The sequence below is a fragment of the Ambystoma mexicanum genome, chromosome 1p, assembly GCF_040938575.1.
Source record: "Ambystoma mexicanum isolate Mex_15411 chromosome 1p, UKY_AmexF1_1, whole genome shotgun sequence".
NCBI classification, from domain to species: Eukaryota; Metazoa; Chordata; class Amphibia; order Caudata; family Ambystomatidae; genus Ambystoma; species Ambystoma mexicanum.
Genome location: NC_090921.1, coordinates 1,122,850,906 through 1,124,004,338, shown reverse-complemented (window position 1 = coordinate 1,124,004,338; position 1,153,433 = coordinate 1,122,850,906). Strand labels below are relative to the sequence as shown.

Here is a 1,153,433-nt window from a genome sequence, read left to right as displayed (position 1 = left end):
GCAACCATCTTTGGTGGAGCTCAAAAACATGTGGAGGGTCGTTGGAAATTCTACTGGAAAAATGGCGGTCAGTAATGCTACACTGTAGCAACCTTCACCGCTGGACCACAAACCAACATTTCCACAATTGTGAACATGGCCATTTGTCCACAGAGGAGGCACGGAAGAAGAAGTGGTTGATTCCTTCATCACCCACTCACAAAGCCATTGAAAAGATTGTATTTGATAAAACTATAACAAGAGATTTGAGGGGACTCACGGAATTCTGCCACACAGGAGATTTGGAGGTGTTCCACAATATGTGCCTAAAGTACAGGCCAAAACGATTGCATTTTGGCATGGAGGGCATGATAAATCGGACTCTTCTAGCGGTCTTGGCACATAACCATAATGTTGGCCGTCAACAAAGTAGGACGACCGGAACTTTAGGGACGCTTCGCTACAATAAGGCCTTCACTAAAAGAAGTAAACAATGGGTTATCAAACCAGTGTTTGAGGATATGCAATATGACTTTATTGAGAGACTTATTGCTGATGTCCTAGATAGGCACATACATGGAGTTGTGAACGAACCTATGCAGGGGACAACTGCATTGCCACCCAACATTGCCTCTGTTCCATGTCCACCTAAAGAAGAGCTCATTGAGAAATACACATCACGGTTTAAATGATTGTAATTTGATTGTCTGTTCTCTCGAGTCTCCTCATGTCGCAGGCCCATTGAATATGTGTAGCCATGTATTGTGTAAATAAAAGTAATTGCTCTATGAGTCCTGTGAGATGGCCTTACACTGAATGTAGCTAACTAGGAATGTGTGCTCGTTCAAAGTGAAGGTCAGCTGCTTTGATTTTTTTCTCGGGTGCCGGAATGGCCCACGACTCAGTATAAGGTTCTATTGTTATTTGACCTTGACAGGCCGGGACCATCCCGAAAGACTTCTTTTTGGGGGTGTGGGGCAATAACGTAAGAAACGATAATGAATATAATTTCAGAAACGAAAGCCATTTAATGTTCGTTCATTAGAAGAAATAACGTCGGCATAGAAGGAGTGGTATTTCGGGGCTGCCCTATGCACAGACACAATGGAAAATGCAAATATAATGTAAGTAACTCTTTAGATGAGTTTATACCGCAATTTAATTACTATACAGTAGCTTTAAAGGCGGGTTAAGTTGTACTTGTTCGTTCTATGTGGCATATTGTTTTGTACTGCGCACTATCTTGAGGAGCACCATCTCCTTTTACGGAAGCACCTCAAAACCTTCCTCTTTGCTTCTGCTTTCTCTCTCCCTCTCCCCTGCTACAACTGGTCCACTGTCTGCGACCTCGGTCCTGGGCCCTTCCACTCTCCACCTGCACTGCCTCCCTGTCAACCCCTGCACTGGGGGACTGTCTCAGTATCCTACAGCCCCCCTTGACGTATAATACCCAGTTGCACTGTCCTAGCTATGAAATAATTTCCCGACCTAATATATAAAATGAATAATTTTAATAAAGATCTGATGGTGAGACTAATTTCATTTTTTATGTTTTTAAAACAGGTACATCCTTCATTATTGTATGTGTCACGAGTACCAGACACCGGCGGATGGCTTTTACAACCGCCAGTTGCTTCTCCGCGTGAACAACGTTACCACCCTGACCATTTTATGGGACGATCGCCAAGTACAAGTATGCCCTTACGCGGTACTAACGGCTAGATGCAACATACAGACCGTTGTGGTGGCCTAGTGCCTCGTTGTTGGAACAGCCATGCGATTATCAGTGCGACCGAAGAGCTTATTTTATCGTAAACCAACACCCTGTGTACTGCACACGAACATCGCTTGCCTCAAGACGAACTATTTTGGATCGAGAGCAAAGAAAAATGCAAATCGCAGAATATTCTCTAAACATTTGATGTCCAATAAATGTACTTTGCCAAATGGACAATCTTGCCGTTTGCTTTTAAACCACAGTTTCATATTCCGAATTGTGGCGCTGTATTGTGAGATGATCTAAGACCCTGTGTACAGCAAAGGAACATCGCGTGCCTCAAAACGAACTTTTTGGAACGTGAGCAAATAAAAATGCAAATTGCTGAATATTCTCTAAACATTTGATGTCAAATAAATGTACTTTACCAAATTTACAATCTTGCGGTTTGATTTAAAAGTACAGTTTCATATTCCGAATTGTGGCGCGCTGTGTTGTGAGCTAATCTGTGTTGGTTTCCGGGTTCTGTGTGGAGTCGCGTAGAAGACGCCTGGGCGCGTTTGCCTACGCAGCACAGTCACGTCACGGATAGAGGCGGGGAATATGAATGTTTTGATAAAGTCTGTTTCAGGGGCGGGGGATTTGATTTAGTGCCGCAAAAGCAGGTGAGCCAGGTCGATGGGGGGAAATGATAGGATTATCAGAAAATGGCGGCTGATTTCGAGTGCGTTAATGGACGAAAAGTCGGGTAAGGTCCATAGGAAAGTTTTCTACGATCTACCGATTTATGCTTAAAAACACATGGCCGAACCGTAGGGACAATAAAAAAAAAGTCCCGGAACTATCCTTTAACAGTGTGGGAGACAGCAAATGGACCTGACGGCGATTCTGCAGTTTTAACAGTGCAATTTAGGGCTGAAGACAAGGGAGACAGGCGCACAATCTTATACTACATGCATACTAATGCATACTACATTTAAATAATTCAATTGACAATCTAAAAGAAACACATTCAATAAAATAGTAACCTCACTCCTCAGATACATCTAATCTATTATCCTTGGGTGGGTAAAGATTTAAGGTACCAATTTTCCATCTAATCTTTATGTCTTGTTTTATAAAGGACATCAATTTACCCTCCCTGCATTGCAGGTGAACCATGACGAGTGCCACATGTGGCAACACTGAGAAATATGTGTACAACTAAAGAACATTAAAGTGTGAGCTGAAGTAGCCCCTGAGAATTGAATCACAACCCTGAATGAACAATCCTTCTACAAAAACCACTACTACAACACTACATTACTACAATAATATACTAATACAATATTAGTGAAATACTATACAATATGCAAACAGTACTCACGAAACACACAGGTGGAAACTGGGAAAGCGTAGAGTTTGGGGGAGCTTCTGGCCAATAGCATCAGGTGTAAACAAATAACACAATACACTATCACCCACTGAACAAAAACTAAGACTTGTAGGCTCATTGGCTATAAAAACATTGGCTATAAAACATAGTAAACACTAAGATACCAAATGAAAGGTCAACACCAAACACATACCTCCTCCAAACACCTGTGGTAAGTTAGACATAGGGGAGGGACCAGAGGACATGGTTCAACAAGTGAGTTCATGTCAGAAATGAAAGAAAACCTTGTCTAATCCTATTTCTATAAAAGGGTCCTTAGGCTAGAAAATAACAAACGGTTGTTCGTCAGGACGTCCCACAAGTAAACACTGTCCTCTCTCCAAATGTATTGTAAGCTACTCTCTGCCCTACCACTATAAAAAGAAAGAAAGGCATGATAATCTAAGCTTGAGTTTAGGACAGGATTATTTCACCTTCAATAATTTTGGGGTGGCTGGTTTTCTGTCCCCCCAATCAAAGAGTTCTTCCGGTATCTTTCAGTTGTTGGTTATGTATCAAAGTTACAAAACAAAAGTGTCTCTCGGCTATCCCTTTTGGTTGCAACAAGGTCCTTGTCAGATAGTCCAGACAGTCTTAACTTTATCACGTTTCCTGGGCAATCTCCTCCGTTCCAGGACAGGTTAGTATTCACAATAGCAACAATGTTCACCTTCTTAGCCTCCTGTAGGCTATGTCTTGGCCAGCCCAGGTTGCTTTATCCTTTTGCTCACCCCCTCATGAGGTAACCGGTTTCTCAGCCATGGGCATGGGTCGGCTATGTGCCTGTTCAGCCCTGCTGTGCTAGTTGCTTCGCTCGCCTCCTTCTGGGGTATTTGTTCTCTCTGCCAGCATGGTCTATGAGGTGGTTCAGTAATGTTCTGACAGCTTGCTTTTCTTAACCCTTCTACAGTATTTGGGTATTCAGACCTTTGTGTGCTAGTAGCTTTCTCAGCCTTTCTTCTATTGGTTTCTTCACCCTCTCAGGGATGTTTGTTCTCACAGCACTGCATTTGCGTGTGGCTTGCTCAACCTTCCATTTCTCAGTTTCTTCAACCCTTCATGGGATATTTGGTCTTGCAGCCCTATGTGGGCTCGTAGCTTGCTCATCTTTCCCTTTCTCAGTTTCTTCACCCCTTGGTGGTATATACAGATTCTTAGCCCAGTGGGGCTTTGCTCTGGCCCCACTCTTGATACGTGATTGTGTAACTCTCTTCCAGCGTCGGGGTTCACCTAGGGCATTGATGTCTCTGGGTGGCACCGTTCCACATCTCAGAGCTGGCTTCCATCTGCATGGTCTTGTTTCTGTCAGCAGCTTCTCCTTTTCGGGATTAGGGATGAGTGATCTGTGGACATCGCTTCTGTGGGACGTCACTCTGCTACTCCTGGCTTCATTTTGCTTCCACCCACTTTGGCGGCCCCTGGCACCTTGGGATCTCTTTTACACCATGTGGGAAAATTCCACAGACTTTCCAAATTTTCCGACCTCCACGTTAATTACTTGGTTCTTTGCTGTGCATTTTACTTTGAGGGAGGGACTCCCTCATCTGCAAGGTCATGCAGTCTGGCTTTTCTCACTCTCCGGCTGCCTCTTTGTTCTGCTGCTGGCGTCCAGGTGTATTTGGGTTCCTCCCGGGAAAGAAAAGGAAGGTGCCATTGGACCAGGTCTTCACAAGAAGGTGGTAACAAATTCAGGACATAAACCAAGCCATCCACTTTAAAAGGGCCCTGTATGATTACCTTGTTCAAACCCCATGCAATCCAACTACATAGAAGATTTAGAAATAAAGGGAGGTGGGACAGAATCTTTAGTTGGGCATTCCTTTGCACAGATGGGGGTTTCACTCCCAGTGGGCTCCAGCTTGCAATGTCCCCTAGTGAATGTATTGCGTAGTGAGCACACAACCCTAGTCCCAAAGGGGTGGCTTCTCCTTGGGGAGAAGGTGTTACGTCTTCCACGTCCTCTACCTTACGAACTCCTATGTTTCCGACAGACTCACGTTTCCACACACCCACATTACGTAGCCCCCGATGCTTACCGCTGGGCGCGCAGACAAGGCGGCACCATTGCAATCGTCATTTCAGGGGGGTCCATGGCAGACTTGGTGTCTATCGCCCTTCTCTCCGTTGGCAATGTAATTGGAGGTTCCCATTTGGCTGCAATCACCGTTGCTCATGCGGACCTGATCGTCACGTGAGGAGACCAAACGCAATCGGTATCACGTGACGACCCCCACGCCTCAACGCCTCAACGTTTCCTTGTTGAGCATCACGTGATTTTCCCCAATGGTTTAAATGCATTCAGAAACACTGGAACGGTGCTTCACAGCTGGTCTTTCTCTTGGAAATTGCTACGCTTCGAATTTACCAGGAACTTTTGGTCACTCGACAACGGTCTGCCTAACGGATTGCTTTTTCTACAACCTGAACTTGCCTTGAACACCATCAGAACTTTTTGGTCACTCGACAATGGCCTGCCTAATGGATTGCTTTCTCTTAACCCTGAACTTGCCTTGATTAGCTCTGGAACTCTTGGTTTACTCGACCACGGCCTGCTTAATGGATTTTCTCCACGAACCACGATTCTTTGGAACCTGGGCCTATGGCCTCTCACTAGGCGTTCGACTGAGTAAGCACTTCAAACCCCAGTGCTTACCATCATCATACCAGAGGTTGTGGAAACCTATCCGAACCCGAGCTCAGGTCCAATCACGCTCCTTCCTATCCGGGTTGGCCCACAGTACACATACAGTACACATAGGTAAGAACGTTTAATTTCTATTCCTAGATACCCTGTAAAATTGCATTTCGCCCTGTACTAATCCCTCCTTGCCTTACAGCGCTCAAAGGGTCCTTCCGGCAGTTCCTGACTCCAGACTCGACGAACTACCACACCTGTGGCCTCAAGGATTGCACAGGCAGTGTTCATACAATTGCCTGTGTGGTACTTGGGGACGGAGGTATTCATATCTGCACGACCGGCAACTTTGTAACAGAAGGGAGGAATTGCCTGGATCCTTCACACACCTCAAAATGCTGTTCCTAAACCCCTACAAACACCTTTTCCTGTGTACTCCTTGCCTCACAGCCTAGCAAAGCCCACACAGTAACAGGAAGTGAGCTGGGCCTTACAGCGTTGAGTGAAATTCCTTTTGAACATTTGATAGCTCTGATTGTCCGGATGAACTTCATGAGTCAGCATGAAAGGGCTCCAATTGGCCAAATTAACTGGAAGAATCAACCAGTTATTCATCCTAAGTTTTGAGGCTCCTGATTGGGGAATAAATTATCGTGAGGGACCCGGAAGCCCAATGTGGCTTTGCCCTGAGTTCTTCAGCACCAAAAGCCTAATCCATCCTCGCAGAAGAAATTAACCTTCTCTAAAACATTTGTACATTATCGCTGAAACAGTTTTTCCACATTTCTACATTTCTTTACAGTTCATCCAGGAGGCCCCTAAAAAGTCGAAATTTCAGGGCCCCCTTGCAAATTATCTCCTGTCGCTGTGCTGCCTGGCCCGGGACAACAGGGTAACCAGGACCGACGTGTGCAGCTAGCGGGGCTTCTCAGGAGTCAGTCACAGACCCATGCTCTCTGCAGGGGGCCCACGATACCATCACAGGCAAGTGCACCTGCGGGGGGGTTACATGGAGCCTGACCCGAGCACCCCTCAGGGGGCAGGGTCACCAGGACACGCCAGTGCTGCCTACAGAGCTCCTCATTATCCGAGATCGCCAGCACCCTGCGAGAGTCACAGGGTCCATCACTAGTCTCCACTGCATGGGGTCATTCAGAGCATCAACGCTAATCAGTGTCCCATGCATAGGAGTCCCCAGAACAAGACTGGTTACTCCATCATCATTGTAGGGTACACTAGAACCCCATCACTGATGCCGGCAACCTCTGGGGCGAGGGCCATGGAGTTGTTCCCCATGTTGGCGCCAAGACCACAACACTGACTTTTACAGCCCATAGGAGACACCAAGACTACACAGTCCTGTGGACACGTGCAGATTTTGGCTGGAGAGGCCAACAACAGCTTTATTTCCCTCTTGGTCCTCCTCCACTAAGCAGAGGTCCTATAATTATTGTTTTAACTTCCAGTAATACACCGCCTCTCCTCCCTTTCTCGCCTCACTTTTGCTCATCCTCTGTGGGTCTCTGATGACTTCACTTGCTGGTGGCGGTGCTCCTGCCTGCCTGCCCGTGCACACATCCAAGGTGTGTCTTAGACTCACTGAGTCTGCGCTTGGGCCCTGGCTGGCAAGCACAGGCACTCAAGTAGAAAGTGAAACTGAAGAAACTGAAAATGCTGCAATTCAGACTGAGCAGGGAGAGCCCACACACGGACACTGTGAGACAATCCAATGATGTTCACGCCAAAAAATGCAACCGTGGCGCAGGATAATTGAATTTAAATCCAAATTATATGCTAAATTCAATTAAGCACTGGCGGTAGCAGAGCCCCTAAAAGGAGTGGAGCCCGTAGGCCGGTGCTCTACGTGGCCTGATGGGTAATACGTCAAGGACCTTGCTGCATTAAAGAAGTAGAGGGGAGAAAGAGCATTAGTGTTGTACTTGAACATGCCATTTTTCTTTTCTTTTTTTTCCAGTTAACTATTGTATACATTCTTTCTCACCTCTTGATCATGGCCTGCTCTGCGGAAATATATAAAATAAAGGAGAATTAACTGTATTTGTTGTGGGTCACTCAATCATGGCTCTTGCCCCCTCCACTCTTATTTGTTATGCTCTTATTTCCGAGAGGACATGCCATAATTCACAAGAATTGCATTGTAAAGCTCGGAATTAGAATCGTGCTATGCAATATATTTTTGCTACTTCACTATCACAGACTCTGCCTCATTCACCCCATTGTAACACATCTCTCTCAATCTCAGATAGGGCTGCACTGCTCCTATTGGGGTTGGATGTAGCCTGATTTGCATATAATCTTTTCCTTTCTGCAATGGCATGGCAAGCAGAAAACAATGGCCTAGAGGCTTACCTAGAGCAATGCAAGTGTTTATGATAATTCACCCTCCAACAACCTGCAGTTTTGCCACTGTCAATTGCAGAGCATCTAGTAAATCTACATGTTAATATCTTATTTACAGACCCCCAAGTCACAACTTTAACTTCAGTGAACACCCTAAATACCTACTCCCCTACATTTCACAGACCATGTTAATATCAGTAGATACTGGGATGTAGACAAAGACCATACGGCAAAAGCCATAAAGAATATCAAGTGCATTCACAATATTCACCATCCATGCTTGCACGCTGCACTAGAGCTGGGCGAGCCCAAAGGGACCAGGCCGTCTCGAGCCCCACCTAGGGTTCTGGTCTGACGCTCTTCTTGGGTCAGTTCCTGCCCAAAGCAGGGGCAGGTCACGAGCCCCACCAACTGCCCCTGCTCCTCTGCAAAGAAAAAAAAAAAGACACGCTCCAGAAGTGCCAGCAACACTTTACAGGAGTGTGTCTGCCTGACTATCCGGTCCCGAACACCTGACTTCCGGTCCCGGTCCAGCCACTGATTGATTGGCTGGGGCAGGAGGTCAGATGTCCAGTCTGAGCGCGCAGGCCCGCTGCAGGGCTCACAGGCCCACCTCCTAATGCCGGGCATACAGGCCCTGTTGCCACTGGGCACACGGGCCCCCGTTACTGCTGGGCACACGGGCCCTTCACTGCTAGGCACACGGGCCCCCGTCGCTGCTGGGCACACGGGCCCCCGTTACTGCTGGGCACACGGGCCCTCCATTGTTGCTGGGCGCACGGGCCCTTCAGTGCTGGGCACACGGCCCTCGTCGCTGCTGGGCACACGGGCCCCCGTTACTGCTGGGCACGCGGACCCTCCCTTGTTGCTGGGTGCCCGGGCCCTTCGCTGCTGGGCACACGGGCCCCTGTTACTGCTGGGCACACGGGCCCTTCACCATTTCCTCCACGGCGCGGGACGTTTCCCTTTGTCGCCAGTTGTTGGGCCCCCTGTTGGGGCTGCTTCAAGTACGCCCAATAACCACACAGGAGCCATTGTGCACTCCAACCTTCTCTTTATTCCTCCATGGCCTTACTGCCCTTTCCCTTCCCTTGCTCCTCCCCTTCCTCCTGCCTCCCGCTCTTTCCCATTAGTCCTGGGCTTCCCTCTTAAAGGGGCTCTGTCCTTTTCCCACTTACAACATCCAGGATCGTAAGTCAGGCAGACATGCTCGTGTAAGTGCTGCTGGCGTATCTGGAGCGCATGTTTTATTTTGACCCACCCTGTAACACTTCTGGTGGTGATGCTGTAAAGCGGTGGCAAATTTAAGAAGGTAAGTGAGCCTCTTTGTTACCCACTAGCTCCTTTTCTTGCCCCATCCACTTTAGCCCCCTTTGTTGCCCCAACCCCTTTAGCTGCCCTGAATCCTGTTTAGCCTCCTTTTGACCAACCAAGTCCCATTTAGCTCCTTTTGTTTACCATCGACCTCATTAGCCTCTTTTCTTTCCTTTTTTCTTGCTTACAGCCCCCTTTTGCCACCCCAGCCTCTTTTGATGCCCCAGCCTTGTTTAGCCCCTTTTGTTGCCTCAACCCCTTTAGCCTCTGTTGATGCCTCAGTCCTGTTTAGCGCCTTTTATTGCCATTTAGCCACTTTCTTGCCCCTCAGTCATGTCTAACCCCTGTTCTTGCCCCGTTTAGGTCCTTTTCTTGTCCCATTCCCTTTCAGTCCCTTTTACTGACCCTATAGCCGTTTATGCTGCTCTCAGCACCTTATGCTTCCGTTAACCCCTTTTTGCTGCCCCCAACAACTTAGGCCCTGTTTGCTGCCCCAACCCTATCATCTCCTTTTTTTGCCCCTAGTCCCGTTTAGCCCCTTTTCTTGCTCTTTAGCACATTTTCATGCCCCCAGCCCCCTTTTTTGCCACTCAACCCATTTAGCCCCCTTTCCTGCCCCTTTAACCCTTTGTGTTGCCCCTCAGTACCCTTTTTCCCCTTTATTTCCCAAGAGTCCACGACAAACGCACGTCCCCTGTTTTGCATGGCCATTTCCCTGGCTCGGATCCCATTCTGCCCTAAGAGCCAGGCCAGAGCTCCAGACTGGGCAATGGCTTGGCCCTTCCCATGATTTCCCTGTCTCACCTAGGTCTACGCTGCACACAATAAAGTTAAACATTTATACCTGATTATCGGCCAGAATATTTCATAGAAGTCCAGCTTCCCTCCAAAATCCTAAAAACACAACTAGAACACCAACAATGTTGCCAATTGACATCACAGCTAAGCTCTCTCCTGGAGCCCACTGAACAACTTTGCACTTCTAACAAGATCACTGATTTCCGCAATGCCAAATCCATGGAAGTCATCCACAAGATTGCTCTGCAAACACTCAAAATAATTTAGTCAAATCCCTGCACCTCCTAAAAGGCAACTGTGGTAAATGAACCACAAAGACATTGGATGGTCAAATCTTGACTCTCTTAAAAATAAAAGAAAAGCAAGCAGAGCATCATCCTCAAACTAAAGTCAGAACACTTCCTCACTCCTCATGAACTAATCGACTAGTAACTCAAGAGTTCCCCTTACCACTGAAACATATTGCCTACATCCTATAACAAAAAAAGCATGTCCCAGATTTATACTCAATCCTTATCAAGAAAGTGTGATCGAAAAGTGAGTAATCCATGGTGTCCCCCACCCCTTCTATAAGACCATTGCTTGATGGTCCGCCTTGCAACATTCATCTTTTCAAATATCATGCACATCCCAGCATCGACCAATCCATCAATATTTGTAGATTACGCTATTTGCACAAATGTAATCAAAGAATAGGGTCAAGTGATTACATACATATTACTGAAAATAATCAATACTTCTCTACCTGTACTGACATACCTGCTCCGGGGGCTTCAACGGGTGTCGCCAAGTCCAAATGCTGAGACCCTATCTCCCCTGTGATGTTTTCCTAGGGCTGAAAGGCTGTAGCTGAGGGAATGCATCACAAAGAGGAAAGGTCGGTCTGAGTGGTAAAGGGCTGGATTGGGGTTTCTCGGGCAAGAACCAGATGCAGTATTTTGGTGTTTCTGAAATGACTTTCTAAAAAGTACTGATTCTATTGTATCTTCCCCAACCTTCTGGATCCACGTGTGACAAAAGGGTATGCAATGTTAGAGGTTGCAGCTCCCGCAGCCTGCGGTCATCTGCCTTATCCCGCTATGACCTGCATCTGCTGCGATACCCAAAGTAAAGGAGCAACAGCCTTGTTCAGGGACACTGGCTCTTGTTCTGCCAAATGGTAATGGGGAGTGAGTTCTACTCCACAAATCAGCAGTTGCCCAGCAGTCCACTCAGCCTTAAGTGGCAAAGTTCTTAGTGCTTTTGCTGGTTTTCAATTCCAAGAGTTTTAAGGAGAGTGCTATAGTTCATGTCTCAGAAGTCTAACATTCTTAAATATCATTGTATCGCACAGCCTGTCGTATTCTTTTTCTTCAGGTGATAGGGTCGCCCAAGCCAAATCGTGGGCCAAAACCATTGGGGATATTGGCTCGCCTCCAGGTAAGTCAAATGCTGAATTGAAAGCTGAAAATAATAACAGTTTCTTGCAGAACCTAATAACTCCTCTTCGTTTCGCAGGTACGCAGCTTCAGTGATCCTTAGGATATATGGAGTGCAGGTAGAGATTGGTAAGTGCCTGAAGAACGACTGGCAGGGTTGTTGTAGGCTGGGGCCTGATATAGTTTGGCTCCACCCTAACTTGAGCTAATCTTAAAATACTTTGATATCTCGCTAGGGTTCACTGTGATGCGGGATTTTCCCCACTCTCACCAAATTGGCAGACTGCAGGGTCTCAGAGGAAGTGGTAATGCCCCCCTGCTGTATGAATGGATTCTACAGCCCCATTCCCCTGTGGCTCTACTTAAGGCAAAACTGGCCTCATGAGCCCTCGCTGTCCTTAGATATGGTTCCTGTGTGGCAGTTGGTTTTATGTGGTGGTAGGATAAGGCTGGCCCGGGGAGAGAGTCATGACATCACGTCAGCGCCCCTTCTTCTCTCATCTAAAGAAAGATCATGTCTCTGCCTCTAAGAAAAACCTAATTTAGACCCCCCCTGACATCCAAAACCTTAGATCAGTCTGCAAGCTGTCATCTAACAATGGCCTCCACTCAGACCAGTTGGGCTGCAAGATGAATTATAGAGACATTCAATCTGCGCATGCTGGATGATGCTCTTCACACTTTAGAGATAGATGATGATTGGCTCCTCACACTCATGAACCTGTCAGTAACCTCCTATGCAATCTATCACGAGAAACCTCTCTCTCTCAGTCCTTTCTTCTAGAATGGACCACAACGGAATTGTTTTAGGCTGGGTCTCCTCATTTCTACAGGATATTGGCAGTTGAAAATGTAATTTTCCACATCCAACACATTCCCTGGAGTTACTCAGGGCTGCATACTATCTTGCATGGTATTCAGGTGAGGTAGGTTTTCTAATGGCTGAGTTTTTGCACCCACTATGTTCGGATTAGGCAGGAGCGTCATTGCTGCTGCCTGACCCAGTGGCCTGCCTGGGATGTTCGCGGTGAGTTGGCTCTCCCGTCTCTGATCATGTGTTTATAACTGAATACTGGCATTTGTGATTGGATGTTCGGCTCAAATGCCTGATCTTCATCTCTTTCATATGTTTGCTTTAGAATCTGGTCCACGATTCATGTCAAGCTTAGTACCAAAGGCTCACTTCTCATTAGGAGTCACGATTCACACAAGGATTCATGGATCTTAGGCAGCATATTTTTCCAATTCTCCTCAACTTCCAGAGTGTCTGAATGAGAATTTCCGAACTCAGCTCTGGATTCTCTACTATCTTTAGAAGACAATTGTGCAGAAATTAGGTTTCCAAATTGCACCTCCTTCTTCAGTTGCGCAGTGACACCTTCCTGCAATGTTTGGAATCTTCTCGCCCAGACCTCCTTCAGAGATTTTATGGCAAAGGGGCTTCTTAGCAGCAGTGGGTTCCACAGGATGGTCTGAGGACAATGGCAAGAATGTCACACAGGTACAAATGACACTGAGTCACCAGGATACATACACGCTCCAAAGCTTTGCTTAAGAGGGTGGCGCGAGCTGGGCTATGAGGTGTTGGCTGGCTCTCTTCCCACTAAAAGATATTTTTATCATTAGACAGTCTTGATGCAAAGAGATTTCCATCTCCTTCAGGGGAGTAGCAATGGGAGTGGACAATTTCAGATAGGAGCCAAGACAAAGACTTGGCTTAAATCTCTAGTGCTGATGACCACATGATCTGACTGAATGCGATCGTTAATTGGCACAGCAAGATGGACCCAGGAGTTCGATATCCCTTCATGACCTTAAATACTTGGACACAAAATATTTCCTGTCCAAAGGTAGTTAGGGCCTTGGAAATGGTCCCTAAAATCGATGCCTTTATATAATGGGAATCAATAGAGCCATCACGAGGCATTCAAGTGGGTCTTTGTCTGGCAAACTGTCAGGCCATGCAACGTGGCCTTCTACACCATGCAGAATGACTGTCCTGAAGCCGAAATGGGTTACAATGTACAACCAATCCAGAATAGTTGAATGGACGGTGCCGCCACACCTTTTTTTGGTTCAAAAGTGTCTAAATGCCTAGATCTTGCTCTAGCTACCAGAGAGTCTCTCTATTATAACCATTGTATTACAAGACTAGCTCATGATCTAGAACACCCGTGAAGTAATACAGGATCCGTCCAATGGGATACAATGGACCAGACATGGACGCTCCACACAAAAACCCACCATACACGAAACAACACACCATCAAAACAATCACACGGCATGCATCAGGACTCTCAGAAGCCAAAGTCTCCAAAAAGGCAGAACAATGTTGGCCTGAGCTCCCAATGTACATTTTTGAGAACCCACCCGATATTCTGATACAGTGTGCATAGTGTAGTCCACGGAAAAAAGATGTAGGGGACGAGGCTCTGCATGCTGAACAAAGTTGAATGGACATTAGGTTGTGCTGTGTGTCAGGAGGCAGCGGAAATATGTCCTAAAGGGGCAAGAAATGTACTAACATTGCCCCAGGAAATCATAACCACATCTCCCCGGCCATTACGATTGCGTGAACTATGGGTCAGGTTCAGATCCAGCCGTGTAATATCTCGGAAGAGTGGAGTAAAGGAGTGAAGGACCTGGAACTTGATACACTGCACTCAGGAGATCCGCTTTTGCTGCGAAGGAGAATCTGGTTGTGAAGTCTCTCCAAGAAAAAATCTTTAAAAATTATTTCAACAGATAACGTCTTATGACAATTGGAGAATCAAAGGTGTTGACTAGTCATCCGGGCCCCAGGCTGCCCCACACCTCACACACACACTCGGTATAAGGATAAGCAGACAGGTCTGTTCAGTATGGGGTGCCGTCTTCCAGTCCTCGTTTATTTAAACTCGCATGCGCGAGCCGGAATGAGGCTCACGCATGCGCATAACCATATTGCGCCACGTAACATCCCTCCTTTTCTCTCAACAAGAAAGAGAACAAAACATTAACAATATCACAACTCAACGTGAGTTAATTTTTCCTGTACTGGGCCCCCTTTAGGCATCGGGGTCCATGACATAGTCTTGGAATCGAGCGGGACGCTGTCGCGCCTCTCTACTCGGGTATCTCTGGCTGCACCCTGGGGTTGGCAGTGTCACTTCTCTTGGGGAAAGGCCTCCCCCTCCGTCTGATATCTCGGCCGGCGGAGGATCATCTGGGTTCACCGGCACTCGTGCCTCTTGAGTGCCATCTGGTGGGTCGACTTCATTCTTCTTGAAGTAGGACACATATCTGGTACCATCCCTCGCCCGTTGGCTGCAGTTACCATGGATCCTTTCACGTGGGTTACACCCAGGGGTTGCGACTCATATGTGAGGGACATTTTTCCCTCCGGGTGTCTGTGTCTTATCTGCACAGTGTCCCCTACGGCGATGTCTTTTTCATGGAGATTTCTCTGCTCACTTTCCTTCTCGTTCTTGGCCTGCCACTCCTGCCGGATGCGATCATCGTCAATTACCCCTGGTGTTCTTCCTTCCACCTTAGGTATCAGCCCTCTGGGGCAACATATAAACAAAGCCTCCGCCGGTGCAACCCCCGTGGATTGGTGTGGGGTCGTCCTGTATTCTCTCAAGAACTCAAAGAGATTCTGGCATAATTCCCCTCCTCCATTCAGAGAAATGAAGAAGATTTTGTTTAGGATCCGCATGAACCTTTCTGCTTCTCAGTTTGATCTTGGCCAGAGCGGGGTCACTCTTCGGTGTCCGAGGCCTCTGTCTTCCAGATATTTGGCAAACTGTTGCCCCTGAAATGGTGGGCCATTTTCTGAGCAAAGTTCCGCTGGGAACTCGTGTGTGGCAAAGATCTTCTCCAGTACTAGGATCGTGTGGTCACAAGCTATCGACTCTACCAACTCGATCTCTAGGTATCTGGACCACTGATCCATCATGGCTGGAACATACATGCCCCTTCCCGTGGACCCAAAGTCTGCATGTACGGTTCCCCATGGCTGCTTGCTTTTGTCCATGGAACGTATGGGGGGGCCCTCTCTGCTGGGCTGGTGGCTTGGCATGGAATACATATGTGCACAAATTCATCCATGCGCCTCTCTTGGTCTGTGAACCAGACCTTTGATCTCAGGCGTGCCTTTGTTTTTGCGACTCCTTGATGACCTTTGTGTGCTAGATCCAACACCTTAGCTACCAAGGACCGTGGAATGACAATCTGACGTCCTCGTAGTATGAGTCCATCCTCCGACACTGAGAGCTCATTGCAGGCTTTCCACATCGCTAGCAAGTCCTTTTGAGCCCCCGCCTCTCATCTGGAGTTGTTAGCTAACACGTCCTTCCATTCTCTGCTGCACATGGCTGATCGAATCACCTGAAACACCTTTTCGTTCTCTGACGCTGCTACTATCTCTTGGAGAGAAAAGACCACAGGCATGGCGGCATCCACAACTCTGAAAACCATTTCTATGCACTCTACCACCGCCACATTGTCCAGATCGCGGCCTGTCCTGGGGTGCCGAGACAAGTAATTCACTGGGTTATTGGTGCCAGGCCGGTATTGCAGTTTAACCCCATATTCAATCAGGGACAACATCCACCGTTCAATTCGCGGGGGCGGTTTCGACGATACCTTGGCCATGATCGGTATTAGGGGTTTGAAGTCCGTGATAAGAACCACTGGTTTGCCTAGGATGTATAGCCTGGAGTGCTTGCACCCCCACAATATTGCCAGCACCTCCCTTTCAATCTGTGAATATCTCCTTTCAGTCTCCGAGAGGGCCTTACTGGTGTATGCGATTGGGCGCATCTGACCGTGGGCATCCACTTGCAGCAGTACCGCACCCAGCCTTACCGGACTAGTGTCCACCACAATCTCGGACTGCTTTTCTGGGTTGAAATATGCCATCGTAAATAACCCTGTTTGCTGACGATGTCCTCCTGTACCTCTCTAAACCATCCCAATCAGTCCCAGAGGTGTTGAATAGTCTGGAGCGATATGGTTCCCTGGCAGGCTATAAGGTCAACGTAGATAAATCAGTGGCTTTCACGGCAGGCCAGCTCAACGAGACCGAGGGACGATACATCGATAACCTCCCGTTTTGTAAACAAACAGAGGGACTCTCTCACCTGGCGATCCGAATTCCATCACACCTAGAAGATCTCTTTAAGGTAAACTACCCGCCCCTATGGAGGTCAATCAAACACGACCTGGGACGCTGGTCAAAATCCGGCCTCTCATGGATAGCTCGCCTCAACTCCATCAAAATGGTAATCCTCCCTAAATTCTTATATCTGTTTCAAATGCTGCCAACCCAGATACCGAACTCATTTCTCCTAGAGATCAAGCGGGCCCTTCTCCGCTATCTATGGGCCGGTAAATCCCACAGGATTGCTTATGACACTCTCACTAGACCCAAGGATGAGGGTGGAGTTAATTTCCCAGATCTAAACACTTATTATAAGGCGTCACAATTGTGCGTCCTTGTTGATCATCTGACGACTGGCCCAAAGAAACATGGGTAACACTGGATAACACACTCTTCTCGCCGGTCACATTGGAAGAGTGGCTATGGGTCCCCAAGACATCTATTCCGAGAAGGGTTCTAAAACATCCAGTGTTGGGAGTGCTGTGGTCTATTTGGAAGGAAGGGGGTTACCTAAAATGGCTCACAACGTGGCCCTCACCTTTGAGCTGCATTTGGGCTCCGCCACTTTGGGAAGGGATCAACAAACCACTAGCCTCCCAGCAATGGTACGTGGTAGGTCTTTGTAGGGCCGGACAGCTTTGGGTGGATGGGGCGTTTATATCTCTAGGTGACCTGAAGGATGCCCTGGGCCTCCCTAACCTCTTCCCCTTTCGATACCTACAGCTTAAGGGTGCCCTTACCGAGAGCAGATGGGGCGACACACTCAGACGGGACCTAACCGATTTTGAGAAATTCCTCATAACACACAAAGGCACCAAAGGGGTGATATCGCGGCTTTATAGCTTTTTGTTGTTCTCTACCCCACGGGACCCCCCGTCTTCCCAAGTACAATGGGGGAAGGACTTAGGCACCCCCATAACGGAAAAAAGATGGACCAAGATTTGTAGGCAGGCACACCGTTCCACAACTGCACCCCAATACCGCCACCAGGCCCTGAAGTTGATACACAGATGGCACTACCCCCACAGAGGATAGCCAGAATGAGAAAAGGTTATGACCCCCACTGCTGGAAATGCCACGTTGAAAAGGGGGATTATGTCCATATGTGGTGGAAGTGCCAGGTGGCACAGACCTACTGGAGTGAGGTCCTGTCATGGATAAGAGGAGTGGATGGAATGGTGAGAACTCTGTCCCCCTGGCTGGTGTTGTTCGGCATTGAGGTTGAGGGGGGCCCCAAGGTGAAACACGACCATATGTTGCAGGTCATGCTAGTCGCGGCTAGATGCTGCTGGGCCCAAAAATGGAAATCACCCGGACCTCCTGGGGAGGGGGAGTGGGTAGCGAAAACACGGGCAATCTATGATATGGAGTATGTTACCCACCAGATCGATGAATCCAAATCTAATATCGAGGCCCTATGGCTGCCATTTTTTGATAAATATGGGAAAATAGCCTGAGGCATAAGTAATCAGCTCAGACGGTCCTCTCGATGGGAACAATACTATCGGGGCGACCCCCTTGGAGTGGGAAGAGATCGATTGTTACAGGAAATGTGACTTTTATATGTTGGACTTGTTTTTTGAGCACCGTCTTTCTTACGGAACCAACCCTATGCTCGCATTGCATCTTCAGATGATTTGCTGGACCCAGTTGTTGTTATCGACCATTAAACCATGGCAAGGGATAGGGGGGGGGGCGGGTGTGGGAGGTGGGCTGGGGAGGGACTTAAAAAGTTGGGACCTCACTGTGATATATACCAATGTTTGCATTATTTTTTGAATTCTGTCATAATTATAAAACTCCAACAAAACCAAATTTTCAAAAAAGAAATATGCCATTGTTTCCTTGCCTGATAGCGCTGCTTTGATATCTGTAAACACTTTCTGTTCTCTAGAGGTCCACGACCATGCCACTTCATTCTTTGTCAGGGCCCTCAGTGGCTCAGACAGCGATGCCAGGTCTCTAATAAATCTTCCGCAGTAGTTCACCATTCCCAAGAAGCTTCTGATTTCGGAAAGGTGTCTCTGGGGCAGTCGCCTCACGAACGTCTTGCGCCTTTTCTGGATCCGGGGATATGCCCCCCGCATGGAAGAGGAAGCCACAAAATTCAATGCGGCCTTTGAAAAATTCACACTTCTGTTTGTGTAGTGTGAGGCCCAGGCTCTTCTGTCTGTCCAGTGCCCTTTTCAGTCTTTTCAAGTGGTCAGCTTCTGAGGAGTGATGCTGTGCCGACTGCAAGGGGATGTACAGATACTGGCCCTCAACTCTCTCACTACTTTCCTAAAAATAGGCTAAAAGGTGCACATAAGTTGATGGTCGGTTTTCTTCTTTATTGTCACCGCCACCACAAATGTGTCTTATAAATAGTAAACTGTTGTGGTCATATTGGCCACCTTCATCTAGTTAAAAATCTATCAGTTAATATCGTATTACTGCTAGATATAGTTAAAATGATGTATAATTCCACGAGCCCTATCTTCAAATTTATATAGGATCTCGGAATTGTGGTCATCAACCTATCAACTCTACAATCTGTCAACCGGTTTCAGCGGAGCGGATAACTCGTCGCCTTCTTCAGGACGGAGAATTTTGCATTCTCAATGGCTCTTTGATTTCTTCACAGGTGTCCACTTGGTGGATGAATGGAGAGTTTTCATCAGGGTTTCCCACGGGCAGTACAGTTTATGTTCTGATCCCTGTAGGATTATAAAAATGGACAAACAAAGGGGGAAGGATTCAGTATGTGGGGTATATGTAGAATTCAGGGATGGTGCAAATATAGTTCAAACGGGAAGTTACCTGTAATATCACTGGTTTCTCCCTATTCTTGATGATTGCTTATTAGATTCCCCTTGTGTGCTTCTTTGTTTCCTGGTCACATGGCCTACAAAAAAGAAGGGGTCCTCATATATAATTTCTTCTCTATGCAATTTCCTTAGTATATGCAAAACAGTGTCCACTAAACAGACCCAATACAGTAAAATTGCCTGTAGGATGCTCTTGAAATCTTTTGTACTGGCGTCATATGTTGGCGTCATTGTATCAGGCACTCATCATACTCCAGCAAGAGGGAGCTGTGGACGAGAGACCATGGGCATTCACAATCAGTATTTCTCAAATATACCGTGGCGTAAATCAAATGCTGCTAGAAATACTTTCATACAATATTTTGGTGGCCGTGTCTAAGTGCCACATTAGATTGTGTGTTCAATTAGCAACGGATGCATAGTCCGTATTTTATAGTTAAAATAAAGTACCAATGGTCTCTTACCTCAGTGTAGCTGGAGCATTCCTCCCGTTGTGTAACACCGAACCGTCTACCGTCTATCAGCAGTTACAGCCGCTGGAGACTGCTACGTTTGTATTTACTAGCAACGCCTAGCGTGATCACGTGATATCTAAGTTCTTGTTTGTCCACCCAGTCACGTGTCTTGCATGAAAACTACCAGGGACGTTGGGTAATGTAGTTTCCGGGTGCCCACCATTCCGTTCGGGGCAGTGTTGCTGTCTCGGCATATTCGAAACTTCCTTATCTGTAATATAGGCATAACGACCGCTCTGTCGTGCTGAATGGGACCGCGCTCAAATTCTGCTGCGTGTGCAATATTTAATTATGCATATATTTCGTGTTGCTATTTAGAATAATATTGCCTGTTGCTAGAGGCTATACTCAAATATACGGTGCAGGCTGGAACTCCGCTCACAGTCTGCTGTATATTAAACACAAGCATATCAGCTATTCTCTCTTGCTAGTAACGGATGTATGCCGACTGTAGTTAAAGATGCTAGCTGGTACTTCACAAACAGGCTGGTTGAGGTGTGCAACCAAAAGGCCATTATATTAACCACATTCTAATGGCCACAAAGTAGCATTGTGAGTCTAGTGCATGGCTGATTGTGGATCCAGCTGTCATCTCTTGTACTTGCGTCTTCTGCATTATTGCACAGCTAGTGTTTGAACACAGATCCAACATCAGGACAAAACGAGCTGCTGCACCACTAGTAGAACACTATATGTCAAAGGGTCACTCGGAAAATGAACTACCATGGACAGTCTTGGAGAAAGTCACTGCGCCAAAAAGAGGTGGTAATCTAGCAGCATTATTACTAAGACGAGAACAGATGTGGATTTTTCGACTTCAAAGTCATAAGATTGGCCTTAATGAAGAAATCTGCTGGCAAACACTAGCTGTGCAATAACGCAGAAGACGCAAGTACAAGAGATGACAGCTGGATCCACAATCAGCCATGCACTAGACTCACAATGCTACTTTGCGGCCATTAGAATGTGGTTAATATAATGGCCCTTTGGTTGCACACCTCAACCAGCCTGTGTGTGAAGTACCAGCTAGCATCTTTAACTACAGTCGGCATACTTCTGTTACTAGCAAGAGAGAATAGCTGATATGCTTGCGTTTAATATACAGCAGACTGTGAGCGGAGTTCCAGCCTGCACCATATATTTGAGTATAGCCTCTAGCAACAGGCAACATTATTCTAAATAGCAACACGAAATATATGCATAATTAAATATTGTGCACGCAGCAGAATGTGAGCGCGGTCCCATTCAGCACGACAGAACGGTCGTTATGCCTATATTACAGATAGGGAAGATTCGAATATGCCCAGACAGCAACACTGCCCCGAACGGAATGGTGGGCACCCGGAAACTACATTACCCAACGTCCCTGGTAGTTTTCATGCAAGACATGTGACTGGGTGGACGAACAAAAACTTATATATCACGTGATCACGTTAGGCGTTGCTGGTAAATACGAACATGGCAGTCTCAGGCGGCTGTAACCGCTGATAGATGGTAGACAGTTTAGTGTTCCACAACGGGAGGAAAGCTCCAGCTACACTCAGGTAAGAGACCATTGGGACTTCATTTTAACTATAAAATACGGACTATGCATCTGTTGCTAATTGAACACACAATCTAATGTGGCACTTAGACACGGCCACCAAAATATTATATGAAAGTATTTCTAGCAGCATTTGATTTACGCCACGGTATATTTGAGAAATACTGATTGTGAATGCCCATGGTCTCTCATCCACAGCTCCCTCTTGCTGGAGTATAATGAGTGCCTGATACAATGACGCCAACATATGACGCCAGTACAAAAGATTTCAAGAGCATCCTACAGGTAATTTTACTGTATTGGGTCCGTTTAGTGAACACTGTTTTGCATATACTAAGGAAATTGCATAGAGAAGAAATGATATATGAGGACCCCTCTTTTTTGTAGGCCATGTGACCAGGAAACAAAGAAGCACACAAGGGGAATCTAATAAGCAATCATCAAGAATAGGGAGAAACCAGTGATATTAAAGGTAACTTCCCATTTGAACTATATTTGCACAATCCCTGAATTCTATATATACCCCACATACTGAATCCTTCCCCCTTTGTTTGTCCATTTTTATAATCCTACAGGGATCAGAACATAAACTGTACTGCCCGTGGGAAACCCCGAGATAACTCTCCATTCATCCACCAAGTGGACACCTGTGAAGAAATCAAAGAGCCATTGAGAATGCAAAATTTTCTGTCCTGAAGAAGGCGGTGAGTTATCCGCTCCGCTGAAACTGGTTGACAGATTGTAGAGTTGATAGGTTGATGACCACAACTCTGAGATCCTATATGCATTTGAAGATAGGGCTTGTGGAATTATACATCATTTTAGGACATTAACTGATAGATTTTTAACTAGCTGAAGGTGGCCAATATGACCACAACAGTTTACTATTTATAAGACACATTTGTGGTGGCGGTGACAATAAAGAAGAAAACCGACCATCAACTTATGTGCACCTATAAGCCTGTTTTTAGGAAAGTAGTGAGAGAGTTGAGGGCCAGTATCTGTACATCCCCTTGCAGTTGGCACAGCATCACTATTCTAGCGATGGGTGTGTCACACTTTTGGGGACATGAGATATTTACATACAGGGCCAGCAAGTTATCTATAGGGCCTCAGACCCAGGAATAACTAAATTTCTAATGAAGTAGCTACTGTCTGTTTTGTGTTAAATCGATTGGGGCGTAGACAAGTAGTGGAAGCCCCTTGATTTCTACTGTCATTACACCAGCTTCTAAGGAGGCAAAGACCAGGATATCATCGTTCATGTTGATTACCCATTTAGTCTGGCCAAGGTGCCACGAATTACATTTTGGAACACCTCAGCCGCTGACGAGACACCAAAGCTCAACCTTTTGAACTGGTACAGTCCTTCATGTGTGGTGAAGGTCGTAATGTAGCGTGACTCTGGGTATAGCTCCAGTTGATGATATCCTGACCGTAAGTCTAACTTGGAGAATACTTAGCTCCTTGCAGTTCACCAATGATGTCGTCCAAAGTCAGCGTGAGGTGTCTTTCTCTTTTGATGCCTGCATTAGGTAACCGCATGTCGACACAAATGCGTACTGCTCCTGGCTGTTTCAGTTTCGGTGCCACCACAATTGGAGACACCCACGGGGTGGGGCCTTCCACCCTCTCTATAATGTCCACGTCAATCAACGACTGCAGTTCTTTTTCTACATGGGCCCTCAGGTGAAATGGTATTCTCCTGTGCGTTAACGCCGTCGGCCTCACAGACTCGTCAATATGAAGCCCGATCGGGTCACTCTTCAGCTTGCCCACCCCCTGGAAGAGGTCTTCATATCATTCTAGTAGGCAATCTACGTCAGTTTGATACACCGCCATAGAGAAGTGGATAATGTCCAATGCCTCCGAAGCTGCGCAGCTCAGTAGGGAATGAGGGCTCACGTCAGTGATGAAAAACCTGGCCTTTATTGTGTTCTGTCCATGGGTGACGCGCGCCACAAAGACTCCTTGTATGGGCAGTGGTTTATCTCCCCCAAAGGTGTAGATCCTTGCTTTGGAGACTTCGAGCCCCAGCGGGCCTGGGATGGCTTCATAATGTTCTGCCGCTAGAACACAGACTGATGCCCCTGTATCAATTAGTACAGGCGTTGGGGTGTCGCCTATGTTTATCATGCATGTGGGCTGCCTCCTTCTCTTTGCTCCCGTGGAAATAAAGAAAAACGTCCTCTTCTTCTTCCGCTGAGTCAAGCTCCTGTATGCCCTGTTCTATCGCAGCCACATTCCTAAACTTTCTGGGCTTGCCCCTGCCCACTCTTGCAGGTCCCCTGGATGTGGCCACTGGAGTCGCAGCTCTGCACACCCACGCATAATGTCCTGGTGTGCTGCACCTGCCGCATGCTCTCATCTTTGCCTGGCACTCACCCACATGAAGCAGATCATACCCACAGTATTGGCAGGATTGTGGGCTGCTGGGGCTTGGTGGACCCCCAGTCCTTTTCTGGCCCCATCGTCCCTTCGTAGGAGTTGATCGACCAACGGCAAACACCTCTTCACTCCTTCCTGGGCGGACAGCTGCATCCATCCTAGCACCCCTGCTTTCTCATATGCACGTCCAGTGTCCAGAATCTGCGCCAGTGTTAGGCCTGGCTCGCGGAGGACCTGTCTCCTCAGCTTACCGGAGCTGCACCATTGAATGAGTTGGTTTCGCACCATGCCTTCCTCATTCTCCCACCTGCACCTGCTGGCCAAGTGTGTCAGCCTTGCACAGAATTGGTCTAGGGATTCATCCCCCAGCTGCTTCTCTGCACACATGATGGACCTGTCATAATCTACATTTGCCATGGGCAGGAAAAATGGTTTTGTAGGGCCAGCTTGACAGCCGCATAGGTGGTCACCTGCAAATTGAGAGAGAGAAAATCCGGTGCACTTCTGATCCTGCTGAGTATATCAAAGTTGCCACTTCTGCATCGTCCCCCATCTCACCTGTGGCTCTGAAGAACATTCCGAGCTTTTTCACCCAAAGCAAACATTTTGATCCCAGTTTGAAAGGGAGCCCCAAAATGTAAAATTCTGGCATGGGCGCAAAAATGCCTTGCTGGCGGCGTGGTATTTGCGCAGGAGCGATGGCGGCACCATCCTGTTCCCCCATTTCTGCAGACCGCACGAGCACCCCACGTTATTGTATGGGGCCGCAAGTCTGTCCAGTTCTTGATGTTTCAGGGACCCCCACTCACTTGGTGTGATAGCTGGGCCAGTCACTTCTGTAGGCGTGCCTCTCACCAGCAGTGATGTCTTGAGATGGTTCACCACTAACCTTAATGACCTCTTTCCTGAGGCAACATCCTTATGTCCCGGCCATCGGCTGCCCAACTTGTCCAAGTTGCTTCTTGGGGGCCTCTCCCCTTGATATGCACAGTAACAGTTGGTAGAGTGGGCTGTTCACAGTAGGATGTTTACAATCCCTTCAGAGTTCAAGAGACACGGGCATCGGGTTTCTGACAGTCGTGAAGGTTCCAAAAATTGTAATCTTGCAGAGCACAAACGGCGCATGAACACTGCAACCGTCGGGTAACAAGAGCTAAGATGGCCGCCAACTTGCTGCGTATGATTCAAATCTGTGGAGCGTGTCAGAACACCTCATCCGACGTGTAGAAGCCTTCAGAGGAACACACAAACACGCTCAGCACTCCCTCGTCACCAGTGTTGACTAGTCATCCGGGCCCCAGGCCGCCCCACACCTCACACACGCACTCGGTTCAGTATGGGGTCCCGGCGACAACTGCCGTCTTCCGGTCCTCATTTATTTAAACTCGCATGCGCGAGCCGGAACGAGGCACGCGCATGCGCATAACGATATTGCGCTGCGTAACAAAAGGGTACTGTACTGGAATGCTCCCTCCAAGCTTCAAGTGAAAAAGGAGGAGCTCGGAAAAGAACCTCTGAGCTCTTCAGAAGTCTTATTGAGGAGCATGGCTCTGCCACTTTGGGCGTGGTTTAAGCAGCCCCTGCCCCAGGACAGATGCCAGCATCCCGCTGATCAGGGAGCCCAGGAATCATTAGTTCCTTTGAGGTTCTCGAGATTTCTCTGCAATTCGAGATTTTGTATGGGGCAATGTGTGAGTGCGTGTTGAAAGGGTCAGTGTCTGTTGAGCAATATGTCTGTCTGAGGGGAAAGTGTGCATGTGTGGGCAGTATGTATGTGAGTCGGCAGTATGTTTGAGGGCAGTGTTACTGATTATGGGCAATGGGTGTGTGTGTGTGTGTGTGTGGAAAACATGCACAGGCATTGTGTATGAGGTCAGCGAGTATGTGGTGGTCAATGCATATATGATGGGCAGTATGTGTGCTGGGGCAGTGCAGCTTTGGGGCTGTTTGTGGGCAGTAGGCAGTGTGTGGGGAGCAGGCAGTGTGTGTGTCTGCCGGTCAGATAGCACAGTGCGCTAAGCGCATGCCGCTGATATCGGTGTGCAGCCTGCTATGGCAGGTTCGAATCCCGGCAGGGTCAACTCAGCCTTTCATCCTTCCGAGGTTGATAAAATGAGTACCACTCTGTGGGATAATAATGTCTTCTGTTATTTGAGTGCTGCAATACCTATGGATGTGTAGCGCTATATAAAAAATAAATGATTAGTGTGTGTGTATGTTTATATGCGGACATTGTGGTAAATTGTGTGCCAGTGTGTGTGGGAGCAGTCAGTGTGAGGTTGGTCAGTGTGTGGGGGAGTGTTTATGGTGCAGTGGATGTATGAGTGTCAGAGCAGCAGGTGTGCATATATGTGTATGTAGGTGTAACGCTCACCTGATATCCATGGGGACGTCACTCAGCCTTTTCTGACCTCTTACAACCTCGAAACCTTCCCTGGAGTCTACTCTACTGGAGACTGAGCCTTGTTTTCTTGGAAAGTGTGCTCTCCTTCCTGCTTTCAGCGCAGGGGCGCGTTGATTGATGTGGGATAATTGCTGCCAAGTTACTTCACTGGCAAGAGTCCGACAGGTAAGTATAATGAGTCTTTTGAACAGTTCTCTAACTTTGTTCCTTTCCTTCCTTAGATGATGGCCGGCGTCCAGGGATGGCGACGTGCTGCTGAGATGAGTAGCGCTGAAGGTGAGTGAGAGCGCGATGCACGATGCAACCCTTGCATATTTGTATTGAACTGAGTTCTTTTTCTGTGTCTTTTAGGTGCTGCGACGTTTTCAGCATGGATGCCGGTTATGAAGAAGAAATGCAGTGAGTATGTGGCGCCTCTAGATGTTTCCACGCTAACCTGGAGTGTCTTTTCCCTCTTGCAGATGGATGAGAAGTTCCGGAGACAGAGTTCCCCCACAGCGGCTGGGATTCAGGTAAGCATTCGAAGCTCGTACAGTCTTTAAAAAATAAGCAAAGATTTGCTGAATGCTTACTAATGCCTTTTTTCTGTTCTTTTCCCTTTTCCTTAGGAAGCGGTGTGGCGGGATGGGAATGACACCACCGAAGATGCCCGCAGAACAGACGGAGCGATGAATGATGGGCAGAAGCGCCGCAAGGTAAGGCTGTTCCTAACTGTGCTCTTGTTCTTGCAGGAGCTGAGCACAGAAGAAAGATGCAGGCCTACTGGAGACTGATCCGAACACGGTGAGTGTCACGCTGCAGGTGCAGAAAACACAAAGCATGTTTCTCAGCCTGGTTGTGGCTTAAATAGTCTCTGGGTATCCCAGGTGTCTCTGGGCTGAACCACACCCAAAAGACTAGACTGCACATGCAGTTCTGGGAACCGAAATATGTGGGGGCATCCATCTTGTCCCCATCAATGCACTACAAGTCCAATCCCCAATGTTATCCTATGGGAGTGAGTGAGTCTGGTGCCACAAGCGCCAAGTCTGACTCCAAGTGGATCTTTGGAGGGATGGAGAGGCCCTTGAGGGCCATGTAGGTGATTGTGGCTTGGCTTCAGCCTGACATCTTGGAGGGCTGGGGACATGAGGGGCAGGAATCATGACAGTAGGTGATAGGAATCAAATCATCTCAACGATCCCTGCAATCTACAGTTCACAGTCATGTAAAAAAGGCCAAAACTCCCAACCTCCAAAAACAAAGCAAATGGGCTACACAATTAAAAATGTAACAAACGAATGGGACCTCTGTGAAATCATAATTCAGTTTCCTGTTTTCCCTAGAGTCAATCAATGGCACATCAATGGCTTGCTGATGAGCCTGTGAAACATGCAGCTGTTTGACAACATGGTAAAAGAGTCGTTAATGGGTGTGGTTTAGTCGGAAGGGGGCGGCTATGGGGAGAGAAGTCACATAGGTCTTAGCATGGCCATGTGCGTTGACGGGGAAGAGAAATAACCACACATCTGCAGGCAGATTGCTCAAGTCCTCACATGCCATGTTGCCTATATCTGCTATTCCCATGGCAATTGTTTTGCCTTTATATGTAGCTTGCACCACCTGAGAGCCAAAACCTAAATGTAAAAAAAAAAAAAATAATAATAAATTAGATAAAAAGCACACAATTGCATGGTATTTTCTTGATAAACTTCCAACTATGAGCAATTTTAAAAATAAAAATAAAAATCTGTTACATTTTTAAATGAAATACAAAGAGCAGCCCAAATAAGGACCCAATATATTTATCTTACAATGTCTGTGCATTCCATTCCAAGCTAAACATGTGCACAACCATACATTCCTTACCCTGAGAAGCAGCCAAAATTCTGCACAGTTAAAGAAAACATCTGACCGATTTGCAAAGATTTGCACCATAGATAATCAGGAAATACCTTGAGTTTCTCAGATTTGCTCCGGCTGCATTACAGCTGATTTAGTTTAAAACCAGCACCAATCGCATTTTCACATGAGATGCTCTTTGCAACTTCAGCTTAAGCCTTTGTGATCAAAGTACATGGAAGCAGGGTATGTCTGAGGTGCATAAGGTTTGTGTTCTTTGCTCCATTGCAAATCGGGACTTTCTCTCCAGCTGGCCTTCCGAACGCAAGGGCGCAACTGATGAAATGGCCATTCTATCCTCAGTTGTTCAATGTGAGGCTGTCTCAATCGGCACATATGGTCCAGTGTTACAAACATTTCAATGTTATGGTGAGTGTGGTTATTGTATAGTAATGCGAGGGAAGCTCCTGTGTTGTAGACTTAACTCTTTATTACTGAACCAGTAATAGTGATGCAGAACATATAACATGTGCATTATGTCCATGGGCAACAGGCCCTCAACTGTGCTGGATGATGCAGCACTATCCAGTCCCTGGAATCAGTTTATTCCTCTTTCAAGAGGAGCGCTGGGAGCTCGACCTGCTCTGTGTCCTCTGCTTCGTGAGACCGTGCTTCTGCTCTCTTCACCCGGCTCTTCCGGGTTCCTGCGAAGTCTCGCAAGACTTCACGAGATCCCAACACACCTCCCCTTGATGGTGCAGGAAAACGTATTGCATAGCATCGTCATTATACTTCACCGGTCTTCTGTGCTCCCTTCTCGGCCAATCTTATTTTCGGCCACTTGTGTCCAGTATCTGACTTGCTTCATGGGAGGCTTCTGATACATCTCCTTCTGTTCCTTCCTCCATAGTCTCTCTCGCAATAGCTTTTAGTTCTTGTTCTCAGGCAACCTCTCTGTCAGGGCTTTTGCAGTGGTTGGGTTTCTCTGGTGTCCTTTCTACTTCGCGATGCTTTTCGAACATTGCTACTCGCTCCATGTTCCACGTGCAGTCATCCTCGGTGCGGACGTGGTTTGTCCCTCAATGGATGAACCTTATTGGTTGACTTAACTCCGACCCTGTTATTTGGTCCTTGCTTGGTAGTCGTATTTTGATCCAGTCTCCTTCCTTGACCTCGCAACCTTGGGTCGTTCTTCTTTGATCACTCCATCTTTTCATGCGTTCTTTGTTGTTCTCCAGCCTCGACACCACTTCGGTCATATCAACTTTGTCATACTCTCTTACTCTGGCCAACCATGGGGACACCAGTGTGGACGCTGCTCTCCTCCATCTCAATATGCAAAAGGGCGAAATTTGAGTGATGCCATTGTGAGTTAACCTGTGAGCCGCAATGGCCTCCTTGACTGTTTTGAGGTGATCCATACCTGAAATGGCTGCTAGTTGGATGGCTCCTTTAATGAACCTATTGGCTCTCTCCATGAGTCAATTTGCTTGAGGATGGTATAGCGCAGCTTTTCTCTGATTATGTTGTTTTTGTGCAGGAATGACTCCATATCCCTCAAAACTAGCTGTACTCCGTTGTCTGTGACAAGCTCTTTGGGGAGACCCTCCCTCTGAAATAGGGATGTGAGGACCTCTATGACTGTAGCAGGTGTGATGATGTGCACAAATTCTGCTTCTACCCACTTCGACAGGTAGTCCACCAGTACTATGCTGTACCGATGCTCGGGCGTTATTGCCTCCAACGGTCCAATAAAATCTAACCCAACTTTAGACCACACTGCTTCAGGGATCATTTGCGCGAGCCTGGTCCTCAAGCGTTTGTCACTGTTGAGACACGTGTGGCATAACTCTATCATTACATGAGTTTCTTGATCCATGGCAGGCCACCAGTACGCCTCTCTCACTCTTCGCCGCGTCATAGTATTCCCTAGATGCCCTGAGTGGGCTCTGCACAGGATTACTTTTCTCATCCCCACCTGTGGTATAACTTGATCGCTTTTCATGATCAACCTGTCCTCCTTTGACATTTCTTCTGCCACTTTCCAATACGGCCTCATGCCTTCTTGTACGGACCTTTCTTCTGGCCATCCATTCCTAACCCACTCTCTGAGTCTCACCATCATGGGGTCTTTACTGTCTTCTTCATTCCAATGCCCCTCGCTTAGTTCTAGGAAGTATGGGCCCCTGAGGTCTTGATTTCACGCTACGATACATTCATCCTGCAGAAAGGTGGAGGCTTTGTCTTTGTCCTCCGGTAGCCTTGACATGCAGTCCGCCTGAGCATTTCTCCATCCTGCTATGTGGTTAATTTCAAAAGTATATTCCTGCAGTTTAGTCGCGAAGCAGTGTGGTCTAAAGTGGGGTTAGATTTGTTTGGACTGTTGGAGGCAATGACGCCCGAGCGTCAGTACAGCATAGTACTGGTGGACTACCTGCCGGGGTGTCAAAGATTTTGTCCCTCCTAGACTGAGCATATGAATGAGGGGCTTGTGGTCGGTAACTAGTTTGAATTTGGTGCCCCATGCATAAGTCCGGAAATGTTCAACAGACCCTGCGCAGGCCAGCATCTCTTTCTCCACTGTGGAGTAATTCTTCTCGGCCATGGACAGGGCTTTAAAGGCAAATGCCACTACATGTTCTGCGTCCCCTTTATTCTGCGTGAGTACGGCGCCTAACCCGTACGCACTGGCATATGTGGTGATGACTGTTCTACATTCTCGATTAAACGGCTGTAGACACAGTGCTTCCACTATGCGCCCTTTTATGTTCTCTACAGTCTCCTTCTGGGCTTCCAGCCATGTGAATTCTGTGCCTTTTTTGAGTAGGTCTCGCAGTGGCGCTGTGATTTCAGAAAATCTGGGGATGAATTTGGCACAATATTCTGAGCGTCCTAGGAATGACCTCACTTCTTCTTTGTTAGTTGGCTTCGGAGCTTTGATTATGGCTCGCACCAGGATTTGTTTGGGGATTATGCCCTGGGAGGAAATCTTGTACCCCAAGTATTCAACTCCTTAAGACACACTTTTCATACCTCAGCTTGACTCCAGCATCCTGTACCTTAGTGAGGACTTTCTTTAGAGTGACGTCATGTATATGTTCATCTGCAGAATAGACCAGTATATCATCCGGGAAATAGGACACATTTCCTATGTCACATAGTAATAAGTCCATCATTCGCTGAAATGCCGAAGCCGTAGACGAATGGCCAAAGGGCATCTTGGTGAACTGGTAGGTGCCGAATGGGGTGATGAATGCAGTTAGTGGCTTGGAGTCTTTGTGCAGATGAATTTGATGATACACATCCATCATGTCTAACTTGGAGAACACTCTAGCTTCTTTCATTATTAGGATGAGCTCATTTATGCTAGGAAGAGGGTAGCTATCTGAGATGAGTTCCAAATTGAGGCTGCGAAGATCAATGCACACCCTTAGGTCTTGTGAGTTCTGTTTCTTGATGAGGACGACGGACTCAACCACTCTGAGGCTTCAACCTCTTCGATGGTGCCCTCCTTCACCATATTGTCGAGCTGTGTTCTGAGTATGTCCCTGGCTGTCGCTCGTACATGCCTCACTTTATGTTTTACGGGGACAGCATTTGACTGAAGCAGTATCTTATGTATGAAGTTTTTGATTTTTCCTGGCCCTTCTGAGAACAGCTTGGGAAAATCTTCTTTGACAACCGGCGCTCCTCCTGTACTGACTGTTAACACTTGATCTTCTGAGCTGGCATCTGGTTTGATTTTGAGTTTGGCTTGATCGTCCCAACCTAGGACTGCTGGGCCTTCTTGGCTGAAATATATTCTTGTGGTGGTTTCTCTCCCATTGTACCCCACTTTCCCTTTGATGTATCCTAGTAGGTCAATGGATGCACCTCCAAACACTGTGGGCTTGTGACGGGTGCTGAGGACTTCATCGTTTCAGTGCCCATCATCTCTTTGTATGTGCAAAGTGGCAGTATGGTTAGGTCCGAACCTGAGTCTGCCATGACTCTCGTCTCCATGCCATTCACTCTGATGGCACAGTGGTGCTTTTCCCTCCTGGCACGTGGGCTGTTCACCATTAACACTGTGGGGCTCCCTTTTTCTTCAGATGAGGATTCTCCCTCTGTGTTGTACTCCACATTGACATTTGTAACCTTTTTATTTCGCCACCTGCATACCAGCGAAAAATGTCCGATTTTCTTGCAGATCGAGCACTCTTTGTCTCTTGCGGGACATTCGCTGTTGTTTGCCAAGTGCTTTGTGCTGGTATATCTGTGGCACTTCAATGGTTCTTTCCTTCCCCACTTCCCTTCTCTTGCATCAGCGACTGGTTTCTGCTTCTTGGTCCTAAAGGCGATGGCCTGGACTTCTGTTGGGCCGGTGCCACTGACATATTCTTTCCATCGTCCTGCAGTCTCCTCAACTGCTCTCGCGATCTCGACGGCTTTTTCCAGCTGTAGTTCCTTCTCTAAAATAAACTTCTCCTGCACTTTTCTGCTGTTGGTGTGTACCGTCAGCATGTCGCAGATCAATCCTTCTGCGTTGTTTCCAAAATTGCACAGTGCGGCTAGTTCACGCAGCTTAGTCACGTAGTCATCTATGGGTTCAGATGTCTCTTGTTTGTGGCTGTAGAACCATATCCTGTGCAAAACGGTATTTTCCTTGCTGGCAAATCGCTTTATTATTCTCTTGACTGCCTCCTTATATACGTTGTCATTATCATCCGCCACCACTTCAGGCGTAATGCTTGCAAATACCCTCTGGCCTTTCGATGCCCTGCGCGTTTAATAACATGACTCTGCACCTTGCCTCTGTGTACCCCGCACCCCCAGTGCCTCCAGGTACGTAGTAAACAGGGATTGCCATTGTGGCCATGGAATGGTAGGCCTACCTGGAGTTTGTAGAAATAGCGGGGTTGGAGTGGCTGGCTCCTTGCATGGTGCTCGCGTGTGTTCGGATCCCACCTTCGCCGCCAAATATGTTGTACAATAATGCGAGGGAAGCTCCTGTGTTGTAGACTTACCTCTTTATTACTGAACCAGCAATAGTGCTGTAGAACATATAACATGTGCAGCAATTATGTCCATGGGCAACATGCCCTCAACTGTGCTGGATGATGCAGCGCTGTCCAGTCCCTGGAATCAGTTCATTCCTCTCTCAAGAGGAGCGCCGAGAGCTTGACCTGCTCCGTGTCCTCTGCACCATGCGACTGCGCTTCCGCTCTCTTCACCCGGCTCTTCCGGGTTCCTGCGAAGTCCTGCAAGACTTCACGAGATCTCAACAGTGGTGAACAATGAAATGAGCACCAAGCCCAGTGTGCATTATGTACTTAGTGATTCAAGCATACAATATTTTTATCACAGGAATATTTGTCATATATAAAGATCTGTGGTCATTCATACAGTCTCAAAATCCCATTTGATAGTATGCAAAGCATCCAGGAACATTCATTGGTGTTATGTGTCTTCTTCTCCATTCTCAAAGAAGTATTTCTAAACAGTACAACAGGAGTGTACCAGGATGTTCTTCTTGGAGTAATAATGTTCTTTTAGAAAGTAATTTAGATGTTTATTCTACGCTTTGATAATGTGCTTTGCTTGGCAGGACAAAGGTAACAGTCTTATTATTACTAAAATATCACGGAAAATGATCATTAGAAATGAACATTGTGAAATTTTAAAAAATCTGATTTTATTCCTCTGCTTGTGCAGCTGCCAGCATCACATGGAGTGGCTCTAGCAAATGTGTCTCTGGCAAAGCGTGTGGGGGGGGAGAGAGAGAGAGAGAGAGAAAGAGAGAGAGAAGAGTCATTACATGATAATCCTGAGAACAGCTAGTTTTAAAAACTACAATTGTACGCCATCTTATTTCTCTATCTGCTCTCTGTTCTCTCAAGCTTCTGTACGCCCATCACGCTGACGTTCAACAACGCAAACGGCAAACCCATCTCATCACGTTCACCGTATACAACGTCGTGATGGAAATGTGGGATGGGGAAAAGCAAAGCAGGGGGCCCAGGTGTTTCCTTTTCGTTTGCATTATGACTGGGAAATGTGCCTTGTGCACAGGAATACGTCTTAGGTTTATCTCGGTTTTCACTGCAGGTAACATTTGCATGCCTGGCAAGTAAAGTCCTGTGCAACTGGAGTTTTTCCGCCTTTGTCATCGTTTGCTTCATGCTGTTTTCGAAAGGTTTGATTTGTACACTGCACATCACTCTGAGCGTGCTGCTATTGGTTTAAACAGGCGGAATTTAGGTTCCCAACACTTTTTATCACCTGTCTGTTTACAGTTCCCTGCGGCTTGCCATATGTGCTGCATGCGGGTTTAGGAAAATGCTGCATTCTGACAAAAAGAAACAAAAACACATTTGGTAAATATGCGCTAGATTATACGTTGAAATAGCCCCGAAAATCACGGCGAAAAAAACTGCACAACTGACCTCCACCAAAAAAGGAAGCTGCAATGCCTGCCAGAGAATGCCAAGTGAGCACTGGTGCAGCACAGCATCAACAAAGGGAATACAAGGATCGTAAAAAGTGGCAGCGCACTATGGGTTAACATGCTGGGCATTGGAGCACTGAGCCTACATAGGCAGAGACTCCTCAGATCAGTGGCTGGAGCCAGGCCAGTAGAGGATTGGTGGCAAGTGTGGTGGGTGCCTGCCATTGACATCCGGCAGGCCCCCATGGTGCTGCGAACATCAGCACGAGACAGGCCTAGTTCCTGTGGGTGTTGGGGCCTTCCCTGGACTTCCGGCAGGCCCCATGGTACTACAGGACACCAGCACAATTGGGGGTGGGGGCACAGCTAGCCATGCCCCGACCGTGCGGGCCTCTGACACCGTGTTGGCACGAGGGTCCCACGGCATCAGGGCATACAGGCCTGTGCCTCCCACATGAAACGAGACACGGACTCAGTCGCTCCTCTTCTGGAGTCTGCAGCCGTTCTGCGCACGTGCCTGCACGGGCTCCTTTTATTAGCTTGGGCCACCTTAAAAGGGCAATAAACATGGGAGGGACACATCCCCCTAAAAGGGCAAGACACTTTGGAGGGTCACACACCACACTCCTTCTTTTTCATAACAAACCAACAAAACGTTACTAAGACATAAACATTTCCCCCACACCTGTTATAGAACAACATTACTTCGGCTACTTCCAAATCGTAGGATTGACAACAAACAGGAAATGCCACTGCTATACACATGGAGTTCACATCGCGATAGACATACAACACATGTCTCTACACTCTAAGCATTACACACAAATGACAGTCACGGTTTTCGAACCGCCCGTGGAACATTGGCCATTCGATTACATATGACAAGCCCTTTATTAACCTGGGGTCAGTGAGCCTTCCACCACTGCATGACACCACTACTAGCTGCTGGCACCATTTATAGAAAACCTGCAAATTTACGGGAACCCAGCTCCACCTCCATTTAACTGGGACCATTTCGGACACATACTTTACATGCAGGCCCCCCCCCCCAACATCTCAACACATGGACACTGAGTCTTCTCCGCCGATTTGCAGGACTGCAGGAAACCAGTTCACTTCGCTCCAGCATCCGTTCACAATAGTCATTTCCAGTGGTCCAGGTCCATTGGTGTTACAGTATAGAAAGAGGCCGGTAAAGCCACACCTGGGGGCACCAGGGGCCACATCGGCTTAGTCCCTGAATGTTGGGCCGTCAGCGAGGTGCAAGTAGCAGGGCGTCTAGGCTGCGCCAGATGACGTCAACAGGGTAGGAGCGACAGCAAATGAGTCACTCCCCTCTTCCTTTGCTATAGTCCCCCAAGCAGGAATGTCTGTTCACTGTCGTTGGAGTGGAGGGTGCACAAGCACTCGTACCGAGCTGCAACCCTCGATTGCCCCATGGCATTTCTTCGGGGTGGTGGATTTGATGCCTACGAGACCATGGTTTGCCAGACTCCGATGACCGGGTGTCTGGGCCACTCCTTCTCCTCCCCCAGACAGGAATCAGTGCTGATGATGGTGGTGCAGGTGATCGTACTCAGAACCACATCGGCCTGGTCCATGGCTACCGGCCCTGGCATGGCACAGCCAGTGGCGGGGCGATAAGGCCACCTGCATAGTTCTCTTCCCCAGGCAGGAGTCTTGGATGACTTGGTGCAGTGGTGTCAGGGACTGCCAGACTCATTCGGGAAAACAACAGAGCACTGGGAACAGTCACTGTGCCCCCTCTTGTGGGGCAACTGCTATTCTGAGAGGCCTCAACCGCCAGGGACTGTGTGGTGGTAAAAGCACTCAGCAGACAACTCACATGAGGAGCGACAACTGCTGAGACATGATACACCAGTGCACATAATTGAAACAGAGTACTCTTGCCGCTGTTTGAGTTCACCACTGCATCCAGCCTATATTTCCACTCTCGTCTCAAACCAAAGTGCTGCTTCAGGGTATCACCGCCTGTGTGCCTGGGTCTATCACGGCTCAGATATGGGGCATGTTAACATACACCGCCGCGCGGCCCGGGATGCTTCGTATGGCTCTGGCATGGAGCAAAGTCAGTCTCAGGGCGGCCCACAGATGTTCAGGGTCACAGGGACTTCTTTGTTGGTCACCCCATTACCAGAGTATTCCCCAGGCCTTGCTCCAACATGGGACAGCTGCCCCCCTCAGGCCGGAGTCATTGGCATTGCACTGCCAGCAGTACAAATGCACGCCAGTGGCCGGGCGATGAGGCCACTTGCCAGATGTGCAAGGCAGCACTGATGACAGGATGTTTGGTCCTCGACACTTCCTTCGAGTATCGCTGGTGACCAGGTGTTTTGAAGCAGAGTGCGGGTGTGGGTGCGGAAGCACTGTGTCGCGTGTATGGGTGCCAGGTGGTTCACACCACTTTGTTTCCGTTTCACTGCCTGAGGCCACATTATGCCGCCAGGGCTGTCAGCATTGAGATGTGCCGATCATCAGGACATCCTTTCCACCACCACCAACAAGCCCGGTAACCAAGTTACCCTCTCCGCCGTGGGGCTGGTGGGCACTTCACCACTGATGGGCCCAGGATATTTCGGCTTGTTCCTGAACCACGACACACACCCTGGGTTTAGCGTGTTCCCTTACGTCATCACTGAGTCCCATGTTCTTCAGAGGACCACTGGCGCTCAAAAGGCAGTACTTCAGCAGGCAAACGGGCACACCATCTCCTCCCCCTGCAGCTCACACAGCAGCAGGTTGAGAGCAAATGGTGGAGTCAGGCCACTGTAGCTGCAGAAGGAGAGGGGATGCGGGTGGAGGGGTAGGCCATTGGAGCTGGAAGAGGAGAAGTGAAGGTGGGCCGCTGCCTGCAACATGAGACCATCACCCTGAGCTGTCAAGAAGCAGTAAATACTCCCATTCTGCAGGCCAGACAGGCACACCTCCTTCTCCCCCTTGCAGCTCACACAGCAGCAGGTTGAGAGCAGTACCTCAAGTCTCACTGCCAGACCACCTTTTCTCAAAGTGGTGCCCGTGCTGCATTTTTTGTGCAACAGAGATCTTCCAACGTACAGTGTGTGTCAGGAAGGGCCTAAGGGTAAAGGTGTGCTCACTAAGCCAAAGGGAGAAAGGACACACAAGAAGCTGAACTATAAGGAGTCCTGTAGACAAGAAAGGATAGGCAACAGAAGCTGTGAACAAAAAAGGGGTAGGGAATACAAAGATACAAACAAGCTGGGTTCACTCTTGGGGTGTACGCAGAAATGGGAAAGAGTGTTCCACTGACCTTTGGAAACTCCAGCCTTCTGCACAGATTGCTATAACAGGGGCCCACTCTGAATGCTCATGGCTGGGAACAACAGCAGTGGTTGTCTGTACCTGAACCCTAAGGCACGAACAAGGTAACAGTACTCACAAGACTGAAGCCTGTATGGGTCCAGCAGGAACCGAACAATGACACGAAGTACAACACTGAAACGCAACAAGGGAAGGGGCAGAGGTTGCCTGCCGGAATCCAACAGTCAAGCTCTGTACAACAGATTTACATAAGACACAAGTGAAGACAAGAACAGAATTATCCAGGGAAAAGGAAGTCAAAGATAACAAGGTTCAGAACAGAATCTGGAAGAAAGGAAGGGCAGAAACCTAGTATCTAAATGTAGGGAATGGCGACCGGAAACTGTACACGGAATAGTAGAACAGTAACTCAGGGCTGTAAAGACAAGAGAAAGCTAGCAGAAGGAAATGAAGGAAACAGTATAACTGAAATGGATAACCTAAGGGGAGGACTGAAGACTCAAGGAAGAGAAGGACGGGGATCAAGAAAAGAGGGCTGCAGACAAGGAAGAGAGCAAGGGAGCAGTAGCCAGGAAACAGAGGGCTTAAATAAGAAAGGAAGCAAGGGGGCTGTAGTCAGAAAACAGAGGGCTTTGAATAAGAAAGGGAGCAAGGGGGCTCTAGCCAGGGAACAGAGGTTTGCAAACAAGGAAGAGAACAAGGGAGCAGTAGCCAGGAAACAGGGGGCTGCAAACAAGGAAGCAGGGCTGCAGTATAGAAGGCACAAAGGAGCAGGCAAAAGGCAGGGGAGAGATGGCGCAGGGCAGCAAGGCAGGAAGCACAGGGCTCTGCAACAAGAGCAGGAACTGGAAGCCAAAGAACACAGCAAATATCCAAGGAAATATCCAAGGAACAGGGCACCAAAGGGCTGGTAGAAAGCTCAATGCAAGAGGCCTATGCTCCTGCAGGCAGCTCCTTAAATACTGAGCTGCCCTCTGCTGAAGTAGGCTAATTAGCAGCACCTGGAGCAGCACAGCTGAATGTAATTGGCCTCCACATCCTGGGAAAGCGAAAGCTGCACTGTTCTCTAAGGCTTCTGGGGATTGTAGTGCCAGAACTGCTGTATAGGAATAGCCAGGAAATGGGAACTGCCACAGGGTGCATTATGGGACATGTAGTTTGTAAAAGTAAATACAGACGTTCCAAAGCCTTGTGAATTGAAAGTAAAGACAATAATATGAATAATTGTTGTCCAGGGAGTATTACGGAAGTAATCGAGTCCCAAATAGTCAACGATGGGTGCCAATTGGTGCACCAGTGGCACGACCGTAACATTGTGTCCCAGTCCACGGCCTCAGTTCACCCGAGCCATGTTTTTGGATGTGGTCATGCTCTACGTTCATAGACACGTGTATCTCTTATTTCGGTGGTGTTTAATACACCAGGGACTAAAAGGTAAAAGACGATGCAACATTACCTCAAACGCTTGCATCTATTACTCCCCTCCATGAAGAAATTGGCTGCTTTGAATCCTAAAATGTGCACCACTGTGGGTTCTGCTGTTTTGAATTTTTGCCACTTTATCGTCCTATTATTTTGGCACTATGGGCCTCATTCCGAGTTGGGCGCAAAGGGATTACTGGCACCGGTAAGGACACCGGTGCCGGTAATCCCTTTGCGCCCTATTCTGAGTTCCCTTAGCGGGTACCTTCCTTAACGCCTGGTCTGACCAGGTGTTAAGGACGGGACCCGTTAAGGGACTTTAGAGCTAATAACGGTACCGTAATTTCGGTACCGTTTTTAGCTACTTCCCCATTCCCATTGAGCCCTATAGGGGCTCAAATGGGAATGGAGAATGGTTTGGTGAATGGGGACTTACCGGTCCCACCAAGGTCGGACTGGACTGGTAAATCCCCCTTTCACCAAACCGGAGTCGGTACCGGATGGGAGGCATCATGGCGCAAATAGCGCCATGACTACCTCCATACTCGGAATGAGGGCCAATGAATTATACTGTCTAAGGTTTCACCGAATTCGAGGTTCGGTACTGAGAGGTTCACCACGTTGGAATTTTGCTATTTAAGGTTTCGCTGCATTTGAGCTGTGTTACTGAGGGGGTCACCACACTCGAATGTTGCTACTGTGAGGTTTCAGCACTTCAATTTTGCTGTTTAGGGTTTTATGTCATCTGAGCTCTGCTCCTGAGGGGTTCACCACATTTGATTTTGCTACTGTAAGTTCAGACAACCTTTTGTATTTGCTACAGCTGGGTTTCACCACCTCTGAATTCTGCCTGTCTGGGGTATGTGCCATTTTGGGTTCTACTGCTTTTGAATTTGGGCTCTTTGAGTTTTACCAGTGCGAGGTAACCACTGGTAGAACCATTTTGAGTTCTGCTGCTTTTGAGTTCTGCCACCGTGAATTCTGCGACTGTGAGGTCTACACCATTTTTAGGACATTTTAAAGACAAGGTAAGGGAGGACACATGCTCACCACGTGAAACTGCTTCTGTGAATCCGATGAATGTAAAGTTTCAACACTTGGCACTCTGAAGCTTGAACTTGAAGCCATTTCAATTTTAGCCATTAGCTTGTCTCATTTGCACTCTGCTGCTGTTGATCATTGCAACTTTAAATTTTAACACTATGAGATCTGAAACCATTTGAGGCTGTGCTTGCTCTGAAATTTGCATACCATGATGCTTGTCTCAATTTGAGTTCTACTACTGTTGAATGTATCTCAACACTATGGCTATTGCCCCATTTTGGGCTTTGCCACCTCTGCATTTCCACCATTTGAATTTGCCCACCATGATGACTGGAGCATTTTGAGATTGGCTACTGTTGAGTGATCCCTCTTACCTTCAACTCTCCAAGCCACACCACCAATTGCTCTCCCAAAGTATTCAACTACTCTAACTTTCCCCGCACAACCTCCAACACCGCCAGTGGCATCGCTGGGGTAGGGACCTATCCAGGGGCACTGGCCCCTCCTGCAAATTATTAAGCCCATTACACCTCACAGCTGAACAGAGTTCCTTGACTGACCTGCAGGCAGCCCTTTGACCTGCATTCACAGTCCTAACAACCTGCAATTACTCCTTTGTCTTATCAGTGTGCCCTTCTTCTTGCACAGGTTTAAACATTTGGCACTGTTGGATCCTATATTCCATCTGAAAGACTCCTCACAGCTGTCCTGTCTGGTACTAGCTTGAAGTTTGTGACAAATGTAATCTTTATCCTAGTGACTTTTCTATAAAAACATTTTGTTGGTGAAACTTAAAGTGATAAAAGTAAAGTTGTGTAAAAGGAAGGCATTTTTCAGGCTTGTATTTTTTTGCATTTTGCGACTTATATGTTTCCTTTCAGGATGTGGAAAATAAAACTACAGCATTATTCTTTTTGGCTTCCCATGTTCCACTAAGGATTCACATATTGTAAGGTTACTTAATGTTGGATATGTGTATTTTGCAAGTAAACAACCAGAACTCTCACGTTTCCCATGGCCAGTTGTGAGAAGGCCATACAGTCCTGCCTCCCGCTGTTTAGATTTGGGGACTTGTATTTTCTTCTTTCCCATTTGTAAGTTATGAAAACTACAAGCCCCAGAATTACAAGCATAAACTAGACTAGATTGCCTTCTCACGCATGGTCAGGGGAAACTTGAGCACTATGCCCTCTGAAGCAGTAACATTGTAGGGCTTGCACTAGATAATATACATATTTGTACCAAGTTGCACTTGAAAGTTATGTGCTCAAGTGCCTAAATTGTAGATTGGTTTAAAATCCCAGTTTCACTTTTTAACCAAAGTGTGTGATCTTGGGAAAATAATGTAATCTTTTTACGTTTAGAGAAGTGGCCTCAGCAGAGCTGACAATGTCCTCCTTTATTGCTGCCAGTCAAAGTGGTGTGGGTGTCTATACTAGTCCACAGTAGATTGAATTAAGTTTTTGCTATGCCCTGTTATGCTATGTTATTGAGTCTTGTATAGTACACAGTCTACCCTTTTCATGGTTTCTTGAGTTTTCAGAATCTTCAAGAGGTGGGCTAGGAGACTAATGCAGATGCAGAGCAAGGTTGCTTTGTTGTAGTGTTGATGTGTGCTAGACCTGAAAAGGTAGGCTTCTCTTTGGTGTGTAAGTTTTAAATATGTTGTGAGCTTTCTGGAGCAGTGATTAATGTGCACTCCAGGTAAGTAATATACATTGTTTATGTGATTATGGTGTCTGTCATATGTGGTGGTCAAGGAGTGTGGGGAGCTGTATTGGTGTATCTGTGGTGGCTAGTATGCTGTTCAGGGAATTTCTTCGGGTAGTATGCGTTCCATTGTGTAATCCATATTCATTCAGTGGGAAGTTGTATGTGAAGATGTGTCATTTATTAAGGGGTGTAGAATGATTTTCAGGAAGTTACTGTTACTATATATTGGTCAACAGACCACCTGATAAAAAAGTGGGAGCAACCTATTTCACTTTGGGAATATCACTGTCACATTTATTTGCTCATATCAATGGAAAACATAATTTCTCCAGCTTCTATGCCTTGTTATGCTGTAATGTTAGGCTAGGCGTTGCTAAATCAGGTGACACTATGCCATGGCACAAATGTAGAGCCCACTTTTTCTAGTCCATTTCCCAGCATCTCTCTTATGACAGTCTCCCGGACTCCTCAAAGACACTCCAGCTGTTGCAGCGCTCAGCCTTACTTGGGATGATGGTACAGTGCAGGTGTACATGCACCATCAAGTGCTGACAATGCCATCCACGTATCACATGCCAAGCACCAGAGAAATGATGGACCAGAGGAGCAACTCACAAGCAAGTCCATGGCCAGAGGGGTGATGGAGGAGATAAGCTGAGGACCAGAGGAGAAGGACCCATCAGGGAGCCAAGGACCAGATGTTTCTGACCCGGGTAGAGTGACACACCAGGGAACCAAGGGCCCAAAGGGCGACGAAACAGAAGAGCAACTCAGACGGGCATAGCTGCCTACTGGGTCCCTGTTATGCATGACAACATGAGTCTTCACTTTAAATGCTTGTAGGCCCACAATTCTAGTACAAATAAAATAGATGCCAGTCCTGACAGCAACAGAGTAACAAAATGACCGGGAAAGCCATCAATGCGCATTTTAAAATCCCATTCATAAAAGACATGAAAAGGAGAGGCACTAATTGTCAGACAAATGCAATTATAATAAAACACATTTTTTGTTGTAAACTATTATTATATTTTTATTATTTTTATTTTTATTTAAGCATTTGGCTTGAAGCAAACCTTCTGCCCATGACGTTCAGAAACATTATTAGTGTCCAAATTCTCAATACCGTTTTAGTATCAGTCACCCTTGTGCTGCCAGAGTCTTTGCCTTGTTACGCAAGCTTAATTCTCTCTGAGAATCTCTCACGCTTGCATTAAGGCACACCCCCAGGTAACCCAGTGAGCTAACTTTTACTAGTTTCTTGTTGTTCAAGAACCATGAATGCTTGATGTTAGTAGATAGGTCTATCACCAAAATTCTGGATTTTTCCGTATTGATTTTTAGACCATTTGATTTGACATAATCTTGCAAGGCATTCAATTATCTTTGTAGGCCATTGGGAGTTTGGTCTATTAAAACCAAATCATCCGCATATAGCAGTCGATATATACTCCAACCATCAATCTTTGGGGTGAAACTTCTAACCGTAGTCATTGGGTTCTGTATATCCGATATGAATAGGTTGAAAAGTGCCAGAGCGAGAGGGCATCCCTGTTTTAGGCCCTTTTCAGTTGGTATAGGGTCTGAGACCAATCTACTAGTATCCAATCTTACTCGAAATTATGTTTTGGAATACAAGTCACCAATGGCCTCCCTCGCATCTTTAGGACAGTTCAAGGCTTTGAGTAAAGACCATAATTTTGCACTGTCTATGGTGTCAAAAGCATGTGCAAGGTCTATAAAAGCTATGAAGATCTTCTTTTGTTTTCCCAAGCTTGTTCGTGCTATCAGTATGTTAATCAAAAATACATTCAACAATGTACCAACTTCTTTGACAAATCCTGTTTGTAGTATATCAAAAGGTGTTTGTTGTGTTGGTCCAGTTTGTAAGGGCCTTCAAGACCAAGACTGAAAACATCTTTACTGCTAGATCCAGGAGAGCAATTGGTCTGTAGTTGTTTGGGTCATCTGTTCCCATTTTTAAAGATTGGTACCACTACAGATGTTTTCCAAGATGGTGGGATTCTTCTGGTCTTCTTAATGTACTCAAATAACTCACATAAGAAGGACGCCCACAGGTCACAATATTTTTTTTAGCATTACATTTGTCATGCTGTCTGGTCCCGGGGCTCGAGAGCTACTTAGCTTTGTATTAGCTCCAAGATCTCTTCTCTGGTAGTCTCAAAAGTCCATGGCCCTCATTACGAGTTTGGCGGTAACCATGCCGCTATTGGCGGCATGGCTGCCGCCGAAATCGCATCAGGGTCCGGGTCCTCAGAATGAGGACTTACCGGGCCATTCCAAGTTCGGAAGGCCCGGTAATTCCTCCCTCCTAGGACCGGGACACGGTCCTTCCCCATTCCCATTTCAGCCCCCATAGGGCTGAATGGGAATGGGAGAGGGAGCAAACAATGGGCCATTATGAGATGGCCCGTTGTTTGCTCCCTCTTCCCCACGCGGGACCCGGTAAGCACGCCTGGTTTTCCCAGGCGTGCTTACCGTGTCACGCGAGGGGAACTCGTAATGCGGCGGTACGGGGTAAACGGCACCCGCACCTTTTACGGCGCCGTTCACTCCGTACCGCCAGGGTCCTAATGAGGCCCCATGACTCTACATTCTGGATTCTATCCTCATTCTTTCTTTCAGATTTTTCATCAATAGAAAATAATACAGCAAAGTGTTCTACCCAAGCTTCCACAGCCACTGCATTGCTAGTCAATGCTGACTGAGGCGTTTTTAGCGAGTTGTCATATTTCTCATGTGTTCTTTTCTTCAATGTGTCCCAGTATTTGTTCTGCATCTCGCTGAATCATAATGTGCCTTCTTGCTCACATCCAGTTTTGGTATTGTTGTTTCAATGTTCTTCTAATACCGATAGCTTCTTGCATCCGTTTGTCCTTTAAGTTTCTTGCACTTTTTCTTAAGGAATGTTTTTTTAGTGGCATCTTCTTTATCATAGCTGTGTAAACTGGCAAATGAGCTTTTGGATCCGAATTTCATACATTCCACAAAATCCATCAAGATTTTTGAGTAGTCCAGAACCACTGCCGAAGAGTCTTTCTTTATCAGTTCCACCTGCACCTTAAATCTTTTTGACAACTGGTCAATTCTAGAGGGGTATATAATCAGCCGGTTTCTTCCTGCCGACAGCTCTAATGGTTGTGAATAGTATAACTCTCTTCTTGGTGTTGAGCTTGTCCGAGTGAGTTTTAGTACGTTATGATAACTTTGGTTTGTTTGAGAGATTTCTAATGATTTAATTTGATGTGTCATGTTGTCTGATACGAAGATGTAATCTAGGATCTTGGATTCCCTCCCTTTTTTCCACGTTGCTTTGGGGGGAATGTCTCTGGGGGTTTGTCCGTTCAGCAGATTAATATTTCTAATGATCAGGGCTTCCCTCCAAGCATTACCCCTTTGCTCAGCAGGCGTCAAAGTTGTGGCTCTATTTTTTTATATGGTGTAGTTGTCATCGGAGCAATGGATGTTTAAATCGCCACATAATATCAAGATAGGATCCATCCACAGTACCAGGGAGGTATCTTCTAGGTCCGTTATGGTATCTATGAAGTGATCTGCTCCAGCTGACATACAGTTCCAGTATAGATTATATAAGACCATTATGTTCGATCTTTTGGGGTCATGACCCTACATTTGTAACATCAGGATTTGGATATATGGTGTAGGGGTCTGGCTTGATATTACCTTCAGGTCAACCTCATGTTTTATGGCAATGAGTAGTTGTGACATTGGGATTCCCTTCAGTGCTTTCAATGCCAGGTTCAGATATACAATGTATCTATCTAGGATGTAGAAATAAAGATTTACTAGTCACCTTTTAGCGCACCTTCAGATATTGCTCATGAAAGGTAAATAATGTTCATAATGCTAGATTCATTTTTCACAAAGTACTTAATAGACTCCAAATCATAATAATGCCCTCAACACGTGTTTCACCAAATCAATTGGCTCATCAGGAGGGTTTCTAGGAAAAAACTTTTCAGCTTCATTGATCAGATGCATACATGCCTAGAAAAAACATTAAAAAGTATGCTTTTGTAATTTGAGATACATATGCTATTGTAACAACATAGAATAGAAACCAAAAATACATTTTTAACGTAAAACAACCTTTAGCGCGAATCTTGGTTTCCATCTGAAGAGAACAGGCAGTTGCTCACATTTCATGGCTTATTATACTTACAAATGAGATTCAACATATTGTTAACGTTTCGCGTTTTAATTCTCGTAATTGTATTAACATTGATAGCGGCCTTACCTTTTTTTTTTAAATGCTCTACTTTTTTGAAAAATCCTTTAGGTCTAATGCTATGCATCAGTAGTGCCCCGTTAGTTTATGTCAAGGCTATTTTAGATTCAAAATGGTCATATTGCACATTTCCACAGTGGTTTCACTTGTGTTCTGCTTTAGCAGGTAGCGGTTCTGAAAAGGAGAGGTAAGGTGCTTTTAGGATAAAGAGCAGCTAGATTTGTGGAATCAGCAATCTGTATGTGTAATCATAGCAGATCATCGGCAAACCGGGGGAGCGTTATTCTTACCTTAAAAAGTCTTATGATTGAGACGTCAATGTTTATTTTGAGTCAACATCATAAGCATATCCAAACATTTACATTTAGAACCCCTGTGAATCTCGTATTATAAATTTCAGCTCTATCATTTGCCCAATTCAAAATGGTTCTCGGGACGTCTTTTTTCAAAGTGTCATCACGTTAAGAGAGAACATGTGATCACTCGACAGCCAGGTTGTGTCTTAAAACTATTTTTTGCAATGGTAACTGATCCGAGGGTATCGGTTTACCATGTATAACAATGCACCTCTAATCAATATTTATGAACTAACATTAACAACAAAAACGAAAATTGAAACAAAACTCAGAGGGTAATTGATTAGTCAATTCCTCTGGTCAAGAATATATTTGCCTGCCCGATCCAAAATGGCGCTTTTCGGAACTCAATTCCGAGCGTCCTCACGTACTTACGCAATATACTTATCAAGCGGCCATTCCTAAATCAGTCTGTGCCCAACCAACTTTGAAAATAAGAAAAAAGGACGATCGCTACAAACATTGAAGTCTCAATCGAAGGACTTTTTAAGGTAAGAATAACGCTCCCCCGGTTTGCCGATCTGTTATGATTACACATACAGATTTCTGATTCCACAAATCTAGCTGCTCTTTATCCTAAAAGCACCTTACCTCTCCTTTTCAGAACCGCTACCTGATAAAGCATAACACAAGTGAAACCACTGTAGAAATGTGCAATATGACCATTTTGAATCTAAAATAGTCTTGACATAAACTAACGGGGCACTACTGATGCATAGCATTAGACTGAAAGGATTTTTTTTAAAAACAGAGAATTTTAAAAAAAAAGGTAAGACCGCTATCAATGTTAATACAATTACGAGAATTAAAACGCGAAACGTTAACAATATGTTGAATCTCATTTGTAAGTATAATAAGCCATGAAATGTGAGCAACTGCCTGTTCTCTTCAGATGGAAACCAAGATTCGCGCTAAAGGTTGTTTTACGTTAAAAATGTATTTTTGGTTTCTATTCTATGTTGTTACAATAGCATATGCATCTCAAATTACAAAATCTTACTTTTTTATGTTTTTTCTAGGCATGTATGCATCTGATCAATGAAATTGAAATGTTTTGTCCTAGAAACCCTCCTGATGAGCCATTTGATTTCGTGAAACACGTGTTGAGGGCATTATTATGATTTGGAGTCTATTAAATACTTTGTGACAAATTAATCTAGCATTATGAACATTATTTACCTTTCATGAGCAATATCTGAAGGTGCGCTAGAAGGTGACTAGTAAATCTTTATTTCTACAAATTATGACACACTTGGCAGTCTGAGTGTTATTAACCATCACCAAGCAGCACCCAAACTTTCATCTAAACAAACAATATCCATTGAAGACCAGTTCGCCATCAAGACTGCAAATGTATTAATATCTATCTAGGATGGGTGCTTTCCTCATCCATGTTTCTTGAAGGCAGATGATGTCATTATTATAATAGATCAATTCCCCTTTTCCAAACAGATGCCTGAATCCTCTTGTGTTCCAACTTCCCAACACTATGTTATTTGTAGTGCTTGATGGGGACAGTTATAAGCCATCCTTGTTGAGTATCAGGGCAGCTGCCAGCCAATTCCAGTTTTCTTCCTCGTTATTATGGTCTATGTTCAGTGTTTCTGAGCTGCCTTCGTCCTCTCTTTGGGTACCTTTCAGTGTGATTGTCATCTGGTTTCTTTGTTTGTGCATTTCCAGGTCTCTGGTTGATACTCCAGTAGTATCTCCCCCTCCACACACAAGCCTCTTTTGTGCTTGGTAGTTTGCACCTTCAACTTTTCACTATGGTTCAAAGTTTGCTTTTATCTCCAACCATTTTTTATCCACTTCTTCCTCTACATTCTCTGAGTGCAGGGGTTTGAGTGTCTGTTTGTGGATGGTTTTATAGACTGAATGGCGGTTAATATGTCTAGCTAAGGTGGTAGCCATATTCCGGTCCTGAGATTCTCTTGTTTTTAAGTACTAGCAAAATATACTTTTAGGTCATCGTTTTAGTGCGTGTTAGCTGAGGGCCGTTAATCTTATGTTGCGGCTCCTGTATATTGGAGTCCGCGTTTCTCTCGATTGTTTTCGCCAGGACCACTAATCTTTCATTAGGGTAAATTGGCTCTTTCTGGATGAATGATGCATCGGTTTCTATTCTTCTCACAGCATCCTCCTGGTTGTTGAAAATAGTTCCCCGCCACATTCCTTCCAAAGTGGGATGTAGAGTTTTCCTTGTTTGCTCCATTGTTCGAAAAGGTCTTGTAATAATTCAAGCTTGTTCCTTAAATAGGTCATTAGTCGAGGTTATAACATTAACTTGTTGATGTGATGAGATTGTCACTTCATGTTTTAAGACCTCTTTTGACGTATTTTTTGTATAGATCTTGCAGGGATTCAGGCTCTGAAGGTGTGACGTTTGCCACACTTGGTTGGTCGAGTTCATGGAATTCCATCCAGTATACTGTGTTCATATTAATTGGTTAATGTTGATCATCATTTCTTTCAGCGAACTCCCCGCCTATACCATCCTCTCCCTCTGACATTGTGTAGGTGGAGATGTCCAGTAGGTGTTCCTCAAGGGTGTTATAATGTCTCAAAATTGTCTGGTTATCCTCCTTGTTTGTCCGTGGTGTGATTGACTCTGCCACTACTTTCTGAGGTGTCAAGGTTTTGCTCTTCAGCCGTTGTGCATCTGTTAAGTCCTCTGGCAATACGAGGTTTCTAATGAAGTTTCGAGATTGGTTTAATTTGCCTTTTTTGTCATTTTTTCATTCATTGTTTTCTTTTGCGTTACTTCCATATTCATAGTTATTACTATGTTTCCTCTCGTTGATATGCTGGGTCTCCCCACTGATTTCCGGGTGGGGTTCAGGGGGGAGTTATGATCTTTTCTTTACCCTTTGTTTGTGAAAATATTATGTACCATTTCTGTGGAGTTGCCTTCTTATGATTGTCTAGCTCCTGGTTTTTTCCTGTGGGTCGGTTTCTCCCCTCTCCACTTCCTTGGTCATAGTACTGTTGAGGCCGATGGAATGCTCATCGCCACTCTTGAGTCGAACAATAACTACCTCTTTCTCCCCGTCAAGTTCTATAGATACAGTTGTGTCAGTTTCTGTGGAGATGTTTAGTGAGTCTTTAACTCTCAGGGTCGTATCTTGTTTTGGATTATTAATAGAGTTGATTAACCTTGTTTCCTCTGACTTTTTCTTTAGCGGCAATGACATTTGTCTTAGGCTCTTGATGTGTCTTTCTTAATGATGGGATTCAGTATGCTGTGCACGATGTTTGTAACCTGGGCCAAGCTTTTATCCAGGTTATTTTGGATGGGTGTAATAAAGCCTTCTACAAACAACATCTTTGAATGCATCATTGCAATCATGGTGGTTTGGTCTTTTAGCTAGTCATTGATGTTTTCATAAAATTTCAAGAATGGTGCTAAGGTGACCGACAGGGTTGCTCTCATTTTCACAACCATATTTTCCTGGGCGTTTGGAAGGGATTTTTCATTATTTGTGTCCGGTGACAGTTGGCACTTATGTGCAATCGCGAGGCATTCTTTAGGGGACTGACTGCCCTCTTTTGATGGGAGTGAACTCCAGCCTTTACTTGAGAGCCTGGGTCTTGTGTTAGTTTTCCTATGTGATGGAATCCTTGCTCTGTCAATCTCTTCACAAATTGCATCCAAGATATTACAGTTTTCAGGTATGTTTTCCCTGTTGTAAACGACTTTCAGTTTCTTCAGGCGTGTAGTCTCTGCAATAGGACTGTGCGTCAAGGTTTGTACCACTTGTTCTGAGCCGGAGTCATGTGCAGACTGATTGGAGGTTAACACATCACTTTTTCTCCCCAGATGGTATGGTAGAGTTGGACAACAGGGAGGAATACACGTCCTGTGTCGTCCTCTGGGCATTATTTGTACTGTGAAGCTGAACACCCTGAGTTTGTGGTCTGCATGCGTTCTATCTATCCTGTTCAATGACTTTGATGCCTTCCAGCAAGACACAGTCAGACACCTCGTCCATTTCTCCTTCTCTCTGGTGAATTTTAGAATGTTCTCCCTCAATTGCGGTCTCCCATAGTGAAACCTTTTGGTTTTGAAAAGGTTCAATAATTGAGAGGCCCCTTGGGTGCCATATTGATTTACTGGCAGCCAAGTGCTTGTCGGATTCCTTTAGGTTGTTAGTTCTTCCTAGAGTAGTCAACCTTTTGATTTTTCTAAATGAGGTTGTAACCGATGTGTCAAGGACGTTACCAGCCTTTGTTACGAGCTCCTCTGTAGTTGTTTGGACGTTGGGCCAGCCCTGGCTGTCAATGTGGTTGATACAGACCCTATGTTTGGAGGTGGGTCAGCCCGAGGTTTCCCACAGGGGAGTCTTGACCCTGTGGATCATATTCGTTAGGTGGACTGTTGGACAGCAATGTTCGTTCAGCTTCCCATGGTTTATTGAAGCTTTTGAGTCCACAGTCACTCGTTGGTGGAAGTTCAGCTTTCTGCTTTTCCATAAACTGCGCTGTCATAGCAGTTACCTTAACAGAAATCTCGAACGGAATGCACGCTCGTGTTCCGAGGAGCGCTTCAGGCTGTTTCTGACCATGCGCTCATCGGACATTGATTGATTGCACTACAATGCTTTCCCTTTGGTTATCGGACAGAGTACTGAACGCGGTTAAGTCACTCACCTCTGCCTTAGGCTGAGAGTCGGCAGCCTGGGCGGCGTGTGAGGAATCTGCTTCTTTAGATTGTTGATGAGGCAGGGGTGCGAGAATAGCCATTGTTAGGGGTGCGTGCTGGCAGTCTAAATAGTCAGCGCCTCTCTGGTCGATCTCGGCCCCCATTTTTCGGGGATTGGCCCATCCTCTTCATCTCCTCGGCCTGCCACCGATTGCAGTGACTGCAAAACCTCTGCTAACCTCCGTGAATGCTCTGCGCTGGAGGTGGGGGTTTGAATGATCGGCTCCTCCTTCTGGCAGCACCACGGTAGACAGACTCTGGAGACTGCAAAACCTCTGCTAACCTCCGTGAATGCTCTGCGCTGGAGGTGGGGGTTTGAATGATCGGCTCCTCCTTCTGGCAGCACCACGGTAGACAGACTCTGGAGACTGCAGTGACTGCAAAACCTCTGCTAACCTCCGTGAATGCTCTGCGCTCGAGGTGGGGGTTTGAATGATCAGCAGGGTTGGATTGGCCCCTCAGCCTATCGGCCCGTGGCCGGGCCTAAATCGTCCCTGGGGATTGGGGGCCGGTTTCTGGCAATGCCTGGGCCGATTTGGAAGAAAAAGAATTGAAAAAAAACGTTTTTTCCATTTTTCTTTTTTTTCATAAAGCCTTTCATCCTTTTTAGGTCGATAAATGAGTACCAACACAGGTTGGGTGATATTGTATGCATATTTGTTCTATAAAAAAGAGCCTAGGTGCTATACAATAACATATTATCATTTGGCCTTGAACTTCTGCTTGGATTCACAGTAATTGAGTGTACCTAGGAACAATGCTATTTGATGCCACTTACTGTTTTGTCAAGGGGTGAAAGGTTGTGTTTCATCACTTCCCGGGATGTCACTTTGGGGTGGGGTCAAATTACATCACTTTTGGGGATGTCATCAGAGGTCAAGGGTCATGAGGTGAGGGGAGTGCCACTTTTTTGAGGCGAGGGTTGGGCCACCTTTTTTGGGTGACTGGGCCTATTTCTTGCCCCAGTCCGACCCTGGCAGCTCCTCCTTCTGGCAGCAACACAGTAGACAGACTCTGGAGACTGCAGTGACTGCAAAACCTCTGCTAACCTCCCCCAAGTAAAGTCCTATATTTGTGTTGCCTCGATGTATGTTTGTTATTATGTTCGGTTTCTTACTTTTGAGACGTATCCACAGTGTTTTAGGTGTGTGCTTTTTCTCAGATTATTTGGATGCGAGTCAGCTTGTTTTGAAGGGACATTCTTCCTATTTTTCTCTCCAAACTGGCGACACTGACCGGGCGGGCGGACGCGGGAGGGCCGAGTTGCACATCAAAGACCAAGGGGGAAACATAATGCCAGGCTGCCGCCTCAGGGTCATCATCACGAGGACGTTTGGGCAGCCCTGCCCAGAAGTACGTTCACCTAAAGCATTGTGGTGCAAGTAAGCACAGATGCCACACCTGTAAATATGAGGGGCACACCTGGCTTCCTATTTTCTTTTTAGCTGGCACACCCATGCCTTGGACCCTCTACACCCTCACCCATGTGCACCGCCAGCCCCAGGTCCACTTGCCTCCTCCCCTTACCTTCTTGCTGGCATGACTAGCCACAGACCTACACCACTGGCCCTGGGTCCACTTGGTTCCCTTGTGGCATGGCTGCTGCGCTGTGGTCTTGCACGGAGGTAGGTCGCACCTGTAGTTACATCACACAGGGATGCCTTGCCTCCATGGGGAAAGATGGTTAGGGTCCATTGGTTTGGAATGGTAGCGATGTTAGGTTAACCAGAATGAGGGTTAGGAAGTGGGTATGGATGGGTAGGGGGTGTTAGGGAAAGAATGCCCTTCGAGTGCTCCTCGACTTCTTTACAGAGTCTGCTTGCACACACTACACAGCTTTCACGTGTACACTCTGTTACACTAACACTCAGATAGGCGTGTGTGCCCTTTCTCCCAAAACACGGTACCTTGCATTACCTCATGCAAAATACCTCCAAGTCTCTTTACCTTGCAAGTTTACGAAATCTGGAATGCTCCCATACCTGAACACTGGAGAAATCACATTAAATATAAGATAGAGAAATCAGAAACAAGAATTGACCACTTAGCGTTTGCTTCAACAGCTGCCGTGCCTTTGCGGGAGGTCCCTTTCTCATCGATGCCTGTATCCTAGCGTTACCTTTTGCGGTTAGCACACAGTCTGGGGTGGAACAGTGAACACTGTCAGATTCACAAGCGAAGTTTAGTAAATGCATGTTAATCCAGTTCGTTAGTTGGGAGATGTGAGCGTGATTAATACGGTAATTCCAAACACAGGTGAAATGCAGTGAAGCGGCTGCACCGCATTATATTGTTAGTGGAGTAGAGGTTCAACCGCCTTATATAATTAGTAGCACAGCAGCTGTGACCGTGTAATCATTAGCAGAGGAGTGGCTGAACTGCGTTACTTATGTTGTTAAAAGCGGGGCCTGGCGTGGTAAATCTTGCCGATGAATTCTATGAAGCAGGAGCTCTGCAGCTGGCGTCCGTTCTTGAGTCCAAGAAGAAGGGACCTGCAAAAAGGAAGTGGCGTGTTTGGGTGGGGTGAGGGGTGTGCAGGATGCCAGTATGGGGTTTGTTGGGGTGGGAGGCAGTAGCCAGGTATAGGGCCTGGGTCAGGGGGTTGGATGGGGGAGGGCGGTGGTTGGGGGCAGAGGATTGTCCTGTGTGGTGGGACTTGCATTCTGGCCTTTGACTGTTGAGGAGGCAAGAAGACAGGTATGGGGCTTGTGCCCTGGTGTTGGGGATGCAGGGTGCAGGTATGGGGCTTGGGTTCTGGTGGTAGGGAGGCAGAATCGCAGGTATGGTGCTTGGGCTACGGTGGTCGGGCCGCAGGATGCCAGGTATGAGGCTTGCATTCTGGCTTTTGAAGAGGCAGAATGCTAGGAATAGGTCTTGGGATGTGGTGGTGGTGGAGTAGAATGCCTGGTATGGGGTTTGTGTTCTGGGTGTTGGCGGAAAGGATGCCAGGTATGGGGCCTGGGCTCTGCTGGTGGGGAAGCAGGATGCCAGGTATGGGGCCGCAGCTATGCTGGTGGTGGGGAGATAGGATCATGGTATTGGGCTTGGGTTCTGGGTTGTGGAGAGGCAGGATGCCAGATGGGGCCTGGGCTCTGGTGGTGGGGAGGCAGAATGCCAGGTATGGGGCCTGGGTTCTGGGCGGTGTGGGCAGAAGGATGCCAGGTATGGGGCCTGAGATCTGTCAGCGGGAATGCAGGCTGCCAGGTATGTGTCCTGAGCTCTGGGTGGTGGGGGTGGAAGGATGCCAGGTATAGGACTTGTGCTCTGCTCGAGGGGAGGCAGGATACCAGGCATGAGGCCTGGGCTCTGGGGGGAAACACGGCAGGTATGGGGCCCAAGTCAATTTAGCAAAAGCATACTAGTAGCCCTTTTATAGGTGTGCCCCCACTATTGCCTGTGGGCCCTTCTGTGTCCCCCTAAATGTGATTCCTGGAGATGCCACTGAACACTGCGCCTGCAACCTGCTTCTTCCCACTCTGACTCAAGCCAACCCACGGACATCCCCCACCTCACCAAACCCCCACCCAGCACCTAACCCCCAGCCTCAAGCAATCAACTAAAAAGCCAACAAAAATGTATTCTCATCAATATCAGACCTGTCTAAAAGAATTGTCATAATATATATTTTCGGATCTTAACAGAATGCCCCGACATCTGTTTCATCATCGAAACCTGGTTCTTCCAAGATTTCCTCCCATTTGCACATGAAGTCTTCCCACCAAGCTACAAACGAATTGTCCAAAACTGGGCCGGTGGGGCAGATGGCACTGCAATCCTCCAGAAAGCTTCTCTCTCCACCTTGCACATCGACAAACAGCCCCTAACCCAGACTTTGAATCCCTCTTGATAAAATTGCAGTCCTTCCCCTCATCTACACACAGCTCTTTGCTTGTATACTGACCCCCAGGATACAACAGAAGTTTTGCAGAATCCCTAAGTGACTCCTTCACAGCCATCATGGTGTCCCATCCCCACCTAACCATATTTCTGGACTTCAAAATTTGGTTTGATATGCCCTTTAACCAAATGACCAGATTACTACTGGACAACTTGGAATCTTTGCAGTTTACACAATCCAAGTGCCAACCTACACTGTGGATCACACCCTAGATGCAATCTTCGGATCCCCCAACCACCTCAGCACATTACCACCACCTCCACGTGTATGGTCTGACCATTTTGCCATCCTTTTCATCATATCCTAAGGGGACTCCCCCCCCCCCATTCAGAAGCCCCTGATCCACCAGCAAACTTCCGTCTTTGGAAAGAAATCAAAGTGATTCCTGTCCTCATACTACCTATTTGACAGATCACCCGTTCTCTTTCCCCGGCTCAGGTCACCATCTCTAACTTTGATATCTGGCTTTCCGAAGCCCTTAACTCACTCTCGTCCATCAGATCCTTCTCAAACGATCCTAGCTCGAACTCTATCATGCAGAGTTTCTAAATGCCATATCATATCATATCGTATTATATCATATCAGAAGTCGGCAAAGCCAAAAAATCATATAACAAGAACAGAATCTCCAAAGCCTTACACCCAGCCAGGGAATATTTTAAGCTCATTGCTAAATTCATTGCCTCTGCATGCTCCACCAACTCACTCTGCCACACACAATTACTTTGCTACACCCTCTCAGACCACATCCCCACCAAAGCCCTAGAGAGACACACCTATAAAATCTCGACCCTCCCCCCTCTCTCCCAGTCCATCTCGCCCCCTGGCAACATAACCAGATTCTAGCCTCACACTTTTGTCCTCCTTCTCACCTTTCTCCCCCTGTGAAGTCCTCAAACTACTACCACTTTGCCATCCATCAGGCTCCCTACGAGACCCCTGGCCCATCCCTGCTAAAAGAAATCTTGACATTTAGCTCTGCTGGCAATCTTGCACAATCCATCATCAACTCATTACTCACTTCCTGTATCTTCCCTGCAGAATTTAAGACCTCCTTCATCAAACCCCTAATAGGAAAGGCCTGCCTTGACCTTCTTGACCCAACCAACTACAGACCATTCTCAAATTACCATTGTATAGGCAAGTTAGCTGGCCGAAATGCTTTCTCGCAATGATGTCTCTTCTGAGATCCAACAAGATCCTAGACTCCGGCTTCAGATCATTATTAGGCACAGAATCTGGCTTAGTTTCCATCTGGGATGATCTAAAAAGACACATCGACTCAGATGGATGTGCTGCCCTAATCATACTTGACCTGTCAAGCATTCGATATCATAGACCACTCCATCCTCACTGAGAGACTTCATACTCTAGGCACCAGGAATACAGCTCTTAAATGGATATCATCCTTCCTCTTCAACAGATAAAAAATACATTTGACTCTGTTCTCCTCTGCACCCCTCCCAGTCCTCCACAGTGTGTTGCAAGGTGCCTATCTTGCCCCTCTTCTTTTTAACCGCTACCTGAGCCTGCTGGAGGCCCTCATTTGAGCTCACGGCTTATCATGTTACAACTACACTGGCAACACCCAACTCATCTTAATAATCTCAATTAGCCTTTCCTCTACCTCTCCCGATCTCACAACTGCCTCTCCGAGATCAAACACTTGATGATGGCCAATCACCTTCTATTCATCCCAGGGAAAACCAGGTCATGCTCTTTGGCTAAACCACCCTCTTCTATCAACCTGCCCCGTGGGCCCCCCATCTCCAATATAGTAAAAAGTCTCGGGGGCAATATGGACTCAGATCTGACTGTCAAGTCACATCAACTCCCTGGTAAAAAGCTGTTTCCTCCACATACACATCCTTCGCTGCACTGTTCCTTGCCTGACCTTTGCACACATAAAGTCACTGCAATTTTTGCAATCATCTGTAGAGGAGCAGGTGAATGCCTCTGCAGTAAGTCCCGCCCCCATTATGCCTATATGTTGGAAGCTGGAAATTGCGACATGCACAATGCCAGTGATGGTGCCTATTCCACAAAGAGCCTTTGAGACCAGACACCCATTGAGAAGACCCTATATGATGTACCCTCACAGAGATGACAATCTCTTGGAGGAGGTCTCCGAAGGAATATGAAGATGAGAAGAAAAGAGGCTGGTGACGTCATAAGAAATGAGCGGTGCTGCCATTATATAGAATTCTAGACATATGTTTCACATATTTAGAAAGCGCAGACCGTGAAGAAAGACGGCTCAGAGGGCTGTGTAGCAGCAAGAAAACAGCTGAAGATTGAGTAAAGGCCTGGAATAGCTGTCTGACCTGGAGTCAAAGGATGGCGCAGCTAAGAACCTGTTATCTATCCTTGAAGAACAGTGGACGTGAGAAGCTGAATCAGCCCTTGTTAAGGTACGAGGAAAGAACACCATGAGTGTCAAGTTTATTCATTCAAGACAATTAAATGCTGCAAAAACAGACCGAAATATGGTCTCCTGTCACGTGAGTCGAGGATGAAAATGGGAGTGGATGTGCAGACCTGAGCTACGATAAGGATGTGCCTATACTCCCTTTTATTCTCAGGAGCAATGATACTTTGCAAGGCCAAGTTCAAAGACAATCTGAATGGCAGAAGGCATGAGCGATGAGAGATGAGAGATGTCGAGCTAATTGGGTGGGGAGACACAGTGAAGTCCACCCACCAGCACCTGGGGTGCCAGCTTACATGCTGCTGGTGAGCTGAATGTTCCAGAAGGGCATGAGTGTGCCAACCAATTGTAGAAGGCCATATATCAAAGGGCCTTATAGTTTAAGAGGCAATAGTGTACCGTGTATCTAGTAACTGATGAGGATGACTTGCACCAGGGGTGGGCATAAGTTGTCCACCTGACTGTAGAGACCCAATCACAACCGGATCTCCTAAAGAAAGTATACTTAGATGTTCCCCTTGAGCCTATCACAATCCCATGTAGGTTTTCTTAGTTTGCCATGTAGTATGACGTCACTTATGATGAATTTTTAGTACTTAAGTGTGTTTTTTATGCAAAATGATTGAAAGCACAATTGAACATCAGTTGATGTCTGTCATAACTCCCTGTTTTAGACAATTGAAAATAAAACTGTCGAAGGAGATTTTTTGCCAAACTTCCTGAGTCAGTCTTATTATTTGGTGTAAGAGTTATTCTGCATCCCCATCCTTTTATGATGTGTTACCGACCGATTTAAAAGGGCCAATTCGTGGGTTTACATCCATTCATGGCCAGACTATGCCAATGCACTATACTTAGGAGCTCCCGCCTCGCAGCTGAGAAAGCTCTGACGCGTTCAAAATACTGCAGCGAAACTCCTAGAGAACACATCTCTCGTGCCCTCCGAGTTCTCCACTGGCTTCCAATCGGTCGGCGAGCTTCCTTCAAGGTGATATGTATCATTCATTTTGCCTTCTACAACAAAGGCCATGAATACCTGCAGCAAAAATGTACTCACTACAGGCCAAACAGAAATCTCAGATCGGGATCAGCACTTCTACTCCTAATTCTAGTGGCCAAATCAACTCCTCCTTCACAGTACAAGCACCCACAATTTGGCACTCTCTCCCTGTAACAATCAGTCAAATTGAGGACCATCTTGCCTTCAGGAAAGCACTCAAAACCTGGCTCTTCCCCCTCTGAGCCCTTACAAACATAATCCGGGTCACTTGTCCAACACAACAAACATGCCCCTCATCAGCCTCATCCACCCTACTAATTTTCAGCTCCCCATTCCCTTCCACAGAACCCGTTCAACAGCCTTCCTACCTGCACCCTTGCACACATACCTGAGCCACTTGCACGGCACAACAATCAACCCCATCATCAGCCTCATCCAGCCTACAATCTCTCAGTGCACATTTCCCCCTCCCCTCACACAACCTACACAACCCATCCATCCTCCTCCTACCTTCTCATTTCTGACCTAGCGGATCCACTAGATGACCATGAATGGAATGAGGCTCTCCCAACATAACCCTCTCTAGTCTGTGCCAGTGCCCACCTGTTAGCTGAATACAAATAACTGTTGGCTCTCCTAAATCAAGCTGTCCTAGCACCTCACTGAGCCCTCTCATTCCGGCACTTCATAAAGTAGACTCTCCTAAACATAAGCTTCTCTTTTCCCCAACGGACCCTTCAGATTTTGAAGCCTTCCTCTACCTGTCGTTCCCTAGTATACACCCATAGTACTCAGCCTCTCCATCAGGCTCACCTAGACTATGTGGTGTTTCTCTCTACAGGACGGAGTACTCCAGGAGTCTGGCAATGGCTCAGACGACGAGCTTTATTTCCCAAAGCCAAACTAGTGTGTTCTACTCAACAAAAGCTGGTACCGACAACAGGACTTACGCTAGTACCATCTGTGTCTCATCTTACACCTGTGCATGTACTTTGCATGTCGACTGCATGTTAACGATCGAGGCGGGTGTCCTGCATACAATGTACAGCAAAGCCCTGAAATGTATAGAGTTGCCATGGGGATTTACCGGGTTCTTACAACACCCTCAACCTTTCTCGCACTGCAACCCATAGAATACAGTCCCATGAAAAATTCAGTACAGGAGTCACATATTCTATGACACAGACCTCTTCCTTGTGCCATTGCAATATGCGCATTATGGCTAAAAACAATTTCTTTAACCAAGTGCTCTCTGCTTATCACCAATTTGGCAACAAATGTTTGCACACATTGTACTGCTCCTTTCATTCACATGTCTGCTACGGTTTTCCAAAGGGCGTTCATCCACCGCAGCACTTCGAGGCCATACCAATGACAGTAGGCAATATACAAATATCAAAAAACATAAAATAACATACTACAAATTCAGCTCTCAATGGTAGAGTGGTAGGGGATGAGAGTGGCTCGAGAAGGAGCCTTGAAGTGGGGTGGGTTGGCATCATTGTAGCAGGCCGAGGTTGCATTCCTGTTGTGATTGTGCATCTTATATGAACAATTTACACAATAAATGTTGCTTGTGGAACATGAAGTAGAATTTAAAAGTCACAGTTCAAGTCGCAGTTGACCTATAGCGCATTCCAGATACCGTTGTACACATTAAATCCCCACTTTGGACATTGCAAATATACATCAGGGTCTACATTTACAGTTCACGATCATGGTAAGTGCTTGCTCGGGGGACGTCAGTAAGTGCCACGTGCTCAGAGGCGAAGGCAAGAGTGCAGCAAATCTTGAGCTAGATGGTTGTCTGTGAAATTAGAACCAGATCCCCTGATAATTTTCCTATTTTCTTCCTTCTTCCTCTTTCCCTCTACCTTCTATTTCTACTTCAACCTTTTATCATCGTGATCTGCACCTTTTTGATAGTCCTTCTTCTGTCTCTTCCATCTCCTCATCACTTTCCTCTAGTGCTTTAAGTGGGGTAAGAAATTGAGAAGGCGAGGGGCTCATTTGGGGCATGGCTTGTATGATGGGCAAAGCCTAAGAGTTGATGGACGTGGCCTAAAGATGAACATGTAAAAAAAGGTCTGGCCAACATAACTAATTGCTTATCGCAAAACAGTCTGCTTGCTACATTCCTTAAAGTATAACATATGAAAGCTCAAGATCATTATTTATTGAACCCTTAACAAAAGGGTAGGTGTTGAGTTACATTGGAAGGTTCATTAGCATCCCAGTGCATAGGTCGGGCAGGATAACCCTTCAAGGCCACTACACTGGGGCAGCCGCGTAACGAGAGCAGCTGGCCTACCAATGAGGGCCCAGCTGTGCCAGTCAAGGCACAAATCAATATTTTTGTTTCTGCTGCACATACAGTTTTGGCTTGTGTATAAGTATTAGGCATTTGGCAGGCACTGCTATTAGATGGCCAGGTACTCGCACCATTTTTCAGCTACTACCATCAATGGCCAGTTAATACCACGACGGCAGTGCCTTGCAAAATGCCATTCACATGCCTACACAAAAGCCAAGACTATTGACTTTGCCAATACTTGTTCTTTATGTACCCTGCTCTTCCATTGATGGCCCCGGCCCTCCTAAGGTATGCTTGTATGCCTCCCCTACCGTGTACCTCAGAATATGTTGCATTGTGGCCATGGCGATTTGCAAAGGACAGCCACACACTCCAACTTTAAACCTGCAGCTTTGAGTAGCTTTTTGTCTGGACATGCACAGTCCTCTTATACATATTCCTCCTGTTTGCCTTATTGCACACTTAAAGCACTGATGATGCCCTCCATCTGCCTCGAGTCGCATCTCTATGGTTATGCCACCACGGCTCTGCCCGCTCATGGGCAGCATAGCATGGGGAAGAGGGAATGCCAATAACACATCTGCTAACTGTGACAGCACAATGAAGGAACGCATACACTCACAGAATACAAATTGCAACCACAGTAACGTTAAACATACCTACACACTTACAGGATGGTTGGTGAGCGTGGCCAATGCGGGGAGGAATTAAGTGCTTGGGTACACTGGGTCAGCATGTACCACCTCAAAGACACTGAAGGGGCAGCTGCCATGTTGTGATCAATCTTGTCCGGCCACTGTGTGTCTCTTTCTCCACTATCTAAAGCATAGACCAATATTAAAGACAGGAAAATGGTGGATAAGTGACAGTAAGGGCAGTGGAGAGGGATGAAGAAAGAGATATGATATATAACAAGTGGGCGTAGGGAAAGTGAAAGAAAATACGTCAGGCTAAATTAAAGGGACTCTCCAAAGGGCAGAGGAAAGGAACATATCAATGATAGCGAAAGAGAGAGAGAATGTGGGGCAGTAACAATTCAGGAAGGGGAGAGAGAAAGACACAGGGAGGATGAGATGAAAGGAAGGGGTACAGAAAAGAGGCGAACACTTAGGTGAGAAGTTTGCCTCGGCCAGTTGAAACTACAACAGCAAAGCTTACCTTGCTGTGGTTGCAGAAGTGGCTTCTCATGTTCGTCGCAGCAGAGAGGGACTCTGGTCTGCGCAGCAGGTAAGTCCAAAATGGTGCTCCCTTTTTATCAGGGCTGGCCTGGCACTGCAACTCCCTCTGGTGATGCTCTGCGAAGTTTGTGAGCCTTAGAAGTGCCAGCCAGCTGCAGCGTCGATCAGGCTGGCTGTCACTTCTGTCAATCACACAGCTGCCTGACTTAGTCATGGTGGGCACATCACACCATTGCGGCTGTCTGCGCAGCAGGTAAGTCCAAAATGGTGCTCCCTTTTTATCAGGGCTGGCCTGGCACTGCAACTCCCTCTGGTGATGCTCTGCGAAGTTTGTGAGCCTTAGAAGTGCCAGCCAGCCGCAGCGTCGATCAGGCTGGCTGTCACTTCTGTCAATCACACAGCTGCCTGACTTAGTCATGGTGGGCACATCACACCATTGCGGCTGTGGCAATGGGCATTGTCTCAGCCCCACTTTCTGGAGACTGCCGGGGCCTGGCCCTGGCCCACTTACAGCATTGATTTCCTCAGGCTGTGATTTCTCTCTTTCTCTCTCATCTGCTCACCTGCACTGGCTGCTTCCTCACTCCATTCTGTACTCCTCTCTACTCTCGATCTACTCTCGATCTACTCTATTCCTCCCAACTGTTCGCCCAGTTTGAGAAGCCTCCGCAACCTTGCCTTTCTCCTGCTCTTCTCGCTCTCTGCACTTTATTTCCTTGCAGGTAAAGCGATGGCAAAAGTCTTCTTCAACTTCTGATTTTGCTAGTCTTTCCTTTCTTCAATCTACTTGCTGCTAAAAATACGGAACTTTTTGTGCTTGCTCCATCCCTTTCTTCCCATCCTCAGAATCCGTTTTGAATTCTGTCTTTATCCTCTCCTCTCACTTCCTCTGACTGCGCCAACAGTTCTACCTCTAAAATCTCTCTCCTAAGCTCCACGCGTGTGCCTTCCTCTTCACGTTTGCTCCTCCTCTTTATCTTCCTCTCATTCCAACCCAGTCTTTCCTCTTCTCCCAGAGTCTGGTGCTGCTACATTGGTAGCGAGTGCTCATCCTCCTGACTTTCCTCATGACCCTCTTCCCTCCGCTCTCAAACCCACAGCTTATCCTTTCTGTCTCCCCTATTTCACAACTCTAGTCAATTTCTCTCTTTCCACTACTTCCTTTCCATTGGTTTTCAAGGTAACTTCCACACTCTCTCCCTTTCCCGTTTGGCTCTACATTTCTTGAGCATGTGGTCTATGCTCAAGTCTCCTCATTTGTGGACCAACACTGTCTCCTTCTTCTCCACCAGTCTGGATTTCAACCTCCTCACTACATTGAGACTCGCTTCTCCACATCTCTTATTCATTGCTCTCTGCTCTCAACGATCATCTTTCAGGTTCTACTAGATCTGCCTGCTGCTTTGGACAATTTTGAAACCCCTACTCTGCTTTCCTCTCTTTCCTCACTCAAGTTTTTGGTTTGTGTTCTCATTGGTTCTGGACCTATATTCACAATTGGAGATAATCTGTTTTTATGACTTTGCTCCCTCATCTGATTTTCGATTACTCCATTCCTCTGTCATCTTTTATTGCCGCTTTTGATCTTTCCTTTCGCTTTTAGGCTGACAACGCCCAGATCTATTTCTCCCTTTGCTCCTTTTCTGGCTCTCATCACACAAAACTGTCCAAAAGTCTACTTGCCATCCAGTCCTGGATGAATTCTCACGTCCTTCCCAATTCCCCTTAACCCTGCCAAAACGGGGGTACTTTTCCCCCCTCTATGTCTCTCCCGTACCTCCTCTCTCTCCATTCTTTCTATGCCTCCCTTCTGTTTCCCATTCTCCACGTGGGCGTCACTAATTACCCTTCTCTTTCTCTTTCGCTTCACATCTCTAATTCCGTTTCTATCTTTATGATATCTGCAAAGGTTGTTCTGTCCTTGCTTTTAATGCCACTAAGCCTCTTGTTTCGTCTCTTATTTTTTACCATCTTGACATCTGTGGCTCTCTCTCAGTCGGACTCGCTGCACCTCGTCTTGCTCCCCTTTTTTCTGTCTTTATCTGTGTGATCCTCATCCTTGTTGTTCTTCCCCCTTGCACCTCCATCACACCTCCTCCTTGACTCAATCCCTTGGCTTCCCTTTCAATCTTTGCTTCTGTTTCACTTTCTATGCATTGTTTTAGGCATAATCATAGTCTCTCCTCACTCCATCTCTCTTGGCCTCTTTTGATCAACTTTCATGCCCACTCGGTTTCTTCTGTCTACTCCCTGAACCCCCTGTGCCCACCCTCGCTTCAGCTCTTCCTCTCATCTTGGCCAACCGTTCTGAATAACCTGCCCCTTCCTGTCAGGAGCCCCTCATCCCCGGACATATTGCACATACATACATACACGCCTCAAACCCATTTTCCTTCTGCGCTTTCCTGTAACTGTTGCCAATTCTTATGTTTCCGTTCTGTATTTATTAACCTTGCAATTAGCCCATTTTATGTTGTACTCTAATGTTATACTGTGCAGCGTCTTGCATGAAGTGGCCTGACGGGTGGCTTTGCCACCAGCGTGGGGTCCTTGTCTGTGTGACAGATCGAGACGGTACCCTGGAAGCATAAGATGCTTAACGCTTTCCTGAACGTCCGCTGGTTTTCTAGGGGGTCAAACACTGAGTGTCCCAGAGTGAGGAGCCGAGGTGACAGAGAATCTGGCCTCCTTCTCGAGTTTTCTTTATTCTGGAGACACTGGCAGCCTGACCTGGCAAATCTGGGGGGTCTGTTGGGAGCAGGGGTGTACTGGCCTTTAGGGAACTCTGGAGATTTCCCGCTAGGCTTCTGCACCCTGGGCCTCTTTTGTGTGGTAACTTATTTTATTTCCAAATGTCCTCACAGGAAAAGGGTTGGGCTTGCTGAACAGGTGTAATATGGGGTCCAGGGCCCCTCTTGGTTCCCAGTCCACCCCTGGTCGGGAGTGCAGATCACCATCGGTGCCCAGAGGTACGTGTTGCTGATGGCCCAAGCGTCCCGGTGGACTTTCAGAGTGCTTTGAAGATTAGCCTCTTGTCGGTCGGGGTCCAGTGCAAGGAGTGCCGGGGGGTAGAGTGTTTCCTTAGCAGTGAGTAACTTTACTGAAAATGTTGTGGGGGGGGGGGACATGACATCTGAAGAAAAGGTTCCCCAGCCAAATGAATGGAGACAAAATGGTGTGCCATGAAAGTTGGGGGGACAAACACCTCTGTCCCCCCCTAAAATGACGCCCATGTTCCTTAGGTCCAGAACCCTTCAGGCGGCCCCTATTTTGCTATGATTCACCGATTGGAGCTTGTTCATTGATTTCATGAGGATGCTTAAGAAGGTACGACTGCAGTAGTGTGGCCAGTTCAGCACCGTGGCAGCCACAGTCCAAATCGATGAGGCCAAAGCCACTTTCCACACCATCGCTGGCTTCCCTAAGGCTGTGCGGGCTTTGCACTTAACCCTTATTGCTTTGATTTCTCCCCAGTACCAGGCAGATCCCAGAGTTGACTCATGGCGCCATGGTCAAGGTAATGGCGCTCTGCCCAACACATTAAGTCACGCACAAGGCCACATAGACCTGCACTGACACAAGTGCCTCACTTTCCTCCGCAGTCGCCTAACCCACCTCATCCCCTCCCACTTACTTTCAGCCCCACCACACTTTCACCCCGCTCACCAGATTGCACTCCCCGTCCCTGATACACTCACCCCTCTCCACAAAACGTCGCCCCTCTCCATTTGCCTCCCCTATTTCACCTTGAGACCCCATTGTGTGGAAGGGAAAAGACAAGAAAACATGTTTTTTGTTCCTTCTATTTATGCTGCACCTTGATGACGCGGTTTAGAAGGGATTTAAGACACGTATATGAAATTGCGGGATTGCTGTCCTGTGCACCTGTGCTGCACTTGCAGAATGTCCTATGTGCTCTAACTTTATAATGCTCATCATATGGTTTGCTCTTGTGTGTGTTTATCGGATGTACTGCTTGCCAATGCGTTTTAGTTTGGTCCACTGTTTAGGGAAAAAACAAATACAATCAATAACACATCTCGTTCAAGGCGTCACGCGCACGCGCACGGGTGATAGTGCAGAGCAATGGGGAAGTCACAATCACTGCACGGACACTGTAGCAACATTGACATGCTGAGCACAGCCGAGGAAGCGTAAATACGCCATTTGTGTACCTGCCGGAAACAGGACCACACTTTGCAAAGAAAATGAGCAAGCCTATACATTAAGGAATACACGTCTTTGTATCAAGACAGAACACAGCAAGCAACACATCATGTTGAAGCCAACTTTAACTTGGAACAATTTCACTCATGCCTGTGAAGCAGAGCAAATGAACTTAATTGCTGGCAAAACTTGTATCATACAATTAGCCTTGGAAAAGCCAGGTTGACGAAACACTTGGCACACACATTTGTGTTGGCATAAGAACAGCCCCAAAACATTCTCGCAGGGCATGATTTTTCTAATAAAAAAGAATGTTAAAAGTGTATTTCCGAATTAGGTCGTGATACTTGAATTTCATACTGGAAATGTATTGACAATTGAATTTGATTTTTATTAGCATCCAGTGCAAAGTGATAAATAGGAACTATTAGTTAATATTTCAATATGGCAACATGTCTTTCTACCCCCTCACATCCATGTTCCGCTGACACTCTGCAGGTCACTCTGGAAACCCCATGCTACATCCATCCGCGCGCCCATCCGGGATCCCAAGAGTGTTTATGAGGCAAATTATAATGTGGCGTTCAAGGTCCCATCAAGCATTTACCAGTTGGGACCAGGCACTGGAGCGGGGATGACCTGTACTAGTGGCCCGCAGAGGTCAGCAAGATGGCTGTTCCTACTGAATATCACACAGCATTACATTTACGTACATGTAATTCCTTTTTACACTTTTCCCTTTTCGCCTTCTATTTAGTATGGCGGGGTAGCAGACCATGCACTACTGTTGGCTTTTATTTTACATAAAAATTAAGTACACTCTGATCACAGCTGCCCGCTTCAAATTTGAAAACAAACACAGCCCATTGACCTGTTCTTGGGTGGATGGTCCATGGGAGAGTCTCAACCAAGTCTTTAGCTCACTGTCCCTTTTCACAGAGGAGAGATACCCTGCATATCAGTCTTTTTCCTGCCCTGGGGGAGTCCAGCACCAAAATGGTAAGCAATTCTCCTCTGAACAAGAGTACCAACAGCAAGCCCATACACGTGTTTCAGCCTTGTTGGGCATCATCAGTGAGGTGGAGCTGTGCCTCTCTGAGAACAGAGAGAAAGGAGTCTACGTCTGGATTCCCCAGGTAATTTAGGGTGAGACCCAAAGTTACTTAATAAGCAAAACAAAGGGGGATCTGGGAGTCTCTCTACCACTTACACAGCCCATTGACCTGTTCTTGGGTGGATGGCCCCCAGGAGAGTCTCAACCAAGTCTTTAGCTCACTGTCCCTTTCACAGAGGAGAAATATCCCTGCATATCCATCTTTGTCCTGCCCAGGGGCAGTCCAGCACCGAAATACTAGGCAATTCCTCTCTGAACAAGAGTACCAACAGCAACCCCATACACATGTTTCATCCTTGTTGGGCATCATCAGTGAGGTGGAGCTGTGCCTCTGAGAACAGTGAGCAAGTGGTCCATGTCCGGATTCCCCTGATAACTTAGGGTGAGACCGAAAGATACTTAATATGCAAAACGAAGGGGGTTCTGGGAATCTCTCTAAACTAATTTAATTCCTTTTTACACTTTTCCCTTTTCACCTCCTATTTAGTATGGCGGAGTGGAAAACCATGCACTACTGTTGGCTTTTTTTAACATAAAAATTAAGTACACTCTGATCACAGCTGCCCGCTTCAACTTTGAAAACAAACACAGCCCATTGACCTGTTCTTGGGCGGATGGCCCATGGGAGAGTCTCAACCAAGTCTTTAGCTCACTGTCCCTTTCACAGAGGAGAAATATCCCTGCATATCAGTCTTTGTCCTGCCCTGGGGCAGTCCAGCACCGAAATGCTAAGAAATTCTCCTCTGAACAAGAGTACCAACAGCAACCCCATACACGTTTCAGCCTTGTTGGGCATCATCGGTGAGGTGGAGCTGTGCCTCTCTGAGAACAGTGAGCAACATCTGGATTCTCCTGGTAATTTAGGGTGAGACCCAAAGTTACTTAATATGCAAAACAAAGGGGGTTCTGGGAGTCTCTCTACCAAGAACAGAGGCCATTGACCTGTTCTTGGGTAGATGGCCCCCTAGGAGAGCCTCAACCAAGTCTTTAGCTCACTGTCCCTTTCACAGAGGAGAAATATCCCTGCATATCAATCTTTGTCCTGCCCAGGGGCAGTCCAGCACTGAAATACTAGGCAATTCCTCTCTGAACAAACCAACAGCAACCCCATATTCGTGTTTCAGCCTTGTTGGGTATCATCAGTGAGGTGGAGCTGTGCCTCTCTGAGAACAGTGAGCAAGGGGTCTACGTCTGGATTCCCCTGGTAACTTAGGGTGAGACCCAAAGTTACTTAATATGCAAAACAAAGGGGGTTCTGGGAGTCTCTCTACACTAATTTAATTCCTTTTTACACTTTTCCCTTTTCACCTCCTATTTAGTATGGCGGGGTGGAAGACCATGTACTACTGTTGACTTTTTCTTTACATAAAAATTAAGTACACTCTGATCACAGCTGCCTGGTTCAACTTAAGAAATCCACCCCTTCCTCGCCTCCCACTCTGCCAAGACTAATTCCCACGCGTGTCCCTGACATGGTGGATTACTGCACCTGCCCCTTTATGGAGCTCCCCCTTCACTCCACCCCACCGAACACTTTCAACCGACTTTACGAGATTCTCAACTTTGCAAACCTTGTTCCCTTTTACCTTCCACAGTCCTCACCCACCTCAACATGTCACCTCTGTGGGGGCCAGATGACCTTAAACAATCCCTCCCTCTTCATGTTTCCTTCTAGTCTTTAACTCTATCCGCGGGCTTCCCCCTTATCTAGCCAACCCCCTCTACCACTGCTCCTCCTCACACTCTGCGATATCAAGCCCTCCCCAACCTGTCAGCTCCTCAGCCACCTTCTGCTAACCCGCACCTTTGTTCCTTCAACCTACTTGCCCTCCACCAGTGGAATTCAAGTCTACCCCTCCTTAATAGCTTTCAGAACTGCCCTCAAGACTCACCTGCTCTCAAGTGAGTGGGCGCCCGAATCTGGCAGCTAGTATTCCCCTCCATCCTCTCCTGCACAGCTGTGCAGACAATACTATACAATCATATGCTTTATAAAGCTTTTAATCTTTGCCATTCACCGCCTAGTGGTCTTACCGTGCTGGTATATTGGCTGATAAATTGTCAGGTTGTACCAAAGGGGTGAGAGGAGCAGGAATTTATTTTTATTTTATTTGTTTATTGTGTGAATCAGTTAAAACAAACTTTACACAGAGTTACACAGTCAATCAAAAGACAATTAAAAAAAGCATGTCTAGCACAGATTAATATCATACAAATACAAGAGGAGCGGGAATAGGGAAGGGACACACAAAAATGTCAAAAAATTGGGGGAAATGCAAAGGAGTTGAGGAGGGTGGAATGTGAATGTATAAGTTCCCGTGCAAAGGTTGGCAGATCTAGAGATGGGGAAGCCAGACATCTGGTGGAAGGAAGCGTTTTCTAGAGATGGTGGCTTTCTTGTGAATTGAAATGATATACTGGAATTATTGAACGCATGGATGTGTGATGTCCCCGAGATGTGCTCAGGAGGCTCTTGGCATGTGAAGACAACCATTGGCATGTCGCGCTCACTGAGCGCCCCTTGCCACCCCAAAAGATATAGGGTCTAATTCACAGAAGCATTTTTATAATGGCAAAACAGCATTGGAAAATGTTCTGTGAATTAGGTGGATAATCTGGGAAAACCCAGCCAGCTGCAGAGCCAAGGATCGGCAGAGTGAAAAAGGGTAACGTGCAGAACCACAAAGGGAGAGAGAGAGTAGGGAACACCAATGTGAATACCTTGCTGCAAAGGCCAGATTCGCCTGATCATTCCAGCAGTGTACAGTGGTTTCAACAGGCACAACGTGACGTGCAACGTCATCATCTTTTGAGCGAGGGGCATGTTGCATCATGTCAATATAAAACACAGGTTTGGGGCGTGATGGGGTAGTGACGTGGTGGAGAAGGGAATTACCAAGAAGTGGGATAGTGGATGTAAAGAACCAGCCGGGGGAGCATGGCGACAGTTGCCGGAGCTTTGGGTGAAGATTAAATAAGGTAAGAATGAGTAGACGGTGGGAGGAGGGGGCACGTGGAAGAGGGGCACTGGACCCCCTGCTCAGGTATGCAGTAGGGCCAGGCATGAGGGTCCTGTAGACGTTTGATTGGGCACAGTTAAGAAGGCAGAAAAGGAAGGAGGCGAGGACACCAGACAGAGGTTGCGTGGTTGTCCCCATGCTGCTCGGTGGGAAATGCGCATGAGGCAGAATGTTCTGATTGGTGCAGAGAGTGAGGCAGGTGGCAGACTGGTGAGAGGGCAGGTCTCCACATGCTCACAGCAATAAACAACCATTGGCAATGCCAACAGTTTCGACATTTGTATAGGAATGGGAAAGGCATTTGCCAGGCACTGCCATACTGGTATTTACTGGCCATTGATGGTGGCAGCTGCTAACTGGTGTGCATAACTGGGCATAGTAAAGCAGTGCCTGGGAAATGCCTAATACATATACACAAGTCAAAACGTTTGGCTTTGCCAATTCTTGTTTTTAACAGGACTTCTGTGAAGGACATGAACAGTACTAATAAATCGAGTGAGTGAATGTAGTTAAGACATTTTTATTACACCAGTACGCATTTACAGCTACAATTAAGTCATTAACTTCCAGAAGATTCCTTTAAAAAAACACTCGCAGGCACTTTGAGTGCAAAGTTTGCAGGCAAGGCTTGAAATTGTTATCTCAAAGAGATCCCGCAGTGTGTGTGTGTGTTGGGCAGAGAAGGACAGGAATTGGGTGGGAATGGCCATAGCAATTAGCAGGCCTTGGACAATCAATGGGCGGGTAAACAGTCAAACAACACCTACAAGTTTTGTATCCCTCTCGTATTCCATTTCTCCCTAGATGTACTCAAAAACAATAGTTTAGGCATATAGGAAGTAAAGCACCACCTAAAAGCCAAAACTAAAAAGAGACTTGAAAGGGGCAGGGAGAGAAAAGGCAAAGGCACGGCCACAAACTCTCCCGATCCCTCTATTTATGCGGGGCTCCTATAGATTTCCTTTTTTCTTCGTTATACATTATGAGTGGTGCCACCTTCTCCGCTCAATCTGGGAGGCTCCCTACCATTCCATTTTCCTTTCCTCAATATTCTTCTCGACAAAATGAATAATACCAACAAAAAAAAAGAATCCACATACATGCCACACCTACAATTTCAATATCCGCGTGTTCACACTGTTCACACTCTCCCATACATATATCGCCTATGTTATCCCTTGCAAGGCTATAATCATGTCCACATGTTCACCCGAACTCCTCCGTCACGGGCTTCCAACAACACTGGCCCTCACTTCTCCTCAGAGCCGCGCCCCGCTCCACAGAGCAGACAGAAATTGTGCAAAGATGGTTCTTGTACACCCACTAGGAAGTATGGCTTTTTTGAGGCTGTTCGAGGTAGGTGGGCATGTCCCCTTCAGAGAGGCTGCCTGGACACCTCGGCAGGTGCGGGGGAGGGGCACTGGGATCACATTGGTGCCACCAAAAGAAGACACGCCTACAAATGCTAGCGCCAGAAGAAATACAACCTGCTAGGGGGAAAAATGCAAAGAGATTCTTGCACGGATACCAAGTTTTAATCACACAAAAAATAGGTAGGCCAGCAAGGAACTCTGCTGATCAAGAATGTTCTGCTGAAAAAATTGCACAACCAGAAGGTTAAAGGGAAACACATTGTCACTAATGATGTCACATATACAGTAAAAACCTTTGTGGCTGGTTGGTCAGACCATATACATGGGCAGCCTGCTCCATAGGGGATACCAAGCTACTATTGGTCCCAGCCCCCTCCGTCTGTCTTCCATCACGTGGGGTCAGCTGGACTCATTGTCTCCAGGGAACCAAGTACGAGTTTGCAGTGAGTTATTATGTAAAACAATTCTACTCTATCATTATGGCGTGCACCTGGGAAACTTGGAGACTGGCACAGGGGGAGGTTTAAGATCACACTGACCCACACACTGTTCACTCAGTCCATATCGCGCTCTCCACAACTAAGGTTTCCACCCTCGCTTTGGACTATCATTTATTCCACCCTGTACCTCGTATTACAAAGTGTGTCATTATGAAATAAGGTGGAATGGTTGTGTTCTTTTAGATCTTTTATGACCACTGGTTTTATAGTTGGTGGTCTGGGGTCACCTACTATCACGGAATTCAGGGGTCTTGGACTGGGGCAGTTGTGGCTGTCGTAACTCATGGTGGGCTGGGTGGGGGTTGCAGGTCTGCTTTTGACCTGGCTGAGATAAACGTGCATTGTGAGGCGCCTGGTACTGTCTCGCGGCCTTGCAGGCAGCATTCCTTCTTGGGATAACTCGTTTTAGCAACAGTTATGGAACAAAGGAAAGTTTCAATGGGAGCTAACACTGTGGGTCTCTCTATCATCAGCGCTTGGGCCTGTTCAGGTTTCTTCACTGAGTCTATGTTTAACCCGCAGCCATGCAGGGCCGAATGTTTCTAACATAACTACAACAATGGTGCTTCCTTATATGTGTGCACTAAGTCTACGCATTTGTATTTAATATTGTGTTTGTGCAGGATTTCTTAGCCTACCCCCTTCCCCTTGGTATATCGCAAGTGGAGTTATGGGATTCGCCTTTCTCTAAAGCACCTGGGGGGTTGGTTGAGGCTAATTTCCTTCCCAACACAGGGATTACAGTGGTTCCCACTCTCTACTTGTATAAGAAAAATGCATTAACATAACAGGTTGAAGAGCGGGAAGACTGGTAACAAACAAATAATTGAAATTGACATATACATAGTAAAGATGAGACTCCGAAAAAACAAACCATGAGCAGTTTGGGATGAGAAAGATGACGACTTCACAAAAGGGACAGAACCCAACTGGCCACACTAGAGGAGAGGGATAAGGAACCACAGCAATAGTGATACCAGATCCATGCACAGGGAGGATTCTTTTCAGCCGTGAAAGGCCCAGGGTCAAGTGCCCGTCAGTGACAGATCATGTCATCAGAGTTCCATAGAACACCACAAAATAAAAGGAAGCTGTGATAACATGTACAACTCTCCATAAGGGCAAATTCACTGATGCGAGCAGTGGGAGATATGGGAAATCTTTGATGTCTATGCATGATGTTTGCCTTTGCTGTCATTGTGCTCCCCGGTCATCAAATCTTTGGGCCTAATCCATGGAACGTCTAGAGCAGCAGAGCAAAGTGACCAAAAAAACTGGTGGAACGTGTTCTTTAGCAGTGCAAAGTTACTGTGCTCCGCTCTGTGAATTAGGCCTGGTGGAACGTGTTCTTTGGGGTGTGCAGTCATAATGTCGACTGCAAAAAAGTCAAAAACAAAAATGTCGAAAAAAAATAGAATGTGTTTTTTTATTTGTATATTTTTTTGGGTTTGGGTAGTAAAAATAAACAGGGGGCTGGTGGGGGGCCCCATTACAAAAAAAAAAAAACATTTGAATTATTTTTTTTTTCGACATTTTTGTATTCGACTTTTTTGAATTCGACATTATCACTATGAACCGTTCTTTGACAGTACAAAGTCATTTTGCTCCGCTCTGTGAATTAGGCCTGGTGGAACGTGTTCTTTGGCAGTGCAAAGTCACTGTGCTCCGCTCTGTGAATTAGGCCTGGTGGAACGTGTTCTTTGGCAGTGCAAAGTCACTGTGCTCCGCTCTGTGAATTAGGCCTGATGGAACGTGTTCTTTGGCAGTGCAAAGTCACTTTGCTCCGCTCTGTGAATTAGGCCTGGTGGAACGTGTTCTTTGGCAGTGCAAAGTCACTTTGCTCCGCTCTGTGAATTAGGCCTGGTGGAACGTGTTCTTTGGCAGTGCAAAGTCACTTTGCTCCGCTCTGTGAATTAGGCCTGGTGGAACGTGTTCTTTGGCAGTGCAAAGTTACTGTGCTCCGCTCTGTGAATTAGGCCTGGTGGAACGTGTTCTTTGGCAGTGCAAAGTCACTTTGCTCCACTCTGTGAATTAGGCCTGGTGGAACGTGTTCTTTGGCAGTGCAAAGTCACTGTGCTCCGCTCTGTGAATTCGGCCTGGTGAATTCTTTGGTAGTGCATGCTCCGCTCTAAACGTTCCATAGATTAGGCCCATTGTGTCTATAGAACCGCCTGCTCTTACTAGTCAGTCCCCAAACCCCCATCCAGAAAACAGGCTCACTCTGGCCTGGCATTAAATCAAGTGTGAAGAATCTGTGGGGAAACTGCGAATCTACCCCATTTTCACTTGGAGAATCACTGGAGCCGGCGGATCACTTTTCGTCCAGGCTGAACCTCTGCTATAAGAGAAACAATACCTTCATGAGAGTAACACAATCAAATAAATTACATTATTTTAGATGAAAACGCCTCGGAATCCATTTAGCTAGAGGTGAAATGTTGACAGGAAGAGGAAACCCGATTTTAACCACTGTTACGTGCTATTCACACATACTATGTTATTTACTTTGTTCGCGATTGGCGAAATAGGCGCTCGGGTGCTATTTGCACCTGATGCACAATTCTTCATTTACACGTCATCTCTGCAGCTATGATAGTCACTGCACCTAAATCCTAAACTACTTAATGTGGCAGTAGAAAGCAGACTACACTTTGACAGCAAAATGAGTGGGCCAGTGTAAAAAGAGGGGCGATTGTTAGAGTGATCAGCAAAGCACAGGAGGTGAGGTTCTAGGGGTGATTAAAGTGATGGGGCTGATGAGTAAGACAAATGGGTGGAATCTAGTGCTTGCATCAAGTCAAGTCTTCAGAACTGTTTCTATTCTAACAGTTGCTGGCGAGTATGTAATTCAAAATGGTATTTCTTACAGGTGACATGCTGACAGACTGCTGGTGCCGCAAGACAGACTCGGCTGCAAAGTGGTAATTTCACTCAACACCTGTTTCACAATACGCTTTCAAGTGCCCAATAGCTTTCTCTGTGCAACGCATTTTTGCTTGCAATTTAAATGTTCTTAAGCGCCAGCACAAAAGAGCAGATGCAAACCAATACGTGCACTTCTGAAATTACACTCCTGTACTAAGGGCTCAACAACCTTAGGGGCAAGGGTTGCCTGTGGTAAGCTCCACCATTGTTTACATTCTTACAGTGCACTGTTTTCAAAGTTCCCAGACAGAGCTGAAAATGTAAATGATAGTGCTCTTTTTGCGGTTGGTAGTACAATAAATAGACATGTGTGGAGGTTTTGCCGGATGCATTTCCAATTGCAAAGCTCCACAAACGATTCCAATGTTAGAAAACGGAGCCAGACCATGTACCAGCATTTGTGATGATAGACACCTCCAAGATGTGTTAACGTATATAAATGCATATGTATACATTATAGTCTCACAATAGCGACGGAACTATACAACACATAGAGACGCCAGGGATTAAGGCACATGGTTAACCCTGGTATACACGACTTTACAAACACAACATCCCATGTGCCTGAGAATATTAATGCACTAACTGTGTCAGTGTTGCATCAGTTTATTCAATAAATAAAATATGATCCAATGCCATTTGTCTAGTGGTTACAATATTAGCGTAGAAAGAATCAATATTCCGCTATTAATCCAATAATTGTAGCACGCTGACTTTCTTGAAAACACATACAATTTTACAATGTACAAGATATCATAAACCTACCATACATTCCTATACGTGAATTATTCTACAGAATACATTCGCACTCATTCATTCTTTCCCAAAGTGCAATGTGCTATATACATATATAAAGTTATACATATATAGTCTTGAATGAACAAATATCTATTTGATTTAAAAAATGAGCCTGCCAAACATGTTTTGTTCCGTAATGGCTCTAAGACTAATCATAGAACTTCTCTAGGGTCTTTTGTTAAAAATGATTTTTTGTTAGTTAATCTTGTGCAACAGGGTGCAGTTCAAAAACTCACTTGTGTGTTATATCCCGACACTATGGGCTTCATTATAAGGCTGACGCTCCCATAATGAAGGGCGCCGGTACGGAACCGGCCCCCTTCATTCTGGGAGCGCCGATTACGAACTTCCCCTCACGGGACCCGGAAAGCACTCCTGGTTGGACCTGGATCGCACACCTGGTAAAACCAGGCGTGCTTTCCGGGTCCCGCGAGGGGAAGAGGGAGGCAATAACGGGCCAGATGTAATCTTCCCGTTATTACCTCCCTCCTCATTCCCATTGAGCCCTATGCGGGCTCAAAGGGTAATGGGGATGGGTTCCTGCAAGGAGGAATTACCGGGTCCTCCTATGTCGGAGTAACCCGGTAAGTCCACATTTCGGAACCCGGTAATGGAGCCCGGAACAGAGGCAGCCATGGAGCTAATAGCTCTATGGCAGGGGTGCACAACTGATTTTGACAGAGGGCCGAAAGTACCTTACATGAGGACTATAGTTGGCCGAAAAGTAAATGTGGGCGGGGTGGTAGGTGGGGCGGTAGGCGGGTTGTGGCAGGAGGCTTTTTAAACCCCCAATTTGTATTCAACACATGGAATAAGAATATGTTTTTGAGGGGTAACGATTTTTATTTGCATTTCAAACTTACATTTTGTACTACACATTTTCCATTGTTATAATTTATTTCTATTTAATTTAGTTATTGTATCTCTGTTTAATTAACTTATATATATTTTATTGACCCTAGATTGGACATTCCGTTATTTTGGACTGCTATAGTTTGCTGTTTGGGTTGCCCAAGAGGAGTATGGCCTTCGTTGAGTCAGGTTTCCTCAAAAAGCAAAGGATGTACATCTCCTAACTGTGCCTGTTTTAGCTTTATTATTGGGTTCACTCTTGGAGTGCAACACTATGCCCCATGGCTTCCTCGACCACCAACCAAACACTATGCCCCATGGCCCCACCCCTCAACCAAACACTATGCCCCATGGCCCCCTCACCCCCAACCAAACACTATGCCCCATGGCCCCCACCCCTCAACCAAACACTATACCCCATGGCACCCCCACCCCTCAACCAAACACTATGCCTCATGGCCCCCACCCCTCAACCAAACAATATGCCCCATGGCACCCTCAACCCCAACCAAACACGATGCCCCATGGCCCCCTCATCCCCAACCAAACACTATGCCCCATGGCTCCCTCAACCCCAACCAAACACTATGCCCCATGGCTCCCTCAACCCCCAACCAAACACTTTGTCCCATGGCCCCCACCCCTCAACCAAACAATATGCCCCATAGCACCGTCAACCCCAACCAAACACGATGCCCCATGGCACCCTCAACCCCAACCAAACATTATGCCCCATGGCACCCTCAACACCCAACCAAACACTATGCCCCATGGCCCCCACCCCTCAACCAAACATGCCCCATGGCACCCTCAACACCCAACCAAACACTATGCCCCATGGCCCCCACCCCCAACCAAACACTATACCCTATGGCCCCCACCCCTCAACCAAACACTATGCCCCATGGCCCCCTCAACACCCAACCAAACGCTATGCCCCATGCCCCCACCCCTCAACGAAACACTATGCCCCATGGCCCCCACCCCCAACACCCAACCAAACACTATGCCCCATGCCCCCCACCCCCAACCAAACACTATGCCCCATGGCCCCCTCACCCCTCAACCAAACACTATGCCCTATGGCCCCCACCCCTCAACCTCAAACAAGCACACACTCAGACCCGAGCCCCCATCCCCCAACTCAGCACACACACAAACATGCATCCATACAGACCCAAACCCCCCCACCCCCAAATCAGCACTCCCAAACAAGCACCCATACAGAACCGAGCCCCCCACCCCCCAACTCAGCACACACACAAACATACACCCATATAGACCCGAACCCCCCAACTGAGCACACACACAAACATGCACCCATACAGACCCGAACCCCCCACCCCCCAAATCAGCACTCTCAAACAAGCACCCATACAGACCCAAACCCCCCACCCCCCAACTCAGCACACACACAAACATGCACCCATACACACCCGAACCCCCACCCCCCAACTCCGAACCCTCCACCCCCCAAATCAGCACACACAAAACAGCACCCATACAGACCCAAACCCCCCACCCCCCAACTCCAAACCCCCCACCCCCAACTCAGCACACACACAAACATGCACCCATACAGACCCGAACCCCCACCCCCCAAATCAGCACACTCTCAAACAAGCACCCATACAGACCCAAACCCCCCACCCCCCAACTCAGCACACTCTCAAACATGCACCCATACAGACCAGCACCCCCACCCCCCAAATCACCATACTAATTAGCAAGCATGCACACATACAGACCCTGCATCTCAACATACACCGCACTTACACTCCAAAACAAACATTCATGCACACCTGACCCCCCACCCCCGCATCTCAACATACACACAAAAAACATTCAAATCCAAACATTCATACACATCTGACACCACCCCACCCCCGCATCTCAACATACACATAAAAAACATTAAAATCCAAACATTCATACACATCCGACACCGCCCTACCCCCGCATCTCAACATACACACAAAAAACATTCAAATCCAAACATTCATACACATCTGACACCACCCCACTCCCGCATCTCAACATACACACAAAAAACATTAAAATCCAAACATTCATACACATCCGACACCGCCCTACCCCCGCATCTCAACATACACACAAAAAACATTCATAAATGTTTTTTGTGTGCTGAGTTGGGGGGTGAGGGTTCGGGTCTGCATGGGTGCATGTTTGTGTGTGTGATGAGTTGAGGGGTGGGGGGTTCGGGTCTGTGTGTGTGCTGATTTGGGGGGTGGGGGTTCGGGTCTGTATGGGTGCATGTTTGTGTGTGTGCTGAGTTGGGGGTGGGGGGTTCAGGTCTGTGTGTGTGCTGATTTAGGGGGTGGGGGTTCGGGTCTGTATGGGTGCATGCTTGAGAGTGTGTGTGCTGAGTTGGGGGCTGGGGGTTTGAGTCTGTATGTTTGCATGTTTGAGAGTGTGCTGAGTTGGGGGTGGGGGTTCGGGTCTGTATGGGTGCTTGTGTGTCTATGCTGATTTGGGGTGGAGGGTTTGGAGTTGGGGGCTGGGGGGTTCGGGTCTGTATGGGTGCATGTTTGTGTGTGTGCTGAGTTGGGGGTGGGTGTGAGGGTGCCATGGGGCATAGTGTTTGGTTGGGGGTGAGGGGGCCATGGGGCATAGTGTTTGGTTGGGGGTGAGGGTGCCATGGGGCATAATGTTTGGTTGGGTGTGAGGGGGCCATGGGGCATAGTGTTTGGTTGGGGGTGAGGGACATGGGGCATAGTGTTTGGTTGGGAGTCAGGGGGCCATGGGGCATAGCGTTTGGTTGGGGGTGAGGGGGCCATGGGCATAGTGTTTGGTTGGGGGTGAGGGGGCCCTGGGGCATAATGTTTGGTTGGGGGTGAGGGTGCCATGGGGCATAGTGTTTGGTTGGGGGTGAGTGGGCCATGGGGCATAGTGTTTGGTTGGGGGTAAGGGGGCCCTGGGGCATAACGTTTGGTTAGGGGTGAGGGACATGGGGCATAATGTTTGGTTGGGGGTGAGGGGGCCATGGGGCATAGTGTTTGGTTGGGGGTAAGGGGGCCCTGGGGCATAGTGTTTGGTTGGGGGTGAGAGGTCCATGGGGCATAGTGTTTGGTTGGGGGTGAGGGGGCCATGGGGCATAGTGTTTGGTTGGGGGTGAGGGACATGGGGCATAGTGTTTGGTTGGGGGTGAGGGGGCCATGGGGCATAGTGTTTGGTTGGGGGTGAGAGGGGCATGGAGCATTGTGTTTGGTTGGTTGTGAGAGGGCCCTGGGGCATAGTGTTTGGTTGGTGGTGAGGGGGCCATGGGGCATAGTGTTTGGTTGGGGGTGAGGGTGCCATGGGGCATAATGTTTGGTTGGGTGTGAGGGGGCCATGGGGCATAGTATTTGGTTGGGGGTGAGGGACATGGGGCATAGTGTTTGGTTGGGGGTGAGGGGGCCATGGGGCATAGTGTTTGGTTGGGGGTGAGGGTGCCATGGGGCATAATGTTTGGTTGGGTGTGAGGGGGCCATGAGGCATAGTGTATGGTTGGGGGTGAGGGACATGTGGCATAGTGTTTGGTTGGGGGTGAGGGGGCCATGGGGCATAGCGTTTGGTTGGGGGTGAGGGGGCCATGGGCATAGTGTTTGGTTGGGTGTAAGGGGGCACTGGGGCATAATGTTTGGTTGGGGGTGAGGGGGCCATGGGGCATAGTGTTTGGTTGGGGGTGAGGGGGCCATGGGGCATAGTGTTTGGTTGGGGGTAAGGGGGTCCTGGGGCATAATGTTTGGTTGGGGTGAGGGACATGCTGCATAATGTTTGGTTGGGGGTGAGGGGGCCATGGGGTATAGTGTTTGGTTGGAAGTAAGGGGGCCCTGGGGCATAGTGTTTGGTTGGGGGTGAGGGGGCCATGGGGCATAGTGTTTGGTTGGGGGTGAGGGGGTCATGGGGCATTGTGTTTGGTTGGGGGTGAGGGACATGGGGCATTGTGTTTGGGTTGGGGGTGAGGGGGCCATGGGGCATAGTGTTTGGTTGGGGGTGAGGGTGCCATGGGGCATAATGTTTGGTTGGGTGTGAGGGGGCCATGATGCATAGTGTTTGGTTGGGGGTGAGGGACATGTGGCATAGTGTTTGGTTGGGGGTGAGGGGGCCATGGGGCATAGCGTTTGGTTGGGGGTGAGGGGGCCATGGGCATAGTGTTTGGTTGGGGGTAAGGGGGCACTGGGGCATAATGTTTGGTTGGGGGTGAGGGGGCCATGGGGCATAGTGTTTGGTTGGGGGTGAGTGGGCCATGGGGCATAGTGTTTGGTTGGGGGTAAGGGGGTCCTGGGGCATAATGTTTGGTTGGGGGTGAGGGACATGCTGCATAATGTTTGGTTGGGGGTGAGGGGGCCATGGGGTATAGTGTTTGGTTGGAAGTAAGTGGGCCCTGGGGCATAGTGTTTGGTTGGGGGTGAGGGGGCCATGGGGCATAGTGTTTGGTTGGGGGTGAGGGGGTCATGGGGCATTGTGTTTGGTTGGGGGTGAGGGACATGGGGCATTGTGTTTGGTTGGGGGTGAGGGGGCCATGGGGCATAGTGTTTGGATGGGGGTGAGGGACATGGGGCATTGTGTTTGGTTGGGGGTGAGGGGGCCATGGGGCATACTGTTTGGTTGGGGGTGAGGGGGCCATAGGGCATTGTGTTTGGTTGGGTGTGAGGGGCCCTGGGGCATAGTGTTTGGTTGGGGGTGAGGGTGCCATGGGGCATAGTGTTTGGTTGGGGGTGAGGGTGCCATGGGGCATAATGTTTGGTTGGGTCTGAGGGGGCCATGGGGCATAGTGTTTGGTTGAGGGACATGGGGCATAGTGTTGCACTCCACGAGTGAACCCAATAATAAAGCTAAAACAGGCACAGTTAGGAGATGTTCATCTTTGGCTTTTTGAGGAAAGCTGACTCAACGAAGGCCATACTCCTCTTGGGCAACCCAAATAGCAAACTGTAGCAGTCCAAAATAACGGCATGTCCAATCTAGGGTCAATAAAATATATATAAGTTAATTAAACAGGCGAGATACAATAATTAAATAGAAATAAATTATAACAATGGAAAATGTGTAGTACAAAATGTAAGTTTGAAATGCAAATAAAAATCGTTACCCCTCAAAAACATTCTTTTTCCATGTGTTTAGTACAAATTGGGGGTTTAAAAAGCCTCCTGCCACGCCCCGCCTACCGCCCCGCCCACATTTACTTTCCGGCCCACTATAGCCCTCATGTAAGGTACTTTCGGCCCTCTGTCAAAAGCAGTTGTGCACCCCTGACCTAGAAGATTAACAATTTCTCACGTTTTCTCTTAAGGTTTCCAGTTTTGTGGTTCAGTGTGTATTTCTTACTCCATTTTCTGGGATCTTTGGTTTTCTCACCTTCGGGCAAACACATATCATATGTTTGTCTACTGTCTTCTTGCTAAACATCGGGCAGTCAAAATTTCAGTCCCGGTATGCTACCTTAGTGTATCATGCATGTTAGTATCTGGCAACTCTTCTTTACATTAGGTGTTCCATTTTGCACACAACCTGACTTACACCCGAACACCGTTGACCATATGTATGGAACACATTAATTATGCCTCCATCGTGCTATTACTCTCTTTTCTTTAACGTGTTGCATGGCATGCATCATTTCATTGTCAGTAGAACATCTCATTGCTCCTCGACCTTACTTCTGCCTTCTTGCTGCTTCCCTCTTGGTAGCATGCATTATGAACCCAAGGTGGTTTATTTTAATGTAAAACTGTGTCATTAAATGATCTATTATATATAGTTTTACTCACGTGTTTGATGCACTACATGAACTCCCTCAGTTGCGTCTAACGTGCGTTCTCGGAAACAACCTCTTGAGGCAGTCTCTGCTAAGAAACATACCGATGAAACGGCTAGTCTCTCTATTTGCTTTTATACAGAGGCATTGCTGGCGGGTGGGAGGCTTAGACGGCTATAGCCCCGGCTCTTTTGGTTGTAGCCCCGGATAGAATCTCAGGGGCTACAAGCAAAAGGCTACCTAGCCCCGAATCCCGACAGTAGCGTAGCCCCGGATCTTTTCCAGACCTAGCAACGCCCAGCTTTTATAGTTGTAAAAGATCACTATTCGTAATGACAACTTGAATGCTTTACTTACAGTAGGTTGCGTAGAAATAGAGATGGGGCTATATACTTAATGAATCCAAGAAAGCCATCGTTTTTGTGTTTCATTCTTGTACATTTTTTCACGCTCGAATTCTTGTGTGAAAATGTTTACCAACGTGAAAACAGCTACAGCAGTTATTCGGGCCCAGCAGGGGTAGTGCCGGTGTCAGGGGGCATAGCAGCAGGTAACGGCGCTGGCTGCAGCCCTCATTAACTCGGTCTGGTGGGCAGTTAACAGCTAGCATGGCCTGCCACCCCATGTGTTATCTCTTAAATCAGGGGCCTGCGACCTTTGGCTCTCCAGATGTTTGGGACTGCAACTTTCATCAGCCCTATACAGCCTAGTTGGCAATGTGGTGTCATGGGAATCAGAGTCGAAAATATTGCCAGAGACACAAGTGCAGACTCATGACCTAAATTATAACAGTGAAGAATGCAGGGTGGCTCTTGTTGGAATAGATGCACTTCCACTGTGTAGAGAGGCAGATGTATATGTAATCTCTAGTGTCCGCCCCCTCACGTCCATCACGTCCATCATATTGGAATAGCAGCAAGAGATCTCTATTTGTGACACCAGGTATCGAGAGACGTTATGCACTCAGACAACCCTATTAAATGTAACCTCACATTGATGTGGTGGACGGATATCTGCATACACAATTGGACATCGAAGAGCTATAAGAGAAATTAGAGAAGAGCAAAGTGACATCAAGAAGAGAAGACACGAAGATGCACTGAAACGATATGTGAATGCCTAAAGAATGTATATGCAGAAACGCAAGGTAGATGAGATATATAGAAGCTTGTTGCAGGAGAAAATATAACCTGGGTAAAGCGGGCATGAAGAAAAGATGGAAGTCATACTTGTGTTAAAAGTAACCAAATTACCTCAGAGACAGACCAGGGCTGCATAGCTGAAAGGAGCTGGAAAACAGCTTTGCGCAAGGAACAAAGATATGGGCCTCATTGTAAGTTTTGCGGAATGGGTTAACGGGCTCCGCTAATGGAGGCAGACCCATTAAACCTGTCCCGCGAAATTACGAGATCCCCTCGTGGGACCCGGTAAGGATGCCTGGTAAAACCAGGCGTCCTTACCGGGTACCGCGAGGGGAAGAGGGATTTAACAACGGGGCGGTCGTAATGGGCCCGTTGTTAGCTCCCTCTCCCATTCCCATTGAGCCCAATGGGGGCTCAGATGGGAATGGGGAAGGTCCGGGCCCGGGTTCCCAGAGGGAGGAATTACTGGGCCCTCCAAACTCAGAATGGCCCGGTAATTCCCCATTCTGGGAACCCGGTAAAGGAGCCCGGTTTGGCGGCAGCCATGGAGCTAATAGCTCCATGGCTGCTGCCAAACTCGTAATGAGGCCCTATGTGTCTGACTCAGGGTCAAGAATACCATAATGAGAAATAACTGCATGCCACGAGGTGGGTCAAAAAGAAGAAGAAACCTTTGCTTAGGGCCTAACAGATGAGATATGGTAGGCTAACTGACCAAGTGGGTAGTAGTATGACGTTGTTCCCCACACCCGGGATTCGTTTTCCTCACGTGCTGCTAACGAGCCGAATGTCCAAGGTTGGGAGAGAATTCCAACCAATCATGAGGCCCTATGTAGCAGTGTATGGTACAATGTTGCAGAAGCCAATCCGCTGTTATTCTGCTATTTAAAAAAAAAGTTATTGTTTTTCAAACAGCAAACAGCCAACAGTTCCCATGGTTGTTCCCACTGAGCCCTCCCCCCTGACTTGCAATACATCAGGTCATGGCATAGTGTTCATCAGTCAAAGTTGTTTGGTATCACACCAGGTGTGCATTTGCATGTTACAGTAGGGTGCTGTTCTTCATCAGTTCAATCGTGCTAGGGGATCTACGGGCTCGGTCCAGTTATTATCCTCATGGGGTATTCCCAGGGGATTGTGCCCCCGGGTGGTGTCTGATTGATATTGCTGAAAAGGGGGCCAGTAGTTGAATGGGCGTCTGGTGGCTGGGAGAGACGAGTGGTATCTGGTTTCTCTTAGTTCACATGTACTCATACTCTCCAACCTTCTCTCAAACGTGGGGGGTTGCTCTTTCCCCAAAACCTTGCCACCAGATACCTGGCTATCCCTGAGGCCATTCCCAGCAGTTTCATTTCAGTGTGAGAACCTCTTCCAATCAAGGCTAGAAGCCAGAGGTCGGGCGAGTATCCCCATCACAGAGAAAGCATAGCAGTCATTGCCCCTTCAATATTCTCCCAGTAAGTCCTAATGCGTGGGCAGGCCCAGGCTATGTGATATAAATCCGCTAGATCTGTACCACATCTTATGCAGGTGGGGGACCTCTCCGTGAAGAACTTGCACAGTCTGATGGGGAAGTAGTAGACTTGGTGTACAAATTTATAATGAACCAGTCAATATCGACAGTTTAAAGATAGGTGGCAGGTTTGCATACAAACGAGTTTCCATTGGTCCTCACTCAACGGTTCCCCAATAAGACCTCCCACATATTCTTATAGGATTGCCTTTTTACCCCTCTCCCACATCTAATTAGTTTATAAATAGTAGAGACCAGTTTCCTGGTGGACAATGGCTTGATCACGTATTGTTGAGCTGGGTATGTGGCGGGGGCCGAGGGAAGTCGGGCCATTTGGTCCGCAGTATCCCTCTGAGTCTATAGTAGAGGAGCATGGTCACGGCGTTGTGATCACCCCTTGACCGTAGTTCTTCTCAATGCACAAAGTGCCCGTCCTGTACCAGGTCACCCAAGGTCTGTACCCTCAATGTTTGAAAATGCTCCCTGAATGATCTTTCATGTGTGAGTGGGATCCCAACTATGTTGTATATCGGTAGTTCGGGATGGTAATGGGGGGTAGTTCCGAACAATTGATTGACCAGTTCCCAGGCCTTGCACATCACATCCAGGGGTTGAACCTCACCACCCTGGGCTGTACTTCTATTGCCCCAAATCATACCCATTACATTGTTCGGGCTAGCAATTGCATTCGCCAACAGGGAGTGGGGAGCTTCGGGGCATGGGGAGTTCCATCCCGCAATATATTGTATTTGCGCTGCCAGATAGAATAAATGTATGTCGGGGTATTCCCAGCCACCCTGCTCGTAGGGGCCTGCGAGTGTGTCATACGCTATCCTGGGCTGTCCACCAGCCCACACCAGTCTTACCATCAGTTTTCTAATGCGGGTCCAATAGCGGGCAAGGGGCCAGATTGGCACGTTGTTTAAGACATACAGTAATTTAGGTAGTATAAACATCTTAGCCAAGGCTATACGAGCGGCTTGGGAGATAGGGAGTAGTACCCAGGATTCTACCTTCTGCTCTAGGGCTACCAAGGTGTTTATGTAGTTATCATTATAAAAATCATCTACCTTTTTGGAGACCATGATGCCCAAGTAGCGGATCTCCTGGGGGCACCAGCAGAAGTCCGCGCCCACATCTGTTTGTTGCACTCCGGGTGTCAGGGGGAGGACCTCAGATTTATTCCAGTTAATTCTGAGTCCGGATAGTTCTCCGAACCTGATAACTTCCAGTGTTATAGGGGTTAAGTTCTGACTGGGGTCTTTAACATAGGAAAGTATGTCATCTGCATATAAGGACATGGTGGTTAGCTGTGTGTGCACCCGAATCCCCCGGTGTGCGTGTAATTTCCGGACATGGCAGGCAAATAGGATCTGTGAGAAGGGACAACCTTGGCGGGTGCCACATGCGGGGTAGATGTACTCTGAGATCTTGCTGTTAGTGTATATTGCTGCTCTGGGGACTGTGTACAATAATCTGACGCAGCAGATATATGTTAGACCGAGCCCAGATCGCTGAAGTACCTTGAAAATGAAGGGCCATTCAACAGAGTCGAAAGCCTTCTCTGCGTTGAGGGCCGTGATCGCTATAGGCACCTCTGGGTTTACCTTATGCATTAAAGTGAACAAGAGCCTCAGGTTATTTTGGGTGGACCGCCGGGGTATGAATCTGGCCTGGTCGGGGAGGACTAGTGCCGGTATGTGTGGAGTAAAGGATCTGTTTGTACCTTGGCCAGGATTTTATTGTCAGTATTGATTGGCGATAGTGGCCTGTACGGTGACAACTGCCAGGGGTTCTTACCTGACTTCAGAAGTACAGTCACTAATTCCAATCAGGTAGATTCTGGAAGGGTACCCCTCGACATTGCACTTTCGTACATATCCATGAGGTAGGGGATCAGCAGCTCCACATATGCCTTGTAAAACTCTGCTGTTATTCCATCTAGCCCAGGGGCCTTGCCGCTAGGGAGTGATTGTATCGCATTGAGAATTTCCTCTTCCGTTATTGGGACATTGAGAGCGGTCCCCTGTTCTTGATTTAGCCAACCCAGTGCAATCTCGTCTAGGTATTGTGTTAGTTTTTCATGCCCGGTATTGGGCAGTGATGTATATAACCAGTTGTAATATTCTCAGAATTTGTTATTAATGGCTTGAAAGTCTTTAATAAGAACCCTGTCTTGAACTTCAACCTCTGCTATGGGAGTAGTTTGTTGTTCCCACCTGATGGCCCAGGCCAAGGTTCTACTCGGGTAGTTCCCCTTGCCATATTTCGCCGCCAATATTGGGTCGCCCAGGAACTTATTCTCCCTAGATGCCAGCTGAAGGAGCTCCTCTCTATTTGCCCTTAGGTCTCAGCAGAGTTTGGATGTGTCTAAGGTACCCTGTTTGTTCTCCAGTTCCCAAATAATGTTTTCCTGTGCTCGCATGGACCTACGCTGGGCTTTCAGCATTCCTCCCTCCTTTGAGATGCAGCACCCCCTTATGTAAAGTTTAAAGGCCTCACATATCGTACCGTGGTCGGTCCCAATCCTACTTTAGCCTGGAAGTAGGTCCATATATCTTGGCTTATTTGAGTTCGGAATACTACGTCCTCCAGGGCCGTGGCTCTAAACCACCACCTGAGCTGACTGGGGGGGAATCGTGAGGTCTGCTATGCAGACTAATACCAGTGAGTGGTCTGAAAGGGTCCGGGGGAGGATGGACGCCTCTGTTACTTTCCTGACAATGGGGGTGGTAGCCATTATGTAATGAATCCTAGAAGAGCTACTGTGTACCCCAGAGAAGAATGTATATTCTCTGTCGGCTGGGTGTTCGTGCCGCCATATGTCAGGAAGGTCATGATATGTAGAAATTGAATAGTCACTTGTGGGAGAGTCTGTTGTAAGGTTGTGGAACTGTCTAGTTCCAGTGTGAGGGCCAAGTTAAAATCGCCTACCCATATAATCTCGTAGTCAGGGAACCTATGGATGTGTCTGGCAAATTGATGGAAGAACTCTGGCGAGTCCATGTTGGGTGTGTATATATTTATAAGTATGAACTTTGTGTTGAGCAATTCCCCCGCTAGTATTATGTATCGTCCTCCTCATCTTTAATCTGCTCGTGTAGCCTATATTGCAAGAAGCCGTGGATGTAGGTAGCTACTCCTCTGGAGTGCGCGGTATAGAATGAGTCATACCTATGAATACCCCATCCTGCCAGTTTGGGGGGTGGAGTCCTTCGGGTTAGATGCATCTCTTGTAGACACAGTGTTTACCTTGTGATTTCTACTATAATTTTCAATCAGATGGGACTTCTTCTAGTTGGTGAGCCCCATATGTTCCAAGACATTATCGAGAGAGTCCCCCCAGCTTCTCTCCTACCGTGGGTGCAGCCATGTCATTTGTGGTGTTCTTGTGGTCTGTGTTGTGATTTGAAATGTGTGTTCATGTGCTGTAATACCAGTTCTGGCGATACATGCTAGACGTTCGTGGTTTATGTGAGTCGTCCGTCTCCTCCTGATAACTTTAGTAACTTTCAGTGTTGGGCAACACTGCCAGTGTTGAAACCCCCCCCCACCTGCACCAATCCACGCCAGAAACTATAACCTACTGGCCCCCATTCCCACCCCCATCACTAACTTTCCCATTAATATAACGTAACAACCCTGCAGTGACTGCGGGCAGTGGAATGCTAAGGACGGCTAAGTTGCTCCTAATGGCTGTGGCCATTTTGTATCATCCCCGGGCCTCGTCCAGAGTCCCCCGGAGCCCTCTTTGCAGTACCATTCCTCTCAGAATTATGGCCGTTAAGGGATGTTGTGGAGAGCGTCTCGGGAGCCCCCGGATCCAGGAGGTTAGCTGCAAAGTGTTCTGCGGCTTCCGGTGTGGTAAAGAAAATGGTGATCCCATTGTGTTGAACTCAGAGTTTTGCCGGGTATAACATTGCATATTGAATACCTTTTTGGCGCAGTGTATTCTTGGCAGATTGGAACATTTTATGCTAATCCTGAAACACTTGGCTGAGTCCGGGAACAGACAGATAATGGAGGATCCCCATCGTAGTTCCCCTTTTTCCCTGGCTGAGCGAAGGAGGATGTCATGGTCCCTGTAGCTGAATATCCTGGCTATAATCGGGCCCTCTCGGGAACCTGAGGGTGGTTTTGTAGCTAGCGATCAATGTGCCCATTCCACCATAAACATTGAGGTTATTGAGGGGGTTACCCAGGATTTCCACTAGCAAGGTCTCTGTGAACTTCTCAATATGGTCGATCAGGGTTGATTCTGGTAAGCCTGGGATCCGGATGTTGTTCCGTCTGGATCGGCCCTCCAGATACTCGTTTTTGACCACTACTTTCTTAACGGCTTGTTACAGGTCAGCCATTTCCTGTTGCAGGGTGTTCACCTTGTCTTCATTGTCCCAAACCGTTGTTCGGCCTCTGGCATGCGGCCGCATAACTTGTCAATTTGGATGGCCAATGTGTCCACCTTGCAGGTCAGGGCTTCTATCTTCACCTTCAGATTATCGGTGCTACTCTTTAAAGTGAACAGAGTTTGGTTCAGGGCTGCAACGTCTATCTGGGATGGTGATTGGCATAGGACTTGAGATGGTGGTATTTGGGGCTGGTCAGATCGTGCAAATTGGTCCAAATTGGCCTGTTTCTTAGGGTTCACCATGGTAGAGCTGCCAGGAGAATAGTTCGTTTAGACTGTGTTGTCGATTGTGTTCGGTGACTCCTGGTGTAAGGGTAGCGATGTGTAGCAGTACACTGTGTGGTTCAGGCTAATAACGCTGTGTTAACCCTGTGGGTCGGGGTCTCTGGTCTTTTGCTTTCCGGTTGCTGTACGAGCGCACAGTGCGCTGTTTCCTCCGGTTGTGTTCGCTTTTTGAGCTTCTGTGTTTCATTGTGGGAACTTGAAAAAGCCTGTTAGTGGTTATCTGGTGTAGCGGGGTTATTCGATTACTAGTGTTGTCAGAGATGGTCACGGCTCAGACCCTTATACTATGCAACGTAGCGCGCTGTTGCTGTCCCTGTCTCCTCTCCGGGCACTTTGTGCATCCACTCTGATAATGGGGTCTGCGGGAGCAAGTCCCCAGTCCTAGTTCCAGCTAGAGGTCCGCTTGACCAGGGGTGTGCTGGGGCAGATGGGTCGACCCCAACCATTCATGGTACCCGGGTATCTCCTCACCTGTTGCGTTGTCCTGTTGGATTGGGCCATGTTGCTGTTTCAGGGAGGGCTCAATGGGGCTCTTTCATCCAGCTGGATCACAGTCCGGTTCGCCCACCGACTCTTGTTACCGGGAGGGAAATCCGCACTGTATCAGTTTTACATTACTGTTGAATCATGCAGGGTCTCGTAAGAATTCCCGGGGGGATCCTGAGGAAAGTTGGTGGAGCTATGGTGGCATACGGGCCTCGAGCACTTTGTTGTCAGTGTCTGTTCCGGGCTGCGTCCTGTACCTCAAGGGAGTCAGATCTCTACCTTTATGGTGCCGTATTGGTGGTGTCACTTTGCCCACCTTTTATTATACATTACTTATCGGGCCTTGGGTTAAAAAGGTTTTTGCCGGAGTGTTATTCGTCCGGCGCCCTTCTTAACGCTGTGTGTATCTGAGCTATAACTCCCCTGGCGATCGCCTCCGTTCCGGATATATTTGGCAGGCGTGTTACCTTTTGGGATGCAGTGTATGGGGTGATGGCTAGGCCCAGGGTGTGGTGTTGAAGAGTATGTGTCGATTTTATTGCCCAGTCGGTGTCCACCCCCCTGTGCTGTAGAGCGATGTTTTCAGATGTGGTTGTGTGCCAGGGGCACTGCAGGTGTTCCGAGTGCCCACTTCCCTGAAGTGGGAGTGCCATTTCAACCTTGTTGAAAAGTTGCAGTTTGGATCACAGAGGGGAGATGGGGGGAGGCAGCAGAGCGAGAGCTCGACCACACAGCACCAGGCAGCCTCGTTCTTTGTTGTGTACTCCATGCAGGGTTAGTGCAGCATCTTTTGTTGCGTGTGGAACGCCTCAAGTGATTACCTTAGTGTGGTGCGGGTCGGGTCGAGCACCGCAGGCGAGCTCCTGCTCCGGGCCAGTATTATCAGGGTCTCAAGGTGTCACCAGCCTTCCAGGGAGTAACATGGATGGCCTGGTCCAGGCAACGGGCAGCCGTGGGCATTGTTCGCTGCACCTGCTAGGCTGCATGTATGCTGCAAGGAGCCTCTCAGCTTCAGTCGGGTCCAGCGAGCCCAGTGATCACTGCTCATTCTCAGTGTGCTGTCTGGTGTGCGCGGGAGTTTCCTAAGGACCGGGAGTGCGGATATAGTGCCGCGTCGCTCTTGTAGTGGCTTCCAGGCTTGGTGGGCAGCTCTCCACAGTCACAGTCGGTGACCAGGCGTGATGCGGCTGTGGCCGGCGGCAGGGATCTCGTTACGCCGTCCCAGCCACGACTTTGATGCAGCGCTGCAGTATGGAACATTTTGAGGGACATCAGGGGGACCGTCCTTACGTTTACTAGGAGGATGATGTGGCCCACGGTTGCCCCCGTGGTAACACGCTGTAATGCATCCTCTGCAATGGGGAACTCCGATGTCTGGAACATCCCGCTTGGGCAGCACAGATTGTCTTTTCTCCAGGCAGGTTCTGGATCGTTCCCGCTCACGTACCTATGCTCCAGTGGCATCCTCAGGGCAGCAACCTGGTGACGGTGCACCGGGAGTCGGACCAAGGAGTCTGCCCCATGTTCACTTTTTTGGCCAGGAGTGGGTCCTACAATGATACAGGCCGTTGTCGCTGTGGGGCTCAGCCGCCGAACCCAGCCTGTGCTAAGGCGCGGCTGGTTCACCCCTCCCCCGTCTCGTCCAAGAAGAACGCGGTGAGGTCACCGCAGGGGCACTGTCCTGATACTCTCATCAGATGGTCAGTTGGGGTTGGTGAATGCCTCCAGAGATGCCCCTAAGTATCACAATTAAGCATACAGGCTCTGAGCGGTGAATGGGGCCACAGAGTTGAGGATTTTCTTAAAGGATTGCAGCTCCGTAACCGGAGCCTTTCAGGCAGCTGCCATTTCGTAAGCCATGCAACAGCACCCCCCACTGTTATTCTGCTATTAATCTGTATTATACATATTTAGAGGTTGCTCAAGGCATGCCTACACAATAAGGGGCAGCCAATTGTTTTACTAACACCTAATCAATGTATAAGTATATATGGTCCCTTAACCAATCCCTCCTTTCAATAGGTTTTTACTGTTTGCCATGTAGGATGACATGAAAGTTGACGTACACCGAGGTATGAAGCTTTTGCATAATCAAAATGTAGACGAGAGTGTGTGAGCTGTAAGTTGTTGACTATCATAGGATAGTCAACAACTGAATCGAGTATTGTCTGCACTCATCTTCTGTAGTGCTACGAATTAAAATGTCATCTAAGTATTGTATCACCACACTTTTCAAATCGACATTGCTTAGGTCCATCTGGAGGACCCTATTAAAAATTGATGGGGACTCACAGTAATCTTGGGGCAACCTTGTATTTTTCGGACGAGTCTGGCGAAACTTAAATGAAGTCAAATCTTGTGAGTCTTTATGCAACGGGATAAATGCATTTTTCAAATCAATCACCATGAAATAACGTGCTTCTACTAGATTACTGCATAGTATTGTCACAGGATTTGGAACTAAAGGAAACTCTGATTCTACAATCTGGTTAATCGGTCTCATGTCCTGTATGAATCTTCATGACCCTCCTTTTGATTTTTTCACAGGGTACACCACAGTATTACATAATGATTCTGATGGTACCAGAATGCCTTGTTCCATCAGTGCTGAAATGGTCTCTAATATACCCTCATCAGCCTCTCAAGACACGGGGAACTGGTTTGCTCGAGGCAGAATTGCTCCTGGCTTCAACTTCCTTTTAACCTCTCCTATCCCCTTTAAAAATCCTACGTCATAGGGGCCTGTAGTCCAAAGGATGCTTGCCACTTTCTCCAAGTCTTCTTCAAAAAATGCTGGACACTGCCGCATTATCGTCATTCTCTGTGAAACTTCAATTTTCTCTATACTTATTCATTGAGTAATACTCATGTAAAACACTACTTCATCGTCTGTTGGATCATCTCTAAACATGTCACCATCAGTAATGTCAGTCAACCTATACAGTTCTTCGAGAGCTATCACCGTTCTTCATGGTCTGCCCTCGTCATCTGTTCCTTTGAGCATTGCCATTTCCCTTTGTACTATGGCTGACTCTAACTTGATAGGGATAGTCTGTTCCCCCTCTACGTCCATAGGCATCTGTGGTATTCTCACAGTCTTCCCACTAAGCCAGGTAGCCATGTTAATAGAATGCTCAGCCCATAAAGGAAAACTGGTGGCTCAATTGGAACGCCTCGTAGTTCCATCTGCCCTGTTAATGCAAATATAAATTCACCCACATTTAAATAGTGTATTCCAGGAGTGGGACACACTATCCCTTTGTCCGTAAATGAAATTGTCATATTAAGTTTTGTCATCAAATCTCTTCCCAAAATATGAACTGGTGTCTGTTGTGAATACAACAATGGAACAGACATGTCACACTCTCCTATAGAGACTGGTAATTCATCAGTAAAAGGAACTCGTCTTGTAGCTCATGAGAACCCTTGAGCATTCATGGCAATTCCTGACATTGGGTATTTTCCTTCTCGTATACATGAACGAGTAGCCCCAGTGCCTACTAAAAAAGAAAAAGATTTGCCTCCTATTGTCACATCGACCCTTGGTTCTTCTTGGCGTCTGGTGTCACAGATCGTACTGAACACATCTAGTCACCCTGTGAGCTGTCCTATTGTGGGTATATACACAATCCTGTACCCATGAAGGGATTCCCTCCCACTACAGTGGCACCTCCTATTCTAGGTGTCAATAACTGTCCTGTGTTTGCATTTTGCTGTATCTGCATAGGGGCATGTTGTGATTGCCCTTGTGGTGGATTCATTTGTATTTGATCGGATTGCTGTGCTTGTTGCATTCATGGCACTTGTGTCTGATACATTGTCAAACTACAATCCTTCCCTAGTTTGTTTGCTATACGGTGGAGGATAAGCTGCCCCCCCTCTTGTGAATTGCCCATTTTGTACATTCCCTTGGCTCCCACATGAGCGTGCAATGTGCCCTACCATCCCACAAGTCCAACATACAGGAGGAGACATACTGACTCGACCTCCTTGCATATTCTTATTCTCATTGTGTACATTTTGAAACCCACCTTGATTATTTTGAAATCCACCTCTTCCTCTATATCCCAGACCCCTGCTTCATGGCATGAACCCATTTCCTTGGTTAATCTAGCTCTGATTATTCGCCTGAGATGTACCCACTGCTTGCTGTATTCCCAGCCCTTCTCTGCTTGTCAATACCGCCCCCTCCATGGGGTACTTTGACAATTTTGTCTGAACTAATTTAGCTTCTTCAGCTTTCCTAGCCTCATCTTTCTTCTTGTTCTTCTCCTGCAGTAGCCGACAGTGATGCACTATTGTCAACTGTATCTCAGCCCATGGTTTTGCTTTCATTCCCACTAATTTCTCCATCTGCCTCTGAACTGGCTCGAACTACCCTTGAAATAAAATGTGGTAAACTAATGCCACTGTTTTTTCACATGGCTCTTCCATTTCAAGAGTCCAACGCTCTTGAGTATCCTGAATCTAACCAATAGGGTCTTCATCTTCTTTCATCTTATGTGTCATGATTGCATCCATATCTGATGTGTCAGTATACTGTCCCCTGAGAGCCCTGCACACATCTGTTCTGCAATTGTTAAACAGCGCTCCATCTTGCACTGTGTTCTGTGCTGTCACACTTGAATAGCCTGCTCTCTTCCATATGTCATCCACTCTCTCTTCAATAATGGCTGCCAAGAGACCTTTAATGTCTCATATGGCCAATGTGTTTCCTCAAGTAATTTTTTCTAATTCATATATCCATTTCCCAGCACCCGATGTCAAACTCGGGAGTTTGCATCTCAAAATATCCCTGTCCATCTGCGGCCAAGGAATACACTATGGTCTTGCTCCCCCTTTTTCCAATAAGGGAAACTGCTTGAATCCTAACCCATAATCGGCTCCCATCGTCTGTCTATCCATGGTGGGGACGATCATTCCTGATCGCCTTCTTGCTGGTAACGATCTTAACCTGCTTACGTATGGCAGTGAGTCTTCATTCTCACTCACTATGTGATCATCCTCTTGGGCGTTCTGAAAATGATATGGGATCTGGCATCCTGTCTTTAGGTTGTTCCAGATCTGACCATCCTACTTCCTTATCTGCCTGCAGGCTTCCCTCTGGGGCACATACACCTCCTACTTCTTCCCCATGGAAGGATTCTCTTTCCTCATCTGACATATCTAGTCCCCAAGAAGTATGACTACTTTCTCCTTCTCCCTGGTCTAGGTTCAGCTTGCTTAAGGACAGGGATCTATGTTCAAGATGAAACGGAATTCCTCATTTGCCTGTTAATTAATTGAAATACAGGGGATTGCTCTCCCTTCCCTCGGCTTCCCAATTTGCTACCTCCCCTTAATTCCTGATAGGCCTTTTCAATCCTGTCCCCGATGATTCATATGTCAAGCCTTCTTCCATATCTACTCTAGATGCCCCTGTCATTGCTCCCTTTAAGGGCAGGAACTCTTCCATTCTGTCCCATTGTATTGTTGGACTTGGTTCCATTAGCACTTTCTGAATTCGATTAATTATCAAGCTCACATTGTCTTCTCTTTCGTTCTAATTCTTCATCTAATTCTCTTTGCATTCTCACCTCCCTTCTAATTCTCTGCTCTTGTCTTATCTCTTCTCTCCTCACTCCTGCTCTCCTTTCTTCCTCTTCTCTACGCCTCTGTATTCTTTTGTCCCTTCATTCCTGCACTTCCTCCTCTCCTCTCTTCCTGTCTCGACTGTCCCTATCTTCTATTGCTCTTTGCCTATTTTATTTGTTCTTCTGCCCTCTCTTCTTTCTTTTGTTGCTCATCCTGATACATCTGTTCTTGCCTTTCTTTGCTCTTTCTTTTATGTTCATCTTCCTTCAATCTTTTTTCCCGTTCCCTATTTTTTCTGTCCTGTTCATCTTTATCCACTCCTTGCCTTACTTCCTCGATACTCTTCCCATATAGCTTGAGTAAAATGTCCTCCCATCCATTCATTCTGTACAAGCGTTATCTCATCAGCTTTCTCTTTTTCTGCTTTCCATCTCTTGATCTCTCGTTCTATTTCTGTCGATATATTCGATCATTTACTTTTCTCTTCATTATCTTGTATGATTGTAAAGATCTCCCCTTTTCTTTTACTCTCTTCTGGACTATCGTCACTGCTATAAGCGGGTGGTTCGTATATCGGGTTACTATATCCTGCCGCTGCTTTCAGTTCACTTAACAGATACAACCCTTCATTTTCTACATCAACAGCTTTCACTTCAGATGAGGCAAGGGGAGCCGAAGGCTTGACACCTTCCTCCTTCCTTTGACTAAGCATCCACTCTTCAGGTGGTGGATCTTCCCTTTCTTCTTGATACATCTTCCAAAGCTCTAAAATAGCATTTTTTTCCTCCAATTTCTTCCCCTTGTACGCAGCGTGCAAGTATGTGGTCATGTGTTGCAATACAACTTTTGACAGTGATGCCCCTTGTGGCCATGGCATGAACATCTTATCTGCCGTGCCTTTCACCCATTCGGCACTATACTGTTTGAGCTTGGGCATGTGCTTTGGCAATGTCTTACATAAATGCATCAGAGGAGTAATATCTTCCATTGTGACAAGTCTCAATTGATTGTCAATACTTACCAGTTTTCACAAAAAAGGCTTTCACCGCTTTTTAAATATTTTTTTAAAACAACAAATGTGAGCGCGCTCCAACAATTGCCGCTCAAAGACCTCTATTTCTTTAATTGTCTCTATCTACCTCTAGATTGGTACCAGCCACTTCCCCAGATAGATAATATAACTTCTTAACTTTTATCTCAGTTCTTTTACAATTTGTGTCACTCCTTCACACCTTTCCTTTACAAAAATACACAGACTAGTCGACTTTTCACATTTAAATCACCCTTTATTCTCCTCGCTCCTAATCAATACTCTGATTGGAGAGTTTTGTTCATCTTCTTATATGGACCTGTCCATATGTAGCCTATAGACTCCAAATGGAGTGTAAGACGACCTCTTCTGTACTCCTTGAGTCAGGCCTCATTAGGAGTTACTTATATCTCTTCACACAAGTTTTCCTGTCACTCCCACTACTCTTGTTACTTTTAAAATGACCACAACCCGTGTTCCCTTAATTTGCCATTCTCCTCAATCTACTCAGCATTCGATCGTCTTGACTCGAGGCCTTCGGTATCGTCACCTCCTCCAACCAACCACTTTTGCCTTCCTTCCGATAAGTGCCTGTGGAAACCAGATAGGGATTTCCTCAAAGAGGGACCCTGCCCACCATCTCAATGTTCTTGCAAGTTTTCTATTTGGCCGCTCTCCACAGGAAACCCAGCGATCTTCCAGCTAGATGGCAGAGGATTTCCGATCGTCTAAAACTCAAGAGTTTTGACAGGTCGATGGGTCTTTCTAAAACATCTGACAGTGCTACCAAGTGAACTTATGGTCCTTAATCAGTAACATGTATCAGTAGCATGTCATGCAGTGGATGGGATGCAGAATAACTCTTGCATCAAATAATGAGACCGACTCAGGAAGTGGGCAAAGTGTCATTCAACTGTTTTATTTATCAATTGCCTAAAACAGGGAGTTACAACAGACTTCTCATGCAAATCATATAAACACAATATTTTGTACTAAAAATTCATCATAAGTGATGTCATACCACGTGGCAAATAAGAAAAACCTACAGGACGTTGTGGTTGGCTTAAGGGGAACATCTAAGTATGCTTTCTATACCGCGACGGGTTGTGATAGGACATCTACTATCAGGTGGACAACTTAAGCCTGCCTCTATTGCAAGTCATCCTCAACACTTATTAAGTACACAGACTACTATTGGTTCTTAAACTATAAGGCCCTTCATTATATGGCCTCCTATAATTGGTTGGCACACTCGTACCTTGTCTGGAACATTTGTCTCACTAGCAGCATGTAATCTCAGACCCATCTCATCGCCCATGCCTTCTGCCATGCAGACTGTCTTTGAACATGGCCTTGCAGTAGTTTCTCTTCTCTTGGGAATAAATGGAGCATGGGTACACGCTTGTCACAGTTCTGGTCGGCATGCCGAACTCCTATTTCCATCCTTTGTTCACGTGACAGGAGACCACAATTCGGCCCATTTTATAGCATTTAATTGTCTTAAATTAATAAACTTGGCACTCATGGTGTTCTTTCCTTGTACCTTAATCAGGGGATGATCCGGCTTCTCACATTTTCTGCCTTTGAGAACAGCTAACCAGTTCTTGGCTGCTTCTAGTCTTGACATCAGGCCAAGCAGGCTTTCTTGCTTCAAGTCCGCGGTCTTCAGCTAATTCTTTGCTGTGGCACACACAGCTCTCGATCCTTCTTTCTCCATGGATTTGAACTTACTATAATTATGACACCAATGTCCAGTTTCGACATATATAATGGAGGCTTCGCCTGCAGTCTATTCACTACATATAGCCAGCTTCTATGATCACTTGGTCTACTTGCGTTGCTGTGTCTGTAAATTCATTGAGAGGCTTGTATTTTCTGCAATGGGACACACAAACATGCCATCTCCTCTTTGCATATCACTGTTCACTTGATCCATTATTTCGTCATCAGCTTCTATAAGGTCCATACATCTTCTTCTTCTTATATTCTTAATGTGTCACTCTCACTTCTTGTGACGTCGCCAGCTTCTCTTTCTCTCATTTTCATATTCCTTCTGGGATCTTTTCCAAGAGACCGTCATCCCTTTGACCATACATCTGGTATGGTTTTCTTAATGGATACCTTTTCTCAAACACTGGTCATGGTATGGTCACAATTACTGTTGTCAAACAAGGTACAGGTTCAGGCATCCAACATGTAGGCAGTAGGGGGGTGGTACTTCCTGCAGAGGTATTCGGCTGCTCCTCTACACTATGGAAGCACCTTCTGTTCTTACTTTACTCCAGGGGACTTGTTCTTTTGCACCATCATTCCCCACACAACTAATCTTTGATCTCATCTCTGGCTAATCCATTTCAGAAGCCAAGTGACAAAAACGGGTGACATAGAAAAGTATGTAAGACTTGACTTGGTTGATATATTTCCACCAGTTCTTCTTTCACTTAGTTAACACAATCAGAGCATTGAAGTATATCCTTACATCCTGCCAGGAAGAGTGTACAATGATCTAACCAGCGATCAAGAGCAGTCATCAATGGTGGTGCCCAAGATTGAACATTGCCTGCTAAATTACTGATAATGTGACCGACTTTGGCAGTATCAGAACTTAACTGGAGAGGGTGGAAGGTAAACTGAACTGTACAAGCATTGAGATCGTTTTGACATTTGCTTAGGTTACCATCAAACTTCCCTTTTGACAAGTGTTTCAATGGGGGAATCTAGCATTATGGTATCCCGTTTGGCTACCACCTGAATAAAAGCAGCATTTTCATTTTTTTAAGGTCTGTGGGCCTCATCACGTGTTGGGCTGTATTCCTGGCTGTAATACCGCCCACTGTAATAGCCCTAGCATCGACCGGTCCGGTGGTATTACCACCGGATCACGGGTTGGGCCTTAACAGTAAATCCCCATTCCTGATTGGGTCCATTGGATCCAATGGGGACTTTTCGGTGCTAATACTGTGGGCTAATAAAGCCGGCTGTAATACAGCCGAAAACAGGGATTTTCACCTCCAGAAAAAAGCTGGAGGTAAAACAGCCGATTTAGCGCCCAACTCGCGATAGGGCCAGTCCTTAAATGTGGCGGTAATACCGTTACCACCACATTTAAGGGCTACAGCCCAACTCGTGATGAGGCCCTGTGTCTTAATATGTTGGTATCCAAGAGCATCAGGGGTCTGGAAGGTTTATGAATGCTTCTTTATTCTTTAGCTAGCTATCCAATTCAATATCCCAGGTCCCTTTGTCCATCTGCTCATCTTGCAAGCCTCTTTCTCCTTCTCAACCCCTCTTCTTCCAACCCAACCATTCTTCCACATTCTATATTCCACTCTATTGGCTATTGGCTTCGCTGTGTGCATTCTTTTGTTTTCTAACTAAGTAATTCATAACTATGTCACACATATTCTCTTTATATTTAAACCATGTTCTTTTTTTATATATTAACTATGTACATTTTCAGACCTGCAATTTACCACTATCCTCTCAACAGCACAAAAAACACTCTTGCTGTCTTTTTTCAATATCTCGTCCATTTTCCAATCTTACAGAATTGCCAAAATCCTTGTGTACCATAATGGGATTTGATAGGGTTGATCAGCCAATTTTGTATTGCCTGGCCAGTGTTATCTTCACAATGTATAACCTGGGCATTTTGATGCACCCAATTTCGCCCTGATGACGTTGACATTTGTATTATGTCCATCAGTGTCCTATTGAAACTTTCTATAGTGGCATTACCTTTAGGATTATACAACGCCGTTCTTACATGTTCTACACCATAACTCCTCCATCTCCCTGGCCTCAAATTGTAGCCCATTATCTGAAACCAATTTTCTCGACAATCCTCTCCAGAATATGTATCACTCTCTGTGCACTCATATCGCAGACCATATACACCCCTGGCCACTTAGATAGCATATCTACCACCACAATCAAATAGCTACTGTGTGTCCCACTCATGGACAATAGGCCTAACATGTCAGCTGCCACTATGTCACACACAGAACTGGGAACATTTGCCAATGTCATTGGTGGTACTCTAGGTAGTAGCACCTTGTTGCTACTCCTACACTCCTCACATCCCTTCCGTAAACAATCAACATCTACATCCATTCCTAGTCACTAATACTCCTGCCTGCTCAAACCCTTGATTTTGCAAATTCCTAAATGTCCTGTGAGCAGTTTCCATGATCAAATCCCTCATACGTTCTGGGACCACAATACAATGACCTTTGACCAACAGCCCATTTTCTGTCCTCAGCTCACTCTATATTCTCCTGAGTGCTTTATATTCTTCTCCTACATCCTCATTGGTCCAACCTGCATGAATACACTCCATCACCTTTTTGTATGTCATGTCTGCACCACAACAATCGGTCTAGACTTGCTTACTCAGTACACTTGTATCTATGGATATTTCTCCTTCAACCCACTCCGCCGTCTATGCCTCCTTTGCTTCCAGACTAACTGGACCCTCTATGGTATTTCCGAACAACTCATCAGCCACGGTGTTACACTCTTCCTGAATATATTCAACCTCAAAATGCAATCCTTGCTTTCCAGTTATCCGCCTGCCTATTCTCCTAGATATCCTTTCTAGTTCTTTTTTTGTTGAATATTACCACCAGGGGCATGTAATCTGTGACTATCACGAAATGCCTTCCCCACAAGTAACTGGAATTTCTCCACACCCCAAACAAAAGCCAACGGTTCCCTCTCTGATGCAATGCCTCCTATCTGGATCTCTTTGGTATGTGTATTGTTTTGTTTGCTAACTAAATACATTTATAACTATATAACATGCTTCTGCTGTAAGTGCCTGGACTGTTGCAGTTAGCTCTTGTATCTGGGCCTTGTCCTCAGTAAAGCTAGCAATATTTTGGAGTCCTCGTCTGTCAATAGCAGGATAAACTGGACACTTCCTCAACTCTTTCTTTCCCCCTTTTGGTATTGTGGTTTATCTGTCCCATCAGCCAATGCCCCACAGCTGCAAGAGCAGACAAAAGCTGGAACACTGGCACTCTAAGAACTAAGAGAGGAACACTGCAATGAAAAATATTCTCTCCAAAGATGATTACAAAAATGATCAGGAAAACACTTCTGGAAAAACAAAACACAGAACCGCCACTCCCACCCAAAAAAGGCTGCCCTACACCTGCCCCTATTATAAGACAGTAAAGAACCAAATAAGCAAAAAGAGCATCCACGATTTTGGGCAGGTGCCCTGTGTAACCTGGCAAGAAGGGTAGCTGCATACGTGGGCACAGAAGGCATGATGATGGGTCCAATACAGCTGGAATGTTGACCTGTGGTTCCGGCTGCTGTAGCAATCTGGGTCACGTATGTGGTTATGGTCGCAATTACGGTCGTGTTGATGGTGAAAGTATAATCATAGGTGGGACCAATTTCAAAGGTGCAGGTAAGTGAGAGTCTGGGAGAGTGTTGTGACAGGGTTGTTGACTTGAATCTCCAATGAGCTTACAGTAGCCATGTATTATGGTTTTATCAAGTATGACAAAGGGTTAACATCTTGATTGGATCTTTTTGTTCATGGTTACCCTGGACTCTGAATTGAGTGGACTGGAAGTGATTGTGATTGCAAGACCCTCTCAAACCATTTCCTGTACCCAGTCTTCAGTAACCTCCTCTTAGAAGATTTCTATAAAGAGACTCAGTCTCCTTCCCATGGGGTACTATGAGTGGCAGCAGAAGGATGGTCCCAGTTCAGACCGTTAGGATTGTGGAGGGGCAGAGGGAGTGGAAGGGTGGACTTGTGTTCTTTGCCCCTGCCCCTGAATATGCTCCCTCCCACTACCTTGGGTAACTGAGGGCTGATAATGATACAGACCCTTCCTGGAAGCAGCAGTCTTCAAGTTGATAGGAAGTGTGTGGCCTGACTCCTCAGCAGCTTGCTTGATTAGCTCGTCTATTCTGGTACCTAAGAGTTTATGGGGCAAGAAAGGAAGGTGGAGACCCCCCCGCCCCCATTCAGCCAGAATTGGTGCCTCTCCCAGATGGCAAAGGCACACAAGATATAGGAAGTGATGTCAGAGGGGAATAATAGTTGTTTCTCAAGAGATTCTATTAAGAGGGTTCAATTCACTCCTTCAGCTCGATCTGAGTCCAGGGACTGGAAGCCCTTTAACAATGATTGGTATGCAGCTTAGATTCCTACCAGCATGCGAAATGATGACGCAACGTGGACTTTTTTTCCAGGTGACCTCAACTCTTTTATCAACATGGACCTGGGGCAGGCATCTTCTGAGGATACCAATGTTTTGTCCATGAAGGAAAGAAACAGAGTCAATTCTGAAGCAGTCCATGAATTATGTGTCAAAGCCATGAGATATCTTTCTCCGATGGAGGATGTATTTGCTTTCTCTGCATCCTTGCATTTCTTTCAGGGTGATATTCCAGACACCCTGAAGGGTAGCAAGTCCCATGTCTGGAGTAGGCCATATATGGTGCAGTCAACTTCCTGATCAGGAGCTTAAACCAAAATGAGGAGTCATCACAGAGACGCATGTTAGTGAGGAGATGAGAGGTCACTTCCTCCTCAGGCAGTTCTCCACTGAGTCCCAGTCCCCTTCTTGTTTATCAGGGGTCTGATCCATTGGTTGAAGCTGTATTTCAGGAGTGGCAACGAGGATAGCAGGATTTGGTCAAGACTGGGGAGTCCCTTCAAGTGCAGTGGGAGGCAGCCTCCTGTCAAGTGCCTTACTTACTCTGTCTTCCATACACTGTTTCTATAAACTTATTCCACTACCATTGTCACTGACGGCGGGGAGGGGGGGGGAGGTGGAGCCAGGGGAACTCTGATGTGAGAGGAACCCCTGATCCTAGAAGGATGGCATCTCTTAGACCGTTTGAGACAGCGGCGATCATGAGAGCAGGATCTCACTCTCCTTATCTGAGATCGATCCACGGAATCAATTCATCTCCCTTCCATTGGACTGCAACTGTTCAACAAGTAACAAGAAAGGCCACTGTCCTCTGGAACCCTCCACTGCTGGCCCTTAGTTGTCGAGCATGAAAGCTCCCTCATCTTCCACAGTGGGGGCAGGCTAATCTTGCGCCGCCGCTGAGACAGTGGATAAAGGCTTTGTCAAATTTTGTCAAATGCAGCGAGCGTCAGGCCTGTGGGAATCAACTGAAGGCACCACTGATTGATGACTTGGAGTAAAGCTAATGCAGGGAAACGTGAAGGATTCATTAATGAGATACTTACCTGCAGGATCTTGAGTAGCACGCAACACATCTGGAGACAGGAACAACAGGTGGGTTTGTGATAGATGCTGCGCTTTATCCCCTCTAATGGAGGAGCTGCTAGCTATTTCACAACAAAATAAACAGGGTTGCTGGTCTCTGAGGTATGCATTGGTCATAACTGAGCTTACTGAAGTCTCTGTGTCGCAATCGCGTGCTTATTCCTCATACTGGAAGCTGATTTACTACACATAGGTTAAATCCCACACATCTGGAGAGGGTCCTTAAGCTTAACAGAGGCAACATGTTTTCTCCGGCCCTATCGCTGCCAATATGTAAGTAAAGGCCTTGGTAACCTAAGGAATGCAATATAAATAAATACTTTTTGAGTCATGAGCGCATGAAATTTACATATTTTATTGTTTGTTATATAAAAGCAGTAACACGGAACCAGAGATGTTGGTTTGAGAACGGAACAATTTTAATATGTAATAAATATATATATGTTTATTTTTTGAACTGCACTTGTCTGGCAATGGGGATTTGGAAAAGATTTTCACCATCTAAAAAGAAATCTGTCCTGAAGAAGGCCCATATTTCATTGTTTGTAGTGTTGGGGAGAAGCTGGACCCCCACCAGGGCAGTGGGGGGCCAGCAGCCATACCCTCACCAGCTATGGGAGACCCCAACACCTCCCATATGGCCCCCAGAAATGCAACAGAGTCCCAAGCAGGCAGCAGCATGTTCCAAACTGCGTTTATTTCTGGGCAGCAAAAAAGAAAAAAAACATGCAGAGCATCGTGCACATCAAGAGTTCAGGTGCCGTCTCCCCCGGGGCTGGCTTGCAAGCCAGCTTTATAATCACACTGCAGGCTGACCTCACAGAATTGGATCAGTTCCCAGAAACCTAGCTCCTCCTGCTATTGGCTGCTAAGTGATAGGTTACCTATGTAGCCCTTATAGAGAGCCTGACAATTGGATGTTAGCCTTTTCCGTCAGTGGGTTGGTTTAGCTGTGCCAGCCCCCATTACCTAATTCTAACTTGTTACATTATGACTTTGTTCCCATAACTTTTTAGCTGAAGCAAGCAGTTTGCACTTGAGCTCTGAGCGCTGATTGGCTGGGCTGAGCCATTCTTGTTACAATTATGTTTCAAATGTTGTGCGAGTCCTTGAGAAAATGTCTTTCTTTCCCAGAAAGAAAAAAAAACACACTGGGTTGCCGTGGTTTATTCGCATTTGTGGATAATTAAAAATGTTTGTCTGCAGAAAGCAATCTTATCTTGAATGTGTGACCTTGGCAGCTCGGGGGTTTTGCGAGGAACATTGCTGAAGGCTTCTGCAGCCAGTGTTCAGTGAGAGAAATGAACTTGGCTGTAATTTTCCTGAAACATGGCTTTACACTGTGTAATTAGACCATGTTAATTCATATAGGCATTTGCAAGCCTTTAAACAGGGATTTTTGTGTTTGTAGATTCTGATATTGCAGCATTGATTCTAATGTAGCATGGAAGTTGCACTGTTGGTGAAGTGGGTGTGTTTCAGCATATTTGTCACCCATGGGTGCGCTGGGGCCTGGTTCAAATGATAAGTGCGCTCCTTGTTCTTCCTGCTGTTCTTCTGTATATGCGCCTGGGGTGAGGGGGCATGGGTTTGATCTCGATTTTCCCTCTTCAGTAGGGACACTAGGGATAGTGTCCCATACATGTAGACGGCCGAAACATGTCAACACATGACAATAGACTTACCTAAATAGATAGTCTAATATTTGAAAACCACCTAAAGTAATAGAGTGGCCACTACTAACCTGTTGAACCCCACATGAAATAGATTGTGTTTGTTTTGTCTTTTTTAAATAAGGGAGAAGGAATTAGGATTGTGCAATATAGACTGCAATATGTGTGTTGTACTTCTCTGTTTTTTGTTTTTTGTCTATCTGTTTTAATGATTGGTGATTGATTGTTTTTGACTTTGAATAAATTAATATAAAAGATGATATTTTGTGACTGTATTTTAACTTTGATATAAGATGGTTCCGTGCTCTGTCACTCTGTTTTCTTGCGCATTTGCATAACTTGCACTAATTGAGAAATGATTCATTCTGCTCAATCATATATACCGTAGTTTTTGGCCTTAGTTGGTAACACTGAGAGAGGGGTAGCCAGTTTTCAACCCTTTATAGTATCCCCTATCAAGATGGTACTGTTGCTTGTCCCTCCCAATGAACATATTATAATGGGTCCTACACGAGCTGTGGAAGTCTTGTAGCGCGCTCTCCCGCCACTATTTTTATTATAATTATAATTGGTTGTTTATAACGCACTTAATACACAGAGGTTTCTAAGGCGGACCCGGGGATCAGACCTCGGTTGCTCGGCATAGCCTTGCTTCCAACGCGAGCGCATTGCCCCTGAGCTATCCTCCCGAGACTATTTACTACATCCACAGTGCACAATCTCAAGAGTAATCCGCTTGCAACTCTGCTGCATGTGAGCCTTTCGGTCTGTCCCCTAAACACTATTTATTCATCCCTTTTCGGATTTGATCTCGCTTAGTTAACGGCCAACGGGTTCCCCTCTCTAGTACCCATCCAGTGCCTGCCTGTCCCCGGACCTCTCTGCCATTTTCATCAGACTGGTCTAGGTTTCTAGTTGATTAGCACTTGATTGAGGTTTTGGGAGAATTCTTACATTAGGTTGAATGTATTGCTAAATTGATAGCCCTCTGATGCTTATATCCAAGCCATTGTGGATCCAACAGAGGACATGTGATACAATGCAGTTGAATGAACATTCCCTTTTGAAGTAGTCTTTGATATGTAATTTCTGATGGGAATTTAGGAAACAATACCAAGTTGCCAATATTTTATTCTCAATGATAACATTGTCCCTTTTGCGGTAGAGTGCAAGAGAGGGCAAGAAAAGTCGTACAATGACTTGCGATTTTGGGTGTCCTGGATTCAGTAGCTAGAGAAAGAAGTGAGCTTCAAAATAAAGATTATTCCACTCCATGCTGCATAAACCATACCGTGTGGAGAGGAATGTTGCGCAGCAAAAGGGAGAGTATACCAAGGAAGGGTGATGTGTGAGAGAAGGGTGGGTAGCGGTGAATGATCAGTCAGGTGGGAGAAGCGACAAGAAATATTGAGGATGCGAGAGCGATCAAAGATCAAGAGAAGGAGGGGAAATTGCATACTCCATGGTGACGTATTTCCCCGAGGTTACTTCTTATGCCAACCCTGCTGTTTTCCTCGTGGTTGCTCAAATGTGATGTAGCATTGTCTTATCGTGTTGCCTTGGATACTCGCAATCCAAATCGGGACCCTGCCCTGCAGACACATGGTCGCTTGTGATTCCGACCCGAAGCACGTGACTGCTAAACATCACAGGCCAATTGTGATTTATTTTTGGGTGGCTACTTAGCACGTGTTTCTAAGGGTGTAAACGTTCCGCTGATCATCCCTTAATGTTATTTATCTTATAATGCACCACTTACTGCGGCAGCCACTTCAAAGGGCAAGAGTCAACACACTATCCAAGCCTACATTAAGCATATTGTGATATTTACTTTCATGCATTTCAGAAGGCAAATTGTCGCGAGCCCAGACTGCCAAGGTTTGCCTTTGCCTTTCTTAGTGTCTTTGTATGGTGTAGGAAAATCTGCTATGTTGTGTGCTTCTAAGTATATTCCAACTCTTGGAGCCAAACAGCATTTCCCGAAAGGTGGAGCACTTTGAACGTCACTGTTGATGTCGCTGGAAGCCAATGGTATGACCTAAGTGCTAGTCTAGTGTAAAATGGTTTCTTGGTGGAGAATCTTTTTCAGTCGATGAAGCGTCCTTCCAGGAGACCTGTGTATGCTGCATTTGCATGACCTGGTCTTCGGGAATATTTCTATTTATTTGTTATTTATATGGCGCCTTACGCCAAGGCGCTGTACAAAACCAATTAACAGTACAATTGAAGTGAATACTTGAATAACAAATAACCTGCAATGAGACTTAAAATACAATTAAGGTTGCAGTAGGAACGTTATTTAGGACAGCACAGAAAGTAGAATAGGAGTGAATAGACCGTAGAGAAAGAGGGGGAGCATTCCAGTGCAGGGGAGCCAGCGCAGCACAGAAAGTAGAATAGGAGTGAATAGACCGTAGAGAAAGAGGGAGAGCATTCCAGTGCAGGGGAGACAAAAAAGAAAAAGAACGGAAATGAGAAGAAGTACATGGAGGACAAAATACAGATAAAAGAAAATGAGTTTCAGAGTAAAGAGTAGGAAAAGGCACATGAAAGGAAACAAGAGAATTAAGATAGATTGGAGCAAGTCCAAAAAGGGATTGAAATACTATAGAGAGAAAGTTGAATTTGAGTTGAGAGCGAAAGGGTAGCCATTGAACAGAGGTCAAAGAGGCAGAGATGGAGTCGCAAATAGGTAAGGAGTATAAGAGACAGATAGAAGAATTAATAATCAAGAAAAGATTAAAGAACATATTGGAAGCTAAGTGGCACCGAAAGTAAGAAGAGGTCTAACTTTACGAATATTGAATAGATGGAAATGATAGACACGGAATGTGATCGAAATGTGATGAGCAAAACAAAGATTGGTGTCACGATGGAGGCCAAGATAGTGGGCAGTAAGAGAAAAAGGGTGATGAGAAGGGGAAAACAGGACAAAAGGAGGAGAAATAGCGAGAGGAATAGTATTAGCAGGAAAAAAGAGGGCTTCAGTCTTAGATGGATTAAGGACACATCATTGGTCCAACAACCAGATTTTGATAGTGGAGAGACAGGCAGAAAGATTTGTGTGTATAGTAGGTGTAAAAGAAGAAAAAGATAGAAATAGTTGGGTTTCATCAGCATAAAAGTGATGAAAAAACACAAAAGAATAGATAATACTAGCCAAGGGAGAGGCGCAAAGAGACAAAATAAATGGGCCAAGAACAGACCCTTGTGGAACACCGTGCAAAAGAGGGAAGGAATCAGAGCAAAGGCCAGCCCAAGACACTGAATAAGTGCGATTACATAGCTAATAATCATGTGAAACCCATGTGATAACGGAGCCAGAAAACCCAAAGAAGGAAAGAGTTTGAAGAAGTACTGTGTGATCCACTGTATCAAAATCATCAGTTAGGTCCAAGAGTATGAGAAGAGAAGATTGTTTAGAATAGCGGGCAGAAAGGAGAGAGTCACAGACCGAAAGAAGAGCCATTTCCGTGGAATAAAGGGACCGAAAACCAGACTGGAAGCAAGGTAAAATAGAGTGACAAAGGAAGAAACCTGGGAGTAGATGAGACGTTCCAACAGTTTAGAAAGGTAAGGAAAAAGAGATATAGGACGAAGGTTAGAGGGAATGGCAAGATCCAAGGAGGGGTTTTTCCAGGGACGTTTTTATGGAAGGGCAAAAGGAGCACTTGCCCCGGGCCCCCAACTTGAAGGGGCCCCACAAGGCTGCCTGATCTAAATAAGTAAGATTCCATCTGTCACCAGACTTAAACAGCACACGTCAGGATATTTGATGGTGTGCTGCTGAGGCTCTAAACATATTGCCTGTCGGTTGTTCTGCCTTGATCAATTCAACATGTAATACTGTCTGGGTTCACTGCGGTATATATAGTCAGTGTGCTCACTACTGCACAACTCTTGTAGCATTCCTTCCTTCCTGTGAGAATTATGTTTATCATGTGCAATAGCCAAAGGTCTCATGCATATTGATAGTTCAGAAGTTAGCTCAATGTGTTAAGCACTCATTGCAGATATATGTGTTTATATGCAAGATTAGAATAGCACATTCCAGCAGGGATGGCTGAGCCTTTCCTATGACTGAAGTTTATAAAACGTGCCTGCATATGTACTTGGTTTTGCAGCACAAAAAGGTGCTATTATCAGCAATGTACTTGCACCACACAGGGGTTGCTATACAAACTAACATGTCATCCTATGATGGTCTAGAAATTGGCTTGTTCAAATGGGGGGTTGTAAAACCTAGGCAACCACCTCCAACGATGAGCATAAACTGTTAGTCCAAGAGTTGAATAAGTGTCAAGCCCTCACTGTCCCAGCAACCACAATCCCGCTCTCCCTCCAGACCCCTGTCTTCTTCTAGCTGTAAACCACATAGTGCATTGCTGCAGCACCAGGGATTTACGCCCCACCAATGTACAGAAGAGGACATCACCTGAGGCGCCCTTGGCAGTTGCATTGATTACGGAGCTACTGGCAACTTCCATGGCACCTAATTTCAGGGAAGCGCATCTCTATGGCAACGAGACGCGGAAGCGTAATTCGGCGGTCCCTTCAAAAGCAAGGTTTGCGTGGTATTGTCTTTGGCTCTCGCTCATTCTTCCTTTGGACACGCCTCCATGCTGATGGGGTACGGCACTGGTCACGTGACGCACGCATCGTCATCAAGTGACACCTTCTCCATGGCAACGCCATAAAATAACAGATGTTTGTGCTGGTATTCGCTTCTTAGCTGTGTTTACTCAGCGTTTGGCGTTTCCTGTTTGTTAGCTCATTGTTATTCTGTTTCTGGACCCGGACTATGTTATCTTGGACTGCCTTTGTCGTGCCCCTGTTCTGCTGTGTTGCTACTCCTCTTCTTTCTACAGATTTTTGACCCACGGATTGTTACACGGATTGCTTCTGGATTATCCTTTTGGTACTTTTGCCTCAAACCTTTGCACTTCAGCCTCTCGCCCTTGGAACTCACATTCCCTTGGATTTCTGTTCCGCCCTGTCTTCCGGAATCCTCCTTCCCCAGGTGCTTCTAGTGAACCTCTCTTTAGTCTGCCTTTTGTTACCAGGTGTCATCCCCGGTCGCTGCAGGACAGTTCACTGAGGGAACAGGGACCCTCTTCTACCATCCTTCGATACTCTTCTCCAGTTTCTTTCCTCCCTCTGTTTTGGCCAACTAACCAACCCCGGGTAAGTGTTTACCTTTATGATTATCTCTTCTGATTGTTCACTCCACGTGGGTTGTTGTGCTTATCACCTAACCTTGCTCCTTCCTTTGCAGCCACCCGGAGGACCCAGTGTTCCTGTTCCCGTCACCTGTGGCTCTAATAATCGAACAGCAAGTTTATTTTGCATCTCGCTGTTGGATACTTAGAGACGGAGGTATTCTTACTCTACGCGATCCAGGTGTCTTGACAACAATTATCCAAATTCAAGACTGTGGAACCAAAGTGTTCATTCTTGTATCCTGGATTTGCCAGCAGACGATACAGTGGTCAAATCATCTAATATCTCTTACATTACTGTTCTGTCTTCTGTAAGGTTTGCCTTCTTGCGTGCTGGTGGCATCGTTTAGCCCATTTCTCAATCATTTGAGTGGAAGGGATGGTAGACAGAACAGAGCGGACCAGATGTTGTAGGCCTCAGGTAAGCATATTTTAAGGTCTGCTCATTTAACACAAAAAAGGGTTTGCTTCTTTGTAAAAGTCAAAGGATTTTCTTCACTTTTATAATTGACAATTTCACAAGCCAATGTTTTGGAAGTATTTAAAGCTTTAAAATACAATAGACAAACCCAGATTAAATGTGTTAAAGCACATTGATTCGTATGCTGGTACTTATATAGTTCCTTTGATGATGGAGAGAAATAGAATCATTCCCATTTTGCATAACACCCTTCTATAACATTTTGTTTTAAAAAATGTCATGTTTCGTAATGTGATTTGTGTACTTTCCAAGTCAGTTTTATAAAATTAAATTATTTTAGTTCATGGTAAGAACTGGAAAAGAAAGTTCTTAAATGCAGAAATTGCAGAGTTGGCACAAATCCCAGCTTCACCCCTTAACCAATTTATGATCCTGGACCTCTCATTTAATCTTGTATTGCCTAACCTCTGAAAATTGCCAGTCCCTAAACCTTTCCAAATTGTCAGCCTTTCAGAGTGATATCCTTCTCAGGGTATGATCTACAGAAAGGCCTCACTCATGGTTTCACTGGCTGTAGTGTTGCTTCCACTATAAATGTGAGCATTGATATATTGCACACCGCAGGCATTTGTTCCTTTGATCTCTAATGGCAGCACTATTTGTAAACCATGTCCCACTTCTAATCGAAGTCTGTCTAAATACAGACATCTTCCTGGTGGCTTCTAATTTGCATCTACTATCCATGCTATGATATGTGTAGCTTTCTCCTTCGTTCCAAATGGTGTCCTGTATCCGTGCTTGAGCACTTTTGCATTCTGTGAGGCAGCCAATGTGAGTTTCTGTCTATTCTGGGTTACATGTACCTTTTACATACGGTACTCCATTAATACTACAAGCTGTATTACTTCCTGGATGCTATTGATAAAAAGCCTCCCATATCTATACTAGAACAGAAGTTACCTCTTTGTAGGCTGCTAATGTTGGCCTTCAAATGCTACTTGTTTATCATTATGATTAGAGTAAGAATGAAGTGGGTAAGGGGACTTAAAGGGAGTAAACATGCTTACTTTTGCATGCTGTGAGGCAGCATATCAACTAATAGGTTGTGATCACGATGAGGGGGGTAAAGGGAAGGGTTCGACCAGATATTCTTGAACACTTTATTCCTTTGGATTTCTGGAAGGGGCCCCCAAAGATGTCTGTGCCATGGCCCAAAAGTGCTTAAGATGGCCCTGGGTTTTTGAGATCCATAAAAATAATAGCATGTTTGAATAGAAGAGGAAAAGAAGAAGTGATAAGAGAAATATTAAGAAGACTAGTAATGTAGGAGTTAACAGAAGGACAGATTTTAGAAATAAGATATTGGTTACAGTCAAATATATGTTATGAGGAATATTGTGTAGGGGATCCGTTCCGTTGAATGACACATTTTAGTGTTTACAGATAAGATTTACAGCTCTTACCATCAGGGTGATTTGGGGCGCAATGCTGATGTTCTTTTCAAATAAACCACCCATACTTCAAGCCATGTGTATGGGACCTGTATTGGATCTCCTGTAGGAATCAACGCTCCACCCTTGGGCCTGGGGAGTTTTGCCACTCTTTACAATTCAAAGGTACAAACTATATTTTAGATGAATAAGGGCATAGCTAATAAGGCATCACCCATGCTTGGATGCCCACTAGGAAACCCTGAATGGCGGCTTCTTGTGTGGATCCCCCGAACAGGATCATCTCCTCTAGATTATTCAGAAGTGGCGAGGAGAGGATCCCGGGGGCAAATCAAATGTAACAAAAGGTCCTTGGTGAAGAAATGTTGCCCATGAAGACCTGCCGGCAGAGGCATTGCTGGGGGGGGTTAGGGAGCTATAGTGCAGGGTCTTTTGGTTGTAGCCCCGGATAGAAGCTCAGGGACTACAACCAAAAGGCTTATAGCTAACCCCAAATCCCGCCAGTCCCGACATTAGCTTAGCCCCTGATCTTTTCCAGACCTAGCAACACCCCTGCCTGTCGGCAGGATCAGCCCCCACAAAATTAAGCAAACCATTCAAAGGCAGAATCTTCAACCCAAAATAGATTCTAGGTTTTTCTGTTAGAAATCGTATGTCATTATTTTATTTGTTAAGCACTGCTAATTGGTTTAAAACAAACACCAATACTGCCTTCCTATTTCCATCCAAGGTCATAGCAAATGCTCAAGACAGTTCTTAATATGCCATGGGCTAGTCTCTAAATCCTAATTACCTTTGTTTCCCAGAATATTGATTGGTTAATTTATCAATGCCCTTGGGTCGTTAACCCTAATTCTCACTGTGCTAAAGTTTGTTTTTTCAGCAGACTTATGAAAAGCGTCCTTTTTAAAAAAAACTTTGGTTCTATTAGCATTTTCTTATTGTTACAAACTGGGCAGAGCCGATGTACATAAAAATAATCAATCGACCCGTTCCATACCCTTGACCCTCTTCCCCCTCTACCCCCCTCCCCAACTCTTGCCCTCCCCGCCTCCCCCTTAATCATACTAAAACTTCAAACTCGGGAGACGTTGAATGTTCTCTTCGATTCCTATACTTTGGAGATGATGTGGTTGGTGGCCATTTTTGCCGGCTGAATTACTGTTGCCGTTCCTCGGGACATGAGCACTCAGTCTGTTTACAGTCCCTCCCTGATCCCCACCTCCTCTCCCCCCAGACATGGTCACATGCTTCGTATCAGTGGACGTCCCATCACCAGGACTGCTGCACTCCATACCAGTTTGCCAGGAAAGTAACGGAGTCATTGTTCACCATTGCAGTAAGTTTGTCCATCAAGAACATGTTCTTTACCTTTTTCAACCATTCCTCTTTGGAGGGGGTTTCTGGGCTTTTCCACTTCTGTGCCAGGGCCACCCTTCCCACCCGCAACATTGTTTCTGTCATCCTTGGGTATCTATATATTTCCATATCCTCCGGGGGGAGGACCAGCAGCATCAACAGCGGGTTCATAGGGAGAGGCTCATCCGCAGGACCGAACCCTCCCCCAGAAGTCCTGAACCTTCGGGCAAAGCCACCACATGTGTTTCCTTGACCCCACCTGGCCACATCCCCTCGGGCATCTCGGTGATACGCCTGAGAACATTTTTGATAGTTTCACTGGGTCCCTGTGCCATCCCTGCAAAATCTTAAAATGATGTTCCATGTCCGAGGTGAATAGGTTCCCGTGGAAGGCAATCTTAAAAACCCTGGACCACCTCTGCCAGATCATTCCAGAATGAGCGGAAGCTCCGCCTCTCGGGGAGGTTAATGGTATTCAAAATTGTATACATATTCGATACCACGCCCTTCCTCGAGGACGCAGTGTCCAGGAACTTTTCAAAGGGGGTCAGCTGCCTCCTCAGATTTTGCCCCCAAGATTGATCACACAATATGCCCTTGAGGCGGAGGTATTCAAAAATGGTAAGGGACCCTTGACCCAGTGCATCCCTCAGTTCCTCGTAAGGCAGAAATTCTCCCTCCCTGAACATTTGCCCCACCCATTCCATTCCCATGTCTGACCAGATCTGAGAGTTCCGAAACCCCCTGTTACCCAGGTTAAGGGGAGTCCCCAGAGGGAGGACATCGGGGACGGCCATGAAGTAAGATAAGCCGTCTGTGGGCCCTCTCTCCAGATTTCCCAAAGAACTCCCAGGGTCGGATGGGTTCACAGCTTTCCCAGGACAGACTTACGCGGGGCCCACAGGAGGTCCCTGACCTTTAGGGGGTGGGTGTCCATGTCCTCTAAGTACGACCAATACGTCCCCATCCCTTCTTTCATATGTTCCAGGAGGACTCTCAACTGGGCAGCTCGGAAGCAAAGGTGGAAATCAGGGAGCCCAAACCCTCCCTCCTCCCTCGGCAGCATTACGATCGCCCTCCCAGTCCTCTGGGTTTTCTCTTGCCATATGAATTCTCGTACTGCGTGCTGTAGGTCCCTAATGGTCGGCTCTGGGACTATGGTGGGGAGCGCAGTGAATAGGTACAGAAGTCTTGGCAGGACATTCATCTTGACCGCTGTCATTCGGCCATACCAAGACAGGATCATCTTACCCCATCTCCTCAGGTCCGATGTGATTCCTGCCATTATGGGGACGTAGTTGGTACTAGCAAGATTAGCCAGGTCCCTGGTCAGCAGGACTCCCAAGTATCGTATAGAGACCTTACTCACTGTTATCCCTTCAAACCTATCCAGCCGGTCCATCTCTGGGTCCCGTACTTTCATTGGGAGCAAAACTGACTTTGTTGGGTTAATTTTCAGCCCGAGAAGCACCCAAACGTGGCCACCAGGGACAAGAAGGGGGGAGTGAGGAGGCAGGGTTCACCATGTACGCCAGAATGTCGTCCGCGAACAGGATAACTTAAATTCCACCTCGCCTCTGCTAATACCCCTGATGGCCGGGTGTGCTCTAATCGCTATGGCTAGTGGTTCCATCGTGAGGACGTATATCAAGGGGGAGAGCGGGCAACCCTGCCTGGTCCCCCGCGAGAGAGGAAAGGACTCAAACAACCGCCCGTTCACTTGAACTCTTGCTGTGGGGGCTCTGTAGAGAGCGGACACCCAGCTCCTAATATGTACCCCGAAGCCCATTTTCTGGAGGAGGAGTTCCATATACCTCCATTCCACCCTATCGAAGGCTTTTTCGGAGTCTAGGGAAAGGACACATGCGTCCAGATCGGATTCCTGTGCATAATGAAACAGGTCTATCGTTTTGCGGATGTTGTCCGCCGCCTGCCTCCCTCTAATGAAACCTCCCTGATTACCATGGACCAGCTTCGGCATTATCCCTTCCATCCGCTTCCCCACCACCTTGGCCAGGATCTTCACGTTCGTGTTTAGCAGTGATATTGGGCGGTAAGAGGAGCACTCTGCGGTGTCCTTACCCTCCTTGGGCAACACTGCTATAATGGCTACCATCATGGACTCGGGGAGAATGCCCCCCTCCAGTATTGAGTTGAAAACCTTCGCAAGGTGCGGGGCTAGGGTGGAGCGGAACCTTTTGTAAAAGTACACTGTGAAACCATCCTCCCCCGGGGAGGTTCCTACCTTCATCCCGCTAATTACCTTGTCTATCTCCTCCTCGGTGACCGGGCCCTCCAACCCCTCCGGCATTTCTCTCGTTAAGGCCAGGACTTGAATGGAGCCTAGGAAGTCCTCTATTTGAGAATCGCCCTCGTCATATTCTGATGTGTACAATTTTTCGTAGTATTGGCGGAAGGCCTCCCCTATGTGGGGAGCATCGTGGCCCATTGTCCCCTGAGCGTTTCTCATTGCCTTCACCATTCTACTACGCTGGACCTCCCTTAACTTCCAGGCTAGGATCCTGTCCGCCTTGTCCCCCTTCTCATAATATTTTTGCTTAACCATCTGGAGACTTCTCTCTGTTTTGTGCAGGAGGAGGTCCTTCAATTGGAGCCTGTAGTTCTCCAGGGCAGCGACCTGGTCACGCTCGAGAGGCCGCTCCGGGGAGCCACAGGCTGGAGTCGGGCTATCTTTTCCCTCAGGGTCTTTTCCCGGGCGTCCCTTTCTCTTTTTTTCTGGGCTTTTATTTTGATGAGAACACCTCGTAGGGTTGCCTTGAAAGCGTCCCACAGTGCGTGTATGCCAACCTCCCCATTATCATTTAGCTTGAAAAAATCTGTTATGGCCTCTAGCACTTCCTGGGTGAGGACCTCATCTTTCAGTAGGGCGTTGTTGCATTTCCAACGTCCCCTGCGTTCCTTGCGCCAGCCCTCACCAATAGTGACACGAACCAAGTCATGGTCAGACCAGGGGACCGGGTCAGCCCTGTGGCCCGAGATATGGGGGCGGAGGGGCTCATCCACCAGGATATAATCAATTCTAGAGTACGAGGTATGTATGGCCGAGTAGTACGTAAATGAGGGAACGTCTGTCCTAGGGGTCGGGATTGTGTCTACCAAGCCCAGCTCTAAATTTACCTTCTGGAAATTACGTGCCATGGCTTCCTCCGTGGGCCTGATGATTGGGGGACGCACTCGTTTTCTATTTGAGGACGGGTCCAGAACCATATTAAAGTCTCCCCCCACTATCACCGTGCCGTGCACAAAAAGTTTCAGTCTGTCTCTTACTTCCTCCCAGAACTGAGCATGTCCCTCATTCGGGCCATATATGACTGCGAGAGTTAGGGGGGCGCCCTGCAGAGAATCCCTTACCAGTAGGTAGCGGCCTTCGGGGTCCTTCAGTGTGGCCTCCTGTTCAAAGACTACACCCCTCGCTACAAGGATAGCCACTCCGCTCTTCTTAGACCTGTGTGATGCACAAAGCATCTCGCCAATTCCTCCTCCCATCATCTTAGGTTCCTTCCCCCGACCCCAATGTGTCTCCTGCAAAAAAAGCAGGTCCAGTTTGGCCCTCCTGAATTCTCTACAGACTAGAGATCTCTTGGTGGGGGTATTCAGGCCCCACACATTCAAGGTGCCCACCCCCAGGGCCGGCAAGCCTTCAGCCATAATCTATGCAATTCTCCCATTTGGCTACCCACATCACATCGAAACTCCCGTTTCGCTTCTTTTGTCTCGCAACTTGATTGCTTGAATTCTCCCCCCCTCCCCTCGAGGGGCCCTAAAACTGACCCCCAACTGCCCCCCACCCCTCTCCCCAAAAAAACAACCCCAAACAACTTGAACGGACCGCCCTCCCCCCTTCCTGGCATCCAGCCAATTAGTCCCGCCAGTACTGGCATTTGGCCGGACCACCAGCCTGTCCCCCTCGGCCAGGCTCACAGTACAATGCTCGATTCCTTGAGCCCCACCTTCCCCCCCTGCTTCGTCCCATCAGCAGCCCCCATTATACTTGCTGTTCAGAGGGACACTGTCCTCTTTGAAACCTCACGAAAATCCATTTCTGCCCCACAGCTGGTCGGGACTCCCCTGCCGTCAGCCCTCCGAGTCCATGTGCTCTCCTTCCAGTGCGGGCGGCGGCGTATTCAGTTTCTTGTATTTCCGCGAGCCGGGTTTCCTTCTCCTGGTGATCGATTGGCCTGGGCCTCCCCCATCGTTCGCTGCTGGGCCAACTGGGCCTCTTCGAGGGGTGGAGTCTCCCACATAGTCCCGGATGGCCCCTCTTATATCCTCTTCGGTGACCAGCATTGTCCGTTGGCCCATATATTCAAAGGTCAGGGAGAAAGGATACCCCCACCTGTAGCACACCCCCTCTCCTTGAGTAGTTGCGTTATGGGGCGACACATTCTGCGCTTGGCCAAGGTGTAAGCGGAGAGGTCCTGGAAAATGGAGATCTGGGCATTGTTATTGGTGATCACCCCCGCCTTCCTTGCTTCCTCCAGGACCTTGGTCTTTTCCGTGTAGTAGTGGAATCGGGCTACGACAGACCGGGGATTCCCCGCCTTTCCCCCTGCTCTGTGCACCCTGTCGAACATGAGTTCTGTGGTCATCTCCTCTGCGAACAGAAGGGTAATGATGTCTCTCACCACCCGGGTTAAGTCCCTCTCAGATTCCCCTTCCGTCTCCAGTATCCCGAAAAATCTTAGGTTGTTCCTCCGCTCCCTTTTTTCATAGTCATCCATCTGCCTGGCTCTCTTCTCGTCCTTTTTCTCCAGGGCCGATAGCCACATGTCTATTTGGATCTCCTGGGCTGCTGATGAGGACTGGTTGGTTTCCACCTGTAGGAGTCTATCCTCAACTTTGTCCACCCTTTGGTCCATCTTTTCAAACTTCTGGGCGATGTCTGACCGTATTTCCCTAATTTCTTGTAGGATGGAGGTGAAGCCCCTTTCCATCGCCGTCGTGGACTTCCTCGAGGCCTCTGGGTGAGCCATGATGCCAGAGAAGCTAGGACTCCCCGTCTCCCTGTAGCGGAATGCCTGCAGGTTCTGTAGCCAGTGCATACAGTCCTCTGTTGCACACCCTGCGGGGTCCTCCGCTGTCCTGGAGCTGTGGGGGGTTTCCCCGGGGCCACTCCCTGTAGTGCCGGGTCAAGGTTTTTTCTGGGGAGCCCGTTGTGGACAGGCACCCCTGTGCAGGGAGGAGCAGCCTCCAGGCGGGCACACGCCCCACCTACGCCGGGTGGGGGCCTCACACCCGGGCCTCTCCTCGTCTCGGTGTAGTCTTGCAGGGTGGAGGGACCGCCGGCGCCATTCCCCTGTCTCTGTCCGTTGCCTCTGTTCTCCTTCCAGGAAGTGACTGGCGGGCACACGCCCTGGGGCTTGGCCCAGGGGCCACCACCTGTTTGGGCCGGAGCAGATGGATGTCCTCTTTTCTGGGCCGCCGTCTCTTCACTGTGCTTGGCTCCCGGGATGTCGGGGCCCGCTACCGCAATCTCCGAGACCCGGAGGCCGGGATCAGTGCTGCCTCGCCGCTCCTCCCACCGGGCCCGCTCTGCCGGGGATTAGCGCTGACTCCGAGGGAGGGGGGAGGAGGGGGCAGGGAAGGCCCAGGTTTCATAGTGGGGGTCGTTGTTCTGGGAGCGGGTGCACGCCCCCCTGGCGCCGGGGGGGTCGGTGATGATGGGGGCCGGCCCCTCTGGTCGGCCACCTCAGCGGGCCGCTTCTTCTTCCCGCGTCCCAGAGCCTGTTGGGGGTGAAACCGGTCGGCAGGCTTCCTTGCTTCGGCAGCCCGTCTCTCCTTCCCAAGGCCCGTTGGGGGCCGGATCCACCCGCTGAATTTGTTCGCTTCGGCGGCCCAGACCGCCATCTCGGGTGCCACGGCCCGTTGGGGGCCTGGTCTGCAGGCTGATCTCATCTCTCCGGCGGGCCGCGCTTCCTCCCTGGTCGATGAGCCGGATGCTCTCTCTAGGCCGCACCTCTGTCACGGCCCGTTCTCTGGTCTCCCGAGGGCCTCGAGCTCTGCTCTTTCGGGCGGGAGCGCTACGGGGGGTCACCGACACGGACAGGCCCGGTGAATCCGCCTCAGGGGTCTCGGGGGGGGGGCTCAATCCCCATTAAAGTCCCAACCTTGGCGGGAGCACGGCACCTAGGCAGCCATTACCTATGCGCCCCCTGGTGGCCTCCCGACAAGCATCCTTTTAAACAAAGGCCTGTCCACTATTTCTGTTAGTAAGGATGCCATATCTGCTTGCCACAGATTAAATCATTCTGATGTACAGGTGTGATGAAATGATTGCTGCCCTTCAGGAGTACAGGCATGAACATGGCTTCTAAGCGTTTACACAACGTCACACTAATACTAGAACAGCAGTGATCTCCATCATAAAGGTGAAGCAGGCACAGCAGGAATGGTATACCCTCTTCACCTCCTTAAGGTTGCATAGGGCATGTGCAGGCTATACTCTTGTGGAGGGTGTGAACCAGCATGGAAACATTGAATCAACAATGGTATGGTTAAGTACCAACATAAAGGAAATGTCCAATCAAGGTTCTATAGAAATAAGATTTAATTCAATTAAAAGGACAGACCACATATTAAAAACACTAACAGCCGAGCCCAGTAATCAGATACACAGAGGGTGCATATTTTGGGAGAAAGGGGGACTCTTGGCCAAGAAGTGCAGGGGTCTCCTGCTAAACAGTGATGTAGAAAGGTCAAACAAGTTAAGGAATATGCCTTTACAATATACATTTGGGTCTTAACTGTCACTACGGCCCATAGAACAAGGTCAAGCGGGCAGAACCATTGATTTACAACTTGTATTCTTCCTTCAGTGTCGAGGTGGGGCTTGGGTGCTTTCAAGTGTGTCAAGTTGGGTTTCAGTTTGTGAGCTGGCTCAATTGGATTCACCAAAGGGATGCAGTTCAACAAGAGGCAACAGCTTCAGGCCCAAAGAGGCATTGCACAGGCAGGTGATATCGAGTTGTCGTAGCTAGAAGACTAGACGGGGTCTTGATACAAAGCACTGTAGATTTGGATTGAGCAGTCAACTGGCTCAACTACTAACTCAAGTTAAGCTGTGCGGTTTGACAAATGGCAATGGCTCGTGGCTCAAAGAGTCTTGGAACCGGCAGTAATGTTTGGATCGGTGCAGATATAAGGCATTCAAAGGGGCTCAGAGAGAGTGACAAAGGCAGCTCTGTTGGGTCTTTCCATTGGCTCAAAGGCATTTGAAGAGATTGCAGCAGCTCGAAGCGGGTTGAAATTGCAGAGAGCCAAAGGCAGCTTCCTTTGATCCTTGGGGTGATCTGGGGCCTTTCACCAGGACCTTGAGCCAGGAACGTTGCCAAGGACACTTGCACAGCTTGCCACTTCAGCGGGTAGAACCCGAGATGCTAGTTACCAAGTTCAGACAAGTCTATCTCCAACAGTTTGCTAAAACTGTTCCCCAGAAGCAGTTGGAGAGAGGGTCTGCACCCTCCTTGAAGGTCTTTCTCTTCAACCAATGGATGGTATCTTTCTACAACGTTTACCCCAACACAGTTCCAGTGAAATCCCTTTCAAGTTATTTCAATATGGCTCAAAGATAATTCTTCAAGATGAAGATTTCCAAAGGTACCCCAAAGTTGATACAGTTAAGGTGGGTGGAGTCCTCACAACATTACATGGGCACTTTTTCACACCAATTTTGCTAATTTCAAGTGTTCTGTAAGGGGCCCATCCATTCTAATTTAATAAGGGTTATTGCTGCCAGTCGTTAGGTTGGTATCCGGAATGAAATGAGGCCAGAGCATATCCAAGATGGCTGGCCCCTTTTCCAGCGAGTAGGTCCTCTCCCAACTACGCTGTCCTTGTCCCCATCCATTGTCTGCCTCAGATGAAAAGGACTCCAGTAATGATCTAAGTTTGCCAAATATCCTATTTAATTTTAGCTACTTTCTCTCGACCTTGTAGGTCAGTTTCCTGGGCTCCCTGATTTCTGGGGAGGAGCATTCATTTGTTGTTTTCAAGACCTCATATGGGCCATTCTGCTGGGTGGTAAGTGTCAGTGTTTTGATAGACCTTAGCAAAGGTGTTCAACTCTGCATATGTTAGGGGCACTATGTGTTGCTCTTTTTATTTTTTATTTTTCTTTGAACCACCTGTATCTGCCACCATTTGTAGAACAGGATATTACACTGATGGGGAGGAGATTACAGGATATGAACAAGGGAAAATGGTATATAGAATATTTGAGACGTGGTTTGTTCTCTGACTCTGATGTTTTTTCTATAGACACATATTGTTGTATTGTTGGGCTCGGGGATAGTCAGCAGCTTGAAAGAATAAGTCACAGTTGTCAAGACTGGAAATCTGTTGTGTTGTCTTCCATGCTCATCAACATACTAAAGTATAATATTGTTGAATCACTGCTTGTCAGATGATAAATGCCCACTACGGCAATGGAAAAGTCATCCATTGGGGACCACCCCGCTGATAAGAGTTAAACAACGCCACAGTGTGATGGATGGAAGGTTTTGAATTAATCGGAATCACTGGGATTGCCCAGGGCGACTCTCCAAACCACTGTTTGTCAGCCTGCTGAGTCATTTAATAATGGAAAAAAAACATATAAAAATCAAGCTTGGTCCCATTCATCAAAGGGCACTCCATCTCAAACTGATAAGTCACATCTGCCTTGGCACGTTTCGGCCTCATTGGGCATCATCATTGGGGTGTAGTTCGGGTCTCTGAGCACAACTAGGTCTGGCAACACTCACCCCACGTAGGGTGACATTTGGAACAATGAAAAGTTGCAAACAGAGATCAGCATGGACCCTTTGGACTGCTTGAAATACTTGGATTACCAACTGCTTCCTAAAAAAGAGATCCCTCTCAATGTTGTTTAGGTCTTTGGGATGGATCATTCATTATATAGGGAGCCAGGTACCTATGCAAACACGCACCAAAGATGTGGCACCGGAATCTGGGAACAGTCGATCTCCGGGATTATGAAAGGGTAGTGTTATGTTTATGGCAATAATTGGAATAATTAGTGAGAAATATATGAGGGACGCAAAGTCAGGCTCTAGAAGATGCACTCTCAGGTTACCTGGGATCCTGTGTAGAGCTCGAGGGAGCTCCATATGGCGACTGCAGTCACGCACATAACTGCTCTCTGCGCATAAGGGATCTCACATTCAGCCCTTGCGCTACTGGTAGAGCTGCTCATCAGCTTAAGCTAGTACAGGTCAATAGGCACGTCCAAACGTGACAGAGAAGTTTAAGACAGTCACTTGGGGTGCTAGTGAAATGGTTGACGTGTGACACCGTGGGCAAATTGCCCTTACAGATGAGGCAAGAAGAGGTCTTCTGCATGCGGTGGCATGTGGTCTGGTTCATAAAGAAAGTTTTTTCTCACCTCTGCACCTCTCATCCTGCTGATGTTCCTTCAGATAGCCTGCCATGCTGGATTTCACCGGGCCTTAAAAAGCCTGCTTTTCTCCTTCAAACGATAGGCCTCTGCATGCAGAGCAGGCCTGAGGCATGTGCTGTGTGTGTGGTAGTACAGGGCCTCGCTCTCAGGGGGGCCCTCGCAGGCACCAGTGCCTGCCTCGACTTAAGCAGGTTAGATTATTTTAAAGAGGGGCTGTGCTGCTTCCTTGCATGATTTGTGCTTTTTCTGAGGGAGGCCGCTGTGTCACCTCCCAAGACATTGTGGTGCTTTTAAGACAAATGCCCCCTCCCAGTCGCTCATCAGATGCTGCATGCCCCGTAATTATTACTAAACACTTTCTTTGCTCTAGCCTAACTTTTAAAGCAGCAGCGATTTACAGGTTATGGCTCATTTAAGAGACCATCGTTTTGGGTAAGGTGTTTCCGTTTTAAGAAATGCAAAGGGTCATTTTTATTCTAAAAGCACCCGCAAAGCACCAGTTATCTGGCTACATTTACACCCTCCTCCAGGCCACTTAAAATATAGCTCACAGAGCAGTTTTTAACTACCTACATTATTTTAAGATGTTCATATTTATCACACCAAGGGACCACTCCGGTAGTGATAGTGCGGGGTACAAATATCCTTTAACATTAACATTAACACCAAAAATTGTTTATTTTTGGTAGCATGTAATATTTATTATTCATTATACCATATATAAAGCCTGTATCTGTCAAACATTGAAGTACAAACAGGCATGAACTGGGGTGTCCGACCCAGACCTTTAAGATGAGGTAGCAATACTTTGAGATAGATGGAGATGCAGAATATACTCAAACATCAATAATCCAACTGACTCAGGAAGTTGGCAAAGTGCAAATGTTTTAATATCAATTATCTAAAACAGGGAGTTAGAGCGAACATCAACAAACTCGCTCGATCTTCACACCGAATACATGTCATTAAAAAACCAACTTTTATAGTGAAAACTCATCATCATTGACATCTACCTATGTGACAAACTACAAAAACCTACTTGGGAAGGTGATAGGTTTCTGGGGCACATCTATGGATACGTTCCTTACTTGTTAGGGAAGGTGATTGGGTCTCTAACATCAGGTGGGGGCAACTAAGCCCTCCTCTAGCGCAGGTCACCACGAATTTCACCAAATACACGACTTGCCATTGGTTATACAAACTATAGGGCTCTCTATTACGTGGCCCTCTACAATTGGTTGGCACCCTTGTACCCCTCTGTAATATTCCACCTACCCAAGCAGCACGCAGGCTAACATCCAGGTGCTGGTGGGCTGGTCATGACCATAGCTTCCCACCAATTAACCTGTCATCTTTCATCACCCTTGCAGTCTGCCAGTCAATTAAGGCTTTAAACCTAGCTTTGAAAATGTTCTCTGAACTCGGGAATATGAAGGATTATAGGCATACTCTGTCTTCTTGATTTCGGTACAGCTTGTCTCAGTGTCTATTTTCATCCAACCACATGACTGCAGACCATTTTTTTGAGTCTTTCTGCATTCAAAATACTATTAAATGATGAACCTCTACAATGTTCTCACTCCTCACCTAAGACAGGAGTTCTGTTATTTCACACGTTCTGTGACCACTGCTTCGAACATTCAGGCCCAAGGTGGCCTTGACTTCTTGGTGCTGAGCCAGCCATGCCCTTCTTTGATTCACCTCCATGGTTACATTTTCAATTTATAACTGCGACACATTGAAAACCTTGCTTTTCACTGTATCTAGCTTTGCTAAAGTGCGTAGTGGAATCATCCAGAGTCCATAAGTTTCCTATGCATATACGTTGGTGCATCGCTGCAATCTATTTACTACATAGCCAGCCTTTAAGAATACTTTGTCTACTTGCGTTACTGCATCTGTACAATTGTAAAATGACTTGATATCTTCTTCATTATTTCTGTTAGCATGAACATCTTCATCTCAAACCCAAAATGTTGCTAATCTTTGGCATCTCCTCTTTAGAGTGCCTATAGAATGTTTATGTTCTCTCGTCTCTGCATCTCTTCTGGGTGCATCAGCTCTGTTCTTCATGACGTCACCAATCTTCTCTTTTGCTCAGTTTTCACACTTCTTCCGGGATTTCATTCAAATGGACATCATATTGTTGTGAATTCATGTATGGCTTTCTCAATGGGAAACTTACTTCCTGGATTCTCTTCGGTATTGGTATTCTCACTGGCATTGCACATGTCTCACACTCTGGCTCCCAACATATAAGCATCACGGGAGGAGCTTTGGGTGGTGGTACTTGGCTCCACCTCTACACTCCCCCTCTCTGGGTGATTCATTGACCACTCTCTCATCAGTCTTCATATGTAGACACATCCTCGTCTGAAGAAATGCTTCTTTGAACTCATATCCTTAATCACTCCTTTCAGGCATCCCGCTAATTTCACATGCTCATTAGTACTGCAGGACATAAGCATGCATTGTTCACTTGGACTGCAGTAAATCCACTTCCCCACATACTTCTTGTGGTTCTTTGGGTACAGGAACTTAGTTCCCTCTGGTGCATGAATGCTGGCCTTCACGTAGACTCGGATTTCTTCGGATTTCTTCATCTGTCAGCTCTTTAGTTTTCCATCCTGATTCAACATCAATCATGATCTTCATTTCTACAGCTTTCTTTGCATTCTTCTTGCATTGTGAGATTAGTATCCTGAACACACAAAATCCAAGCAATATCATCACCATCAGGGCTCCAAGGAGCTTGAACATATCTGCCATCCATTGTGGAACCCATGAAAATATTGATCCAAACCAACTGTCATCCACAATGTCTATCACTTCGTCTACCATTTGGACATGTAACTTCATCAGCATTGCAATGCCCTCTGTAAAGGTGCCATTCTAGTCATCATGAGATGGTCTGAACGTGCAACATGATGCTCCATTTTTTGGCACAAACACCTCCATCCATAGCTGTGATCATGTCCAGGACATGTCTGTTCTGAAGCGTCATCAGTCGCATGGCTCACAGCTCTTCCTTGATAGCATTGAATCCCTTCATGGTAGTATTGATCGTCTGCAACAGTTCCCATCTGGTTATTTGTAACCACTTAGTATTTGCATATTTCTGGATCCTGGGCATGAAGATTATCGAGAATATTGATGACGTCTTACTACACAGTCTATGTTCATATGGGATGGAATCAAAGGCTTCTATTGACTTGGCTGAGAAATAGTTCTCTCTCTTCATTCGATTCAAGAGTTCAGCAGATCTCTTCTTCCTTAGGTGAGTATCTGCTTTTGGGAACTTGCTAATGTGCAGGTCACTTTTTGGAATCACCAATGCTGGAACATGAATTTTTACTATAGAACATAGTCCTCCCCAATCCTTGGGCAGCTTCATATAAGCTCTGGATCCACAAGCCCAGTAGTGATCCATTATCACTGCTGTTCCAATGCTCATTCCTGGAACATCAAAGTTTCAACCACAATTCTGGTTCTAGGGCCATTATTTCTGAAATATAGCTTTGCATTATCTAAAGGCACAATCTGCAAAGGCCCTCCTTTGTCTTCGAACCTTGTCAGTAGTTTAGCAAGTCATGGCCATAGAGGTTTGCATCCATTCTCTACAATGTGAATAGTCAGCATCTATCATCCAATCACAACCCACACTCTGCAGATGACCACTCCTTCTTCCCATCCATCTGGAGAAAGTACTGATCCCCAAATCTGCATTTGGCCTCTGTTCTTCCATCTTCAAATGTCCTCTGCTGATTTTCCTGGACTCTCAAGTCTTCTGTTCACTTCCCATCTTATTCCAGCCTCTTTCACTCCAGGCAGTTCATATCTTTTCACAAGATTTTTAGTGTGGGCTCTTGCTCTTGTCCTCGTGTCTTGCACATAATCTTCTTCATCTGGATCTGTCCATTCTGTTGCCCATGTTAGATAGGCTGTTCGGCCCATGAACTGACCTCTTGTTCGGCAGAGTGCAATATGAGATGGGCAGTGTACTGTCTGGACATCTATCTCAATGGCTATGAATATCTTAGACTTCCCCATACTATAAGGCAGGAGTGCACATGCATAGCATTCCTCCCCTGAGGTTCTCCTTCCTACCCCTTTCATGTGCTGGTACCACATGTTGTTCCCCAAATGTGCTGTGCTGTCTAGAAAAACATTTAAGTCACGATCGTCTTCCCTTGTACTTCTCTTAGGTCTCTTTCTTGCCTCTTGAGCTCTTATAATCATGTTGTGAAGTATGCCTGCATAATCCCTTTTCACTGGAGGAATCGTAGGGACACTTGTCAGTGAACTCAGTGTCTTTACATGTGCTATTGGTGTAGAAACAGTCACATAAGGTCTTTTCCTTCTAGCATAATATGACTGTGACCAATAATCATGCATAACTTGTGATGCTGACCTCCCTCCAAAGGGAAGCTTAGATCTATCTATCAAAGGAGTAAGTGCTTTCATATGAACCACTGGAGTAGGGACAATCACATAAGGCCTCGGCTGCCTTATAATTGCCACCACTGTACTCTACTGCTACATAGGAAGATACACAGGAACTACTGCCTTTTTTTAATGTACATAATATACAGTACGTACTGTGAGAGAAAGAAGAATGACAATGAACATGATGCATGTATAAATTATGTACCAGTATGTCCATTGTATACAACAATAGCTTCTTGCACGTCGTGGTACTCTCTCATTGTTTGCCACATTGTTATTACTATCAATGTTGCCCATAGTGCTAACATTTAAGGAAGGAAAAAACAAACTTGAATTGGGCAATCTCATAAAATATTCTGGCAATTGCTGGATATGTTCCGCAAGCAGCTGGCTGTTTGCAAGATGGTTGATAGGATTACAGACAAACACAAAAGAGTTGTCTTTTCGTCAAACCATATGAGGATGTACTTCCAGTAAATAGTAAAAGAATAAAGCCAGTAGATTGTGAATGTCGTCAATTGACAAACCCATGTATGCGTTTAAGATGTGTCAGGAAATAAGCAGATCTGCCTGCGAATTTCATGTATCAGCCAGTTTTTCATAGGTCGATTTCTAGGATCCCTCAGAAATACACAAGTGTTGGTTTGATGTCCAACAAGATAAGGATGCTCTTCAATCAAAAAATAAAAGACCATTCCCAACAGTTTGTGTGTGTCCTCATCAGAGAGGACCATCTGTACTTGCTGTACTATCCTCAGGTAGCTGGAGGATTTGATCAATTATGGCTATGAGCAGTCGCCTCACGATTGGACCATTTTTAGGTTCTTGCAAAAACATGTGAACAACAGTAGTTCTCCCAAACAATGATGGATATGCACGAAGAATGAAGAGGAAAACAGCAAGAATGATCTGACGAATGTTGTCATTAGGCACCACCATGGGCACCTCCGAATAGAAACTCTGTGAGAAAGGAATCAGGGAACGTCTCCCTTTTCCAATCGTCAAAGATAAACTCTAAGTCTGGAATTTCTTTTCCCTGTTCAAGACCTCAATATTTCTCAGTCCAAGCCCAGTGTTAACAAGCTTGTGTGGCTCAAGAACAGTAGCTTTTTCCAATCCTTGCTTTGCAGCTACAAAGAGTGTCTCGAACGAACCACAGTCCAACAAATTCTTTATCTGTCTTACTGGACAGTCTCTGCATCCTTCTTCCTCATCATTGATCTAGTCTGCACATGCTGAACTTCTTCTCCTTCGCTTGCTTCTGAATGGGGTGGGGGTGAAGCGGTCTCGCCAGTGTAGATCTTTACATCGCCGAGGAATATCCAAGCGTGTATTACTAGTACCTGTACTGCCGATGGCGTGATGTCCTCCACAATGAAAGGACCATTAAACCTGGGCTGATGACATTTGCAAACAAAGTTCCTGATCAGAATTCGGTCTCCGGGAAACAATCTTGGAAATAATAGATTTGTTGGTCCGGTTGCTTTATGGTCTTCATCTTTGTTCTGAGATTGACACCCTGTCCTCTTGACTTGGTCTGAAATGATAGAGATACGTGTAGTCCTGTGGAGGTTTTTTTTCCTATGCAAGCCTTTGCGCTTTTAAGTACAGCTGTCCCCACAGGTTCCCAAATCATCTAATGATTGTGAGGTAGACACTTGTTAGTGTTTTTCATACAGTTATTACACTTTATTCAATTTGTACACCCAGTGTTTGTTCAGTTTGTCCCACATTCAACATAGAGACACAAGTTACTTCACTTTGTGTATTTACTTTTCGTTATTACTGGTGACTTTTTTTGGTGAGACATGTGTTCTTCTTTATAGAGCCTTTGTGCCAGTGAAAGATGTGTTATTTTTTTAAAATACAAAAAACCTTTGTGCCAACATTTCTTTGCACGTTCTATTGTTTCGCCCTTCCTTGGGCTCTTTCAAGGCACTTTCTTTACTTTGGATTGTGTGTCAAATGTGTGTCACATTTCCGATTTTAGTGTGTACATTTCATAATTATGACACACATATATTATATTCTGCTTTTAGCCATTTATACAATTCTTTTTTTCCTTCTTCTTATTTTCAAGTGAGTAAATTTCTGTGGTTCTTGGGTACCGAGTTTTCGTACACCGGTTTTGTGGTCCTGGTTAGTGGTTTAGGGTTTCTGCGGTTGTTTATAAATCTTCTTATGGCTTTTGCCTATCTTTTGTGTTGCTGTTAATAGCATGCCCTTTTGGGCGGAGTCTTATTCTGGTCCCATGTTCAGGTCCTCTAGTTGTTACTTGTAGTCATACATGTTAAGTAGGCACATAGCTCATCTTCTAACAATTCAGCTGTTGTCTGGGCATCACTTCTAGTCCTCTATGGAGGAGTGAGAGGCGTTCTCATTCACCTCCCCGTTACTAGTTCATGGGGCGTAAGATGATGGTCAGAGCCTGGTTGATTCCTCAGTGCATATAATGCTAGAGGCAAGCAATACAGCCATCCTTTTTTCAATGTTAACTTAAGATTGGCTACTCTCTCTATGAGCAGACCATTGAGACTCTCACATATATTCCGTTAGCTTGCGGGTGATAAGCTGAGGAAAACGTATGCTTTATACTGAGCAATAAGCTAATTTGTTTGAATACTTCATTCACAAAATGTGGGCCATTATCTGATCTCAATACCTCACATATTCCCCATCTTGGAAATACTTCTCTGACTAAATATTTTGCAGTGCAAGTGGTGACTGGATGTGTGCATGGACCAGCCTCGATCCACCTAGAAAAGGGGCACACCACCACTCTCACATGTCTATATCCATTACAGACCTGCAGCATGTCAACATAGTCAATATGTAAATGCTGAAAAGCACCATTTGGTCGAGGTATAACTCCTCTGACTGTTTGCAGTGTGTGCACAGCAGTAAACTTTGGACATACGATGCAATTTACTACATAAAATGCAACGTGTGCTAACAAATGCGCTACAAACCAGTCCTTTGCAATGATTGCTGCAAGGCTTTCCCTAGTGACATGTGCAGGGTACTGTAGCTGTTTCAACGCCACCCTTAATAAGGCTACAGGCATCACCGTTTCACCAGTGTTTTCCTGTCACCACAATGCCTCGTAAGGGGATAAAGAACACCCCCTACGTGTCCACAGATCTTTCTCATCCTGTGGTGATCCACCCTAAACTTCCATTAATTGTGTATTTGATAAATTATTGAAGCTTTCATTTATAATCATCATCACCACCATTTTTCATTCACACCAGGAGTATCAAAGTTCATAATATCTGCTGAATATGCTACTCATTTTGCTTCTTCATCTGTGGCTTGGTTTCCACATGAAATAAAGTCTGCTATATTAGTGTGTGCTGCACACTTAACTATTGCAATGGCTACTGGGAGTTGTAGTGCTTTAATAAGTCTGTCCAATAGAGCAGCATGGTGCACTGGAGTGCTGTCCACTTGGAGGTAGCCCCTCCTTTTCCAATGTGCTAGCCCTGCGTGTACTGTCACCATCACATAGGCGGAGTCACTATACACTGTCACTGCCTGGTCTGCATTGTTCTCGAGCACGACAATCAGCGCCGCTAATTCTGCAGCCCGTGCTTAAAAGTGAGACGGTAGTCGTGCACTTGTCATTACTTCGAATTCCATGTTAGCCATGTGTATTATCACAGCGGCACCTGAATATCTTTGTCCATCAGTTTGATCAATTTTCAAAGAACCATCAATAAAAAGAATCTCCCCAGCTGTCGAAGCATTTTTTCACTCTTGGGATCTCATCATAGAAATCCTCATAATTCGAGCAATCATGTGTCTGCTCATCCTCTGCCAGTGGTTCAGCTAAAAACGTGGCAGGGTTCACTGTCTTACATATGACCATTTTAATCACTGTATTCGATATAACCAGCTCATAAGCAGAAGCTCTTTGAGACGTCAATGTACCTGTAGGTTTTTCCAAAACAGCAAATAACGCATGCTCAACAAACAACGTCATAGAACACCTTATTACTATACTGACAGACTTCTCAATAGCGAAACACGGCGGCTGTCAAAGATTGTTCGCACGGGAAGTGACCCCTCATTACTGGGTCTAAAATCCCACTGTAATATGCTAAAAGATTGTACCCCAATGTGGTTCTCTGCATGAGTACTAACGTCATGACTGTTCCATTTGTGTGCAAGAATAAAAAGAATCCCTCAAAATAATTTGGAATCCCTAAGACTGGAGCTGTACAAATTGCCTTTTTTAACTCCTCAAACCCTTCCTCAATTTCCTCAGTCCTTGAGCCTTTTTCAGGGCCTCCAACAATGGCCTTGAGTATAAACTACAATCAAATACCCATGCTCTCACATAATTGCATAGTCCCAGAAATGGCTGCATGTGCTTTATCGTGTCGGTTTTGTTTTTTTCAAAATTGCCTCAGCCCTTTCAGGTGTAACTTCCTTCATGTGAAATTAACTGGCCTATGTATAACACCTCTTCTTGACAATACTGCAATTTCTCTTTGTCCACTGTATATCCTTTCTCAGCTAAAACAAACATTAGCTGAACTGAGTCTTGTCTGCATTCTTCTTCTGATATGCTGCAGACCAAAATATCATCTACGTATTGCAACACGACACTTGACAAATCACTATTGCTTAAGTCCATCTGCAGGACTCTATTGAAAATCGATGGAGACTCACAGTACCCCTGGGGTAATCTTGTGCTTTTTAACTTAGTCTGTCTGAACGTAAATGGCATCAGATCTTGCAAGTCAAGCACAGAGAAATATCGTGCCTCAAAAGGGATACTATATAAGATTGTTGCCGGTTTAGGAACTAGAGGAAACCCGGCCTCTACAATCTGGTTAATCGGGTGCATGTCCTGAATTAAACGCCATGACCCCCCTTTCAATTTTGTGACAGGATACACTGCAGTACTGCATGGTGACTCTGACATCACTAAAATGCCTTGGTCCAACATGGCGGATATCGTTTTAAAAATACCTTGTCCTGCCACTCAAGACATTGCATACTGTCGTGCTCGAGGTAAAATTGCTCCTGGCTTCAGTTTAATCTTAACTTCTCCAACCACCTTTAACAGGCCTATGTCATAAGGGCCTGTGCTCCATAAAGAAACTGGCACTTTTGCCATTTCTTCATCAAATAATGCAGCACGCTGTCTCACTATCATCATTCTCTGTGAAACCTCACATTTTTCTGCCCTAACCCAATATGTAATGCTCATTTCGAACACTACTTAGCCATCAGATGAGTCGTCTTTAAATATATCGTCATCAGTGATGTCAGGTAATATATAAATCTCTCCAATGGCAATTACTGTGCTCCATGATCTGCCTTTGTCATAAAATCCTTTGAGCATAGCCAAGACCCCTTGTACTAAAGCTGCTTGTAACTCTAAGGGACAAATCTGTATTCCCTCTTTGTCCAAGGGAATCTCTGGTCTGAAGATGAACTCATCAGGTATTCTCATAGTCTTACCCAGTAAACCAGGCAACCAGGTTTACAAAATGCGTGCCCCATAATGAAATACTTCTGGTTCCAATGGTACTCGTTGTATGGCTATTTGTCCTGTTAATGCCATGATGAATTTGCTCACATTTAATTAATGTATTCCTGGCGTTGAACACACTATGCCTTCATCAGTAAATGAAATCGCCATATTCAACTTTGTCATTAAATCTCGATCAAGTATATTAACTAGTCTCTGTTTTGAATACAACAATGGAACAGACATATCTCACTCTCCTATAGAGACTGGCAATTCTTCAGTAAAAGGAACTCTACTTGTAGCTCCTGTGAAAACCGGAGCATTCATGGCCTTACCTGATAGTAAACATTTTTGACATCACATGTCCCGGGAGGGTAGCTCAGCGGCAACGTGCTCGCCCTGGAAGCAAGACGACACGAAGCAACACAGGTTCGATCCCCGGGACCGCGCTTAGAAACCTCTGGATATTTAAGCGCATTATAAATACGCAACTAAGACAAACAACTACGCAACTAAAACAAACAACTACGCAACTAAAACAAACAATTCCTGTAACAGCATCTTGATGCCCGCAGGCTGTGTGAGCGCTTTAGAAATGCAAATAAATAAAAATTTCCCTCCCATATAAATGAGCGAGTTGCACCCGTTTCTACTAAAAAAAGAAAAGGATTTGCCTCCTATTGTGATGTCAACCCTTGGTTCCTCTTTAGGATTTGGCATTACTGATAGTACTGAACACATCAAGTCCCCCAGTGAGCTGTCCTATTGTGGGTACATACTTATCCCTGTGCCCGTGAAAGGATTCCCCCCCTCAATAGTGATACCGCCTATCCTAGGAGTCAATAACTGTCCTCTGTTTGAGCTCTGTTGTATTTGCATGGGTGTGTGCTTTGACTGCCCTTGTGGCAAGTTCAATGCTGCTTGCTGTGGTTGCAAAGCCTGTTGTATTCTTGACGCTTGTGCTTGGTATACCTATCCCTATTTTGCGAGCTATATGCAGGCGGATAAGTGGCCGTGCTACTTGAGAACTGCCCATTCTGTACATACCCTTGACTCCCACATGTTTGTACTAGATGTCCTGTCATTCCACATGTCCAACATACGGGAGGGAGTCTCCTAATTTGCCCTTCCTGCATGCCTTGGTTATCATTCTGCATAGGCTGAAACCCACTTTGGTTACTCTGGAAATTCCCTTGATTATGCTGAAAGCCTCCTCTTCCACTGAAGTTTCCTCTACCTTGTGGTATAAATCCATTCCCTCCTTGATCGAACTGCCGTTGATTATTTACCTGTGGCATACCTGCTACTTGCTGCGATCCTGGCCCTTCTCCACTAGTTATCATTGCCCCTTCTATAGCATACTTCGATAACTTTTTTTGTACCAACTTATCCTCCTCAAGCTTCCTACCATCTTCTTTCTTTTGATTTTTCTCCTGCAACAATCGGCAATGATGTGCTATGGTCAGCTGTATTTCTGGCCATTGTTTTTCCTCCATACCCATCAGCTTCTTGAGCTGTCTCTGCACCTTCTCTGGTAACACTTGACATAATATATGACAGAATACAGGTATAGATTTTCCCCATGGCTCCTGCCTTTCCAAGCTCCACTGCTCTTGGAAATTCTAAATGTAAATAAGCGGATCCTCCCCTTCCTGCATCTCACATGCCTTTATAGCTCCCATATCCGACGTATCTGGATACCGTACTCAAAGTGCTTTCCAGACTGCTGCTATTAAACGGCGCTCCATCTTGAGCGGTGTTCTGGGCAGTGACATCTGATTATCCTGCTCTCTACCAAATGCCATCAGCTTTCTCCCCAAGTATAGCTGCCAGAAGACCCTTAATGTCCCCTATAGCCATCATATTTCCTGCCGTCATTTTCTCTAATTCATAGATCCATTTTCCGGCACCTGACATCAAACTCGGGAGTTTACACCTCAAATTATCCTTATCCATTTGGGGCCTTCCCTTTTCTAACAACGGGAACTGTGAGACTCCAAAATCGCATTCATCCCTCATCGTCTGTCGATAGCAGGGACAATGGTTCTGCACCTTCTTCTTCCTGGTATTGACCTTAACCTGTTCACATAAGGTGGCGAGTCCCCCCCTCACACTGTGGTATTGCCCTTTAGGTCAATCTGGCCGTGTAAGGGGCTCTGGTGTTCTCGATTTGCATAGGTCCAGATCTGACCATCTTACTTCACTGTCTGTCGGAGAACATCCCTCAGGACCACATGCATTAGCTCCCTCCTCCCCACGGAAGGTTTTTCTATCTTCGTCTGACATATCTTGTCCCCAACTGGTGTGACTTCCCTCTTTCTCATCTCTATTCAGTCAACTTGTCCAAAGACAAGGCTCTATGCTCGAGGCTGAACAAAACTCTCTCTTTGCCTTGCAACTGTGTACCTTCAAATCAATCATTTTTCCCTTATTTTTTTATTCAGTTTTCTTCCTAATCTCATGATAAACTTTATCAATTTTCTCTCCAATGCTTCTTATGTAAAAATTGTCCTCTAGATCAGCTGTAGACGGCCCTGGCATTGGTTTGTGTCGGGAAGAATTCTTCCATGTCCTCCCATTCCCATGCTACTACTGGATTAGTTTCCATTAACTCTTTCTCTATGCGATCGATGTTCCATGCCCTTTGCCTTCTCTTGAGTTTTATTTCCTCATCAAACTCTCTTTGTTTCCTTGCTTCCTCCCTTATCCTTTCCTCTTCCTGTCTTTTCACCTCTCTTCTCTCATTTGCTCTATGCACTTGATCACTGCATCTTTGCATTCTTTTATCTCTTAATTTCTGTTCTTCCTCTTCCTCTCTCTTCTTTTCTAGCCTATCTCATTCTTCTGTTGCTCGTTGTCTGTTATCATGCTTCCTTTGCTCCTCTGCCCTTTCCTGTTTTTTCAACTGTTCATCTGGATACAGCTGTTCCTGTCTCTGTCTGCTCTTTCTTTTAGCTTTGTCTTCTTTCAATCGTTTCTCTTTTTCTCTGTCTTTTTTTTATCTTGCTCATCCTGATGTTCCTTTTGTCTTACTTCCTCAATGTTCTTTCCATCAAGTTTGAGCAATATCTGACCACCCATCCATTTGTTCTGTATGAGCACTACCTCATCAGCTTTATCTTTCTCTACTTTCCATCTTTTTATTCCTCTCTCCATATCTAGCGACATACCTGGTCGATCACTTCTCCCCTTGTCCTGTGGGACTTTAGGAAGCACATCTCTTTCTGGAGTCTTCTCGGGACTCTCATCGCTGCTACATGACAGCGACTTATACGTTGGGTTATTATACCCTGGCGCTGCTTTAAGCTCTCTTAAAGGATATAATCCTTCATCGTTCATACTATCGCCATTTACTTCAGGCGTGGTAGGGGGAGCAGAAGGCTCTTCACCCCCCTCTTTACACTGGTTAAGCATCCAGTCCTCAGGAGGCGTGTCTTTCCTCTCCTCCTGATACATCTTCCAAAGATCTAAGCTAGCTAACCTTTTCTCTAACTTCTTTCCTGTGTATGCTGCGTGCAAATATAGATCTTCATATGCTACAAAACTGCTTTGGACAGCGACCCCCCTTGTGGCCATGGCATGAACATTTTATCTGCCATAAACTTAACCCATTCTGCACTGTACTGCTTAATCTTAGGTGCGTGTTTTGGCAACTGTTTGCACAGGTGCGTGAGCGGAGTAACATCCTCCATCAAAACTCAGTCACAATCGACTGTCACAATTTTATTTTATTTCACACAAATAAATGCTTCCCAGAAAAATAATACAATATGAGCGTGCACCAATCGTTGCAGCTCCAAGCCTCTATATCACATTTACTTCAATCTACTTATTCAATGAACATCAACGGTCGACTATATAAATAAATAATTACATTTAAAATCTCAATGTTTCCACCACAGTTTATTTCTTCCTTGTTTTCAATATTTCATTTCTTTGCCACATACACCATATACAATATACAGACAAACACAAACTGTCAGACTGGCCGGCCCACATATATTTCCGTCAACGCTCCTAATGACCATTCCTGCCCCTAATAATAACTCTGATGGAGTATGAGCTGTCCGCTTTAATGATACCTTGATTGTCTGTAGCATAGAAACGTCCACTTGGACTTTGGGACAAGCTCCTTCTAAACGTCCTTGACATAGGATTCCAGGCTTGTCATATAGATCGCTCCTAGTCTATATACCTTAAACTGTGATGCTCATCATCTCACACTATGACGCTTTTCGTCTTAACCCAAAAAATAAAATAACCCAATCAACCAACCCTGCGTTACTCTATCCTGTTATCACTCTTGCCCCACTCAGTGCTCATTCAGTCTGCCACCTCACTCAGCCTACTCACCATTCACATTTTCAATTTCCGACCCTCTGGATCGTCTCCTCCTCAACCAGCCGCTTTAACCTTGAGTTTGCTCAGCTTCCTGTATAAATTGGGACAGGATTTTGCTTGAAAACGAGTGACCCGTCCCACCTGTACTTGCAAGTTTTATTTAAACTAATGGCCTCTATCTACAAGGAACTTCAGGTTCTTCCAGCTAAATGGCTGAGGATGACTGATATTTCCAGGACCCCAAAGCTTACTAGGTCAAGGGATTTTAAACCATCCTCGCTCTGATACCACTTGAACCGGGGTGTCCGACCCAGCCCTTTAAGATGAGGTAGCAATATTTTGAGATGGATGAAGATGCAGAATATACACAAACATCAATAATCAAACTGACTCGGGAAGGACATAATATCAATTATCTAAAACAGTTAGTTACAGCGAACATCAACAAACTTGCTCGATCTTCACACTCAATACATGTCATTAAAAAACAACTTTTATAGCGAAAACCTGTCATCATTGACATCTACCTATGTGGAAACTACAAAATCCTACTTGGGAAGGTGATAGGCTTTCAGGGAACATCTAGGTATATGTACCATACTTGTTAGTGAAGGTGATTGGGTCTCTAACATCAGGTGGGGCAACTAAGCCCTCCTCTAGTGCAGGTCACTGCGAAAGTCATCAAATACACAATGTCCCATTGGTTATACAAACTATAGGGCTCTCTATTACGTGGCCCTCTACAATTGGTTGGCACCCTTGAACCCCTCTGTAATATTCCACCTACGCAAGCAGTATTCAGGCTAACATCCAGGTGCTGGTGTGCTGGTCATAAACCATAGCTTCCCACCAATTAGCCTGACATCTATCATCACCCTTGCAGTCTGCCAGTCAATTAAGGCTTTGAATTTAGCCTTGAAAATGTTCTCTGAGCTCGAGAATATGAGGGAGTATAGGCATACTCTGTCTTCTTGGTTTTGATACAGCTCATCTCAGTGTCTATTTTCATCCAACCACGTGACTGTAGACCATGTGTTTGAGTTTTTCTGTATTTAAAATACTATTAAATGATGAACCTCTAATGTCTTCAATGTTCCCACTCCTCACCTAAGACAGGAGTTCTGTTCTTTCACACATTCTGTAACCACTGCTTTGAACATTCTGGCCCAAGGTGGCCTTGACTTCTTGGTGATGAGCCAGCCATGCCCTTCTTTGATTCACCTCCATGGTTAGGTTTTCAATTTGTATCTGCGACACACTCAAAACCTTGCTTTTCACTGGATCTAGCTCTGCTAAAGTGCGCAGTGGAATCATCCATAGTCCATAGGTTTCCTATGCATATACATTGGCGCATCACCGCAATCTATTTACAGTCAGTCAAAATGTTTATTTCGGATTCAAAATCCATAAAACTCATAAAACATTACACAACAGTGATCACACTTAATTGTTAAAAAAAGAAGAAAAACCCTTCCCTTGAGCTTACATACAACACCAAAGACCCACATAGTACATAACAAATACATTCTGATGAAACCATACACATAAAATCTTATTCAATAATTCTTTGACAAGCATGCAATAAAACACAATCTTCAACATAAGGCTCCCATTCCCATTACAATCCGGAGTAAAACTCACTGCGTTATTCACATTGTAACCTCAATATCCCAGTTCTAAAGTACATTGCTCTGTTCAGGAAATATAGTAGAGCCCAAGCAGCCAGAACAGAGTTAGCACTCAGAAGGAACAAAATGGCAACTCTATATTGACAAATGTTAACCTCCCTCAGCACTGGTAATAATGTTGCTCTTCGGATCCCATTGTACCCAGGGCAAGACAACAACAAATGGGTCAGGTCTTCCTTGTAGTGCCCACACACTGGGCACCCAGCCGAATCTGGATAGCCCTTCCAGTGCACTGTGTTGTCCCTCAGGAGAAGACAATCAAACCTTGCTCTTCTGATTAGCCAGCGATCTTTTTTACTAGTACCCCAAATTAGGTATGGTTGGATCTCTCGGCTGGCTAATCACGGCATGCACTGTATCAGAATTACTCTCATGCACAGCGGATAGTTTCTTCATAGCAAATGCTTCTCCCAGAACACATTTATAGCTCCCCACCTCTCTTTTGGTCAGAAGAGCCACTGGTGGACAGAAGGGTACTTAGGTTTGCTCTCTGTCGGCATTATCATTGTAGATGAGCCCCAGAATTCTTCTCCAACCCACCCTGGCCATTACTGACCTTATTATAGTATGGCAGAGGGAGACACATTCGTTCGCCCAAGTCCGGACCCAAAACATTATCGGGGCCAGAGCCCACTGGTCCTCCAGAAATTCGAGGCCCAATTCCCTATGGATGGACAAACAAGGAGAGCTGCTCGCAAGTCCCAATAATCTCCTAAGAAACTGGCTCTCCTTTGATTGAATCTCGTCTGCCCTCTGTAAGCCCCATAGTTGTGCACCATACAGAGTAACAGCCTTTGATTGAGCCACATAAATCTTAACCACAGCATCCAACGGTTGACACTCACAACGCGACATAACGCGAAAGATTCCCCCTATTTGCTGAGTTAATTTTTCCGATTGTTTGTTTAGGTGCATCTCTCACGCTTACCTCTGGTGCCCTGCAGGAGTGCCTGGTCCAGTCTGTACTGATGTGTAGCCCCCTCTTTGTTTGCCTTCACCCGGATGTTTGCCCCAGCCACTCCTTCCCCCACTAGTCGACCGGGGATTAACTCCTAGGGGACCGTGAGGTTGGGAGGGACCTGGGTAGTTTGGGGTCTTTTGGAGGGATTGTTCTGGGGGTCAGGGTGACCTAAAGGTAAATACAGGGTAAGTATATGCGCAGAGCCTTCCCTCCTGCCCCTCCCCTTCAGAGTCTCGATTGGCTGGCTGGTGCAAAGCGGGTGCTGCTCACCGTAATGTTTGCAACTACAGTCACGGTCCTCAGGAACGTATCGGCCTCCAGTTATTTCACTAAAGGTGCATGGTCCAGGATACGACGGTACCCTGGGAAGTCTTGATTAACCGCGGTGAACAGGTAAGTCTTGAGCAAGCATGAGTGGCGAACTTGCAGTGCGTGCAAACTTGTTCTGTACAGTTACGCGGCTTACTTTCACAATGTCTTTGTATTTTTTCTACACACGAACTGAACGACTGATGGCAGTCACCGCCAGGAGATGCTGAAGGAACAGAGCTGGACTCAATGCACAAGTGAGCCCACTAGACACACGGGTGGGTGGCGACCGAAGAACAGAATGGGATCTCTCACACTGTTGCTTTGCCTTTTAGGTCCTCGGATACTGCAGGGCCGACAACGGTCAGAGAAGCGAGAAAAAACCAAGATGAGCAGGCGATGAACAACTAATGTTCAAGATGAGCAGGCGAGGAAGAACTAATGTCCAAGACGAGCAGCCCCCACCGGACGACTCCGGGTGCTCTTCAGGAAAAAACAAGAAAATGAGTGCAACAACCAAGTCTTTACGTAGGGGCGTGGACCCTCGTTCAGGTGAGTTTTTTTCTTCAGGTGAGTTTCCACTGCTTCCCCTCCATGGAAGGTCGTTCGCAGATGTTCTGAGAGCAGCAGCGGTAAGCGAGACACTGCTCCCGCAAAAGCAGAAGAAACGCTAAGCACAGGGTGCAGTCCAGGGCGTGGATTTATAGCCTTGGGCTATGCCCTCTCAGTGTGGGTTCTTCGCACGTGCTCGGCGCTCCTTTGCACAGGCCGGTGTTCCCTCTCCTGTGATAGGTGCGCTGGTGCAGATTGCGGCCTTCTTCCATTCTACATGCTCATGCAAGCCAGCCACCGTACCTTTCAACCACCTCCCTAGTCTATCATGGGGTAAAGCACCTCTCCCATAGGCCCGACCGCGCTGGTTCTGTAATGGGATCGTGACAGCATCTTGCTGGTAAGTGTTTCTGAAAAGCAGATCCCCTAATAGTCAAACACCTTCACCCTTGGGATTACTTCTCCGACACAGAGCATAGGTCACATATTTGCTGGCCGTTTTCTTCCCACACAGGCCATTACAGCCAATTTATTCGTATTGATTTTGAGCCCCAGATTACTCATGAATGCTGCATATGCATCAATGAGAATTTGGAGTGCTCTTGGGGTCCTGGCTAGCAATACGGTCTAATCCGCGTAAGCCAGCACAGGATAGGCCCGGCCTCCCAAAACCAATAGATCAGCCATTGTGTTAAGCAAGTCCTTCGGAAGCCCATTGATGTACAAACAAAAGCAAACTGGAGCCAGAACACAGCCCTGCCGAACGCCACACCCAACCTTAAAACATGCCATGCAATGACCCCCCCGGTCAGCTGCGCACGCAGGCTTCATTATTTCTATGTATCTCCACCAGAACCTTCAAGACATCCCCTGGACAGCCCATGGACCCGAGCCCGGGCCAAAGTTTCTTCCTATCTACCTTATCAAAGGCCGTGGTCAGGTCCATAAAAGACAGGTCCAGGGAGAGTAGACTACTAAAAAGTCTACTACCATTTGTTCTGAGACCGCGGAAAAGGTTGGAGCTAAGAAGATAACCTGCCACCGTTGGGTCAGACAAAGTCACTACTACACAATCACCTTCCACCTTCTTGGGCTTGGTGCCAACCCAACCAACTCTTCTTGCCATAAGGATGATGGAAGGATCTACCTTAGGCCCAAACTGATTAGTGTTGATCCAATGCATTGCTATATTAATCAACGAAACAGTCGACTCAAAACTACCCTTTGGAATCCCAGGTAAATCTGTAATTATCATACATAGGGAACTGCTGCCGGGGGGAAGTTTAGTATGGTTTGGTCCCCTGGCCCCAAAGGTGCATTGCTCCCCAGGGCTGATGGCCCACCTATCAACTCCTTCCCCCTTCCGCTCCTTAAATTGCGGCCCACCAGGTGTCATATTGTTTCCGGAATTAACTAATTTTCTACAATTGACAAACCTTGACTACCCCCCAACCCCACCATGACAGAGCTTGGTGTATGTTCAACCTTCAGCAAGGCACTGCGCGATATAACTCCCCTCTCTTCTTCATCCCGAGCCGTACTCAGATCCAGTACCTTGGAGGTTAGGGCTCTAATGGAATCTTCCATTATTTCTAGCATACTTAACCCCCCCCCTTAAGTGCCTGGAGTGATTGGAGAACCAACTGGAGGGGCTTCAGATTTTCCTCTAACAGGGATTCCAGCAAATCTTGTCATCCTCACCATCGTGGGTTTCCAAGTCAGAGATGGAATCCATGGAGTTCCTCAAACTACTTGTCCGGGACCTCCCCGGCAGGTTTACTCCCAAATGTGACTCTGCAGCACCCCTTTCCCCTACTGTATTTCCCCCCCAACCAGCTTCTCACAGCCCCCTGGGGAAACCCCTTCCACTATATCCCTTTCATTATTGTTTCTGCTGCCACTACTGTTGGGATTACAATGCCCATTGATCTCAGGGGCCACATCACTGGTAACTATTTCTGCTGCATTTATACATCTCACAATTATACTGGCCATTGCGTCCGTATAGGAGTCCAAAGACCTCTGTGAGGTGTTAGAAACAGATTTCATGGGAGCTTTGCTGGTTTCATAGTTTTAACATTTTTAGGTTTTGCTAGCTCTCTTTCCCTCTACTCCCAGTCTGCCAACGTCCCCAGCTTTCCTTTTCCCCATTATTACAAGTTGGAAGTAAGGAAAAGCACAGTGGTGTAAAACGAAACAGGTAATTGTGTAAACAAAGGCGTTATTATGCAATGATACAAAGATACATATGTCCTAGACCTAAAATAGTTCAAATGAATAATGAAAACCTAATAAATAGATACAATATGCACAGTTAAAACAGACGTGAGTACTCAGGGAAGTGGAATGTTAGGTATAATAAGCATATAGAGAAAAGGTAAGCTCACCCTTGGCAATAAAGTCTCACCAAAAAGCACAATGTAACCAATAATTCAAGACAATCTTCAAACAACTCAACTAGTTGATCCAAAGGGGGGGGAGGGGGCCTGCCCCTAACTGCCCTCACAGCCCTCTTTGCAGCGACGGTGGGGGGATGAAAAAACGCGCAACCCCACCTGAAAAAATGTATGAAGCCAAAAGATAGGTGTGCAAATAAGAGGCTGGCCCAGCCCCTGTAGGGGGCGCTAGAGGGACAGCCTACATAGCGGGCTGTCCCCTCTGGCCACCCCCTTCTGGATAGGGGCCAGCCTCTACTCTTCCTCCCCAGGGGAGGCGGAGGAGGCGTCCCCCAGGGCCTGACTTCCGGTCACAGTCGTGGGGGACGCATAAAAGGGTGGGAGCTGCGGACAATCAGTCTCTGTCCAGCAGCTCCCACCGCTTCTTGATTCTCACCCACCCACACCAGGTATTATCGAAAGGGAGATATTAACATCGCTAAAGTGTGAGATCATTGAAGTAGTTGCGTGACGCAGTAGTAAGGTGTTGATAATACAAGTAGCATAGTATGTAAGGATCATGGTGAGGCATTCGTATCACCAACGAGTTCAGGTAGAGGTTGTACCAATTACAAAGTAGAGCTAGATGGTATTGATATTGTGTTGTGTAAGTTGTGTCTAAATTTTCCTTTTTTCTGTTACAGGCGGAGTATCGGGGCGGTCCTAGCCAATGAGGGACGTTCACGCTGCAGCTTCGGCGGAAGCGGCTCAGGATTGGCCGGGCTCGAGCCAAATCCATCGACGGGCACTGACTTCCCTTTTAGGGCTCTAGGCCAGCAACCTCCTTGTCAGTGCCCATAAGTGTCCTACTGGTAGTAACCAGTGTTCTCCTGGTAGTAACCAGAAGCGTTGTCAGCTTGTGCCTGTGGCAAATATGGTGACACGGTACACCCTTACCTGACTGTATGTAATATGTGGCTGGGACCGTCCCAAGTTTATTGTTTGCTCCAAATAAACCTGTGACCTTGTATATTCCAAAGAACCTTACAAAAGTTGTCTGTGGTTATTTCATCATGTGTGTGTGTTATACTGGCAAAATAAAGTTCCATACAGGTTATAGCCACTTAATGCTTAAAAGGACAGTATTCAGTGTTCGCTGTTCTTAGTGGAGACTTTCAGCAAAAAGACCACCGTATCCCACCAAAATCCAATTCCTCTGTGCCCTGCGTTTTAAATTCACATTAATGTGCACCAGACACACTAAGCGGGAGCCAGAACCAATGCATACACGCGGCCACAGAGAAAATCCTCCAGATCCTGGGATAACAAATATGGGCAAATATGGGCACAATCAGCGCTCATTGAAATAAAACCTCATTGAGCAGCAGTAAACAACGGTTTTGAGGCGGGGAACTCCCGACAGTTCACGGAGCTGTCCGAGTCCGACTCTACGCCCCCGCCCTAGCAGCGCTCAAAGCACTGTTCTGACCGTGTGTCTGTATGTCCTCTGTGAGCGTTGCTGTCTCAGGATGGTCCTCTCCAGCAGATGGGCTGATCGATAAGGCAGTTGTAAAACAGGCAGCTGTAAGACGTGTGTTACAGGACGCTACACGATGCCCATGGAGCCCAAAGGACTGAAAGGACTCGACGGGACTCTGTGCGCTCTGTACTGGGAAGTCCTCTTGAGCCCAAAACTCCTCCTCCACTTTCCATACACAGTGTTAAAGCCTTCTCCACCAGGATGAACGACGAGCAGCAAAACCAAACGTTAGTAACAATGACTGAAAGGACTCAGCGGGACTCTGTGCGCTCCGCGCTGGAAAGCCCTCTTGAGCCCAAAACTCCTCCTCCACACGCCGTACACAGTGTTAACCCCTTCTCTCCCAGGGGGAACACTGAGCAGCAAAACCAAATGTTAGTAACAAGGACTGATAGGACTCGGCAGGACGCTGCGCGCTCCATGCTGGGAAGTCCTCTTGAGCCCAAAACTCCTCCTCCATGCTCCATACACAGTGTTAACCCTTCTCTCCCGGGGATCACTGAATAGCAAAACCAAACGTTAGTAACTAGGACTGAAGGGACTTGGCGGGACTCTTTACTACATAGCCAGCCTTTAAGAATACTGTGTCTACTTGCGTAACTCCATCTGTACAATTGTAAAATGACTTGAAATCTTCTTCATTATTTCTGTTAGCATGAACATCTTCATCTCGAGCCGGAAATGTTGCTCATCTTTGGCACCTCCTCTTTAGAGTGCCTATAGAATGTTTATGTTCTCTCGTCTCTGCATCTCTTCTGGGTGTGTAAGCTCTGTTCTTCGTGACGTCACCAATCTTCTCTTTTGCTCAGTTTTCACACTCCTTCTGGGATTTCATTCAAATGACCATCATATTGTCACAAAAGCATGTATGGCTTTCTCAATGGGAATCTTATTTCCAGGATTCTCTTCGGTATCTGTATTCTCACTGGCATTGCACGCTGAAGGAACAGAGCTGGACTCAATGCACAAGTGAGCCCACTAGACACACGGGTGGGCGGCGACCGAAGAACAGAATGGGATCTCTCACACTGTTGCTTTGCCTTTTAGGTCCTCGGATACTGCAGGGCCGACAACGGTCAGAGAAGCGAGAAAAAACCAAGATGAGCAGGCGATGAACAACTAATGTTCAAGATGAGCAGGCGAGGAAGAACTAATGTCCAAGATGAGCAGCCCCCACCGGACGACTCCGGGTGCTCTTCAGGAAAAAACAAGAAAATGAGTGCAACAACCAAGTCTTTACGTAGGGGCGTGGACCCTCGTTCAGGTGAGTTTTTTTCTTCAGGTGAGTTTCCACTGCTTCCCCTCCATGGAAGGTCGTTCGCAGATGTTCTGAGAGCAGCAGCGGTAAGCGAGACACTGCTCCCGCAAAAGCAGAAGAAACGCTAAGCACAGGGTGCAGTCCAGGGCGTGGATTTATAGCCTTGGGCTATGCCCTGTCAGTGTGGGTTCTTCGCACGTGCTCGGCGCTCCTTTGCACATGCCGGTGTTCCCTCTCCTGTGATAGGTGCGCTGGTGCAGATTGCGGCCTTCTTCCATTCTACATGCTCATGCAAGCCAGCCACCGTACCTTTCCACCACCTCCCTAGTCTATCATGGGGTAAAGCAACTCTCCCATAGGCCCGACCGCGCTGGTTCTGTAATGGGATCGTGACAGCATCTTCCTGGTAAGTGTTTCTGAAAAGCAGATCCCCTAATAGTCAAACACCTTCACCCTTGGGATTACTTCTCCGACGCAGAGCATAGGTCACATATTTGCTGGCCGTTTTCTTCCCACACAGGCCATTACAGCCAATTTATTCGTATTGATTTTGAGCCCCAGATTACTCATGAATGCTGCATATGCATCAATGAGAATCTGGAGTGCTCTTGGGGTCCTGGCTAGCAATACGGTCTAATCCGCGTAAGCCAGCACAGGATAGGCCCGGCCTCCCAAAACCAATAGATCAGCCATTGTGTTAAGCAAGTCCTTCGGAAGCCCATTGATGTACAAACAAAAGCAAACTGGAGCCAGAACACAGCCCTGCCGAACGCCACACCCAACCTTAAAACATGCCATGCAATGACCCCCCCGGCCAGCTGCGCACGCAGGCTTCATTATTTCTATGTATCTCCACCAGAACCTTCAAGACATCCCCTGGACAGCCCATGGACCCGAGCACGGGCCAAAGTTTCTTCCTATCTACCTTATCAAAGGCCGTGGTCAGGTCCATAAAAGACAGGTCCAGGGAGAGTAGACTACTAAAAAGTCTACTACCATTTGGTCTGAGACCGCGGAAAAGGTTGGAGCTAAGAAGATAACCTGCCACCGTTGGGTCAGACAAAGTCACTACTACACAATCACCTTCCACCTTCTTGGGCTTGGTGCCAACCCAACCAACTCTTCTTGCCATAAGGATGATGGAAGGATCTACCTTAGGCCTAAACTGATTAGTGTTGATCCAATGCATTGCTATATTAATCAACGAAACAGTTGACTCAAAACTACCCTTTGGAAGCCCAGGTAAATCTGTAATTATCATACATAGGGAACTGCTGCCGGGGGGAAGTTTAGGATGGTTTGGTCCCCTGGCCCCAAAGGTGCATTGCTCCCCAGGGCTGATGGCCCACCTATCAACTCCTTCCCCTTCCGCTCCTTAAATTGCTTCTTCATCCCGAGCCGTACTCAGATCCAGTACCTTGGAGGTTAGGGCTCTAATGGAATCATCCATTATTTCTAGCATACTTAACCCACCCCCCCCCTTAAGTGCCTGGAGTGATTGGAGAACCAACTGGAGGGGCTTCAGATTTTCCTCTAACAGGGATTCCAGCAAATCTTGTCATCCTCACCATCGTGGGTTTCCAAGTCAGAGATGGAATCCATGGAGTTCCTCAAACTACTTGTCCGGGACCTCCCCGGCAGGTTTACTCCCAAATGTGACTCTGCAGCACCCCTTTCCCCTACTGTATTTCCCCCCCAACCAGCTTCTCACAGCCCCCTGGGGAAACCCCTTCCACTATATCCCTTTCATTATTGTTGCTGCTGCCACTACTGTTGGGATTACAATGCCCATTGATCTCAGGGGCCACATCCCTGGTAACTATTTCTGCTGCATTTATACATCTCACAATTATACTGGCCATTGCGTCCATATAGGAGTCCAAAGACCTCTGTGAGGTGTTAGAAACAGATTTCATGGGAGCTTTGCTGGTTTCATAGTTTTAACATTTTTAGGTTTTGTTAGCTCTCTTTCCCTCTACTCCCAGTCTGCCAACGTCCCCAGCTTTCCTTTTCCCCATTATTACAAGTTGGAAGTAAGGAAAAGCACAGTGGTGTAAAACGAAACAGGTAATCATGTAAACAAAGGCGTTATTATGCAATGATACAAAGATACATATGTCCTAGACCTAAAATAGTTCAAATGAATAATGAAAACCTAATAAATAGATACAATATGCACAGTTAAAACAGACGTGAGTACTCAGGGAAGTGGAATGTTAGGTATAATAAGCATATAGAGAAAAGGTAAGCTCATCCTTGGCAATAAAGTCTCACCAAAAAGCACAATGTAACCAATATTTCAAGACAATCTTCAAACAACTCAACTAGTTGATCCAAAGGGGGGGAGGGGGCCTGCCCCTAACTGTCCTCACAGCCCTCTTTGCAGCGACGGTGGGGGGATGAAAAAACGCGCAACCCCACCTGAAAAAATGTATGAAGCCAAAAGATAGGTGTGCAAATAAGAGGCTGGCCCAGCCCCTGTAGGGGGCGCTAGAGGGACAGCCTACATAGCGGGCTGTCCCCTCTGGCCACCCCCTTCTGGATAGGGGCCAGCCTCTACTCTTCCTCCCCAGGGGAGGCGGAGGAGGCGTCCCCCAGGGCCTGACTTCCGGTCGGAGTCGTGGGGGACGCATAAAAGGGTGGGAGCTGCGGACAATCAGTCTCTGTCCAGCAGCTCCCACCGCTTCTTGATTCTCACCCACCCACACCAGGTATTATCGAAAGGGAGATATTAACATCGCTAAAGTGTGAGATCATTGAAGTAGTTGCGTGACGCAGTAGTAAGGTGTTGATAATACAAGTAGCATAGTATGTAAGGATCATGGTGAGGCGTTCGTATCACCAACGAGTTCAGGTAGAGGTTGTACCAATTACAAAGTAGAGCTAGATGGTATTGATATTGTGTTGTGTAAGTTGTGTCTAAATTTTCCTTTTTTCTGTTACAGGCGGAGTATCGGGGCGGTACTAGCCAATGAGGGACGTTCACGCTGCAGCTTCGGCTGAAGCGGCTCAGGATTGGCCGGGCTCGAGCCAAATCCATCGACGGGCACTGACTTCCCTTTTAGGGCTCTAGGCCAGCAACCTCCTTGTCAGTGCCCATAAGTGTCCTACTGGTAGTAACCAGTGTTCTCCTGGTAGTAACCAGAAGCGTTGTCAGCTTGTGCCTGTGGCAAATATGGTGACACGGTACACCCTTACCTGACTGTATGTAATATGTGGCTGGGACCGTCCCAAGTTTATTGTTTGCTCCAAATAAACATGTGACCTTGTATATTCCAAAGAACCTTACAAAAGTTGTCTGTGGTTATTTCATCATGTGTGTGTGTTATACTGGCAAAATAAAGTTCCATACAGGTTATAGCCACTTAATGCTTAAAAGGACAGTATTCAGTTTTCGCTGGTCTTAGTGGAGACTTTCAGCAAAAAGACCACCGTATCCCACCAAAATCCAATTCCTCTGTGCCCTGCGTTTTAAATTCACATTAATGTGCACCAGACACACTAAGCGGGAGCCAGAACCAATGCATACACGCGGCCACAGAGAAAATCCTCCAGATCCTGGGATAACAAATATGGGCAAATATGGGCACAATCAGCGCTCATTGAAATAAAACCTCATTGAGCAGCAGTAAACAACGGTTTTGAGGCGGGGAACTCCCGACAGTTCACGGAGCTGTCCGAGTCCGACTCTACGCCCCCGGTTGCTGTCTCAGGATGGTCCTCTCCAGCAGATGGGCTGATCGATAAGGCAGTTGTAAAACAGGCAGCTGTAAAACGTGTGTTACAGGACGCTACACGATGCCCATGGAGCCCAAAGGACTGAAAGGACTCGACGGGACTCTGTGCGCTCTGTACTGGGAAGTCCTCTTGAGCCCAAAACTCCTCCTCCGCTTTCCATACACAGTGTTAAAGCCTTCTCCACCAGGATGAACGACGAGCAGCAAAACCAAACGTTAGTAACAATGACTGAAAGGATTCAGCGGGACTCTGTGCGCTCCGCGCTGGAAAGCCCTCTTGAGCCCAAAACTCCTCCTCCACGCGCCCTACACAGTGTTAACCCCTTCTCTCCCAGGGGGAACACTGAGCAGCAAAACCAAACGTTAGTAACAAGGACTGATGGGACTCGGCAGGACGCTGCACGCTCCATGCTGGGAAGTCCTCTTGAGCCCAAAACTCCTCCTCCACTTTCCATACACAGTGTTAAAGCCTTCTCCACCAGGATGAACGACGAGCAGCAAAACCAAACGTTAGTAACAATGACTGAAAGGACTCAGTGGGACTCTGTGCGCTCCGCGCTGGAAAGCCCTCTTGAGCCCAAAACTCCTCCTCCACGCGCCGTACACAGTGTTAACCCCTTCTCTCCCGGGGGGAACGCTGAGCAGCAAAACCAAACGTTAGTAACAAGGACTGATAGGACTCGGCAGGACGCCGCGCGCTCCATGCTGGGAAGTCCTCTTGAGCCCAAAACTCCTCCTCCACGCTCCGTACACCGTGTTAACCCTTCTCTCCCGGGGATCAATGAATAGCAAAACCAAACGTTAGTAACTAGGGCTGAAGGGACTTGGCGGGACTCTTTACTACATAGCCAGCCTTTAAGAATACTGTGTCTACTTGCGTAACTGCATCTGTACAATTGTAAAATGACTTGAAATCTTCTTCATTATTTCTGTTAGCATGAACATCTTCATCTCGAGCCGGAAATGTTGCTCATCTTTGGCACCTCCTCTTTAGAGTGCCTATAGAATGTTTATGTTCTCTCGTCTCTGCATCTCTTCTGGGTGTGTAAGCTCTGTTCTTCATGACGTCACCAATCTTCTCTTTTGCTCAGTTTTCACACTCCTTCTGGGATTTCATTCAAATGACCATCATATTGTCACAAATGCATGTATGGCTTTCTCAATGGGAATCTTATTTCCAGGATTCTCTTCGGTATCTGTATTCTCACTGGCATTGCACGCGTCTCACACTCTGGCTTCCAACATATAGGCAACATGGGGGAGGAGCTTTAGATGGGGGTACTTGGCTCCACCTCTAGAGGTAAGTGACCTTTTTTCACAATAGTCTAAGACTTGAAGTACATTTTCAATACTTGCCTTCTGCTGTATTGCATTCTGGTATGTGTACCTCCTATGACGAATCAACTTCCGGGGCACCAGTGGTCCAGGGATGAATATCAGTTTCTAAACCATCAATCAGCCCCCACTTCTAATACACAAGAAGGGATCTGAACAGATTGGAACAAAAGCAAATTATAAACCTCCTTGTCTAATTTTTGGTAACATGGACAGAACGACAGGCTTATCTCTGCGAGGTCGTGGATCGTTAGTTAGTTATATATAATTATTACCCAATGACGAAAGGGACTGTCCAGTCAAGGTTGTATAAAAATATCTACTTTATTATTGTTACTTATTATTACAACAGACAGTTATAGCACACTACACAATACAAACCACCCTGTAAAGGAACACAGAGGATAGACAGTTTCACGAAGGAAAGGGATGAACTCTGGGTACTGACAGGATGGTAGTCGGTAAAGCAGTCAGTCTTAACTGTTCAAGGTTATTTGGTTTAAGCACCCAGGGAGCAAGGCATCGTAAATATCATGAGGGGCCTTCGGAGAAGGACCAGGGAGACAGAACCACAATGTACCTGGAGCTTGAAATGATCTTGATGCTTGACAACTTCGAGTCGGTTCCAAGATGCTTTGAAGCTACAGCGACAGAGTTCAAGACAGGAGACAGCTGTGGGTATCAGGCAGCAGGCAGTTCGGCAAGCGAGGCTGGATGGATGGCTGCAGGATGGCCTACACGGTGCCTATGGGTCAATAATTGTTGTCTATATGCTGGTTGGTGGATCTGGAATGCTGGTCAAGGCTTCTCGGATGGCTTTAGGGACTGCAGCATGACAACAGTCAGTGGCGCAGCCGGTCGGGATCGAGAGCTTGACTGCCTCAAATTTCCTTAAAAGATGGACACTGGTTTCTGCTTGTTGTGGCACTCCTCCTAGCTTCTGTGCAACGCTTGTGTCGTCCTTTAAGGCGGATGGGCCAAAGCTGAGGAGAGTATTTGCAGGGAACAGCCTTGTCCTTTGTTCAGAGACTCTCTGTCACTTCCCAAATAGGAAGTTTGCTGGCAGAACGTAGTAGGGCATGCTGTGTAGGGGCTGGGCACCAGTTCTGAAGCAGCTGGATGAGTCCTCTAAGTACAGTATCTCCATCTGTTCCCTGGGAGATGTTTAGGGGAGGGATCTTGCTTCTCTCTTGGAATTTCTGGCCTTCCTTCACTGGCGGAAGATGGAAGGCAGACTGTACCTTCAGCCAGGGTCCAAATGATTCCTTCTTACATCTTTCGAAGTTGTCGGATGATCTGCTGAATGAGGAGCTCAGCCCTCTTGTAAAGCCAAATGGGCCCAAGTGATTGATTAAGGCTAAGCCTACCTTAATGAACCAATCCTGGGTCCCTACTAACAATCTTCTGCTATGCGTGAGGTCCGGACCAGAGTGCTTTGCAAAAGGAAAGCTAAGAGGTGACAACATGTACTCCTAAGTCCCACCCATCTTCCTGTATGTTGTAGATCAAAGTGTCTCTCTGGTTAACTGAGCCCTCTGTGGCTCCTGATCAAGCGCAGGTCTGCCTTGAAGTTTGTGGTGAGAACAGACTTCTATCTCCCTCAAATCACATACTTCATCCCTTTGAAAGGGGTCCACTCTGCGGGGGTTGCCTACAGTAAATAGTGGACCCAGACATGCCATTCACTGTCCTTCATACAGATGGGTGGGAACTAACTTCAAGTTGACATATTGCATATCCAAGAGTGTTAGCCATGCCTTCCTCTTGTCCATTCTACAAACAAGCCTGACACAGGCCTGGTCCAATTACCTCCTATTAGTATGCGCTGCCACCAGCAGTTTAGACAATAGTACGGCAGATCCATGGAGCCTTTGATATTTTTATAAGGCTGCCCAGGGCCAGAGGAAGGTGTCGCCTTCCCCCTTTTTGAGATGCTTTGATGTACCTGTGGCTGTTAAATTCCAGCTGAAAATTAGTGGGGAGGACGGCACCTGTAGGCTGTGTCCTCCCAGAGTACACTCAACTATTAGTTTGTTGTGCAATTAGCAGGGAAAACGTGTGCAGAATGGCCCCACACATTTTCAGAGGCTGAACTACCTTCATTTTAATTTAAAAAATCAAAAATGCCCAGGCGAGCGCACACTCCCTGTGCGGATGGGCAAATTCCTCACATCTCCCATTCAAGAGGAGGAGCATAATGCCACAATTGAACAATTTTTGCCTAACATATTTCTATAAGAATGTATACATTTGTGAGAATATCTTACTATGATTTGTGCACTTTTTAAGTCCTATTTATAAAAACAGACTACTGTTGAAAGTCAAATATGTGGGTAAGGGCAAACGATGAGCAGGCAAGCAAGTCACATATTGGACATTTTATTTTCCCTCATTGTGGCCATGTGTTGTTTTTAGGGCATAAGTAGAGGATACATGTGGGTGCGCACACTTATTTCAGAGGGTGGCCGCTACCCCGTTTGGGTATTTTTGGTTCTGGCAACCATGCTCAAGTGTTCAGCTACAAGGATTTCATCCAGGTTGTCCAAGTGCAGACGCTTACCCACAAGACCACATAAAAGTGCCATCAAAACACATGTCTCTTACTGGGATTTTGTTTTCCTGAGAATTTGTTTATTTTTTTTATTGGTCATTTATTATGTACCTATACGCGTGTACTTCAAGGTGTAACAAGGCAAGTGGGGAGGGAGGAACGAGCCTACTAGCCCTTGTACATTTGGATCATGCAAGTACATGTTATTTATAACACGCTTAATCACGAGATCGGTTTCAAACGCGGATCTGGGATTCGAACCTGTGTTGCTCAGTGTGGTCTTGCTTCCAAGACGCACGCGTTGCCACAGAGATATCCTCCCTTCACCATAGATTGTTGGGATTAAAAGGTGGGAACCTTTTACACTTTGCCAGCATAGTTATTGGAACATCTCCCCTCTGAGGTAATTTTCTGGTGTTGATTCATGTTTTTTAAATGCATATGCTCTTTCGTCTGGTTCACTTTATTGTAAGGGGAAAGGTCAATTGAATCAAACGTGTGAATTTCACCTTAAGATATGTACACTTACTGTGCATATATTCATAGGTGCCAGCTTTTGATTTTTGCTATGGGGCCAGATGTTCCCACACCTAGTGATGCGAGGGAGCCGTATCCATCCCATATTCAAAAAAACACATTTTGCAGCAGCAATAGGAAAAAAAGGCCATATGGTTTACAGGAAGATATAGGAAGCAAATTTGAGTGGGCACCACAGGGGTATTGAATTTTTCTGGTGTTCTCAAAGGTCTCTGGTGTAATGAGTCTTTTTTTAGGAAGTTAGATCCTATGTACAGGAGCTGGCTGAAAAAGGCCTGGAGACACCCAAACCCAGAAAAACAGCAAGAGCAAAAGATTAGGTAAAATACCCAATCATACAGCCGCTCTCTGAAAGTTTGGGATGTCAGAGAGCGGCTGTATGATTGGGTATTTTACCTAATCTTTTGCTCTTACAGGAAGATATAAACATAACATCTCTGGTATGGGATTCCAGGCTCCCCCTTTCAATTCCTGCACCTCCAAAGAAGGCTCGGGGGTACATTAATGAGGCTCCTTTCTCATTGTATCTGCTATTACAAAATAAAGCCTCACTCCTTGCCACGTAGGTAAATGCAAATAGTGACAAGTCGTATACTAGTCGTCACATTGTATTTGTCTCCTGCCTTAACAATGGCAACTTGTTTTTAATGTAACTGCCCAGGACGTTTTGTATATTAAAGACTCATGCTGTGAAATTATTTAATGTAATGTCACGTGTTACCATTTATGCAAATAAGGGGGGGCCGCACATCTTATGCCGCCCAGGGAGGCGCAAACCCTGTTTGCATGATGTAGCAGTGTGAGGGTGTTTCAGGATCCTTGTGGGAATTTAGTGCACTGCGCGATATAGGTGGAAACGTCTTTGGTGTTGCTTTCTTTTCCCCCACCGTTTTCCCCAGCACCCATGAAATAGAATGAAGTTATGATGTAAAGCTTTTTTTTATCGAAACAAGGTTGTACATACTATTTTTTTTAAGCTACCAGCATAATTTCTGTCTAATCATGAATACGTCAGAGATAATTAGTTTCTTTTCTTTCACTTCCTCCGAATTAAAGCCATTTCGTGTGCGCCAACAACTGACCACACGAATGTAGGAATGTTTCTCTGATTAGACACACACGATTGTTCTTGTGTCTCGTCTCCCGCAGGGCCAAACACTGTCTGTGAATATCGAGTATTTAAACACCCTGCCAGACCTGAATTCTCTGACTAACCTTTGACCGGAACAACACTTTGAAGCGTGTAAACTTCAGAAAGTCACAGAGTTCGGATCCGTTTGGCGCTTTAAGGCGCAGAGAGTATCGAGTGGCACACCGGGTCTTGTGAAGACTTCCCCATTAGCGTAATCCTTCCCTGGCGTCTCGGAGGCAGGGTGCATAAGGTCACAAAAGTAGAGAACCCTGGACTGCAAGTTAATGCATTCCTAACCCATCAATGGCCTAACCCATACAGATTTCAACTACAGTACATTCCTGTGTCCTGCTGCATGTAGAACAATGCATATGATGAGGCCTCACTGATGAGGCCCAATAAGGCTGAAACACGTGTATGGGGTCGCTGTTTGTACTCTTGTGCAGAAAGGAATTGCCATAGCATTTCAGTGCTGGACTGCCCATGCGGGTGGAACAAAGACTGATATGCAAATGGTTAATTCCCATCTGTGAAAGGTACAGTGAGCAAAAACCAGATGGCTGCGAACTCTCACAGTGGGGAAAAAAAACACTGGACAGGTTATCATGCCATGTTCTTTCTGGAGAGGGGCGCCTGCTACCATTTATGAAAAATGTTTGCAAGGAACTTGGGGTTGGTCACCCTGAGTTACCTGGGGGAACCCAGACGTGGACTCCCTGCTCACTGTGCTCAGAGAGGCACAGCTTCACCTCACTGATGAGGCCCAACAAGGCTGAAACACGTGTATAGGGTTGATGTTGGTACTCTTGTTCAGAGAGGAATTGCTATAGCATTTTGGTGCTGGACTGCCCATGTGGGTGGGACAAAAACTGATATGCAAATGGTTAATTCCCATCTGTGAAAGGTACAGTGAGCAAAAAGCAGATGGCTGCGAACTCTTATAGTCGGAAAAACAACTGGACAGGTTATCATGCCATGTTCTTTCTGGAGAGGGGCGCCTGCTACCATTTATGAAGCATATGTTGGATCATCAATGGAAATACAGATTTTACATGTATCAAATATTTGCATTCTGCCTCAATGCTGCCAATGGGATAAAATACTCTTGAGAAGCCATCTCCTGGAGGAGGGACCTTCTGATGCTACAGGAAAGAGATGGGATGGAGTCTTGGTAGGCAAGTAGTAGGATTGTCAAAAGTACCCCCAAAAAACACTGGACAAAATATCACTCCCATTTATAAAAATCACCTGCATGCAAAAAAGCACATAATCAAGCAAACTGACATTATATAAATCGTTATGTGGAGCAAAAATAGTATGTTTGTAGCTTAATTTTCCCCATCCTATACATAACCAGACCCTAAAATGGCAGTGCCTCTTGCTTTTACAACTGGAAGAAGCTCAGTGAAAAAATACATGATACAATTACCTGCTTATTGTCATTATTTCAAACTGCAACCAACTTCATGCACCCCTCCCATTTTCAATCACCTGACATCTAGACCCCCAAAGATTCATGCCGCAGACCATCCACTGCTGCGTCTGCAGCCATTTCCTTAATTTGAATTCCACTTTTATGTGTACAAATGCAGAACAAACAAAGACAAACAAGAGAAGAGTTCTTCTGAGCTAAGAAGTTAATCTCCAAACAGCTGATCACTGTGGTTGCTCTGTGTTAGAGAGAATTCCCTTATAAGGCTAATTTCCCAAACCTAGTGAGTCCCCCAGCAGCGTTGCTGGATTTTTGGGGTTTGTTTTTTTCTCCTGCTAAGAGTGAGACTCTTTTCCTCCCACTCTTAGGCATGATTTGAGGTATGTCTTTGACTTTGTATGTGCTTATGGGCTATGGGGTCTTTTACTCCATAGGGTATCATCTATTTGTATGTATGTGTTACACAGCACCCTCAGTGCAGTAACACAGGGGTATCATAGTGACCCCCAAACATAGACTCCATACCCTGGGACTGACTACTGTCTCCCAGGGCATGTAAAGTCACCATTGACTTTACTAGTCCTAAATTGTGAACAGAACCAGTACAAACCATCATATTGTGGAGGTACTGGAAGGGGTTAATTATATTGCCCCTGGGTCTGTTTTCAAGGGGGCACTGTCCAGTCCCCCCTTGTCAAGTTTCTGGCTGGTGGCAGCGGTTACCATGCTAAATATTCCACCGGAATATTCTCTATGGGATTTTCCCATTGGTTTTAAACGCACCACTTTTTGGTGCAATGTTAAAGATACTGCCGGTTTATTTATTTAATATTAAATTCACGGTTGGGTCTTTTTGCCAGAACTCTTTTCTAAAATGGCGTTCGTGTCCGTCTCTGTAACTCTGACCAAGGTCGAGCCCTTTGTTCCACTTTTTGGTGGGCTTCTCCACAGAAGCCCTCCAAATGGTGCCACTCTGTCTGGGTTCCACAGGATGGGTGGGGAGGGGAATTGGCACCCTGGACTGTGTTGCCTTAGCAACTCAAGTCACACTCTGTTCTGATTGGGCCAGTGGTGAGGCGCCCAGCTCACCACTTAGCATGGTTGAGTGACAGCTAGGCTATTGAATGGGGGTTTTTCTGCATAAAAGCAGGGCCTTTTGGACTGGAACTTCAGAAGTCGCCACAGGACCTAAGAATCTGAAGAGGGAAGAAGCCGAGCCATCTGCAACGACGACACCACCGGTGAAGCCCTGCTGCAATTACCTCACCACTTTCCCGACGACAAGAGAAGATCTTCTGCTGAACGAGTCTTCTTCCTCTGAGCTGGTGGGACCAACCAGTTCGCCCTTTTCACCTTCCAAAGACGTCTCTTGGTCGAATCGCCTGTGCCAAGCACCCCGGCGGCCGGATAGCCAAGCTTCACCACTTTGACCGCGAATAAAAGGAGCGCACCTTTTATTAACGAACTCCACGGCTGGTTTCATCCCTGTACAGTGCAACGACTCCACGTTTCCTCCTCGATGAGATCCTCTGTCCCCTGGTCGTAACAATGAACTGCAACCAATGTAAGGAACAACTGCCACCGCTGGAGCTTCCTCTCTTTTCAAGGTACTGTGACCTGCCTGGCCTCCCTTTCTTCGGTTTGCCCAATGTGACCCTGAAATCCTTGGCTTGCCAACTGGGTTGGCCCCAGACCTTCTAACGTTTCCTTCTTGAACCACCCCAACCTCTTTTGAACATTCTGCAAAGACTTTTAGTGCTTTTTAAACCGTGTGATCCTGGGCACATTTCACTTTGCTTCCTTTAAAGTGGGCCTGGCCTATGAACTTTGGCTCTACAGTATCTACTGCCTTTTCTTCTCTTGCTGAGACCTCCAAAAAGTATTGGGACCGGTTTTATTTCTATGCTCTGTCTTTTTCTCTCCCTTTAACTGAACTATGGAGTGCCATCAGGTTATGCGCTCACATCTGTGTTAACAAATCGTGGGGTTTTAACTCTGACTTGTCTGATAGTTATCAAGGGAGGTGTGTATACTTTACCTGACTGTTTTAACTTGCTTTTGATTTAGAGTGCTAGTATATTGCCTAAAGTGTGTTTTAAATAAATAATTATATACTTTTTATACAAAGCTCTGGTCAGCGTTTGTTTGCTCTACTGTGTTTTTAGCCCTATTGTGTATGCTATGTATACTGCCCTACTCTTCTTGAGAGAAGTCCGACTGCTCAGCCACAGCTACCAGGTAAATCTGGGTGGTGCAGACTGCCACCAATTGGTTTTACTGCTTACTCCTGTAGTCATAATCTTGTTGCAGTGTTCCCTAAGCAAACTGCACAGGATTCTGCCTAACACTGGTGTACGGCGGTGGGATTTGTATTGAGTACACATTTTAGAGTGCTTCCAAATACTTTAGTGCAACTAACCACAAAGATTAGCACTGTAAAAGCTATTTTTTTAAGAAGTCAACTATGGAAAGTTACAGCCAGGAGTCCCTTTCTGCAAAAACTGCCGACTGTTTAAGAGTTCTTTGTAGACATAAGGATCTTCCTGTAAAAGGCAAGAAAATGGAACTGATAGAAAGATTGTTAGAGAATCAAAGTCTGGGTCGTGGTTCAGAGGAGCCTACCTCCCCAGCAAATGGAAACCACAGTCATGAGGATAATATGAATCAAAGTAATGATAGTATTGTTGTAGAGTTAGAAGAGGAAACTAATATAACTGTTCCCCCTGGCCCTCTGCCTACTCTAGCACCTCAGCCTGTGTCTACTGGACCTTTGTCAGGTCCCACATTAAGTCCTGAATTCATTGAACTGGAAAAAATGAGACTTGAATTAGAGTTCAAAAGAATTAGTGCCCAATCTGAACAAAAGCACCAAGAACTAAGGCTCAGAGAAATGGAGCTCAATCATGAGCTAGAGATGAAGAAATTGTCTGTTGAAAATACTTCGCTCCCCGGATCCTCTAGGAGTTCCAGTCCCAAAAGACCCTGGATGCCTAAAGAGATTGTGGGTATGTATGAACCTAAGTTGGATGTGTTGGATTGGTTGGCTATGTTTGAATATAACCATGGGCTCCAGGACATCACAGGGAATCAGTTGCTTCCTTGGTTGTTCTATAGGCTCCCCCTGTTGCATTTGATGTGGTAATGGAGTTAGGGGAGGTGGTTAGGATGGACTATGAATGTGTGAAGCTAGCTTTAATAGCTAGATTTGGGAAGAACCCTACCCAGTACCTTAAGAGGTTTAGGACCCTCAAAAAGAATGATGGTACCCCTTGAGCTACCTGGGTGAATGAATGTTTGAAGACTTATGAGGGAATGAGAAATCTTGCTATGTTGGAGTCAATTTATGATGCCTGCTCTCCTGCGCACAGACAACACTTAGCTTATTCAAAGGAAATAGATCCTAGAAAGCTAGCTAAGGCTGCTGACTTGTGGGTGGCCAACAGGGCTACTCCCAAGGATTCAGGGGTCACTCAGAAAAAGGATGAAAGAAAGCAGCCACCAAAAGTGAATCCGGAGAATTCTAATACCTCCCATACCAAAGAGGGCCACAAACAACAGAATAACCAGGGTAAACCACCAGGGAAACCTCATCAGGCTAGTGTACCTTCTGGGCCCAAACCAGAAGGAAGTCAGAACAAGCCACCATTCCAGAGAGCATTTGGAACATGCTATCTCTGTGGGGCAACTGACCACATCAAAGGAGACCCCAGATTTAAGGGTAAACCTACAGGGATCAGCACAGTATCTTTAGCCTTCACTCCTGAGGAGGAAGGAGGAAGTACAAGTGGCTAGTGTTCACTTTGAAGTCTTTGCTGAAGACCCCTTGAGTGTTCACGGTTGGGTCACGGTTGGGTCTTTTTGCCAGAACTCTTTTCTAAAATGGCGTTCGTGTCCGTCTCTGTAACTCTGACCAAGGTCGAAGCCCTCCAAATGGTGCCACTCTGTCTGGGTTCCACAGGATGGAGGGATTCACAGTTCCATTTGGAGGGATTGGCACCCTGGACTGCGTTGCCTTAGCAACTCAAGTCGCACTCTGTTCTGATTGGGCCAGTGGCACCATTCCAACAGCTCCCGCCCACTTCGACCACTGAACTCAAGTCTTTCTTTAGTGGATTCCTATTGAACAATTTCCATTTCACCGTGCAAAGTGTAACAGTACACGCCGCGATTTCAAGCATCGACATAACATTAAGCACATTGTTATGTAACATGTTGCATGGATCTCTTTCTCGGAAGGCGCTTGAATTAGAATGCTTTTAATTTGGACTTGGCCTGTCTGCAATACATAGGCGTAAACATTACACCTCGTCTACGATGGGCCTGCCCGTTTTGCAATAGTTTGGTTTCCTCCTATCCACCTATTAGCCGGCCACCTTTCCTACCACCCACATATATCACACTAGTCTCAGACCGGCACATTTTTAAAACAATCCGTGTCATCCAGCTCAAGGATGGGAGCGAGCGCGCTGGCGGATACAAAATATGGGACACTGGAAATAAAAGACCAAAGTCCACACACGTACCGTGCACACCTGGTGCCCTATGATCCCCCTGCTCTTTTACAGTCTCACTCAAGTGGCCACTCACTGGTTGGCGGATGGGAGAGGCGGGCGTGGCACCGTCTTATTTTGCTTTGTGAGATTAAGGGCACTGAAAACCTAGGTTGTCAACAAATTGCCAAGTGCAGGTGGCAGAAAGCTTGTGTAGCCCAAACAGGGCAGTTTCTAGTCCATTTGGTGCCCAGGGCGAAACACTAGGAATGCGCCCCCCCGCGTGTCACCCCACCGCACCCCGCGCACCACTCCGACCGCACCCCACGCGCCTCCCCCACTGCGCGCTACTCCCACCGCATCCCACGCACCACTCCCAGCGCACCCTGCGCTCCACTCCCAAACTACACCATTAAGGAACTCCTACCCAAAGTCAATAAATCACTGCTAAACAAATGACACCCAGGTACCCCAGTCCATAACAAAGTGTGTTAGACTAACAATTGACCTCTCACAATGTAGTACACCTTAGTTCAGTCGTGTTTAACATCGCAGAACTGCATGCTACTCACATCGTGTTTGCAACTGCAAAATTGTGTGAACAATGCTGCAATTGCATGCACCATTAATGAGGGCCATACACAGTTGGAGTAAGCTGGCCTGATATGTGGATGGGCCAGTGTTTTCTGTGATGATATGTATGTACTACACTTAGACTACAAGTGTACATCCGGGCAGAATAAACATGCATAATGTACCTGGTCTCCAGTGTGTTACTTTCAGGAAGAACCCGTCTTATATTGTTTCACAGTGCCTGGAAATATGGATATCAAATGTCTCCACAAAAGCCGAAACCTTTAATTTAGCCAACGCTGTTAGCATTGTGTTAGTCTAGGATACTGTACTCCAGAATGGATGATGTTAAAAATGTTGTGAATTCCGTGGAACCCAATATATTACTTTATAAGGTAAGTCTTGTTAGTCCTTATAACCGGTCAATGGTGTGATTACATATTTACACTGGGGATATAAAAATGTAAATGCTGCTTCTGTGCAAAAATAGCATGTATACCGTTTTTCCACTGCCCTTTGCATTTGAAAACCTTTAACTGCACCACATGAGTGCACTGATATTGCTGAGGTACAGTAGGCAGACAGAGTACCCCGGATGTCAGCCATGGAGGCCCCCAGACATTTCCAGACACCCCTGCTCATGGCCTGCTGTACTCTGCCCTGTATGATTGAAGGGGGAACGGGAAGTGCAGGTGCACCACGGTGCTTATCAGTGAACATTAACATTACAGAGGAAAGTACACAGTGGAAAGCCATCCTGTGTGCTGTAAGTGTTAATAATAATAATTTATTGTGATTTAGTCCAAATATTAGAACTTTACGCAAAAACATTACAATATTCCAGAAAAAGATAATAAAACAGTAGAACAGTAAAACACATCTTTCATAATTATACAGACTTACAAAAGTACAAGACTTCATGGTTCTTCACACTGCAAGAATACATATATAAAATTGCATATATAAAAATGGAAATCTCTAATACAATTACACATGTGTACACATAGCTCAGAGCATTATCAGTGCATCCCGAGTAAATCAATTTCGACAACTGTAAAGCAGGGTCCATAGCGGTCTAATCGATTCAGCGAAACTAAGTTAAGTTAGTGGCAATCATTTTCTAACCTGAATCCATACTCTGAACAGGGCAAGTTGAGAAGATATCGTGTATGAGTTGAGACAGTAGACCCAAAGGAATCTCCAACGATACTCTCATAGCTATGGACCAGTCTTCCCAACAAATTCATATATAGTGGTCCCAATTTGGGGCAAGAGGTATGAACATGTCTGGCAGTTTCCAGGGTGCTTGGGTTCTTACAGATACGACAGGACCTATCACTTAAAACTAAGCCCTGATGGACACCCGTAATAGCGAGCACCTGTATTTGGTTTGTTCGGAGCCTTAGCAGGAAATCTCTCACTGCCGGATCGGGGCATAGTAGTAGATAGGGCTGCGTTCTCCTGTATCTGTGTATTACATTAAACACAGCATCATACCCTTTCAATCTTTCAAGGCAAGAGTAGTTTTCACACCAGTCCCAGTGATTTAGTTTACGCATAAAAGATTTTTTCAAATGGATAAATGGTCGCATTTTCTTTTCTGCATGAATCCAACCAATCCCTAGGAAAAGTGATTAATTCAGTTATTTGAAGTTATCATCCTGCAAAACCTTCTCAGCATCATAGTTGTTTCCCACTATCGCAAGCAGTTTACATTTCGGTGCAGAAACAGATTCTAAGTAAAAAACTCCCCGAGCACGCAAGGCCATACCCCTCAAAGAAGTTAGACCTAGCTCAAGTCTCAGGTATTGCATGGAGAATGATGGCCCCAGACCTAACACTGCTCGCCAATATTGTCCTTCTAGGATATTAAGCCAGTTTAAGTCCTGCATAGCTAACGCTTCTAGGCCATAGAGTATAGCTGGGACAAAGCACTGCTGATATAACTTTATAGTACCTGCCAAGCTAAAACCTGCATTCCCTCTTGAGAATTTGCAAGCCTGTAGTGTCAATAGTTTGGCTCGTCTTTTTTTTACAGGCTATTATCCTACTGTAATTAGGGGTTGTATCAAACTGCCTATGTATTCCCCTTTGTCATGTAAGCACTACTCCTACTTGTTTCCATCCAGCATTCTCGTGCATTGCGTTATTCACACTTGGATTAGACAGCCTTCCAGGGTCCCTGTTTGATTCACTGGGTGTGGCCATTGGTGGCCTCCCAGGTGGTATTTCCTGTCCCTTTGATTATTACACATAAGTTGACTTATGTTCATCAAGCAAGGTGCACACAGACCTAGCCATTGCTTGTCATGTATCTGCAATTACCACAGCAGCGTGTTGCGCCTCTGTGCAATCACAAGGCACTTCTGAGTGCTTACCCCACATCCCTTTTAATGACACTGTTGCAACGTTCCATCTTAAACACAACCTGAATGATAGCGTACATGTGTCCTGATTAAAAAGTGCATTTTGTATTTATGTGTTAACCAGTAATGTAGCCAGAATTTCTTGATAGGGTGGGCCTGCACTGTATCCGTCTGGGTCCAGGGAAGGGAAGACGAAGACAGATAGGCTTAGTTATTTAAATTGCGTGTTTTCTTCTTGCATGATCCCTAAACAGACAGAAATGTGAGCTATTATTTGATGTCTTCATTTCATTGTCAATAGCTGATGGTACTATTGCCCAACTAAATGGTACTTGTTTTACCGACACTGCAGGGATGGAAGCAGAAAGGACACTGGCGCAAATCAAACATATCAATGAAAGCTGCATGTATGTGAAGCGGACTCCATGGGATGTACCTTGATTGCCTCCTCTCTCCCACTCCTCTGCGCCATTCCATCACTCTCAATATTCCACTCATATTTTGTATCGCGCTCTACTGCTTGCTATCGGTGGTTTAGCTATATAAATCCCAAACATACAAATATACATAGATACAAGTTTGCTCTTGGGCAGCACCACAGTAAACTGCATGAAAAAGGAGTGTGAACATGCTAAAGCTAGGAATGCAGAAAAACAACGCTTTACTTTTCTCACCCAAATGCTTGCGCTGAAGTTCCTTGCCTGGCCTTGGGGTTGAGGAGTGTGGACGCCATGGGAGCAGCCACCATTGCTGGGGCAGGTGGATGTGTGGGGAGGATCCTCTTGCTTCTATCAGTTCACACCTTGCGTGTGGCAGCTGCATGCCACAAGGCTCGTGTGTGTGTGTGTGTGTGTGTGTGTGTGTGTGTGTGTGTGTGTGTGTGTGTGTGTGTGTGTGTGATACTGTGCCTTTAAGGGTCCGCCACATCTAAAGCTACCCCCCCCTTTAAAAAAAAGTCCCACGCCTAGGTAGTTCCTGTCTCGCAGCACTTAACTAACGTTGCTAGCCAGAATTCCAGCACATGCCAAGGCCAGAAATGCTGCTTTTACTGGAGTAACAAGCCCTACTAGTTTGTGCTAGCTTTGCTGCAGAAATGCAGATTCCTTCTCGGGAGCAGCAGAGAACAGGCAAGTAAGTACCCAGAACGTGGAGCTCTTCCACAGTCGTCGTCCTTTGTGCATGTGTGCAAATCACATCCAAGATAGCAGCAGGTCTCGCGCCATGGAGGCATGCACAGAGGAAGCGGGCCGAAAAAACGTGATCAGAAGGTTGCGGTAGTAAAATGATGAACGAATCACATTATAGAAAGAAAAATAAGACACCCATCAAGCCCGCTGTTTGGGGGAGGTCATTGGAGGTGGCATTGGCACAAATTGAAGAGATGGTGTCTGTGAAAGAGGTGTGGGTCATTGGATAGAGTGGAGGCACAGTGCAAGGCAGAGGAGAGGAAGATAGGGCTGCAGAGAAGAGATGAATGAGGGTCTGGGGTGAAGTTGTAAAGAAGAGGTGAACTCGGGGGAGTGGAGAGACAGAGGAAAAGAGTTAAGAGTGGGGGATGGTAATACAGAATGTGGTGAGCTAGTGGTGAGCACTAAGATAGGGAGCTGGGGTGTGGTAGGGTGAGCTAAAATGAACAGTGCTGGGGTGATAGAAAGGAGAAGTGAGGTTAGGCCTGTCATGAACCATGGGGCGGCGCACTTCCACCTTTCCCTATGGTTCCGACACGCAGTGTTCAGAAGGCACGTTTAGCAGTCTAGTAGCTAGCAACAGCTCCGTCCTATCGGAACACACGGAATGACGATCACGGAAGTCAGGTATATCTGGAGCAGGAGCGGATCTCATCGCATCTCAACTCTTGCGGTAGGTTGCAAAAGCGCTCGTTTTCGCTCTGTTACTTGTTGCTCTGCTAAATCCTCCGATTCCTTATCTTCTGTATCCGTGCCTTTATCCTTCGCTCTTGCTACTAAAGGCCTTGTGTTCTTCTATTAATCAATTATCTGTAATTCTGCTCGAGATCAGAGATGTTGACTTTCCGCAATTGCCCGTGAATGCTCTCCTGAATTGACACGCTGCACAAGCATTACTATCAGATTTTTTTACCCAAGAGGGTTCCCCCTCTGACTATGGGATCCACCTTCAGTGGTGGACTGGTTTGTCACCTTGTGTATTACTCTGGGTTGTCAGCCTGGCCATTCCCAAAGATAGACCCTACCTCTACGACTCAAAAGGTCACCAGAAACAAGAGGTACAAACACCCACACTTGTGAATCTGACACACTCAACTTGGGGTAGTCAGCCTACCCGGGAAATTCCAGAGTCAGACCCATCCCAGAGGCAGAGTGGGGAAGTTCTGAGGGACCTGTGTGGCCAGCTCCCCAGTATGTATTGAGCTGCACATGTACTTTGGTGCCTCTTTCTCTGCCCCAGTGCATATCAGCCTCTGTCATTGTCAGGTCTTTCTTTTATGTGTTCAGATGGTTTCCACAAAACTGCAGCTACTAGTATGCACCAGACTTTTCAAAAACCATGCATGGATCATGGGTCCTGGGACTCAGCACAGAATTAAGAACAACTGTGACTACAAGTTCCACAATGCAGCTGGACCGAATGGACAAGAGCCAGCTGCATACTGGAGGAACAGATTGGTTACCAAAATGGGTATAGACTAGACTTTCCCCTTGAGGAGCTAAATATGGAAGTAAACACCTTCCCCACAAACCCCAGACTGGCTATAGGGGAGCAGCGGGTCAGCAGCAGAGGACCTGGAAAAGGCAGGGAGTTGGCCAGCCCTAAGGGAGACCAGGGAACTCTCCCCACAACCTTTGTAGGCAAAGACTTACTTGATCCATGGGGGTAACAGAAAACAAACAACTTCAAGTGATCACAGGGACCTGAAGGCAAAGAAAGAGAAAGGGGTTGGGGGCTATACAGGGCTAGATGGGGCTAGAGTTATTTTTGCAGACTTCCAAGGGAATTCACGGCACCCAAGGGAATAGTTCAGACCGAAATTGGCCCAGGAGAGCAGCCGACTCAGATAACCAAATGGGAGCCAAGGCGAGTTCCTAGTCAGGAAGGGGAGGGCTGCAAAAACCCAGCAGTTGAGAGTGAGAGGTGCACGGGTGTGGTCAGAGAGAAGGTGAAGATGACCAACAGACCAATGAGGAGGGTGGAGCAGCTGGAGAGGGACTTGGAGGAGACTGTGGACTTGTTACAGAAAGAGAAGGTGTAGTGGTGGAATAAGAAATGGGTACCAATTAGGTATCAGTGATAGAGTGGCTAGAGGTAATTTTGGAGAGTAGGAAGCGGGTTGATTGGAAGTGGGAGACTAGTTGGAGATAATTTTGGAGGAAGAGTAAGAAGCGGGCGTGAGAGTAGGAAAGGGAGAGGAAGTAAGAGGCAGGAGAGGGAAGGAGAGTCGAGGCGGGCTAGCGTTGAGAGGTGTGCCATTTGGAGGGAAGTGGACAGAATTAGAAGGGAGTTGGCAGGCAAAGATAGGAGAAGAGAGAAAAACAGGAAACGCAGTGTAATGATGTTGATGAGGTGAAGGAGAGAGGAGAAAGCAAAGTGAAAAGGAGGTGCAGAGACAGCTATTGAGCGAAGAAGGGTGCCTGGACAACCAAAATACTGTGCAAGGTTCCGCAGAAAGTCCTTGAGGGAGTCGGATGTATACAATGATGGCCTTTAGCCCTCCATAAGATAGGGGGAGATTAGACGGTAGGGGTACCCTGGCTGTAGGAAACCAATCTTTGAGCAGGCCATTGTAGAATGAGGAGCCCGGGATATGGAAGTAGGAGCACCCTTTAAGGTTGAAGAAAGGATAAAAGGACCATGCACCGACTAGGAAACAACTTTTTTATGTACAGTTCAAATTCACTGGTTTCGTCTTGCAACACATTGAGCCACTTGTCACAACTGATGAGTTAAGCTTGGGAGGAGGTGCTGGAGTGAACTAGTTTGAGCTCGGGAGAGAGTGCTGGTGTGAGCTAGTGTAAACTTGCATAAGGTGCTGGGATGAGGTAGAGTGGCTCTTGCAGTGGTGAGCAATGGTGGCTGGGTTTGGGTGGCGGGTATCTTGGGGTAAGGCTGGGTGTTGGTGGTACTGGGGTAAAACTGGTTGGGTTGTGTGCTGGTGTGAGTTTAGGCCTATTATGACTGGAGTTCGAAGGAGGCTGGGTCAGAGAGTGGGTAGGATATGGGGGTATTACTGCATGGGTAGCGGGAGGAAGAGAAGGGGAAAACCATAATGGGATTAGGAACAAACAGGGAGACAGAGCTCGACAAGCATGGTTAGGGAGGAATTAAAAAAATACAAGGTGAGGAAAACAAGCACTTGTGGGGGGGTAATAAACAGAAAGGAATAAATAAACAAAACGAGTACGCAAGTGAATAAAGCAAACCATGGCAAGAAGGAAAATTAAATATACCCTTTCCTGGACTGCTTCACCACCCCATAACATGCCATCATCCCCCAGATAGGCTTGTTATAGCCACTCCAACTATTGGTCCATATTGCTGGACTCTAGCAAGACCAGACCAATGCTTCTAGTAGGGAATGACTGGTACTAAAATGGCTGCTCGCGAGGACAAAGGCAGTGCAATTGAAGGACATTAAAGTTCTACATTTGCCTCCAACATGCTAACCCCCATCTCTATCCATAGAAATTATTTGCATAGAATTGTCACAAAGTGAGCCAAACACAAACAGACTAGTGTGTTCTCTCAACCAGTACCAACACAATCCGTATTTATGCTAGAAACAAGGAGTGGAGGTGAAACAAGTTCCCAAAACTGCAGAAACATGCCACCCTCTCCTCCTTCCATGCTCTTCAGGCTAGACTGGCTCAGACACCCTAACATTTCATCGTTTTATGTAATGATGTTAGTTCCACATTAATGGGATTCAACGATGTGCCAAGATTTGTAAAAATGCTATGTGACAATGCTGCAAATTATATTCTTTTAGTCAAAACATCAGGAGCCTTTGTTTATCTCAGATGTACGATTTGTGCCGGACAACTGCTGAAAACTGAACCATGGCTCCCAAAGGATTGTCTGATTTTCGATGGGGAAGCCTTTCCTAATAATTCAGTAAAAAAAGTTCAGATTGCTCAAGTCGGTTCATCACCAGATCTCCTCCGCACTCGCCTTCAGAAGAATGGTCAGTCCAAAACAAGCAATGGCTCTGCATACTCACCCTAGTTTACGCAGAATTATTGCACTGTCTAGCAGTAGCTTTGCCTCAAAGTGCTTTGGAATCAGGTGTTTTTCAATATAAATAACAATATAGTGGGCCCCAAACTGTAACGCTCACCTTGTTGGTCCACGGAGGTGCCTCTCAAATAGCTGGTATGGTCTCGGGAACCCTTCGCCTGTCCTGGAATTTGAATAATCGAGGGGAAATTCTAGAAGATAGGAGGGGGGAGATAAGCTTTGGTTCTTTCCTTGCAACCCACCTCCCAAGATACCCTTGCAGTTCCCCAGAGAATGTCTCTCACCTTGTTTTCTATAAAGGTGCGCTCTCCGTCCTGCCGTGCTGGGCAGGGGCGTGTCGAAAGGTGGCACCGTTCCGCCGAGTTTCTTCACTGGCAAGGGCCGGAGTTCAGACCGGCTGCAACTCCTTCTTTAAGGTAAGTCTTTCAGGCGAAAGCAATGTCTTTTAGATGCAAGCAAAGTCTTTAGTTGAATTTGCAATAATGTCTTTCTCGCTTCTTGTTGCAGGTGGCGAGTGCTGCGGTAGAAGCCGAAGCCCGGTTCGAATAGGTAAGAAGAATGCCAAGCGGCGCTGGGAGCGTCCTAGCAAGAGGCTAACCTGTGGTTTTGTTTTGTAGGTCGCGACAACCAGAAGAAGAATGTTCCCTGGAATCCGACGGGATGAAAGATGTCTTGAAGATGATGGCCTTCCGGGCGACCAGTGGAGCTGGTAAGGATGGCGATGATTCTTGCCTTGGATGACTTTGAAACCAAGAGGTGCTGCAGAGCAGGTAAGGATGGCGATGGTTCTTGCCTTGGATGACTTCGAAGCCGATGGATGCTGCAGAACAGGTAAGGGTGGCAGGGCAGGATCTGAGCAGCGTCACGTTGCAAGGCAGAATAACGCAAAGCACGTGCCCTTAGTCGGGCGTGGTTTAAATAGCAAGGCGGTATCTCAGATGTCTTTGGGGCGGGCCCCACCCTGAAGGCTAGACTGCAGAATGCAGTTCCCCAGTATTCTGCATGGGGGCAGCCATGCTTGTCCTTTGTCCATAGAAACCCCGTCCCAGCAAGCGTCTATGCCAACAGCACCAGGACTGGCTCCAAGGCATCCGAGGGGACCCGAATAAGGTCCTTATGGCCCCGTGAGCCCTTGGTGGGGATAAGGTCGCGACAGCACTCCCCCCTAAGGCCCCTCTCAAAGTGGTTCTCTGGCCGGGTCCTGGCTTGGAGGGAAACGTCCGATGGAAACGCTGGAGCAAGCCCCTCGCATGAACATACTCACTCGGTTCCCACGTCCTATCCTGAGGTCCATATCCTTTCCAATCTACTAGGTAGTAGAGTCTCGATCTCACCAACTTGGAGTCCAGAATGTCTTTGACCTCGTACTCAGGTTCCCCCTGAATGACAATTGGCTTAGGGGTAGCTGTTACACGGGTCCCCGGCCTAAACGGTTTCAGGAGAGATACATGGAACACTGGGTGTATTCTCATATGGTCTGGTAGTGTCAGTTTCAAAGCTGCTGGATTAATGATGGCCTCCACCGGGTACGGTCCCAAGAACCGGGGACGAAATGTTTGTGTTCCTTTAATTGGTACATGCTTGGAAGCAAGCCACACTAAATCTCCCACCTGATAAGTAGGGGCCTCGGAGCGACGCTGGTCCGCGCATCTTTTCTAGCGTGCCTTAGCATGTCGTAGGTGCTCCTGAGCTTTCGCGAAGGCTTGAGTGATGGTGGTGTGTAGAGTCTCGACTGCAGGCATTTCCAGGGTTGTAGGGATGTCGAGTTCAGAGGTGCGTGGGTGTCGTCCATAGATCGTAAAGAATGGCGTTTGTCCTGTGCTGCTATGTAGCGAATTATTATACACGTACTCGGCGATCCATAGAAGTTCCTTCCAATCCCCTTCACCCTGGTGCAGCATAAGTACTGCTCGAGAGTCTGATTTGTTCTCTCCGTTTGGCCGTCGGTCTGTGGGTGATGGCTAGTGGACAGCCGGATGTCTATCTGGGCCAAAGAGCAGCATTTCTTCCAGAAGCTAGACACGAATTGGGACCCACGATCTGATATTAGGACTGACGGGAATCTGTGTAGGTGTACTATATTTTCCAGGAAGACTTTGGCGAGGCCAGAAGCAGTCAGAAGACCCTTGAAGGGGAAGAAATGGGCCATTTTAGAAAATAAGTCCACAATCACCAGGATGGTATTGAAACCTTGACATGGAGGGAGGCTGGTGATAAAATCGAGTGACAACGTCTGCCATGGGGCTGGGGGAATGTCCAACGGCTGAAGGAGCCTGGCAGGGCTTTGCTTGCTAGACTTGTTTTGGGCACAGACATCACATGAAGACACAACTCGGTTACATCCTTGCGCCAAGTTGGCCACCAGTAGTTCCTTTGTATCATAGGTTTTGGCAATTCCTGGATGGCCCTCCATGAGGGAGTCATGGTGCTCGGAGATGACCTGTCCTTGTAATTCCTTCACTGGAACGAATAGCCGATTTCGGTAGTATGGCAGGTGATTCTTGACATTATAGTGCTCTCCCCTAGAGGCCCACTCTTGTAGCTGCTCCTGGGTGAAGACCTGTTGAATTTCGTATAGTAGTTCACTCTGGGTCATGGTGGTAGTAATACCTAGTACTCTATTCTCCGGTATGATGGCCACTGGGTCCGGCGGCATGTGTGCCATTTCATCTGTACCCATGCAGTAGAGAGCGTCAGCTTTGCCGTTTTTGACCCCAGGTCGGTACATGATCACAAAGTCATATTCTGTGAAGAAAAGGGCCCAGCGTAGCTGCCGTGATGATTGAGCTTTTGCTCCTTTCAGGTACTGGAGATTCCTCTGGTCAGTTATTACAGTGACGGTGTGCCTGGCCCCCAGCAGGTAGTGTCGCCAGGCCTTAAAGGCTGCTTTAATGGCCAATAACTCTATCAGTGATGGCATAGTTGAGCTCCACAGGCGTGAACTTCCGTGACCAAAAGGCCACCGGGTGCAATTGGCCTGTTAAAGGGTCTTTTTGGGACAAAACCGCTCCCATGGCCAGACTGGACGCATCGGTTTCCACAATGTAGGGAAGATCTGGATGCGGATGTCGCAAAATGGGGGCGGAGGTGAACCTGGTCTTGAGTTCTTGAAAGGCCTTTTCTGCTTCTTCTGTCCAATTAAAGGTCTTGTTGCATTTTCTGAGCAATGAAGTAATTGGGTGCACAACTTGGGAGAAACCCGGGATGAAGCGGCGATAGAAATTTGCAAACCCCAACATGCTTTGGACTCCTTTAATTGAAGTGGGGGCTGGCCAATTGAGGACTGCGTCCACCTTATGAGCGTCCATTCGTATGCCTTGGGGGGAAAAGGACAAAACCCAGGAATTCCACCTCTGTAACATGGAACGAGCACTTTTCCAGTTTCGCGTACAGATGGTTTTCGCGGTTTAGCCAGGATGGTCCGCACGTGCTCAATGTGTTCTTGTTCAGACATTGAGTACACCAGAATGTCGTCGATGTATACAAGAGCACAGACGTCGATGAGTTCTTGGAGGACGTTGTTCATAAAGTACTGGAACGCAGCAGGGACGTTGCATAGGCCGAACGGCATTACTTGATACTCAAACAGGCCGTATTTGGTACAGAAGGCTGTCTTCCACTCGTCCCCTTCTTTGATGCGCACCAGGTGGTACGCCCCTCTCCGGTCCAGTTTGGTGTAGATTTTGGCCTCCTTCACCTGGTCCAGTAACTCCGGAATCAAGGGTAGTGGATAGCGGTTTTTGATGGTCACCTGGTTTAATGCACGATAGTCTATGCACGTTCTTAAGTCGCCTTCCTTTTCGGAACTAAGAATAACGGCACCGCAGCCGATGACTTGGACAGGCAGATTAACCCATTGGCCACGTAGTGCTTCAGGTATGTCTTCAGGTGCCGATTTTCAGGCTCAGTGAGCGTGTAAATGTGTCCACATGGAATCTGGGCTCCTGGTAGCAGGTCGATTTGACAGTCGTAAGGTCTGTGGGAGGGGGGGCAACGTGTTTGCCTGCTCCTTCTGGAAAACATCTTGGAAATCTTGGTAGTGAACTGGCAGGGTTGCGACCCCTCCGAGGGCATGGGCCAATCCCTCCCGCAATGGGGAACTTACGAGTTTTGTTCGGGTAACAAGTATGCTTACAGCTGTGGGCAAAAACCAGTTTGTGCGCTCGCCAGTTGATTCGGGGGTTATGAGCAACCAGCCATGGCATTCCAAGGATCAGCCGGAACTGGGGAGCTTTGATGAGGTCAAATACTATAATTTCACGATGCCCATCTTCGCACAGGAGGGTAAGTTCAGCAGTGCATTCTGACACAGGACTGAAGCGATTTCGGGGCCATCAACTGTGGTTACGGTTTCGGCGGTTGGCTTGGGGCACAGGACTAGGCCCATCTTTGCTGCAAGGTCTCGATCGATATAGTTCCCCACCGCTCCGCTGTCGAGGTAGGCTTCCAATGAATGCATATCCAACGACTGTTGGTGTGGAATTAAAATCACCGGTAGCGCAAAATGGGAGGTCTGGAGCTGGTTCTTTGCTCGACAATTGGACCCCTACAATTGCCGGGCTTGGTCGTTTCCCCGATTCCTCTTCGGGGTTTTCCTTATCTGTGGCACCGACGACTCGTCTGGGGGGCTTGACCGGGCATTCCTTTAAGAAATGGCCTGCTTTCCCACAATACAGGCACAATTGCATCCCTCTCCTTTTGTCCCTTTTGGCTTTGCTTAACGGGGGCCTGACCCCTCCTATCTGCATGGGTTCACTGGTTCCATCAGAGCCCCGCAGAGCATGATCCTTGGGACGTACGAATAAGGGGCGCAAATCCGATTTCCCTCGGTCACTTCCTATCTTGTAGTCGACGATCCAACTGGAGCACCAAACCAATGAACTCGGCACAATCCCGGGGTGGGTCCACCACTTGGGCCAAGACGTCCTTTAGCTCCCCACGAAGACCCCGATGGAGTAACGTAGCCCGTTTATCCTCAGGCCAATCTGCCTCAACCACCAGTTGATTGAACGTCACAATGTAGATCAGCAGATCCTGGCTCCCTTGACGAAGAGACAAGAGTTCGTTATCTAGGGCCTGTCCATGGTGGCGTCAGGCGAAACGTTTTTCCAGCTCCCGCTGAAATCCTTCAAAGTCTTGAAGCAGAGGGTCATTTTGGCTAATTAATGGAACTGACCAGTCAGCTGCACTCCCGCTAAGGTAGGATACAACAAAAGCCACACGTGCCTGATCTGTAGGGAACGCCCCAGGCCTGCACAGAAAGTGGAGGCGACAATGGTTCATGAAGGTGGCGTATCGCCGGGGATTTCGCGCAAACCGTTCCAGGGGAGCCAGTGGCACAGCCCCAGGGAGGTTAATCTGAACCGGATTGCTTGCGGTAGCCGAGGTGGATTGACCAACTCCAGGCAACGGGGCTTGTCCTGCTTGTGACTGAAGAAGTTGCCTCCCGAGGTCATCTGTCCTCTCCTTGGCAACTATCAACTCCCTCCGTAATGCGTTGGTTTCCTGCCGCGCAGAATGAACCTCTGCGCGCAACTGCCCCAACAACTGGGCTAACTGGTCTGTTTCCGAAGTTTCCATAGTAGACGTCCAGGTGGATGATTTAGTTAGGGCTTTGCGTTCTGTAACGCTCAACTTGTTGGTCCACGGGGGCACCTCTCAAATAGCTGGGATGCTCTCGGGAACCCTTCGCCTGTCCTGGAATCTGGATAATCGAGGGGCAATTCTAGAAGATAGGAGGGGGAGATAAATTTTGGTTCTTTCCTTGCAACCCACCCGAGTTCCCCTTGCAGTTCCCCAGAGAATGTCTCTCACCTTGTTTTCTATAAAGGTGCGCTCTCCGTCCTGCCGCGCTGGGCAGGGGCGCGTCGAAAGGGGGCACCATTCCGCTGAGTTTCTTCACTGGCGAGGGCCGGAGTTCAGACTGGCTGTAACTCCTTCTTTCAGGTAAGTCTTTCAGGCGAAAGCTTGTGTCTTTTAGATGCAATCAAATTCTTTAATTGAATTTGGCATAATGTATTTCTCGCATCTAGTTGCAGGTGGTGAGTGCTGCGGTAGAAGCCGAAGCCCGGTTCGAATAGGTAAGAAGAATGCCAAGCGGCGCTGGGTGCGTCCTAGCAAGAAGCTAACCTGTGGTTTTGTTTTGTTTTGTAGGTCGCGACAACCAGGAGAAGAATGTTCCCCGGGAATCCGACGGGATGAAAGATGTCTTGAAGATGTTGGCCTTCCGGGCGACCAGTGGAGCTGGTAAGGATGGCAATGATTCTTGCCTTGGATGACTTCGAAGCCAAGAGGTGCTGCAGAGCAGGTAAGGATGGCGATGGTTCTTGCCTTGGATGACTTGCTGCAGAACAGGTAAGGATGGCTGGGCAGGATCTGATGAGCGTCACGCTGCAAGGCAGAATAACACGAAGCGCATGCCCTTAGTCGGGCGTGGTTTAAATAGCAAGGCGGTATCCCAGGTGTCTTTGGGGCTGGGCCCACCGGGCGGGGCCCACCCTGAAGGCTAGACCGCAGAATGCAGTTCCCCAGTATTCCGCATGGGGGCGGCCATGCTTGTCCTCTGTCCATTGGAAACCCCGTCCCAGCAAGCGTCTCCTATGCCAACAGCGCCAGGACTGGCTCCAAGGCATCCGAGGGGACCCGAATAAGGTCCTTCGGGCCCCGTGAGCTCTTGGTGGGGATAAGGTCATGGCACAAACTCACCAATAGGAACCTACACCAACCACATCACGACTTTGTTGTCCCACCAGAAACAGGCCTGCGGGTCCGGGAGCAGCATTGCCCACCCTGGCATTAAAAGGGAATTGGAAATGTGCATAGCCCACCCTGTTTAGTGTGCAGACCTTCCCCTTCATCTGCAGATTTGATGGCAAAATATGGGAATATTTTTATCTATAAGGGTTAGATAGTTAAGTAGTCTGCTGCATCCCTTTACGGGCCTGGTATGCCTGAGAAGTCTGTTTCATGCCCCTCCCAAAAAAAATGTTGTACTCAAATTGGGATCCAGGTCGGCTGGCACAAGATGCCTGGCAAATTCACAGTGTTGAGCTTGGCAATGGCACCTGCCAATCACACTCTGGGTTTTGTTTCAAATAAGTGCCGACTGACATCCGCAAAGACAAAATTACCAGTGTTTTTTTTAATTTTTTTAACCATTTGTAGTTGTGGCTGGTAGGTGGTGCAAAAGCACCACCTATAAGCTGACACTATTGCATGGAAGTACAGTTAGGAGGGTGGCATGTGAGGAAGGGCACAAAACTTGCAGGTGTTTTTTAGTTATGTACCCACCCATTGACTGCCTATAGCCATCCTAATCACTATGGCCATTTCCTCCCACTTTCTGACCAAAACACATATGCTGGGGTCTCTTTGAACTGGCTTTATCAAGCATTAACATCAAACGTTGTGTTGTAGTGCCTGAGTGTTATTCCAAAGTAGTCTTCTGAGAGATAAAGCCTTGATTAGAGTTGTAAATGTCTTACTGTTGTAATAAAAATGATTTATGCAGGTCTACTTTCAGCTACTTGATTCATAGCACTATGTGTGTCCTTCACTTAAGTCCTGTTTAAAACAAGTAAAAGCAAAGCCAACAGTTTTTGCTTGTGTATGGGTATTAGATGGGCATTTGCCAGGCACTGCTATTACATCCCTAGGTACTCGCCCCGTTTTGCAGCTCTTCTTAATAATCAGTTAGTACCATTACGACAGTGCCTGGCAAATGTATTTCCCATACCTACACAAAAGCCAAAACTGTTAGCATTGCCAATGTCTGTCCTGATATATTCTAGTTTCACCATCACTGTCTTGTGGCCAATGCTGGATTTGACTTGTTTCACGGTGCGTCACCCTTTCTCAACTCTCATGCTGGACTTCCTTTGCATCTTTGTGCTCATTGTGGCCCTGAATCATGCTGTTCCCATCTTCATCTTGTATCCTGGCTTGCAACATTATGTGTAACTACTGACTTCTGCAATTGTATTCACTCTCCCATCTTGCTTCTCTACTCTTTTTGACTGCTTAGTCTCTGTTCTCTCCTCCACTCCCTTCTATCTCCTCCCGTTACTTCTTCTATGCACTTACTCCTGGACCTAGTATGCTAGCAACCTTGTCTGTCTCCTCCGCCCTCCCCTTACTTGTCCCCCCCCAACCCCATCTGAAATGTCATCAGGCCTAGTATGATAGTCAGTTGTTTTGTTCCTTCCCTCCCTTTCTGCACCCCTCTCCCTCACCTTTTGTTTTCTCCTGCTCTACCAGAAATGTCGTCAGGTCTCGTACAGTAGTCGCCCGTCTGTTTCCATTTCTTTCCCACTCGCCCCCTTCCTTCCTTATCTATGTCTTAGCTCTTGCACTATCTGAAATGTTGTCAGGCCGAGTACGATAGTTAATTTCACATCCTTACTGTTCATGGCCTGTAAGAATGTCATTGTATTTTCCCTTGTTCCCTCCCAAGCCTTGAAACACATTGTGTATAGGCGCTATATAAATAGACTATCATATCAATCAGACTCAGAATTGTGTGTTAAACCCTCCAGCAGTATCCATGTTACACCTCTGCAAAAATATCCTGTGGGAATTAAAAGGTAGCACAGTACTTTTGTGAAACTCTATACCATTCTCCCATTAAAATCATGTTTTCCCGTTGTTTATTTTGAGTTGTTGCTGTTGGAGGCACAGCGGTCGCTTGACATTTGATAGTATTTCTTCCTCAGACCAAGTAACCTTGAGTTCGATCCTTGCTGTTCAAAACTCAAACAAAAATTTGCAGCATAATAATGATACAGGCATGTTTGAAATGAGGTAAACACATGTTTTTTTTTTTAATTTAGAAAATCAGTATACAAAAGTATGAACATTAAACGTATAAAATACAAAAATATAGTTTCAAGGGCACTATATGACGAGAATCATGTGGACTGTAACATCCAGCTTGCTAGGGTAGGGTAGGACGTGGTCACCTGTAAGCAGGGACTGTAAGAAGTATTTATTTTACAGGTCCTCACATGTAAGCAGGTCATATCACTGTTAAAGGTGCTCAATGCTTCCTTCTAGCGGATTTTTCACAGCGTAGATACAGCAACTATGTGAGGCATTGCACTAAAATCATTGACAGGCCTCAACTCATAGTAAAAGCGATACCATTCGTGATGCTCCGGAACATAGGAATGCCACAATAAAAGGCCACATTTTTTCACAGTAAGGAGACACAATAACAAGGTTCTGCTTCATTAACCGGCCTGGTTTACCCTTTCAATCCAATCCACAAGACTGCTGTGATGGAATAAGAGAGAGAAGGAGGGGAGGAGGACTTAGGATATTTGGAATGAGCTAGTCGGCACAGCAGAGATGGAGGTCGGGGCTTCCTGAAAAATGGTGGCAAGTGCGTTATGGAGTCATCACACATACCTCTCAACTCACATCCTGTGGGCGGGTGTTAGGCGCCCTATAAACCGCTATTACCCGCCCATAGAACTCAATGGGGTTTCACCCCCCAGAAAACAAGACGGGTGTTTTCAACGGCAAGGGGGGCACAAAACTTTGAGTGCCATCCATGACACTAGAAAGTGCAATTTATCAGAATGTCAGAAGAAACTACAGAGAGGCAGGAAATGGCACCTGCGCACAAGCCAAGTGACGGAAACACAAGTTAATGGGTGCCTTTTCGAATGATCAGGTTAGTGACAAACAGTTCACCCAGATCAGGAATGCCCTTAAGAGCACAGCAAGTTAATCCAATACAGGGGAATCAAGGTCCATTTTTTTAATTAATGTTTTGTTATTGGGATTTCAGGTACATTACTATTGCAATAATACCCACAAGCAGTTACTGCCTGACCCAGCCCGTCGCTGCGGGCGTTATTGCTATAACAACAACATCACTAGCTGCTAATAATAAGTTATTTTTGTTTTAATGTTGTTGTTTTTTTTAAATCGCCCACATCGTGGCTGTGTGTGTGTGTACTGCAGTTGAACCGGCCATGGAAAAGGAAATGGGCCTTGCGTGTAGCCCGTCTTCCATTTCCATGACCATCTGGAAACGGAGAGAGAAGTGGGGGACTGGAGCTGATGGAGACAATGTGTTCTGCGAGACAGGTGGGAGGGAGGAGTGAGGGGGGAAAACAATTTAAGAGGAAGCGGGTGGTGGGGACTTCAGGCACGCCTTTTGGCGGTGAAACAGGGACTTGGAGAGGAAAGTGCCAGCCACTAGATGGAACGTGGGATTGGATTTTAAGATTAGCCTGTGTTCCCCGACAGCCGATTGCCTGGTGCCTTCTCCCCAGGTGCTAATATGCAGATATTGCACACCAAAAAACAAATGTAAACATTGGAGAGTTTGATGTGGTGGTGATAAGTGGAATTTCCCTCTAATAAGAAAAATGCAACCATTAATCTAACAGGTGCCCTGTTTTATAACTCAGGGCAGTTTTTACTGAATCACCTAGAGTCAGTCTGTTCTCTCTAAGTGTTTCACTAGCAGTATGGTGGTAATAGTAAACATATGTGCTATATGAAATCTAATTCGGTGGTACGTCAAAAAAGGGGATATCCGCTGAGAAGTGTACTTCATGAGGTGCATAGAAAATTCTGCATTGGGTAAATAAACCATATTAACCCCATACAGTATTGGCTATGTAGCCCATGCCGTAAGTATACCACCACATAAGCCATATTTACCCCATGTGATGCTTTCTATGTGCCACAAGCTGTAAATATATCACCCCAAACCAATACCTCCTTAAATGCTTAGCTAATAACAGGAGATATTTAAACTACATTTTTAGCATTACCAGACTCATAATGAGGCCCGGCCGCGCAAGCTTTAAACCGGCCAGCTCAGCTGTCTGCGCCTGGTAACAGGAAGGTTTGGCGAGCCCACAAGGCACATTGACACGCAATGGCTAGCTCTCATGGTATTGTGGTGCATTTCACTATTATTGCCGAGATGGGAAAGAAACAGTCTGCAACATTTTGGGGATCATTAATAGAGAACAGATTCTTAAAGTGTTGCTCTGGAGTCTGGCGACGGATGAAGACATGTGTCGCAGAGCTTGACTAGGGCCTCGAGCCGGAAATGAGCAGCAATGGGCCAAAGACCTGCAGGTCAGTTCACAATGTGTAGCAGGTCTCTGCTGCTAGGTAATGGCCCCCATACGAGCCATTTAAAATATCCCACATTTCACTCGCTAATAACTGAAAAGAAAACAATGTTCACGCTCCAACCCTAATAAATACACATACTCTAGTCCTGTAAGGAAAGTTGTATGTTAGGAAAGTTCATTGCACATCAGAACGTACAGAACATGTGTTATTGCATCTTATGTGATAAGGTGCTAGAGTATGTGTGCGTATGCTTGTGTGATCAACATGTGATGTAGCTATTTTTACGAATGTATTTCTTGCCCAAAATAATGAATATACAAACAAGGAACAGCAAACAAAATGACTAGGCTTTACAAACACCATCAGCATTTTAAGGGAAGATAGGACTGCACCACTGTAAGCACCATTGTATACACCGTCTGGTGATAAGAACAGCCCTAACCCTCTTCCTGTACCAATTAAGATAATCTACGTACAGGGTTCAGTGTTAGACTGTGAATGGATAAGCCGCATCCTCTAGTTTTGCAAGATAAAATCTCCTGACATTTCTCCTTATGTATAAAATGTGGCATAAAAAAGTAACCATGGCATAAAAACAATAAGTTACATTTAAATATGAGTATCAAATACAATTTCTTCTGCAAGTTTTGTGTGTCAGTTTCAGGCTGCCAGACTTCGTCCTAAAAAGAGCAATTCAGTGTCTAGACAAAAGTAAGAGGTCCTCTGAGGTGGGGCTTAGTTGCTCTCAGGCAACATTGCTTGCCCTTCCATGAAGTGCCATGCTTGTGAAGCTCGGGCAGGGTGGCACTTGAACGCAAGATCAAGAGCATTGGGAAGGAGAAGACCGACAATCGCACACCACAATTGGCCCAACACTCTGCCCACTGTATTCTTGGCCATAAACTTGTCAAAGCTTTACACTTTTTACTCCATTTCCGATAGCTTGGTTTCACCTTCTACAAGATATAGTTTAAAAACAATAAATGTAGTTTTGCCAAGATACTTCAAGGTACGGATTTGACAGGTTCCCATTGTCATGAGCAGGGGTAGCACCATGTGTAAAGGTCCCTTGCACATGTGTGTAGCTCGCAATATGCTGCGATGAGCGCAGTAAACAGGTGAGTTCGCAAATAGTGCAAATCACTGGTCATCGCTAGTGTGGAGAGACCTGTGGTCATTCCTTCAAGGAGCCAAAGACTGGAAGGAATGTGTGTACAGTGTACAGTGTTGGGAGGAAGTACTGGGGGTTGCAGTGTTTGGGGGTCTATGATGTGTTTTCCCCCAATGTGCCATTTAAGAGAATATTTCACTTGAAGCACTAACAGGTCTAGTACAGTTGGTCTACTCCCTCCCCTCTTTCTGGCTAGACATGCTGTCACAATGGGAACTCAGGCAGTCTCCTATCATACAATCACTGCTCCATGTCCACATGTGCTCTTGCACGCGCTCCGCTTCCACCAATCAGCAGAGGGTGAGCAGAGAGTATTTCAAGATGGAAACCTCTAGCTTCCCAGTGCATTCCCGATAAGGCACTTTTATCTGGGATGTCCCTGACTTCTGGCCACAGCCCTGCCTGTGCGCTTCTCTACAAATGCTGTGTGTGGAATCTTGGAGCGCGACTGCGGCCCTCTGCAGCGGAGCCCTGGAGAACAGGACAGGAGAGCCAGGTCTACTGTCCGATATGTGCTATGGGGTATGGAAGCCCCAAAGCTGGATTACCATTCAGGTTTTTGGTTTGTATCATGCAAACATGTCGACGTCCTAACACTTCATAGTGTGCTACAGACTAAGCGAGCCCTGTAGTAGTCTACACAATGTAAGATCTTGAGTACACTAGGTCAGGGGAAGCCCACGAGTAGTGTACGGCATGAGCGTCCCCGGAGTAATGCAGGGTATGAGTGCACCAGCATACTGTACATTATGGGTGGTTCTCAGAACCCTGTAGCAGTGTGTAGTACATTGAGATCTAAAGTACCATGGTGTAGAAAGGTCCCACAGCATCGTGGGAGAGGAGAACCCTAGAGAACTGCACTGCGTTACTGTACGATCGCTCATTTTCACACAGAGAATAAATATCACTGGATTGTACATGTTTTGCCTTCGTTAAGGTGGTTTCTTGATTGACTTTCTTAACAGAGAGCTGGCTGCTGCCAAAGCCCCACCTTGGACAAAGCGCACAAAGTAATCCCCGGCTAGCGGCCCCACAGCATAAAGTCCTTCTTCGTGAGTGCATTCGTAGGTGAACTGGTCAATGTCAATGGGGTTTCTTTTGGAAATGGCTGGTTTCTCGTTATCCACTGCCAAGTGGATTCCGTTATTGGGCAAAAAGGAAAGATTTGGGTTGGATCCAATGAGGACCAATGCCATTGATACAGTGTACACCATTTGATGCCCATTTTTGTCCTCGAAAACACACTTTTTGTCATCCTCAAAGCACACAACACGATGCTCAGGAAGACTGACGTAGCCTTCGTATGGTCCAGAGCCAAAGATGGATTGTTCCTTCATCATCTGGTGCACTTTGTGATATTCTGGGTACATCATCTGGGGCAGCTGATTGAATATCAGGCCCGGGTCATTCACTTTCCTCCGGAAGGCGTGAATCACAGGAATGTTGCAGTGGTGCGCGAACAGAACAGCATCCGCCGCGGTTAGGCCAGCACCAATGATCAGGACCGGGTCGGAGCATGGGCAAATGTCTCGCTTCTTGACAGCGTCTTCCAGTGCAGAGATCTGATGCGAGATAAATGGAAGGTCCTCTCCTTTGGCACCGAGTCGGGAGGGACTGTCAAACATGCCTGTTGCTAAGACCACGTTCTCGGCGTATATGGAGAAGGGTTGCTGCCGCCCGTTGTGGGTCTTCAGTAACCCATTGACCTGAAAAAGTCCCCCTTGGGCACTAGATGCGTTTTTCAATTGTCCCTCCAGAGGATCAGAGTTGATGTGTGCACCGTCCTCCTCATGGTTGGATTTCAAGTTGGCACCTGTGTGGATTTTCTGTACAGAGGTCACCATGCTCCCCGAGATGAAGCTGTCCTGCAAGCCTTTGTTGTTTACGTAATGCTGGTAATACTGCGCAATGTCTCCTGCCGTGGCTCTGTCGTTCCTTAAGTGCCTGTTTGAAAGACAAAATGTACAAAAGATCATTTACAATGTATGTTATTAACTTATTTGATTTTATAAAGTACTTACCACTTTTCTCTGTACAACATTACAAACAGAGCGGCAACAATAAAACACTTGAGCAAAAAGAGGCAAACATGCTTCATTCTTAGGACTGGAAATAGCGAGAAGGGGAATTTTAAGGGAGCATCAGAAAAAAGCCAGAGTGGAGGCGGAGCGAAGAGGGAAATGGAAGAGTGATTGCAAAGTGTGGCAGCAAGATGGGGAAATGGGAGGAAGCGGGACTGGCACAGGGAGGACGATGGGCCAGCAGAAAAAGAAATGAGGAGCGAAGCGGATGAGGAGGAGATGCAGGGGCAAGAAAAGTGAGACTGGAGGCAACTGAGCCGTGGACACAATATAGAGGCAGCAAATCTGAAGACGGGCAGTGAAAGAAAGCCCACTAAAAGAAGCGAAAGCTGGAGAAATAAGAGCCAGAACCTGAAAACAGTCAAACAAAATAAGGTTGAATGATGGTGAATTGGTTCAGATTTAGAAGTCCAATGTTGTATAAAAATAATCCAAATGTGAACTAACAAACGAGTTGAAGTTGTCCTTTTGTTTGACACCATTGTTGGCAAAAACCCTCCTCCCTTAAAAAAAGCAACTTGCCACTAAGCAAAGAGTTGTACAATTCGACCGAAACGGGGCTGACTAACAGGTGACATTTGACCTTAAGTGCAAAACTCGCCTGGATCAGGATTATGGGACTCTGAATTAGTTCTCGGGCATCATTTCAGACTCCGGTCTGGGAAGAAGGTTCTAACATAACACCCTACTTTTTGGATAGTCAAAGGAATCCGTGTGTGCTACAAATGTTCCATGTGCAGGCACTCTAAGGAATTTGATCTGTGGGAGCCTCCTGAAATGGCAGGCAAGAAAAAATGCAAGCGATACAGAACGCAGTGCTACACCTGTTCTAGAGGCCCACTAAGCGAGACCGAGGCTTTAGGCGCACTGGCCGCCGGTCTGGAAAACGTGTGGCATTTAAATACCGTAATAATATTGGCCCCTTTACCCCAGAGGCAAGCTCCTCCTTCGCAAGAACAGAACGTACTAGTTATGCAAGGTATGTGCTTCGCTACAAGTATCAGGTGGGAATACAGGTTCAGTTCCGCCCTCACTTGGAATGCATTACCCCAAAGCATCAGACATGTACCTCCCTGTAAACCTTTAGGACTGCCACGAAGACGTGGCTCTTTTGTTGATATCATGCATTCCTCCCAAATTTAATTTACCATCACATTGACTCCTTTGTTAGCATCTAGATGCCATTAGGGGGTCAAAGTCCCCAGTGCTGAATACATTCCCAAACACAACACAGCATTTCCATAGAGTATCCCACAGCACTGAAAGCAGAACGCACCCAAACGTTTGCCGCCCCAAGAACATATTTCATCAGCCACTTGCGATCTAGTTACATGCCTGTGTAAACATGTTTCGTCTTCGCCTTGCAATTATCCAATGGTTGGTCTTGCGATTATCACTATTTTCCCATTCAGGGTGGCACACTAAGTGGAGGGCAGAAGCAAATGCAGCTACACCCGGCTAGTGACCTTGATCACGCCATGAATGTACTTTTATTTGCATGCCACTTGTCCTCATCATTGAAACGAACTCCGGTCTAAAACCTGTCCTCTACTTTAATCACAGTTACCAAAGTGAGGAGGCGCACCTCTAGAGAGCCTTTATGCCAGTAGACACCCAAGGAGCACAGTGGCTGCTCCTGCTTTCCTGGAAGCAAGCAGTGCCATGAGTGATATCTTCAGACTACCAAGCTATGTTGCTTCTGCAGGCTACAAAGACCACCTAGAGGTGGTAGGAGAGGCATTTGATGTCACTCATCCAGTAATTGTAGCTATTATCCCTTTATTTTGCCATGGTTGGACCATTGCACATGGTAACAGCGTCTGACTGTTACCCCTTTTCTAGAGAGTAAGGCTGCCCCATTCCTGCGCTCATTTCCCCCCTTCTTTTTCGTGTCCTTGCCCTCAACAGCTGGAAGGTTTTACCTCAATTCTGTATTCACTCTATTCAGAAGTTTAATTCCACCTCTCTCAGCTTTAAATGTTTTATTCTGCAAATGACTCTGTAAATGTTTTACTAAAGCTCTTAGTCTATCTCCAGTACCCTAAATCTTGCGCTCTGAAGCTCTCTCTTTACGTGTATAGATTAATCTTTCGGAAAGCATTCCAAGGGCCTGATTCACAGAAGCATTTCATGACAACACAATCACATAGGAACACGCACTGTGAATCAGGCCCTTAGCCTCTCCAGGTGTCTCTTTAAATGTCTCCCTAGTGGCCTTTTTACATCATTCTTTATATAAAAATGCTACATTCTCTCCAACATTCCATAAATCCCTCTCCAAATGTCTGCCTTGCTCTCTAAAAGTCTGTCTCTCTATAAATCTCTATTTTCAGTACTTTTCAAGGAGGGCACTAGGGAGTGAGCGAGAGATAGTGTGAGAAAGGGGGATACAGATGACATGTCTATACATATTTATGCAGTTTCATTTACTGCATATATCTTGATGGTGCCTATTGTTCAGGGAACAAGGAAACCCAATGTAAACATGGATAAGGAGTAGAAATAATAAGGTACAGGGCAACCCGAAGCTTGTCTTCTGTGTTTTTCTTTTTAAGCATAGATGTAAATGTACAGGTGGAAAGGCATAAATATGTAAATATAAAGATATGCAACCACAATATACAATGCCCTTACACCAATAATCCTCTGCTCGTCTCATTCTATGTCCTCGTTACCCCCAGGTAGGCATCCAAAGCCCTTTCAAACCCTTTACGTACTCCCTCTTAAGGCTGTCTCGTCAAGTTTCCCATTGCCAAGGCGCTACTTACCTCCTGTACACATCCAGCACAATCATCACAGCCAGTCCCTTTCCTCAAGTAACTGCCAATATTCCGATATGTGCACTTCTTCAATGCACACTATCCTCTCCTCACTAACCTCAATGGCTCTACTCGTCCTCAACATCGGCATGCCAACCACCTGCCCAATCTCCACCAACCATGATCACTCTTTCGTGGCTGGCAGTCTTAAAGCCCACAGGCACTCCTCTCCGTAACTCTGAATGTCGTTGCAAACCTCCAGTACTATTCCTGAAGCAGGATGCAAACATGCAAAATGCCTACATAAATAGAACACTCAAAAACCTATTTAAACGCTACACCATAATATCACTTAAAACTAGCTCTAGAAACCCACATTGGAAAGTGTTCTCACAAGACATTGCCCATGCAGTCACTTTGCTCTAGATTGACTCTCAAAGGCCTGTGCCCTGACTTTTCAAGAAAGGGTAAAGTGATTTTGCCATTTCTCAAAAGAGTTTGCCCTCACTGTACAAGTAACCGTGCCCTGAATGTTGCACAGGCCAAATACGGGGGCACTCACTAGTTAAGTCAGGGAAAAACATTTATTTGTGAACCACTTCCACCAGGTCTCCTTGTATCACTCACATTGCTTCTCCCCATTTCAACTCTTCAAAACCCATTGTGCTGCTCCACAAAGATCTCCTAATTGCACAACACTCTTCCCCAATACCTACCCTGGGCCACACCCTTATGCTGCCACCATACCATCCATTAATCTGCTCCTTCAGCCTCACATGAATACTGCTTACTCGGGCACTGGAGCAATTTACTCATGTGCACCTTCTTAATGCCCCAGCACTCCTACTAAATACCACACACCATCTTCCTCCTTAAACCCTCCACCACTACCCCACCACAAAGCATTGTCCATTGTACAAAATGTATATCTTAATTTGTGCCGGTGTTTGCAGCGCAAGCCATTTTTGAAGGTGGGGCTGAGCACTGGTACTTCCAGCAGGGGTCGCCAACACAGTTGCAGCCTCGCAGAGTCTGGTGGGGGACTCACTGTTCACTTTACAAAGCCATGGAAGTGTATGAAAAAACAGGAGCCTATGCTGCGCTACAGCAGTTGAAGCTGTCACAGGTTGACACTGATCCTTTCTGCCTCTTCCAAAGAGCCAGCGGCTGAGGCGGGCTGTGGGTGGAGCCTGAATTGGCACGCATTAGAGGCATCTGTACGAAGCATACACAAATGCACGTTCATCTTTTCCTAGGCCTATGGGAGGCTGAATGTCCCTCTGCTTCACGCATCTATAGACCAGGTAGGCGTCTGATGCAGACTGATGGAACTGTTCTTGTGGTAGCATCGCGAGACGGCTATCAATGCAAGTCAAGAATAAAGTCTGAAAAGTATGTTTTCAGCACACTGTGTTCAGAAAAAGACACAGAATTTTGAACTTTTTCTTTGGTGAAATGTGTGTTTTTCCTGTTCCACAATTATTTTTACTCATCTTTGTCGCTTCCCTCCTATTCTCCGTCTCACATCTCAGTCTTTTCCACTTTATGTTGCCTCATTACGTGTGAGCGTTTGTCTTCCCATCACCATTCCTAATTGAAGTGTTTTTTGGTCACAGTTGTTTTATTCAGAAGTAGCGAGTCTCTCACTTTTTCTCTCCTTAGGCCACAGAGCAATTGTGGGTCTGTCAGTGAGTGATAGCCCCCAACCTTACCAGCCTGAATACGTTTCCAGAGTGCACTCATTTTCACTCCCGTGATCCCCGCTTGCATTCTCTCCCCTGAGAAAGTCTGTGGATAGGCCTTTGAACGTCTTTCACTGGAAACAGAGGCTGCTGCTACTTTGTGGGTGGGGTTTGGCAGCCTCTCTTGCGAGGGCATGCAACAGGGCGAATTAAGGGTCACCTTTTCTCTCTTGAACTGCATCTGACCACAATGCAGCAAAGGATGAGCAGCACTGCAACAAGGATTAATGTAACTCCTCACCACACTACAAGGAACAACATGTAACAGCAGGCATCTGGGGCTAAGGCAAGGACAACACAGTAAATACTAAAATACCTCAGGTCTCTGGTGCCTCCCATCAACAGACTGGTCTTAATTCACACGTGGTCTCCTGTCATGAGGATGATGGCGGTGGTGTTTGTGGAGAGTATAGTGACAAGATGACTTCATACTACTTTGCTTTTTAAAACAAAATAATGTGTTAATGGGGTTCTAGTATTGGTTATTTTAAACTGAAAACTGTGCTTAGATGCTTGATACCAATTAGTTGGTTAAATGGAAACTCAGGAGTGGGTATGTGGTGGCGCAGTTACAAGAGGTATTTCTTTACCCAGGTTATGAGAGGAGAGGTAGATGATTGGTGTGGTGTGGGCCAAATTGTTTTGGTGACTGGTGGTGTAAAATATGTGGTGACACACTGCTCTGTGGTGATGTTGGCAGAGTACAATGCATGAGTGACAGTGGTCAAAGGTGTATAGCGCTGGGTGGTGTGATGCGGGATGGTGTCGGATGATTGTGCTGGTGGGAGCTGTGGTTTTTAGCTATGCACAAAGGTGCTTTGAGTAGTAGTAGTGGTGATGGGGCCGAGGAGATATGGTTCTAGCATGGTGGTGGAGGATAGGGTACTCTTGGTTAATACACCACAACATTTAGCTGATCACCATTCCCCACCGACCCCCTACCAACTTTCTAAAAACATTTGCCCCAGTGTATTCCTATGACCGATTCCCCAGCATCTGAACAGCAACAGACGAGGCCAAGACAAACACAGTGCTTGCCACTCAGGGACAACAAACTGCCTGTGCAGTGCAGCGTTCCCGGTCCCACCCACGCTCTTCTGCTTTCCATCATTTCGCACCTACAGCCCTTAGGTGTCCTGGGGTGCTCTGGCAACATGGAGTGGTCTCGGACACAAGACTAGGAGGTTGGTACGGCATGAATAGCGTCTGGAAATGGAAATGCAGTGCAGGCCCTGGGAGCATGACATGTGATTGACAGTCTTTTGGGGAAATCAGATTTGCTCACTTGACCTCAAATAACAGTGGCCAGACCACAGACCATATGTATCATTTAAGCAGATGAACTGCAAAAAGAGGTGATGAAACTCAGGGCATTAATGGACACATGGCTAATAATTGTGTACCTACTCTTTTATATGAGATATTGTATATGTATACAGCTATATCCCCAAATGTCCTGCTGCACTGATAGTTAAAGGTTTGTGCGGGGGGTGGGGTGAACTGGTCATTGTGGATGGACTGTGTGTTCTTGTACATGGCCAGTGCCTCTTCCTTTTGCTAAGGATTTTGCGAAGGGATTCTGAAATATGTTATGTGGCTGTTCTTGTGACCAGCAGTTGAGTGAGTCTTCGCTGCTGGGTTAATGAAGCTGGGGTTTTCGTGGATTTTTAGGCTATCCTCAGCCTGTGCTTGGAAGCCAGAGGCCTGGAGTGCCCAAACCTTCCTCTAGCACATTAATAACACGGTCACATTCTTGAAAAGGTTTGTACATTTTCTTGTTGAATCTGTATATTAATCACCCCGAAGCAATGTATGGTAATTCCACGGCTGTTTTACTTGTGGACTGAAACCACAGCCCTGCAGTTTTCTCCTAACATGCGATTCGAGCACCCGCTGTGGCCCCATTGCCAATGGAGAGACATTATGTAGGGACAGCCACTTGAATAGTAGTATATCCTTCTTCCACGGAACAAGACATTTGGTTGAAATATCATCTTGCTAAATAGGATTTGATAGGCATATACACAGAGGGATTGCTCAGGTCACAAAATGCATGAGCGATATTACTTGTACGGCAAAATAAGTTATGATGAACAGTGTTGTGTGGCGTGTCATCATTTGACCTGATGGGAATAGTTTCTCATGTAGCTCCAAAGAGTCTATTTCTGGGTAGGTTGAAGTCCTCGGCACATGAATACACTAAATTAATCATTTTCTGAAGGCTGAGCAATGCATGCTTCTGATTCTGCACCAATGGAATAATGTTACTGTTGATGACTGTACCACAGATGAACGTATTAGATCATTTAAGAAGCAACATATAGTTCCTCAGGCAAATGGTAAAAAATATGCTTTTGCAATGCACCGTTTTCTTACATTTTTTTTTGAAGCTCATTAATTACCCACTTGTACAAACAGCTGAGACCACAATGGATTTCACAGCTGAACTCGGATACATTTCCGGAGTAACTGATGTCACTTCCTTAATAGCAAATACCTGTTATTTTCAAACAAGCACACTTGAGTTGTCTAGCAAGTATCCCGTTTTGCTAAGCTATCCAGCTATGCCATTTTGTATAATGTTCCTACTCTCTACATGGCATGTAGAGTTTTTTTTTTAAATGTTGTCATATTCAGAAAATTGTATGCCAAAACAAAACGCTTTTAAACATTTGGAGCGGAGGCATCATGAGCACGGCACCAGTAGGCCACGTCGGACAAATTATGGGTCCTCGCACTTACAAATTAAGCACTGTTCAAGCACGCCCCCTCAATGCTTTGCTTGCTATTAATAACCAAGACCCTTCATAAGGCACCTCCACCCCAAAACCTAAATACTTCCGCCATTCCACGCCTCTCAATGTCCTTCACCTAGATACTGAAGAGCCTCTCACGGTGCAGGCTCATCAATAACACCACATCCGCGTAATTCCCAAAGTGACTAAAATACTATCCATTGGTGCATCTCACTTCCACGCCATTACCCCTTCGCTCTTTTTCCAATCATCCTCCTTATCCCCTCAGATCATAATCTTCGCACCTCCCGAAGTATGCTTTATAACGACCTCAAGTGCCACTCGTGTATCTTCTGCAAGTGCACCTCAATATATCATCCGAGTATCCAGCAAAATATATTACATAATACTTCACCTGAATGCCCCAACCTAATTCCCCTTCCCCCCTACTGCTATTCAATGCCTGATCTCAATACCCCAATTACTCATCGATACCTCCCACAACATCCATCCTCAATAAAATACTTATTAACCAACCCAGCTTAAAATGTGTCTACAATACCTCTTTTCAAGGACACCCCATTACCTCCAGTGTGGCCACATGCTTCGATTGTGTGCAATAGACACGTGTTACAAGGGTGCATTCTACAAGGCTGCAGGTTATTCAAACCTTCAAATACAGCTCAGTAGCATAAGCCACCTGGTGTTTATGTATGTATTAGTTATTTGTAATGCACACTATACACAAGCCACGCAAACTGGCTCTTTGTTGTGCTAAACTTCTTGAATTAGTCACCCTCGAGTGGCACGGCTGTGCCCAGAGGGAGGTCCTGAGCTTGCCCTCCCTAGAGAGCAAAGCTACAATTCACTGATGACACAGAATGAGGCTGAAACATGTCCGGGGGTGCTTGTGCTTTCGTGCTGAAGGCAGGTGAACTAGCACTTCAGCCTAGACTGCCCCTTATGGAGTGGGTCAAGGTCTGATTTGAATATGTGTCTTTCCCGCTCTTAATGGAATGACAATGACGTTCTGCGTGATGCCCAGAGCAATGCTAGTGCTTTTTGAGCAATGAAAAACCTTCCAACCATCATCCTTTTCTTTTGCAGTGGCATGAAGCTTGGGTGTCACACCCCCTAATGCTGCTGGTGTGATTCAAAACCACAAATGGGCATGCTTCTGAGTGTCCATAGACCAACAGAAAATGTGTTTGCTAGGCATATAGTGTGAGAAATTGTTATCCAGTGTGGATGTGGATGTATGGGCTGTTGTACCCCAACTACAGCGTTGGCTCTCTTTGTGAATGCAGGCCTATTGCTCTTCATTTCACATTTGCCGAAATCCCTCTAAAATGTTTTAAGTGTGCCAAGTAAAGAATGTGTCAATTATAGAAGCCAGAAAACTCAACTCACACCCGGCATTGCATGTTGAGGGTCAGAATGATGACAAATCTATATGGAGAACTCACCGCCTCTTTCTTCTGACCCAGTCTTTGAAGGGTAGGTCTGGAAGGCCCATCCATTCGCCGCGGCTGAGCGTGATCATTGATCCTTCAATCGACTGAAATGGAACATAAGCATCACATGTCAGACTTCAGGGACAATCACCAGCTGTTTCTAAAATAGTTCGTGCTATTCCAACATCATTTTGATTACTTGACATGGCATGCTCTTGGTACCCGTAGTATACCTGACAGTGCCCAAGAGTAAGGATCCAAATTTGTATTTGTGTTTTCTTTATTTGTAAAGCGCACCTGGCCCTTCATCTGGGCGCATTTCTTGAGTTCACAGTGTTACAAATTTACATAGCAAGATAGCATATATAAAATTACATAATAGCAAATGGAGATTACATTAAATGGTAACATATATACATTGTGCGTGATTGTATGCTACATAGGATTTTAGGTAGGTACTTACACAAGGCAATTGGTCAATCAGTTATGCAATAATCATGCATAGATGTTAGAAGCTGGCAATTCCACATCGATCAGGCAGAGGCGGAGGAAGTGGAAGAGCTAGTATTCTTGCGCTACAAGTCAGGTTTTGGCTTTGCTTCTGAATGAGTGGAAGGAGTGTTCAGTTCTGAGTGAGATTGGTAATGTATTCCACAGTTTAGCGGCAAGAACAGGGAAGCTGCTGCCCCATCCTTCTGCAGTTTAAATCTTTAGACATTGAGCTTGAGCAGCTCTAGTGGGTCGGTTAGAGGTGTTGCATACAAATAGGTTACACAGGTAGCTTGGTGTGAGGTTTGCGAGGCATTTATGCGTAGAGACAGTGTTTTGAGGGCAATTCTTTGGTCGACAGATAGCCAGTTGAGACTAAGTCTAGTTTCCAGAATTTGTAGGGCTCTGGGGATATTCATAGCAGCCCTAATGGGGTTTTGTAGAACTTGTATCTTATTGGTATTCTGTTTGCTGGTTCCTAGGTAAAGTGCATTGCAATAGTCAATTTTCGACATGACCAGAGCTCTGGCTATGGTGGTGCAATTACTGGTGGTTAGATAAGGTCTGCATGCAGTGATGAGTTTGCAAGTGTAGGCTGTAGAGGAGGTTAATGCATTGATTTGCCTGGCTAAGGTGGGGTCTAAGTAAATGCAGGGGAGTTGCTAGGTCTGGAAAAGACCCGGGGCTAAGCTGATGTCGGAACTGTTGGGACTGGGGGCTAGCTAGTCTTTTGGCTGTAGCTCCTGAGATTGTATCCAGGGCTACAACCAAAAGATCAGGGGCTATAGCCCCCTTAGCCCCACCCCTAGCAATGCCCCTGAGTAAATGCTTAGAGTTTTTACATCTTTCGAGACCTTGATAGGGTTACCGTCAATGGTGAAGGTGTCAAAGCTAGCATCCAGCTTACTGAGTCAGTGTTTTGATCCAAGGAGGAGTATCTGTCTTATCGTCATTAAGACGGAGGCCATGTTGCACCATCCAAGCCTGAATAGCCAAGTAAAGGTCATTGAGTGCTTTGGTGTCCGCTTTGTGGTCACCGCTGATGGGGATGAGTATTTGGGTGTCATCTGCATAGTTTGTATAGGAGACACCAAAATGGTCAAGATCAAATGGGGTACTCTGCCTGCATGAGGCTAACAGGAGCCCTCCCCATGTGCCTGTTTACGAGTAACAAGACATAACAAAAAATACTGAGACTGGAAAAAAACTGTAACTGAAAAATGTGATGTGTGGAAGGTTTTGAATTAATCTGAACCACTGGCACTTCTCTGGGCCAGCCCCCACACCACTGTTTTTTAGCCCATCTGGAGGGTTGCCCAGAGCAATGCCAGGTTAATATTCATTCTTAACCAGCCATCAACTCTCTTGTTTTGCTTTAGTCACCCCGAGTGGAACGGGTATGCCCAGACATGGGTCCCATGCTGCTGGGCCTAGAGATCCAAGCTACTCCTGATGACACCCAATAATGCCGAAACATGTTTGGGGATGCTTGTGGACTCGCAGAAGGGATGACCAAGCAGATGGAGCTGGACTGCCCTTTTGGGGTGGGACCAAGCCCAAGTTGCATAGGGCCTTTCCCCTTTCTGGGTTTGCTTGGTAGGTGAAGAACGATGGTCTGGAGTGTGGCTAGAGCTGTGCCGAGGCTAAGATTAATTCTAAACCTTCCAGCCATCACCTCTTGTTATGCTATGAGTAACACCACTGCACTCAACGCATATTTGCATCAAAATCCCAACAATTACCTTAATTTTGGCATGATTCATAACAGAAATCATTACAGGATTTAAAGAATCTCGGATATAGGGGTATATAAAAAGCAAATCCAATTGAAATAGACTGCAAGCCTACTCATGAGTTACTACTATCTGGATGATAGCGTGGGGGTGTTGCATGTCCTGACGGCTAGCCAGCATGTTCTGTTGCCAGCATGCTATGGTTTGCTATGCATACAGCGTGTGCAGTTGGATGCGCTGCTTTGCTAATCAAATACAGTGCAAGCATAACCAGCGTCCTTGTGACTCAGGGTGTAGCATCTGTGTGCTTTGCTAATGCTGCCTCAGCAACACCACTGCTAAGAGTGTGCGGTTCAGCTCATAAAACACAGGCAGTAAAGGGCATGAAAGACCAGGCACAGAGCCTCCAGGTGGGACACAGGGCTGGCAGCCGCTGCCCTGGGCTACCAGGACCATTCGGTGGCTGTGCAATTCTCCAACAGTGATCCAGCCCACTAAACTCGCTCAAATATACACCGATTTGTGAAGAGGACCTGTTGACTGTTAGTAATAATGAATTCTAAGAATTAAAGCTTCAGAGCACAAGAAAAATAATTGAGGTAATAATCACTTAGTAATGGGAGCTCCATGATATTCGATGCCAGAAATAAATGACGAAAAGTGTGCAGGTGAATTCATAATGCTCCTAAAATACAATTATGTTTTTCGCTTATAACTTTCAAACCGGATTCACAGAAGCGTTGTATAATGGTGCAATCCCATGGGAAAACGTGCTGTTAATCAGGCTCTTAGAATGCATTGCAGGGAAGGTGGCATTTCCCCTTCTTCCTTCTCTCTCCCCCTTACCTCTTGCACATTCTCTTATCCTCTCCACACTCATTGTCTCAGTGCCAACAGACCAAGGTCTGGAAACCGCTGGCGGGGCACCGGGCACTGCACGCCACTCCACAAGCCCCGCCACTCTTAGAATCCTACGGTGGGGATTTTGCACAGTATCAAATATAAAGTATGCAGGTTCAAATATCGTTAAAAAAAGGGTTTAATGTTGCCCAAAAAAAAAAGTGAAACAAATGTCTAGCGAGTCCTCCAAAGGGCGTTTCTTCATTTCCTATTCCCGCCAAATTTCATTCACCAAGTCCCGCCCAGCGACTCCCCTACTGCGGCCCCTTCACCTAATCAGTTTTACCCATTTGCCGCAATCCCTCAACACCACATTGTTCCTTACCATGTTCTGCCTTAATGGGGGCCTCTGGCCACCAAACCCCATTCCTCCACCACCGCACACCCCCAACTCTGCTACCCGTAATTATCAGTTCTCCTGGCCAGCTCCTCCTTTAGCAACACCTTATGGGTGATCTGCCCAACATGCCCATACCTAAAGTCAAGGCCCATGAACCATCACCTCGCTCTACCCTGCACCCTTCCTCCGTCTCCGGCATATCCCTGGCTGCTGCTTCTTCTCCTGCCGGCTTTGAAACCGCATGTCGCCCTTGGACACGCTACACTGCCCCACTGCCACTCCCCTTTGACCTGCCTCTCAGCCCACCTCTGCAACCCGCCGCTTAGCTCGGTGAAGCCAACAATAGACACTGCAGCGATTTGCCATTTCATTTGCTCGTGGGGCTGTGGGGGTTTCAGCAAAGCAGCTGGGCTCTGCTGGTGTTCAGCGACCCCCGGATCTGGTGAATATGGGTGAATCCCTTGAAGTCTGCTCACAAAGTGGAAGAAAGAAAAAGGTGAACAAGGATGACGACAATCAAATAATGAGATTGTTTTCCACTCTAAAATAGGTTAAAAAAAATGAAACACCGAGGGCCTGATTCATGGAGCGTTTTCCAAAAGGATTGCGCTATTATAAAACGCTTCTGTGAATCAGGCCCGAAGTGCGAGGAATAAAATATTATATTTCTGTAAAAAAGTGCATGGCTCCTTTAAACATGATGCAATCCCTCTAGCTCTATGATCAAGGTCAATGACTTGGTATTACAATTATTTGGCACTTCTGTGAACAAGCTCATTCATCCCGGCGGCAAGAACCCATTCATTAGCTTGCTCTAGCCTATTCATTTCATCATGTGCATTTTAACAGCCCAGGGGGCTCACTTCTCTTTAGCGCCCCATCATTTGAAGGCAATTATCGTAATTTCTTTGAAATTAGCCAATTGCACTTGCACTCCGTAGCAACCGCTTTTTATTGTGCAATTTGTATACCCTGGTCCTCGTGGCCACAGACCCTCATGTTATAGATTAACCCAGTATACTTTTGTTAATGTTTTGAGATAGATTTCCTAATATAAATGGCTCTGTCTGCGAAACTTACCATAACAAAGTTTAAAGCCAACTTAAAAGTGGTTAAAACGTTTAGAAACCATGGTGCGAGTGTATCCAGGCACTCAATCTTCCAACCCTCTCGAGGCCACCCCCGAATTGCACATCTCTCCCCATCGCTCGTGTGACATCCCAGCCAAATCACCTCCCCTCAATCTTTATATATTCAGTCCTGTGCTGGAGAAAGTGGTCAATTCATGCGCGTGGAAAGCTCTTCCATTGACCAAGTAAGTTGGCGAGTTAATTGGAAATTATATATAGCTCCCACTGAAAGAGTAGACATTTCTAGACACCGATTTCTACCACTTTCCACGCTGCACGCCAGGAGAAAGCCAAGATGGCATGCTCCAGATCCACCCTGCTTTCTTTGTTAAAGAGCAGCGTGTCCGCTGCCACATGACGTCATTCACGCATTTTGCTAGGCTTCCTTTGTTCATTTTCTTACTCCAACGGATTTCTACCTGCTGTGCCCCCACTTAACTGATCCACTCCTCTATGTGCGTAACTGTGGCCTCTATTCACCAATAGTCACGCATCAGAGTTGCTACTCTGACCTTTGACACTGCCTCCCAGCCCCCACCCTCAACATGTATTGGAGTACAGTCAATGCATCCATTTTGCTCCTGAACGTTGCATATACTAAGCATGATTGTATCTTAACTTCGGGGAATTCTGGGTAGTTAATTTCTGCCAATGTTTACAATGTCACGATAGTGGAAGTAGACACCGGTACTCACACTTTACAGAGTTCAAATGTGCCTGTGCGGTTTTAAAAGCATGTGATTTGATTAGCAAAGCAGCTTGGGTGATTAGAAGGTTGGCCCAGTAAACAGTACGTCGCCACCCGGCCCTCTGCGTTGCTCGTATGCAGAACAAGAGCAGACAAAGGCTGTGCTAAGACCTTTGCACCGCAGGTAATGCGGGCTTATTTCGCATGCTTTGGTTGTTTGCAAAACTTGTCAACTACAATCAAAAGTCACCTTTTATCATCACGTGATTTGATGGAATCCAGAGTGAAGCAAGAGTTTTGGAACTGAATGTTTTCAATCAAAGCTTCTGACCTGTGTAAAATGTAGCCTATTTGCTTTCCTCGTGAGACGTTCCGTGGTGACTCTGCTCACTCCACAATAAACTACATCTGCCCGCTGTCCAGATAACCCCTATACTTAACCCATCCCCGCAGAAGCATTCATTCACACAGCCGCCGACACACTCCTAACTTAGTCTCTTTCTTCATCCAGATAGGCAAGGGTTGCCTGTAGGCACGCCTGGGCACTGTGCCGAGGAGGCGCCCGAGCGCTGAATGCCCTCTCTTGCCATCTTCTCAGCTGCATTTCACTACACTGACATGCTGTTTGGAGCATAATCTCTGTGCCATCAACATGCCAGCCCGAAGTATTTTGGCATTGGGGGCAAATGGCTTGGAGCCCCCTAAGCACAGGCAACTCAGACATGTGCTTGTGCTGCTTATTTACAACGTTATCCCCAAATTGGGTTAATGTTCAGTGGCTGAAGCAGCCTTTGAGGCATTTGGGGAGAGTGCGTAGTGCATCTGCTGGGAGGGCATCAGGATTGTAAAGGATTTTCCGTCAGTCACTGCTGGAGAATATTTACAAGGGGGCACCCAATTTCCCCCCCACCCCCACAAATTAACTCAAGCAACTGAGCTATGCGACGTAGCCAAAAATCATGTGGGTCACTTTATAGCAAATTTTGCCCAAGAAAATAGTTTCTATAATATGTTGGAATGGAGCACTTCACAGCCTTTTGTTTTTATAAATGGGTTCAAAGTCACATAATGTGCAATTGATTCTCTAGGGTAACACATGGAAAAATACAAAATCAGTAGATGCCATGTCATCAATAGCATTTTTAGAACATTTTCATGATGCTGTGGCCATAACCTACCTATGCCAGTAATGGTCACTGTAAATTACTTCCTTGAGGATGTGGCCACAATCTATGCAGGCCAGTATGGTAAAAGCAAATCACATTCATTAAGCTGAGAAGTCAGCACTGGCACTCTTTTTGCTACTTGTTTCTTTCTTCCATTCAGTCCTAGTCTCACTCTCCCCCGCCTTCTTAGCCCCAGGCAGTCTAACCAATCCTCCCCCACCCCCTTGCCCCAGCAGCCTATATCTCTCTAGCAATTCCTTAAACCTCTTTAGGGTATACGTCTTAAAAAGATAGTGGGGGCTGGGGGGGGGCTCATTAACGTAGCCAATGGCAAGTGAGGTTGCCGAAATAGAGCACATCTTGAAGTGATATATAATTAGTCTGCACTAATGAAATAAAGTGCACAGGACAAATGAGCAGTTGCCTTTCACAAAATGAATAATTTACATCCTAGAACTAACCTGAGAAAAGAGCTTTCCCCATATTTTGCTAGCAAAGGAAACAAGAGATACACTTTATATCTAATAATCTAGAGTGGAATGTTTTCTGCACAGCAAAAGGTCATTTAGACAATGCACAGGTGCTTCAATCATGTGTCCATGTGGTCTAACAGTAAGTGTCTTGCCACAGAACGCAACAACCAGCACTAGAGTGTAACCCATTAATAGAGGCATGGCATTAATTTCTCTGGGCCTCAAAATCCCCAAGGGGGACGGAGGGGGGGGGGGTCTACCCTCTGATAGAAGTGGGCGGATGGGATCCTCCTGTGCCCTGGCCCACCTTTCTCCATAACGCCCGATATTGGTCCCATTTCGCTCACCTCCTAAAGCCTGGCAAAATGGTTGGCGGGTGCGCCTTTGGACCAGGAGCATGGGCCTGGGGGAGGAGGGCAACCACCTTCTTTGCCCCACCAGCCCCGCCTCTGCTCATGTCTAGACCACTCATTTTCAGGGCTACTGCCTTGATATACATCAAGGTAAGAGTTAGTGTGGGAGGCGAAAGGGAGAGATGTGGATTTCGGTGCCAAATACTCTCTGGCCTCGACTGCCCATTTAGTTGAACTCAACCTAAATGACAGTCAAGCCTCTGGCTTATGTGGCAAGGTAACTGCATATTCAATCGAATCGCTATATTGCCCACAGGTTCCGCAGATGGGTATGGCAGATTGGGTCCCTCAGCTTTTCTGCATGTGGTGTGGAATTAAGCTTTGTCCCCACCCCATCACCTTCACCATCTCAAATTCAAAAGAATTATAGTCTTTCTGAGGCTGAAAATGAAATACTATCAGGATTGGCCATGCAGAGAACTAGAAGATTCAATGTGTGCTGTCTGGGCAGAATGCCTTTTGTTCCAGTCTATCAAGTGGTGAAAGCACTTTGACTATTTTGATTCGTTGGAATGCCTCGCCTTCTAGAAAAATCGTGTACTGAGGAGACCACTGGCTGGCCCACAGAGTCGGGGTTTTCTCCAAAAGTACTTTAAGATGATATAGCTGCACATTGAGATGGATGGGGGTGCCGATTTATTACTCCAACACCAATCAATAAGGACAACTCAATGGTTTGGCAAAGGGAGTCTGTTTAATGACAAGTACAAAAAACAGGGAGTAATGGCAATCAGAAGTGATGCGATAGTCTGTCTCGCTTCAACTGAACTTCATACAAAACACATCGTTTATACTGAAAATTCATCATAAGTGACGTGCAACACTCAAAAGTTAATAAGCATTTCTATTGGCTAGGAAAAGGTAACTTTAATGTAGGTGCTATATCTGTATATGGTAACAGAGTGAGGGATTGGGTAAAACACTGTCAGGTGGGCGACTAAGCCCTTCCTTCAAAATGACTAGTGTGGACATCACCAAAAGTGCGACGTCCCATTGGCTCTACTTACTTTGGGACCCTAGGACCCTAGATTATTTGGTCCATTGTAATTGGGTTGGGTTGTGATTGGGTTGGCACAAACCCCATGCATAAATTTCCACTTTGCATAGCAGCACGCAAAATGGAAAGCCAGGTGCAGGGTGCAATTTAAGCTATCCGGCCATCCTCCAATTAAGGTTACAATCAATCATCACTTCAGCAACAATATGTCAATTATATTACTGTGGTTGGCCTCGAAACTGCATCTCTGCCTGAGAAAGTTCCGCTATCTTGCCCTGGGCAGATGCCACGCGTAGGTTTGAACTCGTGCTTCTCCTCGTTCGGATAGTCACGTGATGCAGACACAGTGAATTTGCCTAGTTTCTCTCGATTTGTGCATTTAATTCTTATTCGGCTTGCCACCTGCCTACGCTTCCTTATCTTGACCTTTCAGAGACAGGATATTCTGTTCTTAAGTTTCAATTAGATGTAGCTACTGTTCGTTCCTTCTATTGGTATGACTTGTCTCCTTTGGCATGAGTTGCATCTACTGAGGTTCGTTTCAGCCGTCTATTCTCATTTTGCTAGAATATGAAGTTTGTCGTGCTTGGCCTCTAGTAACCTAAGTTGATTCTGCTTTTTTCGTGCAAAGTGGACTCGCACTTATAATACTGTGCTTCGTTTTGAGGTAGATTATGTACAATAGCGCTTGCCGCGCTATTCTTCTACTAAGCATAGCAAGTCGTAATGTTTTCTTAGCTTTCTTGCAGTTTCAAGCATATGTACAGGCGTTAACTTGGACAATATCTTCATCTTGCTTACAGCTTAACTTCTTGCATTTTTTAACATTGTCCCTTCATTCTTTGTTCATATCTTTATTCATGGCGTTTCGTATCTTTGTGTTATTCTCGGTTCGTCATTTGTTCTATCTGTGAGTCCGTCCGGGCTCTCATGACGTCACCATTTGTCTTCCATTAAGACCTTTTTGGTTTCTTCCAGGACGGTATTTGGGCAATCTTCATTTCGTCTCACTTGTTGGTAGGGTTTTCGCAATGGATATCCAACTGCCCATGGTTGTCTGGTTGTTGGTATTTCAATAGGTGTTGCTCTTCTGATGGGTACTGGGAAGAGCCCCACAGCAGCTCTCTGCTGGTTTATTTGCTCATCATACGTCACATATTTTGGTGTGAATGTTCCTGGTACTTCAAAATGGGTGATGGGAGTGCAGGCTTTATTTGCGACCTCCTCTACAATCGCATTTTAGCTGGCCCGTGGGACTTCTCCACTGGAATTTGCACAAGATGTTCATGCAATTTCACTCCAATGGCGGAGCTGGGTCGGGGCTTAGAACAGTTAGTTAATGGTGATTTATAGCATGCTTAATGCCAGACTCCTTCAGTTTCTGAGTGCTGGAACAGGAATCCAACCCATGTTGCACGCAGTCTTGTTCCCAAGGTGAGTGTGTTGAGCTATCCTCCGACCCGGACATGTGGAGTCACAAGCAGTGGGGACTGTGGTACCTGCCAAGAAGTGGATCACACTTCTGCAAAGGCAGTGCCAGGAATCCAGACACCCCTCAGAGACACAGCATATTGGGATAATAAAAGGGTCACCATTTCAAGTTTACTGGTGTGTCAGGGAAATGCTTTTGGTATGGCTCCACACTCACTGTGCAACTAATTCAAGTCAACGATAACGTGTGGTTTGACCTTCTTCAGTGGCATCAGTATCAAGGGTTATAGGTACATCTTCCTCAGGAGGAGGCAAAGGGGGAAAACGAGAAGCATATGCTATGGGTTCTCTCTGCATACACAAAGTAGTTCCCTCTCTGCTATCAGATTACATTAACCACCATTTGCTTCTGAGATCTAGGTGGGCAGTGAACAAAAAGAAGAATGCAGAGACACCGAGATGGAAATCCAGAGCGGGAGACCGACTGGTCGGGGCAGGTGAAAGGAAGGACATTAGCCAGTGGTCGGGTACACCTCTTTCTAGAAAGAAAAATCACCAATTTTCCCCATTTTCATTGAAGGTCTCACGTCCGATGTCCAAGGGCTTAACTGTTATGGAGTTTCAGTAATGGTCCCAGATCAGAGGAAGGAGGTGCATCGACAGTGCAGTGGTGGAGCACCAGTGCACGGGTATGCATGTGCACGTGCAAGTCGTATGTACGCAAGATATTAAAAAGGGCAGAAGGCTTGTACTCTGGTTTGGCAGGTTAAGATCTTCCAATTTTTTACAGAAAAGGAAATGGTGGAAAGGATAAACCCTTAAGTGCCAAGGACGAGTATGTCCTTTTTGCATAGACTTGCATAGTAACCTGGCACTTAGAGAGATCTACCCAGAATCACAAAGGGCACAGTGAGGATTAGTAATCAGGTAGGCTTCTTCCACGGCCAAAACGTAAGTATTACACCAGATATAGAAAATGAAAAAAAGGAAATCATAGAACCAGGAAACATTATCTGCATAATGGCTTTTGTTTGTTACATTTCCACAAAGTGTTACTTACGTTCCAAGCACCACCAGGAGGGCTTTGTCCCAGGACCAGATGAGGAATAGCCCGATGTGGCTCGTGCCACCAGGTCAGCATGGACTCAGCGCTGCCACCCATGTCAGTGTCTGGCCTCAGAAGCATGTCAAAGAGAAGAGCCACTGGGCTCGATGAGCGCCCCTCCAAGCCTTCAGAGAGGTACGCTAGATCCTGGGAAGCAAAAATTGACACATTACATTAGCATGCTCAGTTCAGATGGAGTCTGGTATTGACAGACGGGGTCATTTAGAAACGCTAAACTGTTGACTTAGGAACACAATGAGAATTCGTTTTGGCACACCATCACATTTGCAGAAACATCAACCCGGTCATGCCCAAGGTACTGGAGTGTCCAGCTGTGCCAAGCTTGCTGGGTGACATGGTGGGAAAAAGCGCGTCGAAACAAACATTACAAAATGTCTAATGTTTTGTAATTAACAACCCAAAAATAAAGGTATCAAAAATAACAATGTCTTGGCTAGTGTTCTAGGGGTGGAATAAGGATCAGGTGATGTAATCCCTAGTTGGGCTTGCCATGAGCGTCCTTTAGCCGTCAAGCCTAAGAGGTACTTCATATTTTAGAATGTGAATGCAAGAGGCTGCCAATAAAGTGAATTACTAAGAAAAATCTGGGGGAAAATATTTAGATGTGATATCAAGAGGTAGGCACTCGCTTGACGAAGCACATATTGTAGTTTATGTGTGCAGTTGTTATAAATCAATTCGCAATGCAGGGCACATAGATAGAGCGCAGACCTGTTCCTTATTCCCTCTTGTATTGAATGCAGCAGCCACCCCGGGAAAGGCCCGCCAAACACACAGCATTGCGTCTGGCTTTTGCAGAGTCTTTTTTACTGGGATTCCTCCCTGTCCAACTTGTCAAATATCCTGCTGCTAGTCTTGCGATATTTCAAATGGGAGTGTACAATTCCACTCACAGGATTAGGGAGTGTGGGCAACGCCCTCCGTCTTCCTCTGGGTACTTCCCGAGGCACCTGTTTCCACCCAAATGTTGAAATAGAGTAACTGCGTCACAAGAGGAGAGCGGGTGCTGGCAATCAGAGGAGTGTCTTGTGTGGGTGGACAGGTTGATGCCCTGCTGTGATGCACCACTGCAGACCTGCACGTGCTGGGCAAGCCTGGTCCCTGCCACTAGTGTAGCTAGGGGAAGGGTTGGGGGGCGTCTCCCCCATCCGTGGCTCCTTTCAGATCCTGATGTCCCTGCCTCCGCTCACAAAGTAGTGACATGGCATGGACTTGTGTTCAATACAGGTGCGATTTTTCTCCCATTTACACCAAAACATTCCTCCACCAATGGTAACTGCTACAAGGCCAGTTAGGCAGCTACACCTTTTTATCAAGGAACTAGCAAACGTGCCACGCAAAGTAATTGCCTCCTGATCTGAACGCAACAATACCTACAAAAAACTGCAAGTACAAGCAGCGCTTCAGTTCAGAATTCCAGATACTGCTCATCGTTTGTGTTTTACCGAAACTCTGGTGGCTCACAATCCAAAACAAGATGGCTTTCAATTGCAACAGAGCATCCATATGATGTCACTAAAGCAAACAACTGCGTGACTGCATTTTTTATAAAATCGCCAGACAGGCCAAATAACATGTATTCAGAAAGCCAAGCATGCTGTCTGAACAACGCTATATCCAAAATGAGCCATTACTGGTAATTTGAGGCATTATCTGAACATCTGTTTGCCTAGGTGTGCCCTCTCTTGGCAGCTGAGGAGCCACTGGCCCCCACTTTTTCCCTAGGTGACACATGGGGTCCTCAGCCGATGGTGTCCAGGAGAACAGATAAAAACAGAAGATAGGCCAAGTGCTACACATAACAGAAAAGGCCCGCATCATCGCTAAATTCATGAGAGAATCGGACTAAAGCACCTAAAAATCTCTAAAGGTGCATGCCTAGTGCCACTCAGAGGGTCCATATGTTACCAAATGACTTTAAGTGTCTCCCTTCCAACTAACCTTTCAAAGAGAACGTGACTGTGCATAATGAGATGCAAACACAGTATGTACTCAGAGGCAAGTCCATTTTATGCAAGTAAAAGTGGTTTCCACAACAAGGCCTGCTTTTCCTTTGTGGGTGCATATATCATTGAGAAGCACACAAAAAACAGAGTTTAGTTCTGCAAAACGGTGGTTTATAGCTATGAAGGTCAAAGGACAAGGCCAGTTGTAAAGTTTTTGAATGGAGCAGTGAGAAGGATAAGGATGTTATGCTGCATTGGCTTGGGGTGGTTCATGGATGCTTGCCCCCCCCACACCGATTCTGCACACAACTCCCAGAAGACCAGGGTGATATAGTTAGACTTGGAAACCCGCTCTGTGGGACGTGCCTTTGATGTTCAGAAGGGAATCCAGCTCACCTAGAAAGCATGGAAGTCTTCATGGAAGCAGGTAAACTGCTCAGAGCCAATCCAAAGCCAATAGGTTTCGAGCCTCCCTTCCTGAAAAATCCTGCTCCATCCCAACCTGGCCAATAGTTAGATACTTCGGTTTCTGGGTTACGGGACAGGATCTGAAGCTCTCGAAGAGCACCTCCACCACCACTGGAAAGTTGCTCCTTCAGCAGCACCTCCCAGAGCTAACAGCAGCAGGTAGGTGAGTGGCTACCTGCAACCCTTTCATAACTCTATGAGGACAATAACCCTTGCAGCAAAGGGAGGATAGTTCAGGGGCAACACGTTTATCACAGAAGTAAGACAACGCATAGCAGCACAGGTTCAAATCCTGGACTTGCACTTAGAAACTGGTCCCCGGTATTAAGCGCGTTATAAAAGAAAAATAATAAATGATATGCTCCACAGGCCACAGTATATGTTCCATAGGAATGCAACCAAACCATATAAGCGCTGCAAGAGAACTGTAGGTGAACACGTCCCCTTACAAAGGAGTAGTTACAAAATAACAGTCCTGCAAAAAGATGCCTAAAAGCTTCAGTTGAAAGCGCCTGAAGGGGGCACAGCCTTGTCTGTTATTTGAAGATCCAAACGGGTCACTTGGCCTGACTTATTCCACGTTTTTCAGTCCTCACCTGTTGGTGTCTTTAGTGAGTCTCCCTAAGTGAGTGGAGGTGTGGCCAGATGTGACTATTCCTTATGCCTCACTGAGGATGCTGAACAAGGCTGAGCATGTCTGGGGCTGCTTGTGCTCCGGTGCAGAGGGGGCATGGCCTAGCAGTTTGGGCTGGACATCTTCCATTGAAGGCAGGGTTAAGACTGAGTTGCATAGTGCGGTTCCCTGTTTGTAATGATGCAAACAGAATAAAAAGTGATGAGTTGGAAAATGGACAGAGCAATGCCATTGGTTGCAAACTAGTCAAAGCGTCCCATTCATCATTTTTTATTTTTATTGTTTGTGTCCCACATTGTGAGTGGTTTTCCCTAACAAAAGGTCCCTTGCTTGTTGTGCATGGAGAATCAAACGTCACCTCACTGAGAACGCCCAACAATAGGTCTCGGGTTGCTTATATTCCCGTGCACAGGAGATGTGGACTAGCAATTTTGGCTGGACTGCACTTATTGGTGGCAGTTGGAAGTTGCCCAGAGTAACGCCAGAGGTTACCATTTAAAAAAATAACTTTCTATTCATGAATGGTGGGTGCCTTCTTTGCCCGAGCTGCAAGAAATCCTTGCACCTCGATCACCACTAGAATCTAGAGAAATGAGGCCACCGCCAGGGCCTTGAACCAGAAATGGATCACCTTGCATGTACAACCAGGGATCTATCGACCTGGGATCACCATCTTTCACACCTTGCAACACACAGGTGGATCCTAATCCCCTGGATCAAGAGCCATGAGGAGCAAAGCAGTGCAGGAAAGACATGCCTATCACCTTACATCATAGTCTAAGCCAACTCGGAATTTACATAGAATTTACCAAAGACGTTGGGGTTACCCAAAGAGACGTACAGCCCTGAGTCTTTGTTCCCAGAACTTAAAGATAAAAATACCTTCGTCACAACAAAGAGCAGTCCTCCTTTTTATTTTTTACTCCCTTTTTTCAGTGAATTAAGATTGAACACACAGCTACGCTATCATTTCGAAGTTCCATTGAATAAATGGAACTTAAGAAAGGATGCGTTGGTTTTCTTCTCATAGAAGCCTAAAGAAATGTATGACTTCATGATATCTATATTAATTTCCTGGTGTTTTGGCGGGCGCCAAATGCACGACGCTTCAGACAGCAACATCCTCAAGCCACCTATTCTGCAAGCAGTTGAAACCAAAATAGCAAAATAGCGTGACTGGTTTTAGTCGCCCACGAACGCTCCAAGTACGAATCCTTAAATTAGCTGTGACGCGTGCCATTTTAATATGTGGCCACGTGCTAGATCCTTCTCTACTGTTGCTTTAAATGACTGCAACAGATATGAAGGCGGAAGGGTCAAAATACATTTCCTACATTAAACGAACACAGACAGAATCGCTGAAGGTCCCAGGCCTCGTCCTGTGCTGCGCCTTGCAGCAATCCAGATGCCAGAGTCAGAACATTCCACTGGTTCTCCAGCTTGCAAGAAGAAGGGAGTAGAGAAGTGAAAAATCCATGGCGAAATAGGAGAGAGGAGGGTTGGGGAGGGTTAATCCATGGCGAAATAGATTTTAGGTTTCAATATACAAAAGGATGTAATTGAGGGGAATGACTTTGATATCGCTACACAAAAGACGCACCTCTGCAAAAAGCGCTAACACAATACAGCAAATCTATCAAACCTGTATTAAAAAAGCACAGGGGTGGGAACTATACCGAGGATAGCCGCTGCTTGGTATCGGTAGTTTGAGCCATTTCCAGTGTCTGGCACTTGATTTTCTTCACTATAGATGTTGGGCTAACACCAAAGGCAAGGTTATTTCCCTTGCAAGGGCAGCCGGTGGGCCAAGTGCTAACGGGCCAACTCAGCCAGATACACCGGGCAGCATTACATTTGGGAATAATAACCATTATTATTACAGCCCCTAGAGGCTAAAGGAATCCGGCATGTAGAGAGATCTACAAATGTCCAAATGGGATATTATATTAGCAGGTGGTGTTGCAAGGAACATCAGTGCCTCGTCTATATCTACAGGCAGGCATCCTTAAAGATGGAAAGCGCGACAGGCCTATCCATTTTGTGTTTCAGATGTGTTTTTTTTATATATATATAAAAGTGCCTGTTATATGTAGTTTCTGGTTTATCTTGTTGTGAAATTAATAAAAATGGGTAAAAAAAAAGATGAAATCCGTCCGTCATGTCTTAGTTTAATGAAAGAAATTATTCTAGAAAATGCATCTTTTTTTTGGATGCAAAGACACGCTGAAAATGATACATGAGCGGCGGTGTGCAGTAAACATTCCAGCACCATAGCATCGCAGAAAATGCCTGCAGCTGCTGTGCAATCAAGCAAGTGCTGTTCCAGCACCAGGGCTCGTCTCCAGCAACTTGAATGCTGTTGGCTGCCACAGGATGAATGAGTTTGCACTCTCAGGTCCGGAAAGGTCTCACTAGTTTGCCTGACGCAAGAGCCAGTCGTTTTTCGTCGAGTCACGCTTATGCAAGCGCCTGCGTTCGCTGACACTGTGTAGGCAGGCAAGCTGCGCATGCGCCGCCTGTAGAGGCGAGCTAGTGGAGCTAGTTGCTAGGAATGCATGTAGATCGCGCCTCGTTTACCTTAAATGAGCCACCTTTCCTGAAGGCTAGTAGGTGTACTTTAGTTCTACCTCCATGCCACAACAACTAACAAAAGAGATGGCGGTGGGCTGGAAAATATGTTCCCATCTCAAGGTTCAGTCAGGTGTTGCTAGGGGGGGCTGAGAGGGCTATAGCCATGGGTCTTTTGATTGTAGCCCCGGATAGAAGCTCGGGGGCTACAACCAAAAGGATATAGCTAGCCCCGGATCCCGCCAGTCCCGACATTAGCTTAGCCCCTGACCTTTTCCAGACCTAGCAACACCCTTGAGTGCAACAATAGGACGATTCTCTGGGTTTCACTTGGCAGTGGCATGTCCAGACTCTTGACTGGAGTGACCCAAGTGGGCCACTGACTTAGGCTGGGGCGGTATTAATTACGATCGCTTGTGTGTGCAAACACACACGCCTGAATGAATTTACTATTCGCCTCCACTACCCATACCTACTTTAATTACTAACATTAATGTCTTGCATTCTTTGGTTTCATCATCATAGTTTAGGATAATGGGGTGGCCATTCAGATTCCAGGGGTAGGAGGTACCACCCCAGGCCACACCGTGGATACGCCACTGTCACTTCCAACCATTCAAAAACATTTAAATCTGGCACCATTTCCATGGGGCCAAAATGACACTGACCATGGGAGGAGGGCAATCAAGATGCCACTTCGGCTGGACCGGTAATGCACCAGTGCAACCTTTGCCTGGACACCTTTTCAGACACAATCTTTTGTCATTTTATCTTAAAAGGCTTGCCATAGCACACCCACCCCAGCTTTTCTGGAAGGTACCCAGAGCACAAGTCGAGGGTACACGAGGGCCGATGTAGTCATGCCTTGATTTTAGAGGCCCTCTGTAAAACAGTACACTTCAACTGCCTTTTCCACACTTATTATTTTACGGGCGACTTGGGGATTTGAACCCGAGTCACTGGGTTTAGAGGTCGTGCACTTCACCACTGCTCCATATAGCTGGTGAAAAACAATGCACCACTAAAGGTGAAATGTCACATTTCGGAGTGTACCAACCAGGGAAAATATTGGTACCGATTCATTGGGTTTAAAATGTGCACACATTTTTACATTTTCAAACACTATTAGAAGAAAATATACTCCCGTGTTTTGCTTGTGTTGATTTTATGAAAGTCAAATGCCCATTCGTCCTGTGTAATTTGTGTGGTTATGCAAAGCCAGTTTTTTTTAGAACTTGAACCCTGGTGCCGTATTGTGCACCTGCCCCCGGGTAGCCAGACTTAGTCTGCGGATGAAAAGAAGGAGATCAGGAGATGTAAAGCGGGTGCAAGAGAAACACGATGGAGAGGGCAGAGGGAAGGGTGAGGTAGCAGGGAAACGAAATATTGTGATCACTTGACAACATGTGGATCGTTAAAGTGGACCTTAAGTCTGCATGGCAGAAGGAGGCATGTTCTCGGCACAAGTAGAATTCTGCATATCATGTAACACAGCCTTGAAGGCGGATAGGTAGATCGAATAACGCTTAGTTGTGTGATGGCCTTGAAGTCTGCAAGCCACCCAGTTAATCATGCTGGGGTTTCCATTCATGTTAAATGACAGTCCATCCAGAATTACGTCAATCATGTTTTTTTTTTCCAAATGAAAATGGTCAGGGGGAATCTGTCGCTAGAGGCAGGAACTGGGCGGTTGTTGGGAACTTTCCAACACTCCTAAGTAGAGCGTTCTTCTATCATCACCCAGCACGAGCAGTCCCCTGGGTGCGGGGGAGAAGTGGGATAGCATTGGCGACTTGCACCAGGGCTACAAGGGGATATTTATTAAGATTTCCGTTCTGTGTTCTGGCGCTGCGAGTACATAGGCCCTCTTGCCCCTTCTCCACGCTTGAAGTTCTCAGATTAAGGTCGGTCACGGGGTGGGCTTCTGAAGTTTGTTTAGGGCATCCACTGGACCTGCCTCCATTATGTGGAGAGATCTCTGCGTTCATATGTGTGGATAAAATGACACCTCTGGAACATATGCAAGAATATGAATTACGGCCCCAATATAAGAACACAAAGCCTACCATTTATGTTGGTGCCCAGCTGGATTGCGGGATGCATATTGGGCATACAACATATTGCATAAAGCACTCTACATCACACTGTCCCAGAACATATAGATTATAATGGATCACCCCAGAGAGGAATAGCAGCTGTTTTCCTTCCCATGGAGTCCCAACATGTTTTTATAGAGCTTCACCCTACATTCCTCTTGCGTCTAAGCACTGAAACAATGGTGTCATTTTACCCAAGTCAAATGGCAAAAGGGTTAAGCCCGCCTGCCCATGACTGGAACCAGTGACTGCAGGCTATGCACAGATGTCGGAGGCAAACACCCGCTGAGCTATCTTACTGGTAGGGTCTCTAGGGGGAACCGCCTCTGGTGAAAAATTCTCATTGGTTAACGTTCAGCAAAACTGAAATCGCTTTGTTGCAGCCGGGCTGAATTCTTGTTTTTTGTGGTTTTGTAATGCATTGCCTGCTATATCGGCTTTATAATGCTAGGGCTTGGGAGTAGAATGTGCATCTTATTCTGTGTTGTGGGCACTACGGCAGGGTTTAAGTCCCCATAAAGTATGAGGTCGATTCACAAAGTAGTAACTCCGACTTACACATTATTTAAAGGACGAGATGGACGTTTGATTCAGGCAATCATGTGTGTAGCTCGGTCTTATTGGAAGTGTGTGCATACATGTGCTACACTAGAAGAAAGGCAAACGGCCTCCTCTATGCGACAGCGAACACTACCTCTATCCCCCCTTAACTAGGTGCACATTTATTTTTTTGGATCATGAAGTGTTCAGCGGCTCACCAAAATCAACAAGCAGCAGGAGGAAGGGGGGGGGGGGGGTCCGACAGAGTCCAGGAAATGCACCCCACCTCCCTGGGCTCCTCTGCAGGAAGGCACTCTGCTTGCTCTGCTCCTCGCTAAACGTCCTCAGTTCGGAGCCCTCGCGCGGCGAGTTGACGGGATTCCAAATGTATTTGGAGGAGAACGGGGAAATTGTTCGGGACACGACATGGAATGAAGCTAGAAAACACCCCGAACGTGTAAGTGGGTCAGAAAGACACACGAGAGCTTTAGTACAACCAGAAGGCTGTCTTTCTGTGTTGCGTGGAGTTGGCTAACTGGCAAAAATAAACTCAAACTCAATGATGGAGTCATTGCTTAAAACGTTAGTTGTACGTCCTTTTTCTTCCTCCATCTTCATCTCTCGCCCTGCGTTTTCTCTCACTCTGCATCGCATCTAAGTACTTCGTTCATGCACCCCAAATTCCGGGTGGCTGGGCAGTGATGCATCATACAGAAAGGGATGTAAAAATGATAGGGGTCTTCAACCTTTGGCTTCCTGGATGTTTTGGACTGCAACTCCCATCATCCCTATCAAACATAGTCAATGGTGAGGGATCGGGGAAGTTGTAGTCCAAAGCATCTGGGTAGCCACAGGGTGCAGGCTCCTGATATCATCTGCAGGCCTTGTGGATGATAAGTATGCCGAGGAGGAATGAACAAGAACAGCGAACAATCCCGCGGAATACACAGGGATAGGAATGAGAGGGGAGTGGGGACAGGTTGGCCTGAAGAAATTCACTGAAATAAGACTTTCTATCTTCTATATATTAAGGGCGCATCTAAAATACATTGCTGATGGCACAAAGAACCAAGGTCTTACATGTGGGTTTCAGCAGAAAAATGAAGCAATTGTGTTAACATGCCAAAAGATGTTGCTTATACTGTTTTGTTTGGTATGTATATCAAAAAATGTTGCTTTGATACTGCAGGTGTTATGGGAGCTCATCTACCATAGGAACATGTTTAGGTCAGTGCAGGACATGGAAAAAAAATTGACTGGTGGGACCCTCTCATCCTTGGAGGGGGCGACACCGTGGGAAGGATGGGGTAGGGGCCGAGGGGTGTGGCCCGAGGCCAGTTCATGCAATACAGGATCTCTTCATATAAATGAATCCTGGAGATTTGCATAAAAGCAAACAGCATTATGGGAACATAAGAATGTCCACAATTAAAAATGTGAAACATGTCCTAGTGATTCAGTAAAAAACAAACACTTTTGCGCGAATAATGGAAGTTGGAATTTGCAGTTTTAATTGGTCATACTACTCGCCTTAAAAAATAAATGTCTGCACATTGTAGGATATATATATATATATATATATATGCGCAACAAGTATGCGCAGCTTTGGCTGTTTCTGTATTCAGTTTTCTGTGACGTGACTGCTAAAAGTGCCTGCTTGTTGAAATATGAGTTGCTCATGCATGTGATAACTTGGCTTCGGGACAGATCTCGCTGGGATTGTCCTGTTCTAAAGCAGCGTTATCACATGGACTAGCAACCTGTGCTTCAATGAGCAGAGCCCGTTCAGAATATTCAGCAGCACTGCAGAGACTTCTAAAAGCTGCCTGCTCACTGAAGTGTAGGTTGCATGTCCATGTGATAATGGGCTCCAGAGCAGATCGGTGATTGTCGAGGGCAAGACCCTGGGTCTGGGGATAGGACAGCGCTTGTTCCGGCCCATTTCCTGTGCTGGTTTGGGTGATGCAATATGAGAAAGACCTTGTTAATAAATCACGAGTGTAGAAACTCAGAGGAGCTATATCTGTGTTGCCAGGATGAGGAGAGGCATCAACACTCAGAAGTCAATGGGCTGGCACTCCCTTTTATGCCTCGGTGATGAACCGCTGAAAAACCATGACCATGATGCAATTACTTCATGTTGGGAAATACTCAAAATATAGCATATAACAAGAATGATAGACACAATAATAATGAGAGCATATTAATATTAATAACGCCTGTTCTTTTATAGTACTTCATGCCAGACTCCTCCTGATTGATAACAGATGCTAGGACTACCCAATTCATTGGTACTCGATTTGTCAACCTGGGAGGTTGGAGCACCGAGTTGGTGGCATTCAAACGTGGGAAGTGCAGGGGGTCTCCAGACATGAGCACTTGTGAGCTATACAATCGGATAACTAAATAACATCTCTCAAGGCTGATTAGACAGGTTTCACTTTTAAAGCTTTCAAATGGGGAGTGTAGGGTTTGTGGTAATTAATAATAGGTTAGGGATCAAAACAAAGGTTTTATGACCAGAACCAAAAAGCAGCCCCTGATAATGGAGCATCACTCCATAAGCAGGTGCTCCTTTGTGAACAAGGAGCTAGTGCGTAGTGTGCTACAAATATAACTTCCACATGAGATGAAAACTAGAACATGCTCTACCATTTTATATATGAATTGTTTAAGTGTCTTGTAGATGTGTCCTAATGCACCCTTAAACACTATGCCAAACACAAGAGTTGATGTCACATACATATCTTTGTATGCTACCGTTTGACCGGGAGAGTCATGAGTTGCTCTTTTTAACCCACAAGCAGGAGTTAAATAACTCTCAACACCCAACAATGTCAGAACCCCACAGGACCTCAAAAGAGGAGGTGACTGGGAACCTCACGCAGAAACGTTGAGATCTAAGGGGATTGATTAACATTGAGAGCTGAGTGATTGTGGTGAATAGGTTGACCCCATGGGGTGGGGGGGGGGGAATCACAGTGAGACCAGAAAGGGAGGAGTCACAAATCCCCTTAGTCAGTGCTTTAAGTGGGTCCTGGCAGTCTCCAAAAAGTAGGGCTAAACCGGGGGCCCCCGGTCCCACCACAACATTGGCGGGATACATTATCCCACCTCGGCCACCCACCATTAAGTCAGACAAGCTGACAGAAGTACCAGTCAGCCACAGCGTCACTGTGGCACTGTGGCTGGCTGGCTGGCACTTCTGTCAGTCACTGTAGCTTCCTCTGGTGACCTCGCGCGCAAGGGGTCACAAGAAGAAGTTACTGTCCTTTTGTTTACACACCGCCCCTCACCAGGTCACTGAGGCATATTTAACCCTCAGTGAACCTGGGGACTCCTCCAAATATTTTGAGGATTATAAAAGATGGCTTGAAAAGTACACAATTCAAGCCATCTTTTATAAAGCTTTGCTGACTGACAAAGACGCCTCAGGCTTTGTCCGTCAGCAAAGCTTTAGAAAAGATGGCTTGAATCGTGTACTTTTCAAGCCATCCTTTATAAACAGAAACATGTTACACATTTCTATGTTTATAAAAGATGGCTTGCATAGTACGCACATAAATATATAACATGTATATATTTGTGTACATACCTTACGGCTTGCGTACTTTTTTAGTCCACAGCCATCCCACAAGCCGCGGCTCCAAATGAGCCCTGCCCTTAGGCATTCAGTGTCTAATATGGTCATCAAGCTTAATTTCTTCGAGCTGCAGCAAGAGAAACTAAAGAACAGTAACTGACTTCACTGAGCTCCGTGTGGGTGTATACTTGCATGCGCGCTCTGGGGTCCCTGCCAACTCTGGCGGTGAGTCATCGTGTTACTCAACAGAGAAAAGCAGCACAGGCTACAATATCCAGTCAAACTAATTAACAATGTATTCCTTTTAATATAGTTAAGTGCAGCATTGACTCATTACACGGACCACTCCTTTCTAAACTATCAGCGTAAAAAGTGAGGTAAAGAAGCATTGTTTGCCAGCCGTATTCCTGGCAGCCTAATACTGCTGCTCCATTTAGTTCCCAGAATAGGATCAGAGCGAGTGCATCCACGCCAGCAACAGGCAGCGGCTGGCACTGTGAGCTTCTGCCACAACAGACACGCCTTGGGTTCTAAGGCTTCTTTGTGGGTGCCAGGCTGAGTGCCAGCATGGAGCGAGGCCTCATTTGTGTGCCCGGCCTCATGGTGGTTCCTGGACACTTTTACAGGCAGCCCACCAAGACCAGAGGGGAGCTGTGTCAAGGGCAGGTTGGAAGCGCAAAACCTCCTGACTTCACAATGCAGGGCCCTCCATAACAATTCACAGCTGCCAACAAACGAGGAGCCGTGTACTAGATCAAAGGAAATAGATTCCATTGGTTACATTTATCTTTTCATCAATCAGACTCAAGGATCATTGATTTTCCGGCACTCCTAGTCCTGAAATAATTGTTATTAAAAAAACTTTAGTAATTCGTTTATTCAAATATTCATCAATCTAAAAACATAGACCAAGACTACAAACATAGTGAACAAATATTGTACATAAAAAATGCATCTAAAACAATATCTTTTTTTTCGAAAACACAGTACATTACAACATTGAACATTCTAAATGTGTATAAAAACATTTCCCAACATGTTTCTGTTCTTCAAGCCACGATGTGGGTGAACATTCTTCAGGGGAAAACTCTAAAAATTTAGGTTTCTTCAACATTGTGTAGGGGGTCTTTAAACATCAACATTTAGATGCCAATGTACCTTCAAATGGTACTTCATAATCAGCGTTACTTTTCATCATTCCTCGCCACATGTCCCATTATTGAGGACACGTCTATATCTCTACATAGGCTCTAATGTCACCTCAGTATTCCTTAAAGCAACTCCAGGCTCTTCAGATGGCGCAACCAATAAACACCACCGTGGACTCAGCTGTCCATGATATCAGCAGAAATCACTTCCCAGTATTAGCCTCAGTATTCTTTCGGGCAACTCCAGGTTCTTCTAAAGGCAAAAACCAAAGCCTACAACACCACGACTCCAAATATCCACAATGTGGGCAAAAATCACTTTCAGTGGTAGGCAGTAGTGCGGCACATGTACCACATAGATTCACCATTCACATGAGTGAACCAAAAGGATTGATGAGAAGGTAAATGTAATTGAATCTATTTCCTTTGATATAGTACATGAATGTGTTCCCCTTTTCGGTGGAAATAGGTGTGTTTTAGAATAGGGGCGTTATAGAATAGGGGCAATGGTTAAAAAAAACCTATTTGAGCAGACAACAAACGAGGAGCCACCATCTTCTCTGATCACTAACCACAATAGGTCGTATGCCTTGTCACTTCCTCTTTTGCACATTACTTGTGCATTTTGTCCCATGGTCCTTTGTCGATTTTTAAACATATTTTTATTACTCATTGTTTGTCTTTTGTCGATTTTTTTAAATATATATGTCGAGTTTTCGGGTAGGCGATTGGGGGTGGAAGGGGTGGGTTAGATGGGGGTGGGTGGCAGGCTGTGGGGGTGGTTGATTTGGGGTTGAGGAGGTAAACCCTCTATTAATAAAAGCAAAGAAACTAAAATGACCACGGGGGAACATGCACGAGTAATGTGCAAACGAGAACACTGACCTTATTAAAAACACGTGCAACCCAATAGGCGTACAGAGGAAAGGACATTAGCACTCACACACCTGGTCGGTTATCGGGATCTCTGGGGCCTCCTCAAGCTTCCTCTGCAGGATGGCATTCGGGTGAGCAGCGTCTTCCTTGATGTAGGGTGTGTAGCCAGAAAGCAGGTAAGAGAGGCAAATTCCTGAGGGACCGTTTCCTAAAACAAGCCAAAGCATTTTATTATTCTGCCAAAAATTCTCAAACATCCTTTGAAATGTTAAAGTGGGTGAACATGGGGGGGTATCAAATTGTGAACCCTTCGAAGGAGTGGGATCTGTCACCCTTGGCCCTCACCCCAAAGGAAAAGCCTAGAGAGAAACAGTGATAAAATAAGAGCAAGGCACCTGTACCTCTTTGGGGACAAGGGTCAGACTGGGCCATTAAATTGACTCGAGCACCAATGAAAAAGTGACCACAGTTACAAATGGCTGTTCATTCCTTTTTGCGATAGACTGAGTAGTACCCAAGGGTGAGGATTTAGATGCAAATTGTGCATTCTAAAGAATATTTATTCAGCATCACTAGTGAAAACTATTAGCGGCATAGAGAAGTGAGAAAACTGGCCCACATTGGCCAAACAAGTGGCACACTTTGACACAAAAAACTGGCCAGTATTTTGCATTTTTGGTTCGCCATGGGCCTATTGGACAACAAGTGCTTTTCTAGGTTTCATTATCAATGAAAGCAGATCTCAGGACCCTTAATGAAGGCGCAATCTCAGATCAAATGGCCAATAGAAAACTATAAATGTTCTGCATCTTAATTGAACCAGTAGCAAGTAAGGTGGAAGGGTAAAAAAAGCCAATGCAAAACACAATGTATTATTTAAAGAATATCGGCCACGTGCTCCATCAGCCATTGCAAGTGATATCCCAATATCATTCTAAGCAATTGTCCCGACTGATGATTGTCTGGAATGTTATTGCCTGGAGTGGAATGGGTGAGTCGCGCCTGCCACCACTCCACCCAGTAGCTATCGCTGGAAGCGCACCTCGAGTTCAGTCTCACTGAGCAGCGCGTTGTGGGGGATGAACCCTAACTGAAAAGCATGCTTTTTGCTCTAGAAATGTATCTGGGGTGTGAGACAATGTTTGCTTCGTTACTGGCTCTTTGGCAAAACAAGAACATAGAGCCTGGTTTTGTGACCAGCACTCGAGCCATGATAGCAATACACAAACCAATGTAGCTTGAAAAATCTCCTCCAAACCACTGCGCCAATTTCATAGAATTATCATCCAAGAATTTGTCTGCCCAGATTCTGCAATCATTGTTGAATAATTTGTTTTTCATTGTCATCCTCAAATTGTAAGAACCAACACATGTTTCACGCTGACTTGGTGCTTTTCCAAAGATCCAGATTACGTGCAGAAGTGCCACTGTTCTCAGTGTACGTTTTCTAGAAGTGCTTCCATTGTGAAAATACAGACATGGATGGAACAGGCTCAACTAGCATTCAATCGTGGCCACAAGGTTCATTGCCTGTTCCGCTATTGCTACGAGTAGGAACATTGAAAATGAGGTCGCAAACATATGCAGTCACGCCAGTATGGGCCTTCTATTGCTGCATTAAAGGAGCAATCCAAGAACATGTACGCCAACAAGCCAAGTCGGTGTGTAAATGCGTGGACTTATGACTTCCAAAAGCGAATGAAACTAAAGAACACAGATATGCCTAACAACGATTGTGGAATCTGGGTAAACAAACTATTGGGTGACAATTCTAACCCCTGCAACATTAGGGCAACTCCAAGGAGATTTTACTCTGACACTATTCACTCTGGATAGTCCCATCCACTACCAGCCCTAGTCCACAAAAAACGCACATCCTCTGGGACCTATTTTAGAGAGCTATGTGAAGTTAAGGGGATGACAATGTTATTTCTAAGCAGCCTTCTGGGGATTAATGGGTCAATTGCAGCTGTAAACTAGGTCCAGGGCTAATCAAAAAGTCTTAACCAAGTGTGCCTTCAACCACTTGATTTAGAATATATGTGTCCTTGCATCAGTTCCTTGCACTGAATTCTTGTTAATCAACATTGACAACGCCAACAGTTTTGACTTGTACAGGCATTTGAGAGGTATTTACCAGGCAGTCCAATAATATGCCAAGGTACTAACACCATTGGACAGCTGCTGTCATCTTCTGGCTAGGTTCTAGTATTATTGTGGATGTTAATGCATAGCTCAGGCCTGCACAAAAGACAAAACTATTAGCTTTGCCAATGCATGTTGGAAACTAGTAAACCAGTGGTCAGCCAGGTTCGACCAGAAAAGGCAACTGCCTAATGGGATTATGGTGGCAGCGCGGTCACTAGACATCAAATCTATTTTAAGGTGGAGAGAGAAATAAGCACAACGCCGCAGTATTTCCAAGTTATTCAACCAGACTGTATTTGTATTACTGAGCTATAAAAGGAGCAGGTCAATCACGTGGTACTCGATCCACAGATTTAATTCACAGATGTGATGTTAAATTTCCCAAAATGACATGGGGCTACACTCACACCACACAACCCCACTTCCTGAAAACATTTAATTACTCGAAATACCATACAAATACACAGCATTTCACATAATATAAGTGAAAGACGGATCCCATACAAAGCCAAACACAATGAACACTGGGCTAGAAGTTGAGAACAACCAATGAATCTTGGTGAGCAGAAAAATGGCGCTTTGGAAACATCGTGTAGTTAGAAGTTAAGGTTCAAAACAACAACGAGACATTTCCCAGTATAACAAATGATACAATACACACAAAAAAGACAACTTCATATAAAACACAGGCACAAAGGAGAGGCCATGGGTCGCTGGAGGGGGGTAGGAGAGAGCTGGAGCACTGACCACCAAGTCTGAGTGTAACAATTTCGCCATATTAGGGCAGACATACTTTTGGGGGAAATAAGTAGGCAACTTGGGTAAATAGGTGGGGGTGGCTGTTGGGGTGAAGAGTGGGGTATGAGTTGAATGCAGGTTAACGGCTTCTCAGCACAGTGATGCGGCAGCGATAGTGTTTGGATTTAAACACAGCTCGGCGACGCATACACGTGGAAAGTTTTCGGGTGGATGCATTGCAGTGTTTCATATTATACAGAAGGGCCGTCCACTTCCCGGCAGGAATCAAGGCTCTGCTTTTCAGCAGCGTGTGATTTACAGAAATAGCCAAGTACAGAATAGGCCAAGAGGCGAGTTGACATAACAGTTGGTAATTTGGTGCCAGGGAGGCATTGCCAAGTGCATCAATATTTGGCCAGGTGAATAGACCTTGTTAAACAATTAATTGCCGCCAAATGATCTACTACGAAGGGAGACCATCAGTTCCTACCAACGATGCTTCCATTGCCCCATAGCAAACCTGGCTCAGGTTTCCTACATGTGCAAACATTTTGGAACACTCAGTACAGACATTTCGAAAGGGAACATTGGACACTAGTATTTTTCCACTGACTTGTAAAAGTCAATGAGGCATGTTTGGGAGAAGCACAGTTAAACAATATTCAACATTGCAATATTTTTTAACAAAAAAAACGGCGTCTTCCTCCTCAAAAGGTAGAGTGGACATCTACTCTCACAGCAAGTGGGATGCATGGCTTCAGTCCCAAATACTCACCAAACCTCCCTATGGCGTGGCACCCTGGAATACAAATGGCACGCGCAGCAGTGGCAAAGCAGCCCCTTAGCGTGACACGAAGTAGTGAACACCACTTATCAAATTATTGGTCTTCTCACTTGGATCTGCCACCCATCAAGAGGCAGCCAGCTTCTTTTTCCAACTCATCTGCAATCGAACCTCTGCAACAGTGCCCAACCAAGCCAAAACTAGTGCCTGGACGCTAGTCACTCTGCCACTGCGGACTACCCTCTTGGTCACCAAAATTTCACATGCAAAGTCATGAAACTGTGCGTGCTCGAGGGGTGTTGATCAGGTATCATGTGTCCCCTGGGCAGATGAAGCATTCATCATGATAGTTTCAGCTGTTGCCTGCATTCTCAGATAGAAGTGTTCTTCTCCTTTTCTTGCACTCACTTTCTCTTCCCTCTCCTCCTCTGTACCCCTTTTCTTCAGGCAGAGAGCAATGTGAGCTTTACTTTACTCTGCCAGGTCATACAGGCTCAGAAGCACCCCATAGAACCCCCCCCTTTCACAGCGCCGACCTGGCTAATGGTACAGGGGCGGTTTGTGCACAATCAAAGGTTGCAGTAGAGTGGCAAAGATCCATTCTGAAATGGCTGCCCACAGCTCCCCGAAGGGGTCAATTAGAGGGTGGATTTAGGTGGCAATTTCCCTTTTGCATATACTCAATTCTCCAAGGTGCACCTATTGATTATTAATGTTTTGAAAGGAAACCAACACACTTTCTCAATTCTACTCACAAGAGGTCTCATAGCCTGAAATAAGCTGAGCTATACACCCTGAAAGCAATGTTGGCTTACCTATAATAATGACAGGCAGTGGGTTGTATTCATTTAATGCCGGATATTCATGAGCAGCTGAGCACATGATGATGCTCGATGGGTTTTCCGCCTACAGACAGTTCTGTAAGAAAAAAACAACACAATCAGACATAGACCATTAGTCCGAGAACACATTGTTTGTCGCAGCCAATCCCAGTTCAGTCAGGCTCCATCAATGAAGCCAGACTAATTGAGCATTTTTCACCCAAATACTTCGTGCCACAAGTTACGCAATGATCGCCTGACGCAATGAGCCCAGGGTGAGTATCAATTTGAATAGTAATGCTCAAGCTTGGCATAAGGAGTTGTAGATCTAAAGAGGGTGCAGCAACATCCTCATTGTGGTGAGAGGACCAGACCATTTGATTTTTTTCGTGACAAAACAGCAAACTATCTTGTAAAGGGTATGGATTTGGGATTTCAGGGTGCAAAGCAGAACCTGATCATGTCCAGCTTTTGGAAATCTCCCAGAAAACAAACCTTCCAAGTGCGCCTCTCATGAAGGGGTCAAGCACCAGAAGCAGCACTTGATCGAGCCAGCCTCAAAGTGCCTTCAACATCCAGCATTTAAAAAAGTTGCTTGGTGCATTTCTGGGGTCCTTATATACCTCATTTAACCGCTGCCCTCCAGCGACTACACGAGTATCCCCCCCCACCACATGGTTGCAGCAATGTTTAATATGTGGGGGGAGTGGTAAACAATAGATATTCAGAGAGAATGACGTGTGTTTAGGCTAGGGGTCTGCAACATTTGGCTGTGTATTTTGGACTACAACTTTCATCAGCCCTAGCCATGATAGGCAATGACGAGGGATCATAGCAGTTGTAGTCAAAAAAACGTCTGGAGAGCCAAAGGATGCAGACTCCTGAGACTCTACGCCAAAGATTATGTTGTCTGAAGCTCTGTGGTGTCCTTTTGTTCTGTCAGTTTCTTGAGCCATAGCTCCAGTTGTTGCATTGTTAAATCAGTGTCACTATTTACATCCTCAAGATGCCTACTCTATAATCAGAGAGGAGATGGGATGTCAAACCCCATTTGCACCATCATTTCTGCTGCTACATAGCATTGAGGTATCATGGACCATTGTCCTATTAGGAGCTCACCACTCTGGCACCAAAGGCCACCGCCCTCACTGAGGAAAGTGCCACGATTATCTAGGAGTTAGGATTGAGCGGCGGGGAGGAGTGCAGATTGGTTTCCTAAAAGATACGCTGGTTGATGATATTGAAATGTGACTCAAGCCGGGAATTAATTTGGAATAAACCTGTTCATAGTAGAAAGAACTAGGAAAAGCCTGAAGACATGGACAGTTGGACAAAGGCGATGGGAGCCCTCGCATTTGAGCACTGCGATGGGGTTGTCAGACTCATAGCCGTGATTGTGCACCTGACGACACGATCCTTTATAGAGCGTGCTAGAATATGCTTACCTCAGAGGGGCTGGGAAAGTGAGGCAGTTGCATAGGAGGTGGATCACTATAGAATATCAATGCTTGTCATGGACTCGTCTTATTTGACCCAGGCAAGCTTGTGCAGGCAAAAAAAGTGTCGGAAGATATTGAGGTTTAAACTTCTGTTGCAATTGATGAGGTCAATGCAAGAGCAATTGTAGGTTTGCAGACACGTGCTCCGTGTTAACAATAACAGAGCATCTTTGTAAAATGTTAATGTTCCTATATTTCAAGGATTTGACAACTTTTTTCGTGTACAACATGGAAAAATTTATATTTATTCTGGATACTGTCGTGTAGTCCAATAGTAACACAAAAGAAAACTAATATTGCATATATTCCATTACAATTTCTAACAGATTAACCATAAGAAAGAAACAAGTTGGTGCAGTTTTTTTCTAACTTTAAACAATTCACCTAACAAAGTTGGTTATTTGCATTCCATGATATATTCCATCTACCTGGTGGACTACAAATGCAATGGGCGTGAACAAATGCAATTGGTCTGATGAAATGTGTGCTAAATTACAACAGAAAAGAAAAAACATGAATCATTTGTGCCTGCCTTAACAAGCACATTTACGTGAATACAAATAAAAAACCCTGAACGCAGCTGGGAATTACAAGATCTCGAATTTCTCCCGACGGCCCTGAAAACCGTACATAAGAGTTTTGGGAGTAAAGGGATGCAGAGAGACAAAGAAAAAAAGTGAAGAAGTATCATAGGGACAATAAGGAACAAACATTTTAAAAATAAACCATTTTTGTAAAAAATGTGTTTAAAAATGCAGTTGATACTGCATCATAGACATCATGTGGGCAGACATTCGTTCTGAGGATTTGCTATGTTTAAATTCATTTTGGTCACATTATAAAATTACTTGCAGTATGCAGACCGTTTGTTTTATTAAATTAACTGCAGTAACTTGTGCAAATGACCCATGTCTCGGAAACCGCATGTGAATGTCGAGTTCGACACTCCACGCACTCCCTGAAGATAGACCATGACCCCCACACCAATTCATCTGGAACTCGGGGTACTGAAGGGCGGAAAGTGTGGATTTGGTTGACCAGTATGGGCCGCTTGCTCGATTGCACTCAGTTGGAGGATAGAACCTGATGGACTTACTTGTCAGGGGAACTATTAGGCATTGATTAAAATGCCTCAGCGATTTAGGAAACCAAAATGCCCCTGGGGTAGCAGCAACTACTTACACAAATGTCAGCCATAGACACTTTATAGGGCAGCCAATTATCTTACGCGCTGGGGGATGGGAGTTATAGGGAAGTGCTAGAGTTGACTGCTGTGTATTGTGGTGTTCTAGAGAAAAATGCCCAAACCTCTTAACAAAATAGTGTACGGTCAGAGTGAACACCAATGATACTGCGCTGAGCACAATGTTCTTTTTTAGAATTTAATATTCAAGTGTCATTGGAGTTTTCCACTGCTCCCAAAATCATGGAGTGTCATGACTTAAGCCAACTTGTTTCTTTTCAAGGCTAATCTGGTATCTTGTTAAAGCGTCAGGTGTGTTTGAGCTGCCCTAAATTTGCTCTGTTTGGAAGTTAGTTGGTGGCATGATGTGTTTACTGCTAAGTAAGCGTTTTGCAGAATAAAATTGAAAGTTGCATAGGAGGTGGATCATAGTTTTCCAATGATTGTAGCAAGATTTTAGTATTTCTTAATTGAAAAATTAGGGTGCCCTGTGTGGTGGGTCCGGCTGCGTTTGGCCACTCTCACCAACAACTAACGTCTAAACCGAGCCAGTTTGTTCTGGTCAAATGGGACGTTATGTTTCAGGGCTTCGATGTATGTACGAGGCTTCGGGCTCATTTTGAAGCACAGATTTGACCCAGCAGAGCAGTAGACACCACATAAGGGTCAGAGTCAAATTTGGCAGTGATAGGGCCTGCTAGAGCCTAGTGGGCATGCCACTTATGGGGCATATGCACGTAACAGTCACAAGGCCTTACCTTGAAAGTGCTATGCAATGTTCAGCCAATGAAAGCATAAGAGATGGGGGCCAGGAGAGGGGGGGGGGGTTATCCAGGTCCATTAATGCCCTGCTGCAAAGTTAGCCAGTAACAAGCATCTTGTGGTACCATGAAACAAGCGCTCTGTACTTTCCAAAACATATAGAACTGAGGATGTGTAGCTGTCAGCACCAGAGATGTATTCCAACGATGGGGTCTGAGCGACATCACGAGCAGAGGAAACGAAGCTTGGGCTCTCTATGAGGTCCCTCAGCGACCCGAGGTGGAACTCACTCCGTTCTAAATAGCTACAATGCTGCATAGGGAACACTTGCGTCGCTTTCTCACCCACGGAGCAGTCCACGTAAACCAGCAGAGAGGGGGCAGTGTAAGCAAGAGGGGAGCATGCACAACAGTGGACAAAAGAAACAGCTCCTCTCCCGCCTTCCCTCCCAGACTTGCATGCCCTTCAAGGTAATACAATACTTGCACTCCTCCCCAAAGTCTGCCCACCCAACAAAATTCCAGGCATGCAGCCACCCTCCTTCATCTGCATAAGGATCCACTCCTAGCAGTGCTGCCTTAAAAAGAGGCACAGATTTGTCACAGTGACAGTACCAGTGCCCCAGCGCTCGCAGGCAGCAGTGCTGCTCTCCCCAGTTGGCCTGTAAAGCTACTGCTGCCGCATGGAGGGTCTGTTACAGTGGCAGCCCCCACGCTGCTCCTCCGCCAGCGAGCAGCGCGGAGCTGGAGAAAGTCCTACGTACATCTAATGATACAGCTTTTGGTGGCACCATGACCCCCATCCTACTTTGCAGGAGTGAGGTGTGGGGTCCCAACATTAACATGAGAATGCAGAATGGGAAAACACCCCCTCCCCCTCTCCACAGAAATCGTGCACCCCCCAAGCTCTGCAAACAGGTACTTTGTGTGCACAGAAACCGCCCAGACCATGGGTGCAGAGCAGAACAATGGGGTGTTCCCACCCATCCCCCCCTGCCGCTGAACATCCAAAGGTGCTTTTCCTCCACCATACGCTGCAAGAACAAACGGGAAAATCCTCAAAGCAATCCCTTGATATATGTGTTTCACAATGGTGCCCGTTTGGCATCAGTGCCCTACAGTGACAGCCTAGGAAACCAATGGCAGGAGGAGAAATTGACTAGGGACCTTCACGAGTCCCTGTACTGGAAAGCACAGCAGCATACAATGCTACAGGTCTGACTCATTTTGACAAAATACCTGATGCACAGGCCAGGCGGGAAATAAATACTGCCCGGCATGGCTCAAACAAGAGGCTTAGCAAGCACATAATCTGTCAGTAACGTGACGTGAGGTAGCGCGTTCTGCTGCACACAGACATCCGGGACACTGGTTCCCCCACACTTTGAGAGAACCAGAAGTCTTTGCGAGTAAATCGGGAGAAGAACAGCTAGGCTTCACCCTCTGACAACCAACGGAATTAGCAACGAGAACACCAACACGACATACTCGAAGACAAAGTACCTAAATCAATAATGAAAAAAGCGGAAACGCAAATGATCATCACGGAAGAGAATAAAGCATGTATTCACCGAGGGAATGTGTTTCTCTGGCTTTCCATGCCATTGGATTGTGTCGCTCGGCGCGAGGCCTGCCAGTGAGACCGGTCTGTTACATAGCGAGACGCAGGGCTCCCTCGATCTAAGGAGACTCGGAGAGGAGGCGGACAGGTCACATACCCCCGCGGGGATGTCACCCCAGTGAAATATCCCTTCCCTGACCGGATAGTAGGGGAGTATGGCATGTCAGCGAGGAACACGTGCAAATGGTTCCCAATATAATCAACGCTGTGCACTGCGCTAGCGGATTTATACGTGCCGAGGCATGGTTTCCCTTGCATTAGGAGTTCGCAACTCTGGATGGATTGACGCGTCACATGAAAGGAACGCAAGATCTCTTTGTACTTGCTGAATGATAACCAGGGCACGAGGGTTTAAATAGCAGCATAGCCTTCCCACAATGGCCTTCAGCTCCCCTCCGATTCACAAGGACCGCCGACCGATTAAATAAATGACCTATACTATTTTATACTACAATAGAAATAAACAAAAAAACTGGCCGCTCGGACTTGTCATCGGCAGCAATGGGGAAGAGTCGAAAAACAGCTTTACTGCACTCTGAAGGCCAAGGGGACTTTTTGTCTGGTCTGCGTCATTGACCATCAGAGTGGAGTAAGGCCCTGTTTCCAGTAGTCCTCTCTTTGGCTGCCTGCAAGCAGATCATCAGGTCTCCCAGTCACATGTCACACAGAGGTGTTGCTAGGGGGGGCTAAGGGGGTTATAGCCCCTAGGTCTTTTAGTTGTAGCCCAGATAGAAGCTCAGGGGGTACAACCAAAAGGATAGCTAGCCCCAAGTACTGACAGTCCTGGCATTAGCGTAGCCCCAGATAGTTTACAGACCTAGCAAGACCCTTGCTTCACGAGGTCCCCTTGCCAGGCCAGTGGCCTCTTCCGCTAATAGAGCAATTATACTTGTGATCATGCCAGAGGTGTTCATGGAAGTTACCAGCTAGAGTACATCTGAGCCGAATCTGTTGCCAACCTCACAAAATCACGTATTCGACTTAAAGCTTTTAGTACTAAAACCAAGCCATATACCTACCACATATTTTATCAAGTTTCCCCAGGGTGCTGATCAGGAAATTAAGTTTTAATCATATGTTTGGGACATAGATGTGATTTTTACCCATTAACAGGAGAGAATAAGCCACGCGAAGATTGCTTTCACGAGTACACCAGAATGTGGTTCTTACACTTGATGATCAGGACGGCCTTGCAATTTCCCCGTCACCGAGAAGCACCATTTTGAAATGTCTGCCATTTTAAGCAGAGGACCACTGTAAACATGAGATTACAGTTTTACACACTGGCGATTCCTGTCAAAGCCTAAAGGGTCTAGACGGGAGGGGACTGGTGGGACCAGTGTGAGGGCTAAGGCATCATCTACTGGAACGTTCTCTGCAGGGCATAGGAGCTAGCGGCCCAAATACATATCTTGCTTTGTGGCAAGAGTTGTCTGGAGAGGTGCTGGTAAGGTTTACAGGGAGGCCATGAAGCTGGCCCAGCTCAGGTAGCAGCTAATATAATTTCCCGCACCCCGCTTCAACCAGACTCTGACATGACAGCACTTAGCACAGGAGAAGTTCAAACATGTTAAACCCAGGGTCCTCTGATGTTAACGCAAACAACTCCCCTTCCTACATTGCCACTGGCCAAAAGGAAACTTGAGGGAAGCCCCCAGGTTCCACCACGCTTTAGCATAAGGAGTAGGTTGTCCTTGCTTGGATGTGAACGAGAATAAAAGGCAGACGCCACTCGCAGATTTAATGCAAAGGGTCCCACAGGCAAGAAAAATAGCGGGTCCTGGGTCAGCGGACATGGTGTGCAGGGAGTTAATAGCTGCCATGGAACTATGATCAACTTTTAAAAAACATGAAACATTTGTCTTTAAAGTTGTCTTTTGTATAATCGGAGTTGTCTGTTGAGGGGGGTGCAGACTAGTCACACAGGTTTTGCTGACATAAAGCAATTTGGCAGAATCAATGTATTAAGGGAGAAATCTGCTCTCCCCGTCCATTCACTCATCCCTTCCAAAAATCACATGCTCTCAAGTACCCCCCAAAAAATGTCCTGCTCTCTTTCTCCCTTCACTCCTTTGTGTCCTCCCAAAAGCCTCCTACTACTTCACCTTCTATTTGCTACTCTCGTCATCTTCCATCAGTCCCCCCAGCTCCCTCGCTTTCCATCGACTACTCTCTTCACCCTCCATTCACTGTCACTTCACCTTCTACCCCCTCTCCTGTTCCCCATAAAGAATTATGGCCAGCACACACCCATGAACCACGAGAGGTGAATCCCGATTAATCATGACAAAAGTATAAAAAGGTAAGGTACCTTTTATTCAATAATTGGGCTGTAAATAAAAAAAATATATAAATAAAAAAAGCAAAAGAGAAGCAATGAAAGTAGTCATGCAACATCAATCTACCTCTCTTCCCATCTACTCTCCCCTTTCTAATCCATCCAATTCCCCCCTTGATTTTTCAATCCGAGTCCCCTTCCATCCACTCCCCCTTACGGCCACTAGCACACTCCCTATTCATGTTTCTTGGCCTGGCTGGGGAGAATTGAGGAGGATACCTCCATAGCCCCCGAGCAGGCATTCCCTCTCGAATCAGTGAATTCCAAAAATGACTCCGTGAACAGTGTGGCTAGTCCCAGCAGGCTGTGGAAAAGGGGGCTTGGGGTCCCGGCATTTTGTTGTAAAAGACAGACCCTCCATCCACCCAGAATACTGCAGCATAGAATGGGATTTTGAAGCACAAAAATTGTACTTCTAGTGGCATTTTTGCAGCACGTTTGTGAGTGAGTGGTAGGAAGCAGGAGAGAGAATGCAACAGAAACATCCGTTAAAAATGTAATCAATATCCTGGGGGGTGACACATTTCGAACCAACATCTACTTTGTATGGTTAATATTAAAGGACCCTATTATATATGGAGCAAAACTAGTCTGTTAAACCATGCGGGAGGCTTTTTTGGACTAGCATACGCTGGGAACTGAATCATGTCAAGGGGCACGTTACTTTGGGAGGGATAGTACAGTGAGATTAAATGATTTGCCCAGGATCACATGGTTTGGTTGAGTGATGAAGCCAGATTTTGAGCATAGTCTGAAATGTAGGCATATTATAGTGCATCTTTGAAGCTCAAATTGATACAAATATGAGTTTGAAAACCTAAAAATCCATTTTACACAAGTGCACAAATCACTTGAAAAACCAACCTGACGTATACAATATTGTAGAAACATGTTCATCCTAAAGAGTATAGGGGTCAGAGGGGATTACTTCTGTTTGCACAAGGTTCCCTGCATGCAACTTTTATTGTTATTGGAAAAGTGAACAGTAAAGCACAGGCCAAAATCACCTTTACTCTTGACTTTTCCACGATCCGTCTAGAAAAGTGTAAATCCCTACCACAATGAATGATTGCTGAAGCACCTACAATGGATTACTTTAGAATATACCAGTTTTTACCAGGTCTAAAAGTCTGGCAGATTCCATAGGAATCCATTGGTTTTTCCAAAACATATGCTGGCAGAAGAAAACCAAGCAAATTTTGCTTGTGGGCCTGGAAGAGCAGGCAAACATGTTAACTCAACTCTGCTATCCAACCTCACTGCCCAAGCATACAAAATCTGGTGGCACACTAAAAAGTGGAGGTAACTGCTTTTACTGCCTTTTTCCACTCAAAGGGTAATTGACCCCCTATGTTTGAAGCTATATTCTCCCCATCCTCAATAGAAGGCTTCAAGTTCCAGCATGTACATTAATGAGACCCTACATAAAATCTCCTGACACACAGTGAAATGAAATGCATGACAAGTCATTGTTTCACACAGCTTGCAGCTTGTTCTGGACCCCCCCATAACATCAAAACCACCCAACAATCCCACTTAAATAACTTATTAAAACCACATACAATTCTAAGAAAAAAGTGCCACTGCAATGGTCACTTCCATTTACCTGTTCCCATTACTAACCACTACCTGTTGTAAATGGTGTGCTTCTGAGTAGTGTTACACAGATAAGAACCCACTGGCAGTGGGTAGCCCTGGCTGTTGGACTTCGAGAGGCCGGGCAGCGGATGGTGGGGGCATTGGCTCCTTGTTCCGACTCCTAAATCTGCTTCTGCCAGTTAGGACCTAGGATGGGGTGCTTTCTATCAGGCCTGAAGCATGTCCCCTGAAATAGGCCTTGGCTTCAGGTGGCAACACTGAGCACATTTATACAGGAAGTTTCAGTATCATTTTACAAATGTGAATTGGCGCTGGAATTAGCGAGGGCCATTACTACTACAAGCCAACTCAAATTTCAAATAGGGGTGGTGGCAACACTTTATAAAGCAGCAGCATATATGTGCCTGGTCTTATAAATGATGGCTGAGAAGGGTCACAGCTGTTGCAGGAGACATCACTTTGAATGGTTACCAAACAACTGTGTGGATGCACTAGGCAAGAGCCAGCTGCTGTGAATGAGTGCAAGCACATTCCGAACCAGTCTCATCAGTGCCCTGCACATCCCAGTGCATGTGTTTCTGGCAGAGTATCAGTGGCAGAGCCAACCTCACACCATTCGGAGGAGTGGGGGGGCTGGATGACATGAGTGGGGTTATTCATTGCACTGTCGACCCTCCCACTCTCTGAGACGGCGGGGGGGGGGGGCGAGTAGCGATTACGCCTTCTTTTGGCCAATAACCCCAATTCAGAGGCGATTTAGTTTTACAAAGATATGCATATCCCGGTAGGTGCGGGCCATCTAAAAACTGAGCCCAGCCGATAAGCCTGTGGCTTCAAAGGGGGTATATTGATAACGCCGGGGTAGGTTTCCGTCCCCTGCCTCTGTAGGTTTGCTGCGGTTGCCAAATGAAAGATGGTTTAAATGTAAATATTCTGCTCTCTTGCAGTATCATCCCCTTTTCCAATGGAAACCAGGCTGCCCATCATGACAGAGTGCTGCCTTCTGCCTGTAACCCCCTCAGGGAGGGTGGGGGACTTGAGGCAACCCGAACCAGGGGCTGGCGCTGCCCCTACCCAACCAGGCTGCTGCTTTTCAGTTGTGCATCTTTCAGCGAACACAGACACCTACGGTCAGCCATTGCACGTGGCTTTGCAATATACTCTACCTAACAGGTGGATGCACCATTCTCTAGGATTGGGCCGCTGAGTGTGCCTTTTTACCAGGTACTGCATTGCGATATGTGCGTTTCATTTGGCAGAGATATCCAGAATTATCTCCCATCTTATGTTAACTGGAGTAGACACCCGGGACTGAATACGCCTTTTTCTACTCATGCTTGATCAGATTGTGTGTCAGTGCTTAATTTGTGAGGGTGTTTGCCAGTGCTCTCCCCCGGCACTTATATCTGAGCCCCAGCACTTATTTTCTCAGGTTCAGATTGATTATGAAGTAATGATAGCCAGAGCATCCATCAATCCCAAGGAATAGGTGCGAGCTGTAGTTGAACCCCAAATGTGTCCACCCTTGGGAGCAGCCGTGGGTGGTGGCAGCAATGGTGGAGAACTGCCGCCCGCAGTATCACAAGCTTGCTAGAAATTATTTGGGCTCTGGCCCTTATTTTCTTTCAAATTAATCACTGCCTTGAATAAGCTGTGATCAGAGCTTTAAGTGCTCTGCCCAAACCACACCGACTGAACGCCATTCACAGTGGAAAAACCACCATGTGAATGTAGGGTTCTACTGCGAACATCGCTCGTCCTCTTGGACGAAAACTAGGCATCTCCAAGTACAGTCTCTGAGAGCCAAATCCACTCCATGTTTTAGGATATCCACGCAAAATACATTTGAATGAAGTGGATCTAAATAGTAGTCAACGATTATCCTGAAAATGTGGAACAGGAAACCCCTGGACTACACCATGCTGACCACACTGATGTGGGCCATTAAAACAATTAATGATGCTATAGTTCAAAATTTTGAAAGCACAATTTCCATTGTTTTCAGAGGTCCTCTCTTTGCCAGACTATATGCATAGTATTCTATTAGCCAATCTTGTTCTAAAGAGAAGCGTCAAACAGTACAATCAGGCCAGACCAACGTTTCTACTAAAACCCCTGATACCGCCAGACATTGTCATGTCGCACAGGGTATGATGCAGACAGTAGGGGAGGAGTAGGAAGGAGGAACAGCGTGAGAGTTCTAGTGTGTACTCGAGGGAAAGGAAAGGCAGAAAGATTTTGCACACTACATTTGTCTCCCACGTTCTCTTGTCCAAATCTGATCAGATATGCGGTATGCTAAATACAATACCTCGACAACGGTTTTGAGCACCGCACAGCCTCTGAAGTCACTTGTAAAGAACGAGCCCCAGAAGCCAGTTCTGATGCCTACCTGCCCAGTGCCTTGCATGCAACCAGTTTCCGCCAAAGGAGACAAGTGTTGAATCGCCTTCCTTCAGCGCAGTGTTTTCCCTTCTGTGCCAAAGACTGTGCAAGTCATCAATGGTGGTTACGCCCCTTCCTCCTACTAGCATGCTGTCGTATTTATGCTCATTTATGGAAATGGCCAGCTACTGATGCTGTTATTTCCTTAACTTTTCGTCAATCAGTTTCGGTCTTCTTCAAATGATACATCAGGATTGTGAATTTGCTACATCTGTGCAGACTGCATTTCCACAAATCAGAGACAGGATTGCAAGTGCCAATTCCATGGCCTATTTTGACTGCACAATGTGCACGTGACTGTCAGTTAATGCGTGCATGGCGGGCCTGGCATCTTTGCTCAACATGAGCCAGGTTGCAATACATCTCACAATCCCACGGCAGCATACGTTTGTCAGATACCGATTGAGCATACTCTCAGGCTCAGAAGGAAAGTCTAGCGGCTCTATGGGCCTACGACTACCATCATTGATTCCTATATGGGTAAGAATTCATGATCATGATGGTACATCGGGCCCCTGTGACTGCCTGCAGGGGTCAGCAAACTGTGGCTCTCCAGATGTTATGGAGTACAACTCCCATGATCCTTCACCATTGACTGATGGGAGTCGGAGTCCAAAACATTGATAGAGCCAAAAGTTGCCGACCCCTGGTCTATGGAAATGCACAGGCATATTTGCCCCCTCAAATCAAAAGGTGCTTACATTTCCAGGATGAGACCTTCAAAATCCTTCATCATTCAGGAAAGAAGCAAAACCCTGATATTTCCATCTGCTCCATCGATTGCGCAAGACATCAATAGCCAATTAATACCTCAAATTACCGTTGAAAGACGTGGTCATAACATCACAGTCAGAAGCCAGAAAATGATCTAGTGTTGCAAATGAACTATAATGGCCGAGAGTAGGGGTCAATGTCAAAGATAATAGAAACGTACAAATGCTGAAATCTCCATTGCGAGCGTAGGTCTTCTGCTGAGAAGTAACTGCATTGTTATCCTAAGTTCCACGGGACAAAACCTGGCAGGCATCCACATGGAGGGACACGGTGGCACAGTAGCCACCAAATAACAAAAAGACGCGGTTTCCCACTCTTGACAACATGGTTGAGCTCTTGATACAAACCTGTAAAGTCTGTCCGAGCATCACACAAAACTGGGCCTGACCCACCATGAATGAGGCCGCTGCTGCACTGCATTTGAGAAGAGATGTGTCACTTTCCTTCCTTCGGATGCTGTATCCACTACTGATCCGGGAAAGATATCCCGACCTTCCACTAGTGTAGCGTCTGCCACCATTCTGGCATCCGATACAGTATTTTCGGCATATGGGGTTCACCAACCTGTAGGTCGCCTTTCTGCAGAAATAAATGTACGTCATTGGTTGACCACATGAACAGCCATCACTGCTCACAGGTGCCCATCAGAACCGATGTTTGGTCATATTGTAAGGGCCAGGATTTCTCATACTGTCTGGTCAGAGCATCGCCCCAGGTGCGCCCATCAGCTTAAAAGTCAATGACACTGCAGCAAAAGACAAAATGAAAACCTGTGCTGAGCCGCGTCACTGGGCATGCAGAAAAGGTAATTTGATCAAGGTGTGATGGTCCTGCTTCGCAAGAGGTTTTAAGAGCAGGACGCTCTAGACACGCCTCTAGCATGACTCGATGGAAAACCATGGGAGCACAGAATCCCTGGAGCATCTTTTGGGAGGCAGCTGCCGCGTGAGCCAGCGCTGCTTCGGAAGAGCCGGGGCCTTGCAGATGGGCTGAAAACGGGGCGCTCTTTGGCAGGGGAGAGCAGAAATAAAAAAAAGTGGGCGGTGCGAGGGGTACGACTTGCAGTTGCTGTACAGCTTGTGCGCCCTTCATTACAGACCCGTCATGCAAGGATGTATTGCACCGTGGGGAGCCCTGCATGTGCACGGAGACCGGGCACTTGGAGGAGTGGAGTACTGGAGTCTTTCATTTTCGCCAGCTGAAGAGCAGATTCGCCACTGCGTGAAGCCGAATCCCTTAACCCTGGGAGCCATGTGCCCATGGCAACCTCCGCGTGGAACAGCCACTGTATGTAAAGCAGGGCGGGGCAGGGACTGTGTGTGTAACGTGAGATGGCGGGAGAGGCGCGGTCCTATCTTCGCCTCACTTCTGGCCAGCTGATCTATCAGGGCCTCTCCGCGGGGTACTTGTCTAAACCGTTCACACTCTTTATCTCAGAAAGACCAGCCCGAATGAATAATACGTATTTACACGACAAAGAGAGGCAGGTCCTGCAATACTATGCAAGAAGTTGGTTTTCTGAGAGCACTCATCAACCAGCCTCTGCTTCAATGGACACCTATCTACCACGCGCAGCGTGCGGGCCCGTTTATTCCACCTCTCCCATCCGACACAGCCCTAAATACAATGCAGGCAAGTAGAGGCTCTGACATCTTCAGCGAGTTCTGGCTTTTTAGCCAACAGCACTTTCAATCCTGTGTCTTGCGGCTTCCGCGATCAGCCCTTTAGCACCTCCTATGCCATGGGGCCCCTCTGGACATCTCAAGTCCGAAACCCTGCATCGCCGACTCAGCCCTTAATCGCTCTGACCCTAAAAAGTGAGGATCATTAACTTGGGGAATAATGAGAACAGCTGATATTACCCAGCTTGAAATGTCATAACAACGTAATATCATTTCACATTATAATAACCAGGTGCAAATGGCACTATTGCAATGTGCTACTTCGTGAAAACCAACGCCTTGTAGATTCCACACATTTCATGGCATCATTAAGCAACCACTTTCTTACATTTTAACTATGTTTAAAGCTAATGACCAAGCTGTTAGGTCTCAAGGCAGGCCTTTGCGTGGTCTCACCTCAGTGACTGTATAAAATAATCACCATTTCAATTCCTATTATCGAGCATGCCGCGAGATACTAACAATTCTCGCAGTGCTTTCAAAGTAACAGGGGGCCTAATTCACAAAAGCGTTTTATAATGGCAAACACCATTGGAAAAAGTTCTGTGAATTAGGTAATGTCGACACTGACTGTGGGGCAGACGCAGAGCCAGCCTGAGACATGTGCAATGTGTGCGGTGCCACAGGGCCCGCTCTCAGGGAGGCCCTGCAGGCACCAGTGCCTGCCTGGATTATAGCAGGTAACATTATTTTAAAGAGGGGCTGCAGTGTGTCCTTGGATGATTCCTGCTTTTTCTAAGGGAGGCCACAGTGTCAACTCTGAAGCCATTGTGATGCTCTTAAAACAAATACCCCCTCCCAGAGACCCGTCAGGCCCTGCAAGCCCCACAATTACTGCTAATCACGTTCTTCCCTCTAGTCTACCTTTTAAAGCAGCAGCCATGTACATGTCATGGCTCATTTAAGAGACCATTGTTTTGGGCAAGGCGTTTCTGTGATAGGAAATGCAAAGGGTCATTGGGCCTCATTCCGAGTTGTCCGGTAAGGAGACTGGTGCCGGTAATCCCTTACTGCCCTACTACCAGTTCCCTTAGCAGGTCCCTCCTTTAACGCCAGGTCTGAGCAGGCGTTATGGACGGGACCCGAATAAGGGAATTCAGAGCCAATAACGGTACCGCAAATTGCGGTACCGTTATTAGCGCCTTCCCCACTCCCATTGAGCCCTTTGGGGGCTCAAATGGGAATGGGGAATGGCTTTTTCAATGGGGACTTACCGGTCCCAAAAAGGTCGGACTAAACCGGTAAGTCCCGATTGAACCATAACTGTCCCAGACCCGTTATTGGAGGCAGTCATGGCGCAAATAGCGCCATGACTACCTCCAATCTCGGAATGAGGCCCATTGTTATTCTAAAATCACCCACAAAGCACCAGTTAGCTACATCCTCCTCAGGCCACTTAAAATAAATCTCTCAGAGCAGTTTTTAACTATCTACTTTATTTCAGAAGATCATATTTAACACCAAAAATAATTTGGGAGCATGTAATATTTTCATCACATCATACATGAACCCTGTATTTGTCAAACATTGTAACACAAACAGGTAAATACCCTTTTCTCACTATAGTCAAAGGGGTTCAGTATGAGTATGGAGGTAGCCATGGCACTATTAGCACCATGGCTGCCTCCAAACCCGGGTCCTGGTCCAGTCTCTCTGAATGGGGACTTACCGGGTCATTTCAACCCTTGAGGACCCGGTAATTCCCCATTCAGAAAACCATTCCCCATTCCCATTTGAGCCCCCATAGGGCTCAACGGGAATGGAGAAGGAACAAATAACGGGCCCGCTAATAGCGGGCCCGTTATTTGCTCCATGGTCCCTTAACGTGTCCCACTAAGAACAGATGGTCAGACCAGCCATTCCTGCTGGGACCTGATAAGGGACCTCAGAATATATGCGGTAGTGGCTTAACGGCACCGCCATCCTTAACGGTGCCGTTAAGCTCCTTCCGCCATACTAGTAATGACCCCCAAAGTCTTGAAAGTACATTTTCAAAACTCAAAGGCCATTTTTTGTCTTCTGCTGAATTGCATTCTGGTATTTGTAGTCTTCTGTTCAACAAGAGGAGCATAATGCCATGTTGCCCAACATGTTTCTATACAGCTATATATTTGTGTGAATACCTTAGTATGGTTTTGTGTACTTTTCAAGTAATATCTAAAAACAGAATACTGTTCAAAGCCAAACATGGGAGTACGGACAAATGATGAGCAGGCCTGCAAATCACATATATGCCCAGAGGTTGCAATCCTGGAAATGTTATTTTCCCTCATTGCGGCCAGGTGCGTTTATTACGGCATACGTAGAGGATACATGTGTTACATCAGAGGGTGGCCACTACCCTGCTTGGGTATTTTTGATTCCGGCAACCACCCTCAAGTCTTCAGGTACAAGGCCTTCATCCAGGTTGTCCACGTGCAGACGCTTACCCACAAGACCACATAAAGTATCTTACTGGGATTTTGTTTTCCTGGGAATATTTCACTATAGATAGTTGGAATTAAAAGCATTTTGCCAGTGTAGTTATTGGAAAATCTAACCTCTCAGGTCATTTTCTGGTGTTGATTAATGTTTTTTCAATGCCAATACTCTTTAGTCTGGTGCACTTTATAATAAGGGGACAAGTCAATTAAATCAAACTTGTGCATTTCACTTTAAGATATGTACTCTTACTGTGCGTATATCCATAGGTGGCAGCTTTGATTTTTTTGCCGTGGTGCCAGAAGTTCCCAAACCTAGTGATACAAGGGAGCCGTATCTATCCCATAGTCAAAACCCACATTTTACAGCAGCAATAAGAAAAAAAAAACATATGGTTTACATAAAGATATAAACATATCATCTCAGCAACAGTCACCCAACCTGCTCAGTTTCCGCTGCAACATTCTTTTGTTGGATTCCCTGCTTCTCCTTTCAATTCCTGCACCCCGCCAAACAGTTGGGGCCTGCTCATTCCCCCCAATGAAGGCTCAGGGGATACATTAATGAGGCTTCCTTCTCATTTTGCCTGCAACTACAAAATAAAGCCTCACTCCCGATATTGCCACATAGGTAAATGTTAACAGTGACAAATCATATACTGGACCTCACATTGCATTGGTCTCTTGCCTTACCAGTGGCAACGTGTTATTAATGTAACTGCCCATGACATTTTGCATATTAAAGACTCATGCTGAGAAATTATTTTCTGTAACATCACGGGTTAACATTTATGCAAATAAGGTGGCACCAGACGAGTAAATATATTGCAGCATTTGCACGAGATTTGGAGGGCCAACATGATTAATCCCGAAAGACTTTGCCTGCCCCTGTCCCCTCTGGTTCCCCCATCGCGTACCCCGCTGGTGAAGGTTGAATTGGGATTTCCCAGTGGGTACAAAGGTAAGCCGTGGCTTATCAGAGGCCTCCCCCGCTGCTGGCCACCAGAGCGCTTGGCTGGGTGCTTGCCCTGGGCCAGGACGCCTGCGGGCCACCTGATACCTTATCAGTGTGCCTCTGTCGGGGCATCAGGGGTCAGCCAGCTTATAGTTACCAACTGTGGCATGTTCAAAGCTCACTGCCTTCCGTGCAGAAATGTGTGGGTTTCGTTTACTTTGGCGGGTAAGCCTAGGTGAGGGATGGCCCAATTTTGCCCTACTGGAATTTAAATTCCAAAAAAGTACAAACATGGGGAGTGATGCTCCGCACAGCAGCAGTGCCTCCTCTACCGCCAAAAAGGCTTAGCTCGTTTTTCCTACATTTTGCCCCATAGAGTGGGTGCTCATTCATGCTGCCTCGCCCTGCGTCACCAGGCACTGGCTGAAGTCAGACTTGGCGGTTGCTAGGCTAAGAGACCTGCCCGCAGAGTCTAGGGCAAAGCATGACACATCTTTTAGCTGCTGGGCACCCGCAGTGTTTCTGTTTTGGAAACACGCACCGCTTGTTTCGAATTCTGTGGAGTTGCATTAATCCGATGGAAAAACTGATTTAAAGGTTTTCCGCAGCACTTCGACGAATAATGAATTCCCACAGGGTGTTGCTCTGCTTAATGTCTCCAGCCAGGACCTCCTGCAGACTAATGGCTGCCACGGACCACAGGGGCGTGATGTATGAACCCCTTCACTTCAGATCATACGCCTGTTACACAGACCATAGGCTGGTGTTGAGAGATGGATGAATACATCGTCCGTAGCTACTTCCCCTTCCACTGACCCTATATCACATAGGTGAGAAACGTTAATCACTAAGACAGCCGCATCGCTCATATCCCAGACAGGTACAGCAGAATAGAAACACCGATCTAAACTGAAGATGGCAAGAAAAGCAAGCTTATAGTGAAACCACACATATGCGTGCATTAGACAGGAAGCAAATATGCACCCACCATGAAGAATGAACACTAGGTCAAACATGTACTGATACACAGAGAATATCAATTGCATCCATTTAGACGAATACTAACATAAGCAACGCATATAACCTGAATGCAACACAAATGATATGCCCATATAGCTTACTAACATAGAAACGCGACAGTACTGAGCAGCCATCTTTTCCAAAATGGAGGCCACAGCACGCATTTGAGTAAAAGAAAGGCCTCAAGGCTTCAGAAGAGCCCAAAATGCTGAATCCACTTAAATAGATATACAGCAGAGCCAAGACAAAAGCTATGCAGACCAAGCCAAGGTTACTGAGAAAATAGAGACGGTCCGGACGGCTCAGAGAGAACACAAGATCATTCCCAATGGACATGCCATATATTCTTAGATTAATTAAAAGCAGAGGTCAAAGTGGGCGGGAACTAATAGGTACAACGTTCCCTTACTTTCAGGGTCAATCATCCTTCGTTCCTGTACTTTATGCAACAGAATACTGTTCCAAGACAAAAACTTTAAAACACATGCTTTTTGTTTTACACTTCACTCCTGCAGGGGCCTCGAATCTGAGAGCTGTGTTTATGAAGCCAGTGTAACATCGCACTGACCCATCTCACAAGTGTTGCATTTGGCGTTATTTATTTCAATAGACTGGTTGGGATAAGGAACCCATTCGCAGGCAGCCTTGTTTGCAGGCAATGAGAGGGATGTGTGTGTATAGCTGGGCATGCTCTTTAATAGGTGGCAATGGTGGGTGGTGAAGGGGAGGCTGCAAAAAGGTGAATTCTGAGGGTGACAAGGACAATAATGGGGGGCATTTAAATGGCTTTTCTTTTGTGTTTTATTCACTTTTATTAGAACTATTGTAAAACAAAATGTTGCAGGGTGGACTGGTGTCGAGTAAAGGAAGGACCCAGGTATTGGGTTTGAATGGGGAAGGGGCAGAAAGGGGGCGGGACATCAGTCTTTGAAGCTCAAGTGTAGAATAATTATAAGCTAAAATACTTCATGGGAAATGGGTCAAGCAAGTCCTGAGTAGTAATGAAAACCATGACACTCGCATTAAAATTAGCTACAATTCGATAAATGAGTGGTGAAATACCAAATGCGGTTTCATCAAATGTGACCCAAATTGAAGAGCAACGTCCATTCATTAGTAAGAGACACAGACAGGGCACCTGGCTCACTCATTGCGCATATTCTCAGACACGAGGTTCCGAGGGATGATCTCTTTTTTAATTGAAAGGAAGGCAGTCCGTGGACCTCTCTACCCCTACTCCTGTGTTGATGCCCTGTCAGTTGTCCAAGGTTGGTCAGTAGAATGCCAACCAATCAGGACCCTCAGTGCTAGGCCACCCAGTATGTGTTGCACCAACCAATTAAACATTCTAGAAAGGACATGCATTTACTATTATCAATTAAGAGGTGGTTCCAGGTAGAGCTATCAGATTTGTGTAACCCAATCAAACGTTTAACACATATGGAGTCTATATGTAGGCAATTACCCTAACCTTACCCTGGTCCCATAGGTTTTGTAGTATAATGTCACTATGGCCTGTTTTTGCTTTATAAAGGTACTGTTTTGTATGAGAGCTCTGAGAGCTGTGACCCTGTTGCTTCTATGCTGTCCCTGCTCAGGCTCGGAGTGGCCCATAGGGCAATAAGGCATTTCCCGAATTGCATGCCCAACATGCTAGCGTTGACTAGGTGTTTTTGGTCCAAATGGGCCAGTTTTGTGCAAAAGTGGGCCATTTTCATTAGTTAATGCAGTACGTGGCTAGTAGATTTGATCAATATTACTGAATACATATCCTTTAAAAGGCAGAATTTTCAACAAATCTGACCAAAAACTTCCCCTTGGGTACTACTGAAAAAGTCTGTCAGAAAAATAACAAATTGCTATCTGCAACTGTGGATCACTTTTTCTTTAGTGCCCGGCCCAATTTTATGCCCAGTCATAACCTGATTACTTAGCACCATGAGCAGGTGTGACAGCCAATCAATAAAACCCATTCCACTGACTCCACTTGCCAATAACAGCATTGGGACCCTGCGTTAAGGCCTTTGCTTCTCTCTGACCTATAACTTGGGACCAGGACCTTTACCGTCCAATGAAGCCCATGTAACTGGTTATTATTGCTTACTCAGCACCATGAGCAGGTGTGACAGCCAATCAGATTGCTTAGGACCCACGACTTCTATAATGATCTCAGCAAGCTGCAAGGAGCTCAAAAAATTAGCTTGCTGGTACCGCCACTGAAGGCACAGGGTGTCCCAAACCTAGGAGAACCTTTTAAAGCTTATCTGCCATTATTATTTATTAGTTCTTATTGAGCACAAGACACCGAAGCATATCAGAGCACTGTACAAATAACACAAGTATAAAGTTCCAATAAAATAAAAACATAAAACACAACCATATAAAACACACAATGCATCAGGAAAATAATCCAAAATATAAAATCCCAATTATTTTACTAAAGTATATCAATTCACAAATGAGAAAACTCGAAGGCGCTTTAGGTATCAAAAACTTTCTTTCACATCTAAGTCTTCATACATTGTTTGAAAAAGATATTGGGAATAGAATTGGAGCAAGTCAGGGCACACTTGAGAATCAGGGACGGACGATTCATGGAATTATTTGCGTGTAAAACGGGGATTTGTGTGCCATTCCATGCGCAAATCCCTGTTTGACGAATAGGGATTTGTGGGCAGAATGTCACGCAAATCCCCATTTTACACGCATATAATTCTAAGAATCAGGGCCTTAATGTTTTGGGATAATTGCCCAATGATGTAGTTGGACTTCCAGGCATAAAATCTTTGTTCCCCTAATTCCTAGAACCGCAAGAACCTATCAACGTGGAAGCCAAGTAGACGAAGGGCAGGGGGGATTGCAATGTGTGGAATTATGGGCCTAACAGGCTACCTTGAACTGCATTCTGGCTCCTAATGGAAGCTAATAAGCAAATGAACTAGACTGGCGAGAATATCCTCGAACTTCCCACACCAACAACAAAACCTGGTGCATCATGAAAAACAGCCATCAGGGAAGCAAAATTAAAAGAAGGCAGTCTAGGCCACTGGCAGTGTCAATGCATGAAGGAACCAAGGCTTGAACTAACCAAAGTGAACTGAAGGAGCAAAAGGTTTATTAGATTTCAGAGAGCAGAAGTTAGCAGCTTTCGACTTAGTATTAATGTGAGGAATGAACACAGGAGAAGAGTCAAATGAAAGCCCACAGATTTCATAGACGAATCAAGCATTGTTGGCACCCCTGGATTAGAGGGTTGGAAAATCAAGAAAGAAGAGAATTCCCAGGTGACAAATGAGGAAGCAAAAAGAAACTTAGTCTTTGATGTGTTAAGTTAAAAGAAAATGTGAAGACTTCCAGCTCTCGTTCCCTTGAAGGCAGTCACAGAGATAATGGACATCACTGAGAGATGGAATTTACAGATAAAACTGGGTGTCATCCATGTACTGGTGCATGGGGACACCTCGGCAGAGATCCAGATCCCCCAGGCTCTCCACGTATTGAAAAGCATGGGTGACAAGATTGATCCCTGGGACAACCACCAATGGCATCAAGAAGGAATACGAGTACTTCAGAGCCTCGGCGACCAGCTGTTTGTGGTCAACCAGAAAGGAGCAGAACCACTCAATGACCATCCCATCGATGCAAGAAGAGGTTGAGGAGAATCCCATTTTCGATCATAAAAAATGCTCGCTTAAATCCAGTAACACTAGCACCAAAATGCTGCACTTAAATCCAGTAACACTAGCACCTCCTGTCGAGCACACCACAAACATCATCCAGGGCCTGCCAAGTGGCATTCGCAGTGTAGAAACCAGGCTCAAAGCCAGATTGACAAGGAGCCAAGAGGCATTGGTCCTCCATCCATCAGTTCAATTGTACCAAGACTTCACTTTCAGAAATGCTCTTAAGAAACAGATCAGTCATTGATCAATAGTTTTCAGGATCCAGTATTGGTTCTTACATCAGAGATCAGTTGCAAGATTTAGAAAAACTGTTCTTGATGCCGATTAGCTATTTTTTAAATGAAAATGGGGCAAAAGCATCAAAATGACCTTTTATTTTAAAATTATGGACTTTCTAAATAAAAAAAGAAGGCTAGGTTAAGCGCATTAATAATGCAAATCCGTTTAACTAATGAAGTGCAGGGTCAGACTAGGGCACAGGAATTTCACAAGACAATGGTCCTCATTAGGAATTTGGTCACAATGTGGTTGCAAATCAGCTGAATGCCTGCCAAACTCAGTCACAGTTTAGCACAGAATTACAAGTGCTGAAAGAGCAGTGCAAATCCCCATTTCTGGCGTCTGTAGGACTCCATGGGAATTTCTGCAGGATTACGGCATGTGGTAATTCCACTAGGGGTAATTCTGTTCTGCCCAACTGCTTGCTCGTTAATACTGGTTATCCTGCTGAAAATTCGCCGTCAGTAACAGTAAATGAGTTTAGCAATACTCCTCAGCAATATCTCTGAATTACTGGCAAACTTGTAATGAGCCCAAGTGTCCAGCGGCAACCCTGAGGAACAAATATTCTCTTGAAAAGTGGATATTTTGTCAGAAAAACAAATTTCTGGCATTTTTCTTGAAACATTGAGTAGCTGTCCCTCAACAATGGAACTTTTAGGGTCTGTAGAAAAGAAAAGAATGTTTAATGTAACACGAATTACATTAGAAAAATAAAACTGGTGCCAATTTGATATGAATAGCAGAGGCATAATTCTCACAATCTGAGGATCCATTGTAAGCCTTCTGGAACCCATGTGCCATTTCTCAATCTTATGTAGCGCTTTGGTGCGTAGACAGGTGGCAGTTGCGCCACCATTTCAACAAGTTCGGAAGTAAACAAAGTTGCATAGTGTCACTGGTCACAGAGGAAAAATCAACAGAGGGAGGGGAAGTATTGTGCAAGCCTTGAGATGGGCATTTGCATGTAACATAGTCCAAGTTCCTCTTTATCAGTTTCCTGACCACATACTAATTTGTCATAAATTTCAAAAACAAACGAAACAATAGCATGAAGAAATCCGTCAATGGCTTCACAAGCACAATCACCAAATCTAATAAATTGCTATTTTCCTAAGTAGGTGATTGACAGGGTCCAGTCTTCTTCATCCCTGCCAGCCTCAATTCATCTCATCAAATCACACAGGATTGTTAAGAGGAGAGTGTTTTCTCCCACCTGCCCATGATCTCTAGGAAGGTCACCATGCTGCTTCCCACCTAGTGCGTTGCCCACCCTGGACTACTGGAGCAGCATCAGCGTGCACCTGGTCTCCCTAGCAAGACATTCCAGAACCCGTGACTCTGCAAGTTGCCACATCTCTATGAGGCAGAGCGGCCACACCACCCCAGCCAGGGGCGTTGCTAGGGCGGGGCTATAGCCCCAGATAAAAGCTCAGGAGCTACCACCAAAAGGCTAGCTAGCCCCGAGTACCAACAGTCCTGACATTGGCCTAGCCCCAGATCTTTTCCAGACCTAGCAACACCCCCCACCCCTCCCCTGATCATGGTGGAAACAATGCCTGCCGAACAAACAATGCTCAGACATCAAAGCCCACTGCTTAGTGCTCAAAGCAGTGACCCAGACCGCGCCGGGCTACCTTTCCAGTCCATTTCATCCTGTCAGCCAGACAGACGCCTCTGTTCATCCAATCAAAACACTGGCTGCACATCCAACAACAGGCCAAAGCGTTACCAGACTTATCCCTCCATTGCTAAGGCCGAGAGTGGAGATACACTGAGGCGGCCCTGGCCCTGACTATTTTTTGCCAAAACACACTTTTTCAGAATTTGTTTTTGCCGATTTTTATAATTTTTACTACAAAATATAGGAAGGGTCCCCCACACCCCCCCTTCCACCCTCCAGCCCCCTCTATATACCTTAGCCTAACTTCATAGTTGCATTTTTGCAGGATATGGAAAATTGAAAAATGGTGCAAGCCAGGTTTACTCCACAATTGACCAGAATTCCCAACCCCCACTCTCGTACACGACCCTGCAATTGGGAAACTGATGCACAGAACACGCACTTTCTTCCAGTGGGGAAGAGCGGGTTGGAGCAGTGCTGCCTTGGTCCTACAGAGCATCACGTAGGTGCCAGCCTGAGGACATTCCCACTTGCGCAGGAGGTCTCTGCAACCTGCGTACCCTCAGGTGAAAAGATCCCCCTTGAGGTTATTCTCCTGTGTAACATTGAAGTAAGAATAAGAATAGAGAGTTTCCTTCTCCTGGCATCGAAAAAATGAATGCATGGGAGCTAGAATTTAATCTGCGACACAGAGTTTACTTAAATTCACAGCGATGGGTATTACCGCTCACTTTGACATATGTGCAGAGCCTGCTGACGCAGGTTCGAATCCCGGCAGGGGCCAAACTCAGCCTTTCATCCTTCCAAGGTCGATAAACGAGCACCACACACGTGGGTAATTATAAGCAGCGCTCAGATACCTGAGGGTTCATAGCACTATAGAAATGCTAAATTATTATTAATAAGATGTACTCAAAGGCGGAGAAACTGCTTTGTAGTGGATTTCAAGAAAAAAGGCGATGGGCTCAGCGCACTGACGTGTCTCGTTCGCTCGTGACGCTTTAGAAAACACCAAAGCAAAATACATTATGAAAGGACAGTCTGAAGCGCGAGGTTGGCATTGTTACGATGCAGCAGCTGGCATGCTGGGAGGCGGTACAATGCACCAGCTGGCATGCTGGGAGGCGGTACTTGCATTGCCATTCGGTGATTCGCAAATTCCGTACATCACTGGCGTGTTCTTCTGTTGGATTGCATTACTGTCCACTCTGTACTCTCGGCAGCTTCCCATTATTTGCCACACAGTCCTCCAATCAGTGCCAGCCCCAACCCGGCACAAAAGAGCAACTTTTACTTGTATGAAGCGGCAATAAGTGTTCTGTTGAACATTACCCGTGTATCCCTCGTCGTGTCTCTGCTGCGCCCCGCGGTGTGCTGGGATAAGACGCTCCGTTCGGCCTCACGCAGCTTCAAACTTTTCATAGAGTAATTACAAAGGCCCGTTTTTCTTCGCTGCGGTGTACTACCGCGTTTCTCATTCTCGCCTATCCTGGTCGCCGTGCGGCCCGGAAAGCGTAGACCCAAACTAGCCACCCGAACACCAGGCAAGCGAAGGCAGGGTGCATGCCAAACACAGGGCCCTAAGAGCCGACACTAGAGGGAACAGGCCCGTTCCCTGCCCCTCCCGCACACTTACCCCCTCATCCTGCCTCACAAGGTCTCTGCAACCAGCGTACGCTCCGGCGAAAAGATCATCCTCGAGGTTATTCTGCTGTGTAACATTGAAGTTATTCGCGAGTACGACTTCCAGGGTTCGATCTTGAGACCCCAGAGATGTACACACGTGAACCCCTAAAAACATTCGCATCTGTTCTACAGAGATTCCAATACTTGCATGCAACTTTCAAGCCACGCACCACCACCGGCTTTGGAATAGATGGAGGTAAGATACAAAACCAGGACTGGACACCCCTCTGAACAGAATGGAGCAAGCGTCGCTTGTCTCATCCAGCGCAGGCGGGTAAGGGGGTCATATCCTCAGTACAGTGCAGAACTCAAAATAGCCCACTGCGAGATGAAGACTGCATAGCTGAGGAACGCCCAGAAACAAACGGGACGCTTTGCCACCTCTTGGAATACTCCAGAGCCCGCAGAGGAGGAATGCCACGCTTGTTCTGTCAGAGCACTCAGAGCACCGCGCCGGCCAGTTTCTGTAGTTCCACTTACCGTGCAGCAGCAGCGGCCGGGGGAAGGGACCTTGGCTGTTGTCTGTGTGGGGCACGGCACCGTACAGAGTTCTTTCGCGGGTCACTCGCCCGGGAGGTGTGCCAGGCTTCTGTGAACGCTGCCAGCGCGTGGTGAAGCGCGGCTGCCGGCAGGTACCGTAGATATAGAAGGGGAGGCGGGGTTAGGCAAAGCCACTGGGCCGGGCTGAGAAAATCACACGGATAAGCATGACTCAGCAGCGCTCGTGTTACGGAGTCTGTGAATGAGCCACGGATTACGGTGACCTAATGCGCGCGCCGAATGAGACGGCATTCTTACCGTAGAGTTGCTACAGTATTAAAGGAAAGCCCCCCTGCTGTGCTACTAAAACTCGACGTGGTAGTTTCCACACACCCACCAGCAATCCATTCGTCTCCCAGTTAGAACGGCCATTTTCTATAAGGCTTGTCACCAGGGCAACCTTTTAGTACATTCTATTTTAACATTTGTCGCATGCCTCCCTCTGACTGGAGAAAAGCCCCATTGCAGGATCGTATATATTCCATATAGTTTGGCGTTTGGAAAAAAACGGGGAGGGCTGATTGTCTGCATATCTAGTAAAATAAAGGATGGGAACATTTTATTTTGCCGCAGAATCACATTTGAGAAGTACGGTATATTGGATTTGATTAAACCACGTAAGCACGTCACCACCACATCATCGATATATGGATGATTTACATTGAAAGGAAAATCGACTGCTCAGTTTATTTTCCCACAGTCATCAATATAATTGAGAAATGTAATTAGATGTTTTCATTTCCCCCTAGCAAAAGCCTACCAGGAAATCATACAGCTGCAACGGCTGAGCGGGCACCTTTTCACTCTTCCATTAAATTATTTCAGCACTATTCCCGAAAGGTGTCAACTTCAATGTTGATGTATGGCACTAAAGTTGAGTTTTTTGTTGTGCGAGTACATGTTGTAACAGCATACAGCGTCATACCAAAGTGCCTCTTCCAGTAATCCGTCTTTATTCTTTATTAAGGTGCGTTTGTGAAAGGAGTGGCTTCCATTCACTTGTGTGTGGTCAGACTGGAATGACAGGATTACAGCAGAAGGGGGCCAGTCACACCGAGGCGAGCCTTGTAGTCAAGGGTCGATTTAGGCAGTTGGCGGTAGGGAAGGGCTCATTGGGTCAGATGTGAAAGGAGATGGGTATGAGAGATCTGGTTGGTGAATGTTTACAGGCTTCAGTTGGTCACACACTGATCCTAATCTCGAGCCTTTCCACTCTGCAGTTTCTATGCAGAGGAGCATTCTATGTCAAGGCACAGAGGCTTCCTATTATGCAATTTACTCTTTTCTATATTTCAACAGCAGCAGGAAACAAAAAATATTAACCACATATGCAATGATCCCACAGGTCCCAAAACGCATTACATGATGGTCCACCATCTTGCACCAGCCCTTAAATAATCCTCCTTTACCCATATTTGGGTCCAACTTTCTTGTGACGGCAGTAGGTTAACTGTTAAGCATTACACGTCTTATATCTACTTAATTGCTAATTATTTGTACCAGTGTTATGACTCACCAGTGGAATGTCGATGGACGGTGTGGAACTCAGCAGTAGCAGAAGTCCCTGGATAATCAAACCTAAACCAGGAGGTCTAGGTCTCCTCAAAAAGAGGGAGACCTTTCTATTAAAGCACCCCTCTATTAATCGTAATGCAAATAAAAACTGAAAGAGCAAGAAGAAATGACCAACACCATCAGGCGTGCACCAGCTGCAAGAAAAAGACAGGTTTTAGGAAGGAATACTGAATTACGACCAAAGCAGTAAATGAGCAAGGGGTTTCTGAACTCTCTGTCTATGGGCACAGGCTCACTGAAGGTCTTGGGTTGTCGTAGGCAATTTCTTCTAGGACAGACCTCTCTATGGACTGAAGCAATTGAAATAAGGTAAATAACTAAAACTGATTCAGAGCAATAAAGTATCAGAGGATTGGGACTCTTACCTGTAGCCGCGGTGTGCAGTAAGGAGGGAATCAGGCTGGAGGATTAGGAGAAACTGTCGACATAAATACAAACAGAAAGCAACGAAAATGAAAAGCCAGGCAAGGGAGAGTTAGTGCAACCTGAAAAAACCCAGGCGGCACGAGGACTCACTAACGGCCGGGGTGGTGCACTTGGATATTCTGCAGAGCGTCTCTGGTTCAGTGCATGGAACGTTCGCGTGAACGCAGGAGGGATATCCGATTGCAGTCCTTGTTCAAAATGAGTTGGCAGCGTGCAGGTAGTAAAAGTCCAGCTCGTAAGGAAATACCAGTCCGTATTACAATGCAGAGAGTCGGCAGCAGGGGGAGCAATAGAAGTACAGGGAGAGGCTGAAGAAGTCTGAGATCAGGTAGCAAGAGTTCGGCAGCAGGCAGACAGCAGAGGTACAAACGGTAGACAGAGGCAGATAGTTGAAACAGTCTGGGTCATTACTGAGTAATCAATAGGAAAGCAGGACTATATAAAGAGGGGAGTCTGTGGCACGGCAACAGAGCAAGGGTCAATGGTCAGACAACTGGGAATCGTAACTTCGATCAGAAGCACCGGAACTGGTGCTGAGCTGAGTTTTACAGGACAGGGAAGGGGCGGATCGCAACATCAGGGCTGATCAGATGATTGAATGTTCATGCTGTTCTTTTGATAGCAGTATGCGTGGAAAAAGAACACAGCCTCTGAATGTTGCATCCCCAGCGTTGCCAAGGCAACCTCCAGTGTTGGAGAAACGGGGAGATGCTATTTTGGTAAAAACGGGCAGTTTTCTTCCAACGAGATGAAACTGTAGGCATAGTGTGTCCGAAAAGCGGTGAGGCTGTGACAGTATCCTCCCCCAAAGGCATCGACACACCCTTAGAGGCATGGAATTGAGACAACAACAACGGGGCATGTATGTTCTCCACTGGTTCCCACGTCCTATCCTGGGGCCATAGGCTTCCCAATCGACTAGATAGTAACGGATGCCTTTACGCAGCTTCACATCCAAAACACTGCTTACCTCATACTCCTCTGAACCATGCACTGTGAGGGGTGCTGGGCGGAGATGCAAATGAGTACCCGGTAAGCAACGTTTGAGTAGAGAGACATGAAAGACCGGAGGCACCTGCCAATGTGAGTGGAGATCTAGACGCACAGCAATATAGCAGGGTGACAAAGACTTCCTGCCCAGAAATCTTGAGGTTCTTGGTAGATTACCAGGCTTGCATCCCGACCTGGTACACCGGTGCAGGAGAGTGACAAGCATCCACTAACTTTTTTGCTCGGTCTCGAGCACTCTTGAGGTGTTGTTTAATGGCGTCATGCAGCTAAGCCAGGTCACGAATGCAGGAGCCAGCTGCCGGGTTGTTCATGGGCAAAGATGGGTCCATCAGAATGGACCTAGGGTGCTGACCATACAGGGCATAGCAGGGGAATGTACCGGTAGATGAATGCAATTAGTTATTATAGGTAAATTCTGCAGAGCACAAGACAGACAACCAAGTCTCCTGATGTTATAGACACAAACAACACAGGTATTGCTCCAGGGTCGCATTCAACCTCTCAGTCTTTTCATCGGTTTGCGGATGGTACACACTGGAGTTTCGGTTATTGATGCAGAAAGATGAGTTAGGGCTTTCCAGAAGTGGAAGGTAAACTGTGAACCCATGTCTGTAACAATGATAGATGGTAGACCGAAAAAAAAGAATACATTCTTCAGTGATAGATCAGCCAGGTGTCAGAAGCTCCCTTCTTTCTCACCTTTTTATCCTTGTTGGCGTTCTTCCAGGACGTGGCTTCTTTCTTTTTCACCGACCGTGACTTGTATAAGCTGGAACGTGAGTCCTCGGGTTCCAGCGTGGAAGCCGGCTGCCAAGCCAGTAGTGTTCAAATATCCAGGAACAATGGCGATGAATCCAGGAAGGAGGATAACAAAAGGTAAGGAATAGGAGGGGAGGTTCCAGGAGTGAAGGAAGATAGAATGCACGATACACAGGGAGCGAACTCGAACACGTCTAGTAACTCGTAGGGGTATGTGTGATGTCTTAACCCACTAATCCAAGCCCTGCAACATCACTGTGCATTGCTGGCAGCAGAAACATCATAATGGCCGCCGGAAAGCATGCTGCTCTCCAGAAATCACCAGAAAGTGCACAGTGAAAACCTGAAAAATAGGCCACCATCTACTTTTTCCTATGTCAGTGGTAACACAGGAGACCACTGCCAAAACCCATCATTTGGCTGCTCACAGAGCAAAATCATTGCAAAAGAAACAGGGCTGGTTTCAAAAATCTGTTTTTATTTGGTGTCAAATTTTCAAAAATCATGGCTCACAAACCACCCAAAAAGATCCAACCTCCTTGTTGGGTGGTCAACATCATTCTCCCACAAGAATCTACATAAATATAAGGTCCACAGAAGTGTATCTATATCTGGACAAAGTATACTTTTGAGGATTGCTTGCTGGAAGAAACCTGTCAAAAATGGGTGTAATACCGCTACTCACCTCTACCAGAAGTCGGCGTTTTAAAACCATTTTGTGTAAAGTTGGTCATTGAGCCCAAACTATGCTAAAGAAAGACTTGCTATCAGAAACCTAAGAGGTGGATACAATTTAAAACTATATTCTGAAAAGGCTTGAAGCAAGAAATTGTTTAATGTATGTATTAAAAATGTGAGTTATATTATAAGATAAGACAGTGTTTGGACATTGGGTTTCAGAGTAAAAAGTTTCCCACACTGTGTTCAAATGAATTCCACACCTTCTCCCTGGACAAAGGAGACTTCCCCCTGCTCTTGGCTAAGAGATTGACAGGTTGGCGTCAAAAGGAACTGGGAGTGGCACCCTGGCCTGTTGCTCTCAGTGCAGACAAAGGAATCCTTGGGCTGAATAGAAAATGCTAATTCGGGTGTGACTGACAACAAACTGCTGCCAGGAAGGAGAGACATGTGACCTCTGAGTCAGCCCAGACCGTGGAGGCGAAGACAAACCATTGTGTGGATTCAGAAAGCACATTAAATATATGTTTAGAAAAATGCTTATAACAAATTGCACTGAACTGCCAAAAATGTGAAACTTTGAGATTGTTAAAATGAAAAATTTGCTCACAGTTTAAGACTAAGCTGGATTCCGTGCGATGTTCTGAGACCAAACCAAAGAATTATTCATATTGTAGCTACTGTGTTTATGCTATGAACATAAGAAATTAGAGAATTGTGCTCAGATGGGGTGTGCATGCATGTCTAAAAATTGGTGCAGAAATAATATTGAGAAACCCACCAAAAGTGCAAAAAGTGGTCATTTCTGAACCAAAGCTCTTAGGAAGATGAGAGTTGAACAGAAATGTACCTTAGTTAATCTGTCATGTAATTTATCTCGTATTAACAAGTGGTGCACCTTGTAAATATGTTTTTTATGAAAATAAGATATACTGTAAAGAGAAAAGGGGAGGGTCTTTCCCGTAAGCCATAAACATGACACATGATGACACGCTGCTCCTTTCCCCAATCAGGGGACAGGGAATCCTCTGACCTATCAGAACTTTAGAGGGTTGGGCATAGAGAATCAGCCTCCCCAACCACTTTGGAAATACATAAATAGGGACTGCTGAGGACATATAGGACACACACATTCCACTTCTTAACTGATTTCTTGGCGAAGCACCCTGCAGGATGATCCAGACATAGATCCAGAAACCAGACTCAAGAACCAAGCTCTGGAACCAAACTCTAGAACCTTGAAGCAGAGAGGGCTAAACCACAAGCTGAACCTTTATCAGAGGCCTCAGAATCCTTTGCAACCTGATTCTAACCCCTAAACCTCCAAGGGGCACCCCAAAATCCAACAGCCTGGCTGAGCTGTTCTGCTTCTAGCTAAGAACCTTGTGCTAGAACCCAGATCCAGACCCAGAGAGCAGAGCTGTATCCAGAACCTGTCAGATCCAGTCCAAGGGGACGCGCAGACCAGAGTGCTGTGCGGAGAGCATAACCCAGGGCCTGAGACCTGTCCAGTGGCGAGAGAGAACCCCAGCCAAACACTTGACCAGATCTTTGACAGGGCTTCTCCATTCCCAAGCCATAGGAGTGAGTATCTAGTCTAGAACTGTACATAACCAATCCTCTTAGTTTAAGTAATCCCATTCCATCCATTTCAATCTGCCCAGAACTGCATTATAGAACCTCTTTTGTCTATCCTAAATTCTCCTCTCCTCCACATAATTCTTGATAAATTGTAGCGATAATCATCTATGCGCGGATATTTGTTCAAGTGTCTTGACGCACAACAATCAGAGCGGAAGGCGCCCTGTTTCTGGTGGTTGTCCCGTTGGGAATCTTATAGTTTCATAGCCCTTAGTATAAATCCATATTGATTCCTAATCTGTAAAGCGCAATCTGTCATTTTGAATCTTGACTTTATTTCTGAAAAATCTACCTTCACAAAAACCTCTGTAACTTTTGAACCACACGTCCTAGAACCGAAAATGACATTCCAATTCCTTATAGTTTTGCTGTAATCGCGTTTCCCGCACGCAGAAAAATTGCCACGAATTGCAAGTTAGCTCCATTTCACCACATGTCAAAATAGCTGTTTCTTGTTTTCAACTGCTGAATTTCGTTTTCATCTGATAATCATTCATAATCATTGCTAGTGTTGACCTGAACCAATCCAAAGTAACTCTCACTTATCCTGAATCTCCTTTAGTGAATTAAAATGATTTTAGCAGTTTTCCCTTTCATTGCCAATCACATTCAAAAGTATTTTTGCCTGTTTTAAAATCATACCTGTTTTCTCTAAGCTTGCTGTGGGGATCTGGAATTGAACTGCATTATTGATTGTATTCTTGAAACCTGTGTGTCCTCATTTCCATCTCTTCATATTGCATAGTGGGGGGGGGGGGGGCGGTGAGTAATAACAGGGGAAAAAGTGATCATATTCCCTTTTGATTGAAATCATATCAAGTTTATTTCTGAGTTGCATTCTTTTCCATCATTGCATTTCCTTGAATCATATAAAGTATTCTCTGCTACCTTATCCTTTCTATTCCTACTCATAACTGATTAAAGAGATTGTTGATATTGTAATATTACCCATTGCTGATCACGTTCATATTCATAAGTGTGCTATTCAGATATTACTCCTATTCATAAAAGTGTGATATATATATTGTTCAATCCTTCCAATAAACCTTTTAATTTGCAAAACAAACCTACTTCTTGGCTCAGTGAGGTCAGGGAGATTCAAAGAGAGGGGCGTTATATAAGGGTTCATCATCCAGATTTAAAGAACTTTGAAATAAATACTACCATTGGGCATCCCATACTAAGCATTGACTTAGTTGGAGTGCTGGATTGAAGTCACTGACAAATTGGGGGCTCGTAGCGGGACTTCTGGGTTCGACCTACCACTTGTGCAGTTTAATACAGTGTGCTATCTAATAGGATACATAAATCCTGTTGGGCTACCGCGCTGTGTTACGCTGTAAAAGCACCCCTAAAAAAGGAACGGTCTCAGGAAACGGTCTGTTTTGCAAAATGAAATAATACACTTCTGTAAGTCAGGAAGGAAATCAACAGGAAGGAAATCAATTTCCAGAATGGCGACATTGGTAGACATCAAGATAGCTAGAGAACACCTTTTACATAAGCTATTTGTGAGAGGTGAGTGGACTGAGTAAGACCAGAATGCGTGGTTGCAGGCGATCACCCAACAGGTCACTGCAACTGGGCTAGATATCTGGAGAGATCAGGGTACCTTACATGTGGCCCTGAGTGAACTATATATGGCCCCTAAGGCCAAGGATGAGCACAACAAGATTGCCAGGGTAGCTGCATATTTATATTTATCTATGGGAGCCATACAGGACAAATGTGCTGAAGGCCAAGATCTGGCAAGTAGGCAACTGTTGGCATTAGAGAAGGCCCAATCTGATCTGGACTCTTCTGAGAAGAGGCTGCAGAGGAGCCAGGAGTCAGAAAACGAAAGTAGGCAGTATCTAATTAAAATAAAAGAGGACATAGGTATCCTGCAACAGGAAAAGGCAGACCAGAATACCAAAATTCTGGCCTTGCAGAAGCAGTATAAAGAAGGTTTGGACTCCCTACTGCAGAGCCAAAAAAAGCTGGAGCAACAACTGGATTTCAATAGGACATGCACAGAGCAGGTAGTCACCCTGCAAAGCCACCTAGATAGAGTGAAGGCAGAGAGCAATACATTATTTCTGAAAGACCTGGACACCCAGGCAGAATTTGAGGAAGAGCGCAAGAAAACTGGTGCCCTTCAAAGACAGAGGGACGACCTGGCGGCGCAGAGGCAGGTTCTTGCTCAGGAAAGGGATACCTTAGGCCAGGAAGTCTGTAACTTAAAAGGGAAGCTGGAAGAAAATCACCTGGCCCTCCAGGGACTGGGTGACCTCTATAAAGAGCATCAAAACTTGTTTGAGCACACCAGGACGGTGGAAGATGCTTTGTCAAGAAAGGAGCAGGCCAGTAGGGATGGGACTCAGGAGGTAACCTCTTGCAGCAAAGACTGGCCAAGTACTCCAAGACAAACCAGGAGGCACAGAGAGAAAATGAGGCTCTCCGTCAGCACAATGATAAGCTCCAGCGACCGGTAGCCATGCAGGAGAGACTGATAGAGTCTAGTAAGGCCTTGATTGAGGAACAAAAAGCTCAGGCTCTTGCATGGCAACAGGGAGCAGGGGCTGATAGAGATGCGGTTTGCTGGGAAAGGGAAACACCTGAGCATAACCTCAGGAGCCCTAGTACTGTGAAAACAAAGAAATTGATATGAGGCCGGGAAGCCCAAAGGAAACACACCAACACAGGTTACAAAGAACATACAAAGTGCTTTATTTAAAAGCTGCAACAGTTACCAAAAAGTCAATTGACAAACGGATAGCTATTCGGCTCTCAGAGTAACAGAACAAACTTCAACGAGAGTTCACTGCGTTAGTGTGAGAGACCGTACATTGGGATATTCGTGTTTTTATACTTTTTATCCTGCTTTGGCCAACCCCCTCGCGGGTTAACCATTCTCAGGACCAGGCCTAGGGTTCCTTGCCAGGTCAATCCCATAATGTATGCATTTTGATCAGTTCCGCTGATACAGTTGTTCATTTACACATAGGTCAGGGATAGGACAAGGTCTCAGTTCGCGACCCCAACAAGTGGCCTGCAGGCATATTATTTATTCATGTGTGCGGAGGTCACAACGGCCAGAATCCCACTCGAAATGTCATTCGGCCTCCATTTTGATGTTCAGGGTGACTTCCACATTACAAGAGAACCTAAAATGGTGGCTAAATCCAAGATGGCGATTTACACAGTACATTAAGGTCAAGACCTTGCCGCGGAATCTATTTACACAATGTTTTAGACAACTTGGCGTAGGCCAACACACATTCAAACAATGGAATAGGAGGTATAATATTATTTCGATTCCAACAGACCCTCCTTTTGGCCTATGCCAAGTGCTAACATCATTCCTAATACTTTTGAAAATAACTCCATGTGTTATCATCCATAGATTCCGCATCATTGTCAGCAATGTCTATAGCCATTAGGTCGTTCATGAAAACCTCTTGCAACATGAATTCTTTAGATGCTGTATCTGGGGCATATATTTTATGCCCTATTGTGCTCACTGCTTGGGCACAGCATCCCCCTAGCATTCCACATATAATTGGGAGGCATTGAAAACAGCAACAAAGGAATAGCAGGATCCCTAAAATAACCAGAATAACAGAAAGCACTTTCCAACCCCAAGATCGTAGAGAATCCCAGAACCAAGTGCTAAGATTCCAATTTCCTACAGGGATATGTACTTCAGAACTATGAGTATGCAAGTTCTGTATTGCTTTAAAAATTGTTGGCGAGGAGTCTGGTACGAAAACACAACAAGCAGACCCCACTAATTTGCATACTCCACCTTGTTCTGCCAAGATGACATCTAATGCCATCCGATTTTGGAGTGCTACCAATCTTATTGCTTTTTGCTCTAAGGTCATATCGTAGAGTATGTCCGTGGTCCAGTTGATCGTTCTCTCCAGTACCCTTGCTAATCCCCTAATGTTCTCTGAGTTTGTTATTTGTCCCCAAAAGGGCACAACTGATTTCGCTATGTCTCCCAATACTTGCCCAGGGGTATCTCCGTTCTCGTCTCGCCGTGGGCGAGCCTTAGAAACCTCCGATGTACTAGCTACAAATACCCCGGGTAACAATATTCCTAAATAACAGGTTCCCTGCCAATCCTTGGGCAACCAGGGAAATGCTAAACTACCACAAACAAAATAAACAGCCCCCCACGTACAGAGGCCTGTTTTCCCTAGTCAAATTTACAATGTTTTTACAACCTTCAAAATCTCCCATTGGCCTAGTGCCATTTCTCTGTACACAGAAGGGAACCGAGTCAGGACTATGATTTATAGAATAAGAAGGAGGTACAGCGTCCTTATTGCCTATCAGAGCCATTTTAAAGGAAATTAGAGTTTGAAAAGGAAGAGATAGTTTATCAGACGGCCTAATAGAAGCAACGTTAGGTTTACTCCTATTTGCGAAAAGCGAGCATCCCAGGGGAGTCAATTCACGTTTCTCAAATTCATTCAGATTAGTTCCATCAAAGTTCCCTGAGATGCTATCATTCCATCGGCTAAAGAATAGTGCTCTAAGAGAGGCATAGCAAGCAGTCGTTAAAGGTAGAGGATGTATATACCATCCCAGTCCCTTGTTCCCATGTTCCGGTAAATGAGTACAAATCCAACAATTACTCTTATTAAAAATGGCATGAGTAGCATTCATTACTATCATCAGAGTGTTATTATGATACTTTTGTCTATGTTGGGAGTCTCTAGGGGACAGAGTGTGAAGGTGTACAGAGGGAGTCAAAGCAGTTGGTACAATCTCGGTCGGTAGTAAAGGTTTCAGAGGATAGATTTCTTCGAAATACCAAAGTCCTACAGCAGCGGTTGCAAAAATAACAATTATCATTATCAACACACAGCATTACGTTTTCGGGGCCCAGGCACATTGTTCATTGTCCAATTTGGTCACCCCCTTATTCACAAGTCCAATGCAGGGATGCAGCAGCGGAGGTGGCAGGCATCGTAGTTCCTCAATCGACGACCCCAATGTTCGTTGCTGGCGACGCTACGGTCGCGCAATTTCTTAGTCCTTCCCAACCCTAGCCAGCAGAATCCCTTTTTGTTCAACAAAACTTTCTCATAACAAGAGAATTTCCAATCACTTCCTTTTTTCCAAATGCACGCAAAACTCGTGCCGTAGTTCTATTTCCTTCGTCGAAGGTTGTACCTGGTGGTACCCAAAATTGTCTGGTCCGGAAATAAAGTGTCGTCACTTCCTGAGGGAAGCGACGTCTCGGAGGCGACGGAAGTCGCAGAGCTTGAAACAGTGTTTTCCGGAAGTGATTTATCAAGAGAGTGCGGAGACGAAATGGACTGTTCCCCAAGCTCCTCAGGCTCAGAGAAATTCTCCGACGCACTCACAGCGCTGTTTGCTACTCCAAGATCAGAGACTGTAGCATCAGCGAGGGGTTCGGCTTCTTCTGTAACGTGTGGCGTCGGGTGAGGAAGTTTCTTGACGTGCGTCGCGTGAATCCAGTTCTTCTTTCCAGCCACCCGCACTGCTGTCCTGGTGACCAATAACACCTGGTGGGGTCCCCGCCAGCGAGGCGCGAGACAGGAAGACCTCTCGTAGGCCTTCACTAGGACCCAACTTCCAGGCTGTATATCGTGTCCTGGGCCCGTGAACCGTACAGGTAAAGCCGAGTGTACCTGGTGATAAATGAAATACAGGTTTTTAGTTAACTGGTTACAGTAGTCTACAAGCAATACATTTTCCACCTCTCTCAGGGCTTTAGGTTTTGGGAGACCCCAAATGTTAGCAGGTCTCCCCATCACTACCTCAAATGGAGAAAGCCAGTCTTAGTCTGAGGTGTGGTACGCATAGCTAATAACACAATAGGTAAGGCATCTGGCCATTTCAGTTTGGTATCAGCACATGTTTTTGCAAGTTTATTCTTTAAAATACCGTTGTCTTTCCACCAACCCAGCGCTTTGAGAATGTCTAGCTGAGTGAAATCATTTCTCAATACATAGGGCTGTGCATATCTGCAAAATTACTGCTGCAATAAAGTGGGGACCATTATCCGACCAAATTATCCTCGGGAGCCCAAATCGAGGAAAGAATTATTTTACCATAATCTTTGCAGTGGTCATGGCGGTAGCATCTTTAACGGGGAAAGCCTCGACCCATTTACTGAAGGCACAAATAATTACAAGAACATATTTTAGATTATTACATCGTTCCATCTCAATAAAATCAAAGTTAATGACCTCGAAGGGAACAGAAGGGGGCCCAAAACTTCCCCTTGGAGTCACTGTCCCCTTACCCACATTGTGCTGTAGGCAGATCATGCAGTTCTGGACGTGCCTTTTCGCAGTCTCCAGAATCTTGTTATTTACCCAAACTTGTTCTAACATTTTCGTGATCTGCTCGGCACACAAATGCGTAGGACCGTGTGCCATCGTAACCATTGCCAATACATATGAATCAGGGAGCAACCATTTCCCTTCGGATGTATCCACCCAACACCCTTCATCATCCAGTTTCCCCATTCCTTCAGCCCACCTTTTAGATTCTTCTATTGTGGCATCAGTTTGAATATCTCGCACAGACCCAATACCTTCATCCATTATGTAAGCATCTCTCATTTCCTTCGAGGCTTACATGTCCGTGCTAATGTCTGTGGCCATTTGTCTGGCTATCAAGTCCGCAAAAGCGTTCCCTTTGCCCACATCATCTTTGACCTTGCGATGTGCTGCACATTTCATGATCGCTAACTGTTTAGGGAGTGAGAGTGCCGAGAGTAAATCCACTATCAAGGGGCCATGCTGGATCTTGGTCCCATGTGAGGTCAGGAACCCTCTTTCCGACCAGAGCCTTCCAAAGTTGTGAGCCACCCCAAATGCATACTGGCTATCAGTATATATATTTACTATATGCCCTTGGGAGAGTTCACAAGCTCGGGTCAACGCTATAATCTCTGCGGCCTGCGCGGAGTTATGCGAAATTCTCTTACTTTCGACAACTTTGCTCAATGTAGTAACTGCATAAGCAGCTGTAGATGTACCATCCGAAAGTTTGAAGCAGGAGCCATCGCAAAACAGCTCCCCTTCTGCATTCTCCAAAGGAGTATCTATGAGATCTATCCTGCCCTTTGTTTCTTGTTCAGTGGCATACAGGCAGTCATGTAATTCCTCGTCACCGCAAACAGTGTTTTGCGGGAAAGGTAAGAGTTCAGCCGGATTAAGAACACAACACCTCTTAATTTGGATGTGAGGGGCAAACAGAATTAGTTCATACCTTGTTAACCGCGCAGAGGTGAGGTGTTGCGTTTGAGTTTTGTTCAATAGAATATCAACAGAGTGAGGTACCATCAAAATCAAATCATGGCCTAGGACCATCCCCTCACTCTGTTTTACAGACGCGGCAGCAGCAGCGACAGCGCGCAAACATCTTGGCAAAGCGCATGCGACAGGATCAAGGGCGGAGGAGTAGTAGCCGCACGGCCTATTCTTCCCTCCGTGTTCCTGTGTTAACACAGCCAAAGCACATCCATCACATTCATGCACAAACAACACAAAGACCTTGTCATAATTTGGAATACCGAGAACCGGTGCCGAACATAGCACAGTTTTGAGAAGCTCAAATGATCGTTGATGTTCCAATTCCCATGGCAGTGGCAGAGAAATGCCCTTCTTCGTCAGAGCCAACATCGGTTTTATCACTAGTGAGAAGTTCGGGATCCACAACCTACAGTAAGAAGCCATACCTATTAGGGCTCTGACTTCCTTCTGTGTATTTGGAACAGACATGCCAGAAATGTGTTTTATTCTTTCAGGTGTCAATCTTCTCCCCTCCTTTGACAGGAGGTACCCTAAATAGGCGACCTCCTGACAACAATATTGAAATTTTTTAAGCGAAGCTTTGTGACCATTTTTAGCTAGATGAACAAGCAACAGTACAGTGCCTTCTTTACAAGCACTCTCAGAGTCTGCAGCCAAAAGCAAATCATCAACATATTGGAGCAGCGTACAAGTAGGTGGCAAGTCAAGGGTGTCGAGCTGCTATTTCAAAGCCCTACTATAAATGCTGGGACTTTCAGTATACCCTTGAGGTGCCCTTGTAAATGTAAATGAGCGTCCCCCCAAGGTGAACGCAAACAAATATCTACTTTCTTTATGCATAGGTATGCTAAAGAAAGCGTTTTTTAAATCCACAACGCTAAAGTGCGTAGCCGTAGCAGGTATCATTGTTAATATCATCGTCACATCGGGCACAATTGGAAATTGTGGGGCGACTGCTCTGTTAATAGCACGAAGATCAATTATAAACAAGTATGGAATTGCATTGTCACCTTTCTTATATACAGGCAAGATCGGACTGTTACACAAACTACCTGTAATCTCCTCGATCACCCCACGATGCACAAAATCGGAGACAATGCATTTCAAAGCACGTTCGCCCTCAGCTGATATTTTATACTGCGGAATGCGTGGCAGTTTCACCCCATGTTTCAGTACTATTTTAACAGGCTCAATCTGTAACACTCCGACATCATTGTCGTCCACCGCCCACAAACATTCCGGGACAATGCTAAACTCAGGAGGTAAAGGTCGAATCAAAAACTGAGAATTAGGAAGTTGCTGTGGTGAAACAGTCAGCCGTACTCCATCAGAAGAACAATGAATTACTGCGTTCAATTTCTTTAAAAAATTCAACCCCAGCAAATTCTCTCCACAGTTTGAAGTGAGAAGAAAAGGACAATGGTCCGTAAAGGGACCCAAAGAAACGGATAGCAGTGCAGAAACCGGTCAGACAGTTGGTATACCAGAAAACCCTACGGAAACATTTGTTTGCCCTGACAGTGGGATGTTTGGAACCCGAGAATGATCAATGGAGCACTTCTGCGCTCCAGTGTCAATCAAAAACTGGTGTTTCCTATTCCCTACTAATAATTCAACGTAGGGGCCTTTCTGATTAACGGGAATAGGTGAAGGTTCCAAACCCTGCTTCGGGCAATCCTAATGAAATAGAGCCTCGTCAAAGGGAAGCTCTTCAGAAAGGTAGGCAGCAGAAGGGTGATCAAATATGTTCCTCGAGTCCACACTCGAGGTCTGATTTTCCGTGAAAAAGGTTGCTGAGCATCTTGTAAAAGCTGACCTCTATCAGGGCCCCCTGCTCCAGGGCGGCCCCTAGGTCGTCTACCCATACCCCCAAACGCACTGTTTGACCTCTGGCGAAGGACAGGGCACTGTGCCCGCCAATGACCTTCCTGGCGGCAATAAGCACATTGATTATTATTCACAGGACCTAAAGGAGCATTTCCTTTCAGGACATACTGACCTCTAGTCTGTGTCGTGCCTCCTCTGGGGTTTCTAACAATTTGCTGTAATAATACTTTGGTTTTCAAATCTCCCTTCCTCTTTTCAATCTTTTCCTTCTCATTATTAACACGGTTCTCATAATACTGAGCCATGTGCAAAACCTCAGATTGAGATTTTGCCTGCCAAGCGCTCTCAGAGGACATAATCTGTGACTGGATGTCAGGTAACAATCCACGTACAAATTTGTCCACGAACAACCTTTTCCCCGACTCTGTACCTAAATCCTGTCCACTGAAGTCAGAAAATACCGGCTCGAATCTATTAAAAAATTCGGTGGCGCCTTCAGTTTTTCCTTGGACACAGGCCGTAAACTTGTCCCAAATAATTCTTTTCTCTGGAATTATGGTTTTTAGTTTTGCAACAATTCTATCAGGCAAAGTAAGTATTACCTGTGGTGGTTTCTCACCAGCTGGTCTTTCCCCATCAATTCTAATCATATTAGCCCACGTATCTCCCAACCCCGGCACATCGTCTATTGTCCGAACCTGTTTCCATACATCTACGGGCAGGGGTACAGGGAATAACAAGTCAATGTCACTCAAGGGGAACACAGAGGACTGCAAGATGGACTCTATTTCTTTGTAAAACCCCGTCGGGTTTTTCCTGATATCGGGAACTGATTGTCTAATTGTGTTCACTTCCTGTCGTGAAAACGGGACGTGAACGAATTGCGATACATAATGCAGGGATATCCACAGCGGGGGCACCAGTCCCAGCGTTGGCGGGGATCTCAACTTTCGGGACAAAGGTCGGAGGAACCTCTCTCATAGGCAACTGAGATATTGGTACCTCCGGCCGCTTACTAAGCAACAAGGCCAGGTCGAGCGCTAAGGCAGCTGTAGAAGTATTGGGCGAAAAAGCCCTTTTACAAATCCCCAACAATTCTATGGGGCAACTAACCCTCTTTCTTACACATTCTTCTTGCAGGTGTTGTACCATCACCTGAATTACCTTTCTTTGCATTTCTACTGTATACTGACTATACTTGTCATATACTTCATCTGGCGGAATCGATGAATCCGAGATCCATCGAACGCCATCTTTAGTACAAATTCGTACTTCCTCAAGTGCTGATCTACGGCATGGAAGGAACCGTTTCTGTACATATATTCTATCGTCTTCGTCGTCCTCATCTCGTGACTTTTCGAAGTCTTTCCTAAACTCAAACAATTTTTCAACATGCCCATATACTTTCTGCTCTGTGTCCCTCGAAAGTGCCAAAGCATTCAGATCTCTCACACCTTGTGGAAGATCCGAATTTTGTAATCTACCCCACATTACACACAAATGAGTCCCCAACCCTTCGATAAAAACATTTTTCTCGGGAAAACTATTCAAATTAGATAATGTGGAAAAAACATTAGCTTGATCACCTTTCTCCATGCAATGCTTAGCCCATGCAAACAATTCCTGTTTCTTATCTGCAGAAACAGTACTACGAGTGACAATCTTCGATCCTGCACCTGGATCGACTTCAGTCAATACGGGGCCACTCGGGAGCGGAGGTATAGGTAAATTTAATAAAGGTGCAACTATCGGTGTAGAAGGAAGGGGCGGTGCGATAGGTGGAGGAACTACAACCAGAGGACTAGGAACAATAGGTTGTACAGGGGGAACAGGAATAACAACAGGAGCAACAGCAGGAATGGGCAGAGCGCCCAAAATAGGAGCATACGGAGGTGGCGCTGAGGCATCAGGCCTGCGTTCGTTTAATAACTTCTCGATAAATTCTTCAGAAACATGGAAATCTTTAGAGGGGTACATTTTCTGGATCCCGAGTGAAAAAGCTCTATCCATATTTTTAACTGATTCTGAACGCTTTTCTTTATCACATAATATTGCTTTTTCGGCGTTTGTTTTATGACGACGTGCATGTTTATCCCTACTTTTAAGCTGCTGTAATGCTTCTTTTTTCCAATTCTGTAACACATCAAAGGCTGCTGGTCTAGCCTTTTTCTTTAACAAGATCGATTCTAAGTATTCAATACGGGGGATCTCAAAACTACCGTTGATTGGCCACTGAAATTCGGAGGCATGTCTGGTCTGTCTGTGCCAAATATCATTAAATACTATACTTCCAATGCCATACTTACAGTACATAGTTCACGCCGGCGACCCCTCCTGTGGTGCCGGGCGGCCAAATTCCAAGGATTGTCGAGCGCTGCAGAACAGAGCCCTAAAGCAGCTAGACAATTTCTCAGGCATTTCACAAAAAATTGTTGTTACCGGGTCAATAATTGTGTCTGCAGATACAATACGCCAAATTCAAATTGTCAGGGTTAAATTAAGAGCCGGGTCACGACTGCACCTGACCAAACCTAAGGAGGACCGTACGGTTTATCAAAGAACTTACCTAACGAATTTTACCTTGTGTTTGGTGGTTTCGGCAAATCTGCCCGCCTCAAAAATGGACCCTCGTCAAGATGCTGTGTCAGACCACACGACTATTGTCCAAGGATCGGATCGTGCAGCGCTGCCGAGGTATCGTGTCTCGATCAGTCAGGCCCGCAGAATCACACCGTCCGATCCCGGTTCGATAGTCTGCGTCAACCTTCAATGATCCGGCATCAATCTTGAGGGTCCCTGTTCGGGCGCCAACTGTGAAAACAAAGAAATTGATATGAAGCCGGGAAGCCCAAAGGAAACGCACCAACACAGGTTACAAAGAACATACAAAGTGCTTTATTTAAAAGCTGCAACAGTTACCAAAAAGTCAATTGACAAACGGATAGCTATTCGGCTCTCAGAGTAACAGAACAAACTTCAACGAGAGTTCACTGCGTTAGTGTAAGAGACCGTACATTGGGATATTCCTGTTTTTATACTTTTTATCCTGCTTTGGCCAACCCCCTCGCGGGTTAACCATTCTCAGGACCAGGCCTAGGGTTCCTTGCCAGGTCAATCCCATAATGTATGCATTTTGATCAGTTCCGCTGATACAGTTGTTCATTTACACATAGGTCAGGGATAGGACAAGGTCTCAGTTCGCGACCCCAACAATTGGCCTGCAGGCATATTATTTATTCATGTGTGCGGAGGTCACAACGGCCAGAATCCCACTCGAAATGTCATTCGGCCTCCATTTTGATGTTCAGGGTGACTTCCACATTACAAGAGAACCTAAAATGGCAGCTAAATCCAAGATGGCGATTTACACAGTACATTAAGGTCAAGACCTTGCCGCGGAATCTATTTACACAATGTTTTAGACAACTTGGCGTAGGCCAACACACATTCAAACAATGCAATAGGAGGTATAATATTATTTCGATTCCAACAGTACCAGAGGCCTTCATCTCTCCCAGTACCTGGACTCTGCCATCCCCATGTCCCCTGGAGCACATGAGCCCAGGGCCACAGGGATGGCAGATGATTATCCAGTCAGAAGTATGAGGTTCATAGGCCAGTACCTCCCAGGAATGGATGGGCGGGCATCTCGGTATGGGCTCCCAAGTACAGTGCAATTTAGTGGGGAACCCCAGGAGAGTAGGCCCACTAAGGGCATCCTGAAAACCTCTGCCCAGTTAGGTGAGTGGGGAGGTACCCATCAAATCCTGGGAGCAAGGAGGACTCAGAAGACTCCTCTGAGCGTCCCAGGACACAGTAGACTAGGTCCCCACATTCTGCCAGCCATTCCCAGGCTCGCAGAATCCGGGAAAACCTGGAAGATCAGACAGGCACCTCTAGGAGCAGTGCCTCTGAGTCAGAGGATGAATGGACCAGGGTTACCCGAACCAAGAAGGCCAATAAGGCAAAAAGGGCCTTGCTTAAGGACCCTTTAAAACAGATTAAGGCAATAAGGAGTGTCATCACGCCTTATCACAAGAACGCCAAGTATTCTGTGTGGGAACACTTAGAGCTCTTTGAGCAAATGATGGAGACTTTCCATTTGAAAGACAGCAGTAGCTGCATTTAGTACGTAAAATGGACATTCTCCCCAGAATACTCCAGTTTCATTGCGGGGCTGGAGGACCAAAATCATTCAAGATGGTCCACATACAGGGCGGCCATCTTAAAGCACGTTTCTGTTGATAGAAATCCCCAATAGGCTCGCAAGGCAGCATCCAATTTACAATAGGGGGAGGATCAGGCCCCACAAGAATTTGTGCAGGAGTTGAAGCGCAGACTACCAAAAGGGTGCGCCCGAACAGTAAAGAATTTGTTAATACGTTTTTCCATGCCTTACCCAAATACATCATGACCCAGCTAGTGAGAGATTTTCATGAGAAAACGTCATTAGACTGGGACATTGAACAGGCCACCCAAATCTATGAGGTGCAGAGGCCCATAGAAAATAAAAATAATGCTCAGAAAAGCCCAAAACCGACCAGCACCCCTGCCGCTGCTAAGGTGGCAGAGGTAAAGGGTGCCCCCATTTTAGATTTGGAGATGTGGGGGCCAAAAACTTGCCTGCACCGAATAATTCCAAGCCCAGAAGGCCCTTGGGCCAGTCACAGACAGGGAGTCAAGGAGGTAGTCCCACCAATGGGATCCCTCACTCCCCTGACTATGTAAGTCCCCGCTACAAGGGAAACCGACCCATCCTGGCTTATGTGTGAACTCCTCCAGCCCAAGGGGGGGTGATCCAACCCAGCACCTAAGCCAGGGAACTTCCCTCCTAACTTCCCCCAGGAGGGCAGAAATTCCCCAAATCCTGGGCAGAACTTTTTCCCCAGGTACCCACAGAACTTCCGACCCCAAAATCATCCATCCTTCTTTCCCCACTTTCCTGAGCCCAGACAACTTAATCTGGGAGAGGGCAGGCCAAGGGTGGAGGGGTACCCAAATCTTCCCAACCCGGGGTACTACCAGAGAAGGGATAGCTACCCTTCTTGGGATCAGCCCAGGGGAGAAAACAGAACCCTGTATCAGCCTGAGCGGGTTTCCCAGCTTGAGCGCCAGGTCCAAAACATGGCACAGGATCTGGGTCACATGCTGAGGGCTCAGCAGAACCCTCAGGTGGGTATGCCGGCACAGAATGCCTCCAACTCTGGACCTCCAGAACAATGACGGGGGCAGCACCCTGACAACTCACCGGTTCCCAGGGAGGAGGCTCAAGGGGAAGGGGGTCTTGGAGGAAGCTTCCTTCCCCACTTGTAAACAGCCCCTGGAAACCCAGGAACCGGAAACAAAATCTCCTACCCCTGAAAGCCTGCCACCCAAGGAGCAAAGGAGGGGGGGGGGGAACAAAGGACCCAAAAAGACCAATTTTGAGGAGGAGGTACAGATCTTAGAAATTTGAAGGAGAGGAATCCTCAGTGGATCCTGGGAAAAGGATCTTCTCCTTCAGAGATGGGGAACTCCTCCCAAAGAAATATGGGTACCAAGGGATTCAAATCCAGACTGGGTAGATATGGGGACTGAGCTAGCGCCGCCCATCATCCCATCCCAGAACCAACAGCATCAAAATCCCCTGGTTCAAACCCATCCTGGTGACTGCCTCCGAAAAAGGTGGGGCGGCCCAGAACCAGACCCAGGGGAACTCAAAACTTCTCCTATCTCTAGTTGCCAACTTTTTCTTGCACATTCCCAAGACTCTACACAGAATTCTGCGCAAATCTCTTCTCTCTCCATGTCCAAAACTAAAAAACTAGCCCACCAGTTGTCCAAAAATGTGCATTATCTGTGCCCCCTTGCGGAGAAGGAGGGAAGATACTATGCCCCAGTACAAATACAGGGGCAGGGTACAATTTTGGCACTGGTGGACACTGGTGGACACTGGATCCCAAGCTACCCTTCTGTCCAAAAAGCCCTTTGATGAACTGAATTCAGGAAGTGGGGAGAATTACCAAATTCCTCTCACCTCTCTTCCTGCACAACTATAGAACTTTGACGCGAAGGAAATTCCCGTCGAGGGGACTGAGGATTTGGACATTAAAATTGGGCGACACAAGGTGAAACACCTGGTCATAGTAGTGACTCCAGAAGGCACCCCTTGCTTACTAGGGAATGACCTCCTGAGAAGATTGTCACCCCTAATAGACTGTGTAAACAAGGTCCTCTGGACCCAGACTAACCGACCAACAAAATTGAAACAGAGTGTCAACCATGTTAGTTTAAATGGCACATGCCACATGGTTGTACAAAAATCTGACCAAGTAGAAGTTTACTTCCAGAACAACCAAATTCCAGATGTGACAGTAATGCAGTAGGACAACAGACTGGTGATGGGGGGGTCCTCTCTATTTCTGGAAATCAACCTTCCTTCCAGTTTAAGGTGGTATTCCACACTGGCAAGAAACACTCTGAAATTCCTTACCAATCCACAATCAGACATTCCCACTCCTATAGTCCAGAAAGATGTGAAATCAGCTCAGAGCCTGGCTATTATTCAGCAAATTGGAGAGCAGTTGTTCATCCCAATTCAGTTAAATGAAGGGAAGGACTCTGTTCTCACCCAAGTATGTGTGAACAACGGTAAGAGCTTCATCAGTGAAGCCATGTTCTGCCAACTCCCAAAAGATCCAGCCATTCCCACATTCAAACTGATAGACAAAAGGGAAATGGATCTGGAAACACCCAATTCCAAACATCTCCTGCCAAGCAGGTGTATGCTCAAAATCCCCATAGGCAACAAGAGCATAGTCCATAATTGTTGGGTTGTGCGAGACGTCACTGCCGCCTTTTACTTAGGCAGTGATATTCTCAATCGCTTTGCCAATGGTTTGGACCTAATAAACTTCAAAGCTTGGTCCCGATTAGCAGATAATTCCATGGGCTTTGATGATCCAGAGAAAGCATTTAGGTCAGCTCAATTGCTACCTAATGCAGTTGAAATTCAGATTGGAGAGGAAGTCACCATCCCAGAAATGACCCAACAATTCTCCCTGGAAGTGAAAGTTAAAAGAGGACAGAAATTGAAAAACCCTGATGCCTATGTTCATCTGAATGCTTCTCTCCAACAGCAAGGGTTGGGGGTAAACCCAACACCACTAGTCAATGTAGAACATGACACCATTCCAATAGAGGTGGATAACAGCGACTTAAAGAGTATCACTCTAGCCGCAGGCACCATTATTGGAATGGCGGTTGATGACCGACATTTTTCCATTGATCTAGGTAATGAACTGTTAGGACCAATCCTCAAGGACTGTTTTGACAGTGACAGTGATGACAACACAACGCCAGAGAGGATCTTTACCCGGCATGGGGGGAACTTTCCGGTGTACACATTCTGCCCTTATGGTAAGGAAGATGTGACTTGTGTCTTCAGGAGGGATGAGGTGATTTTCCATGTCCGTCAAGACTGCCTTCCCCACCTGAAGCCACCATTCCAAATCAGCACTCTGACCAGGGACATCTCCACCCAGCTGGAGGAGGCCGCTAAGATAGCAAAACCAGAAGTCTTTCCAGGCTTCAGGCAGATGGTTGAAGAGAGAGTCAACCTAGCTGATGCCTGTGTGACTCTGGAGCAAAAGCAAAAGTTGAAACAAGTTTTCTTGGATTTTCAGGATCGCTTTGCGGTGGACTCATATGACTGTGGTCGCACCGACATCCACACAACAACAATTCCCATGGACCCTGGTATGACTCCAGTGTTTGTGAAGCAATATCGCTTGCCTCTCGCATCAATGGAGTCCCTTACTGAAATTATTAAGAACCTTGAGTCCCATGGGATAATCCGTCCAGTCCACAGCACCTTCAATAATCCGGTGCTGGGGATATTGAAGCCAAACGGCCAGTGGAGATTCTGCGCCGACCTTAGGGAACTCAACAAACGGGTCCATACTTCCTGATGGCCTCTTCCCTACATTGACCAAGGGCTGGCCCAGATCCAGGGGTCGCAGGTATTCACTGCAATAGACCTGACCAATGGATACTGGACTGTACCTGTCAGTAGGGAGGACCAATACAAGCTGGCTTTTATCTTTGGGGGCCAGCAGTACACATGCACCCAGACTCCCTTCAGATACCTCAACTTTCTACATAAGGCCATGCTTGGCCTGGGTGAAAGGGGTAACCTGGCTTATGTAGATAATGTCCTCATCAAAAGCTCAACTGTGGAGGAACACATAGCAGAGATCCGTTATGTTCTGACACAGGTGAGGGCAGCTGGAGCAAAACTTTCCTTTCAGAAAGCACAGTGGTGTAGAACCCGTTTTAATTTCTTGGGGCATGAGATTACTCCTCAGGGTCTCTGTTCTCAGGAAAAGAAAGTGGAAGCACTCCAGAAATTGAAGACCCCACAACTCTGCGGAAACTAAGGAGCCTCCTTGGACTGACTAATTACAGCAGAAAGTTCATTGAGGGCTACGCAGAGATCACCAGACCCCTGATTCATCTTTTGAAGGGGAGGTCAAGTGGGAATGGGGCCCAGAACAATCCGAGGCAGTAAGACAACTCAAAAGATGCCTCTCACAAGCACCTTGCCTAGCTTACTGTGTCAGAAACAAGGAGTTCTTCTTGGAGACAGGGTTCTCTAATAGATGATTGACTGCAGTATTATACCAAAAGCATGACAAGGTCAATAAAGTAATCTCCTATGCAAGCAAAACTTTATCCTCTGTGGAGGAAAAATTCAATGATTGTGAGAAGGCACTCCTGGCAACGGTGTGGGCATTGAAGAATTACTGCCCGTTTATCCAGGGGGAACACATCATAGTGGAGACTCCACACCAGCCTCTGCAATATCTCCAAAGTGAGAGAATCCGGGCCGGAAATGTGAGTAATTCCCGAATTACTTCCTGGATTCTGTCAATGCAAAGCTTTCCTGTGGAGGTCAGATATGGCCAAAACAAGAAGAGTCCCCTCGCGCAAGGTCTGGCTGACTTGCATGATTGTGCCAGAGAAAACTGTCTCGAGGACGAGAGTCTAAAAATCAAGGACGACATGGAGGCATACCTCAATTCCCCACACAAAGGGCCTCACCAGGAGTTTGGCGGTAACCCTTAAATGCAGCGGTAGTGCTACTACCGCCGCATTTAAGAGTTCGCCAAATCATGGATTTGGCAGATTTCCCCCTAGCTCTGAGCTGGGTGGAAATCTGCTGAAATTTCGTGCTATTACCGCCGGCAGGAAATCCACCAGCGGTAAGAGCGAGAAAATTCCCCATTGAGCCAAATGGGGAATGAGGAATTCCCGAATGGGATCAGTGTGGAATGGGCAATACCGTTCCACTATTAGCGCCGGGGGGTTTGGCGGTAGGGCTATTAACGCTGGCGCTAACAGCGCCGGCGTTAACGCCCAACTCGTGATGAGACCCAAAGTCTTTGAAGAAGACAAGTGTGAGGGAATGCCTACTGTCTATGTGGATGGATGCTCTTACCATGTTGACAACAACGGGGAAAAAGAACTTGTGGCCGGTGTAGGGAATGCATGGGTGAATGAGTCCCCAGAACCCTTCGTTGGGTACAAGATTGGTCCCCGAAGTAGTCAAGTGGCAGAGTTGATGGCTGTGCATCAAGCCATCCTCACTGCTGTCCAACATCAACTCCATGAACTGGTCATAATCACAAATTCAGACTATGTACGGAATGGGTTCGTGGAGCACCTGGTTAATTGGAAAACCAGAGGCATGCTATGTGCTAATAACAAACCCTTGAAACATGGAAAGTTAATTCAAAATATTGATGATCTGGGCGCCTTGAATGGGATGACCATCTACTGGAAAAAGATCAAGGGTCATTCCAAAGTAGAGTGACCAGACAAAACTGGAAATGACTTAGCTGATCAGCTGGCAAAAACCGGGGCCATCCAAGGGGATCTAATAGAAATAGAGTCCCGCGTTGGGGGAAATCCATGTCACTGCTATCACTAGGTCCCAGACAAATGCTCACAATGATCTTTCAACTGCACAATGGAGTAAGGAGACCCCAGATGCTGATTTGATTACGGCTCAGAAGGGGGATCCAATAATTGCTAAGTTTTATCAACACATTGAGGACCCTGAGAACTTTCCCCTGACAGATACCGATTACATTGGGAAAGAGGACCTCAGAGTGTTGATGAAATGTCCAAAAATGTTCCGAATTCAAGACGGTTTGTTGATAAGGAAATCCCTAGCCGGCCATGATCAGTGGGTAGATCCTACCTCATTCCGAAGCCTGATGTTAAGTCACACCCATGATGCGGCCACAGCCGGCATAGGGGGTTTCATACAACACTTGAAATCTTAAGAGAGGTTGCATACTGGCCACACATGGGGCAGGACCTCGCCCAATACTTGAAGGGGTGTCTTGTGTGTGCACAATTTCAGCCAACATCCCTCACACACCGTGCGCCTCTCCAAAAGAGGGGGATGACACTGCCATGGTCAGATTTGCAAGTAGATTTCATTGGGCCCGTGATTCGCTCCTCTAGGGGGAACAAGTACATTTTGACCGTGACATGCTTGTTTACTAAATGGGTGGAATGTCTCCCAGCCCCAAACTGCAAGGCAGAAACAGCAGCTGCCCTGATGATCAATCACATCTTTTCGCGTTTTGGACTACCCCAAAGGATCGGGTCAGACAGAGGTAGCCATCTCACCAGCGAAGTAATGACAAAGATGTGGGAGATACTTGGGGTTAAAAGGAAGCTACATATTGCTTACCGGCTAGCCTCTCGTGGTGCAGTAGAATGATCCAACAGAACCATTGTTAGCATATTAAAAATATTTGTGCCAGATTCTGGGCCAAGTTGGGATATCCGATTACCTCTTGTCCTAATGGCCATCAGATCTACCCATTCATCTGCAACTAAAATGTCACCATTTGAGCTGATGACTGGATGCAGGATGGTGCTTCCCCAGCATCTGCTCTACAGGACCCAAGAGCAGACATTGATCAATGCCTCCACAACTCATGAGTATGTTGAAAATTTAAGAAAACACCTTCAACATGGTTTTGCCTATGCTCAACGAAATCTAGAAAGATCAGCCAACAGCATGAAGACCCACTATGACTTAAAGACTACCAGGAAAGAATACAATGTAGGAGACCAGGTTTATCTATACAATTTCCAAAGGAACCAGGCCAAACAGCGGAAATTTCTGCCTACCTGGAGGGGACCCTTTGAAATTGTAGCCTATAAGATCCGCATCCCCAAAGGCAGTTTGGCAGAAGGGGAAGATAAGTGGGTCCATATAAATCAGCTAAAGTGTTGCCATCCTAGGCACACTCTGCAGCAACTGGAGGAGTCTTCTGGAACCCCAGAGGGAGCCATTGCAGATCCATAAAATTCCAACCCTAAAATATTCCACATACAGTCTATAAAATACAATAATGCAAATGTCTCCTTATGTATAAAATGTATATGTCCACCCCACTACATTAATAGTGGTGGGGAAATGTCTACAAATATGTTTTTTGCTTTGTCATCCTAGGAGAGAGGGAGAGAGAGAAAGAGAGAGAGATAAACCATGGAGACTGACCAAGGAGGACGACCCGGGGACCGGGAGCAAAGATCCGAGGGGCCCGGAGTATCGCTCAATATTCCCATCAGGACGGGTGAGGAGAACCGATCGATCCACACCTGATGGAGGAAAAGATACTGAACTTTGCCATTTGTGGAATCCGGAGAGATGAGGCTGACATCCCAGTCTTGCAAATTTCCACTGATGGAAGATCAACGTCCATCGCAAGAGGGGGGCTTGTGGGATGTCTTAACACACTAATCCAAGCCCTGCAACATCACTGTGAATTGCTGACAGCAGAAACATCATAATGGCCGCCGGAAAGCATGCTGCTCTCCAGAAATCACGAGAAAGTGCGCAGTGAAAACCTGAAAAATACGCCACCATCTACTTTTTCCTATGTCAGTGGTAACACAGGAGACCACTGCCAAAACCCATCATTTGGCTGCTCACAGAGCAAAATCATTGCAAAAGAAACAGAGCTGGTTTCAAAAACCCATTTTAATTTGGTGTCAAATTTGCCAAAATCATGGCTCACAAACCACCCAAAAAGATCCAACCTCCTTGTTGGGTGGTCAACATCATTCTCCCGCAAGAATCTACATAAATATAAGGTCCACAGAAGTGTATCTATATCTGAACAAAGTATACTTTTGAGGATTGCTTTATGGAAGAAACCTGTCAAAAATGGGTGTAATACCGTTACTCACCTCTACCTGGAGCCGGCGTTTTAAAACCATTTTGTGTAAAGTTGTACATTGAGCCAAAACTATGCCAAAGAAAGACTTGCTATCAGAAGCCTAAGAGGTGGATACAATTTAAAACTATATTCTGAAAAGGCTTGAAGCAAGAAATTGTTTAATGTATGTTTTAAACATGTGAGTTATATTATAATATAAGACAGTTTTTGGACATTGGGTTTCAGAGTTAAAAGTTTCCCACACTGTGTTCAAACGAATTCCAGACCTGGACAAAGGAGACTTCCCCCTGCCCTTGGCTAAGAGATTGGCAGGCTTGTGTCAAAAGGAACTGGGAGTGGCACCCTTGCCTGTTGCTCTCAGTGCAGACAAAGGAATCCTTGGGCTGAATAGAAAATGCTAATTCGGGTGTGACTGACAACAAACTGCTGCCAGGAAGGAGAGACATGTGACCTCTGAGTCAGCCCAGACCTTGGAGGCGGAGACAAACCATTGTGTGGATTCAGAAAGCACATTAAATATATGTTTTAGAAAAATGCTTATAACAAATTGCAGTGAACTGGCAAAAATGTGAAACTTTGAGATTGTTAAAATGAAAAATGTGCTCACAGTTTAAGACTAAGCTGGACTCTGTGCGATGTTCTGAGACCAAACCCCGGAATTATTCATATTGTAGCTACTGTGTTTATGCTATGAACATAACAAATTACAGAATTGTGCTCAGATGGGGTGTGCATGCATGTCTAAAAATTGGTGCAGAAATAATATTGAGAAACCCACTAAAAGCACAAAAAGTGGTCATTTCTGAACAAAAGCTCTTAGGAAGGTGAGAGTTGGTCAGAAATGTACCTTAGTTAATATTTCATGTAACTTATGTAGTATTTACAAGTGGTGCACCTTGTAAATATGTTTTTATGAAAAATAAGATATACTGTACAGAGAAAAGGGGAGGGTCTTTCCCCTAAGCCATAGACATGACACATGATGACACAGGATGACACGCTGCTCCTTTCTCCAATCAGGGGACATGGAATCCTCTGACTTATCAGATCTTTAGAGGGTTGGGCATAGAGAATCAGCCTCCCCACCCACTTTAGAAATACATAAATAGGGACTGCTGAGGACAGATAGGACACACACTTTCCACTTCTCAAGTGATTTCTTGACGAAGCACCCTGCAGGATGATCCAGACATAGATCCAGAAACCAGACTCCAGAAGCAAGCTCTAGAACCAAACTCTAGAACCTTGAAGCAGAGAGGCCTAAACCACAAGCTGAACCTTTTTCAGAGGCCTCAGAATCCTTTGCAACCTGATTCTCCAAGGGGCACCCCAAAATCCAATAGCCTGGCGAGCTGTTCTGCTTCTAGCTAAGAACCCTGTGCTAGAACCGAGATCCAGACCCAGAGAGCAGAGCTGTATCCACAACCCATCAGATCCAGTCCAAGAGACCGCGCAGACAAGAGTGCCGTGCGGAGAGCAGAACCCAGGGCCTGAGACCTGTCCGGTGGTGAGAGAGAACCCAGCCAAACTCTTGATCAGATCTTTGACGAGGCCCACTCCATTCCCAAGCCACAGGAGTGAGTATCCAGTCTAGAACTGTACATAACCAATCCTCCTAGTTTAAGTAATCACATTCCATCCATTTCAATCTGGCCAGAACTGCATTATAGAACCTCTTTTGTTTATCCTAAATTCTACTCTCCTCCACATAATTCTTGATAAATTGGAGAGATAATCATCTATGCGCTGATATTTTTTCAAGTGTCTTGACGCACAACAATCAGAGCGGAAGGCACCCTGTTTCTGGTGGTTGTCCCGTTGGGTATCGTGTAGTTTCATAGCCCTTAGTATAAGTCCATATTGATTCCTAATCTGTAAAGCGCAATCTGTCATTTTGAATCTTTACTTTATTTCTGAAAAATCTACCTTCACAAAAACCTCTGTAACTTTTGAACCGCACGTCCTAGAACAGAAAACGACATTCCAATTCCTTATAGTTTTGCTGTAATCGTGTTTCCCGCACTTGGAAAAATTGCAGCGAAATGCAATTTTGCTCTATTTCACCACATGTCAAAATAGCTGTTTCTTGTTTTCAACTGCTGAATTTCGTTTTCAATCTGATAATCATTCATAATTATTGCTAGCGTTGACCTGAACCAATCCAAAGTAACTCTCACTTATCCCGAATCTCCTTCAGTGAATTAAAATCATTTTAGCATTTTTCCCTTTCATTTCCAATCACATTCAAAAGTATTTTTGCCTGTTTTAAAATCATTCCTGTTTTCTCTAAGCTTGCTGTGGGGAACTGGAATTGAACTGCATTATTGATTGTATTTTTGAAACCTGTGTGCCCTCATTTCCATCTCTTCGTATTGAATAGTGGGGGGAGTGAGTAATAAAAGGGAAAAAAGTGATCATATTATCTTTTGATTGAAAACATATCAAGTTTATTTCTGTGTTGCTTTCTTTCCCATCATTGCATTTCCTTGAATCATATAAAGTATTCTCTGCTACCTTATCCTTTCTATTCCTACTCATAACTGATTAAAGAGATTGTTGCTATTGTAATATTACCCATTGCTGATCACCGTTCATATTCATAAGTGTGCTATTCAGATATTATTCCTATTCATAAAAGTTTGATATATATATTGTTCAATTCTTACAATAAACATTTTAATTTGCAAAACAAACCTACTTCTTGGCTCAGTGAGGTCGGGGAGATTCAAAGAGATGGGCGTTATATAAGGGTTCATCATCCAGATTTAAAGAACTTTGACATAAAAATATATAAATAAGGGCTTGCATTGGGCATCCCATACTAAGCATTGACTTAGTTGGAGTGCTGGATTGAAGTCACTTACAGGTAGAGTTGAGACACGCGGAGCCGTGGGGGCGTGCTGGTTTTCTAGGAAGCTGGCGAGTGCACACAAAGGCGAGACCGCAGCAGTTCTGTGTCAGTGGCCATTTTGGATGGGTTGCAGAGTTAACGCCACCGTGCATCAAGGACCATGAAGTCCAGAACGGTCGAACCCGGCCATTCATGACAGCATGCCTCCTCCTGAGCCCGGACCCACCTGGTTTGCCTGGGTGTATTCGATGAAACCTTTGCAGTAGACGAGGAACATTCATGTTAGAAACTGGTTCCCATGTACGCTCACTAGGGGAATATACTTTCCACTCCACCAAGTATTTTAATTGACCTCGTCTATACCTGGAATCACAGATCCTGGAGACCTCAAATTCGACCTGATCGTTAATGAGCACAGGAGTAGGTCTAGGAACTGTCTGATTGGATTGTAGATATGGCTTCAATAAGGAGGTGTGAAAGACCGGATGACTTCTTTTCCAGGAGTTTGGGAGCTGAAGTCGATATGCCACTGGGTAATGATTTCTTTGATGGTGAAGGGTCCGTAATACTTGGGAGCCAGTTTGGTTGGCCGTAGATGTCGACGAAGGAGTCTGGAGGATAGCCAGACTTCGTCACCTATTGAATAAGAAGGGCTAGGTGTTTGCTTACTGTCTGCATACCGTTTAACAGCTATCCTGGCCTTTTCCAAATGTTCTTTAGCATCTTTGTGAACGTTCACCAACTTTTCAATCCAGGAATCTACTGCAAGTACCGGGGTAGGATGTGGCAAATTGATGGTAAAACCGAAGGATGGAATCCTTGACTGCAGAAAAAAGGGCTTGTCTTGATGGCCGAATGGTCTGAATTGTTGTAAGCGAATTCAGCTACCGGAGTCAATAGTTACCAATCATCCTGGACCTTGCTAGCAAAACAGCAGAGATATTGCTCTAAAGCAGTGGTCTTCAAACTTTTTTGGCCGTGACCCTTCTGAGCAAAATTTGGGCAGGTCGGGACCCCCCAGAAATGCTAAATGGACAGTATATATTGCGCGCCGTCACCTGCTCCCATCACAGTTGCTGGGCTCCCTCATCCCACTCCTACCCAGTCCCTGGTCTCTCCCCACCTCATCACACACCCTGGGCTCTCCCCAATCTGCTCCCACCACTATCCCATGGTTCCCGCCCATTGTGCTCCCACCATAGTCCCTGGGTTCCCCCCATCCCGTTCCCAACACAGTCTGAGGGCCAGTGGCGGCTGGTGATTTTTTTAAGTGGAGGGGCATAACTATTTCTGCCAAAAATGCTGTAGCGACGGAGCATATTGAGGGAGCCGAACCAATAAAGAGGGGTTCAGGGGGGGTTCCCCCTGTGAATTTTTTAAAATAATGGGTTAGAATGTTGCATTGTAGAGCATACTTTTAACAAAAAAATGGGTAAATAGCCAAACAGTTTGCAATTGGTGCTGGGGGGCCCAGGGGGCAGGCATTACATTTTTTACTGGACATCTATGATAGATGTCCAGTAAAAAGATACCATCCCTGTCCCCTGGGCCCCACTGGGCCTAACACAATTATCATGATTATGTGTGTATGCAAGGCGCTGCACATTCATACAGCAATCACTCTATCATTCACAGAAGCATACATCACCATACACTCACTCATAACATAAGCATACACGCATCCATACACAAGTTTAAATAAAAACAAGGAACATAAATGTCCCTACTGAATTCGCCTGCGTGTGGTGCTGAAACGTCCTGCTCCAGGCTGCTCTGTCCGTATGTGCGAGGAGGCACAGGAGCTCTCCCTCGGACATACAGACATGCAGTGCCCCAGCCAGCATTTCCAATGAGCTATGCAATGCTGGCGAAGCAAAACGCCCCAGCACTTGCATGGCTCAGTGAGCATGTGCGGCTGGGGAACTAAACTGAACTGTCAAAGGGAAACAGTGTTTCCCTTTGCCAGTTCAGCCAGCCCAGGAGCACTCCATCAGCTGGAAAAAGCAGCTGAGGGAGTGCTCACTGTTTCACTGGGCTGGCTCCTTAGCTCCTCCATAATGGGTGAGGGGCCACTGGGTGGGCGCCCTCTCGCCATTATGGATGAGCTGCCATTTGTCACAATTTACTTACATTTTAACACAAAGCACCCCCTTGGGTACTATTGAAACAGTGGGCCTCATTACAACCCTGGCGGTAGCTGTGCTGGGAAAACTGGCACGGCTGCCGCCGGAGTTGCATCCGGGTCTGGCACCCGCAAATGGGCAATTACTGGGTCATGTCGAGTTAGGCAGACCTGATAATTCCCCTTTCGGCGATGCCGGCACTGGTAGATCCTCATTCCCATTGAGCCGCAAATGGGCTCAATGGGAATGGGGAGCTCCGATGCACCGGCACCGTTAATAATGGTGCCGGCGCATCCGAGGAGCAGTGCTCGCGGGTGTCGCACGGCCTGCCTGGTCAGACCTGGCGGGCTATGAGGCTCCCGCAAGCACAACTCTTACTATGGCTGTACGGTAGCAACGGTGCCGGTAGCTTACCGGCACCGTTGTTACCGTACAGCTATAGTTGTAATGAGGCCCAGTCTGTGACTAAAGGAATGAATATCCATTTACAACTGCGGTCCACTTTTTCATTGTTGCTTGAGACAGTTTCATGCTTCAGCCCGCCCGACCATGTGAGCCACCCCTGCCCATTTCTTCCAATCTAAACCAAAAAAAACATATTTTTTTATATTTCTGCTGAGCTCTCAGGCCCCCCCCGGGATGTACCCGCAGACCCCTGGGGGGTCGCAACCCACAGTTTGAATACCGCTGCTCTAAAGTCTGGTTGGTTCTTTCTGTGACCCCGTTGGTTTGAGGATGATATCCTGAAGACAATGCTCGCTGAATACCTAGTATTTGACAGAGGTGTTTCCAGAACTGGGATATGTACTAGGAACCTCTGTCGGAGATGATCTTGGATGGTAATCCATGAAGTCTGAATATGTGTTCAATAAATATCCCAGCAAGTTCAAGTGAAGAGGGCAATTTGAACAGTGGTGTGAAATGAGCTGTATGGTAAACAAGTCAATTGTAACCATTATGGTTGTATATCCCCTGGATGGTGGTAATTACACAATAAAATCTGTAGCAATGAACTCCCAAGGATGTGTTGGTAATGTAGGTTGATGCAGAAGACCGGCAGGTTTTCTATTATCGTGTTTGTTTTGATTGCACATAGCACATGATTGAATGTAGTCCTTTATTTCAGTGGTCATTCTTGGCCACCAAAATTGTCTCTGTATGAGCAGAAGGGTAGTAGTGATGCCTCGATGTCCCGAATGAAAGGTATCATGACAGAGGTTCATGACTTCATTTCTCAGTCCTTGTGTAGGGATGACCAGTCGTTGATCCTTGAAGAGATAACCATCCTTTGCATTCAAGTTCCAATGATTATTCTGGGTGTATTCCTTCCAGAGATCTGAGGAAGGAGTATGGGCATGGATGTCTTCCAGGAGGCAATTTGCTTGTGCCACAAACACAGTTTTTGGAAACATCTTGGGAAATGCCCTGACCTCCACAGATTCATAGTCAGGACGTCTGGACAGGGCGTCAGCAACAATGTTATTGATTCATGGAAGGTGGTTGATCTGAAACTGGTACTGTGCAAAAAAGAAGGCCCAACGGGCCTGGCGACTGTTTCTGCACTCCAGGGATTGTAATACTTGTAAGTTCCGATGATCTGTTCGTACTTGCACTGGATATTTAGCTCCCAGGAGTAAATGACGCCAATCAGTGAATGCTTGTCGGATGGCCAAAAACTCCTTCTCCAGGACCGAGTAATGGCATTCACCGGGGTCAGGGCACGGGATAGGTAGGCAATTGGATGTTCCATCTTGTCCTCAAATTCTTGTTTTAGGACTGCCCTAATAGCATAGTCAGAAGCATCGGTTTCCAGCAGGAAGATTCGATCTATGTCGGGTTGGGCTAGGATAGGACCTTCAGTGAACTTCCTTTTCAGATGTTGGAAGGCCTTCTCTTGTTCTGTAGACCAAACAAACGGTTTATCCTTCTTTAAAAGAGCCACGATGGGTTGTACAATTGCAGAAAATGTAGGAATGAATTTTCTGTAAAAGTTTGCAAGTCCCAAGAAGGATTGTATTTGCTTCACAGTGGTAGGCGCCGGCCACGAAAGTATGGAATCTATCTTGCCAGAGTCCATTCCAATTCCTTTAGGACTGAGTACAACACCCAGGTAGTGAACGGTTTGAGTATGGAATAAACATTTTTCAGGTTTGGCCAGGAGTTTGTTTTCTCGTAATCGCTGTAGAACTGCCTTAACATGCTCTTCATGAATTTGAGGGTCTTTAGAATAAATCAATATGCCATCCAGGTATACGATAACAAAAAGGAACAACATATTCGAGAACACTCTGTCCATGAATCGTTGGAATACCGCAGGAGCCTTGGCAGGACCGAAGGGCATGACCAAATACTCGAAGTGGCCAAAAGGAGTTCTAAAGGCCGTCTTCCATTCATCACCCTCCTTTATTCTAATGAGATGGTAAGCACCCTAAGGTCGAGTTTGGTGAATATAAAAGCTCCTTGAACAGCCTCCAGAATATCTGAAATGAGTGGTAATGGATAACGGTCCTTGAGGGTACATTGATTAAGACCACGGTAATCCAAACAAGGTCGTAACTCCCTTGTGTCTTTCTTGGGAACAAAAAAAAAGGACGCATCTGCGGGAGACTTTGAAGTCCGGATGGTTCCATTTGCTAAATTGGTATCCAGGTACTCACGTAAGGCCTTCTTTTCAGGCTCGGATAATACAAACATTCTCCCAAATGGAATCACAGCAGAAGGGTCCCTTTCAATGGTGCAATCCTCAGATCTGTGGGGTGGAAGAGCTTGAACAATGTCTGTTGAAACACATCAGAAAATGGCTGGTAAAGCTTCCGGTACTGGGATAATGTTGGACACGCTTAAGGAGGATGGTTCACGGTTCTAAGAGTTTACTAGAGGGATCCGGGATGTGTCCTGACATAAACAGTGTGACATACAATACTCAGAGCCAAGGAACAAGGTACCTGCTGTCCAATTGATGTAAGGGCTGTGCTTCTGTAACCAGGGCATGCCTAGTACCATGGGATAGTGGGCAGCCTTTATGATGTCAAACCGTATTCTTTCCTGGTGGTTGTTTATTGATAATTGTAGTTCCTTTGTTTGGTGAGTAATAGGACCCGAAGACAAAGGTCTTCTGTCGATTCCCTCCACAGGTTGAATCACTTCTTTGAGCTCTCTCAGAATCCCATGAGCAGTGGTCCATTCATGATCAATGAAAATCCCCATGGCACCATAGTCCACGAGAGCCAGGATGGGAAAGGATTCATTCTCTGTAGATGTCAGTACAGTTTGTAGAAGTACTAAGGTGTTCTGTCCAGGAGTATTCATCGAAGGAATGGATGCGGAGCAGGCATCTCTCTCCCGAAGCTGTGCTCCATTTAGGATCGGGAGCTGGCGTTTCCCGAACGCCAGGGTGGTGCTATAGGACATTCTATGACCAAATGTTTATCAGAGGCATAGTACATGCAGAGACCAGTATCGATTCTGCAGAGCCTTTCTTGTGGATAAATTAGTCCCCTAAAGGCACTTAGTTGCATGGGTTCCTGATAAGGGGTTCATGGAGCAACGGTCTCTTTGGTAGTTAAGTATTCCGTAGTTGTCTTTGGGGAGGTTTTCACCTTTCTTATTTCAGCCTTTCTCTCCTGGATCCTGAAATCTATCTGCAAGGAAAGATCCATAAGGGCCTGAAAGGTTGCTGGACGAGCCACTCTGGCTAGCTCATCCTTAACCTCATAGTTTAAACCTCTTCTGAAGAGAGTGAAACTGGCTTCTTGCGACCAATCTGCTTCTTCGGCTAGCTGCTTGAAGCGTGTGACATAAGCGAGCATGTCCTGACTCCCTTGTTTAAATTCAAGAAGTCTTTATTGTGCGCTGTAGACAAGTTCCTGTCGATCGAACATGGCTTTTAGGGCATCCACAAATCCTTCGTAGTCATCCAAAAGCTGATCTCCAGAATTAACCAAGGGAGTAGCCCAGGTTAATGCATTACCCGTTAAGTGGAATATCATGAATCCAACCTTTGCTCATGGTGTTGAAAAATAGTAGGGTTTGAAAGTGAAGTGCACTAAGCATGAATCAAGGAAGGAACGTAGTGAGCTAGAAGATCCATCATACTTATCCACAACTCCACCAAGCAGAATGCTTTCCTTGACTGCGGAATTCCGGGATAGGACCAGCTGTTTTAAAGCTGCATTTTCGGCCTTAAGATTTTGAACCTCGGTAGTTAATTCTTGCATACCTCTCATGAGGTCTTGGACTGCCGCTTCCATATCAGGTTCTGGGTGTCTCAATCTGTCAGAAGCTCCCTTCTTTCTCACCTTTTTATCCTTGTTGGTGTTCTTCCGGGACGTGGCTTCTTTCTTTTTCACCGACTGTGATTTGTTTAAGCTGGAACGCGAGTCCTCGGGTTCCAGCGTGGAAGCCGGCTGCCAAGCCGGTAGCGTTCGAATATCCAGTAACAATGGCGATTAATCCAGGAAGGAGGATAACGAAAGGTAAGGAATAGCGGGGGGTGGGGGGTTCCAGGAGTGAAGGAAGATAGAATGTATGATACACAGGTAGCGAACTCGAACACGTTTAGTAACTCGTAGTGGTAGAGTTGAGATGCGCAGAGCCGCAGGGGCGTGCTGGTTTTCTAGGAAGCTGGCGAGTACACGCAAAGGCTAGACCGCTGAAGTTCTGTGTCGGCGGCCATTTTGGATGGGTTGCGAATTTGATGCTGCGGTGCATCAAGGACCATGAAGTCCAGAAGGGTCGTACCCGGCCATTCATGATACCAGGTCAGGTGCATAAGGAATCCCACGACAATGGACGAAGATAGAAATCTTAGTGAAGTAATCTATCACCACCCTAATGGTGTGGTATTCTCAGACTGGGGGATGCTCCATGATGAAATCCTTGGATTTCATGTGCCATGGTCTTTGAGGAACCGGCAGTGGTTGCAACAAGCCAACAGGCTTACCAGGGGAGGCTTTACATTGTGCACATACCGCACAAGAGGAAATATAGTCCACTACAGCTCTAGACATGGATGGCCACCTACACCACCTGTGTAACAGATCCACAGTCTTTTGTCTACTCGAGCGGGCAGCGAGCAGGGAGTCATGACACCATTGCAGGGCATGCTGACAGGTTTCCATGGTCAGCATATATATACTCCTCTGAATGTATGGTAAAGAATTGTTGATATCTATGTTGTACTCCATTAATTCAGGTGGGTTACGGGAAACCCAATCCTGGACCTGTTTCCTGAGAGTGGGTTGCGGTGTACAGCCACACACAACTTGATTGGGCAAAAGAAGAGGGTGATCGCGATCAACCGTGGGCAACATCCCGTCCATGCAGGAAAGGGCGTCACCCTTTGAGGGTAGATGGGCAGGATTATACGTAATGGTAAAGTCAAACAAGGAAATAAAAGAATGCCATATTCTGTCTGACCGTTAGACATCTCATGGATTTGAGAGCCAAGAGGTTAGGGTGGTCCGTATATACCTAGACAGGATGGCGGGCACCCAACAGGAGATGCCTCCACTCGGTGAAGGCGTCACAAATCGCCAAAAGTTTGCGTTCCATGATGGTGTAGTTTTGTTCATAGGATGTTAGCTTATGAGAGAAAAACCACACAGGATGTAATACACCGTTGTCTGGACACTCCTGGGATAGAACGGCCCCAACTGCAAGGCCAGAGGCATCCGCCTCCACAAAAAACAGAAGATCCGGGTCAAGATGCTGCAGAACCGGGGATGAAGTAAATGTAGATTTAAGCAAAACAGAGGGGTGAATATATCAAGATGTCATCCAGGTATATGATGATGTATTGATCCGGCATATCCCTGAAGGCGTCATTCATAAAAAAACAGAAAAACTGAAATGTGGCTGGGGCATTACATAGACCAAAAGGCATGACAAGATACTCATACAGGCCCTAGCCTGTCTTGAATGTGGTCTTCTACTTGTCTCCATCTCAGATGCGGACAAAGTTTTAAGCTCCACGTAGATCCAGTTTAGTAAAAATAGCAGAGGTACCAAACTGGTCAAGAAGGACAGAGATGAGGGGCAACGGATACTGGTTCTTCAGAGTGATAGCGTTAAGCGCTCTGTAATCAATACAGGGCCTAAGTTCCCCTTCCTTCTTTGGCACAAAAATAAGGGAGAGGTAGCCGGAGACCTAGAAAGACAGATAAGCCCAGAGAGCATGACTTTGTGTAATCCTTCAGGACCAAGTCTTCTTTGAGGGTAAGGGAATAGACGCGGCCAGTGGGGATCTTGGAACCAGGGATCAGATCTATAGGGCAGTCATAGGTCCGGTGAGGGGACAGCTGTTCTGCTTTACCCTTATCAAAAAAATCTGCAAAGGTGCTATATTCACAAGGTATGTTGGATGTAGGGGTTGTGGACACAGAACCTACCATGGAAATGGCAATGAGGAGTGCCTGGCATGGGGTGTCTTGTGGAATAGAGGCTGAACGGATACAGTGTTCAATGCAGAAATCTGACGGGAACTGCACTTACCGGTGCTGCCAATCAATAGAGGGGTATGTGATTGTAACCATGGAAGACCAAGGATCACTCGGAACTGAGGTGCAGCAATCAAATCAAAAGTAAGGTCCTCATAATGACCACACTCGATAGTCATGAGAAGAGGGCGAGTCTGTTCTGTCACTAAACCTGAGGGCAGGGCCGTCTACAGCATTAACGATTTCTGGTTTTGATTTTGTGCTGCTGGGTATTTCCGCATCACGGGCATACTGCAGGCCCATTTAATTGTCCGTGGCACCAGAATCAATGACTGCCAGGGCCTGCCATGGCACGACTGTTTTTAACACAAACAAAACCGATATAGAGAATGGGACAACTGCACTCAAAGTCGGGGAGTCCAGTGGAATAGTACCCAGCAGAGGGACTCTGTCTATTGCCGAGCCTTTGGCGTTTCCCGACTTCAGTACAGGCTTTTTTGGACAGGTGCGCAAAAAATTCTCATAGGACCCACAGTACATGCAGAGATTGTTTGTACGCCAGTTTTCCCTTTTGGCATCAGGCAAAGGGCCACAAACCACCCCAATCTGCATGTTTTGTGTCTACCTGTAAGGAGGACTCTGGGCATGAGTGAACTGGGAGAGCTGGCCTCTTTTCTCCTACCCATTCTGCCCTCCTAGCGTCTGTAAGACCAGGTCCAATAAGTCCTGAAAACCCACAGGGACAACCGTAACGGTGGCCAATGTATCTTTAAGCACATCAGAAAGTCCTTTGTAGAAAACTGTGGCCTTTTTGACCGCAGGCCAACCGGTCTCAGCCGCCAACTGGTTAAACCTAGCAAGGTAAGAAAAGAAAGGAGCGTTTCCTTGTTAGAGATTCAAGAATTCTAGATCCGTTGCTTGTGTCTAATATTGTGCATCAAATACCTTACTCATAGCAGTGATCAAGGCATCACAGTCATACAGTACATAACTGTTAGTTTCCAACAGAGGGTTGGCCCAGGCAGCTGTGGTGTCTCCTAGAAACAAGAGGACAAACGCTGCCTTGGTTGTGGAGTCGGTAAAGGACGCACAGGAAATGCAACTTACTTTGATTAATAAATGTGCGATATGACCTGGGATCGTCATTAAATCGTTCTGGCAGGGCTAGTGGGAGCTGGGCAGACATCAGCAGGATCAGAACAGGGTCCTGTTGAGGTAAGGGGTACAATGACCCAGGGCAGCGAAACCAGATTGGGCCTCGGCCTGTGGTTGAGACTGAGCCAAATCTTGCAATGCCTCAATCCGATGATGCATGGCGTCTGGAGCTTAGGTCATATCAGCTCGAAGTTCAGAGAGTAACTGTACAAGGGTAGCTCGAGTGTCAGAGGCATCCATATTATTGGTGGGCTTCTGATTCTGTTATGACTCACCGGTGCAATGTCACCAGATGGCGTGGAACTCAGCAGTAGCAGAAGTCCCTGGATAATCAAACCTAGACCTGGAGGTCTAGGTCTCCTCAAAAAGAGGGAGACCTTTCTATTAATGCACCCCTTTATTAATAGTAATGCGAATAACAGAGGGGTTATTTAACTAAAAGCACACGAATAAACGATCAACACCATCAGGTGTGCACCAGCTACAAGAAAAGGACAGGTCTTAGTATGAAATACTGAATTACGGTCAAAAGAGTAAATGAGCAAGTGGTTTCTGACCTCTCTGTACTGGTCACAGGCACACTGAAGGTCTTGGGTTGTTGTAGGCAATTTCTTCTAGGGCAGACCTCTCTTTGGTCTGAAGCAATTGAAATAAGGTAAATAACTAAAACTGATTCAATGCAATAAAGTATCAGAGGATTGGGACTCTTACCTGTAGCCGGGGTGTGCAGTAAGGAGGGAATCAGGAAGGAGGAGTAGGATAAACTGTCCACATAAATACAAACAGAAAGCAATGAAAATGAAAAGCCAGGCAAGGGAGTGTTAGTGGGACCTGAAAAATCCTGGGCGGCACAAGGTGTCACGACCCTCGCCCAAAACCCCCTCCTGCAAACCCATTGGCCAGGTGGAGTCAGGACTCGGGCCTCTAGAGCCTGGCATCCTCTTAAAAAGCCTTATGGCGCCATGCTCATACACCATGAACAACAATGTGCTTGGGAACTACTTTATTGTATTGTCAGCCAACATGGAGGCCTCCACATAGCTTGGTTGCCTAAGAACCAAGCTATACGGTCTAGTGTTTTGGGTGTGGCAGGTCTGGAACTACTTTCCCTGGTACTACTTTACCTGGGCTATATAAACCACACCCTGACTGCAGAACATGCTTTGTGTTACTTTGCAGCTTGCAACGTGACGCTCACCGTGTCCAGCTATTCCCTCGAACCTCGGAGAAGCAGAACCTGCAAGGAGACAAAAGGAACATCATTTGCAGCAGCATCTTACCTGCAGTTTTCATCTTTAAACACTCGCAGCTACTGAGAACAGCTTCCTCGAATCCTCACGCCTCCCGGACGGAACGACCTGAAAGAGGAAGATAGGGGCAACATTAAATAAAGCTGTAGAGACATTTACAAATTACAAACTGCTCAAAAGGCTTACCTGGCTGGTCGCCTCTCGGCTGGCACCACTCCGGACATTCTACTCACGCTGAAGAACACTGTGACCTACAAGGAAGGAAAAGACAGGTTAGCAAAGGCAAGACTTTGCAGCACTGCACATAACGCTTACTTACCGCATCATAGCGCTCTTAATGCGCCAGCATTTACCAGCGGGGCTCAACCAAGCCAGTTCGCCGCACTGAAGCTCCGCATACCCAACGGAGAAAAAAGAGACATTTTAAACAAAGAAAGGCATGCAGGATAGCAAAAAAACTAAAGAACAGCAATAAGACCTACCTGAACAATATCAATCGGGCCAGCGTCAGTGAAGTAACTGGACTGCACTCGCCCATGAAAGACAACTCGCCCCTGCAAAGAAGGCAGGACGGAGAGCACGCCTAATTCTACCACAAGGCAGAACCCTCCCCGCAGACCACATCAGGGCAAAGCTGAGAAACATACCAGCGAGTAACCCGGCTGGGTGGCGTCCCTGTGGATACCAGGTGAGCGTAACAGAACACGAAACCTACCATAACAAATCCACCTGGGTGCCATGGAGACACCAGCAATGGACCAATTGGCCCAATTACTAGGAGAGCTCCGTGCTGAGGTTCATTCTGCCCGACAAGAGACTAATGCCCTCCGGAGAGACCTAATAGTGACCAAAGAATTCACTGAAGAGATTAGCAGGCAATACTTGCAATCACAGGCAGGACAGACGCCTCTACCTGGAAGCAATCCAACAATGCAAAACCCCGCCATACCACCCACTCCGGTACAGATCACATTACCTGGAACAGTGCCCCTGGCACCACCAGAAAGGTTCTCAGGTGACCCACGGAAGTATGCGGCATTCATCAATCAGTGCCACCTTCATTTTCTTTGTAGGCCTGGAGCATTTCCAAATGACCAAGCTCGGGTAGCTTTTGTCTTATCATACCTGAGTGGTAGTGCAGCAGATTGGTCGATGCCGTTGGTAACCCATGACAATCCTCAATTACATGACTTTGGGGGGTTCCAGAGAGAAATGGAAAAACGTTTTGCTCGCCATACCCAGGAACAAGCAGTAGACAATGAACTCTTGTCCCTCCGGCAGGGGAATCAGGACTTGTTAACGTACATTGCTACCTTCAACAGACTGGTTGCCGAAGCTAGGTGGCCAGAAAACAAAAGAACCACGTTACTCCATCGAGGCTTACGAGGCAAATTAAAGGACGTCTTAGCCCAGGTGGTTGATCCACCCAAAGACTGTGCAGAATTCATAAATCTGGTCGTGCAGCTAGATCACCGGTTGTAGAACCGAAAGGCAGACCGGTCTAAAACAGACCCTCGGACCGTGTATGTTCGACCAAGGGAAAACACACCCCGTGTACCTGAAAATGCTGTAGAACCCATGCAGATTGGAGGGATACGGCCTCCATTAACAAAACAAGAGCTGGACAAAAGAAGACAACAACAGCTTTGCTTGTATTGTAGGAAACCAGGACATTTCCTGAAGGACTGTCCAGTAAAACCCCCAAGAAGAACAGTTGGGGCCACAGAGAAGGATGAAGCTAAGGAATCTGCAAACTACCAAACTCGACAAACGTAGAGGTCAGTTTGTCGAGTGAGAAGAAAGAGTTGCTGACCTCTCACTTTGCAATACCAGTGATCTTAATTAACCACCAACAGTTGTCAAGAATGCATGCCGTTGAAGCATACATCGATAGCGGAGCAGTTGGAAATTATATTGATCAAGAACTGGCAGCAGAGATGGGGCTTCCTTTGTGTTCTAAGCTAACTATGGACAAGGTAAACACCGTGGATGGGACAGAAATCGCTTCCGGACCAGTACCCCAGTGCACAGCCAGGGTAACCTTGCTGTGCCAGGACGGACATCGGGAGTCTATTTCATTCGATCTCATCAAGGCACCTCAGTTTAGACTAATACTAAGGATGCCATGGTTGGTTGCTCACAACCCTTTGATAGACTGGCAGGCACGAAAATTAACCTTCCCCGGTGACTGCTCCCCTGCCTGCTATTACCAAGAGGAAAAACCCGACGTCTGTATCCCAATGAGTCCCGCAGTGACAGTATCAACCCTGGGAGCAACTAATACCTTGCCAAGTGAATACCATGATTTCCAGGATGTTTTCCGAAAGGACCAAGCCAATACATTGCCAACGCACAGGCCCTATGACTGTCAGATCGACCTTGTTCCTGGTGCACAAATCCCTTGCGGCAGGATCTACGCTCTCACAGAACCAGAAAACCTTCATTTGAAATCCTATTTAGACCAGTACCTTGCAAGCAGATTTATCCGTCCTTTGAAGTCCCCCGCAGCCAGTCCTTTGTTCTTCGTACCGAAAAAGTAAGGAGACTTGAGAACCTGTATTGACTACCACGCATCGAACCAGATCACCGTGAAGAACCGCTACCCCTTGCCACTTATCCCTGAGATGCTAGACCAAGTTAAAGATGCCCAGAGTTATACCAAATTGGACCTTCGAGGAGCGTACCACCTGGTCCGAGTCAGAAAAGGAGATGAATGGAAAACCGCCTTCTGTACTAAGTACGGCTTGTTTGAATATCAAGTCATGCCCTTCGGGTTATGCAACGCTCCTGCGGCATTCCAATATTTCATGAATGACGTCTTAAGGGAGTTAATTGATGTGTGCGCCTTAGAGTATATAGACGACATCTTAGTATACTCAGCCTCGGAACAAGATCGTGTCAGGCACGTTCATTCAGTCCTCACCAAGCTCCGTCAACATTGCTTGTTTGCAAAGCTTGAAAAATGCTTTTTTCACGTCACCGAAGTAGAATTTCTTGGTTTTATCCTTACTCCAGGAAGCATCAGAATGGACGTGCACAAGGTAGATGCCATTCTGAAATGGCCTTCACTGATGTCTCTGAAAGGGGTACAAAGCATGCTGGGCTTTGCTAACTTCTACCGCCGGTTCATCCCAGACTTCTCTCAGGTTGTGCACCCAATCACAGTACTATTACGAAAAAACAATAAAAAGTTTGCTTGGACCGAAGAAGCAGAAGAAGCTGTCCAGGAACTTAAACAAAGGTTTACCTCCACTCCAATCCTGCGACATCCTCGTCCAGACCTCCCTTATGTCGTTGAAACTGAGGTGTCCAGTCTCGCAATGGGGGCTGTCCTTTCACAGAGAGACTCGGAAACCGGCCAGCTACATCCTGTGGCCTTCTGGTCGAAAAAGTTCTCACCTCCAGAGATTAATTATGCCATCACGGACAAGGAACTCCTGGCTATCAAATCCGCCTTTAAAGCCTGGAGGCACTACCTTCTGGGGGCCAGACACACCATTACAGTCATCACAGACTACCGAAACCTGCAATATCTCAAAACAGCCAAGGCCCAGTCCTCGCGCCAATTACGGTGGGCCCTTTTCTTCGCCGAATATGATTATGTAATCACATTTCGACCAGGAGTCAGAAACGGAAAGGCGAATGCCTTATCTCGCATGGGCATAGATGAAATAGTATATACAACTCCAGACCCAGTACCTATTATACCTGAAGACAAACTCTTGGGTATCACGGCAGCCTTAACACAAGCAGAACTACGAAAAGAAATCTAACGGACAATGAATCCTGATGCCTACCTCGTATGGCAAACTCAAGGAGAACAATATACCATCAAGGACCACCTACCTTTTTTTAGGGATCGCCTATATGTACCCAGGAAGGAATTACAACAGCATATTATTTCAAACTATCACGATTCACTGATTGAAGAGCATCCTGGGACTGCCAAAACCCTTCAGTCCTGCGGTGTCTGCGCACAAAATAAATCAGAGAAACAAAAACCATCTGGTCTCCTACAACCATTGGACATTCCTCCAGTTCCATGGCACACTCTTTCTCTTGACTTCATCACTGATCTACCTCCAAGCCAAGGGTTCAACACCATCCTTGTAGTTGTGGACTTATTCTCGAAGATGGCCCATTTTATTCCTCTCAAATGCCTCCAAGACGCAGCCACTTTAGCAAAAGTGTTCCTGGAGGGTGTGGTTAAGCTACATGGCTTACCTTCGGTTCTGGTCTCTGATCGAGGCAGCCAGTTTGTTTCAAACTTCTGGAAAAAAATGGTGTGCAATGGCGCAGTTCGACGTTTGGCTATCTACCAGTCACCATCCCCAAACGGACGGCCAAACCGAGAGAACCAATCAGACACTCGAGCAATATTTATGGTGCATGCTGCACCACGAACAAAGGAATTGGAAAGACCTACTATGGATAGCCGAATATGCATATAACAATTCTTTGCATTCAAGCACGGGACAAACGCCCTTCTATACCCTTCATGGCAGACATCCACGTACCTCTGAACTAGACCTTCCAGCCAGCTTGGAAATGCCAGCGGTAAAGACTCTACACACAACCATTACTCAGGCTTTCAAAGGGCAAAGGAACACCTTATTCATGCCAAAGAAAAACAAAAGAGATTCACTGACCAACACCGGAAAAAGGCCCCTGATTATCAAGTAGGAGACAAAGTTTGGTTAGCCGCTAAATTCGTACCCATCAAGGGAACCCAGACCTTTCATCCCAGATTCGTAGGACCCTATACCATTAAGGCAATTATCAACCCAGCAGCCGTGAAACTGGATTTACCACCTAATCTACTCATTCACCCGGTACTCCATGTGTTCCTCCTGAAACCAATGCAACCCGGCACACGGATTGGGACACCACCTAAGCCCATACTTGTTGACGGAGAACCAGAATTCGAAGTCAAAGATATCCTGGACTCTAAATACTCTAGGACCAAGCTATATTATCTCGTCAATTGGAAAGGATTTGGACCACAAGATAGATCCTGGGAGCCCAGTGAGAATATCCACGCACCACGTCTAATCAGGAAATTCCATCGGAACTTCCCAACCAAACCTGGGCCAGACAGAAAGAACTCCATGGGAGGGGACTTAGGGGGTAGTGCTGTCATGACCCCCGCCCAAAACCCCCTCTGGCAAACCCATTGGCCAGGTGGAGTCAGGACTCGGGCCTCTAGAGCCTGGCATCCTCTTCAAAAGCCCTCATGGGGCCAGTCCTGGTGCCTATGGCGCCAGGCTCATACACCATGAACAACAATGTGCTTGGGAACTACTTTATTGTATTGTCAGCCAACATGGAGGCATCCACATAGCTTGGTTCCCTAAGAACCAAGCTATGCGGTCTAGTGTTTTGGGTGTGGCAGGCCTGGAACTACTTTCCCTGGTATTACTTTACCTGGGCTATATAAACCACACCCTGACTGCAGAACATGCTTTGTGTTACTTTGCAGCTTGCAACGTGACGCTCACCATGTCCAGCTATTCCCACGAACCTCGGAGAAGTAGAACCTGCAAGGAGACAAAAGGAACATCATTAGCAGCAGCATCTTACCTGCAGTCTTCATTTTTAAACACTCACAGCTACGGAGAACAGCTTCCTCGAATCTGCACGCCTCCCGGATGGAACAACCTGAAAGAGGAAGATAGGGGCAACATTAAATAAAGCTGTAGAGACATTTACAAATTACAAACTGCTCAAAAGGCTTACCTGGCTGGTCGCCTCTCGGCTGGCACCACTCCGGACATTCCACTCGCGCTGAAGACCACTGTGACCTACAAGGAAGGAAAAGACAGGTTAGCAAAGGCGAGACTTCGCAGCGCTGCGCATAGCGCTTACTTACCGCATCATAGCGCTCTTAATGCACCATCATTTACCAGGGGGGCTAAACAAAGCCAGTTCGTCGCGCTGAAGCTCTGCATACCTAAGGGAGAAAAAAGAGAGATTTTAAACAAAGAAAGGCATGCAGGATAGCAACAAAACTAAAGAACACCAATAAGACCTACATGAACAATATCAAACGGGCCGGCATCAGTGAAGTAACTGGACTGCACTCGCACATGAAAGACAACTCGCCCCTACAAAGAAGGCAGGACGGAGAGCACGCCTAATTCTACCACAAGGCAGAACCATCCCCGCAGACCACATCAGGGCAAAGCTGAGAAACATACCAGTGAGTAACCCGGCTGGGTGGCGTCCATGTGGATACCAGGTGAGCGTAACACAAGGACGCACTAACTGTCAGGGTGGTGCACTTGGATGTTCTGCAGAGCATCTCTGGTTCACGTGATTGCAGGAGAGATATCTGAGTGCAGTCCTTGTTCAAAATGAGTTGGCAGCATACAGGCAGTAAAAGTACAACGCATAAGGAAATACCAGTCCGTATTCCAATGCAGAGAGTCAGCAGCAGGCGGACAATAGAAGTACAAGGGAGAGGCTCAAGAAGTAACGAGTTCAGGTCGCAAGAGTTTGGCAGCAGGCGGACAGAAGAGGAACAAACGGTAGACACAGGCAGGTAGTTGAAACAGTCCGGTTTGTTACAGAGTAATCAATAGCAAAGCAGGATTATACAAAGAGGGAGTCTGTATCAAGGGTCATGGGTCAGACAACTGGGAATCATAACCTCAATCAATAGCACCGGAACTGGCACTGAGCTGAGTTTTACAGGTCATTGAAGGGGCAGATCACAACGTCAGGGCTGGTCAGGTGATTGAATGGTCATGCCATTCCTGTGACAGCGGAACACGTGGAAACAGAACGCAGCCTTTGAATGTTGTGCCTCCAGCGTCGCCAAGGCAACTTCCAATGTTGCAGAAACAAGGAGATGCTATTTTGGTAAAAACAGGTCGTTTTCTTCCGATGAGATGAAACTGTAGGCATAGTGTGTCGGAAAAGCGGTGAGGCTGTGACAATCAATGAGTAGCACTGCTTTACCTTAACACCATGAGTAGAACACGAGATTCAGCTTTCCGGCTCATTCTCTTGGCACATGCTATGTATTTGATCGATTTTAGCACTTTGCCTGTACCCTGCGTTCTTTGCTGTCAGTTACAAGCAGTTTTGTTCTCTTAGCAGCGGCCCTCATCGGTAGTACCACATCTGGAACTCAAACTGATGTCATTTGCCAGCAGCCAAGTGCCCCGATCACACGCACTGCTGGAAATGGACATTTCAAATTGTCCAATCCCACTAGTGACATGCGGGCGGAGTGTGGGGTGCATTCAAAGGCCCTGAACCTAAGTCCCTTTCACATGAAAATCAGGATTATTCAACACTGACACAAAAACGGCTTAGCAGTTTAAATGTGAAAATGTACCACTACTAACAGAAACAGTCCAGGTAAAAGACATGGTGCGTATTGACAAAAGGTAACATACATTATGTTTTGCATGCAAAATACCAGCAGACGTTTGAAAGGAAAAGCCACTTTGTTTTCATGAAAAGTGTCTCTGGGCCAGTAACAAACACTTTTGCTGTCTGCCACAAATAACTTCAACACTGGATTGCTGGCATCCTAGTGTTTACAACTCCAATAAAATGCGGCTTCCTGAAAGGTATTGCCCCTGAAGGCTGGGCTCTCTGCAAAGACAACTGGCCTGGCTGATGCATGCCCACAATGTAGACAGTAGGTGTGAAGAGGGGAACTGTTAAGACAATTCAATTAAGGGAGCCTGAAACAACAACTTCAAACAGGCAACCAACCTCAAAGAGCAAGCTGCAAACACAAAGATAATAATACAAACTCTGGTTACAGGCTGACCCAGTGAAGGCAGGAGAGTTGCCATTTGTCCCACATGAAGATTTACAATTAATGTAAAAGGACTATTATAACTTAGGCCTTTTTCCCAGCAACTATAATGCACATTTTCTTCATTTATGTAAATTTGTTAGGTAATTTCCAGGCGATTTTGGAGAATAAAATTCATCCACCTGCGACTCAGGGAACTGTAATGGCCATCTAAGATGTGTTTCTGGCTGATCTGAAAATGTTCTGAATGTGAGAGTTGGTGAACGGGTCGAGGGTAAAATGAGGAATATGGGTAATAAATTACATATTCATAACTGTTATGCTTTTAATGGAAATGACAGAAAATTGCCACATGGCCATGCAAAATGGTGCAGACCTGGCTGTTGTTTTATTTGATTCCCCATGATTAGATGAATCAGAAAATATGTATATTATGGTAGTTTTTAGTAACATTATTAGGTTTTGCCACATAACTAGTTATTGGCAGAAATTTGACATGAGAGCAAATGGGGTTTGCAAATTAAGCTGCCATATGTCTGCTCCAGACTCTTAAACAAATCCTTAGCAAGGGGCTGGATTGGGGAGGAGAGAGAAGGGTAACTGTCCAATACTAGTTGCGAGAATTCTGGCACGGTACTTCCCCAACATTGTAAAATTGGTGGTGTCATCGCTGCTATATAAGGGGGACTGCACTAGGAGGAAGAGTCAGAGCTGCTGAAATTTACTGTCAAAAGAGTGCTGCTGCAACTTACTATCTGACAGCTGCAAGGGAAAACCAGAGGAGATAGCAGAGAGTGTATCTGGGTGGACCTGTCTATTGCAAGGAAGGCCTAAAAGCTGACAGGGTCCAATGGTGGAGAGCGGGAGGCCATCCTTGAGAGTGGAATGACCAGACCCCTGCCCTATCTTTCCAGAGTGTCCTGAAGCACAGCTGGCTTTCCTGAATTTAAACAGAGGCTGTCTATGTTAGTAAAACTGAGCCATGGGAAACCAAAAGGTGGGGGGATCTGCTTGCCTTAAACCCTTTCCCTTCATGGTGGGTAGTGGGGCAAATGTGTGTAGATCATTAGCCTACTTAACTAAAATATTAGTTTAATGGATTCTCTATTTGGTGGAAGAGAGACTAGAACTGCATTCTTCAAAGAATCATTATTCAATTGTATTATTTGTTACATAAATTAGAACAATATTCCATAAAATACAATACAATATAATTTCATTCATAATTAATTCATTTCAAAACATAAATCATCAATTTCATCAAAAAGAACCACATTTCTGCAAGTGGAGGTCTATATAAACCAGTATACAAAAAGTATTTCAAGCTTCCTAACTTACAATTTCCTTGATATGGATAATATAGCCACTCTTGCTATTAGTCCACACACAATAATCATCAACTATAGGTGACCTGAATGTTTAGCATTTTCTCATAGGACTTAATTAATAGTTTCGACCTTAACAACATCAAACTACTTCTTTCCAGGTGTTGTCTGCGTATTCTTCAGGATTTGTGAACTTTAAGACAATTTACATTTTATAATTTTTCATACTTGGTATTTATGCATAATAGCATCCTAATTCGAAAGTGGAGAGCTTCATTATTTCACAATATCTCTTTAAGGAGTAATTTCGAACTGCCTCTTTGTTTTCAGTATATTACCATCAACTATATATGTTTCTCATAGTTAGCTGATCTTCTTTTCTTTGATTTTGTAAGCATTTAGCAAATAATGCTTTTGTCTTTAATGGCCCCACAAAGAAGGTGGCATGTGTAGTTTAATGTGAAGTCTATTACTTTGAAATTAAATAAATACAAATATATTTCCTGTGCACAGGCCTGATTCTTGGCTCATTGGTATCTCAGAGGGAGAGATACAAGCGGTATTAGATGAATGGGAGATAGGGCTGAATAAAAGAATCCATTCAGCATTTTGTTGCATGACACCTTGAGTGGGGAGGGAAGGAACACCCCGTGCTGAGGGTGGCCTCTCAATAAACCGTTACAAACTGGGGGCTCATCCAGCATTTATTTCTGACTCATGACAAGTGAATTGTGACAGACTATTAATTGTGATGCAATTGCATTAAGGTGGAGGGAAGGTCATCTTTGTTTTGTTAAAGTGCTGCAAGGACTTGACTCCTGAGTTCCAGTGAGGTGTATAGGTGGAAAATTAAGATTGTGTAAGAATTGATTTGTGTGAGGAAATCAAGCAGGAACAGGGTGATTTTGCCCCTGCATAAAAAAAAGTGTTTACTAAGGTGTAAAAAGCCATTGTGAAAATGCCTACTGTACAAATTGGTGAAGCCAGGGAGCATCTCTTAGCTAAATTATGTCTAACAGGAGAATGGGTTGAGGGCGATGCTGGAAACTGGAAAACCAGAATTGTGTGGGAGGTTGCCTCAATAAGCAATGATATTTGGCTTGAAGGTGGAGTGTTACACCAGGCACTTGCAGCATTTTATTTGACCACAACTGCTTGTGATGAACAGATGCAAATGCCTCATCTAACTGCTCGGGTATATTTGCATTTGATGTTAGTGGAAGAGTGTTGGCAAAATAGTGAGGATAGTATGATTAATCAGGCTGGAGAACTGTTACAGGCCCAGGATCTCATTGAACAACTCATAAATGAGTTATACAACCCAGCAGCAAAGGAGTGCAGAGTGTGAAACATAATTCTACTGCACTGCAAAATGCACACAAAGAGTGTGTGGAGAATTTGAGTACACTGCAACGTAAGTTTAATGATCAAACTATAGTTAGTTTATCATTTAAGAAATGGACTCACAAAAGCAGTTTGATGACATGCATCAAGGTATGAGTACTCTGAAACAACAGAGGATGGGGCTGATTCTGGAAGAAAGACCTCTTGAATTGGGATAACAGCGTCCTATTACAGAGAATAAATCAGTTGGAAAGGGAGGTAGAAAAATAACAGTCAGGTTCTCAGGAACTGACCAGAATAACACAATAAAGGAATGAGCTAGAAAGGCGTGTGAGACAAATTGAAGCTGAACTATCAGAGGCAGCGAATTGTAGGGATGAGCAAGATAAAGAGATTAGTTTCCTGGAGGAAAAACATCTTGAATGTGCACACAGCATGCAAGGCTCAAAGAGGGAGAATTAATCACTTCAGCATGAGGTTTAGTAAACAAAGGATCGGTTGGCAGCTCGAGCAGGGTGCATGAGATTAATCAGGCCTTAGTGTCAGAATTAAAAAGCTAGCTCTCTGAATACCAACAGGGAATAAGGACAGAGAAAAGCATGTGTGAGAGTCTCACAAACAAAATTAAGAATTACAAACAGGCTCTGAGGCACCCTGACCAATCAGGATATGGGACAAGGCCAACTGATCAAGGTGAGATTCCCAACCCACCAGGGGTCTCAGGCCCGTCATTTATAACCTCTCAGGTACAAATAGGAACTGACCTTGTGTACACCACTGACAAAGAACAGGGGAACATGAGTCAGTTGGACTTACCCAGTTTGAGACCCAACTGAATCAGAAGCCCAGTTTGTGTCTGATAAGGATGAATATTCATTTCTACCACACAGAAGGGAAAGTGGCCAGACCAGCGTGTCCTGGGAAGTAAGGAATAGTACTGTAAGCACTTCAGACCATGAAAATTCTTACGACGAGAAAGTCAGGCAGTTATATTGGCTGAAGATGTGACTACAAAGAAAGCACATTGCCCGCTTCGCTGAAGGAGAAAAGCCAGACCCTCAGCCTAGCAAGGGTATTTTAAAAACCTCTGTATATTTGGGGGAAGGGTGAATTCCCCAGACCCCCTGGTAGGAGGGATGCGGAAACCGGGTTCTATCCTGGGCATAAAAGAAACTACAGGGAGAGTGACTCTGAGAGTTCACTTTTATCCAGGCTAGAGAAGTCCAGACCCCTTAGTTCTGGGAGATATTACCAGTGTCATAGAGATAGGGAGCGCCTAGAAGACAGGGGAGGGAATACCAGTAGCAGATCTGTGTCAGAAGGTGAATGGAATGGATGCAGAAGAAAAACACACGGAAACACAGAGAGCAGTGAAAGACACAATTAGACTGAAAAAGGCCATAAAGAGCTTCCTGACCCCATACCACAAGATTGCCAAGTGTTCTGTAAGGGAGCATGAGCACCTGGAACTTTATGAGCAGATGATGGCTTCATCCAAGATCTGGAACGATGTGAATTGTATAGCATTTTCAAAATGGACGTTCTCACTTGAGTACTCCAGTTTCTTTGCGGGATTGGAGGACCACTTATAAGGTTGCCATTTTGAAAACATTTTCAACACATATAATTTGCAATGTGGGGAGGATCAGGCACCTAGAGAGGTTTTGCAGGAGTTAAAGGGGTCATTTGCTCAGACTTCCTGGTGAGTGAACAACAATAGTAGGGAGTTCATAGCTACATATTTCCATGCTCTCCCCAAATACATAATAACTCAGTTGGTGCATGATTCTCATGAGCAACAAAAGCCTGGATTCGGTGAATGAACAGTCCACCAGGATCTATGAAGTCCAAAAGCCTGCTGAGAGTAAAATACTGCCAAAAAACCCAAACCATCGAATGCTCCTGCTGCTGCGAAGGTGGTGGGGGTAAAAACGAACCCTCCATTGTATCTGGAGATGGGGGTGGGCCTAAAAGTAACCCTCCTGCCAACAAGCAAAATGGAAGTCAGAAGCTCCCCCCCAACCCGGCCCAATCAAATGGTAGTCAGGCAGGGGCTCAGATCAATGATCCCTCTAACCCCACCATCTCTATAAGACCTACGGACAAGGGTATTAAACCAATCATGGGGTATGTGCACTCCTCTGGCCCAAGAGGGGAACCAATCAGGTAAGCACTGCCCTGGGAAACCTCCTTCAGGAGAGAGGTATCACTCCACCCCTCAATCTGAACGTTTCCACAAATATCCCCCAAACCAGAACTTCCAAAATAATCCTCCTCCCTCTCCACGGTTCCAGGACAATTGATCCATTCACCCGGGAGAAGGGAGATTCAGGATGGAAAATGATGGGGAAATTTCCAGTACCTGAGAAAATCCGGGCGAAGGGACAGTCACCCTTTTTGGGAGCATCAGAGGTATGACTTGAGACCTCCCTACCACCTAGACAAGGTCCTGCAACTGGAGTGACAGGTCTAGCAACTGACCAATGATCTGTGGCGCATGCTGAGGGCTCAGTCCAACCCTCCACCTAACCCTACTTCTCATGATTCTACAATACCGAGGGATGATGCCTCAGGGGGAAATGACGAGAGGAAACATCAGAGAAAGCACTGGTTCCTGAGGAAGGGACCCGAGTAGAGTGGAGATGCCAAGCCCTAGAGGAAGCTTCTTTTCTCACCCAAACCGAACTCCTACAAACCTCTCATCGGAAAGTGTCTCTTCTATGCCTGAAATGGTACAACCCAAAGAGCAAAGGGTAAGTAGGAGAGGCCAAAGAAGAACCCACTTTGTGGAGGAAATCCAGATGATCCCCTTTAAAAGAGTACAATCCCTGGAGGATTCAGGTAAGCAGACCTTCTCTTTTAAAAATGGGGGAATCCCTCCCAAAGAAAAATGGGTCCCAAAAGACCCTGAGAGGGACAGGGTAAGTATGGAGACCGACTCAGAACCAGAAACTATTCAACCCCAAATATGTGAAACAGAATGGAAACGAAGGGGGTGTCCTTTTTCCATACAGGTTCTGAGAACTGTCACCAGGTAAAGTTGGACAGCCAAGGAGCGGGGGGAAAGGAGGATTCCCCAACAACTCCCATTGCCAGTTGAATTTCTTTTACAGATTCCCTAAAATCGACACAGAAAATTGCCCAAGATCACACAGTGTTAAAGTTCAATATTAAGAAAATGACCACCAGGCTGTCAAATAACTCACACTTTCCTTGCACCTTGGAGGAGAAATAAGGCCAATTTTATGCACCAGTCTAGTTGCAGATTCAGTGTGAATTATCAGCTCTGGTGGATACTGGATCCCAAGCCACCCTCCTGTTCAAAAAGGCCTTTGACCAGCTAAACTCAGGACAGGGGAGGGCCACCAAATTCCACTCACACCACTTCCCAGACAAGTCAAAATTTTTGACGGGAATGATATTTCCGTCCAAGGGACTGCGGATCTGGACATAAAAATTGGACGGCACCAGCTGAAACGTCTGGTTATAGATGAGACTCCAAAGGGCACACCTTGTTTATGGGGAAACCATTTGCTGAGGAGGTTATCACCTCTGATCAACTGTGTAAATAAGGTCCTCTGGACTCAGACTAACCACCCCATAAAATAAAAAAATCAGTACCAATTATGTGAGCCTAAATTGAATCAACGTCTGAGAATGTAGCATCTCATTTCAAGAATAACCAAGTCCCAGACACCACTGCCATCTCTGTAGGAGAACAAACAGGTGATGGGAACCCTTCTCAATTCTTGGAAATCAACCTTACTCCCAGGTTTAAGTGGCAATCAACACTGGAAGGGAACACCCTAAGATTTTACACTAGTCCAAAATCAGAAGAAACATTGAGTCCTGTGAAACCAGACAAGGAAGAAACTGCTCAAAGTCTGACAGACATTCATAAAAGGGCGAGCAATTGTTTTTCCCCATTCAGTTAAATAAGGGGGAAGAGCAGTGCTTGCCAGTGTATGCCTGAATAATGGAAGGAGCTACACCAGCGAAGAATTATTCAGGTATTCAGGTATTCAGGAAACTCCTAAAAGATCAGACCATTCCAAAATTTAAATTGATTGACAAATGGGAAGTAGGTCTTGAAACCCCGAATTCCAAACATCTCCTCACTAGCAGGTGTATGCTTAAAATGTCCATTGACAACAAAAGCATGGAGCATAACATTCTCAACTGATTCGCAATCAGTTTGGACGTAATTAATAATAAAGCCTGGTCGGACAGGGGGATAATCTCATGGGCTTTGACAACACTGAAAAAGCATTCCGGTCGGCTCATTTGCTGCCTTATGCGGTTGAAGTTCTAGTGCGAGAAGAGGTTACCAACCTAGGGCAGTGCGACAATTTACTCTCCCCCTCAAAATTAAGCAAGGACAGAACCTCAAACATCAGGACGCAAATATAAATCTAAATTCCCATCTCCAACAAGCTTTGTATTTAAATCCAACACCTCTACCAGACCTAGAACACAAAACCATTTGAATATTGGTGGATAAAAGTGACCCCCGAAGTATCACTTTGGGTGCAGACACCTTTATTGGAATGGCGGTTGATGCCCAACATTATTCTATTGATTAAGTAATGAAATCTTGTGGGACCAATCCCAAACAACTGTTTCGACCTCAGCGGCGGTAAAAGAAAAGATTTTTACTAGGCATTGGGGAATTTCCTGGTGTACTCTTCCTGTCCGTACAATGTGGAAGAAGTGACCTGTGACATTAGGGGTGAGGAGATAGTGTTCAAAGTCAAGGAGGACTACCTCGAATCCCTGTCCATGTCAACGACATCAAAAGAGATCTTTCCACCAATTGGAGGATACTGCTGAAATTGCCAAGCCCAAGATCTTCCCAGGTTTCAAGTAGATGGTCGAGGAAAGATTCAATCCTGCTGATGACTGTGAGACCGAGGAGCAAAGACAAAATCTAAAACAGGTCTTCCTGGAATTCCAGGATATCTTTTCAGTGGACTCATACAACTTTGGACGCACATCCATTCACTCAACAACCATTCCCATGGACCCCGAGATGGCTCCAGTATTTGTCAAACAATACCAGATACCTCTTGCATCCATGGAGTCACTAACGGAGATTCTTAAGAAATTAGTATCCCATAGAATAATTTGTCCGATCCACAGTACCTTCAACAACCCGGTACTGGGGATACTCAAACCCAATGGCCAATGGAGACTATGTGCAGACCTGAGGGAGTTGAACAAATGGGTCCAGATGTCAAGATGGCCCCTTCCCTGCATTGGTTAGGGACTGGCCCAGATCCAAGGGTCAAAGGTGTACACCGCTATTGACCTGACCAACGGTTACTAGACAGTATCGGTGAGTAGGGAAGACCAGTCAAGCTTGCTTTTACCTTTGGGGCAGAGCAGTGCAAGTGGGCCTAAACCCACTTTGGATACATACATTCTGGCAATGAGTTCAACATCTTCCTACATAAGGCCATTCCTGATGTGGACAAAGGGTAAACCTGGCTTATGTGGATGATGTTTTTATGAAAAGCTCAACTGTGGAGGATCATATAGCAGAAATATGCTATGCTCTAACCCAGTTTCAGAAAGCTGCAGCAAAACTGTCCTTTCAGAAGGCACAGTGGTGCAAGGCCCGAGTGAACCTCTTAGGGCACGAGATCACTCCTGGGGGTCTTAATCCCCAGGCAAAAAAGGTGGAAGCCTTATTGAAATTAAAAGACCCTACCAGTCTGAGAGAATTAAGAAGCATTCTTGGACTCACTTATTATAGTCGGAAGTTCATTGAAGACTACATAGATGTCACTCAAACCTTTGTCCATTTATTAAAGGCCCGGGTCAAGTGGGAGTGGGGTCCGGAACAATCCAAAGCAGTTAAACAACTGAAAATAAGCCTTTCCCAGGCTCTTTGTTTGGCTTACCCAATAAATAACAAGGAGGCTTCTTGGAGATGGGGTTCTCAGATACTTGCCTAACAGTGGTATTGTACCAAAAGCAAGACAAGGTCAACAAAGTAATTTCATACATGAGCAAGACTTTGTTCTCTGTGGAGGAGAAATTCAATGGGCCTCATTATAAGTTTGCCAGTCCGGAAACAATGAAGCTGGTAAATTATTCAGAGTCTGGTGGCAACCTGCCGGTACCACCGGCAGGGTTACCACCTGACTCGGTATGAGTCCCAATGACTGGGAGACGGCACTCCTGGCAACAGTATGGGCGTTGAAAAATTACAGCCCATTTATTCAGAGGTAGCACATCATTGTCGAGACTCTGCACCAAACCTTGCGATATCTCCAAAGTGACACATTCCGGGCAGGGAACGTTAGTAATTCCAGAATTACTTTGTGGATTCTGTCTATGGAAGGCTTTTCTGTGGAGGTCAGATATGGCCAAAACAAGAAGATTCCCCTAGTGCATGGGTTGGCAGAATTCCATGATTGTGCTCAAGAAAACTGTCTCGAGGATGCAAGTGTAATGACCAACAACAACATGGAGGCGTATTTAACTTCCCCACACAAGGTCTATGAAGAAGACATGTGTCAGAGGATACCCAGAGTTCATGTGGATGGATGCTCCTGCCATGTGGATAGCAATGGGGAAAAAGAACTGGTGGGTGGCATTGGAACTGCCTGAGTGAATGATACCCCAGAACCTCTTCTGGTTATAAAATAGGACCCCAAAGTAGTCAGGTTGCAGATTTGATGGCCGCTTATCAAGCCATCCTCACTGCAGTGCACCACCATCTCAATGAACTGGTCATAATCACTGGCTCTGATTATGTCAGGAATGGGTTTGTGGAGCACTTAATTAACTGGAAGAATCAATCCAGTCAATTGACAATCTGGTAACCTCCAATGAGATGACCATCTATTGGAAGAAGATAAGAGGTCATTCCAAAATAGAGGGGCCAGATAAGACTGTGAATAACCGGTCTGTTTAGCTGGCTAAAACGAGAGCTCTGCAGGGGGATTTCATAGAAACAGAATCCCTGCTGGGGGAAATCAAAATTGCTGCTGTCACCAGGTTACAAACTCGTGCAAACAGCGAGCTCTCAACTGCCCAGTGGAGTAAAGATACCCCAGATGCAGATTTTATCACTGCACTGAAAGAGGACCCAATCATTGGGAAATGTTATCGATCAACACATTGAAGAACCTGTGAGCTTTCCTTTAACAGAGTCGGATTATACTGGTAAAGAGGATATCCAGTTGTTGAGGAAGTTTTCCAAGATGTTCTGGATCCAAGACGGTTTGTTGGTAAGGAGAGCCCTATCTGGCTGTGACCAGTGAATGGTACCTATCTCATTCCGAAGCCTGATGTTAAATCACGCACATGACACAGCCACTGCCGCTCATAGGGGGTTCACACAACTTTAGACATCTTGTGAAAGGCTGCTTACTGGCCACACGTGGGCCAGGGCCTCAACATCTACCTATAGGGGTGTCTTGTGTGTGCTCAATTCCAACCCAGTTCACTCACACACAGAGCTCCCCTACAAAAAAGTGGAATGACACTCCACTGGTCAGATTTGCAAGTTGATTTCATCGGGCCAGTAATTTGCTCCTCTAGAAGAAACACGTACATGTTGACCGTGATATGCTTGTTCACAAAGTGGGTAGAATATCTTCCAGCCCCGAATTGTAAGGCAAAGACAGCTGCCACACTAATGATCAACCACATCTTCTCTCATTTCGGCTTCCCGCAAAGGATTGAGTTGGACCAAGGAAGCCATTTCACCAGTGAGGTGATGAAAAATATATGGAGATTCTAGTGCAGTGGTCTTCAAACTGTTTTGGCCTGGGCCCCTCTGAGCAAAATTTGGGCAGGCGGGCCTCCCAAAAAAATGCCAAATGGACAGTGTGTACAAATGACTATGAACTATTGCGTGACGTCACTGTACCTTACTCCCAGTATAGTCCATTGGCTCCCCACCTGCTCCCATCACAGTCACTGGGCTCCCTCATCCCACTCCTACCCAGTCCCTGGGCTTTCCCCACCCGATCACAGACCCATGGCTCTCTCTACCCTGCTCCCACCACTATCCCAGTGCTGCCACCCATCCTGCTCCCACCACAGTCCCTTGGGTCCCCCCACCCTCTTCCCAACACAGTTCGAGGGCAAGTGGGAGCTGGTGAATTTTTTAAGTGGAATGGCATTCATATTTCCCACAAAAATGCCATAGCAACCAAGTGCAGCAAGGGAGCCTGAACCAATTAACAGGGGTTCGGAGAGGGTGGGGGGTGGGTTGGTTCTGCCCATGAATTAAAAAAAAAATAATGGGTTAAAATGTTGCATTTTAGATCATACTTAAAAAAAAATAATGGGTAAAAAGAGAAACAGTTTGCAGTTGGCACTGAGGGGCTATGAGGAAAAGGATGGTATTTTTGACTGGACATCTATGATAGATATCCAGTAAAAATAATACCATCCCGGTCCCCTGGGATCCACAGCACCTCAGAAGGAGAGCTGATTTTGGCAGGTTTGTAGGGGGATTGTGCAACAAAGGCATTTTAAAATGCCTTTGTTGTACAATCCTCCTTCCACCTCTACCCACACTCGTCAAAATCAGCTCAACAGACCAAAACAAACACACACATTCACACAGCAATCACTCTATCATTAATAGGAGCACCCATAACCATACACTCATTCATAATACAAGCATACACACATCCATACACATATTTAAATACAAAATAAATGAACATAAATGTACCTTCTGCAGGGGCCTGTGCATGGGTGATGAAATGCCCCACTCCAGGTTGCTCTGTCTGTATGTACAAGGAGGCGCAGGAGCCCCCCTCGCACATACAGACATGCAGTGGCCCAGCCAGCATTTCCAATGAGCTATGCAAGGCTGGCAGCGCAAAACGCCCCCAGCGTTGCATGGCTCAGTGAGCATGTGCGGCTGGGGAACTGAACTGTCAAAGGGAAACGTTGTTTCCCTTTGATAGTTCAGCCAGCCTAGGAGCACTCCCTCAGTTGGAAAAAGCAGCTGAGGGAGTGCGTAGTGTTTCACTGGGCTGGCTCCTCCGCTCATCCATAATGGTGAGGGGGCCACTGGGTGGATGCCCCCTCGCCTATTACGGATGAGACGCCAGGCTGGGACTGGCCTATAGGGCAATAGGGTGATGCCATACCAAAAATGTAAAATGTAAGTGTAGGCCAGTCAAAATAGGCCACTTTTCTGGCTAATGTTGGCCAGTTTGATGAGTTACTCACTATGCAGCAAGTAGTTTTGACCATTGTTGCTGAATAAATATTCTTTAAATATCACAATTTGCTTAGATTGTAACAATTAAACACCCCCTTGGGTACTATTCAAACAGTCTGTAACTAAAGGAATGAATATCCATTTTCAACTGCAGGCCACTTTTTCATTGGTGCCTGAGACAGTTTTCTGGTCCAGTCTGACCATGTGTGGCGCCCCAGCCCATTTCCTCCAAGCTTAAAAAAAAAGAAATGATGTTTTGTTTTTTACATTTCATGCTGGGCTCTCGTGCCGCCCCTGGTATGCGGCCATGCCCCCATGGGGAGGCACGCCCCACAGTTTGAAGACTTCTGTTCTAGGGGTAAAAAGAAAACTCCACATTGCATACTTCCTGGCCTCAAGTGGGGTGGTATAGAGATACAACAAAACAATTGCAAGTTTTTTAAAGAAGTTTGTGGCAGACTCTGAACTCAGTTGGGACATCTGATTACTGCTTGTCCTGATGGCTGTTAGGTCTACACCATCTTCTGCAACAAAGATGTCTCCATTTGAGCTCATGACCAGATGAAAAATCGCGTTAATGCAGTATCTGCTCTATTGGACATGGGAGCAGACGCTGATAAATGCACCCACTACTCAAGTGTACATTGAAAATTTAAGGAAGCACCTCCAGCATGCTTTTACAAATGCTCAGCACAAGCTAGAAATGTCGGCTGAAGGAATTAAGACCTATTATGATCTAATTAAGACCTATTATGTTCTATTGACCACCATGAAAGAATATGAAATAGGGGATGGTATATGGTTTACTTGTACAATTGTCAAAGGAATCAGGTCAGGGGGCAGAAATCCCTCCCATCTTGGCGTGGTGCCTTTGAAATTGTAGGTAAAATATCACCTGGTGCCTACAAGATCTGCATCCCAAAAGGAGAACAGACAGAAGAAAAATGGGCCCACATAAATCACTTGTAAAACTGTCACCCCAGACATGCTTACGAAAGATTGAGGAGCCAAATGAAATTCGAGCAGAGGAACCCTCTGAAGAATGAAAAGGAAGGTTGAAAAAATAAACTAAGATGGATATATATATAACAGGGAGTCATTTGGTGCTCATGGGGCAAAAGAAAGAAAATAAATAAAATATGTTTTTTGAAATGGTGAAATTGTCTTTTTATACTTGTATGCTGTTGTTGTTGTCCATTCTATGTAAATCATCCAGGGAAATATATGTGTACAAAGTACTGAACCTCTTTTTCTTTCTATTATTAGAGAACTAGCCTCCTTCATTTCCAGCCTGGAGGCAAGAGGGGAGTCTGGTGAGAGCCCCAGGGAACCCCGAAAAGAAGGAAGAAAAGGGGGTGCCACAGAGGGAAGATGAGGCTAGAGTGCCCACTCCCTAAACAAGGAAGAAAGGGGGTGCATGCCACACCCTCGAACCCAAGGATGGAAGGGGATGCTGGAGTGCCCACTCTCCAATGAAGGAAATTGCACCCAATGAAACCCCACTCTGCCCTGCTCTTCCCCACCAAAGAGGCATGGAAGAACAGGGCGGGGACATGTGGGGAGCATTCAAAGGCCCAAAACGTAAGCCTGTTTCACACGAAAAACAGGATTTTTCAACACTGATATAAAAAACAGCTTTGCAGTTTAAATGTGAAACTGTACTACTGCTAACAGAAAAATGTCAGGGAAAAGACATGATCTGTGTTGACAAAAAGTAATGTATATTATGTTTCGCATGCAATATACCAGCAGACATTTAAAAGGAAAATCCACTTTGTTTTCATGAAAAAGTGTCTCTAGGCCAGAGGCAAACCCTTTTGCTGTCTGTCACAAATAACTTCAGCACTGGTGAATTTGTGGAATGGCATACATACCATTGCATTTACAACTGCAATTAAATGTGGCTTCCTGAAAGGTGTTGTCCCTGAAGGCTGGGCTCTCTGCAAAGACAATTTGCCTGATGCATGACCACAATGTAGACAGTAGGTGTGAAAAAGGGACCTGTTAAGAAAATTCAATTAAGGGAGCCTGAAACTCCAACTTCAAACAGGTAACCAACCTCAAAGAGCAAGCTGCAAACACAAAGAGAATGATACAAACTCTGGTAACAGGCTGACCCAGTGAGACCATATTGCTTGAAGGCAGGAGAATTGCCATTTGTCCTACATGAAGATTTAGAATTAATTTAAAAGGACAATTTAGGCAATAAGTCCAGAGCCTGCTCACTGTACCTTTCACATGGTACCTTTTTTTAAATATTTGCAAGGAACTTGGGGTTGGTCACCCTGAGTTGCCTGGGGGCAACCAGACGTGGACTCCCTGTTCACTGTGCTCAGAGAGGCACAGTTTCACCTCACCGATGAGGCCCAACAAGGCTGAAACACGTGTATGGGGTTGCTGTTGGTACTCTTGTTCAGAGAGGAATTGCTATAGCATTTCAGTGCTAGACTGCCCATGTGGGCGGGACAAAGACTGAAATGCAAATGGATATTTCCCATCTGTGAAAGGTACAGTGAGCAAAAAGCTTGTGCTGCAAACTCTCATCTCACAACAGGTCATCATGCCATGTTATTTCTGGAGAGGAGTGCCTGCTACCTTTTTTGAAATATTTGCAAGGAACTTGGGGTTGGTCACCCTGAGTTTCTTGGGGGCAACCAGACATGGACTCCCTGCTCACTGTGCTCAGAGAGGCACAGCTTCACCTCACTGATGAGGCCCAACAAGGCTGAAACATGTGTATGGGGTTGCTGTTGGTAGTCTTGTTCAGAGAGGAATTGCCATAGCATTTCGGTGCTGGACTGCCCATGTGGGCGGCACAAAGACTGATATGCAAATGGATATTTCCCATCTGTGAAAGGTAGAACGAGCAAAAAGTTTGTGCTGCAAACTCTCATCTCAGAACAGGTTATCATGCCGTGTTCTTTCTGGAGAGGAGCGCCTGCTACCTTTTTTGAATTATATGTTGGGAACCAGAGTGTGAGACACGTGCAGTACTGGTGATAATACCGATACCAAAAAGGATGTTGGAAGTAAGATTCCCATTGAGGGAGCCATACATGCATTCACGACAATATGATGGCCATTTGAATGAAATCCCGCAAGAAGTGTGAAAACTGAGCAAAACAGAAGCCTGGTGACGTCATACAGAGCAGAGCTGAGGCACTCACAAGAAGAGGCTGAAGAATATAGACATTCTATAGAAACAAAGGAGGAGGTGTTAAAGATGAGCAACATTTCGGGCTTGAGGTGAAGATGCTCATGCTACAGAAATGATGAAGAAGATATCAAGTTATTTTACAAGTGTACAGATGCAGTAACGCAAGTAGACAAAGGGCCTCCTTACACGGATGGCGGTGAACCAAGGCGCTATTAGCGCCATGGTTCATGCGGGTAAAATACTTGCACCGCCTTGGTGGAAAGGGGAATTACCGCCTTATTCCAAGGTTGGCGGGGCGGTAATTCCCCCTTCCTCCATTGCTCTTCCCCATTCCCATTTTTGCCCCATAGGGCTCTATGGGAGTGGGGAAGGCGCTAATTACGGTACCGCAAATTGCGGTACCGTAATTAGCTCCCTGGTCCCTTTGCGGGTTGGATTTTTAACGCCTGCAAAAAGCAGGCGTTAAATTCCCCAACCCGCAAAGGGACCTCATAGTAAGGCGGTAAGGCTTTACCGGTACCGGTAAAATACCGGTACTGGTAAACCCTTACCGCCATCCGTGTAATGAGGCACAAAGTATTCTTAAAGGCTGGCTATGTAGTGAATTAATTGCAGCGATGCCCCAACGTATATGCATAGGAATGTATGGATTATGCATGATTCCACAATGCATTTTAGCAGAGCTAGATCCAGAGAAAAGAAAGGCTTTCAGTGTGTCACAGTTGGAAGAGCAATTGACATTCAGAGGTGAATCAAAGAAAGCCTTGCCTGGCCCAGCACCAGGAAGTCAAGGCCACCGTGAACCTGAATGTGCATGCAGTAGTTACAGAACATGTGAAAAGAACACACTCCTGTCTTGGATGAGGAGTGAGAACTTTGAAGATGTCAGATGTTCATCATTTACTAGTATTTTAAATACAGAAATACTCTGAAACATGGTCTGCAGTCATGTGGATGGATGAAAATCGATACTGAGTTGAGCTGTATCAAAACCAAGAGACAGAGTATACCTATACTTCCTCATTTTCTCAGGCACAGAGAACATTTCCAAGGCCAAGTTCAAAGCCTTAATTAAATGGCAGACTGCAAGAGTGATGATTGACGACAGGCTAATTGGTGGGAAGCTATGGGTATGACCAGCCCACCAGCTCCTGGATGTTAACCTGCATGCTGCTTGCGTCGGTGGAATATTACAGAGTGGTTCAAGGGTGCCAATCAATTATTGAGGGACACGTAGTAGAGAGCCCTATAGTTTGTATAACCAATGGGACGTCGTGTTTTTGATGACATTCGTAGTGATCTGCACTAGAGGAGGGCTTAGTTGCCCCACTTGATGGTAGAGACCCAATCACCTTCCCAACAAGTATGGAATGTATAGCTAGAGGTTCCCTGTAATCCTATCACATCCCCAAGTAGGTTTTTGTAGTTTGCAATGTAGATTGACGTCAATGACGATGAGTTATTAGTATAAAAGCTATGTTTTTTATGAAATGCATTGAGTGAGGAGATCGAGCAAGTTCGTTTATGTTCATTATACTCTCTGTTTAGATAATTGATATTAAAACAGACGCACTTTGCCAACTTACTGAATCAGTTTGATTATTGATGTTTGAGTATATTCTGCGTCCCCATCTATTTCAAAGTATTGTTACCTCGTCTTAAAGGGCGTGTTTAGGCACACAAGTTCACGGGGTAGCAGAGAGTTGATGGTTAAAAATCCATCGATGTAGTAAGCTTTGGGGTCCCGGAAATATCAGATGTCCTCCACCATTTAGCTAGAGGAATGTGAAGCTCCCTGTAGATAGCGGCCATTAGTTATGAAATCTTGCAAGTACAGGTGGGACGGGTCCCTCATTTTCAAGCGGAATCCCCTCCCGACTTCTACAGGAAGTTGAGCGGACTGAAGACTGAAAAGGCTGGTTGAGGAGGATACGATCCCAAGGGTCGCAAGTCGAAAAAGCAAATGGTGCGTAGGTTGAGTGAGGTGGATACTGAATGAGCACTGAGTGGGGATTTTATTTTTTCTTTAAGACGAAGAGCGTCATGGTTAAGATGAAGAGCATCATTGTTTAAGGCATATAGACGAGGAGCAAGCTATATGATAAGCCTGGAACCCTATGTCAAGGACGCTTAGAAGGAACTTGGAGTCCAAGTGGATGTACCCAGGCAACGAACGATCAAGGATCTTTAAAGAGGACAATTCATACTCCGATTTGAGTAATTATTAGGGGCAGGAATAAAGTCACAAGGAGCATTGACAGAGATTTATGTGGGCCGGCCAGTCTGTTAGTTTGTCTGTTTGTTTATATATTATATATGATATATGTGGTGAAGAAATTAAATATTGAGAAACAAGGAAGAAATAGACTAAGGTAGAGAATATTGAGAGTTGAAATTTAATTATTTATTCATTAGTTGGCCATTGATGATCATTGGATAGGTAGATTGAAGTGAAACATGATATAAAGGCTTGGAGCTGCGATGACTGGTGCACGCTCATATTGAATGATATTTCTGCAAAACATTTATTTGTGTAAAATAATGGTAAGTAGTGACAGTCGATTGTGACTAAGTCATGATAGAAGATATTACTCTGCTTATACACTTGTGCAGACAGTTGCCAAAACACGCACCTAAGCTCAAGCAGTACAGTGTAGAATGGGTTAAGGGAACGGCAGATAAAATGTTCGTGCCGTGGCCACAAGGGGGATCATTTTCTAAAGCAGTTTTACAACACATGATGACATACGTGCATGCAGCATGCATGGGAAAAGAGTTAGAAAAAAGGTCAGCTAGCTTAGAGCTTTAGAAGATGTACCAGGAGGAACGGGAAGACCTGCCTCCTGAAGACTGGATGCTTAACCAGTGTAAAGAGAGGGGTGTTGGGCCTTATGCTCCCTCTACCGTGCCTGAAGTAAATGGCGATACTCCGAAGGAGGAAGGATTATATCCTTTAAGAGAGCTTAAGGCAGCAACAGGGTATAGCAAATCAACATATAAGTAGCCTGCATGTAGCAGTGACGAGGGTCCAGAAAAGACTCCAGAAAGAAATGTGATCCCTAAAGTCCCAGGGGACAAGGAGAGAAGTGATTGACCAGGCATGTCTCTAGATACAGAGAGAGAAATAAAGAGATGGAAAGGAGAGAAAGACAAAGCTGACGAGGTAGCGCTCATACAGAACAAGTGGATGGGAGGTCAAATATTGCTCAAACTTGATGGGAAGAGCATCGAGGAAGTAAGGCAAAAGAAAGATCAGGACGTACAATATAAAAAAAAGAGATAGAGAAACGATTGAAAGAAGATGATGCAAAAGAAAGAGTAGACAAAGACGAGAACAACTGTATCAAGATGAACATTTAAGAAAAGAGGAAAGAGCAGAAGAGCAAAGAAAATATGATAACAGGCAAAGAGCAATCGAAGAATGAGATAATCTAGAAAAGAAAAGAGAAGAAGAGGATGAACAGAAATTAAGAGATAAAAGAATGCAAAGACGCAGAGATGAAGAAGTGGTGTAGGGCAAATGAGAGAAGAGAGGTGAAAAGACAAGAAGAGGAAAGGGTCAGGGAGGAAGCAAAGACACAAAAAGAGTTTGACAAAGAGATGGAACGAAAGAGAAGGCAAAGGTCATGCAACATTGATCGCATTGACAAAGAGTTAATGGAACCGAATCTAGTTGTAGCATGGGAGGACATAGAAGAATTCTTCCTGACACATGAACCAATGCCAGGGTCATCTAGAGCAGATCTAGAGGATAATTTTGATATAAGAAGCATTGGAGAAAAAATCGATAAGGTTTATCATGAAATGAGGACCAAAAGTGAATAAAAAAATAAAGGAAAAAATGATTGATTTTAAAGTTCTCAGACATGAGGCAAAGAGGGAGGTTTGTTTAGCCTCGAGCACAGAGCCTTGTCTTTGGACAAATTAACGTTAAACTGAGATGAGAAAGAGGGAAGCCACACTAGTTGGGGAAAAGATATGTCAGACGAAGACAGAGAAACCTTCTGTGCGAGGGAGGAAGCTAGTGAGTGTGGTCCTGAAGGGTGTTCGCCAACAGACAGGTAAGTTAGAGGGTCAGATTTGGACCTATCTATACTGAGGACGCCAGAGCCCCTGGCACATCCAGATCGACCTAATGGGCAATCCCATAGTGTGTGGGGGACTCGCCAACTTATCTGAGCAGGCTAAGGTCACTACCGTGAAGAAGACGGTGTGGAACCATTGTCCCTGCTATGGATAGGCAGACAGTGGGAGACGAGTGAAAATTTGGGATCTCACAGTTCTGGTTGTTAGAAAAAGGAGGTGTTAGACCTCAGTATATAGCATGGCCTCAAATGAATAAGGAGAATCTAAGATGTAAACTCCAGAGTCTGACGTCGGGTGTCAGATAATGGATCTATGAATTAGAGAAAATGACAGGAGGCAATACGCTAGCTATAGGGGACATTAAGGGTCTTCTAGCAGCTATACTTGGGGAGAGAGCTGATGACATTTGGTCGAGAGCAGGATACGCGGGTGTCACTGCCCAGAATGCAGCTCATGATGGAGCACCGTTTAATAATTGTAGACCGACAGTCTGGAAAGCGCATCATTGCCAATTGTTGCAGGAGAAAAATCAAAAGAGAGACGATGGTAGGAAGATTGAGGAGGCTAAATTAGTACAGAAAAAGTTATCGAAGTATGCAATAGAAGGGGCAATGTGAACTAGTGGAGAAGGATCAGGATCACAGCAAGCAACAGGTATGCCGCAGGTGAATAACCATAGGCAGGTCGATCAAGGATGGAATAGATTTATACAACGAGGTAGGGGAAACTTCAGCGGGAGAGGAGGCTTCCAGAATAATCAGGGAAACTTTCAGAGTAACCAAGGTGGGTTTCAGCCCTTGCAGAACGATAACTAGGGCATGCAGGGAGGACAAGTCAGAAGACTCCCTCCTGTATGTTGGACATGTGGAATTACAGGGCATATAGCACAAACATGTGGGAGCCAAGGGTATGTGCAGAATGGGCAGTTCTCAAGAGGGGGGACAGCTTATCTGCCTGCTTATCACTCACAAAATAAGGACGGGTATGCCCAAGATCAAACAGTGTATCAAGCATAAGCGCTGAGAATGCAACAGGCTTTTCAACCACAGCAAGCATCACTGAACCCGCCACAAGGGCAGTCGCAACATGCACCCATGCAGATACAACAGAGCGCAAATACAGGACAGTTATTGACTCCTAGCATAGGAGGTGTCACTATCGAGGGTGGGAATCCTTTCACGGGCACAGGAATAAGTATGTACCCACAATAGGACAGCTCACTGGGTGACTTGATGTGCTCAGTACTATAAGTAATGCCAAATCCTGAAGAGGAACCAAGGGTTGACATCACAATAGGAGGTAAATCTTTTTCTTTTTTGGTAGACATGGGTGTAACTCGCTTATGTATACGAGTGGGAACATTTTTATTATCAGGCAATTCCATGAATGCTCAAGGTCTCACAGGAGCTACAGGTAGTGTTCGTATTACAGAAATATTGCCAGTCTCTATAGGAGAATATGATATGTTGGTCCCATTGTTGCATTTAAAACAGACACCAGTTAATATACTGGGTCGAGATTTAATGACAAAGTTAAACATGACGATTTCTTTTACTGATGAAGGCATAGTGTGTTCAACACCAGGAAAACATTAGTTGAACGTGAGTGAATTTATTAATGGCATTTGCAGGGCAGATAGCCACACAAGGAGTACCATTAGAACCAGAAGTATTTAATTATGGGGTACGCATTCTGCTAACATGGCTGCCTGGTTTAGTGGGTAGGACTATGAGAATACCTGATGAATTTCTCTTTAGACCATAAATTCCCATGGACGAAGAGGGGGACGGATTGTTCCCTTGGAGTTACAAGCAGCTGTAGTACAAGGGGTCTTGGCTATGCTCGTAGGATTTGATGATAATGGCAGATCATGGAGTACAATAATTGCTATTAGAGAGGGTTGCAGATTAACTGACATCACTGATGAGAACATATTTAAGGATGACCCATCTGATGACGAGATAGTATTCGAGATGAGCATTACATACTGGGCTAGGGCAGAAAGAGGCAAGATTCCACAGAGGATGATGATAGTGTAGCATTGTCCCACATTTTATGACGAGGACATGGCAAAAGTGCCAGTTTCTTTATGGAACACGGGCCCTTATGACGTAGGTCTATTAAAAGGGTTTGTGGAAGTCAAGATTAAACTGAAACCAAGATCAATTTTACCTCGAGCATGGCAGTATCCCATGTCTTGAGAGGCAGACAAGGGTATTTTTAAGACGATATCCGCCATGATGGATCAAGGCATTTTAGTGAGGTCAGAGTCACCATGGAATGCTGCAGTGTATTCTGTCAAAAAATCTAAGGGATGGTCGCAACGTTTAGTGCAAGACATGCACCCAATTAATCAGATTGTAGAGGCTGAGTTTCCTCTAGTTCCTAATCCGGCAATGATATTATGCAGTATTCCTCCAGAAGCACAATATTTCACGGTGATTGACTTGAAAAATGCATTTTTCTCAATCCCGTTGCATAAAGATTCTCAGGATCTGACGTCAATTTATGTTTTGTCAGACTAAGTTCAAAATCACAAGATTACCTCAAGGGTATTGTGAGTCTCTGTCGATTTTCAATAGAGTCCTGCAGATGGACTTAAGTAATATTGATTTGACGAGTGTTGTTTTGCAATATGTAGATGATATTCTGATCTGAAGCATGTCAGAAGAAGAGTGCAGACGTCACTCAGTTCAGCTAATGATTATTTTAGCCGAGAAAGGATACAAAGTGGCCCAAGAAAATATGCAGTATTGCCAAGAAGAGGTGTTACATATAGGTCAGTTAATTTAGCATGAAAGAAAGAAAGTCACACCTGAAAGGGCTGAGTCAATTTTGAAAACAGTGAAACCACACACAATAAAGCACATGCAGCAATTTCTGGGACTGTGCAATTATGTACGATTATGGATACTTGATTATAGTTCATACACGGGGCCATTGTTGCAGGCTCTGAAAAAGACACAACAAAGCCAGGAAAAGATTGTATGGACTGAGGAAATAGAAGAAGGGTTTGACGAGTGAAAAAAGGCAATTTGCCCAGCTCCAGTTTTCGGGATTACTAATTATTCTGAGGAATTCTTTTTGTTCTCACACACGAATGGAACAGTTATGACAGCGGTATTCATGCAGAAAACTATGTTGGGGTATAAGCCATTAGCATATTACAGTGAGATTCTGGACCTAGTTATGGGAGGTCACTTCCCTGGCAAACAATCTTTGGCAGCCGCTGTGTTCACTATTGAGATGTCTGCTAGCATAGTAATGGGGTGATGCATGACGTTGTTTGTTGAGCCCGCATTATTTACTCTTTTGGAAAAACCTAAAGGTACACTGATGTCTCAAAGAGATTATGCTTATGAGGTACTTATATTGAATCCAGCGAGTAAAATAGTAAGATGTAAAACAGTAAATCCTGCCACATTTGTAGTTGAACCACTGGCAGAAGATGAGCATGCACATGATTGTTTGAAATATGAAAAATTCTATGATGAGATCCCGAGAGTGAAAGAAAATGCTTTGGCAGCTGGGGAGATTCTCTTTATTGATGGTTCTTCAAGGATCGATCAAATTGATGGACAAAGATATTCAGGTGCTGTTATGGTAAGGCACAAGGCTAATGGGGAATTTGAAGTAATGACTAGTGCACAACTACCATCTCACTTTTCAGCACAGGCTGCAGAATTAGTGGCGCTGATCATCGCACTCGAGAAACACACAGACCTGGAAGTAACCATGTACAGTGACTCCGCCTATGTTACATCAACAGTGCACGCAGGATTAGCACATTGGAAAAGGAGAGGCTACCTCCAAGCGGACGGCACTCTGGTGCAACACCCTGCATTATTGGACAAACCTATTAAGGCACTACACTTCCCAGTAGCCATCACAATAGCCAAGTGCACAGCACACAATATAAGAGCAGACTTTATTTTGCGCAGAAACCTAGCCGCAGACGAGGAAGCAAAAAGAGTTGCATATTCACCTGATTTAATGAGTTTTGATAAGCCTGATGTAAATTAAAGAATGGTGGTGATGATGATAGTAAAGTAAAGCTTTAATAATTTATCGAAGACACAATTGATGGAAGTTCAAGGTGGAGCCCCAGAGGATGACAAAGACATGTGGGCACAGAGGGGGTGTTCCTTAGCCCCTTCCAAGGCACTGTGGTGACAGGAAAGCACTGGTAGACAGGTGATGCCTGTAGCCTTATTAAGGGTGGCGCTGGAACAACTACACTACCCTGCGCATGTCATTGGGGAAAGCCTTGCAGCAACTATTGCAGAGGATTGGTTCGTACCCAATTTGTTAGAACATGTTGCTTTTTATGTAGTAAATTGCATCGTATGTCAAAAGTTTACTGCTGGGCACACGCTGCGAACAGTCAGAGGAGTCATACCTCGACCAAATGGTCCTTTTCAGCATTTACATATTGATTATGCTGATATGCTGCAAGTTTGTAATGGCTATAGATATCTGATAGTGGTGGTGTGCCCATTTTCTAGGTGGATTGAGGCTGGTCCATGCACACACCCAGATGCCACTTGCACTGCAACATTTTTCGTAGATGGGGAATATATGAGGTGTTGAGATCAGATAATGGCCCACATTTTGTGAATGAAGTGTTCAAGCAAATTAGGTTATTGCTCTGCATAAAACTTAAGTTGGCTTCTGCTTATCACCCGCAAGCAAACGGGATATGTGAGAGACTCACCAGTCTGCTCAAGGAAAGGATAGCTAAGCTGAAGTTATCATTGAAAAAAGGATGCCTGCATTGCCTGCCTCTTGCATAATATGCACTGAGGAATCAACCAGGCTCTGACCATCACACCATGCCCCAAAAACTAGTAATGGGGAGGTGAATGAGAATGCCTCTCAATCCTCCATCGAGGACTAGAAGTGATGCCCAACCAACAGCAGAATTGTTAGGAGATGAGTTACGTACCTACTTAACATGTATGACTACAAGTACCTGTGTCATTTCAGATCAAGTCAAGCAAACAGGTGTCGGGCTCAGAACACAGATGAAGACCATACAGCAACCGGAACTAAAGAACTATTTTTGCCAAAATTGTTTCTCGGAGATCAAGTTTTGATCAGGAATATTACCCGCAAATGGCACCGACAAAGATTAAACAGTCCTTTCGTAGTAGAGGATGTAACTCCATCGACAGGAAGGTCCTAGGGAGATGCGCTTGGTTGCACCTGGGAGATGTGAAAGTCTAAGCTGGAGGGGCCCCCACACCCCTACCCCATTCAGAAGTAAGCCACAGAGAAGGAGTTCAGCATGTGCAGACTATATCAATGACGAAGAAGAAGGACGCAGAGACTATCCAGTGGACAGATAAAGAGTACATTGGACTGTGGTTCTTTCGAGACACTCTTTGTAGCTGCTAAGCAAGGAGTGAAAAGCTATTGTTCTTGAGCCACAGGAGGTTACTAAACATTGGACTGTGAAGCATTGAGTTCCAGAGGAAGAAAAATGACAGATCTCAAATTCATCTTTGATGACTGGTAGAGGGAGCAGTTCCCTGATTCCTTTCTTACTGAGTTTCACTTTGGAGGCAGCTATGGTAGTGCCTAACGGCAACATTCATCGGATCATTTTTGCTGTTTTCCTCTTCATTCTTCATGCATATCCTGCGCTGGTTGGGAGAACTGTTGACATTCACGTGTTCTTGCAAGATCTTAAAAATGGTCCAATCGTGAGGCGGCTACTCACAGCTATAATTGAGCAAATCGTCCAGTTACCTGAGTATAGTAACGGAAGTACAGATGGTCATATCTGACGAGGACGCACATAAACTGCTTGGAATGGTCTTTTATTTCTGGATTAAAAAGCATCCTTATCTTGTTGGACGACAAACCAATACTAGTGTATTTCTGAGGGATCCCAGGAATCGACCTGTGATAACTTGGTTGATAAGTGAAATTCGTGAGCAGATTCACTTGCTGCCTGAAAATCTTGTTGAAGGTACAGATGGTACTGTCGAGTGATGACATTCACAATCTACTGGCTTTGATCTTTTACCATTTGCTTGAAACTCATCCTCATCTTGTTTGGCGCAAGGATAACACTTTTGTATTCATTTGAAATCCTGTCAATGGTCCTGCAATCAGCCAGCTGCTTGTGGAGCAGATTCAATAGTTGCCAGAAGATTTTATGAGATTGTCCGATTTGTTTTTCCTTCCTTAAAAGTAGTTGCAAGCAATATGGGCAACATTGATAGTAACAACAATGTAGCAAACAACGAGAGAGCACCACGACGTGCAAGAAGCTATTTCTGTATAAAATGGACATATTCGTACATAATATATACATGTGTCATGTTCATTGCTATTCTTCTCTCACTCACGATACGTACTGTTTACTATGTCGATCCAAACACAGCAGTAGTTCCTGTATATCTTGCTATGCAGCAGGAAGTTACAGCTATGACGATTGTTAGACCGCCAAGGCTGTATGTGATTGTGCCTACACCAGTAGCACATGTAACAACACCGATTCCACTGACAAATGTCGCTATGATTCCCCCAGTAAGTAGGAATTATGCAGACATACTTCATGAGATGATTATAAGAGCTCATGAGGCAAGGAAGAGACCAAGAGAAGTGCAAAGGAGGATGATCATGATTTAAATGACAACCTAGATAGTACAGCACACTTGGGTAACAATATGTGGTATCAGAATATGAAAGAAGTGGGCAAACACACCTCTTATGGGGAATGCTATGTATGTGCACTCCTGCCTTATAGTATTGAAAGTCTCAGATATTCATAGCCATTGAAATAGATGTGCAGACAGCACAATGCCTATCACTCATTGCACTCTGCTGAACAAGAGGTCAGTTCATGGGCTGAACAGCTTCTTTAGTATGGGCAACAGAATGGACAGATCCAGATGAAGATGATTAAGTTCAAGATACGAAGACAAGAGCAAGAGCCCACATCAGAAAACATGTGATAAGATATGAACAGCGTGGAGTGAAAGGGCTGGAATCAGATGGGAAGTGAACAGAAGACTTGAGAGTCCAGGAAAATCTGAAGAAGAAATTCGAAGATGGAAAAACAGAGGCCAAATGGAGATTTGGGGATCATTACTTTCTCCAGATGGATGGGAAGAAGGAGTGGTCATCTGCAGAGCATGGGTAGTAATTGGCCGCTAAAAATGAACCATTGACATTGTGGAAAACGGATGTAAATTGTTATGGCCTAGACTTGCTAAACTACTGACATGGTTCAAAGACAAAGGATGTCCATTGCAAATAGTGGTTCTGGAAAATGCAAAGCTGTGTTTTAGAAACAATGCTGCGAGAAAACTTGGAGAGAATTCAGAATTGTGGTCAAATCTTTGATGCACCAGGAATGAGCATTGGAAGGGCAGTGATAATGGATCATTACTGGGCTTGCGGATCCAGAGCTTACATGAAGCTGCCCAGAGATTGGGGAGAAGTATGTTCTATGGTAAACATCCATGTTCCAGCTTGAACATTGGCGAGTTCCCAAAAGCAGATGCTCACCTGAGGAAGAAGAGATCAGCTGAACTACTTAATCGAATGAAGAGAGAGAATTATTTCTCAGCCAAGTCAATAGAAGTTTTTGACTCTATCCCATATGAGCCCAGATTGTTCAGCAAGACTTCATCGATATTCACGATAGTCTTCATGCCCAGGATCCAGACGGATGCAAATACTAAGTGGTTACAAATAACCAGATGGGAATTGTTGCAGACAATTAACACTACTATAAAGGGATTCAATGCTATCAAGGAAGAGCTGAGAGCCATACGATTGATGACTCTTCAGAATAGATATGTTTTGGACATGATCACAGCTATGGATGGAGGTGTTTGTGCCAAAATTGGAGAATCATGTTGCACATGTATACCTTCTCATGATGATGAGAATGGCACTTTGACAGAGGCCATAATGCTGAAGTTACACATTCAGATAATAGATGAAGTGGAAGACATTGCTGGTGACAGTTGGTTTGTATCAATCTTCTTGTGGGTTCCACAATTGATGGCAGACATGTTCAAGTTCCTTGGAGCCCTAATAGTGATGGTGTTACTTGGATTTTGTGTGATCAGCATCATTATCACACAGTGCAAGAAGACTGCCAAGAAGGCAATAGGAATGAAGATTATGATTGATGTTGAATCAAGATGGACGACTAAAAAGCAAACAGATGAAGAAATCAGAGACTATGTGAAGGCCAGTATTCATGCACCTGAGGGAATGAAGTTCATGTACCAGAAGAACCACAAGGGGTATGTGGGGAAATGGATCTACTGCAGTCCAAGTGGACAATGCATGCTTATGCCATGGAATAAAGATGAGCATGTGAAAGCAGCAGGAGGCCTGAAAGGAGTTATAAAGATATAGGTCCCAAAGAAGCATTTCTTCAGACAAGGATGTCTAGATATGAAGATTGATGCAAGAGTGGTCGATGAATCGCCCAGAGGGGGGAGTGTAGAGGTGGAGCCAAGTACCCCCACCCAAAGCTACTGCCCCATGCTGCCTATATGTTGGGAACCAGAGTGTGAGACACGTGCAGTACCAGTGAAAATACTGATACCAAAAAGGATCTTGGAAGTAAGATTCCCATTGAGGAAGCCATACAAGCATTCATGACAATATGATGGCCATTTGAATGAAATCCGGAAAGAAGTGTGAAAACTAAACAAAAGAGAAGCATGGTGACGTCATACAGAGCAGATTTGATGCACTCAGAAGAAGAGGCTGAAGAATATAGACATTCTATAGAAACAAAGGAGGAGGTGTTAAAGATGAGCAACATTTTGGGCTCATACTACAGAAAGGATGAAGAAGATATCAAGTTATTTTACAAGTGTACTGATGAAGTAACGCAAGTAGACAATGTATTCTTAAAGGCTGGCTATGTAGTGAATAGATTGCGGCGATGTGCCAATGTATATGCATAGGAATGTATGGACTATGGATGGTTCCACAACACATTTTAGCAGAGCTAAATCCAGTGAAAAAAAGGCTTTCAGTGTGTCACAGTTAGAAAAGCAATCTAAATGAATTCAGAGGTGTATCAAAGAAAGGCTTGGCTGACCCATCAGCAGGAAGTCAAGGCCACCATGAACCTGAATGTTCATGAGTAGTTACAGAACGTGTTAGAAGAACACACTCCTGTCTTGGATGAGGAGTGAGAACATTGAAGATGTCAAAGGTTCATCATTTAATAGAATTTTAAATACAGAAAGACTCTGAAACATGGTCTGCAGTAACGTCGGTGGATGAAAATAGATACTGAGTTGAGGTATATCAAAACCAAGAGACAGAGTATACCTATACTCCCTCTTACTCTAAGGCACAGAGAACATTTCTAAGGCCAAGTTCAAAGCCTTAATTGACTGGCAGACTGCAAGAGTGATGATTGGTGACAGACTAATTGGTGGGAAGCTATGGTTATGACCAGGCCACCAGCACCTGGATGTTAGCCTGAGTGCTGCTTGCATAGGTGGAATATTACAGAGAGATACAAGGGTGCCAACCAATTATAGAGGGACACGTAGTATAGAGCCCTATAGTTTTTATAACCAATGGGATGTCATGTATTTGATGACGTTCGTAGTGACCTGCACTAGAGGAGGGCTTAGTTGCCCCAACTGATGATAGAGACCCAATCACCTTCCCAACAAGTATGGAACCTATAACTAGAGGTTCCCTGTAATCCTATCACATCCCCAAGTAGGTTTTTGTAGTTTGCAACATAGATTGACGTCAATGATGATGAGTTATTAGTATAAAAGCTATGTTTTTTATGAAATGCGTTGAGTGAGAAGCTCGAGCGAGTTCGTTGATGTTCGTTATACTCCCTGTTTTAGATCACTGCTATCAAAACGGACGCACTTTGCCAACTTCCTGAGTCCGTTTGATTATTGATGTTTAAGTATATTCTCCATCCCACCTATCTCAAAGTTTTGTTACCTCATCTTAAAGGGCTTGTGTAGGCACACAAGTCCATCTTTCTCTTGCTCATCCCTACAATTTGCTGCCTCCAGTAGTTCAGCTTCCATTTGTCTCAAATGCTTTACTAGCTCACTCCTTTCTTCTCTGATTCTGGTCAGTTCCTGAGGACCTGACTGTTCCTTTGCTGCATCCACTTTCAGCCTGAATGCATCTTGGTCTTTGACCAGTTGTAAATTACGTTGTTTCAGAATATTTGCATTCTGCCTCATTTCATCAAACTCTTTGTGTGATGGACTGACTATTTTCTGTTTACAATTCCCTAATTTGTTGTTTGAGGGCCACAATGTCATCTAACAACCCTCTATTATACATATTGTGATCATTTATCTTATGTTGCAGTGTGCTCAAATTTTGCACACGCTCTTTATGTGCATCATGCATTATGCAATGTAGAAAACTGTGTTTCACGTCTCTGCACTCTCTTGCTGCTGGGTTTTTAACTCATTGTTAGTTGTTCCATGAGGTTTTCTTGTTTTAACTCAAAAATATGCCTCTGCTGTGCTTTATCTTCTAGCTGTGTGAGTTCTTTCTGAGCCTGTTTCCAGACCTCAGTCTGCTTCAGCACACCAGCCTCACTATTTTGCGCTTGCTCTTTCACTAATTGCAAGTGGAAATATAACTAAGCTGTCAGTTGAGCGTTTTGACTCAGTTCTTCACAAGCATCTTAGGTCATATAAATGCCTCTTATGTTTTGTACAATATCCCACCTTCAGACCAAATGTCAGTCCTCACTGAGGTGATCTGTTGCACAATTCTAGTTTGCCAGCTCCGGCTTCACCCTCCATCCATTCTCCTCGAATGAAAAGCTTAGCCAGAAGGTGCTTCCTGGAATCACACACTCCTATGGTTGTCATTTTAAAATGGCTTTTTACAACTTTTGTCGAACCTTCTCTACGCAGGGGCAAAAATCACCCTGTTCCTGCTTGATTTCCTCACGCAAATCAATTCTTACATAATCTTAATGTTTCACCTATACACCTCCCTGGAACTCAGGGGTCAAGTCCTTGCGGGACTTTAACAAATAAAGATGACTTTCCCTCCACCTTAATGCAATTGCATCAAAATGAATAGTCTGTCACAATTCACTTGTCATGAGTCAGAAATAGCCAGCTAAATCCTGGATGAGCCCCCAATTTGTAACGGTTTATTGAGAGGTCACCCTCAGCACGGGGAGTTCCTTCCCTCCCCATTCAAGGTGTCATGCAACAAAATGTTGAATGGATTCTTTTATTCAGCCCTATCTCCCATTCATCTAATACCGCTTGTATCTCTCCCCCTGAGATACCAATGAGCCAAGAATCAGGCCTGTGGACAGGAAATATATTTGTATTTATTTAAATTTAAAGTAATAGACATCACATTAAACTACACATGCCACCTTCTTTGTGGCTCACCAATAACTTCTTGTTACACAAATAAATTATACAAATTAGTTAAGAATATAAACATAAATCACAATACTTGATCTCAAATACAATTCAAGAAATAATTTGCTCTAGTCAGTGAACACAATTTGTAGATGTAGCACTGCCCAATTTTGATTTTCCTGTGAGCTTAAATGGCTGGCAGTTTAATTTCACAAATTTGGGCCAATCCATATGGCAATTATTATTTCACCCACACTTTCATTTTATAATAAACACAAGGTGATGCAATTTGTTTTTCAGATACCCCCTTACTTTGGTTGGGGAATTCTGATTGAAAAATTAGGATGATTGAAGAATTTTGGATTTTAGACCCCACTCCACTGAACGGCCTGTGTTGGGGAAAGTTGGACAAAAATATTGGACTGATTTAACAACAAAGACACCCCTCTTCCTTAAAGAAGTCTGAATCAACAGGACCAAAAAGGATTACCCTATTAAATTATAGGCTATAGTTTTTCAACACACACTGGGAAGTGAGCTTTGCTAATTTTGAATTTGAATGAAAATAACCCGTGGTGTTCTGCCAAAGGGAATGCATTACATTTTTGTTAAATAGACTAAGGATCTACACAGTTCCCCGCCCCGCCATCCCTCCCGTGCCGCGGTGACCACCGTCCGAAACAGCTTACCTGAGTCGATTCCAGTCCTGAGAGCGGTCCTGCATTGTGTTTTTCTGCATTCTTCACCCAAGAGGCCTTGCACCAGCTAAATACACCGACCAGAGATCTGTTCGAACCTGCAACCCCTGCGACTCAGGGACTGAGGCTGACGGTGGGAAAAGCAACTTCAGACCTTCTTCCATTGACCTATCAAGTCCTGTGAAGAATCGAGTATGGGGCATAAGTTACAGTGATTCTTACCTGCCCCTAAACTCCCTTTAAAAGTTTGAACACTTTTTTAAAACTTTTGCTATACTTTGGCTTTGCCATTGCTTGCTTGCGCAAGCCTTCCGAACGTTGGGGATACGTTTGATAGTTAGAATAAACGGTCCTCCAACCCTTGGAACTATGCACTGGGTCCCAAAAACCCTCCCTTCATTTTCTGCTGCATCAAAAAAATGTGTCAAAACTTTTCCTGAACTTTTGGGCATAAGGCCCCAGATAATTTACGGAAAACATTTGAAGTTAGGGTTAATTCTCTGTGGACCTCTAGTGCATAAACTAATATGTATTTTCTTTTACAGAGGTCTGATTTGTATTATGCCCTACTCTGGTGACTGTATATATGTAATTTATTATTAGTGTTGTGTGATACCTCTACGTGTTAGTAGTCATTTTTCATAGTGATATCTGGCCATAAATAAATAACTATTTTTATACATACTGTCTAAGTATCATTTGTGATTCCCATTGCGTGTACTCATCGTGGAGCCTTTACAAGCTCACCACCTCTTGAGACTTAGTCTAGACCTCTCATCACTGCTACCTTGAACTGGTTTGGTTACAGCTCCCAGAGTTGTCCCTGTCACAGTGTAGGTTGGCCTTCTATACGTCGGTCCACCAAGCCGGAGTATAGAAAATCAGTCCTAAGAAATTGGTGAACAGCAGTGGGATGACCATCGCACCTTAACATCTGGGTGTTTTGTGAAAATGATCAGTATTGGGTACCTCAGTGTAGCGCACTGGTGATTTGTCCAGCTAATACCTACACAATACACTGTGGATTTTGATTGCCTAATAGTTAACAGTCACCTACTAGAATAGTTAACATGGAGACAGTAACTTTCACTACTTTAAATTCTTCTAAAGTGGATCACTTGAAAATGTTGTGTAGTGACAAAGGCCAATCAATTGTGAAAATGATTGATTTTGAAAAGAGCAAACCCCTTATCTAATGGTACTGGTAGCGGGGCTGGGGATGGATGCAGCAGCAGTAATGGAGTTGCTGCAACAGCAGTTTGTAATGGTGAGGAAGAGGAGGAGGACATTGAAGCTTCTGGTCTTTTGTCTGTAACCACCTCAGATGCTGAGGCATTGTTTGACCTGAAAAAGGAGAAGCTCAGGCTCGATGAGAAAGAGCTTGAGTTCAATATGGCCAGGTTCGATTTTGGGAAAGTTGAAAGGCAGAAGGACAGAGATTCCCAGATGGAGCTTGCCAAGACTCAGGCTTCACAAGTTTCTTCCAAAGGATCCGGAGATGGTTCTGGGTCCTCTTCACATCCTAAATTCCCAATAGATCATCTTAGTATATATGAAGATAAGAATTACATAATTGATTAGCTTGTGACTTTTGTATATGCATGTGAAGTACAAGGAGTGGTTGATGCTGATATAATTGCATGGTGACTCAGCAGAATGTCATATTCTGGCTGCAGTGCCATTATGGAAATATCCAAAGCTGACATGCAAGATCTTGTAAAATTAAACAAAATTCTCATCTTTAAGTTTGAGAAGACTCCTGCCCAATACCTGAGGAGATTTAAAGAGTATAAAAAGAAGGAATGTATGACTTAGGTTACTTTTGTGGCCGATTCTTTGAAAAATGTGTGTGGCTGGAAAGAAGGTTATAACCACCTTTGAGGGCATGATTCATTTGGTCATGCTTGAGCATAATTGTGCCTCATGTTCCCCAGAGCTTAAGCAGCATTTGGCTGATTCAAAGGAGTTAAATGTCCCATAAGGACAAGCTTTCTTCAGGTAAGCAGGAGGAGCGAAAGAAGCATAAAGAGAAAGAGGGTGGGGGTACTGATACAACTTTGTCCAAGAAGGCCCACAACAAGTTTAATAAGGGGACGTCATAAGAGTCAGGCCAGGGTAGTGGAAATAATCCTCCCGAGCATGATAGTGGTTTCCCTAAGCCTCCCAATGTTTCAAGATCAAGTGGGACTGTTACACTTGTGGAGCAAGTGACCACATGAAGGGAGACCCCAAGTGTAAGGGTAAACCTTTGGGCTCCACTCTGCAAGTCTGGCATTCTCTCAGTATGAGGAAGAAGAGTGTGCAGGTGTGTCCTCCCCTTTAGATTGCTTCCCCTCAGGTGAAGAGTCTGAAGGTAGACTAGATTTATTAGAAATTAGTAGTGCTGGAGCTTCGGATCCCATCCCAGCCCAGCCCCATAGTCATGTATTCGCTGAGGTTGGTGTTCCGGTAGAGGGTGTCAGTACATCTACTGTTAGGAACACTCTCAATGTTCCAGTAGCAGCAGTCAGTAGAGCTGTAAATAGTGAACTGGCCAGGGCATCTGTCAATGTTAGAAGAGTTGTTCCTAGAAGAGTTCTGGGTGAGATTAGTCTTCGAGGCATAGGCCCTGGTAGACACTCACCAGAACCTTGAAGCACTGGGTCTCAGAATCGGCCTGCCCTATCCAAGCCTAAGGGAAAGCCTAGGCCTAAGGAGAAACTCATGGCCAGAGGAGTCAGAAGGAGAGGCTAGATGGAAGGAGAATATTACCCCTGTCCTACCTACAACATCTGTTGAGGTAGTTGGTAGAGGCCCTATTTCTGGTTTGGAAGAAGGAATGTGTCAAATCTAAAAGAGATAGGTACAAACATGTTTAAGTAAATCCTGGTATTCACTTAGAACAAGTATTCTTCTCTAGGTGATGATCCGGTACTAATATCTTGAAATATTTATCAAAACTAATGTATTAATACTCGTACATATCTATAAATATATACATTTTGTGCGAAAGAGCCACCAACTGTCACCATGACAGAAAAAGTCAAGCGCCTAATAATGCACCCTTGAGCCAGAAGATCAATTTCAAAATGCCGGCGTGAATCTCTAAAAACGGAAGTTAAAGTTGCTTGTAACAGTCCACGTACATGCTTGGGCAGAACCATTGTTGTAGCTTTGTAGAACCGGTCTATGGAAATACGGGTTAGTGTCTACACGTTATAAGAACGTTATATGAACCGCTAGACACGCTATAGACACAGCTGTTGTATTGTCTACTCGGTGCTGCATCGTAATTCGCATGGACCTAGCTGTAATGTTTTTCAACTGTTCTTTCAACTGTTTGAGGCGGTGAAATACCCATGGATTGAAATGCATGATGTACAGAACAGCTGTAATTACATCATTTTAATGGAAGTTTGGCGTGTGCTCTTATGTCGTTTCAGATGGTGTTTTGATTCGATTTGAAGAAAGTTTTTGTGCCGGATGACGGACTATCTAGCTACTACCGTTTGAATACATACTTCTGGACCCCTGTAACTAATCTGCGAGTTGCAGCAGGTAATTTTCCAATGTGACCTCTTGTGATGTTTACAAGAGTACATTTCTCTCCTATATGGGTAGATTCATGGTTGTTTCTCCATTGTTGGCCACAGATAAATTAATCACAGACTCCTGTCTGGGTGAATATGGGAAGGTGCTGAACTGAAAAGCACTCCTTTGAGAGTATGGTCGCCTTGAAGATCTAACAGGTACTCAGCCTTTCTAAACATGTATGAATAAGTTACCGGCTAACACATGGATGAGGATTTGCTTCTGAATTATGTTTTGTCTTTAGTTTCCATTTTTCAAAATTCCTGTGGTGACATATGTACCAAATAAATACATAATAGCCTGATTTAAGGGGCTAGGCGAACTTATATATTAATGGATCGCATTGGATGAAGTAGCAATGGATGGCACTTCACATTTGTAATTGATCTTCTGGCTGAAGGGTGCACTATTAGGCGCTTGACTTTTTCTGTTATGGTGACGGTTGGTGGCTCTTTCACACTGTTTTGGTAGTTTCCTTTACAGTTGGTGAAGGTAGTAATTTGAGTACTTGGTTGGTATCTTTAGGAACATAAGGTTTTCCCTCTTTTTGTTACAGGTTTTATGACATCCGTTGGTGGATGTTTTTTTGGACCCCTACCGCACGGTGTTGAAGGAATTTTAAAGAATAATAATTGTTTCCCCTGAAGAAAGTTCAGCCATTCAAGGGCATGTAGAACTGAAACATGTCACATGTCCGGAATATGTGGTTTTATGACACGTTTATTATGTGATGTTGTAATGTATTGTCACTCATGTCTATGCATTGATTTAATGTTGGAGGTTTTATGAGAAAATTGTGATCTATATGCATTAGACATAATCAACTTGTGTGTGAGTCTAGGGTCTTTACAAAATGTATATATTTATAGATATGTACAAGTATTAATAAATTATTTTTTGATACATATTGTTATACACTGTACTATATCCATTATTTCAAGATATTAGTACCAGATCATCACCTAGAGAGGAATACTTTTTTCTAAGAGAATACTAGGATTTATTCAAACATTGTTGTACCTATCTCTTTTAGATTTGGCATGAATACATTACCCCTGATGGTAGATATAGGAGATTTTTAGAAAATAGGGGAATTTCTTTGAACCTATTGAAAATCACTTGGAAGAAGGAATCCCAGAACATCTTGGATCCTATAGGGCTCCTGAGATATCTTGCATGGTGGTAGGGAAGACCATAGGGGAGAGAATAGTATGGGCCAACAAAGAAAGAAACCATCCTACCTAGGCCTGTAGAGAAAGGCCTGTTTCCAGTGGGAGGGTTCCCCTCCAGTGAAGCAAATGACAAACCAGGAAGGTGGGTTACTGGAAAGTAAGCCTACAGAGCCCACCAGAGAAAGCCTTGAGAGGTTGGAGTCTTTTCAGAAGGTGAGGACCTTCCTCTTACAGTTGGGGTGTGACATTCCACTAGTGGTTCATCCTAATATCAGGATACCACCAGAGTGGTCTAACACACCTTCTTGCTGGCCCCTGATGGGGGTCCCAGAAGAAACCCACTGCAGGAGTCTCCCTCCCCGTCACCATGGTGACAGAAGGGAGACAAGTATTCACATACTCCAGAGGTCACTTTTAGGAGTGGGCCCATTTGTACCAGTGGCAAGGCCTTCTTTGTTTAGACCTTTGACCCTGTGGACCTCAGGAAGTAAGCTGAAATTGGTGGTTGCTGATCACAACACCATATGCCCTAATTTAAACCCACAGAGAATGACCACCAAGTCAGTTATTGATGCCTTACAGAATGACAGTCCCAGAAGAAGCTCTGCTGCTGTGCTCAATAGTGGTCAGACCCAGCGGAGGGAGAGTGAAGTCACCTGTCAAGTGTCACTTAGCTGTCATCCACAGCGAGACCTGTCAGATCTCGCCTAAGTTTGATTGAAGCCCTCAGTGAGCCCCAGAGGAGGAGGTGGGACCTTCTCCTTTCAAACCTATTTAGTAAATCACTACACACATGTGAGTGGTCTGGGCCTTGCCATGTTTCACAGCTTGGCAAGAGAAACCATTTAAAAGGCCTTGGTGGACCTGTCCAGGTTGCCATGAAGTTTCCTAAGGATAGTATGGACGATCCTATCTTAATATATAGAATTGGAGCCCTGCATATGGCTACAGAAATGGAGCCAGATATATCTGTGTGTCTCCCTGCCCTGTGCCAAAGTAGCCATTCTAATGGCTTCAGTGAGGATGACCTAGTGTCCCCTCACTCGACCCCACATCAGCAAGGTGAGCTGGAGATTTTCCTGAGGCAATCTCCTCCCTGGTTGTCACTGAAACCCTCTTTTTATATTGATATGGTTGTTAAGAAATATGTCAACCTTTCAATACAATCATACACAATCACGAAATAGACATCTATAAAAAGATGTATTTTTCTACAGCTACAATGATATACACATTTCAAAGATTTCCATGTTTAAAAGACAGATCTTTCTCTTAGTTAAGAAACATTAATTAAGATAGAATGCATTACTGACAATACATTTTTTTTCACATCACACATATTACACAATGTAGCACCCTAAAATAGATCAATGAAGTACTAGCCCTAAAATAGGTAATTCTAAAAATATCATTACAGCTAATGTGACTAAGATACGCGGTCCACTGAAAATTATTTCCCACAGGAAACAGATTGGTGTAAACCAGACTGCAATCTGGGAGTTGGTGAACCCACCAAGTTCTGACAGTGGGTGTGAGATCCACCCTGTGTTGGAACAAGGAGTGTTTGAGCACTATAGCTGTCTAGAGCCCAGTTCTGAGGGGCATACAGGTAAAGGCAGTTTGAGATTCTATATGGACACTGGAGTTCTGTATTCTGTCCCCAAGACAGATACACACTCTCCACTAAGAGGTAAAAACTTGGCAGATCAGAACTGTACTGAAAAGTACAGTTGCCTTTTTGATCCCTCTGCAGCGTATGGAAACATATCCCTTGCAGCCTATGCTAAGAAGAAGACAGTAGTGTTGCCTCTTTCAGATCCTTACTTCAATGTATGGACTTCTGGATTGGTGGCTGCAACTGACAACTGTCAAATGAGATTAGCCCCTGTTCTGAATGGGAAAATGGATCTCAGTAAGACTTGTCTGGATGACATTACAGATTCAACCCCCACTTGGAAGGAACTGGGAATAGCTCAAGAGACTAGGTGTCAGGACCTTCATCAGGCCAACTTGTTCAGGGGGGCAACCAAGTGTCAAACTGAACAGGAGACAGTGGCCTTCCTTGAGCTTAACGTTGGTGTATGTGGGGACAAGTTGCAACCTCTTGTCAGTAAAGTACTTCATGTACAGAACTGGGCAACCCCCACTACCCAAGCCCAAGTGAGGACTACCTGGGCCTCACTTGGAAACACAGGAGTAAGGTAGCAGGCTATAGCAATATAGCTTCCCATCTGACTGCCCTCACTACTCATAGGGGACCTAAAGAATTCTTATGGACACTTAAGTGTAAGAATGCCTTCCCTGGCCCGAAATAATTCTTTGGTTAGGCCCCTGGCTTAAGGGCACCTTATTAGAAGAGATCTTTCTTAGTGCAGACAGATGCCTATGACCCTGGGATAGTTGGGAAACTTTCACAGGTTGATGACAAAGGTAAGGAATAACCTATATGTCACACCAGCTACCAATTTAGGGGCGCAGAACTCAGGTGGCCCCAGGTGGAGAAAACATGTTTTTCCATCATATGCTCTCTTAAGAATTGGAGGTCCTACCTCCATGGGACTCACTGCACTGTGTATGCTCACCCTAAGCCTTTGAAGTGGTTGGTGGATATTAAACGAGATAATCCAAAGGGGCTCAGGTGGTTCATGAGTCTGCAGGCCTTGGCATAGGCCAGATCCCAAATTTAGCAATTCTGATGGGTTTTCCAGCTGGGACAACAGACTGGAACAGAGTATGCATTCAGGGGTGGATTAGTTCCCCCTGTCCTTAGTCTGGGGGTTGGGGGAGACAAGTGTTAGAAAAGATTTCTATTTACTCCACCTTTCCATTTATTCTTATGGACCCCCAAACATTTCCTTTTATTTTTGATCCTGACCTGTACATTTTACAATGCAGTGAAGCCTTAAGCTTCACTACACTGTCTTTTGCTCATCTGTTATGGGGAAACTGACACGTCCAGCAATCTGTCAGTACTGGAAAACATTGTTTCCCTTAGTATGGTTACCTTCTTACCACTTTTAGTAACTTGTTATCACTTGTGGTAACCTTTATCATTGTACAATGCATCTTACAATGCAGTATAATGGACTAAATGTTTGTTTTAGCCCTAGACTAACACTCACATGTTTTTTGGTTACTCTAGGTGGCAGCAGTGACTTTTTACAATTTTTTAGTGCTTTTTGTTTTAGCCTTACCGTGTTTACAGCATTTGGCTATTAACTGTTGCTAGTGACCAAACATGGCCATTCCACAAGGTTTTTGCTTGTCCATCTTGTTTTTTAGCCTTCTTGCTGGCCTCCACTATATGGACTTCCAGTGCCCGGGAAAGCATAGGATTTTGGCAGGCTAATGGCGGTCTATGTGTATTTGCTGGCAGGATGAGGGCTGGGACTGTCTGTTCCCAATCCACAAAGTGGATTCAGTGTGCCTGAGTGTTATGCATGAGTGTTCCCGTCAGTGGTCCTGATTGGACCACTGCTGGGGTGTGTGTGGGGCTAGTTCTGCTATTGGCTAGTGGGAGCAGAGACAGAGTGCTGGAGGGCCTGTCTTTAATCAATGCCCTGTAGTCATATGAAATAAAAATAGAAAGAGACACAAAGAGGGGCAGTTCAGAAAGGGATCCACCCATTTGCAGAATCGAAATTTGGCAAGTAAAGGAAGCACAAAGGTGCTCTGTGTGGGGGAGGCCGTGAGGGAGGCTGTTCCGCGCTCACCTTGTAAAATTATGCAGAGGGGCGCTCAGGGGTTCACCGCAGTGTGTGAAAGCTCTGGGTGCCTGGCTAAAATGGAGCTGTACTGTAGGCGTTCCCTGTGCGCATGCCCGAACAACGTGTGTCTCCGGAGCACGCATGAGCATATAGTAAGATGTCCATGTTTAGACATTGCCTTGGAAACGTTATGTGGCAACGCACGTCTGATTGTCAATAATGGTAGTATGTGTAAGAAACTTTGAGTTTGCTGGCCGGGCGCATCATTTCTTATCAAATGAGCGTATGGCTCTTCTGTGGCTATTCCTGTGGCCCGCGTAAGTGGGAAGGGACGTGGAAGAGAGCAGGGACACTACTCAGTCCGGCATAAGTCCCTGAAAGAAGGGGTCATGGAGTTCGATTGCCCTAATAGATAGCAAACTGGGGGACCTAATATGGAGTCGCGGGTAACAGCAAAATGCAAGGCAGCAGGCTATGCATGTAGGGATGCCTAGGTGATATTACTTGGAATGTCTGTGCCTAAAGATAGGCCAGCGTAGTGAGGTCCCGACATCAATGTGGGGCTCTGTATGAGGCTGATGCTATGTGGAAAGTCATCAGATCATGGCGGAGGTGTGTCACACTGTGATGTCTAATGGGCAAAATACATGCAGTTTTGTCGTGTTGTATAGGCCTGATGTGTACATATTCAGGGGAGAGCACCTTATAAGGTGTCAGGGTGATAGTAGAAAAAAATAGCTATTCATCACTCGCTATGATTGAGTGGGCAGAGAGAAAGTGAACATCTTGCTGGCCATTTCTGTATCACTGGAGGAATCTGATTGATAAGCCTAGCAATACAGATTATCCCAGGGTGGTTGCATGGTAATCATTGGGGACAGCTTCATTGAGGCCTTTGGTCAAGGTTTGTAATTTGAAGAACCACCAGGCCTCCTTAAAGTTTAAAGCATAGGAGCTATTGGTGGTCTCCAGGACTCTATCAATGACCCACCATTTAAAGGAATCATGTCCTTGTTGGTATTCCCTGAAGTGTGACACTAGAGGTGCTGTATGTACTTTGCACCTGATCCTTGATTTGTGTTCCCCAATTCTTTTGTGCACTGGTCTTGAGGTTTGTCCCACGTATCTTAATTTGCATGCACACTCAATTATATAAATAACATTGGATGTTTTGCAATTTGTGAATTGGTGAAGTTGCCATTCCTTACCATCTATGGGGAATGATTTCATTTTTTGTGTTTGATTGCAAGCCGTGCAGCTACCACAGGGGTGGTGTCCTCGGATCTCGTGCACATTCCATGATGTGGATCTGGTGGACTTCTGTCTCGATCTGGCATGGGTTAGAAGGTCTTTCAAATTCTTTTTTCTCTTCAGGGACATCCTTGGTAATGGTTCCTCTGGTAAATTGAGTTGTACTATTGGCCAGAATTTTTTGATCATGTGTTTAAATTGAGAAGTATTGGCACCAAAGGTGAAAATACAGGCCAATGTATTGTCTGTGGCAGGGTCATGTAGTTTAGGAGTGAGAAGTGTTTCTCTGGGTGTATAGAGGGCCCTCTTCATTGTATTTTTTAACAGTTTCTTTGGGTATCCCCTGGTTTCCAATTTCTGTTGTAGGTTGCTGGCATGGATCTTGAATTCTCTTGTTTCCGTGCAATTTCTGTGGATCCTGAGAAATTGCCCATATGGCAGATTATTGCATAGGTTCTTTGGATGGTGGCTGTTATAATGCAAAAATGTGTTTCTATCTGTTTCCTTTTTGAAAATAGAGCATTTGAGCTGGTTGTCGGTAATGCTAAGGTCTAAGAAGTTAATGTTAGTATTGCTATTGTCCATGGTAAATTGGATATCCTCAGATTGTTCATTGATCCACATAAAGAAATTCTGTAGTTCATACCTGCATCCTTCCCAGATGAAGATGATGTCATCTATGTATCTCCGCCAGAGGTGGATGTTTTCCTTGAATGGATTGTTCGTGTTCAGTATGAAACTGTGTTCATATTCAGCCATATATATGATGGCCATGCTGGGGGCAAATGCTGCACCCATAGCGGTGCCACAGGTTTGTAACTAGAATGTGTTGTTGAAGCTGAAGAAGTTATTGGTGAGGGCTAGTTCAAGCAGTTCCACAATAAAGTTCACTGGCACTCTTCTTTGTGTCATATGTGTGGTAAAGTGGTGTCTGATGCATTCAATAGCTTTGTCCTGGGGCATGCTTGTATATCAGCTCTTTATGTCTATTGTGACTGGTTGATTATTAGTACTATCAAATGGTAGGTGCTCAAAGGTGGTAATGGTAGTCATGGTATCCTTCAGATATCAGGCAGACTGTTGGCACAGGGGTTTGAGGAAATAATCGATGAATTGGCATATTGGTTCCAGGATTGAGCCACACCTTGATACTATTGGTCTTCCCGAGGGTATGCTGCTGTTCTTGTGAATCTTAGGTAAGGCGTAGAATGCAGGAGTTCTGCCCTCTGTGGTGTTTAGGAAGGCATATTCTTTTTCAGAGATCCAATCTCGTTCCAGTGCAAATTTAGTGATTTCTTGTATTCTAGATTTGATGGCGGGGTGGGATCTTTTTTACATTTTTTATAGTTGTTCTCTTTATTTAGTAGTGTCATTACCATAGTATTGTACTGATCTGTGTTCTGTATCACTATCCCCCCCTCCTTTGTCTGCTGCTTTGATAAGTAAGTTATCATTATTGGCAAGGTTTTTGAGGGCTCAGCATTCTCCATTGGTAAGGTTTTGTCTCGGATGTTTTTGAGATAAATGTAATTTCTTAATTTCAAGTTTAATGCATTTTTCAAAAGGGAGAATGGATGTGGGTAGCTCACTATCTCTTGGATTGAAGTTTGATTTCAGTCTTAAACCTGTGTCATCTGTGGTCTGAGGACAATATTTGTCTTTAAAGTAAATTTTCCTTCGGATAGACCGGAAAAAAGTTACAGAATTCACCGTCAATCTTGAACCAGTCCGTGTTGTTGGTGGGGACAAAAGATAGACCTTTTGATAGTAGTGTGGTTTCATCATAAGTATGAGGAAAGCCCGATAGATTAAAAATGGGTATTGTGTTCAGCGTCTCCTGTTGCCGCTGTGTCTCCGACTGGGACGGTTCCATTGTGGGTAATTGAAAAACGGCATTTGCAATTGTTGTGGTGGGGGTCCCCAGTAGAAGTTATTGCGGACTTTAATTTGTGAGGATAAGATTACCCCTTGTGTATACATTTCCTATTGATCATCAGCAGTCCTCCGAGGGAGCTGCATCCCATGGAGTGGAGGGAACTTCCATTCCTGACGTCTGCTCAGTACCCTGCAAAGAAGAGCCATCAAAAGTGTTCCAGGACCATCCTGTGGCTGACCAGCTCTAAGTTTGGGAAACTGTGCTGCCGATATTGCTGTTCTGCGTAGAGGCCTGGAACGTTGGGGGTCCTCAGCTTGTGGTACATGACTTACCTCTGCGAAGCTTCGGTGTCCAAGGGTCAACGGGACCCGAGATAGGAGGGAAAGTCTGATTGCAACAAGTGAGTCCCTTTGCATCGCCGTGCTGCGGTAACCACCATCCGAAACAGCTAACCTAAGTGGAGTCCAGCCCTGAGGGGGTCCTGCATTGTGTTTTTCTGCATTCTTCTTCCGAGAGTCCCTGCACCACCTAAAGACATGGACCGGAGATCTGCTCGAACCGGCAACACTTGCGAATCAAGGACAGAGGCTGGTGGCAGGAAAAGTAACTTCAGACCTTCTTCCATTGACCTGCCAACTCCTGTCAAGAATCAGAGTACGGGTGTGAGTTACAGTGGTTTTTACCTGGCCCTAAACTCTTTTTAAAAGTTTTGAAACCTTTATAAAACTTTTGCTATACTTTGGCTTTGCCAATGCTTGCTTGCACAGGCCTTCCGGAGATTGGGGAAAACTTAGTTAGAATAAACTGTCCTCTAACCCTTGGAACTGTCACTGGACCCTAGAGACCCTGCCTTCCTTTTTCCTGCATCACAAACTGTGTCGGAACGTTTTCTGAACTTTTGGGCATGAGGCCCCAGACAACTTAGGGAAGGCTTTTTGAATTTAGGGTTAATTCTATGTGGACTTGTAGTGCATAAAGTAATCTGTACTTTCTTTTACAGGGGTTTGATTTGTATTATGCCCTACTCTGGTGACTGCATATATGTAATCTATTATTAGTGTTGTGTGATACTTCTACCTGTTAGTAGTCATTTATCATAGTGATAATTTGCCATAAATAAATAACTGTATTTTTATACATACTGTCTATGTGTCATTTGTGATTCCCATTGTGTATACTCGTTGTGGACCCTTTACTAGCTCACCACCTCTTGAGACGTAGCCTAGACCTCTTGTCACTGCTACCTTGAACTGGTTTGGCTACGGCTCTGAGAGCTGTCCATGTCACAATATAGGTTGGCCTTCTATACATCTTGAATATATAAAGGGCACCTGGCGGAGTCCTGATATGCCCAGGGGGGTACCTGTATGCAAAATGCTAGAAATCAGGGTGAGAGATCTGTAGACAGCTGTCTAGTTTAGAAGCTATTTTATTTTGCCTCCAAAACGATTTTGCACAGATGAATAAAATGAAATATTTACATGACTTTCAATAAGCACGAAAGTATAAGGACAGACGTTTTTTAACAAGGAAAATACAGGTAAGTATCGACCTCTATTTTTGTCGAGGTACAATTTCTAAAGCGATGCATGAGTATACAATACAGGTAAGTGGTGACATAGGATATTGACAGGGTGCGACCTAGGACTGTGGTTGGTCCGGGATTACTAAGCAAGATGGTGTACATAACACTATCTATAAACACATAAACACAGGGGTTGTGCCACAAAACATTGACACTGAAGTGTTTCAGCCAAGCGAGGCTGGGTAAGAGCCCGAGTTAGTAGTGGCCTTCATCAGGATGATCACTGGTGGTGGTGCTGTCCGTAAAGGTAATCTGTGGGGGAAGGATAGCTGTCAGTATCTCAGGGATTCATTTCTCAATTAAAATATTAATTAATAATGCCTGATTGGTGCCTAAATACACTAGTGGTGTATTTGATGGAACAGCTTACCATCTGCTGTAGTTGCAGCGGGAACACTGTGCTTGAAGACCTATTACGAGTACTGGACTTTGAATGCCATGTCAAAAGGGTTGCATGGAAAGACTCGGACAAATCGGGTCAGAAAGGCCAGTGAGTCAGGCCTGGAGTCTCTAGGAGCTGTGGAAGAGAAGGTTAACAAACCGTTATCTTCGCCCTAGAGGTAGACCGTGTGTATTATGCTAGTTTTCGGGCACATCCTGCGTAGGATGGTGCGGGTGTGGTACGTAAGTGACCAGGGGTAAAGACAACCGTGGTGGGGGTATATACCAGGTGTGGTGACCAGGTCACAGCCTTTTGTGAATAGGCTCTCTTGTGTCATGCTCCTCATGCAGCAAGGATCAGGTATGAGTGCTGTGTGGACTATGGGCTGGTGGGTGCAGCTGTATATAGTACAAGCGGCAATGCAGTGTTTTAAAGATCTGCATAGTGCGTAATGGCTCAGCGGGGTGGAGATGGCAGCTAACCGCTGAGATACGGTGGCCATTTCTAGTGTGTTAGAGACACGCAGGGGTGTTTAATGCTGCCGTGGTGTTGGCTCATGAAAATGCCAGTTTGAACTGTGACATGCACATAAATAGTCTAAACTAATTCGGCAGGTAAACACAAAATTCGCCCATCATGCAAGTCTGGAGGGTGCAGTTTTCCCAGAAGACCCGTTAAACTAAGGCAGAGAGCATTAATGAGGATATGGCAGGCGTGTCTGGGGCCCGTAAATAGTGCAAAGTTGGTGCTAGCGAGTCAGAAAGCCTGTAAAAAGTTTAAGATGCCAGTGAGGCTACTAAGGAAAGCAAGAGGTGCCCTGATCATGCAATACAAACGAGATTGGGTTCAAAAAGGAAGCGCAACTTACTGAAGCCAAAAAAATGCGGCTGCACTCCTCGCGGTAATTGTGGCTAAAGAGGAATGACAATGCTCTAGTTAAAAAGCCCTCCCCCTGCAGAAGGTACAGCCAATGGAGTACCAGATTGGTGCTGGGGTGAGCGTGTACCTCAAGGATGCGAAATCACTCATGCAATTGGCGAGAAAAATAAACCAATGGCTAATGAGCACATTATACGTGAAAAAACGTAGGTATGTTGCTCATGGGTGTGGGCGAGTGTTGACCCTGGTCTGGCTGACAGTGGTATGTCTCAATTATGCATTGCCTTCCGCCACCAACAGACTGTCAGTACAATCATTAGTCGGCACCATTTGTCCAACAAACCACCGATGGTCTAACAACAAGTAGCGCGGGTTCTATCCGGACCATGCATCCTGCTACTGCATATTGCCTTTTCATCCTGTGGCACTCACAGCCTTATTTATAACTATGCCACCATTGACCCGGGAGGTTGACGCTCCACCTAGCACCCACCCTGATTCCATTCCACCTGGTCCATGGACATAGCACTGTCATCCAGACCAGGGTCAACACTCGCCCACACCCATGAGCAACATACCTACGTTTTTTCATGTATAATGTGCTCATTAGCCATTGGTCTATTTTTCTCGCCAATTGCAAGAGTGATTTCGCACCCTTGAGGTACACGTTCACCCCAGCACCAATCTGCTACTCCATTGGCTGTACTTTCTGCAGGGGGAGGGCTTTTTAACTAGAGCATTGTCATTCCTCTTTAGCCACCATTACTGCGAGGAGTTCAGCCGCATTTTTTTGGCTTCGGTAAGTTGCGCTTCCTTTTTTTTTTATTTTAATATTTTTTTTTTATTATTCAAGATACAGATATTATTACATGTGTTAGCACACTATAGACTTTGAGTAGATCTGGTAAACATAAAGAATGAACAGAGATAACAATTTTTAACAAGAAAGGGTATAACCGTATTGAAGATATATTAAATTTGATGCATTAAATTGAACAAGAATGGAGTAGAAATTGTAGATAGTGCTGATTAAACCTGGATTAATATAATACATATCTGTAATGAGTAACTGATATGGAGATATGAGTAGAGAGATGGGGAGACAAAACAGGGAAACAGACAGCTGACATACCAGATACAGAAGGGAGCGAGGTGGAGGGGGGGAAGATGGGTATAACAGATTATTGCATAAAACTGATTCTTCTATTACAGTGATAATTAAAAACAAGCATTTTTATATAAATATAATCATTCGATTAGTAAAGTAAGCATGGGGGTGTATTTTCAGGAGCCATGAGCAGTTGCATTGAAACAGTTGAGATAACATGTGAAATAGTGCCATTTAGCGTTGTATTTAGGGATTGTATTAAGATTTTTAGCCATGCACATTTCCAATTTGTGAGTTTGACATAAAGCATTCCACCATGCTCTGGTAGAGAGCGATTGAAAGTCTTTCCAGTTTGCTGTAATACATTTTAATGCTATGCATATGAGTAGGTCGTATAATCTAGCAGAGTCCGGTGGAATATGTGTTGTAATGGCTACGCTTCCTAAGAATATGCTTAAAGGAGAAAACGGAACATCTACAGAGAAGATGCGCTGAATACATTTCCAAATATCGTACCAAAATCTGACAATATATGAACATTCAAAGAACATATGCATATAAGTGGCAGGAGACAGGCCACACGACCAACATTTAGCGTCGTAGTTCGGGTTAGTCTTCGCTAATTTAGCCGGAGTAATGAATGCTCTATGTATAAAGAAATAGTAGTGTTGTGTAATGTTAGCTGAGACCGATACTTGTTTGATTTTAGAAAACAGGCGGAGCCATATGTGGTCCTCAAACTTATATCCTAAGTCAAGTTCCCATTTGAGACGAAAAGGACAAATATTAAATGTTGAGGTTAGTATATTATATATTTTTGAGGCTCTGACCTCACCTGTCATGGTTAGCTGTAGTAGTCTAAAGGCGTCTGGAGAAAGAATCTCATAGGAGAAATGATTTAGTGCATCAAGGCAGGAGTTGATTAACTTATTGTAAAACTGAAAGTCAGTCTTGGGTATGGTGAATAAGGTAGAGAATTGTTGGAAGGAGAGAATAGAAGGACCATCTATAATGGGTTGGATGAATCTAATTCCCTTTCCAATCCATGCTTTACGATTGAGGATCTTTTTATTAATGACAATATTCTTATTATGCCATAGTAAAGGGGATAGATATTTATTGGGGGTTTTCGTATGGGGGAAGAGAAAGGATTGTAGAGCTGAAACGGATGCTTTAATAGGTTCTGAAATGTTCTTAGAAGAATACTTAAATATGTATATATGGTCAGTAATATCGTGTGGATGAACTATATGTTTCTCTATTGTACACCATATAGGGATATCTGCAGATTCGGGGTCTGTGAACCATTGGCGAGATTGTTTTATGAGAAATGCAGAGTGGTATAGCTTAAAGTCAGGGAATTTAACACCACCCATTTCATAAGGTGCTTTGAGTTTAGTTAGCGCAATTCTTCTGCTTTTTCCTATTCCCCAAAGAAAATTTAGTAGTATGGAATATATAGATTTGAAAAAGGAAAGGGATAGTGGAATGGAAAGAAGCTGAAGATAGTAAAGTACAATAGGGGACAGCATCATTTTAATAGTATCCAACCGCCCCCACCAGGAGAGGTAAAGAGGGGACCTCTTTACCTCTGTAAGGTCTTTCAGGATGTAAGGTCTTTCAGGGTGTCCAATAGTGTTTTAGTATTGAGTTTGATGGTTTCTTGAATTGTAGGGGCAAAACGAAGTCCTAAATATTTGATGGATCCACTACACCATTTGAGGCCAAAAGATTCAATGTCATGCTTTAGGCAATAGGGATTTAATGGCATAATTTCTGATTTTTGTCTGTTAAGTTTATATCCTGATACATGACCAAACTGAGATAGAGTGTCTAAGAGGTTAGGTATATGGAATTTAGGGTTTTTGATTGGGATAAGAATATCGTCGGCATAAGCAGCAATTTTGGTTATTGAGGTGCCTACTTGAATCCCTGGGATATTTTTGTTTAATCTTATTGATTCCAGCAACGGATCAAGTGAGAGAATATATAATAACGGTGAGAAGGGGCAACCTTGCCGTGTGCCTCTGAGCAAGGTGAAGAATGAAGAGGTTTGTCCATTTAAATATATAGCGGATTTGGGTGCTGAATATAGACGTTTTACCAGTGAGATAAATTTCTCACCAAATCCGTGCCAGCGTAGGGATTGGAACATAAAATTCCAATCTACACGGTCGAAAGCTTTTTCCGCGTCCAAAGTGATGGCAGCATATCCTTGTCTGTCTTTTTTGTCCTTGGCTACTAGACTAATGGCATTCAGTAGGAGTCTAGCATTTGAGGATATATTACGTCCTTTTACATAACCTGTTTGATCTGCTTTAATCAAATTTGGGAGGGAAGATTCAATTCTATTAGCAAGTATTTTAGCAAAAATGTTGCTTTCTATGTTGATAAGAGAAATGGGTCGATAGTTACTGGGGAGGGAAGGGTCTTTGTCAGGTTTAGGGAAAATGATAAGTAGAGCTTCCGAAAATGATCCAGAGGTAGATTTTTGCGATATAAAGTATGAAAAAAGTGTTTTGAGTTTAGGTGTCAATATTTGGGATAGATTGATGTAGAATTCAGTTGATAGTCCATCTGGGCCGGGTGCCTTGTCTTTGCCCAGGCTGTGGATGGCTTTAGTGATCTCTGAGGAGGTAATATCGCTATCAAGGTGAGAAAGGTCTGATCTAGGGTATGAAGTACGACTGATGTTTTTAAAAAAGGAATCAATTTCATCTTTTGGAATAGAACTTTCTGGAGTGTATAAATCAGCATAAAATTTTCTGAAGCATTCAAGTATTGTGTCAGGACGGTGATGAGATATACCTTGAGTGTCTTTGATATGTGATATTTGAACTCTTTCTTTTTTAGTTTTTAAATATGAAGCCAGCATTTTGCCCGCTTTGTTTGAAGTTTGGTATATCTTTGTTTTATATTTGAGTATGGTTCCTGCTGCAAGTTCTGTTATTTCTTTGTTAATTTCAAAACGTAATTTTATTACTTGTCGTAAGTTTGTTGAGTTAGTGTCTGCATAATAGCTTTGTTCTGCAAGGGTGAGTTTCGAGTAAAGGTCATCTAGATGTTTTTTCCTAAGTTTTTTGTTCCTACCGGAGAGGGCCATTATGTGACCTCTCATGGCGGCTTTGAATGCATCCCAATTATTGACAACCGAGGTATCACCATCAAGATTGTTAGCAAAGTATTGTTGAATGAAGGCATGAACTGATTGATTAAACTGTGGATCATTTAGAAGGAAGTTATTGAGTTTCCATCTAGTAGCAGTTTTGTTCGTCTCAGCGAGGCAGAAGGAAGTAATAACCGGTGCATGATCTGATATGATAATATTAGCGATTTTAGAGTCAATAATGGATCCAGATAGGGTTTTGGTTGCAAAAATATAATCCAATCGTGATAGTGTATTATGTGGGGGTGAATGGAAGGTATAGTCTAGTTGTGTGGGGTGGGATAGTCTCCAGGTGTCAATTAATCCTGTCTCCGCTAGGCAATTAGTAAAAGATTTATGAGATTTATTTGGTATGAACATGCAGCTGGATTTTCGGTCTAAAAAAGGATCAAGGACCTGATTGACATCTCCGCACATTATCAGATTGATGAAGTTATTTTTGAGTATCATTTGTTTGATTGCGGTCCAGAAGGGGGGATCTGGTAGTGTGGGACCATAGATGTTAAGAATAGATACTTGTGTAGAGTCAATTAAAAGTTTTACCCAGACCCATCTACCATTTGTATCTGCATCTTGATCAAGGATTTTGTAGGGTTGTTTTTTACTAATTAGTATACCCACTCCATTTCTCTTGGAGATTGCAGGACTGGAAATAACCTCTTTAACCCAAAGAGATTTAAGTTTCATAGATTCTTTGTTAGATAGGTGTGTTTCTTGTAGGCAAGCTACCGTTGGCTTAAATTTGTTTAAATGAGATATTACTTTGCATCTTTTGATAGGATTTTTACATCCTTTGATATTCCAGGTTATACACTTGAAGGTCATTTAGTCAGATATATAATGATAAACATGCAACCTATGGCTGTGATACCATAATAGAATCAGATCTTTAGTAATGTTGTTAAAAACATATATACCCAGGCAGTGATACAAAAGGATAGAACATTGTGGGTCAGGAAGGGGAGAAAGGGGTTTGATCACATTTTGGGATAATTCAGGCAATGAAATACAAAAGGTTATAGAGATCAAACAGACATAGGATAAGGATTCAGGAGAAAAGAGATATCGGGGATAGGTAACGCCAACTGGGTCGCCAAAAGGAAAAGAGCGACCATCAGTGGAAGAGGGACACCTGAACGGTACCCACCCCATATTGTTAGAGTAATTGGGTTATAACTGCATTAGGTAATTGCTAGTATAAACATACAGTATAATAAAACACCTTTATCAAGAATTGAAAACAAGACTTCAGGTAGTAGTTGATGTTGAGGTACTCGGCGGATTGGAGGTATCCATGCCATCACATTTTAGGGATTGTATGAAAGATCTCAAATCAGCTGGATCATCAAATATAGCTGTGCGACCTTCATGTGTTATCTTAAAGGAGCATGGATGGTATAAGCCATATCGGATATTTAATTGTTTTAGAGCAGGGCGGAAGGATAGAAAAACCTTTCTTCTCTGAGCTGTGCTTCTGGCCACAGCCTGCGAGATATATATCTTACTACCATGCCAGATGAGTGATTTACGCTCCCTTGCTGTTGAAACAATGAGTTGTAATTGCGAATATTCCAATAGGTAGAGTATCATTGTTCTAGGCAGCTGACGAGATGTGGAGGAAACTGAGGGTTGACCTATTCTGTGAGCCCGTTGTATATTGAGTTTTGTGTCCAAGGGCAAATGTAGAATAGCTGGTAAGAATTTTTGTAGGAAGATAATAGGGTTGGATCCCTCAGCTCCTTCTGTTAAACCTGAAATGCGTAGATTATTGCGCCTACTGCGATTTTCCAAGTCTTCGTTATGCCTTTGGAGGTCTTTAATAGATTTTTCTAACTGTGCTACTTTAGGGGATATATCTTCGAGAACACCAACTCTTTTCTCTACTTCGTCCACTCTGTTATTAACACCCATCCACCTTTCATCTAGTTGCTGCAACTTAGGGGGTAATTCATAGAATTCAGCGCACAAGTGGCGCACACGGCTGGCGCACAGTGTGCGCGTGCGAATCCCTGCGCCAGCCGCGTGCGCTAAAATCCATTTCCGCGCACAGCGTATTCATGGATTCCAGCCACCAAAACCAGCCGTGGCGCACAGTGGCGCAGCGACCCTGCAGCAGCGCCAGTTACGCCCCCAAGAACGCCTCTCGCGCAGGGAAAAGCCATCAATATACCCAATCCAGCGCAAAGGGCTGCGCTAACCCTGTACCAGCACGGCAAGCAGGCTACGTGTATCACTGGGGTGCGCGGGAAGTACCTCACGCGATTGGCCCCATGCGAGCAGGGTACGCATATTTCAGGGGTGCGCGGGAAGTTCCACACGCGATTTCCGTAGGGTACGCGTATCTCAGGGGTGCGCGGGAATTTCCACACGCGATTGGGCCCGTGCGAGCAGGGTACGCGTATCTCAGGGGTGCGCAGGAAGTGCCACACGCGATTTCAGCAGGGTACGTGTATTTCAGGGGTGCGCGGGAATTTCCACACGCGATTGGGGGTACGCGTATCTCAGGGGTGCGCAAGAAGTGCCACATGCGATTTCAGCAGGGTACGTGTATTTCAGGGGTGCACGGGAATTTCCACACGTGATTGGGGGTACGCGTATCTCAGGGGTGCGCAGGAAGTGCCACACGCGATTTCCGCAGGGTACGCGTATCTCAGGGGTGCGCGGGAATTTCCACACGTGATTGGGCCCGTGCGAGCAGGGTACGCGTATCTCAGGGGTGCGCGGGAAGTTCCACACGCGATTCCATCAGGGTACATGTATTACAGGGGTGCGCGGGGAGCACCACACGTGAATTGCACGTGTGGGTCCTCCCAGGTGTTCCCTCTACACCCTCCATGGCCCCTGCAGGTGGCTCACACCACAGGGGCCTACCCTGCACATGTCCTGCAGGCACACCATCCACCATGGCCATGACCCCCAGCCAACCCACATGTCAACTTGCACTACTGCCCACCAACGCAAGTCCCCCTGAACCCCCAGTCACCAGGGGCACCCTCCACCAGGCCCCACCTATGTCTCCCAGCACCCCCACCCCCCAGCAGTGCAGGGGCACCCACCACCAGGCCCCACCCATGTCTCCCACCACCCCCACCCCCCAGCCACAAGGGGCACCCACTACCAGGCCCCCACCCATGTCTCCCAGCACACCCACCCCCCAGCAGTGCAGGGGCAGCCTCCACCAGGCCCCCACCCATGTCCAACTCATGTCTCCCACCACCCCCACCCCCCAGCACTGTGGGGCACCTGCCAGCAGGCCCCCACCCATGTCCAACGCATGTTCCCCACCACCCCCACCACCCCCACCCCCCAGCAGTGCAGGGGCAGCCACCACCAGGCCCCCACCCATGTCTCCCAGCACCCCCACCCCCCAGCCACCAGGGGCAGCCTCCACCAGGCCCCCACCCATGTCTCCCTCCACCCCCACCCCCCCAGTCACCAGGGGCAGCCTCCACCAGGCCCCCACCCATGTCTCCCACCACCCCCACCCCCCCAGTCACCAGGGGCAGCCTCCACCAGGCCCCCACCCATGTCTCCCAGCACCCCCACCCCCCAGTCACCAGGGGCAGCCTCCACCAGGCCCCCACCCATGTCTCCCACCACCCCCACCCCCCAACCCCCCAGCAGTGCAGGGGCACCCACCACCAGGCCCCCACCCATGTCTCCCACAACCCCCACCCCCCAGCCACCAGGGGCACCCACTACCAGGCCCCCACCCATGTCTCCCAGCACCCCCACCCCCCAGCAGTGCAGGGGCAGCCTCCACCAGGCCCCCACCCATGTCCAACTCATGTCTCCCACCACCCCCACCCCCCAGCACTGTCGGGCACCTGCCAGCAGGCCCCCACCCATGTCCAACGCATGTTCCCCACCACCCCCACCCCCCAGCAGTGCAGGGGCAGCCACCACCAGGCCCCCACCCATGTCTCCCAGCACCCCCACCCCCCAGCCACCAGGGGCAGCCTCCACCAGGCCCCCACCCATGTCTCCCACCACCCCCACCCCCCAGTCACCAGGGGCAGCCTCCACCAGGCCCCCACCCATGTCTCCCAGCACCCCACCCCCCCAGTCACCAGGGGCAGCCTCCACCAGGCCCCCACCCCCACCCCCCCAGTCACCAGGGGCAGCCTCCACCAGGCCCCCACCCATGTCTCCCACCACCCCCCACCCCCCAGCAGTGCAGGGGCAGCCTCCACCAGGCCCCCACCTATGTCTCACACCACCCCCACCCCCCAGCCACCAGGGGCAGCCTCCACCAGGCCCCCACCCATGTCTCCCACCACCCCCACCCCCCCAGTCACCAGGGGCAGCCTCCACCAGGCCCCCACCCATGTCTCCTACCACCCCCACCCCCCAGCAGTGCAGGGGCACCCACCACCAGGCCCCCACCCATGTCCCCCACCACCCCCACCCCCCAGCAGTGCAGGGGCAGCACTGTGGTGCACCTGCCAGCAGGCCCCCACCCATGTCCAACTCATGTCTACCACCACTCCCACCCCCCAGCACTGTGGGGCACCTGCCACCAGGCCCCCACCCATGTCTCCCACCACCCCCACCCCCCAGTCACCAGGGGCAGCCTCCACCAGGCCCCCACCCATGTCTCCCACCACCCCCACCCCCCAGCCACCAGGGCAGCATCCACCAGGTCCCCACCCATGTCGACCACCACCCCCACCCCCCAGCAGTGCAGGGGCAGCCTCCACAAGGCCCCCACCCATGTCTCCCACCACCCCCACCCCCCCAGTCACCAGGGACAGCCTCCACCAGGCCCCCACCCATGTCTCCCCCCACCCCCACCCCCCACTCCCCAGGGGCAGCCTCCACCAGGCCCCCACCCATGTCTCCCATCCCCCCCACCCCCCAGCAGTGCAGGGGCAGCCTCCACCAGGCCCCCACCCATGTCTCCCAGCACCCCCACCCCCCAGCCACCAGGGGCAGCCTCCACCAGGCCCCCACCCATGTCTCCCACCACCCCCGCCCCCCCCAGTCACCAGGGGCAGCCTCCACCAGGCCCCCACCCATGTCTCCTACCACCCCCACCCCCCCAGCAGTGCAGGGGCACCCACCACCAGGCCCCCACCCATGTCTCCTACCACCCCCACTCCCCAGCAGTGCAGGGGCACCCACCACCAGGCCCCCACCCATGTCTCCCACCACCCCCACCCCCCCAGCACTGTGGGGCACCTGCCAGCAGGCCCCCACCCATGTGCAACTCATGTTCCCCAGCCAACATGTCATCACAATCTAGATCCCTGGTCCCTATGGTCAGCCTCCAAATGCAAAACACCCACCCGAGTATTGCATCCACCCACTCATAATTTGCAATTACATCACAGAACACCAATTGCAAGTTCCGAAACAAACACATTTCCCTCACATACACCCAATGGGTGTCAGTGAATCTCAAAACACATATCATGAAATGCATGAAACCAATGAGATACCACACATTGAAGTTCACCAAAAAAAATATGTATTAAAGGAAACATAAATAGAATAGAAAATGAAGAAACAGAAATGTGAATGTACAAAAATGAAAAGAAGCATGTCTGTTAAAAAAAGCAAAACCAAAAATAAAATTCCAAAGTAATGTTGTCCAAAGTCAATGTCCACAAAACAAAATCCAATGGGAAATAAAAAAGAAAGCCATTGCTCCATGGTTATAAAGTGAAAAAAAATACAATCCAACTGTGAACTATGTACATGGGAACAAGCCAGGGTCCATTATCCCAACAAAATAAAGGAAACCTATCTAACTACACTAACTAATAAAATAAACTATATACAAAAATGTGGCCAATGTCCGAAAGGTCCAAATAAAATAAAAACAAAAATGAAATTTAACACTACCTACATAACTATGTACAAGGGCAGCGGGCTAGTTTCACGGCACACTTGTGGATGTCCCGGGCCAGGGCATCATCGAACTCCTCCTCAATGTCCCGGAGGCGGTCCTCCTCCATGGCCCCGAGGGTCTGCAGGGCCGTCGACGTCTCCACCTCCAAACCCCTGCGGATTGCCTCGAGGCACTCGGCCCGCCTCAGGGCCCTCCGCATGGAGTTCTCCGCCCTGACCATTGTGAGTCGTGCCTCTTCCGCCCGCTGCCGCTCCGCATCTATGGCGTGGCCCAACCGCTGCCACACGGAAGACACTCTCTGTCCTGGGTCCTCCTGCCCTCCGGCCGATGCCTGCCCCTCCGATGTTGAAGGCCCCGAGCCTTCATGGCTCCCACCACATTGCTGCTGCTGCTGTGCCTCTGCCCGTGCACTGCCTCCTGCTGCCTGCACATCCTCCGCCGGCTGGGGTGCAGTTGTAGATGTGGCCACCCCTGCTGGACATCCGACTCCCGACTGTGGCAGGGATGCCTCCTCCACCAGCCTGGCCGCACCGTCAGAGGCAGCTCCACAGGGCACCCAGGTGACTGATGGGTGGGAAGATGGCACAGAGGACGACTGGCGCGTAGGGGGTCCAGTTGAGGAGGGGGTCGGAGCAAGCCCCATCAGACGGAGGAATCCGGCCTGGGTGACCTGTCCCAGTAGGCTGACGTGGTCAACGAGCCATTCGAGATGACGTGCAGTCTCTTCATGAAAAGACTGCAGGTCACCTCGCATGGCCCGTTGACGCAACGCCACACCAGCCAGGACAGGCTCAACCCGGACCTGGATAGCCACATCCGCAGGCAGAGGAAGGCCAGTTGACGTGAGCTCATCCCCTGCCCGAAAACGGGTCTGGACGTAGGCATCCCTGCTGGTGCAAGATGATGCAGGGACAGGATCAGGGACAGGATTGCACACAGGCACCTCCGCGGCGGACTGTGCTGCCTCCTGTCCCTGGTCCTGCACTGCACCACTAGCACCAGTGGGATCCCCACCTCCAGACCCCGTCTCTGGTGCTTGCACGGCCTCCTCCTCCACCAAACCCCCCACCAACCTGGATGACTCCGTGCCATCTTCCCCTGTTGGGCCCTGTGGGGTCCCAGCTGCCCCTTCTGCTGCCGAGGAGTCCAACTCCAACCTCCGCCTCTTGGACCTCCCCCCGGCAGCTGCGGCCTGGGACGCGGCACAGGACTCCTCACTCCCCGACGAGATCACAACATGGGAGGGGAGCCGGGCCTTGCGTCTCCGGCTGGCGGTGGGATCCCCGCCGCTGTGCTCCACAGCACCTTCTCCGCCCTCTTCATCAGTTGACACTGCAGACAGGGAGAAACAAAACACAGGCATCAGGGCACTGTACAATGGACACACATGACAGTTGTACATGAGTGGCATTGGCAAACCTCAGACATGTCATCACAATCCCCAACACACATGTCATTACAACTCGCACACATGAGCCATACCACAGCCAAATCGCAACTGCCACCACCATCCATACACATACAACAGCATGAGCAGCCAAAGGTGAGCCAGACATCACATGCAACACAGGAAGTGCACCACACATGTACACACACCACCACACTTGCATGCATGTGTACACCTCTGCCAAGTGTCGCACTGTTCAGACGGGCATCCATGTCACATCTGCCAATCAGGCTTCCACATACCGCTGTCACATGCATCCATGTTGTATCACTGTTGCACTCTTGTCAAATACACACACATGCACATGTACACAGTGCTGATACATGCAGCCAAAAACAACATACATGCGTGACATCACGGACATGTCTACTTACATACACATTCATCCAAACATGTGTGCCCACACAACTGCATTTGGCATGCAAGCCTACACACACAAGCACCATCCATGTCTCACACATTACAGCCCTCGCATGTGTCAGCCCCACGGCCCTGTACACCCCCACCCATACGCGACCCCATACAAACAGATGTGCAACCTGCACACTACTGAATAATCACCACACGCACTGCTCACAATCAGGATGCATGTACACTCACCGCTCGACTCCAGACGGGTCTGCTTCTCAAGGACCTGGACGTGGAGCGCTGGGGATATGCGTTCCAGGACCCTCATCTGTTCTTCTGACAAGTGGCCCCGGCGCCCCTTGGCATCCGCTGCCTTCAAGAGGCGCCGGGCCTTGTTCAGGGTCCTGGACCTGAAGTCCTCCCAGCGCTTCTTGACATGTTGTAAGTCGCGGACTGCCACCCCCTCCGCGTTGATGGCAGTCACGATGTCAGTCTAGATCCGAGTCCGTCCTTCCTTGTCCACGCGGGCACTTCCGAAGAGGGCATCATACTGCCCCTGGACTTGCTCCACCAGGACACCAACTTCGGTGGCACTGAAGCTGGTGCCCCTCTGCCTCTCTGGCTGGGGGTTGTCAGTGGTCCCAGATGGTGTTTGCCCCGACATGACAACCCCAGAGGCAGGAGTGGGTGGGCAACTGGGTCCTGGGGCTGGGCTGTGGAGCGATGGAATCCCAGTCGGGAGTCTTCGGTTCCAGCAGGGGTGGTCTCAGCAACAGCACCCCTGGCTGATGTGCAGGCAGCAAATGGCAGGGCACGTGGGCAGCAGGCAGTCAGGCAGCAGCAGATGGCAGGTGGGAGCGTGCTCGGGGCTCTGGGGGGGCAGTAGTTCGGCCTTCTGGGCAGGAGCGTGGTCTTCCGTGTGCTTACGCGTGGCCAGCTTGATACGGAGTGATTTGGCACGTGACAAATCTGCACGTCAGCGTGTAATTCGAGGAAAGGCCCTTAGCGCGTAAGCGCGTCTGCACGCATACGCATTTTCATTGGACAGAAGGCCCCTCAAGTGCAAGCGCCCCTGTGACGCGTACAGACGTGCATGGGCATTTCAGCGCGCGTGAAAAACTGCACGTCCGCGTGTAATACGAGGAAAGGGCCCATGCGCGTAAGCGCGCGTGGAAAACTGCACGTCCGCGTGTAATACGAGGAAAGGGCCCATGCGCATAAGCGTGCGTGAAAAACTGCACGTCCGCATGTAATACGAGGAAAGGGCCCATGCGCGTAAGTGACGTGACGCGCGCGTGCGTTTCCCTCAGCACGGGTTAAAGGTGAGCGGGCCCAGCAGTTCGCTGTACGTGCCTTTCGTGGAGACCGACGTGTGTTGCTGCTTCCTGTTGTTTCGCGCGCCATCACAACTTCACAGCTATCAAGGACGTATCTCTTCTTTTGGCGGGGTATTGGCTACGCGTGTTTTTCTGCATCGCGCTAGTCAGACGGTGAGTCGCACACGCTCTTTTTCCCACTGCGGGTGCCCCTGTGTATCGCACCCATTTTCGATGTCATAGTAGCCTGCGTGTCCCACGCGTACGCGTTATTCGTGTTACTGGGTGCCACCGCGTACTGCGGGAGGTTGAATCCACGCACGTAGGCTGCAGGGTTGCGTGCACGGTTTTACTGCAGTTTTGGGGTGCCTGAGCATTGCATGACCCGTCACCACATCACCGGGGTCACATGCAGCCTTGCAGGTGCAGGGGGGCTGTTAACATCTTGCTTCCCACCCCCTTCACCCCAATTGCCCAGGTCAATTGTGGTGTACACCTCCCATTGGCACCACTCCATCTGTGCCAGCACTACTACATCTGTGCCATGGTTGGGAGGCCACCAAAGGTGAGGGGCGCCTCAGCTGGGCGTACTCCTCGTGGCGGGTGTGGTCGGGGATGTGGCCGTGGTGACCAGGGAGTAGGGGGACTCCAGGGTGTCCAGGGCAGCCACAGAGGGGGAAGAGGCAGGGGTGCGCCACTTGAGCACAATGTTGTGCCATGTGTCGGTGCAGCCATGCCACCACCCCCTGTGGTTCCGGGGGATGCAGCTCCTGCATCTGGCACTGGCACCCATATGAACCGGCAGTCCGTTCCATCGACTGCCACGGGCCCAAGGGTAGTGGTAGCTGCAGGTGCAGCTGTGGACACCACCACCCAGGCTCAGGGTCTGCCAGCGCAGGCTGCGTTGGCACTTGAAGAGCCCTTGGTAGATCTCCAACAGGCCAGGGGGGAAACCATAGGGGCAGGCCGGGCTGCTCAGACCAAGACACGTGTCCCTGGGGCAGTCACGTCATCTGCTGCCCCGAACAGCCGGGTGTTGGCAAGTGCAGGGGCAGATGCACCCAACAGCACCCCGGTTGTGAGTCTGCCAACCAGGACCGTTGCGGTCAATGACCCTGCCACAGCTGATGTTGCTGCGCAGGGTCCATTAGTGGGCACCCAGCTGCCACTGACACAAGTCAGGCCTTTGGTCATCCCTCCACCTGCCACTCCCTTGGCTCAATCCATCGAACCCACTGGCCATACTGGTCAGGGCGGCATTAGCCAGCCAGGGTCTGCGCCACAGTCCAAGAGGAGGAAGGTTGCACCTGCAGCACAGGCTGGGACCCCACACACAGCCACGACCTCCTGCACGTCGAGGAAGAAGCCTTTCTGTAAGCAGGAACTGGACTTCCTCGTGGACTACGTGCAGGGCCACAGCCGTGACATGCTAGTGGGTGCCAATAGTCAGACTACGGCTGCCCAACGTGACACCCACTGGAAGCATGTTGTGGAACATGTCAGTTCATTCGGCCATGAGGTGCGCACGGCGCAGGAGTGCAAAAAGCGTTGGAATGACATCAAGCGCAGCACTAAGGCCAAGCGTGCCTCAAATTACAACTTGACTCTGGTGACTGGCGGTGGGCCTGCACCAGAGGAGGAAGAACTCACTCCATATGAGGCTCTCGTTGCGGAGTTCATACCACCTGAATTGGTCGAAGGAGTGGGAGAGATGCTGGACTGTGATGCCCAGTCCAGTGAGTGTTGATGCGTGTTTGTTGAGGAAGTGTGTGTTTCACTTGTGGGATGTGTTGTGCATGATTGCTGCTACATGTGACGTGTACATGGTTCTGATGTGTAAGTAATGCAATGCTACCGTCATGCATGTCTCCTCTGCCTGCATGCGGGACTCCATGTAGGCATGCTCCCTTGCCCCTCCTCCGCCACTCTGCACCCCAGTTCCACCTTTGCACTGGTCTGCTTCAATCTTGCCAATGTGTACTTTCTTGTTCATGTCTCCTGTGAAGATGCTAACGTACAGCGTAGAATCTGCCAGACATATGCCGTGTGGTACAGCCTTAGTACTCGATGCAGGGTATCTCACTTGTACTGTGCATGGGTCAGATGTCCCGCAGGGACATGAGTGCCCATTCATGCTCCATGTGCATTGCACGCATGCCCCTATGTGTCCTTGACTGGATGATCACTGTAATATAAGTCCTTGGTTACATACATTGCCTGCCATCTCACCAGCCTTCCCATGTCAACTGTGGCTCAGTCCTGCGTTGCACACATGTTTAGGCTCTGACAATCTGTGTGGCTCACAGGCCTCAGCCTGTTCAATGGCCAATGACTCTGTCCAACTCTTGTTGTGTCTTCTTCACACGTGGGCGGCCTCCGGAGTTACCATCATGTGTCCTGCCCACTGTCCCAGCATCATTTGCAGTGTTGTAATTTGAATCACATTAAGCTGTTGATGCCAGTCAACACTGCCTGTCAATACACAGGTGTATGGTCAGCCTTTTGATACCATGCTAGGCATCCCTGCTTTGGTACTGGGGTGGAGGGGTGCTTGGCTTCTAGACATGGTACACATTGAATGCACAATGCACATGATGTCTGAATTTGACATTGCACTGCCTTCACATTTCCTGGCACACACCATGTAGTGCTTGTACATGTAGGTAGTGAGTGGCGTACACATTTTCTGCACTGCATAGACCCACTTCCATGGAAACTGCCACCTTTCAACAGGTCTGATCACAGAAGCTATTCAAAGTAGACCCAGCATGCATGCCAGGTCATATGTTGTGTGTCACATGTCTGCCGGATGCCTTTGCTGTCGGTGTGTGTGTGTGTCGTGTGCTTCTGACATGTGTATTGACCTTTTTCTCTCTATTTCTTAGGTGATGACGCAATGGAGGCGGAGGATGGTGTTGTCATGCCAGACACAGGGTTGGTAACACCACATCAACCCGGCACTAGTGGGGGTCGTGGGGTGGTAGGCCACGAAAACCCCCAAGTGCTGCAGTCCATCTTGTCTCTGGCTGCCTATGAGTCCAGCCTTGATGACGACTCTGACGTCCATGTTGAGTTGGATGAGCATCAAGTCCATGTGTCAGGGGTGAGTGATTCTGATGTGGACACTCCTCTGTCTGTGACACCTGCACTGAGGGATCAGACAGTCTTGGTTCCTCCGCCCGTGGTGGATCGGGACGCAGGGTCGCCCTCCACACCAGTCACTGATGTGCCTGGGACATCACGTCGATGGGGGCATGTAGTCGTGCAGCCACAGTCGGTGCCAACACAGCGAGGACCGCCGGTCCTTGGGTCCCGCAGGGGTCAAGCCCGGCAACAAGGTCGCCGCGCGCAACCGCTGTATACTGAGTGGGAGCAAGACATGACTGCCAATTCCGAACGGCAGGGGGCAGCAATGGAGAACATCGCTGAGAGCATGGAGCGTGTGGCCCGATCTGTGCTCCCCACTGCTAGGCAGGTGCTTCTCCAGCAGCAGGTGGCACGGTCCACGGCCCGCTCGCTCAGGCTGGGCATGGCGGCCTCAGACAGGGCACGCCAGGCTGAAATGTCGTCTCTGCGTCAAGCAATTGCTGCTCACGCAGAGGCGCACATGGATGCCCTGAGGGAGGAGTATGCTTCCCTCAGATCCACTCTGGGTGTCCTTATGATGTCCCAGAGGCAGCAGGCAGAGGAGAGGTTTGCACAGCTTGAGCGTACCATCTCGGCTGAGCTACAGGCTTGCCGGGAGGTGCAGCGGTTGTCCAGCCAGGCCTTGCAGGAGGAACTCCGTGTTACACGTGCTACCTTGCAAGAGGAAGCACGTGTATCACGTGAGGTTCTGCATGCAGACCTACGTCACATCGCCACACAGAACCAGGCTCACCCGTCCGGCAGACTTGCTGCCGACGAGGGGCAAGCTGTGGCTAGGCGTGGCCAGGCTACTGTGCCACGTCCTCCTTTCCAGGATGAGCCAGACTCGGACGACCATCTATCTCCCACATAGGTCGTGCTGTGCAGGCATTGAGCCCATGGAGGATTTTTTTTTGGCTCAGCATCATCGCATGTGGATGTTGAGCAGCACCCTGTACCTCCCCCCTCCTGGGTGCCTCCCCTCCCCCCCGGGTCGTATGTGGCCATTTTTGATTTTTCTTTTAGTTTAGTTAGTTAAGTTTCTGTTTGTTAGTTAGTTTAAATAGGTAATGTAGGTTTTCCATAGTTAGTGTAATTAGTTAATAGTTGAGTTAGTTTAAAATTGCTAGTCTATTGTGCTTTCATGTGACGGTGCGGTGCTTTGTGGCTTTTGAAGGCATCCACTGTCTGTTCCAGCTGGGCCCTTCATGGTTGTCTTGTGTATGTGTTTGCTGCTTGGGGTCCTTGACTCACATATGCCACTCCTGCCTCCCTTATCCATGGGCTCGCAAGGATGGTTCGGTGTTACAGCATTTTACACAAGGGCTTTGGACTGTCATATCTGTGGCATGTCTGGTGCTGTGTGACTTGTGTTGACACCCCTAGTGGGGATGATTTAGGTGTCATTGTCCACTGTTCAGCTTTTGCTAGATGGGGTGTGTCATGATTAATGTGGACATTGATTGCTATGCATTGTGTAGTATGTTTCATATCTTTCCTGTACATGTGCTTGTTGCAATTCATGCTGTAGATAGTGTTCCACACTTTGGAGGTGAAAGACGGACTGATGGTGTGATTTGTGATCTGACTCTCTGACATGGTCAAGTAATGAGATGCCTGATGAGACACACACAGATGACTTTGAAGCATTAATCATGTGTTTCATGCCCTTTCTGCAGGGGGATGAGCCTCCAGATCACCTTTGCCAGCAGACATGGCCCATTGGACGACGGAATTCTGGACCCGTTTGTTGGTGCCCACATGCACATGTGTGCACAAGCAGAGGCACAGTGATTGCAGACCCACATCCTAGAACTGCTGACATGTTCCAAGGAACTCCAGGCAAGGTGAGCATCGCAGGGGGGCCACGACACAGCAAAGCTTGCACCAGGCGAGTTGCACATGCAGGCTTAGTCACAGCACTGAGGGTGAGCTCAGATGTGTTTGTGGACTGATGGCTGTTGATAGTAGGGTTGTCTGGGACACATGCAGGGGCAGTGGCACATACCCTCCGGTACACCAAGGTCCATTGAGGCACTTGTATCAACCATGTAGCCTTCCGAGACATGGAAAGGGGCAGCTCACAGGGACATACAGCAAGGGACATACTCGGGTGCAGTGCATGTCTTTTCCACGTACTTCATGATAAATGCACTGCCAACTTTGTTTCGGTCATGGTGTACGCAACTTGCTCTGTAGTCATGGCTTGCTATATGGGTCTGTCTGCTTACCCAGGGAACATTGCATGTTGTGTGAATTGTGACACATTGGTGTTCCATTTGCCACGCACCCACCAGCGGCTGACTTACTGCATTGACTGTGTATGACCCGTCACAGGGGTGATGTTATATATGGGTACGAAGCATCAACCACAGATTGTCTGTTTGTAGAGTAGTTTGTTGCTATGGGGCATGTTTGGTGTTGTGTTTTTGTGTAATTGGCACATACAGGTTGTTGACTGTGGCTCTCTTTGAAGCATTGGAGTGCTCCTGTACCCGGACCTGAGAGTGCGCAGGCAGGAGGCCAGCACTCAAAACCAGAGCTAAGTGTCTTGTTGTTTTTCTTACGAACTGCTCTGCATAGGCTTGCTGGGGAGTGTACTGATGCATGGATGTATGTGTGGTTCAATTTGGTATGTTTTATTCTCCCTAATCACCCGTGATCCTATGCAATTTTGAAATCTGTACCCTCTACCCGTTGTTCCTGCTTCCCGTGCCTATCCAAGCAGCGTTCCCTGACCCTCTTTCCCTACTGGGGTTGCGGATGCCTGTGTAAGCCCCGAACTTGCAGGTGCCAAAACCCTAGAGGGGGTGGTTGGTTCGTACCACTCCTGAGCCTGGACTACAGAAGGCCATGACAATGATGTCCAAGTTTGTTTGGATTGTGTATGTGTTCATGCAGGTTGTACATTTTTGTGCATTCCCTAGTTTTATGTGTCATTCCTCCTCCCCTCTCCTGTCACTCATTCCAGTCATCCAGTGTGTCAACACCTGTCCCGACTGCATATCCCTGAACCTCATTCCCCACCAGGGTCTCAGGGGCCTGTGTGAGTTTGACCTTGCAGGCACCCGGCACATGGTGGGTGTGGTTGTTTCGTGACACTCCCGCGCCTGTACAGGGGACCTGTGACAGTACACATCCATTCATGGTGCATCATCCTATGTCATGTACCACACATGTCTCACATCCTGTCGTGACATTGTTTTGCTGTGCTACCTTGGTTGTTGCATCATTGTGGTAGTACTTGGCCTTTGTGAGGTACTGCTACGTCAAGTCATCTACTGGAGGGTGTTCGGGTTCGTTTTTATGCCTTGGATTTTGTGATTTTGGAAATGAGTGTGGATTCTGAGGGTTCAGGCATCTTTTTACACACAAGGTGTGAGATGGTGACGAAGGGTAAAGGTGATCCTGTGGCCATGACCCAGGTGCAGTTGTTCAGTGGGTCATGGTCATTTGTGAGGGAGGGGGGGGTTGTTGTTGATAGTTGCCTTGCCCTGCAGTGTGATGGGAACTCTGACATAGTAATGGTGGTATCCTATGTACATGTTGTGTTCTGCTGATCAATGCCTGTTCATGTGTTGTGTTTTCCTTTCAGGTGCGAGGGGATAGTTGTGGTTTGACATGCTGGGGTGTACACATGGTGGATGTTCACATGTGATGTGTAGGGAACACTGATGGTCACTTGAGTGCACATGCATATGTGGAGTGCATGTCCTTGCAGAACCACACACTCTGATGCACTACATGTACTCCCACCCTTGCATATCCACGTGTACACTGTTTGCCTTCTGGTGCCCACTGTGTCCCGGCAGCACATGTTCTGTGACGATCATGGATCCAGTACATGCCTAATTTGATGTTTGACGTGGTCTGTCACTTAGATGTGATGCTCAGGGCGTGCATCACACACAATGGCTGTTCACTGTGCTGTGCGCTGAGCAGTGTGATGCAGGAGTGGGACACTGCACACATGAGCTGCAGTGTTGATTTTGCAATGCATAATGTGCATGTAGACAGGCATTCATTGTGATGTTACGTCTATGACTGTTGTAATGCATTTGGAAATGACTTATTTTGGGTGGGAGATTTTGTTGGTCTGTCATTTCATCTGATTCCGGGTCAGGCAGCAGTGTCCGATGCCACTGTACATTTAGGACATGGCAATGTGTACCTTATCGTTACTGCATTGGTGTATGGGTATTGCTTGCCATGTCATGTTGATGTTTGGGAGGGTTTGAGTGACATGACAGTGATGGCCATGGCCTGTTTTACAGGTGTGTGTGATGCACACCTTGCATGTCCGGGTCATCCGTTTCTCAGAGCAACTAGCTGGGGGTAGATTTCTCTCCGCAGCAGGGCCCTCCCCCTGGAACAGAATTCCGGCCTGACTTGAACTTGAGGGGAACAATCTCCAGTTCTGGAAGCACCTCAAGACCTTCCTCTTTGCTTCTGCTTACTGTCTGCCTCTCCCTTGCAGAATTCTCCACTGGAACTGCACAGGAGCTGCAACTGGGCCACTCTCACCGACCTCGGTCCCTGGCCCAGCCACTCTCCACTTGCACTGCCTCCCTGGCAACCCCTGCACTGCAGTACTGTCTCTCTATCCCTACAGCCCTCCCTTCCCAGCACTTGTCTGCACTTACCTTTGTAGTTGCCACCAGGCGACCTATGTATTATTTTTTTGGGCTACTTCCCCTGTACTGGACTCCCCCCCACCCTTCCCCTTGCACTTTTCCCATTCCCCCTACCCCTGCACTTGCACGATCTCAATGACACCTGGCCTAGTAGTACCGTTCTCTGTGTTCCCTTGTTCCCCCCTCCCTGCCTCATTGCGCCTTGGAATACTTGTGTATGGCCCATATCATGTCATATGTCATATGTGTGCCTTTTGGTCACACAGGATAGCTTGTGTTTAAGTAGCTAGGGATGCAGACGATGTGGCACTTCCATGGCAACTATCTCAGGGTGGTAGGGTTGTGACAGTTGACTGTCTCTTTGTCATCATCGATTGTCACCTGGTATGTGCCAGGCCTGTGTGCACTCCGCAGGGGTGGGAGTTCAGGTGAAAAATGTGGCCACAAGCTGGGTCCGGGCTTCCTCGCCACGTGCCCTGTCCCCTCCCATGGGCAGCGCCTGTGCCTGTGGTTGGGGATGTGGGGGCACCACCATGTCCACCGGGACGCCCTGCCGTGTTGCAACATTGTGCATGACACATGCTGCCACAATGATCCTGCACACTACTGGTGGTGCATAGAGTAGTTGCCCACCAGAGCGGTCAAGGGAGCGGAAACGTGACTTGAGCACTCCGAATGTGTGCTCCACTATGCCCCTGGTTGCAATATGGGCGGCGTTGTATCTTACCTGGGGTGGTGTGGTGGGGTTCCGGATTGGCGTCATCATGTGGTTGCTCAGAGGGTAGGCACTGTCCCCTGGGGAGGTGATAATAGTTGAGATTATTAGGGTTTGGATATTTGTCTGTGTGTGACTTGCATGCATGTGCAAGGGCATTTGTACTGACCTAGGAGCCATGTGTCGCCATGCTGCCCAGCTTCCAGGGCCCGGCTCAGGGCGGACATTCTGTATATGAAACTGTCATGGGTGGAGCCAGGGTAGTTTACATAGACAGAGGTGATGATTCCCTTTGCATCGCGTACCACCTGTACATTGATGGAATGCCAGTGCTTGCGGTTTCGGTAGATGTGCTCAATGGCCCTAGGTGGACGTAGGGCCACATGGGTGCAATCTATGGCACCGAGCACTTTGGGGAAGTGTGCCACCCTGAAAAAATCCAGGACAACGGCCTGCCTTTCTGCGGGTGTTCGGGGCATGTATATGTGCCTGCGGACTGAGGGGCGCGCTGTCATGATTGCCAGTACCTGGTGTAGGCAGCGTCACTGCGTGGCCTTTGAGACCCCCCCACTATGGCAGTGGTCCGCTGAAATGACCCAGTGGCCAAAAAATGCAGGACATTGAGCAGCTTCTCCAAGGGGCTCAATGCTTGGGAGCAAAGGGTGGGGGATGTGAGGTCATCTTCCCACTCCCTGACCAGGTCTAGGATGATATGGGGTGGAAACCTATACCTGCCATAGATCTGGTCGTCAGGCATCCCAAAAAGGCTTGTCCGTGGTGCGAAAATGCGTGCCCTGGCTATTCTCCTCCTCCTGCGGTGTCCCACGATCAGTGCAGCGACAAATGGGGCATTAATCGTAGCTGTATATACGCGTTTGTTGTTTGCGTGCACTTTTATGCTGTGCGCAGGGACGGCTCCGCCTGCCTTCGTGTGGGCGGACGCGTTGACGCCTGTGCACGTCTTTTGCCGTGCGCGGGCTTCCCGTATTCGGATACGGTCCGAGTGTCATCGTGTGTGATCGGAGGGGAGTGAGCGTACACGCAACTGGCCTGGGTACGTGTGTTTTGGGGTGCGCGGGAAGTTCCACACGCGATTAGCCTGGGTACGTGTGTCCCGGGGTGCCGGGAACTTTCACACGCGATTGGTGGAAATCCACGTGTGTTCTGTCATCACGTGCAATGAGGGAAACACCTGCGCGCGTGACGCGCTCACGCGCTAAGGGCCTTTGGTCCAATGAAATCGCATATGCGTGCTGCCGTGCATACGTGCTAAGGGCCTTTCCTCGTATTACATGCGGACGTGCAGTTTTCCACGCGCGCTTACGCGCATGGGCCCTTTCCTCGTATTACACGCGGACGTGCAGTTTTTCACACGCGCTGAAATGCCCATGCACCTCTGTACGCGTCACGTCACAGGGGCGCTTGCGCTTGAGGGGCCTTCTGTCCAATGAAAATGCGTATGCGTGCAGATGCGCTTACGCGCTAAGGGCCTTTCCTCGAATTACACGCTGACATGTAGGTTTTTCACGTGCCAAATCACTCCGTATCAAGCTGGCCACGCGTAAGCACATGGAAGACCACGCTCCTGCCCAGAAGGCCGAACTACTGCCCCCCCAGAGCCCCGAGCACGCTCCCACCTGCCATCTGCTGCTGCCTGACTGCCTGCTGCCCACGTGCCCTGCCATTTGCTGCCTGCACATCAGCCAGGGGTGCTGTTGCTGTGACCACCTCTGCTGGAACCGAAGACTCCCGACTGGGATTCCATCGCTCCACAGCCCAGCCCCAGGACCCAGTTGCCCACCCACTCCTGCCTCTGGGGTTGTCATGTCGAGGCAAACACCATCTGGGACCACTGACAACCCCCGGCCAGAGAGGCAGAGGGGCACCAGCTTCAGTGCCTCCGAAGTTGGTGTCCTGGTGGAGCAAGTCCTGGGGCAGTATGATGCCCTCTTCGGAAGTTCCCACGCCGACAAGGAAGGACGGACTCGGATCTGGACTGACATCGTGACTGTCATCAACGCGGAGGGGGTGGCAGTCCGCGACTTACAACATGTCAAGAAGCGCTGGGAGGACTTCAGGTCCAGGACCCTGAACAAGGCCCGGCGCCTCTTGAAGGCAGCGGATGCCAAGGGGCGCCGGGGCCACTTGTCGGAAGAACAGATGAGGGTCCTGGAACGCATATCCCCAGCGCTCCACGTCCAGGTCCTTGAGAAGCAGACCCGTCTGGAGTCGAGCAGTGAGTGTACATGCATCCTGATAGTGAGCAGTGCGTGTGGTGATTATTCAGTAGCGTGCAGGTTGCACATCTGTTTGTATGGGGTCGAGTATGGGTGGGGGTGTACAGGGCCGTGGGGCTGACACATGCGAGGGCTGTAATGTGTGAGACATGGATGGTGCTTGTGTGTGTAGGCTTGCATGCCAAATGCAGTTGTGTGGGCACACATGTTTGGATGAATGTGTATGTAAGTAGACATGCCCGTGATGTCACGCATGTATGTTGTTTTTGGCTGCATGTATCAGCACTGTGTATATGTGCATGTGTGTGTATTTGACAAGAGTGCAACAGTGATGCAACATGGATGCATGTGACAGCGGTATGTGGAAGCCTGATTGGCAGATGTGACATGGATGCCCGTCTGAACAGTGCGACACTTGGCAGAGTTGTACACATGCATGCAAGTGTGGTGCTGTGTGTACATGTGTGGTGCACTTCCTGTGTTGCATGTGATGTCTGGCTCACCTTTGGCTGCTCATGCTGTTGTATGTGTATGGATGGTGGTGGCAGTTGCGATTTGGCTGTGGTATGGCTCATGTGTGCGAGTTGTAATGACATGTGTGTTGGGGATTGTGATGACATGTCTGAGGTTTGCCAATGCCACTCATGTACAACTGTCATGTGTGTATGTGTCCATTGTACAGTGCCCTGATGCCTGTGTTTTGTTTCTCCCTGTCTGCAGCGTCAACTGATGAAGAGGGCGGAGAAGGTGCTGTGGAGCACAGCGGCGGGGATCCCACCGCCAGCCGGAGACGCAAGGCCCGGCTCCCCCCCCATGTTGTGATCTCGTCGAGGAGTGAGGAGTCCGGTGCCGCGTCCCAGGCCGCAGCTGCCAGGGGGAGGTCCAAGAGGCGGGGGTTGGAGTTGGACTCCTCGGCAGCAGAAGGGGCAGCTGGGACCCCACAGGGCCCAACAGGGGAAGATGGCACGGAGTCATCCAGGTTGGTGGGGGGTTTGGTGGAGGAGGAGGCCGTGCAAGCACCAGAGACGGGGTCTGGAGGTGGGGATCCCACTGGTGCTAGTGGTGCAGTGCAGGACCAGGGACAGGAGGCAGCATAGGCCGCCGCGGAGGTGCCTGTGTACAATCCTGTCCCTGATCCTGTCCCTGCATCATCTTGCACCAGCAGGGATGCCTACGTCCAGACCCGTTTTCAGGCAGGGGATGAGCTCACGTCAACTGGCCTTCCTCTGCCTGCGGACGTGGCTATCCAGGTCCGGGTTGAGCCTGTCCTGGCTGGTGTGGCGTTGCGTCAACGGGCCATGCGAGGTGACCTGCAGTCTTTTCATGAAGAGACTGCACGTCATCTTGAATGGCTCGTTGACCACGTCAGCCTGCTGGGACAGGTCACCCAGGCCAGATTCCTCCGTCTGATGGGGCTTGATCCGACCCCCTCCTCAACTGGACCCCCTACGCGCCAGTCGTCCTCTGTGCCATCTTCCCACCCATCAGTCACCTGGGTGCCCTGTGGAGCTGCCTCTGACGGCGGAGCGGCAGCAGGCGGAAGAGGCACGGCTCACAATGGTCAGGGCGGAGAACTCCATGCGGAGGGCCCTGAGGCGGGCCGAGTGCCTCGAGGCAATCCGCAGGGGTTTGGAGGTGGAGACGTCGACGGCCCTGCGGACCCTCGGGGTCATGGAGGAGGACCGCCTCCGGGACATTGAGGAGGAGTTCGATGATGCCCTGGCCCGGGACATCCACAAGTGAGCCGTGAAACTAGCCCGCTGCCCTTGTACATAGTTATGTAGGTAGTGTTAGGTTTCATTTTTGTTTTTATTTTGTTTGGACCTTTCGGACATTGGCCACATTTTTGTATATAGTTTATTTTATTAGTTAGTGTAGTTAGATAGGTTTCCTTTATTTTGTTGGGATAATGGACCCTGGCTTGTTCCCATGTACATAGTTCACAGTTGGATTGTATTTTTTTTCACTTTTTAACCATGGAGCAATGGCTTTCTTTTTTATTTCCCATTGGATTTTGTTTTGTGGACATTGACTTTGGACAACATTACTTTGGAATTTTATTTTTGGTTTTGCTTTTTTTAACGGACATGCTTCTTTTCATTTTTGTACATTCACATTTCTGTTTCTTCATTTTTTATTCTATTTATGTTTCCTTTAATACATATTTTCTTTGGTGAACTTCAATGTGTGGTATCTCATTGGTTTCATGCATTTCATGATATGTGTTTTGAGATTCACTGACACCCATTGGGTGTACGTGAGGGAAATGTGTTTGTTTCGGAACTTGCAATTGGTGTTCTGTGATGTAATTGCAAATTATGAGTGGGTGGATGCAATACTCGGATGGGTGTTTTGCATTTGGAGGCTGACCATAGGCACCAGGGATCTAGATTGTGATGACATGTTGGCTGGGAAACATGAGTTGCACATGGATGGGGGCCTGCTGGCAGGTGCCCCACAGTGCTGGGGGGTGGTGGTGGTGGGAGACATGAGTTGGACATGGGTGGGGGCCTGCTGGCAGGTGCCCCACAGTGCTGGGGGGTGGTGGGGAACATGAGTTGGACATGGGTGGGGGCCTGCTGGCAGGTGCCCCACATTGCTGGGGGGTGGGGGTGGTGGGAGACATGGGTGGGGGCCTGGTGGAGGCTGCCCCTGCATTGCTGGGGGGTGGGGGTGGTGGGAGACATGGGTGGGGGCCTGGTGGAGGCTGCCCCTGCACTGCTGGGGGGTGGGGGTGGTGGGAGACATGGGTGGGGGCCTGGTGGAGGCTGCCCCTGGTGGCTGGGGGGTGGGGGTGGTGTGAGACATGGGTGGGGGCCTGGTGGAGGCTGCCCCTGCACTGCTGGGGGGTGGGGGGGTGGGAGACATGGGTGGGGGCCTGGTGGAGGCTGCCCCTGGGGAGTGGGGGGCGGGGGTGGTGGGAGACATTGGTGGGGGCCTGCTGGCAGGTGCCCCACAGTGCTGGGGGTGGGGGTGGTGGGGTACATGAGTTGGACATGGGTGGGGGCCTGCTGGCAGGTGCCCCACAGTGCTGGGGGGTGGGGGTGGTGGGAGACATGAGTTGGACATGGGTGGGGGCCTGCCGGCAGGTGCCCCACAGTGCTGGGGGGTGGGGGTGGTGGGGCACATGAGTTGGACATGGGTGGGGGCCTGCTGGCAGGTGCCCCACAGTGCTGGGGGGTGGGGGTGGTGGGAGACATGGGTGGGGGCCTGGTGGAGGCTGCCCCTGCACTGCTGGGGGGTGGGGGTGGTGGGAGACATGGGTGGGGGCCTGGTGGAGGCTGCCCCTGCACTGCTGGGGGGTGGGGGTGGTGGGAGACATGGGTGGGGGCCTGGTGGAGGCTGCCCCTGGTGGCTGGGGGGTGGGGGTGGTGTGAGACATGGGTGGGGGCCTGGTGGAGGCTGCCCCTGCACTGCTGGGGGGTGGGGGGTGGGAGACATGGGTGGGGGCCTGGTGGAGGCTGCCCCTGGGGAGTGGGGGGTGGGGGTGGTGGGAGACATAGGTGGGGGCCTGCTGGCAGGTGCCCCACAGTGCTGGGGGTGGGGGTGGTGGGGTACATGAGTTGGACATGGGTGGGGGCCTGCTGGCAGGTGCCCCACAGTGCTGGTGGGTGGGGGTGGTGGGGAACATGATTTGGACATGGGTGGTGGCCTGGTGGTGGGTGCCCCTGGTGGCTGGGGGTGCAGGGGGACATGCGTTGGTGGGCAGTAGTGCAAGTTGACATGTGGGTTGGCTGGTGGGCATGGCCATGGTGGATGGGGTGCCTGCACGACATGTGCTGGGTAGGCCCCTGTGGTGTGAGCCACCTGCAGGGGCCATGGAGGGTGTAGAGGGAACACCTGGGAGGACCCACACGTGCAATTCACGTGTGCTGCTCCCGGCGCACCCCTGTAATACACGTACCGTGATGAGATCGCGTGTGGAACTTCCCGCGCACCCCTGGAATACACGTACCCCGCTAAATCGCGTGTGTAACTTCCTGCGCACCCCCGAAATACACGTACCCCGCTCAATCGTGTGTGTAACTTCCCGCGCGCCCCCGAAATACACGTACCCTGCTCAATCGCGTGTGTGACTTCCCGCGCGCCCCCGAAATACACGTACCCCGCTCAATCGCGTGTGTAACTTCCCGCGCGCCCCCGAAATACACGTACCCCGCTCAATCGCGTGTGTAACTTCCCGCGCGCCCCCGAAATACACGTACCCCGCTCAATCGCGTGTGTGACTTCCCACGCGCCCCCGAAATACACGTACCCCGCTCAATCGCGTGTGTAACTTCCCGCGCGCCCCCGAAATACACGTACCCCGCTCAATCGCGTGTGTGACTTCCCGCGCGCCCCCGAAATACACGTACCCTGCTCAATCGCGTGTGTGACTTCCCGCGCGCCCCCAAAATACACGTACCCCGCTCAATCGCGTGTGTAACTTCCCGCGCGCCCCCGAAATACACGTACCCCGCTCAATCGCGTGTGTGACTTCCCGCGCGCCCCCGATATACACGTACCCCGCTCAATCGCGTGTGTGACTTCCCGCGCGCCCCCGAAATACACGTACCCCGCTCAATCGCGTGTGTAACTTCCCGCGCGCCCCCGAAATACACGTACCCCGCTCAATCGCGTGTGTGACTTCCCGCGCGCCCCCGAAATACACGTACCCCGCTCAATCGCGTGTGTGACTTCCCGCGCGCCCCCGAAATACACGTACCCCGCTCAATCGCGTGTGTGACTTCCCACGCGCCCCCGAAATACACGTACCCCGCTCAATCGCGTGTGTAACTTCCCGCGCGCCCCCGAAATACACGTACCCCGCTCAATCGCGTGTGTAACTTCCCGCGCGCCCCCGAAATACACGTACCCCGCTCAATCGCGTGTGTGACTTCCCGCGCGCCCCCAAAATACACGTACCCCGCTCAATCGCGTGTGTGACTTCCCGCGCGCCCCCGAAATACACGTACCCCGCTCAATCGCGTGTGTGACTTCCCGCGCGCCCCCGAAATACACGTACCCCGCTCAATCGCGTGTGTGACTTCCCGCGCGCCCCCGAAATACACGTACCCCGCTCAATCGCGTGTGTGACTTCCCGCGCGCCCCCGAAATACACGTACCCCGCTCAATCGCGTGTGTAACTTCCCGCGCGCCCCCGAAATACACGTACCCCGCTCAATCGCGTGTGTAACTTCCCGCGCACCCCCGAAATACACGTACCCCGCTCAATCGCGTGTGTAACTTCCTGCGCGCCCCCGAAATACACGTACCCCGCTCGCACAGGCCCAATTGCTGTATGTTGCCACTTTTGTGATGCGCTGGGACTCTACCGCCTGCCTTCGTGTGGCGGACGTGTTTCAGCTTGTGCGTGTCTTTGGCTGTGCGTGGCTTTGCCCTATTCGATTCCATGAATACGTGTGGTTCGAGTGCATGTGGGCTTTCCGGCTGCTTCCCTGCAGTACATCCCCAGTTACGCCCTTATTTTCGCGCGTTGTTCCCCATTCCGCGCGTTACGCCCGGTGTCCCGCCCACTTTCTGGTGTATGCGCCGAGATTGTGCGCTTTCACTGTGCGCGTCGCGCACGCCTTTCGGGATGTTGCAGTGACTTGTGCGCCATGCACGGGTTTGGCGCACATCCCGAGGTGTACACGCGCAGGGACTTCCATGAATCGCACGCGTGCGCGTGCGCCTGTTTTTTTCCGCTTGCGCCTGCTTGCGCCTACTTGCGCCTGCTTGCGCGAAGATTTTCGGCGCACGTTTGTTCCATGAATCGGCCCCCAAGTGTTGGTATTTTCAATGAAGGGTTTAAGTGCCCTAATTTCCGCTAGGATGGCTTCAATGGCAGGATCAGAAATTCCTAGTGGGGGTGGTGATTCACTTTTGGGTCTTTTCAGATTTGTTGTGGAGGAGGTGGTGTCTTTAGCAGAGGATGCATTTTTTTGGTTAGCTTTATTTGCTGCCATAATTGGAAATAGTAAGCTGAACCTTCTAATTAGAGCATTGACTGCTGCGAAGAATTGTAGATGAGTTTGAATATGTCAGCTCAGTGGTAGTTTGCATTCAGTTGTGTTACTTTCTTATTATAAAAGGATAGATGGGTTTGTTGATTTGATGGCTTTTAGAAAGTCCTCTTTATGAGTATGATCCATGACGGCCTATAGTATACAATTATTACCTCCATATTGTTTGTACTATGTTACTCTTCTGTAGAGACCAAAATGGAAACACAGAAGAACAATAAGGCGTATACTACAGAACTTTAAACTTTTGAAAAAGACTTGCCAGTATAAATGGTAAAATAAAGGAGTCCAGAAGCAATCCTTTAGTGCAATGACTAGTATGAAGAGGAGTCTGCCTGTATAGTTATGGAGGTGAGGAGATTGGGGGTTGGGGTACAATATTGAAGACCTTGGCGCTTACAGTTCAGGGTTTTTGAGGTGATTTTGGCAGAATATAGAGATTTCTGTTGTGATAATTTACAGACTGTGCACCTCCACTTATTTCCTTCTCCCCTTTTTGCATTCCCTTCCTTCTCCACTCCTCACCTTTTTATTTCTTTTACTTTGTTCCTCCTTTTTAATGTCCGTCTGTCCTCAGCAATCCTTTGTTAGCTTTAAAGTTTCTTTTTTTTTTTTTTTTTTACATGTGCCCACCAGGTGGCAGCGTCTTCTTAGGCGCCCGTGATGTTAGGCCCAGTCCAGCGCGTCACGTGAAGCGCGACGCCGAGCTTCTCTTCATGTGGGGCGGCGCACCTCCCACACTGTCACGGAGTCTTCGTTTGGTGTGCGGTGCGGCTGGCAGAGCGGCTCTTACCGCTGTTCGGAGCGGCGAAAATCACCCGGTCTGTTCCCTGCCACGTCGCGGGATGTAACGCGGAAGAAAAGGTAAGTTTTATTTTTATAAATATATACCTAATGCTTTGTTGGTATAGTTATGAGGCGGAGCAGCGCAGTCAGGCGGCCATCTTCCACGGCGCTTAGCCACGCCCCATCTGCGCTTCCTTTTTGAACCAGATCTCGTTTATATTGCATGATCAGGGCACCTCTTGATTTCCTTAGTAGCCTGACTGGCATCTCAAACTTTTTACAGGCTTTCTGACTCGCTAGCACCATCTTTGCACTATTTACGGGCCCCAGACACACCTGCCATATCCTCATTAACGCTATCTGCCTTAGTTTAACGGGTCTTCTGGGAAAACTGCACCCTCCAAACTTGAATGATGGCCAAATTTTGTGTTTACTTGCCGAATTAGTTTAGACTATTTATGTGCATGTCACAGTTCAAACTGGCATTTTCATGGGCCAACAGCACGGCAGCACTAAACACCCCTGCGTGTCTCTAACACACTAGAAATGGGCACCGTATCTCAGTGGGTAGCCGCCATCTCCACCCCGCTGAGCCATTACGCACTATGCAGATCTTTAAAACACTGCATTGCCGCTTGTACTATATACAGCTGCATCCACCAGCCCATAGTCCACTCAGCACTCATACCTGATCCTTGCTGCATGAGGAGCATGACACAAGAGAGCCTATTCACAAAAGGCTGTGACCTGGTCACACACCTGGTATATACCCCCACCACGGTTGTCTTTACCCCTGGTCACTTACGTACCACACCCGCACCATCCTACGCAGGATGTGCCCGAAAACTAGCATAATACACACGGTCTACCTCTAGGGCGAAGATAACGGTTTGTTAACCTTCTCTTCCACAGCTCCTAGAGACTCCAGGCCTGACTCACTGGCCTTTCTGACCCGATTTGTCCGATTCTTTCCATGCAACCCTTTTGACATGGCATTCAAAGTCCAGTACTCGTAATAGGACTTCAAGCACAGTGTTCCCGCTGCAACTACAGCAGATGGTAAGCTGTTCCATCAAATACACCACTAGTGTATTTTAGGCACCAATCAGGCATTATTAATTAATATTTTAATTGAGAAATGAATCCCTGAGATACTGACAGCTATCCTTCCCCCACAGATTACCTTTACGGACAGCACCACCACCAGTGATCATCCTGATGAAGGCCACTACTAACTCGGGCTCTTACCCAGCCTCGCTTGGCTGAAACACTTCAGTGTCGATGTTTTATGGCACAACCCCTGTGTTTATGTGTTTATAGATAGTGTTGTGTACACCATCTTGCTTAGTACCCCCGGACCAACCACAGTCCTGGGTCACACCCTGTCAAAATCCTATGTCACCACTTACCTGTATTGTATACTCGTGCATCTCTTTGGAAATTGTACCTCAACAAAAATAGAGGTCGATACTTACCTGTATTTTCCTTGTTAAGAAACATCTGTCCTTATTTTTTTTTTTTTGCATCAATTAGTTACCAATGGAAACTTTAAATGCATTATGAAGGTAAAAAGAAACAAAATTAGAAAAAAGGAAGAAAAAAGAAAAAACACAATTATGTCAGTTATATATATAGGGGAGAAACAGTATAGCTCGAGTAAAATCACTAAATGTCCAGAATTGTAAAAGTTTCTCTCATAAAGTTCAACAAAGCCAAGGTCACAGATACTTTTTCCCCCCTTCTCAGAATTAGCCACATGTCCTGCAAGGTTAAAGTACTTAAATTTGAAAGGTGCGTCCCCAACCATTTCTCTCTGGGCTTAATTAAGGTGACACAGTGCATCACTAGGTGCTGTAAGGTTTCAGCCTCTTGCCCACAGCCTCGACACAGCAAACTGGGTTTTTCCTCTTTTTTGTTTCTTCTCCCTAGAACTTCTCTTGTGTGGAAGAGGTTTAATCGGAATTTTAAGAACCGCTGTCTTTCCGTATTTGAGGGAAATTTGTCCAAGTAAGGGTGGACGGTGCCTCTGCAATAGTGCTCGTCCATATCTTGGGTGATTGATGGCAAAGCACTGAGCCTATCCAGGGTGGCTATCCAGTCCCAGTCCAAGAGTTTCCTCTTTACCATGAGCGGATTTGACATAAGATTGTCTGGTTTTAATGCTATGGTATTCAGGATTTCTGAACAAATTGTTTGCCACTTGGTAAGGACCGGAATCAGTTGTCTTTTGATTGCTTCATTAATTGCCACAAATCCACTTCTTTCCTGGGGGTGCAAACATTTGCCAAGGAGTGTCAGGGATTTCCAAACCGTAGATATGTAAAGGGAGGATAGGCCTAGTTCCTTACGCACACTTTCCATTGGAATTGATGTCGGTAAGGCCAATACTCTTTTCCAGAATAGGCCCTCCAACAGTTTCCAAACATCTGAATTGATGAAGAAATTCGCCTCCGCTGCGTAAGTGAGAATAGGCACAACTTTCAGTTTGTAGAAATCTATCAGAGGACGAAGGGAAAAAGAGCAGTATCGTCGCTTGATTAACAAAGCTTGCGAAGCTAAGTTCATAACTTTACTTCTAAGCCTGCTAATACCTGGACCATCTTGGATGGTGTTGTTTAAGGTTACTCCAAGGTATATCATGGACGAGACCACTGGTACTTCTTCCCCGGAAAGGTACCACCTTAGATTTTTCATGCCGATAATAGGTCCTAGCCTCAAGATCTTTGATTTTTTCGGGTTTATACGGAGGCCGTTTCCTTGTGTGTATGACTCGAGTGCCTTTAGTTGCCGCTGAAGTCCGATGGCCGTTTGGTCTAGCAACAGAAGATCGTCCGCAAATAACAGCCTTCCCATGGCGGTCTCCGTGATTTTTGGGGGGAAACACCTCACTGCTTCGAAAGCTTCCTGCATGTCGGATATAAAAAGGCAAAAAACAGCAGGAGCCAACCGACAGCCCTGTTTCAGACCATTCATGGCCACCACATTGTTTGAGAGGTTGCCCTGTCTATCCAACCTTACTTTGAGGGTTGTCCCCGTATGTAGTGCTCCGAGAGGTTCTCTCAGGTTGGCCGGACATCCCCATTTCCTCAATTTGTGCCATAGCATTCCGCGGTCAACAGAATCGAATGCCTGTTCCAAGTCTATTGACGCAATATAGATGTTCTTATATTTCTTGGCCTTGACCATACATTTGATTATATTGATGAGTAGCACATTTAGGGATGTTCCAATGCCCTTTCGAAAGCCTGATTGCCAAGGGTCCAAATGGTCTGCCAGCCGACTCCAATCATTTAGATGTTTCAAAATTAGTGCTGCAAATATTTTGCCGACGACATCCAAAAGGGCAATCGGTCTGTAGTTTGTGGGCACGGACCTGTCTCCCTTCTTAAAAATCGGCACAATTATGGACGTCCAAGATTTAGGTAACTTTTTTAGTCATGTTATGTTGTTGTACAAAACCATCATGAACAAAGCCCATTTTTCCGGGTCCCTTTTAAGGATGTCGTTAGTAAGTCCATCAGGTCCTGCGGCCCTTGAAGAATTGGACTGTTTAATAAGGTCTAGAATGTCTTGTTTTCCAAATTTGAAGTCCCAAGGCTCATTCAATGGTAAGAATGAGGCAGGACCACAGATTTTCCCCGTAGAATAAAGGTTCCGAAAGTGAGTTTCCCAAACTTCTGTGGCTATTGGATTTACCATTTTGGAGCCGGAAGGGATATTTATTTCATTGACCAACTTCCAAATACCAGTGATGTTTTTAGTAGATAGTAGATGAAGCATCTTCTCACTGTCTTGTTGCATTAGTTGGTGTTTGTGTTGCTTAAGCCAATTCCTGTAGGTGTTTCTAGCTTTAGTATACAGGACCAAGTCAGCGGGTGCACTGGTTTTAACATATAGCCTCCTGGCTTTTTTTACCAGTTTTTTTTTTGTCACTACTTGATGATCGTAGTAGTGCCGCTTGCATTGGTGACTTTCCTTGGCGACTACTTTTGGGCGAAAGATCTTCAGTGTTTCAGCATATTCTGTCAAGTTGGGACCTTGGTCCTTGATTAAGGAATCCAGCACCAGAGCCATCTCTTTTCTTCCCATACGTAGTCTATTGCCCCCAGGAGTTAACTCAAGAAACTGGTTTGGTAGATGTTTGCCTGGTACAGACGGGAGCTTGTTCCAGGCCTCAGATTTAAGTTCCAGGATGTTGTGATCACTCTGGATCGTGGGGATCACTTCCAATGATATTAATTTGCCAAAGAGGTTTTCTGATGCAAAGATATAATCCAATGTACTTGTTTGGGCACCCCGTTTCCATGTACGGGCTGCCGGTTTATCGCCCGCCAAGTTTCCATTTACCATGTGTATATTTCTGGCTATTAGTTCCTTCTCCATGGCCATGCCTCTCGTTATATTTTTTGAGGCGTTCAAGGGCAGGAACTCTATTTTCCTCTGCTTCTTGTCGTAACATTCCATGTTCAAGTCACCGCATAGCAGAATTTCGAGTAATGGACATTCAATCCTGGCGTCGTCTATGGCTTCCAGTAGGACTTCCATGAGGTTGTACTCATCTCGGGCTATCGGGCCCCAGTATACGTTGCATATGAGCAACTGCCAGTCTGGAGTAAGTGAAGCTGATTCTGACGTGGATGAAATCCTAGTAAGTTGGATCCAAGGGTTTCTGTTTAGAGAAGAGAGCACTTTTATGCCACTAGTGCGCTTTACCCCCAACAGTAAACCCGAGCTCGGTCTACCTTTCGTGCCCTTTGTTGCGGGGTTTAAATATAGCTCGAACCTGTCCAGAAGAGGTAGATCACACAACCAGGTTTCTTGCAAGCAAAATAGGTCGTAAGAGGACAGGTGTGTTGCTGAATTGCCAAGTAAATGCACATAACCCCTTGTATTCCAACTCATGATCTTTATCCCTTTTGATTTGGAGTTGGGGTGGGCACTCGTAGATGGGTGTTGGCGTTATGACTTAGCAGATAGAACCCCAGCCAGCCAACTCCAGTCGTCTTGACTATTCACCAAGTTTAATCCTGCTTTTTCTGATTGAATATGCACTTGGTCTCCTCTACTATCAGCCTCTCGGGTCCCTCTACCACTATTTCCTGCTTTCATCGGATGATCCTTATAGGGTTTGGAAGTGATACTTCGGTGGTTATGTAGTAGATGTTTCAAGTCTTTTGTAACTACACGGTCAGATCTGTTTTCCTCGTCCAACTCCCTAAGCACGAATCCACATAAGTTATGTTTTGGGCCCAGCTCTAGGAGTGAGTTTTTAGTGTTTTGGTCACTTGTGTGGAGAATCACACTGTCCTGTCGCTGTTCATTATGAAATTCAATCCAGTCAAAATCCCTCGATTTTAATTTCTCCGGATGATCCAGGGATTGTAAGAGCCTGATAACGTTAGCCCGGTTCATAATTAAGTTATCTTCGTAGCCTAAAGTTCTTTCCAGTAGTATTCTATAGTGTTCCTTGGCATTTTTTGCCCCTGGTCCTTTCTGGGCGTTCTGATTGTTAAGTCCACGTGCCGGCTTTATCTCGGTCGTTTCTGCCCATGACACTGTTCTTTTTATTTCCTTTGATGCGTCGGGGCAGGCTCCTTTATTACTGGTAGTTTCCAGAGATCTCTGGACAAGAAAGTTACGTCTGTCTTCCAGAGTTGTGTAAACCAAGGTGTTGGATGGATGTATGTCTGACCTCTCTTTTTCTGTGGGGCTGGCTGATTTTTCTCTACCGGAGTGCACTCTAGTTTTCCACTTGAGTTTTTTGTCGGAATCCGAGTTCGGAATCGACAACGTGGGCGTTGGGGGCTTTTTAAAGGACACTAGCCGCACCACCCTGTCTTTGATTGTCAGAGCCTTCGTTTCCCCTTTAAAGTCGACTTCTTTTATCTTGCTGTGTATTTCTGGATCTTCTTCCTCGGTACCACTTTCTGTTCCAGAGGTGTTCGATCCAGACTCCCCCTCCCATGAGGTGTTTATGTCTGAGTAAACAGATAAGTCCATGAGAGAGATGTCCATGTTGTCATTTGTCAACGTGATGTCCAATGGGCGAGGGGACTCATCAGGACTTACTTTTGGGCGGGCAGCGGAAGCAATTTCTGTTTTTTTTATTACTGGTCTCTCATGAGTTGGCAATTTACAGGGAAGTGCCAAGTTCCTTGGAAGGGATAGGCCAGTTGCGATTTTCGATCTCAATGTGGGATTCCTTGTAGGCAAAGGTCTCTGTCCTATAGGTTTATCCATTGGTATAACCATTTTCCCATAGTTTTTATCGCCTTTCTTGTTTACTTTAAGTAAACCTTCCTTCATTGGGGATAAACATGATTTTGGTTTCTTAAATAAGTCAAACAATTTGATGTTGCTAGTTGGCCTTGGATCCTCGAGCTGATCCCGTGTAACCAGGGGCAGAGTATTAATTGCAATGGAAGATGCTGAACATCCTACTTTCGGTGCTCGCCTACCCTACTTCGTTGCTGGGCTAATTGCCCGCACAGAAGGGACCGTGTTGGTGGAACTGTCCTTGTATTTAATAGTGGAAAATCCTCAAGAGTACTCTTTGTAGGCAAAACCACCTGCTGGTTGTGAGTCTGTTCCAGGGATGACGTACCACTCTCTGGGCCTCCTGCACTCCCTAACCGAAGACTTGTCCTTTCCGATCTTCTTATTTCTTTTTCTTTTATGATTGGCTCGATGATACTTTTCAAGATGTTTGTCGTGTGTTCGTCATTTTTTTCGAGTTTCGACTGAATTGCGGAGACGAAGCCTTCTATAAAAATCATTTTTGAAAACATCATTGCAATTGTTGTCGTATGGTCCCGAAGCTGGTCGTTTATAAGTTTCATAAAGGGGGCCATTACCAAAGCAAAAGCTGTGATCATTCCAGGATCGATTTGGGGATCCTTTTTAGAAGGAGCATCTCCTTGAGTTGATTCCAAGACAGACAAGAGATTCTCGTCTGTGGGAGAGGGTTGTCTTCTTTGCTGTTTACTTGGAAACAGCGCTTGCTGAGGGAATACTCCTTTATGGAATCTTTGAGGGGGTCCCTGAGGTAAAAGTTTGTTGACTGAGGCAAGACTCCCCCCCCCATTTATTTGGTGACGGCCCCTTACACTCAGGGATAAATGTGTACAACCCTGAGGTGATCATTTGTTGGGATCTAGGCCGGGGCGTAGAGGGATCCAGAAGACACTCTCGAGTAGTCACTCTGTTTTGCTGGTTCGTACTTGAGTAGTTTGTATGGAAATCGGTGTTCAGTACGGAAATCCCGAAGGGTTTCCAGCCGTTATCCGATTTTTTCTCTGGAGGCTGATCTCTTTTGTTCCCATTTAAGGAACCGAAGACAAAGGGGTTCACAACAGGAGATGAGGTTGGCCTTAGAGAACCCATCTCATCATCATAAGTTGCGCCTAAATCCTTTGGGGAGGAGAGAGTAGAACTTAAGGGAATTGAATTAGGGGAAACCTCCCGCACTGTGTCCTTAGGGGACAGTCCTGTTTGTGGTTTCGTGTTCTGACCCCTATCATCAGTGACCACCACAATAATAAAAGGTTCCCGGTTTTCAATTTCTATGGGGGGCACTGATGTATCCGAGGTCTTGGGAGACTGTTGGGGCTGTAAGTGAAGCTGTGTGTGGGAGCCTTCCCCTTCTCCCAAACTTGATCCGTTCACCACCTCCTCGGCCGTTTCCACATTTATTTGTAAAATGTTTTCAAATGAGGCAGTCCTGCATGTAATAGCTACCTCTGGGTAGCAACCCGCCCCTGTCCTATGTGGCGAGGGCTTTGTGACCAGGGAGTCAGCCATCGTAAACAGTTAGTCAGTAAGACCTGGCCGAATTTACTAGGATTTCGGAAGTACCATGTTAATGTACAAGTCTTTCAGAGTGAATAAATCTCGCAATTACCTTGATGCCTTCTTGTCTGCCTGCCGCATACTGCACTTGGCCGCACTTTCCGACTGAATGTGGCACCACCAGCGCCTAACAGCCGCACAACAGCCGATGGGCTTTTCCCCGCCGGGCTTAACGCTGCAAGGGTGCTTGCAGCAGAGTTAAATGGAGTTCCGGCCACGTGATCCGTCACGTGGGCGCTGGCGGGCTCCGCCTCCTCCTGAAGGCGAGTGCGAGCGTTTTTCCAGCAAGAGCCCCCTGTGGCTCGCAGTGCTGGCAGATGTAAAATAAGGCTTAGCAACAAACGTTCGCTTTCTGATGCACTCCTAAGAAGGCTGTATCACATCTGTCCTTATACTTTCGTGCTTATCGAAAGTCATGTAAATATTTAATATTATTCATCTGTGCAAAATCGTTTTGGAGGCAAAATAAAATAGCTTCTAAACTCGACAGCTGTCTACAGATCTCTCACCCTGATTTCTAGCATTTTGCATACTTCTATACATCTGTCCACCAGGCCAGAGTATAGAAAATCAGTCCTAACAGCCAGGAACCTAGTTTAACTGGCGATTACAGTTCCCTAAGTCACAGGTGGATGAATTCTATATCACCAAAATCACTTGGTAATTGTCTAAAAAAATTACACATAAAGAAAGTCCAACTCATGGTTGCTGAGAAAAAGTCCTAAATGATAATTGTCCTTTTAAATGAATAGCAAATCTTTGTTATAAGCAAATGGGAGGCCTCCTGTCTTCAGTGCCATTTGTCTCTCTGGGCCAGTGTTTTTATTAGTCTCTTTGCAGTTGGTTGCTTGAAGTTAGTAACAGCTCGTAAACAGGGAATACATTTGCTACACAGAGATCCCCCACTGTAGATAATGAGCCAGGCCGGGCCTGTCATGTCACTAGGCCTGTCTTCCTATCTGGAGGGGACCATTATTTTGATCTGAAAGGCACCAATTTCTTGTGTTTCTTTCAAAGTTCAACTCCTCTTAATTTTAGCCCCTGTCTTCACACCGTCTCTTTACATTCCGTGGATGCACATTTGTCTCTTCAAAGACAGCAAGTCTAGAGAAAGTCTGTTTTCAACACCTCTTAGCATCCACACTTTATTGCAGCTGTTAACAGCTGGGATGCAAGCCAGGCTGGCTGTAGGGAAGTTCTTTGTGAAGTTTGCCCACCCACAGGCCAAAATGCTCTGTCATGGGCACACATGAAATCTTCATGGCAACAAAGTGGGCTTTTCTTTTCAGATGTACAATGGTATTTTGCATGTGAAGCATAATCAACCTTACTTTTTGTCAAAAAACACATCATGACTTTTCCCTGACATCTTTATGTTAGTAGGAGAACATTTTTCTCATGTCATGCTTAAACTTGCAAACACACATGCAAAGCAGTTTTTGTGTCAGTATTTAAAAATCCTGTTTTTCATGTGAAAGGGATCTTTGAATTTCTTCTTCCTTTGTTAATTAAAATGCTGCTTTTCCTTTGGAAATGACAGGTAGGCCCTTTCCACATGGCTCTTCAGTTTCAACTTGCAAAAACACATGTAAAGCCATTTTTGTGTCAGTGTTTAAAAATCCTATTTTTATATGAAAGGGACCTTTGAATTTTATCTTTCTTTGTGAATTAAAATGCTGCTTTTCCTTTGGTAATGACAGGTAGGCCTTTTTAATATGGACCTTCAGTTTGGGGCCTTTGATTATACCCCACACAGTGTTCTAAAAAACTCAATTGAAATACAGGCTATTTGACATCCCTGCATGTAAATAGCTTATAAAAAGGAAAATGTACGTTCACCGTGAATGCTTGCAATATTTCCGTTAATGTTCCTTCTTTTGCAATAATATGAAAACGTGTACATTTCTCATTTTCAATAGGTAACTTAAGGTGGGAAAATGGGTAGTGAATAATCATTCTGTCCCTTTTTCTTGAATGATTTAACACTGGTAGCAGGACTCTAATAAGTGATGTGGCCAAGGAATACCCATTTTTCTAGGTATGCACACAGTAATGTTTCCTCCTGACTCCCAACATGCTTCTTCTGTGCTAGACTTCTTCACACAGAGAAGGAGTGAGGGTATTGCTTTGTATAAACACACCACATGACCTATGCTATCAAATATATAATTACAGAAGCTGATGCACTTCTGAAATATTCTCTAAACTTCTCGAGATGTACAATCCATGTATATGCTCCTGCACCTCAATACTTACACATGGAAGCAGCCATGATTGAATCTATTCCCCTTAAAGTTATTGTTTTCCACTGGATTACTTCCCCTTGATGTCATACTAACATCTGAGTTTCTTTTGGCTGTCTCACAGACAGGTGGGCACCCTCTTAAAGAATAATTAAATTCTCCACGTCTAGGAACAGGTGGGTCTCAGTCAGCAAGATGGAGACAGCTTCACCCCACAGCCTGGTCTCCCTCTTCTGCATTGGGACATGTCTGATGTCTCTTCCACTGAAGAAGGCCTGGGTCATTATTTCCAGGTAGGTCTTTCTAACAGTGCTCTGCCAGTAAATGATAACATTGTTCCAAAAAGGAAGATAATGTATTTCATTTGCCTTTCCATTGTTAGCTATTCTCATTTGTCTCCCTCTTCCTCTCCACGATTCAACGAGTCAGCAAGTGTGTGTTTCCATAGTCTATGGATCTAAACGTTCATAGAGCAGAAACCACACCCATTTAAAGCGGTGTATAATTTCTCTAAAATAATTGTCAATGTATGTGATTGGACAGTGGCATCACACTAACCCAATACCTCCATGGTCATTGGGCATAATATTGAGGAGGGCAGTCTTATGGGTGTAACTTCCTAACCCAGTTTCCATCCTATTTGATGTGAAGTCCTCTTAGAGATTTCTGCATTACACATTTGTAACTTTCTATAGCAGCATGTTCAACACATGTGATCATGTTACCAAACCATTCATCAGATTGCTCTCACTCAGACAAATCAAATAATACAATGTTCCTCTTGGTACATCATATGGGGAATGAGTTACACATTTTTGTCTTTTTCGCTATGATATTTTCATACACAAATAATTTTTCCAGCTCTCGATAAAATGGTTGACTGGTACAGACGCTAGGATACATTGATCGCTAAAGTGCATAATTTCTAGGATTCATTGATCGCTAAAGTGCACCATTTCTGCACAAAGAGTTTCACATTCACCTAATTTACATAATTAACATACTATGAAACACATTTCATCTGGTATCCAGCTGATAGGTCTTTTCTAGCTGAAAATTACAAAATAAAAACAAAGTTCCTATGAGGTTCTGTCAAACATGAGAAGAAATAAAGTGAATCCAAATTAAAAAGGCATTTTTTCTTCCTCTTTACACAGTGTTAATTGGCATTCTTCGTCCCTCAGCATATAAACTGAAGATTAAATGTCCATGCTGTTAGTTGAGAGGTAGGGTATTTATGACCCTGAGGCATGTCACCATGGTAAAAGTTCTAGTAAGTCTGCTGGGGCTATTTAGGACTTCAGTTCTGCACTTTGGGTGATCCCAGGATCTGGTTTTCCTTAGATGGGACATCCATTCTTCGCAAGTGTGAAGTGTCCTTCCATCAGGAGAAGACCGGCTGATTGAAATATCATATTAGATGACAGGGCACCACTTCTGACTGCTATTCAAAATCAATTCAATTTATTCATGAAACATTAGTCTAGGCTAAGAAACAAATGGCAGTTATAAATGAGCAGCATTTGGTTTTTATTACTCTGAACTGTATCCCGAGAAGCATTTACAGGCTGTCATCAGATTTTATGGCCGACTTCAAAGGCCTTGAGTTTCATTTATCATGGAAAGGCAACCCCCTTCCTGTAGCTCATTGGGAGGATGGAACGCCCAGTCGGTAGTTCAGGAAACAGTCACTTTGCTTTCCAATATCCAAAGGTGTTGCTTCCCCAATGAGGCCTTCAAATGATCTTTTATTCTCCATGTAGCAAATGCCATTTTAAAACAGAAGAACATTTTAACTTTTTGTTTGCAATCACACTGCTGTCAAAACCTATTTCATTTACATCACTGTATGTAGATTTCCAGTCCTTTAACACAATGCTAAACCCAAATTCGCTTTTTCACTTTCCTGTGACAAGCTGTGCTTTTCAGCATTTGAATAGTTCTCCATGTGAAAAAAAGTTTTCTGAATTCTTCCATGTGACTGAACAGATTTGTATTTGTGCTTTGACTTTTGGCATATATTCTGATTACCTGCAAACATTTCACATTTCCTTGCACATGTGTTTGTCAGATGCAGTGCGCATGCAGCCGCTCACAAGTTTGCCTTTAAACCTTTGCTTTTCTTTTTGTTCATACTTTTCTCTGCATAGATTTCCCTGCATCAGGCATAATGGCAATCCTAATCCTGTTTCCTTCCTTTCGCCCACAGGCAATGTTGCACAGGAAGAACAGAAGGACAGCATGGCTCATTATAAGAATGAGTGCTTCTACAAGTATGGAATCCTTTTTCACATTTGGATATGACATTTTATTGCCATAAATATATTGCTGACCAGGCTTGTTCTAAATCTAAACTGATTTTACATGTTTAAGTAAAAGCAGCTCCCCCATCGGAGTATTACCATCCTAATTAGCCCATTCGCTTCATGAGGATAGGGCTAGCACAGGGATTAGGTTTAGTTCTATTCCAAGCTTGGCAGCAGCAGAGAGCACAAGCTTGACTTTAGTGTGTGCAGAAATGGAGTGAAAAATCGAATACCTGTCATCTGTAGCATTTTTTAGTTGGCCGACAACTAATTCAGGGGAATTTTCCACCAACCCCAAACCAGGCCCACACAATTATCATGAACCTGTAACCCCAATTTAACAATATTGATTCCCTACAGCGCCCCCCCCCTTTCAGAGCAGGAAACACACAGTGTTGCACCGTAGGTCTAGTCCTTAGTAAAGTATACATCTATGAAATTCCAATGTCAATGGTGACTCCCGTGAAAAAAGATCAATACACTAGTCACTTAAATTTTCAGTGCTACATTTATAGGAATAGAAACATGTGTAGCACATATCACCATATATACATCTGTTTTACCCTGAGTGCACATTCATCATGGATTGAAACATGCATGATAGTTCAGGATAAAACTTTCATTTGATAAAAACAAAATTAAATCAGAACATCCCAGCCTCGCTACGTATTTAGAATAAACATAAATACCTCCCCTCTACCCCAATAGATGAGTGAGCAACTCAAGCAGCATTCCAGAAGCCCAATCGAAAAGACAGGCTACTTGATATTACTGCATATAAATTGCTTGTAAAGAGAAAAATGTCTGTTTAACATTTTTATTTGCTAGATTACATGCAATGGTGCTTCTATTGCATTACTGTGTAAATGTGTACATTTCTAATTTTCAATGGTCAGCTTAAAGGCAGAAAAATGGGTAGCAGTAAGTGATTACCGCTACCCATGTTCCGTCTTGTTTTGAATGGTTCAGCGACCAATAACAGAACTCTGCTAGGTGATGTAACCAGGAAATTACTTCAATTACCTTACTTTTCTAGGTTTGCACACAGGTGAGGTATCCTTGTGGCTCACAGAATACTTCTTCTGTGCTTGATCATTATACAGAGAAGGAGACAGGGGATCTTCCAATATACACACCATAGGAACTATTCTATGAAATCTATAATACCAGAAGCACATACACTTCTGAAATATTTATTAATTTCTCAGGATGTACAGTCAATTTATATACCCTGACCCCCTTAGTATGCTTGCAAATAGAAAGGGCTGGAATCTTATCTATTCCTCTTTAGAGTGTCGCAGCCCACAGAATCATTTCCTCATTACATTATACTTGTACAGGAAAAACTTTTGGGCTATCTCACAGATAGGTGGTCACCTTCATAATGACCAGTTTAACTTCCCTCCTCTGGTAAAAGGTGGACATCAGCAAGAATGGGTCAGTTTCCCTTCACAGCCTGGCTTCCCTTTTTACTGTAGTGGGCTTGTCTGTTGTATTCTCCAGTTAAGAAGGCTTGTGCTTAACCCCAGTGAGGCTTATCTTAGAATGTGCTGCTTGTAATCCATAATGCGTCCAAAAGGAAAGCAATCTATTCCTTTCTTCTTTCTCTTGTCTATTCTCCCTTCTCTTATTCTGTCAGTCTGCCAGGCAGTCCATCCCAGTCAGTGAGTGATTAAGTGAGTCCCCAGAATCTATGGGCTTTGACTTTTATAGATCTGAAACCACTCCCTTTAGAACTGTGTTTCATTTCTCCTATCTAATTGGTCAGTGTATGCAATTGGACAATGTTCCAAAAGTGACATCACTCTAAGCCATTCCCTTTGTACTTATTGGGAAAATTAATGAAGAGGCCAGTCTAATGGGAGTAATTTCCAAACCCAGTTTCCCTCCCATATAATGGGATTAATCTCATTATGAAATGGCATACCATTCCCTGTCTGACAACAGAAGATCTGGTTCCGTACTCTTTGAATATTAGAGCTGGCCATTCATGACTTCAGAGAATGTGCTTGTCATAGGACCATTATTCAAAGGCTTTTTCAAGTTAAAGTAGCTGGCAAGTGCCATTTATGACCCTGTCCCACTCCCTTGAGTGATTCCAGCATCTGCTTGTCCCTTGTTTCAGGCACCAGGTCTCTAAAGATGCAAATTGCTTTCTCCTGGCTGATGGGAATATTTCATTATTTGAGAGGAGATCACTGCTCAGAAATCTATTGTTGTATTTTTAGGTTATTTTGGATGGGCTCAATGACAAAGGGGTTCTTAAATTAGTAGCATTTGTTTTGCTCTAGGAGACCTGTCCCCAAAGCAAAAGCAAATCATTTTGTCCTGTGGTAGTCCAGACTGACTCATAAAACATTATAGTTCAGCTCCAAAGGCCCTGAGTTTAATTTCCTTGTACAATGTATGAATGCTCCAGTGCACACCAACGACTTAATGAATACTTTTGAATCTCTAAAAACATGAAAGTTCAAAACAGCTTTGGTGCAGGCGAGGTAAAACTGCTGTGACACATAGGCAGTGGTTATGAAATAAAGAACTTAAGTTAAAGTTTAGAATATAATTAATACTCCACTTTTTAAATTGTTTAACAGATGTAACTTCTTGCTCCCGATGAAGGGAATTCTATTCCAAAATGTGTTGGGCTAACTACATGTTATAAAAAAGAATTTAAGAAAAAGTGAAATTGCTTGGAAAATTATTTCTAATTGAACTTATATAAGGAAATGTGGGTCCTCAGTGGATTCTATTGAGTTTGATTAAAATTCTGAAGGGTTATTCTTTCACCATTTTATAGGTGTGCAGGGGACAGCGGTATCCTATATTTGGATACCAATCTTTCTTCATTATTTTTACAATCTGTGTGTCAGGATTGTCTTTACCTCCCCTGCACCCAAGTGTGAGTCTAAGGTACTTTTTGAATATTGACTAATATTGTTACTCTTTGGTGTGCGCTCAAATGCATTCTTCTGATGGCAAGGCTTCCGAATTCTTGAGGATACAATTTTGAACAACCCTTCTTTGCCTAGAGGATCTGGTTTAATTGTCAACAGGGACAAATCAAAAATGCACACTGCTCGGCTTTTAGTACTCCAAGGCTTCCAGGTTGCCTACCAGATAGCAGATAGGTATTTCCAAAATCAAATGCTTAATCAGGGAGGATTCTTGAGGGCAAGGAATAGATGGGGGAAAGAACTGAGACATTGTTTAGGCGGCAAGGAAGAAGATAAGAGACTATCACAAGAGTGCAAACTACGGTACTTTAAAAAGTTCCAGAGCTTGCCGAGGAACAAACTGCAGTGGATTTGCTAGGATCACTACATTTTAAAAGGGCACATGATACATATTTGATAGTGGTGGTAGAGGTTTTGTCTAACTGGCCTTAAGTGTGTGTGACCAAATATATTACTGCTAAGGAAATAATACAATTCTTGCAGTCCATTTTATTTTTTGTCATGAAGGTTTTCCAAGTAAGATTGTATCAGATAATGAGCCATAATTTATATCAAAGGAAACTGAGCAATGTTTGGTGGATCAGGGCATTAAGCACAGTGACACCATCATTATATCATCCCAAGGGTGATGCTTGCATGGAAAAGGTTAATAGAACGCTAATGGATGTCGTACGGTTGGCTGGACAGGATTTTTCTCTCAATTTTCTTTAGTCAAAGATTCAGAAGAAGAAATGATGGAGGGTCTTAGTCCATCCAGTCATATCTCTTCACTTCGCCAGGATCATAGGTCTATCATCTTCATTCATCAGGCATTATTTGCAGGCCCCCTATACAACAGTTTTCTACAATGAGAAAAGATCCATCACTTGAAGAGGGTTGCACCTAGGTGGACTCTGTATAGTTGGCTCGAGAGCCCAAAGTAGAGATCCGATTGTGACACAAACATATGGGGCCTCATTACAAGTTTGCCGGTCCAGTAAAATTAGTGCTGGTAAACTACCGGCACTGTTGTTACCGGACCGTCAAACTACGAGTTCTGCGAGCGGATGCTTTTACGCCCGGCAGGTCTGACCTGGCAGGCGGACTGGCACCTGCAAGCAGACCTCGACGGATGCACCGGCACCATTCAAGTATGGTGCCGGTGCATCTGGCCTCCCCATTCCCATTGAGTCCAATCAGACTCAAATGGGAATGGGAAGTAATAATTACTGGCACCCGGCAATGGGGATTTACCGGGTCTGCCAGGGCTGTAATGCCCTGGTAAGTCCCCATTGCCAGGTGCCAGTAAATTCATGACTTCGGCGGCAACCGTGCCAGTATTTACCGGCATGGCTACCGCCAGGGTCATGAAGACTTGGAATGGAAAGATGATCTAGTATACCAGACCAAAACCTATTCTTAGAATCCAACACCTGCCAGGTAGGTTGGCGTTTCAGGTGTGGAGAGCCCTCACCTGTGGGGCCATGGTTGGTTTGTGAATCAAAAATATAAATACATTGACTAGCGATGTCCATAGGCTCATTGGCATTCACAACTTTTACAAAGACTGGGTTTCAGGGTGGACTTAATCTATAAATGGACAACATCACAACTCTTCTCTATATCAACAAGGTAGTGGGTACTCGTTCTTGCATCCTCATGGACATGGCCAGACAATTTTGGGAAGTTTGTCTCTTGTGTTGCATTATGATACAAACAGAATTTCTGCCACGCCTGCTCAACACTGTAGCAGACTGGTGCTCTCGACAGCAGAGAAATTCAGGCAACTTGCAACATCTCACCCAAGTTTTTCAGGCTCTTGCCCCGCAATGAGGACACATGTAGTTGAATCTGTTTGACCTCCAGGCTACACACTCAACCAGACGATCACACCAAATTAATAGGTGCTTTCTTTCAAGTCTGCCCCGAAGGGTTGGTCTATGCTTCATCTCCCTTTTCCCTCATTCCAAGAGTTCTTCTACAGGGTAGGAGATAGAGAGCAGAGTTGATACTTCTAACACCTCTCTCGTCTGCTCAGCGGTGGTATCCTATGGCATTAGAAATGATCATGAACATTCCACTCCTTTGCCTTCAGTTGCCCCACCTCTTTTCCAACTTGGAGGGTCTTCATCAGACGATAATAATGGATGAATCTCTACAAATGGTGGCATGGAAAATTGCAGGGACATCCAAACCCCAGAAGGAATTTCAGGAGTGACTTCAATTTTCTCATGAGAACCCTAAACCCCTGGGACAAGTACGCTATATATCTCTGCATGGAGATTTTGACTAAGCTGGTATTTTCCACAGCACCTGGATCCATTTACGATCTCAGTGTAATGGGGGTTACCTTTCTAGAGGATTTGGCCCTTTTCCATTCTTACAGGTCAGTAAATATATACAGGTCAGCCATTTCCACATAACAGGATGGGCTTAAGGTCTCATCAGTGGGATAGAACACCCCGGTTTGTAGGATGTTGAGAGACATTCCTTTCAGTTGCCCTCCTTCTGCCAGATTCACCATCATGTGGGATGGATGGTATTGTCCTTTTTAAGGTTTGGGCTGACAAAAACAATTCATCCCTTCAGGCATTTGCATCTAAATGATTACTTTGTTATATTTAATATCTCTTAGTTGGGTTTTCAAGGCTTGATTTTGGATTTCAAAATAGATCTTTCTACCCTCTGGTGTGTGTATTCTTATTTTTTAAAGGAATACAAGGGTGTGTGGTGTGACGAATCAAGGGAATTTGTCCCTTCTCGACAAGAGGGAGCTCCCCACTGTGAGGCTAGGCAGGTGAGCCCGCTCCCCAAAACCCTCCCTAGGGATTCTGGCACGTGGTACCTCAATGAGAGACACTCCCCCTTTGGGGACAAGGACTCCTGTTCCTCTGAGAAACTCCCTTTACCTAGCAGTACCAGGGCATATATGGGAATATCAAATCTTGTTAAAAACCAACACTGGGATGAAGAAGAGGCGGGGGGATGCTATCCTCCATAGAAAGGGAAAACATCTCTTTAACAAAAAGAAGCCAATCCACTGGGACGAATGGATTGATAAGAGAACAATTGTTATGTGGTGAACTGAATGAGAGAGAAGGAGAATGCAGGGATGGAGGGCTGCACGTCTCCAAGCCAGGGAGGTTCACTGCTGACATAATCAAGAGAAGGGGAGGAACCATCATGGAATGGGGAGTCTGCGTAATCCAAACTTGCCAGTAGGCAAAAGAGCAGATGCTGGACGAGCAGCATAACTGAAAGGCAGAGAGAGGAAGAGTGCTGGTGTCATGATCCTAATCAAAGTAGGGTGAGCAGCAGGCCGTGTGCTGACGCTGAGACCATTCGTGGGAGACAACTGAAAGCAGAGCAGATCCCTTTTGAGATACAGAGAGAATCAGAAGCTGTGTGAGGACCGCGGGATGTCATTTTGCAGTCGCAACCCCTGAACCCTCCCTTGCTACCCCTGTGGTCTCCCTTGCTACCTCTAAAAAAAGGTTAAAAAATAATATTATTCTTTTTTAAAAATATTGACGATCCTATTGACGATCCTGGGCTGTGGCCAGTGCCATGTGTCTCTTTGTTTCTGGAGTAGCTGGCTTTCTTGTTCAGGCCTCTTAAAAAAACAGAGGATTTCACAAGTGCAACACTTTGAGCAGTGACCCTAACAAATCATTTGTCTTTCTGGAATTCTATACAATAATTGCTAGACTCATTAAAGGTTTATTTCAGGCACACCTCTGGGGGTGAGTCAATGATTTAATCTGTTCTTAAACACCTCAAATTCACAATGCAAAAAAACCCTTCCAAAAGCATAAGAGTAGAATAAGCATCGATTTCGGACTATGGTGTCATCTTCCACTCCTCTCCTTCTCTCCTCACATCATGGACCATGCCAAGAAGGTCCACGTTCAGCTGTACATCACCAGAGGCATTCCCTCTTGCCACACCTTGTTCCAGAAAATCAATGGGCCTCATTACGAGGTGGGCGGTAAGGGATTACCGGCACCGGTAAGGGCACCGGTGCAGGTAATCCCTTAATGCCCTACTACGAGTTCCCTTTGCAGGTCCTTCCTTAATGCCTGGTTTTACCAGGCGTTAAGGACGGGACCCGCAAAGGGATACCGGGGTCAAAGACGGTACCGCAATTTGCGGTACCGTTATAGCCGCCTTCACATTGAGCCCTACGGGGGCTCAAATGGAAATGGGGAATGGCTCTGGTGAATGGCTCTGGTGAATGGGGAATTACCGGTCCCGGAGTCAGAACGATTTTGGAGGCAGCCATGGTGCTAACAGCGCCATGGCTATCTCCAACCTCGTAATGAGGCCCAATGTCTCCAGAGCGCTGGCCCTCTCCAGGCTACACTACTGCAACAGCCTCTTCCTCAACCTACCTAACTCCTCCCTCTGCCCCCTTCAACTAATCCAGAAAAGAATTGTAAGATTTATCTGTGGCCTCAAGCCCAAGGACCTCAACTCTGCAGCCTTAAAATCTCTCCACTGGGTACCGGTTGCTGCGAGGATCAAGTCAAAAACCCTCTGCATCATTCACAACGCTTTTTGGGGCATGGGACCCTGCTACATCCAACTCTCTCTCCCTAAATACCTCCCTGCTAGAGCCCTTCGGTCTTCTACCTCCAACTCTATGCCATTCAGATGCTTCTCCAAGCAGAGAGTGGGGAGATAGATCTCTTTACTCTGCAGGCGCATCCCTCTAGAATGGCCTCCCTGCCCCTCTCAGACTAGAGCCAGATCTCCTTAAGTTCCAGAAGCTTCTCAAGACTATCCTTTTCTCTTCCTCCTTCCCTCGCCCCCTCCCCTGATAATGTTCCCCCCTGGATCTTGACTGTCTACCTGGTTCCATCAATTCTTACAGGGCACCAGGCCCTCCCCTAACAGTCTACCCCTGCAATTGGTCTCCTCTGCCCCCCCCAACCTGCACTTGCCCTTCTGGGCTCCCTCCCCCTGCACTAGCCTGGCTGGGCCTGGACCCCTGAGCCCTTCCAGCGTTTCTTTGCGCTTAGCATGTGGAGATTTTGCCCCTGCACTCTCTTCTTCCTGGGCTCTGTACACAGGGCCTCCTCTGTCTCCTGCTTAACCATCCAGCACTTCCCCCTCCCCTCTCCTCTGCACTTCTGTTTACTGCACTTGCACAATCTGAATGTCACAAGGCCTAGTATGACCATTTTTGTTTTGTCATCCCTGCCCCCCCTTGTCTCGTTGCACCTTGAAACACATTGTGTATAGGTGCCTTATAAAACCCCAATAAATAAATGTATTTTGCTTTTCACAAGTTGGAGTTATAGCATGTTTTTTTTTCTGCCGTTGTCTCTGTCACGATCCTCACAGGACATCCATCGGGTGTCCTTGGTCACTTGACAACATCCTTGTGCTTAAAAGAAATGTTTGACCATCGCACATAAAGAGGCCCTTGACTGCATTGTGCCACAATTAATCCTTTAATGTGACGTGTCTATCTTTCCTATCTCCATGGCATGCTGTTCAGGATGTTTGTTTGCATGTATGAGGTAACGAGTGCCCGGAGTATGGGATGCCATGTAAGTGTGCTGAATACCCTGTCCTACTCTAAATTCTTTAAACTACAGTTATGAATGTACCCAATGGTATGTATTTTGCCAACCTCTGAAGCCTAAAAAGTAGAGCCACGCAGGCTTGACATGTGGCCAGCTTTGCACCAGATCTGTAGATGAACTGGCCTGCTGTTAAATCTCAGTTACCAGTTTAATGTATCCACCACAGAGTGTAATTTGCTTTCAGACTTTGAGAACATTCAGATATGTAATTGCTCCTTTTGCTATAGCCGATAAGATAGCTCAGTGAGTTAAGTGCTTGCTGCTGTGATGTGTGTGTGATGTGCAGGTTTGAATAGCGGCAAAGCTAACTCAACCTTTCATCCTTCTGAAGTTGCTAAATGAGTACCAACACAGGTTGGGTGATATTGTATGCACATTTGTTCTAAATAAAGCTCTTAAGCCTAACTGCTATATAATAACACATCATAATCATTTGGCCTTGGACATCTGCTTGCATTCACAGTAATTTGGTAATATGGGCCTATACAAATCGAATTAATGATAACTATGGTGATCCACTCTTGTATGAAAAATGTATATCAAATTACAGTGCTATTGTAACCATATTTTTCGTAATGTACTTAGGAACAATGTTGTGTCATGCCACTTCCTGTTTTGTGAACGGGTGAAAGGTCGTATTCCATCGCTCCCTGTGATGTCACTTCAGGGTGGGGTCAAATACATCACTTCATATGATGTCATCAGAGGTCAAGGTGCATGTGATGTCACTTCCGCTACCCCAGGCATTTCAGTGAAATGACTCCCTGCAAGGACAGCGGGCGAGGAACGTCGAAAAAGCCGGTTCACAAGTGTATAGAAGGCATCCACCTGACTCCAAACCCGTAAGAGTCTTAGGAGGCACGTGAAGGATAATGAGCAGTACACTAGAGAACAGATGACTAATCTCAGTATAAATGAGTATGAAGAGTTACTATATCGAATTGGTAATGGAACAAGTATGAAATACAGAGAATGCAGTGAAAGAGAATTGAATACAAATGAAGTATCTATATTAAATCCAATCTGTGATAGCTTTAGTAACAGAAGAAGACCAATCTATAGAGAGGATGAAAGCAGAGAAATAACAAGTGTGATAAAGGTGAACTGTTATAACGCTAAGAAAGAAAGAGTGACGACCCTGAATAGGAGGAAAGTGAAAGTGAGAGAAATATATCTAAGCAATGAGAGAACCTTAAATAAAGGAGAGAGAGAAACAGGAAACTTTAAAGAAAGAGATAATTTATGCAATATAATTCTGTCCTGGAGAGAAAGTAAACCAGGTGAAATACTTAAAGTAAAAGACTGGGAGATATCTAAGAGATAGTATTTAAATCTAAAGCCTGAGTAGCCTATACCAGAATCTAATTTAAACAGAGTCGAGGTTTTATCGAAAGTAGAATGCAAATTGTCTAAAGCACAAAATAAATTATTGGAACTGATAAAAAAATAGTTGCCAAAGAAGAGAGCATATACCAGGAGAACAAGTGTCAAAAGCACCTAGCAGGAGAAGGGAGTCATTCTCCTGCCTTTGTTTTGTTACAATAGTGATAGGGTCAGATATTGATGGTTTGGATGATAGACGTTTTATTTTTGGACATTGAGGAAAAGGTGACTGAAAAGTACCTCAGTCATTCTTTAGGTAGGGAAAACCCCATAGCCATAGGGATAGCTCGGCCTTTCTGACTATTATTTAATAAATCACATTCAAAATGTCCTCAAATAATCTGCATCCTTCTCCTGACCCATCCCAGTGGTCAGATGCTTGAAGGTTTATGAAAAGAGATGGGTTATGACTCATGCAGACATTGATACTACTGTGTTTGGGACATAATCCTCCTACAGAGCCATGGCTTCTAAAGCCTTTTGGCTAGCAGCATGTCTAGAAGACATCCTCAAAGTGTCAAGATTTGTCTTCAGACTCAGTGTTTAGTACTTTTTATTTGAAAGCTATTGTTAATGCAATGCATCAGCTGTAGTGTTATCGCGTAATATGAAGCCTCCAAACCTTGAAATTAAATTACAATTTTGCAGGTAGTACAAGTGAAAGCAGATATGTTATTGTTTATTATTATATTTGAGCAGACAAAGGAATATTGGAGGTTGGTCAGTACTTTTTGGAATCAGAAGCTCTAGGTAGGATTCTTTTTGGAAGGGATGTGATGATGGCTTTCTGGGGGTATCATTCAGTAGGCGAAAGAGGAGTAGATCAGGTGAAAAGGTGGTTGTGAAAAAGGATGCCGGGGCAAGGGTCAGGAGGGGGACTTGAAATTCAGATTTCTTTGAGTAGTTCAAGGAGATTGTGAGCTGAGATCTGGGAGAAGCAAGAGATGAAAATGAAGAGGAATTAACTGAGAGGGGGAAATGGTGGAGGGCACAGGTGTAGGAGTGTTCTCAGAAGCGATGGCATGACAAATGGGGACCACCTTGGCAATGAAGAATTTTGAGAAACAGGGAGGGAGGGTGAGGAGTTCAGATGGTTGGAAAGTCTGTCAAGATCTTTGAAGAGTTCTTTAGTGTTGTTGGGGGCATTGCAGACTCTTGCACAGAAGTGTTTGTGGCATTCTTGTTAGAATTGTTTTCGCCCCTGAGGTGGGAAAGGCTGCAGGAGAAATATTACTGGTGCAATTTGTATTCAAGGGAAAGGAGCAGGTGTTTGGGATGCTTAATTTGTGGTGTGAACTGTTTTGCATGTCGATTATTGGTGGAGACTCTAATTGTATTGCAGGTGCTACTTTGTTTAGGGTGGAGGAGAGAAAATTCTTGTGGCAGCCGCAGAGGACAGCAGGAATGGTGTGAGGGCTAGGTTGGCGTCAGAATCAGAAATAAAGGGGATATGGATTTCAGGGCCATTTGTTTCCATAGTCTGGTAAGGAATGTGTGTGGATGGGTAAGGGAGGAGAGGTTGATCGAGAATTGGAGGCCAAAATGGTGTGACAATGAGAGGATTTACTGTTATAACAAGACATGGCTCAGGAATTAGTTGAGAATAGTAGATCAAGAGTGTGGCTATTGATATGAGAGGAGCACCACCATGATGTTTGAGGAAGGAGCTGAGACCAAGGTCATTGGGTTTGTCTATCCAGATATTTAAATCTCATAAGATGGTGATGTTAGAGTATATGCTACCAAGAATTGAGTGAAGATATTGGTGATTGTGTCCTCGAAGGTGCGGGGGTGCCCATGAGCTGTAGACGATCAAGAGGTGGAAAGTGTAAGTGGGTGATGGGGAGAATGTGCTCATACTCATTGTCAAAGGGGTGAAATACTCACTGACAATGGGGTGCAGCTAACCTCCAATGCGATGATGATAATTGTACGCTGGAATTGGGTTGAACACCACTAAAAACTATCTGTATCACTGGGAAAAGATTGTTGGTTTTGAATGCCACCAATACAGATACCGTGAATTCAATGGGGGAATTAATTGATTTACTTGGATAATTATGCTAAGGATCTACACAGGCAAACAGGGGATTTTTCAATCGGACAATACTAAAACAATGCTTGAAAAATATAGGGCATACACAATATATGTTTTGAAAAACTGTGGCTTTGAAAAACCTCCTACTTAAATTGGACAGTCATATTGGTGAGTTTGTGAGTGATCATCCACGCATTACCTTCAGAAGAGCAAATACACTTAAATCTATCCTTAGTCCATCGTTATTACCGGACATTGAGAGCACTACTCAAGGTACATGGTTACACAAGAAAGATTCTGGTTTCAGGAAATGTGGAGTCTGTCCACAATGTAAATATGCATACCAAAGAACAACGGAATTCGAAGATAAAAATGGAAAATGTTGGATCATTAAACAAGGAATTAATTGCAAAACAACTTTTGTAGTATATGGCATCATCTGTGTCTGCCACAAACTATATATTGGTAGCACCAAGAGACAGTTGAGAATCCGTATCCGTGAACATTTAGCCAAAATTGGCAGTCAAGACCCATCACTTCCGTTAGCTGAACATTGGCAAAAAACACATCAGCTACATCTCAAATCGGAAATTAGATTCATTGGTCTTAAACAAGTATCCTTGAACAAAAGAGGTGGTGACAGAGTGAAGGCGTTACGACAAGCGGAAGCAAGAGCAATTTGTTACTTCAATTCGACAAATACAGGACTTAATACAGATAATGAAATGGTTTCATTCTTGTGAGATGTAGTACATTGCAATCTGGCTTCTCAAGCTCGAATAATTTTCATTGTTATACCTGATTTAGAACACGGCTCATTGTTTATTAGGAGGTTACATGTATTTCAGGGTGTTGTTAAAGGGATACCCCATCATAATTGGTAGCTCAGTATGTTATTTGAATGTTGCGTGTAATGCTCACCAACCTTTTGTAGTTAGGTGCATTAGTGCCCGTGATTATACATTACTGTGATAGTAACCATTTAAGTATTCAACAAATATAAATTGGGTCAGGAGAAGCGTATACATGCTTTGTTAGTTTCTCAGGCTTTATTCAAATATTTTGAATTATATAGCATATGTAATTTGTAGAATGCTGGGGGATAGAATGCGGTTTTCAATGACGACGCTTGTCCTTGCGTCGCCATGGTAACCGCGCACAGTGATGACGCCTAGTATAAGAAGGCATACCTGGTAAGCGTTCGGCTTACCTGCCGACGCGTGTGACTGTTTGTGTTCCAGGAACTGGTAAGAGAGGACCGCTTATCTCATGGTTTACTTTTCAATGAGATTTAGCTTTAATGGTACTTGACGAGTAGCAACAAAATAAGCTATATGTTGTGCTTTCCGTACTTGATATACGTGTTCTATAATTGGAAATGCGTCATCATTTCACGTAATGATGGTTAATTACAATTGTCTTCACTACGGAACTTATAATGAATTGTTTTGAATAAGGCAGAAATGGCCTGTGACCATTAAGAAGAGTTGTTTTGCCCGTTTGGTGAAGGGCGGGATTTATTCTCATGAAAATGCCTAGTTGCCACAGGCAACCTTGATATACACAATTAATGTATATTCTAAATTGGACAATCAGTTTTATTTACCTTCGCTACTTACATTTTTTGTTTAGATTGATATTGGGGATTGTACCCCGTTACTACTACATGGACAAATAGTCATAAGAACTGGTTACATCAAATTTCGGGTAAGGACATCCACCAAGTTGTCAGTTTGTCTCAAGGGACCATTGCAGAATTTGGTTATATTATTCAATGAATTGAAGAATAATGATTACTAATGGGTTCTTTTTTCTTTTTTTTCTTTTTGTTTGTGTTTTTGTTTCTGTTTTTTGTGCTCTTTTTCTGTTTACTCAAACATAACAATGTATTATGATATGTTTGCCTATTTTTCTACACCCATGAACCCTTCCCTTTTGCCCATCCTTGTTTTTCTGTCTAATTTCTTTCATGTTATTATGCATATTTTGTGGTCACGATATTTGAAAACTGGTATTATGTTATACTTTATGATGTCGTTCATACAAATTGTTTTTTGACTATGATATATTGTATGTCCTATATTACAATTATGGGTAGCCCGGATTTGAAAAAGGCTCAGTGGAGCCGAAACATGTTATCAATTATGGGCTCAATGGTCATGGATGATCAATAAAGCATAATCTAAGATTTAACTCAACTTGAGTTGTTGGCGCAGAGTCCTGTATTTTCATTAATTAATTTCTTCAACGTATGGGACGGTTAGGCTTTTTACCGTCCTTATACAGTTGACCTGCGACTTCATTGACCGGATTTTGAAACTTTTAATCTTGCACGTATAACTATCGGGATTGTAAGGAGTCGCCCTGGTGGAGCAAGGTTTTTCAAAGCCACAGTTTTTCAAAACTTTACTTAACTTGCAAATTGGGCTGACCCGTTACCTTTATTAACATTCTTCTATGATGGCAGCATATATGAAGAACCGTGAAGAAGAAACTAAAAACCTGTTTACCCCCCGAGGGGATATGTCACATGCATTTTCAAGTATGGCTACGAAACGAGAAGATTTACGTTCGAAATTTATAAAACTGGAAAGAATATCGAAAAAGGAAATTGACAAGTACTGGGAAAAAGTATCACTTGAGAATTATGTCGCTAATGAAAGAGTACCTAGGGGTTTGAGGATTCTTATATTTCCAAATTTCAACAATGAATTGGATAAAGATTTAGCAGAAGGCTGGGAAGCTAATTTGAGCAACAGCTCCATGAAGATGATTGACCTATTGACTGAACATGCCACTAGGGAGCATAAAAGGGCATTAGATGGTATAGAAGGCATACGCAAAGAAATTGCTGAGATGAAATCTAATGAGGATACTAAAGCCAAAAACTATGAGAAGATGTATGAACTGTTGCAAATATATCAAGATGAAGTAAAAATAAGGAAATTACGGAAAAGCTATAGAGATGAACGTGATTACAGGGAAGATCGTGTATATACATTCCAAACCAAATATGACTCAAGTTCAAAACCAATGTTCAGAAACTCAACCCCCAATACATCATCGGCCAGTTCTGATGCAGACTCAGACCAAGACAACCAAGCTAATGCTAGTTCCAAATCAATTGAACAAAGAGGATACTTGAATCAGATCAAAAGATACAAGAAAGGGAATCGTAATTCTACTCAGAAAACAGTCCGTTTTCAGCTACCACCAACTATGGGTATTTTGACACCTGTGCTAGGAGAAGAGGAAGGAGGGGGTGTAGAAAACGACGGCAACATAGGAAGCTTACAAGCAAACAAGAGACAAACCAGGGCCAGCTCCAAGGAGATGAGCACCAACAAATAACAGATGATCTTGTTCTCAATTTGTCTAAAAAAACTATATCTCAAGAGGAAAGACTTCTTCTTAACAAGGGTTTATCCTTTGCACCCACATGTAACCTCAGTCCATTGGACGTACAAATCGATTTATTTAAATTTACCAGAAAATTGAAGTTAAAAAAATATTTTGCAACCAAAGCACCGGGTGATTTTCAACCTGAAGAGGTTAGCATACTTATCAGTGATAAGTCGATCCAGGATATTGAAGATACATATACATTGCGTTCATTGACCGAAGGTGATCAATATCATGTATTTCACTTATTAGATGAACTCAAGATAAAATCTGATACCCTTACCACAAAGGAACTTAAAGTACGTTCAAAATTCATGCCACAGTTGGCATCTGACAACGTCATTGACACTTTTCAACAAGCAGTTTCACGAGATCTATATAATCTTAATTGTAAAAAACATAAGAATTGGATTACTCAGAACAATTTAACTAAATCGGAAAGGAAAGCACTTGTTTCGCTTAAATTGGATTCACGGACAGTAATTAAAGAGGCTGACAAGGGAGGCAATATTGTGCTAATGGATCGGGAGGATTATTTGGAAATGGCATCCAGACATTTAAATACCCCTGGGTGCTATGAATTAAGAACGGATGATTTTCGAAAATCAGCATTGGAGCAAGTTGAAGCGCACATACTCAATTGGCATAGAAAAGGATTGATAACGGATGATGAACGCACTTATTTATGGATAAAAGAACCGGTAACTCCAACAATGTACTTCTTACCGAAAATACATAAACCCTATGAAAGGATACCAGAGGGCCGCCCGATCATGAGTGGGATTGGGTGGGTCACAGAGAATATCTCGGAATATCTGGATCTATTACTCAAACCAAGGGCTATGTCACTTCATTCATATTTGCAAGATTCCACCAGCCTTATACGGAAACTAAAAAACTTTACTTGGCAGAGTACCTTCCTTCTAGCGACTCTAGATGTGAAGGCACTGTACACGTCTATTCAGCATAAATGGGCCATGATTGCAGTTGACTATACTTTCAGGCATGAGTCAGCCTCGTATTACAACCATTTGAACATGATTAAAGAAATGTTACATCTCACGTTTGATCTCAATGTCTTTACCTTTGACAACAAGGTATACCAACAGACCAAGGGGGTAGCTATGGGTACTAAATATGCCCCAGCATTGGCGAATATCTTCATGGGGATGTTGGAAGACAAAGCAATATACACTGAATCATTTTTCATTGAGAAAATCCAATTTTGGACAAGGTACATCGACGATGTTTTTTGCATCGTCGATAGTAGCATAGAGGAATTTCACGCATTTGTGGACAAGTTAAATCTTAATTGTTTTGATATTCAATTTACTGGAGAATGCAACAAACAGCGGATACATTTTCTGGACTTGACAATATATTTGGAAGATCAAGTACTACAAACAACTACATTCAGAAAACCAACTGAAGTTAACTCAATATTACATGCTAAAAGTTGTCATTTTCGACCAACTATCACCAATATACCATTGGGTGAATATATCAGAGCGAGACGAAATTGTAATAGTAACTTAAAATTTGAAGAGGAATGTAATCTATTACAACGACGTTTTAGAAGGAGGGGATATGCCCAAAAAGACATAAGTAAAGCATATAAGAGAACCAAATTGATGCAGCAGCAGGATACTTTGAGACAGAGACAAGGGAATAATTTGGAAGCTAACATGCCGATTAGCTTTATCACTCAATATTGTTCAGACCACCAGAGATTACGAAAAATTTTGAACAAACATTGGTACCTACTTAAATTGGACAGTCATATTGGTGAGTTTGTGAGTGATCATCCACGCATTACCTTCAGAAGAGCAAATACACTTAAATCTATCCTTAGTCCATCGTTATTACCGGACATTGAGAGCACTACTCAAGGTACATGGTTACACAAGAAAGATTCTGGTTTCAGGAAATGTGGAGTCTGTCCACAATGTAAATATGCATACCAAAGAACAACGGAATTCGAAGATAAAAATGGAAAATGTTGGATCATTAAACAAGGAATTAATTGCAAAACAACTTTTGTAGTATATGGCATCATCTGTGTCTGCCACAAACTATATATTGGTAGCACCAAGAGACAGTTGAGAATCCGTATCCGTGAACATTTAGCCAAAATTGGCAGTCAAGACCCACCACTTCCGTTAGCTGAACATTGGCAAAAAACACATCAGCTACATCTCAAATCGGAAATTAGATTCATTGGTCTTAAACAAGTATCCTTGAACAAAAGAGGTGGTGACAGAGTGAAGGCGTTACGACAAGCGGAAGCAAGAGCAATTTGTTACTTCAATTCGACAAATACAGGACTTAATACAGATAATGAAATGGTTTCATTCTTGTGAGATGTAGTACATTGCAATCTGGCTTCTCAAGCTCGAATAATTTTCATTGTTATACCTGATTTAGAACACGGCTCATTGTTTATTAGGAGGTTACATGTATTTCAGGGTGTTGTTAAAGGGATACCCCATCATAATTGGTAGCTCAGTATGTTATTTGAATGTTGCGTGTAATGCTCACCAACCTTTTGTAGTTAGGTGCATTAGTGCCCGTGATTATACATTACTGTGATAGTAACCATTTAAGTATTCAACAAATATAAATTGGGTCAGGAGAAGCGTATACATGCTTTGTTAGTTTCTCAGGCTTTATTCAAATATTTTGAATTATATAGCATATGTAATTTGTAGAATGCTGGGGGATAGAATGCGGTTTTCAATGACGACGCTTGTCCTTGCGTCGCCATGGTAACCGCGCACAGTGATGACGCCTAGTATAAGAAGGCATACCTGGTAAGCGTTCGGCTTACCTGCCGACGCGTGTGACTGTTTGTGTTCCAGGAACTGGTAAGAGAGGACCGCTTATCTCATGGTTTACTTTTCAATGAGATTTAGCTTTAATGGTACTTGACGAGTAGCAACAAAATAAGCTATATGTTGTGCTTTCCGTACTTGATATACGTGTTCTATAATTGGAAATGCGTCATCATTTCACGTAATGATGGTTAATTACAATTGTCTTCACTACGGAACTTATAATGAATTGTTTTGAATAAGGCAGAAATGGCCTGTGACCATTAAGAAGAGTTGTTTTGCCCGTTTGGTGAAGGGCGGGATTTATTCTCATGAAAATGCCTAGTTGCCACAGGCAACCTTGATATACACAATTAATGTATATTCTAAATTGGACAATCAGTTTTATTTACCTTCGCTACTTACATTTTTTGTTTAGATTGATATTGGGGATTGTACCCCGTTACTACTACATGGACAAATAGTCATAAGAACTGGTTACATCAAATTTCGGGTAAGGACATCCACCAAGTTGTCAGTTTGTCTCAAGGGACCATTGCAGAATTTGGTTATATTATTCAATGAATTGAAGAATAATGATTACTAATGGGTTCTTTTTTCTTTTTTTTCTTTTTGTTTGTGTTTTTGTTTCTGTTTTTTGTGCTCTTTTTCTGTTTACTCAAACATAACAATGTATTATGATATGTTTGCCTATTTTTCTACACCCATGAACCCTTCCCTTTTGCCCATCCTTGTTTTTCTGTCTAATTTCTTTCATGTTATTATGCATATTTTGTGGTCACGATATTTGAAAACTGGTATTATGTTATACTTTATGATGTCGTTCATACAAATTGTTTTTTGACTATGATATATTGTATGTCCTATATTACAATTATGGGTAGCCCGGATTTGAAAAAGGCTCAGTGGAGCCGAAACATGTTATCAATTATGGGCTCAATGGTCATGGATGATCAATAAAGCATAATCTAAGATTTAACTCAACTTGAGTTGTTGGCGCAGAGTCCTGTATTTTCATTAATTAAATTCATACACAATATATGGCTTGGGGTATTTCTACTTACAGGAGAGGTCTGGACTGGGCATCAGGGAGCATTAGGGAACACTGCTGGGACAGCCAAAGAAGGTCATTCAAGGGTCTTCTCTCTTTCCTCCAAGGGTCCCCAATCAGCTTCTGTCTCTCCTGGCTTCACTGCAAGGTTAGGCCTCTCTCTGCTGGGATGTTCACGCCAGATATCGGCAGCAGGTTACCTCATGGAATCAGTGGGAGAACTCCAGCTTTGAGGCAAGCTATCTTAGCTATAGGGCAAATGACATCCTAACTTTTCATAATTCCTGCGGAAGGGATTGGTTAAGGTTCACTACCCCACTCCCACCTGTGTGTTGATAGGACAAGGGGATGGGGAAGTGCTTTAGGACAGCTAGGGGAGGAGAAAGCTTCATCATCTCAATTTGACAGGCAGGCTCGGTCATGCTTTTGACTTGGAAATCTTACCACACAACAAGTACTCTTTAATTGTCACATCTTGACATATATGAATACATTTTTGGGCACTATATATTAATGTGAGTTGGATGAGACTAGTCATGAGTCTACACGTCATTCCTGTGCAGAGATACCGTTTTTCTTTATTTACTCTGGAACTATATCAGTGAAAAACATGGCACTTTATGGGCATCATAAGAATCAAAATGTGCATGCTACTATCAACTTTTGATATATCTGAAATTCAAATTTTTATTAATAACTTCAGTTGTGTTTTATCTGTTATGGCCACACAACTAAGGGCCAGTCCTCCCTCATCCCCAGGGTCCAAATGGACCCAATCCTGGCTCCTCTGGCACCAGGCTCATGTAAAAGTGTTCCTATCACACTCTGTGCCTAAGGCACGTGCAGCAGGGCCGAGCATGGCCATAGAACAACATTTGGAAGGCACATGCAGGAGTCCCTGGGTGGGGCAAGGTGGAGCCACTAGGTGGGGCTAAAGGGAGGGGCCAGGGCCAGCCTATATAAGGCCAACCCATCTACATGCCCCTGCTTCGCGTTGGTCTGCTTTTGCAGCGTAACGCTTACCGCTGTTCTTACCTGTGCCTCCACTTGATTCCAGCTGCTTCATCTCTGAAGACATCTTACCAGATTCCAGCATCTCCACCGCTGAGGGCGCTTCTTACCTGCTACCAGACACTCCATCGTTGTACGCACCTCTTACCTGATTCCAACTACTCTATCGCTGTATGCGCCCCTTACCTGAATCCAGCTACTCCATCCCTGTGACGCCTCTTACCTGAATCCAGCTACTCCATCGCTATGCGCGCCTCTTACTTGAATCCAGCTACTCCATCGCCGATGTTGCTCCTACCTGTTCCTAGCCGCTCCATGCTGTGCGCGCCTCTTACCTGCATCCCATCACTACTGGAGTCGGAGCCTTCTTCTCACCTGATCCGGGCGTCCAGCTACCCAGAGCTCCACTTCGTTCCTTTTCTTCGCGGCATCTTCACCCTGCAACCGCGGAGCTGCATCGAGCATCCAGACTTCGTTCTTCACCGTCGGCCTTCTCCTGCAAGAGAAAAGAGAGAACACAACAGGTCAGAATTCATAACAATAACAAACGCTTGGCTGCCATATCAGTGAATAGAGTTCCATTATAAAGGCCAACTTACCAGTTCCATCAGGCTCAAGGAACTCCCCGGATTCGCTCCACGACTCCGATCTGCTTCTTCATACCTATTGGGATGAGATTAGACATTGCAAGAATTATTATTGAACAAGACAAAAACATTATAATAAACAAACTATAATCACAACCAAAAGTCTTACCTTCTAAGTGGATTGGTCGCAGCTGGTCTGGATCAACACTTCTACAGGCCAGTGAAGCATCTCGGTCCGCTCTACGTGCCCCTGCTATGATAAGCAGGACGGATAGCTCAACATTACAACACAACAGGTGAGCTTGCATGGGAAAACACTTGCACACTTCATTTTGGCACGAGAGGGTCGAGGGAAGTCACGACACCCCCACGCCATTCTCATTAGCTCTCATCTTCTCTCAGGGCAAATACCAGCATCCAGAACAGCAGGCTCTGCAGAAACTGGAAGAGGGAGGCGATCCAAAGGAGCCAAGTCAAGGGAGGGCTCCAACCATGCCCCAACGCCCCTGCAGAGACCAGGTGAGCGTAACAGAACGCAAAGACTCTCTGGATCTCTGCCTGGGCGTTATGGAAACCTCTGAAACTGACCAGTTAGCCCAATTACTGGGGGAGCTACGGCTGAAGTGCATGCCTCAAGACAAGAGACTAATTCCTTGAGGAGAGACCTTATTGTAGCCTGAGAACAAACAGAAGATCTGGCAAGGCAAATTCTCCAGGCACACGCAGGACAAGTTCCGTTACCCGGAATTACACCAACTCCTTTGGCACAGCTATCACCACCAGTGCAGGTGGTACTTCAAGGGGCAGTCCCACTGGCCCCACCAGAACGCTTCTTTGGTGACCCGAACAAATATGAGCCAGTGTTGCCTCCACTTTTTGTGCCGACCAGGAGCCTTCCCTAATGACAGCGCAAGGGTGGCCTTTGTGCTTTCCTATTTGGGAGGCTGTGCAGGTGATTGGTCCATACCATTAGTGACCTAGGACGATTCGATGCTTTGGAACTTTGTGGAATTCCAACGGGAATTGGAAAAATAGTTCACCAGACACACCCAAGGACAAGCGTTAGACAATGAATTACTATCTCTTGGACAAGGAAACCATGACTTATTGACCTCTATTGCCACCTTCAACCGCATTATAGCACAGACTAATTGGCTGGAAGAGAAACGGACCACACTTTTTTTACCGGGGGCTACGTGGTGATTTCAATGACGTACTAGCTCAAGTTGTCAATCCACCCAAATTTTGTGCGGATTATATCAACCTAACTGTGCAATTAGACCACTGATTACAAGACCGAAAAATGAACCGCACAAGGGCAGAAGGGAGATCACTTTATATAAGGCCTCGGGATAATCAAACCAGGGAAATCATGAAACCACTGAACCTATGCAAATAGGGGGATTACAAGCTCCCATTTCTAAGGCTGAGAGGGAAAAAAGGAGGCAACAACAACTTTGTTTATATTGCGGAAAGGCTGGACATTTCTTGCGAGATTGCCCTATTAAACCCCCCAAGAGGATGGTAGGTGCCACGGACAATGGCAACGAAGAAAAAGAACAGAAGTCAGAAAACTTGGACGCCCGGCAAGTGTAGGGGTCCACTTGTCGAGCGGAATCAAGAAAGTTGTACCGACCTCACACCTGGTTGTTCCAGTGTTAATAACCCATCACCAACAACCATCCAGGGTACATGCTCTAGAAGCCTACATTGATAGTGGTGTGGTGGGAAACTACATCGATCAGGATTTGGCCACATGGATAGGCCTCCCACTTCAGCAAAAACCGAACTCGGAAAACATTACTGCCGTGGATGGCTCTCAGCTGTCTCCAGGGCCAGTAACTCAACACACCAATAAGGTAATGCTGACATGTCAGGATGGTCATCGGGAAAGTATTTTGTTTGATCTTATTGCGGCCCCCCAGTTCCAAATGATGCTAGGAATGCCCTGGCTTGAAACCCATAACCCAAGGATTGACTGGCACACAAGAAAGCTCACCTTCCCCCAGGAATGTGCAAAGAGCTGCTACTATAGGGACGTGAGGAAACTACAACCCAAAGGGAAAGCCATCCTAGGAATTTCGGGTTCATTACCTTCCGAATATCAAGATTTTTTGGACGTTTTCCAAAAGAAAAAAGCTAATACCCTGCCTCCTCACAGAACTTACGATTGCCAAATCGATCTGGTCCCTGGAGCACAAATTCCCTGCAGCAGAATCTATGCTCTGACTGAGCAAGAAAATCAGCATCTAAGAACATATCTAGACCAGTACCTAGATAATGGGATCATCCGTCCGTTCAAGTCCCCAGCCTCCTCTGCTCTCTTCTTCATGCCAAAGAAGGAAGGGGACCTCAGAACGTGTATAGATTATAGGGCGTTAAACCAAATTACTGTGAAGAATAGGTATCCTCTGGTACTCATTCCCGAACTACTTGACCAAGTGACGAATGCTCAAATCTATACAAAGTTAGACCTCCAGGGAGCTTAACATCTGGTTAGAGTGAAGAAGGGCGATGAATGGAAGACAGCATTCCAAACCAAATACAGGCTTTTCGAGTACTATGTCATGTCCTTTGGGTTATGCAACTAGCCGCATTCCAGTTCTTTATGAACGATGTACTTCACTAACTGCTAGACGTCTGTGTCCTTGTTTACATGGACGATATCCTTTTCTATTCAGCATCCAAAGAAGAGCACGTGGGCCATGTGAGGGCCGTTATGGAGAAACTCTGTAAGAATTGGCTATTCGCCAAACTAGAAAAGTGTTTTTTCCATGTCACGGAAGTCGAGTTCTTGGGCTTTATGCTTACCCCACGAGGGGTACACATGGACACTCGTAAGGTGGAAGCTATTCTTCAATTGCCCAAGGTAGACCTCTTTACTCTAACCAATTTGACATTTACTTGCCTTTATGGTCAGATGGACCTGTTCCAGAGCCTGCAAAACATATCCTAGGTGGTCAACATGTTCTTTCCAAGTAGGGCTGAACACTGCAATGTCATCCAAGTATATCATGCAGACGTCCTCCATCCCATTCAGAACCTGATTAACCATCCTTTGGAATGTAGCAGGGGCATTCTTTAATCCAAAAGGCATAACCTTAAACTGGTATAAGCCAACTGGGGTGGAGAATGCAGTTTTCTCCTTGGCATGGTCAGTCAGGGCTATTTGCCAATAGCCTGATGTGAGATCAAATGTGCTGAGGAACTTGACTGAGCCAAGCCTATCCACCAGCTCATCTATCCTTGGCAAAGGATGGGCATCAGTCTTAGTGACTGCATTTAGAGCTCTATAGTCCATGCAGAATCTCAACTCCTTGCATCCTGCCTTTGGTACTAACACTACTGGGCTAGACCATAGACTAGTAGAGGGTTCTATTAACCCCGAGATCAAGCATCTTGTTGACCTCTCCTTTGATGTGGGTTCTGACATTTTCTGACACACTGTAGCCTCTGCTTTTGACAGGTAAACAGTCACCAGTATTGATATCATGCTGGCCCCAAGGGGTCAAGCCTGGTGCTAGAGAAAACAGAGGGGCACATTGATTTAACAACACTTTGCACTCCTCCTGTTGCTCAGGGGTCAGCTTAGAAGAGAGATTAACTCCTTCTACTTTCTCATCTAAAGGTTTGCCTCTGAGGAGGTCAGGTCGAGGTTCACTCTCCTCCTCCTCTTGAGCTGAAGCTAGAAGCAAAGCTCCCAGTTCTGGTCTCGAGCCAAAAGCTTTTAGACGGTTGGTGTGAAAGACTCTAGGAGCCTCCTTAAATTGCCTAAGTCCACCAGATAGTTCACCTCTCCAAATTTTCCCACAAACTTGAAGGGTCCCATCCATTTGTCCTGGAAGGCCCTCTGCCTCGTTGGTACCATAACAAGAACTAGCTGGTCTTGAGTGAACTCAACCATGTTGGCCTTCTGGTCATGCCAATGCTTAACCAGAGCCTGACCTGCTTTCAAGTTATCACTTGCCTCAGCCATCATGTGTGACATTCTCCTGCGGAGTCCTATCACATAGTCAGTGACTCTGACTGGTGTGGGGGAAGGAGCACTCTCCAACCACCTCCTTGATCATGGCCAATGGACCTCTGACCGGTTGGCCATAGAGAAGTTCAAAGGGACTGTAACCCACTCCCTCCTGAGGGACTTCTCTATATGCAAAGAGAAGGCATGGCAGTAGAAGATCCCACTTTTACTTAAGGGGATCCTCTAAAGCTCCTATCATGCTCTTCATGGTTCTGTTAAACCTTTCTACCAATCCATTTGTCTGAGGATGGTATGCTTTTGAGAACATGTAGGTAACTCAGCAGTTTTTCCACATGGCCTTCATGTAGTGGCACATACAATTTGACCCCCTCTCGGATATTACCTCCTTAGAAAACCCAACCCTGGTAAAAATACCAAGGAGGGCCTTAGCCACAGCATGAGCTGTAACAGTCCTCATAGGAATTGCTTCAGGGTATCTAGTAGCATGGTCTACTACAACAAGGTTAAACCTGTTGCCTGAAGAAGTTGGAGGATCAAGGGGACCAACAATGTCAATTCCTACCCTCTCAAATGGTACTCCCACCACAGGGAGAGGCACTAAAGGTGCCACGTTCTTGGAGCCACTTTCACCAGAAGTTTGGCAAGTGTGGCAACTCTTGCAATACTTATCTACCACAGCCCCCATTCTAGGCCAATAAAAGTAGAGAGAGAGCCTTTCCTTGGTCTTCTTGAAGCTCAAGTGACCAGCCAAAGGTATATCATGGGCTAGTTGCAAGAATTGGAGTCTGTTGGCTTGAGGCACTACAAGTCTTTTGTAGTCCCTAGGGATTAACTCTGTTGGTTCACTATAGAAGAGGCTATCTTCCCAGTGTAACCTATACATCCCAGGCTCTTGCCCTTCAAGCTGAGAAGCTGCCTGGTGGCAAAGAACTTCCAGAGTTGGACATTCTCTTTGACCCTTACTGAAGTCTGCCCTGTTGGGGCCACCTTCTCCCAGTAAAGACTGCAGCTCAGGATGGTCCACAGGGTCAAGATCCCCAATGGGTTCCTGGCCTTCTACTCGGTCGGAATCCTCAGGCTCTAGTTCAACCACACAGGGTTGTACCTTACTCTCAGCCTCAGCTGGAGGAGGAATCATAGGTGTGACTTTTGACAACCTAGGAGATTTCCTGGTTGGCAGCACTGGAGTGCCCTCTGCTGGTTTCTTCTTGGAAGGCTTGGGTTTCCCCTTTGCTTCTGGTTGCTTTGAAATAGCAGTTAGCAACTCCAGTGGAGTAGGAGTGATTTCTTTTTCTATCATCTCCTCAGGAGAGCCCCTCAACGTCCTCTCCCTTGCAGGTCTGGTAAGCTCCTGTAATCTCTTACTAGGAGGTCTGGGAGTACTTGACACTACCCCCAGTTCTTTCAGATCATTGCCCAACAGCACCCTTCCTGGTACTTCAGATTGTACACTCACAGGTATCCTGACAGTCATTTCATTGCACTGGATGAGAGCTGGTAATTGGGGAAGCATCTGCACATGCCCTCCAGCTAACTTGGTGAGGTGTTTGGGTGCCTTAGCAACATCCTCCACCTTGAAAAAAGATGTGTCCACCACAGTAAGGCTGGCCCCAGTGTCTCTAATCGCAGGGGTCTCCTGACCATTTACTAGGACACTGTCTATATAATACTCTTTAGTATTAGGAGGGATATAATTATACACATCTAAATTCTGTTGTTCCCACAATCCTAGAGAGACTAAAGATACACTAGCTGAGACTCCAATGGGGTCTTCAGCTAGTAGTTGAAAGTTTCCACTGGCCATATGTACTTCCTCCTCTGGAGCAAAGGCTAAGGAGACAGTGTGGACCCCTAAAGGTTTACCCTTACATCTGGGATCCCCTTTCACATGATCAGTAGAGCCACAAACATAACATTTTCAAAATGTCTTTATGAATGGTGGCTTGTTCTGACCTCCTTCTGGTCTGTGACCAGAAGGTGCACTAGCCTGATTAGGTTTCCCTGGTGGCTTACCCTTAGAATTTTGTTTGGGGCCCTCTTTGGAATCGGAATTATTTGAATTCTCTTTGTTGTCTTTCTTAGGCTGCTTTCCCTCATCCTTTTTCTGAGTTACCCCTGAATCCTTGTGAGTAGCCCTGTTGGCAACCCACAAGTCAGCAGCCTTAGCTAGTTTCTTAGAATCCAGTTCTTTTGAATCAGCCAAGTGCCGTCTGAGCACAGGAGAGCAGGCATCATAGATAGACTCCATCATTACAAGATTTCTCATTCCTTCATAAGTGTTAACTCTATAACCCTTAATCCATCCCTCTAAGTTCTTCAAACACTCATTCACCCAAGTAGCCCAAGGGGTACTATCATGCTTTATGAGGGTCCTAAACCTCTTAAGGTACTGGGAAGGAGTCTTCCCAAATCTAGCTATCAAAGCTAGCTTTACACATTCATAATCCATTCTATCCACCTCCCCCAACTCCATTACCACATCAGATGTAACAGGGAGGAGGCTAGAGAATAACCAGGGGATCAACTGATTCCCTGTGATATCCTAGAGCCCATGATTGTATTCAAACATAGCAAGCCAGTCTAATACATCCAATTAGGTTCATACACACCCATAATCTCTTTAGGCATCCAGGGTCTTTTTGGACTGGAAGATCTAGAAGATTCGGGGAGAGAAGCATTTTCCAAAGACAATTCTTCATCTCAAGCTCATGGTTGAGCTCCATTTCTTTGAGCCTTAGTTCTTAATGTCTGTGTTCAGTTTGGGCACTAATTCTTTTGACTTCTAGTTCAAGTCTCATTCTTTCTAGTGAGATAAATTCAGGACTTAATGTGGGACCTGGTAAGGGTCCAGTAACCATACGTTGAGGCCTTTGAGCAGGTAGATGTCCAGAGGGGGTGACACTATTCTCCTCCTCTTCCTCATCTGTTTCTACAAAACATCTTCAACATTATTTTCCTCGAGGTTTGCTACATTGGCTCGGGTAGTGGGCACCACAGCACCACTGTCCAGACTTTGTTTCTCTAACAGTCTATCAATCATTTCTAATTTCTTGCCTTTGACAGGAAGACCTTTCTGTCTACACAGATCCCTTAAATAATCATGCAGTATTAGTAAGGAGGGTCTCCTGGCTGTAACTTTCCATATTTTTGAATTTGTTCAAAATAAACTTTTTGTGATATTTAGTCTTGTGGTTATTTGAACCAAGTACTAGAAGAACTCTAAAATGTAAATCTAATACTTTTATCCTCACTGCTGTACACCAGTGTTAGGCAGAATACTGTGCAGTTCCCTTACGGAGCACTACAGAAGATTAGGACTACAGGCGAGAGCCATAAATCCCCTTTGGTATCAGTCTGTACCACAAAGATTTAGTTGGTAGCTGTGGCTGAGCAGTCAGACTTATCTCAAGAGGAAGATGAGCAGTATTCGGGGTGTACACAATAGGCCAACAGTACTATGGCACAAGGAAACACTGACCAAAGCTTTGTATTAAAACATAGGTATGTATTTATTTTATACACTTCTAGTTAAACACATCTATCACAGTTCTTAAAGCAAGTTAAATTCGGTCAAAGAAAGTATACACAACTCCCTAGTTAAATTGTAGACACGTTTGAGAAAGAGTGAAAACTGAGCAAAACAGCACAGTGTAAACCAAACACAAATGGAACTCTAGCAATTTCTCACAAGGGAGGGAAAACACAAGTTATACAGAAATATCTTCTTACGCACCCTAGCAACACTTTCCATAAGTTTGTGAACCAGATTAAGCAAGGCAGTGCATCAGTATAGACAATACTTAAATGAAAACTGAGCAAAATGGCATTTCACAAGGTTAAAAAGTGGGAAGGAAAGGGTGGTTATAAGAAGTAGGTGCACCAACACATTTCTAGTTGAGAAGCAATCTAGAGAAATCAGTTCTAACAAATTTAGCCAGAGTCAGAAGGCCTGCGCCAGAGTCAGTGGTACAGGGCAAAGGCCCAGGAGCAAAATGTTCTTGTAGCTGCAGTCAAGTCTTTGGTTAACGAATTGAATAGGTGGATGCAGAAGTTGAAAGACAATGTTAAGAGAGAGCGACGGCCAACCCAACAGGTAGGTAAAGGATTCAAAACACCTTTAGGGCTACCGCGAAGAAAGGGCGGCCTGGCGGAACAATGTACCTTTTAAATGAAGAAGTGGCTCCTGCGGTGGCGGTTGTTCCTGGTAGTTCCTGCAGTTCAGGGGATCCAGCAGAGGAAGAGAGGCTCTCGTTGTGGAGGAAGGTTCGAGTTACTACACTACCCAGGTATGAAACCAGCCACGGTGTTGTCCCAACGAATAAAAGGTACGCTCCTTTAAATCGCGGTCTGGGTGGACGGGTGCCTGGCTATCCTGTCTCCAAGTAAAGGGTATTGGCAATTCGGCCAAGGCAGGTCCGGGAAGGCAATTGGCAAACTGGATGGTCCAACCAGCTCAAGGGAAGAAGGCTCTTGCAGATGAAGATCATCTCTTGTCGTGTGGAGAAAAGTGGTGAGACGCTGCAGCAGGGCTTCACCGGGGGTTCAGTCGTTGCAGATGTCTTTGGCTTCTCTCCTCTTCGGCTTCTTAGTTCCAGTGGAGACGTCTTGCTCCTCCAGTCCTCAGGACCCTGCTTTCATGCAAAAAGATCCTCATTCATACAGCCTAGCTGTCACTCACACAGTGGAGTGGTCATCTTGGCAGGAGACCCTCCAGCCTATCAGGATAGAGCGCGACATGGGTTGCTGAGGCAACCCTGTTCAGGGGTCCTACCTCCCCTCCCACACAATGGACCCACCCCAGATTCAGTGGCGCCGAAAGGAGGGCTTATCGGCAGAAGCCCGCCAAAAGGACGAACAAAGGATCCCGACCTGGGTTAGGAGTTTAGAGAAAGACACGAGAAAGAAGTTATATTAAAGTTCTGGCAAATAAAACCTACCAAGTAAAGTTAATATTAAAATACACCGGCGGTATGTTAGAGGCTGTCAGAAAATGTGGTAGCCTCGAACAATGGGAAAATCCCATAGGGAAATATTTGCGGTCGAATATTTACGGTAGTAACCACTGCCACCAGCCAGAAACTTTTGAGAGAGGGACTGTACGGTACCCCCTTGAAAATGAACATAAGGGAAAAACTATTAACCCTTCCCAATACTACCATAGTAAGATGGGTTGTACTGGTTTAGTTCACAAAAATTGACTAGTAAAGTCAATGGACACTTTACATGCCCTGGGATACAGTAGTCAGTCCCATGGTGTGGAGTCTATGTTTGGGGGTCGCTACGACACCCCTGTGTCACTGCACGGAGGGTGCTGTGTAACACATGTGGATAAAGATGGTTCCTATGAGAGTGAGATAAACCCCATAGACATTAAACACAAATAATAGCCTAGAACACACATAGCAAGAATGCTTAAGAGTGGGAAATAGAGTCTCACTCTTAGCAGGAGAAAAAAAAACCCTTCAAATCCAGCAAAGCTGCTGGGGGACTCTATAGGTAAGGGAAATTAGCCATAAAATGAGAATTCTCCCTAACACCTCTTGCCTGAATCCAGCTACTCCATCACTGTGCGTGCCTCTTACCTGAATCCAGCTACTCCATCGCCGGTGGTGCTCCTACCTGTTCCCAGCCGCTCCATCATTCTGCGCGCCTCTTACCTGCATCCCATCACTATCGGAGTTGGAGCCTTCTTCTCACCTGATCTGGGCATCCAGCTACCCGGAGCTCCACTTTGTTCCTTTTCTTTGCAGTATCTTCACCCTGCAATCGCGGAGCTGCATTGAGCATCCGGACTTCGTTCTTCACCATCGGCCTTCTCCTGCAAGAGAAAAGAGAGAACACAACAGGTTAGAATTCATAACAATAACAAACACGTGGCCGCCATTCCAGTGACTAGAGTTCCATTATAAAGGCCAACTTACCAGTTCCATCAGGCTCAAGGAACTCCCCGGATTCGCTCCACGACTCTGATCTGCTTCTTCATACCTATTGGTATGAGATTAGACATTGCAAGAATTATTATTGAACAAGACAAAGACATTATAATAAACAAACTATAATCACAACCAAAAGACTTACCTTCTAAGTAGATTGGTCGCAGCCGGTCTGGATCAACACTTCCACGGACCAGTGAAGCAACTCGGTCCGCTCTACGCGCCCCTGCTACGATAAGCAGGACGGATAGCTGAACATTACAACACAACAGGTGAGCTTGCATGGGAAAACGCTTGCACATTTCATTTTGGCATGAGAGGGTCAAGGGAAGTCACAACACCCCCAAGCCATTCTCATTAGCTCTCATCTTCTCTCAGGGGCAATAACAGCATCCAGAACAGCAGGCTCTGCAGCAACTGGAAGAGGGAGGCGAGCCAAGTCGAGGGAGGGCTCCAACCGTGCCCCAACCCCCCCGCAGAGACCAGGTGAGCGTAACATTATTCCACCAAAATCGTTTTAGCATGGTTCGAATGGGTTAACTGTCACCTTTAATACAATTCTAGAATGACTGTTGTATGATTTTACACAATAACATGCATTTATCCAATTTTAAGCAATGCACAGTTCCTCCTCTGCTAGGCCCCACCATCCTGGAGCACATGAATGATGTCCGCAGAGGGATCTGTGTTTAGATTTCGCCTCCCCGTTCAAGGGCTAATGGCCACTAATGGGTTTTCTTTTCTGGGCATTGTGACCTGCAGGTAACAAGGGCTGCAGAACAGACCCAACCTTATCTGGCTTTCACTGCACTTCCTATCTAAGAATATATTATTTCCTGTATTTAGGCTTGTTTTTTTTAAGAAATGGTTCTGATTGATGATGACACCCAGGCCAGATATTCAGGGCAGCAGGGGAAAGAATGTTGGGGTCAGTTTAAATACTGAAGAAACTGAACTTTCATGCACCCAGCCGTAAATTGCCTTTTAAACTCACATATTACTTTTAAATAAGCTCTTTGAAGGCACACAGTTTCAACATATATATAAGTGTCACTACTAGGTTATCCATTGCATACAGCTGTGAGAGAAGAACATCATATTCACACTTTTAGTGGTTTTGGTAAACATTTTGCTTTGCAGATTTTCACTTTGGAGGAAAAACGAAATGACATTTTGTTTATTTTACACATGAAATGAACTCCGTTTCACTGCGGCTGCTGAACACAATTCTGACATCCCATTGAGGATTCTGTGCACTGCTGTTTCATACAAATATCAGTGTAGGTCTCCATGTCTTTCCTTTATGAAAAGTATTGTGCACATTTTAGCATCTTGAAGTTTTTAGGTCCACTTCCTTTCCTTTTTACTTGTGTTCCATAGGCATCATTTCTGCGCTGGCCTTTTATGTGGGGTCATGCACACCAATGACTCTGGCCTCTTGATTTCTGGCATCCAGGGGCTATTTCACCCCACATGGTGAGCTCAGTGGTCGTGTTGCTTCTGTGGTATTTTCAGTGTTTCCCAGTTTTAACAGGTGTACGCACCCTTCTTCTCTGGTTGTCTTGGGATCTCTTCTTTGTGGGTCTTAATCTCAGGTTTAGTGGGTTCCCTCACACTTCTCCCCTGGCCCTCTCAGGGTTCCATCAGCAGAGTTCTCACTCCTGAGTTTAAGGTGATCCTACACCATCCTCCCGAAGGGTCCCCTTCAATTTTATGTTGCTGTTTAACTTTGTTACTGAGCCAATGGGATGTGTCTCCCTTAGGTTATCATAGAGTAATATGTTAAGGAGGCCTCTGTTACCTTTCTGCCGTAGGGTGCTGACTCTTGCCCCTTACCACCTTCCTACTCCTGCGCTGGTCCATCTCCTCCATGCCACACCACAAGCCCATTGCTCTCCCAGTGTGGGCTTGACTCCTTCAGATTAAGGTCTTAGCATTACTATCTCCCTTGTAACAAGCTTGCCCTCTCAAACCTTTCTAATCTGACTGGCTACGTTCTCTCACTCGTCCTCCTGAAGTTTCTCCATCTCTGCCGCTTTCTAGCAGTTTCCTACCATAACCTCCTGATGTTCCTCTTATCACCTTCTTCTGGCATTCACCTACCACCTCCTCCTGGCATTCCTCTACCTCCTCCCTAGATGTTACTCTTCCACCTTCTCTTTATGTTCTCTCACTATTTCTTCCTAATGTTCCTCTACCCCCTGTCCTGAAGGGCCAAGTGGGACATAAAAATGACTGAATTAATTTGTAGGTATGTTTTTAGAATTGTATTCCCAAAGTACACAGAAATCCCACCTTTCCAAATTAAAGAATTTCTTACGGTAACCAAAGAAAGAAGATCAAGTCTCAGCCTCTCATTCAAGGATGTTAGCCACTTCTTGGCCAACAACCTAGTTGCAGGCTTTCCCAGATCCCTTACCCAATTTCCCCTCATGTGACAACCATAATGTAACCATTGTGTCGCTATATAAGATCTTGACAAAGTGCAATAGTGTTGCGTCCAAGCACCATTTCATGATCTTACTCCAAAGTTTTATGAAAGATACTGTGTCAAACACTTTAAAAAAGTCTGCATAGCACAGATACAAGTTTCCTTCACATAAATTAGTGCATGCTATTAAATATTGCTGCACACAATTATTATGTATCGTGCTATGAGACTTTCGAAAGCCAGTTTGGCACTTATGAAAATGACCTGTATCTTCTGCCCATTTGCTAAGCTTTCCCAATTGGAGCGTGGCAAATATCTTAGCACTTGTGTCCAGCATCACTAGAAGGCTATAATTTGTGGGCTCTGATTCATCCCCCCTTTTGTACACAGGGATTAAAATGGATTCCCTCCAACTATCCAGGATCTGGCCAGATGCCAGAATTTTACAAAACCACTGAGCTAGGATCACTGCCCAACATGAATGATTAGATTTGTGTACAACATTTGGCACAGCATCTGGGCCAGGAGCCCTGGAAACTTTTAACCTTTTATTTATAAATTGTATTTATTTATTTATTTATTTTAATTACTGCTTCTATATCATCAGCTTTAAAATCTTATACTAGATCCCATTTCTTCTGTGATATTGTAAAGGATGGATAATCTATATTAGAGTCATAGTATAGAGTTCTCAAATATGAAGTCCACACTGTCTCTGCAATGGGATTGAGCTCCTGAGCCTTTTTCCTGCCAAAAAAGTTCTAAAAAAGAACCAACATTTTTGGGAATCATTGGTATGCAAGAAATCAAAAATGTCTTTTACAATTTGTGCTAAAAAGTGAACTCTGTTGTTGCTTGACCCAATTTTTAGTTTCCAGAGAATTTCCCGATTTTTTCCGTAATTCCCTCTTTTTTAAAATATTACTATGTCAAAGGGGTTATGCTTTTTCATATTTGCCCCCTCACTCATACCATACAGTTTTAAATCATGAAAGAGTTATGGAAATACACTGTTCACATCCGAATCACTCTCATACAACTTATTCAAGAAAGAAATTTGTATTTGTATTTTATTTGTATTTTGTTAAGCACCTTAAACCAAACCGCTGTACATAGGATACATAATGGTTACAAAATAAATGTATAAACCATAAAATCCAGAAAACAATCACTCAAAGGTGTTGAAGTATATCAGATTTCAGAGAATAAGTGGAGGTAGAGCGAAAAGAAAGCGGAAGAACATTACAATGAAGAGGAGCAAGAAGCTCAAAGGAACGAAAACAAGACTGCGCACACGGGGGACGTGGAGCCAAAGGTAAGAATTGAGAAGAAGAACAAAGAGCGTGCCGAGATATAGAAGGATATTAGTGCAGAAAGATAGCTGGGAGCAAGTCTAGATAAGAGTTAGGGAGTCCAACCAGGGAAGACAAACAGTAGAAAATAAGAGAGCAAATAAGACAGGAAATTAGAAGTTTACATGCCTGAAAAGTAAGAAATGGACGAGCCTTGCGAATATTACAGAGATGAAAGCGACATGAATGGGCAGTTAATTAGATCTGGTGAGAGAAAGAGAGATTTGTGTCAAAGTAAAGACCAAGATTTCAAGCTGTGGGTGAGATTGGAAGCTTGGATGGGGGAAAAGATATGAAAGAGGGTGTAAGATGAGGTGGAAGATTGTTAGCGGGAAAAAACAATACCTCAGTCTTCGCAGAGTTGTGGTTAAGATAGTGGGAGGACATCCAGGATTTAATTGCAACCAAGCAAACAGAAAGATTGCAATGAATTTGAGGAGAAAAAGAGAAGGAAAGAAATAGTTGGGTGTCGTCTGCATAGAAGTGGTGGGACAGCCCAAAGGAAGAAATAACAGCCACAATATAAGATGTGTAGAGGGAGAATAAGAAAGAGCCCAGAACTGACCCTTGAGGCACACCCTGGACAAGCGTGAATGATTCAGAGGACTTGCTCGCCCAAGTGACCGAAAATGTTCTATTACAAAGATAAGAGTGGAACCAAGACAAACAGAACCTGAATGACCAAAAGACAAAAGTGAAGCTAAGAGCAAAGAGTGATTAACAGTGTCGAAGGCCGCCAATAGCTCTAGAAGAATGAGAAAGGATGAGCGCTTAGAATATTGCTCCGAAAGAAGGGAGTTCAACACTGAAAGAAGAGCAGTTTTTTGGAAAAGGGGAGTTTAATCTCCCTATATTGCTGTCCGTCCAGTAAATGTGGTTTCACTGATTGTTAACCCTTATCCCAGGACAGAACTTTCTAGGTGTTTTATTTTCCTTACTTTCTATTGTGTATTCCCAGGTCAGCACTAAATGGTCACTGAGGCTGGTCTGTACCAAGTATAGAGGACTACAATTAGGCCAAACGAACTGGCTAAAAACACACATAATCAATGCAACTAGCAAACCTCCCATTGGTCCATGCGTTTTTAACAGTACTATTAACTTCTCCTTTCAAATTAAGGTACTCCAAGTATTACATCTGCAAGCACTGACTCCATACCCTAACTTTCAGGGGTAAAGTAGGCATACCATAATGCCTATATATGTGTTTGTTAAAATCCCCCACAACAATTACTCTCCCTCTGGGATGATGATCATACCACTAATCTAGTATTTCAATCACTTTCTTCTGTAGTATACTATTGTAATGTACCTCAGGGGGTTGTTTATATCTACAAGTAGGAGTGGCGCTTGGAGGTGCATTCCATCTTTTAAAACAACAGACAGTACATACAATGAGGGTTTACCTAGTATCAGTATTTCCAAGTTTAAGGAGACTTTGGCCCCTATGGCCAAGCCCCCCCCCAATCGGAGGGGGGCCACAAGCATTCTGTATGGCTGGACAGCAAATTATATTAAAACCATCAATATAAAAAACATCAATACACCAAGGGGCTGATTCATGGAATTTGTTCACCGAAAAACAGGGATTTGTGCTCCATTCTGCCTGCAAATCCCTGTTTAACAAATAGGGATTTGTGGGCAGGATAGCGCAAAAATCCCTGTTTTTCGGTGCACAAATTCCACGAATCAGCCCCCAAGTCTCTTGTATTAAAAATACCTCACATGAAGTTAATACTTGCAATCCAATTGGATTAATCAAAAAGGAGTGAAACCCACAGGAGTTCCAGGAGGCCCACCTAAGTGGAGTTAAATTCTGATTTTTTAATGTCTGGCTATTCTCATCAGGATTGAACGACTCCATTGCACTTGGCACATTGCTACTATTTGCATCCATGTGCCTAAGTTTGGATTTAGTGGAATTTAGATTCCTATCCAAATGATTCATGTAGTTATCTTCTGGGCAATGTGCCCGACCTGTCTAAAGAATTCACCCATTTAATTTATAAACTGTCATTTAATTTCCTGTTTCCAACACACCGTTAACTGATAATCCAGCTGCATTCAATTGCTCTGATGTAAACTCAGCAATGTTGCTATAGCTGATGTAGTAATTTCCACTATGACCCAATTGGTGGAACTATATATAGCTGGGAGGGTAAGTTGTATTATTTCCTTTCGATCAATATTTCTAGGTGCAGGTATGCTGTGAAATAACTTCATTATGGTGCTTCTATGTAAAAACGGGCTAGTAGAGAGGGGACACATCTCTTCTAATTTAATCCCTCTGCCCAAAAGCAATGCACAATTGTTTGACTGAAAAGACCCATATTCATCCCATTGTTCATCCTATGGCTTTTGCCGAGAAGTATTTAAATAGTTGATCACACTTTGCACATTAGCAACGAAATTATGGCAATTCTCCATGTGCTCTTGATTCTGCACACCCCACTGATCGTTGGGTCTGCCCTTGTAAATTCACTGCTGAGGCAGCATGTAGGTTATGTAAGCTCATTTATTCATAGTCTTCAATCAGGTCACATCAGGTACATCAATCATTGGAGATATGAAGGGAGCTCAGGAATGGAGCCCAATGGCTCCCACCACCCAGGCTACATCATGGTAACTTCCAAAATGTGGAAAACTCAGGGTCCCAAGCATACTAAATATTACAACTCTCATCCTAACATTCGACTGATGACCTCACACATACGACACCAAGGGGAACAAGGACACCGCAGGAAACAAGGGGAATACCAGGTCCTAACAAGATGTGGACAAATCCAAATACCAAACCTTCCCTTCCAACAACAGAGAAAAGTACCAATCATCTTAAGCCAAACTCACCGTCCTGCAGGACACACACACAGGGGCGACATTCACAGCACATCAGCCTGCCTAACTTGAACCAAGTGTCCAATAGGGCGTAACTAACAAACATGGGTGGGACCCTCACCCCAATCCTACCAACTTAACCAACACGGGGAACTGTGCTCCTTCCGCTTACCCCTGCCACGGGTGAGCCTCAAGACTGCCAACCCTGAGAACTGACTACACCACAGCAGGCACGGTGGGGAACCTACCACATCAGGCCAGGAACTGAGCTAACTTTCAGTGACACAAGTTCAGGGGACTGGTGACTACCAAAAAATGCTGGACGCACAACAACACACACACCACACTCACTGGGCAACACACACTGCCACTCACACCCAAGAAATTAGTGACAAAGCTCAAAGCACTGTGCAGCCCATCTCAAATGTTCCCCCCTAGGAAACATGCTACCACTACCGAATCCTAGTGAGTTGGCCAAACTTATAAGGCCCCCTCGAACTCAAAGTACAAAACAAAACCACACAGCAACCAGATGCACAGTGATGATGACAGATGGGAAAAGTGGTCACCTACACCGTATTAGGCTAATTGCAGCAACAATAAAAGGGTGTTCTATCACCACTGTGACATTTGAAAAGAAAGAAATGGTAAGAGTTCAAATGGGTCACCCTACTTCACTGGAACATCAATCATAGGAGATATGAAGGGAGCTCAGGAATGGAGGCCACTGTCTCCCACCACCCAGGCTAAATCATGGTAAACTGCCATAAGTGGAACACTCAGGGTCCCAAGCATACTAACCATTCCAAACCTAATCCCAACATTCCACTGATAACCTCACAAATACAGACAGCAAGGGGAACATGGACACAGTGGGTAACAAGGGGCAGACCAGGTCCTAACAAGATGAGGACAAATCCAAATACCAAATCCTAACAGGGGCATTCCCAACTTGTGGAGAAAACACAGCTGGAGGTTTAGAGAGGTTGTTTCCCCCTCTTGGCTGAAGCCACCTTTTCAGCGGTGCGCACAGTGTTGGAGACAACAGTGAGCTTTTTAAAAAATTGTATTCTTGATTTAATCACTGCTGTGATTTTTACAAGGTTTTGAAGTCAAAGGACATGCAATTCATAACATTTTGTTTTTAATTAAAAAATAGTCCAGAAAAACCTGTTTCACTTTAGATGTTTACGCTTTCCTCAGAAGAGGCGAAAGTCATATCAAGTTACTTTCTTAGGTGATAATTTCATGGTCCTCGTCTTTCTTCTTTAACAGAACCTGCTCCATAATTTTCACTTTCGGTGTCACCCAGATAGTCTTTTCGCCTCAGATCAAGCAATCCCACCAAAGGTCTTCCTCGAAGATGTGCGCCATGGAGAAAAGGTTTTTCAAAAAAGGTGCTCTAATACAATCAATTCCTGGACATGACAGAAAGAGATGTCTCACAGTCTCAATAATGACCTTGCTACCACAGAATCTGCAAACTTTTGTTGTTTATTGCCCTTTAATTGCGAGGATTTCATTTGTAGGCATGAGATTCAAATGCGTCCTCAAAAAGATATTCCTAAGTGCTCTACTTGGATCCTTCTTCAAAAAGGCTCGGGTCTCATTTAATTTGCTTATCTGAGGTGGTAAGTGAGAGACCAGTTTGTATTTTGAAGCCTTGTCAAGAATGTTTGTCCAATCAAGTTCATTTATCTTAGTTTGCACTTTTACAGGGTTTTTTGAACTTAGAAATTCTAACAGTTTGTGGTCTTGTTCTCTTTCCCAAAGAGTAAGGAACTTACAACCACCTCCTGCTTGTTCCCTATTTACCAAGGTAAGAAGCTAGAGGCGGTTTTCCAAAAGGGTTTTCCTGTACATCATAATACTCTTTGTCTCGATGATTGATTGGAGAGAGGGTTGGCTCAGTTCGCGTCTAATCAAGACCAAGGGAGTTGATTTAGGCAAGAAGAGAACCGACCTCCAAAAATGGCTTTCCAGAGACTGCCAGATTGTTTTTGAAAGAGATGGCATTGCTTCCACTCCGTATGATATGGCCGCAACAACCTTCGCTCTGTAGAAGTTTATTACAGGAACCAGTGAAAAGCGGCCAAATGTTTTATCGATGGCTTTAGCTTGCATTGTTAGTTTCCGCATTTTTTCATGTAAGGTGTTCTGCATGGAGATTTCGGATTTTGAGCTGTCTAACATCACTCTGAGATATTTAAATTCCAGCACCTTTTTTTCGATTTCTGTACCTTCAAGGTACCACTTTAATTTTTCTCCTTTCACAGCCTTTTTTTCAAAACACGTGATTTTGGACTTCGATTTATTGATTTCTAAGTCATTTTCGGCAATGTATTTCGAAAATTTGTCCAACTGTCTTTGTAGTCCAATCGGAGTGTGATCTAAAAGAATTACGTCGTCCACATATAGTAATCTGGGTATCTTTTCCTGGCCGAGTGTAGGAGGAAATGATCTTACTCTATCTTCCACTTCTTTGTAATCTCCCAAATAAGAGAGGAAGAGGGCTAGGGCCAGGGGGCATCCTTGCTTTACCCCACGAGCAGTTGATATTTCTTCAGACAATATTCCCTGATTACTTAATCGAACTTGCATTCTGGTTTCTGTGTGCAAGGCTATTATGGGGCTAAGAATCTCTTTTGGACATTTCCATTCCCGAAGTTTGAGCCACATTTTTGCTCTATTGACTTGATCAAAAGCTTGCGTTAAGTCAATAAATGCAAGAAAAAGTCTTGGGCCTCCTGTCCAGATCTTTCCTTTGAGAGTGCTCAATACCATGATGTTAACATTGGTTCCTATGTTCTTTTTGAAGCCTGTCTGGAATGGGCCTGCGCATGGAGCTTGGGCTGCCCATGTTTGAAATCAGGTTAGAAAGAGAGCACCAAAGACCTTTCCGATAACATCCAAAAGAGCGATGGGACGAAAGTTCCTTGGGTCATCCTTACAGCCCTTTTTGAATATAGGGACCACACCTGATGAAGTCCAGGACAATGGTATTTCCTTTGCGTCAGTGCATCTTTTAAATATAAGGCTGATGAGAGTTGCCCATTCCACTGGATGGTTTTTCAGGTTGATATTCGAAATCCCAATGGGACCCAGTTCTCTTTTCTTTTTTCAACTTACAGATGGTATCTATGATTTCTTCTTAATCATGAATATCGACCCAGCATGTATTTTCTGCAAACTTGATTGATGGTGAGGAAGTCTGCGGTGGCTGGAATACCGTTATTTGTCGGGCGCTCTGTTGTTCTAATCAGAGACCAAAATTTCCTTGAATTTTTCCCACAAACCTGTCTCAACATGTCCTCTGAATCCTGTTGGTATAGGCACAAACAATACTCTTTTAGCCATGACTTGTACACCTTCGTTGCGACCAAGAAAGCGTCTCTATTTAACTGAGTATTGTTTCGGGTTGCAGCTCTTTTTAGTCTTCTCAAGGTTCTTCTTTTTTCTACCAGATGTTTATCATATATGTGGGTTCTTGAGTTGGACTTTGCCCCTGGTTTATATGTTGGTCTTCTGTATGGGACAAGTAGAGGGCAGTAGTCAATAGGTGGCTCCTTGTCATTTGGAATCTTAAGACTGTCAAGGCCGTTATATGCTCTTGTTAGTGCTATGATGTTTTGAGAGCTCACGGTTAGGCAATTTCCTTGCCTATTTATCTCCAAGTTTGTGTTCATTACCTGCTTTTCCACAATGTTGGAAGACCAAACGGTGGTCAGAAGGTTATGATCACTGGTGTTCGTTCTTATTCCTTCAAAAGATGTAATTACTGCATCTTTTGAAGAGGACGCGAGATGAAGATATAATCGATAGTGGCAAAGGAAGTGCCTCTTTCCCGATTTGGAACACGGTTTGGACAGTTAAAGGTTGTAGCTAGATTGGTTAACTCTCTTAAGGACAGAAGGTTTGACCACACAAGCCCTCTTTCTTCAGCCGGGGATCTAAATGCAGCAATTGACTTCTTTTTGCAGGTGGCGTTTAGATCGCCACATATAATTAGGTGCGAGACTTGATGGTCTACATATGTGCTGTCGATATCCCTTGTCAATAAGGAGATGGAACTGTTATTTGTTATTTCTTCCAGCATGTATTCAACAGTGAGCTTTTTATCCATCGAACTCTGACGTGCCACCATAGACGCTAGTTCCAATACATCACCACTCCTCTCCTTTAGTGGAATGGCATTTCCATCGTCCAAATTTGCCCCCTGGAACTTTCCCAATAACGTTTCCCTTACTGCACACTGTAGGGGTACAGTTTGCCTCTTTTTGTTCTTGCCTCCTTTCTTGGGCTTAGTCTTATTCTGTAAAATATTTGATGTAGTTGCTATCTCTTGTATTAGTAGAGACAAATCCTGGGGTTCAGTAATCCCTTGTTCAATCTTAGGTGTCTGTGTCTGAGTCATCACAGCAACAGTGGAATGTACACTACTTTTATTCCAGCCTTCAGGGTCATTTTCCTTACTTTATCCCCCATTCCCAATTACATTTTTCTGCCATGACACATTGTCCAATGATATGGCCAGATCCTCACAATGTATCTGTTCGTTAGCAGCCAAAATAATATCCACCACGTTAGCCAACATGTCCTTTGTTTCACGCTGTTCCACAGCCAAGGTGGTGCATAATATCAATAGTGAGTCAATCGATGCCGCAATAGCATTTAGTATGGGCTGCACCCAACATACAGCCTTATGTCGCAAAGCATTGAGGATGACAAACCCATTACTTTTTCTACCCCTATTTCAGCATCTGACTCATTTATATATTCTCTATCACTGTTAGAGCTACTGGAAGAGCTGGCAGTTGATTGAAGCCTTTGTAAATCTGGCGAGGCTGACAACTGCATATCAATTTCATAACCATGAGTAGGTGAAGTCCCTCTCTACAATGTTCATTGAGCCTGTTGCAATGTTTCAGAGTTATTATTATCGAAGGATGTGAACGATCAGGGGGACAACAATTGAGACGAAGTAACCGCCAAAGTGCTCCCTTTCGGCAAGAATTTGTCAGCTGTTTCTGTCGTCTGCTCCGGAGAGCTTGGCTCCCAATAACATTTCCACCAGTTTCCTCCAGCCTTTCCGATGACACTTTCAGTTACTCCATCCGCAGCTTTTCCTCAATCTTATTTGTGGTTCCCCCGGACGGTTCCAAAGTAGCCTTTAATTGTGTTGGTCCGCAACACCTTTTCTCGGGTGTTACCCTTCAATTGCTTAGGCGTGCTAGATGCATTCGAGGAGCCCTCATTTTTTGGGCACTCCGGGGCTTTCATTCCTGCCACAGCACTAAGGAGTCCCATCTTCCATCCCCCTCCAGTATCCACTACAGTTAATGAGGAAGGTATGTCAAAATTCCACTCAACAAATCAGCTATAAATGTTGACATCCGCCCAGTTCATCAGTCCCAGCGAAGTTGTCCAGAGGACCCTGCAGCCCCAGGCAACCACAGTTAACCACTCGCACACCACTGCGTGCCGTGCTCTGCGCAGGCAGTGGCTTTATGTGGGCTGGTGCTGCAAAGCGGATCACAGCAGAGCCTCCTTCTGCAAACAAACAGGAAGGCAGATTCTCCCACAGTGAACCACTCTGCGCAACATTCCACGCGGGCAGTGGCTTTATGTGGGCTGGTGCTGCAAAGTGGACACAGCAGCTCCTCCTTCTGCAAACAAACTGGAAGGCAGACTCTCCCATAGTTAACCACTCGCACACCACTCTGCTTTTCGAGATCAGCAACCCAGGTTTTAGAGCTGCTTAGAAGAGTTAGCCTGGGAGTTCGGAACTTGCCTGCATTTTTTTCCTTTTTCTTCTCCCCGACACACAGACATATTGTTTGACTCCCCTTATTATGATTGGGCGTTCGTCTTTGAGAAGTCATATGATAGCAATTTGGCTACGAGAGTCCCCCAATTGTGAACTGGTTGGGTGCAGTATGTGGGGCCTAGTGGCCCCCTTCCATGGAAGCTCCATTATGGGGGGTTGTTTCAGAGGACAGAATAATCATGACTCTATGTACAAATTTGGGGATAAACACAGGAGAGATTGTTTCAGATTCTATTTTACCATCAGATTTAAAGTGCCCGGCTTTCACTGTTTAAATCACATAAGACGCATGGTAGACAGCAAGATCTCATGTTGCTCACTCCCATCTGAGGACATAAAATCATTGACTTTATTCCTAAATCCGGCACAATGACAGAAATTAGACCAACTATTAGGCTATGTGCAGTAGTAACGATGGATCATTCCCATGTAAACGGCCGGATCATGATGGACCTGGCAGAATCTATCCAGCAGTTTGAACTAACCAATGACATGATCTCTGTTAGAGTTGACTCTGACATTTACCAAGATGACCTAGTCTCCACTTCGGCACAATCAATTCCTGGAAAACTGACTACGCTAACCGATTTAATGTCTAATTCCGAGGAATTTCTTTCGGTATCTTCCATTAGTGGTGTTGAGGCCCCATTGCACCACACCTTACAGAATATGGAGGACAGAATCACGTTGTCTTCAACATCTATATCAGCACTCAATTCTGTTCCAAGTGCATTTGTAGAGATGCACGACAACATAAGAGACGAGGTTAGAGCGCACATGCTCGTGTTGAACGGAATTCACATCAGAGTGGAAACATTAATGTCTATAATCATACTAACATGTGTCATGGGTCTCCCCCCTCGGACCTAGGTATGATGCGCCCCGGCCAAACTATATTGGTAGTGGGCACTTGTGAAAACCAAACAATTCTTGACACACTGCAGGCTGAGGTGGTTGTAGATTCTCAGATTGCTGATTTCACAGCTGTTACACCTCAGGCTATAGATCTCCTTTTGGGGTTGGAGCAAATGAACAGCAATGTGGAAGTAGAAAATGCTGAGGCACCACAAAAGGCCCCAAAAAAAAGGGGGTGGGAAAGCAAGCAATGAAATCAAACAATTTGAAATTGAAATCATGCATAGGATTTTCCCCACGGAAATGTTTGCTCAATATTACCATTCAGGAGTCTCTCTCCCCGTAACGGGTCTTACTACCGGCCAGGGAGAATGTAATTTCGCCTCCCCCTTACAGAAGATACTCAAACTACAACCGTCAACACTGGCATTATTAGAGAGGCATCAGTCTTATGTTATTAAAATGGGTTACCAATGGTCACCGATAGACGCTCAACAAATATGGCTGTGCAAATAGATCCTATTATTCTAGTGGATGAGCCTGCCAAAAAGCGTATTAGCATAGATCTTAGAAATCTAGAAACCACATATTCACAAGAGGCCCACTGTAATTCGCCAGGCTATGCTTTAGGCAATGTACTTGAGCCTGATAAGCGTCATATCAATCCATGCTTTGAGGCCTTACATTGTGCTGCTCATCACTCTAGCAGAGAAGGAGGGGATTTGTCCTCGACATCGCAGACCATCAACCATGGTGCTCGCTGCAGGCTCTATGAAAAACTAGTGTTGAGGGAGAACAATCTCCCTGCAACTAGAGAATGGGCTATAGTATACTAAGAGGTGCTCTGAGTAAACAACCCAGTGATGACAATAGGGGGAGACATTTGCCACATTCTAGAAATACAAAGAAGGAGTCACGCAAATCAAATAACAGTCTTATAAGCTTCAGTTGGCCAGTTTGTTTTGGGATCAAAAGCAACTTTGTCTAAATAGAACAAATGTGTTGTCTATTTTTTCGGAAGTAGCGAAATTAAAACTGATTTCATCCCGGGACATTGACATAGTCAAGCTCTTCAATCTCACGAGAACCGATGTATGCATTTTGCACATAGGTTCTCATCTTTTATATGTAATGATGATGAAAAAGTCTGCTGAACTCAGACAGTTATGTTTTGAGCTGAAAGAATACATTGAGATTGGAGAATTGCATAATAAATCGGAAACCAGTTCTGAAGGCTAATACATTTTCGGTCTCTGTGAGTTGAATTTTTACATCATATGGGCTCCAAGAGAGATACTGAGGAAGATTGGACATGAGTGGTGGTGACTATGCAGGGTCCAATCAATTTGCAAGGTTCATCTAGAAATCTTTAGTAGCCCCTTCAGCCTCTGTGTAGTCTCATGGAATACAAGGGGAAGTTAAAATCACGTAATTGGATCTTTCTACAGGAGAACTGGCTGATGGATTGTCCCACTTTAAAGGGACATTTTGTATTTGTTAAACCCACCGATAAAGGAGTTCTTGGCCGGCCATAGGGTTGTCTTCTGGTTGCAGTCAAACAATGCCAGGGACTGACTGCAAGACAAATTCTCTCCACTTTGCTGGAGGCCTTAATAGTAGAATTACTCATTTGTAGAAAGGGACTTCACCTCAAGTTCTGTTGACATTAATTGGAACACAGATGTCTGGGAACTGGATACGCTGCTTGCTATTTTGGCTGATATTTTGAATGAATGGAAATCTGTATATATTAAGGGAGTAGTGCTCTTGACGGGAGACCTAAACTCATGTTGCCCTAAAATTGAAACTGAAGAAGAATACTTGAAACATAGTCCCCTAACATCGGGTAAAACAGGTAAAGATCAAAGAGGCTCAAGATGGTCTTGCACAATGTATTCATTTGGCTTACTAATGACAAACTGGGCTGTTTCTGGGACTATCCTGAGTCAACCCACATGCTACAGAGGAATATCAAATGCTGTCCGAGATCATTATTTTGTTGACAAATCTTTGTTTGATCATTGTAGTAAGATGACTGTTAAATTTACAGAGTGCTGTGACCACTGTATGGTGAGCCTCGAATTTGATGTCCAGTTGGGCAAAGTTTAATTAGATGCTCTCATGCATCTACAATTGAATGGGGAAAGAATTGGGTAACCTGGAATGATTTAAGAAAGAGAATTCTTCTCCATTGTGTATTAGGGCTGTCCTTCTACGACAATGTTTTGAAATGATATACTCCAACGTCGCACTGTACGTCAAAAACTTCTCAAAGACTCTTATAATTCTTGAAGGTTTGTTAATTCTATGGTAGTGACCAACTGTTTACATGTGTTTCTACTGGAGGCTGGAGGCCTTTTCCAAAACTGGGCAATTGTGCATTTAACATTTAATTCTTATAAGTGATCAATCCTATGACAGAAATTATATGTGTCGGTATATTATTTGGTACATTTATAAATTGTTTAGATAGAAAAAATTGAATGATGGCTCTATTGCCAGTTTAAATTGTAAAATGAATGTTATCTTGGTGGACACTACATATGAAAGGAAGCTTTCATTCTACAGTGTAGCAAATTTGGAGTATTCAGTAGCAGACATTATATCCACTGTGTTTGCAGGTAACAATCAGTCAAAAAAGTGCAACACGAGTACATGAATTTAATAAGGACATACTGCAAGCAAAAAAAAATTAGAATGCAAATTAGACAAATAGGAAAGAACGTTCATGACAGGTTAGTTAAAACGCCATGAAGAAAAAGTCGAGGTCAAGATACAATAGTATCTTAAGGAGCACACGTGCACAGGTCCTACAGGGTCACCGAGTATATGCTCATTAAATTGAGGAACAAAGACTTGGGGGCTTGCTGGGAGACTATAGATAAAACCAACAATGAGCAGGCTACTAGTCAGATTAACCAAGAACCTGAGGTTAACTGGGTAGATCATTTTTCGTCCCTTTATGCACAAACAACAATTTAGCTGTGTTTTCTCTGGTAAACAAAGAGGCTACTGAAAATGCCTGGAAACTGGAGGTTGAACTGGGTTTAGTAGATATAGGGCCTTATTACGAGGTGGGCGGTAAGGGATTACCGGCACCGCTAAGGGCACTGGTGCCGGTAATCCCTTACCGTCCTACTACGAGTTCCCTTTGCGGGTCTTCCCTTAACGCCTGTTTTTTCCAGGCGTTAAGGACAGGACCCGCAAAGGGACTTTAGAGCTAATAACGGTACCGCAATTTGCGGTACCGTTATTAGCGCCTTCCCCATTCCCATTGAGCCCTATGGGGGCTGAAATGGGAATGGGCAAGGGCCCTGGTGAATGGGGAATTACTGGCCCCGCCAACCTTGGAATGGGGCGGTAATAGCTCCATTCACCAGGGCGGAGTCGGTAAGGTTTTGGAGGCAGCCATGGCGCTAATAGCACCATGGTTACCTCCAACCTCGTAATGAGGCCCAAAGTCATTCGTAATGGCAGTGAATCAAGAGCTGCATGCCTTAGTGGTCTTTCTAATAAATTATTGAAAAAGAATCTTGTTATGTGGTCCACAGTGTTGTCCATTCTTTTTAAGGGCGCATCCCAGGGTCCTTGCGTAACGCCTATGTCATATCAATTTACAAGAGAGGTGCAAGGACTGACCCCAAGAACTACTGCCCTATTACAATCTTGGATGCATAGGGCAAGGTCTTTGCATCCCTCGTATTTAGACATTTGAAAAGTTGGGCCATTGAAGCTGGTAGATTATTAAAATGCCAGATCGGCTTCAGAAAACCACACAGCACCAACATTAACAGTATTAAGATAAGGTGTATTCAGGACTTAGCTTGGTCGAGAAAATACGACTCTGTCTATGTCTGATCTATAGATCGCTCAGTGGCATTTGACAGAGTTGATCAAAATGCTTTGTGGTCCAAACTGTCCAGTTGGAAAATCCCAGAAGGTCTCTTAAGATTTCTTATCAGAGTCCACGAAACTAGCTCTATACAGGTCAGATTGGACCAATCTTATCATCTTTCAAGGAAGATCGATACTTACTCAGGACTGAGGCAGGGGTGCATATTGGCCCCCTGACTCTTCAACCTATACGTCTCCGATGTGGATGAGTACTTGGAACCCGACCTAATTTTTTTCTCCTCCAAAGATTGCCCAATTTATCTTAATTTGAATGTCTTATGCAGACGATTTCCTTTTGGTCGATTGCACTCCCATCCGTCTCCAGTGGCTATTAAGTGCCTTTTCCAAGTTCGCCAGGGCTAATTCTTTGGCCATTAACACCAAGAAAACTAAAGTCATTGAGTTTACCAGAAAAAGGAAACTACCGACTTTTGCCTCATGGCTGGAAAATGAAAAGTTAAAAGCTGTAGAGAACTTAGTGTATTTGGGGTTTATAATTTGTAGTAGACCTCACAAGGCTTTCATGGAAAGACAACTTAATCAGAGAGAGCTCCTTTCACGAAATCAATTGAGTAAAGTTAATCTGAAATATGGCATATTTTCAAACAAACTGGCTAGAATCTTCTATGAGGGGAAATCATATTTCAGAGGGCTAAACACATTGTTGATTGGCTGTAGGATTCCCATAAATATGCTTAGTATGTATGTATATTTCATCAGTTTTTTAGATAATATATGGACATTAAAAATTGTAAAGTCATACAATAATCAATTTCCAAAGTTCTTAATAATGTGTACTAGAATATAGTGCTGAAATCATAGACTTTTCCTAATCACTTTTTGGAATCTAAATCCTACAGCCAATCAACAATGTGTTTAGCCCTCTAAAATATGGCATGGCAAAACCAAGGATATACTCACATTCCTGTTGTCAGGAAAGGTGAGCCAGTGGTCATATGATGCTGTTTCAGCCACTTTAAACACATTATATAGACAGGCTAAGAAACTTCAATAAACCCCATTGCTAGTAAGGGCCAAACAAATCCATGGATACAAATTTAGTTAAACCCGTAGCAGTTAACCTGTTTGGTTCCTCTTTACATCACTAATACATGTGATATTCACTTATATGGGCTAGAAGAAGTCTGGGGGTAGCAACGGTTTGAATAGTGCATATTCCAGAATGTGTACCACAACTTGACGCAGTCCTTTCCCAAACACCAATGAGCAGATGACAAAAGACATCATTGCCATTCTTAATTTCCGATGCTGTAAAACGTGAACGTGTGCAAAAAATGTATTGAAAGTCTAATGTAAGCTTCAAAAATATAGCAACAGTACTACAATGACAATGTAGAAAACATGGCAAAATGGCAATCATTTAGATCCACAGTGGAGTGACATCTCTGAGAATCACAAACATTTGAAACTGTACAATATAGGGTCATATCAGATCTTAGATAATGTCATGTGATATTCAATAACCAATCATTGTCCACAGTGCCATTGTGCTTTATTTCCTCATTGGACTCCCGGCTTGTCTTGATTACACTTAGAAGGGGCTTATTATGTAAACAATACAAGCGAATCACATGAGTGGCATGGCTTTCTATCTAAATCCCTCCATGATCTAGACTACTGTTTTCTCCTATAGTTTAATGAAAAATAACTCTTAGCGAACTCCTCCCAGCTGCTATTGTCTATGCTTAACATGGGCTTAGAATAATTGTTGACATTCTGGGCAGGATTTCATTGCAAAGGATTTTGTTGCAGGTGTAAACACGGATTAGTCAAGTAAACATTAACTGTAATCCTGGTTTCCTTATGCACATGAATTTAATAGCTAAAAGCAAAAATACTATTTCACATGACTTTCCAAGGGAATGCAACATTTGTTTATAGTTCCTCATTGTTTTGTACTTATAATAATACAAACAAATCCTGATTTCATAATATAATATTAAAAGAGGACAGGCCTTGCTTTTATAATGAAATATAGAAAAATAAACACGCAGTCATTGAGCACATTATTTTTGCTTTCAGCACTGGACATTATATTAGTATTTTCTAATTATATTTTCCAAATATATTAAAGTTAATACTTATCAAATGCATGCTGTTCTTGTGAGATGAATATAAACAACGCTTTCGCTTTTGAACTGCATTGGCGGGGGCAGTATGAATAAACACTGGATGTTTCTTGTTTAAACACATGCATATTTTTCGTTCAACAAATCGAAAGCTTGAATGCCACGTTTAAAAAAACAAATCTTTGCGTGCGAGTGTAAACCCAGCAGTTAAATGAATAGCACACTTTTCAAAGCAGTCCAGCAGTAACATGTTTTCTTTGGGTAGAAGTAGTTTAAACCCAACTTATATGAAATATGCGAAACTCACTAAGGAATGGTATATTCCACTTGAAACTGTGAAATTGAGAGAAAGGAGAAAAGGGAGAAAGGAAAACAGCTCCAGTACAAACATAAATAACATGGTGTTCTTTAATTAGCTACACACAGGCCAGGATGCAGGAGCATCTTTAGTTGGGAAACCAGCCTAGAGTATCTGTACTTGGGAACCGATGCAGGAGTGCCTACCGTTTGGATTCCTAAACAGAACGATAAACAATGGTGTTCATTTTAAATGGGTTGTGAGGGTAAATCACTTTGAGGCCATTACATGAGTCTCTTATGCAGATGATCGCCCAGTCGGTTGCTTCTAGGACAGTCAAAAGAGCCAGGTGACATTGTTTTTTTTTTTTTTAAAGAATACATATTTTAAGGCACATATCCAAGCCCATTCTGCTTTGTAGAGTAGTGGCTCTTCATAGAATCCCATTCAGTAGGATCCACCTGAGGAGGGCAGCTGTGATGGTTCATCACCCAGTACTCCCTTGTGTGAGCAAGATGAAGGATTGGCATCATTTCCATGTAGGCATCTCCTTCCTCTCCTTCGACACTGAACTCATATGTGCAGTAGTTCAGTCGCATGACCATCTGTAAGTATGAGACACCCATGGTCTTCCAATCGGCAAGAGGTGCACCGTGGAGCTATGAAACCACTGGGGAGCAAAGGGTAAGTAGCCCTGGTGCTAATGGAGTTGCAGGTGTTTGCCAAACCGAATTGAGTTGAAGAATGTGAATTCAGTTTGCACTGCTTCTAGCTCTCTGAGTACTGATGGAATATTGTTCATGAGTGAGGAATGTAGCAGCCCTGCTTTCAATGTCATTCAGAATTTGAAGAGAAAGATGATGAAACCCACGATTACTACAGCCGCAATGTTGAAATGTCAGTGCCCAACCTTCACAAAACATCCTCTGTACGGCTAAGCTTAGCTGAAGACATGGTTTCTTACTCATTCTATGGCTCCTACTGGAACTGGAGTGACTCCTGACAAGGTAGAGCTTTTAAGGATTGCTCCTGCCATCTCAACAGGTAGGTCTGGTTTCAAGTACAGGTTTGGTCAGGTATCTTGCCTTCTCTGCTATTTCTGGAAATGTCACAGTGGTGCTAGCAATGGTGATATTGAAGATCTTCAGGTGTGCCAATCTCAATGACAGCGGTGGGTGCTGGAGATGCCTGAGCTTCACTTTAGGCCATTGCTATTGTGCTGCTTCAGGATTTACGGGCAGTTGGATAATAATACCACAGCATGTGACCACATTTTTTTAACAGTGACCAGGCTGGCAATTTCCACCATCGCACCACAGCATGTAGTGTTGAACAAAACAAAACATGAACTGTTAGTTACCAAGTATGGGCTGCGCCTAAAAGTATGAACCCTTCCAACACTCATGGTGTAGACTGTGGTATCTGATGACAGTTCACATATCTGTGTTCCTGTGAATTCTTGACGCTTTCCATGAAGTGTGCTGTTACAAAGTTCCCTGCCTGACTCTGGGGATGTCTAGTGGAGTAACAAAGGGGGCGGCGGGGCAGGTGCCTCCCCAAGCTAGCAGATGGTGGGTCTGGGGTCAGTATGGAAAGAATATCCTGGTCATTCCTGCATAGTCCCTGCCATGGGGCATGGACTAGTCACAGGGAATTTATCCAGGACACCGACTCTCCAAAAAAACATCAAATGTGCCCCTGGGAGAAAGGAATGTTACCAATCCACTCAGAACTAGAGCAAACATTCCCTCATTCACAGATGATAATAAGGATACTGTGCCTCATTACAAGTTTGCCGGTCCGGTAGTAATGGTGCCGGTAAGCTACCAGTGCCATTACTACAGGACCGGCAAACTACTAGTTATGCTCGCGGGTGCCATTGCGGCCACCAGGTCTGACATGGCGGGCGTACCAGCACCCGCGAGCAGAGCATGTCGGATGCACTGGCACGATTCACGAATGGTGCCGGTGCATCCGACCTCCCCATTCCCATTGAGCCACATGAGGCTCAATGGGAATGGCGAATAATTATTATCAGCACCCGGCAATGGGGATGTACCGGGTCCTCCTGGGCTGGAATGCCCCGGTACATCCCCATTGCCAGGTGTCGGTAAACAAACAACTCCGGCAGGAGCCGTGCCGGTAATTACCGGCACAGCTACCGCCAATGTCGTAATGAGGCCTGTCATTTTAAGAACTATGAGTGGAAACAAAAGGACACAGTGTTTGTTGGAGAGGATACTGCTGTCCCACATAATAACCCATCCACACATTAGGGGCCTCTCAAAAATTCAGATTCAATTTGGCTGAATAGCCGTTGAGGGCACATTCTACAGCCCAACAATTCCTGTGCAGCTTGCAGAGCAAGTTTGTGAGGGAACAATAATGCCCAGACTGCTTGTTCCATGAATGCACCGAACACAGGTGGGTCAGGACAAAATAAAATGCGTACCCCATGCCTACCATTAGCTCTCAAGACCATGCACCATGAGACAACACACCACATGTCCCAGAGCATTACTCAAATAACATCAAAGGTGAGTGTAAAATCCAAAATGGTGGACCAGCCTTTAAAGACTTAGTTGGCCCACACTGTCTCATGGTAATCCCAGGTAAAGCTATTACCACCAGCCACTCCCAGTCCATAACCAATGGCCAGGCACCTCTGCAGACCTTTATTTATTTTTATTTTTTTATTTTTGTATTAGTGTACTTAGTTTGTTACAAACTTTTCATTATTTTATTCCACATTAGAAAATTAATAAAAACAACTTTTTTCAGTTCGACTGCAATCATTTCCTTTGCTATTTTCTGTGATGTTCCATCAATTTAAGGCTTTCCCCCCTCTTCCTTCAATTTTTCCAGAACTGCCTCCAGAGATTTTACAGTCACGAAATTGATTTTCGGATTTCGGCACCCATGGATAATTTCCAACCATGTATTAGCCTCTCGGCCTCCTAACTCTACGATTTGATCGTGTAGGTGGAGAGTCCTCAAGTCTTTCAATTTCGGACAAAATAGAGTCAAGTGTCTTAGTGTTTCGCTTTCTGATTTGCAGAGGCGACAATTTGTGCAATTCTGATGTCTCCCATACCGTTGCAGAGTGTTTTTATTATGCAGCACATTTCATCTAAATCTTAGCAAAAGGACTTGTTGCTTGTGATGAGGGAATTTCTTCAGGTACATCAGAGTTGCATTCATCGCTCCCCAATCGGTTTTCAAGAGAGTATGTGTCATGGAATTCAATCGTGCTTCTTCCGTTTAACGCCAATCGTCCGCCCGAAGGATCCTCTTTAACAACATTGGATTTTAGCTAAGATGTGTGCATGGTGATGGCACTATCCACCTTACAAGTGAAAGAGATAAGAAAGTGATCAGACCAACAGATGGAAAGAGGAGAGTGAACTGTGATTTCTGAGCGACAGGCAAAGATGATGTCCAAGGTGTTACACAACTGATGAGGAGGACCAACCACCAATTGAGGGAGGGAAAGCTCATCCATAGCCTCGGCAAACCTAGTAGCCACAGTATCTGAAGGACCATTCATTTCATAGTTGAACTCGCCAATTATACTGAGTTGGAGATCAGCTGCCGACTCTAGAAAAGCTTGTACAAATGAGGAATCATTGTCAGGGGGGCGATAAACCACCAAAATGGGTATATTTAAAGGAGATAATGCGAAACAGGAAAACAGGGCCTGCATTTAAATGTCTTAAGGGGTAAAATACTCCCTGAAAAATGGTTTCTGAATATGGCAGCCACACCACCACCAGGATAGTCAGAAGCATGGTCTATACGCAGAATATTCAAATCAGGAGGTAAATGCTGAGCTATAGAAGGTCCTGACGAATCGTACAACCATGTTTCTGTGATAAATGCAAAGTCCCAATAAGTCATGGTAGTGGACATAGTGGGCAACAAGAGAACGATCATGCAGCAGAAGGCACTGTAGCTGATATTGGGAGCAAGCCACAGTGCATGAGCGTTGAGCACCAACAAGAAAGCCTCTTGGAAACCGTGTAGAGGAGAGGAGGAGTCAATAAGCATGTCACGCGAGAGGGAGTGGCTAGAAACTCTTACCTGACCAAGACTGCTTAGGCTGTCCAGCTCAGACGAGCACAGACAGGCTAATTTAGGCACGACTTTGGGGTGCAGGAGTCGCGCCCGCTGCGTTTAAGTGCTGCATTTCTGGGTGCAAGGTGAAATAAATATACACATTATATTGCAGGAGCCAATTCCGGCTAGCTCTGTGAGTTAGACAGGGAAGCGAGACTCCAGCAAGTGAGTGCCGGTCTGAAATAAAGAAAAGAATGTCAACAGGAGCGAGACCCCTGGGCGTTAGGAGGCCAGGTACCCTCCTACCGCACCAGCGGCATTCGAGGAACCCAAAAAAAGATGTCCCTATTGAAATCAAAAAAGTAACTGTAACTAACATAATAAAAGTAAATAGAAGGAATGTAGAAATAAACATAATGCCGGCGTCCAGTCACCCACCGTAGGTCGGTGGACCATGGCTGTAAAAGGAACTTAGTAAAACAAGATTAAACTGAAATAAACTAAAATCAGTCAAATGAACAGCAAATAAGCAAAGGGACAGAGGGAGTACCACCGTTCCTGCCAATGCTAAGCCCTCTGCCTTGCCTTTCCGTGGGAGAAAGACGGTATAGCCTTCGTCTCTGTATCTTCATGGTAATCTCAGATGTGTTTTAGCTCAGAGATAATAGGCAATTGTAACTCTAGCTTTACCTAAAAAAATAATTCAATTGGTTATGCCGGACTACAGCCTCTAAGCACGGGACCGGGTATGGAAACTGTGCTGCTCAGTGTAATCTTGTTTCCAATACTAGGGCATTGCCCCTGAGCTATCCTCCTGACCCAAGATCCTTCTAGCTTTACCTAAAAAAATAATTCAATTGGTTATGCCGGACTACAGCCTCTAAGCACGGGACCGGGTATGGAAACTGTGCTGCTCAGTGTAATCTTGTTTCCAATACTAGGGCATTGCCCCTGAGCTATCCTCCTGACCCAAGATACTTCTAGCTTTACCTAAAAAAATAATTTAATTGGTTATGCCGGACTACAGCCTCTAAGCACGGGACCGGGTATGGAAACTGTGCTGCTCAGTGTAATCTTGTTTCTAATACTAGGGCATTGCCCCTGAGCTATCCTCCTGATCCAAGATCCTTCCTCTTCTGACTAGCGTATCCATTTCCGTGGAGGTTGTTCTGTCACGGTTGGTGCCATGAGTTGCATAGTTTTCCTCTGCTAGATTGGGCAAGTTTGAATTGGGTTGATGCCCCCCTTTTCATTGGTCTGTGAAGGTAGTTCTGCCTCCATCATATTCCTCATGGAATGTGATCCCTCTATCAAGCTTTTTCTTTTTTGATTCTTTTCTTGGATCCTCTGCCTGGATGTCTACCAAGGTGATCTCTCCCTAGAGACTTATATGAGAGTGATACTGAGCCTCCTAATTGGAGATTCATTTTATTGCTCATTAGTACCCCACTGCGGGGTTAGGTGGCCTCCATCCCAGTCAAGAAGCTTGGATCAGGGGCTTTACATCCTGACAATTCCCGCAATGTGAGCGTCCTCAGAAGTGGGAGGCTGTGATCTTCCCTGCCAGGCAGCAGGTAAGTGTTCCCCTGCACTACCTTACCCCATCCCGTCACCCGATATTTCCACATCGCTAGCCCACTACTCCCTCTCTCCTCTGCCCCACTTACCTGCAGCTTCCTGGTCCCTCTCCGGCACCCGGAACACTCTGTGTTCTGGCACTTCCCCACTGCAGCAATGGCTGCCATGGAAAGGGAGAAGGGACAACGTGTGGTTCCCTTCTCCCTTGTCCATCATGGCCATCTTTTTTTTGTTAGTTTTCTTTAAGTTGAGAAACGGCAAACACAGCATTTCTCACCTTAAAATAAAAATATTAGCATCTTGCAAAAACATGCCCAGGTGGGGGCATTACTGGGCACTGTAACCCGCTTCTCTGAGGTCTGTAACTCAGCCTCAGGGCATTACCTGACCCGGTAATGCCCCTGTACATCAGGGTTTATTGTTTAATTAGGTATTAATTCCAGTCTCTAAGAAACATCTTGTTTGGCAGGTTTTCCTTTTAGAAGTGGCATGATTGTCCTTTAAATCATGAGACAATTTCCCCATCTATGGCTACTCCTAAATTTATGTCTGCAGATGGACCTTTTTTGTTCATAATTTCCCCCAGAATAATGGTTAATGCTGTAATTAAGGGAATACATACTAACTATAAGTATTGCCAACTGTAATAACTCAGACCTACTTATCACAGTTGGGTGGACTTCGTCCTGCTGGCATGATCATGGCTAGCGATCTATTCCTCTGCTGTGGAGTCACTTGAGGTGCTGCTGCCTCTGGCTGACTGGTTTCAATGGTGTACCACTTAGGTATTTCTTTCCTCTTCTCAAGTCGGGAATGTGCCCAACAGAGCTTTGAGGGAGCATGAGGTGAGTCATCTCCTACTCACCTGGATGTGTTGCTGGTGCAGCTCTGAGGGCAGCTATCTCCATGGCATGTTCTCTGGATGTCTCAAAGTGTTTCCTAAGAGTTCATAATGAGGTTTACAATAGGGCTCATTTGCACCACTTGAAGCCTAGCTAGGTCTGCTAGTAGCATTCTTTTTAATGTGAAAGGAGCATATCTGTGAAAGGTGGTGAGATATATCAAACTATCCACAACCCAGTTTTGAGAGTCTATATTCTGTAAAGCGAATCCAGCATATCTATAATGTACATGAAACACTTGGATTAGGTTCTTCATCGTGCTAATGTATTCAAGCAGGTCTCCTACTCTAGAAGCAATGTTTCATGTAAGTGAAAAGTGATTCTCCAGGCACACCTAGTTGTAAAATTATTGTTAAGAGTTCTAACGCATTAATCTCTTAACAATCTATTTAGTAGTAGATGGCACTTAGCCAATATTGGGACACCAATGTGTTGTGGGTGTGTCCTTCTGCTACCTCTATACTAGTTTTGTACTTATCTTTGTTTTATTACCAGTAATTGATATAATTTGAACCACACCTGAAGGTATAAAGAGTGCTGCACAATACACACAAAATGAATACAGAGTAGCATGAATGAAATATAAATGAAGAGTCACTAATTAAATATCAAATTAATAATGGATTTTTATTGTTGTGGTAAACGGACCGTAATATAGGTATGATTGTCGGTTAACCATAATGTTCTCAAAATGGAGACTGAGACACAAAAGTATCTGTTTAATTGCACTAACATTTTAGTGTACAAACTAAGGTAGACCATGTCGAGCTAAATGTATGACTTCATAAGCAAGGTGTCAGGATGATTGTTTATCCAAGTGACAGGGTGACAGGGTCTACAAAAGTTAGTATGTTCAATGAAGGAATGGGCCAGTCTCTGAAAAAAATAGGACCCGCCTCCTCTCACTTCAAAGGGGTCCCACAAAAGCAACAGTCAATCTCATAAATTAACAGAAACAACCCAGTTGATTCAAGCCAAGAGAAGGGTACACAACAAAGAGTTCCAAAATTCCTTTCAGTCTCTCCAATTGATAAAAGTAAAAATCAAAAGTTTCCTTCTCAAGGAGGATGGCATCACTACTCACAGTGTCAGATTTGTGGGGTTCCTCAAGTCCTCTGACCCTTGTGATGTAGATGTAGTCCAGCCATGAGCCCATGGCTCTCAGGCAGCTGTATGCTTTTGGGGTCCTCGTGTTTGCTGTTTCCTATGTGGTTAATGTATAGCAGTCATCTGTTAGGCCAACAACAACTTCTGGCCAAGCCGAATCCCCAGGTTGATGCATCTGAGCAGATGTCCTGCTCCCTGGTGGGGCTAGGTGGGGAAGTTTGTCCCTACTCTCACTTTCCTTTCCCTGTTCCTCTTGAGATTCATGATGGGCACTTCCCTCACCTGAGTGTTCTCCTTATCTCCGATCATAATGGGGCTATACCAGTCCCCTACCTGCCTTTATATATTCCCCTGCATCAAACAGACCCTCCCTATCTTCTATAGGGGTGATGGCCTTTCTCTTTCTTCTATCTGAGGGTCTAAGCCGCTCCCCCTCTTTATGCTTCAAAATCTTCCTCGCATCTCTCTGTGATGTTTGTCTTTTAGTTTACATCTCTCTACAAACCTATCATACCCCTTCTCCTCACAACAATCTTCTTCCCTTCTACAATGTGGACTGACATGGTCCCAAATGATATCCTCATGTCTCGGACCCTCAGCACTCTCTAGTGGATATCTCTCCTCTTTAGTATCTTCCTCCAACTCCTCTTCAACAAAGTCCTCTTCTCCCTCCCAAGGTGTTTCCTTCCTCTGTCCCTTCTCAAATAATAGATAGAGCACTGGAATGTATAAATCACTGAGCTGATCATGACAATTAATGGTATGTCCCGCTGCCGGCGAAGGGATATTAGAAGACGGTGCTCTTCCGTCTTGACAAGGTATGAGTGGGTTTGGGTAAGAACCAGTATCCCCCTGGCACTGGGATAATAAACACATTGGTTAATTTGAGTTCTTGGTCAATAAATGCAAACTCTTGATCTTTCGCTGTGACCACTCATCTTCACGGGGGTGTCTACAGGCCTGCTAGGTGTTAATCAACTAGAGCCTTATCAAGAGCTCTACTACATCACAATTCTCCCACATCTATCACACACGCCTTGAAAAAGAACCTTGTCGGGTCGAAACATGTGTCGGCTCTTAGTGTGTTAATTAAACCATCACAACAAACAAGTGACAAGACTTTGCATTTATTGACCAAGACCTCAAATTAACCAAACAACCAACAATTTTATTATCCCAGCGCCTGGGTGATACTGGTTCTTACCCAAACCCACTTGTCTCTCTCCAAACGGTTATCAACTGCTGTCTTCTTTTCAATAATATCTTTTACTGACTTCCTTCCAATATTCTCTCCTTTCTGTACTGTTGTCCTCTCATTCCCTTGGTATCCTTTGTCACAGTTCCAAAATACCTTCTCTCTCTGTTGTGACGGGATCCGCCACAAATAACCACTCCGGGGGCTTCAACGACGTTTCAAGGGTGTTGATTGAATATCATAGACCAACTGGCTGATGGAACCTCAGGATTTCTGGGCCAATTGGGTATTCAAGGGTTTTGGTACTAAGGCCATCCCTCTCTCTCTCTCTCTCTCGACTGCACAATCCTTTCCATCCTTCCTAACCCAGGAGTCCATACCAGGGTTATTAGTAGGGCTCAGTGAAACCTCTCTGTCTTTTTACTGGTTTAGGCTATTGGTGTTTCCCTGAGTCGATGTTTGCCTAACTGCCTAGGGGTCTTCTAGCTCTCCATGACCCAATCCCTCTTAATGTTCTAACGGAGCTAGTGATGGTGCCTTCTTCCATGTTGTTCCACCGACTCATCACCAGTGCACAGTGTCACCTGACCCTCTCCTACACTAGGTCCCAAGATGTTCATCTCTCCACAACTCTCTTTTCCCTCTGATATTACAATTCACCTTCTTACCTCCACCCTCTGATTTATCTTCTCTTCTCAACTCCTTCTCTCACTAATACCACTACCTATTACCACACAACTATTCCCTCCTAAGTTACCTCTCCTCCTTCCTTCTTACTACTCTGTCTCCTTGCCACTACTACCTCTCTGCAACTGCTACAACCTCTCTGCTCTTACACTACTCCTACTCCACTACCGCTTACCAATACTACTGCCTCTCTATCACCACTACTGCTGCTCAATATCACTAATCCCACACTAGGGTTACTACCACTTTTCTACTAGTATTACCACCTCTCACTCCCACCACTACTACCACTTCCTCCCACTTCAACTACTACTATCTCCTACTACTACTCTACTCCTACTACACTCACTCCTCACCCCATTACACAAACACTCGACCAGATCCCCCTCTAAAGTAACCTCCATAGTTGTTTGGCCTTCTCCTCTGCTGGTCTTCGACGTCCACCGCCACCTCCTACCCTCACCCAACTACAACCCACACTAAACTGATCCCAGCTTACCTCTTAAACAGCACATCCCCTCCCACGATTGTCCACTTACCTTGGACAATAGCTTATCTGTCTCCAAGGAATGTGGCAGGGGAAGGGCTTAGCAGGGATAATAAGGTCGTGTAAGCCCCGCCCCTTCTTCATAGGGACTGGTTGTGCTTCTTTCATAGATAATACAGCCAGCCCCATAAAGCTGTTGTTTCTATTGTCTTGGCCTATCTGTAGGCTTTGTGTTAACAAATGGTTTCCTGGTGGACTAGTGGGCATCCTATGGCCGTCTTGGAGGCCTTGCTTTACTAAAAAGTATCCCATGCAGTTTATTGGGTTTTTGGTGTTATGCCCACACTAGGGGGCTTTATACATTATTTTACTAGTCCCTGGTGAGCTAGTGGCCAACTCCTGCCTACACTTGGGTTCCATCTGGTGCTGTCAGCTGGAGCCACGTTTTCGAGGCTGCTGCGTTGCTTCACCACTAAACTGTGGTGGTCCTCCTGCTGCTGGCTCCTCCCCCTCTCGACACGCCAGGAGGCTGGAGTTTTATCTGGTCCCGCTGCGCCTTAGCATGCAGCTGCAGGCGGCCTCCGATCCTCCTCTCTCGGTCCGGCATCACGTTAGGCTGGACCAGCAGTGATGTCTCTCGCTGCTCTCCACTGCAGCTGCACCAGTGTGTCTCCTTCCGGTGGCGATGCCATCATCAGCAGAAGTACGAAGGGGTTGGAAAGTGCCCCATGTAGTCCAGCACCCTGGGGCTGTTGGGTCTTGGGCTCCCTGCCTCCCCTGACAAGGCCTGGGGGCAGGCCTTATCACACCATCTTTGACTCAAACTCCTCTTCTTGGTCCAACACAGTGTCTTTCATCCCATCCAAAATAATTATTTTCTGCTCAAAATGTTCCCCCCTCCTTAAACGTCAAAAAACCCTCTTTAAGCAGTCTACCTTCTCATCTTGTTCCTGTTTCATAACTTTCTAACTAACCAAACCTGTTCCTTCTTGCTCATAATTTGAAACTTCCTTTCATCCAAATCTATTGTCACACTGAGGAAACGTTTCCCCTTGCCCCCAAAATCCAACAAATCTCTCTTGACTGTATTTATCTCATGTTTCTGCACACGTTTTAAGGCCTCCACCTTTGGCGCATCTGCTTGCGAAACCCTCCTGCTTGGAGCCTCCCAGAATATCTAGTTTGTCAGCTGGCAGCTCACCCACAGACAGACAACTTCTAGCTGGGCCGGCTGCCTTTCAAAGGTCAGTTCTGTTCCCTATGGAGGTGGCCTGAGCACATTGGTGGCACCCATGCTGCGGGGACTGGTTTATCGTCTGTTTGGGTCATGTGCCCAGGGTCATGTGGTGTGTCAGGGGGCCAGCTGAAGATAATTTGAGAACTGGTAACCATTTTGGTTTCTTCTTTGTTTTCAAGCGGTCCATTGATGGCGTCTGCCTGCGTATGCTGTTTGTAGACTGTCTGTAATGGAGAACATACTTGGGTGTTTTGGGTGTTTTACTGTGTTTCCCTGATGTTGTATGTATGTCTAAGTTTTCCCAAATGTTTGCAGGCTAACAGACATTAGCTGCAAATTTGCAGACTTTTCTTGAAGGTCTGTAGACCCGAAAAAGTCTGCAAACCCGGAATCCAGATGTGAGGATCTGTTCAGATCTGCAACCCCTGCAACTACCTGTGGATGTTCCTGGGATTGCGGACTCCGAAGGGAAGTCCCGGGGTGTTCAGAGAGGCTGTTCCAAGACGTTAGGAATGGGACCTTGCCTCATAGAATATTGCAGTCTATGAAACAGGAAAAAGGAAAGTGGTTCCATTTTTGGCAAAATGACATCGGACAAGGAACTAAACGTACTGTTAAAGGTAGATTATTCAAAAGACGAGGGGTTGCCATGTAAAAAGCCTGTCCAGACATTGAGGATTCCTTCACTCGAGGTCTTCCTAGGCAAAGCAGTGATTTGCTTTGTGTTACCCTCTATCCCCCAGAGAGCATCAATGTGTCTGCAACGTGAGAGTGAGAATGAACATATACTGCTTTGTCTATTACAGGGCCTGCTGTAGCGGCCCTGTAGTTATGGTTACGTTTCTCAGATTGCAGTTGAAAGCTCTCCCCTGAACATTTACAACTTGGCCCCCACCCTCCATACCCCCCCACAACACCCACCCCCACACCCCCAAACACACCCCCACACCACCACCACACCCCCACACCCTTACTTACCTTTTGTCCCTGCGACGGCTGTTCCCTTTCACTTCCGTGATCGGAAACCATCGCTGCAGAGTCCTTTTCTTTTTTGGGGGGGGATGGCTGCTGCAGGGCACACCCCCACATTTCCTGCTCACAATTAGTCAGCAAGGGTGTGGGGGACACCCCCGCAGACCCCAGCATAAAATGCGTGATTTGATCAAACTTTTCGGCTGCGCAGAATTTTTTCAACAAATTCTGCCCAAATCACGCATTTGGGCTTTTAAGTTCAGTCATTTTGGCCAGTTGCAGTTTCTCAACCCATAGTAAGAGCATTTTTTGGGTGGCTTATAACTTCGCCACCCCTGGACGAATCCTCATCAAACTTAGCAAAAAAAGTATATGGCTCCCTCAGATTGATTCTGCAACATTTGGTGAGGTTTCGTCCAGGGTGGCAAAGTTATAGGGGGGTCCCAAAAAATGTGGTTTTCCTCATAGGCGCAATGAAAACAAAGTTTTGCACACACCTACAGCCCAAACCGTTGGATGGATTCTCATCAAAATTGTGGCAGGAGCAGCGGCTTGGTCCCAAAAGTGTGTTTTTGTAAATTTGGTGTAAATCCGTCCAGTAGTGTTTTTTTTTTTTAAATGGTCAAAAAGTAGGTATCAAAAATGTGTGATATCTGTGTGTGGTCTTGGACTCACTTCCCTATTCAGTGCACGGACACCCACATGGACCAATCAGGGCATGCCGTGATGTTTGCGGACATCAGACATGCCCGCTGATTGGATGGCGAAAAAAACATGACCTGCGTCAGATATTTTGAAACGGTAGCCATGTTGGATTCGCAAACAGTGCACGTTGTCCATGGACATCGTGGTAAAAACATTAAAAATACAACATTGCACTTGTCAAACTAATGGAACAATCTCTGGGGAGGTGAGGGGTGATAAGGATGGGATGGGATATGGCCATAAAAAGTGAAAAAGGGTTTGTTTTGCATCTTCGAAGTTCGCAAACAGTTTGTGACAAGCTTGTAACGTTCATGAACATTTCATATTTTTGAATTACAGGGTTGGTGAAAAGCAGTTTTTGGATGGCTTAAAACTTTGTGCCAGTGAATGAAACTGCATGGAATCTTGTGATATCATTCTACATCCACCCTTAAATGATGGTTCTACAAAGTTTGGTACTGTTTTGCCAAGAGGCAGCAAAATTAAAGGGGGTGTTCCAAAATATTTGAAAGTCTTATAAATTTGGTGGCGTTTCAGATATGCACAAAAGTTTGCACAAAGATGTACAATCCAGATTTGAATGTTTTTTCAAGGTTTGGTGAGATTTTGTGCAGAGGGGGCAAAATTAGAGGGGGGTTTGAACATTTACGATGGCTTATAACTTTGTTGCTCTTTGATGAATGTCTACAAAAGATTGAACCTTTAACCTTGAATGTTTGTGCAAAGTTTGAATTGATTTTGGCAAGTGGGAACTAAGTTATAGGACTATTATATGTACATATATTTTGACACTTTTCATAAAATAAAACACGGACGGATTTGCAGCAAAGTCATGTAATGAGCATTGCCGAGGACCTGAAAACATGGTTTTGCAAATGTGTCCGTGTTTTATTTTTTTAAATGTTTCATAATGTGGGTAGAAAAAAAGAGTGATATACTTTTGGTGACTGAGGTATAGCCTGTGGCCATGGGCAGTGGCCAGATTGTACGAGTCATGGACTGTGGCCATGGGCAGTGGCCATATTGTCTTTGACTCAGGCAATCTGGCATCTGGCCCAGGGACTGGCAATGGGGTTAAAGTGGGCATATCCACCAGAGAATGGCTATGTGGTCAAGTTTTTCAAAATCAGGATAGGTTTGAATGGGAAAAAATGTTTGCCTGTTGCTAAAATTGCCAGTGGCTACAGCTCGAAGTGCTGCAGAGGCTTGCATCAACAGATCACGGTGACTACCACTGCATACACTCAGAGACAATGTTAATCAGCAGATAATTACCAAGGACGCCTAACCAGGTGCCCATGTGGTCACCAGGCCACCCCTACAAATCATTAACCACCTTTGTGATCATACTGGGACAAGATATTGGGATTGCACGCTGGATTCATTTCCGCAACCTGAAGAAATGACTAGCCCACAATCCACACGCATTGCGAAAGACCCCTAGAGAATCGAAAAACGTGTCGGCTGACTTCTAACAATAAAATATAGCACCAACAATGATTTTCACGTCTGCTTTATTATGACAATGGTTACTTATTTAATAACCCAGCGCTAAGGTTAACAGGGCTCACTCTCCTATTCAAAACCTAACACTTGAAGAAGCACCTTCACAAAAGAACCCCATCACTAGCAGCAGGGTAAATCTGTTTAAAGTACTAGATGAAGCGCGGTGATCTACCCATTCTACCGCCCTACAATTACTTGATAATCGTGTACTCTGATTTGATTTTTGAGGCATCATGGGCGAAGCCCTAGGTTTGAATGGGAAAAAATATTTTGCTTGCGGCTGCAGCCTGAAGTGCTGTACTGAATTAATGCAAACCTGCCCGAGCAGCATCAGTAAAGACCTGAAAGCATGCTTTTGCAAATCTGTTTTGTGTTTTTTTCCAAAGTGTCCAACTGTAAGCACAAAAAATAGTGATATAAGCTTGTTGCATGGGTAATGGACCTGGCCCTCGGCAAGGACAAATGTCTACTCTGATTTGCCTATGGGGGTATGCTATGCGGCATGGAAGAAGCCCATGCCCAATGGATTTTGGAGACTGGTCATGCAAGCTATCTGCACTGGCCGTTGGTTACATTATGAGGGTATTGTGGACACTGCACAAGGATGCTGGTTAGATGCAGTGGATAACAGGGGTGGTTTGGTGTGGCTGGGGTCATGGTCGATCCTCATGCCATAGGCAATTGAACAATGACTTGCATCCCCAGCATACCCTGCTGATAATGATACACATAAGTACATGTTCAAAAATATGTTTGTTAAAGGAGGTTTATAGTTCTTTCATATATGTTAAAAGAGGGATTATTAATAACTCATATACAGTGATGTAACATCATGAAACATTTTTACTTGTAAAAACCTATTAAATTGACAGAAAAAACTTTGTTACAGGGACATTATGGTTAAAATGCACCCCACCCTTGGTACTCCTCTGCCCCAGCAATTAGCTAGTGTCCTCCCACCTTGGCATCCCTCGGCACTTTCCTCCTGGGCTCCCATGAGCACTTGTCCATCCTTCGGCCCCTTTTATTTATGGAGCTTTCTCACTGCACAATGCATATGTGCATTAATAGGAACACTATGGGCCTCATTACAAGTCAGGCGGTAACCCTGCCGGTGCTGCCGGCAGGTTGCCGCCAGACTTGCAATATTTACTTGTGCCTGGCTTGCCGGAATCATAGAAGGATTAAGTCCCTGGTGTTCCCGGAAGTCAGACGCCAGCAAATGTTAATCCCCATTCCTATTTGAGTCCGATAGGACTCAATGGGAATGGGGACCACTGAAGCACTGGGACTGTTAATAACAGTGCCACTGCTTCTGTGAAACCCTGCGGGCGGGTGCTGTTCCACCCGCCAGGTCTGACCCTGGCGGGTGGGATGGCACCCGCCCCCAGACTAGTGTGCCGGTCAGGTAACAACAGTGTCGGTACGCTCACCAGCACCGTTGTTACCGGACTGGCACACTTGTAATGAGGCCCTATGTATAATTTTCTGGTATAAGAATGGGAAATGCAGATGCAAAAGATGCGTAGAACATTGTTAAGTGGCAGTTGATGGGTGGAAGTTTAATATGTTGATAGGCTGTATGTAGAGTTTTTTTAAGTGATTGGTGGACATATGTGTGAATGGTTTAAAGTAGGCAATGAGGGAGGGTTACAATAATAACATTAAAAAGAGTAGAAGGGCTATCTTGTGTGATGGTGTGCACGTGCAATCCAGGTTTTCGAATAGGGCATTGGCTAGACAGGGAAATGCGGTGACTGTGGATAGTAGAAAAGAGCAATGGATTATGGTGTTTATTGTATACGAGAGAGAGAAGAATTTCAGAATGAAAATTGTTTCTGTGCTTTTTTCTTTTTTTGTAGTATACAATTGTCCATTATTCCCATTAGCATAGTAGAAAATGCTAATGGGAATCTTGGAGGATCTTATTGAATCTAAATACTTCACTGAAAAATGTAAAGTCGATGGAGTCTATAAGCGTATCTTATAAGTTCTATTTTTTAATTGTGAAAGGTGGTTCTAAAGAAAACCTTTTTATGTATTGTTTATGTTTTATTTATTTTTGTTTGCAGGAGAGGCCAGAAAGTAAGGTGGGGAGGGAAATGAGGGAAGGGGCACCAGCCACAAATATGGAGGGGCGGGTGGACAGGGGAAGATGTTGCACATGTGTTGCATCTAAGGTAGCAGGGCCGTGTTTCTCATGCTCCTTGATTACAGCTTCAAAATCACTTCAAATTAGCTCCTGCCTGAGAGTGGTGTGTTACAGTACTGTTGTCTTCGAAAGATATGGATCAACAGCCTCTTGCATCGCTTGCAAGGTAGCTTGTGGGAGTTTGTGCCCCACAGAGGTAGGCTGTGTGGTTACAGTATTGGTTGAGGAAGATGAGGTAGGGAAAGACAGCCTACTACTTCCTAAGAAAGGAACAGCCTTTCAGAGAGCATTGCGGCGGTTGGATTTGGTGTGGTGGTGCATGGAGGTGGTCCAAGGAGGAGTTGAACTCAATGCATTTCACTTTGGTAGCTCTATCCTTTAGTACATTCCCAACAGTGGTAAAGAACTGCCACACCCATGATTCTCTCTGGGTGCTAGAGGTAGGCACATACTCTACCTCATCTTCCTGGTCCTCTTCATTGTTTTTTGAAGTATTGCGCTTCTTTCCGTGCGAAGGTCCCTCAGCTGCTGGTGTTGGCTCTTGGGGAGAAGGGATGGCAATAGCTGATGTCATTTTTAAGGTAAATAGCAGATTTGATAATATATTTCCAAGACTGTGCAGTGTGCTAGGTTGTTAGTGGTTAATGAGTAAAAATAGGTGCAGGAGCTTTGCAAGGGTACATTTTGAGCTTCAAAGTTCCTAGATTAGCTGGAAAAAACAGTTCCGAAATGTTCACGTAGCACAGACACGTTCGTGAATTGCAGACGCGTTTGCGAACACGTCATCATGCTGCATGCGCCAGCGTGGTCACGTGACACTGTCTGGAACGTCTGCAAATATGTCAGACGTTTGCGAATGTCGACCAACACAAAAACAGTGGAAAAAGTTGCAAAAAGTGTATAGAAGTGTTAACAATTATGCTAAAAGGTGAGGAATGGAGTTTTAAGGTGAAACTTTCTAAATTGGACAAACATGTTGCTATATTGGGGTAAGTATGATATTAGTAAGTTTTTAGAAAATAAGGGTGCACTGGTAAAACCCAGGAAATTCACTGAAAAAACGTTATTAAACGACGTTCTGGTAATGTTGCACTAATAGAAAACTATGAAATTCAGTGAAAAACTTTGTTAAAGGGACCTTATGGTTAAGTTGCACTAACAAAAACCTATGAAAGTCAGTGAAAATACGTTGGTAAAGGGATGTTATGGTTACAAGTAAAACCGAAAAACCCCAGAAATTCACTAGTTATGGTAAGCTAAGCAACCATAACCTACGCCACCACCATGCACTGCTAAGACTAAGACCCAGGACATAAAAGATGACATCACAAATATTACTGATGACATCACATATCTAATTCAGAAGAGATACATTAATATCATGAATATTATTACGTGAAAGATGCAGGAAAGAAGAGCTTAATTTAAGGCAGATTGTAGTATAGGTGAACAATTCCATTTAGCATTTTTTGTGACTTGTACTGCCCCAATGTAATGAAATAGAAACTGAGAAAAGAAAAGGTAAAGCAAAATGATCAGACCACTCTACTGAAAATGAAGCCATAATTTAGGAAGCATTAATATTGTGAGAAATAATTAATTTGGTCAAGGATGTTTCCTTTAGAAAGGTTAGTGGATGGGACTAATTCAATTAAATTAAAATCCTTTTATAAACCAGTATATTTTGCTACATTTTTGAAAATGTCAGAGTGGGCCTCATTACGACCCTGGCGGAAATCGCGGTGCTAAATGCACCGCGGAGCACGGCGGAAAGCTGCCGATAGCGCCATGGGGGTTGGCGGATTTTCCGCCCCATGCCGACCTTGGCGGGGCGGTAAATCCCCATTCCCCATTTTACCCTTCCCCATTCCCATTTTTGCCCCATAGGGTATAATGGGAGTGGGGAAGGCGTTAATTGCGCCACCGTAAAATACGGTGGCGTAATTAACAACAAGGTCCCGTAGCGCCATGGATTTCTCCGCCCGGAAAAACCAGGCGGAAAACGCTCCATGGCGCTACGGGAACTCGTAGTAGGGCGGACGGGTCCGCCGCGAATAACGCTGGCGTAAACCCACTCCGCCAGGGTCGTAATGAGGCCCAGTGTCTGGTAAATAAATATCACCCAGAAAAATATTGACTTTGAATTGGGGATTTGCCCATGATAAGAAATTAGAAATCTGATCAAGAAAATTAGCACAGTATTTTGGAGGATGAAATATAAAATGAAAAGCAAAGGCAGGACCAGTCAATGGACAAAAAGATGCTGAAAACGGTTCAACAGAGGGGTGAAAAGTTGTAGAGACTTGTTTATAAGTCCAAACTGAATGGAATATGAAGCTGCTCCGCTACCCTTTGATCCAGTTTAATGACAATGCAGCGCTGCACATCCTCTGGGTGTAAGCGTACAACTCCAGATGAACTACAATAATAAGGTCAGCAGTATGATTGGTACAAGAGAAGGCAGATTAAACATCCAAAAACATAGCGTTGAAAGTATATGTTGAGTGCTTTATTACAGGGCTGAAAGGGGGACAGGCAAATGTGATTGGAAACTCCAGCATGAGGATAAGAAATGCCTGGTCAGTTCGAGAAGACAACACTGCAGGAACAGACCAAATGTGTTTAGATATACACTGTTTGGGTCAACAGAAACAATATCTTAAAATAGAAAGCTACTCACAGTGCTTGAAGTCATTGCACAGCAAGCAGCTGGCAACTAACAGGCATAGGGCTTCGTTACAAGTTTGGTGGAATTCTGGTTGTATATCTGCCGGAATATCGCCACACGGTATTAATGTTAACGCCACTTGGTCCGCTGGATAACACGTGGTGGAGTGGGGGTGTAAATCCCTTATTATGAACTCCATGGGGATTTTGGCAGAATTACTGCCATTGATAATTCCGCCGGCAGTAATCCTGACAATTTTGCTGATTTTTGCCAGTAAGGCAGCGGAATTACCTCCAGTATTTTGCTAGAGGTTTTCCTCCGTCTCACCACCAAAGTTGTAGTATACCGCTGCGGTAATACATCGGTAATGCAGTGGCAACAGAGTTAACACTGAATTACCAATGTTTTTTACCACACCGCCGTACTTGTAATAAGGCCCTTAGTAATTAACAGCACCCTTGTCTAACTGCCCTTTCCTGGTTACCAAGGGCAAAGGATACATTGAGCATCAAACTCCTAGCGTGATCAGTCACATGACCACGCATCGCCGGGAGGACCCACTGTTACTGGACGGAATTACGCTGCACTTCTCATCTGATTGTGTGCCTGCCACCTGGGACTCCAGATAGATGCTTTATCAGTCCAATACCTTAGCATTGTTAAATTTAACCATGTTAGCTTATCTCTAGTGAGCAAATAGGGAGATGTTCGAAAAAACATAAAAACATTTTTACAACAGCATTCCCTCTTGGTAGTGGGTTTACTGATCAAGGATACAATATTATTTCACACTATGGCCAAACTGTCTAAAGAAACAAAGGGTTGTAACAGATTACCAAGTTATACTCTCTTATTAACTCCACACACTGGAGGGACAGGAGGCCTAAGCGTAGCACAATGCAGCATGGGAGTGGGTCGGATTAGGGAGAATGCAGTCCAAGATGGTGTTGTAGGCTTGCTCTAGCCCTCTATATATAATGCAGCCTCAGGTGCACTCAGCGGCATCACCCAATCACCACCCTGGCTCATTTGCAAGACAAAGGTTCAGCCACTAAACATGAGCCCAACCCAGGGAGAGCACTATAAAGCCAGCAACTTCAGTCTACTAGTGTAGGTTTGGTGGGACAGGTGGAGTGAGTTAGGCAGTGGCTTGAGAGTGGAGAGAGTTTAGCAGAGGCTGGATAGAGGAAGTTAGGGGGTAGCAGCAGTACAGAGCAAAGAAGGTGGTGAGATTTAAGAGGGTGCACATCAGAGGAAGAGAGACTACACGAGGAGATGCAAAGAGTTGAGAGTGTGAAAGAGGAGGTGTACCATGGATCACAACACAGCCGACAGAGGTGGTCACCATGGTGATGCTGGAAGCTTAGGACGTGGCCTGCCGCAGTCGCATACTTGCACATACCATCCAAGATGGTGACGCCAACAGGACACAACGGTACTTTGTGCCACTCCCAAGATGGTGCATGCATCATCTACAGTACAGTGCTTCCATCCTCTGATTCCCCGTGCTCCCAGCTATATAAGAAGTGAACAGCTATGGATCTGTGTATAGCAATGCTAAAGGTGTTCCTTGTCCATTTGTGCGCTAGTTTCTTCCTACATTGTTCCTGGTCCTTTTGCCTTTCCTGGTTCTCCCTGGCCCCTTCCTTTGTGCTATGATTGTAGGCAAGTACCTCTGTGCACACACTCCAGAGTAAATACAACCGGCTAGGTAATAAAGCCAAGAGATAGTTTTGCAACAATAACAAGGTTTTACTCTTACAAAATACAAGTGTCAGCAAAGAACTCTGCTGCCCGAGAGCGCTTTGCCAAAAATTACAAGAGCAGCACATTAAGAAAGTTCAAAGCGTCATCAGTGACATCATTATATACAGTAGAAAGCCACATGGCTGGTTGGTTCAGACATATACATGGGCCTACTCCATAGGGGGTGCCAGACGCTAATTGGCTGGTTCTTCTCTATCGATCTTGGGGCATGTGGGTCAGCTGGGCTCATCCTTGTGGTGAAGGTCAGGGCATGCATAAGATAAAATATATCTAATCTAAGCTAAACAACTGAAGCCTGCTTTTCATTCATCATGACGGGCACCTGGGCAACACAGGAAAGCAGCGCCAGGAAGAGGGGAGGATAAAATACAGTTGTGCAGACCCCTATATACAGGGCTTCGTTAATACCACAGCTCCCACACCCATGGTCTCCCCCCTGGGGATTGAACTGTGATTTCCCCTTCCCGGTGCCTCATGCTACAGGAGACGTGTGTGGGCACCTTGGGGAGGTCAGAGCCTCAGGGTTGGATGCTTATCACTTGTATTAAAGAGGTAGGTAAAGAGGTAGGGGGTCGGGTCGGTGAAGTGTGGCTGGCTTCGGCTTGGCTGGGTGGGGTTGGAGGCCCACTGGAAGTTTAGTGGAGATGGATGGACACAGCGCTGGAGCCTGGTACTGTCTCACGCTCTTCGCAGGATGCATTCTTGGAAGCGATACTGGATATCAGCAACACAGAAGGGACAGGAGGGAAATGGACTTCTGTGGGAACAGGGTTCATGCAGAGTGGGCTTGATGTGCTGATGTTGAGCTTGGCACCTTGGGGTGAGCTTGGAACTCACGCATCGCGGGCCATCAGCGTGCCTTTTCTTGGGCTAATACAAAATGGAGTCATGGGCCAGAGACAGGGCTGGCGCTATTCGCCTACTTCTATGTGCTACAGGGCTTTTCTAAGTGCCCCGTTGGTGGGGGCTTCTCCCCTCTTGTGGGTTATATCACTTTGTGGGGGGTTCACCTAACTTGGAAGCGCCTAGGGGGGTGGGATAGGCTAATTTCCATCCCAACACTATATACCCTTGCTGCTTAGCCCTGACCCTGTCCTACCCTATTAAGAGCCCTCGTGCTTGCATACTCCTCTAGTTTGTGTTCACCTGCAACTCTCCTTCGCTGGACCTAAGTCAGGAGACCTCCATCAACCATCAGCCTGACAGACGTTTTTCATTTGGGTTTTTCCCCCGTGTTTGGAGATTCTCTCCAGACGTCACCTTGCTTTGCGAGTCTGTAGCTCTGTCAGGGTGGCGTCAAGAGAGGGTCCTCCCTATCTGGAAGACTCTCAACTACATCAGAGATGTTGAGCAAGTCAGGCTACTGAAACACCACGACCACGCTCCAGGACTCAGATAAGCCTGACCTTGGCAGATTGCAATGTCTGCAAACCTCCTTGAACATAGAGGAGTTGCAAGATCTTGTCAGGGCTGTGCAAGGGTTGACCTCTGAAGTCCAGACCTTAAAAGCTGAAAACATTGCCCTGAAACAGATGGTGTTGATCTGAGATATTGTGGTCCAGGAAAATCACTTACTTGGTGTATCATTGTAGAAATATGAAGAGAACCCGAACAAATTAAGGAGCATTTAGGATTGCTGTATTATTCACTTCACCTCCAAGTCTTTGTTATTTGCCTGCGGCTAAGGTGGGCTTCATAATATTCCATTTAGCTGGAAGTGCCTTGTCCTAAGCTACACCCCTAGTGAACAGTCAGAATCCATTGTTGGACAATTATGGGGACTTTCTGGTGGCCTTCAGAGCCATGTTTGATCATTTGGATCTAGTTTACATTGCAGATGAATCCTTGCTCAATTTTGTACAGGGTTCTAGGACATCCTTACCTACACCACGAGATTTAAACAACTTTCCAAGGAAACGGGTTGGCCGGAAGAGGCTTGTTTTATGCTCTACCATCGAAATATACAAGAAGACTTCAAAGACAAAATGGCCTGAGTCCCTCAACTTGAATCTTTCGGAGCCCTGGTTTCCTTAATCGTACAAATTGATTTTCGTCTACAAAAGAAACATTCGGAGAAACGCAAGGGACATTACAATACATCCAGAACTGGTCCTTGCCCACCTGGTCTAAGCCAGCTTCTCCAGGCAGAGCATCAACTTATGCAACTTGGGGCAGCTCGGGCCCTTTGACACCAGAAGAAAGGAACCGTCGTCTGACACAAGGTCTTCGCAGGTACTGTGGTTTTCAAGGTCATTTGGTAAGAGAATGCCCCGTTGCACCACTGCGCAAGCAGGGAAATGCCATCTCCTGGTCTTAGAGCAGGCAAAGAATGAGAAGGGGAATTTATGCTCCAGCCTACCATTGTCACCAGATGAATTCTCTAGGCCATCCTTATTAGTACTGTAAGTCAAGATTTTTCTTCCAACAGGACAGCCAATTATGACTCTAGCCTTGGTCAACTCTGGGACTGCAGGTCTCATCATGGATGATGCCTGGTCCTAGACCCAAAATGTCCCTAGACACTCCAAGGTCATTGTTCCGGGTGATGGAAGGCATTGACGGACAATCCCTTTCTTCAGGTCCGGTGGTGGAACAAACGACCACAGTCAGAATGGATACAGCAAAACACACTAAAGTTCTATTCTTTGATTTTAATAAAAGCAGCTAATTTCCCAGTAGTCCTGGGTATTCCTTGGTTACACTGACATATCCCCTAAATTAACTGGGAGGCTGGCATCCTATTCCGTTGGTCAAAATGTTGCATTCATCTCTGTTCTCTAGAAAGAAAGCCCTCAGTGTTAGAAAAGCAACCCGAAAATGCAGGAAATATTAAAACATGTACCTCCCATGTCAACCAGGTCCCTCGAAAATACCAGGACTATCAAGAAGTGTTTTTGGATTCTTTGGAAAGCAAACTACATCTGCATTGTCCCGAGTCCTGTTCAATTGAACTTCTTCCTAATGCCATAGTACCTTTTGGGAGAATGTTTATCATGTCCTTTATCAAAAAAAGAGGCTCTTAGAGAATACCAATAGTTAACCTTCGGAATTGTCTCAATCATGAATCAAAGTCACCGGGGTGTGCTTTTCACTTTTTGTGCACAAAAAAGACACCAAGGAGCTGTTTCCATGTCTCATTTATCATAGATTAAATCAGGTAACTATCAAGGATAAATACCCCTTGCCCCTCCTTGCAGACATAATGGGGGTTCTAAAATGTCTTCCAAACTCGATCTCTGGGGGGGGGCCTACCACCTTGTCCCTATTCATCAAGGAGTCAAATCGAAGATGGCCTCTAGAGTCCCCTTTGGGCATTTTGAGTACTTGGTTTGTTTGTTTGTTTGTTTGTTTATTATATTTGTATGGCGCTCCAAACCCAGAGGTAGAAGGGCGCTTAAGAATTTGGTTACAGCGTTGAGAAGTATCTTAGTTTTTCATACTTCGTACAAGTTTATAATATATACATATATATACAGTGATCAGTAAGCAAGAGCAAATGTGTACAATATACAGTTTTCAATATAAATACAGTGTCTAAGCCAGTTACCGCAAGGTCTGGTGTTAATGGCGTTATTCTTTATTTAGAAGCCAGTTGATGACCTGCTTCCTAAAGATCTGGAAGGATTCAACAGTTTTGATGTTAAGCGGTAGGGAGTTCCAGAGTTGGGGGGCAAGCACTGTGATGCTTACCCCTCCAGCTCTTTTTAGGTGGAACCTGGGCACTGATAAGCAAAGAGTGTTGGAGGATCTGGTGGATCTGGTGGCGGATTTCAGGGTGAATTTATTAGCTAGATATGGTGGTGCTAGGTGATTGAGGGATTTGTACGTGAGGCAGATGGTTTTTAGATCAATTTTTTGGCGTATGGATAGCCATTTGCAGGCTTTCCTAGTAGTGGAGATATGCTCTTGTCTGGGAACGTTGAGGGCTGCGCGCAAGGCGTTGTTTTGTATTACCTGCAGCTTGTTGAGTACGGATTGATTAGCACCTAGGTACAGCCTGTTACAGTAATCGAGTTTGGATTGTATTAGGGGCCTGGCAAGGGTGAGGCAGCTATTGGGTGATAGGAAAGGTCTGCTGGCCCTAATGAGCTTGCCGGTATAGGTAGCGACTGAGGCGGTCATATTGGTGTGTTTGCTAAGGTTGGTGTTAGCATCTAGATAGAAACCAAGGGTTTTTACGCTTTTGGCTATGGGGATGGCATGGCCATCTATGGTGATGTTGTTATAGCTAGGGTCGAGTTTAGTTAGAGTGTTGGGGGAGCCGACGATTAGGAGCTCTGTCTTCTCATCATTCAGGCAGAGGCCATGGGAGGCCATCCATGCCTGAATGATGGAGAATATTTTGTTGATCCGGGCGGAGTCTTCTTGGTAATTACCAGAGATGGTGAGGAGTATCTGGGTGTCATCTGCGTAGTTTGTGTAGGTGACACCCAGACGGTCCAGTTGGTCAAATAAAGGCTTTGTAAATATGTTGTACAAAGTGGGGGATACACAGGATCCTTGTGGGACCCCGCATGCGATGGGGATGGGGTCTCCTGCAGCTGTAGTGGAAAAGACTTGCATGGTTCTGTTTGCCAGGAAGGATTGTATCCATGTGATGGCAGAGGAGGAGAAGTGGGCTGCGGTGGCAAGGTGATTACAGAGGACTTCGTGGCTGACCAGGTCAAAGGCCGCTGAGAGGTCTAGTAGGAGTAGGATTGCGGCATTGCCTTTGTCTTTAATTTCATCAATCTGGCTTTTGAGATCAACAAGGGCGGTTTCAGTTCTGTGTTGAGGTCTGAAGCCAGATTGACGTATTCCTAACAGTTGGTTGGATTCCAGGTATTCCTGAATTTGGATGTAGGCAACTCTGTCCAGGATTTTCAGTAGGAAGGGAACTGTGGTGATGGGCCTGTAGTTGGTGGGTATGGCCGGGTCGAGGGATTGTTTTTTCAGGAGTAGGAGAACCCATGATTGTTTTAAGTTGCTGGGGATAGAGTTATTGGTGTAGGATAGGTTGATGAGTTTGGTAATGAAGGGGGAGAGCTCTCTGGCTGCATCTTTTATGATCTGTGCCAGGCAGCTGTCTCCCTTACAGTTAGAGGGTTTTAGGGAGGTGATGATTTTTTGAACTTCTGGGATGGTAACTTTCTTAAACGAGAAGCCTGCGCTAGTGTTGTTGGGTGTGGGTAGGTGACCTTATTGTTGAAGAGTTGTTGCCGTTTGTCTTCAATTTTAGTTTGGAGTCCTAACATTTTATTGTTGAGGGCGTTCTGGATGTTGGTGCACCAGGATTTGTCTTTTAGGCAGGTTTCTGGAGGTGAAATAGGGTTTTCTAGTTCCTTCAGAATTTTAAATAATTCTTTAGTGGAGGATCCTGCCTGAATGATCCTGGTGTTGTAAGCATCTTTTTTGGTCCGGATTATCTCGCTTTTGTAAAGTGAGGATAAGTTAGTGAGGTTGGATTTGTTTTCCGCGGTGGGGTTAGTCTTCCAGGTGTGATGAGCCTTAGCTTTCTCTTTCCTGAGTATTTTGAGCTCAGGGGTGTACCACGAGTTCAGATGAGCTTTGGGTTTAACTTTGCGTATTTTCAAAGGGGCAACAGTGTCCATTGCTCTAGCCATGGAATTATTGAAGGTGTCGATCAGCAGGTTTAGGTCAGCGTTGGCTGGGAGAGCATTGAGGGTAGGTAAGACCAGTGGTAGTAGGGCTTCAGCAGTAATGTTGTGTTTATTCCTGGTGGGACATGCTGGTGCCATGGGGTGCTTATTGGGCAGTGCCTGATTGGTGTTGACCTCAAGAGGGATCATGTGGTGATCGGTCCATGCCAGAGGTTGGGGGTCTTTGCAGGTTGTATTGCAATTGTGAGTTGCTACCCAATCAAGGGTTCTGCCTTTTTGGTGGGTAGGGAGTACAATGAGTTGAGTAAAACCATGATCGGTTAGGACATTGGTTAGGGATGCAGCATGTGCATCGTTCGGGTCTTGGTAGCCGAGATTGAAGTCTCCGAGGATCATGATTTGTGCTGATGGTTTGGAGTTTTCGGTGATGAGGGATGTGATGTCTTCTTCAAAGGTCCCAGGGTGTCCTGGGGGTCTATTTATGAGGTGGATGGTGATCGTGGTTGTGGGGGATGTTTGTAGCTTGGCTGTGAGTAACTCACAGGATGTGAGTGCGACTGTGTCGGTTGGCCTAAGGCCTAGGGTGGATTTGGAAATGATCGCTACACCTCCACCTCTGGCATTTGGTCTGTCCGCTCTGAGGATAGAGTATTTGTCTGGGATGGCTAGCGATAAATGGGGTCCGGATGCCTCATGAAGCCAGGTTTCTGTTAGGGCTAGAAAGTCAAGGTCGTTGGTAAGGATAATGTCTGCAATTTCTGTGGGGTGGGCAGCCAGGGATCTGACGTTGAGTAGGGCGCCTTTTAGTGGGGGAGGTGTGGGCTTGTTCGAGGCAATGTGCTTTGTATTAGTTTTGGTGTAAGGTTTGGAGCTGGGTCTAGAAATTGTGGTGGGGAGCCTGGAGCCTAATCTGTCATTGCGGGCTGTGAGGTTGGGAGTAAGGGATGGGATGGGTAGGCCGGGCAGCATGAAGCGGACGGGAGGTTTGGTGGTCGGTTTAATTTGGTTAGACTTAGCAATGGGGCTGGGGTGGCTGTTGGTAGGTGGGCCATGGATGGCAATGGAGGTGGAGGTGGGAGGGTGGTTAGTGGAGTGGAAGGGGGATGCGGAGGGTAGGAACGGAGTGGGGCATGGGATGGGGTGGTATCTGGGGCACCCTAGTTTAGCCAGGCCGTCCTGGTGGGCTATGTAGCTATTGTTGCTACAGGGTACCTTGTCCTGTATTAAGCAGAATGGGAACATGATTAGGGCGAGCCAGAAGATCATGGTCTGTAGATAGAGGTGGATTCTAGTGGCGCTGGTGGGGAGCAGGCCAGACTATGATAGTCGGTGGCTAGTTGGCATACATCAGGGGCACCTAGATGTGACAATTCCTAACATTGACTAAAGTGCATACATCAGAGGGCACCTAGATGTGACAGTTCCTAACATTGACTAAAGTGCATATATCAGAGGGCACCTAGATGTGACAATTCCTAACATTGACTAAAATGGGGCAGCGCCTAGAATCAGAATAGTACATTAACTGAAATGCAATGGGCCTAAATTCAGAATAGTGCACTGACTAAAATGCAATGAGGCAGTAAAGACCTAGGGCTAGAAGCAAAAGTGTGTACAGATAAGGCTAACGTGGCATGTGCAGACAGGTACAGTAGACCAAGAGGGTTCACTTAAATGCGGGATTCACAGGTAAGGCCAAAGAGGCATGTGCAGACAGGTACAGTAGACCAGAAGGGTTCACCTGAATGCAGGATTCACAAATAAGGCTAACGTGGCATGTGCATACAGGTACAGTAGACCAGAAGGGTTCACCTAAATGCAGGATTCACAAGTGAGGCTAACATGGCATATACAAACAGGTACAGTAGACCAAGAGGGTTCACTTAAATGTGGGATTCACAGGTAAGGCCAAAGAGGCATGTGCAAACAGGTACAGAAGACCAAAAGGGTCTCCCAAGTGCAGGGTTCCCAGGTAAGGCAATGGGCTCATACAATGTGGGCAGCAAGATCACGGCAATATGGGAACAAAATGCAGTGTGGGCGACGGGCTCTTTCTGGGCGGCAGTATGTGGGGCTTGCAGCGTCGTGAGAAAGGGTTGTCCCGAAGTGCATAGGTGGGTTTGGGTGGATGGCTGGGTGTGGATTGCTTTGCCCCTCCAGTGGATAGCAAATCAAATGAGGTGGTGTGAGATCACCTCGAGTTCTGGCGTGAATAGGGTCCCTGGCAGGGGCGGGCTCAGATGCAGGAGAATCGTACCTTGTGAAGATTTCGATCGAGTCAGAAGAGCGCAATCCGGCACATAACAGGCGTAGAACAGGGCCTTATCGTCACGGGCCTTGCCGGATGCGGACCGGCTTCCGCCTGCGGGTGGGAAGGCGGGATTTAAATCCCTGATGCGTTGCTGGGCAACGTGATGCTTCTGGTGCCGGGAGCGCGGGCGACCATCTTAAGAGCTGGCGAAGGATCGAGCATTCCTTTGGGCCGAAATTGAAAAAAGAAATGCTGTGTGGGCACGCTTGGGTATCCTCTTACCTACAAGCTACAGCAGCCTACCAGGACTGAACGGTGCTTCATTGTGGCTCGACCTGCAAGGATGCGGGTAGGAGCAGGATCGAGTGCAGATGGGGACAGCTGCTGCAGAGGCAGAGAGAGCTCCTGCTCTCTCTGAGGATTGGGTGCAAGTGGGGGGGGTCAGGCGTAGAACAGGGCCTTATCGTCGCGGGCCTTGCCGGATGCGGTCCGGCTTCCGCCTGCCGGCGGGAAGGAGGGATTTAAATCCCCGATGCGTTGCTGGGCAACGTGATGCTTCTGGTGCAGGGAGCGGCAAATGCAAATTCTGGTGCTGGTAATGCCCTTTGACCTGATGAATGCCTCGGCCATCTTCCAGAAGCTTATGTTTATGACATTCCAGTCTATGAAATGTCGAAACAGCAGACAAACCCGCTGGTCCTTCTTGTGCGCCCAATACCAATTTAATCTGTCCTACATAACTGGAAACTTAAAGGTGGTTGCAGATGCTCTTTCTCGAGAACGGACATCTTGGAAAGGACCTCAAATGCCCATCAGTTGGATTTTACAGGACAATATATTCCTTTTCAATGTGGAACCTTTCCAGTCTCTAGTGCGTTGTGCCTCCAGTGCGTCCCCTGTTTAGCAGAACATACCTCCTCCAATCCTTGGAATATGGAACAAACGCGAGGGTTTCTCCTCCAGGGTCACTGCCTTTATATACCTACCTCTGAATTGCAACAGAACGTCCTCCACCTTTGTCATGACTACCTTCATGCCAGGCATAAAGGACCACAACTATGCTACAAACCGTCCGTAGGCATTTTTGGTGGCCGACTATGACTACCGCCATCAAAGTGTATATCCGATCATGTTTTCATTGTGTCCAGACCAAGAACCTAAAGCACAAACCTGCCGGACTGTGTCTGCAACCCTCCTCCCCCACAGTGTGTTGACAAATAATCTTGACAGATTTCATTGTGGAGCTGCCTCCATCCAGGGGCTGTACAGCTATCATGGTGACAGTCTACCTAGTTTCTAGGATGTCCCATTTCTCTCCGCTCCCAAAGAAATGGCACAAGTTTTCTTTACAGATATTTATAAATTGCACAGCTTGCCCAAATCCATTATTTCTGATTGGGGCTTCCAGTATGTGTCCGGATTCTGGTCCACCCTTCCTGACACCATCTGCAAAGCAATTTAATCACTGAAAGGGTGAACCAAATGCTGGAGCAGTACCACTGTTGTTTCTCATCCAAGGTAGAGGACGACTAGATATCCCTACTTCCTGTAGCGGAGTTCTCCTACAATAACACCACTCATGCATCCACTAAACACACCCCTTTATACAGTACCTGTCACCTGAACCTCTTCCCCACAATTCGTACTGAAATTAGCTCCATCCCTTCAGTGGACCAGTGGGTTTGCTACCCTCCAACAGATTGATAAGGAGACAACGCTCATTCTAGAACAGGCCCAAAATAACTAAACAGTCTGCTGACCGCCAACAGAGTGAGGGACCATCTTATGCTGTCAATGACCAAGTATGGCTATCTTTGAAATACCTACCCAGACATTTGTGCCCATTCCAGTTGTCTCCCAAGTACTTTCAGCCATTTCATATCCTCTGGAAGATCGCTCCAGTGGCCTATCGCCTTCACCTTCACCTTCCTCCGATGTGGAAAATAATTCATCCTGTGTTTCATGTGTCGCTACTAAAACCATTCCACCCACCATCATCTGGGAGGTGTCCTCCCCCACCGCCTGTTTTATGTGACACGGTACCTGAGTATAAGGTATCTTGCATATGTGATTCGAGGTTTCGTTGAGTGCAGCTCTAATATCCGGTCGATTGGAATGGCTGCGGCCCATGCAACAGGTCTTTGGAGCCAGCAGATCACATCCATGCCCCTTTTGCTTCTATGTCGCTTTCACCACCTTCATTCCCGGTAGCCTGGAGATTGGAGATAAGTATCCTTTGGAGAAGGGCATACGGTCATGGGGCACCACAGCTGCCAACACGGGTGGTCACTATGGTGATGCTGGAAGCCTATGACGTGGTCTGCACAGTCATGTACTTGCGTGCCCCTTCCAATATGGCAAAGTCAACAGGACACATCGGTACATAAGTGCTACTCCCTAGATGGTGGTACGCATCACTTATGGTGCAGTACTTCCATCCTCTGATTTTCCATGCTATGCACTATGTAAGAAGCGGACAGCTACTGATCCATGTGTCGCAACGCTAAAGGTTTGCATTGTCCAGTTTTTACACTAGTTTCCTCCTTCATTGTACCTGGTCCTTCTGTCATTGATAGTTCTCCCTGGCTCCTTCCTCTTTCCGATCTATATACCCCTGCTGCATGCTGCTGTCCCTGTCCTAACCTATTCAGAGCCCTCAGTGCTTTGCATATTCCTCCAGTTTGTGTTCACCTGCAAGTGCAACTCTCCTTCGCTGGATATAAGTCAGGAGACTTTCATCGACCATCAGCCTGACAGAGATTTTTTTCCCTGGGGTTTTCCTGTGTTTGGAGATTCTCTCCAGACGTCACACTGCTTAGTGGGTTTGTAGAGCTGGGTGGCATCAAGAGAAGTTCATCCCTATCTTCAAGACTCTTGACTCCATCAGAGATGTTTGGCAAGTTAGGCCACTGAAACAGCACACTCCAGGTCTCATGTGAGCCCCGACCTTGACAAGGAAGTAATATCAGAAGGGGAAGCGTTGCAGGATGAGGTGATACAATGAGGGGGGGTGGTGAATGTCAAGAGGAAGTGGTGAGATTAGGGTGTAGGAGGAGGTGGTGAAACCCAAATGGGAGGAGTTGATAAAAATTGGAGTTCAAAAGTGACACAGAAGAGGTGGTAGCAGCAGGTGAAGAGCATGGCACAGAGAAGATAGGGTAAGAAACATTGCAAAACAGAGGTGATAGTGAATGTGGTATGGAGAAGGTTGGAAGTGTAAGGAGAGCTGTAACAAGAACTAACTGCTCAGTCCCTCTCTTCCAACTTCCTGGGTCCTACTCTCTGCATTCTCTTGTTTTCTTCCTCTTTCTCTCCCCCCTCCCTCAAGAAGGACTCTCTTAGCTTATACGTATGCTTTAGGTGACTGATAAACAATTAAAATTATTAGATAGGCCCAGGATGACCTAGCTTGTATTGACACCCAGCCCCCTTGTGGGCCCCATAATCCTGCAATAACGTCAGGCAGGGGCAGAGTCTTCCCTTCAACACAGAATATGTATCTGTTTGCTGGTATTTTCAGGGAGATCTACCAGAGGTTTCATCACCCTATTCTGAACATCTTTAAGGGACAAATCGCAGACATAAACGCCATTCATATGAACATACACAACCGCACACATTCAAATGAACATATGTTCACATGCACACAAACACACCTTCACACACATACAGTCACACACACCGTCTAATGCACGTACTCATAGCAAACACACACACACTTCACAAGAAGGAGGTTGCCACCCTCGGGACTCTACGTGCCGATAGGTTTACAGGTGGCAGGCCATCTTCAGGCAGGATGTAGACAGAGGTGTAAATCAACACTTCTGCAGGAGATCAGCTTCCTCGGCATGCGCTGGCTCTCCACATGTGGCTACTGGGGAAGGTCTAATGCATGCGGATGCACAGGTGGAAGCCCATTCAAGATAGTGCACGTAGAACCCAGCCAGCATGCTATATGGGCCATGCAAAGTTGGGGAAGCCCATGCCACCAGCCTTGCATGGTGCACTGGGCATCCACCTGCTGGGTAATGGGTGTGACAATTCGGAAAATTAACACTAGCTCAGGAGCGGTTAAAGCTGAGGCAAAACTAAGCTTTTTCTTGCCGGTTGCTATGCAATCTGGCTCCTTCGTAATTGGCTGCAGGGCATCCTCCTGTTGCCCATTGTGATGCTCAGTATCGTGCCCTCGGGACTCCTGCTAGCAGGCCTTGGCCTCTCGTACCTTTGAATAATACGCAGGACACAGGTCTTACTCGTTCGGGTTCCCGGCACGCTCTGAAGTGCTCTGGGGTACGCCCACTTTATATTTATTTATGCTGCACATGCGCGACGGCGAACACCGCCATCGCGCTCATGTGACATCGTCACATCCCTCCTTTTTCATAACAAAACATCAAACAACATTCTCTATAACTTGCTGTCAACGTGACATACAGACCTGTGAAGGTATATCAAAACAGTGTGGGGGGTTCACTCCCTTTGCATCGCACGGGCCGGGGATGTTTCCACTGCTGGCTCGGGTTGTTGTCCCTCTCCGGTAACTTTCTTGAACAAGCATGAGTTTCTCATCACCAACCCCCGCTAGTCGGCAGCAGTCACCATGGACCCTTTTACGTGCGTCACTTCCATGGGAGTAGGCTCATAGTTGAGGGGGAGTTCCCTTTCGGATGCTGGTTTCTCACCAGGACCACATCGCCCACTTCAATGTTAGGAGGCTTTAGCCAGTGCCTGGTGTTTTCCTTCTCATTATGCGTCTGCCGTTCCTCAGATGTCTTCTGGTTATCAATGACACTCAGTGGTCAGCCATCCGTCTCAGGAATTAGCCCCCTCGGGCATCTGTTAAACAAAGCTTCAGCTGGAGGTACACCCATGGACTGGTGGGCGTCGACCGATAATCCCTGAGGAATTGGTATACATTTCTTTTCAATTCACCTCCTTGTCCTTGCGAGATGCAAAATATTTTGTTCAGTGTGCGCATGAAGCGCTCCGCCTCTCCATTTGCTCTCGGCCATCCTGGTGTCACCTTTCTGTGCGTGACGCCGCAGTCACTCATGAATTCTGCAAATTGTCTCCATTGAAATGGCGGCCTGTTATTTGAGCATATCAGCCATGGAAATCCGTGAGTCGCAAAAACGTTTACATTGCCTGGGTTGTTTGCTCGCAAGAGAAGATGTGGAGTCCACTAGTTCCACCTCTGGGTATCTTGACCATTGGTCTATCATCACCAAAAGGTACATCCCTCTGCCTGCTGACCCAAAATCTACATGCATGTTGTCCCATGGGCTGTTGCTTTGCTCCATCGACTCGATGCAGGGTTCTTTGTTGACAGGGGCAGCCACCTGGCACCAGATGCACTTGCTGACATATTCTTCAGCATTCTCCTCAAGCCCCGGGAACCACACCTTGGAGCGTAGCCTCGCCGTAGTTTTGGCGTGCCCTGGTGGCCACAATGGGCCAATTCTGTCACTCTTGCGACCAGCTTCCTTGGTATCACACTCTGTAACCCTCATAATATCAGGCCTTCTGCCAACCTTGAGAGTTTGTGTCAGACTTGCCACAGTTGCTGAATCTCGCATTGCGTATCTTTGTCTTGGCGGGACATTTCCGCTAGAGTTGATTTCCAGTCACTGCTAACAACAGCGTATTCGACGAGCGGGAAGCATTCATCCCCACATGATGCGTCTGCCACTTCCTCCAGTTTCAGGGCTACCGGTATGGCTGGGTCCACTACTAGGAAAACATGGTCTTGGCAGTCCCAGAATGACTTTGTCCCCTGATCACGGCCGCTCCTGGGTGATGTGACAGAAAATCTGCTGGGTTGTGAGTTCCCGGTCGGTATTGCAATTTCACCCCATATTCCATGAGGACAAGCATCCATCTCTCTATCCTCGGTGGTGGTTGGATGATGAACCTGCCAGGATTGAGATGGATGGCTTGTGGTCAGTGATGACAGAGACAGGTTTCCCCAGAACATAGATGCGAAAATTTCGACACTCCCACAACACAGCCAGCGCCTCCCTCTCAATTTGGGAGTACCTTTGTTCGGTCGCTGTCTGCACCTTGCTAGCATAGGCAATGAGTCTCATTTGTCTGTGGACGTCTAGCTGGAGGAGCACGGCCCCAGCCATACAGGGCTGGCATCCACAATTTGTTCAGATTCCTTCCCGGGGTCGAAGAATGCCATTGTTTCTCCCCCTGTGAGGGCAGCTTTTATGGTCTGCAAGTGATTCAACCTCACGTTGCTTCTTGCTGCACATCACAAAGCGTTCGAAGTCCTGATTTGCTAGCGGTATGAAGTGCTCCTTGAGCAGGTCTTTCACAGCCTGATATGAGCCATCGGTGGAGGGAAGGGGCTTGAAGATGCGATGTACCTCAGATCCTGCAGCTTAGAGGAGTGTCGCCACCTTTGCTTCATGATCCGTCTCAACCGTGGCCTTGCAAATACATCTCGAGCTTCTCGATCCACAGCTTCTATTTTGGTCCCAACATCGACGGAGAGTCCGAAGCGTTAAACTCTGGCATGGGGGCCAGTGTGGGGCGAGGTTTGTCTGGTCATCCTCCCGATCTGTGGGGGTGCATTCACCCCTTGAGCACCATCCCCGGGGTTACTCATGTGCACGGACTACACAGGCACCTACCACTGGTGTGAAAGCCACAAATCCGTTGATGGGGTGGATCACAGAAGTGCTTAATTTGCACAGGCACCCACCTACGGGCTGTGGTGTGGTTCTTGGTGGTGAGGGTTGGCGCTGCTTCAGATGGACACGGGGTGACTCATGAAGTGCCCTCTCCTCCTATGGCACCTGCAGGAAAGAGACAGAGAAAAATTTCTCTGTACTAGAGGGTGCAGACCAGGAAGTCTTTTGACATGCATTTTTGTATGTGTCAAACTTTTTTTTGTGTGAAAATGGTGGGGTCCCACAGACCCTTCCTGGTGGCCCATGTGGCCTTTTTAGCTCGATTTTGCCCTCATGGGCTCCAAAATTTCACTGGATGGGACACGAGCGCCCCAAGGGTGGGGTCGCAACCACCTGAAGCATAAAATGGCAGATTGAACGTTCCCGGGTGGGTAGCGCTCCTGGTAGGTGTCGGAACAGTGATGCAGACGCTGATTCTGGCATTGGAAAATGGACCCAGTAGCCTTGTCACCAGTGTGATACTCAGTATCGTGCAAATGGGACCCCCGAAGCAGGCCTTGGCCTCTCATACCTTTGAATAATATGCAGGACGCAGGCCTGATTCGTTCGGGTTCCCGGCACACTCTGAAGAGCTCTGGGATACGCCCAGTTTATTTATGCTGCATATGCACGACGGCAAACACCGCCATCATGCTCACGTGACTTCGTCACATCCATTATGGCGGATAAGCCTACTTCTCAACTAGTTATCTTTCTCATCTTTTCTTAGCCCCCTTCTTTCTCTGTAATTTAATATTTTATTGCACACATTTCTTTGAGGATATTGTATTTCTCTTTAGACGGGCACTAATTTGTTACACTTCGCAGGGACATGTCCCTGTAGCTTTAAGGCACTTTTCAACCCAACCGTTCATCTTAAGGCACACTACACTGAACAGTATTCAATGATGTTCGGCTCCATTTGCATGTGCTCAAAAAGCGAATGCCCAACCTTACATGGTCTCCTTGTCTTTATAGAAATTTCGGAAGGCCGGATGCTTGCCTGGTGCCCGGGGCACTGGGGATCTACCTGCGCAAGAGAAGCACGTGTTTGGGTGGGTGTTTAAGCTACAAGGCACGCTCTGGCAGATGCCTCTCTCTGCTGGAGTCTGGGAGGAACTGGATCCTAAAACGTGCAGTCCTATTTTACTGCATAACTATTGGATCCAAGAATAGCGCATACGCTCTCACTCTTGTTAGTGCAATATCAATTCATTGCACGTCATTGGCATCCATCTATATCTCTTTTGATCTCTTGACTGCAGTATGTATCTATGATGTTACTTCCTTGTTCCGCTGCCTTCCATGTATCTGCCGTATCTCCCCAGCCCCAAATCTTTAACTCACTATAACTATACATACATCCCATTACATTTCATCAGCAAAAGAGAGATCACATACAGTTATGTCACAGGGAGACAAATCAGTCTTTGACACCCAAGGGCATCCCTCAAAGTTACAATAATTTGCCATGAGTAAGCCACGGCAAAAATAAATCAATGTGCACACTATGAATGGTCAACAAATTTAGTTTATGTTTTGCTTTGAACCAATGAGTGATATTGATTTTTTTTGCTAAGTGGTCATTGAGAACTGATCACTTCTTGCTAGATAAGGCACAGTAAGATAACATGACTTGCTCAGAATCACACATTCTTTGGTTAAGTGGAGAAGCCGGGATATAAGCCAAGTCTGAAAGCAGGGCTCTTGTCCACATATCCTCTCAGCTCGAGGCGGTACGAACATGTGGTAATGCATGGCTTTCAAGAGCTAGTATGTTCCTGTTTCATAGAGATTACTTCAAATCTACACACATCACATGATAAACCAACCTCACACGTGTATAAATCATATGGAAACGTCTTCCACAAAAAGAGTACATGGTTTTTTCCCCAACCTGATGGTAACGGGTAAACGAAAACAAAGTAATATATTCCTAAAACATGGCTGGCCTTCGCGTTTTGTAATTGTACTAAAAGACACAGAACACATTAACTATGTGATAAGCTCACCTGATCATCTCACCCTTTAACACAAACATCCAGCTTATCATGCGTGATTTGATGAAAATATGAAATTCAGCAAAAAACAAAACTCATCCAGGGTTGTCCAACTCCGGGCCTCGAGGGCCTGTATCCTGATGGGTTTTCAGGATATTCCTCATTAATATTCATGAGGGAAAATATGCATGCATTTAGAATCATTGTATGCAAATTTATCTCACGAATATTAATGAGAGGTATCCCGAAAACCTGGCATGGATCCGACCCTCGAGACAACCCAAACAGTTAAGAAAAAGGGGGTGATTTTTGGCAGTGTTGTTGTCTTGAGGTTAGGCATAGATTTGGGTAGCTACCTGGAGCTGTGTAGGGGTTTTCAAAGCTAGTGCACTCATTGCAGTTCTCATCAACAACATATTCATGTTTATTAGGGCTGCTTGTGCCAGACAACGGACACTCCAGTGATCACACCATGCCGTGCCTATTGCCACCCAACACGATAGTAAAGAGCATTCCATTGAAGCGTGATACAAAAACAGAGTCATGTAGAAATGTGCAAAGCATCAATTCCAAGACCAGTTTAAGAAACGGTGCCCGTTACACTATGGGGCTCATTTTCGAATGCAAAAAGCCGTGGACTCCACAGGGATGCCGGGGCAAATACTGGAGAATTTGTATTGTGGTGAAGATGGGAGGCGGCGGAAATGTAAGTCACATTATGACCCTCCGCCCTGTCTAACAAATGCAGGGAAATATGGAGTACCGAAAAGCGAAATACATAAAAGCTTTGGATTTTACGCATTTCATTTCTGGTACGCCAGGCTCAAAATGAGCTCCTATGTGTTTCTGGCATCCTTCTGTTGACGACACAGGTATCTAGAAAGGACCGTGCCCCCCTGAGCGCGAGACCCTGTGCCACTGCACAGCCTGTCATGCCTTGCACCCTGGACATACAAACATCACAAACACACGCACTGTCGCGCACATACAGAACACACACACGCAAACACATGCTCGGTGGTGTATGCACATCTATTGCAATAGCTCGGCATACATACCCTTATGGAAAATTACACCAAGCAAATCCAAAAACATGCGGCATGTGATGTGCAAACTTTGCCCCATAGCTATTAAAAGTATCACTATTTTTATCACTGCAGGTTATCTCCCGGGTTCTTCCTACACCGCTGAAATTAATGATTAAACCTTATTGTTTACTCGATAAGGCGAAGCTGATAGTATTAAAAATGCTCCAAGGCTGAGGTCAAGGGCTTTGGACTTCCGGAAGTCTGTGCCGCAGGTACACAGGAAAAGATTCAAAGCTAGGAAGACTCTTTTAGATAGAGAAGAATTTTTTTCGCTCCTTTCACGTCCGCGGCTGCCATTTGTCACCTTCATGTAAGCTTCAATTAAAAACAACACGTCTAAAACTGGATGCCATCAGCCAATGAACAAGGGCATTAAATAAAAAGCACTGGCAAAGCCAACAGTTTAAGCTTTTGTGTAGGTATGGAAAAAGGCATTTGCCAGGAACTTTCATAGTGGTACTACTGGTCCATAAGATGGTAACAGCTGCAAAATCAAGTGAGAACATCAGCATATGATAGCTGTGCCTTGCAAATGTCTGTCTAACATCTATTCCCGAAACAAAACTGTTGCCTTTGCAAATGCATGTTTTTTTACAGGACTTCAGTGCAAAGACTCACCTACTTCTTATAAATCAAGTGGCTGAAAGCGCTCTTGGTTGAGACATTTTTATTACACCAGCATCACTTTTAAAGCTGTATTTAAGCCATCAACTCTGTAAAGACTGCCTTAAAATAACACTGGCAGGCCTTACAGCATCAAGTTTGTCATTACTGTTTCATAAAGCCAACCCAAAGAGATCCCATGGAGGACATGTTTTGGGTGGGGATAGACAGTTAAATGGTGGAATTGTCCATCTTTCGGCACGGTACAAGCAAATAAATAAATAAAATAAATCTGGATTAGCATGGACAGAGAAGTCAGCTGGTCAGTAAATAGCCAAACAACACCGAAAGCGCTGTAGCCCTCCTCATATCCACTCTTTGTTCTAGCTGTACTCCAATGCAATAGTATTGATTTATAAGTGGGCAAGAAGTACCTCACTAAAGCTAAACAATAAAAATTAAAAAAAGAAGGCGCAAGCTACGTACTTATGAAGGCTTATGAATGCTTTCAGTCTGCAGCAGCCCGCCAGACCATAAGCATCGCACGCTCGAACGCGCACTCCAGTACCGTCTGGGATATCTGTAGATTTCCGTCCAGACAGAATCCAATTGGAAGCGCCTCTGGCATCATTCAACAGAATGATGTTTTCTGCAGTATCCATCATTGTGGACTGAACTCAGCCACTTTCCACTCAATCAAGCAACCTCCAGTGCGGTTTGACTGGTCTGATCTATAAGGAGTGCCTGCCCTACAGCGAGATTCACTTCAAGGTTTCTGTGGGGCCACCCATTTGCCCTGATGAAGGCGGTTCATGTTGAACAAAATGTGTCACTCAGAAGCATTTCCTAATGGGACAATTCTTCCGCCGAAACGTGTACCATCTGCAAGGGGGCCGTATCGATCTATATGTTTGACTAGTACCTATTGAACAAATATCCATAGGCCAGTAACTATATTCTATAAACTGACCTAGCTCCCCCTGTCACGTTGGCACCAGCAAGATTATATGCTTCCATGGATAGAAGCAATTTCAGGACCTAGATGCCTACAGGTCCCATAAACCTTCTTGACTCTTACATGCACTATACATGGAGCATGTTCTAAATCCAGAACCATTTGGTTGTCTAGACTATTGATATTTGTTTTTACACATATTGCCTTCAAATGTTTTTTGATAGTCTCAAGTATCCAACTAAGTTATTCACTGTCTAGATTATTGAAATCTGTCTTATTCATATTGTTTTTCAAATGTATTTCCTTGATGTTCTTTTGCTTTAATACAAACCTTTTATGTTTACAACCTTTAGAAATTTGTCTCATACATATTGTTTCCAAATGTATTTCCTTGATGTTTCTTTGTTTCAATACAAACCTTTTATGTTCACTCCAATGCAATAGTATTGATTTATAAGTGGGCAAGAAGTACCTCACTAAAGCTAAACAATAAAAATTAAAAAAAGAAGGCGCAAGCTACGTACTTATGAATGCTTATGAATGCTTTCAGTCTGCAGCAGCCCGCCAGACCATAAGCATCGCACGCTCGAACGCGCACTCCAGTACCGTCTGGGATATCTGTAGATTTCCGTCCAGACAGAATCCAATTGGAAGCGCCTCTGGCATCATTCAACAGAATGATGTTTTCTGCAGTATCCATCATTGTGGACTGAACTCAGCCACTTTCCACTCAATCAAGCAACCTCCAGTGCGGTTTGACTGGTCTGATCTATAAGGAGTGCCTGCCCTACAGCGAGATTCACTTCAAGGTTTCTGTGGGGCCACCCATTTGCCCTGATGAAGGCGGTTCATGTTGAACAAAATGTGTCACTCAGAAGCATTTCCTAATGGGACAATTCTTCCGCCGAAACGTGTACCATCTGCAAGGGGGCCGTATCGATCTATATGTTTGACTAGTACCTATTGACTTGTGTGAATTTCCTTATTCAATCTTTTTTCTTTCTGGACAATCCTTTGGGTTACTAACCTAGGAATTCATTCCATTAGCACAATCAAATCAGGCTCCCCGATTTCTATTTTGTTTCATTCACTGACAAAAATTGGGCAGGAGCCTTGATGGTAGCAGTTCTACTTCCTTTTTGTTTTTGTATCTTTTTGTGCCTGAGTCTGCTACCTGTCACCCTGGGCACACCGAAGTCCTTAGAATGCAAGCTACGTACTTAAACAAAAGTATTCGGTGCAATACAGTGTTAATGACATAGGGCCTCATTACACAGTAGGCGGTAACCATGGCGCTATTAGTGCCATGGTTGCCGCCGGTATTTTACCGTGTCCGCCTTGGTGGATGGCGGAATTACCGCCCTACTCCAAGGTGAGCGGGGGCGGTAATTCCCCATTCACCAAGGCCCTTCCCCATTACCATTTTTGCCCCCATAGGGCATAATGGGAATGGGGAAGGCGCTAATTAAGGTACCGCAAATTGTGGTACCGTAATTAGCACCAAGGTCCCTTTGCGGGTTTGTTTTTTAACGCCTGCTTTAGTAGTACCAACCCGCAAAGCGACCTCGTAATAAGGCAGTAAGGGTTAACAGTCACCGGTAGCATTACCGGTGACCGTTAACCCTTACCGCCTTCCGTGTAATGAGGCCCATAGTCATAACAAAAGCCCATCCAAATAACTGCACAAAGAGTTACACTGAGCAAGATTAAGATCAAGAGGGTATTTTCAACTGATGCCCCCACTCACTGCTTAAACAGTGTTCTTAAAAAAAAAAAAAAAAACCATTACTCATACTCACCCTTTTTTATGTGTCGCTATCACAGTAGCATATTCGGACAACATGAACCCAGCCTAGGCATACAATTATGTTAATAATGAGCACATTCCTAGCATAGAACGGCACACACAATCACAAACACTGAACAAAAGACGTTCTCGTCAATGTTACACACTAGAGTAGTTGAGGGGAGGAGGATTATTGTAAGTATATAATTACCAGCACCATCCTCTATGAACAGTGATTCTAGGCCAAGCTACATGTGACGTAGCGCTTCAAAACTACTGTGGTGATGATTTGGCGCACTACGAAAAGATAGTAACAGAACATAACATAAAGACTAATCTTGGGCAAATGTATTCAGCCAACATACTGAAGCAGCTGAATTTCAGCTGACACGGCCAAGCCGAACTTCCCCGACCTTCCTTCGGTGTTCAGTCAAAGTGGTTCAGTGAATTTAGCCTCAAAGGATAGTTACCAGTGCAGATAACTATGCTTGTATGCAAGAAAGGAAATCATCCTAATCTATCACTGGTAAAAACCTACAGGGTGCCAGAAGATATGGACACAGCCAACAATGGGGGTTGTTGCCTGCCATTCAAGGACATTACAAGTATGATTCATCCCTATTGCGTGCCCTGCCAATCACTTTCAAGGAAATGGAATTGAAAGAAAAGCATGCTGCCTTCGGTTTCTGTGTAACTGCCAGAGCAGCAATGTTATTTTCCCAATTGTGTGCCCGTGTACTCTCCTTTACCTTGGCCACTCATACAATTAGTAGTAAGATGGGAGAGAGCAGATAGTGGATGCGCACAGGCTCCGCGCAACAAGTTGGTGAATCCGCTCCTGTAGAAAAAACCTCTAGACATTGAGCTGTGGTTGATGGTTTTTGATAAAATGAACATTTCAACACACTGAGGTAACAAAGTGGCAGAAATGAGAAAAAAGTGATTAATACTGGATCATGTCTTGCAGGGCAATGACAGAAAGCCTCAATGAACTAGTTGACCTATCATCCTAAAATGGCATATGAGAACAGTCTGTCTCAATTCCGTCTGCATAGGGAAAGCGCTCCAAACTACATTTCAGCGTAGCATTGCACAATGTGTAGTTTTTGCATTAGCATGTCACTGGAAACTACAAATCCCATTTTTCTTGGAAGCCTGTTGTAGTTTTCTACACGGTATACTCCTTCTACTGGTCAGATGTTTGGATTATTATATGTTTCTATCGGATTTGCAAGATCATTCAAATACTGTAGTGGGACGACCTTCATTATGCTCATAGCTGTCTCACATGCTAAGTGCATTCACGTGCTAGGAAACTCAGCCATCCACAAAGTAAATAGCATCCCTCACTGGGGATCATATTGTATCCCGCACAGATCCTAATCTACTGGCATCCGTACATAATGTTCTGTGCGATCCTTGCGGTTCCTCATAAGTGCTAGCCCTAGGGCACATAATATTTGTTTGCACTTATCCTATAACGGTAAATACATAAAACATCACTCGGAAACTTGTTTTGTGTTGCAATAAAAAGGCTGTCGCTTTTTATTAGACATAATACTAATAAACATAACTGAGTATTATGTATATTCCCAAACAGGTGTGCAGTGTCTTCTTAGTTCTGTACTTTTGGGCACTTGGACCAGCTGCAGGTACTGGAAGTTGCACTTCCTTGCTCACAGGGTGCCCCCAGCGTGAGCTCCCAGGTCCGTGGATTTGGGACCTGGAAATTGGCTGGTGCAGCACTCCTGTCCCTGATGGCAGTTTCCTTACAGGATGATATCAAAGGGCTCCTGGTGGAAGCAACCCTATTCTGCCCAGGAAGGCTTACGTTACTAGAACAAAAATGAATGGGTTGCAAACAATCTTGCTATGTATCCTCCTCCCTTCTGTTTCATTCCAAAAAACAGCAATTGCAAGTGTATAGAATCACACTTAGAAGTATCCAAAAAGTTTTATATTTGGAAATATTTTTAAATTTCTATTTTACATAACGAACATCATATTAAAGACAAAACACATAGGCAAACATAATTTGCATTGTCAGAACAAAACGGAAGCAAGATCCTGTAACCGCAGGATGATATAGTTAGACAAACGTTAATGCAGTTGTTTCTGTCGCCACTGCAAGTAGACAACAGGCGTCAGAAAAAGAGTGAACAGATAAACTAAAACAAGTCAATCATACAATTCTCTATAAAAACAAACAGTTCACAGTGGTAGTGTTGTGTATTTGGTGAAAAAAGCATCTACACCAGGTGTTTCAGCCCTATAACAGGGCTAGGTGAGCCATTTCTTCCTAGGGCCTTCATCAGGACGAAGGGAAACAGTGTGGTCAGGATGTTCAGGAAGTGCTGAAACAGGAATGGAGAAAATTGATAAGGGGAGGCTCAAAAACTAATTTGGTTTAGAAGGTGATATGAATCATTACATGTCTGACTAGGAAATGGAAAGACATGGCTTACCTGTGGGGACGAGGGTCTAACCACAGGTAAAGGTGACGTAGGTAACCTAATAGAAAAATGGACAATACCCAGTGAATACATATGGTATTGTAAAACTCAATCGTAGAGAAAAGAATTAATAATAAGGTCCATGTGCCTGCTAAGTGGATCTTACCTATTAATGGTGGCTGTACGTCCAAAGTCAGCGTGCAGGGGCAGCTATTCTTCACATATATTGCTAAAAGCAGATAAATGAATGTGATCACTCTAAAATGTGAGGTCTAAATAGTGTAGTATGCACTCAGTGTATTAAAAAGCCGTATCAACGTGCTTACCCAAGATAGGGGATGTCTCTCATTGGCAACCGTACAAGCACGTAAACATACCCATCTAATGGAGTCCAGGGAGCGGATCTGAAATAAGATCGAAAGCAGGATGTCACAATTTTCTTAATATAATGTGGGCTAAACGCACACTGCGCTGTACAATGACTTGAGTGCGTTTGTTACCTGTATCTGTGCTCACGGGTGTAAGCTGTAACGCTGTGGACGGCCGGCTGACGTGCGAACAGTGCTTGCGCGATGCTGCCGATGGAGGAGCTCTCAGTGAAGCTGCCTCTGCAGTGTCTGTTCGTATCTGGCGGACACACGCTTACGGCAAAGACGCCGTTGCTAAGCGCCGTGTAGTGATATGGCGGGCGCCATCTTGGATAGGGAATGAATAATAGCGCGGAACAATCTGAAATTATAAACCCAAACAGGTAAAAAAGGCACGTATTAGTAAGAGTAGCTGGACAAATAAGGCTGCCTAGGCGACAATCAAATAAAAACGCCGAGTTGATAGACATTGCCATGGCGACCAGATCGTTTTATCCAGTGTACGTGTTTTCAGGAAAAAAAAAAAGGGGCGGAGTGCCCTCGATGTAGTAGTCAAATACAGACCCAGAAAAAACAAACCGTTGCTAAACAGGCTTTTAAATGGTGCCGAGTTCCTGAGGAGAACGTCAAAGAAAAAATGGCCTCGTAAACCTGGGTTCATCTGTGTGGCATGGTGGTGCTAGATCGGCATGAGCCACAATTGATTGGTGAAGTGTGTTACCATGTATCAAACCAATGGGGACCCACATACATGTGTACAGTTGTTTTCAATGAATCGTGCCATAATACATCACTCGCATGGGAACAACATAATGGTTCATAGAAGGCCATTGTGGTAACCACCTGAGAGCCTAATCCTGATCTGGCTAGTCAGACAGAGCCTCGATAAACAAACCGTAGTTAAGCTAGGGTCACTCGTAAAACTATTGAAAGGCATGTGACTAAAGCTATACAGAGGACACCGTGAGGGGTTGTCTGCAGCAAGGTGTTATTAAGATAAGCATGGCTACAGAGTGTATCCTACAGAAAAGATTTCCATTCAACGGCAATATTTAGACCTGTTTTTACCGTGTCTAATCTGTGCACCCACCTCTGCTCAAGTTGTGTGAGGGCTCTATTTAGATCTCCCCATTTAATCGTTGATTCAAGTTTTTGGATGATGAACCATCTGAAGTCCACATCTTTATGTTTGAAGAGGCCAAAATGTTCAACAAGAGGTTTGTCTGGAACATTGTTCCGGATACAGGAGCGATGTTCAGAGATATGCATTTTTATGGGGCGGATAGTTTTGCCCAAATATAAGAGGCCGCATGGGCACTCAATGATGTAGATGACTCCATTCGAGTTGCAATTAGTATGTGTTTTAAGGATCCATTTCAAGTTCTTGTGCTCAAAAACTTTTTTCTGTATGGTTAAAGGGCACGCCACACACTGGCCACATTTGTTGGATACTTCTAAGTGTGATTCTATACACTTGCAATTGCTGTTTTTTGGAATGAAACAGAAGGGAGGAGGATACATAGCAAGCTTCCTTACAGGCCCATGCCGCCATCTCTGTTCAATGACTTTCAGAAAACATTTGTTGTCCTGTGCTTGCTCAAATGTACCTTTTACAAGGGTGGGCGGGATCTGGGCAAGCGAAATGGTGTTCGGTGAACGCAGAATACTGTTGTACTCCGAACTGAGTGTTGTTTCTGCAGAGCTGCTCCAGCAGCCTTGCCTATATAGCAAAATCATTGCCTTGCTCTATGCATTTGACTGCTGGCTCTGGGCACCAACAAACTGGGCAGCTGGCGCCAAAAGCCACCTCACACCTAGGTGTGTGGCTTCCTGCCACCCACTTCTTATTGTCTATGTTATTCTCTTCCCCTTTGAATGGTTCTATGTGTTAAAATCACGGCAGAAATGGCCGTGGACAGAAAATATTGCAGCAAAAACGTTGTGGTGTTGCCACTGCAATCCATGTAAAGGATGCGGGGGACACCCCCACAACCCTTGCTCCCCTTAAATGGTGTAATGGGGTACACCTTTAACGGGTCAAACCACAGCAATTTTGCCGTGATTTTTTGTACAGGCGACATTTATGCCGCAATGTTATCACTGCATACCTTTTGAATAGGGGTAGCAGGCACCCAGCGCCCATTACCACCGTTTGGCTCCCCTGCCCATCCCATTGTGTCATGCTCTGCCTGCGAGACAGTAGGAGGAGAGAAAAGGAGGTAAGTGGGTGGTGTGCCTTTCTGTCACCTTTCTCCCTTCTTCTCCTGTAGGGTCCCGTGGGTCAGCTCCCCTAGTTTAAGGGCCTGTGCCCTTTAGCTGCATAGGGTGCCCTCATTCCAGGGCACTGGACACAAGAAGCTGGGGAGCGAAGTGTAAAGACCGTCTTTGCTGTGTGACACCCGCACTGAATTTTCACGCGGGTCAGGATGCTTGATTCGACATGGAATACCATCTTCAGCGCAGATTCCTGGAGAATGCATTTACGATTCGTTTTGAGTGCAGCATTTAAAACAAAGTTACCCAGGTCCACTCGGATTTCCGGGCTACATTTACATTGTTCACACAAAAGTTTAATGATTTTAAGCAGTTTTCTGCAATGGGCAGTTGCTGCGATTGATAAAGGGGGCCACATGAATCCACCCCACTATTGTTACTGACATCCTGATCTTGACTAAGGCGATTGGGAATGTGTAATTCTCAAGCACCTCATTTGCATGTGTGCATTCAACCAGCTAAAACATGAGTATTGTCAGGCTGGGAATTTGCGGAGGAGGGCTTTCCCATTCTGGAAGGAGATATGTTTCTTCTTTTCTTTTTTTTTAACAATTGTTTTTGTTTCATTCTGTTTTTAAAAGTTCGCACGGCTGTAAGAGTCACCTCAGTCACGAAGATGTTGTGCCTATGCTCCTACCAGACATTTGCAAGAATAGTAACCTTGTACCTTAATCGTTCTCACATTTAAGAGAGCCAAATCTGGGGGAACATCTTTTGGAGTCATGCCCAATAAGATCTGGAAACGATTTCCTGCCAAATGAGAGCAATCATTACCTGTCTGAAAGAAACTTAAACCTGGCTTTTTAAAATCTAACACGTCAGTGTGTTATGTAGTTCACGGCCCTTCCTGCTATTGAGGCAATTACTGCTCTGCTCGGTGCTATTTTTACAGCACGCTGATGCCTAGCATGGGGAAGCCTGCAGAGAATGGAAACAAGGAGGATGTATGTATGGAATTACTGGGACAAGGAATCCCACTGCTGAGGAGCAGCATGGGGTTGTCTGCAGCACTGAGTGCCGCATGTGGTGGCCACACTGAAGGGACATGGCAGTGTATGTCTTTTAGGACTCACTTTGCTGTCTTACCTGGAGCACCCTGTATTCCAACTAATTATAGAGCAGCATCAGCTGTAGGCTTCAATTTGCGTCTTACACTTATGAACTAGATCATGCTGTGATCAAATGAGAAAGGACGCTGAGGTAGCACCATACAGTAGTTGTACAGTGTTCTACAGCTAGACCATGGATTAAATTTGGCGGTCACTTTAAGGAAATAACTGAGAGACTATTGCAAATAAATATGTGCATATGTAAGTAATGCTATAATGCTAGCATGTGGCATAGTTACGGGTAAAACGAATTTACTATGGAGTTTCAGAAAATAACTTTTCTTAATAGCTTTTGTACCCTTCCATGAAAAAATTGGAAAAATATCCACATTAACATTTGGAGACAACTGCCCCTGCAAGGACATAGTCAGAATTCTTCATCAATGGATTCCTTATTTATCCCCAAAAGTTGTTTTAATTATGATATGAACAGCTTTTAACATGGTGTTTTCCAGCAGAAATAAAACGTCCCAAATATCTTTCAATTGGTTGCTTCGATTTTCACAATTTTCGTCAAACACCTAGATGACATCTCAAATTGGTTCACTGGCATAACAATATAAAAATCGACCTGGCCAATTTGGAGATATTAATGATTTAAGATGTATCTATACATGACACATGCGCACTGTGAATGCTGGTTTTTACTATGAAATGTACTTCTGTATACATTAAGCAACCACGTTCAATTTCCATTCCCATGCCAACAACGTTAAATGCAGCAAACATGCAGACAATCACACATGCACAAGCACAATGAACATTTACGTCTGCATAACAACAGTGTACATGTAGCAAACATGAAAAAACCTACACATGTACACATGCAGCTCATATGAATCAACCATGCTGAATGTATGTTTCCATATCAACAGCGTACATGCAGGAAACACACAGAGAGCCATGAACATGCACACAGGAAACAAGCTCACAAAATCTACACACATGTACATGCACAGGGCAGAGACACTGTACATTTTCACCAACCACATGGCATGTACACACTGTATGTGCAGCAAACCCACAGAAAGCATGCACACTGGCATCACTACTTTGCATACATGCAGCAAACACGTGGAAAACCACATGCATGCACAGGGCTGATTCAACATACGCAGCCTACAAACACCATATAAAACAGGAAAAAGAAGGGAACTTTTCTGTAATATCACTATCTGACCACCGCGACCCTAATTTGAAGTACAATTTTTTGAAGTGTTGCATCGGTGTGTCCAAGGAACGGAGACAAAGAGTTCCCCTACTCCGTTTGTAAAGGTGCGAGTGCGTTTCATGCACACACCAAATTACTGCGCCACAATAATAGATTCCGAGAAATGGTGCTTTTAACATAATAGATTTTTTTAATTAGGGGCCCTTTGCGCAATACCACTTGGGTATTTTGGCAATGTTATCGCATATGCTCAACAAACATGCAGTACACACCTACATTGACAATAAAATATTATACATACAGAGGGAAGAGCAGATAGAAGTGAAAGAACAATCAAAATTTCATGTCAAGAAGGAAATACTGCAACGTCAAATGGAGAAGATGATGGCGATGAGGAGATAAATTCCCTTGAAAACTGGACGTGGCTGGCAAGAAGCCTAAATAAAACAAACAAGAGTTAATGCCAGAAAAACAAGGAAGTAAAGCCATTGCAGATGGGATCTTGGAACACAGGGGTTTCTCTCACCTCTTCAACAATAAACCAACAATAAACCAAAGATCTTGAAAGACCTAGCCATTATTTGCTTACAGGAAACCTGGCTGGTCGACTGCCCAACTGCGGATGGTTTCGAAATTTTAAAAGGACTGCTGAAGGCCGGCTTGTTGACTATGGTGAAAATAGAGTATGTCCTAAGGATCTTAAAGACTGTCAACCATTCCCCTTATATACAACAAGTGAATATCGGAATCCATCAGAAAAAGCATGATGATCAAGTAGAATTCTACATAATTCACATCTATTGGCAACACAAAGCTGTCAACGAGTGGGAGTTTCTGGACCTAATTGTTGATATAATTGATGCAATCCTACTAAATGGGGAACAGCCACAAATAATATTGTGTGGCGATTTAAACATGAAACTGATTGAGCAAATGGCAGACAAGAAAGAGTTAAACAATAGGAGGCCAAAACTTCAAGATCAAATCAAAGCTGTTTGGCAAGAGGAAATGGAATATCAAAATATGTCTGTCTTGAATGGTAATATTGAGGGTGATATTCCACCGAACCCGACATGGTACAGAGAGAAGTCCAATTCCATCTTAGACTCCTTTTACGTCTCAGAAAATTTAAGAGGAAAAATTCAAAGTTTGCAAGTAGTGCCAACGACACACACTGATCATAATCTGATTAAAATTGGGATAGCCCAAATGACAAATTATGAGAAGAAAAAATTGAATCACTTGCTCAACATAATGCCAGGGAGGAACCGCCTTAGACTAAATAAACACAGAATCACAGAACTTACAGGTGATCTCTTTGGGGCAAGTGCTTGTAAAATCAAAGATCAAATTGAGTATCCAGCGATTCTACAACAATATGTAGAAACTAAAAGACCACACAAGGACAGCTATTTTAAGAACAAAAATGTGTATGACTTTGAAATTGCTGCTAAGAAAAGGGAATTATGGAAAACAATCAGGATATTGAAGAGGAATCCTGAATGTAACTATGAAACTAAAACTAAGAAAATCAAAGCGAAATACAAAAGGTGGCTGCAATCTCACAAAACCCTTACACTTCAGAGAGACTCAGAAAAAAATGCTTGAGATCTTGAAGCAAAAGAACAACCGGTCCTTTTGGAAGGTAATTAACAACATGGAGTCTACAATGCCTGCTAGTCAAAACAACAGGGTATCCGAATCTCAATGGAAAGACCATTATAAATCACTATTTACGAAGTTAAATGACAATAGAATATAATGTGACAGAAAAAACGGGCCCTTGGGATCTCCACTTCACTAAAGAAGACATTTTAGAGAACATCATGAAACTGGGCTTGTCTAGAGCTCCGGGATCCGATGGATTGACGAACGAAACTTTAAAACAACATCCTGAAGAATGGGCGAACTTCTGCACGGAACTGTTTAATAACATCGCCATGGAGAAAAGGATCCCCAGATCCTGGAACAGAGCCATAATAGTGCCTATATTTAAAAAAGGCTCACATACGGATCCATCAAATTATAGGCCCATGGCCTTATTAGATGTTTAAACACACATTTAAATTGTCACAGAACATATCAGGTTGACTCTTACTGATGGCGACAAACGTGAAAACCTGTTCCAGGTGTTAGAAAATGGAAAAGAAAACCACTTTGAATTAAAAAAATGATTTTAATTATTAATTGCTATTATATAATAGGGTGGTAGTCAGCCAGAGATATTTGTGAGAATTCCAAATTAAATTGTCCTGAACCAATGTATTATTTAGTGGGCCATGTAGTTAGAATCCACTGAAAAGCCTGAATTACTGTTAAAAAATGTGTTTCTTTCAAAATTGTAAAGCGCAGTTATTCTGAAAATGTGCACTGAAAAGTTTCCAGCTGAGAACTGGCAGAACATGCCATGCCATGAACATTTGCTGGGAAACAGTGCCATGCCTGTGTGACCAGGACGGGTTCCCAAGGTGTGTCCCAGTGCTAGGGCAGTTGGTGAACCAATGTGGCTGCGCTCTGCTCGCTCAAGGCAGTGGAAGAGGAAAAGGGAGGGCTGGCCTCTGGGCGCAGATGATGGAGAGAGAGGTGGAGGTGAAGGGGGGCAAGGTAAGAACAGCTCTAAGTGAACACAGCTCACATTTCAGAGGCTTTTTCACAAAGGCAGGATTCAGACCCCCTCAAAATAGAAAGGTAATATGGTATGCAGTGATTTTAACGAATTTAAAATAACGAATGAAATTATAACGAACAAAATATTGAAAAATAAATAGATAAGGGGTGGCAGTAAGGGGTTAAAGAGGGTGGTGGGGGTTCAGGTAGGATTTTGAAATGTGGGGAAATGTGGAGTTTGAGGGGCACCCGCCAAATAAAAAAAAATTAAAATTCTGTATTTTCTTTTCTTTTTTATAATTTCATTGGTTAAAATCACATGTAGCCCTCCAAACCACTTGCAATGTCCAACAAAACAACTACAACCTTTGCTATGTAATGCCTAGCTGGCATGGCCGTAATTTTAAGTTGGAACACGGGTGTTTGCCCCCCACCTCCCTAACTTTTCTGGCACCGTTTTGTTCAACTCATTTGGCAGGGGTCCCTTTCATTTAGATTTCATGCCCCCTTACCCCCCCAAAATGTTCAGCAAAGTTACTGCACTGCTAGCAGGTGACTTGTGGGGCTGTCTCTGGGTTCCCCACTAGTTCGGCATCACTGGGCATTACAAAGTACTTCTTGAGATATACACCGAACAGGCACAGTTGGCTTTTAGATGAGGAAATGGAAGTGACAACAGACTGAAATAACCAAGTATCTATCTCGTGTGCAGCAATGGAGGGCAAACTGGTATACTGTTGGTGCCACGTGTCACCGTCGACCACGTGCCTTCCCAGCATCCCGCATCCATCAGGTGTATGCTGACATCAGTAAAAGGGACACTTTATTCTATCATCATCTGAAGTTCAGGGGCATTGGCTTCCAACACTGATTTCCTGCGGTGGCAGTGAATTCAGTAAATCGACTGCTCTTTGGCTTTTGTGGGTAACATCACAAGGAGACCACCTTTGAATCATTCTTACCCACCACTGCTGGCTGGCACAGAACCTGGTGAGTCCATAACTACAAGCTCTGCCATGGTTATTTTGACTTAAGGAAACATGCTTCTGTCTTGGGTTTATTATCGCAATAGGACAATGCAATAGTGAGGCGATGTGTCATGAGGCAGCGGGCCGACCCTGTTGACTCACCAGGGGTGCAAGATAAGGAGGATAGCACAGGGGCAACGGCTGGTTTTGTAAGGAAGACCAAGCAGTGCAACAGAGGTTCGAATTTCGACTCTCTGCTTATAAACCGAACTCAGGTATGGTATCGGGCATGTTATAAAAAAAACTATCGAATTAAATGAAAGGGGCAGAGCGTAGCGATATAACTGCGTGTCATTCGAGTAATAGGTGATTCCATTTACAGATGAGCAGCCGGGAAGAACAGTGGGAGTTTGGAATGCTGCACAGGCTGTTGATGGGACTGACCCGGTCTGACATCAAACGCACTGTACGCGGAGCCGTTCTTTCTTTTTCCTGACACCCGACCCGAGATTGAATGAAAAGTCTGGCACACCTAGACCAGCACTCAAGAGAAAATGGAGACTGAGCTCAGCTGGCGCAAGAGACCTTTTTGGTAACCAAACCTGTTGCCACATAGAAATCTGGAGACATCAAGCATTAAGACAGTTTAAGAATGACATAAGCTACAAAAACATTGGCGACTGTTGAGGGCGAGTTTTTGTCGGGGTCGCCTGCTCTCAAGCTTTCCCTGCTTTTGGGGCCTGTTAGGGTAGTGAAGGTGAGCGGTGGAGAGTTAGGGGAGTTGGAGGTAGTGGGGTAGGCAGATTAGGTTAGGCGGCGGTTATATAAAAAAAAAATAGTGTAGCTACCGTAGATAAGCTACCCCCTCCTTAACTTGGCGGTGGGTTGGGTTAGTGGGCGAGAGAGCCGCGGCCGCTGGGCTGTGTCTGCTCAGCCTTAGGGATGGGGGCGGGCTGCATACGGGTTGCCGGTTGCGGCATGCGGCTTAGGCCAGCTGGGAGGTTTGTCTTGGCCGGCAGGCGTGCAAGCTTGGGCGGATGGCGGTCAGCGGGGGTGTCTGCAGCAGGGGGAAGTGCCGGCAGTGGAAGGCGTGAGCCTTAAAGGGGCCGCATTAGTGGGGAGGAGCGGGCCTTGCAGCTGCGTATCCATTTGCAAGGGTGCAAAAGTGTGGTGGGGGCAGAGAACCGCCAGGGGGCGGAAGGGTTAGGAAGGTGGGGAAGGGAGGGAGGTGTGGTGGCAGCCTCCGGGTTTGACAGGGCACAGCTGCCCTCTTTGGGCCCAAGGGGCGGACAGGAGGGAGAGGGGGCATTTGAGGGAGGAATAATAAAAAAAAAAAGAAAGGAGTAGAAGAAGGGAAAATAGAAATAATTAGAGATATACAATAAGAGGTAGCTCGTAGTTTTATGAATAGTGTAGGATAGGGTGACCAGATTTTCAAAATAAAAACCCAGGACAGGACAGGCCACCGACATAGAAGTAGGACTACAATTTCGCGGGTCACTGACACAAAAGTAGGACTACATATCGTAGCACTGATAAAGACAAAAAAGGGACTACAAACATAGCACTTATGACAGTGAAGTTTGGGGGCAGCCACAGCAGATCAAATGCTGGATTAATGTACACATACCTGTGAAGCCACTATGTGGCACGGTTTTCTGTTTTTAGAGTGAATTCTTGGGGATCCACCTGTACAGGTAGAGCACTGCAGTGGACTGGGGTTATTGTCAACCCAACAATATTTCGCTGTGAGATTAAAGCAAGCATTTTCACAATTGTACACATTTTATGAAGACTGCTGGCCCCCTTGCATCATAGAATGGCACAAAAGTAATGCACCCGACATGCGTATGGCAAACTTTATTGTGTAATTATTTCACCCGAAAAGGTTTTTGGTGATGAAAAGAACTATGCCTTTATTGCAAAGAATGAAAACAGTGAAGATTGAAAACAGTGAAGATAAAAAGCAAGAGAATTGCTGTACACGTTTTATTACTATTATGAGTACTTTGTTGATGAATGTATTCTTTGTAGCACCGATTTGTCTTTCTGTAGCCTGCTATGGAACTCAGAGCAGCTCAGGCTGAAATTAACCCTAGTAACCAATATGGATTTCAAAGTCTCAATGTCCATTCGGTTTCGTTCATCGGTCCATGTATTGTTCATAATTGAAAAGATTCTTTCCACTGGCGCATTTGTGCCGGGCAAGCACAAGACAAACTGGACCATCATGCTCATGTTTTTCATTGTTATGTTCTGCTGTGAAAAATAGGTGAAAACCTCCACCCACCGTTCATCTGCAGACTTTTTTTGCTCGTTCCACTGGGCCAGCCTGCAAGCTGTGTAATTACGCACACAGCTCAGCTCATCAAAAAGCTCTGTGTCATCGCGTTTGAGCCTTCCTGATGTAGACTGCACAAATTGTAGGGAGCCCTCTACATCTCCCCAAACAGGGACACTGTTTAGGAGGACCCAGGAAAAAACGTTCAGTTCTGTGAAGTGAGCGCCCCATTCTTCTAGGTACTTTACACAGCAGTCATAAAAAGAGTACACATATTCGTTGAATTGGGTTTCATTTAGTTGCCCTTGTTCACGGAGGTCATTTAGGAGGCCTTTTACTTTGTTACTCAGAAAACATGCATCACGCCGCCCTATCATTTTCTCCTTCAGCCTCATCAACCTTTGGCCAACATCAATAGCATTTGAGTTTTGCTTTTCAAGAACCTTAATCGTATCATTAAACAGGACTAGCTGGTTCTGCAGGAAACAGAGCCACGCCTCACCAATGGGGTTCTGCAAAAACTTGGTAATGGCTGTAGGGGTTTTTTCCTGTGAGAAAAAGTATGACTTCAGGGCTGGGTACAGTTGGAGCACCCTGTCAAGAGCTGGCAATAGGGACAGCCAGCGTGTGTTACTGGTGCCAAGAAGGCTCTGGTAGTCTATCTCCACAAATTCACAAAATTCCTTTAACTGTTCTGTTCTAACAGTATAGATGTGGAAGTATTTATACACTTTCAATATGAAGGATTCTATATCCAAGGGGAGCCCATCAGCAGCAGTTTGCACTGCATTATGCACAATGTGTGCTGCACACCCCACACCAATTAGTTTATTTTCAGGGATTGCCTCCTTCAACTTACAAAAAACATTGTTTTTCCCTGCTCTTGCTTTCCCACCAAAGTTTGTGTTTGTGTTATCCGCACAAAAGGCTATTACCTTTTCCCTTAGATTGTTTTTCTCAAGGGCTTGAAGCAGTTCCCCAAATAATATTAATGAGGTTTCCCCAGGGACCGAGGTGAACTCCAAAATCTTAACTTTCACCCCCTCAAGGTCCTGGAAATATCTGATTACAATTGGGATGAGCTTCACCTCTTTCCTGTTCGAAGCATCAACCGAAACTGATAGACAGGTAACATTACTCAAATCACGCTGGAGATCCTCCATAGCTAAAGGCGCCAGCACTTTGGATACTAATGCTTCTGCTTTTGTACGGGCACAGGTAAATTTCTCATCATACAATTTCCTTATCAATGAGGATGTGCAGTCCATTGATCTAAAGCTGTGGTTGTGCTTTGCAAGGTGATAGGCAAAAGTGCCCTCAGCAGCAGCCCTACTGAGGTCTGTGTCCCCAGGAACAGCCTTCCCAAAAAACTGTGTGATATTGCTGCTGCTGGCTGCAGATAACCAAAATTTGTGCTTTTTGGTTTGCACGTGCTCCTTAATATCTCCTTTTCCACCATGGGCAATAGAAAAAGAGCATCTGCAGTGCTTGCAATACACGTCACTGTCACTCCTTGCAACCTTACTCAGGAAAGGGAATGACGTTTGCATCTCCTCAGTGGCGGTACATCTCCTCTTGGGCATCTTTGGTAGCTACCTAGCTAGTGTTTCTAGATAAAGCTTGAAGAAAAAAGTAATGTCAGTCATCGTGATATGGTGAACTACGTCTCACGCAACAACAACAAAAATATCTTGATGACTGAACTACGGTTGTAGTAGTATACCTGGAAAGTCAATAAATCCTCAAATGTGTTTGTGACTTATACAGGTGCAACAAAGGGCACAGCATTGGCATTTGCCAAAAAAACAAAATGAGAGTAGAGTGGTGCCTGAATTGCAGGAGGGAACTGGGCAAGCATTTACCGGCAAGCATAAAGCCTACACAGGCTCTCTTTATAAACAAAAAATGTTGAGGACAGAAGGCAGGGGGTTTGTTCTGTCCCAGAGGCAGGAGCGGCTGAGTTTAGAAATAAAAGCCACGCCACCATTGAAAACATGTCCTTGCTGGCTGCACAATGCCCTCTGCCCCCCATATAAAAACACTCAGGTTGTAGTTGCCTCCTAACACCAGTAAAATGTTACATGTCAAGGAAAGCTTGCCTTGTGGGTTGCACAAATGCAACCCATGTAAGAACATTAATCATGTTGCCTTTGACACCTGTAAACAAATGTCATATGCCCCCCTCTGAGAACACACATGTTGGCTTTACTCTTAATGCGAGCACAACATTCCATGCCATAGTACAACCCAGCCAGCCCCATTGTAGTGCCCTCCATGTAATAACACTCAGCACATTGGCTTGCATAACAATTACATCACAGGTGTGCAAGTAACAGCGCTGCAATGGCCAAGGCCTGTCTGCGCGCTGTACAAATGTAAAAATAAATCATACAAATAAATAAGTAGGGTTGGCAAGTATTCTTAAAGAACATGTACAGAGGAACTGCTCCGCTACCAGATGGATGCAAAATGAGTAACCTGCAAGTCACATTTCATTTCCTTACCTGTTGGATATTGCAGGACGATGTGGGTGTGCTGCAGCAGGGATGAGGGTCACAAACGAGCTGGATGCAAGAGGATCGACTGATGTCAAGCTGGTGGCGTGAAGGGATGCGCTGCAGGCTGGAGCAGGAAGCAGGTCCACGAGAATAATGCTCTTCGAACGCTCAGGCGATGGAATCCAGACAGCAGCAGCAGTCACGAAGGAAAAGAAAACGAATGCTGCTAGAAACTCCAAGCCCCACTCACGGAAGAAGATGGAAGAATGATGCTGCGACAGCCACGGAAGAAAAAGAATGAACCGTTCGTGCCCGTGGTCGAGGGTTTTATGTGTTGCCAGCCAGGGGTCCCATAACTTCCCCCAAACACGTAGCAAGTCGCGCTTCCTGCAACGTCACAAGCTGACATTGCAGGAAGTCTCCAGGTCCTGGAGGGCGTCTATAGGCTGTGTGGCTGTGTTTCCGGCTTGGGCGGGGGCTTGGGCGCAGAGAAAGTGAAAGTATGAGCCTGCGCACTGCAGCGCAGGCTCATACTGCAGCGTCGGAGCGGTGTCGTCCGAAAATCGGGACACCAGACACCCGCGCAGCAAAACCCCGGACGGGGTTTGAAAAAAAAAAAAACCCCGGGACCCCGGGACAGGGGGTGATTTCCCCGGACCTGTCCCGGGAAAACCGGGACGTCTGGTCACCCTAGTGTAGGAGGATAGTGGTAGGTATTTAAGCAGTGGGGTGCAAGTTTTGGGGCAATCTTGGTGTGTTCTGGGCCGGGGGAGGTAGTCCAGGCTTTGTGCGGCAGGTTGGGCAGTGGGTTTGGGGAAAGGGGGCTCGAGGGGCGGTGTTAGTAATCGTAAGTGGTAGGGTGTTGTGCGATGGTAGGTCGAGGGGCAAACAAGAAGGGGATAGTTCACGCCAAGGCATTAAGGGAGGCCCTTGAGATTATCAGCAGGGCCTCCAAAGCACAGCTTGAAGGGGCGGTGTCAGAGGTTACGGGAGGGGATGATGGAGAGGGTGAGAGGCCGCAGCGGCGAGCTGCGGCAGTCGGGGCGCTTGTGGCGGTGGTCGCATGCAGCCCCGCAGCTGGTAGGGGGGGCATGGGAGTTAGGGGTAGGCGGAGCAGGAGGTAGACCCCCAGAAGAGCATCAAAAAGGTCCGGGGAGGTAGGAAATAGAACAGGGAGGTTTTTCAGGGAGGAGGTTGTGGGCGAGGATGGAGGAGAGAGGAATGTGCACAGGGGTGCCGGTGGGCGGAGGAGGAGAGTAGGGGTGCTGGGGTGCAGCAGGGGACGGTAGTGCGGAGAGGTAGGGGAGGTAAGTATCTACAGAAGAGTGTGAGGGGTAGAAGGAGGGAGCGGTCACCGGAGAGCAGCGAGGAGAGGGAGAGGTGCGGAACGACCTCCCCGTTTAGGAGGGCATCGGTTGGAGGGCATGGGGCGGCCCCCACGGTTCATCAGGAGCATCCAGGGGAGGGTTTAAGAACGGCCCCTCCGCAGGATATTAGGGAGCAGCCTAGAGGGCGCTGCACGGCCCCTAGCGAGGATGAGCAACGGGTGGAGGTGAGGACCCCTCGCCCAAGAAGAGAGGAGCAGGCAGGGGTTTCCACGGCCCCGCCGAGATGAAGGAGAAGGAGCGGTGGGGCAGACGCCATGAGTTCAGAAGAGGAGGAGCTTCCCGGTGCGAGCATGTGCTCGCAACGGCCCTGGTATGGCAAGGGGGATGATGAAGGGATGGAAGAATATGGTGGGCAATGGGTGGATGAGAGGTACGGGGTGGCAAGGAGGAGGGAAAGAAGGTTTGAGAGGTTAAGGTGGGAAGGAGATGTCGAAGGGCAAGGAGGTCGGCAAGTGAATGGTCGGGCTATAATGGGCCGGGCGAGATGGTTGACATGTTTTCTTCTCGCAGCAGGTGCCCATTGAGGAGGGAGATGCGGAGCGTTGGAGTTGAGGCAAGGATGCAGACGGGCGACAGCAGGGCAGAGCGAGGTGAGCAGGGAAAGGAATGGTCAGCGGCGTGGCGAAGGGGGGACACGAGGTTGGGGGCAAGTGGGGAGGGGTGAGGGTTCAAGGGGCGGTGAGAGAGGTAGGCATGAAGACTGTGCGGGCTTTGGGGGGGGAGTGTCCTCAGTGGAGGTCCAGACTGAAGGGGCGATTGAGCCCGGGGCAACTGAGGTGCAGGCAACAAAGGAAAAGGATGCAGAGGGTAAAGGAAAAGAAAAGAAGTTGCCATATATGGGCATCACTAAACCATTGGGAGCGCACTTGATGGCATCTAAGATAAGATTTGAGCTGGTGAATTTGTGGACGTTTTCAAGCTGTTACACAGGGAGATCAGAGCCAAGGAGGGTTCGAAAGAAGAGGAGAGGGAGTTAGCATTGCGTCCGAAAGTACCAGTGACAATAGAGAATTGGATGTCGGCGTTTATCATATGTGCCAGTGTTTATTGCAAGAAATTACCAGAGCGGTGTGTTGCACTGTGGAAGTATATGGATGTGATTAGGAAGGCTTTTACGAGCTTTGGAGGTTTCACGTGGGTGCGATACGACGAGTAATTTAGGGCAAAATTGGCGGAGGATAGCCAGGCGGTCTGGCGGGAGATAGACATGGACCTTTGGCTGCAATGGAAGGCGCCGACAAGGCCTGCGCCGACGGTGCACACGATGAGTGGCTTACCCGTACCTTACCGGCCCTTTATTGATCGCCCCGCTCCCAAGGGGGTGGAGGGAGGAGGCAGGGGTCAGCAGTCGGCAGTGTGTTGGGGTTTCAATAAGGAGGGCTGTACGCGAACAGCATGCAGGTTCAGGCATGAGTGCATCAGATGTGCAGGTCGGCACCCGGTCACACAGTGCTTTCAGCAAGGGGACCAAGGGCGGGGACGCGGACGGGCCGAGGGGTTGTGGGAAAAGGCTTTTACTCCAGTTAAAGTTGAAGTTGGCTCAGTTTTTATCCAGACAGGGAGGGGGCGAAGATCCTGAGAGACGGTTTTCGGGTAGGATTCAGGCTAGGGTACCAGGGTCTGAGGGTGCGTAGATAGGCAGAACATTTGAAATCAGCCAAAGAAAATGGGGAGGTGGTTAGGGAGAAGTTGCTTAAGGAAGTGGTGGCAGGGAGGGTGGCAGGTCCATTTGTAGATTTGTCGGGTGATTTGGTGATATCCCCATTGGGGGTAGTGCCCAAGAAGGTGCCGGGGGAATTCAGACTGATACATCATTTATCTTGGCCGGAGGGCTTGTTGGTCAACGATTTTATTGCCCCAGAGGATTGTGGGGTGTCATATGCGAGCGTGGATCAGGCAGTGCAGTTGTTAAGGAAGGTGGGTCGTGGAGCATTTTTGGCCAAGTGTGATATCAAGGCAGCGTTCGGGTTGCTGCCCGTGTACCCAGAGGAATTTTGGTTGCTGGGCATGCAATTTGAAGATCACATTTACGTGGACAAGGCTCTACCGATGGGGTGTGTGATCTCTTGCGCGTTGTTTGAACGTTTTAGTTCATTCTTGCAGTGGGCTCTTACGTATAGTTCAGGTGCGGAGGGGGTTTTACACTACCTGGATGATTTTTTGTCCATCAGCGGGGCAGAGGATGAATCAGAGTGCAGGAACATGCTAAAGACTTTCCAGGCATTGATGCAGGAGTTGGGGGTGCCTTTGGTTAAGGACAAAACGGAAGGGCCGGCTGTGGTTTTGACCTTTTGGGGGATTGAAATGGACTCCAGGACCATGACATCACGCTTGCCGCACAACAAGGTGAGTCGTTTAGTGGGTTTGCTGGAGAGGGAGGTGGTTGTGGCGCGGAAGATGACTTTGCTGCAGATGCAGTGGTGGGTAGGGTATTTGAATTTTGCATGTAGGGTGGTGGCTCCGTGGCGTACTTTTTGTAGGAACATGTTGCGGGCCATGGCGGGAGCTAAATGCCCACATCATCGGGTGAGGGTTTCAGGGGCGGTGCGGGAGGATTGTAGGATTTGGCTGCGTTTCTTGGAAGGTTTTAACGGGGTATCCATGTGGCTACAAGGAGATCCTGTAAATTGGGAGGTGCAGATATTTTCGGATGCAGCTGGTACGGGGGGTTTCGGAGTTTTCTGTCAAGGTAGATGGTGCGCAGAGAGGTGACCGCCGCAGTGGCTGGAAGAGGGAAGAAGTATAGCATTTCTTGAGTTCTTTCCTTTGTTGGTGGCATTGGAATTGTGGGGCAGGGAGTTTTCAAATAAGAAAGTGAATTTCAATGTGGACAACGAGTGCGTGGTCAATGTCGTCAACAGCTAGTCGGCAAGGGACAAGAGGGTGGCGAGGCTAATGAGGGAGTTTGTGTTGCGATGCATGGAATGGAATGTGCTGTTCAGGGCAACGCACGTGCTGGGTAAAGATAATGGCATTGCTGATGCATTATCTCGTTTTCAATGGCAGAGATTCTGTGGATTGGCACCTGGAGCAGACCAGATTGGGCAGCGTATCCCGAAGGAGCTGTGGAAGCTAGAAAGTTGAGAGTTCTGTCGCTAGTGGAGGGCTCCCTAGGCCCAGCGTCTAGGGCAGCTTACAGGAGGGCATGGGAAGAAGTCATAAAGGGGGGGGCGCGTAGCTGGAGGGGTTGGAAGGATGCTGAGGAACACAGAAGGGATGATGTGGTCAATTTTCTTTTGTGGTGTATGGATAAGGGTTGGTCAAAGGCACCCATAGCTGGGAATTTGGCGGGAATAGCCTTCTATGGCAAATGGTTTTGGGGCTTCCAACCTAATGGCAGCGAGATGGCAAGCAGGATGTTAGAGGGCTGGGCGAGGGAAAAGGGTAGGGGAAGGATAGCAGAAGACCGGTATTGGCGACCATGCATTCATTCAGGATGGGTGCGACATCTGAGGGTAACCGTTTGGGGTTATCGGAGGATAAGGTCAAGAGTTTGGGCAGGTGGAGGTCTGGGAAGTATGAGGGATATATTAGGGAGCTGGGGAAAGGGTCAAGTTGAGAAGGGGCAGCGGGTTTGTGGTGAGGGGGGTGAGGTGGTTGAGGATGGTGAAGTGACAATGTGATTTCTTTTTGAGAAACGGCGAGGAGGCCGGGGCAGATTCGGCAAATCTGGATTGTCAGGCATTCAATTGTGAAGTGGGCGGGTAGAGAGGCAGAGAAGAGGATTTTTGGCATGCAATTGGGCTGCAGCTATGAAGTAGGGATTGTGAGATGGTCGGGTCTTGGGGGGTTGCGCTGGGATCAACTGCTGCCCATGCTGGCTGGGATGAAGGAGCGTTTTGGGGTCCCGGACGGGTTGATCATACATGCTGGGGAGAATAATTTGGTGCGGGATACGGGAGTAGCTCTATTGAAGAAAATGAAGAGGGACCTGGCATGGCTTAGGGAAATATGGCCTATGGTAAGTTTGATATGGACTAAGTTGTTACCGAGTAGAGTGTGGAGGGGTGCAGTAAGTGAGGACGCGGTAGAGCGAACAAGAAAGAAAATAAACAGGGAAATTATAGAGTTTTGTGGTTTGACAGCAGTGTGAGTTCTGGAGCACAAGGAGATTGTATATGAGAACTTTGAGGTTTTTAGGGAAGATGGAGTTCATTTGTCGGTTTATGGAAATAGCTACTACCTGTTGGATTTGACGTTGCTAGTGGAGGACATGGTAAAGAGTTGGAAGTAGTAAGCAATTCAGTGGTAGGGCAGAAAAGGACACCTCAGGGGAGGGTTTTTTCTGGTGCCGGGGGGCATGGCCCCTTTGGATGAGGGGGGAGGCAAGCAATGGGGGGAATAGCGCGGGTAAGGATGGGGTGGTGTTGTTTGCACAAATGGGCTACCCAGCGGGTGCAGAGAGGGGAGCAGGTCTTGAAGATGGAGGGGCATGGCCCCGGGGAGATGATGGCAGAAAGCGGGAATGAAGGCTTGAGAAGATAAAGGGATGGTAAGGACCTGTGGATAGGTAGGGAGGAAGTTGGGTTATTTATTTATTTGTTGGGGCATAAAGAGTTATTTATTTATTTAATGTTTTGGCAAACTGTTAAAGCGGTTAATTTTAGTCTGTAAGGCCAGGGTAGCTTTTATTTGTGAGCTTTGGCCTGTCCCATTAAAGCAACCTTTTCCACTTTTAAGCGAGTCTGGGTTTTTGTGCAGTAAGCCCAAAGGGGGCCAACTGGGGGAAAGTGTACTGTGTTCCCCCAGAGTGGTTTTGGGTGCTGCACAGGTGCGCATAGCGTGCCGCTGAGGGGGGGGTATTAAAGGGGCAGAGAAGGTTCGGGAGCAGGTGACCGTTGAGGGTGAGTTTTTGTCAACACCCCCCCGTTTTTTGTGAGGTCCATTGGGGTCAGAGAAAGGGGTGGCTGATTTGTGAGCGGGAAGTTTGTTTTTTCATTTTTCCCCCAGACTTCGGGTTCTTCAGTTATTTTGGGTTTAGGTCGCAGGTTCGGGGGGTTGATGGTAGTTTTCGTGTGACAGGTCGGGGCGTTAGTTGGGGGTCATGTTAAACGTTTTTGTTGCTGATGTGACAAGTCGGCCTGGCTGTGGGTCGGAGGAAGGGGGAGTTTGGTGTAGAGGGGAGTTGAAAGTGTTTGAGTACATAGGGGTGCCGGGGCGCATGGCCCCTTTTGGATGAGGGGGAGGCACGCAATGGGGGAATAGCGCAGGTAAGGATGGGGGTGGTGCTGTTTACACTAATGGGCTACCCCGGGGTTGCAGGGAGGGGAGCAGGTCTTGAAGATGGAGGGGCATGGCCCCAGGGAGATGATGGCAGAAAGCGGGAACGAAGGCTTGAGAAGATGGTAAGACCTGTGGATAGGTAGGGAGGAAGTTGGGGTTATTTATTTATTTGTTGGGGGCATAAAGAGTTATTTATTTATTTAATGTTTTGGCAAACTGTTAAAGCGGTTAATACTAGTCTGTAAGGCCAGGGGCCAGGGTAGCGTTCATTTGGGAGCTTTGGCCTGTCACATTAAAGCAACCTTTTCCACTTTTAAGCGAGACTGGGTTTTTGTGCAGTAAGCACAAAAGCGGTTTGACTTAATGGTGTCAGGTAGGAGAGGGCAAAAGCAGGGAAATTACTGAAATGCAATGCGGAATTAAATCCACATGTCCATGGAAAGCACAAGTCTCTACACCTTCAGGAGGAAAATGTCCTACATCTTTAGCAAAGTACTTTCTTTGCCTAGAAAGAGAAAGACTGTAGAAAATCACAGCAACTAGAAATGACAAAAAGAAGGGCAACACACCTTTAAGCAAACCTGGTAGTATCCTGGAACTTCAGTGGGAAGGCTATTCGTTTTTTCATTAACATTGGAATTGGCCTCCATCATTATCTCACTCAGGATTAAATGTAAGAACTTGTATGCCAAGAAATCACTGCCGCTGCTCCCTGCTGCTACCTGTTCTGCATGTTCATGTTGATAGACTGGTTGCTCTGGGGATCCTACCGCTGCCGCTATAGCTGTTATCAGTTTCCATCTCATGAGGCCTTCTCAGTTGATCTGTTGGTCAAGTTGCGCACTTTTTCCTGGTGAGTCTGATTTACATAACTAAGTCCGGTAGATTCGGACCACTCCCCTTCCACACTGCCTTTGCGCAGTAATCCTAAAAAGGCGGCCATATATAAAGGCTTCAGGGAAGTATGATGTAGTTGCCACATGCAGCTATTGGCCAATACCAGGCAGCATTCCAGTCACCAATCCCATTGTCTTGTTTCACAGGAAATCTAACAAAGGGGACGGCCGGGGTCAGGCCCTGGAAGCACAATGACAGAAAAGGACAAAGGATGCCACTTCTTCTACAGCAACAGACAAATACACCACACACAGACCTCCTAGGTCCTTCCCACACCATACTAGAAGATGGTACTTTTCAGGTTGCATTGTATACAGGCAACATTAATACACAGCGCAATTGCAGAGAAAATAGTGCCGCCTCAATGGGTACAGTAGAACAACTCCCACCAGGTCCAAATACACACTGGGGAAAGCAAATCATTGTGTGGGTTACTGCTGAGAAGATGTATTTAGACAACAGCTGAGGGAGCACCAGACGGCTTTAATAAATTAGTGTCCAGCAACAGCTAGTAAAAAAGAGTTCCCCAATGTGTCATATGCATGAAGGCTCGGTACTGGGGGAGAATCAGCACATTCGGTTCCCCTGAAGCAGGAAGTGAAAGACATGTGTGGTGGCGCCCGCATATTTCCTGTTGCACATTTGACAATTGCAAAAATCTGCCCTCAGGGCAACCTTGGCACACACACTCAGTCACGTGATGTGGCCCTGTTTGAGATGCACTGATGGGAATCAGTTTGGTATCTGGAGGCTGAGTGGTGAGCACCACAGAACCTTGCCTTGTTAGACAAGCAGTTCACAATGGATGACGTCCCGGGGATTTGATTTGGAAGACGGTAGCAAAACAAACAAATACGGAAATGCCGAACAACGAGGACGGGGATTTTACACATGTAATGGCTGCCGCTGTTTGAGAAAGTCATGCTTAAAACAGGGTAACAAAGAAGAGGATGTTTCCACAATGAGGGACTCCTTTTAGTTAAATGCAGGCTTAAGGTTATATAATGGTGGAGGACTGTGAGTGGTTATAGGGACTGTGTTCTCTGAGCAGTGCCCTATGTGTTTGTGGGTTGGTTGGTTTTTTGGTGTTTCATTAAGCCACCTATCCTGAATGGCTGTTCTTACCAGTTATATTTTATGTATTTTTTGTATTTTTTATTATAATCGAACCTAACTCAAAGTCCTTTTATAAAATCTTTCAAAATCACAATGAGCGTTAATATTGTAGCCACAACAGTTTTGATCTCTCCCTTCAGTCGTGCCTGATTCCTCATTTCAAAATATAATCGCCACCCGGTTAACTCAAATAAATCAGGCTATACAGTTCGCAGGTACCGTTACTAAATGCAACTCAAATTCCCTATCCGATCATCTAGCGGCGCCTTGATTTTCCTCCTCAGCCCAGTCAGATGATGTTTCCAGTAAATGCATTGGCCTGCAGGTTGCCAACAGTGCCCACCTTCTGACCACCTTAAAAGCCCAGCAAGAGCAGAGTCAATGGTACCAATCCGACAGGAGCGGCACGTGCGGTTCTTGTTAGGGATTTCCACCACATTAAATTTCATTCGAATGTATTCCTCGACGAATGTTCATATTGGGAAACTCACGCGCATAGGCTCCCATGGGGGGCTGATAGTTTGAGCATTGATATAGTCGGCACCACTGCTTTCCGATGCTAAGTTCACCCAGGTCTGCTCACTGTCCACTGGTTTCACATGGAGTTTCAGCACTCGTTTAAAGTTAGGCCGTGTGAGAGCCATAGAGTCAACGGACAACCTACCTTCCCATCTAACCCCGTCTCCTGCATTTTAGCACCAGCACACCGTGGGTTTTTTGAGCCAGCTTCTTACTAACTGCCACTAAACCCTTGTTCCAGATGTCATTTTGCACAGACGTTAGTTTTTTGTAGTAATTCGCTGGTTGTTTTGTCAAAAACACACAGGCAGAGCCGATGTTGAGCTCACCATGAATACATTCTATTGAAGTGGCTTGGGCAAGATGAAGTAGTGATCTAATGCAACCGCTCTCCAAACTGTTTATGATTTTCTCTTTTTTCAACCCCAGGCCACTCCACCGTACATTAGTTTAGGCAACACCTTCAAAGGACGAGCAGTCCCAAGTGCTGTCAGTATGTACTCAGAGTGAAAATGCTCAAAGTTGTTAAGAGCTGTTACGCTCACCTGGACCCCACAGGGGTGTCGATCGGACCCGGACAGCTGCGGTCTACTTCAACGTGATGCGTAGTGCAGAGATGACTGTCTGGACTGGCCCTCCTAGTCTTGTCTGCTGGACCTGAAGAAGTATTTTCCTGCAAGTGGAGACAGGGATTAACCACCTGTGGGTTTTAGTGATGGCCTCCCAACTGTTCTCGCTCTGCCCCACTAATCACCTCTGATATCCCCTTAGTAACCTCACCTTATGTTCGTAAAAGATGAGCTCTCCATCCTGCGTGTCTTGCAGGGGCGTGTAGATACCAGTTACTTCACTGGTTTGAAGGCATTGGGAGAGTTCCGGTAAGTATTGACTCTGAAGTCCCTGGCGGGATTGGTAAGTATCAAGTTCAAAGAGTTCAATGTGCCCGATTCACTCTTGTTCCCTTCCTTTCTTAAGTTGCAACTGAGTTCATGAGAAGAAGGTCTCGTAGCTGCTGCTGGCGTTCAGATAAGAGTCTGTGTTACCCAACGCTGTCCGGTAGTACCGCCGGTGGTAAGTCTATGGTGGTAAGAGGTTGTATTTGTTGATTCCCTTGGCTCACCTTGTTTTTTCTTGTGTCCCCTAGGTGCCGGATTACAGCGAAGAAATGATGGAGACAGTGCCAGATCGAAAGATGCTGTGAGAACTGGTGAGTATGGCGCCGTGCTGGAGCTGGCGAAGCGACACGTGCAGGACTGATGCACTTTCCAGGTCCGGAGATGAAATGGTTCCGAAATTAGGTGAGGAATTTGAAATAAGTTCGTTTTCTAATCTTGTCCTTTTCTTCTTCTTTATTCTAGGAGCTCCATATTCGAGGCGGGCGTGGCAGAAGACTGGATGCTGGCTGCAGGCACGGTGAGCGTCACGCTGCTGGATGCAGAATAACGCGAAGCATGTGCTGCTGTTCGGGTGTGGTTTAAATAGCCTCCAAAGTAGCTCCAGGTAAGAAGCTCCCTAGAGCCACGCCCGAGTAAAGAATAGACCCTGTAACAAAATAGTCCCATCCAGGCCTCATGTAGGCTTGGACTCTTTTGCAGCATGGTCTGCATCAGGTAAGTAAAGTCTATGAGCCTGGCGCCTATGGCGCCAGGACTGATTTCTATGATGAGCCTGGCGCCTAAGGCGCCAGGACTGAACCCAGACAGCCCCTAACCGGGGCTGCCTAGGCTTAAACAAATGTCTGGATGCCTGCTCCAGGAGCTGAGAGCCTTGGTCCTGATGCCCGGGGGTAGGCATCATGACAAGAGCCTCCAGTTGATTCAATTCTCTTCCAAACTGTGTTGTATGTACCATCCAGTTTAATTTCGAGTCGAAAATGTCCCCCAAGTATTTGTATTTGGTAACTTCTGCAATGTTCGTACCATTCAAAGCACATCTATACTTGTTCTTTCTCCTGCTCTTGGGCCCTAGAAAAGACAGATGGGCCTCATTACGTACGGGTTTGGTGGTACCTGGCTGGTAAATCCACCCAGGTACCACCAAACTATATTACTGTAACTGCCACTTGGTCTGACAGTATTACTGCCGCATTACAAGTGATCTCAGGCTATCCAGATGGGTTACGCTCAGTCCCCCCATGCTCATTTTATGGGTGTTGCAGAAGGCTACATTCTTTCACCAATCTTTCTTGTTCAGTATGCAAAGCCATTGGGGGCTGGGGTCTGTCAAAACATGGGATTACAATTCATCAATATGCAGATGATGTCAAATGTTACACATGGGTTATCGTTGGTTCAGGACGTCAAAAGATTAAAGCCTTGTTTATCAGAAATTGAGGGTCGGATGGTGGCAACCGACCTGAAATTCACCTCTACTAAGATCTAATTTATTGTGACCCCCATCCCCTTAAGCAAGGCAGTAGTGGTTAACCCTAAGATGTATTGTTAACTAAATATGGTGCTGCCAACCCTTATTCCTTCATTAAAATGAATTCTTTGGCTTCTTGCATAACAAGAAGCTCTCACTAAAAGAACACATGCCTAAAAAGGCTAAAACTGGCAATTTTTTATTTTCTTTACTAAAGAAACTGAAGCCCTTTATGGCCGCAGACCTCTTCAGAACAGTCATCCAATGCGTGGTATCGTCCCACATCACTGGAATAGGCATTTTGTGTCCGGAGATCTGCTCTTCATTCTGCTCAGGAATAACGAAATATGATCAATGTTCCCTGTTTTAGCGAGCTTGCATTGGCAACGATTAGAAGCCTGTATTAATGTTGAAATGGGTTGTATTGCCTATAAGGAAATCGTTTAATAGAATCACCCCTACTTTGCCAACAAATGGCAGATATATGGGAGTCCAAATTCACAAAGTGCAAGAATCTCTTACGTTTAAATATCCCTAAAATCTGTACATCACACAACGCAAAGCAATCATTCTCATTTGCTTTTCAACAATTCTTCAACTCTTTGTCAGACAATCTTTGCCTAGTGCCCTCCGCTTAGAGATATATTACACGGCCTGCGGTAGCGGCTGTGTAGTTATGGTTAAGCTGCTAAACCCATAGCAAGAACGTTTTTTGGGTGGCTTATAACTTTGCTCCCCCTGGATGAATCCTCACCAAACTTTGTAAAAAAAAAGTGTATGTCCCGCTCTGATTTCTTTTGGCAAGTTTGGTGAGGTTTCGTCAAGGAGGGGGCACAATTATAGGGGAGGGACCGAAAATTGTTTTTCACCAAATTTGCGGTAGGAGTGGCGGCTTGGTCCCAAAATCGTGCTTTTGTAAATTTGGTGTAAATCCGTCCAGTTTTTTTTTTTAAAACAACCAAAAAGTAGGTCCAAAAAATTACTGATATCTGGCTGTGCTTCGCGGACCCATTTCCCTGTTCAGTCCGCGGACAGCATCCGATTGGCCTAGGCGGCGACATGATGTCCGTGGACATCGGACGCGCCCCCGGATTGGATGGTGAAAAGCGTGCAGTGCATCAGATTTTTGGAAATGCTCGCCATGTTGGATTCACTGATATTCCGGAGGTGTCCGCGGACACCGCAGTAGAAAAATATAAAAGAACACAACATTGCACTTGTCAAACTTATCAAACAATCTCTGGGGAGGTGAGGGGTGATGAGGATGGGATGGGATATGGCTGTAGAAGCCAAAAAACAGGTTTTTTTCATCTCAAAAGTCCACAAACAGTCCGGATGTTCGGGGGCAGCCCTATGATGTTCGTGAACACTTCAGATGTTTGGGGAAATCTGTGCCTATTTCTGCATTACTTGGTTGGCTTATAACATTGGCGCCACTCAATGAAACTGCATGAAATTCTGGAGTTTTATTCTAGAGCTGATTCTGAATGATTGGAGCTGTTTTGTCAAGAGGAAACACATTTAGAGGGGGGGTTCCAAAATATTGTAAAGGCTTATCAATGTGGTGCCATTTGACGAATATGCACAAAAGTTTGCAAATCAATTTGAAATCTAGATATAAATGTTTTTCTAAAGTTTGGTGGGATTTTCTCAAGAGGGGGCTAAATTAGAGGGGGGTCTCACCATTTTTAGATGGTTTATAACTATGTTGCCGTTTGACGAATGTGCACAAAGGTTTTCAGAAAGATTATAGACCCATCCTTCAATGATTGTGTAAAGAGTGACTAGATTTTGTCAAGTGGGGGCTAAGTTATATGACTATTGTATGTACATATATTTTGACACTTTGGAAAAATAAAACGGGCAGATTTCAAGCAAACTCGTGTAAGGAGCATTGACAAGGTGCCCGTGTTTTATTTTTTGACAAGTGCCATAATGTAGGTACAATAAATAGTGATATACCTTTGGTGACTCAGGTATAGCCAGTGGCCATGGGCAGTGGCCAGATTGTCCAAGTGATGGTAGAAGGTCATGACCCAGACAATCTGGCTACTGGCCATGACCGCGAGGGATGGAAAATGGTGTTAAAGTGGCCATGTCCACCTGGGACTGGCTATGTGGTAAAGTTATTCTAAAGTAGGATAGGTTTGAATGGGAAAAAAAATGTGCTTGTGGTAAAATGGTCAGAGAGTTCTGGTTTCGTCTTACGCAGGCTGCCATGGAACGGGAAGAGGGGCTCTGTACAAAGCATCACCTTCTCTTTCCATGGTGGGCATCTTGGAAAAGGATTTTCCTTCCTACAGCGGGAGGCTGCAATATTTTAGCACCCCGGGTTCCCGCTTTGGGAACCAGGGGTGCTAATGGTCTTTATCCCCCATTGCAGAGGCTGCAAAGGAGGATAATGGTTCATAGCCCTCGCTATTTATTTATTTATTTATTTATTTATTTATTCATAATGCACCAAAGCCTGCAGGCATCAGGCGCACACCAACACACTTCTCTTGGGCCGATAACTTGGGCTGCCAGGCCGTTATAAAATTAAGAGGGAGAAATAATCCTAACAAAGGGCTGACCAAGCATATTGTTACTATTACCCTCTTTACATGTGTCCCACTACCATGGGGAAAAAGCCTGGGTTAGTGGGACACATACGTTTGTGGTAATACGTTTTAGACCTACCAGGAAGATTCACAATCATCCATAAAATAAAGAGCAAGAGCAAAGAAAAACAAACTTTAAAAGTAAGGACAATGTTCCATGGATTACAATTCTTGATTCAGGTTATTGTGTTTAAAATGCTAAAATAAAAAATAGTATCATTCATGCAAATGTTTACATGCTGTATATGTCAGTCTGTAAGTTTCTGCCTCATGCTTTTATAGTTCTTAGTGGACACTGTTGATGACTGTGTTCTGAATCATACCCATTCTAATCTTGGGATTTCTGGATAATTTTTTCATGGTTTTCTTCCATACTCTCAAATCATTCTTACATAGTCTATGGGGTCAGGGAATCCACCCATTCTATTCCACTCTAATAAAGTGGCCTGCAGGACTCTATCCTGAGTCCTGTTTTGTCATCTATCGACACTTTACCTTGTTTGTCTCCTATTGGCTCCTTTGGCCGTACATGTAAAAGTAATACTCGGCCTAAAACCGTCCAACTGCAAAGGAGACCCATGTCCAGCACAACTCATCAAAGATGCCGCACGAGATCTAGCACCATTTATCACTAAGTTAATTAATGCCTCCTTTACCACAGGCATTATCCCCAGTAACTTAAAAGAGTCTTGGGTGCTCCCACTCTTAAAAAAGGCTACTTTAGACCCCACTATACCCACCAATTATAGACCCATCACTACGGTACCGTTCCTTTTGAAGATACTGGACAAGGTGGCATATATCCAAATCCAGAATTTCCTGGAACAAAACCAACTATTAGGCTCCCGACAATCTGGCTTCCGCCCTCTTCACGGCACAGAAACTGCACTGATTGACCTTAAAGCCCAAATAGACAAAGTACGAGATTCTGGAAAACCAGCACTCCTCCTGCTACTAGACCTATCGGCCGCTTTTGATTTAGTGGACCATAAAGTCCTATGTAACCACCTAGATTCAGCAGCATACTTCTCCACTGAGGCCATAGCATGGATACAATCCTTCCTTAGTGACCGCACCATGAGGGTTTTCTCACCTACAGCAGCTGCAGACCCCATCCCTATTACCTGCGGTGTGCCACAGGGATCGTGCGTTTCACCAACGCTATATAACATATTCACTAAGCCCCTGTTTGATGATTTGGACCATCTGGGTATCACGTATACTAACTACGCTGACGATACCCAGATCCTCCTCCCACTCACGGGGGTTTACGAAAAAGATCTAGCACTGGTGAACAAAATATACAGCATCGTTCAGGCATGGATGGCAACCCACGGCTTATGCCTGAACGATGATAAAACTGAGCTTCTCATCCTAGGCACCACACCCCTCATCAATAAACTAAGCACAAATTACTCTTCCTTTATCATAGATGGGAACTGCATACAAGTTGCTAAAGAAGTTAAAACATTAGGGATCTACCTTGATTCTACCTTATCATTTTCCAAACAGGTAAATTCCCTAGCTTCCTCAACAGCCTACACATGTAAGCTCATTAGAGCAGGAAAACAATTCCTATCCCAGCACAGTTGTCTAACACTAGCCAGAGCCCTTATCATCTCTAAACTAGATTATTGTAACGCACTGTACATAGGAGCCACTAAATCCATCATCAACAAAATCCAGATACAGCAAAACAAGGCCCTCCGAGCGGCTTTGGACATCCCCAGGAGAGAACACATTACAGAAACAAGAAGGAAACACAAATGGCTCTCCACCCATGAGAAAATCAAACTTAAAACTGCATCTCTCACATACAAATCTCTACACAACAAAGCCCCTCAATACCTTAAGGACAGATTCACCAGATCACACTCCACAAGACAAACCAGACTTGCCTACACCAATCGCCTCCAAGTACCTCGCTTTAAACTGACCACCATAGGCGGAGCTAGCTTCCCAGTCAAAGCTGCTCAATTGTGGAACGAATTACCCACTACCGCGAGGCTAGAACATTCTCCTTCCAAATTCAGGCAAATTGTAATTAACTGGCTGACGACAGCTATTGCTAATTGAAATTATGATAATGCTCACGCCTGTTTTGCTACACAGCATCTATACCATATGATTGGAAACTTGTATTGTAAACCTGCATCTGTAACTTGTAATTATCTGTAACATGTAACTGTAACCTGTAATTTATGCTCTAAGCTGTACATCTTCTTACTTCCTGCGCCCTTATACCCCAGGGTCCGGTGCGCATAATAAATAAATACCAAACCAATACCAAACATGTCTCAGATTTACTTACTCCATTTCTCCATTGCTTTTTGTCATTAACATCGGCATGTCCTTACACTCTCTTCAAGCCCTTCCAAACAGAGGTATTTTTGTTTTGTTATTCTATTACCTCGTATGTCCTCCTCCTTCTCCTCACACTGGGACTCATTATGAGTTTGTTGGTCTCCCTGCAGTAATACCACTGAGATACCACCAAATGGTTTTACCATTACTGCCACTTCATCTGGTGAGATTACCGCTGGAGGTATTACCTTGAGCGGTAATGCCGCCAGATTACAAGTAGCAGTTGGTGGTGTAAATCCCCATTTTATGGAGTCCTTGGGGATTTCTAGCAGTATTAAGTCTGGTGGAATTACTGGGTGGTAATACTGCCAATTTATTGGAGGTAAAGTGGAGGACTTACCTCCAGCTTGAAGCTGAAACAATTGAGGTAAACAGAATTAGCTCCACTTTTTTCCTGCACTGCCAAACTCGTAATGAGGCCTAACTATCTCTTCCCCACCTGGAATGATACTGCCTTTCTCCTCTTTTGCCCGTAACTTGTGTGTGATCTTTGCCTCTGCTAATTACTTAAGTTTACACATCTCCACTCGCACCTGTTTATGGTGTTTCCAATTGTACAATTAATTCTCAGCTCCAAAACACTGACTCTTACTTTAATGTTCTCTCAATTGGATTAGTATACATCTCTCTCAATTGACCTTCCCAACAACTCATTCACCCCTCACAACAAGGGTATGAATCAACACACAAAACCAAGCCTCATTTTACTCGTCTACACTCTTTATTTCTCTAATTACTGGTTTCTACAAAACAACTGAAAGAATGAAATAATAGTACAAAAAATTCACCAAATACAGATTGTCAGGGCTTATGTCTTTCTTCAACCTTCTGCCATGTCCTACATTCCTCAGGCTCAGGTATATTGGGGGTTCTTTAATCAATACTTTGAGAAAAAAAAAACAATCCCCAAAACCAGCAAATTCCATGGAATGATCAGGATAATTTCTCTGTCCATATTCCAAAGGAATCTACCAAACAAAGTCCCAAATGAAAAAGTGTCTTTCCACAACAAATGAATGCAATCACTAATATCCCTGTCCTAAAGGTTCTTACATTCCAGAGGATTTCCCTGTTCACTCACAGTCTCAGTACCAATTGTCCCTTCTCTCCTGCCCAATGACTTGTGCTCCTCGAGTGGTGTATCTCCAACCAGGTTTTCTCCAGCAGGTGGATATTGCAAAGCTGAGGGTTTACCTTCTGCATGTCTTAGGGTCTTGACTTTCCAACAATTGCCCTTGTCCTGCTGTTCCCTGATGCCATGCCACATGCTTGCTCCTCCTCCCATATTGGGCTCAACCCCTTCAGATCAGGATCTCGCCCCTCTCACCTGACTTGGGCCATGCGTGCCCTCTCTAAAAAATGTGATCTTGGTAGATAGCTCTTAGCTAGCCTTGTGTACAGTCTGCTGGTGTTCCACTCCAACTTCTGCCTGATGAACAACCTGATCCTGCCATTCTTCGCATACACCCTCCGTGTGCTCTCCATCCTCCTTATGACACACAACTCCAACCTCCTCCATGTATTCCTTAACCACCTCCTGATACTAATCCCCAACCTCCTTCTCCGGTACCTCAACCTCCTCCTCCTGATATTGAACTCCTATCACCACCAGATGGTTCATGACATTCCCTTGATACTCAACAGAGTTTCTTTAACCACGCTCTCCTGGTACTCAACTCCCACCTTCTCTGAAGTTCCTAAATGCTCAGGTCCGCCATCCTCTTGATGTTCAGTAACATCCTCTTCCTGATACTTCAGGCCAAACTCCTCCTGCTCTATCTTCTCCCACTCTTGCGTCCAACCCTCTTTCACTCTAAAGTCCTCCCACAATCAACTTTCTGCACTTCCAGCTCACTCCAAAGTCCTGCCACAATCTCCTTCTCCAAATGCCCAGGCTACTCTGGCTCGGCTCGATATTTTTGAACCCCCTATACGTTCCTCTCCCCATTGGTAATTGTGTTTGGGCATTTGCACCAGTGTGTGCTGATTAGGGGGAAGCAGATTTTGTTTGCCTTGATTCTATTATCTGATCCATGCATGTCTGATTGAGGTTTATTTATGCAGTAAGATGTGCAGACCATTGCTTGAAAAACTCGAACCACCATCTTGGATCTACTATTTGCATTTGTCCGTGTGCCGATGTTCTGGTCAGGTCTGCCTCAGGGAAGGCATAGATGTTACCACACAAGGCAATTTACCTTGAAGGGCCAGTGCTAACAATGTACCACATTGGACTGTCATCTGCCTAATTATAGGTATTACATAAGGGGGACTTCCCGTAGTTTGGGAAGCCTTGACCCCTTTGGTTACCCTTTTAAATATCGCTATGGTTAGGCCAGGGATGTCGTCACACCCATCTCTAAAAAATTGTAAATTCTGCATTCTGGCTTCTCTTTAAACTTCCTTCATCTACACTTTTGTTTCCCTCGCTTATCCCTTTCTGTTGCATTGCGTTGGTGTCCCATTTGCAGGTCTGCTTTCCTTGCCTTGGGCCCCATTACGACCCGGGCGGTAAGTCAATAACGATGCCGGTAATGGCTTACCGGCATCGCTTACCACTCCGCACGATTATGACACGCCAACCCGCTATTAGCGGCACCGTAATTAACGGTGCTGCTAATAGCGCCAGGAGCGCGGGCACGCGACCCTTAATACCGCAAATACCGGCATGGCGTAAACAGGAGAACATCACAAGTCAGGCGGACATGCAAATAACGCCCTACTGAAGCCCGAAAAGTACCTTACCGGCATGGAGCAAATACCGGCATCGCGGACCACCCGTAAACGGCCATGTGCAGTGTTCCCAACTGCCACAGGTGCACACAATCAGCACAGGTGGAGGCAATACAGACTGGGCCAGCACAAAAGGAGCACACACCCCCCTTCCCACACCCAGTCACCCACCAAAATGATTCCAATACTACTAGCAATGGTGGGGCTGGAGGACATGATTGCAGTGGAACTCCAGCAGCAACGACAACAACAACAACAACAACAACAGGCAGCACATAGGAGACGCAGGAGGAGAAGGAGGGTGAGGCAGGCACAGCATGCCCCACCGGTGCAGCCAGTGGCACCATGCAGGCAGCCCCCAATCCCTCACATCAGAGCCAGTCCATTCAACCTAACCCCTGAGCAGATCCACACCCTGTACCGTCTGGACTGGGAAACCTTCACCACCATTGTGGACATGATACATGACGACATTGTCAGCCTGATTGAAATACGCACCGCAATCACACCCCTACTGAAGGTGGCGTCTGTGCTCCACTTCCTGGCCACAGGCACCTACCAGCACACAGTGGGGCACATGCATGGCATATCACAACCATTATTCTCATGTATGCTGAACCAAGTGTTTGATGCCCTCCTGAAGCACACAGGAGGGCATCAAACAAAAGGCGTCCACATTTATCTACCATGGACAGCCCAGGAGATCTCCAACACCAAAGTTGGCTTCCATTCACTGGCCGGCATCCCTGGTTGCATTGGCGCCATCGACTGCACCCATGTGGAATTGGTGGTGCCACATGCCATGGAGGTAGTGTATCGCAACCATAAGCTATACCACTCCATCAATGTGCAAATGGTTTGTGACTCAAACAAGATAATCACACATTGTTGTGCCCGATTCCCCGGATCAACCCATGATTCAATGGTCCTGCGGAACTCCACGATACCACGCTACATGGAGCGACATGCGGGGCAGAGATCCTGGCTTCTCGGTGAGTTGCATGTTAGGCTCATGGAACTGCGATGTGGGTATGTGATTGGGGGAGAGATGCATACTTCACCTGGTTGAGATGTGGGGGGGGATGCATACTTCACCTGGCTGAGTTGTGGGGGGGAGAAATGCATGCTTCACCTGGCTGAGAGTGCCTGGGAGAATGGACCATGCTCATAACCCAAAGCAGGCCAGACTGGACCTGACACATGACCCCAAAATGCAAGACGTAAGATGCCCTACCATGAAAATGATGCAGTGTTGCAACCATCCCATAGCTGTCAACATGTGCACTGTACATAATTAGACCGTATTCCCCGCAACACAATGCAGCTACAAGCAATTAGTATGGCCAATGCACAGCACCAAATACCATCAACAGAAAGGACAGTCCTCCATTACTGCGTACAAAGGAGTCACATGAGGGCCAAATACATTAAAGCATCACTACACTAACACAGAGGTCCACCAAAACTGCATATCACCATTTGTCGTGCATAGTGAGAGCATAATGAGGCTGCCATCAACAGTGAGAGGATGAAAGCATAAAAATGACTGCACATCAGCCAGATCATGGGAACAACCAGCACCAGCGTGGACTAACACAGTGCATGATCACTCACAAGGAATAGGACCCCCCTGCGCCCACTAGACGATGGCACGCACACCTGTCCATAGGAGGAATACACACATAGCAGTCACATTGCGTGTCTGTATTCATGCATGGATATGTGGTAGCGAACAGTAAATCAATGCATGCTATGGTGTCATTGATACAGGTCCCATATGATGTGATGACTTACACATACACATTGTTGGCCACATGCCAGTGATGCAGGCTATCCCTTGAAGAGGTGGCTCCTTAACCGAGTCCGGAACCTGCAGAACAGGCACGAGGAGGACTACAATCATGCGTATACACGTACCCGTGTGGTGATTGAGCAGACATTTGGGCTCTTGAAGGCACGATTTTGTTGCCTCAGTAGGTCTGGTGGGGCACTCCTGTATGGCCATGAGAAGGTGGCCAAGATCGTCATGGCGTCTGTCATGCTACACAATATGCGCATCAGACGGAATGTGCCTCTGCCCCCTGATGCTGAACTGCAACCACCTGACGATGAGGATGAGGAGGGTGGAGATGGGGCTGCACTTCAGGGAGGCAGCGATGCACAGGAGGGACGTGCATTGCAACAGACTCTGATCAACCAATGTTTCTAGCACAAATGGACGGGGAGTGTGACATGGAGGTGGCACTCAGGGCACTGGGTGTATCAGGGACATGTACACTGTAGACTGTTCACCAATAAAGCACACGTACACAATAATCAATGTCCGTACATGTGAATTATGGTTTCCCAACAGGTGTAATTAAAGAAATATAACAAAGTGCACAAGCCCTCCAACCCACACACACTCTCCCCCCTCCCCCCTCAGCTCCCCCACACACCTTCTCCCCCCTCACCCCCCAACTCCCCCACACACCCCCCCCCAACTCCCCCACTCACCCTGTCCCCCCTCCGTCTCCCCCCTTGACTTCCCCACCCATGGTGTGCACAGGCGTGCACCATTAGTCCACAGGGGACCAGTATGCCTGGCTGTACCTACAGCCCTCCCTTCTTCCAGCACCAGGTGCACCCCTGTCCGATCTGCGCAGGTTCCTGCCAGACCTACGCACGGGGCTGGTCCTAGTTGAGCTGGCCTTAGATGATGTCCCAGATTGTCCTGGCAACTGTGGCGGACGCATGGCCTGCATTGCTGCCACCATTTCGGACAGGACCTGCCGCACTGCTGCCAATTCGGCGCAAATGTCCTTCGAGGTGGTCTCGATTGCTGTTTTCAGGGATGCAGCACATTCCCTAATGTCATCCCTTGCCCTGCCACATTCCTGGATATGCTGCGTCAATAGCCCTGTCAGCTCCTCCTGGCGCTTCTGAATAACCCGGATCCCCTCTTGGCTGGTTGGAACAGTGGTGGATGTGTGAGGGGTTTCAGATAGTGTTTCCTCATCATGCACAGTTGGCGTGGGGCTAAAACTGCCGGGCCATGAATCCCCAGGAAACAGCCCTTGCATGCTGCATGGGGAGAGTTGTGGTGAATGCAGGGGGGCTGTGCCAGTAGTTGCGCCATGCGCCTGAACATCTGCCTCATCGTCCGAAACGGCTGCTGTGGCAGCTGTCTCCCCCACTCTGCTGCTGGCAGCCGATGCTGTGCCTTATGCCACTGGCTCCTGGGTGCTGGTGGCTGGTGTGGGTGCTGTTGTGGAGGCCGTAGTGCACATTGGTGCGGTGGCCTCGGGGGTTTTCTTGCCCTTCCACAGTGGTGCAGGTTGGCCTGTACCCCTTGAAGTCAAGGGTTGGTGTTCTCCCTCCTTGCCCCTGGCCTTCTTTTGTGGCGTGGCATCATCCTCCCTAGTGTCCACGTCACCACTGTCTCAATGCGTGCCTGTGGAGGACCAATAGAGGGAGAGGGTTAGTGATGGGTCTACAGGCATCAGGCATGCAGTGGGGTGGCTGCATTCATATGGAATGGCAGTTGATTGACATTGGGTGAGTGACATACGGGTTGCTTGGCTTTTGGGTGGGTGGTGCATGGAAGCGTCTGGGTTGTAACACATGGGGTGCATTATGCATGTGAACAAAATGATGCTGTGCACTGCCTGTAGGCAGTCTTGTACATATGTGCCTCGTGGACCCTGCTCTACATCATTGCACTGTAAGTTCAGGTGGACATCATCGTGTTGGTATTAGCATTGTTTCATTTGGGACACCTACCTGCATCGGCCGATGACGGGGCTCATCGCTCCATGTCCCCCACTCTCTGAATTGCCTGCATCCCTATGGTGCTGGCGCAGATCTCCTCCCATGGTTGCAACTTGATGGGGGAGTCCACACCTCCGCCTGTCGCCACCCCCAGGTTGCGGACGGCGGAGAGGATGCTCCGCAACGCGTAAACGCAGATCGTCCCAGCGCTTGCGTACATCTTTGGGAGTGCGGGGTGTGGTGCCAACGGCACTTACTTTCTGCGCAACCTCCGCCCATATCTGTTTCTTGTGCTGGACTGCAGGGCGGGACATGTCAGAGGAGAACACAACATCTACATGTTCCTGCAGCGTCTCCGCCAGCATGGTCAACTCCTCTCGGGAGAAGCGCTCCTTGCGCAGGTGATCTGTGTTTTATTTTACAGCTTTCGGCATGGTGAGATGCAGCAGGTAGTGTTGAAGGTGTGGTAGAGTTCTGGGGATCAGATGGCTCCTGGTTGTGGTGGATGCAATGGATTGTGTTTTTAAAGATGGCCGCATTGCTCTTTCCTGTTCCTATGCGATAACGCTACTTCCGGGTCCGCTTATTAGCGGTGACCGCTAATAGCGGTTTCCACTAATAGAGGTGACAGCTATTAGCGGTCACCGCTAATGCCGATGGCTTGGATGCCGGTGGAGCTATTTGCACTACGTACGATGCCGGAAAGGGAGATTTTTCGCACTTTTACGGCATGTCGGTGGGGTCATTACCGGGATGGCACAAAGCTTGTGCCCGCGTACTCGTAATAGGCCACTTTTAGCGGTCTATTGCCAGCACGGACACAGTAGTTTCTCCATGCCGGTAATGACCGGTACTTACCGCCTGGGTCGTAATGAGGCCCCTTGTCTTAAAACGCCTTCATGGCCTTGCTCCGCCTTCGCTGTGCTCTAAACTCCCTAATCATTCTCTTCATTCTGCTTATCATTTGAATAACTGATTATGTTTCAAAGCTATAGAATGAGAGGCCTTCTGCCATTCAGTTGGTTCGTTTCCCTTTCTTCTTTTCACTCTCCCCTTTAGGTCCATCTTCTCCATCTTGTCATTCCTGCCAATTTGCCCTCTGTATGATAAATGCTTATTTTACTGCACCGTATTCCAACATTGCTCTTTCGTGACCTGGACTGTGCTTTGATGAAAGTATTTATAAATAGAGTACAATGAAAATTTCAATAAAATAAAATGCATGTTCAAACTTCTTTAATGGTGAAAGTGCTTAATTTGTGCTGGTGTTGTCTGTGGCTACGCCCTTGCACATATGTCACAGCACTGTCACTTACAGACACCAAGCTGAGCAGCAAATTAAACTGCTCACCAAAGAAAAGATCCCTATTACATGTAGCTCAACATGTGCATCTGTTTGACATGTGTATCTGGTTGAATAATTTGGCAGATTGGTTTGCTGCTTGATTTTAACAAGCACTGTTGGTTTGGGGAAGGGACTGGGGGAGAAGGTGGGTGGGACGGGGTTGTGGATCCCTTTTGTTTGGAGTAGGAACACGGTCTAAGGGAATCAGCAGTGAAAGTTGGGCACCAGGGGTGTTGCTAGGTCTGGAACAGATCTGCGGCTATGCTAACACCCAGACTGTCGGGACTCAGGGCTAAATAGCCTTTTGGTTGTAGCCCCTGACCTTCTAACCGAGGCTACGACTAAAGGACCTGGGGTTATAGACTGCCTAGCTCCTCTAGCGATTCCTCTGTTGGGCAGCAAGGGGTGGTAGTGCCTCGAGCACTTTCAAGTGAGGATCAGTTAACGTCCAGCACTTGAGGCGCATGTGCTGCTGAAGTATTTACACGCATGTCCCCTATGGACAGTGCTTGTGAAAGAGCATTCAATACTTACCAGGTATGAGAAATGGTGAGGTTCAGAGGGCCACTGACCAGAAGGTAAACAGAGCTTCTGACTATTACGGCACACTATAAAATATGTGTATTTATTTTTTTGCATGCAGCTGTTGAAACCAGAGGAATATATTTGTGACTGCACTTGTTCGAAGCCCAAGTGCCTGCTCACTGGCCATGTGTTCCAGCTCCCTTTGAATGCCCATCAGCTTCCTCCCACCTCATCTCATTTGAAACATATTAGTGTTCGTTTGTAAAGTAACTTGGTGGGTTCTGTGCCTTCTGTTCAAATCTTAATGTATCCGGCAAGTTTGCCTCAGCCTTTACTCAGTTCAAGGCTGACAATTTTGTTTCATTTGATTTGGGCAATAATAGTACCTACTATGTAAGTGCCCAATTATAAATGATTCAGGTGTGTGCTACATAAATGGTGTTTTGTTTAATTAGTTCTTTGGTTTAGTACAAGCTCTTTTAATGCTACCACCAACATTTAAGTTAAATTAATTAAATTAAATGTATGGGTATTTATAATGCATCAATGCAGCAATTGGTGTTTAAAGGCGCATCAAGACAAGGGGGTGGGGGACAGGGAGAAAACAAAAACAATAACGTTCCTAGTAGGTCTTGAGGCATTAGGATTGTGCAAGTTCAGTAACAAGAATGCAGGGGAGGGGTGAGGAGGGGAGGTGTAGGTTGGGGGAACAAGAAGTCAGACAATATAATTCCTACTAGGTCACGAGACAATTTGGAGCGTGCAAGTGCATTAACAGAAATGAGGAGAGAGGGTGGAAGGGGAAGTGAAAGGTTGGGATGAACAGGGAAGAGCCAAAACACAAATGTTCCTACTAGGTAGTGAGACAATTAGGAGCGTGAAAGTGCAGTAACAGTAGAAGAGGAGAGTGGGGAGGGTGGAGAAGTGCAGGAAGGGAGGAAGTGTAATGCTCAGGTGGGAGGGAGGAGAGGGTACATTAAGTGCAAGTGAACAAGTTCACTTGCTTTTTGAGGAGAGGGTGTACAAAGGAGTGCTTTATGAGGAGTGGGAAGGAGCCAGTGGCAAGGAGATATTGTAGAATCAGCCAAGGCTGGAGCAAGGATCCCATGGAGCAGGGGAGCACCTGTTAGGATGAGACTTTCATAGAGTGAACTTGTTTAGATACCTCATCGGGTGATATGAGAGCGAAAGAGGAGAGTAAGATGGGAGGGGGCAAAGGAGGCCTGAGAGCGGGTGAGGGAGAAGCTGGACACTAGCTTCGACACAGCAGTAATGCAATCATCTAGATTTAAGTGACCAAGATAAGGGAAGAGGCCTAGGTTTCAACATACAGCAGAAAAGGCAAAAACAGCTAGATGCGAGTTCCCTGGAAGAGGGAAAAAGCCTCGATAGAGGGATCATGGGAGGAACGCCTCCATTTCAACACACAGCAAATGCAAAACACGCAGATTTCACTTTACTAGCAAGAGGGAAAAAGCCTTAATTTCAAACACACAGGAAATACAAAACACCCAGATTTGAAAATCTGATTCACTGTCGTCTTTTCAGATGAGCTCTTTTCAGTCATGTATTAGCTGCAACTCTGCATGGGTGATTAGCTATAATAATGTTCCAAGAGCATGCACATGGCTCACAGGCCTCAACTTACAGACCCCTTTTTAGTTTTGGCTATTGGCAGTGAAAGCGCTACGTTTAAGCCAAAACTATTGTCATTGGAATAGGAGCTTCAGAATGGAGATGAGAATGAGGGCTTGTAATTCTTTCAAATGCAGTTGACATATGAGAATGGACACTCAGGGGGTAATTCATAGATTTCAGCGCAGAGGCGGCGCACGCGAGCAGCGCAGAGAGGGAGCGTGCGCCAGCCGTGTGCGCTAAACAGAATTCTGGCGCACCGCGTATTCATGGAATTCGCAAGCCAATTTGAATGCTGGCGCAGAGAACATCATGCAGCGCCAGTTACGCTCCCAAGAACGCCCCTTGCGCAAGGAAAAGGCATTGAAATCCCCAATGCAGCGCAAAAGGCCACCCTAACCCTGCACCAGCTGACAGGGCCGGTACACTGTAATCGCGTTAAAATACTATGCGCACCCCGCTCATGGCACCCAAAAGCATGAAAATGTACTGATGCACCCCTCGGAATACGCATAACCCGCTTGCGCCAGGTAAATTGCTTATAAAAACCACCCCCCTGTGGCGTGGGCTGCCTGCGGGGCATGCCCAGGGTGGATGGGCTGCCTGTGGGGCATGGGGAGGGTGATTGGGCTGCCTGTTGGGCCTGGCCAGGGTGGATGGGGTCCCTGCGTGTATTTCGGGGGTGCATAGGGAGTTTCACACGTGATAGGCCTTGTGCGAGCGGGGTACGTGTATTTGGGGGGTATGTGGGGAGTTTCACACGTGATAGGCCTTCTGCGAGTGGGGTACATGTATTTGGGGGGTTTACGGGAAGTTTCACATGCGATAGGGCTTGTGCGAGCGGGGTACGTGTATTAGTGGGGTACGCGGGGAGTTTCACACACGATAGGCCCTGTGCGAGTGGGGTACGTGTATTTCGAGGGTGCCCGGGAAGTTTCACACACGATACTCCAGGCGAAAGCGATAGGCCTTATGTGAGAGGGGTACATGTATTCCGAGGTGTGCGCTGGGAGTTTTACATGCGATTTCGCTAGTGCGAGAGGGGTACGTGTATTCTGAGGGTTGCGCAGGGAGTTTTACACATGATTTGTCAATGTGGGTCCTCCTGGGTGCGCCCACTCCCCCCTCCCCAGGCCCTGCAGGCAGCCCACACCACAGGGGACTACCCTACACTCCTGGCCATGCCCTGCAAGCAGCCCATCCACCCTGGCCATGCCCCGCAGGCAGCCCACATGGCACCATGCACTTGTGAGCCCCAACACATGTCCCACCCACCCAGCATTGACGGGCACCGGCCAGCAGGCCCGACTCATGTCCCCCTGCACCCCAACTCACCCAGCATTGACAGGCACCTGCCAGCAGGCCCCGACTCATGTCCCCCTGCACAGCCACCCACCTACCATTGACGGGCACCTGCCAGCAGGCCCCGACTCATGTCCCAACAAACAACATGCTCTAACAAAACAGACCCATGTCCCTAAAGCCAACCCTAATCCACCTTGCCCCCCAATCCAAGCATGCAACCATCCACAGAACCAATTCTCAAATTACCCATGCCATGATAGTCTAAATGAACCACCAAGCCCATGCAGGAATGCTCAACGGAGCCACACAGTGGCAACACATGACTGAGGGTATGTTCAATGAGACATGCACAAAACCAATGACAGAACATAACACTAATTTAGAAGTTAGAAAAAAGTATTAAACACATAATGGACTGACTTGGAGGAACATTAAAATGAAAATCAATGTGCAATGACAAATTCAGAAAAACATTTTTGCAAATCCAAGTTAAAAAATAAATAAATCATGTATTATAAAAAAGTGGTCCATTGTCAATGTCCATAATAAAAACATAATCCAAATTTTAAAAAAAACATTGATCCATGGGAATATAGAAAAAGAAAGTATGTACAAGTCTGCAACTATATACAAAGGAAGTCCAAGTGGTCCATGATACAGAAACAAAAGGAAACCTACCAAAAAGTCCTATTAAGAAAAAAATATATACACGAAGTGGAGCAATGTCCATTAACTCCAAAATAAAAGAAAAAGAAAGGAAACCTAAGACTAATGTACTATATACAATGGCGGCGGGCAAGTCCTACAGCTCACTCTGTGATGTTCCGGGCCAGGGCATCATCGAACTCCACGTCGATGTCCCGGAGGCGGGCCTCTTCCCTGTCCTTCACATCTCGCAGGGATGCAGTTGTGGCCTGTTCCAACTCCCTGTGAATTGCATCAAGGCACTCAGCCCACCTCAATGCCCTGCGCATGGAGTTATCCGCCCTGACCATAGCGAGCCGTGTCTCCTCTGCCCGCCACCGCTCTGCATCTATCCACTGGCCCAACCACTGCCACACGGAAGAGACTCCCATTCCAGGGTCCTCCTGCCCTCCGGCTGATTGATTGATTGATTGATTGTTTATTTATATAGCGCCTATACACAATGTGTTTCAAAGTGCTTCAAGGGGGCAGGGAACATAGGAAAATACAGTAACATTCAGTTAAAGTCCTTAAAACAATACAGAATGTGAAAAATAACTATCATAATATGCCTGTCGACATTTCTGATAGTGCAAGTGCATAGAACAAGTAAGGCAAGAAGGAGGGGAAAAGAAGGAGAACAAAGCAAGCAGTAACATTACTATGTCTGACGACAATTGATGTAGTGCAGGAGGTATACAAGAGGAGGGGTGTGGGGGAGCAGGGGGGATATGAGTGGGGGAAGGAGAAGAACAAGACACGCTACTGTACAAATTTGTCAGTGACAAATTTAAGAAGCAGGTGTGGGGGGAGGAAGGGAGAAGAACAAGGAGGGGAGACAGCCAAGCTGCTATCAAAGGTCAAGGGAACAGATGATAAGAGTAAGTGCTAAGAGGGGGAAAGGCTGAGAAGGGGGAGAAAAATGGGAAGGGGAGTAGGGAGATGGTAGAAGAGGATGGATTGAAGGAGGGGAAAGGGTGTAGGAGGCAGGCAAGGGGGCAAGGGGGTACACAGAGCCCAATAAAGATGCCTGCCCCTCTGATGTTTATGGCCCCGAGCCATGATGCCTCCCACGTTGAGCCTGCCGCTGCCTCCGACGCAGCTGCCTCTCCCAGCATGACAACATCTAGGCTGATGGAATCCACCGGCGCCGTCGTGCACGTGCCCTGCCCGATGATGCCGGCACATCCTCCATCTGCTGGGGTCCAGTTGCTGGGGTGTCCACCCCTGCTGGATCTCCGACTCCGACTGGCTGCGTTGGTCGGGGCAGGTCCACAGGGGGCCCTGGTGGCATCTGGGCCGGAAGATGGCATGGAGAACGACTGGCCCATAGTCTGCACAGAGGAGGAGAGGGCCGCCAAAGTGCCCGACACATGTAGGAAACCCCCCACCATGGCCCCTCCCAACTGGGCCACGTTGGCACGCAGCTCTTTGTGATGATGTGCGTGGTCCCCCCAGGAAGCACGCACGTCATCATGAATGTCACGCGTGCGCAACGCGACACCAATCAGGACGGACTCCATACGGTCACGGGTCCCCTCGTCCGCAGATAGAGCAGTGCCAGATGACGTGGCCCTCCCCCCTACCTGCAGACGGGCCTGGGATGGGGCATCCCTTCTGGTGTATTGTGGTGCAGTCACAGTGTCAGGGACAGTGACATGCATAGGCCCCTCCACGGCGACCTGTGCTTCCTCCTGGCCCCGCCCCTGGACTGCACCACATGCACCAGTGGTACCACTCCAACCAGGCCCCATGTGCGGCTCATTAGGGGCCTCCTCCTCCTCTGTGCACACCAGCAACCTGGATGGCTCCATACCGTCTTCCGCCGTTTCAAGCCCCTGTGGGGGCTCACTCGCCCCTTCCGCTACAGCCGTAGTGGCAGATGCGGCACCAGTCCCCTCGCTCCCGGATGGTAATTCCTGGGAGGGTGACTGGGCCTTGTGTCGCCGGCTGGTGGAGGCATCCCCGCCGCTTTGCCCCACAGCACCTTCTCTGCCTTCTTCTTCACTCGCCGCTGTGTAGAGGGAGACATAGAACACAAGCATCAGGGTACTGTACAATAGTCCCCTAGACAGGAAGCAATAGCACATGAGTGGCACTGTCAAACGTCACTTCCATCATGTCCTTCCACAACACATGGGTCAGTGCAGGCAACAGACATGCAGAAACAGACATGGCACATGGACCTGTTGAAACATACAATGGTGGTTTGAAACTCACATGCATCATGGGTCATACTGATCACATGCACACACATCACCGTAATTTCATGCATCTGCCCTCGTGCACCCCAGACACAGTGGATACAAGAATGACTAGGCTGCATCAGTGAATCAACACATCGTCACGCACATGTGTCATGCATCCATGCCGTTTACAAGTCACACACATGCTACTCAGACACACAGACATGTACACCATACATGTCCATGACAGCAGCACCCATCTCTCACACCCCAACCATGTCCATGAACAGAGACAGGCATGCATTCATGTGTGCATTCCGCATGCTGCTCCGCATGTTGCATTGTAACACATACACCATCCATGTGGTTCATGCATGACTGGTCTCACATGCAGCACCATCATGTCCCTGCACACACACATCCATACATGGCCCATGTCACACATACAGGCAAGTAGCTAACTACCAGCACACTGCAACATGCCCTGTTTCACACAGCAGTGCATGGGCACTTACCGCTCGACTCCAGACGGGCCTGCATCCATAGGGATCTGGTGGTGAAGCACTGGGCGAATGCGCTCCAGGACCCTCATCTGCTGGTTGGTAAGCTGGCCCCGGCGCCCCACTGCATCCACTGCGTCTAAGAGGCGCCAGGTCTTCTTGAGGGTCCTGGACTTGTAGTCCTCCCAGCGCTTCTGGACGTGTTTGATGTCACGGGGTGCCATACCCTCCACTTGATGGCACCCACTATGTCCGCCCAGATCCTCCTCCGTCCGTCCTTGTCGGTGCACAATGGTGTGAAGAGGGCATCATAATGCCCCAGGACTTGCTCCACCAGGATGCCAACTTCATTGGCACTGAAGCTGGCAGCCCTCTGCCTCTCTGCTGGGGGGTTTCCACTGGTGCCAGATGGTGTTGTGTCAGACATGGCAACCCCCGAGGCAGGTGTGGGTGGGCAACTGGGTCCTGGGGCTGGGTTGTGAAGAGATGGAATACCAGTCGGGAGTCTTCTGTTCCAGCAGCGGCGGTCACAGCAACTGGACCCCTGCAGATGGCAGATGTGCAGGCACCATATGGCAGGGCACGGTGGCAGCAGGCAGGTAGGCAGCAGCAGTTGGCTCGTGGGAGGCTGGTCTTGCGTGTGTTGTCGTGTGGCCAGCTTGATACGGAGTGATTTGGCTTTGGATTTGAAAAAACTGCACGTCAGCGTGTAATTTGAGGAATGGCCCTCAGCGCGTAAGCGCATATGTGACGTAACACACATGGGCATTTCCCTGCAACGGGTTGAGGGTCCCACATCAGTTTCCATCGCTCTGTACGTGCTTTTCGTGGAAAGCGGTGCGTGTGCTTTCCAGGCGTTGGGGTTCACATGCGATTACTTCACAGCGGGTGGGTGTTGGCTACGTGTTCTTCTTCTACACGCAAGGCAGACGGTGAGTCGCACACGCTATTTTTCCCACTGCGGGTGTCCCTGTTTGTCGCGTACCCCTTTTTTTTTGCCCATACTAGCCTGCGTGTTGATCACGTATGTATTTTTGTGGTTCCTGGTTGCCACAGCGTACTACGTGTGTCTTTTAACACGCACATGGGCTACAGGGGTCGCTTATCTCTTTTTCTTGCTTTTATGGGATGCCTGTGCATTGCGTGACACGTCATTTCTCCTAGGGGGCCACAGAATGGGATGCACAGGGACGTTACCACCTGCCTTCGTGTGGCGGACGTGTTTAGGCTGTGCGCGTATTTTTTGGCGCACAGATTTCCCCTTTTTGATTCCATGAGTACGTGTTGTTAGCGCGCCTGTGGGCGTTGCGAGCATTTACCTCCTGGACTTCCCCCGTTACGCCCACATTTTCACGCGTTGTTCCCCATTCCGTGTGTTACGCCCCGTGTTACGCCCACTTTTCTTGTGTGCGCTACCCATTGTGCGCTTTCCCTGTGCGCTTCACACACAGCGTTTGGTGACGTGTGCGCCCGCGTGTGCCACCCACGGATTTGGCGCACATCCCAGAGTTTAAACGTGCAGCGCATTCCATGAATCGACAAACAGCTGCGTGCGCGGCTTTAGCACGCGTGCGCTGCGTTTTTCCCGCTTGCGCTCCACTTTTCGGCGCACATTTATTCCATGAATTACCCTGATAGTCTGTAGGGGTTTTTGGTTATGTGTCCACTCATTTCTGCCAATTTGTAGGTGAAACCTATGTGAATTTCCACCCAGTCCCACCCAAAACCACACCCCTTTAGCACTCTTTCCTTGCATTTGTATTGTGGGCTGAATTTAGCAGCCAGTTGTACTTCCAAAATGGCGGCTGTCAGATGTTAATGTTTTTAAAAAAGTTACTTTACTTGTTTTCTTTTTAAAGAAAATATAGTGGTGCTTAAAAGTTATGTAATGATTATTTATTTTAAATGAAAAAGAAACAACTTAACATTAAAAATTAGTGTAGAGGAGGAGCCAAATGCCTCTACGGAAGTCCTGCCCCTATTTTACCTATATGTTGGAAGCCGGAAATTGCAACATGCACAATGCCAATAATGGTACCTATCCCAAGAGGAATTCTTGAAACATTGAGAAAGCCCTTCATGAGGTACCCGCAGAGAAATGACAATCTCTTAAAGGAGGTCCCTGAAGAAGTGTGAAGTGACAAAGGCAAGAGACTGGTGATGTCATAAGAAAGCAAAAGTAATGCACCAAGGAGAAATGCCAAGGAAGAAAGTATACAGACCTTATAGAATGTGATGACGAAGTAAAGCATTGAGTAACATTTCATGGGTGGAATGAAGATTGCATGTACGAAGAGCACTGAAGAAAATGCAAAATTGTTTTTTAAACTGTACAGATGGTGCAATGCAAGTAGACTAAGTAATCATGAAACCTGGCTATACGTAGTGAATAGACTGCAGACGGTGCCGCCAATATATGTATATGTGTATAGAATCTGGATGTTCCACGTCGCATTTTAGCAAACCAGGACTCCATGAGAGAAAAAAGGGCTGAAAGTGTAGCGCAGCAGAGAAAGACAGGTAAAGATGGAGGAATAATTGAGAAGGTTTGTCTGGTCCAGTGTCAAGGGTTGAGGCAGCCAAGAAACTGGTAATCTATTCGAGAAGATACAATGAACGTGAGAAGCAAGGCAAGCTCCTGTTGAGGTGTAATGGAAAAACACTACAAGTGCCAAGTTTTATTCATTTAAAGTATTAAATGTGAGGAATTAGCTAAAATACGGTCTCCTGACACATGGGGTAAATGGAAATAGACTTTGGGCAAGCTACATCGAGACTGAAGATAAGAACAGGCTTGCACTCCCTTTTAATCTCAGGCGCAGTGATACTGTGCAAAGGCAAGTTCAAAGACAATTTGAATGGCAGACAGCAGGAGTGATGATGGATGATGGGCTAATTGGGTGTGAAAGGCATTGTCAAGTCCACCCACAAGCACCTGGGTTACCAGTTTGCGTGCTGCTAGCGAGTGGAATATTCCAGAAGGGTACAAGCATGCCAACCAATTGTAGAGGGTCACCTAGCAAAGGGCCCTATAGTTTGAAAGCCAATAAAACCCTTGTGTATTTGATGACAATGAAGATGACTTGCAGTAGGGGTGGGCATAGTTGTCCACCTGAAACTAGAGATCCAATCACAATCCTATCCCCCAAAGAAAGTATACCTAGATGTTCCCTGTAGACCAACACAACCCCAAGTAGGTTTTCTTACTTTGCCACGTAGTATGACGTCAATGATGATGAGTTTTTGCTATAAATGTGTATTTTTTCATGAAAAACTTTGAGAGACTTGTGTGAACGCCCATTGATGTCCGTTGTAATCCCTATTTTAGATCATTGCAAATAAAACAGCTAGGTTTTGCCTACTTCCTGAGTCGGTCTTATTATTGGTGTAAGAATAAATTCTGCATCCCCATTCATCCGTTAAAGCGTTACCTTGCTTAAATGGCCTACAGGTTCACCAGTATAAATATATTGGGATCGAAAATGTGATCGAAAATGTCATTTACTTGTGGATGTCGGTCTAGCATTTCTGCTTTTTCACTTCTGGTATATACTCTCATATTTGTATGTGTCACTAGTATCCTTCATATTTCTGAGCAAGCCACACAGGTATTTCTTGTGTAGTCATTTCTTTTCCATTTAACTGGAACTACAGAAATTGTGCGCAGGCACTTGTGCACTTGTTTTACAAGTGGCCTCAAGTTACTGAGATGCAGCATGTGAACTGAGCCACCGCTGGAATGAAATATATTAGCATGGGATGTGCTTGTTGCCTCATGAAATTCCTGGTTACCGCTGTGCCACTATTAATGCTGGCATTGCATCTGTCACTTCAGAGTTCTGTCCCTGTTTACAGGGTTTCCCAAAACCTGTGCTTTCCAAAGAGCAGGTACCTTTTGTGGCGGTGATTGGTAAGTGCCTCCCAGGTTCATCATTCAGCCCCTCATCATTCAGCCCCTTGGAAAGCAACTCAAACTGTCTATTAAACGTCTGGTGACTGTAATGAAAATGATAAATGTAAAAGCAAAAATTGTGTGGTGCGTTGAGCGGACATGCGTCCGTTTGGTCGTTTTACAGAACCTTCCAGACGCCTGGGATTCGCTTCACACTGCCTGCGGTTTGATGAGCTTGTGCTGCTGCAGCTGTGCATTAATGCGAGATACGAAGGCCTGCTCACATTGAGTGCATGTATTTATAACAGAATCCCAAAGCTGAGTGTCAGCCCCTTCTTCTCCCTCCATATGAACTTCTCTTATAAATCAGTCCCATCACTTGGAGTGCCTATAGAGTTTGCATCAGATTCAGTGGGTGATGTCCGCCAATATATTAGAGGATACATATATATGTATTTCTATTGGATACTTGTGTTCTTTTTTTGGGAAATGATATCCAGGTGTCTCAAAATTTCCCAGAGATTTAGGCCTCCCATATTATTTCTTCTGTTCTCGTTTTTTTCATAATTTTTTCAGAGGATACCAATGCTATCCTCCGGATACTCAAGGATCTCCCCTTTGATACAGAAGGTCAACTACTTGTTACTCTGGACATTGAGTCATTATATACTAAAATCCCACAAATGGCAACCTTACAAGTCATCAAAAAGATCCTTAGAGATACGGCTCCACCACTCGAAACGCCCATTAATCTTATTATGCAGCTCGCTGAGATTGCCCTGACTAAAAATGATTTCATGTACAAAACTTCATTCTTTGAACAAATATCGGGCACAGTGATGGGTTCTACATTCGCGCCAAGCCTGGCAAACCTATATGTGGCAGACTTTGAAGAGGAAACCATCTACCCCACTACCCACCCCTAGGGCACACATATAAATCTGTGGAAGAGATATATTGACGACGTTCTTATGATATTCCAAGGCAATGAACAAGAACTCACTATCTCTATATCCTGGCTTAATGAACAGAATCCTTTCCTTACTTTCTCTGAAACACACAGTAAAACATCTGTTCACTTTCTAGATCTCATTCTGGGGATAAGAAATAACCAAATAAATACCAAGGTATACAACACAACCACAGACAGAAATTCTCTTTTGAAATATACAAGCTATCACCCATCCCGCCTGAGAAATATCTTACCCTTTGGGCAATTCCTTAGGTACCACAGGAATTACTCAACCTTTCAGGCCTATGAACAACAATCAGGGCAACTCTGCTGTAAACTCCAGGATCGCGGTTATCCGAAGCGCACGATAAAAAGAGATAGAAAAAGAGCAAAAAAATCCCACGAGACACCACGTTGGAACAACACACAAGAGAAAAAGAACAAGAAGAGAAAATAACTGCCATCTTCAGCTTCGAACCATTAACTGATAAAATCAAGAAAGAAGTGATCAAACTGTGGCCGCTTTTGAATGTAGGTGAGTCAAACTTAGAGATACCAAGATTTGCGATAAAACGAGGCAAGAACCTTTGAGATTCCCTCATCCACACTTACAAAGAACCAAGGGATTCCATTACAAATACTCTGTGGAACCAGGCAAAACCCACGGGACATGCGCCATGCGGTACCTGCAATGCCTGCACAGGAACTACCAGAACCACATCCATTAACATCGGCTGGCACTACCCATGGCTTCAGAAAAATTTCACATACTGTAACAGCAAGAATGTTATATATCTGATTACATGCCCCTGTGGTAAGCGATATGTGGGCATGACCACCCGGTCCATTAAAATCAGATTGGCCGAACATCGGTTGTGCATCCGCACTAAAAAATTGACTGCCCCCATGGTCACTCAATTTGTAGAATATAAACATGGAGCGATGGACTTTAAATGGACAATTATTGAAAAAATCAATGTCCCCAAACGAGGGGGACACATTCATGACTTACTCTTCAAAAGAGAACAATTGTGGATTTTTCGCTTAAAAACTGATAAGACAGGGTTGAATGAACTCACCAGCTGGCAGACCCTGGCTACCTTGTGATAAGAACCACCATGGCCCATTCCAGTTTCTTTACTCCTTCAGCCATGGTGACGTTGTTTGTTTACAAATTGTGTTGTATTCTACAAATTATTCTGCCTGACTGAATGCTGTATTGTTCATACCATCGTGAATAATGTGTCTTGACTTAAGCTAGCTATTCCAGCTCTTCCAGCTACCAAACAAGTTCCGATGCTCCTCAACCACAAGTGGCCCTAGACACCAATTCCAGTTGTAAATATGCCTTCTTAACAATTAGCAGAAGGACCTAATACACATTGTAGCTCTTAAACTATTTAATCCACCATCGCAGGGTGGACCTCCAGCAATTATGCTCCTTCTAAGATTGCCCGCACCTTCTGGCCTAGAGGCTTCCGATTGTGTGTGGACAATTTTCTGACAACGGTAACCTCTGTGATGTGAATCCATCCAATTTACTCTTTTCCCTGTGGCAATGCGCCCAGGTACAGTTTTATTTTTCACATTGAGTATGGCCTCTGAGCGCTAATAAGCGGAATGATTCAGTTTGATTATTGTGCCAAGCATCTACGTATACTCACATAAGATGGCATGGACTATAAAGAAGTCCTTCTTTTGTCTCTAGCCACGCTCGGCACCGCATCGCGGACGCGTAGAGTATACATCACAATATACGGCCATACGCGAATACACAAATACACGTACAACTGTAAGTTACTCTACACAGGCCAGCATCTCCTACGAGCCGACCAAACGATTCAAAACGTTGAATCTCCGACTAAGGCCTAGAAGGTAAGCCCTGCTCGGAGCTGCTAGTTACACATTTAGGCGCGAGTGCACCGACTTTTGCATTTCTAGCAATTTTTGTGCACCCCCTACTCTCCCATCCTGGGGTTAAATGTACAACTTTTTGGAATAATGTCACATTATGATAAAGTATTGATACCTAGAGGTATAGTATGCCCTTTAAAACACTCGCCCAAGATATCTATGACTTGCGGTTCACATACTTTGGAACCCCTTGATTAAATTTTGCTGGGGGTCATCTCAACATGACTTGACCTTTCTAGTCGAGCACTTTCTGTTTTTAACCATTTGCTAAAAACAATGTTATATTGTTTGCCCCCTCTGTTAAAAGTCTAAAAACACAACCTCTTTTTTCAGATTTCTGAGCATCACCAGTGCTTCATGCCCCATTGGGAAGTGCATTACCTAACCTTCCCAACTACACGGATACTCGTGGGGACCCCTGTAACTAGGTAAGACCTAGTCCTAGCTTACTAAACGACAGCACCTTTGCAATACTTCAGTGTGTTATCGATAAACAACCATAATGGTGCTTTCTGTATCTTTCTTGTCCCACCCTCCTTCCCCATCTATCTACAGGTGGGATCTCCTGGCATTATCCGACCAATTACCCACTTGTCGATACAGCAACTGTAAGTGTCCGCCCAGCCCTGATGAATGTGGCCTCTACCTTGCCTGTGCCACTGAAACTGGTAGGCTTTTTGTGGCTTGTTCACCAGGAATAAATCCAGACAAGCAGATATATTTTTCCCGAAACTCGTCGGCCTTCTTTACTTTGGACTCCCTTAAAAAAAGATGGGAACCACCAATATCCCTAACTGGACTACGAAAAAATAATGTAAAAAACGAGAACAGAAGAAATAATATGGGAGACCTAAATCTCTGGGAAATTTTGAGACACCTGGATACCATTTCCAAAAAAAAGAACACAAGTATCCAATAGAAATACATATATATGTATCCTCTTTTTATACCCTGTGGATAGAGAAACCTAATAAAAAACCTTTTTTCCATCTATGAAACAGTTTTTAAAGCAATCCCAAGTACCTCACAAGAGGGCGGATATAAACTCAAAATTAAATATTTGATCACAATATCCCCCACAGAACCGATCAACCTGAGTCTTCTACTGTGCTAAAACATAAGGGTACACTCAGGCATGAGACCCTCCCCTTGGTGTTTTGTGTCACGCCATTCTATTAGGCCATGACTGATTACCGAAAGATCGAATTTACGTTTGCCTTTTCCCCATTAAAACCATATTTTACCTCGCACTGCCACTCAGTAAAGAAGCAAACCACCAAAGAATGGAGGGCAATTAGAAAGTATGCAATAAAAAAGTCATACATTTTTTTCAGTTTCTTCTGGTTGCAGCCATTTTCATTTTTGGTTAAAAAGTCTACTTTTGCTGGTTGGGAAAGGTAGGACAGGCACAAGGATGGACGATGGCCTGGAGTGCAGGTATTGTAACAAGTAGTGTAAAATTACATTACATTACATTACATAATATTTATATAGCGCACTATGGGCCCGTAGGCATGAAGGCACTAACAGAAGGACAAGACATACAACAGCTATGGCCACCTGTAAAAAAACAGCATCATTTTCTAAAGCCCGATTTAAGAATGGACAAAAGATCAGGCCGGATGGAAGTATGCTTACAGAAGTGCTACCCCCTAGGGCTGAATTCATGTGAAAAGAAAGGTTTTGAGATCTTTCTTGAATATTGCACAGATAATCTGGTAGTTGGTTCCACAAAATAGGTGCTTTAAATGCAAAAGCCCTGTTCTCAGCCTCAGAGGTTCTTGGTCTGAGTTGCTCCTGAAGATTATGAGAGCCAGACCTTAACGATCTGGTATTTACTTTATCATTAATGAAACACTGAATATAAGGAGGCATCAATTGCATTCTACACTTAAAGGTTATAAACAGGGTTCTGAACTGAATTCTATACTCCACTGGAAGCCAATGAAGCCCTCACCTGGCTTCCGATACATGTTCACGCCTTGATAGCCCCACTACAACTCTCACAGCCCAATACTGAACCAATTGTAGTTTCTGTAAGACCAGCTTGCCGGTACCTAGCAGTAGGCTACAACAATAATCCAGCTTGGCCCCTATTATCGCTCTCGCGATGGTTTCTGTGCTTTTCTGTGATATGAGTGGCCTCAGGTGTGACAATAGTTTAACATAATAAACTGAGGAGGACACAACAGAGGTCACATGTGCTTTCATGTTAAGAGACTGATCAAGGATAACTCCCAATATTTTAGTTTTTGGAAGTGGTCTTATGATATCGTCCCCTAGCTTGAAAGAGCTATAGGAATGATTTAGAGCCTTCAGAGCATGTGGGGAGCCGACAATCATTAGCTCGTCTTACCCCTATTTAAAGCAAGATAATTATTCAACATCCAATTTTCAATCAGGCTAAAGACTCTGTTGACTTCAAGCTCGTCCTGTTCATGGGAGCCAGTTAAGGGAACCACGCATTGGGTATAATCGGCGTAATTTGAGCAAGTTACACCCTCCTGCTCCAGCATGTAGAAGAAAGGTGCCATGAAAAGATTGTAAATACATGGTGAAGTACTAGCCCACTATGGGACTCCATAGAGTACCGGGATTGAATCAGCTTCTGCTGTATCCGAACAGACACTACTGTGTCTGTGTTCTAAAAAGGAAGCGATCCACGAAGCAGCCAGATCAGAACAATTAGCCACTTCCTTGAGCCTCGTATTCAATATGGAATGTTCAATTAAATCAAAGGCTGCAGAGGCCGCAGATTGATCTAATGATATGATCAGTGAGAGCCCGCTCTTTTCCATCTGTGTTAGTAGCCTGGGCTTATGCGCCAAAAGAGAAGTCTCAGTTCCAAATAGTTTTCTAAATCCCGATTGATGAGAATGCAGGGTGGGATTCTGGTTCAGATGTTCAGCGATTTCATGATGTGCCTCCCTATCAAGGATTTTTAAAAGGAATGAAGTATTCGAGATGGGGCGAAAATTCAATGGATTGTCCCTTGGCAACCCTGGTTTCTTGATAATTGAGGTAATCTTAGTTTGTTTTAATTCCGTTGCCATTTTCCCCTCCTTAAGTGAGGCATTAACGAAGGTGCAGACTGCTGTTACTAATAACCTAACTAAGACAGCATGTTTCTGCACTTACCGCACTTGTGAAGCATCATTAATGTGAACCTCACCCCTTCACCCCTTCCCTATAGGAGTACCATTTGCTGGCTCGACACCCGTGCCCTTGCACTCATGGAAATCAGGCGTAGGCAGTATAGGTGCTAACCCAATGCAGAAATATCTACGGGTATGTCTATAAATAACGGGGGTAATTAAACATGATCTTGTCTGCCAAGTGGCGGCCTGCTGCAATATAGAGAGCACATTAGCACGCGGTGCTTCTCAAGTGATGTGATGCGCGGTACACTGAAGAGGATGTGACCCGAATGGCAAGAGCATCGCTTTCAAACATAAGATGCTGGAGTCTGCAGAGGGAACACACAGCTGTGTCTTATTGCATCCCGGGGGCGATGCACCTAATACAAAATGACCGTGGGTAATACGTACTTGCTTTGTATTTTGATATGTTCTTAGGGTGCCCCTGTTTTGAAAAAAGCTACACTTGCTTTCAATGTGGGAGTCACAAAATACGAACCTTTGGCAGTTGTGATCCCCTTGATCATAAGGTACACTATATCAAACTTTTAGGTTTTGACTCTTCCTGCCAGATGCAGTGGCAGATCTAAGAATTTAACAAGCATTGGCATGCCAACAGTTTGGGCTTTTGTATAGGCATGGGAAAGGCACTTGCCAGGCACTGCCGTAGACCTATTAACTGGCCATTGATTGTAGCAGCTGCAACATGGTGAGCGTACCTGCGCATCTAATAGCAGGTCCTGGCAAATGCCTAATAGACACAAGCCAAAACTGTTGATTTTGCCAATACTTGTTAATTTTGGCTATTAGGTGTTGCTAAAGTGCCATCTACAAGGCGTAACTATTGCATTAGAGTACAGCTTGGGAGATATGGCATGTGAAGAGGGACACAAAGCTTGTAGGTGTTGTTAGGTTATTTTCCCACCCATTGACTGCACATGGCCATGCTAATCCCAAAGGCCTTTCCCATCCAGTTCCTGCTCCGCCCCAACCAAAACACTTCCTTGTGGGAACTCTTTGAGCTCACTTTATTCAAGCCTTAGCATCAAACTTTGCAATGGCTATGATTGCCAGTGATTTTTCAATGCAGCCTTCAGAGTTACTGACTTAATTGCAGTTGTCAACACGCTACTGGTGTAATAAAAATTTCTTAAACTGGTCCGTCTTCAGTCACTGAGTTTAAAAGCATTATGTGTGTGTCTCCGTCACTGAAGTCCTGTTAAAAACGAGCATTGGCAAAGCCAACAGCTTTGGTTTGTTTAAGTATTAGGCACACTGATATTATATGCCAAGGTACTCACACCATTTTGCAGCTGCTAACATTGCTGTCCAGTTAATACCGCTACGGCAGTGACTGACAAATGCATTTCCCACAAAAGCCAAAAACGTTGGCATTGCCAATGCTTGTTTAAAATGTCTTCAATGTTTCTCTCTGTGAGCATACAGCAATGCTAAGAGCAAACAAGAGCACCCATTTTTGCAGGTAAAATGGAGGATGCTGGAAGTAATTTCGCTGCTACAACCACAGAATTCGGCTGTGCAGTAAAATGTCAGTAATTATGTTGCCACCATTTTGCCACCATTTGTTCCTGCACCACCAAACTCACATGAGGCCCACTGTGAGGTTACTCAATGTCTAGACACATAAAAGATAGTCAGGTGTCCGACTTGGCACACAAACGCTGAATTTTACAAACTCACACAGTGTTAGTACTATAGGACACCATATGCTGTGACAATAACCTAAAGTGTGGGGTTGAGAGGTTACAAATATTACATAGGCCACATGTTTTTAAGGAGTGAAACCAAGACACGAGAACTAAACTTCACCAGTTGCATGCCTATCCTAGATTCCATGTCTCAAACATTGAAGGTTAGTAAGCCAGCAATTGGAAACTCAAATGATACTTTGCAATAGTGCTTCCGGTTCACCCATAGAGAAGAGAGGGGCTTGATGGAAGCATTGATCCTAGAGCGAGCTCAGGAATGTGTCCATGAAGGACAGGGGCATTTACCTATCTCAGTGCACCAAGGGGACCCCGCGAGTGGTGTCCAAGCTCATGTTCCACCACCAGTAAGCAAGCTCTGGCAGCTGCAGGAGTGGACTTGGTGCCCATAGAGAACAATGGAGACCAGATGGGCATCGGAACAGTCATGCACCCCTGCGCCTGGAACTCTGACGAAGAAAACAACCACCCCAGGAAAGTCACGGCTCTTGGGGACAACTGTCCGGATTGTTCGTCCTTGTATATTGGGTCGAAGGGGTGCGAGTGCAGGGGTCCTTTTCAGTGTCAGGGTTGGGTCTGTATGTGTGGTGGTTATGGTCTCCGGTTCGCGGATCAGTGGGTGTACTACCAGGCTGAACCGCGAGTTTACAATGAAAGAGGACCTCTGCAGCGAGACAAGACCATGACGATTCAGTAGACAACGGATACATTTGAAGAGATCCAGTCAAGGGCAGCAGGCATGAGGAGGGAGGTCCACTGAACTCAGGCTGCAGGTGACTTTCCTCTCTGGGCAGAAGGATGCACCAGTAGGCATGAGGTTCCCATCCCATGACGTGAGTGCAAACAACGTCTCCAGCCATGAGGGCCAGAAGAGATCTGTACAGCGTGGATGCCTTTGCTCTCAAGATTTAGCAGAGGCTCCTCTTCCGAGTTCCAGGAGAATTTGACAGCTGGACAGGACTTGTGGCTGGTGGTTCCCACTATTCCTAGAGAGGGAAGCACCAAGTACTGGTCTCCCGACACAGAAAAAGCAGAGCTTTGCTGGGCGGTGGACTGGCTGGACCAATGTAGATGTCAGCAGTGGTCCTGCGGTATTATTCTGCAGGCTCTTTATCCTTGGAATTCTTGGATCCTGCGGCCCATTGAAGAATGGATCCAGGTCCCCTCATAATAGCCTACATTTGGACTGTCCATAACCCCAGCCGACCAATGGAAGGACCTGCAGGATGCAAACATGGGGTGGCTGTCCTGAACAGCCAGCAGCCGCACCAGCTGCCCAGCAACAAGGACATCAATCTGGCCAGATAGGCCCACTACCCAGTCCCAGCCAGTTCCAGACACGCACACTGGTCATCTTTACAGGCTTCTTGCCAGAGGACAGACAACATACATGACCATACTTGACCATTGCATAGCTGACGAGAGAGGAGAATGGGCAAAGGACGAAATAGAACAAGGCAAGACCTACAGAACAAGGGGTTTAGCCATCTTGGGTCACCAGTGTAGTAAAATGTTTTTTTGTTTTAATTTGATTTGGTAGCATGCATGGGTAGTGCACCCAAGAATGGTTAGAAAAGGTACCATTGCCACCATCCTACCAATGCTGCCCTGAAAAAAAGTAACTTAATACACTAAAAAGAAAATAAAGAGGAAGCAGTGTTTCCTTGCAATGTTCCCCACATGGAAGCAGCATTGCTACACCAGAAAGGAGGCAGATAGGGACAGACGTCCATCTCCACTGGTGGCCATAAGGACTGACCAGTGCAACCAAAACAAATGAGGTGAGCTTGGGAGTGAGGTTGAAAAAGACCTGACTCACACAAATAATTCCAGGATCCCACAAGCCATTAAAAGCCATGCTGGGGGTCCTAGAAGAGAAAGCTGAAACACCAGATCATGCCCTAACAGATACCCACTGCTGCATGCACCCGAGATCCATGGGCAAGCAGAGGGGGGCATTATGTCGGCCCATATGACTGCTGTCTTGCTTAATCTGACACATACCTGATCAATGTTGTAGTCTCACCCTGGACTGTTCCTCATCCTTTACACCCGTTGATTTTGGAAGATCGGGTATGCTGTGTCAGGGTCTGCAGGTGTTTCTATTTGACAGAAAGAAAACACGAAAGGGAGATGAGTTACAAATCACACAGTCCATTTACGTTTACACATACTAAGACATCCGTGTTCTGGGAAGCAAAGGGGCGGGCTTATATTGTGAACGTGGTACCCTGCACAGAAAACGCCATTCCCGTGTCACTTAAGAGTTCCACACCAATGAATGAAATGGAACAAATTGACACATTACATAATACTAGTTTTCCATGCGTCCTAAATACCTGCTGTGGTAACGATGATAACAGATGTGGTCGGCGCCGTAATACTGTGTGTCCCATCATCCCCATATTGTGGCAGACTTTCTCAAACCTTAGGAGTAAGATGTGCGCATACGTGTGCCCGGCCCTGTTCTCTCTTGCTAAGGTTCTCTTCTATCTGCTAGATGTTCTCTGTTAGTGCAAATCAATGAGGCATTCACTTCACATGGCTGCTTTATTGGACAACGACCTCTGTGCACACAGTACAGAAGCAAGAGTTACACCATTTTCAACTTCACTGTATGCTGTAACAAACCTGCTAATACTTGACTACAGGTTCCCAGTGTTGAACGTCCTCTTGTGTTTGCATGACTAGCCCTGTGTTGCAGACTTCATCCGCAGTCTCTGTCCGGTTTCATGGACACACAAGTAGCCTCTCTACAACCTCTGCATGTAAACTGGGACCGTAAAGCATGTCTGGAGACCTTGAAAGGCTGAGAAAGCATTGTCTGTGCCTTAATAACTAGCAAGAGAGCTTTGTGGTGGGAGGGTACTGTGCAGGCCTGCCCCGTATGATGCCTTGCATGCATGCATGTATACTGTGCATCTGTGCAGGTGACTGTAGCCGGTTTTGTGTTCTGGCTGATTCTGGGTGTTCCTTGAGCTCATCATAGGTGATGTTCAAAGCCCAGGGTCATAGAATTGAAAACGATTGCATATGAACGGCCATTAATAGGGAATTCTTTGAAACAATAAGTAGGAATTTTGAGCAGCTCAGGGTCAACTTAATATGGCATTGCATTACAGGGGTCGCCCCTCCAAACCAACATTGTTCTGGGATCCTATCCCTCACACTTCCCCCTAGATACTTTTTTAAATGCTCTATGTCCTGGGCACCGCTCTTCTGGGCCACTCCCGGGGTACGTCCACTGTCCCCACTGAGAGAGGGTAGTTTTTTGTCTTCTGTTCTTTTGTCCTTTCTTCTCTCCCAGGGGTGTCCTTTCACAGGGGACACCCAAGACATTTATTTATAACTAGTGCAAAAGCCTATGTACACGGGCCAAAGTTGTGTTGGATGGAGGTCTCCCATTATTGTTTTTGCCAAATATCCGTTGAGCGGCTTAATCAAATGAGTTTCTGTTTACATGTTCTTTTTTTAAATGTATATATTTTCTTAGTGTATGCAACTTTAAGTATGCTGTCAAAGTGGTACCCCTGTCTTGGGCCTTTTCTGCAGCTAATTGTATGTTATCATTGTTGAAATACACATTTTGTTCACCTGGAAGATGAACTTGAACTCTTATTATTGTATGGGTAAGGTAACAGCTCCCTCAAGCGGTGATAACAGGTGAAGTGGGCAGTCTCTACTGTGCAACTTGAAGTCTTATTGTTGTATGTGTAAGGCAAAAGTTACCTCTAGCGGTGGTAACAGGCGAAGTGGTGCATGATGGATTAAGACAAACATTTAGCTCAGTGAAACCGCCCCTTTTATTTTCTTTGGTCCCTCCCTTCCTTTCGTCTGCTCCCCACTTGCTCACACTGCATTGTCCACACCACTCCCATTGTAATCTCTGGAGCCTGCGGTAGGTTTGCCCATAGTATCAGAACCACAATATGTGGACCCACTCCCATTTTGAGCAGGGAATGGGTCTGAAATGTATTGCATTTTTGCATTGTATTTATTTAAAATATAATTACTTCGCAAAGAAGCACTGTACAAAGGGCATGTGGATGGCCATAGCAGTGCCATTACTAAGTGATTTACATAGTCATGAAATTTAGTTAGTACATTAAAGGTCATGGTGGTTAGAGAGCTGGGAAAAGTAAATATGGATAGCACAAAGTTGTCACCAGATATATCTTGGATTAAGCTAGTTACAGTTATAACAAACAAGCAATCCACTAGGGATCCGGTAGGAGATAAATTATTTATGTATGTATTGTTTGCTTGTTTGGTGCTTACACAGCAAGCAAAATACTGTTTCAAAGCACCCACATGGAGGGAACAAGGGAGTGAAATACATTACAAAACACAAAAATGAATAAGCGTAGTGGAGGGAAAAGGAGGAAGGACAAACCTACTGTACCTTGTGAGTATTCTGAACGTGCAAGTGCAGCAAGGAAAAACGTCAGAGGGCGTAAATGCTGGGGAGTCCGGGCTCATTGCTGAGCCACAGATGAAGAGCTTGGGTTGACGAGTGCTACATGGCCAGGGGCATTGTTAGGAGTAAGTGCAAACCTCTGAGGTGGAGGGTGTGCCAAGGCAAGTACTCAGGGTAAACAGGAGCTGGGTAGATTGGGTGTGGGAGGTCAGGGGCCCGAGGATGCATACATGCCCCAGACATCAATCACAGCGACTGTGGGATTAGCAGAGAAGAGAAGAAGGGAAGAAGGAGGTGAAGAGGTATGTCTTGAGGAGCATACGGAATTTCAGAAAGTCTTGCTCGAGGTGCAGAGGCAGGGGGAGGCTGTTCAGTAGCAGGGAGCCAGCTGAAGAAACCGATCGACCACCTACCCTCTGTTCAGCAAAGCGCTTTACACACAAAGTGTGGGTGCCAGAGGAATAAAGTGGTCTAGAGGGAGAGTATTCAGTAAGATAAAGTTGGAGATAGTGTGGTCCCTGGGCCCAGACAGCCTTGTGGATGATGCAGAGGGATTTCAATTTAATCCTTGCAACAACCGGGTGCCAATGAAGACGTTTTAGGGCAGGAGAGATGCAGTCCCTGGGTTTAAGACCAAGGATAAGTCTTGCTTCCCTATTCTAGATTAGCTGGAGGGGTCACAGAGTGGAAGAAGGTAGATTCAGGAGGAGGCTATTGCAATGATATAATATGATATGGCATTTATAGCATGCCTATACACAAGCGTTTTAAGGCGCGACGAGGCAAGGGGGGGAACAAGGAGAAAACAGACAACGATCCTACTAGGCCAGGTGTCATTCAGATCGTGCAAGTGCATGGGAAGGGGGAAAAGGAAAATTGCGGGGTGGGGGAGAGAGGGGAAAGTGCAGTTCATGGGAAAAGTGGAATAAAAAGATAAATAAAACGGCCAGCTGGTGGCAAGTGCAAGGAAGTGCAGACATAAGTGCTGTTAGGGGGATTGTAGGGCTACAGAACAGCGGTCCCCAGGTGCATGGGTTGCCAGGGAGGCAGTGCAGGTCAGAAATAGACGGGGCCAGGGCCAGGGATCAGAAAGGGTGGCCAGGTAACCAGTGCAGTTTCGATCAGGAATTCAGCAGGGGAGAGGGGGAGGGAAAGCAGAAGCAAAGAGGAAGGTGCTGAAGTGCTTCCGGAATCGGAGATGGTCAAGCTTAGAGAGAACAAGGCTCAGGAAACATTAAGCCTCTAGGGAAAAGTGAGAAAAGGGAGAATTCCTTTAAGAAGAAAGAGCTGAAAGTGGAACTTCTTGGCAATGTCCTGAGTGTGAAGGAGGATGAAAAAAGAGGAGTCCAAGATGACTCTAAGGTTTCTGGCTTCAGAAGAAACACATTCTTTAGCTTTGCATTTTCGTTCTTTGCATTTATTTGTCACCTGCTTCTAAATTCGAATCAGCTTTGGCAACGAGTAAGCACTCGTAAAGTTAATTGTTTGAACCTGCATGCGATTGTGATTGCGAGCGCTCTGTTGAGCGGGAACTCCAGTTCCCAAGAGCACTAGCAGGCTATTTCCTGAAACGTCAGGTGCTTCAGCGCTGGCGCTTCAGAGGCAAGCCGGTCTGCGCCGGTCCTCGCCGATCCCATCGTCCTCGGCCAGAAATCCTGCACTTTCAACCCCCTGCTGAGCCCAGTCCTCTGACCTAGGTAAGAATGGGAATAGGAAAGCTCAACGATCTTCTCTCCAAACTACAAGAGATACAGAAAACAGGAGCCATACACGCACAAGCGCTGGGAACTCTAGACAAAGTCCACAGCGTTTTAGTGCCACCCGACCATGAGTCTATCATGAATGGCACCACAATACCTTCCTGAATGTTGACAACAGCAGATTAGGTACCCATTAGTGAGCCTATCAGGACAGAAACCAAACAAATACACAATAAAGAATCCCCGACAAAAAAACTGAAAATATGTTTACTGAACACACGCTCCCTTAATCAACACGCATCATGTGTACACGACCTGATTGTGTCAGATAACATTGACATTATGTGTATCACAGAAACGTAGCTACAGGACCCAATTGGACCTACTCGCACTCTGGCAGTACCCACGGGTTACACAATCCACTACACTAATGGAGAAAAAACGGGAAAGGGGTGCGGGGTAGCCATAGTAACACGAGTCTCGCTGCCTGTCTTTCCCACTACATCTTCCTGAACAGGCTATGAAATACTACACCTTAAACACTGTCCCACAGACAATAACTGTATTAATTTCATACTCATCTACAGACCATCCTCCCTGGAATCAACGATGAACTCACCAACCTTGCAAACTCACTTATTGGCCAAAATAAATCCATGATCATTCTTGGAGATTTAGCGTGGAGACCTAAAAGACAAGGAAGCAATTCTCCTTGAAAAAACACTGCAAAATATGCAATTCAATGTCATGAATCAGGACCCCACCATGGCAAATGGTCACCAACTGGGCTATTCATTACTAACAGCATAGAGACCAACAACTATGTAACCACCCCTTGTATATGGACATACCATTACAAAATAGTTTTTGACCTGCACTTACCTCTCCCAGCAAAAGAACTTGCTAATAAGACAAGGAAAGTCCTTTCCAGAAACTTCAAAAATATTTAAAGCGCAGACCTACAACTCTGCGTAAATAGCATTCTGGAAGACATTAATGAAAAAGACTCATGTGACACCATCATCAAAAAATATGACCAGCAGATGCTTATATTAATTAACCAGAAAGCGCCAAATCGAGAAAAAACTGTTAGGCCCAACCTCAACCATCAAAAATGGTTCACACCGGAACTAATCATCCCTAAGAAAGAAAAAACACATAGCGTAGTTGAATGGCTTAAAAAACAAACAAATGACCACAAACCAAGCTGGAAATCACTAGAAAAAGCCTACAAAACCAAGATCAATGAGGCTAAAAAGAACTACTTCAACAGTCAAATCGAAGCATCCTCCAATTCAGCTAGAAAACTCTTGACATTCTCAAAATCCATACATAAGCCCCAGGCGATGGCCCCTGCATTTATACCATCACAATCAGAATGTGAAAACACACAGGTAGCATTCGCTAACAAAATATCCAAAGCTAGAGAACGCATTGCACTAGCACAAGCTAACAAACCTCAACTTAGTCTTCCCGTAGAACAGTCAACCACAAATGGAAAGGAGAAGTTCGAATTTCAACCACATCTCTTGAAGCTATGTTGAAAACCTTGGCATCTATGAAAGCATCCTCCTGCGCCGAAAACAAACTCCCTCCAAAGATCATCCTTAAACATCCCGAAATTTTTGCTCCACTCTTCACTAAAATTGTAAACACTTCTTTCCGGGACCAAGAGTGCCTAACAACATAAAAAAGGTCACCATCACACCCCTAGTAAAAAAAACTAACTTAGATCCTCGCAACCCTAACAACTTAAGACCTATTACGAACTGTAATTTTACTCTTAAAATACTGGACAAATCGGCCGCCAGAGGGCGCACGGATGTGGATCTCCTCCGTGTGAGCTCCGACCCATAGGCCTCAAAAGTGGCTTGAGCCCCCACTTTTGACCCCCCCATCCACGCAACAACAGCAGCCCAGGCTGTAGGAACCGGACCCCCACACACCGGGCGAAAATCCAGAAGAAATCGGAGCGGTCTGCCCTGAGAAAAGTCTCCTGGCCCGTGCCTCCCCCTCCAGGCCTTCTGCGCAACACCCTCATCGAGCCCCGCGACCTGCTGAGGCCCAGGATTATCAGCTCCGCCCACCGACCTCTCGCGGAGCCATTGAGCCGCGCTGCAGTTCCCCTCGATGGCTGCTGCCTCTCCGCTCTGTCCTCAGGCCCCCGCGGAGTGGGGGGACCCTGGGTGTGTGAGGAGGGGCCCGCCCTCTCCGCACTGTGGCCTACGTGGTGGCAGCCCTGGACGTTACACGGACTGAAGCCCGACGATCATATGGGTGAGTGCCCTCTTCCCACCCGGCGACGCACAGGCCCGTCCCGCGAACATTGTGCCCTCTCCCTTGGAGGTGCGCCTGGCCCCGACTCCACACGCGACTGGCGCTGCTCCATCTGTGAGGGCGGACCTGCCCCCCCCCTGTCCGCCCCAGCCGAGTGACAACATGGCACCCAGTGGCCTCCCACGCACCCCAGCCCTTGCCTTCTCCTTCACCCAGAAGACCCCCGCGGGCCTCCACGACCATAGCCCAGTGGCCCACAGACTGGACGTATCACCACGTTGCAGCGGGCACAGATTCCCACCGTAGGGCTGCATTTCAGCACCGCAGGTCTACCCCCTGGCATCACAGAGCCCTATGACTCATACCCACCTGTTAAGTACAAGCCTCTGATAGACCGTATAGCGCAACGCCATCCATCTGTTCAAGGGGGTTGACCCCACTACCTTCTGAGGAAGACCTGTTGACCCCCCTCAAGGCACTACACGGTGTCAGAAAGCTTCATCTCGCCGGCTGGGCGGGGCACGTGTCACAGACCCCAACGAAGTGCAACATGCCGGAACCTTTGGACACACTACTTGTGCCTCGGACACTATTCATGTCACCTGTATCGAATTCCTCCACCAAGACTCCAACGTCAGGGGAAAGAACTTGCCCCCACACCGAAGCCAACACAGAGGGTTGGGCCCCCACTCGTGGGGCGTGTGCCCTCCTCTGTACGCTCTTCCTGAGCCTCTGCTAGGACCTAGGCTTCCCGCCCCGGAGCCCCCTTCTACCCAATCCTAACAGGGCCTACAAGTCGACCAGCAATACTGCTGGAACACCTCGGACACTGCATCAGAGCCGAGGACTGGAGCCAACGTGAACAGAGGGTGACGCAGTTGGAGGGTAGGGCCCCTGGTCTCAGGGCGCGTGCCTCCTCCCACCATAACACCCTTGCTCGCCAGGACACACCAGACACTGCTCCACAACACACCCCAGGACCGGTCTACTGCATCAGTGCAGAGGGCAGTGCCCCCGCTTTAGGGGCATGTGCCTCCTCGCACCCATACATCGTATGAGTACCAAAAGTAAGTTAGCCAGATACGCCTACACTCCGCCACATCCTGATCCAGAAATTAACTGCACAATGTTGGCGGAACCCTCGGAGACGGGAGCAACAGCCACCAAGGGAGACATAGCCGCCCTCCTGAGCGAAATCAGAAATATGGGCGCCAATCTGGGTGGCAAAATTGACAAGATGACCCAGAGGGTGGATAACATCGAGGAGAGGCTAGAGGGCCTCGAGAACAACCAAGCCTCGATCGACACACTAGAAGCCCAACTGGACCTCCGAATGCGCAATATAGAGAAAAGAGAGGAAGACATCCATCTGAAGATAGATGATTTAGAAAATATGGAAAGGCGAAACAACCTGCGATTCTTCGGAATTCCGGAATGGGAAGGAGAAACAGAAGAGGACCTCAAGCATACCATACATGACATCATCAGAATCCTAACAGCAGATAAGAATATTGACGAACCCGCAATCAAATGAATACATAGAGCTGGTGGCCCTTCAGGGGGCCCTAGGTCGGTCCTGGCCAGATTTCATAGATACCAAGATAGAACAAGGATACTCACGAAAGCCAGGTCAGGTGGCGCCCTCACCCTCTGAGGAGCCCAAATAACCACCTTCCAAGACCTATCTTCGCTCACCCTGGCCCTGCAACGCCTCTGCAGCCCTCTAACTAAATGGCTCAAGGACCAAGGCACAAGATATAGGTGGGGATACCCCTTCTCCCTCACTTTTGAACACGGAAGCAGGAAGATAATACTCCGCTCCGAAGAGGAAATTCGAGACTGTATCACGGATCTCCTTGGCACTGACCCCAAAGAAGGATCACAAGATGAACCAGCACAGGATAGAGCACGATGGGAACCTCAATGCCTGAAAAGGAAGAAAGTCAAGGGAGCCAGAAAATACAGACAACCTAATGATACGCCGGACAGTGCCAAATGATGCGGTACACACAAATTTCTCGACCTGGCTAGGTCTACTCAGGAATCATGGTTCGGAGATTCTTCAACACGCTGGAGACCGGCACACTACAGCCACCAGGTCCGGCCCACAACAAACTTTCCATCAGAGCTATAACAGATGACTGGCTGACGGCCAATGAATCTGGAAACCGCATGTATCATTACATTTGCTATTTCACAATAACAGTTGTTGTTGCTTGTTAAGTTGTAACTTAAGTTGATTTTTTAAAGATGTGGGGGGGGGCTCAAAATGTTAATATGACCCTCACAGGCGAACTGACAGTAGACCGGCTGCATGCACCTGGTTCAACTCAGACACCATCAAACTGGGAATCAGATCCTTGCAAGGAACTGAGGACAATGGGTATTATGTTCAATACCCTGAAAGGGGAGCAGGGGGGTGGGATACACAAAACTTCGAAGTCCCATTTGGCTCGGGATAGCTATCAGAATACTTCCACGGCGGCGACCCTCGGTGAAGGCCGATGTGACGTGATTAGCGAATCCACAGGACTTACCACTGACCGACAGTCGGGACGAATCAGGTGACAGGCATGGCACTCTTAAAAATGGCAAGCTCAACGTCAAGGGGCTTAATTCCCCCACCAAAAGAAAGGGAAAGGGATTACTGGAATCACAACGTGGCCTTCCCCTCTAAGCCATCTCTGGTCCCCTGGGATCCGAGAAGAAATCACCGAACTTGCCAGGTATCAGGCCTGGTTTGATGCCGGACTAGAGAGAGTTGGCCAACTGTGAAGAAATGGGAAATTCATTTCGATCTCGGAACTAGAAGAAGCCCACCAAATTCACCCGATTTCGATTTTCTTGTACCTGCAACTGAAAGGGGTCATATCGAGGAGAGAATGGAAGGACACCACACAAAGAGAGCTTACGCCCTTTGAAACTATCTTGGACACGAGCAACTCAACTAAAGATTTAATAGTCTGCATGTACAAGACCTTAATCGCTAAAGACCAACTCTGAGTCTCCGCCTCAAAGAGCGATGGGAAAAAGACTTCAACAGAGAATTCGACCAACAAGCCTGGGACAGAATTTGCGAAACGCCAGCCAAAACGTCAATTGCCACCCAGGACAAATTGCACGCCGTAAAATTACTCCACCGGTGGCAGTATGATCCACAAAGACTTTCTAAAATGTTCCAAACTTCCAGTCCGAAATACTGGCGACAATGTGGCATGGACGCTGATTACTGGCACATGTGGTGGAAGTGCCCCAAGGTATGCATTTATTGGCAAGAGGTCCTGGGATGGATAAAGCAATTGGACAGCATAGAAAGGGAACCATCCCCTCTTCTGATCCTATTTGGCCTTGAAGAAGAAGACGACGAAATGGTGCGCGTAAAAGGACTTGTATCCCCCCTGCTACTGGCAGCAAGGGCAGCCCTAGTCATCAAATGGAAGTCCCCACCCCTACCAGACGAAAAGGACTGGCTACAAATTGCCATGAACATATATACAATGGAGAAAATAACTGCGGCCCTCCATGACAAGGCTGCGCGACACAAGGAAGCTTGGAGTGACTTTACGGGACGTTACATCACAGGTACGGTCGCGCGCAACTCACCGCACCAATGAAAATACCACTCACTGTGCCCCACCAGGAACTGAACACTGAACACCGAATACCATACAGCCTAATAACCATGCCTGTCACAAACTTAGCCTGTAACTCACAACACCAACAATGTTCAACGTCACACCGCCCACTATAGCTCACTAGAGCAAACGCGACGAGACCTGGAAGTTTTACAAGAAAGGACAAAGGGAGGGAGGAGGGAAGGGGGTTCTATTGTTCGTCCATTAAAGGTGAACGGGTATGTTATTGTTAGAATATTATATAGGTGGATCGCAGTAATCTTGTGAAGTAACTATGTATGCTCAGCTATGCATTCACCCGGCTGTTCACCTATGATGTTACAAATCAATAAAATTGAATTTGAAAAAAAAAAATACTGGACAAAATAGCAACAGCGCAATTTCAGGAATATGTGGAAAGCCATGAGATCTTACACCCACAACAATTTGTTTTTAGAGCCGCTCACAGCACCGAGACAGCTATGCTGGACCTACAGACCAGCATGCTGGAAATTATGGACAAGGGAAAGGCTGGCCTGCTGGTCCTTTTGGATCTGAGCGCCGCTTTTGACCTGCTAGACCATCAGCTCCTACAGCAAGCACTTGAGAAGGTCGCCAACTGCTCCAAGAAAGCAATAAATTGGTTATCGTCCTTCCTTGAAAACAGAATATCCCGAGTACGTTGGGGTGACAAATTCTCCTCTGAATTTAACATCTTCTGTGGGGTACCACAGGGAGCCAGTCTGTCCCCACTGCTCTTCAACTTGTACATCCGTTTCCTATGTGAGTTACTACAACAGCTCCAGATATTATTTACCAACTACGCTGACGATACTCAGCTGGTCCTGGAATTAGGCAGGGATTACACTAAGGACAGTACAACATTAAACACACTCTACAAAAATATCGAAGATTGGATGGACAATTACTGGATGTGCCTGAACGGCAATAAGACCGAATTAATGGTCTTTGGCTCCACCCAGGCTCGTGCCAAACTCTCCGCTGACTACCAGGCTTTCCAAATTAAAGAAACCCGTATTACAGTGGCAGATAAGGTTAAAATGCTTGGCATGACGTTGGATGCCTCCCTCAATGCAGATGCCCAAGCTATGTATGTTAGCAAAAACTGTAACTATTACATCAGACTCCTCAAAGCAATTAGACCCCTGCTGAGTGAGAAGAATTGCGCCACAATAGCCAGAGCCACCATCCTGTCGCGTCTGGACTATGGAAACATACTCCTGGCAGGAGCAAGTAAGCAAAGCATCCAAAAATTCCAGCTGGTCCAAAATAATGCGATAAGAATGGTTAAAAAAAAGCCAGAAGCGAACACATCAGTGAAGCTAGATGGGATCTCCACTGGCTGAGAATGGAGGATTGCATACAATTTAAGTCTATGTGCCTAACTCACAAGTGCCCATACGGCAAGGCACCAGCCTATCTGAAGTCCAAACTCACTCTTTACCATCCCCCCAGGGCACTAAGATCAGAAGCCAACAGGCTTATAACTCCCCTGAAACACAAAAGGGAACTCGGTATGGGCAGAGCTTTCCCTAACCGAGCGGCAGCTAATTGGAACAAACTGCCGAAGTGTCTTAGGTTGAAGACCAACCTTTTGGTCTTTTGCAAAAAACTCGAAACTGAGCTTTTCAAGTAACCCACCATCTAGACCTTATTGAATCAGTTAACGACTAATCTTATGTGTTTTGTCCTGACCCATCTCTTCACTATCTCTTTGCGTCTGTCCTTGTCTCCATGTAAGCGCCCGATGCCTGCGGGCAGTCAGCGCTATACAAATAAATAAATAAATAAATAAAAGAAGAAGGAGCAGGGGGAGAGCCCAAGGAGGAAGGCCAGAGTGAATGGAAAAAGGAGGGATCAGGAGAGCATTTTCATTGCATGTGGATGCTCGGAATGCAGATTGATGGTCGTGGAGAACATCAACAATTTCAGTGTGTGAGTTGAGTTGGCACAATGCCAGCTTCTCCAACAGCTTAACAGGAAGGTAGTGATGGAAATAGAGCAATAGTTGGCAGGGCAGGTTGGGTCTGCTGAAGATTTTTTCAGGAGTGCGCACACAAAGGTGAAAAGGTTGGGGGAAGGGGTGTAGGAGAGTGAAGAAGGGGTGGTGCATTGGAAGCCGGCATACAGATCATTTGCATTTTAAAGGGTCTAAGGATCAGGCAACACGGTGCTATGCAGTGATGGAGAGACCATGGTAAGAAGAAGATAGGCGTATCATCAGCAAATAGATGATATGTGAAGGTGTTTGCTGAGAGTGGGAGTTTAGGATGTGAAGAGGAGCGGTCAAAGGACAGACTCCCTACAGAGTTGGGGGAGGCAGAAGAGGACTTATCAAAGGAGATCAATCAATAAAGTGTTTATTTCGATTATAATGCAATCTATAAAACACAGAAAACATATGTAAACAGAGCACATCCGATAAAACAATCATAAAGGTCAATCGATGGGTACACTAGTTAAGCGAAATTTCATACAATAAAACCATCAAGCTTGATTTTTCGATTTCAGGCTGACTGTAAAAACCAAGCGAGTTTAAAAGCACTAGTTGCACCAATTATTGATACTAGTAAAAGAAATGCAGTCATCTGCTGGTTACTCCATTTACTTGGATTGCATTGAACCTTGCTCTAGACCAGCGGTATTCAAACTGTGGGTCCGCAGGTGCATCCCTGGGGGGCCCTGAGAGCTCAACATGAAATATAAAAAAAAAATGTTTAAAAAAAGAATGTTTTTTTATTTTTTTTTTAGATTGAAAGAAATGGGCAGGGGTGGCTCACATGGTCGGGCTGAAGCATGAAACTGTCTCAGGCAACAATGAAAAAGTGGCCCGCAGTTGTAAATGGATATTCATTCCTTTAGTCACAGAGTGGGCCTCATTACAACTATGGCGGTACAGTAACAACTGTGACGGTAAGCTAACGGCACCGTTGCTACTGTACCGTCATAGTACGAGTTGTGCTTGCGGGTGCCTGACAGCCTGCCAGGTCTGACCTGGCAGGGCGTGTGGCACCCACGAGCACAGCTCGTTGGATGCACCGGCACCGTTATTAACAGTGCCGGTGCATCCTAGTTCCCCATTCCCATTCAGCCCTATGAGAATGGGGATCTACCGGTACCGGCACCCGCGAAAGGGCAATTATCAGGTCCGCCTAACTCAGCATGACCCGGTAATTGCCCATTCGTGGGTGCCAGACCCGTATGCAACTCTGGCGGCAGCCGTGCCAGTTTTACCCGCACAGCTACCGCCAGGGTTGTAATGAGGCCCACTGTTTCAATAGTACCCAAGGGGGTGCTTTGTGTTAAAATGTAAGTAAATAGTGATATATTCAGCAACAATGGTCAAAATGACTAACTGCATAGTTAAGTAACTCATCAAACTGGCCCACATCAGCATTTTACGTTTTGGTACAGGCATTGCCCTATAGGCCAGTCCGAGCCTGGCAGCTCATCCATAATGGCGAGGGGGCGCCCACCCAGTGGCCCCTCACCCATTATGGAGGAACTAAGGAGCCAGCTCAGTGAAACCGTGAGCACTCCCTCAGCTGCTTTTTCCAGCTGATGGAGTGCTCCTGGGCTGGCTGAGCTGTCAAAGGGAAACAATGTTTCCCTTTGACAGTTCAGTTTAGTTCCCCAGCCGCACATGCTCACTGAGCCATGCAAGTGCTGCAGCGTTTTGATTCGCCAGCATTGCATAGCTCATTGGAAATGCTGACTGGGGCATCTCATGTTTGTATGTCCGAGGGGGAGCTCCTGCGCCTACTCGCACATACAGACAGAGCAGCCTGGAGCAGGGCGTTTCAGCACCCACACGCAGGCCAATGCAGAAGGTACGTTTATGTTCATTGTTTTTATTTAAACATGTGTATGGATGCGTGTATGCTTATGTTATGAGTGATTGTATGGTGATGGATGCTCGTGTGAATGATAGAGTGATTGCTGTATGAATGTGCAGCGCCTTGCATACACACATAATCATGTTGATTGTGTTAGGCCCAGTGGGGCTTAGGGGACAGGGATGGTATCTTTTTAGTGGACATCTATCATAGATGTCCAGTTAAAAAATGTCATGCCTGCCCCTTGGGCCCCCCCAGCACCAATTGCAAACTGTTTGGCTATTTACCCATTTTTTTGTGAAAAGTATGCTCTACAATGCAACATTTTAACCCATTATTTTAAAAAAAATCACAGGGGGAAACCCCCCCGAACCACCCTTTTTGGTTCGGGCTCCCTCACTATGCTCGGTCGCTATGGCATTTTTGGGGGAAATAGTTATGCCCCTCCACATAAAAAAAAATCACCAGCCGCCACTGGCCCTCAGACTGTGTTGCGAACGGGATGGGGGGAACCGAGGGACTATGGTGGGAGCACAATGGGCGGGAACCATGGGATAGTGGTGGGAGCAGAGTGGGGAGAGCCCCGGGTGTGATGGGGTGGGGAGAGAACATTGAGTGGGTTGGAGTGGGATGAGGGAGACTGTGATGGGAGCAGGTGACGGTGCGCAATACATACTGTCCATTTGGCATTTCTGGGGGGTCCCGACCTGCCCAAATTCTTCTCAGGGGCGCCCCGACCAAAAAAGTTTGAAGACCACTGCTCTAGACAGTAGGAATCTGTGGCATGGGTTAGTGACCAAATCGAGATAGGCGGCCATCCCAACGCGGGGAGAGAGTTGTAGGGACTGTCAGACTTTCGAGGCCTAAAGACAGAGGTCCTCCCTGATGCTAGACCAGTGTCCCAGGATCGCTGTCTTTAGTGCTTGAATTGTGGTGACACAAAGACTGCTAAAACATTGAGAGAGAGAAGAGCTGCATTCCATGCATGTGATGCAGCAGTTGAAAATGCTCGGTCAGAGTATCATGCATGTTTCATACAGGGACTTTTCAGTCTGTGAATATCTGCACTGGGATTAATCCTTGAATTGACAGAGATGGAAAAGTGTATAGCCAGAGAGGCAGGTTAAGTCAGAAAAAGGAATTTTAAAAATAATGCATCTGATTTTGAAAGTGTTCTAAGGTGCAAAGGAAGCAAATTGAGAGAAAATCGGATTAGAGAAATAAGGGTGAATTTCCAAGAGTCAGTAATCAGTCACCTGAGTATAACCCACTTCTTAAGGAATCCAAAGATGACACTGATAGACCAATGAAGAAGGGCACTTCCAGAGTCCGGATGAGAAAAAACAAGAGTCTGGATATCAGAATGAAATTTTGATGAAGGAAAGAAAGGCTTGATCTTCAGAAGAAGACTTAAATGGAAAATCAAGTGTAAAACCCAGAGGGCCTCATCACGAGTAATACCGCCAGGTGTCAGGATCCAAGTTGCCCACGTAGTGCAGTGGACGAGTTCTTCCACCTGATGCACCCCTCCGGTCCTGTAATCAGACAACCAGAGCAGCAAATCAGGGGAAAGAAAGGATACCAGATGAGACAGAGATGTCGCACTAGGAGACCGCTGCCACAGGATCGAGGCCGTAGAAGCAGGTGTCAAGAAGGCAGGACGAGATGCGTAGGGCAGGACACACAGTGAACCTACAAACGAAATGCGAGGTTAATCACAACGTGTATATGCAGGGCAACCACTCTTTCTCTAGAAAACGAAGTATACCCAGTGCATACAGTTTTGGACTGGGCGTGTGAAACGTAGTGCTATGCTGACCTTAATCAATCTATCTTAGCCCCCTCCCCTTAATTAGATGCACCACAACAAGAAACCCCTTGCGAGCTTACCATAGCCATGGATTTAGGGTCTTAGGAAGTTCCAAGCAGCAAGGCAAGATGAGGCAGGTCCAGATTCCAAGGGAGAAAGAAAGGCACACCCTAACCCGACGGCACGAGGACGCCTAAGTACACTGCGGCAGTCTCTAGTCCGTGTACAGAACATAAAAATCACAGTTCCCAAAGAATTCTACGATCCAAGATAACCCAAGAGTTTTTGGTTGTCCATATCCACAGCAGTAACCGTTCAGGAACGGTCAGGTTCAAGAAGCAGGGCACAGCAATCGAGGAGGAGACAAGGCAGTCCTTTTAGCGGTCCAAGGTCTTCAACATTAATCCGGCAGAAACGTAACAAAAGGGCAATCCAAAACACAGAATCCAATACTCGGTCTGGGTCGAGGCACAAGGCAGTTCCAAAGACAAGGAGGGGGGCCAAGGAGGAGGGGAACAGGTACAGAGGGTCCAGGGACAAGGAAAAAGCAAGGGCAAGGAAACAATAGAGAACAAGAACAAACAAGCAGTTCTCTGTAACGCCAGTAATTTCAAAATATGAAGCACCGGACAACAAGTGGGAGGTGCTTAAGTACGAGTCACGTGACGACGTTACATGGTACTCGACGTTGACGGTACCAGGAAGAGGGAAGGACAGGATGCCAGCGTTGCCATGCCAACTTCCAGGCACCTTGCTGCAGCGTTTTTAAAGGGCTATACGCGTACGATCGGGGAACGATCGTACGCGTAGACATGACACCAGGATACCGCCCAATGCTAATGGTGCTACCACAACTCGGTTTGGCGCAATTTGAGCTGGGTCACGAGTTGCAGGGGGGCGGTAAATCCCCATTCCCCATTAGGTCAATTAGAACAATGCTTATACCCTACCTTAATCAAGTAGTTGCAAAGCCAACTGATTGTAGCCAACACGAGTTTCGGTGACTGCTTGGGTCAAAATTGGCCTTCTTCAGGGCAAGGTGAAAGCAGCAATGGTGGAGATGCGGATGTATGAAGTTGTCTGTGGGGTTCCAGTTAACGAGACAAGTGGAATTGTTTCAAGGTAAGCCTCACTGTTGGTGTTCAGAACAGTCTCACTTCAACAAATGCGGTGGACACCTTGGCCATGAGATGCACGCGGTCCGTGTCCGTGACATGCTCATCTGCCCCTCAGTGTGCCGGATGAGCAAGTTGCACCGCATCTCTTTGGGTTGACGCGGTACAAAGGTGTATGCACGGCAGCCGGTGGGGGTGATCCAATCCTGTCTCAATAGATAGCAGTTTGAGGTGCACATCCACACAGGCTGGAAATCTGTGTGGTGTTCCGCTTCTACAAGTCTGGAAAGGTGGAGCATTTGACTGGAATTCAGGGATCTGGGAAAAATTCCCTGAAAGATTCCCTCAAAAAGAGGTAGTAATCAGTGTTGACCAGCTTCAGAAATGGAATCGGGAATGGACTAGATAGGAAGGTAAGGGATCATAATAATAAGTTGCAGCCCCCAAACATACCTCTGGGTTCTGTTTATGGGAAGAAAAGGGGAGACCTCCAGACTATCAGGTTGCATTGGGAGGATAAGGGGATTATCACATGGGGAGAAAAGTTTTGGGAGGGTACTTTGCTGGAGTACTCTGAACTGATGGTGGAATATGGGATACACGCTGGCCAATTTGTAACATATATGAGATTGACTAAAGAAGCTAAGGCCAGATTGCAGGGATTCCCGGATGATCTTGGAGATGATGCTACTTTAGCATTGTTATATGATCTGAAGGAAGGGGGTGATGGGGTGTCTAGACTATATGGGTGAATGCTGGCTAGACTACAAATGGGGGACCTCAAGGTGAAAGAGGGAAGAGTATTTGGTTAGAGAGCTTGATGAAACTGAGTGGGCAAATGGTCTGTTGTATGTCAAATGAGTGTCTAGAAATACCTGGTTCAAGCTGATTCAATTGTACATACTTCATAGGGCCTACATGACACCATACAGGATAGTGAGGTTCTCTGGGTCGACATATCTCTGCTGCCCTGATGTGCGGATGACAGGGCGGGCATCATTCATATGTTTTGGCCATGCCCAAAGGTACAATGATTTTGTTTGAAAGTTAGTACTCGGATGGAAAGTGGCGGGTCACGAAATTCATATGGATGCCTAAGGTATGCTTACTGGGTGTGTTCCCTCACCCTTGAACTGCTAAGCATGTCACCATGATTATTGACTTGGTCTGTATACTGGCAATGCATAGGATCGCCATGGTGTGGAATTCTTTGGCAGGTCCACAGATAGAACCCTGGTGGAATGACTTTAGACATTGGTCAATGGCTGAGACCATAGTGTGGCACAGGGCTGTGTACAGATGTATGTAAGAGGTGAATGACAATATTATGGCATGGAATGTGTTTTGTACAATCCGTGTTCTCTCCATCCAATGGCATGCCCCTCTGAGGACCTGGTATTAATCTGATGAAAAAATGTGGATGGAGATGGAATTACTTCTGATTGGAGTTACAGATGGAGGATACCAGTGAGATGAACCTGCATAATTGGATAAGGGGGTTGGATCTGGGGATGAGTCCTCTGGCTGGTGTATAATGTTACTTTTAGTTACAGTAGTGTATGGCAAGCTGCTGTTATGTATGTTGTTTTGTTTGTAGCAGCAGTGGGCAGCATAATATTGTAATTTGGTCATGATGGGCCATCGGTTGCACAAAGATTAAACTGTATTGTTGCTGGAAATATGAATAAACAGATTTAAACAAAAAAATAATAAGTCGCAGCTCTCAAGACAAAATGGAGCAGAAATCAGAATAAGAGATAGTGTTATAGGTATTCGAAAAAGAAACAGACATGGAGATAAGAGAGTGAGTAGGTAAGAAAGGATGAGAGGATTTGGCCAGAATCTCAGATTGAATTATTTCAATATTATCTGAGACAAACTGGTTAACGGCATGTCCCTGGGGTTCAGAAAAAATAGTTGAAGAAAACAGAATGATATCAATACTATCCTTGAATAGTTTGTCGTTGTGGTTTATTGAGGATGAAGTGTGATTTAAGAAAAAAAGATATTTAGCTACTACAATATGAGATTTGTAACATAAACAAAGAGAGGGAAGTTGATCCAGTGACACTGGAGAATTCCGTGCGGCAAATAAGCTGTCTTTCCCTTTTCAGCTTGGAGGTAAATCAGGGTGCTGTGGGACGGAATTTACCACAAGCTAGAAAAATCCAATAATGGGCATGTTTGCCTGATGAGGGGAGTTAAAAGAACTCCCCATTCTACTTGGTGAGGGGAGCTAGTACATAGGGACTGGGTTGATCTGGTGGCTACCCGATTTACCTACCAGAGTGCAAGTAGTTGGATCTCGCAGATTTGCAGTTTCATCCCCAGGAAGGTGCCACAAGTACCTACTTCACTAAACCCAACAAAAGGCAACTGTCTCTGTGCAAGTCATATCTCCTAAACCTCAGCTAGTCATACTTATGGAGACTGGTCCTCACTGACCCTCCTCTCACAGTAACTCTTACCCCATAACCTTCTCTAAATTTCATGCTGAACAAAATGAGCCAGCGGCCCAGTCACTCTGCTACTTACCTGTGATACACAAGCGTGAAGACTGTGTGACAACCATTGCAGTGATTCCAAATTCACAAACAGCCGGGGTCAGATAACCACAGAGTTTGCATTCAGAAGGAGCTGTATCAGACTAAAGCACCTAGAGCTCTGGATCTCATCAGATACCTGTGCCAATCTGAAAGGATTTCCAAGATGGCAGTGATGCTCTGACCCACCATTATAGACACATATGAAAGAAGTGAGGAGAATCTCCCATCTAGGGGGCAAACAAGGATAGCTTGAAGATTCAGACATCTTTTAAGCAATTTAGACCAACTAAAAGCCCCAAGAATTCTGAACGCCTGATCTCATCAATCCCATTGGCTCGGCTAAAAGCGACTTCCTTCCAGGCATTGAAAAAGAATGGGGAAAGGAGAGAAGAAAGGAGGAGAAGGAGTGGAGAGAAGAACGATTAGTCTCTTGCAAAGTCCCTAGAAACACTGGGACCGTGCTAGATGAAGACAAGCATTTGTTGCCTTGGATGACCTGCAGCTAATATCCCTCAGGGGCCTAGATCAGGGTCCATATTGCCTGGAGCAGATGATCCACAGGTAAATCTGAGGAAGGTCCAGTGCCAACTATTAGCAACCGTGAGAAATCCTGGATGACGGGGTGGGAGGGTGCCTTAAAAATCCTGCCTGACAAAAATCCTAAATGAGGGTGAACGAGAGTACCCATTTAGGCCCGTGAGAGAGCAAAGAAAAGAAAAACTAAGAAACCAAGGTCGGGGGAACAGACCATTCAGAAGCGAAGCTGAGACCAAAGGTCTGGGAGAGAACTACCAGTGTGAAACACTCCCTCGGTCATAGAGAGGCCTGAGAGATGCTGGGAGCAGGTGGTAAAGCTCCCACCAGTAGGAAAGCAGAGGCTCAGGGAGGGCCTACAACCAGAGAACCTGATCAAGAGACCACAGAATCTGATACACAGAGTCACTGAACATGATTCAGGGGGTGCCAGAACCTGATACACAAGAGGGGTCTACAGTGAACTGGTAAAAGCAGTAAAACTATAAGGTGTCCAGTCTGTCAGTAAACCATGGCAGAGCTTCCCTGAAGAAAAGTGTTTTTTTTTGTTGACATCTTAGTGCTGGACATTTATTGATTATGAATTTGGAAATGTTATGTTGGCTATAGGACGTTTTGTGTTGAATCGCTGGGTAGCTGGGAGGCTAAGGACTGGTAAGATTAGGTTTAAAGACTTTCTGTAGACCAAATTGTTTGAACATATGTGTTTTACCGTAGTGCCCCAAAGAGGGGCTCGGACTTGCAAGAGTAGGAGTTAGAAATGTTGAGCTCAATATTAACCTCCAAAGCTCTTCAGCATCTATAAGAGACACCACTTTGTGTTGTCCAACCTGTCAGAGTTAACTACAGAGATTCCCTTATCCTTTGTGGTAGGTTATACCCAACACCATGGGCCTCATTACGACCCAGGCGGAGGACCATGGTGCTGTTAGCACCATGGTCCATGCCGGTGTCCGCCATGGTGGAATGTGGAATTACCACCCCATTCCGAGGTTGGCGGGTGGTAATTCCCCATGCCGCCATGGCCCTTCCCCATTCCCATTTTTGCCCCATAGGGCTCAATGGGAATGGGGAAGGTGCTAAGTACGGTGCCGCAAATTGCGGCACCGTACTTAGCACCAAGGTCCCTTTGCGGGTCCCCACTTTAATGGCTGGAAAAACCAGCCGTTAAGGTCGGGTCCCGCAAAGGGACCTCGTAATTAGGCGCTAATAGGTTAACGGCGCCGCAGCCTTTTACGGCGCCGTTAACCCATTAGCGCCTGGGTCGTAATGAGGCCCCATGTATGTGTTTGTCCAACCCCTTCCTAAAAGAGCCTTTAATAAAAGAGGTAACGAAGTGGTGTCTGACCTCTCAAAAGCTAAACACCATCTTCCCAATTCATCTGAGTTGTGCTGGAGAGGATCTGGAGGGGTGGGCAGCATGAGTCATATGTGATGGCACTGCCCAATCAGTCAGTTATGCTGGAAAGAAATCTTCGGAAGAATAAGAGAAATAACGGGGATGCACCTTTCCCTTGATCCACTCTTGATTATACTAGGGGGCAGCAATGATGAGGGCCATTACGGATTAACAGGGCATAGATTGAACTCGCTCAGTGCACTTTTTAAAGCTTCCTGGTTAACACTAGAATAATTCTGGAAAGCCCCAGAGGGTGCACCCATAGCGTGCAGGTGAAAAAAGATATGTGAGATACACTGAATGGAAAGGTTGTCTGCAACCTTGTCCAACATGTATCCCAAATACCTCACAACATGGTTTCCATTTATCGAATGTGTCAAAGACCAACCACACATATACCTTAGGTCTCAGGCACTTGGGAACTTCTCCCTCGTATGACCTATGGCCATGCGACACAGAGTCACCAACTCTTTGCACAGTCCTCCCACACACTTTTACCAGCATTCTCCCGCCACTTCCCCGCATCTGCAAAATATTCGCCAATGTGCTATCATGAAACCCCCAACACACCATTTAAGATTCCCCTACTCCTGCGAAGGATGCTTCACTTCCAAGGTTGGATTCCGTATCGCATAGCCATGCAGCTATTTTGACCAGTTTTGCCTCCATCGTAATTTAATCAAAGCTAAGATTATCTTTTCCCATTCTGTGCTACTCAATGATCTAGCACTCGAACATCCATGGGCCAGGAGAGTAGGGGCTGAAGAAGTCTTCCCCACTCTGGTGTTGTCCAAGTGTTCTCTGAAGCTTCTGCATGGTGACTCCACTGCTCTGCTTCCCGGCACTCTTCAATTTTCTGCAACTTTTGTGACATTGGCGAGAGGTACTGGTAGGCGTCCCCCATCTTGCAGCAAGCAGGGGAAGCAGGGCCTCCTTGATATTGATCGCTAATGAGCCACTGTTACTCCAGGAAAAATCCATCCGGTGGAGGGGGGGGGGATGTTCCTTTCACTGTGAGTGGCTTCTTCACACCACTCCCCCAACAACAACCCCCACCCCAAGAAGGGATCGCTTGACGGAGCATCACAGAGACATGCCATCTCGGGACCCCAGCTGCACCGCTCTGAAAATGTAATCTTTACCCACGTTTTTATTATTTTCTTTGGGAGGGCGGGACTGCGTTGTTCATATTAGAGAACATGATTATTATAACTCTATGGGCCTCATCACAAGTTGGGCGGCATGCAGGCACTATTTCCACAGAGCAGAAATAGTATTACTGCCGGGAGCCGTGGCGCTAATAGCACCGTATCACAAGAATGCGGGCACATGCATATGGGCACAGCAGTAACGCTAATTGCGCCCGACGTAAACAGCGACGGGAAGCGGGCTACCGTGTGGAAATCCAGCACTATTAGTACTAGCGCCCAATTAACGCTAGTGGGAAATACATCAGCACCGGAACAGGAAACTACAGCTGCCATTTTGGAAATCTCTATCCATTCAAAATCAGAGCCCCAGGCAGCCATCCACACTTGCAGACCATCAAACATGTCTCATGAGAGGGAAAGGCAGACCAAGATCGTCTGCGAAAACCCAAATTCACAGATGCAGATCTAATAGTACTGGTGGATGAGGTTATGGCCCACCATGGGGAGCTATATGGATCCAGGCAGGGGAAGACCTCCTCCCAGCGCCGCATCCAGATCTGACAGGCAGTGAGCCAGAAGGTATCAGCAGTCGGCCGGGTCCCCCGGGACAGGGAAGACTGCCACAAGGGATGGAATGACCTGCGGGTCCGGGGAATCCAGTCCCACCATCCAAAGGACAGTATGCTTACAGGGATAGGCTCACCACCTGTACTGGACCTGACACCGTGGGAGGAAAAATGCACCACCATGATTGACATGGAGGGGATTGAGGGAGTTGGAGAATCAGAGGCGGGCACTGGCACCCAGGAGGCTGAAGGTGAGTGAACCCCCCCACTTTGCATGTAACTGGAACAGCTTGGCACAGCATCTCCCAGTGGAACAACCCATGAGCTGGGCACTGCAACTGGGGGCAGTATGTGGGAGCCACCACATGCACCTATGGCAGCACCCATGTGCCAGTGCAACAAGGCCAGCCCTGTGAGCCAGAGCAGTGGGTTGGGCAGCCAAGGGACAGATCCAAGCACCAGTCACCACACAGCCATGCCGGGGGCACAGCTGACCCCATCTGGACCTGGCAGTGACACGTACTAGACACCCCTCAATCAGCATGCGTAACAGTCAAGTTGTAAATGGGGACATGACTGCATACAAGCAAAACAACGGGTAGGTCACGAATGTAGCCCTGCCATGCCACCATGGCCAATTGCATTCCCCCGAGAACCTGTCCCCATTGCAGCCAATCCACTACCAAATGCAAGCAGGACAGGGCTGTGCATCAGTGCAACAGCCCCATGCCACAACCCTCACCATGTGATCACTGCCATGTATGACAAAACATGCAACGGAATGTCTCATAATGCCATCCCATATGTCTCCTACTACAGGCACACACGCTACACCAGAGGTATCAGGGGCCTAGGATGCAGCTGGCACAGCTACACGTCCAACCCCCCCGTGCCACCACCAGCACCACCACCCCCTCCGGCAAAGGGCATGCAAATCCACCCCTAGGCGCAAGGCACCCCTCAACACATCTCGCGGCACCAGGGTCTCGCCCACACCAGAAACCCAGCTCACCAAGTACACACTGGTACACAGTGAGGACAACAGCATGGCAGTACAGGCTGCCATGGAGGATACCGCCTGACAGCCACCACACAGGAGGGATAAGGGGCAAGCAGCAGCACCAGTGACAGGGAGCATGCATCAGTGGCCCCGAAACCTGGCCACAGTCGCTGCCCTCCACCACCCAACATGCCCGAGAGCCCAGTTCGGGCAATTGCGCACACCCCAAGGCCACTGGTCTGAGCACTCTTGCGGTGCGCATGCACCCACCAAGACACTGATACCAACTCTTATGGCTCCCTAGTTGCCAGCCCCGCCAAGCGACCTCCCACCCCACCACCCCAGCCGATGGCTGACTTGACCACATCTCACGGAGCGCCTAGGTGAGATGGAAGAACAACAGCAGCAGATGGAGACTATTGCCACTGCGCACAGCCAGCATATGCAGGTGATCATTTAGGCCATTCAATTGGCCATGAGTTGAATGGCCCGTGACAATGCACAGACCAGGAGAGCCATGGAAGCTTGAACAGCATCATTACCTGGGTTTGGTCAGAGGGTGCGCAAGCTGTGTGAGGGTGTCTCTGCCTTAGCTGTGCAGCTGAGGGAGGGAAATGCATTACAGTGCCAGCAGCTGCAGGTGGCAGCATCCATATCATTCACCTCCACCCCCCACTATAGAAGAGTCAGTCACAACAGAGCACCTCTAGGTGGCATTCCCTGCGCCAGTTGTGCTCACATTCCCCAGATGCTGCAGGGAAGGAGAAGAGGGCACAGTCATCATATATATCATGAATATCGGTGTCCTGAATGGACATGATATGGACACAGTGGTGGGTGGGGGTAGGGGGATAGGATTCTGGGGTGTTGGTGGTGGGTGGAGGGAGGGGGGATAGTGTGCTGGGTGTTGGTGGTGAGGGGCAGGGGGATAGTGTGGTGGGGTGTTGGTGGTGGGTGGGGGTAGGAGGAATAGTGTGTTGGGGTGTTGGTGGTGGGTGGGGGTCTGGGGGATAGTGTGTTGGGGTGTTGGTGGTGGGTGGGGGAGGGGTAATAGTTTGCTGGGGTGTTGGTGTAGTTAGAAAAAGTTACATAAAAAACGTGTGAACAAATTACATGCACGGACATTTATTATTGTGTTCTTGTGCTCTTCATTGACACTGTGCAGGTTGTGTACTGGATCAGGTCAAGAAACAAAAAGAAATGGTCTATTAGCACCTGTCGCGCCAATCTCCCTCTCCTCACGTCATCCCTGTTGGTGTCTGCCCTGGCTCCTGCCACATGGTCGTCATCTCTTTCTTCCTCTGGTTGTGGCCTGTCAACATCAGGGGGTAGAGGCACATTCTTCCTTAGACAAATATTGTGGCGCATAGCACACACCCACACTATTTTCCCTACTTTGTCAGGTGCATACATCAGGTCTCCTCCAGTGCAGTCCAGGCAGGAATCCATATGTGCGCTCTATGCAAACGCGTGTCCAGCTGTGGGCATGGTTGAAGGCAGTCTCATGTGGTGTATGTGGGTCATACACAGGGGTCATCAGCCATGCCGCTGCAGACATCCAGAGACACCTGCATGGGGTTGTAACACAGACATCAGTCATTTGTCTTATGCATAGTTCTGCAGTCTCAATTTCTCAGGCAAATGTTAACAGTGGGCATTTTTGTGTGCATCCAGCACATGCAATGTATGTGGGTGATGGGTGTGCATAATTTGTATATTAAGCCATTGAATACTTGTCCTGTACAGCAACACAGTGACTTTGAGGTGGGTGTTATATGGCGTGTACACCTTCACTGCACACGGGCAGACAGCTGTGGCGCGAGTGGACATGCTTTTGGGTGCTGCTGTGTTGATCTGCACAGCGGCATATTCAAAATGTTTTAAGGTACACGTGTTCCTATATGTCAGTATGATGGAAGTGGTTTGTGTCCATCACCATGTGTGTGTCCAAGTGTGTCTAACGTGTACATGCACCCTTGGATGCCCACCATCGATTTTGCAGGGCCTGCACGGGTGCTGCCAGCACCTCCTATTAACATGCAATCCTTCCTGTGGCTACCCCCCAATTTTCTGATTTGTGCTTCAACATGCATATGTGGAAGGGTTTGTACTCACCCACTATCCTGGTTTGTTGTCCTCTGTGCCTCTTCATGTAACCCGGCATGGGGCTGTTGAATAGGACGATGGAATCGTGAGTGGATCCTGGGTAGCGGGCACAGCAGTGGGTTATGATGAGCTCAGGGCCACAAGTCACTTGCACGTGCCTAGGGTGCCACCAACGGAACATAGGTGCAGTCGATAGCTGCTATCACATTGGGCAATTGTGCTGTGGCATAAAAGCAGGCCTTCATGTCCTTCACCTGGGCCTGGCAGGTGGGCGGTGTGATTTGTTGGTTGACATATCACCTGGCCAAGGGCTGCGCCGAATCTTGACTGTGCAATGCCATGTATCATGGCCACAGAGTGCTGGAAAGGGCCTGTCCCAAGGAACTGCAGGGCTGCCACCAGCTTCACCGGGGGAGCATGGCTGTGTGGATGTTAATCCTGCTCCCAATTTCGTCATGTATTGTGGCCAGCAGCTCAGTGATCTCCCTGTCCAGACGGTACTCAGCTACCAACTGGGTGTCACTGAGGGCCCAGGGGAATGGCCTGACCCTGGGGATGGGTGCCCCACTTGCTGGGCTGCTCTCCGCCTCCTCTTCCTCCTCATCCCCCCCCCATTCCCTGTACTCCCTGTGGCCTGGCCTGGATGTCCTGCATCAGAAGGGCCAGACACAGCCTGAACAGCTGCCTGTCACAGCTTGCCTCAAATAATGGTGTTGCAAACAGTGTTTGGGGCCTGGATGGGTCTTATGTAGCCATCTGGCGTGCTCTGTGTTCACCTGTGGCTTGATTTCTTGCACCTGTGTTCATTTACCTCCAGCTGGAGGTTGAAGGTATTTCTCACCTAATACCGCTGAGAATGCACTTGTGATACTGCTGTACTTACGTTTGCTGTTGTCGGCGCAATTAGCACCGGCTGTGATTGCGCCGGTGTTAATAGCGCTGGCTATCTTAGCGCCGGTCCATTTTTGGGTCCAGTGGAATTTGCGCCCACTCTTGAGCCAGCAGAGCAGTATTGGCAGCCCTCATACCGTTACTGCCAGATTTAGGGGCTACCGCCTAACTCGTGATGAGGCCCTGTGTAGTCTACATTGACATTCTCACTAGCTACACTCTTTTCATTGGTACTCTCGCCCACTGCCGCGTCAGTGGCTATTTATTGAACTTTCTTTGGGCCTGGAGAGGAACTATGGTTATAGCCTGTGTTTTTATAAAATCTTCCATCATCTTTGAAAACACATTTGCATTGGATAGCACATAAATGGTGCCATTCTCAAATCCTCTCTCCTGTAGTTCCCATCTTGCTCTTTTATTTGATGACTCATGCAATGCATAGTCATTATTTACAGTATTATTATGAATGTGTTTGTTCAACTGTGTGTTGCTAAGCAACAGTTTCCACCGATGCATCTATTTTTAGGTCACTGTATACAGTCACATTCCCTAGTGGTTTTGAGTGTGTGTGTGTTTGTGTGTGTGTGTCCTATTGATGGCGCCTTTGAAATGCTCATGTGCTGTTTATGTTAATGTTTATATATCTACAGACATATACATTCATATGTTTATTTTGTTGCCCTTATTGTATACTGCGTTTATGTCTCATGCTGTCCAGGTTTTTACTCCAGTGCTCAAATTGGATGCTACATCTATACTATGTGCTCTGCTCGTGAGCACTATCTGTTTCTTATTGTTGCAGTCCTGCACTTTGAGACAGCGTACTTTGTAAGAATGCGCCTTGCAAAACCTTGACACAATACAAATGCTAAAATATAGCGCTGAAGTCCTATTACGAGCTTCCGAATGCTATCTCGTGAATGTAATCTTAAGCCTTGGCCAGAGCGTGAGTGGGAGCCAAAAGTGGGCCTGGAAATATTTTTCAAAGTGGCCCCATATTAACTAAACTGGAAGCTTTGTAACACATACTTCATCCCACCCAAAAGAGGCCCTTTGTGCAGAGGCCCACCAGGAAATCTCCAGAGTTCCCTGTAGGCCAGTCCACCACTGGCCTTGGCATTTAATGCAAATACATGTGAGTGTCAGTAAACTTTCTGAAGCTTGGATGTTGTTCTGGTGGCTGCTCACGCTGGGGATGTTCATTCCATCCTTCAGGGATTGGGAAGGCAACATATCTTGCTGTGCAGCACACTCTCTGTATCTGGTGTGATTTGTTATGTCTGATGGATCTTTTCGGTGAATTGCTGTTTGGTTAGACAGGGTTGTGTAGTTTAAGCATTATTGTGCCTGCCTCCAGCACCTAAACAAAGCGATGTGAGCACGGGAGTGGTCTGGGCCCGGGTGTGTGACTTGGTAGAAAAGCACGTGGCTATTTTGGCGGCTGTATTTTTAAACCTCTGCGAGCAATCCATCTATTTTGTAGAGTTTCCTATATATGAATCACCACTGCACAACACAATGGTCAGAACAGTAAATAGGTATATTGGAGGTTGGGGTCACAGACCTTTGCAAACTCCAAAAACATCTTACGGGTCATTAGAAGTGTGCCGGTATCATGCAGGTAATTCCGGCGGGATACCGGCAAACTGACTTACCGTTTCCACTGCCTGATATCCAGAATTTACAGGATATTACAGGTTGCGGAAAGGGGGGTAAATCCCCATTCCATGGAGTTCCACAGCGCTCCATGGAGGGGATTGCCAGATGGGGCCTGCATTAACCTCCAGCTCTCTGCTGGAGTTAAATCAGTGAACTCCACCGGCAAGCCTGTAGTTTGGTGGTGCGGTAAAAGTGCCAGTAATGGAATTACCACCTCTTTTATTACCACTTTTCCCACACTGCCAAACTTGTAATGACTCCCCTTTTCTCTGGCAACCACTGGTGTTCACGGACTCGGAATTTGTTCGCCAACACGTGATGAAAAATAATGGGGGAGGTACATTGCAGGCCGCAGGGGGGCGCCCTGACTTAATCAAGGGACTTAGAGCATGCCTTAGGTATCGCAGGCCCCTGGGGCTAACCACAGGCTGGGGCAATGTAATAAACCAGAGACATAGAGCATACAATCATTCAATAGAAAGTGAGAAACTTTGACTGAAGAGCTTGCATACACAATGGGTTTGGCTGAAAACTGCATGTGGGCCCGCGCATCAACATGAAGAGTGGCGGGCGCACAACATTCTGTCGACTAGGCAGGTCACGATCTGGTACTGGGTTCGAGAACATGAAGAACGGCCGCAAAGCTTGCTAAATAAACAATGCCAATAGTTTGGGCATTTGTGTGAGAATGGGAAAGGCACTTGCCAGGCACTGCCATAGTGGTATTAACTGGCTATTGATGGTAGTAGATGCATAACGGTGTGTGTACCTGGACATATAAGAGCAGTTCCTGGCAAATGGCTAAACTACTTATACACAAGTCAAAACTGTTGGCTTTGTTAATGCTTGTTTTGAACAGGACTTCAGTGAAGGACACGCATACTACTTATAAATCAAGTGGCGGAAGGTTGGGCTGGTTAAGACATTTTTAATACACCAGTAGCAAGTTTCGAGTCCCAAATAAGTCATCAACTCTCTGAAGACTGCTTTGAAAAAAACACTGGTAGTCACTTCAAGTGCAAAGTTTGATGGTAAGGCTTGAATAAAGCAATCTCAAAGAGATCCCATGAGGAGGTGTTTTGGTTGGGGAGAGGCAGGGACTGGGTGGGAATGGCCATAGGGATTAGGATGGCTATGGCAGTCAATGGGTGGGCAAATAACACATACAAGCTGTGTGTCCCGCTTCATATGCAATTTCCCCCTATCTGTAGTCTAATGCAATAGTTTCCGCTTATAGGTGGCGCAAGCTCCACCTAATAGTCAAACTAAAATGGAAAGTGACATTGCATCCTGCGGCATGGCAGCAGAGCAGCTATGGGTATAATACTGACCAGGTCACCTGAATGGGTAGGTATTGTGCTTGGGCATGACTGCAAGCCATATCCATCTGTATCTGTAAGTTGAGATACTACATACAGTCATGGACAATGGCTATGCCAATGAGACCATATCCACGGTCCACTGCAGCCCGGAATAGTATGTTGGGCATGGATAAAGTCCATATGCAGGATACTGTATTGCTTAGATGTACTTGAAGTAGGACACTGCATCTGTACCTAGGCACACAACTATCCCAGTGCCTGCAGTGTATGACCGTAGGCCATACCACATCAACACTGCAGATACAGCTTCCATGATAAGGCAGAATAGCGTGAAAGTGATAGAGGTCATCAATAAATAAAGCACAACCTGTAAGTGGATGAAATGCGCGTATCAAAGAATCCGAGGTTAGATTTAGAGGGGAACACAACGAATGGGCATATTGAGTGAAGATAAGTGCCTCCCCTGTATGGGAATTGAAAGAGCCACTTCCCAGAGTCCCCATCTGCAAAAGTAAAACCGGTTACTAGTATACAAGTACAATTAGTAGTTACAGCTTTTCCTACCAAAGAGAATAGGAGTGACATATATATTACACAGCCCGCTGTAGCGGGCGTGTAGTTATGGTTAAGTTGCTAAATCCATAGGAAGACCACTTTTTTGGCAGTTTATAACTTTTCTCCCACTGGAGGAATCCACACCGAACTTTGCAAAAAAAGCATATGGGCTGCTCTGAATTTTTTGGCCAAGTTTGGTGAGGTTTCGTGCAGGGGGGAAAGGTTATGGAAGAGGGTCAAAAATTTTATTTTTTTCCATAGACTGAATGGGTAAAAACCGTGCACGGCTACAGGCCGAAACGGCTGGACAGATTTGCACTAAATTTGCAGCAGGAGCAGGGGCTTGGTTCAGAAAGTGTGCTTTTGTGTTTTGGTGGAAATCCAAGCAGTACATTTGTTTCAAATAACTGAAATGTACGTCTCTAAAAATTAGTGATATCTAGCTCCGCTCTGCGGACCCATTTCCCTGTTCGCTGCATGGACAGAAATATCATTGGCTTGCGGTACGGCTTGCTGTCGGAGAACTTTGGATGCGGCCGGTGGTTAGCTGGAGGGAAGCCTACTGTGTGTCAACATTTATTGCCAAACGCATCCATGGTGTATCGGACAGTGCGGCCGCAGAAGGGTTTGGAAAATATATCATACGCCATGTGTTGGCGGCAAGAAGGGATTGAAAGGGTGGAGGAGTGAGAAGTGGTTCATGTGACATATGTAATGAGGGGGAAGAAGACGGAGGTATGCCTGTAGTATTTATGCGTATTGCGCCAATTCGCAGGTACCTCGACAGGCGACTACCTTGTGTGGTGAATGAAGGCAGCTGTCGTAACGGCCCGATAGCTTATGCGGCAACCTGTTTGCAGCGACTTCTTTCCGTGGTGAGTGGTGGCAGGTGAATTTCAGAATGGGAGTGAATTGCACATGACAAAGGTTGGGTGGGAACGCGGGTGGCTGTGCTATGTGGGTGGATTGCAGTATTTGGGCACATGGGGGCATGCATGGTTGCATTAGGTTGCAGTGGGTGTGTTGCAGGACTATACTATTGGCTGCATGGCCGAAGGCCGTAGGCCGAAAGCCATGCACTCAAGAGCCTAGGGGTTGAACACACGCATTGCAGCAATGCATGTTTGACTCTGCATGAGGTAGAGGCTGGTGCTTACATAGTGTGGTGTGTGCAGATTGGTTGGAGTAGGGCAATGTTGTGAACAAAATGTGGTTAGGGTGGCAGTGACACAATACTTTGTGAATGGAAGTGGGTAAACCATAGTATGTGAATGAAAGTGCATAGGGGTGCCAAAGACAGTGTTTTGTTTGTATACTATGCAAACTGTTGCTCTTTTTGCTGCATAGCTCCATTGCGGTGCGCAGGTTGGGTAGGAGTGCTGGTGGCAGTGGTGTGTATGTGGATTGTGGTAGTTGGTGAGATGGTGACATGCATGGTGGCATTACATTGCAGTGGGTGTGTTCAAGCCCTAGACTATTGGGTGCATGGCCGAAGGCCATAAGCCGTAAGCCATGTACTCAATAGCCTAGGGCTTGAGCACACCCACGGCAGTGATGTATTTTTGGCTGTGCATCAGTGGTGACCTGTAAAGAATGGTTGTGAAGCACATCTCAGACGCCATAGAGCAGTCGAAGTGAGCTGCCATGCGTGTATGTTTGGTTTAGTAAGTGAGGTCATTGGTAGAACATGGTACAGTTTTTGATGTGTGGTCGGAGATGGTGCAGTGAAAAGTCATGCAGTGTGGGTACTGGATGCAGTGTTTCCATACAGGGTATGGTTTAAGTGCAGCTTACATGTGCTTGGATAGATTGGTTGGAGTAGGGGAAATGGTGTGAACATTTTGTGGTTAGGTTGGCAGTGACACAATACTTTGTGAATGGAAGTGGGTAAGACCATAGTAAAACCATAGTATGTGAATGAAAGTGCATAGGGATGCCGGAGACAGTGTTATGTTTGTAGAGTATCGTAACTGCGGTGCAGAGGTTGGGTAGGAGTGCTGGTGGCAGTGGTGCATATGTGAATTGTGGTGATTGGTGACATGCTGACATGCATGTTTGCATTACGTTGCAGTGAATGTTTGCAAGGAACACACCCACTGCAGCAATGAAGTTTTGATAGTGCATCAGTCACAGGGTAGTGACCTGTGGAGAATGGTTGTGGAGCACATTGTAGACGTGCTACAGCAGCAGAAGTGAGTTAAAAGGCATGTATTGTTCATTCCATGGTTGTGGTGATAGTTGGAAGATGCTACAGTATTTGGTGTACGGCTGGAGATGGTGTAGTGAGAAGTTGTGCAGTGTGGCCACAGGGTGCAGTGTTTGTATACTGTGAGTATGGAAGAGGGTATGGAAGAAGTGCAGCTTACATGTGCTTGGTTTCTCTGCTGTGTGCAGATTTGTTCAAGTAGGCCCAATGTTGTGAACATGTTGTGGTTAGGCTGCCAGTGACACAATACTTTGTGAATGGCAGTGGGTGGGGGTGGCGGAGATTGTAGTATGTTTGTGTATTCTGCTGGAAGGCAGTGTTATGGTGTGGGGGAGTTGGGTAGACGTGCTGCTCCATATCCTACATTTGTGGATAATGTTAGCTGCCCACATGGTTGCATCCTAGTCTCTCATACAGTCAAAACCCTGGTGTTTACCTGGATCCGAACCTGACTATGGACAGGCAGGTCAATGCCATAGCTTCCACCACAGCCTACCACTCCAAACTGCTTAATGCCGTGAGGCCATATCTCTCCCAGCAGAACTGCTTTACGATCGCCAGGGCAATAATCGGCTCAAGGCTTGACTATTGCAATGCCCTACTCATAGGAACTTCGGCGAAAAACCTTGCTAAACTACAACTCGTTCAGAACAATGCCCTTAGGGCTGCCACTGGCACTTCACGCAGGGACCATATCTCAGGTCTCAGAAAACAAGTCCACTGGCTCCCAGTCAAGGAAAGAATCATATTCAAAACCCTTGCCCTGACGCACAAATGCCTCCATGACATGGCCCCACCTTACCTTGTCCGAAGGATCGCCAAACCCTGCGCCGCCAGGCCAGCCAGAATAGCATATGCCAACATGATTACTGTTCCAAAAACCAACAAAGCACGTGCTGGTGGCACAAGCTTCCCCACCATGGCTGCCACCCACTGGAACGCCTTACCACCACACCTTAGGCTAATTGAATCCCATGGTGCCTTTTGCAAGGCCTTCAAAACCAAGCTCTTTGTGTAAACCTGCAGGCCTCACATGCACATCCCCAACAATCTGTATGTTTACTGCTAATGTATGTACCAATGTGTTCTGTAACATGTAACTTCAAGAATACTTGATGGGCGGCTTTTGTAACCCTTAAACTTAAATATGCCTTCTTACGATCCGCTTTAAGCGCCTCAATGCCCTCGGGCTGTAGTGCGCTCTACAAATGTAAAAAATAAAAAAATAAAAAAATAATGTTGTGTTGTGCTTAGTTTGGGAAAGGGCTAGACAGTTGTGTGCATGGCCAACAGTGTCCTGGGTGCCACTCAGGATCTTTGTGGATGCTGAAATTGTGGATTCTTTAGCAGAAGTTTCTGGTGGAGGTGCTTTGAAAGCAAACGCGACGTGCGCTGACAGTGTTGAATGGTAAATATGAAGTGGTGTACAGAAATTATAGTGTGCAAGGCAGAGGTTTTGTATGTGATTGGTGCATGCGTGTGTGAGAATTTCACAGCACCCTATGAGGGAGTGCTGGAAAAATGCCAGTGCACAGGGAAAAGGTATTGTGTCTGATTTACTGGGGCGTGGCCCTCGTTGTAGCTGGGAAAGCGCACGTGCCACATACTTCCATTATGAGGATGGTGGGCATGGAAATGGAACTGTGGAAATTAGGCAATTAGGTGCTTAGGGTGTGGTTGACAGGAAGGGGCGGTAGCATTATTTCCCAATACTGTGTTGTGAGGTTGGTAGAGATGGAGAGATGCACAGTGCTTATTGTTGGTGATACCTTTGTGCGCCATCTGCACAGGTGTTGTGTGCAAAGAGGTGTACCTGGGATTTCGGGTTCGAAGGAGTGACCGCTTTCTAGGGCTGTCAGTATGACTGCTGTTTTAGCGGGAGGGTTCGCCTTTGCAAATATGTGGCCTCCGTCACAAACGTTGATTTTGTCGTGGTGCACTATGGAAGTCTACATTTGGGTTACATGTTGTGTGAACGTTTAATCCATCACCTCAAGAGGTTGCTGAACGTAGTTATGCAGGTTTTGCCTACTGCCAAGGTTGTTTTCTCATGTATAACACCAAGAGGAGTGTGTGACCATGCCGGTGTAATTTGTCCCCAGTCAGAGGTCGGAAGGTGTGTTATAAACAGAAGCTTGTGTGAATTTATGCAGACTCCTGAGATGTTCTCCACCCACTATGATCTCATGAGGTCGCAAAATATGCAGTGGTTTCGTAGAAATGGCATTTATTTGAGCACCATTGGCAATGCCATTTTCTTTTACACTGTGCAAGAAGCATTGAGCAGAATTTGGTAAAAATGTGAGGAGAGGTACACAGAAACGCATATAAAGAGAAAAAACAAAAGAAGTTGCTCGCAAGCACATACAAAAAAAAAACTTTCCACAGCCACGATGAAAGACCCAATCCCCTACCCTGCTTGAAATTGCTTCCCCCGCACCCCCCTGGCCCCCATCCCTCACTTTCACAAAAACAGCAGATTCCACAGTACTTTCAGGATTACACATACCACATCCTGGGTGGGCATGTGGATGTAGAAATTGTGCCTACTTTTGGCTGAACTTTGTAGTGGGCGTGCGTTGGAATGGCACGCCACTTGTGTGAGATGATGGCGGCTTGGATACGATTGGTGGATGCGTGTGTTACTATTCAATAGTAGCCAATAATGTAGTGGTGGAGCAAAAGTAGTGGAAAGAGAAGAAGGACTACTCCTGCTTCGCTGGTGCACGGCCCTCGCTGTATTTCGGAAAGCGCACATGCCACATTCTGCTCTTCTCACCATGCTGTCCAATGGAAATGGGACTGTGGGAATTGTCCAATCAGGTGCCCGGGGTGTGCATCACAGGAAAAGGCTGCAACATTTTTTTCCATTACTCTGTGCAATGAGGGTGGCAGGCAGACATGGACAGACGTACTGTTTTGGTAGTCGGTGATGAGTTTGTGGAAGATCTGTTCCAGTATGCCATCGAAAAAGGCTTTCATTGTGATTTCGATTTGAAGGCAGTGGATGCTTTGTGGTGCTGTGGCGATGTGTGCAATTCCGGTGGTCTAGTTGCTGAATGTTGACAAATGGCTACTTTTCGCAACTGTTTATGCTGTGGTTGTGCACTACGGAACGTTGCATTTGGGTTCCATAGCTTGTTCCCGTGTGTACAGTCAACTCAAGAAGTTGATGAAAGCAGTGAAGCGCATTTTTGCCACTGCCGAGGTGCTTTTCTCATGTATACCTCCACGAATAGTGTGGGACTACTCCAATGATTGTTGTCATCAGCCAGAGCTCGGAAGAGGTGTAATCAACCGAAGCATGTGTGACTTCTTGAGTGCTGCTGGGATATTCTCCTGTGTGAATGTCAACATTGGTTCTTGATATATACACCTTTTCAAAGCTAATGGAATTTCTGTGTCCAACAGTAGCAATAATATTTTGTTTTCCAATATACAGGCTGCACTGAAGACCCTACTGTAAGCATGTGAGCTGAATTACAAAACACAAAAATACTTTAAAAAATTGCAGAAAAAGGTGTTTCTAAGGAAGCAACTTTACAAAAAAATAAAAAAGGCTTTTTTCAGAGCTGCCACTACTGACGAGATCCTCTACCACGGTTGAAATGTATTCCCCCACTCATGCACACCTCTAAATGTTTGTGGACATCACGAGAGTTGCTGTGTGTTGCAGGAGCCACAGCGTAAGATTTGTGCGGGAGTTCTAAATACATTGATCGACAGTGAATGGGAAACAGTGTGCAGTAGGAGCTCATTGCGGATTGTATCATGTGGATTTGTACTTGTATGGAGTACCTACAATGAAGTGATTGATTTTGGTTTGTCTGTGTTAGACTTTGGTGACGCACCATCAAAAGGATATTGTTGTTGTTCATTGTGGAGGGAAAATTGCACAACATTTAACAACATTTTTAGTGCTGTTGCGCTGAAGGAGGCACTTGGCCAGGTTTCTGCACACCCTCTACAAATTGCCTTGCTGCCCTTTTTAGAAGTATAGGAAGAATGTTTGTGGTAGGTGTTGCGCACTGCAGCTCTTGCAAATGCACTGCAACACGTAAAACAATCTCTTTCAACAGTGAGCCATTTCTATCCGATTCCACTGCAGTGTTTTCCACAGTATCATGGTTCCTTGTATTTAGCGCACAATCTGTGCAGGGTAAATGATGCGCGGCGCCCTGCCTCCCTTCATTGCCACTTCCATTGTTGAACTCTGAAAGGAACTTTATTTAGTTAACCTTTTTCACTTTCCAGTTAATTTCCATTTATTTTGGTCTTGTAACACACACACCACCGAAGGAACGAAAGGCAAGAGCTGGTACAGAAGCGCCAGCCCCTACAGGGATACCATAGGGCATGTGCAGAGAGAGGGAAATGTTGGGTGGCCCACACTTAAATAGCCACCAGTCATTCTCATGCTCCCGGACCGACTCCTCCCAAACACTTAAAAGTAGCTTCCCTCTGTAGAGTACCGCATTGCAGTACATGCAAAGTACAATGCCGTTTGGCAGATAAGGGTCATTAGCACAGCATATGGTCTACAAGGGTGTTTTAAAGCTCTGGTTCCGTACAGGAGTGTCCCTGTTGTAGGCCGCGGCCTATGTGGAGAATGCTGTACATGAAATTACCCTACTGCATTTTTCGCAGAATAGTACTTTGCCCACTGGTCCCTTATGCTTGCATTGCTGTTCTCGTCACATGTGGTACGGATAGTTTGTGGTACGCCATTAGCCGTAGGACTAGCGTGCACAGAGATGAATGAATTGTAGCATACAAGAATGCTTACAACAAGGAGTAACGCAGCTTCAGTACAGGCAGGAGAAAGATAATTATTAAGCGTGACCCATGCAGCTACAGTACTGTTGTAACCACCAGTGATATTCTTTGGTTTCCGAAGAATCTGCTGTTTGTTTACTTCTCTTTACATGCACAACTATGTTAGTGACCAAGCCACACCAGCTTTGCCATTTTGCAAACTCACTACAAACTGTCACACCTGCAGTTAAATGTTATCTCCAACTCTACGACCCGCAGACGAACCCTTGACACTTTCCGGCACAGTGCTCAGTGCAGAGACAGTGTGTCAGTTTCACGGGTCATGGAAAGGCAAGCAGCACATCAATCAAACTATTGTGACATTTAGCACGCCCTCCGTACACTTGAGGTTGCTCTTCCTTGTTTTGCAGTGGGCCTCATACAGTCAGGTGTGGTGCAGTGATAAATTGGTAGGTTTGCAGAGCAACCCACGTAATCGTGACAAGTATTTCAAATGCGGTAGCCTACCGTATCAATCTGTAGGGTTGGCGACAGGGGCGCTCTTACCAGCATACAGAGGATGCCCTAGGCATGGACATAGTTGTACAACGGATAGACGTGCACTCCCACAAGTAATTTAAAGTGCTTTAAAACATGCGGCCATGCTGCCAGTACTGCATTCCAATGGATACCTGCATTGTGATTGCACATACGCCGGCCAGGTGCAGCCTGCATAGGAAACCTCCACATTGCTTACCTCCAGCTATCTCCGCTAGTAATGTGTAGCACAGATTCACCATGCTCTGTTAACACAAAAAGAAACCCCAGTCACAGTCTCACTAACACTTACCATGCACACCTTTCATTTGTAGGATACACCGAGAGTATTATGCAAGGGAAAGGGTAGCACAAATGGATAGATTCACAGGGGAATTTGGGCTTTCCACAAGTTTGTGAGGAAGGCAGACAAGCTATCAGTGACAAAACATTCTTAACGAGACATTATGGTTCAGTTGCGGTACCAAAAAGATATCACCTTTACAGAAAACACTATGCTAAAGCAACGTTCCGGTGACAGTGCCCTACTGAAAACATATGAAAATCACTAACAAAAAACATTGCTAAAGGGACGTTATGGTGAAGTTGCAGTACTACAAACATATCACCTTTACTGCAAACACTATGCTAATGCAACATTCCTGTTACAGTGCCCTACTAAAAAACCCATGAAATTCACTAACAAAAAACATTGTTAAAGGGATGTTATGGTTAAGTTGCACAACTAAAAATGTATCCCCTTTACTGAAAAAACTATGCTACAGGAAGGTTGTGCTCACAGTGCCCTACTACAAACCTATCAAAATCACTGGAAAAAAGTTAGCAAAGGGACGTTATGCTTCCGTTGCCCTAACAACAACCAAGCGAATTCAGTGCAAAAACTTTTGTTACAGGGAGGTTACAGTTCCTTTGCACTAACCACAACCTATCTATAGTATGGTTACAAGTAAAACCGGAAAACCCAAAAAATTCAGCAGTTATGGTAAGCTAAGCAACCATAACTCTCGCCAGCATTGTGCTCTGCTAAGACTAACACCCATGACATCAAAGATGACATCACAAATGTAATTGATGACATCACTGATGACATCACATGTGCATTTACTTTTCATGAAAAGCCTTCATGAGGGATTCTCAATGTAATGTTGCCAGAAACTATCAGAGGTCATTCGGAGAACTATCATGATATACATAATGCATTAAACAATGCATTGCTATAAACACCATTGCAGTACAGAGTTCTTTCCACTGTACAAGCCAACTTATGCACAAACTTAGGCATTGCCTGCAGCATGCACCATAGAGGATCAATATTTACATTTTTGACACGTTGGATAGTAAAATGATTAATGCTTTTGTGTCACAGTTTTGCATACTGTGAAACATGTAATAAGTAGCTACTAATGCCTCACTTACAACATATCTGTGGTACTACACACAAACCATAAAGAGACCACAGCACACATAAATGTGTCCATATACAGGGAAAGTAAAGTTGGCTAAAAAGCTAGAGTACTACCAGAAAGTGTTCTTAACCTAACTTGTTATCTTTATACACAACATTGATTTCTCTGTTGCAGGCCAGCTTCTTCCCTTATGTATCTGTATCACATGCTGTGATTGAACCCTTAGGAAAGCAGTTTGAGAACATATGAGAAGGGTAAGGTCTGCAAACATAGTACCATTTCTATGTTTCGTTCCTGACTCTCAGTGAAGAAAACCACCTGCCCTACATATGTCAGTGAACAGAAAAAGAGGGAGCGAGACATGTGATGTCATCAATGACATTTGTGATGTCATCTTTGATGTCATGGGTGTTAGTCTTAGCAGAGCACAGTGCTGGCGCGAGTTATGGTTGCTTGGCTTACCATAACTGGCGAATGTCTGGGGTTTTTCGGTTTTACTGATAACCATACTATAGATAGGTTGTGGTTAGTGCAAAGGAACTGTAACGTCCCTGTAACAAAAGTATTTGCACTGAATTCGCTAGGTTGTTGTTAGGGCAACGGAAGCATAACATCCCTTTACCGATTTCTTTCCAGTGATTTTGATAGGTTTGTAGTAGGCCACTGTGAGCAGAACCTTCCTGGAGCATAGTTTTTTTCAGCAAAGGGGATCCGTTTTTATTTTCCCTAGGACTGGTCTTGTGCTGGCAGCACAAATACTTGACTGTGATTCTTGTGTTATTGTCAATAATTATGATGGGTGATGTTTAAGAATGTAGTCACGTCTCCCCGGAGTAAGTGGTGGGAAAGAATGAGCCACTTTAGTACACAAAAAGAAAGGAAGATAATCCCGTAGACTTGCACCAAGTTGTATTAACTTAGAGTCTTTAATTTACACACATAACCAACTGCCCTCACAGATCACACGTGTTTTGGCTGATTTAGCCTTTCTCAAATCAGGGCAAAATCACAATCATCCATAATTGGTTGCAGGTGTAAGGAGCAACGCGGTAGAGGGATCTACTCCTGTTAATACGCTGTATGGGGATTGAACCCTTTATATGAATACATGAATTTACACCTGTAACCAATTATGGATGATTGTGACTTTGCCCTGATTTGAGAAAGGCTAAATCAGCCGAAACACGTGTCATCTGTGAGGGCAGTTGGTTATGTGTGTAAATTAAAGACTCTAAGTTACTACAACTTGGCGCAAGTCTCTGGGAGTATCTTCCTTTCTTTTTGGGATATGTTTTTAGTTGTAAAACTTAACCATAACATCCCTTTTACAATGTTTTTTGTTAGTGAATATATATATCTATGGGTAAGTTATAAATATTAAATAAATAAATGAAATGAAGGACATAAGCATTCAATCTCTAGAACAGTAAATAGCTACTTATGAATACAATTATTTAAAATAGGCTAAACAATAAGTCTTCAACTGCTTAAACCAAGACCAAAGCTATAATTTCAAGGGTCATGTTAAAATACTGTGGATCAATGTAACCGCATCGCTCCATTCTTTTGACATACAGTATGCACAAATGATGCCATATCTACTCAGGTACTGCCTATAATAGAGTAACTGGATCTATACCGTAGTGCTGTACAGTCTTCAATGTCCTACCTTGGATTCCCGAGGCCCAGGGTGAACCCCGGGTTTTGTTATTTCACTACCACAATAAACAGTGGTAGCTGCAGTCTACCAAACAAAAACATAAATCAATCACACCTACACACTGACAAGGGAAAAGCAAGGGGAAAGCAAAAAAGTACAACACCACATTTATCTAGCATGCTGGTTACATCTAAATCAGGAGGGGAATCCCATGAGTCACACGTAGTCGCTTCTATAACTTAGGAGTGTGGATGTCCCATAGTGCATTTTATACCAATAACATGAGAACTGCTGGTTTTCCTGATGCGCCATACGTAAAGTGCATGGAATGCTACCCTTGTAAATGGGTGTTATCCCGTTTTCTACTCTTTAGCATTAATAAACACCAGGCACCAATAAACTATGTCAATGTGTAATTCGCTGTTTATACACCTCTACTACACTCTTGAATAGTCCTGAAATACTGGCACACACTTGTAGTCTATTATATAGGTATAACAAGGTCTGCGGTAGCAACCTTTTAGTTATGGTTAAGTTGCTCAACCCATAGGAAGAGCTGTTTTGGACAGCATATAACTTTGGCCCTGTTTGAAGAATCCTCACCAAACATTTCAAAAAAACATATATGATCATCTCTGATTTATTCTTTAAAGTATGGTGTGGTTTTGTGAAGGGGGAGCAAAGTTGTAAGGGGGTACAAAAATGTTTAAAATCTGTATGGACATACATTGAAAATAGTTTTGCTGATGCCTACAGGCTAAACCAGTAAAAAATGTGTACCACATTTGCGCGAGGCGCTGCGGTCTGGTCCTAAAAGCATACTTTTGCAAATTTGATGTAGATCTGTCCAGTAGTTGTTTTTAGAAAATAGCCAAAAAGTAGATAACAAGAAATTAGTGATATCTGCATTTTGGACTGCTGACTTATTTCTTGATTTGGCATCCGCGGTTTCTGCTTCTAGGCCAATTGGGCCAATTGGGGGTCGGCGTGATTTCTGCAGACGTGAAACACGCCCAGTGATTGGTTATTGGAAAACGTGACTTGAATCAAACTTTTTGAAACAGATGCCATATTGAATCCGTGGACCACAGACTTAGACCGAGGAAAGCTCAGCTTGAAAAAATTCTGGAAAATACATTTGTGGTTACTTTGTGGGTGAAGGAGTATCTGGTAATGGTGTGGGAGTGGAGATGTTTTTATAGGTGCGGGTGCCACTGAGTCTGTGGTCAATTTTACCGTCCGAGGCCGTATACTGAGCTTCGGACACAGACATGTGACTGCCGACATCATTGGGACTGGGATGGGTTCTGTGTGTAGGTATATTTAAACATATCTTATGAAAGTAGAGAGTATGAGTAATATGTCTATTTTTGGAATACAAATACATTTGATAGTTGCTGCTGAAGAGTGTAAAGTGGATAGACCATGCATAAAGTGTATAGTTGTGTGTCTAGCGAGGTTAAACCATTGCTGAAGAGTATAGTTGTGACCATGGTCAATGTGTACATTTTTGCAGGCATGGTTGTGTAGTTGTGGCAATGGCTATAATGGTTGTATAGTTGTAGTAATGGTTAGTGTCTAGATTGTTGGGGGCATTGTTGGGGTCATCTGGACACTGTGAATGGACGCAGTAATATGTGCATAGTTATTATGAAATGAATATGAATATTGTACATCGAATAATGTGGTTATTTGTAGGTATAGATAGTTAGTTGGATATGGTGAGAAGGGTATAGTTTGTGCTTTTCTGTCTGTAAACAAAAGATAACATAGTTAGTTTTAGAACATATGAAATACAATTTCTTACAGTTGTACACATATGATTAATTTCTTTGACCTTCATAAGTAGTACCTTGTATGTACTGTTTCTGGTACAACATTTGTGTGTGGTACACTGTTATTGTATTAATATGTAGTAATCATTTGGAAAAACAAATTCCATGGTGAATTGAAAAAAACCATTGCATATCAATACAGCTGCAGCCAATCTAGTAAGTTTGAAGTTGAAACTTTACCATTCTGCACCTGCTAGCAACATTCTTAATACTTGTATAAACTATTAAAAAAAGAGGATATTGTTATGGAGATGTTTGTTAATTACATGGCCGCTTAAATTGCTAAACCCATAAGAAGAGCACTTTTTGGGTGGCTTACACCTTCGCTCCCCCTGGACGAATCCTCACCAAACTTTAGAAATGAAGTATATGGCCCACTATGAAATTTCTTGCAAAGTCTGGTGGGGTTTGGTCAAGGGGGTCAAAGTTATAGGGGGGTCTCAAAATTTCTTTTTTTCCCATAGACTGAATGGAGAAAAAACTTTGCTCACGCCTCCAGCCCAAACTTCTGGATGGATTTTCATCAAATTTGCGGCAGGAGCAGCGGCTTGGTCCCAAAAGCATGCTTTTGTAAATTTGGTGGAAATCCATCGAGTAGTTTTTTTTTTTAAACGGCCAAAAAGTAGGTCCCAAAAGATTAGTGATATCTATGTCCGCTCTGCGGACACACTCCCCTTTTCGCTCCGCGGACAGGACACCGATTGGCCAATGGACCTACGTTGTGTCCGCGGACAGACAAAATGTTCGCTGATTGGTTGGAGTGAAGCGTGAGGTGCGTCACATTTTCTCGATGCGCCCGCCATCTTGGATACGCGGACATCGGCCGGTGTCTGCGGACATCGGCCGGTGTCCATGGACATCGCAGTAAAAACATATTAAAAAACACAACATTGCACTTGAAAAACGTATCAAATATTCTCTGGGGAGGTGAGGGGTGATGAGGATGGGATGGGATATGGCTGCAAGAAGCAAAGAAAACAGGTGTTTTTTGCCACGAAAGTATGCAAACAGTTTGGAAGTTCGCAAACAGTCCTGTGAAGTTCGCGGGCACCTCTGCATTACAGGGTTGGTGAAAAGCAGTTCTTGGATGGCTTGTAACTTTGGCGCCATTTAATGAAACTGCATGTAATTTTGCATTTATATTCTTAACCCGATTCTGAATGGGTTTGCAAAGATTGTTGGGATTCTGTCAAGAGGGGGCAAAATTAGAGGGGTGTCCCAAAATAACGTAAAGGCTTATAAATGAGGTGCCATTTGACGAATCTACACTTAAATTGGCAAACTGATAATAAATCTAGATATAAATGTATTTGCAATGTTTGGTGGGATTCTGTCAGGAGGAGGCAAAATTAGAGGGGGGCCCAAAAATATTGTAAAGGCTTATACATGTGGTGTCATTTGACAAATCTACACAAAGGTTTGCAAAAAGATTTGAAATCTAGATATAAATGTTTTTGTAAAGTCAGAATCGATATTGTCAAGTGGGGGCTAAGTTATATGACTATTGTATGTGCATATATTTGACACTTTTGAAAAAATAAAACATGGGTGGATTTCCAGGATACTTGTGTAAGGAGCATTGACACGGACCTTAAGGCATGGTTTTGCAAGTGTGTCCGTGTTTTATTTTTTGACAAGTGTCATAATGTAGGTACAAAAAATAGTGATATACCTTTGGTGACTGAGGTGTAGCCTGTGGCCATAAGCAGTGGCCACATTGTCTGGGTCATGGAATAAGGTCATGATCCGGACAATCTGGCTACTGATCATGACCGCGAGGGACAACACATGGGGTTAAAGTGGCCATGTCCATCTGGGACTGGCTTTGTGGTAAATTTATTAGAAAGTGTGACAGGTTTGAAAGGGAAGAAAAATGTGCTCATGGTAATATGGTCATAGGGTTCTCTTTTCGTCTTCTGCAGGCTGCCATGGAAAGCGAGAAGGGGCCCTGTATGGAACCCCGCCTTCCCTTTCCATGGTGGCCATCTTGGAAAAGTATTTTCCTTCCTACACTGGGATGCTGCAGTACAATGATTTTAGATGGGTACATTCTTTAATAGATTACATCGTTCATGATAGGTCTCCCGATCACCCCTGACATCTTGTTACCAACAATATAAACACAACCCCTTGTAGGGACTTTCCATCAAAATGTATTTCACATGTGATGTCATCAGTGATGTCATCAATGACATTTGTGATGTAATTTTTGATGTCCTGGGTGTTAGTCTTAGCCGTGCACAGTGGTGACATGAGTTATGGATGCTTAGCTTACCATAACTGGCAAATGTATGTTTTTTTCAAAGGTTTTTATTAGTGCAACTTAACCATAACGTCCCTTTAACAAAGTTTTGTCATTGAATATATATATATATATATATATATATATATATAGTCAGTTTAAGTAAGTACATATAAAAAGCTTATTAGATGTAGATCTTCTTGAATCTGGAAATCAGATCAGTAATTGAAGGACTGGAGAACTGCACTGTGAGAGTTGAAAGGTCCATCTGTTGTGGTGAAGTGAGTAGGAGGGCTCCATGTAGAGTTTTTGGATGTGATTGGTGGATGGATGTGTGACTGCTGAAAAGTAGAACATCTGGGAGTGTTACAGAGATGAAGTTAAAAAAGGAAAATAACTTCCCTGTGTGATGACGTCTACAAACTCTGGAGTAGTCCGCAGACCTGCATGTGCCATCTGGGTCTTTTGGCCAAGCCCTGTGTCTGCTGAAGGGGAGGCATGGTATCACAAGTATGACACTGACACAATGGGTACAATTTGAAAAAACCTTTATTGAAGTTTCTGGTGTGGGAAAACTCCTAATCTGACCTATAACTAAGATCGAAGTAGTCTGGACCATCAAACAAAAATCAAAACAGTCCTAAAGTTCTTTGACACACACCAGTCTATCTGGTCGCTAGCCAACTCATTGGCTGTGTGCGTTTCTTTCGTGGCATTACGATTTCCAATTCGAGTCAAGGTTAGTACCACAGGCTTGGCCTCACCTCCCCAACTCTGCTGTTCACCCGGGAGGGTCACGGGCATCCTTGAAACACAATGCAGTTTTCACTTGCAGGATTTGGCCTTCTCCACGTGTCTTTGTGGCCTGTCAGAAGGACCTCCAGTAGGGAACTCTTGGAGTCTTCGACCTGCTGCTCTTGTTCTGCTTGTACTTATGTTCCACCTTGCTCAGAGTGTGTCTTTAGGTGTTGCCTTTTATCCGTGTGAGGAGAGCTAATTGGTATCAGGTGTGTGCACTTGAAGTCAAGTGCCTGACTTCACCTGACTCAATTAATGGGATAGGTCCAGTTCGATGTACGAGAGTTAGTCTTGTTACTCTCAGTCACCCTCTTCTACTGCCCAGGGTTTGTGTAAAAAGCGGGGTGGGGAATTTGGGACCTTGGAGTATCCTAAAAAATAGGATGGGGTAGATGGACAAAAAAAGGGGGGAATATTGCGTCTCACCATTGGCTGCCTCCCACCCATTCCCTGAAGACCTGTCACCCAGGTGATCCTCCCGCACTTGTCCACCCCCAGGAACTGGATTCAAAACTGATGACTGTGTCCTGGCCATCTGGATGACAAGTCCCCAAGGACTAGTCGGTGAGACACCCTTCGGTTTCTCATATACCCTTCCCCTATACAATGTGGATAGGTTTGTTATCCTACGAAGTCCTCTAGTTTGAGGACTATGGAGAGGACGATTGGAAGCTTTATACAGGAACTATTGCATATCCACATGGTTTCTCTTTAGCTGTGCTGATAGAGGCTGGATGTTAACCTTAGTGCCCTGTGTGTAGCCTATAAACAGGGATTGAGTAGATTTGATACAAAAATGGTTCTGTCCATTCCCTCACCAGGGAGGTCTGGGGATAGAAATCAGATTGCCACCAATCTTGGGGTGTAAATTATCTGGGTGGAAAAGGAGAGGGTGGAAAAATCTTGAATGTCTCTCCGTATAATAACTTCTTCCGGAAGTCCGGGGATAATGGCCTAAGATACTATTCGGGCTTCCCCTCTTTTATTAATGTACACCAGTACTCAGGGATAGATCTCGTTATCTCCATGTACACAGGTGACTCTAACCATGGTTGTATGTTCTAGATCTGCTGGAGTGACCAAATTGGCTCTTTTGGCTGTCTGTTTACTGCCAGAATCAACTAATGCTTTTATTACTCTCCCATTTACCAGAGCTCTCTCATATATAAAATCAACTGAGGATCGGCATAAACATATGCTAAATGTGTCTAGATCTTCCTTTTGTTCTTCCCATTCCTCTCCTCTTAGGCATCCTTTTTTCATAGGCTCCTCCTTTTGATTTATGGGAAAATGTCAGGCTAAGTGACCCGTCTCCCTACATGAGAAGCAGATGGGTGGTGATGGTTTAATCCCTCTGGGTTCTTCTCTCCTTAGTTTTTCCTTAATCCTAGTGTCATTTTTTTTTTGGGGTCTACTCTCAGGTTTAGTCCTCTTCGTTCTAATGTCAGGTTTTGAGAGTGGTAGGTTGCTTTTTGATCTTTTGTATCTTCATTTTCATGTAAGGAATGGAAATGTTTTACAGCGTCTGAATGATTTTGGGCAGGCTCAATAGCCATACTAAGGGTGGTCCGATGCAGTTGCAATACGGCTTTCTGTAGAAAAGGAGGCAACGAGTTGATAAACTGTTCCAAGATGATCATTTCTACTAACTCCTGCAGTGTTTTATTGCTCACCCACAGGGAGACAGTGTTTTTAATTCATTCTCCTACTTCCAGGGGGGGCTCACCAGGGTTTAATCTGATGGACCTTAGTTTTTGTTGATAACAATTACTGGTCTGGCCTACTCTTTTAAGGAGTCCTTCCTTCCTTGATGGATATGAAGGTAGCTCGCAAGTCTAGATTAAGTAACTGATAGGCGGTTTGTAGCTTGCATTTTAGTAGAGGTCCCAAGTAGTATTTCTTCAAGTTTTCACCCCACCCCAGTTGTTCAGATAATCGTTTGAAATTCAAGAAAGAATTTTCTAGGCCTTCTTCCTCCTTGTAGGGTTGTAATATCCCTTCTGGTAATAGGGCACTTGCTTGTAATTCGACTAACCTTGTCAAATTTTCTTGACAGCGAGCCTCGGCCTGAACTGCTTCCATGTCTGTCATATTTTCAAGAGGGCTAAGGGTTCCCTGTGTTGGGTTTTTGGACTTGGAAAAGAAAGGTTCCAAAGTAATCTGACCCTTCCAAGCTTGACTTCGATGAAGGGGTTTTGACACCGAAAACAAAACATTTGGGAAAAGGTGGATTTAAGGCACTGGGTCTAATAAAAATATGGGAGGGTCTTATTTTTAAGACTACTCTGTCCCACTGTTGTATTTGATAATGGGCTACCGGTAGGGTGTCTAATAGTACCTGGGTTTTGAAAAACAAATCCTGTTAGCTAACTGAAATTTGAAGTTGGGAGAATAAGGTCTCCTTAATGGTGGATATTCGATCAGAATCAAGGACTTCACTAATCCTAATCTCTACTTCTGGTAGGATGACAATTACCATCATGGGTTCTCAACGTTTATCAATTGAGTCAGATCCCACTCCTGGCACCATCTATAGGGAAGGCATGGTATCACAAGTATCACACGGACGCAATGGCTATAATTTGGAAAAACCTTTATTGAATTTCTGGGGTTAGAAAACTTCTACTCTGCCCTATAACTCAGATGGGAATAGTGTTGACCATCAAACAATAAACAAAACATACCTAAATGAGTCTGTCAAATCAAAATGGCCAATGCTAACAAAAACCTAATGCCTGCCCTATCTCTTGTAAGAAGAAGTGTATAAAGTGGAAATGTATGCAAAGAAAACATCCGTGTTCAAATTAATAAAGGTAGCTAAATCAGCTCTCCTCCCCACGTTAGACCTCACGGAGTAAAGCGATCTTTGTAGGCAGGATGACACACTCTGTCTTGGCACAATAAACCATTCCAAAATGTTGATTGAAGCACACCTGGCCTTCCACGTTTAAGTCTTACCTTCAGACCTCCAAAATACTGTTTCAACACAAAGTTCATGTAGGTCCCCGTCTGTCAGGCTCAGACCTCTTCAAACACAAAGTTCACATAGGGCCCCCTCTGTCGGGCTCAGACATCTTCAAACACAGTTCAACAAAACTTGCAAAGGGGCTCCCTTCCCAAACTCATTACACTTCAGGTCTCCCACAGCCAGGCTTAGACCACTTTCGGTTGTCGAAGACTTTCAAATGTGCGTGACTTTCTTTACAGACCTCCGCAGGACCACTTCAATTTATAGTTCAAAATTAAACTTCCACTCTCCCCTTCTCTAGAAGGTAATTTGGCTTACTTTGCTTTTGCACTTCATTTGTTTTATCATTACAAACAATGAACCTTTCCCAGAGACTTTTGAGTGGGCTACTTCCTTTCACCGGACCACTCTGTTACTCAGTATCGCTGATTCCACAGCTGTCTTTTTACTTCAAAGTTCATTGACAGGTTTGCCTTTCTTCACGTCTCATACACATGAATGCAGCCTTCACTTGCGATATAATGTTGCCAATTTAAACTTTCTTTAACACACACCAGTCTCTCAGGTCGCTTGCCAACTCACCAACTGTGTCCATTTCTTTCCTGGTTTTACGATTTACAATTCATGACAAAGTTAGTACCACAGGCTTGGGCTCACCTCTCCAACTCTGCCGTTCACCCAGGAGGGTCAGGTCGCTGGCATCCTTGAAACACAAGGCAGTGTTCACTTGCGGGATTTGGCCTTCTCCATGTGTCTTTCGCAGCCTGTCACAGGCAATGACCTCCAATAGGGAACTCTTGGGGGTTTTGACCCACTGCTCTCATCCCTTGGTCCGTTGCTCTGATCCAGTCGATTTGCCTCCGCCCCGGAAGTCCTGCTTGTACTTGTGTTTCACCTTGCTCAGAGTGTGTCTTTAGGTGTTGACTTTTATCTGTGTGAGGAGAGCTAATTGGTATCAGGTGTATGCACGTGAAGTCGAGAGCCTGACTTAGCCTGAAATGATTAATGGGACATGTCCAGTGCAATGTATGAGCGTTAGTCTTGTTACTCTCAGTCATCCTCTTCCTCAGCCCAGTGTTTGTGTAAAAAGGGGGCAGCAGTTGAGACCTTGGAGTATCCTGAAAAATAGGATGGGGTATATGGACAAAAAGGGGGGAATATCACATCCCACCATCTGCTGCCTCACTCCCACTCCCCGAAGACCCCTAACCCAGGTGATCTTCCCGCACTGGTCCACCACCAGAAACTCGATCCAAAAGCGATGGCCATGTCCTGGCCACCTGTATGACAAGTCCTTGAGGACTAGCGGCGTGAGAACGCTTCGGTTTCTCACACGGTGGACATTTTTAATATTCACGGACAATGGTAACAGCCAATGGAGAGAGTCATGTTTTATGATGGTGTACTGTGAGTGTTTGTGATATGGTTGAATTCTATTGCTGTGGCCCCGGCCAGTGTACAGATCCTTGGGGGCATGGAAATATGCCAGGCCCCCAAGAATCTGGACACTAGCCATGGCCACAGTAATATGTGCATAATAATGATTTATTTTATAGGGGGGCTAAAGTATTTGTAATATGGTGGCAGGGTACTAATAAAGTGTATATGGTTTTAATAAAATGCTTGAAAGGTATTGTTGTGGCCATGGTTCGTGTCCAGATTCTAGGGGGGATGATTGCAGAATATAACCCTAAGAATCTGGACACTGGCTATGTGCATAATAAATTGTATCAGTTATTGTATCAGTTATTATAACCACATTTTGATGCTGAGGTTGAAGGGTATTATTGAAGTGTATACAGTATTTATAATCCTCCTAGAAATGTGCACACTGGCCATGGTTTGTCCTTAGTGATTATCTCTATAGTAATATGCTTAGTAGGGTATAGTGGACATAGATGCTTAGTTGAATATTGTAAGAAGTCTTCAATGTAAAATTGGGGACACTGGCAGAGGCATAGTAATTTATTCTCAGTAATTATGGCTACAGTAATATGCCCAGAGTAATTGATATGGTAACGAGGCTGCAATCTGTGGTTGTTTGTCTGTAAAGAAAAGAAAAGTATAATTTGTTATGCAACATACTTTGAAACATTTAATTAGTTATAGATGTACATATATATGTAATATTTTGACCCTCATAAATAGTACATGGTATGTTCTATGTTTGGTACAAGTGTGTGTGGTACACTGTTGTTGTAATAACATGTAGCAATCATTGGGTCATTGGGGAAAAGAAATCCATGGTGGATTAAAAAAACAATATATACAGATACAGTTTATGGCATTTACATGGTTTTACAGTTTACATGTTAAAGAATATATGTATGTGTTTCAAGTAGTTGGATGCCCATTGGCGTATTCTAACTATTGTATTTTAAAAGTACTATTGTACTACTATGGATTTATTATGTAAGTATAAGTGTGATGGCATGTTTGAAGTGTATTGCAATGAAGGGTATGTTTGAAGTGGTTAGATACCCATTGCCGTATTCTGTGTATTGTAGTTATTAAGCTTTATTATTGTACTTTAATGAGTACTTTTAGATTGAAGGAATATTAAGTAGGCCTTTGTTATATTTGCTGGTAACCTCTGTTTTTGTGTAACGGAAGTGCCGTTACATTCAAACCAACCACTTTTTATTTTTACATATGCAGTATAATGGCCTGAAATGGTTGTGGTACCAGTGTGGTACATTATGCCCACTGTTGTGAAAGTTTTCTTGCCAAGAGATACTTGACCATGTGTAAAGCTAGTGCGCTTACAGTTATTTTTGGTACCATCTGCATTTTACCTTAAAAGCATTATTATGAAATATTGGCCATGTTATGTTATGTTATGTTATAATAACTTATAGAGCGCACAGTCACCCAGAAGTAGCTTGGCGCTTTGAGAGAGGAGAAGTAGGTCACTAAGTACAATCCTAAAATAAGTGGGTTTTCACAAGCCTTCTGAAGGCTAGATAGTTGGATGTTTTCTTAATGAAAAGCAGGAGCTCAATCCATAGAGTTGCTGCGGCAATGGAAAAAGCCCAGCCACCAACCCGAAACCGTTTGTATCTTGGCACTACTAGTTGTTCAGCAGTGGCAGAGTGAAGACTAAGCGTAGGGTAGTAGCGGGAGAATTTGGCTTGAAGATATTCAGCAACCTGATTATGAAGAGCGCAATTAACTATACATAATGCTTTAAATTTGACTCGCTGAGCCACAGGAAGCCAGTGGAGAGTACGAAGCACGGGGGAGATGTGTGCACCAAAGGGCGTGCCAGTTGCCACCCGAGCAGCTAGATTCTGAAGCCGCTGCAACCACTTGGTGAAGCTCTTAGGTTGGGGCCAGATTCAAAGAGTTGTAATAGTCAAGCCGTCATATAACTATGACTGCTACCACCGGAGGACGCAGTGGGGCAGGGATAAAAGGCAGCACCTTCCTCAGAATTTTTAGCTGGAGATGACCAGCCTGGCACACCGCAGTGACCTGTTTGTCCATGGAGAGTGATGCTGAAAGCGCAACACCCAGATTTTTCACTTTGCTAACCGGGAAGGGAAGAGGGCCTAGAGATGAGGGCCAAAAGGAAGACACTCAGAGCGTGGGATCAGGGGTGCAGCCCACCACCATCACCTCAGTTTTATCTCCATTTAATTTAAGCCAATTGTAGTTCATCCACTCTCCAATGGCTGCCAGACACTTCCGCAGGCAAGATGACATGTCAGCCGGATCCAGTTCTAATCGGACCAGAATCGGAGTGTCGTCTGCGTATGAGTAGCATCTGACACCGAAGGAGCGGATAAGACATACAAGGGCCCAAATATAGATGTTACACATAATAGGGGATAGGGAGGAGCCTTGCGGCACTCCACAGCTGAGGTGACAAGAAATAGAGAGAAAGGGGGGCATGAAGAGGGTCTGAGTGTGATTCACCAGGAATGACGTGAACCAGGCTAGTACTTGTTCTGATATACCAAACTGGGCAAGACGGGATAGCAGAATGGAGTGGTTGACTGTGTCGAATGCTGATGATAGATCAAACAATATCAGGGCTCCCACTCCATCTGCATCCACCAGCCTGGCCATGTCATCCTGTGCGGCAACCAGAACGCTCTCCATGCCCCTACCAGGACGAAAGCCAGATTGAGCAGTGTCCAGGAGGTTGGAAGATTCAAGAAAAGTAGACAGCAGAGGAGACACCAGTGATTCTAGGAGTTTAGAAAGAAGAGGCAGAACTGAGATAGGACTGAAATTAAATAGAACAGTGGGATCCAGAGATGGTTTCTTCAGGAGAGAAATTACCCTGGCTATCTCCAATTCCTGCGGGACCAGTCCTGACTACAGCGAGTCATTGATGGCTCCCGTAATCACTGAAAGCAGATTCGGTGCAATGTCTTTCATGACTCAAAATGGAATAGCATCCGAAGGGCAGCAAGATTTAATTTTAAAAATCGCTGCCAGTACTGTCTCTTCAGAGAAACTGGGAAAAGTAAACCAGTTCTCAGCCTCTGAAGGAGCTGTGGTAGCAGGAGGGGGCAAGACATTGTCGATGAATAAGCCTCAGTAACTGTTGTAGAGATGTTTTGCCAAATGGTGTCAATCTTACTAGTAAAATATCATGATAAGGTATCGCATAACTCTTGGTTGGGGGTGAAAGTGGGGACCAATCTCTCTGATGAGGCGAGAGCCTTAACAGCTGGGAAAAGAGCCATGTGAATCTATTTGCATGCTGGAGCAGTTGTCTGAATTACAAAAAGAGCATACTATGCCATGATTTGCATTCTGCAGAAGCTGGTGGAATGGAATGGATACACAAATTGGTATGGATAGATACACAAATCGTTCATTGGGGATGTACTCTTGTGAAACATGGTTGCAGGGAGTGTATGTACGTTTCCACGTGTATGAAATCTGGAAGATTTCATTTACAGGGATGTGTTTTGTTTCTAGCACTTGTAGTAAGTACTTTAGGAATTCTTGATGATCTTCCTGTGTGTTTCTGGTGAAATTATCATTCCTATCAAGTGGTCGACTTCTTGCCTTATACCTTAGACACTGTAGGAGCTGTTGGGATTATTTGTGGCATTTCTATAAAGAGTCGTTAAAGTAAATGTTTCCAACAATTGTTGGCAATTAGAAGAGCATATTGATTGCTACATTTGCATAGCAATTTACTCCAGCTTTGCTGTGGCATTTAAACAGACCAGAGATGTTTTCCTCCATATCCTTTGATGGGCCTGCAGTTGTTTTTGGATGAGAGGCATTTGTCTATTTATCTTTTGATGGACGTGCAGTTGTTTTTGGACCAGAAAGTTTTGTGTTTATATCATTTGAAGGACCTGCAGTTGTTCTTTGTTTTTTAGGTGTGATTACAGGGAGATGTGCTATAGCTTCTGTTTTTATTACTTCTCTTTTTACAGGTTTTGTTTTTTGAAGTACTGGGCACATAACTAGATGGGGGTGTACAGTGCACATAGACTGTTGTTTTCTAGGAAGCAAGGAATATCAGCGTTCACTTTGTTTGCATCAAAGGTAACTAAGAATAGACTAGTATAGACCATTGAGTGTATGGAGACATGAAAGTGCTATGTAACTCATACCCTCCTTGAAGACTGTGCTGCCAATGTCGATCAGAGTGTGGTCCATAGTTAGACCTTGCAACTTGTGAATAGTTACTGCATATGCAAGAGGCTGAGAGAATTGTTCCCTGCGTATTTACACGTCTTTGAAAAGAAGGAAACGTGCTATTGTGTGGCCTATTCTTTTAACTTCTGGAAGTTTGTCCAAGTGGATGTTGACAAACTGAATGTTTTTATCATGTGGATATGTTTGGGAGTCACATAGTTCATAGTTTTTCTAAACCAGCTGTGTTAGAGATACAATTTTCTAAGCTATTTAGTCATGCTGTTGCTTGTTGACGAATAGGAAGTGTCATGCCATGCACTTCTAGTATGTCTGTGGAGCTGATATGCTCTATGGTTTGCATTTGTTTTTCAGCATTGTGCTGTTGAATTGGCTACAGCTTGCAAGCATTGGTATTAAGCACATGCATTTTAGATTTTGCTGAGTTAATTTTTCCACAACATCAGGGGCAGATTTTGTCCATACAGCTCACAGATCACTCTGGTTTTAAGGTGGATTTTGCATCTTTAGTAAGCAGACCAGTTCTAATGCTTTTTACAATGTTAACATAGTTCGATCTGAAGACAGATGTCTCTGCAGCGAAAATGCCACCAGAGATTTACATTCCCAATGCTTCCGAGTGTATTATGGCATTCGTCGTTTCCTAATGTTTTGAATTTGGGTTGGCCTTTTACTGGTGTTAACTGCAGGAGATCAGATCCCCAAAAACAATAATGTGTTTTCCTCCAAACAGTATTTTACAGTCAGTGTTTAGGACTTCCTGCATTCCGAGATGAATTAAAGCCAGCATCGGGTTGAAAACCATGCACACTTTATCAACTAGGAGGACTTTCATTTGTTGAAGAATTCAATGTAATATTCTAATTTGTTCTGGTGTTCTATTAGGAGGAGAATTCATCGGTATAAAGGTACACCTCCTATGTTGTAGGCAGCTAGACCTGTGGTTATCTGTTAACTCTTGTACACATTGCCTGATTATATTAATTAGGATGGTTTTGGCAGAACCAGCTTCACCACTTACATACAAGAGCAGAGGTTTATAATTTTTACAGCTACAAGTTTTAGTTTGATGTTTTCGTCCATGTTCACTTTTGCCAGCGACTTCTAGGTAAATGGTGAGTTGTTCATCATTTGACTGTGATTTGAGCACTGACAAATCTTCTTCAGATTGTTCAGATTGATACATGGTGTTTCTACCTCAGTCATGGCTATTTCTGCTTTTCTAGTAGACTTTCAATGTCTTCCTCTTGTTGGTGTTCATTGTCCAACTTTTTTTTGCATTGTTTAAATTGGCATTTGTTATACTGCTTTTATATGCTTTGAATGCAGCTTCAAATGTGTCGTGGTCACCTAACAATTCTTCCCCTTTTCTTCAAGGTTTGAATAGTTGCACTAGGGCCAGGTAATAAAGTTATATATGCTGTGGAGATTTAAAGGATAACTTTACATGATTAATTAGGCTTGGCATGGTAAGTTTTACTAGGCACCCTTCACAGGTTGAGACTGAATATTTGCTGGTTCTCTCACCTGGCATAATATTTGTGTAGGAGTAGTTTTGGGCTATGTTGTAGAGGCACATGTTTTACAAAGCGGTACTTCTGTTTGGATAGCATGTGTCAATTAAATTGTTTTTTAAATATCCTGGCTGGTGCGATCATTTGTAGCTATTTTTTCTATCTCCTGGTAGGATTTTCGCACCCTTTTTTCATGATGAAGCCGTGCCAAGGTTTAGCCATGTAAGTTTCAGATTTCCCATATAAGGCTGTACCTGTTGAATGGTCTGCAGCATTGTAGGACCCGCATTCTCTATGTGACAGCATTTTGATACCAAAGCTGTAAAGTTTTTGTCACGGGGATTTGTCGGATAAAATTTCATCCCAAAGGTCTTTTAGCTCAGTCTTCTCTGCTTTGCTGAGATAGGCTGTGACATTGTCTGAAATGTACTGAATGTCTATATTTGCATTCCACAAGAGGGCAATGATTGCATTGTACTCATTGATGTACTTGGATGCCTCATCTCTTTCAATGTTGCATGTGTTTCTAGGGGATTTCCCTTTTACACTGTGCCCAACAGAAGACATCAAGCTATTTACTTGTCCTTTGGTGAAAACTGGTCTAGGGAAGCCAAAGCGACACTTGGTGTTGTATTTACCTCTGATTTTATATCCATGTCAGCAGTATTTGCCACACGTATGTCTTTGGAAGAATATGATTTGTGTACGTAGTTTAGTAAGTGTGGTTTCTGAAGGGATGTCACAGGTAATGTATTTTTCAATAAATTATAAAAACAGTGGAATCTATTTTTATTTTTATTTATTTGCATTTGTAAAGCGCACAACTGCCCTCGAGCATCGCAGCGCTTTTAAGAAGGCTTACTTAGTTACATAGTGCTTGTGAAATCTTAGTTACATAAGTGCTAGCAAAGACATACAGTTTGCCTGGCGTTCTTTTGAATGAAGGTGGCACCAGCATACAATGCAGAAAGTCAATATATGTGGCAGAGACATGATGCGTAGCCCCATCTTGAGGGTGGCATCAGCATACAATGCAGAGAGTCAATATATGTGGCACAGACATGATGCGCAGCCCCATGTTGAAGGGTGGCATCAGCATACAATGCAGAAAGTCAACATATGTGGCAGAGACATGATGTGCAGCCCCATCTTGAAGGGTGGCATCAGCATACAGTGCAGAAAGTCAATATATGTGGCACAGACATGATGCACAGCCCCATCTCGAAAGGAACATCAGCATACAGTGCAGAAAGTCAATATATGTGGTACAGACATGACACGCAATCCGATCTCAAAGAGGGCGGCAGCAGCATCAAATGCCTAGGAACCGTTTACTAGGAGGAATGGGAGGGGGGTGGAAGGGAGCAGTGGGAAGGGGCATGTTCAGCACACAGGCAAACAGAGGGAAGGGGGCATTCAGAACACAGGCAACCAGAGTGAAGGGGAGGGGGGCATTCAGCACACAAGCAACCAGAGGGAAGGGGAGGGGGGCATTCAGCACACAGACAACCAGAGGGAAGGGTAGGGGGGCATTCAGCACACAGGTGACCAGAGGGAAGGGGAGGGGAACAGTCAGCACACAGGCAACCAGAGGGATAGGGGAGGGGGACAGTCAGCACACAGGCAACCAGAGGGAAGGGGGGCATTCAGCACACAGGCGACCAGAGGGAAGGAGAGGGGGCATTCAGCACACAGGCGACCAGAGGGAAGGGGAGAGGAGTCATTCAGCACACAGGCAAACAGAGGGAAGGGGAGGAGGGCATTCAGCACACAGGCAACGAGAGGGAAGGGAATGGGGGCATTCTGCACACAGGCGACCAGAGGGAAGGGGAGGTGTTATGCTCACCTTAGCTCTACGGGAGCGCCTGGAACCTCCATGCTGTGCTATACTCCCAACTGCCTCTTCAGGGATGACTGTGTCTAGGATTGGAATCAAGAATGCAGGGCAAACGTAAGTATCCGGGGAGCTGGTCAAATGTAAGTGGCAGGTACCCACAACCTCCCCCACTTCCCTGTGATCTTCCCACCTGTGAATGCGCTCACCTTGTGTACATAGAAGGTAGGCTCTCTGTCCTACTCTTATTCCTCAGCAGGGGCGTAATAGTTCAGTATCATCAGTTACGTCACTGATGTTAGATTCATGCCCAGGCCTGCTGTGGCATTGGAGGGATGCTTGCTGTGCTGTTTTGGCACATTAAGGCAATAATGGTAGTCTCTATGGTGGTCCCTGCGTACTTTTCATTGCTTGGTGCCTCTTGCTATCACTCTTGCCTTCTTAGTAAGTTCTTGCTCTATCTGCTTTCTATATTCAGCCTTGTCTTCTTGCTTGCTTCCGTTGTTGTATGCTACATTGCTTAATGCAGTCTTTGCACTAGTCTTGTGCTGATATCTTTAGTAAGTACTTGCTCTATCTACTTCCTATATCCAGTCTTGCTTTCCTGCTTGCTTCCTTTGCTGTATACTACATTTGCTTAAAGCAGTCTTTGCACTTGTGGCTGAATGCTGACTGCGTGTTGTTTACTCTTTTGTTTCTTGCAGGATCAATACCCACGCAGAGCTGAGATGGGGCGGAGCGTGATACAGGAACCTGGAGATTGTCGCAGTAGCCGAAGTCTGGAAACAGGTGAGCCACAGAATGATGGAGGAGCCCGGGGTTCATTGCGGGACCTGGTGGCTGGAAAAGGTGAGTCGCGGAATAAATAATAATAAAAATAATTTAGCATTTATATAGCGCTACGAACCCTCGGGTATCTGAGCGCTGCTTATTATTACCCACGGTGTGTGGTGCTCATTTATCGACCTCGGAAGGATGAAAGGCTGAGTTTGGCCCCGCCGGGATCCGAACCTGCGTCAGCAGGCTCTGCACAGATGTCAAAGCGAGCGCTCTACTCGCTGTGCCACTTGACCGGAATGATGGAGGAACCCGGAGTATGGTGAGCATTCCTGGGTATAACTTATATAGCCAGCCACACCCAGAGACTAGACTGCAGCCCTCAATTGAGTTCAGGGCTGGTTCCCCTCCATGTTGGGTGGTTAGCCCAGTGATGAATGCTGCAGCTGGTGCCATGCGCGCCATGCCTGAGTCCAGCTGGGCTCTTTCCAAGTTCTACTGGCTGTGCTTTGAGAAGGTCGTAATGATTTATGAACCCAATGGGAGAGCCCCGGGACATATATGTGTGAATGGGTTACAGGGTTGGTGGAGGCAAGTGCTACAGGGTTAGTGGTTGTGACAGTACCCCCCCCCAAAGGCCCCTCTTAAAATGGAAACCCCAGGTCCAGGTTTGGTTGGATGTGTACGGTGGAATCTTTTCACTAGCAGAGGAGTGTGGACGTGTTCGCTGGGTTCCCAGGATGCGTCTTGCTGTCCATATCCTTTCCATTCAACTAGATAATACAGTTTGGACCTAATTGTCTTGGAGTCCAGTATGCTCCTGACTTCGTACTGTAGTTCCCCGTCCACGATTGTAGGTGTCGGAGGTGCTTGTAACCGGGTGCCAGGTTGGACAGGTTTCAAGAGTGAAACATGGAACACCGGGTGGATATGCATGTTTGGTGGTAGAGCCAATTTCATTGCCACTGGATTGATAACTGACTCAATGGTGTATGGGCCTAGGTATTTTGGACGGAACGTTTGAGGCCCCTTCGTTAGAACGTGTTTTGAAGCTAGCCATACAGCGTCTCCAGCCTGATAAATCGGAGCTTCCAATGTTGATATGCACATTTTTTGTGTCTTTCTTTAGCCTTTATCAACTGCTCTGTGGCCTCCTTAAACACTTGATTGATGGTTGTATGCAGAGTCTTCACTGATGGCATCTCTAGTTCCTCCGGTGGGTTAAAGATGGAGGTTCATGGGTGTCGCCCATAGAGGACATAGAATGGACTTTGTTCGGTAGTACAATGCTGTGAGTGTTTGTAAGCATATTCTGCAATCCATAGGACATCCTTCCAAGTATTTTCCGATTGATGAAGTAAGCATTTTAGGTATTGCTCGAGCATCTGATTGGTCTGCTCTGTTGGCCGTCGGTTTGAGGGTGGTGACTGGTGGATAGGCGTACATCCACCTGAGCCAGTTCACAACTCTTTCACCAGAACTTGGAAATGAATTGACTACCTCGGTCTGACACTAGGATTGATGGGAAACCATGTAACCTGACTACTTGCTCCAGTAAAACCTTTGCTAGGTTGAGTGCTGTGGGTAACCCTTTCAGAGGGATAAAGTGAGCCATCTTCGAGAATAGATCTACAACAACCAGTATTGTATTGTAACGGTTAGAGGGGGGTAGATTGGTAATGAAATCAAGGGACAATGTATGCCATGACATGGGTGGAACTGCTAAGGGACGTAGGAGACACGCTGGTTTCTGCTTTTGGGATTTGTTTTGTGCACAAATGCCGCATGAGGGCACAAACTGAGTGACGTCTTTTCGCCAGGGAGGCCACCAATGAGTTCTTTGAATTTTGACCAAGGTCTTCGCTATTCCAGGATGTCCTTCCAATAAAGCATTGTGATAGTTGGCGATAATTTGTTCTCGTTGAGCCACAGTTGGGAGGTATAGTCATTCCCTGAACATGGTAACCCGTTGATAAGCGTATGCTGACTGCTTCTTGCAACCCATGTCTGAAGTTCCTCTCTACTCATATGCTGTAGTACTTCGGCCTTTTGATCCTCTAGTGGAGCAGTTGTTTTAACCCCCAGGAGTTTGCTTCCGGGTATAATGGCTATTGGTTCTGGTGTTTCATATGCACTTTTTCCACTACCCAGGCGTGATAACGCATCAGCCTTGTCGTTACGTACTCCTGGGTGGTACTTGATGATATAATCATACTCCGCAAAAAATAAAGCCCATCGGAGCTGGCGGGATGATTGCGCCTTTGCTGACTTCAGGTATTGCAGGTTGCGATGGTCTGTGATGACAGTGACCGTGTGCTGGGCCCCTAAGAGGTAATGCCTTCACTCTTTGAAGGCTGCTTTGATTGCGAGAAGCTCCTTGTCGGTAATTGTGTAGTTCTTTTCGGCCGGAGAAAACTTCTTCAACCAGAATGCAACTGGATGTAGTTGGCCGGTTTCTGGGTTTCTCTGCGAAAGAACCACTCCCATGGCAGTGCTGGAGGCGTCGGTTTCAACTATGTAAGGAAGGTCAGGTTTTGGGTGTCACAAAATCGGGGCTGAAGTAAACTTCAGTTTCAAGGCCTGAAAAGCTACTTCTGCCTCTATGGGCCAATCAAATTGTTTGTTTTTTTGTAGCAGTGATGTGATCGGATGAACCACTTGAGGGAATCGCGTTATGAAGCAGCGATGAAAGTTTACAAATCTAAGGAAGCTCTGGATTCCTTTAATGGAGGTGGGTGATGGCCAATTCGAAATAGCGTCCACTTTCCTGTTGTCCATTCGGATGCCCTGAGGGGTGAGGATAAATCCTAAGAACTCCACTTCTGATACATGAAAAGAAATGTTTTCTAGCTTAGCGTAGAGCCGATGGCGTCAGAGTCTGTCAAGGACAGCTCGTACATGGTTGACGTGTTCTCGCTCTGTGGTGGAATATACCAAGATATCGTCGATGTACACCATGACGCAGACATCTACTAAGTCCCTCAGTACATCGTTCATGAAGTTCTGGAACGCAGACGGGAAATTGCACAACCCAAAGGGCATCACTTGGTACTCGTGAAGACTGTATTTCGTCTGGCATGCTGTCTTCCATTCATCCCCTTTTTTGACCAATACCAGTTGGTATGCCCCTGGCAAGTCCAGTTTGGTGTAGATCTGTGCATCTTTCACTTCGTCTAGGAGTTCTGGAATGAGCGGCAGAGGCTATCAATTTTTTATTGTTATTTGATTTAACGAATGGTAATCTATGCAAGCCCTCAGGTCCCCCTCTTTTTTCAGAACTAAGAAGAGAGATGTGGTTGCCGGGGACTTAGAGGGTCGGATAAAACCGTTTGCCAGATACTGCTCTAAGTATGTTTTCAGGTGAGTATATTCTCCTGTTCGTTTAGCGCATAAATGCGGCTACATGGAACCTGGGCACCAGGGATGAGGTCTATCTGGCAGTCATATGCCTGTTGTGTCGGTAATGTATTTGCTTGTTCCTTTTGGAAGACGTCTTGGAAATCAACATATGCCAGGGGTAGGACGCCTAATAGACCGAGCACGGATTTCTTCTTTGATGCAGTTTGTGCCTGTCTTTCCTGGGAATTCGTAGCTGTGTAGCAGAAATGGGTGCACTCCTCAGAGAAGGTTAACACTCTGGTACGCCAGTTGATATGCGGGTTATGGGCCTCTAACCATGGGACCCCCACGATCATCCGAAATTGGGTAGCGCTTATTAGGTCGAAGGAAATGTCTTCTCGGTGGCCATCCTGGCAAAAGAGTGCAGTGGGTCACGGGTCCAGAGGATAACTGGGTGCCGTTTACCGCCGTAATGTTCTCCGACATTGCTTTTGGATGTGTGAGGAGACCAATGAGGAGACCAATTCGGCCCGCCAGGTCCTGGTCGATGGAGTTGCCTATTGCACCACTATGTATGTACGCATCTAGGGCATGCATCCGAGATGGCAGTTTTTGGCTGATCAGGATCACTGGGACGACAAGATGAGAGGTCTGTAGTTCCTTCTCCTTGGTCGACAAGCGAACCTTTCCGCTTGCCAGGCGTTGCAGTTTTCCGTGTCGGACCTCGGTTCTTCTCTGTCCAATGCTCCTACGGGTTTCTTGAGTGGTTTCACTGGACAGTCACGCAAGAAGTGCCCTGCTTTACCACAATACAAACACAGCTGCTGCTTTCGCCTCTTTTCCCTTTCTGCTTTGGTCAATAGGCTCCATACGGTATCAGGTATTAATATTGCCACATATATGGTCGCCGTAAATAATATCGCCGGGAAAATGTCGTGGCGATATTATTTGGGTGACCATGTATGTGGCGACAGGGGCAAAAAAAATTTTTTTAAAAAAATGTTCCATGCAATAATGTTGTCACAAAAAACGACCATTTTTCGGCGATATTTCTGCATGGCGATATTTTTGTGGCAACATTATTACATGGAACCCTCCATACCCACCAATCTGCATGGGTTCTTGTTGGTTCTCTGACTGGCGAGATTGCTGTTCTCTGGGACGTACAAACATTGTTCTTCCCTCTGACCATTCTCGATCAGTCTTTCGGTCCTGTAGTCTGTGCCACGAGATTGATAAATTCTGCACAATCGTCTGGAGGATTAACGACTTGAGCAATAACGTCTTTTAATTCTCCTCGTAGTCCCCGGTGAAAAAGGGTGGTCCTTTTCTCCTCGGGCCAGTTGGTCTCTGCCACAAACCTGTTAAATGTGGCTATGTATGTCAACAGATCCTGACTCCCCTGTCGCAGTGATAAGAGCTCGTTGTCTAGGGCCTGGCCCCTGGTGTGTTGGGCAAACAGCTTTTCCAATTCCCGCTGAAAACCTGTGAAGTTACGCATCAGTGGGTCATCTCGGTTTACAAGAGGGATGGACCAGTCTGCCGCACTTCCACCCCAAGTATGACAAAACAAAGGCGACCCGAGACTGCTCATTGGGAAATGCCCAGGTATGCAAAGAAAATGCAGACAACACTGTTTCATGAAAACGGCAAATTTGTTTGGATCCTCGGAATCCCGTTCGGGTGGGGCCAGTGGTACCACGCCTGGAAGAACTACCTGCACCGGGGTTGCTGAGGGTGCAGGAGGGGGTTGACTCCCTGGTAATGGGGCTTGCCCAGCTTGATTCTGTAGCATTTGATGTGCTAATTGCGCTGTCCGGTCTCTATGACTAATTCTCTCCGCAATGCGTTTGTTTTCTGTCAGGCGGCATGGCCCCCGGCCCGCAATTCCCCTAATAAGTGGGCTAATTGGTCGGTATCGGAGGTCTCCATGGCGCTCAGGCAGAGGTTCAAAGCTGGCTTTGCATTTTGTTACGCTGACCTTAGCTCTGCGGGAGCGCCTGGAACCTCTGTGCTGTGCTATACTTCCAACTGCCTCTTCAGGGATGACTACATCTAGGATTGGAATCAAGAATGCAGGGCAAACGTAAGTATCTGGTATCTGGGGAATTGGTCAAATGTAAGTGGCAGGTACCCACAACCTCCCCCACTTCCCTGTGATCTTCCCACCTGTGAATGCGCTCACCTTGTGCACATAGAAAGTAGGCTCTCCGTCCTGCTCTTATTCCTCAGCAGGGGCGCAATAGTTCAGAATCATCAGTTACGTCACTGATGTTAGATCCAAGCCCATGCCTGCTGTGGCATTGGAGGGATGCTTGCTGCACTGTTTTGGCAAGTTAAGGCAATAATGGTAGTCTCTATGGCGGTCCTTGCGTACCTTTTCCTTGCTTGGTGCCTCTCGCTCTCACTCTTGCCTTCTTTAGTAAGTTCTTGCTCTATGTGCTTTCTATATTCAGCCTTGTCTTCTTGCTTGCTTCCTTTGCTGTATGCTACGTTGCTTGATGTAGTCTTTGCACTAGTCTTGTGCTGATATCTTTAGTAAGTCCTTGCTCTATCTGCTTCCTATATCCAGTCTTGCTTTCCTCCTTACTTCCTTTGCTGTATACTATGTTTGCTTAATGCAGTCTTTGCACTTGTGGCTGAATGCTGACTGCTTGTTGTTTACTCTTTTTTCTCTTGCAGGATCAATACCCACGTGGAGCTGAGATGGGGCGGAGCGTGATAGAAGAGCCTGGAGTTCGTCGCAGGATCTGAAGGCTGGAAACAGGTGAGCCGCGGAATGATGGACGAGCCCGGGGTTCGTCGCGAGACCTGGAGGCTGGAAAAGGTGAGCGACGGAATGATGGAGAAGCCCGGAGTTCATCGCAGGAAGATGCTGGAGGGGCTCACCAGTAAACTTGTAGAGATTGCGCGTAGCCTGGGACACTGTGGCTGCTACGGCAATGATGCAAGTTCCTCCGGAGCACAGTGAGCGTTCCGCTGCCTTGGGCAGTTCAACACGAAGCAAGGGAGCATGCCTGGGTGTGGCTTATATAGCCAGCCACGCCCAGAGACTAGACTGCAGCCCTCAATTGAGTTCAGGGCTAGTTCCCCTCCATGTTGGTTGGCCAGCCCAGTGATGAATGCTGCAGCTGGTGCCATGCGTGCCATGCCTGGGTCCAGCTGGGCTCTTTCCAGGTTTTACTGGCTGTGCTGTGAGAAGGTTGTAATAATTTATGAACCCAATGGGAGAACCCCGGGGCATATATGTGTGAATGGGTTGGTGGAGGCAAGTACTACAGGGTTAGTGGTTGTGACAGGAGGGGGTCACTCAGCACACAGGTGACGAGAGGAAAGGGGAGCGGGGGCATTCAGCAGACAGGTGACCAGGGGGAAGGGGATTGGGGGCATTCAGCACACAGGAAACCAGAGGAAAGGGGAGGGGGGCATTCAGCACACAGGCGACCAGAGGGAAGGGGAGGGGTGCATTCAGCACACAGGCAACCAGAGCATGCCGATAGCGGACAGGTAGCTGGCAGGGTCCTTAGAAGTGGTCCTTTGTAGAGTGGGCCGGCTCCCGGCTCCCACCTCCCTGTCCCACCGATTGGCTGAAGTAGTCACAGGAAGCCAACGGAGGGGGGACCGTGAAGGGCTGTGCAGGCTGCATCACAGACCTGCAGCCATCTTGGAGGGTGAGGGTTGCCTCATGAATGCAAATAGTGTCCTGGAACTTCCACAATATGGGCCAAATGCAGCGCAATGAATTTCAAGTACACGTGTTTTGCAGCACGTGCTTAAAAAAAGTATAAGGCAGATAATAAGGCGGTGCAAAGCAGGTATAATGCCCAAGTATGAAAGTACATGAGGAAAAAGTTTGCAGTCTTTGTTTTTCATATCTGCAGAAAGGCCTGTGGCAATGGTGCACCCACACGGCTGACCTTGCAAGCTGGAGCGCAGCTGTAGTTCAAAGCTGCGTCTTCAGGAAAACAGCTGATCCAGAAGTGATGGTGCGCACGGATGCGCGAGGGTCAGGCATAGAGTGCGTGATCAGGGAACAGCTGATTTCAAATAGAGAAATGTGCGTGGAGAGCACAAAGGCAGTAGGATGCAGCAGAGAGGCCAGGAAAACAAATGATCAGGGGGCCAGAAGTGGACCTTTGTAGAGTGGGCCGGCTCCCGCCTCCCGTTGCCACCGATTGGCTGAAGTAGTCACAGGAAGCCAATGGAGGGGGGACCGTGAAAGGCTATGTGGGCTGCATCACAGACTTGCCGGCCCAAATGCAGCACAATGAATTTCAAATACACGTGTTTTGCAGCATGTGCTTCAAAAAAGTATTATGCAGACAATAAGGCAGTGCAAAGCAGGTCGAATGCTCAAGTATGAAAGTACATGAGGAAACAGTTTGCAGTCTCCGTTTTTCGTAGCTGCAGAAAGGCCTGTGGCAATGTTGGACCCACACAGCTGACCTTGCAAGCTGGAGCGCAGCTGTAGTTCAAAGCTGCGTGTTCAGGAAAACAGCTGATCCAGAAGTAATCTCATCGGAGATCCTTGATTCTTTGAAATGTTTTTAATGTATCTTCTATAGTGTTTTTGGAATGTAGAGGGCGAATTTTCCAGTGGTCTAAAATGTTGGCTGGAGTAACCTGATCCACACATTGAAAGTGCCCAGTTTGTGGTGAATCATCAATTATCTGGATTGTTTCTTTTAAGTTTTCTTCTATGTTTAAATCTCTATAGTATTTATTGGGCATCATTACAACCATGCCGGTCCGGTAACAACAATGTCACAACGATGTCACTGTAATGGGCAGAGGCGCTGCTGGGGGAGTGAGGGTGCTATAGCCTCGGGTCTTTTGGTTTTAGCCCCGGATAAAAGCTCAAGGGCTACAACCAAAAGGCTAGCTAGCCCAGAGTCCCGACAGTCCCAACATTAGCGTAGACCCATATAGTTTCCAGACCTAGCAACAACCCTGGTCATGGCCAAATGTGGGACCATCTTTTATACAAAAAAGCAGGTGGATGTGTAGTGCTCCTCTGGATTGATATTCCTTTCTCTAAAAGAAGTGTTGCACTTCACAGAGTGGAGGAGTAGTTTTATTGCAGATGAAGCGCATCATGGCAATTAAGTGATGGTGAAAGTATCTTGAAACATTTACCGGATCAAGAGAACAGAGTTCTCTCGGAGTGTATATGTCTACTACATCTTAATTTTGGTTTGCAGAGCATAAGAAGTCATCCCATGCATATTCTGTACAAATTAAAGTAATTTACCGACAACGTTGTTACCGGACTGGCATCGTACGACTCTGTGGGCGGGTGCTGTCCCACCCTCCAGGGTCGACAAGTCAGGTAGAACGGCAACTGCTGGCAGAGTTTCACAGAAGCACCGGCACCATTATTAACGGTGCCGGTGCTTCAGTGGTCCCCATTCCCATTGAGTCCTATTGAGTCCCTGACTTCCCGGACCGCCGGTGCTGTAATGCCCCGGTGTTTCAGGCAAGCCAGGCACCAGTAAAATTTGCAAGTCTGGTGGCAACCTGCCGGTTTTACAGGCACGGTTACCACTGAACTTGTGATGAGGTCCATTGTTTTGTTTACGATATTCTGGGGCATGTATAACATTTTTTACTCAACTAGTTGTTGCCAATGTGTTTTACTTTTGTTAGTACACCATTAGCTAGTACAATCGAAGATTGTCCTATAGGCCGTCTTACTCCTAGAGTTTCTATATTTTCTTTAATATCTAATGGCAAATATACTGCTTTCCCACAAATTCCTTTCAGTAACTCACATGGAGGCAAATTGGCAGTTTTGGGTTAAAGGCATATTATAGTTTGAAATGGGTTTACTGCTTGGATTTTGAGGCTCTCATACAAGTTATGTTGTTGAAGAGCTTTTGGAAGTGGCAAGATTTCTAAATTATTAGTGATTGCCGTGATGGCATTTGGTTATTGTCAAGCTTTGTATTGCAGTATGAGCAAACTATTGAAGGGTGAGTTATTTTGTTTTTATTTTCTGTTGTTAGATATAAAGCTGCCTGGAACCATTTAGATTCCTCATTGTCATGTATTTTGTAGGCCATATGTACTATTTTTGTACTCTCGCGCCTAGAAACACTTGTTTACAGGCACGTTATAAATTACTTATCATGTCAGATCATACTCTATTTATAAAAACTTCTGCGACAATAGACACATGCTTTGGTATTTCAGCAGATGTGTTTTGAAACTTAGCTATTTCTTTCTTGTATGTGGTTGTAAGGAGGTTGCTGTTGGTGAGGTGTTCGCTAATGTTGTTCGCTAATGTTTTCTGAAGTAACTGAATTGTCTAAGTCAACTTCAGTTCCAAAATATTTAGTTTTTATGTGTTCTATTTCTTGAACAAGTTCTTTCGCTGTTCCATGTAGGTGACAGTTATTTAATTGTTGGCATTCTAGAGCAGGACCTTTTGCATAGTACAATCTATGGACAAGGTTTTGCATTGCAGAATGGTATGCTGCTAATATTTTGATGTGATGGAAGGTGATTTTGCAAGCAGTTCCAGAAATGCAGGCTAATGAATGTCCTCACAGTCCAGTGTGGATGAGTACTTGGCAGGAGTCCATGGTTTGTAAAGTTTTAATTGTACTTGTGTCTTTTAGTTTGATATAGTGATTGAGGAATTGTCATAAACATTTGAACAACTGTTGGCATATGTTACATACTGAGCTGCAGGTCCATTTGTACACTGGACGAGTTGTTTGGATTAAAGGATGATTTGGTTGAAAATTTGTTGGAAAAGATTTTTCTATAAGGCTTTCTTTGCCATAATGGTGTGTGCTAGAACGTCATAGCCTCGCCCATAATTGTCTATGACAATTGGATTTGTTTATTTTTGTTTATAAGACTCTTCAATGAAATATGGTTCTGTGCTGCGGGTGTGAAAGCATTCACCTGCACAGAAGTTTGAAAAGGTTTCTATATTGACATTGCACATGTTTACAAGTAGTCATTATAGTTTGTTGATTAATTTAGTGGTTTCATTCTATTTAAAATTAATATATTTCTTTTCTTTTCTTTTCTTAACTTTATTGTGCATCTGGATAGATATACAAACCATAAGCACTACAAATAAAACCATCTTAAAAAAGAATTTAGATTAACAGGTAATAAATACAATAAAATCATTCAATTTTCACTCCTCAATTAATTTTAACACTTCCCTCCAAACATGGAAGGCTGCCTCTGCGATAACATTAGATTTGATTCGAATCAGCATCACCCAAAAGTGATCCAGTTCTAACCAATCAGGGTTCCTGACAAACATACTGTAGCTTCTCAAGTACTGACACTTTCATAAGCGACATGCAGTTAGCAGGTGTCGACTTGTTTCAACTTCTTTGTTGCAAAGTCAGCATGCTTGATCTGCTAGTGCAAGATCTCACCACGAGCCAAGATATTCAAGAGTTAGCAAGATGTTTATAAGATGGTATACAAGAAGGTATAAGACGAAATGGTTCAGATCTGTGGCATAAGGTTTTTTCAAGTAAGTGCATAGCATATCTGGATCAAACGCTTGATATGGATATTTGTTGTATCTTCGCTTCATTGTCAGAACATCAATGCTCTTGATCCGGTCCCATGCCTTGATCTTTTTCTTTAATATGCTCTCGATATTTGGGGTGTCAAGCAGCATGCTCAATGGCAGATCCAAGTTTGTGAAACAAGATGCTTGGCCTTTTTTTTATCGAGGTCTCTATGAAGCTATTGTTTCTTGTTACCACATTTTTCTTTCCTGGTAATTTCCTCAATGAGCTGGTATTTGTGGGTGTCGATATTATTTTGCAATGCAACAGAGATCTTTGCAGACACCAAGTAGCCCACAATGATGTGAGCCTGTACTCCACTATCAGTGCTGCAACTGGTACTGTTGAGGGTACATTTAGAACTGTTCATAATATTTTACCCTCTTTCTTGTCCAGCCAAGCAACATATTTGGGAGGAAGCACTGCCAGACCATACAGTAAACTGGGAACTATGCTCACACAGTACATGTCCAGCATACTCTCGATTTTGAAGCCCCCTTTCCTGGCTATATAATGTTTAATCCCCAGCCACTTTCTCCAGATTCTTGGAATATATACTTTGCTATAATAGTTCAACGGGGGTGTATTTTTTATTGGGCAACCCAGGTAGCTGTGTTGGTCCACTATTTCCATTGCTTGCCCATTTAGCTACAGTTAAGGCATGCTATGATTTTCTACTAAAATCACATACTACAACAGCATCAACAGCAGCAACAGTTAAAAACAGGCATTGGCAAAGCCAGCAGTTATGTCTCTTGTGTAGGCATCAGATAGTCATTTGCCAGATATTGCCATAATGGTACTACCTGGCCATTAGATGTCACCAGCTGGAAAATGGTGTGAGTACCCAACCATATTATAGCAGCACCTGCCAAATGCATATCTAACACTTATACATAAGCCAAAACTGTTGGCTTGTCATTGTTTGTTTTCAGTAGGACTTCAGTACAAGAAACATATATTTTTCTATATATAAAAGTCACAATTTGTCTGTGGGTTTGTGGGGAGATTTGTGGGTTTATGGCTTGGCAAAGCGCTGTTCCTTATACATTTCCACACCGTTTCACCAATGTGCACCAGATTTTGCATAGTTACCTGTTAGGACCCTACGGACAATACTGGCTACTTGACATTTGGACACCCCACCCTGTTCCCCGGATTTCAGCACAAGTAAAAATGTGTTGGTGGGTTTGTGTCTTTGCAAAGTGTTGTTCCTTCTACAGTTCCACACCGTTTCACCAATCTGTATGAAATTTTGCATACTTACCTGTTATGACCCTCCGGATATTACTGGCTACATGACATTTGGACACCCCACCCCTTTCTCCGGATTTCACCAAAAGTTACAATTTGTGGGTTTTTAGACTTGGCAAAGCATTGTTCCTAATACAATTCCACACTGTTTCACCAATCCGCACCACGTTTTGCACAGTTACCTGTTGGGACCCTTTGGACATCACTAACTACATGACATTTGGAAACTCCACCCCTTTCTCCAATATTCAGCAAAAGTTCAAATTTGTTTGTGGGCCTGCTGACGAAGCTGTAAACCATGTTCACTGGGAAGGGAAACAAACAATGTATGAGAGGCAAATGGACCAGAAAGGCTAAGGTGAAGGCATGTAGCATTACAGAAGTTTCCAAATGTTTGCTGCATCAGGTGAAATTACTTTTCCAGAGGATTTTTGTGAGATCGTGCCTGTCGACAAAGCTGTAAACCATGTTCACTGGGAAGGGAAACAAAAAATGCTCTACACAAGCTTTGCAATGCCGTAAACCATGTTTAATGGGAAAGGAAACAAAACATGCTGCTGCATCAGGTGAAATTCATTTTTCAAAGAATTTTGGCAAGATGGTGTCTGCCGACGAAGCCGTAAGCCATGTTCACTGGGAAGGGAAAGAAAAAATGTTGTTTCTCAACTGGTCCCGACACAGGGAATAAAACTTGAGGTCCCGCATTGGACCTCGAAAACCACATTTCAAGGCGCTAGGATGCACGATTTCTGAGATATTTGAACCGCAATGCACTGGAACGAACTGCACCACGCCAGGGTAAAGCGGAACAGCAAACTACAGGATCACATTCATTTTCAATAATTAATGAGTTACCACGTCTGCCTGCAGAACCCGTTTGGAGAACGGGTACTTTTGCTAGTGTGACATAAAACTTGTTTTGATGGGAAATTGGTTCAGCCTCTTTTTGATAAACGGTGTCAGAAATGCAATCAATTGGGTTCTTCTGGGGGGACACACCTCATAGCCCCCCAAACCCTGAGGTGTGCGAGACTCCCTGGTTATGCCAGTCAAAAGGGAGTTGTGGGGACCACAGATCAGGGTATGGGAAGAAGTGTGAAGGTTCTTGCACAAAGAAAACCATGAGCAAAGGTCAAAAAGGACCCTTCCCCTCTCATCATTATACCGGTCTCCTCCCAGCTTTTCACATGTCGAATGAATGCCTTAATTTGACATATGAAAAGCTTGGGGGCAGTCCCTTCTCAGGGATAGGGGGAAGTGAGTGTGCCATTCTGTACGTGAGTAGAAAGCTATTCCTATTGAGAAGAATGATGGTACCATTGAGATGGACTGTCTAAGGGCACATAGAGGCCCTTAAAATACTACCTCATGGGCTGACACTTCTAACTCATCAAGGATCATTCCTCTCTCACTTGGCCAGTGAGGAACATAGAAACCTACACGCATATTATGAAATGGTCTCTTATCCTGCAGCCTTTCTCTTTTAACTTTACCTACATACGAAGTGACCCACAGGCGAATGTTAACTTCTTTATCCAGAACCCTCTTGAAGATGCATTGAGGGGGCTTCGCTGAAGGCCACACTCTAAACCTGAGCCAATTAGGCCCTTCAGAGCATGGTGGGCCAGGCAGCTACGCCTGGATCTAGACCCAAACAAAGGAAGAAGGTGCCGAAAACCTTGGGTTCCAACTACATGAAAGAGTCTGATGCTTGACACCCATCAAGACAAACTGGGACACCAGGGCCAATGGTGGCAGGTAACCATCAAGTCCCAGAGGACCAATGAGAAATCCAGACCAGACAGGAGACGCCCAAGAAAGGCCTGGGGAAGCCATGGATGAATTGTCATTTTATTTCTGAAAGACTGTGTGCAACTACTATGCCAGAGTGTGACTCTGAATCCAGGGAGGGGAGAGAAATACACTGAGCTACAGATGTTAGATTAGGACCCCAAATGGCTATACTAGTACTAACCCAAGCTCTGGTGAGGCAAATAAACCTTTTTGATGAACTTTTATCTTGTCTCAGGGGTCAGGTCCTAAAATAAACAGTGGGGGACTCATTAACATACCAATTAAATGTGGCGTCACCAGGAATGAGCATATCAAGGTGCCCTCTGAAAATGGGGGGGTACTCAATCCACCCGCGTGTACCCTCGCCTTGAGCCCTGCCTGGTCTTAAGAGCTTTGTTGATCCATCCGCTGTGACGGTCATGCAAGTGTCCACAGGTCTGACAGGTGCCAGTGATGAACAGATCTCCAGCATTGTGCCACAGAGCCTCAATATAATAGTCTACCTAGCATAGAAGTGTTATTATTAGTCTTCAGGTGCGATCCTCATGAATCAATGTTTTTTTCCCTCCCACCGCACACTTTGACTTTGATGGTCACTCTTCTCAGGCACTGTCATACCAACCTCTGCCAATCTCATGTGTATGCGCCGTTCAACATCAGCCATCTTCTGAACGTAAGTGAGGAGAACCCCTCGGCTGAAAACCGTGGATACCGAATCTGCATGGTTGCGCATTTTATACGGCATGTGAATAAAAGAAACACAGACCATTAGACATGACCTTTACGATTCTTGGACCTTTTTCGTGTTTTGCAGTTGCTTATTTAGACTCACACAACAACATAAAGTTCTAAACTGATAAGGTTAGCCTTGGCCCAATGTGAATGTATGACACTGCTTAATTGTGTTTATCTGAGGGAAGGGCCATTACTTTGCTGGTGCCAAGGGCACTGAGGGTCAAGATAAGATGAACATGAATTGGGTGTTTTCAGCTACAAGGTCTCGTCTGCCAAAAATGTTTATTTCTGTAATCAGGAAACATGTGCATGAGAACATTAATACTCCTGTCACAAACACGCACACACAATCACACACGGCTCTTTACTCCTTTCTCACCCATGTTCTGCGCGGTTGCACTTTCACTCTCTCTGTCTCTATCTCGTTCGCACTGCCTCTTGCTATTGGTTGCTCTGTGTCATTTGAACTTCTTTCGTTTCCCCTTCTTTCCTGTTCATTTCATCCCTCTCACTTAATCGCCTCAGTCATTCTTGTTCATTGTCACAATACTTTACAGCCAATGAAAGGAGACATCTCAGAAAGTCATAGGTTTAGGTAATTTTGTTATTTTGCCACTTTTTATTTCTGCTTCTGAATTCTATTGATATGAGTACAATTAAAAATAACTATTTTCGTTAAATATGTAATGTACAGCTGATTGCTGACAAGGTACTAACTTTATTGCTGTGCAAAAAGGATAAACACGTAATAGTGACTCGGGGAGTTGTATGCCACAAGTCCGAATTGCCCTTTTTTGAGGTTTCCTGCAAAATTAGCAAAACCGTTACCTTTCCTTTCTTGATGACACTCTTTGTTCCACCCCATCCTCCCTTTTGCCCCATTCCTTACGCCGTCCCTCTTACCTTCCCCAGCTTACACACCCGTGTTTCCCTTTTTTGCCCTATTACTGGCCTTTCCATAGCGTCCATAACATATCTTATTTACAGGCGCGTTATAAATGCCATATCATATCATGATATATCTATGCTACGGTATGAAAAGGCGTCAGAATGAGCTCTGGGAATTTGGACTGGTTATGTTTTTTTTCAGTGGAACCGGCTCCGGGGAATATTCTTGCAGAGTTTTGCACTCTGCCATTGCATCCATCATAATCCAGCTACACAGCTACACAATACGCTGTTTTTAGAAACTATTTTGACAATCCTTAACCGTAAGGCTCACTTCACAGGGGCCTGTCACAGTAGTGCCACTACAACCTTCTCAAATACAGTCCAAACGAATACCAGTCAACACCCCCTACACCGAACCCCTGAAAACATCAATCCCAGAAGAGGTACAACAGCCCATTCCCAACATAGGTCAATCAACATCATGCCCTTTCCTCAAAGCGGAGCCCTTGAAACCCCTTGCCCAGTCATCAGGAGCTGCTGGGCAAAAAAACACTGAACTTAGAAGGCTGCAATCCCACCTTTTGTGATTACTGGTCCATGTCCGCAATCTTGCCGTTATGTTTGGTAGCTCATGGGTTCACAGAACCCAATAAACTATATGCAAGACTCGCCGCACCTACACGGGGTCCAATGTGGTGTTATGTGCCCGTTCCACAGGCATCACCGGGGGATAACAGCGCAGGGCCCGAGTTAACTGCCCGGGCGAATCGAGGGAAGTTAACACGGGCCTGGGCCGTTGACCCCTTAGTGATACCTGTGGAATGGGTACATAAAACCATTAGCACCCGTCCCATGGGCTGGGACGGGGCTAATTTACAGTATTTTCGAACCGTGAATTGGGCATCCAGCATCCTGTTCACGAAGTGAAAATGCTGTTCCAAGAAAGCCGACATACAAAGGAAAGGCGGGGCTCCATACAGAGCTCCTCTTCCCTTTCCATAATGACCGTCAAGAGCCAAAGGAAAGGTGCAGCTGTGATGGTGGGTGCCGCTGCAGTCGAAATAAGGTAAGTGTTGGGGGGTGGAAATAAAAAAATGTAAACAAAGACGGAGGGTGGGGCGAAGATAGCGGTGGTGGGAGCCGGCAGTCAGGCGGCTTGCAATGCATGCTTTCACCGGCGGTTCAAGCCTGCGTTCCTAGCCACCTGATTGGCTGTCTCCCCCAGCCAGGGTGCTAATGACAGGTTTGTCCTTGATGCTTGGCAGCCTTTGTTAGGTCAGCAGAATCATGACTGAATTCCAAAACGGCCATCGGGGTTCAAATAAATGTACCCCTTATTCTCTACCTTACTATCGAGCCTATTACTTGATATGATCTGCTCCCTTCTACTTTTTTTGAAAAAACATTGAGCATCTGTTACTTGTAGACTTTCTGTTAACAGCAGTTTGATGTGATTCTTCATATTAGATAATCATTGTGACTGTGATATTGGCTGCAAATACTGGCTCATATTTAGAACACTGTTAGAAGATAGTGAGTTATCTTATAATGTGACAACTCTGTGAGGCATCAACATTCCTCATTGATATAGCACGCCTTCATTCACTCACACTGAAGCAGGAGCCTCAGCATTCATACGGCACTTATTCTTCATTCACTTTTGCATGCAGCCACGCTGCGCACCCATACAGCATTCCTATGCGTTCACATAAACACGTGCCACCAAACGTCATACACTCTCTCATTCACGCACCCACTTATAGATACAAACCCATGCATTTACAAACACACAAACATGCTTTTTTATGTTCCTACCTGCAGCCGCTCTCCGCATTCCGGTCCTCTCGGCCATGCACTGCCTAAGCAAGGCTGACCTACATTGGTGGGCCAGTCTGGATATATTTTTTACTGTTCCACAGTAAAACATATATCCAGACTGGCCCACCAACATAGGCCAGTCTTGCCATGAGTGATGTTTGCTTTAATCCTGAGGGCCATAAAACATGCAATGTCATGTCCTGGCATGCCCCCCTCACCTCAGTGAGCCATGACTGCTGAAGCTTCTCAGAGTTGGCAAATTCCCATGTATCAGACCCTTATACACCTATTGCTCTGGATTTTGCATTCTATATACATGGAGGATAGCACCTTTCACTGTTCTACACACATGTCTCTTAGAGCAAGGGTTCCATTAGATGTATTCCTTAATGTATCTGTTTACTAGGCTGACCAAGAAAAGAACACCGCAGTCGAACTCCAGCCAAGCCTATGGTATGTATACCTTACAGCATGTCTGTGGGCACAGGCCGCTGGAACCGCCACCCATCCATGCACTGTAGAATGCAGCTATGGCTATGCTATTCCGGTCTAGCAGCACACATAGCCATCCACACTGACATACCTCAACACCTCTGCCATTACAGAACGTATAGCCTTTAACAGATGCTCAGGCATCTGCAAGATCCTTTGGATCTTCCATAATGTTATCCCGTTTACTATGACAAATGCAGAAGTGAAATCCATGAAGGCCAAGTGTATAGGAGCCCGGTGTTATGAGATGTTAACATTTAGCCACCAATAGGAATGAATCCAAGCTCTGCATAATAGTACCGAGACTATCTCTGAAGCTACTCTTGGTACTTGATGAAGTCCTCCAAAAAATACAACATATTTCGATTTCAAGTCGAAAAGCCTTTCTGGTGAGGGCCTTGATCATGCCATGATTGGAATCTGGAGATCATGCCCCCTAAAGCAGTAATGGAGGAAAACACAACAGGCCATTCTAATCAGTTAAAACTATTGTAGTGAAGCACATTAATGACTTACAGCGATACGTAGCGCATGTTCCTCCATGGCCCAAGTTGAACGACACTGTTTGCATAGGTCTGAGTAGGCGGAAACACCTACCCAGACCTATACAATTTACTGAAGTTATTTAATCACAATGCAACCACTAGTGAGATGGAAGGTGCTGTGACTGCAATTCCAGGGTCATGCGAACCAATCGGACTTGGCCAATAGTTAATTTCATTTTCACACAGTTTCCTCGTTCCTGGATTGATAATGCATGTGTGAGGTTCAACACTTGGTTTACGTTAACAATTTTGGTGCTGCAAAATCGTTACAACCAATAAGCAAGCACATACTTAGGGACATATGTATGAATACCCATTTAAGTTACAACTGTCAGAGTGTTTTGTCAACGTTTTCACTCAGGTTCCCTACTCTGTCTCCCACTCTGCTTCTGAATTGCTCACTAATGTAAATCTGGAGTACAGTTATGCATTCGTGGGATTTACCTATTGTCAATCGTGTCTGGTGTATGCATGAGCCACAATTTATGGATATGGGGCGTTTGAGCTTAAAAACTTGACCTACTGCCAATTTGACTGACTTTTTGGGGTCAAATCTTTTTTGACCTACTGAGGAGGGAGACCCCGTAATTCCCCAAATGCGGGGGAGACCCTTCACACCCCCCTGACTCCACCCACCTAAACCTATTCTCTTACCCCACCCCACCCCACAACATTTCTTTAATTAAAATATACCATTTGACTTACCGAATTCAATCAAAAACATGCAGTCAAATCGGATAGGTCAAGTAGGTATTAGGTCAACTATGTCAATACCACAAATTACAACCTTTTCCAAGTGTAAGTCACACACCTCAAAAAAGCAATTATTGGAAAGAGATAACTACTGCTGTAAAGCTCCTGCCTCTAAGCATGCTTTTGGAGAGCTGGGTAGGCAGTTGGATCGAATTTGCCTGTCAGTACCAACGAGACCAGATTAGAATGGCTACATGTGTTATGTAATGCATTTAAAGAATATCCCGGTCTGAAGCCATCTTGAATCAGCATAATCTCCAGCAAAAGGCCACAAGATACTCCTCTGGGAACACCAATCAGGAAGAAATCACCTCATCCCAGCAACACTAGGACCAAAATCAGAGAGGCCAACCACTGATGGGCTAGAAGAGCAGGTGACAAGAGTGTGTGTCATTCATTCTGGTTCTTGGCTTCACACTCTGTCTGTAACTTCATTCCCAGCAGCCATCTTAGCTTGGTGACATCACTTCCTATGATCATCTTCAATTGATGACATTACTTCCTGAAGGCATTTTGAACGGGTGTTGTCACTTCGTGTGGTGGCCATGTTGGATTGAGGACATCACTTCCTGCAGCAATCTTAAATCAGCACAATCTCGAGCAGAAGACCACAAGAGACTCTTCTGGGAACACCAATCACAAAGAAATCGCCTCATGCCAGCAACACCAGGGATAAAATCAGAGGCCAACCACTGATGGACTAGGCAATAATGTGATGAAAGCATGTGTCATCCCTCTGCACTCCGTAATGAGGATCAGCAGGAGCGGTCCAGATAAGGGCATCACAGTGAAGGGGGAAAACCAGTGATTGACGAGTCTCTTAATTTATGAGCATTTGCTTTGATGTATAGTATGTAATCCAGGATAGGCGTCCCCAACCATGTAGACCCAGGGGAGTAACAGAACAATTAGCGAAAGAGAAAGGGGGGTCACGTAAATCAAACCATTGAGCAAATCAACAGGATAAATGTGTGTTTTTATGCTGTTTTTATTGTGATTTCAGCACCATGTGTAATGTTGTTGGATATGTGTACATTAAAGATTGATTGATGTTATACTCTCCTTGACCTGGTCTATCCCCTCATTGAGCTCCTGCACAGAGAGCAATTTATCCTGTTGATTTGCTCAATGGTTTGATTTACGTGACCCCCCTTTCTCTTTCGCTAATACTTCTCTGTAAGTACCCATTATGGCTTCTTCTTAACTTTACTCACACCATGTTCTTCTCATGCTATCTCTTCCTTTCCCTTCTACTTCTCTCTTCACTCTCCTCCTCTCACAACCATCTGAACTCTCTTCCAATCTCTATCATCTCTTCTCTTCGATGCTGCCTCACTTTTCGCTCCACTACTCCCTTCCACTTTATTCACAAAAGCTACTTGAATCCTAACAGTCATTAGGCTTCCTCTCTTTGCATCTACCCTCAGAGCTTTTTCTATTTCTCAGACTCAACTTCACTATGCTTCTAAATCTCACTCTCCATCTATTGCATTCCAAATGCACAGTCTGTCTACAATAAAAACGGTGTCCGGTCAAAGTTTCGACTCAAAAGGGTCGAATGACAAAAGGGTCAAGTCAATTCGACTGAAAACAAAAGGATTGCATTTTTTTTAAATGTATTTTTTTTTGCTTTGGTATAGGTAAAAAAGGTGTTTTTACGCCAAAAACAGGGATTTGGTGGGGAACCCCCCCCCAAAAAAATGCAACCCTTTTTTTTTTGCCAAATTGACTCGACCCTTTTGTCATTTGACCCGTTTGAGTTGAAACTTTGACCTATAACCAATAAAAACACCTTTACCTCCTACCTCTTCCTTTCTCATTCTCCTTTTCTTGACCTCCGTACCCTTACTGATACCTGGATCTCTCCCTCTGTCTCTGCAATCCTTGCTGCCCTTCATGACCCTGCCTACACCTTCACTCACTTTCCCTGCGCCACTAGCAGGGGTGGTGGGTGTAGGATTGTTTTCATTCTCCAAACTTCCTACTTTTCCTACTCCTCTATCTCCCACTAATTCTCCCTCATTCGATTACACTATCGCCACAATCACTGCCCCCTATGGCATACAATTGTAGAGGAGCAGCTGAATGCCTCTGCCGGAAGTCTCGCCCCCTCCTGCCAGTATGTTGGGAACCTGAGACTGCACAATGTTTGACACAAGTAGATATGACCATACCACAGCATGTGTTTGAAAAAAGGTATCCACTGAGGAGACCATGCCAGGTGTATGCCCGACGAGATGAGAATCTAAGAGAGGAACTCCCTGAAGGAATATGAGAAAGAACGAAATGGGAGTTATTGACGTCATGAGGGACGAAAAGTGACGCACTAAGAAGGTCGGCTGAAGAGAATGTATGGATCATATCAAAACTGATGACGATGTCATGATTCCAAGCAGAGTGCCAGGTATCCATTCCTATGAACACCAGAGACACTTAGGCAACACTGGTAAGCAATGGACAAAGAAAGTTGCTGGCTGGCATGGACGCCTGTATGCAAACATTAAGTGCCCCTGCCGAGATGGCCGCCAAAGCAGGACTCAAGATAAGACCCAAAATCTGGCCCATAAATTGCTCATAAAGCCGGTATCATTGTTGGTCTAGTGGAAAGGTGTGGCCCAGGGCTATAAAAACCCCACCCTGTGCCACACCCAGTGCTTAGCGTTTTTTCCTCAGCAAAAGCAAGTGGTGTAACGCTTGTCGTGATGCCAGCCCCACATGCCTGAGGAATCCAGCCATTCAGCAGCTAGGTTTAACTTACCTGTTTTTCTGATCCTCAGCACCTCGCTTGATCGGCGGGGACCTCTGATAACTTCTATACTTATTCGGAGTGAGTGCTTCCATCTGCAGCCACACCAGCCTTCTACCTATTTGAATATGCGCCATAGTTTCCACAGCAGTGTTCCTCTGCTCTGCATCCTAGAAGAAGGGACAAAAACAGTAAGTCTGGAGATACCAACACCCAAGCTGACCCCCCGGAAACCATAGAACTCTGCTTAACTGAAACTGGAATCCTGCACATGCACAGCTGACGGACCGCTTTGACAGCTGCGTGGCTAAGATCAGCATTTCGCTTCTGCACAGCTGGCGACCCGCTTCAGCACCTCCTTAGCTGAAAGGGAAAACAACAAAAGAAGAATTATTTACAAAGCAGTGCATAGCACGCACACCGCATGCCAACAGCAATACTCTCTACAGACATTAAAGAATATTGAGAACATAACAAATATTTTAAAGACACTAAGGATGCCTTGCATCGCCACAGAGCAGAGCAGCGCAGCAAAGGAAGGGCATTATCTTTAGTGACTTACCTAGAAGAAGCATCTTGTGCGCCACAACATGACTGGGCCACTACCTTCCAGTGACGCAGCTGAACCGGATGTTGTCCTGACCATTTTGCAAGTTCATCTGCAATATAATAAGGTGAGCCCCAGTTACCCCCAGCCAATCAACATAAAGGTGTAGTGACGGGAGTTGGGGGGGCAGAGAAAGAAGCAGGCACTAACGTATTCCACTATTTGCCCATAGGTTCAACTAGAAGTCCCTCTATCCATCCTTACACCATTGAGAAGTCCAACCAAACCACTCCTAACTGCATTGCATGCTGGGCAATAGCTTTTCAGCAAAACAGTGGGAAAGGAGTGTTTCTCAAGGCCCTCCACCTCAACCTTTGAATCCACCCTTCTGCATGGCAACAGAGATAAGCGTTATAGAGTGCTAAGCCCACGCATTACAAACCCTGCCTGAGTGCCAGGGCCTAGAGCTTGACCAGTTATCCGCCTTACTAGGCGAATTGCGGGCTGAAGACCATGCCGCCCCTTCTGAGACCAATGCCATGAGGAAAGAGTTAGTGGTGAACAGGGAAAGATCAGAGGAGGTAGCAAAATGCCTAACTAGGACCCAAGTGGGTCAGGTTCCTCTATCAGGCCCACCAGACGGTGCTGCAGCACCGCCCGCCCTGTTACAAGTCACCTCCCCTACGACCGTTGTCAAGGAGTTCCCCCCCTTCTCACCTGAGTTCGATCTTTGCTGGATTTCTTGATCGATGCCTTCTTGTGGACGGATCAAGTCTTGAATAAGGCTGCACGAGTCTCTTCCGACTCCAGCGTGCATTCAAAGTTCCGGGATGCAAAGATCCAGGAATCCGGGAAATTTACAGAGTGCGCTACTAGCACAAGAGTCCAGGAATCATGAAAGGAAGGAAAGGGACTAGGAATGGGGTTGCCTGGATAGAAGCAAGGAAAACAGTACTGCGAGCTACGGAGCACAAGTCTGGTCGCTACTTCGCAATAGCATTGAGACGCGCGGAGCCGCGGGAGGTGTGGTCTATTAATAGAACATGCTACGTCCAAGGTGTAGAGCGAGGAAGGTGTTTCACAGTGGACGGCCATGTTGGGAGTACAAGGGAGTGTAAGCCCCATTGAGACAAGGACCAGGAAGTCCAAAAGGGGCGTGTTCTGTAGTTCATGACAGCATGCCTCCTCCGAAGACCCGTTCCTCCGGGTTTGCCCGGGTGTCTAAGGTGAAATCTTCTGAGCAGTCGAGGGGCCTTGAGATTAGGAAGTGGTTCCCAGGTTCTTTCACTAGGAGGATATCCTTTCCATTCAACCAGGTATTGAAGCTGACCCCGTTTATACCTGGAGTCACATATTCAGGATACTTCATATTCCAATTGGTTGTCGACCAGCAGAGGAGGAGGTCGGCAGGATTTCCGGGAGGATTGGGTGTAGGGTTTTAATAAGGATGTGTGAAATACTGGTTGAATTTTCTTCCAGGAGTCTGGTAGTCTGATCTGGTATGAAACTGGATTGATCATTTCCTTGATGGGAAATGGACCATAGTACCGAGGGGCCAACTTGTTTGGCCGTAGATGTCGGGGTAGTAATTTCGAGGACAACCAGACTTGATCACCAATTGCATTAGAAGGACCTGGTCTTCTTTTGGAATCCGCATACCTCTTAGTCTGTATTATGGCCCTCTCTAAGTTTTCTTTGGCCTCCTGGTGTACGTTGATGAGGGTTTCTATCCAGGAGTCGACAGTAGGTACTGGTGTAGAATAAGGGAGAACAGAGGGTAGAACCGATGGATGGAAACGGATGGAAACCTTGGCTACAATAAAGGGACTGGTCTTAAGTGCTGAATGATCGGAATTGTTGTAGGCAAATTCAGCCACGGGTATCAGGAGCGACCAGTCATCCTGAACCTTGGTGGCGAAACATCGAAGATACTGCTCCAGGTTCTGATTAGCACGTTCTGTGGCCCCATTGGTTTGGGGATGATAACCAGATGAGAGGGCACATTTGATTCCCAAAATGCGACGGAGATGTTTCCAGAATTGAGAGACGTATTGAGGTCCTCGATCAGATATGAACTTGGAAGGAAGTCCATGTAAATGGGATATGTGTTCCAGGAAGATTCCAACAAGCTCGGACGAGGATGGTAGCTTACACAGGGGTGTAAAATGAGCCATATGAGTGAACAAGTCTATGGTAACCATGATGGTCGTGTATCCTCGGGAAAGTGGTAATTCCACAATGAAGTCTGTAGCAATGAATTCCCATGGCCTTGTTGGCAGTGTAGGTTGCAGTAGAACACCCGCCGGTCTCTTGTTATCATGTTTATTTTGACTGCAGATAGTACAAGCTTTGATGTACTGCTGTACGTTGGTCTTCATTCCAGGCCACCAAAACTGTCTTTGTATGAGACGGAGGCTGTTGGTTATGCCACGATGTCTGGAGTGAAGGGTATCATGACAGAGGTTTATTATTCTTTGTTGTAATTTCTGTGTAGGAATGACCAGTGCATTGTCCTTGAATAAATATCCTTCCTTAACTCTTAGGTTCCATGGATTCTTCGTTGAAATATCCTTCCAGAGGTCAGAGGATTGGGTTTGCACTCAAATTTCTTCCAGGAGGTTGACTGCTTGAGCTACAAAGATCGTGTGGGGAAACATCTTAGGATAGGCCCTGTCTTCAGTAGTTACATAGTCAGGACGTCGAGATAAGGCGTCAGCAATCAGGTTTTGTGATCCGGGAACATGAGTTATTTGGAATTTGGTACTGGGCAAAGAAGTAGGCCCAACGCGCCTGACGACTGTTCCTGCACTCCAACGACTGTAGAATTTGAAGATTCCGATGGTCCGTGCGGACCTGAACTGGATATCTAGCACCCAGAAGTAGATGTCGCCATTCAGTGAAGGCTTTGCGGATGGCTAACAGTTCCTTTTCCAGGACCGAGTAATGTGTCTCACTGGGAGTCAGGGTTCGTGAGAGGTAAGCAATCGGTTGTTCCAGTTTATCCTCAAGTTCCTGCTTCAAGACCGCGCCTATGGCGTAGTTAGAGGCATCCGTTTCCACTAGGAATGGCCGATTTATGTCGGGTTGGGCCAAGATGGGGGCTTGCGTGAACTCTGTCTTTAAACGTTGGAATGCCTTATCTTGCTGTGTAGACCAGATAAAGGAGGTGTCTTTCTTCAAGAGGACAGCGATCGGATGAAAGATATCGGAAAAGGTAGAAATGCACTTCCGGTAGAAGTTGGCAAGCCCCAGGAAGGATTGAACTTGTTTCACGGACTTGAGAGCGGGCCAAGCCAGTATGGCCGTTACCTTTGAAGGTTCATACCAATTCCTTCCGGACTAAGGATGAATCCTAGGTAGTGAACAGAAGTAACGTGAAACAAGCATTTTTCGGGTTTGGCTAAATGTTTGTGTTCACAAAGTTGTTGTAATACTGCCTTTACATGTTCTTCATGCTTTAGAGGATCCTTGGAAAAGATCAATATATCATCCAGATAGACAATGACGAAGAAGAATAACATGTCAGAAAACATCCTATCCATAAAACGTTGAAAAACTGCGGGGGCATTAGCTAGTCCAAAGGGCATGACTAGATATTCATAGTGACCAAAGGGTGTTCTAAAGGCTGTTTTCCATTTGTCTCCTTCCCAGACACGGATCAAATGATAGGCACCCCGGAGATCCAACTTCGTGAATATTACGGCGTCTCTCACAGCTTACAGGATATCCGAGATCAGGGGCAGTGGGTACCGATCTTTGAGGGTGCATTGATTTAAGCCATGATAGTCGAGGCAAGGTCTGAGTTCCTTGGTGTCCTTCTTGGGGACAAAGAACAACGAAGCACCCGCTGGAGATTTTGAGGGTTTTATGGTGCCGTTTTCAAGGTTGGTATCGAGGTATTCTCGGAGGGACTTTTTCTCTGGTTCGGAAAGGATGTACATTCTGCCGAAGGGAATCACTGCTGAGGGATCTGTATTTATGGCACAGTCTTCAGGTCTGTGAGGGGGTAAGGCCTGGACTATGGCAATTGAAAATACATCAGCATATCCCTGATAGGCCTCTGGGACTTGTATGATATTGGAAACCATGAGTGGTGTTTGCTGGTCTCTTAGTGGTTCTTTAGGGGGTGTCAAGGAGGGATCCAGGAATAGACAGTGGGACATACAAAACTCTGAGCCTAGGAATAGTGATCCTGCTGTCCAATTGATATACGGATTGTGCTTCTGTAACCAGGGCATACCCAATACCATGGGGTAATGAGCTGACTTAATGATGACGAATGTAATCCGCCCTTGGTGATGGTTTATGTAAAGCTGGATCTCTTTTGTCTGTAGGCTTATGAGTCCTGAAGTAAGGGGTCTTCCGTCGATTGCTTCCACCGGCTGCATGGTGCTTCGTGTCTCGTACAGACTATAATGACTAACAACCCAGTCTTGATCAATGAAAATTCCCATAGCTCCGCAGTCTACCAAGGCCAGAATGGGATAGATCTTATTCTTGGAGGGCGACAGGAAGGCCAGTAGTATCACCAAATTGTTTTGTCCAGGAGAGTTCAAGGATGGAATTGATGTGGAGCAAACATCTCTCTCCCGAAGCTCTGCTCCATCTAGGATCGGGAGCTGGCGTTTCCCGAACGCCGAGGAGGGGCTAGAGGACACTCCCTAACCAAGTGTTTGTCTGAGGCACAATACATGCACAACCCCGTATGAATCCTTCTCATCCTTTCTTGCGGGGATATAGGTCCACGGAAGGCTCCTATCTGCATGGGTTCTGGTTCAGAGACTGAGCCTGGGTTTGTGTCCGTTTTGGTGGTACTCTCAAAGGACAGCTTCAGAGGATTACCTCTGGATTTCTTCTTCTCTGCCTTTCTTTCCTGGTTACGGAAATCTATTTGCATGGCAAGGTCCATTAGTGCCTGGAATGAGTTTGGGCGAGCCACTCTGGCCAACTCATCCTTAACCTCCTCATTCAGTCCTCTCCTGAAAAGGGTAAAACTCGCCTCAGGGGACCAATCAGCTTCCTTGACTAATTGCTTGAATCGGGTAACATAGGTGAGCATATCCTGGGATCCTTGTTGAAAGTCTAACAGGCGTTCCTGGGCACTGTAGACCTGCTCTGGACAGTCAAACATGGTTTTAAGGGCTTGTATGAAGCCATCATAGTCATCTAGGAGAGCATCGCCAGAATTAACGAGGGGCGTAGCCCAGGTTAAGGCGTTTCCTGAAAGGTGGGAAATTATGAACCCCACCTTAGCCCTGGGAGTTGAAAAGTAGTAGGGCTTAAAAGTAAAGTGGACCAAACATGAATCCAGGAATCCGTGAAGGGTTTTTGCCGACCCATCATATTTGTCCACTATGCTGCCCAGCAACACAATTTCTTTTGTGGCAGAATCACCGGATAGAACTAATTGTTTGAGAGCAGCGTTTTCCGCCTTTAGATTCTGCACCTCGGTTGATAGCTCTTGCATGCCACGCATCAGGTCCTGGACGGCCGCTTCCATGTTCATATCGAGTTCGGTCGGGTGGCGTCTCAACTGTCAATGAGTTCCCCCGTTCTCACCTGAGTTCGATCTTTGCTGGATTTCTTGATCGATGCCTTCTTGCGGACGGATCGACTCTTGAATAAGGCTGCACGAGTCTCTTCCGACTCCAGTGTGTGTTCAAAGTTTCGGGATGCAAAGATCCAGGAATCCGGGAAATTTACAGAGTGCACTACTAGCACACGAGTCCAGGAATCAAGAAAGGAAGGAAAGGGACTAGGAATTGGGTTGGCTGGAAAGAAGCAAGGAAAACAATACCGCGAGCTACGGAGCACACGTCTGGTCGCTACTTCGCAATAGCATTGAGACGCGCGGAGCCGCGGGAGGCGTGGTCTATTAATAGAACACGCTACATCAAAGGTGTAGAGCGAGGAAGGTGTTTCACAGTGGACGGCCATGTTGGGAGTACAAGGGAGTGTAAGCCCCGTTGAGACAAGGACCAGGAAGTCCAAAAGGGGCGTGTTCTGTAGTTCATGACAACCGTCCCTTTAGCACCACCTGAACGATTCCTGGGGGACCCCCAGAAATATGCCATCTTCATGAATTAATGTAGGCTCCACTTTTTATGTCGGCCAGGCATATTTCCGACAGATCAGACCAAGGTCGCCTTTGTGTTGTCATACTTGGGTGGACATGTGGCTAGTTGGTCGGTGGCTCTAGTCCACCGAAATGACCCCATTCTATACAATTTTGCAGGGTTACAACAGGAGCTAGACAAACTCTTTACTCGCCGGACACAGGGCAGGCCTTAGATAGAGAGTTGTTGACCCTTTGATAAGGAAACCAGGACCTCTTAATATATATGACCACCTTCAATCGGTTAGTGGTAGAAACAAATTGGCCAGAAAAAAGTGGACCACCCTATTCTACTGAGGTCTCTGTAGTGAACTTAAGGATGTGCTCGGGGGGGGTCTAGAGAGCCCGACCGAGATGGCCTCGAGCCCGTGAACTCTCCACACCACAAGAAACATCTGTTCAGTATCCGACCATATAACTGCCCCAAAGTCTGATGCGACACATGGGACATTGTGACTGAAGGTCTCCGTCACAGTCTGTAAACATTTGGTAACTTTAAAGCCCTGCATAATGGTGGAACAAGCGAGAAAGCTCCAGTGGGGAGGCAGCAAGAAACATGATGCAGTGAAAGGAGGGAGGCGCTGCTAGACCCGCGCCAGAAAGAGCAGCCTGCACAACCATCCTAACCAGCCTGAGGAGCGGCAATCTGGTGAGAGGAGCTTGGCGCGGAGCGCCGCGGGAGCCCCTGACTACACATAGGATGCTGGGGGGTTTTGGGGCTGAGCCGTGGACCCGGCGTGAAAACAACAGGAGGCAGAGAGACACTGCAGCTGTGTCACTGCACAGCATGGGAGGCAGCAGCATAGTAACACAGCACACAGAAGGTGGGCCGGGAGGCGCACCTCCCGATCAATGTGTTTGATCCTCGCAACTGGAGCTGGAACCGGTGGGTGCTGCGCTCAGCCAAGCAGGGGTGAACAGAGCCCCCTTGCATAACAAGGTAGGAAGGCAGACTCAGCTCGTTGAGTCGCAGCCATCCAAGCAGAGCGCGCAGGAAATCCTAGAGCAGGCCCATGCCTCACTGGACCCTGTGAACCTCTCGAAGTTGGGCAATAGGCTTAATAACAGTTAGCCCACAGTAGTTAAAGGCCAGGCTTGTGGGAATAGCACTGTACCAGAGCTCCGTGGCACACGTAGCTGCGGAGGACCAAGCGTAGCATCACTGGTCAGCCCCCATAACGGGGTGCACAGTGGGGACCTGGGTGGGTCTCGCTCCACCATCGAGTCAACGGGAAGAGAGCTGCATTACCGGGAAGCTTGCTCACCCCACCCACAGAGGAGCAAAAAATCTGATGGAACCCTCTAGCAACAATAACCTGCCTACTCTTGCGGCTCACTGTGCTCGACGTCAGGCCAACAGCAAACGTAGCACAGAGGTACCACGGGGGAAAAAGCGGACCACCACCCCCGGCAGCCAACCAGCTCCCCAGGCTGGCCCCAGGGCATGAAAACAAACAGCCGCCAGTCGAGGGAACACCACAGTGGACAGACATCGCAGGCTCCTGAGGTGGGCTGTTAGGGACACGAATAAGTCGTATGAGCAAGACCACGAGGACACCTGACCATCAGAACACTCATCTGGTGACACACCACAAGCCCCACCTGACTTCCCCATCCAGAATCTCCAGAGGCCTCCACATTCAACAGTGATAAACGCCCAACCACATAGGGTTGGAGCTCACGGGGTCGCAAATCCGACCACAGGATTGGCTGCCCGATGATGCAGTGCCAATCCACCGCAAGCTAAGTGAGCACCTGGATGCCAGACACTGGACAGTACAAGAGGTGCACCCTGTATGCACGGCCCCATTGCCCCACGCTCCAGCATCTCATGGGTCACTCCCGCACGAACAGGGTAGAAGAATGTAACTGCAGGAAAGATAAATACAGAGGTCAATCAGAGCCACAGCAACAGTTTCCACGTAACACCAGACGCCCCTTTTGAAACACCCTCTGTGGGCGCCGCCCAACCTCACTAGGTGGACACACGCAATCAACTCGTCATGGCAGGCACTAAGGGCGCAACCCCCCAGCTGGGCACAAACTTGGAACATGCACTCAAACGGCAGAGCGCACTTTGGCCTGGACACCAGAGTGCAGAACAGCGCACACTGTGAGATAAGATACTCATCTTCCTGGCCCTGAATCTCTGAAGGCTCTCACAGCCGACAGAAGCCGACCCAGTGGACAAACCACAAAACAGCACTTTAGCCTGAACAATCCAAATATAAGGGCATCTCTAGAGGCCGTGGCGCAGACCCAGGGAAGGACTGCTGAAGTGCCACCCGCACTGGGTTCATAACCTCACACCGCAGCACCCAGAAAACAGTGCTCACTCCCACCAGACCAAGAACATCACTCAGAAAAAAGACCAGCTGGAGGAAGAGAGATCCTGGTGAATAGTAAAGATTTGAAGGATGACCAAAGCAAACAAGAATGGTAAACAACAGACCAAGCTCCAATTTGAGGCAGCTTCACAGCCTCGACATGCCAAAACAATGGACCTACCCGAGGGCAGCAACCCGCAGATCACCCACAACACCTCAACTGCATTCCACGATATAAAGGAAATGTTCAGCGAGTTACAAAGTAGTATACAATCCCTGGACGTGAAGATGGATACGCTGACCTGCAAGGTGGACCACATGCAAGTCCGCCTGGATAAGGACAGGAACAGACTGGATGAGGTGGAGGGAAGGATGGGGCAACCATGACATCTAGGGAATTGCAACAAATAAAGAGGACATTAAAAGAGCTCACCTAGTAGCAGGAAGACGTAGAGTCAAGGTCTAGAAGAAACAACTTGCGAATAATCGGCGTCTCAGAGGCAGCTGATCAACGGAACATGGAAACAATGGTGGAGGAGATCCTAGGGGAAGAACTAGGGTGGGAGAGCCTCTCAGACATCTTTGTGGTGGAAAGGGCACACAGGACTCCCAGCATCAGGAGGCCAGTCCCTGCAGCCCCACCACGGCCACTCATCGCAAGAATGCTAAACTATCAGGACTGGGATTCAGCACTGTGTAAAACCAGGGAGAAAGGACCCCTTAAATAAAAAGGAGACAAAATAAAGATTATTCCGGACTTCTCCGACAAAGTCCAGGCATCACAACGCACATATATTGATGTGAAGAAAAGACTGCGGCACTGAGGCATCCGCTATGCCATGATGTTTCCAGCCAAGCTCTGTGTGGAGCACGAGTGATGCACATTGTTGTTCACCACCCCAGCGGAAGCCGGCACATTTCTTCAGCAGCAACCTTGGAATCCAAGGCCCAGGGGGAACGGTGACTAAGTTAACACCAAGACGGATGCAAACATGGGAATCCAGGGACAGCGAATTGTAGAGGAAAAACAGAGGGAAAAGTGACAGACCTTATCGCTTAAGTGTGGAGATGTGGTCGGGCCACTAGCTGCCACCCAAGCGGAAGCAGGCTGACTATCTACATACTGGCACGTTGGGGATGTCAGCTGTGGGAGGGGGGAATGTTGGTGGGGGTGGAGGGTGGCTATGGGTGGGGATATGCTGGGAGGAAACATCACAATACACAAGAGACTAAGAAGTGAATATAGGGGGAGGTGGAGAACAGTGGTTCAGGACACATCTGGGACCGGGAACGATGGCTCAGAAAAGGGTGTATGGTAAACTGGGTTATGGCTAGGTCGATTAGATACCTGACAAGGAATGCACGTGGGCTGATCTGCCCTTCAAAATGCCATAGGGTTCTCCAATATCTGCAACATCACTGAGTAGATGTTGCGTTCCCACAAGAAATGCACCTCACAATGGCTATCGAGGCAGGTTTTGGCAAATCCTGGGGAACCACAGGTATTTCTCTTCCTACTCCAATCATGCGAGGGGGGTGTGCACTCTTATCCACAGTGCAGTGTGGTTCAACCTAATCTCTGTAATCAGGGATGGTGAGGGGACTGATAATGTGGGGCACGATACAAGGACGCCTGTGCAGTCTGGTTAACTACTACAGGCCTAACCAAGACACAATCTCAACCCTAGAATGGCTCAATGGGCAACTAGGGGAGCCTCCACCCGGGGGTTTTAATCTGGGCTGCCAATTTCAATGAGGTTATGGATCCATCCCAAGATCGTACAGCAAGCTTCATCGGGCCCCTGACGAAAGGTCAAAATGAGATAGGAGGGATGGTTCAGAACTGGGAATTAGAAGATGTGTGGAGACTAAAAAATCAGGGGGGAGCGACAGTACACTTTTCACGCCACGGTCCATGGCACAGTGTCACGCCTGGACTTCTTCTTAATCTCTTAGGTACTAATGGGGTCCATTAAGGAAGTCACCATCTTTACTCGCACTCTCTCAGATCAGGCTGCGGTATTATTAGACATAGACCTGTCAGGGAGAGGGAAGGAGAGGAAACCATGGCGATTCAAAGGGGAGGCCCTGGCAGACGTATTGTTTTGCGACGACATTGGGAAGGCTATAGACACCTTCTTCGAGATTATTGTGGGCTCTGTGGAGTCAGCGGGGACCCTTTGGGAAAGCTTCAAATGCGTAATCCGGGGGGAGTGTATTGCTAAAGAGATCGGAATGCTTTGACAGATTAGGCGGGAGCTGGACTCTGTTGAGACTCACTTAAGCATACTACAGATGCCCGGGACCCCTGGGCAACAAGCCAAAATCAAGCAACTCATGAAACGGTTCAAGACACTGGCATAAAGGGAGGTGAAGATGCTGGGATGGGGAGTGACTGTGAGGCAATATGGGGAAGGGAAAAAACCAGGAAGGCTACTAGCAAAGGCTGCGAAGTTGGATACACACAAGGGACGGGTCACATCCATAATAGATGAGCAGGGAGCAGAGAGATTTGACGATGATGGGATTATACAGAGGTTCGGCCGGTTCTGCATGGATTTATATACGTCCCATTCAAGGGCCTGCCAAGCAGAACTAGAGGACTATCTAGACCAGACGCTGATGTATTGGTGCACGGATGAAGATAGGGTGGGACTAAACTGTCCAATAATGTTGGAAGAAGTACTGACGGCTATTAAAGCTTTACTGTCAGGGATGGCCCCCGGACCCGATGGGTTTCGGGCCAAATTTTATAAGTATTACGCACCCAAGATAGGACCATACCTTTTGCAACTTTACCACCAAAGCATCTGAGAAGGGAAGCTTTCCAACTCTTTACGGGAGGCCTTTGTTACAGTTTTACCCATACCAGGCAAGCCACCCAACGACTGCGAGTCATACAGACCGATTTCCCTCATAAACCTGGATAACAAGATATTAGCTAAGATACTGGCCTCCAGACTAGCACCCCTAATGACCAAGATGGTAAGAGCTAACCAGGCGGCATTCATTCCGGGCCGCTCCACATCTTTTGGAATAAGGAGAATGTTTGGGCTGATTTCGGCAGTTGATCAGAATGATAACATAGTGGCGGCATTACTAGACGCCACTAAAGCGTTTGATTCAGTTGAGTGGCCTTTCTTGTTTACAACCCTGCGCAGAATGGGGCTGGGAGAGCAGTACATCACCATTGTGGCACTACTCTATGAGTCACCCATAACCAAAGTAAGAGTTAACGGCCGACTCACCCAGGGAATAACCCTTGGCAGGAGCATGAGGCAGGGATGCCCCCTCTCTCTACTCTTGTTCGCACTAGCAATAGAGCCCCTTGCGGAAAGGGTTATGGAGGTTCACACACAGGGGGATTCAGCTCTTCAGACACAGGGTGGTCATCTCGTTGTATGCTGACAACATGGTGCTGTTCACCCGAGATCCAGAGTGGAAACTGGACCCCATCATGGAAGATGTGGTCAGATTTGGGCTCTTCTCGGGCCTCGTGATTACCACAACTAAATCGATCCTTTTCCCATCAAGGGAAAGTGTAGCACAATATGCCGATAAATGAGGGTTCCAATGGGATGCCATGCAAACCCGCTATCTAGGGGTCACGATAACTCAGGATACACCCACAATATTCGAAAGTAACTATCAGAAAGTGCTTGACCAGGCAAAAGAGGCAGCCACTAGGTGGAAGAGTCTGCCACTCAACCTGTACGGCAGGATCTCCCTGATCAAAATGGTGCTGCTTTCTCTTTTCCTAGATGTGTTTCTCAATGTGCCTGTGGTGTCTCCACAGACTACTTCTGGGAGGCGAAATCAATAGTCACTCAATTCATATGGACGGGTAAACAACCAAGAGTGTCATGGGATAAATTAACAGCACCAATACATTGGGGAAGGATGGCGGTACCAGACTTGGGGGCTTATTCTGCTGTAGCACAAGCTGGGTTTGCTATTTCCTGCTTTGGAGGTCAAAAGAGAGGAGACACTTAGAGATAGAGAGGGCTCTGGCGGCTCCCTTCTTGTTACGATCCAGTATTCTCACCGCCCCCGACAGGGGACGCAGAGCTGGGAATATGGGGGAGCTTACGTGTACTGCCTGGGCACACATAGAACACAAATCAAGGGAAGAGGTCCTCTACACCCCGGAGCTGCCGGTTGTGTTCACACTGAGCATCCCACTCACCTCAGAAGCAGGCTTTGTTAGCTCCATGCGGAAACTGGAAGTACACAAATACCGCAACCTGTTTCCAGAGGGGCAATCCATCACATTAGATGAGCTAAAGACAAGGGGGAGCCTTAATCCCCTGGATGTGTTTCTATATTACAGGCTGAAGGCAACCCTCCAGAAGATGTTTCCAACCTTCCCAGAACAGCCAATAGTGGCACCAATACTTAACAGAATGATCCTCGGGGGGCAACAAAGGAGGGTGGTATCCATTATGTATGCCATGTACCAGGAATCTAAGCCACAGGTTGAGTCCCCTAGGGGGAGGTGGGAGCAGTCACTGAGACAGGAAATAACCGACGGCGAATGGAAATATTGCTGTGTGGGAACTAAAAAGACTGTGATAAATGCCAGAAGCCAATTAATACATTGGAAATATATACATCAATTCTACTACACTTCTGACTGGCTTCACAGCTACTACCCGTGGGCATCTACCAACTGTATTAGATGCAGTGAGTTAAGAGCCGACTTCTTGCATATAGCATGGGGGTGCCCCGCGGTACACACCTTTTGGAAGGCAGTAAACAAAACTGTAGTAGAAATTATTGGAGAGGGATTGGAACTGAACCACATGGCTGCCCTCCTGAGATACACCAAACCTATCCCCAAGGGTAGGAGATGATTAGCTGGGCTACTCCTGCTGCTAGCAAAAAGAAGGGTGGCCATACACTGGAAGGGCCAAGCATCTCCCAGGATAGAGGACTGGCACGCAGATGCCGTAGGGTGCAATGATATGGAGACGGGATACAGGGGCATAATATCCTACTGCTCCGCCCCATCCAATATATGGGGTCCATTATCTGCTGAGTCAAGAGGAGGGGGAAACTGAAACACTGAAGCAGGTACCCACCCTAACGACTAGTACACACTCCACTCACCATAGCACAGGGAGGAGGACAGCTTACACCCACAGCCTTACCAAGAAATCAAATGCACACACGTCTGATGTACAACTGATAAGAGGGTCAACCAGTCTCAAATCCAAAACAGGCATCACTCAATGAAGGGGGAAAGATGACCTATTGGCGAAATAAACCCTGATGGACTCATGATATTGAACTGAGACTATGTAATGACCGTGATTGAGACACAATGCTTCCTCAATTGCACTTTTCTTTCTTGAGCTTCCCACGTTGTTGTTTTGTTTATGAGTTTGATGTAAAGTTTTCTATGTTTAAAAAATACTAATAAAAAGATGTCTTTTTTTAAAAATTGAAAATTAAAAGGATGTGCTCGCTCAGGTAGTCAACCCACCAGAGCGTTGTTCTGAGTATATAGACTTAGTGGTGCAATTGGACCACCATTGGGAAGAGAGAAGATCCGATCTGTTTAGTTTTCAGGGGCGCCCTTTGTATTTACGCCCACGTGAGACCACATCACGTCCTATAGATGCTCCACCAGAACCTATGCAACTGGTCAGTGCCAGGGGTCCGCTGACCAAGGAGGAAAGAGAGAGGCGTAGGCGACAACAACACTGCTTATACTGTGGCAAGGCTGGACACTTTCTTAAAGATTGCCCAAACAAGATACCTCGGAAGTTGTTAGGGGCAGTCAACGCCGGATTGACAGAAGCTAGTAAGCTTGCGGAAAACTGCATAGCTCGGCAAGAGTAGGGATTGGTTTGTTGGGACAGGGAAAGGTGTCAACGATCTCACATCTCACAAAACCATTAAACCTCATCTATCCAGAACAACCACAGCGAATGCATGCCCTTGAGGCCTACATAGTCTGCAGAGCAGTAGGTAACTACATGGACATCACAGAGGCCCAGCGGATAGGTGAATGGGCATACAGCAGAGGACGAAGGTAGACAACCTTGTCTCAGTCGATGGTACTCAACTATCATCTGGCCCAGTGACTAAGTGTACAGATGAAATGGAACTATTGTGTCATAATGGCCATCGAGAGCGAATTTTTTTTGACTTGATCAACACACCTCAGTTCCAGCTCATATTAGGCATGCTCTGGTTGGAGAGCCATAATCCAGTCATCAACTGGCGGAAGCACATGTTGACCTTCTCCGATGAGTGCTTACAGACCTGCTACTCACCCCCACTCTGTGCTACTCCATCAACTACAGAAAAACTACATAAAGATCATAAGGTAAAAATCAGTATCATTGGGAAGCTGTCTCCAGAATACGAAACATATCGAGATGTTTTTCAGAAAGAACAGGCCAATACCCTGCCACCAAAATCAACATTATGACTGTCAAATAGATCTGATCCCAGGTTCCCAGGCACCATGCAGTCGCATATATGCACTTACAGTAAAGGAAAATCAACACTTAAGCAATTATCATGATCTGCATTTGGCTAACGGGTTCATTCGCCTTCCAAGTCTGCTGCCTCCTCGGCTCTTTTTTTGTTGCAACGAAGGAAAGGTACCTTAGAACCTGTATAGATTATAGAGGGCTGAACAAAATCACATTTAAGAACCGGAACCCCCTACCGCTGATCCCGATACTGCTGGACCAAGTGAAGGGAGCCAAGATCTATACTAAACTTGACCTGAGGGGGGGCATACCAATTGGTACGCGTGAAAGCAGGGGACAAGTGGAAGACGGCCTTTCATACCCAGTTCAGGCTGTTCGAATACACTGCCATGCCCTTTTGCTTGCGTAATGCGCCAGCAGCCTTTTAGTAGTTCATGAATGACGTTCTCCGAGAGCTGCCAGACGTTTGTGCCATGGTTTATATAGATGATATTCTGATCTATTCATCGACTAGGGAGGAACACGTACAACATGTCAGGGCGGTGTTAGAGAAGTTGTGACAACATCGGCTATATGCCAAATTGGAGAAGTGTGCTTTCCATGTAACCGAGGTGGAGTTCCTAGGATCCATCCTGACCCTGCAAGGAATCCAAATGGATAAACGTAAGGTAGAGGCAATACTTCAGGGGCCATCACCTACCTTTGTGAAAGCAGTCCAGAGCTTCCTGGGGTCCACCAATTTTTATCGGCGGTTCATTTCTCACTTCTCAAACATAGCCCATCCCATCACTTCATTACTCCGGAAGAACAAAACCTTTACCTGGACTATTGAGGCCGAGCAGGCTATCACTCAGCTCAAACACCAATTTACCACTGCACCGGTACTCAGACTCCCGGATCCAGACCTTTCATACCTGTGGAAACCAATGCATCTAGCATCGACATGGGTGCTGTCTTGTCCCAGCGTAATCCCGAGACCAACCAGTTGCACCCTGTGGCGTTCTGGCCCAAGAAGTTCACTCTGGCTGATTTGAACTATGCAGTAACGGACAAGGAGCTGCTTGCATTAAAGTCGCCTTCAAAGAGTGGTGACATCACCTGCTTGAAGCACACCATACATCACAGTACTCACCGACCATCGTAATTTACAGTACCTAAAAACAGCAAAGCACAATCCTCTCGCCATTTGAGATGGGCGCAATTTTTCACAGAATATGATTTCACAATTACATACCGCCCAAGTGTATTCAACGGGAAGGCGGACGCTCTCTCCCGCATGGGTTGGGATGTGAAAGGAGAAGATGTATATGCAATTCCCACACCAGAAGAGAAGTTGGTGGGAGTGCTGGGTACCTGTCCTTCTGAAAACTCTCTGCAGGAAGAAATCAGGGGTGTCATGACTCCTGACTAAGTACGACTGTGGGTCTCTCAACCCTGGTGCGGACCGAAGACTCAGGGCTCCTGTATCACCAGAAGTGTTTATATTTGCCAACTATCGTGATACAAAACAAGGTTCTCCATGCCTACCACGATACACTTACAGCAGGACATCCTTGGATTGCAAAAACCATGGGCAAAATTCGACAAAGCTTCTGGTGGCCTACATGGTGAAAGGATACTATGCAATATGTAAAAACTTGTGATACCTGTGCCAGAAACAACACGTCGAAAGGCAAGCCACAGGGCTTACTCCGACCACTATCTATCCCACCTGCTCCGTCACACACTATATATAGCTTGTCTTCATTACTGACTTTCCTCCATGTAAAGGGTACAACAATATACTTGTGGTCATTGATCTTCTGACCAAGATGGCTCACTTCATCGCTCTGAAAGGACTACCAAATGTAGGAACATTGGTGCAAGTATTTCTTGCCAATATAGTTAAGTTATGTGGGTTTTCCTCAGTGGTGATATCCGACCAAGGAATCCAGTTTGTCTCCAAATTCTGGAAGAGCTGGTGTGCAAATGCCCAAATTGAAATCCGATTATCTACCAGCCACCACCCACAAACCGATGGCTAGACAGAAAGGACCAACCAAACCCTTGAGCAATGCCTGCATTGCATGTTCCTTAAGGCAGACAAAGAGTGGGTCGACCTCATGTGGGCCGCGGAGTATGCCTATGACAATTCTGTCCATAGTTCCACTGGTTTTTCACCTTTCTATTTTTTGCATGGAAGAGATCCACGTAATACTGCCTTTGACCCACCAGCACCGTTCGAAATGCCGGCCATAATTTCCCTGCACACTAGTATCAGAGAAACCCTGGCAAAGGCCCCCAAGACCCTTCAGACCCCTGCGGACAAAAGGAGGGTAGAAGCACCTGAATACCAGGTAGGGGATGGGGTTTGGCTCACTACATGACACATTTAATTAAAGGCCCAAAGAGATTTCATCCACAATACATTGTCCCCTATCCCATTGTTTCTATTATCAATCCTTTTGCATTAAGGATAGCATTACCATCCTCCTTAAGTATACACCCGGATTTCCATGTATCATTGTTGAAACGGGTGCAAACGGGTACTAGGAACTCTACCACCAAACCACCTCCTGTAATAGTACAGAGAGAAGAAGAAGAATATGAGGTCAGGGACATTCTAGACTCCAAGATTGTACGAAAAAAGCTTTATTATCTGGTTGACTGCAAAGGGTATGGTGTGTTGGATAGAACCTGGGAGCCAGCAGGTAAGATACATGCATCATGCCTGTTAGCCTGCTATCATTGTAACTATCCAAATAGAGCAGGACCTGGAACAGCTCTCCTTGGGGGATCTTTGGAGGAGAATGCTGTCCCAGGTCCTGGTCTATTTGGATGATTCCAAGCAGCTCTGCTCTTCTGTCCACAACCACTATTGTTCCACTTATTGCTTCCCTCTTCAATTCCTCTCTTGACAATGCCACTTTTCCCTCATTCTCTAAGCCAGCTACTGTCATCCCTCTCCTTAAGAACCCTGGTCTAGATCCTAACTGTCCTGCCAACCTTCTCTCTCTCTCTCTCTCTCTCTCTCTCTCTCTCTCTCTCTCTCTCTCTCTCTCTCTCTCTCTCTCTCTCTCTCTCCTCTCTCTCTTTCTCTCTCTCTCTCTTTCTCTCTCTCTCTCTCTCTCTGTCTTCTACCTCACTATTCACTGTTCCAAAATCCTAGAGTAAGTAGTATTCCTTGATACTCACAACCTCTGGGCCCCTCTTTAACATGGTTTCTGCATTCTAACGTGACAGCTCTCCTCAATGTCAGCAACTTCTCTTCTGTTCACCTTGCAAACCTGTCATCTATACTTATTCTTCTTGACCTCTCTGTGGCCTTCGATACTGTCAACTATTCTGGGATCAGAGACAAGGCTGGCCCTCATTTGGTTTGTTTCATACTTTTCCCCCAGACACTTTCAAGTGTCCTGGAACAGACTTACCTTCCCACCCACCATGCTTACTGTTGGAGTTCCCCAAGGGTCTGCCCTTGGTCTACTTCTCTTCACTTTCTATACTTTAGCTCTTGGCAACCTGATCTCCTCTTATGGCTTCTCTTATCAATTATTTGTGGACGACACTGACATCTTCATCTCCTTTCACTCCTTATCCGACAAGCTGTTGTCAACAATGTCAAACTGTTGAAAGGTATCTCACTTGATCATACTCAATTCTACTAAGACCGAAGTTCTCTACTTCCCATCCAAACAGGCCATCTCTTCCTCTCACCCTCTTATTCTCTTCTCTCCTGACTACCTTCATTACTCTGCTTAGGCTCATAACCTTCGTGTCATTTTTGAGCCATCAAAAATCTCACTCTTCATCTGCAAATCTGGCACTGTAGGCAGACTCAACCTCTTCAATATCAGATGAATCCATCATCTTCTTCCTTTGAATACCGTTAAACAGCTAACCGTCTGACTATTATGTCAGTCTCCCGTATGGCCTTCACAACTAAGTTTTTTCACCTCTGGACAAAGTCCTCAACTTTGCAGTCCGCATACTTTTCAACCTTTCCTGCTTTACCTCTACCTCCACTATCCATTGCAAGATTGGCTGGCTATCTATGAAACAAAGGTCTAATTATGAATGTCTTTTCATCTTAAAAACTATCCATGGACTACCTATCCGCTAATCTCTCTCCCTAGTCTCCTCCTCACTCGTTATGATCATCCTCTGCTCACCTCCTTGCCACCAGTCAAGCCCCTTGTGCTCCCTCTCATTTCCGCTCATTCTCTCTCCTCACTGCCCTACTCTGGAATGTTTTTGCTCTCCCGCTCCGTCCTACTCCAACTCGACCACTATTTAAATCCAACCACAAAGCCCTCCTTTCTGTTTCCTAGCACTCTACACTACTGCATCACCCTTTTTACCTCTCTCACTACCCTTGTGGGACAACCCTACAGCACATAAGCATCAATCCTCCTTCCTTAATTTAGCCCTTCCTCCACCATTCTGTTTCTATGTCATTCTGTCCTGCCCTCATCCCTGGTTTACATTTCCATTTTCCCCTGCAACATCTGGTCTTCAAGCCATATTCTCTCACCCCATTGTAATGGACCCATGTCCTCTCTGCTCTGCTATCAATTGCAACATTTGTAAGCGTTTTTGTGCCAAAAATGTATTGTTTTCCCTTTGATGTTTATAAATAAATACATACATTTTAAGTACAGTAACTTATTCAAGTTAGGAATCATTCCCTTCATTTATTCACATATTTATTCACTGTATTTTATACAGCAATACCTGACACCGCCAACGCTGTAAAGTTTCATACAGAGAACAATGTGGCCACCAGGAGGCATTGGGCTGGGTAATTAAGATAGCTACATTTTGAAAGGCAGGGCGCAGTACAATGGGTTCAGGGGTTTATGATATCAACAGCAGGTAATTTGATTGTAAATACCAACAACAGGGAAGTAATAGCAGTGGTAAAGGTGAACAGTAAAATAAGGGGCAAAATGGGACACCCTCATTATAAATGGTGGTAATACAGGGCCTAAATGTCAGGTGGAGGAATGAAGGTAGTTTTATTTCGGAAACCAAATAAGAACCCCACAGAGTGGGGTTCTTATCGGCCAATAGCATTATAAAATATAGATGCAAAAATGTACACTGGAATTGTTGCAGCGAAATTGAAATATTTGCTCTCTAACCTGATCGGATTAGATCAGTGGGCTTTGTAATGGGGAGACAAACGTGGGATAATACAAGAATAATAATACATCTATTGGAAAAAGTGGCGCTTATACAGGTCCCGGATGTATTAATTAATTTCATTAGACGCTGAAAAGGCTTTTGACCAGGTGGAATGGCCTTTCTTATTTGCGACCTTGGAGCATTTGGGATTTTGTCCCAAATGTATGCAAAGAGTGGGTGCAAATTATAGAGACCTATGAATGCGCCTATCTATACATTCTCATATGTCCAACAACGTATAGATTAAACGGTGTACAAGGCAGGGATGGCCATTGTCCCTTCTACTTTATGCTATTTATTTGGAACCACTCCTATTCTCAATTAGATAGAACCAATTGATAAAAGGCATTCCATTTGGGGGAGAAGAACTCAAGATAGCTGCGTATGCAGATGACATGCTGATGACTTTGGTGGAACCAGAGACATCATTCCGCACTTTAATAACATTACTAGAATATATGAAAAGGATCTCAGCCCTTAAAATAAACATGACAAAATCAGAACTTTTGGGACTGTTTGTGTCGAAAGCTTATTCCACCAATTTACATTCATATTCGCCTTTCAAAATAGCAAAAAATAGTATAACCTACCTTGGGATGAAACTGTCGGCCAAGGTGGAACTTCTATATAAAGAAAGCTTTCCAGGGATGATAAAAAAAAGCTCAGGAAGACTTTAGTAGATGGGACTCCCCTTTGTATCTTGTGGCTAGGCCACTGAGACATGGTCAAAATGGTTACTTTACCTAGACTATTGAATCTCTTCCAAGCTCTTCCAATTAAAGCCCCACAACCCTTCTTTAAAACAATGAATACATTGATATCGAAATTTATATGGAAAAACAAACGCCCTAGAATCGTTTTTGAAGTGCTCACAGCACCCAGACACAGAGAGGGTTTAGGCTTACGTAACTTCAATAGGTACTACGAGGTGGTGCAATTAACAGTAATCCATGAATGGTTTAGAGAGAGTAGAGATAAAATATGGGAACAAATGGATAGAGCTGCTGTCGGGACTCCATTAGCGGGTCTTTTAGGGTTATCCGATAAAGAGAATCCCCAAAGTGCCCAATGGAGATGGTAATAAGGACAACCTTTCATATTTAGGACCAGTAGTTGGGAAAGGGGTATCTTTATACGTGTCCCATCCCCTTTACTCCCATATTTGAAAACCCTGAATTCACCCCAGGGATGGGTAAAGGGAAATGTAAACAATGGGGTACTCATGGTTATGTGAACATTGGTGACATAATATGGGGTGGGGAGGTGGCATCATTTGAAGAGTGCAAGAAACTTTTAGGTCTGAAACAAACAGATAACTTTGAATATAACCAACTGAGACATTGGCTGATTCAATAAATAAATAAATAAATGCATTTTAAGTAAGTAACTTATTCAAGTTAGGAATGCTTCCCTTCATTCATGTATTTATTCACTGTATTTTATATAGCAAATACCTGACACCGCCAATGCTGTAAAGTTTAATACAGAGAACAATGTGGCCACCAGGAGGCACCAGGCTCAGTAAGAAGCACTGCCCAAACAACTGTGGCTCAATTAGAAAAATGTATAACCACGCAAGCGGGGGATAAGCAACTAGTGTCGGAATTATACACAATAATACAAGATTTAAACCCTGAGAAAACAGACATATTTAATGGCTTGGGAGGGGGTGTCAGGGGGTGTCAGGTAAAAGTATTTCGAGGAACCAGTGGGAAGAATTATGGAAAAATATTCAGAAATTGACCAAAATCAATACAACTCAGGGAGGCATGGTATAAATGATGGTACAATGACGTAATACACCCGGGAAACTACATAAAATGGATGCTACCACTTCAGAAAGTTGCTGGAGGGGGTGTGCAAACATTGGGGATTGGAGGCACATATGATGGCACTTCATAAGATTCAAGTATTTTGGACAGACGTTAAGAAACAAATTCAAAATATGCTCCATGGAACACGGTCACTCACGTTGGGTGAGGGTTTGTGGGGACTCTTAAACGTAGATTCGCACTCTAGATTGAAAATCAGTGAAGAGAACTATGATGGTATTATTGATTTCAGCTTGGTTAGTAACAGCCAGAAAATGGAAGCTGTGGGTTCTGGATGCCAGAAATCAAGAGGCCCGAGTCATTGGTGTGCATGCCCCCAAATAAAAGGCCAGCGCAGAAATGACATCCGCTATAAACCGTGTAAACCTGCAGGCCCTGCGTGTACATCCTAAACAGTTTGTATGTTTACTGCTAATGTATGTACCAATTTGTCTGTAACATGTAATCTCAAGAATACTTGCTGGCAGCTTTTTGTAACCCTTAAATATGCCTTCTTACGATCCGTTTTAAGTGTTTTAAGTGCCTCAATGCCCGTGGGCTGTAGAGTGCTCTACAAATGTAAAAAGTAAAAAAATAAATAAATATAAGGCCTATGAAAGCCAAGCAAAAAGGAAAGGAAATGTGCTAAATTGCAAAATATGGAGAGATGCAAACTGCCTTCCAAGAAAGTGAAGGACACATGAAAATCAAATGTGTGTCAAATCCATGAAGAGCTGTACTGATATTTCCATGAAACAGCAGTCCACAGAACCCTCAATGGGATGTCAGAATTGTGTGACCAAGCAGCTGCAGTGAAACAGAATTCATTTTACGTGTAAAATAAATAAAATGTCATTTTGTTTTTCCTCCAAAGTGACAATCTGCAAACCAAAATGTTCACCAAAACCAAGGGACAACTTGGCAGTGACAATACATATATATTCAGAAACGAAAACCAAATCCCCAGATCCAAATGGAACCGGGAAAAGCAGGCCAGCGGAATGGACTCCCAAGAACAGCAGAGAAAGCCAGTAGTGAATCTCAGCACAGAGGCAAAACACAGTCCAAAGTTTTACCAGACTGACAGTACTTTATTTCTTATGTCAGCATGGCAAGGAAAGAAACCAGAAAACGACGCGTTTCACAGTACACAGACCGCTTGATCTCGTTCGATATACATATATATTACATGGCGTGCGGTAGTGGGCACGTAGTTATGGTTAAGTTGCTAAACCCTTAGGAAGAGCACTTTTTTGGGCAGCTTATAACTTCGCTTCCCCTGGACGAATCCTCACCAAACTTTGCAAAACAAAAGTATATGGCTCACTCCAAATTTTTCTGCAAAGTTTGGTGAGGTTTGGTCAAGGGGGGGGTAAAGTTATAGGAGGGTCCCAAAATTATTTTTTTCCATAGAATGAATGGAGCCCAAACCTCTGTAAATTTGGTGGAAATCCGTCCAGTAGTTTTATTGTAAAATGACTAAAAAGTTGGTCCCAAACAATTAGTGATATTTAGGTCCGCTCCGCAGACACACTTCCCTGTTGGGTCCATGGACAGGACTCTGATTGGCTCAGAGGGCAACGTGATGTCCGTGGACATCGGACGTGCCCACTGATTGGATGGTGAATAGCGTGAAGTGCGTCAGATTTTTGGAACACCCGCCATCTTGGATTCGCGGACAGCGGCAGGTGTACGCGGACATCGCAGTAAAAACATATTAAAAAACACAACATTGCACATGTCAAACATATCAAATAATCTCTGGAGAGGTGAGGGGTGATGAGGATGGGATGGGATATGGCTGCAAGAAGCAAAAAAATTGACGCTTTTGTCCGCAAAAATCCACAAACGGTTCGGATGTTCGCAAACAGTCCTGAGAAGTTCAGGGACATGTCAAATGTTTGGGGGCAGTTTTTGGATGGCATATAACTTTGGCACCACTCAATGAAACTGCATGTAATTTTGCAGTGATGTTGACCTGATTCAGAATGAGATTGCAAAGTTTGGTGGAATTCTGTCTAGAGGGGGCAAAATTAGAGAGGGGTCCCAAAATAATGTAAAGGCTTATAAATGAGGTGCCATTTGACGAATCTACACTTAATTTGGCAAACTGATAAAAGATCTAGATATAAATGTTTTTGTGGAGTTTGGTGTGATTCTGTCAGGAGAGGGCAAAATTAGATGGGTGTCCCAAAATATTGTAAAGGCTTATAAATGTGGTGCCATTTGACAAATCTACACAAAGGTTTGCAAAAAGATTATAGATCTAGATATAAATGTTTTCGTGAATTCTGAATGGATTTTGTCAATGGGGTCTAGGTTATATGATGATTGCATATACATACATTTGACATTTTTGAAAAAATAAAACATGGGTGGATTTCCAGCAAACTTGTGTAAGGAGCATTGGCAGGGACCTGAAAGCATGGTTTTGCAAATGTGCCTGTGTTTTATTTTTTGACAAGTGTCATAATGTAGGTACAAAAAATTGTGATATATCTTTGGTGACTGAGGTGTAGCCTGTGGCCATGGGCAGTGGCCAGATTGTACGGGTTATGGAATAAGGTCATGATCCAGACAATATGGCTACTGGCCATGGCCACGAGTGACAACACATGAGTTAAAGTGGCCATGTCCACCTGGGACTGGCTTTGTGGTAAAGTTATTCGAAATTGGGATAGATTTGAAAGGGAAGAAAAATGTGCTTATGGTAATAAGGTCATAGGGTTCTCTTTTCGCCTTCTACAGGCTTCCATGGAAAGCAAAGAGGGGCCCTGTATGGAACCCCGCCTTCCCTTTTCATGGTGGCCATCTTGGAAAAGGATTTTTCTTCCTACACTTTAGCAACCTGGGTTCCTGCTTTGGGAAGCTAGGGTGCTTACAGTGGCTGAAATGGGGGGATAATGTTCCAGAGACCTCGTTATCCACCCTCGCTTCGCTTGGGCTGATAACTTGGGCTGCAGGACCGGTATCCACCTTTCCAGTCCCTGGAAAAGATGAACGCCACACTATTCCCATTAGCATAATACAAAATGAAAATGGAAATGTTGGAAAATCGTATTGAGTCTAAGGACTTTAGAGAAATATAAAGTAGATGGAGTCTATAAGATTGTTTTTTAGTTCTATTTTTTAACTGTGAAAGGTGGTTCCTAAAGGAACATTTCTTTTGTTGTTTTTGGATGTATTTTTTATTTTTTTTGGCAGAAGAGCTAAGGACAAAAGGTGGGGAGGAAATGAGGGAAGAGGCACCAAACACTAATATGAAGGGGTAGGTGGACAGGGGAACATGTTGCGCGTGTGTTATTTCTAAGGTAGGGGCCAGTGTTTCTCATGCTCCTTGATTACAGCAGTGGTGGTGGCTCTTGGGGAGGAGGGATGGCATTAGCTGATCCCATTTTAAGATAAATAGCAGTTTTGCTAAAAGTATGTACTGTGCACTAGATTGTTAATGAATAATGAGTAGGGATTGGTGTTGGAGCTGTGCAAGGGAAATTTTTAAGTTCAAAGTTCCTAGATCAGTAGAAAACTGTTCAGGTTCTCGGACACGTCATCATGCCGCGTGCCAGCGTATGGTCATGTGGCACTGCCCGGAAGGTTCCCAATGAAGTCAGATGTTTGTAGACGTCTATGGATGCAAAACTAGTTGAAATAGTTGCAAAAAGTGTATAGACGTGTTAAAAATGATTTGAGACGGTGGGAAATGACAGTTTTGAAGTGACACTTTGTAAATTGGACACAAATATTGCTATATTGGGTAAGTATGATATTAGTAAGTTGTAGGAAAATAGCACACACTGGTAAAAACCCATGAAATTGACTGAAAAAACGTTAAAGGGACATTATGGTTAAGTTGCACTAATAAAAACCTATGAAATAAAATGAAAAAACTTTGTTAAAGGGACGTTATGGTTAAGTTGGACTAATAAAAACCTATGAAATTCAATGAAAAAACTTTGTTAAGGGGACATTATGGTTAAGTTGCACTAATAAAAACCTATGAAATTCAATGAAAAAACTTTGTTAAAGGGACTTTATGGTTACAAGTAAAACCGAAAACCCCCTGAAATTCGCCAATTATGGTAAACTAAGCAACCATAACTTGTGCCACCACCGTGCACTGCTACGACTAACACCCAGGACATCAAAGATGACATCACAAATGTCACTGATGACATCACTGATGACATCAGATGTGAAATACATTTTGATGAAAATTCCCTACAAGGAGTTGTGTTTATATTGTTGGTAACAAGATGTCAGGGGTGATCGAGAGACCTATCGTGAACTACTTAATCTATTAAAGAACGTACTCATCTAAAATCATTGTATTGGAGTGTTGTTGTTAATACAGAAACCTAACCATATATAAACATAGGCAATGACTGCAGCATGCACCATAGAAGTACACTAATTATAATCTTGTAATTTTGGATAGTACAATAATGAATGCTACCTTATCAGAGTTTTGAGTAATGTTAAACATGTAATAACTAGCTAACTATTCAAGACTTACAACAGATGTGCTGGTACAAACAATACATATGAATAACCGCAATGCATTCAAATCAGAGGCACATACAGGGAAACTAAAGTAAGGAAGAAAGAAACAGCATCATCAGAAAATGGTAATGGCATCAAAGTTTATCTTCATGTATACAAATGAATTGTGTGTTTGAGGCCTTCTCATTTCCCCATGTATGTGTACCATGAGCTGAGACCAAACCCTAAGGAAAGTACTTAAAGAACATATGACAAGGTTAACGTCTAGATATATAGCACCTTTTTCAATTTTAATATTCGGACTGTCAGTGAACAAAACCACCTGTCCTATATATATCAGTGAACAAAAACAAGTGACCCAGATATGTGATGTCACCAGTGATGTCATCAATGACATTTGTGATGGCATCTGTTTTTAAATAAAACATTTTATTGTTTTCTGATAAAACTATGCAACATACAAACAAAATTCCCACCGCCCACCTGAACCTTAGTGGGCCAGTCCAGCCACACTTACCATGCCACATTACTCACATCATTATAGGTGCTTAGCTTTTGTTATAATTCCCCAGTTCACTCTCACCCACCATCCCGTCTTGTTTGAAGGATTCTTAGTCTACACCATCCTCCCATTTGCCCCAAATTTTGATGGCTTTTGTCGGGCATCCCGTGCAGTATATGTTCTGTGTTCCTTCGCGGCACACATGTCCATTTCCGCGGACCATTGAACCAAGGTCGAGCATTCCGGGGTTTCCCCACTTCTGTGCTATATCTCGCATTATCAATCCAAGTGCATTGGATAGGAAGATCCCCTCCCACTTGTTCGCCATGTTCTCATCCGGGACCCCTAGTAATAATGTCTTTGGTTCTAGTGGCACTGTGCGACCCAGGATCCTTGTCAGTGTACGACAGCATTGTGTCCAGAAGGCTTTAATTCCGGGGCATTCCCAGAGGATATGTATGAAGGTGCCTTCCAAACAGTTAGGGTTGGAAACATGCCCCCATCCAAGCAGGGCTACACAAGGGTAATAGACCCGGTGGAGTATCTTCAGCTGTACCAATCGGATTTTGGAGTCTATTACAATTTCACACGGGTGCATAAGGACTCAGATCTAATCTTCTGGTTCTATAATGCCAACTTCCCTCTCCCACTTGGCTCGGAGGCTAGCCAGCTGAGGGCTGGTGAAGGATGTTATGGCACTGTATAGAATAAAGGTGACTCTAGTGGGGATATGTTCTGTAAGTAGGTTGCGCTTCAGGATTGTACAATCTGGTGCGTCAGTGAGTGCCTGTAGGTGCCTTCTAAGGGCATAGGTCATTTGTGCACAGTTATAGTATTCAATCGAGGGAAGTCCGAATTTCCATTGCAGTGTTTCAAATGGGACAATAGTACCACCTACAATAACATTGCCTACTTTGGTTATCCCAGCCTCTACCCATCGTGCCCATGCCGTGAGTTTCCGTAGTTCGGTAAGCATGTGGTTGTGCCATAGGGGTTGCATCAGGGTTGTTCTATTCCCACAGCCAATGTGGGTGTGTGCCTGCCTCCAATTGACCGCGATGTGTGCCTCCATCGTTTCTGGGCGAGGCCTAGTGAGGGTCTGATACAATGTGTCTAGTGGTGGGGTATTCTGGGTGTTGGGTGTCTCCACCCTAATGTGTGGCAATTTGCGATCCCCGTGAAGCAGGTCATTGTTACGCTCACCTGGACCCCACAGGGGTGTCGATCAGACCCGGACAGCTGCGGTCTCCTTCAACGTGATGCGTAGTGCAGAGATGACTGTCTGGACTGGCCCCCCTAGTCTTGTCTGCTGGACCCAAAGAAGTATTTTACTGCAAGTGGAGACAGGGATTAACCACCTGTGGGTTTTAGTGATGGCCTCCCAACTGTTCTCGCTCTCCCCCACTAATCACCTCCGATATCCCCTTAGTAACCTCACCTTATGTTCGTAAAAGATGAGCTCTCCATCCTGCGTGTCTTGCAGGGGCGCGTAGATACCAGTTACTTCACTGGTTTGAAGGCGTTGGGAGAGTTCCGGTAAGTATTAACTCTGAAGTCCCTGGCGGGATTGGTAAGTATCAAGTTCAAAGAGTTCAATGTGCCCGATGTTCACTCTTGTCCCCTTCCTTCCTTAAGTTGCAACTGAGTTCATGAGAAGAAGGTCTCGTAGCTGCTGCTGGCGTTCAGGTAAGAGTCTGTGTTACCAACGCTGTCCGGTAACTATTGCATGCGTTAACTTGTTTTTCTCCCTCTTTACAGATGCGGCATATGAAAATGTGGAGAGTTATGGAATAATACCGCCGGTGGTAAGTCTATGGTGGTAAGAGGTTGTATTTGTTGATTCCCTTGGCTCACCTTGTTTTTTCTTGTGTCCCCTAGGTGCCGGATTATGGCGAAGAAATGATGGAGACAGTGCCAGATCGAAAGATGCTGTGAGAACTGGTGAGTATGGCGCCATGCTGGAGCTGGCGAAACGATGCGTGCAGGACTGATGTACCTTTCAGGTCCGGAGATGAAAAGGTTCCGGAATTAGGTGAGGAATTTGAAATAAGTTTTTTTTCTAACCTTGTCCTTTTCTTCTTCTTCATTCTAGGAGCTCCGGATTCGAGGCGGGCGTGGCAGAAGACTGGATGCTGGCTGCAGGCACGCGGGCGTGGCAGAAGACTGGATGCTGGCTGCAGGCACGGTGAGCGTCATGCTGCTGGATGCAGAATAACGCGAAGCATGTGCTGCTGTTCGGGTGTGGTTTAAATAGCCTCCAAAGTAGTTCCAGGTAAGAAGTTCCCTAGCGCCACGCCCGAGTAAAAAATAGTCCCTGTAACAAAATAGTCCCATCCAGGCCTCATGTAGGCTTGGACTCTTTTGCAGCATGGTCTGCATCAGGTAAGTTAAGTCTATGAGCCTGGCGCCTATGGCGCCAGGACTGATTTCTATGATGAGCCTGGCGCCTAAGTCGCCAGGACTGAACCCACATAGCCCCTAGCCGGGGCTGCTGAGGTTTAAACAAATGTCTGGATGCCTGCTCCCGGAGCTGAGGGCCTTGGTCCTGATGCCCGGGGGTAGGCATCATGACAGTCATTGACCAGTGTCAACTGGCTAGCCCAGTAATAGGATTGGAGATGCGGGACCTCAATGCCCCCTTGCCAGACATATCTTTGTAGACGAGTTAGCACGATACAGGGCTGCCCGCCTTTCCATATAAGCTTCCTGAGGAGGCCCTCCACTCGGGTAAACTCTGAGTCTGGGATCCTAAGTGTAGCATTCTGCAACACATACAGGTATCGTGGGAGTGCCATCATCTTGAAGAGCGCTGCCCTGCCCATAAGCGTAAGGGGTGGAGCATCCGGTGTCTCACGTCCTCCGCAAAGCGATCAGTTAGTTGATGCATGTTGCGGGACACAAAGTCTGAAAGGTCCCCAGAGACCCATATTCACAAATAACAAAATCCCTCCCACTCCACCCGGTATGTGCAGTCTCTGGGAATCGCCAAGTCCCTGCCTTTCACTGGAAAAAGAACCGATTTCCCCCAATTTACTTTCAGACCACTAAATTCACTGAAGGATGTCAAGATCTGGGTTACTATCGGACAGGCTAGGTTCGGTTCACTCAGATAAATCAATAGGTCATCCGCATAGAGGGAGACCTTATCTTCTCCTCCTTCCGGCCATTTGAACCCGAACCATGTGGCAGCCTGTCGTAGCCACTGGGCCAATGGCTCAATTGCCAAAGCAAAAAGAAGGGGGATAAAGGGCAACCCTGCCACATACAGGAGTTGTGTTACTCATACTGATTTCATGCGCCCTTGTCGTAATGTTGAAAGGTAGGATCAATCAATACTTCTTATACTCCAAGTCAAGTTTTGAGCATTTATTGCAACATTGATTCTTAGAAAAATGCCTTATGTGATTACACGTGTTTCGACAATCTATGTCTTTTTCAAATCAGGGCTAATCATGAAATTTATAGCAAGCAAAGTATTAATCCATTCCAAAATATACAAAAAATGCACCCAAAAATGAAATTTTTAACAACATTAATGAATGGCCATTTGAGGGAGGGGAAAGGGTAGGATTGTTAGGGTTGAGAAAAAAAATATATTTTTCAGGAATAAAAGAACAGAAAAAATAATAATAATAGCAAATAACACAAAACAACAATGAGAAAAAACAATTATGAGAAATTGATTAGTATTGAATGGCTTCCCGATTATTGAGATTGTTTTGTTAAATAAATCGCTCACTGTTGTTTCTTACCCAATTTGTTTGTTTCAAAGTTCATAAGTTGAATGCTTTAGTTCAATGGTCATGGGTTAAATCCCTGAAAATTAAACATCATATGGCTCATTAGTCAGTTTATATTCCCCACGATATTTAAACTCGCTTCGGGTAACATGTTGAGCCTTCCCTTCCGTTGAAAATACTTAAATTACAGAAAAGGGGCGTGTCCTACATCTCTCATATTAACTCAGTATTTTGAACTGCCAATATTCTTATTAAGATTGTTTATACATCGTAATATCTCTCTATGTCCAAAATATATCACCACGTTTTCTCCACGTGTAGATGGACTGTGTAAACTAGACCCCCATGTGGGAGCCCTCTTAGCACGCTTACCTGCTATCAACAAGCGTGTTCCGTCTCTAATCATCCCCGTGTGTTCTGTACCTAGGTGCTGATGTTATTGTGAGCTCAAGTTACTGGACCACTTGGTCCTACTACTGTGTTTACCACTTCCGCCCTGATTCTAATACGATCATTAAATCATTTGATATTTTGTCGCAAACCCAAATACTTTATGTGCATCAGTTTTGATTTATTGGTACGCGACGGCATTTTGACCAAAAAATTGTTGCTCTATATTTTACTGTTAAATTGTTTTTCCTGATGGTCCCTAATCCGACACTGATTTATATTTGTTATTAAGGTCAAAATTGTATTTACAATAAGCAATACACAACTGAACTTTAATCGGAATACTATTCCTATTGAATTCCTGGCAGTCCCTTTTCTATTTTTAAACCTCGCGGCCATATTTTGGGTAAACCTCAATGTTAACTAAGTGGGTCACGTTCTCCTCAAATGTCGCGCCTAAGCTGTCGTTAGATTGTGTCACGGAACATGAATGGACATGTATTAAATGAATGTTTGCTGTGTGCAGTCAGAATTTTCATAAATGTTTCGTTGTAAGTAACAAAAGTATTCTGACAAACTGGGTTTTAAACAGTGCTGTCCCATTTTCTATTCATATTCCAACAATGGCCTATGGTTTAAAATTAAAGTTTCAAAAAACCTGGTGTGCAACATATCTTTTATATTTGTTCGACCTTCCAAATTATGGTACCCTGAAGGGAAAAAAATAAATATACATTTGTAAATAAACAAGTACTGAATACCATAGTTTTTGACCACAAATTGTTAGTAACTCGGTTAACCATTGTTTTCCATGTTTAGAGAAACGAGGCCATCTCATGTTCTGAATTCAGGCCTCTTTCCACTGAACGAAATTTGCAAATTAATTTTGCTTCTTCTTGCCGCAATTTCATTTCAAGATTTCCTCCTCTTGGTCCCATGGTCACTCTTTTAAGTCCAATAAACTTTAAATGTTTCTTCTCAATTAGTTGATGTTTTAGTTGCCAATGTTGAGCTAAGGGTAAGTTGGTATCCTGACTACTGACGTTGGAGATGTGTTCCCTTTTTCTTATCCTAAATTCCCTGATAGTGCTACCTATATATATTTCTTCACATTGACAAATAATAGCGTAAACCACAAACTTGCTTCTGCAATTGATTTGATCAACTATCATGTGTGATATACCATATTTGTCCTTGAAAACCACTGTATTATTCTGAGTGTGTTTGCACATTGTGCATGTTCCACATTTCCGAAATCCTATTGGCGGTGGCGGAAGCCAAGTCAATGAGGTTACTTTCTCTTCTGGAAGGAGTGAAGGGCTTAGGATATTTTTGATGGTTTTGGCCCGTCTGTACGTCAACGTAGGTGTATCATTAATGTATTTTTTCACATTTTCATCAAGTTGCAACAGATGCCAATTCCTCTTTAAAATCTTTCTCAATGCTTTATTGTTTACACAGTAACTCGTAATAAAAATTATCTCTTGTCTGTCATCTTGAGTAGTTTTTGTTGTCTTTAAGGTACTTGCTCTATCAATTTTGAAAACCTTTTCTTTGGCTTGGGCTATGGTTTTGTTCCCATATCCTCTTGATTGAAATCTCCTTGTCAGTAATTTACATTCCTCCTCAAAATTCCTTTGTTCAGAACAATTCCTCCTCGCCCTAATAAATTCTCCCTTAGGTATGTTTTTTATCACAGAGTTAGCATGACAACTAGTGGAAAATAAGGTGGAGTTTGCTTCAGTATCTTTCCTAAAGGTTTTAGTTTTAAGATGGTTGTCTTCTACCTAAATGTTCAGGTCTAAAAAGTTAATTTCCTTGGTACTGTCAGTTCCTGTGAATTCTATCCCCATATCGTTCTCATTCGCTCTCTTTCTGAAGTCTTCCAGGGATCCCTCCTGTCCTTTCCAGATGATAAGTATATCATCTATGTACCTTGTCCAAAGTATAACATTTGCATTATATTCTTTGTCTGTGTAGATATGTTTATCTTCGTACATTGCCATGGTTAAATTGGCAAGGGCAGGGGCATATTTGATTCCCATTGCCACCCCTTGGGTCTGTTTGAAAAATTGACCATTAAAGATGAATATATTATTCTGTAATGTCAGTAGGAGCATTTCTTTCAACATATTTACAGATTGATAGTTAGATGCAGTTTCCTTTGAAAATGTATAGTCCATAGTTTCTATTGTGGTGTCATGTCTAATTGATGTGTATAGGGACCGTACGTCCCAAGTTGCCAAGCAGTAGCCTTGTTGCCATTCAATCATTGCTAGTGTGTTAATTGTTTCGGTTGTATCTCTCAGGTAAGATTTAGTTTTGGTGGCCAAGGGTCTTAGAATGTTATCAATGTACTGTGCCATGTTCATGGTTGCCAAACTATTCCACTAAGGATGGGTCTACCCTCTGAATTCTGGTGTATTCTTTATGTATTTAGGTAGAAAATATATTGTCGGCATTGTTGGTTGTTTTATTTCCAAAAAATGCTTTTCGTCATCTGTGACTAATCCTTGTCTGCGCCACGTTTCAATTGCATCATGTAGTTCCGTAAGTATCTCCAATTTTGGATTTGATTTCAGTTTAACGTAACAATTAGGAATATTCAAATGAGTGATTGCCATCTCCACATAGTCCTCTCTGTTCATAATCACTATTTTCCCGCCTTTGTCAGCAACCCTGCCGCATACCTCTGCCCAGCGGGAAGATTCAGCCGTTCACCCTAACCTCTGCGTGTGGAGCTTCAAATAGTAGTTTTAAACAGCTCAGGAAGGGTTCTCCAAAGCCCATGCGCCTCATCGTTGCCCAGAGGCTTTCCCAAATCACTGAATCGAACGCCTTCTCGAAATCAATCGCAAGGAGGGCGAGTGGCGGATCAAGAACAGGGTTCCGTTCCAGCAATAAGTGAAGGAGGCGTATATTCATTCTTGTCGACCTGTGCGGCATAAAGCCACATTGATTGGGATGAACTAGGGAGGATATAACCGATTGAAGTCTGGTGGCTAGTAGCTTGGCTAGGATTTTGGCTTCTCCATAATAAGCAATATCAGTCTATATGAAGTTATGTTATGTTATGTTACTTTGCATTTATATTGCGCCTTATATACCATTGGTATGGTCTCAAGGCACTGGTAGGATGAACGCCCTCGGGAACCGAGGTTCAGGTCAGTAGAGAGAATAGAGAAAGACAAAAGGTGCGCGTGAGCACCGGATATGTGTGCAGCTGGTGAGGCCTTCGTGTGATAGCTGCTTCTTAGCAGTAGGTGTGGACGTTGAGAGATCAAGAGTATGTGTTTGTTCTGGCAGGTTGTTATCCAGACCGATTTTGGCTGCGTTAGGCCTGAGGAGAACGCCTAGGCTGGAGGGTGTGTAACCAGCAGTGTTTTTAGATAGGGTAATGGGGAGTATGAGGAAATTATGGTACGAGAACAGCTATAACGAATGGTGTCATAGTATTGCTGTGTTCTATTTGAGTGTAAAGAAGAGAATAAATGTGGAGATGTGAATATGGTGGTTTACTTTAGGTGCTTGAGATCGAGCAGACTCCAATATTTCCATGTACTCCATCCATTCCATGTACTCTGACTGTTCCATGCATTATGACCTTTTCAAGTACTCAAAACCGTTCCTTTCAATGCTCTTTCAAACGTTCCATGCCCTCCAAACCATTCCATGTAAGTCATGCCGTTCCATGCACTCCAATCCGTTCCATGTACTCCAATCTATTCCATGTAAGTCACGCTGTTCCATGCACTCCAATCCGTTCCATGCACTCCAATCCGTTCCATGTAAGTCATGCCGTTCCATGCACTCCAATCCGTTCCATGTACTCCAATCTGTTCCATGTAAGTCATGCCGTTCCATGCACTCCAATCCGTTCCATGTACTCCAATCTGTTCCATGTAAGTCACGCTGTTCCATGCACTCCAATCCGTTCTATGCACTCCAATCCATTCCATGCACTTGCATCCATTCCATGCACTTCAACCCCTTTTATGTACTCCAAGCATTTTCTGCACTGCTCCTTTCGTTCGTTCTACCCAGATTATCCTTGCTCCATGCATCATCTATCCACATACGTCATCTTCGCACGTTCCATCCACTTAACTGGTTCCACCCATTTCATACATTCCATCCACTTCACCGGTTCCACCCATTTCACCGGTTCACCCACTTCACCGGTTCCAAACACATCACCCGTTCTACTTCATCCGTTCTACCATTTTACCCATTCTACCCACTTCACCTATTCTAGATCAGTTCACCCGTTCCATCCACATACTTCATCCGTTCCATCCACATACTTCACCCGTTCATCCACATATTTTACCCGTTCGATACATATATTTCACCCGTTCCATCCACATACTTCACCCGTTCCATCCACATACTTTACCCGTTCCATCCACGTATTTCACCCGTTCCATCCACATACTTCACCTTTTCCATCCACATACTTCACCTTTTCCATCCACATATTTCACCCTTTCCGTCCATTTATTTCACCCGTTCCACAGTTCATCCATTCCACACAGTTCATCCGTTCCACCCAGTTCATCCGTTCCACACAGTTCATCCGTTCTACCCAGTTCATCCGTTCTACCCAGTTCAACCGTTCCACCATGTTCATTCGTTCTACCCAGTTCATACGTTCCACCCAGTTCATACGTTCCATCCAGTTCATCAGTTCCTCATACTCCACCCGTTCATCACCTGTTCTTCCAGATGCATCTTCAGTTTTTACCACCCACTTCACCCGTTTCTTCGCCCTACTACACCCGATCCTTCAAACCACTTCACACATTCGCTCCAACCACTTCACCCATTCCCTTCAACCGCTTCAGCCATTCCCTCCAACCACTTCACCTGTTCCAGCCAACCACTTCACCCGTTCCCTCCAACCACTTCACCTGTTCCCTCCAACCACTTCACCCGTTTGCTCCACACTCTACATCCGCTCCGCACTCTACACCCTCTCCGCACTCTACACCTGCTCCTCGCTTCGCATTCTAAACCTGCATCGCACTCTACATCCGCTCCGTACTCTACACCCGCTCTGCACCGGCACCATACCTTACATCCGCTCAACACCCTAAATCTGCTCCACGCTCTCATCCGCTCCATGCCCTCATCCGCCACATGCCCTCATCCGGTCTAGGCACTCATCCGCTCCACGCACTCATCCGCTCCACGCACTCATCCACTCCACGCACTCATCCGCTCTACGCACTGATCCGCTCTACACACTCATCCGCTCTACACACTCATCCGCTCTACGCATTCATCCGCTCTACGCACTCATCCGCTCTATGCACTCATCCACTCTACGCACTCATGACGCTCTACGCACTCGTCCGCTCTATGCACTCATCCGTTCTATGCACTCATCTGTTCTAAGCTCTCATCTGCTCTACGCAGTCATCTGCTCTATGCACTCCTCCGCTCTACGCACTTGTCTGCTCTACGTACTCATCCGCTCTACGCACTCATCCGCTCTACACACTCTTCCACTCTACGCGCTTCATTCGCTCAATTGACTTCATCCGCTCCACTCACTTTGTTTATTCATCCTGCATTATCGGTTCAGCCTATGTCACTTGTCGCACGCCCTCAATCCGTTTCATGCTCTCCATCTGTCCCAAGCACTATCTCTGTCAGATGTACTCGAAATGTCTATTCTGTACTTTCCATTTATACCATGCACTCATACATTCCAAGCCATCTGTCTGTGCACTCATCCGTCTCCTGTATTCATCTTTCCATGCTCTTCACGTTATTCCTTTCGGCCATTTCGTTCCATTCACCAATTGCAATCATTTCATCCATTTCATTTATTTCAACCGCTTTACTGCTTTCGTACGACTTATTATTTTATCCGCTTCACTGCTTTGATTAACTTTATTCATTCAATTCTGTTTATATTTTTATTTTTCTATTTTTTTTAGTTTACCTTAGAGGTTATTCATTTTCGAATTCTCGCTTGAGTCTTGATGTTGTATTGTTATTTGTTTTGTTGTTATTTAAAGTCTAGTAGTTTGGGTTAGTTGAATCGTTGTTATCCACTTTATTCCTCATGTCTACATTGATCCTCATGTCCATTACATTTATTTTGTCCATTTCATTATTTTCAGCTACTTTACTGCTAGTGTACAATTTATTATTTTTATCTACTTCGCATGTTCGATCTTTTTTTTTTAAAAAAAATTTTTTATTGTGTTTGTCCTTTTAGCTAACCAATACAGGTTATTAGTTTTCGATTTCCTGCTTGGATCATGATGCTGCATTGCTATTTATGATCTAGTATTTGGCAACGTTATTGCGATGCTGTTATCCGGTTTGAGTTAGTTTGGGTTCGGGGTCGGTTTTAGGGGAAGAGCCAAGTTTTCAGTAATTTGCAGAAAGACATGAGGTCTCCAGTGAGTCGGATGTGGGGTGGAAGTGCGTTCCACAGCATGGGGGCCAAGGCTGAGAATGATGATTCTGCCTAACCTGACTGAGTTTGTTTTTGGTATGACTAGGAGGCCGGCTGAGCTTGATCTTAGCGTACGTGCAGGGTTATAGGGTTTTAGTTTGTCTTGAACATATTGAGGTCCGGTTTTATGCAGTGCTCGGTGAGAAATGCATAAGGTTTTGAAGGTCACCCTTCGGGCAACCGGAAGCCAGTGCAGAGTTTTGAGGGCTGGGGCGATGTGGTCTCTCGGGCCAAGCGCTAGTTGCAGTTTAGCTGCAGCATTTTGAGCTCTTTGTAGTTTAGTCAGTTGGTATGACAGTCTTTCAGATCTGCATTTACATCAATTGATCCAGGCCCCTACGCATTCTCATGGGAATACGCTTGATCTAATATTTGCTAAGAACTCTTTGCTATGTCCTGGTCTTATCAAACCAGTGGTATGGTCTGACCACCACTTGGTATCCTGCACATTCACACTAGTGACCCCTCCTTCTAAACTCCTTCCTCCTAAAACATTATTGCGCTCTTGGCGCTCAGTAGATACTAAGGCTCTTAGCACCCAAATAGCCACTGAGTGTGCCCCTCGGAGGCCTTTATCCCTAAAATCTCTCTCTCAATCTTTTGTGGCTGCTGCAGATCTCTGCGCCCCACTCAAAATGACTCAAAGTCACAGATTACCTCCACAACCCTGGTTTACGGACCAGCTCAAATCTGCCCGTCTGAAACTCAGACAACTGGAGCGCAAATGGCGCAGCCATTACAATCCTGTGCTTAGAGAATCCTATAAATGTGGACTCTCTACTTACCTGGCTGAGGTCAAGGTGGCTAAATCCTCTTTTTTCTCTCAGAAAATCGAAAATGCTTTATGCCAGCCCAAAGCTCTTTTTTCGATTGTACATTTATTAGCCTCCTCGGAAGCTCTTACTTCCAGGGTCAAGCCCTCTCAAAAGTTGTGCGATGACCTGGCTTCTTTTTTCATCACTAAAATTGAAGGGATTTGCTCAAATATTTCAAAATATCCTGCGATAATGGCGCCAAATACCATTTCACCTTTACCTGTCCCCCGATTGATCCTTTAGTCAGTTGGTCCATTTTTCCTCTTTTTAGTGAGGCTGAAGTCTTAGCGGCCATCCTGAAAATTAAATCCTCCTCCTCTGAGGATGCTATTCCTGCCACCATCATGAAGCAGATCGCCCCAGACCTACCATCTGATATCACCTCGGATATAAATGACTCTTGCCAGTCAGGTCTAGTCCGCACGGAGCTGAAATCGGCTAGGGTCATTCCCCTCCTTAAGAAGCCTTTTTTGGCCAAACTTTTGGAATCTCTCATTACTACTCTCTTGTCTCCTTTTTTGGAATCCACTAAAATCTTCAATCCTGAGCAGGCTGGTTTTAGACCTGGGAGAGGCACGGAAAGTGTGCTGGTGTCTGTCCAAGACGATATGTCCTGACTTGTTGATGCAGGTGCTTTGATTTTGTTAGACTTATTAGCCGCGTTTGGCAGAGTTGATCATCCTATTCTGCTCTCATGTCTGGCCCAGATCAGGATATCTGGTCAAGTCCTTGCCTGGTTTACTTCTTTTCTTTCAGATCGCTCCCAAACCCTGGCTATGCCCCCCTTTCTCTCTTCCTCTTGTCCCCTCACTTGCGGTGTCCCACAGGGATCTTCACTATCCCCAATGTTGTTTAATATTTACATCTGGGCACTGGTCTGCCTCATCCGCTCTTATGGCCTCAATTGCTATTCTTATGCCGACCACACCCAGATCCGGATCCGTTTAGATCAAGATCAGGCTGAGGCATCGTCGTGCCTTCACAACTGCCTGAGAGCTGTAGGGGACTAGATGGACCAGAAATGGCTTAAACTCAATGGTGACAAAACTAAGGTTCTGGTGGTGGGCTGCCCCCCCAACTCTTCACTATGGACCTCAGCTTTTTGGCCTGCCTCTCTAGGTCCTCTTCTTAGCCCCGTTAGTAAAGTGAGAAACCTGGGTGTTATTCTCTCGGGGACCCTCTCTATGTCCAACCAAGTGGCAGCTGTGTGCCACGCCGCCCACCATCATATTAGGCTCCTTAAGAGGGCTCTTCCCTTCATACCAGAAGCCTTCTATCCCCCGGTGGTGGCGGGATTGGTACTTTCACGTCTCGATTATTGTAATTCTCTGTACCTTTCACAGCCAATTGGTCTAATACAGCGGCTTCAGCGTATGCAAAACCTGGCGGCGAGATTAGCCACCGGCACCCCTTATGGTGCCCACATCTCTCCAGTTCTCTGCCGACTCCATTGGCTCCCGGTGGGCCAGCGGGTCCTCTTTAAATCTCTGTGTATTGTGCACCGTGCGGTTCATGGCCAAGGAGCTGAGTTTTTCAATCAAAATACACTCACTATCTCCCTACCCGGGTCCTGTGCTCCGGTACTACTAATCTTCTAATGGTCCCGGGGTACAATCGTGAAAAGGTCGGCGGTAGAGCTTTCTCGATCGCTGTGGCTAGACTCTGGAACACCCTCCCGCCAGCACTAAGAAATTCTTCCAATCATCTTGGTTTTAGAAGAGCCTTAAAGACCTTTTTGTTCTAGCACCTTCGTGCCTAGCCTTCCCCTGTTTGGTTCAGCGCTCCCTCTCAGCGCCATGATGCCTTTGGGCGACCGTGCACTTTATAAGTTCAAGTAACATAACATAACATAACATATGCGTGGACTCCGAGGTATAGGGGGTTAGCGTAGTCCAGTCTTGATATAACAATTGATTGGACTGCTGAGAGTCTGTTGGGAAAGGAGAGGCATGGAAAATGCGTCCAAGAGTTTTAAGGTGGTAGTGGCAGGACTTTGAGACGTTGTTGACTTGGCGCGAGAGTGTTAGGTCAGAGACTAGGGTGCATCCAAGGTTTTTTACTGAATTAGAGGGAGACGGTGGGTTGCCGATGGCAGATGGCCAGGGTAGTGGGTGTGGAAGAAGTTCGGTGTTGCCACATATCATGATTTCGGTTTTGGAGGGGTTTAGCAAGAGGTGGTTTGTGGTTATCCAGAGCTCTATGTCGAGGAGGCAGGAAGCAAGGTCAGGTCGGCAGTTGGGTTTTGAGTTCAGGATTTTTAGAATTAGTTGAGTGTCATCAGCGTAGTTGTAGCACAGGATGTTGTGTGAACAAATTATTTGTGGGAGGGTGGCCATGTAGAGATTGAACAGGAGGGCTGATAGGCATGCTCCTTGTGGAACTCCTGTGTCGACTGGTCGGGCTTGGGAGGAATAGATTGAGAGTAGGGTTATTTGGTTCCTATTTTTGAGGAAGGATGCTATCCATTTGAGAGCTGTTTCACGAATTCCTAGGAGGTGAAGGCGGCCAAGGAGGACTGAGCGGTTGATTGTGTCAAAGGCGGGAGTCTGCCGTGTTTTTAAGGTCATCCCAGATTGAGGTTGGGGTGGTTTCAGTTCTGTGTCGGGCTCTGAAACCTGATTGAAAGGGGTCTAGGAGGTTGTTGGCTTCGACAAAGGCATTTAGTTGGGAGTAGGCGGTTCGGTCGATGAGTTTGGCAAGGAACCTTGTGTTTGAGATGGGGCGGTAGTTTTTGGGCTCGAGAGGGTCGAGGGAAGGTTTTTTTATTAGAGGTTTGACGTGAACCGTTTTGAATTCGTCGGAAAAAATTCCCGAGGCAAGGGAGTCATTTATGATGGTTCTTGCGTGTTCTCCTGCGCAAACTTCTTTGAGGGTTGTGGCCGGGCAAGGGTCCAGCGGAGAGACGGATGGTTTGCGGGCAGAGAGAAGTTTGATAAATTGGTCAGCTGATATTGGACTAAAGGAGTTGAACGTTGGTTGGGTAGATGTCGCAGGCGGTGGGTTAGCCGGTATGGAGGGTGGGTTGTCTTGTGGGTGTAAGAGAGCTAGTTTGTTGGTTAGAGCGTTTGTTCTTTCGAGAGCTGTGGTGTAAAAGTGGAGAGAGAGTGAGTCGCACAGCCATTGTGAGGGGGTCGGGAGGGTGGTGATGCATGACGGTTTGGTGAATTCGGTGATAATTTTGTGAAGTTGTTTGCTCGGGTTTTTACAGTTTAGGATTTGGGAGTTGTAGTGGGCTTTTTTTGCTTTTCGGATTTCGGCCTTGTACTGATGAAGGTGCTGGGCCAAGGTGGGTCTGCTCAGGGGAGTTTTGTCTTTCCGCCATTTGCGTTCTAGGTATTTATATAGTTGTTTACTGGTCTTCAATTCAGGTGTGAACCATCTAGGGAAAAGGCCACGGCGGGCTGATGGTTTGCAAGAGGGTTTGAGCCGCATTAGTGTGGTGTTGAGCCATGAGTCAAAGGCATCGGGGGTTAGTTGATTATTGGCTAGGCAGGCAGGCGGAGGAGACTGGAGGAGTGCGTCAGCTGGGTCAGGACACATTATTAGTTTCTTCAAGCATTTGCATAGATTCAGAGGTTCTGGTTCGGGTACGGGAAGCGGGTTGGGTGAACGAATGGCGAATGAAACAATTAAGTGATCGGACCAGATGATAGGTGTGGGGAAGTTTAGATGTATCCGGTTGTGGGAGCTGAAGATGGCATCAAGAGTGTGTCCTTTATAGTGAGTCAGGCCGTTTATGTGGGGTTGGAGGTTAATTTCATCTAGGCCATCAATCAGACAGTGTGTCATAGGGTTGGTGGGAATGTCGAGCCATATGTTGAAATCTCCTAGAAGGGTGAGGTTGGGATGGTTTAGTTGGAGGGTGGCAATAGAGTCGCAGAGGTTGTTTGAGAATTGTCTATTGTAGCCAGGGGGTCTGTAGATTATTAGGAAGCTATGGGAGAATGACGGGGAAAGGGATAGTTTAATGAGGAGTGATTCGCAGGAAGGAATGGAAGGTTGGTTGTCGATGATTGAGGCGTGGAAGTGAGACTTGAAGGTGAATGATATTCCTCCTCCTCTAGAGGGACGGTTCAGTGGGATGAGGGAGTAGTTGGGGGGAAGGCTTTGTTGGCAATGGGGGTGAAGTTATCAGAGAACCAGGTTTCGGTGATGAAGACTAGGTCTGGTTTGTCAGAGGTGAGGAGGTCAAAGATGCTGTGTCTGTTTTTTGCTATGAATCGGGCATGAAATAGGATGCAATTCACTTCGGTAGATGTGGTTGAAGTCAGAGCTGCAGAAATGGGGCGTGGGGGGGAAGAGGGTGGAAACTGGTTGAGCGAGAGGGGTTGGGTGGTTGATGGTCGATGGAAAGAGTGGGCGAGCAGACGAGTTGGGGGGTTTCAGGTGGGAGTGGATGGACGCGTGTGTTGGGATGATTGGGTTTGGCACTGGGGATTTGAAGGTGGAGTGTGGGGGATTAGGAGTTTCAGTTGTGGTCAGTGAGAAATCGAGCGAGAGGGTTTCAGGCAGGGTGAGGCATGGGGGGAGGGTGGTGAAAGGGGGGATGAGGTGGTGGGTCGAGACAGGGGAGGCGATGCATGGTGAGAGATTGAGGGGGACCAGGTACGTTTCCTCTTTAGTCTCTTAGTTGTGATTGGTGTGTGCGAGAGGGTAGGGGGGTGAGGCTCCTGTTCTTGCTAGGCCTAGGCGTGCAGTTTTTAGGGAGGGGAAGGAGTGTGGGCGGGGGGATGATGGTGGGGGTTGAGGGGAAAAGCGGGGGTGCATGATTGCTGGGTAGGGTGTGCGTGGGAGGCTAGTGAGGGGAGCGGGTATGATCAGTGCCTTGGTGTAAAGCACTCTATAAATCAATACATCAATCAATCAATCAATCAATCATAGTAGGCTGATCGGTTGAGGGGTTTGGAGGAGCAGTGGTCTTAGGGTGGTCAGCTCACCATCGTGCCCCTCTGGCTTGGTGTTTGGAAAGGGGATGGGTAGGGGATGTGGTGGAGGGTGCGATGATTTGGGGAGGGGTGAGGGAGGGGGGACGGGAGGTAGGGTTGGCAGGAGGGGGGCAGTGCACGGGGTGGTTTCCGGTAGACCTTTGTGGATTGGGTGCACTCATGGTTAGTAACTGTGATACCACGGGGTGAGATTATTTAAGGTTTCTGGGTTCAACTAAACAGGGTAATATTAGTCACATATACTAAGTTTTAATGTTCTAGTTGCAAACTGGGCTGTAGATGTGCCTTTAGGCAGTTTTGAAATGTAGCTAGACCATATAGTATGCTATTGGTCAGACTATCTAGTTGCAACTACAGCTCAGTTATGCTGTTAGGTAGACTTTCTTCTAGCCAGCTGGGATAAGAGGTATGCTGTTAGGCAGATTTTCGAGTGTAACAACACCACAGCTATGCTTTTAGGTGGACTTTTAAGCGCAATTTAGGGGGACTTTCTAAATACAGTTATGATACAGATATGCTATAGGGCAAACCTTCTAAATTCAACTTTCAAATGCAATTATGCAATTATGACGTATAGGGCAGAGTTTTTGATTGCAATTATGACATAGATAGGCTACAGGCAGACTTTGTAAGTGTGATTATGCCAAAGATATGCTATAGGGTAGAATTTCTAAATGCAATTATGACACAGATAAGCTATAGGGCAGACTTTTTCGACTTTGGCACAGTGACGTTATTAGGGACACTGACTAAATTCCGCTATGCCAAAGTGGTGGTGTCATATACACTTCTAAATTCAACTTTGCACAGAGATTGATATTGGTACACTTCTAAGTTCAAGCAGGTGCGCTCTTAGGCACACTTCCAAATTCAACTTTGCACAGAGAGGATATTAGGCATACTTCTAAATTCAACCAAGACACGCTAATAGGCACACTTCTAAATTCATGCAAGGCACGCTATTAGTATTATGCACACTTCTAGCTTCAACTTTGCACAGAGATGATATAAGGCACACCTATAAGTTCAACTGTGCAGTTCAACTGTGCACAAAGAGGATATTAGGCAACCAAATTCAACTTTGCACAGGGATGATATTAGGCAACCAAGTTTATTTTTGCACAGCGAGGATATTAGGGACGTTTCTAAATTCAACCAAGGCACGCTAATAGGCACACTTCTAAGGTAAACCAGGGCACGCTATTAGGCACACTTCAAAATTCAACCAGGGCATGCTGTTAGGTACATTTCTAAGGTCAACCAAGGCACGCTATTAGGCACACTTCTAAATTCAACTTTGCACAGTGAGGATATTAGGGAAGCTTCTAAATTCAACTTTGCACAGAGAGGATATTAGGTGCACTTCTAAAGTCAACCAAGGCAAGCTACTAGGCACACATCTATGTTCAGCTTTGCACAGTGAGGATTTTAGGCACACTTCTAAGTTCAACCTTGCACACAGAGGATATTAGGCACACTTCTAAATTCAATTTTGCACAGGGATGAATATTAGGCACACTTCTAAAATTAACCAAGGCACGCTAATAGGCACACTTTTAAGTTCAACTTTGCACAGAGAGGATATTATGCAACCCTATACAATTTTTCACAGAGAGGATATTAGGGACGCTTCTAAATGCAACCAAGGCACGCTATTAGGCACACTTCTAAATTCAACTTTGCACAGAGAAGATGTTATGGACGCTTCTAAATTCAACCAAGGCACGCTATTAGGCACACTTCTAGGTTCAGCTTTGCACAGTGATGATATTAGGCACACTTCTAAGTTCAACTTTGCACAGAGAGGATATTAGGCACACTTCTAAATTCAACTTTGCAACAGAGAGGATATTAGGCACACTTCTAAGTTTAGCTTTGCACAGAGAGGATATTGGCAACCAAATTCAATTTTGCACAGAGATGAATATTAGGCGCACTTCTAAATTTAACTAAGTCACGCTAATAGGCACACTTCTAAGTTCAACTTTGCACAGAGAGGATATTAGGCAACCCTATACAATTTTGCACATAATTCAGGGGGTTTGCCCGGCTTAGGAATGACCACAATGCTGGCTTTCCGTAAATCTGGCGGAAGGGTGCCCTGTTCTTTTGCTGCGAGAAACATTTTATGGAGGGGAGTCGCCATCTTGTCGCTGCCCAGCTTCTTCTAAGTCTCCACCGGGAATCCGTCTGGACCCGGCATTTTCCCAGACTGCAGCTGGGCCAGGGCTTCGGCGACCTCAGTTTCGTCTAAGTCTCGATCAAGGTGGTCCTCCGCTCTGCAGAAGCGCAATCACGTCCAAGAAATTCAGATCTGTCAGGGATGTTGGGGCTCGATAAAGGGTAGCATAAAAGTTAGCAAACGCCTCCGCTATATCGGGGTCTGTTTGGGCCAGCCCATTTTGGCTGTCAATGACCTGTCCGCTGTGTCGATGCCCCTCCTCTCATTTCTCCAATCAAGCTAGCAACTTGCCCACCTTATACCCACATTCATAGATCCTAGTCTTTGATTCCCTGTCTGCCTGTTTCGCATTATCTAATGCCGTATTATGGAGAGTTTCTCTAGCTTTCAGAAGAGAGCGATGTGCTTATGGGGTAGCATCCACTATATATTTAGTTTCCCATTTCCTTACTACTTCCTCCGCTTCCATCACTTTCCTTTGTTGCTCCTATCTTTTGTTAGAGGCCCAGGAAATCATTTCCCCCCTGAGCACCGCTTTATGTGCCTCCCACAGCGTGACGGGGTCATCTACTGCACCAGCGTTTATTTCAAAGTATTCATTGGATTTCTCTGTGATGTGTTCTATGAATTCTGGAAAACTCAAATAGTAATTATTCAACCTCCAAGTCTTGGGGGGAATTGGCCGAACAGTGTGGCTAACCACTTCCATAGCTGAGTGATCGGGTATACCTCAGGGAAGTAGTTCTGCAGTGGTCACCCTGTATGCTTCTCTGGTCGGGAAGAAGAAATAATTTAACCAGGACAGGGATGCATGGGCTCACGAATGAAAGGAATAACCTCTCTCCGTAGGGTGAAGTTCTCTCCACACGTCACAGAAGCCTAACGCGGATATAAAGGTCGCCAGTTTTGTGGGTGTGTCTGGATTGCGGTTCTGTATATGAGTCCGGTCTCGAGTATTGCACATCACATCATTGAAGTCCCACCAAAGGATCCACATATTTGGTTGTTGCTTCGCTAGGAGGGTGGTTATTTAATCTAGAAGATTCTCCCCAGCCCGGGCGGGGAGTATATGGCAAGTATGGCTAATGCCCCCTCCCAAAAGCATGCCCAGCAACATCACAAAACGACCGCCAGGGTCCTGTTCCACTGCACACACTTCAAATCGGAGACGTTTATGCAACAGGATCAGGACTCCCTGGGATCCCATGGTGTACCCTGCCTGGAATGCCAGGCGGTAATTTGTTCTACAAAAAAATTGCAGGTCAAGCCCACTAAGTGAGTCTCAGTAAGAAGGGCCATGTCAGGGGAATGCCTGTTAAGGAATTGGACAATAAGACGACGCTTGATTCCAGAGCCCATACCATTCACGTTCCAGGTGACAAAGTTGAGGGATTTACGGCGGTCGGTAGTTATCGTTGGAGTTCGAGTGTCTGCTAGTGGTTGTGTGAATGCGATTATACAGGAGAGGATCATGTGTCGTGAATGGTAAGAGAGTGGTGAGTTTACAATTGAAAACATAGCTGTTGTGTGAGTTGGGCACATGAGTTGCAAGTGAGATGTGAGTGGTGGCATCGTGGTTGGCGTCAAGCTGTTGTAATATCCCAAGAAATAAATGGTGAACAACAACTTATCTTCCCCCCTCCCCATACTGCTCCCCAACGTGAAGTATCTGTCACCCGAACTCTACTGGAGACCCAAAACACTATGTCGCCAGCTCAACTTAATTAGTATAAACTGTTCTTGACTCCCTACAAACTTACTGCTCTTAATGCGAGTCAAGTGTCCTGGTTACGGGGATCATGGTGGCCGCCGATGGTGTATCGTCCTGACGCAGATGAAGTGCGACAGCCTTCTCCATTGCTCCGAGGCTGGAGGCTGGAGGTGATACCTTGTCATGTAACGTATTCTATGGCTTCTTTGTTTTCAGGTGAGTTGGTGTGAGATAGACTCTCTCGGGAGTGCAACTTTGGCTCATATCTGGTCTTGCGCTTATAGGGCATTGATCTCGAGGGCCCTAGGGGTATGCGCCTTCTCCCAGGACATCCTGGGCCTCCGGTATGGGCTGTCGAGCAGGTCTATCTCAATTCAGACGGATTTGTGTTCTTCCCTCCGGCTTCGCGTCGTTTGTTGTCCAGTCACCGTCAATGTGGTTTTCTGCCCATTTCCAGTCTTCCTACAAATCGGTTAAGTGCACTGTAGCACCACCATGCTGGATCCTCAACTGGGTCGGGAAGAGTAGTCCATATTTTACATTCATGGAATGAAGCTTCCTCTTCAAATGTTCAAAGGACTGTCTGGCTTTCTGGACCTCACCTTTCTGGACCTCATGGGTATAATCCGGAAAGAAGGCGACTCTAGCGCCGTTGTGCGTGACAGTTCCTTTTGTTTGGGTCATCTGCAGTATTATGTCCCTATCGTGAAAATTGAGAAGTTTGGCAATGACTGTTCTTGGAGATGCACCCAAAGTTGGTTTCCTGCTGGTATTCGATGTGCGCGTTCTATCGAAAAAAAATTCGAGAAGGATTTTGGGGCCAAAAGATCAGCCAGCCATTGCTCCAAGAAGAGTTCCATGCTGGGCCCTTCCGCTCACTCCAGCAGTAATAGGATACAGATGTTATTTCGACGTGACCTGCCCTCACCGAGTCGCGGCTACAGCATCTTCAGTCGGGTCAGCGCTTGTGACAGTTGTTGGCGCACTCCTCTGAAGTCGTCCTCCACACCAGATACTCGTTGTTCTATTTCCCTAGTTCGAGACAAGAGTTTTTGAAGATCGTGGCGGAGGAAGAATACTTCAGCAGAGATGCCATCCATTTTTTTCTCCATCAAGGAGCGCGAGTTGGCAATAGCTGCCCTCATGTCCTTCAGCGTTCAACCGAAGAGGAGGAGGTCGTTTCCAGCTCCGTATCCGCCTGTAAATTGGGCGCACTCGTCGCATATTGGTCCATGGTGCTCTGCATGGACTTTTTCTTGCTCATGTCTTTACCCATAATGCCGCACAGCAGAGTCCAAGGTGCAATGGAAGTTTGGGGGGTGCGTTCCCTGCTGTGTCCTGGGGTCTGAGCGCCTGTAGTGGCTGCATAGGGAGACGCTCAATGCAGCGTTGTGGTTATGGACAGGACTCTGCCGCTCCCCCACTGCATGCCCAGGTGTGGTTCCGATTCTCTGGGGTGTTCCAGTATCGTGTGAGCCTCAGCCGGCGGTGAAACAGTCTCACCCGTGTCCCAAGCGCCTTTAGGTACCTTTCACTTGTTCAGTGGAGCCAGGGGGGGCTGCCTCCTTCCTGCTTCGATCATCCTCCGTGTAGTTACAGTTACAGTGATCTGGGTACCCCAGGTAGAATAGTGTCTCAGGGAAAGGCCCCACGGCGCTGGTTTGGCGGAGTTCTTGACGTGTTGCAGTGCCCAGGGGTGTGTCTTTGTTGTGCTGGCCTTATTTACTGCAGCGGCCCCTCCCAGTTCTCAGGGCCCCTCTCGGGTCTTCCACACCACTAAGGAGGGCTAGGAAGGGGAGAGGTGCATCTGTGGTTTAGGTTCTGTTTCAGATTCCAGTGCTCACCACGGGCCTGTTCAAAGAGTCACAGTATGGCTTTATAGCTGATGGTTGGCAGAGAGATAAGTCCTGTGTTTGCCCTGGTGCTGTTACTCCTCTTGCTTGGGGTGTGAGGGGATCAGTCACCAGAATTTCAAAGGCAGGGTAGGAGTTTCGTATGGTGGCAGCCCCGCTGCAGCTGCCAGTGTATGGTGCACTTCAGTGTGTTCTCTACCAAATACGGTGCCCCACATCTACCATCAGAGTGCCCCTTTAATGTTCCGGAGTAGGGGCGTCGGAGACAAAGGGAAAGAAACTCGTGCCACCCACCATAGGTATTATTGCCACTGTGTGGTGCTCTGTGGATGGTTTCTGCCCATATATCAGTGGTAGCTATTGCACCAGCCACGTGTGCTGGTAGGACTATAGCCTTCTAGTTCCCCCCAGATGCGCTCCTTGAGGCGGTTACCTGGGCAAAATGGCAGAATCGTCCGTGGCTTGGTGGCCGCACAAGGCAATCACTCGCCACCACCCGCGGTATGCAAACAATGCAAGTCAGCGGGACTGTGGGTGAAGTTCTTTGTTGCTCCAGCAGTCCGCCTTCTCGCCTTGACGGGTTGTGGAGAGTCCCTTCTCTGCCACGTTGGTTCAGCTGGTCCGTGCACAAGTCACAACAGCCTTCCAGGGAGATGCGCTCCAGGGATCTCAGCAACCGAGTGCCTGCAGCGTCACCACAGCGCATGGCAGAATCCGGACCAGGGGTCACGTCAGGCCTGGAAATGCAGTGCTGAGGGTAGCACTGGGTGTCAGCCGTCCGCACCCCAGCGCCAGCCCTGTCAGCATAGTCTCGGGTCCCTGAACGGCGCCGCAGAGGCAACCTCCTCGCAGCCAGGTGTTGAGTCTAGAAGATTGGGGTGGCTTACACACTGATCAGCAGGCACGGTGCGCAGGCACCCGGTGTCCAGATGTCCGGCACTAAGGTCAGGTTGTCTTATTACTTCGATCTCATGTGCCCCTCCCCCTCACCGTGCGAACACAGCGGCCATGTTTCTGGGGCAGCTCACACAGCACGGTCCCACTGCTCCGTCGTCAATATCTCGGTAAGGAGGCAGGTGCTGCAGACCATACTTTGTCCAAGTATACCCCACATATTCATGTTACTGCAGGTAGATTTTGAGTTCATCTGCGCCATGATATCAGAATATTTCCACAGGATACTGCTGGCAGCCGCGGAAACCACACAGGACTCAAGTCCGCATAGCTTGCTCGTTGGCCACGCCCCCTGTGATGTCATCTTTGATGTCCTGAGTGTTAATCTTAGCAGAGCACGGTGGTGGCGCGAGTTATGGTTGCTTAGCTTACCATAACTTGCGAATTTCAGGGGTTTTTCGGTTTTACTTGTAACCATAGCGTCCCTTTAACAAAGTTTTTTCATTGAATTTCATAGGTTTTTATTAGTGCAACTTAACCATAACGTCCCCTTAACAACGTTTTTTAATTAAATATATATATATTTTCAGTAAAAAAAACTTTGTTAAAGGGACGTTATGGTTAAGTTGCACTACTAAAAACCTACTGCTTGAACCAAGTGTTCCAAATCTGCAAACAAAGTAGGGGCACTGACATAGCCCAAATGGAAAGCACCATAGTGCAAAACTACCACATGGGGACTGTTGATCCTGCCCATATCTTCACAAACTTGTACAATTCCCTGTACACTGCAATCAGTCACAGTGCTCCACACCACCTCCACTCCTTTAACATCGAAATTCTTTGCAACATGCCTGCTTTGAGCATACTGTTGTAAACCATGCACAAACATATCTCCTAGCACCAACACCCTGACTTTCTCCACTTCTGCCATCTTCACTACACACAGTCTCTTTGAACACAAATCCACAACCGCAACATCTGATTGGCTGATCCCTACAGTCTTCTTTCCATGCTGAATTTGCTGGAAAACCCCGAATGTAGCACGCCCTGTCCGCAGACCGCATAAATCTTAGACAGCCCTTCTACCATTTCCACTTCACTCTCTGTGCCATTCCCTCATTGGATACAGCTAAGCAAGCACACAATACAGAGAACGTCCTCAGAACACCCCCATTTTGTTTATTTTCGAACATTTCAGGACACCGCAAGTGTTCTTAGAACACATTCAACTTGCGAGCGAACAATACGGACAACGTCCTCAGAACACCCCCATTTTCTTTATGTACGAACATTTCAGGACACCGCGAGTGTTCTTAGAACACTTTCAGCTTGACAACGAACAATACAGACAACGTCTTCAGGACACCCCCTGCAAACATTCCAGGACCCCACGAGTCTTCTTAGAACACTTTCAACTTGACACCGAATCCATTCTGCTTATTTACGAACATTTCATAACAGCCGTGTTGTCCGCAGACAGATCGAACACAACAAAAGCGTCTAGCACATAAAAAAATACAACATTGCACCTATCTCATACTCCCCCACCCTCCCCAAACATTCTTACACACCAACACACTCCACTAAATACAATTTTCAATCCAAGTTTCACTGCGCTGTCTGCGGTCGTCCGCGAATGCAAGATGGCGGGCGCCACAGAAAATCTGACGTGCTTCACGCACCACGCCATCCAATCAGCGAACACGTCGGATGTCCGCGGACATCGCGCAAGCCGCTCGGCCAATCAGGGCACTGTCCGCGGAGCGAACCGGGAAGTCTGTCCGCAAAGCGAACAGAGATATCACTAATTTATTTGTCTTATATTTTGGTCATTTTAAAAAAAACGATTGGACGGATTTACACCAAATTTGCAAAAGCACGCTTTCAGGACCAAGCCCCCGCTCCTCCCACAAATTTGGTGTAAATCCGTCCAGCGGTTTGGGCTGTAGGCGTGCGCAAAGTTTTTTCCCATTATGTCTATGGGAAAAAACAAAAGTTTTGGGACCCCCCCTATAACTTTGCCCCACCTGGACCAAACCTCTCCGAACTTTGCAAACAAATTCAGAGTGGGCCATATACTTCTTTTGCAAGGTTTGGTGAGGATTCGTTCTGAGGGAGCGAAGTTATAAGCTACCCAAAAAATGCTCTTCCCATGGAAACACCAACTTAACCATAACTACATGGACGCTACCGCGTCCATGTAATATATATTTTTAACAGACCATACAAACATTGAAAAAAGTACACTAAAAGATACATTGGAAAAGACTCTCCAGCGCATGGAAGAAAAAATGGACATGCTCATGGCAAATTTCAACCATTTGAAAATGTTTGTGGATGACCACATAAAATAAAAGAAAAAATAGATACCATTGTCCCACATGTACCTGTCCCCCCTCTCCATATCCCAGTCAATTATCCCCAAACCCTCTCCACGAAGAAAAACGTTTTGATGAGACTTCGATCCCTTCATCTCCTCCTATCCATCCTCTCGAAACCCCCAATTCCCCTGTGTTTGTGTCAGTTTCTGCTTCCCCTTCTCTTTCATAAATTCTACATCTATCTATAATAAAAGAAAATATTATGTGTGTTTGAATTCAGTCCTTTTTTTTTTTAACAGCAGTTGGGGTGTCCACAGACAGCGCGGGTGTCCGGATGTCCATAAATAAACAAAATGGGGGTGTCCTAATGACACTATAACTGTCTGTAATCTCCGCAGTCAAGTTGAAACTGTTCTAAGAACACACTTAGTGTCCGGGATGTCCATAAATAAACAAAATGGGCGTGTCCTAAGGACACAATGCCTGTCCGTAATGTCCGCAGTCAAGTTGAAACTGTTCTAAGAACACACTCGGTGTCCGGGATGTCCATAAATAAACAAAATGGGGGTGTCCCAAGGTCACTATACCTGTCCGTAATGTCCGCAGTCAAGTTGAAACTGTTCTAAGAACACACGCGGTGTCAGGGATGTCTGTAAATAAACAAAATGGGGGTGTCCTAAGGACACTATGCCTGTCCGTAATGTCTGCAGTCAAGTTGAAACTGTTCTAAGAACGCACGAGGTGTCCGGGATGTCCGTAAATAAACAAAATGGGGGTGTCTTAAGGACACTATGCCTGTCCGTAATGTCCGCAGTCAAATTGAAACTGTTCTAAGAACACATGTAGTGTCTGGGATGTCCGTAAATAAACAAAATGGGGGTGTCCTAAGGATACTATGCCTGTCCGTAATGTCCGCGGTCAAGTTGAAACTATTCTAAGAACACACGCGGTGTCCGGGATGTCTGTAAATAAACAAAATAGGGGTGTCCTGAGGACAATATGCCTGTCCGTAATGTCCGCAGTCAAGTTGAAACTGTTCTAAGAACACACTCGGTGTCCGGGATGTCCATAAATAAACAAAATAGGGGTGTCCTGAGGACACTATACCTGTCTGTGTTGTCCGCAGTCAAGTTGAAACTGTTCTAAGAACACCACAGTGTCTGGGGATGTCCGTAATTAAAGAAAATGGGGGTGTCCTGTCCGTTCTGCCTGAAGAACATCTACGTACATGCGCACTACACCCATAAATTCTACGAAAATCGCGCCTGTCGATAACTGTTCGTCTCACTTGTGTCACACTTTTAATCAGTTTCAGGACCCGAACACTGTCCGCAGAACACCCGTGCGCATGAGCATGGCCGTTCCCGTGCATTTGGTGTCCTGCGAACACCCGTTCCCTTCGCGGACATGTTCGCGACGCCATCATGTGACCGCACCCACGCTGAGCATGTGTCCTGAATTGCGGACACTGTCCGGGTCCCCGAACATTTTAAAAGTACCTTTTCAGGCAATCCACAGTATTTTATAGTAGAATTTCACCATAGCACATGTCCCAGACAATGACCCTGACTTTCTACATACTTTTTGGAACTTTTTGAGCCTTTTTTTGGGTGTTTGATCTGTCCGCAGACAGCACGGGTGTCTGCAAAGCATGCACCCGCACCCCTATAAAAGACCACACCCCAGAGCTCATCTTCATTGTGCTTTTGGCTATTTGACAAAGCATTGTCTACTTTGGCTGGTATTTTGCTGCTCTTGCTGCTGCTTTCCATCAGACCTGATGGCATCAATGCTTGCTGCCTCAGCTGGTGCTACATCTGTCTCAGCACCACCCACTCCACCACCACCACCTCCCCAAGGGCTTGAAGAGGGGAACAGGCATGAGGATGTAGAGGAGGAGGATGAAGAGGATGATGAGGATGAGGTAGTGGAAGTCCCTACTACCAGCACTTGCCGTAAGTCTTGGGTGTGGCGGTTATTTACCATTCATGGTAACGTACCCAAGGCGCGTGCGGACAAAGTCGCCTGAAACCAGTGCAATATGGTGCTGAGTTGCGGGAGGCCTGGTTCGTACAGCTTTGGTACGACAACTATGAAGCGACACCTAAGGTCATTCCACAGTGGGGCCGTTCGCAAGGTTAAACCTTGTGAGGAACGAAGTAGGTTGAGTTCCTCGACTGCATCCTCCATTTCCGCTTCTCTCATGACAAGAGACACTCCTGTGGGAGAGCGCATCCCTCCAGCTGCCTCACAAGCCATTCACAATGCTGATGACCCTTACCTTTCGAGGGTCACAGTATTGTGTATGTACTGTGACGCAGTACTCTGCAGGGGGGAGAGACTTCGAAGTGCTTTTGAGACTGTGGTCTCATAGCACGAGAAGACCTGTCCACTACCTAAATAAGGCCCACCCTACATCTTCCTCTCTCCACCTGCCCTTTCTTATCCCTGTGTTTGGTGTCCCCCTCTTACCCTCCTTTCCCCTCCTCTCCTGGTGTGTTGTGTGTAAAAAACCAAAACAAATACAAAACAACAAAAATCCCCCAGAAAAGGCTCTTTTCAGAACCACCTTTCACAGTCTGAAAATAGAAGTGACAAATAAATGGGGGAGGGCCCCATACATTTTTTAGAAGTCCGCGGACAGTCTGCGTACATCTAAAATTTTGGGGTGCTGCCCTATCAAAACCATTGCACTTTTCGCTGGGAGGAAGTGGTGGCTCTGAAAAGAGCCTTTTGGTGTTTTTTTTGTGTTTCAAAAACTTGAAATAGTCAACACCTACTGCAAAATGGATGGCTGTAATTCCACAAAAGGTCGCAATGCATTTTGTACATTTCTCAGAAAAATCTGATTACCAGCATAAGTAAGATGAACTCCATCTCTGTGAAAAATGTATGTGCTACGAAACATAATGTTTCATTGTGGAAAGAGGACATGCCAACATCTCTTAGAAAGGCACAAACAGCCTTATTAACATTCCGCCTTGCATTCTCCATTTGTGGACCAAATGAAGAAGAACGCAGCTACATTTGTCTCGGCGCAATATGAGAAAATATTACTTGGGAATTTGGAAACATGTCCATGACCTTCCCAAGTCCTTCTTTCATCGCAAATTGCAAAGAAATTCCTGACACATGTCGTAAACTGTTCTCTCCACAATGAATTGTAATTATGTCTGGATGAAGCTCTGTCTCCAAACTAGCACAGAGAGGTACCAAGTCCAGCCACTTCATTCCACGCATTCCATGCCAGTGCACTTCCACATGAGGGAATCCAAGATCTGCAGCTACTCCACAGCGTTCTGCATGCACCTCCAACCAATGTATGCATGAGCCTCCCAAAATCCAGACAATCTGTTTTCTGAAACACACAGCCATAGCTAACTGTTCTTCTCTCAGGAAAAAGACTTTCTGACAAACTCTCTCCTTACACAACACACCCACTAAACTTTACTGACCAATCAGTTGCTCTACTCATTCTCATTTGCATGCCTCTCCACCCCAAAATCCCTGTATGTAATACGTGGTGTCCGTGGACTACCACCATGTCTGCGGACATATTGAAAATCTGAGCATGCTGAATGTAAATTTAAATAGTGTGCCCCATTTCCGATTTGACGTTGGCACCTGTTATTTTGTATTTTATGTTTTTTTTACTTTACTTTACTCCTAAAATATTCACATAACCTTCTCCAAAGCAACCCTTACATTCCAAAACAGAATTGCATTTACCAAAAAAGATAAGGAAATACCATCTTCTTCAAAATTAACAGCATTACTGGAATCAATGTGCTCATTATTACAGAAGAACATACCAGCTCTAAGCATGAAAGCACACATGACTTGGTTGATTGCACACCTAGCAATGTTTTGCTGAGTACAAAAAATGGAATTATTGTCCCATATTAACCTAGGTACTAATACAGAAAAAAATACTTTGCAATTTGGAAGGATGTTCATTACTGCTTGAACCAAGTGTTCCAAATCTTACAACAAAGTAGGGGCACTGACATAGCCCAAATGGAAAACTGCATAGTGCAAAACTACCACATGGGGACTGTTCATCCTGCTCATATCTTTACAAACTCGTACAACTCCCTGTACATTGCAATCAGGCACAGTGCTCCACACCACCTCCACTCCTTTAACATCAAAATTATTTTCCAAATGCCTGCATTGAGCATACTGCTGTAAACCATGCACAAACATATCTCCAAGCACCAACACCCTGACTTTCTCCACCTCTGCCATCTTCACTACACTCAGTCTCTTTCAACACAAATCCACAACCTCAACATCTAATTGGCTGATCCCTACAGTACCCTTTCCATGCTGCATTTGCTGGAAAACCCTGGATATGCCACGCCCTGTCTGCAGACAGCCGCGGTGTCCTCGGACCATGTAACTGTGAGGCAGCCCGTCTACCCTTTCCACATCACTTTCTGTGCCATTCCCTCATTGGATACAGCTAAGCAGTCACACAACCATACATCAATCACATCCAAGACCTCTATATCTAACTCCATCATCAGAGTTCAGCACTTCAAATGTACTGTTGATCACTCTGAGTACAAGTCTCATATCAGTGGAAAGCACCTACTACAAAAACTACTCTACAAGTCTCCAAGATTTCTACTAGCAGCTGCATGCATGAATACAAACTACAGGTATGCATGTTATCTGCACAGTACATGTACAAATCTTAAAAATGCATATAAACAGAGTAACTGCCACTTAACCTGTATAACCTATAAAATTAACTTATTGTTATTTTTTCCATCTTCTATAATCAACTGTCACTTCCAAACCTGTCTGCTATCTATTTCTTTTACACACACACCTATCTAAAACATTATAATATTAGAAGAAGGAAGACATGACAATATAATTGTGGAAAAATACTTAGTAGTGTATCATAAAATTACACACAGCCAGTAAAATTTCATGCATCTTCATATACTCACACACATCGACACTTTCATTGAAATGCTCCCAGCTGCAATAACACCACCACCTGTAAATCACATCCTTCTACTTTATTACCCACAGCTTCACAAATACATATATTCCATGCTTTTCTATACAGTTTCTGCCATTTACCTAATAAAAATTGCAAAATAAATATAACATTATTTCTTCTTTCTCCTAACATTCTATAACACAGCTTTAAAAAACCAAGTGAATTTTATACACTTAATGTTCTACTCATTTACAAAGCATGTTCAACTAACATAATATAAATAAAATATAAAGGCTGCACATAGTCAAATGACACTGCATGCATACACTATGTTCAGAAATCAAACAAGAATACTACTACAAAGACATAAAAATGTACCTCTCAATTAACATGCTATACACACACAAAATGACTAACTTCTTTCTTTTACAATTGCAGTGAAGACCACTCTCCTGGAAAACAGCAACATCTGAACTACAAACACCAACTACAAAGAAACCTGCTCATTCCACAAAAAAAGAGTAAGTACAATACTACCTTAGTTTCTCTGCCTACTCTTTAAATCTCTCCACAATCTTGCCCCCCCTTATCTCTCCTCTCTCCTCTCTTCCTACACTCCCTCCCACTCCCTTCACTCTGCTGACCACTTTCTCCTCACTGTTCCTCCTTCCCCTTGTGCCACATCCCGTTTCCGCTCCTTCCATCTGCTAGCCCCCCTGCACTGGAACTCCTTACCTCTCTCACTCTGCTCTATTCCTACCTGTTCCTCATTCTGCACTTTCCTGAGATCTCTCCTTCTCCATTCCCCACCATGTAACCCCTCCCACCTTCTTGCCCCCCCTTGCCTTATCTCCTTAATCATCTCCTTCCCCTTCCCCCTCCCCCATTCTCACTCTTAACCCCATCTGTTTCCCTCATCCTCCTCTTCCCCACCCCTCCCTCTCTCTCACTTACACTGCACTACTCTCCTTCTCCCCTTCAGTTTAATTGCTCTACTTACTGTTTTCTTGGTCTGATTCTCAATTTTAAATTGCTTCCACTGTTACTGTTATAATGTTAATCGTTACATGTATCCTCTTGTTGTTAAAATGTGTTACTCAAACACACTGTGCGGGTGATTCATGCAATTTGTGCACCAAATAAACAAAGATTTGTGCACCATTCTGCCCACAAATCACCATTTATTAAACAGGGATCCGCACGCAGAATGGCACACAAATCCCAGTTTTTCGGAGCACAAATAACATAACTCAGTCCCTAGAATATTAGTATTACAAAACAAAGAATTGTTTTAATTTTATACCATTTGATTTACTATTAGTGCTTATCCTCACCACTAGGTCACTTTCTACTGTCATCTGAACAGCAGTATAGTAACACACAAACAGAAGAATAGCCTTCCTAACTAATTGTAGCTGCCCAACGCACAATCACACACCACCAGATACATATTTACCATAATACTCAGACACTCATGCATACAGCACACATACATTGCACAACAGCCCAACCCATACCTTCTATATTTTTATTAAAATAAAAATGTCCAAAATAAGCATCCATCGCTAGCAGAGTTTGTACAAAAAGTTCAAACAAAACAGCTAATACAGTCATTTAGCAAAACAAAACAATCCTCCAGTACAGAAACTTTGCCTCCTCTATCAAAATGTAAAAGAAAACAGAAAATGATTAACAGAAATGCAGCTACCACTACTGCTAAAACTGCTCCTATAAATCTTGATATAGTAGGAAGTAACCATACCAAAAAAAGTATATTAGCAAAAATGTTCCGCCACATAGTCCTACACAATCTTATAAAAACAGGAGACAAATCATGCACAACCCTTAAAAACTACCGTAGAAAATTAATCTTAGAAGCTTTGATAGACAGTGCAATCCTTCTCAAAAGAAAGTTATTTATTTTAGTGTTAAACAGAATGAAACCACTAACAAAACTAAGTACTAAATTACAAAAATGACTTCTCAATAAACAGAATGTCAACAAAAATAACTTCTTAAATATCTGTGGAGATGAATGGAGTCACACTACAAGCACAGAACCATATTTCAATGAAGAAGCATACAAACAAAATCAAACAAACACAATTGCCATCCATAGCAGTGGACGAGGTTATGAAAAACCTAATAACACCATAATGGAACAAGAAATACTGCTTACAAAAATATAGCCCAGAAAACATATGATCAATTCTCAATCCGACTGAACCAGAACGTCCAGTATACAAATGGCCATGCACGTCAATGTGTAACATTGCCAAAAAATCTTTCAAATCTTTACGCCAGTTCCTCAATCAATATGTGAAAGGCAAAGACAAAATCAAAATAAAACTGCTGCAAAATATGGATACCTGTCCAGTGCGCAAATACACAGGACTGCAAGGACATTCATTGGCCTGCATTATAGGACCTATTTGCAAAAGCACCTTCCATCATATCAAAATGATATCAACACATCATTCAACTATAAGAAATCTAGTCTATAAACTGTAATATGCTAAAAGTCCTGCTTTAGCACTAGCCACTTTAAATAACAATATTCTACATGGTACAGCCAAATACCTACTCGAAGAAATCAACCGTATCCAGAGGAAATATTTTGGAAGTGAAAACCACTTACAAAATGCAATAGCTTTACAGCAGGCTAGCAACAATTCTGCACATGGCAATCTTCTACTACACACATACAAAAAAGAAATACTAAAATTCAAAAGTGAATCCGCTGAAGTACCAAACCATGTGTGTGTGTGTTGCCGCAGAACTTTTTATAAAAGTAACACAAAAACCATAGACATAACATACAAAATAGAAGACAATGAAGATCCCAAATGGTTTCAATTAGCTCTCTACCTTATAGCAGAAAACAAATATGAAATAACTGACCCCTTAACACTTTGCAGTTAATGCACTACAAAACTTGACAACAATCAAACTCCTTCACATGCTATCACAAATAATTTGGAATTATTCCCACTACCAAAACCCCTGCAACAACTCAATTTATATGAGAGCATCATAATTCAAACAGTGCACCCATTTCAAGCAATAACACGCCTTCAACCAAAAACAGCAAAATTACCTCCCTCTGAATTGGTAAAAGGCATTTGTGGCAAAGTAGTATATTATATTAGATCTAAAAGAAAATGTGCACACTCTGGGAGTGCAACGTCCAATAGAGCAATCTTTAATTATCTTAATAAATGGTGTACCTACAAAAGACAAAACAAATTGGCAACAACTGGTAGACTTACATAAAGTTAGACAAGCCTTGCAATATCTAAAAGACAATAATAAATACTACAAAGAAATACGTATTGAAGAAAACTTAAGGAAAACAACTGAAATAATTGAAGAGTCACCAGAAACTGGTCAATTTGAACTTCTAGATCCTGCTACAGTATCCAATATTTTAGACCATTATACAATTCATCCATTACACTCTAATGACACCATAGAAGATGCACTAGAAACGTACCAAATGCGACAAACGAAAGGATCACCAATCATAATATGGGGAAAAAGTATAGAAGCACGTGCTTTTCCTCTAATCTGTCCTACTGGCAAAGGAGGAAGGTACGATAATAGACCTATTCAAATAACAGCATCAGAATACTGCTCGTTACAGATGTATTCTGAAGAACCCAGATTTAGACAAAATGTGGAATACATATTCCACCTACTCTTTGAAAGTGAACTAGCAACTCTATCTTACAGAGTTGCACACACATTAAAATCAGGAACCCACTTTCAAAATATGTCAGCTACGCAATTACTACAAAAAGTGCAAGGAAGAGATGAGGTTTTACAATCAAACATTACAAATCTGTTAGCAAACATGTGTGGTACGAAAGAGTACTGGTTCCGACGTCACGTACATTGTATGATAAGAAACCTTGGCCCACCCACTTGGTTTGCAGAATATGCATGGGAAGATCTACATGATTTCCTTCGCATATCAAACATAAACAAAACAAACATGGATATACTAACACATGAAGAACTTTGCTCTCTAGATCCTGTTAATGTTTCAAGATATTTCCATCATCGCTTCATTGTTATGCTAAACTTTATTTGTAATAAAACTGTTCCTCCCCTCGGAGAAGTGCAACACTTATTTTGGAGAAAGGAATACCAAGCCAGAGGAGCACCACATATCCACATGCTTTTATGGATTAAAGATGCTCCTAAATTTGGTCAAGACAGTGATGCCACTGTGTTACAGTTTATCGAAAAATATGTCACTTGTGAAATTCCATCAGACGCAACAAAACGTGATGTTCATGCACAAATTCTACAATTTCAAAGACACAAATGTGGCAAATATTGTCGTCGCAAATACAAAAACAAAGGGAAATACTACACCAAATACTGCTTTGGTTTCCCTAGACCAGTTACAGAAACAGGTGAAGTGAACAACTTCATGTCTTCAGTTAGACATAGTGTTAAAGGTAAATCACCTAAAAATACATATTACATAAAAAGAACAGAAGAAGCAAAATTTATCAATGATTACAATGCAATCATTGCCCTATTGTGGAATGCTAACATAGATGTGCAGTACATTGCAGACAATTCCCCTGTAGTTTCACGATATGTTACAGCCTACTTAACCCAAGCAGAAAAAACAGAGCTTCAAGACCTCTGGAGTGACCGGTCATCAGACAAAACACTGTCTCAGAAATTGTACAGCTTGGGCATAAAAATGCTCTCCCATAGAGAATGTGGCTGTTATGAAGCTGCAGATCGTTTAACCGGTACTGCTTTGTATGGAAAATCTGAAAATATAGTATGGCTAAGTCTTGGTCCCGCTAAATCTTGAAAAAGAGTTCTCAAATCATACAACGACATAGAAACAATAGCCAAAAATGATCCCAACAGCCAAGACATTTTGAAAAACAATTTACTAGACACATACTACCCAAACAGAAGTACCACTTTGGACACCATGTGTCTATACCACATAGCCCAAAACTTGACATACAAAATTAATATAAAACCTGATGAAAAAAGGTAGATACAGAGTGACAAATTGTGAAGGCAGCTTAGTAAAACTTACCAAACCTAGTTTAATTAATCATATCAAATTGTCATTAAAAACTCCTGAACATAAAGAACTATATTACATGTGCCTGCTACAACTCTTTAAACCATGGAGAAAAGAAGAAGAAATACTAGATAACTATGACTCCTATAAAGACGCTTTCAAAGCAAATGAAAGCACTATCACCGATGTAAACTTTACACAGTACAAAACAATGTTGCGCAATGAACAGTTTGTCGTTATGAAATGAAATTGTGAAAGTGAATGAAGAAAGAATGAATGGAATGTGATTGAGTGAGTTGTGTTCAATGAGGTATGGCCCAGTGTGATTATTAGCACAGCACAAGACACTTTAACGCACAAGTATCCAAACTAACATACTTACCTGTTGAAGGGTGTTAACACATGCAGACACAATAGTGTACGTGTCTTCCTCATCTTGTTGCTAGAAGACGGTACAGGCACTTTAGCATTGTGAGTTTTTTAAACTTTTTGTATGCATTTGATAAATAAAATATGTGTATTTTTCTATAAACTTGCTGTCATGCAATGTTTTTTCCAGCACCATAAATCAATTTGGTCATGTAATGGAATCCACCTTGATAAGATAGCAATTTTAAATCACAAGCTTTGTGTTTTCAATTTATTAAGGGTTGATCCCTTCAGTCTAAGGGGATGCTTGTGGTTGATACCCCTTAATCTCCTTTTGTTGGATTATGCACAATGAACAGCAACACGAAGAAGAACTCCAGGCCCAACTAGATAAGGACACTCTTGACAGTAGTCAAACTTCTGTAACAGGAAGCCAAGAACCAATGGGACAGCCACTAATAGCAAATGAGCCAGAATTAACTATGACAGAAGTAGAAAACACCATGTGTCAGTATGAAGATACAGAAGACTTAACTATACTACAATCAAAACTAAACAATGAGCATCTTAGCATTTTTCAAGAAGTAACAAAAGAAATTGCACATGGTGTACAACATGAAAATAAAGAATGTCCCTACCAAAATTACAAACCTATACTACTATACGTCAGTGGTGAAGCTGGTTCAGGCAAAACATTCTTAATCAAAATCATCAGCAAGTTCCTTCAACAATTGACAAACAACAAACTGTCAGCTATTGTAACTGCTCCCACAGGTTTAGCTGCCTACAACATAGGCGGTGTCACTTTACACCGATTACTACTACTGCCAGTAGAACACCAAAACAAATTAGATTATTACAAACTTTCTACAGAAGCTGAAATGGAACTACGCAGTGTGTTAAAACAAATGAAAATGCTACTAATAGATGAAGTGAGCATGGTCTCCAACCTAATGTTGGCTTTGATTCACCTCAGATTACAAGAAGTAATTAAAACAATCTACAAAGAGCTCTTTGGAGGAAAACACATTATTGTTTTCGAAGATCTTCTTCAATTGATACCAGTGGAAGCTGAACATATATTTAAAAACCCTTAGGACACAAACTCTGCCGTAAAACTACTGGCAGCATAGGAAATGTCAACCTTTGGCAACCTTTCCAATGCAGAGAATTAACAGAAAACATGCGACAGTCTGCAGACCCCACCTACGCCAACATTTTAAAAAGTATTAGAGTTGGCGTACTATCTCAAGAAGCACAAGCAACATTAAAAACCCGGTACATCCATGCACTTTATGGCCATAACTCATGTGCTACTGATGTTATGGAACAATTAGCACATAAAAATGTCAATTGTATGTCCTTAATGCAAACTGTTGCAAGCTGTTCTAAATTCAATGAAACAATGTTGAAAAACATAATGCAACTAATAATTGAAATTTGCTCCACAGACAAACTAGACATACATGGTATGACACTACCCATGTGATGTGTCAACAAGCCACAACAAGACTGAGGGCCTCATTCCGAGATTGGTGGTAGTCATGGCGCTATCTGCGCCAGGAATGCCACCAATAACGGGTTTCGGCACCGGTGTAATTCAATGGGGAATTACCGGTGTAGTCCGACCCTGGCGAGACTGGTGAGTCCCCATTGAACATGCCATTCTCCATTTCCATTTGAGCCCCCATAGGGCTCAATGGCAATGGGGAGGGCGCTAATAACGGGCTTGCGACTTGCAAGCCCGTTATTAGCGCCCTGGTCCCTTAGCGGGACCCATAAGAGACGTGTGGTTAGACCACACGTTCCTTACGGTCCCCGCCAAGGGACCTTGGAATAGGGCGGTAAGAGATTACCGGCACCTGTCTCCTTACCGGTGCCCGGTATCCCTTACCGCCCAGCTTGTAATGACCCCCTAAATACCTTAGAAAATTATATCTCCAACACAGCTGGTTTGGAGAAAATATTAAAATCCTTAAACTGTAGAGTAATGCTTAAACGTAACCTTGACGTAGAGCAAGGACTGGTTAATGGAGCACTGGGTACAGTTGTTGGCAGTTGTTGGCTTTCAAACATACCCACGTGACAACATTTAGTTTGTCAATATTTCTCTATGACAAACTTTCAGAAGTAAAAAGGATAGGGCACTCAACAGCTCGATTCCTTCTCTTCAAAGACATGTATGTACGTAGAGAACAATTTTCTCTAACTCTAGCATACGCAGTCACCATTCATAAATCACAAGGTCTTACCCTAGACAAAGCATTGATAGATATTGGTAACACAGTCTTTGAAGAAGGCATGAGCTACGTAGCACTATCATGCTTACGTACACTTGACGGTCTATTTCTATTTCAAACCCCAAGTTCCACATAACGTCTGATTCCCCCAAAACCAAATTCAAAACCACCTGGGTGTTGAAATAAATTTTACAGGTCTCCCACCAATCTCTATCCGGGAGTTGTATCCTATCCAAATCACACACGGACAGGTGAGACAGATTTGGTGTTTCTGAGAGGATTTTCAATATATTGCCCAGATTTAGGAAGAACAGAATCCTTGGCCCCCACAAGCTCATTAACTGGATTATTTTAGATTGATTACATTAATTTATCAAGTTCTCAAAGAGATCCCTGGGAGCATTCAGGAGCTATCTTTCATCTCTTGCCTGAGTTGGTCTTGAACTTCGATTCCCTTAGCGCCCCCATAGAATAGTATTAGATCCCAACCTCCCCAGGCCTACATGTCTTCTTAATTCAAAGTCTGAAAGAATTAATTAAGCAATCAAAAGACCATGATTTCTGAGTAAAATGTGGGACGTCCATATCTCCCAGAAATGTTGCATGCGCCAAGGGATTCCCACGGGTAATAACAGTCTGTTTCAGGGGCCCGACAACAGGATGTGGAAAGCTGGGATGAAAGTTTTCAAACAATCGCCCTGCGGATACAATATTAATCAGTGTCGGGCTGTTTACATCAGGTATAGATTTTTTAGCATCCACTGCCTTCCCGGGGTGCCATGTGTTAAAATTGCGGCAAAAATTGCTGTTTATACAAAACATTGCGGCAAAAAGGCTGTGGTTTTGACGCCGTAATACATGTAAAGGATGCGGGGGTCACCCCTGTAACCCCCAGACCCATTATACCATTTAAGGGAAACGGGGGACACCCCCGCAACCCCTGCTCCCCTTAAATGGTATAATGGGTTACACCTTTACTGGGTCAAACCACAGCATTTTTGCCGCGATTCTTTGTAAAGGCGACATTTCTGCCACGATTTTATTACTGCATACCCTTCCCCGGCTACTATGGCAGCCATGTCGAGGATTTCTAAGCAGTTTGAAGAAATATTTACCACCATTCTCCCCTGCCCACATGGGATAGGTCCCAAATCTGCACTATTCTAGGACCCTCTATGACCATTTCTTCCAAGTATGTAATAATCTCTGTCCTCCTAGGAAAGTTAGCAGTCGTAGAAGGTTGTACCGGGGCTAGGCAAAATGCCATCATTTGGATTACGCTGAACGTTTTCCTGCAAGTTCCAGCCGGTGTTCCTGGCACATTCAATTAAAACATTGCCTAATATTTTCCAGCCCTGATGTGCAGGAGGCATGATGGGCAGCTTTTCGTGGAACAGGGCAGTGCCAAACAGCTCAGGTCATGTCTGCACTTCTCCACTGCATTCTCCTTGAGGTATTTCAATTTAATCGCGAGAATCACATGACAAATGCTGCAATGAACCACCACACCCGTTTGCAACTTAAGCAATGTTTATCCCATTCAGGAAAATGCCCCGGATGCCGCGTTAGGACATTACAGGAATCGAGGTAGCATAGTTTGCACAGCTTTTGCAGCCGCAAACATATGTGCCAAATCGCACTACATCCGTGACGAGTCCGTTTCACTTGAATTAGCAAAACCAATGCATGGGTCATTGGCACAGTGGACAACTCTGAAGCATCTAAGGGAAAGGTCTAGAAACCTAGGGAAAGCTATAGACACAAATTCATAATCAGACTTTCTAGCAGGGAATGTACATAAAAGCACTAAGGGCCATTTGTTTTCATTCCCTCTCCTTTTTGCTAAATCACTGGGATGACATGAGCACCCTTGCTTGGTTGTAGATTAAGCAGCATTCCTTGGAATCCTAAAGTAACTGCTGGTTGCCCTGGAGTCAGTAATAATGTTCGGGAAATGATGTGTTCCTGAGATTGGCTTCTGAAGGTAAGAGGTGAGGGTGAGTCTTCCCCTCACAGACCTTGTAACCACTCATCCCTCTGAGGTCCTTTTCACATATGAAACATAGATCCATTTCACATATTCACATTTGCCTCTTCTTTTTTTCCTTGTACTCAAAAATGTGTTTTCATGCATAATGCACGTGTGATTAACTGTATGCAGTGGGTCCTCTGATTGCCAACACTTCTATGCCAGCCCTCAGGGCGATCTGTCCGTGCACAACTATGCAGTGGTAGTGAGCTGTACCTATTCTCCAGCCACACCCCTTAAAGTCTGTGACAAAACACAAAATGTAAACTGGACAGGTTAACTTAACGTATTGAGTGTTGTTCTGCTGTGGTAGAGGAGACTGTGCATGTCATCCCAAAGGCAATCTTTCTGAGAACTTAGTGCATTTAATCTCTGCATGTGCAGTCCTGCAGTAGCAGTGTGGCTGCAGTGTAGGACGAGGGTGCCTTCTGGCCGACCCGTCCACACCATCGCCAGTCACTCTTCCTGTACTCTCACATTAGCCCTGCCATTTCATCTCATAGTAATCATGCTTCCGTCTTTCTTGACTAAACAAGTCTTGCTTCCATCGACGTGCTCCCACTGTTTCCACCTCTATCTGGAATTCGTATTAACCAGCCAATTCAAGCATGTTCAGGCTTGCCCTCTTCAGGTGTTTGGATGAAACCTGGATCCCTCATGCAAATGAGACGCTCTTCATCTGCTTTCTCCCATGCAGCCTGGCCTTGGGCGCCAAGGCACTAGAGGTGTGGAAGCCTTTTTTCTATTTGTATTTATTTATTTATATACAGGAGGAACAATGCTTTCCTTCTCAGACTTGTTTGTCCCAACAACCCCCCTTATTGGATCCCTGAACTAAATGCCTTTGTTAGATTTACTTTCATGTTGATCAGCCTATAATCCTCTTCATGCCTTGCAGTGGTACATGCACACATCCCATATTTCTGGCCCCCACCTAGATCTTGTTTTCTTCTCACTTCCTTCTAATACATATGTACTTATTTATTTATTTATTTATTTATTTATTTATTTTTGTATGTATATCCAGGAGGAACAATGCTCTTTTGATCACAAAAGAACATACAATAGATAAGAAATCATATTTGCAGGGAAGCAGTGAGCTTCTTACGATAGGGTAAGTTTGAGGGATATTCCGACCAGGTTATGCAGGGGAGTAAATTGAATAGTCACCGGAGACAATACATAAGTGGACATACATAGATCAAGGATCACCAACATTGGACATTTTTAAGTGCAGGTAGGTGGCACTTCCAGCTGTGCTGGGAACGTGGCCATGATGGGTGAAGTGCTAGAATGAAGGTAGAGGAAGTTGTTAAATGGGAAATCATATTGTGTCTCCTTTCTAATGTATATTGGCCTAAGCCTAGTCGCTCTACGAAGAAAACCGTGTTGCAAAGTTCCGATTTTAGATCGACTTCGCCGCCATTTTAGGCTCATCCACCATTTTGATTTTTGTTCATATGTGATGCTGTGTTCTAAAATGGTGGACTGTGTTTCCAACTTGTAACCGAGCCTTCCCGACCTTCGTGCCCAAGTTAATGGTTAGACTGTTTGCGGGCCGAATGTTTAGACTAGGTAATGAGACCTTGTCCCGAACATGATTTGTGGTTTTAGGATTGTCTGCACCAATAATAAGCCTCATCCACGAACATATATCGAAGACAATGTAATTCAAATGTCGAGCGTGGACACTTGCCGAACTGCATTGTGAAGAGATATATGCTAAGGCTTACTGCTAAATCTGGGAGTAAACTTTGGTATAGTAGCTTGTTTCTAATGCAAACCAACGTAATCTGTGTGCATATTGTTGCATGAGCCATAAGTGAACTCGGCACGAACTCTAGACTACAGATTATTAGCTTTCAGAGGGGCTGGACATTATTACTGAAGTGTATAAAAATGTGAATGTCCAGATGTCCAATACCTCTCACTCTTCACACTCAAGGGCTGGTACTCTTTGTGATGTACTGAGGGCCAGATAGCTATCTGAATTTGTTTCTTTGTAACTGCGCAGTAGAATAAAGATCTGTGAATCTTTATAAGCCCGTGTTTGGTGTATTTACTTTTTGTGGTACTCAGCCTCGATATTTCCTTTTGCTTTTACAAAGTGATAGACAGAGGCTTTCTACCTTTTTCTGGATTCCTGCTCCAGCCATACTCTTCCCATCCATGTCTTCCCTGGGCCGCCCTTACACTTCTTTCCCAAAATATTTGTATTATAGATTATTGAAATTAGTGCAATATCAAGTTACTAGTGTATGTTTGAAATGATTACACGTGAAATGGAAAATTTAAAAAAAAGAGTGACCCATAATGGTATACAAAATATAATAAAAATTCAGTCAACATATCAAACCTTGGGAGGGATTCAAATCTAACAATAGATCCATTGTTTCTATATCAGTGAATGACTTCCTCACCTCCACCATGAACCAATCACTGAGCCCTTCCCATTCATCCTTTATATCTCCCGGGCATCTATCCCCTCAAGGTACTCAACCATAGCGGCCATCCCCATGTCAATCATCCTAATGGTTTCTAATGAAGATTACTTTCTTCAAAGTAATCTTCAGTTCCATTGCATTGATGGATCTCGCATGGGCCCATTTGTGTTAGTCAGACATATCTCGCATCTAGCCCATTTCTGTCGGGCAGACACATCTCACATTTATTGAGTGTCGTCCCCAGATGGAACCCAGGATGTATCCATTCTTGTTTGCACAACTAACCCTTTTTCCCCTCCAACACAGTGCACCTTTGTAACTTGGTGGAAGGCACAGGCTCATCCCACACACCCTGCATGCACATATAACTCAAACACTATTGCACAATACCTCTGCCAATAGAATGAAGCTACCTTCAACGACACACTCAAATGGCAACTTCCCACATAATTCTCTGTCTCCTTAAACACAATACACCTGATTATTGCACAGTATCCCTCTGTCGCGCCCATCCACACACCATTCAGACATGGGTGGCTAGCAGGGTCCTGGGCACCCTCAAATAACTTTAATGGCTGAAATGCGCACACGCATAATAGCACCTCCAATGTTTCCCAAACTTGGACGCCGGTCCTTCCAAGGGCGTTCAACCAACAGCGCATGGTAGCCATAACTGTGAGGAAAGTTTCTATACAAATGACAGATTAATGAATGGATTCACCACCGAAGCTGCTAGGTACGTATAACGCACCACTTCAGTGAACACTAGCCAGAGGCATGGCTAACCGCAGAATACAGCAAGTACTATGACAAAATTCGGTCATGCTGGTCACATAACTTCTGGTACTTACACCAGAGTATACCTCGATACCTATGACATCAGCATGCTTATCCCAGGAGGACAGCTCAGGGGAAACGCGCTCGCAATTGGAAGCGATATGACGCGGAGCAACACAGGTTCGATCCCCAGATCTGTACTTAAATACGGTTTAAATAACCCATTAGAATTACATGCAGCATATAACAAGTCTCTAGCACTCACGCCATCTCCTGACTCCTTTACTCAGCACTCATTCACATGCCTGACCTCATGGGTTGCTCTATACCAGAGCCTGGCCAGCCTCGCAAAACCTTATTTGGCCAAATTCACACATGCATTGTAACCTTACTCTGTGATCTCTAACATTCTGGACTTCGGTCCCCGAGGCCGCTTTCACCACAAGCACATTGAGACCATAATAATGGTAAGAGGGACTATATAAATGACAAGTACAATACAATACAAAGCTGATTTAACCAAAAAGTTTAGCCACCAAAAGTGAGAAAATAGTGGGTTTTTTATATGCCAAATTTTTACTAAATAAAAATGAGCCAATGAGGTGCCACCCGAGAAAATGGTTCACTTTTTCCTTTTGAAGTTCCACTCAATCAACTTAACCAAGTCCAATTTCCCAGCCCCTGATTCATCCAAACTTCCTATAAATTTAAATCTAAAATTGCAAACTATTTGTACAAAAAAATCGAAATTTATTCCGAATTCCCTTTCAAATGACATTTAAATAACCTGCCGAATTCAGGTCATATTTGGCAAGATTCCAGGGAGTATAACATAGGTAATATATTGGGTTCTCTGTAGAATTGACAATGTTTTTTTGTCGACCTATAGTTTTGCGAATTGTTTTACAGCCTTTTACACTTTGTTAATGCACCCCACTCCCCTTATTGCCCCTACCCCAACTTACCGTCTGCATTTTTCGGCAAAACAAGTGGAAAAAAGTCTGCAATAATGCATTTGGCAAAACTGTACATCAGTAAAACTGGGCTAGACTATGGCCCTCATTACAACACCGGCGCTAAACCATGGCGCTATTAGCACCATGGTTGGTGCCGGTGTTGTAACGGGTCCGCCATGGTGAAATGGGGAAATACCGTCCCATTCCAAGGTTGGCGGGGTGGTATTTCCCCATTTCACCATGGCCCTTCCCCATTCCCATTTTTGCCCCATAGGGCTCAATGGGAATTGGGAAGGCGGCAATTACGGTACCGCAAATTGCGGTACCGTAAACGCCTGCGAGGTCCCTTTGCGGGTCCCTACTTTAACAGATGGTCCAGACCAGCCGTTAAGGTCGGGTCCCGCAAAGGGACCTCGTAGTAAGGCGCTAAGTGGTTAACGGCGCCGCAGCCTTTTACGGCGCCATTAACCACTTAGCGCCACGGTCGTAATGAGGCCCTATATATTGGAGCCAGCAAGAGTGTATATGGAGCAGTCATTGATTTGTCCAAAGTCTTTGATTAAACAAATCATTGGGCTTCATTATGACTCTGGCGGTAGCCGTGTGTTTTTTTTTTAGGTGCCCAGGAATGGCCAATTACCGGGGCATAACAGCCCCTGTGGACTCGTTAATTGCCCATTCCTGGGCACCAGAAAATATTAGTCCCCATTCCAATTTGAGCCGTATAGGGCTCAATGGGAATGGGGAGGTCGGATGCACCAGCACCATTCAAGAATGGTGCCGGTGCACCCGACATGGTCTGCTCGCGGGTGCTGTTACGCCCGCCATGTCAGACCTGGCGGGCGAAAAGGCACCCACGAGCAGAACTTGTAGTTTGCCGGTCTGGTAACAATGGAGTCGGTACCTTACCGGTACCGTTGTTATCGGACCCGCAAACTTGTAATGAGGCCCATTGTATTTTATTGCAGACATCGTTTGGTAGCCCATGAGATTGTTTACATTGAATTAGAGATCTGCACTCAAATACGTGGACACAAATATAGGTAAATGGTTTGGGACAAGGGCAGACTCTTGGTCGCTTATTGCTCTTATTGCGCATTTCTGATTTTACCACATTTTTAAAAAGCACTTGATCCTTTCCTCCTAAACTACTACCCGCTGCAGAGTCTCCTTGACGCTCATAATGCAGTATTGTTAGACCAAACCCTGACTGGTGTGCATTGTTCTTTAACTAGTCTTTCTCAAAGTTGCAAAAATAATTATTAAAAACATTATTACCTCTGGCAAATGTTTGTGCACCTGGCAGATTTCATTGGTAGCTATACACTACAAAACAAGAAAAAGTGAATATTCTTCCAAATCTTTCATTACTATTTACCCAAATGTCTAGTCATAAAGATGTGCATTCTGTAGTTCCCCTAGAACAAATTTCAGTAAATATACTTAAACTTGTTTTTTTATAAAGCACATGGTTCCAAACATCTTGCAACCTTACAGCTTCTGCAGATTCTCTGCAAAGATATTTGATGGACATTTACAACAACAATGTCAGGTGTTTTTATGTGTTTTGAACTATCTCTGCTGCCAATTATATCTGTTACAAGTGCCTGGGAGGGAAACCAAAATATGCACACAGAGTTTGTTTGTAATGAGAAAGTGGGACAAAAGTCTGAAATCAAGTTACTTTTCTACTTTGACTAACCATGTGACACAATTCCCTCCTGCAGGAGATCACTCCATCATACCTATGGTGATTAACGCCCACACACCCCTTATTCTGATTCTCAGGCAAGAATACCTCACCCTTTTTTGTGACAGGTCACTTGGTACATGTCACTTTATTTGCATATGACCCTAAAAGAGATTAATGTCACAGCCGCACTGCCTACTGGTTATTTCCCAGTCTCTGGCAGCCAATAATGGCCTCTCACAGTCTTCCCGCAGCATCTCAGTAATCATGGCTGTGGCCCCATTCAGCTCAGAACAACTGCACAACCAGTGCTCATAGGGGATCATACAATACTGTTGGTTTCGAGCACACCAAACTGTACTGAACACAGAGGTTACATAATGAATAAAAAACATTTATTTAAATTTTCCAGGAGTAGAAATGTGAGGACCATATGAAAAGTGTCCCCACACCCTCAGCATCAGTATACAGTCAGGATGACACTTGCATCTCTGTATACACATTTGATGTGAATTCATAGCACGCTTGAATGACAGACTGCCAAATACTACAATACCAAAATGTATGCATTTGTGTAAACATCATAGTTGAAAATTGTGTTAGTGCGGTATACTGAAATAATGCATAGGAGAGCAAAGCAAATACGACTATACCATAGCAAGTTAAGATGTCTAGAGGACACCTTTATTGTAGGAGGACGTCACCCGCCAACTATGCATAGCCCTCCTCCCCAGTGTTTATTTTTCAATTTGATTTTGTTAACAAAATTCATTTTTCATTTTTCTTTCAGATTTTTCCTGGAGATTTGGTCAAGGTTGGATGTTAGCATGTTAGTTAGACCCTCCGCCTCTCTTTTTCTAATGTAAGTAACTCCTGCGTGGATATGTCCTTCGGCAGTCAGATTGGGCTAGTATTGTTCTACATTTTCCATATAGTGATAGATACACAATGGGCCTCATTACAAGTTTGCTGGTCCGGTAAGTACGGTACCGGTCAGCTTGCCGGTACCGTAGTTACCGGACCAGCAAACTACAAGTTCTGCTCATGGGTGCCTTTTCGCCCGCCCGGTCAAACCTGGCGGGCGGACCGGCACCATGAGCAGAGTATGTCGGATGCACCAGTACCATTCTGAGTGGTGCCGGTGCATCCGGCCTCCCCATTCCAATTGAGCCCTATGCAGCTCAAATGGGGATGGGGAGCATTTTTTACCGGCGCCCGAGAATGGGCAAATACTAGGTCCAGCGGGGCTGTAATGACCCGGTAATTGTCCATTCCCGGGCACTGGTAAAATTCTTAGGTTTGGCAGCAACCTGCCGGTTTTACCAGCTAGGCTACCGCCAAACTTGTAATGAGGCCCAATGTTCTCATATCAGCCCCTATAAACAGACGGGAGCTAAGCACTCCGCATAGAAACCACCCTTCAGGTTTTCAGCAGATAGGCTGTCTGAGATGTTTTCCTACTGGTTCTGTCCCATTCTTTCAGACTTATGAAATCATTCTGGCATAGAAGAAAAGCTGAGAAAATGCTTTATGTGCCTTCTCCCGCATGCCCCCCATTCTGATGACGATTCTGTCATGGCACAGGAACCTTGTGCAGGAACTCTCGACTGGAATTTACACGTGGGGATCCAGACCATGCAAGGGGCTCCCTTCTGCATAACATGGTTTCCTGTTCTGGGATTTCCTCTACATGTGGGGGATTCCTAATAACTCCTTCCATGGCTAATATTACAATCCCCAATGACTAGTTGGATTTCTGTGGACTATGCAGGCTATTCCTGCACTTGGAAAAAGCAGGCGCAATTCATAGAACTCAATGTTGAAATGACACTGCAGATCTCTGCCAAGCTGGAATTCCAAGTGGCTTACTACATCCATGTGGAGAGAGACATGGAAACCCCAGGAGGTGTTGTTTTCCCTCTGCAGAGACAGACCAGAATGAGGGTGACAGAGTTTGCCCACACAGCTGTGATAGTTGCAAGCTCGTTATCCCTCAGTTACAAATCCCACAAGAATGAGGTTCTAAGTAGGCATAACCATTACGTACATCAGGTTTCTTATGACCCCTTCACATTACCAACATAATAAGGAGATCATAGAAGAGCAGAAGGGCAGCAAATCATCAAAGTGGATCCTTTCAGTGCCCTCAACAGGAAAGCATCTCATCATTCCTTTATGCCCAAGTCGCTGCAAGCAAGCATCTCACAGAGACCACTTACCTGACCCCCACACCACCCCAAATTTCCAAGACATGGCCAAGTTATGGATTATAGAAAATTGACTATCTCCATTTCCAAGACATGGCCTAGTTATGGATTATAGAAAATTGACTATCTCACAATATTAAATACTGCTTTCCTAGTTGCTGTCACTAGAGGGTCTGAAATCGGATGAGACCATGTGTAATTACTAAGGTTGGTATTCTGATCTCGGCCACCTTACACATCAGAGAAACATTTGTCTAAATTGCAAAAACAGTGCTGTTTTCCCTTAATGCCCAATGTAACAAAACCAATCCATTATCAACAATGTGCATCACTACCTCCTTGGCTACTGTGACGAATCCAAGGAGTTTGCTACCTCTCCCAAGAGGAGCCACACCCTTTGGGACTACAGAGGTGAGCCCTCTACATTTAACAACCCCTATAGGACAGGGATAAGTAAGATCCCTCTGCAGGTGAATCCCCCTTAGTGGCCTGGGAAACCTCAGGTAGAGACTTAAGTCACCATCCCGCCCCTCCCGAGACTAACACATGTATGGCGTATGCAGGAACAAATACGTGTAAGAACCCTTTGACAATGGAAGGCTCGGTTCTAGGTGATTTCGTCGAGTTTATCTCTTCGAATTAGGGCCATCTTAAGCATTTTTGGGGCCCTGGGAATAGACATCTTTGGGGCCTCCCTCCACCAAACCAAAGGAACTAAGTGATCAAGAATATCTGGTGCCCCCGCACCGTGATCATAACCTATAAGTTGATATGCTGCCTTGCACTATTCAAAATAAGCATGTCAAGGACCACATTGACACCCTCACTCCAGCCCTTGCCGATTTTTGCAACCACTCCTTTGTCTGGATCTTCCCCTCCTCTCTGAAGCACTCCCTTGTGCATTCTCTTCTCAAGAAACCCATAGCTGATCCTTCCTGTCCGGCTAACTATCGCCCTATTTCCATTACCCCCTTTCTGGGCAAACTCCTGGAAAAGCTGGCCATCTCTCAGCTTAACCTTCATTCAGATTCACCAGTTTGGCCTCAGAGCGGCCAGAAGCACGAAAACTGCTCTCCTGAATATCCGTGAAGATCTGCTCTCCAACCTTGACTCTAACATTCCCTATGTCCTCATCCTACTTGATCTCTCTTCTGCCTTCGACACGGTCAACCACACCATCCTGCTCAACCATCTCTGGGATAACCTGGGCATCACTGATCAGGCTCAGGCCAGGCTGACCTCTTTCCTCTCTGATCGACCCTCCCAGGTCCAACTGGGGTCCTTCTTATCATCTATCTTCCTCTCTACCTGTGGGGTTCCCCAGGGGTCTAACCTCTCACCCTGGCTCTTCAACCAATACCTGGCAACTCTCGCCCACTGCATTGCCATTTTCTGCTCAAATTACCAGTGCTACGCTGATGACACTAAACTCATTTTCCGGCTGCCCTCGCCACCTCCTCGCCCTCTCTCATCTCCGACTGCCTAACTGCCATTCAAGATTGGTGTGCCGCCAACGATCTTTGTCTGAATGCCAGCAAGACTGAGATCCTCCTCATCGGCACACCATCTCCATCCTTCTCCCCCACCCTCTGGCCGGCCTCCCTTGGCCCTCCTCCTACCCCTACCTGCGAGTCTAAGAACCTCGGGTCATCTTTGACTCCACACTTTCCTTCTCCGCCCATATCTCTGAGGTCTCTAAAAAGTCAAACTTCCTACTGCACCTCCTCAGAGGTACTCTGCCTTTCCTCACCTTCCCTCAGAAGCTCACTGTCTCCCAAGCTCTGGTTCTCTTTAGGTTGGACTATTTTAACAGCCTCTTTTTAAATCTACCTGCCTCTGCTCTCCGCCCTCTGCAACTTATCCAGAACAGGACTGCAAGACGTGTCCTTGGCCTCAAGCCCTGGGATAGTTTTTCTCCAGCCCTGAAATCTCTCCATTGGCTCCCAGTGGATGCAAGGATTAAATTCAAAGCCCTCTGCATTGTCCACAAGGCTTTCTGGGGCCTAGGTCCAAAATACCTTCATCTATCCCTCCGCAAATACCTCCCCTCTCGAGCTCTTCGCTCCTCTACCTCTAACTCCCTCCGGGTTAATCATTTTTCAAAGAAACAAGCTGGGGGTAGATCTTTGTCTTTGGCTGGGGTCTCCCTCTGGAACAGCCTTTCTGCCAATCTAAAAATTGAGGAGAACCATCTCTGGTAACGGAAGAACCTCAAGACCTTCCTCTTTGCTTCTGCCTTCGCTCCCCCTCTGCCCTGCTGATCTGCTCTAACTTGGCACTGTGCACCTGGACACCCTTTGCCCCTGGGCCCACGTACCTGCTCACCCTGCCACCCTCCTGCACTGCCTCCTGGCCCCTCCTTGCACTGGGGACTGCATCTGTACCCTTACAGCCCGCCCCATTTCTCTTCTTTTGCTGTACTTTCAGACTACCCAGTCTGCTGCCTTAAACACAGCACTTGCCACTTGCTGGCTGCACTACCACTGTTTATTGCCTCCATTTTCTATTTATTTGTATTTATTATTATTATTATTATTTACCTGCTCTCTTCTGCTCTGCACTTTCCACTCTCCCCCTTACATGCACTTTTTCCCTTTTTCCAATTCCCATGCACTTGCACATTCTCAATGTCACTGGGCCTAGTAAGATCGTTGTTGTTGTTTTTGTGTTCTCTCCTGTTCCCCTCCATTGCCTAGTCGCGCTCTGAAACACTTGTGTACGAGCGCGATACAAATAAAATATCATATGTTTACTCCCTTTAAGTCACCTTACCCACTCAATACTTGCTCTAATCTGAATGATAAACAAGTAGCATTTGAAGGCCAACATTAGCAATCTATGAAGATGTTACTTCTCTTCTAGTATAGAAACAGGATACTTTTTATCAATAGCATCTGGGAAGGTAGGCAGCATGTAGTATTAATGCAGGACCGTATGTAAAAGGTACATTTAACCAAGAATAGGCAGAGAACTCACATTAGCTGCCTCAGAGAATGCAAAAGTGCTCAAGCATGGCTAGAGTAGATCAATTGTAATGAAGGAGAAAGCTACACATAGCATAGCATGGATAGTTTATGGAGATTAGAAGCTACCAGGAAGGTGTCTCTATCCAGACAGATTGAGATTAGAAGTGGGACATGGTTTTCAAATAGTGTTGCCATTGGAGATCAAGCGAACAAGTGCCTGTGGTGTGCATTATATCAATGCTCACTATTATAGTAGAAGCAAACCTATAGCCACTGAAATCATGAATGAGGCTTTTATGAAGATCATACCCTGAGAAGGAAATCACTCTGAAGGGCTGACAATTTTGAAAGGATTAGGGACTGGCAATTCTGAGAGGTTAGGCAATACAAGATTAAATGAGATGCCCAGGATCACACATTGCTTAAAGGATAGTTCCGGGACTTTTTTTTTATTGTCCCTACGGTTCGGCCATGTGTTTTTAAGCATAAATCGGTAGATCGTAGAAAACTTTCCTATGGACCTTACCCGACTTTTCGTCCATTAACGTACTCGAAATCAGCCGCCATTTTCTGATAATCCTATCTTTTCCCCCATCGCCCTGGCTCACCTGCTTTTGCGGCACTAAATCAAATCCCCCGCCCCTGAGCCTGACATCAGCAGACGCGTACCGCCCATTTCCCAACGCCAAAGCACGTTTCGTGTCAACAATCGCTGCGCCTCAGCTAATGAAGTGTCGCCATGGAAATGGCAGGACGCCTCTTTCCTCAATAAGTATAAACACACCGTTTCACAACACACAGCAGCAGATTTTCGATTCCATTTTTCTCTCTGTGTTACTTTGAGTATTCTGTGACTCGTTTCTGTGCTCTGGTCAGCTACCTTCGCCGCTTCTAGGCCTTGTGAACACCTGTACCATCTCTGTAAATTATTTTACTTTCTTTACCACACAATGGCTACAATAATGCCGTATATGTACGAGCCCGAGTACACCGAGGAAGAACTACTGGAAAGGCAAGCACGCGGAAACGATGGGGATTCGGACGGCAGTTGGGAGGACCAGTCAACGGATGAAGAGCCTGGACCATGTCGCATGGACGGCGTCTCCACCTGGTGCACGTGCAATCGGTGCGAGCTAATGCCAACTGAGGAGGAGAACTGCTGCTGCCATGAAAATTCCGGGTGCTTGGCCTACATTTCGGAAGGCGAGCCAAGTCCGCAATGCATCACCGAGCTGCCAGAGTTCAGGGAAGCCTGCCTCTCACGGACCGTGTTGAGGATGATGATGGTGCTTATGCACGAACTTCGCGGCACTGTTCGTCCGCGTAATCCGAGTAACGAGTAAATATACTCTGGTTGTGATGTCAGTGATGCCACTACTATTTCATGGTCGTCTCCCACATATAAAATTACATCTACATATCATTCGAATGCATGTAAATTGGTTCCATATTGTGCATTTTCTAGATAGAATTTTTTTCAAAGCAGAATGACATTTTTTACCTGAATCGACAGTGATAAGAAAGTTTTGTCATTTTAATACAGTTTGCATCTTTCATTTTCACAGGTGGTACAGGCTGGTGGCCTATCGTTGCTTCACTTGGTGGCTTCACGGGAGGCTCGGACACCGCGTTCGGAGAGTAATAGCTGCCTGTGCGGTACTTGCCATTAGACAACATTTCCCCAGCGACAGTGGACAATACCGCGGATTTTCCCTGGATGTGCTGCAACCGGAACTTTACAATGTGTAATGTTTATTATTTATGTTCAATTGAAATTAAGATCTAAAATAAAACCCAACATATATTTTAACAATGGTTGTTTTGATTTTTTAAATGAATCTAGTGTGTCTCCATTGAATAGTCTTCCTGTGCCTTGTCTTGTCACACCACATGTCTCCGGCCAGCATCCTCCCTCACGCTGGCCGCCCCCCTGCAATCCACATAAGTGTGTCTCCATTCACAAGTCTTCCTGTGTCTTGTCTGCACGACCACCACCCCAATCCACCCCCCGCCCTATCAAAGGCAGTTCGCACCGGGGTACTTGTGCTGGCAAGTGGAGCTGTCAGGGAGCGATAAAGGCCAAGAGGTGCCAAATACCATGTACACTTCAAAGTGGTCTATAGAGCATGGGTTGTTGTTCCAATGTCTACCTCCAGACCCCGTGTCTCCTGCCAAGCATCCCCCCTCACGCTGGACGCCCCCCTGCAAACCGCATAATGCCATGACATATGCACGTCATTCACAAACACACCCCTGTTTCTAATTCTTTATAACCCACTTCATATTTCTAATGAGAACTTCTTTGCGCTTTGCTAGTCAACCCGTGAAGGTGCTGGTTATCTGCTCTTCGTCTCTGTGAACTTCCGTGACCACTTCGAGGAAACTCGTCAGTTTGCAACCTGTGAACTGCTCCCTGTTCTACGACAAGAAACTACTCTGATCCCTGCATCTAACTGTTTGTTCGTCAAGGTAAGGCCATGTACCATAATCATTTTGCGTCCAATTTCTTTTCGTTCAAGACAGTACATGCAAGGAACTAGTCACATGTTCTGAGTTTAGTGAAATTATTTTTCTATTTTTTTAAAGTTATTCAAATACTTATCCGAATGTGAATAACGTGTATAGTTCCAAGAACCAAAACGAACCTTGCATTGAACCTTTTATGTGTCATTTTATTTTTTAACACATTGGTATTCATAGAGAATTGTTGATATTTACTTTTCAGAACTTTCCACAATGCCTGCCTGTTCCATTGGCGGTTGCCCTTCGAAGACTCATAGTAAATCTGAAGGTACTATAATGCATGTTTTCCCTAAGACAATAGATCAGATAAGAGAATGGGTCCGATATTGCGGATATCCACCGTCTGAGCTTGAAAGTAGAGTCCTAGAAGTCTTTGCGCACAAGAGGGGTGATCGATACCGCATCTGCAGCAGGCACTTTACCTCTGACATGTACTCCACATCATTGCTAATAAAGAAGAACACACCGCGAGCGAAGCAAAAATTGCTCTCAACCGCTATTCCCACTCTATTCGTCCACATCCCTCCACTGGTGAGTCAAGTTTACGTATTTATCTCTCGGCCTTGCGGTAGTGTGTAGCATTAGCTAACAATAATTTCCCCATTTATGTATCCACTCAATATGAAGGCGGAAGATTCTCCATCCGTGTCGTTATTGCAGTCATCAGCCACTTCAAGCACCTATCGGGTAATCTTACTTAGCTATTCTGCCACTGACTTGTTTTAGGCATGTAAATCAATAGTTTTAATATATCGTGTGATTATTTTACCTAATGGTACACCCTTGTACTCGTCCTCTAGTCTTTGTTTTCAGTTATAATTATTGTTATCCAAAATAATGCAAGTACTGTCTTTCAGGGAGATGCTGAGGAGTCCAACGCATTGACGACAACCGTTGATGTCACTCAGATGCTCGAGGTACGTTTCCGGACAGTTCCATCGATAGAGATCATCAGATCTTGCATTCTTTTAGCGTGATTGTTACACACAATGTTTCTTTCGTTTTTAGCCATTGATATGTCCTTCTGTCGTCGCCCTCCTATGTGTCTTCTTTTTTCAATATTGTGTTCATTACTAATGAAAGTCCTATGTTTCAGGGAGTCGATGGAGCATTAGTCCAAGAAGAAGGGGGAGCATGCAGTTACGGGTCGGCGCAACAGCTTGCAGAAGTGTGCACCGCAGTTACATCGTCCCTTGATGTTCTTACGCATTTCGAGGTATGGATACTGACAGTTCGATCAAGCGAAATCATATGACGTGATTACATCCGCTATACTTCCTTCTTTATTAACGCAAGTACTATGTTTCAGGGAGATGACGGAGCTTCTTCTACAAGAACATCACCCCTAGTAGTTGATGCAGATCTCTGGGTGGTGACACTTCCAACGATCGAGCAAATCGAATCATATTTAGATATCCATTATTTATTTTAGACAACTGATCATTTGTGCAGGTCTATTTAGATGAGCCGTTGACGCCTGCACAAAGTGTATGTTCTTTTTAACAAAATAGAAAACCATACTAATGCAATTACTGTGTTTCAGGGAGTTACTGAAGCATCATCTTCAATAATATCATCAATGGAAGTCTATGAGGAGCCCGAGGTATGGATCTTGACAGTTCCATCTAACTAGATCAACAATGCGTGAATAATTGTCGTTTGAATGTTCTACACAAAGCGTTCATTCGTGTTTTGCTATTGAGATGTACGTGGGTATTGGTCCCCAAGTACATTTTGTGTTTTCAATATTATTATACTTACTAATGAAAGTTCTATGTTTCAGGGAGTCGATGGAGCGTCAGTGCGTGATGGATGTGCTTATCATGAAAATATAGTCGTTGCAGCGCAAGAGGAAGTGGAGACATGCACACACGAGTCGGAGCAACAGCGTCCCGATGTTGAAGTTCGAGGCAAGAAAGTTTCAAAGAAAAGAAAGCAAAAGAAGGTTAGTGTCCTGGTCACTATATTATGTTGTTTTTCACTGTTAATAGTTCAATACTGTAAGTTGTGTTTAAACTGAACATCCCTTTTCCAATCTGTCCTCTAGTTGCGAGTGGGTGTACGAACTAGATCTACACAGACAGTGAAGCGAACGAGAGATGTTGCTTGTCAAACCTTTTGGCAGGGACTTGAGACTGGAGATGCATCGTGCCAATGGGAAGAATATGAAGTGATTAACAACGGAGCTATACCACATCCAGCCATTGATAGTGAATGTCCTCCTGGTAGTTCGGATGCAGTCGGAGATCAATTCACAGAATCCACACCCGCAAAAACTAAGACCGCGAGAAAGTTGAAGAAATTGTTTTATTCACCCATCGCCGGAGAAGGAACAGATGTTGCAATGGAAGAGAATGAAGTGGACGACAATGAAACACCATCAATATCACTGAACATAGCGGAAGACGATATCAGAGATTCTACCTTTCATGTGAGTGACATGTCCTCAACGTTACAGGCCGAACCAGCTGGGATGCAGAGTGACAGTATAAGAAAAGAGGCCAAATTCATTGTATTCGATAGTTGTTTGATTGATATTATTCGGATGAAATGTGGGCATTCGGTTGGTGGGGAAGTATGTGGGGAGCCATTGATTAATGTGACTCGTGCAATTCGAGGCACTAACCTTAAAATACATGCCACCTGTACAAAATATCATCCTTTCTCATGGTCTGCACAACCCATGCTGGGGCAACTGCCAGCAGGCAATCTACTTTGTGCAGCGGCTGCACTTTTTAGTGGTTCAAGTTTTAAAAAGTTAGAGTCTTTCTTTCAGTTTGTGGGAATCCATTTCATTGCGAAAACTCAGTTCTACAAATACCAAACCGGTTATCTATTTCGCTTGGAGAATGGGAAAAATGTCTATTGATAGTACATTCGCGGGCAAACGGTTCAGGCTAGCCGGTGATGGACAGTGCGACAGCCCAGGATTTTCAGCCAAGTACTGCACCTAGCACTTTCAGGACATGGAAAGTAAGAAAATTGTGAGTTTGGTGGTCGTGCAGGTGTCACAAAGTACATCCTCAGTGGCCATGGAGAAAGTTGGCTTTGTAGCATCATTGCAAGAACTACAATCGCGGGGAATGGTGATCGACCTGATAGCCACGGTCAGACACGTTTCAATTGCCAAGACAATGAGAGAAGAGTACAAAAATATAAATCACCAATTTGACGTTTGGCATCTTGCAAAAACAATCAATAAAAAAATGTCGGCTGCAGGTAAAAAAAAAGATATGCAAGGTATTTCACAGTGGTCCAAGTCAATCAGCAACCATCTTTGGTGGAGCTCAAAAACATGTGGAGGGTCGTTGGAAATTCTACTGGAAAAATGGCGGTCAGTAATGCTACACTGTAGCAACGTTCACCGCTGGACCACAAACCAACATTTCCACAATTGTGAACATGGCCATTTGTCCACAGAGGAGGCACGGAAGAAGAAGTGGTTGATTCCTTCATCACCCACTCACAAAGCCATTGAAAAGATTGGATTTGATAAAACTATAACAAGAGATTTGAGGGGACTCACGGAATTCTGCCACACAGGAGATTTGGAGGTGTTCCACAATATGTGCCTAAAGTACAGGCCAAAACGATTGCATTTTGGCATGGAGGGCATGATAAATCGGACTCTTCTAGCGGTCTTGGCACATAACCATAATGTTGGCCGTCAACAAAGTAGGACGACCGGAACTTTAGGGACGCTTCGCTACAATAAGGCCTTCACTAAAAGAAGTAAACAATGGGTGATCAAACCAGTGTTTCAGGATATGCAATATGAGTTTATTGAGAGACTTATTGTTGATGTCCTAGATAGGCACATACATGGAGTTGTGAACGAACCTGTGCAGGGAACAACTGCATTGCCACCCAACATTGCCTCTGTTCCATGTCCACCTAAAGAAGAGCTCATTGAGAAATACACATCACGGTTTAAATGATTGCAATTTGATAGTCTGTTCTCTCGAGTCTCCTCATGTCGCAGGCCCATTGAATATGTGTAGCTATGTATTGTGTAAATAAAAGTGATTGCTCTGTGAGTCCTGTGAGATGGCCTTACACTGAATGTAGCTAACTAGGAATGTGTGCTCGTTCAAAGTGAAGGTCAGCTGCTTTGATTTTTTTCTCGGGTGCCGGAATGGCCCACGACTCAGTATAAGATTCTATTGTTATTTGACCTTGACAGGCCGGGACCATCCCGAAAGACTTCTTTTTGGGGGTGTGGGGCAATAACGTAAGAAACGATAATGAATATAATTTCAGAAACTAAAGCCATTTTATGTTCGTTCATTAGAAGAAATAACGTCGGCATAGAAGGAGTGGTATTTCAGGGCTGCCCTACGCACAGACACAATGAAAAATGCAAATATAATGTAAGTAACTCTTTAGACAAGTTTATACTGCAATTTAATTACTATACAGTAGCTTTAAAGACGGGTTAAGTTGTACTTGTTCGTTCTATGTGGCATATTGTTTTGTACCGCGCACTATCTTGAGGAGAACCATCTCCTTTTACGGAAGCACCTCAAAACCTTCCTCTTTGCTTCTGCTTTCTCTCTCCCTCTCCCCTGCTACAACTGGTCCACTGTCTGCGACCTTGGTCCTGGGCCCTTCCACTCTCCACCTGCACTGCCTCCCTGTCAACCCCTGCACTGGGGGACTGTCTCAGTATCCTACAGCCCCCCCTTGACGTATAATACCCAGTTGCACTGTCCTAGCTATGAAATAATTTCCCGACCTAATATATAAAATGAATAATTTTAATAAAGATCTGATGGTGAGACTAATTTCATTTTTTATGTTTTTAAAACAGGTACATCCTTCATTATTGTATGTGTCACGAGTACCAGATACCGGCGGATGGCTTTTATAACCGCCAGTTGCTTCTCCGCGTGAACAACGTTACCACCCTGACCATTTTATGGGACGATTGCCAAGTACAAGTATGCCCTTACACGGTACTAACGGCTAGATGCAACATACAGACCGTTGTGGTGGCCTAGTGCCTCGTTGTTGGAACAGCCATGCGATTATCAGTGCGACCGAAGAGCTTATTTTATCGTAAACCAACACCCTGTGTACTGCACACGAACATCGCTTGCCTCAAGACGAACTATTTTGGATCGAGAGCAAAGAAAAATGCAAATCGCAGAATATTCTCTAAACATTTGATGTCCAATAAATGTACTTTGCCAAATGGACAATCTTGCCGTTTGCTTTTAAACCACAGTTTCATATTCCGAATTGTGGCGCTGTATTGTGAGATGATCTAAGACCCTATGTACAGCAAAGGAACATCGCGTGCCTCAAAACAAACTTTTTGGAACGTGAGAAAATAAAAATGCAAATCGCTGAATATTCTCTAAACATTTGATGTCAAATAAATGTACTTTACCAAATTTACAATCTTGCGGTTTGATTTAAAAGTACAGTTTCATATTCCGAATTGTGGCGCGCTGTGTTGTGAGCTAATCTGTGTTGGTTTCCGGGTTCTGTGTGTAGTCGCGTAGAAGACGCCTGGGCGCGTTTGCCTACGCAGCACAGTCACGTCACGGATAGAGGCGGGGAATATGAATGTTTTGATAAAGTCTGTTTCAGGGGCGGGGGATTTGATTTAGTGCCGCAAAAGCAGGTGAGCCAGGGCGATGGGGGGAAATGATAGGATTATCAGAAAATGGCGGCTGATTTCGAGTGCGTTAATGGACGAAAAGTCGGGTAAGGTCCATAGGAAAGTTTTCTACGATCTACCGATTTATGCTTAAAAACACATGGCCGAACCGTAGGGACAATAAAAAAAAAGTCCCGGAACTATCCTTTAAGGGGTGAAGCTGGGATTTGTGCCAACTCTGCAATTTCTGCATTTTAACGCTTTCTTTTCCAGCTCTTGTCATGTACTAAAACAATCTTATTTTATAAAACTCACTTGCAAAGTACACAAATCACATTTCCAAACCTGACAATGTTTAAAACCAAAATATTACAGATTGGTGTTACGCAACATGGGAATGATTCTAGCTTCATTCGCTCCATCATCCAGTGACATATTTAAGTACCAGCATATCAATCAATGTGATTTAACAGGTTTAATCTAGGTATATCTTTTGTACTTTTAAGCTTTAAATACTTCCAAAACAATGGCTTGTGAAATTGTCGTTTAGAAACGTGCAGAAAAGCCTTTGACTTTTACAAAAAATGCAAAACTTTTTTGTCAAATGAGCAGGCCTTAAAATATGCTTGCCCAAGGCATACAATATCTCGTCCGCTCTCTCCTGTCTACCACCCCTTCCCCTCAAATGGCCTACATAAGAAGAAAGATCAAGTAATTAGCTAAACAATGCCACCAGCATGCAAGAAGGCAAGCCTCACAGAAGACAGCACAGTAATGCAAGAGATATTATATGATTTATTTGACTATGATCACTGTATCCTCTGCTGGCAAAGCCAGGATACAAGCATGAACACTTTGGTACCAAAGTCTTGAATTTGGATACTTAGTCACCTCTTGGACTAACAGTTTATGCTAATCTTTGGAGGGGATTGCCTAGGTTTTACAACGCCCCATCTGAACAAACGAATTTCTAGACCTTCACCATACGAATTAAATATTTGTTTTTATAGCAACCCCCATCTGGTGAACGAACATTGCTGATAATAGCACCTCTTATGCTGCAAAACCAAGTACATATGCAGATAGGTTTATAAACTTCAGACATAGGAAAGGTTCAGCTAGCCTTGCTGGAATGTGCTCATCTAATCTTTCATATGAACACATATCTCTGCAATGAGTGATTAACACAATGAGCTATCTTCTGAACTATTGTGGCACTCATATTTATCAATATGGATTTCAACTTTGGCTATTACAATGGTCAACATGATTCCCACAGGAAGAAAAGAATGCTACAGAAGTTGTGCCGCACAAAAAATGTATTCCCCTCTCTCTCCCTAACTCCCCCCCTCCAGCAACATCTGAAATGTCGTCAGGCCTAGCACGATAGTTGCTTGTTTTGTTCATCCCCTCCCTTTCTGCACCCCTCCTCTCCGGCTCTACCAGAAATGCTGTCAGGCCTAGTAAGGTAGTCGCCTGTCTGTTTCCCATTTCCCTCCTACTTGTGTCTTAGCACTTGCACTATCTGAAATGTCGCCAGGCTGAGTGTGATAGTTATTTTCACATTCTTGATGTTCATGGCCTGTAAGAATGTGTTGTATTTTCCCTAGTTCCCTCCCTTGTCGTGAATCGCTTTGAAACACATTGTGTATAGGCGCGAAATAAATAAACCATCATACATATCATATATCATATATATCATATATCATAACACAGAAAACATTACATGATTAATTGATCAAGGCAGAACGTACTTGTCAAAACGGACAGGCATTAGCTTTAGCGCCTCAGCAGCATGCCATAAAATCTCCAGGTGTGTGCGATTTAAGTCTTGTGAACAATAGAATCATACTTTAGATCAGGAAGCCTTGTGGTGGCCTCCTCCATGGTGGGGGCCCTGGGCAAGTGCCCCTTTTGCCCTCCCATAAAAACGTCTCTGCATTGAATTCATCGATTTCTTTTAATTGTATTCAATTTGGCTGCAAATATATGCAGAAGGAGACCATCCCAACTACTTCCTATATATATGACCATATATATTTATAGCCAAATTCAGCCAAAAGTATAAGACAAATTCGAATTTGACCCATTCTACTGCGACCAAACCTCCCATTCCGGTTTCTGACTCAAACTTCATCTCATCTTCTAGAGGGAAAAAAGAACAACGGAAAAGCCAGACTCCTGAAGTCACATCAAGCAAGGAACCAATCAGGAAAGAGTACCCATGAAGCCCACAGATTTTAATTACACTGCATCACACATTGAGAGGGGAGACACTTGTAGAGACAGAGCACAAGATGTAGCGTTGCACCCAGAGTTCCGCACTAGGAGAGTGCAAACCGGACAGGCGGGTGAAAAACTGGAGGTGTGTGACATGGTAGCTCGAGCGAAAACTGAGTTCCTCAGGAACCACCGACAAGCTCTAGCACCAAGCAAGTTGAGGAGTTGCATAAAAACTTCTGCAGCGAGATGGGAGGCAGCTGGATGACATAGCCCTCCAGGGAGCACCAATTATCCGCCAATGGTGCACGGTGGCTTCTGAGGAGCTGGAGGCATGCAGCAAAGACCGAGGAAGGAGCCGCAGAGTGGGGAAGAAGAAGGAGAAAATCCCCAAATTGGAGAGAAATGGGGATAACCCCAGAACGGGGAGAAAGATGAAGTATACCCCAGAGAAGGGGAGTGAGAAGGAGAAGAGCCCCAGAGTGGAGAGAGACTGAGAACATCCCAGAGTGGGGAGTGAGGATGGAAGCCTCGGAGTGGGCAGAGAAACTGGAAGAAGCCCCAGTGGGGGGAGAAAACAGAAATGCCTCAGAGTGGGGAAAGAAACTGAAACAAGCCCCGTAGCAGGGAAAGAATCAAGAAACCCCATAGTGGGGAGAAAGATAGGGACAAGCCCCAGTGTGGGGAAAGAACCGAGGAGAGAGACTGAGACAAGGCCCAGAGTGGGGAGAACATTTACAAGCCTGTAAGTGGGAAGAAAGGGACTGAATACAATCCCCGGTATGGGGAGAGAACCAAGAAACCCCAGAGTAAGGAGAAAGAAAGAGCAGAGCCCCAGAGTGAGAAAAGAACGAAGGGCCCCAATTGGGTAGGGGAGTAAAACAGAGGAAAGTCTCCCCAAAGGGAGAACGATTGAGAGAAATTCAATTTGCAGGACAACCAGAGAGACCCATATGGAACCCCTGTATGGCACTGCAGCTGTACACATACTCTATGTTATGGACTGCGAACATAGGCAGGGCCTATGTCAAAGAGACACAACGATGGGGGGTTAGATGTGAGCAACCATCCCTTTACCTTGGGCAAGGCCCAAAAGTATGTCTCGGTTGTTTTATATGTTCTTTTGAGCAGCAGAGAGGGAAAGTAGGTTAGAATAGAGTTTCTGGGCAGAGGACATCATTTATGTTTGACCGTCTTGACACACTGACGAGCACCCCTTGTTTCTTTAAGTTATATAGAGTAGGGCTTGGTATCACAGAGTTAGGGGAAGATTAGGTCTTTTTTTTAATCAGAAGCGTAAATAAACCTTTTGAAAATCATGCCTGCTTGTTCGTCTCCTGATTCTGATCTACCACACAACACTGAGGTGCAGGTGGGTCTTATTAGAGACTCACAACTAAATTAGCGAACTGCATATTTGAATTTCAACTTTCTTGCATTTTATTGGCATGGCCACTCATCTAACCACACTGCAATGTAAGCCACATGTATTTATTTATTAATTTATGTGTTTAATAACGCCAACGTTCAAAAACAATGTTGCTCAAAGCGCCAAAAGCAGTGGAGCGATGGGGGAACAAGAAAGTGCAAATAAACAATTGTGGTAAAGTACAGAGTACCGTATGTTGCTATTTGACAGTTGTAGCATATAAATTTACTACATATCAAAGCAACGCTTGCAAATAGAAGGCGGGGCCAGGCGAATGTGAAGAGATGCAAGCTGCACTCAAGCATGCATAGCTTAAAGGGGGAGGCGGCTGTGAGGCGTCACCTGCAAAGGGAAGCCATAGAGGGAGTCCATGTGGGTAGCAAGGGTGTTCTGGTGAAGTCACCCAGAAGCACATATTTTTCTGGGGAGGGTAACTGGAACTGGGCGGATTTTAGCTTTCTTTTGAATCCTTTTATAATTGAGTTCTGTTCTAATGTTAAGGTCAGTGGTCTTATATAGCGCCCTTTAGCCAATAATGTTGTCTTTGCTACATGTGGCTCTGCAAAATAGCAAGAAGGGGAAGGCCGGGTGTTCATGGGACAGAGCGGACGGCAGATGGGAAACATGTGGTGTTGAAGAGTGCAGGAAGGAAAGACCCATTACTTGTGTGCCACTACAGAGAGGTCTGTAGTCTGGGAGGAGGGATACACTGGGTGGAATAGCCATAGGAGCGGCCCACCATGGTGGAGCCAGCAGAGACAGGTGTGGTGTGTGTGCTGATAGCAAGTAGACAAGGCAGGAATGTCTGTATTGCCCTAGCTCTTGTGGTTCGTCTGAAGGGAAGTGAGTGTTGTTAAGTTGTGAGGAGTTTGAGAGGGAGAGCAAGAGCTGGGCAGCTGTGAGGACAAGATGTCGTCAGGACGCAAAGACATCCTTGCATTTAGATGTGAGACCCTCCTTGGATTAGGGATTGTGGTTTGGATCAGAGCCTTGGATGAGAAGATGCTGGCATCCGGATGGGGTGCCACTAGAATGGTCACCTGCAGCCGTTCATTTAGCGAGATATATAGTTGTCCAACATCCTATTAGGATTTTGATGGTTGGTTGTAGCGCCCATTCTTGTTAAGATTTTCATACATCAGATATGTCGTATGTTCACCTTATGCTTAAGGAGGGGGGGTGGGAGGATGGTTCCCTGAATGGGAGGTGCAGCAGATTAGTGTCAAATGTAATATGTATTTGTATGGCACGTTAGGTGCTTTGTCTATGTATGAGGCGTGTAAGCCTCTGATCACATGTGTAAATATTGAATCTCCAGAAACCCCAACATCTCACAGTGTTGATCCCAATGGAGAGCCCTAACCAACAATTAAGGCCTTGACCGCTTCCTGAAAGAGTCGTATTGCCAGATTACGAGAATGGCGGTTATTCATCAATAAATATACATCAAGCACTAGACCAGAGGAGATGGCAAGAAAATTCCACAGTTTTGTGGCAGACACTGCAAAGGTTTTACTCCAAGACTAACCCTATTCAATTTAGGGGGAGTCAGGAAATGTTTTCCAGCAGATCTAAGGTCCCTTGCTGGGGTGTAAGAAGAGAGCTCTCTCCGCATTGGCTCATTGGATCCCTATTGCCTCCTCACTCCCAGAAGCCATTGCACTAAATGGCATGCTCATTAAAAATGGTCTTATTCTCTCTTCACCTGGCAAAACATATGCCTAACAACAGGCTTTTCAGTGGGATTCTGACTAACTTGTCAATCCATAAATGGTACTTTAAGGCAGGGGTAAACTCGTACAATAAGAAGGGGATGAGCACCGTAAGTAAGACACAACTTCATCAGGAAGGGCTACATCCTGGCCTGCTTTACCCTTCTTCACAGGGAAAGGCTGACACTGAATCTTCCTATGGTGGCCATAGCTGAGGCGCTTTCACTGGTTCCACTCAATGTCCAGAGTATAGGCAGTTGGCTCATGCAGTGTGACAGAAAAGCTATGGCAAATGATGGCTGTAGCGTTGATGAGGGAAACAAGTCCTCGCTTCTGGAGAAACGTACCCTGCAGAGAAGGCTGCTATTCGAGGGTGTCACAGGAGCACAGGAGATAAATTACAAGGAAAGAACCTGGAATCGCTGGAACACTGGAGAGCATGGAAGAAAATATTAGGGTAGAAGGAATCACCTGCTCACTGCGTTATTTCCTTTGAAATACTTTTTTAATTCCAACAACTGGCTGAGTAGAAATGTAAAAGGGCCCAAATGTTCTCTTGTCAAAGTACATCATGTGCAGAGTCCTTGCATATCATTGAATATTCAACATTTTTCATGCCACGAATACCAAAGATCTCGCCATGCTGTCCAAGGTTTGTACAGGAATCAGGGTTTTTCTAGGGAAACCAATGGCAGACAGAAACAGTGGCTGCCATTGTGGCTTCCTGAGTAGTGTCTGTGCAGTGAAAGGCTTGACGCTGTGCAACTCCAGTTTTAAATTACAAAAATTGAAAGTGTTGACACATTTCGTTGGGCTCACTGAAAGCAATAGGCTAAGATGGCCGACACCTTTCAATGGGCTCACTGAAAGCAATAGGCTAAGATGGCCGACTTCACAAGCTTTCAAAGTCCTGTAGACTTGGATGATGAGAGGGTAGAGGGTACGAAAGAATGAATAGCTTTCCCTCTGAGGGTAGTGACAGAATGAACAGCTTTCCTCCGAGGGTAGTGAAAGAAGTATTAGCTTTTCCCCAGAGGCTAGTGACAGAATGAATAGCCCGCCTGGAGTTAGAAGCTTTTCAGTCTGTGGTCTATAGGACCTCATGAGCACATCCATTGCAGAGCCATGGCAGATTATTTCACTCCGTTCAGTGACTGGCCTCAACACGTGGACTCCTAGCATGAACCAACGATAGTACATAGATGAATGATTTGCACCACCGTGCTTTGATCTTGGCTTTGCTCCTGCTTGGAACTATTGAAGCTAAAACAGAGGGCCCTGCTCCTGGGAATGTGTTCACACAAAGCATGTGGCATGAACATTCGTGGTAAAGCTCTGGCCACTGCGCAGCAGATCACTATGAAGGTGATTTTTCGAATGCACCTATTATGGATGTTTCTTTCTAACTGTTCTTCATTCCCATGCAATTAAAAAGCTATGGTCTGACGCCGAACTATGAAAGCTGTAACCAGAAAGCACCTGCTTTTCTGTGAGACAAGTTCGTTTGGTACGTCATCAGAAGGACTCTAAAACAATCCCTAGAACAGGTACTGAATAATCTATTTCAGATAAGCTCTTCACGGATGAGAAGTGCAGTTGGGGCTGTTGACTATGAGACCTGTCTATCTAGTTTTCAGAAATTACTTGGAAACTTTGCTTTTAAACAAGTTTCCTTTAGACATTTCCTTTTCGTATGTAATTCCAGTCCTGATCTTTCTGTCACAGTGATTTCAGTGTACAGCAGTTCAGCACATTTTAAAATCTTTACAATTATGTATATTCATAAAAGCGTCCACTGTCTTCAATATTGACTTCTATCGGTGGAATGTGTACACTTTTAGCTTTGGCCCATAGATGTGGCTTTAGCACCCCCATAGTTCAGCTAAAACAGAGGTTAAGGGAGACAGATGGCATTCTTAGTTTGATACACAGTTGCTCTGCCTCGGCCATGTCCCAACTCTCCAAAAAGGCGGCTTTGTTTATCACCTCACGCAAAAAAACAATTTGTGAGACTATTTCCTCTACTAAGAATTTATTAGGAGAAAGTACCTCAGCAATGCTTTTGCATGGGGTGAAAAGTCTATTCATGGGCTGCAGGTTGGCTCATTGAAATGGCGTTGCTGAGGTCCTTTCCTCTGATGAGCACTCATTAGAGGACAGGACCTGTGCAAACATTGCACATTTGTATAGATGACAGCCTGCACGGTAATCCTGTGGTTGTGAAGTAATGTGTGCTTGGTTCTGTCAGTTGCTAGTTCATGGAGCCTGTCCAGCTGCATTGTGCCATAGCATAAGACGGAGCGGAGCTACGGTCAGAATGTCTTTGAGCTGTAAGTGGACCGGCAGAACGGAGGACCCGCTAGAAGAATAAACATTGTGATCCCTAAATGTTTGCCCTGGCATAGCATAACCCAACAGATCACTAGCATTACATACCATACCAAGACATGAACACTAGAGAAATGATGTGTTCTATAGATAAAAAGAAATGGATGAGAATGATGTGATGTTTCCAAACTCAATAAGCTTATCTGCAATTGTTATTTGGTGTTTTGGTGGGCAAGGTATGGCAACAATAACCTGCTCTAAATCATCACACCTCCCACCCTAACTGACAACACATCTCGACTGTTAGGAAATATTTCATAATTGTATGTAATTTTCCCTCCATGTGTCAACCCCCAAACTTTTTTCTGCTGTTTAGACACCATTGACTGACTTTGCCAGAGAAGCACAGCCTTCAGCTGCACTCCTCTGGGCTTTCACTCACTTTTTATGGGGAAGCTGACATGCCCTAAAGACATTCAGTACTGGGAGACTTTGTTTCCCTTAGTCCTTTCCTCGTGTTGCAACTCTGGTGCAACATGTAACAAGTGTGCAATGTATCTTACCATACAGCACACTTGGGTCTATAGTCAATTCCAAAGGACCTAGATACTCTCGCTGGACTTTTTATCAACTGTGCAGATGTGTCATGGACAGGACTGGTGGCAGCTATCTTTTCCCATTCTTTTTAACCCTTTCCTGCCATGTTAACCGTGTTAACCGCATTTGGCACGAATAGGTGGCCTAGCTCCAAAATGGCCATGCCACAAGGTACTTTGTCCTGTCCTTTGGCCATCTTGCCCCTTCACCTTCCCCAGGTCGAGTCGACTCGGGTCAGTCCTTATTTGGTCATGCACTTTCCCGCAAATCCCAATGATTTCGCAGGCTCTGCATGCCTTGTGTGTGTGCCTCCAGGATGTGGGCTGGAACGTCTGGTTCCAATACACATCCTGGGTGCCAGAGAGTCAGGAGTGCCATGAATGACTGGGACCACCGTGATCCGTGATTGGTCCACGTATGGAGTGTGTGTTTGTGAGCAGATCTCTCATTGGGTGCTCTCCGTTTTGGCGCTAAAAGGAACTTTGGATAGGAGGAGGCTGAAAACACCACTACCATGTCGATCTCCTGAGTTCTCAGTGAACAAAGGAAAGGATCCAAGTATCCTGCAACACAAAGCCGAGTCGAGGAACCGCTGGCGACCCGCTGGAACGTTTGGCACCCTGAGCCTGCTGTCATCCCATGGGACCCCTCTGCATCTGGTCGTCCTAGAAGGTCTGCGATGATGCTTCGACCCATTGGAATAGTGGGACCAATTATTCTCGGCACCTTCATCAAACTCTGCAAGTAAGCTTTCTCAGAAGTGTCCCTGGGCCAACCAGTGGACTGACCAGCTTACCCAGTTGCTTTGCTCTTTCACCGCCTTCGTTTCGAGGAGACCCTCAGAACTTGGTATACTGCTAGCTCTGAGTCCCCAGCACCCTCACACCGAATTTCATACACTTGGCATTCCCAGGTCTGAAGTGAGACGAGTGTGCCAGGACCGGAGTAAACGCAGGTACCGCGTTGCCCTGCCGCGGCAACGTCCTTTGCAAGTCCGCTGCATTTGCGACTATCTTGACCCTGAAACCTGCTGCAGTGAAACTGGGTCGATTCATCCACCTGGAGGGGAGAACTTGCCACTGTCCCGTTTGGGAATCATCGCTGTATCTCAGGAACTGAAAGGTGCCGAGACGTCCTTTTTGCTGCATTCGAACCTGCAAGCGAAGTGGACTGAACTGGCAAAGTTTGGGTCTGCTTGCGTAGGGGACCGGAGGGTACTCCATACCCCAACGGGTAGCCCCTAGCACAAGGGCCCATTTTTATGCTCAAGTTGCCCATGGCGGTGCCTCTCCTTTCCACTGCTATTGCAAAATTGCGACTCCATCTAGAACTCTCTAACTGTCTCTGCCTTCAAGTGGAGGTCCTTTTTGAATAGTGGGAACTTGTTTTGCATTGCCTCATCCACCTTCCCGAGCTGCTAGAGACCCCTGAAAAGACCCTATTCTGCCCATTGGAACAACCGCGTGCGCTGACATTACATGTACTATTTAGCACAAGGCTCCTCTCGTCTTAGGGCTAGGACTGCCTCCTAGTTAGGTGTATTGTCGATGTTGAACTGGGCCTAAAGACTATCTGCACTGCCTGTTTCCTTCCCCTCTGGGTTGTCGACATATTTCGTGCATTTAACCCTTTATACCGCAATGGTCTTGTATATACATTGTATTGATAGTGATGTGCTGGCACACACACAACTCCAACACAACAGAGCTTAGCACAATGTAACGTACACCAACCAAAGACACATGTGCCGGCACTATATTTCTCTAGGCATCATACCAATCCACCTCAGATGCCATTACAACTCTCTGCACTCTCCTCAAACACCACTGCGACAGACACCTCAGACAACCACGCAATTTACAGTCTGGAGCTCACATTAACCACCGACAAAGACAACTGGTAAAATATCTCAAATGTACTGGACACACAGCCTTACCTTTCCAATAGTTCTGCACACATCAATATTGCAATAAAAAGCAACATTGCCCAGCTCCCTCTACTCCTGTGTTATTACCATACCCCAGCTCTTGAAGATTCTGAAGCACTAAGTAACCATGAAAATGTCGAAAAGTCGTACTCTACAAGGCCAAATAGCCAAGTATGACAGCTCATTGCAAACAGTTTCACTTATTCTCCTATGGAGCAGAGCTCCGCCTGGCCCAAGCAACTTTGCTGACGGGCAGCAGCAGGGAAAGAAATGAATGTTGGATCACCTGCACTCAATCCTGACTGGCTGGTGACATTATATAGCCACCTGTTAAATCAAGTGATTTGGGACGAAGACTGGGCCAGTACTACAATAATGCAATTCTAGGCCACAGCCCTTTGGGCAACGAGCACGGGGGCATGAGGGGGGCACAATGTAGTCTGTGAAACATTACATCTGCCCCATTGTAAGGTCGTTTTATTTTAATAATGTCAACTCAATCACTTCTGGGGACTCCATTTTTTGCAGATAAGGCACATAGAGGAAATTGAATTATTTGCCCATGATCAAACAGTTTGGTTAAGCTGTGAAGCTGTGTTCTTTACCTAGACTGAACTGTAGGGACTACACGTGATATTTTCAGAGCTCCAGTTGGTACAAATGTTTAGGTTTTGGCTTTTAAGAAATACACAACAGTCTTAGCGTTTTTGCTGGAAAAGTCCGTAAATCACATCATAAACTAACCAGACAATATACAAACATTACATTTGTTTTAGCTAAAAGCCTATCTATATGAGTTTATTTTGCACATCCTTAATGGGAGCCTACAAGTTCCAGAATGCAAAGTAATATGAACCTAAACATTATCCTCTGTTTTACCCCACTATACTTTTAAAGACGGGTTGGAAATGGCTCCGTTTCCTGTGTCTTTCATTGTGTGATTTGGCTGTAAAAGCATAACGCTGCAAACGTTCATAACCATTTCAGTTGAAACAATGGATAACAACTTAATAAGTTGTAGGAACTGAAATAACCCTCTGAAAATGGAAGCCCCATCCCTCTCTATGCAGTTGCCCAGCTCTGTTCTCTCACCTATGTGACTTTCGTCTATGGTCTTCCACTATTACTGGGAGGGCAGGTCTTTATTCTCTGCTGAAGAAATGGGAGCGAGGAGCAATGTAATGGGTAGTACCTTCACATAGGTGTCAATGGCACACCATCAGTTAGGATACCTGGTCCCTCATGAGCAACCTGTCTAATAGTTACGATCTCACGGGCCTCTACTAATACCCAAGCAAGAAGGACCCTTGTTGTGCCCAACTACATCATGTGAGCCTTGCTTTATCTCCACTCCCTTCCCTTATTGGTTTGGACTCTGTATATAGGGTCATAGATGTCGTTGGATGCGTACCCGAAGTCAATTTTATTGCTGCACTAACCCCACCGTCTAATTCCCTTTCATGGTTAACCCCTACACTGCTCCCCCCATATGCACCTTGAAACAACTTGAATTGATTTTGCACTGAACAAAACAACAATGAAATAAATATAAAATAAAAAATAACAGAAAAAGGGGAGCACACAAACTGACTAACCAAAGAAAAATTCACAAAGGCATCATGAACTATGTGCAAGTTCAACACGATTGAGAGCCTCATTTCAAGCTGGAGGTCACCTTGATGCAGAGTAGGCAAAGGTATCAGCTGCAGCTCGATCCCTGGCAGTGGGGTTTTACTTCTACAGTTGCTTCCACAGTTAACAAGAAGACTAGCCTCGGTCATGAATGCCTAATCTTGGGGCTCACTAGCTTCTGGCATGAAAGCATAAGCTTGAGGCACACTAGCTGCTAGCGTGAATGCCTATGCTTGGGACCCACTAGCTTCTGGCTTCTGGCATGAATGCCTATACTTGGGGCGCGTAGCTTCTGGGGTGAATGCCTATGTTTGAGACCCACCAACTTCTTGCGTGAATGCTTATCTTTGGGGCCCACTAGCTTCTGGCATGCTCGCCTTTGCTTTGGGCCCACTAACTTCTGACATGAATTCATATGTTTGGGGCTCACTAGCTTCTGACGTCAATGCATTTGCTTGGGGCCCACTAGCTTCTGGCGTGAATGTCTACGATTGGCACGGAGTAGCTTCTAGCTTCAATGCCTATGCTTGGGACCCACTAGCTTCTTGCTCCTGGCATGAATGCCTATACTTGGGGCCCGCTAGCTTCTGGTGTGAATGCCTACGTTTGGTAGCCGCCAGCTTCTGGGATGAATGCATATGCTTGGGACCCAGTAGCTTCTATCGTGAATGTCTATGCTTTGGCCTCACCAGCGTCTGGAGTGAATGCATATTCTTAGGACTCATTAGCTTCCGTCGTCAGCGCTTATGCTTGGGACTCACTAGCTTCTGGCGTCAATGCCTATGCTTGGGAACCACTAGCTTCTGGCATGAATTTCTATGCTTGGCACCCACTAACTTCTGGTGTGAATGTCTATGCTTGGGACCCACTAGCGTTTGTAATGAATGCGTATGCTTGGGACCCAGTAGCTTCTAGATTCTGACTGAATGCTTATGCTTGGGAACCACTAGCTTCTGGCATGAATGCCCATGAATGGGGCCCACTAGCTTCTGGCATGAATGTCTATGCTTGGAACCCACTGTCTTTTAGCTTCTGATATGAAGCCCTATTCTTGGGATCCACTAGCTTCTGGCATGAATGCCTATGCTTGGGACCCACTAGCTTCTGGAATTAATGGAACTCACTAGCTTTTGGCGTGCAGGACTATACTTGCAACCCAAGCCACGATATTCAGAGTTTCAGTGTTAGGCTTTGAATACAATGTGTCCAGAGAATCTCGTTCCAGCACCTGTTACCAAGGACAAGGAGGGGAGTATGGTCCAAGAGGGGCTGGTGGATAATGACTTCATATCCTAGCAAGACCAAAGATGAAGAAATAATGAATGAAAAGAATAGGTCTAGATGTATTTTCTACTGGTCCATGAGGGCAACCTGTGGCTGGAGAGTGAGAATGTCTATGCCTGGCATATACCCTAGAACCAGGGGAAATGGTACTTTTTGGTATGTGAAGTCAAGAAATTAGCTGACCGCTATATGCCTGAGACTGTGAAGCCAAGAAGCGAGATGGGAGCTGTATTCAGGAGACTGCACGTGAGGGGGTGCTATTTGTTTGAGATTGTACTTTAGGTTTGGAAATCCTGGGAGGATCAGCAGTCTCTTACATAGGCCCTTGCACCATTTTGAGTAACCCCACCCTATCGCCTTTAGTCTGAGTTATCCTTATTGTGCTTTAGTTGTAAACCCCTCAAGGCATTCATCCCACCCAACAAAGTCAATGAAGTTGTTGAACAGTGTCTCTCATAATGCTCCATCTGCTAGGGTCTGCTCATCATAAGTCCCCTTTAATTAATTCTCCATCTATGCAGTCTCACAAAAAGGACAGCAAGGGAGAGGTAGGCTCCCCAGAGGGCAATAGCCTGGAGATTTGACATGTGTAGGTTCCCTGTGCAACATTCATTCTCCCTGGAAGGATCTGGGTGAAAGACTGGCTTCCTTCTTACAATGGTGGGCTCAAATAATACACGACGAATGGGTTTTGCATTTGGTGAGTGGATACACATTATAATTGAACTCCAAACAAGTCCTTCGTCTTCATCCCCTTTGATTCCCAAAAGGAGCCAAACTCCTGCAGGGCCTAAATTATGAAAGCCTTCACACAGAACATGACAACCAAAGCTTAAGTCTGTCCGGTGACACAGAATGCCACACCATTGTTGTGTCTGTAGCCATGTTTAAACAGGTGCTCGACTCAAGATAAATTACAAGCTAAGACAGGTGTTTAAAAAGGCGCGATTGTGTCCATTCCTGAGTTTACCCTTAGGCTGCCAAGCATGCATTCAAGTGTGAAGAGTCATTGACGTGTTTTACCCATTAAAAAACCTAAAATAGCTGAAAGCTAAATGCCTCTGTCGCCTATCACCATCTCAAGATAGATGGCATGCAGTTGTGCAAGACACTCTCCTTCCAGGAACTGGAAGGACAATTTTCTTTCTTTAAATGTCAGCCATCTTGCCTTCCACAAGACCGGAGAGAATGATGGCGTTGTGCTTTTGGCAGCTGTGCGTCCATTATTCCCCACAGGATGTCAGTCCTACGGTTAGAGGAAGGGACACTTTCTTTCAAACGGGAAATCCCTCACAGCTCACACGTTTGCTCTCTTCGGTGTGGATTTTCGTCCCCCAGAGCTGGCAGTGGATCTCCCCTGGTCCCTCCAAGACTCTCCCAGTCAGTATCTCGTCAGATCTTACCACCAGTCCTCGTAATGCTGTCACCCGAGGCCATAGGACAATGGCAGCCGAAGGTTTCAGAACCTTCCGGACTCCTGCTAGTCTTTGGTTAGACTAATCAAAAGTGGATCTCTGGCACCAAATTGCACTACAAATAAGCATGAAAGCTCTGTTTGCTGGTGTTTGGGACAGCATGTGCATTCCCTGTTTGCCCTCTACCTGGAGAAGGTAACGTCCTGGAACACATTGTGATTGCAGGGGAAGCTTCCAGAACAGGGAAAGACATAATTTGACTGAGGGTGCACCACGCCTGATTAGGAAAAGGTTATGATATGATATAATTAGTTATTTATAACACGCTTAAAACCCAGAGGTTTCTAAGCGCGGACCCTGGGGATTGAACCTGTGTTGCTTCATGTTGTGTTGCCCCTGAGCTATCCTCCCAAGCCTATGCAGTATAGCGATAAAGAAACACGGTCGCACATCATTGCAAAGCTAACTTCACCTTTAACTTCTCTCACCCACGGCCATACAATACACAGCTAATCCTTCAATAGCTTTTTGGATGCGTTAATGTCATGTTATGGTCCAAGGCTTCATACTGCACCAAATCATCACGTAGAGGCCTCAGAGCGCATCTGTTTCCTTGCCAGGGCCTCTGATGTTAGGAATCTGGATATGGACAACAGGTCCCGTCCCCAGGTGATACTTATTTTGACACGAAAACTAACATGTTGTATTGAGAAAGACACATACGTGAATCAATGCCAGAAACACTTCCACCTTTGACATTTCTCCCAATCGATGGTCCACATTGCAAAGGCTCGCCTTGCGTTTCTGGATCTGATCCGGCATGATTGTTAAAGAAAAACGTAAGCATTACATTTTCCCCTCTGCCTCAACGGCTAGCGAGGGCATTTTGGTATTTGTGTGAGTGTCTGCCTAACTAGTTTTCATTAATTACTAGCTTATGGTATTTCAAATGATCAGGGCTCGGCTGGGAACCAAAAGTGGTCCTGGAATTGTTTTTCAAGGTGGCCCAATATTTTGCTGAGGGAGCGAGTGCAGCATGTGAGCCCAGCTCTTACACTTATATTACACTACGCTCTGTTGCTCATGAGACAGTGAACTCAGGGGCCCATATAAAGGTTAGCTCAGCGGCATACATAATGGTGAGTGTAGGGCATTGGTGATGACCAGTAGCTGATAGCACAGGGATACAGCCATCCATAAAACTGTAATCTCAACAGTCTGTTTGAGCGCAATCCCAAAAGCCTATGAGACTGCGAAATTGGGAGCACTCCTGACAGCAATTCAAGACATTCATAATACGGCAAAATCCGCAGCCCCTGTGCCACTAAAACCAGCAGCACGTATGACTGCAATATCTGACTGCAATCCCAAAATACCACGAGACTGCAAAATTAGGAACCCATGCGAGTGATCCCTGCAAACAATAGGACTGAGATTTCAGCAGCTCACATGACAGCAATCCCAGCAGCCCATAACAATGCAAAAGTCGAGGCACATCACTGACGGGGACCCGCAAAAGCCAGCAACATTGTACTCTGGAGCCCATGTGACACTAATTATAGAAGCCAATGCGACTGCAAGCTCAGGAGCCCATGTGGCAGAAGGGTCACCAATTATGTGATGGAGAGCTAAGTTATCCATCCCTATTATGGCGAGCTAGCTAAGATCCCATGTATGCAGCTAGCTCTGAGTTCCATGTAAGGTTCAGCTGCCTGGTCATTTGGAGGTAAAGTGGGCTGGCAGGACCAACAATGTATTTCCACTGATTGCAATACCTACACCCTTCTAACTGGGCGCTAATATTCTAGACATTTTCCCTCGGCTTCAGTTACTACGACCACGTTAAGAAACGCTCATATCAGAATCACTTCAAATGTCCCCAGCACACAGTGCTTAGGATATCCAACCTTCCAGGCAGCAGCTAGGGCAAAACCAGTTTCTGGTGAGAATCCCTATCTTGGGACCCACTAGCTTCCGTCGTGAATGCCTATGCTTGGGACCCACTAGCTTCTGTCGTGAATGCCTGTGCTTGGGACCCACAAGTCTCTGGGTTGAATGCCTATGCTTGGGACCACCTAGCTTCTGTTGTGAATGCCTTGTGGGACTCACTAGCTTCTGGCATGAATGCCCATGAATGGGGCCCACCAGCTTCTGGCATGAATGTCTATGCTTGGAACCCACTGGCTTCTAGCTTCTGATATGAAGCCCTATTCTTGGGATCCACTAGCTTCTGGCATGAATGCCTATGCTTGAAACCACTATCTTCTAGAATTAATGGAACTCACTAGCTTTTGGCGTGCATGACTATACTTGCAACCCAAGCCACGATATTCAGAGTTTCAGTGTTAGGCTTTGAATACAATGTGTCCAGAGCATCTCGTTCCAGCACCTGTTACCAAGGACAAGGAGGGGAGTATGGTCCAAGAGGGGCTGGTGGATAATGACTTCATATCCTAGCAAGACCAAAGATGAAGAAATAATGAATGAAAAGAATAGGTCTAGATGTATTTTCTACTGGTCCATGAGGGCAACCTGTGACTGGAGAGTGAGAATGTCTATGCCTGGCACATATCCTAGAACCAGGGGAAATGGTACTTCTTGGTATGTGAAGTCAAGAAATTAGCTGACCACTATATGCCTGAGACCGTGAAGCCAAGAAGCGAGATGGGAGCTGTATTCAGGAGACTGCACGTGAGGGGGTGCTATTTGTTTGAGATTGTACTTTAGGTTTGGTAATCCTGGGAGGATCAGCAGTCTCTTACATAGGCCCTTGCACCATTTTGAGTAACCCCACCCTATCGCCTTTAGTCTGAGTTATCCTTATTGTGCTTTAGTTGTAAACCCCTCAAGGCATTCATCCCACCCAACAAAGTCAATGAAGTTGTTGAACAGTGTCTCTCATAATGCTCCATCTGCTAGGGTCTGCTCATCATAAGTCCCCTTTAATTAATTCTCCATCTATGCAGTCTCACAAAAAGGACAGCAAGGGAGAGGTAGGCTCCCCAGAGGGCAATAGCCTGGAGATTTGACATGTGTAGGTTCCCTGTGCAACATTCATTCTCCCTGGAAGGATCTGGGTGAAACACTCGCTTCCTTCTTACAAAGGCGGGCTCAAATAATACACGACGAATGGGCTTTGCATTTGGTGAGTGGGTATACATTATAATTGAACTCCAAACAAGTCCTTCGTCTTCATCCCCTTTGCTTCCCAAAAGGAGCCAAACTCCTGCAGGGCCTAAATTATGAAAGCCTTCACACAGAACATGACAACCAAAGCTTAAGTCTGTCCGGTGACACAGAATGCTACACCCCTGTTGTGTCTGTAGCCATGTTTAAACAGGTGCTCGACTCAAGATAAATTACAAGCTAAGACAGGTGTTTAAAAAGGCACGATTGTGTCCATTCCTGAGTTTACCCTTAGGCTGCCAAGCATACATTCAAGTGTGAAGAGTCATTGACGTGTTTTACCCATTAAAAAACCTAAAATAGCTGAAAGCGAAATGCCTCTGTCGCCTATCACCATCTCAAGATAGATGGCATGCAGTTGTGCAAGACACTCTCCTTCCAGGAACTGGAAGGACAATTTTCTTTCTTTAAATGTCAGCCATCTTGCCTTCCACAAGACCGGAGAGAATGATGGCGTTGTGCTTTTGGCAGCTGTGCGTCCATTATTCCCCACAGGATGTCAGTCCTACGGTTAGAGGAAGGGACACTTTCTTTCAAACGGGAAATCCCTCACAGCTCACACGTTTGCTCTCTTCGGTGTGGATTTTCGTCCCCCAGAGCTGGCAGTGGATCTCCCCTAGTCCCTCCAAGACTCTCCCAGTCAGTATCTCGTCAGATCTTACCACCAGTCCTCGTAATGCTGTCACCCGAGGCCATAGGACAATGGCAGCCGAAGGTTTCAGAACCTTCCGGACTCCTGCTAGTCTTTGGTTAGACTAATCAAAAGTGGATCTCTGGCACCAAATTGCACTACAAATAAGCATGAAAGCTCTGTTTGCTGGTGTTTGGGACAGCATGTGCATTCCCTGTTTGCCCTCTACCTGGAGAAGGTAACGTCCTGGAACACATTGTGATTGCAGGGGAAGCTTCCAGAACAGGGAAAGACATAATTTGACTGAGGGTGCACCACGCCTAATTAGGAAAAGGTTATGATATGATATAATGAGTTATTTATAACACGCTTAAAACCCAGAGGTTTCTAAGCACGGACCCTGGGGATTGAACCTGTGTTGCTCCATGTTGTCTTGCTTCTAAGGCGAGCACGTTTACCCTGAGCTATCCTCCCAAGCCTAGGCAGTATAGCGATAAAGAAACACGGTCGCACATCATTGCGAAGCTAACTTCACCTTTAACTTCTCTCACCCACGGCCATACAATACACAGCTAATCCTTCAATAGCTTTTTGGATGCGTTAATGTCATGTTATGGTCCAAGGCTTCATACTGCACCAAATCATCACGTAGAGGCCTCAGAGCGCGTCTGTTTCCTTGCCAGGGCATCTGAGGTTAGGAATCTGGATATGGACAACAGGTCCCGTCCCCAGGTGATACTTATTTTGACACGAAAACGGACATGTTGTATTGAGAAAGACACATATGTGAATCAATGCCAGAAACACTTCCACCTTTGACATTTCTCCCAATAGATGGTCCACATTGCAAAGGCTCGCCTTGCGTTTCTGGATCTGATCCGGCATGATTGTTTAAATGGATCATGGGTATAGCCCGTAGAGCTGTGCCAGGAGGCTGCGCTTACTCTTCTAGGTGTGCCCCGGCTTTCAAGACCAGTCATTTTAGACACGGAGAGGAAGGCATTATTAAGCTGCTGTAAGGTCCCAGGAATCAACTTTCGGAACATTTTATCAATAGCTGATATCCCAAGGTGTTGGTTCATTTGTTCTTGTGCTCTGAGTTGGGAAAAGAGATTGGCAGGAATTCTGTCCCAATTACTACCAAACTTGATCACTGAGGCCACCAATCGGGTTGGCAGAATTACTGCTGCATGGCTGGTGGTGGCATGGCAGTGTTAGTCTCCATTCAAGGAGGGCATAAAATGACATGGCCGACTTGAAACAAATACCATGGGTGCTCATTACGCCAAATATTGCCGTTAAAGCAGAGGGTTTACTGCCAGCACTAGGCAGCAGGTAACTCCTGCTCTTCAATACCAACTCGGAATTGGGTGGTGCAGTAAAACTGGCAATTCTGATACAACCAACGACGTGGCAGTAATGGAGCTACCCTCTACAATCGACCACACCGCCGAACTTGCAACAAACCCTCATCTTTTTAAAGAAATATCGTAATCTCTGTCAATAGCAGGAAAGGTGGTCTCATTTATGGCATCAAGACAGGTATTCCCCCCCCTCTCGATGATGGAAACGATAGAAAAAATGCTCTGTTTTCAATACCTCCTACTTTAAAAAAAAAAAAAACTATTGTGACTTGGGATTGCCTTGGAGCATTACTTCATGGTTTACATCAACAGAACTCCATCGGGAAAGTAGTAGTATTTATATAACCTATACAACAAATAGCCCATGCTATGGGAATTCCAGCTCGTGGTTACACGTCCAAACTGAAACAACTGATTTCGAAAACCCCACATTTTAACCCTTACCATCACACTCATGATTGGGCCCTCGTCGGTTTCCATTGAACTGTTTTTCTTTTGTGTTTCAGCCCGGTTACACCGTATCCCATTTCCCCTCGATACATTTCAGATGGAAATATTGTCATTCGATTTACTTTGATGCTCAGGTTTCAAAGAAAGAGCACTGGACTAGGCTGTGGGGTGGTACAATTGCTCAGCCTGTGATCCATTTAGAAAACACCAAAAATATTTCCATCTTCAAAACATGCTTCTTACAGTTTCTAACAGTAGTTTGTTGCCATAGTTGCCTAAAGAAAAACGTAAGCATAACATTTTCCCCTCTGCCTCAACGGCTAGCGAGGGCATTTTGGTATTTGTGTGAGTGCCTGCCTAACTAGTTTTCTGTAATTACAAGCTTATGGTATTTCAAATGATCAGGACTGGGCTGGGAACCAAAAGGGGCCCTGGAATTGTTTTTCAAGGTGGCCCAATATTTTGCCGAAGGAGCGACACGTGAGCCCAGCTCTTACACTTATATTACACTAAGCTCTGTTGCTCATGAGACAGTGAACTCAGGGGCCCATATAAAGGTTAGCTCAGCGGCATACATAATAGTGAGTTTGGGGTGAAGTGGGAGAATGGAAGACCAGGCTCCCGTCCTTCACCTCTCGCGCTTGGCCTAAAGGGTCAAGACCCAGGCACCCGCCACGAGAAGAGTTTGCCCATCTACCAGACGACCAAATACCCTGGTACAGGAACATACGGATGTGTCCATCTGCCTGCCCAGCAGCCCGCCCTGGCCATGCCGACACCTGCGGCGCGGATCAACTAGACTAAAACCTACACGTCGTTAGAGATGCCATGACGACCTAGCCAACGGTCAGCACACCTGTACAAATATACACACTGGACACTCCCGCACCAATCTACACGAAGAATATACTCAGTGCTATGACGTAGGCGACAGACATACTCACGGACGTGCATCTTTATTATTACGCTTCTCCTAAAACCAGGTGCCACAAAGAGAAATATAATGAAGACACGATACTGGTCATAAGACAATATGGTACTGTAACCTAAAGCGCCTGTGCACCAAACGGTTCCACTTATACACCAGGCCTAAGTAGGCCGCAAGCAAGAGCTTCCATGGACGTTAAAAGAACAAGAGTCAGGTTGCTGATCCTGCAGAATGAGCCCGGCGAAAGCAAACAGCCAAGGTCGCAATGTTGCAAACCCACATTCCGAAAGCAGACCATCAAGGGCACGATGTTGCAACCTCGCACGCCGCACACCAACGTTAAAGTGACACCTGCAAATTAAACCAGGCACACAGTGGAAAAACAATATTAATTGTGCAGAATTCTGCCTCAAACACGGTCCCACCTCACGTGACCAAGCCGAACCTGACAGGATGCCAAGCCCAGGAGGAAGAAGGCGTCTGGTTCCCTCGTTACAAGACATAGGCAGATACAATTAAAAGGCTCAATGGACATCTGCGACAGTGGGAGTAGTCGGTCTTCCAGCTATGAATAAGTCCTCACATTGTCTGCACGTACCCATAGTGAAACATTGTTGCAAATCACAGGTACACCGAGAGCTGGGAACAGCGATGGTCCCAGGCTGGGAAGCTCGCGGGCGCACCAATCAGAACATGGGGCTCCTATCACTGACGCCATTAACATTAACCAATCATCAGGGGTCTTCATGTAACAATTCTCATGTATCTAATTGTAGGGACAACCCAGATATATCACCTGACTAACCCTTGTCCACTAATATTGTTCTCTATACGTATGCTATACTAACCCTACCACTCGAGCAACCAATTAAGAGTGGCGATAGGTTTTTTGCTAACTTTCCAAGGTGACGCAAGTAGCGCGTCATACTAAGGTAAAAAGGGCCTGCGAGCACTACGATTGTGTGTGTGTCAGGACGGACGCGTACGCTCCTTGACCCATCCCTGCCGTTTTGTCTAATAAACAGCAGAGTCACCTTGCTTCTTGTGTGTGTCTCATACTCTATCTCTTCTGGGATATACGGGAGGAGTTGGGGCCTCCCTGCCCGGAGGTCTGCGGATGGCCCTGCCGACCCCGGCAGAATTTCCCCCCCCGACAGGGGCATTGGTGATGACCAGTAGCTGAGAGCACAGGGATACAGCCATCCATAAAACTGTAATCTCAACAGTCTGTTTGACCACAATCCCAAAAGCCTATGAGACTGCGAAATTGGGAGCTCTCCTGACAGCAATTCAAGACATTCATAAGACTGCAAAATCCGCAGCCCCTGTGCCACTAAAACCAGCAGCACGTATGACTGCAATATCTGACTGTAATCCCAAAATACCACGAGACTGCAAAATTAGGAACCCATGCGAGTGATCCCCGCAAACAATAGGACTGAGATTTCAGCAGCTCACATAACAGCAATCCCAGCAGCCCATAACATTGCAAAAGTCGAGGCACATCACTGACGGGGACCCGCAAAAGCCAGTAACATTGTACTCTGGAGCCCATGTGACACTAATTATAGAAGCCATTGCGACTGCAAGCTCAGGAGCCCATGTGGCAGAAGGGTCACCAATGATGTGATGGAGAGCTAAGTTATCCATCCCTATTATGGCGAGCTAGCTAAGCTAGCTCTGAGGTCCATGTAAGGTTCAACTGCCTGGTCATTTGGAGATAAAGTGGGCTGGCAGGACCAACAATGTATTTCCACTGATTGCAACACCTACACCCTTCTAACTGGGCGCTAATATTCTAGACATTTTCCCTCGGCTTCAGTTACTACGGCCACGTTAAGAAACGCTCATATCAGAATCACTTCAAATGTCCCCAGCACACAGTGCTTAGGATATCCAACCTTCCAGGCAGCAGCTAGGGCAAAACTACTACCTCTGAGAGGGGCCGTAAGGGTGTTGTATAAAGAAAGAAAGACAGAAGAAAATATACAAATGTAAAATACCATATCTTTTATATTTTTCCTTAGCGGACTATCGCAAGTCCCCAGACTTACGGGGCCAGGTAAACGATATAAGGTTGTATATTGTAAACTGCTAGTGAGATAAACTGCTACCAGATAGGGGAAGGGTAACAAGTGGAGCGCTACTATGTCATACGGGACAGGATCGGGAGGGTGGGGGAACACCCTCACAACCCCACTACAACACATATGCACAACACTGCCACCCCATAGGGAGAAACTGATTAAGTACAGCATAGAATGGACCCAGGGGACGGATAACAAAATGCTAACACCGTGGCCGCCTAATGGTAGCTTCGATCCATATGCCCAACATTCACTGCTAAATCATCTGCACAATACATACAAGGGGAAGAAGTTGGCAAACCATGTGGAGGTGTTTAACTTATGGAGGATGTTCCAAGGGTCCCGACCAGGACCAAATGGAATGTTCACTATGGGGGAAATACCGGAAGAGAAAGAGATTAAGGAGAAAGGAGAGGATGGGAAAAAGGGGAGTGAGGACCCAAAGAACACGGGGAACGGACGAGAGGGAGGAGAAAAGAATAATAAATCAGATGACATAAAAAAGGAACCGAGCAACGAGATACCCATAGCACAGGGAGTGAAAACAGAGGGAGGGGGGTTGTATCCTTTAAGAGAATTAGGAGAAATAGAAAGAGGACAGTTAAGGGCGGCTGAGGGATATTCAAACCCGGCATACAGCCCTCCACCATATGTGGCTCATAGGAAGATGCCAGTAGGGGAGGGGAGGACTGGAGAAGACCAGACTGTGGAAATAGGAAATGATGGGTAGCTGCACAGATATTATTAAAATTACGAGGTTCATTAACAGGAGAAGAGAAGGAGGTAGTAAAGAAAACAGACGAGGATAATGCCAGGGTGAGTGAAATGAGGGGGGAAGAGCTATTACGACAAAAGGAAGAGATTTTGGAGGAACGACTAGCAAAGCTAAGGGATGAGCAGCATGAATTGATCAAACAGCTCGAGAGGGAGGAGAGAGAGAGCGAGGAAAAGGAAAGAAGGTAAGAACGAATTGGAAAAAATAAGGGAACGGAATGAGGAGCAAAGGAGAGAAGCAGAAAGGGTAAAAGCAGCAGCAGAAAGGGTGTCAAGAGTAGTGCTGCGAGAGAAGAAAAGGGAAGAAGAAGAAAAAGAAAAAGAAATGGCAATATGGAAGAGGAGGTTACTATCAGAAGCAACTAAGAAATATGAAGAAGGGAGGGTGATAGAGAGTATAGTAGAAAGAGAAAGGGTGAAATGGGAGAGGAAGAAAGAGGATGAGAGAATATTGGAAGAGATGAGTAGTGAAGTGATGGAGGAATTGAAAAGGAAAAGGGAGGAAAATAGTAGGGAGATGGAGGAGAGAAATGAAGGAGAAAGAGAAGATAGGAGAAGGGAGAGTGGAGCATGGGGGGATGTATATAGAAACACAGAAGTAGCAAAAACATCAGCACGAGGGGGAGCGGTTGATAAAGGAGAAAAAGGAGAACTGGATCTAATAGACCTACAAACAGTAACTATCAAGGGGAAAAAGACAGAGTGGGGGGTGTCGTTTATGGCTGACTTTTGTAGTGAGGAAGAAGAAGGAGTGGGGAAGGAAGGAAGAAACAGTGAAAGGGAAAGCTTAGACAAACTATACATCACCTGGACCAACACAGACTCACCATGGATCAGTAGGAGAAAGGATGAGCTGGAGAGAAGTGAGGAGGGAGAGCAAGGAATAGCGGAAAGACAGACACATGAGGCCGCACCATCCCCATCCCCATCACGCCCTCCCCCATCGCACCCTACATGCTCAACCACCTCAAGCTCGTTACGCAAAATAAAACTTGCGCCCTTCACAGACGAACTGACACCCTATGCATGTCGGCTTAGAGACCTCCCTAGTCGCAGGCAGGACAGACGAATACACATGCCCACATTAAATACAGGAAATGATGGAAGAAGGGGAAAAGATGGAGAAGAAAGAGTTACGAGCAGGGGTAATAAGGACGAAATTGAAGAAGTAGAAGAAAGGGAAGAGGAGGAAGGGTGCGAGGACTTGATATTATGGAACACAAAGGGTGAAACGAGACACAACTTAATGCCACTTTTGGAGAGAGGAGGGGTTAGACCACAGTATGTCCCTTGGAAGCATACAGATAAAGAAAATATAAAATGCAGGCTCCCATCATTAAGTGGAGGTGCGGGTAAGTGGATATATGAAATGGAAAAACACACCGCAGGACAGAAACTGGCAGTAGTAGATGTAAAGGGCCTTTTAATATCAATATTAGAGGATAGAGCGGATGACATTTGGAAGAGAGCGGGATTCCATGGGGTAACAATAACAAACACATCGCATGATGGGGCACCATTCGCAAACTGCAGACATGCACTATGGCAGGCACTGAGGGTACGGTACCCAGACACGTCAGACATAGGAGCAATTACATCCCGCAAGATGCGTGAGAATGCAGATCCTGTTGATTATATCCAGGAGATCCAAGAGAAGTGGCGCATGGAAACTAGAGAGCAATGGGATAAAACACCAGCAATATTTTATCATAAACTAGTACAAGGGCTCCCAGAAGGAGTTCAGAAACAACTAAAGAAAGTAGTGGGAATGGAAGCAAAACCATGGCCAGAAATACAACTGACCATAGTGCATCATTGCAGGACATGGCAAGGAAAAATGAAACAAAAGGAAGAGGACAGGAAAACGGAAGAGGCTAAACTAGTTCAGAAAAAGCTTACTAAATACACAATGGAAGGGGCACTAATAACTACGCCCACAACAATGACCCAAAGCCCCACACAAGTAGTGGCTGCACAAGATTCCGCCCAAATACCACCTTCACAGACTGTAATACAACAGGCGCCGCCACTGCAACCATACACAACCAACATGGGAGGAGGACACCCAATGCAAGGAGCTGGGTATTATAATTATAACAGGGGGAGAGGAGGATTTATGAGAGGGAGAGGATACGGATATAACACCCAACAGCAGGTGGGAGGACTTAGAAATTCCTACCCCACAGGGCAACCAGTATACCAGGACAACACAGGGAGCTTCCCATGGCAGAGTAGGGAACCACCGGTGTGTTGGAGTTGTGGACTATTAGGGCACATGTCACGCACGTGTAGAGTTAGACCAGGAACACCATCATGGAGTGAACAGGGACAACCAAGGCCCTCACAAGAACAGCAGGGCCTACAGCAACAACAGACGTTGCAACAGGGAAATGAACAACAACAACAAATAACACAACAACAGCCACAGACATATTCACTGCCACAACAACAGGTAGCGATGACACAACAACCCCAAGCACAACAAACTCAACTGGGTAGGGTGACGGTCTTGGGGCACAACCCTTACACAGGAAATGGCCAATCGTTGTACCCTCAATAGGACAGCCCACAGACGGCCTTGGTGTGTCCCATCCTGTCAGTAACACCTAATAGTGCGGAGGAGCCACGCATAGAGGTAACGATAGGTGACAAAAAATTATCATTCCTTGTTGACACCGGGGCGACCCGGTCTTGCATAAGGGAAGGTAAATTTAAGATGTCAGGCGAAGCCATGAACACCCAAGGATTCTCTGGGGCTAGAGGGTTGGTTCCCTTTACTGATAACATTCCCTTATCTATTGGAGATTATGATCTGTCAGTTCCACTTCTATATTATAGTGCCTCACCAGTAAATATACTGGGGAGAGATATAATGAACAGGTTGAATATGACGATCTCCTTTACTGAGGACGGCATAATTTGCTCTACTCCAGGGATTAACATGCTCACAGCACGACAGATTATGCAAGCATACTGCGGACAGACAGCGATTAGGGCGGAGCCAGTAGATGGCGAACTATTCCAGTATGGAACAGATATGGCATTTGCATGGATGCCAGGGATAGAAGGGAAAATATGGAGGAGGCCAGCAGCCTATCTGTTCAGACCAGAAACACCTGTTAATGAACCAGAAGGAAAGGTGGTTCTAATGGACATTGAGAGCATTATTGCAACAGCTGATTACATTGCTGTACATGCCCAAGACAGAGAAGGAAGAGCATGGAGGGCAGTGATAGCACTAGCAGAAGGATGTAGGCTGACCCAGGTGTCAGATGAGGAGCTGTTCTCAGAAGAAAAGGAGGAAGGTGAAATGGTGTTCATGATGAGTGTAGAAATATGGCTAAGAGTGGCTTACAAACAAGTAGCACAGAAAATTGCAATGGCACTTGAGGCACCCGCATGCACCCCAGTCCCCTTCTTTAAGGAGGATATGTCAAAGGTACCCAAATCATTGTGGACTACTAGCCCCTATGACGTGGGGTGCATAAAAAGCATAGGGGGAGTAAGGATAAAATTGAAAAAAGGTGCAATACTCCCCAGAGTGAAACAGTACCCACTATCAAAAGAGGCAGATGAGGGCATATATGAAACCATTACGGCCCTTATAAACAATGGCATATTGGTCCCCTCAGAATCACCATGTAACACGGCTGTGTACCCAGTGCGCAAGGCTAAAGGGGGGTCTTGGCGCTTCATACAGGATCTCAGGCCCTTAAACAACATAGTAGAAGCAGAATATCCCATAGCAGCAAACCCGGCCACAATATTGTGTGGCATTCCAGCAGAAGCATCACGATTTAAAGTGATCGACCTTAAAAATGCTTTTTTCTCAATACCATTGCACCCAGACTCACAAGATCTGACGAGCTTCACTTACAGAAACACAAAGTGGAAGCATACCAGATTGCCACAAGGGTATTGCGAATCACCCTCAATTTTCAATAGAGTAATACAGATGGATTTGGGTAACATTGAAGTGGAAAGCACAATGTTGCAGTATGTGGATGACATAATAATTTGCAGTACAAACGAAAGAAAATGCAGAGAGGACTCCTTAAAGATGTTGACAATATTGGCTGAAAAAGGTTACAAGGTAGACATGGAAAAGATACAGTACTGTCAAGAACAGGTACTTTACATTGGTCAACTTATATCCCAACATGGAAGAAAGATTGCACCACAAAGAGCACAGGCCATTTCAAGCACTCCAATGCCACAAACTGTGAGGGAACTGCAGCAATTCCTGGGGCTGTGCAACTACTGTAGAGCATGGGTATTTGATTACAGCTCGTACATAGGACCCCTGCTTGAGGCGTTAAGGGAAGCTAATAAAGGGGAGAAAAAGCTGGGGTGGACGATGGAAATGAAAGAGGCTTTTGATGAATTGAAAGATGCGATATCAACTGCTCCAGTACTGGCATCCCCAGACTATGAGCGACAATTTTTTATATTTTCACATTGCGACTCAGCAGTAATGAAAGCAGTGTTGGCTCAAAAAACAAGCATGGGCTACAAACCAGTAGCATTTTACAGCGGTCACTTAGATCCTGTGATTTTAGGTCACTTCCCTTGCGAACAAGGTCTCGCTGCAGCTGCTTTTGCAGTGGAAAACGCATCAGCAATCACCATGGGGTGCCCAACTACACTGTTTGTGGAACATGCACTTTTTGCAATATTGAATAAACCTAAGTCCACCCTAACCACGCAGGGGGCATCAGGTTATGAGATCATTTTATCCAGAGCTGAACTGTCAATTGTTAGATGTAGCACGGTCAACCCTGCAAGGTTCCTAGCAGAAGTAATTGAGGAGGGAGATTATGCCCATGATTGTACGCAAACAACTGAAATGTACTCATGTACTAGAAAGGTTGAAGAAAACGCACTAGAGGGAGGTGAGCTTTTGTTTATTGATGGGTCATCAACTATCGATCAAAGGGATGGGATAAGGAGAACTGGGGCAGCAGTGGTAAAAATGATGGAGGTACCGGTGTGTGTGGCTATGAAATGTGTACAATTACCACAGCATTATTCCGCTCAAGCAGCGGAATTAGTTGCACTGATCTTGGCGTTGAAGGAAAGCTTTGACAAACGAGTGACCATATACTCCGATAGCGCATATGTTACATCCACTGTCCACTCAGGGCTGTCGAAATGGAGAAGAAGAGGGTTTAGGAGAGCTGATGGCACTCCAGTGCAACATGCCCTCTTATTGGCTGAACTAATTGAAGTAATAAATGACCCCCAAGAATTAGCACTAGTAAAATGCACCGCACACACCAATGGTGAAGACCACGTCTCGAAGGGGAATGCAGCAGCAGACGCACATGCGAAGTATGCTGCATACTTTGGTGAGATATGGAACCCCCCAGAGTCACAGAGAGGGAGAGGGAGGGGAATGGCTAAGGAGATGTTGATAAGAGAAGGGTACACCCATCTCCCAGCCACTCAGATTATGGAGCTACAAGCGGCTGCACCAATGCCTGAAAAAGAAATATGGGTAAAAAGAGGATGCACAATGTCACCAACCGACGCACTATGGCGCCAGGGTGGCACTGGAAAGGTTGTAATCCCATTGGCACTTTTGAACACCGCCCTGAGCCAACTACATCATCCAGCCCACACAGGCAAGGAAGTAATTGCAGCACGAATTAGAGAAGATTGGTTCTGCCCCGAGTTAAATTCTCGTGTGTCAAATTTTATCAGCAATTGTCTCACATGTCAACAGTTTACGGCCGGCCATACCCTAAAAGTGATAAGAGGTACTATACCCTGGCCAGAGGGACCTTTCCGGCATCTCCATATTGACTATGTTGATATGATCAACATATGTCAAGGAAATAGGTATATGATTGTAGTAGTATGCCCATTCTCTAGGTGGATTGAAGCAGGGCCCTGTTCACACCCAGATGCATTTAGAGCAGCTAAATTACTAGTGAGGGAGGTCTTCCCCAGGTGGGGAGTGTGCGAGGTGTTAAGGTCAGACAATGGCCCACATTTCGCAAATGAAATGTTCCAGCACATCACATCCTTGCTGAACATAAAGCATAAATTTGCATGTGCATACCACCCACAGGCCAACGGTATTTGTGAACGCCTGAATGGCCTATTAAAGGAGGCAATTGCAAAGATACAGCAAACAACAAAGAAGAGTTGGTTATATTGCCTTCCATTAGCCCTATTTGAGCTAAGGAATAGACCAGGGTCCGACCACCACCTCACCCCACACGAGGTGGTTACCGGACGTCAAATGCGCCTTCCCCTAATGCCAACATCAAGAGCATTTACCGAACACGAAAGCACAGCGAGTGTTCTTGGTGATGAAATGTACCAATATGTGTCTTCTTTGATTACTAGTGTAGTGTTTGTGTCTCAACAGCTCGAGCGCACACGGGGCGGGTCTAACAGCAATCAACAAGAAGACGCGGATAAAGAATTGGAAAAGGAAAGACTGTGTAAAATTGCTAAAGGTGACCACGTACTACTTCGCAATTTCAACAGGAAATGGAATAGTCCACGATTTACTGGCCCCCATCTGGTAGAGGAAGTATCACCAAGAGCAGTAAAGCTACAGGACAAGCGTGCCTGGAACCACCTACACGATGTAAAGATCTACAAACTCCAGACCCGCCCCAGCGCCACCGACAGGTATATTGGGAGAACAGCAACAACATCACCAACGGAGGAAGAGAGTTCTACCACAGCCAACAACCCAATTGTTCCCATACCCTGTCACTCCCCAGATTCCCTAGAGACAATAACTGAAGAAGAAAGGGGTGATCCCCATACTGCCCACCCCATGGTCACACGCTCAAAGAGTAAAAATACTTCCGCCAGTTGAGCCCAAACCCCCTGCCCATTGACCCCTACCCCCACTACAGTAATAACTGAACTGAAGGACATTGCCTTGCACATGTACACATGTAAACACGTGAATGCTCTCTTTTCTTTTCTCTCGCACATGCAGGAACTGCGTATTATTGTATTGCTAAGGAAATAGATAACTAACAAATTCACTGCCCAGGAGTAGATGGTACCCTCAGACGATAACTACCCGGAAGAATTGTCACACCGATTTGTATATGAAATAAAAAGGCCAACGTACCTGAAAAGGAGAAGGGTACGTGTCTACTACACAGCATTCCTCTTGGCCATAGAATATTCAATGCCCCACCTCCACCCATACTTGCCTGTCCTAAGAGATAGATCGCTTAGAGTAGCGTGGGAACAGCTCTTCGCCTGGGCACTGAATGACTATTTGATAGGGAGAGCTTAAAGAAAAAACAACAACTAACATTTAATAACCAGCATATTGAGAATTTTCAGGCGGGCAACTTTAACGTCGCAAGAATACGCTGCCAGGACTGCAGCAAGGTAAGAACAAAATGCCGGTGAAATTAGCATATGTAATAAAAATAATAGGGATTTTGATGATCACCGGGTTCTTGGCTGCCTCTGTATGGCAGTACAGCTATGCTATTGATCTTATTGCTGCACCCAAACCTAATACACCCCCATCCCCAGCTGCAACAGGTGTTACGTCAGGTGATACTAGTAAAATTGCACACAAGCAAAATAGAGTTAAACGCAGCACATACTCAGATAATAAAGGTTTTGATAATTATATACAAGATTCAGCACACGTCTCAAACAACATATGGTACCAACACATGACCCGCATTGGTAAGCAGACAACATTTGCTCATTAATACCATATGCCATGAGCGCTTCTCTAACATTCGTTGCCACGGAAATAGATGAAAAGACAGCACGATGCATAATATACTTGGCACTGTTCCAAACGAAAGGAAGATTCCAAGGGACAGTGGTGCATATGGTGTGGAAAACACGAGACTCATACCCATATGAAAACAACTTCCTCAAGACTTATTTGAGTTACCACAAGAGCAGTCTACATGCTGAAGCATTCAAATACATAACAAGTGGTCCTGCAAAAGGGGAAACAAAGAAAGTAACACTGCAGTATTTACCATGTGATTGGTACGCCACTGAAGTTCCTGGTAAACCAGGATGTTGGGAGAGGCCACTGGTGACAATAACAGGGAAGGTGTACCTGGACAACAATTGGGAGATAGGAGTGATTGGCAGCAACATGGTAACAAAAGAAACTATCTCAACTATCGAGGCACACAACCACAGATGTTGGACGACGTGGATCAAGTACGTACCCATGCTCACGTGGATAGAGACGGATGAAGACCCAATAACAATACTGCCGCTGACTGCGCCTAAGGTATGCTACCAACATAAAGGAGAGGTGGACGTAGGATACAACACCAACTGTGCAAGCGTGATGGAGTTACCTGAGGGGGGAGCAGGAACAGCAGTAATAATGGACCATTATTGGGCCTGTGGAGAAAAGGCATACCATACACTGCCTCCCCTGTGGAATGGTGTGTGCACAATGGTGCACGTCAATGTACCATCACTAGTGGTACCCCAGAAGCATGTGAATGTGGCGAACTTTCCCAAAATGGATGAAGGGGACAAGAGAAAGAAGAGATCTGCACCACCTCAGGAGGAGCAAGGGAACAGGACCAACAGCAATGATACTGTCCTAAATAGAAGGAAAAGACAAGGAGAACCTCTGACAGGAAATTACCTGTGGGGAAGGTCGGAAACGGCACTCACTTCAATCCCGCCAGAACACAGACTATTCAGCAGAGCAGCAATGTTCTTCTCCTCAATAATACATCCGGGACTGCAGGCTTACGCAAACGCAAAATGGCTCCAGATAACTAGATGGGAACTAATGATGACCATCAATTCTACAGTAAATGGATTTAACGCAATAAAAGAGGAGCTGCGAGCTATAAGGATGGTAGCACTCCAGAACAGATATGTATTGGACCTCCTCACAGCCATGGAAGGAGGAGTTTGCGCAAAGATAGGACAATCATGCTGCACGTTCATTCCTGCCAACGATGCTGACAATGGTACACTGACAGAAGCAGTTTCACAATTGGCCCAGATGCACTCCAAAATGATGGATGAAAGTAACGGTGTGAACAAGGATGAGAGCTGGTTTTCGCTATTATGGTCATGGATGCCATCTTGGCTGTCAGATGGACTGAAAATTATAGTTGGTTGTACTATTTTGGCTGGAGCTACACTGATTTTGGAAGGCCCGGAAGGCACGCACCACTGATGAGTTGCTTGAAATGGTTGGTATGCACCCCTTGATGCCAGCAGATGACGGCCAACACACAGGCACACAGGCATAATAATAATAGAAGAGAGAAGTTGCGCAACCAGATCATCACCAACCATCTGGACCCACCATCGGTGAAGATCGAGAACCCAGGAAACCCCAGGAGCTACATAGGGAAATGGGTATACTGTACTCCTGGAGGAACCTGTGAATATATGTATTGGTCATTTGAAGATCATGTGAACCACTATGGACATTTAGGAGGAATAACTAAGATATGGAGAGTAAGAGGAGATAATGAAAAGGATATGTTTGTGGTTGACAAGTCGACCAGAGGGGGGACTGAAGTGGGAGAATGGAAGACCAGGCTCCCGTCCTTCACCTCTCGCGCTTGGCCTAAAGGGTCAAGACCCAGGCACCCACCACGAGAAGAGTTTGCCCATCTACCAGACGACCAAATACCCTGGTACAGGAACATACGGATGTGTCCATCTGCCTGCCCAGCAGCCCGCCCTGGCCATGCCGACACCTGCGGCGCGGATCAACTAGACTAAAACCTACACGTCGTTAGAGATGCCATGACGACCTAGCCAACGGTCAGCACACCTGTACAAATATACACACTGGACACTCCCGCACCAATCTACACGAAGAATATACTCAGTGCTATGACGTAGGCGACAGACATACTCACGGACGTGCATCTTTATTATTTTCCACATAGGCTTTCAAAATGCAGAAACGCAAGACGCATCATGAACTCATCTAAAAGAGCTTGCTTACGCTTCTCCTAAAACCAGGTGCCACAATGAGAAATATAATGAAGACACGATACTGGTCATAAGACAATATGGTACTGTAACCTAAAGCGCCTGTGCACCAAATGGTTCCACTTATACACCAGGCCTAAGTAGGCCGCAAGCAAGAGCTTCCATGGACGTTAAAAGAACAAGAGTCAGGTTGCTGATCCTGCAGAATGAGCCCGGCGAAAGCAAACAGCCAAGGTCGCAATGTTGCAAACCCACATTCCGAAAGCAGACCATCAAGGGCACGATGTTGCAACCTCGCACGCCGCACACCAACATTAAAGTGACACCTGCAAATTAAACAAGGCACACAGTGGAAAAACAATATTAATTGTGCAGAATTCTGCCTCAAACACGGTCCCACCTCACGTGACCAAGCCGAACCTGACAGGATGCCAAGCCCAGGAGGAAGAAGGCGTCTGGTTCCCTCGTTACAAGACATAGGCAGATACAATTAAAAGGCTCAATGGACATCTGCGACAGTGGGAGTAGTCGGTCTTCCAGCTATGAATAAGTCCTCACATTGTCTGCACGTACCCATAGTGAAACATTGTTGCAAATGACAGGTACACCGAGAGCTGGGAACAGCGATGGTCCCAGGCTGGGAAGCTCGCTAGCGCACCACTCAGAACATGGGGCTCCTATCACTGACGCCATTAACATTAACCAATCATCAGGGGTCTTCATGTAACAATTCCCATGTATCTAATTGTAGGGACAACCCAGATATATCACCTGACTAACCCTTGTCCACTAATATTGTTCTCTATACGTATGCTATACTAACCCTACCACTCGAGCAACCAATTAAGAGTGGCAATAGGTTTTTTGCTAACTTTCCAAGGTGACGCAAGTAGCGCGTCATACTAAGGTAAAAAGGGCCTGCGAGCCCTACGATTGTGTGTGTGTCAGGACGGACGTGTACGCTCCTTGACCCATCCCTGCCGTTTTGTCTAATAAACAGCAGAGTCACCTTGCTTCTTGTGTGTGTCTCATACTCTATGTCTTCTGGGATATACGGGAGGAGTTGGGGCCTCCCTGCCCGGAGGTCTGCGGACGGCCCTGCCGACCCCGGCAGAATTTCCCCCCCCGACAGGGGCATTGGTGATGACCAGTAGCTGAGAGCACAGGGATACAGCCATCCATAAAACTGTAATCTCAACAGTCTGTTTGACCGCAATCCCAAAAGCCTATGAGACTGCGAAATTGGGAGCTCTCCTGACAGCAATTCAAGACATTCATAAGACTGCAAAATCCGCAGCCCCTGTGCCACTAAAACCAGCAGCACGTATGACTGCAATATCTGACTGTAATCCCAAAATACCACAAGACTGCAAAATTAGGAACCCATGCGAGTGATCCCCGCAAACAATAGGACTGAGATTTCAGCAGCTCACATGACAGCAATCCCAGCAGCCCATAACATTGCAAAAGTCGAGGCACATCACTGACGGGGACCCGCAAAAGCCAGTAACATTGTACTCTGGAGCCCATGTGACACTAATTATAGAAGCCATTGCGACTGCAAGCTCAGGAGCCCATGTGGCAGAAGGGTCACCAATGATGTGATGGAGAGCTAAGTTATCCATCCCTATTATGGCGAGCTAGCTAAGCTAGCTCTGAGGTCCATGTAAGGTTCAGCTGCCTGGTCATTTGGAGATAAAGTGGGCTGGCAGGACCAACAATGTATTTCCACTGATTGCAACACCTACACCCTTCTAACTGGGCGCTAATATTCTAGACATTTTCCCTCGGCTTCAGTTACTACGGCCACGTTAAGAAACGCTCATATCAGAATCACTTCAAATGTCCCCAGCACACAGTGCTTAGGATATCCAACCTTCCAGGCAGCAGCTAGGGCAAAACTACTACCTGTGAGAGGTAGCAGGCAGACAAGCTGCTTTGTCAGTCTCAGGGCACAAGCTGCTTGGGCAGGGAAGTGTGACGTCTTTTAGAGAACCAGGTGTTGAATTTTTTAACGAGGTTTCGCCTTATAACTCTCAACAAACACTAGCCCTGCAGGATCCTATGGCGGGTTAAGAGTTGAGGTTGTGAATGGATGAAAACACTGCATTCCCATTTGACCGTCCCGCCTAAAAGTGCCCTCTGAATGCAAGAGAGCAGCGACAATATTTACTGGACAGTAAGGTGCTAAAGAAGAGACTATAGACAGACACAGAGGACGTGAAGATACATAAGCATCACAGACTAGTCTGCCCATGTCCCTGCTACTGCATAACTGTGGAAACAACGCTGTCGCCAGATCTGTATTTGCTCTGACTTCTCCATCACTTCCACTTGGCATAGAGCTGTCTTTGCTCTTGCATCTCTGGCCCTCCCGTGTCATCTACTTCTTGGCCTTTCTGAATTATGCTACCCATTCTGCTAAAAGTACTGTTAGTAGAAGCAGTCCATTGCACTTGCAAATCTTGCGTGTGAAGAGCATCCTCAAGTTAACGCTGAGATTGCCCTGCACCAAAAAGTGTTAATTGATCCTCCCTTTGCCTTTGCTGTAGCGTAGGTTCTTGGCATGTGGCAGTACTAGAATGAGTGGTGGGCAGCAGTACTAGAATGAGTGGTGGGCAGCAGTACTAGAATGAGTGGTGGGCAGCAGAACTAGAATGAGTGTGGTGGGCACTATCGGTGGAATCTGGGGGAAGGAGGGTGGACTGCTTGAGAGGGTGCACTTGGAATTTAGGAATGCATTAGAGGGGCTTGATGAGGCTAAGCGCTGTATGTTCTAGATGAATTAAAACAATGCTGAAAAGTTAAGGGCAGATTGTGCCATTGGATAGAAGTGTAACTCGATGGAGATTCTGACATTTCAAAAGGGCTCTGTTGGGTACATGTCAGCGTGACTCAGCCCATTCAGGAGAGGATTACCCTGGTTTATACTTGTGCAGTAGCATTATGGTGTTTGTAGCCCCGGATATATAATAGAACCTCATCTGTATACGCCTTGTAATGAAAAGGAAAACAAATAAACAAATGCAGAACTGCACTGTCATCTCCCACATGGAATGGTCATGTTTGTGTACAGTTGTGAAGTAGACGTGCTGTTTATTAATTATCCATTCTGCAAAGGACCTGCTAGACCATCTAAAAAAGGTGCCCCATGCAAAAGCAGCATTTTATACATTAGTAACAGCGGCACAACGTTACTCCATGGATGGGCGATGAGTACATCGCTGCTCTCTGAGACTTGGAACCTGCACGTGACAAGTTCGAATCCTGAGGAATAGCATCTTTCAAGGTCTCAAATGGTTTAATAATAACACCTGCTCTTAAAGTGCTTAGAGGGGGAAAGAATCTTGCATTGGGCTTCCCAGTACTAGAGCTGCCTGGCACCTGTGACCCTTGGTATCTGTGCTCCCCGGTACTAGAGCTGCCTGCCCCCCGCGTGATCCGTGGTCTATGTGCTCCCAGGACTAGAGCAGCCTGGCCCCTGTGACCCTTGGCCTCGGTGCTCCATGGCCCCAGCCCCCAGAACCCCAGCAGTGCGTGATCCCTGGAATAGAACCCTCTTCCCTCAAGTATTTTGGAAATTTCTGAGGTCATTCGGGAGGTGCGCGCCTATCAAGTCAAGTTTCTGTGACATGGAATCATGTTCTTCACATTGCCCCACCCAGGGTCACGAGAGTCAGAATAGAAAGGAAAAGACGGACTTGGATCTAACAAACATGCCCATTCCAGCCAGGAACTACTACTCCAGTCCCGGTTTTTAGTTTGCATTTTGGGACCTGCAGTTCTGAGTTTGAAATGGAGAAATACAGGACTACAAGTCCCAGAAGTAAAACCGGGCCTGAATTATAATCTCTCGAATGCACTATGGGAATGCACGAGCTATGCCCAGAAAGCTTATCTCACACGTTTGTGCCCTGTAGTGAAGACTTGAGTCGCCCGATGTCCAAAAACAGGGGGACCCTGCTGATGAAGAGGGGATGTTTGTAATTGGGAGCTCCGAAAGCCCCCACCAGCCAGTGGCAAGGAAATTGGCTGCCCTTTAAATTGAGGTTTGCATCAAGTCACATCCACATAAATTCCTAAAAAAAGTGCCACAAACAGCAGACCCCTCCGACCCCCAAGCAAACGCTCTCCCCAAAAACCTGAAATATCGCATAAGGTAGGAAAAACGGTCTATGAGTTTCTGAATATTTTCAAACCACCCCACACGGAGCCTCGAAGCGGCTTTGGACACTTCCGCCAACCCCACCAAACAAGACATTCTGGGTCTCCTAGAAAAATGGAGAACACTGCCTTACCTCTCCCCCACATGAGCCTGTGCACCTTGTGCAAGCGCCCAGGAAAGGAAAGGAGCCCCGTGCCCATTTCTCGGCTTCAATGAGGGTGCAATCACCACCTCAAACACCCAGGAGACTGCACCTAAAAGTGCTCGTTTAGTTAAAGCCATCTTTCCCCTTTGGATGAGCTAAAAAAAAAAGCCCAACAGAAAGAATAAAACATAAAAAGACCTTTGCAATCAAAGAGATATTTGGGGGGGGCAGGGGGTTGGCTTGTCCCCTTAACTCGGTCCCACGGAGGGGGTGTCCTCAGCACTGCCTTTTGTCCCAGAGTTTAGACCGGGCTCTCGTGAGCTGCATAGCAGAGTCTCAGTCACAAGAGAGGGCACTGGCTGCGCTCTGCTGCTCCAGCGCAAACACTCAAGCAGCACAGTCAGCAGGGGCTGCAGAGGCACGTGAGGTTAATTCCCCTGGCGGTGCCCATCATCAATGCAAAGGCGCGCCACGAGCCCAGCCCCGGGCAGAAGAAAGGAAAGGCACCAGCCACATCCAAGCAAACTACCCAGGGCGGCCTGGGTGTTCATTCGCCATATTTATGTATCCTTCCCCCAAGACCCGGGAACATCACTCCAAACAAGAAAAGAGGCCCTAGGCCCCCCGAGGCCTACCAGGGAAAGTCCCGGTGTCCTGGTGGGTCAGTCCAGCCCTGAAAATGATCAACTCTGTAATCGACTCAAATTCTTAGAAAAATTGGTCTTTCTCATTTAGGCTGTGTGACGAATCTCGACTATTTGTCCCTTTTGCCCACAGGGGAGCAACCCTTTTTTATGTTAGGAGGTGAGCCCACTAAGCAAGATTTTCTATAGGATTCAGAGAAAGTGGGAACTCACTGGGAGTGACCCCCCGCTTGGGGACTAGGACTCCCATTCCTGCAAGGAACACCCTGTCCGGAATGTGCTGTCTGCCTACTTGGGAATCAGAAAGACTGTTGTTACTTGAGTTTGGATTCTCCTGGTAGTGACGACATTTCTTCAGTCTCTTTGGCTTCAGGTAATACTGGACTTCACCTGAACTCCAGAGTCAAAGAGGGACGACGCACCCCTTTTGTTTGTGATGACGTACATAAATAAAACGAGGAACTTTGAATGTAGGAGAGAGAATTCTACACAGAGGCAAGCCTCTGATGGAAGGACGCCTTGGTGGGGTGGAGTCACGCGTGATCGCAGAGCCAGCCTTAGTGAAGGGAGCCTGCTCATCGCTAGCAAGCTGCCAGAAGGCTGGCGTCCTGGTCAGCAACAAAGCCGAAGTTGAGAGAGAGAGACGGAGACAGTGAAGAGACCATACAGGAATGTGGGATGTTTAGAGGTATGAGGGTGGAGCCAGTGGGGATTATTTACTTGGGGGTCCGCCTTCCTCAGCAGTTGTCGTCACTGGCAAAGGTTAATTATGTTCCAATGCCTGCAGCAATAAAATCGGACCTCACTCGGTTGGCAGCCCTTACTCACTCTTAGTATGGTAAAATGACATCAGTGAAGATGAATATTCTCCCTTGCCTGTTGTATCTGTTCACTACCCAGCTGGTGCGCCTCTTGGAGTCCTTCTTTAAAGAGTTGAATGCCAAGGCAACCAAATTAATTTGGCAGGGTAAGGAGACCCAAAGTGTAGAGAGCCTTTTTGACACTCCCTAGGGACTTTTCAGGGTTCAGGATCCCAGATTTCCAGTTATATTACAATGCGGCTCAACTACGGGTTCGTTTAGAGCATATGAGGGATGTACTGGACTCATCTGGAGAATATATACACTCATTCGAAAGAAGTTAGGGTCCTCCTGTGATCTCCAATAGGGGCTGTCCCTGTGAAGATCAGGTCCCACCTGAGTCTGGCAGTGTTCTGGACCTTATTGAAGAGGAGGGTGGCAATGATAGATTGACGTTGTGGCCGTCTCCGATTAGATCTTTGTGGGGGCCCTTCTCGATCTGGGAAAGCACATTTTTTGACATTCACAGGATAGTGGTCTTGCGAGGGCAGTTGTTTGGAGAACGGGTTTTCAAAACCTATGAGGAAGTTGTCGAGATGCCCCGCCCTGACATGATCAGTGTGTTTGAGTACAATTGTTTGAAGAGCATCCTGGTGGACGCTAGATGGTGCACAGACCTTGCACACCCCCACACAACTGTTGACAAAACTATCTACACTGCAGGAACAGGGAAAGGGGATACTTTCAAGGATCTATAGGGCTCTGGTGACAACAAACCTTATGGGGATACAAAGGTTCAAGGCGTAATGGGTGACGCATTCTGGGAGGGAAGTCTCGGAGGAGGTCAGGAACAGAATTTTTAAGGCCATATTCCATGGTAACCTTTTTACTGCGACTATGGAGCAACATTTTAAGATGTTACATTGCTGGAACCTTGACCCCCTAAGACTCTCCAAAATCTATAATGGACTGCAACTGATTTGCCCCCGAGCCTGTGATCAAACGAGATCCTCATTTCATGTATGGTGGCTATGTCTGCAGATCCAAATTTACTGGGCCAAGCTCCTGAGTTGGTTAAAGGATATAGTGGGAGTACAGCTGGAGTTGGATCCACTGTAAGTGTTGTTGGGTATCCGGGTGGGGGACAGAGAGGAATCCCAGTTCCCCAGATTGTGGGAGGATATGCTCAGGGCGGGAAGGGTGGGGGTAGCCGAGAAGTGCAAGAGTGTGAGCGTCCCAACTAAGGCAGATTGGTTGAGCAAACTTTGGGACATTTTTACAATTGAGAAGTTGGGCACGATGGTTAATGACTGCATGGGGCATTTTCACCAGACGTGGGGATTGTTCATTCTTCAATGTGGTTATAAGAAACCTGGCATTGTGTTCTAGAACGTGTGAGCTCAGGTGGTGGCTTTTATATAAGAGTAAGTCTCTCAAGGAACCGTAAGTGGAGTACTGCCCCCCTGATTGGGGCAACTGAATGTTCCTTGGCAATTCTGGGAGAGAACTCTGGCCTGCTTTCTATAATGCGTTCATCCCAGAGAGGGTTGGGGGGGGGGCAGCAAGGGGTCATGTGGTGGTGGTTTGATTTCATTATCCTTACTGATGTCCCACTTTGCCGTGGTGGGGGTTAAGAGTGGATGTACACCAGGCCGTAGAGTGCACAGTAATTTGTTTGGGGGTGGGAGGTGGGTTAAGTACATTTAAAAAGTGGAGTGATTCTCAGGTTTTAAGAGACCTTTCATTTGTTTGCAAAAATGCTAATGAAATTAGGTGTTTTTTAAAATTGAAATTTGCAGGGAGAATGGGCTCAAGAGTGTTTTTCAATATAGGCATGTTTGAAAGTGGATGGAAAGCAGGAGTTGGAAAGAGAGATATTGATAAGGCAGGTAAAATAAGGAATAAGACGTGGGTATCCCAGTGGGATAAGGAAAGGTGGAAGAGGATGAAGAGGGGATGAGTGTGGGTTAAACGATTATCTGTATCAAGATGCGTGAATAGAGAGAAGGAAGGAAGTGAGTGCAGGGGAGGGAAAGAAGAAATTGGAGAATGGGACTTGGAAGATGGAAAAGAAGAATAGAGAGAAGCAATCTTGGAGGTGAAGTAATTAGCAACATCAGAAGAACTGAGGAGAGATGAGCGAAAGCGGTCAGGAGGGTGAGGGGAAGGAATATTTTGGAGTAGTTCAAAGTGATGGCATGGGTGATCGGAGAGAGGGAGAGTAAGCTCAGAGAAAAAGTGCTTCTACACAGCCAGCAAGGACAGAGAGCAAGATGAGTGGAGAGAAGAAAGTGTAACAAGATCCGAAAGGGACTTGAATTTCTTTCACCACCACTCGGCTCTACGAAGGCTAGTGTGAAGGGAAAGGAAAGAAAAGACAAGAAGGAAGGTAGGAATCTAGGGTAGAGAGAATAGAAGTATGGAGAGAGTGCAAGGTGCTGTTAGAGGAAAGGGAGGAGAAGATGTCATGGGAGGAGCGGGAGGAGTGGAGAGAAGGGAGAAGGAAGAAAGATTAAATGAGCGAAGAGCACGCTGAAAAAAGGTGGTTTGTAGGAAGTCGGAAACCGAATGTCAGGCGAGAGAAGGGGAGAAAATTATCAGAAGAGTGGATAGGGTGGGCAGTAATATTAATGTTAATCTCAACTTACTCTGTCTTGGGTCTGCTCCTCTTTACACTCTACATCTCTGCTCATGGGGCACTAATCTCCTCCTTTGGAGTCTTGTACCAACTCTTTGTGGATGACAGCCAAATGTTCTTCTCTTTTCCTTAGCTCTCCTCTAATCGCTCCATAACAATGTCCAACTGTCTCTCTGCCATTAAATAATGGATGGCTTTGCACTCACTGATGTTAAACTCTACCAAAACAGAGGGGCTCTTCTTCCCCCGTTATAGCTCTCTCCCATCTCTTCCTCTGCCTATCCAGTTGCCACCCATACTCTCCCCTACTCTTTTTCAGCTAGAAACCTCGACATCATCTATGACCCTTGTCACACCTTCTCTGCTTTCATCTCCAAAACTGGAACAGCAGCTCACCTCAACCTCCTAAATATTAGGAAAATCAGGCACCTCCTTCTTTTCAACACCACCAACCATCTGTACCGCCTATCTTCACTTAGAAATGACTAATGTTCATTGTCCTCAATCTATGTATGTCCACTTATGTATTGTTCCCGGTGACTGTTCCATTTCCTCCCCTCCACAACATGGTCAGAATGTCTCTCAAACTCAGCCCATTGTAAGAAGGCCACTGCTTTCCGTCAAATCTGATTTCTTGTATATTGTAGGTTCTTTTGTGATCAAAAGAGCATTGTTCCTCCTGTATATAAATACATAAATATATAGTAGAAGGAAGTGAGAAGAAAACAAGATCTAGGTGGGGCCAGAGATATGGGATGTATGAATGTATTACTGCAAGACATGAAGAGGATTATAGGCTGATCAATTTTAAAGTAGATCTAACAAAGGCATTTAGTTCAGGGATCCAATAAAGGGGGTTGTTGGGACTAAACAAGTCTAAGAAGGAAAGGAATAGTCCAGGATTCGTAATGGCTTGAGTGCTCCAAGCATGACACTTTCATGTGTTGTCAGACCAGTCAAACCATCATTCATCAGTTGCCCCACAATGTAATCTGGAGCAAATTCAGCACAATGTAACTATGGGTGCTATCAGGTGGAGACTTGGTCCAGTGTTTATGCTACTGACTTCAGAACATAGAGGTGGTGCTCAAGAGTGTGGCTTGGCTGAGTAAATCCCTATGTCTTTCTGGGCTAAATTCTAATTATGTTTAAAAAAGCTCTGTTCTTTGTGCTCTCTCATATTGCACTAATTACATGGTGTGACAAAGGGTGGGATTCAGTCACTTTTCCCAAGGGGGGAGCCTGTCCCTAAGAGGTTAGGTAGGTGAGCCCTCTATGCGATACCCTTCCTAGGAGTAGAGACAAGCAGGACCTCTTCGGGAGAGATACCCCCTTGGGGACAAGGACTACTATTCTGCAGAGGAACTCCCTGAGGTAGTCACTCATAAAACATCGACGATTACTAAACTTCAGAAAGACCAAGCCAATGTTTTTTACTCTGATATCAAACCACTGGTATATTGTGAGAAAGCATAGTTTGATGATACTTACTGTGAAGAAGACGAGTGAGGGATGCATACAGAGCAGTCAAGCATCAGGTACTGTGAAGAAAAAGAGTGATCGAGTAATAGAGAGTACTCAATAGAAAGAGAAGAGGGGCTCAAATCATACGCGGGGGAAGGCCCAGCTATGTATGATAAAAAGAGAAGGAGGAGCCCAAGAGAAGGGAGAGCCCCGGGAGTTTCAAACCTGCATTGCCCAAGAGAAACCCAGAAGATTCCAGCAGACATTGCCAAGGAAGCTGATGGACCGCGAGGAACCCTGCCTGCCAACATGGAAAGTAGCTGGCGTGGAAGATGACCACAAAGGGAGCTGGAGACAGGAAGTGTTGGGAAAGAGGACCCCCAAAGAAGAAAGCAGTTTGTAAATGGTGGGCGTGACCCAGAAGGAGTGGACTGAGCAGTCCAATAGCGATGCTGAGACCACAGAGACCAATTCCGACAACGACTCGAGCGATGACCAGATCACTAAGGTAGGTGAGAAGGAAATTGTTGGTGGCGGAGTCGGACAGCTCCGGATGGGAACGGGGGTGTAAAAAATGCATTCATTCATTTTATACATCGATTATCAATATATAATAAATGCATTTTTTCACACCTTCACAAACGTTGAAGATTTAAGAAAATTAAAGATTGCTTGGTTGGTGGGTGGAGGCCGCGGTGGGTAAAACCTGATAGACAAGTGTATAGTCCACAGATGATAAAACTATGGGAAAAAGGCAGTGAGGGCAAAGTGTTTTGTGGTGTGTGATGAGACCCTCTGTGAGTTTTGGAACAGTGTTTCTTTGATCCAGCATTCCAGAGCAGGAAGTGGTTACTCTGTTACTGTCACTTTAAGGGTCCTATGATTGTACTCAAAAAGTGGATAGTTTAGGAGCCAGCACAAACACAGCAGGCAGTACATTGTCAAAAGCCTGTATTGCAGGAATTTAATAACAATGGAGTTGAACTAGTATTTGCCAGAATTCTTTTTTCCTACTATTGCATAAACAGATGAAGCCAATACTGCCTTCTTTGGTGTAGAAGCCACAACACAATTTCGCTTCATGTATGACTCTGTGGATTAGGTGTGAGGCACACAGACAACGCCATCCACAAAAATGAAAGCAATTAAGATAACATAAAATAATGTTTTTTCCTGTTGAGTGGGTCCACAATGGGCGCATGGAGGCAAACGGCAGTGGTTAAACGATTGGCGGTATAAACCAGAAACCTGATGACACCCGCCAGAACCCCGAGCCCTGCCTACCGGCCCTTTGCTCGCTCCCACTATACTTGGCCGAACTGAGCAATGAAGTGCCGAGCAGGCCAGTGCCCAATCGCTGGCTGATGGAACTAAGTGCTTAGAAACCGCTATTAAGCCAAGACCCAGCGCGAAAGTACGGGCAAAGTGTTTGGTGTGCGTTGCCCACTGCCAGGGCAGCGGCGGTGAGGCCTTCGGCTATGGCATGTCGAAGGTAAGCAGATAGACGCTTAGTATTGAATGAGATATGAGGAACTTTTGAACTGTGTCACTGCTCTTCTTACCGCAGACGATCCCACGAGTGCACTGCCTACAGTCACTGCAGTGCACGCGCATTTTAGACTGATCTTTGTGGACCACAAAATCAATCTAAAATGTGCATGCAAATTGTGGACCCTGTTATTGTTACAATTATTCGGGGACTGTAAACACCCTTTGAACTCGGACATAGTGATGAAGAGGTTTTACTGTATCCCATGAACTGATCACGTTGCACACAGAGTGCTAGGTTGATTCCAGCCCGTGTCTGCTTTTGAAAACAAGGAGTATGCAAAAACTTTGCACACGTCAGACGCTGGCAAGATTTTGTAGTGACTGAAGTCTCTTGGTGTTCAAGCCTTTCACTTCACTTTTCTACTCCATGTGCAGGCTTGGCAGCACACGGTGCTCGACGTTGCTACATAGCTTCAGCCCTGCGGTAACCCAGCACCTCTGTCCACCCTCACTGTGTGTGGGCACTGAAGGCTTCCCTCACCCGGCAGCTATTTCAAAGAGTCCCCAGCTCTTCCCAAACCTTACCCCTTCGGCCAGATCTATCCCCGCATGAGGCTGCAGCCCGACCTCTGCCCTTCCCAAGTTCCCAACCCTCAGCCAAGTGGGCCAGAGCAAGGTCACTGAGCTATCCCATTTAGGCTCTGGAGGATAGCTCTGGGGCAACATGCTTGACTTAGAAACAAGACGACATGGAGCAACAGGGGTTTGATCCCTGGGTCCGCGCTTAGAAAATTCTGGATATTAAGCGTGTTATAAATAACCTATCATATATCCCCCACCAAAGTTAGCAGACTTAATTGGAGGTTCTGGGTGTAGGCTGAAGTTCTGGTGGTGATTGTACACTGGCGCTCAAGCACTCAGGCTCCAGTGTAGGACTGTTCAAATTGTTGAAAAAGTGGCACACTGTTGCAAATAGCAATTCATTCCTTTTCTGACAGACTGTTTGAGTAGTACACAAGGGGTAGGTTTTTGATGAAATGTGATGAAAATTGTGCATTTTAAAGAATATTTATTCAACAACACTAGTCAAAACTAGTAGCTGCATGGTGAAGTAACGCATCAAACTGACCCACATGGGCCAAAAAGTGGACCACTTTTACCAAAATAGGAAGTTGATAGGCAAAGGTCAAATGTTGTAACGATAAACAGCACTGCACTGGATGTCCCACTAATGCTGGACTGCCCATGTGGGCGGGACAAAGACTGATATGCAAATGGATATTTCCCATCTGTGAAAGGTACAGTGAGCAAAAAGCAATGGCTGCGAACTCTCAAAGTGGGAAAAAACCACGGAACAGATTATCATGCCATGTTTTTTCTGGAGAGGGGCACCTGCTACCTTTTTGAAAATGTCCCACTAATGCTGCACTGCATCAGGAACCCCTCTAGCACAGGCCTGAGTCACTAATTGCAGTCATCTCTTCCAGGCACTGCATGAGACAGCATATGTTTTTTATCGTTGTATGTGCACAGCCGAGAAGTGTGTTGCAGAGTGTATATGAACTGTGACGTAGACAATGTTTTATAGAGGGTTGGGCCAGTGAACCTTCATTCATTTTCTTTTCAACTTCTTCGCAGGATTTTATGCAACCCTGATTGTCTCCTCCCCTGTGCTTCTCATTCATCGTTGATGCCCGCAGCCCGATGTCTCAGGTAACTACTGGTGGTGCCATTTTCTGGTCACATGCCTGTGCAGCTCAAACACAGATTGCGATGTAGACCGTGAACATTTCTCACCGTAAACCTATACATTTTTCAAACTAAGATTGCTCAATACTAATCACATTACGCTCCCAGTTGTTCTAATTCATATTGAATGCTGGCACTACCACAAACATATTCAAAACATACATATTTTTTAATCCATATATGATTAAAACATGGTTTAAATGCACTAATTTGGACTCATTTTATTCAACATCTTCTTGGGGGATACTCGCAATCCCCTCATAGAAGGGTTGGATTCACGCGCTGTGCTCGCTCCTTCGGCGAAATATGGAGCCACTTTCAAAAAAATGTCCAGGGGCAAAATGTCCTTAGTAATTTGCATAGTCATTGAAACTCCATGTCATGTAACAGCAGTCTCCTTCCGGGTTGCACCACACCCATCTCGTCCAGTATTTCTTGTAGTCAACGTGATCATCAAACATTATCATCTTGGTCAGGAACAATGGGCACTCCTTTATCTGTGTCCTTATTTTATTTATTTCTTCCACTATCTTGTCTTCCTCACCACTTGTATCTACTAACACTTTCATCCCTATTGACTTCTCTGTCATTTTGCAGCATTGCATTATGCATATCTTAGTATTAGTGCTGCTAGTAATACCTATAGTCCATCTTCCCTCCATGTTGGCATCCATGAAAATATTTTTGATCTTTTCCTGTGCCTTTGGCTTCCTCCTCCATCTTGGCGTGCATTTTCAACAATCTGGTAACTGCTTCTGTTAGTGTGCCATTTTTTTCATCGTTTGCTGGCACGAATGTACAGCAAGAAGACACGATCTTGGTGCAAACTCCTTCCATTGCTGTGAGAAGGTCTAGAACATATCTGTTCTGAAGGGCCATCAACCTTAATGCTCGGAGCTCTTCTTTTATCACGTTGAAGCCATTGACAGTTGAGTTTATAGTCTGCATCAGCTCCCATTTCCTATTCTGGAGCCATTTTGCATTTGTGTATGTCTGTATAGTTGGAACCACTGACATGAAGAACATTTCTGTCCTACTGAACAATCGGCGCTCAGGTCGTTCAGAGATGCTTCCGATGTTGAAGACAAGTTGTTCCGTCTCTTAACTTTACTCACTTCTACTGACCTCTTCTTTCCTCTTGCATCGTTCATCTTAGGGGAGTTTTCTGTTTTGATGTCTTTTTGTGGCACTAATAGTGCGGGCGTATTGATGTGCACTAGTGAGCATACTCCTGCCTAGTTGGGTCATCCAAACTCCATGTCATGTAACAGCAGTCTCCTTCCGGGTTGCACCTCACCCATCTCGTCTAGTATTTCATTTAGTCAACAGGATCATCAAACGTTACCATCTCGGTCAAGAACAATGGGCACTACTTTATCTGTGTCCTTATTTTATTTATTTCTTCCACTATCTTGTCTTCCTCACCACTTGTATCTACTAAAACTTTCATCCCTATCGGCTTCTTTGTCGTTTTGAGGCATTGCGTGATGCATATCTTACGATAATCGCCAAAAGATGAGGGCAAAAATACCACACAAAAATAATAAACAGGGCACAATAAGCATTTTTAAAATAATATCACACATTACTTACTCCTTTTTGGAATCTCGTGTAGTCTTGAAGAAGTCAATTGACCGCCTGCAGTGCTGTCATGTTCCGCCCTTGGCGGCTTTGGAAGAGATGGAGTTTGAACAGTCCTGTACACTAGAACCGTGGTTAGCGGTCTAGTCTCTTTCCAATATGGCCGACGGATGTTTATAGGCATACACTTCTGGATACTTCCTTGCGTTGTATCCATCTGGAAGCAGCTCCGTTTTGGCCGTTTCTTGGCTACGCTCGCATTTTTGCTCTTTTTGTGCTATCTTTTGTGCTTTCGCGTCTATTTGGCTTTCCTCTCCGTTTCCTCTTCAGTTTTGTATCTTATTACTGCATCTAGCTGTCTTAGCATTAACTTGTTTTCAGCGTTGTGCCTTGTTTATTTTTGCTCAGGTTAGCGTTTCCAATCCTTCAAGGTAAACTTCATCCTACCCAGGGTTTTTTCTGCCATTGCAAGGCTTTTTCTCTGGAAGACTTTGGGAGCTTGCTCATTGCGGGGTGCTTTGATTCTGTATACTAACAGGACAAGGTGGCCTCTGAGGGAGTTCGCCCCTATTTACACAAGAAGAAGGAGAATAAGTCAAAAGAAACCAAGAAGGAACGAAGAAAGAGGATTCCAGAAGGGCATAGGTACACCTCTGACAAATCAGGTGAGGAGAGGGAACGGGAGAGTACCTTTAAATGTGACAAGTGCACTAAGAAAGGAGTTATTGTATTAGTATTTTATTAACTGAAGCCCGAGAACTTAATGTTGGGTCATTGCAAGGTAAAATAATTGTTCCCAAACTGTGCATATTCTAGGATCATGAAGTACTGCAAGCACAGAAGGGTTTCCTATATTCAAGTGAGGGTACGTGTGGGATAAATATACCAGGAAAACACAGAAAAACACATTAGGGTGGCATCTTCTGTTGCTGTTGGATATCCTAACAAATTGGCCATGGATGGTCTTGGGATGTGGATCAAGGGGAAGCATCTGGCCATGCAATAATAACAGTTGCAACATTCATGATGAATGCTGTCAGCGTGCGAAAATACAAATAATAAACAGACAGTGTGCCCTCACTCTGGATGTGTAAGAAGTCCTTTCCCCATCTTGCTTGCTCTGGAGCGAGTAATCATAGGTTGGCCCCTGTTGGGCTGAGATGTTCCGAGGTGATCATTTTGCTCTTTTATTTGTGGATCGTTGGCCCTGTCAGTGTTGATGCTAGGAGAGGCCAGAGCTTGGTAGGGCTTGATGTTACTTAGATAGTTCCAAGCCTTCTTTTCTTGCAGTTTGACCACACGATCTGTGACCTGTTCCACTGTATATGGTCCTGTAAAACGTGGTTTGTACCAATGACACATAAAATCTCTTAAAAGTACCGGGTCTCCAGGATAGAGCTGTGTAGGTTTCAGAGGTTCTTTGTTTGCTTCCGGGTTGTTGCTCTCTGCTCTTGCTTCAGGCCTCTCCTGTTGTCCCTGCAGTTGAGGAGAAACAAAAGAGGCACTAGCCATCAAGGAAGCGGTGTAGTCGTACATTTCTTGACCCAATACATCAGAAATGTTTTCTGCCTCTATCAAAGCCATAGTGGTAGGAGCCAGGGGAAGTCTCATGCACTGTCCTGTCACCACCTCATGTGGGGTTAAATGGTGGTTGTACCATGGTTTGCTGCGCAGTGCTAACAGTGCTAATGAAAGGCATTGGAGCCAGCTCTTGTTAAGGGTCATTTTAATTTTGGTGATGCCTTGTTTGAGCATCCCGTTGAGGCACTCACACATCCGTTGGCTTGCAGTGATAGGCACAAGAGAATTTGTATTGTATTCCCAACAAGGTTGTGAAGTGATGAAACATCTCATTGGCGAAGTGAGGACCATTGTCAGACCACAGGACCTCACACACGCCCCATCATGGAAAAATCTTACAAACCAGAAATTTTGCTGCTCTAAGGGCATCAGGATGGGAATAGGGACCAGCTTCGATCCTTCGGAAAAATGGGCATACAACCACCATCATGCAGTGGTAACCCTGGTATACTTGGAGCATGTCAATATAGTCAGCATGAAGGTGTTGGAATGGACTCATTGAGCGAAGTATGGCTCCTCTCACTACCCTTATTGTATGACCTGCTGTAAATTATTTACAAACTAGACAATTAGTCATGAATTATGCCACGTGTTCTGCCAAATTAGGACAGAACCAATATTCTCCAATATGAGCAGCGAGCACTCCTTCCCCGTACTGTGTCAGTGAAGTGTGCAATAATGAAAATGGCATTACCACTTTTCCTGTGTTGTTTTGCCCCCATAAGGCATCAGTCAGAGACACTGTACGCCCTCTCTTTATCCATAATTCATTTTCTTCTCTGGCTGCAGCTCCCTGCAACTCCATAATCTGTGTCACTGGTAGTGTGTTATATCCTTCTTTTAATATCATTGTTCGTACATAGTTGCACGCTGGGGATGAAGCATCCGTTTCTAAAATGTGACCAAAATAAGCGGTGTGTTTTGCTACCACGTCCACTGCCTCATTGTCCCTAGAGATGGGGTCCTCCCCCCTCGTGTGGGCCTGGCATTTCACCACTTCCACGGGCAGTGGGAAATGGAGTGCCTCTATCAGTCTGCCCTATAGGAGTGCATGCTGCACCGGTGACCCATCAGCATGCCTGAAGCCCCTCCTCAGCCAATGTGACAGCCCAGAATGCACTGTGGATGTCACATAGGCTGAATCTGAATACACTGTCACTTCCTTGTTTTTGCTGTGTTCCAGTGCCAATATTAAAGGTACTGGCTCTGCAACCTGTGCTGAAAAATGTAACAGTAAACATGTGCTTGTCACCACCTCGCTAGTCCCGTCCTCTTTTAATCTCACTACTGCTGTCCGAGTATGTCTTTGCCCTGTTGTCTGGTCAATTGTTGACGACACGTCAATAAAAAGTATGTTTCCCCACTCAAGTGTGTTTTCCTGTACTTTTGAGATGTCACTGTAGTTTTCTAGGTTGGCGGTGCAGTGGTGCACAGAATCGTCACTCTCAATGGGCTCAGCGATGAAAATTATCAGGTTGTCAAGTCGGCATCTCACTATCTTGAGAGCTGGGTTTGACAGTAACACCTCATACCCCAAAGCTCTCTGTGTTGTCAATGTACTTTTGGGTCTTTCCAGTATTGTGAAGAGAGCATGCTCCACATAAAGAGTGGTGCTGCATCCCATCGTAATACTTGCTGACTTGTTTAACGTGAATGAGGCAGCAGCCAGTGCCTGTTCACATGCGTAGTGTCCTCTCATCACTGGATCTAGCGTCCCACTGTAATATGCTAGAGGTCTGTGCCCCATGCTTGTGTTTTGTGTCAGTACTGTAGTCATAACCACTCCATTGGAGTGTGAGAATAAGAAGAATGTGTTTTGATAGTCTGGGATCCCTAACATGGGAGCTGTGCATATTGCTTCCTTCAGCTCCTCAAATGCCTCAGTCATTTATTTTGTCCACAGTAAAGTACTCTTCCCTCTTTGTGCTTTTTTCAGTGCCCTTAGCAAGGGTCTATTATACATGCTGTAGTTGAACACCCATGCTCTGCAGTAATTACATAGTCCTAGGAACTGCTGCATTTGTTTTATGGTTTTGGGCTTTGCAGCCTTCCATATCGCCTCTGCCCTTTCTGTTGTCACTTTTCACCTGTATTGTGATATCAGTTGTCCAATGTACCACACTTCTTTTTTGGCAATATTGTAATTTGGCCTTGTCTACCATGTACCCTTTTTATGCTAGTACAGTCAACATGTGCACAGAGTCATCGCTACACTGTCTCTCTGTCTTGCTGCAAATCAATATTTCATCATTATCATCATTGTACTGTCTAACGACGCTCCCCAACTGTACATTTCCTATGTCCATTTGAAGGACCCTGTTGAATATTGAAGGTGATTCACAGTACCCTTGATGAAGTTTAGTGTGTCTCCACTTCTTGTTTCTATATAGAAACAAATGTAAGTCTTGTGAGTCTGAGTGTAGTGCTATAGAGAAGAAAGCATTCTTAAAATCTATAACCGTGAAGTTGGTAGCTTCCGTAGGAATGCTACATAGAATTGTCGCTGGATTTGGAACTAAAGGAAATACTGCTTCGACAATATGGTTCACAGGGCGCAAGTCCTTTTTAAAATGCCATGAACCCCTGTTGCCTTTTTGACAGGATACACTGCCGTGTTGCATGGCAACTCAGATGGTATCAAGATACCTTGCTTTAGAAAGTTGGTAAATTATGTATATAAAATCATTGAGGTTCTTAGGGGGGATATTATGAGATGTGGATGTGTTAATCTGACTCTTTGGGGTAAATTGAATGCTATTAAAATGATTTTGGTGCTAAAGATTCTGTATGTTGTTCAATCTCTGCCTTTACATTTTACAAAGGGAGCATTTGCACGTATAGATAGATTGTTTCAGGATTTTTTGTGAGGACTTGGGAAGAGGGCCAGGATTCCCCAGTACATTATGGTCCAGAAAGTCAAAGATGGGGGTTTTGGGTACCCGGTTTTAAAGAATTATGGTAGTGGTTTTTTGTTAAAGAAAATGTCTAATTACGCTGGTGAAGATCTGAACCAGGTGCTATGGTGGGTACGAATTGAGATGCAGTGGTTTTTGCCTTATAATATTCAATGTTTGTTTTCTTTTGGGAAGTTGCCTATGAAGATATGGTGTTTGAAATTGATATTGGCTACCAAAGAGGCATTGTCATTGTGGATAGCGGGAACTGGACAGGATCTATATCTTTATGAAGAGGCTTCCCTTTGGCCTAATCCTGGTCTGAAGTTTAATAATAAGGTACTGATTTGGAAAAGTTGGATTCAGAGAGGTGTTTTAACTATTGGTGATGTGTGGAGTGATACAGGGGTAGTACCTTTTGGTAGTTTAGTTGAGAAATTTGGTTTAAGGAACAGGGAATTGAGAAGGTATGATATTTTGGTAGCTTTACTCTCGGAACGGTGAGACATGTTAGATGCTCCATTTTTGAAAAAGCCAGAGAATTGTGATATATTGGTAATTGGATTTCAAAAAGTGTCTACTTTTATGCAGTTTATGCAACCGGATGGGCAATGGTTGGACTCAAGGGAAAAGTTGAGGTTATCATGGCCAGAGGAGTTGGGCAGGGAATTCACTTCAAGGGAGTGGGAAAAGATTTGGAGAGTGCCGACGACAGCCAAAGTGGATTTGCAATTACGCTACATACATCAAAGGATATTGGGCAGAATTTATTGGATCCCAGTACGTATGTGCAAATTGGGATTAGTTAGTGATGATCTGTGTTGGGTTTGTGGGAAAGAACAGGGTACTCTGTTACATATGTTGTGGCATTGTGAAAGGGTGGTGAGTTTTTGGAGAGAGGTTAATGACAGGATCGACCAGGTCTGGGACATTGTTTACCCACGATATCCCTTAGAGGTCATCTTCTTGTTATACGGTGGTGGGCGTGATGTAAGTTGGGTGATATTGTGTCGGGTACGCAAAGTTTTGTTGGTGGCGAATAAACAGTTGTTGAAGGTCTGGAAGACACGGAAGAAGCCGACAGTGGAGGAGTGGATTTTGGATATTAGAGCTTTATCAAGATTTGAAAAAACAATGTTTCATAAACAAAACAAGGAAGACCTTTGGGATGAAATGTGGGAGAGCTTTACTGATCTTTATGGATGATGCTAGGTTGGGTCATGGAGTAGAGTGAAATGATCTACTTTCAGGTACTATACACATAGGGGGGATTTGTGTTGTTTAAGTGGTTGTTTTGTGTAGTCTTGTTTGTCTGTTGTTATTTGTTTGGTGCATCTGGTTTGGTTTTAGGTTATTCTTAAAGTTTGATATGGTAGGATACAGGGTTATGGTGTGAAGTTCTACTGTATTTGCTTTCCGCTATTGTGTATTTGTTATTCAATGACCTATGATATTGATACTGTTGTTTGTTGAATCTTGTTGAAACTAAGAAATAAAGAGTTAAAAAAAGATACCTTGCTTCACCAGTTCTGCTATTATTTCATAGATACCTTCATCTGCCTCCCTTGACAGGGGGTACTGCCTAGCTCATGGTAAAATTGCTTCTGGCTTCATTTTTATTTTCACTGCTCCTATTCCTTTCGGAAGCCCCACTTCATAGGTCAATAAGATGCTGGAGACCTTTGCAAAGTCTTCCTCCAGAAATGTCAGGGGTGCTTGTAGCATCATCACCATCCTCTGTGGTACCTCCCTGTAATGTATCTTCACCCAGTATGTAATGCTAATATCAAACACTACTTCGTGATCTGAGCGGTTGTCTTTGAACAGTTCTTCATCTGACACTGTAGTTAGCTTATAGCCATGTGCTACTGCGATCACTGACTTCCATGCTTGTCCTGTATCATCTATCCCATGTACTGTTATTCTGTTGTCTCCCACTATTACTGCCTCTAATCCTAGTGGTATTGTCGTCCCTTCTTTCTAGTCAAGTGGTAGTTCTGGTCTAAACATGTACTCATTTGGAAGGCAGCACATATTCACCTGAATCCCTGGGAGCCATGCTATTATTACTTCAGTTCCATACAGAAATAGCTCCTCATCTGCTGGTACCCCCCTCTATACTGTGCACCCACAATAAGCTAGAATAATTTCCCTCACGTTTAGAAGGTGTATCCCAGGTCTGGAACACACTATACCTTTGTCAGTGAATGAGATGGTCATGTTAATGTCCCTTCCCATTATGTTTATAGGTGCCTGTCGGGAATACAGTAAGGGTAGAGCTAGGTCATGCTCCCCTATAGAAAGTGTAATATCGTCTGTGAAAGGAACCAATTCCGTCACCCCAGAAAATCCTTAAGCATTCATAGCATTGCCTGACATTCAATACCTCCCCTCCCAGATGCAGGGTCGCGTTGCCCCTGTGTCTACAAGAAAGGAGAAACTCTTGTCACCTATCGTCACACCTATCCGTGGTTTCTCTGCCGAGTGGGGTGTAATCGATGGGGTGAACACATCAGGTCTGTCTGTGGGCTGTCCTGTTGAGGGTATAATGACATTCTGTTCCCTGCAAATGGGTCACCCCCCACCGCAGTAGCCCCCCTAGTTTCCTAATCAGAGTCATTCCCATTGAGTCTGTGCATGCCACTGTCCCATCATTTTTCTGTGCCATGCATGATTGCTATGTGTTATTCTAGATCTGTGGTGCCTGGGGTGATTGAGGATAAGTCTGCGCTGGTGTCTGCATTTGTGGTGTCTGTATCGTGGGCTTGTATGCCTGCGAGTATGCGTTTGGTGTCTGTCCTTGCCTTTACGTCTGGTATGGGGCATAGTATTTATTCTGCTCCCCCTGCTTGTTGGCTGATATTGCATTCCCCCATCCTACTGCATACCCGCTCTGCTCCTGTACACTCTGGAGATGTGCCCTACATGGCCGCACATCCAGCGCTGGGGTGGTTTCCTCATTTGCCTCTGATACCCCCAAGTGAACCCTTCTTGGCTTTGCTTTACTGGTTGCCCATAACTGCAAAACATTCCCAAAAACCCCTCTCATCTCCATTGTATTTGATGCCCAAATCTGCATCCCCTAGGCAGCCCCCTCCTCCTCAGAACCAATGCTGTGCATCCCCCGCCCCATGAACCCTCCTCCCGTGGGGCGCAGGTGCATACTGTCTCTGTGGTGCGCCTTGTCCATCCCGTGCTTGTTAACACTGCCCCTTAAATAGTGTATTTAGACAGTTTCTTCCGAACTAACTTCGCCTCCTCCTGCTTTCTTTCCTTGTGCTTTTTCCTTGCGCTTTCTTGCATTATCCGGCAAAAATGTACTATTGTAAGTTGAATTTCTGACCATGGTTTTACCTCCATCTCCACCAACTAATTCAGTTGCTTTTACACCTGCTCTGGGAACCCTTGACATAGTTTATGATAAACTAATGCCACTGTTTTATCCCACGGTTCTCGTATTTCAAGTCTCCATAACTCTTGAATAGCCTGAATATATAACACAGGGTCTTAATCCTCCCCCATTTTGCATGCCATGATCGTGCTAATCTCTGATGTGTCTGGGTACTGCACCAGTAGAGCTTGTCATATAGCCATTTAGCAGTTGTTAAACAGGGAACCAGTGTGTGCCATGTTCTGGGTGGTTACTCCTAGGTATCCAGCCATTTTCCATACATCATCGACAGCCTCTATGAGGGTCGCTACTAATAAACCTTTAATGTCCCCCACCGCTAATGTATGTCCTGCTGTTATCCTTTCCATCTGGTATATCCACTTGCCCGCATCCACTGTCAATGAGGGTAGCTTACACCTCAGGTTTTCTTTGTCGATATGTTGCCATGGTATGTATTGAGGACACCTCTTCCCTTTTCCAGTAAGAGGAACTGAATCAACCCAACCTCCCGATCCAATCTCTCTGCTAACCTAACCTCCCCTTCCAATCTCCCGGTGTCTTTGGTGACAGTGAACGCCCTTGCCAATTCTCCCCTCCACCGTGCTAGGAGGCCTCTAAGTCTCTTTGTATACGGAGTCGCGTTATCCATGTTGTGCGATCTAGCCTTAGACTGATGTGGTCTTTCACCCTTGTCACCCCACAGTCCCCCTCTGTCTCTGTCTGCTCCCCATGTCCAGCTTCACCCCCTGCGCTTCCCTGTTGACCGAGGAACAGGTTGCCCTACTCCCTCGCCCTCACTCCCTACCAAGTCATCATCCGGCTCAGTGTCTCTGTCAATATTGTACTGGAAGCTTAGTCTCCTCCGTACTGTGCCTCCCTGTGGTTCCTCTTCTATGTCAATCAGGTTCTTGCAGTCCCACCTCATGGAGGACTTGGGAATTGTGTTTGTACTGGGTTTTTCACTTTTCCTGCCACAATCTCACCCTACTTGCTCATCTCTTCCTTTGTTGTTGTTGTTAAAACTTGCTAATCACAGTCTTAGTCTTATTTCCCTCACTGCACCCTCCTGCTTGTGTTTGCACTCTCTTATGAGCTGTTCTAATTCGAACTTCCTCCTCTACCTCTTAATCAAAACCTGCTTTTCCTTCTCTTCTTCTACCCTTCTCCTCTCCATCACATCAAGCTCCCTCTTTCTCCTCATCTCCCATTGCTCTCGCTCTTCTGCCTTTTGTTTTTCTCTTTGCACTCTCTCGCATTCTTCCCTTTCCCTTTTTCCTTGCCTCTCCACTTCTTCCATTATTTCTGCCCATTCTCTGCCTTCACTATTCTCCTTACACCCCGTCGCTTTCTTACTCACCCCTACAGTTTCTCCCGCTGTCTTCCCGTCTTATTTCAGTAATATTTGTCCTCCTAACCACTCATTCGAAACTATATTTTCAAGCCCCTCTCTTCTTCCCTCTGCTCCCAGGTCACTGTCTTTTACCCTTATCGGTGTCTCGCTGTGTCCCTCGTTTCCACCTTTGGCACCTGTTGTTCCTCCTCCTGTTGGTGCAACCATTTCTGCCCCTCCTCCTTGGTGTTTAGTGGAAGTGTGAATATTGTATTTGTGTACCCCGCCGATGCTCTCAATTCCCGTATTGGGCATACTCCCTGTGCCCCTGTGTTCCCATGTTCAGGAGGAGGAGAAGTGGGGACCAAGTGCTTTTTGCACAGGGTCTGCTTTTGGCTCCGCATCCATTTATGCCACGCCACATCCCCTTTGTCATTCTGGAACATGTTCCAGAGCTCGAATATTGCCATATGATTGCTCAGCTTTTCCCCCTTATAAACCGTGTGTGTGTGTGTAATGGTTGCTGCACAATTTACCTTCTGTGCTCTTTGTCCATTCTGCGTTATATTTACAGATCTTGTCCTTATATTGCAGAAGGGCCCTGCATAGATGCTGTAGGGGCATGTCCCCTGCACCTTCTCCGCAATACACTGCTTTTAATACTTACTTGAACTCACTTCGAGGTTTTCGACACTTCTGCTGTTATTCACACACAGAAATGCACTTTATCTTATTTTTCTTCAATTTCACAGATACCAGTTCTTTTCACAACATCACAAGCCTCTCTGGCTCCCAACCAAATTCTTAAGCGTGCTCCATGCACCACCTTCTGCAACTCTCTTCCACCCTCTGGCACACCTACTAATCTCACGCATGCGCCTTCCATGCACCACCACAGAACACCCTACTCCGTCACTCCTTTATTGTCAAAAATGAACCCTGTACCTCTTCATGCTCTCCTAGTCTTATGCACAGGCCTTACTGGTGACGTCACCTCTACAGTCAGTAAGTGAATGATGCAAACCACTAACAGAGCTCACAACAACATTGTCCCATTATACTGACATTTATAAAAACACCCACAACATATACCCACAGCCATCGTCCTGTCTTCTAACAAGGTACCAATATTTCATGGGCTCAATCTGTATCTACAGCATCGCCTTGTAAAAATGCCTCTGCGAGATTTAACCAGAAGAACACATTCCGCAGTTCGAGCTAGCCTCAATTGCTAAGCTCTATACATGGGTTTACCATCATCCATGACCCGAGCTACAATGCCAAATACAAAGGAAATCCAATTTTTACAGAATGTCTGTCATCCGTACCCTTGTGTCAATTGTCTAAGCTAACCTTTTACCTCAAGATCGAATGCTCCCTAACCACGAACAAGTGGCATCTACCTCTGCTCCTTTCTCAACTATACTTCACAATATTCAACAATACTTCAACGATACTGAACAATACTAATCACAACCCCACACCCAACATGCTTTTACTGCCCCCCTGAATTGCTGTGTGGCTGAGTCAGTACTGCCACACCGCCCTTTTGGTCTGCTGGGACCCTCATGGACTGCGCGCAGGATATTTTCCGAAACAGCTCGTGACGGCCTCTGCACGGGTGCACCTCCATGTGACTTGCACTCTGTGCGTCACATTGCAGCCCTCCAGGCTGTGCGATGGAAGAGGCGGCTCTATGTCGAACAGGCGTAGTGAACCATCCTCTGCTACTAATTTGTAAACTATGGTATACCAGAGGACCGAGGTTTGTGCTACACAATCACCGTTCAGCAGAGTACCCAGGGTCTAACAAACCTTCCCCTGGCAAATGATGGAGGACTCAGCCAAGGGCAAGTTAGAACTGTCCTGTATTTTCCATAACAGACAGGGATCATACAGGAAAACAATTCTCCAGCAATCACAGCTCCTGAGCCCATGTCAGGAGTTTTTGTTAGCAAATGTCGTAACAACATAGAACCATTCCCCAAAAAACTATGAGCCCAAACTAATGGGTGGATGGGGTGGTAGTGCCTATAGACGGCACCTATAGAAGTTAGCTGACTGGTCCTTGCATGTCAGGTGGTCTTGCCTGAGACTACCCCAAAACGATCTATTACATTGCTGCAGGGTCGCTGGACTACCATTGGCCTTTGCCTTTTGCCATCCACCCCTGGATTAGTGTTCTCTGATTGGCTGGAGCAGGTCGCCCCAGGCCTGGGACCCCACTCTGTTCTCAGCGTTCTCTGTACCTTCTCAAGGTGATGAGAAAGACTCTGTGTCACCATTGTGGCCATTGGTATATCCACCTAGCGTGAGAGAGTGCCTGAAGGTTGCAAAATTGTTAGGCAATACATGTATCAGTTCATGTCTTCTTCGCTGGGAACTGCTCCTCTTCCCACCATGAGTAAATGGCTATTGCTCGGCTCGGCCGCACCACGTGGGTGAGGACCGCGCAAAACTGAGCTTTTTGGTCTGCAATTAGTGAGGATTTATTCTGCTATTTAGCAGGTGGCTCCCTGTCCCTGGAGTCAGGAATGTTCTGCTTACCTCTGACCTTGGCTGCGAGCAGCAGTTCTGAGCAGCGTGCTGTAAAATCTATCATCCTTCAACTCTTATTATGAGGCCTGTGGCTTCATGTAGCTCTACTATATTTATGTTATGATTTCTATATGTCTATATTGTACTATTTTCCTTATGGGTTAGTGGTACTTGGCTCTTGCAGGCTCCTCATACGATCCTATATTTCCATATAGTTAGTTGCAATAAGCGGCTACAAGCTTTCTCTGCATCTCTTGCTTTCTTGCATTTCTGCATTTTTGCTAATTAAAGAAAATAAGAAAGAATTCTAACAGTATGTATATGTATCTGTCTATCTATAGAACCGTGTAGGCATGTTCTTCGTGTGTGCACGTGTGTGTCCGTGTAACTTCGGGCAGGGATGCGAGTTTGCTTTGTGGCTAACGTTACTATGTTGTGGTGTCTCTAATAATGTCAGCATAGCTGGATATTTATCATTAGTCAACCAGGCCCAGTGTTGAGGCACCTATATCCGTGAAGACGTCAGCTGGATAAGGTTTGAACAGTTGTTCACATTAGTGGAAGTTACTGGCCCTACTGGGGGCTGGCCAAACAGTGACTGGCATCTCTCATTCCTTAGTCTTCGGGCTATCATGCGTATAGGGGTCACAAGGGGCATTCCAGGGACCCTCTCTTCAGTTCCCCTCCCTCATCGGGACAACCATTGCATGAAACATTGTCATTCTGTTATTAGCCTGACATTTATTTGATGCCCTTATGCAGATGAAAGATGGAATAAGGTCCAAGCCCGGACCTACCAAGGGTGAGACTTTTCCAGCCCTCCTATGGCGGCACACATATTGTTGTAACCTATTGAGCCTACAAACCCCACGGACAGAACTTCTTCCTCCTTCGAGAGGGAGAGCAAACACAAAGCTGAGATCAGAAACAAGCTCCAGAAGCTCCGAATGAATCTGATTCCCAACACAGCATTTGCTTACTCTGGACGCAGACTCTGAAAAGTGAGCTTTGACAAGAGACAACTGCACAGTGTAGGTTTCTGCCCACTAATCCAGAAACGTTCCTGTGATGCGTGAATTAAAGAGATATGTGATGGGTATTGGGAAGTGTAACTGGAATATGCTGTAGCATTCAACAAGTTTCAGGGAACAAGAGGAGCCAGACAGTGAAAAAAGCACAGTGTAAAAGTTGCCACTGGTATGAACCATGGAGTCGATAGGGCAACTGGCCTAATAGTTCTGGATGAGAGGGCCAAAGATTGGGGTCCCCTTGTTATTCAGAACCCTGTACTTACCTTCAGTTTAAAGGGCACCTCATTCTTACTGAATGAGAGCAGACCTACAACACATTGGAAAAAAGGAGTAAGTCAATGACATACATCCCTTATAAACATATATCAAGTGAGGAAAAGCAAGGTATAATATAAGAGAGAAAGGATGGGTATAAAAGATTGCTTTAGCGAGGAGAGCAAAGCTCCACAATGATCATCAGAGTGAAGTGGGGCACTATAACCTGTAACAAGGTCCACTGCCTCTGTATTTGGGTAATAGTTGATTTGACCAAGGAGCCTGGGTACCACCACCCACAGGCTAATGCTGGGTCTGGAGGTGGTGTGTGTAGGGTCCTCTGGCCAGCCCTATCATGCCCAAGCCTTAAAGCAGGGAATTGTCACACATATGGCCCATCCAACCTGGTTTCTGTCCCTTTAAGGAAGAAAGGTCATAGTTGTTGGACTCCACTTTACCAATATACCTTCCCAACCCGGCCCAAAGGGAGTAGAGCTGCCTAAAAATATTCTGGGGCTTGGAGTGTCCAGTTAGCAAGGACACTAAAGTTTTAGTGAGAACAGAGAGCACATCAGTGTGTGGGAGTGCTCCACAAGGGCAGTCTGCTAGCAGTCACTCTACCATGCAGGCACATTCCAAGATGACCGGCAGGCAGCTCAGTTCACGGCCCAACGCATTCCAGGTACTACCCATTTTGACCAATGCAAATATATTGAATGGTACCATTTGACCAATTTCAGCCAGTAGCATTCCATCGATTTGATAAAATACTGAACATGTGGAGCAGGGGTTGCGGGGGTGTCCCTGCTCTCCATTTTCAGTATAATTGGGCTTAGGGGTTGCAGGGGTGTTCCTGCTTCCTCAAAATTGGAGGTGGGGGACCAAAAAAAAGAAAAACAGAAAAAGGGACCCTGCGGTGTCCGATCCAACCGGAGTTATAAGGATGGATTTGATGCTGCAGGGTTGCAGGGGAAGTGTCGGCGAACACGCAGGTAAGTAGGGGAGGTGATTGGGGATGAAAGGTACAATTTGGGTTGTTTGGCAGAAGTGCTAAATAATTTGCGGCGGAATTGACTATGGTCAGACAACCCATTTCAGATAGTGCTGGGGGGAGCAAGTAAGGGGAGGGGTGAGGAGACAGACGAGGTTGCTATCATACTGGATCCAGTAGAAGAATCAAACAAAACAGGCAACACCTGTGTGGGAGAAGGGAGGAGAGCACAAGGGAACATCACAGGGGGAACAGAGTGGGTGGGTATGGCCTGTGGGGACAGAGGTAGTAAACACATGTTGGTGCATGCTTAACTGCTGTCTGAGCAGGGGGTTGGGCCCTGGGTCCTCCTGGTCCAAACAGGTCCGAACAGGAATTGCCCCTTTCTTCGTCAGTCCTTTGCTTCAGACGCCCGGGTGAGAGACGCCCTTGATCTAAGAGTTAAGAGCAGGAAGGAAGAGGCAGGGCTAAGAAGGTGGCTGGTGCTTAGGCCAGGTGACCTAGATCCACTTGCACCTGCTCCCCATCTGCAAAGGAAAAAGGCCAGAGGGCTCCTTAAGTAGGGAAAAAGAGTGGCAACCAGGAAGGCACCAGGTGAGCGGGGTTTGCGAAGTGGGGAAAAAGAGCGGCAACCTGGAAGGCGCCAGGTGGGCGGGGCTTAGGCCAGGTGACCTATATCCACTTGCAACTGCTCCCCATCTGCAAAGGAAAAGAGGCTGGAGGGTTCCTTAAGTAGGGAAAAAGAGCAGCAACCAGGAAGGCACCAGGTGGGTATGGCTTGCTAAGTGGGGTAAAAGAGCAGCAACCTGGGAGGGTTACGTAATGGTATGCCCAACAAGACCACACAGACATACCCCTAATCTAAAGTTATTATTCCCAACAGGTACACTCACCTAAAATGGGCCCACCAGCAAGGCAGAAGCTTAAGTCCGATATAAACCACAGTCACCAGTAAGAAAGAGTTAGTGTTAAGAGGTGAAGATGGACAAGGAGCGAGAAGGAGCAGGAGTAAGTTTGTAGCAGGTTCGAGGGGGATGGAGCGGAGAAGCAGATAAGAGGAGGTTGCAGGAGGTATCAGGGGAGGAATTCATGTAGGGAAGAGGTCAGAGTAAAAATGAAAAGAAGTACTTAGGAAGTGGGACAAAACATCAGAAGGAGTGGGGAGGAAGATGAGAGAAGTTAGGATGTGTAGGTTGAAGGTATCAGTGGAAAGTAGGTAACAAGTTGTAAGAAGGAGGTTAGGAGTAGCATCTAAGCAGAGGAGAGTTTTGAGTAGTAGCCCGTGAAATTAACAGGGGAAAAGAGAATATTGTTGGGAAGCAGAGTAAGGACTAGGCAACTTAGAGAGGAGGCAACTTAGCGGAAGGAGGTAGGAGAGAATGGCGTGTCAGTCCATGAGCAGTCTGAATTTGTTGCGGAGCAGAAGCCAGTTCGGCTCACCAGCTGCTTAAATACTTTGAAACTGAATTGACCTACTGTATAAGCACCTAACAAATGCACAATAAATAGAAATAAATACAATACTGCAACACCCTTGGCTGAAACAGGCTCACTAGCTACACCCTGAGCGCCACACCTGACAGAAGTCTTCATTCTCCATCTCTGAACCTTGGAAAGTGAAAGTAAAAAAGGGCCATTGGACTTCTGAGGATTGTTGTTCAGAACATGGTACATAGAAATATCCAGGTTTCTAAGCCGCCAAGAGGTGAATTGTAGGAAATGTGCCTTGTCAACTTCAATGTGGCATTTCCAAACCTTTACAAAAGGAATGCAAAGTCATACTTCTGCATGATGATATTTCGAGATGGACTCTGTGATTTATTCAGAATCCCAGCTGTTCCACAAAGGTCTCCTTCCAATGCTCACGAGGCAGAAACTTGACACTAGGAAGGAGAAGAGAGATGAACAGTAGAGATTCCCCTAGGAAAGAGCATGTGGTAGGAAACAAGGAGGAAAGTGATGGTGGGCTTGTAGGACAAGGAGTCAGAACCTGATATAGGGTGGTGGTGATAATATAGAGGGCCACCCACTTAAACCTACCTGAAGCCTGTGCATTGAGCCTGCCAGTAGCCGTAACCTGCTCCTTGCTTTGATAGAGAGTTCAGCCACAAAGAAAAGTCAGGAGATCCAGATAGAATCTCCCACATCATTCCCAAAGCAGGTAGATAACATGGAAGCAGAAAGATCAAGAAAAGGGGGCAGGGAAATGTTAACCCTAAGAGGTGAATGACTATTTTGCAAAGCAGCGAGGAAGGAACCAGGAACACTGGCTTAGCTAGAAAAGGAAATATTTTGGAAATTAGGACATTGATTTAGACGGTCCACCAAGGAAGGGCACCCGAAATGCAGCTGGGCCCACTGACGATATGATCCTGACCTTTTAGTTTATATCTTTCCCATCCCTTTTTTTATTTTGTCCAAACACTGATCATTTTTCCAAATAAAACTATTCACAATGATGCCTCTACCATTTTTCTTTTTTTGATGTTCGATCAGCTTCATGTCAAATGGTGTTAGAAGTGTGATTCACGAAGGCTGAACTAGAAGTCCACCTTAGCCCTCCAAACCACCATCTGACGATGATGACATCTTCAAGGAGGGCATAGCTTGCACACATCAGAATCAATAGGGTTTGAAATACCCAGTACCAAAGAAGTAGACATATCAGCAGGGGGCCATAGGTCTGGTACAGAGTGGGCCATGGACCCCATTGATTTACAACCCAATGAAGTCAATTCACACACCCAATAGTAAAGATAGTGTCACGAGTGCCCAGTCTCCAATGTACTAGTCTCTCCCTCCCCTGAAGCCTATTTACCCTTTTGTAAATTTCCATGGAGTCAAGCGTATTATGTACAATGTGACTATAACTACTAGGTCCCAGTGAAAGAATTAGCTTTACTCAAAGTTGTAAGCAGCTTAATGTAGGTGTATCATCAAGTTGCTGCAGCATTATATTGTTGCCTATACCGGCCTCAGTGGATGTGTTGACTAGGTTGGCATGTGTTATGGTCCCAAACCATCCAGGGAATCTTGTCTTGTTGTTCTTGAAATTTTCAAACTACCCTGTGTATGTGAAGAAATAGGATGTCATAGCCTAATTCTATATTGTGAGAGCCTGTGGTACACTGAAAACCTTTCTGCATATGTCACTGGCTGTAGCAAGACAACAGAGAGGAGACATTCAAGCACTAATGAACAATGATTCGAGGACCCCTTGCTGCCTTCAAGCTGGGTGGCTATTCACTGGAACTACTGGAAGAAAAGAAATAGATGATCAGTAAGAGGAATGGAACCATTGGGGTAGGGAAGAAATAGACTGGAAGAGGGAATTTGTTGTTAACATTAGTTTGCAAGCTTTCTGGTGAGGACCTAATGCTCCAGTCAAGAGAACAGCAAGGGAAACTGTCAATTTCATTTTCATATGACTGACCAGTGGAAACCGCTCATGAAACTATGGTAATGAAGACAGAATCTGAGACCTTCCTGGCACATACTGAGGAAGAAAATAGGACCAGTGACCCCCTTGGTTAGACACAAGAACCCAGTTAGATGCTGGTGGCCGCATACCAATGGCTGGACCAAGATGGAACTCAATGCATGAGAAGGCTGAATCAATGGATGCTGAAGAAGGGAAACCTGAGGAAATCCCACAAACCTCGAAACACATAGGGTGTACCCCAACCTCAGAACCTCTTGGAGAACGTGTGCTACCTATTAGTGGGTAGGCAGAGCTGTCTGCTTCAACAACAAAAAAATCAGTGTGACTATCATTTGACAAGGAAGCCCTTTCCTCTTCCTGAAAGATTTAAACCAACAAGAAATGAGCAGGACCACCAAAGAAGACTCCCATTCAGAACATAGAGGAACTCTTCCACATTTTCACAACTTGGTCCAGCCATGTGATTGTTGAATTAAGAAGTGATGAGGATTTTGATGAAGAGGCAGACTGGGACAGTAAGAACTATCTCTATCCTCCACTTACCTGAACCAATGCAGCACTGCTCAGAAGAATTAAGGAGGAGTTAGTAGAGAAAATCTGAAGGAATGAGGGGGATGGTGAGAGAAGTAAGGAGGTGAATGCCAAAGGTATTGTCAGTGCAGAGGAGGCAAAACATTGCAACATCAAAGGAGAGGAGAGTTGTGAGGAAGTGACCAATAGAAATATCAGAAGGAAGGAGGATATTGTTGGGAGTCAGAGGAAGGGGTAGGCAACTCAGAGGAAACAAGTAGGAGAGGTGGGTGTCTCAAGCCCAACGAGTGTGAAGTTGTTGAGAGGCAGACGAAGAAGGATGAAGGCAGAGGAAGAGGATGGATAAAGAGAATGGCATGTAAGGCCCAGAACAGACTAAGGTTATTGAGAACCCAAGAAAGGAATATGAGAAGCAGAGGAAGGAGGCCGGAGAGGAGGGCATGTCAGGCCCTGCACAGTTTGACACTGTTGAGGTGTGAATGGCATCAGTGTAGGAGGAGAAGAGAGAGGAGTAAGTGGAGTTTTGGTTAAGAAAGAGCATGTTGCATGACTTCAGAGCGGAGAGTGAAGATGCATCAGTGGGCCAAGTGCCTGAGAAAGAGCGGTGGTGACAGTATAGAAGGCCACACCCTTGAACTGCAACCTTACATCAAAGTTGGGCTTAATATCGTGCGGCAGTCTGCAAAAAGTTTCAAGAAATGTATTAAAGTTACAACAAAAGGTCGTTCACAATGGGCAGATTATCCAGTATATAAACTGGCAGATAGATCAATATAATGCATTGGCTGCAATGAGGCGTTTGGGAAGTGGTGCTAGGCAGTTCCTCTCTCTCCTCTGGCACCCCTCTCCCTAATCCGGGCATCCCTGACCCAGGTTAGTCGCTGGTACACAGTAACCACTACTGTCTAATACTGGTCTGAGTACAGATGGCTCCATGAATTCAGGCTATCTACCGCCTTCAGGGACTTCCTAGATGGCCCTACACTCTTGATGATGTTAGTACTAGAGTGTGGTGTTTGTATGTGACATCAGACCTTCCTCTCCAATGTTTCTCTCTCTCCTACTAACACTTACCTGCACCCTCCAATTTTACTAGCTACTCTCTTCCTCTGCACTACTACTCTCTCCTTCATACTACTAATCTCTGTGCATGACAACTACTCTTCCTTCTCTTCACTACCACCACTATCCCACTCCACACTACTACCACACACCCCTCTCTGCACTCCTTCCTTCTTTTTCCACAAACTCAGGAATATGGTGTCCTGCTCACCCTTCCACTACACTCACTCTTACTATTCTCTTACCCATTTCTCTCCTAGGCCCGTCTCCACGCATCACACTCCTACAGCCTTCTCTGCTAGCTCCACTCTCTCCCAACTCTCACTCCCTCTCACACTGACTAATACTCTCACTCCCTGACACTTATCTTCCACCCTGACTCAAGTTTTCTTTCTCTCTCACTTCTATATACCCGCTTCCCCACTTTCTACACCACACTACACCACACACAACTGGGACCACTCTCTTTCACATATATTTCGCCTGTACTAAGATCTGCAACCAACTCTACAACACTCTCGTTCTCTGTCCATCCTCCATCTGGTCTCTCGGTCCACCTTCACATCCTCCGGTGACCTCACCTGGACAATCCACACCCTGCTTCTTCTGCTTCCTTTTATATTGTTCACCCACCATTGACTTTGGCGCTCCCCTGACATGCTGCACAAATTGGTGCCTGTCTTTTCCACAGGATACAGGTGAAAGAATTGAAAAAAACATCTAAGCCCCTCTCCCTTTTCCAGCACAGTTTCAACAACACTCTCTTCTGGTTTCCTTGCTGTTTCTCTGTCGTGCTCTCGGTCTGGAGGTTCATGTTTTTCTTTTGTTGTGGTGGGTTCTATGCTTCTCTAAGTTTCTGGTCATTGTTAGGATGTGGTATGGGTTCAAATTGCATCTTGGTTGCAATGTTTCTGTTTTCCCCTTCATTGGATTCTGGTCTTCTTGGCTGCTCCTGGGTGGGTTCTGGGAGTGTCTGGCCTTGTCACAATAGTTCTTCCTCTTAAAGGGCCAGAAGAATTAAAAGTGCAAAAGTGAAGACCCCCATCCTGTGGCCTGTAACTAAGTACGGGTGACATGGGGATCCTCCCCACACCAACCCGGACAAATCATCCGTCTGTAATGGGTCCTGCTATGGATGAAAAGTTTGGAATGACATGACGATAGTATCCAACCAGACCCAAGTTAATTGGCAACTCCTTCACTGAGTCAGGATGTTTTTAATGATTTTAGCCTTCATTTCTTGAGGTTGCACTGTTCCCTTTCTGACCTGAAACTCCATCAACCAGATTACAGAAATGTGCACTGGTGCAAGTGCAACTTTGCACGGTAGTAGCACTACGGCAAACTTTGCACTAGTGCAAAAAACAGTTGGGCCATATTAGAAAACCTTTGCATCATTACAAGTTCAATTGTGCACAGTGTTAGCATTAGGGCAAAGTTTGCCCTTGGGATAAAAACGTTTCTTTCAATCAATTTTTGCACTAGAGCAAAGTTTGCTTTAGTGCTAATACTGAATGGTATTAGCACTTTAGCAATGCATTAATAGTATATGTTATTGCACTAGGGCAAACTTTGCCCTGGTGCTAATACCATGCAAAATTACACTTGCACCAGTTCAAAGATTTTGTAATCGGACCCAGGGATTTAACTGAAGGCATGGTTAAATGGCACTTACACGTATGGGCCCCGAGTTACGATTTGCAGAAGGTTTGGATTACCAAATGTAAGTGTCTCTTATGATCATGCACAGTTTTGCTATATACCACAATGTCGTCCAGGCAGACCCAGCAAAGGCTTGATGGGGTTGTAATATAGTAACATATTTGCTGCAAAGTTGCTGGGGTCGTAAACTGGAATCAACAAAGGTGGTCTTCTCTTGGTCCCCAAGGGAATATTTCAATATCCTCTGGTCAGATCAATGATAGAAAAAGATTTTGCGGTCCACTCCCTTCGATCATTTTGTTGATTCTTACCATAGGCTTCAAAGCGGGCTATTTCAATCACCCTCTATGCAAAACCAACAACTTCTATTGGGTTTAGGCACCAGCGTGATTGGAGAGGAATAGTGCTCTGGGAGGGTTCAATCACCTCTTCATGTAGTACTGAAGGAAAAAAGGAAAGTGTAAGACGTAATACAGGGTAAGTTCCCTACCACTGCTATGACATCGGGAGGTGGGGCGTGTATACTCCAACACCGGAAAAATGTGATTATGCAATCGTAGGTCTCGGGCAGGCCACGGCGTGTGCCAGAGGATATGAGATTCGAGAACGGGATCCACAGACTCTACAATGGGAAACCACAAGTAAGTGTTTGCCGTAGAAGGTGAAGGGGTTCGAGGGTAAAAGGAGAGTGATGCCGTACAGAATCACAGGAGACTTTCTGGGAAGCTGAGAGAGACGCCGCGAGGCGTACGAGATGCAGGAAGCCACGGGCGGGATCGGAAGCTAAGCGGACATGGAAGAGAGAAAGGCAAGGATTAGAAATCTGTTATTTGAATGTGGAAAAGAGCCTAGACATTTGCGTACTTACAGAATGTGGCTACCATAAGAGTAGCAATGCGCGGCTGTGCGGTCAGAGACACCATATGAATCCTCTCCGGAGTCGTGGGCGGAGCCAGATCAGCTGAACTGGTGAGGAAGCCTGGACCGGCACTTCCTGCTTTCAGCACCATGTTGCTAGGAATAGGATGGACTGCAGCTAAATGCCGCAAACGGCGCCACATTGACCATCCTTGTTTGTGATATATGACAGTTCACTCTTCTCTCCCTCTCACTACCATTCCCCTCCGCCCATTTCCCTACTTCTCTATCCCCTTCATTTGCTCTGAACATCAGCTTGCTCCGAATTTCACACCTCACCTGCTCCTAACGCCCACACTGTCGCCTTTTCTGTTATCCCTTTTATGCAGAGTGTGCTCCTCCTCCTGGTTTGAGCTTGTGCTCAAGGTGTCTTATTTTCTTGGATTTCCCATTGGTTAGATTTGAAAAGTCGTCACAGCTCTGTTGTTTCGTGGGCCGATGTTACTAATTTGCGATGATGCTGCACAACAGCTTTAAAAAGCCTGTCTGCTATTGAGTCCGTTTTAGGACTGACTTAAATGAATGCCTGCGCGTGCAATGGTGGATGCTGTCGTGGGATCAGCGCCACATCAGATGCCTCCGGGAGGGTAACTGAGTGTGAAGCCTGGTTTCTCCATGGCAGGAGATAAACAATTATATTTCGTTTATCTCTGACTACACTGCATTGGGGGCAAGCGGGACAAGTATATTTCTGAGTCTACCTGCCCCTTGGATGTCAGTGCATTGGGTCCCGACCCTCATGGAGGTGAGGAGGAGTTCTTGGATTTCTTGCCGTACAGTTCTTCTTCCTAATGAACCAGGAACTTTGAGAGTGTGTGAGTGACAGTCTCCTGGCTGATGAAGGGGATCAAGTGGGTGCAACAGGGGGTTCCTCCACATGCCACCCCCGGCCCATCATCAATTGGAGGAGAGAGGTACTTGGCGCTTTGAGTCAACTCCCGACTACAGCTTATATAAAAAAAGAAGTTAAAAGTAATTTTCAAGATAACTAATGTGTCAGGCCCAATACCCTAGCCTTGACAAGGGGATAAGGGAGGCCCTCTCAGCCGGGCTAAGGAGAGCTAGGGAGAAGTCCACAGCCAGTCCTAGCACCGAGGACAATGGCAGCTGAGAGGGCCCAATTCCTCCCCGCCACCCCCCCCCACTGTGTGCAATCTACTTCTTTGTAGTCCACCGATATCTCCTGCCAAACCTCCTATCTCAGATGCTTGCCAGTTTTTTCTGTTTACTCCTAGTGACAACTCTTCAACTCTTCAAAACAAAGAAACACCAAGGACCAGTGAAACAAGAGCTTGTGTCAAATGCACAATGCCAGTGAAGAGGGAGTTGGGATCTTGCCTTCACCCCAACTCCCACCAAGTTCATGACAAGACAGACACCCAGAAAATACTGCAGCCACCCATTCTATTTTGAATGTATCCCAAATGCACCAATGATCGACAGATACACTGAGATGTATTCTCTCAGCCAGCCATACAAACCAGGTACGCTACAAATCTATCCATGCCTGAATGAAGAGTCAAATGCTATAGTCAGAGAAACCTCCATGGACAGCCCGGACTAAGCACCAAGAAGCCATGTTGCTGACATCACTAGAGACACCATGACATAGCAGCGTTATTTATTGATATGTTTATATTGCGCTGCAGCCCGCAGGCATCAGAGCGCATTACATTAAGACAGACTAAAATATAGAAAACAGGACACGGCGGGGGCCACATAAAACAGGACAAAGAGAAGATGTAGGGCTAACTGAAGAAACTAAGGTAAGCTCCTATTTGAAGAGAAGTGTCTTTAATTGTTTTCTGAAGAGTAGGTGGTTGGTTTCCAATCTCAGTGTGGGAGGGAGTTTGTTCCATTTAAGGACCGCTTTGGTCGTAAAAGCCCTACCTAATCCTTTTGCTTTTTTTGTTGGAATAACTTGGATGAGACCAGTTTTGTTTGATCTCAGGTTGCGGTTTGATTCATACCATGTGAATTGTTTTTTAGGTAGATTGGCGCTTTTCCATACAAACATCGATGTACTAGGGTAAGGGCTTTAAATATGATGCGTTCCTCGATCGCCAGCCAAGGTAGATCTGTGACATGTTCTCTTTTAGGTTTATCAGTGATTGTTCTAATAGTGTTGTTTTGGATCACTTGGCACTGTTTTAGACATTTGCTGCTGGCTCCCATTAGTAAAGAGTTGCCATAATCCAATCGGGAGAGAATTGTGGCTCTTGCTATTGTTGTGCTTTTTTGTAGGCTCAGCAAGGGTCTGATTTTTTTCAATAGTTTCTGATGATATTGACAGTTCCTCTTGAGGTAAGCGGTGTGGGCTTCTGCTCCTAAGGATGCCTGTAGATAAATGCCTAGTGTTTTCACTTTATCTGCTATAGGGATTTGAGTCTCTTTGATCTTAAATGCTGTGTATTGAGGACTTAGTTTTTTTCTGCCATGAGATGATCCAAATATCATGAGCTCTGTTTTGGTGGCATTTAAGCACATCCAATTGTCCTTCATCCAACTTTCGATGATGTTATAAATTCTCGAGAGTTTTTCGCTGTCCTGTTCGTAGTTACCACTAAGTTCAAACACCAGTTGGGTGTCGTCAGCGAAGTTGGTGAAAAATATACCGAGTTGGGTTAGCAGTGAGCATAGGCAACGCATGTATAAATTGAACAGTAAGGGGGAGAAGCTTGCGCCTTGAGGGACTCCACAGTCAACTGGTTTTGGTTTAGAGGAATGTTTCTCCCAGACAATCTTAGACTGCCTGTCCTGTAAAAAAGATGACACCCAGTTTATGGCCTCTTTAGAGCAGTTTCCTGATTGATCTAGGGCCTCTCGTAGCCTCTGATGATCCAGCAGATCAAAGGCTGCTGAGAGGTCCAATAAGATCAGCAACCCAGTTTTGCCTTGGTCGAGGATGCTAAGCATTTCTGTTTGCAAATCCATTAGTGCGGATTCCGTGCTGTGGGCTATCCTAAAGCCCGATTGTTGAGGATGTAGTAGATTGTTGACATCCACAAAATCCTGAAGTTGTTCGGTGGCGATCCTGTCCAGTATTTTTAATAGGAAGTTGCAGTTGGTAATGGGCCTTAGGCTTGCGGGGTCTTGTTGATTGAGTTCAGGTTTTTTAGGCAGTGGTGTAACCGTGACAGTTTTGATGATGGCAGGGACATTGCCATCTCTAAACGAAGCATTTGCCATTCTTGTAAGAAAGGGCGCAAAGATTGCAGCGTTGTCAAGAATTAGTTTTGGTGGCAGCACATTTTCAGTGCATGAGGTACTTTTAATACTTGAAAGGGTTTTATTCATGTCTTCCAATGATATTGGTTTAAAATGGAATTTAGGACTTTGTGAGTCGGTCTTGTTTTCTCCTGTATTGTCTGGGATGGGAATGTTAGTTGCATTACAGTTGGAGATTGTCTCTCGTGCCTTGATAATTTTATTGTGAAAGGCAGTTTGGACTGATTCACATCCCTTTTCAGTGGGCTGAAATGGGGGGGATAGTGCTATAGGTTTTCAATGTTTTTGAGTATATGGAAAAGTTTCCCAGTCGAGTTAGATGCAGTAGCGATCAGTTCGTTATAATGATTTTTCTTTAGGTCAGTTATTTGAGTCCTGTATGTAGTGTCAGCAATTTGCCAGTTCTTTTTGTTACTTACTGTGGGGTCTTTTAGCCATGTCCTTTCTAGTTTCCGTTTATCCTTTTTGAGTTTCAAAGCTTCTGAATTGAACCATTTTTGGTGGTTTATATTGGGTCGAACTTGCTTGTTTATTACTGGGGCATGTTGGTTTAGTAGATCATTCATGTATTTATTGTATATGGATATAATATCTTCACAGGTATCCTCATCCTTAGTCTCGCGCATGATTTGCGTAATACCTTCTGAGAGGATTGATGTCGTGATTTTTTTTAGGTTTCTATCTAAGACCATTTTCGGGGAATTGTTTGGTTTGGCTGCTTTTGATCTGAGCACCAACTTGGATTCTATTTTGTGATGGTCTGACCATATGCAGGGATATGTTCCTAGTACTGTCATGACATGAAGCACACGTGAAATATGCACTGCAATGCACAAACATGCACTTGAATACATGAAGAACACAAGCGTGCAGTTCTATAGTTAGAGGACAGATATATATACATAAAGTTATTGCTTTCATTATTTTGTCAATAGCCAAACTCAGTAACGCAGATCCCACAAGGCACAAGAAATCCTGAGCTAAGATTGCAGACACTTAAACGCAAATAACTTTATGGACTTGCAGGAGATCCTATAGAACCTGACAGAGCCAAGTGTGACTAACCTATAGAGAATGTGGTATAGTATGAACAATGTAGAAACCACATTATAAGGTTAAGGAAAACTACAACCGGCCTCAAAGTATTAAGCAGGGGACGAGCAGAGCGGACTCAGCTGCGCAGGGAGCCATGCGTGTGAGACGAGGACCACAGCCAAGGACAGGCGATATGAAGACATTCAAATCCCCAGATGACAAAGGGACCAGCTGCAGAAAAAGGGAATGAATCCTCATAATTCGGATCTGCAGAGCTCAATTGCTTGGTCTCTGGACACGTGATACAGCTGAAGAAGACAATGGACAGTGATCAGTGGTGTGAAAGGGGAGCTGATCCCAGGATGCCAGACACAGGCTGCAAAAAAAAATGTGCAACAAAGTGTTCTGACGAGCGGGACATGGTCTCATAGGCAAAGGTGGTACACACAAGTTACAATGCAGACACATAGTCGTTCACATCACTTTGAAAAGATGCACAGTTAGCTGAGGACCATTTTGGGTCCCAGGCCTAGGGATGTCCTCTCTAGCCAATCACAGTTTAGCACTCTAGGGGTGGGTAGCAACGGTTGAGAACCAATGGTAGGGCCAATACTCTGCAACAAAGTAGTAAGTTAGATTTTGGGGAAGGGACAGGCCAGCCACCTGACATGCAAGAGCCAGTAGAATAACATATATATGTCCCTTTATAGTTTATTATGCTCCTGATGGCCAATCCCAGACGCGATAGGTTTTTGGAGAACGGCTCATGTAATGACAGAGTAGTGATGTGTTTCTTGAACAAAAGTGGCCTGCGCACCATTTACCGTGCGACATGCTGGAATTTTTTTGAGTTTTTGTATCAATCACTGTTGTTATTTTACTGTAATAAACCACAGTATGTACTTGCCATCTGACTGAGTCCTCTGTTTATTTTGGGGAGGGAGTTAGGCCCCCTGAGTCTGCGGACCGCCAGCATCGCTCTGGCATACTTGGGAGTCTGTCCCTTACAAGTTGGTAGCAGAGCTGATGGTTGGCTGTGCCAGCCCAGCACAAGGTCATCTCTGAGGAACATGAGAGGCTGCAGGACCCTCGCATATTTCAAGAAGACGGTAAACGCGTACCCGTGGAAAGGCTTTCAGGAGCCAGTTGGAAATCATCCTGCCCTAAGTTAGCGAGGAGTCCAGGCAGACCAGGACAGGGAAGTGAGCACCTGGGGAACACGGCAGCCGAGCAGCACCAGCAAACCACAGAGTGTAAGTATTGACCCAGTCGAACAGCAACTGTGGGTGTGAGGAATGGTATTGAGTATTGTGGAGTATTGTTTAGCATCATTGAGTGTTGTCAAACTATTTTCTAGCATTGTCACAGTTAGTAGGGACAGGAGCGGAGGTAGATGTCCTTTTTCTATGTTTAGGGCACATTCGGTTGTAGAGGTACACGGTTCTGGTGAATAACCTAAACTATTGACTCTAGGGCACGGATGACAGAAGATATGTAAATAGTGGTTGGGTGTTTTAGCTCGGGTCATAGATGACAGTATCCCCCTAAGGTTAGCAAGGGAGCTGGCCTAGATTGCGGAAGGTGAGTCGACTGTTTAAGTCTCCTGGAGTGAGATGTTTTGCATGCTAAGCGACGCAGCGGTACAGTTCGATCACAAGGGAATATTGGTATACTTTGCCTGGAGGCGGGAAGACAGCTGTGGAGTTTTTGTGTGGTTTGGGAGTAAGAGGCTATAACAGTGTGCGCGCGGTATTCGATTGTTCAACACTACCTTGGCTAATAGATTGATGACGTCACCCATAGTGTTGTACATAGGAGGCAGAGAGTATGAGACTGTGAGGAGCTAGCATTGGAAACTTGAGATTGGCAGAAGAGGTGAACCAGTGGGGGTGCGCAGAAGGCACATGCGCAAGATTGTGGGTGTGCCTGAGGAGGCAGTGATAGCAAGTTTGTAAAGGAACGGTGCACAGAGCACGCCTGATAAGGTATGGAGCCAGAGAGGCTCGTAGTAACCTGAAAAGTATTTGATATTATATTGTACCTTTCTCTCTAAACAGCAGATTGTTGAAACCCTCAACTTGAGGTCAGGTAAAGGTGGGAAAAATGTATCAGGAGAAGTGCGGGGGTGACATGCTTGTGTAAGACACTCCCACTTTATCGGGAGAAAATATGCAAATATATTATAGAATGGTGCAAAAGTACTGAAGGAAAGTTAACTAAACCATGGCCACCTTGCAGAAGTTTCTCAAAGGACGTGTAGCAATCACTACTGACACACATACAGGGTGCTTATAAGGGGAAGAGGTTACCAAAATGCATGGCCATATTCGAACTGTGGCGCATGTTCCCAGAGGGCTAAGAGGATGCAGAGAGGTATCAGTGGAGGCTGAGCCAGCAGGAGGTGAAGGAGCCAGGGGCTCACCCTTCCAGACCTCCCCATGTCCCTCCAAGTGTGGCATCCGATGGTACAGACTATGAACAAGGGATGTACCCATTGCAAGAGATAAGAGCCTTATGGGAATTGAGAGCAGCAGAGTGGTATTCAAATCTAACATATAAACCACCACCATATACGAAGGAGGAGGGGCCAAGAGGCGCAGGGCAGACGACTACTGAACAAGAGGCGAGCTGTGAGGCACAGCAGGGCGCGAAGTAGGGGCTCGGCAGCATAGCTACGAAGGAATGGATAGGAGGACAGATAGTACTGAAGCTGGAAGGGAAAACAGACGGGGAGGCAGAAGTGGCGGCTAAGGCAATGGAAGGTCGGAAGGGAAGCAACGAAGCAGCAAACTGGGCGGGGACAATGGACGAGGCAGACAGGAGGGAGAAGGAACGGTAGAAGAAGTTAGAAAGAGAGGACAGAAAGAGAAGAGAAGAGAAGTTGGAGAGGGAGGATATGGAACAGATGAAGGAGGTGGAGAAAGAGCAGATGGAGAGGTAAAGAGATGAGAGGATCGAAAGGGATCGTAAGGAGAGGAAAAGAGCAGAAAGGGAGCAGCGGGACAGAAAGATGAGGGAAGTGGAGGAGATTGAGAGGTGAAGGAAAGTAGCAGAGAGGGAAAAACACAAGTTGGTTGAGAGGAAACAGAGGAAATTGCAACTGGATAGACTGGCAAGAGGAGAAGCGTGCAGGGAGGGGACGAGCGAGCAAGAAAGGCAGTAAAAACCCAAGGGAAAGAGGCAGCGACAGACATGAGGAGGACAGGTGAGCAGAACCAGATGGCACAAGCTCACGGGATAGGAGCACAATGGAGGGAGACAGAACATGCCTGAAGCAGATATGACTTGACGGATATTGACCTCAGCATGAAACCTAATGCAGACTTTACATCTAGAAGACTGAGTTTTGCAGATGATTTTTGCAATAACATGGGCTCAGGGTCTGACAATGAAGATAGGAACAGCGGGGACAAGAGGGGAAGCAATATCAATCCCAGTCAATTGGGACAGGGACAGACAAGCGGGTGACATGGGAGCAGAGGACACACACAGAAGAGGAAGAAGGGGGCAGCTCAGGTGAGCAGGCATGCTGGAGAACGACTTGCACACACTACATGATGTCACTAAATATGTTGATAGACTTCGAGACCTCCCAGGACGAAGGAAGGGGGAAACAGCCCTAGCCTTCTCAAGGGGAAGGTTAACAAGGAGGTATGACGACAGTGTCCGGGTACCCATACTAGAACCAATAGATGTATGCACAGGCATAGGCATTGAAATCAAGAGAGGGGACAGACATGTCCGACTGGCTAGAAACATGCATGGGGAGGAGGAGTTCACTCAGATGCCCTTATTGGAGAGGAGAGTAGTACAACCTCAGTACATACCATGGAAACATGCAGACAAGAAGAACATAAAGTACTGGCTGCCATCGTTGAGTGCAGGAGCTCGGCAGTACATTTACTAGATGGAAAGAATGACAGTGGGAAACCGGTTAGAAGTGGGAGACATAAAAGGACTGCTAGTGGCGGTCCTCTGGGAGGCTACTGATTACAATGGAAGAGGGCGGGGTTCCCTGGAGTGACGACACAGAACACGGCGCAAAATGGTTCACCATTTGCAAACTGCAGAGCCACCATATGGCAAGCATTAAGAACACAATACCCAGACCCCTCGGACATTGGGGCAGTTATGTCCTGGAAAATGAAGGAGGATGAAGACCCATTGCAGTATATTCAGGAGATTGAAACTCGAGAACCGTGGGACAAAACAGTAGCAATATTCTATCACATACTAGTGCAGGGGCTGTCAGAGCCCATCGAGAAACATCTAAAGAAGTTGGTAAGAATAGAAGCAAGAGGATGGACAGAAATACAGTTCACGATAGTTCACCATTGTAGACTATGGCAGGAGAAGCTCAAGAAAAAGGTGGAGGACAGGAACATAGACTAAGCGAAATTGGTACAGAAAAACATATCAAAGTATGAGATAGAGGGGGCAGTACTAACCAGCCCCACCACAGAGTGACAGCAGCAACCACAGCAACAACAACCACAGCAGTATGTACCCCCCATGTGGGGAGGATTCATGCGGTAGGGTGGCTCACAGCAAGGGTTCCGAGACCCAGTAGATTCCGAGCACACTCCCTCAGAGTATACTACCTTGCCTTCATAGAGTATTTGACCCAAACATAATCCGCAGCTTAAGCACGGCAATCCCACTATCCTTGCCACACTGATAGACCCATCAGTAAGAAAAGTGTGGGAAGAAGTGTATGAATTTGCTATAAGTGATCATTTGGTTCGTGGCGCTTAAGAGTTACTTACAATACTAAAACAATAACACATTTCTTCACACATTTCAAGCGGGCAACTATAACTCCAAGCTACAGGAGGATCAGCAGCACAGGTAAAAATGAGTGAAAAAATAAAGAACATTGCTATTTTGTTGTCTTGTTGTGTTTATATTTTGGAGGATCTCTTTTGATGCTAGTGCTACCGTTGTATCCTCTACTAATATTCCCCCAACCCAAGCAGGAGGAACAACCATGTCAGGTGGACAGGAGAGCACTGCTGATACGGTAAGGAGAGGTAAGCGCAGTGTTGACACAGACATGAAAGGAGTAGACATGTATCTAACCAACACTGCTCGAGTGTCTAATAACATGTGGTACAAACACATGACAAAGTAGGTGAGGAAACCACTTGGAAGAGCTACTATGTCTGCTCATTGATCCCCTATGCCATGAGTGCCCCCAGAATGTTCATATCAACTGAAATACCAGCAGCAAAAGCCCAGTGCTTGATGTATCTCTCGATGGTGACAACTCTGGGAAGGTTCCATGGGAAGACAGCAACCTTGAGATGGATGTCCATAGCAACGTTCCCGTATGAAGATAATCACATAAACACATTAGACATGATGAACAAAGTTTGGCAGTTGGATAAAGCGATACAGTACATTAAAGACGGGCCCAAGAAGAGAGAGACTAAGACTATAACTCTGGAAGAATTGCCATATCCATGGACAAGTGTGAAGGAAACAGGAGGAGAACCTGGATGTTGTAAAAGGCAGCAGATAAAAGTGTATGGCCAAGTGTACACAAGAGGGATGGAAGGATGGAGTGGTGGGGAGAAAGGCGCTCACACCAGCACTATAACCAGTGAACAAGGTGCAGGAAGAAAATGACAAGTGCCTGTAGGAATGGGATGCGAGTGCAAAGTTACTGACATGGGTGGAGAATGAAGCTGGACCGATGCCAATAATATCCCTGAAGACGCCAGCACTGTGCTATCAGAATAATGGTGAAGTTGAAGTTGGCGAGAATGTCGGATGCAGAAGCATAGAACAGCATGCAGCAATGAAGGTGGGCACTGCAGTACTGATGGACCACTACTGGGCGTGCAGATCGAAGGCATATGAGAAGCCGCCACCCAACTGGGGAGGAGTGTGCTCGTTGGTGCACATCAACATGCCATTGTTGGTTGTGCCACAGAAGGATGTAAAGCTCGAAGAGTTCCCAAAAATGGACACCAACAAAAGGAAGAAGAGGTCCCTGAAGGAGGAAAGAAAGAGAAGACCGCTGAATTCAGCAGAGTAAAGAGAGGAGGGAATTACTTCTCAGAAGCATCAAAAACAGCACTAAATGAAGTGTCAGCAGCAGGACACGGATGTTCTACACATCATTAATACCATCCGTACAGACGTACAGACAATCAACTCTGTAGTAAATGGTTTCAACTCGATAAAAGAAGAGCTCCGAGCAGTGAAGTTGGTGGCACTCCAGGAGGAGTGTGCACAGAAATTGTGAGTTCCTATTGCACGTTCATATCTCCCAATGACAAGGAAACAGTATTTCAACTATCGGAGATGCATGCCAAAATGGAGGAAGAAGCAAAGTGGGCTAGAAAGGACCAGAGCTGGATAGCATACACAGTCATGGATGCCGTCACGACTGTCCGATGGACTAAAGGTGATAATGGGAGCACTAGTACTGGCAGCAGTGTCAATGTGCGGGATACAAATCTGCCTCACAAAGGTCAAGAAGACAGTGGAGAAAGCTATATGGGTGCAGGTCCTGATGCATGTGAACATAGGAGGAGCAAGGGACAGGATTGTGGCAGAAAGAGACAAGCTGAGAGCGAGAATAGTGACATGCGAATTGTTCCCTCTTGGACGAATGAAGTTGGAAAACCCATTCGATGTAAAGTATTATGAAGAAAAATGGATGTGGTGCAACTCTGAAGGAGTGTGCTGTTATATGAACTGGTCCTTTGATGCTCATACGAATTACTATGGACACCTTGGAGGAATAACAAAGATATGGCAACCAAGAGCGAAAGGATTGTTGTATAATGATATGGTCGACAGGTCGACCAGAGAGGGGACTGAAGAGGGAGTCGGGACCTTGCATCCCCCCCACCAAGTTCATGGAAAGACGGAAGGCCAGAAAATACCACAACCGCCCATTCTGTTTTGGAGGTATCCCAAATCCACAATGATAGACAGATACACTGAGAGGTACCCTCTCAGCCAGTCATACAGACCAGGTGCAGTACAAGTATATCCATGAGTATATCCATGAGTGAATGAAGAGCTGAATGCTATGTTCAGAGACACCTCCATGGACAGCCTGGACTAAGCACCAAGAAGCCAGACGAGCTGAGCTGGCTCATGCTGCACAAGGAGCCAGGTGTGTGAGACTAGGACCACAGCCAAGGACAGGAGATATGGAGACATTACAATCTCCAGACAACAAAGGGACCAGCAGCAGAAAAACAGAATAAATCATCATAATTTTGGGCTGCAGAGCTCAATTTTGTGGTCTCTGGACACATGATACAGCTGAAGAAGACAATGGACAGTGATCGGTGGTGATCGGTGGTGGGAAAGGGGAGCCGATCTATGGACGCCAGACTCAGGCTGCAACAAATGTGCAAAAAAGTGTTGCGACGAGCGGGACATGGTCTCATAGGCAAAGGTGGTACACACAAGTTACAATGCAGACACATAGTCGTTCACATCACCTTGAAAAGGTGCAGAGTGAGCTGAGAACCAGGCCTGGGGGCGTCAGCGCTAGCCAATCACAGTTTAGCACTCCAGGGGTGTGTAGCAATGGGCGAGAACCAATGTTAGGCCCACTACTCTGCAACAATGTAGTAAGTTAGATTTTGGGGAAGGGACAGGCTAGCGACCTGACATGCAAGAGCCAGTAGAATAACATGTATATCTGCCCATATAGGTTATTATGCTCCTGACGGCCAATCCCAGACCACAATAGGTTTTTGGAGAACGGTCCATGTAATGACAGAGTAGTGACGCGTTTCTTGAACAAAAGTGGCCTGCGTGCCATTTACTGTATGACATGCTGGAATTTTTCTAAGTTCTCGATCCCTGTTGGTTTTGACTGTAACAACCCGCAGTGTCTACTTGCTGTTTATTCTGGGGAGGGAGTTAGACCCTAAGAGTCTGCGGACCCCCAGCATCACTCGGGCCTACCTGGGATTCTGTCCCTAACACCAGCAATAGAAAAGCCGCGACCTGACCATCCTCAAGCAACACCCCAGGCTCTGGTAACAGACTGCTGGCAGAGTGGAGGAGAGAGAGCAGCGCAGCAAGGCAGCAACAGCATCCGCACCCAGCGGTCAGGTCTTCCTAGGGAGGGCACTGAGAATAAGAAAATGTAAGAGCTAATTGTCCTGCACCTTGCATATTATTGGCTATTGTTGGTGCTTTACTTTCCCAAAATGTCACTGTGCCTTTTATGTACTTGTCAGAATATTTTGATTCCATTTCATTAAATCTTTTTATTTTTTGTATGTTATTTAGTTGCATTTATGTTTTTCATATCGCAATAAAGCGTTTTATGATGATGATGGTAAAAAGAGAGGACAAATCTTTTAGAGGGATAAAAAGGAAAACAGAAGTAACATAATTTATGTAAATGGGAGGGAGCTGCCTTAAAATTATTTAGTGACAAATGCAAGTGTCAGTTTTTGTAGGTATGGAAGGCTCCTGAATTAACAGAAAGGCATTTAAGTGGGTTGTTATGGGGACTCGTTGGGTTAGTGTAGCCAAGGCAAGACTGCTACTGTGGCTACATAGTGAATGAGCCCAATGTTATCGCAGAGGAGTTGGACGCATTGCTAGAGCTCATTATACCTATCCCCTCTCTCAAAGAGAGAAGGCGGCTTCCACCTCTTTCAGCAAAGCGCACCCCGCAATACTCGGTGGGGTCATCTCCATGAGGAACAGAATCACACTTCAAAGTGATGATGGCATCACTTAAAAAAGCATCAGTAGGCAGAAATACTCTCCAAAGAAACAGGAGCCTACACTGGGCAGAGGGTCTCCGCCAGTTTACTCATAATGACAAGAATTGGAGTACTGGAAGGTGGTTCACAGCCAACAGTATAGTTTGCAGAAATGATATGATAGGTTATTTATAACGCGCTTAATACCAAGAGGTTTCTAAGCGGCCGTCTTGCTTCCAAGGCCAGCACGTTGCCCCTGAGCTATCCTCCCGAGACTGCCAGTCCCTGTTGAATGGTATCAGTATCAGGGCACGTTGCGCCAAGCATTGAGACTCCCAGGTGTGAGCTGTCTGACAGGATGTGGTGGATAAGAGGAAAGCGGTAGTACTCATTTGAAATCACGCATCATCTTTAAAAACATTTCCACACGGTTCAAACAGATGTGTATGTCTATTACCCATCATCTCTCAACTGTGTTTGCTGACACAAGAGCTTATTAGGAGTTTGGCGGTAAATCCTTTGAAATCACCCCCAAACCCAGATACCATTATTGCCACGGAAATCACCAGGTGATGCTACACCCTGCCTCATGATAATATCAACATTCTCCAAGCGCAAGGATTCTTCGAGAAAGGATGTGGGAGCAGCTGACACACCAACTAATCCCCCTGCAGAAAGCAGTTCTCTAGGGATGGTCACTTACTGTGGCCACTCCATGAAAATCCTAGCCACACTAAAGGAACTGCTCAGAAAATTCACCAAGAAGGATTCCTTGTGTGAGTGCATCTGCCTTGAGGAAAAAACCTTTCACGGATAAAATCTGTACTACTGCTGACATCACAAGTTTTTGACCCAGCTGTGACGAACCAGAAGGAGTCAGATGCACTTAGGACATTTTCAAATGGTTCTTTATTCAATCAAATTCAAAAAGGCCTATCCATCATTATCGCTAAGGGAATTGTCCCTGCCTAAGAAACTTATCAGTCAGTCGTCCAAAAACCAAAGATATGTCCTCCATCCAAAACCTAATTCTATCAAGCCCTATCGCTATAGAAAAAAAAAGTAAAGACCAGAGCACTGTTCTTCTGGTTAAGACATTCCTTGGCCAAGCTAACTGGGCCTCTTGTTCTTTTTGGTCTGTAGATTGAGATTTGTTTTTGCAGGAATTCTGCTTCTTGGCCGTGAACTGTGTCGTGGAGAATGCCGAGTATTTCAAAATAGATAATTTTCTTGACTGGTAGCAAGTGAAGTGATCTTAGTGCTGGTGTGATGCTTTCTCTATTGCTGAGTCTTAGACAGAGTCTTGCCGCTGGGTTCTGGATTTGTTGTAGTTATTTTGGTGAGGTAGTCAGGCATGGCAAGATGGATGCTATTGGCATAGTCTATTCTTGACATGACAAGTGAGATAATGTAATTTTCTGTGTGAAAAAGTGAGAAAGGGTAATATCCGTCTAATAGATTGTAGGTGGCAGAAGTGTTTCTTTACCACTGCATTAACTTGAGATTCCAGTGTTAGCTCATTGCCCATCAGGATTCAGAGATTTTGAACCACTCTGGTCTGGTTGCCATTTCCATAGGCCATGGAATGGGCGGTTGGACAGAAGGGTGATCATGGTTTCAGTTGTATCTGGGTTGAATTTAGGATTGTTGTTTCTCATCCATGCATTGATTTGTGAGAGGCAGTTAATGAGGGTTTGGTCTATGTCATTGATAGTGGTGATTTTATTAATGATTTGAGTGTCATCTGAGTAGTTGTAGCATGTAAGCCCATGTCGTTCAGGAGTTTCATGAGAGGAGCTATGTAGAGGTAGAAAGGTAGTGGTGAGTGAGATGAGCCTTGTGGAACAGCACATGTGAGTATGGGTAAGGTTGAGCTGAACGGGGGTAGCTAGGTGGTTTCTGTTCTTTCTGTCAGGAAAAAGTTCAATTGAAGCCCAATGTTGCCCACCCATGTTTCTTCTATTCTCTTCATGAGGGTTGCATGGTTGACTGTGTTAAAAGCCACAGAAAGGTCTAATTGTCATGACCCGGAGTACAAATCCAGTGTCCCACCGTCCTGCCAGCTGTACCTGGAGGTTGCCTTCGCGTTTAATGCAATCCCGACACCAGCGGCACTACATTTCCCAGCATCCCAAAGTCCAACACGGTCACGTGACTCACGCACGACGTGCCTCCCGTCACTTGCAGAAAGTTATATGAATGAACTGTTAACACTGTGCAAGCGCTCCTTAACTGTGGTTTTCCTCATTAAGTCGCGCTACGTTATTCTGTGTTTCTTACGATACCTTGGTACATCGATTTTGGACTGCTCTATGGATTGCCTTGGTTTTCGCCTTCTCTGTTTCCCGATGGCAGGTCCCTCCCCTTGTTGAACTCAACAGTTACCGACTCCTGCTTCGTCCCTGACACCGCCTCTGTGATTTCCCTCTGAACCTTTGCCTCGTCTCTTGCCGTGATCTGCTTCATGCTTGGACACTGCAACTAGTGTGTCTGATTCCAGAAGCAAGCTTGCATCGTTATATCTCGAGAGCGTTCTACTTCACATCCGTCCCTCTGAGTTCCACTATTTACTTACCTTGCTGAACTACTCCTTGTGCTCCTTTTTGACCATCTATTTCTTCACTGCTCTTCGCTGTGCCCTAAGGTTTCTTGCTCCTCCTACCTTTTGGACGCTATGCCGCTGGATTATTCCATGCACCCTTTTCACCTCCACTAAGGGTTCTGGACGCTCTGCTGATTCTACCCTTCTTGTCACGTGTTTCTCCTACACTTCTGATTGCCTGAATGGACGCTTTGCTGCTCCTGGTGGATTGTTATGGACACTGGTTAGTTGCACCCTCATGCCGTTAGGTGATTTGGGACTTCTTCATTGAGAACAATACTTGGGGACATTTCTTCAGTCTTCACTACCTTCACATACAAGTACCTGGTTCTTCACTGTTATCACAGTCAAGTAGGTTCTTCACAGTTTCACCATACACTGCAGGTAAGAGTGGGGTTTTGTGGGGGAGGGTTGACGGTTGCACTACGTGATCAAGTGGTTAGATTATTGACCTTGTAACCTTACTCTTTTTTTCATTAGCTTTGTTGCTGCTCCTGACTTTTCACCCAAGCCCCTGGCCTGTCAGGTGTATTTTCTACCCTGCAAGCTGCGCTCTTGGGGGGAAGGTGTTTCTGTCATCGGTCCACGTGCTACGACTGAACCAACGACTAGGAAGTGATTAGAGCAGGCTCATTGTTCTAGTGGTTCACGACACTAATAGCATCAGTGACGGGGCGGAGTTCATCCCAGATTCATCACAGGTCTGAAAATTACTTGTGCCTGGTCCAGTAAATGGTTGGTTTCCACGCTTTGTAATCATACCAATGGTAGAAGGCGCTATACAAATGTCCAATAAAATAACATAACACGTGTATTAGGATTTGTCCACATATGTAATTTTCAAAGAATTTGGCCAGGTATGGAATGTTTGATATTGGCTGGCAGTTGGTGGGGTTATCTGTGCTTCCTGTGGGATCTTTGAGAAGGCGTTGAAGGTCGACAGATTTGAAGCTTCTGGGGACAGTTTCCATTTCCAGTGAGTGGTTCCTGAGCTTGTGGCAGTATTATGTGTGTGTTCCTTTGCTGAGGATGGTCTTATAGATGTCAGGTGGTTGGGGGTCTGCTGGAGAGCCGTCTTTGTTGCTTTCCTTCACCAGTTTAGTAAAATCTTCTGTGGAGATTGCTGACAGACAGGTCAGCATTGTGGTTGCTTCTGGGATGCGCCATGGCGACATTGTTGATTATGTCCTTGGGTATAGCGCTAATGACTTCATGGATGTTCATGACTTTGTTTTAAAAGATATTTGCCAGGTCATCACAGAGTTTCTGCAAAGGAGTGGGATCGTTATTTCATGATGTCGGGTTTCTTATCTTGTTAATGATGTTGCAAATCTCTTTCAGCATATTGGTTGCTTTTGAGTTTCGTTCTGCATAGTGCACTTTCTTTGCTTTTAGGATTTCTGCTTTATAGAGCTGTATCTGTTTTTGGCATGCAATATTGTCCTGTTGTTTGTAATGTTTCCTCCATGCTTGTTCTAATTTGCAACTTGTTTTCTTCAAAGCTTGGAGGTGGGGGTAAATCATTGTGTGGCAAATTTATTTTGAGAGAGGGTGAAGAGTGTCTTCGGTGCTACGGAGTCTAGGGATTCAGTGATCTATTTTTGGAGTGTTAATTATGATTGTCTCCAGGGGTGAGTTGTCTGATTTTGTGGTTTCCAATATGGTGTTGAGTTACACTGTGAGGAATTTGCAGTTTCCTTTCTTGGTTGGAGTTAGAGTATTGTGGGCAACATGTAAACTGGAGCATGAATCACAAAAGGAATTATAAGGTCGTTGCTCCAGAGAATGTGAACTGGGGGAGCAGTTGTATAGTTAGACTTTCTTTTCAGAGCATTGTGTCCAATGTGTGTCCAGCGGCATGGGTTGACCTCTTCACCATTTGTTGTACTGCGTGCTGGCTAGGTGGGAGGGTAGTGATTTGCTCGAGTTGCTATGTTACTCTTCAAACCAGCTGGTAAAGTCTCCTAGTATGATCAGGTGCTCATGTTCTACTGCAATGCTGGTTATGTGGTCTGCACATTTCTCTGTAAATGTCGGATTGTATGTGGGTGGTCCAGTTCTAGGTGGAAGAAGAGTGATAAACAGTCTGAGATGTTTAGCGATGGTGCCGCTGTGTTTCCTAGGTGTCCTTTGTAAGCAATGGCTACGCACCCTCCTCTTTTTCCTTATCGGTTGGATTGCTTGAGTCTGAAATTGCTATTGAGCGGTTCAGGTGCATCTACCTTAAAGTCATCCCTTAGTCTGTTCTCTGCGAGGAAAAACATGTATGTTATCCCTTTGCAGAGGAGCTTGTGTATCTCTGGCTATGTTTCTACATTGTTTGGGTGTTGATCAGATTGCAGTGAACCTTTTTGTTTTCTGGTTTCTGTTTTATCCGTTAGGGGTTTAGACCATAGGGTGATTTCACCTTGGTTCCTCTTGTCATTTGATCCATTGATTCACTTTGTTTTAAGGGTTGAGTTGAGGACCTTTGTTATGTCTGGTTCTTTATTGAGGAGGATGAGTAGGTTACATGCAGGAGCGATGTCATTTTTGTGCGTGCATTCGATTTTGCGAGTTAGTATTCTGTTGTGTTGCAAGTCCTTGGTGATAAAAGGTGTGTTCAGGTGGTCCGCTCCTCTTCTTGCTTTTTGAGCATTTCTTAGTCCATTGGTGGAGGTTGCTTCTTCTCCCCCGTTGTGTGCATGACTTCTTAGTTCTTAGCCAGACTTCTCAGCCAGGTGTACGGCTTTGTAGGGGGATAGGTATTGCAAGTCAAAGCAAAAGGGCTCTGTTCTTTCGGGAGGTTCTGCATGAGGTTCTCCAGAGTATCAAGGTTCCTTGAAGTAGTTTGTTGCTTTCTTCAGTGGTTCTTGCACCTTTATGTGTATTTATTGTCCAGCGGTCCTTCCATGAACAATGCATTTTGGCATGCCTCAGATGAATGGTTTATGGGAAGATGTGAGCAGGTTGCCTGTGTTTTGTATGAAAAGGGGTGCCTGTAGTTTTTATTCTGACTGCCTTGTGGTTACGTTGGTTCCTGGGAATTGATTATACTACATTGGTGGGTGTGATCAGGTTTAGTATGCCAGTTGTAGCCATATGCACAGTGGCATTTTGGCTTCTCAAAACTGGGTTAATATCACAGTGGAAGTGTCAGGGAGCATTTATAAAAGAGTTATTCTAGCCATAGGGGAGTCCAGGGGTTTGGAATTGGAGTCGGGCTGGTATCTCATCGGAACAGCTATCAAAGTGGCGAATTATCTGAGTGGCGAATTATCTGAGTGGCTGATATACTGATACTCATATAATGATATATATGCAAATGCGTGGAGAGGTGGCAGACCAGCTATATTATGCCTAAAGTAGCGATTTATATTGTGTTCTATGCTGGACTCCTCCTGCTTCTAAGTTCCAGATCAGGGAGCAAAGCCATGATTAATGCCTTGTTCGCAAGGTCAGGGCATTATCCTTGAACTACCCTCCTGGCTTGTCGCTGCTCTTGGCGGTGCAAGGGCAATCCCTCCGCCAGAGAAGGATATCTGAAGGGCGCCCCAAGGGCTCTATATAGACACTGTAATACTTTCAATTTAGAAGCCAAAGGGCACCAGAGATCTTGCCCTGACCGCTACCCTCTAGGCCAGTCTGTGCCCCAGAAGTGCAAATTGGCCAGCCCTTTGACATGGCATGGGTGGGTAATGGTGATCTCAGGCTTCAGAGAGGCTACAGTCAGCTGTGCAAAGCAAAAGCTGCATTTAGACCAGTGCTGGTTTCCAGAGAGTGTATCCCTTCAACGCAATATAATGCACTGCCCATCTATATGAACGGACAGATGCATTTGGTGCTGGTAATGAGCACACCCGATCCGAGCCATCCCGCTGTTCTCATGCTGTACAGAGTGAATGGTGCATTTGGGCTTCAGGATGAGAATGCCCCTCCAGTACACTCTCAGTGCACCACAAGCGATGAAAGTTGTATTTACTGTGGGCAACTTGTACAGCTGTTCAATGCATTTACAATGTATATGGACTAAAGGTGCATTGAGATATTCTAATGAAGGTATACATTCAATACACTTGCAGTGCACATGGCATCAAGGTGAGTTTTCTGATGAGAATGTGCACATCCATTAAATGCACTTATCGTGTACACACAGTGAGGGATATGTGTAGCGTAGGTAATGACTTCCCTCATTCAGTGCACTTTAAGTCTACATAGTCTGAAAGGTGTATTTCCAGGAGTGCTGGAAATGGACACAATGTACTGGGGGAACTCCCGCCTACCTTTCGCGTACGCAGGTGGATTGCCAGTGGTGTGGACAAGGCTGGGGGCGTGCTGTGGGTGGGAGTGGGGCCGGATTGTTGGTGGTGTGGGTGGGACTGGGGCGGAGCTAAGTGTCAAATGATGTGCATGCATTGAGTATGAGATGCTGGCTGCTTTGCATGAAAACAAAGTGTATTTTGGGAATATAAGAATACCTCAGCCATATTTGTGACAGGTTACTTGGTACATGTCACTGGGTTTGCCTATGACCCTAACAGATATTACCGTCACAGCCGCACAGCCTACTGGTTACTTCCCAGTCTCTGGCAGCCAATCATGCCTGTCACAGTCTTCCCGCAGAATCTCAGTAATCATGGCTGTGGCGCTATTCTGCTCAGAACAACTGCACAACCAGTGCTCATAGGAGATCATAAAATACTGTTGGTTTCAACCAAACTAAACTGTAGTGAACACAGAGATTACATAATGAATGAATGCATTTATTTACATTTTCCAGGAGCAGAAATGTGTGGACCATATGAAAAGTGTCCCCACACCCTCAGCATCAGTATACAGTCAGGATAACACTTGTACCCCTGTATACACATTTGATGTAATTTTATAGCACGCTTGAATAACAGACTGTCAAGTACTATAATACCTAAATGTATGAATTTGTGTAAACATCAGATTTGAAAATTGTGTTAGCACGCTATATTGAAATAATGCAGAGGAGAGCAAAGCAAATACTATTATACTACAGCAAGTTAAGATGTATAGGAGGCACCTTTAATCTAGGAGGACATAAATAATTAATTACATTTCTCTGATCAGTAGGTTTTGTTCTGAAATACATCATAGTAAAATTGTAGGGATTAGAATGAATTGCTTTAAATGTATGCACTGTCTCAGCTTGCATGATGGCACCGTTGAATTCCATTTTCTCCCTCCAACCAACTATGCATAGCCCGCCTCCCCAGTGCTTATTTTTCAATTTGATTTTGTTAACAAAATGCATTTTTCTTTTAGATTTTTCCTGGAGATTTGGTCAAGGTTGGATGTTAGCATGTTAGTTAGACCTCCTCCCCCCTGTTTTTCTACTGTAAGTAACTGCTGAGTGGATATGTCACTCAGCAGTCACATTGGGCTAGTATGGTCTACATTGTCCATATAGTGACTACTCAAGATACACAATGTTCTCATATTGACCCATGTAATATCTTATCCTGTGTTAGATCTGTTTGATATAGAAGCATCAGAGATTCAGGCTATCACTAATGGGTATCCTACATATGAATCCGATCCAAAATGCTTGACCATCCAATACTGACATCCGCTTTCCGAAACCGGGCTAGAATGCATGAACTGCTGAGTGTATATTACCTTCGGCACCTGGAAGCTCAGATTTGGGAAAAACGTCAAAAGAACATAGGTGGGCACATGTTCAGATGGCAGGTCAGGCCCGATTGCAGTATTTTTTTTTTTTGTTTTTTTTGTTTTTTTTTTAATTGTATCACAATTTTTACAAAATTAAGACATAGGTAGTCCACAGACATCAAACAGCAAACTTCCTTTTAGACAATTCTTTGTTCAGTAAGCTAGTGCATTGTAGGAATTCCTCCTACTCAAAATTCAGGGATTTAAGAAAAAGTGTTACTCCTATAACACATCTAGTGTTGTTCCCATTCGTCAACAATAGCCAAAGGTTATCCTCATCGAGGGTTGAATAGTTTTTCAGCGGGTCCGCAAGAAACCTGGCTCTTTCCGTTTTTAGACCAGAACATTCCATTAGCAGATGTTTTGTGCTTTCTATAACGTTTGTAGACTGACAGAAGCGACAGGTGCTCAATGGTACTTGGTTACGCAATGCCAAAATCTCGTTGGTTTTTATTTGGTTCAACTTGAATCTTAAAAACAAACGGCTCAGGCTCTTATCTGGAAACCTAAGTAAATAGCCACGCGTAGCATTAAGCTTCATTGGAGCAGTTGGTAGCTTTGCTGCGATGGAATACGACCAAGCCACTTCTTGAGTGTGAATCCAGTCGGCTTCTAAAAGTTTTTTTGACACTCGATTTGGATTGTGTATGAGTGTCTCTACAGACAGGTCTAGTTCTTTCAATATTCTCCGATTGGATTGTTCCCAGGTTACTAGCGTCCGATTGTCGCCCTCAGAAAGTTCTTTCCGTATGAAGTCCAATACTCGGGCTTCTGGATTATTTATTACCTTGCGGTATAACATCAAGGTGGCTCTCAATTTTATTGCCAACATTGAGGAAGTGCATAACTCTCGTCTTATTAATGCAATTGGTGTAGATTGGGCTAAACCAAGGACCCTTCGCCAAAAAAAAGCTTCCAATTTCTCCCAGATGGTATTCGGAGCTAGCAACATTGCATCCATACGGTAAATTAAGGCCGGGACGACCTTAGCTTTATAAAATCTCACGATAGGGACGATCGAAAAACGACCGTGTTTCTTGTCCACAGCCTTAGCTTGGGCTGTGAGATTTTTTAACTTTGCCCAGAGTGTTTCAAGCATAGTCTTTTCATCTTTATCGTTGCTGATTGTAATCCCAAGATATTTAAAGGCTTCCACTCTTTCTAGCTTCTTACCATCGCAGTGCCAGGTGAATTTAGAATTCCACTTTGCAAGTCTGCCCAGAATGAGCACTTTTGTCTTTGCATTATTTAAACGCAAGTTGTTTTCAGACATATATGATACCATATTATCCAATTGGCGTTGAAGGCCTATAGGTGTTAAATCCATCAGGATGATATCATCCGCGTACAAAAGGCGATCTATCTTCTCCCCTCCCATCGTCGGGGGAAAGTGTCTAACCGTGTGGGTGGTATCTCCATAGTCTGCGATGTAAGAGTTATACAGCGTTGGGGCCAAAGGGCAACCCTGCTTAACTCCACAAGCTGTTTCGATTTCTTCCGAAAGTCGACCATCTGCACTCAAGCGTACTCGAATTGAGGTCCCTTGATGTAGAGCCTTTATAGGATTTAAGATTGACTCCGGACAACCTTTTAATTCCAATTTCGCCCAGAGGCGCTCCCTATCTACCTGGTCAAATGCTTGGACCAGGTCGATAAAGACAACATAGATTGAATTACCGCTTTGAAGAGCCTTTCCCTTTAAAGCACTCATAAGTAGGATGTTCGTTGAAGTTCCCGTGTTTCTGATAAAACCGTCTGGAATGGATCCACTACTTTTGACGAGCGCGTCCACTCTTGGAACGCGTCTAGGGCCAGAGACGCAAATACTTTTCCCATTACGTCCAGGAGGGCAATGGGCCTGTATTGATTCGGATCGTCTGTAGCACCTCTTTTGTAAATGGGCACAATGTTAGCTTTTCGCCATGTTGACGGTATTGCTCTTTTTCTATTACAGTTTGCGAAAAGCTCACTCATAATGTTGGCCCAACACTCAGGATTTTTTTTCAGTTCCAAGTTACTAATCCCATCGGGTCCTGGAGCCCTCGAGTTGTTTAATTTCTTAAGTTTGTCTAAGATAGATTCTTTGTCATCAGGAATTGACCATGGGATTGTCATTTTATGGCGATCACTCTTGGAGATTTCCATTACGTTCACTGACCTAATAGGTGCGAATAGTTTTGAAAAGTGTTCGATCCAACGTGCTTCACCCACGTTGTTCTGGATATTCTCGTTAACATTATTTTGTGTTCCTTTGATGAAGTTCCAGAACTCTTTAGGCTTTTTGACGCAGATGGTCGACAGCATTTGCTGGGAATCGTTCAAATACAGCTGATGGCGATGGTTTTGAAGCCAGCTTCTGTAATGCCGTGCCGATTTTAGCCATTTTTCGGTATTCTCTAGGGATGGATCCCTTTGTGCTAGTCTTTTAAGTTTTCTGTGCTCCTTCCTTTTCTCTACTAGATCTTTATTGTATGCATGAGCATGGGAACGATCTTTCTTCGCAGCCGATGCTTTTGCTGGGGCCATTAGGAATCTAGTTAGTAGGGGTGTATAGTCCAGGTCAAACACTTTTCTTTTTTGCTCTGTCGATCTTAGAGATTGAGAACCTACGAATTGGGCTTCCAATTCCCGAATGCCCTTTGCAGATATTTTGACTCGCTTGCCTTTTTCTGTTGTCTCCAATGGCAAGTAATTCAAAGTCATTTGAGGTTTGGCTGCCCAAACTTCTGTCACTAAGAGATTGTGATCACTAAAAATTGTTGGCCTGATTGTAAAGGAGCAGATCTCTGGCAAGATGTCTCTCGAGACGAATATATGATCTATCGTTCCTGTTTGTTCGTCTCTTTGCCATGATGGGATTGCCAGATTTGCCTTATTTCGCTGCCAGTGCAGGTTATGCATATTTCGGTCAGCCATGATCTTTTCAAGGAATTTGCCTCTCTCCCGCACGGGAGACTTTTGGGTTAGCGATGTAGAACGGTTTCCGATTCCTTCGCAGATGGCATTGAAGTCTCCGCTTATGATGGTACTATGGTCAATCCGTCTCTTCTGTGCTCCTTCAAAAACATTTTGAAGTTCATTAATGAAATCTTCATTAGTTGTTACCTGGGGATTCCAGTAGACATTGACCAAGAGAACCATACTTTCCTTTTGGTTCGTAGTGAGAGAGTTTCTTGTGAGAAGCGAGGCCTGTATACAGTGAGAAGATTTTAGTATTTCCGAAATTTCCAAGCCTGACCCTGCTTTGATGGCTGTAATAAGGCCTGCTGACGGTCTTCCCGATACTCCTTTTCTGGCGCACGTAAATATTATATCGTAACCATCTAATTGAGGTTTAGTGGTTAACCAGGTCTCCTGGAAACAGAGTACATCAAAATTTCCCAGGTTGACATCGGTTTCTTTTGTTAAATGAGTAAAGCCTCTCGTGTTCCAGCAGCCAATTCTTAGTGGGCTTGGCAATGGAATTTGTTTCTCCTTTACTTCGAGCTTGCCCAAATGAAAAGAGGTCTTCTTTCCCGTCGTTCGTTGCTAATGGTCTTTTCGATCTGGTGCTTCAGCTCTGTGCCATGTCCATGATTCCACTTCATTTGATCTTAATCTACCATCATTATTAGAAGATGGGTTAATGCAATTAGGTTGATGAAGTCTCTTGATTCGATGAAGGTTTTGTTCCCGTTGAGGTTCCTTTTGAAGATTTATCTCTGATCTTTTTCTTTCTTTCTGGTTAACCGCTCCTGTTCCTAAATTGTATGGTCTTCGATTCATCTGAACAGGCTGCGCATGAGGCATTTTACTAATGTATCTTGTAAGAGGATTCAATTCAACACTACAGCTAAGTCAACGCCTAGTCTATAATACTGAATGAAAACCCTTATTGATATATCTTTATGTCCAGTTCATGCGTTCTGGATGACTACCCCTATATAACACCCCTCTCTTGGAATCCCCCTGACCCCACTGAGCCAAGAAGTGGTTCTGTTTTGCAAGTTAAAAGGTTTATTTGATAATTTAAACAATAGATATATATATCACACTTTATAATAAATTAATAATTGAATATCACACTTAATCTGATATGATAAAGATTAACAACGGAGAATCTGGCACTAGCACACTTCTTGATAATCACTAAGGGGTTGACATGAAATGGATAAGATAGCAACAATACTTTTATGGTTTCAAATGGATGCAATGTGGAATGAAATGCAGTAAAGAAAATAACTTGATAGGATTTCAGCAAAGACAATGTAATCACTTTCTTGTACAATTCACCCCCCCCCCTTTTATGCAATGCAAGGAAAGGGAAGGAAGGCACACAATTCTCAGAAATGCAATTCAAACGTAATTCAGTTCACCCAGCAACTTGGACTACAGAAGTTGAAAACACAGGCAAAATGCTTTGATATGTGCTGGCAATGGAGTGAAAATATGTTAAAATGCTTTTAATTCCCTCTAGAGGTTCAGGGTGAGTGGTATATGCTTTGAATAAGTTCAGGATCACTTTAGCAATGCTCTATAATGGTTGTCAGGTTGCAAACGATTTTTTTCAGAGGAAAGCAAAAGCAGCTATCTTTTTGCAAGTGGAGAAATGTTCAAATCGCGGCAAAATTTGCGAATGCGCCGGGCGCTATTACAGAGGAACTACAAGGACTATCACTATCGTTTTGGGGTCCTAAGAAAGCCTAGGATCACAGCTTCCAGATGAAAGTTACTGCAAGTCTCTAGCACAAACGGTTACGGAGATATGAGCGATTAAATAACGGTCGTTTTTCAGATTTGAAATTTTAAAGTTCACAAAAACAAGTGCAGCTTGCAACTAGCAAATCACAGGTGACAGCTCTACAAATGACAGGTGACAGTTAGGAGGCAGTTCTACTTAGATTAAAATAGAATTGAATTATATTATTTTAACTAAGAGATTGGTTCTGCACAGTTTTGCTATGTACTCAAAATATATTTAGAAATATGCCTTGCCACGGATCTGGTCAGGTTTAGGACTGGACTCTGGTCTCTGCACTTCACAGTGATCTGGGTCAGCTCTCTCTGGTTCTGCTAACAGGTCAGCTCTACTCTGCTGGTCTGGTCTGGGTCTCTGAAAGTTGATGGAGGTAAAGTATGGATTTTCCCGGCAGAGCGTCCCGCAGCAAATGGATTTGAAGGTCCCTATCTGTCCTGTCTCTCTGCTTTTATGTGTTTTGAAAAGGGGTGTGTGTGAGCAGCATCACTAGCCAGCCCCTCTCCACTTGTCATTGGCCAAACTTCCATTTCTCCCTTGATTGGGGAAGGAAGTGTGTGTCAGCGTGATGTCATTTTATGGCTTGCAGAGAGGACACTCCCCAGTCAAATTGCACACATTCTATATTTGATAACAAAAGACATATTTGCACAGGTACACATTTGTTTAAAATTACATGCACCCTTCACATATCACAGGAGGTATACCCTGTCCAAATCTGCTCTTCCTGGGGGCTTGCATTCAAAAATGGCACATATTTCACTTTTTAACTGGTTTCGCAATTTCGGACATTAACCCAAATTTACACACATGTGCGCAAGGAGTATGGACATTAGTTGATAAAGTGTCAGATTTTTCACATGCACACATTTTGAGTAATATCCTCTTTTCCGCTAAAACCCCTCTGAACATGCCACCGGTTCTAAAAACCTCTTAAAATGTGGGCAGAAAAATCACAAGAATTATGGTGTCATTTAAATAATTTTCACAAGTCCGTACTATGAGTTATTCATCTTTTTCTAAAACCATATTCTGGCTATAGAGGTGTGTCTTTTCATGTCACATGGTACAGAAACCAGTCTTTCCAGTTTCTGCCAAGCTCAGAGACCCTGCCCCTCCCAGCTTCTGCCAAGAGGAAGCTACATTTACGACGTCTGCAATAAACCATCTGCCTGGGTCAGGACAGGGCTTTGTTCAGAGCTCCTGTATTCTGTGGGGCTCCCCTTAATTCAATTATCAGAGAGATGGCATATCCTTAGTGTGGCCAGCAAAAGGCAGATTGGCCTGGGAACACAGCTGTGACTCAAGTTTCACTCCTGATGGGGGTAGTTGCCAGGCAGAATTCAGTTCCTTAAGCCAAGTTTCAGATAAAATGTCACTTTTTGTTCCCCAGTTTCTGCATTCAAATAAAACTAAACATTTTCACATATGCAGCTAGAATGCTGATTCTAAGTTTAAAACTATGACATTTAAACAATTGCAACCTATGTGACACTCAAAGTAGGTCACTCATTTCTTTTAAACATTTAGATTTTTTTAGTGTCTTTCAGTCCACATTTACTTAAACTGCTGAAATCCACAGCTCAGCCAGTCTTGTTATAAACCTTCAAGTCACTTCAGAATATAACTTTACATTGGATCCACCTCTTAAAATGTCTTTCTTTGGCATGTTTTGCGTTCATTTATTCAGTTTTCTACAAAATCTGGTGGTTTTAAAACGCCGGCTTTTGGATAGTGGTGAGTACTGGTACTGCACCCCTTTTTGGGATTTAAGAAAATGAATTCCCAACAGTTATGGGTTTGCTTTTGGCAATCAGCATTGCCACTCCCAATGGTTTCAGACTACTGTGGGGGTAGTCCAATGGTGGTTTTAGGCAGCGTCCTTCTGTGCCCATAACATCGGCAAAAATGAGTGGCAGCCTATTCTTCATGCATTTCCCTGTGCATTTTCTGGGAAGCTCTGGCCATCATGATGTTTTCCATGTCAGTACTGCACAGTTTTGAGGTATGGCTCGGATGCATGGGTAAATACATCCCACAAGCCCCCCTCTTGCGATGGCCATTCTATTTCACGAATGGGACTCGCAAGACCTGGGATGTTTCCTCATCTTCTTCCAATAGATGGCACAGTTCAGCATCTTTTCCTCCATCCGGTCGGATCGATCGGTTCTCCTCGCCGGTCCTGATGGGAATATTGGGCGGTACCCCGGGCCCGTTGCGTCTCTGCTCCCGGTCTCCGGATCGTCGTCCTTGGCCCGTCTCCAGGTTTTCTTTCTCCTAGGACGACAAAGGAAGAGCGGCAATACCTATTCATAGACGTTTTTTTCCCACCACTGTTGAGATAGTGGGGCAGCATATGCATTTCATCATAACGAAACATTACATTCTTATTTTGAAAAAAGAACAGTATAACTAAGAGACAGTTTCATGCAAATCACAATATTTTAGAGACTAGATGTGGTATGTTTTATGGTTGGAACTGAATTAGTCTGAGACAGTACCCGCTAGGATTCCAGAGGATTCCTCCAGTTGTTGCAGAGCGTGCCTGGGATGGCAACATTTCAACTGGTTTATGTGGACCCACTTGTCTTCCCCCGCTGCCAAAAGACCTTTGGGGATGTGTATTTTGTAGGCCACAGGGGAGATCTTGTCGATGATCTCAAAGGGTCCCTTCCATGTAGGCAAAAATTTGCGCTGCTTGGCCTGGTTCCTTTGGAAGTTGTATAGATAGACCCGGTCCCCCACCTGATATTCCTTCCTGGAAGTTTTCAGGTCATAGTGGGTCTTCATGCTATCAGCCGATCTTTCTAGATTCCGCTGAGCGTAAGCAAAAGCATGTTGGAGGTGTTTCCTTAAATTCTCCACATACTCATGAGTAGTGGAGGCATTTATCACTGTCTGCTCTTGGGTCCTGTAGAGCAAATGCTGCGGAAGCACCATCTTGCGCCCAGTCATCAATTCAAATGGTGACATTTTGGTTGCAGATGAAGGGGTAGATCTGATGGCCATTAGGACCAGAGGTAATCGGATATCCCAACTTGGCCCAGAATCTGCCACAAACTTCTTTAATATGCTCACAATGGTTCGGTTATATCTCTCTACTGCCCCAGAAGAAGCTGGTCTATAAGCAATATGCAACTTCCTTTTGACCCCCAGTATCTCCCACATCTTTGTCATTACTTCACTGGTGAAGTGGCTACCCCTGTCTGACTCAATCCTTTGAGGTAGACCAAAACGGGAAAAGATGTGGTTAATCATCAAGGCAGCTGCGGTTTCTGCCTTGCAATTTGGGGCTGGGAGACATTCCACCCACTTGGTAAACAAGCATGTCACAGTCAACATGTACTTATTCCCCCTAGCAGAGCGAATCACGGGGCCTACAAAGTCAATTTGTAAATCTGACCATGGCAGGGTCATCCCCCTCTTTTGGAGAGGCGCACGGTGCATGAGGGATGATGGCTGAAATTGTGCACACACAAGACACCCCTTCAAGTATTGGTCGAGGTCCTGCCCCATGTGTGGCCAGTATGCAACCTCTCTTAAGATTTCCAATGTTGTGTGAAACCCCCTATGACCGGCAGTAGCCGCATCATGGGCGTGACTTAACATCAGGCTTCGGAATGAGGTAGGAACCACCCACTGGTCATGGCCAGCTTTGGATTTCCTTACCAACAAACCGTCTTGGATTCGGAACACTTTTGGACATTTCATCAACACTCTTAGGTCCTCTTTCCCAATGTAATCGGTATCCGTCAGGGGAAAGTTCTCAGGGTCCTCAAGGTGTTGGTAAAACTTGCCAATAATTGGATCCCCTTTCTGAGCTGTAATTAAATCAGCATCAGGGGTCTCCTTACTCCATTGTGCAATTGAAAGGTCGTTGTGAGCATTTGTCTGGGACCTAGTGATAGCAGTGACCTGGATTTCCCCCAACAGGGACTCAATCTCAATTAGATCCCCTTGGATGGCCCCGGTTTTGGCCAGCTGATCAGCTAAGTCGTTTCCAGTTTTGTCTGGTCCCTCTATTTTGGAATGACCCTTGATCTTTTTCCAATAGATGGTCATCTCATTCGAGGTGAGCAGATCATCAATGTTTTGGATCAACCTCCCATGTTTCAAGGCTTTGTTGTTACCACATAACATGCCTCTGGTTTTCCAATTAACCAGGTGCTCCACAAACCCATTCCGTACATAATCCGAATCTGTGATTATGACCAGTTCGCGGAGTTGATGCTGGACAGCAGTGAGGATGGCCTGATGCACAGCCATCAATTCTGCCACCTGACTACTTCGGGGACCAATTTTGTATCCAGCGGAGGGTTCTGGGGACTCATTCACCCATGCATTCCCTACGCCGGCCACCAGTTCTTTCTCCCCGTTGTTGTCAACATGGTACGAGCATCCATCCACATAGACAGTGGGCATTCCCTCACACTTGTCCTCTTCAAAGACTTTGTGTGGGGAATTAAGGTATGCCTCCGTGTTGTCCTTTATTTTTAGACTTTCGTCCTCGAGACAGTTTTCTCTGGCACAATCATGCAAGTCAGCCAGACCTTGCGCGAGGGGACTCTTCTTGTTTTGGCCATATCTGACCTCCACAGGAAAACCTTGCATTGACAGAATCCAGGAAGTAATTCGGGAATTACTCACATTTCCAGCCCGGATTCTGTCACTTTGGAGATATTGCAGAGGCTGGTGTGGAGTCTCCACTATGATGTGTTCCCCCTGGATAAACGGGCGGTAATTCTTCAATGCCCACACCGTTGCCAGGAGTGCCTTCTCACAATCGTTGAATTTTTCCTCCACAGAGGATAAAGTTTTGCTCGCATAGGAGATTACTTTATTGACCTTGTCATGCTTTTGGTATAATACTGCCGTCAAGCACGTATTAGAGAACCCCGTCTCCAGGAAGAACTCCTTGTTTCTGACAGGGTAAGCTAGGCAAGGCGCTTGCGAGAGGCTTCTCTTGAGTTGTCTTACTGCCTCGGCTTGTTCTGGACCCCATTCCCACTTGACCCCCCCCTTCAGGAGATGAATCAGGGGTCTGGTGATCTCTGCGTAGCCCTCAATGAACTTTCTGCTGTAATTAGTCAGTCCAAGGAGGCTCCTTAGTTCCCGCAGAGTTGTGGGGTCTTTCAGTTTCTGAAGTGCTTCCACTTTCTTTTCCTGGGGACAGAGACCCTGAGGAGTAATCTCATGCCCCAAGAAGTTAACACGGGTTCTACACCACTGTGCTTTCTGAAAGGAAAGTTTTGCTCCGGCGGCCCTCAACTGGGTCAGAACATAACGGATCTCCGCTATGTGTTCCTCCACAGATGAACTTTTGATGAGGACATCATCTACATAAGCCAGGTTACCCCTCGCACCCAGGTCGGGCATGGCCTTATGTAGGAAAATATTGAACTCATTACCGGAGTTGAGGTATCCGAAGGGAGTCCGGGTCCATGTGTATTGCTGGCCCCCAAAGGTAAAAGCCAGCTTGTATTGGTCCTCCCTACTGACCGGCACAGTCCAGTATCCATTGGTCAGGTCTATTGCAGTGAATACCTGTGACCCCTGGATCTGGGCCAGCCCTTGGTCAATGTAGGGCAGAGGCCATCGGGAAGTATGGACCCGTTTGTTGAGCTCCCTAAGGTCAGCGCAGAGTCTCCACTGGCCGTTTGGCTTCAATATTCCCAGCACCGGATTATTGAAGGTGCTGTGGACTGGACGGATTATTCCACTGGACTCAAGGTTCTTAATTATTTCAGTAAGGGACTCCATTGATGCGAGAGGCAAGCGATATTGCTTCACAAACACTGGAGTCATGCCAGGGTCCGTGGGGATTGTTGTTGTGTGGATGTCGGTGCGACCACAGTCATATGAGTCTACCGCAAAGATATCTTGGAAATCCAAGAAAACTTGTTTCAACTTTTGCTTTTGTTCCAGAGTCACACAGGCGTCAGCTAGGTTGACTCTCTCTTCCACCATCTGCCTGAAGCCTGGAAAGACTTCTGATTTGGCTATTTCAGCGGCCTCCTCCAGCTGGGTGGAGAAGTCCCTGGTCAGAGTGCTGATTTGGACTGGAGGCTTCAGGTGGGAAAGGCAGCCCTCATGGACTTGGAAAATCACCTCATCCCTTCTGAAGTCACAAGTCACATCTTCCTTACCATAAGGGCAAGAAGTGTACACCAGGAAGTTCCCCCCATGCCGGATAAAAATCCTGTCTGGTGTTGTATTGTCATCACTGTCACTGTCAAAGCAGTCCTTGGGGATTGGCCCTAACAGTTCATTTCCAAGATCACTGGAGAAATGTCGGTCATCAACCGCCATTCCAATAATGGTGCCTGCAGCTAGAGTAATACTCTTTAAGTCGCTGTTATCCACCTGTATTGGAATGGTGTCATGTTCTATGTTGACTAATGGAGTTGGGTTTACCCCCAACCCTTGCTGTTGTAGAGAAGCGTTTAGATGTACGTAAGCATCAGGGTTTTTCAACTCTTGTCCCCTTTTAGCTTTCACTTCCAGGGAGAATTGTCGGGTCCTTTCTGGGATGGTGACTTCCTCTTTGATCTGAATTTCAACTGCATAAGGTAGCAATTGAGCTGACCTAAATGCTTTTTCTGGATCATCAAAGCCCATGGGATTATCCGCTAATCGGGACCAAGCTTTGAAGTTTATTAGGTCCAAACTAATGGCAAAGCGATTGAGAATGTCACTGCCTAAGTAAAAGGCGGCAGGGACGTCTCGCACGACCCAACAATTTTGGACTATGCTCTTGTTGCCAATGGAGATTTTGCGCATACACCTGCTTGGCAGGAGATGTTTGGAATTAGGTGCTTCCAGGTCCATTTCCCATTTGTCTATCAGTTTGAAGTTGGGAATGGCTGGATCTTTTGGGAGTTGGCGGAACATGGCTTCGCTGATGAAGCTCTTACCGTTGTTCACACACACTCGAGCGAGAACAGAGTCCTTCCCATCATTTAATTGGACAGGGATGAACAACTGCTCTCCAATTTGCTGAATATCAGCCAGGCTCTGAGCTGATTTCACATCTTTCTGGACTATAGGAGTGGGAGTTTCTGATTGTGGATTAGTATAGAATTTCAGAGTGTTTCCTTCCAGCGTGGAGTACCACTTTAGACTGGAAGGAAGGTTGATTTTCAGAAATAGAGAGGACCCCCCATCACCAGTCTGTTGTCCTACTGCTATTACTGTCACGTCTGGAATTTGGCTATTCTGGAAGTGAAATTCTACTTGGTCAGATTTTTGTTCAACCATGTGGCAGGTGCCGTTTAAACTAACATGGTTGACACTCTGTTTTAATTTTATTGGTCGGCTAGTCTGGGTCCAGAGGACCCTGTTTACGCAATCTATTAGGGGTGACAACCTTCTCAGGAGGTCATTCCCTAGTAAACAAGGGGTGCCCTCTGGGGTCACAACTATGACCGGGTGTTTCAACTTGTGTCGCCCAATTTTAATGTCCAAATCTGCCGTCCCCTCGACGGGAATTTCCTTCCCGTCAAAGTTCTGGAGTTGCCCAGGAAGAGAGGTGAGAGGAATTTGGTAATTCTCTCCCCTTCCTGCATTCAGTTCGTCAAAGGCCCTTCTGGACAGAAGGGTAGCTTGAGATCCAGTGTCCACCAGTGCCAAAATTGTCCCCTGCCCCTGTACTTGTACCGGGGCATAGTATCTTCCCTCCTTCTCCTCAAGGGGGCACAGATAATGCACATTTTTGGACAACTGGTGGGCTAACTTTCTGGTTTTGGACATCGCTAGCGAAGAGATTTGGGCAGAATTCTGTGGAGAGCCTTGGGAATCTGAAAGAAAAAGTTGGCAACTGGAGATCAGAGCCATTGTGGGTTCCCCTGGCTCCGGTTCCGGGCCGCCCCCCCCTTTTTGGAGGCAGTCACCAGGATGGATTTGAACCAGGGGATTTTCTTGCTGTTGGTTCTGGGATGAGATGGTGGGTGGCGGTAGCTCAGTCTCCACATCTCCCCAGTCTGGATTTGCATCCCTAGGGACCCCTTTTTCTTTGGGAGGAGTTCCCCCCTCTCTGAAGGAGAAGATCCTTTTCCCAGGATCCTCTGAGGATCCCTCTCCCTCAAATTGGAAGATCTGTACCTCCTCCTCAGACTGAGTCTGTTTGGGTCTTTTGTTTCTCCTACCCCCCCCTCTGCTCCTTAGGAGGCAGACTTTCAAGGGCAGGAGATTTTGTTTCCGGTTCCTGGGTTTCCAGGGGCTGTTTACAAGTGAGGAAGGAAGCTTCCTCCAAGGCTTTACACCCCCCTTCCCCTTGTGCCTCCTCCCTGGGAACCGGTGTGTTATCGGGGTGCTGCCCCCGTCATTGTTCTGGGGCACCAGGTCCAGAGTTGGGTGCATTCTGCGCCGGCATGCCGATCTGAGGGTTCTGCTGAGCCCTCAGTATGTGACCCAGATCCCGCGCCATGTTTTGAACCTGGCGCTCTAACTGGGAAACCCGCTCAGGCTGATACGGGGCCCTGTTTTCTCCCCTGGGCTGATCCCGGGAAGGGTAGCTATCCCTTCTCTGGTAGTACCCCGGGTTGGGAAGATTTGGGTACCCCTCCACCCTTGGCCTCCCCTCTCCCGGATTAGGTTGTCTGGGCTCAGGGAATTGGGGAAAGAAGGATGGATGATTTTGGGGTTGAAAGTCGGGTGGATATCTGGGGAAAAAGTTCTGCCCAGGGTTTGGGAAATTTCTGCCCTCCTGTGGAAAGTTTGGAGGGAAGTTTCCTGGGTTCGGTGCTCGGTTGGATCCCCCCCCTTGGGCTGGGGGAGTCCACACATAACCCAGGATGGGTCGATTTCCCTTGTAACGGGGACTTACATAATCAGGAGAGCGAGGGACCCCATTTGTGGGGCTGCCTCCTTGGCTCCCTGTCTGTGACTGACCCGAGGACCTCCTGGGCCTAGCATTATTAGGTTCAGGTAGGTTTTTAGGCCCCCCCATCTCCAAATCCAAAACGGGGGTGACCTTTACCTCTGCCACCTTGGCAGCAGCAGGGGTGCTGTTGGCTTTGGGGTTTTTCTGAGCATTATTTTTGCTATCTACCGGTTTCTGCACCTCATAGATCCGGGTAGCCTGTTCAAGGACCCAGTCTAAAGATCTTTTCTCGTGAAAATCCCTCACGAGCTGGGTCATTATGTATTTGGGCAAGGCATGAAAAAATGTATTTATGAATTCTCTACTGTCTGTGCGCACCCTTCTGGTGGTCTGCGCAAAAGCACGTTTCAGTTCTTGCACAAATTCTTGTGGGGCCTGATCCTCCCCACATTGCAAATTGTAGGCTGCCTTGCGAGCCTCTTGAGGATTTCTATGAATGGAAAAATGTTTCAAGATGGCCGCCTTATAGATGGACCATCTTAAATGATTTTGGTCCTCCAGCCCCGCAAAGAAACTGGAGTATTCCGGGGAGAAGGTCCACTTTACATATTGAATACAGCTTTGGCTGTCCTTCAAATGGAAAGTCTCCATCATTTGCTCAAACAACTCTAAGTGCTCCCAAACAGAATACTTAGCGTTCTTATGGTAAGGCGTGATGACGCTCCTGATCGCCTTTATCTGCTTTAAGGGGTCCTTAAGCAAGGCCCTTTTTGCCTTATTGGCCTTTTTGGTTCGGGTAACCCTTGTCCATTCATCCTCTGACTCAGAGGCACTGCTCCCAGAGGTTCCTGTCTGTTCTTCCAGGTTTTCCCGGATTCTGCGAGCCTGGGAATGGCTGGCAGAATGTGGGGACCTGGTCTCCTGTTTCCTGTGGTGCTCAGAGGAGTCCTCAGATCCCTCCTTGCTGCCAGGATTTGCTGGGTACCCCCCCCACTGACCTAACTGGGCAGAGGTTTTCAGGATGCCCTTAAGGAGCCTACTCTCCTGGGGTTCCCCACTGAACTGTACTGTACTTGGGTGCCCATACCCGGATGCCCACCCCTCCATTCCTGAGTGGTACTGGCCTATGAGCCCCATACTTTTAGCTGGATAGTAATCTGCCATCCCTGTGGCCCTGTGCTCATGTGCGCCAGGGGACATGGGGGTGGCAGAGTCCAGGGACCGAGAGAGATAAAGGCCTCTGGTACTAGGGCTCCTGGGGTTATGCTCAGGAGTTTCTCTTTCCCAGCGAACCTCATCTCTATCCGCCCCTGCTCCCTGTTGCAATGCAAGAGCCTGCGCCTTCAGTTCCTCAGTTAAGGCCTTACTAGACTCTATCAGTCTCTCCTGCATCGCTACCTGTTGTTGGAGTCTATCATTGCGCTGGCAGAGAGCCTCATTCTCTCTCTGTGTTTCCTGATTGGTCCTGGAGCACTGGGCCAGTCTTTGCTGCTGGAGGGTTACCTCCTGAGCTGTGTCCCTATGGGCCTGCTCCTTTCTTGCTAGAGCATCCTCCACCCTCCTGGTGTGCTCTAAAAAGTTCTGGTGTTCTTTTTGGAGGTCACCCAGTCCCTGGTGGGCCAGGTGATTTTCTTCCATTTTTCTTTTAAATGGCAGACTTCCTGGCCTAAGGCGTCTCTTTCCTGACTAAGAGCCTGCGTTTGTGCCGCCAGGTCGTCCCTCTGCCTTTGAAAGGCACCAGCTTTCTGGCGTTCTTCATCAAACTCTGCCTGGGCATCCAGGTCTTTCAAAATCAGCTTGTTGCTCTCTTCTTTCTCTCTATCTAGCTGGCTTTGCAGGGTGACTACCTGCTCCGCGCATGCCCTGTTGAAATTGATCTGTTGCTCCAACTTTTTCTGGTTCTGCAGTAGGGAGTCCAAACTGTCTTGGTGCTCCTTCTGCAGGGCCAGAAATCTGGTATCCTGGTCTGTCTTTTCCTGTTGTAGGATGCCCATATCCTCTTTTATTTTAATGATATATTGCCTACTATCATTTTCTGACTCCTGGCTCCTGAGCAGCCTCTGCTCAGAAGAGTCCAGCTCAGATTGGGCCTTCTGTAATGCCAGCAGTTGCCTACTCGCCAGATCTTGGCCTTCAGCACATTTGTCCTGCATGGCTCCCATATGTAAATATAAATATGCCGCTACCCTGGCAATCTTATTGTGTTCATCTTTGGCTTTAGGAGCCATATATAGTTCACTCAGGGCCACATGTAATGGACCCTGATCTCTCCATAGGTCTGACCCTGTTTCAGTGACCTGTCGCGTGATGGCCTGCAACCAGGCATCCTGGCCCTGTTCAGTCCATTCACCTCTCACAAATAGTTTATGTAAGAGGTGCTCTCTGGCTATTTTCATGTCTACTAAGGTCGTCATTCTAGAGATTGGTCTCTGTCCTGACTTACAGAAGTTTGTATTTTATTTTTGCAAAACAGACCTTTTTCTTAGAGCGTTCCTTTGAGAAGTGCTTTACAGCGTAACACAGCGTGTGCTCCGACCGGATATGTGTATCTGGTCAGCTGGCACGCTGTATTAATCTGCACAAGTGATAGATCTAATCCAAACGTCCGGCACGAGCCCCCAATTTGTAAGAGGATTCAATTCAACACTACAGCTAAGTCAACGCCTAGTCTATAATACTGAATGAAAACCCTTATTGATATATCTTTATGTCCAGTTCATGCGTTCTGAATGACTACCCCTATATAACACCCCTCTCTTGGAATCCCCCTGACCCCACTGAGCCAAGAAGTGGTTCTGTTTTGCAAGTTAAAAGGTTTATTTGATAATTTAAACAATAGATATATATATCACACTTTATAATAAATTAATAATTGAATATCACACTTAATCTTATATGATAAAGATTAACAACGGAGAATCTGGCACTAGCACACTTCTTGATAATCACTAAGGAGTTGACATGAAATGGATAAGATAGCAACAATACTTTTATGGTTTCAAATGGATGCAATGTGGAATGAAATGCAGTAAAGAAAATAACTTGATAGGATTTCAGCAAAGACAATGTAATCACTTTCTTGTACAATTCACCCCCCCCTTTTATGCAATGCAAGGAAAGGGAAGGAAGGCACACAATTCTCAGAAATGCAATTCAAACGTAATTCAGTTCACCCAGCAACTTGGACTACAGAAGTTGAAAACACAGGCAAAATTCTTTGATATGTGCTGGCAATGGAGTGAAAATATGTTAAAATGCTTTTAATTCCCTCTAGAGGTTCAGGGTGAGTGGTATATGCTTTGAATAAGTTCAGGATCACTTTAGCAATGCTCTATAATGGTTGTCAGGTTGCAAACGATTTTTTTCAGAGGAAAGCAAAAGCAGCTATCTTTTTGCAAGTGGAGAAATTTTCAAATCGCGGCAAAATTCGCGAATGCGCCGGGTGCTATTACAGAGGAACTACAAGGACTATCACTATCGTTTTGGGGTCCTAAGAAAGCCTAGGATCTCAGCTTCCAGATGAAAGTTACTGCAAGTCTCTAGCACAAACGGTTACGGAGATATGAGCGATTAAATAACGGTCGTTTTTCAGATTTGAAATTTTAAAGTTCACAAAAACAAGTGCAGCTTGCAACTAGCAAATCACAGGTGACAGCTCTACAAATGACAGGTGACAGTTAGGAGGCAGTTCTACTTAGATTAAAATAGAATTGAATTATATTATTTTAACTAAGAGATTGGTTCTGCACAGTTTTGCTATGTACTCACAATATATTTAGAAATATGCCTTGCCACGGATCTGGTCAGGTTTAGGACTGGACTCTGGTCTCTGCACTTCACAGTGATCTGGGTCAGCTCTCTCTGGTTCTGCTAACAGGTCAGCTCTACTCTGCTGGTCTGGTCTGGGTCTCTGAAAGTTGATGGAGGTAAAGTATGGATTTTCCCGGCAGAGCGTCCCGCAGCAAATGGATTTGAAGGTCCCTATCTGTCCTGTCTCTCTGCTTTTATGTGTTTTGAAAAGGGGTGTGTGTGAGCAGCATCACTAGCCAGCCCCTCTCCACTTGTCATTGGCCAAACTTCCATTTCTCCCTTGATTGGGGAAGGAAGTGTGTGTCAGCGTGATGTCATTTTATGGCTTGCAGAGAGGACACTCCCCAGTCAAATTGCACACATTCTATATTTGATAACAAAAGACATATTTGCACAGGTACACATTTGTTTAAAATTACATGCACCCTTCACATATCACAGGAGGTATACCCTGTCCAAATCTGCTCTTCCTGGGGGCTTGCATTCAAAAATGGCACATATTTCACTTTTTAACTGGTTTCGCAATTTCGGACATTAACCCAAATTTACACACATGTGCGCAAGGAGTATGGACATTAGTTGATGAAGTGTCAGATTTTTCACATGCACACATTTTGAGTAATATCCTCTTTTCCGCTAAAACCCCCCTGAACATGCCACCGGTTCTAAAAACCTCTTAAAATGTGGGCAGAAAAATCACAAGAATTATGGTGTCATTTAAATAATTTTCACAAGTCCGTACTATGAGTTATTCATCTTTTTCTAAAACCATATTCTGGCTATAGAGGTGTGTCTTTTCATGTCACATGGTACAGAAACCAGTCTTTCCAGTTTCTGCCAAGCTCAGAGACCCTGCCCCTCCCAGCTTCTGCCAAGAGGAAGCTACATTTACGACGTCTGCAATAAACCATCTGCCTGGGTCAGGACAGGGCTTTGTTCAGAGCTCCTGCATTCTGTGGGGCTCCCCTTAATTCAATTATCAGAGAGATGGCATATCCTTAGTGTGGCCAGCAAAAGGCAGATTGGCCTGGGAACACAGCTGTGACTCAAGTTTCACTCCTGATGGGGGTAGTTGCCAGGCAGAATTCAGTTCCTTAAGCCAAGTTTCAGATAAAATGTCACTTTTTGTTCCCCAGTTTCTGCATTCAAATAAAACTAAACATTTTCACATATGCAGCTAGAATGCTGATTCTAAGTTTAAAACTATGACATTTAAACAATTGCAACCTATGTGACACTCAAAGTAGGTCACTCATTTCTTTTAAACATTTAGATTTTTTTAGTGTCTTTCAGTCCACATTTACTTAAACTGCTGAAATCCACAGCTCAGCCAGTCTTGTTATAAACCTTCAAGTCACTTCAGAATATAACTTTACATTGGATCCACCTCTTAAAATGTCTTTCTTTGGCATGTTTTGGGTTCATTTATTCAGTTTTCTACAAAATCTGGTGGTTTTAAAACGCCGGCTTTTGGATAGTGGTAAGTACTGGTACTGCACCCCTTTTTGGGATTTAAGAAAATGAATTCCCAACAGTTATGGGTTTGCTTTTGGCAATCAGCATTGCCACTCCCAATGGTTTCAGACTACTGTGGGGGTAGTCCAATGGTGGTTTTAGGCAGCGTCCTTCTGTGCCCATAACATCGGCAAAAATGAGTGGCAGCCTATTCTTCATGCATTTCCCTGTGCATTTTCTGGGAAGCTCTGGCCATCATGATGTTTTCCATGTCAGTACTGCACAGTTTTGAGGTATGGCTCGGATGCATGGGTAAATACATCCCACAATCTAGTATTCGTTTGTAGGGTGGCCTTTTGATTTCTCGTGTCTCTGTCGCTTCATTTGATTAGATCCTCTTTTTCATGTGCACATTTGGGGTCGGATAATTCAAATCCCATGGACAATAAATTTTCGGATTCTCTCAGTAGGTAACGTTTGGTGTTTTCCGAAGAGAGATGTATGTAAGAATAATCAGTTCTCCCTGTGGTGCTTGGTTCTACTATCCACAGATCTTTATTTTCAATATGCTGCAGGCTTGTAATTTGAGTTAAAATTTTAATGATGTTAGTTCTGTTCATGATTATATCATCTTGCTTTGAGTTGATGTTTTTCAGTCTTAGCATATGGGCAATTATAATTTGTTTCGATGCTTTTTTCCGCTCTTGCTCTTGTTCTAATTTGCTTTCTTCTTTTTTTTCAAGTTCACCTCAGTGATGTATTGAAGGTAAGAGTCAGATGTCTTTTTTTTGTTATCATGGCTGAATTTACGAAGCTTTTTCCGCTCCCCTTTATCATCCTGTCCTCGGGTGTAAGCCGGAATAAACCGGTTTTTGTTTTCCTTCCATATGTTTGTAACCTGTCTACGTCCCTCATTTGATCTTTGTTCTTCCTGGATGTTAGGCCTTGGGTTCATGGTAGACGTAGGTTCAGCTTTTTGCGATCTTAGATTTTTCACTGTTGCTTCTGCTGGCAAGTCAGAAATTTCATACATTTGGACCTTGTGTGGTGGTTTGTTTTTCGGAGAATCAGTAAACACTTTATAAGCCTTTCTCTTTGATGATTTTGTTGGATAATTTTCGGTTCCTGTCTCTTCCACTGTCAAGATGCTCCAATCCGACTGCTCCGCCACCACAAGAACGGGCCCTTTTCCTTTGCACAGTTAGGTCGCTTTTCTCTCTCGTCAATAATACGAGCAGTAGGTTTCATCTCTGGTTTAGTTAAAGAACCGTTTTTCCTAACGGCGACCTTTTGCTGCTTCAGTATTGATTGAGGAACCAGTGAGGCAGTTGGTCTGCTCACGACCTTCTTCGAAGTTCGATTGACAATTGATTTTTGTTGCGAGAATATTCCAAATGTAAAGTTCTTTGGCTTTACGTTAATGTCTTTACTGGGTTTCCTGACTTTTTCCCCAGTCTGGATATAAGAGAAGGGATTAGATGTTTCTTGAGCTGCCCAGTACGTGCCTGCTTCTTTTTCCGTCGCCGTAAGATTATCTCCTTCCTCAAGAATGGCTATGATGGCATCCAATGGCTCATCCCCTTGTTCGGTGTTGGAAATATTGGCGACTCTTTCATCATGAGCCTGTGACCTTGCGGTTTCATCCTTTGTGACAGATGCAGCTGTCTGATCTATATTAGGATATTGTGATTGTTTGTTCTCAAGTTCATCAACTGACGGATGGGATCCATGAGCGTGACAACAAAGGCAGGTTTCGGGCTGCCTTTTTTTTTGCATTCTTCCATCCAATTCAGAATTTTGGGCCCCCATAATGTAGCCTTCCAAATATTGCAGTTTAGATTGCATTGTGGTAAGCATAGACACCTGGTCCCGGAGTGTATCGTTTATAGTCTCGTACATCTTTGTAAATGGCGCCATTGCTATCGTCACTGACGACATTAATGTTGATAGATCCATACTTTGCTGCACGAGATTTGATGGAGGTGGTTGTTGTGTTTCCTCGGACTGGGGCGGAATGCAATACAGTTGTTTTTCCCCTGTTGATCTCGTTTTCTTTTTGGGGGGTGATTGAGCCCCTTTCGACTAAAGGCGTCAATGCTCCGATATCCATCACTTGCTTCTCATCTGCCTGTGATCTCTTTTTCTTTTCACTTTTGGAGTCCATATCTCGTGGCTCCTTTGTAAAACTGCATTCTATAGATGTAGTTTCGTGTAGATATGTATTGGGCTTTAGAATCAGAGCCACTTCTTCAATGATCTCTGTATTTTTCCTTAAGTCAACCTCAGGTGAAGCTTGGGTGCTTATTTCAGTGATCTTTCCCACTGATCCGCTAATTTCAATCGTCTCCTTGTGATTACTTGAGTAGTGCCATCTTAGAGGAGGGACGATCCCTCTCTGTATCTTGGTTGATGTACTGTTCAATGATTCTGAACTTACGGGGCCCTCTACTGTGAGGCAGTCAGGTTTTGATGTATTTATTTCTGTTTCACCTAGGCTCTCGAGAATTTCACAATCTGACAGCTCTTGACCTTGATTTAAATTTAGCTCCATCTTCTTTTTGAAAAAATCATTCATGGCTGCCATTGTGCAGCCTTTGATAGGACCGGTTTTTGGCCCCAGTTTTTTTTTTTTTAAGAGAGCTTTCGGTCTTGGGGTCATTCTACTTCTCACTTTATTGTAATTATATCGGTGCGGTTTGCAAGTTGTCGTTGAGGGTATGGTGTTCTGACACTCGTTATCCGCTCCCGTTTTCTCTTTTTTCTTTTTCAATTGGGTTTTCATTTGGAAATATGCTACTGTCGGTTTTTCCAGAATCTTAGTTGCAGTGCCCAATTCACTGACGGTTTCAATATCCTCAGTGCTTCCATCCACTACAGAGACAAAGACCGCCGGGTTTCGATGTGGAATTTTACAATTGAGTACTTCTCCAGACTTTTCATTGGCCACAGTTTGTATCGGCCGGGGTTCCTTTAATTGACTCTCTAGATTTACTGCTGCTGATGCATTATGGATTTGCGCAGCACATAAAGTTTTCGTTGCGAGCCCTAACGGCTTAGACATTGCGTCTTGAACGCTGCCTCTGTTATTTGAAGGCTCAGAAAACTGTCCATTGGCGGCGACGGCCATCCTTGGACATTGACCAGCGTGTTTCTCAGTTTGATCTTTTTCACCCTTTGGGTTGCTACAGTTCGTAACAGCAACAGGCAATGCAACGTGGACTGTGGGTTTTCTTATGGTCTGGTTCCCCTCCCCTTCTCGGCACGCGCGTGCGGGTCGGGGGGCCGGCATCGTTGGCTCAGAAGTTCCTGCCAACTGGGCCTCCACTAGCAAGTCGCCTCTCGGGTCCACCGAAGGCAGTGGCCTGACTTGTTCCGTTTCCGGTATGAGGGAGAGCAGTTCGTCGCTGGAATTACTCAGCAGCAGCCTCGCGTTCTTGAATTTGGGTGTCACAGGAGACTCGGATTGATCGGATGAAATGGTGCGCTTCGGCACCCGCTTGAGAGCTGTAATCTTCTCTCCGCGTTTCCGAGGGTTTCCTCTTCCCGGACAGGCCTCCTTCAACGGTCTGAGCACCCGATGATTTGTTGCAGTCTCAACCTCCGTGAACGGGCAGGTAAGGGAGAGGGAAGGCGGGGAGAGGACAGGGGAATTAGGTGAGGTAACGGGAAAGCAGGTATCGTGAAAGGGAGACTTTTCCAGAATAGGAGACGGAGAGGGAGGGCAAGCAGCAGGGAGGGCTGAAAAGTCCGAGGCTGCGGGACCCTTTACAGAACCCTCCACACCCCGAATAAAATAGATATGGGGTACCGCACCCGTACCTGTGACCGCTCCTGATTGTAATTGCGGTAACTCCTCCCTTGCAGCTAGCGTTTCGTTCACAGTATTCGTTGCGTGGGTAGTCCTCTCAGGCTCATCTATACGCGGGTGTATATCCATTCTGATGACTTTTCCCTTAGGCCCACACTCTGGCCACAGTCTGCCACTGTCTGCGACCTCACTCTGCTGCTCACTCCGCGGCCGCTCCGCGGGTGGGAGGCCCCTTTGTAGACACAGGTATGCTGGGAAAAGTGGAGAAACAGCAGAAAGACTCCGGTCTGCCACTGTCTGCGACCTCACTCTGCTGCTCACTCCGCGGCCGCTCCGCGGGTGGGAGGCCCCTTTGTAGACACAGGTATGCTGGGAAAAGTGGAGAAACAGCAGAAAGACTCCGGTCTGCCACTGTCTGCGACCTCACTCTGCTGCTCACTCCGCGGCCGCTCCGCGGCCGCTCCGCGGGTGGGAGGCCCCTTTGTAGACACAGGTATGCTGGGAAAAGTGGAGAAACAGCAGAAAGACTCCGGTCTGCCACTGTCTGCGACCTCACTCTGCTGCTCACTCCGCGGCCGCTCCGCGTGTGGGAGGCCCCTTTGTAGACACAGGTATGCTGGGAAAAGTGGAGAAACAGCAGAAAGACTCCGGTCTGCCACTGTCTGCGACCTCACTCTGCTGCTCACTCCGCGGCCGCTCCGCGGGTGGGAGGCCCCTTTGTAGACACAGGTATGCTGGGAAAAGTGGAGAAACAGCAGAAAGACTCCGGTCTGCCACTGTCTGCGACCTCACTCTGCTGCTCACTCCGCGGCCGCTCCGCGGGTGGGCGGCCCCTTTGTAGACACAGGTATGCTGGGAAAAGTGGAGAAACAGCAGAAAGACTCCGGTCTGCCACTGTCTGCGACCTCACTCTGCTGCTCACTCCGCGGCCGCTCCGCGGGTGGGAGGCCCCTTTGTAGACACAGGTATGCTGGGAAAAGTGGAGAAACAGCAGAAAGACTCCGGTCTGCCACTGTCTGCGACCTCACTCTGCTGCTCACTCCGCGGCCGCTCTGCGGGTGGGAGGCCCCTTTGTAGACACAGGTATGCTGGGAAAAGTGGAGAAACAGCAGAAAGACTCCGGTCTGCCACTGTCTGCGACCTCACTCTGCTGCTCACTCCGCGGCCGCTCCGCGGGTGGGAGGCCCCTTTGTAGACACAGGTATGCTGGGAAAAGTGGAGAAACAGCAGAAAGACTCCGGTCTGCCACTGTCTGCGACCTCACTCTGCTGCTCACTCCGCGGCCGCTCCGCGGGTGGGAGGCCCCTTTGTAGACACAGGTATGCTGGGAAAAGTGGAGAAACAGCAGAAAGACTCCGGTCTGCCACTGTCTGCGACCTCACTCTGCTGCTCACGATTGCAGTATTAAAGGAATGGTCTAGTAAAAAATGTATTTAAAAAATAGATAGGCAACATAAAAAAAAATACTAGCATTCTCTTTTTTAAAACTTCCTATGTAAAATTTTGAGCTATTCAAGCTCAAAATTGGCAAAAGCAAGCACATGGGCGCATCCATGCAGTTTTCCTGCTCTGGTCTCCGGTCCCCATCCTCCGCGTACAGCACTAATGAAGGGAAAGCCACCCAGCGGTAGCTTTTGTTTACTACACCTGGCTGGCTTTTCCTTCATTAGTGCCGCAAAAGCAAAAGCCAGCACAGGAGGGCATCCATTTCACAAAATGGATGCGCCCATGTGCTTGCTTTTGCGAATTTTGAGCTTGAATAGCTCAAAAGTTTACATAGGAAGTTTTAAAAAAGAGAATGCTAGTATTTTTTTTTTATGTTGCCTATCTATTTTTTAAATAACATTTTTTACTAGACCATGCCTTTAATACCATTCAGGATGCCTTGCAAAAATCATATGATGGTGTTTTTTTATTCACTACAACATTTTCCATTCCTGATACAAAAAGATGGAGTTATTTACAACTAAAGCCATGTCTGGTTTAACACAAGAATCTTAAACTCAATTTTTCATGATTCGCTATCCCAGAAACTGCAACATGAATGGGAATCTGACTAGGACTATACGTTTAAGGGTGCTCTTTGGAAAACTACTCTTTTTCTCTGCACATGCTGTCTGAGGGACATGAGAGCTAAATGCGCTCAAATGTTCAGGGGTGGCAATGGTCAAGGTTACAATTATATCAAGAAGGACTTGGGGGGCATGGCTTGGCAACCATGGAGTAGGCTGCATCTCTACTGAGCTCCGTGATCCGTGGATTGATCCTGATAAGCGCAAGCTGCCTGGCAGCAGATAAAGTCTTTAAAATAGCACCATGGATGTATGAAGACCTCTAGCACAATTAGCAAGAACCGCGAGGAAATTGACCCAGGCGAGTGCAAGATATGAAACATTGTTGCACGGACCATGAGCGGTAACATGGAAGCAAGATGGCAGCGCAATGGGGATAAAGTGACCCGCGAGAATGTCGAGAGTGAAGGCGGAATGAGATGCTGAAAGGAGCTTGACATAACAGTAGCCAATGAAGACCCTCGGCGTGAGATTACAATATCTCCGCCCTGGCCAACAAACAAAAGAAGACAGAAGGTGAGGCGTCTAGTGAGGAGAGCAGACCGCCAGAGATCACGCGACGTGATAAGCACATCACGAAGCCGAGGGCAGCCGGGCGTGAACGAAGACCCACGGTGCTGCCTCCTGCGCACACTGAAAAATGCCAGAGGGCCCCATGAACTGTGGCAGCGGCACAGAGGAGCACAGGGTGTGAAGATCTGGCTGAGAATCAACCCGCTGATACAACGGGGGGTTGAAACTCACGCCTCATGGACCGCGAGAGGAGCGCTGGTAAGCAGGAGGGCACCGCAGGACGTGCAGCGCGCCGCAGCGCATGCAAGCTGGGACGAGGGCGGAAGCAGATAACAAATAATTTGGAAAGTGCCCACATGAAGAACAGTACAGTACGTTGGATCGCGCTGTGTGGAGGGGAGAGCTGGTCAGAATATAAGATCAGGAGGAATCCCGCGCATTAAACGGAAAGCCATGTGCTGTAAACAAATTAAGCAAAAGGTTGAGGCATCGCACTGATCGAGGTTGCCTGCACTTATACAAAGGTTTAGAACAAGCTGATAAGCAAAGAACGGGGCTGGAGACACGTGTGAACGACCGTGCGTCCCCTCCCCCCCAGAGAGTGGCAAGCGAAGGAACGCCCGGAAGGGAAGACAGAGTGGGGCATGGCCCCACACCCCCAAGAGGCCATGCACAGTGAAGAGCTAATAGCACATTGAGCCCTAATAGACGCTTGGGCCACCAGTAGAAATAAGATGACAAGCAGCACGTAATAGAACACTGGTGCAACAGGCGGGCCGGGGGGCAGAGGAAAGCATAATATACAACGCATACTGATGCCTTGGATAAAGGAGAGCGTTGAAATAGACAACCTGCTGGGACACAGCTTAAGGCAATAATTATTGGAAAGCATTGGAACTTGTAACACCGGAAGGGAACAAGTGATGAGTTCTAGCAGTCAGCCTCGGAGAGGACAGGCCCTAGGGCACAAACATAGCGGTGAAATGTCTGTGAGGGGCGGAAGAGCTAAAAGTAAGCAGCCCACAATGGACATTTTCGCAAAGGCGCAACAATCTCCCTGCACACCAGGACAGGGTAAGGCAGCCACATCGAAGGATGGCTCTCAAGAGGATTGCGCAATTCTAACGGCCATAACAGAACTAAGAACCTCATGGGGGCAGCGATGGCGGACATGAGAACTGCATTGGAGAATAAAATAGACGCAGTAGGAAATGAGGTCAACTTGTTGAGACAGGATGTGAGGGCCCTGGCAGAGCGAACGAGTGGCCTAGAAAGTGTGGTGAAGATCAACACAGATACTAGCGCAAATAATGCCAAAGAAGTCCACATATTGAAGCAACAGGTGGCTAATCTGGAGAATCGGGCAGAGGAAATGGAAGGACGGGCAAGGCACAACAACGTGCTAGTGGTCGGGCTCCCGGAGGGGGAGGAGGGGCAAGATTCCACGAACTATGTGGAGAACATGATATTGCAGGAGATAGGAGCTGGTGAGCTCTCTCAAGGGTTTGCAATCGAGCGCGCACACAGGGTGCTAATGAGAAGACCGCAACCCGGGGCCCCTCCTAGAGCAATTATAGCAAAAATTTTGAACTATAAAGACCGGGAGAATATTTTGGGATTCTTCCGGAAAGGAGGAACGATAAAAAAGAGGATCCGCAACCATCACTGCATATCCCGATTACACTATACAAGTGCAAAGACAGCAGTATAGCTACGTGGCGATCAAGAGAAGACTGCACGCAGCAGGATATAAATACATGCTCCTGTATCCTGCAAAGCTTAAAATATTCCCTTAGGGCAAAGCGTTATTTTTTGACACCTCAGAGGAGGTCGCAATATGGCTGGACGCAAACGGCTGTCCGGAACGAGATGAGGAGCGAGATCAGCAAGAACACGATAAGTGACTGTAATGTTATGTGCGGTGGTTGAAGGGAGGATGGAGTCAGCAAAAAGGCAACAGAACTGGGGAACAAAACAGGGTCGGGAAATTTTAAATAAATAAATTACATTTGGACATGATGGACTAGACTATAACCCGTGAAAATCACGGGCAGCGCAGTAGGCGCTTAGGTGGATAGATTAAACTGGAGCTGTTAGCAGGTGAAAGCTTACCCCCCAAGTAGTAGAACAGTTGAATCACCATTAGGGTGGTATCTACCTGCTGAGCCATAAGTACGGCACTGGCTGGAAAAGGGCTAGATGCAGGGGTGCCTGAGATCCAGGGATGGAGCTGGGCAACAGTTGTGGGAGGGAGGGGAGGTAGGGGGATTGTTGAGGTTTGCAGTTGGGGAGTGTTGGGGGGAGGGAAAGTTTGGGACACAGTTGGGGTGCGAGCCTACACCCTGCAAAAACAATATAAGCCATGGGAGACCTTAAGATAGTCACTTAGAATGTCAGGGGGCTCAATAGCTATTTGAAAAGAAATAAGGTTATGATGTACCTGCGCAGGCAGAAAATTGACATAGCCTTGTTACAAGAGACTCATTTAACGCAGGAAAAGCTGGAAGTGATACAAAATAAGCGGAGAGGGACTGTTGTAGGAGAAACATACTCAGCCTACGCTAGAGGGGTAATTATATGGGTGGCTCTGAATGGCCCGTTCCAGCTATTGCAATCTACAGCGGAGTCAGACGGTAGGATGGTGGTAATGAAGGGGCTGGTAGAGAACAGAGAGATATGTATTGTTAACAATTCTCCTTTGAAAATATTTCTCCTTTTACTGCACACACAACGGTCGAAGAATCGCTAACATTGATTGCAGTCAGCCCGCCTTGACGGGATTCATTGCTGTGAAACGTTTCTACCGTATTATTAACGCCATCAAGGTACACGAGGTACCCAACCGCTCCAAGATGGCCGACAGCTGATTTCTATTACCAGTGTCTAACTTGACCAGGTGCCATGGCCCGATAGGCTGCCTTGCCTATTTCAATCCAATTGGCCGCTGGCAGGCGAAGCCGGCCCACCTCACCCGAGGCCCACAGAAACAAGGCTAGTGCCTGTTTCATGCCAGGATCCACTCCTTTCCACCCAGCCCAGGAGCAGGACCTCTGGGACTAGGATCCGCCTCTGCTGGAGCAGCGGGCCCTTTTGCTCGGAATCCATGTCACGTTTGCTGAATTCTAGGTAAGCGCCGAAAGCGGAGCGCTCCTTTGAAAATATTTCTCCTTTTAATGCATATACACCGGTTGAAGAATCGCTAACATTGATTGCAGTCAGCCCGCCTTGACGGGATTCATTGCTGTGAAACATTGCTGCCGTATTATTAACGCCATCAAGGTACACGAGGTACCCAACCGCTCCAAGATGGCCGACAGCTTCATGATTTCTATTACCAGTGCCTAACTTGACCAGGTGCCATGGCCTGATAGGCTGCCTTGCCTATTTCAATCCGATTAGCCGCCGGCAGGCGAAGCCGGCCCACCTCACCCGAGGCCCACAGAAACAAGGCTAGTGCCTGTTTCATGCCTGGATTGACTCCTTTCCACCCAGCCCAGGACCAGGAGCTCTGGGACTAGGATCCGCCTCTGCTGGAGCAGCGGGCCCTTTTGCTCAGAATCCATGTCACGTTTGCTGAATTCTAGGTAAGCGCCGAAAGCGGAGCGCTCCTTTGAAAATATTTCTCCTTTTACTGCATATACACCGGTCGAAGAATCGCTAACATTGATTGCAGTCAGCCCGCCTTGACGGGATACGTTGCTGCCGTATTATTAATGCCAGCAAGGTACACAAGGTACCCAACCGCTCCAAGATGGCCGACAGCTTCATGATTTGTATTACCAGAGCCTAACTTGACCAGGTGCCGTAGCCCGATAGGCTGCCTTGCCTATTTCAATCCGATTGGCCACCGGCAGGCGAAGCGGGCCCACCTCACCCGAGGCCCACAGAAACAAGGCTAGTGCTTGTTTCATGCCTGTTTGTGTCTGTTTCGCCCAGACCCCCTGCCCACCACACGCTGGCTCCTCGTAAGGTAACTTTCGCAAACTTATACACTGTTGCCACTAAACGTGTATTTGCATGCTATTATTGCGTTTATTATTGGGCACGCTCTTTCCATAACATTGGAAAAGTTCTGTTTACTTACGGATAGCTGACTGCCGTTACTTACCTCCTTCCTATGCCGGTCTAAAGCAGTACAGCTGTATGTTGCACTGCCTGAGCACTCGCCTAGCTATGACTTATAGAAGCAAAGTTGCAGCTAGACTGCCTATGAACTCACCACATCACAGCCGAGACTAGTACTATTGCATGCATATTGCCCGATAACCAGCCTTACTCTTTCCACCTCAGTAAATTGCATCAAGACTGCCTGATTATCCTAGTATATCGTATTTAGACAGCCTGGAACTATCTTGCAAATTGTATTTAGATTGTATGGAAAACTGTTTGATTACTGGCTACATCAGCAAAACCGCATTTAGAGTGCCTAAAAATTTGCTACATTGGGAGTACTTTAGTAAATTGCATCTAGACTGCCTGATTATCCTAGTATATCGTATTTAGACAGCCTGGAACTATTTTGCAAACTGTATTTAGATTGTATGGAAAACTGTTTGATTACTGGCTACATCAGCAAAACCGCATTTAGAGTGCCTAAGAATTTGCTACATTGGGAGTACTTTAGTAAATTGCATCTAGACTGTCTGATTATTCTAGCATACCATATTTAGAGAGCTTGGAACTATCCTGCAAACTGTATTTGGACTGGATGGAAATCTGTTCGCTTACTGGTCACCTTAGCATAACCACATTTGAGTACCTATGACATGTGACATGTTACATTTGGGAGCACGCTAGTAATTGTTTCTAGATTGTCTGATTATCCTAGTAAATTGTACCCAGACATCCTGAAACTTACTCAATTACTTGTTTATTGGCTATATTAGCAATATCGCATCTCGACTGTCCAAGAACCTGCTATACTTCCATAGTGTTTGCCTTGTATTATGTCAAGACTACGCAGCATCTACTCTATAATAGCTATGTCCACACTCCTTGTCACTAGCATCCAGGACTGTCACAGTGGACTCCCCTTATGTGAGCCAGCATTTATCCGACCAAACATGCCAAATTCAAGTAATAATTCTGACCACATCGGCTCAAAGCACTTTGTTGTGCCAGGACCAGAAGCGAATGCCTCCCTGCCTAGTTCCACCATTGACAGAAACAACAAACTACGTGCCAGACTTAGCAAAATACACGAGCCGCCCAGAAGACTTCTCCCTTTCACTAAATGTGAAATGAAATACCAACATAATAGGGACTACAATGCTCCCAATCTCCCTCCTGCCCCTCTAGCCAAAACAAATTCCCATATCCTTAAACCTAAGCGTCAGCTTAGTACCAAAAGCCCATCTAACCTCAGACAAACCAAAGTGGAAATGGAAGCTCACTCCTACAAAGGAGCGCTCCTCAATGTAAGATCACTAGTTGCCCATGCCCTCGATATCGCTGACCTAATCACAGAAGCCAATTTGGACTTCATTGCCATAACAGAGATCTGGCTTCATAACGCGGCAGGGCCGTCACTTATGTTGGCCATCCCTGACGGTTATACTATAACTAGGCAAGACCGAGAGGGCTCCCGTGGAGGTGGCATTGCCATCATATCCAAAACAAACCTGTCGCTAAGACTAGCCCCCAGCCAAACTTTGAAATCTTGTGAATCCCTCACTGTTAAACTCCCCATAAACAATTGCAAATCACTAACCATCCACCTAATTTACAGACCACCTGGCCCACTTGGGACGTTTGAGGAGGATCTGCATAGTTTACTATCCAATAATGTTAAAACCACTTCACAACTGCTGGTAATAGGGGACTTTAACCTAGGATTTAATGAACAAGCAGACGTGCATGCCTCGACCATTGCTAATACGCTCAGCTCATTAGGACTGTCCCAAAAAAGTTAACACTCCTACTCATCTGAAGGGTAGAATATTAGATTGGGTCGCTGACTCCAACTGCACAGCTGCTATCTCTTCTATCTCGCCATTACCCTGGACTGACCATGCACTGGTATCCTTCAACCTCCTATCCACCCGACCATCTACTATAGCCTCAACAATGGTTCCATCCTGCCCTACCAGAAATAAAAAGAATACGACAGTGAACAATATCATTCCCGCTATCCTCCCAACTCTAAATGAACTGCCGGACAACCTAGACCCTAGTGTACTAGTGCACGAATACAATAAGATTATGCTCACACCATTGACAAAATTGCCCCACTTAAATTGCGAACAAGCAAACCAAAGGCCCATTTAAATAAATGGCTCACGCCTGAACTTAAGGCCTTACGCTCTCTCCATTTTGAAAGGACTTGAGTCACCTATTGCCACACCAGATACTTGCACCAAGGACCAGACCTGGTGTGAAGATATCCAATACGCATTAGCAAATAAAATAAATACCCTCCAAAACAAAATACAACTAAAAAAAGATTAGTTAAACCTTCCCATTCAACCTCAGTCACCACCTAATGTCATCCTCAACGATCAAACTAACAAATTCTCCTTCACCAAAACTAATACAATAGAGGTAGAGAAAATTATCCTGTCACTTAAACCCTCTAATTGTAAAGGCGATATTTACCCAGCACAGATAATAAAAGACGCGGATAGAGATCTATCTCCTTTCATCTCCAAGCTCATTAATGCTTAATTCTCTACAGGCAATATCCCCGCCAACTTAAAACAATCCTGGGTGCTCCCGCTTCTCAAGAAACAGACATTAGACCCTTCCATCCCTACCAATTACCGGCCAATTACCACGGTACCATTTCTATTGAAGATACTGGACAAAGTGGCATACACACAAATTAAAAAACATCTTGAACTACATAATTTACTGGGAGCTAGACAATCCGGTTTCCGTCCGTTACATGGAACAAAACAGCCCTTATTGATTTAAAGACGCAAATAGATGAACTGAGAGATCAAGGAAAGACAGCACTCCTCCTCTTACTTGATCTCTCAGCTGCTTTTGATCTTGTGGACCACAAGGTCCTTTGTAGACATCTGGACTCTGCTGCCCACTTTTCCACACAGGCGATCAGATGGATAGAATCCTTGCTGAGCGAGAGAACTATGCGAGTTTGTTCTCTTTCGGCAGCAGCAGACCCTACACCGATCACATGCGGAGTTCCCCAGGGTTCCTGTGTCTCCCCGACCTTATACAATATATTCACTAAACCCCTTTTCGATGATCTGGACCATCTAGGTATCACCTACACTAATTATGCAGATGATACACAGATTCTCCACCCGCTTTCTGGAGATCATGGTATGGACAGGTAGTTGGTGAATAGAGTGTATCTTATCATCCATGCATGGATGGCATCCCATGGTCTATGCCTGAATGATAAGACAGAGCTGATCATTCTGGGCTCACAGACCAATATCAACAAATTAGGCCCTGACTACGCCACGTTCAGTATAGACGGCAACGCCATCAAGGTCTCCAGGAAAGTAAAAACTCTTGGTTTTTACCTTGATTCTATCATGTCATTCAACAAACCGGTCAACTCTCTAGCATCAACTACAGCATATACCTGTAAATTAATAAGAGCAAGCAAACCCTTCCTCTCTAATGATAGTTGTATGATCTTGGCGAGAGCCCTAATACTCTCTCGACTCGACTACTGTAATGCCCTTTACAGTGGTGCTAACAAAGCCATTACCCAAAGGCTTCAAACTTTACAAAATAATGCCCTTAGAGCTGCACTTGGCATAAATAAAAGGGAGCATATCTCCTCTACTAGACGCCTACACAAATGGCTTTCCACTGACGACAAAATCCATCTAAAAATGATCTCCCTGACCCATAAAGCTCTCAGCAATGCAGCTCCTAGCTACTTGACAGACAAGATAAAGAGAAAAGTATCTAGGGGACCGGCAAGAACTGTCAATTCCAATTGTCTGATAGTACCAAGATTTAAACTTGCCAAAATTGGCGGCATTAGTTTCCCTGTGATAGCGGCCAAATTATGGAATGCTCTGCCACACAACCTGAGAGTAGACCAACCATTCTCTCACTTTAAAAGAAACTTTATCAAACACATCAACTCTAATAATCTGTAGTCACCACCTTTAGATCCCTCTGTATCCCTAGCCAACTGGACTGTATGTATGTATTTTTAGAAGTCGTTCTATACTTATGTATAAACATAGATGGCATCCTGTATATTAACTGCATATGCTTCTAACCATTGGCTTACACTGCATCAGTGTAAATATGAAAATGTACATTTATGCACCATTGTAAATAATGTAACATTGTAAATGCCAGATTCTTGTAACATTGTAAGCTTTGCATATTCTTTCTCTTTTGCGCCCGGTTACCTCTGGGTCTGGCGCGTATTATAAATAAACAAACAAACAAACAAACAAACAAACACTTATGCCCCGAATCAGGACACGGCAGCATACTTCAGAACCTTATATGGTAAACTCAGTGAGAGTGTTGGGGGGGCAGTGATTTTGGGGGGAGACTTTAATTGTGTATTGAACCCAAAAATAGACAGATCGGACACCAAGATAGATAGACCCTCTCCAGCTGCAAAGACATTGCAATCTTATTAGCGGATTTTGGGTTAGATGACGCATGGAGAGCACGCCATCCGCAGGATAGTCAATACTATGGTTTCTGCCGGTATTTTACCGTGTCCGCCTTGGTGGATGGTGGAATTACCGCCCTACTGCAAGGTGAGCGGGGGCGGTAATTCCCCATTCACCAAGGCACTTCCCCATTCCCATTTTTGCCCCCTTAGGGCTCTATGGGAATGGGGAAGGAGCTAATTACGGTACCGCAAAATTGCGGTATCGTAATTAGCACCAAGATCCCTTTGCGGGCCCGTTCCTTAACGGTTCCTTAACTGGTAGACCACTCGCTGCTAATGACCACTCGCCGCTAATGTTAGTATGGCAATACCGACCTCCAAGAGAGAGAATACCCACATGGCGCCTGCGAGCAGAAGCATTGAAAGACATGTATTTAGAGAGGACATGCGAGAGGAAATAATACGTTATTTTGAGATAAACACTGGCAGCATAGAGACAGTGGGTACACTCTGGGAAGCCTTTAAGGTTGTGGTGAGGGGGATTTTCCATAGCTAAATCCAAAGGATTGCAGAATGGGATCTTGACCGAATTGTAGAGAGCGGAAAAGGAGCTAGAAAGGGTGTTGGAAAGGGGTAGTAATACCAAGGAAGATACTGAAATGGTACTTGACCTGCAACAGAGATGCGCGGGATACTGGCAAAGATTATGCAACATCAACTACAAAAAGTATATAGAGAGACAACATGCGGGAGGGGATAAACCAGGGAGAGTCTTGGCATGGCTATATAAAAATGAGACCCCTAAGCCCACAATTAGAACGATGGTGAAGGGAGATGGGAGCATAGTACATACACAAGAAGGGGTTAACCCGGAATTTGTAGATTATTATAGACTCCTGTATGGGTATGAGGAAGAAAGCAACAGTAAAGAGATAGGAGACAAGTTAGAAGATACTGGACTACCGCAGATTAGTGAGGAAGAGAGAGAGGAGCTAGAGGCCCCGATTACCCTTGAGGAACTGGAGGAGGTAGTGAGGCAGCTGCCCACTTGTAAAACCCCCTGAACTGATGGACTCCCAAGCGAATTCTATAAAACGTATAAAAATGAGGCACTTCCCCCGCTTTTAGAGATGCTCAATGACGCATATGAAGTAGGGAAACTACCAGAATCCTTACGAGAAGCGGTGATTGTACCGCTTCCCAAACCCAATATGCCTGGCAGTGACTGCGGTTCTTACAGGCCCTTGCCGATGTTAAACCAGGACAGTAAAATATTAACAGCGGTCTTGGCGAACAGATTGAGAAGGGTCATCAATAAGTTAATACATCCCGATCAGACTGGCTATGTTCCTAGTAGAAATATCACAAATAACCTCAGGTGTCTATATCGAGTCATTGAATATGCTAACAGAGATACAAGTGAGATGACGATAGTATTGTTAGATGCGATAAAGGCATTTGACTCAGTCAAATGTCCCTGGCTAATTGCGGCTCTGGCCAATTATGGTATGGGACCGGGATATCTCAAATGGGTTAAGCTATTATACAGTGCACCGTTAGCTAGAGTGAAGCTAGGAGCAGTAATATCAGAAAGATGGCAACTCAGCAGAGGTACTAGGCAGGGATGCCCATGGTCCCCCATGCTGTACATTTTGGCCTTAGAGCTCCTGGCAATATACCTAAGGCAGCAGTATGACGCAATAGGAATAATCGTTGGAGGGGAACCGCATCTAATTTCCATGTATGCTGATGACATGTTATTGTACTTGCGCTATCCAGAAGGGAACCTCCAATACATATTAGAAGTGATGGAGCGATTTGCAGAACTCTCTGCAATAGCTGTGAACCCAGGAAAGTCCTGTATATTTCCACTGGGTAGGTATAGAGGGATCCCGTCAAGCAGTTGCCGACCCTGCAGATACCATGGGAGGTTGACATAATCAGATATCTCGGGGTAGATATATATCATACAGTGGAAGCAGAACATAAGCACAATACAGAGAAAACAGTTAAGAAAATAGAGAATAGTATGAAGTTTTGGGCAAAGCTCCTCCTTGCAATGATGGGACGGGGGCAATGCTTAAGACGGTAGTACTGCCCAGTCTATTGCACTGCTTCACGAATATCCCATACTTGATACCCAGAAGATTCTTTGTCAAGCTGTATAGCATATGTAGAGAATTCCTATGGCACGGGACGAGGAATAGGGTGGCCCTGTGGAAATTACAAAATTCATAAGAGAAAGGGGGTATTAAGCTACCAAACTACGAAATTTACTATACAGCAAGCCAACTACAATATGTAGCCAAATGGCTCTCTGAAGAGCCGACTTCAGAATTCAGTTTGTTCCAAACGGACTGCGCCCCATTCTTTTTAAAAGAGATGATATGGTTGCTCAATTTGGAAACGGAAGGAAGCCCGAGGATGATGAAGCTTGGGTGGGAGATATGACGAAAAGCCTGCCAGTTAATGGAAATGCCATCCCCGTGCTCCCCGCAGATCCCATTGGCCGCTAGGTGGGAAAAGAAAAGCAACTAAGACTAACGATTAGGAAGCACTGGGAATCGGTAGGGCTAGCGACGATGGGTGATGTGTGGCAGGAGGGGAAGATACAGGATTTTGAGGAGCTGGTGGAGGAAACGGGGTTGCATGTGGGGCAATATATCGCGTATCATGGGGTGGTGAACTGAATTAAAGAGACCTGGTCTGAAATGGTAATAGCAGATGAAGCGGATGCCACTATGGACACGATATATGACATTGCAGAAGGAGGACATGAAACATCCAGATTGTATGAGATGATAATGACCAAGGCGGGCAAGGAGGTGGTGCAACTTAGATTGGACTGGGAAGAAGAAGTAGGGGCCCCGATGAGTGATGAGATATGGGAGCGAGCTCAAGGATATCATAAAAAAGTGTAAAGAAATGCTAGATTACAGCAGATACCTTTATATATAACTCACAGGGCATATATGACACCTCAAAGAATCGCCAAATTTAAAAATGCAGGATGACAATCATGCCCCAAATGTAATGAGGAAAATGCGGGAATGGTGCATATGTTTTGGTCGTGTCCGGTAATAGATACTGGGGAGAAATAGCACAGAAGATGAAGGAAAAAGGGATCAAAATGGAGGTGGATACAGCATGGGCTTGTTTGATAGGAGGGTTTCCCAGGCCACGTAAACTAAAACATGTGAGCAAATTGAAAGATTTTGCATATGTCCTAGCAAAAAGAAAAAATGCAATGGGATGGAAGGCATGCCATAGACCAAGATGGGAGATGTAGTGGAAAGACCTACAGAAATGGGCAGAGGCAGAAACGTGGTGTGGCAGGAAGCATGTACAGGCGAGATGAAGGAAGAGGCTGGATCCTTACTAGGTTGGAGGCAACTGATAGCTGAATTATTTGGGCCCACGTATGCAGAATCGAGCGATAAAGGCTCACCGGGTACTGTTGAAAAGGAATCCCTACTGAAGGATGCAGCAACTGAAAATGAGGGGGGGTAGGCTGGGGAGGGCGGGCGGGAATGGGAGAAACAGTGGACTCGGGTGCAGCAATGTATATTGTATATCTGATTGGTATTTGCACTGTAAAGTTGGTTTTGTTGTTTGTTGGGATAAAATTAAAATCAAAAAATTGTTTAAAAAAAAAAAAAGGACTTAGACCTACATATTATTTGGTCGAGTCCAAAAGTAAACTCCTACTGGTCCCAAAGTGCAACGAAGAGGGAACCACAAGTGATAATCCTTCATGAAATATCAGAACTTCTTATACGCCGCTATAAACGTACAGACGTACAGTGATTGCATTATCTAATATCTAATGCTAAATAATGTATTCTGACAAATCCTTCATGAAATATCAGACCTTCTTACACACTGCTATAAACGTACAGTGGTTGCATTATCTAATGCTAAATTATTTATTCTGACACTGGAGTTCACTCATCTGTCCCTCCTTTCATTATGGATTGTATAATATGATGAGCATAACCGCCTTCCAAAAAGTCAATTACAGATGGCAAGATGAACTATCCACCTTTAATGATGAGCCCTTAAAAAAGAAAAAAAAAATATATGTCCAATCTTCCGGATCACACTCATAGGATTGGAAATTAAGGGATTTGACAGTGTCTCCCTTAGGCCCGACGACATGAGGACCGAGAAGAACGTTTCAGAATGTCCAGTCTCGACGACACAAGGACGGAAATTCCAAACGTTACAATCTGATCAATGTCTAGGTAAGTCCAGGTAAGTCTGGATCCAGTAAGTGGCAAAAGGTCCAGGGGAGGGACAGCAGGGGTACCCAGAAATAAGCAGTAACAGGAAACAAGAAGCACAGAAAGGAGGCAAGGGAAGGCTAGAGGGTGAGAACAGGAGAACAGTGGCCAGAACCCGGAGGACAGCAGGATGAGTCAATGGACAGGCCAAGCCAAGCCAGAAACCAAACCAGCATTCACTTTGGGGCAGATAAATACAATGCCAATAGATATATAAGTGCAATCTAATAGGCGAAAACCCAGCAGCAGTGGGAGCTTCTGCAGCGGGTGAAGGAAGAAGAGGCACAGGAGGTACAAAACAGGGACCACAGGTAAGAGAGTGGGTTGAGGTCAGGCAATGTAAGAGGATGTGTCTGTTACTCCCACTTTGTCATGTCTTATCTTTTTGGGATCTCAACTAGGCCTTCCATTGCCTTGTACTGTCACTCTGATTTGTGGACTGATGAGGCTTTGTTATTCATCTTGTACACATAAACCACGGCATATATTTAAAAAAAACTCTCTGGTAATCAGCAAAATTCGTACCATAGTTAACCAAATATATGATAGTATATCTAACACACTGTAAATGAACACCAACTGAAGGAACGGTGATGTACCTATTATTTCACAAACACGCCAGACTACATGAATTTCAGTTCATTCTTTTTTTTACCACACAGAGATATGAAATAGAATTTAAAACATCATTGTAATCAACAATGTTAATGCAATTGCGCTCTTAATTCATTGAGGATGGAACATGCTGAATTATCCACAACATGAGACAGAACACACGTGTTTCGAATGTAATGTTCCCTAAGCCAACGCTTAATCCTCATACTCGAGGTCGCAGACTGATAACAATGATGAGTATCATTTTCCACAATACGAATATCATAGTGTTAGAACTGATATAATATTGTTTCGTCCTCATTATATATGTTGGCCTATACCCAGTCGCTTTGCGAGGAAATCCGTATTGCAAGGTCGTGACCTTAAAGTGAATCAAGCCTCCATTTTAGGTTAAAGACGCCATTTTAGTTTATTGTACAAAGTCACCCTGTGGCCTAAAATGGCCGTCTTGTGTTCTCTTGTTCTTGCTTTAACCTCTCCAACCTCTGTAGGGGAGTTAATGTCCAACCTGCCTTCAGGCTACATGTTGTTATGTTATGTTATGTGCGTGCTTATTATGCGCCGGTAGCCCGCACGCATCAGGGCGCGGGAAACCAAGAAGATCAGAAACACGAAACACCTCATTAAGACAGGTAGAAAACCTAGGAAAACGAAGCTCTAGTGCTCATTGAAACAATGAGGTTTTTAGCGATTTCCTAAAACTCTGGTAATTGGCTTCAAGCCATGCCAGAGGTCTACTGCTTTCGCCGGGAAAGATTTGCCTTGCCTAAGTGCGGACTTAGCCCCAGGTCTGTTCAGCGTGCCCCTGTCGGCTGATCTTAGACATCTTCCAGGAGCATAGAAAGAGAAATGTTTTTTGAAGTAGCTAGGGGCCTCTCCATATATGCATCTGTGAATTATAGTCATAGCCTTGAACCTGACTCTCTCCTCCACTCTTAGCCAGTGTAGTGCTCTTCCTGTTGACACACGTTCTCTATTATTTATGTTTTTAATTATGCGAACTGCGTCGTTTTGTATGACTTGGCACTTTTGAATCTCCCTTTTTGTGGCTCCTAGCAGGAGAGAGTTGCCATAGTCAAGTCGCGACAGGATGATGGCCCAAGCGATTGTCGCAGCATTGACTTCATTAATGAAGGGTGTTATTGCTCTCATAAGTCGTAGATAGTAGGTGTTGTTTTTCTGCAGGTATCTTACCTGTACCTCTGCGCCCACTGAGGCCTCTACCATCATCCCGAGAGTTTTAACATGTGGCAACACCGGTATGTTAGCGTCCTTGATGGTAAAGGACTTATATTCATTCCCTAGTTTGCATCTGGCCTGTCGCGTGCCGAAAATCAGCAGCTCTGTTTTGGTATTATTTAAGCACATCCAATGATGTTGCATCCAGTGGTCTATGATGTTATAAACCTCTGCGATTTTAGCACTATCAGTGGTGTAATCACCAGTGAGTTCAAAGATGAGCTGCGTATCATCAGTGTAATTTGTAAAGAAAACACTGATGTGTTCCAGGAGTTCGCAGAGGCTTCTCAGATATAGATTAAACAAGAGAGGTGACAGGCTAGCTCCCTGCAGGACTCCGTAATGGATGGGAGCGGCCTTGGAGAAATTATCACCCCAATGTATTCTAGCACTCCGGTCTTTGAGAAAGGATGATAACCAAGCCAAAGCCTTAGGGGAACAACCAGCAATGTTGGTCAGTGCCTCCTGAAGGAGCTGGTGATCCACCAAATCAAAGGCCGCACTTAGATCGAGAAGCATGAGAACCCCTGTTTTGCCTTTATCTCTCAGGCCCAACATATGCGACTGGAGGTCCAGCATAGCAGATTCAGTGCTATGGGAGGCCCTAAAACCTGATTGTTGATTGTGCAACAGCTTCAGGTCTTCCACATGTTTTTGCAGTTGGTTTGTGGCAACTTTATCTAGCACCTTCAAAATAAAGTTTGAGTTAGTGATGGGCCGTAGGTTCCCAGGATCTTTGGGGTCCAATCCTGCTTTTTTAACTAGTGGGGTAATAGTTACCTCCTTGATGTCTTTAGGCACCACCCCTTCACTGAGAGATGCATTTACTATCTTCGTTAAAACCGGTAGGAAGAGTTCTTTGTGCTCCAAAATAATTTTGGTGGGCAGAGTATTCTCTGCACACGATGTCGGTTTCATCTTGGCTAGGACCTTACATAAATCGTCCTCTGATATGGGTAGGAACTTAAAACTCCTATTTGCTTCCGCATTAGTATCTGGGGCTTGGGTGACAGGTCTGTCACTATCGGTTCTGGCTGTAATAATATTGTTTCTAGCCTTTTGGATCTTATTAGCAAAAGCTTCTTGCACCTTATCACAATCTTCTCTGGTAGGTGTATGTGGTGGTGTTAACACCCTGGGTTTTTCCATTCCCTTAAGTATGTCAAAAATGTTACTATTGGTGTTGGATGCTGCTTCAATTTCTTTATTGTAATAGCTTTTTTTGCCTCCTTAATCCCCTTCCTATAACAGTGATCAGCCCTTTTCCAATTTTCTTTATTAGTTTGGTTGGGATTTTGCCTCCATATCCTTTCTTTAGTTCGTTTCTCCTGTTTAAGATTATTAAGCTCTCCGCTGTACCATGTACGGTGGTTGTTTTCCCTCACCAATTTCTGTTTCAGAGGGGCATATTCCTCAACCAGAGCTTGCATATGGGTATTATACTTCTTAAGCATGCTCTCACAGTCCTCCATGTTAGGCTCATGTAGACCTTGTCCTTTGTTGACCTCGGGATCAGGGGATTACTTGAATCGGCGATGTTAACCTACAAGTATACGAGAACAGTAACGCTATCTAAACACGATATATGAAACATCTGTATGATCTGTAGTAAAGCAATGTGTAAAGAGTGTAAAGTAAACCTAGAGAATAATAGTGTTTGTTAGCAAATATGTTGAAAAGTAAACCGCATGCATGAGATATGTAAATTGGGAACGAACCTGGCGCGACCCAAGCCCAGTACATGATTAACTTGTAGGAGGCTGGACATCGTCATAACAAACTGTATAAATACGCTTATGTCCAGCTAGCAAATCCTGCTCACTGCTCACATTGAACCCTGCTGGTGGTCTCTGTGATGTATTAACGGCCAAATAGCTATTTGTGTACTTTGTTTCGTAACTGTTCAGTTTTGTAATAAAGGTTCTGGGAATCTTTACAAGCCCGTGTCGGTGTATTTCTCTTTGCATGGTGTAAAAGCCTTAATATTGTATTTTCTGATTCCACAATAGGAGAGCATGTTAACAAGCCACCGGCATGAAAAGCTGTTTTTATGGAAAAAATGAACACACTTTGCCAATCAATTATTTAATGGTAATTCTGTTCTTGTAATACAACTTGCCATTTGCACTGTGGCGGATGCCGTTCGACCCCTCTGAATTGGACCAGTTTTGCTTCTCCCATTCTCTGTGCTACTCCTCCACGAATCCACAGCTTAGATAATCGCACATATGTTCCTCCCCACTCCCAGCACTGGGTTAGAGTCTCCAAAGACCGCGTGAGCAGACCACAGGCTGGCAAACCGTCTGACCACAGGACAGCCCTCATTCCTGCTTTTAGTATTAGCTTGCATGCGACCCACAAAACACTGAAACAAAAACACCAGGCCCCTCTTTTCTGAAACTCTATTTAAAGCTTTACTCGTTGCTACACCCACATATACATGTGTCTGTACCCTCAGTCCAGCCCCTCTTGTCTCTAGGGCCTACATCACCAAACCTCTATCCATATCAATCGCATGCTTTCTATGTAACCTTCCTTCTCTCAGCAACTCAGTCCTTTAGCAACACCTCATCATGAGTTGGACGGTAACGCCGGCGGTATTACCGCCAGCGCTTTTAGCCCTACTGCCAAACCCCCGGCGCTATTAGCGCCGGATCACGGGTTTGGCGGAGCAGTTAGTGGCCATTCCCCATTGGGCCCATTTGGGAATTCCTCATTCCCCATTGGTCCCAAGGGGGAAAATTTGCGCTATTAAAGCCGGTGTATTTCCCGCCGGCGGTAATAGCGCTGAAAATCGGCAATTTTGCTGCGGATTTCCCCCCAGCTCAGAGCTGGGGGGAAATCCGCCAAGGCCATGATCTGGCGGACCCTTAAATGCAGCGGTAATAGCGTTACCGTCGCATTTAAGGGTTACCGCCAAACCCGTGATGAGGCCCTTAAGTACCTTCAGGCTTTGAGGCAGAAGTTCATCTCTCATCACTCCACACCACATTTATGAGTACTGCAATTGGGTCCCTCAGGCTGATGCTCACGCTGCACTGCAGCTGAATTGCACTAACCCTGTTATGTTTGTGCACCTACCGCTAAACATCCATGTTAGTACGTAAATATAACGCTAAATCTGCAAAACTCTACCTCTAATTCTAATGTTTTTTTAATGTTTGGATTTTATTTTATTAATAATGTGATACAGTTTATAAATAAACTTTACACCTAATTTCACAAAGAAAGAAAGGAAAAAATGTATGATAAAACATACAATTAAGAATATATCATTTCTACATACTTCATTCAGCAGAACACAATTTACCCACAAGGGTTACATTGTTCGCAATTAATATTACTCCCAAGATCCCTGACACCCAGGTAGACCACGTTGCAATAGTCAACCTTGTAGGATATAAAGGTATTAACGGTACAACTCAACATGTCACCATGTGGCATTGCCGATTCCAAGATGGTGCTTCCCATGAAACTAAACCTGAACAGTAAGATTATCTTCGATGGATGTTTAGACAGAAAGCACAGAAGCCATGGACAATCGGCCGCCAATCGCCAGGCAACATTGCGAGGTGGACTCGACTCTCCTCGTGCCCTCATTCAGTTTGCACCAACAAGTCCTTTGCCAACCTTTTTCTCCTTGCAACGTCTCTGGAGTCCATTTGCTGGGTGGATCTTAGAAAGCTCATCCAGGCTAGTCTAAGTGTATTATTTTCCTGACAAATATATATGTATATTGTGGCACTATGCTTCGGATTGTTTTCCTTATTTGAAGCAGTGTTTTCTCCATACAGTGTTCCATTGTGTCTATTCCTCCCGTTTCTCTTCACTGGATAGCTCTTATTTTCACTGTGCTTCCAGTGCAAGCTCCATGCGAGGTCTCGTGACTGCCAAACCTCCATGCACCAGGTACCTGGTAAGCTGGCCCACCTGATGAAGAACTACTATGACTGAGAGAAATGATGTCATTTAGGTGTTTATCGCCTTTCCTTTGTGACTGATGGTTATAGAGCCAAGTCCCTAACCCCAAATGTGTTTGTGTATGAATTCCACTTTTGTATTGGTGAAGTAATGTGTCATCTGAAAGTCTAGTGTACCCCCCACGTAGGCAGTGCTTGATTTTAACTGATGGTGAAAAGTAGTATCCCAACTCAATTAAGTGAAATGGTTTGAGAAAGGCAAGAAACATCATTCTGAAAAAGCTAATCATCTCTGAAAGGGAAGGTCAGGCAGCTGCACGGAAGATATTAATCAATGTCATTTATGACATCACATTTCCATGCACCCATTTATCAGCAGTCAGATCGGGGAGGACCACGTTGCGGCTGGATCCGCATTTCTGCCCAAAACTGTAAACTCCCCACAAGTGGAAGCAATCGATCGATCAATCAGGGATGCAATGCGGCCTTGACAGTGATATAGTGTTGACTTCGGTAAATACCGGCCTTTCTGCTACATCAGGGTGCATATGATGTGCTGCAGGGATGCGGATCATGCTCTGCACGAACGCTGCTGATGCGCTGTCAGAATGCGGATAATATGCCGCAGGGATGCATATGATATGCTGCAGGGAAGCAGATTATGTGCTGCAGGGATGTGGATGATGCGCTGTAGGAATGTGGCTGATGTGCCACAGGGATGCTGGTGATGTGCTGCCGGGATGCGAATGATGTTCTCCAGGGATGTGGATGATGTGCTGCTGGGATGTCGATGATGCACTGAAGGGATGTGGGTGATGTGCTGCAGGGATGCAATGATATACTAAAGAGATGCGGATGATTTGCCGCAGGGATGCAGATTATATGCTACAGGAATGCAGATGATGTGTCGCGGGGATGCTGATGATATGCTGCAGGGATGCGGATGATGCGCTGCAGGGATGCAGATGATGTGCTGCATGGATGTGGCTGATGTGCTGCAGGGATGCAGAGCAGATGATGTACTGCAGGAATGCAGCTGATGTGCTGCAGGGATGCGGATGATGTGCCGCGAGGATGCAGATGATGTGCTGCAGGGATGTAGATGATGCGTTGCAGGGATGTGGATGATGTGCTGCAGGGATGAGGATGATATGCTGCAGGAATGCGGATGATGTGCTGCAGGGATGTGGATGATGCGCTGTAGGAATGTGGCTGATGTGCCACAGGGATGCTGGTGATGTGCTGCCGGGATGCGAATGATGTTCTCCAGGGATGTGGATGATGTGCTGCTGGGATGTCGATGATGCACTGAAGGGATGTGGGTGATGTGCTGCAGGGATGCAATGATATACTAAAGAGATGCGGATGATTTGCCGCAGGGATGCAGATTATATGCTACAGGAATGCAGATGATGTGTCGCGGGGATGCTGATGATATGCTGCAGGGATGCGGATGATGCGCTGCAGGGATGCAGATGATGTGCTGCATGGATGTGGCTGATGTGCTGCAGGGATGCAGAGCAGATGATGTACTGCAGGAATGCAGCTGATGTGCTGCAGGGATGCGGATGATGTGCCGCGAGGATGCAGATGATGTGCTGCAGGGATGTAGATGATGCGTTGCAGGGATGTGGATGATGTGCTGCAGGGATGAGGATGATATGCTGCAGGAATGCGGATGATGTGCTGCAGGGATGCGGATGATGTGCCACATTAGAGGTGATGGGGCACTGCACCAGATTTCCCAGCGATCTAACATTCATGGCCACAGTATGAAGTCTGCAGTGGTTTCAAGCATGTGCTAATGTGCCTTGTTCCTGCTGACATCAACACTTCTTTTCTAGCAGGGTTTCTTCCTGTTAGTCGGTTGCACCCCGAGCAGCATTAAGAACGGTCCCCTTGTGTTGTAGTATTTTATTAGTATCTTTCAAATGTGGACTAGAAATTACTCCTATTACTCCAGCTTGTTTTGTTGACAAACGGTCAATTGTTCATATATGTGAATGTGAAGACTAGCCCCACAAAACTACACTCATGTTACGTTACGTTAACATGATTTGCTGCATTCACCACAGTAGTGGTCTCAGAGCAGCAAGGCTTGCCCATAGAGTAGCGTACTGTGCCCCCGCCAGGGCTATCCAGACATTAGCCTGTTGGAGGAAAGAAAATCAGCCAGGGGAAGATAAGAGGATGGGCAAGAAAGTGGGAAACAGATGTTGCAAGGACTGGGAGAAAGTGAGGGAATCTTTTGGGATGGCTGGGTGCTTGTCAGACCTGTCAGGTGGACTATAGTTCTGCAAAAGGGATGAGGTGGGTGGGCATGGCCTAAAGTGTTGTGATAATTGGGTTATGTTTGCAAGGCAGATTTACAGAATTGTAAGTTAGTAGGCAATGCAATGTTGGGTGAATGAGGGGCTCGAGAGTGTGCAGAACACGTAAAAAGATGGACACAACTAACTGGCGGGAAAGACCTAAAACAGAATGCAAAATGCACCATGGACAGATTTTCAACAACTTTCAATCACTTCAAAACTCTTGGAAAGCAAGTAAATGATTTGGAAAGGTTAAACACAATCTGAACATATTAGGAGCAACCAACTGTGTGCCTATATTTTTGTAAAGTAAATACTATGCTGAAAATGTGCAGACGCGTGCACACTTGTTACTGTGAAGAAATGAATCTGTCCTTTGTGGACGCCCAGACGTCCCTCCTTTTCCTGCACCCTGGATTGAGCGCCACTAAGAAATGCGGCTTGAACATTTTACTTAACCTTCATATATTTATTTATGTCGCAAGACATTATAACGTCATTACAGTAACACTCACGCCCCAGGGCCCTGTGCAGGCACTGGCAGCCAGCCATGGCGTTGTAACCATACTTTCATCTTTCCTGAAGTGAACAGGAAATGTGGCTTCAAGTTTAACACGGAGCAGGCAAACGTTGCCAACTGCAGTGTTGCTTTCAAAATGGACCCTGTAAAGCTGAGCTTGCATTCACTTTCTGCATCACACCATCCTGTTACTTGACCAGGGCAGCAGGGAGTTAAAGCATCTTTTCTGCCTCTATAAATTGCCGTAGACACCCCTTGTAATTCAATTGGGATGTTTGACATCATTTTACGAAAGTAGGGGTCCGAAATGTTTCTTTAGTGACTCCTGTGAAGGAAACTAGGATAGTTTGCCAAGTTTTGACACGCTATTACCGCATGGAGCAATTACATTACCAAATGACGTAATGGCAGGTCTCTTAATTAAGGGCTTAAAAGGGGTGATGTTCAGAAAAACTGCATGCAGAATTTGCAAAAATGCATAAACGTTCTTGATGGTTTGTTTTTATCCATATTCTCACGTACTTTTACAATGGAAATGGATTCTGTACACTCCTGACCACACCGCAACTGCACATTGTTTAATAATTCAGAAAGGGGTCGTTATTTACCGTTCGCTGCATTAAATGGTAAAGGGGTGAGGGGTGAGAAAGGGGTGAGAAAATGCTGATTTTTTCCATGAAATCGAAATGATGAGCAAATGCATCCCATCACTGTATGTACAAACATGTTAAAGCTTCTGAGGGGGTGGAGGTGGGCGGTGGGGGCGGGGTTTACTCAAGTATAACATCCACCTCTTGTGTGTATGTAAACATCTGAGTAATTTGTGGTGCACATGTCCGTATTGAGCTGCAGCGGCATTCAGAGGCATATCGCATGCTAACATTACCAAATGAGTTATAAGTTGCTGGGTGGGAAAAATAAGCAGTATTTGAAATACCACGTGTTTTTACTGTTACCATACAACCCATGAAGACCAATTGGTGCCTGGAAACATTAGTCGACGTGCAGATTGCACCTCTGGGGAGTCTTGCCAGCAGACACTTTACAGAGAAAAGGGCAGCCATGTTCTAATCTAACAAGCAATCGCAATTGCGGAATTGACTGGTCATAGACAGTCCGGGTGCCCATCCTCCTGCCTTGACTTCCAGGTGCCAAAGGCTTTTGATGTCACTCACAGGGGCAGAGTGCATCTTGCACAGGTAGGCGGGTTTAGAGTCATACTGAATTTTAATGAAAGTTTGTGAAAGACTTGGCATGTCTCAAACCATAACCTTTGGTGTTTGGGATGTGTTAGACTGCTGAAACAGAGGGTGCATACCAGCTGAGAGAAGTGGTAGGATGGGTGCCTTTCTGAACACATCAATCAGAAATCACCTTTTTTCTAATTAATGTGAACCTGTATGGTGCAGACCTAGCCTTTCATAAGTCACTTGCCTCTACGACAAGTAGGGAAATGAGAACAAGTGTTTTTACTTGCCAAATCACTTGCCTTGGGCTAAAGATAATCAGGAAGGGCTAGCGAAGCCAATTAACTGACCTGATCCCCAGAGCAAGTGAAGACTGTGCACTGCTCTGGTGCTCCTTTCCTGTTTTGTGCCAGGAAGCCGAGAGCTTTGCCTAAAAGCCCTGTGCCCGGCTGTACAAAGATGAGGTGTGTTAAATCGTTAAGTGTGGAAGCCTCTGCATGAATGGCCAAAGAAGTGCATGCTTGACATTTTGCAGGGAGCCGCGTTGATGTGTTCTGCTTCTTCAAGTCACTACTGGACACCCTGCTAAGTCAATCCGGCAAAGGTGCACCCTACTTGGACCACAGGAGTGGAAGCTGCCTCTCTGAACTTTTTCAAGACTGCAAAGGCTCTTCATCCAAGCCCAAGGAAGCCTGCTCTGGGGCACGTGGGCCCACTGCTCGCCAACACTTGTGACCATCATCCACTGAAGAGTCCTAAGCGCCATCAGATCTGATTTTTGAGACAGAATTAGGGAGAACCGCTGTGAGAATCAGCAGCCTCACAGTCAACTTCGGTTTTTGGAAGGTGCCTTCACCTTCTCCAAACTATTTCCAATGTTCCTAAGAGCCAACTCCAGCACAGCTCATCTGTCAGGATGCTACCTTTGCCAGAACCCAAATACCAGCCAAAGTCACTTTGAAGAGTCTTGTGCTCCAACTTAATCACTTCCACAAAGCCAACTGAAAAAAGTCTCCATCCATAATCCTTGATTCATGCTTGCATCTCCCTTCTTACACGCTAGTTTGGACTTTGAGTTCCGCTAGCTTCCATGATTGTATTCGTGTTTTCTCTACATGCCTCAGCCCTCGGCCCATCCCCTCACCCCCCCCCTGCATCTGCGGCAGGCTCAAACTTTGAATTCAGCTTCTGCAACTTTTTCTGAGACAAGGGTGTTCAAGAAAGGTTTTTGACTCTGTTTGCAAAATTCTGGTTATGGATATTGTGGGAGCTTAGCTACGTGTGTAAGGCATCTGGTCCGACCCTATTCTGACAGTGATTTCTCAAGGTATATGTTGCATACCTTGTTGTTGCCCTCAAATGTGTGTTGCATCAACACATGCTTGTTTTACATTTCAATTTTTAGGATAACATCAGCATGTATCCTTAATTATCATTTCTGACTCCTTGCTGATCACATTGATCTATAAATACTGATCTTCTACTCATACCTTCCTGTATGAATCGGTGTACGCACTGACCGCTAATTTCATACATCTAGTTCACAGCCCCCGTGTGTGGTTATCTATAGTGGGGGAGAGGCTACTGAACTCTGCAGGTGTGATGGATGTCTGTTTATTTCCAGTGGAAAACATATCAATGATATTCCAAAGTTCGACCGGTTAAAAAGCCTGTCTTCTTGCAGGTCTCTTGCTCAACGCTGGTTACACATTCCATGTTACAAAATGGAAAAAGACAACACACTTTCCATGAACTGAAATGGTGGGATGTTGGCAAATGTCTCTCCTTGCTCAAACAGTCCAAGACTGTCTTTAAATGGAGTATTGTATACTCAAATACGCACAAACACCGGGGCACACCTATGTTTTGGAAAAGAATTTAACAAGGTGAGTTTATAGTAACCTTTTAGAGATTAAGGATTGTTTGAGGTGCATGGGAGCAAAACTCAACCTTGGCAACTAGGTTGGATAAATGAGAGAACAAAATGAGGTTGTTCCTAGAATTTTAGGAACTCCCGTCCCGTGCACACTATCTAGTATCTGTGGAGCAGATCAGTAATTCAGTGTTATTTATATATAATTTCACATTAACATTTAATGCATATGATGCAGTCCATAGTTCAGTTGGTGGGGCAGTAAGAGTAAATACCCATCTCACAAAGTTCATGTAAAGACAATTAACAAATGTATTTATACAATGTTTTTAGGCCCAACGCGTTTCGAGTATAAACTCTTCTTCAGGGGCAAAATCATATTTCACAAAATTCTAGAAAAAGATAGATTAAAGTACATCTTAGTATAACTGCATATGTAGAAATGCATATGTAGTGTGCATTACAATTTCATTTCAATCATTACTTATTCGATACAAAAAAAACTGATTCAATGTCAGATGTGTTCAACAGGTATGGTAAAACTAGTAAGATATAGTCAGCTATTTCTTACTGCAGTATAATTTCTTGTAAGAGGGTCATAGACCTGACTTCTAACCAATCTAGTCTGTAAAAAGAAGGAGGAGTCCTAGGAAGGATGAAAGAGCAATTTAGCAAAATAGAAGAAAGATTGAGTAATGTAACTTACCAACTATGGTGGTCAAATAGTTGAAAAAGAAGTATCCAATGGAACATTAAGTGAAAGCTCTGGAGAGGTCATTCGTCTCAACGCTAAAGAAATAAAACATGTGTAAACCCAAGTAGTGATGGGAGGAGTAACGCTAAGAAGAGCAAAAAAAGGGTCTCTACTTACAACAAGTTCTGAAAAAGTCCAGAAGGACGGATCCATATAAGATAAAGAGGGATCTTTCAAAAGATGACACTCAGAGAGTGGTTCTCTAAAATGAGTAAAGTCATCTACGGGTGGAAAGAGAAGTGAGAATCAGCTAAAGCTTATTAAAGTGAAGAAAGTGTGCTGCTAAGACTGACAGAAGAAGTCATTACACTTACTTGCTACTATGCAGAGAATCCGAGCAAGCGATCATGGTGCGCCGTGTCCCACCAAAGGAGGATGCGGTACACTCAATGAGCGCCTTCTTAAATACCTAATACTTGAATGACGTATGCAAAAACATGCGCGTAGGGAACCGTATCTAAGCGCATGCGAATCACTAAGGCTCATTGATTGGGCCACATCATAGATCTGACGACACGGCAATGCCGGCGTCAGAATTCTATGACAACAATATAGCCGTGCATGCGCGGGATGGAGAGTAGACTGTTTTCAGAGTAAGGAATGGAAAAACGAATGTGTAAACACGCATCTTAAACAATGTAAGAGGATGCGTATAAATCAGCAGGTTAATATGCGTATAAACCAACATATTAATAGTCATACGTCATGAATCTGACGACACGGGGGGCCGGCATCTGAATTAATGTAAACAAAATCACCGCTCACGCGCGGAATGTGAGGAGGACCGTCAAATGAGCGTGCACACTTTAAAAGGAAAGTAAGGGAGAGAATAAGTAACCCATACCCATATGGATGTGAGAAGAGCTAGCGTGAAAGGAAATATGATCGAGCCTAGTACGTAGAAACTACCAGTCCTCTAGGTGTTCGATTGCTTTAGAGTAACAGCGGTCTCTTTGCATAATTATCACTTATTTGAAATACAAAACACTAATGACATCTTGTTCACAAATATATTCCACCATATGTGGTAACATTTTAAACATTTCTAAATCAGATATGACATATCTCCACAGGATAACCTAAAGTTAACAATTTTTGTAAAAACAATAATAACCTCCACCATCTCAAGTGTAATTTGTAAAACATATGTAAGTACATATTACACAGGGATTTTGTCAAAGCAAAGGGAAATGCAATCCTAAAAAAACCTCCACCATATAAGGTGTATTTTGTAAAACATATGCAAGTGTATTTTACACAGAAATTTCATCATAGCAAAGGGTAATGTAATCCTGATGAGTGATCTCAGGATAGATGTAGTTATTTAGCTAAGTCGTGTAGAGGACAAAGGTGGAGGGTACTCTAGAAAGAGGGGAAAGTGGGAAATTGTGGTAACATGGAATATTCATCACAGGTAAGGTCCTAGATAGTAGTCTTCATTCATACCAAGAGGACTGAGTGAGTCCAGGCAATGTATCCAAAAAAGTTCTCTCTGTGAAAGTATTTTTTGTAGGTCTCCTCCTCTGGGAAGTGGGTGTACCACTTCTAGTATCACCATTCTATTTGAGAAACTGTATGTTGGTGGTCTCTAAAATGTCTGTATACTGGGTATTTGATGTTTTTGGTGCGAATATTAGACTTGTTCCTTGGCCTTTCTGGTAGACTTCCCTATGTAGTATTTCCCACAGGGACAGCGCAGAGCATAAATTACCCCGTCAGAAAAACAAACATTGAATGATCCCATAATAGTCCATGTCTCTTCAAAACCACTCACGCAATCTCAATTGAATACTCTCAATTTAGGAATATCCTTCATACCCACTAACAATACGAGTTTGTTTGAAGAAGAAGTGAACCTTTTCAAGCTAGTTCGAAAAGTCGAGTTGAAAATCTTCTTTGATAATCTAACGACTGAAACTAAGGAAAAAGAAAAATGGCCATATCTTGAAATGAAAGACAGAAGTCATTTTCATCCCCAAATCAATCACCCTCTAGTTAACCTGTTTAAAACCAAAACCAATAGAGCCTTGAAATGCCTCAAATACAGCACCTGCAGTAAACAAAACATCAAGAAACATCAGCTAAAAATCATTAAGGACCTAGCAGAGGACAACAGTATCACTATCAAAAAAGCTGATAAAGGTGGTGCCCTAGTGATTATGGACACCATGATATACAATGAAGGTTGTCTGAAATTACTATCTACCGAAGACACCTACCTTAAACTAGATCATGACCCGATCAGTAACATCAAAGAGATTATCAAGAAAACTATTTCCAAAGCAGAAGATTTGGACTGGATTTCTGAAAACACGAGTACATTTCTGATTAACAAAAATCCAGTGACACTGGTCTTTTACGGCCTTCCAAAAGTACATAAAAACAAAACAGACCCTCCATTTAGACCGATTGTTGCCGGCACAGAAAGCATTTTTCATCCCCTGGCAGTTTATCTTGACACCGCACTCCAACCTTTGATTCAAAAAACGAAACTTATCTAAAGGATACCACGCACTTCTTACAAAACATCAGGAACTTAATAATGGATGAACCCAACCTGTCACTCTTTACAATGGATGTAAGCAGCCTATACACCTCAATTCCCCACAACCAAGGTATTGAAGCACTAGAATGGTTTTTATTAAAACATGGGGAAATAAATATTCACAAAGTATTGGCAATTGAACTTATCAACATCATCCTTTTTAATAACTACTTCAGATTCAACAGACATTTCTTTTTGAAAACCTCAGGTACCTCATTGGGGTCATCAGTCGCACCCTCGTACGCCAACATATTTATGTATTTTTTCGAGTGCACTCATGTTCTTAATGAACCAAGGTGGAAAGATAAGATCAAAAGTTGGTATAGATATATCGGCGATATTTTGGGATTTTGGAGAGGAACTGAGCAAGAACTTTGAACATTTTGGGAATATCTAAACAATTTTAATGAGAGAATTCAGTTTACAATGGACATTGGCAAACCAAGCGTGAGTTTCCTTGATGTCACTATTGAAATAACCAGCACCAAACCAACTGATGTGAACAGTACCCTACATTTTCAAACTTTCCATCCTAAACATTTAAAAGAAAACCTACCATACAGCCAACTACTCAGGGTCAAAAGAATCACATCAGAAGTGGATAGACTTCAGGATGAATACACCATTATGAAATCCAGATTCAAAGATAGGAGTTTTCCAGAGGATCTGATCAAAAAAGCCATACTAAGAATGGAAGCACAAAGCCGTGAAGACCTACTAGATCCAAAGATCTAAAATGAAAGAACCACCTTAATTCATTCACTGAAGTACTCTAGTCAGAGCTTTCAGATCAAACGGATTATACACAAAAACTGGGATATAATCAAAACAGACCCACAATTGAATTATCTCTTCCCGGAACCCCTGATGCTGGCATACAAGCGAGGAAAAAACTTTTGCGACAAATTGATCAAAGCAGAAAAACGTAAACCAAATAACCAACCTCGTCCATTCCATCTTCCTCGTCGAGGGGTGAGGGCAGGAGCCCCCCCAGCCCAGCAGAGGATCCAGGCTCCAGCGCAACACGGACAGGGCCTGCCTGACCCTGTCCCCCTACAGCGCCTGACTTGCCCATGCCGGGCGCGAAGCGGCGCGAAACCGAGGCTGAGCCTCGATCACATCAGCTGGTTCCGCCGGCAGGCGGATTCGCCGGCGGCCAGCACTAAGGCCACACAAAGGCCTGTTCCTGCGCCTGTTACGCGCATGGGAGCGCGGCGTGGCCACCCCCCCTGCACAAATTTTCTACACTCCAACCGATACACTTCCACCCGGACAATGAAGAACGTACTGTAAGTATTTGCCTTCACCGGAGACACCACTGTATGTTTAAACCCTAACCGACTCTATTGAAATCTGCTATATTGTTCCTATATTGTGCCTTTTGGTCGCCTACAGACCATCTAGTCTGCTATATTGTGCCTTTTGGTCGCCTACAGACCATCTAGTCTGCTATATTGTGCCTTTGGTCGCCTACAGACCATCTAGCCTGCTATATTGTGCCTTTTGGTCGCCTACAGACCATCTAGCCTGCTATATTGTGCCTTTTGGTCGCCTACAGACCATCTAGTCTGCTATATTGTGCCTTTGGTCGCCTACAGACCATCTAGTCTGCTATATTGTGCCCTGGTGCATACATTTAACATGTACTTTTCCTATACGCCTCAGTTTAGAATGTGCCTATCTGCTAGCCTCTGTGCCTAGTCCATTGACCACCGTGCCCTCTGTACCGACTCTGACCTGACTACCTGCCCTCCTGCCTATCCCGACCCAGTCGGCTCCCACCTCACCTCAAACTACTCTATTACTACCACCTAGTCAACCTCGGCCAACTACACCCGGGTCTTACTCTGACCACCCATGGCAAACTTCTACTTAGCCTCGCTCACCCTAACAGCTACACTCGCCCTGCTCCACCACAACAACACTACCCACCACAAACCCCTTCCGCAATCACTCCCAACCCAACTTACTATGGGCTTTTTGGAGGCCCAACATACTGACAAGCCCGACGCCCTCAGTCCTATAGAATGGATCCGCCGATTTGCTGCTCCACCCACTCCTTGGAACCCATGCACATTAAAAGACAGAAACCTGAGACTCGGCTCTCGGTTCATAACCCCCAAAACACTCGCCAAAAAACACTCCTTTCATCCCGCACACATTCAAGCAAACTCCGCTCAAACTTTGAACATCACCCAATCAGCCCTCTTGAGTACATCTGAACAACCACTAATCAAGGGCGCCCTTGTCAATGCCCGCTCCCTGGTCGCCCATGCGCTAGATATCGCAGACTTCATCTCTGTCAACAATCTACACTTCCTGGCTATCACGGAAACTTGGCTGCACCAAGCAGCAGGCCCAGCCTTATCCCTCGCCATCCCAGAAGGTTATTCAATACTAAGGAAAGACCGGGACACAGGCAAAGGAGGAGGAGTAGCCTTCATCGCTAAAACATCCCTTGGACTTAGATTAATCCCGCCGCCTAGCTTCCGATCTGCAGAACTTCTGTCAGCTAAGCTCCAACTCTCTGCCACACAAACCATACTATTACACCTCCTTTACAGACCTCCAGGCCCCATCACCACATTTGAGGAAGAGATATCTGACCTCTTGACCACCAACACCAAAACAGGATCTCAAATTATCCTTCTTGGCGACCCCAACCTCGGTCTCGGCGACCCAAACGATACCAATGCACTCTCCCTGGAAAGCACCATCTCCCAACTAGGGTTCAAGCTCAGAATCACAGACCCTACCCACAACAAAGGCAGGACCCTGGACTGGCTAGCGGATCTCAACTGCTCTACGACCATTACAAAAAACGAGCAAACTGCTTGGTCTGACCACCACGCCATCTCCTTCTCCATACAAGGGAATTCACAACCAAACTCTCCAACCCCTACCATCCCCCAAACCCTCACCAGAAACAACCGCAACATTACTTTACAAAACCTCTGCCCACTTATAGACAATATCTGTACCCCTACAAACTACGCCAACCTAGATGCAGAGAAACTCGCTGACCTCTACAACAAAACGTTAGAATCAGCAATAGACACCATCGCCCCACTCAAACTCACCAAAGCCAAACCGGCAGCTCATATGAACAAATGGTTCACACCAGAGCTAAAAATCCTCCGAAACTCCAAACGAGCCGCAGAAGCCACCTGGAGAAAAATGCCCAACCTCTCCAACAAAACTCAACTCTCGATAGCAGCCACCACCTACAAAACTGCTATCCTTTAGGCCAAAAAAGAGACATATGATAACAGAATTGAGAACGCCAAATCCAAAACAAAAGAGCTCTTCAATATCCTTAGGGAACTCGAATCCCCCCCCACTCTGGCTGAAACCTGCGTGAAAGATGCAGACTGGTGTGAGAGGATTCAAAAAGCCCTTGCAGACAAAATCACCATGTTACAATCCAAAATCGAACAGAAAAAGCTCAGCCTATCCAAAAAAACAAACCACCCTCCGCCCACCACCCCCAAAACACCTACTTGCCCCCCCTTCTCCTTCTCACCAGTTTCCACTAAAGAAGTGGAAAGCATCATTAAGGGCCTCAAGCCCTCTAGATGCCAAGGGGACTCATGCCCAGCTCCCATCATCCAAGAAGGCGCCAACACTCTGGCCCCCTTCATAACAGCCCTCATCAATGCATCCTTCAAATCAAGCTCAGTGCCCAGTAGCCTCAAGGAGGCCTGGGTCATGCCACTTCTAAAAAAACCTAATCTAGACCCCAATAACCCAACTAATTACAGGCCAATCACCACCGTTCCCTACATCCTAAAGATCCTAGACAGAGTGGCCTACCTGCAAATACAGAAGCACCTGGAAGACAACAACCTCCTGGGTCTCAGACAATCCGGCTTCAGGCCAAGGCATGGAACAGAGTCAGCCCTACTGGACCTAAAAATCCAGATGGACGAGGCAAAGGACAAGGGTAATCTAGCCATTCTCCTACTGCTAGATCTATCAGCTGCCTTCGACCTCGTCGACCATCAGATCCTCACAGAACATCTGATGACCTCAGCGGCCTTCTCTAACCAGGCGACTGCCTGGATCCAGTCCTTCCTAACCAACCGAACCACCCGAGTCTTCTCCCCAGGGGCATCAGCACTCCCTGTCCCCATCACCTGCGGCGTTCCTCAAGGCTCGTGCGTCTCGCCGACCCTATACAATATCTTCACAAAGCTATTGTTTGACCGCCTAGATAATCTAGGTGTCACTTACACAAACTATGCTGACGATACCCAGGTTCTCATCACCCTATCAGGGTGCTACGACGAGGACTCCACCAAAATCAACAACCTTTATTTAGAGATCCAAGCCTGGATGGCAGAGCACGGCCTATGCCTCAACGATGAGAAAACTGAGCTCCTCATTGTCGGCTCCCAACCCCGGCTAAACAAACTAGACCCCCGTTACGCGTCCATCAACATAGACGGTAACCTAATCACAGTAGCCAAAGAAATTAAAACCCTTGGGGTTTATCTAGACTCTACTCTCTCGCTCAAAAGACAGGTGAACGCAACTGCCTCTTCAACCGCTTACACCAATAAGCTCATCAACGCCTGCAAACCTTTCCTATCACCTTCTAGCTGCATTACACTAGCCAGAGCGTTAGTGCTCTCAAAAATTGACTACTGCAACACCCTCTTTCTTGGCTCATCAGAACACAACCTGAACAAACTACAGGTACTTCAAAATAATGCCATCAGAGCAGCCCTCAGTATCCCACGAAACGCCCACATCTCCAGCTTCAGACAAGATGCTCACTGGCTCCCAGTACGAGACAGAATCTCCCTCAGATCCCTCGTCATCGTCCATAAATGCCGCTCTAACGACGCACCCAAATACCTGGCAGACAAGTTCCACAATCACACCTCAACTAGACCAACTAGAACTCCATACGCACACTGCCTCTCTGTTCCCAAATTCTCCCTAAAAAAAGCAGGCGGCGCCAGCTTCCCGGTCCTAGCTGCCAAACTATGGAATGCTTTGCCACCATACCTTAGAGCAGAACCCTCATTTTGGACTTTTAGAGCCAAAACAAAAACATGGCTTTCCAACAAAAATGCCGTTTAATGCACTTTCTCTCTGCTTGCCTCTGTTGACCACCTGTAACCCGGTCTACTAAGCCGTTGTTGTTTTTTCACAATCTGTACTGTATATTTTTGCCATGCTGTAACTGTTTTTAAGTCTCCGGCGCCCAGCTACCCCAGGGTTCGGTGCGCGGTACAAATAAATAAACTAAACTAAACTAAACCCCTCATGTCCAAACCCAAAAATGGTACTTATCCTTGTCTCAATCGCCAAAATTGCTCTAATGTAATAAAAGGAGAGCATATTCGACATGGTAACACCGGGAAGAAAATCCATCTTAAACAATTTGCAACTTGTGATTCCAAAAATGTAATTTATGCTCTGCGCTGTCCCTTTGGGAAATACTACGTAGGGAAGTCTATCAGAAAGGCCAATGAACGATGGACTGAGCACAAGTCTAATATTCGCACCAAAAACATCAAATCCCCAGTATACAGACATTTTAGAGACCACCAACATACATTTGCTCAAATGAGAATGGTGATACTAGAAGTGGTACATCCACTTCCCAGAGGAGGAGACCTACAAAAACTACTTTCACAGAGAGAACTTTTTTGGATACATTGCCTGGACTCACTCACTCCTCTTGGTATGAATGAAGACTACTATCTAAGACCTTACCTGTGATGAATATTCAATTTTACCACAATTTCCCACTATCCCCTCTTTTTAGAGTACCCTTCACCTTTGTCCTCTACACGATTTAGCTAAATAACTACATCTACCCTGAGATCACTCATCAGGATTACATTACTCTTTGCTATGATGAAATTTCTGTGTAAAATACACTTGCATATGTTTTACAAAATATACCTTATATGGTGGAGGTTTTTTTAGGATTGCATTTCCCTTTGCTATGACAAAATCCCTGTGTAATATGTACTTACATATATTTTACAAATTACACCTGAGATGGTGGAGGTTATTATTGTTTTTACAAAAATTGTTAACTTTAGGTTAACCTGTGGAGATATGTCATATCTGATTTAGAAATGTTTAAAATGTTACCACATAAGGTGGAATTTATATATGAACAAGGTGTCATTAGTGTTTTGCATTTCAAATAAGTATTAAATATGCAAACAGACCACTGTTCCTCTAAAGCAATCGAACACCTAGAGGACTGGTAGTTTCTACGTACTAGGCTCGACCATATTTCCTTTCACGCTAGCTCTTCACATATCCATATGGGTATGGGTTACTTATTCTCTCCCTTACTTTCCTTTTAATGTGTGCGCGCTCATTTAACGGCCCTCCTCACATTCCGCGCGTGAGCAGTGATTTTGTTTACATTTATTCAGATGCCGGCCCCCCGTGTCGTCAGATTCATGATGTATGTCTATTAATATGTTGGTTTATACGCATATTAACATGCTGATTTATACGCATCCTCTTACATTGTTTAAGATGCGTGTTTACACATTAGTTTTTCCATTCCTTACTCTGAAAACAGTCTACTCTCCATCCCGCGCATGCGTGGTTATATTGTAGTCATAGAATTCTGAAGCTTGCATTGCCGTGTCGTCAGATCTATGACGTGGCCCAATCAATGAGCCTTAGTGATTCACATGCGTGTAGATACGGTTCCCTACGCGTATGTTTTTGTATACGTCATTCAAGTATTAGGTATTTAAGAAGGCGCTCATTGAGTGTACCGCATCCTCCTTTGGTGGGACGTGGCACACCATGATCGCTTGCTCGGATTCTCTGCATAGTAGCAAGTAAGTGTAATGACTGATTCTGTCAGTCTTAGCAGCACGCTTTCTTCACTTTAATAAGCTTTGGCTGATTCTCACTTCTCTTTCCACCCATGGATGACTTTACTAATTTTAAAGAACCACCCTCTGAGTGTCATCTTTTGAAAGATCCCTCTTTATCTTACATGGATCCGTCCTTCTGGACTTTTTCAGAACTTGTTGTAAGTAGAGACCCTTTTTTTGCTCTTCTTAGCGTTACTCCTCCCATCACTACTTGGGTTTACACATGTTTTATTTCTTTAGCGTTGAGACAAATGATCTCTCCAGAGCTTCCACTTAATGTTCCATTGGATACTTCTTTTCCAACTATGTGACCACCATAGTTGGTAAGTTACATTACTCAATCTTTCTTCCATTTTGCTAAATTGCTGTTTCATCCTTCCAAGGACTCGTCCTTCTTTTTACAGACTAGATTGGTTAGAAGTCAGGTCTATGACCCTCTTACAAGAAATTATACTGCAGTAAGAAATAGCTGACTATATCTTACTAGTTTTACCATACCTGTGGAACACACCTGACATTGAATCAGTTTTCGTTTTTATTTTTGTATCGAATAATTAATGATTGAAATGAAATTGTAATGCACACTACATATGCAGTTATACTAAGATGTACTTTTTTCTATCTTTTTCTAGAATTTTGTGAAATATGATTTTGCCCCTGAAGAAGAGTTTATACTCGAAACGCGTTGGGCCTAAAAACATTGTATAAATACATTTGTTAATTGTCTTTACATGAACTTTGTGAGCTGGGTATTTACTCTTGCTGCCCCACCAACTGAACTATGGACTGCATCATATGCATTAAATGTTAATGTGAAATTATATATAAATATCACTGAATTACTGATCTGCTCCACAGATACTAGATAGAGTATTGTATACTCAGCCAAGGAGGACAGGCCTTATTGGATCAGAGCACAATAGCGTTGAGTTGGACGCTCACAAACAAAATAATACTCAGAAGTTCCTCATACGTCAACGGACAACATTGTGCTCTTGTAAATCCTTACAGTTCTAAACTGGTGCGTATCCACTTAAATCCTCCATAATGAACAGGTACCTAAGGCTAGTGCATGAGGCCTCCGAAATCACTTCATCTGAGGACGAAGTGCCCCTCCTCTCTGATGTCCAGAACATTGACGACTACCAGAACCAGGAGAATGAAATCACAGTTTGAAGGCACCTAAAGATAAACATTGACAGCTCCATCCAAGGGTCAAGCAGCAAAGGTGCACAAGGTAGGGACCAATGTTGTGATATCTGTAGCAGGACTTCGGGCTAGCGGTGGTTGTGTTGTGGTACAATGGGAAAACCATGAAGATAAAACACCTGTGATAAACCGCAGGCAGAAAGAGCAGGGACTTCTAGCATGACCAGGCACCAAATATGTTACCTCTGGATTGCCCAGATGTGCCATCACCTAATACCATTAGTTCCAAGGCAAAATGCGCATTTTATAAATCCTTGCCATAGCATACCATGCACTACTTTGGACCAAGAGAGCTTCTGCATTCTTTATTTGCCATGTTCAATAACCCTTGGCCGTCCCAGTCATAATACTCCAGCAAGAAATTCCAAAGCACACAAACTGATAGGCAAGTACAAAGTTACCATCTAACCACAGTTATGCTGTTTCTGCTCTCTGGCAAAGTTCTCACGTGGGGAAACTTTGTGAGCAATGCACAACAATCCTCCTCTCTCAGTGGAACGGTACCAGATGGACATCCAAACAGTTTTTCCACCTATTCTCCCATAGCCAGTCCAGTCATAATGGCCATGATGTACAGTGCTTTATTCAATTAACCGGGAGATTTGAATAAGTTTATAATTTCCTTTCTTATACCAACAGAATGCCAATTATGAGTCACATTAGTTTATAAAGAAAAAAGAGAGTGCTCATGTTTATTGCAACCGGGAGGGTCCTATAAAAGATAATGATATACTGTTAAAAGAAGCAACAGACTTGCAAAATTTGCTTTAAAATACTTCTTCTCCCCTCATAAAATATGCACAAAAACAAACAGTGCATACTATTTCCCAGTGAGTGATCATCACATTTCCAAAGACATCCTTTAGGCAATGTTTGCACCCATCTTCCAAAGGTTGCTCCTATAGTAGCATTTGAAACCTTACTTTGGTAGCCAAGCCTTTGCTGTTTGCACCATTAGTTAAAATTAGACATCGCTCACTCTGTAGTGTCATTTTGTAGGCCTGTTTCGCATGTCCCATTGTTGCAATTGTTGAATTCTTTAATTGGGCATTTAAGCTTTGATCTTTGTAGATTTTCTTGGCCACACACTTTTCCTCGACATCACTTATTTGCCCATTTGTACAAATGAAGGTAAACGATTATTTCAATGCATGACTGGACATAATTGAGCCAGAGGATGTGCCAACGGCAGGCACACTAATTGTGCTGGCGTAGATCACAATGTGAGAAAAGGATTCCCAATAAATAACATGTAGCTCAGTTTTGGTTCAATACTTTGACCTCCAGATTCCACATTGAAACAGGAAGAGATTTGCCTATGTACATTTTCAGGTTGGGAGTTATGGATTTACTGCCCAATTGTTGGAGGAACTTCCTGATCCCTGCCCTGCAATATAACTTAAGTGCCTGCATGTCTTTGTATTTGATGAAACCTCTTTAAATCGTTTTAAACTTTCAAACATTTCCTAAACATTTCGACCATTGTCTCTAGAAGGGCCATTTGGTCTATCATGCCCCGAGATCTGCGACTATCAAACCCTCAGACCATTCACCTGTGATCAACACAACCCTCGGAAGATTGGCAGACAAAGGATCCCACAAGTCCTAGCACTCTGGAAATATATCCCCAGAGAATTCATCAGTGTCTTAGCCTGACAGGGAGACCAGGGTTTCATGATTCCTCTAATTTGATCCGAGATAAACATGTCCACAAGATTATTTAATCTTGGATGACATCCAATGACTACATTGTTGTCGGGTGGCCCTCCATTACAAATGTAGGGGACGTGCATACATTAGTATAGATTCATAAAGTGAGCAACCCATAGTGGAGCTGAAATATTCGTGTCCATAGCCTCTGCAGGCAGATTCATTGGAATGCCCCTTCACTTTGATCAAATATGGGGTAGAAAATTAGGGGTGATTTAGTGGTTGGGGTCTAGGGAAAGGGGTTGAGGGAAGGAAGGGAGGTGTAAGGGGCTGGCCCGCTATAGGAAAGGATGCAGTGAAACAGGAAATGTGGGGCAACGTCAAAGATCCACTTTCAAAGACTCCCATCACATACACCCTTTCATATTGTGTATGAAGGCACCTTTGATTGTCAGCTGATGCCAGTGTCACAATAGACTAGTTCATGAATAATAGTCTTCCATCATCAATGGCTATTAGCTACTTACCCCCACCTTCATACACCATGGTCGCATGGTATGAACATTACAATACCAACCAGGGAACCATGGGTTTTTAAAGGAAATCTGCCCTCCATAGAATCCGAATAAAGTTACAAATTGTTTCACTTGGAGGACAGTCTTTTATGATGAAAAGGCAATAATACATCACCAAATATTGGTTTTTCAACAAATCAATGGAGAATAAAATCACCTGAATCACAATGTGGAACAACTATAACTAAGGGAAGATTTGGGTGTTAGACCACCCTTTACGTCAAGTACGTGGATACCCTATTAGCTACTTGCTCCATCTCCATAATGTATCAGACATTATTGGAGAACTTTTCATGTAGAGCCTTGATGGCCAGGACCACTTGATTGCTCTGAATTATGTCATCAATATATAGGTGGTACTTTGTGTGTTTACAATTTGAATTGTATGCTCATTTTCCAATTTAAGTAGTTTGACTTACTGAACATTTACATGCACGTCAACTACCCCTTCCCTTACTTTCTCCGTCGTCGTCCCCTTCCTGTGTTTCAGCATTTCAACATTCCTTGGGGGCATACCACCTCCACATTAAAATCACCTTTTACAATTTAACAGAAAATTGAGTCTGACATAGTATGATCATTTCAGGAAAATCAACACTCATTACGTATTCTCTTTGAAATCAGACACATGTGCTACTACAAACTCCGCATCAGCCACGACTTTACCTCCTTGAAACCTGTCCCAGAGCAGACTAGGAAGACAATCAGCAAATATTTTTCTAGCGAGTATAATAGTCTGGAGTGCACTGAAATCCGTGTAGTTGTATTACTAATCCAGCTTTACCAATGGTAAAGTCTGGAGAGAGCAGACAAAATTAACTACATTGTTTATCCAGTGTCCCACACATACATTTTGAAATGGTGCACATTCCAAGCAAACTACACATCACTCCTCTGCTTCTTAGATGGAGGTGTGCTGTATAAAACCACTAACATAACAGAGTTCGGCAGCAGAGTTCAGTCTGCAGTCGGTGCTCCACTTCCTACATGACATGTTGGTCTTTTTTCCCTGTTGGTTCCAGTGTGGGCAGACTTTCTTCAAAGGCCCTGCATAGCCGCAGAGTGGCCGCAGAGTTCGGCAGCAGAGTTCAGTCTGCAGTCGGTGCTCCACTCCCTACGTGACTTGTTGGTCTTTTTTCCCTGTTGGTTCCAGTGTGGGCAGACATTCTTCAAAAGCCCTGCATAGCAGCTTATCAGCCGCAGAGTTCAGCAGCAGAGTTCGGTCTGCAGTCGGTGCTCCACTTCCTACGTGACTTGTTGGTCTTTTTTCCCTGTTGGTTCCAGTGTGGGTAGACTTTCTTCAAAAGCCCTGCATAGCCGCGGAGTGGCCGCAGAGTTCAGCAGCAGAGTTCAGTCTGCAGTCGGTGCAGTCCGTGCGGACCGATGCGAGTGGGTCCCCTGAAATGGAGTGTCAGGGTGATTTCCCGGGGGCCGGCAGAGCCGTCTGCGTACCTCCGAGGCTGGAGAGGTCCCAACTCCTCCCGCGTCCCAAAAGGAGTATGAGACACACACAAGAGCAAAGTAATTACTGCTGTTTATTATAGTAACGACAGGGATAGTTCTCAGCTCGTATGCATCCGGAGAGACTCTCAGCGTTAGTGGTGCTCGCAGGCCCTTTTTACCATAGTATGATGCGCTACTTGTGTCACCTGGGAAAATAGTCACAAAACCTAACGCCACTTTGGGTTGGCTCCCCTAGTGGTAGGGACAGTATAGTTACATATAGCAGAGAGGATTATTGGATAAGGACAGGTCGGTGGTACACTTGGGTTGTCCCTAGCAGTTGCTACATCGAAATTGTTACAAGGGGGTACTTGGTGATTGGCTAGCCAAAATGGCATCAGTGGTGAGCCCCTCGTATTCTGATTGGTTCCCTCGCGAGCCCCCAAGCCTGGGACCATCACCGTGCCCAACTCGCAATGTACCTGGTGCTGGCAACAATGTGCAACTATGTGTTAGTGGCGGACAATGGACTGGTCTGACTAGTGGCTGATGTGCATGTCTTTTCCATCGCTGTAGGTGTCCAACTTGTCGCTTCGTTGTTGCAACCTGCGTCCCCGACGTGGGACTCCGGCGACTTTCTGTCTTGTAAGTTTGGCGTCTTGTCAGTTCGGCTTGGTCACGTGTGGAGAGACCGTGGCTGGAGCAGAATTATGAGCATTTGATTTGGATTTCGGCTCTGAGGAGTGCTTGGTGATGGCAGGTGTAACCTCCGCGCTGGGAGAGCGGCATGTGTGTTGCAACATCGCGGCCTTGGCTGTGGGCTCTCGTTGGGGCTCTTTCTGCGTGGTCAGCGCTTTGCGTTTTCATCTGAGAGGATTTTCGTCTAAGAGGCTCCTGCCTGGGGACTCTTGCTTTTTGCGGCCTACTTTGGGCATAGCTTCTGGGTAGCGGTACACAATCCATAATATGGGGTCATGAGGGGTGACAGAGTATCACAAGCAATAGTAAATACATAGGGTGGAGTTTTCATAGGGATCGGGAGCGAGAAAGCATCTGCAAGCATGTATACACAAGCTCTTCAGGCGTCTTGCGTTTCTGCAGTGCTGTAGGAGGCCTATGTAAAAAATAACAATGATGTGTGTCTGTGGGTGTACCAGTCCGCTGCGTCATAGCACTGAGTATGTTCTTCGTGTGGGTTGGTGTGTGAGTGACCAGTGTGCATGGTGGCACATGTGTTCTTGTCTGTTGGCTATGTCGTCATGGCATCTCTAACGATGATGGCGTTTGTGGCTATTTTCTAATCGAGTTGGTCCATGAGGCTGACGTCGGCTTGACCAGGACGTGGTAGTGGGCAGGCTACCCGAGCGTGTGGGCCGTGGACATATGGGGTCTTGTCGTCTGGTGATGAAGTGAATGGGTCGAACTCCTCTCGCGGGGGGTGCTTGGGTCTTGATGTCCTGGGCCATGGTTTGGATGAGAATGGGGGAGGGTATTTTCCCATTTTCCCACTTCAGGAGGAAGGCCGTTGTTTGCACAGCTCAAAGTGTTGGTGCGAAGACAAAAGGAATCCTGAGTTCTCGAAATTACATCCACTTCAAATGGCGACATCAAATGAAATTGACGAGCAAACCGCTGGTAAGGTTAGAAACAGAATGACTCTGGTAAACATTTCACTGATGTCAACGCCTAACCCTGCTTCCATCCAGGACAGGCGTCTGCCCACAACTCCTGCAACCCCCACAACATCTAGTGATGTTTGTAATAGTCTCCTTCCGGAACTGACACCTGTCCTGCCAAAGAAAACCCTGTCCAGTGAGCTCCACAATCCATTCGTTCTCGACAATGGAAACGCCGTGAAAATGGGTGAAGTGCAGACAGGGACCGGGGACTGCCAATTAGGGGTACAAAATTCACAGGCACAAAGCACACAAAGTACAATTCTGGATATTGCACAAATACAACCCCCCCTCCACCCCTCGACACTCTCAAATTGAAAACGAACAGTACCAAAGTGACAAGATTATTGAAAATACACCTTTAGCAAAGAACGTTCACAACCTGTCCAGCAGGAGCATACTTAACGTCTCACCGATTCCACAAAATGCTACATCTGTTCACATGGCCAAATCCTCCCAAGTACGGAGAGAGGAACAAATTCATATTCAAGTGGAAATACATAAGACCAGTACGTTTGAGGAGGACATTCTATACGACCTCCCCTCACCAGAAACACAGGAGGCTGTGCCTTTAAATATTATAGGGGAAATAGTCCGTAGTGCAGCCACTGAAGAGGCAGCTGAAGAACAAACAGAGACGGAAAGCATTATTCTAGAATTAACATCATTTAAGACGGAAAAACTTAAAACGCTTGTGGGGGGAAGCCCATTCATTTTCAAATCCTCACAGGTCCAGTCGAAACTGAAAACAGAATCTAACTACTGCCCACAATCAGGAGGTAGTATACAACCAAGCAACATAGCCCCCAAAGCATCACAACTACACAGGGCAAAAGCGTCTAAGGCACCAAGAATCTACAGAAAAATGAAAAAAAAGACCATGCGGCACATAGAAAGTCTCAACATTCTTTGGTAAAAAAAGGGAAACTTTGCTTTCAGATCTGGCTGGAGAAATTTCTGATGTTGAGATCCTGGAGGAAGTGCAAGATCAAACAGAACCCCGGACGGAAGAAGTACATGAATCTGGAACAACTAGCCCGGAAGGAGCAACAAAAAGATGGCACTTAGTCACCTCAAACAATAAAGAAAAGTCAACCTCGTCACAACATACCTTCAGTCATGAAGATCATTCAAAAATGAAAACCCATTAATTTAAACCACTGCATGTTACAAACGAGAATGAAAGCAAGGGGAGCTTTGGAACAACGCCGGCCCCCAGACAATCTCTTAATGTTTTAGCGATGGCTACTATAAACCAAAACTGTGATCTAGAGCAGGACCATTCACCTACTCAAGACATCGACAAAAGAAACACGGAGGCTCTGGCTATTCAGCAAGAGGCCTCAGACACCTTGGGTAGTTCAACTCAGACTCCGAAGTGAAAAAGAAGAGGACTGAAACTGTTAGATTCAAAAGTCACGCAGAGTCCAAGGAGAGGGGACCAAAGTGAGGAAGCAGAGGAGACTCATATCCCAAAGCAGACCTACAATAAAGCCCAAACATCAAACTTGTCGACACACCTTGCCACTTCATTTCATCAGAATGAAGGCTCAGACCTGCATCAGAGATTAACAAAAAAGGAAAACCAAAATAAATAACCTGATCTATTAGCAGTAATGTCGACATTAACAATTGCCTTAACACCGTTCACAAAACTTTACGAAGCAATAAATGATACTTTGAAAGACCACACGACCATGATGGCAATGTTACACACAAAACTGCTATACCTGGAGGGATACATCACCGGAACAAAGAAGTATGACATAGGGGTAATTCCATTCTCATTAGAGACCCTGAACTATGAGTACTTCACCTACACGTGTCTCGGTTTCACAACCAGAACAAAAAAATTAAAAGCTAATCTAGTGAAAACATCTCCAAAGTCAACTCTATCTGACCTATCAAGGCCTCAAGATAAAAGCCAGAATCATGTTAGAGACCAAACTGTACTTGACAGAGGGAAAAAGCAGAAAGAATTAAATGGTTGTGTCATGCACAAAGAATAAAAGCTTGGTTGAGAACCCAGAAAGCCAACCCCAGCAGAAACCACGCAAAAACCCTCAGAGTCATTGGAGGTGACAACCTACGACTTCTCTATCTTCTCACAGACGAAGAAGAGGAGTGAGAATCAAAAGACCGTAACACTTGGCCATGATAAGGCCAGTAACTCGTCATTAACATCAACTAAAGAAGTTGTGCAATCAACCCAAAGAGCACCAAAACCTGCCCCGAGAAAGGTGCAAAGGAAAAACTCCCGCCAGCAACGGAAATAACAAAGTCAAGCAGGAGTTTAAGTAACACGAGAACAGTGCTCTTAGTAATTATTGAAGATTCGCAAGTGTCACAAGATCTGATGGACCTGTTTCAATACTCAATTGAACAATCTCAGTCGGAACTGGTAATGCTATCCCTGGATCCCTGAAGTCCCAAAACCAACTATGAGAAAACAGTAAAATTAGAGACCCACTGGATATTACGATAGAGGGCCCAATTTCATCAATCTTCTTGACTCTTGTAGAAAAGAGATCAAGAGCAACTGAGAGTCGATTCAGTGGGGAACAACTGACTGAAAAATCATCCTTCTCTGCTCCAACATTGATTAGAGAACCTCTACACCTCGGCGAACCCAAGTAACGATGGAACAGAGATAGGACCTCACAGGCACAAGCATCGACTTCCACCTGGTCAAAACGACAGTAAAATGATACACCAAAGACAATGAAAATTGACCGTCCAGATAACAAGACAAGTGATGGGACTCAAAGAAAAATTAACCAGAATGCACGAGGAAGGGAAGTACTCCCGACCCATGAGAACACCGTCCTTGAACGGAAAAAGAGTCAGTGTGCGATCACTTAAATTAAACTGAATCTTAGATAAGGGAGATTAACTAATACTGAACAGAACAACGGTCATGTCATTACTTCACTGCATCCCAAACCTGCGACAAATTCTCTCAAGTGATCTCAAGATAATTGTATTTGGGGATGATCATCGCACAGTCTGCATCTACCTCTATTTTCCATCTCCTGTGGTAAAAGGGATGCTGCTGGATGCAGATGAAAGTTTGCTAATGCTCGGCTTTGACCTAACGGCAATAAAGATCATCAAAGACTCCTCAACTTATTCATGGGAAAAAGACGAGACAGTGGCGGGGTTAAACGTGTTGCCAGAAGACTCCAGTACTTCAGTGTCGCGCAAAGAAGTGGAAATAGGAAAACGAAGAGGGATCCAAATCTTCAGAGATCCATTGGGTATTGGTCATGTCCCTAAAGGAGCGAGAGCAAACTTGAATGTTACATTCAAACCGGACCACCGGTTGGATAATACAAAAGAGGCAAATTGCTTCTTGGAACACGAGGGGTTTTAAATATCTAACTGCACCCAGTGATGTAAATCTGGGCGACTAAGACCTCTTGTATCTACAGGAAACCTGGTTAAGGGAGAGGTCTTACCTGGATGGATATGAAGTAATCCTCTCCACCACCACCAAAGGGGTAAAAGGACATCATACATCAGGCCTCTTAATAGCAATAAGATCTGGCAGCGGTCTGAACCGCGTAAAAAAAAAATATTGTTACTGTAAAAACTATTTGCTCTAAAAGTTTCACCCAGTGTACGCTTGTTGTGATGAACCTCTATTGGAACCCCCGAGTAATCTCCAATGATGGGTTTCTAGATATGGTCTCAAATCTAATTGACGATGCGTACATCAAACAGCACACCAACTACATCATTGTGTGTGGAGACCTCAACGCAAGTTCTTCAAAAGGAGACAGTGGGAAGACTTTGGAGAGAGGAACCCTATGGCTATCCCTTATGAACTGACGTGACCTGCACACTTTAAAGGCACAAGTAGAGGAGGGCAAATCACCAGTACCAACTTGGTTAAGAGGCTCCCAAAGTGCAGACATTGACCATGTGTTCGTATCAAGAGACCTCTTCCACCTCATTACATCCTTTAAAGTGATCCAAACGGAAAACAGCGATCATAAACTGCTATGTGCAAACTGGATCACGGTTGCGCAACAGAAGAGACAACAAATGAGGACACCGGTTGAGGTGTGTAATGGGGGCACACAACTCAGATTGAGTAAACCTGATATTGAAAAGTTAACGCAGGATTACATTAACAACCTTACATTAACAACCTTGGAGTTAACAGTGTTGTCAATGAGCATCCTACAGTTGATTATATGCCCTTCTTGAATGTCATCAACAGCGAAAACGAGGTCCAAACATGGAGTCAGCACAAAGAATTCACACATTTTATGCACTGTTAGTGGGGAAAAGAAGAGAGGTGGGAGGAGCCAGACGTCACGCATGCAAGACAAACCTTCATGAAGACATAGAGAGGGAAACATCACAACCAGGAAGTATGAATATGGGCTTAGAAACTACAGAGCAAAAATGTACCAGAACGACTCTGAACAAATGCTACGAGCAATCTGTGGTCTCTGGTCAAAATGACAATAGTTAACACCAGTAACTTACAACTAAATAATGTCACAGAAAAGAACTGGGTAGAACACTTTTCAACTCTTTATCAAAAAACAAATGTCCTCCCTCAATGTCTACTGGGTAATGCAAATACACCATGGGATATCCCCCATGAGGTAGACAACATACTAGGGAAACTACAAAAACTAAATGCTTCAAGAGCATCAGGCCCCGATGGCTTAACCAACGCCACCCTGAAAAAACACAGAGAGGAATGGGGTCTCTTTATTCACAAGGTTCTAGAAAACATCACAAAAAGATGTGAGATTCCTAGCTCATGGAGAACAGCAACAGTGGTACCAATCTTCAAAAAATGCAGGAAAGAAAATCCAAGAAACTATAGACCCATCACACTACTAGATGTGAATGCGAAAACTTTTGGCTCTCTTCTCCTGCAATGTTTCCAAGACTGGACAATGACTGCGGGCTGCAATGACCCCTTTCAAACAGGGTTTGTAAAGAACATTGGCACAGTGGCAAATATCTTCCTCCTAAGTATACTGAAGGTGAAGGTACAGGAGGAAAGACCAAGAATCTTTCTGGCCTTCGGCGTCCCGGTATAGGCCGTCGATCAGGTGGACCGAGAAATCTTGTGGGAAAAGCTGATAGAGCGGAACTGTGCAACGACAATACTAGAACCTCTAATCGCCCTCCATTCAAACACATCTATCTGAGTGCGTTTAAATTGCTCTGGAACACTATGACCAGAAATGACTACAGCAAGAGGAGTAAAACAAGGACGTCCACCTGCTCCAACACTGTTTAATTTCTACTTGTCAGACTTCCAGGACTTTGAGCCCACAATCAGATCATTCCCTCCAACCATAGGGGGGGTTCATGTGACACGCCTACTTTATGCAGACAATCTGATCTTAATAGATCAAACTGCAGTGGGCCTCCAGCAACAATTAGACAGTCTCCAAAAATATATCATCAAAAATAACCTGGAGATAAATTAAGGAAAGACAAAAATAATGTGTTTTGAGAAATCGAAAAAAAGAAAAGAGAAACTGAAATGGTTTTTGGACACGAATCAGATTGAGCAAGTAAAGCAATTTAAATATCTAGGAGTCATGTTGAACAACAGCCCAGTGGAAACCTAGATGCAGGACTTCCTCCGTGAGAAAACAAAAGCCCATACTAGCCAGGCAAAGGCCATGGACAAGAAATATGGCAGTTTTTGCATACAACTGACCTTGAACTACTACAAGGCAAAAGTAGTCTCTTCAGTGACGTATGAAGTTGAAGCAATGCCAGGAATACCATCAAAAACATGGCTTAGGCTGTCTTTTGGAGGCGACTTCTAGGTCTGCCGAACTCAATGCCAATAGCAATCATACGAAGAGAACTGGGTCTCCTTTCACTTCAAGCCGTGTTGGACTGAAACAGCTTAGCACTGTTCCGAAAAATTATTTTACCAGCGTGTCCAAACATTTTTGAAATCATCAATAAAGAGCTGACCCAAAGTGCAAGTAAACTACTAAACAATTGGGTAGTTAAAAACAGATCGAAATTGGAGGAAATAAATTGCTCTGAAGCAGACTTGAAGTTAAATCCTACAAGAGTGAAAAAGAAACTAGGTGAACGTGATTGGATCCGTACTCTTACTGTCGCTTCCACCTATCACCGGCGAACCTTCCAACGATCTCCAGAAAACTAAATCTACCTTCAGGCTACCTGGTAAAGTTCCCTAATGGAACATATAGAGACAAGTTCCTGAGGAAGCGATTAAACCTTCTACCTACCAATGAGATCATGGCAATAAGAGGGAAATCCGATCAGAATAAATGCCGATTCTGCAAAGAACTAGATATGGTCGAAACTTTGAAACACCTGTTACTCTTCTGTCCGGGCCTAACGGAGGAGAGAAAAACCTTTCTGGGTCAGCACTTGCTAAAGTTCCAATCATATAGCACAGAAGACTGGTGGACTGCATTGATGAGCGGAGAGAGGACAACCGTTGTGATAGCAGTGTCTTCTTTTTTAAATACAATCTTCACACGAGAAGACAAATAAGATCCACATAAATTGACGAAAATAAACAAATAAGGAGGAGGAACTCGGAAGAGAAAATGTATGAACTTTCAAGAAAGCAAAACAAACAAAACCTCAAAAGTCCATAAGAGAAAAGACTCAATCCCTCTCCTCTGTGAAAGGGGAAGTACCCAACGTATTCCAAGACATTTTTGTTTCTTCTTTTGTAAAAATTGTAAATCAATTAAATTAAATTAAAAAAACAAAATAATAACATATGGTATTTGCCAATGTTTCTCTGTAAGACATTTACCATGCCGACTTTCTGTAAAACACGATTCATTTGCTGTCGTGTGCTGATTGCCATGCTTCTCCTGTGGTAGCACCAACCCCAGTACATATGAACTTGCATTTTGACACTAATCGTTTCTCTGTCATTATGAAAAGATGACATTTTGAGAGCTGTAGATAAATATTTAAATGACATTGCCTGGTCTATTCCGCATTGATTGTACGAAGTCATTGCTTAGATTTACACTGACAAGTGAACATCCATAAACAGCATACAGTTTGCTTTTTATATGAAACTCTGAGAGATTAGAGAAATGATTCGAGGACAAAAGCGGAACATGTCCTCAAGTGAGCGAGGGTAGGTGCTAGTAGATTCAGATGTTTTACATGGGTTTTGCAGATATCTCGAACTTCATCAGGGACACTTTATGTGAAGCTTGAAATGGATCGGTTATTTACATTAAAGGATTAAACTAATCCTAACATCACTCCTGAAGTTAAGTTGATAAACATTTACTGCATTCCACTTGTTTACGGAATGATCCTTACTACTGAAGTTGAAATGTGTGATATGATGACCTTTTGATCTGCTATTTTCGGAAACAACTAGTAGTACTTGCTCTAAAATGCATCCAGCGATTTAAAAAAACATGAGGAGCTTCATCTGATTGTTTTATAGCTGTAATGTTTAAGATGATGATTTATGTACTGTGATGAATACAAGGAGTTTGTCAACTCCCCTTTGTGACTAGGTAGGTGAGCATGCTACGCTGAACACCCCCAAGGGGACAAGGCAAGCGGGATCCCACTGGGGGTGACTCCCCCTTAGTGGCCAGGAAAGCCCCAGAGAGAGGCTTAAATCACCATCCACCCCAGACACTAACACCTTTGAAGGGTATATAGGAGTGTAGGGGTATGATAAAACAATGGCTACTTTAATGGTTCGCATGGCTTCTCACCCCAACTTTACTCAATCCTCCACTTGGCTAAAAGATTACCCTCCTGGCGGCACATCACAAAACAATCAGAAAGAAGTGTCTGCGCAGCCCACTCAGTTCAATAGCTCCACAGCGCATAGTGGCCATGGGGATGATTGGAGGGATAGAAAGCCAGACGTGGTGTTGCAACCGAATATCCATACTGGGCAAGTGTGCCGAAGCCTTGCAGGTGAACCACCGGATGGAACCATGCGGCATGGCAGCCAGAATGAATATGAAGTACCTTGAAGGACTGAGGTAGAGCCCAGAGGATGACTCGAGTATGTCGCTCCATGGCAAGAGTAGACTTGGGGAGACTACAAAGATCTCCCAGGGAGCATCGCTGGTCACACACAGGTGCGCGATGGCTCCTGGCTCTACCTCAGTCCTTCAAGATACTTCATATTCATTCTGGCTGCCATGCCGCATGGTTCCATCCGTGAATGTCTTTAAATCACAAACTGTAGGTCTGCAATGACACTCTGGGCCTGATGTACAAAGCGTTATTCAATGAGATTCTCCAATGGAAAGACCGTTTTGTAACTCAGGCCCTCTAACTTTTACATTGCGACTCAGTAAGCATCCCACTCTTCTCTTTCTGAATTTGAAGAATGATTCAATTTAGCGGTGGTCCACTGGTCATCCCTTAAAACCCAAAGAATGCCATGAAAGGCATTTCTTTATTCAGTCTCTCAGTGGGTGATTGTCAAAGTTTAAACATGTGACATGTATATTGTTTTAAATAGTTTGCTGCATTGCTCCCATAGAATAATCTGGTTGTACAATATACAAAGGGGGCTGCAACCTTTTGCATGCTTATAGTATCTGTTGTGTTCCTTAATTGCAGATCTAGTCCAGAATCTGCTCTGTCTCAGTACACGCTCACACAACGGCTCTCTGGCTCGCAAGCAGCACAAACAGGAACTGGTCGTGTGTCGTGATTCCTGCACATGCACAGATAATACGGAGGGGAGCTCCCTGTTCGACACCCGAGGCTATCTAAATGTACGAGGAGGTGCAGGAGCACCCCTAAAGCACATTTAGAGCAGCAGCACCCCGCCTGCACCCCCAATGAGCCATGCATCCCCAGTGAGACACTCAAATACCCAACCTACCTTGCTGAGAAACTCAGCATCTCCAGATGCCTGTGATCCAAAAGAGGTCAGGACACGTGCAGGCTTGAACTCCACCAGTGCAGGAAGGTAAGAACCAAAAGACAGGCCTTTTTTCCAGCTAAACTCCCAGACTCCCCCACCTTTTCCTCCCATTGGGTGCTGGCAGATTCCTTGCTGTCAAATTGACCAACCACCCTCACCCATTGTCTGCTTCCCTCGCTGTGTACTCCCCCCATGAATGTTAGGGCTCTGTTGCTACCCAAAGCTAGGTGCACGCACAATAAATATTCTACTAATAATAACAATAATAATAATAATAAAGATAATAGTAATATGAAGTCAATTTCGCAAGATGTCCTAACGATGTATGCCAACTATAACTAGCAAAGACATATCTACCATTCAACCACTTCTTAAGAGGATATCAAAAGTAGTTCACTTTCTTTAGGCATCATATCCTGTATTAGTAAACATGCAGTGGTTGTCACGATTCTATTGTGAAGATGGACTCACCCCCCCGATGGCGATATAGGTATGGTCTGTCCCCACCGGAGAACAGCCTTCCATGCTGGAATCAACTAGGTAGCTGGACAGCCTCCACAAGCACAGATCTCAAGTAGCAGGGGAAACCTTCTGGGGAAGAAATCTCCCCAACTGTGTTCTTTCACTGGTCCTGGCTGGAGGGACGAGTAGCTTCAGTAATCCCAGCCAAATAGTGAAGGAAATAGCAGGTACGAAGGATGGTAAGAAATAACAGACTAAGCTGGACTAGCAGTGAGGGCCAGGAGGTAGAATAAAGACAGGAACAAGAGTGAAACAAGATTCGATAGTACATACTGTCACAGCAACCCATCTGTTTGCTAGAGAATCGACAACCTCAGAACCACCCTTAGCGGGACTAGCCCTAGGAAAGTATGATGGATCACCTAAGAAATTGTGAGAATTCCTAGTTGCTTGCGTAGTACAGTTTACCTTTCCACCCATTGCCTATGCTTTGGACCATTCAAAGATAGGTTTATGGTTTCTAACATGGTGGCTAATGGCCTTGCTTGAGATACACCATTGATTACCATTGTTTGCCCCCTGCTGTGGGACTATCCTGCCTTTTTTTGGTCCATCAAGGAAATATTTGACCTGCTGGAGCTGGCTTACTCTGTATATGAGACACTGCCGAACGTTCAACAAGGTTCTTCAGATGTGCTTGCTTATGTGACTACTTTAAAGCAAGTTGCTTCATAGGCAGGCTCGCCAGAGACAGCTCAGTTTGCCATATTCCAGAGAGGAATTAACAATGAAATTAAGGATTAACTCGACCGGGTAGCATGTCCAAATACTCTTGCCGAATTAATATCAATGGTCTACCAGATAGAATTCTGACAGTTGGAGCGGAGAGATGAGAGGAAACAAAGACAGGGAGGTCATTTCAGCTCAAGACAGACAGTTATTCCTCTGCACCAGAACAGACCATGGAGGAAGAGCCTATGCAGATAGAGGCCCTAAGAGGCCCTCTTACGCCTGAGTAAAATGGAGAAGGAGGGAACAAGGGCTTTGGCTCTACTGTGGCTTCGAGGGCCATTTGTTGCAGGAATGTCCAGAATTTCCCTCTCGGTGGGCGGGAAACACCAGACCCCGGAAATAGAAGGGACGAGCTTTGGGGTCCCGTGATTAGTCCCTACTTACTGTCAACTTGCTCTCTGGAACCTCCCGATTATTAATGGTTATTTGGGTGTCGTTTTCTACTACTTGTGCTAGCTCATTACAGGCCTTTGCCCTTTTGGACAGTGGGCGGCAGGAACCTTTATGGACAGGAAATGGGCAGCCAACAAAAGGATTCCAAGAGAAACTAAATAAGATTATCAACCCGTCAAAGATGTTGATGAACAACCACTCATCCCTGGCCCTATCACAGAGTTGACAACCGCACTTTCAATGAAGATTAGTCACCATCAAGAAGATTTGCCTTTTGATTTGATCCATACCATTCACTTCCCTGTTATCCTTCGGATATTGTGGTTATGTAAGCATAATTCCTGTATCGACTGGGCTTCCAACATCTTGAATCTGGATTCCACCTTTTGTACCAAGAATTATTATGGAACGCTTGAAGAAGTAAAGCATGTTGTTCCCCATGTCTGTTCATCTGATTCATCCAAGACTTCCTTCTTGAGCCTATGTTGTGTTCCTTCGTCATATTATGCGTTCCTGGATGTTGTCGAGATCAAGGCCCAAGGAACTACCCCCACATCGATGAGAAGCTTGTGCCATAGACCTTGTACCTGGTGTCTCTCTTCTGTTTGGATGAATTTGCACCATCTGTCTACCCAAAAAGAAGGCTCTTAAGGAATAGCTAGAAACTAATCTCCAAAATAGCCTCATCGGGGAGTCCAAGTCACTGGCTGGAGCTTTGCTCTTTTCTGTTCCGAAAAAGGATACAGCAGAACTATGTCCATGTTTGGACTATCCAGACCTGAACAAAGTAACTTTTAAAGAGAGATACTGCATGCCCCTGATTAACAATATTCTGGAGGCTGTTCAAGGGTCCTTGATCTTCAGTAAACTTGATCTTTGCAGTGCTTACTGCAAGGTACCCATGGTGGCAACAGTAAAGACAGACACAAGTGATCACAGATCAAGGGTATTTGTTAAACTGTATAACTGGGTTGTACAAACGGCTAATCTAAACCTAAATCTAAGATGGGACCAAGCTACAACCATCAAATAATAATGAGGCAGTCCTACTGGCGTCTTGTCAAATAAAAAGGGCCTATACTAAGAAAAACCTATTTCCAATCCTTCAAACTAAATACGAAAGTGTGTGGGATAATGTTTATGAGAAAGAAAGAAGTGCAAATATTAGATCATGATGTGGTAGCCGGGGTTCTCCCTTGCCCATATTTTGAGCATGGGGCATGGTGGGTTTCTGGAGCACATCCCACGCTCAAGCTTTTCCCAGCACGAGCCATCAGTTCCGCTCTCAATGATCAGGGCCTTCAGTGGTTAAGTCTCTTTTCTACAAAAAGTCTCTGGCCTCCGAGGACCTGATATCTCCAAAATAATAAACAAAGAGAAGTTCCTCTCTGATTGTATTCAGAGTGATGATGCTTCAGCCCTGGGTTCCTCTCTTCCGGGCTCAGTACCTTCTCGTATGTTTACCTCACTTTGTCGGGTTCACTACAGCTTTTTCCAGTCAATGATGACTTTCATCCTAGGATCCCCCTCTTCCGGGCTCAGATCCTTCCAAATCAATAGCAGTTCTGACATTCACAAAGCTTAATGTCTTTTTAAACAGTTCACTTCGCCCCTTTCCATCGGCATCCCGTTGTCGGGTTAACTCTTGCCAACTTTTGCCAATCACACAGCACAGGATTCACTTCCCTTAGCTTTACCTTCGTCTGCCGGTCAAAGACTTTTGACTGTACAAAGGATTTTGATAGACCCCCGTATGACCACTTTGACCCGCTTTCTTGCCTTTTGCAATGCCTTCTGGTAACAGTAGTTTCAACAATAAGGTAATCGCCCAGAGTTTCTTGAGTGAGCGCCCACGTAGTGCCTGACTCTTCTGTAGCTGGTTATCCCCTCTCAGATTAACAGTTATTTGTACTTTCTTCAATTAGCTGCTTTCTACTTTCGTTAAACACAGTTCAGTTTCTTATCGGCTCCTCCTCGGCTCACCGGCTGTGATGAACCGATTGGCTTTTCTTGTCTCTGGAGTCAAAGCCGGTACAATGGTGGCAAGTGTCTCTCCCCGGCTTGGTTATCAGCAGAGGAGGGCCCTGTGTACCGTTGACATCTGCTGCAACACAGCATGTATACTGTTCACAGTCTTACGATTCCTTCGGCTGAGGTTTCACAGGCCTTGGTTGGAAAGGGCAAGGTTGACAGCCACGAGCAAGAGGACTTATAATGCGATTTCTCAGGGTCTTTCCAACCCTTCCCTGGTGGTCAGTGGGATTTACTTTACCAGCCAATGAGGAAGCTTTCCTGTTAATTCTGTTATCGGTTTCTCAGGGTCCCAGACCCTTCTTAGTCTTTTTCTCAGCCCAGTGACCCTTGTGGTGTGCTCCGGAGACTCTCCTGCACTCCCTGTGTCTCTGCTGGCCCCCTCGTACCCCCCATTACCTTCAGAGTCCTTTGCATACAGCAGTGGCACTTCCCAGGACTGGAACTGGTCTTCCGTCAGCTTCCTCCAGTCTTCTGCTTTGGGCTTCGGCGGCTGTCCGCTTCGCGTGGTGTGGATCCCTGCAGTATGAAAACTAAGGATGAACTGTGCAGTTCCCCTACTCGCTATCTTCATACTGCTGCCTCGCATTTATGTTGCTGTACCCATCGATTTTGGATCCTAGAGAGCCGCCTTCTGCTTCCCGCCGGCATTCTCTGCTCTCTGGACTTCACTGTTTAACTGCTCCCACGTATGCCACTCCTGGGCTGGCTTTACAACAATGTAAGTCTGTTGTTGATTGTAATGCAATGTTGCCAGCCTGGTCTGGGCCCATTGTATAAATCCTTTCTCGCTTTCACAGGATTCATGCTCATAACCCTGTAGGGCCATCTCCCCCCAGTACCTGGATTACTTGGGTTCCCATAGCTCTTGTTTGTCTTACTGCTTTCAAGGACACCCAGGTTTTCTACCTTGCAGCAATACATTGATCTGGTGTCTAGAAAGAGGTTAGTAGAAGAAAGAAGAGCCGTAGTGTGGGGTGTGTGACTTTATTATAAGGGCTGATCCCTAGATGTCTGCCCTAATTCCCAGAGGTGGAATCTATCCCCCTGAAGTCCTCCCTCTCCAATGTGTAGCACCCCCAGGGGAACTATTGGGTAGCAGCCTCAGCTCCTTGGCCTCATGGCAAAGGGCTCCCCCTCAAGGATAAGTTACGGCATCTATGGAATAGTCACATACCCTTCCCCTAATGCCACTGGCTCCCCGATCTCCTTTCTTATATATGTTTTGGTCCTTCTGGTCATTCTCAGAACCAATTCCTGAATGGTTGTTCCATAGCCAGACCAAAGCATTGTCTATAAAGCCATCCTCATTCCAAGTATCGAAAGGGGAGTATTTGGCAGGGGTGTGGTTTATTTGGTCTATTAAGTGACCAAACCGAGGACAATCTGTACCAATAATAGTTTCCTCAGGTAGCACCAGGACTACTGCCGAATTCATGATGGTCTTCGTACCCCAGATGTAAATAGTAACGAGAGTTTGAGGATAGATCTCCTGATCCCATGGAGACAGGTTATTTGCACCGGGTTGCCCATCCTAACCTGGTCCGCATATATGCAATCTGCCCGTACAGCAGTCTGTTTACTCCCTGAGTCAACTAAGGGTGAACACTGGAATCCTGTTGATAGTTATGGGTTCATGAGTTTGGAAGGGAGTAGAGAGACATAGGCGCTTATTAAGGGGTTTGACACCGGTCTCTTCCTGTTCTACAATCCCCTATTTCTCTGCCTCCATCCAACCTATTTCCATAGGTTCTTCCTTTTTGTTCTTAGTGCAGTGTCTAGCCAGATGTCCTGTCTCCCCACAGGAGGAAACATGTTATTATGGGTGCTCCAGTGGAGGTTTTTCCTTCACCTGGTTTTAAACCACTTCGTTCCGTAAAGGGACCAGATTTCCTTTCTTACTGTCTGTCGAGTTCCTTAGTCCCTGGTTTCATAAAGCTGTCAGATTTTTCGGCACCATTTCTCAGCTGATTACCTTCAACTTTGGGTAGTGGGTTTCTGAGGTTCACCTTTAAGTCCCTCCATCCGTCATCCTCTTTATGTAAGGGCTTGAGTTGTCTAGAGGCCTCTGCATGAGCTTGTGCCATTCCGATAGCCATATTTAATGTTGGTTTGTTGAGCTGTAGAACAGAAGGGGACAGCTGTTTATTAGTTGCTCTAAGGTCAGGGTTTCCATATCTTCTAGGAGGATCTTCTTTCCCAGTCATTTTGATACAGTGTTTTGTATTCAAGCTCCCGATTCTAGGGGCATTTCAGTAGTACCCAACCTGATCTCTCAGAACTTATGGCGAAAGAAGGTTTCTGTTTGTCCTACTCGGGGTAGGAGACCCTGTTTAATTATTGCATCAAATGATGTTGTCCAAAGAGGGTTAAAGATCTGATGGGACACTTGGAGTTCACCTCTTAGTATGTAGGATGGGGTGGGTGAATCTTCCAATTTTTTTTCTTTCGCCCATTGTTATGCTTCCCTTTATTTTCCCTGGCGGATTTGGATTTGTCTGAATCAGTCAGGCCTTCCCACTCGCCTGCATTCCACTCTTCTTCTCTCTCTTCTTTGTACTTGTCTGGAGATTTCGACCTGGGGAGGAAAGTGACATGGGGGTCTCACGAGAGGTTCTTAAATATTGGTAGGGAGAGTCTGATCCCTCTCCTTGTGAATGACCTTCCTGTTCTTCCCCTGATTAGTTTGGTGGTTTGGCTGCAGAGAAGGAAAGGGATTTCAGGGAACAGTGGGAGTCTTTCCTACCCATAGGAGGAGAGTCTGACATCTCGAACTGTGGTGATTCTCTTCCCTTCTCTTCAGACTCATCCGCGGCCAATGGTCTGTGAGAGGAAAGGGTCATTGGAGACTGACTCTGGGTCTGAACATAAGTGGGGGAAGAGTCAGACCTTTCCTCTGGTGTTCTATCCCCTTTTGAGAGTTCTGGAGTCCCTTGGGTAGGTTTCCTGTAATCTTCCCCACTTTCGGAACTACTTGGCAGAAAGGAAGTAAAGGGGGTCCTTAAAGGTTGGTGATGTCATGCTGGGTTTAATCCTTAATGAGCCTATGGGCGGTAATGGTCTTCCTGCTATTTCCATTCAGTTGTAAGGGTTCCTTCACTTTCTATCAAGTGGACCAACATCCCACTACTGACACCAGATGTAAGGGTGTAGAATGAGGAGACTGACATGGGTGGCATGTTTGGGGCTACAGGCTTTTATTAGCCAAATGAAAAGCAAGAGAAAACCTAAATTTCCCTAATTCTAAGAGGGGTTTCCCTACCTCAAGGAAAATACTAATGGGTCTGTCAGAATGTCCATAACTTAGGGAGTCCATCGTCGTATGGCAAATCCTATCTTTGTCACACTTCAAACTAAAGTCTTAACAACTTAAAGTTTCATCCCAGGAACATGACTCCCTTCTCCTGGTATTAGGTTCCAAAAAGTCACAAATCAAACAAGGGTTTTTTCTTTCAGCCAAAAACCAGGGGGAATGACTCCCTTCCCCTCGTTGACAGTCCCAACATTTTAGTTCACATAACTCAGCAGGGGGAATTCCTCCCATTCGCCTGGCTGAAAGGCCATTGTTTAGTTCACCACTGTAACCAGGGGGAATGACTTCCTTCCCCTGGCATCTTAACAATTGTACTTGGTTGAAGAGTACCAGGCGAATGACTCCGTTCTCCAGGTAGGATTTGAAAAGATCACCACGTCCAACGGGAATGACTCCATTACCCTGGATCTTTCTTTTCTTCTTCTCTTCTTTGCACTTGAGCTACCTGACCCACTTCTCTGCCAAGTACTGCCACGAGGAAGATGATTCGCAATGCTGCTTCTCATTGGAGTCCCGACCCCTGTTCACTTCTTTCAACCAGCCCCCTTGGTTCACTCTCCTTCCAAGGACTGCCACGAGGAAGATAACTCATAATGTGACTTCTCAGGGTCTTTCTGACCCTCCCCTGTTGGTCAGTGGGATTTACTTGACCACCCCAATGATGAAGCGTTCCTCTTAATTCTGTTGTCAGTTTCTCAGGGTCTCATAACCTTCTTTGTATTTTCCTCAGCCCAGCGACCCTTGCGGTGTGCTCCAGAGACCCCCTGCACTCCCTGTGACCCTGCCAGCCAGCTTGTACCTCCCGTTATCTTCAGGAACCATTGCGTACAGCTGTGGCACTTTCCAGGACTGGAGCTGGTCTTCTGCCTGCTTCCTCCAGTCGGCTGCTTCGGGCTTCAGCGGCTGTCTGCTCTGTGTGGTTTGGCTCCATGCAGTATCAGTACTAGGGTGCAACCGCGTGACCCCCCTTCTCACTGTGTTCATGCCACTGCCTTGCCTGTATGTTGCTGGACCCATTGACTTCAGATCCTGGAGAGCCTTCTTGTGCTTCTCACCGGCGTTCTCTGCTCTCCGGCCTTCGTTGCGCAACCGCTCCCGCCTCTGACAGCTTCCACACCTGCTGCTACTCTGGGGCTGGCTTGACAGCAATGTAAGTCCGTTGTTGATGTTTATACATTGCAGGCCTGGGTTGAGTCCATTGTATAAGTCCTTCCTCTCTTTCATGGGATCCATGTTTATAACTCTGCAGGGCCAACTCATCCCAGTACCTGGATTCCTTGGGTTCCATAGCTCTTCTTCATCTTAGTGATTTTAAGCACACTCAGATTTTCTACCATCCAACAATACATTGATCAGGGGTCTAGAAAGAGGTTAGTTGAAAAAAGAGTGGCCAGAGTGTGAGGGTGTGTGACTTTCTTATAAGGGTGGTCCCCTAGATGTTTGTCCTAGTCCCCAGGGGGGAAGTACCCCCCACTGAGATCCTCCTGCTGTGTACCACCCCCAGAAGGACTATCGGGTAGGAGCCTCACCTGCCTGGACTCATGGGAGAAGACTCTCTCATGAGGAGAAGTAATGACATCTATCGAATCATCACAGGGCATACTGTCACAGCAACCCGATGGTCGCTGTGGCACCAACAGAGAAACCGATGCAGCGTGACTCCTTCATGTTAGGCCGATAATTTGTGTTATCAGTGTAGTCTTTTTCAAGCTGGTGCCTGGACCATCGCTACCACTCTATATTGGAACAGAGCATGGACAGCTTTGCGCGTTGCAACCCCACTCCTTCTTGTTGGGTAAGAAGTTAGTGTTTCCTTCTTGACCTTTCTTCCCCTATCCCTGCCTTCCTCAATTCTCGTGTTGGCACCCTTGCCTTGTGTCAGCCTGTGCCCTCCTCTGCCTCAGTCCCACTGCCCCTTTATCTTCCGAATCAAACCTGCTACTGTTTATTCGCCAAACTACGTGTAGCCATTATTGTTTGAGCCTTCAGCTACCAGACCGCTTTCGTGACATCACCAGGATTTTTTTGTACAACCTTGCTTTTTCCACTGGACTATTGGTTCACCTCTCTGTTACCCCTTTGCCCGTTCTGCGGTTTACACACACAGACACAGTGGTGGCCGGTAGTGATCGACCCTTTCTCTTCCCCCATTTGCTACATTCACGACTTAAGGGAACCCAATCTTCAAGAGATAATCCTACTCCGAAGCCAAAGTCGGAGAAATCTGTTTCTTCCTGTATGACGTCATCACGTCACATAACGTGCCGGAACAAGAGATTGGAACAATCTCATCAATTAACGGGCTGGAGGGTACACAGGGAATACCTAAAACTGTGAGAACAGACAGTGGTGCCCCCTGTTCTACAAAGGCCTACTTTGAGCCCTAGCAAACGAGAAAAATACCAGCAGCTCTCATGTTTTCCATGCCTGTCAAATATTATGGAACATGTGTTTCTCTCTCAGCTCCAGGATTATGTGGAAGTTAATCAAATATTGGAACCATTCCATGCATCTTACTCCATGCCATGCACACAGAAACAATAGTTACATCGTTGACTGATAACATTTGAGGGTTCATTTATGAGGGCAGTGTCAGTGCCTTGATCCTGCTGATTTTGTCACAATGTTTGGCATGGTCGAGCATGTCAATTTTCTAGAACAATCTGTTTTTTCAGGCACTGTGTTGAACTTGCTAGCTCTTTCCTATCTTACCAAACTCAATCAGTGCCCTTGAGCACTTATGAGACTAAGTAGTAGTCCGTGAATTGTAGAGTGCCTCAGAGGCCAGCTCCATTGCCCCTCTTATTAACTTTTAGCTTCAGCTTTTAGGTAGGCTAATGAATCTGCATAATGTACATTTTTACATGCATGCAGAAGATACACAAATTCGATTTAGATGGAACCAAAACACACAGCTTGTAGTTGACAAGTTCACACTTTGTATGACATCAGTCTGTGACTAGATGAACCAGAATTGTTGAAAGTTTAATGCAGCAAATATAGAGCTTTCAATATGTGATCAAACAAATTTGCTGTAGGATAACTTCATCTGGCCCTCTGTACTGAGTGCTTTCCCTAAGTCAGTTTCCAAAATGAGGAAAATTGGTGTTCAGGTGGGGGGTGAGATACCACCAAACTCATTAAGAGTTTGGTGGTATTTCAGCAGTAATACAACTGAGATACCACCAAATGGTATTACTGTTACTGCCACTTGGTCCAGTGGTATTACCACTAGCGGTATTACCTTCAGCGGTAATACTGTCGGGTTACAAGTGGTGTTTTTTTGGGGAGTAAGTCCCCATTTTATGGAATCCATAGGACTCCATTGGGGATTTTTTGGCAGTATTACCTCAGGCAAAATTACCAGGTGGTAATTCTGCCAATTTTTGGAGGTAAAGAGGAGGTGTTACACCAGGTACTAACTATTTTTAAATGCAAAAATTGACATCCAAACAGGTTGCTCAAATCAGCTAAGCATGCTATCCGATCACAAGGAACAAGCCACAAATGGAACAAACAACCAATTAGGGTGTGGAGCCAGCACATACTAAAAACATACAAGACAGCTTCAGTTTTCCAACAACATGGAAGGAGCAGGACCTCTTTCATCAAAATGAGGCAGCTAGAAAGAATCCTACTACAGGCACAGTTGGGGCAGCAGCTGCCCCTCATATGCATCATGGTTGTAGATCAAAGTCTTTCGATTGTATGGGAATTTTTCTAGCCCTCCGGTATGACCACTTTGACCTCTTTTGGCAGCTCTCCTATGGCCTTCAGGATTCTATAGTTTTACTCAAACAGAGATCAACCAGAGTCTCTTGAGTTAACACCCTTGCTGGTTCCCTCTGCAGCTGGTCATCCCTTAACACTTTTTACAGTTCTTTGAACTTTCCCACTTTGCCATTTTGCGATTTTCATTCATCACAGCCCAGTTCTTATCGGCTCTCCCCTCGACTCACCGGCTGTGATAAACCACTCAGCCTTCTTCTTCACTAGAGTCAAGGCCGGTACCACAGAAGCAGAAGTCTCCCTCGCTCCGGCTTTTCGGCATCGATACATTCAAAGTACCGTGGACATCTGCTGCATGACACTTGTGCTATTGTTCACGGTCTTAGGCTCTCTTTAATGAAGGTTCTGGGGGCCTGGGACGAAAAGGGCAAGGTCACTTCTCTCCTCACCACCCTCTCGCTTCCTGCCGTCTTTCTCCTTCTCTTGAACTGCCACGCCTGGTAAGCCGTCTCGTTGTGCTGACTGCCGTGCTCGTACTGTGCTCTCTTGCTCCACCTTTTATCCTTGTGGGGAAAGTAAAGGGCCGTCAGGTGTGTGTGATTTGGGTTAATTGCCTGACTCTGCCTGACCCTTCGGTTGCGACATGTCAAGTAATCAGGTTCAACATTAGTCTATTGGTTATGACAAGTGCTCATATTGGAAAAAGAGGGAGTGACATGAGGAATGATGTCCGTCGTCTGAGGGGTTTTGGTAAATTCAGGAAGGTGAGACTGGTGGGGTTTGTAAAGCAAATAGGACTGACCAGGATTATGGGAACGGTAGTGCCCTATCTGGGCAGATGGGGAGTGCAGAAAATAGTGACTAGAGGGGCGTGGAAAAAAATGACCGGGAATATGGTGTAGGGTACAGAAAAACAGGGATTCAATTTTGAAGTTTAACAGGGGTCTGGGCTCCAAGAGTATTTATTACACACAGAGGGGATGGTGGATTTGGGTAAGGTAGATTCAACGGGAGCAATTTGGGTAAATGGATTGCAGCCTACAAAGACCTCAAATATATCATCCTCCTCTTGTTCTTCCCCAGTACAATACTGTGTCTCACCTGGGGCAATTCCCGAGCATAACCCAGGCTCCCCTACCCAGGTAATCCTCCCTCGCTCGTCCGCCCCCAGGGTTGGGATCTGAGCGCACCAGCCCTCCCCTGACCACCTGAATAAGGGGTTCTCGAGGCCTACTCAGGAGAATGCACTCAGGTTTCTCAGAGTTGTCTATCAATCAAAGCCAAAGTCCCAGCTCCCCAAACAGGGAGTCCATCACACTGCAACCCAGTCTCCCAAGTCAGCCTAACAGCTTGAACCCCAGCCCTCTCAGCAGAACGACAGGAGTAGGAGAGCTCAAAGGCCCTGCACACCAAGGGTTTACAGTCCCGGCTGTCTGATCTCACCCTGACTGACAAGTAGGTTCTTTCTACCTTCCTCCTGGACTTGCTCATGATCTTCAACCTCCTGGAAAAAACAGAGTGCTAAATTGAGCCCAACAGGCAGACTGCAATGTCTATCTGCCTCCCCCACTGAAGCTCCTCACAGTGCTCAATGTCAGTGTTACAGGAACATTTCAGCACACTTCACTGATTCTAGTGAATGGCATTAGCCACCAACGCCTCTCCTGCATCCAGTCAGAGGTGATGTCCACAATGATGAGAAGGATGCACAATCACATTTCTGCCCTAACTGACCCTATGTTCCAAACCCATATCAAGGCACCGTTTTATGACAGTGCAGGTCTCCAGAAGCAGAGACTTGTAGCAGTGCATTAGCATGCAGATGCTCTGTAATGCTGACCTGCTCTTCACACAAGTGAGCTGCCAATGTTCGACACATGACTCCATCATTCTGGCTCAAAGCAATCTGCCATGCATCATGAAGGGATTACCACAATAACAAGTATGGCTGCTAAGAGCGCACATGAAACCACACTACTTCATAAATGTGTTCCAAACCACGCCTACCCTGCATGTGACCCTACCATTTCCCACTGTGCACACCTGACACACATGGCCATCATGATGGGGATGCAAGAGGGAGCAATTTTGTCCAGGCCTCACAGTGTCAGCGTTATTGTGCCACTCAAGTGGCTTTGTGAACAGTTGACTCACGGAACCATTCCTTTAAGGAAACAGTACTGGACTTATAATGCTGTATTATTCTTGAATCCATCTGCTGCTGAACCCTCCTAAAACAGAACTGACGATTGCAGTCCAGACCCTTAAACAACCACCTCAATTCCTTGGACTGACAAGTTGGGTCCAGGCCCAAAACCATCCTCCACGGTAAGCAATCTTGGAACCCCAATGGACAGTACCTTCACACTCGAACCATAGGTGTAAGCCATTGTCAGGAATTGCTTCTTCCCATGGGACCATGGCTGTAATATCACTAGTGCTAACAAGACTGGACTACCAAAATAGTCTAATGGAATAGCTTGTGGGAAAACTACAAAAATTCCATAATTGCACAGCGTGACTACTCCTTAGGATGAAAAGGTTTCACCCCAGCACTACAGATACTGCTCTGGCTCCCCATGAAGAAAAGAATACAATTCATAACGCTTTGCATCGCCAATCACACTTACGATGGCAATGGCCCTGCTTCCGTCACAAGGAAGTTCCAACACTGCACACCAAGGACACTGAGGTCCAGTAACACTGCACTAATTCAAGTTGTTAAAATCAACTCAAGAAAAGCTCCTCATTCTAACTACAAATGCTAGGCAAATTGCAAGGAAGATCCTCTTTCTCCCACCTGGTTACGAAACTTTGGAATTAGCTACCTAGGCATGTAAGCTTGGAAGAAAAACACCGGACTTTCAGGAAACAGATCAAGACACAGCATTTTAACTGACTAATCTGGATAAAGAGCAACAAAGCTAGATTTTCACAAGAAATTACCTGTTTCCTGTTCCACACCCAATGGCTGGAAAAGGTGCTTGGCCACTGTAAAAAATCACTATACTTAGGAAATCAATCCTAAGAACCTGCTTCAGACAAAACTGTTCCATCTTCCCTCGCCAGACCTCAAGTTGAATAGGAACAACTGAAAATTGAATCTTAATAAAAATAGGCACCATAAGCAACAAAGCATAATCTTAACCAGAATGTGATCCCTCTACATCCAATCATGCACCGAATCAAGAGGTCCCCCATCCAGTTAGCCATTTACTCTCCTACGAGGTTCCAGACCGGGAAATAAACTCTCAAACAAAAAAGGACTTTACAACCAGTTTCCGTGGAAGTCTTATGAGCCCTGACTCCACCTACTCCTCCCACTTCCTTGCTAACTGACTAAACATGCAAAACTAAAATCTTGCAACCTCATCCCTCACTCACTCTAGATCAGAAACCCCACACGTTCTAATGGGCCACTAGGCCTCCTATCCAACTCCATTGGCTATCAATACCCTCACCACACCAATCACTGCTTTAGCAACGATAGAGTCTGTGGTAGACTGAATGGTGAGGAGAGGTGGGGAAAGCACCTATGGGGGCAGGAGATAACTAGAACTAATGCCCTTAAGGTGTAAGGGTGTGAACAACGTGAGAAAGTGATCCCATTTTGAGAAGAGGAATTCTCCTTTTAGGGTCTAGACAGTGAAAGTAATTACCTTCAAAGTAACACCTGGCCTGGTTCGGATGAGGGAGTATGTAGGAGTAAGTCAGAGCCTGAAACACCTGGAGCATCGCTGAGGTCAGTAAATGTTCCACAGACATAAGAGCGGTGAATAATATGAGCCATGAGGTGTATCTCCCGGGTCAAGCCCAGAGAAAGACTTCGTCTGGGAGGGGGTCACAGACGTAAGTGGAGACAGCCCACTTCTACAATCACTCCAATGGATTTTGGGGTCTCAGCCATCTGATGGCCTAGTTTTCTGAAATAGCAGTACCACCCCGCATGCATCTCATGAAGAATTGAGTGTAAATGAGGAAACACGTTAGAACACTGAGGTATTAGAACATGGCCAGGATTAGGAACATAATAACACCGAATAGACTGGCATGACCCATTGCAAGGCTGAATGCCTAACAGTGCCCCTGGTGTGTGCCCTCGCGCGACCTTTGTCCCTTTGCTGTCCTGGCACAGGCTGACGAGCCCCGCGTCAATAGCTGTTTCTTTAGGCAGGCCTGAATGGAGACAGCCGCTCCTTGCCCGATAAATCCTGGGATTTAGTGCTGTTTGAACATTGGCGTGCCCTGGTGATTGTGAAAGAGTGTAGCCTGGCATGAAATAGCAGAGAGAGTACCCGGGGATACATCAGAACGTGCCCTTTCTCCATCAGCCACGCCATGCCAACCTGACGCAGAGACGCGCGGCCAACACTTGGCTTCTGTCCTAAATAGGTCTCACCCGCAAATTGATGGATAAAGTGGCTCTGCTTGGCCCGGTGGGATCAAATGCACGCTGAACCCGAGTACAGTACCAATGTTCGACACATGACTCCATCATTCTGGCTCAAAGCAATCTGCCATGCATCATGAAGGGATTACCACAATAACAAGTATGGCTGCTAAGAGCGCACATGAAACCACACTACTTCATAAATGTGTTCCAAACCACGCCTACCCTGCATGTGACCCTACCATTTCCCACTGTGCACACCTGACACACATGGCCATCATGATGGGGATGCAAGAGGGAGCAATTTTGTCCAGGCCTCACAGTGTCAGCGGTATTGTGCCACTCAAGTGGCTTTGTGAACAGTTGACTCACGGAACCATTCCTTTAAGGAAACAGTACTGGACTTATAATGCTGTATTATTCTTGAATCCATCTGCTGCTGAACCCTCCTAAAACAGAACTGACGATTGCAGTCCAGACCCTTAAACAACCACCTCAATTCCTTGGACTGACAAGTTGGGTCCAGGCCCAAAACCATCCTCCACGGTAAGCAATCTTGGAACCCCAATGGACAGTACCCTCACACTCGAACCATAGGTGTAAGCCATTGTCAGGAATTTCTTCTTCCCATGGGACCATGGCTGTAATATCACTAGTGCTAACAAGACTGGACTACCAAAATAGTCTAATGGAATAGCTTGTGGGAAAACTACAAAAATTCCATAATTGCACAGCGTGACTACTCCTTAGGATGAAAAGGTTTCACCCCAGCACTACACATACTGCTCTGGCTCCCCATGAAGAAAAGAATACAATTCATAACGCTTTGCATCGCCAATCACACTTACGATGGCAATGGCCCTGCTTCCGTCACAAGGAAGTTCCAACACTGCACACCAAGCACACTGAGGTCCAGTAACACTGCACTAATTCAAGTTGTTAAAATCAACTCAAGAAAAGCTCCTCATTCTAACTACAAATGCTAGGCAAATTGCAAGGAAGATCCTCTTTCTCCCACCTGGTTATGAAACTTTGGAATTAGCTACCTAGGCATGTAAGCTTGGAAGAAAAACATCGGACTTTCAGGAAACAGATCAAGACACAGCATTTTAACTGACTAATCTGGATAAAGAGCAACAAAGCTAGATTTTCACAAGAAATTACCTGTTTCCTGTTCCACACCCAATGGCTGGAAAAGGTGCTTGGCCACTGTAAAAAAACACTATACTTAGGAAATCAATCAGTTGTAGAACCTGCTTCAGACAAAACTGTTCCATCTTCCCTCGCCAGACCTCAAGTTGAATAGGAACAACTGAAAATTGAATCTTAATAAAAATAGGCACCATAAGCAACAAAGCATAATCTTAACCAGAATGTGATCCCTCTACATCCAATCATGCAACGAATCAAGAGGTCCCCCATCCAGTTAGCCATTTACTCTCCTACGAGGTTCCAGACCAGGAAATAAACTCTCAAACAAAAAAGGACTTTACAACCAGCTTCCGTGGAAGTCTTATGAGCCCTGACTCCACCTACTCCTCCCACTTCCTTGCTAACTGACTAAACATGCAAAACTAAAATCTTGCAACCTTATCCCTCACTCACTCTAGATCAGAAACCCCACACGCTCTAATCGGCCACTAGGCCTCCTATCCAACTCCATTGGCTATCAATACCCTCACCACACCAATCACTGCTTTAGCAACCATAGAGTCTGTGGTAGACTGAATGGTGAGGAGAGGTGGGGAAAGCACCTATGGGGGCAGGAGATAACTAGAACTAATGCCCTTAAGGTGTAAGGGTGTGAACAACGTGAGAAAGTGATCCCATTTTGAGAAGAGGAATTCTCCTTTTAGAGTCTAGACAGTGCAAGTAATTACCTTCAAAGTGACACCTGGCCTGGTTCGGATGAGGGAGTATGTAGGAGTAAGTCAGAGCCTGAAACACCTGGAGCATCGCTGAGGTCAGTAAATGTTCCACACACATAAGAGCGGCGAATAATATGAGCCATGAGGTGTATCTCCCGGGTCAAGCCCAGAGTAAGGACTTCGTCTGGGAGGGCGTCACAGACGTAAGTGGAGACAGCCCGCTTCTACAATCACTCCAATGGATTTTGGGGTCTCAGCCATCTGATGCCCTAGTTTTCTGAAATAGCAGTACCACCCCGCATGCATCTCATGAAGAATTGAGTGTAAATGAGGAAACACGTTAGAACACTGAGGTATTAGAACATGGCCAGGATTAGGAACATAATAACACCGAATAGACTGGCATGACCCATTGCAAGGCTGAATGCCTAACAGTGCCCCTGGTTTGTGCCCTCGCGCGACCTTTGTCCCTTTGCTGTCCTGGCACAGGCTGACGAGCCCTGCGTCAATGGCTGTTTCTTTAGGCAGGCCTGAATGGAGACAGCCGCTCCTTGCCCGATAAATCCTGGGATTAGTGCTGTTTGAACATTGGCATGCCCTGGTGATTGTGAAGGAGTGTAGCCTGGCATGAAATAGCAGAGAGAGTACCCGAGGATACATCAGAACGTGCCCTTTCTCCATCAGCCACGCCATGCCAACCTGACGCAGAGACGCGCGGCCAACACTTGGCTTCTGTCCTAAATAGGTCTCGCCCGCAAATTGATGGATAAAGTGGCTCTGCTTGGCCCGGTGGGATCAAATGCACGCTGAACCCGAGTACAGTACCACACCAGCCCCCAAAACAATGCCCCAATAAGATAACTGGACTGTCAGCATTTCCGACCCCTTTCTAAACAGGTCAAAGAATTCCCGTTCCCACTGAACGCTGGAACCGGAAAAAAGCAAAATAGCCCAGTCATCCAAAAGAAGGCCCATAACTTCCGGAGTGACGTTTCAATAATACCTCTTCAGACAGCCACTTGGATGCAGCAGCAATGATATAATGAATCTTCGAGCCCAGCCAAGCCAGTTACATCTAGTTCAGCAACTGGATCATAATAAGAGGGAAACAGGATCCATGGGTGTCCAGCTGCAAGAGCAAAGGGCTGGCCTCTGTCGAGAGGATGGCCTGCACTTCACAAGTGCGATTACCCGCAGCAGGGCTGACTTGCATGCACCCTTCGAGGTCGATTAATCGGGTGCCGTTCGAATTCTGTTAATGATTACACGTTTCAACAGCTCTATAAAAACACAATAGTATCATTCAACAAGAAATCCACAGACGGTTAGATTAAAATGAAATCATTTCTAAGCCTAGATGAGTCATGTGAGAAATGTTTCCACTAAGAATATGTTTGAAAAGCTAATGTTTCGCTAAAACTGTATATAAGTTCACTAACAGCTTATACATAGTTTCTCACTCTTCCTTTCCCTTAGCCCCGGTTCTTTTTCCAGAGAAAGTTAAAGTCACAAGGGGGCTTTTTGACTTCAAGAAATCCTCATTCGGATCAAATAATGTGAGGTCTGCTGAAGCAATATGAAGCGAAACATGTGTGTGCTCAAAGTGGCAAACTAAATAAATCATGACAAAAAAGTTTGGGTACAAGGTTGTGAATAAATCTGAAGCACTGGCCCTGCTCTGGGCAGCCCTCCACGTCGCTGTCTTTTAGCCCGCCTGACCCATTGCAGAAAGGGTCCAGCCATGTGCAAACCAGTCAGGTGCTAGACTACATAAATCAGACTGCTACCCATGAAGTGCCTTCTTTGTGCAGGCATGAGAGCCAAATGTACCAGCCACTCTTTTCAAATAAGGTTATGGCAATTGTTAGACCCTTTGTATTCCTGCTCTGGCCGGCAATCGGCCTACAGGGAACTCTGGGGATTCGCCTGTGGAGGCCTGCACCATAGACCTCTTTCCTGTGTTTGCCCAGTCCTCTTAAGCTCTCTATGGTGCACCCGCCCCTTCCTTCCACCTTCACTTCTTTCCCACATCCCTTTGAAGTAAAGAATTTGTTATAACACCTCCAGTATATTATTCCTCCCTCTTACAAATGTTTCATGTCAGTGTTTTGTTATATTTAATGACTATTTTATCCCTATATCTATATAACTACAAATGTGCTTTAGAATTCAAGATTGTGGCCCATTTTTACAGGGGAGAACCCCCAAAACCTGCTTAGAAGGAGTAGGGCTTGCTCGAATGTGGGGCCACTTTGAGAAACCTTTTCTGAGCCGCTTCTAGTTCCCGGTACACCCTTGGCTCTGGCCCTGAAGAGGTTAAAGTGCCGTTCAGACCGATGTCTGCACTGTTTAGGGGACTCGTGGAGTGCGATAAAGACTAGGGGTGCGGGTCAGTGCAGTCTTATGATGGTATTTGGAGTTAAACGATTCTTAAGAACAGGACTGGACTGGACTGGCCTACCGGGCAAAGCCTCAAGTGCTATCCCATGATTCTAGGGTAGGCCAGGTTTATTTTGACAGACTGGACCGCATTTTGGGCCACAGGGGGCCTGTTACATAAGTTTCCACACTAGTTGTACCCAATGCTACTAAGAAAATATGTTTTCAAACGCATTATTTGCAACATATTTTACCCAAAATACCCCATTGGACAGTCCCCAAAGAGTCTGTTCTGGATAGTAACGAATTGTAATGAGTGATTGTGGGCCACTGTTTCATTGGTCCCTGGATGGATTCTATGGCCCAGGCCGACCGTGTTTAAAAATGTTTTGGGAATTGTAGGTGCTCTATAAATTGGTCATAAAACAGGGGACATTCTATATTTGTGGGTCACTCTTGAGGTGGGAAGACACCCCGAATTACTTTGCTAGACTTCAGGGATTAAGTAGGTGAAAGAGAAAATTGCTTTAGATGGGTGGAATTGTTCCAAAATGCTGAGCGTGTCTGAGAGGTGTGACATACATACATGCATACATACCTACATACATACATACATACATACATACATACATACATACATACATACATACATACCTACATACATACGACGCCTCGTGGCTAAGGAACAGAGGAGTGAAGTGTGAGATAGGCTCGAGGGGTCGACATGGAGCTGGCCTAGTGTTTGAGATGTATTCTTTTCCACTCCCTGTGTTTGTTTCAATCTGAAAGAAAACAGGAGTTGTAGTAATCCAAGCCTGAAAAAGTAAAGGTTTGGGAGGCTGTTGTGATTATCTTTTAGAAAGCAGAGGTTATATAATTGTTGGGGCCCTGGATCAGGAAAAATATTATCATAGCTCTCCTAATGAAACATTCCATATGCCCTGTAATGTGAGGCCTCTGTCCTGGCAAAGTATGCACACACATGAAACCAGAGCAGGGCTGTGAGTCACCCGAATTACGCATGGTTTACTTCTTTCTGTTGTGTGCCCAAATCCCTTTCTTTGGGAAAGTGGATCATTTTTCAAAACACTTGGGACTTAAGATGCGAAAAATGTAGACCAAGATAGTGCCATGTATGAAGTATCAGCATAGATCCTGTTATCAGATATGTGTGGCTAATTTGGCTCAGTCTTAAAAAAGGTGAGTCTGATTTAGCTTCTACAAATAAATTGAAAGTATATGTTCAGAGGGCTTTTTTACAAACATGTGAATGCAAGATTGGCAAATGCTTATGGCCAAAGAATGCCAAATAGATTGTGAAACCTTTCTCGCTCTTTAGTTTAGAATGATATTTTCTGGTGTGTGAGCCCAATGAAAACGGCATGGCACAAGGTTGGTACACAATCATAGCGCATATAAATAATAGACATATATCATATTTCTGTACCCTCGAAATTCACGTTTCACACCTGAAAAGCACTGGATCTGATCTGAAGCCCGGCTGCAGGTTCATGCAAAGCATGGAACCAACTGGGTAATCTGGACATTTGAAAAACTCAATGTTGCATTCTAGATAACTTGCCACAGGTCATGAAGTTGAGTGCATGGGGTCCAGTCGAGGGGTTTAGGATGCTACTAGGCTGCACCCCTCTTTCACCCAATTGGCGAGATTCTACTGGTGCTGGAGCTCAGGCGTGAAGTAAGCCATTGCTGTTGTTGTTTATAGGTTTTAGCTAACAGTAAGCACCACCTGTAGATTGAAATGATTGTATTGCGGTGGTGTGGACACACAGTTTGTGAGGGTTGTTTGGTTATGTACCCACTCATTGCACATGGTCATGCCAATTCCTATTGTCATTCTCACCGACTACCTGCCCCTCCCAAACCAAAACACATCCTCCTGGCATCCCTTTGGAGTGGCTCTATCAAGCAGTAGCAACACAATTTAGCCTGCTACGGTTATTTTTAAGTAGTCTACTTAGGCGTTCCTATCCGATGAGCACGTAACGTAAAAGCCGTAACATTCATTCACGTTACGGCTCATTTTTCCAGAATTTGTATGGCGGAGAAGAGGGGCAGAATGCAACTTTCGTGTCCTCCGCCTTCCTTCGTCTCGTGGTTTTTCATGCCGGCGCAAATGCTGAAGACCCCTGCAGGTTTCGCCAGTTTCAGGCCCCAGCATAAAGCAGGCCAACCCCATAGTCATCAATTGCACACGCTGCCTGCAAAGGAGCTAGGGACCCATGTCTAGAGAACTGGGAACATGTATCCCATTGCAGTTAATGCACTCCTCTATACCCGTTGTTGTTCTATTCCTTCTGCCCCTTCAACTGCCTTTTTCGCATAGCTCTCAAATCATCTGCTTTTAGAGGGTGCCACCCACCTTGGGCACATTTCCACCCGCCCAACACACCAGGAGTGTCCCATAGACTTCAATGAACTCACCATCCAGGAACACCTTTACTAACAGAGATTTCATCTGTGCCCATTGACTTTAATGGGGCCACTCAATAGTTCAGAGCTATGCTTTCCCCAGGCCTTGCTCCCTTTCACTGCGCTTTGGCACTGGAGTACCAAAGTATTTTATTATACACGTGGCTATACAGATAACTAAAAAAATCAAATAAAAAATAAAAGGAAAAAATGAAACACTGTTGACCTCCCTGGCTAGTGGGTAATCACAATGCAACTAGACTGTTGGAAATATACACGCTAAGATCATTGCGCCAAAACATACACATATTTTCACATCCGGTGGGTCTTTCACGCGGCCTGCAGGTAGCAGAGCAGTTCCTTCTATTCCTCTCTTGAACATAAGGCTGACATACTTTCTACACAACTCTCAGTCATCGAAACTAAACGAGTTTATCTTGACTCCACTTTTTTCATTTGTACTGTTAGTGTTCCGCTTTAGTTTTTTAAGTGCACTATACTGTCCAGTGTTTGATTGCCCGCTTCCTCGGTCAGCCAGGCTGTTAAACCTTTGATTAGCCACTCCCCGTGTAAACAATTGGACACTGGTTTACCTCTGTGGCCTTTAACATCAACATTTGTACAAGATAGTCATTTAAATGTGATTTGCAGTGGTTATCCTATGCATTGTTTGCATGATCTGTATCTGTCTCTGTGAAAGGCCCCCCCAGCAACCTTGTGGTTGCTGGGAGCCAGTCATGCATCACTGTAGCCAGCTCCACCTGTAATGCACAGGTCACCTTTGAGAATAAGGTGATCCGCACATGTGTGCTCATTTTTCAGAATCTTGCCCTTTTTTCTTTCTAGCCTTTATTTGACTTCAAGGAGTATATGTAGAATGAATGTGGTAGGATCTTAGAGTAAAATAAGTAGGAAGTGGGGTTTTCATGAAAGCAGTGGCATACTGCCTAAATCAGTAAAGATTGGTACCTATGCCCTTCCAGTCTGTGGTGGTAGCCTTGGCTGGTTACGTGAACTGGTGCTGCAATTCTGTTGGTCCTGGGACTGTCACTTGATATGAGCAGTGCCGCAGAAATAACAGCTGCGCGAGGCCGCTGCACCCACATGCAGACCACCTCAACCCTTAGGATATGGTGGGTTATTGGCTTTGGCAGGCCCCTGGAACGTGCATCATGTGCGCTGAGCAACTGAGATCAGGGTGGCCAGCAGCAGAGCACTTCTGCAGCCCTGCCTGTCTGCCTACCATAGTTCCACCCCCCAATTATGCAGCACCAGGCAAATGCCTGTCTCTGCCTAGTGGCATGGCATGGGGATGGGGATGTGCACAGCCAATGTCTCCAATGGCTAAGCATGTTGTCACTTACGAGCCATTGAAGGCTAGTCTATGCACAACTTGTTCCTAAACAGGAGGTGATGGGGTTGTGCTCCAACTGAGGATTCAAACCCCTGCTCCACAAAGAACCCTCACTGTGTTTGGTCTGCTTACCGTGGTGTGGACTTCATAGGGATGGTGGATGAGAACGGTCTCAAATATTTCTGACCCCTAACCTAGAAGGTCAAACATTAAATCCTGTACTCCACTGGCAATCAATACAGCAATTTCTGGGCGGGAGTTCCCATGTTCTTATTTGTGCATCTTGAAGCATAAGGGAGGAGTTCCAGTACCTTTTGGGGGCATCCACAGCAACATTTCTCTCCTTGATTCATGTTTTTAGCTGGAAGGGAAGAGTGAGAGTGGCCCCACTCAGTGGGCCCACTGGACATATCCTACAACCATGGCCAGTGGTTTCTTTGACAGGGCCAGCACCCTTTCACAACCCCAAACCCACCCATGGGCCCAATGGCTGTGGACGCCCCAAGACCCCAAGTTGCCGGTCGTCTTGGCCATAAGCATGGCCCGTGACTACTATTCTCCCTGAGGTGGCCTGCAGTCATGGCTAGTGGCCCACTTGCCCATTAAGATACCAATGGCCAAGGCCTTTGCCCCCCTCTGAAAGGGGCCAATACCCATGACCTGTGCCAACAACCATGAAGAGTTAGGAAGTTAGCTGTTATCTTAGCTGTACGGTGATTTTACCATAGAAACACAGAATAGGCATTTCCGATAGCATCAGTCAGATTCACCAAAACATCCCCGAATGGCCTTGCTTCGTGGATAAACTCAATTTTGGAGCCTCTCTTCAAGTTTGCTGACTATTTCCTGAAACAGCACACACCTAAAATTAGGTGTTTTGTCAAGGAAACTATAGACGACAAACTCAGTGGAGCTATAGCATATGATTGTACACGCAATCTTCAAATTAGCATTGACTTTGAGTCCCTGTATACCAAAAAGGCTACTCTAAAGTCCAATTTGGCCAATCAATATCTCAAGTCAATCAAAGGGAGACACATCAGCACTGTTAATAACATCTACTTCCACACTATTGTACTATGGCAGAGATGTATTATTGATATTGTTATTGTATTTGGGAAGATGACATGAACTTAGCCTGCACCTTTGTTGTGCGGCTCAATTCATTGCAGACCAAATTAAGTTAGATTCCCTATCCAGGCCTTTTATAAGTCTTGAAACCCAGTTTGCTCCCTTGAGATTTTGCATTCAAAGTTGGCGGGGACTTTACTCTTTCTAAACCAATATTTTTTATGTCCTCAGTGCTTGGGTTCCTCAGTGACCCCTAGACTCAGATGCTGGGTATACACAGCCCATGGTTTCTCCTTCTCGTAGCTTTCTGCCAGAGGTTGTGTCCCTCTTGTCTCTTGGGGCACGGCAACTTGATTCTTTCGCCTTTCTACTGTAGATTGCCACCTTTTCTCCTGTTGGGACTTGGCAATCTGAATCTCTAGCTTTTCTACTGCAGATTGCCACCTTTTCCCCTGTTGGGACTTGGCAATCTGAATCTCTAGCTTTTCTACTGCAGATTGCCCCGCTTTCTCCTGTTGGGAAATGGCAATCTGAATCTCTAGCTTTTCTACTGCAGATTGCCCCGCTTTCTCCTGTTGGGAAACGGCAATCTGATTATCTTGCTTTTCTACTGGAGATTGCCACCTTTTCTCCTGTTGGGACTTGGTAATCTGAATCTCTAGCTTTTCTACTGCAGATTGCCCCGCTTTCTCCTGTTGGGAAACGGTAATCTGATTATCTTGCTTTTCTACTGCAGATTGCCCCGCTTTCTCCTGTTGGGAAACGGCAATCTGATTATCTTGCTTTTCTACTGTAGATTGCCACCTTTTCCCCTGTTGGGACTTGGCAATCTGAATCTCTATCTTTTCTACTGCAGATTGCCCCGCTTTCTCCTGTTGGGAAACGGCAATCTGATTATCTTGCTTTTCTACTGGAGATTGCCACCTTTTCTCCTGTTGGGACTTGGCAATCTGAATCTCTAGCTTTTCTACTGCAGATTGCCCCGCTTTCTCCTGTTGGGAAACGGTAATCTGATTATCTTGCTTTTCTACTGGAGATTGCCTCCCTTTCTCCTGTTGGGAAATGGCAATCTGAATCTCTTGCATTTTTACTGGAGATTGCCCCGCTTTCTCCTGTTGGGAAATGGCAATCTGATTATTTTGCTTTACTACTGGAAATTGCCTCCCTTTTATCCTGTTGGGACTTGCCAATCTGAATCTCTTGCTTTTCTACTGGAGGATGAAACCACTTTCTCCTGTTGGGAAACGGCAATCTGATTATTTTGCTTTTCTACTGAAGATTGCCTCCCTCCCTACTGTTGGGACTTGGCAATTTGATTCTCTTGGACTTCCATAGCTTTATCTTGGTTTATAACACTTAGGACTCCCCAGTCCTGATGTAGTCTGTTTAGTCAGTTTTCATGATTGTAAGCCAAAAAAAGGTTTGGGGATTTACTCCCCTCCTTGTAACGATCCACCGCCTCTTCCCGTCTTCCTGAGCGGCCCGCGTACCTGCTCTTCCATGGCGCTTCTGTCAGAAAGGTATGTGATGTTGGCATCTGCCTTTCACTTGTGTTTTATTGTGGGAGCCTTCTCAGTAGCACGCTGGTACTCACAGTGCATTCTCTTGTTCGGTCTCTCAGCACTGGGTTTGAGGAGCTCTCATTCCTGGCGTTCCTGTATTCGGCAGCGTTTTTCACGAGGTCTGGGCCCACCACGTCCTTGGTGTGGTCCAGCCTCCAGACACTCTCCATTCCACACTCCAGCGGCAGCGGCCCCTCTGCGTGTCTCCTCCCCTACCGTTCCGCTCTAGGTCAGGGAGCCTCCTCCTTTGGCACTTTTATATTTATCTTTTAAACAAGACATTCGGGCTTCTGATTATATTCTGGAAAATCTGAGGGGGGTTCAGCAGTGGTGTCAGTCAAACAAAAAGGCGTTAAACCTTATATGATGCCTGTGGCCCATATACAAGGTAAGAGTACATATTTTAGGGGGTTTCTTACTCTACCGCTTGTCCAAACTCCTAGGGAGGTTCTTGCGGTGAGGGCTCACCGCCCTAGTCTCAATGAGGGTAGTTCCCCCTTGGGAAGAAGGGATGAATAGCCTGGATTCGTCACAATGCACACACAGAATGTACTCATTCATACGTGCAACCATACATCATATACTCACTCATCCACACACATTTTTCATAGAAAATACAAATCTTACCTGCAATCGGTTCCAATCTGTATTCAGCTCCGCCGTGCCCCCCTCCCCCGCATCCTGTTCACGCATAAAAAGGAACCAGTTAGCAGAGCACTTCCTGGTTCCTGCTCATGTGTGAGCAGGAGCCGGAGTGCTAATGACATGCCGCCCAGCTCCGTATGCATGTGCGGAGCACCCCCTTGCACATGCAACCATGCAGTACCACAGCCTGCATTTCCAATGGGCCATGCAAGGCTGAGGAAACAAAACACCCCAGCGTTGCATGGCCCATTGGACATGCGCGGCAGGGGTACAAACTTCATGGGGAAATCGCGTTTCCACTTGACAGTTCAAGCAAGCCCAGGATCGCTCCTCAGCTGAAACAAGCAGCTGAGAGAGCGCTCCTAGGCTAGCGTAGCTCCTCCATGATGGGCCAGAGTTCTGGTGGGTCGCACCCTGCCCATCAATGATGAACCACCCAGCACTTTATTAAATGAAATCTGTTTTGGAACTCCAACCTTAAAAATGTCAAGGGCAATACCCCAGGCATTTGCTGTTGCTCAGCATTTCAACGTTTCATCAAGAAGAATTTGAGCATGTTTTAAACCAGCAAGCTGCATTCAGACTCCTGTTTAATCTACCTGCTGCTTCACAGCACTGTTTTTGGGTGGTAGGGTCTGGTGCCGATCTGCCTCTCTAAAGGGAATAGCGTGCCGTCTGTCCATGGTATGAATATCGTGGCGAAGAAAAAACTATGCACTTTCTATTTTTTTTTAACTACATGAGAAGTCATACAGGTTTGGGAAAAGTGCATAAAAGCCTTTGCTTTCCCTTGTACTTCTTCTGTCCAGCGTCGGATTTCATCACATCCACAATGTTTGATCAAGGAGACAAGGAAGGTAGGTGGGTGGTAACTAGGCTCAAAATAGAGGATGCCACAGACTGAATGCTGAGGAGAGGTGGGGAAAGCACCTATGGGGGCAGGAGATAACTAGGACTAATGCCCTTAAGGTGTAAGGGTGTGAACAACGTGAGAAAGTGATCCCATTTTGAGAAGAGGAATTCTCCTTTTAGGGTCTAGACAGTGAAAGTAATTACCTTTAAAGTGGCACCTGGCCTGGTTCGGATGAGGGAGTATGTAGGAGTAAGTCAGAGTCTGAAACACCTGGAGCATCGCTGAGGTCAGTAAATGTTCCACAGACATAAGAGCGGCGAATAATATGAGCCATGAGGTGTATCTCCCGGGTCAAGCCCAGAGTAAGGACTTCGTCTGGGAGGGCGTCACAGGCGTAAGTGGAGACAGCCCGCTTCTACAATCACTCCAATGGATTTTGGGGTCTCAGCCATCTGATGGCCTAGTTTTCTGAAATAGCAGTACCACCCCGCATGCATCTCATGAAGAATTGAGTGTAAATGAGGAAACACGTTAGAACACTGAGGTATTAGAACATGGCCAGGATTAGGAACATAATAACACCGAATAGACTGGCATGACCCATTGCAAGGCTGAATGCCTAACAGTGCCCCTGGTTTGTGCCCTCGCGCGACCTTTGTCCCTTTGCTGTCCTGGCACAGGCTGACGAGCCCTGCGTCAATGGCTGTTTCTTTAGGCAGGCCTGAATGGAGACAGCCGCTCCTTGCCCGATAAATCCTGGGATTAGTGCTGTTTGAACATTGGCGTGCCCTGGTGATTGTGAAGGAGTGTAGCCTGGCATGAAATATCAGAGAGAGTACCCGAGGATACATCAGAACGTGTCCTTTCTCCATCAGCCACGCCATGCCAACCTGACGCAGAGGCGCGCGGCCAACACTTGGCTTCTGTCCTAAATAGGTCTCACCCGCAAATTGATGGATAAAGTGGCTCTGCTTGGCCCGGTGGGATCAAATGCACGCTGAACCCGAGTACAGTACCACACCAGCCCCCAAAACAATGCCCCAATAAGATAACTGGACTGTCAGCATTTCCGACCCCTTTCTAAACAGGTCAAAGAATTCCCGTTCCCACTGAACGCTGGAACCGGAAATAAGCAAAATAGCCCAGTCATCCAAAAGAAGGCCCATAACTTCCGAAGTGACGTTTCAATAATACCTCTTCAGACAGCCACTTGGATGCAGCAGCAATGATATAATGAATCTTCGAGCCCAGCCAAGCCAGTTACATCTAGTTCAGCAACTGGATCATAATAAGAGGGAAACAGGATCCATGGGTGTCCAGCTGCAAGAGCAAAGGGCTGGCCTCTGTCGAGAGGATGGCCTGCACTTCACAAGTGCGATTACCCGCAGCAGGGCTGACTTGCATGCACCCTTCGAGGTCGATTAATCGGGTGCCGTTCGAATTCTGTTAATGATTACACGTTTCAACAGCTCTATAAAAACACAATAGTATCATTCAACAAGAAATCCACAGACGGTTAGATTAAAATGAAATAATTTCTAAGCCTACAAAAAAGGTAGCAGGCGCCCCTCTCTCGAAAGAACAAGGCATGATAACCTGTTCAGTGGTTATTAACCACATTGAGAGTTCGCAGCCATTGCTTTTTGCTCACTGTACATTCACAGATGGGAAATATCCATTTGCATATCAGTCTTTGTCCCGCCCACAAGGGCAGTCCAGCACCGAAATGCTATAGCAATTCCTCTCTGAACAAGAGTACCATCAGCAACCCCATACACGTGTTTCAGCCTTGTTGGGCATCATCAGTGAGGTGAAGCTGAGCCTCTCTAAGCACAGTGAGCAGGGAGTCCACGTCTGGTTGCCCCCAGGTAACCTAGGGTGACCAACCCCAAGTTCCTTTCATAAATACAAAAAAGGTAGCAGGCGCCCCTCTCTCGAAAGAACAAGGCATGATAACCTGTTCAGTGGTTATTAACCACATTGAGAGTTCGCAGCCATTGCTTTTTGCTCACTGTACATTCACAGATGGGAAATATCCATTTGCATATCAGTCTTTGTCCCGCCCACAAGGGCAGTCCAGCACCGAAATGCTATGGCAATTCCTCTCTGAACAAGAGTACCATCAGCAACCCCATACACGTGTTTCAGCCTTGTTGGGCATCATCAGTGAGGTGAAGCTGAGCCTCTCTAAGCACAGTGAGCAGGGAGTCCACGTCTGGTTGCCCCCAGGTAACCTAGGGTGACCAACCCCAAGTTCCTTTCATAAATACAAAAAAGGTAGCAGGCGCCCCTCTCTCGAAAGAACAAGGCATGATAACCTGTTCAGTGGTTATTAACCACATTGAGAGTTCGCAGCCATTGCTTTTTGCTCACTGTACATTCACAGATGGGAAATATCCATTTGCATATCAGTCTTTGTCCCGCCCACAAGGGCAGTCCAGCACCGAAATGCTATGGTAATTCCTCTCTGAACAAGAGTACCATCAGCAACCCCATACACGTGTTTCAGCCTTGTTGGGCATCATCAGTGAGGTGAAACACGTGTATGGGGTTGCTGGTGGTACTCTCGTTCAGGTTGGAATTGCCATTGCATTTCGGTGCTGGACTGCCCCTGGGCAGGACAAAGACTGATATGCAAATGGATATTTCCCATCTGTGAAAGGCACAGTGAGTAAAAGCAGTGGCTGCGAACTCTCAAGTGGTTAATAACCACTGAACAGGTTATCAGGCCTTGTTCTGTCGAGAGAGGGGCGCCCGCTACCTTTGCAAACTAAATTTCAAGGAACCTGGGATTGGTAACCCTAGGTCTCCTGGGGGCAACCAGACGTGGTCTCCCTCTCACTGTGCTTAAAGAGGCATCAGCTTCACCTCACTGATGATCCCCAACAAGGGTGAAACACGTGTATGGGGTTGCTGGTGGTACTCTCGTTCAGGTTGGCATTGCCATTGCATTTCGGTGCTGGACTGCCCCTGGGCAGGACAAAGACTGATATGCAAATGGATATTTCCCATCTGTGAAAGGCACAGTGAGTAAAAGCAGTGGCTGCGAACTCTCAAGTGGTTAATAACCACTGAACAGGTTATCAGGCCTTGTTCTGTCGAGAGAGGGGCGCCCGCTACCTTTGCAAACTAAATTCTAAGGAACCTGGGATTGGTAACCCTAGGTCTCCTGGGGGCAACCAGACGTGGTCTCCCTCTCACTGTGCTTAGAGAGGCATCAGCTTCACCTCACTGATGATCCCCAACAAGGGTGAAACACGTGTATGGGGTTGCTGGTGGTACTCTCGTTCAGGTTGGAATTGCCATTGCATTTCGGTGCTGGACTGCCCCTGGGCAGGACAAAGACTGATATGCAAATGGATATTTCCCATCTGTGAAAGACACAGTGAGTAAAAGCAGTGGCTGCGAACTCTCAAGTGGTTAATAACCACTGAACAGGTTATCAGGCCTTGTTCTGTCGAGAGAGGGGCGCCCGCTACCTTTGCAAACTAAATTTCAAGGAACCTGGGATTGGTAACCCTAGGTCTCCTGGGGGCAACCAGACGTGGTCTCCCTCTCACTGTGCTTAGAGAGGCATCAGCTTCACCTCACTGATGATCCCCAACAAGGGTGAAACACGTGTATGGGGTTGCTGGTGGTACTCTCGTTCAGGTTGGAATTGCCATTGCATTTCGGTGCTGGACTGCCCCTGGGCAGGACAAAGACTGATATGCAAATGGATATTTCCCATCTGTGAAAGGCACAGTGAGTAAAAGCAGTGGCTGCGAACTCTCAAGTGGTTAATAACCACTGAACAGGTTATCAGGCCTTGTTCTGTCGAGAGAGGGGCGCCCGCTACCTTTGCAAACTAAATTTCAAGGAACCTGGGATTGGTAACCCTAGGTCTCCTGGGGGCAACCAGACGTGGTCTCCCTCTCACTGTGCTTAAAGAGGCATCAGCTTCACCTCACTGATGATCCCCAACAAGGGTGAAACACGTGTATGGGGTTGCTGGTGGTACTCTCGTTCAGGTTGGAATTGCCATTGCATTTCGGTGCTGGACTGCCCCTGGGCAGGACAAAGACTGATATGCAAATGGATATTTCCCATCTGTGAAAGGCACAGTGAGTAAAAGCAGTGGCTGCGAACTCTCAAGTGGTTAATAACCACTGAACAGGTTATCAGGCCTTGTTCTGTCGAGAGAGGGGCGCCCGCTACCTTTGCAAACTAAATTTCAAGGAACCTGGGATTGGTAACCCTAGGTCTCCTGGGGGCAACCAGACGTGGTCTCCCTCTCACTGTGCTTAGAGAGGCATCAGCTTCACCTCACTGATGATCCCCAACAAGGGTGAAACACGTGTATGGGGTTGCTGGTGGTACTCTCGTTCAGGTTGGAATTGCCATTGCATTTCGGTGCTGGACTGCCCCTGGGCAGGACAAAGACTGATATGCAAATGGATATTTCCCATCTGTGAAAGGCACAGTGAGTAAAAGCAGTGGCTGCGAACTCTCAAGTGGTTAATAACCACTGAACAGGTTATCAGGCCTTGTTCTGTCGAGAGAGGGGCGCCCGCTACCTTTGCAAACTAAATTTCAAGGAACCTGGGATTGGTAACCCTAGGTCTCCTGGGGGCAACCAGACGTGGTCTCCCTCTCACTGTGCTTAGAGAGGCATCAGCTTCACCTCACTGATGATCCCCAACAAGGGTGAAACACGTGTATGGGGTTGCTGGTGGTACTCTCGTTCAGGTTGGAATTGCCATTGCATTTCGGTGCTGGACTGCCCCTGGGCAGAACAAAGACTGATATGCAAATGGATATTTCCCATCTGTGAAAGGCACAGTGAGTAAAAGCAGTGGCTGCGAACTCTCAAGTGGTTAATAACCACTGAACAGGTTATCAGGCCTTGTTCTGTCGAGAGAGGGGCGCCCGCTACCTTTGCAAACTAAATTTCTAAGCCTAGATGAGTCATGTGAGAAATGTTTCCACTGAGAATATGTTTGAAAAGCTAATGTTTCGCTAAAACTGTATATAAGTTCACTAACAGCTTATACATAGTTTCTCACTCTTCCTTTCCTTTAGCCCCTGTTCATTTTCCAGAGAAAGTTAAAGTCACAAAGGGGCTTTTTGACTTCAAGAAATCCTCATTCGGATCAAATAATGTGAGGTCTGCTGAAGCAATATGAAGCGAAACATGTTTGTGCTCAAAGTGGCAAACTAAATAAATCATGACAAAAAAGTTTGGGTACAAGGTTGTGAATAAATCTGAAGCACTGGCCCTGCTCTGGGCAGCCTTCCACATCGCTGTCTTTTAGCCCGTCTGACCCATTGCAGAAAGGGTCCAGCCATGTGCAAATCAGTCAGGTGCTAGACTACATAAATCAGACTGCTACCCATGAAGTGCCTCCTTTGTGCAGGCATGAGAGCCAAATGTACCAGCCACTCTTTTCAAATAAGGTTATGGCAATTGTTAGACACTTTGTATTCCTGCTCTGGCCGGCAATCGGCCTACAGGGAACTCTGGGGATTCGCCTGTGGAGGCCTGCACCATAGACCTCTTTCCTGTGTTTGCCCAGTCCTCTTAAGCTCTCTATGGTGCACCCGCCCCTTCCTTCCACCTTCACTTCTTTCCCACATCCCTTTGAAGTAAAGAATTTGTTATAACACCTCCAGTATATTATTCCTCCCTCTTACAAATGTTTCATGTCAGTGTTTTGTTATATTTAATGACTATTTTATCCCTATATCTATATAACTACAAATGTGCTTTAGAATTCAAGATTGTGGCCCATTTTTACAGGGGAGAACCCCCAAAACCTGCTTAGAAGGAGTAGGGCTTGCTCTAATGTGGGGCCACTTTGAGAAACCTTTTCTGAGCCGCTTCTAGTTCCCGGTACACCCTTGGCTCTGGCCCTGAAGAGGTTAAAGTGCCGTTCAGACCGATGTCTGCACTGTTTAGGGGACTCGTGGAGTGCGATAAAGACTAGGGGTGCGGGTCAGTGCAGTCTTATGATGGTATTTGGAGTTAAACGATTCTTAAGAACAGGACTGGACTGGACTGGCCTACCGGGCAAAGCCCCAAGTGCTATCCCATGATTCTAGGGTAGGCCAGGTTTATTTTGACAGACTGGACCGCATTTTGGGCCACAGGGGGCCTGTTACATAAGTTTCCACACTAGTTGTACCCAATGCTACTAAGAAAATTTGTTTTCAAACGCATTATTTGCAACATATTTTACCCAAAATACCCCATTGGACAGTCCCCAAACAGTCTGTTCTGGATAGTAACGAATTGTAATGAGTGATTGTGGGCCACTGTTTCATTGGTCCCTGGATGGATTCTATGGCCCAGGCCGACCCTGTTTAAGAATGTTTTGGGAATTGTAGGTGCTCTATAAGTTGGTCATAAAACAGGGGACATTCTATATTTGTGGGTCACTCTTGAGGTGGGAAGACACCCCGAATTACTGTGCTAGACTTCAGGGAATAAGTAGGTGAAAGAGAAAATTGCTTTAGATGGGTGGAATTGTTCCAAAATGCTGAGCGTGTCTGAGAGGTGTGACATACATACATGCATACATACCTACATACATACATACATACATACATACATACATACATACATACATACCTACATACATACGACGCCTCGTGGCTAAGGAACAGAGGAGTGAAGTGTGAGATAGGCTCGAGGGGTCGACATGGAGCTGGCCTAGTGTTTGAGATGTATTTTTTTCCACTCCCTGTGTTTGTTTCAATCTGAAAGAAAACAGGAGTTGTAGTAATCCAAGCCTGAAAAAGTAAAGGTTTGGGAGGCTGTTGTGATTATCTTTTAGAAAGCAGAGGTTATATAATTGTTGGGGCCCTGGATCAGGAAAAATATTATCATAGCTCTTCTAATGAAACATTCCATATGCCCTGTAATGTGAGGCCTCTGTCCTGGCAAAGTATGCACACACATGAAACCAGAGCAGGGCTGTGAGTCACCCGAATTACACATTGTTTACTTCTTTCTGTTGTGTGCCCAAATCCCTTTCTTTGGGAAAGTGGATCATTTTTCAAAACACTTGGGACTTAAGATGCGAAAAATGTAGACCAAGATAGTGCCATGTATGAAGTATCAGCATAGATCCTGTTATCAGATATGTGTGGCTAATTTGGCTCAGTCTTAAAAAAGGTGAGTCTGATTTAGCTTCTACAAATAAATTGAAAGTATATGTTCAGAGGGCTTTTTTACAAACATGTGAATGCAAGATTGGCAAATGCATATGGCCAAAGAATGCCAAAAAGATTGTGAAACCTTTCTCGCTTTTTAGTTTAGAATGATATTTTCTGGTGTGTGAGCCCAATGAAAACGGCATGGCACAAGGTTGGTACACAATCATAGCGCATATAAATAATAGACATATATCATCTTTCTGTACCCTCGAAATTCACGTTTCACACCTGAAAAGCACTGGATCTGATCTGAAGCCCGGCTGCAGGTTCATGCAAAGCATGGAACCAACTGGGTAATCTGGACATTTGAAAAAACTCAATGTTGCATTCTAGATAACTTGCTACAGGTCATGAAGTTGAGTGCATGGGGTCCAGTCGAGGGGTTTAGGATGCTACTAGGCTGCACCCCTCTTTCACCCAATTGGCGAGATTCTACTGGTGCTGGAGCTCAGGCGTGAAGTAAGCCATTGCTGTTGTTGTTTATAGGTTTTAGCTAACAGTAAGCACCACCTGTAGATTGAAATGAGTGTATTGCGGTGGTGTGGACACACAGTTTGTGAGGGTTGTTTGGTTATGTACCCACTCATTGCACATGGTCATGCCAATTCCTATTGTCATTCTCACCGACTACCTGCCCCTCCCAAACCAAAACACATCCTCCTGGCATCCCTTTGGAGTGGCTCTATCAAGCAGTAGCAACACAATTTAGCCTGCTAGGGTTATTTTTAAGTAGTCTACTTAGGCGCTCCTATCCGATGAGCACGTAACGTAAAAGCCGTAACATTCATTCACGTTACGGCTCATTTTTCCAGAATTTGTATGGCGGAGAAGGGGGGCAGAATGCAACTTTCGTGTCCTCCGCCTTCCTTCGTCTCGTGGTTTTTCATGCCGGCGCAAATGCTGAAGATCCCTGCAGGTTTCGCCAGTTTCAGGCACCAGCATAAAGCAGGCCAACCCCATAGTCATCAATTGCACACGCTGCCTGCAAAGGAGCTAGGGACCCATGTCTAGAGAACTGGGAACATGTATCCCATTGCAGTTAATGCACTCCTCTATACCCGTTGTTGTTCTATTCCTTCTGCCCCTTCAACTGCCTTTTTCGCATAGCTCTCAAATCATCTGCTTTTAGAGGGTGCCACCCACCTTGGGCACATTTCCACCCGCCCAACACACCAGGAGTGGTCCCATAGACTTCAATGAACTCACCATCCAGGAACACCTTTACTAACAGAGATTTCATCTGTGCCCATTGACTTTAATGGGGCCACTCAATAGTTCAGAGCTATGCTTTCCCCAGGCCTTGCTCCCTTTCACTGCGCTTTGGCACTGGAGTACCAAAGTATTTTATTATACACGTGGCTATACAGATAACTAAAAAAATCAAATAAAAAATAAAAGGAAAAAATGAAACACTGTTCACCTCACTGGCTAATGGGTAATCACAATGCAACTAGACACACATATTTTCACATCCGGTGGGTCTTTCACGCGGCCTGCAGGTAGCAGAGCAGTTCCTTCTATTCCTCTCTTGAACAGAAGGCTGACATACTTTCTACACAACTCTCAGTCATCGAAACTAAACGAGTTTATCTTGACTCCACTTTTTTCATTTGTACTGTTAGTGTTCCGCTTTAGTTTTTTAAGTCCACTATACTGTCCAGTGTTTGATTGCCCGCTTCCTCGGTCAGCCAGGCTGTTAAACCTTTGATTAGCCACTCCCCGTGTAAACAATTGGACACTGGTTTACCTCTGTGGCCTTTAGCATCAACATTTGTACAAGATAGTCATTTAAATGTGATTTGCAGTGGTCATCCTATGCATTGTTTGCATGATCTGTATCTGTCTCTGTGAAAGGCCCCCCCAGCAACCTTGTGGTTGTTTGCTGGGAGCCAGTCATGCATCACTGTAGCCAGCTCCACCTGTAATGCACAGGTCACCTTTGAGAATAAGGTGATCCGCGCATGTGTGCTCATTTTTCAGAATCTTGCCCTTTTTTCTTTCTAGCCTTTATTTGACTCCAAGGAGTATATGTAGAATGAATGTGGTAGGATCTTAGAGTAAAATAAGTAGGAAGTGGGGTTTTCATGAAAGCAGTGGCATACTGCCTAAATCAGTAAAGATTGGTACCTATGCCCTTCCAGTCTGTGGTGGTAGCCTTGGGTGGTTACGTGAACTGGTGCTGCAATTCTGTTGGTCCTGGGACTGTCACTTGATATGAGCAGTGCCGCAGAAATAACAGCTGCGCGAGGCCGCTGCACCAACATGCAGACCACCTCAACCCTTAGGATATGGTGGGTTATTGGCTTTGGCAGGCCCCTGGAACGTGCATCATGTGCGCTGAGCAACTGAGATCAGGGTGGCCAGCAGCAGAGCACTCCTGCAGCCCCGCCTGTCTGCCTACCCTAGTTCCACCCCCCCAATTATGCAGCACCAGGCACATGCCTGTCTCTGCCTAGTGGCATGGCATGGGGATGGGGATGTGCACAGCCAATGTCTCCAATGGCTAAGCATGTTGTCACTTACGAGCCATTGAAGGCTAGTCTATGCACAACTTGTTCCTAAACAGGAGGTGATGGGGTTGTGCTCCAACTGAGGATTCAAACCCCTGCTCCACAAAGAACCCTCACTGTGTTTGGTCTGCTTACAGTGGTGTGGACTTCATAGGGATGGTGGATGAGAACGGTCTCAAATATTTCTGACCCCTGACCTAGAAGGTCAAACATTAAATCCTGTACTCCACTGGCAATCAATACAGCAATTTCTGGGCGGGAGTTCCCATGTTCTTATTTGTGCATCTTGAGGCATAAGGGAGGAGTTCCAGTACCTTTTGGGGGCATCCACAGCAACATTTCTCTCCTTGATTCATGTTTTTAGCTGGAAGGGAAGAGTGAGAGTGGCCCCACTCAGTGGGCCCACTGGACATATCCTACAACCATGGCCAGTGGTTTCTTTGACAGGGCCAGCACCCTTTCACAACCCCAAACCCACCCATGGGCCCAATGGCTGTGGACGCCCCAAGTCCCCAAGTTGCCGGTCGTCTTGGCCATAAGCATGGCCCGTGACTACTATTCTCCCTGAGGTGGCCTGCAGTCATGGCTAGTGGCCCACTTGCCCCTTAAGATACCACTGGCCAAGGCCTTTGCCCCCCTCTGAAAGGGGCCAATAGCCATGACCTGTGCCAACAACCATGAAGAGTTAGGAAGTTAGCTGTTATCTTAGCTGTACGGTGATTTTACCATAGAAACACAGAATAGGCATTTCCGATAGCATCAGTCAGATTCACCAAAACATCCCCGAATGGCCTTGCTTCGTGGATAAACTCAATTTTGGAGCCTCTCTTCAAGTTTGCTGACTATTTCCTGAAACAGCACACACCTAAAATTAGGTGTTTTGTCAAGGAAACTATAGACGACAAACTCAGTGGAGCTATAGCATATGATTGTACACGCAATCTTCAAATTAGCATTGACTTTGAGTCCCTGTATACCAAAAAGGCTACTCTAAAGTCCAATTTGGCCAATCAATATCTCAAGTCAATCAAAGGGAGACACATCAGCACTGTTAATAACATCTACTTCCACACTATTGTACTATGGCAGAGATGTATTATTGATATTGTTATTGTATTTGGGAAGATGACATGAACTTAGCCTGCACCTTTGTTGTGCGGCTCAATTCATTGCAGACCAAATTAAGTTAGATTCCCTATCCAGGCCTTTTGTAAGTCTTGAAACCCAGTTTGCTCCCTTGAGATTTTGCATTCAAAGTTGGCGGGGACTTTACTCTTTCTAAACCAATATTTTTTATGTCCTCAGTGCTTGGGTTCCTCAGTGACCCCTAGACTCAGATGCTGGGTATACACAGCCCATGGTTTCTCCTTCTCGTAGCTTTCTGCCAGAGGTTGTGTCCCTCTTGTCTCTTGGGGCACGGCAACTTGATTCTTTCGCCTTTCTACTGTAGATTGCCACCTTTTCTCCTGTTGGGACTTGGCAATCTGAATCTCTAGCTTTTCTACTGCAGATTGCCACCTTTTCCCCTGTTGGGACTTGGCAATCTGAATCTCTAGCTTTTCTACTGCAGATTGCCCCGCTTTCTCCTGTTGGGAAACGGCAATCTGATTATCTTGCTTTTCTACTGGAGATTGCCACCTTTTCTCCTGTTGGGACTTGGCAATCTGAATCTCTTGCATTTCTACTGGAGATTGCCCCGCTTTCTCCTGTTGGGAAACGGCAATCTGATAATCTTGCTTTTCTACTGGAGATTGCCACCTTTTCTCCTGTTGGGACTTGGCAATCTGATTATCTTGCTTTTCTACTGGAGATTGCCCCGCTTTCTCCTGTTGGGAAATGGCAATCTGATTATTTTGCTTTACTACTGGAAATTGCCTCCCTTTTATCCTGTTGGGACTTGGCAATCTGAATCTCTTGCTTTTCTAGTGGAGGATGAAACCACTTTCTCCTGTTGGGAAACGGCAATCTGATTATTTTGCTTTTCTACTGAAGATTGCCTCCCTCCCTACTGTTGGGACTTGGCAATTTGATTCTCTTGGACTTCCATAGCTTTATCTTGGTTTATAACACTTAGGACTCCCCAGTCCTGATGTAGTCTGTTTAGTCAGTTTTCATGATTGTAAGCCAAAAAAAAGGTTTGGGGATTTACTCCCCTCCTTGTAACGATCCACCGCCTCTTCCCGTCTTCCTGAGCGGCCCGCGTACCTGCTCTTCCATGGCGCTTCTGTCAGAAAGGTAAGTGATGTTGGCATCTGCCTTTCACTTGTGTTTTATTGTGGGAGCCTTCTCAGTACCACGCTGGTACTCACAGTGCATTCTCTTGTTCGGTCTCTCAGCACTGGGTTTGAGGAGCTCTCATTCCTGGCGTTCCTGTATTCGGCAGCGTTTTTCACGAGGTCTGGGCCCACCACGTCCTTGGTGTGGTCCAGCCTCCAGACACTCTCCATTCCACACTCCAGCGGCAGCGGCCCCTCTGCGTGTCTCCTCCCCTACCGTTCCGCTCTAGGTCAGGGAGCCTCCTCCTTTGGCACTTTTATATTTATCTTTTAAACAAGACATTTGGGCTTCTGATTATATTCTGGAAAATCTGAGGGGGGTTCAGCAGTGGTGTCAGTCAAACAAAAAGGCGTTAAACCTTTTATGATGCCTGTGGCCCATATACAAGGTAAGATTACATATTTTAGGGGGTTTCTTACTCTACCGCTTGTCCAAACTCCTAGGGAGGTTCTTGCGGTGAGGGCTCACCGCCCTAGTTTCAATGAGGGTAGTTCCCCCTTGGGAAGAAGGGATGAATATCCTGGATTCGTCACAATGCACACACAGAATGTACTCATTCATACGTGCAACCATACATCATATACTCACTCATCCACACACATTTTGCATAGAAAATACAAATCTTACCTGCAATCGGTTCCAATCTGTATTCAGCTCCGCCGTGCCCCCCTCCCCCGCATCCTGTTCACGCATAAAAAGGAACCAGTTAGCAGAGCACTTCCTGGTTCCTGCTCATGTGTGAGCAGGAGCCGGAGTGCTAATGACATGCCGCCCAGCTCCGTATGCATGTGCGGAGCACCCCCTTGCACATGCAACCATGCAGTACCACAGCCTGCATTTCCAATGGGCCATGCAAGGCTGGGGAAACAAAACACCCCAGCGTTGCATGGCCCATTGGACATGCGCGGCAGGGGTACAAACTTCATGGGGAAATCGCGTTTCCACTTGACAGTTCAAGCAAGCCCAGGGTCGCTCCTCAGCTGAAACAAGCAGCTGAGAGAGCGCTCCTAGGCTAGCGTAGCTCCTCCATGATGGGCCAGAGTTCTGGTGGGTCGCACCCTGCCCATCAATGATGAACCACCCAGCACTTTATTAAATGAAATCTGTTTTGGAACTCCAACCTTAAAAATGTCAAGGGCAATACCCCAGGCATTTGCTGTTGCTCAGCATTTCAACGTTTCATCAAGAAGAATTTGAGCATGTTTTAATCCAGCAAGCTGCATTCAGACTCCTGTTTAATCTACCTGCTGCTTCACAGCACTGTTTTTGGGTGGTAGGGTCTGGTGCCGATCTGCCTCTCTAAAGGGAATAGCGTGCCGTCTGTCCATGCTATGAATATCGTGGCGAAGAAAAAACTATGCAGTTTCTATTTTTTTTTAACTGCATGAGAAGTCATACAAGTTTGGGAAAAGTGCATAAAAGCCTTTGCTTTCCCTTGTACTTCTTCTGTCCAGCGTCGGATTTCATCACATCCACAATGTTTGATCAAGGAGACAAGGAAGGTAGGTGGGTGGTAACTAGGCTCAAAATAGAGGATGCCATAGACTGAATGGTGAGGAGAGGTGGGGAAAGCACCTATGGGGGCAGGAGATAACTAGGACTAATGCCCTTAAGGTGTAAGGGTGTGAACAACGTGAGAAAGTGATCCCATTTTGAGAAGAGGAATTCTCCTTTTAGGGTCTAGACAGTGAAAGTAATTACCTTTAAAGTGGCACCTGGCCTGGTTCGGATGAGGGAGTATGTAGGAGTAAGTCAGAGCCTGAAACACCTGGAGCATCGCTGAGGTCAGTAAATGTTCCACACACATAAGAGCGGCGAATAATATGAGCCATGAGGTGTATCTCCCGGGTCAAGCCCAGAGTAAGGACTTCGTCTGGGAGGGCGTCACAGGCGTAAGTGGAGACAGCCCGCTTCTACAATCACTCCAATGGATTTTGGGGTCTCAGCCATCTGATGGCCTAGTTTTCTGAAATAGCAGTACCACCCCGCATGCATCTCATGAAGAATTGAGTGTAAATGAGGAAACACGTTAGAACACTGAGGTATTAGAACATGGCCAGGATTAGGAACATAATAACACCGAATAGACTGGCATGACCCATTGCAAGGCTGAATGCCTAACAGTGCCCCTGGTTTGTGCCCTCGCGCGACCTTTGTCCCTTTGCTGTCCTGGCACAGGCTGACGAGCCCTGCGTCAATGGCTGTTTCTTTAGGCAGGCCTGAATGGAGACAGCCGCTCCTTGCCCGATAAATCCTGGGATTAGTGCTGTTTGAACATTGGCATGCCCTGGTGATTGTGAAGGAGTGTAGCCTGGCATGAAATAGCAGAGAGAGTACCCGAGGATACATCAGAACGTGCCCTTTCTCCATCAGCCACGCCATGCCAACCTGACGCAGAGGCGCGCAGCCAACACTTGGCTTCTGTCCTAAATAGGTCTCACCCGCAAATTGATGGATAAAGTGGCTCTGCTTGGCCGGTGGGATCAAATGCACGCTGAACCCGAGTACAGTACCACACCAGCCCCCAAAACAATGCCCCAATAAGATAACTGGACTGTCAGCATTTCCGACCCCTTTCTAAACAGGTCAAAGAATTCCCGTTCCCACTGAACGCTGGAACCGGAAATAAGCAAAATAGCCCAGTCATCCAAAAGAAGGCCCATAACTTCCGGGGTGACGTTTCAATAATACCTCTTCAGACAGCCACTTGGATGCAGCAGCAATGATATAATGAATCTTCGAGCCCAGCCAAGCCAGTTACATCTAGTTCAGCAACTGGATCATAATAAGAGGGAAACAGGATCCATGGGTGTCCAGCTGCAAAAGCAAAGGGCTGGCCTCTGTCGGGAGGATGGCCTGCACTTCACAAGTGCGATTACCCGCAGCAGGGCTGACTTGCATGCACCCTTCGAGGTCGATTAATCGGGTGCCGTTCGAATTCTGTTAATGATTACACGTTTCAACAGCTCTATAAAAACACAATATTATCATTCAACAAGAAATCCACAGACAGTTAGATTAAAATGAAATAATTTCTAAGCCTAGATGAGTCATGTGAGAAATGTTTCCACTAAGAATATGTTTGAAAAGCTAATGTTTCGCTAAAACTGTATATAAGTTCACTAACAGCTTATACATAGTTTCTCACTCTTCCTTTCCCTTAGCCCCTGTTCTTTTTCCAGAGAAAGTTAAAGTCACAAGGGGGCTTTTTGACTTCAAGAAATCCTCATTCGGATCAAATAATGTGAGGTCTGCTGAAGCAATATGAAGCGAAACATGTTTGTGCTCAAAGTGGCAAACTAAATAAATCATGACAAAAAAGTTTGGGTACAAGGTTGTGAATAAATCTGAAGCACTGGCCCTGCTCTGGGCAGCCTTCCACGTCGCTGTCTTTTAGCCCGTCTGACCCATTGCAGAAAGGGTCCAGCCATGTGCAAATCAGTCAGGTGCTAGACTACATAAATCAGACTGCTACCCATGAAGTGCCTTCTTTGTGCAGGCATGAGAGCCAAATGTACCAGCCACTCTTTTCAAATAAGGTTATGGCAATTGTTAGACACTTTGGGCCTCATTACACGGAAGGCGGTAAGGGTTAACGGTCACCGTTAATGGCAACGGTCACCGTTAACCCTTACCGCCGTACTACGAGGTCCCTTTGCGGGTTGGAGGATATAACGCCTGCTTCTTGCAGGCGTTAAAATACAACCCGCTAAGGGACCTCGGAGCTAATTACGGCACCGCAAAATTGCGGTGGCATAATTAGCGCCTTCCCCATTTCCATAGAGCCCTATGGGGCAGAAATGGGAATGGGGAAGGGCAATGGCGGAAAGGGGATTTACCGCCCCTCCAACCTTGGAATGGGGCGGTAAATCCCCTTTCCGCCAAGGCGGTGCCGGTATTTTACCGGCATGAGCCATGGCGCTAATAGCGCCATGGCTCACCGCCTACCGTGTAATGAGGCCCTTTGTATTCCTGCTCTGGCCGGCAATCGGCCTACAGGGAACTCTGGGGATTTGCCTGTGGAGGCCTGCACCATAGACCTCTTTCCTGTGTTTACCCAGTCCTCTTAAGCTCTCTATGGTGCACCCGCCCCTTCCTTCCACCTTCCCTTCTTTCCCACATCCCTCTGAAGTAAAGAATTTGTTATAACACCTCCAGTATATTATTCCTCCCTCTTACAAATGTTTCATGTCAGTGTTTTGTTATATTTAATGACTATTTTATCCCTATATCTATATAACTACAAATGTGCTTTAGAATTCAAGATTGTGGCCCATTTTTACAGGGGAGAACCCCCAAAACCTGCTTAGAAGGAGTAGGGCTTGCTCTAATGTGGGGCCACTTTGAGAAACCTTTTCTGAGCCGCTTCTAGTTCCCGGTACACCCTTGGCTCTGGCCCTGAAGAGGTTAAAGTGCCGTTCAGACCGATGTCTGCACTGTTTAGGGGACTCGTGAAGTGGCATAAAGACTAGGGGTGCGGGTCAGTGCAGTCTTATGATGGTATTTGGAGTTAAACGATTCTTAAGAACAGGACTGGACTGGACTGGCCTACCGGGCAAAGCCCCAAGTGCTATCCCATGATTCTAGGGTAGGCCAGGTTTATTTTGACAGACTGGACCGCATTTTGGGCCACAGGGGGCCTGTTACATAAGTTTCCACACTAGTTGTACCCAATGCTACTAAGAAAATATGTTTTCAAACGCATTATTTGCAACATATTTTACCCAAAATACCCCATTGGACAGTCCCCAAAGAGTCTGTTCTGGATAGTAACGAATTGTAATGAGTGATTGTGGGCCACTGTTTCATTGGTCCCTGGATGGATTCTATGGCCCAGGCCCACCCTGTTTAAGAATGTTTTGGGAATTGTAGGTGCTCTATAAATTGGTCATAAAACAGGGGACATTCTATATTTGTGGGTCACTCTTGAGGTGGGAAGACACCCCGAATTACTTTGCTAGACTTCAGGGATTAAGTAGGTGAAAGAGAAGATTGCTTTAGATGGGTGGAATTGTTCCAAAATGCTGAGCGTGTCTGAGAGGTGTGACATACATACATGCATACATACCTACATACATACATACATACATACATACATACATACATACCTACATACATACATACGACGCCTCGTGGCTAAGGAACAGAGGAGTGAAGTGTGAGATAGGCTCGAGGGGTCGACATGGAGCTTGCCTAGTGTTTGAGATGTATTCTTTTCCACTCCCTGTGTTTGTTTCAATCTGAAAGAAAACAGGAGTTGTAGTAATCCAAGCCTGAAAAAGTAAAGGTTTGGGAGGCTGTTGTGATTATCTTTTAGAAAGCAGAGGTTATATAATTGTTGGGGCCCTGGATCAGGAAAAATATTATCATAGCTCTTCTAATGAAACATTCCATATGCCCTGTAATGTGAGGCCTCTGTCCTGGCAAAGTATGCACACACATGAAACCAGAGCAGGGCTGTGAGTCACCCGAATTACGCATGGTTTACTTCTTTCTGTTGTGTGCCCAAATCCCTTTCTTTGGAAAAGTGGATCATTTTTCAAAACACTTGGGACTTAAGATGCGAAAAATGTAGACCAAGATAGTGCCATGTATGAAGTATCAGCATAGATCCTGTTATCAGATATGTGTGGCTAATTTGGCTCAGTCATAAAAAAGGTGAGTCTGATTTAGCTTCTACAAATAAATTGAAAGTATATGTTCAGAGGGCTTTTTTACAAACATGTGAATGCAAGATTGGCAAATGCATATGGCCAAAGAATGCCAAATAGATTGTGAAACCTTTCTCGCTCTTTAGTTTAGAATGATATTTTCTGGTGTGTGAGCCCAATGAAAACAGCATGGCACAAGGTTGGTACACAATCATAGCGCATATAAATAATAGACATATATCATCTTTCTGTACCCTCGAAATTCACGTTTCACACCTGAAAAGCACTGGATCTGATCTGAAGCCCGGCTGCAGGTTCATGCAAAGCATGGAACCAACTGGGTAATCTGGACATTTGAAAAACTCAATGTTGCATTCTAGATAACTTGCCACAGGTCATGAAGTTGAGTGCATGGGGTCCGGTCGAGGGGTTTAGGATGCTACTAGGCTGCACCCCTCTTTCACCCAATTGGCGAGATTCTACTGGTGCTGGAGCTCAGGCGTGAAGTAAGCCATTGCTGTTGTTGTTTATAGGTTTTAGCTAACAGTAAGCACCACCTGTAGATTGAAATGAGTGTATTGCGGTGGTGTGGACACACAGTTTGTGAGGGTTGTTTGGTTATGTACCCACTCATTGCACATGGTCATGCCAATTCCTATTGTCATTCTCACCGACTACCTGCCCCTCCCAAACCAAAACACATCCTCCTGGCATCCCTTTGGAGTGGCTCTATCAAGCAGTAGCAACACAATTTAGCCTGCTAGGGTTATTTTTAAGTAGTCTACTTAGGCGCTCCTATCCGATGAGCACGTAACGTAAAAGCCGTAACATTCATTCACGTTACGGCTCATTTTTCCAGAATTTGTATGGCGGAGAAGGGGGGCAGAATGCAACTTTCGTGTCCTCCGCCTTCCTTCGTCTCGTGGTTTTTCATGCCGGCGCAAATGCTGAAGATCCCTGCAGGTTTCGCCAGTTTCAGGCACCAGCATAAAGCAGGCCAACCCCATAGTCATCAATTGCACACGCTGCCTGCAAAGGAGCTAGGGACCCATGTCTAGAGAACTGGGAACATGTATCCCATTGCAGTTAATGCACTCCTCTATACCCGTTGTTGTTCTATTCCTTCTGCCCCTTCAACTGCCTTTTTCGCATAGCTCTCAAATCATCTGCTTTTAGAGGGTGCCACCCACCTTGGGCACATTTCCACCCGCCCAACACACCAGGAGTGGTCCCATAGACTTCAATGAACTCACCATCCAGGAACACCTTTACTAACAGAGATTTCATCTGTGCCCATTGACTTTAATGGGGCCACTCAATAGTTCAGAGCTATGCTTTCCCCAGGCCTTGCTCCCTTTCACTGCGCTTTGGCACTGGAGTACCAAAGTATTTTATTATACACGTGGCTATACAGATAACTAAAAAAATCAAATAAAAAATAAAAGGAAAAAATGAAACAATGTTGACCTCCCTGGCTAATGGGTAATCACAATGCAACTAGACTGTTGGAAATATACACGCTAAGATCATTGCGCCAAAACATACACATATTTTCACATCCGGTGGGTCGTTCACGCGGCCTGCAGGTAGCAGAGCAGTTCCTTCTATTCCTCTCTTGAACAGAAGGCTGACATACTTTCTACACAACTCTCAGTCATCGAAACTAAACGAGTTTATCTTGACTCCACTTTTTTCATTTGTACTGTTAGTGTTCCGCTTTAGTTTTTTAAGTGCACTATACTGTCCAGTGTTTGAATGCCCGCTTCCTCGGTCAGCCAGGCTGTTAAACCTTTGATTAGCCACTCCCCGTGTAAACAATTGGACACTGGTTTACCTCTGTGGCCTTTAGCATCAACATTTGTACAAGATAGTCATTTAAATGTGATTTGCAGTGGTTATCCTATGCATTGTTTGCATGATCTGTATCTGTCTCTGTGAAAGGCCCCCCCAGCAACCTTGTGGTTGCTTGCTGGGAGCCAGTCATGCATCACTGTAGCCAGCTCCACCTGTAATGCACAGGTCACCTTTGAGAATAAGGTGATCCGCGCATGTGTGCTCATTTTTCAGAATCTTGCCCTTTTTTCTTTCTAGCCTTTATTTGACTCCAAGTAGTATATGTAGAATGAATGTGGTGGGATCTTAGAGTAAAATAAGTAGGAAGTGGGGTTTTCATGAAAGCAGTGGCATACTGCCTAAATCAGTAAAGATTGGTACCTATGCCCTTCCAGTCTGTGGTGGTAGCCTTGGGTGGTTACGTGAACTGGTGCTGCAATTCTGTTGGTCCTGGGACTGTCACTTGATATGAGCAGTGCCGCAGAAATAACAGCTGCGCGAGGCCGCTGCACCCACATGCAGACCACCTCAACCCTTAGGATATGGTGGGTTATTGGCTTTGGCAGGCCCCTGGAACGTGCATCATGTGCGCTGAGCAACTGAGATCAGGGTGGCCAGCAGCAGAGCACTCCTGCAGCCCTGCCTGTCTGCCTACCCTAGTTCCACCCCCCCAATTATGCAGCACCAGGCAAATGCCTGTCTCTGCCTAGTGGCAAGGCATGGGGATGGGGATGTGCACAGCCAATGTCTCCAATGGCTAAGCATGTTGTCACGTACGAGCCATTGAAGGCTATTCTATGCACAACTTGTTCCTAAACAGGAGGTGATGGGGTTGTGCTCCAACTGAGGATTCAATCCCCTGCTCCACAAAGAACCCTCACTGTGTTTGGTCTGCTTACAGTGGTGTGGACTTCATAGGGATGGTGGATGAGAACGGTCTCAAATATTTCTGACCCCTGACCTAGAAGGTCAAACATTAAATCCTGTACTCCACTGGCAATCAATACAGCAATTTCTGGGCGGGAGTTCCCATGTTCTTATTTGTGAATCTTGAGGCATAAGGGAGGAGTTCCAGTACCTTTTGGGGGCATCCACAGCAACATTTCTCTCCTTGATTCATGTTTTTAGCTGGAAGGGAAGAGTGAGAGTGGCCCCACTCAGTGGGCCCACTGGACATATCCTACAACCATGGCCAGTGGTTTCTTTGACAGGGCCAGCACCCTTTCACAACCCCAAACCCACCCATGGGCCCAATGGCTGTGGACGCCCCAAGACCCCAAGTTGCCGGTCGTCTTGGCCATAAGCATGGCCCGTGACTACTATTCTCCCTGAGGTGGCCTGCAGTCATGGCTAGTGGCCCACTTGCCCCTTAAGATACCACTGGCCAAGGCCTTTGCCCCCCTCTGAAAGGGGCCAATACCCATGACCTGTGCCAACAACCATGGAGAGTTAGGAAGTTAGCTGTTATCTTAGCTGTACGGTGATTTTACCATAGAAACACAGAATAGGCATTTCCGATAGCATCAGTCAGATTCACCAAAACATCCCCGAATGGCCTTGCTTCGTGGATAAACTCAATTTTGGAGCCTCTCTTCAAGTTTGCTGACTATTTCCTGAAACAGCACACACCTAAAATTAGGTGTTTTGTCAAGGAAACTATAGACGACAAAGTCAGTGGAGCTATAGCATATGATTGTACACGCAATCTTCAAATTAGCATTGACTTTGAGTCCCTGTATACCAAAAAGGCTACTCTAAAGTCCAATTTGGCCAATCAATTTCTCAAGTCAATCAAAGGGAGATACATCAGCACTGTTAACAACATCTACTTCCACACTATTGTACTATGGCAGAGATGTATTATTGATATTGTTATTGTATTTGGGAAGATGACATGAACTTAGCCTGCACCTTTGTTGTGCGGCTCAATTCATTGAAGCCCAAATTAAGTTAGATTCCCTATCCAGGCCTTTTATAAGTCTTGAAACCCAGTTTGCTCCCTTGAGATTTTGCATTCAAAGTTGGCGGGGACTTTACTCTTTCTAAACCAATATTTTTTATGTCCTCAGTTCTTGGGTTCCTCAGTGACCCCTAGACTCAGATGCTGGGTATACACAGCCCATGGTTTCTCCTTCTCGTAGCTTTCTGCCAGAGGTTGTGTCCCTCTTGTCTCTTGGGGCACGGCAACTTGATTCTTTCGCCTTTCTACTGTAGATTGCCACCTTTTCTCCTGTTGGGACTTGGCAATCTGAATCTCTAGCTTTTCTACTGCAGATTGCCACCTTTTCTCCTGTTGGGAAACGGCAATCTGATTATCTTGCTTTTCTACTGGAGATTGCCTCCCTTTCTCCTGTTGGGAAATGGCAATCTGAATCTCTTGCATTTCTACTGCAGATTGCCCCGCTTTCTCCTGTTGGGAAACGGCAATCTGATTATCTTGCTTTTCTACTGGAGATTGCCACCTTTTCTCCTGTTGGGACTTGGCAATCTGAATCTCTTGCTTTTCTACTGGAGGATGAAACCACTTTCTCCTGTTGGGAAACGGCAATCTGATTATTTTGCTTTTCTACTGAAGATTGCCTCCCTCCCTACTGTTGGGACTTGGCAATTTGATTCTCTTGGACTTCCATAGCTTTATCTTGGTTTATAACACTTACGACTCCCCAGTCCTAATGTAGTCTGTTTAGTCAGTTTTCATGATTGTAAGCCAAAAAAAGGTTTGGGGATTTACTCCCCTCCTTGTAACGATCCACCGCCTCTTCCCGTCTTCCTGAGCGGCCCGCGTACCTGCTCTTCCATGGCGCTTCTTTCAGAAAGGTAAGTGATGTTGGCATCTGCCTTTCACTTGTGTTTTATTGTGGGAGCCTTCTCAGTACCTCGCTGGTACTCACAGTGCATTCTCTTGTTCGGTCTCTCAGCACTGGGTTTGAGGAGCTCTCATTCCTGGCGTTCCTGTATTCGGCAGCGTTTTTCACGAGGTCTGGGCCCACCACGTCCTTGTTGTGGTCCAGCCTCCAGACACTCTCCATTCCACACTCCAGCGGCAGCGGCCCCTCTGCGTGTCTCCTCCCCTACCGTTCCGCTCTAGGTCAGGGAGCCTCCTCCTTTGGCACTTTTATATTTATCTTTTAAACAAGACATTCGGGCTTCTGATTATATTCTGGAAAATCTGAGGGGGGTTCAGCAGTGGTGTCAGTCAAACAAAAAGGCGTTAAACCTTTTATGATGCCTGTGGCCCATATACAAGGTAAGAGTACATATTTTAGGGGGTTTCTTACTCTACCGCTTGTCCAAACTCCTAGGGAGGTTCTTGCGGTGAGGGCTCACCGCCCTAGTCTCAATGAGGGTAGTTCCCCCTTGGGAAGAAGGGATGAATAGCCTGGATTCGTCACAATGCACACACAGAATGTACTCATTCATACGTGCAACCATACATCATATACTCACTCATCCACACACATTTTGCATAGAAAATACAAATCTTACCTGCAATCGGTTCCAATCTGTATTCAGCTCTGCCGTGCCCCCCTCCCCCGCATCCTGTTCACGCATAAAAAGGAACCAGTTAGCAGAGCACTTCCTGGTTCCTGCTCATGTGTGAGCAGGAGCCGGAGTGCTAATGACATGCCGCCCAGCTCCGTATGCATGTGCGGAGCACCCCCTTGCACATGCAACCATGCAGTACCACAGCCTGCATTTCCAATGGGCCATGCAAGGCTGGGGAAACAAAACACCCCAGCGTTGCATGGCCCATTGGACATGCGCGGCAGGGGTACAAACTTCATGGGGAAATCGCGTTTCCACTTGACAGTTCAAGCAAGCCCAGGGTCGCTCCTCAGCTGAAACAAGCAGCTGAGAGAGCGCTCCAAGGCTAGCTTAGCTCCTCCATGATGGGCCAGAGTTCTGGTGGGTCGCACCCTGCCCATCAATGATGAACCACCCAGCACTTTATTAAATGAAATCTGTTTTGGAACTCCAACCTTAAAAATGTCAAGGGCAATACCCCAGGCATTTGCTGTTGCTCAGCATTTCAACGTTTCATCAAGAAGAATTTGAGCATGTTTTAAGCCAGCAAGCTGCATTCAGACTCCTGTTTAATCTACCTGCTGCTTCACAGCACTGTTTTTGGGTGGTAGGGTCTGGTGCCGATCTGCCTCTCTAAAGGGAATAGCGTGCCGTCTGTCCATGCTATGAATATCGTGGCGAAGAAAAAACTATGCACTTTCTATTTTTTTTTAACTACATGAGAAGTCATACAAGTTTGGGAAAAGTGCATAAAAGCCTTTGCTTTCCCTTGTACTTCTTCTGTCCAGCGTCGGATTTCATCACATCCACAATGTTTGATCAAGGAGACAAGGAAGGTAGGTGGGTGGTAACTAGGCTCAAAATAGAGGATGCCGAACTCCCGCTCGTAAAAGGTTTACCCACCCGGGTCGGCTCCCTCTTCCCCACAATGAAGAGGCTCTGATTGGGTTTCAAGTTCTGAATACCTTAGTTAGCGGTAATTTTAACTTGACCCTGAACCACATTCTTGAACAAAACGCCAAATAATCTAACTAGAGATAGGGCCTCATTACACGGTATGTGGTAAGGGTTTACCGGTACCGGTAAGGGCACCGGTACAGGTAAACCCTTACCGCCTTACTACGAGGTCCCTTTGCCGGACCCAACCTCAACGGCTGGTTTCAGCAGCCGTTAAGGAACGGGCCTGCAAAGGGACCTTGGTGCTAATTACGGTACCACAATTTGCGGTACCGTAAATAGCTCCTTCCCCATTCCCATTGAGCCCTATGGGGGCAAAAATGGGAATGGGCAAGTGCCTTGGTGAATGGGGAATTACCGCCCCCGCTCACCTTGGAGTAGGGCGGTAATTCCACCATCCACCAAGGCGGACATGGTAAAATACCGGCAGTAACCACCGCATACCGTGTAATGAGGCCCATAGACTTGTTTTCGTGTTGTGCACTACACATCTGGGTTTAACTGGTGGTAGGAGGTTGTCGAATGACATGGAGAGGAGTCATACATTTTTCCCATTGTGACAGTCCTTCTGAAGGTTAGATTACAAGCTAGTAGACTATTGCCTTACCATTTCCCTACAAATCTCAAAGACATGTGAAAGTCCAGTAAAACACAGTGAGTCTGACATGGTAAAAAAGTGTTTTACCATGGTGCAATTTCATTGAAAAACGATTTGCAAATCAGGCCCAGTGGCTCGGTAGAATTGATTTAAGTCTGACTGTGAATAAATCCAAATCGTGCAGCCTGGGCCTGCTTCTTCTGATGAAACATACTGTTATTCACACGCTAAAGAAATCATTGGGTTTCTTTGTAAAGGGTAACATGGGATGTTTTTTCTAGGACTGCATGGTTTGGGAAAGTTGTAGGGCCTTTGTAAGAGGTCTCGTTATTCGACGAAAGTCATTACGCTGAGAAAGGAAGCCTCTAACAGACTTTATAAAAGGAATTGATGGAGGAACTGGGGTATCCATTGATTATACCGAATATAAAATAGAGAATGAAATTTGAACAAATAAAAAATACTGAAAAATACTTTTTGTTTAAAAAATATATGTCGGAGTGGGGTAAGGGGTTAAATCTGGTGGGGAGGGGGTTGGGTGGGGTTTTAAATAAGGGGAAATGGGGGGTTTGGGAGGGGGACCTGCCAACATTTTCATTTGGTAAAATCACAGTAATCCAGGAACTGGCACACGGATATAAACCAGGAGACAATTCACAAGATTGAGAGAATAAAATAGGACCTGAACATGTTTCACACATAAAACGCTGAATTTGAACTTCTTTGTAATAAAAGCACTTTCTGGGAGGACAACGAAGCAGCAAGAAAAGTGCTGCTCACAAGCTAGTAGTGAAGAAAAGGATAGAGGCATAATGTCAGTGGCAGGCCTTACCTCCTTAGGCTTGGTGTCCTTAGGCGAGAAGAGGTAAGGCCTGTCCTTCCAAGTCGCCCCTGTGCAACCCTAATATATAAATCAAGGGGGCGCAGTGGCCACCCAGAGAGCCAGTTCTCAAGTAAAAAAAAACTTCCAGGGGAAAAAACCTGAGCTATGATGCAGTCCAAAGTATTGAAGCTGGTAGCGTCGCCTGGAGGATTCGCAATTTCAGCTGATTGTTATTGTTATTGTTGTTATTGTTATTTTGCATTTATATAGCGCCTTATATACCACTGGTATGGTCTGAAGGCGCTGGTAGGTTGAATGCCCTTGGTAACCGAAGTTCAGATCAGTAGAGAGAGTAGAGAGAGTCAAAGGTGCGTGTGAGCACCGGATATGTGTGCAGCAGGTGCGGTATTCGTGTAATAGCTGCTTCTTAGCGGTAGGTGTGGTGGTTGAGAGATCAGGAGTATGTGTTTGTTCTGGCAGGATTTATCCAGACCGAAAGTGGCTGCGTTAGGCCTGAGGAGAACGCCTGGCTGGGGGGTGAGTAACCAGCAGTGTTTATTTAGAATGATCGGGAGTGTGCGGCAGATGTTGGTATGAGAACAGTTATACCGAATGGTGTCATAGTATCTCTGTGTTCGAGTTGAGTGGTGGTGTAAAGAAGAGGGTAAGCGTATGGTGGGTTATATGCTCTTTCAAACGTTCCCTTCAATTCAAACCATACTATATACGTCGCGCAAGTAGGCCTTTCTCAATTCAACTTTATACAGGGAGGGTATTAGGCATAAATCTAAAAACAACTTTGCACAGAGAGGTTATTAGGGAGATGGGTCGGTTCGGCCGGGCACGCTATTAGACTATTAGGATATTGGACACACTTCTATATTCAACCTTCACAGCGAGGCTATTGGGCACACTTCTAGATTCAACTTTTCACAGCGAGGCTATTTTGCACACTTCTAGATTCAACTTTTCACAGCGAGCCCATTGGGCACACTTCTAGATTCAACTGTTCACAGCGAGGTTATTGGGCACAGATCTAGATTCAACATTTCACAGCGAGGCTACTGGGCACACTTCTAAATTCAACTTCTAAATACACTGCTAAATTCAGCTTTCACATGGAAGCTATTGGGCACACTTCTAAATTCAACTTTCCACATAGAGTATTTGGGCGAGCTTCTAAATTCAACTTTCGCAGAGAGGCTATTGGGACACACTTCTAGATTCATCTTTCCACAGCGAGGCTATTGGGCACACTTCTAAATTCAACTTCTAAATGTACTTCTAAGTTCGGCTTTCACATGGGAGCCATTGGGCACACTCCTAAATTCAACTTTCACAGAGAGTATATTGGCTAGGGTTCAGAATCCTGAGTGTGGTGCATGCTAAGAATCACATATGCTAACAATCACATTTCTGTCTGGATTTGGCGCAGGCTAATCTTTGTGGTTCTCTCGGGGTATGGTACTAGTTAACATTATACTGCAGAGGGAATAGACCCGACAATTGTCGAGGAGTTGGTGAAGCAGAGTAAGTAAACACTGTGGCAGCAAGCAGAACTGCAGGACTGAATAGCAGTAGAGGGAATGAGAGCTCGCTGAAAGCAGAATGGGGAGGAGCCAAGGAGAGAGTAGCAAGCTGAGGAGGAGGCAGAACGGAGACAGGGAGAGCGAGTAACCAAGGGAGCTAGGCTGCAGTGAGACCAGAAGCTGGAAAACAAGAAGAAAAAGGGTGAGGCAGGAGAGCAGAGCCGCGGCCAGGGCCGTGATGAAGGAAAACGGACTGAACATATGGCAACCATGGGAAACAGTTGCAACGCACAGCCTACCTGTCCCGATCCTCTCTTATTTCCTGATTGGATGCAAACATGGTGACATCACCGTGCTCTGTACGCTGTTGGGCGCCATCTTGGTTTGGGATCGATTTCTCCAACGCTTCCATAGGGACACTTGACTAAAGAGACTACAAGGTCAAGGCCAAACGGCAGGATGCATTACACATAATCTCTGTCTGAGACTCCAAATACAAGCTAGTCCAGAAGAATAAAGAAATAAACTTGGTCTCCATGAAGGTATACACTAATCTTCATGACCAACCTGATAGCCCCCGTTTGCAAGAATCTGCCTTTCTAGAGCTAACAAAATCCATAATGTCTCCAAACACATCGTAAATCATAGGTGAGATACATTTTTCTTGATTAGCATTCCGACTTCTTTGGTTAGAAATGTCGTTATCATTTTCCGTGTCACAATCAGTCATTGGTATCCAAAGACGTAATTTATCACAGAGAGTGGCCCGTAAAATGCAGAATTTCAACCCACTATTTAAAAAATCTGCCCACCCACCTCCCTTGATTGGTTTGCGCTCCCTTGTTATGCTTGGTCGCTCCTGTGCTTTCGGCCGGGGACAGAACAGACCCTCTTTCCCCCGGAGGACTCCCGTCAGGGTGGGCCCTACTACATAAGCTCCAAGGCTCCTTGTTTCATAATCCCGGCTACACCTCTGGGTGGGTGTGTTTCATGTGTTTTCCTGATGGAAATCCTAAACATACCATTGATATTGCAATGAAAATGTACACATTACTTCAGTTTGACTTTGTTACTTCGTCACATACATTGGATTGACTGTCCCTCAAACAGGAGGACTGAAGTGAAGGGGTGTGTAGTTACCAAGTCGCACTTGAGCAGCCCACTTTGAACTACTTGGGACTGAGAAAGGGAGCAGAGAGAGTAAAGATTGAATGGAGGAGAAGGCAAAAGATGCTGCAACTTCCTTCAAGTGTGACTTCAAGGGTGACTTAAATGGCCAACAGTGCTAAACAACTGTGAAAATAATTAACAAACCAGTGATACTGCATCACAAATTGGGATGCTGCTTAACTCATGTCTTGGTCCAACCATGAGATTTCAGCTACTCTCCAGAACCTGTACAGCTCCTCCATCACCCCTGAAGATTCCCAGAAATAAAAGGGCAGATTCTGGAAAAAGTTACTCCAGCAGACTTGTGCTTTTGAAGGGTAACTATAAATAAATAAATAAACAAACAAACAAAACAAACAAACTACACATTACATCATTTATCACAACGGTGGCCCTTTTTTAAAACAGGACTGTACCATTGTAAACCAACGTGAGATTATACCAAAAAAGCTGTGCCTGCCGTTTCCTCAATGTGTAATGATGACTGACATTTATAAAGGCCAAAGAAGCAGGGAAGGAAGTGAGGCCCGTCTGAGAAACAAGAGGAGGGAAACACAGAAAAGAAAGAATGGAACCAGCAGGGAAAACCTTCATATAATAAAGTGCCGACCTAGGCCTGACCACCTCAGGCCCCCTTAAAACCAAATACACGTCAGAAGCAGGCCTTTTTAGACCCTGATAGAAGCAAGGGCAAACCTGTCCACCATGTAAACAAAACAAAAACAAAAATCTATTGGATCAAATAAACGAAGAAGTCATTGTTTTCCCCCTACCATTTCAGATATCGGACACCTTATGTTATGTGTAGAAAAAGGGTACTGCAAAGGCGTGGGTCTGTTTTTCAGGCACAGGGCTGAGACCGAAAGTTGCTCTTAGCAAAGGTGGTCGCCTTCCATCGACCCTTCCGGTAGGGACGTATTGTGAGCGGGCGACAGCCCATTTTGCTTAGTAAACAGTTCGGCATTTGCCTGCATTTCTCCTGTTGCAACTTGTTGCGTTGACTTCAGTGCAAACATGAATCCGTGCCAAAGGAATTACCCGCTGACTTAGGTAAATTGTGTTTCTTTGTGGCGCAGCAGGCGATTGTATTACAGGGATGCTTAGCGCATTCCTGGGACTGCATAGGCCTGTAGCTAAGCGATGCAACTGGGTGGACAGGGTTTGCATCAAAACATCATATCAAGGGAAGGGCCAATACCGAAAGAATTATTTTGGGGGTGGATGGCCAGCCTCCTTTTACGAATGCCCCAAATTACTGATTCCCCATCTCACTTCCAATGCCCAAAAGACTGGAGCAATTTAAGTGTAAACGCTAAGCCTGATTAACAAAGATTTCCAGTGGTGCAAATGAGGAGTTACGCGTAGGCATCTCTGATTTTCTCCTGTATTCTTATCGTGATGCACAAAGTACAAGCCTGGAGATGTCTGGAACATCCATGAGATGGTCACAGGCAATAGGATACGCCCCAGGCAGCCCAGAGATGCTCCAGGAATTCCCAGATAAGCCCCAGTGTTCAGCTGTGTGAATCAGGGCCACTGTGGAGAAAGCTATGTGGTCCTAGTGACTAAATGCAGAATGAGGGCACCTCTCACAGTTCCACAGCTGAAAGAGTAGCCATCATTCTGCAAGTCTCCCGCATTTAGGCTCAGATGATGTTTTAATAGGACTGTGCTTCCTCAAGGGGGGCATTAGATGCCCGAGTAAAGATGCCCATGCCACTCAGCATCACTCTGTGCCCCATAGTTAAATTCCTACACACAGATGATGTTTAGCTGCAAGCCACAGTGCCCTCTTCCTTCCCTGGCAGGTTTCCACCACCACTTCAGAGGTCTAAATCCCTGAACTCTTGCGAACACCTTTTAGAATGCATTACAGTGCACATGATTTTAAGGCAGGCAGGATTAAATAAAAAGTCTTATTTTGCTGTATAGCTCTATGACAGTAACTATTGTTCTAAAGTATGACATATTTTTGCCATGATACTAGGGAGCAACAGGCTTAACGCTGCATAGTAGTTATTTCTGTATTCAAAGGTTGGATCTAGAAATAGCAAACTTTACAAAGGGCACCCCACTGGCATTGTATGCATGTTTCCCAAGTTTACAATCCGTTTCAATAGTTCCATCAGTCAGGAGCTCATGTTGCTCCAATATGTAATTTGAGGGAGGGGAACTATTACATTTGCACTCAGACGCAGCCAGGTCCATGCTGCCAAATTTTCGCCATTTACACAGCGAAGTGCAAATGTGCAGGGCAAACTGAGTAAATGCTGCCTGCCATGCACGGATGCCAGGCAGAGTTTACTTTTAATTGTACAAGCTGACTGCCATGTCATCCTCGCATGGCAGGCAGCGTGTACAATTGCAATTAAATGCTGCCCAACGTGCTTGCAAGGCAGACAGCATTTCGTTTTACTTGTGCATGTTGCTTGCCTTAAGCGCATGATAAGCAACAGTCACAGTTACAAGTAAACGGTGTGGCAGGCAGCGTATACAATGGATCCCTGTGGAATCTGTCGACTTTAAGCTGGTGCATGAAGCCTTCCCACTACATAGAGATCTCCAGCATTTGCGTCAGCATGAAAATCCATGCGGCCCAAATCCTGTATCATTTGTATGGTGGAGGGGAAGGAACGCATCAGAAACGCAAGTTGCGTTCCACCCCTCCTCTCCGCCATACAAATGATTGAAAATGTGACGTGACATGAATGATATGATATGATATGGCATTTGTAACGTGCCTATACACAGGTGTTTCAAGGCGTGACGAGGCAGGGAGGGGGGAACAAGGGGAGACAGACAAACGATCCTACTAGGCCAGGTGTCATTCAGATCGCGCAAGTGCATGGGTAGGGGGGACGGGAAAAGTGCAAGGGGTAAAGGGAGAGGGGAAAGTGCAGTACAAAGTGATTAGTAAAATACAAGATAGATAATAAGGGCCAGCTGGTGGCAAGTGCAGGATAAGTGCAGACAAGTGCTGGGAAGGGGGACTGTAAGGATACAGAGACAGTCCCGCAGTGCAGGGGCTGCCAGGGAGGCAGTGAAGGGGAGAGTGGCTGGGCCAAGGGCCGAGATTGGTGAGTGGCCCAGTTGCTGATTCAGTACAGTTTCAGTGATTTAGCAGGGGAGAGGGGGAGAGAAAGCAGAAGCAAAGAGGAAGGTTTTGAGGTGCTTCCGGAACCGGAGATGGTTCTCCTCAAGAATGAAAGGCGTAAAAGCCTTACTCAAGGCATTTACGCCTTTCGTTCACGTTTCGCCACTATGGAAATTGTGCTCCTCAGACTGTACACGGAACGTGTCAGGACAGGTGGGACAATCTACACACTTCACCATTAAATAATCGGTATCCGCAGAATGGACACACAGCTGGGAAAAAGAACAGACCGCAAGAAGCATGGTTTACTTCTGAACTCGCTATTGGTAAAAAAGTAAACAATCGGTAAAAGGGAAATGGTGGCCTGCTCTAACGCGGCAAAGACAAACAAAGCTTTACCGTTATATTAACCATGATAATTACCAAAAAGAGGTACTGTGCCTCACTGTGCCTCACATACAGAAAACGTTTTTTACTTTGATCAATACTCACAAAAACGTTGCACTTCACTTGACAAGCACTTCAATCAAAAAATAACAAAAATAAATGAAGTTAGTTCCAATAATGTCCTAGCTATCATTCGAAGACCGTGCAAAACTGAAATTCCCACCATTCACTTGGGTACTTTTATCAGCTTTCGCTGACTGACAAGGCAGAGCTTCTCACATTCAGGAAACTCACTGGATCTCCTATGAACCCTCTGCCAGCACAAGATTAAAAGCTCTTACTCAATGCTCTCTGATTGCTTCATTCATAAGGGATTTTCTCAATGTCCCTGAAGTTGAAGATCATGTCTCTCTGAAACTAAAAGAGGGTGTCATGATGCCTTGGTTAAAACAGCCATTGTTGGATCCTGCAGACCTCATAAACTACCATACCTTTTTGTCAAATGGGTTGAAGCAGGCAATAAGGGCCCACCATCAACCAAATTATATAAGATAACCACCTGCCAGACCCTAAGCAGGGAGGCTTCCGTCCCAGGAAGAGTTCAGAATCAGCAATGACCTTCAACCTGGAAGAGCTTAGGTAGATAAAGGACAAGGGAAGAATTGCAATGTTGTTGCTGCTGGACCTTACCGCAGCATTTCACTCCTAAGGAACATCATTCTTCTAACCAGGCTGAGGTGTCTAGGCATTGGAGGGCAGGTCCTAGACTGGTTTGAATTATTTCCTAAGGACCGCCAAGAATGTGCTTCTCTACCTCCTTTTCATTCGCCTTTGCAAATGTGACTTGCGGCAAGCTGTGGGGTCAGTACCTCCCCTCTTGCTTTTTCATACCTATTTGTCCTCCTTGCTCATCTCATTCGAGCGTATGGGCTTTGAGTTCTAAAGCCCATTATATAGCATTTCCATTGTGTAAGGGCACCCCTTGATGTTTTTTTGCCATTACTGTAACTTTTGGGTCATTAGTTAACTTTTCAATTCTCTCAGCGTCTGTCCCCATTGTCCCTGGCTCCTGTGCCCCGCTTCCTGTTCTTCCTTCCCTCCAACCTCCCACCCCACCCTGTCCTCTGATTGGGGCTTAGGCCCGTTGTAAACACCACAATGGTGCTTTGGCTGCACACAGAGCCGGTCCGGCATTAGCATTATGAGGAATCTTTCCAGTGGGTAAGTGCACCCCAGCCTCCTGCTTCAGCCATCCCTGGATGTTTTGTTTGCCATTACTGTAACTTTTGGCCCACTATTCAACTTTTTTCCTCACTCTGCATTTGTCCCCATTGTCTCTGGCTCCCGTGGCCCACTTCCTGCTCTGCCTTATCTCCTGCCTCCCACCCCGCCCCAACCTCTGATTGGGCCTTGCACTGAAAATACCACAAGGATGCTGCGGCTGCACACAGAGCCTGTCCGACATTGGCATTGTGAGGCATCTTTCCATCGGGTAAGTGCACCCCCAGCTTCCTGCTTCAGCCATCCTTGTATTTCTTTTGTGCCATTACTGTTACTTTTGGGCCACTGTTTTACTTTTCGCCGCTCTCTGTATCTTGCAGCGCCCCATTGTCCCTGTCTCCCCTGCCTCGCTTCCTACTCTGCCTTCCCTCCTGCATCACACCCTGCCCCGGACTTCTGATTGGACCTTAGGCCCATTAAGGATCACCATCCAGGGCAGCCTCTACCTGGGCAGTGAGCCAGCTAAGTCCCACAAGGCAAAGGGCAGCTCCCGAAGAAGCCACTCTAGTCCGTGTTTGCCCCTGTTCGCCTGGGAAGCCTGCTGCCGTCAACCAGCAGCGAATGATAAGGTAAGTATGGTCTGGGTGGGGAGTACAGCCATTACTGTACTCCATTAAAATCCCACCACTCTTATTATCTATTATAAATATAGTATATTGTCTTATGTATCCATATTTTGTACGTACTGTAATGGTGTATGGTTGCCTCACCAGGTTTTTAGTCCATTTGTGTTAGTGAGGCACATCTCGCACTTAGCCTATTTGTGCAAAACCCTCTATTCCTATTAACTATTATCATAAGGCCACGTGCATTCAGTCCATTTGCGCCAGTTAGCCATATTCTGCTTTTAGCCTGTGTCAGGAAGCCATATTCTGATTTTAGCCTAACTGTGCCAGGTAACCATATTCTGCTTTTATCCTGCAGTGTCTGGTAGCCATATTCTGCTTTTAGCCTAACTGTGTCAGGTAGCCATCTTCTGTTATTAGCCTAACTGTATCAGGTAGCAATATTCTGCATTTAGCTATTGCAAGGACCAGCCATCTGTCTCACTAAAATAGATTTGTGAAGATTAGCCACGTGTCACATTTAGATACATTTGTGGAGATTACCCATGCAGCACTTTTAGATACATTTGTGAAGATCAGCCATGCATCACATTTAGATATAATTGTGAAGATTAACCAGGCATCACATTATACAGAATTGTGCGGATTAGCCACATAGATGAATTTAGAGAGTAGTCAATGTACTAACCACCTCGCTCCTGCTTCCTCCAACACACCACCAAAATATGACACACAGCACTGTGCTAGCCCACCTATAAACCAACACACACCCAACACAAGTAACAGGCTTTCAACAAACAAACCCGTACACTGGGCCTTACCCATACTGATACAACAACCCAGTGCTTCAGAGGCTTCCTGCTGGGTAGCCTCCTTCCTTCAGAATAGGGAAAGCTGTGACTGCTCGGAAATTGCTGAAGCAGCTATGGTGCCGATTGAATATGTTGTTCCGCAAGGAGCAAGTCTTTCCCCGTGTTTTTATAACATCTTCACAGCTCCCTTCTTTGCTAGGCTTGAGCAAAAAGGCATCTGGTTAACCAATTTTGGGGATGATACTCAATGTATCATCCCTTGACCGGCGCCCATGCACAAGATGAAGCCCCGATCAATAAAGCATACGCATGCATCGAAAACTAGATGGTCATGAATGGACTGGCCATCAACAGGTCCAACACGGAACTCGTGATTGTGGGGTCACCTAGCACGATCTCCAAGCTGAATTCTCTGTACAGAAAAGTTCAACTTGACGATGTGAAGATCAACACCCTCAAGAAAGTAAAGTCCCTCAGGGTTATCCTAGATTAGCATCTCTCCATGAAGGCCCACATGGGGAGTGTGGTCTCCGGAGCAGTTTACTACCTAAGACTTTTTGCGCACATGCGCCCCCTAATTCCTCAGACTAATGCAGAAACGTTAGCAAGAGCTATAGTAGGCGCAAAAATGGTTTACTGCTGCAGCCTTCTGACAGGCATTAGTAAAACTGAGATAAAACGGCTCCAGGTGATCCAAAGCGGGGCCGTGAGGGTAGTAATGGGCCTAGCAAGACGTGACCATGTCACGCCAGCCAGAAGAACTCTGCATTGGCTCCACGTGGAGCAGAGAATCCGTTATTGCCTTCTCTTGATCACCTTCAAGAGTCTACTGAGTATTATGCCCTGTTACTTGAATGAACTTATCACGATCAAGATCACCTCTCGATCACTCAGATCAAATGAAACTAAATGCTAGTGACTCCTAGAAGCAAATCAAAAAGGGCGGAAAAGGGAGTTTTTGCTACAGCAGCACCGGCTGCCTGGAATGGCTTGCCGCTGGACCTAAGGCTGGAATCGAAATTGGAGCCTTTCACGAAAAAGCTAAAAACTTGGCTGTTTGTTAATTCTGCTGTTTTTGCTTTTTCACCCTCTGGCTTGACCTCTGCATACGTTCTTCATGTCTGTTTTTATGTTTTGTCCCCGCCATCATGCCTCTGGGTCCATTGCTGCACATTACAAGTTTATTAAAGTAAAGTAAAGAAAAGTGCAAACAACCTTAAATACAAGCCAATCTAAACATAAATGGGCGAGCGGATAAGTTTTAAATCTCTTACGCTCGTTCATAAGTGCATATATGGCAAGGCCCCTGGGTATCTAAAGAACTGTATAGTTCCATACGCGCCACAAAGAAGTTTGAGATCAATGGGTACTGGACTGCTGGTCATTCCCAAACACAGACTAAAATCAGGTCTGGGCAGAGCCTTCGTGGTACTGGCTCCTCAAATGTGGAAAAGACTTCCTGAGACCTTGAGAATGGAGGAAAACCACCTGGCCTTTAGGAAACGCCTTAAGACACTTATCTTTCAGTAGGAATTCTCGGACTTCCTCTCTTACAGCGTGTAAGGATGCCAAGGGCGCATCTTACACCTGGGTTAGGCTAGGCTGCGTTTGTGTTATGTCATTGTGTGTTTTTGTCTCAAAGCGCCCTGATGCCCGCGGGCTACCGGCGCTATACAAAACCAAAATACATACATACAAACATAAAACACACAGACACACCCCAACATAACAAACCAACAGAAATAAAACACACCAGGCATTGGACCTTAACTGTACGGATACAACACGCCTGTCCTCTTTCTTGCAGAGCCACATGAGCGCCTGGAGGCTGCCCTTGGGTGATAGCGGTGCACAGTATAACTAACATAACATAACAAACTGCACCAGCATTACTGTAATTTTATTGCCGTTCTCGGCTACCACAGAGACCAACAACATAAAGAATCATTGTACAAAATGCAAGACTGCAATACAAATTGTATGGATCTCAATTTGCCAAAACCTAATATTGCAAAAACAGAGTTTTTAATCACTGATCCCTCAGAGGTCGACGTTGCCTCCTTTGCCCCTCTGCCTTTGGGCTTTGCCACCAACCTACAAACAAAGCAAAGCAATAGGGAGTTTTTGTTGACCAGGAAGATCTGCTCTTGGAATTGCAAAGTAGTTGAAATACTTTTTTATTTCTCTGAGGACAAGAGCCTTTTCCTTATCAAGAGCATTCCCACTGGGCTCAGGCCATTATTCTGCTGCCCATTACTCGTTTGGACTCTGTGAATGGCATCTATTTGGGAAATCCTCTTTATTTAATGAAGAGACTGCAGCGCCTGAAGAATGCAGTCGCTTGCACGCTCACCAAGACCCCAGTAAAAACCCTTATTGCTCCGGTAATTTGAACACCGCTACGGCAGCCCAGTGACAAAATATAAAAATTCGAGACCCTCTGCAGGTTCCATTGTGCCTTTCATAATGAGGTTCCTGGCATTCTTGTTACTCTGTCTCCAAAGGTACCATCACACTGGCTCAGACACTCATCAGTAAATCCTAAGATTATTCCATGGAGCCACGAGGTCCCGTTTGGATGGATGATCTTTCTCTTTCTTAGCTCCAACTTAGTGGAATAACTTTCTCACTTATCTAAGATCCAACTGGAACGAACCCCTTACATTTTAGACAATGTTTAGCTCTTTGAGCGATACAGCTTAGGTGACATACCTGCACTCCTTCACATTAGCTAGAGGCGGTTGCGCACATAACAAAACATTACATAACAAAACCCTAAACATATATCCTAAGTTCTGTCTATAATAACAATCATGGTCTATTCATGCCCGTATTTCTTTAGAAGGTTGACAAATGCTGGAGACTCTAACTTGACGTCCGCTCACAGGCCCACAAACCACAGTGGGAACTCTTGTCATGTGACTTTGCATTGCTCTAGTTCTAGAGAACTGGACCAATGGGGCATGAGCAGTTTAAGGACTCATATTAGCGGAAGACATCCCAGAGAAGGCCTGCATAGGAAGTAAAGACTGGCTTGACCATCAATCTCCCCCCCGACTAGCTACAAACAGGGGTGGACTGGCCTATAGGACACTCTGGAGATTTCCGGTAGGCCTCTGAACCCTTGGCCTCTTTTGTGTGGCAACCTATTGAATTTTCTAATGTTCTCATAGGAAAAGTGTTGAGCCTGCTGAAAATGTGTAACATGGGGCCACTTTGAACATTATTTCCAGGGCCTCTTTTGGTTCCCAGTCCACCCCTGGCTACAACTAAGGGAACGGCATGGAAGGGCCCATCACACACACTCAAGGACACTAAAGCATCGAAAGATCACACGGACCGTGTAAGTGTGATTGACAGATTCCTTTAATCAGTACCTGTGTACAGCAGCCCCACACCCTTCCTCCCTCACCAACGGACTCTCTCTCCAAACAAAAGAATCCTTAAAGAACTTAGAAGCTTGGTCATCAAACCAGACAAATCTAATGTGGAATGCTACTGGTATTGTGGGGACACGTAACTATGTACAGGACAGAACTAACTATGTACAGGCATATCCACACGACAGATCTCATATCAGATCACTACTTAACAGATAGCATGGCTCAGACACCAGACCCCTGCTCTCTCTGCGCATCTACAATATACATCACTGATTCAGAGGTAGGAATATAGTAGAACCCCCACATCTCTGCTACTTTCCGACTGACGGCACGCTCTTTGCTGCTCAGGCTCAGTAGCAACTGTAGAAACACTACCAACGATATTGTCCATCACATAGTCATCTACCAAGCTCTGTCTGGCATTTCGCTGACAATGGGATATTGTGCTATACTCTCCCAAACTCTCCAAAATTAATACCAAGGAAGTGGAAAAGATTATCCTTTCACTTAAACCCTCAAGATGCCAGGGTGATATCTGGCCAACACAAATCATCAAAGATGCCGCAAGAGAACTTGCATCATTTATTACTAAACTAATAAATGTCTCATTCTGCACCTGCAATGTCCCACTAACCTCAAGGATGTCTGGGTACTACCACTTCTCAAGAAAGCCTCACTGGACCCCCTCCCCCCATTCCAACTAACTATATGCCTATGACAACTGTACCGTTTTTACTCAAAATCATTGACTAAGCATCATATCTTCAAATCCAGCGATACCTTGAAATTAATAACCTCTTAGGACTAAGACAATCAGGCTTCAGACCACTCCACGGGACTGAAACGGCCTTAATAGACTTCAAAATGCAAATTGACCTTCTGAAAGATAACGGACAATGTGCCTTACTACTACTTCTAGACCTATCGGCTGCTTTCGATTTGGTAGACCATTGAATACTTTGCAAACATCTCTCCACTGCTGCCAACTTCTCCCAAGAAGCCACCAACTGGATCCAATCCTTTCTGGTCAATGAGAGTCTTTTCCCCATCAGCCGTTGCCGACCCTTCTCCCATTAACTGCGGCGTACCGCAAGGCTCATGTGTCTCACCGACCATGTATAATATATTCACTAAGCCCCTGTTCGATTACTTGGACCATCTGGGTGTCACATACATTAATTATGCAGATGACACCCAGATACTCCTACCCCTTTTGGGTGATTACGAGGCAGACCTGGCCTTAGTGAATAAAATATACTCAATCATTCAGGCTTGGATGGCTGCCCATGGCCCATGCCTGAATGATGACAAAACCAAGATCTTAATGCTAGGAGCACCGGACAACCTTAACAAACTTGCTTTAGGAAACAGAATAAAAACTGGTTAGTGTCGAATGACATCTGACTACCTATGACTGCCGCCTTACACCTTCCTTAATAAGATTCCGGAGAGTACTGTACATGATCTGAATACATGCCAGCCATGAGTGTCCTTTTATACTGATTGTAAATATTTTGCTATGTACAGATATTACGTGTATATTAATAGATGCATTCCATATGGTCCATTAAAGTATGCATATTAAGAGATGCATTCTATACTGTCTGTAAATATTCCCTTGCAAACTCATACCTGTGTATATGTAACCTTTTTGTAAGTCCTTGTAAACTCATATCTGTGTATATGTAACCTATGTAATTCCTTATGCGCCCAGTTACCTGAGGGTCTGGTGTGCTTAACAAATCAATAAAACAAACAAACAAAACAAACAAACCTACATCTGCTTCCTACTTTATTGACCAGGCCATCAGGTGGAGTTAAGGCACAAACAGCCTCATGACGAGTTAGGCGGTAAGTGGTAAAATTGGTGGTAACTGAGTTACCGCCAATTTTACCACTATGCCAAATTATGAGGTTGAGTTTTGAGTGGAGGATTTTCCTCCAGGAATACCCTGGAGGTAAATCTTCCCACTCAATGCCGCAAAATCCGCAGAATTGACAGAATTAAAGCAGTGGTAATTCTATAAAAAAATCCCTATTGGGTCCAATGGACCCACAATAAATGGGGAATTACACTGCCGCCACCACTTGTAATCAGGTGGAAATTCTGTGTGACCAAGTGGTGTTAACAGTAATTCCTTAGGGCCATTTTTTGGTGGATTTACTGCCGAATTTCCACCTAACTCATAAAGAGGCCCAAAGAGCCAACAGATTGGATTTCACACTGCAATCTCACTTAACCACGTCTTCCTGCACCAGGTATCTAAAGTAGATGAAGAGGGCTTGGGATACAGTGAGCAGCACTAGGCAGCAGGGTGAGTAAGGCAGGGGAGGTGTCTACTAATATATAATCTCGGCCTAGTCTATAGGCTAATGCTGAAAGTGCAAGCCCAACATGCTAGCATAGGGCACTTTTTAAAAATCAAAATAGGCCACTTTTCTGCCCAAAGTGTGGCAGTTTGGTGAGTCACTCCACTCTGCAACTAGTCGTTTTCACCAGATTTACTATACAAATATTCTTCCTTTCAAATACACAATTGCAACACGTTATCAAAAACTCCCCTTTGGTTACTAATCAAACAGTCTGTCATGATGAAAATAAATTGCCATTTGCGACTGTGGACCACTTTCTCATTGGTGTCCGAGACAATGTTATGGTCCAGTCCGGCCATGCCACTGTGGAGTGTGTTCTGCTGTGGCGTTGTCCATAGCAGCAAGAAGGTTAGGCGTGACATCGGCTGGAATAATCAGTAGATTGCGAGCCACTGGTAGCTCGCCTGAGGCTTCCAAGTAGATCCTTGCATCAGTCACAAGCATTGGCAAAGCCAACAGTTATGGCTCGTGTACAAGTAGAAGGCATTTGCCAGGCACTGCTATTAGATACCAAGTATTCACACCAGTTTGCACATGCTAACGTCAATTGTCAGTTAATACCACCAAGGAGGTGCCTGGCAAATGTCTACACAAAAGCCCTAACTATTAACATTGCCAATCATCAACCAACTTAGTAGTGTGCTTACATTACTTAGTATCATTCAGGTAGTTGCATTTTTCCATTCAAGATTAGGGGCAATCAAGCTGCAATTGTTTTGCTTAACATGTTCTTTTATAGATGTATATACTTGGTAGGCTATTACGATTTGTGCACTATTCAAGTCCACTTTATAAAATCAGGATTTTGTTTTCAACAACAACACATTTCCAACAACTACATCCAAGATCATTTGTGGCCACACCCCTTATATCATCTATGTAGATTTGTACAACACCAACTGAAAAACCGTTACTTTCTGGCCCCTCTGCACACAGTCCTCACATCCCAGCTTCCCCATTTAACTAGTGTGTCTGTAATTTAAGGTGGTCATGTATTGTTCCCTTGTGCCATTGTTGTTGGCCTCACTGCACGCAGCAGACAGATGAAAAAACATGTGATGTTTATGAGTGCATGTCTTAAGTAAAAGTCCATGAACAAATCATTTTATTTCACTGTGCCGGACCTGTAGTAATTCTATTGTGAACTGTGCAAATGCTGCATTGAAACGTATAGAATAACTTTGTGTGTTTTTTTTCTTAATTATTTACAAAACAGCTGTTTACGCTGGTAGGAAAAAAATGTATATACTGATAATAGATGCAGTATTTTTCTAGACTGCTCTGTAATACGAAATGTTAGTTTGGCGTGTGTTTGCTGGTTTCTGCATGAAGGCAGTTGTGATGGGTTTATCAGGCTTGCGTCGCAGGCAGCAGAAATCTAAATGTTCATGATTTCAAGCGAAGACAGGTTTGAAGCATTATCAGATATCATCACTTATCGATTCGGACCAACTTCGTTTAAGGATACGCCTACATTGCTAGGAAATATCAATTGACTTAAATTATGGAGAATGTACTACAGTATTGTTTCAGTTTACAGTTGCTAAAATAGTGGCGCAACCACAATGCTTTACAAATTTAAAGTGTAAGGCAATTTGGTTTCTGAAAGATTCTGTCGAGCTTCGCGTTTCACTCTTTACGTATTAACATAAATACTTCTACTCCGCAGTTTGAAATGAAAGAATGTTGAACGTAAACATGTAATATATTTGGCCAGCTTACCATTTAGCTATACAAGGGCTCAGGATCAGAATGTTTCCATGGGTAGACGGTCATACAGCTATGGCCCAGCAGCCCATTGTCCAAGTAACCACTATGATGGTAGCGTTCGATAGCGGGCATATGAGACAAACTCTCACGTAAGAATGGTTATGCTTGGATAGAGGTATTCCCTTAAGGGTACAGAGAAAAGGATCAGCACTTCATTTTCATAGGTCCAAATCAAAATGGAACCTACAGGTCACGCGCATGGCTCTCCATGCATGGCTTTCCATGCACTCGCATGAGATGAAGGCCTCTTTCAGCCCGCACGAACAGACCTCCAACCATAGAGACAGATTAATTTGCCAACTGCCTTTAGAGCAATGTTTCTGTCCGGCAGAGTTGCGGTGAAAGATATACAATACAAATAACTTACTTATTGTCGGATGGTGAAAGAAAATGTCTGCCATGAGTAAACACACACAGACTGGAGAACCACCCACATCATACTGACATCACTCACTGCATAGCCAATCCAGTGCTGCTTACATCAAAAACACTGCAGCAGCACGACACAAATCACTAGACGTACATTTTCAGTGCCATTTTAAACCAAAACATACTATTACACTACCTTGTTTATTTTTTATAAAAAATAATGTTAAATGTGTAACATAGGTGGTATGTGCTCAATGTCTAAGATGCCAAATTTTATGGTGAGACGCCTACTATGTGTACAAAAATGTTATGACAAATAGAGGGGAAAACATCTGGATACACTAGGATGCATCCCTATGGCATACTGTAGGGCTGCAAATAGCAAATAAGACTGTGTGCTGGCAGAGTTGGATCAGAAAGGACATATTTAAAATACGCGACGTATGGGAGAATGGTCACATGATCCCTTTTGATCATCTAAGAGAATCCTTTGGGATTGGTGGTAGGGAACGTGTGCGTTATAGGGAATGTTAGGTGATGCCATGAGAGAGAGAGACCCTCGATTTGTGAGATTATTCGTACGTTCCCTTGTGCAGTGTCAACATACATGAAACTAATGCCGATGGAAAGCTCACATATGGAAGCGTGGGAAAAACTTCGGCAGGCTTGGATGGAGGATCTCGGCACAGATATCCCTAGTGTAGAATGGGAGCACCTACTTCGTATAGGGGTACAGTCAAAAATTGATCTAGGGCTTAGGTATGTTAGACAAAGAATTCTTTGTAGACTGTATTGAACCCCTTCAAGAATGGCCAGGTTAGGACTATTGGATGCTGATACCTGTTGGGGTTGTGGTCGTGATAGGGTCACTTTAGTGCATATGCTATGGACATGCTCAAGGGTATCCGCCTTTTGGAAAGAAGTCCTACATAGACTAGACATTGTACTGGGGGAGTCTCTCCCACGTACTTCCTGTTCAACGATCTTGTTGTCGAACAGAGAGAGAGGGGACAGGGCCAGTGGGAGAACAGACTGGATTAATAAGGTTCTGGTAATGGCGGCTAAACAAATACTAAAAGTTTGGAAATCAAGAAAAAAGCCGACTGTAGAAGAGTGGTTGTTAGATGTTCACACCATATCAAACTATGAGAAAGTAATGTTAACAAAACAAGGAAGAGAGGGACATTATTTTCGAATTTGGGGTTCTTTTAATGAATTATACAGCTTAAGCTCATTAACCACATGAATTGTTTTCTGTATGCAGTAGTTGGGGGATTATTGTAATCATTATATGGTGCTCTCTGTTGTGTTTGTTGGTGTTGTATTGTCTATTACAGTTAGATATCTTAAATTTGGTTGTGAAATAGAGGTTTGTAGTAGTTTTCTAAGGTTTTACCTTTATGAATTTCTAGATTGTAATGCTTGATTACTTTGCGATTTAGATTTGCGATCTGGGTGCAAACCCATGACATTGTGGATATGTGGATGTTTCTATTCTTTGTATGTTTCATTCTGAAATAATAAATAAAGTGATCCAAAAAAAAGTGTAGCATAACTTGAAAGCTGCAGTAAATGTGTTTTAAAGCATCAATTAAATCAAATAACTTTATAATAACATTGAAACATGGTGGCTGCCATTTTGGAAGGAAAAATGGTAGACAAATTCCCCACACAGTAAAAAACAATCAGCCAAAGAGTGTAAAAAGAGTTGTGGTTGGAGGGAAAATGGGTGGGAATGGGCGGTAAATTCTATAGATTTCACTTAGCAATTGGCATTAAATGGGTGGGACACATAGCCAAACTACATATATCCATCCTCATATGTCAATCTGCATTGAAAGGCATTACACACCTGCCTCCAAAGCCCCTATTTCAAGCTCTTATGTTAAAGCTCTTATTTTAATGACAATAGTTTCTTTATTGGTAGCGCTTTCAGTGCCACCTAACATCCAAAACTAAAAATGAGCACTGTGTGTTGTTTTTGGTGTCTAAAGTCCCTGGGCCTCTTCCCCTGCCCACTCCCTCTCCTCTTCATGCAAAACAGTCAAAAGCTATGTGCACAACAAGAAGAGAGACTGCACCTGGGTTTGACGGGCTCAGACAGTGTCCCAACAAGGGGCTAACTCTTAATAACAAAAGTAAATGGGAAATGTGTGTTGTGGTCATTAACACCAAGTGGTGCAAATGATGAAATGATGGCTGATCAGAAAGTAAAGGGGTGCATAAATCTCCATGCCATGTGAAACCAAGCTGGGGCTGTGATCACTTCAGTCTCATAGTGTTTCTTTATATTTATTTCAGTTAGCATTACTTTGCATGCTGGTAATTGTAGGCCTTCAATCAGAATGGGGAAAATAAAGCTACAGCTGTAATTGTTTTTTCCTTGGCATGTTTTGTGTGTAGAAAAAGACAATCTGTGTGAGTCCCTGCTTGCAAGGAAAAAGGTATATCTAGTTTTACATGTTGCTGTTTCTGGTAAAACTGTGAATTTTTTATTTTTATTTGAAGATGTGAAGATACTGAATTCTCTGTTTTAGGGTAGTAGTGCCCTAATTGTATTAAAGCTTAACCTGGAATTGCCATGATATGCAGAAGCCCCCCTCTATGTGCGTCCGAATACAGGAATTCCAGCGCTAACAGCAATTTTACATTTAAGTAAATGTGGAAAATGACTTGCTGCATGGCATCCTCGTGCTTGTCCACTTAACATTTATAAAACTAAACGGAAATGTAAAATGGCATGTTATCAATGCCGGGGCTTAGAAAACACCACGCACTGTGGGTAATAATAAGCAGCGCTCAGATACCTGAGGGTTCGTAGCGCTATATAAATGCCAAATTATTATTATTATTATTATGATCTGAGAGTTTTGTTTCAGCCTATGTTTTTTATGAAACCAGGGTACGAATTATGTAATTAGTTGAGAAAAGGGAACAGCGATTTGCATGTATATTCTTTGTTATGTATAGAATTAATACAGCCTAAACCTAGTTACTAAGTAACAGAGCACTGTACAAAACATAGTGGTGAATACATGGAGAGTACATTGAGTAGAGCCATGGAATGGGAGAACAATTAATCTGATTGATCCCCTTGACATATATGCACAACCAGGAGATCTACAGAGCTCTGAGGGGAACTTGGATGCATATTTTTAAATTCTAGCAGGGCATTTTCAGCCTTTGAATACTGTGTTAAAATGATGCAATTTATGAGCACTGTTTTTCCCAAAAAATTGGGCAAAACACTTTACAATGTATGAGTAATTCTCAGACACATGGAAAATACCAATAGATGCCTGGTCACCAACAGTATGCGGCATATGACGGCACTGTCACTGCAAAACACATGTTGATGCCATTCAAACACTATGTCCTAATTGTAATTGTAACCATTTTTGTGATGCTGGTGCCCTCAATATGTCGGAGAGAGCTGCATGTGCAAGTCTGGCATGGCACATTGGTCATGCACCAAAATGGCCTGCATGATTCCTGCAGATGGAGTCAGCAATCCTCTGAGCTGTTGTCTGTGCTACTGCCTCCTTCATATAGGGCAGACGAGTGGCAGGTAACCACCTATTATGAATAAGTTGCCCCTCGCTACAACCATACTATATTTGCTCAAAATATGAATACAACGATTCATATATTGTCTGTTTGGGTTGTTGTATGATTTGTGCACATTTCAAGTCATCGCTATAAAACTGAATGATATTTTAGCAATGTGATGTACATTTATGTACATATAACTTGACCACATAGTTTCCAAATGTTGATTTTTTCAATCTTGCAATTTATTTTGCCATAAACACTTCTAAAGGTAGTAACAAAGTAGGCTTTGGCTTACTTTTCCTTGGCTGAATTCTGTGTCCTGGCATGGGAGCAATTTGCATGAATTGGGGACATGCTAAACTGGCAGTGGATTTTATTTTTGGATAAATCAGAACGTTTGAAGCTTCACACCAGATTACTGAGCACTAGTGGCTAGGATGCAGTATCGTCCTTCAAACTGAATATCGCAATTTGTGCCCTACATTTTGATATGGCTCATACATTTTAGTAGACAGCTAGCAATAAAAACTAATGAAATAAATATGTTTTTGAAGTTATTAATATCATGGTAAATGCATATTTTATTCCTTTTTCACATAAAGAGCAAAGAAACCAGCAAACAAATCTTGGTACAAATTCTCCTACTCATGGACATCACCACAGTAGCTTTCATCAGTAGCTCCCACCTATTGGCCATTAACAATAAGTAGCTCGTGCTAACATAAAGGTTGGAGACCCCTGATCTAGAGCAAGTACTGGAAGAGAAACCCACATCAAATTCAGAGTTTTATAGAACTGAGCACACTCAATAATATTCAGTGATTTCAGGGTGGCAAAACACTCTGTGACGCAGAGTATCTATCCACTATGCAGTCGGCATCGTGGAAATATCACTTTTCCTAAGACATATCACTTTTCCTAAAACTGTGATTACCCTGATTGCACTAACTGCTGATAGCTTTTCTGGCTCCTCCCCACATCCCCACCCCATTATTCTCTTCCATAAATGCTGGGATGCCGCACGGAGAGCATGTGCGGAGTCAAGGTTGACTTAAGTGCAGTCGACAGTCTACGGGAGAGAGTGAGAGTGTAGCGTACCCTAACAACTTTCATTTAGGTTTGCAAACTACTTTTGCTATATACTTTGCTATCATAATATTGTGATAATCAATACCATGCCAAGCAAAAAGAAATCCTATAATTTACACAGTGCAGTATGCTCTGTTTATGCAGATGCTCAATTGAAACAACAAACAACCTTTATTAGTACCAGGCGAGGGTGCAATCAGAATGAAAGAGCCATTCTGATTGGCCCTCGGCGAGTCGTTACCAGGCCGGGAATCCCTCCATCGGGATTCCACGGCCTTTGTCCCTGACGGGGGGCATGGCAGCCCCTCAGCCAATGAGGAGGCTCGAAGCGGGGCCATGCCCACTCCGAGCCTCCCCGGCTGAGAGACTGCCTTCGCCCCCCGCCGGGGACTCGGGTAAGCCTTTTTTTTTTTATTCCCTCCCTCCCTAACACCCGCCCCCCCAATTCACCTTCTTGTTCCTGCGTCCCCGGTGGGGGACGAGGGAAGCCTCCAGCCGTGTGGAGACTCGGAGCAGGGCCATCCCCGCTCCGAGCCTCCCCGCAGCCGAGATGCTGCCTTCGCCCCCCGCCAGGGATTCGGGTAGTAAGCATTTTTCTTAATTCCCTTCCCTCCCTCCGCCCCCCCCCCCAACTTACCTTCTTGTTCCTGCATCCCCGGCGGGGGACGAGGGAAGCCTCCAGCCGTGTCGAGACTGGGAGCGGGGGCATCCCCGCTCCGCGCGTCCACACGGCTTGAGGCTTCCCTCGTCCCTCGCCGGGGACGCAGGTACGTTTTCTTTTCTTCCCCCATCCCACTCCCGCCCTCCCAACCCCACTTACCTTCGCTCGGGGCCTATACCTATGGGCCCCGGGGCATTACCTGAGTCGGTAATGCCCCCGTCGCTCGGGTCATATTGCTTAAATAAATCCACACATGTTTTCTACGCCAATAATTTAACATCTAATAAGGAGGCTCAACAACACCGCTTCTATGACTATAACTGAGCACTCTGGCGAAGTAATCACAGACAGTGCTGTTGTTAGGTCTGGAAAAAATCAAGGGCTAAGCTAATGTCAGGATTGTCGGGACTCAGGGCTAGCTGTAGTCTTTTGGTTGTAGCCCCCGAACTTCTATCTGGGGCTACAACCAAAAGACCCGGGGCTATAGCCCCTTGAGCAACCCCCCCTAGCAACGTCTCAAGCACCTGAGCTCATTCATGCCAACAGCCCCGCTTTGCTGGCACCCATAGATAACAACTCATTACTTGACCTTTGCTATTGTTTGCAATGGGAATCTTATTGGAGTGCTCCTGTTAGCTCTCCCAAATCTTGGTCTAATGCTCGGATGAACACTATTGGCATCAACCTCTCTAAAACTCCAGAAGAAATTGCCCAAAGATTTGTCTGACACTTTAATTGACTCAGTTATTTCCTGCACTTCCGACTTAAATTACTTACAACCTGACCTCCACGCAGTTTTGGTTTAATTAAAAACCGTTCTGTCGATTTGCACAGACATCCTTAAAACACAAAAACACAAAAGGAACAAAGCTTTGCAGTTGGTAGGCTTGTGGATCTCGTACTAACAGCGCACAGCCTGCCCTGCTCCAAGAAAGCATTATAGAAGTAGAACACGTGCGTGGATGAGACATCTCTCACGGCATCTAGTGCGCAGAATTCACCTTCTGCGCTATGTGATCTGCATGCTGGCGATTGGGTTTATATCTGTGCTTGAGAATACTGCACCTCTGCATGACTTTCCCGCCTTAAGTGTGAAACGGAAAAGGCAGAGGTAAAGGAGAAGAAAGAAAAAAAATCAAAGAAATTAATGCGTTACATCAACGAGTGAAACGGGTTCAATCCAAATAAAGCGCTGGCACTCTGGCTAATACTTCGAGCGCAAACGAGAAGTGCATTTCTACTGTGAAGTGCTACAATACAGAGGGAGAGCATTTTCCTACCAGAAAGGTTACAAAACGACTTTGAAGAGATAAAAGGAAGACGGGCACATAGGGAAATTGTCTGTGCCTAACTTGTGACCCTCTTATGTTCCTCCTATTTCACCTATATCTTCCCACAATTCTTCCATCATGTTTGACCCAGCGCAGGAAGATGTTGACGGTGTCACGAAGCCTATCATAGGGCACAAAGCTCCGATCCCACTGCCTCTGTTCTACGCATTTCAGCAGTGATAAATTATCCTTCTGTGGAGGGCACTACTTCTTCAGGGTACTACTTCTTCACGGCCTAAATTGCTTGAATCAAAGGGAAATCTAGCACTGCCTTTGGCACTTGAACCAAAAGAAGCTATTAATCACTCCCTGTATTAAAACAGCACGTGTAAAAAGAGCAAGCATTCAATACAAATTCTAGAACTTTTTGCGACCTCCAGGAAGTTGTTTTTGAACAGGAAAAGAGTTCTTGAATTATTACATCATATCCCACAACTAAGAGTCATTACCACAAAAGATATCAACTTAGTAGAAATTCTGGCATCACCTAATGAGGGAAACTGGGCATATGTTAATGTTTGTTCCCCTATAACAGTGGGTTATTTACAAGGCCTTAAATGACTCATTAAAAGATCTCACAACCATGCTGGCTAAGATACATATGAAGCTGATCTTCTTGGAGGGGTATGTAACCGCCATAAAAAAGCAGGACATTGGTGTCCAACCGTTCTTTCCCAAAAACCTGTTTTATCCAGTCACCAGCAACGAGAAGTCTCACAAAACTACAAATGTATGCAAACAGGTCCTCTTGATAAAACCTTGGATAAAATAAATAAGGAAAAAGGCAACTCGGACCGGATACAAGAATTGTCAACCTTTCCACGTCCCATGAAGAAACTACAATCAAACTAGGAGGGCAACATTTTTCTAAAGCTGTGGCAAAAAGGTAGGCAAAGAATGGTTGAGTGACGAATGATGAAAGTTACTTTGACTGGGATTCGAGAAATGACAACCAGCAAAAAGTGAGATCTCAACACCAAATCACGACTGACACAGAAGGTCATATTCCCCCTGATACAGGGAATAAAAGGCGTGAAGGGAATGGTAGGACACTGGAAAAAACACTCTACCAAACACGGAAGTAAAGAAAGGTTGCAGAAACCTAAACTCCTCACAAAAACGTTAGAGGATAAAAAGCAAGAGTTCCCAATCTTTTTGCAGCTAAACAAAAAGACAAAAGAGGGTCTGGAGACCCAGGCACATATTAAGGAGGAAATAAGCACTCTTCCTGCCCCTACATCAAAAATACCAGCGAAAACAAGGGTAAAACAACCACAGCCAGCTCCAAGAAAGAGTATAAAGGAAACTTGCACTCAAAAGACAGTGTTAGAAAATAAAATGAAGAACACCAAAAACATGAGAACAGTCAGTATGATAACTAAAGATGACTCACAAAGTTCCCAAGATCTGATGGACTTGTCCATATATTCAATTGAAAATTTGGAATCGGAACTGATGACGACACTTGACGACCTGCTGTCCAATCAAAAGTACCACTCTGGAAAAACCAAGACAAAGCAGTTGGTGTCTGCTTTAGAAGAGACCCCATCTCCAACCTTCAAAACCTTGGCAGAAAAAAGACAAAAGGCAACAGAGCAACTAAACCAGGTTAAAGACCCAAAGAATATATATATATATTGCCAGTCCAACCAACGTATGGCGACCCCCAAGACAACTAATGGAACGAACGGAGAACTGAAATGAATCAGCATGTACGTTCCGCGTTGGAAAGAAAGAGAAGGAAGAGAGTAGAAACTCCACAAAAGTCATCACAGATGGACTACAGGGCAATAAAATCAAGGTCAAGCTCACTAAACAAACAGGAGCGAAATTCACCTAGTGGGGGAGGATTGAAGCAAAAAAAAAATCTACCTGTAAATGGAAAACGCAGGAGTGAGCATACTTTAAAACTGGAAAGACATTTGGACAAGGGTGACGATTTAATACTAAACAGAGCTACGGCCATGTACTTATTAAATTGCATCCCGAATTTGAGACAAATCCTCTATAATGATCTAATGATTATTGAATTTGAAAATGACCATCGAACAGACAGCGTCTATCTTCATATACCCTCACCAGTGTTCAAAGGTATGTTGTTAGAAGCGGCTGAAAGTTTGCTGATGCTGGGCTTTGACCTGACAACAGTAAGGCAAACAAGAGATCTATCGCCCTTCCGAGGATAAAAAGAAGCGATCAAAGAGTGCTCCTTCACCCTCCCGAAGAGAAGTACTCAGAAGTACCCCCCCAAAGACCGTGTACAAGCCAAAAACACCAGACCCAATTGTCTTCAAAGATCCTCTGAACATTGGGCACACCCTAAAAAGTCCGAAAGTGAGTCTCAGTGTAACTTTCAAACAAAATAATTACCTGGAAGAACAAAATAAGTCAGGAACAACAGGCCGCACGTATCACGAAGACCCAGACTTGGAAAAATGGTCCTGGATTCCGGAAGCCTTGGCACAACGATCGCGAAGGTCAACAAACCAGATGCGCGATCTTTGGAGGGACCCATAAAAGAGATTCTTGACCAAAAGTCGATTAGTTTGGCCTCTTAGAACACAAGGGGCTTTAAACATCTGACTGCACCAAGTGATGTGAATCTGGGAGATTTCGACCTTATATGTCTCCAAGAGACTTGGTTATGGTACAGTCCCTACTTAGATGGATATGAAATCATCCTTTTGTTGCGCAGAAAGAAGGGAAAGGTCGCCGACATCAGGCCTTTTGTTCATGGCAAAATCAGGAAATGGGCTAACCCTGGTAAGATCAAGATTTTCAAATCTGTTTGCGCAAGAACTCTTGCTGGCTTGGAATCACCAACGTAATCATTTAAAACAAATAGAAACCGCTCACTTGGTGGTGATAAACTTATATTAGAACCCGCAGGTTGTTATAAATGAGGTTTTTTTAACATGGTCTCTAACCTCTTGGAAGATGCTTATACCATGCAGAGCGCAAACTATATTATAGTATGCAGAGACTTGAATTTAAGTTGTGCCTAAATGCCTCACACTAAAATAAGTGAGGGGTACCCTATGAAAGTCGCTCATGAACACATGGAACCTCCATAACTTAACAGAGTGGGCGGAAGGGAAGGAAAAACTAGTGCCCACTTGGGAAAGGGTCACCCAACGTGCAGTCATCGATCATATCTACTTGTCAAGAGATCTTTTCCTTCTCATAACCTCATATAAGTTTATCCTAACAGAAAACAGTGACCACAATCTACTACGTGCAACATGGCCGGTGGGGGCGGAGGACAAAAAATACCAAATGTCATTATCACTTGAAGAATGTAAAGGAGGCACCAGATTACGATTAAGCAAACTTGCTGTGGAACAATTTACGCAAGCATATACGATCAAGTCAGGAACTAGCAGCAAGAATTCTAAATGTTCCCCATTTAATTATATCCCCATCTCAGAATGTCACCAAACACAATCTAAGAGACCAAACAAAACCCAAGCCCAGAAAATCATACTTTTGATGCATTGTTGGTAGGAAAAATAAAAGAAATGAGAAGAGCGAAAAGACTTTCCAGTAACACCAAGACCATCAATGACGCCTAGCCACACTAACGATATCCAAACAAGTTAATACCCTAGACTCATCCACATCCTACACTTCCAAACTCATCTCCCTCAGTCGCAAATTCCTCACAGCTGACAATTTTGTTACACTAGCAAGAGCGCTTATGCTATCCAAGCTCGACTATTGCAATATTCTCTTCCTTGGTACCTCCAAAACCAACATAGCCAAACTCCAACTTATGCAGAACAAAGTCCACCAGTATGACTGACTATGTATTCAATTCTCAAAATATAAGGAATGTACTGTGTCTCTATCCAACGATAAATACCCAAATGAGTGACCATTTGATCTTGAAACTAATACTAAATGTAAAGTAGTTTTCCTTCCAATCTAAGGTTCTGGGTGATTACCATACTAATCTATGAGTAAATAGAATCATTTGGAACAAATTGAATATAAATAAATATAACCACAATGTATTGAAACGTAGAATACTACTGGAGGATTTCCCTTTTATCTGTCAGGGCGACATTCTAACAGACTTGTCCAAGCACACTCAGGAACTGATAGGTTCCTCTAAATCGAATAACAACCCGGATAAGACAACCTATAAAATGTATGATGCAGCAATTTCAGATAAAAAGAGTACTATGAACCATAACATAAAAGTAGTAAAACAAAATTCTAAATGACTGCATCTTACTCAAAAAATGAACTTAATGAATAAAGAAAAGACCAGATACAAAAACTGGTTAAAAATTCAAAGACACTCTTTGACTTATGATCAATGGCAAGTTATTATTAATGCATTGCACCATAACAATAAGAAATGTTGGTACATTTTTCAGAAACATTCTGATGTTTTAGTGAACAAAGAAATTAACATGATTTCTAATTTTGCCTGGACAGACCATGTCCTTTTGCTTTACTATGTGGATAACCCAGCATTGGCTATTAACTTGTTTCCTGTATATTAGACTTCCTGTTAAAATTATGACCAGACTGTAGAAGATATTCTACAGATTAATTTGCAGCGTAAACTTTCCAGGGCCTCTGGCCCGGATGAAATTGCAAACGTTGTCATGCAATAGGAGCCTCTACTGCGGGCAAAGATTTTGCATATGATATTTATTGAAATATGCAAAGTGGGAAGACTTCCGGTTTCATGGCAAGAATCTATCCTCGTCCCAATCCATAGAAAGGGACCTCAAAACATTCCTACTTATTATCGCTTAGTAGCCATTATGGATTCTTCCTGCAAAATCTTCTCTAATAGTCTATTGGAAGATTTATGATCTTGGGCTACCCCTAACAATTTATTGCACATGCCACAAACTGGGTTCAGTAGAGGCATGAGCACACTCTATGATATTTAGACTCTTCAGTTCTTGATATGGAACACGCTACAATCTCCTGATACCAACTTACATTTGGCTCTTATAGACCACTCAGGAACGTTTGATAGCATTGATCGCAACAGACTGAGCCAAATTGGAATATTCAGCCTGCTCTATTTCATCTTGTTAAACATGTTTATGATTAAACCTCTGTTTCAATTAGACTAAACTCATCGGGCACACACTCCGCGCCTGTTAAGACCAATTTTGGCCTCAAGCCCGGAAGTGTTTTGGAACCCTACTTTATAGTTTATACGTTCTTGATCTGCAAAAGTGCTTGGAGATTGCAATAACAGCCTGCACATGCATAGTGTAGCTTGGTTGTCGTATGCGGATGACACAGTCATCCTAGATCGCACTCCCATTGGCCTACACAGATCTTTACAAGCACTACATAACTATTCCAAAGCGAATCAGCTACATATCAATTATCACAAGACCAAAATACTGATAATAGGGAAACTTAGATATAAGAACTACTCGTGGAAAACTGATAACACTCTGATTGGGGTAGTGGATAACTATACTTACTTGAGCAGCCCCATAGGCTCTACGCTCAGTCATGACCATTTGGAAAATTACATAGTTCCTAAAGCTTTGAAGAAATTTGGGGCGATCAAAAAATTCATTCATAACAAGGGAGATTTTTCCTTGGAGGGTTTCGTCACGATCTACAAGCTAGTACTGTACCGGGCATTTTGTTGGTATGGAATGTTGTATGGAAAAGCAAGTAAGTTGGTGGAATAGTTTAGAGGGGAAACTCTGGCATGTGTTACTTGGCCTCGCTAAATCTTTTCCAGTCCAAGCCCTAAGAAGTGAACTTGACTTGGACTCCTTACATACCTTGGGGAAGATTAAATGCTGTGATTGGTAAGGGAAGATTAAGATGGATAAAGGCAACTGATCTTCGCTCTTGAACCTCTTTGCCAACCTACCCAATGCAGGAAAAAAGTGAAACATCAAGGAAAATGATTTATTACTACCATGCAAACACTTCTATGATGATTTAAATTGGACTGATGGCGATCATAAAAGCTACAGCATCGCCAGGAAATAAATAAAAGCTAAAGCATTAGTTTAGGACTGACTTTGCAATATTGAATATCTATTTACCAAGGAAAGGTTTCAAGAGTATGTGGAACCAGCTTTACCCAAGTGACTTCTTTAGATTATATCCCTAAGTGTTATGATCAATCCCTAAGGAGGTTCATTATGCATTTAAGAGTTCACACACTGACTAATATGATGCTAATAGGAGCTTGGAAAAAAATCTCCTTTCCAAACAAGAACATGCTGAATCTGCCCCACAAAATTGAATCTGCTCGGCACTTATTAACTCAGTGCAACCATTTAGCTACGCTTTACAGTGAAGCATATTCTAAATGTGTCAGTCATCACAGCAATATGCGAAATGATCAGTTTTGGTCTCATTTATATTTCAGCAATTCCCTCGTTCTTTCTACTGCGGAATTTCATGTATTATTTATGAGTCAAACTATTAATAACAACTGCACAAGACAATCCCACATAGTACTGATCTGCCCAATAGGTTTTAAAGAATCAGATTGCAATCTCTACCTGCTCATTACTTTAAGAGCCACCACAGACTGCTTATTTGTTTAATATTGCATTTTGCTCTATTACTATTGAATGGCTTTAGCGCTGGAGTATTGTATATCACGAAACTCTGATGTATTTTATAAAAATCTTTATGCTTTGTACATTTTTAGTTTTACTTAAAAAGTATTGATAATTATCTTTTATATTTATGATTATTATGCAATTCTATTTTCTTGTAACTGTTATAGCATGAAAGGTTACTATGTATGTAACCAAAAAACATAAAGAAAATAAATAAAAAAAGAAATCAGTGGGTCTCACGAAATTCCTTCCATACCTTTCCTAGTATCCTGCTGACTCTACTGGACACAAGGATAAACTGCAGGCACACCTGTGCATAACGCTTCCACGCAAACACTATCAGACATGAATTCCTGGCCAAGGATCCCACTGGAATACAAGGATACATGCATGTGCCTTGTGCCCTCCTAGAGCAATTCCATTTACCATATCACGAAGATCTGAAAATCAATACAAAGAGCCATGCCCACCGTTACACGGCACACACAGAATGCTGCAGAGTAGACTTGAAAATGTACCCTGTGTGTCGTGTTGGTGAAACCACAATACCTCCCTGACCCGGCGGTTGTTGAAAAGACGTGGCCTTCACATGTAAAAGAATTGCAAGTATGCTTTGACTGGAAACTATGCAGACAGAAATGCAAAACTCTAACATCCTGACTGAACGCTTAGGGACTGCCTGGAGATAGGGAGGACGTAAAATCCAGGGACGTCATTTAGGCGTCACCAGGGGCCGCACCTTCAACCCCTGAGGTCTCCCCTGCTAGCTCTAAAGAAAAGAAAAATAACTTATTTTTTTAACATTGAAGCTCCTGGGCTGTGGCCAGCATCATGTGGTTCTTTGTTTCTGCAGTGACTAGTTTGCTGATAGCTATAGCCAGTAAGATAGGTCAGTGGGTTGGCTGCTCAATGCTGCAATGTGTGTGCGATCTGCAGGTTGCAGGTTCGACTCCCGGTGAGGTCAACTCAGCGTTTCATACTGCTGAGGTTGATAAATGAGTACCAAGACAGGTTGGGTGACATTGTATGTATATTTTTTTCTATATGAAGCGCTTAAGCGACATATAATAACACATCATTATCGTTTGGCCTTGGATTTCTGCTTGCATTCACAGTAATTTGGTAATATGGGCCTATATGCGGTGATCCATTCTTGTATGAAATGTATATTACTTTACAGTGATATTATAACCATAATTTTTCCTAGTGTACTTACAGACAATGCTATGTGATGCCACGTCCTGTTGTCAAGGGGTGAAAGGTAGTGTTCCATCACTTCTTGTGATGTCACTTGGGGTGGAGTCAAATGGCATCACTTCATGTGATGTCATCAGAGGTCAAGGATCATGTGATGTCACGTCTGCTATCGTTGGCATTTTGGTGAAACGACGTTCCTGGTCAAATCAAAGATATGGCTAACACAGTATAGAGAGCTCTGCTTTCTGGTTTTTGGTTTTAAGTGCTGATTTTGTACAAAAAAAATAAGTAGACCGACATGTGCCCGTCACATAGGGAACAAGGGGGCGCAGTGAAAGCACAGAGTAGAAGTTGGGCCAGGCTGTGGCATCCACGGCCAGACGGAAGGCTATTACGCCCCCATCAATGAATGGGCGCATTGTACCGTCGAAAGCACTCATGGGTACTCAAGAGAATGTACTGTCCTAGAACTTACCTAAACAAACATCAAAAGGCTCACATCGACAAAGCCCACAGAATGGGATGACGCAGAGACCCGCACAAACGGAGTTATCAAAGCAGAGGTCAGGAAGCGGCGCCGAATCACAGGGTTTCTAGGTGAGCCTTCCAGGATTCCCAGAAGGTGATACCAGCACGCAGCCAGTGCCATTCATCTGAGAAACATCGCATTGGGCGTGAGAACCACGGAACAGACTCGCCACACGCGTGCGTGCTTACATGGAACAGACTCGCCTCACGTGCACGTGCTTGCGTAAAAGGTTTCCACGTATAGAGTCCGCATTTTTTTCCCCATGCCTTAGACGCTAAGGACCTCTTTGCGAGTGTTACGGTTCTTAGCGCGTGTTTTACTGCTCTACATTATTCAGAGCCCGGCACGCACGGAAATTCTGGATGGGCAGCATTGACTCGTTGAACCAGAATTAACGCAGGTGGTCATTACGCACGAGTCAGAGTCCCAAGACTGTGAACAATAACATTGGAAACACCTCCAACGTTTACTTGCTGAAAAAACCAGGTGGTAATGACAGGTGAGTTCAGGTGCAGCCACACCACCAAAAGTATAGTACAGACCACTCAAATATCAAATGACGCACAGGCCACCATGTAGCCAGGCCTAGCCCTGTCGCTCCACATCGGTGAGTTGTACATATTTGTTGAGAGCAAGAGTTATGAAGACATCCAGCAACAGAGGGCTCAACAGGTGAAGACGAGATTGCAGAGACCACCCATCCCCATGGTCAGACTGTCACCTTGGGCACTAACAGACACTCAAATCCTGAAGCTGTCTCATCTGGACGTGTTTAGCACCTTGTATGTACTGCTCATAGAAGGGGAAACTAAAAAGTCAAATTAACATGCACACAGGTATCTCCTTCGCTATGAAGTTGGTGGTTGTCCTACATTTCTGTGTCACTGGCACATTCCAGTACTCAGTTGACATATTGTATGGCATTTTCAAGCACCTATTTTCAAAAGTGCTTTCCCGGGTATAATATGCCCTCCTTCAACATGCCCCTGCTGAAACTACACTAGCAAATACCCAGATGCTCCCAAAGTGCAGTTCTATGAAATGGCCCAATTCCCTAACATCATGGGTGCCCTAGACTGCATATATATCCCATTGGTCCCACTCCATGAAATGTAGCAGGTCTACAGGACTCACAAGCAGTAACACCCCCTCAATGTACAGGGGACCTGTGATGAAGACATTGGGATAGAGGCTGGGGAGGCAGAGCCAGCTGGAGCCTTGTTAGAGCCAAAAGCCTGGCTGTGGCTTGGCTCGAGTGCCTTTGCGAAAGAAGAGCCAAAATGGAGCTGAGCCAAGCATCATCATTACCAGAGGAAATTAAAGTGAAACTGACACTGAGTGACAGTTAAAAGAACTGCATGCAATCAACTACTTGCAGAGAGTACTTTGTTTAGCTTTTGTCAGGAATTGCACGTTGGACGAAAACTAAAGAGGAACTTTGGCTTCCACATGTGACCAATCTATGTAATCCAGGGCAAATGGCTCTACTTACACGGGTCACATCTGTTTTGACTGCCACAACTGGAATCACTTGAACGTGATTTAGTTAAATGTGCACTACAAAGAAATCTGCACTGATACCGTGTTAAACTATAGTGTTTGCTCCAAATAAAAGGCACATATTGAGCATTTATAATGAAAACGCTGCATGCTGATGTGCCCGTTAACTCACTAATTGCTCGGTCATTCATGAGCCACGTGTCTCCCCTAATTAGAAAAGTGAAATAGATCATTTACTACACTTTTTGGTGGGCAAAAGGGGTTGCCTAGGCGGTTGCCTGGGGCATTTTTCTTTACTGCATACAGAGTCCACGTACTATCGAGTTTGTGAATGAGACTGTGGGAGGTGACACTGGCCTGGGCAACCCGGGATGCTTACCCTGACATGCAGCTTTACACCTGCGATCCCCTGACTAAATTAAGCTTTTTACTTACCTTCTCTAGACACATGAAGTATGTAGATATACTATTACAAATGTAAGATGTGTTGCTCCTCATGAAGGGGTCCTGAAACGCGTTGAACTCACCATTATGTTTATTAGTATTGTTTATTATTATACTAGATTTGTATTATTCACGAAGCACTGACACTTGTCAGGATAAATTGAAAGTTGCTTGTACTCATCTGTCTATGAATTGTTTATGACTTTATGCAAGCTTTGACTAAGTTTTCTCAGCATTAATGGTGTGCAGGGGACGGGAGTGTCCGTCAATTAGGACACTCCTTGTTTTTTGGTACACAGTAGCAGCTTATTGTGCCAGAGCTGCATTTTCTCCCCTGCACGCACAATCTATTTAGACTTAGAAAGTAATACGCTCCTTGCGTCCCTACAAACTGATACTATAAGCGGTGTGCATATCACTAAATCTCAATTACATGTACAGTTCTATACAGGATGGGGTAAGTAAAGCTAAAATAATTCCTTTTGCTTGACACAGGATATATATATTCGATGAGAAAACTTTGCTAAAGGGACGTTATGGTTAAGTTGCACAAATAAAAACCTATGAAATTCAATGAAAAAACGTTGTTAAAGGGACGTTATGGTTACAAGTAAAACCGAAAAACCTCCGAAATTCGCCAGTTATGGTAAGCTAAGCATCCATAACACGTGCCACCACCGTGCACTGCTAAGACTAACATCCAAGACATCAAAGATGACACCACAAATGTCATTATGACATAACTGATGACATCCCACCAAACTACAAAAACATGTATATCCAGATTTAAAATCGTTTTGCAAACTTTTGTGTAGATTCGGCAAATGGCACCACATTTATAGGCCTTTACAATATTTTGGCACCACCCTCTAATTTTGCCCCCTCTTGATAGAATCCCACCAAACTTTGCAAAATCATGTATATCTAGATTTACAATTGTTTTGCAAACCTTTGTGCAGATTCATCAAATTACACAACATTTATAAGCCTTTACAATATTTTGGAACCCCCCTCTCTAAATTTGTTCTCTCTTGACAAAACAGCTCCACACTTTCCAAAACCATTCAGGATCACGTATAGAACAAAATTCCAAAGTTTCATGCATTTTCATTGAGTGGCGCCAAAGTTATAAGCCATCTAAGAACTGCTTTTAACCAACCCTGAAATTCAGAAATAGGCATAGATGCCCCCGAACATCTGAAGTGTCCACGAACGTCAAAGGACATCCCTGAACATCTGGAGCGTTTGTGGACTTCGGGGGTGAAAAACACCTGTTTTTTTGCTTCTTATGGCCATATCCCATCCCATCCTCATCATCCCTCACCTCGCCAGAGATTGTTTGATAGGTTTGACAAGTGCAATGTTGTGTTTTTGGATATGTTTTTATCACAGTGTCCGCAAATCCAAGATGGCGGGCGTTTCCAAAAATCGGACGCACTTCACGCTTTTCACCATCCAATCAGGATCCGATGCCCGTGGACATCATGCCGCCTTCTAGGCCAATCAAATGCCTGTCCGCGGACCGAACAGGGAAGTGGGTCCGCAGACCAGACCCAAATGTCACTTTATTTTCTTTGCTACTTTTTGGTCGTTTAAAATCAAATCTACAAAAGCACGCTTTCGGGACCAAGCTGCCGCTGCTGCCGCAAATTTGGTGAAAATCCATACAGCGGTTTGGGCTTTAGGAGGCGTGAGCACATTTTATTTCCATTGCGTCTATGGAAAAAAAAATTGGGTGCCTCCCTATAACTTTGCACTCCTTGACTAAACCTCACCAAACTTGCCAACAAAAATTCAGTGCGGGCCGTATGCTGTTTTTGCAAAGTTTGGTAAGGATTCGTCCAGGGGGAGTGAAGTTATAAGCCGCCCAAAAAGTGTTCTTCCTATGAGTTGAGCAACTTCACCATAACTATACGCCCGCTAGCGCAGGCCATGTAATATATATATTGCAAATGATAACTGGTAAGTTATTCAAAAATGTGACAATTAATAATAATGATACCAGGGGCATACGTAATGCTTAATACCCATTATCAAATACAAACGAGCTAAGTGCACCAGCGCTCAACCAGTGTCTAGAGCCTTCCTCCATTTCGACGTTCATATTATGATGACAATACAGTTAGACACAAGCTATGTGGAAAGGTGAAATTCAGAATACACCAAGAACTCTGGTTAACATTAATATCTAGCAACACAGATAAATCCTTTGAAATTTAACTCGATAGTGTGTTTCATTATAAACAAACTGCGTCATTTTTGCATGGTGGGAATGAATTGAGAAGTAGCAGCGAGGTGTGCTATCTAGACGTTAAATATATCTTTTCGACAGGAGTGTGGGAAGGAACACGCAATTTTGCATGGTCAGAATGACAAACAAATCCCAAAGTATGGCGGCTGCTGCGAGCCGGTGATTAGAGATAGAAGAAAGACTATGGGTAACTATGACAACGATTGTATACAAGAGTTTTGAACATCAGCGTCTCCATTGGTTTCGGAGAGCCGACGCGTATGAACAGGAACTGGCACTTTTCAGGTAAGCCCTTAACCCAAGACAGGACAAATTATAGAATATACGCATTAGCGTTGCTATCTAGCGCAACACAACAATGTTGAAACCGGGTTGGCAACAGCTTACTGTAAATGCAGTGAGTTTTTGTGAACTCACATCTCCGATATGATCCACACGTGGCACAGATGCTATACGTGATGGAACATGAAACATCTAATGATAATGCAATTTACAAAGAGTTAGGATTATTTCAGACCATGCAAAGACACAAACAAGCAAATGAACAACCTTTAATGATAATGTTATTTGTTGAATGTTGAGAGTCTGTGATACCGCGCAAACAGGCAAATAAGCGAAAGAACCAATTATGAGATCAGATTAAGCTGAAGATGAGTAAAATAATACGCCAGGTATAACGCAGAGGACCAAAACTAACAACAAATTGGGAAATGCAGCGATCAATAACAAAATGGCTGTTTCAACGTATATCTCGAACCAATTTTACAAAACTGTGTGCTATTCGCCAACTAAGAGCTGACTTAAATACATTATAGGAGGGGTATAAACCTGGATGTATGGCAGACAAACGACTACAGATTTAAAACTTTATCCGACATGAAAGTAAAAAACAATGGTAAGAAGAGTACAATTTACTTATGTATTTAATAGAACAACCTTGATGACATAAGCATATATTCCACCTATGAGATCAACAAGTAAGCCAATCAATGAACGGGTGTTTTCATTAATGCATACAAAATAGAGAAGAACAACAAATCATGGCACTTCCTAGTAATAACAAGCATAAAGTAACACAAGGGGCTTTATAAAAATGCATACAAATGAACACAAATGTTTTCTGAATTTAAGGAACTAAACAGAAGAGTTTAGTTAATGTTGGCTTATATATACCTAAGTGTTTGCCCACATTTATTTCTCACTTTTTTCTTTTTCCATGACTTTTTTAACTGACCCTCAAGCACCCTCCCTTTCCCCATCCCCTCATCTCTGTGTTTTTTTCTTTTATGTTGATACATATTATTGGCTTTGTTAAAATCTTTCTTTCTTTTGTTGTATTGTATTTAATTGCAATATGTACATGATTGTACTTTTCATTTTGGAATCAGAATTTGTGATGATGTCACATATATTGGCCTGATTTGAAAAAGGCACATGACGTGCTGAAACACGTGTCTCACAAAGGGCCCTCGTACGGGAGCTTCAAAAAGAATCGAAACAAATAAAACCTGAGATGGGTTTATTTTATACTATTGACACAGTTTTTGTGTGAAAGTTCTATTCTTACTTAATTACCACGGAGTTGGGGATATATATATATATATATTTCTGATGTTTGTTAATCTGCTTAGAATCACATGCTGTGCATAGGTCCGACATCCAGTGGTCACTGCGGAGTATTGCATTTTGTTTTTCGTAGTCGAAAAGGGGACGTCGACAAGGCGTGTCTGAAACACTATCCCTATAGTGACGTGCGTTGTACCCACAATCCCTCACGCGTCGAGGTCCCTCAGATTGTTTTTTTCCGCCCAGCTTCTGGTCGCCTTCACGCGGAGCTCCTCGAGAGACATTGCAACTCCTCGACCCCTGGTCGTATTTTCTCTAATATTTATAATCCCTCCCTCGACGCAGTTGTAAGCTGTTCTCCGCCGAAAAGAATCTTCGACGGAGGGTCGAGCGGAAGAAATCCTTCGGCGCTGCCGAACACGTGGCCTGGCCTCGCAGGCCATATACAGTAGGGAGAGTGGGGTCGTGGGACATCTCTGGGTCTTTTCTGAGAATGCCTTTCCCTTTCCCCTTCCTTTCCCTTGGGGTGTGTATCGCGATTTATTGCCTCGGCTATGGAGAGGACACCGTTTAGGTTTTGCCCACTTTGTAAAGGCAAATTCACTTGGAAGGACAAGCACTCACGGTGTAACCGCTGCTTGCCCCTCGATCACAAGGAGGAAAGGTGCGCGGCGTGTCGGCTTCTTAAGCCTAAAACTCTAAAAGACCGAAGGGTTAAAAGGTGGGCGGCCTACGCGATGTCGAAGGCCGAAGGTTCACCCGCCGCTGCTACCACCGACAGTGACGAGGAACGCGATACCACGACCTCCGCTACGGAAGTCGAAACCCCCTCTAAGGAGCGCTTACGCGCTTCGTCGGCTGTCCCCGGCCCCGACGGGCTCGGCTCACGCCCTGCTTATGGGGATGAACACCCCGGCGACACAGACGCACACAAAGATCCACATAAACACACAACCCACGGCTCTTCGTCGACAAAGTCGAAAAGACCTTCGGCGCCCAAGGAGACGCAGGTTCCACCGGCGGCCTCCTCGGACCGTTCGGGTTCGAAGCCCCTCTCGCAACCGCAGCCGCGACCTGCGACTGGGCTTTCGGCAAACAAGGGCGCTGCCACCAAACCATCGGCCGGTGCGCATCAACAGAAAGCGCAGACCGCCGTAGAGCGTTCGATACCCATAGCGTCGAAAACTCAAGCTTCCGCCGACAAACGAGTCGCCGACAAGCGAGTCGCCGATAGCTTAGCAAGGATCGCTGTAGCCGACGCCCAAAAGCGTACGCCGAAGATTTCGTCGAGCGTTACGCATAAATTAAAGGATACGCCGAAAAAGCCCGAAGGGAAGCAGGGACTACCCCCTTCAGGCAGGGAGTCTCCCGACACACCAGAAGGTTTTTCGGAGGGCGATGGGACACTTTCCTCGACGCTTTGGGAGAGGTCGAGCCATTTCGAGTTAGATAACCCTATGTTTCCCCCACCAGACCGCTCTGGGGTACCCCATGAAACTATGGAAAGACTCCACCTCTGTATGGAGAGGATGGAAAAGTTCATGAGCACCCAGGCCTCTCAAACACACAAGAGGACCAGAGAAGGGCCTCAGGAGGACCCCAGGGCCAAAAATCCGAGGCTAGTCGATCCCCAGCAGGACACAGCCTCAGACTTCCAAGATGTATATGACCTCACTGGGGAGGAGCAAGACTTCGAGGAAGAAGATGATTTCATGGACAATGAAGAACAGAACCAGGAGGAATGTCTGGAAGACAGAACAGACATTATAGAAGAAGGCTTCGGGGTTAACCCAGAAGAGGGACCTTCACACCCCTGGCAATCACCATCAGTGTATTCCGACACTGATGTCATAAACCTAACTCCTCCGGACAATTCTCCAGTTAGGAACACGTCTCCAATTGACGATCAGCCAACGTTCAATGCACTGTTGCGCAGAGCAGCAGCGCATTTCGAACTCGACACCGGGGAACTCTCTCCAGAATTGGATTTTGTGGAAAGAGTGATTAAGGAAAAACCCCCGGTCAGCCAGACCATTCCACTCCTCGCTTCAGTGAAGAGAAGGATCATACCTTCGCTGTCCACTCCCGCTATGATCAGAGGGGTCAATCCACGGATTGAAAAACTTTTCACTCCTTCACCCTCAGACCCCCTCTACATTAGGGGACATTCCATTCCTGATTCCCTAGTGGTTTCTAATACTAGAAAGAGGGCAGGGGTACCACTTTCCACGAGTGAGGCACCCCCTGACAAGGAGGGCAAGAGGCTATATGCCCTTGCAAAAAGGGTTACTTCCTCGGCTGCCTTCTCAGCAAGAATTGCCAACAACAATTCCTTGCTTGCAAGCTACGCAGACGCGCAGTGGGCCAAACTGCGAAAAGACGCCGAGGAAGCACCGGAGCCTTTACGTACGCGCCTACTGTCAACTATTGGCGAAGGAACCCAAGTGAACCAGAGCATTGTTAAAAACTCTCTGGACGCGGCAGAAACAGCAGGACGTTCCTTGGTACAAGGAATACTCCTAAAGCGCCATGTATGGCTGCGCAACTCAGGCTTTAAACCAGAGACACAGGCGTCTTTGATAAATAAACCTGTCGAGGACGCTAACCTCTTCGGGAAAGCGGTAGATGAAGCCCTAGAGATGGCTAAAAAAGAGTTCGACACTATCAAGACTCTCGACCAGATCTCTAAGCCCACTACCAGGCGCGGCTATGGCAACAAACGCTTTTTTCGTGGCCAACGCCAACACCAACAACAAAATCAACATCAGCAATACCCTGCCACCAATTACCAAACCAATAGTGGGCAGTACAGCCAAAGAGGCCAACGCCGGGGCAAAGGGAGGGGTCGGGGATCCACCCCCAGAGGCTCCCAAGCCCCCAACAACTCCAAGTGACGCGAAGATTCGCGTCCCCTCCCATGCAACACCGGTCGGGGGCCGGATAACATCCTTTCTTCCTGCATGGGAGGAGATAACGTCAGACCGTTGGGTACTGTCCACCGTAGCCCACGGATACTGTATCGAATTCAACAGTTCCCCATCCTACAGACCCCCGAGGGGACGTCGCATGACACCGGAACATCTTGCCATCCTTCTCCAAGAAGTACAACAACTACTGGAAAAAGGAGCCATAGAGGTCGTGCCTCTATCTCAGGTAACGGAAGGTATTTATTCAGTGTACTTCCTTGTACCCAAAAAGGATCTAACCATGCGCCCTGTATTAGATCTGCGCCCAGCGAACAACTTTATCAAACCCCAAAAGTTTCGTATGGTAACCTTACAGGAAGTAATCCCACTGCTTTCTCAGGGAGATTACATGACAACATTGGACATGAAAGATGCATACTTTCATATTTTAATGTTGCCAGCGCACAGAAAATACCTCAGGTTCATGATAGAGGGCAAACACTACCAGTTCAAAGTGCTACCCTTCGGCATAGCATCAGCACCAAGGGTATTCACGAAGGTGCTGGCAGTGGCAGCGGCCCACCTGCGCAGGTTGTCCATCCCAGTTTACCCTTACCTCGACGACTGGCTCATAACAGGGGATTCTTACGAAACATGCTTCTCCAATACCCAAAAGACAGTAGACCTTTTGTTCCAGTTGGGCTTCTCCATCAACGAAAAGAAGTCCAGTTTAGACCCCAGTCAAATCAAGCAATTCCTAGGGGCTCTAATTCAAACAAAGGACGGCCTCGTCTTCCCCTCCAGAGAGAGGGTCCAAAACATGCTGTTTCAAATCCCTCAATATGTAACCGGTCGAGAGGTGACGGTACGCAAAGCAATGCGCTTGCTAGGAATGATGGCGTCGTGTATTTATTTGGTACCTCACGCGCGCCTGCGCATGCGCCCAATGCAAGAGTGGCTCAACAGCCAGTGGTGTCAGGCCAGCGGACTATGGGAGGATCTAGTTGTGGTCTCGCAGGCCTTAGTTCTCTCGCTACGGTGGTGGACAAAGGAAAACATGGAAAAAGGGAAACCCTTTGCCACACCCGCGGCGGAAGCCACTCTAACCACAGACGCATCTCTCACAGGATGGGGGGCGCACCTATCCCATCAGACTGCTCACGGAGTGTGGACTCCGAACGTAGCATCCAAACACATAAATCTACTGGAGCTACTAGCTGTGTTCAAGGCGCTAAAAGCCTTCCAGGAACACCTACAAGGCAAAACAGTAATGGTCCTTACAGACAGCACCACAGCCATGTACTACATCAACAAGCAAGGGGGCACCCACTCTCCAGGCCTGTCCAAGCTGGCCCAGAATATATGGAAGTGGGCTCTCAAACAGAACATGTTTCTACTATCACTACATGTACCCGGGGAACTCAATCTGCTAGCAGACAGCCTCAGCAGAGATTTCCCCCTGCCCAAAGAGTACGAATGGCGCCTGCACGAAGACATCGTCTTCGACGTCTTCACACAATGGGGATTCCCAGAAATAGACCTGTTCGCAACCCTGGAAAACTCACAATGCCTAAGTTACGCCTCCAGGTACCCCCAGAACCAATCCAAGGGGAACGGTCTGTCGATGCAATGGTCAGGGAAATTTGTTTACGCTTTTCCCCCGACTCCCCTTCTCAACAAGGTGGTGCACAAGATGCACCAGGAACAAGTGACCATGATACTAGTGGCCCCAATGTGGGCACGACAACCATGGTTCGCTCACTTGATGGAGATGTCTCTATCCCCCCCAGTAAAACTCCCCTGCCCGTACAACATGCTGTCTCAGGACAAAGGCAGGACGCTGCATCCATGCCCCCAGAACATGAACTTAGCAGCTTGGCTCCTGAGATCATAGAGTTCGGACATCTACAACTCCCGCAAAGATGCATGGACATCCTCAGGGAAGCCCGAAAACCGAACACTCGCCACTGCTATTCTAGCAAGTGGAAAAGATTTGTCATCTGGTGCAGGGGTAAAAGCATCAACCCTATTGACTGCTCTCCCACACATGTGGTCCTATACCTCACCCACCTATTAGATTCAGGTCTAGTGTTTAACTCCATTAAAGTCCACCTAGCTGCACTTTCTGCATACACCACTTCCCAACTCAAAGTGTCGTGGTGGAGGATCCCTGTTATAAAGGCCTTCATGGAGGGAGTAAAAAGAATACACCCCCCGATAGCTGACCCAGCTCCCGGATGGGACCTTAATGTGGTACTCACCAGACTCATGGGCTCTCCATTCGAACCCATGCACAAAGCATCTCTTAAACACCTCACGCTTAAAACTGCTTTTTTAATAGCTATCACCTCCATCAGGAGAGTAAGTGAACTTCAGGCTCTTTCTATTCTAGACCCCTTCGTTACAGTTCACAAAGATAAAGTGGTTCTACGCACTCACCCTAGGTTTGCTCCGAAATGTATTTCTAAATTCCACGTAAACCAGTCTATAGAACTACCAACGTTCTTTCAAAATCCTTCCAATTTGGGAGAAAGGACTCTGCACACACTAGATGTACGCAGAGCGGTCATGTTCTACATGGAAAGAACCAGACCACTGAGGAAGACTAATCAGTTCTTCGTCTCGGTGGCAGCAGGAAGAGAAGGAGATGCAGTTTCAAAATCCACTATTTCTAGATGGATTGTTCAATGCATCACTCTCTGCTATACTCTTGCTAAGAGAGAACTGCACTTTAGGCCAAGAGCACACTCTACTCGAGGCACGGGGGCATCCATAGCATTCATTGCAAATGTTCCCCTTGAGTCCATCTGCAAAGCGGCTACCTGGAGTTCTGTGCACACCTTTACAAAACACTACTGTCTAGATACACACTCTAGATCTGACTCCCAGGTGGGACAGGCAGTATTAAGACACCTTTTCTCTACTGTTCCTTCTCATAACCCACCGCCAACTCCGGGTACTGCTCGCTAGTCTATGCACAGCATGTGATTCTAAGCAGATTAACAAACATCAGAAGAGAATGCATTACTTACCGTAAAAGCATTTCTGATGGTTGTATCTGCTTAGATTCACATGCGCCCGCCCTTCCTCCCCGCTCGGATGGAAGGAACATAGACTTCCTTTATATATCTCTCTTTTCTGTACTCGCTCACGTCTAGAAGGCTCCCTCAGGGCAGAAAAATACAAACAGAGGGACCTCGACGCGTGAGGGATTGTGGGTACAACGCACGTCACTATAGGGATAGTGTTTCAGACACGCCTTGTCGACGTCCCCTTTTCGACTACGAAAAACAAAATGCAATACTCCGCAGTGACCACTGGATGTCGGACCTATGCACAGCATGTGAATCTAAGCAGATACAACCATCAGAAATGCTTTTACGGTAAGTAATGCATTCTCATATATATATATATATATATATATATATATATACAGATGTCATGTTGGTTTATATTGTGATGTGTGTGCTTTTAAGTCATCTTCATGGAAAAGAGCATTATTTTAGCTCCTTTAAACTGTACATTAACACACATTTATATCAGTGAGAGAGGAGAAGATATAAGATCAAGTGTCTAAAGAGCAGGCTGGGCTCAAATTCCATATTACAGAAAATGTGTGATCCTGGACAAATCATTTAATGTCACTGTGATGTATCTTCCAAAATTGGCAAGCTAGGTTTAGGTTTCTTGTTATGGAGACAGGGAGCAGGACCTCGGGCATGGGGTTGTGTTGAGTGGGGGCTAGAAGGAGGATTCCAGGTAATGGGTTTTACTGTAGGGGGTATGGAGGCAGCATAATAGGTGTGGGCTTTGTGTTTGAGGGTCGAGAGGCAGACCGCACATTATGCATCTTTTGCTGACTCAGCACGCCCATGGTTCTTGGAGCCCACCCATGCCCCGTGACTTGGCTCTATCGCAGCTCTATACATGAATTGTTTGGTTCCCGAACCTCTACCTCATAATCATCAACTGCTGTGCCCAGTTTCCTGGTTTCACACATGACCCCATGATAGTGCACACCAGAGCCCCACACACCCACATGGCCACCCACACAGGACAATGTATGGGTGGCCATGTAGGCGTACAATATATGTGGCTCTTAGGTAGCTGACAAACCCACTTGTGGAAGTGTTAGGGGTTGAAGATGGATTGTCCAGAGGGAATTCCGGAACCAGGAGGGCATCCAGATGGAAGGATATGAAATGGAGGGTTTTCAAAAGGGAAGCTGTAGGCTCACGTCGCCTCCATGCATTCACCATCCTCCACTAAGCCCTGCTATTCAATCCAATTTGTATTTTGTATTTTGTATTTGTATTTTATTACTTGTATTGCGCTCCAGACCCATAGGTATAAGGGCGCATTGCAGAAGAAGACTTGCAGCTTAGTTACACAACATCATCATATTATCCATTTACACAACACATCAAGGTTAGAGTGACATAGTATCGTACAGTTACCACTCGTCTACGCAGTAGACAGGATAGTATACTTATATACAGGTTAAATACACATTATACAGTATCATAGAGTCATATATTACAATTTAGATAGTGTACCACTATTACAGAGTCGTTCATAGATCGCAATGGTTAGTCAGGAGGGGAGTGACGTCAGTCATTGTTTGTCAGAGTTTTTGAGCCATGTTATGCAATTCTGCCGGAATTTCAAGTAAGTTTGATCCACGCGCAGAAGCGGGGGTAGAGAATTCCAGAGTGATGCTGCTTTAACCTGGAAACATTGTCCCCCTACTCTGGACAGTTTGAATCTCGGTACAAAGAGAATATGATATGATTGTATAGCATAGGAAGCAAACTTTATGCAACCTCTGACAAGAAGGCATTTCTCCATCCCAACAGGTGATGCAGGATATCCCCTTCAGCCTTTGCTTCTGACTCCTTAACGCAACCTGTAGAGTCCATAGGAGAGGCACTTAGACAGAGTCAATTTCAGTATGTGATGCACAAAAGAGAGGGCCAGAGTCTGGTGTCTATATTGAAATGGCAGAGCACTGGTACCACAATGTTGGGCACATTGTAATAGCATGAGGCCTGTTAAACAATATATGATGTGCATCAGGATACATGCAAAGATGCCTACCATGAGAACATCCATCCAGGCAGTGATGAGGAAAAGGAAGATGGTGCATACGCAGGACGTCACCAATGGGATACATGAGATGGGTGGATCACAAGGCAGCGGTTGGTGGACTGTGTTTTCTGACTCCTAGTGGGAAGGACATATCAGCGATGCCCTGGAGGAACACCACCACTCTTCTGAACATCGAGGGTGTGTTGTTGTCTTTGTATCATGTGCACTTACTCCCTCACATGGGCTTGCAGCATGGGGACTTGTGTGCTGGCTAAAGCAAATATGATGCTGGGTAATGTGTCAATTTAATATCAACATCCTTGGATGGTTTTGATGGTATTGGTGGTACTTAGGGTGATAGAAAGTACTATGAGGACAGAGGCATGTAGATGGAGGGCATGAAAGGCGGAGGTGATCACACGTGGGAATGCGGCTGTAAACATGCAAACACCATTCCAACCAAGTGTTGGAACGTCCCTGTGGCACAGATGTGAAGGACAGACGCCAGCTTGAGAAGAAGGCCTATGGCTCTGTGGGCATCTTAATGGCGTTGCGGTGTTCCTCCAAGCAGTAATACAACATGAATAAGGCTGTACCTGTAAATGCAATAATGGTTGATGTTTGGTGTCCTCACTCTATCCATGTGGATGTTCTGACCCTGATAATGGGCTGCCTACTACTCTGAGATTACCATGAAATAGAGGCATACAACAAAACCACATATTGCTACACCATATCACAACTACATACTCAATCGTGCCATCCCTCAACACACACACACCTCCTCCCTTTAAATTAACGCCAACACACCCCTTTTTTCGTAACCTCCTCCTCCCACAAGGTATAAAGCCCAACAGGCACCCCCATCCCAGCCTCTTACCACTGAATCAACCCAAACACACTTCCACCCGCACCCACCATAACAGTGTACGTTCATCATAAATGATGGGCCTTTCCACTTTACCGGGTTGGATCGTGTTCAGGGATAGGACAGTTGTGATGACCACTGAAGACTGTAAAGCACAGTTTCCCCTGTAGGCAAGGCTAATGTGGACAGGGTTGGTGTCTGGACAAAAGCAGACCTTAGGTGGATGAGAGGCTCCTCTACCCTCTCCAGTATGCAAACCACAGCTGGAACCTGTGCAGTGATGCCTCTATAACCAATAAGAAGATGTCCCCCCCTGCCTGACCCTAACAGCGTCCCAATGGAGCTAGGCCCCACCTTCCACTATGCGATGTAGGGTCCATTGTTTCCCAGCGGAAGGGGATCATCTTATGGTGCTCCGGATATTGCTGCCCCTTTAAGCTTTGAGTGCACAAGGAGCGACCCCGTGGACCCAGGAACTCAACATGTGTTCATGGGATATCACCGGGAATTATGGAAATAGCGGACCCATACCTGCAGGCAAGAGAAAGAAGTAGAGAACACCAGCTATAGAAGAATAGGTGAAAGTGGTGAGTCGGGCTTCGCCCAGGCGGCCCAGGCCCTGCTTGCAGACTTCAACGAGTGTATACTAGTGCGCATGCATCCCTAACCGAACATCAATATGGCAGACGGGCCTCTTGTAGCCTGGGTCAGGGCAATAAGAAGCTCCATTGCTTCTCCATCCTTGCCACCCACCGGAAGTGGCTGCGCAGTCAGGATTTACCCAGTCCCACACGTGCAGTAATGCCAGTCAGCTACACAGGTTTGTGTGATGCATTGGGGTGTCTGGAGTAGCGGAGCGGCAAGGCGTGGGCAGGTGGAGGAATGGAGAGGGATGAAGGTGCAGGAAAAGTGAAAAGGGGAAGGTGAGGAGAGGAACAATCCTTCTTACTAGCCTTTGTAGGTATCGGTAGCCCCCACGTAAGCACTATAATAAAACACTATACATACATACACGGATTCTTCCTTTTTACACATTTTACTAGCTAGGTAATGTACTTTGACTTAAATTATAATACATTGAATTGAACAAATGCATACCTCATAACTGCTTTAGGAGCGCAGCTGCGGTGATAAACGGAGGACATCTGTAAAAGAAAAGAAAAGGTAGATTGGCATGATGGGTGAATGCACGCTCTGCCTCTGCCCTCAGCTAATTGAAGCTACACATTTAGCCACACATCCCAAGCTGGAGCGCAATGTCATGGAACGGCCCAGAGCATGGCCAATGCGTCAGTTATTGGGACAGACGAAAACATGTGATCAAATACATCCCCTCATTCCGCAACAAACACATTCTTTAAGTATTGGCTTCTCTGCGCTTTGATTTCTTTGTGTAGGTCATAACAGAACCAAATAACAATCAATTCTCTTTATTCTCTTCCCAAGGTAAAATATTTTTCCTTGGTGACACTTGGAATTATTAATCTAGGCAAGCATGTGTTTGACAAAATGAGTTTTTCTTAAAATCCTAGCCGATCCTTTGAATTGATAGTAGCTGCTGTCCATGATATGAAATGGTATTCATAACGCGCCTGTACACAAGTGTTTCTAGGCGTGACAAGACAAGGAGGGGGATACAAAAAGGGAGTAGAAAAATAACGATATTACTAGGCCTTGTGACATTCAGATCGCACAAGAGCAGGGAAGGGGGAGGGGAGATGTGCCGAGACTGGGGGAGGATGGAGAAGTGCGGGACAAAGGAAAAAAAACAAGAGTGCAGCCAATGGGTGGAAAGTGCAGCCAAAGGGTGGAAAACAAGTGCAAGAGAGGGGACTGTAGGGTTACATAAACAGACCGCAAGTGCAGGGAAGCCAAGAAGCAGTGCGGGATTGCAGCTGGACAGGCAGGGACCTAGGCCCGAATTCAGAGGGTGACCAGTGCATGGAGCAGTCAGGTGCATCAGCAGAGGAGATGAAGAGAGAAGGCAGAAGCAAAGAGAAAGGTCTTGAGTTACTTCCGGAACCAGAGATGGTTCTGCTCAAGTTTCATAGAGGCAAGGAGGCTGTTCCGGAGGGAAGCCGCAGCCGAAGAAAGTGATCTGCCTCCAACTCTTTGCTTGGAAAAGCGACTGGCCCTCAGAGAGTTGGAGGTGTAGGAGCGGAGAGCTCGAGAAGGAGGATATTTAGGAAGATAGAGTTGGAAGTGTGGTCCCAGGTCCCAGAAAGCCTTGTGGACAATGCAAAGGGTCTTGAACCTGTTCCATGCCGCCACTGGTAGCCAGTGAAGGGATATCAGAGCTGGAGAGATCCGATTCCTGGGCTTGAGCCAAGGACAAGTCTCTTAGTCTCACCTAAAAAGAGGTGATCGACAAACCAGAGGAGAACCAAGCTCCTGACACAGCAGAGGGCCCCTAAACAAACAACCAGATACCCAGAGAAGAGGCAAAAACCCCAGCAGAAACCATAACCCCAGAGGATTCTAGACTGAGACTGAGACCTAGACTGTAGAGAGGCGCAGACCGGAGGAAGATCGACAGGAGCTTCTTCAAGGGTTAGATGTCGTGGGGAACATATCCTGAGTTTGGGGGATTTCCTGGATAGTCTAAAGGGGAACCTAGTAAGAGAAGAGTCACCAATCCTAACATACCATATGAGAGAACACAAGGAGAGCCTCCATAAAACTGAGGAGGTATGTGATGAGGAAGCCCTCCTGAGGGTGGGTGCCTATCACAGTGGGCTTTTATCAGTCCCCACTGGGAAACCCCTTGGAACACAAACCACCCTTTAGAGTAAAGGGTATTGAGTTGAAAAGGTAGAAAAACTGCCTGCATTCAGGGCCAGCCCCATACCATGGAAAATGGGCTCTGTCACATTAAAAGCACGGACAGTAAGCATGTCTGCTACCTGAATAAGTTCTCTATTAGTCTGCATTCATGAGTGGCTCTGCTGAAGGAAAACACTCAGAGAGTCATCTTGAATATAATGTATCCAGTTTTCACTTTACTAACAGAAAATTAGCAAATGCCAACGTCTCAAGTCAGCTGAGAGAAATCCATTTAAAAGCACACGTGAATATAAGGGATCAAGTATCCCCTCTGCAGAGAGATATACAATTAACAGAGATGCAAGTTAAATGTATGAAGGATTGTGCTCACTTCTAGACCAGTATCAAGAGAGGAAAATAGATACAAATTCTAGTTTCCAAGCCCCTCTAAAGACAAAATATAACAGACAATTGGTCTGGTTGGAGTGTCCGCGAGACCCCAAGTCAGAAGACTTGGCATCAAACTAGCAGAGCCAAAAGAGAGCTGGGAGATGGAAAGCAGCAGACCCTTGAAAAGCTGGATCAGAGAGGTTGCACTGCGAAGTTTGACGGTGGAGCACGACAGGACCTAAGCCCCGGTGAAAGATAAGATTGGGGAAGCGGGGAAGAGTTTAGAGGAAACTGTATGAGCAGGGCAAGAGTCCTAAGAATGGAAGGGTACGAGTCTGATGAGAGAAACAATGGGTACCGTATGGGAAGTAAGAGAAATAGTTGAGAAGGGTACATGTTTGGTGAGGGAAACAAGGGGTGCCAGTTGGGAAGTACAGGAGAACATGGTAAAACTGAGAGATTTGGAGGAGCCTGAGAGGGAGACATCGAGTACCTGGGAGAAGAGTGTGAAGGACATCCAATTTGGAGGGAGACTGAAGAGCTACTATCTGTAAAGTGGAAAGTGACATGAACAGGAAAGGAGGAGAGGTTTACAGAGGGACCAAAAGAGATTGCTTGTAAGGGAAGATACAGATTGTGAAGAGGGAGGAATTGGAACCACCTTGGAGAAGTAAGCAAGCTTTACCAGCTGGGATGCATTATGAGGCAATAGGGCAGAGAATAGGATCACACCAGACAGTAGAGAGACAACAGAGGAAGACAGAGGGGAGTCTAACACAGTGACCATAGCGATACCAGTACAGAATGTAGGATGTTTTAATCAGGTGACATCTAGTTCAGGGGAATTTTCCACTCACCCCAAAACAGGCAGGCACAATTTTCATTTATTTAATAAAGTTCTTGTCATGAATCTGGGATCAGTACAGTATTGAATAACTACAGCCTCGCTCCTCTTCTGGGGATAATTTAATCATTTTGAATATAGACAAATTATGCATCTATGAAAATCCAAAATCAATAGACAAAATGGCAATATTATAAAAGTGAACTTTTAAAACACATGCATCACCATATGTACATTTGAATTCTCCTGAGCATGCATCCCCCATGTGTTAAACAGTAAATAAGGGTTTAGGATAAAATTATAATTTTATACAAAATCAAATTAAATCAGAACATCCCTGCCTATCTAAATCTCTCCACTTCTTATTCATGGCAAATAAACATCCCATGCCCCACTCAATGACCTATCAGAAATTCAAATAGTGTCCTAGAAAATTCAATTGGAAGACAAGCTACTTAACATGAATGCATGTGGATCACTTAAAAAATGAAAGTGCATGTTTGCTAAACCCCTTTTAGTGGTGTTTCTATTACATTTACCATGTGAAAGTGTTCATTTGTCATATTTTCATATTCAATGGGCAACTTAAAAACAGGAACATAACTGGGAGTTACTAACCCTTTCCCCCTTTTACACACACCAGTAACAGAACTCTGCTTGGTAATGTAACCAAGAAAAGACTTAAAAAACTTTATTTTTCTAGGTATGCACATAGTGACATGTCCATTCTGTGCTTATCAAATGGACAGAGAACGAGTCAGGGGATCTTGCCATAAACATACCATAGGATCTATTATATCATCTATAATTCCAGAAGCACATATGCTTCTGAAATATTTACTTATTTCCAAGGATCTAAAGTCAATATATATACCACTGCCCCTCAATATTGTCAAATTAAAGCGGGCAGGATTTAATCTATTCCCCTGTAAAGTATAACTTCCCTCAGGATTATTTCCCCTTTATATCATACTTACATCTGAGCATCTTGTGGCTGTCTCATTGACATGGGGGAACCTTCTTAAGGACTGGTTCAATTTTCCCCATCTAGGAACCGTTGGGTGTCAGTCAGCAATATTGGGTCAGCTTCCCTCCACAGCCTGGTCTCCTTATTTCTGTATTGGGGCCTGTCTGTTGTCTCTTCCACTGAAGAGGGCATGGGTCTTTAACTCCGGTAGGAGTTACAGTGCTCGTCTATTAAGCCATAAAATGGGTCAAAAAAGAAAGGCAATCTTTTCCATTCTATTGACTGCTGTTATCAATTCTCCATTCACTCGATCAGTTAGTGAGTGAGTGCGTGTGTGTCCCCAGAATCAATGAGGTTGAACCTTTATAGAGCAGAAACCACACCTCTTAAAGGTGTGTAGGATGTACCTAATCCAATAGGTCAATGTATGTGATTGGACAGTGTTCCAAAAGTGACATCATGTTAAGCAACCTCTCCATAGTCATTGGTCCTATTGAAGAGGAGGGAAGTCAGATGGGAGTGACTTCCGAACCCAGTGTCTCTCCTATTTGATGTGATGTCATCTTAGAGATTTTGAATTAAACAATTGTAACTTTTTAAAACAGCATATTCCACACATGTGATCATATTACTAATCGGTTTATCAGATTACTCTCACCAAGACAAATCAGATAATGTAGTTTTCAACTTCACAAGCATATGGATGATGAATTACATATTTTGGCTTTTTTCTCACTCATACTTTCAGATAACAATGATTTGTCCATCTCACGATAACAGGCTCACTGGCACGGACATTAGGATATATAAATCACTGGCACCTGCCATTTCTGCACAAATGTATCTACATTTGCCTCGTTTACATAATGAAGATAATATCACAACGTTTTCATTTTAGGATGATCTACTAGTGCTGAACAGTTTAAAAAAATTAAGTCTCTACGACCTTTTGATTGAAAGTTATAAACGATAAAGTGAATTCAATGTAAAATTCAAAAGGCATTTTTTTCTCTCATCCACTTTACACACTAGTACATGGTAACACTTGTGTGTCTGCCCAGCAACAGAACATCTGGTCTCTCATCCTGTCAGTTCAGCGCTGAGGCATTTTATGACTCTTGCGAATGCTATAGTTATGGTGAAATGTGTTCCAGTCCCAAAAAGTGTTCCATTCCTTCTTTTAGGAAAGGTCTGGTTGATTGTGATATCAGATCAGATGAAAGGGAACCGCTACTGACTGATGCTCAAAATTAATTCAATGAATATTTAAGGATTTAAGCCCAAGCAAAGAGACAGATGTGGGCACTTGTTTTTATTGCAGGGCCCTGGCTTCCTGTGAATCAACCCTCGGCAGCGATCAGCTTCTATGGTCGGCTTCAGAAGCCATTCAGTTTAATTTTCTTGTGAAAACAAGGCATCCCCCTTCGTATATCCTGATAAGGGATGAATGCCATTTGGCTGGTTTGTCTCCAAAGCAGATTTCATTCACAACATGCAGCTTTTTCCATACATTGTCACGCTCACCTGGTCTCCACAGGGGCATCGCACGAAGCTGCATGAATGACGTCTGCACTCGCGTTGCACGTGTCTTCTCCCTCACTATCACTTCCCAGGAAGCGTTTGCCTTGGGTTTTTTAATGGTGGGCTCTCTGTCCTGCAATCTATAGCAGGGGCGCGGTATGTTCAGCCTCTTTCATGGATCAACTTGCTTCACTGATCCAGCTGGGCTGTAGCGGAGTCTTGAACAGCTTGACTCAGTAGGTAAGTCTCTATGCCAAAAGATGCTTGGTATAGTTTGCTTAATGCCTTTATTGCCCAAATTCTCACTTTTGTTCTTACTCTCTTTCAGGCACAGCCTTTGGCGGTTTTCCGATGAAGATTTGCCTCTTCCTACGACGCTGAGCAGATTTCCTGCGGGTGAGTATTAACACGAGTGTGTGCCACTGAATCTCTTTTAAATGGTTTCTTTCTCGTGCGCGGCTAACCGGCTGTTCTTTTCTTTTTCTACAATTCAGGTGCGGCGTCGCTCCGGAGCATTGATTGGATGAACCGCTTCAGTGGAATCCTAGAAGAAAGCAACCTCCAGGTGAGTATTGCAAGTAAACGTCTTCCTTTCTGCAGGTGCGACGATCCGGAGAGCAGCTGAAGGCGCAGCCTTTCGGATGGACTGCTTCAGGTAAGGCCTCAATCACTGTTCTAATTCTTTTCCTTTCCTTCTTCACAGGTGCCAATGGATCGTGATTCCAGGACAGGCGTGGCTGTTGAAGATTGGGTATAGAAGCTGAGCAGACACGGTGAGCGTTATGCTGCAGGAGTGCAGAATAACGTGAAACGTGTTCTGTCTGTAGGGTATGGTTTAAATAGCATTGCAAGTAGTTCCAGGTAAAGTAGTCCCTCCAGCGTCACCCTGCACTAGTAATCCAAGGTAAATTAGTCCCTCAGCCACACCCAGGGTTAGGCTGGATGGCTCAGCCCCATTAGGCTGGGCTGTATGTAGTCCCATGCAGTTTACCAACGGCGTCAGGACTGAGTCCAGGAAGGTCTGAGGGAACCTTTTGGGGCTTTATAAGCCCTTATGGGTGCCAGTAACTGGGGTAGGCCAGTCGGCTCCTGATGTTTAGGGGTATGGACCATGACATACATGTAATTCTTTCCCTTTTACATTTCCACAACTCAGGACAACATCATACATTGTATTGGATTGGATTGGCTTATCAAACTCCCATAAGATGTCCTCATTTTCAACATCTGTAGATTTCTAAATTCGTATTCTTAATCATATAAAGGATATAAAAACAAACACCATCTAAAAATGCAGGCCCCATCCCAATTTTTGGTAATTTTCAATGTTGTGCTTTTCATCTAAGATTGGACTGAATTTCATTTTAATAAAGGTTGCTGGATACTTCCATGTGACTGAAAAGATTTGTATTGGTGCCTCATCTTTTACTTTAGGGATATATTCTGATTATATATGGGTTGCAAATATTGTACACTTCCTCACACGTCTGCTTTTGAGTTGCTGTGTGCAGGGTTCATCTCAGATTTATATTTTCAAACAAACGCTTTTCTCTGCATCTTTTTCTTCAGGATATATTTCCCTACAAGGACCGCGCTAGCCCATGAGAGGAATTAGTAATGGGTGGAGGTATGAGACCATGGACAGAAAGGAGAGAGTAAGCAAGAGAGAGGCAGCCATTGGAAGCAGCATAGGATGAGGAAGGGGTCAGTTAGCAGCAGGGAACAGCTTCTCCATCAAACCTCACCAGGTCCAGGGAGATCTCTAGGTGAGCAAATCCCTGGGAATGGGCAGAGCAAAAGCCCTAGAAGACAAAGATCGGGCCAACCTCCCAAACATCTCCGTACAAGAGAATCATGGAACCACGGCACAAGACCATTTGCAGGATGAAGAGAGGGTCCGAAGGAAAGGCACCCTCACACTGTTGCAGCAAGGCACCCACACACAGGTGCAGCCGGAGGAAATAAGGCATCTGCTTTTAAGGAATTAATGTAGGATACTTTTGTTTTAGACACTGGAGGACTTTTTTAACTTATGTGTTTTGGTTGCCACACTCTGGATATTTGTTGGACTGCTGGAAAAGGGACATTGGGCCTCATTACGACCCAGGCGGTAAGTTACCGCCTGGGTCGTACCTTTACCACCATGGCGTAAACTACGTTTACGCCATGGTGGTTGGCGGACTTACCGCCCCATTCCGAGGTCGGCGGGGCGGTAAGTCCCCAATCCCCATTTACCCTTCCCCATTCCCATTTTTGCCCCATAGGGCATAATGGGAGTGGGGAAGGCGTTAATTACGCCACCGTAAATTACGGTGGCGTAATTAACAACATGGTCCCTTAGCGCCATGGATTTTAACACCTGCTAAAAGCAGGTGTTAAATCCGCCATGGCGCTAAGGGACCTCGGAATCAGGCGGTAAGGGTCGGCGCTGTTTACGCTGCCGTAAACCCCTTACCGCCTGGGTCGTAATGAGGCCCATTGTTGTAAAGAAACGCTTTGCTGTAAAGAGGAGAATGCCCCTGCCGTTGGTTAATTTGCTTAAGACACCCTGTGGCTCAAAAGCCTTACTTTGGAAATAGGCTTGAAAATCATTATTTATCCCTTTAGATTGAGGCACCTTCTCATCCTGACTATATTAATATTTGGTTTGGCCACCGTGAGAAAACAAGGGGTGTCTCACCTGCTTGTCCCCGGGGATCTCTCTCTCTCAGGTGTCCAGGGCATGGCCACCGCCTTTGGATCCAGACCCTGAGGGTGTACGAGTGTGGGAAGATCACCTGGATGAGGGGTCTTCTGGGAGTGGAGGTGGGACAGCCGATGGTGAGACGTGGTATTCCTCCCTTTCCCGTACCCATGATTCCTCCTATTCCATAGGATTCTACGATGTCCCAAATCCCCCACCTTTTACATGAACACTAGGCCGGAGGAAGAGGGTGACTGAGAGTAACAATGCTAACTGTTACATATCGCATTAGACATGTCCCGCTAATTGGGTCAGGCAAAGTCAGGCACTTGACTATAAGTGCATACATTTGATACCAATAAGCTCTCCTCACACGGATAAAAGGCGGAACACAGAGACACACTCTGAGCATGGTGGAACATGAGTAAGAGCAGACCATCCGGGGCGAGGGACGAGAGCCACGGGTGGAGAACCCCACGAGTTCCCTTTAGGAGGTTGCTGCCTCAAAAAGCTGCGAAAGGCACATGGAGGAGAAGGCCAAAGCCCAAACAAGAAGGTTGCATTGTGTTTCAAAGATGCTAGTGACCCTCTGATGGCAGAGTTGGGAAGGCGAAGCCAGGCCTGTGGTACTAACCTTGACTTGCAAACTGGAAGACAGTAAAGACGAGAAAGAAACGCACACAGCTGGTAAGTTGGCAAGCGACATCAAAGACTGGTGTGTGCTAAAGAAAGATTGAAGTGGCAACATTATATGGCACAATTAAAGGCTGCACACATGTGGGTGAGACGCGAAGAAAGGCAGACCTGCAAATGAACCCTGAAGTAATGATAGCTGTAAAGTCAGTGATACTGAGTAACGGAGTGGTCCGGCGAAAGGAAGTAGCTCACTCAAAAGTCTCTATAAAAGGTGAAAAGTGTTTAGCGATAAAGTGAATGAAATGTAAAAGCGAGATGATGAAAATTAACCCAGAGAGAAGGGGAAAGTAAAAATGTGAACTTTGAACTTTGATGCATAAGGCAGTGAACTACCCAAACCAGGAACCACTGGGGAAAATAACATAAGAGTGTGAGTTGAAAGCTGGAAAGTCAAAGTGGCCCTGCAGAGGTCTGTAGAAAATGCCAAGCACAGTCGAAATTGACCGCACGTGTAATAAGTTAAGGGAAGGGAACAGGATGTGAATTAAGCTTGGGGAAGGGACCCCCAGCAAGTGCTTTTGTTTTGCTGTGAAAGTTCCAAGCCTGATTGAAGGAGACTGACGTGAACATATGCTGTGAAAGGTCCGAGCCCAACTGAGGGAGACCAACGTGAATGTTTGCTTTAAGAGGTCTCAGCCCAACTGAGGGAAACCAACTTGAACATTTTTGTTTAAGAGGTCTGAACCCAACAGAGAGGGAATGACATGAACTTTATGGTGAACTGTGTTTTGGAAATTGGAAAGTAAGACTTTAACATGGAAGGCCAGGCATGCTTCGATCTACGTTTTGAACTGCCTTTATGTTAAGAATCTGAGCCAGGGTGTGTCATAGTGCCTACAGGGACCACCTTACTCCGTGCTGTCCAACGTGGGGCAGAGAGATGACTCAGCCACATTTATTCTTTATATTTGAACACTGACTTTCCTTTACATACATATTCTCCTTTTCAGACTTTTTGTACAAGATATAGGGCAGGCATTAGGTTTTGTTAGTATAGGCCATTTTGATTTGACAGATTCAGCTAGACCTGTTTTATTTATTATTTGATGTTTAGACTACTCCCATTTTAGCTATAGGGCAAAGTAGGAGTTTCTCCAACCCCATCGAAACTTCAAATAAAGGCTTTACAAATTGTACCTTTTGTATCAGTGCCATACTTGTGATACCTCCCTTAGACCACTCTTTTCTTGACAATTATGGTTTTGTTAAGAGCAATTGTAAATAAACACTTAAAACATATCTTTTAATGTCAGTCTCTGTTTATGGTGGCACATGTGATGAGGTGGCTAGTCCACAGTCCACACAGTGGGACCTTATCACAGTCTTCCAACGTTTGATCAAAGAAGGGAACGATACGTCATCATACATCCCCTTAGTCACCCACACCTCCCCTCAGACTACACAACTAAAGTCTAGAGCAATGGTCATCAAATGTGTTAATGCCGCACTCCCCTTCAACAAATGTTCTTGAATATGTGCTCCCCCCTGCTTCTGGTTATTGGGTGTCTCACTTGGGGAGAGGGAAGCATGTGACTAAACTGGCCACCCATTATCATAAGTCACAAAATGCAGTTGGCCTATCCAAAAAGTGATAGCCCAAACAGCAACACTTGGCACAAGTGGACCCTTACTACTATTGTGTTTGCTGAGAAAACTGCAGTCACTTAAAACCAAAACCTTATTTAAAAAGTATTATTAGCAGCCCATGATTAGGCCCTGCTAGGGTGCACAGCCCTTATGACGGCCTTTGAAAAGGCACCAAATTCCACCAAAAGTCCTGCACTGCCCAAAAGGTGCACATTTGTTTTTATGTGGAGACTGTGGGGAAGAATGCGAGGTACCCCCCTCCTGCCTGCCCCATGGTTGATATGCCACTATATGCAATGCCATATTGCCCTAAAATGGATTAACTTCCAGGCTTGTCACACAGGTGATCTGTGCATCCACCACTGTAGCCTTAATCACATTAGATTGAGAGAATCTGACATTATCATAATTATCAAAAAAAGATGTCTAGAAGGTTTAAAATAACACAAACCTAAGGAAATTCCTCTGGCCATCTTCCAATTTTTTGCATTTTAGCTAGTCTGCACCAATCCAGACATTGATCAACCAAATGCAAATGGCCCTGACCATGCCCTCAATGGGAGCAGTCCAGCCTGAATTCTTAGGCAAAGTCTGTGTGGGCAATGGACACATGACACTCCAAAACATTATGTAAGGTGCCACAACCGTCCAGCAGCTTTCAACTCTCAAAAAGATGTTTATACAAAATTGAAGGGCAACACAAACATTAAATATAATTGGCAGTGCATTCTGAAAAAGCCTTTTACCGACCCCTCGTGTCTGGCTATCTACCGCCCCATCTCTATCACTCTTGTCCTTGGGAAACTTCTGGAGAAGCTGGTCTCCCACCAGCTTGTTAAGGATTTCAATAAGGCGACGCACACCTTAGTCTCGGCCTAGTATGCAGCGCACAATTGAAATGCTTATGTTTTTATGTTAGATTCAATATTGAGATGGTACACCGCTCATATCACACACCCTTTTCAAATACCTCGTGTCACAATGGACCATGAACCAGGCTGTTTGATTAAATGTAATATTTATTTATTTATTTGAAAATTAAAAAAAACACAATTTTTAATATGGGGCAGCAATCACCAATGGGGTGATAAGAACAATAGGAATGTAAGCAATGCACTCAGTTTACCCTTCTATTGACACATCTACAAAACACCAGGGAATAGGAGCACTTTTTGATTTTAGGTAAGATAGCACTTGAGTTAGAATTTCCCTCTGCAATGTTCCCTCAACCCACAAATAATCAATTCTAAGTGTATAAAAAGAAGCAGCAGGTAATCAGGAATGACAAATGGAAAACAGAATTGAAATCGGACCTTCCCTGCCCAAACAAGAGAGAAAAATTGATTTTAAACCCTGGCAATGCTAAAAATGACACTCGGAAATGGATAAATGAATGAATGAATGTGTGCAAAAACCTTGAAACAAATATTATTCCTCACGACAGCAACCGTGTGGAAGTACAAACAATCACAAGCAATGTATAACCAAGAGCATACAGTTCGAAAATGAGTGGCGTTTTTTTAAAACATGTTATATGAATTGACACATTGGAAACTTGGAAACTTTTGCAATTCCGGCCTGAAATTACCAAAACGGTTTTTAATAAAAACGGGTGAAATAGTGTAAATCACAATGTGTTGTGTTGTGTTGGGTTGTAGCTATAGATCATGGGTACAATATGGAAGTGAAATTAGGTCTCAAGCTGGTAAATTGAGCGAGTTAGGCAAGATCTAGAAAGGCTTGAGTAAATAGAGCAGTGAAAAGGGAAAGGAAATCCGTTTTTGACAAGAACAGTTTTACTCTACACTAGAGCATTCAGGCTAGGATACCAAAGAGAGACACAGTAAGCTCCAGGGTTGATTTGCAAATTCAACCATAGTTCCCCAGCTCTCGCCCTGGCGGAACCTAATCAAAATAGGATTAATAGTTTAGGATTTTACACACAGAGATGGCGCTAGCAATAGAAATCAATGGCAGGGTTGTAAGAATGATTTTTGACAATATTACAAGTTTATCAGGATAAGGATAGTATAAATTAGAGAGGGGAATTAAGGACAAGGCAAGGTATACTATGGTTTTCTATGGTTCCTATTGATCCTCACAAACCACTTTTTAGTTTTTGGATTTTGGACAGTCAGCGCTCTGGTCACCACATGGATCTGGTCTAACAAAGGACAGCCGGACAAAATCAGCGGGACAGGATCAGCTGTGCAGGGACTGGATACCAAAGGATAGTTCTTCTGGACTGGCAATTCCGGTACCTGGATACTATAGGTCATCAGGGTAGAAAGATGGCAACAGCATGCAGTGAGTGGCAACAAGCCAATCTGGACCAGGATGCCAAAAATACCACAATTTTTCCCTTTAGTTATTTGGGAATTTTAGTGGTTTTCAGAATTTGAGGCCTTTGCTGGAGCAGGATCAGCAATGCTTGGGTTTTGTAATGGGCCCTGGAGTAGGATCAGCAATGCTTGCCCTTGTAGTTGGGATATGGAGTCTGGATAGATGACGGGTACAGGAAGGGAGCGCAGGAAATCAGGAAGAGTGTGTGTCTAGGGTCTTGTCAGGGACCCTTTTTTATAGTGCAAAATGACATCATGTCATGGCCACAGGCGTTAGAACACAAAAACCACACCATCTAGTGATGGGGGCAATGGTTCACTTGGCTCACCTATATCCCTTTGGACTCATAAATACAGGGGCGCTGGCCGGACTCAGTCCTGGCGCTTAGCGCCAGGCTCATATAGAACTGCGAGCAGGAACACTTTATTTCAGTGCAGGAGTGCTTTTATTTTACAAGAACTTTCCAATTGCTGAAAGCCTTTATTTCAGAGAACATCCCAATGTGCTGACTCATCGGGTGTGGCTCCCTAGGCCTGGTCTTCAGTTGCTGACTCATCGGGTGTGGCAGGGTGTGGCAGGCAGGCTGAACCTGGTGGGCGTGGCTTCAGAAGCTCAGCTATATAAGCTGCTCCATCCTTAAGGCTGGTGCTTCGCGGTACTGTGCACTTGTGTGCAACATGACGCTCACCGCCGCTTGGACCAGTTTACTTACCTTTCAAACCAGGCGTTCTCCTGCATACTCAGCTCCAGGAAACCGGTGCTTCATTGTTTCATCTGCAGACTCATCTCCTGACATCCAGTGATCTTGATCCTGGCGCTGAAGCACCGCGCTCTGCATCCATGCACTCAGACCCTACGAAGAAGAAAGACAAGGGTAGAACATCTGTCCTAGGGCCGCGCCGCATTTGAACCTGCACGCCCCCTAGTTAATAACTTACCAGCTACTGTACCACTGCAGCTTTGTTCCTCGTTCCCTCCAGCTGCCGGCTCAAGCTCCGCAGCTTCTGCCGGGCCGGCAACATCACCTGCAAGGGAAGAAAGCAAAAGAGCAAACATCAAAAGTGGAACGGACAGCAATACAAGACAACAAACTTTACAATTCAACAAAAACAGATGAGGAAAGACAAAGGCAAACAGGAACACTTACCTGAAGTATAGTGGCTTAGTCGCAGCTGGATGGGCTACCACGTGCAAGGGACCAGTGAAGGAACTCGATCCAGATCATACAAGCGCCCCCGCCAGAAGCAGCAGGACGGAGTGCTTGCCAAAGCTAATCAACACGTGAGCTTTCCAGGGGCAGCGCATCCCACGTGTACCACAGTTTGGGAGATGGGGTCTGGAAGGAGATCAGGCTCACAAGCTGGCATACTCACGCCCCCTATTCTCCACGCAGGAGCAGTCCCGAGGAGCATCACCTATTGCCACCAGTCACCACATAAGCACAGAAGGCGAAGTCGGACCCGATCAACCTCACCCCCGGGAGGGCTGCAACCGTACCCCAACGCCTCTGCAGAGACCAGGTGAGCGTAACAGAATGCTAAGCCTCTTTGAATCTCTGCCTGGTCATTATGGAAAAGTATTGGCCCAAGTAGTAAATCCCCCAGAAAGATGTGCTAAATACATCGACCTGACAGTGCAGCTCGATCACAGATTTCAGGATCGGATGATGGAACGGGTCAAGGTCGAGGGGCAGTCGGTCTATGTGCAACCCGTGAGAATCCGAGCCAATGCAAATCGGAGGCTTGCGGAGCCCACTCACCAAGGCAGAAAGGGAGGAAAGGAGACAGCAGCAGCTCTGTTTGTACTGTGGTAAGGCAGGTCACTATCACCCAGAATGCCCGGTGAGACCACCCAGGAAAGCAGTTGGAGCAACTGATAAGGGTGAAGAAGAAGAATTGGACCTGGGAAACTCCAACTCGAGCGGTGAAAAGGAACCTACACAGACCTCACATCTAGTCATCCCTGTGCTCCTGGTAAACCACAAGCAACCATCGAAAATACATGCCTTGGAGGCATACATTGACACTAGGGCTGTGGGAAATTACATAGACCAAGATCTGGCTACCGGGATAGGCCTTCCTCTCCGACAGAAGCAGGTTTCGGAAAACATCACAGCAGTTGATGGATCTCAGTTATCATCTGGCCCAGTGACGCATTACACCGAGACGGTCATGCTTCTGTGTCAGGACAGTCACCAAGAGGACATCACCTTCAATCTCATTGGAGCTCCACAGTTCCAGATGATATTGGGAATGCCCTTGCTGGAGACCCACAATCCCAGGATTGACTGGCGTAAACGAGTTCTGACCTTTCCCCAAGACTGTGCCAACACCTGTTATAGCAAGGGATTTGCATTAAAAGTTCTTACCAACCCAGGTTTGTCGAAGAAAGAAACTATACTGGGCCTCACCAGTTCACTACCACCTGAATACCTGGATTATCAAAATGTCTTTCAAAAAGAGCAAGCAAATACCCGACCTCCGCACAGACGGTATGACTACCAAATTGATCTGGTACCTGGAGCTCAAGTTCCCTGCAGCCGGATTTACGCCCTAACAGAACAGGAAAACCAGCATCTAAAAACCTTCCTCGATCAGTATCTGGCAAATGGCTTCTTTCGTCTGTCCAAGTCCCCTGCACCCTCGCCCCTCTATTTTGTGCCTAAAAGGGAGGGCGTCCCGAGAACTTGCATTGACTACAGAGCACTTAACCAGATCACGGTAAAAAACGGTACCCGTTACCGCTTATCCCTGAGCTCTTGGATCAAGTCATAAATTTGCAGATATATACAAAACTAGACTTACGATGGGCCTACCATCTAGTAAGAGTCAAAAAAGGAGACGAGTGGAAGACGGCCTTTCGCACGAAATATGGCCTTTATGAATATCAGGTTATGCCCTTTGGACTATGTAATTCCCCGGCGGCGTTCCAATTTTTCATGAATGACGTGCTCCGCGAACTGTTGGACATCTGCACTCTTGTCTATATTGATGACATTCATATCTATTCGACCACCAAAGAGGACCACGTCAACCATGTCCGGGCAGTTTTGGAGAAACTGCGGGAACACTGGCTATATGCCAAATTGGAGAAATGCTTCTTTCATGTGACAGAGGTAGAATTCCTCAGCTTCCATGCGCAAGGTAGACGCTATCCTTAAATGGCCCTCACTGACATCCATAAAGGGAGTACAGAGTGTACTCGAGTTCGCCAACTTTTATCACCGGTTCATTACCAGGTTCTCCCAGATCGTCCACCCAATCACCTCTTAACTACAGAAAAATAACCAATTGAATTGGTCCGCAGAGGCAGAGAAAGCCTTCCAGGAGCTAAAACAAGCATTTACCACAGCACCAATTCTACAGCATCCTCGACCAGAACTACCATACATGGTCAAAACTGCTGCTTCCAACATAGCAATGGGAGCAGTCCAGTCACAACGAGACCCCGAAACAGGTCAGTTGCATCCCGTGGCATTCTGGTCTTGCACGTTTTCAACCCATGAATTGAATTATGCGATCACTGATAAAGAATTGCTAGCAATCAAGGCAGCGTTCAAGGCCTGGAGACATTGGGCCTCATTACGAGTTAGGCGGTCTGGAAATAATGGTGGTGCCACCACCGTTGTTGCCGGATCACCTGATCTCGAGTCCTGCAGGCGGAGGTGTCATTCAGGCAGACATGGAAACACCGCCACCATCACGAGATGGTGCTAGTGTTTCCATGGTCCCCATTCCCATTGAGTCCTTTTGGACTCAATGGGGATGGGGATTGTCATGAAAGGAGGTTCATGGAAGGTGTGGTCCCGGTGGAAACTCCACTAGTCCTGTTTCTATCTCTCTGCAACTATGTATCTCTTCCCCTTTAAATGCAGGGAATCCACGCCCCCTCAGTGCATTGCAACTGTGTTGCGGTTTCCTCGCTCTCTGGTTCTCTCGTAGTTCCAGCCCTCCTTTGTTTCTTCCTGAAAGCCCTCCGTAGCGTTCCTTCCAGAGCTCATTTCTTCCTGCCTATCTGTCTACTGTTGTTACCTTTATCTGCATGCAGTAATTCGAGGGTTTCTGACATTGTTTACTTTCACTTTCCGTTGCGGCGCTCGCCGCTTTTCTTACTCCGCCTCTTTCAGTCCCTTTGATTACCTTACCTTCCTTACAGGAGTTCCCAGGTATCCTGACCACTTTGCTCCCGTTTCGGTGCCTTCATTCTGGGGGTAAGAAGTTTCCCACTTGCAGAGGTTTCTTTTTTACACGTTAGTACGGTGACCTTATGCGTTTGTACCATTCTCTCTTACTTAAACCAACTTAACCTCCTTCTATCTTTTCCCCTGATATTTTCCTTGGTTTCCTTTCTCCTTCTATTTTTCCACTGAAGTTTCATCTTCCTGTTTCTGGTACTCTTCCGCCCTCCATTTTTTTCTTCAGAACCACAATTCCCAGTTCGCATCTTGCCTTCAGAGTTTTGTCTCTTCTTCGTCCGCTGGATCTCCATCACACCAGCCTTCAGAATCAGATTTGCAGAAAGAACAGTTACTTTTCAACTTACCTGATTTATTCAAGTCATTCTACTGGATCGGACAAGCCATCATCTCCACACCTTCTTGCCATTCCATCTATAGGGGATTTTTGTGCCACAGGCTTTTTCCCCTCCGTGGTCTGCACAGGGGGATTGTCTTTTCTGTCTGTGACTGTTACTCAGCACGACAATTGTGGCGAGCTCCCGGAACAGACCTTACCTCTTCACAAAAAAAGGAACTCCTGATCTCTCGGCAACGACTCTTTCCGGATCCGACCTCTCCTCTGGCGAATCGGATCTCGAAGCACAGGTGAGCCCCACTTTTGATGACAGTTTGCAACGCCAAAAGATGGCTACGGCAGAACAGGTCCAGGAGTTGCTGAACACAGTTCAGACCCTGTCTATGGAAGTACAGTGGGTTAAGGCTGAAAATGCAACTCTTCGCCAGATAGTCGCTGCCAGAGACGCCCACCAGACTGATCTTCCACCCTTGTCTTTAGCAGTTGGGAAGTTTGATGGAGCACCCAAGAGAGTCAAGGAGTTCCTGGATGCCTGTATGGTATATTTCACATTTAGGCCGGCTACCTACGCTTCGGATCGCACCAGAGTGGGGTTTCTCGTCTCTAACATGATTGGAAATGCCCTGGCCTGGGCCACCCCATTGGTTACATCCAATAATCTGATTCTACAAGACTACAACGCCTTCACTACGCTTTTTCGACAGACTTTTGAGAGACAAGAGATCGGAATCGCAGCCGGCGAAGCCTTGTTTGATATTAAACAGGGTACAATGGATCTTTTGTCATATATCTCAAGTTTCAAACGACTGGCTGCAGAAGTAGATTGGCCTGGACAAGTCCAATATACAGCATTCAGAAGGGGCTTGCATGAGGATCTGAAATAAGAGTTGGCGCGAGTACCCAGACCTACTACTTTGGCTGATCTTTTTACGCTGGTACTCCAAATCGAATACAGGATATCAGAGCGTAGATCTGAGAAAAAGAAGAGTCGAAACCCAATGTTACCTGTATCCGGATCTCCTTCATCCCTACCACTATCTTCAAATCGTACTGGTGACGAACCGATGCAAATCGGCACGGCCAGGGGACCTTTGTCATCTACAGAATGAAGCCGACGCCGGGACAAGGGTTTATGTCTTTACTGCGCCTCTGATTCTCACCTGTTGAGGGATTGTCCTGAGGTTCCTCCACGGCGTCGGGGAAACGACGGACCCCGGTCTTAGAAGGAGCCGCTTACCGGGGTTCAGTCAAAGGCTCACCTTGTGCACAAACATCAGAAGAGGACTCTCGCCTCATGGTTCTTCAAGCAACCATATCCAAGAAGAACCAACAAAAAAAAATGTCTTAGCCCTTATTGACAATGGAGCTGCAGGAAACTTCATTGATATCCATTGGGCCAAACAAGAAGGCATCCATCTTGTTGATAAACCGGAAGAACAGAAGGTAGAAGGTGTGGATGGCCGTCCGTTAAGTTCTGGACCCATTGTTCAGGCTGCAGTGGACCTTCGGCTTTGTATCGCCCATCATCATGAAACCCTCACTTTTGATGTTATAAGAGCAGCTCACTTCCCAATCATTCTGGGAATTCTGTGGCTTCGCAGACACAACCCGACGATCAACTGGTCTCTTAACACCCTGAAATTTGAATCCGAGTACTGTCTTGATCCTTGGAGAAGATGTCTCCATTCAGAGCAGGCTTGTTTAATGGCCAACAATTCCTTTTCAATTACGGAGTAATTGATCTCGCTGGGACATAGAGTGCGAGAGAGATATGCGATCGGATGTTCCACTCCATTATGTTCTTGCTTAATCACGGCTCCTAGGGCTCCAGCAGAGGCATCAACGATGCAGAGTTTTCCGAAGCGAGGTTTCCAACAAGATGAAAGAAGCTGTGGTGACTTTTCCGTCCTTCTCATCAGATTCACTTTCAGTCCATAATATCCATTCTATCTCCCAAGAGTTTGTCGACGTATTTGAAGACAAGTTACCTAAGACTTTGCCTCCACACAGACCCGAGGACTGTGCAATTGACATTCTGCCTGGCTCTTCAGTTCCATTTGGACGCATGTTTTCTTTAACCATTCCTGAAAAACAAGCACTAAGAGAGTATTTAGACCAAAACCTTCAAAACGGTCTCATCCGACCATCTAAGTCTCCAGCTGGGGCGTCTCTATTTTTCATTTCCAAGAAAGATTCGAAAGAATTACGTCCTTGTATTGACTATAGGGGCCTGAATAAAATCACAGTGAAGGATCGCTACCCAATGCCTCTAATAAGGGATATATTGGAAGCCGTAGAAGGATCACGCTTGTTCCGCAAACTTGACCTCAGAGGTGCCTACCACCTTCTCAGGATTAAAGAAGGGGATGAATGGAAGACGGCGTTCCGTACTCCCTTTGGACTGTACGAATACCGGGTGATGCCCTTCGGCCTAGTCAACGCCCCGGCAGCCTTTCAGAGGTTTATGGACCACCTTTTTGCTGACCTTCTGTTTGTCTCAGTTATTATATACTTAGATGACATCCTGGTTTTTTCGCGAAACCCTCACCAACATCAGGCTCATCTCACGAAGGTCATGCAGCGATTAAGACGTCATCAGCTGTTTGCAAAACCGGAGAAATGTCTCATTGCAGTATCTTCAGTACCCTATCTAGGTTTTATACTATCCAAACAAGGAGTTGAGATGGATCCCAAGAAGGTTTCCGCAATTCTTGCCTGGCCCTCTCCTTGCAATGTGAAAGAGGTACAAGCCTTTTTAGGTCTTTCCAATTTTTACAGGAGATTTATCGCCAACTTCTCAGAGCGGGTACTACCTATCACAGCCTTAATAAAGAAAGATGTTCGGTTTGAATGGAATTCTTTAGCAGAACAGGCATTCTGCGGGCTTAAGCAAGCCTTTTGTTCTGCACCCATTCTGAAACAACCCGATCAGAGTCAACCTTTTATTGTTGAGACTGATGCCTCTGCTGGAGCCCTAGGAGCCGTGATTAAGCAAGAACATAATGGAGTGGAACATCCGATCGCATATCTCTCTCGCACTCTATGTCCCAGCGAGATCAATTACTCCGTAATTGAAAAGGAATTGTTGGCCATTAAACAAGCCTGCTCTGAATGGAGACATCTTCTCCAAGGATCAAGACATCAGTTCGAGATACGCAGCGATCACAGTAATCTGAAGGTGCTTCAAAACATGGAGTGCAGGAATTCCCGCCAAGCCCGATGGGCATACTTCTTTGCTCAATATGATTTTTACATAACATACTTTCCAGGAAGTAAGAATATCCTAGCCGACAGTTTATCTCGCAGTCCCAACTCCTTCAATAATCCACCTTTTGAAGACGAGGTGTTGTTTCCCAAAGTCCGTTTTATACAGGTCATTTCAAAATTCTTGATAGACGTCAAGAAAGCCTCTCCAGAAGCCCTACTTCCGCTTCCCAGAAGTCTATCAAGCCGATTAACTACCAAAGCAGATCTATGGTTTTACCAGGGGAGACATTTCATTCCAGACACTAGGTTACGAGCACGAATCCTTCATTGGGGTCACGATTCTAAGATAGAGGGACACAGGGGTGTCACCGCCACATCCGAACTCATAAGTCGGATGTTCTGGTGGCCGAACATGCTTACTGACATCAAACTTTATGTACATTCATGCCCTATCTGTGCCAGAAGTAAGGGATCCACATCTAAACCGGCGGGTTTGTTACATCAACCAAGACTACCTTTGACTCCATGGTCTCATGTCTCTACTGATTTTGTGGTGGATCTTCCCAGGTCAAAGGGATTCACAGCGATCATGGTCACAATCGACAGTTTCAGCAAGATGTGCCATTTTTCTCCCTTAAAGGGGATTCCCTCTGCTCCCGAAATGGCACAAGTGTTTTTGAGAGATGTGGTACGTCTCCATGGTCTACCAGAAACGATCCTGTCAGACAGAGATTCACAATTTACCTCAGCATTTTGGAAGACTTTATGTGCTCTTTTAGGTGTAGAAAGAGCTCTTACTTCCGGATACCATCCTCAGTCCAATGGCCAAACGGAGCGACTCAACGCAACCATGGAACAATATCTGCGTTGCTTCGCCAATGAACAACAGGACAATTGGGCATCTCTCCTCCCCATGGCAGAATTTTCGTACAATAACACTGTTCATTCTGCAATCAAGATGTCGCCGTTTTTCTGTGTTTTTGGTCGTCATCCTCGTTCTTTCCCTTTGAGTAACATCCCCAGTTCTTCTATACCTTCGGTGGACTCTCGTCTGGATGATATTGCAAGGATACAAAAGAATTCCATCACTAATTTACAGGAAAGTCGTCTCCGATATAAGCTCCAAGCAGATGCTCACCGCACTCAGACTCCAGGATGGCAAGTGGGAGATAAGGTATGGCTATCAACAAGATACTTACCTAGATGGACTCATCCCTCCAAGTTGAGCCCCAAGTTTTTGGGTCCCTTCCCCATCACGGCCCGCATCAATCCGGTGGCTTTTCGACTGAGACTGCCTTCTCAGCTAGGCAGAGTTCACCCAGTCTTTCATTCCTCCTTGTTAAAGACCTATCTCCCAGATCTCCACCATCGGAAGAAGGTCTTTAAGTTGCAAAATAAGAAACCGGAGCCAGAAGTCTATGAGGTGGAACGTATTCTGGACTCTCGTTACCATAGAGGTAGACTACAGTACTTGGTTCATTGGAAAGGATACTCTCATGTGGAAGACTCTTGGGAACCTGTAACCAACATCTCCGCCCCGAGATGTCTACGACAGTTCTATGCCCTTCACCCAGGTAAACCCGGGCCCGTCGCCCCAAGAAGGGGACATACTGTCATGAAAGGAGTTTCATGGAAGATGTGGTCCCGGTGGAAACTCCACTAGTCCTGTTTCTCTCTCTCTGCAACTATGTATCTCTTCCCCTTTAAATGCAGGGAAGCCATGCCCCCTCAGTGCATTGCAACTGTGTTGCGGTTTCCTCGCTCTCTGGTTCTCTCGTAGTTCCAGCCCTCCTTCGTTTCTTCCTGAAAGCCCTCCGTAGCGTTCCTTCCAGAGCTCATTTCTTTCTGCCTATCTGTCTACTGTTGTTACCTTTACCTGCATGCAGTAATTCGAGGGTTTCTGACATTGTTTACTTTCACTTTGCGTCGCGGCGCTCGCCGCTTTTCTTACTCCGCCTCTTTCAGTCCCTTTGATTACCTTACCTTCCTTACAGGAGTTCCCAGGTATCCTGACCACTTTGCCCCCGTTTCGGTGCCTTCATTCTGGGGGTAAGAAGTTTTCCACTTGCAGAGGTTTCTTTTTTACACGTTAGTACGGTGGCCTTATGCGCTTGTACCATTCTCTCTTTCTTAAACCAACTTAACCTCCTTCTATCTTTTCCCCTGATATTTTCCTTGGTTTCCTTTCTCCTTCTATTTTTCCACCGAAGTTTCATCTTCCTGTTTCTGGTACTCTTCCGCCCTCCATTTTTTTTCTTCAGAACCACAATTCCCAGTTCGCATCTTGCCTTCAGAGTTTTGTCTCTTCTTCTCCATCACACCAGCCTTCAGAATCAGATTTGCAGAAAGAACAGTTACTTTTCAACTTACCTGATTTATTCAAGTCATTCTACTGGATCGAACAAGCCATCATCTCCACACCTTCTTGCCATTCCATCTACAGGGGTTTTTTGTGCCATAGGCTTTTTCCCCTCTGTGGTCTGCACAGGGGGATTGTCATTTCTGTCTGTGACTGTTACTCAGCACGACAATTGTGGCGAGCTCCCGGAACAGACCTTACCTCTTCACAAAAAAAGGAACGCCTGATCTCTCGGCAACGACTCTTTCCGGATCCGACCTCTCCTCCGGCGAATCGGATCTCGAAGCACAGGTGAGCCCCACTTTTGATGACAGGGATTTACCGAATTCCACCTCCAGAATTCCCAGGTTACTGGGGTTGTAATGCCCCGGTAATTCCGGGAATCACTGAGGCGGAATGGTAATACGAGTCTGGCGGTAAGGAGCCGGAAAAACCAGCAGGTTACTGCCGGACTCGTAATGAGGACCATTATCTTCTTGGAGCTAGACATACAGTCACCGTCGTCACGAATCATAGCAATCTACAACACCTAAAGACCGCTAAAGTGCAATCATCACGCCAACTCGCTGGGCTTTCTTCTTTGCAGAATATAACTTTATTATCACCTATAGACCTGGAGTACGCAATGGAAAAGAGGACGCCCTGTCTCGCATGAGTGAGGGAGAAGAGGCATTCACTACACCAGATCCCGTGGCCATCATCCCTGAAGGACCAATCCAAGGCATGATTGCTGCCACCACCACTCTAGACTACTTAAAATCTGACCTGCAACACTTGATGAGTCCACCAGTGCAACAGGAATGGCTCGGGAAGGGAGTCTGATATACGATTGTGGACAACCTACCATACTACCAAGGATGATTGTACATTCCGGATAAGAAATTACAGAATCAAATCATGGCAAACTATCATGATTCATTAGTAGAAGGGCATCCGGGAATAGCCAAAACCCTAGCTAAAATAAAGAAAAATTACTGGTGGCCAACTTGGCGAAAGGACATTGTCCAGTTCAGCATGACCTGTGGCACCTGTGCACAACACAAGTCCCAAAAACAAAGTCCAGCAGGTCTGCTACAACCTTTAGAAGTACCCTCAGTATCTTGGCATACGCTATCAATGGATTTTATTACAGACCTTCCCTCCTGTAAAGGATACAATACCATCTTAGTCGTCGTGGATCTATTTTCCAAAATGGCCCACTTTATTCCCCTGAAAGGTTTCCCAACTGCTTCTACTGTGGATACCATGTTTTTGGAACAGATTTTATGGCTACACTGGTTCCCATAAATATTGATATCAGACAGAGGAGCTCAGTTTGTCTCTGCATTCTAGAAAAGGTGTTGTAAAATTGCCAAAATCGACCTCTGGTTATCTACAAGCCATCAACCCCAAAGCGACAGCCAGAACGAACGGACTAACCAGACCCTCGAGCAATACATAAGGTGTATGCTGCAACAAACCGAGGATACCTGGAAGGACATACTTTGGTTAGCAGAATACACATATAATAACTCCATTCACACCAGTACGGGACAAAGCCCATTTTACGTAGTGTACGGTCGACATCCACGGACATCCGTTTTCGACCCACTGGAATCATTAGAAATACCTGCTGTAACGGCCTTACACAAAACTATCACCCAGGTTCTTATGGAAGTAACAGAGCATCTTGCCACAGCCAAAGAGAAACAGAAGCAGTTTGCATATCGAAACTGAAGGGAAGCTCCCAACTATCAAGTCAGAGACAAGGTTTGGTTAGCATCCAAAAACATCCCCCTGCAAGGACAACGGGCGTTTCGTCCCAGATATCTGGGACTCTACACTATCAAGTCTGTGATCAACCCTGCGGCCATGAAATTAGAATTACTGGCCCACAAGCGGATCCACCCGGTGTTTCATGTCTCCCTTCTAAAACCATTGAGACCAGGTGCAAGGATCAATACTCCACTGGATCCCAAAATAGTTGAAGGAGAACCAGAATACGAAATTAAAAGGATCCTAGACTCTAAGATGGACCAGTCCAAACTATACTACATTATAGACTGGAAAGGTTACGGATGCCAAGATTGGACCTGGGAACCCAGTGAGCATGTCCACTCTCCACGATTAATCAGGCAGTTCCACTGCAATAACCCCACTAAACCAGGGCCAGGGGGGAACCAACCTTGGGAGGGGCCTTGAGCGGGAGTGCTGTCATGGCCACAGGCCGTAGAACACAAAAACGACACTATCTAGTGATGGGGGCAATGGTTCACTTGACTCACTCATGTCCCTTTGGGATTCATAAATACAGGGGCCCTGGCTGGACTCAGTCATAGCGCCTTTGGCGCCAGGCTCATATAGAGATGTGAGCAGGAACATTTTATTTCAGTGCAGGAGTGCTTTTATTTTACTTCAGTGCACACTTTATTTCAGTGCAGGAGTGCTTTCATTTTACAAGAACTTTCCAGGTGCTGAAAGCCTTTATTCCAGACAACAACCACATTTGCTGACTCATCAGGTGTGGCTCCCTAGGCCTGGTCTTCAGGTGCTGACTCATCGGGTGTGGCAGCAGGCTGAACCTGGTAGGCGTGGCTTCAGAATCTCAGCTATATAAGCTGCTCCATCCTTAAGGCTGGTGCTTCGCGTTACTGTGCACTCGTGTGCAACATGACACTCACCGCCGCTTGGACCAGTTTACTTACCTTTGAGACCAGGCGTTCTCCTACATACTCACCTCCACGAAACTGGTGCTTCATCGCTTCATCTGCAGACTCATCTCCTGGCATCCAGTGATCTTGATCCCAACACCGCAGCACCGCGCTCCGCATCCACGAACTCAGGCCCTGTGAAGAAGAAGAAAGGCAAGGTTAGACCATCCATCCTAGGGCTGCGCTGCATTTGAACCCACGTGCCCCCAGTTAACAATTTACCAGCTACTGTACCGCTGCAGCTTCATTCCTCGTTCCCTCTGGCTGCCTCGTCGAACTCCGCAGCTTCTGCCAGGCTGGCAACATCACCTGCAAGGGAAGAAAGCAAAAGAGCAAACATCAAAAGTGGAACGGACAGCAATACAAGACAACAAACTTTACAATTCAACAAAAACAGATGAGGAAAGACAAAGGCAAACAGGAACACTTACCTGAAGTATAGTGGCTTAGTCGCAGCTGGACTGGACTACCACGTGCAAGGGACCAGTGAAGGAACCCGGTCCAGATCATTCAAGCACCCCTGCCAGAAGCAGCAGAATGGAGTGCGTGCCAAAGCTAATCAAAAGGTGAGCTTTCCAGGGACAGGACATCCCACGTGTACCACAGTTTGGGATAAGGGGTCTGGAAGGGGATCAGGCTCACAAGCTGGCATACTCACACCCCCTATTCTCCACGCAGGAGCAGTCCTTAGCAGCATCAGCTATTATCACCAGTAACCACTTAAGCGCAGAAGGCGGAGTCGGACCCAAGCAACCTCACCCCCAGGAGGGCTGCAACCATGCCCCAAAACCTCCACAGAGGCAGGTGAGCGTAACACATCATCAAGGTAGAGGCTGGGCAAGATTAACTATGCACGCCCCTAAACTACTTGGATTTGGCAGGGGAGCTAGTCTCTGCCTCGCTCTCAGTTAGTTGGATTTCTAAGGTAATGATGTCAGGTTTATGATGTGAGTATTACAATGTCCAGAAACCTCCCATAGTCACTGGAACTAAAATCTACATTTTCCACAAACATGTATTTACACAATTGCAACCTCTTAGCAAATCAGATACACAGGTTACATATTTTGTGCATCACATTTCAGTCCAATCCTCAGGTCTGTGCGACCTTGTTTCGCCCTTCGAATATATTTTGGTAATTTTACACATTAAAGATTTGGCCTAAAATTCCACAATTTTATACACAGATGCAAATTGTCCACAGGGATGTGTGTACAAAATGTTATGTTTGCCACATTAATACTGTCCTTGGAATCGGTCATATTTTGCAACTTCTGTTCCCCATGAGGCAATGAGTTCTACTAAGTTTTAAAAGAAAGCACATAAAATTAGATTTGAAACTGCAAACTTTTTACATTTTTACTAATTCTTCTACAGAGATAAAATGTCTTTAAAGTTTCTTTATAACATAGTCTGTGTAACCAAAAGGCAGTCCCTTTGTTACTAGATCCTGTTTTTTTTTCTTCCTCCAACTGCAAGCAACTGTCATTTCCTTCAAGGCAAGGGGGGTTTCCATCTTAATTGAAGGTTTTATTGCCGCTTACACTTGACAGGTTAGTGTCCCGGGACTTCCATTGTCCCAGCCTGGAGCACAGATGAATGTCGGACGAGCGTGTGAACTTGCTTTGTCCTTGCCCATACAAAGTTTTTCAAGCTAGCAATTTTCACTTACGTGTACTGGATTTATGGTGTGTCTCCCTTCCTTGGGGAAGTTTCATGGCTGGCAACTGGAATGACTGGTTTTACTGAGAGTTTGCAAATCCAGCCCATGTGTTTTAAACTCTTTAATTCCTCATTTTGGGTCCTGAATTAAAACAACCTGTGAAAGAAGATAGCCTTTGTGTGTATTGTCACCACTAACATAATCCCTTTACATTGCTAAGTAAGCAGGCTTTCATTAACTTAAACAGGCAATTTTTTTCTCTTCAGTCAGCAAAGCCCATTTTTCCACATGTATTAAAACCGCTTGCATTTCTTTCTTTAAATACGGTTTTGTAGCTCCTCAGATTGCCCACGCTGTCTTTGCAGCTGTAGTCATTTCCTTGCAGCAGGAGTTTCATCTAAAGCATAGTTACATTTGACTTGACCTGACTCAGAGAGTTAAAGTGCTTTGAACTGCTGCACCTGGATACATTTTGGCAAGAAATGAACGCATGTTACTGTGCGAGTGAAAGAAAAGTTGCTTATTGATTTCTCTCAGAGCTGGTTTGACTGGGCCTGTCACTCAGGAACTATGTCTGGTTTTGGTGAAGCACAGTAAAACATCCTGGGCACGACAGGGCCTTTCTACTCACAGTGGTTTCAGAATGAACAGATCGAATTAGCGTAAAAACAGCATTTTGAAAGGGTAAACATTTTTCATTTTGAAGGGGATTTTGGCTTTTGCAGCAAAGCAGTGCTGCCTGTTCACTTGATTCCATATATGTTTCAGAACACACTGGCATACTTTTTCAGTGTGTCCCCTTGTTCCATTTTGCCTGAAGTGTGCTAGGCAGGATGGTGCAGCTATTTTTTTTTGTTGTTGCTGCCAAAATGCAGTTTTGAGGTGCTGGTGCACACAGGAGCCAGCACAGCCAGGTTCCTGTTTCTTGCTCAAATGCAGCTTAGTGATGTGGGGCAATGCCTTTGAGTGGGTCAATATATCCCACACACCCCCCCCCCACCGACTTCTCCTGGGCTTCCAAATCGAGGGGGAGTCGGGCAAGTGAGATTTCTCCAGGGGCCACAATAGGATCCGTCAGGTGTGAGTCCCTTTTCCATCAGATAACAGTGCGTCCTGCTCCTCTTGTTGTCTCTGGTCAGAACGTGGAACAACACTCCGTGCTTTCCCTGGGATCTTCCTTTCATGGTGTGGATCGACACTCCTGGATCTGCTTTGGTTTCTCCCTTCCAGGCTGCCGGGGCGGTCCTCCTTGGTTGTTAGATAGGTGCAACCAGTATGAATCTATGAAAGAGAACACAAACCGGTTACGAAAATGTCCCACTAACTGCCCACCAATTGAGTTGACAGCAGTGGGATACACAGGCATTTTTTTTTATTTTTTTTTATTTTTTATTTGTTTAATTGTATAAAACAATTTTTACAAAATTGAAGAGGGGAAAGAGGAAAGGAAAGATAGAGAGGTCCCCCCATTAACTGATCCAGATTCCCTGTAAAACTAAGACAATCTTTGTCCAGAGCCCCATGCATCTCAAAGTTCCCCGAAAGGCTCTGTCAGATCTATTCTTTTTCGAATCTAGTTCAAATTCAAAATTCGAGATCTAGAATTCATAGTCAGAGACTGAGTCCATGTCCCCCCCAGAGCAGTTAGTGTGAGGACACCCAGCTGATAACCCTGCTCACATACTCCCATCAGGACAGCAGTTTAATCTCTCGAAAGAAGCCCACCACCGCAATCACCCAAGTGGTCTTCACCCCACTAAGAAGCCGACACCACCATTCTTCTTCTTCGTAGACATGTAGGTTTTTAAACAAATGCCCCAAATGTCTCAAACGAGGGCCTGTGAGTCCTAAGCAGTTAAGCAGGAGATGTCTTATGGTTTCTGCCATCTCTAGCTTCCTGCAGAATCTGCAAACTTCATCCGATGCCAACTTTCTTCGGAATAGGACTTCCCTTGTGTGTAGGATGTTCAAACGGATTCTTAAAAAGTGAACCCTGAAACTGGGATCCGGCCCTTTTATCAAGTAAGGCTTAAGTTCGTTCACTTTAGTCAACTGTGGAGGAAAATCTGTGAACAATTTTGATGCGGCTGCTTTTTCTAAGGTGTCGATCCAGTCTTGCTGTAATAGACGCAGTTTGAACTTGGAAGGGTTGTGTATTAATTCATTTTTACAGCTTCCAGCGCCCTCTAGGATTGCGTCAATCTTTGCCGCCCATTTTGTTAACATTTTGCATGTTCCCGACTGAATTTCTTGCTGAATTTCTTGCATAATCAATGGGGGGCTTGGAAGTAAAGACTTTCGAAATAGCATGACTTAATTACGGGTCACAATGGAGGTCAAGGATTGTAGAGAAAGTTCCCTTCTTAATAGCACAATTGGTAGCAAATCGGGGAGATTTAGAACCTTTCTCCAATAGAATCCTTCCAGTTTGGACCAAAAGGAGGTTGGAAGGTTCGGTAAAGCTTCTACCCCGTAAGTGAGTGTTGGAATCACTTTAGACTTATAGAAAGTCACCACTGGCGCCAAAGTAAATTTTCCATATTTTTTCAGTATTGCTCGGGATTGTGAAACGAGCAGTCTTGCTTTGGACATGATGTTTTCCTGCATCGCTGTTTCCTTACTATTCATGTTGATGATAACGCCCAGGTATTTGAAGCTGTCCACCAGTTCGATTTTAGTGTTGTTTATCACCCATGTGAATTTCTCCAATTTCCTTTCCTTTCTACCCAGAATCATGATCTTAGTTTTTTCCAAATTCATCAAAAGATTATTTTCCTTCAGGTAGGAGTCGAGGTTGTTTATCTACCTCTGGAGGCCAATCGGGGTTACGTTGAAGAGTATTATGTCGTCCGCATATAGTAGGCGTGAGATTTTGCTTAATCCCAGTGTAGGAGGGAACATCCGGACTCTGGCTTCATGCTCTTTAAAATCGGCCATGTATGCATTGTACAGAGCGGGGGCTAAAGGGCATCCCTGCTTTACCCCTCTTGCCGTTTTCATCCAGGAGGATAGGAGGCCTTGGTTGTTCAGCCGGACACATACTGAGGTGTCCGTATACAAGGCCTTTATGGGCTCCAGTATCCTTGGGGGGCAAGCGTGAAGTTGCAGTTTTGCCCAAAGACGTTGCCTGTCTACCCGATCGAATGCCTGCACCAGGTCGATAAATGCCATGTATATCTTCGGACTGCCCTCGAACACTTTGGCTTTTAGTATGCTCACTGCCAAGATGTTAACCGTAGTTCCGACGTTTTTCACAAAACCCGCCTGAAGGGGGTCCGACAGGCCAGTCGCGGAGATCCAGTTGCTAAAGTTATCCAGGACTAAGGCACCGAAAAGTTTTCCTATGGAATCTAGTGACGCGATGGGGCGATAATGTGCAGGATTATCTTTAGCTCCCTTTTTAAAGATGGGAACCAGGATCGCTTTTTTCCATGATTCAGGAATGGACGAGAGGCTTACACAGTTTGAAAATACCTCCTTGATGAAGGGTGCCCAGAAATCCAATTTATCTTTTATATCAAAATTGGTTATTCCATCCGGTCCTGCCGCCCTGGAACCATTTAGTTGTCTTAATTTCATTTTGATTGTGGACAGATCCAGAGGGATTTCCCATCGTTCCCCAGAACTAGGGGCTTCGCTCTCTTTATCCTTATTCGGAATTCCATAAAGCTTTTCAAAGTGGGATGTCCATGTCTTTTCACCAATCGAGTTTTGCAGTGCCTGATTTACTAATTTGAAGTTGCCCTTGATTAGTAACCAGAAATCACGTGCCTTATGTCCACTGATAGCGCGCAGCATGTTTTCCGCGTCTGCCTGGATCCTATTTGCTTTTGTTGACTTAAGCCAAGCTTTGTAATTTTTTAATGCCATGATAGCTTCGTCCTTCTTGCTTAAGGATGTTGATTTAGCTGCCTCCCGTTGCAATTTTCTGACCCCCTTTCTTCGGGCTACTAGCTGTTCATTATATGTGTGGAGTGGAGCCTTGTTTCCCTGTTTCAACACTCCTTTTTCCGTTGGTATACTTGCAGCAGGGGGGAGTATTCGATCCGACTCGCCAGGCATAAATGCTCGACCATTTTGCGTGCCTTGTATTGGGTGGTTATATTGGTGATAGCCACTTCGGACAGTCTCAACCTGTTGCCGCTCTGATTTACTACCAGGTTCTGGGCGTCGTAGACCGCGTCTCTTCTCCGTGAGTACCACGAGAAGGTAAGCAAGTTGTGATCACTATGCTGCGTCCTGGTGATTACAAAGGATGTAAGCAGCGGCAGTAGGCTCCTCGAAACTTGAATGTAGTCTATTATTGCTGATTGATCCATTCTCTCCCATGATGGGATTATTTCGAGCTCCTTCACTTCTTTTTGCCTGAGGATGTGCATCTCTCTTGCTTTTAAAAGATTGTGCCATCTGTTGTTTCTACTTTGGAGCACCCTAGAGTGAAAAGTTAGGTCGATATTCAGGTCTCCTGCAATGATCACGTCACTGGAATTAGATGTTATCAAGAAATCGTCAATTAGAGACTCGATTTGAGCTATGAAGTAGTCGTTAGTCACTCACTTTGGGTTCCAGTAGGCGTTGATCAAGAGGATCTCGGTACTTTGGTTAAGCTCCAAGGACCCTTCCGTCCTTTCCCACTCCAAGAGTGTCGCCAGAATGAATTCCGAAGCCAAAAGTGTCTTTGACAGTGACAAGCCTGAGCCCACTCTTATGGCGGTAATAAGCCCAGATCTTGGTCTACCTCTCTCACTTCTCTGGGCAGGTGAGTGTGCCAATTGAAAACCGTCCAGCGTGGGAGACTCAATTAGCCATGTTTCCTGCAAGCATAGGGCATCGAAGCTCCCAAAGTTGACGTCTGATGTAACAGTTAAATGGGCGAATCCTCTGGTGTTCCACGATCCCAATTTCAGTGCCCCTTCCGGGGGTTCCAGGGGAACCGATGCCTTCGTGAAAGAAACACTGAATAAACTCTCTAGTGGCTACTGCCTGTTGACTAGGGGATTCGAGGGGTCCAGGTTGTATCTCAATCCCTCCGCTATAGGGTCAATTTTTTCAAATAAACTTCTGCCATGATTCATTGTCGCGTCAATGTGTTCAACACGTTGAAAGGTTCTGTGTGTCGAGTGGGGTGCCGGAGAGAGTCCCCTCTCTATACTCATTCTCCTTTTCACATCCCGACGAGTATTCCAAATATTAGATTCACGCCGAGGCCTGTTTTCAACATATTTACAGGCAGCTTGGTCCCTGGTAGGAGTCTTGCGAGGCCGCAGGCCTCGAGCAGGTTCCTGCTGTCTAGGTCGAAAATAAGGCTGCTCCAGCAGGGACAACTTCAACGTTTTGCCCTCCACCGCATATGACAGGTCGAAACCAATATTGTACAATTCTGCTCTTGCTTTCCAGATTTGTTCTTGGAGATAGATCGATCCTATGTGTAGGATCGAACTGTCTTTTCTTCCATTAGGATTCGATTCCAAGATTTTTATGTCTTTTGTGACGTCGATATTAGACAACCGACTCTCCTGGAACAGTTTGGATAGAGCCTTACGGTTCAGTGTCCAGCTATCCAGTCTTTCAAGTGTTCTTTGCAATTTGAAAGTTCTTGTCGTCATTTTCCTTTGCCTTGGTGAGGGAGAACGATTAGTACGAGAGGCTCCAGCAGCTCGCCGCCTTGTTGATCCCGACAGTGTATGAACCTTGGTTCTATAGCGGCATTTGGAGTTGTCCATAGGAGGGCTCCTGTTCTTTTTTCTGTCCTGTTGGACCCAAGGGTTTTTTACCCCGGGAGAGCGTGATCTTTGCTGTGGGTCTCGGGCGTGATCTTCATCTTGATTTCTCCCGAGGGACCCCTTACCCAGCGCTTGTCTCAGCTTCCTGCTTGGACTTTTCTGTGGCAGAGTGGTTTTTTCTAATGCTCGCGGCGAAGACGAGGCAGAATCAAGGAGCAAGGCTTTTGATTTCGGTTCATCCGATTCTCTGTTGTCGCGACTTTCAGGTTTTTTTCTTTTTTGATTCGGCGCTATCAGAGTTTCTGGTTCGGATTCCTCGACCGTATATGTACTCAAATTCATTAGGTCAATAGAGTTCTAGGAATCCTCTCGCGACCTCTCTAGGCTCCGTATAGCCCGCTGCGTCTTGTCCGGGGGTTTTAGTTTGAAGACTTGGCGATTTTGAGTAGGTGGAGTTGGTTTACCTTGGTTATTTAGACCTCTACTCTCTGCTTTGTCTTTTTGTGCGGGCTGTTGAGGGGGCTTGTGTCTTGCAGCCTTTTTGCCCTTGCAGACCGGTTCACTTTGGCCTTTATGTTGAAATATTTCAAAGGTAGACAGGATTTTCATTTTGGCGAAATCGACTGGTTTCGTGGTTGTTTGAATCGCTGCTCCTTCTGGTAGGGTAAAAGCCACTGATCCGTTTTTCCTTCCTGGTTTATCAGTCGATCCGTTCAAAGGCAGGGCTCCCTTTATACTTTGCTCTGTCTGAACACCGCATTTCGCCAAAGGTAGGGGTCTGTCGATTGGCCGAATGCCCACTTCTATCTCCCGGGTAGACTCCAGACCTCTCCTGTCCTCGCCTTTGTGTTGCTGAGAAGCAGTGATGAACCCCTCCAGGAAATTCAATTTGGTGTGCATAAGTGCGATCAGGGTGGTTTGGTCTTTTAAGGTATCGCTAATGGCTTCATATAATTTCCCGAACGGGGCCAACGCGATAGTGACTGTAGATAGAATAGTCATGGGATCCTCTTTTTTCGGGGGGGTTTTAGCCTCTTGGCTAGCAGGAGATTCGCCTTGACATCTGAGAGGTGTCAGAGGGCCACAATCTTGGTGGAGGCCTAAGCTTTTTTCATACTGAGGGCCCTCCTCTCCAAAGTGTGGTTCCATGCTAGTCTCCGGGGATCGAGGGTAAGAGGGCTCAGTCACTTTATGTAGCGCGGGGAAACCGCTTACCAATACCGGAACTGGATAAGTCTCCCCTGCTAGGGTTCCTGACAATCCCGATCCCTCTGCTTGGTTGTCCGTGCAGGGTGGAGTGCCAGTAATCAAGGTGGCACTTCTCAAGGTCCCACTTTCTACGTGGGCTAACTTGGTAATCAGGTGTGGAGAGACAGACCTCTTATTCAACCGGACGTGGGTTCCCACGCCCTTGTCGAGTTCTGTGGGAACTCTCCCTGTTACAGCTTCTTTTCCCATGTTTAGTATATTGGGGGGCCGGCTCCCTTGCGCGATTAGAAGCGGTGCACTATTGCTCAGACTCTCCGACATGGCAGTCGTATTAGCAGGAAGGTTCGGGATTGAGAGGTGCATGGCTCTATCTTCGACTATGGCCAAGAGTTCTGCGTCTGAAACGTTGTGATGACCTTCTCCCTCCATTCGTATTTGTTTTCCGAAAAACTCTTTCAGGGTTGACATACAATGAGGGATTGTTTGTTTTTTCCCCCCCATCTGTCCTCTTTTATACGGAGGCTTGGCCCTCACCGTCCTACGGGAGGACATCTTGTGGCTACCTCCAGAAATTTTCGGCAGTTTGTTCAAATTCTGTTTAGCATTAGCGGTTACATTAACCGCATTAGGTTCGGCTGGGGGGGGGATATTGGGTAGAAATGGGAGTAGTTTCATTGGACTAGAGTCGGAGCAGGGTTTCGGCAATGCTTCCCGAGAGCGGGAAGCTAGGGCTTGGTCATCCCCCTCTTCCAGGTCAATCCCCGAAATCTTGGACCTCCTATGTTCTTCCCTACTTTCCTCTTCAGCCGGATCACACAACAAATGGGGAGAAGAAGGAGGGTCTTCTAGACCCGGTGGTGTTCGTAAGTCCTCCACTTCCTCCACTCCCTCTGTGTTGTGTACCATGATCACTACCTGCTCCCCCGGGAGAGAGAGCAGGGATGGATCGATCCGAGGAGTTTTCTTATCGCCCGTGTGCAATGCTTGTTCCATGGGGGAATTTGGAATGCGGGGCGGCATCTGACTTCCGCCCCCCTCTGTGTCCCGTGAAAAGGTCTTTAAATGTTTGGGCACGGTCTCTTGCGCTCTCTCACCACACAGTGAGATCGACTCCGAATTTGTCGGGCATTCCCACCTTATTTCTGTGCCGTGGACCTCCTTGTTGGATAACGGTGGGGAAGGTGTATAAGGAGTCGCAGGACATGTTGTTACCAATGTCGTATTTTGGGAAGAATTCAGTTTATTTTCTACAGTTACCTCCATCAAAGGCGGCGTACCAACCGAACCCAAAGATTCCATCGGGAGAAGCGTAGGGTCACCTACCTCGTTCAGCTCGGCTGGGCGGGTAGAGTTTAGCTGTACTACTTTACCCGCGTGTTTGATGCGGGAGATCCGTTGAAGCCTCTGAGTAGCCAGCTGCTCCACGGTTTCCGGTGAGGTTACATGGTCCTTGTTGTGGGGCGGCAGCTGGCGAGGTTTACCATTTCTTAGCAGGCGCTTGTCCTGATCGGCCTGATCCTCCAGCTCCAGTTTCCGCTTTACGAGATCTTCCCGGGCTGCCATCCTCCGGGCCTGGAAAGCAGGGGATCGATATGGTGAGTGTCACAGTATTAAAATCAGCGCGCTGCCGCGCGGGCCCGCGGACTGCTGACTGCCCTTGTCAGTCCCTTCGCGGTCCGCTTCGCGGGGGGCCGAGGGTAAGTCAGATGGAGGGCTCGGGACACGCCTCTGAGCACACGCCTCCAAAGGATGAAGCAGGAAGAAACACTCGAAATACTCGGTCTTCAGCACGACGTGCTGGTACTGCTGACTGCCCTTGTCAGTCCCTTCGCGGTCCGCTTCGCGGGGGACTGGCGGTAAATCAGATGGAGGGCTCGGGACACGCCTCTGAGCACACGCCTCCAAACGATGAAGCAGGAATAAACACTTGAAACACTCGGTCTTCAGCACGACGTGCTGGTACTGCTGACTGCCCTTGTCAGTCCCTTCCCTCAGGCATTTAATAATAACAATTGATAATGAAGAAAATACACCCTGTTACATAATCATATCTATAAATCCTATCGGCTCCCTTCTGGTTCTTCTTTTCCTTATTGTCATGTTTTTGATGTCTCCTCTGTTTGATGCTCTCTGGGCTCCTCAATTTGTTATAATGTGTGCCTAGGGTGATAACTCTTTAGTTGTTTGATATGGAGCCATTTCTCTTCTGTCAATTCACCTTTGGGGATGCAGATTCTGTAGGCTAGGCCTGGGATGGTGACCTCTTCTCCTTTTTTTATCTTCAATTTCCTATGGTAGCACTGGGGCTGACCGGAAGGCTTTCTTTAGGACTGCCAGGGCCCTGAGATTTACTCTCCCGTTGGGGCCGGGCTTGGCAATAACTGGGATCCAAATTAATCTTCAGTCGGTTGAGGATGTGACTGCCCATGTAAAAGGCGGAAAGAACACCTTGCACGACCCAACAATTGTGTTCTATGCTTTTGCCACCTCTAGACATTTTTATCATACAACTGCTAAGCAGAAGATGTTTGGAATGGGGGATTTGCAGGCCCCGTACTCATTGATAAACTGACTCAACAGCGGGCAAGATCTGGTTTTTTGGGAGTTTCCAGAATAATACTTAGCTGATGAAGCTTTCTTCGCTATTCAAGTTAACTCGAGCGAGGACAGACCCCCTTCCCGTCATTTAACTAAATCAGAAAGAAGAGCTGTTCACCATTCTTCTGAGTGCCAGCTACACTTTGTGCTGGTTTGTTATCAATTTTGGCTAATGAAATTGGGATTTTCAGATTGTGAATTAGTATTACATTTTAAAGTATTTCCTTCCAGTTTGGAATGCCACTTGAAACTGGAAGGAAGGTTGATTTTCAGGAATGGAGAGGAGTTCCCATCACCAGTTTGTTGTCCCACAGCAATTATAGTAACGTCAGGTATTTCATTATTTTGAAGATGAAACTCAATATGATCAGATTTTTCTTCAACCATGTGCCATTTAAACTAACATGGTTGACACTCTGTTTCAATTGTATTGGCCTGCTAGTCTGGGTCCAGAGGACCTTGTTCACACAGTCTATTAAGGGGGACAACCTTTGCAGGATGTCGTTCCCTAGTAGACAGGGCGTTCCCTCCGGAGTTACGACTATGGCAGTGTGTTTCACCTTATGTCGCCCAATTTTTATTTCCAAATCCGCAGTCCCTTCGACAAGAATTTCATTCCCATCGAAGCTCTGGAGTTGTCCAGGAAGAGGGGTGAGAGGGATCTGATATCTCTCCTCCCTTCCTGAATTTATCTGATTAAAGGCCCTTTTTGACAGAAGAGTGGCTTGGGATCCAGTGTCCACCAGTGCTGGAATTGCACATTGCCCCTGCACTTGGACAGAGGCGTAGAATCTACCTTATTTCTCCTCCAATGGGCAAAGGTAATGGGCATTTGGGCAAACTGGGTAGTCAATTTCCTTATTTATGACTCCGACACAGGGGTAGTTTGGGCATAATTCTGTGTAGGAGTTTGGGAATCTGAAAGAAACATTTTGCACTCAGAGATTCAAGGAGTCTCGGGCTACTCCTTTTCTGATTCTGGGCTGCCCCCCCTTTTTGGAGGCAGCCAACAGAATGGCTTTGGGGAGTTTGGGAACCCCCTTTTAAGATTATGTCTTCTTGATGCTCATTCTGGGGTTCTAAGATGGGCGATTCAGAATCAGTTCCCACTCCCACCCAGTCTTCATTTAGATCACTTGGGACCCATTTTTCTTTGGGAGGAGTCCCCGACCTTGAAGGAGAAGATCTTTTTCCCAGAATCCTCTGAGGATTCCTCTCCTTCAAATTGGAGGACACTAACTTCCTCCCCAAAATTGGTCTTTTTGGGTTCTTTATTTCTCCTACCCGTCCTCTGTTACTTGGGTGGCAGGTTTTTGGGGGCAGGAGATTTTAGTTCCGGTTCCTGGGTGTACAGGGGCTTTTCACTAGTAATGAAGGAAGCGTCTTCTAGGGCTTTGCAGCCCCCTTACTCCCGTGCCTCCTCTTGTGGAACCGGTGAGTTGTCAAGGTTCTCGCCCCGTCGTTTTTCTGGGTTGCCAGATCCTCGGTTTGTGGGGTTCTGAGCCGCCATGTTTGTCTGAGGGTTCTGTTGAGCCTTCAACATGCAACCCAGATCCTGGGTTAGGTTCTGGACCTGGATCTCCTGTTGGGACACCTGTTCCAGCTGGTGCAGGGGTCTCTGGTCAACCCTAGGTGGATCACGGGAAGGGTAACTATCCCTTCTGCCATAGTACCCTGGATATGGCGAATTCTGGTAACCCTCCACCCTTGGCCTCCCCTCTCCCGGATTGGGTTGTCATCCGCCATGGCGGATGGGGTTTACTTCCGAGTTGGCGGCTTCATCACGGTAGAGCGCGGGGTTAGTTTCTATCTGTGCAGGTCTAGTTGTTGCGTCCTGAAGGCCGCCCGGAAATGTGAATTCTGTTTACTTCTGGGTTACCATTGCGTTGCAACCCCCTTAGATTAGCGATTTGCTCTCCTTTGGGTCAGACGCTGTTTTCCTCTTTCGGCTTTTCCTTTAGCCGACTCCTGCTTTCCTTTTCGTACGCCCTTCTGGCGTCTTTTCTTCCTCTATCTCATTGCCTTGCTGCCTTCTATTTCTGACTTCTCTATCCGCTTGGCCGGCGCTCTCTTCAGTGGCTTACCTTTCCACTCCTTCTTTGTGGTTAGCCTCACCTCTGCCTCAAGGATCGCCTGCCTCTTATCCATCTTCCACCTACCAGTTACTACTACCATCTCCGGACCGCTTTCCATTGCTGGATCTCCTTCGAACGGAACAACTCTATGGACAAAAAGGGCTTTTTCGGCTGTTCGGCTTTTTCCCTTTTACTTCCTGGCTGCTCGCGGGAACGAGGCTCCAGGAATGCTGTTATAGCTAGCGGTCACTGTGGCTTCCTCTCGCGGCAGGCCCCCTCCACATAAAAAGGAAAAGGATTACCTTATTCGAAGGAACTCCAATCCAGAAGACTTGGATAATCTATCATCAGGTGAGGAGCGTGGGGAGGAAGGAGGGTGAGAGCGTCATAGTCTGGACATGGGTTCTTTGGGTTCCTGAAAGCAGGGAATGAAAGGAGGATTGTTATGCAGGTTGGGGTTCTGTGGGTATCGGGGAATGAAGCTTAACCCAGCATTTGGGGAATTCCTGCCCTCCAGAGGGAAGTTTGGGGGGAAGTTTCCAGGGGCAGCACTTACCTGGTTGGATCCCCCCCCTGGGACAGGGGAGTCCATACATACCCCAGGATTGGTCTTTTGGCCTTGTATCGGGGGCTGATATAATATGGGGAGTTAGGGGTCCCATTAGTGGGATTACCTCCCTGACTGCCACCTGTTTGTGACTGGCCAGAAGGCCTTCTGGGTCCGGGATTCTGCTGACTTTGTGCAGGTGTGTTTTTAGGCTCCCCCATATCTAAGTCTAACATGGGGGCAACCTTCACCACTGCCACCTTAGCAGTAGCAGGGGTGTTGGCTGGTTTTGGGGTTTTATTCAGATCTTCATAGAGCTCCAGGTTTTCCCAAACAGAATATTTCGCATTTCTATGGTAGGGGGTTATGACATTCCTAAGGGCATTAATCTGCCTAATGGGGTCTTTGGTCATAACTCGCTTGAGTTTGTTTGCCTTCTTTGGCTTAGACACCCGAGTCCACTCGCTCTCAGACTCAGAGGCACTACTAGTTGAGGTCCCCTCTTCATCATCTAGGCTCTCCTGGATTCTGTGAGCTTGAGAGTTTCTCGCAGAATGGTGGGCCTAGTTTCTCCACTCCTGTGGAGCACAGGAGAGTAGTCTTCTGACTCCTCCTTACTCCCAGAGTTGGAAGAGTATTCCCCCCACTGCCCTAATTGGGTAGAGGTCTTCAGGATACTCTTTTTGGGCCTCATCTCATCGGGGTTTTCATTAAATTGGACCAACTGGTCCCTGGGAAAGTAATATTTCAGTGGATCTAATTCCCTGACCCTCCCCTCATAGGAGACTTCCCTGTCAGAGACATCAGCCTGAATGTTTGGTTATCCATACAGGGACGCCCTTCCATCAATTTCTGTGGGGCGCTGACCTGTCAGTTCCATCATGCTGGGTCTATTGAATTCTGCTGGCCTCACAGTTTCTGGCTCATGTGAACTGGTAGACATGAAGCTGGCAGTGTTCACAGTATTAAATGGGTTGGAGTCCCTTAGCATAGAGGTCCTTATACTATGATCCGGGGTTATCCTGTCCCTCTCTACCTGTTCAGGGACTCTCCCATTAAGATCAAATCTAGCACCCTCTTGTTCCAACCTTGCTAGTTTCTCCTTTTCAGCCCCTGCTTCTAGATGAGAAGCAAAGATCTGAGCTTTTTGTTCAGCTATAAAGGCTTTACCGGCCTCTATGACCCACTCTTGCACTGCCACTTGTTTGTTGAGCCCTTCATTCTTTTCACAGAGAGCCTCATTGTCTCTCTGCACTTCCTGTATGGTCTGGGATTACTGGGACAACTTCTGCTGCAGGAGACTCATCTCCTCAGTTTTAGCATCTTTGGTCTGGGTGTTCTCTTCCAGAGCACCCTCTACCTGTCTGGATTGCTCCAGTAGCTTCCCATACTCTGTTTTCAGTTCATTTAGCTCCAGGAGGGCTAATTCACTCCCCTGTAACTCGGTTTTTAACTTGCTTATTTCCTTTGTTTTTTGATGGCATTGGATTTCTGGCGCTCTTCATCAAATTCTGTTTGAGAGTGGAGGTCTCTCAAGATTAACTTATGATCTTCCTCTTTCACTTTATCTATCTGATTTTGTAGAGTAACTATCTATTCTGTGCAGGTCCTGTTATAGGTTAATTGTTGAGTCAGCTTCTGTTGACTCTCTGCTAGAGAGTCAACCTTTTCCTGACACTCTATTTTTGCTGCTTCTAGTTGGGCCTCTTGGTCTGCATTATTTTGCTGTTGGCAAGCCAAGTCCTCTTTTAATTTTATGATGTAGTTTGCAGATTCTACCTCCAACTCTTGAGTCTTTTGTAATGTTTGTTCCGCTAAACTTAAATCAATCTGGATTTTATTTAACAGTTCACATTGATTCTGCGCTAACATTACATTTTCCTCCTGCTTTTCCCGCATCACCCCCGTGTGGAGATACAGGCAGGCCATGACTCTGGCAATTTTGCTTTGCTCCTCTTTAACTTTTGAGGTCATATATAGCTCACTCAGAGCTTGGTGTGATAGACCACCGTCCTGCCATGTATCCAGGTCCATGCTAATGACCTGTTGGGTTATGTCTTGTAGCCAGACTTTCTTATCCTGTTCTGGCCACTTACCTTTGACAAATAGCTTGTGCAGGAAGTGCTCCCTAGCCATATTGATCTCTACTGGAACAGCCATTTTGGAAATGTTCTTTATCAATTATTTCGGGGTTGTTTTAATTTTACTTTTATAGACACAGGACTGGTACTTAGAGTATTTGTTTTGGGAGACACTTGTACAGTGTAACCCAGTATTCACACCACACAAAGTATTACTACCCTACAGGTTAGTCTGCTGTGTTAGACTGTCATGGGTGGCAAACAAATCAATCCCCGGATTCGAGCCCCCAAATTTGTTAAGGATTTCAATCAGGCGACGCACACCTTAGTCTCGACCTAGTATGCAGCGCACAATTGAAATGCTTATGTTTTTATGTTAGATTCAATATTGAGATGGTACACCACTCATATCACACCCCTTATCAAATACCCCGGGTCACAATGGACCATGAACCAGGCTGGTTGATAAAATGTAATATTTATTTATTTATTTGAAAATTAAAAGAAATCATACAGTTTTTAATATGGGGCAGCAATCACCAATGGGGTGATAAAAACAATAGGAATGTAAGCAACGCACTCAGTTTAACCTTCTATTGACACATCTACAAAACACCAGGGAACAGGAGCACTTTTTGATTTTAGGTAAGAAAGCACTTGAGTTAGAATTTCCCTCTGCAATGTTCCCTCAACCCACAAATAATCGATTTGAAGTGGATAAACAGAAGCAGCAGGTAATCAGGAATGACAAATGGAAAACAGAAGAAACAAGAGAGAAAAACAGATTTTAACCTTTTAACTGCCATGGGTTCCCCCACCCCAGTGCCAAGGCCTTTTTTGGGGATTTTGATATTTCACCATTCAATGCCTTCTAACGTTTTCTGTTTCATTAACCCCTTAAGTGCCAAGGATAAGGTATCTCGTCCTTGACAAAAGGGAGGTAATCCCAAGGACGAGATACCTCGCCCTTGGCACTAAAGGGGTTAAACCATGGCAATGTTAAAAATGACACTCGGAAATGGATGAATGAATTAATGAATGTGTGCAAAAACCTTGAAACAAATATTATCCCTCACGACAGCAACCATGTAAAAGTACAAACAATCACAAGCAATGTATAACCAAGAGCATACAGTTCGAAAATGAGTGGCAGGTTTTTAAAACATGTTATAGCAATTGACACGTTGGAAACTTGCAAACTTTTGCAATTCCCGCCTGAAATTACCAAAACGGTTTTTAATACAAATGGGTGAAATAGGGTAAATCGCAATGCGGTTTTTGTGTTGGGGGTGTAGCTATAGACCATAGGTACAATAGGGAAGTGAAATTAGGTCTCTAGCTGGTAAATTGAGTGAGTTAGGCAAGATCTAGAAAGGGGCGTTTGAGTAAATGGAGCAGTGAAAAAGGAAAGGAAATCAGTTTTTGACAAGAACAGTTTTACTCTACACTAGAGCATTGAGGCTAGGATACCAAAGAGAGACACAGTAAGCTCCAGGGCTGATTTTCTAATTCAACCCTAGTTCCCCAACGCCCACCCTTTCGGAACCAGTCCGATCACTCGAAATAGGATTAATAGTTTAGGATTTTACACAAGGCAGAATTACTACAGAGATGGCGCTAGCAATAGAAATCGATGGCGGGGTTGTAAGAATGATTTTGGACAATATTACAAGTTTATCAGGATAAGGATTGGATGACTTAGAGAGGGGAACTAAGGACAAGGCAAGGCAAGGTAAACTTTGGTTTTCTATGGTTCCTATTGATCCCCACAGTCCACTTTTTAGTTTTTGGATTTTGGACAGTCAGCGCTCTGGTCACCACACAGATCTAGTCTAACAAAGGACAGCCGGACAAAATCAGCGGGACAGGATCAGCTAGGCAAGGACTGGATATCAAAGGATAGTTCTTCTGAACTGGCAATTCTGGTCACTGGATACTATAGGTCATCAGGGTAGCAGGATGGCAACAGCATACAGTGAGTGGCAGCAAGCCAATCTGGATCAGGATGAAAAAAATTCCACTGTTTTTCCCTTAGGTTATTTGTGAATTTAAATGGTTTTCAGAATTTGAGGCCGTTGCTGGAGCAGGACCAGCAATGCTTGGGTTTTGCAATGGGCCCTGGAGTAGGATCAGCAATGCTTGACCTTGTAGTTGGGATCTGGAGTCTGGATAGATGACGGGTACAGGAACGCAGCGCAGGAAAACAGGAAGAGTGTATGTCTAGGGTTTTGTCAGGACCCATATTTATAGTGAAAAATGCCATCATCAAAGTAGAGGCTAGGCAGGATTAACTACGCACGCCCCTAAACTACTTGGATTGGGCAGGGGAGCTAGCCTCCGCCTCACTCTCAATTGGTTGGATTTCTAAGGGAATGATGTCAGGTTTATGATGTGAGTTTTACAATGTCCAGAAACCTTCCATAGTCACTGGAACTAAAGTCTAATTTTTCCACAAACATGTATTTACACAATTGCAACCTCTTAGCAAATCAGATACACAGGTTACATATGTTGTGCATCACATTTCAGTCCAATCCTCAGGTCTGTGCAACCTTGTTTCGCCCTTCGAATATATTTTGGTAATTTTACACATTAAACTGCTGCCTGTTCACTTGATTCCATATATGTTTCAGAACACACTGGCATACTTTTTCAGTGTGTCCCCTTGTTCCATTTTGCCTGAAGTGTGCTAGGCAGGATGGTGCAGCCATTTCTTTTGTTGTTGCTGCCAAAATGCAGCTTTGAGGTCCTGGTGTGCACAGGAGCCAGCACAGCCAGGTTGCTGTTTCTTGTGCAAACGCAGCTTAGTGATGTGGGGCAATGCTGTTGAGTGGGTCAATATATCCCACAATCTGACTCAGCATACTGAGCTCGTTGGTTGCCTACACAACCATCAAGATTCCGAGCATCCAGAGGCATGGAAACTGCTCTCCTGAACAACCGTGAAGAACTGCTTGCATTTCTTGACTCTAACTTACCCACTGTTCTTGTTCTACTTGATCTCTCCTCAGAATTTGAATTGGTCAACCACCCCATCCTCATAAAACGGCTCCATGATACTCTTGGTATCTCATAGAGGGCCCTGGACTGGTTGACCTCCTTCCTCACTGACCGTCCCTCCTAGGTTATCCTGGGCTCTTTCTCCTCTCCCACCTCTATCTCCACCTGAGGTATTACCCAGGGCTCCAACTTCTCACCCTGGCTCTTTAATATTTCTTTCTCACCCCACTTGCTCACATTATCACCACTTTCATCTGCACGTCTAGTGTTATGCAGATGCCACCCAACTTTTATTCAAACTTCCATCAGATCCCCTCCCTACTTCCTCTTCCATTCCTGACTGCCTATCTGCTATCCAGTCCTGGTGTGCCTTTAATGACCTCTTCCTCAATTCCAGCAAGAATGAGATCCTTCCTATTGGGACTCCAGCTCCCTCTTTCCTCCCTTCACTCTGGCCATCCTCTATGGGCTCTTCCCCTTCTCCTTCATCTGAAGCCAGAAACCTTGGATTCATCTTCGACTCCACTCTCTTTCCTCCCTCACATCCTGGACCTTGCCAAGAAGGCCCATTTCCAACTCCACTTCCTCCAGGTATCCTCTCTTTCCTCACTTTTCCCCAGAAGCTCACTGTCTCCAAAGCTCTGGTACTATCTAGGCTGAACTATTGCAACAGCCTCTTCCTTAATCTAAGAACAAATTGGCAGAAAAAGTCACGATCTACAGCGTTTGTAAGTATAAATTAGACAAAGAGGGTCAAGGCTGCAGGTATCTGGGAAGTGTGGATATACTGCCAGTATAATTCCACTGAGGTAAGCACAATTGCAACACAAACAAGTCCCAGTTTCACTGCGCCAAGTATAGCAAAATAAAAATTGGGAGTCCAAGTGATTTGTATGAAAGAACAGCCTTTTAAGTCCAGGGTTTAGTACAAGCAACAGCATAACACGTGTTTCGAGCCTTCCACGGCTCTTCATCTGAGGCTTAATAGGGATAGAGCCTGACATTTAAGCTGAAGGGACAATGCCCAAAAAGTACTCTGAATGCTTCGCAATTACGGTTAAAACTGGTCGGCTGTTTAGACAGACTGAAGAAATCAATGCGCTCAAAACACCTGTTAGGCTGTTGCTTGTACTAAACCTTGGACTTTAAAGGCTGTTCTTTCATACAAATCACTTGGAGTCCCAATTTTTATTTTGTTATACTTGGCGCAGTGAAACTGGGACTTGTTTGTGTTGCAATCTTCCTTAATCTACCCCCTTGCACTCTCTGACCCCTACAGCTTATCCAGAATAGGGCTGCAAGACTTCTACTTGGCCTCAAGCCCAGTGACTGTATCTCTCCAGCCCTAACATTTCTCCACTGGCTCCTTGTTGCTGCAAGGATCAAATTCAAATCCCTCTGCATCATCCATAAGGCTGTCTGGGGCCGGGGACGATGCAATCTACGGCTTGCTCTCACCAAATAATCTCCCTCCAGATCTCTATGTTCTTCCGGCACCACCTCTCTGCGAGTCAAGTGCTTCTCTAAGCCGCAAGCTGGTGGCCGATCTCTTTCCTCAGCTTGCTCCCTCCTCTGGAACAGCCTTCCCCTTCCTCTCTGTCTTGAGCTGGATCGCCTCAAATTCCGGAATCTCTTCAAGACTTTCCTCTTCACCTCCTCCTTACCCCTCTCCCTCCCATGCTAAACCCCACAGTCACTGAGATTGGTGGTCTGGACCCTTATGTGTCCTTCAGGCTCCTGGCCTTCTGTCCAATCACCTTCAGCTTCCGCCCTCCCCCAGCACTTGCCTTTGGGCACCCACTGGCCTGTGTTTTCCCACAGGTCTACACTTATTGTATTCGCAGGTGACCACTCTTTTCCAAGCGGTCTCTGCCAGGCACTTAACTGTTGCCTGAAACCGACTCTCTGGCACTTCCCCCTCTATGGAGCCTCTACCCCCTTCCCTTGTTCCTTTTCTCGCTCTGCACGTGCACATTTGAAATGCTCACAAGGCCTACTAGGACTGCCTCTGTCTCTGTTCTTCATTGTTATTTTATTTGCCTTCTGCTCCCCTGTTCCTCCCCTCTGCCCTGTGTGTGCTTTGAAACACAATTTCTTGATGTATAAGCATGCACAATAAATACAAATAAAGAATTCCAGGTTATGAATAAGTGACATTAAGATTACATATGAGCAGCACATTAGTTTAAACTGTCCCGGAAGGAAGGATGGTGCTTAATTGGCAAAGGCTCTTCTAAAAAGTACTGTCAAGTTTTTGCCTGAATTTCAGGTGGTTCACATACATTGCCACCTTAAAAGAGATTGGTCCAAGGATTTTTCTCCAAAAAGGCCATGGTTTAGCCATTGTGGTGTGGCTATTAAAAAGGTAGAATGGAGGTTAGGGTCCTCAGCCGGTAATAGGGTCGTGGGTGGTAAGGATTTCTTGATCCTTTCTGATATGTGTGATCTCTGCCCCACTAAGCTTAATGGACAACACATGCGGTTTTACAAGTTACTGTGTGCTCTAAAGAAAGGTGGCATTGCTTGCACTCGAGAGCTCACAGCCTATTTGAAGGGCCACATTGGGATCCAAAAGATAAGAAAATTCCACACCAAACAGGCTCTCAGAACCCACTTGTGTCCTTTCACCTAAATCATAGCAGTTCTGAAACGCTGCCCAGTCATTGACCATGTGAGTGCACCAAGGGAGAAACCCTTTACAAATGCAGCTTGGGAGCAGAGGGTCAACGTCCACAAAAAATGTTTTTTTAAAATAGGGTCAAATGGTGTGAATTTCCACACATACTTCCAAATGAATTTGCCAAAAGGACAACTTTTCTGAGGGGGAGCTGATGAAAATATACCATATTTTAGAGTCTGCCACTGTACACAAGAGCAATCTTCCTCTGCATCTACAAAAACATATATTTGGCAAAAAGAAAATGGTGTGCCGGGTAGGGTAGTGCTAATGAATGCAGACAAAAAGTGGCTATCTGATGCAGCCAATGCATTTTCATCATGTAGTAACAAATCTCCTAAAACTGATGAAATTCTCCCAACACATAGTAGAGGTCCCCCTTCAATCACCACTTGTGAGCTAATATCAGACATATCATTCAAGGGTCTGAAAAGGATCTCCATTTACTAGTAAACATGAAGGGAGGAGCAAATGGGCGCTCCCATACTGCCTGCCAATTTAACCAGCACATGGGACCAAACTATGTACAAGTGGACTGAAGTTGAAATCTATATTTATACCGAACAATAATCATGACAATGCCAGTCATTGTACTTTCTACAGCCTTAAGAAAACATAGATAAACATAATTTCAATACATTGAAAGGTATTGAAGAGGGAGAGCTAAATGTGGCCTCGTTACGCGGTCCTGCCCTCATCTCGATGCCACAGAAATGAGAGGTGTTCATCATTCCTGGCATCCTCTTGCCATCAGCAATGTATCGTAGAGGTGAGAAACATTATTCACTCAGCCATTTAGACCTTATCCTGATGACGTTGGTGAAGAGATACATTTGAAATCAATGGAGCAAGTAGACTGAATGTAACCACTAAAAAATACGTATGTATAGAAGCCTACACACTCTCCTATCATGAAGGCCGGTGCTGATCCTATGAATACATTGCTACAGGCCTTTTACGGCACTTGGTGCAGATATGCGAATAGCGAATGATGCGCTTCATGGTCTTCATACATCCCTTTCCTCCAGATGAGGAGTTTGGGTGTGCTGCAGGAGCAGCTGTGCGCGGCTGTTCCTGTTCAGACTCAAAGACTTCCTATTGCTCAACCATTGGTTCTGCCTGCACCTTTTCCTTTAGCGTCTTCTGAATATTTTCTGGAAGACCCCAAACATTAATGCATGTTTATTGAACAGTGCAAGTTGCATTTCCTGTGTCGTCCGTCTGCATTTCCTGATGCAACCACTAAGGCTGCCTTTGTTTTGTCACACTTGGGTGGTAGTGCTGCAGCATGGGCCAATCCACTACTTGAGGCCAATGATCCCACCCTTTATGATTTTGATGCTCTTTTACAAGCTATGAACCTGGTGTTTGACACCAGACAAAGCCCAGGCCTCAGATCTGGAGTTTCTGGCATTGACCCAGGGGAAATCTTCCTTATTGCAGTATCTGGCTCACTTCAATCAACTTGCCACTGAAACAACCTGGTCTAAAAATAAGAAGGCAGCCATATTCTACTGAGGGCTATCTGATGGGTTGAAAGATGCCTTATCAGTGGTCCCTTCTCTTCCATCTTCTTCTTCGAAAATCCTGGATCTTGTGCTTCAGGTAGATGCTCGGCAGAGAGAACGTAAGCACCCTTAACTGCGGGCAAGTAAGATGGAATGGATGCCCTACTCTGTACCAAGTGATCCTGAACCCATGCAGATAGGGGCCATAGGGAGAGAAGGTGGACGCAGAACCTATGTCTGTTTTGTGACCAGACCAGACATTTCATTTGTGTCGGCCCTGAGAGACCAAGTAATAAGTCGGGAAACACCAAAGGCCGTCCCTAGATCAAGCCACTGGGACGAGTCATAAAGAAATCAGCTACAATACAGAACATTCTCATATGCATATACATAGCTCTCAACTCACACGCTTTTGGCGGGTGTCACCCGCCTTGTAAAGAGCGGACTCACCCGCCAAGCCTCCTGCACGCCCATTCGTTTCAATGGGCCTCTCACCCGCCAAAAATAAAATCGGGTGTTTTTACCCGCTTTTGCAACCCAAATGGTTGAGGGCTATGCATATATATCCTGCAGAGGCCAGTGTGTGCACACAGACAAAAATAAGTCACACTCCCAAGCAGTGTTTTTTCCAATAGCAACAAATGATCCTCCAATTCGACAGATACCAACATCCACGATGAATATTAAAAGTCTGTTTTATTCATGTATAACGGTTAAAATATCTGGTGCAGCCCCACAAGTAACAATAGGGCGATGCGGTTCGCAACAAATAGTTGCTTGGTCACATGATTTTCCCATGTTTTCAAACGTGTTAAATACCTAATGCGTGAAATAAAAGGAGTAGGAAAGTGCACAGGAAGAAAGAAATACATGTGCGTCAGTCTCAACTGTCAGTTGTCCTATGTTTGTGTTCAGTAAAGATCTAAAGTATTAGAGTCAGCTGGGCGCGGAAAAAGTGTTGTAAGACATTCACGTCGGCTACGCGGCGTACAGTTTGTGTAGTTACATCCCATGTGAGATCGAACACACTTGAGCCGTTGTGCAATTGAGGTAAACTTTTCTGTTGCCCTATTGCAAAGCACCGTATTAAAGTGCATACGTGCTGCGCAGTGTTATATGGCAATGTTTCCCCATATGACAACATCCCATGCCCCGATTGCCGTCGGCGTTTAAAACAATCCGCCATGAAATCCACAGTAATAAAGTGCATAGTGCCCTGTACAAAACTGCTGTGGACATTTCTGCTATGTTGGTTATTGTCCTCTGCCTGTCGTTTGCATGCTGGGTACCATGAAACATCCCATATGAAATATGAGCAGTGCAATACATTCAACGCTGTGAGGTGTGCATCAGAATACATATCTGTGTCTAGGTAAGATATCAGGTACTTAGTGCGGCGTTAGCTTATGCAGTTGTTCAATCTGATCTTTATTTGTACCTATGGGTGCAAAATAGTGTGCATGTTGTCGTCTGAAGCCACAGAAGGTAGACAGAGAACTAGTCAGTATAATGGCTAATAGTAAAGTATATATGGATGTAAAATGTGTAGCTATGAACTGCTGCTCGCCTACTAGCCTCCATGCAATGGAACACCATCATGGTCCACATTTTTTACCAAAGTGCCACAATGTAGTGGTAGCACTGAGTGGAGTAGTATTAAGTGATACTCAGTGTATCTGAGAAAGAATCTGATGAATGTTTGCACATTGCATAAAAGATCCTCAGAATGAATGATCTGTGTGCTAATGTGTGAGGAAAATGCCTCATAGCTTGGATGTACAATGTGGGGCTCACAGTGGCGGTTTCTAGTGGTAATGGCAAGGGATAATGTGTGTATCAGCCCAATAGTTAGATACTTTAAAGAAGCAGTACCGAAGGGTCACCTTCATTACAGTTGAAAAACCATGACTCTCTGTTCCTAGAAATATTACAGAACGATTATCAACAAAGTACAATAATCATTTTAACAAAGAGACTGAGACTGTTAGAACATGATCAAAAATTTCAAAACTCAAAATTAAGAGAGATCCCCAGGAAATTAATTATAGCTAGAAAATGGTGGCAAAGTACAATTGAGCCTACAACCGCTGGTAGTGACGAGAAGATGGAATGGTTTGTCAGACAAACATATGATAAAAGGGGTCTAAGTTCGCACGTACTGGGTGTGTTGGTATATTTGCAGAACAGTCAAGGTAAGAGAAGACTAGGGGCCTCATATCGAGTCCAGTGGTAAGCGAGGTGGTAAAAACACCTGGTTACCGCCGGACTCGTATTACCATTCCGCCTCTGTGATTCCCGGAATTACCGGGGCATTACAACCCTGGGTTCCCGGTAATCACGGAGGCGGAATGGTGTTAATCCCCATTCCCATTGAGTCCTATGGGACTCAATGGGAATGGGGATCATGGAAACACCGGCAGCATCTCGTAATGCTGCCGGTGTTTCCTTGTCCGCCTGCAGACGGGCGGTGTTAAACCCGTCAGGTCAGACCTGGCGGGAACATCACCTCCCGCCTGCAGGAGTTGTGATCGCCCGGCATGGAAACAACGGTGGCGGCGGGTTTACCGCCACCGTTGTTTCCATACCGGGCGATTTGTAATGAGGCCCCAGAAAAAGCCAGACAAGGCCAGTAACACCCCCAAAAGAGAAAGAGATCATCCTAATGCAAGATACATGTATGAAACACATTTAATTACAGAAAAAGTTAATCTGTGTATAGGTTCATTTGCGAAGAAAGGTATATAGCTCTTTGTCTATGTTGTGTCCTATAGGATTTGTTATTTCAAAATCAACTATATATCTTGTCTCTTGTTGACATAACAGCAGTTTCCTATCGCGTCCTCTGGGTCCAATGATAACCCTATGGATCCCAAAAAAACTGAAATCTTCTAGCTTGTTGTTATGCTTTTCTTCAAAGTGTTTTGCCATCGGGTATGCTGCATCATATGTATATTCAGATGATCTTTGATATGCCTAATGCATGAAAATTGTTGATGCCTCTACAGTGGCTTTAGGGGCCATTCTCTCACAAACATATCCCACCACTCACAGGTTACACCAGGTGGCCTACTTCTTGCGTACGCTTACTTCTCCCGAAAGAAACTACACCATCATGGAGTGTGAGTTACTGGCCATCAGGGCTGCATTTAAGGAATGGCAATACCATCTTTTAGGCGCCAAGCACCAGATAACAGTTTACACCGACCATCGTAATTTACAAGTCTTAACTCACGCCACCTGTACAAATGCACGACAAGTCCATTGGCACCCATTTTGTGCTATTTTCAACTTCATAGTCACCTATCAACCTGGCAGTCAACATGGGAAGGCAGATGCACTTTCTAGAATTTGTGAGGAGACCTCTAATCCTGCAGATCTGTGCCTCATCCTGCATAAACACTTTTTTATTTGTGTGTGTGCCACATCTGGTACCATTGTGGATGAGATACGTCTATGGATGATGGAACATAAGACAGACATTGAAGCACTTAATGCCAATATCCATGAAGACCTTCCTTTTATACAGAATCGGTTATATATACCGACGTCAACCACCCGATTGTTGGCTTTACGATATGGTCATGATTCTAAAATGGCTGCCCATCCAGGTCAACATAAAATCTTGGAACTATTATGCCAGTGGTGTTGGTGGCTCCAGATTAGAAGAGATACCATTGAGTATATAGCTACCTGCCTCATTTGTGCATAGAGCAAGTCTTCCACAGGTCCTAAAGTCGGTTTGCTCAAGCTTATGCCCATACCACATAAACCATGGATATCTGTTTCTATGGATTTCATAGTAGAAATGCCCCCTGTCAACCGTCTTACCCCCATATTAGTGGTTTAGGATTCCTTTACCAAAATGGCTCATTTCATACCGTGTTGAGGATTTCCCACTGCACAGGACATGGCAATACTTTTCTTTGACAATATAGTGAGGTACTTTGATTTACCATCCACAGTGGTATCTGACTGGGGTACCCAATACATTTCGAAGTTCCTGCGATCCTTTACTGACGCATTCAGTATTTATGTCAGTTTCTCCTCCTCCTACCACCCTCAAACAGATGGACAAACTGAAAGAACCAATGCCTCTCTGGAACAGTATTTACATTCTCTATGTCTTCAGGAACAGTCTGTCATGCACCCATGCCACACGCACACTGCTGCGTCACTTAAAATCCCGCCCAAGCCACCCATAGCGCCCCCACTTACCTGGCAGCGCCCTGTCTCTTAGAGCCTGTATCCACGCTGGTGCTGGTTGACAATATCTGCCAACCAGACACAGCAAAGCCTCTCTTTCATGCCACAGGCTTCTTTAAACCCCCAGTCACAGCGGCAAGGCATGTCTTATTGCACTTGAGCAGTCAACTAGGTTTCTGCTATGTCATGATCACACCCTACCTTACTGCTTGTTGGAAGGGTCTTCAGGTGAGTGCAGCGTCCGGTCCCCTGGGCAGTCACCGCGACCAGGGGATAGAAACTGTGTCTTGGCTCTGCCTAGGGTAAGCAGCAGAGTAATGTTGCAACGCGCCAAATACCAGCTGCCTACTCTGTGTTATGCTTCCGGGTGAACAATGTCACGACGCGCAAGCATGGAATCACGTGACGCCATCCACCATGTTGGATAGGGTGGAAGCACTTCTAATGATGCCAAATGGACCATACCGGTGCTGTCCGTGTATGCTGATAAGTCATGACATGTTGTTCCCTACATTCTCCTGCCTGGCCCAACTCCTGTTCTTGATCTGCAGCTTCACTTTCTCCACTTCCCTGCCTCCTATCATTCTGCCAGCCCTCCTGTCTGCCAGTCTTTTGCCTACCTTTGCTCCTGCCAATAACTGTGTCCTTCTTGCTTGCTGGCCATTCATGCTTTTTCCTGCCTGACTGCCTGCCGGCCAGTTGCCTATGAGTTCTCATCTATTCTCTGGCCACGGATATTCTCCATTCCTGCTCCAGTGGACATCATATTGCTTTACCTATGATTGGATCCTACGATACATGCAGGGCCTCCCCAGGCAGTGTTCACATTGTCCCTACACCACGAAAATACAGGGAAGGCATCCACGTGGTGTGGGGAGTTTGGTTGGCAACATTAGGTACCACCCACCTGGAATTTGCCAAGCCGATTTCCCACATCACAAAGACAACTTGTCTGACGGAAGTCTGTCGTAATGGATCACTGCGCCAGATCAGGTCCGCAACTCGGGTGTGACGCTGCTCTTGACTGAGTAGACCTGGCTGTCATTTGTTGGGGGTAGCTAAGTTTCCATATTACAATGCCTGTCATTCATCTACTGGCTGCTCACTGTTTTATACTTTATATGGTCATCATCCTCATATTCTCCCAACACCTCCTATTCCGTAACGGATGCCCACCATGAGTGAATAGCTATGGTTGCTACTTAATATCCATGAGGATGTGTTTGCACATCTCAACACTGCCCAAATGAATATGAAAAAATGTGCCGATCCACGTAGAAAATCGGCACCGGATTATGTACCCGGTGACCAAGTGTGGTTATCCACAGCTCATTTGAACATACAGGGTAAACGAAAAATACAACCTAAGTACATTGGTCTTTAGGCGATTCTCTCCTTGGTAAATCCTGTGACCATGAAAGTGAAGATCCCTGAGAGTTGGCATATTCATCCCGTTTTTCATGTTACTCTGCTCAAGCCATATTTGAAGAATATGCGCCATACCCCTAAACTTTCTGCCATCACTGTTTGTGGGGAAGGCAAATTTGAGGTACAAGCCATATTGGACATCCATATATACAAAGGGGTCCCACAGTACGTAATAGACTGGAAGGGTTATGGTCTGGAAGATTGTACGTGGGAACCCCTATCCAACATTCATGCACCCCAACTGTTAAAGGCATTCCATGCTTCCCGGTAACCCGCCCGTGTGAGATGAGGGGGGCAGCTGTCAGGGCGCCGGGAGGCAACTGTTAGGGCGGTGGCTCACAAGCAGCGGCAACACATCACGCTGCTGCGTTGTCAGCTTCCAGGGTGGCTCACCCAGCGGACATCCTGTGGTGGTTAAACTGGGCCAACATGTCCCATGTTTCCTGTGAATGCTGGCCCTCTCATGTGATGAGGGCACGTTCTGCTGTCCAACGCCACCAGAAAGCTCCATGAGCTTGTCGGCACTATATTTTCTGTAATGTGCGGCAGCTCTGGTGCTTCTGGACTGCACAGCACTATGTGGCTCTCAGAATTGTATTCTTCAGTCTTTTTTCAGGTTTCCGGAATGTATTTTTCGGCCTTGCTTTTTGGGATTTTGCCTTTCTCTTCATCCTTGCTGGCTTTGTTGTTTTGGAACTGGAACTACTGGCTACTTAGGATTTGGTCTGTCTACTGGATTGTGCTCTTTGCATTACCCTTTTGCTTTGGTGAAACTGGTATCCTAGTTCCTTGGATTTTGTGGACTTCAATTGGATTTTCCTGTCTCCATAAGAGCGCCCTCAAGCCGTTCGGGGTTAGGTCCATTACGTTCCCTGGCTTTGGTTAGGGACTGCGCCCTTGTGCCGTTCCGGTTAGTGTGTTCTTGGCCCTTTTGGACTTTCTGAAATTCTTTGCTAGGTTGGCAACATGTGTCGGTCGGTTTTCTGGTCTCTGGACTTTCAACAATTTGCAGCGGTAAAACTGTCCTCTACGTTCAACGCTAAGCACCTGCTGCATACAGGTAGGATAAGGTTGTTTGGGGGTTGGAAGGAAGTGGGTTACCAGTAGTCGTATACTCAGTATTTGGAGTTTTATGTTTGTTTCCCCTACAGTCTGTTCGTGTGACCTCCTGCCTTTTCCTCTAAACCCCTGGCCCTGTGGTATTATACAAATTTTAGGCTGTGTTTTCAGGGGAAAAGTCTCTCTTTGAAAGGAGACCCTTATCACAACCTTTGTGTGGGAGTGGGGTTCACAACAGCCTCAGGGTCCTCTCCTTGACCTCTTGATAGAGTAAAGCTTCTAACAAGGCATGTTGTTCTCTGTGGTGTTTTTTTAGGAACATGTATGAGCGTCCAAGTGATGATTCTCTTGCTCTTCACTCCATGCCAATATCCTAATACTGTGACAAGTATGGGCGTTCCAGAAATGATTCTCTTTCTCTTCATACATGTCATCCACCGACCCCATATGTGGCAACAACAGCGTATGGGCACCCCCTATATCACCTGGAAAATTCCTTGGCGTCTTGGTCAACACCGAAAGTGCGGTGGTCCTGTTCGGACTACAACTTCCAGCATTCCGTGTTAGTAATTGAATTGGACACTATGGTCACGTGAGGAGCACGGACTGTCTTCTCACGTCCGTACGCGAGTAGTCTATTTATTGTGACCTCGAAACACGGCTGGGGTGCTCCTTAACTGTGTATTGTTGCCAGTTTCGTAGTGCTTTGTATCCTGATATTTACGTCTTGTTTCCTGCTTTCGACTTCTTGGCCTGTTGTTACGGACTATTCTATTGGATTGCCCTTGGTCTCCGGTGCCCGGCCCCTTCGGATTGATTCCCTGGTTTCCCCGACGCCGCATTGCTTACCTGGATTGCCCTCTCGCTTCGTGTTTGGTTACGTCGATACTCGGATTCCTGTACCTTGGTGTGGCAACTTCTGAAACCTGGTCAATTACTTCCCGATTTCCAATTGGATCATTTTGGTCTACCTTTGTTTCCCCTTCTTCAGTTTCCCTCTCTTTACTTTCCATCCTTGCTTTCACTTTCTCTTCATACCCTCATACAAGGACTCACTTACCTGTATTATCTGGGATGCTTTGCTGAATTCCAAGGATCCTTTTTCTGGATATAAGGATGACTACTGTGGACGCTCTCCAGATTTCTTCGCTGGTCACTCCTCCATCTAACATTGGGACGCTGTGCAGAAAGCTAAAGGACTGCCGTGGAAATATTCTATTGGGATCACGGGACTTCTTCTGAGGTTTTGCTACTTTGTTTTCAATCCTGCTGTATCCTGTGAGGCCAAGTAGGTTTCTGGTCTTTTCCTTCACGGAGCAGGTAAGAGTGGGAAGCAGGGGGTGGTGGCTGGCAAGGTGGGTATCCTTGATCACCGTACTGAACTGCTGTTGTTGTTGTTTCCTCTAGCTCTATTGCTGCTGCTCCTGCCTTTTCCCTCAAGCCCCTGGTCTGTCAGGTATACAATATTCCTGCAGACTGTGCTCTTGTGAGGAAAGTCTGGTTGCAATTTAGCTCCAGGCTAAGGGGGAACTGTATGTTAGAACTGTCCAGGTTTTGACAGATTAAGGAGCCTAATTACATGCCTGTGAAAATGGATCTGGGGCCGGATCCAGTGCAGGCACTCATGCAAGCTTTATCAGCCTTGCGCACTGATATGGCATCTGCCCATACGACTTTACATCAATGTATGGATGTGTTACAGAGCTTTATACAACCGTTACCTCCTGATGAGGAGTTTGGTGAGGCTGCAGCAGTTGCAAACCCTCCAGTACCCCAAGCTACACCTCCTGCTCCGACTCCAGTTGTATTACCTGGGCCTTTTCCTCTGGCCCGCCAGAACGCTTTATGGGAGACCCTAAAGCCTATCGCACTTTTGTGAACCAGTGCCGTTTGCATTTTCTTTGTCGACCCCTGGCATTTCCAGATGCCACAACTAAGGCTGCTTTTGTTCTGTCCCGCTTGGGCGGGATGGCAGCCGCCTGGGCCAACCCTCTCTTGGAGGCAGATGACCCGGTTTTGTATGATTTTGAGGCCCTGATCCAAGCCATGAACGCAGTGTTTGACATGAGACATAAGGCGCAGGCCTCTGATCTTGAGTTTCTTGCCATCACTCAGGGGAGAACAGACCTTGTTACCTACCTCGCCCGCTTTAACCAATTAGAGGTCAAAACCTCGTGGCCAGAACAAAAGAAAGCTGCCGTTTTCTACAAGGGTCTCTCAGACGAACTTAAGGACGCTTTGTCAGTAGTACCAGCAGTACCGTCTGTTTTTTCGGAACTGATGGACCTAGGGCCTCATTACACGGTAGGCGGAGGACCAAGGTGCTATTAGCACCTTGATCCATGCGGGTAAAATACCGGCACCGCCTTGGAGGAAAGGGGAATTACCGCCCTATTCCAAGGTTGGCGCGGTGGTAATTCCCCCTTCCCTCATTGCCCTTTCCCATTCCCATTTTTGCCCCATAGGGCTCTATGGGAATGGGGAAGGCGCTAATTATGGTGCCGCAAATTGCGGTACCGTGATTAGCACCCTGGTCCCTTTGCGGGTTGGTTATTAACGCCTGCTAAACAGCAGGCGTTAAAGTACCAACCCGCAAAGGGACCTCGTAGTAAGGCCGTAAGGGTTTACCGGTACCGGTGCCCTTACCAGTACCGGTAAACCCTTACCGCCGTCCGTGTAATGAGGCCCCTAGTCTTGAAGGTTGATGCCAGACATCGACAGAGACGTGGAGAACACTGGGTTCTGGATCTCTGCATCTCAGTAAAGTCGGACGCAGGTACTCCTAGCGCTTCTGGTGAAGTGCAACCCATGTAAATAGGGGCTACCAGAGGACCCTTATCCATGGCAGAACGGGAAAGACGCGTGGTTGACAACCTCCGTTTATATTGTGGCCAGGCAGGTCATTACATTTGTGTCTGCCCCAAAAGACCAGCTAAGTTGGTGGGAAACGCCAAGACTTGTCCTTAACTCGAGCCTGCAGGACGAGTCAACAGATAGAAGGCTCAGGAGACAACTATTTTGCCTCTCATTTGTTCCTTTCTATGTGCTTTTCTGCCCCTGGTTCTGTGTCATTTTTCAACCCTGTCATGATTGATTCTGGTGCTAGCGGAAGTTACATGGATGTCCAATTGGCTGGTCACCATGGGTTACCTATTACCATCAAAGAGGTTCCGGAGGAAGTACATGCCGTTGATGGTTCTCGTCTGGTTTCAGGTCAAGTTACAGAACAGACTGGGTCTCTTCAGATGTCAACTACAGAAGGTCATTCTGAGTACATTACGTTTGATCTCATCTCAGCCCCACAGTTCGGGATTATACTCGGCCTCTCTTGGTTACACACTCATAATCCTGTCATTGACTGGACCCAACAAACGGTGCGCTTCTCTTCTGTGTTTTGCAGTCGGCGATGTTTTTATTCTCCGATTATTTCGGAGCTCTCGCCTTGCTAAGCGATGGTTGCTAATATTTCCTCGGACAGTGCCATAATGCATAACCCCATCTCAGAACTACCTGCAGTATACAAACAATTTATCAATGTATTTGATAAGAAACTATCTGAAAGCCTCCCTCCGCACCGAAGTTATGATTGCCCTATTGATTTAGTTTATGAGGCAGTGATTCCGCATGGCATAGTGTACTCCATAACACAAAAAGAGGAGGACCATCTGCGAGAGTACGTAGACAAAGCTCTACGGCTGGGGCATATCTGGCCATCTCGGTCCCCTGCAGCGTCCCCAATCTTTTTTGTACCTAAGAAAGAGGGGGACTTATGCCCTTGTGTGGACTACAGAGCTCTAAATAAAATTACTGTTAAAAACCAGTATCCGTTGCCTATGATATCTGAACTGCTTGATAAGTTGACCTCATCCACCATCTTTACCAAGCTAGATTTAAGAGGGGCATACAATCTGGTCAGGATGCAAAGAGGGGACGAGTGGAAGACCGCATTTAAAACCAAATTTGGTCTATATGAATACTGTGTAATGCCCTTCGAGCTTTGTAATGCCCCAGCCGCTTTCCAACACTTTGTCAACAATATATTCAGAGACATACTGGATTGTTATGTAGTGATATACCTGGACGATATCCTGATTTTTTTCTGACAATCTGCTCCACCACATCCAGCATGTCTGCTCTGTCTTACAACGTCTCCGGGAACACTCCTTATATGCAAAGCTGGAAAAATGTGTTTTTCATGCATCATCGGTCGAATTCTTGGGATTCCAAATATCAGCGAAAGGGGTGCATATGTGTGCTTCCAAAGTTAAGGCAGCGCTCGATTGGCCTGTCCCAACTTCTGTGACAGCCCTGCAATCTGTCCTGGGCTTTGCAAACTTTTATTGCAGATTTATTGTCTCCTTTTTGGAAATTCTGGCCCCCCTTACACGCCTTACCAGCCCTAATGTTCCATTCATGTAGAATTCTGATGCACAATTGGCTTTTCAAGCCTTGAAGGAGGCTTTTAAAACTGCTCCTGTTTTACAACATCCAAACCCGTCTCTCCCATTTATTGTAGAGGCTGACACCTCTGGCATTGCAGTAGGGGCTGTCCTCTCACAAATCTGCCCCTCTACGCAGCAGATGCACCCAGTGGCGTTTTACTCTCGTAAATTATCACCTGCTGATCGTAACTATACAATAATGGACAGAGAGTTCATGGCTATACGGGCTGCATTTAAAGAATGGAGACACCAGCTTTTGGGTGCTCGACATCTGGTTACAGTGTACACCGACCATAGGAACTTACAAGCCCTATCTCAAGCAAAGTGCACCAATGCCCGGAAAATACGTTGGAACGTCTTCTTCACAATGTTTGACTTCACAGTGACTTATCGCCCCGGTCCATTACATGGAAAAGCAGATGCTTTGTCCCGGATTGGTACCGATTGCACCGCTGAGAAACCGGTAACACAGATTTTACCATATGGGTCAGTGGTCTGTGTATGTTCGGCCTCCTCGTCTCTTTTGAACCAGGTACGACAGTGGGCCAAGGATCATGTTTCCTCTCTTGAAGGATTCGGGGCTACACTTGTGTCTGGTCTTCCTTATGTTCATGGTCAGTTGTTTCTTCCAGACAATAAAACGAGAAGAATGTCTCTCGAATGGTCTCATGATTCCAAATTGGTGACACACCCAGGCCAGACCAAAACATATGAACTATTGCGTCAGTGGTGTTAGTGGCCCAAGATGAAAAAGGAGACCGATCTGTACGTTTCCACGTGTGCCATTTGTACTCAGTGCAAACTTCAACCAGGGAAACCAGTAGGACTTTTGATGAATATGCCCTTGCATCTGCACCCATGGTACATGGTTACCCTTGATTTTGTGGTGGACCTTCCTATGGTCCAGGGTATGTCGGCCATACTGGTGGTGGTGGACAAATTTACCAAGATTGCCCGGTTTATACCATGTCCAGGTGTTCCGACCGCTTCCCTGTTGGCCTCCCTATTCTTTGACAACATAGTCCGATTTTTTGGAGTTCCCACAGTGATGATATCTGATCGGGGGTCACAATTTACATCACGCTTTTGGCATGCGTTAACCAACGCACTAGGCATTGATGCTCATCTTTCCTCTGCCTATCACCCACAAACAAACAGTCAGACAGAACGTACTAATGCCACCATGGAACAGTACCTCCGCTGTTTATGTCTACAACACCAGTCGAATTGGTTGTCTGTTTTAGGGGTTGCCGAGTTCGCATACAACAATCCGGTGGGTTGTTCCCCGTTTTATGCTCTCTATGGCCTATACCCAAGAATTCTTCCAGCTATTCTTCCATCGTTGGACCAAGTTCCTGCTGCTAAGAATGTGAGAGATTCTCTACTTGCTATCCATACCTCTGTTCTTTGTCACCTCTAAGCTGCTCAGCGACGTGCTAAAGAACAAGCGGACAAGCATCGCTCCCCGGCCCCTATTTACACCCCGGGTGATCGAATATGGTTGTCGACCAAACACCTTACCATTCAGGGAAAGAAGAAGCTCTTGCCATTCTATCTTGGTCCCTATGAGGTCTTGCAGTGCATCAATCCTTCTGTTGTTCGGCTACGTATCCCTTCACACTGGCATGTACACCATGTATTTCATGTTTCTTTGCTCCGTCCTTTTGTTTCTGGTACCCGGCTCCCTATGGCTCCGGCTCCACTGGTGGTGCAGGGGGAGGAGGAATATGAGGTGCACGCTATCCTGGACACCCGAGTGAGGAATGGGATACGTTCTTATTTGATCGATTGCAAGGGATACGGTCCTGAGGACAGGACCTGGGAACCAGCCTCCAATCTGCATGCTCCACGGCTTTTGCGCTCCTCCTGGTGTGAGCGCCTGCGGGGTTCTGGGTGGCGGTGCCCTTTGTGGGGGGGTACTGTCATGCCCTGACCCCATATGCGGCAACGACAGCGTATGGGCACCCCTTATTTCACCTGGAAAATTCCTTAGCGTCTTGGTCAACGCCGAAACGGCGGCGGTCCTGTTCGGACTATAACTTCCAGCATTCCGTGTTAGTAATTGAATTGGACACTATGGTCACGTGAGGAGCGCAGACCGTCTTATCACGTCCGTCCGCGAGTAGTCTATTTATTGTGACCTCGAGCACGGCTCGGGTGCTCCTTAACTGTGTAATGTTGCCAGTTTCGTAGTGCTTTGTATCCTGATATTTCCGTCTTGTTTCCTGCTTTCGACTTCTTGGCCTGTTGTTATGGACTATCCTATTGGACTTCCCTTGGTCTCCGGTGCCTGGCCCCTTCGGATAGATTCCCCGGTTTCCCTGATGCGGCATTGCTTACCTGGATTGCCTTCTCGCTTTGTGTTTGGTTACGTCGATACTCGGATTCCTATACCTTGGTGTGGCAACTTCTGAAACCTGGTCAAGTACTTCCCGAATTCCGATTGGATCATTTTGGTCTACCTTTGTTTCCCCTTCTTCAGTTTCGCCCTCTTTACGTTCCATGCTGGCTTTCACTTTCTCTTCATACCCTCATACAAGGATTCACTTACCTGTATTATCTGGGACGCTTTGTTGAATTCCAAGGATCCTTTTTCTGGACATAAGGGTGACTACTGTGGACGCTCTCCTGATTTCTTCGCTGGTCACTACTCCATCTAACATTGGGACGCTTTGCAGAAAGCTAAAGGACCTCCGTGGAAATATTCTATTGGGATCACGGGACTTCTTCTGAGGTTTTGCTACTTTGTTTTCAATCCTGCTGTATCCTGTGAGGCCAAGTAGGTTTCTGGTCATTTCCTTCACGGAGCAGGTAAGAGTGGGAAGCAAGGGTGGTGGCTGGCAAGGTGGGTATCCTTGATGACCGTACTGAACTGCTGCGGTTGTTGTTTCCTCTAGCTCTGTTGCTGCTGCTCCTGCCTTTTCCCTGAAGCCCCTGGTCTGTCAGGTATACAATATTCCTGCAGACTGCGCTCTTGTGAGGAAAGTCTGGTTGCAATTTAGCTCCAGGCTAAGGGGAAATTGTATGTTAGAACTGTCCAGGTTTTCACAATACAATGCCAATCTTAATGCTGGGGCAAATAAGGGTGTTCCAGTAATGATTCTCATTCTCTTCATTCAATTCCAATCGCTTATGACTGGGATGAATGACTGGGATGAATATGAGCGTTCCAATAATGATTCTCCCTCTTTATTACTTCAATGTCAATCTCTTATGACTGGGATGAGTGTGAGCGTTCCAGTAATGATTCTCTTTCTCTTCATTCAATGCTGATATCTTGATACTGGGATGAGTATGAGCGTTCCAGAAATGATTCTATTTCCCTTTATTCAATGTCAATGGGCCTCATTACGACCCAGGCGGTAAGTTACCGCCTGGGCCGTGACTTTACCACCATGGCGTAAACTATGTTTACGCCATGGTGGTTGGCGGATTTACCGCCCCATTCCAACCTTGGCGGGGCGGTAAATCCCCATTTTCCCATTTACCCTTCCCCATTCCCATTTTGCCCCATAGGGCATAATGGGAGTGGGGAAGGCGTTAATTACGCCACCGTAAATTACGGTGGCGTAATTAACTCCATGATCCCTTAGCGCCATGGATTTTAACACCTGCTAAAAGCAGGTGTTAAAACCTCCATGGCGCTAAGGGACCTCGTACTCAGGCGGTAAGGGTCGGCGCTGTTTACGCCGCCGTAAAACCCTTATCGCCTGAGTTGTAATGAGGCCCAATATCTTAGAACTAGGAAGAGTATGAGTGTTCCAGTAATGTTCTAGTCCCCTTCCCGGGGCTCCCGCATTCCCTGTTATCTGTATCATACCAGAATAGCGTCACTGGGGTTCTCGCCTGGTCAGGATATTCACGTTCACTTGTCAGGTTGGCTTCTTGCAGTCTCAGTGGTTGCACACACGGCTTTCCCAGTTCACATTCATCTGCACTTTTTGTTTTGGCTCCAAGGTGGTGGTATCAGCATTGTTTATGGGCCTACGGGTCTACCCTTTTCTTACACAAACACATTCTCACACTGCGAAAGACAATGGACTAACACCAGAGCCGTTTACCTGACATGTCCCAACCAAGGGTCAGGCAGAGTCAGGAAATTGCCGATAACTACACACACACCTGACGGCCCTTTCCCTTCCTCACAGGGATAAAAGGCAGAGCACGAAAGCACACTGGGAGCAGGGCCGAACACACGAGGAAGCAGCTATTCCGGGACGGCAGTTCTAACGAAGGAGAAATGCAGTGGACACTGAAAGGATGACAAAGAGGGAATTGCCCTTGCCCTTTTCAATCCAGAGCCGCAAAGCCTTCAATAAAAAAAGAGTAAGACTGAGAATTGCAGCTGGCGATTGGTATGGCAGATGTCAACGGTACACTGGGCCTTAGTGCACTGATAGCCAGGGGGGGAGGGGAGAGCTTGCTGCTGTGGTACTGTCCTTGACTCCAGTGGAAGAAAAGCCAACAAGTTCATCACAGCCAGTGAGTCGGAGGAAATTAATAGCAGCCCGGACTGTGTTAAGGTCAAAGTTGCAGTGGCGCTCATTCGAAAGACTCTAACGAATGCCCTGCTCCTGAACAAGGAAGATATGCTGAATTGAGAAAACTACAATAGCCAAGAGGCCTTAGGGGAGGCCAGCGAGAGATGTAAAATTGATCATAAAAGGGTCAAGTCAAAACCCCTTGTACAGCCGAAAGTCTTTTACATGTTGTGAATTGAAAGCTAAGTGAACTGCATTGTGGTGACAAACATGAACCCGACTGAGGGATGTCCACAGTGAGTTGTTGTTCTGAGCCCGATTGAGGGAGGCTAACGTTGTGAAGGGGATCAGAGCCCGGCTGAGGGGATCCTCAGGTGAAGAGTAATCGCCCGACATGAAGATTGATAGAAAGAACTTTCTTTTTGCCTTTTATGATACCTCAAGCCCTCTGAAGCAAGAGACTGCATGAAAGAGACTTGGGCACAGAAGGCCCTGATATTGGAAAAAGGAACTGTAAACTCGGGCCAGAGAAGCCCAGAAGTGTGCTGTGCTCGAGAGTCCCACCTTGTCCCATGCTTCAAACGTGGGGAAGGGAGACCCCAAACATAACATCCTGACTTATCATTTGAGAACACTTCTTTCCTTCTTTGTAAACATTATCCCAAACTATTTTGTAGCTTAGCGGTAAGGATTGGCAATAGGTTTTTCTTAGTATAGGCCCTTTTTATTTGAATAGACTCCACTAGAACCATATTATTATTTGATGGTCATAGCTTGCTCCCATCTTAGATTTAGGTTTAGATTCAGCATTTTCTCACCGAGTTTCACAGTTTAATAAACACCCTTGAACTGTGATCACTTGTGTCTGTCTTGCTTTGATACCATGCCTTCCTTACAGAACAGATACAGTATTCTTACCCCTTCACACCGACCCTATAATACCTAAATTCCTGATGGCATGTTGTCAATATACCAATCCTTCCTGTGGTAAAATCCTACAACAATAAAACCCTTTCTTGCTAAACACCCTAGGAAGGATACCAATCACACTTCTTAGGTACATACTGCTCACTTAACAGCTCCTATTATTGTTGGTTTTGATGTGTACAAAAACCTAAAGCAATATAGCTTTAAAATGTCCAAAACTCCTTTAGACTTCAACTCCCATAAAACCTTCAGTACTGGGATGAAGGAAAGGACAAAGGATTTCATGTGGAGCAGAAGAAAACACCAATGTGCAGGCTAGTTGTTGTAAAGCCACTCAGCTGCGCAGGATAATTAAAAATGTAATGCTTTTTCATGCCAGCAGTGAAGGAGGAGAAGAGAGATGCAGAGCGTGCGCAGCGGGAAGCAGAACTGAAGGCAGACATACGTGAGCAAACTTGGTGGAGGAAAGCAGGCACTTTCTACTGGGACAGCAAGAGACCGGGAATGCATTGCGGGTGCTGCAGAGGGACCGTGGACATGCCGGCAGCAGTGGAGAGGCTGTCAAAGACGCGGTCATGGTGAAAGGCAGAAGTTCCACTGGCAGAGGACAGAGAAACTGCCAGGAGAACCGCGTGAGGGTCTGCAAAGTGGGGAATGATTCCCCGAAACATGGACACGGACAACGCTGCCGCCGTACACCACGGGTTGGACACGCCAGCAAACACCTGTGAGTCTGCCCAAGAGTATTGCTAGTCCCAGGGCGTGCCGACAGGCTCACAAACAATTGGGAACTCACTTTAAATATCAAACAAGCAACATAGAAAGACTGAATTTACACAAGTCTCCATATTTAAGATGTCCATATAGGAAAAGCTGGAGTAAATTTTGTCATGAGCAAATGAACTTTAATGAAACAATTGAAAGGCAAGATATGTATAAATCTTCATATATGAAAAGTCAATATGGGGAAGATTGGAACAAGTATTGCCACAAGCCAATGAATGTTAACAATAAAAATAACAATCAAAACTTGAACACATCTCCATGTAAGGGATACCAATATGGGGGGAGTTGGAACAAGTGTTACCTGCAGTAAATAGAGAATAAACAGTGAAAACATCCAGCTGTGTTATGCTTAAAGAGAAAGAGAACTGAACGATTGTTAGTAGACCTGGTGAAAGAGGTGCATCAGGCAGTGAGTCTTTGGGGGACATATTCCCAGCTGGAGAGTATACCAGGGCATCTACCAAGCCCAAAGGGGGATTCCTGCTAGGGGAGTACACCAGGAAATCCATCTAGATTTTGTGAGCAGAAAACACATTGTAAAAAGGGTTCCTAGCAGGAGAGTACACCAAGAGACCTTCCTTAATAAATTGATGAGTAAAAGAGACACTTTTGCCAACCTTAAAACACCATTGTTTGGAAAATATACTTTTGTTCCTCTTAAGGAAGTGTTATGTGAAAGAGACATTTCTACCACTCTTAATGATATATTGTTTGAACTGAACACTTTCAATATTCTACCTGAAACAGTTCAGGGGAAGGGAATCATCCCCTGAATACAAGGATTGTTTTGTTGGATTTACATATTGGGTTTTTGCATACTTTTTACTGAATTTAAATCAGAGGCATTTACCTTGCACATTTTGTTCATTTTTAGTGTGAGGATCAGATATGTTTTGGGCACAAGGACAGTTTGTCTACTTTTGATAACGAGACACAGACAGATCTTTAGTTTTGGTTTCATAGGTAGGGAACCTCTCTTTAGGATAGGGATAGAAAGAACTTTATCCAAACACTTTTAGTTTAATAAAATGTCTAATGCTGAGAACATGACACTTTGAGTTCATCTCTCATTTCTGACCCCTCACATATGATGTCAGAAGTGGGATTGAATTCAGTTGATACAAACTGGGGACCCTTAAGTCTGAGAAACTTAGTAAGACAGCCTCCGATCCTACCATCACTAGTGAATAATCTATAGGATTTGACTTATATAGTAGTAGGGGAGAATTGATTCAACCTGGGGACCACGCTTTGAAACCCACTGACTTAATCCTTATTCCCCCTGTTACTTACATTAGATTGGCCTCCAATTCAGGTTTGGCCTGGCGATATGGTGTAGAGTTATTGGCTGGTGTCATAGACCCTGAATATAGAGGAGATATAAAAGTGACAATACAAAATAATGGAAATAAAACTTACCAAATCAAAGCAGGGGAGGGAATAGCACAAGGGATTTTGGAGAAGGCTCTATTTCCTAAACCCCAACAAATCAAGGGTTGTGATGAGACTGGGAGAGGAACTAAAGGTTTTGGGGAAGCAGATATAAACCCCCCTCCCCCTGAACCAACAATAAAACCCATCCCTATATTAGAAGAAGAACCTGAGGTTTTTTCCAACCCTAGCTTTTGCCCAAAACAATGTTCCATTAGTATCAGAACCCTTTCTTCAGGTATTAGCTGAAGAAGAAGGAAGGGAAAAGGGTGGACCATTTTTCCTTTCTAAAATCTGGGTTGCTATATAGCAGAGATGTTGGATCTGATGGTATTGCTAGGTCACAAACAGTGGTACCTAAGAGTCATAAAGAAATTGTTTTAGAAATTGCTCATTCTCATCTGACAAGTGGGCATCTAGGAACAGCTAAGACCCAAGTCCAAATTGTGAGCCAATTTTATTGGCCAGGAATATATGCTAATATAAAGAATGTTGTCAGTACTTGTGCCCTTTGTCAGAAAACAGGTACCCAGGTGCCTCCTCCAGCCCCCTTACAGCCCTTACCCATTATAGATGTGCCTTTCTCACGCATGCATAGGTATGGATATAGTTGGACCCCTAGAACTATCAAAGTTGGGGGAACCGATACATATTGGTGATATTGGACTATGCAACTCGTTACCCTAAACCTTTTCCCTTACCGAACACCTCACAAAAAATTCTAAAACATTTAATTCCTTTTGTTTCAAGAGTTGGTTTTCAAAAGGAGATCTTGACCGATCCAGGGTCTACCTTTATGAGTAAACTCATGTCGGAGGTGAAGGAAATTCTTCAGATTAAAACTTTGCATACTTCCATTTATCACTCCCAAACTGATGGTTCGGTTGAAGAATTTTGAAACACATCCTGAAGAAACTAGCAGAAGTGGATCAGAAGAACTGGGAAGAATTGGGATGTTATAACACCATGGGCCCTTTATGCCATTAGGATAACACCACAATCTTCCACAGGGTTCTCCCCGTTTGAATTGCTATATGGGAGAGAACCAAGAAGTGTTCTGGATATGTTGAGGGAAACATGGGAAGAGTGAGAAAAACCTGCTCTACCATTATCCCAAACTGCTCAGCGGTTAGAAGAACATATGGCAGCTGTTCGTTCCATAGTACAAACTAATATGACTGGAACCCAGAAACAGCAGAAGCAGTATCATGATATAAAAGCTGTGTTAAGGTATTTTTCTGTTGGTCAGAAGGTATTTATTTTGAACAAACAGGACCTTCTAATTATCGAGCCACACAACCAGACATAACAATTAAAACCCACTTCTTTCATATAAGTCTTCTCAAAGAATGGAGAGAAAATCCCACCAAAGACACTTCAGTAATGCTGACTAGTCTGTTATCTGATGAAAATGACACCAATACATTAATCTCTCCAGATTTGGCCCAAAATCAAAAACAAGATTTAATGGATCTCTTAGAACAGTTCCCTTATGTTTATAGAACAGAATTAGAAAGAATGAAAGGGATATGTCATTATATCCGTAACCCTCCAGGGAAGGTTAATAATTAAACATCCTTAAAGTGGAAAGAATATCATCAAAGAGGAGTTGAAAACCATGCCAAAGGCTGATATTATAGAAAATTCTCAAAGCCCATGGTATTCCCCTATTGTTTTAGTCGCTAAACCAGATCAATCATGGAGATTTTGCACTGATTTTAGAAAAATCAATGAAGTGACCCAATTTGACATTTATTCCATGCCTAGAGTTGAAGATATTATTGACAGGTTGAGAGATGCAGTATACCTCTCCACAAATGATCTGACCAAAGGATACTGGCAAGTCTCAGTTAATCCTACAGATATACCAAAACCAGCTTTCTCGACTCCCCTCTGTCTTTTTCAATTTAAAGTTCTATCTTTCTGCTTACATGGGGCCCCAGCTACCTTTCAAAGGTTAATGGATCAAGTTCTTGGACCCTATACTTCCTTTTGCGGAGCTTATAGTAATGATATTATTATACATAGCAAATCCTGGAAAGAGCATATATACCATCTATATTTAGTTACAAGAGCCCTGAGAAAAGCAGGACTTACTACAAATCCAAAGAAATGTCATCTCACTAGGTCTGCAGTAAAACCTCTTGGGTTCTTGTAGGAAATGGACAAGTTCAACCCCAGACTGAAAAGGTCAAAGCAGTTAAGGACATTCCTTATCCCAAAACCAAAAAATATCTAAGGGCCTGTTTGGAGTTAGTTGGATATTATAGACAATGTATTCCTAAATTCTCGTCTATAACCTCTCCTCTAACAGAAAAACTCAGAAATGCTGAACCTCAGAAAATTAAATGGTACCCTGAAGATCAAGTATATTTCAATACATTGAAAAGTATCTTGTGTGGTGAATCTGTATTGAAGTTGGCAGACTTCAATAAGGAATTTATACTAGAAACTGATGCCTCACATACATATTTAGATGCAGTTCTTTCACAGAGTCATGATAGTATAGAAAAATGAAGCGACTATTGAACTTGAAGCCCTGGCTATTACGTGAGGCATAACCTACCTTAAATATTATCTGACTGGTAGAAAGTTCCTGTTTGTCACAGACCATAGCCCATTGAAATGGCTAAGCCTTCGCAAAGACACTAATGCAAGGGTCATGTGCTGGCTTCTTGATTTACAGCCCTATTGTTTCACTGTAGAACATCATAATGGAAAAAAACAGGATAATGTGGATTTCTATTCCCAGTTCCCAATAGAGGCTATGAAAGCCAGCGACATGAGGGGAAGGGTATGTGATGAATCCTACAGAGTCACCACTGATTCCCCAGTGATGATCTCCTCCCACATGGGCAGGGGTGGACAGCCGCTACCTGATACTGGCCCTGGGGGCGGTAATGAGAGGGAGGATCATGTGGGAGGGGATGACTATTGTGAGGAAGTAATGGCTCCAATGGAAGAGACACCGTATTCTCTGCCCAACCCTATAATACCTACATTCCTGATGGCATGTTGTCAATATGACAATTCCTGAAGTGGTAAAACCCTAAAACCTCTTCTTGCTAGGCAGGATATGTGAGAAACCTGAAGGTACTCTCACATCTACTCAGGTGGCTAGGCAAGGGCCATCAATTTTGGATCTCGACCCTGGGGGTGGACAAGCAAGGGAGGATCACCTGGGTGGAGGGTCCTTGGGGACTGGAGAGAGGGTACCTGAAGGTGACACATGTTATCCCTCCTTTACTAACAATGACCTACTTAACCCTCCCTTAGACTTCATGGGATATTGTCAATCTTATCCCATTTTCCCTGTAGTTTCCCACTAAGTACTGAGAAGAAGAAGCAGCAGCTAAGAGTAGTGCACACTTCCCATTGCAAACACCACTCTAGTAGTGAGACAAAGAAGAGGGGCATGGAGGCATTCAGTAATGAAGATCCGGCATGTCACACTGACAGGCTCATACAAGGTCAGGAAATTGAGCCAAACCCACTTCACCTGCAGCCTGTTAAGTATGATAAAGAGTATAAAAGATGGAGCCCAAGATTGTATGGCAAGAGGATGAGGAGGAGCGAGCAGCTGAAATGTGAGAGAATCCACTGTGTTGGAGGACCAGGAAGCCGAGACACCAGCAACGATCCCGGGAGACCTGTCAGAGGGACTGGGCTGGACCGTCGTATGGGAAGGTGGGCAGCAGGCGCTGCCATACAACAGAGGTGGAACAGAGCACAGAGGTCGGTGTGAGCGTGGCAGCATACCCAGCAAACTGGCAGTTTGTTACCCGCTTGGAAGGGCCGCTGCGAGGAGCTGCAAAGAGCCGGTAAGTGTCAGAAGACACTGGTGAGACCAGAATGCTCCAAAGGGACCAAAAAAAAGTAACGGTCCACAAACACAAGTAAACGCTACATTTACTGAATGCGAACTGAAAGAAAGTTGTTATTTGAGTGAGCACAAGAAAATGCACTGCGAGAAAGTCGCTATTTGAGTGATGTGAGAAACCTGAGGCTTTTCTCCCAGGCTATTCTCGGGATCCTTTGTTCAGATGGCATGGGGAGGGCCATCGCTCTTGAATCCCACCCTGGGGGTGGATGAGTGAAGGAGGATCACCTGGACAAGGGGTCCTTGGGGACCATGGGGGACACGCCCTCGGTTGAGACATGGTATTTCTCCCATTCCGATACACCCCTACCCAACGTCCCCTCACTTGTTTTGGGATATTGTCAAAAGAGTCTCATCATACCACAGTACCTTTCTGTAAGGAAAAGGCAAAACCATCCGGGAAAACAAAGACCATCCCTAAATACCAACATGAGTTTTACCCTGTTTTCTTGAAACCCACTTTTCAACAACCCTATATTCAAACCCCTTTTCCTGACAAAAATCTACAAAATCTTTATCCTTTTTTTGTTGAACACCACATTTCCTATAATCCCATTGAAATACCCAAGGACTGGGGTGAAGACTAGGCAGATGGCAGTCATGAGAATTACCCATAAGAAACAATGGGCAATGGATTCCTATGGGCAGTCTCCATGTTGTCCCAATAATGAGGTCAGACAGAGACAGGCAGGGAGGGACAACTACTTACACCTGACTCCAATCAACTCGATCTGGGAGCATAAAAGCAGCAGCCAGAAACAGCATTTTGAGCGACCTGGGATGCTGAAGGGTGCTGAGGCGCAAGAGGGGGACCATTGTTGCCAGAGAAAACCTGGAAGGCCTGGAGGAGGAAAAACTGCTTAGACACTGGACTGGTGAGCACAGGGGAGGCTACAGTGTGGCGTAGAAGCTGTGCCTCCAGGAAGCCAAACCAGGGGCCGCTGGGGTCACCTGGTGGCACCCATATCAGAGCTCTTCCCTGGGCCAAACCAGAGAGCCCAGGCCTTTGAGGGGCAGGTTGTAGGACCCTGACCTCAAGCAGAAGATCCCCCTTTTGCTCCTGATGCTCTCAAATGGTGAGAATGCCATTTTGGGGAGCTGATGAAGTGTGAGCAAAATATCCAGAAGTGGGACTTCGAGTCCAAAACTTTAGGAAAGTGAGAGGGGTCTGAGTCCAACTTGGGGAGAAGGCCCTTGTGCGAACATTGAGGAGAGAGAATCCTTAGAACTTTTGGGGAGCAAGGCGAGGTGCGAGACAGAGCCAACGAAGGAGCAGCTTACTGCAGGCAGCAGCTAGATCAAGGGAGAAAGACGTGAGTCGAGAAGAGTGAACAAAAAGGATATTGCCTTTGTTCTGTCTGACGAGTGATCGTTGTGCTTTTGAAGCCTTGAGAACAGCAGGTGTAAGGCCTAGCAGTGAAGCCAGAGAATCCTGCATTGTGTGGCCGCGATACCAGGGGCCCTCCAGCATGACCAGTCGGGTCGTGGAGGAACAGTCACTGCTGTGGTACCATGCTTGACTCCAAGATAAAAGCTGCAAGCCCCGAGTTCTACACAACCGGTGAGTTGGAAGAAACTGTGCGAGAACGGTCTGTGTTTGAACAGAGGTTGCGAGCAGTGACAATATATCCTAAAAACAAGTATGGAAGCATTTGATGAAAGACGCGAGCAAAAGGAATTGAAAGCTGATAATTGTGTTTGAACATTAAAGCCTGAAAAAATACAAGATTGCAGAGTGGTCCGGCACTGCGGGTGTGCCCAGTCGAAGGTCTCTGAATTAGTGTATCTCACGAAGGGGAATTTGAATTGAAATAATTAAGAGAAACAGTGAATCAAAGTGGTCCTGAAAACAAATCCTTCGCACAGACAAATCCTTCAAAGTGCCCTTTGCCCGGATGGGCCCCCAGCACCAAGGTAAGCCCCTGTGCTTCTCTCAACTTTATTTAGCGTGAAGAGCTAATACCTTCTAAATTAAAAACTCCTATATCCACCTTACCACCTTTTGCCAAAGTAACCTGTATCTGCGCTCATCTCAGCATCTCGAGCTGTATTTATTTGTCTTTGCATACACACCTGCGGTATACTCAGTAGCTGAACCACGAGGTTCGCCTTTCAAAAACAGCCGCTCGCCAACCGCAAGGTGCTTTTCACCTGTGCTGCCTTGCAGCCTCTGCAAGGCCTCATAGCATTGGCTGGAGCCATCCTATTTACCGGATGCCAATTCGCCAGCAGGCGAGAAGCCGGCCCCCCCTTCTAAGGCACGACTTCAAAGGCTTTGCTTCCTGTCTTGAGCCTGTCCAGAGACGTCTCCGCAGCCAGACACTCTGCCCATTTCATCTCAGCTAGACTTTTGGACTTCTCCCCAAACATTTGCACTCACTGCGAATCGCCTTCCTTGCACATGGACATGCAGATGAGTAAGCTTCCAATTAATTTGTGTTAACCCCGCAGCCAAATGCTAACACACGTGGTAGATTGAACTCTATTGTTCCATTAACAGCACTAGTAGCGGATCTGTTCTATGCCACAGTTGAGTGGTGACCTGTCTGTTATCCTAAACCGCACTAGCATTGCATTAGCTAATAGCCTTTAATCGTTGATTTGTCGTATGCCCTAGCCAAACGCCATAGCACATACCGTCTGATATTAACAATTTCATTCGCCTTCGATCCATGCCATGCCCAGTAAGGGCGGTGACCCATTTGTCATGGGGACCGCTATTAGCGTTGAACTGTTTTAGTAACCTTAGTACTTGATTTGCCTCACCTAACGCACATATCATACACCAAAGACAACTGCAAACGTATCTCATATGTTTTATGCCCATTATGGGTTGTGTCCTGCTTGCTACCATGAGTGGTATTAGCGTATGAAATGCTTAGTGCCATTAATATCTGATTTGCCTTCACCTAAATGCTAACATACGTATCACATGACAGAGACAATTGCACAGGTATTGGATCTGTTCTGTGCCCAATACAGGCTGTGTCTTGTTTGCTACAGTGATCAGTTTCAGTATTTGAGTTTTCTAATGCCCTTAGTATTGATCTGTCTCTTGCCTTTAACTACATTTGAATATATGTACCATATAATACTGTTAATCGCACTAGCATCTGACTTGATATTAGCCGCTAGCAACTGATCTCCCTCATGTCCTTAGCTATATGCCGACATTCGCATTATATGATGTGCCCACTACTACCATTGTATCATGCCCAATGCTACTTATGGATCTAGCCTAAGCATAATATTTGAGTCCAATCCTAAAAACTCAGAGAGCCCGACTGAACTTATTTAGAACCTTTGCTTAGAAGCAGCACAGCACAAGTAATACCTGTGTCAATTACACTACCTCTACGAACGAACCTAGTGTGTATTAGAGCACATAGGGCCTCATCAATACCGCTGGTGCTATTAGCCCTGCCGCCAACCCTGCCGGCGCTATTAGCACCGGATCACGGGTTTGGCGGAACAGTTAGTGCCCATTCACCATTGGGCCCATTCGGGCCCATTTGGGAATTCCTCATTCCCCACTGGGCCCAATGGGGAAAATTCACGCTATTACCGGCGGCGAATTTCCCGCCGGCGGTAATAGCGCCGAAAATCAGCAATTTTGCCACGGATTGGGGGGAAATCCGCCATGGCCATGATCTGGTGGACCCTTAAATGAAGCGGTAATAGCGCTACCGCCGCATTTAAGGGTTACCGCCAGACTTGTGATATAGTGCTATAATAGTGCACATAGTGCTATAATAAGCACTCTAGTAATTATTACAGCACATAACTACCCCCGCCCCTAGCTACTGTGGTCACTAGAGCAGGAAACTCAGTCCTTCTGCATATTGCCAGCATTATGTATGCCTGTAGGATCGTATTGCTTAAACTATTATATGCCCTAATAACGCTATGAGCATTAGTACTTGCTCCAAACCCAGATAATTGCGAATACCTAAGGACTACTAGTACACACATAGACAGCATTATCCTCTCAGTAACAACCCCCATTAATGTGCACCCTCGGATTAAAGGCTGTGGCTCATCCACCACCTTCCAACACCCCTCTGTTCCATCTTCGCCAACCACTACCATACAGACTAGAAATTTCATCAGTATGGCCCTCAGCCATATCCCTCCTACCATCCTAATAAACCATCACCACACTACCCTAGCCAATCTCCTGTGCGCACCCCCAGTTAGAAACTCTAGACTCCGGTCCAGATTATCCAAGATCCACGAACCACCAGCTAAGTCCATCATCCAAACTAACCACACCCATAACAGCAACTATATCACAATGAAAAGCCCAGCAACAACAATAGAACCTACTGCCCGTCCACCCTAGTGACTTAACCCAATACATGCCACGCTACTTTGCCTGCCACCCCTAAGACTGCTATCAACCCCAGCAAGAAAATAGAATTGATGAACCCACCGACAGCTACCAAGTGCCCAGATATCAAAGGCGCCTTAATTAACGCCAGATCCCTAGTAGCACATCCCACAGAAATAGCAGATTTCATCACTGCCGAGAACTATGACTCCCTTGCTATTACCGAATCTTGGCTACACGCTTCCGCTGGCCCTGCCCTACTCCTAGCTATACCAGACAACTAAGAAATCTTAAGAGCTGACAGAACCAACTCAAAAGGTGGCGGCATAGCACTCATCGCCATATCTGACCTTTCCCTGAGAAAGGTTCCCTCACCCACTACTAGCTCATCTGAACTACTCACAGCTAAATTCCCGATCTCCAATAATGACACCCTAACAATTCATCTTATATATAGAACTCCAGGACCACTTGGTTCATTTGAAGATGACCTCTCTGCCATCCTCTCTGAGAACACCAAGTTGGCCTCTCAAATACTTGTGCTTGGAGACTTCAATCTAGGATTCAATGGTCCCAACTACCACCAATTCCTGGCCATTGCTAATGTACTAACAGAACAGGGACTCACCCAAAGAGTAACTCAAGCTACACACGACAAAGGGAGAACCCTTGATTGGATAGCAGACTACAACTGTGTCACATCTATCACAGCGATTTCACCATTAGCCTGGATGGGCCACCATTTAATATCATTTACTTTGCCGGCCATTCATTTGAAACCTAAAGTCAACCCATCGCACCATCCTCCCCACGAGGAACAAAAAAAAATCACTGCAGAAAAGTTCATTCCACTCATCTTTCCAACTCTTGACCTACTTCCCAACTCAACCAGGGCAGATAGACTTATACTTGCCTATAATGATGCCATGACGAAAGCCCTTGACAAAATCGCCCCACTCAAGATACAGAAAAGTAAACCTAAAGCCCATCTGAACTCATGGTTTACGCCCCATTTAAAAACCATGAGAAAGGAAAAAAGAAAGCTTGAATCCCTATGTAAAACTAACCCCACTGATGATAATAAAACAAACTTTCTTAATCTAGCAGCCCACTACAAAAAAGAAATTATACATTCAAACATGAATCATACAATGAAAGGATCATGAAAGACAGCTCAAGTTCTAGGGAACTGTTCACTATCCAAAGGGAACTGGAAGCTCCTATCCCACAAACTGACGACTGCCTTAAGGACAAACCTTGGTGCACAGGTATACAGAATGCCCTTCAGAATAAAATCACCTTACTCCAAAGCACAATTGCTAACAAAGGGGGGGTGTGGCTAAGGAGCCATGCGATAGGAAGGGTTTCCGTGAGGCTCCTGCCGATCCTAAATGATCCTGCGGTAAGATATGCCCCTGCGAAGCTATCTTACATAAAAATTGCACAAGCGGATTCATGAACATACAGAGAATACATCGTGTGGAACAAGGAAGAGCATTGCAGCGGCGAAAGCAGTAATCTGACGAGAAAGAGCCGGGCAGCGTCCCCCTGACGTGAAGCCAAGATGGCGGAGATAACAGAACAAAGGATCTCTCCGCTGGGTCTGTGAAATAGATGAAATCTGTGCCACAGAGTTGCCGCCGGTGACACGGCCTGCACCGGAGTGCGGGAAGGAGCGCACTGACCCTGCAGCACCGAAAGCCATCACGTAGCCGAGTAGAGGGACAGACGAAGGGGCGCGCCTGGAAGGATAACATAAGTGCTGAGGACCCGCAGCACCACACCCCGGCAATGGTGGCCAGTGGTTGACGGACAAGAGAAGTGGCTGCTGGGTCGAGGGAACAAAGTGGGACGGTGAACCGGAGCACGCCTAGTGCTGAATGGGCGGACACTGCCGGAGTTGGCTGCGAATAATAAAATAAGGCAGACATAAGGGAAACTAAGGCTGAGACACACAGCGAACCCCAAAGCGGAGAGACACTCAGTGAGCAACAATGGCAACATTGTAGAGCCACTGGAGTGCTGAAACAGACAAGGCGGCCAAAGCTGGGAGGGGGCTCTGTCCGCAGCGGAAACAAGAGGTGGCACAACACAGGCGGATTTGCTGCGCAAGAGCGGAGCTGCAGAGGGGGAACCTTTGGCACACACGCACACGAACCATCATTCAGGTGTGTGAGCCTGGCTACAGACAAGAGGGAGCACACGAGCACACCCACGGTGGAAGCAGCGAGGGGGCCGTCGGATAATAAGACGGAGCAGAGGTGCGGAACGGCACGAAGCCCCACGCCGTGACCTGGGGAGCATTTAGCACGCCAACACCGGTCCCCTGGAACGAGGTGCACATAACGGATAAGGCAAGAACACGGGGGTAGCAGCAAGTGCCAAAATCCCAACCCCACCAGCACGAGGAGGGAACGTGAACTGTTGTGAGGGCCACCGCCCAGATAAAGCTGCAAAGACATCACAGCATGGGCCCAACGAGAGATGGGGAGCGCTGTGCCACCCAAAGAGGGTCCCAGAATAACAGGCCCAAACAGACGCGACCCAGGGGCAGGTTGGACAAGCCGCATGCATACAACGTTTTATGAGCCATGCAGACACAGGCTGGACCCGGCCCCAAACATTGCAGATCAAAGAGGGGGCCTGCCGCGGAAATAACACCGAAACCAGTAAGGGCCACTGCGAGACTTTCGGAGGCGGTCAGGCGGAACTGGGAGCATCGCACAAGCAAAAGCAGATTGGCCCACCATACAGGTGGCTGGGGGAACATAGAAGACCCCCCCACAAGACAAGGTGACTCGCATGAACCGCGGAGTAACAACAACAGCACAAGAAGCATACCACAGAGACACCGGGCAAAGGTAGATGAAAACATGGATACGACTGCGTGCAGGTACCTCGGAAGCTGCTAAGAAACCCCGGCTGAGGCCCCAAAAGCGGAGTGGACGTGGTGACAAACACAGACGGGAGAACTAACTAAGGCAGTCCCCACCAGGAGCTGGACATCAGGAGGACCGCGCCAGAAGCGATTGGGGTCCCCATAAGACCCCCCAGGAAAGAAAACAGGAGGAGCTATTCAGCACCAGGCCAGGCCAAAGGAATACGATGGTGTCCAAACTCCCCAAAACTAAAGGGAAGCAACCCACGATGGAGTAATACACGAAGACCCCACCGCTCGGGGAAGGGGCCAGAAACAAAGATAAAGAAAAGAATACGCAGCCGAACACCGCCTCCGTGCGCAATGACCAACAGATCTTGGACGCGATTGCTGACCTGAAGGCGACATGGGAGACTAAACTGGAGGCAGCCACAGCCGAACTAAAAGCAGCACTGGAACTCAAAGTAGGCGCTGTCCAGGAGGACGTTAACCTACTCAGACAAGATGTACAGAAAATAGCAGAGAGAACAGATGAACTGGAGGGAGAAACGTCCACAAACACGCCGGCGCACATCCCATTCCTAGGAGATCCACGTACTGAAACAGCAAGTGGCCAATCTAGAGAAAAGAGTAGAAGAAGCCGAAGGACGCGCCCGGAGGAGTAACATATGCATAGTGGGCCTCCCAGAGGGAACTGAAGGCTCCAACCCGACAGACTATTTCGAGACCATGCTTCTCCAGGAAAATGAAGGTGGGGTGCTTACCCAGGGGTTCGCGGTAGAGAGAGCGCACAGAGCCCTCTCAAGAAGACCCCCACCCCCAGGGGCATCTCCGAGACCCATAATCGCAAAAATCCAGAACTACCACAACAGAGAGAAAATACTTGAACACTTCCGGAAAGGAGGCACAATACAAAGAGCTTCCACGACCATCACGGCGTATCCAGATTACACACTGCAGGTGCAAAGACAGTGACTAAACTACGGAGCAGTGAAGAGAAGACTGCGGGAAGCAGGCTTTTGATACATGTTGATGTATCCGGCAAGGCTGAAGGTGTTCCACAACAACAAATCCCTCTTCTTCAAGACCCCAGAGGAGGCCACGGAGTGGCTGGACACCCAGAACGGTCCACCCGGAGCGAGGGCCGGAAAAAGGACGGAATGAAGAAGTGAGGTGGGACACCGGAACTGAGGTGCTGTATAAACTGTGACTCTGGGACTAGAATATAAGACAGGGTAATGCAGCCACGGAATTGTTCAGCCGCATGCCATATAAGCTGCAATGTGTGGGAATAAAGCAATGTTGCACATAGCAGGAGACACATAGGAATTACCCCCCAAGATAGAATAGTTGGGTTGCCACCAGTATGGCAGCCACCTGCAAGGTCCCGAGTATCGGCATGCCGAATGGGTAACAGAAGCGGGCAGGCCTGAGATCCAGGGATGGAGCTGGGCTACAGTTGGGAATGGGAAGGGTGGGGGGAGGGGAGGGAGTTGGGGGGGGATGCGCAGTGGTTTTGGGGGGGAAGTTCGGGGGCGGGAGGCCAGTTGGGGGGTTTAAAGTTTTAAGGGAAACGGAACGGGCTTACAACCATGTTAAACAAACTCTGAGGGTAAAACAAGGAGGAGGGGGGAGGAGACAAGTCAGGAACGACAATGGGAGACCTTAAAATAATAACTTGAAACGTCAGAGGCCTCAGCAGCTACCTGAAAAGAAACAAGGCAATGATGTACCTGAGGAGGCAGAAGGCTGACATAGCACTATTGCAGGAAACCCACCTCACCAGAGAGAAACAAGAAGTGATAAAGAAAAAGTGGAAGGGCACCACCATAGGAGCGACATACTCGGCGTACGCCAGAGGTGTAATGATCTGGGTGGCGCCACACGTGCCCTTTCAGATGCTTCAGGCCACCGCAGAGTCAGACGGGAGGATGGTAGCGGTTCGCGGGTTGGTAGAAAATAGAGAACTGTGTATTATAAACACATACGCCCCCAACCAAGACACAGTGGCCTATTTTAAAACACTACACAGTAAAATCAGCCCCTACATGGGAGGTGCGGTCATGTGGGGGGCGGATTTCAATTGCACGCTGGACCCTAAATTGGATAGGTCAGACACAAAACTAGCCAGGCCCAGCCCCGCAGCAAGGACACTACTAGCCCTGCTGGGAGATTTCGGGATGGTGGACATATGAAGGCAACAGCACCCCACCGACAGGCACTACTCACACTACACCGCCCCACACAACCTGTACACTAGATTGGACTACATGTTCGCCACGCTACACAGGGACTAGCTTGGGAAATGGTATGTTCTGAATTCAAAGCACGAATACTATCGGACCACTCCCCTCTGGCCCTGGCGTGGAGACACCAGCCCCCTAGAGCTAGAATTCCAACCTGGAAGCTCAGAGCAGAGGCCCTGAAGGATCCAATATTCTGCGAGGATCTAAGGGAGGAGATAATTGGATACTTTGAAAACAACACGGGTAGCGTAGACTCAGAGGGAACCTTGTGTGAAGCTTTCAAATTCAAAAGTGATGGTCAGAGGCGCGGCCATATCTAAATCAAAGGCGCTCCAAGGAGGCATAGAGCGGGAGCTACAAGAGACAGAGAAGAAAATGGAAGAAATCATGAGAAAGGGGGGCACTTCGCAAGAAGGCGCCAAACAGGCAAGCCAGTTAGAACAGACTTGCGAAGGGCTATGGGAGAGGTTATGCAACCTGAACTACAAAAAATACATTGAAAGGCAACATGCGGGGGGAGACAGACCCGGGAGGCTCCTAGCGTGGCTGTACAAGAGGGAGACACCGAGATTAGCCATTAGGGAGATAAGGGGAGAGGAGGGCCAGATCTGGAACACCCAGGAGGGCATGAACGAGGGATTTCTCAGATTCTACAAACACCTCTATGCAGACACAGGCGGAATGACAGAGCAGGAGCCCCAAGAGACACTAAAAGACGTTGGTCTGCCCAAATTGAACGAAGAAGACAGAGAGGACCTAGATTCCCCAATTACCATAGAGAAATTAGAGGCAGTGGTAGTTCAATTGCCCGCTTGTAAGGCCCCGGGGTCATACCGGCTCCCCAGCGAATTCTACAAAACATATAAGCAAGATGTGCTCCCCCCGCTGCTGGCAATGCTCAACGAGGCCTTCGAGAGAGGAAGGCTGCCAGAATCCCTTAGGGAGGCGGTGATTATTCCTTTCCTGAAACCTGACAAGCCGGACACAGAGTGTGGGTCGTACCGACCCCTCTCCATGCTTAATCAAGATAGCAAAATCCTCACCGCGGTGCTGGCAAATAGACTGAAGAGGGTCATAAACAAACTCATGCACCCTGACCAAACCGGATATGTCCCAGGCAGAAGTATATCTGATAACCACAGGAGGCTCCACTATGTCATTGAAAAGGCGGAGGACGACCCAGGGGAATTAGCAATAGTCTCACTAGACACGGTAAAGGCTTTTGACTCGGTGAGGTGGCTATGGATGATAGCAGCCTTGATGAAATACGGGATGGGACCCGGGTACATGCGATGGGTAAGGATGGTCTATAGTGCCCCAACAGCCAGGGTCAAGAAGGGAGCGATAATTTCCGAAAAATGGAAACTCAGTAGGGGAACAAGACAGAGATGCCCATGGTCTTGAATGCTATATATCCTGGCACTAGAACTGCTAGCAATTTATTTGAGACAGCAGTATGAAGGAATAGGGGTCCACACTAGGGGAGGACCACACCTGATATCACTGTATGCAGATGATATGTTGTTGTACTTGCGGTAGCCAGAGGAGAACCTGCACTATATCCTAGAGGTGATGGAACGTTATGCGACATTGTCGGGCATTGCGCTGAACCCCAAAAAGTCATGCATGTTTCCCCTGGGCAGGTACAGAGGAGTCCCGCAGGAGAGCCTGCCAGTCCCAGAAATAGCCTGGCAGACCAGCATATTTAAATATCTGGGAATCAACATATATCACGAGGTCCTGGATGAGCATAAACAGAATACGGAGAAGGCGGTGGAGGGCATCAAGAACAGCATGGGTTTCTAGGCCAAGCTTTCCCTGGACATGGTAGGGAGGGTGGCCTTGCTTAAGATGGTGGTCCTGCCCAGACTTCTGCACTTCTTCACAAACATCTCCTGGGTGCTGCCCAGACGCTTCTTCACCAAACTCCAGAGCTTATGTAGAGGTTTCCTGTGGCACAACTTCCGAAAAAGAGTAGCCCTGTGGAAACTACAAAATACGTATGACAAGGGGGGAATAAACCTGCCAAACTTTGAAATATACTACGTGGCAGGGCAGCTACAGTATGTAGTAAGATGGCTGTCGGAAGATGAGACGGCGGAAACAAGATTGTTGGGACGGGAATGTAACCCCTACTTCCTAAAAGAAATAATATGGCTGCCCAGACCAGAGTTGCATGGTAGATCGAGGCTATTGGAACTGGGCTGGGAGACATGGTGCAGGGCATGCCGGGCCGTGGGAAGCCCGGCCCCACACTCTCCGCAGGCGCCTCTGGTGGCGCTATGTGGGGCAGATGAACAACTAAGGAAAGGGATCCGCAAACACTGGGAGGAGGTGGGCCTGGTGAACCTGGGAGACATATGGCAGGAGGGGAAGCCACAGGACTTCCAGACGTTAATGGACTAAATGGGGCTGCACCCGGGGCAACATGTCACCTACACTAGAATAATTAAACGGGAGAAAGGGAGGTGGTTCGAAATAGCACTAGCTGAACCGCCGGACGCCGTCTTAGAAACAATGTACGACGTCTCGGAGGGAGGGCATGAGGTATCCTGGATCTACGAACTGATAATGTCCAGAGTGGGAACAGAGCTGCTCCAATTGAGGCGAGACTGGGAGGAGGAGGCAGGGACACCAAAGAAGGACGGGCAATGGGATAGGGCACAAAGATACCACAAAAAGGTGTCTAGGAACGCGAGACTGCAGCAGGTCTAACTATATGTTACCCACAGAGCGTACATGACCCCCAAAAGGATTGTTAGATTACGGGGCACTGAAGTACAAAAATGCCCCAAATGCGGGGAGGTGGAAGCTGGGATGATCCACATGTTCTGGGCATGCCCGGAGGTTGGGAAATTCTGGGAGGAAGTCAGGCTGCACCTGTCTAATAAAGGAATTAAAGTAGACGTGGAATCAGTGTGGGCGTGCATGCTGAGGGGGTTCACAAGACCACGCAACCTGAAACACATCAGCAAACTCAGAGATTTAGCTTACATCCTGGCAAAGCGAAGGCTAGTCATGGGCTGGAAATCAGCCAATAGACTCAGGCTAGAGGCATGGTGGAATGACCTGTTAAAGTGGGTAGACGCTGAGACAATGGCATGACACGAGGTGGCCAACAGGGGGGAGGGTGGGGAAGCAGGTCCTCTGATTGCCTGGAGACAAATGGTAGCCACATTGTTGGGATCCTCACATACGGATTCAAGTGAATATGACTTGTCTAAGAATGATGAAGGGGATTAGCCCCAGAGAAGGTAACCCAAGAATTAAGGTGCAAGCCCGAGTTAAAGGGAGGGTGCGGGGAGGACAGCATTGTTGATGGTTAAATGTTTTTCATGTGTTTTGTAAAAAGAAAAACCAATAAAAATTGTTTTAAAAGAAATGCTAACAAAAAAGCCACACTACCCAGCCTAAATAAAAATAACAGCACAACCCCACATACCAACAAACCTATCAACCAGTTCATATTTTCCCAAGTCTCAATTTATGAGGTGTAAAAAATAATTCTATCACTCAAACCATCTAATTGTCAAGGAGATAATTTTCCATCACAGATTATCAAAGATGCCAATAGAGACCTTTCCCCCTTTATAACAAAATTGATCAACTCCTCATTTATCTCAGGTACCGTCCCTTGAAATTTAAAAGAATCCTGGGTCCTACCACCTCTAAAAAACAGACCCTGGACCCCACTATCCAGACCAACTATAGGCCTATCACCACTGTACATTTATTACTTAAGATCCTTGATAAAATGGCTTATATTCAAATCCAGAAGTATCTAGAGACAAATCATCTCCTTGGTGTCCGACAATTGGGATTCAGACCCAGCCTTGGTACTGAGACAGCTCTATTAGACTTAAAAACACAGATTGACGAGCTGAAGGACAAGGGAAAAACTGCTTTACTGTTACTCCTCTACCTCTCGGCCGCATTCAACCTGGTGGACCACCAACTCTTATGCAAGCATCTGGCCTCAGCAACTCATTTTTCACCAGGTGCCATCACCTGGATCAAATAATTTCTCAATAATGGGACCATGTGTGTCTTCTCACCACTTGCTACAGCTGACCCAATTCCCATAACCTGTGGGGTACCACAAGGTTCATGTGTTTCACCCACATTGTATAACATATTCACAAAGTCACTGTTCGATGACCTAGACCATCTGGGTGTCACCGACAATAGCTATGCAGATGACACCCAGATCCTCCTACCCCTACCGAGTGAGTATGATAAGGACCTGGCCTTGGTGAATAAAATATACCTCATCATCCATGGATGGAGGGCCGCACACTGCCTATGCCTGAACATTGACAAGACTGAGTTGCTTATACTTGGTTCCACACCCAATCTCAACAAACTAAGCTAGAACTATACCACCTTCAACGTTGATGGCAATGCCATTAATGTGGCAAAAGTAGTAAAAACTCTTGGTTTTTACCTTGACTCTGCCTTATCTCTTAACAACTTAGCACCTTGGCATCCCCCACTGCTTGCACTTGTAAATTGATTAGAGCATGCAGACCATTCCTGTCGAAGGATAGCTGCATTACCTTAGCGAGAGCACTCATATTTTCCAAATTGGATTACAGCAATGTTCTTTATCTGGGGGCCAATAAATACCTCATCAAGAAAATGCAAACATTGCAAAACAACGCTTTAAGAGCTGCTCTTGGTATACCCAGGAGGGGACATTTCTCACACCTGAGGAGACAATTCAGATGGCTCAATACTAAAGATACAACCTTGCTCAAAACACTATCCTTCACGCACAAATGTATCAACCATGTAGCTCCTACATACCTCTCTGTGAGAATCACCAAACAACCCTCGACCCGTCCTACTAGGACCAACATCTCAGCATTATTAACTGTGCCTATATTTAAACTAAAAAAGGCAGCAGGAAACAGCTTCCCTGTTATGGCAGCTCAAGCCTGGAATGCCTTACCCCTCTCACTGAGAGCACACCAACCCTTCTATTTGTTCAGGCGCAACATCATAAATTGGCTCATTACGAATGACAATCATGGTCAGCCTTAGTTATGCATATACTAGATCCTAGACTAACCCTTCCGTCAACCATGATTCCAACCTAGATCCTCAGATTGTTTATGAAGTCTCTTGCCTCTCACTGTATATATGTATTCCTATATATACACTGTTCGTTTGCATTTCCAAAGGTATCCATTGTTATATTGTCATTATTCCTCTCAATTGTTGTAACTAAGCTGAAAGTATCCCTGTAACTCACTCTGCAAAGGCGCCCAGATACCCTTGGGTCAGGTGTGGCATACAAATAAAAAAACAAACAAACAAACAAAACAAACAAACAGTCTAAAGTCTTTGATTCCAGTACACTGTTAACAAGGATTACAAATGGAACAAAAGGTCCGAGCCTGGTTGAGTGAGGCCAATTGTGACTTTTGATTTTAAAGAGGGTTCGAACCCAACCAAGGGAGACCCATTGGACAGTTATTTGGAAAGGGGGTCCTCGCCCCGGCTGAGGAAGACCCCAAAGCTACAGAGTGTTTGATTGAGTGAAATCCCGAGAAGGAAGGAACTTTAATATTTGTTTGTCCCATCAGGCCCTCTGAAAGAAGAGACTTTGAAAGGCAAGACTCTTGGGCACGGAAGGCCCTGATGCTAATGGTTGAACTGCCCCCTTGTGCTAGAGAAGCCAGAGGCTGTGCTAAACTCAAGTATGTCACCTTGTCCCGTGCTGAAAACATGGGGAAGGGAGGCCAATGGCCTGAATTTCCTGATTTATCATATCGTGGACAATTCTTTCTTTTACATAGAACTGTTTCCCACACAATTTGTAATTAGAGATAAGGATTGACAGTAGGTTTATTAGTAGAGACCCTTTTATTTTGACAGGACACCACTAGGACTGTGTTATTATTATTTGACGGTTGTAGTTTGCTCTTATTTTAGAGTTAGGATTACATAGGCGTTTTTCGAACACTTTTTGAAGTTCAATAAATACCCTTGAACTGTGATCACTTGTGTCTGTCGTCTTACTGTTGATATCATGGTTTCCTTACAGTGAGCACAAGTAAATGCTGCATCTATTGCATACCAAACTGAAAGAAAGATGCTATTTGAGTGAGCACAAGTTAATGCTGCATATATTATTCAATACCAAACTGAAAGAAAGCTGCTATTTGACTAAACTACGATGTGCTGAATGGTGAATGAACACTTTAAGTCAAATAGACATATCAAGTGGCACACTGCCAGTTAAACGCAGTATGAAAAGAAGTAAAGACAGGTGATGAAACTGGAGAGTTGTTTTGAGCATTACAAGTGCAAAGATTAATAATAAAGAATATCACTTATAACAACAAACGTGAGAAAGAGTCATAAGTATATGACTAGCCAATAAATGTTATAAAAGAGTGTTAACAAGGAATACAATTGTGGAAAGTGAAAGCCCAAGGCAGAAGAGCCATAAAGGGGCCCAGCAGCTTTAGGGAGATTTATGGTTGCGCGACCTGTGATGGGTGGGCTGTCCGGTCTGACAACTGCACCTAGACCAGAAAGTCTCCTAATGTGAAAGTTACCAAGATCAAGAATCAAGCCAGAGACAAAGTATATGATTACTGGTTGCATGACCTGTGATAGGTTGACAGTGTCGTCTGACAACTGCCCCAAGACCATAACACCCTGAATGGTGAACAAGCTACAAAGAAGTGTGACACAATTGGTGAAGCAAACCTAAAGGGGGGTCAAGTGGTCCAGTGTTTTCTTTTGAATTTGGAACAGATGAAACTTAACGTGAATGCTAAGTTAAAGTCTTGGGGAAGGGAGTCCCAGGACCTGTGCTTTGTGTGAACTGTGAAACATTTTTACTTGGGGAAGGGAATCCCAAGACCTCCTCTTTATGTGAACTGTGATATATTTGAACTTGGAGAAGGTATTTATAGAACTTGACCAAACACTATTGAAGTGAATCGCTATTGGAACTGTATTGAACTTGAAATAGGGAACTCAAGAAGAACTCAAGCTGAAAGTAGCTTAAACTTTCAGGCCGATTCATGGAATAAATGTGTGCCGAAAATCGCAGCACAAGCGTGCGAAAGCGTGCGAATCGCAGCGCAAGCGCGAAAATCGCAGCGCAAGCGTGCGAAAGCCGCGCACATCGATTAATGGAAGTCCGTGCGCGTGTAATTCCTGGGATGTGTGCTAAAATCGTGCATGGCGCACCTGGGCGCACACGTCATCAAACGGCGTGCGTTACGCGCACAGCGAAAGCGCACATAGCGTGGCGCACACAACAAAAGTGGGCGTAACACGCGGAATGGGGAACATGGCTCGTACAGGGCCATTCACGTGTGAAACTTCCCGCGAACCCCAGTAATACATGTACCCCACTCGCACAGGGCCAATTGCGTGTGAAACTCCCTGCAAGCCCCAGTAATACACGTACCCCGCTTGCACAGGGCCAATCGCATGTGAAACTTCCAGCGAACCCCCGAAATACATGTACCCCACTCGCACAGGGCCAATTGCGTGTGAAACTTCCCGCGCACCCCCAAAATACACGTACCCCGCTCGCACAGGGCCAATCGCGTGTGAAACTCCCCGCGAACCCCAGTAATACACGTACCCCGCTCACACAGGGCCAATCACGTGTGAAACTTCCCGCAAACCCCTGAAATACACGTACCCCGCTCGCACAGGGCCAATCGCATGTGAAACTCCCCGCGAACCCCAGTAATACACGTATCCCGCTCGCACAGGGCCAATCGCGTGTGAAACTTCCTGCGCACCCCCGAAATACACGTACCCCGCTCACACAGGGCCAATCGCGTGTGAAACTCCCCCCGAACCCCAGTAATAGACGTACCTCCCTCGCACAGGGCCAATCCCGTGTGAAACTTCCTGCGAACCCCCGAAATACACATACCCCACTCACACAGGGCCAATCGCGTGTGAAACATACCGCGAACCCCTGAAATACACGTACTCCACTCGCACAGGACCAATCGCGTGTGATTCTCCCCGTGCAGTGGGGTAGGTGTATTCGCAGGGGAGTTTTGCAGGCGTTTTCGTGGTTGGGGGCCGTATGCTGGTCCACTGGCCTGTGCGCCATGTACGGGATTTGTGCGCTGTACATGGCACACAGGGAGGGGTTGGGGGCGTAACTGGCGCTGCTGCAGGGTCGCTGCGCCACTCTGCGCCACGGCTGGTAATGGATGTTAAAATCCATGAATATGCTGTGTGCGAAAATGGATTTTGGAGCACGCGGCTGGCGCAGACCGTCGCACGCGCACAATTTGCACCAGCCGCCTGCGCCACTTGTGCGCTGAATTCTATGAATTACCCCCTTTATCTTTGAACACTTATATTTTGCTGAGAAGATTCCCCCACTATGTTTAGTTATAGTTGTGAGGACAAGCATAGGTTTTGACACAGACAGACTCTTACTTTGGACTTGTAGACACAGACTTTCCTTAGTTTCTTTAGGTAGGTAAAGACCCACCTTTGCATAGGGCAAGTTAGGGGTTACACCAGCCTGATCATTATTAAAGTTTTGTTTGGAATTGTACATCTGTTGTCTGTGTCATCTCTCTTGATACCATGCCTTTCTCACAGATACCATTCACACTTCATATGTACATAATGCACACTCCCTAATCTCTGGTTAATGTTGGTTTTGATGTGTACAAAGACTTAAAGCAAAATAGCTTGAACAGGTTCAAAACTCCTCTGGACTCCAACTCCCATATAACCTTCAGTAGGGGGACGAAGAAGAGGATAAAGGAGTTCATGTGGAGCAGAAGAAACACCAATGTGCAGTCTAATTGTTGTAATGCCCGTCAGCTGGGCGGGGAATTTAAAAATGGTATGCTTTTTCATGCCAGCAGGGAAGGAGAAGAGATATGCAGAGCAGGCACAGCGGAAAGCAGAACTGAAGGCAGACACACGCGAGCCAACTTGGCGCAGGAGAGCAGGCGATTTCTACTGGGATGGCGAGAGACCTGGAGAAGCAGAGCAGGTGCCACAGAAGAACCGTGAAAAAGCCAGGTGTAGTAGAGAGGCTGTAGAGGATGCAATCATGGTAAAAGGCAGATGTTCTGCCGGCGGAGGACGGAGAGGCCACCATGAGAACCGCGTGAGAGTCTGCAAAGCGGGGGAACGCTTCCCTGAGACACAGATATCACTCCTGCCATACGACATGGATCGGACACACCAGCAAACACCGGTGAAAGTGCCCGAGAGTATTGCTAGGCCCAAGCACCGACAGGCGCACAAACGAATGGGAACTCACTTTAGATATCAAAAAAGCGCCATAGAAAGTCTGAATTAACACAAGTCACCATATATGAGATGTCGATATAGGGAAAGCTGGAGTAAATGTTATCATGAGCAAATGAAACAATTGAAAGGCAAGAACTGTATGAATCTTCATATATGAAAAGTAATTATAGGGAAGATTGGAACAAGTATTGCAACAAGCCAATGAATGTTAACAATGAAAATAACAAGCCAAACTTCAACAAGTCTGCATATAAGGGATACCAATATGGGGGAAGTTGGAACAAGTGACACCTGAAGTCAATAGAGTATAACAGTCAAGGAATATAACTGTGTTATGCTTAAATAGAAGGAGAACTGAAAGATTGTAAGAAGACCTAAGAAAGAGGTGCATCAGTCAGTGAGCCTTTGGGGAAAGGATTCCTTGCAGGAGAATATACCAGGGTATCTCCCAAGCCCAAATGTGGATTCCTGGCAGGAGAGTACACCGGGAAAATCCATCTAGAGTTTGTGAACAGAAAACACATTGTGAAAAGGGTCCTGGCAGGAAAGTACACCAGGAGAACTTCCTTAAGAAATAGTTGGACAAAAGAGACACTTTTGCCATCCGTAAAAAAACATGGTTTGGAAAAAACACTTTTATTCCTCTTAAGGAAGTGTTGTGTGAAAGAGACATTTCTACCTCTCTTAAGGAACTATTGTTTGAACTGAACACTTTCAATATTCTACCTGAAACAGTTCAGGGGAAGGAAATCCTCCCCTGGATACAAGTATTGTTGTGTTGGATTTACATATTTGGTTTTTACACACTTTTTACTGAATTTAAAGCAGAGACATTTACCTTGCACATGTTGCTGTTAATTTTTGAGTGTGAGGGTCACATATGTTTTGGACACAAGGCCACTTTGCCTATTTTGATGATGAGATACAAATCTTTAGTTTTGGTTTCATAGGTAGGGAAACTCTCTTAACGATAGGGACAGAAAGGCCTTTATCCAAACCCTTTTATTTTAATAACATTTCTAATGTTGAGAACATTACAACTTTGTGTCTGTCTTTCATTTCTGACCTCTCACAGTAAACTTGTATCTTGTGGGTTCTTTCTCTCTTCCCAGTCTCCACCTCTTTCCTTCATTATCCTGCCTTGGACCTTCCCCAGCGTAATGTCACAGTCCTTTCTCTCTGTTTGTTTTGGGTTCTGTATTCCTCCAGATAGGTCTCTCTTCGTCACAGTATAACACAGTCTTTCCTTAAACGGTATAATGTGTATTTCCTGGTTACAATAACACATCTTGGTATGTTTTTCATACATTTTAGAAGTGTATCATTGGTATGGTTCTTAGGGAGTGTCCTTGTCCCCAGAGGGGAAAGTCTCTCCCGGTGAGGTCCTGCTTGCCTCTACCCCTAGGGAGGGTATTGCAGGGGGGGCTCACTTCCCTAGCCTCAAAGGCAAAGGCTCCCCCCTGGGGAGAAGTGACAGATCTATGTTATTCATCACATACTCCATTAAAGAGGGCCTTATTCCAATCTAATGAACAACTACATGATTGGACTTTTGGAACAAAAACAAATATTATGCAATATTAGTACCCCGCGAGGGCGCAATCAGAATGAAACAACCATTCTGATTTGCCCTTGCTGAGGCATTACCCGGCCGGGAATCCCTCGGCCAGGATTCCACGGCCATTGTATCCAGCGAGGGGCGTGGCAGCCCCTCAGCAAATGAGGTGGCTTGAAGCAGGGCCATCCCATTCCGAGCCTCCCCACGGCTGAGAGGCTGCCTTTGCCTCCCGCCGGGGGCTCAGGTAAGGCTTTTTATTTTCCCTTTCCTCCCTTCTCCATGCCCTCCCCATCCCACTTACCTTCTGCCTCCTTTGTCCCCGGTGGGGGATGATGGCAGCCTCCAGCCGTGTGGAGGCTCGGAGCGGGCCCATCCCCGCGCCGCACCTCCACACGGCTGGAGGCTTCCATCGTCCCCCGCCGGGGACGCAGGTACGTATTCTTTTTTTTCTTTTCCCTCCCTCCCTTGCTCCCTCCCAACCCCACTTCCCTTCTTCTCCTTTTTTTTTGGGAGCGGACGCCCTCGGAACACTTCCGTTTCCAGCGCGTCCACTCCCGATGGCCGCCATGGAAAAGGAAAACGGACTCCATTTTCCCTTTCCCGGGGCCATTTTCTTGGTCCTTTTTTTACTTACTTTTTCTGTCCCAAAACGTTTGGGACAGAAAAAAATGCTTTTAGTGCCCTGGTCATGCAAATCTTGTGGGCTGGGGTACTAAAATCAATATGAACCTCGCGGCGGGGGCATTACCTGAGTCGGTAATGCCCCCGCCGCTCGGGTCATATTGTTTAAATCACATCCACTGATAGAAACTTTCTATCGTCTTCCTTAAAAATATAAAGGGACAACTCCCTTCCCACCTTGCAGATATAACCTATCTGGAATTGGGTCACCAGAAATCCATCATTTGAATACATCAACCCGGACTTACAAACAATGGTCCTGGCACTTACTTCATACATCAGTAATGTCCTACGTCAAATCCAAAACATCCATGGAGTAAGAATGACAGATTAGTAGTGTTAGATGTCCCATCCCTCTATAGCTTCCTCTTACATGAGGTGGGTCTAGAAACAACGAGATAGTCTTCTTAAAGATGTGCACAATCCCCTGATGTTAAAATGATGGATTTCAACTTACATTATAAATATCTTTTGTTTCAGCACTGACATGTACAGACAAATACAATGGGCCTCATTATGACTTGTGCGGAATGGGTTTAACGACACTCTGCACTATTACGAGGTCCCCTCGCGGGACCCGCTCTGGACGTCTGGTTTTTCCAGACGTCCCGAGCGGGTCTGTTAGGCTCACCTGGCTCCCACAGGGGCGTCGATCTGAACTGGACAGCTTCGGTCTCCACCAATGTGACGCGTAGTGCCGAGATGATGGACTGGACTGGCACACCTAGCTTCGTTTGCTTGGCCCGTAGGAATATTCTTCTGCAAATGGAGAAAGGGAATTAACCACCCGTGGAGTTGAGCTTTAACCCCCCCCCCACTCCCACTGTTCTCCCCACTGATCACCTTTGATGTCCCCTCTTATAGTCTCACCTGATAGTTTGGAAAGATGAGCTCTCCATCCTGCATTGAGCGCAGGGGCGCGTAGATAACCAGTTGCTTCACTGGCTCGAAGGAATTGGTGAGTTCCAGAACAATTTTGACTCTGAGATTCCCGGCAAGACGCCGTAAGTATGTAGCTCGTAAGAGTTCAAATGTCTGACTTTCACTCTGTCCGATTCCTTGCAGGTTGCAGCTTGACCCTAGCGAAGAGTTCCTCGTGGCAACTGGTAATATTCAGGTAAGGATTTGTATTATCCAACACAGCTCGATAAAATAATGTCAATATGTAACCTGTTGCTTTCTCCTTTATTCAGGCGCTGAGAGAAAGTATGAAGTCTCGGGGAATAATGCCTCCGGCAGTAAAATCAGGTAAGTCTATTGTGGTGAGGAGGTTTCCCCTTGTTTGTCCCTTTGTTTCACCTTGCTGTCCTTTTGTTTCCCCTTAGGGGCCGGGGTTCGGCGAGTATGCAGTGGAAGCTGCGTCGACCTGTGAAGAGGAATAGTACCCTCGGTGGTAAAATCAGGTAAGTCTATGGGGTGTAACTAATATTGCCTCTGTGTATTCCCTTGGCTCACCTTGCTGTTCTTGTCTTCCCCTTAGGTGCCGAAGTGCGGCGGGAACTTGCAGAAGGATGCAGTGGAATGTGAAGATGCTGCGAAGGCTGGTGGGTTCAGCACGGCGCTGCAGCAGGCGAGGTGACGGGCATAAAATAACTTCTTTCTTCCAGCTCGAAGGCGCGATGGATCGGGAATACAGGTAAGGATCAAAGGTATTGCTCTTATTCTAACCTTTTCTCCTTCTTTCTCCTTTTTGTAGGAGCTCCAGACTCGAGGCAGGCATGGCAGAAGACTGGATGCAGACTCGCAGGCACGGTGAGCGTTACGCTGCTGGATGCAGAATAACGCGAAGCGTGTGCTGCTCTTCGGGCGTGGATTAAATAGCCTCCAAAGTAGTCCCAGGTAAGTATTCCTCCCCAGCCCCACCAGAGTAAAAAAATAGTCCCTAGGTAAAGTAGTCCCTTCCAAGCCTCTTTTGGCTTGGAGCTCTTGCAGCATGGTCTGCATCAGGTAAGTTTGCAGCATGGTCTGCATCAGGTAAGTTTTAATCTATGAGCCTGGCGCCTATGGTGCCAGGACTGACTCTCCATATGAGCCTGGCGCCATAGACAGCAGGACTGCACCCAAATAGCCCCTAGCCGGGGTTGTTGGGCTTGCTTGGAATAACTTGATGCCTGCTTCCGGGGTTGCTGGACTTGGTCTGGGTCCCCCGGGGTAGGCATCATGACAGCACTCCCCCCCAAGGCCCCTCCTAAAGTCGTTCTTCCCTGTGGTTTCGGTTTGTCTGGGAAATTTCGGTGGAATTTTTTCACCAATCGGGGTGCATGAACATGGTCACTAGGTTCCCATGACCTTTCCTGTGGTCCGTAACCTTTCCAGTCGATTAAATAAAAAAGTTTTGACTTTATCAGCTTGGAGTCCAGGATGTTTTTAACTTCAAATTCAGGTTCCCCGTCTACAAGGATGGGGTCTGGTGGCTTGGTTAATCTTGTCCCTGGTTGCACTGGCTTCAAAAGTGACACATGAAAGATGGGGTGAATTCGCATATTAGCAGGTAAGTCCAACTTGACAGCCACCGGTTTGATAATGGCCGTAATACAGTAAAATCCCAAATATCTGGGGTTAAAGGTCCGTGTTCCCTTTAGAGGTATATGTTTTGTGGCTAACCATACTTGGTCCCCTATCTGGTATTGTGGAGTATCACTTCTATGCCGATCAGCATCTTTCTTGTATTTTTCTTTCGCCTGTTTTAAATGTGCAGTTGCTTCCTTGAAGGCTTGTGTAATCATAGCGTGCAGATGGTCCACTGCGGGCATTTCTAAGTGTTGGGGTGAGTCAAGGTCTGAGGTTCGAGGATGGTGCCCATATAAGGTATAAAAGGGGCTTTGTCCAGTTCCAGAATGTACTGAATTATTGTATGCATATTTCGCGATCCAAAGAATGTCTTTCCAATTACTCTGTCTGATGTAACATACAACGCAGGTATTGTTCGAGAATCTGTTTGGTCCTCTCCGTTTGACCATCGGTTTGGGGGTGGTGACTGGTCGCTAACCTCACATCGATTTGCGCCAATTGACAACATTTTTTCCAAAAATGTGAAATGAATTGACTGCCCCGGTCAGAGACCAATACAGACGGAAATCCGTGTATGCGAACAATGTTTTCGAGGAACTCCTTGGCCAGGATTGAAGCTGAAGGTAATCCCTTTAAAGGAATAAAGTGTGCCATCTTGGAAAAAAGATCCACAATAACTAGAATGGTGTTAAATCCATTGCATGGGGGTAGATCAGTAATAAAGTCTAACGATAAGGTGTGCCATGGTGTAGGCGGAATGTCTAAAGGTTGTAAGAATCCAGCTGTTTTTTTCTTTTGACTTTTGTTTTGGGCGCAAATGCCACAAGACATCACAAATGATTTAATATCCTTTCGCCAGGTGGGCCACCAGAATTGTCTCTTAATTTTAGCTTCAGTTTTTGCAATACCTGGGTGCCCCTCCATTAGGGTATCATGATAACGGGAAATTACTAGCTCTTGTAGTTCCTTGTGTGGCAGAAATAGCCGCCCTTGGTAATAAGGCAGGTCATTGGTGACAGAGTAGTCCGGGCCTTTCTTTACCCAGTCCTGCAGGGCTGTAGGATCAAAGAGCTGCTGGATCTTTACCTGAATGTCCTCTAGTGTCTGTAGAGTAGTCATGCCAAGAATACTTTGTTCGGAAATTATAGGTACTGGTTCTGGGTTCACGACTTGAGCCAAGACATCCTTGAGTTCTCCTCGAAGCCCTCGATGAAATAACGTGATTCGTTTTACCTCAGGCCATCCAGTTTCCACTATCAACCTATTAAAGGTTGCGATGTAGGAAAGAAGGTCCTGGTTACCCTGTCGTAGGGACAAAAGTTCGTTATCCAGGGCCTGTCCTTGCGAGTGCCGGGCAAATAGTCTTTCCATGCTCATTTGAAAGCCCTGAAAATCCCGAAGAATTGGGTCATCCTGAGTAACTAGTGGAATTGACCAATCAGCTGCACTGCCGCTGAGATATGACAATACAAAGGCTACCTTGGCTTGATCGTTTGGGAAGGCTCCAGGTCTGCATAAAAAGTGCAAGCGGCATTGGTTCATAAACACGGCAAACCTTTTGGGATCTCCGGCAAAGCGTTCGGGCGGAGCTAATGGAATATTTCCTGGTAGGTTTATTTGCACAGGGTTACTCGATGACACAGGAGCTGGATTTCCCCCGGGACCTGGTAGGGGTGCTTGTCCAGCCTGGCTTTGCAGTAGTTTCCTAGCAAGGTCATCAGTTCGCTCCTTTGACAAAATCAGTTCTCTCCTAAGAGCATTGGTTTCTTGATGGGCTGAATGCAGTTCAGCCCTCAGTTCCCCTAGTAATTGGGCCAATTGGTCAGTTTCTGAGGTATCCATAACGCCCGGGTGGGAATTTGTGGGTAGGCTTCGCGTTCTGTTACGCTCTCCTGGCTCCCACAGGGGAGTCGAACTGAACTGGACAGCTGCGGTCTCCACCAATGTGATGCGTAGTGCCGAGATGACGGACTGGACTGGCCCACCTAGCTTCGTTTGCTTGGCCCGTAGGAATATTCTCCTGCAAATGGAGAAAGGGAATTAACCACCCGTGGAGTTGAGCGTTAACCCCCCCACTCCCACTGTTCTCCCCACTGATCACCTTTGATGTCCCCTCTTATAGTCTCACCTGATGGTTTGGAAAGATGAGCTCTCCATCCTGCATTGAGCGCAGGGGCGCGTAGATAACCAGTTGCTTCACTGGCTCGAATAAATTGGTGAGTTCCAGAACAATATTGACTCTAAGATTCCCGGCAAGACGCCGTAAGTATGTAGTTCGTAAGAGTTCAAATGTCTGACTTTCACTCTGTCCGATTCCTTACAGGTTACAGCTTGACCCTAGCGAAGAGTTCCTCATGGCAACCGGTAATATTCAGGTAAGGATTTGTATTATCCAACACTGTTTGATAAAATAATGTCAATATGTAACCTGTTGCTTTCGCCTTTATTTAGGCACTGAGAGAAAGTATGAAGTCTCGTGGAATAATGCCTCCGGCGGTAAAATCAGGTACGTCTATTGTGGTGAGGAGGTTTGCCCTTGTTTGTCCCTTTGTTTCACCTTCCTGTCCTTTTGTTTCCCCTTAAGGGCCGGGGTTCGGCGAGGATGCAGTGGAAGCTGCGCTGACCCGTGAAGAGGAATAGTACCCCCGGTGGTAAAATCAGGTAAGTCTATGGGGGGTAACTAATATTGCCTCTGTGTATTCCCTTGGCTCACCTTGCTGTTCTTGTCTTCCCCTTAGGTGCCAGAGTGCGGCGGGAACATGCAGAAGGATGCGGTGGAATGTGAAGATGCTGCGAAGGCCGGTGAGTTCAGCGCGGCGCTGCAGCAGGCGAGGCGACGCGCATAAAAAAACATCTTTCTTCCAGCTCGAAGGCGCGATGGATCGGGAATTCAGGTAAGGATCAAAGGTATTGCTCTTGTTCTAACCTTTTCTCCTTCTTTCTCTCTTTTTCTAGGAGCTCCAGACTCGAGGCGGGCGTGGCAGAAGACTGGATGCAGACTTGCAGGCACGGTGAGCGTTAAGCTGCTGGATGCAGAATACGCGAAACGTGTGCTGCTCTTCGGGCGTGGTTTAAATAGCCTCCAAAGTAGTCCCAGGTAAGTATTGCTCCCCAGCCCCACCCAAGTAAAAAATAGTCCATAGGTAAAGTAGTCCCTTCCAAGCCTCTTTTGGCTTGGAGCTCTTGCAGCATGGTCTGCATCAGGTAAGTTTGCAGCATGGTCTGAATCAGGTAAGTTTTAATCTATGAGCCTGGCACCTATGGCGCCAGGACTGACTCTCCATATGAGCCTGGCGCCATAGACGCCAGGACTGCACCCAAATAGCCCCTAGCAGGGGTTGTTGGGCTTGCTTGGAATAACTTGATGCCTGCTTCCGGGGTTGCTGGACTTGGTCTGGGACCCCGGGGGTAGGCATCATGACAGGGTCCCGCGAAGGGACCAGGGTGCTAACAACGGGCCTGTTCGTAATGGGCCAGTTGTTAGCTCCCTCCCCATTCCCATTGAGCCCTATGCTATGAGGGCTCAATGGGAATGGGGAAGGACCGGGCCCGGGTTCCCTGAAGGAGGAAATACCAGGCCCTCCATACTCGGAATGGCCCGGTATTTACCCATTCAGGGAACCCGGACCCGGACACGATTTGGAGGCAGCCATGCCCTTATTAAGGCTGCCTCCAAAGTCGTAATGAGGCCCAATGTTTGGCAATGGGGGCTAAATACAATCTATCTAGACCAACCTTTTCATGCACCTTTATGAGTCACTGTGTCCCTGATGGCACCAATATTTTACTCCAGGAAAATAATGCATGCTTAGGGTGCTAGACCAATGACATTTTGATGATTTGGGATGGATACCAAGAATTCCTAGAATCATAGGTTACATACCCTAGTGACAAATGACATAACATAACAGTGATAATGGCCCAAATGACTACGTCAATCTTTTTTCATATCTCAAAATCTATGTCAAAACAATTTCCTGCATTCAACTCTATTCAGAAATGACACATTTGCAACTTAAATTTGTCAGGCTACAAGTATCCATTCACAACAACATATTCAGAACATCCCCTATTAGGAAACTGTGAAATTCCAGGGGAACAGTGGTTAAGATATTTAGTCAACAAACATGCCAAGGACACTAGTGCTAGATTTTAGACCAGGAGCTATGGCGCCAAGATTGTCAATTTGGCTCTCCATTCTGCAACCAAACTCGATAGAACTGAAATACATGTTAACAAAAGAACCCCTAAAGCTACACCAGACAAACCAGAAAAAGTATTATTTATCACTCAATGGAGTGCCAAAAGAAATACCACCAGTAAGATACTCCCTCGACACTGCCACATACAATTAATAGATGAATAACTGAAATAACCTATAGAAAACCTCTAAAAAATGAAAAACTCTCAAAATCATTAGCCCTAACTTTTAAATGTAGCAAAGCCAACTAGAGAACCAACAAGCCTCGCAGCACTCCTGAAGTGGGACTGAAATCATGGCAATTCTACTATATGCACATTATGGAAAATGGAAAAGATACATTCTTTGACTCAAAATGTCCTGCGTATGACATCAATGAGGTTTTATTAACTACTTTATCACTTATTCTGTATATTCTGTTACATGTGTGTTCTCATTACTGCAGTAGAAGTACCATACAACCTCAAAGAGATAGAACCAAGGAACATATTCGGGTGATCAAAAATGAAAACATGCCTTACCCCATTTCAAAACACTGGAAGAACAAACACAGAAACAGCAAATTGGAGGACATCAGGTCTTTGGCATGGCACGTGTACTCACACATCTAAGGGGAAGCAACAGAACTCTACAGCTGCATAAGAAAGAAAAACATTCTGATCAACCAAATGGACACGTGTCATAAAGGTCTCAACTTTGACCCAGAACTGTATGTTTTCCTTAAGGAATAAGAAAGATACACTCATTCACCCTTAAGAGTGTCCGCTATATCCAGTCAAGATAATAGGTCTTACAATGTCTCCAATGTCTTGTATTGATCGAGTACCATGTTTTATAATAGCTATGGCATCTCCACAGCATGACAACATTGTGTAGCCCTTCCACCTTCTCTCTTCTTTTTGCATACCTCCTATTCACAAACAATAAGCACCAACCCTGATGGGGTCAACATAATATCTTAAGTATTGCCCTTAGTACTCCCAAATAAATTCCCACTATCACATTTTGAGAAAATGTTTATTCAGTTGGTCATTTCAAGAAATCATCTCCTCCAACCCTGATAGTGGGCTCACTGTAATTCTTTCTGAAACCTTTGCTTTTCCTGAACACTCTCTGATATAAAACCATTTCTCTGCCTGTTCAGGGTCCAGGGCACATTATTCTATATAGTGCTATCTTTACACAGTATTTTTTATTATGTTTTACATCATTCATGTTTCCAAATTGGGAAACACATATCTATTTATGGTTTCTGTATGGAAGCGAGGGGTCCTCAGGCCCCCTCGCGCCGTACGCTCCTCAGTACAAAGCTTGGACCATGTGCCTCCGGTAGTGGGATTGCCCCTTGCCCTTATGTAAAGTTAACCACGGTTGACTGCTACATAGATGGGACTACTGAGCAGGACAAGGGGCATCCATCTTTTGTGCCCCCTTTCGACTCCATCTTAGGTAAACAGGCCTTGCTGCGATAGTACAGCAATGCTCAGCTCCCCTTCCACCGCAGCAGCCAAGGACAGAGACACACACACACGGCGCGCAGGCAGCTGGCTGGCCCCCACTCTTGCACTCCCCCTGCGAAGGAAAGCTCTGCGCTTCCATTCTCACGCAGAAGCCGGAGAAAGTTGCAACAACCAATATGATACAGTTTTCTTCCTCTGAGATCACTGCTCGCCTGAGAACCAGCATGTGAACCAGAATGAGCTAAGCACTTTTTGCTCGATTCATCCCCATAAACGTGCCAGCCACCCATCCCCATTTAGAGCAATTTATTGCCATCTTGACCCTGCGCTCCCTGTAAGGTATTTCTTTCAAGTGCCAGACCCTCGCCTGTGCTGCGAAACCCACCCAACACACCCACTACTAACCTTAAGCATTTTTACTACTATATATATATATATGTTTTTACTTGTACTAATGGGTTTGAAACCTAGGAGAGATGCGAAACATAGCCTGATTCTTTTACATGCACAATAAGGGTCAAGGTCTTCAATTACAAGCCACGAATGACCCAATTGTACTGACAATAATCATTGTGTGTCTTATGTAGAAATGTGAAAAGTAGCATAAAATGTTTTAGATAATTTGTTATTGAATGTGTAACATATTAGCTTAAGTAGTGACCACAGTGACCCGACCCTGACCTGCGTGGCGCACAAGATATTTGACGTCCGTCATCTCGTCAGCCACTCAGCCAACCAGAAGGAAGAGATGCCACCCACAGCTACAGCACCACACCGTCTGGCCAATCGGATCCATTTAGCATTTTTTGTTAGAGTTACTTCAATTGACATATATACAAGGTTGATGTAATGTTGAAGGAGGGAGTTTTTTGGGTTATTTCCTAGCTGGAGAAATAAACCATCCTTTGAACTCTTGCAGCCGGGTCTCAGTGCCTCTTTCCCCGACAAGGGGTTGTGTCGGCTATTTTATTTTCTCTCACACGTAGTAAGCCGGGGAAAGGCACCTACATTTTTGGTGACCCCCGCAACGTGATTTAGAGAGATGCCTTGAGGCCTGCACCGCCTGGCAGCGAGATCCAGGGCGCCCCCAGCAAAACCATCGCCTCCGCGGTTGACCAGACTGTGCACACCAAGAAGAAAGGGTCAAGGGTTCCCGGTTGATGACTACCCGATTGAAAAAGCAGCTCACCAAGGCAGGCCACGGCTTGGTTGGGGGACAGACCTGAGCGAGGTCCGGCCGTGAGCAGCGACCCTCGGAGTACCTGACTGAACACGTGGAGTCCCGGTTGCAAAGACCCCAAAGGAAGGTAAGAGGAAATACGGGAAGAAGGGAATTAGCAACAAAGGGAAGGTAGTTAAGAATAGGGTCTGTGTGAGTGACGGTGAGGCTTTTCTGATCTATCCTTTATATGGCCATTAGGTGTTGTAAGAAGTGAGAAGAAGAGAAGTGGTATATTAGCCCGTACGGGGTAGAAGGCGGCGCCGCATATCATTTGTCCCGACCAAGTGCAGAATAGAGATAAAGAGAAAAATAGTAGGGGTCTCGAGTAGACTCAGAGTAGTTTTAGAATATTCTTTTTCCGTGGAGGTAAGAAATCTTGAAACATAATAAAGGTGAAAGAGGTGGGGAGTGAATGCGAAATAGTAGGTAGAATAGGGAAGAAGAAAAGCCAGGGACAGTAATGGGAATAGGGGAAGAACAAACGCGCGCAGGCAGTGCATGTGTATGTTGCATGATTATATGTTTGTCGGTCTGCTTCTGTGTATATGTCTTGTTGAACACGCTAAAGTATTTCAGTACAAGTAATTTGTGATTGATATAAGATAAAGCAAAGAAATAAATTGTGAGAGGTGACCAGGTAACACCTCTCAGAAAGCTAATGTGACATATGGCAATTGTGAGCATTGATAAAGAACGTATTATTTCCACATATTGTAACTGACATACCAAGTGAGAGGTGGGAAGAGATTCAAGGGTACCAGAATACACAAGAAAGGAAAAGAAACATTACCATGGGGGGAGTAACACCACTGGCACATATTTGCCAGCACCTTCCACTATATAGCAACAGGATACAGAAGTATCACAATCAGTGGATCACTGAGATAAAAGGAGACAGGGTTACACCAATTTGGCCAGAAGGAGGGTCATTTGACAAAAGAGTGTTGGACCTAGTATCAACACATTTACTAGCACGATACAAAGGGAAACAGTTACAAAACCGAAGAGAAGTATTAGATTTATGGCGAATGTTCGAAGAAGTTGCCCCCACGGCAGAGGTAGGTACAAGCCGAATGACAGAAAAGCAGAAAAAACCTGAAGAAGTAGACGGGACACCAAAAGGGGAATGCTCAACAACTGCAACCGAAAACGAAGTAACAAAAATCTATCCCTTAATGACTAGGCCGGCGGTAGGGTTTAGTGAACCCCTGTATATACCACCCACCGCCACTGCTCAGGGCGGGGCAACAGCCCCCGAACCTCCACCATATGACAAAGGAGGCCTGTATGGCCCCACGAGTGCACCTCCTGTGGACATAGCACGCTTAATAGGTGATTTAGACCGCCAGTTAGCACACGCACAAATGGAAATAACACGGTTAAGAGCTTTATGTGACAAAGGGCAAATGGTGCCAGGGGGAGGGGAGGTACCCCCGCTGTCACTGGCAGATCTCACACCCCCGATAGGGGCAGCAAGCAATGCAGCCCCAGCAGCCTCGGTATCAGGACAATCTATAGCATCACAAGGGACGTCATCGCAGCAAAGACAAGAACAAGAGTGGCAGTCATGACAGTTCCTGTTCCAATTGAATAACAAACCAGTGAGAATTATACACCCAGATACACCGGAGAGTCAACAAAGTGGAGATCAGGATGAAAGACAAGGAAGTGAACCCAAGGAAAACTGGGAGGATAATAACAAGCTAGAGTCAGAAATAGAAGAAATATAGGATGATTTAGATGAATACGAAGAGGCAGCTGCCGCAGAGGGTTCCCCACTGCCAAACTGCTGTTACCCAGACACACTATCACCACCATTGTGGCAAGGTAGATTAAGACAACGAACAGGGAGGACAGGGAACATACTGGTAAGTAAAACGAAAAAAGGGAGAACGAGCAAAACGGGAAAGAAACAGAAACTACAAATGCCACTGATACATAAAGGAGCAGGTAGGCCAAACTATATTCCGTGGGCCCAAATGGACAAAACCAACCTGTTAAAGCTCCTCCCCCCGCTGACGGGAGGGGCAGGTAAGTCGATACATGTATTTGAGAAGAACACGGCAGGTGTGCCGTTAGCCATAGGTGGTGTAAAAAGCTTATTAGTATCAGCAATTGGGGACCAAGCAGACACAATCTGGGAAAGGGCAGGGTTCCCGGGAGTAACAATGAGCTGTGATCGACACGATGGATCACCATTCAACAATGTTCGAGCACAAGTGTGGGATGCATCGCGGCGTGCATTTCCGGATGTTCCAGATTTACATGCAGTGATGCAGTGCACGATGGAGGAGAACGAGGATCCTGCACAATTTATTTTGCGAGTGCAAGACTTATGGAGAAGCGAAACTGGTACAACATGGAATCAATCAGCAGCTTTATTCTATTTTATCATTAAAAAGGGGTTGCCGAAAGAAGTGCAGAAGGCCTTGGGCAAAATAGCTGGGATCGAAGCCAATGGTGGCCTGAAATTCAGAGCATAATTGTGCACCACTGGAGGTGGATCAAAGAGAAGGAAAAGGAGGTCACGCAAGAGGCTGGCCGACGAAGCAAAATTAGTGCAGACAAAATTAGTGAAGGTTGCCGCCATTACTGCCAGTGTAACAGCAGACAGAGGAAACGAAGGAGAGGAAAACACGGGAGGAAGACCCGTTGGGATAGCAGCACAGTGGGTTGGAGAGGACCAAGGACAGTGGAACGGAGAGGAACAGCCATGCCAAGGATCACAGTGGCAGAACAGACAGGCCCAAAGAAGAGGTGGGTACCGTGGGCAGAGGGGAGGATATGGAGGAATGGGAAACAGAGGGTATGGTGGGCAAGGTCCAAGAGGAGGACAACAGGGGTCATGTTGGAATTGTGGAAGATGGGGACATTATTCATGAGATTGTAGAATGAGACCATTAGGGTATTTTCAGCAACAACAGCAACAGCCCATGAACAATGAACAGGGGTGGGGCTGCCCACACCCAGGTAGCCCTTGTGGAGCTCCAATGGGGGGGGGACAACAAGATCAGTACTGCTATGACCCCCAAATGCAAAAAAGACAGCCAGCCCCACAACAGCAGCAACAGCAGCAGCCACTACAGCAAAACGCACAACAGCCCATGCCAAGACAAAACCCAGTAGGGAACATAAACAATAACCCTTTTGCAGCAGCCGCAAACGGTGCCCCTGCACCATTCCATGGCGTAACGGTCGTAGGTGACAACTTTTTTCAGTGCCAGGTGAGCAAAGATACCAAGACTAGGACAGCCCACAGGGAGTACTTGGGTGTCCATTCCTATCCACTACACAAAGTGCAAATGAGGAACCACTAGTGGCGGCAGAGATAGGAAACAAGCAGTTTATCTTTATGGTAGACTCTGGAGCAGAAAAATCATGCCTCACAGAAGGGCGGTTTCAGCTCTGGGGAAGAAATTTGGAGACGCAGGGGTTCTCTGGGGCTATTTTAAAAGTTCATTATACAAAAGATCTTGATGTAACAGTAGGGGGAAAAACAGTGCGTGCACCCTTATTATATTACGAAGACGCGCCAATCAATTTGATGGGACGAGACTTGCTCAGTAAGTTAAACATGACCATAGCCTTTACTGAAAGAGGAATAGTGTGCTCGATGCCAGGGGTATGCCCTGTACGAGCAGTCCTGATAATAAGCACGATTGGAAAGGAAATTGCAGTAAGAGGGATCCCCATTGACATGGACATGTTTGTCTATGGAATACAGGTATTAGCCCGAGTAGTGCCTGAAATAACACAAAAAGAGTGGAGAATACCATCAGACTTCATATTCCGCCCAATCACACCAACAGATGTAGTGCCAGGCACAATTATATACACGCAGGGACGCGAGTGGAGAAGTGTGCTATGCATAGAGCCAAACATAATGCTAAAAGATGTAACTGATGAAGAATTGTTTACTGATTACGAAGGGGATTGAGAAATAATAATGAAAATAAGCATACCATGTGACATTATGATCCAATACAAAGAAATACACAACCTACTCATGGCTAACATAAAGGCCCCACCGACAATATTTGAAGAAGACATGGCCAGGGTAGCACCTGAAATTTGGACTACAGGGCCACACGATGTGGGATTGTTGCATGAGGTAACTCCCATAAAGATAAAACTGAAACCAGGTGCCCTCCCACCCAGACTGACACAATACCCAATATTCAAAGAAGCAGAGGAAGGTATTAGAGAAACAGTGAATGCACTCCTAAGCCAAGGTATCTTAGTGCCATCAACTTCCCCATGCAACACAGCGACTTTTCCGATTAAAAAAGCGAAAGGAGGGGCGTGGAGAATGGTCCAGGACCTTCGCCCACTCAATGACGTCATCCAAAAAGAGTTCCCATTAGTGCCTAACCCGGCATCAATATTGTGCAGTATACCAAAAGAGGCAACTTGCTTCACTGTCATTGATCTGAAAAAATGCCTTTTTCTCTGTGCCACTTGCACCAGAATCGCAGTACCTCACAGCTTTTACATTAGGAAATAGCAGATATGAACACCGCAGACTCCCACAGGGGTATTGCGAGAGCCCAAGCATTTTTAACAGAGTACTGCGAGAAGACATTGGCAACATAGATGTAGGGAGCACCATTATACAGTACGTAGACGATTTACTCGTCTGCAGCAAAACAGAAGAAGAGTGTAGAGAAGATTCAATAACACTGCTTAACGTATTGGCTGCCAAGGGATATAAGGTGGGCAAAGGAAAGTTACAATACTGCCTTGCAGACGTTGTATATCTCGGTCAGCAAATATCTAAAGATGGAAAAAGAATACTACCAGACAGAGCTGCTGCCATTCGACACATTATCATACCAAAAACAGTGAAGGACATGCAGAAATTTCTTGGCATATGTAACTATTGCCGAGCGTGGATCCTCGATTACGCAGCATACACACGGCCAATGCTACAAGCACTGAAAGAAGCACAAAAGAACAGAGCCCCAATAAAATGGACACAGGAGACAATTGCCCAATTCTCTCGATTAAAATACCTTATTTCAGACGCCCCAGTCCTTGCAAATCCAGATTATGAAAGGGAATTTTTCCTGTTTTCACACAGCAATGGAACATTAATGACAGCAGTGTTGACACAAAAGACATCGCTAGGCCACAAACCATTAGCGTACTACAGTGGAATATTAGACCCAGTAATGCAGGGACATTTTGCTTGCGAACAGGCCCTCGCTGCAGCGGCCTTCACCATTGAGAAAAGTGCCACGATCATAATGGGATGTTCAGTGACGCTATATGCGGAACACTCATTATTTGCTATCTTGGAAAGATCAAAATCTACTCTCACAACGCAGAGAGCCTCTGCTTATGAAATAATAATATCAAGTCCAAATGTACAATGGTCAGATGCAAGACAGTGAACCCAGCCACATTCATTACAGAGCCATGCACAACTGAGGATTTACAGGAACACGATTGTAGCATGTATGAGGGAGAGGGCGATGACATTCGGAAAGCAAGAGAAAATGCCCTTACAGAAGGAGAAATTTATTTCATAGACGGGTCAGCATCCATAAACTCAGAGACAGTAGAGAAACATGTGGGGATGGCAGTAGTGCGCATGGAAGAAGACACATACGAAGTGATTGTTCAAAAGCGCCTCCCCTCACACTACTCTGCACAAGCAGCCGAACTGACCGCACTAATCTGCGCGTTACACACAGCCAAAGATTGTGCCGTGACAATATATTCAGACTCAGCTTACGTCACCACCACAGTTCACTCAGGGCTATCACGCTGGCGAAGGAGAGGGTTCAGAAGAGCAGACGGGTCCCCCGTACAACATGCCACGTTGCTAAATAAACTAATAGAAGCTTTAGCAGAGCCATCGGTAGAGCGGTGGTTAAATGCCAAGCCCATACCAATAACACGGACGCCGTCTCACTGGGGAACGCGGCAGCCAACGCGGCAGCCGACGCAGCAGCGAAGGAAGCCTCGTACGTCAATAAGACACCAACATCAGAGTACATTGTAAAAACAACCACAGCAGAATCACCAGCAGAAGCATACAGTAACACGCCCATAGCACAATTGATAGAACTCCAGAGAAGGGCCCCACCGGAAGAGCAGGAGTCGTGGGGCAAACGAGGGTGTAAGCAATCAGCCACAGATCTCATTTGGAGACAGGAAACGACAGGCAAGGTAGTGATGCCTGTAGAATTATTAGTAGCGTTCCAACAACTGCATTTCCCAGCTCACGTTGCAAAACAACACATCGCCTCAGACATTCAGGAGGATTGGTTTGTTCCCAATCTGCACGAATACTTGTCTAAATTTGTGATTGAATGTACTACATGCCAAACTTACAATTCAGGGATGACATTACAAACTGCGTGGCACTTTGCCATGCCCTACAGGTCCATTCAGAGAACTACATATCGACTTTGCCGATATGGGAGAAAGATGTAATGGAGCGAGATACTTGATTGCGGTAGTATGCCCTTTTTCACGGTGGGAGGAAGCGGGCCCCTGTCCCCATCCTGATGCAAAATGTGCTGCCAAGTTCCTTGTGCGAGAAGTATTCTCGCGGAGGGGAATCTGTGACGTGATCCGTTCAGACAATGGCACGCACTTTGTGAATGACCTCTTCAAGGAAGTAACCTCCCTTCTGGGGGTGAAACATAAACTATGTTCGATTTAACATCCAATGGCCAATGGAGTTGTGGAGAGGATCAACGGGCTGCTCAAAAGCAAATTATCGAAATTATGCAGCACGTTGAAAAAAAATTGGGTATATTGTCTGCCCCTAGCACTGTTCCAACTCAGAAATCAACCATGCAAGGATCACCATTTAAGCCAGCATGAAATCGTGACGGGGAGAAGAATGCACACGCCGCTCTCTCCTGTTAGGAGGGCGTCTGATGCGCACAGGGCTGCCACAGTGCTGGGAGAAGAGTTTAAGGAATACCTAGCACAGCTAACGCGTGTAGTACGCAACATAGCAAAACAAATTGCTCTGCCATTTACTGAAGATGTAGCAACGGACACCGCCATGCTGGCAGCAGATAGCCCGGAGGGGCCATTAATGCCAGGGGAATACATCCATGTTAGAAATTTTGTAAGAAGGTGGAATTCACCAAGATTTCATGGTCCATACACAGTGGTGTACAGCACCCCAACTGCAGTTAAAGTGAAGGGGTTGAAATACTGGGTGCACCTCTCATATGTGAGAAGGGCGCACAGCGTTGCACTTCCCCAAAATGAAACCGACTGTGTGGATGCCATCGCTAGCACAGTCTGACATGATGAAAACTGCAACTAAAACAGGGAAAGTATAGTGGAAAAGCAAAATGTTTTTACATATTTCTCTCTCTCTCTCTTTTTCTTTCTTTTCTTCTCATATAAATCGTGTTGTTTTTTCTATTTTTCTTCATTATTTTTATGATAAATGAAAAGAAAATTCTTAAATGCCTAATTGAGCAAAGAGATGAAAAAGAATGAACAATTACAAATATGTTTCTTTTCATGATGACTTAACGAATTTGTCTCGCCCACATAGGTTCAACATGAGCTAATGTGACGAAACGGCTGAGCAGGCTGAGATGTTAGATAGAAATAGGGATGCCACTAGGGCCAGTAGATTAAGTAATGTGGAATGTGTTATAAAATATGCTGCCATACTATTTGCAATAATGATGTTTTATTTTATTTGGTATAACGTTGTTTTATTTGTGGCAAATGAAATGAACAACGGGGGGAACGGGGCTAAAATGACAAAACCAGGGTCTAAACTAATATGGACTGGAGCAACAACTATTTTGAAGGACACTTATAACACTGAATTGAATAGTATAAAGACAACGTCACCCTATGAACAATTGCATGTAAACAAAACTGCTATTCCATTTTTGAGTAATACTATGGCCAAGGAAATAGAGCTTGGGCGGAATGTAAATGATGATTACTATTGGTTGACTAACTCCAGAAATACAAGCATACACACACACACGGCACCAGAAACCACTACTGAACACACACATGTCACCATGAACAACATAGATGGTGCATGGTCCAGAATATTCCCGCTGCAATATCAACGAGTTGGTACCCAATTAAAAAACAACAGGAGGAGAAAAAGGGGGGTGGGGAAAAAACAGATACGATATTTATCATAACCTGGGGTTAGATGAAATAGAGGACCCCCGACACCCTGACCAATCAAATAAATGGTATTCAGACATGAGCGCCGCAGCAAAGCAAGCAAGTAATGAAAGTTGCTACGTGTGCTCACTTATTCCTCATGCAACTGGAACCCCAAAATGTTAATCCCACAGGAAGTACCCTTGTCTGAGGCCCAATGTTTGATACATCTGAAGCTGTGTAGAATAAAAAAGACATTTCAAGCACACACAGTCGCAATGGAAAAATTGGAAAACCAACAAACATGCACCAGCAGACGACAAGGAGCAATCTGCTTCCAAGAGCCATTTTTCATCATAAAAGGGACAAGGTATGCAGACAACAAGTGGCATGATGAAACAATTGAATGCAAAGCTGAGGGGCTTCGAGGGCTGACAGACGAAACATACGAGTGGGCAAAAGAAACGTGCATCCCCATCTGGTCACAGCATATCACCAAGCTGACATGGGTCACACCACTGGAGAGACCCATAAAGATTCAAAAGGAAATACCGCACGAACTCTGCTTCCATGGAGAAGGGAAGGTGAATATGGGAACCGTGCAGCAGTGCAATAAGACTATAATAATACCAGATATGAAAAAGGGCACTGCCGCATTAATGGACATATACTGGATCTGTGGCAAACGAGCTTACCTGCATCTCCCAGCATCCTGGAGGGGCACTTGTGCCCTAGCTACACTTCACTCAGCGCTAATGGTGATACCAGAGAGCCACGTTCAGTTTACAGCAAGGCCTTCGGCTGACAGTTCGACAGCAGGCCAATTGGCTGACACATCGGCAGCAGGGCAATCGGCTGAACCATCGACAGCGCCCAATGAGACAATCACGGAACCCCCAGCATACGAACTATTGTCAGAAGAAACATTGAGAACCAAGTTGTCATGCAGCAAAAGATCCAACTATATTTCGTCCAAATCGTCAGAACTCCTTGCTGAAATCCCACAGCAGTACAGGCTTTTCTCATCTGCAGAGACATTTTTTGCATCATTTCTAGGACCAGGCGTTCAAGCAAGGACAAATGCGAAATGGCTGCAGATAACATGCTGGGAGCTCATCCAGCTGGCTAACGACACTGAATAAGGATTCAACATCATAAAATAGAGCTCTGTGCATTGCGCCTGATGACGATGCAAAACAGATGTGTCTTAGATCTTATCACGGCGATGGACGGTGGTGTTTGCAAAAAAATTGGGGGGGCGTGTTGCACGTTTGTACCACCTTCAGATGCTGATGACAGGACACTGTCACATGTGATAACAGCAGTGCATAATTTAGGAGAAAGAATGAGAGCAGAAGGTGGAGCAGATAACGACACGTGGTTCGACGATCTGTTCAGCTGGATACCATCATGGGCGAACATAGCAGCGAAGATACTCATTCCCATTATTGTCTTCTCCTAATATTCTGTGTGTGCCAATTGGGACTAAGATGCTGTGAAAATAATATGCCTAATTCAGCGATGATGATGGTAACAGTGGGCCGACAGACAACGGTGGCTACCATGATAGATGCCCAAGTACAAACTGGAGAATACACCACACCGCAGTATAGAATGACTGCCATCTATAGGCAGTATGGGGACGTGTTCGATAGTCTACATCACACAACCATTAAAGAACCAAAGAACTTGCTGTGGTATAACGAGGTTTGGCTAGATTTAGACGGGGATGGTGGGATATACTTAATGGTCACCCCAGAAGAGTACGCAAGAAGAGGAAGCAGCTTAAGAAGTGTGTGCAAAGCATGGATGCCAATAAAGGGTACACCCGCTTCGGATGAGGCTGTGGCTGAAGCTGAGCGCTACCGAGGGGAGAACGGAAAGAACGAGATAAGTAGTTTGTTACTTTAGATGTAACGAAAGGGGGGAATGTATGGGACCGAGGGGTCCTCAGGCCCCCTCGCGTCATACGCTCCTCAGTACAAAGCTTGGACCATGTGCCTCCGGTAATGGGATTGCCCCTTGCCCTTATGTAAAGTTAACCACGGTTGACTGCTACATAGATGGGACTACTGAGCAGGACACGGGGCATCCATCTTTTGTGCCCCCTTTCGACTCCATCTTGGGTAAACAGGCCTCACTGCGATAGTACAGCAATGCTCAGCTCCCCTTCCACCGCAGCAGCCAAGGACAGACACACACACACACAAGGCGCGCAGGCAGCTGGCTGGCCCCCACCCTTGCACTCCCCCTGCGAAGGAAAGCTCTGCGCTTCCATTCTCACGCAGAAGCCGGAGAAAGTTGCAACAACCAATATGATACCGTTTTCTTCCTCTGAGATCACTGCCCGCCTGAGAACCAGCATGTGAACCAGAATGAGCTAAGCACTTTCTGCTCGATTCATCCCCATAAACGTGCCAGCCACCCATCCCCATTTAGAGCAATTTATTGCCATCTTGACCTTGCGCTCCCTGTAAGGTATTTCTTTCAAGTGCCAGACCCTCGCCTGTGTTGCGAAACCTACGCAACACACCCACTACTAGCCTTAAGCATTTTTACTACTATATATATATATGTTTTTACTTGTACTAATGGGTTTGAAACCTAGGAGAGATGCGAAACACAGCCTGATTCTTTTACATGCACAATAAGGGTCAAGGTCTTCAATTACAAGCCACGAATGACCCAATTGTACTGACAATAATCATTGTGTGTCTTATGTAGAAATGTGAAAAGTGGCATAAAATGTTTTAGATAATTTGTTATTTAATGTGTAACATATTAGCTTAGGTAGTGACCACAGTGACCGGACCCTGACCTGCGTGGAGCACAAGATATTTGACGTCCGTCATCTCGTCAGCCACTCAGCCAACCAGAAGGAAGAGATGCCACCCACACCTACAGCACCACACCGTCTGGCCATTCGGGTCCATTTAGCATTTTTTGTTAGAGTTACTTCAATTGACATATATACAAGGTTGATGTAATGTTGAAGGAGGGAGTTTTTTGGGTTATTTCCTAGCTGGAGAAATAAACCATCCTTTGAACTCTTGCAGCCGGGTCTCAGTGCCTCTTTCCCCGACAAGGGGTTGTGTCGGCTATTTTATTTTCTCTCACACGTAGTAAGCCGGGGAAAGGCACCTACATTTCCCAATATATTTAATAATTATATTTTATTTCTTCAGTGTGGTTCACTCTATCAATTACAATATTGAGAATTTCTCACCTTGCATAATTGCTCACAGAGGCTATTTCTCTCCATACACTCTGTTTTCTATGGAGACTCCCTGAGACACAAAAAGATGATGTCACATGAGAGAAATTGAGTATTACAGGGCCAGGGAGCTGACCCATAAGTGAGGGACTGGGGTAGGTAGCCTACCTTGGCGTGTGCCAGAGCCAATCATACCCCAGAGGCGGGATGAGGGTGCTGGTTAAGCACCACAACCCTGGAGCCCCTTATTGTGCCAGGCATACCTGTTACCCTGTGCCTGTGACACTGTGCCTTGCAACCCCATGGCTTGCAGAAGTCCTTTCTTGTCTCTTCCAGAGCTAGCAGCTCCTAAATGCAATTCCGTCCTAGCAGGGCAATGCTGCAAGCAGCAACGCAGATGCCAAACATGAATCTTGCTCCCCTCATCACCCCCATGTTCCGTAAGACCCCCTAAGTACTCGAGGTAGCAGCATGCATGTGATAGTGGGCTGAAAAGCCCACATGGCCAACAACAAATCCATGAATGTGGGAAAAAGGGCAGAGCAAAGAGTTGTTTTTTTTAAATGTGGAACTTGGTGATCCAGCCCCAGGGAGATGAGAAGAGGACCAATGAGAAGGGGGAGGAACTGGTCAAACAGAATGGCACAAGCATAAAAGACCTGCACAGTCAGAAACAGTTGAAGGGTGTTCGGCTGTGGTCAGCAGTAAAGGGCGGGCTGAGAGAGCAGACAGAGGACAGGACATAAAGCTGAGTACTAAGAACGTGTTGGAGAGTGTGGTGTAAAGTACAAGTGAGGAACCGTGAGTGCGAGAGAGTGGCGCCAAGTTTGCGAAAGCAGAGTGGAGTGGCTGTTTTGAGAGTGTGTATTGGAACGAGTGACGGTTTGATGAGAGGGGCAGATGGGAAACAGTGAGAGTAGAGAGTACAGTGGTGAGTATAGACTATAACCTAAAAAGTTGTGGAATACTTGAGGCCATCTTTTCCAAACTTCTTTTACCCACCATTTATCATGTGTAGTTTTTTATTTTATTTTTACTTACTGGGCCTCATTCTAAGTGTGCCGGTCTGGAAACAATGGTGCCGTTAAGCTTACCGGCACCGTTGTTTCTGGACCGGCTCACTACAACTCCGCAGGCAGGCGCTCTCCCGCCCGGCAGGTCAGACCTACCGTGTGGGACGGCACCCGCCTGCAGAGTTTTCATGGGAGTACCAGCACCTTTAGCAACAGTGCCGGTGCGTCCATGTCCCCATTCCCATAGAGTCCTGTCGGAATTGGGACTAACGAAATCACTGGCGCTTGACTTACCGGCTGCCCGACTTGGAATAGCTCGGTGGCACCCATAAATTCAGCCGCCAGTAATATTTTATGGGTCCGGCGGCAACCCGCCGGTAGCACTGGCAGGGTTACCACCGGACCCGTAATGAGGCCCACTTTGATGAATCGAGAGAATTTGTCCCTTCTCCCCAAGGGGGAGCCCATTTCTGTGAGGTTAGGGATGTGAGCCCGCTCCACAATACCCACCCTAAGGGTGGAGTTAAGTGGGACCTCACCGGGAGAGACTCTCCCTAAGGGGACAAGGACTCCCGTTACCATGTGGAACTCCTTCAGGCTGGTCATACCATGGCCCACATGGGATGTGTTAAAACACAAGAAAATATGAATCACCAAAACTTGTGTGAATAAACCCCTAAGGAATATCATTATCTTGGGAGACAAGGTTGTATCCCTTTAAATCAGGACTTCCACTTTACTCGGACGAGTATGTTAATGGATTTGATTCCAAAGGAGAGAAGCAGGAGTGAACAGAGAGGATCTTAGTTGCGGGCTATGGGATGCCCCAAGCTTCACTACACCGTATGAGAGAGGAGAGCAAGAAAAATGTGAGTTTCAAACTCACTTGCATCTGCTTTCCAGGATGACAAAGTCACAGCAATCCCAGTATGCAAGAGATCAACAGGGTAAGAGCCCAAGCAGATGTGGTGGCGAGACTACAGCCCCGGATCTGTGGTGGATAGTCGGTCTGAAGAACATTGCTGATAATGCCAACAATCCAGAAGAACCGTGTGTCCATGAATGCAATCAAGCATGGTGGTGCCACGAGAAGGAGAGAGAGAAGCGACGCAAACGCCAGAGAGGAGACAGCATCTGCGATACTCAGCAGGTAGGAGAGACCCCGGGACCTAAATCCTCCAACAACATTCCTCACAAAGAAAGAAGATAACTGGACAAACGGGAGGTGTGAGGAGACTCCAGAGAATCAATATTTCATGCTGTCAACTAGCCATAGTAGAAGACACACAACCAACCCATCACATGGGAAGATATGAAATAGATTTAACTTTGAAAGCCAAAAGAGACAACATTTGTAAACCAAGAGAAAATCATTATAAACCACAGTTAACTTGCCACAGTGGAAGATATGAAATTGAGTTAATTTCACAAATGAATAGCTATGAATATTATGAAACAAGAGAGAATATTGAGGAGAAACTGGACAATAAGCGAAAGAACCAGTGGAACAGAATATCCTGGGAAAGGGGGAAAACAAAGCACACAGACTAAGAGCCTCTAGACATACACCAGCTACAAACCAGAGTGACCCAGGAAAACTATATTCCCTCCGAAGAACAGAAGCAGGTCTATGGCCAAAAGTATAAAGCAACTAAGAGAGAGTCAAAAGGGATTCAAGCTGAAGAAACAAAGTGCAGCATCCCATTTAGGTAATCAAAGAGATTAATATAAGAAGTCATGAGAGACTATTTACGAATTGTATATTAAAGACTGACTAGCAGTACCCCTGGGAGAACACAGTCATTCACCTGACCTAAATTCGTTTTCTCTTAGTGGTAGGGTCATTTAGGGTAGTTTTGGACAGTAGACTTGTTTCTTTGGACATTCACAACTGACAAATGAGCACCTTAGTAAAATAGGCAGGACAGCCCATAGATATGAGGAAAGTTACGCCTTTTTATTTTTACTTTAATAAAGCAGAGTATACCGTGTCCAACTTCTGACTTGAACACATTACAAACACATTGGGCCTCATTACGAGGTTGGTGGTAGTCATGGCGCTATTTGCGCCATGACTACCACCAATAACGGTACTATGTCCAGTTTGGTGAGAAGGGGACTTACCGGTCCAGTCTGACCTTGGCAGGACCGGTAAGTCCCCATTCCCCAAACAATTCCCCATTCCCATTTGAGCCCCCATGGGGCTCAAATGGGAATGGGGAAGGTGCTAATAATGGTACCGCAAATTGTGGTACCGTTATTGGCTCTGATTTGCCTTAACGGGTCCCGTCCGTAACGCCTGGTCAGACCAGGCGTTAAAGGAGGGACCCGCTAAGGGAACTCGTAGTAGGGCGGTAAGGGATTACCGGCACCGGTCTCCTTACCGGTGCCCGGTATCCCTTCCCGCCCTACTCGGAATGAGGCCCATTATCTTTCTTCGCAGTGTTTAAAATGCTTTATTTATTTACATGTTTTTATTTTATTTTATTTGTGTTGATTCATTATGATAGTTACAACAAAGGGGGGCACTGAAAATACAGTGTACAGGGTGAAGCCCTGACAGGCTAGTGTTTTAACACAAAAAGAAGGGCAACACACAACTGTATGTAGTTTCTAAAAGGTAGTGAGGAATTCCCTTCTGCTCAGGAAAACTGAACATGCGCAGTGACCAAGGAGATACTGGGTCGATACAAAGGACAGAAGGATAGATGGGAAAAAAACTTGCTGTCCCTCTTTAGTCCCTAGAGGGGAGACAGAACTTTCCTTAGGAAACGCTGGTGTAACGCCTACAAAAAAGGGGACAGTAAAAGATGGCACAGAGAAATCATTTTTGAAAAAGCATAACAATTGAGAAATTGTTAGACTCATGTATGTCCGAGGTCACTGAGGTCCTTCAAGAGGAATCTAGGCTAGAATGTGTTTTTTTTATATATAAAACAGAGTACACACCTAGGGTAAGAAAAAGGTTGATCTGTCTATTGTGGGTCCAAAATATTTTAATATCCCGTAGCCAGGTCAAACCATCCCAAGGTAGCTCTGATTGAGAACTAAAAAACTAAAAAACACAAAGCTCGAAAGACTGCTGCAGGTTATAACTATTGTTCTGTAGCAAGTACTCCCTAATTAGGGTGAGCTGAAGTTTTGAAATGAAGACAAACAAAAGCCCACAATACCCGTCCAAAGTAGATACTAAGTAGTTGGACCGGGTGTGGACAGTTCTAAAAACCATATACAAGGTTGTTCATGGTATAGGTAGAGCTAGTTTTGGCCTCCACCATGTAACAATCACTGTCTACCGGTTTCAGTGGTGTATATTCAAGTGAAACCACTTTCATCAGGACAGTCTTCTTAAAAACAGGGGTTAGGTGATCCTAAACAATCAGTCACCATTACCTACCACAGGGTGCAAATCTTATCCTGCTTCTTCACGCCAATGCAGGGAAGGTCAAGAGGAGAACCTAGGATAAACAAGAAGATAATCTATGGTCACTCCCCAGAACACTGCCACAGTCAGACCAGGCGTTAAAGGAGGGACCCGCTAAGGGAACTCGTAGTGCCCGGTATCCCTTACCACCCTACTCAGAATGAGGCCCATTATCTTGCTTTTATTTATTTACATTTTTTTATTTTATTTTATTTTATTTGTGTTGATTCATTATGAATCTTTACACAACATGTAAGATATATAAGACATATATAGCATCAGCATTATATAAAACATATATAAACATCTAAACATAAAAGACAAATATTTAACATATAGCTTTTCTTTGTCTCAGATTACATAGTGACCTTGCCACTTATCTTTCAACATGTCACATCTAAAGATCATGGTCACTGAGGTAAGCTTTAACAGTTAATCCACAGTCAATTTTGAAACAGATAGAAGCTAAAAATTCATACTACAAATTCAAAATTTTAAATTGGTTGTAAACCCTTAAATTTCATTCTGTTTCATATAATTTCATCTGCCATTTTCCAATAGTCTTACTTAACAAAACCAAATAAGACAACAGAACAGGCCTTTTTCTCAATTATGTGTGCTCGTGATGTTCAAATACTTTGATATGTCACTCCACATCTGGTATAGTGCTATGTGGACTGATTGGAGTTTAGACAGAAATTCCCAAATACATCACTTTTTATGGCATCATAATTGCTTAGAAAACGACCCAGGTTAGTCATATAGTGTTCCCATCATAGGGCATGATGTCAGGACATGTCTTGGAGATTCGATGTTCAACTGTCGTTTGCAGACTCAGCATATTCTTTGATCAATAGGGATATTACTATGACTACCTTGTAGTGCAAGCACTGATAGTTAATTTGCTCGCAGTTTCGTCATGAATTTTCAAACAGCTGGACATAGGCATGCCAAGAGATACTGTTGAGTTTTGAGGTATGGATGGCTAGTAATAGATATGTAATTAAAATTATGCAGTGTCTGGAGATGTGAATAGTTGTTGATCCAGTCCCAGTGTTGAAGTTTATGTTTAAAAATAGCCTTCAATACTACAAATGTTGTACCGCATGTATGATCAGGACTCCAACTCATGTCCTTAAAACATTCATCGTTTTATTTTACAAAGTTATTGAAACATTTCAAATCAGGTTTACGCCAATAAAGTGTAACAGCAGACAGTGGGGCGAGCAGCAAGATTTAATATAGAGGGAGCCTCTACATAGACCTGACTCTTCAGTGAAGCTAGTCCTAAGTCAAGGCGGAAATAGGCCAGTGGGGTGGAAGGAGGCAGGTGCAACAGTTTTCTCCAGAAGATTCCTTCCACTACATAGAGCCATGTAAGATCTTTCATGGCTAACGCTTCAAGGCCATATAATATGGCATGTGTGAAACTTTGCTTATACAGTTTAAGGATGCCTTCAAACGAGTGTCCCGCAGTCTGATTTGCAATTTTGCTGATCAGGCAGGTCAGCTGTCTTGCCTTCCTTTTGTGTTCTCTACAATGGATTTGTAGTCCCCATCCGCACTCAGCTCAATTCCTAAATAGGGGTATCTATCCACATACTCAACTATATGAGAGTCAATCTGGAAGTTTACTCTAGCGAGCCTACTACCTGCTACTAACATGATTCTGGTCTTATTCATGTTGATCACCAGTTCATTTTGTTCTGCAAATTCAATGAGGGCCTTGAATTTATTTTTAGCTTCTCTTATTGTCTGGTCCAGCAGAACAAGGTCATCAGCATAAAGTAGGCTCACAGCGTGTCTGGGACCGAGCTTAGCAGAGAATCCCTCCACAGCCAGCAATTTTGCTGCAAGGTCAGCTAAATACAGATTGAACACGAGGCCAACCGGAATATAGCCTTGTCTGACCCCTAGGCACACATCTATAGGAGCTGTCACTGTACCAGTGTTGTTGAGTCACACTCATACACTATTACCAGAGTATAGATGTATGATGATTGACAATAATCTTCTGGGCAGCCCCAAGATCGCAGCTTCTTCCATAAACTGACAGAATCGAATGCAGCACTAAAATCCACCCAAATTATGTAGAGAGCAGGTTTTCCCTTTTGTGCGGCTTCACAAATAAATGGGCCTTATGTTGTGTGTGGTCGCAGAACCACTCCGAAAACCAGTTTGGGTGTTATGTAATATGTTGTTTTCTTCTACACATGTCTGAAGTGTTTCAGCACAAAGGTGGTGAACAATGTACCTGTGACATCCAGCAAGGATAGGAGTCTGTAATTCGCAGGAGATAATCTGTCACCTTTTTTGTGTATAGGCAAAAGGGTGTCCGGCATCCATGTGGTAGGGATGGATTTTTCTGAACATGCCTTATCGAATAGGACGTGCAACGCTTTTGCCCATAACTCCGCACCAGATTTAAGGACATCGTTAGACAGCCCATTGGGTCCGGATGCTTCTGAGCTCTTCAAGTTTACAATCGCCCTGTGGATTTCGCTAACACTAGGGGCTGATAGCCAGCTCCCTTCATAATCATTTTCAAAAACGGACTCTTCTGTAGAAACAAAATTTAACAAAACATGTTCCTTCCACCTGTACTCTGGTATTGGGTTCACTGTTGTGCGTCAGGAATATCCCTTAGCTCTGGCTAGCGTTTGCCAAATAGATCTAATGTTCCCACTACAGAGTAGCAAGGCCATTAATTGCCACTGTCCATTAAGGACAGAATGTCTGCGCCTTCTTAGCCAGTTCCTAAACTCTTCTTATATGCATAATTTGTGCTTCATACAGCCATTTACAATCAATTTCTATTTGTGCACGCCTGATTTGGTGGCGCTTTGCATCGCGTTCTTCGATGTCAAATACATTTTTATGTTTACTATCACTTATTGCAAATTGTTGGCAACCTACTTTCCCTATTTCACGTGCAAGTGTCTCCAACCGACCATTAATGTATTCTACATTGCATCCAGCCCAAAAGTCAGCTTCATCTAAGACGAGCGCATTAATATATAGAGTAGTCTTACTGAGGGTTTTAGCTGACCAAACTATCCTGTTACGCCCATTATTGACTTTGAGATCAACATGGGCTGTCATTTCTTCATATTCAGCATAAATAAGTGAGTATCAAGATGTATGGTCACTAAAGTCGGTGTCACAGGATTACATCTGCACAACTCTTTCTGAACAATAGCTGGTTCCAAAAAAGTGACCTAGGGTTGAGGGGCAGGTACCAGCAGACCATGTACACTGGTCAGGACAATCTTCAGTGGTACGTAGATTGTACATCAAAAACCCCCACTCCCTCAGTGTCAATCCACATCTTACCCTTCTGACTTCCTTTAGGTTTTCCCATAATACTTTTTTGGCTTAACATTTTCGTAATTAGGGCCATGGTCATGGTCTCTACGTGCTGAATTGAGATCAACGCCTATCTATGCAAATTCATGGTTTTGGGTGGTCATCCGAGTTGAACAAATCATATCAAATGCCTCTAATATTTCATCTGACCTATCAACTTTGGGAGGGACGTATACATTAATGAGCAACATCGGGACCATGCTACCTTCAACTTTAACTAGAATTTCAATTGCAAGAATGTTATCTGTGCTGATAATTAAATCTGTGTTGACCCGTGGTACAGTGTGTTTCACTCCAATAATTAAGCTACCGAAAGGACGGCCACGGACACCTTTGATCACAAATTGTTGGACTAATGTATAACCTTCTATTTGGATCTTTGAGCAAAGCAAAGTTTCTTGCATAAAGAATACATCAAATTCAGAAAGTAGGGGCAGAGATCTATTTGGGTCGAGTAAATGGGAAAACCCCCTCGTATTCCAGCTGGTGATCTTTAAAGTTCATTTTCTCTCAACCAGCTGGCGGACCAAAAACATCCTAAACCAATCCCAACCGGTGGAATCATCGAGGTTGTCCTTATTGACAATATCTACCATCCTCCCCGGCCCTGCTACCTCAGCCCTTAATGATAGAGTCGCCGCTGGGGAGATCTTTGTTACTGGGGGTATTGGAGCATTGGAGGGGCAATCAACAAGATATCCAACATTCTAAATCAGTGACTGATGGTTCTGAATGAGAGAAATTACCACCATTAAGCTTCACAGGTTCAACAAAGCTGAAATCAGCAGAGGACAGTACACGTAATGCAGATATTCTACTACACACGTTAAGGAGATCAGACCTATTTGTGCGGCCATCAGTAAATGTTGTCCATCCTCTACGCAATGTGAAGGTTTTTAATTCCCTCACTACAGGGGGGGGGGTGGATTGAGGACACTCCGTAGTAGGAGGAGTGTTAGTTTATCATTGTCTTTTAGTACTTGAATTTGTGTGGTGAGATCTATCAGGGCAGTTTCTGTACCGTGTCGAGGTCGGAAGCCGGATTGCCTCAGTCCCAATAGGTTGTTTGATTCTAAGTAAGCCTGTATTTGCAGGTAAGCTGGTCTGTCCAATATTTTTAATAAAAATGGTACCGTTGTTATAGGCCTGTAGTTAGATACTCAATAGGGATGCTAAACTGTATGCAAAGGTCCTGTCCCTTCGACTGATGGCAATCCTACCAAATATTATCCATCCAGACCAGGCGGGATTCATAATGGGAAGACACACACAAGATAATGTTCGGAGGGCGGGAAATGTGACAGAGTGGGGTAGGAGGACGGGTCAGAAGTTCTCCATGTTGGTTCTGGATGCCACAAGAGCGTTTGACAGCATGGACTGGAACTACCTTAAGCTTACGCTGGAGGGTTTTGGCGGGAGGGTGTGGAGAGACCTTTACATGAATGATCTTGGCTAATGTCATGTCCCCAACCATGAAACTACAAGTTAATAGGAGAATCTGAGAACCTATACTCATTTGGAGGGGCACATGGCAAGGGTGCCCACTATCACCCTTGGTTTTTGCCATGGCAATCGAGCCCCTAGCATGGGCAATCAGGGCGGACCCGGCAATAATGGGAGTAGAAGTAAAGGGGACATAACACAAAATAGCATTATACGCAGATGACGTACTGATGTTCCTGAGGGATACAGGGCATTCGCTCCCGAGGGTGATGTCCCTCCTGGATGATTTTGCAGGGCCCTCAGGCTTCCGCATTAACTATGCAAAATACAAGGCACTTAATATCACAGAGGATCAATCAGAGGTAGCACACTGGCGCAAATCCTACCCTCTGCTATGTGAGCAGGATGCTCTGGAATACTGCGGGGTAAAACTGACCCCTGCATATGAGAGGATATTTGCCGCCAACATCCCAGACCTCCTGGGGTATCTCCAGAGATGGGAGTTACAGGAGTTCTCATGGTTCACCCGTATCAAAGCTGTCAAAATGACTCTACTGTCCAGATTTGTATAAGTCATAAGTTCCCTTCTGATATGGATACCGCCACAAATGACCTTTTGCCTACAGAAACGGATAACCCATTTCATCTGGGGAGATAGGAAACCTCGGGTAGCTGGGAGGGTCTTGTTTAGGGGTATGGGATTAGACAGACTGTCATCCCAGAGATGTCCCGCTATCTCATGGCAGTGCATCTGGGGCCAATGCTACACTGTACCTCACAGGGGGGGTGCGAGCTGGAGCAGCATGCTACTGGCATTCCACTGGGGTGCATGGGGTTCCTGAAAACAAGATTGAGAGAAGCAGTGGAACCACTGTTAGAATCCACAAGAAACACACTCTGCTACTGGGACAAAGCACTGCAGGCAAAATAACTTAAGCCAGGGATGGGCCCCTTTACCTCAATGGGATATAACCCGGATTTTGCATCAGGGAGAGCCCCGGTCTTCTGGGCGAACTGGGAGGGGAAGGACACACTAACTGCAAGTTAAGGGATTTTTTCCAAGATGGTTTGCCCCTACAATTTGAGGAATGCAAAACCAAATTCTCTCTACCCTAACGAGAAAGGTTCCATTATGTGCAAGTCGGACACTGGGTCACAAATAAAGAATGCAGGGAAGCAGCCAACAGAACCCCGGTGGGCTTGGAACTCACCATGAAGGAAGGAGCTCCTGAGAAGGGCATCTCGAGACTGTATCGCTTACTAGATGGGGCAAAGTTGGGGGATATATTACCATACATGAGTAAATGGGAGCGGGACCTGGGCGTAACAATCACAGAGGGGGGAATGGGGGCAGATCTGGGCACGGGCGCAGAGGTGCTCCCGATGCTCTATGTTGAAGGAGTCGCCGTATAAGATATACATGTGATGGTATATGACACCACACAGCCTCATGTAATGAATCCTGACATTTTGATGGAATGCTGGAGGTAGTATGGTCAACTGGGTGACATGGGACACATGTGATGGACGTGCCCAAGGGCAAAGACATATTGGAAAGAAATCTTGAGCCACATTTGAGATATTTTGGAGATACAGCTACCTATGTGCCCAAAGTTGATTCTATTAGGAGTGGTGGCAGAGGGAGTGTATGACGCAAGTATTCCAAGGGCCACACTTATTACCCATATGCTCACTGCAGCAAGGATTACTATGGCACATAACTGGAAATCGGAAACAAGGCCCGATACTGGCAATGTGGTGGGTCAGTATGTGGGGTATCATGCCATGGAAAAAGGTTATGCATTGGCAATGGGTAAATATCAAAGATTTGTAAACACATGGCTCCCATTTCACGAGTTTGTATCCAAAAGAGAGAAATTGTACCATAAACCCGCCCTGCTCGGGAACTGCTCTGTGCTGTGAGTAAATGTTGTCCTGCCTGGATGCAAGATGGGGAAATCTCACAAAGGCTTTTGAAGGACTAATCCTAACCCTTGAGTGCAAAGATGCAACTATATGTATGCAGAACCACCACCAAAGTGATGGTTATTGTTGGGGAGTGGAATAAGGGAGGGGCAGGGAGAGGGATATGGGGGAAAACGAAAGATCGTGAACCTGAAAGCTGTATTTTCACCTGAAATTATAGTAATTGCTTGACTATGAGGGCTGAAGGATTTCACCTGAAATATAAAGCTTTTAAAAAAGAAAAAACCAATATAAACAATGTTCTCTTCAGAAGGCCATAGCCTTGACTCCAATGGAAGACTGACGGAAGCAGGAAGCCTCCCATCCGAACCAGTGAGTCGAGGAGAAAGATGAAAACCCGGTTTGTGGAGCGGAGCGCTTGCAACAGTTGTATCAAGAAAGTTGATTGAAAAGGAAAAGCGCTGCGAGTGAAGATAACCCCAGCGTTTGAAAGAAGGAGCGTGGCAAGATACAGAGTAACTGAGTGGTAAGGCAAGGGATGAACGCTCACTCAAAGGTCTCAGTGAAATGCGTTGTGAACTATGAATGTGATTGTTTAAAAGGCTTGCGCCCCACCGAGGGAAGTCTAATTGAGTTTGAACTGTGATTACAAAACAAAAGCAAGGGAAAGGGAACCCCAATAACCACCAGAAAATAGAACAACATAGTTTGATCCTGGATGTGGGAAGTTAAACTGAAAGTGAACCATTGCCTGAGAGTGAACTACAAGGACCAGAAAGGCTTGCGAGATCTGAGCCAGACTGAGGGGGATCTGAGATCTGAGCCCGACTGAGGGGGATCCGGGGTGAACCACGAGTCACCCGAGAAAGAATATCTTATTTTGCAAACTTTGTATTAAGAGCATCTGAGCCCAGATGAGGGGGTTCCAAGGTGAAGAACATCATGTTAAAAGGATCTGAGCCCAGCTGAATAGTGAATCGTCTGAGACACCAAGTACTGTGAACATCTGAAACAGTAAAATAACGTGTTTATTTGTTGCATCAGGCCCTCTGGATCAAGAGACTTTGAAAGGCAAAGAGACTTGGGCATGGAAGGCCCTGATGCTAATGTTTGAACTACACCCTTGTTCTAGAGAAGCCAGAGACTGTGCTAAGCTCGAGTGTACCGCATTGTCCCATGCTGAAAACGTGGGGAAATGAGGCAAACTGCCTGAACATCTTGACATATCATTTTGTGAACACTTTCTTTTTCGTAACACTATTTCCCACACTATTTGTATTTAGAGATAAGGATTGGCAATAGGTATATTAGTATAGGCCCTTTTTTTTACAATACACCACTAGGACTGCATTATTATTATTTGATGGTCGTAGCTTGCTCCCATCTGTAGATTTAGGATTAGATAGGTGCTTCACAAACCCTTCTTAAATCAATAAACACCCTTGAACTGTGATCATTTATGTCTGTCGTCTTACTGTTGATATCATGGTTTCCTTACAATAGGAAGAGTACATTTTAGGAAGATTGTAACTTTGGCATCATGCAATATATTGCAAGTTTTGTTTGCGGTGTACACTGTAGCAAGTTTGACTTAGGAGATGGACAAGACATGTGTTAACCGTGCGCATTTTATTAAAGGAAAGAATGCCCCTCCTGTCCCTACTGCTCCAATAGTGCTTGTCAGGATGTCTTGCACACCAATTCTTCCTCTGTCCAAACCAAATCTAACCTAACATCTGCCCCTACCACGAATACAAAAAAGGTAACATAAACTTGGCCTGGGAAAATTGTTCCCCCTTTTAGTTGACTAGTGGTGGTTGGTTTCTGCACTGAAGAATCCATGGGTATTGTCATTGCTCCCATTCGGGGAACCCCTTCACATGAGGCCAGGAAGGTGAGGCCGCTACCTGATAGTCAGCGGGTGGATCTCATGTGGAGGAAAATCCTCCATGGGACAAGTGATACCTATACTGGGAGAATGCATCATGTAGAATCCCCATCCCTGTCCCCGCTTTCCTCCAGCCCTCTGAGGCTCCCCACACATCTATGTACCTCTGTAGTGTGGAGGACCCAGTCCATATAAACCATACTGCGACAAAGAAGAGTGAGGCTTACCCAGATGGAGTTGAAGAGAATTCTGGCATGAGCAAAAAATGAGGCCTACCCAGATGGAGTTGACAAAACCACTGTGCCGAAGAAGAGCTGGCAAGGAGGCAAAATCCCCACCGCGGAACCAACATGCATGGTACAGTCATCCAGGACCTAAGCTAAACATAAAAATGAGAAGAAGGACTATGCTTTCTGACAGATCCTCCCTGGAGGAACCGAGAGCCGGGTGGAGGCTCGCTGCAGAGAACAAAAAGGGCTGTCAGAGTCTCGCTGAACACACACTGTGTTATGAACTGTACAGGCTTTAGAATCGGAGGTTGAGGAGAGACCGGGCATTGAACGACGCAGTTAGACCTGGAGCTTGAATCTGAGAAGGACCAGATCTGGAAATGCTGCGAGGAGATGCAGAGACCACTGACAGGCATACAGGAGCCTGCAGGGGGAAGAAGCAGTTGCACAAAGATGCCCGAGCAAGACGGTATGCCACAAAAGGTACCAGGGTTACCATGACGGGCGGTGGAGGAAAAAGTGAGCCAGGCAGGCAGTTGGGGAAGGCCGAGGACCCCCATACCTCTTGTGCCCGTACCTGTAGAAAAGTAAGAAGACTATTTATGAAAACCAGTGCCTGGCAGGTTAGTGAACCAGGCCTGGGGGCAAAACTCAAGAAACCAGAGCGCAGGGACTGGGGCCCATACAAAGTCAGGGAAGCCCAGCAAAAGCAGGAAATTAGGGTCTGGGACCCTCATGAAGTCGGTGAGCTACAACAAAAGCAAAACAAAGGTGTCTGGGACCCACAAGAACTCAAGGGAAGCACACAACAAAGGGGCCAAGGCCCACAATCAGTCGGTAAAGTCCCAAGACAGCACAGAGGGGTCTGGGGCCCACAAAAAGGAGAGAGAAAGTGCACAGCTAGTCATGGATACCTCAAGACAAGCTACCGGGGTCTCAAACCCCAATGAGAGAGAGAGAGAGAGAGAGACAAACACAAGAAGTGAAGATAAGGAGTTGAGGACCCACTGCCAGAAAAAGGAATATTTTCTGGAATCATAAGATCTGCAGTCAAGTCTGGCAGGCTAGTGAGCCAGACTTGAAATTATAATACTGTACTGAGAAAAGAACGGGAGAAGAGACTCCCCCTGACATCTGAGACTTGTGTTTATGAAAGAAGAACCTCTACAGTCAGGTCTGGCAGGAGATTATACCAGACTTGAGGTTACATATGTTAATTGGAGAAAGAGGAGGGGAAGAGAACACCTTTTTGATACTTGGAAATTGTGTTTTGTAAAGTACGACAAACTGTGGAAAAGAAGAGGAGGTGTGGAATCAGAAAATACAATATTAAGGCTTTTACACCATGGAAAGAGAAATACACCGGCACGGGCTTGTAAAGATTCCCAGAATCTTTATTGCAATTCTGTACAGTTTACAAAACAAAGTACACAAATAGCTATTTGGCCTTCAATACATCACAGAGACCACCAGCAGGGTTCAATGTGAGCAGTGAACAGGAATTGCTAGCTGGACATCAGCGTATTTATACAGTTTCTTAATAACGATATCCAGCCTCCTACAAGTTAATCATGTACTGGGCTAGGGTCACGCCAGGTTCGTTCCTAATTTACATATCTCGTGCATGTGGTTTACTTTTTAATACATTTACTAACAAACACTATTATTCTCTGGGTTTAACTTTACACTCTTTACACATTGCTTTAATACAGGTCAAACAGATGTTTCGCATGTCGTGTTTAGATAGCGTTATTGTTCTTGTATACTTGTAGGTTAACATCACCGATTCAAGTAATCCCCTGATCCCGAGGTCAACAAAGGACAAGGTCTACATGACCCTAACATGTAGCCTGCAGGCAGGTTGGACATTAACTCTCCTACAGAGGTTGAAGAGGCTAAAGCAAGAACAAGAGAACACAGGTCGGCCATTTTAGGCCACAGGGTGACTTTGCATGATAAACTAAAATGGCAGCTTTAACCTAAAATGGAGGCTTGATTCACTTAAGGTCACGACCTTGCAATACGGATTTCCTCGCAAAGCGACTGGGCATAGGCCAACATATACAATGAGGACGAAACAATATTATATCAGTTTTAACAAACCCTCCTTTTGGCCTATGCCAAGCGCTAAACTACCTTCAATCACTTTGAGACTAACTCCACATTTCAACGTCTATACACCCCGAATCATTGTCAGACATATCTATTGCCATTAGATCAGACACAAGAGTTTCTTTCAACACATATTCCTTGGAAACCTTATCTGGGGCGTATATTTTATGCCCTAATACACTTGTTGCTTGCGCGCAACCCCCCCCTAATACTGAACATATACCAGGGAGACACACTATACAACAACAAAGGAACAGAAAACTACCCAAGATAATCAGCAGGGCCGAAAACAACTTCCATCCCCACGACCGTAGGAGGTCCCAAAACCATGCACTAAGTTCCCAGTTTCCCTCAGGAACATGCACTTCTGAACTAAGAACATGTAGATTTTGGATAGCCCTAAAGATCGTTGGGGAGGAGTCTGGTACGTAAACGCAGCAAGCGGACCCCACTAATTTACATACTCCTCCACGCTCAGCCAAAATGACATCTAATGCCATCCGGTTCTGAAAAGCCACTAATCTTATCGCTTTCTGTTCTAACGTCATATTATAGAGTATGTCAGTGGTCCGGTTGATGGTTCTCTCCAATACTCTCGCTAGTCCCCGGATATCTTCTGAATTCGTAATTTGCCCAAAAAATGGCACAAAGGATTTCATGATGTCTCCTAGAGTTTGTGCTGGAGTATCCCCTTTCACACCTCGTCGTGGACGAGTCTTCGAAATTTATAATAAATACCCCAGGTAATAGAATCCCTAAATAGCAGGTTCCTTGCCAATCCCTGGGCAACCATGGAAATGCCACATTACTGCTAACAAAATAGACAGGTTCACCTACGTACAGAAGTCTGTTCTCACTAGTCAAATTCACAACGTTGGCTCATTTTCTAAAATTACCCATTGACCGTGTTCCATTCCTCTGTATGCAGAACAATACTGAATCGGGGCTATGGTTAACAGAATAAGATGGAGGCGTGGCATCCTTATTGTCTATAGGAGCCATTTTGAAAGAGATCAAAGACTGAAAAGGACGAGGCAATCTATCAGAGGGCCTAACAGAAGCAACGTTTGGCTTACTCCTATTTGCAAAAAGCGAGCATCCCAGGGGCATCAAAACACGTTTTTCAAAACTATTGAAATTCGTACCATCAAAGTTCCCTGAGATGCTGTCATTCCATCGGCCAAAGAATAGTGCTCTAAGAGAAGCATAACAAGCAGTTGTCAACGGTAAAGGATGAATATACCAACCGAGCCGCTTATCCCCATGTTGCGGTAGATGTGAGCAGATCCAGCAATTGGTCCTATTTAAAATTGCATGAGTGGCATTCATTATTAACAAAGGAGTATTATTCTGATAGATCCGTCTATGCGAAGAATCTCTAGGTGACAAAGAATGCAATTGCACGGAAGGAGTGGGGAAAACAGATACATTTTCAACAGGTAAAAAGTCCTCTAGCGGATATGCTTCCTCCAGATACCATAACCCAAAACCAATAGTTACTAAAAACCTAGTTATTATTACAAAAAGGCAACAATACACTTTCGGGGTCCCATTACATGCTTGATCATTGTCTCTGCTAGTCACATATTTATCTAAAAGCTCGGTACGAGCGGTAGCGGGTGCAGGCATCGTAGTCTTCAATCGAAAAAACACCAATTGTTCGTTTGCTGGCGACTCCAGTCGCGCGTCTTCTTAATGTCTTTCTCACAACCCTTAGCCAACAGAATCCTTTCGTACAGTCGAGCCAAAAGGCAAGCCCTCAAATGATTTCCTTACTCGCACAGTCAAACCGTGCTGTACGTCTATTTTCTTGGACGTAAATTATATTTCACAATTTCTGGTGCCGAAGGATCGGATAACAATATGTCGTCACTTCCCACTGGAGGTGGCGAGTGAACGGAAATGGGATCAGAAAATGATTGATTCGGAAGTACCACTGTTGGAGAGTGCAGAGACTAGATGGCCGTTTTGTCTGGCCTTGCGAATTCTGGAACGGTCTCCGATACTCTCTTGTCAGTTGTTGCTGTTTCAGGCACGTTGGTTACAGCAGTGGAAAGGGATTCTGTGTCTTCTGTATCGTATGGCACGGGCTGCGGGATCCGTTTGGTGTGTGTCGCGTGGATCCAGTTCTTTCGCCCTGCTACGCGCACAGCAGTCTGGGTGACTAGCAGGACCTGGTAGGGACCCCTCCACCGAGGTGCAAGGCAAGACGACCCCTCAAAAACTTTTGTGAGGATCCAGTCCCCCGGTCGTAGACTGTGACCAGGACCCTCGTAACGTACAGGTAATGCCTCTCGCACCTGGTGATAAATTGAAAACAGATTTTTAGTCAACTGGTTACAGTAATCTGAAAGAAGCACATTCTCTATATCCCGAAACGAGCAACTTTTTGGCATACCCCAAATATTAGCAGGCCTCCCCATTACCACAACAAAGGGAGAGAGCCCAGTCTTAGTTTGAGGGGTTGTTCTCATCGACAGCAACACGATCGGTAAGGCATCCGGCCATTTTAACTTGGTGCCAGCACACATCTTAGCGAGCTTGTTCTTTATAATGCCATTATGCCTCTCCACTAATCCGGCACTTTGGGCATGTCTGGCCGAATGAAACCGTTTATCAATCTGTAATCCTTTGCATATTTGTAGGATTACAGCAGCGATAAAGTGTGGCCCATTATCCGACCAGATGACTCTCGGCAGCCCGAACCTAGGAAAATACTCTTTCAACAGAGTTTTTGCCGTGGTTATGGCTGTTGCATCTCTAACAGAGAAGGCCTCAACCCACTTACTAAAAGCACAAATGACAACCAACACATATTTAAGATTGTTGCAATGTTCCATTTCAATAAAATCAAAGTGGATAACCTCAAACGGAACAGAAGGTGGAGCGAAACTTCCTCTAGGAGTCGAGGTACCTTTTCCTACATTGTGCTGCAAGCAGACCATGCACCCTTGGACAAAGCGCTCCGCAATTTTGAAAATGTTATCATTGGCCCATACACTGTGTAGCATTTTAGTCAATTTACGCGCGCAGACATGTGTCGGAACATGAGCATTAATGACTATCATTGTAATGTAGGCGTCAGGGAGTAACCATTTTCCTTCAACATTGTCCACCCAACACCCATCATCATCCAATCTTCCTGCACCCTCGACCCATTTCTTGGTTTCCTCTATAATAGCATCTGCTTGAATGTCTTTTACAGAATCAATACTTTCACCAAAAGTGCAAATATTTACAGTTTCTCTTACAGCATACATTTCTGAACTAAAATCAGTGGCAGTTTGCTTAGCTATCTGATCAGCGAAAGCATTCCCTTTTCCTATATCATCTGTAACCTTTTGATGTGCTGCACATTTAATAATAGCTAACTGAACAGGGAGTGCGAGCGCTGAAAGTAATTGCACTATTAAAGTGCCATGCTGTATTTTCGTGCCATGTGAGGTCAAGAACCCTCGTTCTTTCCAAAGTCTACCGAAGTTGTGAACCACCCCAAAGGCATACTGACTGACGGTATATATATTTACTGTAAGCCCTTCAGAAAGTTCACAAGCTTGAGTTAACGCTATATTTCTGCGGCCTGCGCAGAATTATGCATAATTCTTTTGGTTTCCACAATCGAGCATAAAGTAGTGACGGCATAAGCAGCCGTGGATGTACTATTCGGAAGTTTAAAACAAGAGCCATCACAAAATAGCTCTCCTTGTGGGCTATTCAAAGGCGTGTCTTTCAAATCGATTCTACCTTTAGTCTCTTGTTCTGTCGTATAAAGGCAATCGTGTGACGTTTCGTCACCATCAACAGTATCTTGCGGGACAGGTAAAAGTTCAGCCGGATTTAATACACAACATCTCTGAATTTGAATGTGGGGAGCAAACAAGATCAATTTGTATCTTGTCAATTGTGCGGAAGTGAGGTGTTGCGTTTGAGTTCTATTCAATAAAATATCTACGGAGTGAGGTACCAATATGTTAACGCATGACCCAGGACCATTCCCTCACTCTGTTTTACAGACGCAGCTGCAGCAGCGACAGCTCTCAAACATCTCTGCAAAGCGCATGCAACAGGATCAAGGGCGGATGAGAAATAGCCGCACAACTTATTCTTCCCTCCATGTTCCTGCGTTAACACAGCCAAAGCACATCCATCACGTTCATGCACATACAACACAAAGGCCTTTTCATAATTTGGAGTTCCTAAAACAGGTGCTGAACACAGCGCGGTTTTGAGCAAGTCAAATGCTGTCTGGGGTTCCAAAGTCCGAGGCAATGGCAAAGAAATGCCCTTCTTTCTCAAAGCCAGCATTGGTTTAATCGTTAACGAAAAGTTAGGGATCCACAATCTACAGTAAGAAGCCATACCTATCAGGGCTCTAACTTCCTTCTGCGTATTTGGGACAGACATGCCAGAAATAGTTTTTATTTGTTCAGGTGTCAACCGTCTTCCCTCCTTTGACAGGAGATAGCCTAAATAGGCGACCTCCTGACAACAATATTGGAATTTTTTGAGTGAAGCTTTGTGGCCATGTTTTGCTAGATGACAAAGCAACAACATGGTGCCTTCTTTACAGGCACTCTCAGAATCAGCAGCCAAGAGGAGATCATCTACATACTGTAGTAACGTGCAAGTGGTAGGCAACTCGAGAGTATCGAGCTGCTCTTTTAATGCCCTACTATAAATACTTGGACTCTTAGTGTACCCTTGTGGTGCACGAGTGAATGTGAAGGAGCGTCCACCTAGGGTAAACGCAAACAAATACCTACTATCCTTGTGTATGGGAATACTGAAAAACGCGTTTTTGAGTTCAACAACGCTAAAGTGAGTGGCAGAAGCCAGAATCATGGTTAGTATCATTGTAACATCAGGTACAATAGGAAATTGAGGAGCCACAATTTTGTTAATAGCACGTAAATCAATTATAAACCGAAAGGGAATCGCATTATCACCTTTTTTGTATACTGGCAAAATCGGGCTGTTACACAAACTACCCGTAATTTCCTCAATTACTCCACGATGTACAAAATCAGAGACCATACATTTCAAAGCCTGTTCGCCTTCAACTGAGATCTTATATTGTGGGATGCGAGGCAATTTAACTCCATGTTTCAGAATAATTCTAACAGGTTCAATTTGAAGAATGGCCACATCATTATCATCAATTGCCCATAAGCATTCCGGAATATTACTGAATTCTGGCGGTAAAGGTTGAGTCAAAAACTGAGAGGCGAGTGATTGCTGAGGTGAAATCGTTAACCGAACTCCGTCCGGAGAACAATGTATTACTGCATGCAATTCCTTCATAAAAAATTTAACCCCAGCAAATTCTCCCCACAGTTTGTGGTAAGTAGAAATTGACACTGCTCCGTGAAGGGACCCAGTGTTATCGGTACCGGCAAAGAGACTGGACAAACTACAGGTGTGCCTGAAAACCCTACGGAAACGTTGGACTGCCCTGACAGAGGAATATTTGGAACCCGTGAATGGTCAATGGAACATTTCGGTGCTCCCGTATCTACTAAAAATAGATGCTTCCTATTTCCCACCGCCATCTCAACATAGAGGCCTTTCTGATGAACGGGAATAGGCGTCGGTTCCTTATACTGATTCGGGCAATCCTAGCGAAACAGAATGTCGTCAAAAGGAAGCTCTTCAGAGAGGTACGCGGCAGAAGGGTGATCAAAAATGTTTCTATTATCCACATTCGAAACTTACTTATCCTGTGAAGCAGGTTGCTGTGATTCTGGTGCAAACTGACCTCTGCCAGGGCCCCCTGCACCTGGGTGACCTCTGGATCGTCTACCCATGTTCCCAAATGACCTTTGCTGCAAGGTCGGACATTGTGTGCACCAGTGACCTTCCTGTCGACAATAGTCACACTAGTTAATGGTTACCGGAGCCAGGGGCGTACTTCCCTGTGGAACGTACTGACCTCTAAATTGATTACCCCCTCTAGGGTCTCTAACAATCTGTTGTAATAGGACTTTTGTTTTCAGGTCACCCTTTTTTTTCTCAAGTATTTCCTTTTCATTATTCACACGATTTTCATAGTACTGAGCCATGTGCAGTACTTCTGATTGAGACTTCGCCTGCCAAGCGCTTTCGGAAGACATAATCTGTAAATGGATGTCAGGCAGCAATCCACGTACAAATTTGTCGACAAACATCCTTTTCCCTGACTCTGTGCCTAAGTCTTGTCCACTGAAATCTGAAAATACCTGTTCAAACCGATTGAAGAAATCGGTAGCACCCTCAGGCTTTCCTTGGACACAGGTCGTAAGCTTGTCCCAAATGATTCTTTTTCAGGAACTATAGTTTTTAATTTTACAATAATCCTATCAGGCAAAGTTAATATCACTTGAGGCGGTCACTCGCCAGCTGGTCTTTCTCTGTCGAGCCTAACCATGTTATCCCATGTATCTCCTAACCCAGGTACATCATCTACAGTCCTAATCTGTTTCCACAAATCAACTGGCAGGAGTACGGGAAATAATAAATCAATATCACTTAAGTCGAATACCGATGATTGTAAGACTCACTCCATTTCTTTATAGAACCCCGTCGGATTCTTTCTTATATTGGGAATTGATTGCTTTATGGTGTTCACTTCCTGTCTTGAAAACGGGACGTGAACAAACTGCGATACGTAATGTGCAGGAATGTCCACCGCGAGTATTCCTTGTGCAGCATTGGCCGCAATCTAAAATTTTGCGACAAATGTTGGATGGACCTCTCTCATAGGCAACTGAGAAGTAGGTAGCTCAGAACGCTTACTAAGCAACAGAGCCAAATCAAGCGCTAAGGCAGTCGAAGAAGTATCAATCGAAAAGGCTCTCTTATAAACACTCAACAATTCTGCGGGACAACAAATCTTTCTTTTTACACACTCATTCTGCAGGTATTCTACCATAACCTGTATCACTTTCTTTTGCATTTCTAACGTATACTGACCATATGTTTCATATACTTCATCTGGAGTTATCGACATATCCGAAATCCATCTTATCGCATCATTTGTACAAATTCGGGCTTCCTCACCTTTAAATTCACGGCGAGGAGAAAACCGTTTCTGTAAGAACATAATACCTAAACTAACACCATCTGCTTCCTCATTCTGTAACTCTTCCAACTCCTTCCTATACACAATAATCCTCTCGACATGCTCATATACTTTCTCCGCAGTATCTCTGGACAACGCTAAGGCATTCAAATCCCGTAACCCTTGTGGGAGATCTACATCGTTTAATCTATTCCACATTATACTCAAATGAATCCCTAATCCTTCAAAAAAACATTTTTCTCAGGAATACCTTTTAAATTTCGAGTGTGGAAAAAACATCAGCTTGTTCACCCTTCTCCATACAATGTTTAGCCCAAGCAATCAATTCATTCTTTTTATCTGGGGACACAGTATTACGAGTCACAACCCTTGATCCCACTCCCTGGTCTACTAAAAGCGATGCGGAATCACTTGGAAGAGGAAGAGTAGGCACATTCTGAATATCAACAGGTGGAGGCAAAGGGGCAGGCAAAGGAGCGATGGCTGGAAGAACAACAGGAAGAACAACAGGGAGGACCGGAGGAACTATAGGAGGAGGAATAACAACGGGAAGGGGCAAAGCGCCAGGAGGAGGGGCGTACGGGGGTGGCGCGGAGGCATCGGGCCTTCGTTCATGCAAATGTTTATTAATCAATTCATCTGACGTATGAAAATCTTTTGAAGGGTACATTTTTTGAATGCCTAAATGAAACACTCTGTCCGTGTTCCTAACTGACTCCAATTGTTTATTTTGATCATATAACCGTGCCTTTTCGACACTTGTCATATGTCGACGCATATGTTTCTCTCTACTCTTTTGTTGTTGCAGAGCTTCTGTTTTCCAACTGTGCAATGTGTCAAATGCTGCAGGTCTAGCCTTTTTCTTTACCAATACAGACTAGATATTCTATACAAGGGATTTCAAAGCTACCATTGATTGGCCACCGAAGATTAGAGTTATGTCTGGTCTGTCTGTGCCAAATGTCATTAAATGCTATACTACCAAAGCCTTTCTTACAGTACATAGTACATGCTGGCGACCCCTCCTGTGGTGCGGGACGGCTATCTTCCAAAGATTGTCTGTCGCTGCGGAATTATGCCCTAAAGCAGGCAGACAATTTCCCAGGCATATCAGAGTTCTGGTGTTACCTGGTCAAATAATTGTGCTCGCGAGTACAATGCGCCAAATTCAAATTGTTAGGGTTAAATTAAGAAACGGGTCACGATTCACCTGACCAAAGGACTGGGAGGCCCGATCGGGTTACTAAGGACAATTCTATGGACCCACGTGTCTGGTGATTTCGGCAAATGTACCCACCTCGATATATGGACCCTCGTCAAGACGTCGTCTCGGGCTACAGCTCACCGTTCAGGGATCGGATGGTGGTGTTCTGTCGAGGAATTCACTTCTCGTCCAGAGGGGCCATTTCTGTTGGCACCGTCCGATCCCGGTCCGATAGCCGAGCCAACGTTCAACGAGACGAAGTCGATCTTGAGGGTCCCTATTCGGGCGCCATCTGTGGAATCAGAAAATACAATATTAAGGCTTTTACACCAGGGAAAGAGAAATACACCGACACGGGCTTGCAAAGATTCCCAGAATCTTTATTGCAATTCTGTACAGTTTACAAAACAAAGTACACAAATAGCTATTTGGCCGTCAATACATCACAGAGACCACCAGCAGGGTTCAATGTGAGCAGTGAACAGGAATTGCTAGCTGGACATCAGCATATTTATACAGTTTCTTTATAACGATGTCCAGCCTCCTACAAGATAATCATGTACTGGGCTAGGGTCGCGCCAGGTTCGTTCCTAATTTACATATCTTGTGCATGTGGTTTACTTTTTAATACATTTGCTAACAAACAAACACTATTATTCTCTGGGTTTAACTTTACACTCTTTACACATTGCTTTAATACAGGTCAAACAGATGTTTTGCATGTTGTGTTTAGATAGCGTTATTGTTCTTGTATACTTGTAGGTTAACATCGCCGATTCAAGTAATCCCCTGATCCCGAGGTCAACAAAGGACAAGGTCTACATGACCCTAACATGTAGCCTGCAGGCAGGTTGGACATTAACTCTCCTACAGAGGTTGAAGAGGCTAAAGCAAGAACAAGAGAACACAGGTCGGCCATTTTAGGCCACAGGGTGACTTTGCACGATAAACGCGGCTTTAACCTAAAATGGAGGCTTGATTCACTTAAGGTCATGACCTTGCAATATGGATTTCCTCGCAAAGCGACTGGGCATAGGCCAACATATACAATGAGGACGAAACAATATTATATCAGCTTTAACAGAGGGAAGACGATTCCTGTGTAATCCTGTTGTGGTTTTGTTTACTTTTAGAGGAGCATCCAACATTAAGAACATTTAAGTCAAAGGAACACTCATTGTGTCTTACCAAGTACTGAACATTTGACCTAATATCGAGATCAGAAGGAGCCTCCTTCTGGATATATGAGACACCCAGTTATCCTTGGTTAATATACATTGTAAGGGATGGCAATAGGTCTTGACACAGGACAGCGGACATATTATTTGATTAGATATCCTGACAGAATCTTTAGTCTTTTTTTTGAGATAGGGCAACCCCTCATAGAAAATAGGGCCAGAACGGTTTTTCCTTTTATTTATCTCTTTGAATAAAGGTCTTTGCCAACAAACATGCCACCACTGTGTCAGACTTGTACTTCTACACCCTTACATACGGTGTCAGTGGTGGGATTTGACATGGCTCACCAAAACCAGGGAGCCCTAGAGGATATTGCCAAAAACAGTAGCAGCCCAACAAAGACCCATTCCCCCACACAGAATCTTACAACCTTATAGGGAAGGTGAAGATTTAGGAAGCTTCTTTCAAATGTTGAACACATGTTGAACACCTGGCCGAACAGTTGCACGGGGGGGAATGACATAAAAACATGTTACTTGGCACCACTATTAAAAGGATATCTACAGTCATCCCACCAGACACTTAACCCATTGGGCAGTACATCATTTAATTAAATCAAACAGGATTTGATACTGAGGGTGGGACAGACTGAGAACTTCTATAGGAATACACCTAGAGAGATCAGGATGAACCCAGGTGAGACCCCAGTGGAGCTGAGTGCCATAATTCAGAAAAGGTTATAACTGTGGCTAGGGAAGAAAACCCTCCCAGAGGTGATTGAAGATTTAGCCCTGGAACAGGTTATAAATAGCCTATATTCAGCTCTAAAAAGCTCTAAAATTGGTATCCGATAGTCTGAGACAAAGGATAGAAAACAACCTATAATGAAAGATAGGGAAGTGTAAAACCTGAGGAAAGTATAGTCCTTAGACTCCCCTACCTGCTTCTCTTGTGGAGAAAAAGGACACATAGCCAGGCAATGTCCCTCCAATAGGAAAGAGGAACCTACGGAAATAGGGTGCATGAAAGGAGAAGAATGTGAGGACTCAGAATATCAAGATGATACCAACATGGAGACCACAAGCAATTATTTTTGTCTAGCTGCCCCTTTTAAAGCCCACAAACCCATCACCGTTAACGGAGTCTGGGAATCGGCTGTGATTGATTCAGGGAGTAAACAGACAGTGGTAAGAGCAAACCTCGTTGGCATAGGCAACTTGAAAAATAGTAAACCAATTAAGATCTCCTGCATCCATGGAGATCAAGAAGTGTATCATAAAACTCCCACCGTTATTAAGATCAGGGGTCAAGAAACTGTAATAGATTCTGCAGTTATTCCCGGACTCTTAGAAACGATTATTGGTACAGATTTTCCATAGTTTGGTGAGATTATGGAGGGGATTAATAAACCAGTAATTGTTTATTTTCCTCTGGAGAAATGGGAAGGGGAAAAATTCTCACATGCCAAGAAGAAGGAATATTTTCTGGAATCATAAGATCTACAGTCAAGTCTGGCAGGTGAGTGTACCAGATTTGAGGTTACATTTGTGAATTGGAGAAAGAGGAAGGGAACCGAGCACCTTTTTGGTACTTGGAAATTGTGTTTTGTAAAATATGCCAAACTGTGGAAAAGAAGAGGACGGAAGACGATTTCCTAGTAATACTGTTGTGTTTTTGTTTACTTTTGGAGGCGCATCCAACATTTAGAATGATTAAGTCAAAGGAACACTCATTGTGCCTTTTCACCAAGACTAAACATTTTACCTATAATCCAGATCGGAAGGTGCCTCCTTCTGGATATATGAGACACCCAGTTTTCCTTAGTTAATATAGAGTGTGAGGGATGGTAATAGGTTTTGACAAAGGACGGTAGACATATTATTTGACTAGACATCCTGACAGAATCCTTAGTCTTTTTGTTGAAGTGGGGCAACCCCTGATGGATAGGTTTTTCGATTCTTTTTCCTCTTTGAATAAAAGTCTTTGCCAACAAACATGCCACCACTGTGTCAGACTTGGACTTCTGCACCCTTACTCTGCCCACACACACAAAGAGTTCTTGGTTCTGACGCAGACCACAGGTTTTTTAATAAAGTTCCAAAAGGTCCTTTCAGTCTTTCTCTCTTCCTGCTGGTACCTGGGTCAGGCCTCCACCCAAATGTCCTTATCCTTTCTACCAGGTGCTCTGCCTAGGGAGGCAGTTCAAATAATTCAAACCTCAAGTCTGTCCAATGTTTCTGTATGTATGCTCCTTGTCGGAGATAGCGGGCTCTACTGGTCTGGGTTTGCCTGCCTTTTTATAAATGGTGATTCAACCAAACTCAAGGTATCTTGTCTCTCGCCACACTTCAGGTGAATCAATTGCTCACCCCCGTTTGGGTTGTTGGATTTCTCAGCCCCTGGTGGGGAATCTCGGTTCTTAGCCTTGCTTGGGCTACCTGGCTCTTCAGCCCTTTGGAATGATCAGTTCACTCAGCCTCTCGTAGGGCATCACTGTTCTCAGCCCCGCATGGGCTATGCCACTTCACAGCCATTCTGAAGTTATCAATGTTCTCACCACCTCTTAGGGCATCTTGGGTCTCACGCGGCATGGGCTATTTAGTGCCCTGACCGGCCTCCTCCCACTCCTTGGTCTACACCACGTAAATGGTTCTCAGCAGCTGTGCTCCTGGAGGGAGGCAATCTCTTGGGCCTGCACAGAACCGTGCCTCTGATCTCTTTCCTTTCATCGCTGTCTGGTCTCTTGCAACGGTTCCTCCTGTCTTTGGGGCACAGGAATTTAGCATCAGTTCTGGAAGACACTGGTATGCCACTTCTAGGGTGACTTCAACTCCTTTCTCTTTAGCAGCTCCATGCTCCCTACGCGCCACGCCTTCCTGGAAATGGCAGAGCTCCGCAAGCCCCTGTGCTCTCCCGTCCACCACACCGTTTGCATGGCTCTGCCTCCACACCCCTCCCAGAAGGGTGAAGTCCTTTACGATTCCACACAGCCTTGCCTCAATTGCACTCTGGCTGGTTCTCGTGCTTGTTGTCAGTGTCCTGTGACATTGATGTTCCTCCCTAGAACGAGATGGGATAATCCATTGGTTCTGCTCCTCAAGCAAGAACTGCAATGAATACAGTTCAGAAACCCAACCATCCACTTTTAAAGGGGCCTGTGCGTTATTCTCCTACTCCATTCCCATATAGCCAACAAACAGTTGGGAATCTGTGTCAAAGGGAAGTGAAGGGAAACCCTTGCTTGGAGATCTCTTGTCCCCTAATCGGAGGCCACACCCATTGGGATCCTGCTTGTCCTGTCCCCTAAAGGTCATTAAGCGTAGCGGGCTCACTGCCCTAGTCCCAAACAGGGTGGCTACTTTGGGGATAAAGGAGGATTTCCCTGGATTCAACACAACACACATCACTCTGTAGTTATAGAGTTATGGTTATGGTAGTGTTTCCATAGGAAGAGGCAATTTTGGGAAGCTTGTAGCTACAGTAGTCTGTTGAGTGTAATGTCAAGCAGGGGTGTTGCTAGGTCTGGAAAAGATCTGGGGCTACACTAATGTTGGGCTTGTCGGGACTATGTGCTAGCTAGCCTTTTGGTTGTGGACCCTGAGATTCTATCCGGGGCTACAACCAAAAGACCTGGGGCAATAGCCCCCTTTGCCCCCCCCCACTAGCAATGCCTCTGATGTCAAGGAGTCGATACAGAGCAACACCTGACAGAACAGGTAAAGTGGGGTGTTTCAAGTATTTATTAGACTTGTTACATGATTGGATAAGATAACTGTAGAGAGAGCAAACAACACACTTCCCAAGTCTCTGGAAAAATATTCTCAATCACAACAGATAAAACAGGCCTTTGATGATGCTGAGACATTAATACTGGAACACAGATGACATTGAACTTCTGATTATACCAAGCCACTGACAAAACTGAGTCAATGGGCCTCATTATAGGTCCGCCATTCGAAATTACATTAGCAACGTACCAGCACCCTTTACGGACCGGCAGACTACAGCTATGCTATCCAGGGCCTCTGCGCCCAGCACATCTGACCTGCCAGGCGCAACGGCCCAGGAAAGCAGAGTTGTCACAGAACCACCAGCATCGTTAGTAACGGTGCCGGTGCTTCCGAGTCCCCATTCCCGTGGAGTCCAATGTAATGGGGACTAACATTTTCTGCTGTCTGATATCATGGGCTGCCGGGACTTGTAATGTCCCAGTGGCACCGGGATCTCAGGCGATGGAACAGTGTTACAGGGGTTGACGCCAACCTCGTAATGAGGCCCAATGATGCTATGTCACTAATGACACTGAGCCACTGATATTTGCACTGACAGTTCTTAAACTAATCAATAGATACCATGATTCCATTGACAATACGGAGATACAGATCAAGCAATGGTATTACATTAGTACTGATAATACTGTGCTATGTATCCAATCGAGAAACTGATGATATTGGACCACTTGGGCCAATGATGATGCAGAGCCGCTGTGTATACCAGTAGAACCTTATGTTGTGACACTTGTGAGAAATAATCTCCTCTTACAGGATAAGCATAGTCACTAGGATCTATGTGATCACGGTGTGCCCGAAAATACTGCAAACGGAAATTCCGAATGCAAAAATGCAGGCTATGGTTCAATGAGTCAACCCGGCCTTCCCACTGCGGGGTAAGGGCAGCAGCACACGTAATTAAACGTAACGTATATTCAGGGGTTTTTTCCCCACTATTTTGCAGTGATACCTATCCACTAGGCTAAGCACCTGCTCTAATGAGTGGCATTGAAATGTTTCTTGCTTCACACGTTAATAAAATATGTTCTGTTGAGCTGGGACGCCAAAATATTTTTACGTTTATTGTGTAAACTATTTGCATGGTCACGCTATTATTATTTTTAAATTGTGCAGAGGCGTTTTCATGCTGGTTGGTTGTGGAGAAATTAGTTGTCCAGGAAAGTGCAACTGTGCGTTATTTTCAGCGTTTCCTGTTTGTACAATGCCTTGCAGCTTCCTCTTCCTGGCGCTTTTAAAAAACAGTCTTTTGTAGCAAATAAACTGACATAAAAAGTGTTTCAAGTTGCATAGTTTTGCTCCATTATTTAGGTAAGAACTTCAAGTCTTTCACAATAAAAAGATTTAAAATCATGTAAACAATTCGCAAGTTAGTGCCTCTAAATCACAATCTGTATTTACATTTTATCGATTTGCATTGCTGTCCCTTTTTAGTTTTATTTCATAGGCGTCCCAACCTGACTTCTAGTGTTGCAAACATATTGGCCTAAGAGTGTAGATGAAGGGGCGATGGGCAGGAGAAGGGTTACACAGCCAACACGTGTGGTTTGATGCGATCAAGTAGAGCAGCCATGTCGGAATGGATAATTTTCCAGCCCTACTTAAAGATGAATTCTGTATTGTGAAACATCTAACACAAACACGTATTTGTTAGTTTGTGATGATTATTAATGTTATTTATTCTAACATCGTGCATTTGCAGTAGCTACACATAAACTTTCCCATCCCTTGCTCCCCCTACCCACCAAAGTTCCTTTGCTACTCCTGCCTCTTACTTGTAAGCGCCTAGGTGCATCGGATTGGGGTTATTTGACCGAATTTATTTGCCTGTGGGCGATTTGGACTAATTGCGTTTTTGTTTTGTCGTTTTGACTGCAAATATATGTGGGGGGAGACAACCCCGCAGCTGCCCCCAAAACCCCCTATATTATTTATTAACCCAAACCCACCCCCACATATATTTAAGGTAAAACTGCAAATCCCCTCTCGGGGAGAAGGCCTACATGGGACTTGAAAAACTTATTTGGTCTCATGTTTGGACTACAACTACCAGTGGTCCTCCTTACACTCTGTTGGCTTCAGGTAATGCTGTCTTTTATCAGAATGCCACCATCAAGGAAGGACACAACTTTTTCAATTGTGATGATGTATTTAAACACAGTAAGAACTGTGAATGTGGAGAGACCTCCTACGCAGTGGGAGACTGTGACGAAGGGAGGAGAATCCTTAATAAGCAGAGGCGAGCCTCTGTGGATACCTCCTGCAGGGGCGGGCTACGTGTAACCGCTGAGCCAGAAGTGGCATAGCGGAAGCAGGGCCCACCAGCTGGGGGCTACGAGATGGGTGTGCGCTGACCGAGCAAGAGGCTCCAGTCAGGCGTAGAATGAAGACGGCACGTAAACCATCTCATAGCTCTAAACTCACACGCTTTTGGCAGGTGTCACCCACCTTGTAAACAGCAGACTCACCCGCCAAGCCTCCTGCATGCCCATTTGTTTCAATGGGTTCTCACCCACCAAAAACATAATCGGGTGTTTTCACCCGCCTTTGCGACACAAATGGTTGAGAGCTATGTCATGGTAGAGCGACCACTAGAGATCAGTGGTGAGCCTGGCGCTCAGCAACCGACGCTGAGACCGGGAGAAAGAAAAAAGCCAGTTTCAGAACATGGATTGCACTAAGGAAGGGGTCTGAAACCTGCGGGTCGCTAGATTTTTGGACTACCACTTCATTGATCCAATGATCCCTCACTATTGAATATGCTGGCTAGGATTGATGGGAGATGTAGTCCAAAACATCTGGTGAGCCAAGGGATACAGGTCCCTGCACCACTAAGGTGTTTGTGTCTTACAAGTGTGTCTTAAAGCTGTAGATTAGCAACTTAAATACAATGGCTAAAACATGTAAATCTAATTTTTACTAATACTGTAAAAGGGACATTTTGACATGCTCTGACATTAATTTAATCAGTCCCAATCCACAGTTCACTGTCTGCAGAAACCGCATGACTTTAAAGCACTGAAATGAAGAAATAATGTGCACCATTTCTTCCCCATTGGCTTGCTTTTTATAACTATTCTTTATCACCAGGATAAACTACTAATCCTTTTATCATAGATTTTATCTTAGGGGCCACTCTTAGAGAGAACCTAAAGGGGCTTTCAGTCGGCTTGGCCTCTATAGACAAACAGTACTCCCCAGTTATACCTTTCTGAAAATAGCACATAAAAGACAACCAGAACACACGTGAAATAAGGAAGGATTGGCCGCTGGTATTGTGATGTGAGTTCATCCGACTAGAGTGTATAAGGTAGGTTCATGGCTCATGACCCTAGATAATGGTGGAAGATTACATATATTAGGCGACCATGATATGATCTTTGCAAGATTTTCGGTGTATTCAGTCTCCAGATTTACCCAACAAATCATTTTGATGGAAAGTGCAGTTGACCAACAGAACGTTTTAATCTTAGCCAACTGCATCCGGAGGGCCTCATCCATATACCTATGCCCTGCACATAAACCGAAAAGGAGAGTTTTTGCATCTTCCATTCGTAGTGCCGCTGGTGTAGTGAGGAAAAAAATTGCAAGGAGGCCTCACCAAATGTTTTGCCCCAGGCCTCACCAAACTTTGTGACAGCCTGCTGAAAACACAGGGGGAGGGATACGAACCGTGCCTATCAAGGCCCGGGAAGCCACCCTCAATACAAGAATGTAAGAGCATCGAATGAATACATACCCCGTGGACAAGAACGTGAAAGGGATACGTCTGCTTGTTACCAAGGCTGGTAAACGCGCCAAATATATGAGATCAGTTGGACTGAGAAGCAATAACCCTATCAAAGAGCCACAGGACTTTGGGGAGTGAAAGTGGCAAAAATGTGGGATCAGAGAATTGTGTGTAATGTAATCTTGGAGGGATTTAACCACTGGTAAAAAGCTGAAGTGATCCTGGAGAGATTTAACCAGTGGTAAAAAGCTGAAAAACATATAAGAAGAAGAATTAGTCTTTTCCCAAAGGGGGGAATAGAGAACCATCCAGAAGACATTTATAATTTTAAACCGACAAACTTTCATTTCGAATTTTGACGAGCACCCATCGTTTTTGTTTTAGAAGGTAGGGAAATTCCTTCATAGCGATAGCCTGATAGCCACTTTACTTTTTATTTGAATAAACAAACCTGTACCATGGCTCCTTCTTCTGGTTGACCACAATACATAAACCCACAAGCCAGGAGTATAGCTATGGGGTAATGTGCTAGCCTTTGGGACAGGACGATCCCATGCAACATGAGTTCCATACCCAGCCTGGCGCTTAGAAGCGGAAGGAGTCTGGCATGAAGCCATATATATTTAAAAAAAATAATAAAGCACTTTGCCTCTAACACTGCACTGTGCATACACAAATACATACAGGCTGCCTCTAGCACTTCACACACAGAAAGCACTACACCCACACATCACCTCCATCAAAGCACACACATATATTACGCCTAGCTCCAAGCACTGCACAAATACACTTCCCACAGTACTACACTATTCAGGCGCACCACCCCAGCACTGCATTTATGCAAATACACGCACCCATCACCACACTGCACATATATACCCCCTCAGCAGTACAGACTCACACTGATCTAAGCTCAGCTCAACACACTCATGTATACAAACATACACACACCTAACCAGGCCTACATAAATTAAGGTTGCAGCATCTACACACACAAACACATGACACATCCACTTAAAACTGTGACAAAGTGTTCTGAAGGTCGTCAAAGTGGGTTTTTGAAGGAAGAGAAGTAAGTGATAAAGTTACAAACTGGAGTCTAAGGGATGGGTATGCAGTGTCCCTGGGGACCAGAGGCCACCCCCCTGTTCTGTACATGCGGGGTCCGCCAGATCCACATTTCTAGACATATGGTTAGAACCAATCATGCTAAAGAAAAGAAAAGTTAGCTGCTTGCAGACAGGCATCAGTAAGCCATCGAATACAGTCAGAGATGCCTGGTTTGCCAAGAGAGAGAGCCTCGAGAGCACTGCTCGTGGGAAGACCCACAGACCCCGTTCATTCCTCCTGCTTGAGGGATCCCGATAGGGTCAGAATAGAGTTAACAATGATAAATTACATAGATGCAGGGTAGAAGAAGTTGCAGCCCTCATGGGACGTTACAAATCATGAGCCACCAGCCAAATGATTCCAATATGTGAGACACATGTTGTGATCCCAAGCCTGCAGTACCTAACCATAAGTCACAACCTGTGTCTGATTAGGTTAAAGCTTAAAAACACCCAATCCCAATTCTTGCTGTGACACAGCCAGCAGCTCCAGCAGACCAGGAAGTGGTTGGGATCCAAGCCATCCATGACTATGCCTCTCACAAACCTCCTCAGGGAGCTGGTGGATGGATAGTTGAAGGTCATTAGAGAGTTAAAGGAATCCATAGACTAATACTATTTGGCACCATTTCCTCTCCTTCTGATCCTGCAGAAGAAGTGTGAAGGGGAAGACCTGGGTGCCTTTTTTACCAGCTTTGAGTGAGTAGCGGAAACCGCTAAGTGGGAGGAAAGGCACTGAGGTTGTTTCATTTCACTTCTATTCACCAGCAATCTAAAATCAGCTTACCAGATCTTGACCCTGTATGGTAGAACTAGGTACAGCAATCCCAAAAATGGACTCATGAAGACGCTAGGTCATGATCCAGAATATCATCTCCGGCAGTTATGGAGACCTGCGCCTGCAACCTATGGAAACCCCAGGGCAGCTCTCTTACAGTTGTCTGCTTGCTACTCTCTCAGGTTGGTAAAAAAAGGCAACCGAGTGTTCCCCTCTAAACAAGTAGACTGACAGTATGACTTTGGAAAAAATAAAATATAACCTAACCTTAGAGCAGGTCTGCAATTCTCTGCCACAGTACCCACAACACACAGTATAGCTTCTGCATCAGCCTACACTGGCAAATACTGTCGGAATGGCCACTGGACACCAGTGCACATACTAGACACAGCGCGCAGAGCCAGAAACACAAACCAGTGTGGGATCTAGGAAGGAAAGTGGACCACCCAAGAGGCCACAAGTCCTTGTCCAGCTCTGAAGTAAGCGGCATTGGACAGCTCGAGGGAAGTATCCCCACGTGCCAGCGGGAAACTCAAAGGGCTTGCTTGATATCCTTCGCAAGGTGGTATGGAGAGACCAGTAGAAAAATGCTATACCTGTGAGAAGATGGGCCATATTGCTTGCCCATAGAAAGCCATGAACACAAGATACAGTTACTCGAGTCAGCTATCTGTTGACCAACACGAGTGATGAACTAGCCTTAGGAACCAAAGGAGGAACCTACAGAACATCTTGAGATGTTGGCCCAAGGAGGCAGAGGTGGGAATTACTTTTTATCATTTGATGGGCAAGTGGGGACAGCCACTTCGGGCAGATCTAGTTCATCCTGAGCAGCAACTCTTTTTCAATCTGGTTGTTCACATAACCTTTGTCAATGGGGAACAAGCGATCAAACTAGAAATATATAAACCTGGGAAAACATTGAAATGAAAGGAGGAAAAGCCCTTGTAGAAGCCTGCTTCCTTCCCCTAATGCATCAGCCAATCCTGTAAAAAAAGACAAGTCACCAAACCAGTCCAAACCGATCACAAACTAGACGTAACAACACTTAAGACATGTCAAATTGACTTGTTGGAAGGGAGGGAACAGGATAGATACATGAGAATACATGAGAATGACCCCAGAACTGCATGAGGAAACCCTACATTGAGTCAATTTCAATACTTCACTAAGAGTGTGGAGAAGAGGAGAGGGAGAAGTGAACAAATAAAGATTAGTAGAGTAGCAGAGGAGAGGAGGAGGAGAGAGAATGTGGAGAGGAGAGGGCAAGAGAGAGCAGAGAGAATGAGCAGGAGAGGAAAAAAGGTGGAGGGGTGGAAGCAAGAAAGGTGAAGTCGAGAAGGTGGAAAGGAGCAGAAAAAGTGGAAAGGAGAAAGAGAGAAGCAGAGGAGGTGAAAAGGAGAATATGGGAAGGAAAAAGAAAAGCAGAGGGGAGAGAGATGGAGAGAGAGAGAGAGAGAGAGAAAGAGAGACAAATGGAGGAGGTGGAAAGGTTTAAGGGCAAAACAGAGAGAGACAGTGTGTGGAATAGTGAGGAAGAGGATGAAAAGAGAGAGTGAGAGAGAATGTCAACAGAAGTAATGGAGAGAGCAAAGAGAAGGAGGAAAGGAATGTGAAAGGATGCAAAGATGGATAGAAAGGCATGGGAATTAGACATAGTCCCTAAGAATTCAGTCCTAAGGAAGAATATACAGAGGTGGAGATGCATCATATTATAACGAAAGTCTTTGAAGGTCCGTCAGTCAAGTTTACTTTTTACCACCAGGAGAGGAACACTAAACACCTCTGGAGTCTTACCATCTGTGCAATTCCTGATGACTAACCCCTGTCGAAAGACCTCAGGGTATCAGTTGAGGAGACCAGCTGGTAGGAGAGTTCTGGTGGAGCAATGTCAGATCTGGATGCTGTTGGCAACGATCAAGAAAGACACAGCGAAGGCTGAGAAAGAAGTGCTTGACGATATAAAATAGTGAGTGACCATTTTCCTCCATGAAGACAGACCTGATCTAGGGAGAGAGGGAAGGATTGATGTCAACAGGCCTAAATCAAAGCCTGACTGAGTTGTAAAAAACGAACACCCACTTGATGGGCCCAGTCAAAACCTGATCCCTGTTGTTTTGTTCATTACTCAAATAAAGATTAAATGTGAACTCATATCTGACTTGGAGTCATCTGTTGATTGCACGATAGTGACAACACAGACACCATCCCAGCACTGGATACACAACATCCACACACTGTACAGACACAAAAACAGCAATATACACGCACACAAACCACCCTTAGCCCTGCATGCACACACTGCCCCGTGTCCACTGTGACCAGTTGTATTCTGCCCTGCAGAAGGATCAGGATGAGTAGGGGATAACATGCCCACTCAGCCCTCACACTGCTACAAACCAAGAGACAACACAATCCTGAAGGTAAAACAGGCACATTTAAGAGACCTCCGTGCAGTTGTGTGGTTGTGGCCGGAGGAAAGGCTATACTCTCAAGAGTATAATGAGTGTGAATGTGATTCTGTAGTTACCAAAACAGCAATGCATAACAGTCAAAAATAAAGGGAATGTCCAATCAAGGTTCTATAAATAAAATAGATATACTTTAATGAAACAAACCATCTGAAAAATAACTAAATAGACACACAGTACACAAAACCCACCCCTGAGCAAAGAACTCAGAATAAGCAAAGATAGCACAACGCAGCAATCTGGGTAATGAGTCAGGGGTGCAAAGTAAGTGAAAACCACAATGTTCTTTTTAAGATATGTTTCTTGAAGGTAAGAAGGGATTAAATGCTCTAAATAGTCTAGAAGTCTCAAAACTAGACCAAGGGGACAGTTAAGAGTCAATAGAAACTTCTTTGGTTGCTTCACGATTCCACAGCATCGAACCACGCTTTTTGGTGCTGTACCAGCAGCTCAAATCAGGCTTCACTGTATCGGCGGAGTTGTTCCAGATAGGGAGAAGGCATCGAGCCAGGGGTCAAGATGAAGTTCATTGCAGTTCGAAGAAGTGTGAATCATGAGGACCACCAGTGTTGGTTTGTCAGTCAAGCAGCTTGATGAACGGTTCCAGTCGAAGGGCTTGAGTGCAGTATTCGAAGAGCACGATCCGAAGGTTCCTCGAGGATCTAGTCGACTACGATGCTGGCAGTTCGAATAGGTGGTTTGAAGACAGTGTTTGCAACAATGAGCTTCGGGATCACTGGTGGCAACGATATGCTCTGCTGGTGTGGTACAGCAGCAAACTGGTTCGAAGGTGCAGTTCAGCGATTCGGGAGCAGCAGTCACCTTGTTTTAGAGGGGGAGCTGTGTCATGAATGGTTCAAATAGGGGCTCACTGTGTTTTGAATGCGATGCTTGAGAAGGGCAAATCATAAAGGCCATCAGGGTCCTTTAGACAGTTGTTTCAACTGTGAAGATGCTGGAGATGGGATGCACTGTCCTACTAGATGGGTTGATCGAGTGCTTGAGTAGTTGAGGATCAGAAGTGCCTCCAGAGTCAGTTTGACAGTCCGTGCGACAGCGAAAATGCTGGAGACTGGATACACGTTTCATTTTGAGTAGCTCGATGCAGCATACAATGATCGGGCTCTCAGTGGACCATCAGGGTTGGTTCAACTGGTAGTAGCAATTGGCAGCGAAGACGCTTGTGGTTCGAGCAGCGGTTCAAAGGTGGCAGATGCAATTATGAGCGTGTAGTTCGAGCCGAGGCAATTATGCCCTCAGCTAGTGCAGTACGGAGAACAGGCCCACACATGCAGAATGGCGATTTGAGGAGGTAGAGTGCCAATAACTGTACTGGAGGGTCCTGTGGGTTCAAAGGTGTCGAAAGAAATTCATATGGCAGCTCAAATTGGATCGACAGTAGGAACACAGGTTTCCTGGCTGCTTTGGTCCACTGGTTGCTTTGAGTTCCAATCCAGGAGCTGAAGGATACATTTTGGTCCTTATTCTCATTCTCCCAAGCACTAAGAAGCCTGGTCCACAACTACAGGAGCCCTAACCTTATGACATCACACCCAAAGTGCTTTATGCTAGAGGAAGTGGAGGGGACAGGAAGGAGAGAGAGGCATGGAGAAACAAGATGCCAGAATCTTCCTTCATCTGTAGAGAGCCCACCCTGTCTACTGTGATATATCCGATGGTGTAATCACTCCTTTCCCAGCGATGACCTCTTGTCAGGAAACCACCATTATCTACACGTAAGGCACATCGCATTCATGCACGTGGCTATACCCTGTCCTTTTCTTATTTCTCATGTAAATCAGGTCAAAGGAAACAATTGCGTGCTAATATGATTCTCGGCAAACCTCCAATGCGCAGCATGTCTTTCCGTGCGTGTTGGGGGCTGCCATGAAGACAGTGGTGCCCTGCAGACTGGTTACCACGCACGCAGCTGCGCTGCGTACCATGGGTCAGGTGAGTCTCGTTATAAGTTCTGCCCAAACACCAGAACTGTGCTTCTGAATTTGAAACTCAGCAGTGTTCTTGTGCTACGTTACCTTTAACCTTTATGGTTTTTTTAAGTCTATTTGCCTACCGGATTCTGCTCCTCGCTTGCCCTTGTCTAGTCTACGGAACCTTAGGATAACTGAATTCGGATCGTCCCTCAGACTGTTTTTGCCTTCCGTCCGGCTCTTATCTCAGCCAGTAAAAGTCACGACCCGGTACTCTTTTTCGGACTGCAATTGCCTTCTGCCCTGTTACTGTTACCTATATGAACACTATGACCCAGGACTGTCATCGGACTCCTCTTGCCTAACGGATTGTTCTCAGGTTACGCTTCACCACCACAGCACGTTTTGGGACATTTTGTATTCATTGATCTAAGACTTTGGTACTGTACGTGCTCGGACTAGAAACTTCCCAATTGAGCACTGTTCTTGAAACTTAGGCGTCCTCGTGTCATCGGTTTTAGGAATTACTTCTGAAACCTTGGTCATCGCTTTAGGTGTCCTCATGCCGGCGGGTTAGAGGACTTCTTCATGTCTCATCCAGCCCTCGATTCCAAAAGATCTCCTTGTCTATGCCTCAACTACACACATCCTGTTGGTAAGACATTCAATCAGTCTACATGTCCAAAGTATGTGTTAGTGCCATCACGCCCCATTGTTTTTTCCTGTTAGTTTGGGTCTGATATATTGCTTTACTATCTGCTTTCAGGGTTACACCCATTTTGATTGGTAACAGGAATTCCATACCACTCTTGTTATAAAGCGGACTCCTGTTTTGACACGCAAATTAGCATTTATGACTCCTTATCTGCATTACCTTTTTTCGTATTCCTTGTCGTGGTGCTGATTGAGTGTGTTTTTCTTGCAGCCAGCTGTGTCCCGGGGCGTCCATCCATCTTTCGGTCAATAGACTGCTCAGTCTGTCCTTTTGTACTCCTGAGAGTTATATTAGCAGGAAAAACCTACACGACGAGTTCAACTGCCAGTAGGTGCACACCCCCTGGATATTAACGGGTTGTTTCTGACACCTCTCCCCATGTGGCCAGGCGACAGCCGCCGCTACCTGATCCTGACCCTGGAGGCAGTAATATGAGGGAGGATCACATGGGGGAGGCAACCCTCAGGGGAGTGGCACAACATCATCGGATTAGACGTGGTATCTCTCATTTCCTTTTGAGGATACTCCCTCCATTCCCCACTCCTTAATCGCATATTGTAATAACTTCCCACATCCACCTTTCAAGACAACTGAGAATACCTCTCCATACTCTGTATGTAAGCCATCAAGAAATGACTTTCCTTTCCCAGAATACAAAAGTACTGTAAAGAGGAAACTGAGCCAAGTAATGAAGATCAATGAAGGGCAGGAGCGCAAGCTGCACTCTAGTTGTTACAGGCGCATACTTGATGCTTGGGAGATTTAAACCAGTGAACCAGCTGACAGGAGAGAGATATGCTGGCTGTCGAAGTCTTGTCCTCTCGGTGTCGACCGAGGGATCACTGGGCTGGTGGAGGTCTGTTGAGCCAAACGGCTTGTAGAAGAAGCAGAGGAGAGCAGACTGCAGGAGATGGTACGCTAAGAGGAAGGCAGAAGAGCAAGAAAGACTTTCAAGCGTTTTCAGGTACCAAAATGCAGGCTCCACACCGCGCGAGTATGAAGAAACCAAGAAAAGGTGAGCGGGAGCTGCAAGGGGCACAAAAGCCACAGAGCAGAGGCGGCACACCTGGAGAGAGGGAGCAGGATGCCGAAGAGCCGCTGCAGGCTTGCCACTGGAGAACCAACCCACGGCACCGAGAACCGGTGAGTCCATCCAAGGGAAGCAGGGAGACCGGGGCATTTCGGCAACCCTACCGAAGCCAAATAAAAGCGATGAAGCATATGACAAAGAACAAGAGAGTTAATATCTATCCATCCCAGCACTGGATACACAACATCCACACACTGTACAGACACAAAAACAGCAATATACACGCACACAAACCACCCTTAGCCCTGCATGCACACACTGCCCCAGGTCCACTGTGACCAGTTGTATTCTGCCCTGCAGAAGGATCAGGATGAGTAGGGGATAACATGCCCACTCAGCCCTCACACTGCTACAAACCAAGAGACAACACAATCCTGAAGGTAAAACAGGCACATTTAAGAGACCTCCGTGCAGTTGTGTGGTTGTGGCCGGAGGAAAGGCTATACTCTCAAGAGGGGTGTGAATGTGATTCTGTAGTTACCAAAACAGCAATGCATAACAGTCGAAAATAAAGGGAATGTCCAATCAAGGTTCTATAAATAAAATAGATATACTTTAATGAAACAAACCATCTGAAAAATAACTAAATAGACACACAGTACACAAAACCCACCCCTGAGCAAAGAACACAGAATAAGCAAAGATAGCACAACGCAGCAATCTGGGTAATGAGTCAGGGGTGCAAAGGAAGTGAAAACCACAATGTTCTTTTTAAGATATGTTTCTTGAAGGTAAGAAGGGATTAAATGCTCTAAATAGTCTAGAAGTCTCAAAACTAGACCAAGGGGACAGTTAAGAGTCAATAGAAACTTCTTTGGTTGCTTCACGATTCGACAGCATCGAACCACGCTTTTTGGTGCTGTACCAGCAGCTCAAATCAGGCTTCACTGTATCGGCGGAGTTGTTCCAGATAGGGAGAAGGCATCGAGCCAGGGGTCAAGATGAAGTTCATTGCAGTTCGAAGAAGTGTGAATCATGAGGACCACCAGTGTTGGATTGTCAGTCAAGCAGCTTGATGAACGGTTCCAGTCGAAGGGCTTGAGTGCAGTATTCGAAGAGCACGATCCGAAGGTTCCTCGAGGGTCTAGTCGACTACGATGCTGGCAGTTCGAATAGGTGGTTTGAAGACAGTGTTTGCAACAATGAGCTTCGGGATCACTCGTGGCAACGATATGCTCTGCTGGTGTGGTGCAGCAGCAAACTGATCCGAAGGTGCAGTTCAGCGATTCGGGAGCAGCAGTCACCTTGTTTTAGAGGGGGAGCTGTATCATGAATGGTTCAAATAGGGGCTCACTGTGTTTTGAATGCGGTGCTTGAGAAGGGCAAATCATAAAGGCCATCAGGGTCCTTTAGACAGTTGTTTCAACTGTGAAGATGCTGGAGATGGGATGCACTGTCCTACTAGATGGGTTGATCGAGTGCTTGAGTAGTTGAGGATCAGAAGTTCCTCCAGAGTCAGTTTGACAGTCCGTGCGACAGCGAAAATGCTGGAGACTGGATACACGTTTCATTTTGAGTAGCTTGATGGAGCATACAATGATCGGGCTGTCAGTGGACCATCAGGGTTGGTTCGACTGGTAGTAGCAATTGGCAGCGAAGACACTTGTGGTTCGAGCAGCGGTTCAAAGGTGGCAGATGCAATTATGAGCGTGTAGTTCGAGCCGAGGCAATTATGCCCTCAGCTAGTGCAGTACGGAGGAGAACAGGCCCACACATGCGGAATGGCGATTTGAGGAGGTAGAGTGCCAATAACTGTACTGGAGGGTCCTGTGGGTTCAAAGGTGTCGAAAGAAATTCATATGGCAGCTCAAATTGGATCGACAATAGGAACACAGGTTTCCTGGCTGCTTTGGTCCACTGGTTGCTTTGAGTTCCAATCCAGGAGCTGAAGGATACATTTTGGTCCTTATTCTCATTCTCCTAAGCACTAAGAAGCCTGGTCCACAACTACAGGAGCCCTAACCTTATGACATCACACCCAAAGTGCTTTATGCTAGAGGAAGTGGAGGGGACAGGAAGGAGAGAGAGGCATGGAGAAACAAGATGCCTGAATCTTCCTTCATCTGTAGAGAGCCCACCCTGTCTACTGTGATATATCCGATGGTGTAATCACTCCTTTCCCAGCGATGACCTCTTGTCAGGAAACCACCATTATCTACACGTAAGGCACATCGCATTCATGCACGTGGCTATACCCTGTCCTTTTCTTATTTCTCATGTAAATCAGGTCAAAGGAAACAATTGCGTGCTAATATGATTCTCGGCAAACCTCCAATGCGCAGCATGTCTTTCCATGCGTGTTGGGGGCTGCCATGAAGACAGTGGTGCCCTGCAGACTGGTTACCACGCACGCAGCTGCGCTGCGTACCATGGGTCAGGTGAGTCCCGTTATAAGTTCTGCCCAAACACCAGAACTGTGCTTCTGAATTTGAAACTCAGCAGTGTTCTTGTGCTACGTTACCTTTAACCTTTATGGTTTTTTTAAGTCTATTTGCCTACCGGATTCTGCTCCTCGCTTGCCCTTGTCTAGTCTACGGAACCTTAGGATAACTGAATTCGGATCGTCCCTCAGACTGTTTTTGCCTTCCGTCCGGCTCTTATCTCAGCTAGTAAAAGTCACGACCTGGTACTCTTTTTCGGACTGCAATTGCCTTCTGCCCTGTTACTGTTACCTATAGGAACACTATGACCCAGGACTGTCATCGGACTCCTCTTGCCTAACGGATTGTTCTCAGGTTACGCTTCACCACCACAGCACGTTTTGGGACATTTTGTATTCATTGATCTAAGACTTTGGTACTGTACGTGCTCGGACTAGAAACTTCCCAATTGAGCACTGTTCTTGGAACTTAGGCGTCCTAAACCTTGGTCATCGCTTTAGGTGTCCTCATGCCAGCGGGTTAGAGGACTTCTTCATGTCTCATCCAGCCCTCGATTCCAAAAGATCTCCTTGTCTACGCCTCAACTACACACATCCTGTTGGTAAGACATTCAATCAGTCTACATGTCCAAAGTATGTGTTAGTGCCATCACGCCCCATTGTTTTTTCCTGTTAGTTTGGGTCTGATATATTGCTTTACTATCTGCTTTCAGGGTTACACCCCTTTTGATTGGTAACAGGAATTCCATACCACTCTTGTTATAAAGCAGACTCCTGTTTTGACACGCAAATTAACATTTGTGACTCCTTATCTGCATTACCTTTTTTCGTATTCCTTGTCGTGGTGCTGATTGAGTGTGTTTTTCTTGCAGCCAGCTGTGTCCCGGGGCGTCCATCCATCTTTCGGTCAATAGACTGCTCAGTCTGTCCTTTTGTACTCCTGAGAGTTATATTAGCAGGAAAAACCTACACGACGAGTTCAACTGCCAGTAGGTGCACACCACCTGGATATTAACGGGTTGTTTCTGACACCTCTCCCCATGTGGCCAGGCGACAGCCGCCGCTACCTGATCCTGACCCTGGAGGCAGTAATATGAGGGAGGATCACATGGGGGAGGCAACCCTCAGGGGAGTGGCACAACATCATCGGATTAGACGTGGTATCTCTCATTTTCTTTTGAGGATACTCCCTCCATTCCCCACTCCTTAATCGCATATTGTAATAACTTCCCACATCCACCTTTCAAGACAACTGAGAATACCTCTCCATACTCTGTATGTAAGCCATCAAGAAATGACTTTCCTTTCCCAGAATACAAAAGTACTGTAAAGAGGAAACTGAGCCAAGTAATGAAGATCAATGAAGGGCAGGAGCGCAAGCTGCACTCTAGTTGTTACAGGCGCATACTTGATGCTTGGGAGATTTAAACCAGTGAACCAGCTGACAGGAGAGAGATATGCTGGCTGTCGAAGTCTTGTCCTCTCGGTGTCGACCGAGGGATCACTGGGCTGGTGGAGGTCTGTTGAGCCAAACGGCTTGTAGAAGAAGCAGAGGAGAGCAGACTGCAGGAGATGGTACGCTAAGAGGAAGCCAGAAGAGCAAGAAAGACTTTCAAGCGTTTTCAGGTACCAAAATGCAGGCTCCACACCGCGCGAGTATGAAGAAACCAAGAAAAGGTGAGCGGGAGCTGCAAGGGGCACAAAAGCCACAGAGCAGAGGCGGCACACCTGGAGAGAGGGAGCAGGATGCCGAAGAGCCGCTGCAGGCTTGCCACTGGAGAACCAACCCACGGCACCGAGAACCGGTGAGTCCATCCAAGGGAAGCAGGGAGACCGGGGCATTTCGGCAACCCTACCGAAGCCAAATAAAAGCGATGAAGCATATGACAAAGAACAAGAGAGTTAATATTTCTTAAAGAAACAGAACAGAATAAATATAAAATACTGTCAAGTTTGTAAGTGTGTGCACTGTATCTATGAGAAAGTCCTGGCAGAAGAGTGTACCAGGCATATTCAAGTTGCAAGTGTGTTCATATAAGAAAGCCCAGGAAAGACAGCATACCAGGCAAGGTCAACTTGGACAGTGTGTAAAGTACATCACCTGAGGAACTCCAGAGAAGGATACATCAGGAATAGCCAAAGACTGTGTTGAAATATATTAAAGAGGAGAAGAAACCGGGCAGGAGAGTACACTAGGTATCCTACCAGGAGTCTGACTAACAGCCAAGTTGTTTTGCATACAAGTTGTGTTGGTGATCAAAAGAAACTCAAGGAACTGATATTCTTAAAAGTATAAAGCAGAGTGAAGAGAAATCTAGGGGAATGGAACCATCCTCTGGAACTGTGAACTTTATCCTTCTGGACCTTTTGTGTTGGAGTTGCACATTTCCTTTTTGAACAATTGTACACTACACAAGGCCTTAGAGTTGATTTTTAGAATGTGAGGATAATAATAGTACTTTGGACACAAGACAGTTTGCTTTGGACATCTTGACATCAGACAGACCATAATTTTGTGTTAGGCAGGGAAATACCTCTTAGAGTAGGGACAGAGAGGCATTTTCTAGCAACCTTTTTGTTTCAATAGAGGTTTATGGCCAAAACCATGAGCCCTGTGTGTCCATCCATGTCTCATTCCTGGCTCCTCACACTACCTTCATTCTGCCTTCTTCCCTTCTCAATAGGATCAACGGTCCTTTGAAATGCACCACCCTGGTGTGAGGCCAAGCCTTATGTGAATGGGTGTGCCCTTTGATTCCTGTTCCCGGGCCAGATTCCTGTGGAGTGGCTGTCTTTTGCGAAGTGTGTTACCTACCCTTACAAAGGAACTAAGACAGGCAATCCCAGAAGGCTACCGTCCTGCCAGTAGTGCCAATGTCCAGCCTGTCTGGGTAGAATGCACATCATTCTTCCACAGCTGAGCATGGGCTCACAGGGTTGACACCAGGGATGTCAATTAACCACAATTCCTGGGGTAGCAGAAGTGACCTCACAGACCTGATGACACCACAAGAAGTGATTTAACTTGACCTTTGACCCAGATGGCATCAGTTCCTCTTGAACCATGGTGACATTACCTGAAGTGGCTTTCAGGTGTAAAATAAGTGCATAAATGTAAACATTTAAAAATACAAATTACATACTTAAGACAAGAATATTTAGATACCAACCACATTTTAACAAGGGGGGCTTCCTTCGTATGCCATTAGGCCCAATAGTACAACATATGCTGAGGCAATATTGATTCCACCATCGGGTTCACTCAGGGCTGGACTGACCCACCAGTACACCGGGACTTTCCCCGGTAGGCCTCGGGGGCCTCGGGCCTCTTTTCTTGCTTGAGGTGATGTTCCCGGGTCTTGGGGGAAGGATACATAAATATGGCGAACAAACACCCAGGCCGCCCTGGGTAGTTCGCTTGGATGTGGCTGGTGCCTTGCCTTTCTTCTGCCCGGGGCTGGGTTCGTGGCGTGCCTGTGCATTGATGATGGGCACCGCCAGGGGAATTAACCTCACGTGCCCCTGCAGCCCCTGCTGACTGTGCTGCTTGAGTGTTTGCGCTAGAGCGTCAGAGTGCAGCCAGTGCCCTCTCTTGTGACAGACTCTGCTGTGCAGCTCAGGAGAACCCGGCCTAAACTCTGGGACAAAAGACAGTGCTGAGGACACCCCCTCCGTGGGACCGAGGTAAGGGGACAAGCCAACCCCCTGCTCCCCCCAAATATCTCTTTGATTACAGAGGTCTTTTATGTTTTATTCTTTCTGTTGGGCTTTTTTTAGCTCATCCAAAGGGGAAAGATGGCTTTAACTAAACGAGCAATTTTAGGTGCAGTCTCCTGGCTGTTTGAGGTGGTGATTGCACTCTCATTGAAGCCGAGAAATGGGCCCGGGGCTCCTTTCCTTTCCTGGGCGCTTGCACAAGGTGCACGGGCTCATGTGGGGGAGAGGTAAGGCAGCGTTCTCCATTTTTCTAGGAGACCCAGAATGTCTTGTTTGGTGGGGTTGGCGGAAGTGTCCAAAGCCGCTTCGAGGCTCCGTGTGGGGTGGTTTGAAAATATTCAGAAACTCAAACTCACCCCCTCCAAAAAACCGGCGGAGGTCTGTGGTTGGGCCCTGCTGCATCACCAGTATTGGTAATTATAGATCGTTTTTCCTACCTTATGCGATATTTCAGGTTTTTGGGGAGAGTGTTTGCTTGGGGGTGGGAGGGGTCTGCTGTTTGTGACACTTTAATGGGAATGTGTGTGGATGTGACTTGATGCAAACCTCAATTTAAAGGGCAGCCGATTTCCTCGCCACTGGCTGGTGGGGGCTTTAAGAGCTCCCAATTACAAACATCCCCTCTTCATCAGCAGGGTCCCCCTGTTTTTGGACATCCGGCGACTCGAGTCTTCACTACAGGGCACAAACATGTGAGATAAGCTTTCTGGGCATAGCTCGTGCATTCCCATAGTGCATTCGAGAGATTATAATCCAAGACCGGTTTTACTTTGTATTCTGGGACTTGTAGTCCTGCATTTCTCCATTTCAAACTCAGAACTGCAGTTCCCAAAATGCAAACTAAAAACCGGGACTGGAGTAGTAGTCCCTGGCCGGAATGGGCATGTTTGATAGATCCCAGTCCGTCTTTTCCTTTCTATTCTGACTCTCGTGACCCTGGGTGGGGCAATGTGCAGAACCGGATTCCATGTCACAAAAACTTGTCTTGATAGGCGCTCACCTCCCGAATGACCTCAGAAATTTCCAAAATACTTGGGGGAAGAGGGTTCTATTCCAGGGATCACGCACTGCTGGGGTTCTGGGGCTGGGCCATGGAGCACCGAGGCCAAGGGTCACAGGGGCCAGGCTGCTCTAGTCCTGGGAGCACATAGACCAAGGTTCACGGGGGGGGGGCAGGCAGCTCTAGTACTGGGGAGCACAGATACCAAGGGTCACAGGGGCCAGGCAGCTCTAGTACTGGGAAGCCCAATGCAAGATTCTTTCCCCCTCTAAGCACTTTAAGAGCAGGTGTTATTATTAAACCATTTGAGACCTTGAAAGATGCTATTCCTCAGGATTCGAACTTGTGACGTGCAGGTTCCAAGTCTCAGAGAGCAGCGATGTACTCATCGCCCATCCATGGAGTATCGTTGTGCCGCTGTTACTAATGTATAAAATGCTGCTTTTGCATGGGGCACCTTTTTTAGATGGTCTAGCAGTCCCTTTGCAGAATGGATAATTAATAAACAGCACGTCTACTTCACAACTGTACACAAACATGATCATTCCATGTGGGAGATTACAGTGCAGTTCTGCATTTGTTTATTTGTTTTCCTTTTCATTACAAGGCGTATACAGATGAGGTTCTATTATATATCCGGGGCTACAAACCCCATTACTGCACAAGTATAAACCAGGGTAATCCTCTCCTGAATGGGCTGAGTCACGCTGACATGTACCCAACAGAGCCCTTTTGAAATGTCATAATCTCCATCGAGTTACACTTCTATCCAATGGCACAATCTGCCCTTTACTTTTCAGCATTGTTTTAATTTAACTAGAACATACAGCGCTTAGCCTCATCAAGCCCCTCTAATGCATTCCTAAATTCCAAGTGCACCCTCTCAAGCAGTCCACCCTCCTTCCCCCAGATTCCACCGATAGTGCCCACCACACTCATTCTAGTACTGCTGCCCACCACTCATTCTAGTACTGCTGCCCACCACTCATTCTAGTACTGCTGCCCACCACTCATTCTAGTACTGCCACATTCCAAGAACCTACGCTACAGCAAAGGCAAAGGGAGGATCAATTAACACTTTTTGGTGCAGGGCAATCTCAGCGTTAACTTGAGGATCCTCTTCACACGCAAGATTTGCAAGTGCAATGGACTGCTTCTACTAACAGTACTTTTAGCAGAATGGGTAGCATAATTCAGAAAGGCCAAGAAGTAGATGACACGGGAGGGCCAGAGATGCGAGAGCAAAGACAGCTCTATGCCAAGTGGAAGTGATGGAGAAGTCAGAGCAAATACAGATCTGGCGACAGCGTTGTTTCCACAGTTATGCAGTAGCAGGGACATGGGCAGACTAGTCTGTTATGCTTATGTATCTTCCCGTCCTCTGTGTCTGTCTGTAGTCTCTTTTTTAGCACCTTACTCTCCAGTAAATATCGTCCCTGCTCTCTAACATTCAGAGGGCACTGTTAGGCGTGACGGTCGAATGGGAATGCAGTGTTTTCATCCATTCACAACCTCAACTCTTAACCCGTCATAGGATCCTGCAGGGCTAGTGTTTGTTGAGCGTTCTAAGGCGAAACCTCGTTAAAAAATTCAACACCTGGTTCTCTAAAAGACGTCACACTTCTCCACTCAAGCAACTTGTGCCCTGAGACTGACAAAGCAACTTGTCTGCCTGCTACCTCTCACAGGTCGTAGTTTTGCCCTAGCTGCTGCATGGAAGGTTGGATATCCTAAGCACTGTGTGCTGGGGACATTTGAAGTGATTCTGATATGAGCGTTTCTTAACGTGGCCGTAGTAACTGAAGCCGAGGGAAAATGTCTAGAATATTAGCGCCCAGTTAGAAGGGTGTAGGTATTGCAATCAGTGGAAATACATTGTTGGTCCAGCCAGCCCTCTTTACCTCCAAATGACCAGGCAGCTGAACCTTACATGGAACTCAGAGCTAGCTGCATACATGGGATCTTAGCTAGCTCGCCATAATAGGGATGGATAACTTAGCTCTCCATCACATAATTGGTGACCCTTCTGCCACATGGGCTCCTGAGCTTGCAGTCGCATTGGCTTCTATAATTAGTGTCACATGGGCTCCAGAGTACAATGTTGCTGGCTTTTGCGGGTCCCCGTCAGTGATGTGCCTCGACTTTTGCATTGTTATGGGCTGCTGGGATTGCTGTCATGTGAGCTGCTGAAATCTCAGTCCTATTGTTTGCAGGGATCACTCGCATGGGTTCCTAATTTTGCAGTCTCATGGGATTTTGGGATTACGGTCAGATATTGCAGTCACATGTGCTGCTGGTTTTAGTGGCACAGGGGCTGCGGATTTTGCCGTCTTATGAATGTCTTGAATTGCTGTCAGGAGTGCTCCCAATTTCGCAGTCTCATAGGCTTTTGGGATTGCGGTCAAACAGACTGTTGAGATTACAGTTTTATGGATGGCTGTATCCCTGTGCTATCAGCTACTGGTCATCACCCATGCCCTACACTCACCATTATGTATGCCGCTGAGCTAACCTTTATATGGGCCCCAGAGCTCACTGTCTCATGAGCAACAGAGCTTAGTGTAATATAAGTGTAAGAGCTGGGCTCACGTGTCGCTCCTTCAACAAAATATTGGGCCACCTTGAAAAACAACTCCAGGGCCACTTTTGGTTGCCAGTCCAGCCCTGGGTTCACTTTTTAAAGCTTTGAATATATCTTTAAGAAATAATTATGGCAAATCATTGAGCAATTTTGGGGAGTGCTGTGAACCGATTCTTGCTGAAATGGATTCAGACAAAATTACATTGATGGAAAGCCTGGTTAAGATGTACAACAAAATGAAAGTTTTAAAATGATGAAAGCTATACAGAGAATGTAATTGTATGAACTACAAAAGGAGCTAACCACACACCTGAGGAAATATAAGGAGATACAGTCTGCCGTGATGACATTCCGAGGGCCAAAATATCATTACATTTATATGCACTTTCATCTTAACTTACTAGGCTCCCTAGAAAGGTGGCAAGAAAGAAATTGTCGGCTCTGTAAAAAGCCTGGGGAGGCGGAAACACTAAAATATTGCCCGATTGGCTGTAGCTCAACACTAGGGCCGGGGAAAATGTGGTTGGGAAAGTTCATAAGGAGATTAGAGGATTTGAACAGTAAAGACATGAGGGCTAGGCTCTTGTTTGGATACTCTCAATGACATTTGCTTTTGTGAATATTTTAATAGTGATACACAAAATTGTGGGGGGGGTGTTTTTCTCAATTAATCCATCACAATGAATTAGGGAAGGGGGTCATTTGTCGGATAGGTGGAAAATATCATCTTTGGGGCTAGAAAGGGAGGCAGTGATAGTTATACTGTATATGATATTATATTGTATTGTGTTGAATGAATTAATGTCTGTAATGTTCGTTTTACAATGTTGTGTATGAAGTAATGTATTGCCTTTTGTAATGAACTAAGAGTTGTGAAGTATAACGTTTTAAATAAAATAAAACACAAAAAGGTAGGCTGAGGCATGTCAGGTATTGTCATTATATGAAAAGTAGATCCCCTACATTGCAAGTTGCTGCAATAATACAGTATCCAAACATTCAATAGATGTAAGTCACGTTCAGTGAACAGGAGCATCAATGCTTTAATTAATAGTGATTTCTTATTTATATAGGGCTTTCGCCGAAGCACTGTACAAAGCACAAATTTACATACAAGTATCATCCCAACCGGGGTTGGTACTCATTTATCAACCTCAAAAGAATGAAAGGTTGAGTTTGCCCATTCCAGCATTTTAACCTGAGACCTGCAGGTCACCAACAGATTGCAGCAGCAAGTGCTCAGCCCGTTGAGCTATCTTACTGCTTTTCTATTAATAATGCAATGCCACCATTCTATTAATAATGCAATGCCACCATAAGAAAGCATGTAAAAACTGCCTGCACAATGTAGGCCAGGCACGTAATAACACGTATCTTGTTTGCTGTAGCCTTGATGATGCACAGTAAAAAATGCCATGCAGTACGGTAAAACATACCTAAACTGGCCGCACCAAAATGCCAATCTAACCATAAAATGTCAAGCCACAGTAAGAAAGGGCTAGTCTGGCTGCAGGTAAACTGTAGTCTAAACACATAATGACACTTATGATGCTTACTTCATTAGAGGTGCCCAGACAAATATGCCATGACACAGTAAGAAATGGCTAGGCTGGCTGCACTCAAATGACAGTCTAGACAGGCAATAACACTTATCATGCTTACTTTATTATAGATTCCCTGTACAAATGTCACGCTACAGTAAGAAATTACTAGACTGGTTGCACACAAATGCCAGTCTATACTGGTAATAACACTTATCATGCTTACTTTATTATAGATGCCCTGTAAAAATGCCATGCCACAGTAACAAATGACTAGACTCGCTGCACACAAATACCAGTATAGACAGGTAATAACACTTATCATGCTTATTTTATTATAGATGCCTTATAAAAATGTCATGCCACATTAAGAAATGAGCAGACTGAATGTACCAAAATGCCAGTCTAGAGAGGTAATAATACTTATCATGCTTACTTAACATAGATGCCAAGAAAAATATACAATGCCACAGTGCAGACTGCCAACACCCAAATGCCACTCTAGCCAGGTAATTACACTTATCATGATTGCTTTATCACAGATTCCCAGTATAAAATGTCGAGCCACAGTAAGAAATGGCTAGTATAGCATAGGAAAATGCTAGTTTAGACACGTAATTAAGCAATAATCACCCTTTCCATGGATTGGAACGGGTGGTAACAGACCGGGGCCTGTGTTAATAGGCCCTCGCTATGTTCAAGCCTTTAACAAGGGTCCCTGTGCCATTTGCTATTAGCACCCTGGGTTGCCAATCTGATAACCCGGGGTGATAAGAGCAATGTATTTTATTTCAATGAACGGATGCCTCACGACGACCCATTCATTACAAGAAAATACTTTCTTAAGATGAACACTATGGATCAGGAAGGCACGGCTCTATGCGGAACCCCTCTTCCTTTTCCATGGCGGCCAAGAGAGAGATGGAGTGGCAGCAGCGGCGGCGGATGCCGCTGCCACAGAAGTAAAAAGGTAAGAGGTAGTGGGAGGGGTGGGAAATTTAACATGAGGGAAAGGGAGGGTGGGGGAAAATGGCAGGGTGGGGACCAGCTGTCAGGTTGTTTGTAACGCAAGTTTGTAACGCAAGCTTGGATCATGGGATTCAGTCAGCTTGAGTACCACAACATATTATGCCACAACCTAACACACAATGCCATCTCGGGAGTAGGGGGTGAGTGAAGTTTTCACCCGCAAAGAAAAAAGTGCAGAATCCGTACTGCAAATCCGCGTACGCCTGTTTCACAAAATCAGCATTACAGTTCTGCTGCACTGAAATTGTACCCGGTTTGGTGCAGTTTCACGCGAAGCATGGTGTTTCATTCCCATGTTAATTTTGTGTAGTGTGACAAGAAACATTGCACAGGTCTTTTATTGCTCTGTGCTAGTTTCGCGGAGCGACACAAGAAACTTTGTGCATGTTTTTCCAAACCGTGCTAGTTTTGTGCAGTGCCACGAGAATCTTTGTGTGGGTTGTCGACTCGTGATAGGTTCCCGCAGTGACACGAGAAACTTCATGCAGGTATTTGTTTGATCCGTGCTAGGTTCGCAATTCAAGAAACTTTGTGCAGGTCTTTTTTAGATTCGTACTAGTTTTGTGCAGGGGCATGAGAAACTTTGTGCAGGTCTTTTTTGATCCATGGTAGTTTCATGCAGCGGCACGAGAAACTTTGCGTGGTTTTCCACGATCCATGCTAGTTTCGCACAATGACACAAGAAACTTTGCACTGGCTTATTTTAGATCCATACTAGTTTCATATTGTGGCATGAGAAACATTGCAAATTATTTTCAAACTGTGCTTGGATCGAGCAGAAGCACGAGAAACTTCGCTCAACTTGTTTGATCCATGCTAGGTTCGCACAGCAGCACAAGAAACCTTTCATGGTGCATTTCGGTTTACGAGACAGCAGGAGAAACTTTGTACCGCTCTTTTATAAGCGCAGGGGTCGCAGAACGGCAGATTGCAGTGAAAATGTATCAAAATCTTGATAAGAAAGAGATTTCACTTCCCTGGCTGGCGGAATAGAATTTAACAATTTCGGTAAGCCCTACTCGGGAGGACTTTCTCTCTTTCTGCAGGATCTCAATAACTGCAGCTTGACCATGGGCTATGAGAATCTGACCCATACTCTTTTTCCTCAACCTGTTTCTGTGACCATTTATATAGCATAAGGTTATTTTATTATGTAATGTGTTTTTCTTTCAATGTATTGCTACAACACCTTTATAAATATGTATATCAACTAAACCTGGGAAGATATGTGGTCCAGTGCTTAAAATGCCCACACCCCGGTTTCCCCACTTAACCAAAGTGTGTGATCCTGGGCAAATCATTTACTCCCACAGTGTCTTATCTAGCGTCATTGTAAGTGATTTGGTTACTAGTTTATGTTGTTATATAATTGTGTTTTATAAGATTATATGCTAAAAAAAAAACTCTCATGGTTTACTTGATTATGGAGATGCTTCATATATAATATTAGAATGTATGTCACACCACACAGTTATTTGTCTCTCTGCAACGTCTTGTAATGTCACTCTGCATGGTGCTACTAAGTGGCAAAGACTAATGATGCTCCTTGCAAAGTCCTTTTCTGTGAAATCACTTCTGTTGGTATGAATTCATATGCAAATTAGATTTGCTTGCCTTTTACCCCATATGGCCAGAACAGATCTCTTGCATGATGGTCCTACAGTCTTGTTTTTGTTTGCTGCCTAGGTGGTAAAATGCCAGAGAAGGGAATGGACATGAATGACACTACTGTGGAACCGGTGCATACTGCAAGCCGCTTCTGTTTCTCTATCAGTCATAGGCGTCCTTAGAGGGGGAAATAGAGGGGTAATTGCCCCCCAACCAGTGGCTTCTTCGCCCCCCTAATTGGTGGCCTGCCCTCCCTTTGGCAAAGAACTCTTTCCAGAAGCTTTAAAGGTGCTCCTTTGCTCAACCTTCATTTGCACGTTTGCAGGCAACTTTTGTTTAGCCTGAGTTCTTTCTTCTGGCCTGAAAGGGACACCATGGGAATCAATGGGCCATGCATGCCACTATTGCCTGGCCCATAGTTTTATTGCCGCATCTTTCAAACAAATAACAAAAGTAAGTACTAATGTTTCCTTCGCGCAGTAGCGAGTGAAAGGCTTCTTACAATCTCGCGGCCAGGGGTAAATATACTCTGTTTGTCGCGCGTACAATTAACAAGTCAAAAATGTTATCTCTCAGTTATCCCTATACTAGCGATAACAAGACATGCTCGTTCACCGTGTTTCGGTGTGCCAGAGTGTTCTGTGCTTGCGCACGGGCCGTTCGGGCACACTGAGGCATGCTGTAGGAAGGTCGTAATATAAATACCTCATTCATGCATTAGATTTAACAACTCTGCATCCCCATCAAAAGTAATTAAAAGCTTGACTCACCTTTAGTGGGGGCCTCTGGTTACAATAACCGCAAATAAGCGGTATCTCCATTTTTAGAATTGGAGTTTTACATCAAGCACACATAATCTAATCGAAAGATTTTCGATTTTCTATGCGTAGCATAAACAAACTCACGGGAGTAAGAGTAGCTCAAAAGAACATAACATACACATGCTTTCAAGGCACAGGGCCTCATTACGACCCAGGCGGACTTCGCGGTGCTAAATGCACCGCGAAGCATGGCGGAAAGCCGCCGATAGCGCCATGGGGGTTGGCGGATTTACCGCCCCATTCCGACCTCGGCGGAGCGGTAAATCCCCAATCCCCATTCTGCCCTTCCCCATTCCCATTTTTGCCCCATAGGGTATAATGGGAGTGGGGAAGGAGTTAATTACGCCACCGTAAAATACGGTGGCGTAATTAACAACGAGGTCCCGTAGCGCCATGGTTTTCTCCGCCTGGTAAAACCAGGCGGAAAAGGCCGCCATGGCGCTACGGGAACTCGTAGTATGGCGGAGAGGTACGCCATGCACTACGCTGGCGTAACACCCTCTCCGCCAGGGTCCTAATGAGGCCCACAGTCTTAAAGTCACAACTGGTGCAAAAGCATTTAAATTACTGCTTCTGGTAAGAAAAATGACATGATCATAGAAGGTTAGTTCATCGAACGTGCTTTTCTTTTGCAGGCCCACCTTTGTAAGTTGCCGACCCAAACAGCTCCAACTTGTAGATAACTAACAACGTGACATTGGAGTACAGAAACCTGAAGATTCATCCATATCCAGGTGTCAACTGTAAGTTACCTTTGAGATGTCAAAACTAAGTTTTTCACTTGTGTGCTGATAGAACAAACATGCACAGTAGTAATTTCCCTCTTTGTGTCCCTTCTCTACAGGGTCCTAGAAAAGGGTAATATAGAAGATACCCTACAACCTTATCTCCGTGGTCTACAATAGTTTTTCGACCACAGGTTGGTGCAGTCTTTTTGGCATAGTAATCAAGCCATCACCTTGATAATAACTAGTAGAGATCAGACCGTTCCACAATGTAATATATGTTTAATTCATGTTTTTAGATTTGGCTTTTCATATGGAAAAAGGGTGAAGACTGTAAGCTTTCACAAAATCATCACTGTCCTGAAGATGGCCCAATATTGACTATTTAGACCACCGTAGACAACGATGGGACTATTGAAAGGGGCCGAAACATATGTCGACCTACAGAAAAACCAATTGTGTTTTTTCTAATGTCATGCATACTACCAACAACCAATATGCTTAAAGAAAATGTAAATTGCCGAACCCTTATGTTACAGAATGAATGAATTGGTATGAAAGGTATGAGTGATGTATGAAAAAGCCTATTAATGTATAGTTTTTTTTTAAAAATGTGGTTTTAAACCAACTATTAAAGTGATTTATATCTTTATAACTCAACGGTTTCTGTTCAATAATCTGTTCTCCTAAAAGGTAATCGCTGTAGATTCATGTAACAGCACCTTAGCACCTGTATCTGTAGTGTCGAAAGACCTTAGAGAGAGGGGTAGTCAGTCTGTCTTGTCTCTTCTTCTCCTTTAATTCACCCTGTTCACAGACCTGACCCTCCCAAACAAAAGATTTGGGAGAACCCATTGTTATACCCACTGGGGTGGGGGCCATCACTGTTAAAAGCAGGCTACCTACATGCTGGGTACTGTATTGTTTTCCAAATGTGATTCTTACACTTGTCTAGAAAAAAAACAAAAAGACCTTTCCAAACAGAAACATGCTCTTAAACCTACATTCACTAGCTTTCTTTAAAATGGGTTTATTTCTTTGTCGGACTACCACACAAATGCCCTGTGATTTTTGGGCCCCATCCTTTGAGTTTCATCACAGGAAATATTTCTAAAGCTGTTATATGCTTGTCAACCTTTAATCACAAATACATTATTCTATTGTGCTGACGGCAGTTATTGGGAAATTAAACTGTGGGTTCATGGGTTTTATCTTTTGATTTTCACTATGGGGCAGAAATGTCCCGAACACCACCCTGAATATAAGCAAACTACCACCCCAATCAATCCCCTGGCTGAACTCATTTCATAACACTTGTTTTTTTTTTTAAAGGAATTGCAAAAAGGCATAAGATGTACAGCCAGTTTTAAATATATAACATCTTAGCAACAGACACTGAACCTGCGGAGCCACCCTGGTAGCCTTCTACTGTTGGACATGTCTATGGATCCCTTAATGTATTCAAAATCACTGCATTATCAACAGTGCAGTTCATGTACATGACTTCAAAGTCAACAGTATTTCATCTCCAGCTACACTGACCCTGTGCATGGATTCATTGACAGTGTACCAGTGGCGGCTTCTCCATAATGGGTGAGGGGTGCCGACCCACTGGCACCCTCACCCATTATAAAGGAGCCAAGCAGCCAGCCCAGTGTAAACATTGAGCACTCTCACAGCTGCTTTTTGCAGCTGAGGGTGCGCTCGTCAGCTGGCTTGAACTGTTAAAGGAAAACACGCTTTCTGTTTGACAGTTCTGTTCCCCAGCCTTGTATATCCAATTTGCCATGCAAATTCGGGGGTGTTTTGCATCCCTCACAGTGCATGGCCAATTGGGGATGCTAGCTGAGGAACTGCATGTTTGTATGTGCGTTGGGAAGTGCTATTGTGCATCCTCGCACATACAAAAAGAGCAGGCCACTTTGTCATCAGCGCTCCAGCTCATGCGCGCATTTGCACAAGCCAGGAAGTGCTCTTTGCTTCCTGTTTCCCGTTCATGCTACGCGGAAGCTGGAGCACTGGGAGGGAACATCAGGACCGGGGCAGAGGTATGTTAATTTAAATATATGTATGTATGTATGTGTGCATTCGTGTGTTGTGTGTAATGAGTGAGTGCATGATGATGGGTGTGCGCGTGAATAAGCAACTGCGTGCTGCGTGTGAAGGTTGAGTGAATGTGTGTGCACATGTTTTTGTACTGGGACGTGGAGCATATTTTGGCAGGAGGGGGGTTGTGCATCAGCCAAAATCAGCTTTCCGTGTGAGCCGCTGGGCAGGTCCAAGGGAGCAGGCATGGTATTTTCTTTGGCTCACCATCTATGATAGATGCCTAGTAAAAAATACCATGCATACTCCTTGGGCTCCCCCAGCACCTTGCATGCACACATAATCACATTTTGTTTACGCAAGGCACTGGTGAACCAGAGGGCAGGCATGCCATTTTTTACTGGGCATCTATGATAAAGCAAGCATGATAAGTGTTATTATGTTGCTAGACTTACATTTTAATGAAGCCAGTCTAGCCATTTCTTACTGTTGCATGATATTTTGCATTGACTATCTTTGATAATGCAAGGATGATAAGTTTTATTATATAGCTTGAATGGCATTTTAATGAAGCCGGTTTGGACATATTTTCCTTCTGTGGCAGAGCATTTTTAATGGTAATGCCAACTGGAGTATTTTCTTACATGGGGATACTGCCATATTTTGGCAGAAAAAGCATGGACATGATTTTGTATAGTATCATTACTGCCATTATGCGTAAATCAAACATGAATATGTGCTTAAATGGGAATACTGGCATATAGTAGTGAAGCCAGCATGAAAATGTATCGGTGTAGCCAGCATGAACATGTTTTTATACTCGCATATATTGTGGGCAAAAGCAACCTGAAAATGTGTTGGCAAAATGCTCCTCTGCACTGTTGGAGACTTGTATCCATTGGATTTTTAATGCGTTACAGTACAAAACCAATTACAAACTGTTTGGCATTTTAGCCAATTTTGGCAACATTTTAAGCCATTATAGTAAAAAAAAAAAACACCACCTCTTAATTGGTTTGGGCTCCCTCACTACGCTCCGTCACACTGACATATTTGAGGGAAATATTTATGCCCCTCCAAATAGAAAATTAATCAGCTGCCACTGGGCCATACAGCCAGAAACTGAAAACTGTGAACAATTCTACGGGGGCAAAGTGAGATTCCTGCAACCTTTGCTAAAGAACTGAGGTAGCAGTTGCCTCCTTTCCCCCTGTATTTGGCGCCATTACGTGATATTTCATCTGTTAAACAGACTTTCTTTGACTATCATTTGATACAGGGGTATGAGGGATAGCTCTTCTGTTAAACTATTTTTGATGGTTTCGGCCAAAATGATCGAATCTAAATGACCTACACCAGCAAAAGTTCTAAAATAGAGACTACTAAATGTCCTACTGACTAAATGTTCGTAGGACATTTTGTAGTATCTATTTGGTGGTGTTGGTCAAAATAAATAATACAGTATAGGGAGCTGGGGTTGCGGGGGACACCCTCGCAGCTGACCCCACCAAAAAAAAAAAAGAAAGAAAAGGATCCTGCGGCGCCAGTTCCCCATCATGAAAGTGAAAGGGAACCAGCATCGCAGGGACACAGCGCATCAGAATGAAAGGTAAGTAGGGGGGTGGGTTTGTGTTGGGGTGTGGGCGGGGGAGTTGGTGGGTGTGGGGGTCTGTGCGGGGGTTAGTGTTTCTATAGATTTGGGGTTGTTTTACCGTGGATGTCCGAAATGGAAATGTGCAAACTATTTTTTATAACGTACATTTCTCATGCGTTCATTTCCTTCGCAGACATTTCATGTGCGGTAAACAACCTCACATCTTTTTGACTGGCTATTATTTAAAGCTGAGCCGGAAGTGATTTCTCTTCTGCTAAAAACCACCTTGAACTACTATTATTTGAAGCTGTCCTGGAATTATTGTAAAAGAATGCAGTCTCTTGCTGACTCCAAAAGCATTTTTGCAACTGTTGAACATGAGTTCACTTTTTAGCATGTATATATATTGTTCTTTTTTTATTGTGTTTTCGGCTTACAAAATAAACCTTTCAAAAATACAAATGATACAGTAAACAATAAACAAAAAAGTCACAATTAAATATTTAGCAGCATATTACATAATAGTGCATTAATGGTAAAGCGCCTCGATTTTTCCCAACATTTCCAATAAAAAATAATTCAGTACCAGAATCAATGCCACTCCATTTCCTCCACATCAACCGGGACCAAAATAGCTTGTTTGAAGCACGTGGACCCAGATAACGGACTCTTAGGTCTTCCACAGCAGTACAATGTAAAGCTACATGTTTTGTAGTTTCTGGTATACTTTCATCGTTGCTAAACCTACAGTGGGTAGTTCGCAAGCACTTATCACATTTTCCTATTCGCTCCAAGGTGGGAAGTTGATTCAAATGTAAATGGACGTACATGGAGCGAACCTTTGCACATGGGAATAAGTGGATGTATTTTGGCAGATCTCCTCCTTTTCTTGGAAACCTGGCATATTCCTTGTAGGTTGAATAAGCATCCAGTGAGTCAACCTACAAGGAGACTGCCTCAGCCCAGTCTCACATAAATAGCTTCCTTTTTATGACCGCTGGTCTCCCAGACAGCTCTTCCTCACAAGACTCTATCGAAATTAAGATAGCGGCCATCCTTTTTTGAAAGTTATAGATATAGCCGAACCATGCGTCGGGGGCGTGGCCTGATGTCCGAGGAGTGAGGACGCGGGCTCCTTGAGCTCCGGCTAAGCCACAGCAGTCCGATCCTTTTCTGGGTGCTTCTGCCCACAGACACCATAGACACGGTGATCCATCAACGACCGAGGCGAAGAACTGCGCTTTCTGCCCTACTCCGACAAAAATCGGAGCCCGAGAAGCCTCTGCCGCGATCCGGCCCAGCTCCCCCTCCTCCCCGTGCGAGGCGCACAAGATGGCGGCCGCCTCGCGCTGACGGACCCGTGGCGCACATCGGGGCCGGGAACCAGCGACCACAGACCCAGGCAGACCCAGGCTGCTTACGAGTGCCCCCCTGCTGATGTCCCTCCCTGGGAGCACGGGGCGAACCCACGGGCCGACAGCTAGAGCCCACCAGGACGCTATCAAGAACCGGAGGTGGCCCCTCCCCCCATGGCCCGAGCGCCCCAGATAACTGCAGAGGGCCGGCGCCACGGAGGATCACTGTGCGGCTGGAGCATATAAAGACGGCGGAGCCGGCGGCGCCTGAGGTCCGTTTTGGAGGGAGCACACCGACTGCACACCGAGGAACAGTGCTGACCCGCACCCGAGAGGCTGCACCCCCCCAGCGCACCTGGTGAGTGTCCCCCCCCGATCCACGACCCGGGACCCCGGTGTACCCGCTGGGGGGAGACGCCGCTCCGCTCCAGGCTGACGCGTGAACACGCTGACGGACCCCTCCGGGACCACTCACCTCACCACCCGACAGACACCCCAACTTCGGGGAGCCGCTCCCTGGGACAGAGCCTCCTCCATCGGCGGTGCTGGTGGCTGTCGCTCAGCTCCCTCAACCCACAGCATTATAATTCCGGATTCCCGGATGGCCACCTCGACATAGGGGAGCCGAGCGTCCGCTCCCCGAAGGAGATCCTGCTTCACCGACGGGGGCCGGGTCATCACCCAACCACCCAGCCCCACAGCCCTACAACACCAGAACATTGGAGCCCACCCGCGGCACTCACGAACAGTCCCCCCCTGGGGCCGGCGCGGGTCCCATTGCCAACCTCCTCCACCTGTCAAGTGAGACCACAGCCGTCAAGGACTACGGCCACTCCATAGTGGACGAATCAATCGACCGGACACTGTTGATTCACGCTAGGGAGCCCCCCCCCCACCGCACCAACCGCATATCACACCACTTGAACAGTGCCATCTCAAGAGCCCCCGCAGAGGCCCTTCAACATTATAGACCACCCCAGGGGGGCGTGCCCACGGTCCCTAATGCCACTTCTGCCACCGAGGCAAGACGCTATCACGCCTTAGGGTCCAGACCATCACGGTGAGCGGCAGAACCACACAGTCGCACACTGGGCTGAAACAACCTCTGAGAGCCCACACACGATACTTCCCCCAAGGGGAGCTACAGATACGCTGCATTACCTGATGAGACCAGGCAAAGGAGAGATGGCCGCCGCAAGGAACAAAGCCAAGAACGCTACCCTAGACCCCTTCATAACACCCAAGCCTCACCCCACTGCCCAATCCACCCCGAAGAGCTCAGCAAATCACGATGGCCCGGAAGAAGAGGCCAGGCATAACCAACTGCTCGAGGCGATCGCAGCCCTGAGAACATTTATCGACACGAAAATAGGGGAGGTTAAGGCGGATATCCAACTCATAAGGCAAGACGCCCGCAACTTAACGGAGCGCGTAACCATCATTGAATCCTCCCAGAAAGACATTTCAGATGGGACATCGTCGCTGCAGAAAGAGGTTGCAGACTTAAAACGCAAAGTGAGCTCCCTGGAGGCGAGGTCCGAGGAAGCAGAAGGGCGGGCCAGACTAAATAATATCAGGATTCTGGGCATACCGGAGGGGACAGAGACCATGGACCCGACAGCCTATGTAGAATCCCTAATACAGCAGGAAATAGGGGCATCGAACCTCTCACAGGGTTTTGCCATAGAGAGAGCCCACAGATCTCTTCAGAAGAGGCCTCCTCCCGGATCTTATCCCCGCCCCATCATCGCTAAGGTTCTCAACTTCCGCGATCGCGAGGTGATTCTGAAATTCTCAAGAGATGGAGGAGAAATAGAGCGGGGCAATTCAAAGATCACCATATACCCTGACTATACCCAATCGGTGCAGAGAGCAAGGAATTCCTTCGTTCCGATCAAGGCCAGGCTGAGGAAACTAAACCTGAAATACATGCTGCTATACCCCTCACGATTGAAAGTAATCCATAAAGGGCGCGCGATATTCTTAGAGTCACCAGAGGCAGCTACCATGTGGATGGAAACCAACAACCTGGCTGAGGTCCCCACGGAACCCACATCTGAGAAACATAACGAAAGCAGCCAAGGTTGATCGCTTAATAACACGGCCGGGGCACCCAAGCCCCTTGCATCGCACCCTAAACCAGAACGAAGCTACACTATCACTGAAGCAAAACTACTAAGTGAGAATGCTAAACGACTGCGGGGCCTGCCTGACATCCCGCCCATGGACACAGACCACGGACCCACTGATGACCAGTGCAGGCCAGCTGCCTGCACGCACCCACTCGCGCCAGAGACCCGGATTAGGTCAGACAGCGCGAGAGCCCCCGAGCACTGCACTCCGGTGACAGAAGCTGGGTGCGTTAGTTACAGTTACTTTTTTCAAGTTGTTATCGTTTCGACTGTCCTACCTCAGATGAACAATGATTGGCCTGGTCTGGACTCCGAACCAGAGGCTGGGTCTGCCCATCCCACACAAGCGGAACAACATGCATCACATGATGCGACACATATGACACAGGAGGAAGGGGAGGCGCTCCCCGCAACGAGGAACCCACTCACGCAATGGCAGCAAAACTCAAGTTAATCACATGGAATGTTAGAGGGATGGGAACATACATACGGAGAAACCGAATATATTCATACCTGAAGAGAAAAAGAATATCACTGGCCCTTCTTCAAGAAACACACCTAACCAAGGAGGCCACAGACAAGATGGTGAACTACTGGGGGGGCCAGGGCAATGGCGCGTCCTTCTCAAAGTATGCAAGAGGAGTCTACACGTGGGTGAGTCCGGAAATACCGTTCCAACAAATGGGGGCCGAACTGGACAAAGAGGGAAGGTATGTAATAGTGTGGGGCATGCTTGAGAACTCCCCTCTGTGCATAGTAAACTCATACTTTCCTCATCACAACATACCCTCTCACATCAAGGAACTATGTGCCAGATTGCTGCACTGCAGAGAATACACGTTCATATGGGGGGGGAGACTTCAATTCCGTCATGAATGCTGAACTAGACGGATCAGTAACGCCACGCATACCTAACAGCCCTTCCCCAGGGCCCCTCTCCAAGATGGTGGCAGACCTACACTTAACCGACATTTGGAGAGACCTCCACCCCTCCGACAGATCATACTCATTCTATTCGGCTCCCCATAACCTCCACACCAGGCTAGACTATTTCTTCATCGCCAATGAGCTAACCCCACAAGTAGAATTGGCAGAATACATGGGCAGATCAATATCGGACCACTCCCCTTTACTGCTGCAGCTCTGCTTCAAGGGCCCTCGCCCACCCATCCCGATGTGGCGCATGCCAGTAGATGCCCTGACCGACCCAGCATTCAAGGAAACCTTAGGAGAAAAGCTAGAAGAATACTTACTGATAAACAAGGGCTCAGTCGAGAAGTGGAGCACACTCTGGGAGGCGATGAAAGTGGTGACAAGGGGAGAGATAATCGCCGAAGCTGGCGGGATCAGGAGGCAACTACGCAGGGAACTAGAGGCAGTGGAGGAGAAAATCAAACAACTCGAAAGTGACGGTCCATTGACCACTGAAAAGGAATCAGAACTGAAACCGATCAGGGAAGACTGCAGGGCGGCATGGGAGAGACTCTCAAAGTTCGACTTTTCTGTCCGCACTCTGAAGGCCCACAGGGAAGCAGATAAGCCGGGCAGAATACTCGCATGGTTATGCAGAAAGGAACACCCGAGGCAAGCCCTTAAGGAGATCAAAGACGGCAAGGATATGACCCGCAGGACACAACAAGAGATCAATGACACCTTCACGGATTTCTATAATGACCTATACGCTCACAAGAACGAGATCCCCGCGGCAGACATAAGAGACACCCTGGCCGAAGTAGGACTACCCAGGCTGAATCAAGAACAACGGGACAAACTGGGAGAAGCTATCACGATTGAGGACATCACGGATTCGATTAGATCCCTTTCCACAGGCAAGTCCCCCGGGACAGATGGCCTCATCCCAGAATTCTACAAAGCCTACGAGGAGACCTTGTCCCCTGTACTACATGCAGTATACACGGAGGCATATGAGTCGGGCACTCTTCCCAATTCCATGAGAGAAACCCTCATCGTCCCAATGCTCAAGCCAGGCAAACCAGCCGACAGGTGTGATTCGTATCGCCCATTGGCGCTCCTAAACTATGACGGCAAAATACTAACAACCATATTGGCTAAGAGGCTCTCGAGGGTGATCGGATCTCTGGTGCACGAGGATCAGAATGGCTTTGTTCCAGGACGAAACACCACTGCCAACCTCAGGAGGCTCCAACACATAATAGCACAGACGACCGAAAGCGAGGAAGACCTAGCAGTACTTTCACTGGATGCCATAAAAGCCTTCGATTCTATTTATTGGGAATGGCTGATAGAGACTCTGAGGGAATTTGGGCTCGGAGAACACTTCATCCGCTGGATCAAGGTCCTCTATAGCGACCCAGTAGCAAGAGTAAAAACAGGCGCTGTGGTATCAAGGGCCTGGCCCATCCAGAGGGGCACCAGGCAGGGATGCCCGCTCTCACCAATGCTATATATCCTAGGACTGGAAACAGTGGCAACATACTTTAGGAATTAGTTCTTCGACGCTGGCATTAGCATTGGTGGGTCGGACAACATTATCTCCCTATACGCAGATGACGTCCTCCTATACCTGCGCGACCCCCTGGAAAACGCCCCGATTGTACTGGATGTCTTGGATAACTTCGCGAAATATTCGGGGATAAGATTCAGTAGACGGAAGTCATGCTCGTTCCCACTTGCAAGGCTAAAGGGTAAACCTGTGGAGGAGCTTCCTGAGATCGGGATCCGTTGGCAGGTGGACACCTTTCGATACCTAGGCCTGGACATCACACACACACCAATATCCACCCACAATTCCAACACGGAGGCTGCAATGAGCGGAGTACGTAGATCCATACAATTCTGGTCAAAGCTCCCGCTCTCCATGATGGGCAGAGCTGCAATATCCAAAATGATAATTCTCCCCAGGTTCCTCTACTACTTCACCAACGTGATGTACTACATCCCCCCATCCTTCTTTAAGAAGCTAGAATCCCTGATTAGAGACTTTCTTTGGGGACGAGCTAAGCACAGACTCACGCTAAATGTCCTCACACTCACCTACGCCGAGGGCGGCATCCAACTCCCCGATTTCAAAAGGTACTTCTTGGCGGCTCAATCGACACATCTAGCAAAATGGCTTTCAGATGAACATACAGCGGAGCTGAATCTCTTATCCCAATCCTCCTCACCGCTACACCCCAAAGAGTTAATTTGGAACACTCGAGCAGGGCCGCCCAACCCACCCATGATACTAGAGGTGGGGAGACAGGTATGGAGCAGGGTGAGATCCATAGTCGGACTACAACACTCAGACACACCCGACATTCCCATGCTGGCGGACATCTGCAAAACCCCCAGCGATCTAGCAACGATGAGGAGATGGGAGAGTCACGGCCTTTACACATGGGGGGACATGTTCTGCGAGGGACTCTTCAGGGACTTTGACTCACTCCAAGAAAGGGACGGACTCCCACCAGGCCAATTCCTCTGGTACCAAAAAGTGAAACATGCAGCCAAAGAGAACTGGGCCGAATGGCCTGAGGAGCCAGAGACACATCCCCTCCTGAGGGAAATATACGAACTTAGCGACGGATGGAGACCGACATCAAGGTTGTACACCCAAATAAACAACAGATCCAATCCAAAGAGCGCAAGGCTGAAAGAAAAATGGGAGACAGACCTGGGGACCGAAATCACAGAGGGCGAGTGGTCGAGAGCCCTGATATACCCAAAGGAGATATCCAGGAATGCCAGGTTTAGACTGATCCAACTGAACATACTCTACAGAACATATATGACCCCACACAGGATATCTACGTTTAACAACACAGCCGACCCAAAATGTCCCTGGTGCTCCTCAGACCTGGCAGACATGATCCACATGTTCTGGACCTGCCCCAAATCTCAGAAACTCTGGCAGGCCGCCGAACAAACCTGCAGGAACGCTGGCCTAGAGACATACGAGTGGACACCCAAGGAGTGCCTACTGGGCACTTACCCGAGACTAACTAAAATCAAGCACCTGGCGAAGCTTATGGACATGGCCTGCGTGTTAACCAAAAGGACAATTGCCATGGCCTGGAAATCCCCAGCAGGCCCCAGGTATGAGCCCTGGATCAAAGAGATGGAAAGGTGGACCACGGCTGAAACTAGAGCCTCGGAGGAGGGGAACAGACGGGGAGGCGACGATCTGAGCAACACGCTAGAGGCTTGGAGGGCCCTCCTGAGAAACATGATCTTTTCAACGACCTATAAACCTCCTTGAGCCTGCCCCCCCCCCCGAGCCCCAGAAGA

At 45.8% G+C, this 1,153,433-nt stretch overlaps 1 protein-coding gene and 4 long non-coding RNA genes across 7 annotated transcripts; 4 read left to right on the top strand and 1 right to left on the bottom strand.

Moving 5' to 3' along the window:
* The first annotated feature begins 46,745 nt into the window (after window positions 1–46,745).
* LOC138569673 (uncharacterized) lies at window positions 46,746–141,834 on the top strand. The gene is made up of 3 exons (XR_011303300.1): window positions 46,746–47,280; window positions 75,350–75,401; window positions 141,623–141,834. It is a non-coding gene; the product is annotated as an uncharacterized lncRNA (long non-coding RNA).
* Window positions 141,835–183,430: 41,596 nt separating this feature from the next.
* OSGIN1 (oxidative stress induced growth inhibitor 1) lies at window positions 183,431–1,072,849 on the bottom strand. 3 transcript variants are annotated; one of them, XM_069604776.1, is made up of 8 exons: window positions 1,072,713–1,072,849; window positions 973,318–973,364; window positions 539,327–539,424; window positions 222,649–222,751; window positions 218,235–218,371; window positions 204,239–204,430; window positions 193,431–193,522; window positions 183,431–184,591 (listed from the first exon to the last, which is right to left on the bottom strand). In XM_069604776.1, the coding sequence occupies exons 4-8, from the start codon at window positions 222,713–222,715 to the stop codon at window positions 183,580–183,582; spliced, it is 1,500 nt and encodes a 499-aa protein (XP_069460877.1). In that variant the 5' UTR covers window positions 222,716–222,751; window positions 539,327–539,424; window positions 973,318–973,364; window positions 1,072,713–1,072,849; the 3' UTR covers window positions 183,431–183,579. The 3 variants fall into 3 exon arrangements, with proteins under 3 accessions (XP_069460877.1, XP_069460876.1, XP_069460878.1); XM_069604775.1 differs by lacking the exons at window positions 539,327–539,424; window positions 973,318–973,364; window positions 1,072,713–1,072,849 and adding an exon at window positions 248,704–248,839; XM_069604777.1 differs by lacking the exons at window positions 539,327–539,424; window positions 973,318–973,364; window positions 1,072,713–1,072,849 and adding an exon at window positions 248,174–248,297.
* Window positions 398,889–400,688, top strand: LOC138449465 (uncharacterized). The gene is made up of 2 exons (XR_011260171.1): window positions 398,889–400,186; window positions 400,578–400,688. It is a non-coding gene; the product is annotated as an uncharacterized lncRNA (long non-coding RNA).
* On the top strand, window positions 404,078–405,707 carry LOC138569633 (uncharacterized). Its single transcript, XR_011303291.1, has 2 exons — window positions 404,078–405,205; window positions 405,597–405,707. It is a non-coding gene; the product is annotated as an uncharacterized lncRNA (long non-coding RNA).
* A 59,605-nt stretch (window positions 1,072,850–1,132,454) lies between the features above and the next one.
* Window positions 1,132,455–1,142,248, top strand: LOC138569592 (uncharacterized). Its single transcript, XR_011303277.1, has 3 exons — window positions 1,132,455–1,132,717; window positions 1,141,966–1,142,073; window positions 1,142,175–1,142,248. It is a non-coding gene; the product is annotated as an uncharacterized lncRNA (long non-coding RNA).
* Window positions 1,142,249–1,153,433: the final 11,185 nt, after the last annotated feature.

Coding starts and splice junctions, on each gene's coding strand:
- OSGIN1 (XM_069604776.1), bottom strand. CDS start 222,715: ATGTGCTCAGCTGCTCATGAATATCCGGCATTAAATGAATACAACCCA. Junction 193,523..204,238: donor CTCCTGGTGGTGCTTGGAAC/GTAAGTAACACT, acceptor GTTCCATTTCAG/TCGATTGAAGGATCAATGAT. Junction 184,592..193,430: donor TGGGTCAGAAGAAAGAGGCG/GTGAGTTCTCCA, acceptor TCTTTCAAACAG/GCACTTAAGGAACGACAGAG.